Source organism: Pieris napi, chromosome 12 (assembly GCF_905475465.1).
Source record: "Pieris napi chromosome 12, ilPieNapi1.2, whole genome shotgun sequence".
In the NCBI taxonomy this organism is placed as follows: Eukaryota; Metazoa; Arthropoda; class Insecta; order Lepidoptera; family Pieridae; genus Pieris; species Pieris napi.
The window spans coordinates 2,862,131-3,919,885 of NC_062245.1; the positions used below are offsets into that span (position 1 = coordinate 2,862,131).

The window sequence follows — 1,057,755 nt, forward strand, 5'->3', positions numbered from 1 at the left end:
CTATAGAATATTCTAAGAATGCTCGTTCGCTTGATGTAAACGGCGCAAGAGCGCGCGAACAGTTGCTTAGAGCGTTCTAGCGTGTTCGGACGTGCTCGCGCCACTGAGCGGTCTTTTCAAAGCGTTCTTGTGTTCTAGCGATTGTTTACGTATCTTATCGATTAAATTATGGATTGGTCTCAAGAAAAATGTTTATTAATGATAAAAGCCTACCGCAATTTCAGATGCCTGTGGGATCCGACGTATAAAAACTATAAAAATACAATTTACAAACAAGATGCTTGGCGGGAAATCGCAAAACAACTGGAATGTAATGTTGAAGAGTTAAAAAAAAAGATGGACTCGCTTCTTGCATATTAATTTGCGACAAAATAATAAATGCAGCACTTGCAATAATGATATCGCTTTCAGAGTCAGACATAACGAAGCACTACCAATACTAACCACAGAATTGACACGAATGAGCAAAGAACATTCGATCTAGCTTTTATTTACACTAAAAGATTACGAAAGAATGCTCTTGTTCTAGCTCTAGCTCTATGTTCGTTTGATGTAAATCGATACCTCTAGCTTTCGTTTACACTAAAAGATTACGAAAGAATGCTCTTGTTCTAGCTCTAGCTCTATGTTCGTTTGATGTAAATCGACCTTTACGCAATTCATTTAGGATCTGAGTTGTGGAATAGGCTGCCCGACTCCATACGATTGGCTACCTACCTGAAATCTTTTAATACTCTTCTGCATAAACATTTCTTAACCATATACTATCCCGATCAATCGTGACTTGTGTAATTCTTGTATTTCCTTTTCCATTCATGAATCCGTGAGATTAGCTTTTTAGTTTTTAGTAGTTGTTTTATTAATATTTTTTTGTATTACTTTAGATTAAGGCGCTATAATTTTTTTTTATAATATTTGGTTATGTACTTTTTGTAAACTATACCATTTTTTGTTTTCGTTTTTTCCCTGAATAGGCTTGCCTGAAAGAGCACGCCTGTTAGAGATAAGGCTGCCTGTTATATTCCTTATCATTTTTATGTATTATACTATTTGTTTATGTGTTTTTTTTTAATGTAACGAAGTGTAAATGAATGAATTAATATAATATATTCTAGTTAAAATCACTAAACAAATTACGGAAACCTATAATTTTCAAGAATTAAGCGGTAAACGCACGGAGCTTTTTAAATTTAACAAATAATTGAAAGTTCGCACAATGGAACTTGCCATTGCTATATTTAATCGCATAAAGTGCTTTATTTGAAACTACAATAGAAAATAGTTTAATCGAACTTTCGGTGAGACTTATGAATTCGTTTAAAAAAAATGTATTTCTTCTATTACCTAGGCTAATATAGTTGAGTGTGTATATAATGTCGCATTGCTTATATAAAACTGTAATGGACTTTAATGATCGTAGGGTGAGATTCAGAAACGAGACTTACTATGTACGTACGTACGTACAACGTACAATCGTACGTACCTACTATGAGCTATAGCATAGCAATATTAGTTTTTGGCGTACGGGGTCATACTTAGCGCCAAATCTTCCTTAGTGTCAGACTGTTTTTTTTTTAAAGTCACAGCTTATACTGAACCACGTATACAAATTTATGTATACCTTTTTTAACACACACATACTAATACAGTGTACTTATAATTCGTTCCACCTTCTTCATCATTCATTCTTACATAATAATAATTAATTATAATTATCACGCTTTGCAATTTCTGAGGCTCACCTTTGTAGTTTTCGTACTACCAAAGATCGTACTACCATAAACTTGTTATGATCAGGTGTCGGCGACCCCAAATGTTGATACAGTTTGTAATATCGTGCGTCATAATAAATAATATTAAGTAAACAATTTGTATGACTCAAAACTTAGCGATTAAAAAGTGTGGCGGAAAGTTTCTTGCCAGTTCTTCTTGCCCGCTCTACGCCCTTGACTTGCGAATAGTTCATAAGTGATAAAAGCTTCTTGACCTAAGTCCGTGAGTAATAGTATACCAGGGTCAGTTAAGCCTGAACGAAGAAAAAATAATAAACAGTAGCTAAGAATACTATGACTTTATTATTGAAATGTCTCACAGAGTCAATGTTACTCGTTAAATGATAATTAGGGACGGTTAAAAGTCTCTCATTTGACGACAGTTGGAGGTAACAAAACATGTAAAAATAACTTCCTATTTTCAGAACAATGACCTACAAACGATAAATAATCTCAGTCTCCAAGCAACATATTAAGCAGTAATATGTTGTGATAGTGATCAAGCTTGGTCCTAATTGTATATGAAACAGTGTCCGCTAATATTCTTATTACTTAAAACATCATAAAATGTAGACTTCTGCAATGCGTTGGCAAGGCTCTAAGGTTACGACGACCTTCACATGTTTACGCAGACTTTATTAACACAAATTACATTTGGACTATAGACTCCTTAAAGATAGATGTCATTAATTTCATACGAATATGTACATATATCAAATGGTTGTCTGTAAAGGTGAGCTGCTATTGCAGATCATATTATAAGATATATGTTAATTCAACAACACTGCTGCAATAGTTTTCTCAAGTGTGTTTTTATTTTCAAGTCCGTTTTTATTTGTTCAAGTTTAATTAGAAACTATTTCCCCCCCATTTGTCTATCATCAATATTATCTAATACGTAACAATGTTTTTTATATAATTACATCATTCAAAAAGTCAAAAGTCAATATCATTTATTCATATACGTAGAACGTCCTATATGAACGTCAAAAAATTTAAAATTACAAGCATTTCATATGTTTATGAAATACTTCTAATTTTACATTGACTGCCAATTCTCAAATCAAGGGCGTAGAACTGGTAATAAACTCTCCGCCACTCTTTTTAATTTTACACAACGTTTGTAAGGAGCTGCAACCATTACACCATGTTAGACATGACATCTTAAGTAATCAATAGTTAATTAATCATAATAGAATAAATTAAAAACTCTATCAACTGGAGGCATGGTGAAATAGGAGCACGCACTTACGTTCTCGTGGGAACAACACGAAAATACATAGTCGAAATAACTAACATCATTATTGGGGCTTTAGTAGACAGATATTTGATTGAAATAAAATTAAATGAAATGAGGTAAATTAAATTCAGCTCGTCATCCCACGCTCTATATAAGGAAGAACCTTAAAAAGTTCCGAATCTCATTTTCCGAATTGTCTAAAGTAAAAAGTTAATTATTCCAAATCCATTTGAAGAAACTTATAATTTAATAATGGTTTTTCGTTACCATAAATGGCGAATCTAATCATTTCCTAAAGCTCATCGATGTTTTCCGCAATTTTCTTTATTACTGGAGAGAAATTGGATTCTGCCTTATCGTGACGAGGAAAGCGTTAAATTAAATACTTATTATGGTTTATATACTATGTATGCTGTAGAATCTACTTCCATTTGAGGTTTACCTAATAAAAGGTTTTAAAATTATATAAAGAGAAAAAGTTTGCGAGGTTGGACCAATTAGGAACCAATTTTTCTTTTACAAATACAAATCCGCGTTCTTTACTAGTGTCAAAATCATAGGCTATTAACCTGAATAATTAAAAAAAAAGAAAACGGAGCGGCTCTATTGATAAAATTGGTGTTCATGGGCTTCAGGTACCTTTGGGCCGTTGTTCTTATATTAAAAACATACTATTGAGATTACTAGATATGCCAACGTAGAAGACTTCTTATAATCCCATTCCGTTATATTTCTATTTCGTATCAGAAAAAACATGTACTTGTTTTGGCATTTTTTTATTTTGTACGTAACTTCCTGGATTTCAGCATAATCCTTTTATATTTCTGACGCTTATGAAGGTTTGTAAGAATAATGTAACACATTTGAAGGGAAATGGAGCAGTGCGGTGTCCGCGATAATAGCATTAAGCTGTCGCAAAGAAAATTGCGTCCCTGCATTTATAGCGGCGGAGCCGGAAAATGATATATGGAAAACTTAATAACACTATAACATGTATACGATCTAATAGTATGAATACATTAGTAACTTTCTAAATCGTTATTTTACCTTATTTTTTATAAAAACCGGTGGAAATATTACTATTACTATTTCCCCTTCTTGTACCGATTTGCTTTATTACTGGAGACATTGAAGTATAAATCACTTGAGCTACGGTGAAAGCAATCGACAATATACTTTGCACCAATTGTAGGTAAAACAGACTGGACGGGCCCCTTCTTTCTGTATTTATTTGGCGGTGTGTGCCTGAACCTATAATACTTAGGTATCGAAAGCATGAAGCTGTTTCAGTGGAACTCGCGTAGCTCCGCTAGCAATCATCAAATCTGCGGATTTTGGTGCTTAATCGTTTCCGCATCAGCATACATATTCAAATACTAATACTGAGGAATCTATGTAGTTAAAGGTAATATAAAAGTTATTATTGTTTGTCTATTTCTGTATAGAAAATACAAATTATTGAACTGATGCCCGCGACTTCGCATCTTCGCATATTGGTTCAGATGATGTAGCGTGAAAGACATGTTTTATCTACTATTAATACCAAAAGGGATAAAAGTATATATTTTCAATTAGGAATAATTTTTTTATTACCAAATGTGCATTTGAAATAAATTATGAATTTGTATAGTAGTCATGATTCACTATTTTGGCTATAATGGCTTAAACATAAGACGTAGATATATACTGTGGCCTGCTTTTTTGTAGGACTATTTAAGATATACATCCATCATACACTACATATGTGTAACTAGCTGTTTTGGAAGCGCACGCCAGAATAGCCGCAGATGATAGATATTTTCTTACTTACTTGATATTTTGGACAATTTACACGATATCTTTATAATTGCCTTTGTGTTATTATGTTGTATAAGCTATACTATTGTAAAGTTTCATTAAAATCCATTCAGTAGTTTTTACATGAAAGAGTAACAAAACATCCATCCATAATTACCAACTTTCACGTTTATAATACATATATCCAATATTTACAAATCCAATATTTTGCAAATGTCACTTAAGAGTGTGGTATTACGGAAATCAAAGCTAAATTATTTATGTCATAAATACCCAATTTCCTTCTTAATCTTAAAGAAGCTACACAGACCTAGATAGTAGAAGAAAGTAGTGGCGACTGCAGTACGGATTATTCTGCAGTCTGTAGAAAAGACCATAGTCAAGCGTGCAATCTGCAGTCTGCACTGTACTTTATTTAGTACCGCGGCAATCGCCGTCGTTAAAGGTTGTGTGTAATGTTATTGTCTCTCGCGTCAATTTACGATGTTTTGTGTACTATTAAGTGATCAGTGATTTATGATAGAGCCTACATTTTAGAAGAAAATTATAAAATGTAAGTCCATATGGATAAAAACAGTTAATCGCAGGTTGAAAAACACTTTTTTTTTATTATTTCATAACAAAGGGTTGAGATTTTAGCATTTAAAAGTTATCTATTATAGATTGTTTGATACTAGGGAGAAAACTACGGGCAAAATATTTTGGAATAAACGTATCTATATTGTTTGCGGTTTACCGCAACTTACCTACAAATTATTATGCACGTTTCACGATCGCGATAAGCGATCTTCGGTACATTGCAATGAATACAAAAATATTTTTAATACTTTTTGAATATAGGTGTAATACTTTTTTTTTAAATGTAATAACTCGTTTCCTACTTGATTAACTATGTGATGTTTTGCCTCCTCTTTCCTCCTACCAAATTCCTCCTTACCAAAACATCATACAATGTATAAATCACCGTACAGTAAACTATGTAACTTACTACACTGATGTCTGATACCTAAAGTTATAGTTTAATATTACAAAACCCAAGAATTCAAATACAGGGGTCTAGCCGAATATGATTTTGTCCCATTCGGTGTCCTTGGTCCGTGGGGGTCTTAGCGCTATGAGGCTTTTTAAGGTAATAGCAAAAGTTAATCGTCATCACAGGAGACCGAATAGGTGGCAGCTACCTCGGACAAAGAATTAGTCTAGCTATTCAAAGGGGGAACGCTGCCAGTATCTTTGGAACCTTGCCTAAAGGGACTGCTTTTAATAATTTATTTTATTATATTATATTTTTTAAGTTTTTAGTTTTATATTCTTAGAAACTAGAGAAAACTAGAAAGAGGCTAGGTAGATATAGTATGATATGGTAAACATTTATAATGAATGACTTACGTATATGATTGATTTTTGCCTATATTTAAGTTTTCTCATAATCGCTTATAAATCTCAATCCATTCTAGAACATTGCCATCGCTTTTACTTCGATCAAAACTTCGTGATTATTATAATCATAAAGCAACTTATACCATGATTTATTATTACTTTAAATGCATTACTTTAAAGTATAATTTACAATACATAATGCATATGTTTTGACAGTTATGGCATTAAAATAGCAATTCTCCTAATTTAATGATCCGGTGATCGCTGGTCCATCGATATAATTTAAGGGTAAGGTTAGAGTCGAAACTTAACGCTAATTTAGGCCAAATGTAAAATCCAATACTTGGGCGTTTTTGGAATACGGGAGGCGCTAAGTCTCGACTATGACCTTTACTATGAGCCTGTTGGTATTCCCTTATGTTTTAATACGGTTATCGTACTAAGAATACTATTTACTTCTAAGATAAAAAAGCCTTGCTGAAAGTAATATTATTATATATGCAACAGCATACATATACAAACTTTGCAGCATTTTATCAAAGTGCAATATGACGCGAACTTTACTGAAACATTTAAGAATTTTATGAGAAATCTGAAGTTTTACACAAATCGTGTCATTTACCGCCTGTGTTCTCGACACATCCGAACTTAGATTTCATAATTTTGTAAAATTTTAAAAGCAAATACGTGTAAACAACAAACAACGGTCGTAATCTTTGTAACCATATAATTTCTACCTTCGAATCGATTTAATATCACCTGTGTAAATTCCAAGCCCATTTCAAATGCGTAATAAAACCTAAGGACTTATCTATAAGATTGTTAAGATAAATTATGGCAAAACGCCAATGTTTACAACGTAAAAGACTACAATTGATCGTTTACAATGTTGCATGAGGTAATTATTCACATATAACCCTCATTATGTTGGAATGCTACCTATAAACAACAAAAGAATGATCAATAAAATTGCAAATGCGTTATTACTACACATAATTAGATAAAAATAAACACAGCTAAAGTTATATCTGTTTATATACGATAAGAACATCTAGTGGTAAATCGTGCTAGTTTCAACACAGAGATCGTCTTCCAAACTCGACTCGGCCAATGGGCTTTTCTTTTGCTATGAAATTAAATACTAGAATGCGTAGTTGTGCAAAAGGCTGACACACAAAGGTGTCCGCCTCATGCCACATTGATGATATATTACACACACACACACTTACAGATATCATCTACATAGATTAACGAGTATTGATTGGATCTTGAATATTTTTATTGTTTGATTATTGAAACGTTTTAATTCAGTCAACTATCTCGCAATTGCCAACATGATTTATTCGCAGACCCGTGACAATCCACGCGAAAAATCCATACAAAAGTTATTTACATTAAAGACATTGAATTGCATAATTTAAAATGTAGATATCTTACAAATATTATCTATATGTTGACAAGTAATTAATAAAAATAAGCTTTGGTATTAATGTATCAAAAACTGCACAGTAAATAAGCAAGTAATCCCACGCGCCATCCTTCGCCTGTAAACAGGAAAAAAACATGTTATTCACGATCATTTGTGACACATGACCTAAACCTAACACTCATAAAATATAACGGAATTAACTCGAAAAAAAAAAAACAAATGTAATTTGGAAAACAGTATATCTTTCATTGATTAAAAGAACCTTCACTGTTAAGTGTATAGGTCAAGTTTAGGACAGAATAGTAATAAAATTCCAACAAGAAAAAAATAGTAGGTACAAAAGATGATGTATTAAAGAAAACTGCTTTATTATATATATATATATGTCTTTCATGAATTTAATCGAGCAATGTATTTCAATTATAATTTTTTGGGTGTTAGGGATTTAGTTTTAGTTAATACATATATATACGTTTTTCACATAAATCGAATTCGAAACTGGGGGTTGCTGGTCACCTCTCTCATGCCTACTGCTGATAGAGGACAAATGTTTGTTTTTTATTTTTTCGTTTATATATTTGTTTTATTATTTTAGTTGATCACTTAAAGATGTCATGTGGAACATGGTGTAATGGTTACGGCTCGTTACAAACATTTTATAAAAGAGACTACATATAGGTATATAAAAAAGTGTGGCGGAGAGCTTATTTCCAGTTCTTGTCCGCTCTACGCCCTTGATTTGAGAACTGGAAGAAAGTGTAAAATTAAAAGCATTTAATATGTATTTCTTTATTGACGTTCATAAGTGGACATTGGAAATATATTTGTACAATTCCATTAACACCAGTCTGACAAAGATAAGGCTTCTCCTATAGGTTTATAATCGAATGTTAGTATTGTGCATTTTCATCATGTCTTTCTACGAATATGGAGTTAATGTTTTTTTTTTCATTTAACGTTTTTACGAATGCAAATAATCATTCGATTACTCAACCTGTTCAAGGGCCACTTGTAAATAATGAATCAATCTTATCAGTGACTAGATTATCTTATGCGTTTCCGTTGGAATACATGTACATCAGCTAACTCATATTGCGTTTGGTGTCCGCAAGTATAACATTTAAATTATAATTAAAAACAAAAGAAACGATTATATCTAAATTGTTTAGGTTAAACATTTCATTTTTATTATTTATTCATCAATAGATGGCGTTGTGTTTGGCAAAATTATGCCATTATGGAAGAGATATGCTCGCCATAACAGGTGCTGTACTGTCAAGGCCCTTCAGGACAACAGCCGGACTCTATTCAAAAAAATAATCCATGTCGAAGATTTAATAGTATTTATTATCTTCATCTTTTGTGCGGTGTGTCATTCCATACGTCAGGGTAATCCGTACAGTATAATAAACTTTATTAGAAAAATATAATTCTAATATAATCTAGTAATGAAGTTATATTCTTAGAATAAAATATACAATTACTGATAAGATTAACCTTGAATGACATGCAATGCAGCGGGAACAACTTTAGCCCAACAAAAAACTACTGAATTATGTACAAAAAATGACGTAATAATACTTTATTCTCAACTCATTGTTAGAGGCAAAAACTTTTAAGAATTGTGCTTATCTATTCTATCAAATAAAAGCTACTCGGTAAATCGTTTTTCCTATCTGTATTATTAAAACTGTGCATCGTTTGACTTCACGCAAATGTTGACTAATTAAGATTAACATTCTTTACATTATCATTGAAGATGTAGTCGAGCATTCGATACCAGACTCAGCACCAGTTTCCCTACTGTGTGCGTAATTAATTACTAATTTACTTGGCCGCTCAATAAAGTCGTTAACATCGTAAGGAAACCGGCCTTGTACCCAAAAATCGATAATATATGTTAGGTACAGAAGGTTGATCACCTGATGAATTTTGTGCAATGTAAATATAATGCCTGTGTAGAATGCAAAGTAAGATAGCGCCGCAATGGCCCTTTAGCAAGTCAAATATAAAGTTTAATATTCAGAACAGACATTAAAGATTTAAGATTCGATACTAAGGCGTGTAATATGTCATCTTCTCAAGTCGTTGATCTTAAATTTAATTCTGTATCTACCAGAGCGTAGTTAGGGTCGATTACCTTTGCATTGGCCTTCTAACTGCCCACACAGTGGAATGAAATGTACACAGGCCTACCGCAAAGCTGGTGCACGTAAAACAACGATCTGGTAACTGTCCTGTTAAGATATTACAATTCAATATTTTTGTAAAAAATAACTACTATTTTATGTCTATAGGGTTGAAGATTTGAATTTTTTTTGAAGTTGAAATCGAAGTCGATTAGAAGTTGGGAAATACTGGATATGTTGCAGTTAACACTAGTTTTTAGTTAAAACTCGTTTTCCCTAGTTAAAAATAGTTTTTACTAAATGCCTTTGTCAAAACTAGAAATAGCAAGTGAAAACTAGAATTCACCACTGATATAATTCATTTTCTGATAAAACTAGTTGTCACTCCGAGCTTTAGTTACAACTAGCACTAGAGAAACTAATTTGAGTTTTGGGATTGAAAACAAGATAAAGTTTTAAAAATATTTATTAAAAATATCTAGGGTATAGAAACATAGTACCGTACCTAGTAAAAAAAACTTACACTAAAGGAACATTTTAGGGAACATCAGCATAAAGTAGTTGCCAAGGTGACAACATTAATTAAAAGTAAATAAAATAATCAAACAAATCAACAGAATACAACCATAAAATTTTAAAAAGGAACATTATAATAATATTTTTAAGGGATATTGGTAAACATACAATAAAAAAATAATCAAACAACCTTAAAATTAAAAAAGATGACGATCTACTTGTTATTGCAAGACAAACTATCGTGGCATTTTGAATTACAAAGGTAGCCATTTTTCTTGCAGAGACACCTTTTTGACATACATCCTTTCTTAGTAGCCTTGGTCGGAACAGTTTTAACTGACTAACTTCGAAAAAACGCGTTTTGTCTAGTAATAACTAGTTTTAACTGATATTCAATTGTGAGCATTAGTTAATTCTAGTTTTAACAAAGGCGTTTAGGAAAAACGCGTTCTAACTAGGAATAACGCGTTCTATCTAAAAACCGGTTTTAACTGTAACAGATATAAACCTAATGATTTTCATATGATATGTTTAAAAATCTAATGTGTTTAAAATTATTTAATAATTCAAAAATTTTAAAAGTAAAATTTAATTTATAAAATAATTTTTCAAAACTTTTTCTTAACTTTAGATTTAATTAAATAAGTCGTTATATCTCTTAATAATTTCCTGTTTCTAGACTAAAATTTAGGAATAACTTAACGTACTTACGTAAATATACTTTTTTGTTATTTAACATTGATAAAAATAATATTATTACATCCGGCAATTAAGTTGGCGTGCATCATCATGTGCAAAAGTTGTTTTTAGGATTTTTCATCTTAAAAGTCACCAACTTTCCTCGAACACGCCAACACACAATCGTTAAATGGTACCATAACATTAATTAAAATAAATAAAATGCTAAAATAAATTTAAAAAGGTAACAGTATAATAAGTAATATTATATAGACTCTTATTATTATATTATATTTTGAAATATTCGAATTCAGAACAATAATTACCACTTAATTTATGTGAGAAACCTCGAATAACAACTGCGAGAGTGTTGAAAATAAAAGACACTGACAGGTTGAAGCTCAATAAATAACCAGGTAATAAACCGCACCCTCAAGCACTTCGTTAATTCAATAAATTATTCGAAATATGAAATTAAACCATATCAATTAAATTAATGTTTGAGATGCGATCGTTCCATAAAGTGAGGAATAACAGTTGTCTATGACTCCACAGATTATACTACTATAATAACATTTGATGTTTCGCGCGTTTTACAGTTTGTATGGTGTTGGATTACCGCTCTTAACAGTCATAGATAAGTTATGTTACATCTGGGACATGATTTGTTGAAATTCGATCTTGTTCACTTTTTTTTAACTATTTTTTTAAGTTAATATTAAAAAACGAACTGTGTATAATATTATCTCTACGCATGGTACTACATGTTAAAATTAATCTTAAAGCACCAACCCTCACAGCAATTAATCCGCGTACGAAATGAAGTTAAAAATATATACACTGTTTTGATTTGTATTAAATTCATTAGAGATGGCGTTTTGATAGAATAGTGTACGCAAACAAATGAACTTGCTTATTAATTCAATTGTGCGTCAATCACTTGCGTCACAAGACGTGTACCTACATGAATATTTAAATACAAAAAATTCCTTTATTTATAAAAAAATAATAATCTATACTAACACTATAGATGCCAAGTTTGTATGTAATATCTGGATAAATTTAGGTCTTTTACTTAGTCGAATGGTACATTATTTGAAGAATAATAATTTGTCATGTTAGAATAAGTTGTAATATACTATTATTCTAAGTTAAAGACTGATCAATGTGTAAACACTAATGAATGGGCTCGATCTAAATATTACAAAACAATTCCCGAAGTGGGTGATTTCAATGTTATGGCCACATTACATGATTGCATCACTATATGGAACTATCACGAGATCCTTATTTGTTGGTTTGAAAGTACAAACCGACAAATAAGGATCTCTTCATAAAAATTATGCTAAATAATACGCCTTTTTTATTGAGAGTCTCGACTTCAAGCACAATTAGTTGTATATCCAGCGACTAACTTTAAGTATGTAATAAAAACTAACACCCGATGTCTATATACAAAAAACCCTTTAAGTAAAAACTATAATTATAAGAAGTTAAAATGAGTCACATAGTAACCAATCTAAAGCGAGTAGTTGCCACAAAATCTTGGTCATATCCGGCAAACTTATTTCTGCCGCGTTTTTTGTGGCATTGCAATGTTATTGAACCTATGATGATTTCATGGTTTAGATAACAAGCCGTAAATTGTTCTATTCACGAAGACGTAAAAATGGGGATATATTTTATATAGTCCACGTTGGAAGTGATGTCTAAAAGTTATTTTCAGACAATACTAATACATTGCATTAAGCTTATTAGTTAATATAGGCCAAAATCAAAAACATTAAAAGTACTCTTATTACAAAGTCTTTTAATTTTAAGAAGTACATTCTTTGCATAGTTGAATTTAAAAAAAACTTAATTATTTTTATTTGTATTTTGTTTATGCTCTCAAACATCACACTTTTTAATATAATACAAACGCTGTCCTGCACGATATTTCAAGCGATTAGGATATTAAAAAAAGTATGAAAGTACCGACTGCAGCGCCATCCGCTGGGCTGATTTGTAAATCTAAATCATCAAGGGCGCCACCCAAATATACAACAACACTTTAAGCTGAGTTAGTGTCATACACACGTACAGTAGAATTAAATATATATATATATATATATAATAAAGACTAATAGTAAAATTATCGAAATAGAACACTTTGTATCTTTATTGCGAAATTCTCTTTTACAAAGCAATCACTTAAACCCTTTTAACAAGAAGGATTGAGAACAAATCGCCTTAGGAATGTGTTAAATGGGAGAAATGATCTCCTAACCTTTCGGGGCGGAGTCTTGGCTTTTTCTCAAATCATCAAACATATGATTTATTAGCTATTGCATCTTTAGTCAAATAAGTTACAGAAGTTTTTGAAGTTATACTTAGGGCCAGTTTTTTGATCCGTAGTAAAAATGGTTTTACCATTTGTTACATTAACTATAGTTAAATGAATAACCATTGGTAAAATCGTAAATGCGTTTTTCAATGCCTTTTTTAACTATAGTTAATCTTAACAATTTGTCAATTTGTTGCCAGTGCAATGAGCAATGACATCCCAAAAAATGTGGTTCTTTTTTGTGGGGAACATTTATTTTGTATGACACACAATTTGTCAAATTAATCTAAATAACACGATATAAATAAAGTTGTTTTTCTGTGTTTTAATACGGTTTACACTTTTTACGATACTTAAATATATAAATAACGATGTCCGCAAACAGCCAACGGTCAAATAAGTAAGTACAAACATATTTTCGTGTTATTTATTCCGGTTTATCTTGTGTTTCGTAATAGAAAGTAATACATTTATGTTTTGTTAAAGGGACCATACTGCTAACTTCGCCAAAAAAGAAACTGCCAAACTGGTGATGCTTCTCAAGGATTACACAGTCGTAACCTGCAAACAACTGATCACTGCAGCAATCTACAAAAAGATGCAGCTTGGAAATCTCTGTGACGTTTTCAACTCAGATGGGTCTAGACACCGAAGTGTTAAATTTAATATACATTTAATGAAGGTGTAGGCACATTTTTATATTTATTCTTGTATAGCTGTGTCCTACAACAAAAGGAAAAAATCTTTTAACCCTTTGGAAACAAGGAAGCGGATTATGATCCACACGGATAAAAAAAATTGAGTTTTTGAAACAAAGACAAATAAGAGAGGATGATTTGTTCAATTATGCTAAGGAAGAGCATCAAAAACATTTGCTGCACCAATGAGAGGCCCACCAAAAATCCATACTGCATAAAGAGGAGGTGCACCAAAAAGTGATGCAGCAGATGGAAGAAATTCACAATAAATATATGTAGCAGCAAATTGAGGTGAAATGCAAGAAGAAACAATTAGAAAATATTTAATTGCTACTTTAGGGTTTCATGTAAATTTTGTAATGTTTTTTTAATAAAAATGGTTTGTATTTAAGTTATAATTAAACAGTTTATTAATCAAGTCAAATGTTTTATTTATAAATTCTTGTAATAAAGTAGGTAGATGCTAACTCACAAATGTAATAAAAGCCCTAAAGAATATCATAGGTCCCTAACTAATGTGTAGCTGTAGTTTTTAGTATAAGTACATACTCGTATGTACTTATAATAATTATAAGTTAATATTATTAGTAATATATAAATAATATTAACTCTAATTCATTATGTATTCTATTGCCTATAATATTAACTTATAATAATTATAAGTTAATATTATAGGCAATAAAACACATAATGAATTAGTAATATACTTAATTATATACTGCTGCGGTTCTGTAGCTAGTAATGAAGCAAAATAAGTTTGCATGAGCTGCTGTCTATATATACTCTTGTTCTTGTATTTTATTTAATTATAATAATTATAAGTTAATATTATAGGCAATAAAACACATAATGAATTAGTAATATACTTAATTATAATATACTGCTGCGGTTCTATAGTTAGTAATGAAGCAAAATAGGTTGGTATGAGCTGCTGCTGTCTATATATACTCTTGTTCATTGGCAGTTTAAGATCATTCCCAATTTCAGTAACAATCCAGAGCACTGTTCCCTTCGATAGGGGGTAACAGTGACAAAAATCTACATCTTCCCAGGTTTCTAATGGCGGATGACATTGCCTAAATATTTTTGGTCACTCATTAACACATTCTCATATAATATTATCGTCTTCTTCATCGTCTCATTAATTAAAGTATCTCAATATGTTTGAATTCATCATTAGATAGTAATAAACGTATTTATCATAGTTTGATTTCTGTGACAAACAGCTGTTACTATATAAATTACCAGCGGCCATCTTTTTAACCCTCCGATACTGAGTAGTTAACTTTTTTGACTAATTGTTAGATATTTTACCATTGGATGCTCTTACCACGGATCAAAAAACGCATTTTGCTGATATTTAACTAATAGTAACGATTTTTTACCAATAGTTGAGTTAACTACGGATCAAAAAACCGGCCCTTAGGCGCGTTATGAAAAATTGATGAGAGTGAAATTTTACGATGCGCGCGCACCGTTACACAAAATTATCAGAATGAAGCTGCCCACGGAAGATGCTACGGCATTGGACATAATTTAAAAACAACATTCGAATAATAATAGAATTTATGTTACATATAATGTAAGAGAATAATAATAAATATTTATTTATGTAATTTTTCAAATGTAAACTGAACTTTATTGACTATAATGACTCCTTTTCCAGTCTTTGTTTATTTAATTGTAATTAATTATTTGCATGCAATCAAAAACTATTTTTAATAATGCCAAAGAAGTATAACTTCTAACGCGCGTACATAAGTACACGCACCCTTTTTTTTATAGAATCCCTGCACACGAGCAGGTGGCTCGCCTGATGTTAAGTGATACCACCGCCACTTTCAATGCCAGAGTAGTCGCGAGTGCGTTGCCGGCGTAAAAATTGTTACGCTCTTACGTACCGTACCCTAAATCAAATTGCTTCGGAAATACTTCAACTGGTTTAAATAACGCTTAGCAGGAACGACAGACGTCGGGTTAATACGGTACGGGTGAAATTTCGTATTCTGCCTCGACGACTTCACATTTAGTGATTAAGAGATCTCAATTTTGTTTAAATAGGACACAATTTTATTCCAACGGAAACCAAAATGAAATGAATGAAATCAAAATTTCTTGAAACATTAACTGACAATTTTTTTTTAAATAATAATAATAATAATATTTATTCATTTCTCACAAAAACTTAGCAGATAAACAAGTGACAGTTATTTACTATTACTAGCTGACCGGGCAAACGTCGATTTGCCATGTATATCATTTATAATAAAAAAAATAGGGGTTGATCGCAGAGGGGTGAAAGTTAGGGGGTTGTATGTATTTTTTAATGCTGTATCATAAAAAAATAAAAACAGAAAAGAATATCTAAAAAGAAAAATAAAATATTTAGGGGTGGACGGACTACCCTTAACATTTAGGGGGATGAAAAATAAATGTTGTCCGATTCTCAGACATACCCAATAAGCACACAAAATTTCATGAGAATCGGTCGAGCCGTTTCAGAGGAGTTTAACCACAAACACCGCCGCGACACGAGAATTTTAGGTATATATTAGATAAATAAATAATTGTCTTCTGTTTAGGGAAAATGCTAGTTTGTGTGAGACTAATGCCTGCTAAAGGTAAGAGTACCTGTGTTACAGGTCATCAGGCCTCCACCACTTCGGATCGACAGAAGGTCTTATATACATATAGTAGAGAAAAATCTATTGAGAATAAACAATCTTTATTACATAGGCTGCAATATTTATAGGGATACACATTTAAGGAAACCACATAGGGTATGTGTGTATGCGTAATTTGTGTGTATCTGTGTGTTAAATAATTATGTTATACATGTCCAGAAATGCCTTTAAAACCTACGTCGTCGATTTTGAAACCTGAAATTACTTTGATTTAGATATGACTTTTATTTTGCATGAAATTCTGAATTAACATACATACACTTACGAAACTTAGCACATTTAGTGTGCTAATTCTAAATCGATCATAATTCTCTATTATTATCCAATCCTCCTTTTTTGACGTCAGTAACAAGGCACACAGTTTATGCAAACCATAAATTCGCATGAAAATAAGAACGTCGTGTAATCTGAAGTAATCATATCAATCAAATATACAGTAGTTATAATTTTCTTAACCTACATAGTAATAATAAAAATAATAAAAATTTATAAAAAGAAAATTAAAACAAGTTTTAAAAGATTCGTCAGTGCTGCCAGCGTTATAGGTATAACGCTGTATTGCGATACTTTCGTTGGGCGAGGAACATCGTGTAATTAATACATAACCGATTAATAATATCAGAGTTGGCCTATTCGCTCTAGCGTGCGACTCTCATACTTGAAGTCGTAAGTTCGATCCCCGGCTGTACACCAATGGACTTTCTTTCTATGTGCGCATTTAACATTTGCTCGAACGGTGAAGGAAAACATCGTGAGGTAACCGACATGTCTTAGACCCAAAAAGTCGACGGCGTGTACAGGCACTGGAGGCTGATCACCTACTTGCCTATGAGATTTAAAAAATGAACATGAAACAGATTCAAAAATCTGAAGCCAAGACCTAAAGATTAGAGCGCCACTGATTTTTTTTTATTAATTATCTAAGTAAGACCGTGTCCCTTTCGTAAACTTTGCTTAAACTCAAATATCGACAACCCTACTTTTAAACGTGATAAATCCAAATTCGCTCGTCACTACGCCTCATTTGTCACGCTAAAGTAATTTTATGAGCCGCGTTATTGACCTGTAACAAAATTAATAGTCAACATTTATCATAAAATTCCTAAAACGATTTACGTTATTATATAATTATTACGCTTGATTTATGAATGGTGCCAGCTGTCGATCGAGTTTGTATTGGAAAATAATTTTCTTTAGAATTATTTACCTTTAAATATTGCCGGAGGTTTTACCGCCTCAAACGTTTGATGTTATAAAAATACTTGCAATCAAAAATTCAAAAGAGATTCTGAGAAGCTCAAAAGTTCTATTTTAAAAAACACTTTAATAGTTATTTGTGGAGTAAGTATCGAATACAATCATGGTGACATGTTCTGCCAAAATTTAAGAGTGTTAAATTACTAATAAATTATTATTTTTGTTATTATTATAATTATTATTACTATTTATTTACTACCTGCCTGCGTAGAATTGCAGTAAAATAATATCTCGATATTTTATATATTGATTTGCATAAAAGAGCATTTACTTTATTTGATATTAAGTCTATTGAGAAGTTTAAATCTGTAATCGTAGGTGATTATAGTTTAAGTATTGTGTATAAGATTTTAATTGTAAAGTTCATGCGCAATATAAATCAACATTAGCCTAACACTTGAGTCATAAATAAACAATACTTCCCAGCCCACGTTGCTACTATGACATTTATTGTCATTCTCTAATGGCCTTGAAAAGCAAAGTTATTTATGTATAGGTTTCATTGCATATTTTTAGCAAGTAGGTGAGAATTTTGTAACGACAAAAATTTATTATATCTTGTAAAACGAGCTAAAAATAGTATTAAGCGACCCATATTTAAAGTTGGTCAGCTCAGTCAAGGTCTAGAAAGTGTGACATCAGTAAAAATACGCCGATCACTTGGCAATATTTATACAATATAAATAGGTTTATAGTGTACATCAACGATTTACATTGTGAATTGTAAGTTTGTTCGCACCCATACAAGATTTTAACTTTCTTTTGCGAACTAGCGGACTGTGGAATAGACTTCCGGTGGGGAAATACGCGCTCCAATTGTTTATAGAGAGAGTCTACTCCCTCAAAGGCCGGAAACGCATCCACAAAAATGGGTGTCTATGATCTGCGATGACTGCCTTTTTTGGTCGACCCGTAGGCTCGGTTCAATCTAATAAAAAAAAGTAATCAATATTTATTTTATAGTAAGGAAAGGAGATGGTCGTAGCTGAATGTACTTTGTAGGTAATCACTACCTGTGTTGTATCTTCGTAGAGTTACCGTTTAAATCCCGGCCAAATAACTTGGCTACGTTCATTACACGCGCAGAAATAATTGTTAGGTTTTTTTTCAACTACGCAAGCACGTAATCATAATTCGGCCAAGATACCTTCAGTGAAATTTGCAAAGATTACTAAGGTTTTGAAATTATGTACGAAGTCGGGCCACGTTGTTAGTTAAATATTGTAAGTAAATGCTGAATTCAATAATTTAAATCGCGGTCAGTGAAATCTAGAACACAATATCTGTTTTGTTTACGTTTACAATAATATAGAGCCTGAAATTTAGATTTATTATCTGTGAAGTCTTTCTTTTATATTTACCATTGTTAACGGTCACCTGTCGCAAAAATAATGCAAATTCGGAGACCATTTAGTCTGCAATATTATAAGATGTTTACGAAAATACAAAAAACATTATTGCCGCTAAAACTGGAAAAGTTTAACAATTATTTTATTACATAGTCTAACTCACTTGACTTTTAATAAAGATATCATATTTCGATAAAAAATTCGTTTTCATTATTGCGCCAGGAATCCATTTGTATCTACAAAAACTTATGTGCATGACGGCATGAATTAATGGTTCTTAGACGCGATGATTACCGCCCGATGTTTTCCTTATTATCAAGTATTAATTGAACGTATAGAAAAATCTATTGACATACAGCTAGGGTTGCAACACTGATCAATATAAAATGGCATTGCGTAAATAGGCTATTTAACTTGAGAGCGCAAATAGTTGAGACAGGAGGATAAGCAGAGCAATAAGCGTATGAGATATGGCCCATTATCCTTTAGCTAGGCAGTTATTTGGACTGGAGTATCCAGAAATAACGCTTTGGGGACTTTTATTTATTGCCCAATTTGTTTTAACGTTTTTTCTAAGGCTTTTGGCGGCTCCGTTTGTGTGACAGCTTCGCAATGCTTTTGATTTTTTGAATTAATATCGGTATTTTTTTAATGAAACAAGAGACAATTAATATCCTAAGCGAAAGAAACACTAATGCCAGAGGGCTAGCGAATACGAAGAAATCGGTTCTATGTAATTTTTATTATATTATACCGTATTTGGGTGTGAAATTTTTAATATATCTGAACTATTTCTTTCTAAGTCGGAATAATTTTATTTATTTACTTATTTCATTTTTTCACGACTATTTCTCGAAGGGAAGGCAGAGACTACAGATCTCCACTTGCTACTGTCTTGATATACCTATTACCTACCTCTTTCGCTTTACTAACTTTCTTGACATTCACAACGTGATAGGGCCGGGCCTATTACAAAAAATAAGACATATTAGTATGGTGTCTTAGTAGGCAACCTTAAAATTCATTTTAATATTTTTTTGTACTAAAACAGTTTTTATGAACCTTTTTTATAAAAAAAATGATTTTAGTGTTATTGTTAGACCCGCTGTGTAAGCCTATCCATCATATACAAACGCATTCAAAGGCTTTCGGGGTCTCTACCACATTCTTCCACACGTGACATTACACGTGTAGCGTTCTATTACAATAATTATACGTTCGCACGTTTCTCTGAACGATATTACTGATTCGTGACAATCTTGCAGCGAAGCGCAATCAGAAATATTTAATTTGACTTCTGACGTGTGGAGGTAGTAGGGTGTATTTATAGCACTAAATGCGTAGATTTATTGTCGTTCGTATTACGAATTACTCTAAACTAATAAACCAGGTTTACGCAGCACGGCTGGATATTTATTTTATTCAATATTATGTTAAACATATGGTACTATGGCTATGGCTTTTTTGTAGATATTGATGTATATCGCTTTGCTCTATTGTCGATAGTTTCCGCGGCATACGCGTCATATGCATTTTTATTTGTATTTTTGAAGTTATACTTCTTTAGGCGCGTTATGAAAAATTTATGAGAGTGAAATTTTTTCGATGCGTGCGCACCGTGACACAAAATTAACAGAATGAAGTTAGTGGCGCGTGTTGGCACGCACGCCGCCTCTGTTCACTGTGTATTTATATTTATAATATTTATCCACATGCTTTGAGTTTCTACATTTAAAACACGTGTTTTCATTTTGTTTTCATTATACAAGTGCGAATTTTGTATGTGCCTCTGAATTATAATCAGAAGTGATTTAAATTGAATATTTAAATCAATACTAATTAATATTAGAAAATAATAATAAATATAAATATAATATTAATAAATATTTATTTATTTAATTTTTCTAATGTAAACTGAACTTTATTGACTATAATAACTCCTTTTCCAGTCTTTGATTATTTAATTGTAATTAATTATTTGCATGCAATCAAAAACTATTTTTAATAATGCCAAAGAAGTATAACTTCTTACGCGCGTACATAAGTACACGCACCCTTTTTTTTCACACCCTGTAACCCACACTATCAAAGCTTTCATACGGATTCCTAACTTTTTGGAAGTATCCTATGTAGGTTAAAGATTATTTATACCTAAATAGGTTTAGACATTTTGGATCCTATTCCATGAAAACAAACAATCAAATTCTTACGTCTTTATAATATAGACTTCATATATTAAATAGCTGTGTAGTATTTTGCTCAAGCTCGCTCTTGGGTAACCTTGAAAAAAAATAAAGGTGAGAAAACATTCTAATTAAAATGTCCGTTCTATTCTAAGATACAAATTAATTAGTTCTAATTAATAATGTAACTAATTACGCATTTGACCATTTCCATGATATCGGCTTATACCCCATCTAATTGCTGACATGACTTCGATAAAAACTTGACAGCCGTTTTCTATAAAGCTAATTTACTAATCATAACGATTTTGATTTAAATCCAGGCCTATGGGTAAAGAACGTAACAAACTCAGTTGAACATTTAAATGTGTTAGCGGAGAAAAGCTAATTTTAAAATTCGAACAAAAAGTTTATGTCATTTTAAGATTGTAATAATAGCAATTTTAGACAGAGGTGACTTTAGTTATGCGAGCGATTCTTAACTCTAAAGTCGAACGTTTGACTATGATTCAATTCATGAATTCAAATGGAAAGTTCAGGAGTAGGGTTTCGTCCATCCCTCCCCAGAAACCTATATGATCTCGTCCGCTCATCGCTATTGTGGTCTTCCCACGATTTTTTTTGGAGGTACCCAGCGACTTCGGCGGTCTATCTTTTGTATGTACCTTGCAATATGTGGAATTAAAACTTCTACTACTAGCCGTATGATAAAGGAAATCATCGTGAGTATACTAGCTGGCAGAGTTATGACCTGACATCGACTACCTTCGTTAAGAACGGATAACACCGTTATGTATCACGGAAAACAAAGCATAAGTCTGTCGAATATTGAGGTCAATCCTTCTATGGTCTAGCTAAAACTATATTAACAGTACTTTTCTATATACACTAATCTTCTTCATATAATACAACTATAGTACCAATAGTATGATAATCACGTGGGGATTTCGTGGCAGGGCTGGCAAAATGCCACGGGCCCCCGACCCAAGAGAGCCCCTGCCCAAGAGATATTATGTTCTATGGATGACTGTGAAGTTTCCAATACGCATTGGGCTACCGTGGGGACTACAGACCATTCCCTCTCCCCATTAGTGGGACATATATATAAGGTGTAATTGAGTACACTGAAAATCTCAAAGTTTATTAAAATTATCTGAGTACAACGTGACGATTTTTACTGAGGGCCCTATCAAAAGAAATTGGCACGGGCCCCAGATGGTATAGTTACGCCACTGTACCACTGTAAACTCTATCGCATCTCAACTATCAAACGTATTGAATTACACGAACATTGGGATGACGTGAGATACTATTTAAGACTCTTGTCTATTCTTTAATTGTTCAATTACGAGCTTCGACGCTGATTTCCTCGCTTGATATAAATATTTAAATAACTCAAACTAGAAGCTCATATCTATAACATTTAAACGTTGTAGGAAAGAATACTTAAATTATTAAGTGTACAATAAATGTTGATATAAATATTATAAGATTACTTTGGTCATTATTAATAGTGTCAAATGTTGTAATTCCTATATTATATCATTAGATGAAAAGTGAATGTTGCTGTCTGTGGCTTTGCGGGAATCAAGTTATATTGATTTTGTTTTGTTTATAAAATGACGACCTAAGAAAATGTAGTTATTTTCTATATTCGTAAATCGAAACTGGAAGTCTTAAATAGTTCTGTCATTTTTGTTCTATATTATTTTTCATAAATTTACTTATATTGTTATAAAACAGCACCAGTGGCTAGTAGCTTCAGCGTGTGGTTCTCATCCTTGAGGTCGTAGATTCAAACCCAGGCAGTGCACCAATGCATGGTGCGCACGTAACCATCACTCGTACGGTTAACATGAACATTGTGAGGAAACCGGCTTGCCTTAGACCCAAAAGGAATGATCACAAAACTGATAACGAAATCTAAGTTTTTTTATCTGTCCGTTCTGTTACTGTTTTTCACAATAGTCGCAACATTCATAACCCGCTTTGAAAGTGACTTTGTAGGAGATCCTGAAATAGACTTGCATTGCATAATGCATGTGCATTTTTCCATACGGATGAGATTTATAAGGCACCTAGTACATTCTAGATTCTGAGTAGGTACTTTCCGGTCTTTTAACAAATGTTTGGATTGCTGAAACTAAAAGTCAAAATTTTACAAATATAAAGACAATTCAAATTGAGACTATTAACCACCCAAACTATTTGTGAATTTATATTTTTTCTTAGGTGATAAGTCGCAAAAAGTCATTTTCATTGAACAAATTGATTTCTTACAATTCAAAACCGTGGCACACATATACAAAACACTGGGTAACTATTTAACGTCATTTGAAAATATAAACTGCGTTTTATCTTAGTGTTGGTATAATAGTTCAACGTCACTACTACAATGCATACAGATAAGTGCTAATGTGCACATTCGTGAACGCCATTAACGACACATGCAGTGTCACAAACTATTGTTTGTTAATTGCAGATTATATTATAATACTACATAAATTAACAAATCTTATACGTTCGTACGTAACCTGGACCAGATTTTGCTTCTAAGGAGACTGGCCGACCTTTGTGTCGAGATTTATACCAAAAAGCTCGTCAAATCACATGTTAAAGATTTACAAACATTGTGGCTTCAATCTAGAGAATATTATACCTATGTAAATATCAGTAGAAATGTGTGTCCCATATTATTACGAGATTTATTAGTTATGGTTCTAAATATCTAAAAAGCCCTAATTCTGATGTAACATAAAATTTGTTATCCATAGGTAGATATTTGATTTGAATTAAAATTAAATTCTTTGACATGAATAATTCACTGGATTTTTCTGTAGGGGGGGGGGGGGGGGTTTACATCATAGGTATAATATTCTCTAGATCGAAGCCATAGTGTTTGTAATACTTTAACATGTGAGTTGACGAGCTTTTTGGTATAAATCTCGACACAAAGGTCGGCCAGTCTCCTTAGAAGCAAAATCTGGTCCAGGTTACGTACGAACGTATAAGATTTGTTAATTTATATAGCATTAGCATTATAATATGCTTTAATTTTATTTTATAATGTATGTTACTTTAGTTTAGTCATAGTATTTCATCTCTTTGTATACTTTCTATCCGCCATGGAAGAATGGTGGCAAAAAGATGATAAGCACCTAAACTAAACATTTAAACCTGTAAAATGCTTCATATGTGTCAGTTGTCAGAACAGTATGCCAAGTAGAAAACCTCGAGAATTTGCAAATAATATTTTCTGGCAAAAACTTTATATTCAAAAACCCTTGTTGTTATTCATATATACAAAAATGAATAATTTGTTTTTCAAATACACAAGTGTTATTCTGGTAACACATTATTATTATTTTGTAATTTGTTAACTGTCAGTCGTGAGTCAACACTTCCGCTGAAAACAAGTTCTAAATTAAAATTCATGGATCTGTTAGAGACACACGAGGTCTTGTGTGTTATCAGTAAATTTGCAGTTAATCAATTGGGCGCCATACTTTTTTTTAGTAAATGAAACATATATTTGTGTCAAAACTTAATACTTCTGCTATGAAACACAAATATCTGAAGGCATCTAAAAAATATATGACAACCAAGTGACAATTTTTTATTTTAAAAGAGACATCAAATATTTGGCAGCGAAAAGTTTTTATTGAAAAATTCAATAGTCGCTTTTAGTATTTTTCTTTACTTATTATTTATGTTTCCCACCGTTTTAACCTTCCTTGAACTTCCACAAATATTTCAAGATCATAATTAGCCAATTCGGTCGAGCCATTCTCGAGTTTTAGCGAGAGAACAGCAGCACGAATATCGATACATTTTTATATATGTAGATTCTTATAATTATTACATTTGATATAGAAAAACACAATATATGTAACAGCGCGTTTGTTTTATAAAATATAATATCAACGACATACTGACGTGCTCAATACGCTACTGCGTAAATACTACTAAAGGATCATGTGGTTGCCAAATTTACTTATACGTACCTCGTTAAACAATTTTCGCGCCAAATATACACTAATGTTATTTCTAAAGTAAACGCGTAAAATATTATTCTTACACATTTTACGCTAATGTTACACAAATGAACAAAAACATTCATCAAATTGTCGTCACTTTTTATATAAAATTGCCGATATGTTTGAACTATTAAATACTAAAACAATTTAAGCTGTCTGCTCACTATCCCGTAGCATACCATGACCGTGCTAGGAACGTATCCAGCACGGAAAGCAATCCGGTACGCTCTATTTCGCCCACTGAAGCGGGCCGACAGCGTTCTGAACCCGTTTACAACCCGTATTTATTTTTTATCCCAAACACTTTGCCTATTGTTTTAGTTTTGCCAAAACATTGTAATGCAAAACAGCGGCGCATTACGTTGCACGAGGTTTTGCTGCTAATAATATCTGTGTATTTATAACCTTCGCACATGCGCTGTCGTTGCCCTGAGGCATCCATTATCCTTATGAGAAAGATCTAATACGAGACTGAAGCTGGCAAATGGGAAATAACTCGTGATTTCAGAAAGACCAACACGTATAAAGCTTTTATAAGAGGCATTCGTAATCTTGTAAGTGCTTTTTTTTATTAACTTGGCTAATGTGTGCCTTAGTGGGACTTCATACTTTAAACTTCGTTATAAATCACTAGCTGTACGGTTTCAGAAGAAAACAAATCTCACGTTGTTCCTTCATCGATAAATGTACTTAAATATTATTTAATTCGAATCCATTGTTTTTTTGACATTTATGTATTTCAGAGAATACACGTACAATATTTTAAAAATTATTAGAATTTAACTTTTCTCGGTTTACCTTAAGCTATTTAAAAATTTCATTGATTAGCCACGGTTATAAGTTTCTAATCGAGTGCTTTCATGAAACAAACGTTACGCCTCTTCTGCTTTGTATTATACACTTATTATAGGATACATAAACGGATAGGTAATCTAAAAATATATAATGAGTTTCCTTCAAGTATGGTTTTGATTCTGCATTAATAAATCAGAACAAAACAGGCTGTCAAGAAACGGTTATAAATTACACTACATAGTAAAAGGCTCGAAACATTTATATATTTCCTATTTTTACAGTAACTCAATACTAACTCAATAGAAAACAAAACAAGAAAACTTAAAACCTTACCCAACCAATTATAAATAATGCAATTCTTAAGAATTCAACCATTGTGCAACTAAATATATTCGTCTCACATACAATAATATTCAGGGTGTGCAAGACAACGCGTAACATCAAAAACATTCGTGAATGCTAAAATGATGTGCCAAACTTTAGTAAATTTTTGATCATATATATGTTTTGTAAAGAAATAATATGAATAAGTTATTCTCTGTGGTTTATGAATTTTGTCGTAGCATTAATCTATATAGCCTTCGTCTATTTACTATTAAAGACCTGTCTGGTCGCCAAACTCCAAAAAAGTACATGATTTCTTTCCAGTTAAAAAATAAAATAAAATATGTTTATTATGGAACATAAGATACATGTATCACTTATTCCACGTCATTAAATTTGAATCAGTAGGCATCCCTCATCGTCAAAGAAGACAGAGGGTGTAGGCCGAGAGAAAAAGCCGGCGTAAAAAACTCTCGGTACTCTTTTAAAATAGCAAATCATCAAACAACACTTATTTTAAAACAAATATAGCAAATTAATTAGAAGTAGCCAGTCTAGCACTATATATGTATATAATATTATAGTAAGCCTTTTTACACAGCTTTTCTTTTATACATTTCTTAAATTTATTAAAAGGCAGAGATAAAAGAGCCTCTGGGATTTTATTAAAGAAGAGTATCCCTTTCCCTAAAAAATAATTACTAACTTTAGATTGTCTAGTACGGGGAAATTGTGTTTGCGGGGAAGTTTTCGTCATCGTTTCTTGAAGGAAGGCGAATGGAAAAAAATATATGGTGGAGTTGAATAGTTTATGTATCCATTTTGAAAGATCGATACACGATTTAAATAGCTTCGCTTGATAGAAAAAAATCCAAAAAACATTGTTACTTTTGACACTTTGAATTAATTTTATGACGAAAATGTATATAGAACATGATTTTGAATTTACACCATATATTTTATCTCAAGCCAAGTCATCCATTTTAGAAAAAAAATATTGCATTAGTTTAATGTTTTACATAACTACTTGTTATTACGGGCTGGCGCGCCTCAGTGCTCCAGCTCTCCACTGCACCCTGTAGTCCACCCCGAGACACTGACACAGCAATTCGTGCTGGGATAGGGCCTTAATAGACTATGCAATTCTAAAATAATGTTCCAAGTCTCAAACAGTACTAGTATACGACTCTGTTATAATCATATTTAAACCGAATTTAGCCTTCGAAAAAGGATATGCAAAAAATCCTAACAAAACAACTAAAATTCCTTATTGAAAAAGTTTAAATACATTTGTATTTCACAAATTGAAAGTTATCCCAAATTGAAACTCAGTAATGGTCCTAACTTGGATAAAATTCCATTGCTTTTTACTTTTACTTCGGTAAACGGACCTTTTTAGATTTAGAACTTAATATTACAAACATTATTGCGTACTTTGGAGTTAGATGTCCCGAAATTAAGCAATAACACATTGATATAAATACTTTTAAAGACATTAAGTCCTTATTTAAAATTACAGTAAACGGATAAAGAAAAAACACCAAAGAAATATCATAGAATTATAAATTGTCACCACGATTAAAAGCTAACAATACACTAATTTATAAACTTTGCTCTTGATACATCTTGATGGGAATACAATGTTCAGGAAATTTTCCTAAAACTATAAGCTATTAAAATTCTTTAAATATGTTGGGATTCCATTAAGTACGTGTTCCAGCAAGTAGGAGATCAAGATAAGGAATAGTTAATGCTCCAAAATGTACTAACAGAGACCATCGAAATTGTCGCTTTAATTAATACTCTAAGCATAAACAAATTCTGACCGATGTGTATAAAAAAGGTATAATCGGCATTTGTTTTATCTTAGCCTCAGATTGTATGTGTTTCTTAAATCAATTCGATATTTTGATGCTTCGGTCGGTTTCCTTCACCATATGAACTAGTATTAAAATAAAGAGTCATTGCTACAGCCGGGATTCACCCTCAATGCGCATGCTACTAGCAACACAGCTCCATAAAACAAATTGACATTCAACTTAATAATTATGCTCATCTAGAATGTTATCATAGCCACTGAACGGTCATTTCGGTCGTTTTAACTAAAATAATACTGTAATAACGAGCAATTAACACTCAATGTTTGCTTATTATATTCCAGAATTAATTGGCTATCTCAACTGCATACATTGAGCGCTGGGAAAATAAATTTTCGCTGTCCACTCAAAGCTCGATAATTTTAAATTGGTTTTCTTCATCACGACAGTATTCGGCCTCGGTCGGTATAATTTGCAATAAATTAAATTTCGGTTAATTTATACAATAACAATTAAAATTAAAATTGTAAACAAAAAATGTTTACGAAGAAACAATAATAGGTTTTTCTTCTTGATATATGATTTATCATGTATATGATATGGTCGTGTGTATTTTTTTAGTTTTAAGTCAAACGTAAATACCACAAGGGAGGTGATTTCTTAGGGTTATGTTTTTATCTACTAAAACTGCAGTTTTTACATCGAATTTATGCAAAAAATATTGTGGGAAATCAATCAATAATAAATTTTTGTCTAAAATAAATAAATATTAAATCAATAAAACATAGTTTTTTAATTATTTGGATAGTAAAAATTCTACAGGTGTGAAATTACGTGGCAGGTCAACAAGTAATATAGAACGCAAGAGTTTTAAACGCAAGGGAGTTTATTCATTGTATTCTGTAGTGTTCTATCTGTTATAGGTTTAACATATAACCGTTATAAAACATTGACCGCTATGATTCGCTACCGAATAGATGCTTTAAGGAACAAGTTGGCAGCCCTGTAACATCACCAGATTCATTTCTGCGTATGTTTAAATGGTGACGAACCTGAAACAAAAATTTATTAAAAATTAATTACAGTGTATTGAACATAAGACAATTATAAGAAAATAAAAAGATTTTTTGCACATCAGATATCTGATCAATTCCACTAAAAAAACTTACTTTTGTAGGCGTTTGCTATAAATATAAATAAGTAAAAAACTTTATTTCTTTGTATACACTGTTTTCCAATTCTTAATAGGCCGGCAACGCACTCGCGAGCCCTCTGGAGTTGCGTTGAGTGCGTCCATGGGCGGCGGTATCACTTAACATCAGGTTAGCCTCGTGGCCGTTTGCCCACTGTTCTATAAAAAAAATTACTTAACGTAAAGTATTACCTATTTAATTGTACTTATTATCATAATCATTACTTTTTAATTCTATTTCTTAGGTATTATGGTTATCAGAATTAAATATTACTTAAAATTAGGCTTTGCTTTTTGCGTGTAAACTTTTTTAATGGTTGATCAATATTTAAATTACACTATTGAATATTTGTTCATGTTTAAAGTTCTTTTGTCTGGTTATCTAAAGTATAAGTACACGAAATAATTGTAAGCAATCTCTTACTCGAAGTATTACTAAATTTTTATTTGAAATATTATCGAACATTAACTATAAATACCGCATTTTTTCTATTGAAATTTTCATTTAAATATTTTCTAAACAGCCGTTTCCATACACTTTCAGTTTGATGTATAACGCTGGGATGGGCCATTTCAATGCTTTGAAATGCGCTCTAAATGTTGGTCGGATATTTACGAGGCCACGCCACTCATTAGCTCGCTGCAATTAACAGAGCTTGCTTTACTCGCAAAATTCTAATAAAAATTACAGGCTTTGCAGGTCATTTCTAAGAGAGAAGCGCCTTCGTAAATGAGATTCCTAATTTGTTTAAGTTTAAATTTATAATACATATTTATAAAAATAGATTTATAATGGCTGTACAATTTGAGAGCTTTATAAGTAAATGATCATATGATAATGAAATAGTCATTAAAATACCAAGAGATGATTGTTAATTGCTTTAAAGTTGCACTATCATTCGATTTAATTCGTAAGAAACCTTGCAAAACTAAAGTAACTGTATATGACATTTACGGTTTAAATCATTTCATAGTACGAATAATTTATAAAATCAAAAAATGTTCTCTAGGCCGACTTGACCAGGGCGATTTACGTCTATAGAGACTTGCCATCGAAAGAGATTTTAAAATGCTCGAGCCAATTTGTAGGGTATGTACACACATATTTTTGTGTGTTTAAAAGTAGCTTCACAATACGTGGACCATTTTCAACAATTGAGGTGTCAAAATGATCGGATCAGCTGCGTGATGTAACCCATAGATTTTTTAAAGTTGACGAGTTATAAATTAATATTTCCCTTGAAAATACTATTACAACTAATAACTATTATACATTAAGGAAAAGGACACGCAATTTAAAATCTCGCGAACATCGAAACATCCGATAATTTTAATATTTCTATATGACACTTCACTTCTATTTAAAGTGAATAGGAATAACGTATTATTGGACGATGTAAACAATTCTATCTCTCGTATAGTTAACTGGTTTAATGTAAATAACTTATTGCTTAATGAGAATAAAACAAAATGTATTAGATTTACAACTACTAGCGTAAAGCGAGATATTGGTAACCTGAAAATTAAGGACAGTGAACTAAACTTTGTTGACAAAACTGTTTTTCTAGGCATAACAATAGATAGTAAACTCCAATGGGGCCCACACATAGAGACTCTTTCGAATAGGCTGAGCTCTGCAGCATATGCAGTAAAGAAAATCCGACAGTTTACTGATGAGGACACGGCTAAAATTGTGTATCATAGCTACTTTCATAGCGTTATGTCGTACGGCATTTTATTGTGGGGTGCTGCTGCAGAGGTTCAATCCATATTTGTGCTGCAGAAGCGGGCTGTTCGGGGTATTTGTTGTGTTTCTCCGAGGGAGTCGGTACGGAATAAGTTTAAGGAATTAAATATTATGACACTATCTGGTCAATATATTCTTGAAGCCTTGTTGTATGTCCAAAAAAATATAAACGATTTTAAAACAAATGGTGACTTTCACCAGTATAATACGCGAAATAGAACTAATTTGAGTGTACGACCAACCAGGCTCCAAAAGATAAATCACTCCTTATATGGAAATTGTATTCGTTTTTACAACAAACTCCCAAGCGCAATTAGAGAATTATCACTAAATAAATTCAAAGTCCTCGTTAAACGAAAATTAATCAACAAAGCTTTTTATAAATTTGAGGACTACTTAAATGATCCTAATCCTTGGGATTGAATTGCTCCAGTTCAAACAATTTGTATGACAATACTTGGCGATTAAAAAGAGTGGCGGAAAGTTTCTTGCCAGTTCTTCTTACCCGCTCTACGCCCTTGACTTGCGAACTGGTAGTAAATGTAAATTTACGATTAATTTAACTTGACTATTCAAAAGTGTACTTAGTTACCTACTTGAATAAAGATATTTTGAGTTTGAGTTTGAGTATACCTTGTTCGACAGTTTGAATAGCCTCAAGGCGTCAAGAAAATGCGAAATATTCTTTGATTTACACCTCACACATACGTCTCCCACGTAAAGAAAATCTATTCTAATCATATTCGTATACCAAGCTCTTGTGAATGACATGTATTCAATGCGATTTCTTTTTTCAATAAAGAATTGTCAAAGACCTGAGTCAATTTATTCGTGAGGAAGGCTTTTAGGACCAAGCTTTTGACAATATTAAAGCGCTTTTGATGTTAACCCTAAATAAAAACAGCTTTCTATTCAATCTGTATTTTTGCAATAAAATATATTTGTGATTTGAATTTAATGGATTGGGAGATACCATTAATACGAGAATGTGAAGACAATATTGCTTGTCCAGGTAAAATAATATAGACATAGACATAACATTTATTACAAACGAAAACACACACATAAACACACAAAATAACAATACTTAAAGAAAAAATTAAATAAAATAAGACATATCAAAAACAATAAAAATTAAAAATTCGGTTCTCTTCTAGTGTGTACAATGTGTGTGTACTGTGGTTGTAATGGGCCCTGGCTCAGCATTATGCTGAGGAGCAAAAAGTTCCACAGCGCTGGTCATTCTGCCAGAGACCACAGCAGCTAGTTTGCGCCTCAGAGGCAAAGAAAAATAATAATAATAATACTAAGTAGAAAATAATAATAATAATATTAAAGTTAGCAGTGTGAGTAATGAAAATGGTGTGTAAGGGTGTATAATAAATAAAATAAAATTAAAAGTTAAAAATAAGAATAATTGTAAATATTTTTTGTTTTTGTTTTTTATATGTCTTTACCACAATCAAATTTATGTACCTATCCCAAAACTCACAGACGGAAAATAGATAAAGAAAATCATTGGTTTTAACTACTTTTTTTTTGGAAATATTTCACAAAAGAAACAACTCCGATTTACATTTCAAATGCTTTCAAACTTTATCGAAAAAGAAAGGAAGAGATTATTGCGTAAATACTTAATGTAAGTAATACGCACGAAAGCTTGCTGGAAAAAGTTCCAAGTTCGAATGACGCAATATAAATTTTATGAAATTTATTCTCTCCGAGCATACGAGCCGCGTACGATACTTGCTATAATGATGAAAAATATCACTTGAAGTACAGATGTGTCCCGAAGGCTCGAGATTACGTTCCCTAGAGCCGCGAGCACTTTAAGTTGGTATTTTTAACATAACTTTATTTTGAAAGCGTTTGGAAAATGAAAATGAGTTAAAGTTACGGAACTGTTATTTTCGTGGTGCAATTGCACAGAAAATTCATGTTTTTCGTACCTTTTCTATATCATACTAGCTGATCCGGCAAACGTCGTTTTGCCATGTATATCATTTATAATAACAAATAGGGGTTGATCGTAGAGGGGTGAAAATTAGGGGTTGTATGTATTTTTTAATGCTGTATCATAAAAAAATAGAAATTAAAAATTTTGTCCAAAAAAATAAAAATAAAAATCTAGGGGTGGACTACCCCTAACATTTAGGGGGATGAAAAATAGATGTTGGCCGATTCTCATAGATACCGGATAAGCACAAAAAATTTCATCAAAATCGGTCAAGCCGTTTCGGAGGAGTATGGCAACGAAAACTGTGACACGAGAATTTTATATATTAGATGTGTTAAATTATCCCCAATTAGACAGTTAAAGTACTCTGTTTAGACTTATATTCGTTAAAATATTTGAGCTGAAAAAAGTATATTCGAAGTTATCAGTGTCTGAACTTTCAAATATCGAATTCGAATTTTGACGTATCAGCATGACGTTCGGTTTGCACGGTCGAATACCCTAAACGCGCATCACGGTCCCGTGAATTTGAGCCGTGACTCAATATTTAGCCACTGGCTATGTGGTCTAACTCTATAAAATTCAGCTGTTTCGTTCGCAACCTTTTAAACTTCCAAGAATAAAAATGTTATACATCGTATCCATTAAATGTGCATACTCGTATATGTTACATTAAAATAATTTTCAGTTCAAACCAGCAATTAAAATAATTTAATAACTTAATTTTCAGTCCCTGAGTCGAGCCAATAACTTGTCTCCATTTTAATTTAAGTATAGACTTACAGTTTAATATAATAATAAAAAGGGATCTAATACACGCCACAACGACGCAAAAACTTCTGCGAAAACATTGTATAGAGATCCAACCGGTTAACAATGTATGTGGGCACTTGGCGACATAGTGTGTTTTGACTTGATTAATGAAAAGCTTGTTTTTACAGCGTCCTCTCAGCTCTTGATTAACGACATAGGTCAGCTTTGTTTAGAGAATACACTGACCGAAAGACAAGTTTAATACTTTTTCGAATTAAAATGCTCGGTCGCGCTACAATACGAATACGACCTCATCGAACTTTGTATTTGTTTTCGCTGCGATTCTGTGATTTTATTTCAATTGAAAAATAACGAAATCGTAATTTTATCATTTATTAGTCTATACCTGTTGATTTATGTTTGTTAAAAAATTATTCGATTGACATTCGTGCCATTTCGAACCACGCTCGTATAAGCGTTGTGCCACAATGCAGATTTTTTTAATTCACACTATGAGATCATAGTGGAATAAAATAATATCTTTCCAATACACTTTCAACAAAATCCAACCTAACTATTGCTTTTAAGACTTGCCTAGTTATAGGTGTGCAATGTTGGCCTAGTGGCTTCAGCTTGCGACTCTCATACCTGAGGTCTTAGATTCGATCCCCGGCTGAGCACCAATGGACTTTCTTTCTATGTGCGCATTTAACATTTGCTCGAACGGCGAAGGAAAACATCCTGAGGAAACCGACATGTCTTAGACCAAAAAGTCGAAGCACTGGAGGAGGATTACCTACTTGCCTATTAAATTTAAAAATTATCATGAAACAGATTCAGAAATCTGAGGCCAACCAACCTAAAGGGGTTGTAGCGCCACTGATTTTTGTTTTGTTATACTAGGTGTACGGTGGTAGGTGTGTGTGTATGGTGATGTAAAAACCGTACAAAAAATTCTTAATAAGTCAGAGAAGAAGACAAAAGACAAACTAGGTATGGAACTGGTAATAAATCTGGGTGGTGTAAAACGAGATACATCTCGTTTGATTAGTGTTTCCATACTTCTGACCCTGTTCAATAAATGTTTTATTTGTTTGAGCGTGATTGGTCAAACGGCAAGACGTATCGTGTCGCGTCACAGAGTAGAATTCTGTTGACCAATCACAACCCAACGGACCACCGTTTCGCCGTACATTCCTCGGATACAGTACTGCTTCGCTAATTTAGAGAAAATAAGAATAGTATTTAAAACATAGGACTGGTTCAAAAAGTGCCTAATTGTCAAAATAGCATCTTTTTAATCAATCCTTCAAAACGATTCAACGGATATAAATTTACAATTCTTCGTATTAATTCACGGGCGATTTTTTATCTGTAAAATGATACAAATTAATACTCGACCGCTTCTGGCAATACGCCCCCTATCGATAACCTACTTTCGATGATTTTTCAATAAACCAGGAATATTGAATCGTGTTTCAATTGATAACGAATAGCATTATTGAAACCATTTTGTTAAATGAGTCTGTTTAAAAATAAAATATTTTTTCCATATCTTAGATCTGATGTTTATATTTTTCTTTTATTAATTCAAATTACAAGATACCTTTAACGTAAACGTTTAAAAAAAAACAAAAAAGCCTACTTAAGCTTAACTTGGTTGCGAATTGATAAGATATAAAGAGTTTTATTGGATTCGATAAAAGTAAACAGCCCTCTAATATCGCAATATCGCTTCATGAAAACTGAAATTGATAACATGTTAGCTATAAAATGGACGATAAAAGGAAGTAAACGAAAAACTTGGTGCAAAAGCTCCATTGATGAAGCGGACTCGAGTGCCCTTCAATATTAAAAGCATTCGATGAATATTGGAAACCATCTATAACGTATTGACGTAATCGAATAGAAATGGACACAGCAAATAAAATGCTTTTTTGAATTTCGAATCAAAATTTACGGACAGATTATGAATAGACAAACTAAATATGGCACAGATTAGTTGTAAAAATAAAATACAGATTTTATTTAGCTCAATACTTGAAACCTCCAAAAAATGTTCTTCTTTTTTATTATTTAAAAATATAATTTATTTACTCGTTCGCTATAATCGATATGGCTTGATGGAATATATGCGTTACTTATTATGATTTGCTGTAAAAGTTTGGCCTAGTCGTTAGTCTACTTTTTTTTCAATGCATGCTAACGTTACTTTTAAATTGACTAAATGTCAGATGTCATGTTGACTTACGCACGCACGCTTTCGACAGATGGCGCGTTTCCGCATCACACTGCCAAGTATAGGAATTTGTTAATTGTCTATTTCCTTGTGTGATATTTAGCACCATCCAATTAAAGGAAGTCACATCACAAGTTTAAGGTATATAATTTTCTTAGATATTTAACTTGTATGTTGTATTATTAAATCAGTTTATATAGTGTAACAGTTAAAGTTTCTAGTTTTAATACTGTAGCTGATACCTGCAATTTGAGGATACAATTACTGTCACGTTACTCTGAAATGGACTAATAAAGTTATTCCGGCGATATAAGGATATTTACAAATTACATTACTTGACCTTAGCCACGGGGGCCTTCGACCAGTCAGTGGTAAAGCTGGTCTAAGATCTTTTCTTTAGGTTGAAGGAAAAGCAGGATCTTCTTCCATATTAATTGCCCACAATTTTACAACGTGACTGACATAATTCATAATTTCTTAAATCTTGACTATTTTCGAATATATCGGATTGTTGCATTGGCATATTCTGTGCGAATGAATTGATGATTCTGTGATCAATCATGATTCGAAATTCGAATTAATATTCCTGGATAACCGATAACCCTAGAGTGTAAGTCTCTTAACATCGGGTGAGCCTTTTGCCCGTTTGCCCCCTGTTCTATAAAAAAATTAATAATAATAAAGCTTGCAAAGAATGTTAAAATGAAATGTCATATGCATATGACCATTTTCAAGGCATCGTTCTTATAACCAACAGTTATTAGCACAACGCTAAACAAATTTCAATTTAAAACATTGCATAGGCGCGATCGTTGGGTTCAAAATTATTTATGTAAAAATCTTGACTATTCTCTCAGCACGTTAAACAACCTATAATTTAACTTTGTAACTAAGCGATATATTTGATTCAATATGAATACCTTTAAATATGTATGAACATGCAGTGTTCAAGTTTAATGTATAATAATGCAATTTCCTTGAAGCGATCGGTTGAGACAATTTGCGGATAGGATGTGACGTCATGCCATCGTCCGCAATTAGTTCTTGTACTCGCTTTAATAACACTTTAGAACCATTAATATTCATTGAGATAAGGGTGCATATTGTTTATTCGCATTATTCAAATTTGCTACTATTTAAAAAGTGTTGCACCGATGGACTTTTTGTCTATTTGCGCATTAACACTTGCTCATATGGCGAGGGAAAACATCGTGAGAAAAACCGGCATGTCTTAGACCAAAAAAGTGTGTGTGTGTCGAGCACAGAAAGCTGACCAGAAAACAGTTACAAAATCTGAGGCACAGACCCAAATAAGTTTTAGCGCCGCTGGGTTTTTTGACTATAGAAGTAGTATAACGTAACTGTTACAATGCTTTGAGCTTAATCCGAATTAAATTAAATTAATTTTACCATCCTCTGAGCTTAGACTTAGTTAACTTTTAATGTAGACAAAGGGCCTTGCAGGGCCTGGTATGCTTATCACAGAATTTTAATTGGTAAGATCAATCATTGGATTTTTATTTATACAGTAGTATTTTATACAGTTTCGTAATAAAAGCTTGTTGTAGGACTTTTCTATTGTAATTAATAAAAATACATAGGTAACTCAGATGTATAGATAATAGAGAATGTAGAGGTAAATTGTCTTTCCCAGTGTATTCAAGTATTGACCACAAACTTGTGACTTACTCCGTGGTCGGTGATTACAGTCCATGATTAAACCTCAAGACGATTGAAGATAGTTGTAAATGGGTCGAGCGTTGTACTAATTGTAGTACTTACACTGCTAATCACAGTCATTCACGAGAGTAATGTACTAATTATGTACGGCTATTTGACATGATATTTTGTTTATTTATTGTTCTGAAATTGTATCCCATATCTAATACCTCGGATAAGTACCGAATACTTTTAATAGTACCGGATTTTGATTATAAAAATATATGTTTATTATGGAACATAAGATACAGGTATCACTTATTTCACGTCATTAAATTTGAATAGGTAGGCATCCCTACTCATCGGCAAAGAAGACAGAAGGTGTAGGCCGAAAGACAAAGCCGGCGTAAAAAATTCTTGGTACTCTTTTAAAATAGCAATCCTATTACTAGCGGACCCGATATACGTAATAACAAAAAAAAACTAACTGTAAACCTAAACCTTTCTAGAATCATACACAGAATTATATCATCGTACAGCCGTTTAGGAGTTTAATAACACGCACAGAAGATTTATATATCTCAAACAAATAACTTTATTTAGGTAAAGAAACACGCACAGAAGATTTATATATCTCAAACAAATAACTTTATTTAGGTAAACAAGTACACTTATGAACGTCAACAGAAAAGATGTTGTGATTCTAAATTTACATTTACTACCAGTACGCAAGTCAAGGGCGTAGAGCTGAAAAATAACTGGCAAGAAACTCTCCGCCACTCTTTTTAATCGCTAAGTTTTGAGTCATACAAACTGTTTGAACTGGAGCAAATCAATCCCAAATATTAGGATCATCTAAATATTTGTCAAATTTATAAAAAGCTTTATTGAATTATTTAGGTTTAACGAGAGCTTCTCTAATTGCGCTTGGGAGTTTGTTGTCAAAACGAATACAATTTCCATATAAAATCTAAAGATTTCAAAGCAAAATTTAAGGTATGGTACGGTTGTATGACTAGTGAATCGTACCGTATCGTAATCTCGCTTTTGACGCTTAAATTAAACGTTAACACGACGGCGTACTTGATTGACAGACCGTAAAGCCACGGTTTCCTAGAAAAAGTTAGTTAAGCCGTTAACTAACGGCCGTCATTTTACGGTTGTTAATAACGGCCGTCTTTATGGTGGCCAAGCTGTGGTTTCCTAGAAAGTAGTGCGACCGTATTTATGAAGTGTTATTCCAATTTTGTTCCACAAATTTTGCTTGATCTGAGCTTGTCTGTACTCTTTGGATTTGATATTGTACAAAGCTTTATGATTTTTAACAAAATCAATTAATTGTTCATCATTTGCGCTCGTCCAAGTCATTATATTAATTAAATATGCGCACCGCTACACGCGAAAAACGTAGAACGACTATTTATCACCGCTATGACGGCCGTCATGCAAATGACAGCGCCGCTATTTGACCTATTCCGATGTTATTAGACAACGTGTGGGTGACGTCGCCCAACATTACATTACGGCCGTTAGATAACGGCACCGCTTTTCTAGGAAACCGTAGCTTAACAGTCAATAGAATACCAAATCTCTCCCTTTTCGATGACATAAAATGTTAGTATACAAAGAAACTCTGTTGATTACTTAAATAGCAAATAGCCTTGCTATGTCAGTGATAAGGAAGGAAAATGTTATCATGTGTTACACTTTTTTATCTTGAATAAACCGACGCAATCTGTTCTATATCCAAACGCAAATATTTAATAGTTTTTCTTCGGGGATCTAACTCTGGACATCAAGTTTGATTTCGAACCTAGCCATTGTTTGGTTATTATTAGACTTCAGTGTAATTTTAATAAAAAAAAATTTTTATTAATATATTCTATTAATATACAAATATCAAAAACCTTAAAAATATAATATAATAACTAAAATATAATATTAAAAGGAGTCCCTTTAGGCAAGGTTCCGAAGATACTATACTATATATATCTATATTTATTAAATCATTTGTAGTATATGTAAAATAAATAATATATATATATATATATATTATTTATTTATTTATATATATAGTATGTGTAATTATATTAGAATGGTAACTCGTATTATGTAACCGAAATTATTTTGAAATTAATAAATTAAGAAATTAAGAAACATATAAATAACTAAAATGTGTTTATTTTTCAGGCTCACAGCATCCCGCCTGAGCATAACGATCATCGTAATACTACTGAAATCAGTGGATGGTGAGCCTCACCGGGAAAATCAGAGCTGTGGAGGCCGGCTCAAGGGCCCCGTGGGAACAATTCATACCCCAAACTTCCCCAACCCGTTCCCCGTCCCCATCAAGTGCAAATGGATCATCGAGCACGATATCGTGAACGGCACTATTTCGATATACTTCACGCAGCAGTACATCACTAGTGGGTTGACGTTTACGGAGTATATGTACTATGACGACACGTACAAGTTGGGGGAGAGGCGGGCTCTCACTGTCACGGAAGAGAACATAACTAGGATTAAATATTTACAGGTAATTTATCTTTATAGCTCTCTCGCTCTCTATTCATATTATAACATGATAGCTTACAATCAAAACGTCGCTGTAGAACCAAACATTACAGGAAACGAAAATAATGTTTCATTTCGTCAATGTTCCTTAAAATATTATTATGTGTTTCTTCCATAGTTTTGGATGGTAAAAAGGACTTATTTATTAGTAACATAAATAAGTCCTTACTTCATGATTGTACCAGTTAAATGAGTGTAAGAATAAAAAATAAATGGTTTTTTGACATACGAGGTTATCATTCTACAGCGACGAAAAGCTTCCACTACGAATAATTTATCGCAATTATTAACAGTTGACGGAATATTTCACCTTAATCAGGTTTGGTGTCTCCCTACTAAAGTAAAGTTGTCTTTTTCCGATACTTTATCTAATATTCCTTAATAAAATTAATAATATTTTAGAATAAATCTGACATTATTCAATTTAGTAAAACATTTTCAATCACAACCCCTTAGGGTAGAGATATTTCGTAACCGGAACAATATTAAAAGTAAATAGAACTGGAGTCGGAAGTAAGATAAAAGTTTACTTTTATCTTACTTCCGACTCCAGTTCTGAAACTTAAGAGAAATGAAAAAAAATCTGAAATCGCAGTAATGTATTTTACTAAAGTATAACATATTTGGTATTTAATCACCGGGAGGCACTTGAATATTTAAGAAAACTGTCTCTCAAAACTCTACAGTAGATAACGAGTTCGCTAAATATATAATACAGGACGCCCCCCTCTCTATAGACTTCTGTTTATTGCTATGAGTGCAGTTGTTTTAAAGAAATTTATAAATCTCATACTTAAAATACACTCGAAAATGTATAGAAGAAATGGTGGGATGAATCCAAGATATTATTACTATGGCTGCTAACAATTATACTCTGCAGTAATAGTACACAATCCGTTTGACCGAAATTCAGTCCTTTTTATAAAATAAAATAAAAAAATAATCAGTGGCGCTACAGCCTTTTTAGGTCTGGGCCTCAGATTTCTGTATATGTTTCATGATCATTTGTTAATCTAATAGACAAGTTGGTAAAGTGCCTGACGCACGCCGTCGACTTTTTGGGTGTAAGGCAAGCCGGTTTCCCCACGATGTTTTCCTTCACCGTTCGAGCGAATGTTAGTTAGTGTACAGCCGGGATCGAACCTACGACCTCAGGGATGAGAGTCGCACACTGAAGCCACTAGGGCAACACTGCTCCTTTCCTTTTTATTCATCAAAAATAATTTCGCGTCAGCCGTGATGGCATAAAAACATATCAAGAACATTTTGTATTGAAAAAGTTCGCTCGCCGTGTGTATTTAACCTTTTTTCACAGAAAAAGCTGAAAATATCTCGCTTCTGTTTTTAAAGGTTACAAAAACAATAAACTGCGCCACACAAGCACTGAATACCCTTCGCCAAGGGCTATAAATCCATCGACGTTTTCAAAAGTGCCATTTCACTCGTAAAGTTTCAAGCCAGAATTGACAATTTGTAGGCGCGTAAAGTTCCCCTCGTAATTTTAATGCAATCTCACAACGACAACTAATAAAATGTGAATAGGTAAAGCCTTAATCATAAATTCTAAAGCTTTACAACCCTTTACAAAAATGTAAAGAAATCTCAGATATTACAAGTCTCAAAACTGTATGAAAATATTTTATTACATTAGTTCCTTGTATTTTATACTGACTTTCTGATGTTGCAGTCTTTTTTTATTCTATGAGACGTGGCCAGTGTGGTTGTTTTGTGAAGATATAGTTGTCCCATTATAATGTTTACCAAATATACTAATTTATATAATGAAAATACATATATGCAAATATAGCTAAATAAATGAAGGAATGAATTTTAAAATGCAATTGTTTGTTATATATACCTACTAGCTGCGACCGCGAACTTCGTTTCGCATTATTATAATTTAGTTAGCGTACCTTTATAGTAGCTACGTACCAACATATTCATCATTTTGCTATGGTATCCCATAGAGACTGTTCGCTTTTCCGCAATAAACACCTCAGTACTAAATAAAACTTATTTCCAATTTGTCTCTCCATAAAAACCTTCCAGAGTTCAAGGAATAAATAAAAGAATTAATTTCTCCAGCCATTTTCGAGTTTTATGCTTAGCAACATATGTTCCGATTCATTTTTATTTATTTACATGAACATTAAACACACACACTAATGGTACGTAAAAAATACTGGATATCTTCTATCTATTATTTATCGTTATGGTTCGATGGTTTCATAGCATACAGTGAAAAGCAAGTATCCCAATTGTTATTCTAATTATGTTTCTATTAGAATGTCATATGTGTAAAACCTTATTTCAGAACAAGCAATAATGATTGTTTATTTTCTATTATACCTGCAATAATAAATCGTTAGTTAAATCTAATTGCACAATTACAGTATGGTGGATACCAGTTTTGTATGCAAATTGGCTGATTATCACAATTCCACTCGTACTAAAGCCCAATTATGCGTTTTAATTATAGGTTATGGCTGTAATTAATCTCTCATTATGATTCGTGACGTGAGCAACATAATCAATCATTGACTCTTGATTATGCTGACGCTACGAACCGTTCTTGACAGTCTCCAATAGTATTGCCGTTAAATTTGTCGAAAAGTTACGATTATCTACATGTCGATCTAAATTGGGTAAAAAAGTCGGCAACTATCTCTCGAACCTTCTCGCAGTGGTTTTTCGAATTTTTAAATTTGGTAAACATAATACTTTAGAAGGGAAATACGAAATACTTTGTAAAAAACGTGTGTATGTCAATTAATTTTAAAACGAAGGAAGATTAGGATATTGTTGATTTTGTAAATTACATGAAGTCCCATTATTTAAATTCGTTGTAGTCGCTCTGAAATTAGCAGAATTCCAACATCTCTGTTTAATTAAGTCGAAATGAAGTAGTAATTTCTATAACTAGTTTATATTTATAAGCTTATCTTTATATACCTAAGGATCTTATTAGTGAGACATACCAATTAAGGAAACATTAAGCCTCGTTTCTTTCATTATTATATTTATTAGTATTATCGTCTTATTCGGATTATAATATACATTATCTGTGCTTCCGGGATATATTGATTTTCCTTTGACTTACTTTTTTACTTTCTGTGGTGTTATTTGTTTGTTTCTAAAATAACATAATCTATGATCAGGACGGATGACTTTGACTTTTGTTTCTTGACAGTCCACGATGTCTGCTTACAGAGTAAGTACGAGGGACTGACCTAGCAATTACTGTTTCACCATTTCTATACAGTAATGAAATCGCTATTAAAAAATTGGATTAGATTCGAGAATTGTGAAAATTTGGGTCTTATTAGCTTTTTCTAATTACCTTTTAAGGCCGAGTTATAAAATGTAAAACGAAAAATAAAAGTGTAGTTTTATAAATAGGGGTACATAAACGTACAGTTATACACAAAAACTCTTGAAAATCTACCAAGCCGGAGTAGTTTGCTTATAAACACTATGACACGAAAGTCATATGTATGGAAAAGCTTTCCCCAAGCTTTTTAATTCACCAATGTATTCTACGAATATTACGCCCTCGATGGAAACAATAACTCATTTGTACTAATGTCATTCAAATTAGGTCGACAAATGTATTAAAATGGAAATAAATACCCGAATTCTTTATCAAATTAAGCAAATACAATGAAAATATATTGTCTGTATTATTTCAAAGGAAATTGAACTCAAATAGAACGAAACAACATTTTGGAATCACGTCTTTGTTTCGTAAACACCTCAGGGCTAGTAAACAAATAAAAGAATCGGAATGAACTGAACCAGGGTTGATAATCTAAAAATTTGAATATTCGGCAGACGTTATTATATATCACCAATATTTTTACTCAACAAAATTAAAAATTCCAAATTTATGAAATTCGGGAAGGTCTTTTTATGTTTTGCCTCACCCAAAATGATTCACAATGGAATGGTATTTATAAAAGAATCTCATATCATATCTTCACAGTTTATTTTCTGAATCTCAAACTCAAACTCAAATCTTTATTGCATTCCTTATGTACATAATTTATTACAATAGTAAATAACCTTGGCTAGGCACAGCAATGTTATGAGAGGGCATGCTTTATTATAGTTCATTATATTCTTATACATTCCTATTCTTCCTATCTCTGAACATACTTAGTAATGCTAACAATTTAAAGTATATAGACATAATTTCGATGACGTTTTAGACCTATTGGTCTAGACTATATAACTACCAGTTATTGTTTGTTATGAATACGTCCCGTATTCTAGAACGTTAACTTCAATCTAGTATCTATATCTAGAGCTGTCTCACTGTTACGAGATTATGACTTAACAACGAAACATGGTACGGCGGCGCAAATCCCAAAGACGGCTATCCCATTCTATATATTCCTTGAACTCCTATGAATGTTTTTATGCAGAGATTATTAAAAATTGCACGGAAAAACCAGTTTCGTAAAAAAATCCTATTAAGGTGAAACGACGTTCGTGGGGACAAGTTTATAATAAAGTTTCAAGTCATTTTACCGAAACCTGACAGCCCTACAAAAACCTAAGAAATACCGCCTACGGGGATCGTATGCTAAATAGGTATTTTTTACATTCAGGGATATCTCCTTGTTTGTATGCAACGCTTGGAAACAAAGGTTTTCTTTGCGATATGTACGAGTTCCTATATTGCCAAATATTCTTTATGATACCAATAACAAAAATTGTATGCGATACAGTTTCTTTAAAAGCTTTTTAAAATGTGTACGATAAAAAAGAACTATAATACTTGCTACCTAAAAACTGGAAAAGGTAAAAAGACAGACAGTACAAAAGATGGGAAGGAGATATAAAGCAGAATAGCCCTTCTATTCTGCTTTATGGAGAAGTGTATCGGGATCAGCAAACCGATTTTAGTTTGATTTCTTTTTTATTTATTGTGTGTAAGAAAAATACATTAACAGATATAAAAGTTATTTTTTTATTTACTTATTTATACATAGAAACATTTAATTAATTACTTACTTCGAGATTGAAATACTTGACATAACTATTTATTTCTTAAAATAAACATTCTCTAGTCCAATCATAGACACGCGACGCTATTCCGTTAGGCCAATCACAATCAAGCGAACCACGCCTTCGGTGGACGTTGACGAAAAAGTACTATTCCCAGGTGTAAGCAGACTAGTTGATACAAGAGTTTTATCATTTATTTAGTATTTCTTTAATATATAGAGCCGTGTTGGCCTAGTTGTTTGAACGTGCTACTCTCATCGCCGAGGTCATTGGTTCGATCCCCGGCTGTGTATCAATGAACTTTCTGTCTTTGTGCGCATTAAAAACTCGCTCGTACGGTAAAGGACCACATCGTGAAGAAACCGGTATGCCTTTGATCCAAAATGTCGACGGCCTGTGTCAGGCACAAACGGCTGATAACCTAATTGTCCATTGAGAAAAATAAATCGCGAAGCAGATACAAAAATCTGAGGCCCAGAACTGTGGCGCCACTGTTTTTTTTAGCATTATTAAATATTGTAAGTATCAATAAGTGTCAACTGTCAAAAGGGACAATTGGAAGTGGTCCGATAAGAATCAGCAATGAACACATTTGACTTTTTAAATGATATTCGTGTTTATTTAGGTCATTCTCGTTGGTTTTTTGCGGAAAGGTATTGTTGTTGACATTCCAATTTAAATACGCGGTGCAATTATAATATTCAACAATTATTGAATTTTACGGCGGTAGATATGGAAAAAAATGTTTCAATTGTTTCAAATATTAACATAAATAAATACCAAGATCTTGAATTAACTCTTTCCTATCGTTTCACTAAGTAATAGTTTTTTAAAAGTTTAGACGCGTTTTAAAGCGAAAATCATCAATTTAAAAATTAATCAAACGTAAAAGTTGAAACAAGTTTATTGCGCGTAAACTTAACGACATAAAACAATTGAATAGCATTCATAATTCATTTGTTTCATCACTCTACAAAATTGTTTCATACATTCCAACAATATTTACCTAAATATAAATCAATATTTACCAGTCAAATACGTAAAATTTTGGATCATGGGGCTTACTAATATTTTATTAATATATGCAACAAAGCTATTTAGACCAGTGCAGATAGCCTTTAAAATAAATAAAAAGTGAAAAAAATTACAGTAGGATGAAACCCATTAGAAAAGGAGGGGAATATGATCAAAATGAAAGGAAAAATAAATTACGGTCGATCTGAGGTCGGGAAGGGGTAGGGGGGGGAGTTTTAAGGGTAAAAAACGGTTTATCTCGATTTCCGGAAAAACTAAAAGTCCTATCGAAGAAAGTTAAACGGCAAAGTTGTAGGTAATAAAAAGATCTAAAACTTTTGTATTCACACATTTTTCACATAACCTCAAAATTTATGTGAAAAATTCAAAAAACCAAGTTTTTGGTTTTTAATTTTTATCTTTAACAAAAATATTTTTTTTTAACGAAATTTGGTGAAAACTTACCTTTCTATGTCCCAAATACGCTGTAATTTTTTTGATTAAAAATATTTATTTGTTCACCTTATTTTGAATTAATATCGAAAAACACCCTAATTTTCAATCGAAAATTCTGACGTCAAAATTTCAGCTTTTTTCAAAAAGTTGGTGTGCTTTCAGTTCATTGAAATCTCTACTTTCCTATGGTAAAAATATATATATATATATTACCATAGTAAATCTTCTCAGAAAACGCAAAAAATCGTATGCAGTAACGCCCAGACCTGTCATCCCCTTCCTTACTTCTCTATGAAATACGAAAATTTTAGCCCATCTAAAGGCTAATTTTTTTTTTAGGTCACTCAGGTATATATAAGTTATCTTAAAATAGTAATAAATAGGCATCTGATTATAATTTAAAGAAGATTCATAGAGAAGTAGGGAAGGGGATGACAGGTCTGGGCGTTACTGCATACGATGTTTTGCGTTTTCTGAGAAGATTTACTATGGTAACATATATATATTTTTTTACCATAGGAAAGAAGAGATTTCAATGAACTGAAAGCACACCAACTTTTTGAAAAAAGCTGAAATTTTGACGTCAGAATTTTCGATTGAAAATTAGGGTGTTTTTTCGATATTAATTCAAAATAAGGTGAACAAATAAATATTTTTAATCAAATAAATTACAGCGTATTTGGGACATAGAAAGGTAAGTTTTCACCAAATTTCGTTAAAAAAAAAATATTTTTGTTAAAGATAAAAATTAAAAACCAAAAACTTGGTTTTTTGAATTTTTCACATAAATTTTGAGGTTATGTGAAAAATGTGTGAATACAAAAGTTTTAGATCTTTTTATTACCTACAACTTTGCCGTTAAATTTCTTCGATAGGACTTTTAGTTTTGCCGGAAATCGAGATAAACCGTTTTTTACCCTTAAAACTCCCCCCCTACCCCTTCCCGACCTCAGATCGACCGTAATTTATTTTTCCTTTCATTTTTATCATATTCCCCTCCTTTTCTAATAGGTTTTATCCTACTGTAATTTTTTTTGGTTTCAAAAATTATCGGCACTGGTCTAATTGCCTTTGTAGTATCTACCAACTTTGACAGCGTATGAAAATCTAACTAAAATATCTACGTCAAATCGAATCTTTCAATTGTAAAAAAGCAGTACAAATATTTTTTTAATTCTCTTTGCCTGAGCGAAATATATATCACAGATTCGAAGCGACTAATATTTGCCAAGTTGTTATCAGTGAAAACTTATTAATATCGTCGACCGACATTTTTAGTTAATTTTTTAAATCAAAGTCAGTGCGCACGTCGTGCGCTGCGAGCAGAGAGCTACTGATCATCGATCCAACGGACGACTGACAAATTGACTTTGACGCATTGACAACAACAACAACCTCTATCTAATATATAAAATTCTCGTGTCACAATGTTCGTTCCCATACTCCTCCGAATCGGCTCGACCGATTCTTATTAAATTTGTATGCATATCCAGTAAGTCTGAGAATCGGCTACTATTTATCTTTCGAATCCCTAAGTGATAAGGGGTGTCCACTGCAAAAAATATTTTTTTATGATACAGCATACAAAAATACACACAACTCTTAATTTTCACCTCTCAACGATAAGCCCCTATTTTTTATTTGTACATTAAAAACTATTGACTTTAACTCTGAGGTTTATATATAGAGAAAAATTCACTGAACAACCTCAAAAATTTCATTCCGGAAAACCGAACAGTCTGTGGTAGCATAGCACAATGTTCCATGTTGGTATTTACTAAAAAGGTATGATATGTAAAGCTACGCATTATTTCTTAATTGTAATAAATAAATGTATTTTTTTTTAAATGAGCAGCGTTGGCCCAGTGGCTTCAGTGACCCACATCTAATCTGAGGCCGTGTGCACCAATGGACAATGGACTTAATGAATATCTTATACACGACATATATCTTATAACACTCGCTTCGACGCTGAAGGAAAACATCGTGAGGAAACCGGCATGCCCTAAAAGTCGATGGCGTGTGTCAGGCACACAAGGCTGATCACCTTGCTCCTTATTAGAACAGATACAGAAAATGCCTCGGGGACAGACCTTAATAGATTGTAGCTTTATATGTTTATTTAATTAATATGTCATAGTGCGTTATATATTTTATATGTCACATGATTAGATAAATTATGTTTAGTTTAGTTCCAAAGAACAGATTCGCAGGATTCCTACAAATTAAGTTATTTTTAAACTACTCAAGCCTTACTTAAGTAAATATTACTCTTCAAGTTCTTAGTCGAGCGATTTCAACTTTTATTAATTTATAAAGTTCGAGAACTTTCGCAAAGATTTTTCTACCATACAGATGAATACAAAACAAAAGGTTGAGTGAACTTAATTAAATTGAAGCTTGGAAGTTCAGTATAAGCTTTACATAACTTGGCACCTGGGTGTTTAATATAAACTGTAAAATCTGAGGTGATAAAATGAAAACCACATTACATAGAAGATTATGGTGTTTTGATTTTGATTTGATTGTGTTATTTATATATTTACTTACACATTAAAAAATTCTTGTGATGGTGGTGGATAAATTGATTAACATTTCGATGAACCGTAGCCTCACATCAAAATATTATAGAGCAAATATATTTTAAAATTAAGAAATCATATATATCGCATATTTTTTTATAGTTGTGGGTACACGTTGTTATGAAATAAATTTTAATACCATAAGTAACATAGGTACTATAATAATAATAATATAAGACTTTATGCAGACAGAATTTTTACATAATTTTAATCTTAAACTGGTGTCTCTAGTGAGTCCGTGACACCGACAACCCATCTGTTTGCCCAACTTTGGCAAAGGCCTCCTCCACTCTGCTCTGTTCTGAGCTTTCCTTGTCCATATTTTCCCAGTTACGGTTTTTATTTCGTCCTCCCACCTTCGAAACTGGTATAGCTACCTAGTTAACTTCTCTTATTTTTTGGGTACCAATATATGATCTTTTTGTTCCACCTTTCTATACCTCTTATTATATGAACAGCCCATTTCCATTTCAATCTTTGTATCCTCGTTGTGACCTCTTCAATTTTCGTGTGGTTTCTTATGATTTTATTATTGATTCTATCGGACTTCCTGATATTTAGCATGCTTCTTTCCATCGCCGTCTGGCATGTCATACAGGTACATATACTCTATAGGTAATAAATACAAACATTGTCTTTTATTTACGCGAGTACTACACGTTTAAATAAAATTTCTTGTATTGGTTGAATACTTTAACATGCTTAAAATTGCTTTTAATATGTCGCAGATTAAAAGATGTTGTTATTAACCACTTGGTTATCACTGTTACCCGTCATGTTGATTTTGAAATAAGTGCACACGTCCGGTGCAGGCCCCGATTAGAGAGCAATTGACACATTGACATTGACAGTTTATAATCTGTAAGATGGCTATGTATATATAAATGGCAATGTGTTTCCTTTTTTGCATTACGATTTAAAAGAATAAACTTACTTATAAAAATATAATAAGGGTACTATATGTGTAACTATATGTTATCAAATCTCGGTTAAATTTTCTTTCCGCATAAATTAATACCTTACTTTTAACATCGGATGTATTGTATCTTGTTTGGTAGAAGAGACAATTCCTACATCTAACCTCAATTGGTTTTTGTGATGTTCATAACGTTTTCGTCACAACAAAAACAAGCCACCAATTCACGTAGATAATTTATCTTTTAAAATTAAATCTCAACGAATACCAGTACGTGTACGAGTTACGTTCATATGCATTGTTCTGAACAAGTCGCGTCGTCTCTCAGGAGAATGCGAAATGCTTCTGTGCATTATACTAGTGCACGGAGAATAAACCTAACACAACCTTAATATTCCTAAAATGTTGTCCATATTTCTGCTTAAATTGCATTGCAGTTGCAATTCAAATATCTTCATTTAACAAGGCAGTAGAGCTATTTAATACTAACTGATATTTGAGGTAGTAGCCTTCAAAGGGCTAGCATGAACAATAAGTAAAATAAAATATTAACTATTATTATTTGTGTGAAAACCTTGAGCAGCAAGAAAAAAACGAAAAAAATCATACATTATTCGTATAGTAATATAAATAATAATAGTAAATCATCTTCGCATTTGAATACTCAAAAAATCTATGGATTTGTTCTACTGATCATTTGTGTAACGTTACGTTTAATGTTAAGTGCCGTTTTTGTAACTAATCTCTGTAAAAAATTTATATAAAACGACGCCTGTACTCTTTATCAAGTACTTTTTTCACCTGATTCTGTGTATACTTTATTGCAAATATCTCATGTATATTTTAACAGTCACTCTTGTGACAGGCAATCGTCAATTTTATCTATTTTTGTAGTGTAAACATTGGTACAAAAAAGACAATAACGATTGATTTCTCTTTTAAAAATAGAAAAACAATATCCGAACAGATAAGACATCGTTCCGAATGGGACGACCGATTTACGCGAAAGTATGGTGCGAATGAAAACAAATGGTCTGTCGAATCCAGCTAAGGACCCGGCTTTTCTTAAAGGCGCTTGCAGATTGGAATTCGCGTACAATAGAGAACATGCGGAGCCGGCACAGATCTGTAACACCGCAATAAATTGCTAAGCGATCCCGATAGACCCGTTACGCCTGTGTTTGAAACACCGACGGTTTAGTGGAGGTATCCTTATCAGTATATGGAGTGTGGAGTAGGTTGATGCAATACTGGGTCGGGTGGAAATAATACCGAGCTTGTCTATGGACACCACTAAAATGGGTGTTCATGGGTTCACTGCCCATTTTTGGGCGTCCCATAGGCTCGTTTGCCCCACTACGCTTAAAATAATGTCTCCAGTGTTTTTTAAGCTGGGCGGGGTAAAAGGTTAACATAAATGATAAAGAAAAAAAATTGATTGATCTACCTACTAGGTGACGAAGTCATAAGCCGTAAGTGTGTCCAAAAAAAGGTGACTGACTCAGTTTATAACGAAGCAATGTTGGTAGATTGCCAGTCACCTTTATAAACGCATCTGAAATGCATGATACACTACTCTTGAACCAATGACCCAATATATTATCAACAGGAATGCGAGTAAATCAAACATTAGTAATTAAGACAAGACACAGTATCTAATTATTTAAACAAGGTAATATAACAAATCTATATTCCTATTTTCTAAAAATGTTTTTGTCATATTAAATTACACACACTTGTCTGAAACTACCTTAACATTGTCTCATGTGTCGATTTCACTATAATATTTTACCTTATAAAAAATCGCTTGCTATATAAATCAATATAATAGGTACAGGTATAGTTTAGATACGTCCAATCTTGCTAGAAATGTATCAATATTTTCTTGATGAAGAATATTTTAAATGTATGACTTAATATTTGTGTAGAAAAGGAGTTTGAAACTTTGAAACTTAAAATTTAATTGAAAATAAATAACAATAATGTAAATATAAATAATAATAACAATAATGATAATTATAATTTATTATTCGCCTTACTAGACGAAAGTCTTTATCCTTATTAGTTAATTCCTTTTTTCGTCTATGTAAATCCCATACTTCTACATCATAATCTAAATAAAAATTAAATTGTGAAATTGAGAAAATGGCCACTGTCATTTCGTTTTATTTAATTTCATTGTTATCTGTGTAATTTAAATCTCGAATTCCGTTTCACAACTACAATAATTTTAAAATAAGAATTGCATTCTACCACAGAAACCGTCGCCATTTGAACTATTTCCGGCTGGCCAAAACCGTTTTATCTGGCTGTAAAGAGTCTCCGACAAAAGAGATCCGACGCAAATCCAGACTATCTTGTTACGGATGCCCATAAAATTTTCGTCGGAATTTTACGATACCTCCCTTCCTGACGCACACCGAATCTGACAATCAACTGAAATGATTAATTTAATGGATTTGTCAGGATTTACATCCTTTCAATAAAACGAGTACCAATTTATGTTATTTAATTAGACGCAAAAAGGTTCCATTGCTGAGATCCAATTCCGTTTTCTATGCTTGAACTCTAATCAAATAATGGGCTGATTCGCATTATACCGCGAAGTTTTGATTGATTATTATTCAAGCAAAAAATGTAAAAAATATATTTCAGACTATCTTCCAGTTTTGATTAGTTCCATTTTCGAAAGAATTTGAATTTGGAGAAATCCTAAATTCCAGTTTTCACCAGCAAAGAATTATGTGGTTTAAATACATTAGACCGAGCCAAAAACAGAAAAACAATAAATTATTCGTTGGTATTCAAAATAGTAGGAAAACATTGCGGCGTGAGGATTTGAGACAAAATACAAATAAACAGGAATTTTGCGGACTCGCATTAGGACTCGAAAGGGTCCGTTTTTATCGCTCGCATAAACTTATTGTTTCAAATGTACATGATATGATGAAAATTAAAAATCATTCTAATGCGATTAAAAAATTAAAAGAAATATATTTTGACGACTCATTGGACTAGTGGTTAGTACCCCTGACTGCGAATCCATGGGTTCCGGGTTCGATCCCCGGCTGAGACGAACATCGATGTGATGAGCATTTGGTGTTGTGCTTAGGTCTTGGGTGTTTAAATATGTATTTATATGTCTATCTATCTATAATATGTATGTATATCCGTTGCCTAGTACCCATAACACAAGCTTCACCAGCTTAGCATGGGATTAGGTCAATTGGTGTGAATTGTCTTTAAAAAAAAAATATATATATATATATCTATATTATACATGTCTCCAGAAATGGATCCTGACTACATTGTTAAAACTACTGAACTAAATGCGATGAAATTGTACCTGCAGTTTCCTGGGTTGGAATACACCTGATTTAAAAAATCATCTTGATATGATAAATTTGACAAATTATTATGAGTCTAGGAACAAGATAGAATTATGACTACTTTTGGTAAACGGGCCTACAAAAGTATTTTCTTTTAAAAACAGGGGCAGGAGTTTACATGTTTCTGTAAGTATAGGGTAAGATAGAGACTCAGCGCTAATTATCAAACCTCATAAAGATAATTGAAGAATAGGTACAGTATTTTCTCAAGGTTGGTACGACGGGCAGTTTTATTCTTCCTGCTTCCTATTCTTTCATTCTTAAAAATTAAAAAAAATCAACATCGAACGAACATCAACTAGTGTAGTACATTTATTTAGCTACATTAATGGAACCTTCAAATACGGTAACGTAAGAATTTTGTTGATTTATTCATTCGCGTTTTACGAGCTCGTAAAACGGGGCGTGTAAAAATAAAACCATAAACATCTGAATAGGAAGTTATGATGTGAACTGACAATGTTATACCGCCGGTATTAGGCTGGCTGTCGGAATCTGGCAACAATATCCGTCGTGATTGACGTGGAATTCTCTGTTTTCTTTAAACTGCATATCCTGATACCGAGCTCTCAAAGAAGATCGATCGAAGCTCTCAAAAGTAAACAATTTTTCTCGTTTTTGCAACATTTTTCGTTTCATTTCAGCTCATTTAAATTTTAGCTTTACTGTGTTATTCGATAATGAAGCTTTTGATTGGTGAAAGAACTTTCAAAATCGGTTTAGTGGTTTAAGTCTTTCCTCCATAATACTATGAATTATTAATATAGGGTTGAAATAATTTTAAAACTTGTTTAATGTGTACTTAATAATATACAAAGTGTGTATATGTAAGCATTTCTGTGTTATTTATTATAAACCGTATGTCGTAACTGTTTACGTTAAGCTTTTAGAAAATTTTGCTTGGATTTTTTATTTTTCTAATTATATGTTAGTAAGTAAATATTTTTGATAAATGTATTTAATTATTTTTTTAAAATATATCAAAGAGATATTATACCTTTGGAGTAGACTTATCTTAGTAGTACCAAGGGTTCAATTTGGCGCCTGGTAGATAGTACCGGTGACCCCAGAGCTGGTGCTTTCCTCGCTCAACGAATACGTATCGCAAAACAGCGAGAAAATGCTGCCGGCGTTAATGTACACTGCTAAGGGACAAAACTATTTCAATTTGTTTTACGTTTCGTTTTATTAGTTTTTAATTATTTTTGTTGGTACTATTTAGCTTAAGAAAATTGTAAATATACTTACAGATTTGATTGTAATGTTTAGATTTTATTTAAATAAATTATTTTAGAACTATCACACTTTTGAAAGTGTTTCCTAGTAAAACTTAATATATAGCGAGAATAAAAGGAAATCGTTGTAACATTTACACAATGTCAGATAAATTAAATGTGTAACCTTCTGAGATAAACTGTGGACAATGGATATTTTTTAGTATAGTTAAATACGGACATAGTTTTTATGTATACTTTAATAACAGCTACATGATATGGCAATAATTACTTTCTAGAACTAATACAACTACTAGGGCCATCTAGGTATTCATTCACTTCCCAGACTATCTGAAACGTGTTAACAAACATTGTTATCGACTATAAAATTTTATGATTATTTTCCAGAATTACAATCGCAAACTATAAGTAAGAAAAATCGGTAGTCTTTTGTTTTGTATTTGGTTAAAAGTTGCATAAGGATTTCACGTTTCAACAAATCTAAACCAGGGAGCTGTGGAATAAATCGAACTAGAAGGACAGGGAACTGTATTATCTTTAAGACAAAGTTTATTCATGCATGCATGCATTATTCACACTGTCCAGCTTAGTTGTACTTACAAAGTGCACGTCGTAACATTTTCTATTTGGCCTTATCTTAAGCTATTCGCGCGTCTATTGAAGTAGGGTTGGGCAACAACTAAAGTTTTGGAACATATATAATATTATTAGTTAACACAAAAGATTAGAACGTGTAGGTACTTTAGACTTTTAAAATCTACTGAGGTTAGGTTAGTAACCAGTCCGTTCCGCACGAAGTCTCGAAATAAAAGTAAGTCAACGCCGGTGTTGCCACGCTTTATATAGGTTTCTGCTACAAGATGGCGTTAGTCCGCTAACAATATATATAATGTGATGGAGAGCAATTTGGAGAAGCTGTGTTGGCCTAGATCCTTCAGCGCGCGACACTCATCCCGGAAGTAGGTAGGGTAGGTTCCAACTCCGGCTGTGTGCTAAAGGCCTTATCATACTAGCGAATTGAGAGCGGCTTCGGGGCCGAGCGGGCTCGCAGCGAATATGTCGCGAAGACGCCGCGCCTGTGGAACATTTTTTTGTTCTATCATCAATACTTTTCGCAGCGCATGCGATGAAAGACATTTTGTAAGCATTTTTTTTACTTCTTGGGTAACATTATTGTAGTTTAGTAGGAATCCTTATTTTTTGCAATTAAAATGTTAATCAGTATGTAGCATTCAAATGGTGAAAGAATTTTAAAATCCAGTACTTTTTGAGCCAATTCGTTACAAACATACTTACATACAAAGCTTTACTCTTTATGATATTATAGAATCAGATACAGAAATCTGAGACCCAGATCCATATTTTACATTTTTAATTATTTCGTTTTGACTTAATTCCCTCCGTAGCTTAGTGATTAAGACAGATAACATCATTGGGCGTACGTTAAAATTCCAGTGGTACAATAAATGCTACCGGTTGATGTGAAAAGAAGGTTCCTCTCCGCGAATATAATGATTGGAACGCCGATTACTGGCACTTATGTATCTCTAAATATATTTTATTTTTATTTCACAGAATACATAAGTCGTAAAATTTTGCATTTGCAAATCTTTGTAATGTATCAGCATTCTTGTCAGGAGCGCGACAAATGCATATCCTACTATAATATTATAAACGCGAAAGATGTAAGTATGGATGTTTGTTACTCTTTCACGTAAAAACTATTGAATGGATTTTAATGAAACTGTACAATAATATAGCTTATACAACAAAATACCACATAGGCTACAATTTATAAAGATATTGTGTGAATTGTCCAAAATATCGAGTAAGTAGGAAAAAAATCTACCATCTGCGAGCTATTCTGGCGTGCGCTGCCAAAACCGTTAGAGTTACACATATGTAATGTATGATGATGTGATGGAAATGTTTATCTTTAATAGCCCTACAAAAAGCCCGCCACAGTATATGTCTATGTCTTATGTGTAAGCCATTATAGCCAAAATAGTGAACCATAACTACAATAAAAATTGATAATTTATATCTAATGCACATTTGGTAGTACATAGTAAGTTGATTCCTAAATGAAAATAGATACTTTTATCGCTTCTGTAGTAGAATAAAACAGATACTTTTATCGCTAAGTAGATAAAATATGTCTTTCACGCTCCATCATTTGGACACATAATATTTTAATCCTGCGCAGACGAACTTGCTAGTATGAAAATATTTCTTTAACTTTATTTTTGGGTTGAGTAAAATATATTTAAAATTGCTAGAGGTCAATTACTTAAACAACAGAATTTTTTTCATCCACTACACAAACCATATAAAATACTTTATTACGTATGAAATCAAAAATCGCTTAACGTGAATCAATAGCACAAAAATGTGTATATTTCGGCATTTAAATGGCAACCCTACGTTCGATAATCCCTACGTCACTTGAGATTTGAAACTGGATTCGCGCGTTCCAAATGCAATCTTGATGCAGTTAAAGCGATTATAGGGAAACCTGTTTAAACTCAAACGTTAAAACCAGTTGCATAAAAGCTTTTTAAAACCACAAAATTGACAAAATTGTTGTTTTTTACTACTGAATTCGGTCGTTACTTTTTCTCTTAAAACCTTTATCTTCGGTTGTAATTGATAAAATATATGAATTAAAATTCCGTTCAACCTATTTAATGAAATTTTAATTTAATACAAGTAAATGTTAATGGTTTTTTTTCGTTGTTTTATTTTGTTATACCATTCGGAACTTAAGGTTTTGTATACCTTACATTGTATGTAAGCAACGGATAATACTTGTCTACTTCAATGGCGTTGCGGTGGCCGCGCGACCTTAAGTAAGCCTTGGCCTCAGATACTAAAGAACAGGTGTTAGGCTAGGTTTTATTAAATGCTTAATGCTGCCATAATAATTTATTAAACTAAACTTAAAAATGAACTTCATTAATTATCATATTTATAGTGAGATATCGAAACGATGCTAGTAGTTGCATTTCATTGAGAACTTGTTTAAAACTTTTAATGATAGCTAAATGAAAACTTCGAAGTCACCTGTGCACGCTTTTAATTTAATGAAGAAACTTCAAATTCGATATTTGATTCAGATATCTGTCAGAGAGAGGTTTATTGAAAAACAATTTATGCAAATTAAAATATTAGGTATAAAGTCTCAAAAAGGCGTTCATGCTTTGTGTTAAAGGCACAACCTCGTTCAGTTCTCGAAAAAAGAATAGTTCTTGCGGAATTATAAGCGAAAAAGGCTAAGAAGAATATAAGAAAAGAATTTAAGAAACAGATACAGAAATTTTATTAAAGGGGAATATGTCAAAAAAATCTTATTATAATTCTTAAGTAACAATAAAAACTATTGTATCAACCTATCAAAATTGGAATAACAAATAAAGTAATATCAAAGAATACTGGGCAAAATAATTTAAAAACAAAGTCAAAATTCGTTTCAACAATATGGCTAATATACACCAGAGTAACGGCGTTGGAAACAATAGTCTCCTTGTTGATGACCTAAGAGAGACTATACAGGAATTAGAGGCTTACTGTTAGCATTAATTCTCGTATACAACTGTACACAATAGATGATCTAAGACTCATGTTGGCACAAGGACCCTTTAGTATTATCAATACTGATCTCGGAGGCTTTGGAGGTGGCATCAACTGTTATTTTACATCCCAATTGTAAACTTCCAAAGGAAATTAAATAATTATAACGATGGAAATCAACAATATATAAATTTCTGTTAAGACACGTGTCGCACAATAATACAAATTTACGGGTAAAATTTACAAGGCCGGCTGTAAATTCCTGCTAATTCCTGGTTTATTCAAAGCTAATTCATACTAACCAATTTTGCATTAAGTAGTTTATTTTAAACAACAACATAGTATTAATGTTGTATATGATTGTTAGAAACTCTTTTGCAAAAAAACGGATAGGAAATTTACTTTTTAAGGTCGATTTTAGTAAAATTATTTGTCTGACGTGATCTATACCTGATACTTATAATCGTGTCAATTAATACGCGGGTTTTTCTTTTATGTTACAGGAGGCAGACGGGCAATAGGCTCATCTGATGTTAAGTGATACCGCCGCCCATGGACACTCGCACTGCCAGTGCAATTTTTTACTAATTTTTGATGAATTCTTTAAAACCGATGTACATGACCAAACAATAAGAAGTGGTTGGCAATAAAGACAAATTATTTTTTTCCTAAATACCGGCAAACATCGGCCATGAAGATCCATGTTGCCAAGTCGTAAAATATATATTTGTTGATTTCTGCGTAAGCTTTGTGCGAGTGGTCATAATTTTTATCGTTATTTGGAACAACGGTTTTGATTACAGGAGCCGCTTTGCGTAAATACAGAACATAAATACGTCATGATCGTAGAACAATGTCGGATTTGAAAAAAAATCCAAAATCCACTTTTTATCATATGTATACTTGTGTATTGACTAAATATTACGGTTACGTTAAAATAATCCATGTGTTTTAAATTTCAAATTAATCAGTCGGTAAAGTGACGGATTTGATAGTAACTTGTAATTTTTCTAGAAAACTGTGTTATTTAATGTGATTATTTTTATTTTGTTTCAAAACAAACCCTTTTGTTTGCTTGTATGCCAATTTTTATAAAATAGTTATGACAAAACTATTTGTCAGATCCGTCACTACATAGATATTTATCTGAGATGAGACTGCTGTTGAAGGTATTTTTGAAGCGATCAGAAATCCACATAACCCACTCCTAAATCATTTACCCTTTCAACTATTCCCTCCGTCCTTGTATTTATTTCAATGTCATAAATAAATGTCAAATGAACATCGACTATAATTAAAGTTTATGCTCGAATATCCAAGACGATAAAGTCTGAAACATTTTTGAAATATATTCTAAATTAAATCAAGAAAAGTGCCAGAAGCATTTTGTTCACAAAAGATTTCTCAGGACTCATCCTTTTCGACAAATTCGTGTTGAATTTAAATTTTATGTTGTTGTCGTCTGGATGTTTGATTCTGTAAGTAGTAAAAGTACTTTGTACTTTCCTTTTATTTAATGATAATACTATTATTACATTAAACTGTTAAATCTTATTGTCTAAACGCTAATGTTTATAAACAACTTTTAATTATAAGGAAAGAACATAAACCGTTTGGCCTTTAAAATGGTTCCATAGGGACTGAAATGGGTTTTATGCGGGAAATCATATTATGTATGAATCAACTATTGTTAATATTTGTCAGGAAATACCAAAAATATATATATCTTTAACTATAAAATCTAAATTATGTTTAAAATTTCGACGTTTACATAAAAAAGGCACTTTATACTATCAATGTTGACTTATAACTAAAATCTACCAATATTTAAGCAATACTTCTTACCTACCGTTTGAGAGCATAGTAAATATTTCGAAAGTAATTCGCAGTAAATATTCTTAAACGACCTTTCCGTTGATGTGAATGGCACATTAAAATAACCAAACATTTCGACGGAATCCGATAAGTATTCAAAGTCTGAAAAATATTTGTAGAATATTGAATTTTGCTCAAAGTTCCCATAACTTGAGTCAAGGTACAAAAGAAATGTTAATATTTTTTCCATTAACGGATGGCATTAACTTTTGTACAAAGAATTACGATGATGTGAAATCTTTTATTTGGGACGGCACAAAAATAAATAAAAACACAAAAAATAATAATTATTATAACTTCGAAAAATACACAATAAAGCATAGCATATGTCTGAACATTGGCTCTGACACTGATAAACAGCAAATGTTAGCTGTATCTTGCAGTATTTTGCGGAAAAGATAGTTATTGATATGTGATATTATTTTTGTGGTATCAGAGGTATAAGCAAGTAGCGAAGCTGAATCTCTTTACCATTAAAGCACAAACTCAACAATGTAATATGATATAAAAACCACATTTTATTTAAAAACGTTTAAATTAAAAAGTAATGATTCTTAATATTTGTTTTATTAACCAGGTCCAAAGTCCAGTTTTGGTGGTAGAACTGACACTAGACCGGTTAGAAGGCACTCAGCTACGAGCATTGGGCCTTCTGCAGGTGTTCGGACTCAATGTAACGTTCGCTGTGCGGCCACCCGCCCTTACGCCCGCCCAAGCACAGGCTTCCTGCAGCGCAATTGAGTGCCGTTTGCTTGGACATTGTTATGCCTCTTCTGATTTTACGTAAGTTTGACTATATAATTCAAACCATGGACATATAAGCTTAGGCTTTTGTATAATTTTGACGCCGCTTCTACTTTGATTATGCACGTGTGTGATATTTCAAAATTACGCGCGCGTACATTTTTACAACTTTACTCTTTCTCTAGTATGTAATTGTGTTAGTATAGCATTTAAATTGAAATGTCTATAATACCCGTAGTATTGCTGTATTCCTTCATACACTAGCTTTTTCACAAGAGACATGCAGTTCTCAAATGAAATTATTGTTTGGACATCAGATAATTTACAAGGTAGAATAAATAGCATATTATTACCGAGATACACAATCTTACTTGAAGTGTTAATCATTAAAACATGTTATTTTAGTTACCTTAGTGTTTTATATTGTTATTTACAGAGAATTCTCATGTTCATGCTTCGAGGGCTATTCAGGTCCCGACTGCGGTATCGGCCCATTGTGTCCTACCACATCTAACTTATGCAAAAATAACGGAATATGCAGGTAAGATATATTTAAAATTCTACTTAGAAATATATTTACTCCATAGATAAATCATGTAATATGTATACACAGCGACAATAGTTTAAACAACTTTTACATATTTAAGGTAATTATGTAAAAGTTGTTTCACAGGTTGCGATTTTTGATGCGCTTAAATCTCGTTGTTCCAGTTTGTTGGAATGTTAATTTAGGGCCTTTTTAATTGTTTTGTTTTGACCATTGTAATCATAAATTATGACAAAGACAGTTTTATACGGAGTATAAATAAAACCAGAAACACAAACATTTCCATAGCTTTGTTAGCTTGATACGTCAAAACGTTTATTTCTTGACAGCTCGAATATAACATCAATTTGGTTTATTATTCATTATACGGAAACAGTTAACCAAGTACTATCGAGGTTTTAATATCGTCACTATTCTATTACGTCATCACGCTATTCACCACGTGTGGCGCACATACATGCGCTCTCACACGCAAAAAAGTATAAAGAAGATAGAAGAAAAAGAAGGATTTGATTAAAGCAACATACATAAAAAAAGATATACGAAAAACACAGTCTCTTTAGCCAAAATTGGGCTTTAACTCGGCGATTTTGAGTAATGATAAACTGAAAATAAAAGTTTCTAAAGTCTTGCTAGAGTTTTTACTTTATTAAAGCAATAACAATTATTAAGACAAAGTTACGCATTTTCTTAAAGTACTCCGAAGCACTTTTTGTTAATTGCCTCGTGAAGAGAGGTAACACAATTTATATCTTCCTTCCACTGAAACTTTATTAAGTCTTAACTTTTAAATTAATTGCAGGATTTATTTGCCTCATTTTTTAAAGTAAATGAAAATATTAAAGTGCACTTTTTAACCAACAATTAGCGAACTTGCTGCGCAACAACTATGAATTAAGAATTATGAAAACAAGTGGCGTTTTCGCGAAGTTTTGTTTAAAGTTTAAATTTAATAGCCTTAAGAATGCAGCCATTCTGTATTTAACTTTTCCGAGTTACACGCCGCTCATTTCTCATTTAAACTCTTTATTAGACATGGGCTTGTTGTATTATGAATTTATTCATAATTACATTAGACCTTCTTTATGTGGGAACTTCTTTAGGTTTGTAGCAATGTCAAAAACGGTTGCGCATTCAAGACTGCATAACATTTATTACTTACAAAACACACACACAGAAATACACAAAATAATAATAATACATAATCAAAAAAGAAAAATAATAAAAAAATATGAAAAGAAAAAAAAGGAATAAGGTTTTCTTTACCTACTGTAAACAAAAAATTACTAGTAAAAAAGGTACGACAATGTTAATGTTCTGTAAGATGTTCCTGTTGATCATTTAACAATTTATATAAGAACGTAACACCGGCTAGAGATCTCCGATCGTACAGTGACATATCTTCATCTTATTTCATATTCATTTACACGTCCAATAGTATTCAGTAAACGGAATACTCTTGGTAAATAGCAACCATGAATATACGAAGCATCAAGCTTTGACCCCAAATTAAAGGACTAAGGCACCGATAGTAAAAGCCTTTGTAATTTTCAGGCAAATGGGGCCAGCGGCCGTAAGTTGCATCTGTGCGCCGGGCTACACTGGCGACCTTTGTGAATCAGAAATAGCCGCTCCAGGTATATTTTTGCTAACAAAGTTTATGGTTGAGGTTTTATGGTCCTTTTAGAAGATAAAAGGACCATCGTTTTAATGTATACATTGATCTTTGATTTGGAGTTTCGTAACTGATTAAGTGAGCTTCAACGTCCTTCAAGAAAAGGGTTAGATTTCTTTTAATGGCCGTCGGTTGTGTCGTGGATTGAATCAGTGAGCGTTCTGGTGTGTGGCTATAAAATTATTTTTTAGTACCAACATATTACTCTTTATATTAATCTTTAATGTCGTAGATTCGAACGCCGGCTGTACGCATTTAAAACTCGCTCGTACGCGAAAAACATCAACAACAACATAAAGTCTATTAGGAAAACAAATGATTACGAAATAAACACAGTAATATAAGGTCCTAACCTAACAAACTTTTCATTTTGTCTGGAATCCTTTCAAAACAAAGAATGTGTATTTCATAGGCTTTTTCGTCATAGACTTAGAGTCGCCTATTACTAGTAAGTATTTTAGCAAATACGACTGAATGTTAAATTTTAGCTCAAACTAAAAGTAATATAAGACCACACATAACTCAAAGAGCCACATGTCTAGTTGCGAAGTTGAGAAAGTTTGCGAACAGGTGCACCGCAGTAATAAACCTTGCACACGTATTGTGTCGTCTTAGTTTAACGAATCTTTTATTGATGTAAGACGAGCGATAGGAATCTTTAATAGTTATCTAGGAGATGAGATAAGTAGAATAGGACAGGAGGCTCATTTGACGTAAGTCATCCTCAGAATATGAATGGATTTTGAATCGAACTCACCTTGCTAGATGAAGTGAGATCACTAACGATTTTGACAATTGACATTTGTATTATGCGAGATAATTTATAAATATATATGTTGATGTTTATGTACATAGTTACATTGATTAAATAAATTTTGGGAGGAATTCTTATACTTTATTTGTCATATCAATGAGATTTTTTAATGTGTTTTGCTACTGAAGAAATCCTTCGGATGGGGATCAAGGGGATGGTCAACAGTGGTAGAGATATGTTAATTTCATTTGATTGATTTGATTAACGGTGTATCATAATACTTCATATTATATACATATTTTATAATATTATATTTTAGTTTTAGTTCCTATAAAGGTTTTAAACGAAGTTTTAACGATTTTAACCTTAAATTGGTTTAAACTTCGAATTTTAACTGATACTTATTTTCTAAAATCTTTATTTTATTTAAAGAGTGCGGAATTGAAGAATGCTCAGAAAACTGTAAAGAAGGAAAAAATTGTGACTGCAATCCGAAGGACAGTGATAGCAGTAAGTATATTTGCTTATGTAAAATCATTTATATTATATAACAAAGAGACACAACTGTATCTTCGCGATAAACTCAAACTCTACTGTACGGGATTTTCATGCGGCACATGAATAGATTCAGTACGAAGGCTTTACAGGGACAGTAAGACATGTAAAGCCGGGTGAGTCGCTAGTGTATTATACATTCATGCCTATTTGCCCATGACGGACGCCCCAGCTTTGATAGTCAGGAGAGGATACTTACTGGGGATCCACGGGACTTTTGATTAAACTCAGTTTCAATTTATACAAGGATCGGCAAAAGGGAAGTATAAATTTACGAGTATAGTGCCATACTCACCATTGAAAAATCCTGTCATATACACTTCACTGGAATAAAACACGTGATTATCAGTTATTTGGACAGAAAAGTTGAAACGTAATTTTTTCTGTAATTTTCAAGATAACTATAAGATAAAAAAATAAAGCTTATTCGATTGTTTACAATTTTAACCTTCATACTAAGAATAATAATAATTAAAAATTAAAAATAGAAAACTAAAATAAATGTAAAAAGTTTCGTCGTATGGCACGTGTAACCTTAATGCTGGAAACATTTCCCCATTGTAAAACAATACTTATTCTTTGAGCGAGGAAAGCACCAACTCTGGGGTCATTGGTATTATTCCAAGCGCCCACTTAAATCTTCAATTAGCGCCTGTGAACTTGAAACCCACATCGCAAGAGGCTCTACTCCAAACGGAACAACATTAAAGTTGGAAACGAAAGACTCCTATATCTCTGCCGTATATTATTTTCCGCCTGCAAAGTATCTAATTTTTTTAGATTCTTTTTGTTAATTGCGAGATTGTTGTCTTTTGTATGTATGTACACTAAACGCTTTAAGCACAGATATGCCTCTTCCTGACGTTTGATGCTCTTACTCAAAAAGGAAAAAAATGTATTCATTTATAACCTACTGTTTAATTTTATTTATTTGCTACAGTATGAGAACTATCTATATTTGTAATGTGAGGAACATTTACCACGTGCCAAAGCAATGTAGGACTGTACATCAAGTCTCTTATATTAATATGACTGCTGATTTTCCTTTCAGTTTCTGCTCGTTTTGAAACAAAACTGCAGATCGCAGATAGCGGAAATGCAAATATAACCAAAGAAGTCACTGAGCAGGTACTTCGTTTGATTGTATAAAACATAGTTTATATCCGGCTCGTAAAGTCTCAGCTCTGAGGAAAAATAGATTTGCCTTGTGCGCCATTTACACAACTATCTGCGCTGTACCATTATGCGAGTGATAGTTGCTTAATTTTTCTTTCAATTTATTTTATTTGTAGACTAGAACATTCTGGGTTACATTTAAGTTACTACAGTTATTAATGATAATAATTTACGAATATGGTACAACTGAAATACTAAGTCATAATTTGTAGATCGCAACTTTCAAGAGTGAAACGAAAATTAAGCAACCGTCAACCGCGCGACAGCGCACATACTAAAGCTAGTACGGTAAACATAGTGACAGGCATGTTTTAAAACCAAAATTTGACACGGTGGATGTTACAGTAGGCATATTACTTGCCTATAACAAACAGATGCAGAGAACCATATTGTCTTGTAGAAATTAGATTATTATTGCTTTACGCGTGGACAGGATTGAATGAATGATGAATGTTTGAAAATGGCTGAATGAATGAAATGATGAATTATTGGACGAATAATATACATTTTTCAGATAACTGATTATCTGCGATCATCAAACATAACTCTACACGATGAAATCGAAGTCTTAAATATAAGGTAAGAATCTATAAATTTATTTTGTTTTTAAAAATCTCGTATATATATATTCTTGTGTCCGATATTCTTGTGTGCTTTTTTTTAAATATTTGAATTTATTTATCACCAGTACGTATTTAATGACCCGTATACAATATTTTGATGGGTATTTTATTTCAGTTCAGCAAACCACAACAGTCGCACTGTATGGTTGCGTGTTTGGGGATTACGGCGTGAGGCCGGCGCAGTTCGAACCGCTTTAGCAAGACTTGCGTCACGCGGCACTGACTCGCTTCGACTCTTGCCCGTGACATTGCACTTTGAAATGCAGCCTGCACTTAGCTTACACGTGAGTTACGCATTTATTTATTCTTTTGTTTGTGTCTTTGCGTATTACTATATACGTACAATATGAAGCCCGTAACCATGAACAAAATATGTAGGATTATAGAATGTAGTAGGATTAAATTTGTTAGCTATTTTGAAACATCTTGTTAGAAAGGGGTTATCAGTTTTAAGTATGATATATGGTGTCGTTGGAGGACAATATTTGATTATCACAATCTGGAGCATCTAAGCACGTGATGTAAATTTCGGAAGTGTGCATGTGTACAATTTTTTGTATAATATCGAAATCAGGTATATTTTATGATGAAGTAGATTCGTTTATTAAACTAAACATTACAATCAAATATACAGTATTTACAATTTTCTTAACCTACATAAAAATAATTAAAAAATTAATAAAAAGAAAATTAAAACAAATTCAAATAGGTTGGTCCCTGTGGCATACACTGCCTTTAACGCTGGCAGCATTTCCTAGCTGGATTGCGATACTTATTCGTTGAGCGAGGAAACCAGCAGCGCATTTTATTATTAAATTAGTTCAGTAGTGTTTAAAGTCGGTTCCTTTTCCTTACCATTTTTTATTTTATCGAATACCTAATAAATTATATAATCCATTTCATTAAATGGCACTCCACATTATGTGATGATAAAATCCAAGATGACAGGGACGCGACACATACAAAGTTCCTAATAATAATTTTACTATACAACAAAATTGTGTTAAACCTAATAAAGAGAAAGAACAAAGCTTATCAGGTATTTATTTTAAGCGCGGATACAATAAAAGTCCCGATGTACAGCCATTTGAAACACCCAGAAAGTTTAATTATTTCCAACGTGCAATCCTGGAGAAGTGTCCTAATTACAATTGGCGTTAAGCCAGACATTTATCTCGTTAATTTGAGTTAGCGCCTTTATTATCAAGACTGGTTCTAGGAAATACATACCATTTTCAAACCACAATTTAAGTGTTTTACGGCAAATGATTGAAGGCAACTATTATTAGTATTACATCAATATAGTATTGGTAAAGACGCGTCATAGCTTACTGCTAATCTTGATGATGAGCTGATAGCTACGCGTTAAGTGATATGGGATGTCCACCCCTAACATTTTATTTGAATTTTTTGGACGAAATTTTAATTTTTTATAATGTGCCATTAAAAAATACATACAACCCTACATTTTCACCCCTCTACGATTAACCCCTATTTTTTATTATGGTAGATAGTTATTTTTATTAAACTAAAAAATGTTTCCTAGAAATAATATAGGTACATGGCAAAACGTTGGCCGGGTCAGCTAGTAGCCATAAACATCAGACAATGATAAGTGCATTCATTTATATATTCGACCAGTGCCGATAATTTTTGAAACCTAAAAAAATAATAGTAGAATGAAACCTATTGGAAAAGGAGGAGAATATTATAAAAATTAAAGGAAAAATAATTTACGGGCGATCTGAGGTCGGGAAGGGGTAGGGGGGGAGGTTTAAGGGTAAAAAACGGTTTATCTCGATTTCCGGCAAAACTTAAAGTCCTATCGAAGAAAGGTAAATGGCAAAGTTGTATAAAAAGATCTAAAACATTTGTATTCACACATTTTTCACATCACCTCAAAATTTATGTGAAAAATTCAAAAAACTAAGTTTTTGGTTTTTTATTTTTATCTTTTAGAAAAAATTATTTTTTCAAACGAAATTTGGTGAAAACTTACCTTTCTATGTCCCAAATACGCTGTAATTTATTTGACTAAAAATATTTATTTTTTCACCTTATTTTGAATTAATTTAAAAAAAACACCCTAATTTTCAATCGAAAATTCACCCGTCAAAATATCAGCTTTTTTCAAAAAGTTGGTGTGCTTTCAGTTCGTTGAAATCTCTACAAAAAAAAATACCATAATAAATCTTCTCAGAAAATGCAAAAAATTGTATGCAGTAACGCCCATACCCGTCATCCCCTTCCTTACTTCTCTATGAAATACGAAAATTTTAGCCCATCTAAAGGCTAAAAATTTTTTTAGGTCACTCAGGTATATATAAGTTATCTTAAAATAGTAATAAATAGGTTTCATGTTTTAATAGTGCCTTCAAGATTTACTAATAATTTAATTGCTTGTCCTGTAAACTAATGAAATTGCATTTATCATATTCCGATTTATGCCCACAGAATTATGTATGTACCATTTTAAGATTGTAAGATTTCAGTTACGAACTATGTCGGCAAATTTTAACTTATCGTTTATAGCGTTCGTCGTTGAATATTTAATATTATTTTTACTATTTTAACGGCGTATTTGTTGACGCTAAAACGTTATGTTTGATTAAGAAACACAAAACAGTACATAGCCGTAACGATTCTACTAATACGGTGTGTTTTAAAGGAAAATACTTTTAAAACTATAAATAAGATTACCCACGTTACATAAATTAGGGCCTTTCGTTGAATTTAGCTCTAAACCAACGTTGCCAAAATACGAAACGATAAATTACGGTACTCTTGAGATACATAAATTACGAAATAGGTATCTATTTCATAAGCTTATTTATTACATCATTACAGAAATTAATAATAAATCAGCATCCAGAAGTGTGGGAAGGTGCAGAGTTCATACTGAGTTGTATGTCTTACGGCTCACCTAGTATCACTTTCACGTGGTATAAGGATGGAGTCAGAATCAACTTTAAAGGTACTACGAGGTATGTAGACAATATTTTATATATTATTATCACCCTGAATATTTTATATATTAAATTTTTGTATTTGTATTATATGTACTACAAAAAGTTGAATTGTCATTCAAATTCGACTCTACAAATTGAAAAATGCACGCAGAAATTGTGCCTCTGTAAGTCGAAATTTCACTAGTTAAATTCTTAAAAAAACTCGAAGTTCTTGTGAAGTCGAAAACTCGTTAAGTCGAATTTTGAGACTCACACTATAATCGAATTGTAATTTAAAACGAAAACAGAAAAGCAACATCTCAATAAAAACAAGATTTATAATATTTCTTTAAAAAAATAACTTTTAAAAATTCAGTTGAAATAAATCGAATTATATCGACTTTTGACCTAGTGGCTTGACTCTCATACCTGAGGTCGTAGGTTCGATCCACGGCTGTGCACCAATGGACTTCCTTTCTATGTGCGCATTTAACATTTGCTCGAACGGTGAAGGAAATCATCGTGAGGAAACCGTCATGTCTTAGACCCAAAAAGGCGACGGCGTGTGTCAGACACTGGAGGCTGATCACCTACTTGCCTATTAGATTTAAAAATGATCATGAAACAGATTCAGAAATCTGAGGCCAAGACCTAAATAGGTTGTACTGACCTACTGACCACTGATTTTTTAAAACTAATTTCTTTAAATGTATCGAATAATTGCTTTATAGAGGTATATGGACTCGGACGGTCGCAGAAGACGCGTTAGGCCGCCGTATGTCAGTACTAGGAGTGTCGTCTGCCAAAAAGCTGGATAGTGGCAAGTGGTCCTGCGCAGCCGAAGACGCGGGTCGACGGAGGTGTAGTGCCTTGAGAATTACAGTTTTCCGTCCACCAAATATCATCCTTGTTCCATCCACACTTACACTGAATAAAGTAAGATGTTCGTACCATTTTCGTACTGTCAAATTAGATACTAACAAATTCTAAATAAAGTAACATTGGCGTATATAATTTCTTCTACCACGTTCTCATTCCCTTTTTTTTGACGACTCATTGGTCTAGTGGTTAGTACCCCTGACTGCGAATCCATGGGTCCCGGGTTCGATCCCCGGGTAGAAATAAGGCGATACATTAAACGGAGGTGTTATTGCACGTTTTTATTGGAATCCAAAAATTTCAGGGTGACAATGTCAGTATAACCTGTTTGGCCGGAGCAGGAAGGATACATGGGACATTAGGGTTCAGTTGGGCTCGAGAGAAAAGTCTCCTTGCCCTGGCACCAGGCCGTGAAGTTTGGGAGGATCTTTACCCCGCTGGGAGTGTACTTAAATTATATAACGTTCAGGTAAGGTAACTTTGCTAAATTTGCGGAATCATTTCTTCTATTAAAATTCTCACTTATTTAAGTATGATATTTAATTAAACACTCACTCTGTGATGCAACGTATTCTAAAATAACTTAGAGTTAAACATTTGTATATTAAGTGGGATGGCACTACTTATATTATGATTGTACTTAGGTATTTAAATGTCTTTGGTTATTTTGCATCCATTCTTAAAGTAATTGTAGATACAAATACAAAACAGCTTTAACAATAGTATCTTGTATAATGATCTAATAGATATACCTAGACTTTGTTATTTTTGCCGAATTATGATAATTCATTTATTGAATATTTCTTTAAACTGCGCACTTATTTTACTTTTGACAAGAGATTAGAGTAAGATTCAGAGATGATGATGTATTGGATTTTGACATTCGAGAGTCATAGTTTGTATTAAGTCTCGTTTCTTAATCTGTTTAATTAGTATTAATTCGTTGCAATAGGTGGCTATAATACTGTAAGCATTTCACTCTGGAGTCGAAGTGGGGTTAATGTTAATTTTACTTAACTCATTAAATGTTATAAAAAGATAACATATTAACAAAACGTTAATTGTTAAATTTGGTTAAGGATACAATTTTGTTATTTTAGTTAAAATAACATTGGTTAATTTAACATTGCAGTTATATTATCTGATAAGGATTTCGTTATGCTAAAGAATAACATGTTATGTAAAACGTTAATTGGTTAATTTTGTTATATCAGTTAAAAATAACGATCTTAATACTAACAGTGCTAAAATATATTTATTGTTAATCTGCATTTAGCATAATAAATAAATCGTTATAACTTTTATTACACTCCTCTACTACGGGGATGTCATGTTTTCTGTGCCAATTAAAAAATACTTTGTTTTCTTACAAATTTAAATTGTACAAATAAATGAACAGAATCTCATCCATAAAATTCTACGCATTTTAATTATTGTGCAATTTAGTATTACGCGAATAACAATATCAAAATTATTTTCTTTTTGCAGAAATCCGGTGAATACAGCTGTCAAGTGTCATCAGCAGCTGGTGCCAACTCTAAATCCGTCACAGTGTGGGCACTAAGCCCAACTGAAGATGTGTGTCCAAGTGAACCCTCCCATGGTATTCGATGGCCTCAAACCGCTCCAGGTGCTCATACTGTGGCTAACTGCCCAGTTGGATATACTGGTGAAACTACAAGGTAGTCATATATTTAACTTTCATAAAAAAACTTAAACTGAATTTGTACCGATTTAACAGTTTTTTTTAAAAGATTATTTCTTTGCGGATACGGAGAATATTGTGACAGAAGTCGCAATACAAATAAATTTAATAAAAAAATGTTAGCTAGTAACAAAACTATCATATTTAATTTTTTTTTTTTTTTTTCAGATTTTGTGAACCAAAAACGATTCAATCTGGCGTAAAGTGGGCTCATCCAAATTTCTCCGGCTGCATCGACGAATCATTACAAGATACTTATGAACAGGTAAATTCTCAATGTTATTAGGTTATTGCGAGGTGTATTTGCTTATATTTAAACAATCTTGGCATTAATTACCTACTTTATTTTTAAGTACCTGCTTTTAAATGAAATGATAGTCACGCACATATACTTGGGTAAATACATACTTGGGTTCAGATTAAACAAATGGGTTGATTTAATGAATTTTCTCTTGACTGATACATAATAATGTTAGACTTCATACTTAATAATAAGAATATTTAAAATTACTTTTTTATCAGACATAGTTGAAACAAATAAAACCATGTTTTGTGGTAGTGGTGTTAGAAAGAAAACATATATTGACTAAAATTATCGATATATTTTTGATTTTTTCTTATATTTTATAGAACAGGGGACAAACAGGCAGGAGGCTCATCTGATATTAAGTGATACGCCGCCCATGGACACTCTCAATGCCAGAGGGCTCGTGAGTGCGTTGCCGACCTTTTAAGAATTGATAAGCTTTTCTTATAGGACCCTTAGTTGACTTCATAACATCGGAGCAAATAATATTTTGTATTTTTTTTAACAATTTCAGTTCACTCGAATATCTTACGGCTACTCCTGGGTGCCCGTAAACGATGTTTTACGCCAATACGGATCAATACTCCGATCTCTGCCTAGTCATCCGGGTGCCGCTACAGTACCACTTCACCATAATCTTGATATCCTAAATTATCTCCGGTCTCCCGTAGCACAGAGGAAGGAAAGAGAATTAAGTGCTGAACCACTCTTGAGGATATACGACATGTTGCTGAAGTATCCCGAAGGATTCCTTGATGAGCAGGTATATATTACAAGTAATCATTGCTTTGGATTCAACGTGCGCTCTCATCCCAGAGCTCATATGTTCGATCCCCGTCTGTTCACCAATGGACTTTCTTTCTTTATGCGCATTTTAACATTCGCTAGAACAATGAAGGAAAACATCGTGAGGAAACCGGCTTGCCTTAAGCCCAAAAAGTCGACGGCGTGCGTCAGGCACAGGAGGCTGATCACCTACTAATCTATTAGATTAACAAATGATCATGAAACAGATACGGAAATCTGAGGCCCAGGCCTAAAAAGGTTGTAACACCACTGATTTATTTTATTTTTAATAATTTCTTTATCAATTGAAAGTATATAGATTTACCGTTTCAAAATGTAATCCAATTGCTCTGTTTCAGTAGATAGTTTTGCATTACTTAATTTTTTTTTAATTTTTCCTTTGTTCGGGTTGAAGCGAGAGTTATCTAAAATTTGTATTGTTTCTTATTATTATATAGATCAATATTCACCAAAATGTTTAATTTGAGGCAGAAGTTCAACAAATAATAATATCCAACAGCCAGAAATACAATATTGCATTCCATATCCATTCTTATAGGAGTTGGTAAACCTCACGATTTAGTCCGGTGAAAAGAATAAATATAGTTTGTTATACAATCGATAATCTTTTCAGAAAATTTACGATCTCCAAAACGCAATAGTGGACACAGCGACAATGAAGGAAGAACTTCATTTTGTGGGCCAAGACTATTCTGCAGAAGTCAGATTAGTATTAGACAAAGCACACTTCGTTTTCCCATTAAGCCCGAATTCTGAAGAATGGTTATTGACCTCTTTGGACGTGGAAGTAGAGGGTCAGGGGAACGTGTCTATGGCTGTAGTTAATTATAAGGATCTGTCGTCTCGCCTACCTTCTCTGCGAAGATCTATTGGACTCATGTAAGAATATACAGTTAATAGCGACTTTGAACAGTAGGTAATAGAAATAAAATCTAAGGGATCTTGAAACCCAAGTACGGTTATTGCGTATTTCAGATAACAATATTGTTTCTTTGATAAAAAAAGTGCTATCTATCTGTCGAAGTACCATTTTCTTAATAGTCACATTTAAGATAAATAACCTATTAAATTTTGCTATTAAATACGTCAATTAAGTCAAAATTTGCGATAGAAATGTATGTACAAATTTCAATTTTGTACAAAAAATGTACTTGCCTTGAATACAAATTTTTACGTTTATTTATTTACACTAATAAAAAAATAGGTAACTTTAAAAACGTTTACATGGTACGACTACGGCCTAATTGCTACTAAATATTAATAAAGCAAAAAAGATAGGAAAAAAGAACAGTTTGAAAGTGCAAGAGTGCGAAACTTATAATGTTAAATAGTATCGCGATCGATGTGTAATTTATTAATTATTACATATGATACATTACAGAGGCGGTCGTGAAGTTGAATACAATATGGCGTCTTCGCAATCTCAAGTTCGAGCGTATGGTGGACATGATGCCCAATACATAGTCACGCTGCTTTTCACACATGCAAAGAATTACACCGCTATTGGTACGTATGATATAGTCCAATAGGCGCTACAACCCTAAACAGGTCATGGTCTCAGATTGCATTTTTATTTTTTATAGACAAGTAGGTAATCACCCTTCAGCCTGACATGTTATAGATATTTGGGTTGAGAGTCCCACACTTAAGGTAAGCTAAAAGCAGCAGTATTAGCTTGAATATTAATAAATAAAGATTAAGTAGTGCTTGATACGTTATACAATATGGAGCGTTATTATGAGTATTGATAAGAAATATAGTATACGTTTTCAATAAGTGAGGTGCGAGCGAGAAAATTATATCTTGACTTGTAATACTAATTGCGTTCTTTATCTAACAGGGCTACTGTAAACATTTCCAATAGTTAACTTTGATTGTTACCTTCTGCAAATTGCACAATTTACATTTTTTTTTTTTTCTATATTTGTAGGATTGTTATCGTATGGAATCACGCAGATAATTGCGTAATTAACTACCAAAAACGTAAATTGTAGATAGAGATGGTAAGTGTAATATTTTTCAGAATCGAAGTTGGCCTGCGCCTTACGAACCGCAACAGATCCTTCGACTTGGGATATAACTGCGTGCGAAGTGAGGGTCCCTGAGCCAAGCCACATTTCTTGTCGATGTCGCGGTTTGGCTACGTACGCGCTCTTCACTGTTGCACGCTCTACACTCGTGAGTCAATTAATGAAACATCTTTTAGTAATTATCTTAAGTAATTACTGCTAATTGTTGATTTTCAAACATTTGAATGAGGCATCAAAATCACATTATTTCATATGTCCTTTATGAAATATGAGTAAATTTATAAATGTATTGTGGTCGCGATTTCGTATGCGCAATAAAAATAATATTATATTTGCCCAAATGATGTAGCGTGAAAGACATATTTAAACTTCTTTAAATACCAGAACCAATAAAACTATCTATTTTCTTTTAGGATTTTCTTTTTTGTAGGACTATTTAAGATAAACATTTCCATCATACATTACATATGTGTAACTCTAGCTGTTTTGGCAGCGCACGCCAGAATAGCTCGCAGGTGGTAGATTTTTTCCTATCAATTCACCCAATGTCTTTATAAATTGTAGCCTATGTGTTATTCTGATGTATAAGCTATATTATTGTAAAGTTTCATTAAAATCCATTCAGTAGTTTTTACGTGAAAGAATAAAAAACATCCATCCATACTTACAAACTTTCGCGTTTATAATATTACTAGGGTAAGTAAAGTTAAGTGCTGGACGTACATTAAATACAAAAATTTTCTAGACAGATGCAGAAAGGGACCTGGGTGAAATTGTTAAAGTGACGGTTGGCTTGGGAGGTGCACTGTGCCTTATGGCCGCCTTCATACAGTTCGTGACCACAATATCTGGCGGCCCAAGACTAGCGTCAATTTTAAGAATGGTTACTGCTGCGTCAAATGCGGCTGCTTTGCTGACGTTACTCGAATGCGATACTAGGCAGGTGAATATGTATAAATTGGTATTGGATTATTAAACAAAATATGTTTATTTTTATTAAGTCACGAAAGATTATTTCTGGGTCAACAAGGTAGGGACAGCATTCTAAACACTGAAATTTTACCCTTGCCTAATTCACAAAATGTTTTATCAGCTAGCCTCTTAAATGGTTAAAGTATATAAGGAAGGCCGAGAGCTTTTCTTGCACTGTGTACGGGTCATCGGGGTGCTTTAGATAAAAGAAGATTTTTATTTTACTCTACGTATATATTAACCACTCGCGTATAACAATAGAATATGAGCGAAATAATTAAATGTTAATTGCTATGTAACGTATGAATGCAATTTAACAGTCAAAGAGAGTGCCTACGTCATGCTATACTCTCGGGGCGTAATCCTAATGATTTAGTTAATTCAACAATAGAATATGAGCGAAATAATGAAATGTTAATTGCTATGTAACTAATTAATGCAATTTAACAGTCAATAAGAGTGTCTACGTCATGCTATACTCTCGTGGCGTAACTCCCATGATTTAGTTAATTCTATGAAACGAATGAAATCGTCATGCTTATAAAACTAAGAAAGCCTGAGTGAGCAAAATATACAGACTTGGCACGTACATTGGAAATCGTCACGCTTTTAAAACTAAGAAAGCCTGAGTGAGCAAAATGTACAGCCTTGGCACGTACATTGGAAATCGTCACGCTTTTAAAACTAAGAAAGCCTGAGTGAGCAAAATGTACAGCCTTGGCACGTACATTGGAAATCGTCACGCTTTTAAAACTAAGAAAGCCTGAGTGAGCAAAATGTACAGCCTTGGCACGTACATTGGAAATCGTCACGCTTTTAAAACTAAGAAAGCCTGAGTGAGCAAAATGTACAGCCTTGGCACGTACATTGGAAATCGTCACGCTTTTAAAACTAAGAAAGCCTGAGTGAGCAAAATGTACAGCCTTGGCACGTACATTGGAAATCGTCACGCTTTTAAAACTAAGAAAGCCTGAGTGAGCAAAATGTACAGCCTTGGCACGTACATTGGAAATCGTCACGCTTTTAAAACTAAGAAAGCCTAAGTGAGCAAAATGTACAGCCTTGGCACGTACATTGGAAATCGTCACGCTTTTAAAACTAAGAAAGCCTGAGTGAGCAAAATGTACAGCCTTGGCACGTACATTGGAAATCGTCACGCTTTTAAAACTAAGAAAGCCTGAGTGAGCAAAATGTACAGCCTTGGCACGTACATTGGAAATCGTCACGCTTTTAAAACTAAGAAAGCCTGAGTGAGCAAAATGTACAGCCTTGGCACGTACATTGGAAATCGTCATGCTTTTAAAACTAAGAAAGCCTGAGTGAGCAAAATGTACAGCCTTGGCTCGTACACACTGCGTATCTTATCGCTTTTTGGTACCCCAGAGCTATTATTATCCCATTTATAAATCCAAACTTGAATCCACTCATTAAAATATTGTTCTAGGAAGAATCGTGTCCGGGTGTATATGGGTGGATTTGCGCAGCGAGTTGGTGCATCGTGTGTGCCGCACTTTGCGCGCAGCCTTTATTGCTGCAAGCCGAGTTAGCTGGACGACCACAGAGAGCCAGCTCCGTTGGAATACTTGCTGGTAATGGAAAACTTCTTTGTATATTAAAATATGTTTTAATACAAAAAAGTATAACCGCCTTTAGCTTGTTGTTAAAGACAGCACTGATTTCATTGTATCCGAAAAAAAGGATTTTTTTAAATATATATGTACAAAAACCTTACACACATATAATAACTTACTAACTATATTCTTTAACGAGTATTTATTTTGAATTTAAAATATGCATAACTAGCTGAGCAGGCAAACTCTCTTTCGCCATTAAAATTACATTATGTTGAAGATTATTACAGTACTAATATCACTATTCACAAACGGGGACTGGTGGTAAAATAATAAAAAATAAGAATTATACGTACTTTAAATGCCACATCCAAAAATTACTGTAAAATTATTATGAAATCTAGTAAGTATAACCTTTTCTCATTCACAAAAATCTATCAAGCCTTTTCGAAGGAGTGTCGTTACAAAAACCATCTGTATACTGACGTCCGTCGTTCCACAACTGAGCGTTTCTTAAGGCAGTTTTTGCCGGGCACCAACACTATGTAGAACCAGGTGCCCACTGAATTATTTCCAATTCGACTTAGAGCCCTTCAACAAAAAAGCGTACCAATTCTTAAAAGGCCGGCAACGCACTTGCGAGCCTTCTGGCAATGTGAGTGTCCATTAGTGGCGGTATCACTTAACATCAGGTGAACCTCCCCGTTTGACTACAATTAGATAAAAAAAAGAACAAACACTGTTACACCAGAATTCATATATATCAATGTGTTCTAACGTACACGTTGAATTTCAGGTTTCGGTACCATAGTATGGCTTTGCGCTAGACTATGGGGTGGGGCCCCACTACAGCTAGGCTCTGGTGCTCAACTTATATGCGCAGGCGGCTGTACGCTGCTGACGCTACTATGTGCGGTTTTAGCGTTTTGCGCTGCGTATAACATGCGCATAGTTAAGCGCAAGGTTCCCGCTGAGAGGCGGACTTATTTGAGTAACAGGTTTGTAAACATTCTTGTGTAGGTACAAAATATTTTTTAAATATGAAGTATGTACTTCATGTAAACCAATGTATACTTTAGACCAGTGTTTCCAAACACCCCACAGGGTAATTTGATTATTACGGGGGGCCATCGAAATTGGCAGGATATGACTTAAGTATAATAATATAAAATCTCTGTACAGCAAGCATCAAGCGCAAGGATCTCACAAAATTATAATAATTTTGAATTTAAATTACAGTTTTTCATTATATGCTTTGAAAATTTGTGTTTCGTTAAGAATTTCTTAGTGATTAAAAACTATCATTTAAGTTTCTTAGGTGAATTATATTTTTAGTAAAGTAAAGTGTAGTTTTAATATTAGAAACTATGTATATTACATAGGGGGAGCATAAGAATTTTAGAATGGCTAAGGTTGGGAAACACTGTTTTAGTCAAAATTTAGATACAGTAGAAATTACGGTAAGTAAATTAAGAACGAACGAACGAAAGACAGGTCAGTTAGTAATGTATAACTTAAGAATTTTTTTTTTATGACTTACCTTTCCTTTAGACTAGGAATAGAGCTAACTTACAAACAATTACACATTTCAGAATTCGCATAGTCCGCCATACTCTCATCCTATTGGTCACGACGTCTGCCGCGCAGATGGCCAGCATTGCGTACGCGCAACCTGGTGACCGAAAATTAACCCTTGTTGCCGGACTTGCCGTTACCGCATTGGCTGATGTAAGGACTTTTTTCATACGTAATTATATTTAGAGACTGTTTTGTATGTAAACATAAGAACTACATCATTCAGTTGATGACGGGCTTGTCATAGGAAAAGATAAGAAAAAGATCGAAGTTATTTTGAAGAAACTTGAAACCAAATTTGAAATGAAAAGGAATGTAAATCCAAGTACTTATCTGGGTATGGAAATAAAAAACTCAAAAGAAGGAATAATTCTTACTCAGAGATCTTACATAAATGACGTACTGGAAAAATACAACATGAAAAATGCCAAACCTTGTGACACGCCCGCGAGTAGCGATTCAAAGTCTATACAGGAAACTGCCCAGGAGAAGGAATACCCCTATAGGGAAGCAGTGGGAAGTTTACTGTACCTGTCTACCAGAACCAGACCAGATATCGCACAAGCGGTCAATCAAGTTAGCAGGAAGGTTGAAAACCCCACTAGAGAAGACGTCACAAAAGTCAAGAAAATATTCAAATATTTAGTGGGAACCAAAGAGAAAGGCATTTTGTTCAAACGAAACAAACCAATAGAGAAAATCGATGTTTACAGCGACTCAGATTATGCTGGAGACCCATTGACGCGAAGAAGCACTTCTGGCTCCGTGCTAATGATAGCCGATGGACCAATATCATGGGCATCCAAGAGACAGCCTATAGTAGCGCTATCGTCGACTGAAGCTGAGTACATAGCCGCAGCAGACTGTTGCAAAGAGGCATTGTATCTCAAATCTCTATTACAAGAAATAACCGGTTTGGACATAAAAATAAATTTGCATGTTGATAATCAAAGTTCGATTCAACTTGTGAAGTCTGGATCCTTCAATAAAAGGTAGAAGCACATAGACGTGCGGTACCATTTCATACATGAACACTTCGTGCATGGATTAATAAATATTAGCTACTGTCCCACAGAAATTCAGTTAGCTGATATAATGACAAAACCATTATCAAAAATAAAATTTGAAAGACACTGTGCAAGATTAATGCATATATAGAAACGTGTCTCGGCAACATGAGTGAACATCAGGAGAAGGTGTTGGAAGGTCATGGTGCTGTCCACATATATTTGTCTATTATGCACTGTGTTTAAATTTGGAATATCTTTATTTTATTTTTACATGAACGGTGTCATTTATTTTAGTTCATATATTTTCTCTTACAAGTAAACACAATGTTTTACAATTTATTTGCATTTTAATTAATTATTGCTTTAGCCACTAGTCCACCCTATCAGATTGAACGCACAACCAGGGTTTAAAATGCCGTTTCGTTCCTTCCTTTACATTAAGGGGAATAATGATAATTTCAGGGGTTGTCAATGTTCCTCTGCTACGTGTTATGTGATGACGACAGCATTCAACTCGCGCGTCGATTAATGTCCCTTCCTTCAGGCAATAAGCAGCGAGGAGACACAACATTAAGCTGTTAGTATTTTAGGTATATATTACTTATTTTATTTGGAAAACGTATAACATGAAAACGTATACAAGTTAAAAAATTAAATAGAGAACTAAAAACCTACTATGTATATAAGATACATGAATGTTTTTGTTTATATTTACAACACATTTAATATACCTATTAAGCAAGAAGTTAACATGTCACGGTTTATTAAAACTGTATTTAATATTTTTTTTAAATTACTCGTGAATAAATCTTACAAACCGTAATACGGCATTATATTTATGAACATAATATATAAACATTCCATAATAAAATATTATTATTAGTATTAAATCAAGTATTTTACACTTAATCGTTTTCACAATAATTGTATTTTATATTATGATATAAATAGGTGCCTACTATCATAACCCCCTTCTGCAGTGTACATCGCACAAAGCGGAGAGGCCGAGAGTCTAGGCTTCGACGGCTCCTCTCCCATTACTCCGCTCTCTTCTTACTGGAGGTTCGACAGTCCCTCTAAGATTCACAGGTCAGCAAATAACACATACAGTAAATAAATACTATAGGATATAATCATTAATATGTATACATACATTTTTGTAGCGTAATTTGCGTCCATTGCAAAGATGTTTGAAACGTGTTATGAAAGTTTGAAATAAATTTGATCGAATTGAACGCTTTTAAATCCATACTTAACACCGTTTACAAGGTAGATTGATTATTTTCTAAGTACTAGGCAACAGCCGACACAAGTTAAAACGCAACTACTTTGGTTATATTTATTAAACAATCTATATTGTTTACGACGCGGTAACAACTATTTGTTTTACAGAAATTCGCAAGATAGTCGCGCTGATATAGTGCGAAGTACCGAATACACCGCCAGCCCGCATAATCCGAGAAAAATGACCACTCGGGCCCTTTGCGACCTCATCCCTCAGCCTGATTTAAGCTCCACATACATTGAGCTGAAAGTCCCCAAACAAGATATCCTTAACTTCGATCCTCCTAACAAAGTAAGACCCTTTAAAATTAATTTCACAGATCTCAACATACCTAGATGCACCTTATGCCAATCTAACCCAGACATATCCCTTCCTATAAAAAGCTGTTTGAAAAAACCAAAAATTTTCTCATCCAGTATTTCATTACCAGCCGAGGAAAACCTAAAAACAAATATAGAGTTAATTAATATTAAGTGGAATCAGGTGTACGATTCTCCAACGGACCAAATGATTAATAAAATTTCTCATGATTTAGATTTTTTGCTAAATAGAAAGAATAAAGATATACAAATACAGGAAGCGCCCACCTAGATTAGTTTTAAAATTGTTTTGTAATTTAATAAATCGTAAGAGATAAAATACTGTTGCAACCTTAAATGAAAATTAGAAACCCATGACCATAGACATTTTTACATAAAATTACTTAACAAAAACTTTAACATATTTTAACCTAACAGAAATATTTGACTAACTCAAAAATACAAGCAACGTATACGTAATGTATTAGACCAGAAATTTTATTGTTATGATGTTCTTTTGTTTTGACAGACTACAGGATATGTAATCTGTGCGTGGTTTAGTTTTTTTTGTCTTTCTGTATAAATTACATAAATCAACAACAACAAACACATAGCAACAATTTTCTCTATTCCATTATGGCAACAGTTTTACTCTTACAACAGTATTTTATTTGTTACTGCCTACGAGTTTTAGTGAAATTATATGATTGCCCATTTTAACCTCATTTGTTATAAGTATAAAAATGTATCTCACAAAAATAATGTTAATGCATAATAAGTATTATCTAGGTACCTGCTAATTTTATATACCTATTTATTAACCATTCTTATTAGTGTAGTTATCCTAAAAATTATTTCCCTCAAATTGTATTATATAAGAAATTTTAAATTTTTGTTTTAACCATTGCAATAAAATTAAGTTTATTTGTAATAAAATTATAATATAAATTTTTAAAATAAGGTACTGTTATCGTGTAAATAATTCTTTTTGTATTGAAAATAAAGGTATCTCAGTTTTCTTTGTAATTTTATTTTTTTTACCTATGTTTCGAATGAGACCAAAAAAATGGGTGCGTACTTATGTACGCGCGTAAGAAGTTATACTTCTTTGGCTTTTTTATTTTTCTTAAATATTAAAAAATTAATAATAAATATTTAACGTTAATAATATTTATTATATTATTCATTCAATTTAATAACAAGGTATGTTACATAACCTTTTAACTAAGTAACAATAGGTCTTTGTGAAAAAGCATTGCTCAATTTCTTTGAAAAAATAATTAAAACTTCTTTATTTGTTTAATAGGTACTACAAAGGTCATTATGGTCATTCAAAATTCTTGGCATAGCTGCTAACTTCACGCATATTCTATTTCTTTTTACTTGTAGATTGTCTTATTCCCATCTCGCTCGCGCACGCTCGGCGCCCGGCTGGTTTAAAAAGAATTCGTTAGTGGGCAACTTCATACTGATAATTTTTGTGTAACGTAACATTTCACTCTCATCAATTTTTCATAACGCGCCTAAACAAGTATAACTTCAAAAATTGAAGTATATTATTTTATTAAACATCTTGAATATCCTTGCTTCAAGGTATAACAAAAAATAAGGTTAGTAAGGACAAAGATTTATAGAACAGATATAGTAATATATTAATAATAATTTATTGTCATGTACATGTCACATAACAAAAATCTATCATATTATCACAGTGTATTCAGTTGCTGTGGAAACTGTATTTAATGGCCTGCGAGTTACGTTTACTGTGTAGAAATATAAAGAATTCATTATAATATTTAAATATAAAAATAAATAATGAAACAAATTAAAATGTAAGTTAATATAATATAATTTTTTATTTTACGTATGCCATATGAATTAGTAGTTTTCACATAGTCATAGTTAAAAGCAATAGTTTGAATATTGTTAGGCGCAGTTAAAATTGTTCTATACAAAAGTGCAATGCCGGATTTATAGGCCCCAAATTATTTTTCAAATAAAATGAAAAAATATAAGTATTTTCAATCAATAATGTATTTAATTGTGAACCAAGTATAGATTATTTTATAATTAACGTCTCTATTGTGGAGGTCCCGGGGCTAAAGTCCCGATTGCCCCCTAAGCTACTTTTGCGGTGCTAGAAAGGAGAATAAAAATATGCTCCGTTCCCGACATTTGCATTTGTTTAAAAGTATCTCTTTGAAAGCAAACAAAGCAGCCGTAGATACTCGTTTCTCCAGAAGTCACCTTTTGAATTTGATAGTGATTTAAATTTGGAATATTGTTAGAAAATGTTTTAATCGCCAATACGTGGATTAAACATTGTACGTATAAATATAAACATTTTCCGTTCCTAAAAATATATAAATAAAAATAAAAAAGCCTTTATTTATTATTATTTTTAAGAAAATAAATTACATTTACACAAAGCTTTAAAGTTTAAAGCTATATAAGCCTGAAATAAAACCACAATAAAAGTTCCAATATATTTATTTTCCTTATAAATTTTATAAAGCGATAATTTGGTAAACAAACAGCTTTCATACATTTATAGAAAATAAAACCAAAACATCCATACATTATATATGTATACCTATGTTAAAAATTTATAACGTTAACTCACCAATATGTACAGCATTACACTTATACATATAGCTTATTATATACTATAAAGCTCAACATTGATTATTAACACAGTATTATTTAGTGCCTTTTAATTTAGTCTAATATTTATATTTTCCACCGACACACGATGACTAAACAAATCTTTATAAACAATGTACGTTTTAACATTAATTTACAAGTCTAATTCTAATAACAACGTAACGAAACCTGTTTTTCCACTTAGTCCAGGTAGGTAAAAATAAATAAATCCAGAGAAACCTTTGTATCCTTAGGGTATCGTTCGGAATCGAGATTTAGCGCTAAGTGACTATCATATGACGAATCCAATAAATTTTTAACGTACGCTTAGTGCTAAATCTGGACTCTGAACGTGAATCTTACATTCTGCATATTATGTATCATTTATAATTTCTATAAAGGCATTTAGGTGATTAGTTTTGACGTGACAACGTCTAATAAAACGATGAACGCCGGCTGCACTCACGAAAAAGCATGACTCGTCCCGTTACGCTCATGGTCTGTTACGCTCATTGTACGCTTACGCCGCATATATCTCTCTTCCACTCGAAGACTTAAGTATGCAAACATTTCATCAATGTTTTGTTATGTCACGTTAGACTATCGTCCGTAAACTGACTTCACAGACAACCATTTTTGTTCTTTTTACCCAGAAACATAAGGTGATATCTATTGCTCGGCCCCAGGGTTGAGGTAGGCTAACTTTTATGTCCTATATTCTTAATAATCAATAACAGTTGTGTAAAGCGCCATCTATATTTCTCCGTAAGAAACTAAGCAGAATAACAATGTTTGTTGTTTTACAATTATATATAATTTTGGTTAGACTAAAACGAAAATTGACCACAAACTTATCTGACCCAATTGAACCGGCCAGATAAGTTTATGGCATTAGATTCAATAACATTTGAAGGGGTCGTACCACTTTAAAACGGACAATGTACACCTGAAATTGTTTTTAAACCTATAAATAACTCCGACCGTTTTTTGTAAAATCCGACTCGACGAAGAGTAATTATGTTTTGATTTGATTATATTTGACGTGTTAAGACGATATTTTAATAAGCCAGTGTCTATAATATCTTCAAGCGCGAAAATGACTAGCGCAATATCACGTAATTTGAGATATTATTTTAAACAGACCTAAAGTATAAATTGTGACATTATTTAAATTTTCTTAAGCTTAGGTTTCCTAGAAAAGCCTCGCCGTTATCCAACGGCCGTAATGTAACGTTGGGTGACGTCACCCATACGTTGTCTATAAATAACATCAGATTAGGATTTCTAGAGAACGTTGAGTGTCACCGTAACGTCAAATAGTGGTGCTCTCATGTGCATGACGGCCGTCATAGCGGTGATAAACATTAGTTCAACGTATTTCGCGTGTAGTGGAAACGTGACTTGGACGAGCGAAAATTATGTTTTTTTTTTGCATTATGTTAAAAAGTAAAGACGGCCGTTATTAACAACCGTAAAATGACGGCCGTTGGTTAGCGGCACCGCTTGTCTAGGAAACCTAAGCTTTAGTTTTTTACTGCAATGAGATACAATGATAGAAGTGTTGTCTTCCTTTGCGAGGCTTTGGACTTTAGACAAAATCACTTTTATACAGTCGTGATCCACTATATGCAAATGACATGAGCTTGTCACGTGACCATTTTCATACAAATTTGTTTGGCGTTAATGGGTGATTTTGTCTAAAGCCCCTGGTAACGTTGAAGGCCAGCTGCCAGAATAACGTCAAAATATCAGCAGAAAACAATATTATTTGTAGTAACAAATTCTAGCTTTATTAATAAAGGATTATCTAGCATAACTATATTAGTACAATTAAAGGATCACTTGGACTGTACAAACTTTAACGGCAAGTGGCTGGCTAGTGGCCTTGGACTTCAGCCATACTAAACAGTGAAATCTCTTAGACGTAACCTTTAATATAATCCAAACTCCGACAATTATTATAGAGCGAATGGCATAACTTTAATAGTATATATTGAAGATGCTCTTGTGAATGCATAAAAATCTATTAAATGTGCTAAGTTCCAACCAAATTAAAACGTCAATATATAATTATATAACGAGGTTTACTAACAACATTGTGATCAAAATTATTGCACAAATAACCTTAAGTATAGTTGGACAAGTTTAGACAACAAAATAAACACTTTTAATATATTATTTAGAATTATTATGTATTATGAGAACAACAAGAAATTATGGTATAGCATCCTATGGCTTCATAATATTGACATTTATTATTTTATCTTTTATCATAACGGGTTCTCGTGATTCATCTATTAATAGTGGTTCAGGACTGAAAACTATTATAGCAAACTAATGAGTCTGAAGTTAGTCACAGATAGAGACTCGTAAACCAATTTGTATGTAAATTGTCACGTGACCAAGCGTGATAATGTCGTTCTCCTACTATGATATATTATTTTAGTAGATCATGTCTATAGATGAGTATTTTGGATAAGGAAAATACTTATATTTCTGTGCATCATTACGAAGCTGCTATATGGTTTGTATCAGACTCTACATGGAGCGTCCTACTAATGGTTAGATTGGTAAGAAGCACTTCAAACTATCTAAACATTAAATTCGCATTTAAATCCGTTAAAGAAATTTTAATTTAAGATAAAAGGTGTACAAGAGATGAAGCAGGTAACTTAATTTGTATGCCAACTAACATCTATTACAAATAAAAATCTGCAATGATATGAACTAATAAAATCGGATGTACTAAATTGACAATAGCATAGAAAACTTATGGTCACTGTAGAAGGCTAATATGCGTTGTACGGTTTTTGATACCATGGAATAAAGTGGTTAGACCATGGAGACCGCAATTTGAGAAGTTAAGAAACAGAAAAATTACAAAAATATTTTTTCTATACATTTTTACACAGTGTAGCTTATGCCTAACGAATTATGCAAGAGACTATTCATTTGCGTCAAAAAAATTGGTGACAATATTAATGACGTTAAATGCAAATGAACAATGAGTTATAACAAATAAATAAGAAACTCCTGGAAGGTAAATCTATCCATAAAAAAATAAGGAATTCCTCTCTCAGTGGCAGCGATCTTTCGAACTATAAGATACAAAACGTATAACTTTAAAACGTGCAACAAAAATTATTGAGAAAAGTTAAAATTTACCTCCCAGATGCAAACACTAGTTAAACAGATCATAACATATCTAATATCACTCTCAGACCCCTCCAATGTGTCAGTTTAGCAGCCATTACGTTCGCTTTACGTATACGTATGCATACGCAACAAACGTGACGATCGCGCCCACATCGCAGACGTGCTCATTAGAAACGCGCATATCTGAAAATACAACGTAACTATATAGAACTTCGACTTCGACGACTCATTGGTCTACTGGTTAGTACCCCTGACTGCTAATCCATGGGTCCCGGGTTCGATCCCCGGCTGAGACGAACATCGATGTGATGAGCATTTGGTGTTGTGCTTAGGTCTTGGGTGTTTAAATATGTATTTATATGTATATCTATCTATAATATGTATGTATATCCGTTGCCTAGTGCGTATAACACAAGCTTCACCAGCTTAGCATGCGACTAGGTCAATTGGTGTGAATTGTCTTTAAAAAAAACTTATATAGATAAATTTTAAGATAGATATCAATAAATAAATTACTCAACCTATCAATTACGTCGACACTGATCAATCTCAGTGTAAGCGACTAGTAAGAGGTGATATTATTGTTTTCCAAGATTTTTTCGCTTACAACATTTCTGCTTACATAATTCCTTTTTTTACGACGGCTGGACAAATCACGCATGGCATATTTTTATAAAACATAATTCTCTCATCGTATCTTAAATGCAATGTTGTCTTTGGGGTTATCTCTGAGGGCCACGAGTGTTGTAAGTTGTATAAGTGACAATGACACAAACAGTCTATAGAATTTAGACTAATAATGCAATGAAATATAATTTGTTCGTGTTATTAAAGAATTTATATCGTTTAAGTAACATATCTATTTTTAAATTGAAAATAAAATCTAACTATATCAATCTAATATATAAAATTCTCGTGTCGCGGTGTTTGTGGTTAAACTCCTCTGAAACGGCTTGACCGATTCTCATGAAATTTTGTGTGCATATTGGGTATGTCTGAGAATCGGACAACTATTTTCATCCCCCTAAATGTTAAGGGTAGTCCACCCCTAATTTTTTTTTTTAATTTTAGTTAAAAATTTTATTCTTTATTTTTTTATGATACAGCATTAAAAAATACATACAACCCCTAATTTTCACCCCTCTACGATCAACCCCTATGTTATATTATAAATGACATATACATGGCAAAACGACGTTTGCCGGATCAGCTAGTAATGTATAATATTTATTTAATTTTTACTATGTCTGCAATAATAGGAATTATGCTGCATGAACAACATAATGTAAATTTAAAAAAGCCATTACCACAATTTTAAACGAACTATACTTTATACAGACGGGTTGTTTGAAAGAAACTGCTTTTAGCAGTAAGATGCACTTTTTTATTAAATTATATATTAATATTATTATAACTTATATATTATTAATAAAAGGGAACATTTGTAAATACCTGCGCTGTATCGGGCGCTACAACTGAAAGAGGTCATCGTGTGCCCTTTCGAGCCGTTTCAGTGAGGTGTCCACACGTCGGCCGTGCGTAAGCCCAGGGGGAGGCGGCAATGGCGGCGGTATTACCTCATTATACGACGTAGATGCACCCATAGATGCCGATTGCCGCAGCCGAGCGGTTGGGCGATGTCGCACAAAGTCGTCTTCGAAATCTACGAATCTGGAATTGGAGAAGAGGAGATAAAAAATCCATACATTTGATTAGGATATTCGTGTGAATGTCATAATTTAATGGAGTTTTAATGTAAAGTGTTGCTGTAGGTTAGGTATAGGGTTTTGACAATGGCAAGTCGAAACTGCAAGTGCACATCCAATCTTAGCTTTCAGATTGGAAAACGAAATAAATTATAGCTGAACATAACATAATACTTTCTGCTACAGATACATCTCCTAATTATTACACTAATTGCTGTGCAATTTGACGTTGAGCCTGCGTTCTTTTAAAAAGCCATCTGGTTGTGAACATTTTATATATAATGTGTTTCTCTATTCGTCTCCTTCACTCTCATTACGTAAATTAGTTTTATTTAGATGTAGAAGTATATAATTATAAATTTATCTTGTAACATTGGGGGCCATCCATAAAGTACGTCACACGTTAATGGGGAGGGAGGGTATCACCGAAGTGTGACATCGTGTGACAAGGGGCATGGTCAATACTTTTGTGACGTCACATGTTAAAATTTAAAATACTAAAACGCAAAGTTTGGATGTGAATTAAAAATTTACGAACTTGATCTATATTTATCTATTAAGTATTTTAGCATTCTCGCTATGCGATAAACTCTCATGCAACGTCATTTAAGTTCTAGAGCGGCGTTGTAACTCAAATTCACGAGAATTTTGAATGGTAAGGATTTAAAGATAAATTTAAAAAATTAGTGATAGTCACATCAGGAGGGGGGGGGGGGGGGGGTTTATAAAAATGTGACAACCTGTAACAAGGACGGGAGTAGGTGTTCAAAAGTCCTAAAATTCGAGTGACGTACTTTTTGGATGGCCCCTTGGGGGTAATTGAAAGGAAATAATATCGTTGCATTGCTGAACTAAAATCGCATTATACAGAGGGATATACATAATCGCCCCGTGTAGGCGTACAAGGACCAATCTGATAAGATAGGATCATATAAGATCGCTATTCACAACCCACACAATTTATTTATAGCCTCATAACCTAGTGCACGACAATTGGTTCTTAGATTGAATGAATGTGAACCTTATCCGGTGGAGATAACGGTCATATTCAGACAAATCGTTCTGAATATTTTCAACCAGTCGTTAAACAGCCAAAAGTTGTTAATAAAATCTTTCACAACACGTAAAATGACTAATGTTCTAAACATTATTCGAGCAACCTTGAGAAATTAAAACATTAAATAATCCAAGACACTTGAACATTTCAACAATTTATTCTCGTCAAAAATCTTGTTTTTAATTCCACTAAAATTCCCATCCCAAAAGACAGTCCACGGAGTCACATCTTTACTATGCAGGCTAATGGTTTAATTAATAACCGATTAAGCATATCACATATTTATATCTACTTTATTATGAGCAGAAAAAGTTTCCAAAATTGTTATACATAATTTTTTTCCATAACTGAATATTTAATAGTCATAAAATAAATAAATCAGTGGCGTTACAACCTCTTTAAGTCTTGGCCTCAGATTTCTGAATCTGTTCCATGATCATTTTTTACCTCCAGTGCCTGACACACGCCGTCGACTTTTTGGGTCTAAGACATGTTGGTTTCCTCACGATGGTTTCCTTCACCGTTCGAGCAAATGTTAAATGCGCACATAGAAAGAAAGTCCATTGGTGCACAGCCGGGGATCGAACCTACGACCTCAGGTATGAGAGTCGCACGCAGCCACTAGGCCAACACTGCTCCATTAATAGTCATACACATTTAAATACAACTACCGAAATTACGACATTATTTCCTCGATTCGATTATTTTTTGCTGAACGAATGTTATCTAATAAAGGTATCGTTTTATTAAAACTATGTCACATTTGGAGTCTCGTAACGTTTTAAAGCAATGAATACATATCTGATCTTAAACAAGAACTTTCAAGATAATTAACTGTCATCCTACACAACAACGTTGGAACCATGTACCACCAAGTTATAGTTTACATTACAGTGTTTTTGTCATATCTCTTTATTATGGATTATATTACACTCGTAGCTTAACAAAGTAGACATAACAACGATAACATTCTATTTCAAGCACTTTAGTGTTATTTTCCTATAAAATATTTTTGAATGCTAGCAATCTTCGAGAAAATGTAAACAAAGTTGTTTATGAAGTATACGGTGTGTAAATATATATTAATGCGTGAATCATTCCTAAACTTTAGTTATAATGTAAGATTTAGAATCGAGACTTAGCGTTATACTTAACTCCCGTATGACATTAATAAAATACGGCGCTGTGGGGTCTAAATCTGACAGATCTGATTTAAAGGCTTTTTTTTTCATAAACAACTCGGCCAATTTCATATCTGAAGTCTAAACAAAATTTCAACTGGTCTGAAAATATGGGTCCAAGATAAACATTTTATTTAGACACATTAAACAATAATAAATAAATCGCTAGATGAGATGTAAATGTGTGGACCACCAATTTCGTAACGAAATGAGTGGTAAAATAAAATTATAGGAAATTTAGTGGGAAAGGTAATATCGTGAAAGAAGTTCGAAGCTAGTATTATTTTACTTATAACATTGTTGTGATACTAAATACCTTTTAAACTGATAATATATTTTATGCGAAACATTCTTGTAGACCGAATATCAAATCCGAATATCGAATATCCTGTCTTATTTTTAGTATATTATAAAAAGGACCCTAGCTCGCACTTATTTCACCCAGTGTAATGAAACAGTAATTCAAATCGTGTGCTAAACGGTCAGCAGACAAGCTAATTAATACAATTTTAGCTTCGTAAAAATGTTCCGCCTCGAAATATATTCGTTCACATCATACAAACTGTGACTGATAATCCCAACTTTTTCAATAAAAATATTCGTACAATAATTTATTTATGTAAAATAGCAGCTGTTATACACCGAATGATAAGAATTGCATTGTTAGGAGCCCCGTTTTCCTGCTCTGTGGTTAAGAATGACATACAAGCTGCCAGTTTCGTCTTTATTTAATAATCTATTTTTAACATAACTTCAAACTCTACTAAAATATTATTAAATGTTGTATTCTGCTGTTTTACAGTGAGAAACTTGTGTAATCGTTGTAACGGCACATTATTTATTTTCAATAGACGTTAAAATATAAAAAAATATTCATACATTTGAAATCCCTAAGTCAGTAACATTAGAAGGCAAATGCGCAATATCCCGTTCCATAGTTAATCCTACGATTAGCTCGCAAACTAACACTAGACAATGTGAAATATAATACTTCAAATAAAGAAAATATTTAAAAAGATAGATTCTTAACATATAGTTTTTTAGACATGTGACTCCACGGTACTAGAGTTAAACAATATAACAGGCTTATAAAGAGGTTAAACGTATGATTTTATTATTTATTTTTCATTGTTATAATTAATTGCAAGATGAGGTCGCAGCTCCTTACAACTTGTAAAAACCCTTGGAGATTACGAGTGACGGAGAACTGCTAGTTGCATTAGCAGTAAATGTAAATTTAGAAGCATTATAGTGCTATCTATATAAAAAAAATATATTTTGATTTTACTAAATGATGTATTGCTATGTTCGATCTTTACACAAGGTATTTCAGTGAGACATTATTCATAAACATAAACATTTTTTATTTGATTTTATACATATATTTATATTGAAGAGAGTGAGATTAGAGGTATTGAGCCAAAACTCATTACACTAAAAAGCTAAAAGGGCCACACTGATGCAAAACATAATCGGGTTTCAACGGTTAGAATTGTATGTCATGTAAAATTGCTTATGCGATCATCAGTTTAAATATAAAACAATTTGCGTGTGTTTTAATTATCAAGGGGTATTAAGTTAATTAGATAATTACTTTTTCGTCATTTTTTATCGCATGTGTCTGTACTTTTAATTAGCAATTAATTGCGCAGTCGAAACGACCTAAACATATGAGACTACACTATACTAAAACACTATCCTCACTTTTAACTATAGCATATATTGACGAAATAAATTGCCAAAATTAAGAATTGTAATACATATCTTACGTACGGGTCTTTGCTACTCTGTTACGGTAAAACAAAATTTTTAAAAGTTCATATGTCTATCACAGATTTATACTACATAAATCTGGTTTACACAAACTAAATATAAATAATACATAAAGACATCATATTAATATGCAAAATGATTTTTAATCTTAATATTATGTGAGATCATTTGTGAGAATTCAATATTTGCATAATAATATGCAACTTTATAATCTTTTTAGAAATTATATCACATTTATAACAAAAATCTAGAGAAAAATATATTTCCATACAAATGCTGATATGATATAATTCGATTCTAAGTAGTAAAAAATTGTGTCCTTCAAGACATACACAGTTACCGCAACGACAAATATCATGTGATCTTAAGCCGTAATAAAACAAAAAATGCGCAGTGAATCGTAAAAATGGGTAATGTTACAGTAAAGTAAAATTGCATATATTTAATATTACATAATTCTATCGTAATATTAATATGGTGATTAGGGGATAGTTCTAGTAATATCAAAATTAGTCATAGCTGCTTTAGTTCTACCAATATTCAGGACTACCAATAAAAAACTAAAATCTAAAATTAAATAATTATTCTTCTAATAAAGACATATTTTACGGTAACAAAACTTGTGTCGCTTGTGTAAACTCGGACTAAGATCACCTTTTACGGGACGGCGATCTTCGAGTCATGTGACTGAGTCAATGCAATAGAAAGTACCTTACGTTCAGACGGTAACAATTATGCATTGATTTGTATCATAATACATAACTTTTGTTTAAAGTTACCCCAATATAACAATGGACTAAGAAATTATTAATTAAATACATGTTTGAACAAATTTCAAATATGTACACTGTTTAACAGCTGTTTTTATAAGCAGCCATGTTTCAATCATTATAATGTCATAAAAGCCAGAAAAGATTCAGTATATCTTTACATAAAAAAACATTTTTATGTAATTTTCAAAGAACTTGAAATTGTTCAATGCATGATATTATTAGTGACAACAGGGCAATATGTATTATTATTCTATGACAAACTTAATAAATATTATCATTCTATGGTAAGTTGTTTTGCACATGAAACAGTTTTTAATAATAAATTGTAATAAACAATTATAAAAAAGAGTAAATACATGGAATTTAATTCTATAAGTTTAAAATTTCTTTTAAAAGTCTGACCTTAATATTTAATGTATTATTAAATTTAGCAAGTAACCTTGACGTGCCTGCAAAAAAGTTATAGCTTAAATATTGTTAGCAGGAGATATTTAAAAGTTAAGATGACTTTTTAATAGTCTTTCAAACCTGTTTGTATCTATACCAATAACATGAGAGTATCTCGTAAGTAGTAAATTTTTCAACAATAGTATTTAAAAAAACTGTTTAGTAAGACTAAAATATTGTGCCTTTAAATAACTAAGATGGTAAACTGTAAACTGTCTTATATTTGTTTTCTCTTTATTAAATTTGTTATATCAATTTTTTTTATAATTTGTGACTGCTCTATATCAATTGTACAAAAACTCACTATGCAATATAAATATGCTAACAAGTTTCTAGGACATAAGCAAAGTATTCATACCAATAATTATACAAGTATAGAAATGAGTAATGTTTATGTTATATAAATTTGAAAGACTAATTGAGTTCATTGGTATCTATTATGAGTACATAAATTTTAAATTATACAAATATTGAATTATCTATCTTTATTGTAAACATAACTTATCAGCATGCCTGGCTCCCAGTGTAAGTATTTACCCAATGATGACATTTATCACAACGGTACATTTGAAAAATTTGGTTATTAAATAATATTATCAGGAAAGAATATTACAAGATTATTATTAACCATAGGTGCCATATTGATGGCACAAAACATACTCACATGCTGTAATACTATGTTTAAACTTGCCGAGATACTTAAACTTCACGAGAACATACAATTAAGGTTTAACAAACTTTCCACTACTATTCATATAGCAGATATGCAACAAACAATATTTATGTTACACATGCAGAGGAAGAATGAATCTAATCGGCTTTGGGGTCATTGTCCTATGATTAGAATACATATATCTCAATAAATCACTTGCAAGAGATAAAAATATGCCATGAACTACTTTTCATTTTAAACCTATTATTTAAATGATATAAAGGCATAAAAACAGCCATTTTTACATACATATTTAGTTTAAAAAATAAATAAGACCAGTATTGTCCAATACTAATTAGACAAAGATTTCTCATGTTAAACAAAAAGTATATATTATGGACTAGATTAAAATTCATATATAAGTTAAAATAACAAAAACACTTACTCGCTGTTCTCCTTCGTTTTTTCAACATGTTTTTTTATAGTTGCAATTGAAGAGTCAAGCCTATTCAGGAAGTTGTCAAAGGATTCTTTTTCATCTGGACTGCCAGGAGAGAAATCTCGTGTAGGCATTCCCGCGATTGATGCACGGTGGTTCGAAGGTGCTACCTCTGTCACTCTTTCTCCATTCTCGTAAAATGGAGAATCCTTGGTTACAGGAATCAAAAGATACTCTCGTAAAAACAAGCTATCCGATGCGAACAAACGATTTGCTCTTCTTATCTTCTCCATCTAAAATCCAGAAACAGATTTATTTAATTAAATTTACAAAAGATATCTACATTTATCAACAATAATACTGTGGAAATTTAACTTACTGTTACACCGTATTTCAAAGCAATTCCTTGCAGCGTGTCTCCTTTAGCCATTACATGTTTTATATATTCTTCATGCCTTTTTATATGATTACACGTACTGCCGTATTTTTTTAATGGTCGTGCAGATTCTCTAATAGAAATTCTTTCATCGAAAAGACGATCTTCCTCCATGTTTGACGTACTGAGAAATGAAAATGTTCCTTAATTTTGATTAACAGTGATACGTCATGGACAAACAAAATATTCAATTTTGTCAATTAATTTTGTGAAATGTCATGATGTCAATGTCAGCCAGGCCAAAAGTTTCAATGACCAAAGGAAATAGTAGAAAAACGTTTCATAATTATAGAATTAAAAATAAACTATGGCTGCCTAGAGTTGTCACAATCATGCAATATAATTTTTTTGAACATGCAGGATGTTTTTCTAAACAGATACGTTGATATGAGATTTATAAATTGACGCAGAATGTCAAATTTCAGTGCCATCTTAATAATAATATAACATAGATCAATGCTTAAGAGGTTTGGTTTCAAATTAACTTTGTGGGACCAACAAGTCTAAAGGCTGATTTACACGTATTAAGTTGCCAAGTCTTAACTAAATTTTAACTAAATTTCAAGTGACTTAATTTTAAGTAACCGTTTACACGCAAAAATACTAAATAATTAGTTAAACTCATTTATTCGCTCAAGATGGACGACCACAGAACAAAATATTATAGGATTTTCTCTTCCTGATTGGGGATTTACTGTATTGTATGCTCCAATACATGATTGTGAAGGTTCTGGGGACTCAACGTAATACGTATTTGAAGAAGGCGAAGGAGTAAAACGGCTACTATTATTCATTGGGGAAGGGGTTCTACTACTGTTCATTAATTGTTGTATACGCATATCGGATAAATAGTTTTGGATATGTTTTTGAGCTTCCAGCGCCGAAAGCAAAAGCATAGCTTTGCAATGACTCCGCCAGCTTATGCTTTTCACTTAAATTTAACTAAATTTTGCCTGTCCAAACGTGTCAAGTGATTAGCCACGCCCACCAACTTAACCGAAAAATAGACAAAATTCTATTCTACCTTGTTTAGTTGCAACTAAATTTTAACTTGGAACTTCTTACTAAATTCACTGTTTACACGGGTTAAGTTACTTAAAATTAAGTTAATATTTAGTAAATTTTTAGTCAACTTAATACGTGTAAATCGGCCATAAGAGCAAACGAATTACTCACATCGAAATCGTCACAAGTCTTATCCTAACCTAAACATTGCTTTAACATAGAAGATAATTTTCCATAATCTGTCTTTAACGACTGTCTGTATACGTAGTTAGACATTGTCAATTGTTAACTGTCACTGTTGTAACAGGGAATGGTGAATGGTAATCATTGATCATTGAGTTAGATATTGAGTCAGTGAGAGGTGAGTGAGAATAGCGAGTGACGAAACTATATTTTCAGTTCTTTCGCGTGTTTTCATATTACTGGTCGTGTGTTAGGTCGGACTTTGATTATTTTTTAACAAGAATATTTGTGATGTTTTGGAATTTTAAAAATCAATTAACCGTTCGTGGATGATACATTTGAGTTTGAAATAAGTTCGCTGTGTGTGTTAAAGGGATTTCGACTAGATTTTATGTAATGTTTTGTATTTAAAATATAAAGTTGTTGTGATCGATAAAATTATATTTGGCGATCTTTTTGCTGGTAAGTTTGAATGAAAATATCCTTAAAATAATTGTATACGTTGTATGGTTGATAAGTTTTGATATACAAATCGTTGTGTTGCATGTGCGAGGGTATTATAGCGTAGGATATTCGATCTGAAAGCAACCGCCCTTACTCAATGTGTCGCACTTCGCAGAACGGGGAATTTACAACGGGTACCGCACAGGCCCGGCCAAGTATGCGGGGTAAGGCGATTTTTATTACTCATTTTAGGGGATTGGCTGTACGGGTGCAAGGAGTATTCATAATATTGTTTAAATGCTAGCTTCAAACATAATCTGATAACATGTAATTTTCAAATGGGTAAATAGATAAAATAGGTTCCCTAACACAAATTCTATTTACTCAATTAAGTATAAGTTCTTCTCTATTTAAATTTATATGCTATACCTATATGATAGTTAAAAATATCTTTCGTTTATGTATCTTTTGAGAATTTCAAGTAATGTTGACTATGTATCTACGCATTTTCAATATAAGCCAAAATTTCGGAGATCATTATTTAACCGACAGCTACTGTTTCTTCATTCATTATTTGTCACACGATTACTGCATTTTTTCAGAATACGCAGTAGCTTTGTTTTCTAAGATCTCATAGAGACTGCCTTTATAATTAACAAAATTTAACTTTGTAATAGACAGCGTAAGTTTCATACTTAAACATAAATAATTAATAGTGTTGTGGAAGATAATTAGATAGATAGTTAGTCAGGATACCTAAGGTTTAGATGGATTCGAAAGGATTTTATTACGAATATAAACGTAAAATTAGCAAGGCCTGTATTTGAATACGTAAATGAAACTTATTTATTTTCTCACTGATGTAAGGAAACTTAAGGCGAGACCTTGTAACTTTTCATTTTCTTTAGTTTCAGTTATCTGGATACGGCACACTCCTTTATGATAGTTAAATTGTATACTCTATAGTATATAAATTGTGTAGGAACACGTAAAATAGTACATAAAAGCGGCTAAGCAAAACCTCAAGTACCAAGGCAGGTGACTACAATTGAAATGCAACATCAGGGTATTGATTCACAACACGTACGATAAAGTGGTGCATTGATGCCGAACGGCAATTTACCGCTACAAAGAAAAAAAGAAAAGTATAACCTACCTGCAAAATGTAGGTTTATATGGTCTACATAGGCTGACTTTTAAATCTTGCATCGTCTTTTCGATCCAACAAATATATTTTACTATACCAGTTATTATGGCAAAAACTTTATCTTGTAAATTGTCAGCCATTTGTTTAGCAACAGCTGTCTCCATAATACGTGATTTAAAAACAAAACAAATAAACCAACGTTTTTTTTAAAAAACTAGGTATTATTTTAAATGTGAACTTAGACCTTAATATTTTTAACAAAATCTTAATAGATATAATTATCTTTATAACTTTATTCACATTTTTAACTTCTTTTAAATTCCCAAAAGTTCGGCGCACCTCACCGCAAATGGAGTTAGTCATGATACAAATTATTAAGCAGATAACTTAATCTTAATTCTAAAATAACTTCCAAATAAGAAACGATTTCACTAAGCGTAAGTGAAGACTTTTTTTTTTAAATATTAATCATACAATCAGTCTTTGCGACTATAAGTAGATACGTTGAGTGCTTTTTGAAGTGAAAACTAATACTATAAAAAGACATACTATGTTTATAATTGGAAATAATCAAAATAAATCTAGAACTAGAATAAAAAAGTAATTTGAATAGAGTGCCCGTTAGTAAATTTTCGAGACGCATCAGCTGTTTTAGTTTTCAACTGTTGATAGATGCAAATTAAATATAAAATCTTAAGTTATTCCACTGATAAATCTAAGTAAATAACACCAAAAGTCCCAATGTAAGTTATGGTAATTCACCGTTTCAAACTCATTTTGTATTGTTCCGCTAGTTTTACATTCACGCAAGGTGTTCGGTAATTATTTTAATAGAATTTAATTGAGATTGAAACCAGTGTACTATAGTGTTAAACTGCTATTAATTAAAGTAATTATAATAAAATTACGAACTTACTATATATTTTTTAAAAATACTCAGACTGCCCCAGCTTCGCATGGGATATATTAAAACATATGTGTTTGTATATGTGTAAGTTTCGGGGCATTTCTATGTTTTGTGTAACGTGTAAATTATACAAGCATTCTAAGGAAAAAAATGTAATAGTATCTATATAAATGATTTTTTAAAATTATATACCTATCTAAGACCATTGACTAAATTGCTGATAAAACATTGTGATCCTGTAATTTTAGCCCCTATATAAATAAAATATTATATATTATATGTACTTGATTCATATAGATAACTTAAAACGTCAGTAAAAAAAATATCGATTCTCAAATAATATTTACTATCAAATAGCGTAGTACGGTTATTTAATAGCCCTTATCAAGTAATCTAATAAATCATCCACGCCGATGTTTAATGTAAACAAATATCATCACCGAGCTAATCTGTTACAGAAAAGTTAATTACAAGTCATAAACAGGTGATCTTATCATATGAATATTTCACTCGTGAGTCAGTAGGGTAAGGAATTCCTTCGTATGAATCATCATCTTTTTTGTAACATCTCACCTTATATCAGAACATGAATGGTCAGTGACGTCAGAGAATAAGAAAAAGAAATTTCTAGTAGCCTTGATATATTTTTACAAATTTAAATATTTTTTAATATGATATGGATAAAAGGCAGCTGTCGCAGCCCATGAACACCCACGTTTGTGGGGGATTTGCCGATCTTTAGAGGAGTAGGCCCTTTATTTTAAATACATATATTAATGTCATAATTTATTGGCGCCTAAACCATAGAGAATATAAATTATTGGTTGCATTCTATAATGTAGACCTCCATTGGAGTATTATATGTTAAAAATAAGATTTTTAACGTTCTATTATACGATTAATATAAAATTTTCAACGGGCCAAAAGTATATATATTTTTTTATTAAAAATACATATATACATCTGAATCAACATAAGGATATACAAAAGTAAATACGTTCAAAGTATAGTATACACTTCCGAAAAACAAACAATACAATAATAGTGGTCCAAATTCCGAACACGGCCACTTGCCAAATGACGCCATGACCGTAGATCCGTTACATGGTTTCCGAGAAGGAACCGACGCATGCGTCATTAACGTAAGATCAATGTCAACATTATAGTATTGCTCTATCATTCATGACTAATGGCCCATTTCGAATACTATGGGTGTTACCAAATTTATTGATACTAAGCTAAGCTGTAAAGTTAGTTTAAATTTAAACGAGCTAATCCTTTATATGGACGTTAAATGGAGCAAAAATAACAACAACGACAAACATTTAAACTTCATTTGTTTAAGGTATCGCAGAATATTCTTAATACTCTTTCTATTAAGAATATCCATAGCGCTAAATCATATTATTATTATTATTATTATTATTATTATTATTATTATTATTATTATTATTATTATTATTATTACACACCCTTGCGTGTCACTTTCACACCATCACATAACACAGCCGAATTAGGTATTACTTAGTTAAATGTATTTTTTTCCTTTTGTAAATGTTTAAACCTTTTTGTAATACATATTAAGGATTCCAATCAATACTTTGGCTAGATGTTTAGTATAATGATTGTGTTCTGTTATATATAATTTATGTTAGCTGCGAAATATATAAAAATATTTGAATTAATTCCATCCAGTTCCTGAGATGCGTGTGGTGATGGTGATTATCAAGTATGGCCATGAATATCAAAATTTTTAAAAAATCTGAATAGTTAATGAAATATGAACGCAATTTGTAGTTATGTTCATGTCATTAATTGTCAATCTAAGTTACGTTTACAATATCCTCATTCTTCCGATCGTCACATATATTCCTCATAAATACAGTTAGATTGACAAAATATGACAATTGACATGAACAAGAACCATGCTTGAAAATCATCCATTCCTTATAAATAATATATTCATTATTCATATAAGCAAATACACCAAATTTAATGTATTGCGTATGTATGTGAAAGCTTTTAAAATCATTTAGATATACGAGTTCTACTTAATACAAATAAAATTAATCATTATGTTTTAAGTGGGCTTTTATCTCGACTAGCTTCACCGTAATTGCCGGCTGGTCTCCAAATCAAAATTTAAATTATACCATGTATAATATCTCTAGTAATGTAAGGTCTAAAAACGCTGTCATTAGCATAATGTAAAACTCTTATCATGGCAGAGGCAGATGTCTGTCCGTGAATGGAACAGGTGCGCACGCGTCGCTTTTTGTATCTTTTTTTATACAGTTTTGCAATGGTAACCATAGAGAATTTATTATGGGTTACCCAAATGTATTTATAGAGATTAGATAGACATTTGTAACGGTGTGTGACGTAAAGGTGTTAATGTGATAATGGACATCTTTTACTGAGAAGTTTTATGTGTCATAATAGCGCTTGCTTTGCCCCAATAAGTTATGTAATATATTAAGTTAAGTAATATATTATTACTTCTTCATTAACTAAATATAGGATGTAGCTAATTATTATTAGTTGTAATTAATTTGTTTGTATTACTAAAATTAAATTGCCTAGACTCTAATGCAGCGCGTCTTCTATACGGAGACAGCTGTTTATGGAAGTTTTTCCGAACCAATACGAATTAGAGACCTTCAAGAAGAAAACAATTCTCAACCAGCCGGCAGCGCACTCACGTACCTTCTGGCAAGAACATAGGTGGTGGTATCGCCTAAAATCGGATGTGCCCGTTTATTCTATTAAAACAATAATAATGCAATTGCTTTTTTTATAAAACAGTGGGCAAAGGGAGAAGAGGCTCATATGATGTTAAGTGATACCGCCCATGGACACTCTCAATGCCAGTGGGCTCGCCAGTGCGTTGCCGGCTTTTTAGGAATTATGGACGTCGTGGTGATACAGGTGAAGTTTCGTATTCTGACTTGACGTCCGATGATGAAACTGAAACTTGCTTCATAATAAGTTAAATATATAATTAGAGCGATAAATAAGCTTGTTTGATTACTGTGCCCATTTTTTTACGACTTCCCAAACGGTAGTCAAATCGATTATCGTTCATAACGTCGAATTAAATATTTGGTTAACATATGCCACCCAATGGGAATGTTTAATATGGTAAGCAATAATAATAAACGTAACGGATAACTCACCTAATCCCTTAAACTTTTTGCCTGTTATTTAATTTATGAACATTATTGGTACTGTTTTTACTTGATGTTGTAGAAGTGCTGTTTTATTTGAATATTTTCATTGAGAGATAGGTAGTTAATATTTATTGTATAAGACAATATGGATTAATATTCGGTATAATCATCTTCTTCTTGTGGTGCTACTTCATCGCTAAAGGTCGGCTGTTAACGAATTGCCAGGTATATTGCTCTAATCTAAAAAGATCCCTGGCGGATGTGATGCCAGTCCATCCACGCACGTTCAGCAACCACGACTTCTTTTTTCTATCAGCCCGTTTCTTCTCTTGAACATTGACCATCATTATAAGCTGCAACATGCTACGGTAACACCACACCCCATAAGCTTTGAAGCGTCTTTTTGTGTCTTTAACAGTCCATGTTTAATAAACGTTTCTTACTATTGCAGTTTCTCACAACTCATTAAATCAAATTCCATATTTTCCTACTAGGCTGTTCTTCATTTCAGTTCAGTTCTTCAAAATTTCAACAGAAAAGCGGGATCACCAAACGAAATGTTACATAAAACGAAGCCATCTGGTGGCGAAACGGAGTTCGCCGAGTTTGCTAGTCTAATATAATTATGAAACAGTCGAGTCCAAATGCGAATATTTGATGCCAGCTGCGTTATTCTGTATTTTTTGCGAGACCCCGAATCGGTGCAGTAATTTAAATGCACCTGTGTTTACCTGAGTGGTAAGTTTTATTATTACCCAGATATAAGGGTCCATGCTTTGAGTAGAACAGCCTTTTTTGAATTTTAGTTACTTTATTAGTTTCTAACCGATTTAAGTTTGATTTGTTTTGAGACCACAAGATTGCGCTGACTTTTCCGTTGTCAAGTGATCTATAATCTTACCATCTATGTCATTAAGAGTTAATTATTTTACTACTTGAACTACTGATTTCAAAGTACTATCGCTTATAAAATGGAAACCAGAACGAAACAGTAAGAAAGTCAGTGCCCCGAGACAACTACCTTGCTGGAGGCCCGTTTAATATCATATGGGAATGGCTTGTCACGTGGCCATGATATTCGATTGTCAATTGTTTTGTCACACATTTTACACCGGACCTCTACGGGCTCCTAACAACAATGATACGTATACCGGACGAGGATGTGTTATCGGCCAAACTGCCAGCGGTCTGCAATCACGCGCTCATTTTGTGCACAATTCGTAATTGTCATATTGACTGACCTTAAATGTTCCTGATTATTTTATTGTTATTTTTAAGTTTAATTAAATAAAAATACCGAATTTATGTGAGAATTAAATCAAATTGATTTCTATAACATGACCAAAATTAATCAAGGGTTCGGAATGAAAAGTTCAAAGGGACAACTTGGGATTTTACTACTTTTTAGTTGTAAATCCAAGACATTATTTTTCAGATTTCTTTCGAGAAGTTAGTCCAGATTACATATTATGATGATGTATGTACATTGTATAGCAGGAAGAACTCGAAGTGCTACTCTGGTTGGCTGTTACCCTATGATGGTAAAACTTTGAGGGCCTTTTGCTCATGGTCTCATAGAATGTTATGCCAATTTTTTCCCCCAAGACTTTAGAGAGCCCTTGTCAAAACTCTTGCGAGCTAAACCTGTTCCGCATGGGTGCAATGTAGATTAGTAATGTGGTATCACTGTGGAAGAATACTATGATTTGACCATAGTACATAGTTCTAAATATGTCATGTAGATAGTAGTAGCAGTAGTAGATAGCAGTGTTGGACTAGTGGCTTGAGATTGCAACTCATCATTGTGGTCATAGGTTCGAATCCTGGACGTGCACCAATAGATTTCTCTGTAAACGAACTTAACAATCGCTCTTATGGTAAAGGAAAGCAGTATGAGGAAACGGCATGCCTCGGACTTAAGAAATTGGCGGCGTGTGCAAAAAGCTCACGAAACATATAATACAGAATCTGTGGCTATGACCAAGGGTTGTAACACCCAGTGGTGTGCCAGCCAGTGGTTAGCTGTAAAGGTATCATTCATGGTCGTGGCATAGCGCCAAGTATGACTTCTGTATGTCACCTAATACGTTTTTGATATACCGGAATCATACGTAGTCCTTAATCTCTAAATCACCCTAAGGGCACAGACGTGAGCGACTTTATGTTAGACTATCTAGAAGGGAAATTTTAGTCTACGGTCATACAATAGTCACATTCATACAAAAATTACAAATGAACAGTTATAATGTACCCTCCAATTGACTGTGAACTAATAACACAGGAAGTCACACCATATTGAGATGTAATTACGAAACGAACTCATTATTATACATGATGCTCTCTGTTCGGGACGAACCAAATTTCATTATAATTTTTAAAGTCATTATGTCTATATTGTATGATATTTATTAATGGGCAGCCTAGTCATTAGTGAGATTTTATTAATTCTCAAAATGTTAAAGTCAAAGTCAAAATAACTCATAGGTAAACAAGTACACTTATGAACGTCAGAAAGAATTTAAATCAATTCTAAATTTACATTTACAACTCTTTTTAATCGCTAAGTTTTGAGGAGGAATAGTTTTGCATATCATTCCCAAGGATTATTATCATTTAAATATTCATCAAATTTATAAAAAGCTTTATTGATTAATTTACGTTTCACGAGAGATTTGATCTCTATTAAATGTATCAACATGGCGTAATTACTTTCCCATTATATAAAATATAAACATAAGCAAAGCCTAAAAGCTACTATTTTTAAATTAAACTCGCTATTTGTTTCTTAAAAACATTTGTTAAGATAATGTTCAAAGAATGTTAATCTAAACAAGATACTCCATTTCTGAGAAGTTCTAAGAAGATGTTAGGGAAGCTGTTTGTTTAGTTGAATCCTTCTGTTTTAAAGTGACTATAGATAATTCGGCACTCCATACCGCATCGTTGATACATTTTAAAGCAATGTACACCTCAAAAAAACTTTTTTACAAAAATTGTGCTTTTGAGTATCTAAGTAGGTACCTATAAAAATAATTCACAAAAAGCTTATATTAATTCAATACTCTAGAGTCTAGACTTTATGTACAACTTATAACAGATACACAGGTTTGTATGTAAATTTAGACCTCCCATATATTTATCATTATTGTACAATATTAACGGGTACATAGTTACCAATATAATATAAATAATTATTTTATAGAAATCTTTGTTTCGTTTTATATATGTTAGTAAAAATCTAATCATAAACCCCATCCAGCACGCTTAGTAAAATAATTGGTTTGATCCAGATTGTGTAATAAATGAGGTTAACACGTGGTTAGGATATTGACCTGAACCCCCGCACGTGATTAAACATTGTTTAGGCTATTAATTTATTAGTTTTTAACGGCTTGTAATCTTTACTATACATTATATAAATCAGAGTCGCTGTGGGCGAACTCAACGAATTTTAATGCGGTTTTGATCATAAAAGGTTATTCGAGAGGAAGGTTTACATACTCATCCATATATCACTCCATATTTTACCACATTGGAGTTCTACGGTGAAGGAAAATATCCTCACTATATTTTCCTTCACCGGATTGCCTTAGCACAATACGACGGCGTGTGTACGGAAGGCTGATCACCTACTTGCCTATTAGATTTACAAATGATCATGAAACATATACTGAAATCTGAGGCTCCGTCCTAAAAATGTTGTAGCGCCACTGATTTATTTTGATTTATCTCTTGACATAATAAATTTCCGTGCTCTAAGAAACTACACAGCAATACGTGCTGTATCTATAAATTGGCAGAATAATATCTAAAAGATATTTAAGGAATTTTAATGCGATCCCGTAGATGCGCGTAATCTATGGTATTAGATAGATATGTACAACATATTTTAAAAAGTTAACGGAAACCAGATAATTTTTTCTTCGCCAGGATAGAGAAATCTTAATATTATAATCAAGATTCAAGTAACGAACTTTCATAATTTAAATGAGTATTTAATTTAATAAAATGTGATAAATTAAAGTAAATTGTCTATAAATCTTTGCTAATCCAAAATAGATTTTTTTCCAATATTGTTCTTAAATTCACTTCTAATACTTGTATCGTGGTCTCTCTTTATGCACAATTTCTATACATTTTTTCGTCTAGAGGAAGGCTAGAGTTCGCATTTTTATGCTGACTGCCTGCGATGCACCTGCAATTCAAAGGCATTTCCCCTTTGAAGGGCGTTTCAAGGGATTGTAAAGGAATCAGCCACGCGCGCTAATACCTATCAGAGAACTGGTGAAATAGAGACAAGGGCAAATTTCACGCATCTCTGACTTTCAAGAGCAAGGCACTATGGGGCTTTTGAAGCTTTAATTTGGATGAAATTTATCTTGAAATTGCCAAAAACACGACGCAAAAGCGTATTTCATATAACCCTTCAATGGGGCATAGAGCAGACATTTTTGCATGCAAACTTATAGTTTTTTTTTTAATAGAACAGGAGGCAAACCGGCAGGAGGCTCATCTGATGTTAAGTGATGCCGCCGCCCATGGACACTCTCAATGCCAGAGCGCTCGCGAGTGCGTTGCCGGCCTTTTAAGAATTGGTACGCTCTTTTCTTGAAGGACCCTAAGTCGAATTGGTTGGGTTCTTTATAGGAACCCGTCCCAACGAATAACTTTTGCTTAGTTATTCGCCATGTACGTTACCAAGTAGTATCATTGATACGAAAGCCATAAAAGTATTTTGCCCACTCATTATTCGTAGTAGAATGTTTTGAGTTGACTGTACGTTATAATTTTAAACGGAAGTCCCATGTTAAATTGTATAACATGAACAGTACTGTACAAAAATTACAGCTTAAATAATATGCAATAACACTCACCGTTAAACATTGGAATCATTGTTCATTGTTATTAAAGGGAACAATGAATGCGTGAAAATGTTTGGGCCATCGTCCCTAAGAGTCATTCGAGTGCCCGTTTTAGTTAACCAGGGTCTGCTTGCTCACTTGATATACTATATAAATTCTATTCGGATGAAAATATATACACAATAATGAGTGATACTGTGACTAGTCTTTCAGATATATTAATTATATGTGCTGTTAAAATCTAGATACATACACTCTAATCTAGATACAACTACGCTAAAAAGCCAAATTTTATCTCCGGTGATATGTAGCCGGAATTAAGTTTAAAATAGAAAATTAATTACTTTAAATAATACTGGTTTAGGTTAGAAACCTCCTCTGAAATATATTGAGCGTTTTTTATGTGTTTTTTGTGCACGTCTGAGAATAGGTCGTAAACTATTAAAAATAATAATTACAGCCCTTAATTTTCACTAACCCCCACTTTTTAATAGCGATATAAGTACTCTAATAATCTATATATATGACAAAACTAAATAGCCATCTAGTATTATAAATGTGGCGAATACCTCAGTAAAATATATTCCTATGTATATCAATAAATTACGTGAGTTAGTTTTTCAAATTATACCATTTATTTGCTCTAAATGTTTTATTGTAACATCATACCGCTCTCAATAAAAACTGAAACCGCTACATCAACAAAGCTATAAAATGCATAATGGAATGTAGTTATTTTCAATAACCTGAAAAACAAATCTTACCATACATTGGCTCAGTGAACACCCCATTATTCTTATAAAATAATTATCTTTTTAGTATCACATAACGATTATATGAGATATCGTTTATTATGAAACGAGTTGTAAAAACACATACTGAACAATTAAGTTACAAATTATAACATATAAAGTCAAGAATGCTCATTAATAACCCTTTTTACTACCTTTGAAAAGTTTCTTGTAAAACTCAAATTAGTTGCCTTACAAGGCCCAACGAGCGGTAAGAATCTATACTAAAATAAAACGTTTAGTTGAACCAAAATCTCAGGAAATATTTTAATTAAAAACAACATTTATGTTGGATAGTTTACAACCACGTAATCAACCGCACCAGTGTGAAGCGAAAATCGAAACGAGCGATGGCGCGATTCGTTTTATAGTGATTGGTCAGAAGTCACCACCCTGTGTTAGGGGTTAGACGAACCGATTATGATTCCGCCAACTGTTGAGTGTTGGTACGCGATACCAATGCTGCATCAGCGCAACTGTTATTGAAACAATACTTGTTAATCGAAATTGCACACAAAAACGTCTGGATTGCTACCCCTATAACAAAAGTACAGCTTATGATGACTCAAATAATTATATTTATATATTAAGCTATTGCATAGATTTTATCGCGGGCTTTGAGCGCGGCGACCGAATCAAGAAATTCCGTAACGAAAATGACCTAACGCGTAATAACCGCGGCAGTCCCCGAGTGCCACGCGTTTTTTTTATTTTATTTTTTAATTATCTTTTGTTTTCCAAGAATCATTATATAATTGTACATGCTTATCATGGCATGTTTCAAATGTAATAAGTTAAAAGCAAATGTTATGAGGTCGCATGCTTGTTGAAGACTTCATTATCATGAAAGGGTTGTAAATTAATTAACATTTCGTTGTCGGTTAGGTATTTAATTTAGAAATTCGCACTAACTGCTATATTTATAAAAGTAAACCAGTTTTGTATCACTGGTGGATTCCTAAATATGGCTCGTATAAATTTTATTCAGCTTTTTATTACGTTTTTATGACATATAACGTATATTGTAGAAGTACCTTTTTAAAAATAAAACAGAGTAAATGAGTTGGAGCGTTCCGGCCTTTAGGAGTCTTTAAAAGTAATATATATATAATTAGCTTATTAAATATATCACATAATATAAATTAAATTGCTGCACTTAATCTTTTTTATTATTTCATACTTTATTTACTATTATTACATACAACTTATCATTTTGCCTCTTGTATCCTCGAAATGTCGCTATGTTGATCTCTCCTTCGCTATTTTATACCATTCTACCCCGGCTAACCTATTTATATCGTTCTCCCATCGGCTCACCTGCATTCTCTAATCTCTTTTTATCACGAACTCCGTCACCTTCTTTGTGTATTTTTCCCTTCACTTACCATGTCCCACCATTTCATTCTATAATTATTTTATTTTGTTATTTCATGCAAAGATTGTCGCTTTTCCATCCTTGCATTTCAATAGTAGGCGCCGTATCCACTTGCATCTGTAATACGATACGATTTAATAGCTTGTACCATTTGATTTATTGCGCAGTTATCATTTCCTATTACTTATGTATTGACTATAACTGATAACGGGTTATTTACCTTCTCAAATTGTGCTCGATGTTTTAATGGTCATATCTTCAATACATTCATATAACAACATTGGATTGGTATGGTGTTATATATATATATTTATTTATTTAAGCCTTAAATTATTTCCTGATACACATATTATCTCATTATCCTATGTGTTACTTAATATCTTTTTCAGTTAGTATGTATCAGGAACCCTCTCCGGTAAAGGCCTCCTCCTAGGCTTGCCATCTTTCTCTTTCCCGAGCTATTTAGATCCATTGGTGACCCGTTTTTTGGTGTCATTATCCCATCGAGCGTAGGGTCTACCTCTGTAGCGTTTGCCTGGTGGGCCTCTCCATGTAGTAACTGGTTTCGTCCACCTGTGGTATGTGTTTATCGGATTATAAAGAATTCGTTCAATTACTTTGTAGGTATAATGCTCTAATACTAAACTAAGTCGCCGTAGGATCACCAGTCTCCGAGCGGCTTCATCCCTTGTCGTTGCGTAGAGATGTGGGGTCTCTCTGCATCAACCGTATTTACCATGGAGATTGGGGAGTGTTCGAATTAATACCTGCAGCTGAGTTTTATCATCGGATGTCGATGCAGAATACGAAATTTTACTCTTGTCACCTCGACGTCAATCGTTCCACAACTGAGCGTTTTTAGGCAGTTTTTCCCGCGCTCCACCATTATGTGGAACCAGCTGCCCACTGATCCCCCCTGCTCGTTTTCCCCTGTAATATAAAAAAGGGTTTAATATAGAAGGTACGTTATTTAGCAGAAAGTCTTGCTTTTTCTAGGATGTACTGTATTGTGTGAAACTGTTAATTTTAATACCTCTTCGTGTTTGTTTAAGTCAGTTAAAAAGATAAGAGCCGCCTTTCATAACTTTATTTATAGCACATAAGTAGTAACGATCGCAATTGTATACGTAAAAACACTACCTGAGTGTGCTTTAGACTTATTTTCAGCAAAATGACTAGTTTTTATCAATTTGTTACTTTATTATTAGAGATGTATTATTGCGGGCATTAAGGTGTGACGAATGGTGTAGGGTAATAGGAAGTCTCGCGTGATACCGCGCTAAGTATGCAAATACACGGTCAGTGGTAACACGAACTGAGACGATTTATCCTATTTACACAATCTAAGACTGCCTTGAATACGCCTACAGTGATTATGGTTTAAAAACGTTTATTGCAGTGTTAAATGTACATTGGTAAATGTGGAAGTGTTAGCGAGCGACTTTTAACCCCGAGTTGTTGAAATCCCGAAGTGCATAATTTTTTTATATACGTTCATACAGTGATGGTAAATATGAGAAAGCCGGGTGCCAAAATGTTTTGTATGTAAACCTAAAATAACATGCGTGGTGAGAATTTTGCATTGAGTTTGCAGGAAGTAATTTTTTGAACTAATGGGCCGGTTATGAAAAATTCATTCATCATTACATGCTTCATTTTATAGGTGATGGATATAAACAATTGTGGTCGTGCTTAGAGTATACATATACACATAGCGTGCGTATCTTATGTCAAAATACATTTTTGACGTACGGAAGTCAGATTTAGCGCTCTCGTTTATCAATCTCAACCTTAGTATACGTCGCGAGTGACAACTGACAGCTGGCATTTTATATTTAACCCGTGATTGGTGTATTAATTTTAGCAGCATTATGTTAATTATTAGTGCGAATCAAATTTACTAAAACATTTACGTTTGTGTAATCTAAGAAAGATTAATATATTAGCGCACAAAGAATTGTGACACGGTAAAACAGATGATCTGACTCAAGTGTGTGGTCTCGTCTCGCAGACATGACAGTTGACAGTCACCGACGTCATTGCTCATGACTGTTGTTGACTCATGAAAGCGCGGGCGGATATAGGCCTGAAGAGAGAAAAGAATAAACTTTCGATTATCTTTTAAGTTCTATGTCAGTATTTTCCTGGGTCCCGTGTAACGACAATGAAACTTATTTAAGTTCAGGAATATGAATTCACTATTATGATTTTAGAAAAAAAATTAAGACTAAAAATATTACAACGGAGAACAAAATTAATCTCTTTAGATCTCAAAGGAAAAAATTAAAAGTTACCACTTCGCAGGTTCTCACAAAGAAATGTCAGTCGGGTATAATGGATAATTTAAAACTATGCCAGGAATTCTATTTCAGCTGAAATTACGAACAACGTAATGAAAATTACGCAGCTCTGAATATTTTGCTATACTCCCCTTACCTGGAATATATTATGAATTTGCTTGTTACCTTTTATCATAAAATTTAACGCTAATTTTTATAATAATGTTTTAAATTATGTTTAGTTAGTCGTTTGGCTGAAATGAAGTGAAGTAGTTGCTGTATTTACTATAAACTGACTATTTTTAAACTTACCACTACGTAGAAAAGATCCCACTCCTACAGCTGTTACAATAATAATACTTCATTTTAGCCAAATCGAGTACGGTACCTCCAAAACTGAACCGGCTAATATTTCATTGGTAATCGAATCTAGGAACTTCAGGTTAAACGCCAGTAATTAATCTAGCGTTGACTAAACCACAGAGGCGGTATGTGTAATTCTAGTAAATTATTTACTTGCATGAATCAAATTGTCACGAGAACTAGAGAAACAGCAATTTAAGTTCCACTTATGTACGGGCTTATATTAAAAACCGTTATTAGTTTACTATAATTACTTCTTACTGATTAAAAAGTGAAATCGCCCGTGGGACAGAAACATCTATGCGTCTTAAGAATCCGTCCCAAACGGAATACATTGGTGTTTACTCGTCCAATTTGGAAGCATTTTAACCTAGTAACTTTATACATAACAATATATATATAAAAAGAAAATGGTGTTCGTTTGAGGCTCTTTCACGCTTAAACCACTGATCGTATCGACATGAAATTTTTCCTAGATGGTTTATGGCTATTTATTTTTTTAATTCCAACGTTCCTTCATTTTTTTATTTCTGTTTTACTTTTATGAAAAATTTTCCCGCTAATAAAAACAAAAGAGGCTTCCTAGAACCGCAAAACGTCAACATCTGTTAAAAACTCGATTTTCGAAATATTTCAATTTTCTTAGCGGGAAGTTAAAAAGAAGAATAATAAAAATATGAAAAAAAATAAAATAATGAAACATAAAATTTATTTTAATTCGTCCAGCAAAGCGGGCGCGAAACGGCTAGTAACAATATATATAATAACATTCTAAGGCTCTGTTTCACAATGTACGGATAAGTTGTACATAAGTTCCAAATTAGCTATTTATTACTTATTGGTAGGATAAACACTATTGTTGCGTTTCACGACTGTCAGATAGCGCTATTCGTCACATAAAGTCCATCAAAAGTTATGAGTCCGATGAAGTGTCAAATAGCACAATTTATCTTCCAAATAATGTATGTGTTGCATAGCTATTTGGTACTTTATCCATACATTGTGAAACAGACCCTAAATTTCATTATTATTAAAGACAGTTAAAACGTCATTGGTAACGCAATCATTATAAGATATCTTAAGTTTTTAATATACCAATTTGGTTGATAAATATTTTGTAAATATATGCAAAACGGATAAATATGGAGTACCGGAATTATCTTGGAGATCTTGAAGACCCTGAGCCTGCATAATTTATTCATGTACAGATACGATATCTCGTTACAATGTACACCTTTCATCTACTTGTTGAGAGTTTGAATTTCGAACACCTGCTGCATAAATTTTAATATGAACCGATCTGGATAAAATACTTGATTTAATAATAATAACAACCCTATATATTGGCTTCAGATTGCATCCGTTTCTTTGATGTTCTTTTTATTAACAAGTAGGTGATCAGCATTCTGTGCCTGATACATGTGTGCCGGTGTATTAAAGATGTTTTTCTGCATCGTAAGAGCAATTGTTTTAATTATCACAATTCAACAATTAATGTAATTGAAAATTATATAAACAACCCCATGTTTTATAATAATCTTGGTTGAATCAATAAATTTAGATAGGTACTAGTGGACCCGACAGACGTTATAAAGCAAAGTATGAAAGTACCGACTGCAGCGCCATCTGGCGGGCTGATTTGTGAATCTAAACAATTCTTAGATCCCCTTGAACACACACAAAAAATTTCATCAAAATCGGTCCAGTCGTTTGAGAGAAGTTCAGTGACAGACACACTCACAGAAGAATTATATATATATAAAGATTTAAAAAAAAATATTTTGAGTTAAATTACCATATAATCCACACTAATGATTTCTACAACCCGCTATTTTTAGCGCTTTTGATAGCAACACTATGCGCAAATATTCTGTAATCTATGTCTATATAATAAACGCTTACGATATAAAAATACTAATACAATTTAATTTCTTTTGTTACAGTGGCACTCACATGATTGTGATTGCATAGCCGTGGTCTGCATCAGCTCACATCAGGTTTGATATCTCCTTACTCTCGTACATTTTATCTATCTATTGAAATAATTAGAAAAACATATCGGTATAGTACACATAGCCTGGTTCAGTAATTATATAAATGCGTTTTACACTAAGGTCCGAGGATCAAATCTAATAATCTTGTTTTTGTTTAGCCAACACAGGTTTTATCAGTTAATAAAGAAAAAAATTCAACAGATGCAAAATGCGTAAGCCCTGAAGTTAATTTCATGTAATATTTTTAATCCCATGAAAAGGAGTTACTCATCTTTTTTTTATAACTGTCATAAAATATCAAAATTATTTGTATGACTGAATCCATTGCAGTTCTTTATAGCAAGATTCCTCCAAATTAGTTAAGTAATAAAATTTGCATATATTCAATATAAATAAACCAACGTACACCTAGCTTGTGCAGAGAAGTTTTTGAAATGAAAAATATTGTTGCGGTTTAGAAGGGTTGAGATTGCACCTGGCAGGTTATTGTTAACTTAAGAAGTAGGAAACGTGAGATTTAGTCCTTTTATTTTAGTACTAATGTACTTATATTACTTACTGCTATTTAATTAAAAACTTTACGTACATATACATAATATAGCGTATTTAAATTGGTCATATGTTCGATAATGTCTTTTAGGAGTTGTAGGGGCTTCATATTTATATGTAAACGTGAATGTGGACATGAAAATCAGCATAACAATAGACAAGAACTGAAAATTATTACAACAACGATGCGATGTTACTGCATCCTTTTATACAAAATAATGTTTTGACAACATACCGAAAAATCATATTAATATTTAATTATCAATTGAAACTACTCTTGAAATTTATATCTAAAGTGCGATGTTGTCCAGCATGGGCAATCTAGGATACATAAACACCTCGGTTAATACAGAATTTGTATTTAGTGGTTGCCTGGAAGAGATCGCTCGAAAGCGATAAGGCCGCCAGTTGTCCTCTTTTTCATTTAATTTGGTCAATTTTATTATGTTATTGCAACGAAATATTAATTAATAAATTATCCATGGCAACGACGCATGGCCACTATAATGTTTTTGTATAAGCTTTCTATACAAAAATGACTCTTATCATCAATAATAATACAATAGAAAACCATCTAAGCACAATTTATGGTCACGTAAATAAAGATGGCATAGATAAAATCCGTATATTACTTTAAAAAACAGACTTACGCCTACGCTAAGTGCGACTCCCGACATATTACCAGCTGCCCACTGAAGTATTTCCGAACCAATTCGACTTAGGGTCCTTCAAGAAAAGAGCGTTCCAATTCTTAAAAGGCCGGCAACGCACTCGCGAGCCCTCTGGCATTGAGTGAATTTTGACCGACAGGACACAGGTCATACTTCGTCATGTTATGTTACAACCTAACATATCGAAATGAAAAAAATACATATTTATTTATTTCGTAGTCCTACAGCTAATTTAAATTATATTCAACAAAAAACATTTAGCCATAGATGGCATACATAATGTATACAAAAAGGTTCAAATAAACTGTTAGAACGCTCCATTCGTGTAAAAAGCGTCTGAGAGAGTGTTAATCTTAATTAGTTTATGATCTTCTAATGGTTTTATAGTGCGTGAGATGCCGCGTATAAATTACAACCAGTTAGTCATAATCGAATAATGATTTGATTACTCGGTCGTGATATTAAATTTCAATTCCTATTTATTTACATTTCTGATTGAGGAAGATACGGTCATTTAAATTATTAAAATTTATGGATTCTTAAGGTCATGGATTTAGCTGCTGTTGAATTTTGATAATTTATTCTAACACTCATATTTTCGTTCGCTATTTATTATTTTTATTTATAATGTAGAATAGGCATAACCTTAAAAACGGTCCAACTTAGTTGGGGTTTAATGCCCTAATTTAAGGAAGCTGGTAGTGAAAGTGATTAGCTTGCATTTTAATCTGTGGTACACTAACTACAATATCTCTTACCATAAATAATGTGATGTCAAAGTTCAAATAGAAACAAATATAAGACAGTTCTGGAAAGCAGTTAAGTAAAATAATTAATTATCAGTGTTTATAATCTGTTGAATTTTTGTGCTGCACAGACTGAAAATATGTATTTGTTAATTAATTTTGATTTTTTATTCTTTTATCACCTATCACTATTCTGTGTTGTAGGATTTTGATAACTTACAAATCTTTTGATTACACTTGTAAGAATCGATTTATTGGTCTATGGTATATTATATATTCGTGCATGTGTGAGTGTCGCTCCTTTGTTTTTGTCCACTTTTTATAGCAGTATAGTTATACACACTATATTAGTGACCTTGATTCGATTTCCGCCAACATTCAAGCTCAAGGGTATCGTGATCCATTTGATGTAAAGCTCTGGCTAGAAGGGTTTTAAAAGCTTTAACTTGATTCGAGATAAGAGCGATTCGACGGCCCCAATAAAGAACTACGTTCGTATAAAAGAGATCAATGACAGATACTTATGAAGTGTTTTTAAGGGTAGTGTCAATTGTCGTCTAGCTTAAAATGGTAGTAATGACGTTGGACTTATGACGTTCATTGGGACGATGTTTGCACTAAGGAAGTTATAAAGTTCTTCATTGAAACGAATACGGCGAAGACCGTTGTCACGCAAACTAAGATCGCAATCTATATATGTAAATAAAATGATTTGCTGTTCGTTTTGAGAAACTTGAGAATGGCTAGACCGATTTGGCTAATTTTGATCTTGAAATATTTGTGGAAGTTCAGAGAAGGTTTAGACTGTTACGATAAAATTAGTACCTACTTATTAATAACTTAAATATTTTAATGACGTTTATATTGGTGTCTGAATATATGAAATTAGTTCGTTTTCTATTAGGCTTGATTTTACGGGTCGAAATAGGTAAGTTTATACAAGTAGTTTATAAATACAACAAGATTTTCTTACAATTTGCCAGCAGACAAGGTCATCGTATCATGTTTCAGGAGTATACTTAAGATAGTATTTCCGGTACAAAGGAATCCTTATGGCCTTGATTTAAGGCTTATGCATAGAGGCAAATTGCTAACATTTACCTAGGGAAGGGTTGTAAGTGGGCAAGTAGCTCTTAAAAAAATAATTTAGCTATACAAACGTTGCTAAACGAAATATGTTTCTGGGGTCTTTAAATATTTGAGTAGGTACTTGTCTAGTAAAGTTATAAATGACTTTCATTATTTATTGATGACAAGCCTGCGATTTCGTCTGCGCAGGACCAAGATAATACTTGTTCAAATGATGTAGCCAGCGATAAAAGTATCTATTTTCATTAAGTAGAATTAATTTATCATTACCAAATGTGCATTTGAAATAAATTATGAATTTTTTATAGTACATAGTTATGGTTCACTGTTTTGGCTATAATGGCTTACACATAAGACATAGATATATACTGTTGCGGGTTTTTTTGTAGGACTATTTAAAATAAACATATTTTCATATGTAACTCTAGCGGTTTTGGCAGCGCACGCCAGAATAGCTCACAGATGGTAGGTAGATTTTTTCCTACTTGATATTTTAGACAATTCACACAATATCTTTATAAATTGTAGTGTTATTGTGATATATTAGCTATAGTATTGTAAACTTTCATTAAAATCCATTCAGTAGTTTTTACATGAAAGAGTAACAAACATCCGTCCATACTTACAAACTTTCGCGTTTATAATATTAGTAGGATTTATTCACGTCATTCATTATTACGCCAACAAACATCACATCCGAATTGAACCGAACTACCTCAGGGCTGAGAATCGGACTATATATTATTAAAATATGTTTACAACATGTAACATCCCATATTTACATAAATTTGGATGTTTAATCATTTTATTGACGGGTAATTACACACCAAATCGAGGGTTCGTGGACACGCATGCATTTTATTGTATTCTAAAGATTTGATTCAATGATATGAAGGCTTACTTGCCGTCTAAAATCCAGCTCCAACATACTAAATACAGATACCGGCAAACATCTTGAACATTAAACAAGGGAGTGGGGGAAAGTTTGCGCAGCGCGGGACACAAATGTCAACTGATTTACCAATCAAGCGATCGACACGTCACTCTCCCGCCGCCGCGCACCAATGCCCGCCGCCCTTCCTTCCAGTGATACCTAAAAATCGCCTCTGCGCAGGCCTGGATATTTGTTCAAGATGTTTGCCGGTATCTGTACTATCAAACATATATTTTCAAGAGCAAAGGGTTATTTTCCCAGGATATCATTATGGCTGAGACAAAAATAAAGTAGCCGGGATTTACCGGGAATGCGCAAAGTCTATACGCTTCATTGATCTTACTCTAAAACTATAGCTTATAGCTTTTCATTTACGACAATCCCACTGCACTAGCTCACTTTAAAACACGTTAAAACCGTAAAGCGTGGGTAGGTACATTTAAACGGTCATTAGGTGTCACAAAGTTTAGCCCTACAACATTTGAATACAATGCTTTCTATAGTAAAAGAACGCAATTATTTATGACTTTCTCTGAGACCTCAATCATTGCGCTCATAATTGGAGAGAATAGGAAAATATTGTGAAACGTATGTACAGTTGTCACCGTTCTCTATGCGATATAGCCTGCGGGCGAAAAGTAAAAAAAAATTGTCACCGTTCTTGTTTTCCTTACTTCTTGCTGATAGGATTTCTGGTATTCTCTGTGTACTTTTAAGTATGCAAATTTCCACGACTATAGTGGTCTATGGTATTTTAAAAGCTCGCCTAAAAGGTGCATAAAACTTGTACAAATAGGTCCATCATTAAAAATAAATAAATAAATTTGTAAAGTCGCTATAGTCTGTGCAATTTAAATAATACATTAGAAGCTTTTTATACTCTTCCTTTCACGTCTAATTAATTGACAATTCCAAAGTCTATTGGTGTTGGACCGGGGACCGAACCTACGACCTCAGGAATGACAATTGCACACTGAAGCCACTTGGCCAACAATTACTCAGTCAATATTAAAATAAATATTTTTTAATATTATAAATATTCTCCCGTAACTATGTACCTACCGTTAATAATTAAACTAAACCGTTTCGAAGACTCAAATAATATATATATTAAGCATTTTATTCGATTTTTAAAAGAGAGAGAGATATATTTTGTTGTTTTTTGTAAGAGGTGTTAATGGTCTAATTGTACCTTCAAAGACATGTTCCAAAATTGATATTCAAAAATAAATTGAAAATACAAACGAGAAGTGAAGTCTGAAAATGTGTTAAAACCTAATTAGACGAATCGAAATGCAATACACGCAATGAAACTGTATATGGGAAACCCTTTCCCTACCTCGTTCCCTATTCCAATCTACATGTACATTATAAACTAGATTTCTCGGTAGCCTAGTGCAAAGAAATACTTGAACTGAAGGTTATCTTTCGAAGTAAATTAAAAGTCCTGACGTGATTTGTTTTTGGACAAAATCCAATACATTTGTCAGGCTTAGGGGCAGTTCAAGTATTACGTAAGCAGATTTACTGCAATCCCCAGATTCCCCCCCCCCCCTCTCTTGTCAGCAAAAGTAAATAAAGCTCTCAAGTAGTACATAAACGTATTAATTTTTTGTCTCCTTTGTTGAATCCTCAAAAATGCATTTCGTTTTCAAGCATAGACAATGTGTGGTTAAAAAAGTAAATAATTGTCATACTAGCTTGGTCTCTCTGAATTTTTATCCCTAAGTCGTATTTTGGGTAGGAGTGGTGTGTGTGTCAAATGAGTGTTATAATAGTCAGAGCATAGGACAATGACTGAATAACACTTTTTTCATCTATTGCAACATCCAACCAGCCAGGATATATTATGTGTTAACATTTCGTCGTAGCATCGTACAAACGCCAGATTTTTATGTGCATTGCTTCATTTCGAATCTTTTCTTTTCATATCGTTCGGTTACAACATATGGTGCTCTTAAATTGGATTTTATAATTACTACATCAAGATTACACTATTTTTTCTTACCTAGGAAACATAGATACGTGTTATGTGAGAAGTTTCCAATTTATTTAAATAATCTATGGAGAATTCGGGCTCCTTTTATAAGAAACTTACGATCTAAAGATAAATCTTAAATAGTACATGTACATATATATGTATATATTTCATATGACATTCAGGACACGTCACAGAGTTCAAAAACCCCAACAAGAATAAAACATGGTTCCGGCGTTTCTAAATGAGTGTCTTTGAACGTAATAGCGGAATAACGAATTTTTAATAGATATTTATATGCTCGGGTGCATATGCAGATTATTATATCATTATTAACACTATTTTTGCCGCGTAATTGTTGTAAAACATAATTCTTAAAATTATTTCTCACACAGAGCTCTGAACCGATTTGGTTATAAATGTAAATAAAATCTAAATTTCTTTGTTTCAGACAATGCGCGAGATGAAATCATAGTCACAAAGGCAGCCAAACCGAGTAAGTTTTGATATGCGAACCAAGATAAACACGTCTTTAAATAATTAAACTGTTTTTTTTTCGTGAATCAATGTCTCATTTATTGTACGCTTACGCTAAGCGGCGATTAAATAGGCACCTTTTGGACAGTGCCCTCCAATAAGCCAAACATTTCTCCAGTTCTGAATAAAAAAAAAACACTATTTGATGCGAGAGGTATCAAACAAAAACGCTGTTCAAAATTCAAAAATCATTTAATCATAAAGGTAATACACTTATGATCGTCCATAAAAAATAAATGTATATGAAATGCTTCTTTACATTTACATTTAGTGCCAGTTCTCAAATCAAGGGCGTAGTACGGAAGAGAAGAACTGGCAATAAACTCTCCGCCACTCTTTTTAATCGCCATGTTTTTTTTTGTTGTGTTGTGTGGTGTGGTGTGTGTGTCATTTGTTCATCATAAAAATTAAGTCTCTTGCCGTTACAAATATGTGCTTACTTTTATATGTTTACTCTCAAAATGAAAACCAATTTTATGACTTGCAATTATTAATCTGAAGCAAATTGCGCTATCTTCTTTGACTTCAAGCTTGATACATATCGGCGTTATCTGATCTTATTAATGTAAAAACCTGAGAAAAATTCTAACGCCAAGGCAATTCTTATTACTGATATTCAATTTATTGCCCAATCTCAACGCTCCTCAAAAAGAACCAGGCGTAATAATATTATAACAGTTTATATATTTCCATATCATACATATTAAAAAACGGAAATAAAGTTCCTAATCGCATTTAAAACGGACCGTGTCCCAGTATAAGATACCAAAGAGCCGAACAATAGACAATAGGCGATTGTCATTCTGATAGGCTTCTGCTACGGAAGTGTATGTGTGTTCGCTACATGTATAGAAACGTATACGCAACTTGGACTTAAAAGAAAGTCGTTCTACGTCTGTTAACCAGACTTTTTAAATGCAAAGGACTTTGAAGTACTTATTTTTTGTTTATTTACTTACACTTTGTTGCATTATAATATAAAAATTTAACATAATTACATCTAAAGGAAAGGCAACTCGCGGCCTTATCGCTGTCGAGCGATCTCTTCCTGGTAACCGCTGTGAGAAAAAAAATGTATTAAATTAGATAAGGTATGCAAGTAGTGCAAAATACATATTATATTACATAAACAATTAAGAAAAAAAAAGAAACTAAACAGAAACTAAACAGAAACAAAAAAACAAACTAAACTAATAAAGGATACATGAAAAAAAAAGGAAAAAGTGCACATCAGTCTCACGTCAGTTAGTAGTTATTATGAAAGTTAGGGATACGATGTGGACAGGTAATGTTTGTACAGAAGAAATTTAAAGGACTCGCCAAGAAAGGAGGAGTTATGACATACCTCAGTTCAATAGAACTAAATATGTAATACACACATATTACATAGCAATAAAAGAAAAAGTTCAAATTAAGGAATATGTATCTTAAGCTAATAAGAGATGTCTGTCAATAACCTAAATCAAGGATTTTTTTTTAATAATTTCGTTTATTATAGACGAATAACTAGCAAATAATGTTTATAAAATATTTCTATATTGTTATGTATGTTACATGTATGCAAAATTGGGCCTAGTCACTAGTAGAGTAGGTATTGTTTGGCTCCATACGTCGATTAACTTCCGTTCCATGATTGGTTTTGAAGTTTGCGTCACAATGTCTCTGTCCTCTTTATAGCAGAAAAACTCATGAATTATTAATTATCATATTGTGTTCTTTATACGCGTCATTTTAAAGAATCTAAGAGCCCTCAGCGTTTGCCCTAGGGATTCATTGGTTCCGGAACGACCAGGGAATTGCTGAGAGGATATATGAGTACGTTTAGAACATATTCTTTTTAATTGCCATAGATATTCCGCTGTATTCGCCATGTAAAAGGATTGACTATTCGTTCAAGTCTTTTCAACAAGAAGTGAAGAAAAATCACATAATAATATAATTTACGCTTGGGGAATCGAATATGGAAATTAACTGCGAAATTGGTATATAGGTAAATAAGAATATTAACCTATTCACGATTAAATTAAATAAATTTAAATTTTCGTTACTCGCAATAAAAAAGACGCCGATGTTATAAAAAGTAGATTAAAGGTCTCTAACCTCTGTATTTTTCCTGAAACGAAAACTCGACGATGCTTGAATCGCGGAACTGGCGGTTGAAAATTTACATGAAAATGAGGGAATTTAAAATATTTTCCCAGCTACTCACATTTTTTAACTCGCCTAGGTGCGAGCCGCGTCGCGTAACAACGAACTCAAATTGAAAAATGCGCCTCGATTCAAATAAAACAAGAATTTTTCGAAAATGGAACGGATTTTGGCGGAAGTCGCCCGAAAGTTTTTAAATAACGAACTTTAAATGTGCTAACGTGATAATATTACAATAATTTATCGTTACTAAAGTTACCACATATAATTATCTGTTCTCTGAAAATTTTTTAATATGGAATTACGAATTAATAATTTGCGAAGAGATTTGCAATTAATTCAGTCGATCCGATTTCCTAATTATGACGACAAAGACAGTGTAACTATTTACAGCGGTAATTAAAACTGAATGCGGAGTGATTAATCTGTGCGTGCTGCATCCATTAAAAGTGTACTGAAAGCTCCATCCTTCCACTGTGTCGCTCGAGTTCAATAACCCTGAAATCAACAACCTGGATACAATAGACCTACTGAAACTGTAATTTGAATTTCGAATTGTTTTCCGAATCAACTCTTGACTTTTTTTAATCAAGTGAAAACTCTTTTCAGTGCCAGTTACTGCATTCCCTTCGCTTTATTTATGTCGGCCAATTATAATAGTCATTCAAATAAAAACTGATCAAATTGTACACATCTTATTTTAGTTCCCCTCTTCAGGACAGGTTAAAACTATCTGTCTTTACAGGTAATCATTAACATCTTCAAATGTGATAGGTTTATGATTTCACTGATATTTTTAAAGACAAGTATTCTTCCTAGTAACTCTTTCCATAGTAAAGGTAATATTTAAAATAAGACTATTATTATTATAAATTATTAGAATGAGACTTTTTGTTTAAACTAAATTTATAAAATTGTTAATAGTCCTACAGCTAGTTATAATAAACAATGATACAATAACACACACATACAACAGTTATAATGAAAAAATAGATAATTAATAATTTGACAAATTACAGACTCACTAACTTTTTTTTTACCATAAATAAAAAACAAATAATTCCCTTCTTTGGGCATATTCCTGCAGTAAAACACGAACAGAGTTCACTAACCCTGAGTACCAAAGTATATCCCTAGAACGCGTCCCAGTTTGTCGCTCAGCTTTTTGCTTTTATCCTCAATGTGGATGTGAACTGATCCTAATAACACCTTGTCTTTGTTCACATGTTTAAATTTACGATCAGTTCACTGCTGTCCTGTTAGTGGTTTGTCAGGCTTAAATTTGTAACAGATGTAAGATGCATTATTGGACATAAGAATATCATTTTCCTATGGGTGATGTTCATATACCAGACTTAGCGTCTTAGCGTTACGAAAACGTATTGGATTTGGAAAAAAATCATAGTTATTACACTAAGACTCCTTAGTATGTAAATTATAGATAGTGCCATATACTGTCCACGATATCTTTTGATCTTTTATTTGACATAATATATTAAATTAATACTTGCTACTTCTGCGTGTTTTAGCATACGTCTATTAAATAGAATAGAGAAATAGACTCTATTTCTTTATGGAATTAATTTAAATATCTTCTAAATTATGTCAAATTTAAAAATAGAATTTCGCATGTATAGTTAGCCTCTCTGGAGACTTTCGCTTGGATTAGAATTGTATTAGTTAGCTGGACTACTACACATAATTGTATATTAACTAGCCAATAAGCAATATTCTACAATTTTGGCGTAAAAACTAAAATATATAACTGTATACTATGCCTGACTACACTGCACTTGTAAAGATAGATAGATAGTATAAGTAAAAATAATCATAGAAGTGAATCGTCACAAGTACTTTAATAATTTAATCAGTGTTGGCCTTGTTGTTTAAATGACAATATATGTTCACAATAATACAAATAATACATGCAATCGGGCAGGAGGCTCATCTGATGTTAAGTGACACCGCCCATGAACACTCTCAATGCCAGAGGGCTCGCGAGTGCGTTGCCGGCCTTATAAGAATTGGTACGCTCTTTTCTTGAAGGACCCTAAGTCGAATTAGTTCGGAAATACTTCAGTGGGCATCTGGTTCCACATAGTGGTGGTGCGCGGCAAAAACTGCCTTAAAAACGCTCAGTTGTGGAACGGCGGACGTCGAGGTGATACGGGTGGAATTTCGTATTCTGCCTCGACGTCCGATGATCAAACTCAGCTGCGGGTATTAATCCGAATAACTCCTCTGAACACTCTCCATGGTAAATGCGGTAGAAGATGTAGAGTGACCCCACATCACTACGCAACGCCAAAAGATCAAGCCGCTTGGAAAGGGATTTTGAACGAATTGGACATTAATTTTTTTATAGTAAAATCGCACACAAACGCCAAATTAAGAATGTATTTTGCATATACTTAACCTATAATTTATACCATACGCTAAGGCTCTTCAACATCCTGACCTAAATCCTTTACTCTAACGAGGATTTTTGAAGGGGTACTTAAGATACTTTCATTCAAAGAGGCTAATTCATACAGGCCACATATTGCAAATGTAATTTTTATATCATAGATATCAAAATCCAATGTTTCCGGGAATGATTTACAGGATTGGTGAATCAGATACACTGAACTATGGAGCTGTTTATTTCCTGTATTGTAAAGAAATAATTATGTACTACAGGTTTTATTAGTCGCAACTAATCTAATATATAAAATTCTCGTTCGTTCCCATACTCCTCCGAAACGGCTCGACCGATTCTTATGAAATTTTTATATACTGCATATGCAGTAAGTCTGAGAATCGGCTACTATCTTTCAACCCCTAAGTGATAAGGAGTGTCCACCCCAAAAAATTGTTTTTTTTAATTGTTGTTTTTTTTATGATACAGCATACACAAATACATACAAATCCTAATTTTCACCCCTCTGTGATCATAATTTTATATTATTGTAGATAGTTATTGTTATTGAACTAAAAAAATATTTTCTAGAAATAATATACATGGCAAAACAAACGTTTTCCGGGTCAGCTAGTTTTAATATATAATACCCGTTATGCTATTCAATTCATATATAATTACCTATTTATTTAATTTATGTGTAAAAGCTGCGTAATCTAACAGATAAATCTTATAAGGTTTATGTAAAACAAAGTAAGGGTAAAAAACTACGAATTGAAGGTGATAGTGCAAATCATATTTTGGTAGGTAAAAACTTATATATTAAAACCAACGTCAAATAAATTTACAATCTCACTTCACCTGTGACTCAAATGGCAGAGCATTAATTTAATTTTAATACTAAATTCGATTTTTGGCTTCAATTTTTAAGTACCAGAGCCGTATTAAAATAATATAAAACCAATGTATGTCAATGTGCGCTTATATATTTATTTGCTTATACAGAATTACAAACAATTATATCGCGTTTAATAATTAGTACAATGCATACTAATAATAAACTAATTGGAACTATTCACACTAATTGAAATATTCCATAACAATAATTTTCCTTCCTTGAATCACTGGAGTTCATTAGCTTTGATATTAGGAAATATCTTTATCATTTAAATGTGTATTATTAAGTATTTTGTTTATTATATTATCACCTCCATAGATCAACTGAGTGGTGAACGCACGGTACGAACCCAGAGTCATGTTTTCCACTCACCGCAAAAACAATAATTTTATTCTGTGTATACACACTATCTTAACCAAAATTAATCAAACAGGCGCATAAATGTTTCTTATTCATTTCGGAGGTTTTAGACGCACTAAATAATATCGCTATTATAAAATCGGTCGATTCGGAAGTAAATACCGACATGAGGATTTGTATTTCAACACTGGTCGGCGGCAACAATTGAAATAAAAGTTATACATGTTCAGGATTTTGTTGAATCGACATAAATGCTGAGAAAATCACATATTACACATATAATGTAAGCCGTATATCAGATTTATCGAATAAAAAAAAGTTAAATAGTGATGTTTATCTTATATATATAATATAAAATTCTCGTGTCTCAATGTTAGTTACCATACTCCTCCGAAGCGGCTTGACCGATTTTTATCAAATTTTATATGCATATTCAGTAGGTCTGAGAATCTACTATCTATCTTTTAACCCCCTAAGTGATAAGGGGTGTCCACCCCAAAAAAATTTTTTTTTTGCTTTAATTTTTTTATGATACCCCTATTTTTTATTATTGTAGATAGCTATTTTTATTTAACTAAAAAAAAATGTCCTAGAAATAATATACATGGCAAAACAACGTTTGCCGGCGTAGCTAGTAAATATATATTATTTAATGAGGCTATACTAATGTGTAGTAGTTTCGCTACAACTTTGCCCTTGCCCTTAGATTTCTGTATGTTTCGTGATAATGTTTTTATTAAATATTTCCGTGGATTTTTAGTATCAAACATCCCAATTTCCTTGCGATGTATGAAAATCCCAATGTGGTTTGCCGTGATTCGAACGCTTTATCGTTTCCTGTTTTGTTTTACAGTCTCAGTACATGTAGACTTCATGATACTTTCATCAAGTATTCGTGTAGGGGAGCGTGGGGCTAGTTGTAACAATTTTAACAAATCATTGAATATCATGAAGTGTATTGGCTAAATTACTACTAAATAAACTTTGATCGATACTCTAACTATTAATCTATGAAGTCTAATCGAAATATTATCAAATCTACAGGCAACTATCTCACAATTATTATTTTTTTGAAAAAAGGGAAGTGTTACAACTTACCCCGTGGTTGGGGCTAGTTGTAACATCTGCTGGGGCAAGTAGTAACAACAAAAATGACACCTTCAATTGTTTAATTTTTTCACATCTTGGATAATTGTGTTTTGTAAAACTAACTAGGTATTTCTATAATGTGTTTTTTATGAAATAGTTAACTGGAAAATATAATCAACAAATTAAAGATTTAAGATTTTAACTACCTTTCTTATTCTGTACAGAAGTATAATATATATAAGGTACTTATATCATGTCATGAAGTATATAAGGTACTTATATCATGTCAACATGGCACTTATTATACATCCTTGCAGTCTGTGCTCTGTTCACGTAGTTTTTAAAAGGGCCGTAGACTCCTACATCTCCTACAGGTAGCAAATTGTGGGAGCAATGGGAGGGAAACTATAACATGATGACATTGTTTTATTTGGCTCTTTCGACAACTGCAATATTCACATGTGAGCCATGGTTATCAAGCAGTAACAGAACTGGCTCTTTCTTGGTAGGTTTCGCGTCTTTGATAAAATGATCTACAAAAATCAAAAATTCTTTATCAATCATCCACCCTGAAGAATTACCAGCTCCAATGCAATCTTGAGTTTCACCGCGAATGAACATTTCTGAGTATTTAAGCCGGGGAAAAATGAACATCGGCCGTCAGTAACTTACAGCAATCTGGGGGCAAATTGTAACATGTTACAACAAACCCCGAGGTTTTGTTACAACTAGCCCCTTGATATAGTTCTTAATATTTATCACGATAACTATTAAATCAACTTAGTAATCTTGAAAATTGTTATACAACATCATAAATAGTTATATTTTAGCATAAAATAAATTACATAAAACTTCAAAGCTACGAAAATAGTGAAACTAACCAAAAATTTACGTTAGTCAAATTATAGGTTACCTGTCAACAATAAAGCGCTTGCACACACCCACTCACTGAGTCGCCTGGTGGGACCCTGGCTGTGGTAAAGTGGCGTGGCACGTTATAGGTTTAAGATTAGGTAAAAAAAAAACCTGAATAAAATTCAAATTCCTATTGAAAAAGGTCTGTTACTATTTACCCCTGTTACAACAAGCCCCACGCTCCCCTACTTCAATATGATAATAATTTCGTTTTTGATACCTCAAAAGAACAGTCTTTCTGTACCATTTATATATTTTGACTTACTTTTGAATTATATTCCATAAAGCAGAGGGTGTCCACTGTCCACTATGCTTGGCCATCCGTTCTTTCTTCAGCTTAATAGGAGCTCGTCAACCCGATGCTCGTGCCGCTGCCACAGCTGAACTTCCAATTGGGGGTCCAATCTAGTGCCTGTTTGGGGATGTGATTGGGCTTCGAAGAGTGTTTCCGAACTAACTCCAATTGTGACGTAAGCGCCGGTGGCAGATTGGCGTTTCCCAGCAACATTCTTGTAGATGTTCATTAGAAATCTTCTCAGACCAGATGATTCTGTCTCAGGCACCGATAAACAAAGACCTGGATTTGTTTACCACAATTGTGTGAAGGATGGTGATGAATGTATGTAGATTACTACAGGTATTCTAGCCGAACTATTCATTTTCTTGCTTCTATATATTTCTAAATACGCCTTTTTAGTTCTTCATACAAAATTGTTTCATTACTTTTCAGTAATAATAGCAATACAATTATAGTCTTTGTTCGTGCTTTGGCCTTTTTACTCTATGATGTCTCCAAATATCCTCATATTCATTTGGCCCTACCTATAAAAAACTTTATGACATCAGACCCTTTTCTGCGTAATTAAATTGCATTGTGAGATAGTTATGAAATGTCTTTTGTCCTCATCAGTTGAATACGTCACGGCACAGGTCACCAGGTCATGGGGATGTCAGGGGCTAGGGTTGTCAATGACGCGGAAAATTTAAGAAGATTAGGCTAATATTTTGTATGACAGGTACGACAAAGATTGGCTTCGCATTTTGTTTAAAGCCGCTTAACACTGGTAAGCGCATACCGAGTGACAGTTTACATATACTCTTTTTATCATTTGACAACCCTAAAAGTTTCGACCTAGTTCAGTTTAAACGGATGCGCATCGGAAATAACTTTAGAAGCTTGATGAAAAATTCAAACCGATTTATTTAGTCAAGAAAGGATTTTTTCTTCAACTTCGAGCTTTTACTCCGTAGAAGCATGTCAAGGTACTCTGTTCTTTTCTGGATCTTATCCATTTTTTAAATTCTAAGACAAAGGATTTCAATACTAATTTTTACTATGTCCGACTTTTCAAATATCTAATATATAAAATTCTCGTGTCACAATGTTCATTCCCATACTCCTCCGAAACATATTCAGTAAGTCTGAGAATTATCTACTATCTATCTTTGAAACCCCTAAGTGATAAGGGGTGTCCACCCAAAAAAAAAATTGTTTTTATTTTTTTATTAAAATACAACCCCTAATTTTCACCCGTCTACGATCAACCCCTATTTTTTATTATAGTAGATAGTTATTTTTATTGAACTAAAAAAATGTTTCCTAGAAATAATATGCAAAACAAGCGTTTGCCGGGTCAGGTAGTATTCTATAGGAATTTATTGATTGTGAAATCGGAACGGATGGTTGATCACCTACTTGGCTATAAAGATATATGATCAATGAAACATATAGAAGATTAGCCTTATGCCCCGTTAACATGTACCAAAGAAGCATAGGAGACATAGCATACCTATCTAGAAAGGACCACTGAATGAAAAATCTTTTTTTCATCTTTTCCCCAAGTAGGGTAATACACATGCAAAGACACTCATAATAGTAAATGCATGTTTCATTCTGACTATAATTTTCAAGTCTCACGTGAATTACTCACTTGAAAATTGAAGAGAAAATAATTGTATGGTGTCTTTCACATGTCCTAGTATTTTGTTGTCTTTGTCTAACTTGCGATTTGTAATTATCATGTTATTTCTGTTACATTATTTAAATTGTATATTTAGAGTTAATGGCATAACTGTCAGCTGCCATTGTTATTATGTCTCAAAGCTTATTAATTAGTAAAGTCAAAGTCAATTCAGTTTAAACCCATTACTTTTTAGATCTAGTAATATGGGCAAATCAGAAAACCTATATTTATTATTACGACTGTTGACTTTGACAATTTTTTTTTGGCTTAATAGAAGTACCGTGGATTTCAAAGATATTCGAATTTTTGATGGACGATATCAAGTTGCTTGTATAAATTTATTATTCGAACAAAGTTCGTTGATTGAAGGTTAATGCAAGGCAAGCGTGCTGCGGGTGTAGAGCATTTCTCGTAAAACGTGATATTACTATAGATTTAATATATATAATTAATAGTGAAGTGGTGACAGTTCTAGTACAATTTCTACCAAAGGTCCCAAGGAGGTTTTAGTTATTAGAATTCACTCTTGAACGAAAAGAATTCTAAACAAAAGTTTTATTGAAACCTTTGATACGAAGTTCAATAGTCGCATTAATGTATTAAATCTATAGTATTATCTATATTCTTGCATTATCGTGACCACCCAGTATGAACGCGTTTTTGATATTACTCTCTCATAAATAAAGCCTACCGTACACACACCTAAGTGATAAATTATCTACGACGTTTACATTATCGTTGTTACAAAAAAGTATCGTTATGATATTAATGTAATACGTTAAGGTATTGAAATATAGAACTTAACTAAAGTATCACAAAATTAGAATTAGAAAAGTTTAAGGTTTTTAGAAATTGATTATTATGTATTCTTTGACATTTTTTGTTTTATCTATAAACATAAAATTTCTCCACTTTGCTTATGCGAAATAAATAAATAATAGTTAAAAAAAACTAAAAAACACATCAAACTAACAAGTGAAAAATAATTCCTAATTTAGGCTGAAAATGGTAATGAACAAAAAATAATGGTATTATTGTGAAAAAGCGTGGGGATAGACGAAAAATATGGCACAGAGTTTTTTTAAACTATTATTTATTTTTTAGTTAATTTTTTTTTTTCGGATTATTGCATTGTCAATCTTTAACAGGTGCGCAAAGTTTGAATTAAATCTGTCCGTTAAAAGTGGGTCAAAATCGAGTCCGAAGGAGTCGGTTACATACATACTATACATACATACATACAGGTGAAGCTAATATAAAGCGTGTAAAAATAACGAACGACTATCATTTCGTTATTATAAATATAATTGACTATGAAGGCAGGCAATTTTGTTTTAAATATAATTGCCAAATTAGAGTTTTTCCTCCATTGAATTTGTTACCTTTAGAGTTGAAACTCTTGAGCTTCTGGGTTCAAGTGAACAAGCCCTTATAAAGATTTAGTTAAAGATGTTGGCGCTTGGTAAATAGTATCTACCGGTGACCCCAAAGCTGGTGATCAACAAATTAGTATCGCAATACAGCTAGGAAACATTTAGATTTATTTGAGTTTTCTATGTATCCATTTTTAATAATTACTAGCTGGCCTGGCGAACATCGTACCGCCTAACAGTCGATTCTTTATTTTTAAATACTTATTCTGCTATTCGGGACACCGGTCTAGCTAGTAAGATAAAAAAAAGAGAATTGATAATACAACAAATACATTATGTCAAAAAATAAAAATTTACCTTCTCGGAACCCCTCCACTAACACTTAATCTTTATGATATGGTGTTAAAGTTCAAATTGCCTTTATTTATTACGAATATTTTGTATGGGAATATAGAAAAGTGTTGTTTTTAGACTTTTTCACTCAATTTTTTTAATTTTTCTCTCCGTAAGAACCATCCTCGTACTTCAAAGAAATAAAAATTGGAAATAAAAAAAAGAATTGGCCAAATCGGTCAAGCCGTTTTCATGTTATGTCGTGACAACGACAACAACATTTTTATATATATAGATTATTATGATTAGGTTAAGTAAATACTCTAAATAAAAAACTGTATTACAATATGGAACAAATAGATCTTATTTTGGGTATATATTTAAAATAATAATAGTTATGTATTATATTTATTCAGTTGTTTCTTCTATTTTCAATACATAAATACTTACACCAAAACTAATGGAATTTGTGTGCGACTGCCCTTGAAAACTATCGTTGTAATTTATTAGTTAAAAACATAATTAAAGCTGTATGTTATAATTATATCTATTATTGTGTTTAATCATCCCATTCAATTGTTAGTTTACTTCCGAATATGGTGCGTTTTTTGTTTGCCATTTCCCGCCTTAGTACGTAGTTTTGCCAGCTATTAATATTTTGTTTTATTTATTTCGTAATCCTACAGCTAACTTAAATTGTATAAAACAAAAATCAAATATATTCAAAAAGGTCAAGACTTTGCTTTAATTGTTTTTTCCAAAGAAAATTATAGAAGTGTCGGTCTCAATCGTACGCCTGTTTTGTCTCTTTAAATTGTAAATTTTTAAATTGTATTAACAAGCAGACACATACTTTTGTTAAACTAGTGCAATTTGATTTAGATAATGTTTTTAACTTTCTCTCTAAGCCTCTAAACTTTTAAATTTAGAAGTTATCATTCGTTTAAGTAGATTTTTTCGTTTCTAACTTGACAGAACATTTTTGTTTTTGGTCGACCATAGGATAGACAGAAGTATTAAATTTATGTTCCACCTTCACATTGATTTTCGTTTTAATATAAATAAAACTTTATTCATTACAGAAATATAGTTGTGACAAAATTGATCTAACGTTAGTCCCCTGTGTTGTCGGTAACTAGATTACCTTTTTTTTTAATAATGATAATATTATCTACTGATTCTAGAACTAAGCAAATAATATAGTTTTCTGATTTTTAAACCCAGATATCCGCAATGCAAGTATCTACTCTAAAGATCTTAGACTAAAGCAAAGAAAAACAGTCTGCCATGATTCGTCAGTTACCCTTGGGCTGGAATAATTTTACCTCAGACCACTGTCTACTGGCGCCTTTGTGTAGTTCACTATTGTTCAAGACATACTCCTTGTTACATTTACTATGTACTAGCCAAATATTCTTCATTTAACTTGAAGTATTAAATGAAAATATCGTTATTCATACAGCGTCTGTTTCGATGATATTTTTTTGAGTAACCTTCGCCTATTAACCGGAAAATATTTTTTGTTTTACACAATTTCGACTCCAGGTTCACGGCTTATACATCAAGTGTACCACTAAGATACGGGCGACTCTAAACAAATTTTTCTTTTACAAATTTCTCATATAAAACTTTTGCATGTTCTGTTTTGCCCTATTCATTTATTTTTTATTATCAGTCTAGAATTAAAGTTTAGATTTGGTATAGAAAAATAATATTGACTTAATGACTGGAGCTCTCGTTGGAAAATAATATCGGATATTATTAATCATTACTTCCCACAAGGGATGTGCTAAAAAGAAAACACAAAGGGTCACACTTCATTCAATTTACGGAGTTCAATTGTTTTTATCCAGCTCGATTTAAAAACCAACTTTAGTTTGTTGCAATAAAGATTATTTTAGAGAGACACTATTCCGGTAGGATGATTAATTTATTTTTTTAGGCTGAGATCTATGAGCCTACGCGATTTTCCTAACGAGGTGGATTAAGATAAATTGTTGGACCGTAATTACTAAATTAAAGGATGTTTTTGTTATAGAGCGAAATTAAACAAAATAAATGGAACGATCTAGAAGCTTATTCTATACATCGCTTTGTTGTGCGACACGTTATTTACGGCTGGACACGCTTTTTATATGACTAAAAAAAACATAACCTATGTAACTCAAGGCAACAGCGTAGGATTCTAAATATGCAAGAAGAGCCACTTGCTTTTTTTTCTGTTTTTTGGGCACAAAAATATTTCACCCACTGCCTAACCAAGTGATATGGACGACTGTGACTGTGTTCATTGAGCATTCATATGTTCAATTCTTGCTTATTAATTAATTAATCAAATATATATATTTTAATCATAAACGCGTATAAAAACCGTCGAGTTGTAAATCGTCTTGTAGGTTTTTTTAATGAAGGTTAAAAAGAGTTACGTATTATAAATAAATGCTTAAAATCTTGTCAAAAATAATTTTAAAAGTCAACCCAATTAGGAAATTCTTAATCTGCTTCCTGTCGGTCTGGGAACTGTTTCCTGCGCACGCGTCGGGTTTTACAGCCATTAAATAGCCGACACGAGATTTACGACCAAATTAACCGCTCGTGTACTACCGAAAAACATTGATCATAAATGCTAATAGCATTTATTCACTAGTTTAAATATAGCTTAATTGTAATTTCATCTTAAATGTATGTATTTTATTTATTTCGTACTAAAATATAATATTTTTTTTAAGTGTCTAAATGGCTAATAAACCTTTTGTAAAGGAAACAAGCACTCGCACTTTTATGACAAATCCTTCTAATATTATAAACGCGAAAGTTTGTAAGTATGGATGGATGTTTTTTACTCTGTCACGTAAAAACTACTGAATGGATGTTAATGAAACTTTACAATAATATAGCTTATACATCAGAATAACACATAAGCTACAATTTGTAAAGATATTGTGTGAATAGTCCTAAATATGAAGTAGGAAAAAATCTACCATAATAGCTCGTATTCTGGCGTGCGCTGCCAAAACCGGTACAAATATGTAATGTATGATGAGAATGTTTATCTTAAATATTCCTACAAAAAAGCTCGCCACATCTTTGTCTTATGTGTAAGCCATTATAGCCAAAATAGTGACCCTAACTACAATAAAAATGTATTTTAATTTATTTAAAATGCACAATTGATAGGAAATTGATTCCTAAATGAAAATCAAATGAAATTTCTGTCGCTTCTGGTATTTAAAGTAGATAAAATATTTCTTTCACGCTACATCATTTAGACGAATATTATTTTTTCCTGCGCAGACGAAGTCGCGGACACCAGCTAGTATATTATAACTCTTATATGATATTTGTGGAAACGTTTTCGTTAATATTCAATCAACAAGGCATAAGGAATGTCTGATAACGAAGGGTAACCACCCCTATACGAATTTACGTCGCAAATTAAAAGCACTGGAGCGGGACGCAATATCACGTTTGATGCTCGGGGCTTTTTGCACTCGGTTACCTTAATTTCACCTAAATTTACGATACTAGGTTAGGTTTAAAAACCGAAGAGAATATAAATACTTTACTTGGTGGAAAGCTAGCTACATAACATTACATACTATAAAATTACTGCCGACTGCATGTCTGTGTGTACACGTTTAACTTAAAAGCTACCGAACTTTTTATATATAGTGTGACTCCTGAGGGATATTTAGGTGTATAATTCATTATGGAAATATCTAGTCTGAAATGTAATGATTTATTTGTTTACACTTCGTTACCTTATACAAAAACATACGTATATAAAAAGCAGGTTGCATAAGTAATTAGGCAACGGCCGGCCTTATCAAGCGATTTCTTCCAGGCATCCCTAAAATGGAACAATAAAAAAGAACACCTACAGAGGGTAAAATACAAGAAGTGCTTAAATAAATAACAAAAAAAAACCTCAAAATAACATGTAACACTACCTTTAACTAAAATAAAGTAAAATCTAAAGAAACCATTTTTTTTGAGGTTATATACGAGTTCGTAAAAAATTTCTCAAAATACACTAAATTTATGCGTGGAAACTATTTAGGATGATATGAGTGACAAAATACATAGAATCTTTTAATATCTTAAGTACGAAATAAAAATAATCATATGTATCTTTGAATGAATTTTTAGTTAAGAACTAAGGGATAAGTTACGTTTACATATATTTCATATCAATTTCTTTATATGAAACATTTGAACTAGCGTCAACATATGTTTAAAAAGCCTATGCCTGTATAATCGGCCTACAGTGCAACGGTGTCAGGGCATCGACCGCGACCCATCACCTATCTAGACTGGATCTAGGCACACTAGGCGTGACATAATCAAAGTAGGTGGCACGGAAATAATGCCCATCGGTACGCAAGTGCTACGGTTAGGTATTTAACCAATTTGACCCATATTTGTTTACAGGCTTACGGCATAATATTGTACACAGGCTTACAAATGAAGTCAAATTATTTGAACTATTTTTTTTAACATATCGAATTGTATGAAGCAAGTGAAGCTCTGATGTCTTTGGGAAACTTCTAAATGTTTATGAGTTGAACATACCTACCCAAAATAAAAATTATTTTAGTTGTACGACGTCCTATACAGATGTATACATTCAATATAAACTTAGATACCGTTAATATTACTTAATTTTGATGATTTGTATCAGGGTATAGCAATGCCGGAAAGTCGAATAGTTAAAAGCATTTACTTATACTTTACTTATTTTTAGTATACTGTGCACTAAGAAGTAATCGTGAACAATAAATGAATGTTTTAAAGAATGTAAGTTATATAATACATTTTTGGCCCGTGCCATGAGTTTTACTACTATGAGTAGTAAATAAAAGCCATAATTCCTTGCTTTACATTGTTTTCTCACTTAAATATACATTATCTGAACATAAAAAAAAATTAATACAATTTATATTAGCCTATCAAATATCATAACTTATTAAATTCTCTTTCTTAGTTCTAGTCTTGTTCTGCAAGGTCCCTTGGGTAAAGTCCTCCATAACTAAAAATTTATCACGGTCGTTTTCTCCAATTTGGCACCTTTAGATCTCGTCCTCCCATCAAGAATTACATCTTTCTTTTTAAAGAATGATAACTATATTGTTATTGGTATTGTTGTGTACGAACGAGCGTCTTAGAAATTATTACTATTCATTGTCACATAATACCTGTTGTAACATCGATGCGACCTACCTGCACTTTTGTAACAAATATGGTACATATTGATAGAAACTAATATTTTTATTTTATATAGTGTATTTTAAAATAATTTTATAACACGATGTACATAACTAACTTACTCTAAATTTTCTCGCTAAGTGAATGTAATTCTTTGAGAAATAAAGTATCTTTGAACCTATAAAAGATAAGTGCTTACTATTACCGAATGAACGCTAAGATAAACATGAAATTAACACTAACGAAGCGTAACTAGCAAAGTCAATTAAGCGAAATGATAATCCCTGACTTCATTTCACGTGTTTGTATTGGCGTGTTAACAATCGACTTATTAACCGCAGCTTAACTTCCTACGTTTTAAAAAGTACCGTATCATTTGTATTTAAAATTTTCTTAAACTATAAAGTAATACTAAAAATAATTAAAAAGAAAATTAAACCAAAATTTAAAAAGTTTGGTCCCTGTGACGGTGTACCTTAACGCCTGCAACATTTCCTCGCTGTATTGCGATACTTATTCATTGAACCAGGAAATCACCAGCTCGGGTCACCGGTACTATCTACCAGGCGCCAACTTAAATCTTTAATAAGCGCCTGTGCACTTGAACCCCAGGGCCCAAGAGTCTCTACTCCAAAGGGAACAAAATCGTCTGCGGACCTAATTATTTTAATATTATTTTTATTAAAAAATTTGATTATTCAAAATACACTAGTAAACTATAAACCATACTCTAAATACCTATTAAGAGTTAAGTTAGCTTCAATGGGAAGCTACTGTGCGTATAAGTCGTTCATTACATTTCGTAACCAATTTGTCCTTCAGAAATAATTAAATATTTATTTCGTGATCCTACGGTTAACATAAATTATATATAACAAAATACAATCGTACGTAAGATATAGCCAAGGATAGAATACATAATATTTACAAAATCGTTCAAACATTTACAAAAGGAAAAACTATAAATTGTTAAATACATTTAACTAAGTAACACCTAATTCGGCTGTGTTGTGTGATGGTGTGAAAGTGAGGGCATGTACGTGAGGGGTGTGTATGTGGGGTGTGCTCATGCTGCAGGTGATTTAGCGCTATGGATATTCTAAATTCTCTTTTTAAGTATATTCCGCGATAGCTTAAATCAAGGGTTAAATATTGGCCGTTGTATGGCCGGGCTGCGCGATACAAAACTGAGTTTTTTGCATATTGCATGTTGATGTGAAGTACGTGAAACAAAACACGATTACGAGCCTACTATTATAATTAATCTGGTAGATTAATTATGTCTATGGTATATTTTCCTTATATTTCCCAAAATATGAATGACAAAATTATTTTGAATGGATAATACAGAACGTCAAATCCCATATTTTTCCTGTATTGTTAGGTAAAGCCTGTTATAGGAAAATAAAGTAAAACTAACAAATCACTCAAATACCTATAACCAATATATATATATATATATACATAGCAATAATAATAATTAAAAAATGATAAATAGAAAATTCAAACAAATTTAAAACTTTTGGTCCTTTAATGCTGCATTTTTCTTATCGAAATGTTGTATCACTTTAAAATGTATGTTTTTCTTATCCAATTATAAAACGAACCACGTCGAGGCGCAAGAAACTTAAATTCGGTGTGTATCAAAGTCCGTGGCGGTATCTCGAAATAGCTCTTTGAATTTCACATTGTTCCACATTAGGTATAAGGAATGTCACCGGCCTCATCTTGCGAGATCACGCGCGATCCTGTTTTGTTTTTCAAAACTGTATTATTCATTAGGGGAACAAAGGCGAATCCTTCAGCTAACTACCGGTATTCGCGACTGTTTACGCCGGCTCTTGAGTTACAGTTTATATTAGCTCCATACTGTTGCTTTATGAATTTTTAGATGAGTTTTAAGTCGGATTTTGCATAATGTAAAGCTAGTAGTTAGTACCTTTCTTTAGTATTCGAAAATACATGAAGAATGGATTGACAAGTTGAAAAATGTCAATATTATTTCACCTATTGATAATTTTCACATCGCAGCGCTGGCCTAGTGGCTTCAGCGTGCGATTCTCATCTCTAAGATCGTAGGTTCGATCCAGCTGTGCACCAATGGACTTTCTTTCTATGTGCGCATTCAACATTCGCTCAAACGGTGAAGAAAAATATCGTGAAGAAATCGGCTTGCCTTAAACCTAAAAAGTGGACGACGTGTGTTAGGCACAGGAGGCTGATTACCTACATGCCTATTAGATTGAAAAATGATCATAAAACATACACATAAATATGAGGCCCGGACCTAAAACGGTTGTATCGCCATTGATTTATTTTATTTATTGACAACAATTTAGGCATTTAGACAAATCTAATATATACGTACGGAGTCACACTAGTTAATTATAGAGGTTATTTTAAAATAATTAGTAAAAATAAATTCAGAAAACTACTTAATTGTCTATTCTTAGTAGTGAACATATAAGATTTATTATAATATCAATTAAAGATCTTGTACACTTTGTTTTCATATCTTTCCTAATTGTCTGTGAGAATGATACGTCCAAACATTTCATTGTTTTATGATGTACTAACATTACGTACCGGCTTCGCACTGCTGCGCTCTCTCGAATGTTAATAACTTATATTTTTATAAACCTTTTATGCCCCTCAATTGAATCAGCTAAACAGAAATACAGTACAATTAAAATAATTAATAAAAAATCGGGCAACTGGCGGCCCTATCGCTTTCGAGCGATCTCTTCCAGGCAATCATTGTGAGGAAAAAACATTAAATTAGATAATAGAAAAAGGTTAATTATTTCTTAGGACTTTATTCTACAGTCTAGGAACTGACATAAAGCACACCTTTTGTCAGTTAAGGCCGATTTACATTATCTTAGTGTTTAGGAGAGTGCTTTAGTACAACTTGAAAGGCAAGTTCTTTAGCGTAGCGTTTACTAAAGCAAGTAGCGTTTACATGTTTCAACTAAAGTACTATCCTAAAGCACTCTCCTAAACACTAAGATAATGTAAATCGGCCTTTAAGTCAACGGACAACTAAAAACTTCTGTCATACTTGATTGTAGTGATTGTCAAATTGATTATAATTGAACAGCCTTCATCAAAATATAGTTATAATTACAGTCTACGTTAGACACACAAATATGAAAATATTATTATTGTCATGAACGACATAACCAATCAACTCTAAATTCTTTTATTCTAGGAATAGCTCTACCAAATTTTTTATGTCTGACTCGACCATATACTTTTTTCTTAATATTATCAATGTACAGACAATAATTTTAATGTGATATCATTTGAGCGTAAAACAATTATGTGAAAGTATTTCACCCATGACGCACTTAAAACATTTCAAGAGTTGTCGCTGCAATCCGAGGGCATGATCGTGTGAACATTTTAATAGATTTAGTAAAACTAGAATACTGTAAATATAACATAAGTGAGTAAACTAAAGACGAAAATCGAGTTTTATATGGAGACGTATTTTTTGTCTAAATTACGTAATAATAATTTTTTTTCTGTTTAATCACACCGCTGTATTAAGCCTTGAACTCCAAAACTAGGGAGAACATCGGTTGTCATCGTCAGAATCCATCAGCAGCATACAGCAGCGAACTATCTCTTTGTGGAACCAAGTGCCAATTGCGTAATGATACGACTTTGGATCCGTTAAGAAAAGAACGTATTACCTTAAACCCCTAACCAAACTAGCCTAATGAACAACACGCAATGAAAGGGGCACAAAATGTCTGCCATGACTCATAGGGGATTTTCGGGACCATACGTTACTTAAAATCATATTGCTTTGGAATGAAAATTACCTAAATATGCAATTTCGTTTATAAATTTTGCTTTTAATGACCGATGCTTCATAGACTTTAAAACTGTTAATAAGCAAGTCGTGAGAATAAAATTAGGGCAAGGGCAATTATAAGAGCAAATTGTGTAACTATTAAGTACAAATTATTCCATTTAAAACACGCACTTATATTTTAAAGAGTTAAAAAAACTGGCTAGAGTCTGAGCACCAGGATTCTACGGGATAATTATATTCTTAACAAAGCCATCTCATCTTTTCATCTCGTTTTCTCACAATTTCTTCTTAAGGTTCAAAGTCGAGAGTTGTACTCTAGACTTTGTATAGAGTCTCCAGTAAATAAATAAAAAGTCAGAAGCGAAATATATTCAACATATTACTCGCTACAGTAACTCAGTTAGTTGTCTTTATTGAGTTTACTACTATTTTATCACCAATGTCATCGTACTCCCTCGAGACAGTCTAGACTCACAGTTCTATAATTTTTACTCTATACTCTTTGGTCGCTATATTTTATAACTAGCGGACCCGACAGACGTTGTTCTGTACACACGTTTTAAATTCAAAATTTAAAATAAAAAAAAAAACAAACCAATAACATCTAATTGTAAATGATCTGAACTATTAACGAATCCACTTGAATGATAAAAAGCCCTAAGTCCGTCTAAGATCCTATGACGGTCTCCTGGTTCTAAGCTCAATTTTCAGCCAAATCGGTTCAGCCGTTCTTGAGTTATAAATCGAAGACTTTATTTTAAATATTTGTATACTTTTTTGTATAAATGAAAGCGATAAAAGTATATCTATTTTCATTTAGGAATCAATGTATTAATTAAATATTAATCAACTACCAAATGTGTATTTGAAATAAATTATCAATTTTCACTATTTTGGCTATAATGGCTTACACATTATATATAGATATATACTATTAGCTTTTTTGTAAGACTATTTAAGATAAATATTTCCGTCATACATTACTTATGTGTAACTATAGCGGTTGTGGCATCGCACACCAGAATAGCTCGCAGATTTTTTTCCTACTTACTTGATATTTTAGACAATTCACACAATATCTTTATAAATTATAGCCTATCTGTTATTCTGATGTATAAGTTTCATTAAAATCCATTTAGTAGTTTTTACGTAAAAGAGTAACAAACATCCTACTTACTTAACTTTCGCGTTTATAATTTTAACAGGACAGTAAACATTATAACATAGTAGAGCCTGAATTAAGTATGGAATGTTTTATAACTCTCTGGTGTCATTACGTTAGTACGTAACAAACAGTAATAGTTTTTATCAAGGTAATCATTTTTATTTTATTTTAAAAGGCACCATACAGACACTTACAGAAAGCACACAGTAAAAAATACAATACAGGCATGTGCATCAATGACATGTGTGCAACCTTTAAAGTTTAAAGGGATACATAACAATTTGAATTTAAACGGTAGAAAAGAAATATACAATTAAATAAACGACAATAAACTAGATTAAGAAATACATTTGTATTGAAAAATATCCATTAGCATGTTTTGAAATGCATAAGAATAATAAAATCACTGTAGGGTTTTAACACGGATCTGGCGCAGTAAAGCGTGTTTTCATCCGTTCTTATTGATAGCTGGTGAAAGGTAATCATATTTTAATTAAGATCAGAGATGAGATTATTGGAAATAGCAAAACCAACACCTCATTAACGCCATTTGCTATCGGATCTTTCGATGCGGACTCGTAATAACAGTTGAGAATACCAGCTCACCTGTGTTAGTCGTTCTCTATCTTGTTGAATTCCTCAGCTGCTTTGCCTCCCACTGAAATTTAGTAGTTAATTTTTGAAGTTATACTTCTTTTGACGCGTTAGGAAAAGCGCGTTAGCGATTTTCGTGAAACTTGTGTGCATATCGGTTGTCTGCGAATCAGACATCTATTTTTCATCCATATGTTAAGGGTGGGTGAATTTTTTGTTACCCCTACAACCCAATTTTTTTTATTAGTAGATAGTTATATTTTATTGATCTAAAAACAAAAAAAAATGTTTCCTAGAAATAACAAACATGGAAAAACAACGTTTGCCGGGTCAGCTAGTTGCAATGTATGGAATATGGATCTTGAAATTTTATGTAAATCAGTAAGGGAACTCATCACCGTTATTGTAGTCGATTAATGAATTTGTCTACGCTGCTATAGATGTATGTAAAGGACCTTTACCTACAGAATATACATACAGAAGCTATATGTAATAAGTTATTCCATGGGAAAATGTTGCAGTAATTAGAATTTACATAACATAAAGTTAAACTACTTAGTCGCTTTGAAGTTCTCGAGTTCCCTCACACAAATCAGTTTTACGAAGTTAAATTACAAATAGCTCCCGTCTTCGTAGAAATTACTGAAACCCACGCATTATAGAGCATCAAATTACACGTACTAGGTATATTAGCTTACACTGCAAAAGTTGTTTTGTCATAATACTATTTTTTAAATGAGGATTGGTGGTAAAGGGATAAATATTAAGAGTTATATCTATAGGGATTTATTTATTTATTTCGTAATCCTATACCTAAAAAAAAACAAAAATTAAAAAGAAAATAAGCTGGGGCATCCTTATCACTTACAAGTTACAACCTATTTTCAGAGCTACATAAAAAAAAAATTGATGAGCGGCCTTTTAGGCCTGTACCTCAGATTTCTGAATATGTTTCATGATTATTTGTCAATCTAATAGGCAAGTAGGTGATCAGCCTCCTGTGCCTGACACACACCGTCCACTTTTTGAGTCTAAGAAATGTCGGTTTCCTTACGTTTTCCTTCACCGTCCGAGCGAATGTTAAATGCGAACATAAAAAGATAGCCCATTGGTGCATAGGCGGGGATCTAACCTACGATCTCAGGGATGAAATTCGCACGCTAAAGGCACTAGGCCAACACTGCTCTATCATTCAGACCTACATACCATACACAAAAAATCATAATAAGACAAATTTGCATACAAACTGTGACGCGAGAATTTAATATACATAGAAAAGATTAAACTTGATTATAACCGGCTATTATGGCGTTGATTCGTGAGTTTTAAAATAAAAGGTCGTGTCTTTAATATAAAAACATCTTGAATGCCTTTTTTCCTGTATATCTAAGTTACTTGTCGAGATGATGGCTCTGCGTCACAGGGTTCACTTATCTTATGATCTTGGTACAATCGAAGCTCGTCTACCCACGCCCAACCCTTATTTATAGACTAATAAACCGATACATTCTGTTTATTGAAGCGAAATGTGTGTATATTTCATTCGCTCATTCATGGTTCGGTTGAAGAGATTCGGTCGGTCCCGGGTATTCAGAAAGACTTAATGTGTCTTATTAGGCTCAAACTGTGTCAGTTTTTTTTTAAACAGAAGGCAAACGGACTGGAGGCTTACTTAATGTTAAGTGATACCGCCGCCCATGGACACTCTTAGGGTGAGATCTATAGTGCGCACTTGGACTTTGCTCAGACTTTACTTACGAAAAACACTAAGGTTAAACTATGATTTAGTATATTTATAGACATTTTAACGGTGAGATTAAGCTAAGCTCAAGCTAAGACAGAAATTGATGTTTCATTTCATGCAATACCTTCTTTATTATCCTTTAAAAAAGTAAAGAATGGTTGTAGTTAAGTCTGAGCAAAGTCTAAGTGCGCACTATAGATCTCACCCTTAAAACGCACTCGCGATCCCTAGGGTTAATGCCTAATAATGCGTTGCCGGCATTTTTATAATTGCTACGCTCTTTTCTTGAAATACCCTAGGTCGTATTGATTCAGAAATACCTAATTGGGTAGCTGGTTCCACATAGTGGCGGTGCGTGACAAAAACTGCCTTAAGAAACGCTCAGTTGTGGAACGAGGTGATACAGATGGTATTTCGTATTCTGCCTTAACGTCCGATGATGAAACTCAGCCTGTGATTGGGTCTGCCTCTATCTATACCTTATAGTGCAAAGTAGGTACTAGATTCGATATCTATTGGCTGATCTGTTTTAAATTAGGACCACTTATTCTACGGAAGTGTAAAATATAATTTTATTACACAACTACTTTTAGTTTTCTTTTAATAGAGGAATATGTGCTAAATATGCATAACAATATTCATAGTCCTTACGCAAGATTTCAAGTGGGTTAAATAATAAAAGAAGGAATAATTGTATATATATTATGTGATTAAAATGGCGCCACGATTATTTTAATCCTGTTACACGTAATAACGGTTAACGTACGCCTTAATGAACACATTGTATGTGTCCGTTTCCACTTAAGTTACTTACGTTAAGGCCGAACACACTTTAAGATACATTTCTGAGTCTGATAATATTGTAGTTTTATTTATAACTAGCTGACCTGGCTAACTTCGTTCCGCCCTACAACCTTATAATATCGTTGTTACTTTAATTTAACTTATTTTAGGATTTCATTAATGTTAAGTATTACATTAATACAACTCTTTTGCAAATACAGAAATGTTTTGCTTGCCATTGCGAAAGAAGAATGGCAGTTTTACATATTAGGCATCTTCTCTCTAGCGTCAATATGGCGATACTGCATGTTAAGCACTTTCTGATATCCAACATCTTTTGATCAGGATCAAAGCATGGTTATGCATCTCCTCATTCACCTCAAGATCGGAATTTCTTGAACTGACACGAATTCGACGTAAAATGATGCGTAGTTTTGTCAACAGATGGCCATATGGTTTTTGCATTCGTAAAATTAATTAATTTATTTATTGTTATTCGATAACTTATCCGATATTTTCGGAAACAAATCCAACAAATCAAAAACCATGGCAATCGGTCCAGCCGTTCTCGAGTTATAAGTGTTGTAACAAACACGACTTCCTTTTATATATATAGTTTATAATGGTGATGAAATATTATATTTTCTCAAACTTTATACTTAAATTTGTTACGTAAATAGCAAGACCAAAAGCTAATTATAAATATTAAATTTCGTGGAAATCTTTTGAAAGCACTCCACCTTAATAACCTTTGAAAAATAATGTGGGCGTCGCGTCTAGCCTACTGTTTTTACAATAATACTAAATTGTATTAAAATATTTTTAATATGCAAGGCATTTTAAATATATAATAGTATTTTTTGTTGCTAAGGACAAAAAATATTTAGTTAATGAGGCTATATCAGCTTAAGTCTGTGTAAAATTTCACAAATTCCTTTCTTCAAAAAAAGCTGTTATAAGTTTGACCGTTATATGAGATTTTGCTTGATAATATTTCAGTACTAAGGCTAACAAAATTGTGTGCTAGGTAGTGTTAGTATATTACTACGCATTTTTCGGAAAGCCGTAAAATATCTGATCTTTGATTTCACACAAGTCAGGGTTTTTTATCCACGCATTTCTAGACTTGTATTATAAATATAATAAGTTTGTAAATAATGTCAATTATTTGGAGTCAGTTCAATTTTTAATTACTTTAAATAGTATTTAATTATAATATATGAGCAGTGTTGGCCAAGTGGCTTCGTGCGACTCTCATCCCTGAGGTCGTAGGTTCGATCCCCGGCTGCACCAATGGACTTTCTATGTGCGCATTTAACATTCGCTCGAACGGTGAAGGAAAACATAATGAGGAAACCGGCTTGCTTAAGACCCAAAAAGCCGACGGAACAAAAGGCTGATCACCTACTTGCCTATTACTTTGACAAATGATCATTAAACAGATACAGAAATCTGAGGGCCGGACCTAAAAAGGTTGTAGCGCCACTGATTTTTTATAAAATTATAAATACTTTAATAAAAAAACTATTCGAATACCTTTATGGAACTGCAGCAGTGCATAAAACTTACTTGCAGGTGCTATTACATAAAGAGAACCTTTTGGCGCTTTTTTTCTTGAAATTGCCATGTCTGATTAATTTATTAATGTTTATCTACCTTTAAACCTAGGTTTAGATTTGTTTACATTATTTATAGCCTTATACGGAAATTCTCATTGACAATTCTAACAATAGTTATTGCTTTCCTCGGAAATGCGTCGGGTTACTTTTTGTCTCATTGCGTATTTTATTTATTTCTATTTACAATCTAGACATTTTATAGACAGTAAAAAGCTTAGTACATCAGCATCATGCCACTAGTAATTTACTATAAAAGTGGATTTAGCTCGAACTTTGAAAATATATTGATTGCCGGACCAGATATTTTCAAAGTTGGATTACTTTACTGATAAATTACTATCCAACACACTTTCTGTTTAAAACAAAAGTTCCATATCGGTGCAAGCGTAAAACAATCCAGAAACATTACGACAAATTGTTCTTTCCCCAGCCATTTCCTATTATTTTGTTTAACATTATATACTTGTCTTCCAAAATTGGACTCACCGAATATGAATTTAAACGACAAACATAATGCGATTAGGGAAGTCGCCTTTTCCCACCCCTGTACATGAAAATGATTTATTGGTAAGCGCGCCTGTATATATGTTAACGTAAAATTGTAAACACCGTTAGATTGTAATCTATCTCGCGAGATTATAAACTGTCGAAAGATTGTGAACCTCAGCGTACTGCTTACAATTTAACGTATTATTATTCGGTAGATTGTACTACACTAACTTAGTTATCATTCAAACTTCTTTGGTCAATTACAGATTAATTTTACTTCCCAACAATTTCATATAACTACCGAATAATAATACGTTAATTTGTAAGCAGTTCGTTGAGGTTCACAATCTTTCGACAGTTTACAATCTCGCGAGATAGATTACAATCTAACGGTTTTTACAATTTTACGGTGACATATATATTTCTTAATAGTTAATTACCATAATTTCTTTTCAAATACTTTTTTATTTGTGGCTGGTACATAATATAAGTCCAAACAGTACCTATCTGCCACGCTACCTTTACAAAAAAAGATGTGGCTACTATACACACACTCGAATAAAAGGAAACGTTTTCTTAAAAGTGTAATTTTTCCATAGATATTAATATAGAGGTAAGTAGTAACTGTATATGCAATTTGTGTCTCGTACGTTATCCTAAAAGGGAATCTCAAGTGCGTGCCAAGAATCATTATGTCAAAACAGGTTGTTTATTAACTATTGGCTAGACGAGGAAAAAATACTGCCGTATGATATGCGGATGTAGGAAATATGCTTAGTTTCATTATGTCTTTCTTTTATGGCTGTCGAGTTTTTACCGTAATGTAGATTGATTGTGTCTTTGTCTGAGGTTTCACAATATCGTATTAAAAATAAACTTCCTTTGATTTGCTATGTTATAAAGATGGCCGTTTGTAATAGAGAAATCTTTATAACACAAACCGAGAAGAGTGATCGATATTATTGATGAGAAGAGGAGACTTAGCGCGAACTAATTCTCTGTGGAGGAAGGATGGTGGTGGAACAATTCCTTCACCTTAAAGGGAGAATCTTCGACCAGTCTTAGACCAGTGTTTATATCCTTAGCGGCCTGAACTACTTCGTTAGCGCATTTCAAGGTATAACATCTCGCAGTTTTTATAGCTGTAGAATGCAGGTCTTGCTACAACCCCCGTAAGGTAAAATCCATTACATTTTTGAAGTAACGTCAAGTCGTCTTTTCAAGCCGGTACCTATGGTATGGTATGGTTGGTGGACTCAGTTCCCGCACTTAGACTCATAATCAGTCCGATGTGCGTAAATAAGCCAGCCTAGCTCCTTCCAGAAGCACAGAAGTCTCCTGTGCACTTCACAGGCTTCACAGAGCGACCTCACTGCTCCGAGGATTTCTGCACGTTGTTTAGCCACAGCCTCGCATTCCAGGACTACGTGGGTGACTGATTCTGACCTCTTTGCCTCTTTTCGAGCCGGTAATAAGACAATTAAAAACAATATTTTTAGAAACTTTAACGATCCAAGGATTAGTTATTGTTACAGTAATAAAGTTGAAACATATATATTTGATGTATCAATATTATGATGCCGAGTGCAGTGACGTATTTATCCGCAAGTTGGCGAGTGACATTTCCGTTCGATAACTTACTGAGAGTGGAGCGTCCTGCCTCAAGGACTATTATATTGTCAACGCCGAGGAATTGTGACTTGTGACGTACTTATGTTATTGAGAAGGTTTGTTTTTTGTGTGATCTAGTATTGCCATAGATACTCATGCAAGAGCCAACGGTACATAAATATTTATGTTGGTACTTATAAATTATACATAAGAACATATATGTAGTTTGCAAAATATTTAAGATTTAGCTTAGAACCGTAGGAAATAAAAGATTGTTTGTGTATGTTTAGTGGATTAATGAATCGTTTAGATTTAGAAATAGAAGATATTTTTTGTATTTAAGATGTGTGTATAGGATAACGTCTGGTGGGTCCGCTAGTTTGATATAATACAGGTCTAGCCTGTACTTGGGGAAGATCTATAGATCCATATGGTATATGGTATACCATATCATGAAGAGGAAAGATTTGTATTGTTCGAGTAAAATATATTTGTAACGAAAAAACTTAATTACTACTGGAGATATTTAAAAAATTCTTTCGCCATTAGAATACTGCATTATCCTTAGGGGCCGTCTCCACAAGCGAGAGAATCGCGACGATACAATCGTCCTGCCACGCATTTCTATACAATCTCATAGAACGTGTCTCCACACGGCGACCTTAACGCGGCGATGCGACGGGTGGTTGAGTGCGCGCGAAACGTCATTACATCGCTGCGAGCCTGTCGCTACTGGTGGCGCGGCGACAGCGTCGCGTACTCGCCACGATACGTGGCGCTCTCGCAGAGAGCGCGCGACGTGCGTGACCATACATCAATAAAAACAATACATCCATAGTAAATAATTATTTTATTGACTGATTTAGACACTACTTATTTCGGTCTCGTCTGGCACCACTGAACTCTAAATAAACACTGAACAAAATAAGAGCACAACGTGTCGTCAAAGAAACGCGGCGATTCCGTTACGAGTCGTTGCGGATACGGTGTGATTCCGTTACGAATCGCGACGATACGCTGCACTGGCGGAATAATCGCTCGTTCGTGGAGATTACCCGACGATAAAAACGCGGACTCGTCGCGATTCTCTCGCTTGTGGAGACGGCCCCTTAATAAACTTAGTCTATATTTAGTGACAGGGGTGGTGGAACACAAAATTCTCCGTCCACCGAAGAGTCGAAATTTCGGAAAGAAGAAGAATGTATTAATAACTAAAAAAAGGTTTAGTGTTAAAAATAAGTAACTTAAGGAGAAAATAACACGATTTCGTTTAATTTCAATAAATATTCGAAGATTCCTTTATCTAATTGAAAAGCCGGGGTAAACGTTTTCGAGTCTAAATAACGTCAATCGATACCGTCCTTTCGGGTCAAGTATTTGCTCGGAGCAAACACTGCCTTTGACGTTTAAGAAACTGGGAATTTCGGTAGTAAATAGAGAAATTATTATTGGTCTAGGCCCTAGACTCTAGGGCGTATAACTTAAATTACCATAATAATTCATAGAAAACTATATCGCATCAATTGTACCTGAATGTTTGCGACTCGGTCGGTTCGAGGACAAAACAACGTTCTCTCTCCAGCAATATCCAATTCCAAGTCCTTATGAGATTCACATAATAAATTCATTTTAATATCCACGCTCATTACTATGTTATAAGTATGAGACTTAAAACATTTGTTCGGAGAAATAAACTTTTCAAATACTCTGACTTTCAAATAAATAATTCGAGAAATAATCTGAATTCGGCTTCAAGTTTCGGTTCTGTCAGTTTAATTAGTTTCTTTATTTTCTTTGATACCAATGGTGCTACAAACTTTTAGGTCTGGGCCGCAAATATCTGTATCTCTGTTCCGTGATCATTTCTAATAGGTTATCATCTTTCTGTACCTGACACACTAAGGCAGTCTATGGCATGCCGGTTTCATTCCTGTTTTGCTTCAACGTACGAGCGAGTGTTAAATGCGCACATAGACTATAAGTTCATTGGCGCACAGCCGGAGATCAAACCTACGACCCCAGGGATGAGAGTCGCACGTTTAAACTACTAAGCCAACACTTCTTATTATTTTATAGTTTCTTTCCAAGACTTTAAAGTTCTGTAATACTTCCATATAAAAACCCCATATGACCATGTTTATGTTTTTGTTTCAGCCATCATGGAAGATCAAGACAAGGATGAGGGGCCCGGCGTGCCCGATATGACGATGATGCCGCTCATCACAGAAGACGCTATAAATGAAAACCTCAAGCGGCGATATAAACACGACCTTATATATGTATCCTTTCAAAATTTTATTAATCCAAACCATTTTAGTACTAGTAAAACTATATGTATAATAGTTTTAATAAGTAATGTTTCATTGATTAATTATTATTTTTTTTGTTAAAAATACCCTAGAAAGGATAATAATTTGTTTGAAATATTTAATATTATCATGATAAAGTATGTGAAATGAATATGATATGTATAAATTACTTTATTAAAAAGAATTCTGACCCTCTAGCGTTCTTAAAAGTCGCAAAATCTTCATCTCCATATTACCTAATATTTATTTTATTTTAATGCTTGTAATTTTTATATTCCTGTTTTACCAGTGAACGTGTAGGTTGAATCTTTTCATACCACAAAACAAAACATCTCCGTGTGTCAACGGCAGCCTTTGCCCTAGTTTACTCGAGATTCTTATCCTGAAATATTCCTGTGATTTTCTTCTTATTTTCCTTAATACTTGTACAGACTTATACAGGTTCAATACTTGTGGCCGTCAATCCGTACAAGGAGCTGGGATGTTATAATTTCGTAAGTATGAATCTTCACTTTTACTACGATAACTTGCTAAGAAACATTGTCAAAAATTTACCGACTCTTTGGCGATTGGTGACGTAATAAAACTTTAATTAGCGTATGTGTAATTTAAAACAAAAACCTACATAATGTATGTAAGATTCGTAATATGCATATTAAATTACGAAACAAAACACCAACTTTAAATTAATTTCCTAAGTATTGACGTTTCAAAAATGAACAGCCTCACAAAAGCTTGAAACGAAAACTACAATGAGATAGAGGTGCATAAAATCCATGAATGGTTCGCGCCAAGGTCATTGTTGCTAAGTGGACAATGCTCTATGGAAGCGTCAAACTGTGCTTTTTATATCTATTGTCAGGACGCTGGTGACTAAAACAACTTGTTTAAATGTTTCGCATCCGTTGATGTTTCGAGTCACATCTGTGTTTATTCTGTTGACCTCATTGTTGCTTTAAACAATTTTCAGCGCCATAACGCTGCTAACGTTGCTCTTGTCTGTAAATATTTAAAGAATATTGTCGCCAAAGTGGCTCTTCGGCTTTCCGGGTAGCCCGCAGCACCATCAAATATTGCAGGCTTTCAACTCAGGCCAGGGGAATTCTCGTTAATATAAAAATAGTAACAGAACGTTTATTGGTACTCTGAAAGAAATCTGAGCTTTTGATTCGGTTGTATTTAGTAAGAGAACATTATACCTATTTCTTTTGATGTATAACTTTAGTAAGAAAAAAATTGTATTGTCTTTTATTGACATAACTTTTAGATACAGAAAAACACTTTTTTAACGGATTTGAAGTTATGTTTTATTATAAATTTACAATTATTGAACATAATTTTAAATTTAACCGACGTTTCGCGTGCTTTACAGCGTGCGTGGTCACGACAAAAGGTGTTGAATGTCAAAAAGTATCACAGCTGTAGAAAAAGTTGTGTTATCTGTATTTATTTCCTCGGAGTTGGTATCGACTAAAAAAGTGTTTTTCTAAGAAAAAAATTATTTAGTACTTATAATGAATCTCGGTCTTACAGGAGGATATGCAAACGTATCGTGGCAAAGCGTTTGGTGATCTTTCTCCACATGTCTTCGCATTGGCAGAATCAGCGTACAGCTCCTTACAGGTAACAAATAGCAGCTCTCGTTTTTAAGTCGGTTAAATTGTGACCCACCTAAATCGTGTACAAACGCCAGTGGGCGTTCCTAATTTCATTCAGAGAACGAATGTAATATGTTGTTTTCTCCACACATACTTCACGAAGCTTTTCTTAAAGTATTATTTTAAGTTTATCGGGTACTATTAAATAATACTTAATAAGATCTTTTACATAAACCACTTTAACTTTTAATCACCACTCAATCATTTTAATTAATTAGTAAGAATATGTAATGAATAAAAAAAACGTACTATAGGTTTAAAGTAAAAAAAATCGGTTGTCTATAAAGTCGGTTTACTGACGATTGTTGAACGTGACAACGTCATAAGAAACGCTGCCGATCGCGGTGGCCGATTGTGCCTCTTTGTCGCTCTTTCCGCGCTCTCGCTTGCACTTCAACCATTAAATCGAACGCCTCAGAGCGAGGTAACGCCGCATGGGTCATGTTTTTTCGTGCGTGCAGCTGGGTCCATCGAATTATAAGACGTTGTCACGTCAAAAACATTCGCTACATTTATTATCGGTGACACGAGTGGTAAAAACACGCTTTAGCTATTTGAGTATTTGTCGAGAATTTTGTTACTAAAGTCTCAAATCAATTATGAATTTTAGAATGGCGAGAAAAATCAATCAGTTGTGATATCGGGAGAGAGTGGTGCCGGGAAAACGGAAACAACAAAACTAATTCTTCAGTACCTCTGCGCGGCTGGTGGACAGGCTTCGTGGGCTGAACAGCAGATCCTCGAAGCCAACACTGTATTAGAAGCGTTCGGTATGTATAGAAAACTTATGTTACAGAATTTGCTGTATTCAAATAGTATTTTAGAATTACATAAGTTGATAGACAGTCAATAAATTATGTCGGGCTTCTGGACTATTACTTAGTATTTACTCTGAGACTTGCTAACTACACTATTATAATTCCCTCTCGTTATTAGCCATTTAATTAGCTTCAACGTTTATTTAAGACTTATTTTTAAAAAAAACTACATTTAGAATATGATACAACATTTCTTTTAAATAAATTCTTCTACGATTAACACTACGTTCTACTCAAATAATGTTTCCGGAAGCAAATTGACAATTTATAGTATATCTAAGTCGCTTAAGTGTCTATAAAATTTTATAAATCCCTACGATACGAGACCCAATTAAATTTCGTTTTAAAAATAATTTACCAAATCTGTCCAGGCGCTATCGATCGCTCGATAGCGCCTATGGTCATGAATATAAAAAGATTCCCATACGATTTTCATAGAGTTATTTTTTAAGCCTATTAAAATTATATTTAATGTTTAATATTTATCCTTTCAGGAAACGCAAAGACAGTGCGAAATGATAATTCATCGCGTTTCGGCAAGTTTGTTGAAGTTCGACTCGACCATCGTGGAGGTATAAGAGGTGCAGTGTTGAGAGATTTTCTTCTCGAACGAGCGAGGATCACTGGCCCAGCGCCGAGAGAAACCAACTATCATGTCTTCTATCAATTGGTAGAGGGCGCAAGAGTACGTTATTTGCATTTGTTATTCGTCATAAAGTATTTTACTAATATTTTAAGTTGAGAGATGTGCAATTGTTAATATCTAATTTAAGATGGCAAGAAACACATATATATAGTAAAATGGAAAGAGTCATAATACTATTCTCATAAATATAACGATAATAATGAATTGTATTCCTCGGAGAATAACCATTTAACTTTCTTTTTTTTTCTATATATTTTCCTTCTTCCTATCCGCTGCACTCTTGACAGAGCGGTCGTGATCGCTAGGAAGTAGTTGTAGTAGTAGGGGCAGATGTGATGCGCTTCACGACGCTTTGCCATCGTTGCCTATTAGTGGTCATCCTGCTGCATTGATTGAGAGAGTCTCCTACGGCAGACTTAATTTGGTCAGTCCAACGCGTAGGTGACCTTCCGCGCGGTCTAGTGCCTTCCACCTTCCCCTGGATATATATATTTTATATATCTATTATATATATATTCTATATATTATATATATATTCTATATATTTTATATATAGATTTTTCTAACTTAAAACCTATCCAACAACAAGTTCTTTCACGTATATCAATTTACTAATACGTTCAAATTATATTTTCAGCATAATGCAGAACTCAAGAACATCCTTCGCCTTCGAGATGGTGTCACCTTCAAGTACCTTCGACCTGAAGATGAAGAGGCAAGAAGTCGTGGTGGGGAACAGGGCAAGCTTGAGGCGTTACAACTGGCCCTAACAGTGCTCCAAGTGCCACCACACATGTGCGAAGGCTTATTCAAAGTTTTGGCTGCGGTGTTGTGGCTGGGAAATATACAGTTTCAGGTACAAACATTCAAAAAATTGTATCGTATTTTTTTATATATAATATTATAAAAAGTATTTGGTTTAAACAAATAAATCGGCTCACAATGAAGTGTGTATTCCCAAAAGCGTCTTCTACCATTTTTGTTGTATGATCTTCAGAGTGCCGCACAATCAAATTTATGTATGTATCATGAAGTCTCTAGGAAAAGCTTTTAAATGATCACAGAGATATGACCCATCTTCATGGATAGCACTCATAACTGACACAGTTTTCATTATGATTCTAAGAAACATGTCATAATTCAAAAGTCAAAAATCATTTATTCATATAGATGACACAATGTACACTTATGAACGTCAAAAAAGAAATATACTGGGCGTGTTTGGCCGAAGTAAGTACTTACTAAATTTAGTAAGTCACTTACTATGCTTACAAAATTTTCGGCCGGGACACAAAATAAGTGCTAACGCAGTAAGTATGGCTTAATATACGACGCCATTTTGCTTATTGTTGATGTAAACAAAACGGACAGGAACAGACCTGTCATTATCGATATTATCCACTGGGTCATTTAATATTTCTTCCAATAAAATATTTCTCATAAAATTATCCATTTGAAACTATTCACAGGTATTAAATTATATTCCTAAATTTAGTACTGTCAATTATATTCAGTCTATGAGGTTATGTACGGGATATGACATAAACCGGTGTTTTGTGTTATGTTAATAAGCCAGTAAGTCTGTCCTGGCCGAAAAGCGCTACAGTCAGCTTGTAAGACTTTAATTTTTTTATGCTTACTGGCTTACTAAGTTTAGTAAGTACTTACTTCGGCCAAACACGCCCATTAAATGCTTCCAATTTTACATTTACTGCCAGTTCTCAAATCAAGGGCGTAGAACGGAAGAGAAGAACTGGCAATAAACTCTCCGCCACTCTTTTTAATAGCCTTAAAAACTTAAGAAAGATTTACTGTGGTACTAAACAATTCTAACATATACCTAATTTCAACCTAAATATCAAAAATTACTTGCAGTACCTTTGCCTGACAGGAAGGTACTTTGATGACTAAGGAAGTAAAATGGAAATATTAATTTTCCAGGATATAGACGGTGAACGTACCACACTGGCTTCAGAAGACGCAGAGGCTGTAGATGCAGTAGCTAATTTATTAGGATTGGCTCCGCCCACCGCACGACGAGTACTATTGGAGAGACAGATCAACGTGCGAGGCAATGTCACAGATATTCCGTTTAGATTGCCCGAGGTGAATTATCGTAAATTAAACATAAACTACGCTTTAATAAATAATGTTACATATCTAAAAAAAAAAATCAGTTAAGTTTAGCTGCGTTGCAAAACATTATTAAGCTTAAATTTTTCTTTGTTATTTATTATTAAAAAATATTAAAAGCTGATCCGCTATTTAGCTTTAAAGACGCTCAACAATAAAACCTCATAATAAATGTATGATTTTATAGATTCATATGTATTAATTAACCGCGTTTTATATTAATATATTTTTAAATCAAATTTATTTAAACTTTTTGATGGCTCCTGATACGTCAGTAAAGAGTAGTAACTAAGATTAGAAGTTTAAAAAGAAAACTTTTTAAATTTGTAATATTTTTATATTTATAAATTTTTTATTAAAAAATTTTTTAAATACTGTTAATTTGTGTTGGAATCAAATATTTCCATTTTTTTATATTAGAAGTGGTAATTTTTCTTTCTTAAAGCTTTACAATTTAAAAAAAATATTATTGCATACCCATAGTGTCAGTCACTATAATCTTGATTTTTTAAGTAAACGGCCGCTCTGCCTATACTTCATTGAAATGTCTTTACTTAAAACATGTATATGATAAACTTCTATGATTAGAATAACAATTTTGTTTTTACCATTACAGGCAAGAGAAAACCGTCACGCTATGGCCCGTGCTTTGTACTCTCGAACATTTGCCTGGCTCGTCCGTCATGTCAACAGCTGTTCTGCACCTGGAAGAGAGGCGAGACGGGCTTTAGGAGTTCTAGATATTTTCGGCTTTGAGAATTTCGCATCTAATTCTCTTGAACAGCTATGCATCAACTATGCGAATGAGAAACTCCATATGTTCTTCAACAATTATGTGTTCGCGTTGGAGCAAGAAATTGTAAGTACATGTTATTAGTTAAGAAAAATTTGGAGGGATGTGAATTCGATGTATATAGTATAAGATCCCGCTATACAACGACCTTCACCGAGATGCTTATTTAATGAAACTTATTTTATATTTAATTTAATATGTCAATAAATATAATTCATATGGGTTGCCTAGCAAATTTCAGTCCAGAGTATGTTTAATTAATATTTTAAAAAAAAAATTTGTTTTGTAATTTGCATGTAGTAAATTTTTTGAACTTTTTTCAATCAATATTTTTAATCAGGGTAGTATTATATATGTATCACTTTAACCTTCTTTTATACTAAAGATGTATATATACTTTAGTGTCACATAAAAAATAAACACATAAATAATTAATTGATTAAAAACAACCTAACGTTTGCATATTCTATGGGCTTCATACATTCGATTGGTATAGAATTTATCTAATAATCATACCGGTGAAATGTTTAAAAAAATATTTTTTTTTTAAATTAATTAAACATAGTCTGGACTGAAATTTACTAGGCAACCCATATGGATTATATTTATTGACATATTAAATTATATATAAAATAAGTTTCATTAAATAAGCATCTCGGTGAAGGTCGTTGTATAGCGGGATCTTAGACCAATAGGTCTTTTGAAACTATTGCGATTATTTTGACGTAAAAATATCAATTCAAATAACAAGTCACAATACTATACACGAAGACAAATATGTAACTTGTATTATAATGTGTATTAAAATATTGCACACCATTACAGTACCGTCAAGAAGGTATAATATACAACCAAATACCATTCACGGACAATGCTGCCTGCTTAGAATTGCTCGAGAAACCACCAAGAAGTCTGCTCAAACTGCTCAGCGAACAATGCCATATGCCTAAGGTAATTTTTACAACGCAAATTCCTCAATTTGGATATGGATAGATAGATAGATTTTTTTTTAACTTACTATTAGATAAGTGATAGGGATCTTCTTAATGCAGTATTCCTTATAAAATTATAATAACTTAACCTATTATATAATTATGATTCAAAAATGTGTGTTATATTGCCAGGGCTCTGATAGCGCATACCTAACCAACATTCAAGGTGAATTCGGCGACCATCAGACGTTCGTGAAAGGATCCCGTAGAAAATGGGAAGAGGAATTCGGCGTACAACATTATGCGGGCACGGTTACGTACAGCGTACACGGGTTCGTCGATAAGAATCGAGATACCCAACAGGACGCGTTCATAGACCATCTTAGTCGATCCGCTAATCCATTTGTACGGGAATTGGCGGATTATGTACAGGATTTGGCACCGCCTGGACAGGTAAACTACGCATTCTAAAATTTTCACCATATCCACCATAAAACCAAACGATTAAATTAAATAGTTAAAGAGTAACAATCGGTTTTTGTATGGAAAATTTGAGCAGCGCTCCGTGGCCGCATTTGGAACTAAACGAATGAACATGCACCGATTTAATAGAACTATAGAAGTTTTATATTGTATTATCTACGCATTCCATGTATCAACAATATTATTATCTTGACTTTATGAAAGAAAATTGGGGGATGTACATGGGGTGAAAACATTTGAAAATTGTATTTTCTACCAATAAAAAACTAAAGTTTATTTATTTTTCAGGACGTTTCTCTATCGAGTCCCGGTTCAACAAGTACAACACAACGAGGCACTTCTAAAGGACGGCCAACTGTTGTCGACACCTTTAGAGCGCAATTGCAGTCGTTAGTCGACATGTTACAAGTTACTGATGTTTGGTAAGTATCTATTCTTTATATAATAGTTGCTAAGTTTGTAAATTAACTCGATTAAACACATTAAGGTTATTTTAACTTATTCCAATGGGGCACAAAAGAGACATATATACATTGACCAATTCCCTTTAGAAGGAAAGAACAAATAAGTGCGCACATAGAAATAAAAATCAATTGCTAAAGCCGGAGTTTGAACGCACGAACTCTGGATTGAAAAACTTCGCAAAATGTTTTCTCAATTTTCATACATTTTTTTTATTTTTAAGAATACATTTAAATTATTAATATGTTAATACTATATACACCTACAGAAATAAATTTGTAGCAATATTATTAAAATATTGAACCCATGTTCAAAGGTCTATATTATGAATAACTATTTCCAGGTACGTCCGTTGTATAAAGCCAAACGAAAACAAAGTGGCTGGTAAATTCAATGAAAAACTTGTATTGGAACAACTCAGATATTTGGGCATGAACGAGATAGTACGGATCCGAAGAGACGGGTACCCGGTTCACTTACCAGCACCGCTGTTCCGAGCTCGGTACAGATGCCTCTTACCCCATCCGAGGCCCTTAGAACCGGATATAACGTGAGTATATGTCAAGGTTGTCGTTGCGGGTAGGCGCAAGTTGAATATCGAGTCCTCACAAAATAACCAATTAAAAATAGAAATAAGTGAGAATACACAATAAAAAGTAAATTTCAAACTGAACCAGGAGAAGATATACCACAGGCAAACGTATCTGCCTCATTATTAGTGTAAAAAATAGAACATTTTCACGTTTTAATTTGTGTTATTGCAACGGTGACTTTTCGTTTCGACTAAAACAATTGAAAGTGCGTGTACAAATCTAGTGCAAGTGACTTGGAACAAAGATCAGTCAATTTTTGTTGATATTACTACAAAAAGAAGAAAAAACTACGACTTTGTAACAGTGATGTTAAACGGGTATACGTGACTTGAGGCGACCTAATATTACATTAGTCACTCCTTGCAAACGTCACTCAAGAAAGAAACTGTTCAAGTAATTCGTCCTCTTCGTCATACAGTCTCTCGGCGTCGCAGATAAGCTGTGTTCCTGAATCGAACATTTGTATCGGCCCGAGTTCAAACCTAAACACGGAATATTGAAACTTCAATTAATTTCAAATTTTTGTTTTTATAATTTTATTTGAAGATATCGAATCTATTTTTAACGGATAGAATATAAAAGGAAAAAAAATTCTGTAAAAAAAAAAAAAAATTAGAAACAACATTTCAAAGTATGGACAAAAAAGAAATGGAATACCTTATAGAATCGATACACCAAAAGCTGTGCGAAAAGTTGGAAGATCAGACGAGAATTATAACAGAAAGTGTAACAAAGTCCGTCGTAAGCAGTATAAATGTGAAGTTAGCAGAATTAACTGAAGAAAACAAGAAACTTAAATCGGAGATCGTTGTTCTAAAAGATAAAGTAAAATTCCTTGAAGATGGGAAAAGGAAAAATAATTTAGTATTTTTTGGCATACATGAAAACCAACAAGAAGAACCTAACCTGCTTACACACATGCTGAAGTTGATAAATAATTCAACTGGTTTATCCTTGGACCCTAAAGAGCTAAGCTCAGCTTATAGACTAGGCAAAAAGAGTGAAAATCCTCGCCCAGTCCTCGTTAACTTCACTAGCCTTTGGAGAAAATACGAGGTACTGAAAAATGGAAACAAACTCCCATCTAACATGTATGTAAAAGAAGATTTTTCCAAAGAAGTATTAGAAAAAAGAAAACTATTACAAACCGAACTAAAAGCTGAACGTGCTAAAGGGAAAACTTGCCACATTATAAAAGATAAGCTCGTTATATACGAGAATACGCGTGAGAAATCTGAAAAAAGAAAAAGAAACTTCTCCGAATCGCCGAAACAATATCAACCCCAATCAACAAGCAAAAAAATAAACTTACTTGATTACTACGAAGCGCATGGCTCGAATTCAACGCCGAAACAGCAAAAAAACTAGCATGCGCCCCTGACCGCTCGAACCAACATAATTCTTTCAAACACAACAACAAAAGACAAAACGCACTATCCACCCCAAGCCGGCTGGTCACCGTGGGGGCTGTCGACCACTCCCTTCCAGCTCAGAAACGAGATGAGAAGATTCACAAAAACATTACAAGTTCCATCACTCCAAGCCGAATCGAAAATAAGATACTTTATATCGCCACTCTGAACTGTCTATCATTGAGAACACACGAAAAACTTACCGAGCTAGAGTTAGCTCTTTTAAAGATAAACTGGGACATATTAGGATTAAGCGAAATAAGAAGAATAGGCGAAAGCATTGAAGATCATAAAGAGTATATCTTCTATTATAAAGGCGAAACAAAAGGATCCTATGGAGTAGGCTTTATGGTTAAAAAATACTTACAGCCAAATATAGAAGAATTCAAGGGCATATCAGATAGAATAGCCATTCTTAATATAAATTTTCCAGGTTTCAAGGACAAATGGTCAATTATACAAATTTATGCACCTACTGAAAATCATGAAGAACATACCAAAGATAAGTTTTACAACCAATTGACTACAGTTTTACAAAATACTTCCAAAAACATCATAGTTATGGGCGATTTCAATGGTAGAATAGGACGCAGACGTCCTGGTGAAGAGAACATCATAGGCGACTTCGGCTTCGGCCCAAGGAGCAAAAATGGAGAACGAATGCTCAATCTCGCTCTCGAAAATAATTTAGCATTCATGAACAGTTTCTTCAAAAAAGTTACGGCGAAGAAGTGGACATGGATATCACCGGACGGACGCCACAAAAATGAAATCGACTACATCGGAACCAACAATAGGAAACCCTTCCAGGACGTTAGTGTATTAAATCAACTCAACTTCAACACCAATCATCGATTAGTAAGAGCCACCATAAAATGTATCGAACCAAAGAAAAGTAGAAATAAATACAACACAAAAACAAAGCTAATGATAGTAAAACAAATCCCTGACAACGAAGTCAAAAACCAGATAGAAGGAAAATATATCAATGAAGTAAATGAAATACTTGGAACTCTAAGTCGCAATCCCCCAAAAACTAACAAGAAACAAATTGGAAAAGAAACTCAAAAGCTAATGGAAGAAAGAAAACAGCTCTTAAAACTTGGAAAAAACAAGCAAAATCTAAAATTGATATCAGAAGTAAGTAAGAAAATTAGTAACAATATTAAGAAAGAAAGGAACAAAAGAAGAATAGAAGCACTTAATTACCACATAACCAAGACAGGAGGAGTTAAAAAAGCTCTAAAAGAACTCGTAGAAACAAAACAATGGATACCGAACATTAAGAACTACGTAGGCAAACAACAGACGAAAAGAAAAGATATATTGAAAACTGCAACAGACTTCTATAGAAACCTCTACTCACTAGAGACTGATAATACTTTACAGAATTCAGTAAATCTTGAACAAGACGAAGAAGAGGTACCTAAATTTCTCCTTTCAGAAACGGAGCATGCTATCAAAAGCCTAAAAAATGGAAAAGCGCCTGGACCGGATCACATAACTAATGAGATGATCAAAGTATCATCAGCAGCACCAGGGAACCTAAGAAAACTTACTGAACTATTCAACACCATACTAAAAACGGAATACATACCTTCCCAATGGACGAAGAACATAATTACACTGCTCCACAAAAAGGGTGACAGGAACATCATAGAAAACTATAGACCTATAAGCCTTATGTCCAACATGTATAAAGTTTTCTCCAAAATGATCCTGCGAAGAGTAACGAAGGCAATGGATGAACAACAACCCATGGAACAAGCTGGATTCAGATCCGGATTCTCAACTGTAGATCATATACATGTTATAAAACAGCTAATACAAAAGTGCAAAGAATACGGAAAAGCACTATACATCGCTTTTGTAGACTACAGTAAAGCATTCGACTCTATAAAGCACGATTCCCTCTGGAGAGCCTTAATACAACAAGGTATACCAAAAAAATACATACGTATAATTAGAAATATATATACAAGTAGCACGGCTTATATCAAACTAGAGACAACGGGTGAAGAATTTCCTATAGCCAGGGGTGTGAGACAGGGCGATCCTTTGTCCCCAAAACTCTTCTCAGCCATTTTGGAGAGTTTATTTAGAAATTTGGAATGGGAAAATGTCGGCATAAACATAAACGGCAGACAACTGAACCACCTAAGATTCGCAGACGATTTAATGATCATTTCAGATAACGCAAAGACGCTTCAAACTATGCTGCAACAGCTGACAGAAGCAAGCAAGATAGTTGGGCTTTCTATGAACAAATCTAAAACGAAAATAATGACAAATAGAGAAACTATTATGATACAAATAGGAGGAGATGCTATCGAATATGTTGATCACTACGTATATTTAGGGCAAATAATATCATTTCATGACCAAATGGATCTTGAGATAGAAAGAAGAGTGTCTAGCGCCTGGAAGAGATTTTGGTCACTCAAGGAAGTACTTAAAAGTAAAGACTTCCCAATAGTAGCTAAGAAAAAGGTGTTCAATCTATGTATCCTACCATGTGTTACATACGGCTGCGAGACTTGGGCTTTATCTCAGAAACATCTTCTAAAGTTGAGAACATGCCAAAGAGGAATGGAAAGAAGCATGGTGGGTGTAACACTGAGACATCGAAAAAGAGCAGAAGAGATCAGATCAACGACCAAAGTAGAAGACATTATAAAGAAAATAAGGCAGTTGAAATGGCGCTGGACTGGGCACATGACGAGAGATAGCAGGTTGAAATGGACAAAAATAATTACAGAATGGCAACCACGAGATGGAAAAAGGAAAAGAGGAAGACCGACCAAGAGATGGGCAGACGATATTAAGATAATAGGAGGCACAACTTGGACAAGAAGAGCTAATAACAGAAAAGAATGGAAACAGCTGGAAGAGGCCTACGTGTCACAGGACACGCTGATTACCAAAAACGGGTCATATGATGCATTAGACTAAGTTTTATTTATGTGTTAGAATTAAGTGTTTTTTTATGTAACTTAAATAATTGTTATTACATTGTATGGGTGTCAGCAATAAAGGCTATTTATTTATTATTATTATTATTATATGTCAAGGAGTGGACTATAAATAAATCAGTTGTTGACCATGGGCGTCAATAACAGGTTCCTATGGTCGCACTTTCTACCTAACATTAAGATTGTAAACCAAATATCATGCTTTGTTTGAATTAAAAGAAATATTAATTCAAGTAGGCAATTTTGTTTTTAGTATGTATAATATTATTGTAATGAATGCCGATGCTTTGGTGGACGGAGAAATTATGACCAATTTCTTTTCTTTAATAAAAATAAATAATACATAAATATAAACAATTTTACTTGACTCGAGATGGTTATTGTTCGAACTTATCAATTTGAATAACTGAAAATCCAAAATCATTCAAAATAATTTCTATGTGTTTTAAAAGTAACTTATACTTTAATGCTTAATAAAAAAATATTGGTTTCTGTTTATCAAAGTAGAAAAAAAAATAAAATACGTTTATTTTGTAACATAAGATACAGGTCATCACTTATTCCACGTCATTAAATTTGAATCTGTAGGCATCCCTACTCATCGGCAAAAAAGACAGAGGGTGTAGGCCGAGAGAAAAAACTCTCGGTACTCTTTTAAAATAGCAAATTAATTAGAAGTAGCCTGTATAGCACTAGTCCCAGGCCCTTTTATCAACTAGATAATTCAATTTATGGAGTATAAAATAGAAAGTGATATTTCAGAGACATTATGTTACTCGTAAATGCACCGAAAGACGACTGGCAAATTGGTCATACTAAAATATTCATGAGGAGTTCAGTACACGCGCCTCTTGAAGCTAAGAGGACAGCGTTGCTTCAGTCTTCGGCGTTACTCATTCAAAAGGTATAATTTTCTTATTCAATATACTATGTTTTATACCACCTTGAAAACTCAAATTACGTTTTGATGTGGGGTAGAAAAAAATCAGTATTCTAAGAGGAGGACGTACCCGGTTCATTAAACATTAATTATTGTAGGTACAAAGACCCGACCTTGATATCAACAAACAGTCCTAGTTTCTATCTCTATATATATAAAATTCTCGTGTCACAATGTTCGTTCCCGTACTCCTCCGAAACGGCTCGACCGATTCTTATGAATTTTTTATGCATATTCAGTTAGTCTGAGAATCGGCTACTATTTATGTTCAAACCCCTTAGTGATAAGGGGGGTCCACCCCAACTTTTTATGATACAGCATACAAAAATACATACAACCCCTATTTTTTATTAGTTAACTAATCTTATGACTTGAACTCAATGGTTTATTCCGTAAAATCGAACAGTCTCCGGGATAGCATAGCAAAATGATCCATGTTGGTATGTACTAAAAAGGTAGGCTAAGTAAAATCACATTAAGTAGAAACGAAGTTCGCGGGGGCAGCTAGTTATAGTTATAAAATCTTCCATAATTATAAAATATACCTTAATACAGAGACATCACGATGCTATTACAAATCCAGAAAAATTAAAATAAACTTGCTACTTGTGTCTATGGTATAGGCTCTGGACAACTTTGTTGAGTAAGAAACTGTCTTTATCTTCTAAAGACTTTAATATAATTTGTAAGTCGTCGAGCCAAAAACATTTCCGCGTTGATTAAGGTACCGCTTATCATTTGTTAATCAAATTTCAACTCTCTGCAGTGGTACAAAGGTTCGATATCGCGTCGTCAATATCTTCAATGGCGGAAGGCGGCAATCGTACTTCAAGCTGCGTGGCGAGGCTGGTACGAAAGAACTGTCTTTTTGCGACTTCGAAGAGCAGCTCTTACACTGCAGAGGCATCTGAGAGGAGCCTTTGCGAGAGAAGTTGCTGCTGCTTTGAGGGAAATGAAGAGAGTCAATCAGGAGATGAAATTGAGGGAAGAGAGGAATAGGTATGTTCCATGCTGTATGTAATTTACATATCTTTGTGCAGTGGAAAATTAGTACATAAAAATGAAAAAAAATTAAAATGTTTTTCTTTAATACCATAAACCTTTTAAAATTAAACAGCACATTTGTTATTTGTTCCGTTATATTCTTTAAAGTAACAAAGTTATTAAAAATAATTTAATTTATATGGACAATACATTTCATCTTATATATAAAATTCTCGTGTCACAATGTTAGTTACCATACTCCTCCGAAACGGCTTTGACCGATTTTTATAAAATTTTATATGCATATTCAGTAGGTCGTGAGAATCGGCTGCTATCTATTTTTAGTGATAAGGATTGTCAACCCCTAACATTTTAACATTTTATTTTTATTTTTTGGACGAATTTTTATACTAATACATACAACCCTTAATTTTCACCCCTCTACGATCAACCCCTATTTTTTATTATGGATAGTCTATATTTTATTGAACTCAAAATCAAATGTTTCCTATAAATAATATACATGGCAAAACGACGTTTGCCGGGTCAGCTAGTATAACTGTAAAATCATTTTAAACGAATTAAGACTATTTATTAAATAAATTTTTTTCACTTCCAGCCTTGCCGAAAAAGCAGAACAAGAGCGCGCAGAGTTGGAAAGTATGGCGGAGAACCTACGCGGTATAAACTGTTCCGCTCGCGCAGAATCCGTTAATTTAGACAATCTCTTCGATTTCTTGGCGGATGTACCAGCCCAAAGGGGCGCGCCAGATGGACAACCAGCTCATCAACCCACCATCAATGAGATTGGAGACTCTATTGAACGGCTGGCTGATGATTTGAATCAGGAGGTAAGGAATTCATAACTCTGTTGACGCCAGCATATGGTGTTATGAAGAAAAGTTAAGAAATAAAATAGGGTAGTAATTATAAATTACCTAATTTTTTAATTAAATTTCTACTACTTCTTCTTCTAAGGATAATGGTATAATTTTAAAAAAATATTATTAAAAAATAATTGTATTTCCAAAAACTTTATCTGAAATAGTAATACGTACGTTAGCTAGTCACGTACGTACGAAACGTTGTTGTGCATCGTATACTATTGCTGATGAATATATAATATTTTCACTGTAATTACCTATGTACATGTACATAACGTAATTTACAATACATAGGTATCAATAGTAGTGGTAGGGGAGCCCACGATGCTAAATGGGGATTTACTCGAGCGTCGTAGAGACCTATTGGGATGCAAAGCTTAGATAATAAGAAGAAAAAAATGTTATATGATATATACCTTTTCATCGGTGGGGGAAGCGGCTATAGATTGTTAAATATGTAAAAAAAAACTGTTGCATGGACATCCTCGAGCGCGTCAGATATTGATAGCATCAATGCCCTACGTATTTTTAATAATGTACGTATGTTAATCTGATCGTTTGCATGATGCGGGTGGTTGTATTTAAGGGTTGAAAATGAAAAAAAAAAAAAATTATCGAGCGCGTCAGATTTTCTAAGGGAGTGTTAAGTGCACCAAAAAAAAAGCTCTCATTCACTAATCTGACGATTTCGATGGGACGCAAACCCACGGCCATTTTATTTGCAAAAAAAAATCGCAATTTTGAAATACTCAAGCGCGTCAGATTAAGATATATGTGGTTCATCTTTATGTTCTAAACGTACTGTGTCATAATCTGACGATCATCTAGAGGGATTCGCCTAATCTGATAAATTTTTTTTAGAAAAACGGTTCACCTAAAGGGCCATCCCTGCAACTTCCCGCTAATTCCATTCCTGGGCGCTTAAAATTGATATTTTGAGCTCGCTGAGTTCAAAGAAATAACATTTCTATGCATTTGAGCTCTCCCAGCTCGAAAGTCTGATAGAAGTTTCATAGAACACTATTTTTGGAATTTTCAAACCGCAATAACTTTTGAATGGATCAAGCAATTTTCACGCAGTTGGCGGCATTCGACGCAGTTTTATCATCATCATAAGTAATTTAGCAATTTTAATTGATCGAACCACAAATTTCGGAGTAATCCCGAAAAAACACTTTTTCGGGTTTCTTTCGTATCTCTCGAACTAATCAACCGCTTTTGACCAGCTTGGTGGCGATCGACGTGGTTTTTTCAAGCTCAAAGGCGGATTAGTTTTTGAAGTTGATCGATAAAGAAACCACTTTAAAAAAAAAATTCTTATTTTTTTAAGATTTTTCAAAATTTCTCAAAATCTATCGGTCCGAATCGGTTCAAATTCACAGGAAATGTAATTTTGAGGGAAATATTTAGAACGCCATTTAGTAGATTCCGATCGGTTTAAGGAAATGTAGGCATCACGCAGCTGCACGCATTTAACTTTATCGACGAATTTTTGTGATTTCGGCTTGCGGAAATCGTCAGATTATATATTTTTCATTATTCTTGAATTATTTCCTTCAAAATAAAAAAAAAATTAGCTACGCTCGAGAATGTCGAGATGACGTTTTTTTTTTACAACTTTGTTGCCCTCCCCTTTTTTTCCGTCACTCTCAAATTGTCAGATTAGTGGAATATACACTTTTTAGGATGTAATTAACTCACCCTACCTTAATCTGACGCGCTCGGGAATTTCTGATGGTCAATTTTTTTTTACTAATCTGATCCTGTCTCCTTCACGCGCGGCCTTATATATGGGCCTCATATTTTGTGGAGGTACTTAAGCGGGTACAAGGTATCCCCCTATATATTAATCTGCCGCGCTTTAGTAAATCCCGAAATCCCCTCTTGGGCTCCCCTACCATAGATAGAAGAGCTATTTTGAATAGAAATCATTACATTCATATATATACTAAAGAACGAGACCATGAAAATTTTGGTCATTTTTGGAATCGAAAAAGAAGCTTATTTGTTACTTGTTTTAAACAATAATTTCACACTATATTTTCAGTTGGAACACGTCCTAGCAGAAGAGATGAGTGAACTAACTAAGCACCCAGACCAACGGAAGCCTGATGGTGCACCATCTGATGCCTTTCCACCACCACCACCACCCCCAAACTCACTACCCTTACACTCTATACTACACCCGGCGACACCTGTCTCCATGAATGGTATTGTCAATGGGTCACCTGAGAATATGACGAATTCAATGAACGGTAAGAAGTTTTTCAGTGTGATTCTGTTGAACAAATTGGCAAAGCGCGTTGGGTAGGATTTTTTAAGTTTCCTATTGTTTTATATGAAAAAGTAATTAGACATCCCATAGGATTTTGGAGACGTTACCAAAAACTTAAACTACGCTGTCCAAATTTTAGCTTATCTTGATAATGATTTTTAATAAACTGTGTTAGGTCGCATACCGAACGGCGATGCGATGTCATCGTCTCTTATTCTCCCACCACCTCCGGTGTCAGAGCCATTGGTGGAAGGCTCTCCAGCCTTCCCGTCACCACCACAATGCTCTTTACCAGAACCAGCGGGACCTCCGCCGCCGCCCCCTATCAAAGGTGTGGCATATGCATGCACGGTTTTTCGTTTGGCATGAAACCCGCATATGTAGACACGTGTTAGCCTACAAAGACTCAATAGGCACCACTCGAATAATCGATGTAGACCTTTGCACCATTTTAGTACCAAGCAAGATTTAATTTAATTTTTTTTTCAAGAATTTAATCATTTCGTGATGATTTACTCCGAAAATAATGATTATTTATCTGGTACTCGCGACTTTATCTTTATTAGCACTAAAGTAGCCTATGTTTATTATTACATATTTATTGCTGTAGGCCAGGCCAAACCATTCATTAGAGTAAAACTCAAACTCAAAATATCTTTATTCATGTTGGTAAACAAGTACACTTATGAATTGTCAGAAAGAAGTTACATTAATTGTAAATTTACATTTACTACCAGTTCGCAAGTCAAGGGCGTAGAGAAAGCAAAACGAAATCATTTCCACAACTATAAACTGATTGTCTTGTTGTATCTAGCAAGCCTGGTCTTCCTTCACATTTGTCCCAGCACGTTTTTGTATTACAGCTCGTATATACAGTCCAAAAATATATCCTCGTTCTATTACGTACTAAAAAGTTTCAAAGAGTTATTGAATGTTTATTTACAGTTGTTCAAGTTAACATAGAAAGTTGTTGCGTTTGTAATATCCTAGCATCTTGCAAACAATTTATTTTTTTTGAAAAAATTTACTATTTTAAAGATTGTATAGCAGTTTAAATGTGGTTTATTTTGTTTTTTAGCATGCTTTGAATCATACGTTTTTATATATTTAAATGGAAATATTGACGAACATTTTAATTTGAAAGTAACTATTTTTAGATACCACACCACCAGAACTGACAAATGGCATCGTGCCGAACGGAAAGCTTGCTGTTATCAAAGACAAAGAACCAATATACGAATCTGTTATACCGAGACCAAATGACACGGAACCCGTCATGTTGCCCCCACCACCACCGATTTATCCACCAGAAAATAATGGGTAAGTTCTTTAGATAAAGAATAGGTAGGTATACTTGTTAGATTACCTAATGCGTTCTTTCTGGTCTTACGGGACCAAAATATTCAATTTCGAAAATAAATATTTTCATCAGTATCTTACACACAATATGATCACGTGACTTCAAGGGCTTGGTAGTATTGTGCCTGTCATTCGTTTAAAAAATTCATATTGTTTAATTTATATTTATACCATAATATAGTAACTAAAACGATGTACAATGTTTTTGTTAATACAAGTACTGTGGGACAAAGCTCTTCCGTAACTTATATAGTAATAAATATGTATATTGTGTCTGAACTGTAGACTATATGTGCGTATGTGTGTGTATGTGAATGTTATATGAGTCGTTAAGTAGTATATAATTTAATCGTCATCTTAATAATAATAATTAAAATTAATCATAGAGCAGCACCAGCAGTTGTCATTTCACTAACACTAAAACGTCGTAGTAAGGTCTTAGTATATCTTTTTTACCTGTATATAAATTTGCTTGTACTAATTTTTTATTCAGCTTACCAAACAAAACGCCCGAAATGGAACCGGAAGCGCCATTACCGCCATTGCCGAGTAATCTTACGTCACCGGAAGCAGTGGAAACACCTTCTGTTGCAATGGAATGTATAAGTCCACCTCCCATGACTAATGGAGATGTTAGTGTGAGTAAAATAAATTGATTTCTTACATTGTTTCTTAATTGCACGTGTCTGAATGATAAAATATAATGAATACAATTGATTATATAATTTAACTTTGATGAAAATTTAATCGCAATTGGCTATTTCAGTCGATTAATAGACAGAGAAAAATATCTGGTCTTTGTTTTATATAACGGGCGGGCCCGTTTGCCCCATGTGTGTGTGAGCCTCCTGGCTCATCTGATGTTAATACCACCGCCCATGGACACTATTGACTCTAGAGGGCTCACGAGTGCGTCGCTGTCCTTTTAATATTTTTTCCTATTTAAGCCTTCTTTTTTTTCCATTTTGTCTTAAAACTTTAAATTTACTTCTTCTGTTTTTTTACATTTTTGTTCAGCTAAACGCAGCAACGAAGTAAACTAAGGGTGGTTAAGTTATCGGCACTAAGTCACAATTAAGATAATATGTTAATGCAACATGCTGCATTATATAAAAAGTACCGATCATTTCTCTTGAGACATTAGTAGTAATTAGCCGAACACAAAAAAAAATTGTCGAAAATCTCAAAGAAACTGCGGTTTGTGGCGCTATTTGCTCTAACAAACTTATCACAAAGGTTTATATATAGACGATATTAATTTCATTAATTCTATTTTAGAATACCGAAAGAAGCGCTCGTAGAAAAGAACGAGTGGAACGTCGGTTACATCAACTAGAAGCACCAGTTAGTACTGATGCACCCGCAGATACTGACTTGTCTGAATTTGCCAAACTATACTTCAACGACCATCCGCGATCACCTGAAGGTAAAATTATTCGTAGGAATTGTCATTTTCATAAAACTGCCGAATTTTTTGAAAAATGTTGAGTTAAAACTTAAAAGCACGAACTTTGAGTCCCATATGTCAAACCATATATTTTGATTATCACTATCCTATGTAGCTTAAGAATTTTGTAAATACTTTATATTTGCGTGTTGGAAATAAATCTGGGTATTATCATATATCTGGGTGTTATAATCAATCGAAATACATTTTTTTAAAGTCTTAAGCTTTAGGATAAGGCAGCGTTCAAATATTATGTAACGAATTTCGGGGGGTCATCTTGTACAACGTTACGATGCGGGGCGGGGATTGTATTACGCGTTATTGTTAATATTATTTTGGACTTTCCAGTACTTTACACCACATAATAGTAACTTTTAGGTATAGAGTCACTGAGTAATGACGAAACGTTTTACTATTGGCTGCAGAAAAACGTTACGGCCCGTTACGTAGGGGGAAGGGGCGTCAAGAATCTCCAAAATTTCCGTGACGTAATACTTGGAACACTTCCTTACTACTTGAACATTTTTTTTTTAATTTATCTCTTAATCGAATCTTATAAATGTTACCAAACACCAATAGAAATCAATTAGTTTTTTTTCACACATCGGTAACACTTGGTAATAAATATCTCGTACTGATACGTAATACACACTGTGTTACATAATTTATGTATTAAAACGATTTCAGGAACAATAATGGCAACATTAACACGTAAAAGCAAGTCTATGGAGCTGCTGACCAAAGAGGAAATGATAACATACCACAAAGGCAATAATATACCCACATCGCATATACAACTTCATGACCCAGATAGCGTGACAGCTGCGGTTAACATTTTTAGAGTACGTATCTTAATCAGTTATCAATTTTAGTTATGACAATTGACAGGTCTTTACAAGGTCAACCAGACATCGGTACGCAAAAAAATTTTTAGATCTTTTTGAACGGCATATTTTACTTACAGTGCATGAAACTTATCTTTATTTATTAATTAGAAAATAATAAAATTTTAATAAACGAAACCGAAGCTACTGAATAAATAGTTAAACCAAAGTGTGGCAACAATTTCAAATATATATATCAAAATTTAAAGGTTTTTATAATTTTAGGATCTCTGCCGTTACATGAGAGGTGAGCTTACATCAGAGAAGGAAACACAAGTGATTCAATCTATCATCTCCAAAGGCTTAGAACGCGAGGAACTCCGCGATGAAATACTTGTGCAGTGTGTCCGGCAGGTGAGTTGTAATAATACATAGAAACATTTTTTTTTTTATTGATAATAAGCTTGCCAACGCTCGGCACACTGACATACATATAGATATCATACAAATATCAATCAAAACAATTATCAAACAAAACAAACATTACAACAAAACATTTACTAATAAAAAAAAAATTACAAAAAACTAAACAAAAATCGATTTTATAGTGTGAGGAGAGCATCTATGGATGTACAGACTTAGCTCGTTTACTAACATTGCTCCGTTTTAACTTCAGCACTCATTTCATTTCAGCGTAAACACCAATGTATGTAAACATCAATTAATTCCTATTTTATTTTCCAGATTACTGAATGTCCTGTAGAGGAATGGGCTGAACGCGTATGGCTCATACTCTGCTTGTGTGCGGTTGCCTGGCAACCAAGTCGTGGGCTAGCGCGATACTACTGCGCATGGCTTCGTATGCGCGCGAAACCCGTGTTAGGTTCGCCCGGCGCTGGATCTATGACGTCAGTGGGATCTGTGACGTCAAGCGCACGCGCATCTCATTGTGCGCAGTGGTGTTTGGATAATTGCAGGGGAGCAGCTCCAAGGCAGCTTCCGCCTAGCACAGTTGAAATTGCTGTAAGTATATTTAAAATTTGGATGCTTTAATTTTTTCCAATACAACGTATCGATACCGGTACGTACAGAGGTGATGAGCTAAGATATAAACACAAAATAATTTTATGAATGATTACTTGGATGCGATTCCTTAAATAAACTTTGTAATAAGACTTATTGTATTTACAATATTATCAAACTAACAATTTTGTAATAGACAATAGAGGATTTCATGGTTTCCTTATATTAAAAAAACGTGTGTCCACGCGTTAGAAGTTATACTTCTTTGACGTAACAAGATAAAAATCTTTTCAAAATTTTTTTCTTTCACCTTATTCTTAGTTTGTAGAAAGACGACACTAATAATAGAAAAAACTAAAATGTTGACTATAGCTAACTTCAGGGTGTCGGTTTTTTGTGGCGGTGTGCGCGAGCATCGTAAACAAAAATTTACTCATCATTTTTCCCTAATGCGCAAAAAGAAGTATAACTTCCAAAATGTTAGAAGTTTAACGTATTATTTTTGTTGAAACTATATTAAGTGAATATATGAATGCCAATATGCGATTTCCCAGGCAATGCGTCGCCTCGGCACAATAGTCTGCCGATTCTTCTTCCTCGACGGCAGAACTAAGGCCATCGACGTACATCCTGCTGATACGGCAGCAGCAGCCGCGGCAAGACTGGCCGATAAGCTGGGATTGCCGCCACAGGCCCGCGCCGGTTGGGCCGTATATCAGCAACGAGCTAGTACTGAAGAGCATGTTAGAGCCACGCAGTATCTGTATGACGTAATTGCTGCTTGGGAGATGTAAGTGAAATCATTAGCGATCTTTCTAGAAAACTAAATAGGCAAAACAATTAAATTAAGACTGTTAGAATATGCCCGATTGAAAAAAAGATCTTCTCGGTATGACTGATGGTATATGGTAGTGATGGTTTTAGTTTTATAATCACAATATCACACACGAGCATGTCAAACTGATAGTTACTTTGAAGTTGGTTAAAAAATAGTTGTTAAGTTTGGTGACCTTCTTTTAAGTTAGGATTAATTTAGATTATTTTTCCGACCCAAATATCGGCCAATAGAATTGCACCATTCGACGTCACGTGGTACAACCTACATGGTATTATACTGATAATTTTTTGTGAAAATTTTCTCTGGTCGTTGCTTCAAGAAAAGTATTAAGTAGTTGTTTTATTCATTATGAAATTCTTATTTGTTAACTGTACATTTCGTCTCATGGTGCAATTCTATTGGCCGACATTTGGTTCGGAAAAATAATCCCCCGAATACCACACGAGCTTCAAAATTATCGGGCATTTCCCTCAAGGTTCCCTGCAAACAAATATGACGACTATATTAATTGTTTGCAACGAACCTATCGGGAAATACCCGATAATTTTGAAGCTCTTGTGGTATTATAAGTGAATATTTTTATGTAGTTTCTAGAATTAACAACTGTTATTTCTTTACAAAGTTTAATATTGCCGATATCGCTTAAAACAAGATTAGAGAATAACGTTTCACGACAGAAAACTGCGTATTTTAAAATATTTTTTAATCAATTTAGTACGAAATATAAAACCTATGTTATTTGTTCTTTTCAGGCAACAGGGACCTGGCGGTGGATCAGCTGATAATCGTTTCGTGTTTAAAAGACGTCTATTCCGAGGTGGGCGTGAACTTCCACATGACCCGGTAGAAGTGGCTTTGCTGTATGCCCAAGCTGTACATAGTGTTGTCAAGGTATACAATATTATTTTTAAGGAAAAAAAAAGTTTCGCAAAAAGGTGGTTTCCAAAACTTTATTTTGTGGAGCCTACTCTAAATGTCTATTACTCATAGATAGAACATGTAACTGCTATGTATAAGATATGTTAGAGTTAGTATACAAAAAATGTGAGCCGTCACGGGACGCCTGGCAGAAGTGAAACATCGACATTATTTTGTAAAAGTAATATGCAGAAAAGAACAGATTGTGATAGGAACTAAATATGTCATAATGATAAAATAAAATATTACGTTTTTTTTTTCGAGATAACGATGACTATTTATTGAATAAAAATTTATTTTCATTAAATACAAAAATTCACGAATTTATTTCAAATCGTGACTACTTAATTCGTTTAATCAGTGACTTCTATGGTATGTGTAATACCCAAAAAAATTAAGACAATATAAAGATTCGATAATAAAAATATTTAAATATGTTTTACTTCTTTATCAATGAATATGTTTGTTAGAATGGAAAATTTACAAGTGCAGTAATGGCGTTTTTTTTCTTAAATATATGTCCTTAAGACGGAGTGCGCGAGTGCGTTACCGGCCTTTGTTTTAGGGTAAAGACCGGCTGTTACTTTAACCATTAAATAAACGTATTACAATATTTCAGATGGACGAATTCCCCGTATCAGAAAAAGTGGCTTTACAATTAGCGGGCTTACAAGCACAAGTGTCGTTAGGCGAACCTGCCGCTAGTCCACCTCCACCTCACACCCGGGCCTATTACTCGCATCCCGAACAATTCCTTCCACCGCGAATAGCTAAGACCAGGCCGGCACATCAGTGGGTAAGTGTAAACACTTTTATACGGCACTATTCATACCTCTACCTGTACTTTCAATCTAGCTTCTTTGTGTGTAAACATGGGGTTTTTTACATTATCACAACACATTATTTTATGGCCTAATAATACACTACACAAATTAATCGCATTAACTAGATCTCCAACTTAACAAATTCTACGATTAATTTAATAATATCTACTCAGCATGAATGACAGCGGTGTGAGCCTAGTGGCTCTCAACCCTGAGGTAGTAGGTTCGATCCTCGTCGATTAATAGATTCTCTATATATGCCGTACGGTAAAGGAAGAGAGAGATGAAACCGGCATCTAAATTTAAAAATTGACGACATATGCCTGACCGGAAGCTGATCACTTACTTCGTGCAAATAAACGGTTTCAATTATTATTTTCAACGGCAAAATATAGTATCATTCATAAAAGTATAATCTTTATCTACACTAAAATATTTTTGAAACACAAATAATCTCGTCTGCGTATTAATAATGTCTCTGCAATTTCCCAAAATTTATGGATTTTTGTTTAACAGGCAACAATATTAGCCCAAGCTCACAGACAGTATGGGGCGGGTAGAGCGGAGCTTACGGCAAAAGCTCTTTATCTCTCTTGTGTCATGCAGTACCCATTGTACGGTGTCACTTTGTTCCCCGTCACATATAAAGGATATTGGGCACACGGTAAGTTAAACTTTTTCGCTAAATAGAATGTATGTTGATATGAAATAGTTTTAGTAAAGTAATATAGAAATTATGTTTAAAAAAAATTAAATTTTAAAATACCAGCGTAATACTTTTTTGTTTCGGTACATAACACGTTCATGTGCAATGACATGTATTTTGTACCTACACATTACAGCGACGTACACATCACAGAGTTTTTGTAAGATTATGAAGATTTTATATATTTAAGCTTATCAAAACGGTTCAGCCTTGCGATTCTGTAACTCAATTTTCGAACTCTCACAGCGGTTTTAGCAGCGGCGGTCGCGCTCAAATCAGTCGTGAAGCAGCTACGAGCTTGTAGTTTATTGTTTATCAGAATGCCAAATCACAACATGTAACATGGTAATCTGGATTTTCATACAAATTTCTCATAACAGGTCCAAATGTGTTACTTGGAGTTGGGTCAGAAGGGGTCGTTTTAGTTCGACCGGCTGATAAAGTGGTTTTAGCGGAATACCCATATTCAAACATAGCAGCGATACTCATGGACCCTGTGGATAACGGACTAACCCTCAGTCTGACGCATCATGGACAGCATGACGGTCTTCGGTAAGTGATGTCGATTATAATAGAAATGTTAATATAGTTTCTATTGATTTTTTTTTATTTAATTTCCAAAATATTTAATTGAAACCCTGTTTTAAATTGTGTATTTATACAATATCTGAAAAATTTTATGACAAGAAAATGTGCGCATGGCTTGGTTGGTGGATAGTTCCAACCTTGTGAATTGAAGTTTAATTAGTTACCATGATTACGATGTTATTTTAAAATAGAAAACAGTGACCATGGTAACATATACCGTACAAGCTTTCCACTTTTATCTATATCAACTAAAGCTTATTTTAAAACATTTGTATTCACTCCAAAGGTGTATAGTCCTCGAATGTGCCCAAAAACAAGAAGCGGCGTGGCTCATGGCAGCATACAGTCCCACCCTCAGTAATAGCCTGTCAGAAGAACCACCGAGGCGTGCGGCCCCAGTAAGCGAGCGTACACGTCTAGCGGGCGCATTACGATCAGCGCGTCGTGCTCTTATCGATGGCGGGCTTTTAAGGCGACCACCGGATTTGTCTGCTGGTGGTTTCTTGAGAAATACGCTAAGAAGGTACGCAAATAAATTATATATTGTAATATCAATTTAATTTTTCTATATTGTAAAATATTCAAATCCAATGTATTCAAATCCAAAATATTAAACCAAGGTGTTCTTAATTTGCCAAATTATTTTACATTCGACTAGAGGATAATTCTTGAAATAAACCTGTAAAACAAACAATTGCAATTAAAAAATCAACCGTATTTTATTTTTAATATAAATCAGGATGGATGTATTGTATATAGAATAAAAAAAATGCTATTTAAAAAGTCCTCGCATAGCTTACAAAATTTACGTATAAATAAAAAAGACAAATTGAACTTTGAATCATCGCAAAATAACTACAAAGTTAACTTTTGATTGACATTTCCAGGCTAAGCAAGCACCGATTAGAACGAGTTAGACTCGATATATCAGCGGAATCTCAAGGCGAAAGCTACAAAAGCTTCTCAGCGGCATATTGGTGTTGGGCCCGTACATTGCCTCATTCGCTCACTAAACTCAATGAGGCTGAGGAAGTTGCTGCTATGCAGATCTTCAAGGTATTTTGATAAATAAGAAAATAATTTCTTTGAGATGTGTCACCTTTATACAAATGTCATGTATCATGCTAAACTATCTGTGTTTCATAGGGATTTTTGTAATGGATGTCCCAAATAAATTCGCGAAACTGTAAACATATCTAAAAACAATATTATATTTTAATTAAAAAATTTCAAAGCGTTTTGATTATATATCTAGGTTATTCGACTCCTTAACCCTAAGATTAGCTTTTACATTTTTAAAAAAATTTAAGAGTTTAGTTTTACTTAGTATTTGTAGTTATTATTCAATAATTTATTAATAATTATTATTTAAATGCCAGGATATAATGAGCCACGCGGGTCTAACCAGCAACGAAGGCAGCAGCAGTAACCTCGCTAGTAACAGTAGCGTCAGCAGCCACGAGAGCGACAGTGACGATAGAGTGGCACTCGCGCAGTCACTGCTCCAACGATGTCTGCAGAAAGACACACTGCTTTGTGAACTGTACATGCAACTTATAAAACAGGTAAACTATGCTAGAACGATGAACGATGATTTATGAACTTGTGTTACGCATGTATGTGTGTTGATTATTTTATAGGTAAGTAGATCACTGTCCTGTTCTTCAAAATCATTCATTTAGTTAACACAACGTACTACTTATGAAGGTCAATAAAGGAATACATATTAAATTCTTCTAATTTTACATTTACTGCCAGTTCTCAAATCAAGGGGGTAGAACGGACGAGAAGAACTGGCAATAAACTCTGCGCCACTCTTCTTAATTGCCAAGTTTTATTTTACAAAATGTTTGTAAGGACTGCAACCATTACACCATGTTCCACGTGACATCCTTAAGTAATTAACTATAACAATAAAAAATATTACAAAAAACAAAAATCCTCTATCAGCAGTAGGAATGATGAAATAGCACGCACTTACATTACGAGAACAACACACAATATTCCTTCACTCGCCTAGTGATAACTTTATATTGTTAGAGCAAGTACATAAGAGACAAAAGTCATGTAGTAGGGTTCGAAGTCACGAACTCGGTGCTGAGCTAAGCTAGGTCTGGCATTAATCTTAATCTTAGAGTTACAGTTAAGCCAAATAGAAACTACAGACTACTACTAACAGAGCTTTTGAATTTCACCTTAGGACTAGATCCATAGATTATAGATATTCTTTTTCCATAGACAACAGACCATCCAGAACCCAGTTCCCGTGTATCAGCGCGTCATTGGGCATTGCTTTGCGCTGCGGTTGGAGCCGCTTTGCCCCCTGCGAAGCCTCTGCGGAGACTGTTATTAGCGCATTTAAGATACCGAGCTGCCGCCTTGCACACTGGGGAAGAGGGAAAGTTTGCTAGACGGGCAGAACAGGTTAGAACTAAACTTTCATAATATATATTGTGTGTTTTGTGTTTCGCCTGCAACCTTTAGATATATCGTTCTGAAAACATATATCCAGATGGAACTTTAATATTTCAAATTGTTTACTTTTTTGTTTAAAAACACAATTATATTATATTCTGCTTAGGGAGAACGTCTGCAATTTTTGGAGATTCTTTAACCCCCATACGTACGCGCCATAACGTTTTTCTGTACCCAATAGTAAAACGCTTTGAGACCACCTACTCTTTATACCTAAAAGTTACCATTATGTGGTGTAAAGTACTGGAAAGTCGAAAATAATATTAGTAAGATGACAAGAAGAAACAAAATCCGTCACATAATACATATGCAAACTCACAATTTTTCTTAGTTTTAGTGATAATAGATTATGGTAACATTAAAGGCCTCGAAATTCAAATTTTCGACTTAACATTCTTTTAAATTTATCACTTAATGTTATTCTTAGGTGGCACTAAGCATAGCCCAAGTGCCGAGACGCGTAGCAGCACCTTCCAAAGAGGAGTTGCTCTGTGCGGCAGCGCGACGGCCAATGCATGTCCGAGTGTTGTTACTGGACGGAAAACAACACGGACTTGTATTCGGACCGGCAGCTACTGCTGACCATCTTGTGGCCATGCTGAGAGAGAAAATTGGACTTACTGATACCGCTACTGGTAAGATTGAGTCCCAATTATGACAATTGTTTAGAAGAACTATATTCTTTGGTGTTTAATTTTTATATTAATTGTTAAATATAGGTTTATCATATTTTTTTAACCAACAACATGTATGTGTGTGTAATTGCTTGTAAATTTAAGAATAGTTACTGTTCAACATTCATAAGAAGCCTTTCACAAACTATAAATTTAGGTTAAAAAATACAAACACTTTCTCGTACTCTAGTCTCGTTGGAGTCCATATATATATAATTATATCCCTTCCCTTCTCTTTCTTGATATATCATAACATATTTTTTTCTACCAGGCTACGCCTTATACGAGGTATGCGCCAACTCGTCCCCAGCGGGTACGGGCGAGCGTGCATTGGGCGGGGCCGAACGTGTTGGAGACGTACTCGCTCGATGGGAGAAGGCCGGCGCAACTGCGGCTGCTTGCAGGTAATTTCACTTCAATAATAACATGTACATGTACGTCAATTTATATAACTATTTGGTATGAAATAGAGTAGAATAGAAATACTTTCGAGTAATATTTAGGATAACAACCCCAGAAATTCTATATCACTTGGTCATAATTTTAATAAATTAATGATATTAGTAGATAAATAGTATTATTGTTTAGCTATAAATTGGCAACATCTACCTTTTTCGTGGTTGTTTTTTTACTAATAATTCCTTTTGCACTATAGTTGTCAAAGGGCTAGTAAAGTAGTGTGGACTCAGTCCTGGATAATTAAGCCAGCCTAGCTCCTTCCAGAAGCTCAGAAGTTCAGAAGAGAAGACTTCCCAGAGCGATCTCACTGCTCCGAGGATATTATCAAAGAGAGATTTTTAGATTTGCTTATTATTGATAAAAGTAGGAAAATACTGTAACCACATTCGATTTCTGCCTATGGATGTTAGAACTTCAATAGAATTCCAAATAAATTTGTAACGACTAGTTCTCCGATAAACCTAAACCTTTTGATATCTTTAAATAATTTTAAAACTATTTTAGGCTAGTATTCAAGAAGCGCCTATTCCTTGGTGAACGGCCACTTCACAGTGCTTGTGGGGCGGAATTAGAATTATTGTATTACCAACTGCTGCATGCTGTGAGACACGACCGCCTGCCCATTGAAACTGACGAAGCGGTATGTTAAACATAACAAATTACGTGTGAAGTGTAATAATTCTAAAAAAATACCTTTCCGAAATCCTGTCTCAAAATAAGAGTTTTTGTGCCTTTAAAAACGGTACAACTATTTTACTAAACATAAACCCAGCCTTGTATTTCAAAATTTTTTTATATTAATCTAGTAACTACTCTAACAGTCAATTTTTCGTGATGTATTGATTTAAGATGTCGCGAATGTTTTTAACGACTTTGATGACTCGTTGGTCTAGTGGTTAGTACCCCTGACTGCGAAGCCATGGGTCCCGGATTCGATCCCCGGCTGAGACGAACATCGATGTGATGAGCATTTAGTGTTGTGCTAAGGTCTTGGGTGTTTAAATATGTATTTATATGTCTAGCTATCTATAATATGTATGTATATCCGTTGCCTAGTACCCATAACACAAGCTTCACCAGCTTAGCATGGGACTAGGTCAATTGGTGTGAATTGTCTTTTAAAAAAAAATGTGTTATTTTGGTGTATCTGTATTCTTTATAATAAAAACAAATTATTATCCGCTTACACTTGTTAACCTAATAAACAGGTAATGGTAGCGGCACTTCACGCCCAAGTAGTGAAAGGCGAATGTTCTGGAGGCGAGGAATGTGCCGCGGCGGCAGTAGCGGTACTTCCAGCAAGATTGGCTCCAGGGTTACCAGCTCCAGCTGTGCGATTGCACCACCTGGCTTTGCGGGGCACTCCGCCTCATGCGGCTATGCAAAGAGCTTTGACGTTGGCTGCTTCGTGGCCACTTGCTAGGGCCACGATATTTGATGTTATGGTGAGTGGTGCAAATTTGTTAATGGTGATAATAAGAAAAAAGGAAATTGAGAAATTACTAATAATCATCCAGTAGCGTTAATCCAAGCGCGGTTGTTGGCCTCAGATTGCATTCGTTTCTTTAATCATTTTATTTCATAAACAAGTAGGTGATCAACCTTCTTTCTTTCGTCGTCGATTTTTAGGTGGTCCTCATAATATTTGCCTATATCGTAGGAGCAACGGAGAACGCGTGCCAACTATTTATTATATATCGCCGTATAGAATACAGCGAAAATATTGTCTTACTGAATTATGATTTCAAATTTGAGAATTTTTAGACGGCGTTTCGTTAATAGTCCTCAGATATACGAATTTATAAGAAGTCTCTACGTAATATTTTTTTATCATACACCTTTTTTTTAAATGTAGACATCGACTATTAAGCAAATCTTATTTTAATGTGTTATTTACTATTACTGTCTGAAACAGTTAGGCATAGATAACTATAGTATATGCTGGCATTTGATATTTACCTATTTATAACTATTTACCTTATATATGATAGGCATCTTTAACAAATTAATGAATTAAACTTCTTATTGAGTGTAATAAATTTAATTTATCAAATTCCAGCAATCATTTACATCGAACTGGCCTCGAGCCCTCTGGCTAGCCGTAGATGCACGTGGGTTGACATTATTACGACGCGGGTCTCGAGCTGCGTTGGTCTCTCACGACCACGACCAGTTACTGGCTGTATCTCCAGCTCCAAGGGCTCTGTTACTCGTCACAAGGGCTGACAAGAAACACGCCAAGCTGGTGCTTTCTACTGACCAGGTATATAGAATATTTATTTACTCCAGTATTCATTCAAAAATCTATGAAGTCAGGTTTTTGAAGTTTTTGCTGGTGTAAAATCGTTTGGTAATAAAATTACTCTTTCTAGGCATACCAGATCGCGACACTGATAAAGGACTACATAGAGGCAGTGCGGGGCCCCGTGTGCCCCGCGGTGCCACAGCCAGGTGGCGCTCCAGCCGCATCCTGACATCCGCACGCCTAGTGCCATTGCTTCCACGTCAGCCACTGAGCTACGGCCGGTGACGGCTACACGGTGTGACTGGGATTGACGACCGTACCTTACTTTGGCATTGCTGGAAAATACTTTCTTTGCTGGAAAATACTTTTTTTGCTGGAAAATACTCTTTTTGCTGGAAAATACTCTTTTTGCTGGAAAATACTTTTTTTGCTAGAAAATACTTTCTTTGCTGGAAATATACTTTGCCGGAAAATTTTATACTTTGTTAAATCACACCAACGACTTGAAAACACGAGTTTAAACTGATCGTTTAAACTCTTTTCTTATTCATTAACTTACTTAAAGCCTCAATTTCTATTGAATTCTATTATATTCTAAGGACATCCTTATCACATTTGTGTCAAATAAATATCTGACAAATGTATTTGGGGCTGTACGTTTATGAATAAGACACCAATATCTGTGTCTTTATGAGTTTATAAGTAACAAATTTCATTTGTTTTCGGAATTTCGCTTCGGATTTTTGAGAACAAATGAGATATCATATGCTTAGTAGTACACTAAACTTCGTAGCTATTGTAGGAATAAAACTTCTGAGATCTTTGTCTTTATCGCTACTTCATTTTCTCTCGTAACGAAATATACCTTTTCAATATTTTCTTCCCAATTTTTTCTTATTATCTTCCCTTAATTTTAACTTTAAAATCTCATTTTTACAGCAACTATGAAGTTTAGCCTTTAGATAATTGTTATGTTAATCGACATCATGGTAGAATTACCTTTAAATTATTTTAGTATGTCTAGATAATTTTGTATTAGCGCACTTTATTGTAGAATTAAATTACGGTCGTGAAGTAAATGTTTGTATAGTCTTTTAAACTAATTTTACGCTAGATATATTTAAACATGCTAGTCTTTGTATTGATTAGTTAGTAAAATCTCACCTTTGTTCCATTTACTTCAAAGATTTGACAGGTCAAGATTGAGATTCGTAGCCAGATGACGGGGAAGCAAAAGCGCGGGTAAACTTCATCCACAGATTATTCCTCTCTCCTCACGTCGTTACACGTGAATTACAGTGTAATGAACTACATAAATTATATCAGTATTATTAATTAAATGTTTTATGTGAACAGTTTAATCATATTGTTAAGAATTGGGTGTTAGATAGTATACAAATCTTATTCCCCTTTTAGTCTGTGCTTAACTGTCTAGATGTCACTATCGATTTTTGGATCTAATACGATTAGCGCATAACATTCTTACGCCCGAACCCAATAATTAATCCACAATCCATGACAGTCGTCGATCTCCTATCTGCATCCCAATAACCAAACCCTAAGAAGACAATCCATTTTTGGCGACGAATAAAATGCTCTTTGTCGTTTCATTTTACTGAGTTTACACTTACATTTGATAATCAATGTAAACCAAATAAAGTAAATAAAACCGTACAAATAACATTTAAATATACATGTCTATGTTTAAAACATAACAAACAGCTTTTTTAATTATTTAAAAAACTGGTGTAAGTTAAAATCTGTTTAAATAATTAACTGTTGGAATCGACATACAAAGGTCTATCCAGACACCGATCCGACCTCCCATGGATAGCTTGTATCGACAGATGGCTGTTACAATCCATCGATTGGTTATTGGCACACTTGTTACAACATTTGCATTAAGATTACTATTAGTTATTGGGTTCGGGCGTTAGGCGAGGTTTCTTTATCTTGAATCGCTGTAATACATTTAATATCAAAACTACAAGGCTGTAAATTGCACTCAAATATTTCCTCCAACGTCTTTAGGTCTCTCTAGAGCTAGAACACACTCTAAACCTCATAATATAACTTAATATGATGTTATAATAATCTCTGTAGATGAATATATAGTTACTACATCCTAATCGTAAGAAATCATATCAGCTAATTCCTACTGTTAACCCTCCTTTGCTTCGGTGAACTTTCCTGTACTGTTGAGTACGTAGTATAGTATATTATCTGTTTTCGATTGCGAATAATTTTATTCTGATGTCTTATTTTGTGCCTTTTAACGCAATGTCGCTGACCGGCCAAAATTTAATCAAAATTAAAATTTAGCTAGTGTAAAATGTTAAAGAATCAAAGCTTTTTTGGCGTCAATTACTCTAAATCAAAGTGATTTGTTATTTACTCGCCGTCAGCGCATTTGCATATAATCAGTGAGCCAGCTGCAAATAAATTAAAATTGTTCCAAATATATCTTCTATCTTGCATATTATGACACTATATTGCACAATGTTATGTCTCAATATTTTATGATAAAATATATAAATAGTAGATAATAAAAGTGAGCAATTCATGCTTTTGTAATGTTAATCGTCTGTTTATTTTGATTTAGGCCTATTTGGTGCTTAGATATCGCTAAGATTGAGTTTTTGATCTCATATTGAGTATTATTTATTGTCATATCATGAATATGGTCAATAATATTTTTTATTTATTTTGATAATTTGTATATAATTGATAAACCAAAGACTTTGATCCCTTTGGATACAATTTTGTTTGACGATATACATTTTTAGTTATTTTTTAAGAATATGTATATAGAGATAGACTAACTGTTAGAATTACTGACATAATTGAATAAAATATATTAAAATTTGACGAAATATGAACATTATTATACTCATGTTAAAGCAATGAGAATATAATTAAATGTTATTGTACCGAAATGACATAATATTGCTATAATTTAACATTATTCTGCAATGTTTATTGCATAGGTCTAAATAAGTATGTAAAAATCTTGGGAAGACTTAATCGCAAATAAAATGTTTCGAGAAATATCTGGCCATCAACATCATGTATTCAAAATATTTCATTAATTTAAGTTGGATTTGTTAAAAAAGGCAGTTTTATAAATAAATGTAAACATAATGTGACAATGCTTATAGCAGATATTCTTCCATTAATAGGACTGACATACTTCCTTAACCATTTATCAATATTTTTAAATTGTTTGGTTGACAAGTGTATGTTATGTGTAGATTTAAGATATTTATGAACAATAAAACTGAAGCACCATAATACTGCCCAAATAGACTGATTATGTCCAAATATTTTCTCTTTTGATGATTTTGTGTTAACTAAATGTCCCAACTAATTAAATGCCAAATAAATGAAACAATAAAGTTTGAAGTCTTTTATTTTTAATCCATTCTTATAAAATATAATTATTGTGTCACTAAACCTAGATAGTCGTCCATCAAGGTGCCAATTGCGAACTGTAAAAAAAAACAATATGTATGTTATTTTGCTTTTAAGCATAAAGAAGAGCATGAATCAACATATCATATTTCATGAGATGTAGATAAATTGGTTAAATAAATAAAATTTAAACATCTTTTCCTGTTAGAATTATGCGAATGAGTCAGACCATTTTACATTGAATTTTGTACTGTTAACATTCAATTAATAAAAAAGGCTATTAAATTAAAATATATGACGTAGTCCAATTCTACAAGAGCAAAGTCGAAGCGCATCGAAGCGTAAAATTCTTCACAACTAAAGCGAAGCCGCACTCTTACGTGTAGTAATAGGCATGAACAGTAGTGCTATTGAATCTTGCTAGTTAATTTTTGGATTAAATAGGCGTTCATTTTTTAGCACCATGTAAATTAATTTTTTGTCCGAATCTATTGTGATCAACGCTGATGCACGCCAACTTCAGAGTTCAAACTGATGACGAGTAGGTTCGCTAATGGGCGCGTGGATTCGCGAGAATGCGCGTGTACCAATCAGCGTTAGTCACGCGCGATTTTTTATGTGTGTGTTACACTGTGGAGTTAAGTTTAAATTTGCTATTGTATTTAGTTTTGTAATGAGTAATGACGCTTCGATGCGCTTTGACTCTTCGCTAGTATAAATTGACCCTTATGCTTTATTTAAACGTGCCAAAATGTAAAATAGCTCACTAGATATTATATGTAATAGTGTGTGCACTAATTTGGCCATTGGCTATTACTAAGATTTTTTTTTTCATAAAGCTTTAAATAATAATTATATTGATTTCAGACCCAAATCTTAATTTTTAGGGTGATAAGTAATTTGTAATTCTGTAAAAATATCCATATATATGTATATATATCATACATTTTATGTAACTCATAATAAAAAGATGGCTAATTTATTTTAGAAGTTAAGTATTTTGTACAATTGAATAATTCTTTTCTCCTTATATAATATTGGTATTAACTAAGCTTGTGGCGTTTCTTAAAATAATTTTTCATCGTAACTTGTTTTTAACATGCGCAAAGTTTTAACCAAGATCCTTGTTAAAACTTTAACCAAGATTACTTACAATGCCTGTTGCATCAACTCTAGTTCCAACAATTTTTAATCTGATAACATCTTCCTCTTGAATTACATTATCTTCCTGTTTACTTTTGTAGCATGGTGGATTGACATTTGGACAAAATTCCATGTCAGCAGGGATTGACTGAAACATATTTTGATAATTAAAGAATTTGAAAAACTAGTTCTTGGTTTGTGGACTCAGTTTCTTTCATTCTTTAATTTCCACTTCCAAGACAAGATGGGTAATTGTATGTCATGGAAGTGGAATAGAAGTATTACTAATATAATGAAGTTTTCAGGTAACTTACATGGTGGGAAATAAAGCAGCTTAGTGGTCCAATCTGAGCAAACATACCTACCTGAAAAGATTAAATATGACATGATATATGATTACAGATTTGAAAGCACACTGGATCACCTTCAGTTAAGTAAAATTTGTCAGTTAATACTCCTAGTTGAATATTAACCTTTGCAGAATTTTAACTGTTTTGAAATATAAAGCTTTTTCTTATTACCTTATTCACTTGTGTTACAATAGCATCAAGTACTTCTCCTTTAAAAGGTCTGAAGACAATTGCCTTATACTTCACAGGGTACACAACAAATCCTTGGCCAGGCTGAATAAGACCAGCCCCAATGCTATCTATTGTTGTCACTGCTATTACAAACCCATACCTACAAGTATGATGAATGTAAAATTATAATGTACACAAATAATTTAAAAAGACTCAAACACTTAGTAGAACCCAATTATTAGTGGACTAAATAAACTAACTTCCTGAATTAAATCAAAAGGATTTATTACTAGACTATTTTACACATTGAATATCTTAATATATATAAATTACGTGTCACATTGTTTGTCCGCTATGGACTCCTAAACTACCAAACCGATATCAATCAAATTTGCACACTGTGTGTGGTTTGATCCAACTTAAAAGATAGGATAGCTTACATCTCAATTTATACCCGCAATATAATATTTGATTGCAAAATATTTGTTTATTATTTGATAGTCACAATTCTAACAAATGGCGCTTTGTTGAAAGTACCAGCATTTCACATAAGCTACAATTTAATGGCATAACCACCAATAAAGCATGGTGGTCCCCATGACTGGTGTTCTCTTACCGTTTCCCTTGAATAATTTGCTAATATAACAAAAACCTTAGCCACAGCAACGCTTGGCCGGTCTGCTAGTTTATATATATATATATATCATTAATAGAATATTTTATTCGTTGGCTATTCAGTTATTAAACTGTGAACGTGTATCTCGTTCGTATATACTTAATATTAAATTTCTCATGTAAAAAAAAATTGTAATGAGAAATAAAGTTCTTTAAACATTAAACTGTCTGATAAAATATCGAACTTATAGTTTAAGGAATTGCACGTTAAAATAAGCACTAATATATGTTCATTACAAACATTTTACTTTTTATAACCTCTAAGCAACTAATATTCGATAGTACCTACTTTCCTGTACATGTCCCCTCAACTTCAGTATAAAGCTTCTGCTTAACAGTATCTAATAATTGTGGCCCGAAGTATCGAGGGTGCAATAATATTTCGTGTTCTAATGATATCTGAAAACAACAAATATGTATAAAATCAAATTAAAAAAAGGATGCCGTTTTTAAAATGTTCGGAGAATGGTCCAAAAGACTTACGTGATAAAACATCTTGTTCTATTTTATAAATCAGACATTATTATATACTTTTAACAATAAAAATAATATAAAGAATAAAGTTTTTGTGGCATAATAATAATAAACACAACTCAAACTAGCGGTTTTGGCCAGCAGTCAGCACAGTCCACAGATTGAGATCAGTTTTTCATTTTAACAACAACGTTTGTTCGTTTCGACTGTAAATTCATGAATTTATTTTGCATAGTGGTTAGATTAAAAAACAATGGTCTTGGCTCGTCCGAGTCTATTTATTCATCGAGAAAGCTATAAAGTATGTATAAATAAGCAATAACTATAGCTTGAATGAAAAATTATCCAATGCAACAAAGGAGAGAAATTATTCCTTTTCTGACAACTTCCGCTGCGTGTAGTAAACGGTGAAAATTACGCAAAAATCGTTTAAAAATTGTTCGTATACCTTATTGCTGTAAGCTTACATCCTTTTCTGTGCACTTTTCAAGCGAGTAAATAATTCTGTGACAAGTGACCTACGTTTCAACTTTCAGCGTTAAGCGATTAGCGATTAATCAAAAATGCCAAATGAATGGCCGTGTATTCAGTAATTTAGATTGTTGTAAAAAATGGCAAAAACTTACGACTATTTATTCAAATTGCTGTTAATAGGCGATTCTGGAGTGGGGAAAACATCTATTTTGTTTAGATTTTCAGAGGATGCCTTTAATATATCATTTATATCCACTATTGGTGAGTAATATTGTCTTTGTACTTAAGGTTATTGTCAAAAATCTTGTATTTTTTATACGTAATTACCTTCGATTTATGTTTTTTGTTATCTTTGGTTGTAAAATTCCACATTTATTCATAAGACAAAAAGGGCGCGGTTCGTTGATGAAAAGAAGCCCTTATCGAATTAATTGAATGGACTGTTTATGACATCATACACTGTAATTTTAATTAGTTGACTCTAGTCTTTAACACTGATCGTGATCTCTTTCAGGCATTGACTTCAAGATACGAACAATAGACCTCGACGGCAAAAAAGTTAAATTACAAATATGGTGAGTATATTTAGATTTAGCTGTGCTTGGTATCGTATCAGATAATGTTTGTGTTATATTCGTTTTCACTTTAGGGACACAGCCGGTCAAGAAAGATTTCGTACTATAACAACAGCCTACTATCGAGGTTCTATGGGAATAATGCTTGTTTATGACGTAACCAATGAAAAGAGCTTTGAAAACATTAAGAATTGGATAAGGAATATTGAAGAGAATGCAAGTGCTGATGTTGAGAAAATGATTCTTGGTAACAAATGTGACTTGGACTCTAAGAGACAGGTATTCTTAATATTCAATGCTTATATGTACATGCTACAACTGTTTTTTGGTGTCAATATTTTCTATCTTTACCTTGAATGATTACAGGTATCAAAAGAACGAGGTGAACAATTAGCAGTAGAGTATCAAATCAAATTTGTAGAAACATCTGCCAAGGATTCTTTAAATGTTGAATATGCCTTCTATACACTAGCAAGAGATATCAAAGCTAAGATGGAGAAGAAACAGGTAATATTATATTATTAAATAATATTATTTTATTATTATAATACATTAGACATGCAATATATAATCAATTATTGTTTTTTCTTGTTACATGACTGATATATGGGCACAGAAGGTAATAAGTGTTGTGATATTGTGTATTTTTAAATAGTTTGCTTTCATTGTTGGCCTAACAACATACATTAATTATTATAAAAGTTCTTCCTTGACTATTTAGTCATAAGGAAGAACTTTATTTATTATTTAATTATTTCCTATTCAATAACTAATTAATATATTATTAGTTATTTGACGCTGTAGCTTTACTTACATGATATTACTGATTTGATGTTGTTTGTTTGTTTGATGTGTTCTTGTTATACATTTTTATTTTATAATATTGCCTATCTTGAACTTTACTCTTATTAGTAGTAGTTATTTTGTGTTTTATAAGTAGATATAAAAATGTATCATTAATTATAGATATGGAAACCATCCATATTTTAAATATTTTTTAATAACTTTAAGATCTAGGGTATATAGATTAGGAAAATTTACTATATGTACTTTAAACAATATATAGCATGAATAAGTGGGACTAATGTAATACTATATATGTATATTGTCTAGGAGGCGAGTAACCCACCAGGCGCCCGTGGAGGCACACACCAGTTGAAGGCCAATGATCAACAGCGCAAACCGCCCTCGTGGTTGTCTCGCTGTTCCATCCTCTGACAATGCAGTCTCTTCCTACAACTGCGCCAATTTCTCCTGTATTAAGTGAATTTGGGCCAGAACCCCAACACTATTTTTCGACCTACGTTTTTAACTGGTGCAACTCCACATGGAGTCAAGACTTGCTTTTGTATTTTTATATCCATATAATATCATTTTCTTCAAGTGTTAAATTGTGGATATTAATTTGCAATGTCAACTAGAAAGTAGTTAGAAGGGGATACATTTCTCACCACATTTCTCTCCTATTTTAAACAGTATTTTTTATAATAAAATTGTTTTTATGACATTTTAAGTCTTAAAATTACTGGGGTTATGTTCACATGGACATGGTTTAATAGAAATTATTTCAATAGATTATTAGCCGTATATTTCTTTTGCTATATTAATTAAGATATATATTTTAATGTAATATATACTACATATTTAATTTGAATAAACAGTGCTTTTATAAATGGATTTATTTATTTTAAATTTCAGTGTCAAAAACTTAGTTTTTAATAATAATGAAACAGTGTAGTTTATAGAAGTAGTAAATTTATTTTCAACAATTATATACAGAATAGAATTTGTTAGTTCACTAAACATGAGAGTAATATAAGACCAAGTGACCAAGTGAAAAAATTATAAATTTCATAACACAATTGGTACTTTTATAAGTTTGAAAACATTAAAGTAAAATGCCTTTTATGTTGCCTGCACTGGCTTAGATTTAAATGGTTTGAGGGAAATTGTTTTGATTCCTACAAAGGTACCTTTTAATATGAAAATTAACATATCCAGGATTTTCCTTGAAGAGAGCACAATCAGTTCCTTACTCAATGTTGACCCTTTCCTCCAATATGCAACATAACTGGGAATTGGTGGTAACTTATCTGACCAAATACCATTTCTAAAACTTTTTGCTTTATTTTCAGCATTAAGTAACACTGGTGCTAATTTAGATTGCATACTATTTTTCTTAATGCCTTGTGGAAGTGAAGCTTTAGCAAACCCAAGTTCAATTAGTTTCTGTCCTATATCTAAGGTTTCTTCTGATTTAGTCTGAAAAAAAAATTGTTTTTTCTTAGTAACCCCAATAATAGTTGCAGTTGTAATATAATTCAGCAATTGTTTTGTTATTTACCTTTGGTTGTGGTAGATGCAAAAGTACTGTTGAAACCAATTCATCTTTATCCCGGGTTATGGGCTTTAAAGTAACCATCCGGCCTTTTGCAACACAATCTAGCCAATTAACAGCATTTGTACTGACTATATCAACACCCCATAACTGCAAATTAAAATATTCTATTAATGATAACTGGAAATTATTGTTTATTTGCAAATTGTTTACTTTCCATTCAGTAGCGTAACAATAGGGTGGCAGGGCTGGCAAAATGCCACGGGCCCCCAACCCAAGGGCCTCAGATGTTATAGTTACGCCACTGTCTCCATGTGTATTACCTTAACTGGTAGAGGAGGTTTGCTGGAATGCCATAATGGTATGTAAATTGGTGCCTTGTGATTGACTAACACCCTCACTGGTGAGTGTTGTACTCCAACATACACACCTCTAAGAGGCTCATGTTGTTTTATAAAATGCTCTGGAATTTTAGATGCTTTCGAAAACTTGCTAACCTGGATATAAATACACAATTTTAATATTATGTAATATTTTAATATTTCACAGCATTTGGTTTATTTTATTTACCGGACGGACTTTGTGTATCGCAAGCGCTAAGCCTGCAGTTGCCAAGCTGTACACGGCAATCTGAAAAAAAAACGAAATTTTAGAACCATATCTTTATTATAATCGCTTAACTGTTACAAAACTTACATTTACTCCACGATAATCTTTATTTAATAAGCCCTCCATATTGAAGAACAATCCACCATCCATTTCAGACATTTTGTGAAAATAAATATGACTTTGACATAGTATTTGAATTATTATCTCATCAATGTTTTCGGCTTCATATCGCACACCCAGAACAATACTGAATTAAGTCTAAAAATCCCAAAATCGACTTATTTATTTAGAACAATAGGCAATTTTTTTCCGCGCATACCACTAAGACAGGCATATCTATATTTGCAAAAACAGCCAACAGATGTCGCGCTAAGTCTCTATTAGTGAATTAATAACTACCGAGTCGTACCGCGAATATGAATCTAATTCCAGTTGGGACATGTTCGTCTATGGAAGCAGCATGTAGTGACGTTACGAAACAGTGAATTATTTCGTAATAATTAAGTATTGTTAAATGCAAATAGAAAATTACTCCGAATTATTTAGTTTTAATACAGTGTTGGTGAATTTCCTGTTTCTGCTGATTTGATAGTATTTCTAAATAATACTGTATTGGTGACGAAGGTATGTTATATTTTTTTAATTATTCCAAAATAGTACAGTGTTGTTTGATAAAGGTGAAAATTTGTTCAATGATGCACTATTGTTGGTAAATCTGAATAATGTTATAATTTCTGTAAAAAGAGCAATATTTTATTTTTTAATACTAAGAATTACTACTTATTATCTAAACTAAAAGAATACTTTTGAAAATTGGTTTTTTAATTTTTTTTAAAAGAAGATCTAACATGTTTTTTGAGATAATGCAGTATTAATGAATGAAATTTAATATTTTATGTTATTTGGCAGATGATGAAGGGTCGGGGTCTATTGTTGCTTGAAAAAGCAATGGAAGCAACCTCAAAAGAAGCTGGGTCAACTGCTCAACAAAGAAAAATAAAAATTTGTGCTGAAAATGAAGCAAATGCATCACCATCATCACTCGTGGTATCACCAGTCACATCATCAGCTATCACGGTATCACCTATTGCAGCATCAGCTCTCGAGGTATCACCTATTGTAGCTTCAAAAAAGTCTTTAACACCTGATAAGAGTAATGAAAGTGATTTTATAGATGATTCGGATACGGATCCTACTTTTTCTATCCAAAAAAGACAAAAATCCCGGCCACCTGTAATACCTAGACGAGTATCTTCGTCTTCCTGCTCAAGTACCTCTTCAGACTTCAGCTCATCGTCATCAAGCTCTAGCAGCTCGAACAGTTCATCTGATAATGAATCCAATAGACCAGGCCCATCTGCAGCAGATACCCAAGTTGTTTCCATTGAACCTGCTCCAACAGACCCCAAGCCAAGAAGAAAACGAGTACGAAACCCTGCTGCCTGGAAATCAAAGATTGCTAAAACATTGCGCAATACAGGTAAATCTTATGTTTCTCTATCAAACCCCACAAAAAAGATCGCAGAACGTCGAATCCGTCCATCTTGTGGCGATAAATGTAAGTTAAAATGCAAAACTAAAATAAACGAAGAGGCAAGGCAGGATATTTTCGAAAAATATTGGATTCTGGGAGATCTAGAGAGGTAAAGAGAATACATTGTCAGGCACACGCAAGAAATAAAACCAAAATATAGGTACATTACTTCTCAAAAATTAAGAGCTTTGAATTCGGCGTATTATTTTGAAATAGATGGTGTGAAGATTAGGGTCTGCAAAGATTTTTTTAAGGCTACACTGAGCGTATGTGACAGATACATTAAGACAGCCGTTTCAAAGAAACGAGATGACGGTTTTATAGACGCTGATGCTCGTGGGAAGCATGGAAATCAGCGCAAAATAGACTCTGAAGTAAAAGATAGTGTGAAGTAAAAGATTTTATAAACTCTATCCCAAGAATAGAGTCTCATTACCTAAGAGCTACCACACGAGCAAACCACACGAGAATATATCTCATGCGAGAAATGCCTAGCAGACTTGTATCGAGATTATAAAAACCTCAGAGAGCAAAATAACTTACCCCCTGCATCAGCTTCAACTTTTAGTAGGATATTCAATGAGGAGTTCAACATTTCATTTTATGTTCCAAAGAAGGATCAATATGACCTTTGCGAAAGTTATAAAAATGCCGATGGTGAAGACAAGGCTAGGTTAAGTGAAAATTATGAAAACCACCTGAAAGAAACAGGACTGGCCAGATTGGAAAAGGAGGCTGATAAAAACAATAAAAATGTCGTTGTAGCAGTGTACGACCTCCAAGCAGTTATGCAGGTTCCTAAAGGACAAGTTTCCCAGTTTTTCTATAAATCACGTATTAACTGTCTTAAATTGACTGTAAGCGACTTAAATGCAAAGGATGTTGTTTGTTTTTTCTGGGATGAAACCGAAGCGAAGCGTGGTGCAAATGAGATCGGTAGTTGTGTCCTTGCATACATTGAGTTGATTCTTGCAAAAAGTGATCCTAATAATGACGTGGATATCATATTCTATAGCGACAATTGCTGTGGGCAACAAAAAACAAATACTTACTATCTGTCTATGCTTACGCAGTTAACAATATGCTAAGAGTTAATTCCATAACACATACATTTTTGATCCGCGGACATTCTCAAAATGAAGGGGACAACGTCCACAGTGTAATAGAAAAACAGATTAAAAGACGCTTAAAATCTGGTCCTATTTATTGCCCACAGCAATATGCTACTTTAATTCGTACTGCGAAAAAAACAGGACAGCCGTATCATGTAAAAGAACTTTTACACAATGACTTTTATGACCTTAAAGTCATTCAGGAATCTTGGGGCAATAATTTTAATGTGGATGAGGACAATAACCAAGTCAAGTGGATTGACATTAAGCAACTTCGCGTTGAAAAGCAACATCCTTTGAATTTCTTCTATAAAACATCGTACAGTGAGACTGATTTTAAGAAAGTTTGTGTTCGAAATCGATCAAGGCGCTACAAAGATCAAAACTTTTCTCCACAATTGCTTAAAGCATATACAGAAAAACAACCTCTGGCTGAAAACAAAAAGAGAGATATAATGGAATTAATTGAAAAAAATATTATTCCCACTAATTATGTCAACTCTTATTACAAGACAGCATTAAATTTAGAGTAGCACAGCACTTACAGGAAACCTAATTTCGATATCTAAGTACCCTGTTATTATTTTATTTTTTATAGTAATTTTAAGGCAGTCCATAGATAATTATTATGTAAGTAAACCTGTGATGTTACACTGTTGTGATTTAAATAAGACTTGTTAAAGTAAGTAGTAGGTATGCTCTTAGAGTTCTTTGTACATAGGTACAAATAAATATATATTCTATGTTCCTATTAGGCTAACTTTTTATTTAAATAACATATAGTCCAGTTTTTGGATTATTTTATGTGGGTAGCTAAGCCATTATCGCAGCCATGTTCACGAGTGTTAGCAAAGTACCTACCACTTAAAATAAGTAATAAGTATTGTAGTAATATTACTACCTTTTGGATCTTTATCTTTGTTTTTTTTTCTTATTTGAATCTTTGTATATTTTTTGGTTTAAGATTGTGTTTTTTTTTTGCGCTTTGATCTATGGGTCTCATACGACCACAAACATGTAAGAGACTGTTTTTTTTCATAACATAGCTGATGACACTGTAACAGTGTATAATAAAAGTGCATGCTGATTATCATACACATCGTTATTTTATTTACCGTTTTATACATTCTATATATAGGATACATTCTTGAAATTGAAACAGATAATTCTTTGCTGAATATTTACAACCAATATATGATAGGATTACACTGCATTATTTCAGAATCAATCAGTAAGAACGGAGTAAATAGAAATATTTTTTATTTTATTGGTTCAATAGTTTTACAACAGTGAATTAACTTGAAAAGTAAGGATTTAACACTTTATGTGAACTTTTTACAGTAATTAACTAATGCCATACTGATAAGCAATTGATTCATCACACAATATCTAAAACACCTAGGAATAACTTTTCATCTAACATGAGAGAACAGTTTTTAGTCGATACTCAAATAAGTCCTGTTTTGACTTAGTGCAGTGTTGATCTGGGGGTGCGATATGACTCTAATTTCTATTTTCTCATCGGTCGGGAAGTTTCACTTTTCGTATTATCATTAGTATAGTCAAAGTCAATGTCAAAAGATATTCGTATTTATAGAATAAAATATTCTGAGAAGTTGCCACTTTTTATAATATTTATCACTCAGTGATTTTAATTCCCACTTCTTCCACGTCAACTGTTTTGACAATTTGACAGTTTATTTGGCGTAATGTATCTTGCAAAGATATCATCATACGACAACATTTTAACGTTGTAAATTTTAATTTTTAGTTTATAAAGTAAACCTCGAAAACATGTTGAGTGTACTAAATACAATTGATACAGGCCATGAGGATATGATTCACGATGCAGAGCTAGATTATTACGGTCTCCGACTGGCGACATGTTCTTCAGATAATTCCGTAAAAGTTTACGACATCAAAAGCGGAACTCAAACTCTTGCAGCTGATTTAAAGGGACACTTTGGTCCAGTATGGCAAGTGGCGTGGGCGCATCCGAAGTATGGAAATCTATTGGCGTCGTGTTCGTATGATAGAAAAGTTATTATTTGGAAGGAAGCTGGGGAATGGGCCAAATTATATGAATACACCGGTCACGAGAGTTCTGTCAACTCAGTAGCTTGGGCTCCAGCAGATTACGGTTTAATATTAGCATGTTGTAGTTCGGACGGGTCAATGTCCATTATTACTTATAATCAAGATACAGGAAATTGGGATGTAAAGAAAATATCTGGTGCTCATGCAATTGGAGTTAACTCAATAAGCTGGTGCCCAGCCATATCTGCTGATTTGAGTCTTGATCCCCTTACTAACAAAGATGCTCCAAAGAGATTAGTATCTGGTGGATGTGATAATTTAATAAAGGTTTGTATATTATTTATTAAAATTAGTTATGTTAAACATGTAAAATAAGGAAAGTCAAAATTTCGTTAATTTGCCTTATGTATTAATGTAGTTAGTACCCTTAGAACTGATTCTTAAAGATATTTTTAATAGGTTAAAAAGTAGGAAATTATGATCAATTTCAATTAATTTGTGGTGGCCTATGTTATAGATATGGAGAGAACAAGGAGATCAATGGGTAGAAGAGAATCGTCTGGAAATGCACATGGACTGGGTACGGGATGTTGCTTGGGCACCTTCTTTAGGATTACAAAAATCAATGATTGCTAGCTGTTCCCAAGATAAAAGAGTTGTTATTTGGACAAGTGATGATAATGTTTCCTGGACACCTACTATTTTAAATACATTTGATGATGTTGTTTGGAGTGTCAGTTGGTCCCTAACTGGCAATATCTTGGCAGTATCAGGTGGTGATAATAAAGTTAGCTTATGGAGGGAAAGTGCAGATGGTCAGTGGCAATGCATTAGTGAAGTAGCTAAAGGGTTAGGGCCAACATCCAATGATGAAAGAAGCACTCTGTGATTCATTTAAGGATTCCATGTATAAATTTGTTTTCATACTGTAATCATTGTTTCATTAATTTGAGTACTTGTAATCAATAACATTTTCAATAAATTGTTTGTAATTGTATATTTTTATTGTTTTTATAAATCTTAAATTAGTTATGCGTTATTGAACTTCCTTTTAAACAAGGCTCTATAAATTGAACTCTCTGAGATGCTATGCTGTCCTTCAATTATAATTACTGAATTGTTTTTAAAAATAAATGATTGCTTCCTATCCTAGACACACATCAGCATAGTTTACTAAATAGTAGTAATAGTACTATATTTATTAATAATTAAACCAAAACATGTAAAAAGTAACTTTATTATTGTAATATCACATGTTGCTTAAATTAAATTGAATGATTTCTAACAATAAAGGCATTTGATAATATTGAGCTATTGTCTCGAAGGTGACAAGTTGGGATCTTATTTCACTTGCTGGTATCATTAAGGTGAACTCTCCAGCACAGTCACATACTACCGTTAGGTTTTCCCGTTTGACCTGTTAAGAAAAATACAATTATTAACTATAACATTTATGTTATATAATAGAAAGGTAAAATAAAGAATAACTATGTGAATACATCTATTTCATAGATAATTTATCAGGAAAGTATGATTATAAAGTACTTTATTTAAATTAATAAATATAAATTAAATGTATAACGTCCAAATATTTGTAACATAAAATATTGTCTTCCAACGCATTTTTAGTGCATTGTCTAAAATTTTAGTCTTAATATTATATTAAAATTTACCTGATGACATCTCGTACAGATTAAATCCTGCAGTGTGTAAGACATAGCTCGTCTGTTCAATATCTCAATTAACCGCCATTCTAATTCTTGATTCTCATATGGTGTTTCACAAGTAGGACAAAGGCATACAGGCCTACAACAAATGGAAGGGATATATCACAATTAATACAACATATGAGACTATACAAAATACTTTTAAAACTATTTTATTTGACTAAAAATGTTTTATTACATTTATTTTTAATTTACTAAATTTTTCCTGAAGCTATGCTTTCTGGGTAAGCTCTAGTCAATCTAGTAGGCATAGTATTTAATTAAGTCATTTATTCTCGTAAATTAATAAGTTTATTGCGTATTGGTTTTGTACATAGTCTAGGTTATTGTTATTTTGTATCTTTAGGCTTAAGGTATATAAACCTTATTTTGGGCAAACCGTAAAGGATATCTAAACAAAGCAATTTAAAAAAATCAAAAATAAGTACTTGTTTGTATTGACAATGCACAGATACAACCTGATTGAAACAGAGAGTAGATACAGATCAAAAGTGTGATTTAGTTAGAATGCAATTACACAGATTTAGTTTTTATAAATATAGACTTTAGATTACCAAAATTGATTAATCTAAAAAAAGGATTTTTTTTAATAAAGCAGCAATGCAATCCAATGACCTTATAATGACCTCAGATTACATGTTTTTAGATTTTTTGATACTTACACATCGCCTAGCGTAGATCTATGTGTATCCAGACACAGATCGAGGTCCCTACAATGGTTGCACACTTTGCAAATAACCTCGCAGAGGACGCAAGATGAAGATGCTTCCCGCCACTCAGCCAACGAACTGAATTCGCCAACATTGATCAAACGGAGCAGGTTACGCCGGAGGAGGGTCACCTGTCGAAAAATTATATATTTTTCCTACTAAGCTTGGGGCTGAATATTTTTTTTTTAGATTAGTTTCTGAATAATTCTACCCACACAAGAATTATTGTTTTGCCGGGAATCATGATCTTCTCTACGTTAGAATTTATATAATTAACAGAATATTGGTGATTATTCAATCTTTTTAGGAGTTCTTGATAATTACTCAATAAATCAATTTATTATAATATCTAGGAGCACGGCAGTGCGCCTAAAGCCACGTTAATGTATATATTAAAAACATAATAGATTTGTAATATTAATATGGTAACAGAGGATTAATATGTTGTCAGGTTAGCTAATTACATAATCACCACAGTCAAAATAACTTTATTCATGAAAAGAAGTTAAATTAATTCTAAATTTACATTTATTACCAGTTCGCAAGTCAAGGGCGTAAACGGGCAAGAAACTCTCCGCCACTCTTTTTAATCGCTAAGTTTTGAGTCATACAAATTGTTTGAACTGGAGCAAATCAATCCCAAGGATTAGGTCATTTAAATACTCGTCAAATTTATAAAAAGCTTTATTGATTAAATTATCTTAAACGAGGGCTTTGAATTTATTTAGTGATAATTCTCTAATTTCACTTGGGAGTTTGCTGTAAAAACGAATACAATTTCCATATAAGGAGTGGTTTATCTTCTGAAGCCTGGTTGCTTGCGAGACTTTTTTTTTACAAGTTATGTTTTTGAGGTTTACTTCTGGAAGGATGACTTTATTTAGACGTATAATACATTCAACGGTCGCTATCTATATATACGTATTATCAATTTTAATTCTCGTCTTTTTTAAAAACTATGTATGGAAAAAAAATCACCTGATCTTCAAGTGCCTGATCCAAGGAGAGCACCTTACATAGAGCATTGACAAACAGTAAGGCGGGCGAAGTACCCTCTAGCGCCTCCGTTCTCAACCCGGGCGAGTTCTCCAGCTCAGAGATACGAAGGATAGGCATACGGGACTTTATCTTCTCCGTTATTCTGTAAAATATATATAGAAGTATAGTCTAAGGTTGCCTGGAAAGATAGCTCAGATAAGGCCGTCCGTTGCAATACGTTTTTCTTTCTTTATTGTTTCTATTAATATTTAATATTGTGTCTAAAACCTTGTAATAAACCTTCCTAAGAGTTCAAGGTATTTAAAAAAAATACTCAAATTGGCGACGCCGTCTTCGAGATTTGAGCTTAGTAACATTTTGCGATTCATTTTTATTTATATAGTTTTTAAAAGCTGTTTCCTAAATTAAGGAACACTGAAAATCGTCGATACGCTTTTGGCGCAGCAAATGTCGAGTGTTAACCACCTCATCGCTTACCAAAGTTACATTTCTTTTAATGTTATTTTTATATTATTTCTCCAAAAATTGTTTGTATATAAAAGAGCTAAAAATGTGAAATGGAATGTTGCTGAATCAAAGTTTTTCTTTCTTTCTAATACATCACAAATAGTTCACCTACATGTACAAAATATATATGTATAATGTATATACATATATAAAGCCTGTAGGTTTTATGTTTATATGTCAAAGAACTAGCCTATTTGTTTAAGTTAAGTAATAAAAAGAGAAACAATTGTTTATCTTAATTTTTTTCAACAATACACCCAAAATTGGAAATTCACCAAAAACAGAAAAAAACTTGTAACTACGTATATATATAATAATACAATACGATGGAGCATTCGTCATATTGGTACGAATACTTATAATTTCATACTTACTGAAATAGCTTTTGCGACATCTCAGTAGCGAGCAGCGTGGCCAGATTACCAGGTTCTTCGTGAGCTGCACTGAGAAAGCCAGCTATCGCAGTACAAAAGTGTTCACGAACGCCGTTCGGAAGGAATTTTGCCAGATTCCATTGCATTGTTATGGATTTCTATAACATTAAAAAATTAATGTATTATTACAGCATACTAAGAAGATTTTCAGAATGTTTAGTTACAGGGGCTATTTTGGTAATAATAATATCTATACGCACTAAGTTACTTAATATCTAAGATGATAATATAGTCGGGAAATTAGCCAAAGAAAAATATATATTTGGTAATGGAAAAACATGGGATTTTAAGAAAGCTTTTTGAATATTGTCTCGTTTAATAATTTGCAATGTCACATAAGAGTCGAAAGAACAACATGATAGGAAAGATGAATAAACAAAAAATACCCGAATTAAAATGCGTTAGGTAACTTTTATCGCTTTACAGAAATTTAAAAAAAGGTTTTCAAAATTGACGACATGAAACGAGCATTAAATGGCTGAGAGATAATATAAAGATAAATCTGATAATAGTAGTGTATTTTTAACTTTACATATATGAACATACATATGTATGTGTTTTTATAAAACTGTTGCGTTTAGCTTACCTCATGATCCGGCTCCTCATCATCAGGCTTTGGAACTTGAGATGAACCCACTTCTACTAGTCCTTCTGGTAATTTTCCCTGTCATAAAACATGTTTACAGTTCAATATCCAGAGATGTTGACATTCGCAAAAAAAAAAACAAAACTTACTAAAAATGGGCAAGTGATATATTGCTAGAGCGCGGGATAAAAGATGGACACTAGAAGAAACAAAATTGACTGGACCTACTGGAAAGAGATGTATAGGACGACAAAAGGAAAGATGGACAGATGACAATATAGAACTAGCAGGGAAAAACTGGATGAATGTTGCTTTTACCCTAAAAGGGGCCATACGAAAACTAGACTACTAAAAATGTAACTTAACATTTTTAAAACATACTAACACAACTAATACTAAATGAATAAATAACTAATTAATATTAAGGTGAACTAATCAATTGTTGACTGGATTCATTAAGAAAGCTTTAATATTAATAATATTAATAATAATGTTGTTTTCCTTCAAATGCGCACATAAAATGAAAGTCTCGTGGTGCACAGCCAGATGACAACAAGATTGAACCTACTACCTACTACATGGATGCGAGTCGCTCGCTGAAGCCACTAGGCCAAAGTTATTACTCATAAAAAGCATTGATAAAAAAAATACATATCTCATATTAAATAGTAGACACTAACTCGATATAAACAACGAGTTTTCAAACTAATTAATTAAATGACAAATACCTGTATACCAGCAAAGTTAGCTTCATCCAGCCATAGAAGATAGGACCAGCACTGTTTGTACCGAATATCAATGCCGTGGAATAATTCCTTATTCCTGATGCTTTGTACCACAAATTCCACATAACCTGGTTAAATAATATCAATTATCACTAGTGTTACTAGATAGAGGGTACTTAAAAAGTCAACTACCCTCCATTAGGTATAATTTCCAGAACTTTGTTATTTTGACGCTATCCTACATTTTGTGTTATCTATGTAAAATATACGTAAAACAAAATAATTATATATCTTTTAGATTGTTAATATTGAATGTTTCATTTAATAGTAACATTGAGAGTTAGTAAGTATGTGAAAAAAGAAGCATTTTTTGTTCTTAATGGGAATTTCGTGTTATGTTACTAACCAATTCCGTCGATTACAGTATTTTTGCTGGTACAAAGTACGATTTTGTTGAAGTCCGCGTACACAATCTGCGAGCCGAGACGTTTGAACTCGGCTATTAACATAAGAAATAGTTTCTTCATGAGGTTGTATAGAGTGCGTCGCAGGGCCGGGTCATATAGTAGAGATGTTGGGGTTTTTAGCCATCTGAAATCGTAAAAATAAGGGAAACTGTATTTTTATCGGTTAACGAAGAGCGGTTGTTTTGATTATCCCTGTCCTTTTTGAGTATGGGACTGAAGAATAAAAGTTATTTTTTTGTAATACCGCCGCCCATGGACACTCTTAATGCCAGAGGGCTCGCGAGTGCATTGCCGGCCTTTTAAGAATTTGTACGCTCTTGTCTTGAAGGACCCTAAGTCGAATTGGTTCGGAAACACTTAAGTGGGCAGCTGGTTCCATAAAGTGGTGGCGGCGAAAACGCTCAGTTGTGAAAGAACTGAACTACTTGGAGTATCTTATAACTTTGGTTGAAATTTTTTTAGGGGTACAATTATTGTTTTTTAGTACTTAAAAATCAGACATTTCAATTATCAAAGAGTAGCAAAATCGACATTATTTTCTGTAGCTATTAATTTCTTTGAGTTTAAAATAATGTTTTATTACATTTGTAAAATAAGTAATAATATTTATTTTATGATGTATTATTCGCCATTATATAAACAGTATTTACAATTTTCTTAACCTATATAGTAAAAAAATTAATTAAAAAAATTTAAACAATTTTAAAAAGTTTGGTCCCTGTGGCAGTGTAACTTTAACGCTGGCAGCATTTCCTCACTCTGAGATACTTATTCGTTGAGCGAGGAAAGCACCAGTCTGGCGCCAACTTAATCTTTTTTTTTTTTTTTTTTTTTTAATGAAGCGCATCGTGCCATCAGTCTTCTGACTATGAGCAGATGAGTTGTAGGATGGTTTGCGGGTGGAGATATTCCTCATTAGGAATATCTACCATAATAATATTAGCTCAGTCAATGCGGCTGAGCTCCAAGGTTCTTCGTCTTTTGAGTCGTTTTATATACTCCGGTAGGGTGAGTTGAACAGCTAGGTGGTTAGGATGATATTCCAGCCTAGTCTTGTACTTCTGAGCGTATACTTTTATTTCCTCCTTGACTGTAGGTATGCCTAGGTGTTCATGTACTTCAGCGTTTCTTATGAACCAAGGCGAGTTGCTTATTTGTTTAAGGATGTAGTTTTGTGTTCTTTGAATTTTAGTTTTGTTAGAGTCACATGTAGCTCCCCACAATTGTATCCCGTAGGTCCACACCGGTTTTATAACAGAATTGTAAATAAGGAGTTTGTTGTCGATGGACAATTTCGAGTTTCTACCCAGTAACCAGTACAGCCTCTTATATTTAATGTTGATCTCACGCCGTTTTGTTTCGATGTGTTTTTGCCATGTCAATCTACGGTCCAAGTGCAGTCCAAGATATTTAACTGTGTCACTCTGAGGCAGTTCCTTTCCTCCTAGGTTTACAGGGGGGCATGTCTTTCTTCGCAGTGTGAATGTCACCTGTACTGATTTGCTAGTGTTCACCCTAATTCTCCACCTATCGAACCAGTTGCTTATTTCATTAAGGCTTCGCTGCAGCTTTAACGTGGCTTCTTCGGGTTGTTTACTTGAAGCTAGGATTGCCGTATCGTCTGCATAGGTTGCAATGTTGACTTCAGAGGTACGCGGTAGATCTGAGGTATATATGGTGTACAGCACTGGGCCAAGTACAGAGCCTTGAGGTACCCCTGCAAGTATATCATGAAAACCTGATGTACAATCCATCTCTTTCACTTGGAATATTCTATCGGTGATATAAGACTCTAGGATTCCATAGAAAGTATGAGGCAGAAGTGACTTGATCTTGCATAAGAGCCCCTTGTGCCATACGCGATCGAATGCTTGTTGAACGTCCAGAAAAGCTGAGGAGCAGTACTCTTTTAGCTCAAGGCTATTGCTTATGAATTTACACACCCTGTGAGTTTGTTCGATAGTGCCATGTTGAGCTCTAAACCCGAATTGGTGATCTGGAATTATAGAATTTTCATGAATAGCTTGCGAGAGCCGTCGTAGTAGTACCTTCTCCAGTACTTTAGAGACGATCGGGAGAAGACTTATAGGTCGGTAAGATGAGACGTCATGTGGCGATTTTCCGGGCTTATGGACCATAATCACCTGAGAGACCTTCCATAGCGCTGGAAAGTATCCAACACTTATAATCCGGTTGAATAGGGTCGTCAAGTAAGTTATAGCCTTACGAGGTAATTCGGAGAGAACCTTTTTGTCAATGAGGTCAAAACCTGGTGCCTTCCTATTCTCCATTTGTAGTATGGTTCTTTGTACCTCCCTTGGTGTTACTATCTTCAAGGGCAAATGCAATTGGAAATCCTGCTGGAGAATGTCATCTATTTCTGCCTCATCCGACCCAGGAGTGGCTTCATTTGGAACAAATACTTTAGCCAGATGGTCAGCAAAAGCATTTGCTTTTTCTAGTTTAGATCTAGCCCACTTGTTTCTATCTAGTCTTATAGGTGGTTTAGGGTTTGTGGGTTGATTCAGATTTTTGCATGCCTTCCAGAGAGAGTAGTCGGTGTCTGTTGTAGCTGTTAACGACATCAGGTTTTCCTCAATAGTAGCATCTAGATTTTCTTTTATAGTCTGTTTAAGGTGTTTAGCGTAGCGGTTTAGTGCTGTTTTATCATCGGGATGACGACTATTATGCCACACTCTACGTAATCTTCTCTTCTCCAGGATCATGTCATGAATTTCGTGGGGTACAGAAAGCTGTCTGGTCTTTTTCTGAGCCATTCCCTCAGAACTCCTCCAGCATGCGTCCTGCACCACTCTAGTAAATGCCAAGACTGCACTATCTATTTCCTCCTTACTCTTTAGTGAAATCCGTAATTGTAGGGCGTCCTCTACGAGGTCACGAAACATTTGCCAATTTGTTCTCCTGTTATACAGTTTTGGTTTCCGTTGGCACTCCAGAATATTGGTACTAATAGTTAATATCACCGGGATGTGAGCTGAAGAACCATCGAGAAAGCCATCAATGTGATAAAACAGTCGTGAGAGACCCTTCATTAAAAAGAAGTCCAGGACATCAGGCAATCTTTCAGGGTCGCTTGGCCAGTGAGTTGGCTCGGGGGTGGAGATTGTTGTTAAGTGGTTTTTATCAACGCATTTTTTAAGTTCTCTACCACGCGTGGTAATCAATCTCGACCCCCACTGCAGATGCTTTGAATTCCAATCTCCACCTGCTATGAAGCGTGGACCCAGACTGTTAATATATGTGGTGAAGTGTTCCTCAGTTATAACGTGCTTTGGAGGACAATAAACCGAGGAGATACAGAAATTCCCATTTTCATCCTGGATATTTATTGAGGTGGCTTGAATGGATTCCGATCGAAATTGTGGAAGTTCATAGTGTTCAATGGAGGATCTAATTATAATAGCTGTGCCTCCATGTGCAGTGCCATCGGGATGATTTGTTGTGTACACATTGTAGTTTTGTACATGTATTTGGCTGTTGGATGTAAGGTGCGCCTCAGAAATAAGCAAGGCATCCAGATTATGCATTTTTAGCAGGATTTCAGCTTCATTTTTCTTAGGTGATAGACCATCTATGTTCCATGTAGCAATTTTGAGTTTATTCATTTTTATGGTAATTTGTTAACTAGTGTAGTCAAGAGCCCCAGAATGGTGCTCATTTGTTGTAGGATTGTATCAATTTTTTGTGATTGTTTTATAAATATTTCCTCAATTCTATTATTCAGTGATTGTTGACTGGCTTCTGGTACAGATTGTTGGTTTGTACCTTGGACTAAATGATTACTTTTAGCCACTTCATTATATCCCTTAGGCGTATTTATTGTGGGTGGGTTCGGGGGTTGCTTTGTAGGTTGGGGGTTTGGGCTTATACCACTATTGGGAGAGCTTGACGTAGGAGCTTTTCTTGCGCTTAGAGACGAGCGCTGTGTTTTTCTGGCTAGAATTTCTTTATATACCTCGCAACCTTTATAATTCGCAGGGTGAGGGCCGAGACATAAGGCACATTTTGCTGGGGTACTGCGGTCCACTTTAGGACAATCTTTGGTTAAGTGTGATTCTGCGCATTTGAGGCATCGACCTGGTCTCATGCAGTAGTTTTTGGTGTGACCATACTGCTGGCATCTTTGACACTGTACTATAGTGGTCCTCTTTTTTGGGTCTTCTATAGTAACAATTTGGTGGAAAATATGTCTGATTTCCTTGGCTGCTTTATTATGCTGACTAGGTTGCAGGTTTACAAAAAAAGTTGAGGTAGGTTTTTTATCAGGCCCAAATCTGGCATTGATAATCTCTCCAACTACTATGTTTCCCGTTTTCTCAAATTCAGCTTTTATAACATGAAGTGGAGTAGTGTGGTGCAAGTTTCTTACTACCAGTCTGTAGTTTCTGTCTTCTTTTCGATTGAATGTATGGCCAATGAGACCCTTCTCTCTTACAGCTGTAATAAGTTTTTTGTAAACATCTATGTCTTCACTCATAATTCTTATTTGTGTTTTGTTTACTATCTTAAACTTGAATGTGGTTCTTTCAGTTGCAGATTCGAGAAATTCCGTCAGTTTATTGACATCTTGGATTCCATATAGTATGATTGGAGGTGGATTGCTGGGCTTCTTTCCTTTGGTTTGGGTAGGTTCTTCAACGAGAGTTAGTCCATCGAACATGTTCGAAGTAGCTACACTTTCGGGGGACTGATTTGAGAGTTTCCTTTTTTTATTCGGCTTTCTATTTACTGGAGCCGTTTGCCATTCAGGCAAGTTGGTGTCGCAGGCTACTTCTTGAGAGCTTTGTGGTTCCTTCTCCTCATTTCTGGTAGGCAGTAAACTCCCAACCGATACACTTCTCTGTCTTATAAACAGGCTTGGATGGAAGGCTTGTTGTACATATTTCTTACTTTGACCAGTAGCATTCACTGTCACGGGGGCCTGGGTACCCACCCTCGTGGAGTCTTCGGTAGCCAATTTCACACTTTCAGCTACCTCCATTCTGCATCTTGATGAATTAAACTAGTTAATATTCATTTTAATTAATAATGCAAAATTTGCGGGTAGATTCAAAAGTGTTCACTTTAATGTTCGACTAATATCTTGCGTTTAGACGTATAACAATAGATTATTTTAATAACTTAATAACGAACTCGTAGTGCACAATCACTGATTACAAGATTATGAGCAATTACACACGCAATTCTATAATAAAAGTTTATTGTTGACGGACGCGACGCGACGTTGTTCGCGCGAGTTGTAAGACAACTTAATCTTTAATTATCATATATGTACGAGCCAAAGATATCCATTTTGCCAACTCATGCTTTCGTACTTTTATAAGCGTGGCGATTACCCAGGTCATTACCTAGGCATCGTCGGAGATAAGTATCTCTCTTAAGCATTGTAAGCATAGCATTTTATAGGATTATTTTTTTGTACGGGAGTGGAACCATACCGTTAATATAGTTTTTTAAATACCTAAATAAGATATTATTATATATGTTTCATATTCCATAGTCTTATTAACCCTTAAAAAATTTGTATGTAATACAAAGCTATACCTGTAGAAATGCGATATTTGGAAGTCGGCGAACACGTTCTTGTACAGTGTGACGTCACGCAGCCAAGACGCGATCATTGTTCGTAATATCTTAAAGGCCGCGCTGCACTGCGCTGTCTCGTCGTAGTTTACCGTTGCATTGGATCCTGAAATTGAATTATTTTTAATAATTGTTTTGAGCAGTGTTGGCCTAGTGGCTTCAGCGTGCGACTCTCATCCCAGAGGCCGTAGGTCCGATCCCAGGCTGTGCACCTACTTACCTATTAGATTGACAAATGGTCATGAAACAGATACAGTAATATGAGGCCCAGACCTAAGAAGGTTGTAGCACCACCATTTGTTTTTTAAATATTTAGGCTAAAACAATGCCTTTAGGTTAAAAATATTATTGTGGTAACAAAAATTAATTGATTTATTAATATTACCTGTATTTGCCATTACATCTTGAATGTTAGCGTGCTGTGCTCCAAACGATGTGGCAACACTGGTACCTTCCACCTACGAGTATGAAACTATAATTAAAAATCGTAACACATTTATTAAAAATAATATGTGCCTTTTACGTACCAACCATATACTGTTTGGTACGCAAAATTCTGATCTGGTCAGGTTAGGATAAATTTGGATCGTATCCAAAACTTCTGGGTTATATAATATTGAACAATACGTTCTTGGAGTAGCACGGGCACTTCTATATATAATATATATATTTTTTCTTTAAATATACATTTTATATCGGAGAAACCGTTAACAATTTATTTATGCCCGTCCTTCTAGCACTACTATACAAATTATATATTAATTATTTATTTAGCTAAAAAATAATTAACTATATAGCTGAAATATAATAACATTGTATTAACCTGTAATATGTGGTGCGCCTGTAACAATGCGCATACGCACAACGCGTCCGTGTCTAGTTCTACACACACACTGCCGTACGCACCGCTCGAGCCCACGGCGCAGGATTTACTGTCTTCTACTTCGCTAACTAACCTGATATAAAAAAAAACTTCAAAAATGAATTTAACTAAATCCTAGCTTAATCAAAATAGCCTTATTTAAAATTACTTGGTCCGAGATAGGTCGATGACCATTCATGCAAGCCATTATATACAGTAATTGCAACGAGTAGTAATTGCAACGAATCGTAGATTTTTCTTATTAATAATATTTCTATGAAAAAAAGTACATTTATCTTTAAACGTAATAAGAGATAGCCATAAGAGTATAAAAAGATTGGCATTATGACGCTTGACCCTATTTTCTAAGCAAGGTGATTAGCCTCGTGAAAAATGTAGATTTTTCTTCGCCGAACATAGAAAGAAAAGTTCATTGCACAGCCGTGACTCGAACACACGACCTCGGGGTTGAGAGCACGTTCAAGCCTGCCAGCACTGCTCTAGTAGATCCATAAGAAATCCTTTTTTTAAACTCACCTATTATCATCAATCTCCCTGCCTCCAAGATCCGGCCTTTCGAGGTTAGAGCACCAAAGAACGAAATTATGTTTTATGAGATGCCGTGCGTAGAACAGATCCGCACCGAATAACGTCGGATCAGCTGGCATGTTTCCGATCGGAACGTGGAAGTATCTATAGATTAGAGAGACTTATATTTATTTCTGCGCAAACGTAGATTATACGCACTTGATTTATTTATTACGCAATTTTACTCAAGTAAATTTGGTCATAGAGGCATTTTCTGATATTTTTATATATATTTTAAGCCTGAAACTGGGGCGTTCGTAGAAACTCTTCAAATTCTATTAATATAGTTTTTTGAAACATACATGTATGTATCTTATAAAATACCCAGAGCACTTTCTTCGCCCAACGCCTTTTCTCCTTCCGAGGCCCTTTCATAAAGATGAAAATGGTTAAAGAACCATTTTCTTAAAAACAAAATTTTTACGATCAATTCAAAACTTTATACAATTAATAACAATCTTAAACCTGTCCAATGCTGAAACGAAGTATTCTTATTGTGCAACAATAGTTTAATTATAAAATTGATAATGTTATATAGAAATTATTACGTCAAGTACCGTTAATATGTCAGTTGGAAGAGACTAGCTACCCATGACACGGGGAATCTTAGTTTGGGGGCAAGTTCCTTTAATTTTAACTAAATTTCCTTTTTATAACCTTCTTTCTTTCTTTTTTAATAGAACCTTGATTTATCATATAGTTGGGTGTTTACAAAAAGGTCAGTAAAATTTACATATTAATACAAAACTATAAGAAAGAAATTTAATTAATTAAATACCTGCATTGTTCGATTGTAAGATTTATAACAGAGTCCAAGTTGAGGTAATGTCTGACGATTGCGCGTGCGCCGATTCGCTGCCACTCCAACGTGTTGTATAGAGATTCAACGTCGCGTATGTGAAGCGGCACGAGGGGGAAATCTGATAGACCTGTTCAAAATATTTTATTAAAAAAACTTATTTACTAAAAGAACAACTAGTTAACTTGGTATTTTTAAGATTAAATAGGAATAGTTCATTTAAATATGAATTAACAATTCATATTAAAATGTACTATTCCTGACTGAACGGCCATATTCTCAAACATGCGCTAAATATAGTACGATATTTTTTTTGAATATGACCGAAACATAGTTACCATTGTAATCAATACGGTGCTACCCACGTAAAAGTAATTTCTAATAAACTCAACAGAATTGTGTTTTAAGCGCTCTCTATTAAACTTATCTACCATACGTGAAGTCAACTTACCTGGGATAAATAAAGTCAACTTACCTATGACAAGTAAAGTCAACTTACCTGGCGTAAGTAAAGTCAACGTATCTGGGATAAGTGAAGTCAACTTACCTGTGATAAGTAAAGTCAACTTACCTGAGATAAGTAAAGTCAACTTACCTGGCATAAGTGACGTCAACGCTGCAGGTGATAGTGCTGCCTGTAGCGCGAGTACTGTAGGACCAAACTTCTCGTCTCGATATCTCTGCAGCGACCTTTGTATACCGCGGTAAATAGCTCGTGCTTCCGTCTCCACTGTTACTTCCCAATTTAATTCCGACCCGGGTATCGTGCTCTCTACTGTGCCTAGGTTTATTCTGTGGATAATAATTTAAATATATCTACACTAATATCATAAAAAGGAATGATTTGATTGTTTGCGTTGGATAGGCTCTAAAACTATAGAACTGATTTGAAAAATCCTTTCACCATTTGAACCTCACGTTATCCCTGATGACCAAAGCCTATATAAAATGTTCAAAATACATAGTTAGGAATCTGCATGTAAAATACTAATAGAGATTCCAAAATCGTGTATGATGCGAACCTATTGACCATAGAGCAAAGTCATGTACTACATGGGCTAAATATAGTAATATTAATAAATCTACTGTTTTATAGAAGACTTTTACACATACCTAACGATTTTTTTTTAATTTAAGTTGTTTTACCGAGAAAATCTTTTGGCTATAGAATCATGCTACGGTCGATTTATGCGGATGGAACCGCAGAGCACAGCTAGATAATATAAAAATATTTAGACTTATTTTTTATATTTTATTGTATTCTATATTGAACCCACATAATGTAACACTGCTAACTTCAAACTGCAATATACTATGTTTATTAAGTATTTAAATACTTTATATCTAAATATGTTATTTATAATGGTCACGTGTCATATACCATTCCCATACAAAATTTGTTAAGCGTTAGTGGGTCACGCCTGTCGAAAAGCTATTTTGTCTCGATCTCCTGTTGTGGAGACTATTATTTAAGCAAAATGTATGGTAATATAACTTAGTACGATTTAAGCTTAAATTTATTCTCGTGTTATTGCTATTATTGGTAGCTTTAATAACCTAAATACGGCATGCTTGACTTTGTTACATACTTCAACGTAAACACGCGAAATTATTTATTTAGAATAACTTACTTGGCAGTCCTTTCGGCGAGATACAGCGTGTTCATATTTGGCACTTGATTGGTTTTAACAGTATCCAATACAAAGATATAAGCTCGCTTGCTGGGACCAAGTATTAGGGACCACATACTTCGACTTGAGTTCGGTGCTGAGTGCTGATAGATGAATATGTGCTTTATTGGTGATATGTCGTCCTAAAACAAATAAATCAGATGTGTAACGGAAAAGCATAATATATGGATTTAGGGCACTATTTAAAAGTTGTAATCGTGAAATATTCTATTTTTGAATTTGACAGTTCGAACTGACCTATCGAAGAGTTACATTAAATTGTGAGGATTTTTAAAAGCAGTAATAATTAAATATTCTATTTTGAATTTGAAAGTTTGACACGACCGTATCTAATAATAATACGTTAAATAGTGAGCAGTATGTTATTGTCTAAGATCCGGCTGCAGGATTAGTGCGCTCATCTGTTATTTGGTAAAAAAACAATGTTTTATGTATATTTATAATTAGGAGAATGTATATCTATCAAGGTGCCTAAAATTTTACCGCTAGTATTTTTACTGAAATTATTGCTATATTATGATATAGCCAAGGATGGAATACATAATATTTACAAAACGGTTCCAACAATGTAGAAAATTTATTCAATACTTTTAATTGTGTTATTTATTCGTCTGTGTTGTGTGACGGTATATACGTGAGGGTGTGTATGTGGGGTGTGCTCTAAAAAAGTATATAAAAGTATATTTGGTTATACATAACAACACTTACCTGTTTTTGTAAATACGGTTGATGAGCTACACTTTTAAACTGCAGTTGACTTAACGTAAATGTATCCATGTTTGAACCGACCTGCAGTAACCTGCAAGATTAAGTTTAAAAAAGTCTATAATCGTATTATTTCTGTGCGCATGCGCATTTAACACTCGCTCATACGGTATAGGTAATGGCATGCCTTAGACCTAAAAACCTACGCCGTGTGTCAGCCACAATAGGTGTATATTAGAAAAAAATATCACGGAACAGATACAGAAATCTGAGGCCCAGACCCAAAAGGTTGTAAGCGCCACTGGTATTTAAACCGGTAATCACCGCCGACGCACCACCACTCTGTGGAACCAGCTGCGCACTGTAGTATTTCCGAACAAATACGACTTCAAAAAACGAGGGTACCGATTTTTAAAAGGCCAGCAACGCACTCGCGAGTTCTCCGGCATTGAGAGTATCCATGGGCGGCGGTAAAACTCTTGCCCGTTTGCCTCCTGTTCTGTAACAAATAGTCAGTCAACACTATAATTTATTTTTGTTGTAATACCTTCTTGCTTCTTGTTGGTCCACACTGCAAATACATCCAAGTTGTACGAGAACTCTAAACTCCAGACTCATCTGGGTCTCATATATTCCTTCTATCTCTGGCGCAGACAATTCGCTCATGAGTTCTCTGAAAAATTGTGTAATTCATGGACATATTGACAGGACAAGACTTGGTTAGTACGCTGAAGTTCCGATCTAGTTTACCAGTTTAAGGGGCAATGTTTGATATTATTTTATTTATTTATTTATATTCATTAAGGTCACTGGGGAGTCTAAAGCTTTGGTCTGGTGATCAAGACGCACAACGCTGCGGTATGCGCCGCAACGCAGCGTCACGACGCAGCATTTAGCGGAGAAGTGGTCAGTTGATTTTGCCGCAGCTACCAAGGTAGACGTGAACATGAACAAAAATTCCATATTGACTCAGTGACGCACACCGCACACCGCAGCGTTGAACCTAGAATGACGCCGCGCTGTGCGGCAGTACACCTCCCCACTTCACCGCGCTTGCCCCTCGCCGCTGACGCAAACTGCGACGGAACAAGAGAACATTTTCGACGTTTTTCATATGATTGAGTGTCCGGCAACGCATACCGCATACCGCAGCGTTGTGCGTCATGATCACCAGACCAAAGCTTTAATTTGCGTACGTTTATGTTTTTGTCTTTGGATTTATCAATTGCATGGTAAGTGAAAAAATTGAAAACAAGAACAGTGTGTCTTCACTTTGTTCTTGTGTTCTTAATAGAGACTATAAGTAGTTTTATTGGATACTTTCTTATATTAAATATCCTTACAAAATAAGGATAGACTTAAATTACTTATCAGTCTTAAGTTAGGCTAGATCGTAAGGTTTCATTCTTAGATAAGACTTTGTTCTTGCATGTTTTAAACGAATTGCTTTAAGAGTAAAATTAATTAACCAAAATCATTTTTGAAGTGAAAACTTCTTTAGCGGAGTTGTACACTTTTTTGGAATGGGTAAAAAATGTTAAACTCGCGTCAGGACACGTGACCTGATCGAAAATTCGTAAGGCGGATGGAGAGTAGACAGCTGGCGCGGAGTATTCAATGTAATATAAATTGTCATGTTTGTGTACGAAGCGCAATAAATAAATATTGTATTCTACCACATAAATGATAGTACTTTTATACTTATAATTAAAGCAATTCGTGCAAAATTATTCCCTAACCATTTCAAAATATAAAAAATGCACAACGTTAATATTCAAGTTTTCACTTCTGCCGACACTCTCGGAGTGCAACCCGTCGTTTTTTTTTAAATAATATTAGAGTGCTCAAGACAAAAGCGACTTTAAATACGAACAAAAGTCCAAAAAAAATTCTCATATTGGATTAAAAGAAGTAAATGCAGTAAAAAATATACAGATTATAAACTTACTGCCTCTTCTCCCTATACAAATGCTCAGGAACAGTATACTGATAAAGATGTACGGCGGGATGTGCTCGCGGTAGAACACGATTGCATTTACGGTAGTACTGCCCGCTCTCTTCGATAGCAACTCGGCGATTTACGTAGAATATTCTCGGTACTGTCAGCTTTATTTGATGTAACTCGTTATTCACTAAAGCCCAGAGACGGAATAGACCCGGCTCCGCTGTTTCTGCAATCTGTAATTTTAAAAATAGCATAAGGGGGAGAGAGGGTAAGTGTTAAGGGGAGAAAGTTGTTTGTAACCGAGGTTGGAATGGAACTTACCGATACATAGTGCACTTACGAGGAGATCTCGATTAAAATACAATTAATAAATTAATTGACGAAATTTTAATTATTCTATTATTATTATATTCAAAGGCAAGTTGGCTCTTCTAAAATCTTTTAAAACTCTTCTTAAATAAATATTTCTTAACCATATCCTATCCTGCACAATCGTGACTTTTGTAATTCTTGTATATCTTATTCTTTTGTATTGCATCGCAATTCATGAATCCGTGAGTTTAGCTTTTTAGTTTATTTCTTTTAAAAAAATGTTGTATTATTTTAGATAAAGGTTGGTGATTTTATGTGTTTTAATTTTTTATAAGGTTTGTTTATGCACTTTACCAATCATATTTATTTTTTTCCTTACTAGGGTTGCCTGGAAGAGTTCGCTTTTTACCGATAAGGCCACCCGTTGCATACCTTATGTGTTATGTAACAAGGGTAAATAAATAAACTGCTAAAGGCAGAAAAATGTAACAACCTATTAACAATGAATCATAAGTTTTACTACTTACTTCATACAGCACGTCAGAAATCATAAAAATATATTTTCTTAGCAGTAGTATAAAAAATACGAATTTCTATATTTCTTTTCTATATTTCTACATTTTGAGTGCTTTCAGCAATTATGGTAAGTGACTATCACTTCTTAATAGACGTTATCATAATCATAATTGATTAGAAAATTTATTGAAATGTTGCCGTTATAATATATTAGCGTATATATTCGGGGATTTTAGATTGATCATCTGTAACTGTTATAAATATTCATGATAAAATATCTCGATGTCTTTAACTACGTCACGAAATCATAGTCTTTATTTAATTTCCTTAAGAATAAATTTTACCTGAATAATCTGCCAAGGAGTATTGAGCAACGTGCGTTGTGCCCTTTTAATAAAACCTCCTAAGGTATTCGATGCACCAACTGTCTTTGGAAGTGTTGCCATATTATCCATTTTACCTGCAAATAAAATTATATATCTTTCATTATATTAAAAGATTATCATGTAAATAATGAATTGAAGTTTTACAATAATAGTCTGTTAAATTTCAAAGTCCCCCCCATGTCCCGGCGAACAATTAATAATTTACCCCCCGACCGGATATTGCACCAATTCTTAAAAGGCCGGCAACGGACTTGCGACCCTTCTGGCAATGTGAGTGCCCATGGACGGCGGTATCATGTAACATTAGATGGGCCTCCAGTCCGTTTTCCCCGTTATATAAAAAACTCGATCACTCGTCATGGTAATAGAAAATCCTATGAATTATATTTGTAATAAATTTCACACAAAAACACGTCACCTTTTTTATTTCGATTATGTCGACCCCTTTGTTCTATTTGCCATTTCCATTTTTTCTTTTGGAAGACAATCCACGCTATACGTTCTTCCTGTGTACAATTAGTTATTTTGTTTTGTTACTTACATAAGTTAAAAAGCTTACAAAGTAAAACCCAGAAATGAGTAGGGAAGCGATACAAGGCTAGGTAAACTTTATAAAGAAATAGCGACCTCAAAATTTCGGTACACACCTTCCTTCTTTCAAACCACTTTTTTAAGAGGTGTTATTACTCCTATCATTATGATTAACTTCATGCTTAACGCCCGAACCCAATAACCTATCTCAATAACCATCAGTCCCTAACCCACCATCTGAGATAGTAATCTTAAACCAACTATTGTAATAAGTGTGCCAAATAACCAATCGACGGATTGTAATAGCCATCTGTCGATACAAGCTATCCATGGGAGGTCGTATCGGTGTCTGTGGATAGACCTTTGTATGAAAATGACAGTTGAAGTAAGCTCGATTTCAACATTATTATTTAAACAGATTTTAACTTACACCAGTTTTTTAAATAATTAAAAAAATGTTTGTAATTTATGTATTGTTTGTTATGTTTTAAACAAACACATGTATATTATTTTAATGTTATTTGTACGGTTTTAGTTGCTTTATTTGGTTTACGTTGGGTTACGTTTGGGTTACGTATCAAATATGAGTGAAAACTCGGTAAAATGGAACGACAAAGAGCATTTTAACCGTCGCCAAAAATGGATTGTCTTTGTAGGGTTTTGTTATTGGGATGCAGATAGGAGATCGATCGACTGTCACGGTCGGATCTCAGATAGTTTTCAATCTGAGATTGTGGATTAATTATTGGGTTCGGGCGTAAGACGCATTCAGAATTTAGTTTCTTCAGAAATTTAAAAATTTATTCCTCTCGCCTTACTTAATGATATTAATAATGGTAACCCCATAACATTTAACCAACGTCTCAACTAAGGAACTTTGTCTTGAGCTAAATTATTAAATTCAAAAATTTTTTTTACTTTAATTTAGTAATTTGTATGCGCTTTAATTACTCCAAATAACTCTCGTTACCTTTGTATTTCCAAACGGTGGCGGTGGTCCTAACGCCTCTCGCCAAGAGGCAGCTTCCTTTACTGGAGATTCTTCTCTCTTACGTTTCACTGTATGTACTATGGGACGTATTTCCTTATCACTGGTTTCTTTGCCGATATCTTCCATGTCTATTATTGTATTCTGTAATATAGTTGACAATTTCTTTATTAATTTATGCACTTGTAGAAAACCAGGGTGGCTTTAGTGGATATTGCTAATTTAGTATTTTATTACAATTGATTCATACCAAATATAGGAAAATAGAACAAAAAATGTCGTTACTCGGGGACTGCCGCGGTAAAGCTATTGCATAGCATTTTTGATCAACTTATGCAATTATAATTATTTATATTTTTTTTATTTATGCAGTATTTTTATTCTTTGATATTAATTCCATAATCTACCACTCTACCAGACTCAGACTAACAGGCCTATATAGCCTGTCTCACTATATAGACTGCACCCGATGTGAGAACGTCACGTTACGTCATCGTGTGTTAGGTTATTTTCGTTACGGAATTTCTGGATTCGGTCTCCACGCTCAAGGCCCGCGATAGAAGATATGCAATAGCTTAAAAATCAGCGCAACCCCTCACTCTTGGCCTCAGGTTTCTGTCTTCGTGAACTTATTGCATAACACGTTTCGATAGGCAAGTAGGGACTTGAAAACATTATGTTTTTACGTATAATAAAAACGCAGCAACGCAACGCTAATAAACGCATATGTTTATTTTATAATCACAGCAGTGTTGGCCTAGTAATTTCAGCGTGCGACTCTCATACCTGAGGTCGTAAATTCGATCCCCGGCTGTGCACCAATGAATTTTCTTTCTATGAGCGCATTTAACATTCGCTCGAACGGTGAAGGAAAACATCGTGAGGAAACCGACATGTCTTAGACCCAAAAAGTCGACGGCGTGTTTCAGGCACTGGAGGCTAATCACCTACTTGCCTATTAGATTTAAAAAATAATCATGAAATCGATTCAGAAATCTGAGGGTAAGACCTAAAAAGGTTGTAGCGCCACTAATTTATTTTTTATTTATTTTATAATGGGGATTATAGTAATCTTAACAGTTTTTTTAAGCGTGTTTAAAAACCCGGACTTTATTTGAAGATATTTTCTTGCTATAATAAATGCAGTATCACTCATATTTACCTCTGAATCAGCATGGCTCGTAGATGGCTCATCACTTCCAGCTATTTCTTTAGGCTTCACACTGAACATGTCTGTGATTTTCCTGGTTTTGAATTTATCGCTTTTCGCTAACATTTTCTTGTGCAGCCAATCGGGGTATTGCACTCGTGGTACAGGGTTGTCTAACTGTCAACAAAAATTAAATATTTGTGAGTCGTTCTCCGTTTAGGACCATAGAGATTATTTTTATCCCGAAAATATTAGTACAAAAAATATTGTTTTAAGCAATGTTAGCAAAGAGAAAAAACTTTTATCAAAGTTCTTTATGTCAGCTTACGTCCGGTTCCTAAATAATACCATTCGTAATTGCTGCGTAATGAATATTTAAAAAAAAACTAAAGAAATCTATAGAAATAGACCTTGTAGCGATCACAACTCAGATCGTCCAAATATGGTGGAAGTTAATGGCAGGTAAATCTATTTAGTTATTTTATATATTTAATCTGTTTACTATTCAGATCCTTTAGTCCAGGTCAAAATTAATTTATATTGAATAGTCATCTGTTATGATGTCTCTTTTTATCACAGCGTATAAAACATCAGACAGAAAGGGAGGAATGAACGTTCGAGATTGAAAAGTGCATCAATTACGAATACTGATATTTTTGTTATCCAAACGCAATAGTTTGCATTTAATTTTACCTATACTATGTGCGCTGTTGCGGGTGACAGTTGCTAAATTTTTCTTTCAATTTGATTTTATTTGTAGACCAGAATATTCCGGCTGGTTTAAATAATAATACTTCGCTGGGTTAATAAATAAAAAAACTTGGCGATTAAAAAGAGTGGCGGAGATTTTATTGCAAGTTCTTCTCTTACACTATACGCCCTTGATTTGAGAACTGGCAGTAAATGTAAAAAAAATATGTATGAAAATACATATTTTTTTTGACGTTCATAAGTGTACATTGTGTATAAATGAATAAATGATTTTGACTTTTGATTAATTATTTAATATATGACGAATGTGGTACAGCTGTGGTACTAGTCAAAATTTGTAAATCAGGGTGGCACCATGCTACAGCGCAAATACTATAAGTCTAAATATACTTACACCTTGCATAGCAGCCGGTATAGTAATAATCTTTTGTATGGCCCCACTCAATCTCTCTATATAATATGCCCAGTCCAGAACATCTCTTATGTCTATATCTTCAGAAATCGTATTGTCTTTAAGCCAACGTCGTAAATGGTGTCGTTTGACGGCGGCAGGTGATTGGAATATCGCTAGAGGTATCGCTCGTTCGGTTACGGGTGCACCGTCTGGTTTACGTGATATTATGAATCTGTGTGAAAAATTGTATTGAAAACACAATGTTTTTGAGTCATGAAAGTAAATAGTTTGTTTGGATATTTATTTAGCAATAAGGTAACATGAGACATCACAAATACTAATATGTAAAAAATATATACAAGTTATAATTATAGTCCGTGCTTTATAACTGTCAATAAAATATAGATATGTGTTATTTGTTAAATTACTTCTATTTATTATTTAATGTAAAAATATGTGTTGTCTGTTAAAAAAATATAATTTCTGTATTTTATACTAAGTGTTTTTTACTATTATAATATACAATTAATAAAGCGTTATGTATTATTGTAATAGTATATTTTCAGACGTAAGTGATAGTTCTTAATAAGAATTAAATATCCTTAAACCGTTAGAGTCCTTAAATTGTAATAGACAAACAATAATAATAGTAATATATAATAATTGTATACTATTATTTACATTATTTATTTTATTAATATTACTATTTAATAGTAATATAAATAATATTTTTTAGCGATTTCTCGAAAATAATTCCAAGTTTGGAAAGCGCCGCAGTCGACAAATGGATATCGTCGTTACATGAATAGGGTTCTTTAATTTTCGACTTCATTAACTCACCTACAAGCCAAGCCAGCATCTTTAACCATCTGATCTCCAAGAAACTCAGCTAGTCTCTTCGCAGTTGAAATAGACGTTGATTTCTGTCCTCCATAGTCCTCCAATTTCTTTGACATAGATCGATTTTCCGAAATAAGTTCAAACAATTCCGAATCCGGCATATTACACCCTTTGCTGTATAACACGTCAAGCCAGTAATCAGCCACTTTAGCGACTGCGCTGTAACATGACTTTAAGTCGTTGCCTTTTAAAAATGCCTCAAACACTGAGGATTGGAATATTTTTATTAATTGCAGCTCACCTCGACGTTTCACTTCAAACCCTGAAAAAATATTAAGTTTATTTTTTATTAACTGCGGTTACTGATATTAAGTGATACCACGGCCCATTCCAGAATGCTCGCGTGTGCGTTGCCGTTGTTCTAAGTTCTTTTTCGACGTATGGGAGAAATTTTGTAGCAAATCACGTTTTTCGGTTACACGCCATGTTGCTGTTTGAAGTCAAACTACTTTATCGGCGTTGGACAAAAATTTACCGTCACATTTTTTATTATTTATTATTCGACACTTAATATTTTAATGACAATTAAATTCATTACATTCCTAACATATCTTCCTTTTTCCGTCACTCTAAGTATCGGAAATCTAAACTTTTAGATTTGTATAAATATAAACAACAATTAAAGATTAGTTTGCCAAAGAATTTTCACTTCTGTGTAGTGTATGTGTCAGTAGCTGCGACATAATTTTTCGTCTTTAAACGCTCATAAGCGCATTTAATGACTGATCACGATTGCCGTAAAGCATTTAAAACGTCAAATTAAATTGATAAATTAACATTAAAGTCCGTCAAAAACTTATCCAAAATACCACAACCGAAATTAACTCATCTAACATCTAAGGTCCATATTCTAATGTATATCTCAAGTCACAGTCTTGAGCGCTGACAATAATGTCAAACTTCAAACAGAAAAAATGGTTTGACAGCTCTTGAAACTAGATTTAAGTTTGACAGAAAATCTAGCATACTTAGATCCTATAAGTAACAGAATCCTGATTTAAAGTTTCAGCCTGTGTCTCGTACGCCTTTTTTCATTTTATATCTGTGAAAGAACTTGTTATAAACGAAATTACCTTTCAATTCTGCCAAAGAACCATCAAAATTGAAAACAGCATATCGTTTCTTAAGCCTTTTCCCCTCTTCTTTCGAAGCTGGCAACACCATGGCCAAATACGGTCCATCTACCTCGAAGAAAATTGAATTTTCCGCGCGCTTTTCATACTTTTTTTCAGCTGGATCCATTAATTCGTAATATTGGTCGTTTGTGAAGTGGTCCTAAAAAATTCTATTTCCTTATATAGAGTTTATAGAGATTTAAAATTGTTTATTTTAAACCATATAGTAACTAAAATTATATACAATGTGTAAGTCAATACAAATTACTGTGGGACCCAGCTATTCCGCAGCTTGTATGGTATTATCATCAGTTCATATAACGAGTATATGAACAAAATTCTTAATACCCGCTTATATTAAGAATTTTGTTCACTTTATTATGCAAAATAACCGATTGCGTTATAAAGTTTTTTTTAGCAAAGTATCTACTGTATCTCCTTTTGCTAGAAATATTACTATTGAATAGAACGGAATATAGTGTTTATACACGTATCTATATAGAAGAGTGGCGGAGAGTTTCTTGCCAGTTCTTCTTGCCCGCTCTACGCCTTTGACTTGCGAACAGGTAGTAAATGTAAATTTAGAATTAATTTAACTTTTTTTTCTGACGTTAATAAGTGTACTAGTTTACCTATATGAACAAAGATAGTTTGAGTTTATTGTTGTTATTTAATATTTTTTTTTTGGTCTTGTGAAGACATAGTAATCCCTAAATTTGTCAAATCTTACAAATTTCTTTAGAATATGCTTTAAATAACTTCGATTTTAATAAATCAATTATAATTCATTGTCAAGATTTTGTAATTGTTTTATTGTAAATACTGGAAATTGTTTGGTATATTTGATAAACAAAAAAACCAATGTAACTTTTTCGTGATCGTTTGTTTAAGGCACGCTGGTTTTCTCTGTTTTCCTTTAATGTACGAGCTAGTATAAAAGGCGCACATACAGAGAAAGTCGATTTGTGCACAGCCGGAGATTGAACCTACGACTTCAGAGATACGGGTCGCACATTACTAGGCCAACACTTCGCCCTCTCTGATGACTATATTTAGGTAATTGGCCCAGAAGTACTGCATTCGATTCCCAACAACAATTGCTTATTCTTGTTTACAAAAGTTATCAATGAAACACACTCAAAAATGTGTCCCTTTTATAAATACATCGAAAATAGTATGGAATAATAGTGAAACATTTGAAAAACTAGTGAAAATATTCGGCTTGGCTTAAAGGCGAGGCCCCTATCAGCCATATGTGTCCCCTTGTCCCGTTGCTTGGGGGTTAAGGAACTAATTAAAAAACGTGGTTTTCTTACCTTAACCATAGCATTTAAAACTGCATTAGGGTATGATACGTTGATTTTCTTCTTCTTTTGATGACTGGTACGTACAGTTACATTTTCCGGAAATGATGATGGTAGGATACACCAAATACCTAAAAGGATATAATTAAATGGTAATTTAGTACTGGCAAAGAATTATTAAAAAATATGTTTTAAATTGATTTTAAATAACAATGTAATTAAACGTTTAATAAACAATGTAGGTGCGGTACGATAATGAATTGAACATTAACAATGTTTTTTTTCTAGAAGAAGTCTGAAGATGATTGTGACAAAATGAGATGAAACAGAGAAAATTATGAAATAGACAAATTTAAGGTTATAATAATGATCTTTATTCATATTATTATTAAGGTAAAAAACAGTTATAACTTAACATAAAATACTAAAACAGAAGAGAAGAATTACAGTATCAGAGCTAAGATAGCGAAATAAGACATTTATATTTTTTTAATTTAATACCAACGCCTCAAACAACAGCTGAAATCTGAGAAATATCCCATGAATCCTGGAGGACCTCCACAAGCATTTCACTCTTTACCAAAAGAAAAAAAGGTATATAAACCATATTCAAAGTCAAAAAGTCAAAGTCAAATCATTTATTTCAATTAGACCATCTAAAATGGCACTTTTGAACGTCAAAAAAAAAATATAAAGAAGATTCTAGTTGCCCCTTCCAAAAGGTAGTTTCGTGTGAAGAAGAATGGGCAAGAAACTCCACACTTACTCTTTTAAAATAGGTTTACAATATTTTGTTACATTTGTTAAATAATTCGGATTATATTTTTAATAATTACCATCTGTATCCAGTTCCAAAGGTCGACCGATTTGCTCAATGATTTCCCTCGCTTTCATGATAATGTTAGCGCCCGTATAACAAACAATTCCCGCCATTTCCATACTGTGCCAGCGGGCGCTTGAAAATTATAAAATATACATTATAATAGGCTATTTGACAAGACTGAACAAAACTAATTATTTATTAGACTACAGATTCTATACACAATGTTGTTAAGTATTAAAAATTCATAATTTTCAAACCCAGAATTAGACTGGCTGATTTTTTAAATATATTTTACACATTATTTTGATGTTATCCTACTCCATAACGCTTTTAAACCCATGTTTCCTTACAAATCACTTACAATAACAATTTAGTTTCATACTGTCAAATAATAAATTACATAGATTTTACATTTTAGACTTTAGGTAGTAATTTTGTTTGACCTACCCTGACTTATAGAATTATAAATAACTTAACTATTATTAACTTGACGTTATGATAATTTATATGACATTTGTGCGTATCTTTTTTTATATGGCTGATTGTGCGGTTCTTTTCATAAGTAATCAAAAAACGTAAAATAAATAAATAAAATATGTTTATTATGGAACATAAGATACATGTATCACTTATTCCACGTCATTAAATTTGAATTTGTAGGCATCCCTACTCATCGGCAAAGAAAACAGAGGGTGTAGGCCGAGAGAAACAGACGGCGTAAAAAACTCTCGGTACTCTTTTAAAATATCAATCAATCTGAATGTACCATTTTCCTTATATATAAACAATTTATATGTAATAAAATTTTAGCCTGGGGTAAAAAAGGGGTATTTTACACACAAAAAAAAATTTTTTTGCGTGTTAAAATAAAAAAAAAATTTGTCGCTTGTTCGTTTGTCTCTTGACGGTCAGTAAGCCGTTATTTAGTGCATTAATTGTAGGAATACTCACCCTCGCCTCATAACATATCCATAGAAAGAGTTCAATATACACTTGTGGGCTAATTGGAGCGAGTCGTATAAAACTTCGCGACTCTTAGCCGACTTTACTTCCGCCGCATCGCCGCTCGCAACTGCCGCTGCGACTAGCGCTTTGGCCTGTTTGTTTAAAGCTTTGTATTCGTAACGACGGTCTCTGAAAAAAAAAAACAAATTCATGTAAATAACTCCCGAACCCGGACTTATAAATAGTAGACTTAATTTGTTAGTGAACATGGTTACCATGGTAACATCTTTCGTTAGTCCAAATTTTATGTTGTTTGTAGTAGTAGCTTATCATTTAAACAAATCAAACAAACCACTACGCGCATTACTCGTCGAGCTAGTTTGTTATCTTGCCGAAGCCGCGTATAAATTATTATGTAAAATTCAAAATATTTGCGTGGACATTAAAGATACACATCAGAATCAGCCTAGAAGACTAAAATTAGGACGGCTGTCTTATGGCAATCTCGCTCGTATTATATTAGGTCTCTTATGTAAAAAAATCTCTGGTTGAAATGAAAAAATGAAAAATAAAGTTGAAGTTGAAGTTTATCTTAAAATTTAGATTAAAACCAACAAATTAATTATTGTTTCTTTAACTAACATTACATACAGTTACACGTAATTCTACTTAAAGTTGCATTCATATTCTCAGATACTAAGTAATGTCATAAGTCCACCTTGGGAGTCATTTAAACTTGAAAAAATTACAAGTTGAATTGATAACCTCGTCTTCGGATTTTTAGTAAGTCGGTTAAAAATAACTCTCGGCAAATAATCATTATATTAGGTAATTAAAAAATGTTTTAAAATTAATATTTACCTAAAGGCTCTCACGGTATCAACGTAGAATGAATTTTCCTTCTGACATATGGTTGTTGTACGGACTTCCATGCGCGTGACCTTGGTTTTCTTGTACGCCACTTTACAGTAATCCGCTAGACGTCTCTTCTCATAGGCAGCCTAATTAAAAAAAAAACGAAAATTTAAAGAAGCGCTCTCCAACCCAATGCAATTAGATCGAGACGGTAGTCGCGTGCGTCTGTCATTTCTATTGAACATTTAATTTAAAAAAACCGACTACGACCAGGTCATGGCTTTAGATTTCTGTATCTATTTCGAGATATATTTTTTTGAATAGGTAAGTAAGTGCCGGCCTTCTCGTGTCGGGTTTTTTTGTCTAAGGCAGGGTTCACACACGTCTTAACGAATAAATAGTAGCACATGTACATAGACACGGCGTTTGTACTGCAAAATATCGTACACCGTTTATACGTTGAAACGAATACTCAACGGACTTGTCAAGCAAATCGAATGAACTATAACGTATTCGGTTTGCAGTGAGATAATATAGATCTGTCTCGTTCTCGCTCACTGTGACAACTGTGTGAAGACTGCGGCTATTCCTATTTTACACGAATGAAAATCTACCGTGAACAAAGAAAACGTGCAGAGCAATGCCGTGTGAACCCTGCCTAAGGCGGACTGCCTTACGATGTTTTCCTTCACCGTACGAACGAGTGTTATAGACACAAATAGAATGTCTATTGGTCCAATTTAGGGTTCAGAGGCGCGAAACAGTACGATTTTACCATAGTTTAAACAGATATATTTAAACAATTTAAAAAACTATTTTTTTTTATCTTTTGTCTATAATAATAATAATAATAATATTGGAGGAGGCCTTTGCCAAAAAAGGGCACACAGATACACTAGAAGAGGATTAAAATGGAAATTTGTTTAAATGTAAATTAAATTTAAATGTGAATAAAAATAAAAATGTAAATGTAATTGTAATTATATCTGAATAAAAGCTATTATTAGCTTTTGTCTACACAGATAGTTATATAGATAGTTCATACGAACTACATTAGACCACATAAGTTACTATATACCTGTTCCTCTTTTGGCAATGAGTGGAACGCTCGTGGAGGTCCTCCAGGATTCAAGGGTGGAAATTTCTCAGTTTCCAGCTGTTGTTGGATGCGCTGGTACTCACTTCTCGTAGCCGGCACTGTAAATAAAAAAAAATTTCATATACTATATTTAATAGTTCAGAGTGATTATAGAAAGCTGTCATAGCTCTGATACAATTATACTTCTCTTCTTCTGCTTGTTTTAGTATTTTATGTTAGAATGTAATTTATTCATTCTTTTATTTGCTTAAATTCGTGAATCTAATAAGAGACTAACCAACAATGAACAATATTCACTTCCAAAAAGTTGGAAATCGCAGTTTTCCGCAATATTTCCAGCAATTTGCTTTTGGGAATGCTTCTAATAGATGATTTATTTATACAATTCAAACGAGTATGTTTTTAAGGTTATATATTTATCTAATACTTTTGTAAACAGCGGTTTAACAGCTACTTACAATACTCTCCCCTCCACATCCAGTCCATATGCCTTTGGCAATCAGCTCCAGGTCGATTGTAGTCACACACTGCACAGACGCTTGGGCAGACCATGGCGGACGGCTGCAATCTTTACAAAAAAAATTACAGTGTAAACTGTTTATAATGCCATTCGTTATAACGAAAAACTCTCTATAACGTAAAAATAAGATAAATTTATATAACCTAATACCCATACATTAAAACTTCCTTCCCTATAACGTAAGCTCTCTATAACGGATTAAAATGCTCGGTCCCTTGAAATTCGTTATAAAGAGTTTACACTGTACGTATATTTTCAATATGAAATTCGTTAAAATTATGTAACAAAAATTTATTATATTTTTACAAATTCAGTCTTTGAAAGCATATAATCTACCTGATCTCCAATTAAAATAAATAATTGTGAAAAAAACACAAAGGATATGGAATATGTATAGGCCATACTTTTTAAACTATATCTGTAAGAAGAATTAATTAGAATATACTATATCTATTTCTTTGATGACAATGATTGTTTTTAGTTTTTTTAATAAAGCAAACGTGCAGGAGGCATAAGAATTGGTTCGACATAGTGGTGGGGCGCGGCCAAACCTGCCTTAAAGTAAATAGCATACTTAAAAAACATACCTATTCGTCAAAATAATATTCGGGTACATAGCACCAACATCCAAATGGTATATCAATGGATTTTCATCTCTTCTGGGATGGTCACGCATATGTTGCAATTTTGCCTTAATTTCCCCACAGACCTCATCGAAATTATCAACCAGTTCCAAAGGAATTCCTTCCTCAACTTCTATAGCGTGTTTCATTGTTTTCTCAATATTCTCTATTAATTTATCCACCGCTGATGGTACTATACGAAATTTGCATTTTATATCGGCTCTGAATACTCCTGAAATTATTAATTTATTCACGAGTTATGTAACATTAGTATATATAACATTAGTTACATATATATATTTTGGTTACAAATTTGAAGCGTAAACAATCATCGCACACTTGAAGCCGATATGAGCCCTTTACTTTATACCACACTTATAATAGATTCCTTAGATAAGCCAAGTTTGTTTTTGTTAGCGTCGCAACCCCTCTACCCCTAATTTTGTGTTAGTCATAAGCTCATATCTTAAACCATTAAAGTTAGTTGTTACCCAGCTTCAAACAGAGAGTTTTATTCAAACATCTCTATAGTAAAACCGCCACCATACTTAATTTACGTTAGGAAACATTTGTATTAGATGAACCTATTCAGATCTACATTCAGATGAACCTAGAACCAAGCAGGAGCAGCGCCAGTACTATGTAACTTGAAATAGTATCGCGATGCCTACTTTAATTTAAATGTCTGTACCACGTGATTCCAAGGAGCTGCGGTTATTTAAAATTCGAAATTGTGCCGAAAACTCAGTAATGATCAGCAGGCTATATAATCAGAATAATTTGCGATGGATTTGCGTTCTCTAATTGCGATCATTTCATAAAATCTGATAAAAGCCAAGAGGCTGATTGCAGATGGATTAAAAAAAATATAATCAGATCTCAGTAAACGACGCTTTGAAGACATGCGAGTCTGATCCATTGTATGACAGTCTCCATGTCTTCAAGCGTAAAATGCTGCAGGCATTGATTTGTCACCAGGGCCTGATTAACCCTTAGCCTAATTAGGCTGTAGCCTAGGGCGCGACGATCTAGGGGGGCGCGGGCGCGCTGAAAGCCTGTCTTTGGTAGCATCATCCCCTGCATATTTCAACTAGACCGAGACAGAACACTAAATGTTTTTTTTTATATAACATTTGGTTCTGCACTTCTCGCACGCATCATGTTTCTTTTTTTTTATTTTTAGTTTTAGTTTTTCTCTTTAACTAGGGTTGCCTGGAAAAGATCGCTTATTAGCGATAAGGCCGCCCGTTGCATCCCTTATAATTTTTTTGTATTGTGTTTCATTCTTTTTATTTTGCAACGAAGTGTAAATAAATAACATATTATATTTTAGGAAAAGTTTCTTATTAAAAATTTACGAAATGTGGTTTTTGTGGTAACATTTTGAACAAATATACCAAAATAATACAATTCACAATTCAGTCTTACCGGACTCCAAGGCCTCGACGTGCCCGCCTACGTATGTTTCAGTTTCCAACACATGGCCATCTGCTGTCAGCTTATTTAACTCCTCAACTTGCTTATTCGGAAACACTATATTTGCATGGAAAGCCTGCACCATGAGTAATGCCTCGCAAAGCGTACCTGACCCTTTGCGTAGTACCTTTAAAAACAAAGGTTCAAAATCTATATATATATAAAAATGAAACCCGTTTTCCGTGTTCTGTTTGTCTGATTCTTTTTTTATAATATTCCTTGGAGGAATATTATAAAAATGTATTTAAATACGAGGATGGTTCATACGGAGAGAAAAATTAAAAAAAATTGAGTGAAAAAGTTTAAAAACAACACTTTTCTATATTCCCATACAAAATATTCGTAATAATATTTAAAGGTAATTTGAACTTTAACACCATATCATAAAGTTCAAGTGTTAGTGGAGGGGTTCAGGGAAAGTAAATTTTTATTTTTTGACATAATGTACGAGTAGCAGAATAAGTATTTAAAAAAAATAAAGAATTGACTATTAGGCGGTACGATGTTCGCCAGGCCAGCTAGTTAATTCATAAATTATAAACTATAATACATAGACTAGAGAGGGATACATAGAGGTATCACTTAACATCAGATGAGCCTCCCCGTTTGCCTCCTATTACACAATAAAAAGAGCATTGTCAGCGTACGACTGTAGGTTCAAACTGAGGCTGTGAACCAATGGACTTTCGCTCTTTCACTGAGGGAAAACACCGTGAATGTCTCCCTTAGACCCATAAAGTTGACGGCGTGTGTCTGGCACAGAAGACTGATCACCTACTTGCCTATTAAAAGAAAAAAATATCACGAAACATACACACATACATAAATCTGTGGCCAAAACCAAGGGTTGTAGCGCCACTAGTTTTTTTTAAATACAGACTATATTTTACAAATGGACAGCTCGTCCATATAGTGGAGGTGCGCGGCAGAAACTGCCTTAAAAGAAGTTCAGTGAACGCTTTAAATATTTTTAACAATATACAAGTTTTAATAATATATGTTTTAGAATATTAAATATTCACTGGAATACAATTGTTTAATCGTAAATTATGATACGTAGCAAATTGTGTGTATGTCTTTCTTACCTCATCTGGCTCCAAAGGGATAATTGTACATAACGCAAATATGAATGGATGAACATACTTCATGTAGAGATAGTAGGTCGCTACCGCGTCAGACACAGAATAGTTTGATAGTACCTTAAAATATATAAAAACATGTGTGAAAGATGTGCGACCAACCTAAAGCCAACCAAAAGGGAGGATCCTGACTGGTCCAGGATCCCGAAGCCCCATTAAAAGCGATTAATTTAAATTCTTTAAATCCTTGTTCTGTGCTTTTAACTATGCACAAAGGCTAGGCAAGCGAAGGTTTCTGACCAGCAGTGAACAATAAAGAAACTTGTCAAATAGGTGCCCCAATGCATATCTATGGAGCAATGTAAGGTATTTTACGTATCCCTGTCAAATTTTTTATACATTTATAAAAAAAAGGGTGCGTGTACTTACATGTACGCGCGTAAGAAGTTATACTTCTTTGGCATTATAAAAAATAGTTTTTGATTGCATGCAAATAATTAATTACAATTAAATAATCAAAGACTGGAAACGGAGTCATTATAGTCAATAAAGTTCAGTTTACATTTGAAAAATTAAATAGATAAATATTTATTATTATTCTCTTACATTAAGTGTAACATAAATTCTATTATTATTCGAATGTTGTTTTTAAATTATGTCCAATGCCGTAGCATCTTCCGTGGGCAACTTCATTCTGTTAATTTTGTGTCACGGTGCGCGCGCATCGTAAAATTTCACTCTCATCAATTTTTCATAACGCGCCTAAAGAAGTATAACTTCAAAAATTATATACCTGTGGTTGTTCAGCCGCCATTCTGCACATATCTTCAGGGTCGAGCTCGACTGGATCATATCGGAGCTTAGCCTTAGCGACAGCCTTTAGACCCTGAGATCCCACTGGCAAGTATGAGTCTCTTTTTACCCAGCTGAACATTAAATAAGAAACTGGTTAATACAACCGGCCTATGCAGAGAATATCCCGCATCGCATATAATCTATAATCGATCCCACTCAAAAAGTGGGATTTTCATAAAAATTTAAGCGTAATAATCTATAATTTGTAAAAAAATTAATATAAATTATAGAACAAGAAATTAAAAGTATTTTTATTACTAATTATGACTAAGTATCACAATATAAAAAAAAATCAGTGGCGCTACAACCTCTAGGTCTTGGCCTCAGATTTCTGAATCTGTTTCATGATAATTTTTTTTAATCTAATAGGCAAGTAGGTGATCAGCCTCCAGTGCCTGACACACGCCGTCGCCTTTTTGGGTCTAAAATTTCCTTACGATGTTTTCCTTCACCGTTCGAGCAAATGTTAAATGCGCAGAAAGAAAGTCCATTGGTGCACAGCCGGGGATCGAACCTACGACCTCAGGGATGAGATTCGCTGAAGCCACTAGGCCAACACTACTCAGAATAATTTCAAGAATATTAAGTAATTTAGTTCAGTAAAGAAGATCGTAAACTTATATTTCAAAAACGAAAATTAATATAAATTATACAAAAAGAAATTTAAAAAGTATTATAAAATTAAAAGTTTGCTTGATAATTCAAATATAAAGACATACCACAAACAATCCATATGCATAGCAGGTCTGCAGGCATATGTGCCATCTCTGGCCGTAACTTTGCTAAAGCCAATCTCTTGCTTCATATCCAGACCAAGGATTGCAGCTCGGGCCTCCACAAATGGCCAATCGAAAAAGTCACCTAATCAATAAAGCATAAATTTATAAAACGAAAGTTTTTAAAAAAACATTCTAGAACTTTCATAAGAATCATATATTTTATTAAGTTGTAATAATACTCAAATAAATGCAATTTTATAAAAACGTACCGATAAATGCTAATAAATAAAGTCCACGTTTTGAATGCTTTTTAGCAATTGTTTCTTAATGCATATCAAAAATTGTAAGTACATATTATAGCAAAAAATGGTTTTTTTTTTTTTTTTAAGTTTAAATAAAAACATACCAGGGATTAAAACAATCTTACCATTGTATGTCACAAAAATATGAGGCTTAACATCCATGATGTGGTCAAAAAACTTTTGTATTAGCCCCAATTCATTTGCTTCATTAAAAATTATAAATTGCCTAAAAAAATAATTTTTGAATACAAAATTTATTGGTCTCCATGCTTTAATACATAGCAAAACAGAATATACTAGTTTATATATATATAAGTTAAATGCTGTTTCTTCAAATATAAATAAAATAATAAGTAATAAACCATATCATGCTTAAAAAATATCTACAAAAAAAGTTCTATATTTTAATTTTTTTTAATATACATATTTAAATAAAAAAGTATGTATTTTTACTCTTACCCTTCAAATTCAGGTTTAGGTGTGTATTCAAAATCCTCTACATCAGTTGATATAATTTCCCTATTAGTAATTAAATACCCCTGTCCATCAATCATATAGGAAATCATCATAATTTGATCAGTCTGTGAATCAGGGAATTTCAGTGGCAGTTTGGTGGTCTCTATATCAAATGCTAGTACTATCGGATCTGGTCTTTCGAGGATGTCGTCTCTTTTTGTAAATATGGGAGTCTCAATTCCTCTGGGCTTGACTGTATACCATGTACCACAAAATATTTGCATGTCAATTGACACTCGGACATGGTACGGCACATCATGTTCTCTGTGAAATTGAATAAAATAAGAATGTAGCCAATTCAATAAAATTCACACACAATTTTACATCTATTAGTTACATTACTAAGAATTAAAACAGAAACAAACCAAGAGACAATTACAATATTATTTTCAATTCAATACAAGTCTATTTTCTTTGGTCATTGGAATTAATAAGGCTAGGAGACTTTTTAAAATTCTTCAATATATTAAATTACAGATATTACTTAGCTATTAGTTGTTAATGAAGTTGGATAAGGAGAACTTTTTATTTAAATTGCAGATGACATACAACTTGAGAGATTAAATCACTTTTACCTGATATCAAGAATATTTTCCATATGATCTGTAGTTTTTTTAGCATGTTCAATAGCCGCAGCACTTGTTAGAGCATTTGTCAACATTTCAGCATATATTGCATCTTTTTTCTCACGTTCTTTGTTTTTATTTACTGCTGTTAAAATTTCTCGTCTCACTTTCATCATCTCATTTTGAGACATGAAGGAGAGCTTTATAAAACGCTGTTTTATACCTGACAGATGATTTAGCTGTAATTATTTTTTAATGTATATATTATATATAGCTATTGTTTCAAGTATTAGTATTGCTCTAAACAGTCAGTGTCATAAGCAACCAAATATACTGTAGTTTATATAGTTACTCAATTCTCTACAACCATATCAGATGGAGAAGAGACATCAATAATAATAATCTTTATAAAATTTTAAACTAAGGAACAGCACAAATTATAACAATAGTGGTAAATAATGCTAACCAAATCCAAATCTTCCTTTTCTATAACATCAATTTTGTGTATTGTGCCAGCAAACTTTTTGGATAAATACTGAATGACTTCTTGCTCACATTCCTTTCGTGCCATAATTAGAAAGTAGGGTTGAAACATAAGTGATATTTTGAATCTTGAACCATCCATTTCTATAAAGTAATAATCCACAGCAGCCACCAATCTCTTGTCTTCATCAAGTATTTCAGCCTAGAGTAATAATGGTATAACAAAATTTTATTGGTTTAGCTGCATAGACAACCTTGGTAAGGTAAGTAAAATTTAATTTGTTATCAATATTTCATAGTTTCAAACATTATTTTCCAAATAACAGGCCAATCTAGAGGAATGTCTTCAATATTACTAACAAATAATTTAACATCTATTATCAGGACACTGTAATTTTTTTAAATAAATAACAACTCAAACCGTGTGCATGTTAATAAGGTAACCGGTGCGTTCTTTAGTATCTCGTACTCTGTCGAATCCATATTTAGAATCAATTCTATCATTGTCTAATGCGTTGCGAATACGTGACTCAGATGATTCTTCCCTAGAAATATTATTTCATCTTAGTATTCGATATATAAACAATTTTAGAAAAAATGTTCTTTTCTTACCTGGGACCTGAAGAAGATCCAACTTCTTTCTTTTGTGTCTCATTTTTATCGCTTCTAAACCTACCTGTATTTTGTAAAACCATTTCTATTTAACCAATTTTTTATTCTTTATCTTTAACGTTTATAAATTATTTTTCATCCTAAAGAAGTTTAAGAAGGAAACTTCTAAAGAAGTAAACAAACAGGAATATGTCCAAAGACTAAATCTGTCAATACGTAAAAACAGAAATTACAGTAAATTCATTTGGCGCCAAATTTTCCATAAGTAAACCATTCTTGACACAATTAGCGATTAACATTTGACAGTCCATAAAGAGAAAAAAAAACATTTGACAGTAACAGCAGACTGCAGCAGGCAGCTATAACTTTCAATTCGTTCGAGTTTCAAGTTTCTACCCAATTAGGCTTTGGTGACTTTTTGGACTTACGAATGTTTTTATAATCTAATTCTAACTTTTTGGACCGCAATGGATTGATCAAATTATGAGAATTTTACGAACAAATGTTAATATTAATATTTTGACGTGATAACGTCTTTAAAATCGTTTTAGTCGGGTGACATGTTCAGAAACTTGTGTCACACCAAAACCTCACGAGCGCGATCGCAGGTATAACGAGAGAGAGACGGACCGATCTCCCGTCTCATCTCGAGCGCTGCCAGTCATTCCGTGAATGTATGAAGAAAAATGTATATCATAGTCGAATAAGTAAACTTGTCATTTTACACCCGAAATTTATCATCAAAAGTGTGAATAAAACGATAGATGTAATTTAAAATTTGAAAAAATTGTTATCTTCATTAATTCCTTACTTCCCAAAAACTTATATCACCAATAAGACGTTATCACGTAAACATCTCGATCGTAAACCTACTTTACAAACAACCAATATTTTTTATTTAAATAAATTTAGTTTTTTGTGGTTAACTTATCCTAATTAATTTAAAGATTAAGGCCCGTATTCTAAAACGTAAATCAAACTTAAATCTAGTTAGCGCTCAAGACAATTGAAATACGAATAAGAATGTGGGTCTAAGTTTAATTTGGACAAATTTACACCAAGAATTATTTTAAACATGCTACTGCTAACGTTCAATATTTAGACGCTTCATTTAGTGTATATAAGTTTAGTGCAAATAGCAAAAATTATTAAAATATTATTATTTTTATTGAATTTGCAGACTCATGGCTATACATTTATGGAGTTATTATTCGATATTTAAACAGCTTAACGGTACGGAATAGTAGATTGCGACTGCTCGAATCGTATTAGTTCGATCCTATCCAAATATCGTTTGTATCTTGGAAGTTGGAACTACTTACTACACATCACTCGATTTTAGATGGACATGACTCTCAACATTTGACTTGACTTCACAGGTTAGTTTCCATTACTTCTATGTCTGTAAATTTATTTGTCAGTTGTCACTCACTAGTCACTGCTCCTAATCTTAATCACTAGTGTTTAGTAATTAATGGTTCAAACTTCAAACTTCAATCTACTAACTACTTGCATTTGAATTTTGAGTGAATTGGAGAATTAAGACCAATTGGCAAATTGCAACTAATGTATAGTAATATAAAATTGTATTAATTTGATAGATTGTTAGCTATAAGAGAAGTCACAACAGTAATGTAAATTGTACATTTTGTGGGGAAACTTAATTAGAACGTTGCCCGGTAAATCTTTTACCATGGATAGTTCGTATAGTAGTATTGAAAACTCTTATTCAAGTATTGATAACCTTTCAAACAGTACAAAAGATCGAAGAAGGCTAGATATCAGTATATCAGAGCAGCTTGCTAGTTTCGGAAGATTGAGAATTTCAGCACTGACAAAAGCTGCGGAAATCAGTCCTTTAATTAAAGATGTAACGATTGGCCCTAGAAGTCCTTTAAAGAAGAAAAGAATTATTCAAGATACACAGCCACATTCTAAACCAGAAAAAGTTATAAACCTTCTAGAGGATAAGCTTGGTGATGGTGATTTAAGGCATTCTTTACTAGTAAAAAAGTATGAAGCAAAACTTCAAGAGACATCTCAAGACCTATTTAGAAATTTAGTAGAAAGAATGATGACAAATCATGCAGAAGCAATGGATACATATTGGAAGAGGCAACATGATGAATCACAACGTAAAACTTTGGAATTACAAGTTAGGAAGCTGCAAATGATTAAACAATTACGAGAAAGTGACAATATGTCTGTATTAGAAGAAGCAAAACTTGATGAACAAAGATGTCAACTTATAAATAGACAAACACTTGAAAACATGAATAGAATTTTGGCAGAACAAAATAAAGCTACTGCTAGATTTGCTCAGATTACCGATAGCCATACTAAAATTTGCATTTCTTACAATGAAATAATAAGTATAATTCAATCTGATGAGCTTGCTAAAGATATTGGATTAAAACATATGACAAGCATTAATGATATTCTTAGTAATATGTCAGATATAATGAATTTATGTAAAAGTGGTGAAATTACCGACAAGAAAGTTCAACAGTCTGAAGTTTTAGCATTAAATATGACAAATATAAAGGAAAAAATAATTCTTGATTTAGATACTGCTAAGAAAGAGCAGACAAAAAGGATACAAGAAGAAGAGTTAAGAAAAAAACAGCTAGAAGAAAAAAAAGCTGAAGAAACTGAGATGCTTAAAAAACAGGAAGAAGTTAAACAAACTAAGAAGTCTGGGCCCCTTTTTTACTCCGAATCAAATTATGCGTACTACTTAGAACTCCAAAATTACCTTACAGAATATGAAAATAGATATAAACAACTTTTAGAAGACAGTAATTTAAAAAAGTTTAAATTTGATTGTCAAAAAGCAGTAAATACTCCAATTAATGCATTATCCTCTGTAAGTGGCACTCATATGAGAAACACATTAGAGAAGTTAGCTAAACTGCTTCGAGGTGAAAAAGTTGAAATCTCAGATTCATATGTTTCTGCATCTCTACACCCCCAAGGGCTCTATTACTGCAATGCTCTTTTAGCTAAAAAAATTGTAAGACAAGGTGATCTTCTAGTTTCTAGTAAACCAGAGGCTGCATTTCCTCTAGCTGCTTTAGCAGTTGCACTGTGGGTTGAGTTCCCAGAATTTGGTAGACTTCTTGAAGCATACTTCCATAAACAATGTCCATATCTGGTCCCTATGTTTTTGCCACAAAAACAAGGACAAACAGATAAGGAGTTTTATTTGTCACGAGGATATATTTATAATGAAGATAACATAGTTGAAAAGCAAGATAAATTTCTTAAAAGAATATCTGGAATCTTTAGATTAAGATGTGCTATTTGGATTGCAAAGACTCCATCATTTATATCTGCTTCTAACCCACATAGTCTGAGGCATGGTTGGAAATGGCTTGCCTCCTTCATAAATTTAAAACCTGAACCTGACATCTGTGCCACATTATTACATGATTTCTTTAATGTTTGTGGAGCTGAATTTTATAAGCACTATGGTAAACAGTTCACAAAGATTATAAAAATAGTAAGCACCGAGTATTTGGCAATTTTACAGAATATTGATGAAGGGGGGCCCAAAACAAGGCTGGAGGTATTTTTACAGACTGTTCTTCAAAGTGGAACTATACCACCACCTAGTGGATTGCTACCTTCTAACCTTTGGTAGCAAATTAATATCACATGAACAATTTGATATTTAATTAAAATTGATATGAATTTGAGATTCAAAATAATTAATTTGTAAATGTATGTAAAACAATTAATAAAATGATTCAGTTATTATATTTTGTCATAATTTATCCTACCTCTCTAATGTGTATGAAATCGACTAAATAGGCTGTAATATTTTATAATCTTAAGAAAACCTTAAGCTGTTTATCCTACGATGGTAGGAATTATTCGATAATAACTTAAGGTACTCTGTGAACTTAACTCATGTTTTATTTTTGCTTAGCCTCAGCCAATCTGACGACTGGCTGTCAATGTCAATCAACTCACGATTGGTCTTTCATAAGTTGAGGTTTTCAAATTTCGATACAATAACTTATTATATACCTTCTAACCTTTGGTAGCAAATTAATATCACATGAACAATTTGATATTTAATTAAAATTGATATGAATTTGAGATTCAAAATAATTAATTTGTAAATGTATGTAAAACAATTAATAAAATGATTCAGTTATTATATTTTGTCATAATTTATCCTACCTCTCTAATGTGTATGAAATCGACTAAATAGGCTGTAATATTTTATAATCTTAAGAAAACCTTAAGCTGTTTATCCTACGATGGTAGGAATTATTCGATAATAACTTAAGGTACTCTGTGAACTTAACTCATGTTTTATTTTTGCTTAGCCTCAGCCAATCTGACGACTGGCTGTCAATGTCAATCAACTCACGATTGGTCTTTCATAAGTTGAGGTTTTCAAATTTCGATACAATAACTTATTATTTTACTAATTATATACAGTTATAATTTATAGTTTGGCATTATATAAAATCTCAAGTAATATGTGAGAATTAGAAACACCATATTATCAAACAGCTTTAACATTGTTGAGATGTCGGGTACTTAAAACAAACTACTGCATACCGTTTAATAGCTTGTTACAAAATGGGTACTAAGTGTTGGAATGATAGTTTTATGGCAAGATACTCCGCGTTTAACCCCTATCGGTTGATACAGAGAGAATGTGGTTTTCCAAGACCAGTTGGTAGCGATGATGCTGTAGCCCGCAGTTTATACTGTGGGATGAAACCAATTGCTTCATGGGACTGCGATCAATATAACGCTCTTCCTACTGGTGGTGTTTTTAACCTTGAATTTTCCCCGGAAGGGTAAGGACATTCACAAGCCTTGAAAGCACATTTACATTCGTAGAGTTAGCATTGGCTTTGTTATTAAATCAAATTTGTTCATGCATAGAAAATTGTAGGTCTTCTGCACATTGAAAAACATTTGTGTGATGAATAGCACATCCTTTTCAGATCACTTTTAGTTGCAGCATGTGAGAAGAAATCCATACAAATATTTGATCCTCTTACTCACCAGAGAATATATTCTGTTAATGGAGCTCATTTAGATTGTGTTAACTGTGTCAAGTGAGTACCTACTCATGATATTAAGTACTTTCAAGAACCTAGTAATTACATTCTTTTATAATTGGATTTTTCAATGTTTAATATTTTCAGATTTCTTGATGGCCGAATGTTTGCTACATGTTCAGATGACACAACAATCGCATTATGGGATGTTCGTCACTTAAAGAAGAAAATACGTTCACTTTTAGGACATTCAAATTGGGTTAAAAATATAGAATTTTCTGTTAAAGACAAACTTCTAGTCACCTCTGGGTTAGATGGCAGTATCTATACTTGGGATATTAATTCATATACAGAGTTTAATCTAGTCTACCAAAGAGTATTTCATGCATCAGGTTTGATGCGGTGTAGATTATCTCCTGATGCCAAGCAAATGGTGATGTGTACCACAGGTGGACTTCTTGTGATTATTCATGATTTGAACTTATCCATGTTGGCTCAAGACTTACATGGTTTTAAGGTAAATAATACATTTTATAGCTATTATACATTATTTAGTATAATAGCTATTTTTATTTAGCTTGTATATGTTAATGTAAAATTGTAAAAACTGTTAGATTGTAATCTATCGGTTATCGGTTATCGGTATTCGGTAGATTGTACTACACTAACTTAGTTATCATTCAAACTTCTTTGGTCAATTACAGATTAATTTTACTTCCCAACAATTTCATATAACTACCGAATAATAATACGTTAAATTGCAAACAGTATGTTGAGTTGACAATCTTTCGACAGTTTACAATCTCGCGAGATAGATTACAATCTAACGGTTTTTAAAATTTTACGGTGACATATACATTAGATGAACAGAAATATTTTTTTTACTACATTTTTGTTTCTTATAGGATACATAAATAGACATTCATTTGTTTAATCTTTACAGCCAAACTTGTATAGGTTAATGCAAATGAGCCGTCAACTTATACCCATAGCAGCAATGTATGATCATTTGTTTGATGTCAAAAGAACAGAGAATAGAGTGGAGTTTGTATCAGATTTTCCAGATGGAAATGATGCAGAAGTTGTGAGTGCATTACAGGTAAGCTTTTATTAATTATTAGCTATTTAAAGCAACTAATAAATTCAAAATATTTAAGTTGAAGATGAAAGAATGTTAGACTTGTATTTGAGCAAGCTAAATTTTGTTTTATTCTGGTTAACTATGCAACATATTTATTTTATTTGTAATGATATTAAAGCTGGGTTAGAATTATAATATGAATAAGTGTACAATTAAAAGGAGGCAATTCTCTATACTATAAGCAAAATATGATTAATATTTTTATTTAAAGAAATGTAGTAATGTAAAGGTTTGTTCCACTAGATTATGATTATAAATATTTAGTAATGTCTTTTGGCCATCATTTATTGAAGCACAAATCTGCTTTAATTGTCACCTCATACGTTTTTAATTACATAATATAATTACAGATACACCCTCAAGGTTGGAGCGCACTTAGTAGAAACATCAGTCACGATGATAGGTCTGAGGTGCGTTATTTTTAAAGAAATCGTTTGTTAAATATATATATTCATAAAGAAGTTACGTAAATATTACCTATATATACACTCATACATATATGAATTATAATAATTTGATACATTTTAACAAATTCAACAGATTATATATATTTTTGAATTTACAAAGTCAGATAGATGAAATCAGTAACAAAAAATATACCTATTCAAATATAATGCAGTAAACTACTTCCCCTTACTCATTTTTCTAATTTTATTTCAGACATACAATATTAAAGTAATACTATTTAATTTAAAATAAATATTAATTCTATATATTATGAGTATAGTAGTATATATACTATGAGTATATATACTACTATACTCATAATTATTTAGAATTATTAAGATAACTTTTATATCTTTAGATTTTTCAAGTACTTTTATTACGCCACCTATTTACTAATTAATGTTTCTTTTAAATGAATTATACAGTGGTCATGTATCCATGACATTCAACCACACGCCCCTACTTCCGATAAGAGCGTTCGTGATTCTTCCCCCCCTCCGCCGCCACCCCCTCCCGCGACTCGCAGGCCGGTCCCGCGAAGAACCCCGCGGCGACGGACCAGGCCCTATAGATCACCAAGACCTATGGCATCGGTTACGCCAGTACCGTAAGTAATCAAATAAAATTATTGTCAGCGGTTGGAGAGACCGCTTAATTTTACATCTAGAATAGTTCCCTGTTTTTCTGTTAGCATTGCTGAAACCAAATGTTAAATAGTGTGCGCAGTAAGAAGTAAGGTCTTAACTTACTCATTAGATAAATGTAAGTGTGTAATTTACGTTTAAAGTGGTAATGTGTCAGACTTCAAAGTATTGCGTAGACAGTTAATTCTCCACGCGGCCGTTTTTAATATTTAAAAAGTATATTAAATTAATGAAATGACCAGAAAAAACGATACAAAAGCGTTATTAATTTTTACGGTTGAATCGAAACAAATATAAAGCTATCGGTGAATAGAACAGGGGATCGGTCTCGCGAGAGGCGCGAGCGGGAAGAGGAGAGAGTAACGGAGCGGGAAGCGGAACCAGAAGCAGGGCCTAGTTCGGGCGAAGCTGCGCAACCGCCTCGACTGGGCTTGGTGAGTTGATTAATAACTATGAGCATACAATTCTTCAGTAGATCATTTTAATGTATTTATGAAATAGTATGTTTATTCCAATTCTATCTTATAATAATCTCATCTGCATTTTCCATATCTGTTACGCAATGTTTATTTACTTTAGATATCTATATCTTTTCCGAAAAAACCCACGTCATATGTTAGACTCTTAGTAAATACACATATTCTTAAGTAATTTTTTTGTATATTAAATTTACTGTTTCTATACAGGGGTTATCGAGTATCCAAAATGACGTATGGGAAGCGTCTATTACGATCAAACAGCATAGAGTGCTGCAAGAGATGTATAGCAGGTAAAGTTTTTTTATTGTATGCTCAATGTTATTAATCAACTATGTAGGTTTTAAGGTCCGTACGTATACGTGAAAGTGTAAAACTCTTTTTGAAAACTTAAACAATATTTCGGCTCGGTCCTCTTTGTGGCCCAATTTGAAATTAAGAAAACTGTTGCTAGTATTATTCTGAATGTTAGTTAGTATATTTCTCAAAGAAGAGATGGTTAATACGGTCACAACAGGGGTCAGGTGGGTCGTAACTTCAATATGCAGCGAATCCTGGGCATCAATACGGGTATAACTCCGCCTGCCGCGCTTCGCCCGCGTCCGCTGTCTCTGTATCCGCGCCCTGCTCGCGCAGAGGCTGCTCGCCTATTGCCGCGCATACAACCCGCTATGTCTAATGGCGCCATATACTATAGGTTAGTTAATGGGAGAAATTTTAATTTTATTTGTAGTTAATAGTATTTTTTCCACATTTAATTTAGGGCCGTTCTTTCTGGTCATTTATTATTTTACTATAAGTTAGCTTTTTTTTATTTTGTTTATAAGGGCTGATTTTAATTTCACATACATATTATTAAAGCAGAACACTGCCTTCAACTTCCGGCCAAACTCCATCGAGTGGGAGAGAGAGGGATAGTGTGAGTGAGGGGGAGGATGAAACGAGACATTACCGAATTCACCAAAACAAAGATAGACTGCTCTATCATGTAGAAGAGACGAATGAAGGAAAAGGATTTATTAAGGTTAGCTATTTTTATTTTTTATGATCTGTAAGAGCTGGAACATTTCTCTCTATTTCATTGACTGAACTTGTTTAAAAAAAAAAGTTTTGGTAAGATATACAAATACAACAAAATCACAAGTAATAGTTGTGTAGCAGTTTAATGATGAATGAAATTTTGGAATCAGTCGGCAGTCCTTCAGTTTTTTTTATTGGCAATAGTTTTAACTTTATGCCAGTTTCAAAGGGAGGGAAACTACACGCGAGAAAAAATAAACAAAGACATCAAAAGAAAACAAAGGGATAAGCTTCTCATATAAAATCTAAATCTTAATAGTATTATTGATTATGAAAGATGATAAAACATTATATTTCATTAAAGGATAACATGTAGTAATTGTAAGGAATTCAGAAAGGAGGTGCGGTCATATTGGGTCCTTCAGTTTATTTATTACAAACATACAAATAGTTTCCTATAACATTGGTATAGAAAATTATCTCCTTGCAGGAATTATGCTATTCAGCGGACGGTCGACTCGTATGTTCACCTTTTGGCCGGGGCATGCGTCTTCTTGCCTTGAATGACTCCTGCAGTGAACTCTCACATTGTGTTCAAGACCAAAACTGTCCAGCTCAAATGGTTGAGGTCGGTCAGAGTCTGGGCATACACCAGGATTTAGTTGTCAGCTCCAAGTTTAGCCCTCGTCATCATCTCCTAGTTACTGGATGTCTTGATGGGAAAATCGTCTGGTATGAGCCCCATAGTGGTGAGGCACTGTATTAAGTATTTAGGATATAATAGTTTTGAGATCCCACAGCAATATTTTGGGCTTCCTACGATATCGGGGTGCTATACTCAAAATACTAGTATAGGTCGGTTATCGAAAGCTGGCGCGTTCACAGTACTCACACTAATGCAATTTCACTATACAGTATGTTTAAAAATATTACTTTTTTGTCAAGCTATATATTCTAGTCTACTCTGGTTTTAATAAGGTTGGGTGGGTTGTAATTAAATCAAAATGTGTCAAATACATATAAATATTATGTGCATACGAGGGTGGATCCAAAAGTTCTAAGCCCGACCAAGAACGTATAAGAGTAGTTTGTGTAAATAATTTTTCATTTTTCGACATAAGCTCCATCTAGATCAACACACTTCACTTTTACTTCACTAACTATTCTTTCAATACTCCTCTTAGAAACCCCAGTCGCATCTGATGTCAAATTAAATATAAAAAAAATTCATTAAAACTGTTTTTATTAAGGTGCTTAAAATAATTAAAAACATTGTGCACCATTTCACGAGATTGCCCTGGTTATGTTTAAAAAAAGATCAACATGTATAAAATAATAATAATATAAAAGAGTAAAGATCAACATAAACAGTAGCAAAAGAAAAACAATAACTGTCTCTTTTATACTCATAAGCTTGACCAAGCGCGAGAGAGACGGACAGTCTTTTCGTGATGTATTTGTGATTGTATTTCAGTTTGACATCACGTCTCGCGCTTATTCACAGACACTACACAAGCACAAAGTGTAAATGTGTTGAAGCCGCCAGCTTTAGATAACATACCTATAGTAACTGCAACTATTAGTTTCATAGATAGCTGCTGTAACAAAGTTTCCAATGAAACTTTTCACTGGTAACACTAGTATTGTGAGTATGCGGACATTATGAGGGTCATACAACCGTCATTTAATTCATGTTTCAAAATATATATCAAGTCGTAATCTAGTCTTGAGCACTGCCAGAACTCCTGTTTATTTAATAATTTTAGTTAGTTGTGACTGGCCATTTTACTTACATTACATTACATACATTTTACTATATTAATAGAAAAAAAAAATACAAAACCAAGGTGTAAAGTAAGGTAAAGTGAACCATAATCAAAAAAGTAAGTCCATGAATAATATCACCTAAAATCATAATTATCTGATTGATTTTTTTTTACAATATAAATATTTTAGTTGAATTGTCGCCCATTTAGTTTTAGGCCCTTTATCTAGGGCATTATTTTAAGATCTGTCAAACCGTTTTCTCTTTTATAAGTGTGACACATTTACTTAAGCTCAAGACAAGATGGTGACTTAAAATACTAATTCGTCTAAGACTGGATATTTTTGCCCTTTCCTAATGGTGAGAGCAATGGAGAAATTTATTGGTCTGTGTTATCTCTCAATATAGAGACAATTATATTTTTTTAGCACATTGACAATTATTAAGTAGATTGGCTTAAATAACAAGATAAAGCTAAGCAATTATCAGAAAGTATCTTTAATTACTTGTAAATGCATTGTACTTAGGGTTACATTGTAGGAGCGCAAGCTTATGTCACTTTACAGTCTGTATAAATTAAAAAATCGGATACTATGTTCAATCACCAATCTTGTTTGCTTGCAAACTCATTAAACTGCAAAATAAAATAGTTGTAGAATGTAGTCTCAACTGCCGTTTTTTAAGTATTTTATTGGCATTTAATTTGTACATAGTTAATTGGATGTGAATAATAACAGCATTTTGTGCAACAATATATTATATATCTACATAAACAGGTATAAAATATTTAAGCTAAGTTTTTACATGAAATAAACTGGACTCTGAATATGGTGTATTATTCAAATATGCCCTCCTTCTTTAAGTTTCGAGACAAGTGTGTCGACATCTGGCACAACAGCTCCAGCTTGCCTTACAGGTGGATCTTCAACAGAAATAATTTTGATTCTGGGTGCCAAATCTATTCCAAGGTCTTTTGCTGCCACTTTTTTCATAGGTTTCTTTTTAGCTTTCTGAAATATTGCAACAAAACTGTTTATAAAATGCAAATTGCACCACTACTATCACACAGTACTACAAAAATTAAAAAAAAAGGGTGTACTTATGTACGGGCGTAAGAAGTTATACTTCTTTGGCATTATTAAAAATAGTTTTTGATTGCATGCAATTAATTAATTACAATTAAATAATCAAAGACTGGAGAGTCATTATAGTCAATAAAGTTCAGTTTACATTTGAAAAATTAAATAAATAAATATTTATTATTATTCTCTTACATTAAGAGTAACATAAATTCTATTATTATTTGAATGTTGTTTTTAAATTATGTCTAATGCCGTAGCATCTTCCGTGGGCAACTTCATTCTGTTAATTTTGTGTCACGGCGCGCCTAAAGAAGTATAACTTCAAAAATACTTTATATTTAAAGAAACATTAGATCACAGCATTATAAGTATAAAAAGTATATAATTTACCATAATATTGGGCAGTGTTGCATATCTTGGCTCATTTAATCTGAGATCAGCACTAATTACAGCTGGTATTTTGGTCTTGATTACCTCCAGACCACCATCAATTTCACGAGTTACTGTCAATCCAGCATCTGTTTTCTCTACCTAAAATAAAATGACTTAATATGAAAATGAAACATATATAGTTTTAAAATATACTTTTTTTTTGTTTAATATTTTTTTGCTAATTAGAAAACCATTTTTTTTAATTAAATTAAATATGCTTGCATCATAACATTATACTTAATCTAGTTTTTGATCTGTGGTGGAAAGATAATCCATTTTATATTAATGAAAATATTCCTGTAATCATGAGTTTGAGAATTATATTTTAGCATATTCTTAATTGGATTTTTTAAAATAAAAAGTTATGTAATTATATTAGGATTTAATAAACTTGTTACTATAATATTCAAATAAGATAAGGAAATTTGTAGAGGCGGCCTTGTGTTCTATCTATTATTGTTTATTTAAAGATATAAAATTTATATAATGGATTACATCATACCTTAGATGCAAATGTAGCCTGGGGCCAATCTAATAAAGCAGCAGTTATTTGTGCTGTTTGATTTGAATCATCATCAATTGCCTGTAAAATAAGAGAAACTTTATTTAACTTAAGTGTTATTAAATATTAACCTGTATAATTAAAACCATATTAAAATAAATAAAATTGATTTAAAATACTTGCTGATTTAAGCAGATAGCTATTGAATTAATCATAATATAAATGTAACTTTACAATACATATATTAATTAAATAATTGTACAGTACCTGTTTTCCCACTATAACTAAATCAACTTTTTCATCTTGTGAGAGTTTAGCTAGTATTTTAGCAACATGTAGTGGCTGCATTGTTTCATATTCAGGGCCAGAAACTTCAACATGAATTGCACGGTCAGCACCCATAGCTAAGGCTGTTCTCAATGTTTCCTAGAGTTATAATAAAATCAAAACAATATTATTATAGTAATAATATGAATATTACTTATTATAATATTATAAACTATAATAAGTAATATGGATTGTAAAAACATAGTAATAAACTTTAAATAAATTAAGAACTTTTTCTCCTAATTATATTTTATGACTTACTGACTCATAAATTTATAAGTTTTATGTTATATAGAAGTCTGAATATAATTTTAGTGGATGCACTTAAAAGGCCAGCAACACACTTAAATGCCTTCTGGGAGTTTTAGTGTCCTTGGGCGATGGTATCACTCAACATCAGATGAGCCCCAATTGTTTGCCCCTCATCAATAAAAAAAAAACTAACCTGAGCCTGAGCAGGGCCGCAAGACACGGCGATAACCTCCTTAGCTATCTTTTTTTCTTTTAGCCTCACGGCTTCTTCTACAGCAATTTCGTCAAATGGGTTCATTGAATGTTTCACTCCATCAGTTACAACTCCACTTTTGTCTGGTTTAACCCTTATCTAAAATAAATTATAACATTTCAGAGCAACCATTAGTAGTTGCGGTAATATAGGAATAATAATTTCAGCTTTAAATAAAAAACCAAATATGATGAGACTATCTCAAAAAAGTTATAAATAAATTTGATATTGAAATGAACAAGTAACCTTTGAACTCTTACTTTTACTGCATAGTCGATTACTCTCTTAACTCCGACAAGTACTCGAGCCATTTTGGGTTAATAACTTTTTATTTAAATATGGAATTACTCGAAACAAGAACGACCAAAAATGAGAGTAAATAATTTTATTAGTTGAAAATCCAACAAGTAGTTTCGAAGTTCGAACTTCGAAAGTTTTTTTGAATATGAAACTTGTCATGCATCATGCTTGACACATAACATACAACGTAGTCAACTGACATTTAAGCCTTATGAACGGTTAATCAGCCCATAATTCTTCACAAAAGGGTGCACAATAGAAGCCTACATTTTTATGGACTGAGATGAGATTGACAATTTTTTTTAAATGATAAAATTAATATTTAAAATGTATACCTATTAATTATTATATATATAATTAATTATTTACCTATACTTTACATTGCCAGAAATGCGGGAATTTTAGAATCTTTTAAACCGATGTTGATGAAAGTTTTGAAGTCTATTAAAACTTAAAATAAATAAACCTATATAATTTATGTAGCCTTTTCAAGTCTACAAGATTGCACAAAATCTAATTCGATAATCATACATATAAAGCATTTTAAAATGAGGTATTCCTTATCTATCCTGGTTTTTTTATAATATTTAACAGCGTCATGAAATTTTCGCGTCGTTAGATCAATATAAGCTGAGCTGGGTATCTTAATCACAGAAAATAATCCCCATTCAATATGTATGATATACGAGATGACGTTCTGATCTTTGTATCACCTACATATATTTCTGTACAATGTTAGTTCAACTAAATTTTTAGCTACATTATCAAATGCAATACCTACTGTTTTACACTCAATCAATTTTAAACTTTCTGATACACTTAATTTTTTGTGGTGTATAAAGATGATAAATTAAAACACAAGATATTAAATGTCATGAAGCTAGAAACTAATTGTATTATTTATGATAAGTAATGTATATATACATATTTCTCATCTCTCATTTCTTGAACTTCCCACAAATATTTCATGATTGAAATTAGCCAAATTGGTGCAGGCATTCTCAAGTTTTAGCGAGACAAACAAACGGCAATTAATTTTTATAGAAAAACGATTTACCTTTATTTCTGGTGATACCAATAAGCATAAGTTATTTGAAATATTTAAAGCTTATAGGTATGAGAGTATATCAATCATTAAAAAAATAAAACAATACACTTTTAATCGTTATTTCTTTTATTATTGAAGTACAATGTATTATAGGTTAAAAAGACACCTCTTAAAGATATAATCCTTCAGGTGTTCCTTCTTTTTTACGATATAGGACACTTTCTTTTGACTTCTTAAAATCTTCATTAGTGACTTTCATACGCCGTTCCCGCAAAGCCATTAGACCAGCTTCCGTACATATAGCCTAGAAAAGAACATATATGTAAACAAAATTTCTAGTGATTCTATTAATATTAAGAATTTATTAGTTTATCATGAGATTTTTTGACACATAAGTAACTCACTGACTGTGATATTAAACTTTTCATGCTGAAAAAAGTTTAATCTTACATGAAAAAAATACAATCTCCTCTCTCCATTTGAGAAACATTGAATTTCAGTTTTATAGGCTTACAACTATTGATACCTTTATATCAGCTCCTGAGAGATCATCCTTAGACATAATAAGTTCTGACAAGTTTACATCAGTAGCTAAAGTCATTCTAGATGTGTGAATGGTGAAAATGCGACGCTTCGTCTTTTCATCTGGCAGTGGGAACTCAATCTTCCTGTCAATTCGACCGGGACGAATCAAAGCTGGATCCAAAGTTTCTATACGGTTTGTTGCCATTATAACCTATTTACAAAATATTTAATCATTGTATAGTTAGCAAAGTACAGTAGTAAAAGTATAATAGTAAAAGATCTTCTAAATTTCCGAATACAGCAAAGTAAAACTAATTTTAAAACCAGACAATTAACAATTTCTTGGTCTTGACTAATTAACTGTAAAATTCTGCCATTTAAACAGTAAATGATGGCTTTCGGCTTTAAAGATGTAAAGTGCAATGGGAGATTCTATATGATGGACATATTTCTGTTTGTATGATTCATGAAGAAGTTGTTGAGAGGAATCTTAGTTATTATTTACCTTAACATCTCCTCTGGAGTCGAATCCATCTAGTTGATTCAACAACTCTAACATAGTTCTTTGAATTTCTCTTTCTCCTCCTGAGTTAGAATCATAGCTGGAACAAAACATATCTTTTTATGTAAAAATTAATATTAACAATGTGATATAAAACAACAATTGTAAGTTTATTGATACAGACCGCTTTGTGCCTACTGCATCAATTTCATCAATAAAAACAATAGATGGTGCATGTTCTTCAGCAACTCGGAACAATTCCCGTACCAATTTTGGACCATCACCCTGAAATACAAATTAGAAAATTTAATACATTTATCATAATAATGGATTGTAAACTGTGCTATATTTCAATGTAGCAAAATATTTTAATTAGAATTGTTAACTAAGTTGTTAAAGATTAATAAATAATAAATATATACAAATTCAGATTACCAAGTATTTCTGGATAAGTTCAGATCCAACAACACGAAGGAATGTAGCTGAAGTTTGATTAGCAACAGCCTTTGCTAGCAAAGTCTTTCCTGTTCCTGGTGGACCATACAAAATAACACCTTTTGGTGGTTTGATACCCATTTCCTCATAATACTCTGGATGAGTCAGGGGCAGCTCCACAGACTCCTAACAAAACACAAAAAAAAAACATTAAAATCTCTTTTATGTATTAGATTAAATAGGAATTGATACATTTGTTTTAAATGTATATATTATACTAGCAGATACATTTTACAAAATAAATCTGTTTAGATTTAATATATAAACTGTTACATATTAAATAGTTTGCTATATATTATATATAAACAATTGAATTTAATAACAGATATAATAATGCATTAAACCCAAGAGCCAAATAATTCAATACCACATAGAAAGAGAAAAAATGCCACATAAGCACATTTTACATCTCAATTTTCTTTAATTTAATAACTTAGGTTGGCTCACTACTATAATAACTATTAACATTCTTTTATACACAAAATCAGAAAATGCAGAGTGCATTCAGGGATGCTCTAAAAAAATTACTATTGTCTGTCTAATGTACTGTACCTTTATTTCTTGAATTTGTATATCAAGACCTCCAATGTCAGCATAAGTTTCCTGAGGTGCTTTCTCCAGCTTCATCACAGACACCATGGGGTCTGTGTCATCACCCAACACACCCACTACAGCATGAACCTAAAATTAAATAAACAAATTTACCTTACTTGAAAGGTATATGGTGAATATGATCACATTTCAGATATAACTATACAATACATATATATATATATATGTCAATATAATATTATTTATTGAGCAGTTAATGTAATGTATGTTTAAAAGCATATAAGTAAAATCATAAAAACAAGTTATATACTCTTTATATATTGTGTGTGGGTTTAAAGATTAAACGAGAGCTAATTATTTAACAACTAATTACCATACCTTGTGATTCAATAATACAGAGCAGCCAGGTTCCAACTGATCTTTGTCAACAAATGACAAAATGCTAACATAGTGTTCACTGCCAACAGATGTAGACACAATAGCATGATTGTCATCGATGATCTCCTCTAAGTTACCAACTGACATAGGTGTTCCTCTTAGGTCATCAACCTTATAGTGAAAACAAATGTATGTAATTAGGCATATCATGAACATTTTAGTTAAAACAAAATCTGTGATTATAAATACTTTAAAGTAACAATTTATACAGAATATAAGTTACTTATGAAAAATACTTTTCAATTACCTTTGATCTTTCTTCCTCAATTTTTTCTTCTTGAGGCTTAAGTCGTTCTTGGTTACGAATGAACTCTTCCTCCATCAATAGATAATCTTTAATTCTTTCTAGTTTTAAAAGTTTTAGCCTACACCGCGTATGCGGAGTAACTTGTGGTAGCTTTAGTGCGGCATCAGGACCCTTAGCTTTACGCTTCTTTTTTCCAACTCTTGTAGGAATTGGAGGCTCATACTTCTTCTTTTTGTCTTTATCATCCTTTTTATCACCACCGCTTCCACCTCCAGATTGGTTTTGACCCTGATACAAAGAAAGAACTAAATAAGTATAATAATATGTACTGTAGATCTAAATGCGGAATGCATATTCATTAATAATTTATTGATTTTCATATTTAAAACGTACCATATTCCTTTATAACAATACTGTTAACTTTGTTTTTCTTGTTCCTCTTATTTATTTTCTCTTAATGTTCACAATCCATGAGAAATTAAAATGCTGACATTTCCATTTTGACAGTGGTACCATTACCAAGCGAAAAGTACTTTTTTAAAAGTGTACGTAGATACGAGGTTTTTCGAATTTTCGTACTACTTTTCTGCTCATAGTTGTCTTTTTAATCTGTGATTTATTTACATTTAATTATTTTTAAATAGTGACATGATGGCAGTATTTCATGAAATTATATTTTATATAAAAATAAATAAAATTGACACCATTCAATTTTATTGTCTGCAGATTGCACGTGTACGTAACGATCGATGGTTATAAGTTGTCATTACCATTAAATTAATGAATACCAGCGAACTGTCGTTTGTCAGAGTTTAAGGGTTAACTGTCAAAAAGAATTATACGTGGTGGACGTGGTGACTGTTTTTAATTTTACTTTCATTAAATAATTTCGATAACCTGCTTAGAAGTTAGTAAAATTTAATATAGAGAAATGAAATGTAATCAAAAACTTATAAATTTCTATATGCTTTATAAGTGCAAAACTATCGTATAAAATTAAGAAAATTTGAAAAATTTGTATTCACAATGGTTCTCGCAGACTTAGGTCGTAAAATAACTACTGCTTTGCAGTCCCTTAGTAGAGCAACCATCATCAATGAAGAGGTACACTTTAGAGTTTATAAATGTTTTTATTTTTATTATCTCTACTTTTACTTAAATAAATACAATTTTCCTTGCAGGTTTTGAATTCTATGCTAAAGCAGATTTGCGCTGCACTCTTAGAAGCTGATGTTAATATTCGTCTAGTAAAAAACTTACGTGAAAATGTCCGTGCTGTTATTGACTTTGATGAAATGGCAGGGGGTCTTAACAAGAGACGGATGATACAGTCAGCAGTATTTAAAGAGCTAGTTAAGGTATTAATAAGTACCATATTGCAACAATAAAATTATACTATAATGTAACTTTTGAGTTTAGAGTTAGAGTGACTAAGTTATATTAAATAGCAGTTATTTACAGTTAGTGGATCCTGGAGTAAAACCGTATCAACCTGTCAAAGGCAAGCCAAATATAATAATGTTTGTTGGTTTGCAAGGGTCTGGTAAAACAACAACATGTACAAAATTAGCATATCATTACTTGAGAAAAAATTGGAAATCATGTCTTGTTTGTGCTGATACATTCAGAGCTGGTGCTTATGATCAAGTTAAGCAGAATTGTACTAAAGCAAGAATACCATTTTATGGAAGGTCTGTAGTTTGTTTTATTAACATGGTTAAAGTTCAGTATGTACTTTTTATTGTTTACTCCAATGCTTTAGCATGTTCCTTAGTAAATTTTAGTATTATAAATAGAAACTGTTTTAAATGTATCTGAAAAAATTAGGAGTAGTTAGCTCAACAAAAGACCAAAGTATTGTAAGATAATTAAAGGCTTTAAAAACTCAAAAATTATAGTTTGCTTGTACAGTGCATCAAGGTCAGAAGCTGTGATTATAATATACACATAAATAGATTGGATGACTGTCAAAGCTGTAAGTGTCCTAAGGCCTAACAGCCTCTTTTAGATTTAAGTTTTTCTAGACACATCTAATTTTTTTTTTCAGTTACACAGAAGTTGATCCAGTAGTGATTGCATCAACTGGAGTTGACATGTTCAAGAAGGAAGGATTCGAAATGATTATTGTGGACACTAGTGGAAGGCATAAACAGGAAGAGTCATTGTTTGAGGAAATGTTGGCTGTTGCAAATGCTATTGTAAGTTATTGGTTGGTTTGGCATCTCTTAACTCTGAGGTTGGGTTTTGAAACCCCAGCTGTGCAAAAACAAATTTTTCTCTTTATGTGCACTATAATAAACAATGTGTGTGAGGATCATAAAAAAAATCTGGAAGCATTATTTTGACTAACAATATTCATATATTATGTCATCCATAGTTGTAATTTTGTTGTAATATTATCTTTATTGTCTTGTAGAAACCAGATAATATTATATTTGTGATGGATGCAACAATCGGTCAGGCTTGTGAAGCCCAAGCTAAAGCTTTCAAAGAAAAAGTTGACATTGGTTCTGTTATTATTACAAAGTTAGATGGTCACGCAAAAGGTGGTGGTGCCCTCTCAGCGTAAGTAAATTTTCAGATTACAGAGAATCAGATTAACAAATAAGTTATTAATTGTATGAGTTAAGTGGCTGCACCAAACCAAAAACAGAAATCATTGGAAGTAAATGGAGGAAACTTACCCATGATGGAATTTAAACTAATTACAATTATCAACACTATTAGCAGTATTAACCTTATCAAAGTCAGTTTCTAATACTACTAGCTCATAAATAGTAAAACATAAATTACCTTTGTTGATTTAAGAGTAAGGGCACAATTCTATAAAAAGGTTATATTATTGTATGAGTTAATCAAATTACTTTTTATTTCAGAGTGGCTGCAACAGAGAGTCCTATAATTTTCATAGGTACAGGAGAACATATTGATGACCTAGAACCTTTTAAAACTAAACCCTTCATTAACAAACTATTGGGTATGGGGGATATTGAAGGGCTACTGGACAAAGTAAATGAATTAAAACTTGATGACAATGATGATCTTCTAGAAAAACTTAAACATGGGCAGTTCACATTAAGAGCTATGTATGAACAGTTCCAAAATATAATGAAAATGGGACCCTTTTCACAAATAATGGTTAGAATTTTTTATATTCCTTATATTATGCACTCGGAGTACAGAGAAATGACTATCTATATATTACTCTTTTCATTTATTTCAGGGCATGATACCAGGATTCTCACAAGATCTAATGTCCAAAGGTAGTGAACAAGAGTCAATGGCGAAACTCAAACGTTTAATGACCATAATGGACTCAATGAATGAAGGTGAACTAGATCATCGTGATGGAGCAAAACTTTTCTCAAAACAACCCACCCGTATAACTCGTGTAGCTCAAGGGTCAGGTGTCACCGAACGAGATGTTAAGGATTTAATAGCACAATACACTAAATTTGCAGCTGTAGTAAAGAAGATGGGTGGTATTAAGGGACTATTTAAAGGTGGTGATATGGCGAAGAATGTAAACCAAACTCAAATGGCGAAACTGAATCAGCAGATGGCAAAAATGATGGATCCACGTATTTTACAACAGATGGGGGGAATGTCTGGGCTGCATAACATGATGAGACAATTGCAACAGGGCTCAAGTGGCATGAACAACTTAATGGGTGGAAAGTGACAGTTATTTTAAGGTATCTGTAACATTTCCCAACATTGTTTTCATGGTAATAATTATTTAATGTTAAAATAATTGTGTTTTTTTAATAACATTACCAAGCAAATTACGTAAATTTGAAAATAATAATTTCTAGAAAAATAATATTTACAACAAAGCTACTTTCATTTTGATTAATACAACATGTTTGTCAAATAAGGTATCAATTGATTTCAAAATAAGGTATCAATTTGGGCTGCATGAAATGAAGATATTTCAATAAATATAACATTTAAATGTGTCTATTAAGCCCTAAAGCCTGAGGGCTCAATTCATGTGTATGTATGTATGTATGTTTGACCATTAAATTCTCAGAAACTATTTTAGTTGATTTCGGGGTTCGTTCGAAAATTTGTTTAAAATAAACGAGAGATTATAAAAGTTAAGTAAAAATGTTGTTTTGACCGGCTTGTCATGAGCATTGACGAACCCGAAAAACTTTGCAGCGTTTCAAAGTAACGAAATTAAAATAAAAAATAGAGGAAAATCTTCAGAAAGAGATCCTCTACAAAATTGTTCAAACATAAATTTTTGATAAAATCAAAAGCAAAAAAGTTATTAAGCAAAAAAAGAAATTTTCAGTAATTTTTTTCACTTATAAATTTTTGGAATTTTGGATTTATGATAAGAAGTCACACAGACATAATTGTATGCAAAGCAATTTGCTACAAAATATGTCTTTACAATTTTTTTGTACGATGGATAGTTTAGGAGATATAGCCAAAAACATGTTTTCACCCCGTTTTCCAAGATGGCGGCCGGCGCAAAAGGGCGCCAACCCCACAAACTTGGGTTTAAGCTTGTATTGACTCCCCGTACATGTCCCATAAATAAAATTGCGTCGTTACAAATGTTCAGCCCATGTAACATTTCAATGGACTATACCGAGTATGTAAATTATTTCATTTTGGATTTGAATAGTGTTTTCATTTTTAATAGCGTGGCACAAATCTGTCCATTTTTATAAGTATTGAAATGAGTAGAACTTTTCTCATGTCTGCTGCAATACAAAGCTAGTTTGTTAATATTATATCACTAATTCCCTCGCAGAATTTATTTTTTACTTTTGATTTGAATAGCTTGCAATAAAGGGCATTATTGGAAACTGAATACAGCAGCCATTCTAATACATTTCATCGTTTTCTAAATGCCCCTAATAATTACCAGCAAAATTTCTTCCCGAAGAGTCACGGAATACTATACTGTTTAATGGGATTTTCTATTCAATGCTGGATCAAAGAAGTACCTTAAACTTTTGGCCAGTGTTCAGGATCATCTTTGGAAAAAGTTGGTATTAGTGACGATAGTTGTCTTGGCGTTGACAATGGCGTATCAGGGACAGGAACGGACGAAACTTGGGTGGCATCATCTTAACTTAAAGATAGATAAGCAATGACATAATATTTCTCGCATGAGTACCAGTATGAATAGTATCTATTTGTCTGAAGTCAGTTTAGATTTATCTTTCTATGAATAGTGATGTTATATAAATGAAATAAATAAATATTTTTTGATAATCAAACTCCGCCAACTAGTCTAAAACTAAGCAGGGCTAGTATTATGAGTACTAGACAAGTGACTTGCTTAAATGACGCATAAAAACTACTTATATCCTTTTTTGTTAAATAAATATATGTTATACATAAACACTAATTTCTTTTTCATTGCTCCTTGTGAGAATCGAACCCATGACCTCCGGCAACATTTACTTGTATTAAATAAAACGGTCAAGTCACTATCCGCCACATCAAAACCGGTGCAGGGATTCGAAGAGTAAGAAAAAGACACATTTTGTTTTCTTTTCTTGTTATGTTGATTCCTATCTCTCATCGTTAAAACAATCAGTAACACACAAAGTGCGCACCTTGCACACACTGACGATTTAAATTTAAATGATTGCTTAATTGTTTTGGCTCTCTCGTTCGATAAAATCGGGGAGTCCCCGTGGGCCGTGACCTCCCTTGTGTCGTACGCATCGCATCGGATTGCAAGGCTATCGTCCACGTATAGAATATAGACTACGACTATATTTTTTCTCATCTATCTCTTGCTTAAACAAACATGGATTGGCTGCACTTTGAAACCACGTTCTTTCAAGAAATCAACACAACATCCGAGATGTTGGAATAAAAGAATTTTGTTGTGTTTCAATCCATAAAGACTCTTTTTCAACAAATATAGTCTTCCAAGTTCCAGGTTCAAATCATTCTAGCCTTCAGGTTGTTTCATATAAATCTCTTAATCACCATTCGCAGCAACAGTCAAAAGAGCAAATGGGCAAATTTGTTTGGTCGTAAAATTGCCTTATATTTATCAACAGGGTTTAACTCAACGCTAAATACTCAGATCAGACAGGGCGTAGCTGCCTTGTTGTCCAAGCTTGTCCATTGCCGTTTCCTAGACTTTCATGGGCGTTTATTAGCACTCTCGTGGCCACTTGGGTAACTGACTAGTCAAATTCTCAACGGTCCCTTGATTTTTAGATACTTACTAACATTCAACATCTGAATGAAAAACACATGAGGAATACCTCAAGCAGAGTATCAAATATTTTACAAATTTAAAGAAGTTCCTTTCCCCATTCTTCTTTAAATATCTCCGAAACTATCTATCTTAAGAATTCTCTTCTGTACTTCCCTCCACAATATCCATCAGGCCATTCATACCAGATGGCGAACAAGTCATCTGGTATTACCATGGTATCCAATTTATTCCATCCAACTTGTAAATACGAAGTTTGCCGAACTCCATTGTCTTTAACTCTCGGGCCACCACAAGGCTCGTAACCACTTTAATCTAATAAGTAAAGGAAAAAATAAGTAGAGAACTACTGCCAAACAACATAATATTTTTTTATTTGTATAATCTTACATAATCTGTGATCATAGATAACTAGTGACATATTTCTAAATCATCAGTCATCTGTGCATTGATGATCGAAAATTGAAATTTGAAACTGAAAATTGAAATGTGATTTAATAACAAAACAGGTACAGTATAACTATTAAATTTTTTATTATATACAGAAATATGGTTGCGTTTTAATATTTGTATTTTTAAATTAATAATTATATTTAAGGTTTGGACTGGTATATGTGAAACTTTAATGATTTATTTATACCTTAAAAGTAACCATAAACATGAAAATCATATTTACTGTTATAAGTAGATTATTTCATCAAAATGTAAGTTTTCTTTCATTATTTAGCGGCCTATTTCCTATCGACTATGTGCAATTTTATATCATATTGCTTAACTTTTATATTGTGATTGTAGAGTTCATATAATAATTTAAAAAGACCAATCCTCAAACGAAGAAAGTCCAGAATGGATGAGAATCTTAAGTGTCGGCAAAATCCAGTAGTTATTAAATTGGACTCTCCAGAATTTAAGAGCATTTTTAATAAAGAGGTTCTGGATTTGAAATCTGTATTTGATAAATATGATTATGAGATTCGGATAGCTGGAGGTGCTGTAAGGTAATCATTGCTAATTTTATATTAATTTACTGGATAGGTAAACCTCATATTAGTGAAAAAAATCTCATATAATAATTTTTAATTATAGGGATCTCCTGATGGGACAAAAAGCAAAAGATTTAGATTTTGCTACAACAGCAACACCTGATCAAATGAAAGAAATGTTTACAAAAGAAAATATTAGAATGATAAATTTGAGTGGAGAAAAACATGGTACAATTACCCCAAGGATAAATGACAAAGAACATTTTGAAGTGACAACTCTAAGAATAGATATGGTAACAGATGGACGTCATGCAGAGGTTGAATTCACTAAAGATTGGAAATTGGATGCTAATCGTCGAGATCTTACTATTAACTCTATGTTTTTAGGTAATTTTATTTACAATATTAGGATATTATACAAGTATAATAAACTAAGGAGTTTATAATCAATAAATATCTGTATTCATCTTATAAATAGCTTGTATACTGAGTTAATCTATATATATTCAATTTGTCTAGACCCAAATTTAAATTTACCATTCATTATATTGTAAAGTGATTATTGATTAATGTTATAGGCTTTGATGGCTCTGTGTATGACTACTTTTATGGATTTGATGATCTAAAGAAAAGAAGAATAGCATTTGTTGGAGATCCAGATATACGAATAAAGGAAGATTTTTTGAGAATTATGCGCTATTTTCGGTTCTATGGTAGAATAGCAGAAGAACCCAATAATCATGAAAAAAATACTCTGGAAGTTATAGAAAAAAATGTTGAGGGTCTTCAAAATGTCTCTGGGGAGCGGATTTGGATGGAGCTTAAAAAGACACTTGAGGGAAATTTTGCTGGAAGTCTATTACAGACAATGTTAAATGTCGGTGTTGGTAAATACATTGGTGAGCATTGAACATACTTATTTCACATTCACATTGACAGAAAGTCAAACAATATATTTTAATAATTTTATCTTTCAGGTATTCCACATCCAAACATGGATTCATTAGATAGGTTACTTAAACGTAGTGGGCATTTAGCCTTACATCCAATGAGTTATTTAGCTTCTTTGATGAATGATATTGATGATGTCACACTATTGAATAGTAGACTAAAATTTTCAAGTTTCGAGAGGGATATGGCATATTTTATTGTAGAACATAGAGATGATAAAGAATCTACACGACCTTTAATGTAAGTATTTGTACTTTTTTGGAACAAATCTGTTATAAATATTAAATACATTCCATTATGTTTGAATGATCTGCTGTCAATATGACAATGCAGCATGCATGCATGAGCCTCCTAAGCTTACCCGACCTGTTTGCTACCTGAGAATATTGATTGTCTATAGATTTACAGTAAATGCATAATGTCACAGTTGTTACAAACTGCTATCCTACATTAAACTACTAATATTAAATGTATTCCACAGGCCTTATGAAAAATTAGTTATAAATACAAAAATTAAGCAAAGAAATGCCATTGAATATGTTAAGGAAGTACTCAAATATAGAGGAGATAAAGATCTTTTAAAACATTTTGAGCAATGGCAAGTACCAATATTTCCAGTTAATGGAAAAACATTAAAAGATAACGGAGTTCCACCAGGCAAAATGTATGGAAAAATAATTGAAAAATTGAAGAATATTTGGATAGATAATGAGTACAAACACAATTGTGATGATTTGGTTAAACTTATTCCAAGTCTTATAGAAGACTGTAAAAAATGAAACATTTAATACAACATTAAATTATTTATTTAAAACATAGTGCATTTATTTAATTAACGGAACATTTAATACAATATACAATAGAACAAATAATAAAAAATCCTTTTAAAAATAATTCTTAAAACTTTTATGGGGCTGTATATTTCTCATACTTATCACAACCATCATCATCATCCTTGTGTTCCATGAAACATAGTTTACAAAATAAATACTTGCAACCCAAACATCTCATTACTGCATCTTCATTACAAATTTCACAAAATGGCAATTCATTGTTTATAGGGCTTGCAACTTCATCATCGGACTCAACCTTGGCCTAAAACATTTAAATATACATTAAGATATGTAACAGGTCTTACCTAATCTTATCAACTGATGGTATAGTAATTTGAAACTTATTATTAAATACACTCTACTAGTAATCTCTAGTCCCTACTCCCTAGGTCACAGGCATAAAATGTTAAATAAATACTATATTCACCTTGTCTATGATTTTTCTAATCAATTCATCTTCTGATTCCATCAAAACCATATCAGTCCTTGAAATACTGTAAGAAGCAGTCTGTTGACCTTTCAGCTTGTAAAGTCTCCCTTCAATATCATTAATTTTGCTTTTAAATTCATCTTCATATTTTTTATCCATACTTGCATGAGCCATATATTGTATAAGTAAGTCATTAGCTTGTTCTTCTTCTGTTCTTAAATCTGGTGTTGGTAAAACTGGCTACAACATTATATTTTAAAATAATTATATAAAAATCTCTTTATAAAACCTTACTACTAATCTACTTTATAGTGTAAAAAAAAAATCACTTAATCTTAAGAGTCAGAAGCCATTTAAACATAAAAGAAATACCTTAATGATGTTAATATGAATTACCTTACTCTGAATTGATTCTATTGGGACTTCTTTAATATTAGCTAATCTTTGTTCAATCTGTGCCTGGGAAGTGGAAGGAATATCTTTTAATTTTTTTAGGCGTTCTGCAATATCTTTATCAGAACACTCTGATGAGTTAAGTTTTTCTTCCTTGAGCTTTAGTAGTCTCTTTCTAATTTCTTCCTCAACTGGATCATTTTTATTAACATCCATTTCTTGGCCTATTACAACATTTGGATTTTCAATTCGTCTGTGAAATGAAGATAATATTACTAATTGTTTTGTAAAGAACTGCTAAACATGCAATTATACTTACTTAAAATAGGCAGCCGGTGGCTCTATTACTTTATGATTAGAATTTAAAGTGTTTTTGCATTTGCCACAGACCTTAAACATATTTTTAAATTTATTGTTAACACATAATTTAGAATGAAAGCATTAGTATAACTTACCTTAGCTTCAGAATTAAGTTTTGGTAAAAATATTTTGTAGTTTAGACATTTTGAGCAATAGCTAAAACCACAGCCCGGACATCCTTTCTGGAAATAATGTTAAGATTCTTAACATGTTATCAATTCTTAAGTTAAGAAAAAAATCACAAAAATATAATCACTATAACACAAAAATATATAGGTATAGATTGTGTCTTTAACAAGTAAGGCATTTGTTACCTCTTTTCGTATCATTGAAAAAGTCTTACAACAAGTATTACATGACATTTTTTATATATCAGGAATTAAACTTTAGTCAACTTCAACCCTTTCTTAACGCAATAGTTCTAAATATTAATAAATATTTATTATATACTCAATTTTACAGAATACAAATAATCAATCATCAGTGTTGCCAATTGACCATTCGAAATTACCTTTAGCATTAATCTTAATGTAGGGTATGTAAGAAAACCTGCCCTTAAAAAGTAATAATAATTTAACTTAATTTTAATGTTGGACTATACAACCCAATTACGACTGTATAATTGGTTATACAATAGAAGATATAGCAAGATTTAAAATGTTTGCTACAAAACATATTTTTAGTATTGCGTTTTGAACGTAAAATATTAAATAAATGGGAAGATATGTACACACTGACACCAGTAATATTGTTATTTGTTAGAAATTTGACTTGGAATCGGGATAAAAGTGTCTCGAATCTCTTTTTTATAGCCACACGAATAAGGCACAGATGTGAACCACATAATTGTGCACAATCATAATGCGTATAAATATAATTAATAAGTTTAAATATATAAAAACTACAAAAAAGACCTAAACTTACAATATCTTATTTGTGATGTACCGAAACTTTGGAGGAAGTGTTATAATAAAAATTAAAAATATGCATATCAGTTAAAGAATTATTGTTATTGAAAATAAAATAAACACAGTATTTAATATATTATATAGTTTTAATGCCGCTAGAATCAATAATAAATTTACAATTTTTATTCTGTAAATCAGGACCAAATACAACAATCAATTCACGAACATTTACATTATTAAAATTATTTGTGTTTACCTCTAACCCCTTTCGTTTTAACATGCACCTGTACGTTACTATGTTTGACCATGCAAGCCCTAAAGAGGGTAAGACATTATCGAATTCGTCAAAAGAAGATGTAACTTGATTGATGACAATGACTGCTAGACCATATTTTTGTGCGATATTTATCAATAATATACCTAGTTCTCTTAACTCCTCTGCTCGGTGAACATAATTGGTAACATCAACTCGAAAAGGTGCTGCTATAGAATCAACGATTATGACTGAAACTTTTTTTTGTTCTAGTAATTTTGGTAATCGTACGCGGACACATGATAAAAGATCCTGACTCTCTGTTATGTGTTCAATAAATATTTTCTCTCGATGTTCGCTATAAGATGTCTGATGAATGTGATGTTCTAGTAGTTGATTAAAACGTTTTACTGGAAATGCGTCTTCAGTGCAAATGTATATAGATCCATCTTTTCCACATTGTGCTGCTATTTGCAATACTAGTTGTGTTTTGCCTGCACCACTTTCACCATATATTTCACTCAGTGTGCCAACTCGAAATCCACCATTTAATATATCATCGAAGCCTGCGCATCCTGTTTTAATGTGCCTTTCTTTCTCTAATTTTTCAGCTGTTACAATTTCAGGACAAAAATACTTAGCGACTAAATTTTTGAGAATGCCTATGTCTTCTTCTTTCATATTTGTTAATTTTTGTATGTCCCACGTGGAAAGATTTATTATTTCTTTTACAGTACAGATTCCTGCTGCTTCTATAACATCGTACATCTTGGGGGTCATAATATTCTTTAAGTTTACCATCGTAATTTGGTGTTATTATACGCTTATAAATTGATATTTCAAGTACAAATTCTAAAGCAAAAGAAAACCTACAACTAAATAGATATTCAAAATTTTCCAATTTATTTTTTACTCTGGTTGGAAACTTTTAAAAGAATCTCTTGCAACTTGCAAGTATTCAGCAGTATTCAGATGTCAATTGTCAAAACTGCTATCATATAATATAAACAGTTTATTCAATATTCATTGATAATTTTTACATTACCATTTACCGCTAAAATCAACAAGCTTTCTCAATGACTAAAATTACAAACAAAAGCAAAACAATAATCATCAAAGCTAATCATAACCATTAAAAAGTTTAAGAATTACCCGCCTCACTTGCACCATTACATTGGTTACAATATTAAAAGTTGATGAAAATAAAAAGAAGTAGGTAATACTTCACCAGTCTTTAAATAATGTTTTTATTTCGAGGTCGAAGATTTAATGTAAGTCGTTACGTAGCGATACACTTTCACCCCCAAGCTGTACAAAGCGCGTACGTTCCGAAACCGATCAATGCCATTGCCAGTCGAGTTACTTGTTGCGCCGGTATATCAAGTGTTGCTCCGCCCACTTCTAATATAAGGAAAATGGTTAGTAATAAGAATTTTAACTAAAATTTTTCATATTATTATGAGTGCGTCTATCCTAACAATTTATTAAACGTTTTTCTATGATTTATACACATAAAATGATTTATTTACTAATTACAGTTAAGCTAGAATATTAAATATAATAAATTAAATTTCAAGTGTTGTTCTCAGACATGTGAAGTTATGTGTTTTAGGCAGATAAATTAAGTCAGGAGGACCGTGATACCCAACTTGCCCCTCTGTTGTCAGCAGGATGGAAAGTTCAAAGTAATAGAGATGCAATTGAGAAGGAATTTCAATTTAAAAACTTTAATGAGGCTTTTAGTTTCATGACTAGAGTTGCATTGTTAGCTGAGAAAATTGATCACCATCCTGAATGGTTTAATGTTTACAACAAAGTTCAGGTATGTACACTTAATTTTTTTGAATGTTATGTTTTCATTTACATTTTTTATTTGGTAAGGTTCTATTCTAGTCTAACTTATCACAATAACCTAAATAACATCAGTACACATAATAGAACATGTTTTTTTTTAATAATTTACAGAGATTTTGATTTGATTGTTGGTGTCAAGAGCTAAGAAGTATATCTTTTTTCTCAGGTAACACTGTCTTCTCATGATGTAAATGGATTGAGCAAAAGGGATGTTAAAATGGCAACATTCATGGACAACATTATTCAGTAGACCTAATTCTTTCAAATAATGTTGCACTGCTTTAATTTCAAATACAACCATTGTTGTTTCTGTATAGAAAAGTTATGAAAATTGGTTTTTAAATGTTACAATTTTATCATAGGTACATATAATTGATGTTGTAATTTTACCCAAATTTTTTCAAAGTGGTAATATATTGTATGTTCAAAATTATTCTTTTTTCTTAGTCCTCTGGCACAAGTATTTACTTAATTACATTATGTATAATTTTAGTTTCTATATGGTATGAAGTAAAGAATTTTGTTTTCTTTTTTAAATTTTGATTCTTCATTTTAAATAAACACAGTACATTGATTTCTTAAGAAATATATTTCAAAAGTGTTTGAAGTTTTATAATAAGTAAATTTGTCGTTCTTTATAATCAATTGCAACACTTTCTGACATAGCATGGGCAAATATATTTTTCATTGAATGGTTCCGTTTCGAAAACTGCCGACGTGGGACCATATTCGCGTTCCATTATTCTTTTCAATTCAAGAGCGTGTTCTAAGTGTCTCGCTTCACACACTAGTTTCACCTGCAACAGTGAAATTATATTATTAGTTCTTGTTGATATTATAACGTGTTGAGTGAAAACGTCAAACGCCTGTTAAAAATGATTGTTCAATTCCTTATTTCGATAAAATAATGATCTTAAGTCCTATTTTTAATGGGAAACTTTGATGCTTTTTACCTGTACCCTATAAATTTCATTTTCTACCCATACACGGTCTTGGAATTGCCTCTTGACATTGTATCCTCCGCTTGCCAAAAGCCGCAGGAGTCTCTCAAATTCCTTTGAGGAATCCTTGATATAAACCTATAATTACATTACCTGTTCTATAAATATGTACTATAAAAATGCAGTCGTTTAAGATCTTATTATCGATATTAAAATGTCCTGTATGCACGACAGATGTGTGAAGTACAGGGAATCCATATCTTATATATCCGTATTATGCTATAATTGGACTGTGGACAAGCAAATTATTATTTTTAAATGTATTGCCAGTTTGAGAGGGACATACTAAGGGATAATTTTATCACAAACTTCAAAGCTACAATTTAGCGATTTGTTTAATAGTTATACTGAATAAACCTACTTTAAACTTAATCAGTCTACCCTCAGCCGCAAGTCCCCTGTCCAAACATCGGCTCATCAATACAGCGTCCATGTTACCTCCGCTTAAAATGCATACGACGCTGCAATGCATTACAATGAACAATTATGTCGTTACACTATAATGGTAATGTTCATTAAATAAGTCTTCTCTTAAAAATATTCAATTAACATTAGCATTTTTCAGGCAGGCATGATTTACCCTACCACCAAGTAAGGTGCAAACAAAGGTTAACGCCCAAAAGTAGTAAACATATTATATGTATATATATAAAACAAAAAAATAAAACTTGCTGTTTATCCTAACTAGCATGGGAAACCGCCAATGGTGTGTTTACGTCAATTCTGAAGTAGGTATTATCATAATCATAGAACATTATTCCGAATTAGAACACAGGAAAAAGAAATGTGAACATATTATAAACTGTGGATTAATGTTACGGTGTTTGATATAAAAAATGGTAACCATGGTAACGAAACTGTACTGTAAATTTAGTTCACGTTTCATAATGTGTTTTAATTAAAAATGTGTTAAATTCGTACTTCTTTGTCTTCAATTCAGGCACGAGATTACCCAAAATTGCAGCCAGAGTGCAAGCAGCGGCACCTTCGACTACCAATCTTTCAACTTCCACTAGATGCAGCACTGACCTCGTAATCCAATCCTCATTCACCAACAACTTAAAAATAATATGTATAAGTAAAAATGTTTTTATTAAACAATATAGCTAGTTGGTGTAGTGATAATTTGACGTGTTGATACACGAGGTCATGACATCTTGAAAATTCCAAACATTCAACAATCTATAGGTAATCTCAAAAAATCTGGGAACTAATGTAAACATCAACAAAAATCAACATTTTATGAAAAATATTCTTTAATATTATTTAAGCAATCCCTTTGCTTACTGGTAAATACAATATAAAAATAGTAGGAATATGAAGATTGAACAAACAACGTTAAGACTTAAGTCACACACGTGACAATCTTTCAACCAACTTAGTGTTTCTGTTTGACCAATCACGATTAAACTACACACTACATAATTAGAATTTAATTAGATGTTTTTATCTACTGTAGACACCAAATCATTGCTAATAAATTAATACTATCCTTAGATATATACCTACCATGAGTGCGAACCAATTCTTAAAAGGCCAGCATCGCACTTGTGAGCCTTCTGGCTATGTCCACAGGCGGCCTATCACTTAACATCTGGAACCTCCTACCCGTTTGCCCCCTGTTCTATAAAAAGATATGCATTCGCGAACCTACTGCTATTGCGTATCGAAAACATAAATTTATTTTATACAAATGTAATTTTGTTTGATAAAATCATTACCATTTTATCGAGTAATGGCTTAGCTGTATGAAACGCATTTATTCCCACACTGGGCATGGCAATCGAGTCGGCTGCAGAACTTTGCCACGGAAGGTTCGTTCGTTCCCCCATTTCCAGCGACTTGAAGAATGTGGGAACCTTTTCTGATTGTACACCCTGCAATTCCATTGATATAAAATTCTTATCATTCATCATTACTAGACATGCACAGTATTGCTGCTTCATTTAAGAATAAGTCAAAACTCTTAAAATACTCTGGACTGAAATTTGCTAGGCAACCCATATGGATTATATTTATTGACATATTAAATTAAATATAAAATACGTTTCATTAAATAAGCATCTCGGTGAAGGTCGTTGTATATCGGGATCTTAGACCAGTACTTAGACTCAAAGCCAACGTAAAACAATTTGCGTCACGGTACAATAATATACTCAAAAACAAAAATATTGAGAAATATTAATATTATAAATATCCTTACGTAAACTAGGCAATCGGGCTTCACGTATTTAACAACAGCTGCGACAGCAGCCACGAGACCGCCACTTCCAACTGGTGCCAGAATGGCATCCACGTTCGGAATTTGATCCAGAATCTCTAAAGCCACTGTACCATATCCAGACAGAATATGAGGATGGTCGCGACTAAAATAAAGAGGTAACACATGGAAAAAATCCAGACCAGAAAATGTGTACTAATTGCCAATTAAAATTACGAATGTGATAATAAGTATCGTGAATTGACTTCAGAGAGGTTCAACTAAAATTATTATTTGCTTCGCGTCATTTCATTTACCCATAAAATTTTATACTTTAATTATTTCATGTAAAGTAACATTATTAGTCGAACTATAATGAAGTAACAGTTGTGAAAAAAAGTAATTTAGCTCTGCTGCTCAAATTCCACAATGGTTGTATTTCCGTACAGAGAACTAAAACATAAATTATACCATAACTTGTATAACAAAATCAACTTTAAATATCTATCTTATCTCTTCCGTTCTACGCCCTTGATTTGAGAACTGGCAGTAAATGTAAAATTAGAAGCATTAATATTTATTTCTTTAATGACGAATCACAAGTGTACATTGTGTTACCTACGTGAATAAATGATTTTTGAATTTGAATTTGTGTTTTCGGATTAATACCGGATCGTTGATAACTATGGTTTTTTTTTCATTCCCAAAGTGCATTCGACCGAATACATATATACAGATTTATTTTTTTGAACTAATTGGACTAATTAGGGCACTTCGAAAAAGAAGCCATATCAATATTTAAAAACCGGCAAAGATTTCACAGATCAGCATGGACAGCGGTATGACAACAGAGCGTGCCCGATTGCATTTTTCTATAATAAACTAGCTGACCCTATAATAAAATAGCCATATTTGTAGGAATTTTTTTTTAGTTCAACAAAAATGACTAAGTACAATATAAAAAATAGGCTTTGATCGTAGAGGGGTAGGTAGTAGATTTTCAAATTAGGGGTTGTATGATGTATCATAAAAAAATAAAAATTCTAAAAAATAAAAAAATAAAAAATCAATTTTTGGGGTGGACACGCTTATCACTTAGGGGTTTGAAAGATAGATAGTAGCATATTCTCAGACTTAATGAATATACATAAAAAAAAAATCATAAGAATCGATCGAGCCGATTCGGAGGAGTATGGGAACGAACATTGTGTGAACAACACGAGAATTTTATATATAAGATATATTGAAAAACAGCATACCCATTTATATAAGTCAAGCCCTTTTCCCTTGCAATGGCTCGTGCCAAACGTTGACTCTCAGTAAGATTTCCACCCTGTACTACAATTTTTGCGCCAAGGTTATGACACTGTTGTAATTTATTAATTGCCACGCCGATAGGCATTACGACGGTAACAGGTATACCAAGTTTTTTTGCATAATAACAGAGCCCGATTGCTTGATTTCCCAACGACGCAACAACGATTCCAATTTTTCTCTTATCCAGGGCAAGCATTTCTAGTGAATTCAATGCCCCTCTTTCTTTAAAACTGTCAAAGAAAATATGAAAAAAAAAATTATAATTAAGAATTAAGTACATAAGTAGTTTACACGTTTTTGTCACATCGATTTACAAAGTTTGTGCCTTAAAACCCGGATTAAATTTCTGTCATATTTCTGTAGCTGTAAAACATTTCCTTACCTTCCCGTTCTATGTAGAGTTTCCAACTTGTAAAATAAATTCATAGAGAAATCATTCTGTTTGTGTGATATCTACGAAAAAAAATTTTATTATACTTTTTTATTTTATTTGTAAACTTAAAAAAACACTACACACATACCGCGTACGGCGTTTCTGGCATATATTTTCTAATTCTTTGCATTGCATCCAGTGCATCATTATATGTAATAGTTATTGGATTGTCTGGATCGCAGAACTCATCAAAGTCTTCCTGCAATTTAAATGACTACGTTTAATAACATTTAACTTGAGTTTAATTTATTAAAAACCGGAGAATAGAAATGGCTTTCGTGAGATATTAATTGCGTAACAATAATATTAGATTTCGCTTCACATATAAGATATATAGCCGTAGAAATACATATTTTTATTTAGTTACTTACATATCGTCGGGTCATGTTTGTGTAAGACTATTTTTAGTTGTTAATCCATTGAGAATTTTGTAAAAATTTCGAATTATTTTGTAAAGTAATAATGAAAATCTGTCAGTTGTGACATTTTATATTTCTAATTTAAACTTTTTCCGGTTTCTATTTTATTCATAGAGTTCTTTATGATGTCTTTAAAAGACTTGCAGCTACTAAATAGCTGTTGGATTCCATTTTTGAATTTCCCAATAAGGATGTACCTATCTAACATCGAGGAAAACATGCGCAAATAGGGACCGGACAGTACGGCTCTTCATAAAATTGACATTTATTTGGAAAAAGACGCTCCATTACTCTCTTGAGTGTACATGCATGTCCAATATCACGGGTTTCACAGAGTACTTTTAGCTGAAATAATTGAATTGGTTGATGCATTAGGGTGCTCTATCCTAATTTCCTTCAAATTATAGTCGAATAGTAACCAGCTCGCGTTGACTTTAAAAATAATGACATTTTTTATCTATTTAAGGCAGATTAGGAGCAGTCTCCATGGAGATTTTGCTCTAAACGCCTAACAGCTCTCAACACATCTGCTCATAGTCTAGCTGACTGATTGCAAGATAAAGTCTCATAAAAAAAAATTGCAAGTTTGTAAATAACTTTTTAAGGCAGATTATCAAAAGACATTAATTACTTAAAAATATAAGAGAGCCAGCGTTATTACTACTGTTTATAGACAGAGAGATAGAAGATATTATGTACAGATTGTGTTTTCATGGAGAGAAATAGAAAACCGTTTCTATTATAACTGGTGAATTATCAAAACTCTGAATTATAGAAATACTGACATAACTTTTATCGAAATCGTCGTCGAGTAATGGTTTCTCAGATAGGTATTGAATAACATTTGCACCAACATTAGCTATCATACTGAGCACCTTAAGGTGTTCCCATGGCTCATCGAGACTTAAACGTACCTAAAAAAATATTTAAGTACGTTAAATTGATTAATTCTGTACTAAATATTTTAAAATTCACCAAATACTATTCAAAATCAGTGGCGCTACAACCTTTTAAGGTCTGTTTCATGATCATTTGTTAATCTAATAGGCAAGTAGGTGATCAGCCTCCTGTGTCTGACTCACGCCGTCGACTTTTTGGGTCCAAGGTATGCCGGTTTCCTCACGATGTATTCCTTCACCGTTCGAACGAATGTTAAATGCGCACATAGAAAGAAAGTCCATTGGTGCACAGCCGGGAATCGAACCTACGACCTCAGGGATGAGAGACGCACTCCGAAGCCACTAGGCCAACACTGTTCAAAATACTATTTAGCGCTACAAAAACTATATGTTTTACGGATGCATTATATGTATACTTTATAATTTTTCGTGCTTTAACAACTACCAACGTAGTCACATGAAAATAATATGTCTCAAACTTAAAATTCACTGGAGCACTTTTATGACATATATATATATGATATATTTAACTCACACTCAATTTAACAATTCGACCTTCGATTATTTTCGCTCTTTCCAAACACCGAGGAAGGATCAAAGTGTCTATGTTTCCACCAGTCAATACGCAAACAACACTGAAATTTCAAAAATCTAAACTGACAAGCTGGTTATATATATTATATATAAACTAACCTTTTTATAAAAAAAAACAAACCTTACGGCCAAAAATACTGGCTGATATGTATTATTTTTTTTACAAAGAAGCTATTTTTTGTTTTTAATAATAATAGGAAAAACCTAACAACATACGTTTTCTTCTTTAACTCTGGAAGTATATTTGGCATTGACATAAATGCAGCCAAGCTTGCTGCGCCTGCTCCTTCGACTATAAGCTTTTCTTCTTCTACCAAATGTAGCATCGCGCGTGATATGCAATCGTCATTAACTAAAACCTAGTAAACATATTATGAGTCAATCTTTTGATCTTTATCAAGTTTTTGACATTCGTTATAGACATAATTTTAAAAATAGAACACTGTTCATAGACATACATTATCTATTACTTAAGTTACTTAAAATGACACCGCAAACCATTTTATCAATGAGGCCCCTTGCCGTATGGAAAGCGTTGTATCCAGCCGTGGGCACTATTAAAGATGTGGCTAAATTATGCGTCACAACTGTTTGGTACGGGCGTCCCTTTTCCATGGCATTGAAGAACGATCTTGAAGTTTTTGTTTGCACACCCTAGACAAATTAATTAATTCTAGCATTTAAGTTTAATAGCAATTCCATAGTTTAGAGAGTTCAAAGCAGTAATATTGGAATAAAACTCAGATAGAAGAAGAAATTATTCTTACGTATACTAATATTCCTGGTTTGATATGCTTAACTGCGGCTGATATGCCAGCAAGAAGACCGCCTCCACCCACAGGTACTATGATTGCATCGGTCTCTGGTAGTTGTTCCAAGATCTCGATCCCTATTGAACCAGATGCAGCTATGACGTTGGGATTATCGTATCTGTTAAATTAATACTAAAATAAATACTACTTAATAAATTAATTGGTATTAATTTGATTAAGTTAATAAAGATTTATATGCGCAGCACAGATGCTTTTTAGCAGTCGAAGCTGGCATAGAAACTTAGCATGGTTGCCTATTTACGTCCATAAATAGATAGAAATAATTAAATATCGTAGATAGGGTATTTTACTAAAAGAAGGCTTTATGTTATTTTTAAAAGTTAGTAAATCTGCACTCAAAGATTTTCTAAAAATTACTTGCCTCGTCTGGGAATCGAACCGACTTAAATGTAAAAAAAATCCTCACTTGTACCTGAGAAATTCCATTCACTCACGTACTCACATGTACCGCTCAGAAATGACGGCATAGTGCTCAAAGTTATTTTCAGATATAGTAAGAGCCTTCTAAACGTAATTCACGTTGGGTCATTTCACAGGTATTTTTTTGTTCATGGGCTTGTGGTCTATACCATTGAAACTCAAATATTAAGAAGAATTTGACCAAACAACCATACCCGTTTATATACACTTGTCCCCTCTTTTTAAGCATAACAAATGCCTGTCGCCTAGCATCATCCAGAGTCTCTCCGTAAGACACAACAAAGGCACCTAGTTCATGACACTTTCCCACAACATAAACTGGTGTCGTTGACGGTAGAACCACAGTCACGGGTATGCCTAAACGTTGACCATAAAATGCCAAAGCCTGGAAATAAATAGCGTTTGAGAAATATGATTTAACATTTTAACAGATATGATTTTTGTATTTTGATGCTACTACTACTACTGGAAACTTGTCAGTTCTCGGTATGGTAAAGTTGACGATGAATGCACAGATCGTTGCAAGAATTTAAATTATATATTTGATACATTACAAACTAGGCATTCTTCAAAGAGTAGAAAAAAAAATTAAATCTTAGTCAGTAGAGCTTCCGTTTAGCCGGCATTGTCGCCAACTTTATGGCATGGTATATAACTTTGAGGTGCAAATTCGATTTCCGGCAAAACAATATCGTTTTGATTAGGCAAAGAAAGCTAACTTATACAATTAAATTTTCAATATTAGATGAAGACATATTTGCGATCATTATGTATTAGTGGTAAAATAATAACCTACTAATAATTTGATTGCTGTAGTTATAAGTAAAACTTATAACAATTCTATTATTTGTATAAAAATTAAAAAGAATTATGTGTAGTTTTGTCTGTTTTTTGCTAAATGACTTGTTATTAATTGTGGTTGCTTCTTTGTATTATTTTAACATGTTTTCTTTTTTATGTTGTGTTACTGTTAATAGTCGGTGCAAGGAGATTAATTATAGGTTCAATGTTTGTGTAATAAAAAATATATTATATACTATATAATGGTATTTTAAATAATATATGTTCTAATACTTTACCAACGCCCAATTGCCCAAAGAAGCTGTGATAACACCATGACATTTCTCGTCCTCATTTAATACGGACAACGCGTAAAACGCTTTTCTTTCATTACAGCTGTGATTAAGAAATTTTAATTGCATGACATAAAAAGTAAGTTATCAGTTTGTATGTGGTATTGTTGGATTTAAGAGTGATGGTCTATTAGCCATTCCAAGCAGGTGTGATAATTGTTGTGGTGCGGTTTGTCCACAAATTACATGGCAACAAAATTATTTCGAGTTATTTTACGCTTATTTAAAATAACTCGAAATGATTTTGTTGCCATGTAATACGTCGTCGTCAAACGGCAAACACTTTAAGCACCTATTTCTATCTTTTCGCTTTCGAGTCGATAAATAATAATTTTAAACAAGTTGAAGATTTATTTTCATTTCAGAGCTCCTGACAAGACACAAGACCATACCAATGTTTCATACTACAAACCACGGAGGTTTACAAATGTAATATATTATTATTTATATTATTCTGTAAAATAATATTAAAAAATATAACAAAAACTTACCTGCCAGTTTGATAAAATATCTCAACTTTATAGAATATTTCCATATCAAATTTAGCACAACATTTTGATCGCTGAAATATATTTTATTTTACAAATAACGTGTATTTAGCAAGAAGTTATTTTTGCTGCAATTGTGTTCAGGTAACAGCTTAAAACTTTCTAAAGTAAAAAACTTTCATTTATCTCTTCAAAGAAAAGATAACGTTCTAAAATGAACAAAATACATTTTATTAAAAAAAATTAATACTAAGCTTAGGAACGATAGACTGGTAAGTTCATTGACATTAGTAATTTAAAACGAAACATTTATGTAATTGTTCTAAAACAGTTAAGTTTGTTCATAGTTTCTTTATTCAACCTATTTTGATAAAATTGTTTGAGATAAACTAACTTTATTTTCGTGTTATATTAAATTTACCACTAGAGGAGTCCTTGGTATTTCTTCACTTATCGCACGGTAAGCAGTTAAGATATCTTTATATGTTATTGTTTTTGGAAAATCAGGATCGCAAGACGGATCTATTTGTTCTTCCTGAAAAAAAAATCTTTTAAAACTTCGAGTACTTTGTATTACTTCTTTGTATATCATCATAAAAATTGTTATTTCGTTCGTCAAAAAAATATTGTTTTATAAACATTTACGGATAATTGACTTCGCTGATAATACGAGATTTACCCCGATGCTTTTAGGAGGTAGAATATAAAAATAAAAATCTCTTTGTTTCTTTTGAGATATTTAAAATAAGTTCTTTTTAATTCGATCTTGTACTTTATGATGCATTTCTATAATTCGATTAACCACAGGTGGCATTATTTTATACCCCAGCAAATAAATATCACATAAAAAGTATGATACAATGCCTATGCCTGTGCCTACAAAAGTAGAAAAGTTACACGTAATTTTTATTTTCACTGTTTTTTTAGCTTCTTATTTCTGTATGGCTTGTCTGGAAGTTAATTTTCGGGAGAGTTTCAGTAAAGGCCGATTTTCATTATCTTAGTGTTTAGCAGAGTGCTTTAGGATAGTACTTTAGTTGAAACATGTAAACGCTACTTGCTTTATTACGGTTCTACTTCAAGTTGAATCAAAATAGAATCGCTTTTTATTCCCACGCCCGCGCACCCCCCGAGATCTTCCCTCGTTGTGTGTAAACACGTAATTTAGTAAAATCTTTAGGAGAGTGCATAAGTGCCGGGAAACGCGTGCGTGTTTTTTGATTTTTAAAGATGGCTAAATGGTCGGAAGATACAACTATCAAATTTGTGTCTGAATATGTTGTTCACGAATGTTTGTAGAACGTTAAAAACAATTTATACAAAAACAAACAGGCTAGGCATTCGGCATACACTGCCTTAAAAGAAGCTATTTTGTTTATTATTTATATTAAGTTTATTTATTTCGAATAAAATCTCGTCTTCTATTTGTTCCATAACTACAGTTAGTATTTTGCGTAGAATAGAGCGTATTTGCCGACGTCGTTGCGCGTTCATTGTGGCGCTGTAATGATACTCTACTGGAAGAAATGTAAACGTTCACTCGCAACGCACTAAAGCACTAAAGAACAATGCCTTTCAAGTTGTACTAAAATACTCTCCTAAACACTAAGATAATGTAAATCGGCCTTAAGATGTGCATCTCCTAGCAGATTTTTACTTTTGTTGTTGTTTGTAATCTAAATACGGTGTTAGAAATTATTATACAACATGGTCTACTCAACAAAGTGGCGGTAGGCTAAGTCGCATGCCTGCAAGAAGAATGATCAGTTACACACGCAGATATACTGCCGTACATGATATACCTATTCCGTTACCACTATGTTAAGTGACAATTATATAGTTAAAGCTAGTATATAAGTACTTACTGAAGTAGGACACCAAGGGGTAGGACAGACAGGTTTTCTTTTAGCCAATACTGCGGGAGCTTCACCTAAAGATTCTTTCAGCGGTTCTTGTTCAAATTTAAGTTTAGGGAGTTTTTCCATAGTAGAATTATGTAATTAACTTAATATATGTAGATTGATTTGTTATAGAGCCATAATATTATTATATGTGTGTATGGATTTTCATAATAAATTATTGTTTAATTAAGACATTTTTATTGCAATTTATTTATTTATACGAACCACTTGCGACAGCTTAACTGTCACACTACATTGTTGACTACATCGGGTTGCACAGAGGGGTTAATTTTGTTTATTCTAAGATTAACATAAATAATACAGATTATATAAACATTCAAATTTAATGCTTGATTTTAACTTTGACGTAAGGGGCTTAAGACAATCACTTCAGGACACGACCCACTACTGGCAAAGGAATTGGTATGAGAATGATATTAGCTCATTCTTTGTCACGTCACCATTTCCATACATATTCGTGTGGTGTTAATAGGTCACGCATGTCGCAAAGTGATTTTGTCCTAAGCACTACTTTAAGTTCATGGTCAAGGTCAAGTAAAATATGGTTCCTATCATACCTTTTAATTATAGCGGAGATTAATCTGCTCAATAAAACCAATGTCTACACGTTTATATCTTATTTATAAACAAGATGTAACAAGTTTTTTTTATATAAAATTGTTTATTCATTAAAATATATATCAGTTACTTTATGGAAACACGGAAAACACTATTTCTGCATACAAACTGGGTTGGGCGCCAAACATGGTCCGCGTCGGGCACCTGGAGATTTTGCCTGACTATCACCCATTTCTGGGAAGTAATAATGCTTGAATTGTTTCTTTACTTGTTCAACAAGTTCTTTAGTGTGGTCCCAACCCCTGGTTTCAGCTATTACTTTAAGCTGAAACATAATAAATTTCTATAATAAAATGTAGAAGATGTAAGACAACTATACATTCAAACAGTAGCATCTTTTATGCTCAAATTTGGCCTCCGATTTCTGGGCACTTTATAGGCACGCCTATAAAGAGATCGCCATCCTGTTGATGTTGCATCGTCGACTTTTGGGACTTAGCGTGGTATTTTTCACGTTGTGTTGTTCCTTTACCGAATGCGCAGGCACGTTGCAAACCTATCCTCCACTATATTGACGCACAAATGCTCACCTCACAGCTAAAGATGTCTCCTTTGACCCAAGCTCTCTCAGGAATACAATCCCGAAGTGTTACTCCCAGGTTTGCCATCATTCCACATAACTCTGCCATACCTCCAGGACGATCGGTGACGGTTACTTTGAATTTAACTAGTCGTCCTTCAGCAGCCATCCCACGCTCTAAGGCCCGGGCAAGAATTGTTGTATCGATGTTACCACCACTTAGAACACAGACAACTCTGTAAAATAATCTCATCTTGAACTATATCAAAATACAATAGATTTTTGCAATGATGATTATTGCAAAAGTTTAAAATCACCTGTAAAATATATGATTCAAGAAAATCTAGAAAAGGGTTTTAAAAGAATTAATGGGTAACTTTTGATATTGCTACATAGAACAACGAATGATTGACTAACTAATGATAGCAGTAATATAAGATCAAGGTTTATAATATGTAGTTCTAACTCTGGATCGCCAAAGTTCTACAGTCAACTTTATTCAAAACTAGCAAACCCGGCGAACTCCGTTTCGCCTCCAGATGGCTTCGTTTTATGTAACATTTCGTTTGGTGATCCCGCTTTTCTGTTGAAAATTTCCCTGAATTTTCTTTGCTATAAACCTCACGGAGCCCGAGACCTTTCCAACGAATGCAAAACCGTGGAAATCGGTTCGCGCGTTCTGGAGTTATAGCGTCAGGAAGGAAAACCCGACTTATTTTTATACAGTAAGATATGCTAACTTTTTCCCTTTGAGGTTCGGAAACAATCCCGCCATGATTGATGCAATGGTGACTGCAGCACCGCCTTCAACCACAAATCTTTCCTCCTCAACGACGTGCATTATAGCACGAGCTACCCAATCTTCTTTAACGACCACCTTTGTGAACATAATATTGATTTTAATATAAAGTTGTAATAAAAAACCCTCATTAATTTATATATCTTCATACTTCTCTATATATTAATTCTCTACTATATTAAACACATTTAGCGGTTGATTTGAAGGACCAATGCACTGCTGACATTTGTAAAGCTTTTTATTTTATTGTTAAAATTTAGTGTTATTTATAACATTACCAATAAAATTTAAATATAAATATTTTATGCAGAAGAAACTAACTTTCACAAGTGGTTTTACCGGATTATTTTGATAATTGAGTAAATCTTAGTAAAAGTTAGTTAACGCATAAGTTTTATTAATATTGCTAAATTTCTTAGTCTTATTCAAATGATTTTTACCCGACCGCTGCTGGAATTTTATGATAAGTATTTTACAATTGTTATCGTTTATGAGTTAATACATAGATATATACAGAATAATGTTATTTGTAAGAAAATTAATTTAATCCACACGAGAAAGAGCACTAACCATTTTATCCATAAGACCTTTTAAATTGTAAAACGTATTTACGCCGACCATGTTAACAGCTAACCCATCAGCTATTGTTGAATCGATTGTTATAGCTACTCTCTCATTTTTTTTCAAAGCTTCGACCATACTACAGGCTTTTTCTGTACAAATTCCCTGTAAATTGAATCGTGACTGAATTTTAATTATGTAATTTCATGTTTTTCAGTAGATGAGGTAGGCCACGGATTTCATATAATAAATCATCGACTGAAGATGGAAAGTCTTAAGCATGCGGTATGCTAAAGAATCTAAGAAAAGGCGTAAATATGTGAGACGTTACATAGACTTCAGCATCCGGTTTCAAATGTTTCACAGCAACTGCAATGCCGCAAGCCAAACTGCCACCTCCAACAGGGACTAAAACCGCATCTACTCCTTGAACTTGTTCCATTATTTCAATACCTATAGTTCCTTGACCGTCTATAACATGAGGATGATCATAGCTGAAAAAATATTGGTTGTTTGTAAAGTATGTTTACGATCGAGATGTTTACGTGATAACGTCTTATTGGTGATATAAGTTTTTGGGAAGTAAGGAATTAATGAAGATAAAATTTTTTTCAAATTTTAAATTACATCTATCGTTTTATTCACACTTTTGATGATAAATTTCGGGTGTAAAATGACAAGTTTACTTATTCGACTATGATATACATTTTTCTTCATACATTCACGGAATGACTGGCAGCGCTCGAGATGAGACGGGAGATCGGTCCGTCTCTCTCTCGTTATACCTGCGATCGTGCTCGTGAGGTTTTGGTGTGACACAAGTTTCTGAACATGTCACCCGACTAAAACGATTTTAAAGACGTTATCACGTCAAAAAATCAAGACAAGTATTTTCTTCATGTATCATTAACTAGGTTAATCCATTATGCTTATGTAAAAATTTCGCAGCTACCGACCATTGCTTTAGCAAAGGTCGTTTAGTAAAAAATTATCGGTGCGTCATACCCATTAACATATCGCATTTTCTTTTCCTTAGCTATACCCATTCCAAAGCGTTTCGCTTCGGCAATATTATTGCCATGTAGTAATAGCTTTGCACCAAATTTTTCACATTTAGAAATCTTCGTGATAGGTGCCTGTATTGGCATTACAATTATACAAGGGATTCCCATAAGTGTTGAATGGTAGGCGAGAGACAATCCGTGGTTACCAGTCGAGGCTGCTATCACGCCAGCTCTTTTTTGTTCGTCGTTAAGTAACATTAGGGTGTTTCTTACACCTCGCTCTTTAAAACTGAAAATATAAACACGGAACTTGGCATTACATTGACTACAACATCATATCATCGAAACTATATTTAATCACGACTAGTACAACAGATAAGGTTATAATTTTAATACTTCGCAAGATAAAATTTAAAAATGATTCTAAGTTACCAATCAGGCGTACTATCTCCCTAACCTAGCCGATATGATGGGTCTAAAATCAGTGAATTTGGTAAAGTATACAAAAGTTTACCATCCAGTGTATTGCATGAATTCTTGTTTAAGATAAATTTCCATCCCAAGTCTGTCAGACATAAGTGCCCTCTGAAATATATTTTGTTCATTGAAAATATCTTAATTTTTGTTTTTTTATTGAAATAATAAGAAGATGTATATTTACAGACGTTAGTTAGATTTGGAAAGCGATAAACTAGAATACTAACCGTGCAGGACGTCTTTACAACAAATCCAGCAATTCTTTTCGATGCAGCCAGTATGTCGTCATATTTAATTTTTCGTGGATTGTTAGGGTCGCAGAACTCGTCAAATTCTACGTCCTACGACACATGTAATAGTAACTATAAACTATTAACTAAAGCTCTGACTATTTTTAAATTAAAATCTCGCTGTTGCGTCTCGTGGGCCTTGACAGCTATCAATTAAACTAACTAAAATCGATTATTTTTATTCATAGATTTTTCACGCTAAAAAACAATCGATTAATTTACCGAGAATGTCACATCTCTTATAACCAATAGAAAAGTAGAAAATGGCGGATTGTTTACAAATTTCAATACATTAATCACAAAACTTTATAAAAATACTTAAGACGCATTTCCGGCAGTAAAAATCACTTGGAGGTGTTCCAATCAGATTCGGGTGACCGATTTTAAGGCCCAACCCAATATTTGACCCACGCATATTTACCTACTACTTTGACGAGCTCAGGTAGAACACCCGGCCACTACTGCTTTAATCATTACAATCATCACTAACAAATATATCGCGTCAGTATACACAAAACCTATTTAATGTAGATTTTGTATTTGTCACAATATATTGATAGCCCCAATTATCGTGAATATTGCTGTTTTCAACCCTCAAGTCGTGAGAATTCCGTTTAAAGCTTAAAGTTTTATCTTCTAGATGCCTTAAGTTACTCGTACGGCGAAAGGAAATATAGTGAGGAGGAATATAGTAAGGGTACTCTTTCGTACTACCTTGCCACTTTATAAAGAAAAAAAAAAGATTAATGAACCGTGCAGAAATGTGAGATCTGATGTTTGAACAAGATGATAACAATATATTATACTTACGTCTTGCATTGTGGAAATTGTGTTTTGTATTATATAAACAAGGAATTTTGTATCATGTTTAAACTGAATTAAATTATTTAGATATTCCAAAAGCCTACATACATTTTAGAGTTTGATGTGTGTCATAATTCGTCGTTGATTTATTTTGACGCATGTGCTATCAGCCAGTATTAACAATGATGTTATTGGGAAGTTTAAAAGTGACTATATTTCTTACTATGCTACTTCTGCGTAGAGATGTTTATTTTAAAACCACTTGATGAAGCATTTATAGAGGAATGAAGTTCTTTTTATTAGTAAATGGAAAGGAAATCACATTGGCTGTTCAATATTATACATCATTATTTAAAAAAAGACAAATATTTGTATTTATTTAATTTATTTGAAATCACAGATAAAATTGTTTGCATACATTACTAAATAATATTTTGTGGTACAATTAATTACTATTAGGTCGTTTTTAAACGATAAATTTCCAAACGTACTTTTTGGATCGACGCCTGCGTCGGATCATTTAATAAGTCTTGAATAATTTTTTTTTTTAAGATCAAGACTTAAGAGATAGAAATATACTTACCCTTAGTAGTTTATAATAGAGCTGAAAATTGGTTGTGAGCTTGGTGAGAATCATGTATACATTATTAACACTGAGAGGCTTTATTGAATGACTCTCACCCCTGAGGTCGTAGGTTCCAACCTCGGCAGTGCTCGGTCTTGCTGTCTATGTGCGCATTTAACACTCGTTGGTAATGTGAATGACCATGTTAGGAAGCCGGCATGCCTAAGACCCAAAAAGTCAACGGGGTGTGTTAGGCACAGAAGACTGTGGCCTATTACAAAATCAAATGATAACGAAATAGATTCAGAAATCTTAGGCCCCGACCTACATGTTGTTGGTTTTTTAATTGACAGTCCAGTAGATAGTAAAAATTTTAAATTGATTACTCAAAGGCCAAGATTTTTTTTTTTACTTTAATGAACTGCCGTGCGATTTTGTTAATCCGTGAGTTCACCTCGCACTAACAACGCTCCTTTCGTCACTCACTTCATTTTTGGAATCTCATGGTATTCTGTTAAGCAATTTCACATTACGTCTTGACAAGCGGAGGGAGCTTGTAGTTTATCAGAATGCCAAATCGTAAAATGACTGCTTCACGACTGATTTGAGCGCGACCGCCGCTGCGAAAACCGCTGTTAGAGTTCGAAAAGCGAGTTACAGAATCACAAGGCTGGTCGAATAATTGCGGGCTTTTTCCGAAACAAAATATTTATGTTTTTCTTATTTTATATAACGTGTATGACCGCTATGATAATATCAAATGTTCTCAAAACTACTACGGTACTAGGAGACGTTCCTAATGGGAAACGTCATCTAGCGAATCTGTACTTGCGCATCGATCACGACCTTCAAATTCTTGCGCAAAACACCACTCTTTGTATGTGTTCATTATCACAGTTCGCAGTTGTCCCATGTGATCTGGTCCTCTTGTTTCACATACTACTTTTACCTGTAAAAAAAAATTACAAACTTGACTATGTTTGAGATTTTGACGTTGCAATGAAATTACTTTAAATTACTAATTAATACATTTTTAAGATTATTATCCAGTTTGCGTGCAATCTTATTAAATAGACAAATAATATATGTATTACAAATAAAGACCAATTATTTTGAATTTTAATTCAAATTAAAGATGATAAATGAATCGATGAATATATATATCGAATAATAGCACTGTCTAAATCATTATCTATATGATAAAAAGAACATCGAAAGTCTAATACTTAATACTTTCTAATTAACAAAAATAAAATAAACATTTAAAGTTGTATAATAAATATTAATATATTAATAGTTCTGTGTTAGGTTCAAAACATTTTCTTTTGTGTTGTAAGTAAATTTTTATAAAGTAAAGTCGTTTTTCCATACTATATTGTAGTTCTAGTGGATATTTCGAATTAATAAGATGTACCATATATTTATATATAGCCAAACTCACCCTAACACTAAATATATCTCCATACACCCAAGCGCGTTCCTGCATGATGTCCTTTATTGACACTCCCAAAGAAGCTAAAAGCTTGCAAAGCTCTGCGATTCCACCCGGTCGATCACTGACAGTCACTTTGAATTTTACCAACCGCTGCTCAGCTGCCAAACCTCGTTCCAAACAACGACCTAATATTGTTGTATCGATGTTACCACCTGATAGTATGCAGACCACCCTGAAAGAAAATATTTGATACATTTCTTTTTACGTATTTATTACATGGCGGTTCAAAATTAGTCACCATTTTAATTTTATATTATTAGAATTAAGAGATCATTACAGGTCAACGCTTATTATCAATAAAATATTAATTACTGGATGTCGGACACGTGTTTCGCAAAACTTTATATTATTTTATCGTGTAAGGGGTGGGGTTTGTTTGCGTGATAGATAATAATATAGGATGAGAAGCACATAAAAATAGACTGACATTAAATGTAATATAATTAGTGTAAATCACTTGAAACTATATAAACATCGAATAACTGATAGTGACTGATAAAACCTCCGGGTCACACTTATGTCGCAGTCGCAGTGTGATGTCGTAAACTTGTAAAGCGGGCCATAGACGGACCGCATGTTGCAGTCAAGACCGACTGCAATATGCGGTCGCCGCACGGCGATCTGCAGTTTGCTAAATTCATATTCGCAATACATGGACCGCTCGAGCAGTTCCTGAGCAAACCGCATATTGCAGTCGGTCTTGACTGCACCATGCGGTCCGTCTATGGCCCGTTTTACTGAATATTAAAATTGGAATCGTTATGGGTATTGCATTGCAAGCTTGATGATTCTGATTGTTGAAATTATTTGTTTTTAAGGCTGAATTATAAATCGACTTCTGTACACAACTCCAAACTGTCCGACAAATACAATAAGTTTTTGATAGACGGGAGTACTTGGCGTTTAATCACGACTCTGAATAAAAGAAGAAGGAATAAAACTATAAATTAAAACGCCAAAATATTATTTCAGTTAGACATTACGTGGTGTAACTTATAATAACCACATTTTTCATAAAAACTAAATCGATCTAGTTTCATTCTTTTAACTATTTTGTCTCTGTCTGGCAAATTGTGTTAACACCGTGATGAAAAGAACCAGTGTGGTTTAGTGAAAACGGTGTAAATAAATTGTTTTTTTTTTGTATAAATAAAAAAAATCGTTATTGTTAATTATTTTTGCATTGCTTGGACTCTCCCCTCTGTACATGATTCTTTTTCATTGTTCCACATTAGGGTTGCCTGGAAGAAATCGCTTGTTAGCGATAAGGCCGCCCGCTGCCTTATAACTTTTGTAACCTGATTTTTTGTTGTATAAGGTTGTTTTTGAATAAGGTAATAAAGTATAAATAAATAAATAAAATCTATCAAATTACGAGCCCTATTAAAATTCAGTGTGAGGGAAAGTGTTATGTGCAAAAACGGAGACTTACTTCTTGCCGGCAAGGTCTGGTACAAGACCAGCCATGATGGCTGCTACTCCGACCGCACCACCACCTTCAACAACATACTTCTCTTGTTCCACTAGCCGCAGTATGGCTCTGGCTAGCCAGTCTTCGTTCACGGTAATCTTGAAACACATTTTTTAGCTTCTATGAATTTGTAGAACATGGTTTTATGTGAGTGAGTTTAATGATCTGTGTGGCTTCAGCGTGCGACTCTCATCCGTGAGGTCGTTTGTTCGATCCTCGGCTATGCACCAATGCACTTTCTGCCTCTATGCGTTAGGAAATCGACGATGTCTCAAATTTGGATTTGGAAACGAAAAAATGTGTGAAACGGAAGGCCTTAACTTATTTTTATTGTGAGTTCGTTTAATGCTGTAACAAATTATTGTTTCATGGGTCTATTTATAAAAAAATGGCCCTATAAAAATACTAAAGAATGTCGAATAGAAGTAACCGCCTCATTAAATTAAAAAAAAAAAATCTTTCTGTAGTAGAGAAAGAAATAAAGCAGCCCTGGTCAGATCTGTTTCTTCCTAGAAAACATGTTGTTACACGCAACTTAATTATGTACGTATATGTATAACGTAAATTTGTTCGCATCGTGATTTTTATATAACACCGGGTCTATATAGTAATTTTTCACTCTTTACGACTCACAGTCAAAGTCAAAATTCATGTTATTTTTGGTATCCATTATAATAATTATTTTATGCGAACTTCATAGTAGCTGAATAGTTCATGATAGTCGAATTTAATTTGTGTAATGTTTTGCATAAGCTGTTTATCAGATTTTTAAGTTCAAAGTTAGTGTAAACCATCTTAAAATATCAACAATAATAATAATTAAATAATAAAATTGATTATAATTATCTACTATTATAATAATAATATTATGAGTTATTATGCGACGCTTTGAAATGCGCATAAGATTATATGATTAAATTTCTATTTAATATAAACATTAAATATTATTTATCGTATCATCGAATGAACGAATTTTAATTACGACACCTTACATTTAAAAAGGTACATGCAAAAATGTGGGCCTCTGATGTCCATAGAAAGTTATCGGACAAAATCGGACGGTAAAAAAAATTATTTAATGTTTAGTGATCACTATAGCTTTTGTATAAATGACACACTCCGGCGACATTGGGTCTGTGGCATGTCGATTCCCTCACAATTTCCTTCACGAGCGAGTGTTAAATGCGAACATAGAACAGAGTATGTGTATAAATATGTGTACTGCATTGGTTGTTTTCCTAGATGTACAAAATTATTGATGTATCGGTACATACCATCTTATCAATAAGTGATTTGACAGTGAAAAAGGCGTTAAACCCAACGGTCGGTACGGCAAGACCGTCTGCCAGCGTTGATCGGATCTCCACACACTTTGGGGATTCTTGACGAATCGCCTCCTCCATACTAGGGCACTTTTCTGTTTCCACACCCTAAAATAAATATAAAAATAATTTATCTTATTCACGCTTAATAAAATTGTAAAACTGCTCTGCGATTCGCGACGGTCGCTCTCAAATCAGTCGTGAAGCAGTCATTTTATGATTTGGCATTTTGAAAAGGTGGGAGCTTGTAGTTTATTGTTTATCAGAGCTTTGAGAGCGACCGCCGATGCAAAAACCGCTGTGTGAGTTCGAAAAGTGAGTTACAGAATCGCATGGCTGACACGAAAAGGGTTAAATAAGCGAGACGCAAGAGATTAATTTTATCTATCTTGTACATTTATAACGTGTTTGATGCAGTTGCAATTATGTTTTTGCTATATACTGTAATTAACTTATGTCATGCTAATTATTTTACTCAAGAAATATTATCTTCATTACCACACACAGTAAGTAAGCTAATAAAGGATAGTATTACTCGAGCACAGGTATAATATAAATAAATCAGACTTAAAAACATTAAACCAACACGAGGACATACATATATAAGAACATGAGGTTTAAGATGTTTGACAGCAGTAGCAACTCCCGCCAGTAAGCCTCCTCCCCCAACGGGAACCAAAATGGCGTCGACATCGGGGACTTGTTCAAGGATTTCTAACCCCACTGTCCCCTGTCCAGCCATAATGTGGGGATGGTCATATCTGTGTATTTAATGACATACGATCATTACCTAGACATGCAAGACCTAGCTTCGAATTTGAAAAAGGCTTTGTGCACGGTACGGCACAGTTAAAAGAATTAACAATCGATTATTATGTACATTACTAGCCTCTAAAATTTCTCACTAAGTGAATGTAAATCTTGGGAAATAAAGTTTCTTTAAACCGGTTGTTCATTAATAATCTATAGTCAGTTTTAAAGACTAATATTAAAGTAAGCAAGGTTTTATTACTTAATAAATATGGGCTTGCCAAATTCCTTACTTTAAATACCTACTACTATCTACTACTCACTCTATAGTAATAATAACAAGAAGCAAGGGCTTCACTGTTTTTTTAAAGTTCTAAAATTCATTATAATTATTATAAGAACTATTAAAAGATTAAACGGTTTAGAAAAAACCTCTTCAGATGCAAGGAAATAATTTTATGGTTGTACCCACAGAATTATAATTTTAAGCTCTGATTAACATGTTCTTATAAGTCATTGCAAAGTAATTATGCCTTATCCCAGGGCTATTCAAGAACCGCTCACTTACCCATTAATGTATGTAAGCCCTTTCTCTTTTGCCAGCGTCATTGCGTGGTATTTTGCTTCCTTCATGTCATGGCCGTGTACGATTACTTTCGCGCCGTACGACCGACAATTCTCAATCTTCATAATGGGCGCAACGTTTGGCATCACCACGGTGGTGGGTATGTTCAACTGGTGGGCATGGTAGCTTAAGCCTTGGGAGTGATTTCCAAGGGAAGCGGATATCACACCACGACTTTTGGCTTCCGGCGGAAGTAAGAGCAACGCGTTACGAGCACCGCGTTCTTTAAAGCTAAAATTGGAAAGATTTTACCTATAATTTAAATACATTCAATTTACTATTTGAATAATATTTATATATTAATTACCTCCCAGTGTACTGCAGAAAGTCATTTTTGAGGAATATGTCCATACCATATATGTTTGACATGTGAGATTTCTGTAACAAAACAATTTATGTAGGTAGGTATAAAATCGACTGTCTACCAATGGGCATTTTTGCATCTGTTACATTGATCGTCATAGTCGTAGAATAGTCGGATCTGACAAATAGTTAACTTTACAGGGCAGCCAATTTAAAATAATATAATCATGTTATTTTTTGTCATAAATATTTTAATTCCTATTCTGTTATAATGAAAATTGGCATACAAGCAAACAAAAGGGTTAGTTTTGAAACAAAATAAAAATAATAACATTAAATTACACAGTACTTAGAAAAATCACATGCTTCTATCAAATCCGTCAGTCACTTTTCGATTAATTTGAAATTTAAAACACATAGATTTTTTTGACGTAGCCGTAATAATTAGTCAATGTAGTAACCAAATATGATAAAAAGTGGATTTAGGATATTTTCAAATCCGACATTGTTCTACGCTCATGACGTGATGTTAGGGCCGGGCATAATTTGCCGAATGAAGTGTAAAATTCGCAAATACCTAGTAGCGTAGAATTTATATAGTAATGCGAACAATTAGTAATGTTTATGGTATTATTATTCTTGGAAATCTATAAAAAAAACACTCACCACGCACGGCGTCTTAACGATCCCACTTTGAATTCTGAATGCAGCCGCTGATACATCCTCAAAGGATATTTTTTGAGGATTATCCTGATCGCACATTGGATCATACTCTATCGTCTGGAAAACCATTTCGTATTAACCCCACGACCACAGCTGCGACTATGAGTATTAGCACTTATATTTAATGATGTCTAAGATCAAAGGTGTCGGAAATATATTAATGATAGCAGATGTCTCAGTTTACAAATAATTATTATTAATATAAGTATATTGACTTGTTGGCCTAACGATTACCTAAGGTCAACCCATCTATATAACATGAACTTAGTTCATATAATACTTTCATTTGAACAATGATGTACGTTTAAAGTTGACCGCTTCTATGTCTCCGCATCTTGTCTCCTACCTTCTAAAAGATATTTTGAAAACTCATGGTGTACTTAAGTGTTACTTGGAAACATTTTTTTAGTTCAATAAAAACAACTATCTACTATAATAAAAAATAGGGGTTGATCGTAGCGGGGTGACATTTATAAAAAACAAAAAGTTTTTTCTAAAAATAAAATTTAGGGGTCCACCCTTAACATTTAGGAGGGGGGGTTGAAAAATAAATGTTGTCCTATTTTCAGTCGATCGAGCCATTTCGGAGCCGTATGAGAACGAACATTGTGACACGAGAATTTTATATATATAGAGATTTCACCGAAAAATAAAGATAATTTTTCGTGTTATTCGGATTTGCAAGAAAAAACGAACGAAACGTTTCCTACGTTCCTGAACTACGAGAGAGCTTGATAATACCTACGAAAAAGTAGTAAAAATAATACGCTACATATTTGCCTTGAATAGTTCTAACACAGATTAACTTAATAAATTAAAAACTTTCACAACAGTATAACATTTTAGTATCGCATTTGGTGATATGTGGTATTATTATAACGATCACATTTATCAGTATTATCATATATTGTAATAAAGTCTTCTTACAGGTTGGAAACAGTCGTAGCGTTCCATATTTAATTGTTGCCTAAAGCTACTGCTTTACTAAATTAAAACACAATTTCGAATAAATTTTATCAAATGACCGGTCAGTACGGTTTTCTTATAACAACTGAATGTCCTTCGCGCTTACTCAATTTTTATTATATTCTTGAACTATACGAGATAATATAAAAACGCGATAAATTTAAAGATGCCTGCCTCTAAGATAACCATATATAATGAGTATAAATAATGTCATTATATTGGAAGTAAGATCTATTATTTTGTAAGAGCTTTATTTATTGTGACACGACCAAATTATATAATAGAAAAAAAAAGTTTTTGGCAAAGCAAATAGTAATTAAATTCTATCTCCAGATCCGGGGGCCTACCATGAGCTCTTATTCGGAGCCTCTTATTGACAACCTAGAACTGAAATACATATTCATTATTCATACAATGACGTCGAATAAACTAGCCAGTTTATGTGTCCAGGTAACCTCACTGGTAATTAAAGTTCGTTTATTCAATTTGTATGAAAATTCGTACCATGACCTCGGGAATGCACCAGAATTTGACTGTTTCGACTACAAACTATGACATAATAAGCGATTTAATTTTTTTTTTCAGTTTTTGTATCGAAGTTTCCAAATAATAGTATAGAACATATGAAATTTAATATTTTAATAAAAACTAGTTCATAAAGTAAGATTTATAACATAATGTCTAATACAGTAAATCCTTTATAATTTTTGTATTTCGGATATTGAATAGGTTTATTGAGAATTTAGACGCTGTGATTATAAAAAAAATATTAAAAAATAGTCGGAGAAAAGAAACACGCAATCCCCTTCAACCAACTTCGAAGATGTCGAGTTATAAATTAACGACTTTGATTCGTTGAAAATTTCCGTTATACGCAATTGGATAGACTATGTTTAATAATATTCAATTAATTAATTAGGTATGTAGATAGTTTAACAAAAACAATAAAACATAATTCCCTAAAATATAGAATATTATTTTAAACCAGCTTCCGTCCGCGTTGATTTCGTGTATTTTACCGAAGCCTCTTACGATAATTCCGTGTATAAAATAATATATAGCATCATGAATGACACACCTAAACCTTCTTTAGGAACCTGTACCTATCAGTATACAATCATAGGTATAAAAATAGATGCCGCTTGGTTCATTTTACAATAAATAAGAATGCTATATTATAGTATAATATAATAAAAATGATTATTATTAAAATGTTCCTCATGTTCATGAATCTTCTCTACTGTTTTGTGCCACTACAGAGGTACAGCGATTTTTTATTTATTATTAATTTTTTGAAGTGAAAACTTCTTTAGCGGCGTTGTCCACTTTTTTTGGAATGGGTAAAAATTGTTAAACTCGCGTCAGGACAGGTGACCTGATCGAAAATTCGTAAGACGGAGAGATGGAGAGTAGACAGCTGGCGCGGCGTATTTAATGTAATAAAAATTGTCATGTTTGTGTACGATAGCGCAATAAGTCATAGATAGTACTTTTATGCTGATAATTAAAGCAATTCGTGCAAATTATTCCCTAACCATTCCAAAATATCGAAAATGCACAACGTTAAAATATAAGTTTTTACTTCTGCCGGCACTATTCCATACGAATAAGTATTGATAATACATATTTCTACTCTATAACTAGAATTTCAAAAAGGAGACTCCGTGTAAGGCGAGTTAGTAAAATATAATGACGTCTTACTTGGAATTTCCCGAAATAATAGCAATAAAATCCAAAATGAATGTTCGGGTTCGAGGCTTCTAATCTATTGTTTTTGTCTTGCACACGTGCATTGAATGAATACATTCAACATTTTTTTAGTGTTCAGTTTACTGAATTAATATGTAATTCGTTTTAATGTGTAAAAATATATAAGTACTACAAAACTTAAGTTGAATTGTTATTCCAATTCGACCCTACAAATCGAAAAATACACATAGAAATCGTGCCTCTGTAAGTCGAAATTTCCACAGTTGAATCTTATTATATAAATATCCTGTTATTGCGTATAATAAAGTTTTTTCTTTCTTTCTTTCTATATGTATCTCGAAGTTCTTTTTAAGTCACTTTTTGTATTTCCCTTGACATTCGAGGGGTTGGATTTATTAATACGTCGATACTGAATTTGTTGAAACTGATTATATAGGTATCTCGGAGGACCTTGATTGGAACCCCTGCAAGTAATTTTGACTGCCAGAGTTGCGTCTAAGTATATAAAAAAAAAATATTTTTGTGTATTCTATAGAAATTCGTTGAATTGTATTTCAAACATGCGAAACGAAACGCGAACCGCTATTATGAATGTAGATTTTGACAGAAATTACACTGACAGATTCAATCCGTTACTTTCGTTTACGTGAATGTGCTTTTACGTTTATTTTACTAGGATTTTTTGGAAACTTGGCTATATTTTACATTCGAGTTAATTGTTTTATAGCACTATTAATTAATATTTACTACATGTTAACTGGATCATTCGAAACATGTTTACCGTTATTGTGATTCCACTGTTCACTGAAAAGCCACTCTGTTCGCCAGTTGTTTCACACTTCTATTAGGTATTTGCGTTGTTTCTAAATAATGTACAACAATACCTATATATTAGGCTGTATAAGGTTCTGTGAGTCTACGGGCTGTGACTATATAATCTGTGCCAGAAGTCTGTACCTTTACTGTACACTGTAGTAAATAGTCAATAGTCATCTGTGGACCGTGAAATTTTGAAATGTGTTTATAATTTATTACCAAAATGCGATTTGCTTGAATAAGTATTGTCTTTTAGATTTTTTTATATAAGAACAACATTCAAATATTCAGATTATATGTTATAAATGCCGATAAAGAAATGCCGTACGCTAATCAACCTTCTGTCCATATTACTGAGCTTACTGATGATAACGTAAAGTTTGTTGTTGAAGATACAGAATTAAGTGTAGCAAATAGTATGCGACGTGTATTTATCGCGGAAACTCCAACGATGGCTATAGATTGGGTGCAATTGGAGGCTAACTCCACCGTTTTGAGTGACGAATTTCTTGCTCATCGCATCGGTCTCATCCCTCTTATATCCGATGAAGTCGTTGACAAAATAAGATATTCCAGAGATTGCATGTGTGCAGATTTTTGTTCAGATTGTAGTGTAGAGTTTACTTTAGACGTAAAGTGCTCGGATGAGCAGACAAGGCATGTCACTACAGCAGATCTTAAGTCAAGTGATCCTAGGGTTGTGCCCGTAACATCTCGCCATAGGGATGAAGATCAAGCAGATTATGGTGAGATGGATGAAATTCTTATCATAAAATTAAGAAAAGGTCAGGAACTAAAATTGCGAGCATATGCAAAGAAAGGTTTTGGGAAAGAACATGCTAAATGGAACCCAACAGCAGGTGTATCATTTGAATATGATCCTGATAATTCAATGAGGCATACATTATTCCCAAAACCAGATGAATGGCCTAAAAGTGAGCATACAGAATTAGATGAAGACCAATATGAAGCGGAGTTCAATTGGGAAGCTAAACCAAATAAATTCTTTTATAATGTTGAATCAGCAGGCGCTCTTAAACCTGAAAATATTGTTTTAATGGGTATAGTTGTGTTGAAAAATAAACTATTGAATTTACAAGTACAGTTGTCTCAAGAAGCTCAAAATGATGCTTTAGCGATTAATTGAATGAATGATAATGAAACTTGTGAGAAATATACTATTAAATTAATTATATTTGTTTCATTTCGCTAAATAGTAATTATATTATTACTCATATTTTATTAACAATTATTATAATGTGCATCAAAATAGTCTGTGGAATATTTTATTCTTATTCCAGTAACAAAGACATTGACAGTTTCAAACAATGAATTAAAAATTTAGCTTATACAAAAGATAAATTAAAAACGTATTACTAAAACTAAAAATGCTTTGTCAAGGAAGATCAAGTCCCACAAGAGAGAAATATGCCACGGTAAGTATATTTTGGTAAAAGGTTATGATCACTGTAATTCAGATAATAAAAATTATACATTTTAGGAACAAAATCTTATTCATGGGTCAATTAGCAATATAAAACTAAAACTTGAAGATATACAAGATGCTCATAACAAGATTAAAAATCAAATTATTGCTACCCCTCTACTTGTAAGTTATCTGTACATATAGAATTGATATACATACTTAATATATCTCATGATATATATAAACTTAAGCAAAAAAATGTTTTAGGAAGCTAAATATATTGGGAAGTATTTTTGTAAAGTTATGTTCAAATGTGAAAACTTACAAACAACTGGAAGGTATGTATTATGTTGTTATGAAATATTATGGCTCTATTATAAGAATATTTTTGTATATTGTCATCTGTATAATTCCTAATTAAGTATATTTGTAACAGTTTTAAAGCCCGAGGAGTTTGTAACTTAATTGCAAATATGGAAACTTCTGAGAGGAGCAAAGGTATTACTGTATCTGGAGGCCGTAATTTTCTAGCCGCTATCAGCTACTACGGATTGCAAAACTCGATTCCTATTAATATAGTTATACCGAGGGATGCTCCTTTAGCCGACAAACAGCGATATAGGGAGAGTTCAGCTATTGTAAAGTGCATTGGTTGTAACGCGACTGAGGCAGGTTTGCATGCTCTGACTTTTAGCAGAGATGTTGGATCCACGTTTGTGAGGAGGTAAGTAACATACCTCAATAAAAAATTTAAAATAATAAAAATACACCTCGATTTCTTGACCAGATATATAATATAATATAGAATAAGCGCGGTATATTTTATTTGTTGGTATTATTTTAGTACCGATAAATTGGAATTATTAGCTGGATACGGCACTGTTGGACTAGAGATCCTCACGCAAGTTGATCAACTAGATGCAGTATTATGCCCAGTGGGTAGTGGAGGCCTTGTTGCAAGTGTTCTACTTGCAATTAAAACCCTCAAACCCAATTGTTTAATTTATGTTAGTATGTGAATTTTTTTAAGCCCTTCGTTAGGATTTATTATTTTTTACTGAGTTTTGTGACCAACAAAAAAATATTACTGTGAAAACATTATTTTATTTTAAGGGTGTTGAATGTTCACTGTCGCCAACCGTGACTAAAGCATTGCAGGAAAAGAAGCCTGTTCCGATACAGACAAAACCAAACATAGCAGATAGCTTGTCTGAAATGATTACGGGCACCAACTCGTACAACATCATACGTGGTTACCTCGACAAAATGGTAGGTAATAACTAAAAATACCTTATTATTTCTTGGAGAACCTTCATGGACATTAATGCATAAAAATTAAACATCTATTGTAATATGACGATACTTTCAGTCAACAAGATAAATTAGAATTTATTGGAATCGTTTTTATTATTTCTATTAAATTTACTGCCATTTTCTAGATTACTGTTGATGACACTTGGATTTCGCGGGCCATGGTGAAATTGTTTGAGCGCGAGAAAATGTTCGTAGAGGGCGCTGCTGCATGTCCGGTTGCAGCCATGTTGGCGGGAAAAGTGCCGGAGCTTCGTGGGAAAAAGTTTGTGTTTACAGATGAAGTAGTAACCATTTTGTTATTGTTTTTTACCAATACATTTTATAATTTAGAAAGATGTTGCAGTACCGAAAACGACGACGACGTCGTAGTTTATGATTCGTTCGACCTGTTATACTATAATTCCCCCGTAATGATTTATAATAATAATTATCATCTATTTATTTGTTTCACGTCAAGTCGTGTCAAGATTTGGAACACCTAATTTTGATGAATTATGGGTATGTTCCGATATACACTGCGACCACTGTACAGAGTACCGTCAATTTAGTATACTGTGAAACCGTTTCTCTATAGCCAGCTATACTGGTTACAATTTAAAACGGAACGCAGTCCAGTATACTAGTCAGCTTCGTTTTTCGACACAGTTTTCAAATGAGTGCATCAAAGTTTTTCAATTCAACAAGAAAAACTATTATTGGAGTATTATCGCATTAAAAAAATCTATATTAATATTAACTGTCAATTGAATTAATACTACAAAGAAAGTAAGTTAGAATTTTAAATGTTTGTTATTAAACTGTAAGTTATATCAGCCGTTAGGCATTCAAGTGGTTTTGATTGATCACGTGATCAAAGCACTGCGAGTACCTTACCTCGAAAACGCCAGTGCTCGCAGTAGAAGTATAGCGGGGATTTGTGACGTCATATATTTCCTAGGACGCTGCGGCTGTATACTGCAGTCCATAGCGGAACAAATTTTTGAACAGTGGGAGCACTATACAGTACTCGCAGTGTATATCGGAACATACCCAATGTTTTTAATATTCCAGTGTTGTGGTTATATTATCGGGTGGCAACATTAACAGTAATCGCATCGCGCGGGTAATTGAGCGTGGTTTACTGGCAGAAGGCAGATTATTAAATTTAACAGTTACAATAAATGATTCACCCGGTTCAATCGCAAAGCTGATTGGCAGAGTAACAGATGCAGGCGCTGATATAAGAAGTATTTCAGAAATAAAATCGCCACAAAGAGACCTGTCAATAAAGGTAAAAGTCTAAAATATTTAAAAAATGAGCTTACTTTGACCAAATGTCAAAAATTATCCAGATTAAATTAAAATATAACCCACAGTCTGAGCATAATTTATTGAAAATAAGGTCGACATTTTATTACGTATTAATTATATTTATATACGTATTTATGATGTATAAACATATAACACGTATCTATTTGCAGGTTACCTTATTGCTTGAGGTCAACGATTCGAGTCATGGCGAAGAAATTCAACAAAAAATAGCAAAAGATTACACAGTTTCCGAAATAAATTCCATCTAAAGTAAATGTTATTTTAAGTATACTTTTAAATTACACATGTACCTAAGATTATTAAAGTTTTTGAAGTCTTAAGTATTTCTTTGTGCTTCGTTGATTTTTATAGATACTAGTCCGAAGATACAATAATAAATAATATACGGGGTGTCCGGTAGTTAAAACATCTTTAAATAATAATTCTATATTGACAGGTATCATTAATGCGATAAAACTTTACAATAACTCCTATATACAATCTTTCTTATAAAAGCGTAGGTTTTATTTAGTTCTATATAAGAAACACATTGGTTGCTTATGCATAAATAAAATTATTTATACTCGAGTAGTTTAAGTTTTTTTAATTTATGTTTATTGTTAAAAAAAATATTATATTTAGATACTTACTACTCATAATATACTATTATTATTTTGTATTCTGAACGAATATAAGGGCACTTTAATATTATCCATAAATTACCGGACACCCTGTTTTAGTAATATAAATATGCCGAAGGCCAAGTTTGTTTCTGATATAGGTAGGTATGTTATCTAAAGCTGGCGGCTTCAACACATTTACACTTTGTGCTTGTGTAGTGTCTGTGAATAAGCGCGAGACGTGATGTCAAACTGAAATACAATCACAAATACATCATGAAAAGACTGTCCATCTCTCTCGCGCTCGGTCAAGCTTATGAGTATATAAGAGACAGTTATTGTTTTTCTTTTGCTACTGTTTATGTTGATCTTTACTGTTTTATATTATTATTATTTTATACATGTTGATCTTTTTTCAAACATTACCAGGGCAATCTCGTGAAATGGTGCACAATGTTTTTAATTATTTTAAGCATCTTAATAAAAACAGTTTAATGAAAAAATTTTATATTTAATTTGACATCAGATGCGACTGGGGTTTCTAAGAGTGAAAGAATAGTTAGTGAAGTGTGTTGAGCTAGATGGAGCTTATGTCGAAAAATGAAAAATTATTTACACGAACTACTCTTTCACGTTCTTGGTCTGGCTTAGAACTTTTGGATCCACCCTCGTATGCACCTAATATTTATATGTATTTGACACATTTTTATTTATTTACAACCCACCCAACCTTACTAAAACCAGAGTTGACTAAAATGTATACTGCATGGCAAAAAAATCATATTTTGAAACATACTGTATGTGAAATTGCATTAGTGTGAGTACTGTGAACCCGCCAGCTTTCGATAACCGACCTATACAAAGGACGCGCCTACTAAATGCTATCTCCGAGACATCTTTACATGTTCGCAGAGCGAGTTTACAGTATGTATACTGTATAATGTATATCCTATGCATTGGCTTAGTAAGGATAAAGATGATGAGATGGTATATATATTTTTATAAATATAATAAGAGAATTAAAAAAATATTCTTAGATATTATACTCTCTAGTGTTACTCTTATATTATTGTTTATCTAAGATATTATTATTAAATGTAAGTCAGAGCCATGTCAAAACTTAAGTCACCAAATTTTTGTTATAATTTCTACGACATTTTATAATTCTTCGTATTCGTAAATTATAGTTTATTTTACCAAAATTAATTAATAGTAAATTGTTTAATCTAAAATGGTAAGTTAATTCAAATTTATATACAACAGTTTCTATGTCCAGTTACTCATCTGTCAGAATATTCTCACTTCGCAAAAGTGGCGGAGACTCAAAATATAAACATGGTGATCACGCCAAACAGCTTTAATATATAGCTATTATATACTATTATATTAGCTTTAATACCTGTTTCCTCCTTACCTTATTCTAAGCGCTCTAAAATTTACCTGTCTATGACAATTTACCTATATATAAATATCATCGTGATATCTTTATTACGTACATTTCAATACAAGCAACTTCTTAAGTGGCTTGTAGATATGTTTAATGTGCCAAATATTTCAATAATAATATAATAAACGGAGATAAGAATATAACCACTTGATCACGTCAATGAGAGTAGTTAATTAGACATATTGACTATAGGATGGCCGTGATGAGGATTTGGAACAACCTCATATTCTGTCATTTCACGAAATAAAAGAAGCCGCTGAGAGGATTGACGATGGAATTATTCATACACCCCTCTGCGTAAGTTATGTGTATTTATTTGGTATAGTTAACTGTACTTTATTTGAATTTTTAAGTAATAAAAAAAAAATTGAAAAAAGTAGTAGTTTCATAGTTTCGGTGTCTATAGGCTTTGTCTCGCAGTCGGTAACGCCGAGGACTTAATATATCGTCGAGATCCTTCGAACTACAGCCGGCAAAACAGTTATTTTGGATTAGTGGGTACAGAAGGCTGACTGTATTATCTTATTGCCGTAAGATAACACGAAAGACAAAATAACGTTATTTTATTTACTAAAGCAATATTTTTCAGGAGGCAAAAATAAGTAAACAAATGGACTATAATATTTATTTCAAATGCGAAAATTTGCAATACACCGGCAGGTAACTAAGGATTACTTAAATTTAAAAAATATATTTTGCATAATCGAAAAATTATTTTAATAATTATTACTAAGCTAATTTATAAGTATTTTTAGGTTAACCTACTCAGAACTATTTTGTTATTATAAAAACTACGATGGTTTGAATTGACCTTTGTATGAGCAAAATCTCATCCATATTTTTTTTAAATCGTTATGTTTTTTTTTTAAATATGGTTATGTTACACTTACTAGTGCATTCCAATAATATGTGTAGCTGTGCGGAACGTGGAATTCGCAATGCATTTGTGGCGAAGGCAGAAGAAATGCGTGGAAGGGGCGTGATAGTGCCATCTAGCGGTAACATGGGCTTAGCCGCCGCTTACCACGGTACTCCTTTAGGGATTCCGGTAAACCTGGGTTTTCTTAAATAATTACTTATAATCTTGCAAAGTCTTATTCAAAATGCTCTGAGTATTCAGAGCATTGTATACCTGCGCCATCTCACATTACACACATCTCACATCTCATCTCAGCCATCCCAAGTCACAGTTATTAAAATGGTTTGAATATTAAATATTTTCGAAGTACGGGTCTTTACTCTTTGTGTCAGTCAAGCCTGGCTGTGAGTGGGAATTTCCCTTGACGTAAATTTACTTGATTTACATCATCATTTCCTCAATACACGATTTTCTGGAGATGCCAACCGTAAAAGAAGTAATCCTCAAAAACAGTATTGATACAGGGAAAGGTTAAACAAACATACAAATGAGCTGGCCAAAAATCTGTTAACTCCAGGAGATGATGTAACTCGCCTAAAAGATAGAAAACACTAGACCAGAGAAACTAACCTAAAATTAAAAACCAGTTTCTGCAACACATACGCTGCCTTTCAATGGAATCGCACCCAACCCAAATTAACCTAAGAAAATATCTGATTATGGCTGATAGCCGATTGCAGATGAACGAGAACACGAAAAAAAAACATCATCATTTCCTCGATATAATTGATAGTGTAAAATTGTTTTTTTTTTTTTATAGTGGTCTCCTTAAATCACAGGTAACCGTAGTATTACCAGAAAGAGTTGCTCCCGCGCATTCCCTTCGCTGTTCAGAATTCGGTGCGGACGTGGTACACCAAGGAGAAAATATTGAAGGCGCTAATTACTATGCCCAAAAAGCTGCCAGAGATAGCCAACAAATGTTATTATGGTAATGTGAAATGTAATGCTGCTGATTTTAAAATTTGCTGTGTGAAATTATTGACTGTGCGTCCCAAATAGATATATTTACGCAAGAGTGACGAGATATCCAACTTAAAAACGCATTGATTTGCTGGGAATCGAACCCAGCAGATCGATTAGGTTAGAGGGTTAGCAACCAATCGGTAGTAGTTATTAGCCGATCAAATTGTAATAATTATTACTTACAAAGTAAATCTCACTCGCACCTACATTTTTCAAATCATTTATTATAGGTATAGGTAAGTTATTAATCAAATCACGACATTATTACTAGGTATACATCGATGCTTTTGTGCCCTCTAGCCTCTAAGTGTAATTTTTGAATTGAAATTATTTCACAGCTCAGACGATCCTATGGTGATGGCGGGTCTTGGTACCATTGGGGTGGAAATCATAACTCAGCTTCCAGAAACAGATGCTGTGATAGTACCGGTAGCTACTGGAGCCTTGTTGGCCGCTGTTCTTGTCGCTTGCAAAAAGCTTAAGTGTTCATGTCTAGTTTATGTAAGAACATTTTGGTTATTGAAAAAAAATATACATTAGTTTTTTTTGCATTTCGGAAAACCGCCTATTGTTAAACTACGAAGTGACGGGTTATATTGCAATTTAATTAATTTTTAGGGTGTGGAATGCGTTAAGGTTCCAAAAATGATGAAAGCATTACAAGCTGGAAGGCCAGAGAGAACTGCAATTGTAGCCAACTTGGCACAAAATCTTAATGCAGCCATTGTAGGAACTAATGCGTTTGCTACCATTAACGGGCGATTGGACAGAATGGTACGTGTACGTTGGTTAATTCAGTGATCCTACTCAATATATAAAGAATCTTTCATCTTATTCATGGGGTTTTTGTTTAAATTGACGTTGGTATAGTCAAAATTGGACAAAATAAAATGTTCTTTGTTTAAAAAATTCCTAATGACATAAGAATGGTTTCCTGGTCTATAATTCCATCAAACGTTGTTCAGTTAACGAAACAAATTTTTAATATAATATAAATTAGTTACTACTCGAAGATCTTATAGACCACAAGCCCATGAACAAAAAATTCCTGTGAAATGACCCAACCTGAATTACGCTTAGAAGGCTGTTACTATATCTGAAAATAGCTCTGAGCACTATGCCGTCATTTCTGAGCGGTACATGTGAGTACGTGAGTGAATGGACTTTCTCAAGTACAATGGGGGAATTTCGACTAATTATTAATGTACGGCTTTGTTATAAGTGTATAGATGATTAAAAATAAATGTCGAAAAACCTAGTGCCGTACAAAAGTGATGGTGCCGGAAGTCGGTGCAAATTTTTAATTCGACGACAGTTGCAGAAGCAATATAGGTCATTTATTACTGTACGGCATTTGTGTGATTCCTTTTGGACACATATACAGATACTTTACCCGTAAACGCCGTACATATTCCCAGCGGAGCGGTCGAAAGCCAAGGGTCGGAACCCTACCCCTACACCCATATACCCTAAGGTCATTGTAAAATGTACGGCAACATGTTCAAAATATTATTTAACACGGACAATAATGTTTTATAATTATGCCGTCCAAATATTATAGTTAATATTTGTGTAATTAAATATTTATCGAAATTTCAGGATTTACCAAGTTCTTACTGCTGTAAGATCAGAGAATAATGTACGGCAACTTGTTTTTTTACATAATGTTACTAAATATTACCGTTGTACATTATAGCCGTTCATTATAAATGGTAACAAATAAAAATATTATGATAAAAAATATATGAAATTTCCGAAATTTAGATGACTTTTCAAATGCTCCTAGAGTAATATGGGGAGTAATATTTTCAAAGATTATTGTTATTTTATATGTAACAAATATAAATAAACAAAAAAAACCAGATGCCGTACATTTTACTCCAGATTATTCTTTACAGCTGATAAAAACTTCGACGACGTTTGAGGTGTCCCTTAAGGTCATTAATAACTGTACATATCTGAGTATACTACCATAAGGCTGTAAAGTATATTTACAGCCTTATCGTACCAGCAGAGAGAGGTTAAGGAAAAATATTTATAACAAAAATAAAAATATAATACAGGGCGTCCCAAAGTTATGAGACATGAAGGGAAAGTACCTTAAATATCGCAGATAGGGTATTTTACTAAAAGAAGACTTTATGTTATTTTTAAAAGTTAGTAATTCTGCATTCAAAGATTTTTTTAAAAACTACTTGCCTCATCTGGAAATCGAACCGGCTTAAATTAAAAAAAACCCCTCCTTTTATGATGCCAATCGAAAGAATGGCCAAAACCTAATAATTTTTCTAAAGTAACAGACTCGTAGGGGATTTTTTTAGGCCGAATACGATAGATAATGTTTTTAATTTGATTAAAAAGATATATTCACGCTGTTACTTTCTTTTAAAATACTATGTTACTTAAGAAGAGTTATTAGTTTTTGGCCATTCTTTTGATTGGCATCATAAAAGTAGGGGTGTTTTTTTTTACATTTAAGTCGGTTCGATTCCCAGACGAGGCAAGTAATTTTAAAAAATCTTTGAATGCAGAATTAATAACTTTAAAAATAACATAAAGTCTTCTTTTAGTAAAATACCCTATCTACGATATTTAAGGTACTTTCCCTTCATTTCCCATAACTTTGGGACGCCCTGTATTGGTAGGCGGTGGTAGCGGACTATCGAAAGTGTACGGCATTTATCTTTTATTGAAGATTGTCTAAAGTATTAATAACCTGTGTTATTGCCGTACAGATAAAAGTCACCGGAAAATGACTCTTTTCTGAGGAAAGTATTTTACCCCATACACCTATGTGTTCCACAAAAAATGTACGGCATGCTGAAAAATGTTATCTATTTGTGAAGTACTCTCAAGATCATTTAATTTTATGTTGTTTCATATCATCATCACCTATATGCTAATCAGACATATGTTGCGACCCTTGGCTTTCGACCGCTCCGCTGGGAATATGTACGGCGTTTACGGGTAAAGAATCTGTATATGTGTCCAAAAGGAATCACACAAATGCCGTACAGTATTAAATGACCTATATTGCTTCTGCAACTGTCGTCGAATTAAAAATTTGCACCGACTTCCGGCACCATCACTTTCGTACGGCACTAGGTTTTTCGACATTTATTTTTAATCATCTATACACTTATAACAAAGCCGTACATTAATAATTAGTCGAAATTCCCCCATTGTACTTGAGAAAGTCCATTCACTCACGTACTCACATGTACCGCTCAGAAATGACGGCATAGTGCTCAGAGCTATTTTCAGATATAGTAACAGCCTTCTAAGCGTAATTCAGGTTGGGTCATTTCACAGGTATTTTTTGTTCATGGGCTTGTGGTCTATTATCCTCATTTTATTAAATTGTATTTTAAAAATTACAGTTATTAGTCGACGAATGTTATATAGCTAAAGCTATAGTAAGTATGGTGGAACGCGAACGCTTAGTAGCAGATGGCGCTGGAGTTTGTTCACTAGCTGCTATTATGCAGGGGTTGGTCCCGGAGTTGAGAGGAAAGAGGTTCAAAAAACTCCATACTAATACCAGAGGATTTAGATTTAACAACACATTTAGCTAAAACAAAATAGAGTAGGGCTAAATTCATAGCTGGATACACACTTTAAAAATCGATTCAGTAGATGCATAAATATGCAACCAACAAACACACCATGCCATATAATGGCAATATACTTTACACTGCCATTTTATGTCCACAAATATAGATTCGTTAAATTACTTCGTATCTTGTGTACAATTTTCTAAAAGCAAACTGAAGCTTATTTTTTATTTAATTGAAATTAAAACCAACCGCACTAAATTCATTGTATAATCTTCGTTATTTTTATAGAGTTGTATGCGTAATAAGTAGCGGGAATATTGATTCGGGGCGCTTAGCGCGTTCTATTCAGCGCGGTTTGGGTGCGACCGGCCGCCTACTTCGGTTTGGGGTTGCTGTACCGGACCATCCGTCTGGTTTGGAACAACTGGCAAAGACAATCGCTGACGAACAGGCAGTTATGAAAAGCCTCGTTACTGAGCAGATGTGGGTTCATAGCGATGTTCTTGTTACTTGGGTGAGTGTCTTCTTTTAATCCTATCAAGTACTGGCAACCAAATTTTTTACTTTTTGATCTTATTGTTTGAAGGATTTTTTGAAAACATCAAATGTGATTTAAATGTTTAATGTATTCTAAACATTTACATCAATCCCAAAAATCTAGTTTCAACAGCTGTTAAACCATTTAACTGTATGAAGATTGACAAATTTAAAAACACTTTTGAATAGATTGACTCGTAATTATAAGAATCTTAGAGAAATCAATGAAGTCTTAAATTAACAATTCTTTCAGGCAAACATTGTTGTTGAAACAGCCGATGAAGTACATTCTGCAAATCTGAAGGATAAACTGCGTGAACTATACCCATCTACGAGATTTGCTATGGAACTTGATAATAAACACAAAGTGAATATGCGATAGATTGCCAGATGCATTAATTTATTGAACTTGGAGTGAAATTTGGAGATAATAATATTAAAATAAAAAGAGTTGATTGCAGATTTTTTTGTTTATTTTTTAAACCTATACATAACTTAAGCCACAGGGTCGTCACCCTTAGTTGCTCTGGTGTAAATCACCTGCCCATGGTGTTGAACTACCTGCTTGATTAAACCTGAAACAAAGGACCCTAATTGTACTGGAAGCTTTCAACATTTTAAATATTTCACTTGAATGAGCAAAAAATCAGACTCAATATATCAGTATTTAACTGTCATGGTATTTCCAGATTAAGAGGATCATCATAATAGAAAGGAAAAGTTGTGGGTCTCACCCTTAGATTAAGTGTTAGCTCTAAGTGTGACGGCTATGTCTTGCTTTTTTTTACAAGTATATTTTGTTTCTTCATTCAAGTGTAGATAAATTCATAAGCAATACTTTATTCATGATTAGTGATAGTTTTAAGAAATTTCAAATTAAAATATAAAACAATAAGGTATTTGTTTACTCAAGGCAAAAAAGTTGTAAGAAAACAAATTAAATACCTTTTTCTCTAAGTTCAATGAGTGCTCTCCTGGCAAGGGATCCTCGGACCTTTAACCTTTCAGAGACAACTGCGGGGGTGATGAGCTTGTACTGTGGTACTTCCTTGTAAAGCTTTTCATATGTGGGCTTGTCAAATAACACCTGGTTGTTCAACTTGTCACGGACTTTTCCTTTGGACCACTTCTGCAATGTAATTAAATATATTTGAGAGGATATTCCATTAATATATCTAAATATATTTATGACCACATGAAAATGTCACAGGAAAATAATGCGTAAAACAACGAGTTACCGTGGTAAGTAATAATTTGGATGCCGTGATACTGTCATATATGTTCATCAGTTTTATTCAAAGTTTGGCTACTCCATTTTTTAATAATTAAAAGACTAATATCTTGAAATTTTACATGCCACATAACCTAACTTCTTAGTTTGTTTAGTTCCATACCTTCTTCTTGGCCTTGCCACCTCCTGATCCTTCCTTCTTTTTCTGAGTTTTTTGCGGCTGTTTTGCCGAAGACTTCGTGTCCTTTTTGGGCGGCTGTAATTTTCAACAATAAAAGAGACATGTTGTAGCCACGAGGTTAAGATATACGTTAATATTACAATTTAAAGCCGATCACTTAATTAACTATTAAAATATATTATATATTCGCTTCTGTGCAAAATTCACTAAGAAAAACAAAAAAATAGCATTGTACAAGACAGAAACTAATAAAAATTTGTACAACTTCGCGTTAACACTCACCATCTTGAAATCGGAAAGAGTCACAAATCAGTGTTGCCAAGCCTTCACTATTTTTACCCACAAACTCACAAAAGGAATCTGACATTTAATATACAACGAATTTTTATTTATTGTTAGGGGGTTAAATAGTGTCTTTATTTAATATTAATCAAATAATTGATTGTACCATATTATTGAGGATGCTTGTAATTCTAAGCATACAAACAGAATAAAAACCACTAGAATGTATCAAAATGTAATAAGACAAAAAAAATGTTAGAGCTTTACAACTAAAAGATATTATTCAAAATTTTTAATAATTATAAAGCTAAATCTTTTCGGTATGATGCGATTCTTGAATAGAACCCATTTACAATAAACACCCTCAGTTGTGCGACTAGTTCCTATTACTGGCAATACTTCTACAGATGTTTAATACCATCACAGCTAATTCTTAATGTAGTACTTTACAACATCCACAGATAATAATTATCAAACTATAGACTATATATAGTTCCAGTATTAAACAGCAGCGCGGGTAATAAAATATATTACTATAAGAATTTAACTAAATTAAAAAGATTGTCTTTGAATTATTAGTAATTGTTATTCTCTAATTATATTTAAATAAAAATAATAAATTCAATAAATTTCTCAAATCAACGCAATACAGTATCAATGAGACTAAAACCAATTCATATTTTTAAATTGTTCCTTTGTCAGTGTACCGTTATGTTATGATAGAAGCATTTTCTACTTATTTATACTAATAGACCACAAGCCCATGAACAAAAAATACCTGTGAAATGACCCAACCTGAATTACGCTTAGAAGGCTGTTACTATATCTGAAAATACCTCTGAGCACTATGCCGTCATTTCTGAGCGGTACATGTGAGTACGTGAGTGAATGGACTTTCTCATGTACAATGGGGGAATTTCGACTAATTATTAATGTACGGCTTTGTTATAAGTGTATAGATGATTAAAAATAAATGTCGAAAAACGTAGTGCCGTACAAAAGTGATGGTGCCGGAAGTCGGTGCAAATTTTTATTTCGACGACAGTTGCAGAAGCAATATAGGTCATTTATTACTGTACGGCATTTGTGTGATTCCTTTTGGACACATATACAGATACTTTACCCGTAAACGCCGTACATATTTCCAACGGAGCGGTCGAGAGCCAAGGGTCGGAACCCTACCCCTACACCCATATACCCTAAGGTCATTGTAAAATGTACGGCAACATGTTCAAAATATTATTTAACACGGACAATAATGTTTTATAATTATGCCGTCCAAATATTATAGTTAATGTTTGTGTAATTAAATATTTATCGAAATTTCAGGATTTACCAAGTTCTTACTGCTGTAAGATCAGAGAATAATGTACGGCAACTTGTTTTTTTACTTAATGTTACTAAATATTACCGTTGTACATTATAGCCGTTCATTATAAATGGTAACAAATAAAAATATTATGATAAAAAATATATGAAATTTCCGAAATTTAGACGACTTTTCAAATGCTCCTAGAGTAATATGGGGAGTAATATTTTCAAAGATTATTGTTATTTTATATGTAACAAATATAAATAAACAAAAAAAAACAGATGCCGTACATTTTACTCCAGATTATTCTTTACAGCTGATAAAAACTTCGGCGACGTTTGAGGTGTCCCTTAAGGTCATTAATAACTGTACATATCTGAGTATACTACCATAAGGCTGTAAAGTATATTTACAGCCTTATCGTACCAGCAGAGAGAGGTAAAGGAAAAATATTTTTAACAAAAATATATATAATACAGGGCGTCCCAAAGTTATGAGACATGAAGGGAAAGTACCTTAAATATCGCAGATAGGGTATTTTACTAAAAGAAGACTTTATGTTATTTATAAAAGTTAGTAATTCTGCATTCAAAGATTTTTTAAAAACTACTTGCCTCGTCTGGAAATCGAACCGGCTTAAATTAAAAAAAAAAACACCCCTACTTTTATGATGCCAATCGAAAGAATGGCCAAAACCTAATAACTTTTCTAAAGTAACAGACTCGTAGGGGATTTTTTTAGGCCGAATACGATAGATAAAGTTTTTAATTTGATTAAAAAGATATATTCACGCTGTTCCTTTCTTTTAAAATACTATGTTACTTAAGAAGAGTTATTAGTTTTTGGCCATTCTTTCGATTGGCATCATAAAAGTAGGGGTGTTTTTTTTTACATTTAAGGCAGTTCGATTCCCAGACGAGGCAAGTAATTTAAAAAAAATATTTGAATGCAGAATTAATAACTTTTAAAAATAACATAAAGTCTTCTTTTAGTAAAATACCCTATCTACGATATTTAAGGTACTTTCCCTTCATTTCCCATAACTTTGGGACGCCCTGTATTGGTAGGCGGTGGTAGCGGACTATCGAAAGTGTACGGCATTTATCTTTTATTGAAGATTGTCTAAAGTATTGATAACCTGTGTTATTGCCGTACAGATAAAAGTCACCGGAAAATGACTCTTTTCTGAGAAAAGAAATTTACCCCATACACCTATGTGTTCCACAAAAAATGTACGGCATGCTGGAAAATGTTATCTATTTGTGAAGTACTCTCAAGATCATTTAATTTTATGTTGATTCATATCATCATCACCTATATGCTAATCAGACATATGTTGCGACCCTTGGCTTTCGACCGCTCCGCTGGGAATATGTACGGCGTTTACGGGTAAAGTATCTGTATATGTGTCCAAAAGGAATCACACAAATGCCGTACAGTAATAAATGACCTATATTGCTTCTGCAACTGTCGTCGAATTAAAAATTTGCACCGACTTCCGGCACCATCACTTTTGTACGGCACTAGGTTTTTCGACATTTATTTTTAATCATCTACACACTTATAACAAAGCCGTACATTAATAATTAGTCGAAATTCCCCCATTGTACCTGAGAAAGTCCATTCACTCACGTACTCACATGTACCGCACAGAAATGACGGCATAGTGCTCAGAGCTATTTTCAGATATAGTAACAGCCTTCTAAGCGTAATTCACGTTGGGTCATTTCACAGGTATTTTTTGTTCATGGGCTTGTGGTCTATAATACATTACCATAATCTTGTCTCATTTATTAAACAAACTACTATAATTATATATGATAGAACCTTACCTAGAAGTAAAATGTATATTTTACGAGTAATAATATAAATACTTTACAATAAATAAAAGTTTAATTTTATTTTAAAATTATTTATTGCACATAACCCAATTACATAACTGTTTGTAGAGACTCATAATAATAAAGCTCCTCTTCAGTGACAGATGGTCGAAAGGATTCAACCCCTCTCCATAAGTCTGAAACCCCTAATATTACAGAATCTTCACTTAATTCACTTTCTTTGACGACCCCTGAAATTATCAAGAAAAATGTATATAAACAAACAGAGTAAATACCAAAACACAAAAATGCATCAATAAGAAATTTAAAAAAAAAGTTTAACTATTAATATAATATTATTGATGCAACCTTTTAGTTGAAAACGACAATTTACGCGACATGCTGCTAATTAATTTGGATAAGTTAGTTGATTCACTAGCGCTAGGTTTTCAAAAGATAGTTCTTTAAAGACACTAGTAAGTGGACTTAAAGAACTTAAATTAAATTACTTTATTGTTATGTTGACTGCATTTTAACTGTTAATAAGCATAAATAGAGTACAGTATATTGAAGTTAGAATACTAATATGCGAGTGTATCCCTTCTAAGCAACATTCAATAGTTATACAAATTTTATTACAAGGTTAATGTTTTAGTGGAGCTAATCAGGGTCATACCAGTATTAATTTTTTCGACTAGTGAGCGTACAGCAACTGTTCGTGCAGTGGAAACAACTTGCAGTAAGTCAGCCCCCGTACAGCGTTGGGGTAACGCCGCTGCTACCTTCTCAAGGTCCACTTCTGGACGGAGATTGTAACTACAATATATGTTTACTTAAGTTACTAAAGTTAAATCTATATAGACAATTTTTTTTTAGATTTCAAAATAATTTTTCTACATTTTCTACCTTCGGCATAGAGCTTTTAAAACGGAGGTTTTCTCTTGAAGACCACAATATGGTCCCACATATATCAACTTGTCAAGTCGACCTGGACGAAGCAAGGATTGTTCCAACAAATCTGGCCGGTTGGTCGCACCCATAACAAATACAAAACTTGTGTCACCATCTGAAAACAAAAACTTTTTGATTTTTTTTTAAATGTATATTAACGTCGATTTCTTAGAGTACTTCTCTTTCTTCTTTCTTAGAGTTCTACTTACTTACTTTACTTACTTAAATGTTTTTTTATTGTACAATTACATTTCAGATAAATTTATTAATATATTTATTAAAAATTTCGTTGACCCAGAATCCATATGTACTAACAGTTCTAGCATTTTGTATTATCTCTATATCTTAAGAGGTTTTATGATTTATATGTATGTAATAAAATATATGTATTATATCCTGAATGTTTGTCATTTGGGTTAAAAAGGTAATTGATTACCATCACTAGTAACTGGATCAAGTTCGGCTAACAGCTGGCTAACGACTCTATCACTGGCGCCACCTGAGTCACCAGCTGAGCCGCGACCCGGCGCAAGCGCATCCAGCTCATCCAGGAAGACAATACAGGGAGAGGACGCACGAGCCGATTCAAATACTGAAAAAATTAAATTAATTAACTACACAGCTACTGTAAGACAGAAATATTTCCTCATTCATAAAAATAAGTCCGATTCATGAGCGTTACTAACCACAGCACTTTGATAACTTTCATAATAAAAATCTACAGAGGACAAACAAAGATGTACATTATTTTATTATTTAAAGGGAATATTTTATACGTCGCTTACTTATTAACCTTTCTTGTGCTTTAACAGTTGTAGTCCGCGAAAGAATACCGTCCTTATTCATAAAAGAAATCAATTTCATTACCATCTTTTAAATTCAAAAAAGAACAGTTGTCAAATTCTGTTTATGCTGCTATGAAAAGAGACACAATGCAATAATTTTTTTATGAATAACAAACACTTCTCTTAAAACGTCAAGTTTCGGTCTACTGTTTAGTTTACTGAAATACAAATATATTACTACTAGCTGGCCTGGCGAACATCGTACCGCCTAACAGTCGATTCTTTATTTTTTTAAATACTTATTCTGCTATCCGGGACACCGACGACAGATAAAAAAAAGAAAGTTGATAAGGCAACAAATACAGTATCATAAAATAAAAATTAACCTTCCCTGAACCCCTCCACTAACACTTGAACTTTATGATATGGTATTAAAGTTCAATTTGACTTTTAAGTATTATTACGAATATTTTGTATGGGAATATATATGTGTTGTTTTAAGACTTTGTCACTCAATTTTTTTTAATTTTTCTCGCCGTAAGAACCATCCTCGTACTTCAAGGAATATTATAAAAAAAGAATTGGCCAAATTGGTCCAGGCGTTGTTGAGTTATGCGCTTACCAACACATTTTGCGATTCATTTTTATATTATAGATAGTTAGACATTCTAATACAAAGGGGGTCTTACACTCTAAAATGCCAAGTTCTACTAAATATATGACAGTTTATGTACCTTTCCTTACATTTTCTTCTGATTGTCCTATATACATATTTAATAGCTCCGGCCCTTTCACACTCATAAAACTAACGTTGAGTTCAGTACTAACTGCTTTCGCCACCAGGGTCTTTCCACAACCTGGAGGTCCATACAATAATATTCCTGAAAAATAATTATTAAGTATATAAAACATCATATCATAGTTCAATCTATTAGTCAAGTAGTGATTAAAAAACGTGTGTGAAAACATAAATTTTATTATTTAGACAGAAAATGTCAAAATGTCTTATAAATTTTGCTATAAATGGAGCCTCGAAACTGTCCATTTATCGTTGTTTTAATTAGATTTAAATGTACTAATTTATTTAACTTTATTTTTTTTCCCTTTTTTTTCCTTTTTTTTCTAGCATTTAGAGTGCTTTTTGACAATGTTGTGACAGAACATGTTGCCATATTATAACCATCTATTACAAAAAATTTGGTGTTAGCAACATTTGCGTTTATATCCAATAAAAAAATTATGTATTTTACAACAAAAATAATTAACATTGGTACAGTATTTTACATAACACACCTAACGACATTTAGTATAATTTCTGATTTTTTATAATAAGTATAAAATACCTGATCTTTTAAGACTTGAATTCTTGAACAAGTGTGGGAATTTAATAGGAAATTCTATAGTTTTCAATAATTCCTTCTTTAGTTTTTCCAAGCCACCAATATCTTCCCAATACACTTTAGGTATTTTTGGTGCATCCAAATGCTGACTTTGCAAACTCCTTATTGACTCTGAAATATTTACTTTTATAAGCTTTCAATTTAGTTAGACATTAATATATGTTATAAAATGTAATCCACATGGTAACACTATAGGTTAGGGGTTGCCATGACTTAAATTATTTTAAAATTCAGTGCATTGTCAAAACACTACGATAAAGCAATAAAGGCTTCATTGCAATTAAAACCAATTCAAAAGCATAAACTTCCTAATGGAAGTCATGCTTTAGGCTAAGAATTTGCTCCACGGATTCTATATACATTATATAAGACACAACTACTTTATACTACGTTATTATACATACAAACCTAAATCATTATGGTTTCTTATGAAATTAAAATTAACAAAATGCAAAACACCAGTAGCCACATAGTTATAAAAAGTTTTAAATACCTAATCCTCGATTGAAATCTTCTTCATGAATTACATATAAGTTAGGATCCTGAGGTAATTGCGGATAATTGTCAACTTGCTTTAAATAGGACTCCTTTAATGCAAAATGCATTAATGTATCCAAATGGCCATAGACAAATGTCTCCGTCTTTGATGCTAATCTTCGTAAAACCTCTTTGGAATGCAAACTTATATTTTCCTTAAAGATTTCTCTTTTTTCATTTTCTTGATCAATTTGATTGTCTATATTAAGTTCCATGATTGATGAGAACCACTGAAGCATTTCAAATCTTTGCTGAACATTTAATTTGGATATTTGAAATTTTTCTAAGAAGAGTCTCATAATATTTGGTTTCAAGTCACGGTTTTCAGTCACAGCTATGAATATTATTGCATGTTTTGTATAGTTTTGGTAGAGATCCGTTAGGGTATTTATGAAGTATTCTTCAATTCTGTGATCTTCATTGTTTTGTGGGTCAACAGCTAGAACCTGAAATACAATATATTTTATCAATTTCAGCTTGGTGCTTCAAATCTATACCAGACGTTTCATGCTGAATATGACTGTTAAAAGTAAAAAAATCATTTAATCATATAGTAACATAATGTATACTTATGCGTCGTCAGTAAAGAAATACATATTAATATTTCTAATTGTACATTTAAGCCATTTACTGCCAGTTCTCAAATAAAGGGCGTAGAAAGCATTCAAGTAGATAAAATAAATTCGCGTTTAATACGTTAGAGTTTTATTTATATCAGCAGTTAGAAAGATCACCCGAAATGTTGGCCCCAATTGCCCAATTTCAAGGTTGAGTGTGTCTTCTGCTTTTTAGATTTTATTTTACTCTATTACTACTAAACAGATTTTTATTTAGTGTAGGTACTGTTGATATTAGTTTGAAAAGCCCCTTAGGGTGTAGCATATTAAAAATTAAATATATAAGTAGAAAGCTACAATTATTAATGTTAATTAAAATAGAATGCCTATGCCTGAACAGAGTTATAAGTTATAATCAACCATCAGTCCATATATACAATCCTTGTATTCTGTTTATTTAAGTAGTATAGTAGTTAATAATAATATGTAATTTAAAAAATACATTTGCAAAGCAAGGACACTTATTTAATTATAAATCTCTTATTTCTTATTATATATTTGTGATGTGTCTGTATGTTTTCTTCTTGTAAAATAATAAATAAATATATTACCTCAAAATTATCCAATAAAACAATAGCGGGCGCTGCTGCCTTAGCTTTTTGTATTGATGCATATATTTTACTCTCTGTTTGCTTTGCTGTTGAACTTTGTAAAAGGTTACAGTCAATCTGCACATAACTAAGCCCTGTAATATTTGTAAACCTATGTAAAATAAATTTGCTTTACATTAGAATTTAGTCCAGATAAAATTTAGTTATCTATATATATGGTAATATTCTTATTATTAAAAGGTAATAGCAGTAAGGTATAAATTTATAGTTTTCAAAATAACAAATTAAATTTATTTTCTACTTACCATTACATTTAGCTAATGTTTTAACTAATAAATGTCGTCCAGAGCCAGATGGACCAGTGATGAGTAATATTGGTATAATTGGACTAGACATTGAATCTGATAATGTATCTGAAAAAAAAAACTTGTTTCTAGCAATGCAAGAGACTTGTGGCATGAAGGTGTGTTAATATACATCACATCATTTGCTTTCATTAATAATTAGATGAAATGAATGACTTTTATAAGCAAAAAAGTATTTAAATTGAAAGAGAAAGCATTAAAACATACTTACTTATATCTCCATTCAGGAATGGTTGAATTGATTCTTGTATTTCCTCAAATTTTTCTTTTAAGCCCAATGGGCAGGAATGAATAACATTTGCTGCTGGTAACATACAGAATTCATTCTTCGGTCGAACTGAATGCATATTTTCACCTAAAGCCAGTTGTGTTACTCCTTTCACAACAAAAAGTGATGTTATCACATTTTGTACCTTGTGTGAATTGTTAGTGAGTTTTGTACATTTGAAAGAAACTCTTCCACTGGATTCCACAAGATCCAAATGATTATAATGATATTTAGTAGTTATCTCTTTTGTAAGTTCAATACATATAACATCCATTTCAGAAATCAATTTTGGCTTTTCAAAGTAATTACTCAATATCTCTTTAAGAAAATCATTGGACAAGTCATAGTCACTAAGAATCAAACAGACTTCTGCAGTTGCTGCAATTTGTGGGTTATTTTCAAATGACTTTATAGGATGAAATGATACAGAGATATTATCATTTTTATTAAGACCAAAGGAATTTAATATGTTATGTTGTTCAGATTCACTTGTATAAGCATCCTTAACTAACTTTGATCCAACAAGTGGTACTATTCTTAAATTATCTAGAGATACTGCTGAAGTTGAGTATAACTTTTTATGTAAATCTGCTGGTAAATTAAAGTTAAATCGAGGAAAACTGCTTTGTTTCTTAAATTGATTTTCCTCCTCATGTTGCTTTTTAAATTCATTTGCCAGTGAAAGAGTAGTCCATAGAACACCATTATCTACATAGAAAAAGTTCTCCACACACAAGTCTATAAAACTGTCCTTAGGAATAATTATACATTTATGTCCAAGTATTTCTAAATAGTCCTCTGTTATATGTTCCTTTAAAATATTTTTTATAACTTTTTCAGGTAGAGTATTGAGTGAGAACATATTGATAACGCTGGACTTTGAAAGCTTCTGTTGTAAATATCTAAACTTTATAGCAAGAAACACTAAAAATATGTAGAAATTGAACTTTGGATATAATATTTTTATACTGAATTTTAACACTCTCAACATGGAAGCCTGCTTTTTCTCCATATTACTATTATTTATTATATAAAACAAAATTAATTTAAATTATTATGTAATTCCATTCCAATATTAGATAATAATCGAACATAAAAACTAAAAACAAAACATTGTTTTTATTTCTCGCAGACGGACTATGGTTCTATACTCTATCTACGTTATTTCTTTTTTTTTTTTTTTTTTTTTTGGATCTACGTTATTTCTATTTTCTATAAGCACAGACTACAAATACTCTTCACTATCTATCATTTTAAAATTTAAGGCGGAAACATACTACCAAAACGCGACGCTACACCACGCCATCCGACGCATGTCAGTACTTATCAATCCCATATATTTAATATGGTCAGATGCACATAGACAACACGCCATGTGATCACACGCGGTAACATCCAATCGATTTGGATCGGCGTGTTGTGGATGTTGTGATGATGACGTCATGTGTCAGTCTTTCGAGTTTTTGACACGAATGTCAATTTATATACTTAAATATTTTGGATTTATTTGGCGAAATGAACGACGAACAATTAATTGAGTTGGTGAAACAATATTCTGTTTTATATGACATGAGATTACCTCAATACAAGGACAAAAACAAGGACAATGACTTCTGAATTTGCAAGCGTGTCGTGGTGTCGCGTGTTGGTAATGTGCACGATGGACATCGGGTGTCGACACGACACGTCGCGTCGCGTTTTAGTAGTATGTTTCCGCCTTTAATGTCATAAGTATGATATGTCTCATTTTAACATTAAATTAGCTATATTATGTAGTTAATACTCTTTATAGTAGGCGATGAACTGCTAATATGTCGAAAATATTTGATTAATGATTGATTTGAAGGAAAACTAAAACTTTATATATATTTTAGTCTTATCTCCTTTAATTAAAGATTTCAGTTTGCCTAATATGTATTTATCTTGGTCTTCATTTAACAATATAAGAATGCTATTGATGGCGTGCATGCCAGTAATCATATTTTATTTAATTTGGTTAATAAACACTTCTGAAGGTATACGAAGTGAGGAAGGAACACTTTTGGACCTAGTTTGCTGGCCTGATGGCAATGCAATACCTGTTATTATTACTTGCGGGTCAATCATTGCAGTTGTTATAGAGGTCACTATTTTTTTAACTTCTTCTAATGACCATATTTTCAATACACAAATAATTTTTACGAGATCATCAGATGATGATCAGATGAATCTGTAGACCATAGTAGAGACGTGTATCTATAGGAATGGCATAGTAGCCTCTAAATTACTTCATTAATTTAAATGTAGTTTGTTTGAAAAAATACTATTTTGTTATGGTAAGGTGAAATTATAATTTTAGGCGCACAAGTAGTTTTTTGTTTCTATAACATAGTTATAATTTACCTATATCGTGAATTATTTACAGTTATATGGCCTGTACCAGTTATTTAAAGCTGGACTACCCAAGAGAGAGTACAATGTGACGAATGGTTTATTTTATTATGTATGGTCGTTAATAATAATAATTATTATTTTTCTCGCAATCATGTTTTATTCAGGTCTTCAATCGACTATAATAAGAGGTAGTTATTGCTCATTATCGATAATGTAATTTTTTTGCATCACGCTATTCTATGTAATAAATAATTCATTAAGGAGCACTTTAATAAATATTTCTTTAGTATTATAAAATTAATAATAATTTCGTATGAAAAATTTATTTATGAAATCGTTTTAGCGCTGCTCCTTTGGTAAACATATAGAGAGAGTATTTTAAGTTTTATTTCTACATTTCAGCAAAAATAAAGGGAGGTATAACAAAAGCGATGCTTCGATATGCAAATCATCTTCCATCTAAAATAGCTATAGATAGGTTGCAAACCAGATTCCATTGTTGTGGAAGAGTCGGTTATCAGGAATGGTTCTTTATACCTTGGTATAGTGCTGGACAAAGCACCGACGTATTGTTAGTATTAATTTGACGTGAAATATATTTATTTTGTCAATGCAATTCAATAATAGACATTATACGTATAAAATATCCAAATAAACGAAGCACTTGGCAACGGAGGCAGTCATCATCTTAATATATATAAATGGGTCCCCGTAACAAGTCGGAAAATGCATATATTATCTATATAATGGTGTTCCTTTTACTCGATTAGGTACAATACTTTTTAAATCATTGAAATCGGTAAATTGGTTGCGAAGATATTACACATTTTGTACAAGCCAACCGCGGCGCGGCCGAAATGCTCATGTGACGTCACGATTTCCCTACGGACCGCGCGCTCGCTCTTCGCCATTCATTTATTAAAGTTCACTCGATCTGCGCGGGTCGTGTTGTGGTTTTGTGGTTTTTATGTGAAAATATGCCGCATTATAAGTACTGTATAGTACCGAAATGTACTAATACTTCAACTAGTACACCTGAAAAACTGTTTTTTAATGTGCCAAGGGACCTGAAAGTGCGCAAAAATTGGTGTACTGTCATGAAGAGGGGTGACAGTACACCTTACATTACTCATGTGGTAAACAGTATCTTAGTAAAACTTGTTTACGAATGTTAAAGAAAAATACAGGGTCGTACTAAGTGTATTTCAATGAATAAATAAATGATAAAAAGTGTAAGTAGTGAAATTTCTAATAACCCTTCCTCAGTAGTCTGGTAAAACCCAGGGTCGTACTGAGGCTCAACTAAATGAAATGTGCCGTTCCCGGGAATATTTCCCAATGCCGGAACATTCCCGCTTTGGGGAATATGTATCTGTAGGTAATAAAACTGTAGCCAAAGTGAATTCTATACATTGAATATTTTTTTGAATAATCGAGTTATGAGAGCTCCATACACGCAATAGAAACCAAAAATATTGTTTTTGAATTTCTTGTCTGTCTGTTGAACGCTTTTCACGCGAAAACTGCTTGACGTATTTTACGCCTTTTTTTTAAAACTCTTTGCGAATATTTTTACAAGACGTTTTCCTCTTTCCATAGCGACTGTCTCCTGTATGGATGCCCCGAAAATCCGTTCAACTAAAACACCATCAGTCTTGCAGTTTGCAGTTTCGTGAATTTTTGACGCCGTTACTCTGCAGTATCTTAGTTGCCTCCATAATGGTGAATCAGCTTGCGATAATGTTGCTTCTTCTGCTTTGCTACAGTCATCTATAGTCATCCGACTTGAGCAGAAGATTATTTCATTCTCATTAGGATTGCTTGTTCAAACAATCCAAGGTAAACGAATAAAGTATACCTACCGATTACTTTGTTTCTTACAGACGACAACAATACGCAAGTCGATGAGATTGAAATAAAATTAATCATTTCGTCGGGCACTTTTCTTACTTACTTACCAGCAATGTGCCGTCCGTTGCCTACTAACAATACTAGGAACTAACTCCCAATAAGATTTCCGACTGGCAATGCACCCAGAAACATTGAGAAGAATATTCCCGGTAACATGTTCATATCCATAAACCTTACTGGGAATTTTCCCGGGCCTGAATACGACCCTGTATTCCTGACCTACTTATTATCCTGCTGTTTTGATTAGGTTGACAATGAGATTTGCTTACCTCTGAAGTTTCCAACCACGAATTTCAGCGCTTGCATAGTTTAAATGATTACTAAGATAATCAAATACCATTTAGGTAGATTATCGGATTGCGCTTGCTCAAAACCGATATCTACCTTATTTCTACCACTGATTTGTTATATTATAATATTAAACAAATCAAATCACTTATTAATCGATTGGGTATAAACTGGTGACGTTACGCTCCGTGTTGGACGAGTATCGCGAACAGAATAAACAGCGCGGGGCGCGCTGTGGTTCAGCGGCAAGCGTTGAGATATTGTGACGTCATTGCTTTCGTTCGCGCGGTCAGTAAACCTTGTTTGGTATTTTGCCCATAACTTTGTCAGTTTTGGTCGTAGAACAAATTTTTTTACACCTTATGTTTTAGTTTCTCAAGGACTATAAAACTGCATTTATAACATAAAACCGTTACGGGTCCCCATTACGCGTCACGTTGTTTGTCCGCTATGGACTCCTAAACTACTAAACCGATTTCAATAAAATTTGCACACCGTGTGCAGTTTGATCTAATTTAAAAGATAGAAGATAGTTTACATAAAAATATAATTCTACTGTACGTATGTAATGTGTATGTCACTGAACTCCTCTTAAACGGCTGGACCGATTTAAATTATTATTTTTGTATGCGTTTGGGTGGAGCCCTGGATGGTTTGGATTCACAAATCAGCCCGTCTATGGCGCTGCAGTCGGTACTTTCTGCTTTGTTTAATATCCTAATTACTTGAAATACCATGCAGGACAATGTCTGACGGGTCCGCTAGTAATATTATATATCTTTTGTATATCCATCTGTACTATTCACGTAGATAGATCTTAAAGCTGTAGAACTTAGGGCAGTCCAAAGGGGATACTATCATAACATGATATTAACTTATTTATCCATAATAATGCAGATCTGTACGAAAGTTTGTTGCTGACAATGTTCCGTATAGCTGCTGTTCAATGGATATCATGCAGCCGTGTATCCATCATGGCGTTACCAAGAAAGGCACGATTTATAAGTACGATCCCTCAGTAAGTGTGGCATGTCTTTTTTAACAAGAGATCTCTATTATTAGCGTATTATGAGCGAGTTTTGTTTTATATATTTTATAATACCTAGGTACGGACTACCATACAAATTTAGTTGTTGCTTTGTAAGCCTCCATTTTCTATGTCTCTTTGATTCTCAATATTTACTAAAGAAGATTATGCAAGAGCAAGGCCAGAAGCTTACATCGATATTATGTATGTACGTAAGGCATGTTCCAGGGTTCATGGGGTTATGTCTATTTCAGACACAATTGACAATATGGGAAGCCGGTTGCGAAGAAAAACTGATAAGCGAAATGATGTCAATCTCGTGGCGTTTCAATGCTGTGATGTCACTCATCATAATAGCGATGGTAGATATTGTCTGATCTTTTTAACCTAGTATAGAATTTTACTCGTGTCAAACTTATCAAGATTTTTGAAGTGAGACTTCTTTAGGCGTATGTGGGTAAAATTTTTACGGATGAAACGCAATAATAATAATATTAGCGTCACGAAGATGTCCAGCGTTTTTGTCGAAGGAAATGGAGGAGTTTGGATGGAGCCCTGGATGGTTTGGATACACAATTCAGCCTGGCAGATGGCGCTGCAGTCGGTACTTTATTACTTGTTTATTATCCTACTCGCATGAAATATCACGCGAGACATCTGTCGAATTCGCTAGTATCAATATAAAAAGTTATGATTTGTCGGATCAATGTATTGATCGAATAAAATCAGTCATATTCAAAATTACAGTTAGGCCGCTCTAGCTCTCATGGCCCATTATATTATCGGGTACCTATTGTAATACTTTCTTGATAACAGAGAGCGATAACAGTGAAAACCTGAGAAAAACTTCCTTGTGGGAATAATTCGTTCATTGTTGTGGCAAAAACTTTATCAGTCAATATCGTACTAATAGACTACACTGTTCCAAAGGATCAGCATAATATTATGCTGATTGTAGGTGATAAATCTATATCTTTGAGGCCTATAGGAATATAAATTACCTACGACGGTTTCTGTGCCTACTGTTTTTCATAAAGTACATAAAGACTACTTCCGTGATCTGCGCATAGTCTTTGGTTCGTTTCTCTATGAAACAATAATTGTTCCGTATTTGGTACAGTACAATGTTTGCCTTTTTCCACCATGCATTAAGCTTATATTAATAAAAATTATCTGCTAGATTCTGCAAGTAATAGCCGTACGTTATTTACACACGGCGTACCGAAATGGCCTAAGCGCGGACAATCAGGATTCATGTTACGCATATTTACTCCGATCTGATACCAAAGTAGCAGGGAGAAGAAAAGTAGTCCGAAAACGGAAATTACGTCAAGCGCGAACTCTACACTGGGTAACTGCTTCGTACAGAAGACAGTATACAACATCGTCTCAATCAGATTTTAACAGCTCTGATGAATTATTGAAACCTATTTATGAATAAATGCGTGTGAGTGTCTATCAAATTCAATTTCAAAAAGTTAGGCTGATTTATGTATCTGTTTCGTGATCATTTATTTTTTTAATAGGCAAGGCTCTTTCGCCGGACAAGCGACTTTTAAATGCGGACATAGACAAAAGTCTATTGGTGCACAGTCGTGGTCCGAACGTACGACCTCAGGGATGAGAGTCGCACGCTGAAGCCAGTAGACCAACACGGCTCTTCACAAATCTTAGAGTACCGAATATGATTATATTAAAAGGAGATACAGAGCTAGGTTCTTATGTATTCACATATAAAATATCGTAATGTCAATTTTTTATCATTGTTGAGTTCATGAGGTGATATCAGCCATAAATAGATAGAATATTACTAACACCATTAGACACTTAATTTACAGAATAAAAAAGTAGATTTTCCTAAAACTCTAATTTTGTTTCTTTCAAGTATACCTAGTGGTATCGTATAAACTCCAGCTGTTTATGCAATAATCTAATCAATTGATTGATTGCAAAATATACAATGATAACTATGTATTTTATTTTTACAATTAAATGAGGATGTAATTAACTTGCGTAATGGATTATAAAGAAAGAAATAAATGCATTATTATATTTATTTTATTTCAAAGCACCGTTTTACAATAATCATAGACAATGTCAAATCAAATTAAAGGTAAATAATCTATAAGGGATTGACTTCAGACTAGTGATATGTGGTATTTTTTATCATCGAAAGCTTACGACAAAATTTTGATGTATTAGTCCTGATCTGAAGTCATGACTTCCCCTTATAGCAATGTAAAATATTGAATACACACAAAATATAATATATTTCAACTCATAAGAAAGTAGTGAATATTAAGGTTAAAAGACTGACCAATTTATTGTACAGCAGTACACATAAAAGCTCAAAGAAACAATAAGTGTAATAATAATTAAGAAAAATGTCAGATCTCGTTTTTGTTTGCTAAGCCTTGACCTCTAGTTGGTGACATTCATGTGCAACGACATAAGTATAGGTGAAATTGAATTTATTTAAAAAATAAATCAGGAAAATTGCACTACATAAAAATGTTAACATCAATAAATGGTCAGGAATTTGAGGAGTCTGACATATTTGTTTAAACAAAAAATTGACTTAATGGAAGAAACAATAAAACCTTACATATTATTACTTTTCTTGTATGAATTTTTGGATTTTTTCCGGTTCAGCAAGTTCCTTGATTCTATGAAGGTTATCCCACCAGAGTTTAAGACGATGGCGTCGAATCATATTAAACCAGGGCGTCAAGGGGCCTTCCAGGGTGGGGATGAAACTGTCAAAGGTTTTTTTAAGTATTTAGGAACTTTATGCAATAGTGGTGTAACAACTTATACAGATAGGTGTGATTACTTTAATTGAGAATTATTATTCTTTATATAAATCATATCTGCTCTTGTTTAATTATAGATTAGCAGGCTTCTGAAAGAACTTAGTAGAAAAAATATACTCACGCATTAAACTCATTCTTGGGGATGAAGCAATACTCAGAAATCTCATCAGAATTAGGTTTAACTTTGACATCGCTTTGAAAGAATAGTATATGGTCGATCTCATGTTCACCCCATACACCATCACCGGGGTCATGGTAATGGACACGCGTTAGGTAGGTAAACATTTCTGGGTCCATCTATAAAATTTGCATTTATAAGTTTCTTATAAGAATTGCATAAATTAGAATTTTGAAGATTGATACACTATTACTCCTGTTTAAAAAAATATTACATTGTGGACTGGCCTTTACTTTTCCAGGCACCCTAAATCACGTACAACAAAGAAGTGCAAAACATATATGCATTTACCTTATCTAATGGTACTCCAAGTTCATGGTTCATTCTTCGTCTTGCAGCTGTTATAATATCTTCAGCTTTACCATCTATATACAAGGGGTGGCTGCAGCATGCATTTGTATAATAATCTGGATATGTTACCTGTGATGAAATTGATTACAAGATATTATTATTAAGGACTACATCAAGCCCATAGACACCAACACTTATAAAAGTCTTTTTAGTGAAGAAAAAGTGAACTCAGAATCAGTCTGCTATTAAAAAATATTTATTCAAATATGGCATGACAATACACTACAGAATACTTTTTCAGCTACTTATAAAAACTTTATACTACCAAAACAATTGACCTCACTAAAAAGTAATTAATATTTAACAACTGCATGCAGTAGTAAAATAATCTTACCTTCTGACTTGATCGCCTTTGTAACAGCATATCACCTCTTTGGTTAAAAAAGAATACACTAAAGGCTCTATGCAAAGGCACTTGACCTTCGGGTCCTACTTTATGGCACTCTCGTTTAGTTGCTGTCCCAACAAAATTATCCTTTTCATCCACTAGCAAACAGATGTCTCGATCCAATGCAAGTTCCTAAAATTTATTTGATTAAGATAACTTTTTATTATAAATTTATTGTTGTTTTTAAATGTTCACTCTTGTTAGGATTCTTCTTAAAACACATATAATATTCTTCAGTGAATTATTTTTGTATTTAATATGAAGATAAACGTGAAGAACAAACCTGTGCTGTGTCTATTCTTTCTGATTCATCCGGTAATGGTTTACTTGGATCAGAGGCCAGATATCTTTTGCCAATTTGTAAACTGTTGTTCCATAATGTTCGAGTAAATCGCTTCATAAGCATCTTGAATGTAAACACGATCGTTATAAATGTGAATTGAGTACAATATTTTAATTCAACCGACAACAATTTGTATAACAATGTTATCAGTAAACAAAGATGACAGATCAGGCATTAAAATTACAAATGGAGTAAGAATAATTTTTGGTATTCAGGCATAAATATATTTAAAAATGAGTAGAAAATATAGATTTTAACGCTTTGGGCATTGCAATAATAAATATTAGGTACATAACAAATTTAAATAGTATGTAAATTAAATCTATATAGAGTATTTTTAGATCTTACCTTTTATATTGTTCGTTATTTAAGCGTACGAAACAATTATACTTTTTATTCTGAACATCGATCACGACTTGTTTACGTAGAAAGTAATAGTTTGATGTCGTATTCAAACTTAATACTTTTTAATTAGTATCGTAATGAGAAAACCTAAATAATTCAGCCGTCACTTATATAGAGCATTTAGTGAAATTAAAATATTAAAAACAATACTACTTTTCACTGGTAAATTAAATTAAATTAAATACAGTTAAACTAAATATGCAATTATATGATTGATGCGACAATGCGATACATTTGACAGACTACAGAGTATAGACAAAATTTTATGTATATGTCAATCGTGTATGTTAATTTACATTCTCTAGCCTCCCTGTGGCTTGAGTCAAATTCACTTTGCGTCAGGTGTGACCCACTACCGCCACAGAAATTAAGGAATAACATAAGCTCACGCTTTGTCACATGACAATTTCCATACAAATTTGATTGTGGTTCACCCCTGTCGTAAAGTGATTTTGTCACAACTCACAAGTCCCAAAGGCCAAACGGCATATTCATTATCGCAGGCACATGCATTATACGTAATAAGCACTATACGGTCGTATTTTGTTAACTGCTAAACGGCTTTTCACAAATTTTTAAAAATAATATCAATTCGAAAAATATATATTTTCCAATTATAATGGTTTATAAAATTATATTCGAATTTGTCATTACTTTGTTACCGTTTAATGGAAAAACTAAACCGTATCACAATATAGTCGTTATTAATAAGGCTGTCAGTTTCCCGAGTAAATTATAATAAGAATTAATTTTAAATTACCTTTTTCCAAGTGAAGACTGCACGTTCACTGCGACTAGACTGCGACTGTTTCTCTAGGGCACTAGTGCTTCGACTAACTGTAGCTATAGGTACTATTTTAAATTTCTAATCATGTTTATTAAATGTTAATTAAGTACTTAACTAAATAAGAAATTAAGTAATATATATGAATCTCTGAATAATTAATAAATGTCTAAGCTAAAATAGCTAATACGTGCTTAGTCTAATAATTAACTAAGTTATCGTTAGTATCTATGTTGTTTGTTATATGGTTACTGCAGTAATTTATTAACTACCGTTGTATATTAACCCTTTAATTTGTCACGATTTACTAATATCGAAAATAAAGTACAGAACGTAATGATTGTACTCTTGATACTAATAAACACTTAAAAAAAAACAATATATTTAAACTTTGACTGTCCCTCGCCTCTAAATAACACTTGGATCTTTGAAAATGACAAGAAATTTCCTAAATTATAAACCAAGAAATAGCCAAGAAAACATAAAACATTAAAGCATTCAGGTAATTTTCTTTTATATTTCCATCAATTAATATCAATTTACCCGGGTATTAAAAATATTGCTGCTTTTATCGAGTCAGAATTATTTTATCCTTATAAATCCTACGCTACTACAATCCTAGTTGTTCAGTAAATTATGAATTTTGAAAATCCTTCAAACAGCTCCAAATCTGATTGAAATACGACATTTCTATTTCTGTCGATCTAAATTTAACTTATTTCCTTTGGCGTCCGTAAACATGGAGACGAATAGTCGCCTTTGGGAAAGGAGAATAAGTGCAAGTATTTTTAATTCTCGTTTCTTTATTTTAAAATTATTTTGTGAAAATGTCCAATGTGAAATTGGCTATAAGAGTGCGACCATTTACAGAGAAGTATGTTGTCACAATTTTAAGACTAATGGTTCAAAATTCCGTCAGGGCAGGGAATAAAATAACACAATTTTAAGATAGCTTTTACGATTACTGGACATGGCTAAGAAATAATTAAAAAACGAATATAAGCAAATTTTAAGCTGCGCAGGATATTGTCCCCTGGCACTGTTTTATAATAATAATATGATTGACGAGATGTTTGGTATTGAATATTTTGTTTGAATTGTGTAAGTTTATATTATTAATATTCGGCTTCAAAGTGAAGGAACAGAAAACCACGGTTTTAACTTTTAACTATGAAACTAAATTTTTTGTCTTACTCGATCTTATTGTTTCAGAGAAGTAAAATCAGAGAAAAATCACTCACCTGTTGTAAGTATACTAGATGAAAAAACTGTTACAATAACAAATATAAAGGTAAGTTTCATATATCGCCTATTACATATTGATAGAATAATTATTTATATATTATTTTTTTACGCCTGCCAAAATATTGACGCAAATATTCACTGCAAGCATATCGCGGTGACAATTCTAAAATGAGTAGTGAGTGGCTGTTCTGCTCAACTGTCTTTTGTTTTTTATGTACGACTTCTTTTATTAAATATTAAGTTACCTACCATTAACAGTATAATAGAAAACACATCAACATCTTGTCACGATTAAGTTTTGAGTGTGTTGTAAAATCATATCATGGTATTGTTTTTACGATTCCAAAGATAACACTTTCTTAAAATCGTAACGTAGACATTATTTTTTTAGGTTAGTTTGTCAGGTGCCGGTGATAGTAGAGAGCGCTTACGTCGTTATCAAGCGGACTATGTTTTCGATAGTATGTCTTCTTCAAGTCCGAGTTATGCTTCACAGGAAAAAGTAAGAACGATAAATTAAAATATTGTACATGGGAGTGGGCGTTGGAACATTCATCGTTAATCTTTACGTAATAAAACACTAACATAATTGTACAGATTGCTAGCCAGTGGACTGTTAAATGTGTGTTAAAAATGTATATATATTGAATGTCAGAAGTATCTGTATAGTATATGTAATGTATGTATGAGCAAGCTGCCCTAACTAAATATATGAGAGAGTGAGATGTAAGAACCTAAGAACCCTACGTACGACGTACCCTAACACATAAATATTGAATATAAAAATAAGTACGTAATGTCCCAAGAGAACTAAGGTAACAGACGGAGACATACGGGTAGGATCAAAGGTTCGAGGTGGTGGGATTATCTCAAAGCTATCGGGAAGGCTCACCACGCCAAGGGCTTGAAGTAGTCTTTGCCACTTTGAGAGGAAGCGAAAAAGGAATAAGACAGACCAATATTCAAATCTGATTTATTGTTCAAAGACAATATCTTAAATACTAGGTACTTACACCTATTCACACATACTTGATATTATTCTAGTGAGCTGTTGGTGTAATGCGCACCTTCAGCTATTAATATTTAGAACTACCACGTGAGCCGTCTCATAGACCAGTGCAGATAGCCTTCAAAATAAATAAAAAGTGAAAAAAATTACAGTAGGATGAAACCCATTAGAAAAGCAGGGGAATATGATCAAAATGAAAGGAAAAATAAATTACGGTCGATCTGAGGTCGGGAAAGGGTAGGGGGGGGAGGTTTAAGGGTAAAAAACGGTTTATCTCGATTTCCGGCAAAACTAAAAGTCCTATCGAAGAAAGTTAAATGGCAAAGTTGTAGGTAATAAAAAGATCTAAAACTTTTGTATTCACACATTTTTCACATAACCTCAAAATTTATGTGAAAAATTCAAAAAACCAAGTTTTTGGTTTTTAATTTTTATCTTTTACAAATTTCTTTTTTTTTTAACGAAATTTGGTGAAAACTTACCTTATTATGTCCCAAATATACTGTAATTTATTTGATTAAAAATATTTATTTTTTCACCTTATTTTGAATTAATATCGAAAAAACACCCTAATTTTCAATCGAAAATTCTGACGTCAAAATTTCAGCTTTTTTCAAAAATTTTATGTGCTTTCAGTGCGTTGAAATCTCTACTTTCCTTTGGTAAAAAAATATATATATATTACCATAGTAAATCTTCTCAGAAAATGCAAAAAATCGTACGCAGTAACGCCCAGACCCGTCATCACCTTCCCTACTTCTCTATGAATCTTCTTTAAATTATAATTAGATGCCTATTTATTACTATTTTAAGATAACTTATATATACCTGAGTGACCTAAAAAAAATTTTTAGCCTTTAGATGGGCTAAAATTTTCGTATTTCATAGAGAAGTAGGGAAGGGTATGACGGGTCTGGGCGTTACTGCATACGATGTTTTGCATTTTCTGAGAAGATTTACTATGGTAATATATATATATTTTTTTACCATAGGAAAGTAGAGATTTCAACGAACTGAAAGCACACCAACTTTTTGAAAAAAGCTGAAATTTTGACGTCAGAATTTTCGATTGAAAATTAGGGTGTTTTTTCGATATTAATTCAAAATAAAGTGAAAAAATAAATATTTTTAATCAAATAAATTACAGTATATTTGCGATATAATAAGGTAAGTTTTCACCAAATTTCGTTTAAAAAAATAAATTTTTGTAAAAGATAAAAATAAAAAACCAAAAACTTGGTTTTTGAATTTTTCACACCAATTTTGAGGTTATGTGAAAAATGTGTGAATACAAAAGTTTTAGATCTTTTTATTACCTACAACTTTGCCATTTAACTTTCTTCGATAGGACTTTTAGTTTTGCCGGAAATCGAGATAAACCGTTTTTTACCCTTAAACCTCCCCCCCCCCCTACCCTTCCCGACCTCAGATCGACCGTAATTTATTTTTCCTTTCATTTTGATCATATTCTCCTGCTTTTCTAATGGGTTTCATCCTACTGTAATTTTTTTTGGTTTCAAAAATTATCGGCACTGGTCTATCAGCAGTTGATCAATGTTCAAATGAAATCTAAACAATATTTTTTTAATGTTATCTACATTCAACAAATACTGTACAAAGTCGGCAAGAATCGTTGTTGTCGATTTTTGAGTCTTGTCATATAGAAGTGCATTTAATACTATTTATCTTTATTTATATAATGTGGTTAGGTGGAAAATTAAACTAAAATGCAAGTTAACTTTGATTACACTTAGGGGACTATTAGATTTTAAGACAATAGGAACCTGCACCTTATCCTAGCCCTCTTACCCTTGAAATCTGGGACATTTTCGTTTGTAACCCTGTGGTGCTTTTTTTTTATACTTACGCTAACTGGACTGGAAATTTAAAACTAATTTCCCATACAAAGCCAATACTTCTAAATAAAAACGGTTTCGTTTTTTATAACGATGTGTTTACATTATAAAATTTATATTAAAAGTTGTTGATGCGATAGATGTGATTTTTTTAGGTATTTCAAACAATTGGTCAACCAGTTTTGGACACTATATCAAGCGGCATATCAGCATGTGTCTTGGCATATGGCCAGAGTGCCACCGGAAAAACCTATACCATGATGGGAACTGAGGCTAGTCCAGGATTGATTCCGAGACTTTGTTTGGCTTTCGCTGAAACGGAACCATTGGATTTAACCGTCAGGTAAATTACAAATTTGGAATAATTGTTACTTTACTATGATAATAAAATCATATTTACTAAATAGAGAAAAGATTTGTGCAAATTTTGAAATCCATCTGTATTCATTATTCATATAAGCCACATTATACGTGAGAAACATATATTATATTACTATTTCGAATAATATAGTACGATTAAATATCAACTGTGTTAGGGATGCTATTTTAATAAAAAGAGCGCGAGAGAAATCTTGTAGTTTTTTAAATAATTCGGTTGTCAATAGTTTTATAAGTTGCTAAAAACATTTTAATTTCTAAGCGAACAATTTTAAATTAAAACAATATTGTTCGTTTTTATAGGAAGATTAAATGCATTAACAATACGTCATGAATTATTATGCGCTGTGGAAAAAACAAAGGATTTTGAACCCAACTTCTTGTGGTAGCCTTATCAGTCTAATTGCGTTCTACTTGGTTTCTTTTTGCCATGTATTTACGCTGATGAAAAGAGAAAAATGAATACTTGTGTGTATGAACTAATCAGTGCAATTAAACTGATTTATCTGTTATAAGGAATATACACGGCTCTTTAAAAATAACACCTAACGTTCCAATGAAATAGCACGCAATTGTTATCAGTACATAAATCATGTAAACACATATAGGGTTTACAGACGATAGATATAGCTGATAACATTCGTTCGGTAGAAAACTTCGCGTGTTTATAATGTCCTTGGAAATGTGTTTCTTTATAAAGCTATCCCAGACATATTGAATACGGCGATAAAATGTGATGGAGGTTTATTATGAAAGTTTTTTACAATGCGTTATCGCTACGTAATTACTGGAACCGATTTTGAGTTTGTTGGGAAAAGAATATTGAAATATCCGGTTTTTATCGCCTTCAAAATGTTACATTTAGTCAGTTTAATGGGTTAGTTTTGTTTTAACGATTGGTCATAGTATAAATAATTGTTTCCCGTACGTAAGACATGTATTGTATTACAGTACGAGAGTCTTTTGTTTTAAGTGATTCAGGGGAAGATTCAGAAACGAAAGTTAGCGCTAAGTCTGACGTCAAAAATGTATTGGATTTTGATAAAGGGGAGTCATAGTTCGCTCAAAGTCTCGTTTCTTAACACCCTGAGAGTGAAGGGTTTCCTTTAAATTTTACCCTGTATCTTAAGTCTTCACATTTAAGTTGATTTTTTTTATCGTCTCTCCTACCTTACGATAATATTTAAACTAACTTATAAATAGGAAAAAAGGTTCTCTGTAACGCCCACAATCGCTGTAAAATTACTATGAATATGTATTGATCTATCCGAAAACGCAGGTAAATGCTTTTTATCCGTGTCCGTATATCAAATAATTTTAGCAGGAATTAACGAATTTGAAATAATACAACCGTATTTTAACATTACTGAAACTTTTTAAGAAGACGATAAATTATAAGTTTTATAAAAAGTGTCGCATTCCAGCATTCAATGATCTGCGACGGAAAAAGCGACTTCGGAAACAATGTACGTCTATCATCATAATAAATGTTAATAGAATAACTGTTAAAAAAACTCACATAACTGTGACAGACAAAGTCGTGATTCGATTCTTACATTGAAAATAAACGAAGAATAATAATAGCGAAGGTGTCGCTAGAGCAATCTAGGACAATCTACATATCGCGTGCAACGCCATCGTTTTTGGTGTTCTTTACATAGACAATTTGGTTCCAGTCAAAATTGCTAGATTCATGAAAATTGAGCGGCATTCAATTCCAACGTAAACTCAGTGTAGACAGAGGTAATAAAGGAAATTACTGACTATTGTTTATAATCATGAAACCGGGTATATTCTTATGTCAATAAACAAAGAGTTATATGTAAATGTATCTATATTGAAAAACTGTCAAAAATATGTCCAAATTTTAAACTCTAAAATAAATAGCATATAAATTTGTTTTTAGTAGTATTTATTAAATTAATAAATTTATATTTTTCTTCATTAATCGTAAATCGACAACAACAACGTTCCAAGCCAAGAAATGTAATACAATTTTGGCTGTTATATTTGTCTTATATTATATATGAGATCAAAGTCCAAGAGCAAAAATATTAATTTAAAATATTTACTTGTGTTTAATTGTCTTTATTAATTAAAAGTAGATTTTCAGTTACCCACAATTACTGAACATATTTCCATAATATACACATTAGCGAGTCATTAAGCTATCAGAATCTCTTATAAGACAAAAACTTATTTCTAGAAGAAAATCCTGATACATTAAAACAAATACTTGAATGTATATTTGAAACTAAAACAAGGTTCATACTCTATATATTAAGCTTGGCAGTTAGGGTCTTATTTACACCGCCCGCCCATGCTTTCCACTTCGTCAAACCTATCCGCCCGCCCGACGGTCTAGACGCCTCCAGGAGAATCCTCACTCGAGTTGTACGTTAACAAAATAAAAGTAATTGCGTAGTTAGAAATATTTGCTAATTGAATAAACTTTTATTTAAAAAAAAATGGAAAGTTTATTGTAATTTTAAAGTCTAATTTTTTGCTCTATAGTTCTATACGATAGCGGTAGTTGCATACTTCTACATCCGGGCTCTTGTGAATATGCGTAAAACCATATTTTATTAAAATTATTATTGGGTTTCGATTGAAGGGTTTCATGTTTCAAAAAAAGTGATGTGATTTATTATTGTATTTTATGCATAAAATATTTTCTACATTGTTCAGTTTCTTTGAAATATACAACGAACGCGTTCATGATCTGTTGGCTTCTGAGGTCCTACCTTGTAATTCACTCCCGAGGAGAACTGGAAATACACGGAAAGACCTACGCGTACGGGAACATCCCACTAAAGGACCATACGTGCAGAGTAAGTAGTTAATGTAAGGTTTACAAGTATAATTTTATTGTTAATAGTTTTGGTTTTCTAATTAAAATTTTGCTATTAGTTTGTACACCTTACACTGACGTCATAACATTACACCGTCTCATGTACAAAGTACGCAATTGGGAAAAACCTAATTAATTAAATTATGTCCACATGGGGCATGAAAGACATACATAGCATCTTTATCATTGCTTCCCATTATTGTATAGTGGTGGCGATCTAAGCTTGATACCCGTCATCCATTTTATAAAAAGATATCGGTACAAATAGTTCGATCGATACTTAAATTCTCTTTAGTGGTGCTATAAGATTTCTGTAGAGCAAAAACCAAGTAATGCTATCGTTCTTAATATTATATGATGCAGACCTTCGTCGAGTATCAGTGCATGACGTGGAGTCCTTGTTAAGCATAGTGAGTGAAGGGAAGCGGCAAAGACGATCCGCTGCTACTAAAAGAAACTGCAATTCTTCGAGGTCTCATGCTCTACTGGAAATAAGTACACCTCATGCTACGCTACGATTGGTGGATCTTGCTGGAAGGTATTTCCGTGTCATCAGACTCAAACATCCAAATATTTTTGTGTTTTGTTTGTACAACAAACTCCTGAACAAAGCGGAAGAATTACCTGTAAACAAAAGACAAAATCTAATTAAACGAAAGTAACTTGCTAAAGTGTAAATAACTGAGATTTATCTGGCACTAAATCTTTAGTTTAAAATAAAATTATTCATTATTTTGTAAATGTGGACTAGGCTGTTAGATTCTAAACTGTTCTTCATTCTGGAACATTCTGAAAACTCAACCTAAGGCTTAAAGGTTTGTGGAATTATGTTAATTTTACCTCTATTGGAAGGAATATTTTTATTTTTTCAGCGAAAAAGCTGGCCAAGAAGGCAACGGCGGATGTCGACAGAAGGAAGGATCAAATATAAACAAATCGTTGGTTGCATTGAGCAATGTTATTTCAGCCTTAGGTCAGTAAAGAATATTATTTATTTACAACATCTTGCATAAATCGATCTCTTCCAGGCAACCCTTTAACAAAAAAAAAAAAATATGCTGAGCACAAATAAAAAACTGAATAAAATGTACAATAACTTAAACATAAAGAAAACAAAACAATTAAACATTCACATTTATCTATATAAATATCTTAGTGCATAGTGTAGTGATTGAAGTGTGTGAGTTGTGTCGGTTCAAAGACACACACACACACTAGATATCCTACTCCACAACTCCCAATTGCCCATCTGGACTTTTGTTGAGATTTTGTACTACGCGATCCCGATGTTGCAACATCAGCGCTACGGATATTGAGAAACCTATTTCGAAATTGTATACGAATACAAATTTTTAGGATCGGTATTGCTATCGCTATTGAAAGATTTCCATGGAGAAATATGCATCTGTTGTATTGACCAATTCTAGAGATAGGCATATCGAGAGGGAAAGAAAAGTCTTCGTACTGTTTATTTAGGCACCTTCACCAAGAGCAAGTGTTAATACGATAAGGAAAAGACCATTCGTGCAAAGATGTGGTCTACAGTAGCTTAGTAAAGAGAGTATGGACTTAAAGCTGTATTCTTATTGCACCTTTCATCCGCTTGTTATGAAAATATGTCGTCGTTTACAAAACATTGATTTCTTTTTAAATAGAAATTCTGCCCGCAATTTACATTTATAACTTTTCACACGCAGGCCAAAGGGAAAATGATAATAATTTTACATAACAATTAATGTTTTAAATGACATTTTTAGGCATATAACCTACTGCGTCAATTTTATGCAATAGGTATATAATAATAATAATAATAATAATAATAATAATAATATGGTACAAGACTAATCCTACAAGTGTGAAAGTTATACTTGCGAGTAATAATATATAGCCGTATGTAAATCTGGGTCACCGTTTCAGCTAATTTAATAACTTAATTCCATATTCCAAGGTCCAAAATTGATATTGCTAAAATAAATTAACATAATAATTTGTTTAATTAATATTAATTAGGTTGTGCAACTTATTGTTGGCAAGGTTAAGTTCAAGGTTCTATTTCATAATAATCTCGCACCAAATTGCTAATCACGTATGGATTTCTATGGATTAATGTCAATGACTTACCAACACACTGCACAACCTTTGGTAAACAAATGAGAATCCAGTTATCGTCGACTCGTCTACCTAAACAAGTTAGACAATCGGTCGTAAATTCCAATAATTATTGGTAACGTAAATATAGCTATGGGATGTTTTGTCCTTATCACTCTAGCCTCGTAATAAGAGTGTGAGAGTGATCAGATTTGGACCCTACGTTAATGAGTAAGTAAAAATTAGAGAAAAACTTGCCTGTTTAATTCTTTCTCTATTATCTGATTCTAAAGTTACGAAGTTTGTTCGCAATTGTGTTATACATATTAAAGGTTGTATATAGTACAATAGTAGATATTGTAGTACGTACTGTGTCACCAGTCGTATACAGTGCCTCTTTCAGTTCATTTATTGTACAAATACACATCAGCAGTAGTGTTATAAGTCCGATTCTCAATCCTAAAGTGCTTGAGAGGCTTGAGAGTCGCCCATGAACTAAATTAAGACTTGTAGGTACGGTGAATTGACATTGTAAGGAAACCGGCATGTCTTATAAATTACAGTTAGGTACAGAAGACTGCCCCAAAGATGAATTATCTGAAATTCACGCGGAAATGTGTTTGCTGCAAACAGTGCAAGAGTTAAATACATTTTTTTTTTAATAGTACGCGACGGGGGCCGAGGTAGATTCGTACCGTACAGGAATTCTGCATTGACGCTGTTGCTAAGAGACTGTTTAAGTGGTGACTCTAGCACTTTTATTATTGCAAGTATGTATCTGTTTCGAACTAGTTAATGAAACCAACAAAACTATCTATATGTTAAAACTATCATATAGAGGATGAACGATAATGTTTATTTTATATACTTAATCGATTGAAATGTAAATAATTGATGATAGTTATAGACTACAAGCCCATGAAAAAAAAACACCTGTGAAATGAACCAACGTGAAAAACGCTTAGACGGCTGTTACTATATCAGAAAATAACTCTGAGCACTAGGTATGCCGTCATTTTTGAGCGGTACAGGTGAGTACGTGAGTGAATGGAATTTCTCAGGTAGAAATGAGGAATTACGACTAATTATTAATGTACGGCTTTGGTATAGTGTATAGATGATTAAAAATAAATGTCGAAAAACACAGTGCCGTACTAATGTGGTGGTGCCGAAAGTCAGTGCAAATTTTTAATTCGACGATAATTGCAGAAGCAATATAGGTCATTTACAAATTGTACGGCATTTGTGTTATTCCTTTTGGACACATATACAGATACTTTACCCGTAAACGCCGTACATATTTCCAGCGCAGGGGTCGAATTTAATATAGGTTTTTGTTTTATTAATTTATATTTAGATAATATGGGAATTGTAGCTAAGAATTTTGACCGCATTGCTAAACTGTAATATTTTTTTCAGCAATATCTCCAAGTATCAGCTGTTTAAGTGAAACTGCTTCAACACTACGTTGGGTAGCGAGAGCACGATATTTGCCAGTTAAAAATCCTCATAATAAAGATAATTTAACAACAAAATCAGCGCTGCAAGCGCAATATAATCAATTATTGCTTGAACTAACCAAACACTATATTCGTTACGTAAGTCATAATTTCTCATAATTTTTATATGTTCCTACGTTATTTTCGAAAAACTTATATTTCTTTTGTAGGTACCTGCAACCGGAAAAATATTATTTGAAGACAAGCACTGGGATTTAAACGTTGAAAAGATTTGTAAAAAAGAAAATATAGGGAATATTATGAATTTTTCGCTAGCAAAAGTAACAAATAACCTTGACTCTGTACCAACTATGGGCGACGAAGGTTCTAATTTAGTCACAAAAGTTGACAAACAAGATATTGCCAAAGAAATAAATAATGAAATCGATAATTTACTGGGAGTGCCTTTAGCGCGCAGTGGCACTGATATTGACATAGTTATGCCTACAAGAAACCAAAGACAGTATAGATCTCAAGAAGTTCTTTCTCCAGAAAAAATTGAACAGTTACAGCTTAATAAAGATATTCTTTCTGACCCAAGCCTCAGTGAACATCGATTAGATAAAACAAAATCTGACAATATAAATCTCAAATCACCAGTTTCCATTTTGTATGATAAAAATCAAAGAGCTGAAATAGTTGCATCTGTTACAGAAAGGCTTTATTCAAAATTGAAAAATAACGAAATAAGCGATCAAAAGCCAGAAGGCACTTTAGATAAAAAAAATTCACACCCCATGAATGAACTAAAAATTTGCACCAATGCCCGCCAACGGTTAATGGAAATAAGCCAAAAAGCAATACGAAATAAGAGGAGAATCGGTATACCAGCTTATACACAGACAAGAAAAAATATTATACGTATGAGAGATCAGTGTATAGATGCACAACGAGATTTGTTATCCTATCAACACTTTGAATTAAATAATATCAAACACTTATGTTATCGAGACGTTAGCACAGAAACTAAATCTCTAACTCCTCGTTATAAAGAAGTCGCCACCGGCTCTGATTACGGAAACTTATCCACGAATGACAACTTTACTACGACAGAATTTAACAGGAAAGTTTATAAGGAGACCGGTACTATGGCTACTATATGTAGCAAAGAAAGGTGTACGCAAACTTTGAACGTTTTGAAACCCCCGAAAAAGAAAAGGCGCTCAATTATATCAAAATATTTAAAACATTTTGAAAGAAAATCTATAAATAATACACCGTCAATTATCAATATTAATATTACACCACTGTATAATCAGGAAATCGAGCCTGAATATTCTGGAGACGGTAATAATCAAAATATTCAATGCAATATTATGGCTCCTGACCTACTTAAGAACCATGGAATTGAATCATTACAAACGAAAACGAACCCAATAAATCAAGACCAAAGTAGTGATGAAGACAGTTCTTCGTGTGATGTCCAGGTGGAGGCTTTAGAAGCTGTTGTAACTGACGATGGTACTGATAGTTCAGAAATGTTTATGTTACCAAAACCTTTAATCTATAACACAGGCACAGAAACACATGAGAAGCAAGAAACAAAGATTTTGTCTTCGTCAACTGAAGAGGAACATGACAATCATTCGATGAACTGTTCCGATATCGAAGATGACTTGAGATCTAAATTATACTTAAATCAATCGTTCAGAAGTTTAGATACAGATGAGTCAAATAATTCTACGAAAACTGAGGATTGGTGTTGTAAACGAAGCAATTCGTTAAGACGAAGTAATACAAATCAGAGGACCAAATTTAAAACTGCTAAATCTAAGTTATATAAAGAGTTTTTAGGCATGAAAAAGGAGAACGATAGCGCTGAAGAGTCTTCTTCATATAGCTCGTTTTATTGTCCTTCGTCGAATAATATTAACAATAACATGATACCGAGAAAGCCTATTAAATTTGAAAAAATAGAAAAAACATACGACCGACGTGACTCTTTTAAAAATGTTGAAAGGAAAATTGAAAATTCTTGTAAAAAACTCGAATCAGCAACCAATAATTATGAGAATTACCTAGACAACTATACGAGAAATGTTAAACCTGTTTTAAGAACGCCTACAGAATATCTGCAACATTTGATAGAGATAAGAAAAGAGTTGGTCAAAGATGATTGAATAGGATAGTTCAGTCTTTACAGCTGCATACAGTATAAGCTAGCGATAATTCGTTTATAGATATTATTTCGATTATGTTAGGTTATTAATCATAACAATGGTTAATACATTAGATCGTATGATGTATTCTCGACATTTGCATTTTAATGTGTATGTAGACAATGTGTCTTGTAAAAGTTATTAATTACTCATTCAAATCTAAAACTACATCAATAAATAAATTACGACTGGTGTTAAAATGAATAAAAATGACACGTCAAATTACAATTAAAATTTTTGAAATTGATACATTTCATTTACAGATTGTATAGTTTTGTGATCCAATTAGCGGATATTTTATTATTTTTGTATAAATAATGTTTATATTTTCTCAAGAAAGTTTCATTTTATTTTAATGCAATATGCTGGTTCATTCGAAACCCGAGTATTCTGAACTAAAAATTTGCTATATTTTTATTAATCTCGATTTTATAATGTATTATTTTAGTTATATAAGCTTGTAATGTTTTATAACTGTTGAGTGGCAACACTTACATTATGTATGAAGTGCAAGATTTTGTTAAATGATAAAAGTTATAACTAATAAATATAATATTACTGTGAGTTTCTTGCGTCTACTCTACATGAATAATAATAAAGAAATAAATACTTATTCACCAATAGTTATTTACAAATTAATTATTAAATAACAATTAAAAAATAAATTAAATCAGTGACGCTACAACCTCTTTAACTCTTTCCCTCAAATTTCTGAAACTGTTTCATGATCATTTTTAATCTAATAGGCAAGTAGGTGATCAGGCTCCAGTGCCTGACACTCGCCGTCGACTTTTTGGGTTTAAGACATGTCGGTTTCCTCACGATGTTGTCTTCAGCGTGCGACTTTCATACCTGAGGTCGTAGGTTCGATCCCCGGCTGTGCACCAATGGACTTTCTTTCTATGTGTGCATTTAACATTTGCTCGAACGGTGAAGGAAACCGACATGTCTTAGACCCAAAAAGTCGACGGCGTGTGTCAGGCTGATCACCTACTTTAAAAATGATCATGAAACAGATTCAGAAATCTGAGGCCAAGACCTAAAGAGGTTGTAGCGCCACTGATTTTTTTTATATGATTCTTATGACTTGACTATTATAGACTCGGAACCGACTTACTTCCAAAATTAGCCTGATATGTTTAATATATTTAATTCTTTTAAAAACAATACCAATCAGTAGGAATAAGAAATAATATGATTTAATACAATTGTGTGCATTTTGAACGCGGTTAATGTTTATGTAATTAACGTTATACGAAAACTGCACAAAGCAATTTTGAATACTGAAGTCCATTCTTTGATAGAAGGTTGATTTAACTTTTTCTTATAATTTAACCAGTAATAAAAATATTTGTGTAATATTATATTAATTAAATTAAATACCAAGATTCATGATTCTTAAGATTAATTTTATTTTAGATGCTAGTTTTGTAATTGTCTTCATTTTACTCGTAATTTTATTTTTGTTAACTAGCTCGTTGCCTCCTTAATAATTTATGTTATCTGATTGTATATTTTTAATGCTAAAAAAAATATTTTTTTTTTAAATATTTGCGTAACAACCCTTACGCAACTGTTACTGTTCACTGTGGAAAAAATAATTGTTTGAAACCATCCTGTCAATGTCCAAGTGTTGCTTTTGTTATGTGTAATACTTTTATACGAGAGTCATGTTAGGTACATTTAAATTCTAGGAGTCTATAATCAGAAAGAATGTTCTGTCTTATAAACGTCAGAGATAAAATATTTTATTTACTATTAGCTGGCCTGGCGAACATCATACCGCCTAACAGTCGATTCTTTATTTGTTTAAAATACTTATTCTGCTATTCGGGACACCGGTCTAGCTAGTAAGATAAAAAAAAGAAAATTGATAAGACAACAAAATTTACCTTCCCGGAACCCCTCCACTAACACTTGAACTTTATGATATGGTATTAAAGTTCAAATTGACTTTCAAGTATTATTACGAATATTTTGTATGGGAATATAGAAAAGTGTTGTCTTTAGACTTTTTACTCAATTATTTTTAATTTTTCTCCGTAAGAACCATCCTCGTACTTCAAGGTATATTATAAAAAAAAATCAGACAAATCGGTCAAGCCGTTTTCATGTTATGTCGTGACAACGGAAAACGGGTTTCATTTTTATATATATAGATATGTTAGAATAAGGAGATTAAGATTTTATATATATTATTTTATTTGTTTTTTGGCATATCGAATGAATTACTCTAAAATAAACAATTATTATTAACAAAATTTTATTACACTTTTTACCCTGTATATATATTTGAATATTTTACCTTTTAAAATTTTCTGTTAATAATATTATATTAAAATTTGCGAAGGGAACGGAAATAATAACAATTAAAAATCATAATCAAAAAAAGCTTTTACGATAACCATAGTCTGTTTTTACGAGTTATTAAAGGGTTTTTAAAAATTTATCAGCCAGAACTTCAATCATCACCGTAGCATAAAATAAACTATATATAAATGTTGCAAATTATGCGAATGTATAATAACTTTTGGCCTGCAGTGGGCGCAGTAGATGCGAAACCTTGGCGTTTGGATTTAAAACAACATTTCTGTTGTAATTCCACTATAAAACGCGAGTGCTCATACCAAAATGGCTGTTTTACAGATCGCGTTTTCATTTATTCACGAATTATTTGTAGTGGGATTCGTTGGTTTCCTTTTAATTTATGTGTGGTTCAAATATAAGTATACGTACTGGACGAGAAAAGGGGTGACGGGGCCAAAGCCCTCTTTTCCTTTCGGAAATTTCAATGGAGTTATCAGAAGAAAGAAACAGTTCTTTCAACCGTTTTGTGACGCCTATTTTGAATATAAAAAGTTGCCGTATGTGGGCCTTTATTCGTTTAATGTGCCAGTTCTCAGTATCAACGATCCTGATTTGGTGAAGCAAATTCTTGTGAAAGACTTTGATAGTTTTCTGTCACATGGAATGTCTCCTAAGCCAAACGATGGAGATCCCCTAGGAGGACATTTGTTTAATCTCTATGGATCACAGTGGAAAGCGCTGCGAGCAAAGCTGTCACCGATGTTTACGACAGGCAAATTGAAGACGTTCTTCCCATTAATCAACAAAGTAGCAGGAGAGGCATTGGAGTACAGTGATGTGATATATGAAAAAGGATTATCATTAAATTTTTCCGAATTTTATGCAAAGTACTCTATGGAAATCATCGGCAGTATCGGTTTTGGAATTGAAAACGATGGATTCAAAAAGGAAACTGAGTTTTTTAAATTTGGACATGAATACTTTCAGCCAAGCTCAGTTTATTGGTATGTAATAAAAGTATTATCACTATAACTTAAATCATAAATCGTCTGGATTGAAGATTGTAAAACTTCGAAAATTTTGCTTTTAAGAATTATTTATTCTATTTTTGTTGGTCAACATTTTACACCGTTAATATTATATATTATTTAACTTATATATTTTAGGACTCTTACACGAGCTATTTCCTATTTTACGCCTGGCATTTTGGAAAAACTACAGCTTAACAGAACCAATCCAGAAATCAATCAGTTCTTTTACGATCTTGTAAGAGATACAGTTAATTATCGGGAGAATAATAAGTACAGCCGCAATGATTTCATACAGGCGCTTATTGATTTACAAAAGAGCGAAAAAGGTTTGTAGTTAATTTTTTATTTAAAGGATATGAACAATTAAAAAAAAAATAAGATGTAAAAATTAAAAATACACAATGCAATTTTACAAATACTTTTGAATTCCGAATACAATCGATATTTCGAGAAATAAGGTGGATATGTTAACGTACAATTGTAAAAACCGTTAGATTGTAATCTATCTCGCGAGATTATAAACCGTCGAAAGATTGTGAACCTCAACGAACTGCTTACAATTTAACGTATTATTATTCGGTAGTTATATGAAATTGTTGGAAAGTAAAATTAATCTGTAATTGACCAAAGAAGTTTGAATGATAACTTAGTTAGTGTAGTACAATCTACCGAATAATAATACCTTAAATTGTAAGCAGTAAGCTGAGGTTCACAATCTTTCGACAGTTTATAATCTCGCGAGATAGATTACAATCTAACGGTGTTTACAATTTTACGTTAACAGATATATAAAATATTCTTGTCGCCATCTGTATGATTTGAGCTCTTAAAAAGTACGCAACGTTTCTTCATTGGATTGTGTGTTTTAAGATTAATAAGTATCATTTAAATGTTGTATAAAACAAGCATATTCACGCCTAATATAGTTATAACTTTTTTTACTAGACAATCGTTATTTGAGACTATATCCCGGTTGACTTGGAGCGAGATAGTAATGAATAAATTGATATTACAGCAAGTGAAAATAAGGGATTTAAGTTTACGTTTACTGATGTCGCGGCAAACGCGATGTTGTACATGTTCGCTGGCTACGATACATCAGCGACAACGGGAATGTTTATGGCCTACGAATTGGCGCGTAATCCCGAAATTCAGACCAAAGTTAGGGAAGAAATAAAGTGTGTCCTCGCGAAATACAACGGAGAAATCACATTCGAAGCGCAAAATGACCTTACTTATATGAATATGGTTATTGATGGTAAGTAAATTGTAATATTTGTTATTGGTATATTACAACTGATCTATTTACAATTTATTTTATAACTATACTTCTGAGACGTATAAAATTGGGGAAAATCGTAATTAAATATATATTTAAGACTATTCTTACCTACATAACTGATTCATAGAGAGAGAGAAAGTTACTAATAAATAAATAAAAATAATAAATAATAACCAGGACTTTGTTTTGAATCTCATTAGAAATGATTACCCCTCAAAGACATCGGTTATTTAAAATATCAGGATTAGAGAAATCAGAAGAACGTACTCTCCATACAATTAACATTTACCTGTTCTTATTTTCAGAAACATTGCGAAAGTATCCGCCACTACGTGCATTGTTCCGAAGGTGCAACAAAGACTTCAAAATGCCCGACAGCGATTTAGTTATAGAAAATGGGACTCTAGTATTCATACCAATACAGGCGATACATATGGACCCAGATATTTTTGAGGATCCGGAGAGATTTAACCCAGAACGATTTACTCCTGAAAGAAAAGCTAAAATGCATCCGTGTCATTGGATGCCGTTTGGAGAAGGCCCTCGCAAATGCCTAGGTAACTAGACTTTAATATATAATATATATATATATATATAGGGTTAGTATTTAAATAAGTATAGTAATATAGGTTAGGAAACCTACCTGGTTCTATATCTACTACTTTTTATAGCAAGTAGGTCCTCTGTCGAGGTAGTAGTACCTCTGTCATTATTAGCCTTCACTGCTGTCGTCACGTAGTCCACTTAAAGGTCTAAAATATTACTAATACGATTTCGTACGACGTTTACCTTCAGCGTACACAGCGTGCACAGCCCGAGCTTGAATACTTTATGTTTAAGAGTCGCACGGTTAGCCATTAGTCTAGCACTGCTCATTAGATCACTATTCTATATATGCTATGATCAGCTTAATACCGTACACTAACTTCTCTCAAAATGTGCGCAGTTAACGCTTCATCGTTCCTTAATTTAATAGATTAAAGGACGCCGGCATGTCTAAATATGCGTCTAACAGTAAGATTAAAAAAATTTACTTTTCGGGAATACAGGAGTCTCGAGAACTTTTGTATGGCCAATACGTTTTTTGAGATACGGGAATCGCACTTAGCGCTTAAGACTTAGCTTTTTCTAAATATCATCTGTAGAGTTTATGACTTTAGTAATATTTAAAGTTGACTCTTGTGCGTAATCTAATACATAACAACGTATATAAGGCACATAAGGATTGCTTGCATTAAAAAAAATCTATGTTATAGATGTTGAATCAAAGACAGATATTTAATAGTGCAGTGCAATATAAACTATATGAAAAAACCGGCTGACCCTATCATAATAACTCAACTTGTGACCTTGTGACCTCTCAAATATATAGTAGTTATATCGCTGGCTTTACGTAAATACCTCGTGACCTAGAAAGACGTCAAGTAATTATGATAAAAATTAACGCTTTTATACTAACTTTCGTATAGTAAAATAAAAATATTTGTGTACAAAAATAAAATTGTGTGTGTTGCGAAAAAGCGAGCAGTCTCACGTTTTTCATACCAAGTAAAGGCCGATTTACATTATCTTAGTGTTTAGGAGAGTGCTTTAGGATAGTACTTTAGTTGAAACATGTAAACGATACTTGCTTTAGTAAACGCTACGCTAAAGAACTTGCCTTTCAAGTTGTACTAAAGCACTCTCCTAAACACTAAGATAATGTTAATCGGCCCTAATATCAAGTTACATCCACTATAATTATAATCTGTTCAGTTGTGTTTGAACCTAATAAAAAATGTCTATGAACAGAACGCACGAAGCGGACGCGGTCACAGATAACTTGAATTTGCCAAAGAATATTGACAATTGCGCGCCAAAACAACGAGTGACAATTTATTGAAAAAGAAAACTAGTACATATTTTTTTACCCTCTCTTTTTTTTCTTAGTAAATACGTAGATGCAAAATTAAATTAACGAAAAACGTATAACATAAATTTTCTTACAGGATTACGCCAAGGGTACATTCAAACTAAGGTTGGTCTAATAAAGCTATTGACTAACTATGAATTATGTTTGGACAAAAGAACTATAACTCCTATAGAAGTTAAAGTAGCTTCCATGTCTACAGCAGCCAAAGGAGATATTTGGATTAAGTTAAGAAAATTAGAAAACTGTTAAATAGCCAAAGCATAGTATTTATATAAAACTAATTTAATTACATTGGACTGTTATATTTGTTTTGCATTTAATAAACTTTAGAATAATAAAGCACCAGTGGTCTCGCGATATTAACCCATGCGCTGACTGACGGATTGTATGTTAACATATCAGTTGTGATTTCTCTAAGTCGAATATATATTACCTTACCTCGTAAAAAGTACAAATGGTATTTTTGTTATAGAAATTGCTTTAACGATGACTAGAATACAGATATTCAAACATCAGAATTTATAGATATCGTTTTTCAATGTTATATCATATTATAATATTTGAAACAACAATATATCTTTTTAATGTTTATAATAAAATTATCTGTGGCCTATCCATAGAGAACTCTGTTTGCGGTTTTTTTAATTTCTAAACGAGTGAGAAGTAAATAAAGTTTAGGTTTAAGATGATGTTTTATTTCAATATTAGATAAGTTTAAAAAACGTGTTTGAGGCCTTTAGGCATTGCAATCAGCGCTTACAGCTACTTACAAATCGATACTTACACTTAATTGCTTTATTATCTAGCACATAGTGATAGCATTACCTTCCATTACTCATGCCCCTCGCAGCATAGGTGTCCTATAATCCTGGAGGACTTCAATATAGGCATTGGTTTCTTGTCAACCAAATAGGAACTCGAGTGAATAACCAGCAAAGTCGTGGATCCTGATTGTGCGCGTCGGGTTTTTTTATGGGACAGGAGGCAAGGGGGGAGATGGGTAGCAAGTTTTTAGGGTTTGGGACAATGCCTTGAGAAAGCCGCAAAGGACGCGTTACAGCCGCAGCTAGCTCTGGAGCACACGTGCGCAGCATAATTAGAGGAACACCTTCAGGCCTGTTTGACTTTTGACCATCCAGGCTTTTCTCCCCACATATTCAAAAGATTTGCGGACAGCACGGAGCCGGAATACGAATTCCGGCATTCCAGTATAGCGATGACGGTATATTCCCCTGGTCATCGAGAGTCGAAATGGAACCAAAAAGAGAGCCAACTGGTTGGCTGGCAACTAAAGGGCTTTCTCCTTTAAAGTGTTGGCCATGAAGTTAAAATGCTAGAAGTGGTGGAAGTGAAGACTTGCAGAAATTTTCTTGGAGTGGCAATTGACGTGAGCTAGTCTGTCAACAATTCTTTCAATATGCCGTAGCAATGGCTCTTTTGAAGGACCTAGAGGGGTTTTCATCACGTTTCACCGCCGCAGACTAGAAAACACCTCTGCTTACGGCATGCCACCGTTTTGCAAGAGTGTTTGAACCAGGGTTGGGACTTAATAGATGTTACCTTGCCACCTTGAAGGCGGTTTAGCTGTTTCAAGATTGTGATAAACATCATTAAGATTAGGAATGTGCTTGTGTGATGTCAGTGTAGTCTGTGGAAGTGTTGCTTACCTAACCTTGGTTCTGCACCCATTCATATTTACCTACTGAAATATTATCCATTTCTGTTGGCTGACTTGTATTAAATAATAATAATAACCATTTCATTCAGATACTTTTACATTTAAACATGTTTCTATTGCAATATTCTTTTAGGTATCTGTGAGCCCTTTTTGTCAAAGGCTTCCTTCAAATCCAGCAATATGAGATCCATATGTTAGTACAGGTAGTATACAAGTATTGAAGAGCTTTCTTTTAATTACTCGTGCTCATGCTCGTTTTTTATTTTTCGTGACTTCTTTAAGCGCCCAAAAGCTCTTCCATGCTTTTGCTATTCGTGTGAATATTTTTTTTGTTATTATCATATTGTATATATATCATCGGTCATAGATATTGTTATTTCGGATATCTCGGAATTCATTCTAAGACCGACATTCCGGCTTACCGAGTCAAGGCCTGTGACCATCTTCTCCAATTTCCATTTCAATAATTATTTAGATTAAGATTTATTAAATACAACTTACGTAAATAGCCGCGCAGCGTGCAAGCACAAAGAATGACTAGGATAGAATAGAAGATATAAAATCGCGTCAATTTGAAGAGCCTAAAAACTACTGCAATATTCACTTAATTTTTTAAAATCAAAAAAGCATTAAAGCACATTTTTTTTTATAGAACGGGGGGCAAACGGGCAGGAGGCTCACCTGATGTTAAGTGATACCGCCGCCCATGGACACTCTCAATGCCAGAGGGCTCGCGAGTGCGTTGCCGGCACATAAGTTAATATAATTTTAATATTTTTGAGGTTATTTAAATTCTTTGTGTTCTGACTGAAAACTGAAACTGTTCAACTGGTGGGAATTTAACTATAACTACGTATAATCAATCCACGTTGAATATCATTTTAGCTTATAAGAAATGAATACAAAAACAATTTTCACAAATTCTTCTAGGAAGTATATTTAAGCATTGCATTTATTATTCATGACAAGATTCAAGCCATTAATTTTAATACTTATTATAAAATCAAATGGCCATCTCTTAAAATTATATCGCTTAACAACGTTATCCTTACTTTAACTGTAGAGGTTTCATAATTGGAACTAAAAAACTTATTTTTTTTCGGTTATGAACAGATTATCTAAAAAATATTTATTTTACTTGTATACTTAATAAGATTAAAAAAAAACTCTTTTTTTAATTAATTTAAGAAGTCGCGTACTTCTTTGACTTACTTCTTTACTACTTTTTGATACACGACAAAAACATTAAATCCGATTTTTGATTTTGATGATGACTGGAATAGAGATAGACTACAACCAGTAGAATTCATAGACATTATCTTTTTTAAATGTTATGTCCCATTATAATATTTGGAAAAACATTATATATTTTTTAATATTAATAAAAAAAAACGAGATATATTCTTCCAATTATTTGTAATATTGTTCTAAAAATATCGTACAATCTAGGTACGATAGCAGTGTACCATGGTGCGTCATTAAGCTCTAAAACACAACTATCATGTTATGCTTCACCGTACAAAGTGTTTATTGCACTTATATAGAATAAGTGTTCAGAAGGGATTCGAAGTTACGACTTGACAATTTGAAATCACTTAAATTATTATAACACAAACCCAATAATTATTCATACGTTGTACCTACTACAAACAAATACGGGGTTTATATATTTACTAAATACTAGTGACAAGTGTGAAATATGCCTTACACATAATAAATATAAATCGTTTTGACCTCGGTAGTACGAAATTTGAACTTTGTTTTATTTGTAAATAATTAATAAAATAATTGCAAAGATGAAAATCATAAATTTTAACTTCCTCGTGATAAGATCGTGATCTGGTGAAAAAATTGTACTTATGATTTCTTTCTACTGTACGCTACAGATAGATTTATAATTCTACATATATTAATATATCTTGGAAATTTCTTGACGGAAGCCAACTATTTATCAATCAATATTGAATTTAAAATAAATGTAACCATAAAAAAAAACGTGTTTATCATTTTATTGATCATATATTACATAATTGACTCCAGCCCTGCGATTCTGTAACTCACTTTTCGAACTCACAGCGGTTTTCGCATCGGCGGTCGCTCTCAAATCAGTCGTGAAGCAGTCATTTTATGATTTGGCATTCTGATAAACAATAAACTACAAGCTACCACCTTTTCAGAATGCCAAATCATACAATCATACTCGTTTTTAATACACAGCGCTATTATTAGACTAGTTTCTGAATAAGCTCTCTAAGATACAATTTCCTGTTTCTCCTTGAATAAATAGAAAAGCTTATTTATGGGTTAGCTCCACAACTTATGCAAGTAACCTAATGCTTTGCAAGAGAATTTAACTACTACTAAAACTGAGAGACATCGACGCTTAATAGAAGAGATAAGGTAAATTAAATATTAAGACTACATTGGAAATGTTTTAGTATCAACACTGATATTTTTTTTAGTTAGTAGGAATTGGCTCCCTGCGAAGGAAGACCTGAAGATGCGACACCTGCTGAAGTCTAACACTGATTTTTAGATGCAGAAAGTGTTAATTGGTTGAGATTGTGTCCTTATTTTGATGGCTGGTAGGATCATTGCTTATAATTTTTTTATATGAATTTCAATTATAATTATAATTGATTAAGTTAAACAGTTACAAAAAATAGTTTTAAGATATACAACGATTCACATAAAGTATTAGGAAGAAATAAAAATAATTATAATTTTGTCATTGCCGGTAACATAGGTTCATATAAATTTGAAATAAAAGATAGTAAGGTACATACTTAACTCATACTTCCAGTACTAGTGAACATAATACATCCAAAACAGCCGGGTGTGAAGTGAATTTTTTTTTGTTATGAATTCGATATAACTTCAACCGCGTGTTTATTTAATCAATAATGGCTGTATTGCAATTAACTTCTTCGATACTCCATGAGATATTTCTCTTGGGGTTTGTCAGCTTACTCTTAGTATACGTTTGGTTCAAATATAGGTTTACGTACTGGGCCAGAAAAGGGGTACAAGGTCCTAGGCCGGAGTTCCCGTTCGGAAATGTAAGACAAGTTATCCAGCGAAAGCAGCAATTCTTCCAGCCATTCTGTGACACTTATTTTCAATTTAAAAAGTTGCCGTATGTCGGAGTATATTCCTTCCACACACCAGTACTATGTATTAACGATCCGGATCTAGCAAAGCACATTATAATAAAAGATTTTGACCATTTCCAATCGCATGGGATATTCTCAAGTGCAAGTGTTGGCGAGCCTCTAGGGGGACATCTTTTCAATATAGCTGGACCAAAATGGAGAAACATTCGTACGAAAATTTCACCAGCATTCACGCCGGTAAAACTTAAGTCGTTTTTCCCCTTAGTAGAGAAAATAGCATCCCAAGCGGTCGAATATGGTGACGCACACTATGCTGAAGGAAAACCTGTTGACTTCTCAGAGTTTTATGCAAAATACGCTATGGAAATCGTTGGTAGTGTAGGGTTTGGTGTTGAAAATGATGGGTTGAAAAAGGAAACCGAGTTCTATCAGCGAGGAAACGAATATTTTGTACCAAAATCTATATATTGGTAAGTGCTCGTGTTGAATTGTTTACTTCTATTTGGAAGTATTACCTTATTTGGAATGATTAAGAAACTAAATCATGAACTCGTGTATATTTTGTTTGGAAATTTTTAAAAGTTATGAAATTTCCAAATAGTTCTTGTTTTGCAAAAATATTTAAATACTATCATAAGTATGAATTTTACATCATAATTTAATTGTAGAATCGTTTTTATAGGGTCGTGACTAACTTTTTATTGGGTAATATACAATTTTGATTTTAAATCCCATATCTATATATAAAATGTGGAATGAAAAAGCCAAGAAATACAAATTCTGTGTTTTTACAAATCACCTTATAAGTAAATCTAATAGTAATAATATGTAATTAGCACCGATGATTGTTTATACATATTAATAACTTTATAAGATGATCAAAAAGTATAGTAATCTATACGTATAAATAAAAAAGTAAATAAGTATTTATACGTATAAGTGGTTTTCTAGATTGATTTTACTCATCATGATTTAAATTTTCAGGACAGTAATAAGGGCCATATCGTTTTTCGCTCCCGATATTTTCAAAAAAATGGGAGTGAACCGAACAAATCCCGCCATTAATAACTTCTTTTACGGTCTCGTCAAAGACACGGTTAGTTTTCGAGAGAAAAACAACTATTATAGAAACGACTTCCTGCAAACGCTTATAGAACTACAGAAAAGTGAAAGCGAAAAACAAGGTTAGTATTGAAAATACGACAAATTCTCATTAAACTCCATGTGTCTAAGCCGCTAATGCAACGGGTATTAAATATGATTTTTGCTTTCAAATATTGAGCGCATATTCTTGAGTTTTTTGATCGGTATAAACAGGTTTCCCCTATTAAGAAAAGTGTAAATTCTCTTCCAGTTGGCAATGGATCAAACCAATTTACGTTTACTGACGTAGCAGCAAACACCATGCTCTACATGTTCGCTGGCTACGAGACATCTGCTACTACGGGAATGTTCGCTGCCTACGAAATGGCGCGTAACCCTCAAGTACAGGACAAGGTCAGGCAGGAAGTACAAACGGTCCTCGCAAAATACAACGGACAATTCACTTACGAAGCCCAAAACGAAATGACCTATATGAATATGGTGCTAGATGGTAATTTTTTACTATTTTCTGTACTTAATAAAGGCGAGAAATAGAAAATGTTGATGTTATCCTCAGAAATTTTTTAATGGTAGTTTTAGTGGCTTGAGCGTGCGATCTCACTTCTGAGGTCGTAGGTTCGAACCCCGGCTGTACACTTATGGGCTTTCTGTATATATAGATATACCATTTAAAACGCGTTTGTACGGTAAACCATTATGAGGAAACCAGTATGGCTTAGAGCCAAAAATTTATTTATTTAAAAAATAAATGATCACGAAACAAAGAAATCTACCAATGCAGCGCCACTCATTACTAAATTATTGTTTTTTCCTGAGACTATGTACTTCTATATACTTCATATTTTAACTAAAACATTATATGCAGAAACAATGCGTAAACATCCACCACTACGTGCACTATTCCGGAGATGCAACAAAGACTACAAACTCCCGGACTCTGACTTAGTAATTGAAAATGGTACCTTGGTATTTGTACCAATTCAGTCAATACAAATGGACCCAGATATTTTTGAAGATCCAGAAAGATTCGACCCAGAGCGATTCGCGCCTGAGAAGAAAGCTAAAATGCATCCTTGTATTTGGATGCCATTTGGCGAAGGTCCACGGAAATGTCTAGGTAAATTTTATTTTAACACACATACAATAATATAGACCAGTGCGACCTCAGGAATGAGAGTCGTAGGGACGATCCCTGGCCGTGCACCAATGAACTTTCTTTCTATGTGCGCATTTAACATTCGCTCGAACGGTGAAGGAAAACATCGTGAGGAAACCGGCTTGTCCAAAAAGTCGACGGCGTGCCTCAGACACAGGTGGTTGATCACCTATTTCCTATTAGATTAACAAATAATCATGAAACAGATACAGAAATCTGAGGCACAGACGGTTGTAGCGTCACTGATTTATTTTAAACATGCAATAAATACAAAATTAATCGTTTTATGACCCTCTCTATTATAAATAAAAAACTGACGTGCTTCATAATTTCAAAGACCATCTTGCATCGTAATAATTGAATGACGTCAAGAAAGAAACAATTAAACGCTATCAATCGGTCGGATATAAAAAATTGTATTTTTACGAATTGCGCATATATAAAAACGTTTAATGTTCTGTTTAACAATGCTGAACAAATTGTTGTGTTTATGACGTAGAGAATTATCCACTTTTCTTCTTAATCACCCGATTATCTTAATTGGTTATTAAATTAATTACCATAACTGTTAATCGTAAGTTATGATACAGTTAATGTACGCATGCAATGATAAAAACATTTATATTATTTAATAGTGTTTAGGATAAAAAAAATTGGAGATGGCACGCCGTTTGCGGCTTTCCTAACTAATATTAACACATCATCGTTGCCTGTATTACTCCTACGCATTTAATTATGAACTTGTCTAAAATAAATTATTTTTACAGGTTTACGTCAAGGGTATATTCAGTCGAAGATGGCTCTTGTGAAATTATTAACAAAATATGAATTCACTTTACATGAGAAAACCATTGAGCCACTTCAAATTAAGCCAACATCATTGGCTTGTGCTGCAGAGGGAGGTGTATGGATAAACTTAAAACCTCTAGAAACCGCGTGCAAGTGAATGCGTACAATATAATAACGATTTTGGTAACTTATTCACAAAAACTACATCGATTTTATTGCGTTCTTTCTGGCAATTTGTTTGCGCTGTGATAAAAAGAGATTTTCTTAGTGCAATAGGATTGGTTTAGTTTATATGAATAAGATAGTTGTGTATTTTAGTTGGCACAATGTTTGGTTTTAATTTGTTACGAAAATTGTTAATTACCAAAAATCTATTTTACAATTACAATTGAATAGTAGGATTAACTTTTAGAATAAGGATTAGAATGGAAACTTTTCTACATTCCTATTTTTCGGCAACATACCAAATATATCAAATGTTTTGCTGGTCTTGTAGTTACTATATAGGTCTGGACTATTTCATTGTCATTAAATATAATTTATTAAATTGTGTTTTATTTGATCACAAAATTTAGTATAGCAGTACGAAATATTACTATTCTCCATTGGAACTCTTTGCAATATAAGAACAGTATTTTAATTTAAATAATTTAGTTTTTAATTATAACTAAATTTGTCAAATCGGTGCCGAGAAATGCTTAAATTTAACATTTAAATCCGTTAAACTCTTAGTTTAACAACTGTATTAAGCAAGAGATTGTTGGTCTTGTATAAATAACTTTAATAAATCAAGGCTATTATTTGGCAATTTACTCGTTAACCATGAAACAAACCGCACGCGTACTTCACTTAATTGTGTAAACAATCATAATAGTGACTTAATATAACCTTTTATAAATTGGAAAGACTAAAGACACTAGACTAATATTGATGTATTAAGACTTTGGATGAAGGAATGTTATTAATATTTATAAAACATACTAAAAATTCAATAAAGAACTACCCATTAATTTAGTTTGCGATTGTAAAGTGCGAGTCAGCTAAGAGAGTGTTGGGGTTTAGCCGTAGATGAAAAACATTCAACCTATTTATATTTTATAAGTCTGGTTTATAAACATAACAATACCGTCTGCTACATTGTGGAGGTGGACCAATGCATTAAATGATATAATTAATGAAATAATTCTAATCTTGTTTCTCTTTCTTAGTTTGTGTCTCTTTTTCCAAATTAAGTTTAGTATCGGAATTCATAATACTCGTTTTTGATTCTATTTGAACTTTAACAGATGGATCGCGTTGTTTCTTATGCGTTTGAGTTGCAGTATTTTTCAAACTTGACTTCTTTGTTTTAGCTGAATCTTTACTTGTGCTAGGAACACCTAACTCAGGTTGGTCACTTGTAGATTCCTGTTTTCCTTCGTCACTTTGATTTTCCAGTTTTGAGGTTGGGTTTTCGTAAAGAATATTAAGTCTGCTTTTTAATGCCCGTTTAAGATCCACCGCCGCCTCTTCAGCTTCTTTTATGTCAAGCAAAGCTCGTGTCTTGTCCCGGTCCGCGAGTACTAGACGAGAAGTTATTTTTTCCTGGCCATATTGTCGTACAATTCTCAGTAAGCTGCTGTCAGAATCGAGTGAACTGACACTGCTGGATAAACTAAGAAATGGAGATGTTTCGGTTACATCAGCAACAATGTTATACAACAATTGCGTTATGAATGTATGTTCTCTGCAAACTTTGCTGTAAATTTCATTCATTTCAAGTTTCCTTTTTTCAACAGGAACTAAAGCCATTTCGGAATTCTTTGAAGAGCCATCGGAAAGATATAGCTGGTCACCAAAATCTGATAGACTTGATTCGGATCCTAGAAGTCTCTTCGAAATTAAGTATTCCTTCTGGAAATGAACTTTCGTGCTGTTTTTGGATGCTGAAGTGGATACTGGCATCCCCCAAAGATCAGGAGATATTGTTCGAATGTGCGTTTCATTTTTTTCCTGAGAAAAAGGCAGATATAAGAGTCTTAGTATAACATGTCCAAAAGCTCAGTTTACAAGTTGTTTATGGAAACATTTAGATAAATGTAATAGAAAATAAGACATAATGGGTGAGATTACCGCTTTCATACTTGAATTACATTTACATTTGAATAACAAGTTTAAAAAAGAAGTTAATAACCAGAAATTTATCAATGTTCCCGGTAAGTTCAGCTTTGACACGAACAAGTTGGAAATCGATCGCCAGCAACACTCGAAATAGAGCTAGAAGTGCTGACAGCACCCAACAAGCTGTATGTAGCCATGCAGAGAGGATGGTTAGATGGGTTGCTTGATAGACCCCACGAATACGCCGCTCATATACCAGCGTTGCAACATTCACCGTATACGTGCAGCTACAATACAAAACACCTTTACTGAAAACTGTAATATCATATTTTTTTAAATACTTAGTTAAAAAATACTATGTGAAATGATATGCATGACTATTGGGTATATAGGGTAGGTTGGTACAGGAGGGAAAATTTTATTTAAATTTGTTATTTTTTTCTCCATCGCTTGTTGACGTTCCAATCGGATGAGAAATTCTCTAAAATAAAATAAAAATATGTTGTTTTTTTTTCACTGTTAAAATTTTCGTTTAGAGATCGATATTAGTAGTTGCCTTGTCGGTCGTATGCTTAAGTCATTTTAAATGAAAACTATTTTGAGATATAATACTGCATCTCTTAACCAAATTACTTCTATGCCTTCCCAAACTAAAAGATTCCCAAGTCATTTCACGTGTTGCTGAATGCTTACTTACGTTGTGCTGCCAGTAATTTCGCTCAGCTTCATACAGAGATCGTGTAAGCCATAGTGAGTGACGACAGAAGTATATATACAAAGAGAACTCATCGCTAAAGAAAACACAAATACTGGAGGAAGGATCCTCCATGGTCTCTGCAAACTGAATAAAAAGAATAATAATAAAATCACCCCAATTATCTAAAATACCAACTGATGCTAAAAAGTCTGAATTAAAATGTAATCAACATCAATATATCCTACAACGCGGTTAAAGAACACCTGATTGGGCGGCTTTATAGTAGACCGTTAATTAGTAATACGTTAAATTGTAAGCAGTACGTTGAGTTCACAATCTTTCGATAGTTTACAATCTCGCGAGATAGATTACAATCTAACGGTGTTTACAATTTTACGGTGACATATATAGGACATTATTAAGGTTTTGTTTTATGCGGATCTCAGGCTCTGGTATAATAAAAAGCTATATTAATAACCCAGTAAGAACTCGGCTTCCCGCCGAACACATAAGGAACATAGTTGTCCAAACAAGACCAAAAATTCCCGAAACCAAAGGCACATACGTCGGTAGGTAGCAAGCACTTTTTTCTACCCATTGTGTACTGACAAAGTCCACTGGCAACACTGAAATAAAAATTTATTTTTGTTTTTATATAAAATACGCACATTTTCTGTACAATAAATGTTAAATTTTAGATGCCTTTAAGATACTTTGATTACACGACACAAAAAAATTTACAATTCAAATAATTAATTCACAAAGTGAATATACTTTGTGAATAGCTTTTTTAATAGAATTTTGCCGGTTTTTAAGAGAATATCGCTATGAAACATTACAATAATTTTAAGGGATTTATTTTTAATTTCCAAAAGTATACCTATTGATTGATACATTGAAGTTTGCCCAACATTTGTACTTCTAAATACACAAAAAGTTAGAAATTTTTGAATATACGTTGTTAAGTTCGACTGCAGATCGTGACGGTTTAATTTCCGGGTAGTGACAATATATTATGTAAAATCGCAATAGTTTTTGAGGTTTAACCAATAATTTGTTTCATATCAAAGTACATACAACTTACTTTCTGCCTTCACTTTATCCTCTGGAATGAATTCATAAATAATGTTCTGGCGTAGTGACGTCAAAGACAATAGTTTTGGAAACAATACACACTTCTCGTCAAATAAATACATCAGCATATGGAAACAAAAAGTGCAGAACGATCCAAACACAAACGCCAGGAAAAACAATAATAGATGGGCGCCTGTTAATAATAATAAAGTTTATTTGCCTCTTATATATATTGCAACGTTTTTTTTTATGTAAAACATCTATGCTCGCTGGTAATTCCGATTGTTGGCGTGGCGACGCATTATGGAAAATGGTAGAAAAACGGCATACTTATAAAAAAATCGTTATTGACGCAATTTTAAAAGTTAATTGAATAGTTTAAGAGTGGAACTTCAATATAATGAAGTCATTTTGCATGATTTTCATTTGGAATATGTTTTTTTTAATTGCGCAAAGTAAGTACCTATGTAAAAGAAAGTTTATTTCAGATCCGTACGCTTCAATCTATTAAAATTAATTTCTTTCAAAAATTTGTAGGAATAGAGTTATAAAATGAAATACATTTTTAGAAAGCCCATGGTATGGCCATATTAAATTTAAATAAATAAATATCACTTAGTGATAGGAAAAGTACAGTTTTTTAACTTCGTCGAGACACTTGCCGATGTTTCCCGGTCGACGCGTGCCGTCGCAAGACATCGTCTAGTTACAATGCCGAGATAATAATATTAGAATCACAATAATCTCAACTACAAGGGTCAACTTAATAAATAAATAAAATATGAACTTGAATACGGTGTACTTAGAAAAGAGTAGCTTGGAATATAATTAACCGTAGACACCCTTAACATGTGTGCATTATTAGCTTTTAGTCGTGGTTTTAATTGAATTTGTCTAGCAAAATGTTCCTAAGATTATTATTACTAAGACAAAAATATTATAAACAAAAGCATACCTTTCCAAATACTATATACCTCCGTTTCGCTTTTCTCTATAAACTTATATTCTTCATACAATGTTATTCGTTCCATTTTAACGCATAATTTATATCTAAGTTAACTTATATACCTTAATAATAGTAATATATCTTTACCTAATAAATTATGATAACGTGACAGCTCATCAGTCACAATACATTTTAAAAAGGTTTTATACAAATATATTTGTAACTAGCTGACCCGGCAAACGTCGTGTTGCAATGAATATTATTTCTAGGAATTTTTTTTTTAGTTCAATAAAAATAACTATCTACTGTAATACAAAATAGGGGTTGATCGTAGAGGGGTGACAATTAAGGGTTGTATGTTTATTTTTGTATGCTGTAACATAAAAAAATAAAAACAAGAAGTTTTGTCCAAAAAATTAAAATTAAATGTTAGGGGTAGGCAACCCTTATCGCTTAGGGGTATGAAAAATAGATAGTAGCCGATTCTCAGACCTACTGAATATGCATATAAAATTTGATAAAAATCGGTCTAGCCGTTTCGGAGGAGTATGGTACCTAACTAACATTGTGACACGAGAATTTTATATATAATACTAGCAGACCGGCCAAGCGTTGCTGTGGCTAAGGTTTTTGTTATATTACATAGGAGGGAAACGGCAGGAGAATACCAGTCATAGGGACCACCATGCTTGTGGTCAGCGCCACCTGTTAGAAGTGTGACTATCAAATAATTTGCAATTCAATAATATTGCGGGTATAAATTGAGATGTAAGCTATCCTATCTTTTAAGTTATATCAAACTGCACACGGTGTGCAAATTTGATTGAAATCCGTTCGGTAGTTTAGGAGTCCATAGCGGACAAACAACGTGACAAGTAATTTATATATATGTATTAAGATAATAGATAATCACATTTCTCCCATGACCCGTCCCTTATACGACCGCCTAATTTAAACCTAGTTAAATAAAAAAACACGTATTATTATTTTTATTATTTGTAGCATAATTCTTATAATTGGTCCAGGAATTAGGTGGTAAGTTAAATTCATACTCAAAACTATATGCAGTAAATCGATTTCTATCAACTTCGGTACCGTAATGAATAACATTTTTACATATTGTATTTATTGTTTATTTTTATTTGTTTAGGGGAAGCAGTCATTTTATGATTTGGCATTCTGAAATGGTGGGAGCTTGTAGTTTATTGTTTGTCAGAATTCCAAATCATAAAATGACTCCTTCACGACTGATTTGAGAGCGACCGCCGATGCGAAAACCGCTGTGCGAGTTCGAAAAGTGAGTTACAGAATCGCAAGGCTGCGCTAGGCCATGTTCGTGACAAGTTTGGTTGGAAATATCAAAACAAATTATTTGTGTAATAATGTACGTTGAAAAGTGAGATACAGAATCGCAGGGCTGTTCTCAATTTTTCCCACAAAAAATGTTTAATAAGTACGTAAATAAATACATTTAAGAATAGGTAATGTTTCAGTAACCGAGCTCAAGGATTATGTTTTCAATCATCGTACACGAAATTAGTAAAATTTCGTAAAATAACAATGTTTATTCATAATCGCAAAGAATAATGCCGATTACTTTTAAATAACGCCACCAAGTCCAGTAAAAAGTGTTAAAAATTGATGGTTTTCAAACAAACAACCTTTTTTAATAAGTTGACTTTTTGTCTAATTTCTATATTATTATAAGATATGGTCTGAAACAAGAGCTTAATAATAAAATATTATTCCACACAAGATTAAAGGGATGTATAGATAAGTGGAGTTGGTTTTCAAGTAATGATGGCGATAAATCCCACCCGCATATTGCCTATCTTAACTCAGGCTCTTATTCTGAATATATTTTTTTACGATAAATACAATAGATGGATCGGATATCTAAAAGCGGAGAATACAAAAGACAGGATTGTCACAATTGTTCTCTTTATATAAATTAATATATAAGAACACTGCGACTTAAGGTTCACTAACCCTTAATTATTTATGAATGAACTTATTACACAACTTAGACATTTTTTGACAAGACTGTTGCGATTAATGTATTAATAATTACTTCTTTTTGTGTTGTGTAATTGTTAAAAAAAGTAATTCCTGTATTTTAATCTAATATGTTTTCTGTTTCTTGTAATTCTTTTTTACTATTGTAATATACAGTTAATTATATACACAGTTAATACAGTTAATAATAAGCGTAATGTATAATAGTATATTGTAATGAAAAATAAATATCTTAAACCGTAATAGAATCAATTACTAATATAGGTTTATACTTAATAAATGTATAATCTATCTGGACCACATATGGATGATTACTCAATGGAACGATCTTTTAATTTAGGTATCGCCTATCGATATACGTAATAAGTCTTCGCCATCTCATATACAATCTCGTATGACATTTGACAGGCTAGAATTACATCTGACAGGTTATCGCAGTATCCATAACAATTGAACAAGTATGAGGCTACGATGTCAACTGTTAATTTAGCTAGTGTTTTTTTTTGTTTCTGTGTCGTGAATTTTGTTTTTGCTCAAGTCAAATTTGATTTAAGTTCCGCTAATAGTGATGTTATTTGGACAGTTGAAAATGAGAACAAATGTAAGTATGTTACTGGAGAAATGATGCATTCAATAAGCTCGGGTTCGATTATAAATTTCTGATGTAATTGAGAATTTTTTCCGCTGATTTTATTGCAAAATCTACGACTCGTATAGATAAGGACTAGTATTTTAGATAAAATATCAAGGCCTATGTAAATAAGAGCGGGGTCTAATTAACATAACAAGATAATTGAGTAGTTAGATTAGGTAATAGTATCTTTCGAATTTGTTCCATTGTAGAATATCATTATAAATCTGAAGCCAGTAAAGTTACCTAATCATACAAGTTTGCGACCTTAAAACATATGATTAACCGATGTCAAGGTCGAAATGCCAATGACCCCGAAGTCTAGTTTCTATAAGTTTATTGTGTAACTAAAAAAGTTTTCCTGCTATAATAATTAAACTTATGAAATTGTAAAAACCGACTAAGCTTGTATTAGTGATTAATTTAAATGGTTTTTATAATATTCCAAAAAATATTTCACAAAGGGTCGGGAACTATAAAAGTCACGAACTTTCTACAGATAATATGTGCCCCGTATTCCGCAATAGGTTACTCCACTAACTAATAAAGATGGCGTATCTCCAGCTTTGACCCATAAATATTTTTTGCGCTTGATCATATTAGCCTTTAGAATCTGTAAGCAAATGTAATGTGCAGCGTTGTTTTATACTTCAGAAATGTTTATTACAGCTATATCAATCCCCGCTACAGTGCCGGGAGGGATATACTCCGACCTGCAAAAAGAGGGTATTATCAGCGATATTCTACATGGATTCAACGATGTCCTCACACGTTGGGTTGCTTACGATTCTTGGACCTACAAAAGCAGATTTCAAAGTAATTTTTGTTTACCTAAAGTTGATGACGTTAAGTTTACTCAGTAAGAGCAAAAGTGTTCCATGCACTGGACACGTTTTTCCATGTGTGTCATTTTCGTAACAGAGAATAAGGGAGCGTTCAAGTATTACGTCACGCAATTTTTGGAGATTCTTGACATAACATGATTGATTCCCCCACATAACGCGCCGTAACGTTTTTCTATACCCAATAGTAAAACGTTTTGACCACCTACACCACCTCTTTATACCTAAAAGTTACCATTATGTGGTGTAAAGTACTGGAAAGTCGAAAATAATATTAACAATAACGCGTAATTCAATCCCCGCCCCGCACCGTAACGTTTTACAAAATAACCCCCTCCCCCCCAAAATTCGTTACGTAATACTTGAACGCTCCCTAAGACCAACTTCTGTAACTTCATGACATTCCAATCTGAATAAAATTTAATATATAAATGAGATCTTATAAAAAAAACAGCAAGAACTTAGGAAACTTCTATTTCAGACAGATAAACAGATATATTTTTTTCCAGTCAATTCGGAACATTTGAATTATATTTCGTCCGATTTAATTCTTGAAGGCGTGGATACAATCAGTTTCTTAGAAGTGAACGGCATCCCCATTGGCCTTACAAACAACATGTTTGTAGAATATATTTTCGACATCAGACAATATATCAAGGTTTGTATTTTCGCAATGCTCATTAATAGTTGTAGTTAAATAATTGACGTATGGATTACCTTGATCTTAACATCTATCGCATGCCTTTGACATAATTAAGGTTAGATCGAAAGTGAATAATGTATGATAATGCACACGTTTTTTTATTATTACAAATATATAACATGTACCCTGCTTTGGAACTCCTTACCTCTTGTTATCAGACGTGCTCATTTCTTATATTTATTTAATGATATTTTGAGAATTTCTCGCCTCGTAATTAGCTACTTATATTATTAACCGATTAGCTTTTACATTTAGATTTTAGTTTACCTTAGTTTTAGTTAGCATACCTAGTGTTACATGTAATTTTGTTTGTTCTTAAATTTATATGTACTTCTTGTACGTTACCCCCAGTTGGTGTTTCTTGTTTATTTTTCTATACTAGGGTTGCCTGGAAGAAATCTTGTTTGCGATAAGGCCGCCCGTTGCCTAATGACTTATCTAAACTGATTTTGTATGTATGTTTAAGGTAACGAAGTGTAAATACTAAATAAATAAACATGCATGTATTTATTTGTCAATTATAGCTAAATAAGATTGATTTCTTAGAGTAGAAAGATGTGTCTGTTGTCAGTACGAAACTTTGGAAACGTAGGAAACAAAAGCTTGCGAATCAGTATTCACAACCTAAAGCCATATCGCAAATAGTCTGTAAATTATGGATTTATGGATCAAAACTGTTATTTAAATTATCGTAACCAGTGTTCTGTACTAGCCAGTTTTATGTACCCATAAATTAAAAAATTACGATAATAATTAACATCCTACATCTCTATTAATTTATCCCACATGTTGCGAATGTAGTTATAATACTTCTGCGCATCAGGGGCCCTTGTATGTATACGTACGTATAGGTCGGTTATCGAAAGCTGGCGGGTTCACAGTACTCGCACTAATGCAATTTCACATACAGTATGTTTCAAAATATGATTTTTTTGCCAAGCTATACATTTTAGTCCACTCATACACGACGGACAGTCTATTCATGATGTATTTATGATTGTATTTCAGTTTGACATCACGTCTCGCGCTTATTCACAGACACTACACAAGCACAAAGTGTAAATGTGTTGAAGCCGCCAGCTTTAGTTAACATACCTATATTACATACGTTATTTTCAGGAAGGTGAAAACGAATTGGTTGTAAACTTTATGTCACCAATAGACGCAGCTAAAGAACGGTCAAAGAAGCATTTTACAGCCCCTGAATGCGTGCCAGAAGAATATCATGGAGAATGTCACGCTAATCAACTAAGGAAGATGCAAGCTTCGTTTAGTTGGGATTGGGGACCAGCTTTTCCGTCTGTCGGCTTATGGTAAGAGTGTCTTTCATATGATATATAAACGGCAAAACTAGCAAGTCATTATAGTCTCAAAATATTGTGAAGAATTCCTATATCTTTTCTACAGTAAGTAGAAAACACAACCTTACGTATAGTGTTGGCCTGTAACTCAATAAAGCCCATAGCGGGTCCCTAACTATTATATTTTATTATTACTAACGTTAATAACACAACCTACTTATCACTCTAGTAGTACTATAGCTTTGCAAATGAAATTCTTCAACTAGAAATATACATAGATATATAACATTTATTACTAACACACACACAAAATAATCATAATCAACAAAAAAGAAAGATTTTTTTTTTTTAATAATAAGGTACACTTTAAGTGTGTAATGTGTGTGTTGTGGTTGTAACTGGCCCTGGCTCAGCATTATACTGAGGAGCAGACGTGTTCCTCAGCGCTGGTCATTCTGCGCCTCAGACGCAAAAACAGAAAAAGTATGAATATGTATAATAATATTAAAAATTAACAGTGTAAGTAAATAATTGTTAGGAAATAGATAAATAAATATTTTTGGGCGGATTAGAAACTAGATTTTGTGGGATTTTTGTTGAGCAACTAGATGTACTTTATAACTCACACTAAAATTTGATTTTGATTGAACTAATTGAATTATTAAAGAAATTCGTTTGTAGAATTGTAAAAGTAAATTAAGGAAACGAAAGTAGATAAAGAAAACATCTTGCATACTAAATTTATAGTAGGTACTATAGAGTTATGTTAGTGTCATGTCAGCTATAACGAATATCGCTTTGCTTATACAGCGGCATGTAAAATTATATAGAATAAATTATAGTGTTTTGTTTATGAATAGTTAAAAACAAAAGACTACCAATATCGATGACATCATATTAAATTTTTCCATTAAAAATACTTGTTTGGCGAACCAGACGGTCATCAAAACCATACAGATTAAGAGCCTACAGGCGAAAGTTACGATGGCTGCATGGTGATGAGCAGTACCTTTAAGGCTCGGAAATTATGAATCGGAAGCAAAAACCACATACTAGGATTTAGGACCGGCTGGAGGTTATTGCTCGATCAGGGCAAGGCCCGATTGCAATAAAAACTACGTTATGAAAACCAGAACTATTATATAATCTGTGATTTTATGTACTTACCTACATACATACATCTATCGTAACGTCAACAGAATAGATGTTAAATTTATAATCAATTTAACATTTTATTTTCTGTTGACGTTCACAAGTGTTACCTACCTTTGAATAAAGTTATTTTGAGTTTGAGTTTTGAGTATCATTTTCAGGAGAAACGTTTCTATTATGTTTCACAACGGCGCGTTAATACGAAGCGTTACAACTCACACGCATAGAGATAAATCACATTGGTATCTCAGAATAATAGCTTCGTTGAATGGAACAAAAAATATCAGAGGTTTCTTGAGTGCGCAGTTGTCTGTAGACGCCGACCAGTCTCTTACAATAGGAAAGCATTTGAATATCTCAAGCGTGGAAGATGGAACAGAAGTGGAGCTTAATATGACTATAAGTGTGGTAAGCAATAAGTAATAGTATAATAATAATAATACAGTGGCGCTAATGGATCCCGTAAATGGATCTTGGCCTCACAGATCCTCCGTTCTATCTGACACATTTAATAGACTTTTGGATTTGAGACATTCCGGTTTCCTCACGAGCTTTTCATTCACCTTACGTGCGAGTGTTAGATGCGCACAGAGAAACTCCATTGGTGCACTGGAATCGAATCTTGGACCTCAGGGATTAGGGTCGCACGCTGAAGCCACTAGACCAACACTCCTACATAAGTAATCTTTTAATAAATTGAAACATATGCATTAGATGCAAAAGTTATGATCCAAAAATAATCTTACTATCTAGAACAATATAGTTATCGCGAATATTCATGTTTTAAGCAAATATGTTAATAGTACGTTATTTTGTATTTAGAATCTTGACACATTGGTATGTCTATTAGCATAACTGAACTTGACGTTGGCTTTTGAATATGTAAAAACTTTTGAATAAATAAGAAACATTAACCTAGTTTATACAAGGTACTCGTTTCCATGAACTTTAATAATATTGACATTTTATTTATAAATTATAACGGTGAGACCAAGTGGGTTTGTTAAGGTTAACGCGAGTTATAAATGAGTTTAGGCAGTTAAGAACAACATAAAGACAGTTGTGACAATATGAATGTAGATCTACACTATTTATTGTAAATGGTATAAGTGTCTGAGTATAATATGAAAAAAAAAAATTTTTTTTTCTTCTAAATACAAAATTAGGTATTTGCTTGAAGCATGAATGTTCGCGATAACTATAGTGTTCTAGATAATAAGATTTAGTCCATTGAAATGTAACATTTGCTGAACATTTGTTAGAGGACGCAATTTTATTTATGGAACATGTAAGGGGGGTCAATACAAGCTTCAATCCTTGGAAGAGGCCTTCACCTGCGGAATGTTTCTAGCAAAATAATTAGGAAATAGATATAAAAATAGGAAAAAAAAATGTTATTTAATTTCATAAAATAAAAAAAATGATTAAGTTTACTTTGTTCTTTTTAAATAAATAAAAAGGCTTTTTTTATTTTATTTATGTATTATTTTATATGTATGTAAAATGTATAACGTGTATTTGAATAGTTTGCGTGCGCAATCAAGCACGTGAAATACGTAGTCTATCTCAGGTATATTTAAGCTAAAAAAACAATTTATTTCGTAATTATAATTATTATATTTATTAAAAGGTTTTCTACGTATTGTAAGATATTTTTAATTATAAGCATCTTATCTTAAATACTTTTTTTGGAACGAAGTTCCTTATCGCGCGTTGTGAAAGGGGGCTAGACGGAAGAAATTCTTACGAAAAGTTGTAACGACACTTTTTGCTATAGTTGTTATATTTTACATTTTCGATTTAGCTATCGCCAACGTCCATACCACGTTGAATACACCGGTTCTCGTCCGATCACCGAAGTTAAGCAACGTCGGGCGAGGTCAGTACTTGGATGGGTGACCGCCTGGGAACACCTCGTGATGTTGGCTTTTTTTTTCGTCGAGGTTTGGTGTCGAGAAAATCTATCATACTGTTATGATACCAATTAACATATAAATTAATCGAAAGGAATTTCGTTCCATCCGGGTGTCCCTTGACACCTCTAAAGTTTTTTATTAGATATCTATTATTACAGATAATTAAATGGGGTACTCGGAGTACGGTTGATTTTTTGACAAAACTTAGGTGTAAATGTGTAATCCAGTAAAGTCAATATTATTATTTTTTAACAGAATGTGGTCTCCCTATGGTGGCCCAATGGGTATGGGGAGCATCCTTTATATGACCTTAAAATAAGTCTGACAAACGAAGGAAATGAACTGTCCCAGAAGAAGTTAAAGATTGGTTTTCGCACAGTGGAAGTTGTTGAAGCGGATGCGTCTACTGTCCTTGGTATATTCATTTTTGTAATAAGCAAGATGTTTTTGTATGAAATTTCGATGTAGTAAAATCGCGCCATACTAAATCTCAACTAACGTCGTTTTGGCAATTACATTAAATAGTTGCATCATCGGCGTTGTTCTCAAAACTTATCATTGTTTGTGATCTAATATAGAAGTTTAAATATACCAAATCCTGGACCTACCGAAAGTTCTCTTAACAACAATGTACAATCAATTGCACAAACTGTTAAAGTAACATATCAGTCTTTATGTAACATTTTAATCTCATAATTATAATTTATTACAACTGTATTGACCGATAAATAAATTTCCTTAACTGACAGAAAATGTTGTCTGAAGTCCAGGTTTTTCACGTAGGTATGTGGGATTACGGTGAGTTATTCGGCGCGCTAGTGACTGAAATGTGACTGGCGAATTTAAAACGATAACTCCTTTAACAGGAAACACGACTGGCGGTCAAGGACTGACGTTCTTCTTCAAAGTGAATGGATATCCCATATTTATGAAAGGCTCCAACTGGATTCCAGCCCATATACTTCCCGAACTGGGAACCGATGAAAAGACAGGTATTAATTAATTTAATTCACAATAATATTGCGTTATAACCGTGATTCACCATGTCAACCAACCTAAGGTTTCGCAATAATTTGAAATAACATGCCTAGATCTTTATAATTAAGGTTCATGATAAAAGTTATCGTCATTTAAATACAGTTTTTAAGTAGCCGCTCAAAAATTTCATAGCCAAATGTGATATACAAGTAGATAGATAGAGATATAGTGAAACATTAAGCTAATAATATGTTAAGCTAACGAAACAATCATGATCCTGAGTTTGTTATGATATTCACACCCTGCATCATAATATCGCACGTCGCCGTCACCAGCCTGTAACTTTGACATATAAACGAATCTTTAAACTGTGCAAGTATTCACTGCAAATGTTAATGTTACCAAAATAATAATTGAATCTTTGTTAATAGTTGACAATCTCCTTGAATCTGCACGTGATGCGCACATGGCAATGTTGAGAGTGTGGGGCGGTGGGGTCTACGAGTCAGATTACTTCTACCAGCGATGTGACGAGCTCGGGATACTGATATGGCAAGACTTTCTCTTCGCCTGTGCCATGTATCCAACAGATAAAGAATTTTTGGAGTGAGTTTTATAACTTTAGTTCGATTTCTTATTGCGTTTCCCAGTTTCTTCCTAGTCGTTACGCCATATTAAAGAGGTGAACAAAATACTGGTTCATCAAATAAATGAAAGTTACACTGCTTACAAAAAAGCATTGATCTGTCTGTCTCTATTAGATAAAGCGCAATCACAACTTTCCAGAAAGAGACAATTTAAAGTAAAAAATTTAAGTCTTTAAAGGCCCATTTAGATGGAGAGAGTTTCTCGTCTTGAAGGTACGATTATCGAAAGAATATAAAAAAGTTTCTTCGTCTAAAATTTCGATGTGTAAACAGACGCAGGAAATTATCGCCTAGCGATAAATCACTGGTGAATCTCGTATGACATAATCGTAAGTGAGAATTTAGTTCTTACCTTTATGTAAACATTTTGATACGCTATGGCGATTATTGCTGGTGATAGTCGCGTACGATTTCTTGCACTCTCTTAATTGGAATTTTCCACAAACTATGCTATGGGTAAATAATTTTGTTTCAGGACTGTCAAATTAGAAATCGAACAAACTGTGCAGCGTCTTCAACACCACGCTTCAATAGCTGTGTGGGCTGGCAATAACGAGAATGAAGTAGCTCTCAGAGGCAATTGGTATAAAACTCAGCCAGACTTCGACAGGTATAAGGAGGAGTACATCAAACTCTACGTAGATACTATAAAGCCCATAGTTGAGATGTTGGATCCTGGTCGACGGTACCTAGTTTCAAGCCCGTCAAATGGCAGAAAATCTGAAGAAGATGGATATGTTGCTCTGAATCCGTATGACCCACATTACGGTGATACGCATTATTATAATTATATAGCAGATAATTGGGACTCCAATATCTATCCTCAAACAAGATTCGCTTCAGAATACGGCTTTCAGTCTTTCCCATCGCTAAAAACAATGAAAGACGCGACGAATAGAAGTGACGATTTTGGGTTAGACAGCGAATATTCCAAACATAGACAGCACAGTCCAAATGGAAATAATAACATTGAATTGCAAATCTCCAAACATTTGAAACTAGATGCAAATGATAGCAAATATTTTGAGAAGTTTGTTTTCTACAGTCAGGTATGTTTGATTATTCTTATTTATGTACATGATCTTAAATAGTAAGAAGTTGGTGTGGTGGCAACACAAACTGGACACAGTTTTTCTGTCCACCAGGACGTCGAACATATTTAAATAACTAACTTATATACCTACTAAGACCAGTGACATATACACTATAACATTAAAATTGTAAGTAAAACGTCACAAACCAATTAGAAACATTGACGCTCCACAGTTAGCTAATCTTAATATATATATTTCTTGTGTGCGTGTGTATGTGACTGAACTCCTCCTAAACGACTGGACCGATTTTGATGAAATTTTTTGTGTGTGTTCAAGGGGATCTGGGAATGGTTTAGATTCACAAATCAGCCCGGCAGATGGCACTGCAGTCGGTACTTTCATACTTTGCTTAATATCCTAATCGCTTTAAATATCATGCAGGACAACGTCTGTGGGGTCCACTAGTATGTACTATATAACGGTATGTGTGAAATATCTCTACGAATACACAAGCCGAGTATCATTTTAATTTCTATGATTTAATCGATATTTTGATGAAATTGGCTAAAGATCTGGAACGCCTTTTTCAGACCAAAATCGAAACCGCGACTGACTTCAGTATGTCAGAATCAATTAGGTTTTGGATGTTAGATTATCATGCTAATTGTCTGGCATCAGCTTTATTAATTATTCCACCAATTACACCTCGAAATAACCTAGAGCCTATCTCCTGCTTTTATGAAAATTATAGTGCTAAGAGCGTTTAGGAGATTCAATTACGAGAAAATAGTGGCTATGAATAAGATCCTAAGGAGTTAAACGATTAAAAAAATACTGACACTTTTAGATAAGCCAAGCAATGTCAATGAAGGCGGAAACTGAGTTCTACCGTCAAAGTCAAGCTGACTGGTACACAATGGGAGCGTTATATTGGCAACTTAATGATGTATGGCAAGCACCTTCTTGGTCAGGAATTGGTAAGAAAGTTTTTACTCTCTGATTAATAAAAAACGTACGAAACTGTTTTAAGGCATAAAGTTGAAGCTGTTGCCATAATATAAAAAAAAAAAACTGTTTTAAGGCGTACTCATGAGTTACCTAGTCTACAGATAAGTATTACTACTGACATAGGTATTTTTTTACTTCCCAAATCCTACACATTATAATGAATTGTTATCAAATGAATACACATTTTTATTTTTTTAATATTACTTTTGTGAAACAAAATATGTTTAATAAGATTTATATACTTATACTAGCTTATAATAAAAATAGGGGTTGATCGTAGAGGGGTGAAAATTGAGGATTGTATGTATTTTTGTATGTTGTATCATAAAAAAATAGAAATTAAAAATTTTGTCTAAAGAATAAAAATAAAATTTAGGGATGGACTACCCCTAACATTTAGGGGGATGAAAAATAGATGTTGGCCGATTCTCATAGATACCGTATAAGCACAAAAAATTTCATCAAAATCGGTCAAGCCGTTTCGGAGGAGTATGGCAACGAAAACTGTGACACGAGAATTTTATATATTAGATGTATAATGGAATTAAATGCTTAGGTTTTAATGACTACATGTACAACATAATCATCAATGTGTAATTCTTAGTTACCTCGCACCTTAAAAATGTTGATTTCAGAATATGGCGGTAAATGGAAAATGATGCACTTCTTCGCAAAGCGGTTTTTCGCACCAGTTTTGGTTTCACCTCGACTGACATTAGCTGGCGATGTCGACGTGTACCTAATCAATGATAGATTTGTCCCACTAACTGGTGCAGAGATTATCGTAGATGTATTTAACTGGACTAGTTTAACGCCTATATTTAATAAAACTTACCCTGCAAATGCAAAGATTTTGTCTAGCTCAAAACAAACAACATTGAACATATGGAATAACGACAGCAAGGACGAGGTTTTCATAAGATTCTCGCTTAAATATAATGGAGCTTTGTGGTCTCCACAAAATTTCGTTTTTCCGATACCATTGAAAAATGTTAAAGGTTTACAAACACCTTGTATAAAGGTAAGTTCAGGAAATCTGAAACTTCATCAATTTTATATACAGTTTAAACTCATTCGTGATAACGAAAGACTCTCTATAATGTAAAAATTAGTTATATTTGTTTGGTTTCACACAAAACCCATACATTAATACACTCTTTATAAGGCAACAGCCATTGTCTATTACGAAGAAATATTTTCAAATTTAGAGATCAACAACATACTTAAGTGTATTTTTGAAGTTATACTTCTTTAGGCGCATAATGAAAAATTTATGAGAGTGAAATTTTACGATGCGCGCGCACCGTGACACAAAATTAACAGAATGAAGTTGCCCACTTAAGATGCTACGGCATTGGACATAATTTAAAAACAAAATTCGAATAATAATAAATATTTACTTATTTAATTTTTCAAATGTAAACTGAACTTTATTGACTATAATGACTCCTTTTCCAGTCTTTGATTATTTAATTGTAATTAATTAATTTCATGCAATCAAAAACTATTTTTAATAATGCTAAAGAAGTATAACCTCTTATGCGCGTACATAAGTACACGCACCCTTTTTTTTTAATCAGCTTACAAAAGTAACCTTTTAAGGTGCATATTGAAAAAATGCTCGGTTCCTTGAAGTTATAAAGACTTTACACTGTATATCTCCATTTCGCTTTGAAAAGTATTGTTCTATGGTCCCGAAAACATTTTTACAGATAAAACTCCAGAGACCCACTATCCAAGCAGCAGATGAAACCAAATTCATAATCAGTATAGAAACAGATAGTGTCGTCTTGTTTCTATGGTTGGAGTCAGAAGTGGAAGGAAGATTTAGTGACAATGGTTTAATTTTGACGGATCCCGTAACTAATATATACTTTACTACCAAAATCAATATTAACAAAAATGTGATACAGCGGGGAATATCGTATCAATACTATAATCATTAAAAATCATGTACATTTTGTTATGAAACGATATGTTTATTTTTACATAGCTAAATTTGTCGCTATAGAATGCTTTTTATCAAACGATTTACAAAACGATAACTTATATGTTTGAAATAACCATCTATCGGAAAGTTATTTAGTGAGAGTTCCTAAACGTTCCTTAAGTTTTACAATTTTTTTAATGATCGCAGTACGGTGGTATCTTCAAGTGGTTTTATTTTACCGGTTTGTACCGAAAAGATTCTGTAACATTTTCCTAGAGGAAGGGGCGCTGTGAACTGCCGCCTCATCATCGCCATTTCGTCAATATGGAGTTCAATCCATCTCGTTATCCGAGGGACAGCTAAGCTTCAGTCATACTTTTATTAATGTTTTAATAAACCTATCGCTGTGGAATAAACGTTTTATTTGTTTTCCTAATGAATATGCGTGTATACAAAAGAACTGATAATGGACCAATGGATTTGATAAAAGTAAGGAAAATGTTGTAATAAAACACAGTTCTAAAGCAAAACAATATATTGCTGATTACGCGTGCTTAATACAAACTTATTCGCAATATAATCTTAACGTAAACGTTGGACGACTTTTTCTTGAACTGGTAAGGGCTTAATGATTTTGTATACATCTATATCATATTAAATCAACGTATTAAGATATCAATTACACAAATAATAAAGTAAATAGACTATACTTCGGCATTAAACTTATATTGCATAATACTCGTAATATATACATTTACTTTATAGGTATAAATAAACCATAGAGAATGATACCAGAGAATGAACCATAGATAAAGATTTTTTTAATTGACACCGCGCGAAGTCACTTTTATTATCTGTGGTATAGGTTGGAGTTGGATAGTCACATTCTCAATACGTTGATGTAATACATTTATTTTACAATTATTTTAATATATTAATTTGTTTAATAATAAGAATACAAAGTTTATTTTGTCTTCGCATTCGTAATAATATTGACATAGTGGAAGTAAGAGGAAATTGTTGAGTATATTATATGAATATACATACATATTACAGTAATAATCATAACCTACATAAAAAATCTCAAGGGCCCTTACCTACAGGCAAATAATATAGTGTAGAATTGGCGCTAACATATCTGAAATAAAGAATTAGAACAAAGCTAACAGCTATTTAATAACACATAAATAGCGATAACTATAAAAACCGAGACATTAAATTTTAGCTGCTATTTTTATAAAAAACAAGTTGTAACGCCATCTTGTGTCGCGAAAAGATAGTCAGCCGTACTCCTAGTTGTTCAACATAATCATTTCAATACAGAACCAATCACAAATATATTGGATAGTAAAGATATCGAGATTATTTAATATGTCGAGTACGATTGAATAGTTTTATAAAAAACAAAGCGCAATAATAAGACAGTGAAGGTGTTAAATAGTGTAAAACATTGGACTAAAACTTTTAATACATGGCTAAGCCTTATCTAGATCTTAATATCACTTGTTACAATAATGTTATAAACACGACAATTATTTAAATATACTAACGATTAAGCATTTTCATTATATATTATAATTACCATCAATTATTACTAAAAATGTTAATATTTGGTTTTTCTTACAAGAGTAAGCTTTTCGTATGTTAATACTGTTACACAGCACTAGTAAAACAAATTAGCTATAAGACGAATCTAGATTGTCTAAAATATTCCCATTATTATTTTGTTTTTGTCTGTCTGATTATGTTGGCCTGTATGATACTTCCCCTCAAATAACTTGCAATACAATGTGTCACAGAGACTGTTCAACTCGCGCCATGAACACAGATAATCATTGACTTCGCTTAGTCGATTTTCACCATCGACATAAGCGACTTAATAATAAAAAGCATTATTTAAATTTGGTAAACAACTTTTTCGAAATCGAATCCAGTTGCATTGAGGTTTACACTGATTCACTGCCTAAGCCTGTTTATGAAGGGAAAAGTATTTAATATGTATCAGGAAATAACTACATATATACATAAAATAAAAATGAGAAATCAATTTAGTAGGATTGTGCTTGACTAGTAATTAATATCAGTTATAGAATAAATAGCTTTAATTCTCTTAGAAGTCGATATGGTAGTTCGGTTCCTTCCTAAAAGATCATTTTAGCTTCTTAACGCTCTAAAAAGTTCCTCATAAAACTTTTTAGGTAGTTATCCCATAGGTATATCAAACCACAATTTCCGTTGTCGAATATGTCAAAGTTCAAATAGAAAATATGATTTGACAGTTGTTGAAGGCTCAATAAGGTTTCACGTATAGAAGCGTTATAATTTCATTACAAAATAAATATTATATTTTTTTTAGCAAAAACCCTGTTTGTTCATTTTAAGAAACATTAACAAATACGAAGAAACGCGACCCTGTAATATATAGTCAATGTAGCAAACAAAGCCCCAAGGCTGATCCTAATTGAGATTTTGCCACGTATAGGGGAGATTTGAGGAAGTATTGCAACACTATTACCTTTAATTTAATTGCCTAATTTTAAATGTAGAGACCACACGTTCTCGGACTATATATAGAATAAAAAATTAAACAGGGTATTTGCGGCAAATATCAATAAATTAATCCCACAATTTGACGCCTATTTGTTAGTCCATGCAATCTTATAGATAAGCGCCATATCTGAAAATATAAATCTTCATTAAGACTGCATAAATTTCATGCGGAATTAAAATTATCCAATACTAATAATAATTACGTAATATAATAACCATGCAAAAGCGCAGAAAAATACACACCTCAATCAAAACATCCCAATAATGAGCTAGATGAAGGAAAAAATGTTTAAAAATTTGAAATTATTCTATACATCAAACCAAAAATAAAAATTGTGAACTCCTCACAGGGGTCATTAACCCCTCGCACGTGACCTTTAACGTGAAATATCAGCTGTCGAGTTATACAATTTTAACTTATACTTCGTTAATTTAAACGCATTTAAGGACCATGACGCATGCATATTTAGTAAGTCTGATCAATTATTGGTACATATCAGGACAAATTTTGAAATTATATAATTCAAATTCAATTATAAAATTCACAGTTTTTATAATTGAATGTAAAATTAAACCTTAGTTTTATATATATAGATAAAAATCAAATATTTTTTATTCCTGCTGTTACATTTTGTACCTATAACCTTAACCAATTATTATTATGCTTCGTTTATTATTAATTATTATATATAATTATATTAAATATATACACATTGTTATTATACCTTTGACTCATTTATTCGTTTATTTCTGTTTAATAAAGTATATTATTGTAACGAATGTCGACGGTAGAAGGAGAAATTGTGTGTTGACCAGTTTGTGTCACAACCACAATTTTTTTGATAACAATTGCATTGTTTAGGTTTGCCTCAACGTGAAATGTTTTTGTTGAATAATAGCTCGGGTCTATATTCTAAAACAAATCTCAATCTGTCTCAAGCGCTATCGAAAAGTAAATAAATATGTCGAACCTCATCCGGAAAAAAATGGTTTTACAGCTCTTGAAACTATGTTTAACTTTTATTTACGTTTTAAGTACGTGTCATAGTGTCCCAAGTCATGTTAATGTTTCAATAGTAAAATAAATTTTAGATTTTTATAATGTAGCACTCTGTTTATCCTATGATTAAATTAAATAGTTATAAAGGTCTGTCTATTCCTATATATGTTTTAACAATCAAAACAAATTTTAAATCAGTTTTTAAAATTGCGAATACCTGAACGCTCCCAAATGTGGTTTTGTTTTTTTTTACATTACGCCTTTCTAAATAGATATTAAATAGAATGAATAAAAACATGGAAATACCATTTTAAAACACGCATATACTTCATGCATCTCGTATAGTTCGACAAATTTTGCAACGTGATTTATTAAAACGTAACTTTCGTATATAAAAAACATCGCATTTAAAAAACAAATAAAAAACATTTTTTTTGCAACTGCGACCATAAAACTAAATCTCTCTCATTCATAAACACACTACGAGCCTAAATTAGTTTTAATTTTAGTCCTTATCACTCTTTATACTTAGGGTTATGGATAAAAATTACTCATGACCGGCTTTATTACCGCCCTACAGGCTTGAAGATAGTCTATATTGAGAACGATCATAACAAAATACGAAAACAGGTAAATATTTACAATTGAAATCACACGGGAAAATAACCAATAGTGCCAAACATATCTGAACCACCATTTAATTTTTTTCACCAAATCAATTTGAACACTGACCTTCGTTCTTACGTACTAACGATAATTTCTACTTTACTATTTTTCTATATACGGTTTTACGTAGTATTTAGGTCTCTGAATAACATACTGGATCAAATAAGTTTATGGCGCTAGCACAATACAAATTTTGGGCGACTCAGACCAAAGTTTACCTGACGCGGGAGTGCAAGGCCGCTCTCTCTTCTGCTGGGGTATCTCTAAGGAAGGAGGAGGAAAGATTGAGAACAACCATGAGACAGCAGAGAAGGAGTGGACCTAGGATGGCACCTTCGGGGCCTAAGTAGAAGATACCGCCGGCGATGGCTAAACCAGTTACGTAGGGGTGACCACCACTGAAAATAAAAATGATATTCAATTATATATAATTAGATAGATTACAATCTGACGGTGTTTACAATTTTACGGTGACATATATAAACGTTTATACTACACACCTACGAGGAATATAAAAACAAAATCTCAATTAATAATACAATTGGTTAATTAAATAAGAACGCAAATATTTTTATCAGAAATTTTTATTTAAAGTTGCCAGATTATTTCGCACTTGGAGATAAAAACGTTCCGTCATAAGACCAAAAAATAAACACCACGTTATAAACTTTCATTTCACTTATTACCCGCTGTCGACGGACCACGATGTCGCCAGTTCTGCCTCATTATAAAAAATACATGTATGAAATGATTCAAAAGTAATATTCAAGAAAAGTAACGAAGTATTCGGCCAATTTTACCAAAGTCCGATGAAAATTAGAAACAATATTCTTCGTACAGAAACATAGAGACTGTGTTCGTTATACGATATCGTCATCAAAAGTCACCTGCCATAAGATTTTTAGAGCTGTCAACGAAAGATTTTCCCGGTGTTGATACGGTCTGTAAAAGTTATGTTAGGTTGTAACACCCGATATACTGGTGATGCCCAAACTAAACGTGTTGTTTTCTATTTGTCGATAACATTATTTATTTATCTTAATATATATAAATTACGTGTCACGTTGTTTGTCCGCTATGGACTCCTAAACTACCAAACCGATTTCAATCAAATTTACACACCGTGTGTAGTTTGATCCAACTTAAAAGATAGGATAGCTTACATCTCAATTTATACCCGTATATTATTTTATTGCAGAATATTTGTTTATTATTTGATAGTCACAATTCTAACAGATGGCGCTGTGTTGAAAGTAGCAACGTTGTACATAAGCTACAATTTATGTATCTATATATCTTACCCAGATTTTTCTGACGCTATATTATTTTTATTTTACATTAAGTTTGGTAATTATATTTTTCAGTGTACTTGTATTACTATATTTTAAGTAAACAATAGTGTTGTTTTAACTTACTCTTTAATCTCTGCATACACAGCGGCGTCCAAAAACGCGATAGGCGCCGCCTGCGCAATTGGAAGCATAATGGCCGCCATGGGCCTGCCTTGAAGCCATACATCTAAAGCCGCAGGGATGCCAGCCAAATATGGGCCGAGGAATGGCGCTGCGCCTAACACAGCCGCTAACACTGGAAACATTTGTTTAAATTAATTGTCTCATGGTTTATCTAAATCTAAAAAAAATATGACATTTAAATAGCAACATTGTTTCACAGTAATTGATAAGTAAAATATGTTTACAAACCTGTGCGTATATTAAGGGGTAAAAGATAGTTTAAATTAAAAACAGTTTATCAAAACAACGATAGTATTAATTAAATTTTGTTTTTCTTGTTATCATTTTCTCGTGGTGTGCGTAACTGCGCGTATACATATTTGTAAAAATCCAACGCTTTTTGCTTATCGTAAGCATTACTCCTGCAATGGCTGCCAACACATCTATTTATATATTCTTCTCTCGGCGGTGATTTCGTAGCTTCTTGCCTACTTCTAGATCTGCCTGTACTTCTCAGCGTCTCAACGAAGTCTTTGGAAGAATCAAAGACAACTTTAACAGTAGTTCTATTCGTCATATTCATATGGCTATCCCGTAGAAGATCATCCTTATCAATAGCTGTCATAGCTGCGCTTGCGTCACCGGCTAGGGAGTTAGCCTGTCTTATCAAGTAAAATGTAGGCGCGGGCTCCGTCACATCTTCGTCTGTATTCACGTCGATATTAGTATTATTAGAATGCTTATCGTAATACAATAAACACATAACTTTTGGGTCAAGGTTCAGATGACACATATCGCTTTCTTGTAGCAGCTTAACGATATCAATAGGCAATATACACGGCGCTGAGAAACATGTATTATTGTTAGCTGTGTTTAAAATTAATCCGTTCAACTCGCTGGTACTTGGCGTATTCAAGAATGCGATATTTCGGCATTCGCAGTCTATTTTGTTTTCGCGAAATATTACTTGCGCACCAGAAATTTTGCAACTTCCGTAATTGAAGTAGAGTGAGTATGGCTCGATGCGTTCTATATTGTTTTTGGAGAAATTAATTTGCTTTTTGGTTACGCGTTTCTTCATACATCGTATTCCTTGCAGGGCGTTACTTTTAAGGACTGCTATATTATTGTTAACAATATCAATATTGGGAGCATTAACAACTATGCCATTGGAATGAATTTCCTTAAATGTATTTCCTGTGAGAAAGAAGTTATCTGCCGTTACATTGATTCCATTAGCACTTATTTCATTAAAGGTATTATATGATATTTTCACCGTTGTCGCCTGTATATTGATGCCTTTGAATTCCAAATTATCAATTTTACTATTGGTCATTGTGAACATAGAATCCTCACTTGCCATAACAGCCTCAAAGCCCTGCGTTTGAATATCTGTAATTGTAACATTTTCGAATACGATAGTCTTCATTCCGTTTGTGTTGGAAATTGCTTTCGTGGTGATTGAATTTATTTTACTGTTCACAACTCGTAAATTCGTCATAGGTAGAGTTCCTGAACACTTCAGTTCTGTACTGGTCGTTGGTGATTTAAATATGTTTCTCGGAAAAGACACGATCTCTCTAACATTTTCTATGACAACTTCTGATGGCGTTTGTAATGAAGAGGTAGCTGATAAAGTAATGAATTCAAGACGGTCACAGTCTTTGATTTTGAATTGGTTCAAGCGAGATGCTCTTTGCAGCAAAGGACAATCGAGAACTACCCTTAAATCCCGGCAATTTTGTATCGTTACACTAACGATGTGGTCTGTATAGAAATCCTTAAGATGTATGATAAAATCCTAAAAAAACAATCGAATTAATAATTAAATTAAGACAAACCATAGAAAATATACTCAATTCTATTAATTACTAAACTTAATTTAAATATTTTTGAATACAACTTACATTGCTTCTAACGGACGAACACGTGAAGACAATTTCGTTTGGTACATTATTAACGCAGGACCACTCGGCATGGTGACAGCTAGTGAAATTTATCCTTACACCAAACGCAGAATTCACTAACGCGACAAGAACTAAAATGCGCATCGTCAAATAGCGAGTTGTCACATCGGCCGGCAGATAAATATGAAAAAATATCGGTAGTTACGAATTTAATCGGCACATTGACCTGTATGAGTTTTTGGAGCAGGAAATATATATGTACTTTTAAGAAGCGATAACGGCTCCATATATAGAATTTACAGAGATATATATTGGGAGAATCAGATATGTATTTAAATAAAATGTCGAATAAGACTTTGCCGCTATTTATTTCGTACGACTTTTTGAGTGAAACACACAAATCGCCAATTCCAGCAGTATTAATATAATAAGTTTATCGAAACATAAACAATACATCGTGTTTCTAATTGAATAATTTATTGATTGTTTAAATAGTTCCTTATTCCTTTACTAGATGGATCTGTTATAAAATATATAATTACATCACGGACTTCTTGAATTGCCCGTCGAGAGAAGTGACAAAAGGTTTGCTTTATATACGTTTTTTTTTTTAAAGACAATTCACACCAATTTTTTTTTTTTTTTTTTTTTTTTTATAAAACAGGGGGCAAACGGGCAGGAGGCTCACCTGATGTTAAGTGATACCGCCGCCCATGGACACTCTCAATGCCAGAGGGCTCGCGAGTGCGTTGCCGGCCTTTCAGGAATCGGTACGCTCTTTTCTTGAAGGACCCTAAGTCGAATTGACCTAGTCCCATGCTAAGCTGGTGAAGCTTGTGTTATGGTTACTAGGCAACGGATATACATACATATTATAGATAGATAGACATATAAATACATATTTAAACACCCAAGACCTAAGCTCAACACCAAATGCTCATCACATCGATGTTCGTCTCAGTCGGGGATCGAACCCGGGACCTATGGATTCGCAGTCAGGGTTACTAACCACTTGACCAATGAGTCGTCGTTCTTATAGTGCTTCTTGTTAAATTACGCAGTTTTTGTTTTCTCTATATGTAGGCGAGTGCGAATTGTATACTTTCCGAATTGGGGTGACCCGTAATGGCAAGATATTTGGTAAAATAAATAAGTCTTTGTCATTATTCAAGAAAATGATTTATTGACTCTACCCACGTTCCAGCCATGTTTATTAGTAATAAAATAGCTTCATAATTAAAGTTAAGCTGTCCTGAATTGTAATGACGTCTTGCCCAAATACAAATGAAAAATTAAATCATAATCTTGATAAAAATAGTTTACACGTTGTTTCTATTGTTGACAATAAATTTATTTCTTAAAAATGTATGTATGGCGAGGGGGCCGATGGCTGGCCATGCGTCATACTCGTGAACGGGTGCTACTTGAGGTGACTGGTCGTACTTGAATTCGTGTATGCGGTGATGTTAGTTATTTCGACTATGTGTTTGCGTGTTGTTCACGAAAATGTAAGTGCGTGCTCCTATTTCACCATGCCTCCTGCTGATAGAGGACAAGCCTTTGTTTTTAATTTATATTATTATTATCAATTACTTAAGATGTCATGTGCAACACGATGTAATGGTTGCAGCTCCTTACAAACTTTGTGTAAAAAAAAAACACGGCGATTAAAAAGAGTGGCGGAGAGTTTATTGCCAGTTCTTCTCTTCCGTTCTACGCCCTTGATTTGAGAACTGGCACTAAATGTAAAGTTAGAAGCATTTCATATTTTATTTTCTTTTTTTTGACGATCATAAGTGTACAATGTGTTACCTATACGATTAAATCATTTTTGAATTTATCGTAATTTTTGACATTTTCACATACGCTATCAGATTTTTAACCTAGTAAATTTAGTATTATCATTAATAAAAGATCGTATTGCGATGAACGCGTAAGCTATCACTCGTTATTTAAATAGTCGCCTGAAGGATATTGCTTGTTACCTTATTTTATTATGCCGTTCGTTGACCTTTGATTACTTTTATATTTATGCGATAAAGTGCTCAATAAATCAAATCATGGCACTTACCAGAAGGTAGATAGACTACTTTGGCACCAAAGAGATTATGAACAAGCCAGGTCCATAAACCATAGAACAACGCCATTTTGAAAGAAGCGCGGAACACCTGAAAAATTATTTATTGTTACATATCATGGTAAGCAAGAAAACACGGCGTGTATCAGACAGAAGGTTGATCTCTAACTTGTCTATAAGAAAAAAAATGCATGCGTGTACTATGTACACACGTAAGAAGTGTAACTTCTTTATGACCTTATTTTACGAAAAATGCTTTTAATATCATAGACATAGATAGAATCAGAACAAATCTTGCAACTAATCAATAAACTGGATCCGAAATCGGAGGTTAAGAAAAAGATGGCGCGTAACGGAAAAATGTGACGACGTCACGTGACGTAATTTTTTTTCCAACGCCGATAAAGAAGTTTCACTTCAAAAATCACGAAACGGATACATAAATCTGAGGCCCAGAGCTAGAAGGTTGTAGCGCCACTGGTGTTTTATACAAATTGACCGAGAAATAATTGTTGAAGTCGCAAAAAAATTGCCAAAATACACGATATATATATTAGTTTATACTATTTAAGTTATACCTGATTTATAGCAACGGAAAGAGCGATGCCGAGACGTGGCCCGAAGTTAGGTTGTATTTGAGTAATTACTTCCACTGGTTTGTATAATGCATTACTCGAAGCCAGAAGATAGAATAACGTTGTGAAGAATACCACCTAAAAAAACGTTTTATTTAGTTACCGATTTATTTTTGCCATAATTTTATGGCTGTCAGAGCAGTGCATTCAATTCTTCTTTGATAGAAAGTCATAATTAATTTGAAAAGCATTTTAGTTTAAGCGCCATATAAGATAGAATCATTTGCAATTAGAAATAATTTGTACAATTAAGGTTTATACAACACTTTTTAAAAAGGAAATCATCGCATCGCTCGTGATTGGTCAATAGGGTAGACCAATCAGGATCAACCAATTATTTCGTCAAGTACTCGTATCGAGTTTTCATACAATTTGTATTTAATTTTAGAACGTTGCTATTTGGAACTGCGTAGGCGGTACTTTTGTATTATAATAGCTATTATATTTTACGTCTAGTGCTTTTAATTATATATTATAAATAATATAATGTTATAAAGGTATTTTTAAGAAACACTTTATATAATATTTTTTGTTAAACGTATATGCCAAATAAATAATGAATTCCTTACCAAGTTGATAATCATACTAATAATAGCGCCTCCCCCACTAAACAGTATAGACGTGAAGGCTCCAATGGAACCGGCAAGTAGGGACACGTTACTCGCAAGTGGCGACCATATACCAGTCGCAATAGCGCTTAAAGTACCCACATTCGCTTGGACCCAGCTCGCAATACCCTCGAATAAACCTGAAAATATTGTAAGAAGATTAATATGACACGGTTTATTCATTTTAAATTAAAATAATTGTGATACCACTATGTGGAACCAGCTGCCCACAGAAGTATTTCCGAACCAATTCAACTTAGGGTCCTTCAAGAAAAGAGCGTACCAATTTTTGAAAGGCCGGCAACGCACTTGCGAGCCTTCTGGCATTGTGAGTGTCCATGGGCGGCGGTATCACTTAACATCAGGTGAGCCTCCTGCCCGTTTGCCTCCTATTTCATAAAAAAAAAAGAAAAGATATTCAACTGTACAAATAAGATAGGTGTTAATTTTGGATCTTGCATTAAATTATATCTAGTAAATAAAACTATTTATCAAAGTCCAACTTAACTACGAAATTTAATTAAGTGATAATTATATATCTTAATAGCACCGCCTACGAAGTTTAATTGCCCGAATAGTTAACGACTTTTTGCTTCCAGCACCGGCCAACTAAATATCCTATGTAATTTCTAATCGAGTTATTAACAAACATTACCGCAAAAATATGTGTAAGCAAAAAACAAATGCAATGGAAAAAAAATATTGATGTAGGGACGAATTTTTAAATTTATTCTTATTTTGTTTTTCTAGTAATTAATATTTAACGATGTTTTTATCATAATGTAAATGCGATAAATGTTTGTCGTAATACAATGAATACTGTATATGTATTAAGAGCAGTGTTAGCCTAGTGGCTTCAGCGTGCGACTCTCATACCTGAGGTCGTAGGATCGATCCCTGGCAGTCCACCAATGGACTTTCTTTCTATGTGCGCATTTAACATTTACTCGAACGGTGAAGGAAAACATCGTGAGGAAACCGACATGTCTTAGACCCAAAAAGTCGACGGCGTGTGTCAGGCACTGGAGGCTGATCACCTTCTTGCCTATTAGATTTAAAAATGATCATGAAACAGATTCAGAAATCTGAGGCCAAGAGCTAAAGAGATTGTAGCGCCACTGATTTTTTTTATATATGTATTTACAAATCATAATTTATTTAATTACATTTTAAAAACGCATATTCACACTTAAAGAAGTCATCTCCATAAACCTGTCTGTAAATACACACCTGGAGCCTCTGTAAAATTACTGACAAGATTGTCCCAGGAGTCTTGAACAGCAGACGAATCCACCTGTGGTCCTACAGTTGCCGCAAAGTGTCCAGACACCCAACTTTGGTACACACGATCCCAGATCTCTAACACTTGCTGTTCTACTCTTGCTATCTTCTCAGGATCCCCTTCTTTTAAGATGCTTTTTACCTGATTTGAAGGTATTTGACATCAGTACCATATATTTGATAATTCGTTTTAGTTCCCCCACAAATGGCAACGGGGCAGATATTTACGTGTTTCATTGAGACTTACTTTTGGCAAGTAGGTGATCAGCCTTCTGTGATATACGTCGTCGATTTTAGAGTCAAGGCATGCTGGTTTCCTTAACCTTATGAGCTAACTACAGGTTAATTAACCTAAGTAAACTACTAACAAGTGTATTGATATTTTGCTTGCAGTTCTTCCTCATGCGTGCGTTGTATTAAATGTTCTATTGAGTTAAAGTTACGATCATGATTTGTGTAGTAGTAAAAAAAATCCTTTAGAATTTTTAATGGCCTTTGTTAATAAAACATCATCAATAGCTGTAATATTTATGTCAATTAAGAGTAAACGTCTTAGGTTTTTAATTCATTTGTTTTTTCACAAATTACTGATATTCTCGGGTTTTTATCTCTATATATATATATATATATATATATAAAATTCTCGTGTCACAATGTTCGTTCCCGCACTCCTCCGAAACGGCTCGATCGATTCTTATGAAACTTTTTATGCATATTCAGTAAGTCTGAGAATCCCTAAATGTTCAGGGTGGTCCACCCCTAAATTTTTATTTTTTAGATATTTTTTTTAAAAATACATACAACCCTTAATTTTCACCCCTCTACGTTCGACCCCTTTTTTTATTTGTTAATTAAAATCCTTTGACTTGAACTGTGAGGTTTTTATAGAGAAAAAATCACAGAAAAACCTAAGTTTTCATTCCAGAAAATCGAACAGTCTCTGGGGTAGCATAGCAAAATGTTCAATGTTGGTATGTACTAAAAAGCGGGGGCAGCTAGTAATATATTAATATAATATTTTAAAATACAATGTCATAATTGTTTGCTCCAATGAGGTGCACAGGAAAACTATGTATAAAGTAACTTACATATCGCATAGTCTAATATAAATCCGACAGGCAGCAAAAAACAACAGAAATTAGTTACTAAACGAAGATATAGATTTATTAATGTTCCAAAACGTGCATTTTAATTCACAATATTAAAAATTTTATGTCATTCTTTCTTAATTCTACTAGAATAAAAACGCTAACACAATATTGTCTTTGAAAGAATTCTAAAAAAACCAACATTCGATTTATAACTATTCGATTTTACGTATAGTTCATGCAATATTGTACATGAAAAATTTGGGGGGTAAACCTCCAAGTTGGCATCAATGGGTTGTAGTAAGTTTTATGTAATATATATTCCAAATACTTACCCCTGTAGATATTCCCTCCCGTCCATACGTATAGGCGTTGTCAATAAGTGAATCAAGTTTATCCTCCCAACCTTCAGGTAGGTATGCGTGAATGACACTATTTTGTACAAATGTACTATTAAGGAGACTCCCACTTAATTGTATAACCACTATTGCTTCTGAATATATCTAAAACAACATAAACCGAATTATATAATTGTAACTAAAAAGGTTAGCAATATCACAATGGTTTATCTTTAAAAAATATATTGTAGACTACGCATATTACAGTAGTATGGGTATAATAACTACTTATTTACTACTTCATTGGTTAAGTGGTTAGCATTCAATTGTTATTCTTCCGGAACCTGAAGAAATGGAGAAATATTGGTGGCCCGAGTGGGCCTTAGTTAAAAAATCAATATTAGCCAGGTTGCAGCAACAAATTTGCAGTGTAGGATGTCAACGTGACCCTATTCAGATTCCTTATACTGAAGAAAATATTTTTTTCACTATAAGTGTGGTCCATAACACTAAAACAAATTAAGTTGTATGGAAATGGTCACGTGATCAAATATCATTCCCATAGATTTAGTTATGTTATAGAATAGACACCTGAGTTGGACATCGCTCCCTATAGGGCTATCATTTATAGAATTAATGCTGATAGGTACAGTCTCTTTATTTAATAAATAAGCGAGTGAAGCTAAAACCTTATATATTGGCCGCGTTACAAGTAGGCGATGTACCTGACATGTCGTAAATATGGCGGTCTCTTTACGATATTTGCCTTAGAGCGTTCTAGGAGCAAATGATAATTGCACAAATGGAGAAAAAAACCCATTCGTGCACATAAGTGCACCCTAGTCAGGGTTATCGCACGGTTAAGCCACTAGACCAACGTTAAAGCGTATGGCCCGATCTGTGAAGGATACTTGCTGTGTCAAGTATCTTCACAAATCAACAATGGGCGAGGCGGACGCAACCGCCGCATCGCATGTCGGGAAGCGGATAAGGCTCTGCTGTTACCGCATCCCGCCTAAGGCGATCGTGCGAGTCCCACATAACCCGCCCGCACTAAGCAGTCGCACCGCGGTAGGGTATGCGCAATGCATTTCCCCAAGTAAAAAAAAAAAACTTACTTGTATACATATGAAGATGGTAGCAACTATCATAAAAAGAATAAGTCCTATAATGACAATACAACTAGATACTGTATCGACTGATTCGTATGCCATTCCAATAAAGGTCCGGTTGCACATTGACATCATCTTACGTATACCGCGTATTTCACCGGGAATCAATGCGGATTGCCTAAAAAATATATTTTATCAATAAAATTATATTTTTTACTTCATAATAAATAACGCAGTAACGGATTTACCAGAAGGCTAAGTAAGTTGGAGCCCAGCGTAAATTTTAGGTAAAAAAATATTTATAAAGAGTATGATTAGCTTTTATTGTCTCAGAAATATATTCAAAGACAATTTCTTGAGAAAATTCCTTGGTTGGATATCATACTAATAACGAAAAAGCTGATGTTATATTGACAATAATGTATAAATCATAAAATTTCAATTTAATTGACATAAAAATTAATTAATTTGATTGTATGCTAGGTTCCTGCCCATTTGCAATAGCAGCATTTAGTTGGGGCGGCAAAATTGAATACCCTACTGGCAACAAATGTGTAAATCCGCCGTTGCAACAATGAGAGAAACTAAGACAAATATGAAAAATATATATAAATTTGTCGGTTTTGTAAATTCTTAAAGATATAATGTTATTAAACTGATTTTGATAAAATCATGACTTTATTTAGCCCTCTGAACAAAAAGCTTTTTGTTCAGAGGGCTAAATAATATCATATCTAGGGCTAAAAAAATAGAAAGACATCTTCAGAAGGTGTGAAAATTACAACCATTCTCTTCAACAGAGTTTAAAAATGGAGACCAAAATATGTGTTATGTATGCATAATATTTTATGCTGTATATAAACAATTAAATTCTTACCTATTATTCCACCAGCAGTTAATTTTTAACATTACATTATTGTAGTGATGTTCAAAGAATAGCCAGACCCCAAAGAAATTAAGTAAATACTTTATGACATGTATGGCTAAAAAGATCAGTGTTATTGGTAAAAGCCATATATGTTTCCATACCAACATACAAAAACATCCAAAAAACAAAAGCTTGAAGTACAAAGCTGTTTCGTCATCTGTAAAATTATTTCGTATGTAGTTTTCATCAAGTGATTTTTGTTTAAATGAAGAAATTCGTTTTTCGAAGGCAGTTGGTTTTGTTAAAGGAAGAGCTGATAGTGTTCGTGTCTTGAAGAGCGTTCTGGCATGTTGGGGTGAACTATGTAAATTGCTGAAGCTGCCCCTTTTTACATCTGGAGTTATTGGGGATAGGTCTTCAGATGTTGAATCTTTTTCATCTACTTCTGGAATTGTGTCTTCTAGTTTCTTGTCTTCTATAGATGCATTTATTATTACTCCTTGAATAGCTAAGAAAATGGATGCTTCTGGATCTGAAATATAGTAATGCAATATAAATAACTCTTATGTATATATAATATCAAAGAAAAAAAAATTCTGCAAAAAATAAATATGTAAATAATTATATTGCATAAGTTTATAAAAAATGCTATGCAATAGCTTTACCGCGGCAGTCCCTGAGTGCCACACATATTTTTTTATAAAATGCTATGGTATAAAGTGAAAGGGAGTCTTTGAGAACACAAAAAAAAGTTATTTTATTATTAAGAATAAATAATGAGAAAATCTTAAAGAAATATTTGATGCGTAAAGTATTTTGTACCTGTTAAAAGCATCTGCTTATGAAAATGTAAAACTTCCAGAATAAACCCAGTCACAATAAAAGCCTGAAGTACTATAAACATATAAACTTTGTAGTCTCCTGCTAAACTTGCAAGGTAGCATGTTATTGTCATCCATAGAACATGTGATGTACATCGAAAAATACTTGCTCTTTCTGGAGTCCATATTGTGTAGACACTTATAGTGTAAGCTATTGCTATTGTAAGTATCTGAAAAACAATTACATAAGACATGGTAACAAATAGATCCTGCCTTCTCTGATAAATATATTTTAAAATGAAATATGCAAAAACAATTTTTTTATCCACACAATTAAATTTGTGTTCAAGCTAACAAATAAGTATATATTGTATTGTCTTTGATCGACATAACTTTTATACATTTAAATAAAAAACTTTTTTTATTTAAATGTATAAAATTTATTATTTGTAAATTTTAAATGTAAAAAAATTTATTAATTTTTAAATTATGTATTAGATTAAAATACATAACTTCAATCCGTTCAAAAAAAGTTTTTTATTTAAAAGTATATATTGAATTCTTTTATTATGTTAATAAAAAGTCAAACTTACAAAATTAGATGTACACAGGCTAATTAGAACTGTTGTCGAAACGCTTACAAAGTTTATAAATTGCCAAAATATATATCCTAAACTCCTAGGAATTGAATTGTACAACCATGGCAGAACAAATATTGTTGATAGAAGACATATTATAGACTGAAAAGGAAGTATATTCAGTATAAGTATTATGTTTTTAGTTTTTTTAATAAAATAAAATAAATAGATACTTGGTGAAAGAATTTACATTATTTTACTAAGTATTAAACTTACCTTATAGTGCTCTTTAAACTGATTGCCTACAAAATCAGAGGCAAAATTCACAGCATTGACAGGAATAACTAATAATCCTACCACTACAGAAGAGTTTGTCTTCTCAAGATTTTCAAACCAGGTCTTTATTTTCTTAGACAATTTATATTTAAATGGATGCAGCAAGGAGCCGACAAGAAGAGCCCAAAATAAAGGTTTAAAAAAGGGCTCTAATATAAGAAAGAGAACATATATAGCTGCACAGCATATAGCCAAAACAAATAAAGCAAAGGCATTGTAAAAACCGTGTTTCATAGGTTTTTCGTTGCTTTCAGATAAACCAATAATATTAAAAATATTTTCAAAAGGTGATTGCTGCATCTTTGAGAAGTTAAGATATTAAGCTGGTGATCAACGTAACTTCCACTTTTCACAATCAATTCCCGCTGAATATAGGTGTGTATGTGAAAATTAATGAGATCATCGCATTAATTTTGGAACATTTGATTTAAAAATAATTAAAACCTTTGAGAAGTTAAGATTTTATGCTGATGATCAACGTAACTACCACTTTTCTCAATCAATACCCGCTGTATATAGGTGTGTATGTGTAAATTTATGAGATCATCGCATTAATTTTGGAACATTTGATTTAAAAATAATTAAAATAGATATTCGTTAAACACTTCATACTGAAACTAACACAAATGACAAAACATCAAACTTCAAAGTGCATTAGGGACATGATTAGAACTTGACGTTGACAGCTGACACATAATATTTGACATTGGGAGTTGGCATTGAATTTGAGACAATTTTTTACTGTATATTTAATTTTTTAAACTATACCACATTTTACCATATAATTGGTAGGATTTTATTATTAATACTGAAATTTAGGTCATCGTCCATCATCACTATTTAGCGGTAAATAAAACGGACGGATATCTTAAACGGCAATATTTATATTAAATTATAATATTATATAGGTCTACCGGAATCTCATGGCATAAAACAAAAATATAAAAATGAGATTTTCATATGTCAATCAAATAGATCTGTCAACCGCTGCTGAGATTTTCTGATTATCTTCTTGAAATTTGTTGCTTTTGTGAAAATGTCCAAAAAGCTACTTCGATCTCATGTGAGAAATATTGTTTTCAATGTTTATCGTAAAATAAAGGAAGAAGAAGGTTTAAATCAAACTCAATCTTTGATTTTAAAGCACGTGGTGGTATCAACTCGATCGTTAAGTTGGACTGAGTGGTTTTGATACGTATAGTTTATTTAATATTTTTCTTCGGTACATAATCGTGACTTGAGATTTCCAGTAGTACTATACGGGGAATCGTAGCTAGTAAAGAGGACAGGGGGACAGAAGATAATCAACATTTTGAGACAATTTGAGATTTACAGTTGATTGGGAATAAAGCAAAGGCATTCTATACAGTTCTGAAGGAAATTCCAATAGTAATGAAACTGTTACAAATTCTTCGACAAGATATTGAATTCAACAGAGAAAGAGATTCTCTGATCTGAACAAAAATTTTAAGCAATAATCCCTCTCACTCTCCTCGTTAAAGGAGGCTTGTGCCCTGGAGTGGGATGTATGTAGTGGGACAAATGAATAAGCTATCGTTTGAGCAACATGTTAAATATTATTATTTTTTACACATTTATACTTAAGGAGATTGGTTTTGAATATGTTAAATACCAATCAAAAAGAATCGTTTTGATGGAAAGAGATGACATAAAACTACAAAGGTACAAGTTTTTGAAGAGTATAGAGGAAAACCACGAAGCTGAAGAGCATAATAAATTGGATGTGATTTATTTTAGACGAAACTTCAATTCACGGTTCATGTTCTGTGAATAAGTGCTGACAAAGCAAAGATATTGCAGGTCTTTCAGATTTCAGGTATTTCACTTGCAGCGAGGTGGATCATTGTAAACGCTGGTGGAGAAAATGGCTTTGTACCAAATAGTTATCTGGTGTGCAGGTCAACAAGTGTATCTGCTGACTACCACCACAATATGAATAAAGACAATTTTACAAAATGCGTGACAGTGAAGCTAATACCAAATCTAACAACACCTTCATTAATTGTTATGGATAATGCTAGTTATCATTCCGTACATATCAACAAACCGCATATACAAGCCAATGGTATTACTGATATAAAAGAATGGCTCCGTGCAAATGATTATGATTATTGCTGTAAATGTCAACTACTTGAAGTAGTAAAAAAATACATGTCTGCGGCCTTAGGGAGCGTTAAAGTATTACGTAACGAATTTGGGGGTCTTTTGTAAAACGTTACGATGCGGGGCGGGGATTGAATTACGCGTTATTGTTAATATTATTTTTGACTTAGGTTTAACTTACATGAGAACTTATATACTAAAGATACAATTTATCACGTCGTGCTTAAGGTTCAAGGATCAATTATCGAAGTATAACTTGGGTGGACTTTCATTTACGCGGGTAACTGGGATCGCTCAGGAGATGGTCTTTTAGTCTAAATTTAAATATTGCCAGGCTGTCTGCACTTTTTATATTTTGTGGAAGTCTATTATACCGCAGCACTCCCCCAACGCTCAATGTTTTTTACCGTTATTGGTTCTAGACTTCGGTACAATAAGATTGTGAGGGCGTCGTGAAGTGCGCTTCTTTCGCGACTTTCCAGTACTTGACACCACATAATGGTAACTTTATGTATATAGAGTCACTAGGTGGTCACGAAACGTTTTACTATACTTGGGTACAGCAAAACGTTACGGCGCGCTACATGGGGGGGGGGAGGGTCAATAATCTCCAAAAATTGCGTGACGTAATGCTTGAACGCGTATGAGATAGATGAAGAAATAAAATTGCACGGCCATGAACTTTTAAAAGTCCCACCTTATCATTGGCGATTGAATCCTATAGAAACGATTTAAGGAATAATGAAGCAAACAGTTGCTGATAAAAATAGAAGCTTTCTCACAAATTGGTGCAGAAGATTAGCGAAAATGTTGTGAACATGTAAAGAAAATTGAAAACCATTTCATCAAGCAAGATATAATAATAGGCTTTAAGTTATTTGTATCTTTGAAATTATATCTAATAAATTAGTCCATAAAGTAATTTACGATTCATTTATTTTTCATGACATATTATCCTGTCTTAGGAACCCCATAGATGGCCTTCTTCATACCAATAAATAATATACTTAATATACCTAATAGTTAATACTAAAGACATAAATAAAAATTAAATAGTATCTACATCATTTAATCCAATTTCCACAGTATTGCCCACAACAATTTTTTATTTCCTTATTTGCTATATAGTATTCTTTATGTATCAATGTACTTTAGCCTTATATTAATCTTACGTTTTTTTTATTTATATACTATACTTGTAAGCGAATCAACTTTATTATCTCTCTCTCTCTCGATTGAGAGAGAGAGATAATAAAGTTGATGACACATACAGGATAATTGATTAATTATCCTGCATGTGTCAGACATAACGGGTCCTTTACCTTAATATAGACGCATTAAACGACGACCACACTTGTTTACAAACCGCTCTCAAGAACACTTCGTTCTATTAATATATACGATAACAATGTCGCTAGTCAAGTTTAGTGTTTTTTTAATAATTTATGTGTCCATAAGTGAATGTACAGTTTTAACAGACGCACAAAACAAATATTTTTCAAGAAAATTAAGCAGTAACGAAGATCGTATTATTTTTCCTGATGACAATGGGTATCCATGGGTTCCTGCGACAAGTAGTACTAAATTAAAAGAAAGCACGCAGGAAGAGGATGACCTTGGCAATCGATTTGGTATACTTTCCGGAAAATGTCCCATTGGAAAAGTTAGAAGAGGCGTCGCTTGTGTATAGGTTTAGTTTAGTTTAGTTTTGTCATTGATTAAACTTCATAGAGCTATCAGTGTTGATGTTGTGTTCCATTTTCAAAATGTTATTTCAGTATTGAATTAGTTCTATTAAAATTATGTCAATATCATGTGGCTGGAATTTAAATTTTTACAACAAATTCGCTTTGGTTTTTTATTTAAAACTAGCTGACCCGGCGAACTTCGTACCGCCTAACAGTCAATGAATGTCGTGTTACTTTTTAGCTGAACTAATTAAGGCTTTGATGAACGTAAAACAATGATACAAAATAATATATTTATATAGATAGAAACAAAAAAGTATTTTATTATGATGAATGATGATGAAAACATACATACAGAATGAGAATAAAAATAAAAAAAATCATAGACAATCATAGAATAATCATAGTCTCAGCAACCAGGCCATAAGCTCCAAAAAAAATATAGTTGTTACACTATTTGACAGGATTGGACAACAAATGTTTGACATGTAATAAACAAATCAGTATCTATTGAAATGATTAAGTATTCATCACACATATCGAGTTTTCATTGTTTTTATGATGTATTCTGCTATTCGGGACGGAAACAAATCCAACAAATCAAAAACCATGGCAATCGGTCCAGCCGTTCTCGAGTTATAAGTGTTGTAACAAACACGACTTTCTTTTATATATATAGATTATTTCACCGGTGTACAATGTTTAAACGTAAAAAAATACTCTCGGTAGGAAGTAATATTAAGTACTTACATTATTAACCATATTATATATCTATAATTATTATTTATTATAAACATGTTGCTTTTATGTTGTCGTCAAGATATAATTATAGCTTCGGTGTGTGTCGGTTACTCGGTTAGTCACATCAACTACATTTACTTACTTACCGTTTTGCCTAATAAAATTACGGGACTTCACTCCTACTTATTTTAGTATAATAATTAATGAGTTATGTTGTACCAATGAGCAAATATAAAACAGGACAATTTTTTTTATTTCTAATCCCCTATAACAGTATACGTAAATAAAATTATTAGGTCTGTATTTTTTAATAAGCTGATTACTCAGTCAAATGATTGATATTAAATTTTTTTCTTTGATATTTACAGTGAATATTTAATACTATTTAAAGTAACGAGAATACAAAATAATCACATAAATCATAATGAGTTAACTAGGGACAAAAATAAGTATAGGAAATTATTGTTTAAAAAAAGAGAAAAAAATATTGAAACTGTTTCCTTAATATTTTTCTTTACAGTACACACGTCGTCAATGTTGTCAATTTTATTGAGAACTTAAATAAATATTGACTATGTGGTCTAAGCTAGGGTACGAACGTAGGACCTCAGGGTTGACGCCTAACCATTAAGCTAACATTGCTGTCTTTTCGTGATTAAATTAAATTTTCAAAATTTGTTGAGTAGTTTAGTTTGACAAAGCAGCTAACATGTTCATACAATTAGTTTAATGATCGTACAGCTTGAATACTCGTATTAGAATTGGTTTAGAAATTTTAAATTTATTATATGTTTAACAACGCAACAGCGCGGCGGTCTTCGCGGTGACATTGACCTATTTTCATTTTAAAATCACAGACGGAAGAAACAGAAAAATAAATGATAGTTCGACAAAAAAATATTTAGAACAATGTATTGAAATTAATAAGACATTTGTTTAATCATAAAACAATTTTTTACCGGATTGAAGTTATGTACATTTACAATTATTTTTCATAATTTTAAATTTAATCGACGTTTTGCGTGCATTACAGCGTGTAAAGCCGGTAAGACTTCAATCCGGTAAAAAATTGTTTTATTATTAAATGTGTGAAAGTTATGTCAATAAAAGACCATTGTTAGTTTATCAGAAATGTGAGTAATATAATGTTTACAGTAGCGCCCCAGTTAAATGATATAAGTCAAAGATTTCTAAAAGGTAAAATACAAATAATCTGATTAAAATAAGTTTTAGCAATTCTAGTTTATTTAATTTATATTTTTATTATCTTTGTCCGACTACTAAAAAACAAAAGATAACATGTTCGATGTCATTTTTTTTATTTATCTACACAATGATTTACAATGATTGCGCCCAATTTCTTTTTCGGCACGATAAGTAAGTCGATAAACTTTGACTCGTACTAGGTTTGAATATTGAAACCGGATATGTCAGTCAACTCATAACTACGCTTGGTGTCGATATTTTTATTTAAATACGAAATCATTAAATGAATCTTTAAAAAAAACTAAATCTCGCTATCATTAACTTTATTAGTATGTGTGTTTACCTTAACAGAAAGTTTAATAATTTTGAATATAAATCTAAGTTTCCTCTGTATTTAGGCATACAGCAAAAAATACGAGACTTTACAGTTATACTTTGACAAGTCCAACAAAAAATGCCACAGAGTATCTTGACATGTCACCTAGCTTACCAAGCTTTTTTGTTACACGTAACAAAATTTGATTTCGTTTTTGTTTTAAGTCACATACACACACGCTAACACAAACACCTACACACTTTTTAATGCTTTTTATACAATGTTTTTGTATGGTAAACCATCCAAAGCATAAATGTTTTTTACTTGTGTAATTTTATTTTATACTGTATGCTGATGGCTACGTAGATAAATTAATCTATAATGTAAGTCTGCGACTTCGTCCGAATTTAAATATTCCTGCTCCGTTTTCCTATTTGTATTGAGTTTAAATCAATGATAGATAGTGTTACACTACACTAATAAATTAATTTATTTAGGAATAAACTTTTCTATTAAAATAAATATGTGAACTGTATTTAATTTATTGAATGACCAACGTAACCAATAACTACACTTTTGTAAGTTTTTATAACATAGTCATAAATTACAGACTAAAGCAAATATAGAGAGATTCAAACATAAACATAGGTACACAGATGAACTACACTAGGTACCATTAAATATTATAATTCAAAACGTACGGACGGTTTGCTTGTCACATTTTTAAGTGTACCGAATGTGAGTATTTTCGTATTGGGTATTGTCCAAATCGCTCTCGTTAAATAAAAATAGCCTATGAGTGGCGATCATTAGGAGTATAAGAGGTTACAATAATTAATAGGTGAAACATCACGACTACTGTCAATTAAGATTATTAGTCGTGGAATGTTATACCATAATACAACTGTGATTTTAGGTAAACACACACAAAATTATAAGCATTTAAAGTGTCATGTTACATCTTAATATTGTTTAGTAGATTTTGATGAATAGTAAACATGTTATAATTTTTTGATTTAATCATTTAATCATTAGGTATAGAAATCGGGCACATTCCAATTTAACTGATCTTCACGGAAAAGTAACGTGGGTTAGAAAAAAATATCACATCTTTATTTCTTTACGGTGATTGGAAAATATAATTAAATTTACCATTTTTAGATACAAAAGATTTTAAAATATATATAAAATTCTCGTGTTACGGTGTTTGTAATTAAACTCCTCCGAAATGGCTCTACCGATTTTCGTGAAATTTAGTGTGTTAGGTTAGGTCAGCGAATCAGACAACATCTATTTTCTCATCCCCCTAAATGTTAAAAGGTTGGTCCTAAATTTTTATTTTGTTTTTTAGACAATTTTTTTGTATGTAGTATAGTTATTTATGTAGTTATTTTTATTGAAGTATAAAAATGTTTCATAGAAATAATATACATGGCAAAACAACGTTTGCCGGATCAGCTAGTAAAATATAAATGAAACAAATGAGACGTAACAAATTTATAAATTATGAAGAAAGGAAGATGTTGATCTTTCTCTGACTGGCCAGCCCAAAAGCACGTGTACTACATCATGAATGTGACAAATTAGATTGTTGATACAAATATTTCACGTTTAGTACTTTGTCAAATTCATGATAAAAGTACACGTGATTCATAGATGTTCTGAGAAATAATGCTGGGTAAGTACCATATTAGTAATCAAGCAAGACGATAATTTCTTTGACCTAAGTCCAAAACACTTATCAGAGCCCTGACTCAGTGACTTCTATAATAACATAGCGATAGCGGTCCCGTTCTCAATAAGCTTTTCAAGCTTGCAGCTATGGATATTAAAACTACAACGAACTTACAAAAACTTCGGGATCTCTATCTCTATTGACGCAGTTCAGTAAAGGCACAGTTCTTTTATACATAAGGACTATTTTTATAGTAAAATAAATTAGTACAATAATTTTAGTACGTATTATTGATTATAACTTGTATAATTATTAATTTATTAAAATAAACCACAGCATATATAATGCATTTCCTACAGTATATGTTACAATATTCTAAAATACATGACAATTACAGTGAAAATACATTTTACAAAAAATAAACTTCCAACTACAAGCTGTAGTTTTTACTAGTAATTTCCTATTGAAAAATACTTTTTAGCTTAACAAATGGATTAAGTACCCGATAGGTGCTCAACATTTTTTTTAATGGTTCAGCACACGACGGAATAAATCAAGCTCTGGATAGTAGCATTTATGCTGGTGCAGCTCGAAGAATCCAATGAGAGGTGCTGGAACTCTTTGGTGGGTTTCATTTTTTTCTAGCACAAAAAGCTAATAAGATATTTCATTTCTCACATAAGGTACAAACAAATGTACGGTTAATTGTACTAAGAGATAACAAACATAATATGCTTCTTCACCTTTACAAACGGTTTCTTTAACGGAGAATTCACTACTAGTTAGTATCTTAAGTACATTTTAATAATTTTTCAAGTTTGTCTATGTCAGTTACGTTACCTGGCAGCATTTTTTTTACACATTTATATTACGTACTTGAATCATTCGTTCATTTCGTTTCGTTTTTTCGTCTTTTAGTTCGAAAATAAATTCTTTTAAATCACGTTAAAAATTCGGTATTACCTAATTAATTTTCTTAAAACTTCTATAAACAGTGAGTTCACTTACCAGCCAAAAAAAAAAAATAAGTGGCGCTACAACCTCTGTAGGTCTTGGCCTCAGATTTCTGAATCTGTTTCATGATCATTTTTAAATCTAATAGGCAAGTAGGTGATCAGCTTTCAGTGCCTGACACACGCCGTCGACTTTTTGGGTTTAAGACATGTAGGTTTCCTCACAATGTTTTCCTTCACTGTTCGAGCAAATGTTAAATGCGCACATAGAAAGAAATTCCATTGGTGCACAGCCGGGGATCGAACCTAACACGTCAGCCTTTCGATTCTGTAACTCACTTTTCAAACTCTCACAGCGGTTTTCGCAGCGAACGCGCGCTCAAATCAGTCGTGAAGCAGTCTGATAAACAATAAACTACAAGCTCCCTCCGCTTGTCAAGACGTAATGTGAAATTGCTTAACAGAAAACCATGAGATTCCAAAAATGACGTGAGTGACGAAGGGAGTCTTGTTAGTGCGAAGTGAACTCACGGATTAACAGAATCGCACGGCATGCGAGTCTCATACCTTACCAGCCTGCTTGTAACTTACCAGCTTAATACATTAATTATGTAATATTAAACTTCTAAAAACATAGACTGAACTTACCTTGACCAAAATGAAATAAAATAGTTCAAAAATAATATGCACATAATAATTATTGATTTTCATTCGTAACTTAGACAAGTCATATATTTAATATTTTATGTTAATGCCCGGTTTGAAGGTCGAAAAACAACTTTTAGTGACTTATAGTTAGCCTTTTCGATTGGCATCCTTTCACAAAACAAACAAATCCAAAAACAACCTTAGTTATTCGCAGATCAGGCGTTTCTTAATGCTTCTGTCTCACAACTTTTTATATAAAGAGGCATCTAGTAGGACATAGTGTATCGACATTTTGCTATGACTTACAAGTTAAACTCTTGTGCAAAAAAGGGCACCTACAAAAATTTACGTTGTAAGGTCGATTTCTTTTTATTAAATTAAAAAAGATTTATTAAATTTAAGTTAATTATTATTTAAAGTAGTGTGTATACTTATAATTGTGTAAATTTATACGCGTAATAAGAAGTGGTCGACAATAAAGACAATAAGATTATTTTACTTTTTTAAATTAAATAAAGTTACAAATGTAAAAACCTAAAAACGAGTGTGACCTACTATTGATAATTTTCTAGATTTTATGCGAAGGGCTAAGACCGAGAAAAGTATGTAAAATGCTTGTGTGATGTTATACGTTTTTCTGCCCGACAGTACCAATATTTATGAACCATTTTATATGTGTAGATAAATATCGACAACTGTATGCCCTTACTTTAACAGTTATAAACAAAAGGAATTAAACATTGATTTAAATAAACAATAAAAAAAAAAATTGCCCTTGAAAAATAGGGCAATGAGCGTCCGAGCCCATTTGGCGATTGATTCCTAATATAATGAAGGGTACATCGTTACATTGGAGCTAGCTGTCAGAGGCGGTCTTCCACTGTATAGATTTGTAAGGGGGTGGGTTGGGGGGCACAGGGAGGAGGTTTCAGGGGCTTAGGGGGTGTTGGGGTGTATCGAACGCTGCGTGCGCACCACGTTGCGTATTGTCACCTCTCTCGCGTCGTATCTCGTCTTACAGCTTTGTACCAAGGTGCGTGCTATTTGATTACTCCGTGCGAACTCTGACCTAATGTTTACATTGGACCAGATGACACTTAATTGATTTATGCACTTGCCCTATTGTCCATTTGTTTACATTTATCCTTGTTTTATCATTTGATATAAGAAGCTATAATAAACACAGCGCTTAGAGCTTTTACATTTCAAGAAGAAGAAGAACAAATAAAGCTTTGAAAATTTTCGATTCAATTCACCGAACAATTTTTAGGCAAAACATATCAAAGAAATAAGTAGCGACGAAAAGCTTATTGGAGCATCATTCACGTCTGACTGACTTTACAACTTATTATTTTTCATAAACAAAAATCTTTCAAACAATTTCAAGTTAATAAAAAATTGTTTGAAGGACAAAGCTTCAAAACACACTCTATGAAAGCGCCCTAACAGAGTTTTCCACAACTCACTAACACCAATTCACGATCGTCGCTACGCAGCTTTTCACGCACACACGTGCTCGGAACAAAATAAGCGCCTGAAACTGAACGGCAACGTAAAACGTACATTCGTCCCGCTTTCTCCCAGGCCGCTGTCCTATTTCAACAGGTTTCGCTTTTCAGCGGTTGCAGTAGAACGCGTGCCTGTAGTAACCCAGCACAAACAGTACGAGGAACACACGTCGTATCCGAAAACTGAAAGCACAGTTTCACTGACAGTTCCGATTTTACCTGACATTCGGCGCCATCGTTCACCTCTCCGCGCGCGAATCGTGTATTAATACGAAATTCACAAATCGTCGGATACGATGTAGTGCGGTTTTAAACAAACTGTTGTGCCAATAAAATAAACCTAATATTTTGGACTTTTGTGTTGTTAATGCGGCATGATGTAAGCATTGGATTTTTACTGTTTACCTCTTCAGTGTTGTGAGTACTAGTAGTGAGAATGTAGAATGTTTATTTAGACTCAGTCAAGGTTGTGATAAAGAAATCGGACAGTTTTACAGACTTATCAATAAAAGTTGGGTTGTACTTTCTCGTTGTATTTAACATGCTGTTAATGTCTTTTGACCAGGCGCTAATTTTAGTATTATTTAAATTTTAATGGTTGTGTCTGAAGAACAATTCTGTTAGAATTCTTCCGGTTGTGAATAAGTGACTCAAGATTTAATAAACTTGGTTTTGCTAAACATGTGACAGTTTGTCGCGTACCCGAGCTTTATGTATTAAATTATAAGGTAAGTTTATCTAATAAGCTTTTCATGGCGTGTTGGTCTGTAAAATGAGCTTTTGTTTTCTTTCCGCTTTAAATGTGACGATATTATTATTAGTATTAGTATTACATGTTGATAAACACGTTATGTCGGCATGTTACTGAAAAAAGGCTTTTCTCACACATTACTACGAGGCCTATTTATGTATATCTTAAGGTGCATCTGTAGATACATATAAAAAAGCTCATGACGATTTAATTTACAAAATAATATAATATATATGTAAATATAATATATGATAAATCATTTTATAATCACGATGCTCTAGTCAATAATAAAAGGATTTCAAATTACTTTATTTTTATACAGACAAACTACATTATTCCTATTATCACATTATATGTACACATTTAAAACCTATATACATTTAACAAACAACAATAAAATTCAAATACATATTATAATGAATTTTATTTTAAAAAGCAGGCAACACGACCGTAAGTTTTCCATACACGTCTTCTGTTGCCGCAAGTGTTCTGCTGAAGTCATTTATGAAGGATTCCTAAAACGAATACAAATAAAAACATTTATATGCCCATATGTAGGGCTGGCGCCACATATTTTATATCGCCCTTCCTATCCTGTCTCAGACAATACATCCTTTGCTTCGCCTAAATTCGAGAGTCAAGAACTGTGAAACCACAAGGAAAAACTTTTAAATGTCTAGATGAATTTTCATATAATGTGCTCCCAATTTTCTCAAAATTATTATTATAATTTTTTTTGGACTTGTGAGTTAAAAGTTCTATGGATTTTGAACGAAAGCACAATCGAAATTAAGTAGTTAAAGTTCAAAGAAAAAAACAAAAGCTCAGTTATTTAGGCCAATAGTTTGTAGAGAGAATGAGGTCCGTAATTCCGGACCTTTATATTCAATAAATTATTATTCTTTTCCGTATTGACGACGCCTATGTTCCAAATATAACACTAAAAAAAAGTTTATGAACATTGTCTTCATAGATAAAACGTGACTCACCCCATTGTCTTAGATTTAGTTAATTTTTAATAACTTAGCAACACAATATATATTGGCAAATAATTATTGTATCATATTTAATAAAGCATAACTATTTTTTAAACAGTCTTATTTGTTATAGATACACTTTTTTGTATAGGTCTGAGTAGACATATACAAGACGTACTTATAACAGAGGAGTTACGACAGACTACAGAAAAATGTACTTCCTTATTCAGAGTATCGATTCATTTCTTTTTAACAAAGGAGTATTTACATAAAAGACAACATTAGACAATTTTTTTCGAGAGAGGACAAAATTATTATTAATCACGTTAAAAACTCCATCGCTTTATTTTGCTTTATGTATTTAAAGCTTTGCCACCTAATAAATTATATAAAAACGTAAAACACATTACGTACTAATAATGAATAAAGCCTCAATTAAGGCTTCTCTCGCATTACAGATATGTTAATTAGTCGGTGAACATGTTGCAATTATCTATGTATGTATATGCATCGCGGTAAACCGCACCGATCCGAAATAATAACCACTTAATGATAGTTAAAACTTTTGAATGATTATTAATTTCATATCTATCGACGAATAAAAATACTAAATCATTCCTATTACACTGTTAGTGCTTAGTACTTTTTCAGCGTAAAAACAATTTAATAGAAAAAAAAACAAATGAATGGTAACAACAACCGAATTCCATTATGGCGGAGTCATTCTAAATTATATTTGATTGTAATTATTAAGAACAGTGAAATTCTACAAACTTTTAACCAACAAAAAACGCGAAGAAAGAGGTTGGTAAATTGATGTATAAATTAGTTTAGGTTAAAGTATGAATAATATGTATTGTATCAAGCTTTTCTAAATTGTTTCGTAAACGTAACAACTCAATGTGTGCGTCTGAATGCGGCTGTGCTAATTTTTTTGAAGAAATTGTACATATAATAGCTTGGAAATCATTTGAAAGCATTTAAAAAACCATTTCAGAATATTTATTACTGACGCAAAACGTTATTTGGGCAAGATGGCGTCGCACCAGTAACTATGACGTACCATGGCTGTAATGACGAAAACAAATATCATGCGTAATTATGTGTAATAATAATTCATAAATGACACAATACATCAAAATCAGTCTCCGACGAAATAAAGTCCAGGTCAGTATTAGGATTAGACAGACGAATATATATTATTTACAAGTATGCTAAGATACGACTAATCTGTGACTGTTTTTAAAGTGACTGACGTATAAAAATCATTATATTTGGGTTTATGGTAAATTAATGATTATTTATTTATACAGATTAGTCTTAATAACAATATCTAACGTAATGTCAAATAGCCCACTACGAACATACTAAAGTGAAAATCAACAACATAATTTATCCTCGATATACTAATGTATAGCATAATTGCTTAAATTATTACATTAAACTTGTTTATTCTCTTGTTCACATTTACTATTCACAAAGGTTCAAAAGGGACAAAAGTCTCCGGGCATTTCTGCCAGCAACTTAAAAAGCGTCGCAAAAATATTTACCTAAAGGGACACGATTTTTACAAAAACAGCAGCCCGACACAACTATGGCCAGATTTTTAAGGAAAATTCTATAAAGGTAATCAATGGAACAGTTTCTCAAAAAAATATTTGTTACTCAACACCTTTATCGAATAAAATTTTCCGTAATTGTTTGTTTGACATTATAAAACTGTACTGACATTTTAACGGATTGGCCAATGGTTGCAAATTCACCTATGTATCAAAAGCGTTTTGTGGTAACGAAATAATACAAATATTCCTGAATATAACGCTGTAAGACGTAGGTACTGACGTTGTTTCATTTACCTGCAGATAACAAAATGTTGTTTTATACGTTATGGAGGAGAGAAACTATTTGTATATGTAGTATACATACAAAAAAAGAAAAAAAATCTCGAAATCATAACTAAATTGGAAAAAAAAGCGTTTTATTTTTTTATTAATTTTTGTTTCTTCAAGTGTCGTCATTGCGTACTCGGAGATAAAAACTTTTTTGCCGAGTGACAAAAAAAACACCACCTTAACAATGCATTTTCATTTTTCTTCCTGCTCAGGGGGCTTAGTCAAGATGTCTTAACAGTAGTGTATGCAGAAAGTCGAGAACTAAATTTGTATGAAAATTTGTCGACACGAACTGTCATTTTAGAATTATACAACTTTGTAACTAGCTCTCGATGACGACGACATTGACGTTAGTTCTACCTCATTGTCAAAAAAGCTATGACTTATTTCCGAGCAGGTGTACGAGTGTTATACAAATAGTTTTTACATTTTCCGGAGACAATATATGTGTTACCTCTATTGGCTATGATTCACAGAATTCTAAAAAGAAATGATTACAAATACCCTATTTATAAATGTATATATATGTTATTTAAGATATTCTAATAAAATTTACAACGTGAGTCAAATGTCATTCTCGAATAGCACAAATAGACACGCATTTCCTGCCAAATGGGCGGATTCAAACTTTGATAAAAAATTAGTCTACCACATGCTGAACAGAGAAGAGGGCTAAGTAATAAAGTATTTCAACATAGTTAAGCCACTTTACTACTAAGAAAAACAATCAAGTGGACGTGCGAACATAATGTGTCTTCTTACTTTACTTGGGATTACGTGACTTCGTATCTATAGATACATTCTGGTAGAAGTTTTCCCGAGGAATAATGCAAACGAGCGTTAGTGACGGACAATAAAATTGCTCGCTCTTCAAAAGCCAACTGAGCGTTAATAATTTCAACGCAAATTACCTGCCATTTCGTACTAAGATGTTATTAATTAATCGTAATATTTAATAGATTGTTTTTTTATTCAGGAGTCAGTGCGTCATTAGTTTAACACGTTTAATATACTTCCACAATACAATACCATCGAAATATTAAACGGCCTAAGCGTACCAATAAATATGGGCCTTAAATAACATACATTGTAACATGCGTAACCCGCAATAATTTGAAATCGTATAGACATTATCTCACGATAGATAACGTGACCATTATAAAAATTCGATTGTGGCTCACGCTATTCGCAAAGCGTTGTTGTCTAGGGCTCAAGTTCAAATAACTAATATTTATTATAGCCCGTTCGTAGCCGGTTATAAACTAATAAATTAAGATTGAGTCCTAAAAACAATACATTTTAAATTTGTCATTCGAATATTTTAGTCTCGGTGGTAGCCGCACAACTTGTCGAAGAGCCAAATCTGCAGATGGCTACTGCCAAGCCGGATTCTATCGCCATGATACATAAGACGACCTTCTATTGTCTACGTAGGAAATGTACGGATTGACTAATAATGTATTTACAGGATTATAATGGCTAAATCCAATTAAGATTAAAACAATATCATTGCCGTATACGATCGAAATTGCACAGGTCACTTGCAATAGAATAATATTATTAATTTAATAAAAACATTTTTATGGGGCAGTAGGAAAACGAGCTGGTGGGTCACTGTAAATAAAGTGATAACCGCCGCACATGGACACCTCCAACGCTGGGGATAGCGGGAGTGTTGCCGATCTTTTAGGGTACGCTCTTTTCTTGAAGGCCTGGCAGCTGGTTTCACAAAGAGATGATGCGCGGCAGAAAGTGCTTTAAAAAACGCCAGGTGTTAGTTTTATTTAGCTCATGTAATGCATTGTATGTATAATAATTATGTTATAAGCATATTTAATGGCGTATTTGTCGTGAATAAACGCTATGTACGACTCTCGTTTGACCAAAAACGTATTAGATTTGACATATGAAAGTCATACTTAGTGCTTGAACTCAAATCTTTTTCGTGCGTTTCAACTTTTAATGTACGTAATTAACACTTGTTCATACGGTATAGGGTTTCGTGAAGTGACCGATATGTCTGGAACCAAAAATAGATACGAGAAACTTGATCAATGATCGCCTGTAAAATAAACAGGAAATATATCAAAAATTATAATGTGTTATGGAAATGTTATGTAAGGCATGGAGGAAGGCTGATCGCTACTTGTCTATAAAGAAATAAAAGATCAAGAGTCTAGTACACAAATCAGAGGCCTTGGTTGTGCAACTGGTTTTGTAAATGCCAAAAAGCGGTAGATAGCTGGATGTATTTTTTATAAACGTTGTCTAAATGATTAATTAAATAATTGTAACTCTCAGTTTAATTTAAAATATGTCTGTTTTTCTTACTTATTTCTACGTCAAACTACCTAGAACTCGGAAAGCTTGCGAAAGAGTCTTTTGCAGAAGTTAAAGATTGTTACCTTAGCGAAACTTTGTCCTACAGTGTTTATAATTAGTATAAATCTATAGAAACTAGTCTTTACGCAATAGATTCAATTTATGTTTGTGTTTTACGTAAATAATGACGATTTCAAAAACACAAGAGGTATGATATAAACATTGTTCGTGAGTTAGAGTGTAAACGGAAGACGTGACGTGCTATCGTTTCCTTTTAATTTAGGTCAATAGATAATCTAGCCCAAATCGTAACGATACGCGTCATGAAACGTCATTCCGTTTGTCTAATCACAAAACGCAACGATTTGTCTTTGGTTTGACGTACAAGGCATGACGGTGCTTCGTTCCGACCCCAAATACAAATTCGACCCCACATAGGTACTGTTCTCACCGCTGGGGAGCTCCCGCCCCAGAACCAGCTCCTTTCACTTGACTGTATTCAACGAAGTGCGGTTCAAATCGTCGACGACCACGTCGTTACGAAGAGATGTGGGGTCACTCAGCATTTCCTACCGCATTTACCATGGGGAGTGTTCAGAGGAGTTGTTCGGATTAGCTGAGTTTCATGGTAAGAGGCAGAATACACAGTTACACCCGTATCACCTCGACGTCCGTCGTACCACAACTGAGTGTTTTTCACTTAACATCAGGTGAGCCTTCTGCCCGTTAGCTCCGTAAAGAGCAAATCCTAGGTTCTAGGTTTAGTTCGTTAGTGTTAGTAGGCACAAAACACTGATTACTATAAAAATATTATTAAAGCAGATTCCCGAACAATGCACCTGCGTCATTTCCATTACTAGCATAGTATTGAATCAAAATTTAAATCTATGTATTGCAAAACCAAAATCGTGTTTTGGTTGAACAAAAGTAAATTTTCATTTATCCGTTGATTAGCACAAATATCAATAAAGAAGTGCAATTACTTAATCAATCAGGATAAATGCCTCCATAATAGTAACGTTATTTGGGGCATCCCGTACATAAGGAAAACCGAAAATGGTATTTGCTGATTGATAGTACATAGAATATTGATGAAACATTTTGTAGATAATTCATGTTAAAAACGATCCATATTTAATTATATATTAATTTTTTTATTTTTTATTATATAATTATTACTTATATATATTATATAAAATATTTAATTATACATATTACATAGTGAGAGAACATTTTTGCGAAGAAAGTTTATTTCAAAATACTAATAAATATATGGTACTTAATTACGAACGTTTTTCTAGGTAACTGCAAACGTTTTTGCAAAACGTTTTTGTGAACGAACTTCGGGAACTTCTTACCAAGAACAATTACTTTTTCTGGAAATCAATCTAAGGATCTCAGAGCTTAAAGCCTTACTATGCCTCAAAGTAGTCATTTATAAACAACATCAAAAAGTTCTGTTTATTTTTACCGACTTTAAGAGTCAAGTATGTTCCTATTATGTCAGAAGTCATATTATTAAATCATACAACTAAACGAACACGTTAGAGGTTTCTGAAAGTTTTTAGGTTCTCGGGTTCACATGCGGCAAAACTATGTTTTTTTTAAAGCTATACAGTTAATATAAATAGTTACCAAAGGTTAAATAACTTAAATAACCACCTAATCATAAGGTAAATATACTTTTCCTGATTCCTCGAATCAGCCGTTAACTAATTGGGATTAAATATGTGTAATTATAAATAATAATCTACGATTAGGCGCAATTTGGTTATGGAACCCCTAAGAAAGTAATGGCCGTACCATTCATTCATTAAAATATAAAAATGTGTTGTGGTATTTCGACTTTTTATTTTGTTTCATACGGAAACAAACTCATTCAGGACAGGTTGAACTTTATGAAGCATTGTGTACATGAAATGTATAGTTTTGAAATTTTTATTGTGACTGCACATTATTCGTGAAAATTAAAAGTCAAATAGTCTCTGTATACGGACTAAAAAGCTATGAATAGCTTTTTAGTCCGTTTTTGATGTGTACAAATAACGTTTTTGATGTTAGCGGCGCCCGAGGCGCGATGCGAAAACTTTTCGGATTTTATACTTTTCTCATCAATTCGTGGTGCACAGAATTTTCATGCATTTTATGCGTGCCAATAAATGTAGTAGTTGACATTTTTCTGCCAAGAGCAACGGGGACATACCATTGCAGCAGTTGCGTGTAAACCAAATACAGCCAATAACCTTGATAGTGGCTGTATTTGTTTCCTTGATAATTTTTCTTCAAATATAAGTAGTTGATCGAATCTGACACACGCCATGAGTTAATCGTATAATGGGCTGTTTGACAAGATTAAAAACCATTTCAGATTATTAATAGAACCTAAAAAAATTGTATTTTTAATTCTGTTGTATTAATGTTTTAAGATTATTCAAATGAAACATTCATACTTTCAAGAACCTAAGCCCGAACTCTCTAAGGAAGGCGTCGCAGTTAAGTCAAAATCAGTCTCCGACAAAATCTAATTCCAAGACAGTATTGGGATTCGACAGGCGAATATATAATTTATAAGCATGCATCGTCGATTAGACTACTATGAGACCGTTTTGTGTAATGCGAGTGTTTTGTTCAGAAATTTTTTGATTATTTACAATTTATTTTACTTTAAAACTTTTTATAAGGATTACTCTCAAAAACACTTTAGTTTTCATACTGTTAAATAGCATACTGCTGGTTTCCTGAACAGACGGTGTAAGAACGCACTACCTCAAGTTAGAGAACGATGCGCCGGTTGGGGCTAATTTATAAATTTCTCAAATAAATAATTTATGAAAGTAATTTGAAAAAGTTCAAGATACGCCATTTAATATCCACAACATTGTTGCATGAAAGTGTTTAATTAAACAAAGTTAAAGCTCAGGAAATAATATACAAAAGAACTTGGTTGACGCAGTGCGGCGTGTCTACTAATCTACATTTTCATTATTGTGGTACGATTTCATGTTATATCTCACTATAACTGTCTCTATTACGAGTTAAATACACTTAAACGCGATGAAGTGCATAGTTAGGTAATACGGTCAGCAGTGTTAATCTGTAAAACCGATACCAATTGTTGTAATGTATCAAAGTGCAAGAGTGAGAATGTAACACGATATACGCAATTGTGATTAGTCTAACGGACGTAAAATCATGTCGCGTATCAACGCGTTATGGACTAGAAATGATGTGGACCAATCACTATTGATCGAAACGCATAATCGTTTTTTAGGAAGCTAACAGGTTTTATAAAAATTACAAAACCAAATGTTGTTAACAAAGAATCCCCTGGAAGTTGAAGATTTGATATTGGAAGTTTGATTTGGTAGTGCCGGCGCAGGCCAAGGCCAACACTGAGTTTTATACAAATAAATAGATACAAAGGTCGTTGATATTTCTCAATTGACGTAGTACCTTAATAAAACCACATCATTTAAATTTAAATGAAAGGAAATTTCAGTTAATGCGAGCACACTGTAAATTCTTCTTAGTAATCTTGAAATTACATATACACATTACAATTGCATGATGAATTTGACAGATGTGTTTGACATACGAGTTTGACAACAGAGTTATCGGTACGCGAGAGCGCCATATACATACACTCTCTTTTAATCAATATTATATCGGTATTTTTAAATTATAAGTTATTGCAAATTAGGCGGCGAATGGGTAACATAGTTTTACTGAGGTTAAAACTTTTATTTAATTGTAGGTATTATAATTTATTACATACTCATGTTTATGAATATTGCTGTGAAGTCCCGTTCTCTTTTTAGGATATATTTAAGTAAGTATTTCCATAGTAAAGTTTGTTTTGGTTAATTATCGGGCCAGTACATTGACCAGATATTGTGTTTCCTTATATATATTTCCTTAACTCAGAGACTCGCTAACAAACTCAACAAATCAGGAGTTTTAAAGATAAATTTGTACCGAATACGGAATTAAAGTACTGATTTTTATAGTAATGCTTTTTTCATTCGTGGTGTTACCATGCACAAAAATTTCTGTAAAATAAAGCAGACTCACTGGTAATTTATTTCTGGCGAGTTCGACTCGGTTTGACACGAGCTGATTTATTGTCGAGGTCCCGGTGCGTACCGCTATGCTAATTTTTCACCAACCCTATTTTTCTATCCGCACTGTACAACTTTAAAAGGAACGTTAGTTGAATTTCTTACTAGTGATTTATATCTGTAGTTAAATATATATATTTTAGTACTGTAATATTTTAATTACGAAAATGATTATGTAACGACATATATATCTATTATACACATATTATGTACAGTGTACACAGAATATAGAAAAAACATCAATATCTCAAAACAGTGCTATAATATTTATTAACGTCAACCATAGAGTATCCTTGGTAGGGTACGCAGAAATCTGTAGTCTATACTCAATAGCATGTCTCCAGTTTGGCGCCATTCATAAATTGATTTATTATTGACGTTGACATATTACAGCCTGAATCCTCAATTAAGAGATTATAAATAAATGAAACTAAATGTTATTCATATTTTAATAAAAGTAGTTTTTTAAAAAGTCTTTCAGTTCAGTTCAGTCAGTATACATAAACTATATTAATCTAATCTGTATTTTAATAAAACTGGTATTTTAAAGCGGACTCGCTCGATTTCTAGATGGCATAGCTCGATTTTTAGTAGGTTGTCCTCGCTACGTTTTACCCAAATTCCTAACGATTTCAAAAATGTAGAAGATTATCAATTCGACTGAATGGTATGAGTGGTAGTCTATATAGACACGTATTTGATGTTATAAGTTTTATCTATTTTATACTTAAAATATATATCAATACACTACTATTATTTAGATAAATATATTATATTTTCAAATAGTCCGTATTACAAAATGCTAATTGGCCATGATGAGATTTGACAAAATTTTAAACCTATTAAATTGTGTTATTAATTTGAGAATAAAAAGTACTCACAGAATTAAGGTTTCTCCCAATCAACGTCAAATAAATCAGTGATCTTTTCATAAAAATTACGTCCGAGCAAATTCTGTAAATACACATTACGAAGCAAAGAGCTCGGGGCGGGCACAAAAATATAACAATAGACTGGAGAGGCTTTAAGGGGAGATCCTTCATCCTGTCCCACTTTCCTCGTGCTTTCTCGGTCCCCTAATGACTCTATGGTTGGGGAAAGTTGGAAATATTAAAATGAGCGCTTGTTTCGCCCGTAAAACAGCGATTGCTCAAGCCCTCGCGCCTCTGATCTGTCTTTCACAATTTCGTTGTATTTCTCAAAGAAAATATTACGACGGATGTCAGTTTTCATTAAATGAATTCACTGAATGGTAATAAGAATATTAAATCAAATCTATTTTTGATGGTAGAGATAAAATAATCTTTTCATCGCAAAGGATCAAGGCCGATGACCTATATATATTCTGAAGATGATTCCATGCGTAAATAGATAGAAGTAAGAATTCCTTTAATTCGTTCTTTATTTGGAAAACTGTATTTTACCCGAAATAGCTTATTATGTAGGCCACAGGCTTTATGTATCTTTTGTTATACTCAGGCGTTCAAATAGTCCTTAAAAGTGCTGTCCTTCAAACAAAAACTATCGTAAATAGATTCCAATGCGCACGTATCGATAGAAGATATATGAGCGTTAGCAGGAAGCGAATGGAGAAAGAAAGTCATGGATATTTGGAAAAAGCTGGCCTTTACCCGTGAAGAGGTCCCGATCAATGATACAGAAGGAAGATAGGATACTGAGTAACAAACAAAAACAATTCATATAACCAATATACACTTTTGTAAAGATTGGAAATAAACGAGTTTTATTATTATTATAGATTTATTGACGACGTTCACACGACGATTTGTCGTAGACATTTCCTCCATAATTAAAACATAAAACAAGCCAATTGCACAGTCTCAACTAAAGTATTCTTCTGTCTCTTTCTAAACACAATTTGACGAAAAGAGACGAACGAGTACTTTAGTTGAGTGTATGAAATTGGACTGAACTAGTTCTGAAATGAACTAAATATATGCTGGCTACATTACTCGATACGATTATATATGTATTTACGAAATAAGTGCGGTTACTAAATATAATATCAATGAATATATAATTGTGTTATTGAGTATTTTAGCTTCAGTGTACGACTCTCATACGTCTGAGGTCAAAGGTTTCGAACCTGCTGTGCACCTATTTACTTAGTGTCTATGTGCGCATTTAACACTTGCTACGGTGAAGGTAAACCTCGTGAGGAAACCTGCTTGCCTTAGACCCAATAAGCCGACGGCACAGAAGAAGAACACCTACTTGCCTATTAGAAATGATCACGAGACTGAAATAGAAATCTGAGGCCCAAACCTAAAAGGTTGTACTGCCACTGGTTATCTATTACCTTATACGTTTTATATAGGTAATTTATATCTGGCGTAACATAATTCTAAATTTAAAAGAAAAGAAAATTAACACTTTTTAAGTTGAAGCCATTATTTTGTTAAAATAATTAAGAAGCATTTGAACTCTAGTTAACAGCGGTTGAATATTTAATGAGTTCTAATCTTCGTTACTTTATAGGAGATAGCTTTTTAATATGTTATAATACTAACACAAAAACATTTTATACCATTCTTTCAAAAATAGAGGCCGTGAATGTACAACAAAACCAAAACAACGTCGCGTTTCGTTTGATTGTGATTGGTCAACAATACTCTCGTCCAATCAGAGACCCGCGACACGATCCGACCTTTTAGACCAATCAGAAACAATAGAAGCGTCAATTATCTCAATTAACATTGCCTTTCTCATTACTTATTTAAAACTTCATTGAGCTTACTGCGACTAATACTTAAGAGCATTCATAAACAATTAGTACCTTTACGTACATACTCTCATTTAAACACGATCGCACAACACAGCCGAATTACGAGTAGGTATTAGGTACTTAGTTAAAAGTATTTTAATTTATTTTTTCCTTTAGTAAATGTTTGGAACCTTTTTGCAAATAATATTCCACATTTCTAAACTCTGGCTTCTTTTCATCCGCTCTACGCCCTAGATCTGGAAATTAGAAGTAAATGTACATTTAGATTTTTTTTTGATTTGATAAAAGTGCTGATTGTTTTAATTATATTTCGAATACTGCTTTCAAGCGCATTTTGAAATCGTTGTTGTAATTGTTTTGCCTTTTGCTTATGTAATGGCTGTGTTCACGTTTTAGATTCTTTATTTAAAAAAAAAATCTTATCTGTGAAAGAATTTAAGGACATTTCTATAATTATTACTTAATGTTTCTTTTTACATATATTGTATTTGTGATGTGTCTGTCGTGTTTCCTTATTGATTAATAAATATAATTCCAAAACAATCGAACGCATTATATCGGAAATATCAAGAATTTAATGAATTATTGCTGTTACCTTGTTTTCAGCGAACAGTGGGTTCTGGTTGTGCACTAGGCAAATGATTTATGTCACTTCTAAGATACTGCGCTGTATCATCCGAAGTGATAAATTATAGCCAAACTTGAATTTATTTGCCATAAACAATTCAGTTTGTTGTCTTTACAATTACTTATCGAGTGCATTATTGCAAAAAATACAGAACGAACAAAAGAAAGAATTATTTCTTTTTGTTCTGTTTATTTATGTTTATGTAATATATTAATTAGTATTTCTTAATATTTACTTCAAATGACTGCAATTGGGCAATAGGAAAACAAACAGGCAAGTAAGTCTTTGTGCCCACAAACAAAAACTTATATTCTAGCCTTTTTACTTGCAGAAATTATTCTGTGGAACTACAGAGCTGATATATATCTTCTAAGAAAGGAAATATTTGTCTTTGATATTCGGGATTACCCGGTTCTCCACAAACAATATCACACGGGGAACTATTTCTTCCATTTCGCTAGTAATCCGTATTTCACCTATCAATTTCCTCTTTATGGCAACCATAAAGAATTGTACTGTTAGGTAATTAGAACCATAAATATATCAAAATTAATTTAACGTACGTACTTTCCTATATTTAGTTCTTCGTTGTGTGTGCATGTTAAAATGAAATGAAATTCTTTTTTCATTCTTTTAATAAGATACATACAAAGAAGGTTTTTATAAAGAAGAACGAGTAGATGCAGATATATCGACATGACCTAAAGAATTTGTAGCGCCGCTTTATACCCAAATAGCATTTCCTTTGAAACCTACTACCTATATATCCATTAGCAGTAAAATCGGTGAACTGGAACCGTGGTATCGATGCGAATGATTTATTTAAAACGTGGATAATACAACGCATTAGCCAAACCGCAGTACACGTGCGCTCTGAATTCAGAAAAAAATATTATTTTGTGTGAGATTTATTGTGCTAAATTGCTTTGTTACCCCGATTTTTGTATAATTTACGGACACATACATGTTTACGACTCTTGGACTTTTGGTAGATAACAAGTTATTTACAGGAACCAAAACATTCTATTCATTCTAGATTTATCGAAAGAATACGGCTTAATATGTTCGATGTTTTTTTGGTACAAAAGATGCGTACATAATTTTCAACATTGAGCTGTCAGTACAATCAGATAAGACTGATTAATGATGACCATACAATGCTAATGATAACAACAACCCATCTGCCCCATACTCCAGGTATGGGTTATGACTGTGACTGGGGATGTGACTTCTTTACATATTAAGTCCCCGGCAGCGTTTGTCTGTCTCTATGAATGATATAAGTTCAGAAACTACCGAATGATTTTACCAATAGATAGTGTGGAAGTAAGAAGAAGAGGTGTATAATTCAGTAATACAACGATAATTTTTGAAGAGGTCGTAAAAATCTAGTTGTCAAATACATTTAAATGATTTAATGATTCTAATTACTCAACGGTGGTATAGTTGAATATAAGGTATAAAGTGGTAGTGTTAGGTATTACAACTCCAGTGGCACAATTGCTGCAACATAATACCGGACTTTTTGCGGACAGGGCGGGCGGGCTTCTCCTTGAATTTCTGGTCACGTGCCATGGTTTAAATAAGCCACGCGGACCCGGAATATGGAATTTAATTCAACAAATTTTTACATAGATTTGATGCAAACCGCAAACTTGAGTAACGGGAGTTATTGTTTTTCGGAACTCAAATTGTTTATCGTAAATCATTTGATAAATTCAAATAATCTGTGCTTATTATTGTGATTATCACACAGATAATAACACACGACTGCTGACAAGCGTCGAATCTAATAAATTCACGATTCTGGAAAGAGAGTCTCACAACGTAAGAATTCATTCAATAACAATTATAAGGAAACTGAGGTGAATATTCGATCTTCAAATTCAATCGGAACCCACTCGTGCATAGATCAACGCTCTGCGAAACGCTAGAAAAATACCGTTCCCTATATTATATTTCTTCTGATGGGAATACTCTTCCTGTTTATTGAATTTACCTTTCATTATTCATAGGATGTAATATGTATGAACTCATTGTTAATCACGAAACGACAGTGGTCTATATTATAAAGAGGTAAATTTCATGAGGTTGTAAGCAGCATCCCTTATTAGATATAAACAAATTTTGAAAGTTCTTTTACCATTACGAGTATTATTGTTATTTGAGTGTCATAAGCTATTAACCCGATTTTTTTGGTTATTAAGGGAAAACGGTCGAACGAAAACGTTTTTTACCAACGCTACCTGAAGCTGAGATATTTGACTTCCATTAGCCTAAACAATTTTAAGTCAGCGACAACATATGTCTAACTTATATTATATTAAAAAATCCCCTGTCGCATCTACCTGTATGTCTATTGAGATTAAAATCTAGAATGATTCATAAGGAAGGTTTAGGTATACAATTTTTCTAATCGATTCTATAATATAGGTCAGAATTCCTAAAAAAGAATTGAATAAACAAATAAAATTATATAGAGCGTCAATGTAAACATCAATAAAATTTTAACCAGACTTATAACAATGAAGAAGCTATTACACATTGTGTATTTCTTAATTGCCCAAATTGTTTAGTCTGCACGCACTTTTCTATTAAGAAAATCATTAATAATTGTTAATTCTTTATTCCAAAAAAAAGAAAGTATTCTATTGTCTATTTTAATGCTCTGTGATCATTCGAAATTTAAATCAAAAATAAGTAACAGTCAAATCTTTGACTTCGAACTCACCTGTTCATTTCTATCAAGCGCAAATCCATAATATAGAATATTCTTAGCATGTTAAAATATTTGTAGACGTCATGCTTATCTATTCTAAAAATCTTGCTTTTAAATTCGGCCTACTGATGGAGACTGAAGATAAACAATTATTTCATAGTTTATTTTTATTTCAATGTGACTTTATTTATGCTTCACTGTGGATTCCACGAACACATTTTTATAGTCTGATATTGTTTTGTATTTAAACTCACACATGTTTAGTTACCGAATTAAAAAATATAGAATAAATACGATTTTAAACAGTTTATTAATTAAATAATGTTTGCATTAAAATCTTCTAAAGAATTAAATTATATTAATTAAATGTGTAGTAGGTATAACCAAAAACTTCATCAGTGGTAGAAATAAAAAATTATTTATTCGAACCTAATATTAGGAATAGTTATGCTTAGAATAAGCTACGAATAAGGTGATCTTAGTTTCTTACTTATAAAGTCGTAACTACGTTGGTATAACAATCCATAACCCTTAGGCACAAGATAGCAACGTCGCAATTCATAGATAAACTTAAGAAGAAAACTTGTCTATGATTGATGATTGCTCAATTGATTCAAGAGATTGGTGTTAGTCAGTTACATTGATTTCTTTCCTAGGAAAGTGCTTATCCTATGCGAGGAAGCTTAGGTTGGGTTGTAAATCTGCACAAATAAATTCAAATATATGGATTTTTATCTATATTTTCATATAAACTTCATTTTCCAATTTATAATTTAAATACATAATAATATTTTTTTCTTGTTTTGGGCCGTGGGGTTCAAGTGCACAGGCGCTTATTAAAGATTTAAGTTGGCGCCTAGTAGATAGTACCGGTGACCACAGAGATGGTACTTCCTGGCTCAACGAATAAGTATCGCAATACAACCAGGAAATGCTGCCAGCGTAAAAAGTACACTGCCACGGGGACAAAACTTTTAAAATTTGTTTTGATTTTCTTTTTAATAATTTTTATTATTACTTTGTAGATTAAGAAAATTGTTAATACTGTTTACTTGATTGTTATTATGAAATATACATATATAAATACTTAAATAAATTGGTAAGTAATATTATTTACATAAAATATATTACGAATATGACAATAAATTCAAAGTAAAAGAATTTTAAAGACACTGGCGGATGACCTATACACGACACGCATTATATAACATTCCTCTCATACGACTTTGTAATTAACTCCGTGAAGATAAAATAAACCTATTCCAAACATTGTAACTTCAGCAAGTAAGTCGTTTACTGTTGTGGCAAGATGTGCAACGTCGTACATCAGTTGAATCTAGTCCACCCTTCGTGAAATTATTGCACTGTACCCGAAAATAGGTCAATTGCCTCCCTACGTGCGAGCGGGATAGATTATATAATACGAAGTGATAAACAGGGGCGGAAGACTCATTTCAATGACACCACCGTTTTTAAGGTTTTGATACTTCGAAGTTCGAAATTCGAAAGTATGTTCGCGCTGTTTTGCAATGAGTAAAAAGGTTGTATAGATGGTTTAAATTATCATCTAAAATGCTCATTAAACACGTGAAATATAGAAGAGGACACAATTTCTAATTTAATAATATTTTATACTCAACACAACAACGTATACGAAAGATCGTACAATCTTTATCACTCTTACTAAGGCAAAACTGTTCTTTATTTAAATGTACCATTATGTGCGATGTTCGCGTATGTAGGAGTAATTAAACAGCATGTGCTTAGCGCTAACTTCACTGCGCATAATTTACTAACACGCGGAAGTCAGAAGTTGTTCAATTTTCAGGGCGCTTTTTGGTTCTTTTGGAGATCAACCAAGTGTGTGATTAGGGAGTGAAGGTTTCCCCATTAACCTACATGCCATTTGTCGGAATAATTTAGGAGTTTACTTTAAATTTAGTAGTTAGAACAGGTAATGGTTTGATATCATTTCCATTAGCTATTGGGATGAAATGTTTAAAGGTATTCTATGTATTATTTTAGGTATCAGTAATATAATTAGAACGCATTACATAATGTACATACCAAGGAGTTATTGAACGTAATTTAGATATTTATTATCTATCAATGACATTAGAGTGTTTGTTGGTCTAGCGGCCTAAACGTGCGACTCACAACATTGAGTACGTTCGAATCAGGACACCAATAGGGTTTTTGATGTTTTTACTATAACTGTAAAAAGATCTTACACACAGAAATTGTGCGCCAGGCACAGAAAACTGACTATCGACTTGCCTATAATATCGAAGAAACTGATGTAATCTGCGACCAAAACCCAAAAAGATTTGTAGCGCCACCGTATTATTATTATTTTTAAATAATATATTTTAATATATGTATGTCTAATTCGTTTTATGATTAAAGTCTTTTTCGCATTATTAGCGAGTGAAAACGCTGCGGGCGTCTTTGTATATTCGATGTTTAAGAAATCTGCTGTTACTTATACAGATATCTCAAAGGTTTCAATCTAGACTTTGACAACTCTTTGCTCCTTTGAGAGTTTGATATTTCTTTGCGTATTTACTAAATAAATCATACTTTAACATAAATGCATATTTACGAGTGTTGAACATATAAATATATAAAGTTTTGTTAATAATTTTTCTTTGTAGTTATTTAGTCATTGATTTTCAAGTACCATTTAATTGCGCACATATAATATAATATGTTGGCGCAAACTAGCTGCTGTGGTCTCTGGCAGAATGACCAGCGCTGTGGAACTTTCTGCTCCTCAGCATACTGCTGAGCCAGAGCGAATTACAACCACAGCACACACACATTGCACACTTGAAGCGAACCGAATGAAAAAGGGATTTTTTTTATTTTTATTGTTTTTGATGTCTTATTTTATTTTTTCTTTGAGTATTGTTATTTTGTGTGTTTTTCGTATGTAATAAATGTTATGTCTATATCTTATGTTTATGTTAATGCACAGCCGTTAATCGACTGTTAAAAAGTATGGAAATGACTTCTATATAGTATAAACACAGAGAATTTATCGACAGGTCTTCGAAAACAGAGGCTTTCACGCTGTCTGTTTTAAATTTTAAATCTGATTTCGGTAACTGTTTTCATACAAGGCTAAAAAATATGTTTTTAACGAATCTACAAAACGCAATAAAATTAAACAACGAATATTTTTCATCGTGTTTTTATTATGTAATGTTGCTTTTAAATATTTTCGTTTGTCCCGTGTGTCGTGACATTATTTGTAAAACGAAACATGACATCACTTAATCCCTAAAGCACGGAATTTTTGAAACAGAAAATATTTTGTAATTTTTAAATTTATTTAACATATGAGTTCTAACTAATAGTATAAGATCCCGATATACAACGACCTTCACCGAGATGCTTATTTAATGAAACGTGTTTTATATTTAATTTAATATGTCAATAAATATAATCCATATGGGTTGCCTAGCAAATTTCAGTTCAGAGTATGTTTAATTAATATTTAAAAAAAAATATTTTTTTATAATTTGCATGTAGTAAACTTTTTTAATTTTTTTCAATCAATACTTTTAATCAGGGTAGTATTATATATGTATCACTATAACTTTCTTTTTTACTAAAGATGTATATATACTTTAGTGTCACATAAAAAATATACACATAAATAATTAATTGATTAAAAACAACCTAACGTTTGCATATTCTATGGGCTTCATACTTTCGATTGGTATAGAATTTATCTAATAATCATACCGGTTAAATGTTTAAAATTTTTTTTTTTTTTAATATTAATTAAAATACTCTGGACTGAAATTTGCTAGGCAACCCATATGGATTATATTTATTGACGTATTAAATTATATATAAAATAAGTTTAATTAAATAAGCATCTCGGTGAAGGTCGTTGTATATCGGGATCTTAGACCATAAGCAAGCTACAATGAATGTGGATTTGTTTATACGTTGATTGGGTTTACGAAAAAATTATTTTAATGTTGTGTACTAAGAAAAACCATGGAGCTAAAATTCTTTTCCGCTGGCTTTTTTAAGTAACAGGGGGCAAACAGGCAGCCTCCTACCTGTTAAGTGATACCACCAGAGTCATTGCCAGATGCCTCGCAGGTACGTTGCCGGCCTTTTAAGAATTAGTATGCTCTTTACGACGTCAAGGTGATACGTTTGGTATTTCGAATTCTGCCTTGACGACCGATGATGAAACTGTTCCTCAAGATGTTTTTTTTTCGCTAGGGTTCTAACGCCCCTGAGCTGATGCATGCTTACTGTAAAAAATATTACAAATTAATGTTATATTACTTAAATATAAGTAGAACAAAAGATCTGTTCAAAATCATAAAATAGATTAAAATGTTGAGCGAATTTATACAAAACGTTTCAAGATGTTTATTTAGTAACAAGATGCCGAGATAAATGGAATTTTCCACAAGACAGTCTATTTATGACGACCCATCAGACGTCTGCTTTAATCTTTTCAAATAACCTTTTAGTAAAATACCTCGGTTCGACGTAAAAGTATATTTTACGTCTCTTGACTTCCGGAACCGTTTGAATCTCAAGCGTAGGGAAATGAATCCAGCAAATCGTAGATAAATTATTAAATTCATTGAAATTTGCTTTGAATGTAACAGTTTGGGATAATCGTGGATGAGGAAAAATTCTAAATTTAAATTACTAGCTATTCGGAATAATTCAGTAGCTAGTTACTGGTAGTTACTGACTGAAACAATCTTATACAATAAACTACCTACTTATCGTAATAAACACTGTTTAGTAATTCGTGTCTTGCTGTTCAATAGTATTAACGCTGTGATGAAAGAAGACTAATATCTATCTAATAATATGTTTTTGTTAATAAAGAAGTGAATTTAAGTTTTTTACTACAAATATTTTTTTAAACTATAAATTCCATAAACAATTGACAGTCACCTCAATCTCACAGTTGCCATGGTAACATGTTATTTTGATCAAAACAGTCTTATATTAATAAGAACAGATCAAGAGTTTGCCGATGAATAAAGTTTCACAAATTATTTAATAAATCAAAAGTCGTATGGAAGGCACAAACCGATCAATACTTTCTCATTTAGCATATTCTATAGAGAAAATACCTATCAGGGTATAACACTTTATATATTCGGTAGAGGGTATAGTTTTCACCGAAAAGTAAGGGTTACTTATAAAAGCCACGACGAGCTGTACATTCACGCGGGTCAAATCGTGACGAGCATAAACGAAGGGCTTAAACCCTTCCAATTTATATGCTGGATATGCACACTTTTAGGGTACCTAAGTACTAATAATGTTTGAAGTTTTAGAATAAATTTAATATGATCCGTTCCAAAGCGCAAAGTCCTCCCGTGTAGACAAAGCTATCTTCTAAATCTTAACGACACTGTATTAATGTTGTAGACGTGCGTTATTGATTAAATAATTGTCACTTCATTGTTTTTTTTGTTTTATATATTTTTTTTTTGTAATCCTTTGAATGTTTAAATAAAGTTTAGTGAGTAGCTTAAGTCGTAGCTCTTAGAAGAGTTAGAGAAAAATAGTTTCAATCTATAACACTGTTTATTGTCTGTGTGTGTTTTTTTTTATAGAACAGGGGGCAAACGGGCACGAGGCTCACCTGATGTTAAGTGATACCGCCGCCCATGGACACTCTCAATGCCAAAGGGCTCGCGAGTGCGTTGCCGGCCTTTTATGAATTGGTACGCTCTTTTCTTGAAGGACCCTAAGTCGAATTGGTTCGGAAATACGTCAGTGGGCTGCTGGTTCCACAAAGTGGTGGTTCGCGGCAAAAACTGCCTTGAAAAACGCTCAGTGGTGTTAAAGTAAAAACAATATTTTTATATTTAGTTTATATTTATTCGTTTACGGAGTGCTCGCGCCAAGTCGAGCAAAACAGCAGCTTTTTAATTTATATTTTTTTAAATTAGGTCTTCAATCAAATCCAAGTAAAAGGAATAACTCTTCATATTTATAAAAACTAATTATAAGCTTATTTATTTTGTTAAATACCTATCTTATACTGACTTTTGTGAATGCGTTTAGTCACGATACCTGACTAAAACATCTAATAAGATATATACTGGAAAATATTTGTGTCAAAACCCGATACCCATTAAAAGTTTCTCAGTGCTAAAGTTTCTAAGTTGAGGCTTCTAAAACTTGGGAGACATGTGTTAGATTTAGTATAAACAAGATCTGAATTGTGTTATCAATATTGTTCAAAGTTACAGTCTAATTATTATATATCATAAATTATAATTAAACTAGTTTCTAGAACCTTTGGTCTTCGGATTCTGTATCCGTTTTCTTTGCCATATTTGTCTTTAGCCGACAGCCGTGCCGTTTTCCAATGATATTTTCTTTCGCAGTAGTGAATTTTATGTTTTTTTAAACTAAGCTTATACCGATATGGTCGCCTAACTCTAAAAAAGTACATTGTTTCTTTCCATTTTTGTCATCGTTTCTTGAATTCGGGAGAATGGAAAAAATATATAGTGGAGTTGAGTAGTTTATGTATCCATTTTGAAAGATCGATAGGTATACGATTTAAATAACTTCGCAAAATCCAAACATAGCCAATTTTTTACAATTTGAATTCATTTTACGACGAAAATGTATATAGAAAATGATTTTGAAATTTACACGATATATTTTATCGCAAGCCAAGTAAGAAAAAGTTCATAAAAAAAAATTGACAAAATTATATTAATTTTATGTTTATCATAACTAATTGTTATTACTCCAGCTCTCTCTCCAGCAATTCGTGCTGGGATATGGCCTTAAGAGCCCTGAGTACAAACTTTTTTATCTGCCGATAGTTTCTGCAGGTGGGGCTTAAAGCGCGCATACTGGCCCAACTTAACTGTTGACTTTGCTTCTTCAAAATAACTGGAAACTGGGTGGTGCTGACATCTTGAAAAATAAGCGCAACGGCACATCTACACTGTACCAAGGCACGTACCTAACGACTTTAGTCGGCCGACTAAACGGCAGTGTGCGCGTTCAACTTCCGCACCGCTTAATAAGTATAAGCAGTTGGCCGATAGTTCAGTTTTAAGACAGTCGAGAAGCGCATCCAAATTATTTGTCAGCCGATATCAAATCGCTCTCATGTAAAATTCATACATGTTCATACTCATTAACTGCCCGTTGTTTTTTTATCGGCCGATAAAAGTTTGCAGCTTGCTTGCAGTCACTAACTAAAAGTGCTTCACTATAATCTGCACTATGTATGTGGTAAACCCATGTGTTAAATTAGTCCTAGTTTACTTAATTTACATCTCGACTAAAACTAAACACATAAAATCGTAAACGCTGCAAAATTGGTCCTTCGAGCCAGCTAATTTCGTCGTGGAAACACGAAGCAATTAATGAATATTTTCGTGCGGATTCGAAAGGAATGACAATCGTTAGCATATATTTTGTTAGAATCCAGTAGGCGTCCATTGTTCTGACACTCGGTGAATTTTGGCAGAGAGCCAAAGAGCAGAGCTCGAACAACTCTTAAACTCAGTATCGGTTAATCAACCCAATGAAGGTTTCGCAATAAGATTTTGTTGTGACCAACGCGTAATTAGCTTACAAATTAATTTGGATACAGGCCAAAACTAACAAAATACAGATGCAATGGTTCTGTTTGTGTAGAATTAAGGATAAAATTTGGAATTCAAATTGAGATTTCTGATAAACATTTACTAAAGTAATTTAACTAATTAATCAACTAAAACTAGATATTTGATGAAGTATGTCAATATAGTAAATACTAAACAGAACAAATTTTGTAAAAATGTACTAAAATATATTTTAAATAAATACTCAAAATATTGTGTCTGTTGTTTTTAACTTTTATTCATAGTTTAGTTAATACAAAAGTTTTTCCCGCTTTAAATAAAGACATTTTAAATTTAGAACTAATATAGCCCACAGATACTAATTTTAGTAATCGTATCCAACGCCCAACCAGACTGTCTAAATTTTCCTTTCACAGTCAGATTCTTAATTCTAAATACGAATTGATCCGTAATACGTATTGCCTCGAATAAATATTTCGCGGTAATATAAATCCTTGTCGCTCGGTGGGCTTAGGATCATAACTTTCTAATCCACCTGTAATTGCATAGCTGTTTGAACAAAATCCAATTTATACACGACCCCTTCCAAACTCGATTTATAAATAATCGCTAAATAGATGGATGACATTACTTTTGAAAAGGTTTATCTTTACTGAAATGTTGCTAGTGTAATCTTGGTATTTAAATGACTGTGATAAATATGTTAACAAGTGTTGCATAATACATTTCTAGTTACTATGGACGTTAATAAATTTTTGGCCGTAACAAAACGTAATGTAACACAGACATTTCGCAAAAATAAAAAGCGAAAAGGCAAGCGAAGCGAGGAAGGGTAAGCAAATGAAACGATTCACATACGACTAGAACGGGCATTGTTTTTATTATGAGGAAGCTTCGCTTTTTGTTCTTTTCCCTTGTTCGAATTATGATAATAGAATCCTTTGAAATTGTGCGAAGTGCCGTTTAAAACCGCTCTCAACTGGAAAAAATGTTTTTTTTTTAAATGGAATAATGTACATTAATTGCTAATCGCAGTTGTCATTTGAATTAAAAATCAATTGCAATATCGTTTGACATAGATTTGTGGGCGTTTTGAATTTATTGTTACGAACTGCAGCCTTTACATGGAAAATCTCAATTTAAAACAATTTTGGTTATTAATAAAATCGTATCGAACTCTCTCTTAGTTTAAGCCTAAATTAGTTAAGCAATGTTTCATAACTATATTATGCACTATACTATAGATAAACACAATATTTAATAACGCTTATAGTACCTTTATATATATTTCGTATAGGTACAATACAACAGCTTAGTTGTATGTATAGCATAGAGGGTTTTAATAAATCAAAGTAAATTATAATTACCAAGAAATCCAGGTGCGCGGGATTTTAGATTCTGAAATGTATGTCACACACATTAATCTTTTGGAGAGTCATTAATTACCGATGTTTATTTAAATATTATTAATATAAATTTAATATTTTCCAATAAATTATACATGAGTTTGGCAAAAATAGCTTACATTGTATTTTGTATTTTAAGCACAGGAGACATTATTTTAAAGGGAATATTTTTAAAAGTTTATGAAAGCTAAAATAATTAAAAATATATTCATAACTGACGTTGTCCTTCATATATACATACGATGACGATTTCAATTCCATAAGCAAGAATATAATCAGCATTCAGTGACGAAACGTTTCGTCGTACTTGACCGCCCATGGTCTGTAGTGGCGCCAACTTACTCTCGCATTTAACATCCAATGATTTGGACATGCAGAAGTCTCATTTCCTAACATCATTCTGTAAATATCATATAAGAAATCCAATGTTGAAGGATCAGCGGTGATGATATCAATATCTGAAGATATTGAGAAAACTGAGAATGTAAGTGCGTGCTCCTATTTCACCATGCCTATTTATTACTTAAGATTTCATGTGGAACATGGTGTAATGGTTGCAGCTCCTTACAAACGTTGTTTAAAACAAAAAACTTCTCGATTAAAAAGAGCGGCGGAGAGTTGCCAGTTCTTCTCTTCCGTTCTACGCTTGTGTTAAACATGTTAAGATAGTGTTTTGTTTCGTTAAATCTATATCGAAACTAGTTGAGAAAAAAATTGAAATATTCCAACGAAAATGATTGATTATGCAAATGGGAACTTATGCTTCGACGACTTTCTCGGTCATACTAAGTGAATTGGACGTAGAATACCCATACAAAATCCAACGCGGGTTTTTATTACCCGAGTTCTCGCAAACCTTCCCTCTTAATAAATTATGTTGTTTTCGCCAACTGGCTGTTTGGTCGATTGAAGTATCTATCTCGAACTAGCAGTTAGACGTGTTGCAAACAGATTTGGCGCCATCTTTCGTATTATTTCTAGAATCAAGGTCGTGGTAACAATGGTTAACAATACAATTTTATTATTTAGACGTGATCTCACTGAAGTCTGTGCGATTCACAGATTCATGATGTTTTATTAGCAATGCAAATTGTCAAATATGAAATGAAGTAATCTATATTAGTAACATCTTTTTGTTATATAATAAAAAATATATGCTGTATATTTTATATACGTATGCGTATATTTTCTTTCATCAAAATAAGTTTGTCATTTAAATCCAAACTCATTTACTCAGTACCTGTTTTCTTAGTATGTAGTATTTATAACTGTATTATTCCGGTGCTTAATTACAAGTTATCACGAAATCTGTAACATTTCTATTATTAACACTAGTTAATTAAAGACAGTCTGACATTTAAAAGAAAGAGGACATGTTTAATTATAATCGAACACAAATATCATTGGGACACTGGGATTGCAGGTCGTACGAGACGGAGATAGGGTTAAGCTACGGTTAGAAAGGGATAGAGAGTTTGACCTCGTTTGGAATCTAAAGCATTGTTTGTCGGTACAAATACGAGGGAAAAATGGGCATTGACAGAATCGAAAATGTCTTTCCCGCCAAAAGTATGACTTATTTAGTGTTGTTTATATATTATGGATCTATATTGCTTTAAAAGGTTAATATTTTAAGTGTTATAAATATCACTAACAAAATTTTTGTTACTATCTTAAATTAGTATTAGGTACTGTTTTAAAATGCTATACAACAGTCGGGTCAGCGAGTCTCCGGACACAGAGTAAAGGCCGATTTACATTATCTTAGTGTTTAGGAGAGTGCTTTAGGATAGTACTTTAGTTGAAACATGTAAACGCTACTTGCTTTAGTAAACGCTACGCTAAAGAACTTGCCTTTCAAGTTGTACTAAAGCACTCTCCTAAACACTAAGATAATGTAAATCGGCCTTATGATACAGAAAGGACAGTCGGACGTCAAAAATGTATTGGATTTTATCATACAGGACTTCGCATCGAGTTTTCATGATTCTTCCTATAGCAGGATTTTCGCATATAGAATGAAAAATTAGTGCAAGCCGTGCTCCAGGTTAATTACACACTTAATCCACCTTTTACACAGCATACTATAGCCTAATAAATTGTTTTTCTAAAATCACGTAAAAACGTTGTGTGTATCCGCCTAATGGAAACAAAGAAACCATGTACATCTATTATTAACGACCCCATTTCGAAAAGTCAAACAATATTTCTATTAACTCTTAAGAGTTCTTACTGTGTCCGGAATGTATGGTTTCGTAATATCACTGGATTTCGAATAAACGTTTTTCTTTAATAAAATATCAAGAATGGTTATGAGACTGGTTTAGAACAAGTTATATTGTTTGTTTTTTTTCATATAGGTAACCAAGTATACTTAAGAACGTCAACAGAAATGATGTTAAATTGATTGTAAATTTACATTTACTACCACTTCGCAAGTCAAGGGCGTAGAGATTGAAATCACAATATGTATATGCTAATGCTTTTAAATAGGTAATTTATTTATTCACAAAAAATACATTCACTATCCTTACAGTACGAAACCAAAACTATAATGTCGAGGAAAATATATATATGAATAGGATAAATAAAGTGCGTGCGTACAAAGTACACATGTCAGAAGTGAAACTTCTTTGGCAAACAAATTTTTAAGTCTTGTTCATGTTTGTACAAACAAAACTTTAGATTTCCGAGACTTAGAGGGAGGGAAAAAGGAAGATATGTTAGGAATTTAATTGTCATTAAAATATTAATTGTCGAAAATTAATACAAATTATAATTTATTTTTAATTTATTTCTTCGATAGTAAAAACACCTGGTATTTTAATTTACAATCCGTCATTTGAGATTTCAATTAATAATTTTCATAAACTATAAAATACTAATATTTCATAAATTCTCTCAATAAAATATACAATTTTAAAACACAATCGCTACTGTGAAGTCACTCTGAACATATAAAGATGTCGATAGTGTCGGAGACAGCATTTAGTAAGCGCTACGTCTTTGTTAACGGGGATCTGGGCAACAGACTGGTTCTGGCCCTCGGCAAATATCCTTGGCATTCGCCGTCAGTCCAACAACCCTAGTTCTTGGAGAACACTTCTCTGGTTGCTCATCAGCCCCCGCAAGACTTTCAATGGATAAATTATTCAGGCTTAAATGTTGCGTTGCATCGTGTCCGGCTTCGAACAGTGTTTGGTGTTGTATTTTGGAAACGATTTAATATAAATTAATTTATTTATTTAGGAAACAAAACAGATACATCTCTATAAAATAAAAAGTAAAAAATAAAGTATAAAATTAACACATTGGATATATTCACAAAAGTTTCACTGATAAAAATAAGATACAAACAAAAACTTGACAGCAGAACGTTAGCTAACTAGACAATACAACACAAAATATATAGATCAGGACAACGACAAACATACTAATAGACAAAATAAAGAAAGATACTAGGCTTAAGACAATAATAGTTGTTATAACTTATTCTTAAATGAAGCAGTAGAGGAGTGCGAAACCTACAATGGAACCCATCGTCTATAATAGAAATTGTTTCGAGAAATAGTAAGCTTTTTAAGTGAGGTCCCAGATTCTTAGAATACTATAGAATCTAATGAAAATAATTTAATATCCATTTAAAGGAAACCAGATTTCCAGTGCATTTGGCATAATCGTTAATTATTTCTTCCATGAAGCTTCCGATCCAACTTGCATAATGCTTTTATAGATTTATAGATTTCAAATCGTCTATGGAAATGGTAGTTATGAAATTTAGTGAATATAGAAATTGTGGTAAATAAAAATATTGGTACCTACTCGCTAATTTTGTACCGCGATTACAAGCTTGTGACAAAAACGCTACAGATTTTGAGGAAAACGCCCAAACGTCGAGGCCGGGATCCCTATCGTGGTATGGTACGTGTGCTGGTACCTACTCAGTAGTTATAAAGAACTCTAATACTAAGATTCATAGTCGTCATAGCCTATATATATTTATTTATTTAACGAGGCACCCTTACGAAACACATACAGATACGACATACGAAAACAATACATGCTTGTGCAAAGAATGGCGGAGAGTTTATTGCCAGTTCTTCTCTTCCGTTCTACGCCCTTGATTTGAGAACTGGCAGTAAATATAAAATTGGAAGCATTCAGCATTTATATGTATTTCTTTATTGAAGTTCATAAGTGTTCATTTTGTTACCTAAATGAATAAAGGATTTTGACTTAGAATTTGACTTTGTGCATCATTGATAAAATGAAAAATAATTATTTTTAATGCCATCCGTTTGTCAAAAACGTATGGATTTATTAACTTTGACATACATGAGACATAGTTACTGCTTAGTCCCGACTCATTTAGCATAAGCTTTTCTTAGCATTGAGTTATATAACGATATAAACTTTAGTACGCATTTGGTTGAAAAATATAAAAAGTATAAATACTCGCTAATTAAGTTTGCGCCTAGTATGTATAGTACCTACCGGTAAAGAAGTATATAGAAAAACCCACGCAATAAATAGAAAAAACCACAGGGACCAAATTTTTGAAATTTGTTGTAACTTTCTTAACGAATTTTTATTTAATATTGTGACTGTAAGAATATTGTAAAAACTGAATATTTGTATGTTAGAAATATGTATACATATTACGTAATATAAACCCAAATGTGTTAAATTAGACGATTCCTAATTTTTCACAGACCTATCTTAAAAGAAAACGAAGTGAAAGGTCACACACGAATCCGTCATAACCTCGGAGACAAGTTTGGAACTTTCCGAAGAATACATTAAAACTTTATCAAAGGGAAACTTCTTCCAATCCTTGTAACCTGAACTCATCCTCCGGGGTACAACTCGGAATATACGGCTAGTTTGTGCACGACAGATACAGGCGTCAACTTGTGAACTACTTACATGATTAATTATAGTTTGCGATGCATATAACTCGATGTTCTAAATTCAATTGCAGTTTGAATTCGAAATTTAAAATTACATGCAGTTCTCGGTGCAGTAATCTAAATAAAATGAAGCTTTTAAAGACGTTACAGTACAATATGTGTAGGCTCATTTGTTTTCTGTTTAATTGAACCTTTTGTAAGAAAGATTTGTTTAGTAGAGTGGAACGGACCCAGAGGCCGATCCCCTACCAAGTTACCATTACCGCTGGACCAACCAAGTTAAGGTCCTTACAGGTATTACACAAGCGCTGAGACTGAAAGATGCGGAATGGAGGAAGATATGCAACACCAACACGACCTTTAGTAATATAGAACAAGAAAGAAGAAGAAGAAATGAACTTGAAACTGGCATAAAGTTAAAACTATCGCCATAAAAAAGAGACATATTTGATTACCATATCCATTGATTTTGTATGATTTATTCTTAATTTAAATGAAATTTATTTAAAATTAAATAAAATTGAATTTTGGAATGCCTAACAAAAATAATTTCTTTTAATCCAGTTAGTGCGAAAATTAATTCCCATTGCTATATATATTTCAAAATCCATCATGACTTATCTCATTTATGCCGTTAAAAAGAGTGGATTAAGGACAATGTCCCAATGATCTTTAAATGATTGACGTAATAAAATTCGTTCAAATCACACTTTGACGTCACAAAGTGTAGAAATTTACTAATATTTCAACCGTTTATTTAAACGAAGTGTAATAAAGCGTAAAACGTAGCATAGTGTTTATGCAAATGAATAAAGTTATTGGGCTATTATTTAGTTTCTATAGTAGGGAATTCTGGTACTAGCACTATTTGGGCTTTAGACAAAAATACTTTGTGACCCGCGATCGTATTTGTATGGAAAAGGTAACACGATCTAGCCAATGCCCATATTATATTATATTTTGACAATGGGTCATGCCCGCCGCAAATTTTTCAACGGTCCATGGTTGATTTATCGTAATAACTGTAGCTGTATTAGTTTGTCAAAACATTTTTTTTAAAGACAATTCACACCAATTGACCTAGTCCCATGCTAAGCTGGTGAAGCTTGTGTTATGGGTACTAGGCAACGGATATACATACATATTATAGATAGATAGACATTTAAATACATATTTAAACACCCAAGACCTAAGCACAACACCAAATGTTCATCACATCGATCTCAGTCTCAGCCGGGGATCGAACCCGGGACCCATGGATTAAAAGTCAGGGGTACTAACCACTAGATCAATGAGTCATTAAACGCATACTGAGAATAAAACTAAACGCTAAGTGAAATGTATTTAGGTGTAAACATATCTTGCAGCTTCGCGGAAAACTTTACAATAAAATCACTTAGTTTATAAAACTTGTTAGTATAAAGTAGAGGATTCAACGTCCAACTTTCATCCCTGAGGTCGTAAGTTCGATTCCCCGGCTGTGCACCAATGGACTTTCTGTCTATGCGCATGCGAAAACATCGTAAGGAAACTGACCCTAGACCCAAAAAGTCGAGGGTGTGTGACAGTCCGATGACCAACTTGCCTATTACAATAAACAAAAAGAGGTCCAAAAATATAAAAAAAAAAAAAAGGGTGCGTGTACTTATGTACGCGCGTAAGAAGTTATACTTCTTTGGCATTATTAAAAATAGTTTTTGATTGCATGCAAATAATTAATTACAATCAAATAATCAAAGAATGGAAAAGGAGTCATTATAGTCAATAAAGTTCAGTTTACATTTGAAAAATTAAATAAATAAATATTTATTATTATTCTCTTACATTAAGTGTAACATAAATTCTATTATTATTCGAATGTTGTTTTTAAAATATGTCCAATGCCGTAGCATCTTCCGTGGGCCATTTCATTCTGTTAATTTTGTGTAACGGTTCGCGCGCATCGTAAAATTTCACTCTCATCAATTTTTCATAACGCGCCTAAAGAAGTATAACTTCAAAAATAATTTTAAATTATACTTATAATTAAAGTGTAAAATATTTTTAGTTACTAAACTGTGTATTTATTTTAAATTATACATTACACAGTTTTAACACTTCATTAGTCTTACTAAACCTATAAAATTTTATATGCTATCCCGTTCTAAAGCAAACATTGTGGCAGCCATTATGTGCGCGATAAAACAACATAGTCAACATTCTAAACATAATTTTCGAGGAACAGAGATAGAACAAATAGAATCGTGTCACAGATTGTTCTAAATATCCGTATTGGCCTACACATCTACAAATAAACATGAGTACACACTGAAATAAAATATTATGCGATCGAAACGCAGACAGAAATAACTGTATGTGTCACTTTCCACTGCACGAATGTGTTTAGGCTTACGTTGATTATATTACGCACACAGACGCACGCTTAATAGTTATTAATAAGCCTAATTTATAATACCACCACACACAGTATTTCCGAACCAATTCAACGTAGGGTACTTCAAAAAGAGCTAACCAATTCTTAAGAGGCCGGCTACGCACTTGCGAGTCTTCTGGCAATGTGGGTGTCCATGAGCGGCGGTATCACTTAACATTAGATGAGCCTCCTACCGATTATCAAGGAAATGCCAGATGAAGAAGGCTGAAATTAATGTATAAATGAAACAGATGATAGCTGAGGCCAACCCATGGAAAATTATATCGCCACAGAAGGATAGTATTGTCTACAAACTCTACAAGTAACCAGTGTTAGTAAAAACACCTCTTGGTATGTACGCTGTGTACGCAACAAATAAACATGTGACTGATCAACTGGCCGCTGGGAGTTGTTAGTAGTAATTTGCATAAATTTATTCAATTATTGAAAGCAAACAAGTTTGAACTATTTTTGGTATGACAAAAAGGGCATATTGTTGACACGGGTTTATTTAGTAGAGAAATTAAATTCCCATTTCTACTTATATAACACATACATTATATATTCAATAACTGTTTACTGTAGGTAGTAAGAAGACAAATGTTGAGTTCGCAGCTTCATTTTGAAGTCTAATTAAATCAATTTTATTTTTATATATGTACTGTTCCCTGCCATGCTTCGCTGTGGCATATTGTGATTGAATGGTTGAGAAATGAGAAACTTAACAAAGAAAACATTAATATAAGTTTAATTTTGCAATTGTTGTGAAAAAAAAAATGATAAAAACAATCCTTGATGCGGATTATATATCATGCGAAAATTTCAGAAATACAAACATAACATTTTTATATATATATGTAGATGATATTTTCATATATTATTTTATTTAATACATAGGTGTATATAACTTTATTTAAAGATGCGCCTTTGTTCATAAAATGAATTTAAAAAAGAACTGCCGTAATTAAACATTAAACTTTAAGCGGAATAAAGTTGCGCTCATTAAAAAGAGATCAGATTTTCTTCGCCGATAAACACGGCATTTTAGTTTAAAAATGTTTGGACGCGAAGCTTCAGGCGGAGGAACGCAAAACAAATAAAAGGGCAGGAATTGGAAAGTTCGCAACTCGTTGTAATTTTAAGTCAGTGAAACAGGCGTAAGCCTAGTGTGAGATGACATCGGATTAATCGACAATCGTAGCGTTTGTCGAGAACTCCGAATCAATATTAACCTTGTTTGTTAGGATTTATGGTTATTTTATAATAAAAAAAATCAGTGGCGCTACAACCTCTTTAGGTCTTGGCCCCAGATTTCTGAATCTGTTTCATGATCATTTTTAATTCTAATAGGCAAGTAGGTGATCAGCCTCCAGTGCCTGACACGCGCCGTCGACTTTTTGGGTTTAAGACATGTCGGTTTCCTCACGATGTTTTCCTTCACCGTTCGAGCAAATGTTAAATGCGCACATAGAAAGAAAGTCCATTGGTGCGGGGATCGAACCTACGACCTCAGATTAACACTGCTCAATGGTTATTTTATACAGCGATAATTTTTATAGATTTTTCTTATATCATCTACAAAGGAATTCAAAGCTGAAAACTAGCTATTTTTTAAAATGAAAAATGCTTTTAATTGAATTTTTATTTGACATATTTCCAGTATTTCACGATGTTATACGATTCCACTTATCGTATCGTATACGTGACTACGTCGACTATGTCCTAGGTGATGTTCAAAAACTACAAACCAGACATGACGGCATGCAGACGGTCGTTGAAAACCAATCATTTCAATAAATGAAATGGTTTCGTTTCATGCAACGTTAACTCTCACTAGGCCATCTAAATTGCAAATCGACTCGTGCTCAGCTTAGTGGAAAGACAAGGATGTATTTAAATTAATTTCTGAGAAGCGTCACTTCTACGTTTGTCGGTTGTTGATAAGAGATGAGCGAGAACAATTCTGTTGTAATTATAATTACGCGTTTGAACAGAATTTCAAAGATCGAGCAGTTTATTCATTTATTACATATTTATCTAATGACATAGACACGAGTTAAGCTCGATAGCGGTTGTTGGAGGGATGTTCAAATAAATGAAACACTTTGTTCGAAGCTAAGTGTTAACTGTCTTTAATCGTTTAAAACGAGAGCTTATAACTAACATAAAATTAGGGGTAGTGGGGTGCGACGCTGGTCTTAAGGCCGATTTACATTATCTTAGTGTTTAGGAGAGTGCTTTAGGATAGTACTTTAGTTGAAACATGTAAACGCTACTTGCTTTAGTAAACGCTACGCTGAAGAACTTGCCTTTCAAGTTGTACTAAAGCACTCTCCTAAACACTAAGATAATGTAAATCGGCCTTAACAGAAACTGAAACATTATTTATGGGTTTTTTAAACTTAGTGATGCATCTATTACCTATAACGATTACTAGTGATGTCGACTTATGGGACATTTTCGGTAACGAGAATGTTATATGAATGTGTGAAAACTAAAAGGGCTCATTTAAACTGATTGACAATTTATTAGCTACAAGTGTAAGATGACTGTTAACATTTGGTTTGCGGTTTTTATTATTAACTAATATAATTATTATATATATCTTTACTAACGTTACATAACTCACGCTACAAAAATACTTCATAGATAATACTTCTATATTGCGCCCGAAAATTGCCGCCAAGGCAAAGAATTTAGGGTCTGTGACGAAAATAATAACCCTTGCCCTAATGGTATGTGTAAAGCATACATACATATATAAAGGACTTCGCATTTACAATTTACACAATTAATTGAATACATATTATGTTAACTTTCAATAGCGATAATGCTAAGGTCCGAATTTGGGAAAACGCGACTAATTTGACTTTAGTGTAATTCGTCTATAGAGCTAATATCGGAACTCGGTGAACCAAAACGATTCTGCTCCGCTCTCGCCCTTAACTGGCCAATCATAAAAGTTCCATAAAATGCACCTCTATTTGGTTTCGATGTGGCTTTGGTTTCACGTTCGCGTTTTTGCACATACTAATTTTGAGTCTGTTAATCGTTTGACTAAGGGTGAGATCTATAGTCCGCACTTGGACTTTACTCTGACTTAACTATCGAGCTAAGACACAGTCGGTATTTATAGAGCAAACTGCGAATCCCTCCCTAGTGTTGGCTTAGCTTAATCTCAAGTCCACGAAATCGACGACTTACCAAAAACTTTGACTATAAGCCTAACAAAAATAATGGCCTAAAATTTGCTCTACCATCATATCTTTTACTGGACTTTTTATTTTTGTCGGTTTTTAATGAACGGTGTTGCCATTTGGTATCAGAGTTCCATAGACTTTGGGAAAAATAGAATTTGAATTCAAAGAAATTTTAAATGATCTTGATAAATACCTATGAAATGCATGAAATAAAATAATTATACATTATTATGGTATCTATTGTTGTTTATTTACATTATTTATATAAGTGTTCAACCCCATTTTTGAGAGATCTTATAAATAACTGGTGTGATATCGTATCTGTCACCTGGCAGCCCTGGCATATTATAGTGACAACGAAATTCAAACTATAACCTAACCGATGACTCTCGCTTCACATCTGTTATTTTCGTTTCCCTGAATCTTCTACCATTTATTACCTGACTACCCTAAAAAATTTGAGATAGGAGTGGAACATATAAAATTAAAAAATCTGTTAGAAATAGAATTTCTTCAACAAAAATATAAATTAGTATTAGAAATATGTATTACACTCAAAAAAAGAATCAGAAAATAAATGTTTAAAATGAAACAAGTTTTGTTTTGATATTCTTTATTACCGAACAAATTACCTAGTTAAATTGTGCAATCACAGATTGCCGGAATGCTAGACCTGTAGGAGATCTTTCATTGTTTCTGTGTTACACAACTTCTGCTGTCAGCAAGATCACCATCATCATAAGCATAGGGGATGCTTATGACTCTATATACCTATATTATGCAATACAGCACAAGCTATAATTATATATAACTATGTAGTATATTTTGTCAATTTTGACAGTAGTCCTAGCTGTAAACATGGAAATTTCCTTTTCTATACTCCGAAAACCCTTTCAACAATATGCCTAGTTCTTATTTGAGAATAATTATAATTATTGTCAGCTCTTGTCGTTGGATATAAAAGTGTTGTTAACATGAAGTTAAGTGCCGGATAACCGCTGTCACCTACTAAAACTCCTTCTAGTTCACCATTTAGCAGCCTTGCATACGCCTGGCAGTTTCTAAATATCCTGCTGTCGTGTGAACTGCCAGGCCACCTGGTCACTATATCAAATATTTCCATATCAGGCCCTATTATTGCTTGCACATTTACAGAAAATTACCCTTTTTTATTTCTGTATGCTTCAGAGTGAGCGATACCTTTGGGTCTATTAATTTTTATATGGGTGCAGTCAATAGCTCTGATTATACTGTTTAGGTCATGGTGAGTATTAGATCTTATTAATTCTTCAAACTTCCTTTTGGCTGTGTTCATATTTCTTGGAAAATTTACAAATCTAGGAGCAACTCTGCAGAGACTTTATTTATAATTAAACAGACTGTAGATTGGCTTATTCTGTTCAGATCACCACACACCATCTGTAATGTCAATGAATTATTATTAGTTACATATATGTTTCTGAAAGTCAGAAGACAAATGTCTTCAACATATAATGTATTTAAAATCATTTGAGAATACATAGGTACCTATAATATTCAAATCGAAAAACCATACATATTTATGAACACAATATTACCTGAAAACATCCAGTTGCATTTTTATGCCTTAATGCAAAAAGTATTTGCAATTGCGGTAGGTTTGGCAATCCTCTGTTGTTATAAGGTTGCAAGTTTGTAATGATCAGTGGCAGGATCACATTTAATACCGTGTGTTTCAAAATACGGTTCCTTCTTTTGAATTCATTCTCACCGTACAGGATGGAAGGATTTTGGTTGTATTCGTTCCGAACATATACAACACTTTAGGCAAAATTTTCAATTGTTGATATTTGATACAAGTGCTCTGTTGCTGTTGTCAAAACAATGCGATCCGTTCTACGTAACAAAATTATTGTCATCTTTAAATAATTAATACATTTTCTAAAGGTTACTCGTAAATTTCTATTTATTGCAATAATAAAATAAATGAATACATAAATAACAATAAATTGAAGATATATGTGTACCGTTTTAGATGTTTAAATATTTGTTATTGTTTACTTTTTTAAAGGATAATAAACAAAGTATTGCATGAACTGAAACATCAATTTGTATTTTGACATTTGCTGTCTTAGCTTGGGCTTAGCTTAATCTCACCGTTAAAATGTCTATAAATACGAAATCATAGTTTAACCTTAGTGTACACTAAGCAAAGTTTTTCGTAAGGTAAGTCTGAGCAAAGTCCAAGTGCGGACTATAGATCTCACCCTAAGACACTTGTGATAGAGCAGTGTTGGCCTAGTGGCTTCAGGGTACGACTCTCATACCTGAGGTCGGTAGGTTCGATCCCTGGCTTGGACTTTTGAATGCAAAATTTAACATTCGCTCGAACGACGAAGGAAAACATAGTGAGGAAACCGGCTTGCCTTAGACCCAAAAAGTCGACGGCGTGTGTCACAGGAGGCTGATGACCTACTTGGATTACTTACTTACTTAGATTGAAAAATGATCATGAAACATATTCAGATATCTGAGGCCCAGACCTAAAAAGGTTGTATTACTACTTTTTTAGGTCAGATTTATTACAGGTTAGATTTATTTACAGATATAATAAATATGTTGATATATCGAAGTTTTCAAACATATTGTACAATAATTATACGGATTAAGTAACTATTGAGTTATATTTAAAGTGAATTCTCATTAAAAAACATACAGGTCACTTACATGAGAGAGAAAGAATATTAAAAGCATAAAAAGTAAAATATATCACGCCACCGTCGCGTCGTACGCTGCTACTGCATCAAAGTCTACCAAAAACTTTGCAGGCGTATTTGGAATAGGTCCACTGCTCCTATTTCCCGTATCTCAGAAGGCAAACTGTTTTAATGATTTGCTTTAAAATAAGTTATATTTTATTTGTATCCTTTGTTCTGATTTTAGGTAGATATATATGGATTGTTTACTTTGTAAAATCTAAGATAAACAATCCGCGAAAATGTCACCGTGAGTCATTTCTGTGAAAACCATCCATCTTTTAGTCCATATCAACTCCGGGGAAATAAATACAGATTTACAATACAAAACAAGGTTTTCTACAGCTGTGATACTTTTGTCTTCAGTCACCGTGACCACTTTAATTATGTAAAATAATTTTAAGTGTATATATAATAAATTTATAATACATAACTTCAATCCGGTAAAAAAGTGTTTTCTTTAGATGTATATGCTTAGTATTATGCCGGCTACGTGAGGGATTGAAACGAATTTTAATGCTTGTGTGGATTTTTTTAAAACTAAAATGCTTGTCTATTTGTAGAACTGCTTAATGTTCATCAATTTGGTGTCATCGAAAAGTGTTTGTGGCAGTAACAGTAGGATGAAGAAAGAGGATTTTAATTAATTTATTTTGTAGAACCTGAAGTTGTTTATGTTTGCTAGTTGAAGCGCTACCCCATACTTCTATCAAATATAATAAAAGGAATTGTCTATTCACACTGTTTTTGTTAAAAATATGAAATATGATAAAATGAAAATTGTCAGTACTGACTCAGTTTCAGTTCAGTTCAGTATCGAAATGTACATAATAGTAAAAACCTAATGGTGCTACAAGCCTTGGTGTTGGCCTGAGTTATCTATTTATTTCGTCATCTTTTTTATGATAGACAAGTAATTGATCAGCATTCTGAGAATGACACACTTGAACTTTTTGGGTCTTCAACGCTGGTTTTCCTCACGACGTTTTCTTTCTCCTTATGAGGGAATGTTAAATATATTACAAATTAAATATAGGTACATAGTAGATAAGAGGGACACATTTGAACAATTAAGTGTATCATTTGTAAGATAGAAATGATCGCTTCTGTTGCTATATGTTTAAAACATATAGTATATAGCTTTGTCCGGTGAAGGAAGGCTCTTATAAAAATAGTTAAACATTTTCCTGTGTTCAAAGCGGGTTTCATTTCCGGCTAAAAATTCTGTGTGTATAGTAAAAACAGATGTTTACGTATATAAAAGAAAATGGATGTTTTGCACCCCATACTATTGGGGATACGAAACTTCAAACAGAATAGGTAAGACGCAATAATAATAAGAGTAATAAAAAATTAAAACCGTCACAAATACTCGCCAACTGAAAAAGAAAAAATATGTGTTTACTCATAATAACTGAATCACTAACACAACAAACTGAATAAAAGAGTGGACAAACATAAATACACCTACGGAATTTAGGACACGTATTTAGAAATCTTCATCGATCGATATATCGTCCAATTACAATAGCACAACTTATTTAATACACATAACATTATTTCTACGATAGGGATGAAAAAGTCTTAATCTAATTAAGTTTAAAATATATTAAAACCTCGTTTCCTCCTTTTATAAGGGTCTAGACTCAGCAGGAACCACTCTTTGTGAAATTGTTTGCGTGCGTATTTACTAATGGACATCAATCTTCCTAAGGGTCTTGTTTTAACAAGATTTTTAGTAAAAACAGCGAATAAATTAATAAAGGAGAATTTACGCCTGTAAATACACGTAAAATCAGTTTATACTATAAACTATTAGTTATTAGTGCTTTATTACTTATGTTCTAGCATAGCTTCATAGCTTTTATTATCTATCCAGTTTTGACATTTATGAAAAAAATATAAATATTGCCTAGCAACATTGTTCAAAATTTAATGTCAATAATCAATTGAAAATCACAACTGTCATTTGTCATGCGTCAAATAATTCACCGAAATTCTAAATTCAAATAATGGCCAACCAAAAAGTTGTGTTTAACTAATGTTGTTCTAAAATTTGGACCTTTTATGAATTGTTCCATTGTTACAAACCAAGTATGAAAGTATAATTATAATATGCATAGTTAAAAAAACTCGCTGGCGTGTAACGCCTCAGGCACGAATGTTGGCTCACATTTTTCATGAAAATACATTTTGTGTAGCGATTCTTTTTCAAGTTTGTTGTCTTTTCATTTATGTCCAACCTTTAGGATTGTTACAATCTTTACGGCCGACGAATTTTCTAAATTTATCTACTTACACGTGGAAAGAAACAGTCGTTTTAACCGACTTCGAGAAAAGTGTAGACGGGTTTTTTTTTCAGCATGAAGGTCTGCCGACTTGTACTTCGTTTATTTCGTAATTTTTATTTTGGGAATTACTTTTTAATAGAATGTGTGGCTAACGTATTTGTTAATTTGGTAACTAAGCTTTATCTATCTTATATATAGCGACCCAATTTTACTCTACTTAATTTTGTGATAAAATTACTTTATAGATTTTTGCTTCTTTTTGTAGGTTCGAACATTATCTTATCATTTATAACCTTATTTTTTGAGATAGAACCCAATATGTATGTAAACCCAGTATGTTAAATGATACTTCCCATGGACACTAACATCGCCCGAAGGCTCGCAAGTGCGTTGCCTGCCTATTAAGAATTGGTACGCTCTTTTCTTGAAGGACCTTAGTCGAATTGTTGTAACCTTGTTTTGTTTGAATGAGCTATATTTAGTTGGTTCTTTTGTTATCAATTTAGTAGAGGTTGTCCAATTATAGTTGACGAGTGTATTTTATATGAATCATAATTGCTGTTTTATTTTATATAATAGTTTGTATATAAAATTCTATAATATATTATTCTTCATTTCATTAAAAATAATATTTACATTACAGAGGAATTCTAAACAAAATTCAAATTTCGAAACCTTTAATAATAACCAAAAATTTCAAAGATATATAAAACCTTTTTACTTTAAATTACATGAACGTGCACAGCTTACTAAGTCAATTTACTATTCATAATTTTCATATGAGCATTTGAAATCAGAAATAGTTGCTTTGAAGCCAACATCTAATTACATTAAAATTTAGACGTTATGATGAATTAACGTATCTTTCATTTAATACACAATACAAAATATTAAATTTGAAGATATATTCATGTTAGACTAGTCTTGGTCTGTCAATGATCAATGTATGCCTCTGACACTAGAGAGCGATTGCCCATAGCTTGTTACCGTTGGCCAATTGTGCATATGGAGCTCCTTCTTCCTATAGACCAGATGTGGGATTATAATAACAGGCAGGTAACGCAGACTTAGTTTATGTATGGACCCTTAGTTTTTGTGCTCTATCAAACTTTTAAATTGTACAAATTGTAATTAGTAGACGAAATTGAAATAATATTAAATATATACAACAAAACAAAAGCTTAAAACGACCATACATTCAAAGAACGTATCATAGTGCTACGTCGTAGCAACAGTCATTTCAACAAAATGCCAGGCTGTAGCGGCGTAGCCATAATAACCCATTTGAAGTACGACAGTCATTTTGTATCTCCATTGCAAAATTATGGGCCAATTCAAAGGGTCAGGCTATCGTATCGGGCCATCAGAACTGCAATGCAGAGCACGTTCGGCTTGTGCACAGTTACTGCTCTTTATTTCTTTACTTGTTGTTAAGCTTATTGCTATAGTTTATTATGGATGAGAATTCTCTATGCTGTTACGGCTAAGCTGCTTGACCGCCTATAAATACATTACGTCCTCATGCAGTCATTACTCGAGGAACTAGTCATAGAATAATTATTTACGCGATAAAAATACACGTGAATTTGAAAATCTCGTTTGGATTCTAAAATTTGATACAAAGTAGGTATCGGTCAGGTATCACGCAATCAATACTTTAGACCCTTTAGATTTTTTTCAGTAATATTCAACATATTAACTAAGATAGCAGCAATTTAGTGACGTAGCATAACAAATACACATCATACGCCTACCATTTAAAAAAACAAGTATACTTAGTTTTTCTTTAATTTGACATCTGTTCAAATATCGATTAGTCATTACCATGAGCAAAATAATTGTAACAAATTGTACGCTGACGTCGCTCATGTATTACAATGTCACAATGAAGTACTTAATAAATAAATAATAACAATGTTAAGATTCATCCCGCTATTACGGCCAATTGATTGATAATTGCGTATTTGACACTGTCGTTTATAAAAGAGGACGGAAGACTTGGCAGGGTATCAGGGGCCAATTTTACCAAACAAGTCTAATCACTTTCTTGAGCCAAGTGAGTATGTTTCATCGTTTGTTTCTATGGTATCATAGTTATTTAAATGAACACGATTAGCTAGAATATATTTGTATGGTAAGGCTTTTCCATTTCCTATTAATAAAAAAACTGTACCCATCCCGGATCGCAAAAAAGGCTAAACAAGGCCAAATTATTTTGGCCTAGAAGCTAAGCAGCGCGGCAAACTTTGAAATTTGTACAGTCACACATTCATGGAAATAAAAATCGATTTATAGCAATAATAAATTAAGTAAATTATATTTTTAATTTATATATAATTTTTTAACGTACGCGACGTAACTTAATTTAAACATAACTAAATTTGTGAAACAGGAAAACGTACGCAACTTTGGTAATAGCTTGTTTAAATGTCTTTAATTATATTAATATTAATTCTGGCATATTATTATAAGATATTAAAGCAAAACAAAAAAAATCTCTAGCACTCTTTATATTCAGAAAGGGTGGTAAGTGAGATTAGTTAAAGATCTATAAGATGCTAGATTTTGCACTTTACAGAGAAGAGTCCTGCAAAGAGTTAGTTGCTGACATAATAATATGTTAGACAACTAAATGTGAAGTGGTAGCTGTCAGTTAAAAGGATTAGTTAGCATCCTTTTATTATACACAAAGTCGCGACACAGCTACTATAACAGAATTTGGCAGAGAATCAGTAACACAGCAATTAAAATAATGATACAATGTCAAAATAACGTAAACAAACATCTTGACAGAATGAACATCTCATTTGTATGCAAGGTCTCCTAAATAGCAGATAATTATGACTACATGTCTATGCAAATAAATCAATATGTAGCAAAGGAATCGATTATGTTTATTAGGATATATCGTTTTAGTTTCTTCCTTAGATATAGTGTAGATAATACAAAGTAACCTGAAACAACAGAAGACGAAACAAAATGTTCTATTGTCATTGTACAAACGTATAGTGCTTTTCATGAAAGAAGTCCCGCGGTGATTTTTGGAACTAAATTTGACAGATCGGCAATGTTGTCATTCGTCGATGTTATCAAGTTCGTTTGTTGTGGTAGATTTTTGTGAATTTTTAACTAGCTTAGTGCATTTTAAAGATTGATTACAATGCCAAAAGTTGTAAAAAGTTCGGCTCGAGAAATGAAATTAAAGGTGAAAGAGTTCTGTGAAGCGGAACATAAGAATCAAGGTGTTTTAATACCACTAAACAATGTTCGGAAGAGAGTTGCCGCCATAACAGGTACTTTTTAGAGTTGCCATTTAATAATTTTTTGCTGTATTGATGGGACTTTTATGATATAAATTAGTTTTTGCGACAAAATTGAATAAATACATAACGTGATGAAACTAGGTAACTGAAATTAAAATATGTATTACATATTACATAAGCATTATAAACTTAAAGTTACTATTATTTTTAATTGTTCATAATTTAATTGCAGGTGTGTCAGAGAAAACTGTAACAAGAATTACAAACGAAGGTATAATAGCGGCGTGTACTTCAAAAAAAATTGTAACCCAACAATTATGCAATAAAACTGAATAAAAAATTGTATTGCTTTTCTTTACCCTATTTTCTCATCTTTTCCCTGTAAGTATAAGTATTGGTACACCGCTAATATAAGTAAATAAAAATATACTTTTTACATAACAGAAATATTGTTTCATCGAAGTATGCAGAAATAATATTATATTTTGATAAATTACATCTGCTAAATGTAAATAAAATTGGTAAATTTTTTACTCATAAATGGTAACATTACGTTATGCGATTGCAGCGCCGCGTCTGGGGGACTTCTTTCATGAAAAGGACTATACGTTTAATCATGACGTATCTCGTCGCCTACAGACCCTTCGACCAATCACATGCAAACAGAGGGCGCTGTCGTTTCGTCTTTTGTTTTTAGGTTTTCACTCTTTTAAAATTGTGTAAATTCTGATACAGCAAAGTAGACTGAATGGGACAGCGAATACAGCGAGTGTAAAGGCAACGACGGATCGTGTCGCGAAGCTGTGATTGGATCTAGAGAATGACGCATGAATGATGAATTGACAATCAATTGAAACATTTCTATCTTTTGTTTTACATTCTTTTCTGATCCATGTATTGTCACATTGTATTGTTATCTATATAAAACATTTCACAAATGCACTTCTGAATTGTTAAGTTAGAAAAGTTAAGTTGTGTGGACAAACGTTTGCGTGTTTCTCATTTCAAATGCCAAATAACAAGTTTCTTATCAAGTTTCAACGAAACAGAATTTAAAAGTGGGTTAAGTTGTTTGACCTAAGGTTTTACATCTCGAAGTGGAAAGAATCTAGATTCAAAAGTGCTTTTGATATTACTTAAATTTTTTTTGCATCTGTGTTTACAGTGCTGATATAATTATAACCATTGATATTAAAATTGTAAAGCCTAAAACAGATTTTCATCTAAATTCAATATGAATTCAGTAATCTTTTTTTCATCTACAAGACAAATCAGATTCAGTCAGAAAATATGTGAAGATTTATTCATATAAAAGATATTAAATCTGATTAGTTTTGCCCACGTATTTCGCTGCAGCCTATAATTCAAATTTTCTTTTTAAATTAAATATACACTGTGTTATCTATTTCATAAATAAAATTACTATAAATAAAAATATACTGAACCGCCACAAAGTCCTCTAACGTTCTAAACAGGGTACGTACGTACGCATGTATTAAATATATAGGTATTTTAGTTTTATATTACTTCTCAAGGACGTATTTAACCGTCGTAACGTAGAAGGTTTCAAAGGGTATCTCCATATGGACAAATTATATTCATTCATTCTAATAATAATGTCTTTTGTTTGCCTGAGAACTACTATTGTGAGTACGGCTTACGTCGTGGTCGCATAGCTGGTGACCTTCTTGTAATTGCGACACCATTAGATCGGATGTGGCATAAAGCGCATCTCTCGAAGCTTCCAGCCAATGGGCCGAGAAACTTAGCAGCATTCATTGCCAGTACTGGTGATACTTTTTTCTCTGGCCGTGCAGGTATTACTCGGGCATTCGTCGAACAGTACCGTTAACCGTAACAAACTTTTTCTGAAGTCGAAACTCTGTTACGTCGACTAAATCTAGTCCAATTTAACACCAAGAAGACACAATTTTGCGCGTTTTCCGCTAAAAATCACCTTTTGCTACTCCTTTCGTCAAAGACATTCTCATTAAAGCCATATATTTTATATTTAAATCACTAACTTATAGACATAGATAGAATAGAATCATTTTATTACTGTATAATAAACAATTGGAACGGCTTAATGTTTCATACGGTCGAAATGATTTCTAGGAAAATCATTGAAATGGTCCATAATTAATAATTTATAAGTGAAGTGGTGACAATGGTTGGGTGTGCGCCAAATTTTATATTTTCAAATAATATGCATAATTTATTGGTCGTTATATAAATCAGATTAGCGTAGTTTATGTGGTATTTAGTTACATAATCGATTTGGACGTTGTAAAATGTTTAACAGCAGTTCCCTGAGATGTCAATCAAATTAAGTCATTATTAGTCGGTTTTGACGTAGTCAGACAATAATGATCTCGCATTATTTTACTTACACCGTAGACGGACTATGGTAAAGACCAGGCATCAGCGTACAGCGTGTGAAATAGCGAATGATTGACATATGTCGTATTTCGAGTTTTAATTCATTGAAGATTGCTTATTGTTGACCAAAATACACATTCGAATGAATAATTCTTGAACAAAGTAACTGAGTCGTGACAAAATAAGCTACTTACCGATGAAAGGTAATGTTTGGTTATTTACGTTCACTATAGCTTTGACAGCCAATTATGCAACAATTCACCATGACTGACACTTTAAATACACCTCTTATAAGGATAAAGTCTTAAAATATGGGTTTGACTTGGGTTTCACAGATTTATCAGTAAGCGGTGAAAACTTGTTTACCACCAAGGGCTCGGTGGTAAACAAATAAAACCCGATACGCAAATACAGATAGAAAAACTGATACTTTGTTTCACTCGCACTTAAGTATTTCACGTTAATGCCTTCTCTCTTTAGTTATTATTGTTATTTTAGAAGCTCACCTAGTTCTATACTCTTTCTACGATTTACACCTATTTTTGTAAATCCGTATCATTTGACACCTCATACACGACGAACTAAGAACCACCTTCTTTGGTACTTTTATGTCGATTAACAAAAGGCGAAACCTAGGCGTTTCGATTGTCATTACTCAATCATCTGATTGTGTCGCGTGTCTGTGATGGGCTTAGAGATACTGTTGACACCAAAAAAACTAAAATTATCAACAAAATTTAAATCGAACAAAACAGTATTTCACGAAGTTATTTATATTCCTAATGAGTTATCTTGTCACTGTAAATGACGCAACTGTTGCAATTTTAGCAATGCAAGGTGGACGTCACTCTATTTCCTGTCTTATATTCTCAGACGATGACTTCACTTTACTTATTTGTTAACCTTGCTAAAATAATGAGTCTAAAGACACACGTGTGGCTATCTGTGGTAGCAATTGTTTTTGTAAATATCTATTACTTGTTTATGGGCTATTCTAATTTCAAAAATTGGCTTGAAGGTCTCGTTACCAGGCGATAGAATCATTTAAAAATTCAAACTTCAGGAGTTCTTTTTTTAAATTGATTTTACTTGCGTCATTTTTGAATGAGTATGAGTTCTTTTCTTTTTCTTAAGAATTTACTATAAAGCTTAGTTTTCAAGCTTACTTTACAGTTAAATGGATATCCTGACACATATCCGTACATTTTAACTCAACATATATAGCTAACCGGAGCCTTTTAAAATTACCGAAATTAATAATTAACTAACCCAACTTTAAAGTGCCGTAAAATATTAACGGCGAGGTTAGCGGATTGAAAAGTTAGTTTTAAAACCTCAAACACGAAAAGTTGTAATGAAAACGTACCGATGGATTAGTTCGGCTCATTCAGGTGATGCGGGTCATTCCGGGTAACTTTCGACCCTGGGGATATAACATACAACTTGTTAATTAATAAGGTTTTCCTCTACATGCTTTGTGGGCAATAAATTCCAATTTTCTATGATTCCATGTATTTTAAGACAAACGTGTTCGATGAATGATTTTGGGCTGAATTTATTTTACATAAGAGCTAGAGGAAAACGAAATTGATAATCAATGTATACAAGACAACAAAATCAATTTAATTTTTTTTGTTTTATAATAAGTAGAAACTCTCCCCTATTCATTTCTTGCCCTGAGGCGTTCGCCGGGAAGCTGAGTAGGGAATTAAATAAAACACAATTAAAGTTTATTCCTTATCTTCTTTTAATTTACTATAGGTAAGTAACATCTAATGGCGCCAGGCACTTTATATGCGCCTATGATGATCAAATGCCTTTTGTCTAGTGATGATGAACAAGCTGACAGATTTTCTTAATTGTTATTCTTGCTAACCCAACCCGTAAAGTTAGCTATGTTAATCTTAATATATATATATTATAAGGTGCAGTACTTAATAACCTTTGCTTCGTACTTCGCTCACTCCAGTGAGCTTCCGTCCTGCCCTTCAGGCGATTCACCACACCGCGACGGCCCAAGCCAAGGTTCGAGTCTCGCAGGAGACGCCTTTGCCCTCGCCAAAACAGCTCGAGCTGCCTTGCGATTCTGTAACTCTCTTTTCGAACTCTCACAGCGGTTTTCGGAGCGGCGGTCGCGCTCAAATCAGTCGTGAAGCAGTCATTTTATGAATTGGTATTCTTATAAGGAGGCTTGTAGTTTATTGTTTATCAGAATGCCAAATCGTAAAATGACTGCTTTACGACTGATTTGAGCGCGACCGCCGTGAAAACCGCTGTGTGAGTTCGAAAAGTGAGTTACAGGCCTTTAAGGCCAACAGCGAGATTCCATTAAAAATAGTACTTTATATACACATATAATTACTACTATACAGAATATTATTTACTAATATATATATTATTTCCTACTCAATGCTAGTTTATGTGATACAATTGTATCACATAAACTAGCATTGAGTATTTTCCTACAATCAAGGTTCAATTATATAAAATGGGTTTATATAGGTCGTGGCAATTGAAAGTGTTACAGCAAAGTTGTAGTCAGCGAACTAAAACTCGGTGACTCTAGTGGAAGGCTACGTTTTACGAGTTCCGGCAAACTGCTGACTACGTTCCATAATCCCTTTCAACTTGAATGTACAGTTTGAAACAGTTTTCATTGTGAGTTTTGTCTATACGCTAATGCAGGAAATTAAATAAATAAATCAGTGGCGCTACCAACCTCTTTAGGTCTGGGCCTCAGATTTCTGAATCTGTTTCATGATCATTTTTTATTCTAATAGGCAAGTAGGTGATCAGCCTCCAGTGCCTGAAACACGCCGTCGACTTTTTGGGTCTAAGACATGTCGGTTTCCGCACGATGTTTTCCTGCACCGTTCGAGCGAGCTTAAATGTTATATGCGCACATACGAGTACAAAGAAACTCCATTGGTGCACAGCCGAGGATCGAATCTACGATCTCAGGGATGAGAGTAGAACGCTGAAGCCACTAGGCCAACACAGCTCAAAGCAGGAAATACAATGACTTAAATTTGTCGTAATAGCTTAAGGGTCTACTGTTATACTGACTAAAATGCATACTCAACGCAAGTATGAATAACTTAACTATTTTTTATAAATAACAATAATTTTAATGAATGATCCAATCAAATATCTTATTAATAAAGGTAAAGATGATAGATTATTGTTTATTTATTTATATATTCACTCTACACTTCCTATATCATTATAATATCCGACGCACCATGGCTGAACATCCTCTGACATATAAATAGTATGTATTTGGTTGTTTCTGGTAAGATATTGCTATCATTGGCGTAAGCTATGACAAGGGTAAACAAACTCGTTACGTTTGATAGGTATTAGTTTACCCTTTGAATCTGATCACCCACAAAGCCTACATGTATTAATTACGCTTCGTGGTATTGATTGTTGTAATTTGACAGGTTTGTTGTAGCACCAGAGTACATAAATAGCAAATGTATGCAGTTTTGAAATCTTTAACTCAAACTCAAAATATCTTTATTCATATAGGTAAACAAGTACACTTATGAATCGTCAAACAGAAGTTAAATTAAGTGTAAATTTACATTTACTACCAGTTTGCAAGTCAAGGGCGTAGAGCGGGTAACAAGAACTGGCAAGAAACTTTCCGCCACTCTTTTTAATCGCCAAGTATTGTCAAACAAATTGTTTGAACTGGAGCAAATCAATACCAAGGATTAGGATCATTTAAGTATTCGTAAAATTTATAAAAAGCTTTATTGATTAATTTACGTTTAACGAGGGCTTTGAATTAATTTAGCGATAATTCTGTAATTTCGCTTGAGACTTTGTTGTAAAAACTAATACAATTTCCATATAAGGAGTGGTTTATCTTTTGGAGCCTGGTTGGTCGTACAATCAAATTAGTTCTATTTCGCGTATTATACTGGTGAAAGTCACCATTTGTTTTAAAATCGTTTATATATTTTTGTACATACAACAAGGCTTCAGGAATGTATTGACCAGATGGTGTCATAATATTTAATTCCTTAAACTTATTTACTTAACTTATTTTCACCATACTTGTCAATTGTTTTGTTTCCAGAAGAGCTGACAATAAACCCGCTTACAAATTAGTCATTACATTTACATTAAGTCCGTTATTTAAAAAAAAACAAGTCTACGAAATTTCAATAGAAACACTCAATTATCTCTTTTCTTATAGCGTAAAAACATTGTAACAGAAAGAGACAAACAAGTTCTATGATTATAACAGTGTAATAAGACTGTTTTACTTTTTACTTCAGAAATATGATTATGAAGGTCTAAAGAAATACTAAGAATCCCGGCTTTCCTTATTACGACCTAATTCGTTTGTCTAGTACATAGTATTGGATATTTTCTTTTTAAAGACGGCTCTATTGAAAGGTATAGAAATACCCCAACATAATGAGGAGATAGTTTCATAACTACAAATTAATGAATACATTTCTATATAAGGCATTCTACTAGATACGAGTTATTATGTCTGCCTAAGGTATATATTATTAGGTGCGTATTTTTAGGTTCTCATATTTTGTTTATCACAATAAGTGTTTTTAATACAAAAACAACTGGTTAAGATTCAGTATCAAAGCATTGTCTCCAGGTATGTCATAGGTTCGATCCCCGGCTGTGCACCAATGGACTTTCTTTATATGTGCGCATTTAACATTCGCTCGAACGGTGAAGGAAAACATCGTGAGTCGACGGCGTGTGTCAGGCACTGGAGGCTGATCACCTACTTGCCTATTAGATTTAAATATGATCATGAAATAGATTCAGAAATCTGAGGCCTAAAGAGGTTGTAGCGCCACTGATTTATTTATATTTTAGATAAAATAAAAGTGTTGTAGTTTCGTTTATTACAATTTCAACAAAGATATGACACGTCCAATGGACTAAAATTTATTTTAGGTAAAAACATGGGATGTCCTTAATAAGACGATTGGGGTCGCGTGAAGATAAGAGGATTACCGACACCTTGGTACGAATTGTACAAATACACCGTTTCACCAAAACATGTTTTCCACGGACCGAATAAATATTTAAGCCGCTTATTGCTGTATGAGTTGGGCCATTGAAATGTTTGAGGGTTTAAATATGAGAAAATAGTATGAAAAAGATTGAAGATATACATTTTCTATTTACGACACTATTCAGTTGTTAAATAGTAATCGTTTTGAGTGGGACGGTACTGTCTTGTCTGAAATCTGTTTATATAAATAAAATATAATCGTAAAACTCGGATACGGCTCGACCAATAATTATTCTTTTAATTCCTTGACCTCTAAGAAGGTTTATACTGGGTGTTTGGTGCATCGTTTGCCACAATAAAAATGGTGGATTGGGGGGGTCTTTATCTATTATCCCAGGCCTCACAAAGAGTTCTTGGGCCAACGGAATAATTTATGTCCATTTTTTTAATGTTTTCTTTAAATTATCCAAAATTTGACTTTCAAAGGTAAATAAAAAATAAATTATACAGTAAGTACACATAATGTTAATTTTTTCTTAATCTACAATAGTGTACCAATCCAAAAAATAAAAAATTACTTGCCAGCAGTATGTAGTTTTTTTTATTAACTCGCAAAGTGTTAAAAAAATTAAAATTAAAATTAAAGTAAAATTTTGAATGTTAATAAGAAAAAAACTAAAAGCGCTGATGTTCTTCGAATCATTTTAAAAACTACTCTGGAATATCGCATAGAGGAAAAATTGCACGGCGAAACTTAAAAACAAATTCTTTATCCGTAATTATTAGCGCGAACAGTCTCTATGGGTAGCATATAATATTGCTCCATGTATTGGTATGTAGCTACTAAAAAGGTAGGTTAAGTAAAAAATCATATTATAGCGAAACATTTTTCGCGGGGCAGCTAGTGACAGAACAAAAATTGTAGGACACTATTTATATTATAAAGAGGTTTACACACAGTTAGACACGCCGTGACAATAGAAAACCTATCAATAATACCAACAGTACCAAGTACCAAGTTGATTGAAGAATTTCTTATATAAATTTATTATAATAAAGGTCCGTGAGATACCTTATATTATAATAATAATTCAATCCTAGATGTAGCAATCCGTGTTAGACAACAATGCTTTTTGTTCTCCGACTATCTACTATCACAGAATACATAGTTGCCGTGCATTTCCTAAAAACGAAACGCACATTAATAGAAATTGCCAATAGTTGACGTAGCTCTATTTTTTAACCGGCTAAATGTGACGCAAAATGACGTCATAACATTTCAACGAGATAAAAATTTACGAATGATACATCGTTCCGTTTTTAAAGCCATTAAATGAATAACATTCTTGGCTCAGTACAAACAACGTAACGTATCGCGTAATATATCGTCATTGATTCTGGTGCCAAGGGCTGATATGGCCATTCATGGTAATGTTCCATACAAATAACCTATATATACATAAATATGTTTATATTTTTATTAGACACAGTCAACACTGAAGCGCGGTGTTTTTAAAGGCATGGTTGATTGTTAAGAAGAATAGCGAGATTCGATTTTTGAATTTATGAATCACATTATTTTTAAAATTCAAATTAAGAATCCGTTACTCAGCCACAAGTGTGTACTAGAATAACAAATTGTTAAGTCTCTTTTATCATAATTGTTTTAAATATTTTTGGAATCTCTATTTAGACCTGCGATATTTGTTGACCTTATTTTCCTAAACAAAGCCAAATATTGTTGCCATGGTGTTTAATACGCTTTGTTGTATAAAGCAGTGAGAAAATGGGATGTAAATTCATAAAATATTCCTTTTAATGTTTGGGAAAATTCTACTTACCTTCTCCGTACTTCTTGTTTCTTCGAAGCCCACTTTATATTTATTAATACAATAAACACCATTTAACTGGCAGTTTAGGCTTATCTACACGTGTATATTGTAAGAAACGATTTGAACTAATAGACTTACAATATGTGAATGTTCTGTTCAGAAATAGTCTTAAATTTTAAACAAACTTTACCGATGGTTTTTGTTAAATCACGCGAATGAAATTAAATAAAATGACTTCTAAATAATAACCTAAAAATCCTATGGGCAGACCTAAGTTAATTATTGCTGAAGTTTCATCTCGATAGCACTCTTGAAGCTGGATACATATCAAGATAAGGCAGCGATCACTAACTTTTATCTGATTTAACAAAGCATTCCTAGTGTACATAACATTTCAAGCAAGCTAACACGAGATTACTTTAACACACGGAAAACTTGTATAACCGAACCTAGACACAACTTTAAGAAAAGGCCATACTTAAAGGCCGGCATCCCACTTGCAATCGGACTAGCACTAAGTCCTAATGACATCTTCTAGTGACAACCAGGTACGAATACTCAATATTAAAATCTGTAGTGTTACTGTGTAACTCCCAATTGCGACAGCGATCGCGATTTCCGCTTTATTATTAAGTCTTAGTACGCCCGTTTCCAAAGCGACATTATTGTTACGGATGTTGTACTAAATCTAAATTGCATACAAAATCGTAGGGGTCTTAATTGGAAGTTACAGAGTACGGCCGCAGGATCTAAATCATTATATTATTAATGTGGAAAGCTTGCTACTAGCTAGCTAGTTCCAGCAGTTTTTATTATATTTAAAATTACTATTTAGCTTAACGAAAACATAGATTGTAACTACTTTAATATAAATAGTTCCTAAAAAGCTCAATTACATAGCTTTCCTTGTAAAAGGGATGTCTAATTTGTTAACATGCTATGCCCGAAGGATGTAGTCTCCCTATGAAAGGTAAATTAAACATTTACCCTCACAGATACACGTTACTGGCTATTTAAACTCTGAAATATTTTTTTTGGTAAATATGTACACTTATGAACGTCAATATTAATTAAAAAAGAGCGGGCGCAGAGAACGAGCGAGTAAAGAAATATATATAATATATAGTATTCTATTGTATAGTATATATTATATAATATAGTACTTCCCTATCTAAGTAAAGTATATCTACGTAAGTATGTGATGTATATTGTATATCGTACCAGCTGCGGTCCGCGTTATCCAGGTTAATTCGATGAACCGATTTAGAGAATCAACGAAACAAACAAACAAAATTATGTAGAGAGTGTGATCATTTATAGGTCTCAGAGCGACAGCACTAAGTCTTGACTTTGAATCTGAGGGATACACACGTCCTAATAATAAATATTTTTTTATTACTAAAGTACTTTTTGGTCTTTTTCCGTCAAATTGTTCTCACAGTGTGATGAAAAGAGACAAATGAGTATTGTAGTGAAAATAGTACAATTAGTCTGATATTTTTATTGTGAATTAGCTGCCCATGAGAATTTCGTTTCCCCTTAATATGATTTTTGTACTTAGTCTACCGTTAGTGGCTACACAACACATGAAACATTTTGCTATGCTTCCCCATAGAGACTTCGATTTTTCGGAATAAGAACTGGTTGTTAGGTGTTCCCGCGCAATTTTTATCTTCATAAAAACCTCATAGTTCAAGAAATAAATATAAAAAACAATACTTCTATTGTTCATTGTTGCCATCTTCGAGATTTGTACTTAGCATGTGTTCTGCTTGAGCATATTTTGAGTACATGGAACATTCATGCAACGTTAACATCCATTAATACAACCATAGACATAAAGTCGCAGAGTCGGTTGCGTAAAGGAAATACGACAGCAAAAACTCCCCCAACCTGCTGAAATCACGCTTCAAGTCACCATGAATCCGACGTTGTTAATTACCGTGATACGCCCAAAACTATGCTTGGAGTAATCTTTTACCGAGAATGAAACTTGTAAATAAATATGTAATTATTGTATATTTTGTTATTTATACAACTCAAAAGAGAATTAAGAAAAAGCACACAGCAAAGGTAGTTTAGATGTGTGTTAAGCGTTTGTTATCGCTTTTTTATTTATGATATTGTTGAGCTCAAAAGTCATGGAAATGAAGACGATTAAAAAAAAAATTGAAATCAAGTTCTGATGTTGTATTTTATTCGGTCTATACAACTGTTAATCAACCTTTTGATGTTAGACAAAATTATATATTTTATGTTCTCCTTACAAAATACGTTAGCATAAAGCGTTCGCAATATGTGTCGCGCGCTCCATCAAGACGTTAGAGTAAAAAGACTTGAAAACACGTCTACATGCAAAATATTGCGACCAAATATTAAGATTCTTCTGGTATCTGAGACATTTGTCGCAATACCACTATGGCACTCGAGCCGGTACACGATTGTGTTCGTATACAAGGCACGTGTTTGCTAAATTACGCCATTTAAATTTTAAAATAATAAAAATGATTCCAGACTAACGAGTTACTAATATCAATATTACTTCCTTCAAATAGTTCTGGTTGTTAGCGACAGTTGAAGATAGTCCAATGACAATCAAACAAAACGTTTCGTCTTGTGTCTCACGTTTTATATCCTCACTTACCAGGACAGGAAAACTGTATTTTTGCTCCAATGTGCGGCAGTAAAATTAGACAATATACAGTTTTTATAACTTCATTAAACGGTTAACAGTATTTGAATAAAACTAATTAATTTAAAAGAGCAACGATTATAATACAGATAGAAAAGACAAAGGGTAGCTATCGCGGCTACACTCAGGCAGATAGCCAAGCCATTAATAAAATTGAATTAGTCTTTTATTTATTGGATAACACGCCTCTCTGAACTCGATTTATTATTTTATTCAACACGGTACTTTCAAAGAATTAAATTTAACTTGTAACCGCGACATCGCACAGCACTTTGAAAAAATATATTTACGTAAGTGAATTTTCAGTTCTGTCACATCCAAATGGATTACGGTATAACTTCTGCGTTCATCTCATACACCTGTCTTATCGAGCATATGTAAGGAAGTGAAACTCGAAGCAACAGTAGGTAGTAATCGAAAGTTTTATTCGGTCATGTGAACCACTAAGAAAACAGGTATTTTTTTTTGTTTAAATTAGACTAATACAAATGCGATAATTAAGATATATCCAAAACGGTTGTATTGCTGACAAATAATATAGTGGTGCCTTTGTAAGAGATGAGATCTATGTCTTGACTTAATTTACTTTATGTTCTATAACCCCTAGATGGGGCAGAGGGCGTCCACAGTGAGTCTTGAGCCTCGATATGTATGTCTGGTTATGGCCAAAAGCAACGTTCTATAACACAAGTCGTCGATTTTTAAGGCTTAACATTATTACTATGTTTCAGTCATCGTACGAACAAATGTTAATCGCACATAAAAGAAATTACGCCCGTTTAAAATTGATATATTAGATCACTAACACTTCTTTTTCTGACATCATAGTAATTATACAACACATCCTTTTTACATACGCAAATAGAGCTTTATTAAACTCTGTGCTTTATTTCAATGTAAAATAAAATACATTATACAGTGTCAGGTATGAAGCACTAATTACAGCAACTTGTCAAAGTGATGGCGGGCGACGTCTTATTTCTCTCTAAAATATTAAAAATAACCTCTACATAAAAATGCAATATCTTACCTGCCCGTCCTTCTCTCCATTTTATTAAAGTTTTTCGTGAAAAGTGATAAAAATGAGCGCCTCATAACAATGTCTTTGTTTTTGACGTATCCGAGTTTTTAACTAGACAGGAATAATGTAGTTAAATAAAGTAATTAGAACGAGAGTTAAGTTCGTAATATTAAAACATACCCTAAGCATGAAACAGTAGATATAATTTGAGACATTTTTAATATGTTCTCTTTAAGTGTTAGCCTTGTTGCTCTCAATTAAACTTATTATTGTTTTGTGCTCTGTCTGCTTCTGCTGTGTGTTACTTATAAACTCAAAAACAACGGAGCAGATTTGATTAGAAACGTTTAAGTGTATAATTTAATACTAGATATACTCACGTATATTAACTTACAGAAATTAAATCATTATTAGTCATACATCTCCTTCTGTCACATTGTCTTTACGCTGTGATGAAAAGAGACGCATAAATGTTTTGTCCTTATGACTTTAGTATCATTTTATGTAACATATAAGCTAAACAGGACAAAGCAATCTTTAACATTTCTGAATAATATCGTAAGTCTTCCCAAGGTTAATATCAAGGTTTAGATCTGTCTGGCTTTGATCATAATAAAAAACGTCTTAACGTTTAAACGTCTGTTTTATTGGATTTAACAATTAAATATCATCTCCGGAAGCCAACTCTGGATTTAATAAAAACTATTGATTTAAGACTTAAATTATTAGCTAAGTGGTGGTGAAATGTTTTATATAACAATTTGTGTAATTATAAAATACACATCTTACATACATAACGTATCGAATATTTACATATTTTGAATAAATCAATGCTCAAAATTCAGTCTATTGTAATTACGAATATTATGCAAAAAACCATTAATACCTTCTTTATTTTATTAAAACTTCGGGGCAAAAATTTATTTGTTAGCCTTCCAAATAGAAGATTTTGATTATCCCAAATTATTATCATAATCTTAATGACAGTATTACATAAAGCGATAAGGCCGCCAGTTTAGTCCTTTTAATTTAATTATGTCAATTGTATAATATTTCTGACATGCATCAGTGTTAAAAAATAAAAATAAATAATAAATAAATAAAATTACTCATACTACACGCGCCATTTTGATTAGTTTAGACTGCATCATGCAAATTTATCTCAGTATCTTTAGCGGAATGTTGATACAGTATACCTCTAGAGTCTAGGGGGTTACCATGACTGCCAAAGCTACATAAAGTTAACAGAATTTCGAATTAAACCTAAAGTCCTAACACAAGGTAATAAAGACGATATTATTCGCAATTTTGATAATAGTGGCGAGCCTTGTAGCGGTTTGTGGCTCTAAACGCGCTATTGTTACAAACCAGAACAATACTCGCCTTCTACATGGTGTTCCTACATTCCATAGCTTTATTTATTCTCGCACGTGCACATTTTGTGCCACGGAATGTCCGTCTGATTCAATTTTATTAATGGATTTGGAAGATTGCCCTACTGACTGTGAATTTGTCGTGCTAACACATTCTCAAACGTAAGATCGTGCGTTAAAGTTTTATTTACATAATGGAATTTTGTGCATGGCTAGGAGACTGCATTGAGTCAGAGATGTCAACAGCTCTGAGAAAGAATTTTCAATATTGCATAAGCTTTACCGCGTTTGATTAAATGTACTCCAGTCTGCATACAATTTTTGAGAAGCTTACAGCGCCACCTAGCGGCGACGGTCCATATTGAAATTGTTATCAAACAATCCATTAAGAGCCAATTGAACTTGTTTATACAACAGTGAATCTTTTGTGAAGGCTGTGAAGTTTTATTTATACTATCTACTTTAAAATATTAATTTCTTTCTTGTTCTGATGTATGGATATTTTATTATGTCCGTAAAATATATTCTTGTTTATAATTTTACTTTTTGTGTCTGTATTTTATATACTTGTCATCGTGAATGGACAATATTTGGGAACGTATTTGTGAATTATGTAGAACTTGAAACCTAAAAAGCTTTCATAATTTTGACATTATCATTGAACTTTTCACTCCATTTGATCTTGTCCTGTAAAATATGTCATATGGAGTTAAAACAGATATTAAGTCTTATAAGCAACTAAAACATTGATCATTTGTTACAGAATGAGGGACGATGGAGGGGCCACACCTGCGCCATGATGACTGCTGTTAATTCGGTAAGTTTTACTGTATTTCCTTAAAACTATAGATCATCTAGACTCTAGAATATTACTGATCGAGAGAAATTAAAAAGGAGTATCTTAAGGCGTCAAACCCATTCAGTATCACCGAGGCCAAACACAACAACGCAGAATCGAAATATTTAGATAATCTTTGACTACTGTAAAGAGCAGTGTTGCCTAGTGGCTTCAGAGTGCGACTCACATACCTGAGGTCGTAGGTTCGATCCCCGGCTGTGCACCAATGGACTTTTTTTCTATGTGCGCAAAAAGTCGACGGCGTGTATAATGGCACTGGAGTCTGATCACCTACTGCCTATTAGATTTAAAAAATGATCATGAAACAGATTCAGAAATCTGAGGCCTAAAGAGGTTGTAACGTCACTGAATTTTTTTATACTACGATATATTAATCAAAAATAATAATAACTTAACAAGTATAGAATGTAATTTTGAAATAATTAAATGCCATGAATTGTTTCTTTAGCAATAAAACATAGTAAATCTAAATTAATAGCAACACCGATTTTAAAGCTGGTACCAGCGACATCATTTGCGAATTATTGGCCAAAATTACATTGAAACCTTAAATTGAATAGATGTCTTAATGAAACCGTACGTCATTATATATTTCACTAATTGGCTCGGTGTCTGTTAAGCTCCCAGTAACGTGGTACCTAACGAGCTTAAACCTAGAATGCCACCCGTATGCATATTTGGCTCGTTCGTGTTTGTTTTTATGAAATTTTAAAGCTTTCGTTATGTTGTTTGGTTAAACTGCGTTTCATTGTTAAATTGGTGTAACTAATACACACTTGTATAACATGAATTAAATTTGTCTTCGACATTCTTATTTCCATTTATAAAGAATGGTAACTCTTCTAATACGTTACTAATTTAGACCTGCGTTTTATAAGACCGAGCGTTGATTTTATAGTAGAATATTGAATGGTTGTACAACGCACACTATGAATATTTATGATTTGTGCCACAATACCAGTTAGATTTGTGATCCAGGCAAAAGGGTTTAAAATAAACATTTTACAAATACAAGTTTACTATTAAACTCAAACTCAAACTCAAAATATCTTTATTCAAGTAGGTAACCAAGTACACTTTTGAATAGTCAAGTTAAATTAATCGTAAATTTACATTTACTACCAGTTCGCAAGTCAAGGGCGTAGAGCGGGTAAGAAGAACTGGCAAGAAACTTTCCGCCACTCTTTTTAATCGCCAAGTATTGTCATACAAATTGTTTGAACTGGAGCAATTCAATCCCAAGGATTAGGATCATTTAAGTAGTCCTCAAATTTATAAAAAGCTTTGTTGATTAATTTTCGTTTAACGAGGACTTTGAATTTATTTAGTGATAATTCTCTAATTGCGCTTGGGAGTTTGTTGTAAAAACGAATACAATTTCCATATAAGGAGTGGTTTATCTTTTGGAGCCTGGTTGGTCGTACACTCAAATTAGTTCTATTTCGCGTATTATACTGGTGAAAGTCACCATTTGTTTTAAAATCGTTTATATTTTTTTGGACATACAACAAGGCTTCAAGAATATATTGACCAGATAGTGTCATAATATTTAATTCCTTAAACTTATTCCGTACCGACTCCCTCGGAGAAACACAACAAATACCCCGAACAGCCCGCTTCTGCAGCACAAATATGGATTGAACCTCTGCAGCAGCACCCCACAATAAAATGCCGTACGACATAACGCTATGAAAGTAGCTATGATACACAATTTTAGCCGTGTCCTCATCAGTAAACTGTCGGATTTTCTTTACTGCATATGCTGCAGAGCTCAGCCTACTCGAAAGAGTCTCTATGTGTGGGCCCCATTGGAGTTTACTATCTATTGTTATGCCTAGAAAAACAGTTTTGTCAACAAAGTTTAGTTCACTGTCCTTAATTTTCAGGTTACCAATATCTCGCTTTACGCTAGTAGTTGTAAATCTAATACATTTTGTTTTATTCTCATTAAGCAATAAGTTATTTACATTAAACCAGTTAACTATACGAGAGATAGAATTGTTTACATCGTCCAATAATACGTTATTCCTATTCACTTTAAATAGAAGTGAAGTGTCATCAGCAAACAATACCATCTCATGAACTTCGTTGACAAAGAATGGGAGGTCATTTATGTAAATCAGAAATAAGAAAGGCCCGAGAATCGATCCTTGGGGGACGCCCATTGATACCTGCGAACCCGGAGAGGTGACTCCATTGACATGAACTCTTTGGATCCTTCCCTTTAAATATGAATTCATCAGGCTGGAAGCTTTGCCATCAACGCCATAGTGTTGAAGCTTTCCAACGAGTATATCAGGATGAACACAGTCAAAGGCCTTTGACAGGTCACAAAAGACGCCGACTCCATCATATGATTCTTCCCAGGCGTTAAATATGTCCGAAATCAACTTCACACCGGCATCGATTGTGGAGCGACCCTTAGTGAAACCATACTGTTTATTATGTAAGAGTTTATTTTTATTAAAATGTAAAGAAAGCTGGTCTAGCATTATCTTTTCAAAAACTTTGCTCAACGCAGGGAGCACGGAAACAGGTCTGAAGTTTGACGGATCAGACTCACTACCTGCCTTGAACAACGGTGTAATCTTACTTAATTTCATTTCGTCCGGAAAGACTCCACAATCGATACAGCTGTTAAAAATTATAGACAATTCAGAGCTTATTACATTAATAACGGAATTTAAAATGACTGTTGACATACCCCATATATCTTTACTTTTTTTTAAATTAATAAGCTTAAAAGTTTTAACGATATCATTACAAGTTATATGTTTAAACTGAAATTTAATATTACATTCAGGTACACATTTTTCTAGCAATGAGATCGCAGCAGCAGGTGAAGAATCTAGGGACTTGGTCGTATTTAGTGGTACATTTGTAAAGAACTCTTCAAAAGAAGAAGCTACCTCTGGGTCAGATTTTATTAACTTCCCTTTAACTTTTAACATATAATCAGTTCGTTTGTCAGACGTTTTACCTGATTCTTCATTTATTATTTTCCAGGTAGCTTTTACTTTATCCATGCTATTTTTTATTTTTGAACTTAAATATTGAGACTTTGCAGTTTTGCAATCTTTTTTGAAATTATTTGAATACAACCTAACATATTCCCTAAATTCCACACTAGTGTTATATTGCATTTCGTCATAGATTTCATATAATTTTAACCTTTTCCTGTGTAACTCCTCATTTGCCCAGTCACAGAAACTTGTTTTCTCAGAGACCAATAAAGTCTTTTGAGTAAATACTTTCTTGAATTCATCAATAAATGATCCAAAAAAAGTATTGTATAAATTATTAGGGGATAAGTTGCCACACAGAAATGGCATTCTATAGACCAATGCTTCTCTAAATCTGTCCAAACGGTCATTTGTAATAGGAGTTATCACAATTTTCTTCTTTTTACATGTTTTTTGTTTCCTTAATTGGAATTCAAACCATTGACCAGTGTGATCAGATTTAAATCTATTGAAAATACAAACATTCAAAGGGGCTATGTCACTATATATGTTATCTATACAAGTTGCGGTGCTAGCTGTTATTCTTGTGGGTGAATGAAATTGATTTATTAAATTGTATGAACGAAAAAGACTAAGTATGCGTACACTTGAATTAGAATGACAAAGTAAATTGACATTAAAGTCCCCACACACAATTAGCCCTTTATTACACTTTACTAATTTACACAATATCTCCTCTAATACATTTTCAACATTATTATAGACAGCTGATGGAGGACAATATAGACATACAACAATGAATTGCTCCAGTTCCACACAGGAGATTTCAATAGTTAGTTCTACAGAGAGGCTGATAATATCCTTTCTTTCTTTGCATTTAAGTTTTTTACTTATTAGGATTAATGAGCCACCATGAATTGCATTTTCTCTGCAAAACACACTACCAACCCTGTGGTTACAAAAATTAAACAAAACTTCATATTTTTTTAGCCAGTGCTCTGTTATGCACAAAAAGTCTATTTTTTGACTATTCAAGAATAGTTCAATTTCTAATTCTTTATTTTTCATCCCCTGTATATTTTGATGAACCACAATAATTTTTTGGGAATGAATTTTATCACATAATATACTTACCTTATTATTGCAAGAGTGGTGCTCTGTTGTCCTATTATCTAATTTAAATAAATATTATTTGGAATTTCTTCCAAGGTCTTATAATCTAATGCTTGCTCAATAGAAGCAAGGGGTCTAGCCAAATTCTTGGCTGTCATCTCTATAAAATATGATAGCGAAACAGCTATCTGTCTTTTTAAGAAAGCAGGTAGGTAATAATATCTACCCTTTGTAATAAAAAACTTTTTTGTATACCTATTGGTATCTATGACACAAAATTTATCATTATACATTGCCAATGTATGCAATGTTTGATTAAGAATATATCTTGTGTCATTTTCTTCCTTAGGAAAGCTTTGGCTATAGGGAAATGTAAACATAACAATCCTCTTAGAGTCTAAACAACAAAGTTTTTCATATAATATGCTGGTATGGTAGGATTTGACGCTGCCTTCACTTCGGGAGCCTTCCTAGACCTCTCGTAGTTGATCCCACGTTTATCAGACATAATACCATTATCATAATGTCCCCATACTTCGGATATGGCGATGTAAGTAGCGTAATGTTATTATTACTATAATTGAATCGTTAGAAAGAGCATACATACAATAAAGCAAAAACTCAATGTTAGTTATTAAACAATAAAAGTTCTCATTTCGCGTATTTTTAATTTCTTTTACCGTACATACCGTTATTTATAGACGCTATTTCTAAACTTTAGCTAGCAAAACGAGCTATTGAAGTAGATAATCTGCGTGTTGTTGATCACATTTCACTTTAGCCACTCGACCAGTATAGTGAGACCCTTAGCTTTTGACATCTGCAAAGTTTATGCAACCAAGTTATAAGCATATTGAATGGTTCGAAATATCAAATTGGAATGGTTACATCGTTTGTGTGCTATTGATATTGGACGTCGAATCAGATCACCGGTCGTTACCGGAGCGTACCGACAACATAAAGACGGCTTTCGAAATGGTAGGTACAGCATGTATCATTTTGTAATGTTCTGTAATTAGTGTACAAGTAAATTCAATCTTGTACGTTCATTAGAAGTTTCTCGAACTATTTTCAAGTGTAACGTAGTTTTGGCCGATACTTTCTTATACTAAAAATTAACGTATTAACACGTTCACTGCGGCAAGTAAAATAATAATTTTTCATCAGGTGCGGCGGCGGGCCAAAATGCGCCCCCAATGATATTTCCGCCGGTGCGTGGCAGGTCTTTCTAGACCCAACAGCACTAGGATAGATTAAATTGCTATAACTTTGTGGAAACATAATGTATACATTTTTTTTTTATATTGTTAGAATGACCTTGAACCCAACTTCCTTAGGTTTGATTCGCCCCGGGATCTGGCAAACAGGAAATGAGAAATAAAGCAGGAAAAGCGGCAGGCCGATATCGACCTGAACCGCACTAGAATATATTTTTAGTAGTGATGGGACAGAAAAATATCGAAAATAAAACAGAATTATCGTAAACTCAACTCAAACTCAAACTCAAAATATCTTTATTCAAGTGGGTAACCAAGTACACTTTTGAATCGTCAAGTTAAATTAATCGTAAATTTACATTTACTACTAAAGGAACTGAAAAATGTATTTATTTACTTATGTATGCCTGTCTTGGAAACAGAAATACTTTTTATTTTTCTTAGTGGAAAATATTTCTTCACTGCATAGTGACATCACTGTCAATAACTGCAAGGCGAATTACACTATTTTCCAAAATTTGTATTTTTCTTGTATTGCTTGCCATCGTTGATAATATCGAACGCTATGTTAGATCAGTTAGCACAACACTAACTGGTCGGGCGCGCGCTCTGTGCGGTATCGGGTCGCCAGCTGCCTGTTGGGTGGGCGGGCTGAAATAGGCCCACTGCCGCACTCAGCGGATGCAAGGCAGCGTCAGTGCGTGGTAGGTCGATAAAAGCCTGCCGTTATGTTTTGATGGGGAAAACCTACAATTTTGACCGCAAGATGAAATATATGTTTGTCCCTGTCGAATTTTTACAAACACCTGAGATAATCGTTACGCACCAGCGAGAGGGACATAGATTTCTTCGTCCGCACCAGCGGAAATACCGCGGCAGGCTGATATCGGCCTGTTACGCAGTGAACGTGTTAATAATAACAGTTGTTAGTTATTGTATCTAAGTGATTTTGTAAATGTATTTGAACGCATTTATTCTAAAAGATTGAGACATGTAGTGAGATATATGAGTGCTCTTGAACAAATTAGACTGATTTATAACACATTTATAGAGCAATAAGGCCGCCCACTGTCCTTCTAATTAATTATTTTAGTTGTACTGTATTCCGTGCAACTTTTAATACAAATATCGTAAACGTATCGTTTCACAATTTTGAGTCAAATATTTTAATAGCCAATTCACGTAACTTTTCTAGTTACAACAACAAACTACAAGCTCCCTCCTTATCAGAATGCCAAATCATAAAATAACTGCTTCACGACTGATTTGAGCGCGACCGCCGCTGCGAAAACCGCTGTGTGAGTTCGAAAAGTGAGTTACAGAATTGCAAGGCTGTATTCATTATAAAACAATTACTACAGAGCAAACCACTACTTATATGTACCAAGGCACGTTTCAAACGATATTTCTTGTATTCAAAACAAAAAATACTCGGCAGTAACAGGTAAATCGTATTGCCATCAACATGGTAAAAACAAAGACGTGTATTCGACTTTTCTTTCAAAACTATCTTCAAAGTGCCCTGATTCAGCAATTATGAAGGTTTGACGAAGGGCTCTCTCTATTTCGTATTCAGGCGTTGAAACCGAGGCTTTGAGAGTGACCAATAACGGCCTGTCAACCTCACTCAACCGCCTTAAAACTTTGCTGTTTACTTATAATTTTATTTATACTTTAGCCACATCAGACCATTTTTCACCTCTCCTGTGTATATGTATCTTGGAGTCTTGGAAAATAATTATAATTTTATTATAAGTGTATAAGTTATACTACTTTTTATTTATTTATTATACCATAGGTTTTCCTCAACGAATTTTTAGTTAGTTTGTGGTTTTCTTAGATGTATATATAATTGGATTGAATCATTTTATTGTTTCCAATCCACTGGTTGAAGCCCTCCTATTCTCTAACTAACTTTTCGAACTCACACAGCGGTTTTCGCATCGGCGGTCGCTCTGAAATCAGTCGTGAAGCAGTCATTTTATGATTTATCATTCTGAAAAGGTGGGAGCTTGTACTTTATTGATTATCAGAATGCCAAATCATAAAATGACTGCTTCACGACTGATTTCAGAGCGACCGCCGATGCGAAAACCGCTGTGTGAGTTCGAAAAGTGAGTTAGAGAATCGCAGGGTTGGTTCCACAGAGTGGTGGTGCGCGGCAAAAACTGCCTTGAAAAACGTTCATTTGACTATTATTTGGATTTTTCTTTAACAAAGACTCTGACTATGATTAAAAAACTAACCACTTCTGTATAGCCGCAGGTGGTCTTGCCATTACCAATTGTTTTAAATTACTATGACATAAAGTAAAATCCTTAGAAATTCAGTTCTAAAGGTTCAATTTTATTCATTCTACAAAGGACTTCATACAATTAATTACGAACATTCATGAAATGTTTTTTTCTATTTATCTTTATTAAATTTATTTACTAAACATGTCGTAGCTTCCTGTTTGTATTCGGCTCATTAGTTAATTAATTATTTTAATAAGTTCCCTCAGCAAAGTTCTTAATTAGGTAAATTGATAGCGACTTTGAAAACGGTGATCACGACATAGAATACTTCAGACGAGGCCTTATAAGCGTCTTTGATTAAATGCTCCTAAAATTTTAATTATAATTCAAAATTTTAAATAATTAATTGCTGGTTATTTTTGTGGCATGTTAATATTAAAGCAGTGTATAGACGACTCATTGATCTAGTGGTTAGTACCCCTGACTGCGAATCCATGGGTCCCGGGTCCGATCCCCGGCTGAGACGATGTGATGAGCATTTGTTGTTGTTAGGTCTTGGGTGTTTAAATATGTATTTATATGTCTATCTATCTATAATATGTATGTATAGCCGTTGCCTAGTACCCATAACACAAGCTTCACCAGCTTAGCATGGAATAGGTCAATTGGTGTGAATTGTCCAAAAAAAAAAAAGTGTTGGCCTAGTGGTTTCAGCATGCGACTCTCATACCTTAGTTGGTAGGTACAATCTCCGGATTTGCACCAATGGACTTTCTGTCTTCCATCTAACACTCGCTTGTACGGTCTACCAGGAAACCAGGATCTATCAAATACATAAATCGATGACGTGTAACAGGCAGAAGGCGGATTACCTACTTGTCAATGTTATAAAAATTATCAAACAAATGAATGCGATCTGAAACTAACACCCGTTGTTGTAGCGCCACTGGAACATTATTATTTGCAACAAATAATTATGAAACTGTTATTAAATTCACAATATTTTTTTTTAGTTTATCTTGAATATCATAATGCGAGTAAATATTACAATTATATAAATAAATTCTTGTCTTTCAGATTACTAACAAAAGTGAAATAGATATTTGTCGGGGAAGCTTTAAAGTATAAATAAAAATGTCTCTTTAAAAACAATATAAATCTATATTTTCTTGTCTTAGTTTAGCAACTTTTGTGAAATATTACAGTAACATACGAAACAGTGTTATTGTGACCCATTGACTTTCTTGTTCCACCTTTAACCCAATGGGTCAGTAACTAATTATACGAAACATTTAGTATGAAACCCCAATAATATAATATTATATACAATAATATAAAAATATAATATTATTATTTCCCTGAAAACTCAATAAGTAATAACCTCAAAAACTCAATATATACACAATATCATAAAAAAATACATTTAAATCCACTGTGGTTTGTAGGAATGCAAAAGCAGTCTTGTTAGATAGAATTGCATATGAAAATATTTCTTTACTTGAATTTTAGCAACCTAAAAGTGTAGTTAATTTTCATACACTTTTTAAGTTTATACGTAGAAAATAAGTATGTACTACATATTTTTTTTCTTTCGCTAGGTATCCTTGTCATATATAGGAAGCAAGGTGTAAGGAGTGTCTCGATACACTAGTTATTCTGAAGATTGATGGTTAGAGGAATCAAGGTCGTTCGCTTGCCCGTTGGTGCGACCGGAAGATTTTGGGTCTTAACTCTTAAGTCCCCATGTCCTGAAGACATGCTGAGGATAGTGCAGTATGGAAGCCTATTGTTGACTTCAGCGATGGTATTTTAAGCCAATCACGACCTTCTGTAATGATGAAAAGGAATTAAGAAACTTATGAAGTTAAAACACGCTGATTTTTTGATACCGATTTCGCAATAAAGTGAGTCGTGTTGTAATTACTGTGTTCGAATAGAAATAAAGAATCACACGTTAAACCACCAAGGCACTACTCAAATAAATGATTTCGTTCCCTAGTATTAAATCCTTTCAAGCAAGATTATTCCTTTATTAAAAGTAGGAGCTAAAATTTAGGGCTTGAAGAAATAGTAGAAACCTCCAAATCCGCAAGCGTCAAGTACGCTTTATTTTGGTTCTATAAATAATTCATTCTTTTAATTAACTTGATGCTCAAGTTGACGACATGGTACTGTCAAATTGCTTTAGATTAATTTTAATTCATTTTGCGTACACCTGTTTTCAATTTAATTACGACGGAGTTCGCCTAAGTAGCGTTCTCATTTTACATGATTCTCTGAGCAGAAGCTAATTAAATTTTTTATGAGTCGAATAGTTGTTTATTGATATTGTATGAAACCTCCGCTCAATGACTCAGGTCAGTATCGCTAGTATTTGTAGTATTTGAGTCCTAGGTTTAAATTAATTATATTAGTTATGACGTATTTTAAATTATTATAGCTTTCTTATTAAATAAATCATATATTCATCTTTAAATAATTTACATTAACAATAAACAAAGTTTTAGATATTAAGTACATCGCATACGTGCAGTTAAAAACGAGTTAGCATTAGTAACATGATATAGTCTGTGAGACAAACAAAAAAAACAGTTAACCTAAATCTTATATATAAAAATGAAACCCGTTTTCCGTTGTCACGACATAATATGAGAACGGCTTGACCGATTTGTCTGATTTTTTTTTATAATATTCCTTGAAGTACGAGGATGGTTCTTACGGAGAGAAAAATAAAAAAAATTGAGAGAAAAAGTCTTAAAACAACACTTCTATATTCCCGTACAAAATATTCGTAATAATACTTAAAAGTCAATTGAAGCATTGGGTGCAACAAGGGCGTATGTTGTAAAATAGAGTTTCGAGAAAATTGATATTGAAAGTTTTAATGTCTTATATTATTTTAATACTTATAATTTGACTTACATTAACTTTATTATTTGTTAGTCGTATGATTTAGCAAAAATATTAAGGTATTATAACTATTTTAAAGCAATCAGAAACATCGTAATATCATCGTTTTTTTTATTGCGTTATCCGCCCTTGTTGCACCCAACTGGTAAAACACATAGGACGTTAATTTCACCATTGATTTTTAGGGAAAATAAATAACAATTTGAATACTTATGTAATTATTTTAAATTAAAATGTAAGTTATTCATTTGTATTTATTACAATCACCGTTTAAATATTCAACTTTCTTAATTTTTTTTCTGGCTTTCGTGTGTTTAATCACATTTATCAAAATATTCACTAGACTGAAGGGAATCAGCTGCAACTGGCCTTTTCCAGGAGGAAAACGTATTTCCATTGATTATCTCGTTTCAACTTGTCAGGCCCAACAACTCTCTCAACTTTAACACTTCTTCTAAACACGACATTAAGAGGGTATCTTGCTGCGCTTTTTCACCTATTTTCCAAAAATCACAAAAAAATCTCTATGTATTTTAATCGAGGTTAATACAACATTTTTTGGAACAACACGTGGTAAAATGCTTAACCACCTTTTTAGGTACCTTTTTTCCTCGTGCTGATGTGTATTCCTCACCGAAACTTATCTTTAACTTTCGAACATTTCTTTTCCACAAGTTTACATTCATAACCTTCTTTTTTCCCTTATTTTGGGGGGCAAATGTTCACTCTGGCCAGCATCTGATCTTAAGTCACATGAATGACTCGTTTCAGTCCTTTTTTATATTAATAAGTTATTATGTGTTCAAATTTAAACGCACTTTTGTTATCTACGCAACAAGGGCGTAGCGCCACCTTCGAAATTAATGATTCCTACTCCATCTGGAAGCGGCTGATCGTAACGAGTTTTTGGGATACGAAACTTGATGGCTCTGTGCATGTTTTAATGTAATAACATCAAAACGGGCTTTAGGTACCGAACGCCCTTGTTGCACCCAATGCTTCAATTTGAACTTTAATACCATATCATAAAGTTCAAATGTTAGTGGAGGGGTTCCGGGAAGGTAAATTTTTATTTTTTGACATAATGTATTTGTTGTCTTATCAACTTTATTTTTTTTATCTTACAAGCTAGACCGGTGTCCCGAATAGCAGAATAAGTATTTAAAAAATATAAAGAATCGACTGTTAGGCGGTACGATGTTCGCCAGGCCAGCTAGAAGGTTATAAATATAATAGATTAAATGAAACCAAAGAGTAAAACCTTTTTCTAGTACTGACACAGTTTACTGTAATGTTCAGAGATTTAACCTAAATTATTAATGGGGCCCGGTTTAACGCTCACATGGCCGATTTAGACCCATGTCACGTACCCTGACACAATTTGTGTGCTCCTCTATGATGTAGTGCTATAATCTGTGCTCGAATTATATTAAAACTATTTATACTAACTCAAAGACATGACCGAATTCGAAATTTAAACTTTGCTTGTTGATGCCATAAAACCTTTTCAAAACTATTTCTTATTGGTGTGACATACAAACTAATAAAGAAACAACACATTAATATACAATATATATGTTATAAGTATACATTTATGTATACTAAATTACTATATAACTGAAAATAATAACTTTTAAAGGCCGGCAACGCACTCACGAACCCTCTGGCATTGAGAAAAAAATAATTGTTTGTGGATATTGCGTGCGGTTTTGATGAAACGAATACCATTTCATAGTATCAGGTCTTCTTCTATTCATTAATACATTTATTGAGGAAACATACGAAATTAGAAATATGTTTCGCTCTTTAGAAGTCTCTACGAAGTAAATTTGACGTGTCAAAATGAGGAGGTTACATATAATTAATGGCAACACTTTCTTATGAACTCCATCGCGCTTATTAAAAGTTACGTTTTCAACTTCTGTGTAAGCATTTGTTTTCTTTTTCTTTGGACTTTATTGAAAAGCGCTACGGCAAAGTTATTTTGCACTGGGAAATGTCACTGTTACATTTCTCAAATAGTTTTTAGCTTTAACTTTGTTATTACCGTAAATACAATAAAGAAACAGTCCAATATGAAAGTTCTAAATATAATAATTACTATAGCAAAGAGAATGTATGATGAATACAGAAATAGTTGTAGTAAAATTCAAAACGAAATCGATTTAGGTAAAACTTAATTTAAAAGAGAAGAAATTCAGCCTTTCTGCAGTTCTAAGGTTCCTACTCTTATGTCAAACTTAAATCTACATTCAGAAGCTGTCAAGTCATTTTTTTGGTAGGAAGTTTGACATACTTGACAGAGCTTAAGGCGAGTGACTTGATATACGATTTAGAATATAGACCTTCATTTGAAGGGTAACCAGCGAGTGAATATAAGATTAAAAAGCGATTGTTTAATTATAAAATATCTTTTCAATGTGTGACAATTTTCGTTTAACATTCTTTAAAGTCAATTTTACTTTTAATTAATTAAATATTTATTTATTTATTTTGTAAACCTACAGCTAACATAAATTATATACAATAACAAACAGTTACATTAAAAATATAGCCAAATATGGAATACATAATAATACATTTAACTACAAAATGGTTCAAGAATTTATAAAAGGAAACAAACGAATAAAAACTATTCAATACGTTTATCTAAGTGGTACCTAATTTGGTTGTGTTGTATGATGGTGTAAAAGTGAGGGTAAGTACGTGAAGGTGTGTATGTGGGGTATGCTCATGATGCAGGTGATTTTGCGCTATGGATATTCTTAATACTTCTTTTAATCATATACCGCGACAGCTTAAACAGGTCAAGGCTTAAATATTGGTCGTTGTATGTCCGGGCTGCGCGATACAAAACTGAGTTCCTTGCATAGTTAGTGTTAATGTGAGGAACATGGAATAAAGCACGATTACGAGTCTGGTAGGCAGGAACAAGGAAGGGCAATTTTTCTAGAAGGGAGCTACAATTAATTTTATTTGAGATGATGTCATGTAGTAGCAATAAATCATATTGTTTTCGTCGAGAGTCCAAAGTATTAATTTTAAAATGTTCACACGCGTCATTATATGTATTAAACTTATTTTAGGTCTTATAGGAGTTAAATTTTATGAAGTCTTTTTGGATCTTTTCAATTTTTTCTTTGTGTACAGTGTAACTAGGTGACCAAACCGAGCAACCATATTCGAGAATACTTCTTACGTATGTATAGTATAGCACTTTCATACAGTCGACATCATGAAAATGTTCACTAACACGTCTTACAAAACCAAGCTGCTTATAGGCCTTGTCAACTATTGTGTCAATATGGTTATTATACGTCATTTTATAGTCTAACCATATACCTAAGTCACGAACACAATCTACTTCTTTTACAGATTTGTTATTAATATGATAGCTAAAGTTAATTTTGTTTTTTTTCAAATGTTATTTTGACACATTTAGAAGCATTAACCGATATTAGATTTTGTCTATAATAATTGGAAAGGTTATTTAGGTCGGCCTGAATTTTGTGACAGTCTCCTTCTTTGTTTATTTTTAAATATATCTTTTTATCATCAGCAAACATAAGGTAATTTGAATCTTTAATGGTACTATTTATGTCATAAAGATATGCATTGTATAACAGGGGACCCAATATAGATCCTTGAGGAACTCCAGAACTTATACGAACAAAGTCACTTCTAGCACTGCCAACCGCAACCGCCTGTCTACGATTTGTTATATATGAACAAAACCAGCGATGAAGGTCACCACGTATCCCTAGAAGTTGGAGCTTATGTAATAGGATGGTGTGATCCACTCTGTCGAAAGCCTTCTCAAAATCTGTGTAAATTACATCAACCTGTGCACCACCATCCATACTTTGCAGTACATAGTTCGTAAACACGGTTAAGTTGGTTATCGTAGAACGTTTATTGATAAAACCATGCTGTTCATCGGGAAGTGAATTACTTATTATATTGCTTTATAAATTATCTTTTCAAAGACTTTGCTGAAAGTATTAAGTATCGATATTGGTCGATAATTTTCAATACTCAACCGCGAGCCACTCTTATGAATAGGTATTATTTTAGCTATCTTCCATACATCAGGATAAATGCCAAATGTGTTCACGGATAAGTTCTGTATTATGTACAGTGGTTCTGTAATAGCTTGAGCACATTTTTTGATAAAAATAGGTGGTATACCGTCATACCCAGCTCCTTTTTCCGCATTTAATGAATTTAGTATCTTCAATATATCAAATTTGGTAATATTTAGATTACATATAATATTGTCGGTTACTTCCGTATTAGTCTGCAGAATTTCATGGTATGAAGGTGCTGCTTGTTGAAATACGCTCTCAAAGAAAGTACTGAATCCCGTGCATGCTTCCGATTCGTTATTATATATATTGCTTCCTAATTGTAATCTATTTGGATAGCCAGTGTTATTAATTCGTAAGGTTTTTAGATATGACCATATATAGCAATCCTTAGCTTTAGGTACCAAAAAATGGCTGAGAGGTTTATTTTAATGTCTGGAGTACTCACCATACTTAAGACTTCGGACTTAAATATAATCAAATTTTGTAAAGAGAAAAATACTATTTAGCCTTTAACTTAAACTAAACAAAAATTACTTTGATAATGTTTCTCTCTAAACTCATTAAGTTTGACAGCAAATATCACAACGATATTTCTACAAAATAAACATTTGAAAAATCAAGTACAACACCGCACAGTAATAAAAACTTGGCACGACGAAGTTATGGTATTGTCTTGTAAACTTTCTAAGATACCTACCGCTATAGAATCAGACTTCCTTCCTGTGATGCGACTAAGTTTGTATTTTTGTATATTTTATATATTCGAAGGAGTTTTGATGTAGAGTTTTTGTACCGAGTGATATTTAAATAACTGGAGGTTTCCAGTGCATTCAGGATTCGTAAAGTTGACAATCAAATAATAATAATAAATATAAATAAAGCCTGTATATTTCCAATTAATTGGTTACAGTATACAATTATATTTTTTTCCTCTTATTATTTGGACGTTTCCGTAACTTTCTTCAGTAGCATCCTCTAGGTGAGGACACACACAATGCTTTGCTATCGCTTACTTTCTTGAGCCGCGCACTTAACTTTAACCATAAAATACCTAATTGATAGTCTTTTGAAATGTCGGCAGTACGGCGTCACTATTTTAAATTAATTGTATAAACATTTACACTCTTGTTACTCACACTCACTCCGCTGCCTTTGCGACAAAATATGCTTTGGCCTCCGAAACAAGAAACAATTCTAATAATACAAAAGGTTCGAAAACGCAGAAGAAGCTTGCCTTAGAAATGATATATCATAATATTATAACAATAATAATAAATTATATTTGTCTCTTCACAATATTGCATTTAGCGGGTTTACATGCTGCAAGTATTGACCATCTTTATGACAGGCTGGTGCCTGTAATGCCGCACTTACATTCACCCGTAATGAGCAGGGAAGTGGGCAGGACGAGTGTGTAAAGGCGATACTGTAAAACTGGTATAAGGAATATAGAAGTCCTGTGGTAACCAGCCTTCCATCACGGACAGAAAATGTACAAAAACTTGACTACATACTATGACTAAACTAAAGTAAACAAAATAAAATAAAGCACGAGTGGTCGTGGGTGTGTGAAAGAATTTAATTAAATTTGAATTTAGTCGTTCTTTATATCTTCATGCTCTGTTGCTACTTCAAATTTTACTTACCCAAATACTAACCATTCACATTATATACACATAAATGGTACTTAAATTAATTATAGTCACTCTGAATCTGAACTCATGAATATTGCAATAACGCCCGAGCAATTAACTTAAAATTTTAAGTAAGTTGTTTCTACAGCGGTAATGAATTTCACTCAAAGGACCGTTTCCTATTACATCTCAGTTAATTGAAATTTTAAGAAACAATATTTTACACTTTAACCAGAGCACTGTTTTATCTAATATAAAAAAACTTACGCAGACTTGTAGGCAGATATAGCTTTTAATGATAAATTATATATAATTAGGTTATTTTTAAAGGTTAAGTAAGTTTGCATAAGTGGTTTGGCCATATAGAACGGATGAATGAGAAGCAGTTAACAAATAGGGTAGACTTTGTCGTACATACTTGGTCCACATCCAGGAGGAGATGGGACAAGTTAAAAGTACCCATAACCGACGAGCATGAATGGTGAATGTCATACAAGTGGATGAAGTCAAAGTCAAAATCATTTATTCATATTAGTAATACAATGTACTTATGAACGTCAAGAAAGAAATACATATTAAATGCTTCTAATTTTACATTTACTGCCAGTTCTCAAACCAACGGCGTAGAACGGAAGAGAAGAACTGGCAATAAACTCTCCGCCACTCTTTTTAATCGCCAAGTTTTTTGTTTTACACAATGTTTGTAAGGAGCTGCAACCATGAGAGGGGATGTCGTGCCCGTAGCAAGTGGAGATCCGTGGTGTCTGTAAGGCCTTCGGGAAAAAGGCCTGATATAAATAAAATAGATGAATATACAATTTAATTTGTATTTATTTATTATTTGATCGCCCCTTGATAATGGAGGGGAACATCTGAGCGTATCTTATTTATTTATTTAATTAAAAGTAGTAAGTATCTTGCAAATGACACAATATGGGAGAACGGCTGGTTGTTACAGGGGAAAGTAGTTACAGCATTAGTGGCGAAATAGAGAATGCTACAGTGACGGTATAAAATAAAAAATAACGCCGCCATTATCTTTGGTGCGAGAGCCAGTAGCGCCAGAGTTTTTTTGTGAAAGAAGCACGTAGGTGTCGCTGACAGCATCGTTTGTAATTTTTTTGTTATATTGGTCTGAACCTGTCCTGAAAGAAATCTGATATCATTTTTAAACCTTAAAGCTTCCTTTTCATGATGAAACGTTTCTTCAGTTACATTAATTTGCCTTTTTACTGCTGCCTTGCGATTCTGTAACTCACTTTTCGAACTCGCACAGCGGTTTTCGCAGCGGCGGTCGCGCTCAAATCAGTCGTGAAGCAGTCATTTTACGATTTGGAATTCTGATAAGGAGGGAGCTTGTAGTTTATTGTTTAGTTACAGAATCGCAAGGCTGAACTTCCTTAGATTTTGGCGTTGGGGCTACAAGTGACATTTACTTGGGGCAGGTTCTGACACTACTTACCCCATACTATCCTGCTTACTGTCTCTGAAATATGATTTTAAACACTGATCTAAGCAATTTATAACAAATATAATTAAACTAACTATATATTAATATTCTTCAGGCCACGGTAGTTTATATCGTGTATCTGATTTGTCTGTGTGCACTGCAAGTGTTCAAACGCCGCTATTCGCCCAATTCATAACGTATTTGAGTCACGGTATCATCAGCATTTCTGTCATATACACAATTTATGTATCTAAATAAAGAGCAATAAAAATTGTTTTCATTTAATGCATAAATTATTTCAGCGACATGACATAAAAGAATATAATATTACGACATGAAACAGATTTAAAAATTCACTTTGTAAATCAAAACATGGCCCAGTTTCATACATGTGGTATCAGTAATATTAGGGTTGTCTCTGTTTTATTTATATCATTACATGCTATTGTTAGATCTGACATAATGTATGTCACATCTAGATAGATAGGGCTTCGTGTTAAACTGTATGTTAAATACAATTTTTTGTATATTTACATATTTGTCTAACAAAAACGTCACCTTCGCAATATACCTTAAATATCGATTCCCGGCAAAACAAATGTGAGTCAAATGTTCCGCATTGCTTGATATGTCATATTAAATTTACGGGACCAAAGATTTTAAATTGCATGAATGTTTTTTTTTTATGGCTCTGGCACGATTTGTGCATTAGCCAGCGTCAAGTATAGGATTTTTATAATTCGTGCTTATCTTTAGAAATTCGACCGTGTCCTCCATGTTCGGTTTAGGCACTCGCCCGGTACCGCACAACCCTCCCAATGGCCGAGAACAAATTTAAATTAAATTAAAACTTGCCCTCGAACCGGGAATCGAACCCGGTACCCCTCACCTAGCTGCAACTTAATAAGACCGCTAGGCTATGAGGCCCCTGCATTAATGTTAGTGGCTTCAATAGACATGACAATATTATCTCTGGTCTAATCGTAAATTAGCATACCAATTAAAAACACGTAAAAGACGAGTAGATAAAACCATAGATAATACTGTCATTGTGTTAAATTGTTTTATACGTTGTTCTGTATACACAAACATCTAATTCTAAATCTAAACCATTCTCGAATCCAATTGACGCAAACAATTTCATCAAAAGCGCTTTAGGAAGAGTTTAATTGCAATCGTTAAGTAACAGACAACTGAAATGTAACACAATGTTTGTAAAAATAATTGATTCTACGCTTCTACCGTATGTAGATCTGTTTATATATATAAAGACATTAAAATAATAATACGATTTATAATAATACATTTAAAGATACAATTTTAAAAAACAATCAGTGGCGCTACAACCTCTTTAGGTCTGGGCCTCAGATTTCTGAATCTGTTTCATGATCATTTTTCAATCTAGTAGTAGGTAGGTAGGTAATCAGCCTTCAGTGCCTGCCTGACACACGCTGTCGACTTTTTGGGTCTAAGACATGTCGGTTTCCTCACGATGTATTCCTTCACCGTTCGAGCGAATGTTAAAATGCGCATATAGAAAGAATGTCCATTGGTGCACAGACGGGGATCGAACCTACGACCTCAGGGATGAGAGTCGCACGCTGAAGCCAGTAGGCCAACACTGCTCATGTAGTACGAGTAAGAAGAGTTCATGTAAGAAATTGTCTTTTACCTGGGCTCACCCAGCTTCGCCTTTAAATAAATATAATATCATAAAGCGTACAATTATTCATATTTATTTACAGATATTGTGCTTATTTTAAGATGTGAAAATTCAGTTAATTCAATTAAAAGTCAATGTCTTAAGGATTTTATAAAGATAAAACATTACAATAATAATAATATAAATTTGTTCACTTGTGGCAACCCTAGCTAAATCAAACGCTACACATCGTTGGCGTATGTCCAGTGTGTCAACTAGTTCAGATGTCTCATGGGAAACCAATACCATCAACGTGAGATAACCACGACTCCAATTACTTAGCTCTTTCAAAGACGCTATTCCTTTGACAACATACATTATTAATGGATCATAATATTTGATATACATATACCCAATAACCACTATGTAAGCGAGTGAAATTGATTGATAAACTTATCGCAAGTTACTGTTACCTTTTTAAATGCCGTATGGCTTAGATTCGATAAAGAAATAGTTAACACATAGAGCACGTCAAGAAAAGACTTACTTAACCTAATGTACTGAGCAGAGCAGTGTTGGAGAGCAGTGTTGGCCTAGTGGCTTCTGCGTGCCACTCTCATACCTGAGGTCGTAGATTCGATTCCCGGCTGTGCACTAATGGACTTTCTTTCCATGTGCGCATTTAATATTTGCTCGAACGGTGAAGGAAAACATCGTGAGGAAACCGACATGTCTTAGACCCAAAAGTCGACGGCTTGTTTCAGGCACTGGAGGCTAATCACCTACTTGCCTATTAGATTTAAAATTTATCATGAATCAGATTCAGAAATCTGAGGCCAAGACCTAAAGAGGTTGTAGCGCCACTGATTTATTTTATTTTTATTTAACCTAATGTACTATGATCCCTAGATGGGGCAGAGAGCATCATCGGTAAGTCTCCATCGTGTTTGGTCTTGAGCCTCGTATTTCACCTCGCTCCAAGTCTATCCACCTCTCTTTGCCGACCACACCACGTCATACACAACTACCTACTACATAAGCTACCCAAAAAACGCACTTTCTTCGACCAACGTTTCTTCTTTAGAGACTCTTAAATCTTTAACATTTCCTTAAAACAAAATTTTCGCTAACGATTCAAAACTTTATACATTCATATCAACCTTAAACAAGTCCCCATCCTGTCCTAAACTTAAACAGAAAATATTCGTATAGTGCAACAATAGTTAATTATAAGTGTCAAATAAATATATATTCAGTATAAATTATGAAGAAATTGTTGTATCGTTGATATTCTTATTCTTATTCTTATTCAATAGGAAGAGACTAGCTGCCCACGACACAGGTTTTTCTTTGTTCCTTGTTTTGCCTCATCTGCAACTGTACGACGCCAGGTTTGCATGGGACGGCGTCACTTCCACTTTCCTTGCGAATCAAGCACCTATTTGGGGATATTATTGGAATCTCTCCGGAGTGTGTGTATGTTGTGTATGTTAACATAAAAATATGTATGATAAATCTTTAAAAACTCCTTATTTTACTTATGTAGCTTAAATATCTTCTATTACAAGATACATATCTATAATATATATAAGATAGTTAGATGTCTTGTAATGGTAATTACAGAAGATTCACGATCCCTAGGAGGTTACCACCCACGCGTCTATAAACACGCTATAATATAATACGCTATCTATTCAACTCAATGGATAGTGTCAGATAACGCAAGTCTACTAAAGCACTCATTAACCAAAAATACTCAAATTTAATTAACATCACTATGACGTAAAACACTCCTTTGTTATTCTATAATTGTCTAGATTTCAAAAGGAATTAATCTCAAAAGCAATAAATATTCTTCAGGCGAACAATAAACTAGTTTTATGAAAGCAATAAGAGTACAATTAAACTGGGCAATTGAATGAGCAAACATTTCACTTTTTAATTAAATCATTCATTCGCCTACACTCACGGGCATTTATTTAAGGACAAAATTTACAAAGGCTTCTCGGATTAAATTTCCGGCGGGGTCCACTTCAGACCTAGAATGCCCTTTATTACCCCGTTACAAAGGGCGATGTTTCCCTACAATATTAGAATGCCTCTTATTCATTTGCTCTCCGGTTTACTTTTGTCCACTTGACAGGACTCGAAGCATCGAATAAATCTTGATTTAATTGTTATTTGAGTTTCCCTCGATCCTTGTGTTTGTAACAATGACTCGGGCGCTTATTATGAACGTTGTACGTGGTATTCGCACTAGAAGTTAAGCTTTTCGTCTGGCGTAATACTTCTAGAAATAGACTTAAAAGTATATGGCATTTGCACTCATATAACTAAAAGGGATAGATACGCGATATAGCCATTGTACATATTTGTAGATTGTAACCCTTAATAGACGGGGCGCCATCACAAGCAATATTTGAAAAACTTATAATTGTAGCTTATACCAAAAAATAAATGTTTTATCGGGATTGGGCAAACTTAAATTAAATAATGTCAGTAACAGTGTCAAAATATATGCTTTCTATACAAAGAAACCGTTTTTGTCACAAAAACGGGCACCGAAGGAAATTTAGGTTCTTTATTAATTTAAAAACCGAGTGTGACCTCCTCTTGCCGAAATAAAAGCTTGAACCGGTCTGGGCAAGCCCTCCACGATGTTTTAATAACGTTTTGCTGCAATCACTCTTTCTGGCTCCCTGATGTTTAGTGGAGCAGGTTGTACTAATTTTACTCGTCACTTTATAACAGACATGATGAATTGGTTTGGTCAGGACTTCGAATTGGCCAATCTAAACGACGGATTCCAACTTGCATGACGCTTTCAAGTCGCTAGAACTGTGCGGGCAAGCATTGTTGTCCATAAAAATGGAATCTCAAAGAAAATGTACTAAGCTAGGACTAGCACTAAGATTTTATTTTATACTAGCTGTTCCCTGCAACGCTTCGCTGTGGTACCTTGTGATTGAATGGTTGAGAAATGAGAAACAAAACAAATAAAAGAAAACATTTCGTTTAAGTTAAATTTTGCAATACTGGTGAAAAAATACAAAAAAATATATATATAAACAATCCTTGATGCGGATTATATATCATGCTAAAACTTCAGATCGATCGGTGCAGAACTTTTTGAGTTTTTCAAGCGTACACAAACCAACATAACATTGTTATATTATACTAGCTGACCGGGCAAACGTCGTTTTGCCATGTATATCATTTATAATAAAAAAATAGAGGTTGATCGTAGAGGGGTGAAAGTTAGGGGTTGTATGTATTTTTTAATGCTGTATCATAAAAATATAAAGAATATTTTTTTTTTCTAAAATTAAAAAAAAAATTAGGGATGGAATACCCTTAACATTTAGGGGGATGAAAAATAGATGTTGTCCGATTCTCAGACATACCCAATATGCACACAAAATTTCATGAGAATCGGTCGAGCCGTTTCGGAGGAGTGTAACCACAGACACCGCGACACGAGAATTTTATATATTAGATATATAGATGAGTAACATTTTAATTTCAGTTAGAAAATTGTGTATATTTTTTATTTATTTTATTTTTAGCATAAAATAGTTTTTCTTTTAAAGAAAAAACTTTTTAACCGGATAAAATTATGTTAAATAGTTGTAAATTTATAATAATACTACATAACTTCAATCCGGTTAAAAAGTTTTTTCTTTAAATGAGTAAAGGTTATGTAAATCAAAGACAATACTATAGTTTTTCTTGTTTATTTTATGCTTTAAAACAGTTGGCCGATGTTGTTTGTACCACATGTGCGTTAGCACTAGGCCTTAAATCGATTTTCAAAGTCTTATTTATTAAAAAAATATTATGATCGGTTGAATATTCGTAGACCTCTTATAAATGCTACAATCTATGTAGTTTCTCTATACATCGCAATTTTGATAACCAAAGAATCTCGTTGAGGATAACGATGTGAGGGGTGACTTCAAATCTGTCACAGTGACAAATGCATGACAGTCGCCACTAATGAAGATCGCAGGGCTGACAGATAGCAATTAACGAACGTGGAACTTACTATAGCTGCGCAATTATTGGATAGCTCTTATACTTTCCTGATTCAATGTATCTGTTGTAACACATGTTTTGATTGTGCACATGAAATAGGATTACGCATTTACATTCTCGTGGGAACAACACGCAAACACATAGTCGAAATAACTAACATCACCGCATACACGAATTCAAGTACGACCAGTCACCACAAGTAGCACCCGTTCACGAGTATGACGCATGGCCAGCCATCGGCCCCCCTCTTCACTTGCCACACTCACACTTTCAGAATCCACTTAAGGCCTCGTTTTCAGAATAAAATGTAATAGAAATCTGGGATAATGTATAATTTTAAAGTTTAGATTCCTTTGCAGACTTCTGGTATTACATTGTTGGAATATTCAACTATGGTCTATTATTCCAAGCACGTGTGCTAAATTTCTAATTGTATGTATATACAGATATAAATATTATATATAAATCATATTCCACCTTCAGTTCAAGTTTCATTAAATTTGGTTCAGTCATTTGGCATACACCTAAAATTTCAATTTGTTAAATTAACTTTTCTGTAAATAATATCTGTTACTGTTTCATATCTATTAATAAAAGCATTGAAGCATTGTTATTGAAAACTCTAGTAGTTAACTCGATAAAATTGTCTAATACACAGAATAAACAGATATTTTAATCTAAAACTTACTGCTTTATAACGGAATAAATCTTCATAAAGTGTTTTTTTCCGAGACAATTGAGAACGTCCCAGTGGGCAGCTAAAAATGTCAGCGCTACGTTCGTGCATGCCAGATAATCCCATGTTGTTCCATTTTACATGAATATGTAAAGCACAATGACATGTTGTTTAATTAGAATTGTTTAAGAATAAATAATAATGGATTTAAAATAAGATTTACAATAATTTACCAAAAGAATTATAAGATCTTCCGAGTCTTTTAAAAGTAAGTAAAACTTTGTGTATTACTTTAGGAAAAAATTACTATTCAATAAATGATTATTTGCGTGAGACTGTAGTTGATATAAATTTAATAAAGTATGAAATATATGTACGATACAAATAATATTAGAATTGACACATTCATATGACTAATAATGTAAAATTCCTTTAAAGACAAATTTGCGCGCCATTTTGTGTGGCAGAGTATGCGAACTTACGAATGTACCACCTTACAAATTTTTGTACCATATTTGTGTAATAAATAAATTATTATTATTATTAAATAGGTCTTTGTTATTTGACGGTTTTTTTAATGTTGCGTTTTGGCTTTCAGATAAATGAGTCAAAAACTATTTGACAACAAACAATTGACAATCGAGACAATATTGAGTGCATTCTCAGACTTGGCTTGACCAAATTTTGTCCGTTGTAGCATTCTGGCTAATACTGTATATCTCTTTGACTTCGAACACATTCTTTTGAATACAGATTAATAACTTCCCGTTGGCATGTCTTTTAACGATAAGACTTGGGTTAATTTACAAGGTAATGCTAAATTGCCACCTATAAAGCTGTGCTCAGAAAGCGAGACAATATTTCACGCTAAGCTATCTACAACTTCACAAGGTGGAAATCTCGACTTAAAGTATTATTTTTAGATGCAGTTCCTTTCAAGATGAAATAAAGAATTTGAATATTCTTACTGCTATACACATTTCTTTATCAAGATAAATTTATTTTAAATAAAATAAATGATTTGAGTTTTAAATAAAATAAATGAAACACGTGCAGCATCATGTCTTGTGTTTTGGGTTTCATAGATATATTTTTATTTCATAAGTAACACTATTGTACCTATTATTAAAAAATCTAAGCATAAATTTTGCTGTATATATGTATGTATAGTTTTTTTTCGCGTTAAGATTGTGCAGTGAATTTAGACATATCTCCATCCCCGCTAGGGGACCCAGAACTTCACACAACATTAAATTATAGTATCAGTATGTCCAATCTAGCTCGCTAGGGAAATCTACATACAAGTGTCCAGTGACTACAGCAAATTGAGAATTCTGCACTTATTTATTTTATACAAGATCAATACTTTGAGTAAATTTGTAGAATCATGAACTTATTATTAAGATCTTTTCCAGCAAGTTTTTCAATTTATACCCGTATCTGTACAAGCAACTATGCGGTATCGTTATCGCTAAACTAAAATTCATAACCACCTTAGTGAATTTGGAAAATTTGAACTGTGGTGAAGGGATTTTAAGAAGTATAACGTCACGCAATTTTTAGAGATTATTTACCAACCCCCCCACCCTCCATGTAACGCGCCGTAACGTTTTTCTGTACCCAAACGTTTTGTGATCATCCAGTGACTCTTTATACCATTTTGTGGTGTTGGAAAGTTGAAAGTACTGGAAAGTTGAAAATAATATTAAAAATAACGCGTAATTCAATCCCTGTCCCGCATCGTAACGTTTTACAAAAGGAAGGGGGGGCCCCTAAATTCGTTACGTAATACTTGAACGCTCCCAAACTTAATATTTAAGTTTTGTCATGAAGTCGGATACATAACTTTAGGTTCTTATAGGATAATAAGAGATTATTCTTCTTCACTTTGATTTCTATTAAGGCAATTTTTTCTTTTATAAATCCGCATACACAAGCAAAATAATAAATCTTGTTACAATTCTAAATAAAAAACACAAGTTGTTTTATCAATTATTATTTCAAGAACCGTTTCGCTTCAATACAATTTCAGACAATGCTCCTCGTTACAATTGTCTATATCGAATAATAGAGGACTTACGTATATTTCTCTGACAAGAAAGAATGGCGGTAAATGCAGGTACGGTAAAGGTGATATCAGACGGTTCATTTTTTGTTCATTTTCACCTTTCATTCGGTACATTTCACTCGAAATGAAATGTCTGAACAAAAAATGAAACACGAGTGCCGAATGAATTCATTAGTGAACCGATCCAACAGTGTTGGATATTGGCATCCGGTATCTTTCATTCCCACTCCGAATGAACGAGAAATGGAACGGTCTGAACACTGAGAGAACGTTCATTCGGATTCGGCCATTTTGTTTCGAGTCCTGTAGCCGACGGACATCACATTGTCGACGAAGTTATAACTTTTTTTAACTTTTCTTCAAATTTACTTTCATCCATTCGAAGATGATTACAATATGAATCAGGATTTCAACGGCTAGTTCTTTCAACAATGTATTGGAAGCTCCTAATCAATTTCTTCTTTCAATCCATGGTCGCACCCACCACCGTCGACGTTTTCTTTGCTTCTTTTTTGTCAACTCTTTGATTAAATGATCACAAATTAAACTAACTCCAAGACGTACGACTTCATTCGATGACATATTTAAAAGAAATAACAATTAATGTTCATTTCTGTATCATTTCGTCTAAGCCGTGTGAACATAGAATGAAAAAAAATGAAGCATTCACTCGAGTGAACAATCATTCGAGTGAACCGTCTGATATCACCTTAAGACACAAAAAGCCGCTGGCAAGTCTCGTAGCATTCTTGCTACAAGCTACGAGTCTACGACAATGATAGATTAAAGAGACGGCCACGCTACATTCTATAAGCAATAACAGATATTCAAAACTCAATATTTCACTTGGGATAATAGTAAAACACTTAAATATGACTAATTAAATATATGTTTTAAACAAGAAACTCGCTTGAGATGTTTCTAATCAACTAAATGTATTATTAGACGAAATTTGATTGATTGAGATTGTTTTTTTTTTGCTTATTCATTTATTTATCTGCACAGTTATACGAGAGTTATTAAAACAATGAAGTCATTAGCTATTTGTGGCAATATTAATGACTACCATAGTCATATTGTGTATACCTTCTAAGCATAATATAGGTATATCAAATTATCTTTTCTTGAATATAGTAGATCGTAATACAATGAGTAGGGTTTAATCGCCTTAACAATAGCTGAACAAAAAAGCCTTCCTACACCTTTATATAAATGGCTTGTTTCCGTTGGACATCTCGAGAATGTATAGCCATTAGAAAGCGAAAGAAATACTGAACGCTGTCCAACAATTGTTTTTAAACACTTATTCTTTGAACAGTTAACATAAATAACGTTTTGTGTTTTTTATTCCATTTTGTACTGTATAATTCATTTGTTTCAGGTAAGAACCTAATTTAGCAGTCCTTTATTTGTAAGTATATTGTAATGAGTAAGTTACATAATGTAATATTATTGAGTTGTCAAAACATTTCACAGAAAATAAACATTCCTATTGTCAGCTATTACTAATGGTTGCAGCTCCTTACAAACGTTGTGTAAAAAAAAAAACATGACGATTAAAAAGAGTGGCGGAGAGTTTATTGCCAGTTCTTCTCTTCCGTTCTACGCCCTTGATTTGAGAACTGGCAGTAAATGTAAAATTAGAAGCATTAATATTTATTTCTTTAATGACGAATCACAAGTGTACATTGTGTTACCTACGTGAATAAATGATTTTTGAATTCGAAGTATTCATAAATCATCTATTAATGAATGAAAAAATAATTTAGTTATTAATAATTAACAAACGGTATATTTCAATTGTTTAGACCGGCTACCAAATGCTTTATAAAATCTTAACAAAGCAAAAAAAGCAGTCCACTTTTACCGTTTTAACCAAATTGTTATTGTGTCTCTTTTTAACACAGCGTTAACAAAATTTTATAGAAAGAGACAAAAGATTACTTTAGTTAAAAGATTGATTTTGTTCTCATGAATGAATGGCTTAAACTAAAAGTTAATCAATAAATCATACCAATAAGAGATATGAACATTAGAACATACCTCGAGTAATGAAATACACAAATGAATACATCTTTATAAATAAAATATCGTAAATAAAATTGGACATAAATTAATATGAATTTTCCTGCCATTCGAATAAATTATAAACATTAAAGAAATAAAAAGCAGGACCGTTCGTTTAATGAACGTACCAGGATATCTACAAAATATTGTGACCTACTTACGTCCGAAGCAGAAATTCGCTTTTGTGAAATAATTTTCAAAGAACCGGCTTCGATATGGTCGCGCGGCGTGAATAGCGGAAATTCGTGTGACTGGTAGACTTGATGTCGAACTGAAAAGCAAATACAAACGAATCTGTATACTCTATAAGGTATTTAGATTTCATACTTGTACAGATTTTGTGTAAAACATATAAATAGAAATAAATTTCAGATACCTTTCATAAACCATATATAGGTATTTTTAGAAGGGCCTGGATACCAATATCCGGTTTAAATAAAACTTAAACTGTACTCCCTAAGAAATATATGTAATCTAAATTATAGTCATATATTATATAGAGTTATATATATATATTTTTTTAGTTATATATATATATATAGTTGTGGAGAAATTAGAGGACAAACATAGAAACATACATTTATGAAATTTAGCACAAATTAACCTTTATCGTTTTTAACTATACTATACTAACTAACTATAACGCTAACTGTAACTATACTATACGTATATACCGCTTTTGCTACCACAGCTATAATGAACCCCACCCCACAAATCAATAATACATAAATTTAATTTTGAATAAGTTTTAAATTGTCCCTTATTATGCTAGAAGTATTAGTTTGTATAAATATAAATCTTCTGTACGGTTGTTTACAATTAAACTCCTGATCAGCTGGACTGATTTTGAAAAAAATTGTGTGTGTTCAAGTGGATTCGAGACTGGGTTAGATTTACAGTTAATGATGTTTTGTGTTCAACGACAATCATCTGATGGGTGCGCATAATATAGAGTTAGTATTTACGTGTAGCCTTCCTCGTGGCTTGTCTCTAGTTCCCAAAAGGTTAAGAACACCGATATTCCATCATCGTCATGAATACCTCGGCTCTGACAGGGCTGAGGGGTTCCTTTCAGTCCCAAGGGCGGCCATTCATTTATATTTGAAGGATTTCATAATTCAATAGGATTTTGAGACGGCGCAGTCGAGTGGAAGTGATATTGTGACACGATCGCTTAAATAATTGATGTAGTTTAAGTTATTATTCAAAAATTATTAACAACTAGCTGGCCTGGCGAACATCGTACCGCCTAACAGTCGATTCTTTATTTTTTTTTAAATATTTATTCTGCTATTCGGGACACCGGTCTAGCTAGTAAGATAAAAAAAAGAAAGTTGATAATACAACAAATACATTACGTCAAAAAATAAAAATTTACCTTCCCGGAACCCCTCCACTAACACTTGAACTTTATGATATGGTATTAAAGCTCAAATTGCCTTTAAATATTATTACGTATATTTTGTATGGGAATATAGAAAAGTGTTGTTTTTAGACTTTTTCACTCATTTTTTTTTATTTTTCTCTCCGTAAGAACCATCCTCGTACTTCAAGAAATATTATTTAAAAAAATCAGACAAATCGGTCAAGCCGTTTTCATGTTATGTCGTGACAACGGAAAACGGGTTTCCTTTTTATATATATAGATTATTTAACAGTTCAATGAATTAATTACAATCAGTGAGGAAATAATTCCCTAACAAAAGTCCATATTCATACCACTTGTCGCTAAAAAAATGTATACACTCTCAAATCAAATACAAATTGCTTCCGCTTCAATAAAAACGTAAACCAAATATAATACGTCCATAAGATTTTGTGTGGTTATAAAATTTCTTGTAATATTTTTGAAACCAATATTACATCGTTCGCAAAGCGTTATTGTCGTTCTGTGAGGCTCTCTAATGTTTAATGTACCGGAATTTGGTCTGCACGCAACTCAATCCATTACTCCAAACCACTTAGAAAACGTTCTTTCCCTTACCTTTATATACTTAGAAGTTTAGTTTCTATATATAATATAAGTTATCTATTGGTCAATCGTTATAAAAGCTTTGTAATAATTATCCTTATTCCTTGGCCTCGGATTGCATCTTTGATCATTTTATATTTTAATGTTGATATACAGCCTTCTATGTCAGATTTATGTCATCGATTTTTGTCACCTTCACCGTAGGGGCAAGTGTGCTGCATATACTAGCTTATTGGCTTATATATATGTTTGAATCCTGCCCAGCGATTCTGTAACTCACTTTTCGAACTCACACAGCGGATTTCGCATCGGCGGTCGCTCTCAAATCAGTCGTGAAGCAGTCATTTTATGATTTGGCATTCTGATAAACAATAAACTACAAGCTCCCACCTTTTCAGAGTGGAGTTTGTCACTAGTGAAGTTAAACATTTCATTTTATACAAAATTATCGAACTATACAATAAACTAATTATCTAATCACTGAATCGCAGTTGCAGCACCTACATTCCATTTTTATTATTCAACGGTAACAGAAACCCATGGTTAGAGTTTATTTCTTTATAAGCATAGACCTTTCCAAAATCTTACATTATACTAATATAGATAATATTAGCGATTAAAAAGAGTGGCGGAAAGTTTCTTGGCAGTTCTTCTTGCCTGCTCTACGCCCTTGACTTGCGAACTGGTAATAATTTAACTTCTTTTCTGACGTTCGTAAGTGTACTTTTTACCTATATGAATAAAGTTATTTTGACTTTAAAGAGAAAGGTTTTTTTGTAACAAATAAATTTGGTGGACTGGAAAGATTTTAAGAATTCTTCCACCATTACATTACAGAATACTTAGTACATGGTATTAATTTTTTTTTCATGAGTACTTTATTAGTTTTTTTTTTGTTCCTCTTTAGTTTCTTTTTCTCAACAACTAAATGTAATGCACTCCTTGCCTACCTTATGTAATTTAATACTTTTTTTTTTCTTTTCTCACAGTGGTTGCCTGGAAGAGATCGCTCGAAAGCGTTAAGGCCGCCAGTTGCTCTTCTTTTTATTTAAGTCAATTGTACTATATTTATGTATATGCAACGAAGTGTTAATAAATAAATAAATAAATACTCAAGTTAATGTCTAATTATGATAAGCAGGGACAGCAAATCATTTTATAAATTGCATAGTGAAAATAAATGTAATACCGATAGAAGTCCTCAGCGTATCAGCATGTAAACTCTCTAAGTCTGGGAGTGTTTGTCTAACGAGTTTAGTCAACACAAACTTTGCCCACTCGCAAAGACGTTACGAAACTGCGGTGCAAAGTTAATTATTCAATTAATTCCTGTCACTAATTAGTTATTTTAATGGAATGGACGTGATGTGGTTGATTTTACTTCAGATTATTGACTCTAAATGTGTGTATATGAGATATTATGATTAAAATTCTGTTTTAATTTAATAAATCAAGTTTATTATTCCCTTTATTTTAAGTATTTGTTTATAAACAATTGATAGTGTCTCTAAGGATAAACTTTACGATAGTTAGGTACAAGTTTTCCTACACGCCAATACGATAATTTTGACAGCTCAAACATATTTAATTCCATACTAGTTGTTTATATTCAAACGATGCGTGTTCGTGTTTCAATTAAGTTCCAATTTCACAGAACACTTCTTAAATGTTGTATACAAAACGATACTTTTCTGATACGACAACTATTCAAATGAACGTTATTGTACTAGGGCTCATATAACTTTGTCTATAATTAAATTTATACGATCTTTTTTTTTTTTTTAAATGTGTCTATCATAAATTGTACTAGACGTAATAAATATTACAAAATAAATTATTCAATCAAAGTCATATCGTATAAAGCAATTTTTTATTAACTTTGATGGTAATAAAATATTTTTTCTATGAACAATTTAGCCGCTAAACGAACGAAATATGTATTCGTTATTTAGTTTGATTCATGGATGGAAAGCTGATTTTTAAATATAAATACTTTTTTGAATGCTGCAAACAAAAAAAAGTGAGTTCCAGAGTTTGTATTTATTCAAATGTATTTTTAAATATATAATACACACGAAAGCTTAATGGTTAATATAACCGCACACTTTTTAAACAAGCATATTACAAATTAGAGGATTATATTCAAGATAACAATGCTTGGAAACATGCTGGTCCTGCTCCATAGGACAATCATAGAGCCTGGACAAAATCAAATTGGTTGCTGATTTTTGCTTTAACATATTTTTGTTATCTTTTTTTTAAATTTATAATACTACAAAATGTAATTATTTTATTTTATCTCACACACTGTTTTATTGTGTTTTTTTATATTATTTTTATTACTATTTAATGTATAATATTCTACGGTTTCGATATTTGTAAATATGAGAGGAACATGTATACTAACTTTTTTAGTATAGTAGTTTTATTCTAAGAGTACATTGTCTTCACATAATTATTTAACTAATGTAAACAAAATATGGTAAACCTATTTTAAAAGAGTAAGTGTGGAGTTTCTGGCCCATTCTTCTCCACACGAAACTACCTTTTGGAAAGGGCAACTAGAATCTTCTTTGTATTTTGTTTGACGTTCAAAAGAGCCATTTTAGGTGGTCTAAATGAAATAAATGATTTGACTTTGACTTTGAATATTTGGATTAAAGTTACTTTTAATCCTTACATATTATAAATCAAGAAATATTTATTTCCCGGCGTCGTGCGTCTGTTTAAATGCGATAAACTAACATAAATGGATTATAACAATAGATAGTGTGATTCCTGACGGGAGAATTTACGTGTATTATTTATTTTGGTAATATGTAAATTGACTGAAATATAACTGTTTTTGAAGAGGTCTCAAACATTCTTTTGAAATATACTAATAAAATAATAATAAACACTTTATTTATGACAAAAGTTGTGACAAAAGTTATGACAGAATTCATATATCGCTAGTCCCCACACTAGGGAGGCCCTGTGTTGTGGGTATCTAGAAAACAATGATTACGTGGTACATGGTTAAAACAGTTAAAAAAAAGATAATAATAATAAATTTAGTGTTACAAATTAAGTGAATGAGTGAGTGTGTGAATGTGTGTATGCGCATGTATTTGATAGTGTAATTAATTGTGATCGTGCACTGTGTGTTAGTTTTTGAAACCTCAAAGTCATACCAAGATATGTAGTATTGCCTCTGTAGATTCGAAATCCAATTTGGCTAGTGTAATTTCTAAGTGACTTGCTTGACTAAACCATGACGCAGTTTTTAAAAGCTAGCAGTAAAATATTCGCTATATTTGTTATATCATAAAGTTACACACGCTTTCAAATGCACACGAACAAATAAGAGCACGTCAAAGCAATATCTTGTTTGCACTGTGAATGTAGAAAAACTTTTCCTGCTTTTGGTGTTTAACTTGAAGTTTTTGTTTTAGTTTGGCATGTTCATTTGCGATATTTGTTCGCTATTTCAAAAACTGTAAATCTATTTATTTTCATGTGCACGTTTTTCGTAAATGACAATTTTAAAACATAATGTCTAAGTTGGACTTATAAATATATAATTTTGTTTAAGTCTTTTAAATTGCAATTTCTGTTGAATGTTTATAACTAAATACCTTGTATTTGACCTGTGTAATGTTATAAAAAAATAATAATAATATGAATTTAATTAAAAATCTAGTTTAATAATTTTAAAGTCTTGGAGTTTAATTATTTTTATGTAAAATTAGAAATGACAAATATTTCAAATTTAGTTCAACATTGATCGCTGAACATTCTAAATAATACTTTTCTATTTAATATGCAACTAGTTATTAGATACATTATTTAATAAATGTCTATGCATATGTATGCAAAAATCCAATGCACCAATGATACGTAACAAATCACTTATTGTAAAGAGTTGTATGTAAAGAAAACAGTAGTATGTTAAAACTTATACAACAATTTCTTGTTACAATTTTTTATCATTTTTGTTATATCGGAAATTGTCTTTTAAACAGTATACACAGTCAGCGGAAGCATAGCTTTTGTATCACAAAACTCCATTATACAAGAAAATATTTTATTAAATAAACCCTCGTGAACAATACAGCAGAGTCGAAATCAATGATATAGAGTATTTCCAGCTAAATGTTATTTTAATCCATTTCCAATCAACTAAAATGGTAACAAAGCCCGGAGCGCTTTTGTCCGCGGCTAAATTCAACAAATTTTTGGTATGTGGTTTTTTCCGAGCGTACATAAGCCTAAACAACTGAGTTCCGCCCGGATTTCATCCACGCTGCTCATATGAGAGTAACAGTTTTCAAGATATAATTCTAAAGCTTTACACCACTTCGCGTTCTCTAGAACAAGCCTTTACCTTAATAATTATATAATTATATTAAAATTGCCTTAGACATGTTGTAATTTAAGAGAAAGTTTGACATTCGCTTATATAAAGGACAAGTTAAAAGTTACCCTGTATTAACAAAAACTAAAAATAATTTTGATGTACTTTAGTACACACTGCAGGTATAATTGGGTATAAATGTTCTCCCATATCTGAATCATAAGAAAAAAGAGTCGTATATATAGTAAATATAACCCCTTTTCCACTTTATATTATCATGACAGAATCAGTTTTTTACTATGTGTTCGGTACCTAATGTATTCGGTATGTGTAATACCGAATACATTTGATTGAATGATTGTATCGGGACGAACCCTCTCATGTTGAATGGTGTCTAATCAAGCATGGATCAATGTTTTGTCAGTCACACGACCGAATGAATCGTGGCCCCAGATACGAAAGCCAATCTATTGTTGCTCTATTATATACGTGGCTCTACCGTAAACAATATGTAATGGAATATTGACGGCTTTGATGGCAAGAATCGAAAATTACATGAAAGCTTTCAAATGTTGAATAGCTTTTTAGCCTGCGGCTTAATCATTGTGTTTGATACATAACAATAATACTAGTAAGTTACAAGCTGGTTTTGTACTGACGAACTTCAATGTTTCTTAAACAATTTAAATTAGCTGCTATTATGAGGTATAGAACCCCGTTTAAAAATTTACTACAGCTGGCCTCAAACAGCTAGTCATGTCGTTAACCACACATTACTATTTCAGATATTTTTTATCATAAAAAGTTGGTTAAAGAGTAATTAGTGGTATAATATTAACATAGTATGACTTTCGTCGCCACCTTTTTTACATATTCATACATAAGAGCTTCGTAGGGATTTTTCTGTGGTCGGGTTTGGTTTAAGCGTAATTAAAAACGAACCGGAAAGCGCATACTTGCTAGGAGAAATCATGAGACTACGTTCCGGACAACTATTACCGCTGCCGGAAACATAAGCTTTTTGCTGTGCGTTTGGCTCGCACTGTCCAGTGACAACAAGCGCCCATTCCTCGGTTACTCTTGCTGCTTAATGGGTTTCTCGACTCTTCACCGGAGAGCGACCTATTTGGGAAGCGTATGGGGGTAGTATACTGTGATTTGAGAGTATACTTGAGGGGATAAGAGGATAGCATTTACTCAAACTCAAACTCAAACTCAAAATATCTTTATTCAAGTAGGTAACCAAGTACACTTTTGAATAGTCAAGTTAAATTAATCGTAAATTTACATTTACTACCAGTTCGCAAGTCAAGGGCGTAGAGCGGGTAAGAAGAACTGGCAAGAAACTTTCCGCCACTTACTATCAATTTACTTACTGTCAATTTTGTAAATAACTTAATTGTATTTTATTGTAGTTTTATGTTATTTTTAGTCTAAGTTTGGCCATGCATGGGCTGTAAATAAATAAATAATGCTTAATTCTCCAAGTAGGTACAAAAATAAATAAAGCAAGATCTAATAATTGGAAAACAAACAAATACACAGTCTTCCTCTCCCCCCTTGGATGTCTGGCTGACTAGACGTGTTTTACGGCTACACCTTATAAAATTATTTTAAAAATATTTTTAAATTTAATATATTCAAAAATAAGTGATTCGAGTACTAGGCGCACATAACTCCCGAGGATACTCAAGACAAGCTTCGTGCACTGCGAGGTTACTGACGGCTCTCCCACCAAGCTCGGAGGCCACACCACTTGGGGTGGTGCAGCCAAAACCCATCTGCTGTCCCTGGAACGTGCCCAGAGGGCTCTTCTAAAAGTTTGCTTATTCAAACCCATTCTTTTCCCTACTTTCACCCTCTATCAGGAAGCTCAGATACTTACTGTACGTCAACTGTTCATCCTAAACACAGCCCTCAAACAGCATCACGAACATAAACCTAGTCCTTCTTCCTCTCGATCTGCTCGCCGCCCACCCCCTGTTCACCTTCCTTCTCTCTACACTGCCTTTTCCCACCGCTTCTACTGTTACCTCGGCCCTTTTATTTACAACAAACTAAATCGCAAGCTGAATATTCACTTACTCTTATCCTTCAGTTGTAAAAAGAAGGTCACTGCCTACATACAAGGTCTCAACTATGATGAGACTGAAAACTTAATCCAACCAATGGTCTAACTTACAATTCATAGCTTATTTTTGATTTACTATTTATTTTTATACTTATTTATGTACTGTTATCTATTTATCTAAGTACTAATATATATATATTTATCTAAGTACTAATATATATATATATATAATAATTAGCACGGATGTTATATCGGCGCGATTGCACACCTACATATTTTAATTAGGTACCTCTTTTCTCCATGTTACATCTGTAAAATGTCCTTATTAATAATTTACTCTTGTTACTGGTTACTTTTTACACCATATGGGGAGAGGCTGGTGGTCTGAGATACAAGCCCTGCTTAGTTCAGTCACCAGTCTCTCACAATCTTATAATGTTTCCTTGCGACAATATATCTGTTTCTTAATATTTAGTTAATATCAATGTAAGATTGTGGAGAAAAATAAAGATTATTTTTTTTTTTTTTTTTTTTTTACAATTTTCTCAACATTTTCTTCTCATAGTAATAATAAAAACTAAAGACCAATCTTTTATAATTTGTTTTCATTTTCATAAACTTAATTTTAGTTATAATGGTTTACACAATATCTACTCATATATATATATAGGTTACCCGGAATTTAGGACTTAAGTCTCATGTTAAGTTGACCTTTAACTTTTAACTACTAATATTTGATATGTTTGGATTTAAATAAATTCCAATATGTAATTTATTTTGATACTATACAATGATATTTTCATTTTAATATGAGAAAATTGTAGGTTCTTGTTTAATTTTTTTTTACGTAAAATTAGTATAACACGGTTTGTCACTTGAATTAAAAGAGCTCTCGGTTCGACAAAGTTGGTTCCTCGTTAGCGACACGCTTGAGTGTTAATTGGCGCCGCAACCTATCAGCTGAAAATGCTACCTAACTTAAAAATGTTATAAAATATTTTATTAAAAACAATCCTTAAAGTTATTTGAAATAGTAGTGTAGGTATGCCCTATACGAGTTCAAAAACGTTGTTAAATTAAAGCTCTATTCTTTCTCATAGGTGAACAGCAGCGTTTGATGAGCAGTGTTGGCCTAGTGGCTCCAGCGTGCGACTCTCATACCTGAGGTCGTGGGTTCGATCCCCGGCTGTGCACCAATTGACTTTCTTTCTATGTGCGCATTTAACATTCGCTCGAACTGTGAAGGAAAACATCGTGAGGAAGCTGCCTTAGACCCAAAAAGTCGACGGTATGTCAGGCACTGGAGGCTGATATTGAAAAATGATCATGAAACAGATCCAGAACTCTCAACATTAAGAGGTTGTAGCGCTACAGATTTATTTTTTAGTGACCAGCAGGCATTTACTGGCTACACCAAATGGCTTGTTACGAAATAATATTTGTATCTTATTGTATTTATGCTCTCAAATATTACATACATGTTATAATGAGGACAATCAGATACTTGAAATTTTCTTATAGAAAGGATAAACACGTGTGAAAATGACATAAGAACTTAAGAAGGCGCAGCGGTAACCTGATCCCTACTTCACAATCGATTAGCCCGTAATATCGGAGCATACAACTCATTCACTTTGTATTGAAGAAGTCGCATGTGTCTGCCAAGCATCCGCGAATATATAATTTAAATACATAATTATGTAGGAATAAAGAAAATAATTAACACAGCCAGCTTATAAATTGATGAAAGTCTACTGATGAAACGAAAATAAGCAATGTTTTATTAAAATGTTTCCTCAATGAGCCACGTGTAATGTAAGTACTTACATAACCTTGCTCCAATTCCGGAATTCCTCCATAGACAAAATGTTCAACTGTCACTCGTGGTATAATTACAATCTTATATTCTTTGAATTACAATATGGTATAATTACAATCTTATATAGGGTTGCAAAGGGAGCACATATTAATTAACAATTAAAAAAACATTACAGCCGCTGTCTACCGACGTATTTTTCTAAGTGTTCTCTTGTTTGCTTAGTGGCGGGAATTGTCGTGACACCGGCGTGTGTACTTGTACTACTTACCTACTTGCCTGTATAAGGAATTACTAAAAAAATAGATGCAATAATCACAGTAAAGACAGGATCATAACGAAACAATAAAAATATAACAAAACAATATCTACACAAAATCGGTAAATTATTAAAGTTATGCTTATTCAATAAATATTCGTTGTCACCTCAATTTAACCTGCAAGTCTTTTAACATGAAATCAAAGTCATATAAGTTACAATCGTAAATGTCGCGTTTGATAGGTAAAGGTTGAAAAGAGAATTTGGTGGTCGTAAAACTGGAACCATTTGGATTGCTAAAACTTTGTAAGACGACATAAAACTAGATATTATTTACGATCTTCACTGCTTCGTAGAAACACTTGCGAATTAACACGTGCAATTTCTCAGGACTTTAAATTTTAGTGTTACCAAAACATGTCTAGATTAAAAACGTACTTAATAATTCAAATTTTTATTATTTTTTTTTTTAAATATCTTACATTAGTTAAATGTTTGCATTTTGTAAAAAGAATATTATAAAAGTTTTAAATTTTTTTTGAAGTTATACTTCTTTAGGCGCGTTATGAAAAATTCATGAGAGTGAAATTTTACGATGCGCTCGCACCGTGACACAAAATTAACAGAATGAAGTTGCCCACGGATGCTACGACATTGGACATAATTTAAAAACAACATTCGAATAATAATAGAATTTATGTTACACTTAATGTAAGAGAATAAAAATTAATATTTATTTATTTAATTTTTCAAACGTAAACTGAACTTTATTGACTATATTGACTCCTTTTCCAGTTATGTAAGAGAATAATAATAATTTTATTGTTAATTTATCAAATAGCTTTGAAGTAAAAAACATATGGTAAAAAGAGAAATATTGAAAACTACAAATCATGAGTTTTTGAGGAAATCATGATCTCCAATGTATTGCCCCGTATTCGTTTCACCTTAGCCTTAAGCTAACAAGCAATATTACCAATACTCTTTTAATTGTTAACTTAGAACTAAAGTACCATTTCTTTTCTTAGAATTGGTAATTATTAATTATCATCTAATTTGGTTACTTTTAATTCCATATTCAAATACCAGGAACAGTTGGTACCCAAAATTGTTCGTAAAAGTAGTTTGAATACAGAATGTAGAGTAGAACAAGTTATTATACAAAGTTTTGCCAAAAGCCAGACAGTGTAGGCACGTGGTAACCATAATACTGGTCTACTAGAACATTACAGCCATCGCACACATGGTACTGTAGTTAGTTTAACTTGTAACTTGTAAGTAACAAAGCCTGTATAATTTTTTATGATTAGGTAAATAAGAAAAAAATAATATGTAAATAATTGTTTTGTTATGCGAAAAAACTCCCGTTTTAAAAGAAATAAATCAAACACTTAATCTCACGTGTTTGCGGGGAAACGAAGTGAACTTTCATGATTAAATTTTCTAAGTTATAGACAGAGGGGTCCTACTTTTTGTGGCTTAGTCGTTCTGTATTATTTATTACGTTGATTATACTCTACACATTTAATGCTTTACCCGTTTTGAAGTATAATAAATTATCTATGATTTTGAGTTTGCGACAAAGCACACCAACGAAAAAATAAAAATACATGGCGATTAAAAAGAGTGGCGGAGAGTTTATTGCCAGCCTTGCGATTCTGTAACTCACATTTCGAACTCTCACAGCGGTTTTCTCAGCGGCGGTCCGCTCAAATCATTCGTGAAGCAGTCATATTACGATTTGGCATTCTGATAAACAATAAACTACAAGCTCCATCCGCTTGTCAAGACGTAATGTGAAATTGCTTAACAGAATACCATGAGATTCCAAAAATTACGTGAGTGACGAAGGGAGCGTTGTTAGTGCGAAGTGAACTCACGGATTAACAGAATCGCACGGCAGTTCTTCTCTTCCGTTCTACGCCCTTGACTTGAGAACTGGCACTAAATGTAAAGTTAGAAGCATTTCATATACATTTCTTTTTTTTGACGTTCATAAGTGCACATTGTGTTACCTATATGATTAAATGATTTTTTACTTTTACTTTACTTTTAATGGATTTTTCATTCTGTATGAGCATTTAACACATACAGTAAACTGGCATGCCCTATCATCGAAATCGACGGCACAGAATTATAAACAACGAATTTCAAAAAATGTTTAAGAAACATACAGAAATCTAAGTCCAATTTTTTTTTATATAGACACACCAGCCTTGCGATTCTGTAACTCACTTTTCCAACTCATACAGCGGTTTTCACAGCGGCGGTCGCGCTTTGACTGCTTTACGATTGATTTGAGCGCGACCGCCGATGTGAAAACCGCTGTGTGAGTTCGAAATGTGAGTTACAGAATCGCAAGGCAGTTATAGCGAATAAATGTATATTAAAGTTACCACAGCTAATATGCACATATTCCACGCTTTCTCAAGTATATTTGTTACGAATTACTCCGTGGGGACGATTGATTGACACATCGCCTGTCTCTGTAATTTAGACGGATGGGAGTCTGTTTGTTTATGTATAAATCTTATGTTTTTATCGCTTACATACTTAAGGATGTGGCGAAGTCATTTCAATATCTCTATATATATAAAATTCTCGTGTCACAATTTTCGTTTCCATACTACTCAGAAACGGCTCAACCGATTCTTATGAAAATCTTTATGCATATTCAGTAAGTCTGAGAATCGGCTACTATCTATCTTTTAAACACCTAAGTGATAAAAATATTATTTAATTTTTGGATTATTTTTTTATTTTTTTTTATGATACAGCATAAAAAAATACATACAACGCATAATTTTCACCCCTCTACGATCAACCCCTATATTTATTTGTTAATTAACATCTTATGAATTGAACTCTGAGGTTTAAATACAAAATTCACAGAAAAACCTAAAAAGTTTTCATTCCAGAAAACCGAACAGTCTCTGAGGTAGCATAGCAAAATGTTCCAAGTTGGTAGGTACTAAAAAGGTAGGCTAAGTAAAATTAAATTAAGGAGAAACGAAGTTCGCTAGTATGTATTATAATATTGGTGACAGGTATAGGCTAAATCACTTTTGAGACTGGCCATATACGCAACAGATATTATAGTTCATAAGTCTGTGCGAAGTAGATAAGTAAGAAGGTTGTGTAGGTCATTTTAGCGTACGTGTTAAAATATTAAATATTTTACAAAATGTTATAAAAAATATAACACAACACAATTTTCCTCGATTCAGACGAAGCGATTCTTGATTAACATATAGAAAGCTAAATATTTTATAATAAGCGTTAATTTAAGCGTATATTCATTAGTGTATACGGTGACTTCAAAGCATAAGCTTCTGTCTAAGGCAGACGCATCCCTTTCAAATGGACGGTTCGTAGAGTACGTGTGGGGCTATACGTCGATTCGTATTACGAAACTTGTGAAACCAAACAGTTCGACCAGAATTTCGATAATTTCAATCGAACTTTGTACATTTGTTTGACTTTAACTATATCTTCATTTAATTATTATGTTTAGAAACATTTCTGTTTGATTACTCTATTGTGTCGCAGACGTATGGTCCTCACGTACTTTCCTTTACCGTACATCTGAAATTTTGTACTGAATTATAAAAGCACAGATTAGGATTTGTCCTTAGATTAGGAGATTAGGGTATGTTGTTTCATATACTAACTAGCCTTGACTTGTTTAAGCTATCGCAGAATGTGCTTTAAAGGTAAAGTATTAAGTAAAGTAATTATTAAATAAAGTATTAAGAGTACCCATTGCGCTAAATCATCTGCATCATGAGGACACCCCAGATACACGTACAATGCACATACCCTCACTTTCACACCATCACACAACATAGCCGAAGTAAAAGAAGTATTACTTCGTTTAAAGTATTTAATAATTTTTATTGATGTTTTCCATTCGTAAATGTTTGAACGTATATTTTATGTCTTTCATCTTTAGCTATATCTATAGTATAATAGCTTTTTGTTTATATAATTTATGTTTGCTATAAGATTATGAAATAAATAAACTAACGGCTAACTTATGTTTAGATTATCTTTATATATACCCCTTATTTGCTCTCGTTCGCGTAAGCTCATAAATTTTATTTTTTTTCATATTATATTCTTAGTTGAATACAGATAACGACCGCTTTTAGTCTACGAAGATTAGAAAAATAAGAAGCAAAATACCCTATAAAACTGCCTTTGAGGGCGATAAGATCGAACAGTCTCGAACACCAAGTTAGTTGGGAATCGCATTTAACTTTGAGGCAATGTGGATAATGGCTACGATATAAGACACTTGGGATATTTCATCTTAACACTTTGGAATGTTCTTGAACATTATTTTATTTAAGTACCCTTATCAACTGTTATAGAAATTGTTTTTTGTTTTAATAAAAATAAAAGTAAGTCTTTAAAAATAATGTTCTTTAATTTTTCCACATACAATACGTATTTATCTATTCAAACTCGTTTGAACAATTTTCTATTTAAATAAAGGGTTTTTCAACAAGAACTTTGTTTTCTAAAACAAAATAAAACAAAGAATTTAGAGGAAAATGAATAAAATTTTTATTGTATTACAAAGAGAAAAGTTTGGCAATTATGAATGAAAAATAATATCTGGCAAATGTCCACCACGACCACGCTGACAGATGTTGATTCTTTCATCAAAATTTTTAATCACTTTTTGGCAAAATGGAGGGTCTATTTCGTTAATGACATCACGGATTTTGAGTTTTAAGGCTGCAATCGATTCGATTGGCTCCGTATAGACTCTGTCTTTAACATAGCCCCACAAAAAATAATCCAGTGGTGTTAAATCACACGATCTGGCTGGCCACTTAACAGCTGAATTTCGCGAAATTATGCGCTCGGGAAATTTGGTTTGCAATAAATTGATCGTTTCATTGGCTGTGTGACATGTGGCACCGTCCTGTTGAAACCACATTTCAGTGATATCCATGTCATCAATAATAGGCCAAAATTTAGTGGTTAACATCTCGCGATACCGTGATCCATTGACTGTTACCGCATTTCCAGCCTCATCTTCGAAAAAAAACGGCCCAATCACGCCTCCAGACCACATAGTGCACCACACAGTAACACGTTGAGTATGCAAAGCCTTCTCAATAATTGCTTTAGGATTTTCAGAAGCCCAAATGCGACAATTTTGCTTGTTGACGTACCCTGACAAATGAAAATGGGCTTCGTCTGAAAAAATGATTTTTTTCAGAAAAACCAGCAGGTTGTTCCTGAATGAACTGAGCGAATCTGCGGCGATTTGAATGGTCGATCAGCTTTAATTCCTGCACCAGTTGAATCTTGTAAGGCTTCAAAGCCAAATCCTTTCGCAAAATTCGCCATGTTGTGCTTTTGGATAACCCCAATTGTTGAGAACGTCGTGAAATTGACAAATTTTGATCTTCTTCAACACTGTGGCTCACGGCGGCGATGTTTTCTGTTGAACGACCCGGTCGAACACGTGTTGGTGTTGGCACATTTTGTACCGAGCCTGTCGACTCAAATTTCGCGACCAAATTCTTAACAGCGGTCTCAGAAGGACGATTATGCTGGCCGAAAATATCACGAATTTTACGAAATGTAACTTTAACAGAACCACCATTTTTATAGTGGATTTGAATTATTTTAATGCGATTTTCGAGCGAAATTGAATTCATTGTAATAATTGCCAAAGCACCTGCTACGAATACCGCCAAAAACTAAATGTCAAAACTATCACGTTCTCGGTGTGGCCACAATTGAAAAACAAAGTTCTTGTTGAAATACCCTTTACAAGAGCCTGACGGCAATTATTACGATAAAACACACTTACTGATTTTGTTTTCTACTAAATTTCTACGGAAAAAACACCGTCTCTTAGAAACAGAATGCCATGTGACCTTTAGATAATTTATCCAATTTAAATAATTATAATTGCAATGACATTTCATCTAATAAAGGATAACATTAATCTATATAGTAATGAATTGAATGTATTTTTGATAAAACCTTTTTGTAGGGCTATAGAACTATTACGTTAACTCCAATCTAAATTCAACATCACGTATTATAATTGCGTCTGTCTTTGAATTCAGTTGTAATTATATTTTGAAACACCCGCGTGTATATTTGAGAGGAGGAAACTCAACACTATGTTAATGTACATAGTTGTAAACTAGAATTCTAATGCCAAGCGGTAAGAACAGATACTTGAAAGACTAACTAGTTGAGACAATATTGAATTTCACTTATAAGCTACGTACAACAGCCTTAAGGCATTCAAATAAGTTTGCACATACATTATATTGAAATGAAATATTTCTGTTTTTAAGTGCAAACAAATAGAAGCGATATAGGTCGATCAGAAAATCAATGAAAAAGTGTTATTTCACATAAATAAATACTAACGGCAAATAGATAAATCTATATTGGTCGTGGAGAGCTTGTTTTGTCCCTTCTGAGATCTTCACAATTACCCAGTGATGGACCGCTGTTAAGCTACGGTTTCCTAGAAAAGCGGTGCCGTTATCTAACGACCGTAATGTAACGTTGGGTGACGTCACCCATACGTTGTCTATAAATAACATCGGAGTAGGTTGTCTAGAGAACGTTGAGTGTCACCGTAACGTCAAATAGTGGTGCTGTCATTTGCATGACGGCCGTCATAGCGGTGATAATCAGTAGTCAACGTTTTTCGCGTGTAGCGGTGCACATATTTAATTAATACAATGAGTAGAAACGTGACTTGGACGAGCGAAAATGATGAACAATTAATTGATTTTGTAAAAAAATCATGAAGCTTTGTAGAATATCAAATTCAAAGAGTATAGACAAGCTCAGATCAGAAGCAAAATTTGTGGAACGAAATTGGAATAACACTTCAAAAATAGCGCAACTACTTTCTAGGAAACCACAGCTTGGCGACCGTAAAGACGGCCGTTACTAACAACCTTAAAATGACGGCCGTTAGTTAACGACACCGTTTTTGTAGGAAACCGTAGCTTTAAGCCACGCAACGTACGAAAAAGGAAATTAGTGAATATAACGTTAAATACAATTTCCAGCTTTCTATAAATTGATTAGTAAACACGTCTGTGTAGTTATAGAGAATGCCGCAGCAATAACTTGTGTTAAAGGGCTGGAGCAAATGTATTTGGCAAGAGCTTCACTATACGACGTTTTACGGCTCCGAGCTTTCACAAAAGCTAGCATTGTTGGCACATTTAACTTAGAAAATAATACACAGCTTCTACAAATCAACCGCGTAGAAGTGCCACCTACGACTTTACGGGTTAAAAAGGAAAAGAGAGTTCTATACTCTTTGCACTTCACACAATTTTAGAAGCAGGTATGAATGTTTTAATGGAAGTTATCATCAGAGATTTTCGGGCATATTTGGAACTAAATAGAATCGAATGTTGTATTGGACTTGTGGTGTAATTTGTCATCTATCTTAAACTATATATTATAAAACATACATTCAATCTGTCATCTATTTACATATTGACGTATGTTTGAGAATATTATTGTAAGCCACGCGCAGATTACTTTAACCTTTACCAATCGAAAATTATTTCTTCTATATCTTAATTAGATTTCAAACCTCGCTTAATTATATGTCGATGTTTTCTGTCGGGAAAATAACGTAAAAAGTTTAATTGAAAACTCGCTAGCAGAGCAATAAGAAAATAATGGTTTCATATCGTGACGCGTGTATAAAACTTTAATGCAACCACGTAACTGGCGATTCCACTGTATTTGAAACGTTTAGAAATATTGAAAGGAAACAGTTTTGCTATTCTGACATTTTCCCAGTTGCCTGAGCTTAAACTTTTACGGTTTTATTGGGTAAAAGAAATTTTCAACTTGAGTTAGAGTGGTTGTGTTGCTAGAATTCAGAGAGTGTGGTGTAGTATTGCAAGGATTTGTATAACTTTTGTTCACATAATTTTTGAAATAATCGTTCCTATGTACATAGGAATTATAACGTATTTTTTTAATGACACTCAGATTAAACGCCGAAGGTGTTGCTGGCCATTTTAAGGTCTTTGGGATTGAGAGTTTCTAAGGGTGGTACCACTTAACAACAGATGAGCCTCCAGCCCGTTTGTTCTAAAAAAAATTATTGGCTTTAGTTTGACTGCAACAAACCGAGACCTATCATCAACCACAATCTATAACACGTACATTAGTATTTGTAATACATTTTATGTATTTCATTTATTTTCGACAAATCATAAGTTATATTACTATCTTCACAAGGTATATCAGTTGGATATAACAATGTTCATATGATCACCAGGCATATAATATACTAGCGACCCGCCCCGGCTTCGCACTGGTGCAATGCTGATACTAAATATACTACAGAAAAACTGTGCGGCCGGCCGGTACCGCCGCAAACGCTACGCCCCGCAATTTTTAAATTTGTAATATCTTCGAAATATTCATTTAAATCATATGCTGTAAAGGGCCATATAGATCTATATTAAATGAACAATGTATTCAAGGTATTTAATTGGTTATGGATTAATGCTGTATTGGTTAAAATCGCTTCAAAAATTAGCCATTATTTGTCGTAAATAGTAAATGACAAAAAAAGTTATTGTGGGTTATCCATAACAGATAGACATATACCATCACGGACTTTTCTGTAGACCTTTTTAATGTCTACAATACTTAGTACATTATTTTGATAAAACTTGTAGGGTTCAGCCTGCGTTTGCAATGTAAGCGGAAAAAATGTAATTATTTACGACATCACATTAGAAACCTCAAAAATAACAGTCTTTCTCCAATATTTAATGGATGTTATTATACATATAAACCTTCCTCTTGAATCACTCTATCTATAAAAAAAACTGCATCGAAATCCGTTGTGTAGTTTCAAAGATTTAAGCATACAAAGGGACATAGGGACAGAGAAAGCGACTTTGTTTTATACTATGTAGGAGATTAAGGAGAAAAATCTTGTTCCGCTAATTGTTTTGAGCAGAATATAAGTTTAAGTATTTTATCTACACCTAAGCATACTCTAAGTTACTAATAAATCATGAAAATAATACTTTATTTTTATACTTAAGTTGTTATTTCACCTGAAATTACGCTCGCTTAGTACAGCCCAAAATCACTAAAGACGGTAAACACTTTAATAAATTTCAAAGTTTCGATGCTTTTGCAATTTAGGCCGAAGTAATTTCTAACCCAGTTAAGAGGTCCAAAAAAGTAAAGCAGCTAACGTTGCCAAGTTACTTTATAGCGGGATCAGGCGGCTTCTCTCGGTCGGTTAGCTGCGAAATAATGAATTTTATAGTTGAACTTTTAGCTAATTTCTCACCAACTTTTAACTTGTGCGACATAAATCGTGCCAACTCTTTTTAAATTTTAAAAAGTTCTCTTTATTACTTTATTTGCATAATTACTGCATTTTGTGAAGCTCGGCCTGAATAATTGTTATTGTTGTTTTCATAATTATAAGTCAGTGGTAAAACGTATTTAATGCGTTTACATTTTCTCATATGTTTCACTGATAATTAAGGCTAATAAGGCTGTCTGGAAAACTTTACTGATTTGGGCTTAAGACATGCTGGTATTTCACTGTGCGAGCAAGTGTTTGAAAGCTGCCTTGCGATTCTGATAAGTAGAGAGCTTGTAGTTTATTGTTTACTAGCTGGCCTGGCGAACATCGTACCGCCTAACAGTCGATTCTTTATTTTTTTTTTATTACTTATTCTGCTATTCGGGACACCGGTCTAGCTAGTAAGATAAAAAAAGAAAGTTGATAAGACAACAAATACATGATATGGTATTAAAGTTCAAAATGACTTTTAAGTATTATTACGAATATTTTGTATGGGAATATACAAAAGTGTTGTTTTTAGACTTTTTTACTCAATTTTTTTAATTTTTCTCTCCGTAAGAACCATCCTCGTACTTCAAAGAATATTATAAAAAAAGAATTGGCCAAATTGGTCAAGCCGTTTTCATGTTATGTCGTGACAACGGAAAACGGGTTTCATTTTTATATATATAGATCAGAATGCCAAATGACTGCTTTACGACTGATTTGAGCGCGACCGCCGCTTTGAGAGTTCGAAAAGTGAGTTACAGAATTGCAAGGCTGGACTTAAACTGTATAAAAAAAGAGATACACAACGCGTATAATATAAATATACAACCTCTTAGACTCTAATATATACTTTAAGTAGAAGGTTCTTATAAGCTTCATATGAAACCATAACATCAACCAGACAGCTCTCTGAAAAGGGCTACCAAAGCTATAAATAAAAATCTCATACTTACCTAACATACTATGTTAATACTACCAAAACGTGACACAATACAGTACGTATCTACTTATTATATGTATAAGCAGATTATATTCCGGATAAACAGAATTGTGTTTAATATGAGTTAAGTAAGGAGTAAGAATTTTTCTCACGTACGCTATGAATAGAAACTTAAAGCTTTAATGCAGTTACTGTGAGGCTGTATGCAGTGCTGTTGACATTAATTTACAGCAAAATAGCCCTTTTCATAGCACCAATGGAGATACAATTTTAAGAGATTTAAATACTAGTATATAGTTCATTTTTTTCGCAAATAAATGAAACAGAGATAGACAATTTAAAAGGTGGATCGACGAAACCATGGAAATGGCTGGTAAAACTAAGACCTGGACGAGGTTGGTATCCGCCCTTTGGCGAGACGAAGGCATCCGTCAGGTTTTAGTGGGTAGGTGTGTAAATATTATGTCTGAGTCCCACATAATCCCTGCTGAATTTTACTCCAGCAGGGATATGCGTAAAAGCATTTCCTGACTTAAAAAAAAAAAAGAGGTTAGTATACAATAAAGAAAAATGGAGGACAAAGGGTGAGGCCTTTGCCCATAGGCACACAGTTATCGTAAATTAAGAAAAACAATAGTTATATATTTTGTATTTCTGATATAAGGCTATAAATAAATAAATAAAAATATAGTTTATTTTTATGTTAGATTTTGGCTTATGCTGTAGATAAAAGAATTTCTAAAATATACTAAAAAAACTTACCCCGTTTTTTTTTGTTATGTTTTCAATGACTGAATGAGTTCAAAAGTATGTGTATATTACTATACATAAATTTCTACTCAGTAGAAAGTAAATTGGCATTTTGGAATATAATTTTTTTTAGAAAATCTTTAGAACAAAAATGTTATAGTAAAATTTAGTCATTTTGGGTATCTTTGATTTGCAATCACACAATGCGAAATGTAACACAAAGTGGAACGTTGAAAAAACTCCTACCTTCAATATTTTGATAAATTAATCTCAATACGCCGAAAAGTATTCATATTCCTGGTCGCTAATAAAAATCTCCGAGCCTTTATTAAATTCAAATTAATTTACTCCTGTTTTGAAAACTCAATTTTCGGTTTATTTTATCCGTCAATATTTACTGTATATCAATTATTCCTTCGGCGTCGAAGGTCCATCTACCCCATATAAACAAGAACATGAATCTTACGATCAATATTATTATGATATTTTTCAGAGCTCTTTGGTTGAAGTTATGGTTTTATATGAAGCTTATAAGTACGTTTTATTGTTAACTTAATGTATATATTAGTGTTTATAAGTCTGCATATTTATATTATATGCAACGCCTTTATAACTTTTTTATCCAGGGAAAATGTTACGAATGCCACGGTGAAAGCTATGTGTATTAAGGCCGGCAACGCACCCACTAAAAATGGGTGTCTATGGGCTGCGCAGACTGCCCTTTTTGGTCGTATCGCAAGCTCGTTTGCCCCCCTATTTTATAAAAAAAAATAAAAAAATAAGTGTAAGCTATATCGGACGGAGCCGGGTAAGAGCCATATGTGCCTGATACATAATGCTATATTGACTTTAAAACAATAGCGTAGACATATATATACAGATCCCCGTTATCAAAGACGTTGCGCCTACTGAATGCTGTTTCCGACACTATCGACATATTTATATGTTTCCAGAGTGAATTCCCAGTAGCGATATTTGTATGTGTTTAATATTATATACTTTATTATATATCATTTTAATTATCGTATTAGCATAATCTGTAAGGAGTATTTCTGTAAATAAATAAATAAAACATGCGACACATGCTAAGACCTACAGGTCCCTATAATGTTAAATATATATACAGTTAAGATAAAAATCGGGAAGATCTTGTGACCACAGAGGGAATAGAAAGGTAGCCTACCTGTAATCGAGACAATTATAGGAAATATGTCGCCTCTTTATTATTATTTCCGATGGTATGCTCTCAGGTTTCTTGTTGTATCCTGGTAAAGAGCCTAGCATCGAGCTAGCCTAAACTTGGACATATTGTTTTCCTTTCCTTTTTTCTGTTCTAAAACGGCTCGACTGTTTTTTATAAAATATTTAGTTAGGTCTGAGAATTTATTTGCATTATATTTCACGTAATACGGGGTAAAATTTACCCTAGCAGTTTGAATATAACATTTAAAAATTCTTTATTAATACAAAAATATAGTCGATCGCAATGAGCCGTTTCATGGACATCGTTATATTTTGCGGTTAAGCGTAATTGACACGCCTTTGTTTAAATTAACTACCAATTATCAGTTCATTTAAGTGATCATACGTGAAGTGTACGTATAATGAAACTATTATAATTAACCTCATATAAAACTTATTGTTTTTATCAAGGATGTATGAAACATAAATTACATATTATAATTATTTCCTGTTGCCATGGCAACAATAGTTTTTGCAAGTTAGAGATTCACGATTTTCAGTGTAATTGTATGCACTTAAGAAAACAAGCATATACGTACGTATCTTTGGAACAACGCGACAACATTTGATAATAATAAGACTTTGGACATTCCACTTAGCCATACCTAGAGTCATTCATTAAGAGTCAACAGTTCCGTACAATTTTAGTAGATAATAAAATAGCTTCAGCGACTCGTAACAAATGCGAAAGTTAAAAGATCTGGGTTCAAGCGGTCTCTAATGTAGTAATACAAATAGGTGCTATTATAAAAAGTATATTTTGCACTTCTTGGGCTCACCTTATTTAATCCATTTTTTCCTCACAGTGGTTGAATGGATAGCTCGTAAGCGATAAAGGCCGTCAGTTGTCCTATTTTTATTTTACTGTATTTTCTGCAACTAAAAGTAAATAAATATCGCTACATCTATCTAAAGCTTCCCTAATACTTGCCACTTTGGTTTAAGAAAATGACACGGGGCAAATCTAATATATAAAATTCTCGTGTCACAGTTTTCGTTGCCATACTCCTCCGAAACGGCTCGACCGATTCTCATGAAATTTTGTGTGCTTATTGGGTATGTCTGAGAATCGGACAACATCTATTTTTCATCCTCCTAAATGTTAAGGGTAATATTTTTTTTATTTTTAGATTTTTTTTTCTGTTTTTATTTTTTTATGATACAGCATTAAAAAATACATACAACCCCTAACTTTCACCCCTCTACGATCAACCCCTATTTTTTATTAAAATGATATAAATGGCAAAGCGACGTTTGCCCGGTCAGCTAGTAATATATGTTTATAGCTTGCACAGGTGAATAATAAATTCTAGTGTTGACTCGCTAACGTCTCAAACGTAATTATTTTTCGTTGGTTGATAAAAAAAACGAATTTCGAAGAAAACATTTCTTCATTTTTGGATTTTTTACGAACGTACCCTTTGATTTCTCTAGGATGCCATTAACCATTCTAATCGTGGTACCACACTTGGGACATCTCCTTTCCAACAAAAAAAAATCAAAATTGGTTCATATACAACAAACGTTACTGTTAAATTGAGAAACCTCCTTTTTTGAAGTTGGTGAAACTAAAAATATCTCTACTCTATAGCCGAGAGTATCGGTACCTCGGAATAGAGGGTTAAAACTCAAATACGCCTATCAAGCTATGTGTAATGTAAATAAAGTAGAACCACTCCGAAAACAACCTTCCATTAGTCCGCTTACCCACACACCACAACATTTTCTCACGTGTATTTTCACAAGTAAATACCACGGAAATCGTGTCACCTGAATATCGATTTGTGTAGTCAGTAAACATGGCCTTTGAGAGTGATGCAAGCGGTGATGTGGAACTAAAACGAGGGATCAGAAACCGCGAACGAGTATAGAATTTCCAAACGAAATGTTTCGTAAGGCCGTAATATTATTAACCTATAGGTATTTCATTTGAACGCCTTCGGGCATTAAGCGTTAACTCTTAGTTGTAATTGGTACAAAATTAATTAAACATTAAACTGGTTTTGACAACCGTTGTACTTATGTAAAGTGGGTGAGTACGAACTTAAAGTACGCGGTTTTTAAGATCGTGAACTTACTAGGCTCGACGTCGGTGACACACGTGAAGCTTGCTCATACTATATCGCGATGTCGTCGAGAGAAGAAGCTTTGTGTTATTTGGGAATTATATCATACTACATTTTAAAAACTTATAAAAAAAGACGAAATCGGCAAGTGTGGGTAAAGCACTGGATTACGAAAAGAGAGCGTTTATCGCATGTGAATATAGTAAGAGAAAAACATAATAAAACAAAAAAATGGCGGCTCCCGGCTCGCAGCACTGCCACACGTACGAGCCGAGACGAGCTACGAGTAAGATTTCAAACAGGTTGGATCGCCGGCGAACTTGCGCGGCAATTTTAAAGTACGCGTTTTTAAGGTGACACACAGGCGAAAAAGGTCGTCGAGCCACAAGTCCGCGTACTTACTCGCACTTCTATCACCCACCTTACAGCCTCGATCAACAATCTTACAAATTGACAATCCCAACTGACCACTTATTTCTTTTAAATATTACATTCCATAATTGTCGGCGCTATACACAATTGGAGAGATTACCAAATAATATTTAAACAATTATACTTGCTACTTGCGGCCTATCCCGGCTTTGTATGGCTGCAGATTTTTTAATATATACGTATATATAATATAAATGAATATAGCCTATGTTGAAAGGGTGTAGCAATGGTGAAAGATTTTTTGAAATCGGCCCAGAGAATTCGTTAGAAATCTTTTCTCTTTATAGTATTACCTTCCTATACTGTCTGTTAATCTGAATCAATCCATTGCTTAAAGCTAGAATTAGATATTAAACAATTTCTGTTAAACCCATGAATTCAAGATTAGTGTTTGATTGACCCAAATCACTTACGAATTTCAATAACTGAAGAGCAAACCCTCCTCTTTGTTCTCATCGTTAATTGATGTACTTCAACAAACACTTCCAAAATTTAATATCAAATTCGTTAATACACCATAACTTCGAGTATCCGATGATTGGATACAAAATAAATTCATTACCTAAGTTAAACACAGCGCTTAGAAGTCCATTGAAATCTACATTTGCTGAACATTTACATTTGTTAGAGGACGCAATTTTATTTATGGAACATGTAGAGGGGGTCAATACAAGCTTAAACCCAATTTTGCGGGGTTGGCACCCTTGTCCCCCGGCTGCCATCTTGGAAAAAGGGGTGAAAACACGACCTAGGCAAAGCGATTTGCTACAAAATATGTCTTCACAAATTTTTTGTACAATGGATAGTTTAGGAGATATAGCCAAAAAAGTGTTTTCAACCCTTTTTCCAAGATGGCGGGGGGACAAGGGCGCAAACCCCACAAATTTGGGTTTAAGTTTGTATTGACCCCCCTACATATTCCATAAATAAAATGGCGTCCTCTAACAAATGTTCAGTTTGGCCCTCAAATTGTAATATTTCAATGGACTATAAAACAAACGTCATTTGAATAGTCTAGGTTGTACTTGCTAAGTAAATTTTTAAATTTCGAATGTTCTTTTTCACTTGAAATGTAAAAGCATCCGGACAACTGGTCTCTTAATTATTCATAAGATTTCCATGTAATCCTTGTTTGAAAGTTCTTTCTGTCATGGTGCTCAGTGACAAATTACACGAGATATCGAGCCATTTTTCATGAAAGATATAACGGTTTTATTCGTTTCTATCTCCTAAGTTTTGTTTCGTAAGCGTGGGATTGATGGTTGCGTGTTCCTCCGTCGACGGTTTGATAAATTCCTTTCGACAATACATTTGTTTTAATGTTAACGTGGATACTAGTTTGGAAAGTTTTAGATCAATTTCCCTTGAAATTTCTCTACAGTACCTGTGTGTGTTACTGTACTTGTTTTTTAATGTACAGCTTTAGAAACAGCTTTAGTGTATTGAAATCTTATCTTAATTCAATATTTACGCTAGTATTTATACATTAGATAATAAGTTGTCTCTGAGTAACAGCTGCAAATAATATAAAATAGAAATATGTAGTCAAACTATGTATAAATATGTTCAAAGTACAAAATATGCTAGTGATTTACTATTAATTTACATATAGTATCTTTTTAAATTAGTAAAAGTTACTTCACAACAAAAACAGGCTGGAAGTTGGAACGTAAGCTGATGATTAATTTGCAAATTAAACAAGGTAAGATAATATCATAAGCCAACTTGCCATAATTAATTAAGCTATAGTAAATATTATTACCGAAGAAACAGATGGCGTAGTTATTCAATTGATTATTAATTACTTGTGACCTATTCCTGAACCCTGTAACATTCAACAGAGAAAACGAAAGTGATCCCAACGGTTTCACTGACTTCGAAAACACAACAATTCAACGAGTTTTTTCGCCATATCGATGTAACTCAATATCCGTAGCGAAGTTGTCGATTTTTGTTTCGGTATACAAATTGATACACAGTACGAGTGCAAATCTTGCTAATGAACAAATTATAGGATTGATCTAGAAACGCGTTCAAGAAGTTTATTGAATTATATTTTACTATTATACCAATTCGACTTAGGGTCCTTTAGGAAAAGAGGTACAATTTCAATGTCAAGTGTATGTTGCTTAGCTAGTAAACACCACGAATGTACTTAAACTCTCCGAATAGACAAAAAATCTCTTCAAATTGGGCGTGCTACTAAAGACTCTGACAACGTGTTTTGGTCAGTACTGATTACATATAAAAACACTTTACATAAAATAGATCTGTGTATCGGCCTCTTAAGGTAATATATAACTGGGTTGACAAAATAAAATAATCGTTTATACCGTCAAATATCCTCGTTATCGTTTTCGACTCTGCTAAACGCTTTTTGATCTTTCCTAAATTATGGTAGAAATCTCAAGCTGAAGATTGCTTAATTTGCTTAATAAAATGAAAGTCTTATCGAACTCTAGATAAAGTCATGAATGAATAATCCCTTTAGCAAGATGATTAAATCATATGCACAAGCTATCGATCCGTCAAACAATGCATATTGCTTCTTCGACTAATACCCGGGCCTCAGCGCCTTTATGCTCGAGCCGGGCTAATATCCGTTTTGAAAGTTTCCCGCACAATAACATAGACTGCCAATCTCCGGCGGATATTTCTTTACCGCCATCAATACACTGAGATAAAGGTGGCTTTTACACTGCAGTGGCATAAATACGGGCTAACCGATACTGGTAAACATTTTTTCCACCGATTGAAATGATAAGAGTCTATGGCGCTGGTTCGAAGTTTGAAATTGAAGGGATAATGTTGTTCCGTCGTGTTTTGTTTTGGTTCAATTGTTTTTTATAACAATAATAATTTATTTGCTAGAATATGGTACAAAAATGTTATGGTAGTAATCGAAAGTTCGCATATTCTGCCACACATAATGGCGTGCAAATTTGTCTTAAAAGGAATTTTACATAGAAGTTATATATATTATGATTCTTATAAATTAAACAATTCTTATATTATTTGTAGTGATACAATATAACATTATTATAATATAGTATAACGTTATAAAATTATTATTAATTATAATGTTTCACGCAAATAATCAATAATAGATTTTTTTTTTCAAAAGTAGTAGGTACATTAAGTTAAGTTTACATCTATATGTTTGTTAATATACTAACCTATCTTCTCACTCTATGGAATAACAGACGATTTTGCTCATTATGTGACTTTAATTAGCTTTTCTTGTTATATTACCTAATTAGGGAAGTTTGAATTGAGAAACTGATTTGAGACTCGTTCGGAACATATTTTTAACTCCGCTGTACGAAAGTTTTTGTCACAAATCCATAATTAAATGCACACAGGTGCTAAAGAAATATTATGGCCCGTCTTAGTTCTCATATTATCCTGAATGATCGTCTATGGGTTGTGTGATTGGCGAGACACACCATCTATGAAATATAAAGCCAATGACCTTGAAAGGGTAAGTAATCCGACTCTTCATAGAAACCTCACCCTCATTGATTTTCCATTCGCAAAAATTTTCGCGAAGGTCAAATTTTTGAAACAAAGGACTTTATGAAACCGGATCATTTTCGAGGGTTCACTAAAAAAGTGGTAAAGGGTTGTAAATTATACAATATTTTTGTCTCACAGATTATTCTTGACGATTTTTTTATTCTTGGGACTTATTTAGTATCTGTTATTCACATTTACTTTCGTCATCAAATACTTCGAAAACCTGATTATTAAAGCTTAGGTTAACCGAAATTGTGAAATAATAATTTTCATAAATATAAAAGTAAAAACTTTAGTACCAAGTTTGTGTTTTATTAACAATGCGTGTTACAAAGTGTTTCTTGAAAAGTAAATCGTATGTCAAGACTGTCAAACAATTTTTACTTCCGAATGTGACCCACTGTACATGTTAACTTTGTCTATGTATTTATTACAAAAAGTTACGATAGCAATATCATACGGCTCATTACGCAAGCAAAAACAAGTTTTGGTTATACTCTATGGTATTGTGTAAAATTATATGAAACGTTACATATTCCGTAGTAACGTTGCTTGGGTATTGTACAAAATCAAAAGTGCCGTGTCACCGGCATCCTTTGTAATATTTCAGACCCAAAAAACCTTTATTATGTCATTAAATGACGATGCAAGAAATCACCTGGTTCAAGTTATTCGTTATAAAAAAAACATTACTGGCAAGTATAATAACTAATTTAAAAGATTAAAGATTCTGTGATCATTTAAAAAACTAAAACTGTATTCATATATGTATACTAGTGGACCCGACAGACGTTGTCCTGCATGATATTTCAAGCAATTAGTAAAGCAAAGTATGAAAGTACCGACTGCAGCGCCATCTGGCAGGCTGATTTGTGAATCTAAACCATTCCCAGATCCCCTTGAACACACACAAAAAATTTCATCAAAATCGGTCCAGTCGTTTGAGAGAAGTTCAGTGACATACACACTCACAGAAGAATTATATATATAAAGATAATTTACACTTACGAACGGTTGGGCATAGTGCAGACATGTTTCTGCATCTGTTTCGATGATTATATTATACTAAAAATTATAATACTTTTATGGTATCTATGAAAGAAAACTATATCCTTGAAACCTCATCTCATAACTCTTCCTTTCTTGCCGAATCTTTAAGGTCTCTGCAGTGAGGCTTTGGAATTCACTCTCCGTCTCTATTCCTACTCCATCTTCCTTTAAATCTCTACTGTACAATCGTTACCTGGCCACATCGTATCCCTAACTTTCGTACTAACTGATGTGAGACTGATCTAAAATTATCGAGATTCATTTTTGGTTTAGTTTTTTGTTCCTGTTTTAGTTTTGTCTTAGTAACTATATGTATTATGTATTTTTGCACTTCTTTCTAACCTTATCGAATTTCTTATTCTCACAGTGGTGGCCTGTAAGAGATCGTTTGAAACCGACAAGGCCGCCAGTTGCCCTCCTTTTCATTTAATTATGTCAATTGTATTATATTTCTGTAAGCAACGAAGTTTTAATAAGTCAAATAAAAGTATATTTCTTTTATAGTCTGTACAGTTTTTTTTCTGTGTACTTCACATTACAGGTTTTGTAATTTAAATTGTGTTATATGACAACTTGCATAATCATCGTGCAATATCAATTCAAAGGGATCAAAAGCTATGTCTGTTACATTTTACATTTTTCCCGTAAAATGTAAAGTACGTTGTCATGTTTATTCCGCAAGTTACTTGGACCATATCCAGGTATCATTCAGGATAAAAATCCACTGGAATCCAGCCATGAAAATAAAATGAAAGTATATTCATGGTTCGGTAGCTTGTCAGTATGAGTTGAATGGAAAATGGCGAGTAAGGGCCAAGTAATATAAAATGGTTGCTGATATTTAATTTTTTTATGATAACTAGATAAAAAATAACTTTTTTCGAAAATAAATCAAATTTTATAATACATATAGTATTTTCAGTACAAAAATATCAATTTTATGATACATTAAGTTAACTTGCTAAATGTAAAATTAACGAAGTATTTAGATCGTGTTAACATTCAAAATTTAAAATATTTATTTTACGGCACGAAACTCTTGACTAAGGTAATAAAAAGATCAATGTTACTACAGTAGTAGAAACAGTTATCGTACAATCCCTGGTCTCAGATTTATCTGTTTGTGATATTTTTTATATATCTATAGTATAGTATCGGCAATCTATGCTGATTTTCTCATGGTGTTTCCCTTCACCAAACTAGCGACTGTTCAATGCGCACATACAATTAAAAGTCCATTGGTGTAAGCTGGGGTTCGAACGATCGCTGGGATGAAAGTTGCACCTTCCAGCCTCGTTGCTTACTTCTGTAGCCATGATTTTTTTATTTTTAGCCTTAAATTATTTCCTGATACTCTAATGTCTAATTATCCTATGTGTTTAAATATTTTTTACTGTTAGTATGTATCAGGAATCCTCTCCGGCGGAGGCTCCGCCGAGACTTGCCATCTTTCTCTATGCCGAGCTATTTGCATCCTGTGGACCTGCGATTTTTTTGATGTCACCATCCCATCGAGCGTAGGGTCTGCCTCTGTATCATTTCCCATGGATACTAACTATTAAATCCGGATTGGAAGGTTAATTTTGTTTTTTTTTAAATTTATTGCTTAAAGATTAAACCGGCTCGGTACCTAAAGAATTTAATATGATAACTTATATATATGTTTATGTACTTTGGACATGTTATTGGTATTTTCTGTTGCCAAACGAAGGATATTGATGATAGGATATTTAAAAATAAACATCCGATATTGAGATTTTTGTTCGCAGCGTACGCTTGCGAGTTAATATTGTGTTATGAAAAATCGTATACATTTTTTTTGATCTATTAATGATATTAACTTTCCTTAGCTTCAAAGACATGCCGTATATTTTCTTATAATTAGATAAAATATTATTTATATACTTTATATGATATTTATTTTTGAAACCACACATACATAGGAATCATAAGTAGATAGATCTTGCTGGTTCTTTATAAAACGAGTATATATCCTGCAAACTCGAACTTCTTGTTGTATAAAGATATTTTTACTTTTTTATACCACCAAGAACCAAAAAATTATCTCTCAACAAAAAAAAAAAAAAAAATAGTAATATGCTGAAAATGTTACATCAAACGTGCTATATTCTTTTGCACCGAATGAAGGGCGCGAATTTTAACACTAAGTTCGCGCCTCTGAAAACGTGCCCGACGTATACCTACTACAGTAGGTACCTCAGCAAGCAACCTTTTTCACTGCAGTGAAAAAACATAGAATATTATTGTCAAAATAAAGGACGTTACCTCCCACAGAGATCTTTATGTTTTAACATACTAACTAGACTACGAAGTGGGAACCCTTTCAACAAGCTCTTACATTTGCATGACTTATACTTGCACATACTCAGCGCTATTTTGCATGTATGTGCTTTAAATAGTGGTCGGTTTCGAAACAGTCGAAACAAACAACGATCGCGATAATTTATAATCTCTACCCGTTCTCGTACCTCGTACGTTAATATAAAACATTTTTCTAATAGCTAATTCCATGACCCCATTGCGAGTATCTTGGCATAGTTTAAGCCCAGCTTTGCCGCTTAATCGAGCAATTTAGCATAATGAATACCGTCCACTACTGAGCAGACATCTTAAGCCGCCATTTTATAAAAGCCTCCATTTGCTTTTAACGCTCAACGCTTAGTTTTGCTGACATTTTTAAGAATTATCTTTGTTGTACTTAAAACGTCTGGTAATGTGTTGATTAAAGAGGCGAATTGTTTTATTTTCTTCATCATTCAAGTCACTTTCTGATCCTATCACTTCAATAGCGAACGCTAGTCGGCAATTTATTAATGCTTGTTAAAACAGTAAAGTAACTATAGCTGTCACTGTCGACATAATTTCCAGCTATTTATATGGATATAATGCAATTTTTTTAAGAAATCTTCATAGCAACAATCAAACTTCTTTTGTGGGCAAAATATTTTTTTAATAATTCGTATTGTTCTCGTAGTAAGAGCGTTTGATTGATTTACGCGTTTTACTTTAATTTTGGTATAAGATTTTACAAAGTTTTCATTTAGTTTAAATTTGCCGCGTCGCCGCTGACGTCAGACAGCTGTTAATGAGTGACATCTAATGACAGGTTATGTGTTTACCATAGAGTACAATATATATAGGATATAGAGTCAAATCTCGATATTGTAGCGCACTAGCACTGCCTGGAGATAGTTGTGCTAACTAATATACAATCAAAGCGCGCGTATGCATTGAATTTTAGAAATTATAATTAAAATAACTGCTGCTTTAATTTCATCATTTAGTAGAAGTTGGATACTAAATAATATACGAATTATAAATCATAAATCAATTGTACCTCATTATTTTTAATCGCAGAAATAAAGTATTAGCGCGATATGGCTTGAATTTAATTAATATGTAAAACAAAGCTATGTAATAAACAGATAACTTTATGAGTATACTGACGAAACTTCCATATCTAAATACAAATGGTGCAAGGTAAAAATTCAAAGGTATAACGTAAAAGAGGATCTCACGTGATACCCCAGAGTACATACATTAATAAAACTTGGACATTATTTTTTTAACGTTATATCACTGCCATCTACTGCAATCAGATGTAAGGAACGAAGAAAGTATCATTCAAGGTACCCTTCCGTGTAACATAATTGTTTAGATTTTAAGCTTATCCAAAACACAAACGCTAGTTAGAATAAAATAAAGAACAGTGCTTAGTAACGCTAATAAAATTATGAAGTGTTAATTACCGATGAGACGGTTTAATTGTTGTGAATATTGTGAGTGTTGAATAGGTTAACATTTCAGAAATAATAAACCTGAAAGTAGGTACATTAAATGTCGTTTCTTGGTTTTTCAGAGAAACGCAATTCTCTTTTCTTGCTTAAACCTTATAACTTTATAAGTAACATTATATGTGTACGCTAAACGTATTAAACTCGTATGCATTTTTACATTACTTTGTACGAGGCACTCTCTCGTATTAAGTTAAATAACTCTCATAAAGGTTTCCTCCAACATCAAGTACCTTCCGTGACATTTTGATAGAGTAGCTTGTACAAGGAAATAATGGGCGTGTACAAACATATAAGCTCAAATATGAGTGATCGAAATGGGTTCTTTGTTGTGTTAAACTTATTATATATATTATAATATTGTATAATTAATTACTATATAATTGAAGCATTTCAATAATAGTTTAATTATAATTTAGTACACATTTGTTGCTTTTTGTCAATTCATGTTTATGGTATCATGAAAAGAGATCAGTGCTTATTTAACTAAGTTTTTATGAATAGGTTAACATTTATTTTATAAGCAATTTTGACAATAGTTTTGCTATTTTTATTTGGCCAGTGTCAGAAAGGAAATTGCGCGGAAATAACACATTTTTCTTTAGATAAACGGTTCATAGCTGTCAATTCTAAATAACAAATCCGGTTATAGAAAGTTTTGCAATGAATACTGTTTGGGTTCAAGAACGTAACCAAGTCTCTCGTTCAAAAATCCTTTATGTATAAAAACAGCTACGTCATATTATAATAGCAAAATTAAGGAATTTTTGTTTTGAATATCCATCCGCACCGGTCCGGTACTTTTGCTGGGCAAAACAAAACAAAAATTAAAGTAGTTGACGTTTAGTATTTTTATTGGCTTACCAAGGTTTGTATTGAGTGGGAGTGCGTTTCTCTTGTTTTGTGTTTTACGCAGAAGATGGCGCACATAGCGACATAGCACAAATAATAACAAAAGCATTGCAACCGCGTTAAAATATTAAACAAAGAGATATGTTTTATTAGTGCTTATTCTAAGGTGACAGGAGCTGAAGGGAAAATAATGGATATTTAAGAACTAAATCCAATTTTATAACGATTCCATAAGAATGACGTTTCATCCTGACGTTTGACTATTCACAAACAAAGTAACAATAACCAATTTGACAGTAACATATTTGCCATAGTTAAGGCTTGAGTCAAAATTCCTTTCCGATCAGCTAACGCCACATGAATTTGTATGTAAATGGTCACGTGATAAAGCGTGATCTAGTGTCAATCTCATACGAATTCCTTTGGCGGTAGTGGGTCACGTCTGTTGTTAAGTGTTTTTGTCTCAAGCCCTTGGGTTCGTCAAGACTCTCTCTTACAAAAACTTGATTAGAGAAAAAGTTTTTTTTTTTAAATTAACTGTCATGTCTGCCATTAGAACAAGTATTTATTATCATGACTAATTGCCTTTATGTACTTTATATACTACTTGTGACCCAATGAGAATCTTTTAATAACCATAATTGTTCAATTCATTAATGCGTCCCATAATTTATTCGAAAAAACCATTCGTTTCCGAGGACTGAACACTTACCTTGCATTTAGCTAGATGGAACTCATCACAGTGATAAATGGCTTGTTTAAAACAAACTCAAAATGTTCCGCGTCTAACAGGCTTTTTGGAATTATTATTTGTATTGCAATAAAATTAAAAACATAGGCCATGATATGCAATATTGGTACTCTGGTTTCATGTTGTTATTTGTAATGCACGAATATTTATAAAATGATTTTGTCTGCTTTTACTATACTAAATACTTAAATCGTAATCTGTGCCAACTAAAATACAAATGTCATTAATAATATAAAATGTCATAGTACAATTTTTTGTATAGATTTTACATTATATTATATTTGAGCCAAATTTTTGTTTATTTATTTAACAAATATTGATTTATTTTTATGTTTTAGGTCAAGATGGCGACCGTCTCAGCCAATTTAAATGAAGTTAATCTTCTTATATGATCACGATCAACTTATTAGATACGTTTCCGGTAGAACCATTTAAGTGGGTCCCCCCGAATTTATCCTGTTTTAGGGTCTTCCGGGAGCGTCCCGTGGGAGATTAACAAACTGTCCACATATTGAATACTATATTACCCGATGATAGCCAATAAAGAAATCGTATGAAACTTCATAAAAACGCTTTTGAGAGTTAAAACGAGTAGACAAGTTATTTATTTTTGTTTACATTTAAACATCACGTTTTCCAATATGTTCTGTGTTATGACGAAATTCGTACTGTATTATTGAACTAGCCCTAACGCTTTATTATACTTAAAATGATGAAATTATTATTTGTTTCTATCTATATATTTTATAATCTATGGTACAATATCAAGTTAGAATCTGTGAGAAATTTCTTAACGTAGTGTTCGTTCCATAAAAACAAAATACTAATATCAGTTCTACTGTAACATAATTATAGTTAAGACAACAAATTATAATCATTTTTTTAACAAAAACAACATATCCAGGTATAACTGTTGCTTAGATATTCGCACATATGAATTCCATCTTTAACTATATCTTTAGTTAAATTGTTTTTTATTCTATATAATTTATGTTAGATCTCTAGCTTATAAAATAAATATAACTGCTGACGAAACAATGTTTAGAATTAACAGTCTAAACCAGTCAACAATATTGCAGCTTCCGTGCACATGGCTATCACCAACATGCCGTAACATCAATGAAACAGTCACAGAATTGTGTCTGTCCCAGCCAAATTCGGACTTTTATCTCTACTTAGAGCTTTGACAATCGGCTATATAAATTTGGAACACTATCAGGGAAAGAATAGTACGCCTAAATTTACGACCCGGGAGAGAGCCGTTAAGTCTCGTTATATTGAGCTATGGTCCAATCGGGGGGATATTACTATCGTATATTATGTTTTCATGCAAAACCCGATGCGAGAAAAAATTGTCAATAAAATTCTATCGATTGGCCTAGTTAACAAGAAATGCAAAAATCCTTTGTTAAATTACACTATCGTATTAAATTGTTCACTGCGTTACGACTCTCTTGGATCAGTTTAGGTTTGAGAGAAGAAAGCGATGTATGATTTTGTCTGCATACGGTATATAAACAGTGTATTGTTTTAGTTAAGTTGCATTTGATTTAGTTTATTTATTTATTTGCTCAACACTATTCCTACAGCTACTCACTAAAGAATATCCAAAAATTTACACTGAATTAAATTTTTCATTACACAAAAGCCAAAAACGGAATACACATTCAAACATAAAGCACAGTTTCATCTATATATACAAAAAATATAACAAAGTATATATGTATTTGTAATAAATTCTAAATTCTAAGTTCTAAGATTCATTGATCATTATAATATATACTTATGGTCTAAGATCCCGCTGCAGTATTGGTGCGCTCATCGACTATTTGTTTAAAACCAAATTTTTATGTTTATTTATAATTAAGAGAATATATATTTACTAGGGTGCCTATCAAAATTTGGCCGCCATTATTTTTAATTAAATTATTTTTAAGTGAGTTTTGGTAAAAAATTTCGTTCATTTATTATTTAAATAAAATAACGTCTACATCACGGTAATTAATATGAAGATTCTAAAAAATCATGGGTGCCGTTGCGCACATGGCCGCACCTCTTTGCAGCCAGGTGTAAACAGGTATGATTTCGATAAATTTATACGTTTATAACCTATTTTTATTAATTATATGTCAAATTGAAGCTAATTTTTTTCTATTAATTATCATATAAAGTTGCTTAATTAAATCTGGCCGCAAATAAGGGCTACTGGCTGTTAAAGATAATAAATATTTAAGGTAGAGTGAAAGAGAGTTAGCGCGTAACATCATTTGTCAGACGAGGACAGCGATTGATTCTGCAGCGGGATCTCGTACTATTAATATAAAGGAAGAATAACAAAGCCATTATTAATAAAATATACCGGAGTTTTTTTACATTATTTTTTAAACATTTTTTTAGTTTCATTAAATATATCTATTTGCTGGTAATTTGTGTTATAATCTGAAGGTATACGATACATTAATAAGTTACGTAAATAGTTTGTATTAGACCGAGGAATTTTAAATAGTTGGGTTTGCCTTGTATTGTATGAAGAAGGGGTGTGAAAATTTGCTTTTTTATGATAATGTCGTACTATGTGCAAAACCGGACATTTACTAAATCAATAACGGCGAACCCCTAATCCTATTGATTAATCGTATTTTAATCCGATAAAAACTGTATTTCATAGAATTAAACATACGTCCAGACGTCCGCATAAATCGACCTTATCACCCAGACCTGTCTCGGCAGCCGTTTGATTCAATTCCTGGTACAATTTATTGCTGTGTCCGTTTACTAAGTAGCCCCTAAAAGTAACATTTCAACGAAGAGCAACATCTCCTGTGGGATTCGGGAATTTCCGTGTGATTTAACGGAAGCAGAACTATTTGAATTTGGAATTCAGTTGCGCATAGAATAACTATATATACCTAATATATGGATTAGATGCTGTACCTGTACTTCTAGGAATCCAACGCTAAAGCTGTACAGTACAGTAATTAACATGACTAATTTTGATAACAACATATCTGAGGGTAACTAACCAACAGACGTTGCCATTTCGTGTATTGCATAATCAGATCAGATTCATAGCGTCTGTGTATATTATGTCAATTAACTTATGACTATGACTTTAAATAGCACAAAACGATTTAGATTTTTCTTTAAAATATTAAGTCTTAATTGTCTTATGTTTTCTGTTTCATATATTTTGTTTGTCAATGTAATCAGTTTTGGCTTTGTACATTGTCTAAGTGCTTTCTTTTATAATTTGCATATGTGTTAGCTGTAAGATTACTAATAAATAAATACAGGATGGATATTATCTTCAAATCCGCAGACATGCACGCATCAGCTTATTAAACTTATTACTTTTATAATAAAAAATAATATATTAGTCTAGTTTTTAATTTTATTTTATTTCATATAAAACTTTGGATCTGATTACAAAACCATCATCCACGGTACATATACTCGGTCTTACTAATAAAGATTTATGCACATTGTATAAGCCTGTTATAAGAAAAATGTTACTAATAATTCCTGAATTGACAAGGTTGATGTATACTGCTGTTATAACAAGTGTCTGGTTTGTATGAAGACTTGTACAATGCTTATACAACGCAGAGGCCTAGTTTAACGGGTGTATAAGACAAAAATTGCGTAATTTTATCTGATTTCGCGTTTGACAGCATTTTTTGACTGTTTAGTTCAAGGAAAGATTTAAGTTAGTAGGTATTTGTGTTTGTTGAAAATAGATTTTATAGATCAAATGGAAGATTTAGATAATATTGATATGCAGCTAATACATACGATTGAAGATTTGCCGCCTCCAAGGAAAGTCTAAACATACCAAACTCGGTGCGAAACGGTGCAAACTTTCGCATGGCGATTTCAAAACAAAATACTGCTTTTCAAAGAAGTATGTTATGAAGATCTGTGACATAGTGCGAGCTGATGTCGAAAAGAGTAATAGAGTTGGAGGGTTTTCGATTTAGGTGTCTTCTTCATGGCTTCTCAGTGTCATTAGAAAATGCCAAATTATATATAGTACCACTGGCAATCCTCCACAATATTGCTATTGATATCAAAGAAGACCTGGATGTTACGTATGATGACACTGAGAATGCTCCAGAAGAACCAAGGCCAACCTAGACGCCCCCAAGCAATCTGGCTGGACAAGCTGCTAGAGCTGCTTTTATTGAAACATATTTTTAAGGCTGTTTTATTTACATAGGTGTGGATAGTTAAGGACTACAAATAAATAAAAAGTTATATTTCATTTAAAACAGGGGTTTTATTTTTTTATAAGTATATAATTATTCATTTAATTGCTGCTGTAACAATTTGAGCCTTAGAAGATGCTCCTGTCTAGCCCTTTCGTGAGCTTCGGCAAGTTGCTTCTGTTTGAGCTCTTGTGTTTCAGCCATCTGCCTTTGTTTTGTTTCGTGCTCTTCCTGCAAACACTGGAACACTACCGTGTTGCGGAGTTTGGCACTTTCCACTATTTGAGATGCCTAAAAAATTTAAGTATTATCGTTGAGGGGTTTTGAATGAAATAGTCCTTTCTCTATCACATTGATACTAACCTCTTCTAACTTTTGTACTGCAGAACGCGTACTTTTGTTTTTTGCGTAACTTTTTATGTAAAATTCTAGTCCTCTTTGTCTGAGGTTTTGGAGTTTCTATTAGCTGCAAATAATAAAATGTTATTAGTATATTAAGTAAATGTGTATATAATTGCTTTGGTTGATAAAATAAATACAACTTACATTAGAATTATGAGTTGTATCAGAATTATTAAATCAAACGTCAATCAAACACGGCGGGTTGCCAGGGTAACAATAAATAAGGGTCGTTTTGTTATTCAACCAATACACATCGATTATTGGTCAAAGAGGTGTTTATGCCCTGTACAAGGTCTATTCACTGAATTACTATCACCTTGTTATAACGCATGTAAAGTGATTTTTTATTAGTAAGACCGACTATGTGTATCTCACGTCGATTTGAAAACCTCCTCCCTCTTTTGAAGTCATTTAAACGTGTATTGTATACTGGAGTAGTAAGTAGCAACTCAGAATGTTACCCTTGTGATATATAGACTTAGACATTAAGAAAATAATTTAAAGGCAAGCGCTTGTTCGGTTAGTTACTATATTTTCTAATGTCCTTTTCCCAGGCTTTCAGTGTTCCACATTTCAGATATTGGTTCATAAATAAAATTTAAGTTTAATGTAAAATTCGGCTTCGAATATATAATTTATAGGTAAAGGGAGTAGAAGCCAATAGTTATAAAGCAAACGGCTTCGAAACTTGAATTAAGTTAATTAAGAAACCTAACATTGAACACGAATATTGATTTAGTACGACAAAGACTTATAATTGGATTTCTTGTGATACAAGCTTTTGATAAAAATATAATAGTGTCAATTAAATACATTTTTAAATTTAAAAAAGAATTTGATGAATTTGTTTTGTAGACAAATTATTGTAGTCTGTTAAATTATGTAAATTGAGGTGCAAATCTGTTGGCTAGCCTTAATTAAAAAAAAAAAAGGGTGCGTGTACTTATGTACGCGCGTAAGAAGTTATACTTCTTTGGCATTATTAAAAATAGTTTTTGATTGCATGCAAATAATTAATTACAATTAAATAATCAAAGACTGGAAAAGGAGTCATTAAAGTCAATAAAGTTCAGTTTACATTTGAAAAATTAATTAAATAAATATTTATTATTATTCTCTTACATTAAACAAATAAAACACTATTTATCTTTAAAACATTTTTATTTCATTATACTATTTATTTTTAAGTGACTCTAATGTCTTCATCAGAATTTCGGTTTGTAATTTTAAATTAATCATTACTTGGTTGTGCATCTACGAGGCTTCTCCAAAACTACTTGCTTTCTGCAACAAATAAGAGAATATTAATTTAAGCTCTGTCCATGCAAAACTTAAAATTTTTTATAATTCATATTATAAATTTTTTAACACATTTATATTAATATAATTATATAAATGTGTTAATAATATAATTTGTAGCACATGCTACAGACCTGGATAGCAACTTTCTTTTATTCTATTTAGAGATAGAGATAATTTAAATATAATACCGGTGTCTTCCTTGTAGGTTTCTTTGGAGTTGTTTGGGGATTCTTGTTGTTCAGTTCGACATGATTTTCTTTAATCCTACAAAATAATGAAATTGTTAAGTTATGTTGTCACTGTTGTGCACACCTTTGTTTGGCTTTTTTAGTATTCAAGTTATGTCAAAACTGATTTATTACCTTGTCATTGTTGGCTTTATTTGCTTTTGGGATATCAATTGTTTCCAAAATGATTTTATTTGTAATAACCTGAAATATATAAATAACATCTATTAATTTAAGTATCATGGTGAGTGGTTCGCACTCAGGTATTAAGGTGTATTATACCCACTGTCCATTATAAGTGGGAATGGGCTCACTTCTGGCAGGACAGAGTTTCGGTACTACAAGTGCAACATGGATGTTTTGAGGTATTACAATATCTCTAACTACCCTGTAGGGGAATAAAGTAATGTTGTAAGCATATGCCTATGCTTGAAAGGTTGAACCTTGAACATCACCATACATCATATTTATAATTAACATTCCTACCTCGACACCATCACAATCAAATTCATTGAAATCTACTTCAAACCATTGTGTCTCGAGAAGGTGATGGTGGCTTTGTTCCACCTCCAGTTTTTGATGTTTCACGGCGATAAGATGACAACTCTTTTTTTGTATTCAATTTAGTGCACTTCCACTGATTCATCAATTGTTTTTTGTCTCTTGTCCTTATATTTGCTAGATTAAATCTGATGTTTTGATTAAATAATGTGGTCATTTTTTTGAGATGCAGGTACTTATTAAAATGTTTACTTCTCTGTTATATCGCTCCAAGCCTTCATTTTCTCCTTATTAGTATTCGTGCTTAAATCTTTGTTCTCAATTATTGATATATAGGGTCGTAGAATATTTCTAAAAAGTTGCTGTAACAAACGCAATAAACAAAAGCAATGAATAATGGTTCATGTTTCAGTTTTAATCAACAATAATACTCGATAATACATACGGATAGTTAACCTCAATTGTATTGAAGCACTCAGGAAGGTTAGCACAGTTTTTTCACAAATATTTTATATTATTTCACAAATATTTTGTATAATGAAAATAACTAGGTATATAATTATTAATTTTAAACAATAATTAAAACTCCTATATTTGTTTAAAAGGTAAATGTCATTGTCAGATGTCAATTGTCATGGTCATTCAAAATTCTTGTTAAGCTGCTAAGCTAGAATATGCGTGAAGTTAGCTTCACGCATATTCTATTTCTTTTTACTTGTAGTTTGTCTTATTCCCATCTCGCTCGCGCACGCTATATCACACTGCCAATTTTGTGTCATAGGTGCGCGCGCAATCGTAAAATTTCACTCTCATCAATTTTTCATAACGCGCCTAAAGAAGTACAACTTCAAAAATAATATGTGATGTGTTTGCGTATTCATTGTTTTGTACGAATCGAATTCAGAACGTTAGGTGAGGATGGCAACAGCGTTGTGCCTTCATTGGGGCTAAAATCAACAACGGAAATTAAGTAAACTGATGATTGTTAATAACCTTTTAGATTTTATAAGAATACAAGCGACCTGTCCTTGGCACAAGTGAACATTGAATTTTTAAACATTTGTGTATGAACTTGAACATACAGGTTTAGACAGTTGTTTTATTTAAGACATGTATGTATACAGGACAACATCTGTTGGATTCACTAGTAAATAATACTAGGCCGAAGAGAAATGTAATAGATATTGATGTAAAATATTTATTTTATCATTATGACATATTTAGTTCCTATCACAATGTGTTCTTTTCTGCATATTACTTTTACAAAATCATGTCGATGTTTCACATCTGCCAGGCGTCCCGTGACGGTTCACATTTTTTTTCTATAATAATATTATTTAATATTTCGATCAACAATAATATAATAATATTTATGTCATATCTACTTATGTAATTGACTTTTAGTTTTTAAATTTATTATTTTTATGGTTATGGTTAAGAAACATAAAAATTTCCTCTTTATACTAGTATATATAAGTATGGAAAAATCAACATATATGTTATGATTTCCACACAGAAAAATAGGACTTCCGTATATGAGTTACAGCGTGAATCACACAATGTTTGCGACAGTTACGGAGGTATTTTTCTGAATTATTATCTTCCAGACTGGAATTTACTTTGATTTAACAACGTACGGTACGTTGGGAGAAATAATGAGCACAAAGATTGTGACTTTATGTGTTTATATTACATTATTTTTAAATGAATGCGAACAGAACAATATTTGCTTTAAAATATTTCGTATTTATTTGTGATCGGGTACGAAACAATCGGTAACGTTCGTCATTACTAAAGAAGTTGTTGGTTCGATTCTGAAAAAATGCTGATAATAATAATTCTTTATTTTTCTCCCATATTGAGACAAACAATTAAGAAGGCATTGAGAGACTGCCTTGCGATTCTGTAAGTCACTTTTCGAACTCACACTGCGGTTTTCGCAGCGGCGGTCGCGCTCAAATCAGTCGTGAAGCAGTCATTTTACGATTTGGCATTCTGATAAGGAGGGAGCTTGTAGTTTATTGTTTTATGGCATGGCTGGTTTCCAAGCTAGGTAAGAACCTGTGATATGGATAACCAGGCTTCCATTCCACAGCAAAGTCATACTGAGTCATAACAAAAAAAAGTACATATATGAGAAAAGGCATTTAACATATATTCATGTTCAAATATAATTTTAAAATCACACAGTGCTTCCCTATGATCGTAGGCTGTATGTAAAGGGAATGGTATTGTTAAGTTAGGGCAGAAGTAATAGGGATGTTGTCATCGGTAAGACAGTAAGGACTGAGGTAAGAAATTAAATTTAAAAAAACAAAATTATGTATAAATTAAAAAAAAAGGGTTATGGAATTAACTATTAAGTTTGTTATGGAAGATATGGGAACCACACAGGTATTCTTTACTTAAAAGGGTTCTTAAATCTTACACATAATGCATTTTATAATGAATAAACACATTTTTATTTTATTATTACTTTGTGAGGGAAATACCATTTAGGTACAACTCAGAGACGACACTTAGCGATAAGTAAGACTCCGGTATGACAAAAATGTTTTGAAATTGAAATACGGTAGTAAGACAGCACTGTCTCGACTCTCTTATCCTATGCGTCACGTGTGATTGTAAGAGACAGAAAATTTAACCTTTAAATCTCATCTTGATAAAATGACTTCAAATGCAACCCACACATTGAGAATCTTTGAGGATTCCTATCATATTCTACAAAGGGCGGCATGTTTACTTTTGAAGTGTGACGAATTATATTGTCTATGGTTTATAATATACATTTAAATAAAACTTATTTGTAAACGTAATTCTATTCTATTCTATTTATTTTCAGATAGTAATAGATTAGATAACAGAAGAATTGGTTTTCTTAAATAATGATTTTATGGCAACACTTTAACGCTCTGACATAACGCGATAAAAACATTGACAGCTGAGGATTCGGAAACGTCAAACCCGCAAAAATTAGACATGAGAACAATTTCGGGCGAATTTCCGTAGCGCGGGCCGTTTAACCCAATAAATTTGAACCATTACGCGTGTCAACCAACACCGCTATAAACCGTTTACAGCTTTGAAACACATTTTTATTGAAAACAGAAGTCGAATTCATTTCAGTAATTGCCCATTACATAAAATATCATTTGCATAGGAACAGGGGTGTATAATTTTATGGTAACAAAAATCTGTCGATTCTTTGACTTTCGTTTACTTTTAATGATTTTTTTTTATAGAACAGGGGGCAAACGGGCAGGAATCTCACCTGATGTTAAGTGATACCGCCGCCCATGGACACTCTCAATGCCAGAGGGCTCGCGACTACGTTGCCGGCCTTTTAAGAATTGGTACGCTCTTATCTTGAAGGACCCTAAGTCAAATTGGTTCGGAAATACTTCAGTGGGCAGCTGGTTCCACAAAGTGGTGGTGCGCGGCAAAAACTACCTTGAAAAACGTTCAGTTGTGGAACGGCGGACGTCGAGGTGATACGGGTGGAATTTCGTACTTCGTACTGCCTCCACGAAATTTATAAATATTACAGGAAGTTAGAAGCTTTAAGAAGCTTTTTTTACAGAATGAGATACCGAGAACTCTATATTTTGTATTTTAGTGCCTATTTATTTGTTGCCAGGAAAAAATGTATTGAATAGCAAGTGAGTCAAAGCCTAAATATAAAAACTTAATTTTTTTAATAAATAGAAAACTCACTTCAAAACTACGTTTAGTGTATATTTCATTATACATGCAACTTTGTAAAAGTGAGATGAAAGTTAGTATATATTCTTTTTGTATATCCAAACACCTATGCACCTATTGATAAAAAGCAATAGGCATTATGAACCATTGACTTTTCTAAACAAGAGTACCAAAAACATTCACTTCAAACTCCGGAAACGGTACAAAATTGAAAAGTCTATTTACTGTATACCGAAAATGAAAATACTGAAAGAAAACATAAGGTACGACCTTAATAAATCAATATAACAGGTTTGCGTGTAAATATCGGATAGTATTGGATGAAAAATAAAGCCGAGCAAATCAAAGCTTTTGATGATGGACGAAAACAAATAACGGACGGATGCCAATAAACTAAACGTACCGAAATCAAATATTGCGTTTTTTAAATTTACTACCCGCGGTTCACTTTTAAAAGATATTGCTTACGGTGAGATATATTTCATTCTCCATCTAATATAACAAAAACTGGCAAAAAGGATAATTATGTTAGTTAAAATTGCATGTTACCTAAATATATTTTAAGTATCAGTATTGAAATTTCCCTTTGACTGTAAAGCCCTAAACCTTTTACCCCGTAAACTACACACTACACACTAACTACATAAAAAATACTTTAAAAAATTTAAAATTTTGTAAGTATTTAAGGAATTAATATTATACAAAAAAATAATAATGGTGAAACTGAAACATTATAAATTTAAAATAATCGCGAATTTATACCTTTATCTTGACCTATTCATTTTCGGAGAATTTTAATTACAGTATTAATCTCCGTTTTTTTTTTTTTAATTGCCCAATTATATTAAAAATGATATAATACTATAATGAAATAAAAGAAATATTTCCACCTCCATTAAACCTTCCGTTTGTAATTTTTAAACACTATTCCTTTACAAAATTGAATAAAATAACTTTACATTTAGAATTATTGTAAAAATATCTAGCTCAGATTCGCAAAATACAATTTTTTCCATAGTCTCTGTGTTTAGTAAGTCAGGACCAGCCCTGCGATTCTGTAACTCTAAAAATATAAACAATAAAGTACAAGCTCCCACCTTTTCGGAATGCCAAATCATAAAATGACTGCTTCACGACTGATTTGAGAGCGACCGCCGATGCGAAAACCGCTGTGTGAGTTCGTGAAGTGAGTTACAGAATCGCAGGGCTGGAGATTTTATATACTTATAGAAACGTTTGCTCGCCAATTCTGCCAGTGCCAAATTGTCGATAAACTTAATTGAACGTGTTTATATAACGGCCGTAACAAATTTTAATTATGTTAAAAACAATCCGGAAAGCTTAAAATCATAAAAGCGTAGTATATTGAGCAGAATCACATTATCTATGCACAAGCTCAGCTTATATAAAGCAATTTGAATAAATAAATAGGAACTAGTTGTCGATAAATCCTTTGATAATCTAATATATAAAATTCTTGTGTCACAATGTTCGTTCCCATACTCCTCCGAAACGGCTCGACCAATTCTTATGAAATTTTTTATGCATATTCAGTAAGTCTGAGAATCGGCTACTATCTTTCAAACCCCTAAGTGATAAGGGGTGTCCACCCCAAAACCTTTATTTTTATTTTTTGGATAAATTTTTATTATGTGGCATTAAAAAATACATACAACCCTAAATTTTCACCCCAATACGATCAACCACTATTTTTTAGTATACCTAGTTATTTTTAATGAACTTAAAAAAAATTTTCCTAGAAATTATATACATGGCAAAACAACGTTTGCTGGGTCAGCTAGTTATAATATAAAAATTGAAGAAAATATAAAATTACATTTTGAATAGAAGTTGAGTAGAGGTGAAGTACAATATCATTTGACGGCCCCTGCACGGTAGCAATAGCTAGCCCAATTTTTATTTATTTAGATATTTCTGTATCACGTAGTAGTGTATGCGAGGCTAAAGTTAAACTAATTCTTCACGCAGTAGCCAAGCAACGAAAAAAATCCTGATTTAACGTATACTGGTCTCAATTGTTAAGATTATTTTGAATCGTACTTGTCTGACAGAGTATACAAGAGGTATATAAATTGATAGTGGAGGAAGGATCGTGAACTGTTCCTCCTGCCTAAATAGAGGACCAGTGGAACAACTGACGGACCAACCCGAAGGCTTTAGGAAGGCTAAGATCGAGAAGTTGTATATATCCTTAGCGACCGATAGCGGGTTTCGGTAAAACGTCATCGCAGTGATTTGTATGCGCAGATTGTAGATGTCACCACAAGATCATTTTCGGCCTAACTGCGTTTTATTTTAATGTAAAAAGTAAGGATGTTTCTGTCTTCAGTCATTTTTCGTTGTTGCTCAGATATTGAATACCTGCAGCTGAGTTTCATCATCGGACGTCGAGGCAGAATACGAAATTCCACCCAATTCACCTCGACGCCCGCCGTTCCACAAATGAGCGTTTTTCAAGGCAGGTTTTGCACCACCACTATGTGGTACCAGCTGCCTACTGAAGTATTTCCGAAACAATTCGACTTAGGGTCCTTAACATCAGGTGAGCCTCCTGCCCGTCTGCCCCCTGTTCTATAAAATTATAATAAGGTCTCTTCTTCTCTTTTCTCTTTTGTACTGTATTATGGTTTTGTTTACATATATTCCAAAGTTTATCGCTTAGCAAAAGAAAAAGGATTCAACTTTTACCGTCTAAGGTTTTACTGTTAAAGATATAACTTGCAAGCGAAAAGTAGGTACGACACAAAAGAAACAATTCTCAAACTTTGAACTTAAAAACAATAGAGGCGCCGCTAAACATTTACACTTAATTGATTTACATTTGAATTTTGATTGTCCTTGAGAACAATTTCTGTCTTAAATATCTTCTTTGTACAGATATTTTTAATAAATAAAATTGAAGTGCTGACTATAATACAAAATCAATAACCTAAGCTCCAATTAATCGGTTCCCGACGAAGTTTGAACGCTTACTTTAGCTTATTTACAAATCCTTACTCCGATGTACAGGTAGAGTTTGTTAACGCCATTAATTTATTGAGTTCTTGAAAGGCTCCTGGCTCATCCGGTCAATAACAATTTTAGTTTAGTTTAATACAAAAAACTTTTTAACAACCTTAATTTTAAATTAGTGTAAAATGTGAATAATTGTTTATTTATAATTCCTTAATGAATTGCATCTAAAGCACGTTGTAAGCTCAGTAATAAAACTTTATATCCGATTTGTAAACTGGTAAATCAGTTGAACTTTAAAAATATAATTTCGATGGCGTAAGAACTTTACTGATAATGGACCAGATTTTAAGCTCATGTGGCGTACATCTATATGTAGGCTATCATAATAACTATGATTATTAATTTTTTACATACAAATATCATTTATTCTTGTAGGATATCTATTGTAAAATTATAAGCGACAAGTTATTAACACGAAACCAACTGGCAAGAAACTCGCTACTTCTTTTAATCGAGTATCAAGTATTTAATTTTACAATTACTGTAAGGAGCTTTTTTTATGTAATAGGAGGCAAACGGGCAGGAGGCTCATCTGATGTTAAGTAATACCGCCGCCCATGAACACTCACATTGCCAGAAGGCTCGCAAGTGCGTTGCCGGAAGAAGCTGCAACCATTTTTATTGCACCACACACGGCAATGAAACAATACAATTTACATTTTAATAAGAATTTCACGTTACCTACACAACAAGTTGATTTGAATACTCAATAATGAAGTGAACTAATTTATTATTACAATTACTATAACTATTTGATCTTAATTGATCACTTTCCGAGTATATTATAACAGTATTCCAAATTTCATATCATAATTAATTTTGAGCGTCATAAAAGCATCCTTCAGTAAAATGGATCTCGCTGGGATATTACGTTTCTAAATTAATAAAAGGTAAAAATTCACGGAAGCCTGGAAAATAATATTGCTAACGAAAAATATATTTTACATACAATTCTCACATCTTTTTAATATTGCCGTTTAGATTATTAGCCTTTACGCTTGGAGATCCGAGGTTCGTTACGCGCAATTAGGCATTTACGCCCGCTTTCTATACTCGATCTATAATCTAAAATTATTTCCAATCCAGATATTTTGCGATTTTTTGTTTATGATAAATGGATTGAAATGTCAATATCTTGTAGTAAAAAAATGTGTGTGTGTCAGCTACGACGCACGATTGGAGTTTACTCCTTACGAACGATAAAATGGCGATAATGTTCTGTGGCTGTCGACCATATTTTCATACTAAAGGTGGTAAGAATATATGTTTTTATAATATAAATGTTTGTAGTAGTAATAAAACGTACCTACATCATCTATGCCCAAATAGGATTTTCTTTCTGTGACCAAAGTTACCTTTATAGTAAGAGAAGAATAATAATACATTTTTAGTTTTAATTTCACTGACCATTACTATTGACAAAACTCTATGGCACGCTAGACAATCTACTTTTATTTTTTACACCTGTCAACACTGACAATGTTGTAACGTGGCTGTCAAAACGTGAATTCAAAATAGAAAAGTCTGTGTAATGTATTCCATCTCATTCTTTTACACGTTCAATCCATTTGTCTCTTTCTACATAACGCCTCAACTGTTCGTGTTACACATAACGCCTCATCTTTTCGTGTTACACTTGATTTTACTCATAAAATTTCCGTACCGGGCCTTATAACTCAAATCGTTTCTTAAGGAGTAAACTCCAAAAATAGATTAGGATTGAGTATAGAAAGCGGCCGATAGACAATCCATGCTGTAAGTAAAACTTCTTCAAGAAGATCATTCCGGTCACAATGTTAACACTTCATTACACAGCACATAAGGGATTTTGACTTTAACTAAAATGGAGGAAATTAGTTTCTTTGACGTCTCAAAAAGGGAATAGATCAAATATTCTCTTGTTAAGAAAGCACCATAACTTAGTTGGCAAAGTGAATTTTTGTCGCAGGGTTCTCGAATTAAAACCGGTCTCCAGCGAGTCGTGTAACCCCTTACTGACTTTATTACAAAACTTTTCTTAAAACCTTCTTTCTTTCAATCCGAATATAAAATAAGCGTCTTGGCGGAAAATTAAAGTTTTATTTAATTCGACTTCAGTAGAATTCGGAAATAATAAGAATTACATAAGGTTAAAACAGTCTTCGCTCGAAAATTGTGGTTCTACTTATGTCAACGTGAAAATCAGAGTAGCAACGTTTCATATCACTAAAAATATCTATTAGTATGATACATTATATGCTTTAAGCTCGCAGCACTCTTGCAATACGTGTCCTCTCATACATACTTTATATATAATTTTTAATTGCCTTATTATAGATGCTGTCATCATGCAGTTATCAATTCAATTATTATTTTCACAAACAAAGATGAAAGAAATGAGCTTCTTGACACCACGGTGACGAGATAATATTAGTTCTAAGAAAAAATTTCTTCACTGCGTTATCAAAGGATCCCCACTTGAGACACACGCCGTCGACCTTTTGGGTCTAAGACATGTCGGTTTCCTCACGATGTTTTCCTTCACCGTTCGAGCAAATGTTAAATGTGCACATAGCAAGAAAGTCCATTGGTGCACAGCAAGGGATCGAACCTACGACCTCAGGTATGAGAGTCGCACGCTGAAGCCACTAGGCCAACACTGCTCACGATATTATTTAATATTACCCTATATTTTATATATTTGCAACAAAATTTCCTAACCTAAAGTAATACTGTCGAACCATTTCTATTTTACTTTCAAATTAGCATTTATTAAATAATTATGTTCACAGCACATATATGGTTTTAATGAACTGAAATTTTCACATGAAAATACCACACTCATATTTCGTTACAAAATAACTGAAACACAAAGCGTGGAATTCACAATACCGAGAATTATGTTTTCCACTGGTTCGGCGATGAAACATCAATAGTGTTGTTACACTTAAAAGCGAGGGTATTTTTCTAAATTTTATTTTCTTTTATTAAGTATGAAACATATCTAAGTGCATCATCTAAATAAATAAGTATTTATCTTTGACTGATATTGTTTTTCAAATAAATAATAACATGTTCTAAGAAAGTAATTTTTTATTTTAATTAAACAAAAATTAAAAAATTAAAACGAATTTAAAAAACTTGGTCGCTTCGGCAGTGTTCTTTTAACGCTGGCAGCATTGCCTCGCTATATTGCGATACTATTTCATTGAGCGAGGAAAGCTCTAGGGTCACCGGTACTATCTTGGCACCAACATAAATCTTTAATTAGCGCCTGTGCACCTGAACGCCACGGCCAAACAAGAGTCTCTACTCCAAAGGAAACAAAATCGAATTTGTGAGAAAGACTTATATTGGAGCCGTTTATTATTATTATTTGCCGCTTGCTCAATAAAATATATTCGTGTTTTGATTATAAAAAGGGTGCATGTTAGAAATAAAGCCTCTATAGCGTTAACATAAAAGGCATCGATCCTCAACTAAATAATAATTGCCCGAGTTCGTATAAAAAATATTTCTTACGTACTTTAATGACAACTCGACTCAAATGTGCAAGCAAGCGAGATCTTTTCTTGGGAAAGAATCCTCGAACTTCTTATTAACTATTTCAACTGAACATACAGTAATATGGTCACTACTTCTTTATGGTACTTGCAAATTAATTTTACAGCCATATCTATTACTAATAATATCACCATTCTATAACATAAATTTCAAGTAATATGTATGGCACAGTACTAAACTGGAATAACTTCGATTCTCCTTGTTGTTTTTTGTAGGAGACGAACGGGCAAGAAGTTCTTGATGATAAATATTTCCAGCGTTCATGGATGTTCATATTGACAAAGGACGAATGCGTAACTTTTTTGAGATATATATGAGAATAAATTGGTGTATTGTATATGGCACCGGATATAAGAAAATCCGCAAGTTGGTAAAGTTACGAAACTCGCGTGTAAAATAATAAGTAAGCGATAACCAAACGGCATGTGCGCTCTGATTGGTTGAATAAGTCACTAACTTAACCGTTTAGAATAAGTAAAATAATAACCTTTTGCGGATTTTGTTTTCTTCCGGTGTCATATACATACCATACCATTTGATTCACAAATTATTAAGATTATCTTGTATGCGGGATGAAGAGACGGAAAGCTCGTGGTAGCTGGACTGAGTATTAATATTGTATGTTGCATTCACCTATAACAATTATAGATTATCATTAGTGTTAATTTCTAGAAACCCGCTTAGAAATGTTTAGTTTATATTTTCATAACCCAACAATGGCCTAAAATTAAACGTATTTAAATTTGATATGTTTCGCTTTTTATGTTTATTTCCGAACCAATTTGACTTAGGGTCCTTCAAGAAAAGTGCGTACCAATTCTTAAAAGGCCGGCAACGCACTCGCGAGCCCTCTGGCATTGAGAGTATCCATATCAGCGGCGGTATCTCTTAACATCAGGTGAGCCTCCTGCTCGTTTCCCCCCTGTTCTATAAAAAAAGAAGAGTTAAAACTGTTAACGATTATAAGCTTAGGTAAAAAATCCAATTTGCTGAAAAAGCGAGTAAAATGATTCTAAAAATAATAGAACAACACTAACCACGGTTTCGTGTGTAAAAAGCAATACCTGCATTTCTGATTAATTGGGGATTACAATATCGATTTTGTATTACGTTCGTAAGTACAAAAGTTGCTCGCGGGTGTTGTTCGGTACGCTTTGTTTGAGGTTTTGCCTGTGAACAATGCGCGAATTTTTACGCATTCACTATTTTTGGTGAATTTCTGTTTTATAAAATATTTTAGTATTTAATTAGTAACTCAAAGAATGCTATGCAAATCAAAGTCATTATTTGTTCTCACTGTATCGTGTTATTTTTTAAATGTCTAATGTAATATGTCCTAATCTAATAAACAGTTATAAACTAAGTACTAAGAAACTATTAACTATTGTCCTAGCAGTTATGTTCATTAAAACGATTGGATTGTATTCTAAACATCTATATTTGTCTAATTAAATTCTTGACTGTTTGTATGAAACTTCTTACTGAAGTGATTAAAACATTAATATTTTTTTGGTACTGAATTTCTTTGTTAAATCTGTTGAAGTCAGGTAACACAATCTGATCATGAATAGTTGAAAATAGGACTTTTCTTAAAAACCACCACGGATTGCCAACTTTTTGCCGCGCAACTTAATGGCTGCCAGTCAGAGAAGAGCATACCACTACCTTAAAGGCTAGCAACGCGCTTGCAAACTTTAAATTACTAGCCCGCTGGTTTGCCTCCTGTTTTACAAAAAAAGGATATTTTCCATTTTGATTTCCCCATTAAAAACCCGTGAGTTCATGTATCAAACCACACGTTTTACGTAACCGAATTTTTACACAACGAAATAAGATTTCATCAAACAAGAAACTAGACGTATACGAGTATTTCGTCTCCCATATTAGATTAAGCACGCAACAAGGGATTCATTTACGAACAATACTCTCTGCTTGATCAGTCACGCGATATAATGTCTATTCTGAACCTATGAGAAATATATTTATAAAAATATTTGGCTCCAACTCCAATATTTAAGTAAAGCATTTTCGCAAAATTTTCACGTTTCAACTATGAAAACACTTGTTCAATTTGGGTCAGATACTTATTGACTTTATCCTAATATTAAGAACATATTGAAAGTTTCTATATTTTTTTTAACTTGCTAACTAATTACGCGTAATTACATATTTTTACCAATTAGAATTGGAATACTCTTGCGTCCCATTATGGCGGATAAGCAGCCAAAAAGGCAGATGACACCACTCACTTGTGAAGAGTCACTTATACAATATTACTATGAACAATTTGAAATCTTCATCATATTTTTAAAACAATTTTTTTTGGAATGGTTTTTTGTTGTTTGTCTGAAGGGCCTTGATATTTCAGCTCGGGCTATTTTAGCGACCATAGCTCGGCCGGAATGGGCTTTTCCCACGACTAGCGTCTAGCGACTAACTTCTAAGAGACTCAGACCTCGGCTTGGGCCGCCCCAGGTAGGTCAATCGCGTGAACGTGACAGAAGCTCACTGGAGTGAGTAAAGTACGAAGTAAGGGGCCTCACCTTTCCCGGTGAAGGCGGTTTTTTACCCTAATCTGAATTGGCTTTGCAAACAGCGCGGCTTTGAACACAAATAACAACGCGCATACAAAATAATTGTTTATATGGGCTAAAAAGTATTATTTAAACGTTTAAGACCGACTAATAACTGTCAAATGAAATTTGATTATTAGTTTTGGATACACGTCTCCATTGCTTCATATTATAATTCTTTAACTTATAAATTAACCATTATCTAAGGCCCAATTACCCTATAAACAAGTTTAAATTAATAATAGAAACAAATAAAGCCAAACAAAACAAGCATTTACAAATGATATACGTATACGTATAAGAAATAAATGGTATATCTGTTTACACGTATTCCTAAAGGGGATAATTTGTTCGAGTTTCCGGGGAGCAATTTAGATACTGCCCACCGTAATTGCAGTACACCAAACTGATATTTAATATTAAGTATCTATTTAGGAGATAGAGGATGTTCTTAATATCGTTCCATTTATCTATTACAAGTTACCTAACACTGTTGACTGTGGGTTAGTAGAACGTTTTAAAAGATGGGTTGTGAATGTAAGTCTTTTGATAGTTGTACAAGAAACATAAACTTGATTTTTTTTTATAATTTTTTTTTAATGGAATCTCGCTGTTGACCTTAAGGGCCTTTACAGCTCAGCTTGGGCTGTTTTGGCGAGCGTAGCTCGGCCTGATTGGGCGTTTTTCCCGCGTGGCGCAAGGGCGTCTTCTGTGAGACTCGGACCTTGGCTTGGGCCGTCGCGGGGTGGTCTTGTTTTGTTTTATTATAAGCAAGTAAGGGACATAGCTATATTAATTCCTTCTTTTTTGGTTGACTTTAGACACTGGGACCTTTGCCGACCAGTCATTGGTTAGACCGGTCGAGGATCCTTCGTTTAGGTTGGAGAATTAGTACATCATCCTTCCTCTACAAAGCGGAAGATGAGAATGTTCGAACCTTTTGTTTGACAATGATTAGCAGTATTTTAACGGACCAATCACAAGCGAAACCCGCTATCGTTATACTTTATACTTTCTCACTCTCCGTATGTAAGGAATAAGGAAGATGTAGATGAAAATATTGTTGTAATTAACACCTAGAACTAACACACAATTCGATTAATTGTACTGTTTAACTTGCTCCTACAAAGCATTGTAATGGCGACATTTTTCCATTAGTACTGCGCGCATGATACAATTTCATATGGTATGATGGAAAAGGTTTTGCTTTGTTGTGAGGTAATCGTATTATAATGTTATTATGACATACCTCGGCTCTGAGATAGTGCATTCGGAACACGGCTGTGAAGCAATGGAGGTTTCCTTTTATGTGCATATTTAATTAACATATTTAACAAACTTCGCCATAACTTTAAACCCAAGAAACACCGTCATGAGTCAGGCACAAAAAGCTGAACAAAAAATACTGGTTTTATTGTGAAAAAGCGTGGGTTGCTCGATAGACGAAAAATATGGCACAGAGCGCCGATGTGCTATAAAAGCGTGTTTTTTAGTTTTTTTAACTATTATTTATTTTTTAGTATTTTTTTTCATTTTTTTTTCGGATTATTGCATTGTCATCGATCTGTGACAGGTGCGCAAAGTTTGAATTAAATCTGTCCGTTAAAAGTGGGTCAAAATCGAGTCCGAAGGAGTCGGTTACATACATACATACATACAGGTGAAGCTAATATAAAGCGTGTAAAAAAACAAATGAGTGTAGCGCCACAGGATTAATATTATTACTTATATACTGATATATAGTTGTAATATTACTTTACCAGTTACATTAGTTTTTAACTCTAAAAAAGCACCGAAATTTATATTCACTTAAAGGTCTAAAAATAATAATTTCAGGCCCTATTAATATTATTCCATGCGACGGTCGATGTTAATAACATTATAATTTGCAGCACTATAACGGTCCGCGGCCGCCCGCTGTTTCAGATTTATTGTAATCACGAAACTGCTCCAAGAATATGGGACACAATTTATTATTTAACAAGGCAATGTCTGTGCTTTTGTCAAGTAATTCTTATACAAGGCTCGCTTCATACGGACGGGGATTTTGGTTTTGACGATCTGAATAAAAAAACGTGTTTGTATTTATGTACACGCGTTAAAGGTTATACTTCTTTGGCGTAACAAGATAAAAATCTTTTCAAAAATTGTATTCTACGTTTGTAGTAACACTTACAATAGAAAAAACTAGAATGTTGACTATAGCTGACTTCAGGGTGTCGGTTTTTTGTGACGGTGTGTTTTCTATCATCATTTTTTCCCAAAAAAAATTCACTTATTATACCTATAGGAAAAATTCTAATAAAATACTGTTTTGACCGGATTGAAGTTATGTATTATTATAAATTTATAACTATTTAACATAATTTTAAATTTATCCGACGTTTCGCGTGCTTTACAGCGTGCGTGGTCACGGTGACTGAAGACAAAAGATGTTGAATGTCAAAAAGTATCACAGCTGCAGAGAAAGTTGAATTATCTGTATTTATTTCCCCGGAGTTGGTATCGACTAAAAGATGGAGGGTTTTGGCAAAAATGGCTCACGGTGTCCTCTATTTTCGCGGATTGTGTTTCTTTTTGAGATTTTAATTTGGATATTATTGGATCCCAGGTGTTTGACAATTTTAGGCCGTCTTCTCTATTGAAATTGGGGTGTTTTTTGATTTCAATGGCTTCGCGTACCAATCTTGGGAAGAATCTTTTCTCTTTCGCAAGTACTTTCGGTTGGTCAAAGCGTATGTAGTGATTAGGCCTATCTAGTATGTGTTCACAGACTGCTGATTTTGTGTGTCGTCTATGTCTTATGTCTGCAATGTGTTCTTTGAGTCTGCTGGACATATTGCGTTTAGTTTGCCCTATGTAAGACAGGCCACAGTCGCAATCCAGTTTGTATATACCTGCATCTTGCAATGGGGTGTTACTTTTGATTGGTCTTAGGAATTGCTGAATCTTCTTGTGCGGCTTGAAAATTGTATGAATAGAAGCTCGTTTTAGGATCCGGCTAATTCTATCTGTAACTCCCTTTACATATGGCAAGTAGGCTGGCTGGCGGGGAACTGTTTGTGTCTTGTTTTTGTTTTTGTGATGTAGCCGGGGGATGCGCAGCTTGTTTCGGTGTAGCACCTGTTTGACATGCTGTAGTTCCTCCTCGAGGTGGGTATCATCACAAAGACGTTGGGCTCTCTGAAACAAACATTTACCGACAGAAAGCAGTTGTGAAGGGTGGTGGTGGGATTCACCATTGAGGTACCTATCTGTGTGGGTTGCCTTCCTGTGTATTGTGTGACCTAGTGTGCCATCTGCTTTGCATATAATTAAAATGTCTAAAAAGGGCAGACGGTTGTTGTTTTCTTGTTCAACAGTAAATTTAATGTTCTTGTGTATTGAATTTAAATGTGCTAGAAATGCAGATATTTTGTCATTGGGGAGTACTACAAATGTGTCATCGACATATCTCTTGTACAGTCGAGGTTTAACCGGGGCATTGGCCAGAGCTCTCTCCTCAAAGTCCTCCATGAAGATGTCAGCGACTATAGGTGACACTGGAGAACCCATGGCTACTCCATCAACCTGCACATAGAACTCATCTTTCCACATTAAGTATCCTGATGTGAGACAGTGTTTTACAATATCTACATAATCTGGTGACATGTTCTGTTCTCTAAGTCTTTTTGCAATGATATCTAGGCAGTCATTTAGTGGTAAGTTTGTAAATAGTGACTCAATGTCAAAGCTCACCATGGTTTCATTGTGGAGTAATTTGAGATCTCTCAATGTTTCCACAAAATGGTAAGAGTCCTTAACATGAGCACTAGTGTGCCCCCTGAGAGGGGATAATATTGACGCTAAGTGTTTGGCTAATTTGTATGTGGGTGAGTCGATATGACTGACTATGGGTCTTAAAGGATTGTTGTGTTTGTGTATTTTTGGCAATCCATACATTTTTGGAGGTTTTACACAGGCTGTTGTTAAAGATTTGACGTCTAATGACAGTGTTTCAGAATATTTAGTAAGGAGGCTAGATGTTTGTTTTATTACCTTGTTTGTGGGATCTTTATCGACTTTTTTATAGGTATTGACATCGTTTAAGAGGAGAGCCATCTTGCTTTCGTATTCCGACGTATCCATAACAACGGTTGCGTTCCCTTTGTCAGCTCGGAGTACTACCAAATCTTCGTTCGCCTTTAGCTCCGCGAGAGCCTTTGTTTCAGCGAAGGTGAGGTTTCGTTTTGGCGGTTTGCTTGCTCGCAGTATGCACGAGATATCTTGCCGTATGGTTTCAGCCTCATCCTTTGGTATCGTATTTTTGAATATACATTCCTCTACGTAACTAACAATTTCTTCGTGAGGGATTTTTCGCGGTGCCGTTGCAAAATTTAAACCTTTGTTTAATACCTCAATGGTTTGTTTATCCAAATTTTGTTTCGACAGATTGATGACAGTGACGTTTTGACTACTATCGGATGTGTCATTTAAAGTCGCGACGTTTGACAATTGTCTATTGATGTTCTGTGCTAGTTTTTCAAACTTTTTTATTTGTATGACTTTGCAGTTATTGAATTTGTTGTGAGCCCGAGTGTTTAAGATGTTTATGCACTGCCTCCAATCTGTTTCCGACAATATCTCACGTAGAAAAATTCTAACCGTTAGAAGTTTTGTTTTATCGTAAAGTTTTGAAGGTAGCGAAAAGCTTTCATATGTCTTAAGAATTGCGCGTTGGGCTCTCAATTTTATATCGATTTAGTAGGTACAATAACAAGCCAATAACGTACTATATAACTGATATCCGGACAAATATACATGTTGACAAATTATAGGTGTGTTAATACAAGTGACATCGCTAACGATCTACGTCACGTGATTTAATCACGCCATAATCTGAACCATAACGCGAACAATACCAGCCCGTAATTACACGTCAGGATCGTACGAACACTGTTTTTGGAAAATTATTTTCCACTAGATGGAATTTTAGTGTTAATAACTTTATTTTCTACAACATTGATGTATGTGATTTTTTAGGCATGCACATTGTTTTGGAATGTATAAATAAATAAATATCCTGATTTTTATTTATTGATACATTTATAAATCTATCTATAGGCTATCTTCTAAAGGCTGAATTTTGATGAAATTTTATGAGTGTGTTCAAGTGGTATGTTTTTCAACGTCTGCAGGGTCCGCTAATAAATATGTTCATACATAACGCGTTATATGCAACGTGGATATTATAACGATAAGTTTAAGTGATTTTTTCTCTTAATGAAGAATGAAGCTCATCAGTCCGGATAAAGAATTTACTTATTTATAATTTTCATAGTTCATAGTAATATATTCAAAACAACACAGAAATAAACAACGTTTTAAAAAACAAGTCCAATAGACAACAAATATTTTGTTTCACATCTCATCAGAAGAATTTTTTTACATTTTTAATGCACTTTACATTTAAAACATAAGGAATTCTAATAAAATTGCAATGCAAAAAATCAGTATTTCAAGTAATGTACAAATTTTTCGAGATCTATAACAAAAATACAATAGTATAAACACAATACTATACCCAGTCACATATTTAGCTCTATAGTAAAGGTTTTGCCAGTATGCCATATTAAATAAAACCTCTTTCCAGGTCGCAACATCGCGGTTACCGCTGCCTCGGTTCTCCCCGCGTGCGGTGCTGATGTACAGCGCTGCTGTCGGCGGCGAGGGTGTCGCACTGCAACTTAGGGAGGCAACTCCAGCTGAAATAGATGCGAGGCTAGACGAGCGGCTCGCGATCGCCTGCCACGAGCCAGAGCTACTTGCGGACTTGTTACACGCTGCAGTTGATATTGGTAAAATTCTATTTTTAATTTACTGTGGTTTAGCTATCTCAAAAGCTTGAACTTCTGTACTTGAAAATGACAAAATTACTTTCTTTTTTGTACCTTGTCTTTAACAGTCCATTGCATTATGTTGTTTTTGTTTCTTTTAAATTGTATTACATGTAATAAGTAAATCTTCAATTTAACAAACATAAACTGTTCAAAGTCAAGTTTCTACACCCAATAGATCTGGGCTGGCGTCAGATAGGCAACTAGATTTAATGATAAATCAAATAGGTGTCTTAAAATAGCTTTTTCTGACTTTAAATTTAATACGTACCTAAGTTCTCTTTTGGTTTGTATTAGAACTTACGTTTAAGTGTTATTTTACCTTCATTCCTCCAAAAATCTTATTGAATCATGAAATTAACCCAAAAATGGCTTCTGAAAACTAAGGAAGTCTTGTGTTTTAGTTAAAACTAAAAAGAAGGAAAGGTAGGAACCACCAAATACTCGTGACTTAATTTCCTATTTCCTGTTCCCCCTAATGGGGCTGAGGGCATCCAGCGTAAAAAACCAGCCTCATCGGTCCTAGGCGGCTTTCTTAATTTCACTCCATAGCAGCTTTCTTCTTCTTCTTCCAACAGGTTTGTTTTGGGCGGCCATGTTTTCTTTTGCCATAAGGATTCCAGCCGAGGGCTTGCTTGCATAGCTCCTCATTGCATATCTCCCATAGCTGATGGTTCACAAAGTGGAGTTGTTGTGTGGTGATCTTTGTAACTTTCCATGCTTCGCAACCATACAGCAACACGGTCTATATCTTGGATCGGAAGATTTTGAGCTTGACTCGTTGTGTTAACCTTCGTGATTGCCAAACCGGGCTAAGACGTGCAAACGTTGTTCTGGTTTTACGGATTCTCGAAGTTATGTTATTATTGGTTCGTCTAGTTTCGGTGAGTACGCTTCCCTGGTAGGTAAATATGGGGACTCTTTCTATGCTTTCCGCCTCGATAAGAAGTGAGGATGTCCTTGTAGCTCCGCACCACATCTCCCTTGTCTTTCACGAGTTAAGTTTAAGGCCAAATTTTACTGCCTCCTGAAGTAGATCATCCAGTTTCGTCTGCATATCAGTACGTCTATGACTCAACAAGCAGAGGTCATCCGCATAGTCCAGGTCTTCCAAAAAATTGGTTAATCCCCACTCATTGTCATGACGTGATTTTAGTGCATTGAGCATGACTATATCCAGAACGACAAGGAACAAAAGCGGTGAGAAAAGGCACCCTTGCACAAACACTTTTCTATCAACCCCAAAATCAAAAACGAGAGCTATGATTTCACTTGGGACGCTTTTCTTATGTCTATGTTTCATTAAACATAAATCTTATTAGGTAGAACTGATTTTTATTTCACACTTATAACTAACGAGCTGTTTAGTGTTTAATTCAATGCTTCGATTATTAAATTGAATTGTAGTTATTAACAAAATTATGTCAAGTTCAAAGCATATATTCAAAGCTTTATTATATAAATTGTAAAGTAAACCGCTGAAACAAGATTGGCATTCTGATATCGAGAATTTCGATTTGTTTTATTTGAGCACTGGGGAAAGAATCATGATATTCTACGAGTCCGCCATGTTGGTGTTTTGAAATTCAAATTTCGAACTTTACATTCGGAACTGGCACAGGCCATCGTTCACGTTGCCTGGACGCAGCGACATTTACATCGATTGCCTATAAAGACTGATTGCGTTGCCGCTTTGTATCAAACCTCCTTTTTTTAATTTACATAGACTTCCAACGTTTCTATATTTAAAAAAAAAACTACTATTATTTTATAAAGACTGCTGCCAAAAGTGTTTTCTATCACGTAGCACAGTAAAAGCTCGGGAGCTGTAATAGACATTTTATAGAACAGATGCTGGCGTCTACTCGCGTTTAATATTGATTTATTAAAAATACTACATCATAATCTTGTCTAACGTATTATCAGATCCGCAACTACTTTAATGATATAATTAAATCTTCACCCATCCAAAGACGTCAGTTAGTAATGAAGTAAAAACGCAGAAAAGAGCGTACCAATTCCTAAAATGCCGGCAACGAGCGAGCCCTCTGGTATTGAGTTTCCATGGGCGTTGGTATCACTCAACATCAGGTGAGGCACCTTGCCCGTTTGCCCTGTTTAATAAAAAACCTAATCAAAAATTTATGGGAGGTACCTAAACGGATGGGAGATCCCAATCCAGTTTGACAGTAATAGCTTACTGTAAATATTTTACTTATACTTAATTAGACATTCTTACAAGGGATATAATTATTGTCTCTACTTAACTAGAACGCGAACATATAAAATCCTCGGCAATGGAGACCCAGCGTGTCTTTGTTAATAGAACTCAACAACTGAGTGTTTCTTCCTGCAAAAGTCTTGACCTTCGCAGCAAGTATCCGTTCGGCACAAAGCAACCAAGTTCTTGAAAAGCACTCGGGTTGATAATTGGGAAAGACTGAGTATGTACTCATAGCAGATTAACTCTACGTAATATACCTTATAGCCTGAACCAATTTTGTAGATGAAAGAGATACATTTTATAAATTTGTATACAATATTTAGAAGTCTTTTACAGTTTTTAATAAAACCTTAATCGCAAAACGAACGCCCTTTTAACGTATTTCATTTATACGTACTTTTATAAATAGGACCTAATTTAGTCAAGTTCACCGGTTCAGGTGACGCTTAACACTCAAGATTCTCTTTGAGATACTTTAGAGTTACGAGTACGTACTGGTAAAGAATTTTTTGTAAAAAGTTAAGGAATCCGAGTACTTTGCGTACTTACTCCTTTTTGTATGGTTTTCAATAGTTTTAAATAAGACGTATTTTTTCAAATTTTTATTTAAGTATAAAAAAATCATTTGATTTATAATAACAAAAACAATTGTTGTATTAACAAATACAACATGAAAAGAATACTTTATCGAGTCTTGAGAATCACAGTAATAATAACAGACAAAATATTGCGATTTTTAATGTTAGTGTAGAATTTTACCTTTAAATGGTACTTAAATTCTGCGAACAATAGAAACATAATCTCTTAACACAGTAAAGTTAATCAGCTTTCGTTCCACTACACAATTTTATAAAATTTTCCGTTCCCCAGGAAACCCTTGGGGAGTTTTATGTATTATTAAAAAATGAGTTATTATAAGTTGGAAAATAAATCCATATTACTTTCATGTACATATAGTATATATTTTAAAAGGTTAGGTGTCTCGCAGGTCCAGAATTATGGTGTTTATTCTGGTGATATCCGACACAATACACAGGCACATAAATCGAAGCTTACAAAAATACCTATCGTAATTGTCCGTGAATCCTGCTGGTTATCGGGAATTCACACATGAAAAACTCGTTATCTTTCCTACATTAAGAATTGATACATGTTTTTGGCGCATAAACAAAAATATGCGTAAAATATTAAGGATAATTATATGAGAAAACACAACAGTTTCATCGCTCAGCGCTGTCTCATCAAGCTTTCTAAAAAACCTTCGAAATGCCTCCGTCCCACTTAAAAATGCTAACTCATGCAAACAAGCTACGAACGCTTAATTGAATTATATCTTCCCTAAACGAACGAATATTTTATCTAATGTCGAAAATTGGAGCGATCGTTATAATTTTCAAGTTATTAATAAATATGGTAATTATTTGATTCGTTCGCGTTATCTGACAGTTTAATCCAATTAGGTATCGATTATGGTTTTATAAAGCGAAAATATCAAAACAATTTTGATATTAAATATATATCGAATTAAAAAAATAACTGTACCGGATACAATGCGTTTTATTATTACGATTTATTTTGGGATAAAACTATGATCATGCTTGCTATAAAGCACATGAAAAGTTAGTTATTTTTGAAATTCATAATTCAAAATAAGAAATTTTATTTATATTAATATTTAATTGAAATTTTACAATTTGTGGGCCAAACTGAACATTTGCATTTGCTACAAAATGTGTCTTCACAAATGTTATCTACCATGGATAGTTTAGGAGATATAGCCAAAAACGTGTTTTTTGCACCACTTTTTCCAAAATGGCGGCCGGGGGACAAGCACGCCAACCTCACAAACTTGAGGTTAAGCTTGTATTGCCCCCCCTACATGTCCCATAAATAAAATTGCGTCCTCTAACAAATGTTCAGCACATGTAACATTTCAATGGACTGTCATGTCATAATTAGAGCCTGTATACATTTATTTTATTTAAATTATTTTATTTTTTTTATATTTTTTATTTTTTTGTTTCTTCCAGTATGAGCCCCAAAAATTTGACGGGATGTGACAGAACGTTGATCACCTACCTACTTGCCTATTAAAAATCACGTTACAGATACTGAAATCAACTAAAAAAAATCAACGCAGCAGACGTGTAGCGTCGATTTCCGACCATTTGTCGAACGTTTTAGGTTGTAGCGTCATTATTAATAACTATATAATTCCATAATTTATTTCCACGTGACATACATTCCGTGTTATAAATCCAAGAGATACACAACAAGATTAGCTAAAGCGAACGTCGTGATTGAACCCGCATAAATTCGCAATAGGCTGTTTCTATTAAATTTTACGACAAACATACCCTCATATAACTTTGTTAATAAAGCTAATATATTGTAGACAGATGTGATCGGAGACGTTACATGATCACTATTAATGTTCGAAACTAATGAACGAACAAATTCTCAGTTAGTAATTTCTGGAATTTTGTTGGTATTTACAAACATTTCAGGACACTTGAATGAGAATTTTAAGAAAAGTATTCAATTAATAATTTTAAAAATCAGTGGCGCTAGAACCACTGGTCTTGGCCATATTTAAATGTTTGTTGTGTTTTTTTTTCTTTAAAAAGACGAGATGAGGTGATTCGCCTTCTGTTGTTCTTACGATGTTTCCCTGTGAGAGCGAGTATTTTATGCATAGACATAAAAGACCATTGGTACACAGCCGTGACTCGAACTCACGATCTCAGGGTTTAGAGTCGCACTCATGCCACTAAGCTCACTGCATATATGAATCATTATTTAATGCAATTTATTTAATTATACAACTAAGTAGAAGCCAGTTATACAGGGTCAATCCTTGTATCGAAATAGAACATTTTCCTATCAACTCCATTTAAATGCAACTTAAAAAGGAAGTAAATATTTTCTAAATACCTTATGTAACAAACTTTTATCAGATTAATTAAGTTACGAAGATACCCCAGATACATTTCAACAGGAGTAAAGTTCCCTTTTGTAACTTCAAGAATATTTTACCTGAGACGTGGATAACTTTTGAATACTACTGAAGATCTCAAAACTGCAATGACGATGAATGGTTAACTAAGTTTAGTTTTAAGTGCTTCATTAAGTTGTCAATGAATAGAATCACTTAAATGATTTTGCTGAATATACATTATATGCTTCAAATTTTACATTTACTGCCAGCTCTCAAATCAAGGGCGTAGAACGGAAGAGAAGAACTTTCGCCACCACTCTTTTTTTTTTTCTGAGGTTCTTGTAAAATATATTTATTAATTTTTATGTAAATAATATAGCCGCAAAAGGATAGTTATTTGTTAAAATAATATAAAGATGTAAATGATAGGAAATCGTTGTTCAAACAATAATTACGTCATAAACCTTATTTAATTATATAAAGCAAAAGTATTATCTAAAACGTTTCAACGTTTTAGTACAATCGAACATCATACATATACAAGTGAACCAAAAAAGTATCTTTATATGTAGGACAAAAGCCTTACGAAATATGAGAGTTTTTCATAAAATAATAACTCAGCGAGTGAAAAATCCCACGCCATAAAATTGCAAATGAAGACGTAATATTGCCTCAATGCCCGAAACTTAGACATTGCGAGTACATTGCCACGAATTTGCAACCGCTATTTACCCAGTGTCATTTAATTAAGCTGAATAAACCGAGAGCGATAAAAGCGTTCGTTGGGACAAGCTAGTTGTAATTAATGTTGACTGTCCCTCGATCTCAAATATCACTAACTTGTGTATAATATGTCAATTTCTCAAGTGATATTTAAAAAAGATTTGTCCGATTGAGAAGTCAGTTTTTTATTTGAACTTTGTTTATATAATGTAATAAAGTTTTAGCTGTCTTTAATGACTTAATTGACTAAAATTGCCTTCGATTAATATATATCTGTCGCAGCTAACTAGCTTAATTAGCCGTTCAATTAACAGCCTAGCCGTTTAACTAAACGACGCCGTTTAACTAGCGGCCTGAAAGATATTCAGTAGTAGCGTTTGTTACAACATTTAAGAAACTGGCTGGCTAATGGTTATGTCATTCGTACGATAGAGACATTATTTGGCAGAAATAAAAAAGATGAAACATATCACATAAAAAATATTTCTTTTAAAATTAAATTGCTTGAGTCAAATTCACATTATTATTGTCACTACAATCTTCCATTGTACTTATTGTTTTTCATGAAACTTTGGAACCACACCATCAAAGTTGTGGTTTGCCGACGCCATATTGAAAGTTTGAAGAGTTTCATTTCGAGTTTGAGAGTGGCAGAAAGTGGAATTTAATTTAAATTAACAGTCAACAGGCTAGACAAGTAATGAACGCCATCGATCCAAGTCATTTGCCTAGCTGTTTGATCAACTGGCTAAAAATCTTTCAGGCTGCTAGTTAAACGGCGCCGTTAAGTTAAACGGCTAGGCTGTTAATTGAAAGGCTTATCAATCTAGTTGGCTGCGACATGTCCATCATTACAGTAATATCGCTATTAAAAATGGGGTTGGTGGTAGAGGGGTGAAAATGAAAGGTTATTTGTATGTTTAATACCAAATGATAAAGTATTTTATCCAAAAATTAAATAAAAACTTTTAGTCTTGGCAACACACTGTGACACGATCGCCTTATACATATTGATAAATTAAACGTTAATTGTACTTGAATTTATAAAAATATTTGATTACAACAAATAAAAATATCGAATAACAAAACGAGAGAATATTTTTTTTACATATTAATATATGAAAATATGTCAATACTATCTGAAATAATAAAGCGTAGGGCCTCAATAAAACTATGTTATCTTAGGGTACGCATACATTTTCTTAGTATTGATCTCTGAAGATTCATGACAACATTCCGAAACAAGCCTAGAATTGTATAAAAATCATTGACTATGTTTTTTTAACGTTTATTAATTTAATACCAATTACCCAACATTTTATATACATTACTTTTTAACGCGCTGTGCAAGCAAATTCGTTGATTTAACAGAGAAAGGGTTAATTTAGTGTTATAAATTGTAAAACACAAGAAAACGAACTCATAAGACAGTCAAAGATCTCCGGACAGCCACTCAGTCTTACATAATTACCAAAGTAGCCTTGAGGCGGGACTAAGAAAATTGCTCAAATACCATAAATAATTTATAGGGATTTGAAGTAGCTCAAGTTTCGAGAGCTTTCGGTACCACGGTCCTCGTTCAATGCCTTTGTCGAAGTAATTATAGTACAATTTAATTTGAAAGCATTCTCAAAACGACTCGTGTTTTGGGGTAGAATTTAAGAATAATTGTTTGATTTTTCGTATAATAATCGAGCGTTTGTTGTTTAATTATTAATTTATTTATGATGTATTTAGTGAAATTAAGTTAAAGCGTACTTTATAATTCAATTACAGTTGCGTAGTATGGTAACTCTACGAAGAAGATTTTCATAATGTATTGATTAATGGAAACAAGGGACTTTGCTCGCAAATTACACAAAAACAGTCGTTTACTTCTAGTCTCCTAGCTTATTATATTATACCTGTGTTTAAGGGAACTATGTTTAAATAATATACCATGTGTACACTATACTTTTTATTGTAAACATGAAGACCTATTTTATTTCTTTATCAATCCATGTAAATTATTAAGAACTAATATGTTTAAATTAACACTTTAATACAGATTAGAGAGATCTAGTGAGACATTCAGGGTCAAATTCAGAGACGAGACAGCGCTGACTATGAATCCCTTGTGTCGAAAACGTATTAGGCTTTGACATTTGCGCTAACTCTCGACTCCTGACGCCTGAAATGGCACAACAATCTTATACAATAGGAGATATTAAATAAGGACATATACGTATTCAGCTCTAATACCAGCTGGGTTAATAAAAGGTTTTTATTGAAGGTGAGCACGATGGTCTGACTGCTTTGCTGGGCGCTACTTCGCCTGAATTTGCTTTGGCTTCTGACGCATCGGACAGCCTGCCGCTACCTGATATCGATAGAGGTAAGAATATAATTTAGATAGAAAAAAATAAAACATTACGATAAATTTTACGAACCCTTCGACTTAGGGTCCTTTAACAAAAGAATTCCGAATTATTTATAGGCCGGCAACGCACTCGCGAACCCTCGGGCGTGAATGCGGGTGTCTATAAGGGATGGTATCACTTAACATCTGGTAAGCCTCCTGCCTGTTTGCCCTGTTCTATAATAAAACTATGCCGAATCACCGTAGAATGTTTATAGAAAGTTTAGTCCTTTATCAAACAATTATTATGTACTAGTTTACCCTAAGGAATGTAGCCGTCAAATAGGGTACATAGTACATAAGTAGTGACCTTATAATGTTCGTTTGTATACATATATTGATACGTAACGAGGACTATAAGATGGTGGATGATTGAGTTCTTTATTTAAAACTCAAGCTCTTGACTATGGTTTTTTAGACTTGTAGATAATATAAGCTGTTGTTAACGAAACCACATAGTATTGTCTTTGATTAACATTACTCTTATTACACATTTAAAGAAAAACGCTTTTTACCGGATTTTTAAATTTATCCGACGTTTCGCGTGCTTTACAGCGTGCGTGGTCACGGTGACTGAAGACAAAAGATGTTGAATGTCAAAAAGTATCACAGCTGCAGAGAAAGTTGCATTATCTGTATTTATTTCCCCGGAGTTGGTATCGACTAAAAGATGGAGGGCTTTGGCAAAAATGGCTCACGGTGTCCTCTATTTTCGCGGATTGTTTTTCTTTTTGAGATTTTAATTTGGATATTATTGGATCCCAGGTGTTTGACAATTTTAGGCCGTCTTCTCTATTGAAATTGGGGTGTTTTTTGATTTCAATGGCTTCGCGTACCAATCTTGGGAAGAATTATGTCAAATAGTTGTAAATTTATAATAATACATAACTTTAATCCGGTAAAAAGCGTTTTTCTTTAAACGAAACCACATTTTATAGGAAGTAGGAAGCGAGCACAAAGTTACTTTGAAATGTTGGATACTCCTAACGATTGGCTAATGGCTTTCTACTTGCGTAAATGAGTTTGTGTAACCCAGTTTAGTATTTGGATTAACGTTCTAAATTTAGTCAAAATATTAGGCAGAATAATTGTCTATGGTATGTCCGACAGATAAAATAATAAATGATACAAGGGTAATTAGTTTAAACAAAATTATTTAAAACATTTTGTTTCTGTGTAAATGGATTAAGATTGTTAACAGCGACAGCGTACACAGGTAGTGTAGAATTCGCCGCAGGCACTTACCAACTATTATTATCAATTACGCAGTATTCTCTGTTAATAGTGTAGAAATGTGTACGTCCGAAGCAAAGTTGATTGTGGAATTAAAATTATTATAACCGTTATGATTTCTTTTAATCTCAGCATGCACAACCATATAGGTTGTATATATCCAAATTGATTTCATGATTTCCAAATTGAATTCTACAAAGAATACATAGACATCTTGAATAGTCTGCGTATGTTAATCTATGCTATTTCATATAATCCATGAAGCTTTACGCTAAGCTTCTTGTGATAATCCACGTTATACATATAAATTACTTAGTATATAATCAGTGAGAACAGTGTTTCGCTACCTTTCTTGTTATATCACTGGAGGATAAATGATGAAATTAGAGAAGATCACCGGAAAGACGTTACATTATTCCAAATTTACCATTGGGTCAAAATAATTTACGGACCTATATGACAAAATCATATATATTTTCATCTCTGGTTATGATATACACGATTTGTGGAGTGATTATTATTGGGATATCGATGGGGGTGATAGGGGCATGGTCAGTCGATTATCATATATCTACAATAGATTAATTTAGCAAATACCTCAAAAATCATATGACAAATTTGACTCATAGGTAAACATTGTATTGAAATTAACGCCTTATTTATTTGAAATTAATAAATCCTATTGTTTACATTGAAAGGAAACTCTCGTTAATTTTTCTAATTAATCTAAACTAGAATAATTATTCAAATGATGCATCAATTAAATTGCCTATAGGGGTGAAGTTTTATTGACGCAAAATAGCTGTTATTCGTAATGGCAACATTAATTCCGTAGACGAATGCGGTATCTGAACATTAGCGATATCTGCCGGAACTAATGAAGTGCGATGGCTTTGCTGAATGATTTATCATACTGTGTTTTGTATAGAAATTATATTTGAAGTAGTAAGATTTTGAATGATAATTCGCATTATCTACAAATCCGTGAATAATTCTATGCTATATTCTAATCTAGTTGGTAAATATTCTACAATTAAAAAAGTTATCGTAAACCTGATATGGTCCTATCAAAGGACGATGTTAGATAATTAACTATAAAGGAATAATTGTCCTACTGTTTACGTAGTAATCATTGAAGTAGAAATTGAAACGAATATATTGAAACGTAAAAGCATGCTTGCGATGCAACTCTGATCTCGCAACATAATCAATCATCATTTTGGCGAAAAGACATCTTTGATTTTTCTATAAACGCTTTACTTTTTTGTATATAGACCCCTAATAGCTGCTAGGCTCAGGCGACACGCGATCAGGCGGGATAGAAAGCTAGACCCTTTCATTGGACTCCTTTCCTTAACATCTCAGTATCATTACAGTAGATAGCTACTTCTAGCAAAAGAAACATCAGCGTCATATATTTGAAAGAAAGAAACATTTACTAACATACACATAAAAGCAATAAAAAGCGAAATATAAAAAAAAAACAGTTCTAGTGCACAGTGTTAACACGTTCACTGCGTAACAGGCCGATATCAGCCTGCCGCGGTATTTCCGCTGGTGCGGACGAAGAAATCTATGTCCCTCTCGCTGGTGCGTAACGATTATCTCAGGTGTTTGTAAAAATTCGACAGGGACAAATATATATTTCATCTTGCGGTCAAAATTGTAGGTTTTCCCCATCAAAACATAACGGCAGGCTTTTATCGACCTACCACGCACTGACCGATACCGCACAGAGCGCGCGCCCGACCAGTTAGTGTTGTGCTATCTAACTGATCTAACATAGCGTTCGATATTATCAACGATGGCAAGCAATACAAGAAAAATACAAATTTAGGAAAATAGAGTAATTCGTCTTGCAGTTATTGACAGTGATAGTGACAGCAGTGAAGAAATATTTTCAACTAAGAAAAATAAAAAGTATTTCTGTTTCCAACACAGGCATACATAAGTAAATAAATAAAATTTTCAGTTCCTTTAGTAGTAAATGTAAATTTACGATTAATTTAACTTGACGATTCAAAAGTGTACTTGGTTACCCACTTGAATAAAGATATTTTGAGTTTGAGTTTGTGTTGAGTTTACGATAATTCTGTTTTATTTTCGATATTTCTCTGTCCCATCACTACGAAAAATATATTCTAGTGCGGTTCAGGTCGATATCGGCCTGCCGCTTTTCCTGCTTTATTTCTCATTTCCTGTTGGCCGGATCCCGGGGCGAATCAAACCTAAGGAAGTTGGGTTCAAGGTCATTCTAACAATATAAAAAAAAATGTATACATTATGTTTCCACAAAGTTATAGCAATTTAATCTATCCTAGTGCTGTTGGGTCTAGAAAGACCTGCCACGCACCGGCGGAAATATCATTGGGGGCGCATTTTGGCCCGCCGCCGCACCTGATGAAAAATTATTATTTTACTTGCCGCAGTGAACGTGTTAATTTGACGTCGCTTTGTACGCTTTCACTCACACTCGAGCAAGCCATGTGACCACAGCACTGATTTTCAGTGAGGTCATTAAGGATACATGGATAGGCAAGGACAATCATTAAACACATAGAAAAAGATTGTATAACAAATATTACGGTTGTTAGTTATGCAATATGACGAATGTTCATACAAACTGTTTCACGCAGAGGTTTTCTAAGTCAGCATTTTAAACTTCATCAAACTCGTTGCCTGTAGCTAACAGACTCGTAATTAATCTTTACAGACAAGAAGGCGCACCCTTTGAAACGATAATTGAATACTTACACAACATCTTTTATAAAAAAAACTAGCAGCGCCTCAACCTGTGTCGTGATAATTTTTTTTCCTAATAATCGAATAGGTAAGGATTAGTCTTTAGCGAGTGCCTAGTGCCTAAAGACTAATCACATAGACAGAGTTGTCTAATATTATCTCTTCACCATACGAGCGAGTGTAAAATACGCACACAGACTACTCCATTTGTTCACGGGGTTTCAACCTACGACCTCAGGAATGAGAATCGCGGGTTGATATCATTAGGCCAACACTTTCTGCCAATGTATTTTATACTCCCCTCTACCTCTTCCTTTAAAATAATACAATGAACGGCTTTATTACCTAAATAACAATTAAGATAGGGCCCGTCGACTCCTGAGGGATATTCTAAAATGATATGTATAGTGTGATTGTAGATCTCTGAGTAGGTAGGATTTTTTAAGTTGCTCAAATTTTATAAAAAATAACTACCTAGTGAATAATTATTTTTGTAAAATATTATTTCCTAGCACTTAAGTAGTAAAAAGTATAGGCTTTCTTGATACGATAGATGTTTAATTATTACATAATATTTTAATTGATTTTTAGTAGAACGTCACTAATTTTTTCATACTATATTTTTTTGTCCTTATAAATCTTGTCTTTGAAATTGTGTAAGCGTGACACAACATCCTTTCATAATTTCTGGCTTTTACTTGAGTGTGTTTACACTCATCTGTCTTTTTTCATCATAGCGTAAATACAATTTGTCAGAAAGGGACGAAAGAGTACTTAAAAACAGTGCACTTATCCAGTTTGTTTTTTTCAAATTAAGGAGGTAGTCCACGAATAAGTACTCGTATATATAGTATTAAACTTAGTCTCCTGCATTTTTTCCTAAAATGGCAGTAGAATCGTGATGGATAGCACCGTTCTCTTAGCAAAACAACGAGGTCGTACAACTTTTAACATTATTCATTCCAACTAATGCTCTTGATAAAACTTAAAACTATTACTCAAGTCCGTTCTTATGCCTTTGAAATGTTTGAATTAGTGATTCTTGGAGGTTAAACAGGTTTTACTCGCGTCTTTGCTTACAATGACAATTTTTCCATCATAAAAGTTCTTTTTTTTTGTGCATACAATGAAGACTTTTAATTTACGAATTTAAAGACTCAAGTTGAGGATCAACAGGTAAGCAACTTCAGTGTGAAGACATGTTAAACAAATTTACAGAATTTAAGAGCGGAAACCGGTCGTATTGGAAATTTAGGGGGGATATTGATATATTATATAGGTGATACGATATTTTTATATTAAGTTCATACATGTTACTTTATCGTGACTTAGACTTCAAAGCATGTAAAGGATTATTTTATACGATGGCAATCATATCTTAAAGAAATCACTATATTCCTAATTTCACCGCGAAATTGTACCTAAAACAATTGTTCTGTTAAGGAATAGCGTCTAAGCTCACAAAATTCATCAAACGCTGAAATCGTGAACGCTGGGGGCTTCGTACAAATTAGCCATCAAGACTGAGCAATCTGTGGGAGGCACCTTTGTCACGACATTCGAGATCTGTCTGCAGCAATGCATACATTTAATGACAGCAATAACAATATAGTATTGAACTGTGAATTCATTTAAATATCGACGCGTTGGTCGTGTATAAAGGTATTCTGCTAGTTTTGAGTTTTATATGAATTAAATTATCACTGAAACAGATGCAGATGCTCCTGCCTCCATGCATAGACAAGTGATCTCATCCTAATACTTTTCTTACTCTGATACTTAGAAAGTTAATGTTATTAAATACTCTAGTATAGAATAACATTAACTTTTAATAATTGTAATTAAATTATTTGTGATATGTATGGTCAGTCACAGCTACTTATTTATTTAAGGCTTAGAGGCATGCTTCTGGACATACTTACATTTTGGAATACACCACTTTCCTGACGATGCCTTCAGAAAAATCCATTGACTCACAATTGTGGTTAAAAAAACCCACAATCTCAGGTTTGGTACTCGCGTAGGTAATAATGGTCACTACCTAATACTATTTTCTAAAAAGTTGTTTTTATTTTATCATACATACAATATTCTTAAAAACTATAAACGAGGAAATTTAATAAAAACCTACAAAATTCTTTCTGGCACTTATATTATTCGTGTATGAGAATATATTTACTTTAAATGAATAGAAGCATCTTTGAGGTCATGCACTTAAGTTAGATGGTTTCATCTTATCCGAAATACACACATCACTGTTTTGCTGCTCTTACTTTAGTAATAATAATAATATCCAGTTGTAATAACTGAAAAGCGTTCCTGCCTGAACTCGAAGCTGACCGTCCTCGTAGCTTGTTTAGAAAAACAAACAATATATATAAAACTTTAAAGTCAATTTTAAAACGATCGCTCACTACGTAGACCGAGGAAAATTAGTTTGTCGATTAAACTGTAGTAAAGAAAATCGCTTTCAAATGGATTTCCTGAATGACCTACTTACAATTTCTATATAATAAAATGTCGCTTTTGGCATGCTTATTACTAGGTATATTGGTAAAACTGAAATGAGTACTTTTGTTTACTGGTATTTTGTTACCTATAGCAAAGTTGCCAAAACTTTAGAAGACACAAACTCAAATGGAATTAATAATTGCATGACACTATCATTATATTATCACAATAATTAATATTGATCACGGAAACATGCTAATCATAAAGACAAGTACTCATTATTAATTCAAATTCCGCTGTTCGTACTCAAGTAATTAGTGTGTGTCTGTTACGTGGGCGCATTTACACGACACGCAAATACCAATTCGTCATATTAAAATATCGTATATTAATGTTGGAGGGTGACGCAAGCGCGAAATTCATTTGTTTCTCAATGTTGTAATGAAACATGGCTTGTTTGTGTAATTGAATAAATTCTTGAAAATTATTCAGTCTCACACAACTATATATTGAAATAAGTAGAGCATTGTAGTGCATTTTGGTTTGTGTTGTGTAAAAAATAAAACATCTATACAATATTGACAGCTCGGAACACACTCTACTCGCAAACGAACTCAACATGACAGTTGACACTTACGATCCATACTCAATATCGCACAGAACATATGTTTTTATAAACATAAAAGTTTGACTAACGCCATCTAGTGACAGCATAATACAATTCAAATTTGTTTACTTAAGAAAAAATGTAAATGATGGAGGATTTGAAACAAAGTTCAGTGTAACAAGATTCATTTTGGCCTGTTATTTGAAACATAGTTTTAATATCAATCTACAAAACATGTATCAGAAGACGAAATAGCTAACATTGTATTCTGTAAGGTTTCATTGTTGTCAATTAATGTCTTTTAATTACAATGGCTACAGCCAAGCCCAAGCCAAGAGGCATTTTAAGGCGTATAAATATTTAATAAATTTTGCTACATTTAGCTTCTGTTTGAAGTCAACTTAAGTTTTTAACGCTCAACAAAGTCGCAAAGTAAGTGTATCTTTGGGGAGTTTTTGATGTGTAATAAGAGAAGATATTTAGTACGGCTCAAAGTTTTTAGGTTTCGTGGAACGGAATAAAAGTTTTTATTAGCAAACACTAAAAATTTGTATTGTTATAAACTTCTTTTTATTATCACAACTTTAGGCGTGATGTTTTAATGATACTTTTACATTATACTTAATAAACTAAATTTGATATTTTGAAAAACTCAATAAAATGATGTCCTCTAAATATTAAACTTAACAACTGTTTGTATCGCTTTATTAGCTACTACTAAAATTTTTAAAATTCATGAGCAATTTCGTATTGCTGTATTTTATTACATATTTAGATAAACGCAAATCTATTATATTATGTACATTACTCGACGTTTCGAGTTCTTTGTCGTAATAATGACCGGCGTGAGACTAAAGCTGACCATAGACGGACAACATGTTGCAGTCAAGATCGACTGCTATAGAGAGGTCGCGTTGAAGTCGTACACGACTGCAACACGACCGCATAATGCAGACGACTACGACTGCTTGGAGCAGTTGTGCTAGACCGCAAAATAATACTGATGCGAGTTCATTTACAAGATGGATTTCGATGAAGAAACACTGCTTCTTGTACTACTATTACGCAAGCGTAGGCGAAGACACCGTAGTATGTGGATGCGTCTAATACTACAATCGAGAGAACAGCATGGAATATTTCATACTTTGTATCCCCAGCTGAGAGCACACACTAAAAATTTTTTGAACTGCTATAGAATGTGATGTCATTTGATGAAGTAGTTAGTATTTTAAGCCATAAAATACAATGAACAGAGTCCAAAATGAGGAAGGGATCAGCGATCAGCGCTCAGCGAGTGGCGCACGGTCGGCAGAAACCGCTTGTAGCGGTCCGTGTATGGTGGGTCCGGTAGCTCTAGGCAGTCGACCGCACGTCGAAACTCGACTTCAGAGCGACTGCTCCGACCGCTCAGGAACTGCTCGAGCGGTCCGTGTATTGTGGATATGAATTTAGTATGGAAACTGAAGATCGCCGTGCGGCGACCGCTCAAGAGCAGCCGGTCTCGGCTGCAACATGCGGTCCGTGTATGGCCAGCGTAACACTTTAACTGTCAATTTGCTTTGGAAGCTCTTGCTGAGAACGATTACGTAGTGAGGTCAACGTCGAGTTACGTAAGTCTAAATGGTTACATTAAATGATAAAGTCCTCTAGCTGCGTCTATCGTCTGTAGACACGCGATAAACTTAAAACATACCGAACTGAGTTTTGTAGTTTCACTAAGAGATTAACTGATTAACTAATACACCTAGTATTGCAAAACTTTTTAGAAAAAGGTCGCAATCATATCCAAAATAAACGTAATACACACGGGCAATGCTGGCGGCAATTAGTAATGTAATAAATGATCGCGTTTATATCCGTTTTATTTATTTTTACTTAAAAAGTTAATCTATAGCTTCAAAAGTGTAATTATAATAAACTTTTGGCGAGAAGACTAATCCGGCACATGCTCTCAAGATTAAACCAAGCTTTAACCTGACCTTGCATTGTAATCCTAACATTGCGGCTACTCTATTATGGTTATATGTTCCCATTAAATAAAGCAACTAAGTTTATTTAGGCAACTTAAATAAGATGTAGTAAATTTAATAAAGATTTCTCATTATTTTATGATTCATTCAGATAAATTATATTATCAGTATCACACATAATTCAAAAAAATCAAAATCATTTATTCATAGATATAGGTAATACAATGTTCACCTATGAACGTCAAAAAATAAATTTATAATGTAATGGTTCTAATTTTAAATTTCTGCCAGTTCTCAAATCAAGGGGGCAGAAGAGAAGAACTGGCAGTAAACTCTCCGGTACTCTTTCAAATCACCTAGTTGTTAGGGTGGAGCGTGCTTGTATGGAGGTTTTTTTTTTTTCGAATTTCAAAAAGGCGGTGTACGGAATCGGTGCTCCGGTACAAACATATTAAGCACAGAAAATTTGGATTCAATATCTTAACTGCAAATTGTGCCCCAAAGTCCTTGAAATATACACAAATTTTCGAAAAAGAGGGTAGTGCAACAACTTGTCTCGTATCAATTCTAAAAGTAAAATATGCATTTTCTCACTTAGTATTGATTAACGATGAACACAACCACAGAATAATTGCGAAAGAAATATAAAAGAACATTTATTTACCCACGAAATATCGTTGACAATTTAATAAAATATCGCGAAATTTTGTAATTTTTTGTTTCTGCTACGCGCCGAGGTAGACTTTGCGATGACCTGCTGTGACCAATGAAAATGCATTAGTGACCTATTTCAGTTGAAGGCGAGAGCACGGAGGAGCTGCTATTGTGTCTGCTGCATTACAAGATATCGGCTTAGTGATTGCAAGAATGTTGTCGATCGTAGTAAGATCCGCCGAGCCCGTACCCAAACTAGGAACTCACAGATTTCCACTCAGCTCGACCTAGGACAGTCCATTTGTATCTCGTTTGACGGATGAAAGGATAAAACGTTAGTCATGGAGGGCAATCGCAGAAGATTTGTAGTAGAGGAACACATCACTCTGTTAAAAGAAACTGGGTCGCAATACATTAGCCACATTATTTGCAAGGTTAGCGGTGCTAAAACTATTGCCAACAAACTGTTAGCTTATTTTGTAGCGAAATCGATCGATTTAACTACAATCACAGCCATCGGATGCGACGGTACTGCCGTTGATACTGGGATTAATTCAGGTATCATACGGCTTTTAGAAAAAATATTTAAACGACCGCTGCAGTGGCTAGTGTGCCAGTTACAAGCAAATCAATTAAGCTTGTGTCACCTGCAAAAATGCCTCCCAGTAGTTGATTTTGTACCAATAAACTGTTACCTGCCTGATATCACAAGAACTCGTGGGTATATAAACGCAGATCACCTATATTTGTTGGAAATATGTCAGGCTATTAATGCAAGAAATTGTGATGAAAACTTGGCTATGAGGTCTCCAGGAAAAATCTGTCATTCGCGTTGGATGACGACAGCCAACTCAATTCTCAGGCTGTACATTTCCACCAAGAATCCGACTGAAAAACAGATGACTGTGACTGAATTCGTCTTGAAGGTTTACGCCCCAATGTGGTTCCATATAAAAACGAAACCTTTGTGTGTTTACGGGGCAAAACACCTACACGAGACAATTAAATTGACTCGGTATCTTCCAACGCACATAAAAAAAATTGTCGACCCGTGATACAAAGGAATGGCTATTTTGGTCACTGCGAAAGAGTAGCCACATCCGAGAACTAGCTCTTAGGCGGATCGTGATTATCAGGGAAAAAACGTCGATCTTCGCTCCTGTCAGAGTCTTCAAGGTGCCAAGCTTGAACTTCGACGCAGAGCATATGACCTGATTGAATAGGACAAAGTTTCTGAACCGACAGTCCTGAAACAAATTAGCACCGACTTATTGAAGGATGCTATCGCCAACCCAGATATAGTAGAAACTCAAATTTTGACACTCTATCGTCAAATGCCGTGTCACACTCAAGCAAGTAAAAGGTGCATCAAAATTGTGACTGAAGCGTGCTCTGCTGTATGTGGGCCCGAAAGACGGAAAGGATGGATAAAAAATACGTTGAAATCCTGTAAAATCATGCTGATTTTCAATACCAAGGCAGAGTACAGAACTAAGTAATTTTTAGGAAATTTACCCCATTTGCAGCATTTTTCCTAACTTTTCCTTGTCTTAATTGTATAAACTATTTGATTTTATGCCTTTATTGGTATTCATATATTAATATTAATAAATAAAATATAATATAAGAATACTTCCAGTTATTTTTTATTGATTTTAATTTGAACCCCTGTTTTTGGACTTTCATGTTTTTTTCAGTGGCTTTGGGGCACAATTTCTACTGAAAATATCAAAATCCTGTCATAGTATCTTTAGTTCGTATCCCTATGGAGCACCGATTCCCAACCCAGCCCAAATCAAAAGCCCAAAAAAAAATTCACGCTCCACCCTACTAGTTGTTTGTTTTACACAATGTTTGTAAGGAGCTGCAACCATTGTACCATGTTCATGTGTCAACGTCTTAAGTATTCTAAATATATAAAACAAAGTCGTGTTTGTTACACCACTTATAACACAAGATCTTTTTTTTGTTTGAGTCTTCTCCGCTCCGAATAGCAGAATAAGTAATAAAATATCGGATTATTGAATAACAATAAATAAAATAATTAATTTACGAATGCAAACAGCATGTGTTGCCATCTGTTAACGAAATAAAAAATTCAAAGTCATAATCCTACCCTAATGAAATCTCGTACTCGTATTAGACTGTTAGGCGGAATGAAGTTCGCCGGGTCAGCTAGTTAATAATAATAATAAGGTATTGATACAGTAGTTTATTTTAATTATAATTTCCAGTTAGTTAAAAAGCTTTTCTATTACATTTGACTGTACAATGTTTAACAGGCTATTAAATTGTCTTTGAATGTCAATACGTTTTCCTCTGAATTCAGATTTCTGTAGAGCTTAAATGTTCATCCAAAAATAACCTTAATCAATTTTTAAAACTGTTAGAAACCATTCAGTATTCATGTCATACGCAACCTTAGTTTTCGAGAAAAAAATAAAAACTGTGTTCTAATATTATTTCTAATCACATATTTTTGTTAAATTTAAACATACACGTTTTTATTGATTTTATATATAAATAGATAATCCAAGTGACTACACACACACGTGGAGTTACACATAACCATTTTTATAATATAACGTAGACTTAAGATAAAACTATATTTGTTACCTTGGATACCATTCTCTTACATCAAAAAGACAGCGTCAAAGATTTTTGAAGACAAATGTCTTTTTAAGTAACGTAAAACCATATTTATTACTTTTGGATTTAATGACAACAAGTGGAAGTTCCATTCCAAATACAAAATGATCCTTAAGACGCTGAATGGTAATAGCATCATTTGTTCCTCGTAAACTGATTTATCTAATCGAATTTTATCGCTTTGTAAAGAAACTAAGATTAACTTTTCAAAAGCTGAGAGGAATGTCTGTCTTGGTTTATTGCTTATTATATGTTTCAAGTTTCAACCTGTTTCGCGATAAAAATACACTAATATTTTGTTGTAAGACTCGTACTTCGAATTTCGAATTTGTGCAATAAGGAGCGCAACTTCAGATGTGATGAAATTTAGCATAGATCATGAAATGTACCTCGCGTTACGCGGGAATATAATTTAAATGAAAAATGGCATTATGGTCTTCAGATCCTAAGTTTTATGATACTTGGTCGGTCCGTCAATTTGCACCGTCCCCTTGGCGTTCCGTCTATTATCCCAGAAAGGTCGGATAGCGTAAATCTAAGTACGTCTAAATATGGGAGACATTATTAATAAATCTTGACTATATACAAAAAAAATCATTTATTCATATAGGTAACACAATGTACACTTATGAACGTCAAAAAAGAAATATATATTAAATGCTTCTAATTTTACAATTACTGCCAGTTCTCAAAAAAGGGCGTAGACCGAAAGAGAAGAACTGGCAATAAACTCTTCGCCACTCTTTTTAATCGCCAAGTTTTTTGTTTTACACAATGTTTGTAAGGAGCTGCAACCATTACACCTTGTTCCACGTGACATCTTAAGTAATGAATAGTTAATTAATAATAAAATAATAAATTAAATATAAAGATTTGTCCTCTATCAGCAGGAGGCATGATGAAATAGGAGCTACGTGCTTACGTTCTCGTTGGAACAACACGCAAATAGATAGTCGAAATAACTAACATCGCCGCATACACGAATTCATGTCCGACCAGTCACCACAAGTAGCACCCGTTCACGAGTATGGCGCATGGCCAGCCATCGGCCCCCTCGCCATATTTTAGGGAGAGAGACAGCCCGACGCATGGTCGCCACCACAAGCAATGACATTTAAGAGAGCATGACGATTGAAATGTGAACTTGGCTACAAGACAAAAACTTCGTAACTATGAAAATGAATGCGATACTATCTTTAGACTACGTATAATACTAAGGCTGCAAATGTTTGCACCAGAGGTATAATCTTCTTATGATTACAGGCTCGAATGCATACTCGTGTTCAAATCTAATAGGGTCATACGATACGCATTTAGCTGGTAACCAAATAGCTTAAACGCGCATTTCAGTTAGCTCTAAGTAAACCCAGCCAACTCGGTATTCGCCTTACACAATATATGGTATTGTACGAAAGTAAAGGCAATTAATACAGATAATAATTCGAAAAGGACATACATGATACAATGTATGGAGATTAATGAACTGCATAGATTAACAGCCGTTTTTAGTCCGTTGAGTGAACTAACAAAAGTCTGCTTCAGTCTGCATCAGTTCCAATACTATAAGAAATATTTTAATCGATTACTGTATATTGTTGTGTTGTTTTTTCTGTGTATGAATGGTACTGTATGTGCATTGGAGTAATATGTAATTGTAGCTTATTTTGTTAAAATAAAACAAGGAAATTATTAAAATATATTGTCCAATATCTGATTTAAAGAAGCAAAATAATTCTTGGAGGTGTTCAACGGTCAAGTAGTAAGAAAGGGTTTCATAAAATAAATATAGACGCGACATTTTGAAATCTTCAGATTTGAATATGATTTTAGAGATATGAACTCAGTTAAAGTCTCGAAACCTGATCTAGCTATAAAAACCTGTTTTTATTACATTAAGCCTGAGTTCTGACAAAGTCAGAATGAGATTAATGTAACGCCATATTTTCGTGCATAAACATCAACGAGTGAACAGAAACGACGGGTACCCATCCCGCGTTGCACAACAGCAAGTGTAACATAACCTGTCCTAATAATTTATCTAAATTGCATTCACCCCTATATGATTTACCCCCTAAGTGGCTTATAACATAAAGTTACTCAATATGCAAATTAAGATCGGAGCGTTAAGTCAAAATCTATTATTAAGTTGCAACTTGATTAATCGACTAGAACAATATTTTCACTGTAAAATTAATATTATTAGCATTTCATAAATGAAGATGATAAGGGTATACTATTAAACTAATAAAGGGGCCAGTCAAAAGTACCCATAATCGACGAACATGCTTGATGAATGAAACTGGACAAAGTAGTGATCCATAGTATCTGCCAAAATGTGGATATGCGGGAATAGGCGGTATAAATGACGAGTAATTAAAAAAACTTAGTACTTGGATTAATGCACCTGCATTACCTCGCTATAAAAATATGCAGCGGTCGAAAACAAAATGATGAAGATGTTGAACTCTTGAAAGTTGCAACATCCTTCTGAAGTATTTTCATAGAAAACTCCAAGTTACGGGACACATTTACGTATTATTCAACAAAAGTAGTGTTAAAGTGTGAAAAGCGATGTTCGCGTGTTACGAAATGTTTCCGGGCGAGAAAATTTCTTGACTGTGCACATCCGGGTTTTCCATTCACACGGATAGGCCAACGCTGACACCTCAGCTTTTATCCAATTTCAACCAGTCTCTCGTTTCCATTTAAATGCATGTCTTTAGATATTTTGGCGATATTCCAAATTCCGATAGTTCAACTGTTCGGTTGAAGTTAAAGTTTTTAAATTAAATTTGGATAACGTACAGTTCATTATCTCTTATTACTTACTCCCCCCGCTGGTTCTGCAACACAAAAAGAATATTCCAGCACTCCCTCTACCGCCTTTCGCGAATTCTGGCTTTAAACTGCAGTAGGTCGTCCTCCACTAAGACGATCCAGCAATGCCTAGGCAGATCTACTGGTCTCTGACCACTGGACCGGCCCCTGTAAGTTTCTTTCACTGCCCGATCATTGTGCCCATGCGCTAAAGGTGCCCCAGCTAACGTAATCGATGTCCTTGTATTTTTCTTATTAACAATTGTTATTATTATTATTTCTTGCTTTAATGTCACGTGGAGCATGATGGAATAGCAGCTCCTTACACGTATTATAGAATAAAAAACTTTGGCGATTTAAAAGAGTTACGGTGAGTTTATTACCAGGTTTGAGAACTAGTAGTAAATAGTAATTTAGAATTGTTTTATTTACGGTCATTACCTATAAACCTTTAAAACAATTGTCTTACTATATATTTGTACAAAATGTCTGATATAAACATACACTTACACAACGTAGCATGCAAAGAATATAAATTGTGTCCAAAAAAAGTTCCATACAAAACAAAAGAAACATGAATTATGACAGTTAAGTAAAATAAAAGGGTCACAATATGATGAACTTATTTTATATATATTAATTGTAAAAATAAAGGTATATTATATATATTAATTGTATCCCATTTCTCAAGGTTAAAATAAAATTTGTAAACGCGTACAGCGTCGTAATAATAAAATATTTTTTTCATTTAAAAGACGTCCTAGCTTCAAAGAGAAACATAATTAGATAGTATATGTATTTTCAAATTTAGAACACAAATAGAGGTACATAGCAAACGCCCCAGGCGTAATGCCGCCCCGCCGGGTCACAAATATGAATAATTTTCTCATCTCTACCTTTATCCACTCCTTTGTCTACAATTTTGGCCCAGAGACAATTTTATGACGAATCGTAAACGAATGTTTTCAGGCGTTTTTTGTTCTGATAGTTTATTTGAGTCTGTGATGTGTGAAATTGAAATCAGTGTGGCAGTTTTCTTGTCAACTTTAGGAGCGTTATTGTAAAACTCCTTGGTACATGATGTTGGTAAAGTTTAAAAAAAATGCAGAATATGAATGTAACATGCGCTTTGGTAAAAACAAAAATTCAAAAATCATTTCATTCATATAGGTAACAAAATGTACACGTCATTATGAACGTCTAAAAATAAATATATATGAAATGATTCTAATCTTACATTTACTGCCAGTTCTCAAATCAAGGGCGTAGAACGGAAGAGAAGAACTGGCAATAAACTCTCCGCCACTCTTTTTAATCGCAAAGTTTTCTGTTTTACACAATGTTTGTAAGGCAACTGCAACCATCACACCATGTTCCACATGAAATCTTAAGTAATTAATAGATAATAATAAAATAAAAGCGTCTCTTACTGATATTTGTCGTATAAGCCATGCAAAAAATAAATTATTATTATTATTATTAGGGTCTAGTTGTACGTATATATACGTGTACGGAGATCACGTTATCTATCGGCACTAAGTACAAAAAGTGAGGCTCTGATATCCTCGCTAGTGTGTTGCATTGTTGCCAATACCTTTTACAAACAAAATTGACAGTAAACTTCGTAATATAAGACTATGCAGAGCGAGTGTTTGCATGTGAGCAGTATAACCACATCACAGCTGTGAACTTAAAAATGTTTCTTTCTAAGTGCGCAATTAATACTTGCTCCTACGGTGAAGGCCAATCATGAGAAAATGGCATTTTTATGACATGCTTCTGGCACAGAATGTTGATCACCTACTTGCCTAAAAATAAAAAATGGTCAAAGAAACGGATGTACGGCGGTTACACCAATATAGGGTTGTAGCGTCGTAGATTATTGGAAAAAAACTATACAATTTAACTTGGGAAGCTCGAAAATAAAGAGAAATATACTATTAAGTTCCAAAATTTTAAAAACATTTGACATGGAGTTTTCAAAAGAATAAAGTTTTAAATGTTTCACTTGGGACGTTTTATGAATTATGCAACGCGCGTATACAGTTGTCATGTTATGAAACAGTTTGGCCGGAGTTTGCATTTTATAGCAAGTAAGTGCCTTTTGCTTATTTTATGGGTTATAAAAGTTGTGTGAGTTAATGAGAACGCTCCTATGAGGCTGTGTCGAAGTTGTTACAGTAAAATATTCAACAAATACTTAGTCTATATGAAGTACCGTTTTGTTTAACAGCGGATTTCCATATTAAAAAGTTTTTTTTTTCCAAAAAAAAGTCTCCTTTCAAACGAAATAGTTTTTAGCGAACTTCGAACACTTTCGAAATTCGAATTCGTGCGTCCGCATAAATGGCTCAAATGACACACTGAAGGTCGCTTCTTGTGAAGATTAAACAGATAAAAAAACCATTATTTTATTACCTTTCTCTTTGCCTTTTTCCACAGACTGTCATACAGAGGTTGCACATTTTTGAAGTGAAACTTCTTTATCGGGGTTGGAAAAAAATTTTGTGTAACATTTTTTCGTTACGCGTCACATTTTTCGGTTACGCGTCACATGTTTCGGTTACGCGTCACATTTGACCGTTACGCGCGTCTTTTTCTTGTCCCTACCAGGGTTGATTCAAAGAGATTCTAAACCATTAATAATAACAAAAATGTATAATAACGATAACAATGATACTAAAAATTCTATTACAATTTATGAAATTCTGTAATAATCTTAGTGGTAATAAGGTAAAATGAAATAATTGTATTATTTGTATTCAAGTCTGTGATATTAAAAGCCTTTTGTTAAACTTTATCTAATTTAACTTTATTTAACCAATTTCTGTAAAGTTGCATATTATAGATAATTTTTCGAAAAATAAGGTCATAAAGAAGTTTCAATTCTAACGTGTGAACACTAGTACACGCACATTTTTTTGTTACTAGGTAAATATAACTACTCTTTCAGCTAAAATAATTGCATTGCAGTTATTAAATACACATTCGGTCACGTCAAATACAATTTATGAAAAATATTGAAATAATTTAATATTTAAAACATACAAATGATTTTAATCAAGCCAGAATAAATGTAAACATATTAATCCACGTTCGTTAATCGAAGTTTGCCGAAAATGAATGAAATATGGCTACCAAAATAAATAATTTTTCATTGAAATATTTGCTGTAATAAAAGCGAATAGTTTGGACATGATTGGAAATGCTCTTCAAACGAAATGAAGTGGTTTTAATTAATACACATATTTATGAGTGTAACGTGATGGTTTAATGATCTGTTAATTCCTGGTTGAAAAAATATATCTTTGGGACGTAAAAGGGATGTTTACATCACTTTTAGTTCCACTAAAGTCCCACTTCCTTCATTCCGTATTCGCATGCACTGCATATGTCACCGTAAAATTGTAAACACCGTTAGATTGTAATCTATCTCGCGAGATTATAAACTGTCGAAAGATTGTGAACCTCAACGAACTGCTTACAATTTAACGTATTATTATTCGGTAGTTATATGAAATTGTTGGAAAGTAAAATTAATCTGTAATTGGACAAAGAAGTTTGAATGATAACTAAGTTAGTGTAGTACAATCTACCGAATAATAATACGTTAAATTGTAAGCAGTAAGCTAAGGTTCACAATCTTTAGACAGTTTATAATCTCGCGAGATAGATTACAATCTAACGGTGTTTACAATTTTACGTTAACACATACAACACTGTAAGCTTCTTGGCGATGTTGGTACCCATGGGCACCTGTAAGCTTCTTTATAAGCTCTTTCTTGTGCAGGTCTAGCCCATAAATAAACATCCTAAAACATAATTAAAACATTGCCTCAGGCAATATAGAGATCAGCAACATTTCACATACATAAAGACTTCCTACATAAACTCTATTTAGGACTCTGAAATTAAACTAGAACAAATAAATTGTGCGTTTAATTAAAAAAAAAATTTGTTAAAAATCCTAAGCTCTTATTAACACGGATCAGTTGTTGACATAATGACCTGAGCATCCTACAACCCTAGGGAAGTGTGTTCGAATTACGGCACGTAAATGTGGATATTATTTCAATTGCTTGTTCAGTGGCAAACATCGTTAAGAAACCGGCATATCTGGTAAAGGTGTGGCAGATAAAGAAGGCTGATTCTATAAAAAATATAATGATCAAAGAATAGAACGACTGTTACTGTAAACTTAATTTTAAGTACTGAAGACGGTGAACATAAGCAAGGTTGGATCTAGATCTTGTTAAAAGATAACAGATTCTGTATAAAAAGGGTCTACTTCGGTCACTTTACTCCTACCTAACTTGTATACCTACTAACACTAGGAACGAAGATGGTATCAAGTAGCCACATCATCCTTGTGTCTTTATCCTTCTGTGTATCATTTTTGTTTATCTTCTAATCTCACCCAAAACACAAACGCCACTTAACAAAAAAACGCGAGTTAATTTATAAGGTAGTAAGTAAAAAAAAAAAATTTTTGACTGTGTGCCACAGTTTGTGTGTTATTACAGTAAAACAACAAAACAAGCATATTTTTGTACGCAGCATCAGTGTAGTATTGTAATTAAACGTGCCTTTAGTAAAATTAATATAATATCTATTTGTTATTGACCAATATTGGCTGTACTATCTTAGATATTGAATATCTCGATAGTTTCTTGTTTGAGACGATACAACTAACAACTAGAATATTGCAATTAGAACGCCCAAGTGGTCAGCAATGCTGAATTGTTTCGATAGAATCTATGTAACTTACCTAAAAGCTTCTCAAGTAGAATAGTGATGGAGCAAGCTTTTAATAAACGTTTGCAGTTACGGCATTGCTTCAAAAAGTAAATATTTGAGGGAAAATACCATATACGAATGAAATATGTGAAAACAGTACAGTGTACTGTTACATAATATTAATAAAAAATAGTAACGTAAAAGTAAGTAGTAGTAAACTTCTTTTTTAATCTATAATTCAATTGCTTTCAAGGCAGTTTTTGCCGCGCGTTTTTTTATGTGGAACTAGCTGCCCACTGAAGTATTTCAGAACCAATTCTACTTAGGGTCCTTCAAGAAAAGAGCGTACCAGTTCTTAAAAGGCCGGCAAAAAGACTTGCAAGCTAATGTGTGTCACACACATTGCCAGAAGCCTCGCGCACTCTTGCAAACGGTATCATATTACATAAAAAAAATTGCATAGCATTAACCCATACCCGAAACAATTATTGTTTCCCCAAAAATCGAATCTTAGAACTCCTGGTTTTCACCAATAGAATGCTACAGATACGGGAACCACCTTCAAGAAGGACGCCATTTTCTTTTAAGAACCTAAGCAGACGTTAAATAATGAGACATCATTTTTCCTCAAGTCCATTAGGGGGAATCGGTCAGCCAAGACTGATGGCACTCACACAAACAAACATACTAATGTTAGCTATTTGGGGACAAAGGTGTTTTAACAACCAAGAATACGTCTCTTAAAAAAGAAATCCAATCCTACTTAGTATTATTAAATTGAATAAATGGGAATTGATTATATAATTATTTGAATTATTTTTGCATTTTAAACAGTGCTACCTTAAACATGCTATATATTATGCATGCTATCCGTCTCTTTTCATCAAATCATAAACACTATTTGTTGGAAAGGGAGGAAAGAATACTTCAGTTTCCTCGTTATACTCATTTAGTTACTATGAAAGGAGCTACTTTCTTGTATCACTTGTTTGTAAAACTCGCTTAATCTACTCCTAAATGTTCAAATGCACACCCTCTCCCTAATATGTTTTATGTGATAGTCTGTGAAATTAATAGTATTACACTAAAAGGTAAAGTAATCAGTTCCCTTTCCATTTGTAGTGTTGGGCACATTCCGTCGGTTCGGCACATCGCCCAATCTGAGTGACTAGTTAGTAGCAGTTGCTTGAAATATAGCGACGGATCAGCCCTGCGATTCTGTAACTCACTTCACGAACTCACACAGCGGTTTTCGCATCGGCGGTCGCTCTCAAATCAGTCGTGAAGCAGTCATTTTGTGATTTGGCATTCTGAAAAGGTGGGAGCTTGTAGTTTATTGTTTATCAGAATGCCAAATCATAAAATGACTGCTTCACGACTGATTTGAGAGCGACCGCCGATGCGAAAACCGCTGTGTGAGTTCGTGAAGTGAGTTACAGAATCGCAGGGCTGTACTAAGGAATTATAATTATTGTTATTGTTTATGCTGTACCCTACGGTTTCAAATTTAATTTTAATTGGCCTTCAATAGTCTTAATCTCTTAAAGGCTTCTCATCCATTTGCCCACCTCAAAACTATGGTCGTTTAGTTAAAAATTTCTTGAATTAACCTGATATTAAAAAACACAAAAGTGGCCCGTTCATTGATAAATATTAGAAGTACAACTACGTAGCTACTTTAACATTAAATATATCTTTAATGATTGATTGATAATGACAATGTAACACAAGTCTTTCGCCACGTATGTTTGCGATGAACTCAAAAAGCACTAAGCTGATTTTCATACGATTATCAGTAAAGGTTTACGGTTCACGGGTAGTTGCCCTCGTTGCCGGAACGGGTCGTTAGTTATAATTATAAAGAACTCTATCGTTTAGGACTGATATGTGAAAGCATAACTTCCCAATGGAAATCTAATCGTATTTTTGAACATAGTATTGTCTTTGATTAACATAACTCTTATTACACATTTAAAGAAAAACGCTTTTTACCGGATTAAAGTTATGTATTATTATAAATTTACAACTATTTGACATAATTTTAAATTTATCCGACGTTTCGCGTGCTTTACAGCGTGCGTGGTCACGGTGACTGAAGACAAAAGATGTTGTTGTAAATTTATAATAATACATAACTTTAATCCGGTAAAAAGCGTTTTTCTTTAAACGTATTTTTGAAGTTATACTTTTTCAGGCGTGTTATGAAGAATTGATGAGAGTGAAATTTAACGATGCGCGCGCACCGTGACACAAAATTAACAGAATGAAGTTGCCTACGGAAGATGCTACGGCATTGGACATAATTTAAAAACAACATTCGAATAATAATAGAATTTATGTTACACTTAATGAAAGAAAATAATAATAAATATTTATTTATTTAATTTTTCAAATGTAAACTGAACTTTATTGACTATAATGACTCCTTTTCCAGTCTTTGATTATTTAATTGTAATTAATTATTTGCATGCAATCAAAAACTATTTTTAATAATGCCAAAGAAGTATAACTTCTTACGCGCGTACATAAGTACACGCACCCTTTTTTTTATTTTGTGATGTCTCTACAATAAATACCTATATCTCTACTAAACAGCGTTACATAACCTTTCAGAAACTCACCGAAAATAATTTCAGAGCTATTAATGAAAAATGTAGGTAGTTTATCAAAAATTTGTTATGATTCGAGTCAATTATTGGAATTTCTCAAACGCTAATTGAGTTTCCAGCCCTGAAATTCATATCGTATTTCGGGCGAATATTTTAAATATTCTGTTTATACGAAAAATTAATTCAAATATTTTTCTAAAAACGTCCATCGTAGTAATTAAATATTTTACAGAATTATTAATACGCTTTAAATATTTCACATATACGCTTGTAAATGATGTAATCAGTGAGGAATGGAACAAATGCTTGGCAGTTTAACTTCATTTTCACAAGCGCGTTATCCATTGTTATAACAATAATACTCGTAATATGTGTTAATAAACTTGATGATAGTGATTCATGTGCTTTTTCTTTTTCATGTGTCCTTTTTTTACTGTCCCTTTCACCTCTTACATATATAATAACTAGCCGTTTCGCGCCCGCTTTGCTGGACGAATTAAAATAAATTTTATGTTTCATTATTTTATTTTTTTTCATATTTTTATTATTCTTCTTTTTAACTTCCCGCTAAGAAAATTGAAATATTTCGAAAATCGAGTTTTTAACAGATGTTGACGTTTTGCGGTTCTAGGAAGCCTCTTTTGTTTTTATTAGCGGGAAAAATTTTCATAAAAGTAAAACAGAAATAAAAAAATGAAGGAACGTTGGAATTAAAAAAATAAATAGCCATAAACCATCTAGGAAAAATTTCGCATCGAATGGTGGTAGTTTCATGTCGATACGATCAGTGGTTTAAGCGTGAAATAGCCTCAAACGAACACCATTTTCTTTTTATATATATAGATTGCTTTGCTTTGTTCAATTGGGTTTGTCGAAATAACTATATGTCTTATGTAGTTTTGCACTTCTTGCGCTCGCCTTATCAATTTTTTTTCTCACAGTGGTTGCCTAGAAGAAATCGATCGAAAGCAATAAGGCGTTTTGCCCTCCTAATTATTTTAATTGTACTATACGTCTGTATAGTTGTATCAATCTTTCTCAATCAATCAGACAAACAATGAAACTGGTTTATTCTAAGAAGAGGCATTTTTTTAAGTAGTTAAACTAATTATTTATACATTATTAATGCGTTTTTAATCGGCGAGTGTCTTGGTTATGTCTAATATTATTCTTTAAAATCGTTTAATTTTTATATTCCGTTGTTTTGGACTTCAAGAATCAAAGATTTTTTATTTAAATCGGACCACTTATCTATTAGACTTACAGCTGTTGTTATGAAGTTCATAACCAAAACATGTTATTCTTACCTACATGTATATTGTATACAATTTCTATCTACAAAGTGCAGGCTTGGTAAATGCTCTACAAAAGTGGGCTCTTAAATAAATCGCCTCAAATTTATCAGGTGGAAATACCTAGTGCGCTGCAAATGGATATTTATTTCATTTGAAAATGTACCTCAGCAATTTTTCGTTCTCAAACTAGTTATTTATTTCCTTACATTCGGAGCTATTTAAGACTTTAAAATGTTCTTTTGTTCGTACCATAGACTAGAGAAGGAACTGAAAGATTCAGATGGGCAATTATAACTGTCATTACGCGAACAAAGCTGTTACAGAAAAAAAAGTTATATAATTAAAAGGTATAATATGGTTAAAAGTACACGAATATTATTATAAATAAATTAAATTGTAGGTTTTGGATCTAGAGAATGTCAATACAATAACTTTGGAAATATGAAATTCAAAAAGAAAGGAAAGTTTGACAAAATACATTTTTGATCCCGTTTGAAGAACGAAAAAGTAAAATTGATAATTCTCAAAAAAGAAATAAAAATATGTTTTTAATAAACAACTGAAAGAAAAAAAATAAAGAATTGAAAGGTTTGGGAACCCTTTTAAGTAAAAAACTACCTTCCCAGCTCTTCCATAACAAACTTAATAGTAAATTCCATAAAAAATACAATTATAATAACATCTTTTTTTAAATTAAATTATTTTTTTTCAACTGTTTTCAACACGCCTGAGTACATGATTGAGTGTGTGGGTGCATGTAAGTGAGTGAAGTGCGTAACTACATATTAGGTCTCAGAAGCTCAATATATCGACTATATTAAATTTTTTTAATCTTATTTATTTTATAAGCCATACATCTAAAAACTATATTAAATGTTCTATCTATTAAATATTCCGGTTGGATTACTGCGCGCAATAGCGCACACTAAACGATAACGTAAGGTAATATAATAAAAATATGATTTCTTCTTTCAGACTGTAAAACACCATCTCTAAGCGTCGACGGCATCACGACAGTATCAGTTGCTGTGACGGGTATCGACTCTCGACCACTTGCGAGACCGAAGATTAGGCCAAAACCAGCGTCACCGAATCGGCAAGGCCCACAACAATGCCAAGTAAGTTTTGCCTCCATCACACAAGTTACCAATAATAATAACGAGAGGTACATTCAGACTGATTAATTATAAAAAACCCACAATCAGCCACATAATAATAGGCATACAAATGTCATATTAATTATCATAATAATGACAGTTAAGTTGTTTATCACGTTATTGCCTTGCCGTAAAAAATACAAATCCATCTTTTTCATGTTTTTCAACAAAAGTACATTAGCGGACTTTCTTTATCCTTGTATCTCCATCATGATTTTGATAAGGTTTTAGACAAGCAAAACAAAACATGACAGCACAGAATTTATAAATCTGGAGAACGATAAACATACTGGTAGCTATAATAAAGAAGAAAGATACAAGGATTATTTATTTATTTATTTATTTAATAACAGCACAATGGCCAAACTTAGACTAAAAAACAATAAACAATACAATAAAATACAATTAAGATTTACAACACAGGGTAGCATTACCCCCTTATCCCCTCCAGGTACACTCTGAAAGCACAGTATACCACCCCCATAAGCTTCCCAAACAGGTCGCTCTCTGGTGAAGAGTCGGTTAGGGCATTAATAGTTGTTTTAAATTATTTATAACTATGAAACACTTTTCTAATCCATTTCGTGTTTTTGTCTAGTCTTTTTACGGTAAATCGTTTCTGTTGTTGTTTTTATTTTTCAATTACCTTTGACCTTTTTATTATAATATTAATACAAAAATTACTAAGTACTTAAGTAAAAAATAATTACGATCAAGTTTTTTGTAAAACAAAAACGTAATATCCCAACAGCTTCAAGTTCATATTTCAATATGCTAAGTACTTATCCCAAAGGACCTCACCGCAATAATAATTTCGTAAAACTCGATTATAAATTATAAAGTGAACCTATTTGGAAATTCTCTTTCGCTAAATCAATTTCCGGTTTCATTATTTTTTAATGAACAACGTATTTCTTGAACGCGGCACAATCAATAAGGGAAAATGAAAGCTGCGGGGGGTATGACGTCACGTGACTTACTTCCTGGTTAGTTTCCGTTTGGTAACGACCGATACACTGCGATGATTGCTTCTATTTGTCTTGTCCGCACAAAGACTGTCGGTATATTATTTATTACATACTGGCTACGTATATATAACCTAGTTGCCAAGATCGTTATTCCAAATCAAAGTTAAGAATCCTAACTAGGCCTAGGCATCTGAACTATTTCCTATCCTATTTATTTAAACGTTCTAAAACAAATACACATTGTTTTGCGTAAAAAATACAAGAATATATGACATCACAAATTTAACACACATGCACATCAATTACATTAGAACATAAGCAATCTATTAAAGGAAAAAATTAACCTAACAACCACAAACTAAAAATAAAATAAAAACTAAAAAGATAAAAATGAAATAACAATAATAACCAAAATTAAATGAAAACTTAAACCTCATTAAGAGCATGATAAAGTTTCGATAAGTTGGCAGACTGTTGTAATAGTACGGGAGGTAGCAACGTTTGAAAAGAAACACAAAACTCGTCAATATTTTCATCGATGTTAGTAATCAAGTTGTAAGAGCGAGATAGTCTATTCACTGGACCATTCAAAGTAGCACTGATAGTATTATAGGTTACCGGTTCATGGTACGAAATAGCAGGACAGTTGAATTATCAGCATTCAATGACCGCTGCAAAGATCTTAGTGTAGATTAAAAAATTGTCAAACTTCGCGGCACTTATTTTTTTTATCTAACCAGCCAGCACTGGATAGACTTAATATGTCCATCAAGTAGGTAATACACCCAAAGAGGTTAATTACGGTAACCATTACGTAAATGTGAAATTGGAAAATGTTTAAGACTGCTCGTAAACGTCGTTAAAGATCGTTATCCAATTCGGAAGCTGTTCTATTACACCCTTAGTGCCTTGCCTTATCGATAAACACCTCGAAGTTCATAGTATGAAAGCAATCAAGGGAAATAGTTATTTGGAATTAGCACCAAGTTTTCAAAATTATGCCGCCAACTTTGTCGGATGGCATCGAACGGAAATTGATAATACTTATAGTGTATACTGCCACTGTTTCAGAGATCATTTTGCTTCGTCTAGACAACTTAAGTACTTTAAAAAGATCATGAGATTTAAGCAAAGATCATTTTTTACCTAAGAACTAAAAGCACGAAACCCAACCCTATATATGCCTCATGGTTATATTATAGAATTATAATGAAAAGATCTTCCCACGTAGTCATTGCGTAATATCTAAGACCGTTGAAATAGCCAACAAGAAGAACCAAATCGATATTTCATCCCCAAACCTTTACAGAGACGGAGATATTTATATTACCCCAAACAAATCTCAACCAACGTCCACAGAACCTTTTCAGGGACTATTACTATAATCCTTTGTCAAAATAAATTATTAATGACACAATCATATTTTTTAAATATTTCTACGACTGATATTAGTAACCCTAAGCCATAAAATAGACACAGAGGTAGGTCTGTACCTCTCAAAACGATTTTTTTACGGGTAATTCAAGGACAACAATATAAACAAATTATAGTTTTTTATAACGCTTTAATAATAATGATGGTAAGTTGACTAAGAGAGCAGGGGAGTGTAAAATAAAATTAATGACGAAAGGTTTATGCGCTTCGTTCGATTGTGATTGGTCAACGGTAACTCTTATCCAAGACATGTTGACGTGATACATCATATTATTACATATATTATTACATTCTACATATAAAATAAATACTATGAGATGAGTAATTGGTAAACATTAATTATTTTCTAAAAATACGGGTTCTCAAAAGTTTTATTAACACGTTCAATAGCAACTCGAAGGTTGACTTGTGAAAAGATGAGCGAATCGTATGTAGGTCAGTCCGATGTAAACAAAAGGGTGGCACACCCCTTTCTACCCGGCGATACATAACCTTCGCCGGAAAATATTTCAACTCTGAAAGTAGCTCGTTAGAGAAATCAATAGTAGTTTATTGCTGTGAACATATGTAGAATTTAAATACAACTTATAACAACTTTCAGCCACACTCTCAGATACAGAGTGTAAATTATATGTATCATTATGTTTGTATATTAATGATTATTATATATTTTATTTATATTATGTATGTATATTGTGAGTGAGAGTCACATACTTCACATTCACGCATACTTAAGTTCTTACACAATTGTTCGTAACACTTAGAATACTTTTCCTTTTTTTAAATTGTTTAAAACTTTCACCATGTAGCGCGGAATAATTTTAATCGAACTAGATTAGATAGGCCCCAACACAGGGGCTCTCTAGAGTGGACTAGCGTTTGATCAATTTTGTGACATTTATTTTTCTATCACGAATAAAGTTTATTATAATTATATACAGCGGTGTTTTAACTAACAAACGCTTTAATCGGCGTCTTGACTATATTTTATTCAAAGCACAATAATTTATAGTGTAGACCTTTGTGGAATTTCCTTTGTAAAACCTTCTGTGTAACTGCATTAGTAAGATTATAATGAGACATTTAATATTTCTGAAATAACTAGTTGTTACCAATACGCTACGTGTCAAACTAAGTTTCAATAACGCGCGGCCTTATGTCACGAATCATTTGAAACCATATTTGTCTCATAACCCAAGTAAACGTGTAAAATGTATTTAATGTTAAGCCAATTTATATTTAGTTATCATTATTAACGCCTAAATCTTAACTAATCGCAAGACGTTAACTGCGTATATTGATCTGTCATTTCACGTTTATGTTTTCGATATATTTCTACAATTCCTCACTATACCAATTTATTTCACATCGTAAGGCGATATTTTCGTACCCACGCCCAAAGTCATGAAACTCAATTGCATGGTTATATTAACCGTGTTAAAATTACCCGGACTGGAAAATTGCATCCTCTTTTATGAGAGGAGTAATGAGTTTTTAATTTTTATTTTAAATTAAAACATTGTGGTGTTAACTCAATCTCTACTACATTATATGTTTATATATGTTGTATTATTTCTCAAAACTTTTTAGTTTGTACTATTGTGTAGCCCTTCATGCACCAAGATTAGCCCTTAAAAAAATCAGTGGCGCTACAACCTCTTTAAGTCTTGGCCTCAGATTTCTGAATCTGTTTCATGATCATTTTTTAAATCTAATAGGCAAGTAGGTGACACACGCCGTCAACTTTTTGGGTCTAAGACATGTCGGTTTCCTCACGATGTTTTCCATCACCGTTTGAGCAAATGTTAAATGCGCACATAGAAAGAAATTCCATTGGTGCACAGCCGGGGATCGAACCTACCACCTCAGGTATGAGAGTCGCACGCTGAAGCCACTAGGCCAACACTGCTCTAAGATTAAACCCTTAGTGGTTTTTTTTTATGTTTTTGTCTTCTTAGTTTATTTGAACAATAAAATAACATGTGGTTACAGTGCAGATCTGAATTCACTGAGATCTTGCATCCACTTTGTTTCACTAAATAAATAAACTAGACGCACACGTCTATCCGTCTTAATCTGTATGTCCCTACCTTCCACAAGCAGCTTTTTTAGTCCAGCCGTGCGATTCTGTTAATCCGTGAGTTCACCTCGCACTAACAAGGCTCCCTTCGTCACTCACGTCATTTTTGGAATCTCATGGTTTTCTGTTGAGCAATTTCACATTACGTCTTGATAAGCGGAGGGAGCTTGTAGTTTATTGTTTATCAGAATGCCAAATCGTAAATGACTGCTTCACGATTGATTTGAGCGCGACCGCCGCTGTGAAAACCGCTGTGAGAGTTCGAAAAGTGAGTTACAGAATCGCAACGCTGCTTTTGCTGCAAATCTCGTGAATTTGGCAGTATATATTCACAAGTACGATATGATAAACGCACTTGAATCAAACAAAAGTATATTAAAAGGTGTAAATAAAGGACAATTTCTCATTTGATCGAAACACAATATCATTTTAAAACTATCTTATTAAGTTAAGCGGTCGTTTACAAGCATGATAACGAGTTAATTATACTCAGATTAACGCAAAAATTAAACCAATAAATCGCCATTCAAATAGTATTTATGCGAGTTATAATCACGGATATGAGCGAATCAAATGAGATTCGTATCGCTAATTGGCTCGTCTAGCTAATAGCCTTGATGGTCCTTGCCAATTAACGGGTATTGATGTCTCTGGTTCTTGGCCGACCCTCGTCTCGACCCCTTTCATACTTATAATTAATTAAGCAATTAAATATAATGATTTTTGTTTAAATTATATTATGGATTTGGTAATTATTTTTTCTTTTTCCAACGTCGTTACGCTTTAAGCAGAATACAGGCTTTAAGGTTTAACAGACGCTGGCCAGTTGAGGAAAACATAGAGCGGATAGCGTAATGGAATGGCTGCCAATATACTAATACACTACTGTAAAGTAACCATTTTGACGTGACAACGTCTTATAATTCGATGGAGCCGGCTGCACGCACGAAAAAACATGACTCATGCGGCGTTACTTCTGAGGCGTTCCATTTAAGGCTTGAAGTGCAAGCGAGAGCATTCGTTCTGCGCTCTCGCTTGCACACAAAAATTGACATAATTGTATTTATGCGTACAAATAAATGTAACTTGATCAATTCAATTGTGATTTCCATTTACTTCCTTCTCTATATCCATACAAAATATCTATCTAACAAATAAAATTAAAATTTTCTTTTGAAGAATCCAACCATTCCATCAGTATTTTCTTATGACGTTGTCACGTTCAACTATCAGTCAGTAAACCGACTTTACAGACAACCGATATTTTTTTAATAGTAATTTTGTTTACTAAATGTAAATTCAAAATAGTCATGTCATAATCGCGTTTTAATACTATTAACTGGTTAAACAAGAACAAACTATAAAAATTTATGAAGAATTTGTTTAACTAATTACTATTTTTATCTGCCTTTCGAATTCAATAATATCCGTAACAGAGTGCTTCATGAAAGTTAACTGTAGTTGAGACTGCAAGGCTGGCTTTGTCCACTTTTGGGTGTATGCCAACCGGTGATAAGCCTCCACAAAGTATATAAAATGGTATATATATATTCTTATTTACTTCTATGTACAAAACGTGTGTATGTGGAGGAAAGTAGGTGAACAGTTCTACAATCTAAAGGATCCTTGGCCAGTCTAAATGCCCGCCTTCCACTGCGAGCGGAACGGACCCATTACGGACTCCGCTATACTCGTAACGATGATTTTCATACATTTCCACCAAAGCGGAGACGAGCGCAGCGGAGAGAGCGAGTTGAAAGAGTCACATATGAGGTTAGCGAGTTGACCAAGTTTCCCACGGAAATGAAAATGAAAATGCTGTATCATAAGTTTTTATAAGTGTATATGTTATACTACCCTAAGTGAACCTCAACAAAATTGTCACTAAGTTTATTGCTTTCTTTTATATATATATATATAGTTGAATTAAAATGATTTTATTGATACCAATCCAGTTACTGATTTGTTTAGTGGCGTAAAAAGAACTTTATATTTTGCAAGTAAGTTAGTTATAAGCTGTAAATATTTCTCAATAAGTAAAAAAAGTAAGAGGTCTTCTTAGGCACGAAGGTAAAACCCCTTAATGGTTTTTTGATGTTTCTGTAACCATAGTTTATTTTGTAAGCAATAAAAAAAAAGGAGTAGTTAAAATATATAATTTTCGTCTAATTCATTCTAAATCCCAGTTCATCAATCAATAAGGACCTCGTTTCAAAGTTCAATCAAGAACGTGGAACGGAAGAGAAGAACTGTTTATACATGACGATTTTTATCCGCCAAGCTTTGTGTTACAAGAAGCTTGTTGGGAGAAGAGAAGCATAAAGCAAATTATCATAATAAAAATGCTCACGTTGGATGGTTGAGTTACATAAATTCTCGCTCGCAAATAGAAATAAGAAACAATAAAAGCAGTCTGTATTAAGCACGCAATTGCTCCCAAGACAGAAACCACTTCAGGTAATCCTACCACGGGCTACTATTAGCATTAAAGTTTACTACAGCCATTCTCTATATGGCTACAGTTTGTGGTTTAACAGAATTATAATGTTTAACTTTTAGTTACAGTTTACGATTTAGGTATTTTGGGCTGAGGTTCCAAAATTTATTTATAAATAAATTTTTAGTATAATTATTTAGTTGCTTATTTACTGAACTCACAAATATACAGTATTTACAATATTCTTAACCTACATAGTAAAAATAATAATTAAAAATTTAAATAAATATAAAAAGATTGGGCCTTATGGCATGGCCTATTGGCAGCATTTCCTCGCTGTATTGCGATACTTATTCGTTGAGCGAGGAAAGCACCTGCTCTGGAGTCACCAGTACTATCTACCGGGCGCCAACATAAATCTTTAATTAGCGCCTAGGCACTTGAACCCCACGGCCCAAGAGTCTCTACTAAGGGAATAAAATCGAAGTTGGAGGAAAGATATAATTATTTATCAAGTTTAACTAGCGTCCTATAGAATTTTTAGTTAGTTATTATTATTAGCCGAGAGGCTGAAGTATAGATCTTTTAGTCAACATAAGTATGTCATACATGTAGTTCTTTCCCAAGTTTTATATCTTATAGTTAGATACGCTTTGATCGTTTTTTCTATAAGAAATACGTGAAATTCCAGAGAATATTGGACTAAATTCCGTAAATTATTACTGAATGTTTTGTATATTTATACGATTAAATACATCACTATATCCTTGTGAGCTCGATCCGTGCTCATATAAACATTTCTATTTAAATAACACATATAAATCTACCAAACTAGTAAAGTATGAAAGCTGCAAGCTTCCTTCACTTAACTACAAAAAGCTTGAAAGATCCGAAGTAAGCACAATACATACGTAAGCTAAACAAATACATTTGTAAGCACCTATTAACGCTCAACTTTGATTGATAAAGGTGAGATAAGATGAATTCGTAGACAATCAAAGGAATTTCTATAGAAAGGACTATAACAAAGCCTTAGGCGCTTATCCCCACAACTCTGACGCACGCACGGCTCTTGGCCTCTTCAGTCCTATATAATCCCCATTATCCCGCCGTTGTTTTTATAAAAAGGTAAACTTGATCCAATCTAGTAGGTGTCGGATTTATTTGACACATTCCAATGACTATTAGACGAGCTATGTCAATGTAAGTAGGCACTTATCTTGTTCTTAAAATGCTTGAAAATATATGGAAGTTAAAATTACTGTTTTGTTGAAATCGCTATTTAAATATAAATTTTGTTGAATAAAATCTGAAGCTGCCGATAATTTCTGTCCGCAATTATAATCTTGAATGAAATTGCTTTTAAATTACGATTTTCACTATCAGTTCGACTTAACCATATTGTTTTTCATCCCCATCAGTTCCTCATCTGACGATCATGAGATTTTTTTTTGTCGGTCACAAAAGACTACTAAGAAAATAATAAATGTAAAAACACACCTTAATCTGAAATTTTCATATATTTATTTTAACACATCTATATAAAAACATTGAAGAATTTCTATTATTTTCTCAATTATCCAAGTGACCGTAAAAGAAAAAGGTCAGTTTTATGACGGGCTACGGTTAGTTAAACAATGAGAATGGAACGTTATATAAATAATGACACTTGTAACGATTGAAGTGAGGGTGACGCCTTATTCAGCAAAAATGACCGTGACTGTGCTCAATAGAATTGAAAGAGGCTCTATTCGTAATTTACGGGTACTTTGAATCGGGTAATGACTAGCAGGGTTTTGGTAACAATTTTATAAGCCTAGGCTTTATATACTTAAGAAATAGTTTTCAAAGAAACTTTATTTAAGATTAAGACGACGCCGACAAAATAGCAATGATTTTAAAATCATTAAGATTAAACCTATTATTAAATAATCGGAAAATCAATCAGTGTTTCGGTTTGAAAGGCACCAAAAAGTTAAATAAACACCGTCTATTAAATGGACACAGAAAACTTACCTTACCGGGAATTCCCACTAAGTAATCCATTTCTCTGAAGTACTCTGTATTTAAAATAAATAGTCACTCAGTATATTAAAGTATATTTTTTAAAACACAAGGTGTTCTGTGATATGCAAAATGCAGTGCTATTTTATGTCACAACGAGCTTACGTTGAAATATTACGTTATGGTTTACCTTTATGAGGTTCACTTATGTAAGATCTGTTGCTTGTTACGTCCAAATAAATTCTAGATGTTTTAAAAATTTAATAAGAATAGTGCACAACCGAGATTGGAACCCAAAACGTCTGGATAGACAGCCTAGGTTCATTAAGATGATTGAGAGACGAGCTTAATTAACATATCGGTTTTTAATTGCGTTATTCATAAAGCTAATTTACAAAATATATATTGCATTGATGACTTAACCTAAAATGCTATTCCATATATATTTTGTATTAACGGAAACAAAGTTAGCTGTTTTCACAGCCAACTCAGTTAAGCCAAGATAGTGAAACGCGTATTTCGACAGAGTTTATAGTACAGCTTATGTATCAGTTTCTAACTGTGTTTGCTTAACAAGCAATGCTATGGTCTGCTATATTGACTATGAAATTCGGAATAACAAAGGCGATAGAGATACAAATCTAAATATTTGCTGATAGCATTTCCTACATAACATTTCTTAGTGTATTTTTTGGAAATACAAATATTAAATCAACAATCAAAGCTAAAACAATGAACAACATTTCAGGCTGATGCTAATTTACATAAATTTAATTGTTGTCTTATTATAAAGTACGTCCGACGCAATTCCAATCCGGTTTTGTATGAATATGAAAGCGCAATGCAGGTTGAAAATCTATGTACAAACACTTCAAGCTAACATACATTGGGTGTGTTTTTAATTTTATAAGGCAACTATGTATTTTAAAGTAATACATTTAATTTTTTATTTATATAAATCACACGGTCAAGGGCAATCCCTTGACTTGAGACTTGAGTATTGACTCATTGTGCGTGATCACTAGCACATCAGAGCTAGCGATATAAAAAGAACTCTAATAAAAGCACCAGGATCGCAATCGCTATTGCTAATATATGCCACAGCGGACGGTCCCAAACCCCCTCTCTTTGACAGCCAAGTTTATTTCTTTAAGATTCTAGTAAGGAACTATAGATAATAGTCAAACTCTATATAGAGTATATACGGAAATAATAGATAATTTATTGTAACCCTTATCTATAACAAAACATAAGAGACAATTGATAGCATCACAGGCTAATGTTATCTACATTACACATAACCAAGTTTCATATCGCGAACGCCTAAATAAATGAACGAAAATAAAGTCCAACGAAAACACAAATAACGCCACGTCATGAGTTAGTAAATGGAAAAATAAGAGAAGATTTTGTCGGAATGTCGACGATTATTACCTACTGTACCATTGCTCGCTCTAAATAAGATATGGGGTATGTTACTAAGATAATCTGCGTAAACATGTGTAAGAAAATATTTGTTGGGAGCGAGAGAATTAAATAATTAAGTATAAAACGGCTGGTACGGACAAGTTTCCAATTATCTTTGAATCGATCAGACGATATTTCAATCAAAAAATTTCGAGAAGTCTAGTATTGAATTATACAACAGTAATTAAATGTGTTAACAAAACTGTGAAAGCCATATCCAATTTATACATTAGTATTAGTCGAAGAGACTTGGAAGAATAATAGTGAATTCTCTTTTAAATAACTTTTATATGATCTTCATAAATGGCCATTATCAACACAACAATCCTATTGTAAGACAAAGATTATACTCCGAAAACAATTGTTTGTTATCTTCATTCGCTCCAAAGTCGCTCCTTTTCGGGGTGCCGATATGTCACAAGGTCACCTTAAATGTAAAAAAAATATGAACATAAAACAAATAATTTAATTTATTTTTTTAATTTAATGTTATACAACTTTCACAATGAACACATCCTTAAGAAGAATTCTCCATCGCAATAAAAAAACTGTTAACCGAAAACGTATTTAGTCTTTGCCTAAACACACACTATCTGCTATAAACTTTAGCACAAAATCACCTCGACGTCCGTCGTTCCACTGACCGTTTCTTAAGGCAGTTTTTGCCGGGCACCACCACTATGTGGAACCAGCTACCCATTGAAGTAGTTCCGAACCAATTCGACTTTCCTTCAAGAAAAGAGCATACCAATTTCTAAAAGGCCGTCAAAGCACTCGCGAATGGGAATTGGCTTTGAGCGTGTCCGTGGGCGGGCGGTATCACTTAACATCATGCTCCTGCCCGTTTGCCTCTATTCTATATAAAAAAAGATGAATAAGATTTTATTCTCATTTTATAATCTTCATCGGTTGCCATGGAAACAACCTTCCTTTAAACAATGTAATTCCTTTTAATCTATAATACGTGATTTCCTTTATTAATTAATATTACGTCATATATTAGTAATATAAAGTTTATTGCCTGATGCGTCTCAAGCAGGCTTACGTCAGTTGATCACATATTAGTACCATGATAAACGGCAATCCTAATCTTATTAGGATGTCAAATATCTATTAATGCTTTGAATAAGCCTTTGTTAAGTTCGCAGAAGTGAAATCGTACCTGTATACAAATAAGTATGATGATATTTACCTAAACTCTTTGTTTGTTATGAAAGTCTGTTTATTTATACGGGAATCAGAAAACAGATGCGGTTTCATAAAACAACCTTTAATCTTATATTTTTAAAATACATTTTTCAATTTCATATAATGTTATCCATTTTATGATTCATGATAAAAAGTTATTTGGAAATCCTATTTGTATTTAAAATTAAAGTTTCGTCCGCTAGTAATGATTCACCCGTTTTAATATGTCGTTATTGACGGAAATCATAGAATAAAGCTGGAAGCGGTATACGCAAAGGTAAGGTTGAAAGACAGCAATTGTAACTCATTGCAGACTCATTGATATTTCTAAATTAATCTGTAGTGTCTTATAGCAATGTTCAAGCTCGTGTATTAGGGGTAAGAAATTGTAATTGCCTGCTTGTGCCCATAAAATCCATTTTTTTTTTCGTTACGATCTGTGCATTGTTAGATTAAATTAAAAATAATATAAGTGATGGCTCTGAGCGCGGGTTATTAATATTTACAGAATAAAATGCATGGAAAACATATATTTACATCTTTATTACCTTCATTCTTAATAGTCCATCCACGAAGGGAAATAAAAAGCAAAACATTGGAAGATATTGAGAATAATTTATTCGATTTTCAAAGGATACCCATCGGATTTATTTATTTCATTTCCCTTTGAGTTGGATAACCGTAAATTTAGAACATTTAATATAAAAAAAATCCTCACGAAAGTTATAATGGTCTAGAGGTTACGTGACCACTAAACGCAAACGTAACCGAGGGTAGCAGGTTCAAACCCTGAGATTGACAATGATTTTGTAAGATTAAAGAAAATAACGTTGGCAGAAAGAAAGCTAGCACGTCTTAAATCGGTTGTGACGTGTGTCACCTGCCTATAAATGAAATATTATTATCAATGAAATGCAGAAGTAATATTTCTTCTGTCCCATGAATATTAAAGCAAATACATTTCCATGCGCGAAAGATATTGGTAAAAGAAAACATACGGCTTTGGACCCCCGGGAATCGAATTCGGGACCTTTAAGTTAAATAAAACCTATATAACTACAAAAATGTAAAGTATTTTTTTTAAATCGAATTTTATTAAAGTTAATAGACAACAATTAATACGTATAACTTGATGACAATTATCTTTATAAACAGTAATAATGTTTAAATTATTGTTGTTTAAATATTAAATGTTATTATATATATACTAGCTGACCGGGCAAACGTCGTTTTGCCATGTATATCATTGAAAGGGGTGAAAGTTAGGGGTTGTATGTATTTTTAATGCTGTATCATAAAAAAATAAAAACAGAAAAAATGTCTAAAAATAATAAAAAAATATTTAGGGGTACTAACTACCCTTAACATTTAGGGGGATGAAAAATAGATGTTGTCCGATTCTCAGACATACCCAATATGCACACAAAATCATGAGAATCGGTCAAGCCGTTTCGGAGGAGTTTAACCACAAATAATTCATGAATATACAAATAATTCATCTTTTTGAAATTACTATCGATCTAAGTCCCAAAGGAAAATCACGATGCAAATCCGAGCATTTCCTTTTATGCCTTATTTAGCCTCTTAACAAAACTGACGTGGCATTAGCTAGACAGAATTTTATATGGTAATCCTGAGGCTGAGTGCACAGGTTTTTTGTCTTTTATGTTCCAAATGGGATTTTAAGATTACATCTAACAGATTTATAACTCGAATATAGAGTATTTTATGTGGAATAAGATTGTTTATTTACCGTACAAACGTATTTTTAAAAAAACATGGTTCTTTAATATATGTTATGCTACCTATAAGCATCTCACAAAACCTAACATATGTTGCTAATTAAAGCGGCAGTACTGTGAAAGTGCTTAAGAAAAAGTTTGCTGCATTGATAATATTCTTTTTACAAATCGTTTGATCACAAAATCCAAACGGTAAGTATAATAAAAGGGGCCTCATAGCCTAGCGGTCTTATTAAGTGGCAGCAGCTAGGTGAGGGGTACCGGGTTCGATTCCCGGTTCGAGGTCAAGTTTTAACTTAATTTAAATTTGTTCTCGGCCTTTGGGAGGGTTGTGCGGTACCGGGCGAGTGCCTAAACCGTACATGGAGGACACGGTCGAATTTCTAAAGACAAGCACGAATTATAAAAAATCCTATACTTGACGCTGGCTAATGCACAAATCGTGCCAAAGCCATAAAAAAAAAGTATAATAGAAGTTGTAATTGACACAATAAATCTGAATATATATATAATTTACCATAAACTGTTACAACATTATCATTTAATATATAAATATTATGCGCAATAACAGCTAGCATAGAATTATAATTACAAAATAAGTTTAGTTTCACAATCAGCGGAAATAAATCGGGAATTTACAATTCAATTGTGGTTTGATTTATTTAATCTACTACTAAACGGTTTCGAAATGAGAATATTTTATGTAATATATAATAAATATATAAGCTATTTTTAGCTACCAACGAACCCTTTAATCAAAAATTAAATGCCAAAATTGGTACGAAAAGCCTAAGGATTAATATATCAATAAAATTTGATGCGTGCGCGGTACTCAGTCTCCAAGCTTAAACGTAAGTGCGGCTATGACAATGATCCTTTTATGCCATCTCATATTTTCCAGTGGAAATGTGACAGAGGAAAAATGGATCGCGTGATCCAGAAATCCTGACGTTTTATTTGTAACGTGCTATGACAGGGACGGCAGGTAATACAACGAATGAAATCCCCTTTGAATATTTTTCTAGGTTTTTTATTGTTAATATTACATTTCTTTGTCTGTTAGCTTTTACGTATTCAGTAATTAAGATAAAAGATAGAAATGTTATTTTAAAATTGCGTTCGTTTCAACGAAGCCTTTGTTTTTAAATATAGCACTATCTGATACCCGTGTATGAGGATTAACAAATTGTACTCCAGCACTGTCTAATTTATTTTCATACCTGATGTCCATATGCTTTATAAACATACATTTAGGATTATGTAAGAAATGTTTATATTAATTATTCGAGAAGAAGTATCTGCATATTGTTTTGTAATTGTACTAAACGATTCTTTCGTTATTTAAAAACATAGAGTTTTTTTTTGGTGTCATTTCAAATACGTAAAAATGCATTTCCAAATTCTGAAAATAATTGTAGAAACAAAACACAGCGTAAAATGTCAACGAAATTTAAAAGTGACAAGTGACTGCGTTCTGTACATTGCCGCGATGTAGGCCACTAAAGAATTAGGTCATACAACCATTTTATAAAATGCAAACGTGAACCGGCAGATATTTATTTGATCACACGCTTGCGGAAATTCGTATAAAGTGATGAAGACATAAAGTCTCCATTTGCATACGTTTACTCAGCGGTGTTCCGTAAAATTTCACTGTGGTAAAGCTTTACTGGGCTATAACTTTTGGCATGCAGCAAGCGAAGTTCAACCTTATAAAATTTTACTGCATGCAAATTGTGCATCAAAAAACACGGATCATATTAAAGCAATTACGTACTTTGACTTACTCTTTTTGTTGTATTCTTAATTCACATAATAATAAAACAAATAGCTTTCATTTGTTGCTTTGCAATAGAAACAATACCTAAATATTATGAAAGCGCTGACATAGTTTCAACTATATGCCAAAGAAGATATTATCTGCAATGAAATGGTCGTCACGTTTTACGAAGTCTTTTAGTATTACAGACCTTGTAATTAGGATTGTCCAATGTCCAATTCAAATTCCAATGTCCAATTTCAGAATAGATAAATATGAATTTTAAGTTCATACGATTAATGAGATAAAATCACGGATTTCCTTTATTTTAAATTTAATTATTTCAACTTTATGTAGTTTTTCAATGACCACTATTTCGATTTCGATTTTAAAAGAGTACCGAGAGTTTTTTACACCGGCTTTTTCTCTCGGCCTACACCCTCTGTCTTCTTTGCCGATGAGTAGGGATGCCTACAAATTCAAATTTCATGACGTGGAATAAGTGATACATGTATCTTATGTTCCAAAATAAACATATTTTATTTTATTTTTTTATTTTTATTGCCCTATCACTTTAAATATTTAAAATTGATATAACAAAAACAGAATATATTGTACCATAAACATAGATGCGGTTTGCGATAGGCCTACATATCCTGTATCGGGAAACTATAACACATTTTATACGTCTATTATGTTAGATGGATGTTGTTTGGGACTCGGAGGTTTGAGTCTAACAGACGTCCCTTAGGAAATATCCATTGTGTATGTATTTATCGTAGATCCGAAATGGTAACTCTATATTCCAATTACATTGTATTTTAGTACATTTCTTGCGACATTGAATTTGTTACGGCGGGTTACAGAGGCTTAGACAATACGTATGGAGGAATAATACATTGGTTAAATCATTCAAAATTCATTGAGGTGCAATACTATTGCCAATATGGTATCAGACATGGAAAATATAAGAAGTTAAACCTCAGTTTCATAATTTTCTTACATTATTAACACAATACAAATCTCCCAGACAGCAATTCAAATTGTTAATGTTAAATAAAAACAAAATATAAGAAGGTTTTTAAACTTTCGTGTCTTCTAACATGAATCTCTGCTTATTACTAAGGCCACCCATACGACGTTTTCGTCCCTACCAGACATCATTATTATCATAAGTGTATACGTTATTCAATGACAAATAAACACGCTTAATGTTACAAACAACTTTTATTCATATTGCATATGGAAGAAAAGTGGTATACACAGACTTAGTATATACAGTAGTATATTTGTTATAGTTGCTAAGTCAAGTTCACCCTTTAAGCCTAAGAAATTGGAAAGTACTAATAAGACATCGGATGAAGTATCCTTAATTAATACAACCTAATCCTGACCCAAAACAATACACAAGAGACTCGAGAAATCTAAGACAATGCTTAAAGGCCATCGTATTAGCTAGATAGAAGATTAAATTAAGCATGCCTCGGCGATGGAACGTCTGCATAATTGTCATATTAATACAATTATATTAAATATGCTGCGCTTGGCTCAATTTATTTATAATACAAATAGATATTTTTAAACGTTGTATCTGGTCATACTAAGAGTTCTCATATACATAGTTACTAAGCAGACATAATAAATCATTTGTATAGATTAATAATATAATGTGTCCATCTTTTAATTATATTCGATAAGAATATTATATTTTTGACGTTCATACGTGTAATAAATGGTATTTGACATTTATCAATCTCTCGAGAGTTCAGCACACGGCTAACAGCTTTTCAAAAGCTCGTGTCAATCGACTTTAAACTCCAACAACATTTATCAATGTTCTCTTCATCAGTTTTGCTCTTCATTCTGAACGTTATGTTAGTGTAACCACACAATTTCCTCCACTTCCCCGTCTTCGGCAAGCTAAAGCGCGAGGGAGATTTATTAATTTATTTATCAATAAGGAAACCCGACACATCACAAATACAAGTTATATAAAACGAAATATTTACAAGGCATAATTATAGAAATGTCCTTAAATTATTTTACAGATAAGATTTTTTAAATAAAAGTGAGTAACACAATTAAAAATAAAAAAACAATAATAGCACGAATACGTAAACAGCAATTAATAGTACATACATACATTTTGTAAGACCTGTAAGTCTAGTAGGGGACCGAGCAATAATCTCACAACGAAATAATAGAAACTAATTGTTAAGTTAATTCTCTTTATGAAAAACATTTCTTATTTTATTTTGTTTCTTTTCAGGTGTGCAATAAAGTGTTTGGCAACGCATCTGCGTTAGCTAAACATAAGTTAACGCATAGCGACGAGCGCAAATATGTTTGCATCACTTGCGCAAAGGCCTTCAAAAGGCAGGATCATCTGTGAGTACTTTTTTGATAAAATATCACATACCACGTGCAGAGTTATAAATTACGCGTTGCGTAACCTGTAGGTAAAATCTAAGGACCTATCCTATATACCTGTTTCTAAGGTTTTTGAACCACAACAATCTGATACAAATGTTGTGCGTTATTCAGTATACGTAGTTTATTGTATGTATCGTATGTATTATATAAGTCAGCTTAGTTAGGTAGGTAAATATTTGAATTAGGTAGGTAATGATATGGTGTTGCCGTCGCATCAGCTGGCGAATGAAAGAGTTCTTCTACGAATCGGGACGATACGAAAGTGTATGCAGGCTGTTAAAATACGGATAGTCGCATATCTCGGACACGTCTTACGTCATCGTACGACTTGTTGCAGCTTATAATAATGGGCAAAATTCAAGCCAAGAGACGGGCTGCTAGAAGGAAGAAGTCGTGGTTGCGGAACGTACGACACGACATCCGCCGAGGACCTTTTTAGACTAGTGCAACAAACCCCTCAATTTAAATTTGTTAACAGCCAAACTTTAGTAATAAGTGGCACCTGAAGAACCAGAAGAGATATTCGAATTAATGTGTAAATTTAGCGAATATTGTTGGAATGGTTTAAAAATATATTTTTACTACACCCCAACATATCTTTAACTTGTGACATACTATTAATCTAATATATAAAATTCTCGTGTCGCGGTGTTTGTAGTTAAACTCCTCCGAAACGGCTTGACCGATTCTCATGAAATTTTGTGTGCATATTGGGTATGTCTGAGAATCGGACAACATCTATTTTTCATCCCCCTAAATGTTAAGGGTAGTCCACCCCTAAATTATTTTTGTATAATTTTAAGATATTTTTTTAATGATACAGCATTAAAAAATACATACAACCCTCAATTTGCACCCCTCTACGATCAACCCCTATTTTTTATTATAAATGATATACCTACATGGCAAAACGACGTTTGCCAGGTCAGCTAGTATAATATAAACTACCTAGACGCAAATCAATCAACCTTGATTCTGTATTGTGTAGAAATGTATTCGACATAAATACAAAAGATCTTAGCTCGTTATCTAGTTGCATAATTAAGATCTAGACATTATGGTAATTTGTGAGCAATATGATACGTGATGGCGCATACAAACACACAGCTAACACAATTATGTATGCCTTTATTGGCTAAACAAATGCTAAATTATATCCTCAGAATTACTTGTGATGTTTATTTAAATAGATTCTTTATCTATAGATTTATCAACGATTTGTGAAATTAATCGAGCGTAGTTCGGGTGACACAAATAAATAAATTTGTTTTTTTTTTGTTTAAAATTTAAGTCGATTTATAGTACGTTTTTTTAGTCTGGTCTTGACCATGAAATAACCATGAACCGTCTTTCGTCATGTATTTCCTCTAAGCAAAAATAATATGTGACATGAGTGTAAAAGCAGCTTTTAATCCTTTCAATTGAAAGAAAACCAGCATGTCTTAGATTCGACGCCGTGTATCAGCACAGATAGTAACATACACTTATTAAAAATTACGTTACAACAAACGCTGATATAATTTATGTCCCTTTTTTTAAAGAGGTTATACAGGGCTTCGTTTATAAAACTTTGAAAGAGAATATCCTCCGCTAATCTTTAAACACATGTTAAGTGCACTGGGTGCCTAATCGCCAAAGCTCGGACCCCACATGAATATTAATGGGGCTCATATGGTTGTATTGGCTACGTTGACCTACTTGTCATTCGTCGACATGTTTAAATCAAGCTATGATTCCTGGGATTGCAGTAAAAATATATTTATTCATAAACCTCAATTGGCAATTGAATGTTTTTTTTGTGCCACTTCATTAAATAAACGAGGCAAACATACGTCTTTAGGCTTTGTGAATAAGTGTTAAAAATACACACGAATACACGCTACTCAGATATGATTCTAGATGCGTGCGATCATATCTGACAATTGTCACCCTTTTATCTGACAACGATTTAGCGTGGACATTAATTATTTTAGAATATTTTAAATTATTTAATTTGATTAAACAGACGTTGTGTCTTTTTCCAAATACCTCTTATTTACGTACTTATCTATTTTCACACCTTACATAGATTACTGAAACCAGATATTATATTTATCTTATTAAATATTTTTCTATATGATTACAATTTAATATATTATATTGTAATCATATAGACACATAAAACTAATAATAAAATAATATACATATAAATATAAATATGTAATAAAATAAATTCTTAAAAGTTAAAAAAAAATATTGGTTGTTTGTAAAGTAGGTTTACGATCGAGATGTTTACGTGATAACGTCTTATTGGTGATATAAGTTTTTGGGAAGTAAGGAATTAATGAAGATAACAATTTTTTCAAATTTTAAATTACATCTATCGTTTTATTCACACTTTTGATGATAAATTTCGGGTGTAAAATGACAAGTTTACTTATTCGACTATGATATACATTTTTCTTCATACATTCACGGAATGACTGGCAGCGCTCGAGATAAGACGGGAGATCGGTCCGTCTCTCTCTCGTTATACCTGCGATCGCGCTCGTGAGGTTTTGGTGTGACACAAGTTTCTGAACATGTCACCTGACTAAAACGTTTTTTAAGACGTTATCACGTCAATAGACACTTTAACTTTTAGTAGTAGAGTTTTATTAATTTACTAGCTGACCCGGCAAACGTCGTTTTGCCATGTGTATTATTTCTAGGAAACATTTTTTTAGTTCAATAAAAATAACTATCTACTATAATAAAAAATAGGGGTTGATCGTAGAGGGGTGAAAATTTAGGGTTGTATGTATTTTTTAATGGCACATTATAAAAAATAAATAAATTTAAATTTCGTCCAAAAAATAAAATGTTAGGAGTGGACAACCCTTATCACTTAGGGGTATGAAAAATAGTAGCCGATTCTCAGACCTACTGAATAAGCATATAAAATTTTCGGAGGAGTATGGTAACTAACATTGTGACACGAGAATTTTGTATATAAAATGTAATCGAACTTTAAACAGACAAATGTTTCTAAAAATGTTTTGTAAGCTATTTGAGAATTGTCAAATTATATTAATTATTTATTGATACTACACTTTGCAGAAGAATTAAATAAAAATATTAACAATAAACTCAAACAAAACATGGTGCAACGGGCGATCGGTCTTTCGCTTTATTATCAAACACCTGTCAAATATTGACGCTTGGTACATGTGACCTGTTATCGAAGCCGTCTGACCTTATCCCTTACCCCATTCCTATTGTCCCCGTTCTTGTTTACGAATTCAAAGCTCCGAGACCATTTCAATTGACTACATTAGCATATCCTATAGACGAATATTGTTGTACTGTGTAGACAAGTTTCGTTAGTGCTTTGCGAAATTTTTTTTAACAATAATTTTGCAAAGTATACTCAAAAGAATATAATAAATATCATGGTGACGTTGCGTTCTGCCATCAAAAATATTCGTATTGTGTACATATGAATTTTTTTATTCACGTGACCAATCACTTAATTCAATGTGATGATTTTCTGGAAAAAAAAATCATTTTTTTTTCGGTTTATTGCATTGTCATCGATCTTTGACAGATGCGCAAAGTTTGAATTAAATCTGTCCGTTAAAAGTGGGTCAAAATCGAGTCCGAAGGAGTCGGTTACATACATATTTACATACATACATACAGGTGAAGCTAATATAAAGCGTGTAAAAAGACTATAAATCACAAAGCTTTAAAATAAGCTTTTAAATATTATTTATTGTTACAGTAACGGCCATATGTTAACACACCGAAACAAAAAGCCTTACGAATGTAAAGCTGATGGATGCGGAAAGTCATACTGCGATGCCAGGTCCCTACGACGTCACACGGAAAACCACCATCATCCTGATAAAAGTTAGTAACAATCTTTTAATGTTTTCACGATGAACAGTGTTGGCCTAGTGGCTTCAGCGTGCGACTGAGGTCGTAGGTTTGATCCCGGGCTGGGCACATTTAACATTCGCTCTAGCGGTGAAGGAAAACATCGTGAAGAAATCTGACACCCAGACCTAAAGAGGTTGTAGCGCCACTGATTTTATTTTCTTATGATTTTACAATGAGTTTACATGTAAGGTTTTTTTTGGTGGCGTAGGATTCGCTCGTCACAAATATGTTTTATTAAAAACCCAGGTGGACTGAATTGTGTGTCTGGCCACTGAAAACACTGATTCATGGTTGAATAGAAGACAGGTCACTAAAAAATTATCAATAAAATAGACGCAGAAATGTGCCATGTCAACGATACTACGTTGATAATAGTAATACACCCCAATGCAATTTATTTACATGAAAGACGACGTAACATTTATTTTAAATACAATTCAATCTTTAAAGTTTATAGTTTCACGTCCACGGTGGAACTGTGGGCTAATTTCCATATTTAAATTGGCCATGTCACATCGTTTTTCAGACGGCAGCAAAGAGAGCGCAAACGCTGAACGTGAGGCGACTGCTCGCGTCGCGTCACCCACGTCTCCAGCACGCGCTCTGCACTCTGACGTAAGTATTTCATTTGTTTTTACCTTTAATATTTTATACCGACTAAATTTATTAATTTATTTATTTTTATTTTTTAAAGACAATTCACACCAATTGACCTAGTCCCATGCTAAGCTGGTGAAGCTTGTGTTATGGGTACTAGGCCATAAATACATATTTAAACACCCAAGACCTAAGCACAACACCAAATGCTCATCACATCGATGTTCGTCTCAGCCGGGGATTGAACCCGGGACCCATGGATTCGTAGTCAGGGGTACTAACCACTAGACCAATGAGTCGTCTGAATTGTATGAAATAAACTAAAATAAATAGAATATAATCAGTAATATAGTCAATAGTTTCATTTACATTATTCAAGCAATAAATTACACTTCTTTAACTCAACTGATTTAAAAACATGTCATTTGCCAGGTAATTAGAATGAGTATTTAAGACAATTATTTGAATTGATACTGTTACATTATATAGATTACTGATGTTGTCATTTTAAGATGTTGTTTTTGGAGAATCGCAGAAAATTAATTGATGTATGGTTTGCAGTTCAGATATTTAATAATCAGATTGATTGCCCGAACCTTCTATCTAAATTTAAGTTTCGTGTACCCTCTCGATACTTTGGGCATCCCATTATTCCATTTGTCCCTCCTTTCCGTAGAACGCGTTTTGGTCAAAGCTCACCGATGTCCAGATTAAGCATTCTGATAAACGAGCTAGGTCTGGATATCCATAGTTGCTCCCCTCACACTATAAAATCGTTTTTTTTTTAGTTTTTTGTAATTTTATTTTTTTTTATTAGTAATTGTTTTTTTTGTAATGTTTAAAAATTGTTCTGATTGATATTTGTATGATCTCTTCATGTATGCCACGTTTGCCTTTAAGTGACACTTTAAAAATTGTATTTTGTGTTTAATTTACCAATTGATCAGTGTGCCGATATCAATAAAAAAAAATTATAATAATCCAAATGTGACTTTAAAATAACTCTTCGTTGCAACTGCACTTCTAAAGAGCTATAGGCGCCTTATTACGCCACACATATTTCTAGTCTAGACTAAATTATCCATATCATTAAAGTGAAAATTATAAATGACTGGTATAGTTTACAGTAAAAGATATGGCGTCAATCAGATTATTTCAATACAAGCAAAACTGGCGGGCTTCCAATTGAGCGTGTGTAAAATTCAAAGCTGGTCGTCCCTATTAATTAACCAATTACCCTGAATCCGGCTGCTCTTTTAATTTCACGCTACCATTAAAGGTTTTCGGGGAAAAGGAAATAATAGCGGTCGTGTACCCCTTAATTCGTTTTGAACACAACATACAACTGTTGCTCCTAATTTTTATAAAAAGTATTATTAATACAAAAGATTCTTTGCTCACTTATCATCTGTAAAATTTTTAATGGTTTGGATGGATGAAACAGGAAGGGATTTTTAAATTATTTGTCTTGAGGGTGGCTTAGAGGTTCCTTGTGAGTTTGTGACTGACATAACATACGACAAACAGATTAGTAAGATCAGATTAAAAAGATGGATGAATTAAAAGCAACTGAGCAATTAGCTATGCTAGCTAAATAGCTAAATATAATTACAAACAAGTGAATTATTATAATTGTCATAATATAGTTTGTCAAAAACTTTTACGAAAACAATTTTGTTATTATTACTATGTAGGTTAAGACAATTGTAGACTAAAAGAAGAATACTGTATATTTTTGTATTGTAATAAATATAATTCTAATTTATTTATTTCCAAATGATATCCACTGCTAAAATATACTTATGAAAATCAGTGAAAAGTACTAAAACCAAATTATATTACAGACCAGTAATGGCTCCGAAAAGTCGAGTATTACAAACTCGAGCGGAGACAGTTCGCCGCCCCGCACACCACCCACGCAGCCTGTTCCCGTCGCTCAAACGATGCCGCCCATCGCCGTGCGCCCAAAACCTAAACCAGTCAAACCTAAATCGCTGACTCTGGTAAGTTAAAGTCCTGATGGGCACTTATTGTGTTAAAATCTATGTAACTTAATATAAACATATGAACGTCAATAAAAAAAGGGTGCGTGTACTTATGTACGCGCGTAAGAAGTTATACTTCTTTGGCATTATTGAAAATAGTTTTTGATTGCATGCAAATAATTAATTACAATTAAATAATCAAAAACTGGAAAAGGAGTCATTATAGTCAATAAAGTTCAGTTTACATTTGAAAAATTAAATAAATAAATATTTATTAATATTATATTTATTATTATTTTCTAATATTAATTAGTATCCATTAAAATATTCAATTTAAATCACTTCTGATTATAATTCAGACGCACATATAAAATTCGCACTTGTATAATGAAAACAAAATGAAAACACGTGTTTTAAATGTAGAAACTCAAATCATGTGGATAAATATTATAAATATAAATACAGTGAACAGAGGCGGCGTGCGTGCCAAAATGCGCCACTAACTTCATTCTGTTAATTTTGTGTCACGGTGCGCGCGCATCGTAAAATTTGACTCACATCAATTTTTCATAACGCACCTAAAGACTACTTCAAAACTTCAAAAATTACGGTTCTCAAATCAAGGGCGAAGGATGGACGACATGAACTGGCAATAAACTCTCCGCCAATCATTTAAATTGAAAAGGTTTTTTACAAAATGTTTGTAATCTTTACACTATGATCATCATCCATGTTAACATAACACTGTGCCATCGAAAAGTTAAATAATATACATTTAAACATATGTTACGATAAAATATTTGATTTGATACAAATGTGTTTACTTACATTTTTTTTATAAATTAATACTTATAAATAAGACGTTTCGCAATCTTAATGCTGTAGTAGGAAAGCTTAGTACGCCGGAAAGCGATGTTCATTCGCTTAAATACATTCGCATACATACTCCACTCCGGATCGCCGAGGTGTTCGGTCGCATTGACCGGTGAACCGTATCAATATTGCCCTCAAACTTTACTTGAAACAACGGCGCCAAGCAGTCTACGGAGCAAAAGTGTGAGTAAGACGCTACGCAAAGAACGAAACGCATATACATCACATTGCCCGTCGTCGCGTGGGCTCCGCCTTTACACGCACACTACGATCCCTACACACGTTGCCTCGACGCCGCGCACCTCTACACCTGCGCAAGCGCAACCTGTCCCAACGATCAACGTTTCGACCCGACGGCAAATTTAGGCCTACGCGTTAATTTAATTAATTAGTCCTGCAAAATGTCAACTGTGCGCACGCCTCCCGATACTAAATTGATTGCAACCACAACGACGCCGCTTAACCGTTACGCCTCTGACCCACAATTGGAAACTTCAAGATGTAAAATAGACGAGACTGACCAATTTTCCTTTATCTCGAGGAGATCAAAGAGGAAACATAATGAAATTACAGACGGAATGTCTCAACTTCTTAGCATGTTTAATGAATTTTCATCAAAACAGGATACAAAGATGGCATACCTAAATGCTTCTATTACCACTGTAATAGAACAAAATATAGACATCCAAAAAACAGTTGAGTTTATCTCTAGTAAATATGATGAAATGTTAATAACAATGCAAAAGCTCCAGGAGGAGAACCTGTCATACAAGAAGCAGATAAATTCACTTGAGACTAAAATAGACATGCTGGAAAAAAACTCCCACGCCACAAAACTTGAAATTCGTAATGTTCCTAAGTCTGGACAAGAGAACAAAGAGACCCTCACACGTATAGTGAAAAACATTGGTACTGCCGTTGGCTTAAACCCCACCGTGGCATCGAGTGAAGTAAGAGATATTTACCGTACGAAATCCTCTTCAATAATCATCGACTTCACCACGACTTCAATTAGAGACTCACTCCTAGTTAAATCCAAATCCTTCAACAAGGAAATGAAGGGGTCGAAAATGCCTCTGCTAAATACGTCCCATTTAAATATACCTGGGCCCGCCCATACTATATATATATCGGAACACCTGACGTTAAAATCAAAACACATCTTTTTTCTGGCCAGAGGGCTTGTTAAAGGTAAGAAGATTGCTGCATGCTGGACATCATACAGCAAAGTCTACATCAGGGTGGCTGAGGGTCAACCGTCGATGCGCGTCGACTCAGTGGAAGACTTACAGAAATACGGATTTCAGCCTTAGTATATACTTTAAGTTTACTCACGTGTTACTGTACCTTATACCTTTTAATTTATTGTTTTTAGTCTTATATAATTTTTGTTATCATTTTGTGCATGCCGGTGAGCGGAGATTAAGGAAACCGCATATATCACAAACCTATATTTTTAAAAACTACTACACATATATTGTTCAAACATACACATTACTCATACACTACTCACTCAACTATATTCAGTCTAGTATACCTATTATGCAAGCTAGAACTATCGCAAAATACTATATCCTAAGTACCAATAAACTTAACTTACATTCTCGTCCTATTTGTGTGCACAGTCCGACCCAATTAAATTACAGTGTATAGACAAATCAACGATAGTAACCTTTTATATAACGACCTAGATTCATACAAAAATATTCAATTTTCAATCTGTGATCCTGAGGAATGTCAAAATGTGATCAAAAGTACTAGCAAATCCTTATCAATCCTGTCGCAAAATATAAGGAGTTTACCCTGTAATATTAATAGTTTTATCACTCTAATAATGCGAATTAATATGTCCTGGGATTTACTTGTTTTGACCGAATGCTGGCTTCCGTCTACTAAATCTATACCAAATATACAAGGATACAACTACGCCGCCACTATAAATAACTTAACACAAAATGAAGGAGTCATAGTCTATTATAGGAAAGGTTCTAGTCCACTCATCGAGGAACCCCAAGAATTTTATGACGCTAACTGTTTAGTAATTAAATTTGATCCCTCTACTGTCATCATTTCTATCTATCGTCCACCGGGATATAGAGAGCCATTAATTTTTATTAATTCATTAAACCTACTTTTAAACAAATTAAAATCTTATAAAAACATAATTATTATAGGTGACATAAATATTGACATTGCACAAGGGACAAGTGACCAGCGCTCATGGGACTATCTGAATCTACTTGCAGAGTTTAACATCCACCCCGGGTATAACGTTCCTACCCACAACCGAACATGTTTGGACCATATTATGGTTAAATCAGATAATGAAGCACACTGCCTTATAATTCAATCTTCCATAACCGATCATAACAGTGTTGCACTCCTCTTAAAGATCGAAAAGGACTATCCTCTAACTCCCCTTCAATATAAAAACAGTATCAACCTTGCTGGCTTAGATTTAGCGATTCAGGGACTGGATTTTTCGCACTTGTATTGTCTGAAAAATGTGAATGAGGTAGCTAGGTTATTTAGTGACTTATTGACAAAAGCTATTACCGATAACACCAAAGAGATAGTTGTACCCAGACGTAAAAGAATTATTAAACCCTGGGTTACACCTGGGCTCCTCAGATGTATGCGTAACAGGGATAACCTTCACAAAAAAACTAAAAAGAACCCAGCTGACGAAATTTTAGCAGTGACATATAAAAGATACAGAAAATTTTGTAATTCGTTATTAAAAAAGGCTAGGCGTGCATATGAAAGGGATGAAATTAACAAACATAATAAAAATAGTAGGAAACTCTGGGAGACCATCAATAATATTACTCAATACAAAAAACCTAGATCATCATCTACAGAACTTATGAAAAATTGTAATCCACAAGAAAAAGTAAACAGTGTAAATTCATTCCTTGCAAATGTGGGGAAAAACATTGCTGCTGGGCTTGGTAATTATAATTGTAATCGCTCCTATGCGACCACTACACCACCCCCCTTAAGTAATTCTCTTGTCCTCTTGCCCACTGACAAATCAGAAGTAGAGAGCTTGGTGATGAATCTGCGCGATAAATGTGCTGTTGGTAACGACATGATATCTGGCCGGCTTCTTAAACAACATGCCAAAGTTTTGGTACCACCCATCACTTACATATGCAACCTCTCCATGGAAACAGGTGTGTTTCCGGAAATCTACAAGAAAGCTCTAATAACGCCTATCTACAAGGGAGGTGACAGAAGCCTTGTAGACAACTATAGGCCTATCTCTTTACTTCCCATCCTGTCCAAAATCTTGGAACGATTATTGAACAGGCGATTGGTTGATTTCCTCGACAAACACAATATTATTTCAGACTCCCAATATGGTTTTCGTTTCGGTAGGTCTACTGATGACGCAGTTCATAGCGTGACAGATTTTATTGTTAGGAATATGGACAGGAGGGAAAAAGTGATTGGTGTTTTCATTGACTTGTGCAAGGCGTTTGACACTGTTTCGGTAGAAATCCTCTTGCACAGAATGGAGAGGTTGGGCATCAGGGGTATGCCTCACCAACTCTTTACGAGTTACATGTCTGAACGCACGCAAGTTGTCAGGGTGGGTGAGTGGACTAGCACCGAGTTACCAGTCACCTTTGGTGTGCCGCAGGGCAGCGTTCTTGGGCCCACATTGTTCCTCATTTACATTAATGAATTATGTGGGATGAACCTAAGAAATGGAAAAATTGTGGCCTTTGCTGATGACGCAGTCTTAGTGTTCCATGGTCAAGATTGGTTTCAGGCCTTTCGACATGCTCAGCGGGGTCTGAATTTGGTATCGGATTGGCTACATCGCAGTTCTCTGGCCCTTAATACCGAAAAGACCAAATTCATGACCTTCGCAATGTCGAGGCGCGACATTCCTTCTGGTCTGGTACTTGTGTCACATGCTGGTTCATGTCTGGCCGGGGAGCACTGCGGGTGTCCAAAGCTCAACTCCGCAGGCACAGTGAAGTACTTGGGAGTCATACTAGATACCTATCTAAATTTCCAGGCTCATATTGACCTACTGGCAGGTAGAATTAGAAAACTGATATATGTATTCAAAATTTTGAGGCACATTGCTAATAACACAATTATAAAAACTGTCTACCTGTCGCTAGGTCAATCCATTCTGAGCTATTGCATCTCCACTTGGGGTGGCTCAGCAAAAACCCACCTTCTGAAAGTGGAGAGAGCTCAGAGGGCAATACTCAAGGTTAGTGCCTCCCTTCCCTTCATTTGTCCCACCACAGAGGTATACAGACATTGGAAGGTACTCTCTGTGCGTCAAATGTTCATTCTTGCCACAATTTTACGCAAGCACTCACTTATCAATTATGACCAACACCTTAAAGATAACAAGCGTAGAAAAGGCATAGTGATCACTTCGAAGCCCTTTCGCACAAGTTTTGCCCAGAAATTCTTCTGTTTTTTGGGGGATTACTTGTATAATAAGGTCAACTCATGCGTTTCCACATATCCCCTAACTAAACACGAGTGCAAGAAGACGGTTGCACTGTGGCTACTGGACCTCAACTATGAGGAAACAGAAAAAATGCTGACAATAATTAAATAGTTGAGTTTAAAGTTGATTCTAATCTTTGTTAATAATAGGGAATAAATTTTTAGTATAATAGTTTTAGCTTTAATAGACTAACACTTAAGCAATAAAATATAAAACATACACAGACTCACACCCACACACATACACATAATTTACACCTACACACATACCCTATGTGGTTTCCTCTATATATTGTAATGTAATGTATTGTAATGTAATGTATTGTATTGTATTGTATTGTATTGTATCTTCTGTCGATCCGAAGTGGTGGAGGCCTGATGACCTGTAACACAGGTACTATTACCTTTAGCAGGCATCAGTCTCACACAGACTTGCTTTTTTCATAAACAGAAGTATAATATAACTGTCACTTCCTTATGTCCTAAGTTTAAGTTTTTGTGAGAAAATAAATAAATAAATAAATAAAATAAATAAAAAATACATAAATAAATACTAGACAAAACATCTGAAAATATTTTCATTCAGTACACGTACCCGAGAAAGAATCTTGTTGCTATGAAACATGTGCCCTAAATTCTAAAGGAATTTTAACGTACAAAATCAACATTTACCTTATAAATTATGAGTAACGCAGGACAAAGATATGACGCCCACCTTTACGCCTACACATTGCTACGCCGTAGCAGTGTAAGTACAGTGTAGCGATGTGTTCATGATGGACTTTAAAAGTGTAATTAAAATTGTTAAAAACTGTAAGCAAATTAAACACTTTCAATCATTGTAATAACTTTTTATTAAATTAAATTTAAATATTTATTAATATTATATAAACAGGTTGCGATTTTGCCAGTAGATGTGCTCAACGTTTTTACCCACTTAATACGGTGGCAATAAAGTCTATGTAATAATAAATAATAATAATAATAATAAAGCCCGTTTTATTTCCAATCATGACAAAACAAATTATAATACACAGCTTAGATTATTTTTCATTTTTATACATTTTTTTTTTCTTTTGCTTGTTATTCTATATTCTAGCTTCATAGAAAAGAAAGCCTATGTACTATACAATATTTCTTTCAATATAGTGACTTAGATTTTTTTCAAACCGTTGTTTTTTATACAAACTGAAAATATCTGGGATGTTAAAGAAATGTTGTACCCTCCTAGTCAAATCACGCTATCGAAATAAAATGAATGTATTTAAAAATTCAGAATTATTAATTCCTTCGACACTTTAGGGTGAAAACAATAGAAATCTGTGAGAATATTGTGAGATAGAAGCAGATTCTTATGCAAATCGACTAATTGTTACATCGCTGATCGGACTATAGACTTTATCCGAACGAGACATTGAATTAAGCGACCCATTCATCTTTCAGATGATTAAAAATTCAATTGGGAAAGGGGCACCACTTTCTACGGTAAATCCTAAGGGATTAATGTTTAAAGTCAAGAAAAATAATTTATTTTAACTTATTCCTTTACAATATAAAAGTATTCGTAATAATAGCTTATGAGTTCGTAAAAATAATACAAATTAAATAAAAAAAAACATAAGTTTTAATCGGTGAACAGATACCGGCAAACATCTTGAACATTAAACAAGGGAGTGGGGACAAGTTTTCGCAGCGCGGGACACAAACGTCAACTGATTTACCAATCACGCGATCGACACGTAACTCTCCCGTCGCCGCGCACCACCACCCAAAGTGAACCACCGCCTAGAAATTGCTTCTGCGCAGACAAGGACATTTGTTCAAGATGTTTGCCGGTATCTGTATATGAATTCCTTAAAATATGTTAATATGTTTGCTTCAAATCAATTTGGATAACATCTATTACCATGCATATTGTATGATAAGAATTCAGACAAAAAAGCGAAAATTCAGCAACCCGGCTTACTCGTTATATAAAAATAGTACAACAGTATATATGCTTAAGTATATAAAACAAAACGATAGTCGCACGTATACGAACACGACGTGACTTCGGTATCGTAACAGATTTGAAACGTAATTTTATTTGGCTCTGAGCTTGGTTAAATAACAATGCGGTATTGGAAAAAATGAACGATTTTTTTACATAGTAAAGTATTTCGGTCTTAGCAATTGAACGTGTGTAATCCAATTTAATATTTACATAATTATCTGACAGTATACATATACTGATTAACTTCAGAAGTTAATTATTTTCTTGAAGCATACATAATTAATTTTATTTACACATAGTTCAAATGTGCACAGCTATGAGAAACCTGTGTTTCCTCTTGTTAATACACAATTAAAATTACTTAAGTCTTCACATACCTTGAAACACACCTCAGTAGTGTTTTTCATGTTCATTCAGTGTTTTTTTTTAAATAAATAATGAGCTTAAAAAACCAGAAAACCTCGGGCAGCGACTACAATTTATATTAATTCTGTCTATCCCAAAAAGGGCCCTCTTTGCGAAGATCAATTAAGCAACCCTATAGGTAGGGTGATTCGCGATCAATGTGAACCTGCGTCACCTGTTATCCACCCCTGATTATGAGTTCGCTAAATAAACTAGAATAATTTGGATGTTGCAATTCTAGTTTGATGAGAAATGTAAGCTATTTAGATCGTGGGAATATTTCTATTAATTATTTGGGGGTTGCATTCTTTAGCGTGTACCTAACACGCCTTTGTAGTTTTGTATCATGTACTGCGTGGAGACAAAATATAATCCCAATACAACAACGATGTTTTATGCCGATTTTCTAATACCAAAAACATCAAAGTCATTTCTTAAAATATATTTATAACATATCCATAATTTATTAAATTATAAAAACTAATTTTGATTACAATTTATATAAGAACCATTGACATTCAAATCAAAGTTTCTAAATAATGTTTACAATCTTCCAATGTAATTAATTAATCACGTGATCAAATATGGGTTATGTTTAACGTTTAAGTTCTTATATACCATTGTTACTCACTCATATAACAGTGTACCAACATAATATACTGTAAATACTACTTGCTTGATTTTTTTTGGTTTAATATTGATTCACCTTGACACTACATGTTCCCGCACTAAAGTAGGTCCTCAGCGCGTCTTACTGAAGTGAAAGGTTCAGTTTTCTTATTTAATTATTAATTATGGTTTATTTAATTACAATAATTAACTGATTGAACATGTGATAAGGAGCATGAAGGTAGTTACACACATTTTGTAACACAAAATACCTGGGCGTTTTAATAGAGTGACCGGAGGTTATTGCCAGTTATTCTCGTCCGTTCTACGCCCTTGATTTGAAAACTGGATAAATGTACATTTAGAAGCATTAATTTTATTTACTGACGTACGTAAAATTGACCTTGATTTTTATACATTAATTATTAAGCGAAAACATATCGAAATTATGTTAAGTTGAGTACTAGTATCAATGTTGACTTTACATAACGCGGAAGTACCGCGTACTGAACATAATTATAGACAACCCTATTTCAAAAACAATTATTTGCGGATACACCATAGTTTCATATATAATTAACACACACATAATCCCTTTAAAACCATGATTGAATATTACACATTCATTAACTAAGACTCAATCGATAGCCGTAGTAACGAGCAATCATGCGTGAATAGTATTTCATTATTAATAACATTACCAGAGAATTGACGCAGACGCCAGTTTCAATAGACCCCAACGGGACTTCATTGAAAGACAATTTGCGTCAGATTCACCGTGATGTATGTCTGATGGGGGGTCAAAATAAATCGGTCATGTTACAACAGTGGTGGGCTTTATTAAAAGCACTCACTTTGATCGCGGGCTCGATTTGACGTCACCTGCAGGAAGCAATAAACCCGGTACAAACACGGGTTCATAATTACAAACAGCCCGTTTTGTTCATATTATATTGACAGCGGTATGCCTTTGAACGAAATAAATCCACTTTGTGCGACTACATTACTGGACGATGGCAAATCACAACTTTAATTACGAACTGCTCACTGTTCAGCGACGATACATTTTGATGGTTTACTCGAAGCCCTTAACAACGATTATATTTACTTTACTTTAGAAAATCACTACGGTTTAGTGTTTGTATATCTTCATATAAGATAGATGTAATATTATATATAAGGTATAATGTTTTTTGTTTGTTTGTTGTAATGTTTTCATTACGTTTTTTGTATGAGTTGTGTTTTTTTGGTGCTTATATATAATAGATAAATTATCCACTTCCTGTATTGCATTGTTATAACCACCATTTTATATAATGTTGCTAAACTACCAAAGTACAGCAAGTACTAAGTAATTAAGTAAAAAATATTTCTATACAAAAAACTAGCTTTCATACGATATAAATAGCATATTTTTTTCTTCTGAAAAACACATACAAAGTCTCATTTAACTCAACAGGAAGAGTTTTCTAAAATTTCATTTTGAAAAAGACTAAGCTTTAAAATGATTTATTCGTTTAATGACATTTCAAATATTGCGAGTCTTACTGAGAGACAGTTAAATAATTGAATGTCTCGCAGAACGTATTTCTGAACAATTTCATTTATAACACAAAGATATTAACATAAACATTAATTTTATTCATAAAGTGGTCTATGGAATAACTCGATAAAGGACCTTAATCTTATTTAAAAAAAACACTTAAAATGTTTAACTATTTATTATTTTGCCTGCTCAAAAACTTTGAGCTTATAAAATGTACTTATTTTTTTTTCTATAGCATGCCCACTTTATGTTAACTGATACCGCCGTACTTAGGAACTCACAGTGCCAGGCGGCTCGCAAGTGCGTTGCCGACCTTTAAAGCTGTCAGCCATAACTGTCATATGTCTCTTCCAATAAAATATACCAAAGATTTCTCGTGATATTTTCGTCGCGTGAATACAAAAACACAAACAAATAACACAATCATAACACTATTGACAATGTAATTCAGGTGTCTTTCAAACAAGATTCAATGGTTCCAGAAATAAATTCCAGCGACTGAACTGACAAAAGTTATCGTGATAATGTAGAAAAATAATCTGGTAAAAGACAAATCCTTTTAAAGTAATATCGAAATAGTAAAGAGGGTGTTAACTGTGAAAGCTTAGCAACTTATTCTCAATAACCGCAGGTTAGACGTCGGACCTGCAATTTCAACTCGCCGCAAAGCATTTTGCCGGTTTCTTTAAACTACATCGAAAATATTAGAAGTTATTCGAGACCATAAAATTTGCTGTCATGCGCTCACGATAAATTCTCAAGTAGTATTAAAAACTATAAACTTTAGTTGCACTAGGAATTTCGCTATAAAAATGTACAGTCATAAAGTACACTGGAAAATATGTGATTTTTACTGAGACAATAGTTAATAATAATCATTGATATTGTTTTTAACATATATTTTTGCGAATCTATTGGATGTCAGTCTAAACGAATGGAAAATCTAGCGTAACGACAGTAAAAAAATCATTATACTTCTTTGGTAGAAAGATACGACAAGATAAAAATCTTTTCAAAATTTTATTCTATGTTTGTAGAAAAAACGACACTAACAATAGATAAAAGAAATTAAATACATTGAAAGTTTTATTATAACGCATTATCTAGTGAAATATAGTTTTTATTTAAATATCACAAAAAAATATTTCTAAATAATTAAAGAAATGGACATTTTTTTATTTTATCATGCAACTTATAGATATTGATATTTACTATTTAATTCACGTCCATTGGTTGGAGTTCAGTAGACATGTGAGTTACAAGAGGCTTATGATAGCTAAAGTATGATACAAATATTCTTGTAGAAACATTGTCTAAATATCGTACAAATACAGCATCAATACATAGTTGTATAAAAAAATAAAAAAATAAAATGTTGACTATTGCTAACTTCAGTGTGTCGGTTTTTTGTGACGGTGTGCGCGCGCATCGTAAAAATTTACTCTCATAATTTTTCCCTAACGCGCCAAAGAAGTATAACTTCAAAAACAGAAAAATACTGGTCTGGTAATATGAAAAGTGACTGCCAATGTCTTGTTGATTATTTAATAAGATGATTAAAATTTGTTTTTAAATCACGTGGCAAGGACCGACCTTCTTTTGGCAGACTTAATCGTCACAGTTTTTTTTCTATTCTGTATTTATTTGTGGAAGTCAAACCATTCCCTATGAATTTAATTTTCTCCATACTAGATTGTAACTAAAAACGCTTCAGAATACAGTTCCGAAAAATTTTGTCACTTTGAATATACTTTGAAACTTGTTAAAATTTGTTTTCGTATATATTTATAAAAGAAACGTAGGGTGAAACTTTTTTCGCACCTTTTGAGTTCTTTGAAAGAAGATCCCAATTTGATTCGTTCCGAGTTGGAAAGATGTGAATTTTTCATCGATGTTTCCCACTTTCGCTCAACATTAAAGTTCTTGAGAGTATAGAACGTTTATAGGTAAATATAATAAGGATAAAAAACATTGCTGTGCTGAGATAAAATCCCAACCTCTAAGATGTGTTGAGTTATCAAAATAAATGATATGATAACAAACGTCATATACACTTTATTGGCAAACATATTTGTCTTTACGACTCATATATTCTTCATAGACTTAAAAAGTTACAAAAAAATTAGTAAATAATTAATTATTTCTGGTTAGTCGACATCACAGGAGACCGAAGATCTGGCAGCTACCTCGGACAAAGAATTAGTCTAGCTATTCAAAGGGGGAACGCTGCCAGTATCTTCGGAACCTTGCCTAAAGGGACTCCTTTTAATAATATATTTAGTTTATGTTAAGGTTAGTTATTTATTTCAATTTTTGTATAAAATGTTTTTTAATTGTTTACGTAAGCCAATGTCAATATTACAAAACGTTACACATATATTACATCGTATTTAGATTTAGTGTCAACCAACTAGATTTTCGGCATTTCACAACATTATTTTAACAATCTTTTAAGAAATACATAAATAAACAATGAAAATATTTTAATAAAATGCCAATGCCATGTCAATTTTGGGCCGCTTACAATGACACAGTCTAAACAAAAAAAGACTCCATAATAATATTTTCTCCACAAAGAATCTATAACAATTATGTCGATACGAATCTGTCCTTCACTGTAGCGATACCATTAATAATGTAGGGTGACAACGACGCAGGTGGCGCAAGGAGCCGTTCCACGCCGATAAACGGGCCGATGCATAATTGAAGACGTGTGCCTTCCACCGCTTACGTGACTACCCTTGAATCTCTAGTAATATTCACCCTATTGCTTAAATATGGATGATTAGCTTAACTAAAATATACCGCGTCTCATCATATGTTTTTCTGCAAATAAATCTCAATTTCTTGGCCCACAAATCTTCGTTCTATAAATGTTTTATGAACCACGCACGTGTATTTTGAATAGCCTGTTCGTTTGTATTGTTGAGGGACTAAATAAATATTATAAGAATGGTATTAATCGTAATAACAATATTTAATTTAGACTTGAGACAACAAAAAATAATATTAGAGCCATCTGACTCCGTTTAAAATAATAACCTACATTTCAAAGCATTTTTCTGTAAAATATTTGAATATTAAACGTTTAAAATGCAATTTAATATAAATATATTACGGTACAAATGCATATGTAATAGTTGTGATACTAAAAGTTTTGACTTTCACGTAATACATAACCAATACACATATATAAGTAAATAAGAATTATGAACCACTAAATCCTCAAGTACCGTCCTTTCGATTCCAATAATATCTCTATTAATAGAAACTGGTGGTCACTCGTACGGGATAAGAGTCTCGACCTAAGGTGACCTCTCACCTATGACACGTGGCTTAGCTATTGTTAATGGCATTCGTTTCCTTACTTTAACAAGCATTATAATATATTCCCAACCGGTGTGCATTAACGCCACACTCCCATTTTAATAGGAAGTTATGCAAACGTATTCTAACTGCACTACACGTTGTGTTACCCTAGGTTCTGTTTTAGGGCCACCTTTATTCTAAAACATACTGTATTTAGATTTAAAATAATATTTTATTGCACTTCATAAAATACAGGAAACACAGTACAATGAAATTAAAATAGCGAATGTAACAGGCTAATTTTCCATTTCTTGAAAGCAACTGGAGGGGAAAATATGCAAACATTCTGAGTAGAAAGTGCAAATCTTATTATTAATTAAACATTAGATTACAATAAAATAAAGAAATTAAACAATTTTAGCAATTAATGTCTAAAACCAAGGAATGAATTTTACACAAACGAATCACGTCAATCACACCAAATAATATATTTTTTTTTACAAAGTTTAGCATGGAGAAATAATCTAGACAATACCTTTTCTGTCTAATTAATCTCAAATTACTATTTTAACGATTTCTTTTCTAATAATAGCATGTTATTTAATGTAAGCAACCATACAACTAGAATTGTACAATCACTATTAATATTACTCCTATAAGAAAAAAAGTTCACACGATAATTTTGGCACAGCTGCCGCTAATTTCTATTTAGCAAATAGATCTCATTCGTTCTGATTTCTCATCTAGTATAATGCATATGCAAATCTTCACATTCCCGTGGTCTTTTGTTGTCCGACTGGTCATTTTATCTCATTTCGCGACTTAAAGGGGTCATCAGATATTCCCATCATTCCATGTTTGTGAATCGGGAGATCAACACCGTTTTGCTTTCATGTTTTTCTCAAGATACGTGTAATTTGTTACTAATGGATTGGATCACGCAACTCTTTCATACACCTACGTTCGCGAAGCCGAGGGTAAGTTTTCTCAACGTAATAACAGCTGAAGTACAGCTAATTTATAAATCTAGAATAAAAGGGAACGTTTTATTTGCAGTAAAGAAATATAATGTCGTTTATGAAAGCTTTTAATTTAAAGATAATTTTAAGTTATAAAAAAATCAGTGGCGCTAAAACCTTTTTGGGTCTGGGCCTCAGATTTCTGTATCTGATTCATGATCATTTGTATATTTGGTGATCAGCCTCCTGTGACATGCCGTCGACTCTTTGGGCAAGCCGGTTTCCTCACGATGTTTTCCTTCACCGTTCGAGCGAATGTTAAATGCGCACATAGAAAGAAAGTTCATTGGTGCATAACCGAGGATCGAAGCTACGTTCAGAGAGATGAGAGTCGCACGCTGAAGCCACTAAGCCAACACTGTTACGTTTTATAACATGCACTAATTTAAATTTTTATGACACTTTATACGACTGATCCGATGTAAATGTGATGATGTATTATGATAACATACTATACAGAGAGCGTCGTCATTAACTACGATATAACGCTGCTTGCCAGTATTAGGTTTATGGCAACGAGGGTCAACCAAACTTAGGAATTTAGGTATTTCTATTAATAATAATTAAAATAAACTTCAATATAAAGACGCTGGGACAACTATCACGGTATCATTATATAATTCTAGGATCATAATAGTGAAGCTTAGAAAATCTTTTCCTTTGATAACAGATCACAGTCTTTTCGCACATTTCCTTACTTTATATTACCTTATGAATTATTAAAGAAGGAAAATCACCGAAATTCACAAGATACGGTTCCTTCATAAGTTTTTAATTCTTACATCAAAATTTCGTGAACGTGTGTATGTTTATTTTACGCATAAAATTTATAGAGTAGATTAAGAGATAACTAGTGTAGTACTAATACTAAACAATAGGTATATAGTTTTTTTTGGTGTGTAAACTTTGTATTTATTTTACTCTTCGTTTACAATCAAACAGGCTAAAGTTAATTTAAACAACGCAATTACGTGAATTACAGTACAAGGAGTGAGTTAACTGCTATACAAGCGTGATATATGGCAAAAACGCGGCCGCCCCGCCGCCCGCCCAACCGCTCTGAACAGCTGCCTCGCACCTACCGCGCATTAGCCTAACGAGCTGCTGTAATGGCCACTGTTAGGGTTACGCTAAAAAACTTCAAATCAAATAAATTACTCGGGATGACCCATATATTTATATCTGTATACTCATACATTACAGGCATTAAGCTGTATTTGTCATTGTGACAACCCTTACTTTATGTCTTAATTTTGTTGTTTGCGTCACACGCGAACGCGAACGCACTATAATTAATCAATCATTTTAACAAGGGCACGTTTCTGAACAGATTGTAAAGCGACGCAATGATTTTTATGCATTTCTATACAAATACCTAAGTATTTTTTTGGCAAGAGCTTGCTTACTTACTCGTAGTTACAAGGATACCATATAAATATGTAGTACTTGATGAAGTTATACTTCTTTAGGCGCGTTATGAAAAATTGATGAGAGTGAAATTTTACGATGCGCGCGCACCGTTACACAAAATTATCAGTATAAAGTTGCCCACGGAAGATGCTACGGCATTGGACATAATTTAAAAACAACATTCGAATAGTAATAGAATTAATGTTACACTTAGTAAGAGAATAATAATAAATATTTATATATTTAATTTTTCAAATATAAACTGAACTTTATTGACTATAATGACTCCTTTTCCAGTCTTTGATTATTTAATTGTAATTTATTATTTGCATGCAATCAAAAACTATTTTTAATAATGCCAAAGAAGTATTACTTCTTACGCTCGTACATAAGTACACGCACCCTTTTTTTTATAACTATTTTAATCTTATTTTTCTCGACAACTATATTCAGATATAGTGGGTTATGTGATAACCCTAATAAACATGATCATTACTAAATACAGCCAATCTGCTCTACTTTAATATTTGTAAAGCCCTCATAAAACTATTCATAAATTCATATTTAGTAAATAGGTTAAATGTAAATAAATTTACAGATAGCGCACACACGCTATGTTTTAGTAAAAAGATTGCTCCCACAAATATAGTTGTGTAAAAGCTCCTTGGTAATAATATTATCACTATAATAGAACGACAATAATAATTGCCATTCAAATATACAAAAGCGAGCTTTTTTTATTCAAGTTGGAATGATAAATGGGTACATTCCATTTGAAATTATCGTCAAAATGGTACGAATATTTAGAAGTACCAGGAGTTAGAGAATTAATTTTAATTAGCCCTACATATAATAAGCTAATTCACATAGCTTTCATACGCATTACACTAGTTTCAAAATTTCATTCATAATATGAAATTCTATTCTGACGTTACCGCTCTACGGATGTCCGCAACTAATTAAAATTCTACGTGAATGAATAACTGCACTGCACAACTTGCACTTTGTGGTTAATTATGTCACTAAATACCGCAACTTTCCGTTCAAATAAACTAATATTAATATTTTTACTTATTTTAGGAAAGTACACATCTATTTGTTTAACAATTGTAGTCCTTAAAGTTACATTTTAATCCCCTAAGGCAATATTTTTGTAAATAAGTACTAATAATATACATCAATATTATGTTCTACGGTTACTGAAAAAATAGAAAATAAGGAAATAAATCCATTTAGCATTGAAAGTTTAGTAATCGGCTTTCGGATTAAGAATGTTTATATTTTTATAACGAAAAGAGTAACTTTTAATCCTAAAATAGAAGCCATTAATTGAGTAAAACATTAACGATTTGGTCCCTTTTTAATTACAAAGTGTTTTTAAGTTCAAGGAGGTTTGAAGATTAAAGACTCCTTTATGTTTTTCATTTCAGACACAACAAGCTAGTCCGAAATGTGGCAGTGGGAATTCAACCAACGGAATTCCAATTAGTACCAGCGTTTGTGGCACCATCTCTCGAGCTGGTGATGCTAAACCAGTTGAGTGCAACCTGTGCCATCGAAAGTTTAAAAACATACCAGCTTTAAATGGACACATGCGTCTACATGGAGGTTATTTCAAAAAGGTTGGTCAGTTTCTTGTTTTTATTATCAAATTGCACTTTTGAGGAATAAATCTCCTAACTGTTCAGCAGGATTCCGACAATAAGAAGCTAGACAAGAAAGAATCAACTGGACCTCCACTGCAAACTGCGTCTGTCTCTGTTAGAGCGCTAATAGAAGAAAAAATTATTAGCCGTCGTGGTGCTATAACGTCGCAAGCGACAGGTAAATTATATAGTTATTATAAAATAGTAGCTGACCCGGCAAACGTTGTTTTGCTATTATTTCTAGGATTTTTTTTTTCAGTTCAATAAAAATAACTATCTACTATACAAAAATAGGGGTTGATCGTAGAGGGGTGAAAATAAAGGGTTGTATGTATCTAAAAAAAAAATAAAAAAAATTGTCTAAAAAATAAAAATAAATATTTTGGGATGGACCTCCCTAGGGGCTGAAAAATAGATGTTGACTGATTCGCGGACCTAACCGATATGCTCACAAAATTTTACGAAAATCGGTCGAGCCATTTTGGAGGAGTTGAATTGCAAGCACCGTGACACGAGAATGTTATATATTAGATTTTAATTTTACCTATGAATAGAAGAAGATTTTAATAAAGAAGTGCTTATTTCAGGAGTAACAGATTCAACAGCTCGTTCTGGTTTTGCGACGCCTGCACCACCTCCATTATCCAGCATTCGTACGTCAGCATCACCGGCTTCACCAGCTACAACTTCAGTACACTTTGCGTCGCCAAAAGTGCCACCAGTAGTTACGCTTGGTTCAAACGTATCCAACATCAATACGGCGCAAAGGGATTCAACCCTTATTGAGCTTCTTAAGAAAGGAAACTCAAAGGTATGTTATTTAAATTATTTTTATTTTATTTTTGAATATATGGTAGATTAATAAAAATTAATTTAATTTAGGTTGTGAAACGATCGGCATCCGACCCAGGCCAATGCTCACCCCAACAAGAATTTTCTTTTCGACCGGAACTATTTGGAGTGTCATTTAACTCGGACGATGGGTACTTCTCACCGGCATTAAATGAAGACACATTTCATTTTACTACTACACCTGATCACTTAGAAGAATTAGCATCACTGGAAGACTATGCCACCGTAGCAGCATCGATACATGAACGATCGCCAGTTACTTTCCCGTCCAATCGTCGTTTAGCTGCAGTACTGAATTCTCCTTTACCAGAATCATTAGCGGATTTTGGTGCTTGCCACGATGGCACTGCTGTTCCATCTCCAGGACTTCCTGGATATACAGAACATTCTCCGAGCCTTTCGTACTCCACTGGTGATTCACCGGGTGTAGCATATGCGGCGACTTCACCAAGTGGTAGTTATTCAACGCATCCGACGCCATCTCCTGGTCTAACATACCCTACACCTCCTGCTTCGTTGGATGCTCAATCGCCGGCTCATACAGTTCCAAGAGCGTCATCGCCACTCACGGCAGCTTTTTTTACGGCCACTATGTCCAGTCAAGAAGAGGTAAGTGTTTACCGATCACGATGTATATTAAAAAACATGTATCGTTTATATATAGAACCACTAACATAGTTCGTTTCATGAGGGGTAATATAATGGTCTGCATCTTTTAGGTAGAGGAGGCTCTCGAAGAAGTATTACCGGACGAGTGTAGAGCACTGGACGTGTTTACTTTAAATCCGTCGCCGACTGCACGGAGGATGATGCTCAACTCCGAAGATCCGTTGCTATCTAGCAGCCCTCGCGATTTCCCCCATTCGAGGTCTATGCGACGTCAACGTTCGGCTACACCCATTCCGACATCTCTACATCAATGGCAATCAGAGCATAATTCACTTCAAGTAATGCTTGTTAAGACTAATATAATAAAGGTTTTACCAGAATTATATTTTTTTTTAATCAATAACTTTTTTGCAGGTTTGTGTTGAAGGCCGTGAGGGAGTGCCTGCGGTGTTCCTCAGTCCAAACAGTATACCACCTTCCCCGCAGCGAAGAAAACGAAAAGCATCTCCTGCTGGACCGTACAGATCACGAATGCGTCGTGCGCCTACCCACTACACCCCACAGCCGATACTTTCCCCTGATAGAGATGGGCCTGGGCTGTATGTCGACTTTATAAGCGGTAAGGTGTTTTAATAATACCACGATTTCTACTGCGACTTAAATCTTAATATGGAAATACATGGTTTGATTTTAATAATTTGTTAACATTTAGTGTTTGTTAATATCAAACGTATGATTTCTAGGTATATCAGGTACGGAAGCAGAGGTGTTATCTCAGTTTGAAGATAACCAAACGCCACGTATCAACATCGGGGCAGAACATCAGGCTGACATACCGGAATTGTGTTCCGATCGCGTAGATTTGCATCGAGTGCCAGAACAACTTCTTTGGGACCCTGGCATTAATGATGCGCTTGAAGATAATGAGGGTAATTTTTTTTATGATTCATTTAATTTGTAAAATTTCGGCCCTTTGAAAAAAATGGATAAAAATAATTCCTAGTCGGTTTTGACTGGGAAAGTAGTTTCTGTAGTAAAGCGTATACTAGCGATAAAAATTAAATAACATAAACGCAAGATTGCCAATATTCTTTCATCTTCCTTGCAGTTCGTATGTTTATGGAGCTAGCAATGTGCGCAGCAATGCCCGTAGGAGGCCATACTAGAGAGTTCGCATTACAAACTCTTGGTGAATGCGGGGGTGACATTCGCGCTGCTACACTTCGGCTTATGTCTCGACCACCTGCGCCTGCGCAGCATGAGGCCAGATGGACTCCAGATGAGGTGGAGGCTTTCTTGAATGGGCTCGCGCACTATGATAAGGATTTCTATAGAATTTCACAGTTGGTGAGTGTGACACAAACGGTAGACGCATGGTGATGATGATAATGATTTTTATATACTTATCAATTTATTGATTTACAATCAAATATTCACGTCAAATTGGTATGTCTGTTATTAAATAATACATATATATGTAGTATAATGTAATTGTATGTTATACTTAATTATAATTATAAAGTAGTAAAGACAAACACTATACTTACAGATAAGAACAAAAGACTCAAAACAATGCGTCCAATTCTACTACTTCTGGAAGAAAGTGACCAAAGATTACAAAACTCTGTATTTACGGAGCTGGAGTGATGCGCGACAACCACAAGTAAGCAGCGCCCACGCACCCCTGCATTTTGTCTTCAGACTTACAGAAAACTAATATGTAGCTAAATGTATTAATACAGTTCCATAAATGGAACGTATAATATTATATGAAAATTTGTTGAATCTAGTACTTCGAAAGTTGTACAAACTCGTGTTGGAACTATACAGTTGTAACAAAATCCACGTAAATCATTCAAAAATCTCATCACTTTAAATTAGAAGCAAAAACTGACGTTGACTATACTGATTAACGATCACCGTTTTAAGTAACCAACATTTTATAAAAGTTGTTGTTGCTGACGTATACGAAACAAAGTTAACGGGATTTTTGTTACACTGTATATAGTTATTGTAACGACTTATTCAGGGTACGTTCGTGCACGCTCCGAGTACTTCATCTCCCACTTCCTTCGAGGGTGAAGAGTACCCGTGCAAAATATGTGGGAAGTAAGTTATACGTTCAAAACGTGCCAAAAGCTTGTCACTCCTAATTCAAGCTAACGGGTGGGCTATAAAAACGCTTATTGTAATTATTCGTTAATTCGAGTACATCATTTCGAATTTCAGATGATGAAATATCAGAAAACAGTTAACTGTTATGATTTAAATCTGTCATGATTATTTAAATGGTACTTTTTTCGTTTATGGTAAGGTTCTGAAACGAGACTTACCGCATTGACTCCTAAGTGTCAAAATCTATACCAAAGTTCTGGATTTAAACTAGAAGTTGACTTGCTAATTCAATGAGCGTTTTTGCGACTCATAGGTGATAGCGAGAGATAATAAGCGGCAGTCATAGAACACGCATAACGCATGTATTTAATATAATTTATATGTAAACTAAACAATAATTGATTGAACCTAGGTAGGAGAAAGTGGTCACGCCCTCTTTTGTTTTTATAACCTTTTCTCGTATATCATTACTAAAGTATAAACTGCCACTTAAGCCAGAGTGGATAGTTCAAACAGATCTGTATTTGTGAGTTAAATGCGTATTTCTTAGTAGAAAGGTAACTTATAACATTTTGTTTTATTCAGGCTTTATGAACGATTTTACTTCTATTATTAATTCTTGATTAATATTTACTTGTTAAACGTTTTCGAAAGCGCACAGTTGACATAAAAGAACCGAATGAATCCATTTTCAATTTAATAAATGTTGCCATTTTTATATTTCTCTAAACTTGATTCGGTTTCATTTAAGTAACAATTTTTATGTGGAGCCTGTGTCTTTAACCATATTTCCTTTAATATAAACCTACCTAGGTTCATCTATATGGGTTTGTCGTTTTGTTTAGTATAATATAATGAGTATCATATGTTCGGATTTAAATGTTTTCTTAGTACTAGTTTTAGGACATATGGATATGGGTTTTAAGATTTGGTGTTAATTGCATGTTAGGGTTTTCTGCTTTATTAAACATACAGCGAAATGTAATCTATTTGACATAGCAATTCCTTCGGGAAACCGGCCCAGAGCCGCGAATTTTAAATTAATTAAACCTATGGAATATATATAACTCATAAGATCCCGGGGACCACACTATGTCGAATAGTTTGTAAAGGAAATATATTAAGCATAAAGTCCATATATTTAAATATATAGTAATAGGTATACAAAATATTCTGATCGCACTCTGCGTCATGTAAATATTTTACATGATTTTCTTGCTACTAACGCCTCTGCTCGCCCTGCTTTTGCTTCTTTTAAGTTATTTTCTGTTGCCTTTAAACGTTTTTGTTGTTTCAGAGTATTTAACAAAGTAAAAAGTCGTAGCGCGCACATGAAGTCGCACCGGCCACTCGACGCCGAGCCCAAACGGCCTAAACTCGAAAAACCTTATGAAAAGGTCGAGGCTGACGAAAGGTCCCAAGCGACTGCCGAATACAAAAATAGGCCTCACTATAATTGATTCGTTGCTCACTCATTCCGCCCACGCGTCTTTTCGCCAACTAATCAGAATAAATGTATTTATGTTCTGGTACAGCTTTGGCACAGCTAATTATATATCTACAGTTGGAATATTGTATGTGTCATTCTATTAAAAACGTCTCTATTGACTTAAAATTACAATTAATGCGCTAAATCGAAATCTTCAGTAACTTGTTTTAAGAATAAAAATATGTCACGGAATGAATTATAATTTTAAAGATATGATAGATTCAGTCACTTTCTAATTACTATATAACAGTATATAATCAGTTGTGCCGAATCTGCATCTAGCGCTGCCTCAGGACGCAAAACGCTGTGCACTGATAACAAAATAGACGCGAAATGCTACAATACTTAAGCATTTATTTGTTGTAAATCTAGATTTACTAAAGATCTAGTACTAGAAGCTAGATTTAGACGTGGAATCGACTTTCAAAATTGTAACGTTAAAGCATTACTTTAATGATATTTTGTATACACATGTTATTATAGGAATCAGTCCTTAGACAGAAGACTTATTATATTCACGTGTCGTTGTGACTTTCAGACTTAAATGACATTCGACATGTCAGTGGCTGCCATGTGACACGCGGGAATAAGAATTTTGCTAAAGGCTTTGGTGAAGTTTTTATATAACTTTCAATGTGACTGCAAGTGTGATGTTGTAAATATGTAGTATTAGATCTGTGGGCGAGCTATTACCTATGTGTATATGTAACAAGTACATACGTGTGATAATGTTTGTGTAGTAACTACACTACCTCGTTTCTACAGTGCCAGCTCAGCTCACTGTACCGGCTTGTTTGCTCATTTTTGTTATGTTTAAGTAGATGAATTTGTTACGATATGTTGTGTTTCTTTTTAGCTAGACAATTAACGGAATTCAATTTAGCGTCCGTGCCGAGAACTAGTCACATATCGATCAGTTTTAGAGAAATATTGACAGAATTTACAGAGGCATCTGTGGGTAACTTAAAATCTACAAGATATAATTTTAACTATAGTTTTTAAGCAGTGGAGAGTGTGAATGTTAAAAGACAAAAATATATTCATTTTACTATAAAAAGTCTGCCAAATTATTTCGGAATATAACAATAATATCGGCCTAAAATTAATATACAAAGAAAAACTTTATTCCTAAATCAAGTTATCCACAGAACCAATTTTATATAAAAAAAAATTAATGGAACGATATTTTTTTACACAAATATTCATAAAATGCTCAAATGTTCTATATTTTACGTTGATAATTTTATTATCTTGTTCCTGTTATTAATTATTTATTGTATACTCGAATACTAATTTATGAATGTACATTATTTTCTATTAATATAAGATATGTACCTAAGTATGCATGTACCTACGTGTTGTGATAATTGGATGTTATAATTTCCATGTACCTATACTTGAACTATTTTATGTACAAATCTGGCAATAATAGAATGCTCAATTTCGCGTTGTTCAACTGCCTATTTTAAACTCATTTCATCGCTGCCAAAAAGCCCAGTACTTGCGGTTGTGAACTTTTTAAATTTCGTCTTCCGGTTAGAATTGATTTCCGGGCAGTATTCCTTTAAAAAGACATGTAAATAGTTATTGCGTGTACCTACGATTGAAATTGTTTCGGAATAAGATTTAATGAGCGTTTAACGCTCCCAGTATTATTCAACAATTTGTTGAAGGTAATATTTTGTATAAGACGACCTGAGAAATTACGGATTAGCTGCGCTGGAGATATACCTACGTATTGTCTGCACTCCGATTCTTAGCAATTATTATCAAAGCTGACGTAGGCGATAGACTAATCATTGCGCGAAAAATCGTAGTAGGACAGTAGACACTATACTATATAGTCTTTCGTCTATATCGGCACTAAATACCAAAGTGTGAAATTTAGTTAAAATGTATTTAATTTAGAATAAGAAATATCCAAAAGCTATGTAACACTAACTTGTGTGATGATTTGGTTGTGTTCTATTTTAACATAGACAAATACTTAAAACAAATATATCGCATCATTTGAATAAGTAGATGCCGTCGCCGTGCCAAACGATTGCCAAAACTGTACTCTAAGTCTAGCTTTATTTATTAATTACAATTTCATCTCTTTTAAAATAACTAATCCTTTTTATTCTTAAAGTCAAAGACAACAATAATATTATTATAGATACAAACTCGGATATAATTTTATTATCATTAAAGATTTATATTTCTTCAAATTCTATACACTAAGAGTAGCAAATTTGCATTACTTAATCGCCAAAAAAAATATTGGTTGTGTTTACATTAATAATTTAAATATTTAAACTTTTAGCTCTTAATAAGTAGGATTTATTATATTTTGGAAATAAATCAGAGATTCTTAACTGTACTTCTACAAAATTATAACGATTTAAGGAAAAGTCCCTCCAAAGAAACTTCTTAGCTATTAAGACTGAATGCTAATTCAAATTCATTTTCTAGAAAATTTTCTCTTCTATGCTTGTAGACAAAAATATTAGAATGAAAATTATATATTTGTGTATAACGGCACAAACACGATCGTTGTAAAAATGCAAGAAAACGAGCGTGAAAAGTAGTCACAATTGCAGTAGCGTCACACATCTGCGCAAGAAGCACTTGACTAGGTTTTTCTGGGAAGTGAGTCAAGTGTTTGAATAGTTTTATGTAGTATAATAATAAATAATATCTACTTTATTTTATCATTGTAGGTATATCGCAGAGCTAATCCCATTCCATGTGCCAAAACTAGTCAGGGTGTAGCTTTATAATACCCTAATGAGTCATTTTCATCATATTATTTTAAACAATGAAATCGCATTCATTAGAAAATTTAAAACAAATACCTATTACAAAAATATTAAAATAAGTATTAAATTATTTATAAGATCAATTGAGAAATAGAGTGAACTATCTTATTTCAATTTAAACATAGAAGTGCCTTACGATTTTACTTTTGTACTATTATTATTTTGATTGTTTTCGTTAAAGATGTCATAAAATAACTACGAAACACTGTTTTGCATTTATTTAATTGCGCATGTATTCTGTGCAAAGTGCCAATATAAGATGGCGGACTTAGTTATTAAAATTACAATATAAATATACATCGACAGGTAGGAAAAATAAAATCATGTCAATTTATCGTAAACTAATGTTAAAAAGTTTAAGACTCGTAGGGAGCGCAAGTCCTTTTGTTATTAATCCTAGATGCATTCCTCACTTTTCTATTCCCTGCTTAGTGTTTCATTTCAAATATGTGTATATGTATATATTTATACGTATCTAATATATTTAATGTCATTAACACTCATAAATGTTAATAAGTATAAAATTATAAACCTAGTAATTATATTTTATAAACCTAAGTGGATTATATTCTTCTAATTTTGTATTGAAAATTTTTACGAAGGGCAACTTTCACTATGCAGTGCTACCATTGAGGAAATAAGCGAACAAAGATAATCACCACCATAGAGTAAAAAGTAATTCTATCCGAATTTCAATAGACTACTTAAATAATACTTAATTGGTAGGACTGCATCAAATAATACGTACTTAATACGTTTAGTGTAATAGTAGAATGTAAATGAAACGTGCCAAATGCACGATAATTTGATATTACACTCTGTGTTGTGATTTTGAACGTTCTGTAAATTACAAATCTTTGAAATACTATGAGAAAATTGTAGTCACCTTCTAGATTAGCGCAATTCTTCGCGTAGAAATGTTAGGACATTAAAGTATGGACATTTAGATTATAGATATTCATTGGGAAGATGTAAATGTATTAATTATTAATTCTAGATTCATTGTTATATTGAATGTGATGATTTGTAATCAACAACGACACGCTAAGTCCTCGCCTGGCCTGAGCCACGGCGACTTCACAACTTCGCATATCCTTGAAACAATAAGTAATTAAAAAAACTATTACATATATATTGATAAATTTATTAGGGTAACTAATTTTTTAAGACAATCACAATTACGTGATCTTTTAGATTGTCTTTATTAATAAATATATGGTGAAGGTTTTGTCTACTTGTTTTTCTTTTTACCCCACATCGCCTCTTCCTTGTTTATTATTAATCGTGGCAATGAATGCCTATACACCTACATCTATGGATCACACAAACAGTAAAATTATACCAAAAGTCTTCAGTTATCCTTGCATACGTGAATCTGGTCACAATTTACTCCATACATGCCATATTTCATATACCTCAACAGTTCGAACATTTAAAGTATCTAAATAATTTTTGAGTAGTGTTGGCCTAGTGGCTTCAGCTTGCGACTCACATCCCTGGGGTCGTAAGTTCGATCCCCGGCTGTGGACTAATGGACTTTCTTTCTATGTGTGCATTAAACATTCTCTCGAAGGAAAACATCGTGAGGAAACCGACATGTCTTAGACCCAAAAAGTCAACGGTGTGTGTCAGGCACAGGAGGCTGATCACCTACTTGCCTATTAGATTGAAAAATGATCATGAAACAGATCTGAGGCCCAGACCTAAAGAGGTTGTAGCGCCATTGATTTATTTTTATTTATTAAAAGAATTCTATGGAACAACGTAAGTCCGTGCTCCAGTTTTAAATAAAAAACAATTGTTATCATCAGCTTTTATTAGGACACATTGTATACATACAACGACAAGTCTGATGTAGAAAAAGTTGGACTAAACACACGAGTGTGGCCGCTCAAAGAGACGTTTTCAGTTGTGAACAACGGAAAATGACATTTCACCTAGTCTAGAATATAAATCTCTGTCACAAGAAAACAATAAGTGCTGTGAAACAATAAAATTAAACAACATTTATAAAAGATGTTACAAATACGCAAAGCACTCCAGAGACGCGAAAAATATCTAATTACAAATTAAGATGGTGTCGTGTCACGGTCACCGTTTATAAGATTATAATCATTGACATTTTTAAGGCATGAATTGTAACTAAGAATTTCAATCAGTAACTATATGTAATATGTATGGTATGCTAGAATATTAATGATTTTCATAGTATTTACGCAGGGACACTATGAAAAAGACAGTACTTAATTAAATGATCTTATGTGTTAAGACAGTATAACGAAAGAACACGTTTACAAACAAACAAAATATTGGTCAAAAATGTTTAAGTGTGATATATGATGACAATGACACTATATAAGTTATAAGTACTGACGTTCTTACGCATTTTACAGAAAAATTAAGCACTGGAAAGTCGCTTTAAACAAACGCGAATAAGCCAGTTGTGCGTACTAACCTACGTACAATGTGCCTTCGGGATTAAGTTTGTACCCGATAATTAACCTTAAGATCTCAAAATAAGGTTCTGTTAGATGTCAACAATTGTACGACTGTACTTTTTGAATTGCGAATAAATTGCTAACACCTAAATATACAAATATTAATGTGAAACTTTCTGCTCCTCAGTAGAAGCAGCTGAACCGATTTCAATGAATTAACCACATAACGAGTTTGAATTGAAATTAGCTAGTTGGCCACATTTATTGAACGAATCTAAACTATCAATTAATATACAATGGACGCAATTGCGTAATTTTATTTAATCAGTAATGGAGAACATTTTTAATACAAAGATAATTGTGGGTTTGTTAAAAATTGTGTTTTTCACTTGATAATGATTCAAAAACGCATCATAATCATAATTTTTCCTTTTGATTTCAGAAGACATTGCGTGTTAAAATTGTCTGACAATATTATTGACGATATCATTAAACGTAGTTCTACATTTATTCTGATATTTTAAAAATGTCTTTTAATATAAATGCAAAAGGTCTTAAGTAGCGTGTTCTCCATTCCTGCACTAACACACTTTTACTACAAATATATCGAGGACATGATCATTGGCATGACTGTAATATAAAAAGGTACACCAAGGAGACATATTAGGTCCAATTTTTTTTCTTTTGTTCATAAAAGTTCTAGATGCAAAAAATAAGATTTTGAGAGCATGCGAGACGGTATCGTTTTATTTTCAATATCGCAGTAATGATAATCGTTAAGCTAAATTTTCATTGATATTGCACTTCGAATTAAATCTTAAATTACATTACATTGTGCACAATGATCAAGTGATCGATTTTCAAACCGTTAAAATTAAACAAACTCCTAACAATTCTAATGGACTAAAGACAAAATTGGTGTCAGTCACATATGTTTAAATAAATAATCAGGGGAGATGCGTATCTTTACATTAGTCTACCATATCACAAACACAGATATAGTTTATATTAAAACACCAAATTTCATGAACATTGATGCTAATTTTGATATATAGAAGAAAACAATTTAACAGGAGTAATATTGATTAACTTAAGTGTCAGTTGTTACTCAATAAAACGCCAACTGTTAAATTTTAATTTTATTTCTAGTTTAGATAGCTATACGTCAGAATTAGCACCATAGATATTTTTACATTTCTAAGAGTTTAAAAACAATATTTTAATAAGTTATGTTGAATGCTCTATACTTCAATTAACTTATTAAAAATACAATTTAATTACAACACAGTTGCAATAAGATTTATATGCTGATACGTAATTGTATATTAAAACTTTATGAATTGCACATGTTTGCACCACCATAGACAAAAAAATCGTTTTTTGCAAAAAAATATTTTAAAACACATTTCTACTATTTATCATAATCCTTAATGTCTCACATTCATTGCTGCCTTAGTGTTGCCACAAAAATACATTTAAAACATTATTTATTGCTATAAACACGGGTTAGATGTTTACTAAGTCATAGAGATTGGACTGATATATAGTGGGATTGTATAACATACGGATTTTTCGCCTGAATTTTATTAAATGCCTAACCAAATGCATGTCAAAATCTTATTTTAATAAAAATAGAGCGAAAATTATTGATTTCACTTTACAGCGGAAAACTTCACTCCAGACTCTATGACTAGATTGTACATATAGATCTGCCTGGTTATTGCCAAAATTTACGTTCTGTGTTATTTGTAAGCGTATTCGACTCTATACAAAGCCTAACGCATCTCCACTGACAACTAAACTAGGCTGTACGTCACTCTAGTCTCATCTTCTTACCTTTGACAACTGTTGGTTTATTTTTAAGTAGACCTTTTCTTCTCTTCGACGTCTGCAACAGAGAATTATAAAAATCAGATGTAGAAAGGTTGTACTTACGATAGACAAAAACAGACATCTAAACAAAACAATCAATGAAGAATCAATTTTACCGCATAACGCATTCAATACAAGATTAGTTGATGCAGTAAAGAACATCAAACATCAGTCGGAGATCATAATTTTAAAATAATTATAAAAATTGTAAAAATATGTGTCTTATTACTCAGTTCTAGTAACCTGCTTTTTTAATACCCGACATTATTAAAATTATTACCATGGTTAAAGATACCGTCGACTACTATGGGGCCGTTCAAGTATTACGTAAGCACTAGAGGCGGGATGGAGGTGTTTGATTTTCTTATTTGGTGATTACGTCAAGAGTATTTATTTACTTTTTTTTTACCCACACAATCTCTATGCTTGAAAACGAAATGCATTTTCGAGGATTCCTACAAAAAATTAATACGTTTATGTACTATTATTTTTGAGAGCTTTGCTTACTTTTGCTGACAAGAGGGGGGAGGGATAAATAGCAGAAAATCTGCTTACCTAATACTTGAACGGCCCCAATCGTAAATACAAAACCCCATGCAATTACAATTGACATACAAAAACACATCAAAAGTTTGCGACAGTTTCGACAATAATAACGGTCTTATTCATAAACGTACTATAAACCTTACATAGTTAAGTATCAAGTTTTTTGAAGTACGTTTATGAATAAGGTGATAAATGTATATCTCGGTCCTGATTATGAATAAAAATAATTTACCATAGATCCTACATCATATGCAAGCTGCAATCGGAAAGAATAATTCAAATAATCGTGATTATAACGGCTTTTAGTATCAACAGCGGCATTCTGTTAATTGGATCAATTCATTGCGGATTTTCTCCAATTCAATTAATAAGAAAAATTGTACGAATTTCAAAACAACTTATAAGAATGAAAAAGAAAATCCTAATCCTAGATTTACTTTAAAAACTTTCTAGACAATGAGATAAATTCGCAAGTAAATTCAATACAATTAACAGAAAACCCGAGCCAATGAAATTACATTATTAAAATAAAATACAAGAACTCAGCCAGAACAATGAACAAACAAAAACGTACATAATCATTTTTTTCAAACAATAACTCAAATATAATAAACATCCGAATTTCAATTAAAAATTGGTTTATTGTTTGCGATGAATTTATGAAGCTTCTAGAAAGTAGAAATTCTACCAATAAGTAGATGAGTTATTACTTGTATTTATTACAAACAATCAATATTATAATTCATACCGTGTTAATCTGCATCGGGTTATAGCGATGACCTCGCCTAAGATAATATTAATACACTTTATAAACCATATTGTTTAGGAACCTATTGCACTACAATAATTAAAGAAATCTATTTCATGTGAGATGTAAAATGCTATATCTTTCAATTACATATTTAAATGGGGTCTCTATTATAATAGTACTTAGGTATTTCTAGACATTCTACCTTAGCATATTCCTATATATTATAAAACCTACACCGAACTATATATGTAATGGATATTATATATGAAAACCATTAACACTTACACTTTTAACTGAATCTTACCTTAGGTTGATTATTCTAACATAGCCTAACATCAATAGAATATATGTACTATATATTTTATGGAATATACTATACATTTGCGGGATTAAAATTTAATCTAACGCATTTTAATCCGATAAACTTGTAAGATCAACGATTTAATGTCTGATATACGCGTGAATTAATAAATATAATAAAAAACTAACCTTTTTAGATATAGAGTTGCTTGTTGATATAGTTCTCTTTGAGATCGGGACACGCGGTCGGTTGAATTCGTCTCGCTTCTTCACTCTGAAAATAATAATTATAACATTATCACTGTTTATTAATATATTTAAAATAAAAATTCGTGTGGTGTAACATTAATATTTTTTTAATTTCTCAACATGTCTAATAAAATCTAAAAAAAAAATGATTTGCTGAAATTAAACATTCAAATAAGGTTTGATTGATGTGTGAGTATACCCACACATAAGAATAAATGATTTCTTATATAGAGCGATTGTAGGACCCTGTTGTTAACGAGTCTAGCGTCAATAGGTTCATAAAACTTTAGTGGAAGGGGCGGGGCGACACCGCGATGGCGGGACGTAGAGTCGTAACATATTCGCTAATATAGTCACATAGGGCCGTTGCGCTACCGTCCGCTGTTTGATCACAGCTTAAAAGATTCAATACAATTATGTTTATATATTCATGTCTAATAATAGAAAAAGAAACAAAATAGTTAACTGAGGTATAGGTATTTAAAAAGGTGCCAAAAATTTTCATAAATTTTTATTTATATGACGATTATTCGTATTTATATTTATATGGTAGCAGATTCAATTAGAAATATTTTAAAAACATTAACGAATAAAAAATCAAGAGAAATCTAAAATACACTGATGATCTAATACGAACAAGGAAGTCAGCTTTTAAGATGACTTTCTATATAGACATTTTTGGTCTTGGATGTTAAAAAAAGTCAAAATAATCTAATTATATAATTGAAGAACTGATTACATCCAAAAAAATCTCATTATAAATTGATATTATATTATCTATCATTGATTTCTATTACAAACACCATTATTCGAACTGTGGAATTATTTAGATCACTTCATAGTCCAATAAGAAAAAAATGCACCAATTACTAAAAGGTCGACAACGTACATGTGACCCATCTGACATTGGGCGGCGGTGTCACTTAACACCCGGCGAGCCTGTGTGCACCGTCTTATAAATGTGTGAGAAGAATTTTTATTTTTTATAAAAAAATCCTATACGAATAAATATTATGTAAAAACGTACGTACCTGTATATTCTGACGAGCCAATGCTCCGTAGTGTACGACTCTTCGAGGTAAGTAAGTTTGAAACCGCGATTTCCGGGCATCGCGTTTCGCGTTCTATCGTAGCCCGGCGGACTTCCACCACTATCATATCTGAAAAAAAAATATAATTACAGTCAAAACCGGTTATAACGACATTGAAGGGACCGTATAGTTGCCGACGTTATATCCGATAGTCGTTATAAGCAATGTCATATACACAAGTACAGTACATATGTATGTACATTGTACATAGTTATATTATCATAGTTATCGATCTAGAATAGGTAGGTATGGGTTATAATATGGTATGTTAATATTATAATATGTAAACGAGTTAAAAAAGAAACAAAAATATTTATTACGAAATAATTAGGTACAAAAGTAATCAGTCATTTTGGTCTGTTTTTTTTTTTTAGCCCAGTCTCAAATATTTTTTGCATTTTACGTTTCATACTCTTCAAGGTATGAGTACCTATCACCAGTTTCAAACTGTTCGTTAAAGGCAACAAATTTTTTTAAGAGCCTCGTAAATCGTTGTTGGCTGAAACTGTTCGTTGGGAGAAAGTGCGTAGGTAATAATATGCCTAAATATTCATTCAATGCTTATAAATAAGATTTAAAATCGTTTGTATTGTTTTGTTTTGCTGAGATAAGAAGCGGTTGGTCGTTATAGCCGATGAATATCGATAAAATTTCGTCGTTGTAAGCGATATGTCGCTGTATCCGATGTTGTTATAAGCGGTTTGTTTACTGAATAGTTTAATAGGGATTCGGACGGGACCATACAATCTGGTTGTAATAACCAATAGGTCGTTGTAAACGATGTCGTTATAAACGGTTTTGACTGTATTGCTTTATTGGATATTATGTATCAGGCCACAGGTTTAATAGTTATAATTATATTTTCCTTGGTTTTTTCATAAATCTATAAATCAATTAATCTAAATTTTATCAATTAACGAAAATCTAAGTAACTGCCAAAATTTTCTTATTTAACATATGCTATATCTGAATGAATTTTTTTATACCAGAAATGTACTGGTTTTTATTAGTGTTTAAGAAATTGTTCGTATCTATTCTAGTCATCTTATTGTGAATTAATATAACCATAACTAAAAGAATATTAGTAAAATATTGTTATACAATGAAAAAAATCTTAATACAATTAGTAAACAACACAGCCAGCTATATAGCTATATATTAATTTTCTCTAAGTACGTTTTAAAATCACACAAATATATCCCCTTAAAACACGAGGCCCGACGAGGTGAGATTTTTAAGATAATAAATAAGTTTAACCAATATAAAAAAAATATATCTATGAAGTTTTAATTAGAATATGCCTGACAATTATTGTAAATTATGCCGAAAGTACAAAAAATATATAGTTGAAGCATATTATAGTTAATTAGAACTCACCTGTAATAGGACAACTTATACATTAAACAATTCAACATAGTTTTAGAGCCTTCCGCGTCTATTCTGTATTCTCCACGCTCAGTGAAATAGTCGGCTTCCTGAAAAATATATTTTTATTTTTTTAGAAAATTAATATGTATGTGAAGTGTGTATTGAACTAATACTATGTATCAAAGATGTGATAAGATAAGTGTGGCCTGGAGGTCTTTAAAAATTGCCAACAGCTCAAGCATTGTATTACATTTACATTGATAGGATGTGATGTAAATGTAATACACGTATTAAACATCAGTAAAAAAGAGTCAGAACATTTAATTTATGGGCTTTCCAAACTGTTACTTTTATTTATATATAAATAATATGCAACTAGAAATATAACTCTGAAAATACAACACTATTAGACGTTTATCAGTAACACTAGCTGATACGGCAAACGTCGTTTTGCCATGTATATCATTTATAATAAAATATAGAGGGGTGAAAATTAGGGGTTGTATGTATTTTTTAATGCCGTATCATAAAAAAAAAATTAGGGGTGGACTACCCTTAACATTAAGAGGGATGAAAAAGATGATGATAGTTGTTGTCCGATTCTCAGACATACCCAATACGCACACAAAATTTCATGAGAATCGGTCGAGCCGTTTCGGAGGAGTTTAACCACAAACACCGCGACACGAGAATTTTATATATTAGATTTCTTAAACAAATAGAAAATCACTTAGATAAAATAGTAATAACGCTAGTTATACCAATACCAATATTGAGCCCTTTAGTTTTTACCACACTCATAAATTGAATTATAACATTCTCGTTTCCGAGAATGTCCAATAACATAAGTTTTTTTTAGATTTGTGAAACCTTAGATAAGCCAAGTTAGTTTTGTTAGCGTCGCAACCCCACAACCCGTAATTTTATGTTAGTTATTAGCTCATATTTGAAACTATTAAAGTCAGTTGTTACCCAGCTTCAAACAAAGTGATTTATTTGAACATATCCATATAAAAACCGCCAACAAATTTAAATCGCTAGTTTATATTTTTTTGCTTTACCTTATAATTTCAGTATACATTTAATTCATAAATTACTCACATGTATATCCTTGGGATGTTCACCTTCAGCAATCCTCACCATCCATATGAACTTATTAATATCATCTCCCGAGTACCCAATAGCGCCACCAAAGATCACCAACACATAATCGACGTCAAGCATGCTCATAATTTCATAGGCCGCACTCTCATTACTCGCCATCGCTTTACCAACAAGGGCAATATGGGAATTGTTCCATGTATTATTGTCCACTAGTGTTGTTCGATTTCCCATTCCAGCAATCTGAAATTTTTTTGAATTTGTTTACCACGGTCTTCTAACTCTCTCTAGTCTTCACATTTTTGAAGTGAAAACTTCTTTAGCGGCGTTGTACACTTTTTTGAAATGGGTAAAAAATGTTAAACTCGTGTCAGGACACGTGACCTGATCGAAAATTCGTAAGACGGATGGAGATTAGACAACTGGCGCGGCGTATTTAATGTAATATAAATTGTCATGTTTGTGTACGATAGCGCAATAAATAAATATTGTATTCTACCACATAAATGATAGTACTTTTATACTGATAATTAAAGCAATTCGTGCAAAATTATTCCCTAACCATTCCAAAATATCAAAAATGCACAACGTTAATATTCATGTTTTCACTTCTGCCGGCACTCCCGGAGTGCAACTCCTCGTTTTTTTCATACAATTATTTAATACAGACGATTTGGCGTTTCATGCTTACAAATTAGATATAACTTTTTGATTCTGTGTTACCGAAACATTTCTGTCTCGTCGGTAATCGAACGCAGGGCAATATGACACACGCGTACCATCCTTTCATGCTTTGGTAGTAATAGTTTAATAATATTTTTTCTACCACTAAGCTACCGGTAAGGTTATTACAATAATTATAAACAGAAAAATATAATCCCCAATGTTACAACCCCTAAATTATATTAGAGTGTCGTTCTAAAACAAAAGACTTTCGGACTGAATTTTTTTATACTATTTTGATTTTATATTATGTATTCAAATGAACACATACATTTTACTGGATTCGATTCAGGGCCTAGATCCGAAATGAAATTAATTAATGTTTTACAGATACAAAATATATAATCTAAGTTAATATTTAATCTATGATAAACAATCTTACCTGATATCCGTAATCCCACCAGGACATAATTCTTGCATCTTCAGCCGTGTTCTGTGATAACCATCCATAAGCTTCCCTGAAGTCATCTAAAATTCTTCGCGATCTGAATTTTAAGAGAGTAGAAGATTTACTTAGAAAATAGTTTTAATTGGTTATTAAACATACATTACTTTTTCCAACACGTAAATGAACCAAATTTTATTTTAAGACGGAATAAATACAATTATTCGACAAAAAAAATCGAAGAAACAGGTTATGCATATGTATGTAACGCATATAAATAATGATGTGAAAATAAATGAACTAAAATAGTATAAGTTGAATGTGATATTATAGAATATTTAAAAACCAGTGGTGCTACAATCTTTAAGGTTGCCCAAATCAGAAATTTCTGTATTTTTCGTGATATTTTGTGTTTTCTAATAGGCAAGTAGGTGATCAGACTTCTGTGTCTGACACACGCCGTCGACTTTTTCGGCTTAAGATATGCCGGTTTCTTCACGATGTTTTCCTTCATCGTGCTAGCGAACACATTTATTTTTATTTTTTATTTAATAGATATCTAAAGATACCAAGAATAATAGTCTAGTCGACAAGTTGAAAATGGTACAAAATAGAGATACTGCTCTTAAAATTATGTGCGATAGCTCATTGGATCCGGAATGATGTCTAGAAAAATGTGCCAAAAGCGTGTTCAAAAGTAGAGTTCCGGGAGCTAAGAGTTTTTTATTGGAAATTTCCTCCTCTTTCAGAATCTTTTTTTGAAATTTCTTAAATATTAATAGTTTATTAAATATTGGCAAAAAACGAAATGCCATTTTTTTTTCATCTTTAATTGTTTATAACTTTTGCAATTTTTTATGTGCTAATACACGCTTTTGTTTTAGACGTCATTCCGGATCCAATGAGCTATCGCACATAATTTTAAGAGCAGTATCTCTATTTTGTACCATTTTCAACTTGTCGACTAGACTATAAAGGCACTTCTACCGTACCGTTGATGTGAAGGGTGCCGCGTGACTTTATTCTTATTTAACAAGCAGTTGCAATTTATTCTACCATACTAGGAATTGGCACTTATCTAGTACAAGTATTCAAATTTTTTTATATCATCTAAAACTCACCCATCGTTGCCATAGCTGGCTAGCACTATACTAGGGCTGGAGTAAGCATTCGAAGTGGCCCAAGTACAATGCACAGAGAACAACATGAGTAATATCATGAATGCTATGACTGTACCGGGACGTGCATACAATCCCAGTCCCTGATCTTGCGTCTGGACTGGCTCTGGGGCGCGTTTCTTTACTTTGCCCGCCTATTTGTAAACAATATAATAAATTTACACCAATGCCAATTGCCAATTCTGGGTCAATTTGGTCCAAAAATCGAACACAGGACTTTGTATGTGTTTCAAGAATTCTTACGTATACATTTATATACGTTATTTTTTTATTTATATTCCTATAAATATATTAATTAAATCCATATATTTGTTAAATTTATCTCCATTTTAAAATGTAGGATTACATAGATAAACTAATGTGTTTATTTTTTTTTTAATTTAACTCTTTGATAAAAATCTTGAATACTTAATACATTCCATATTAGGGTTGCCTGGAAGAAATCGCTTGTTAAAAAAAAACCGCCCGTTCCCTCATAACTTATGTAACCTGCTTTTTTGTTTAATATGTATGTTTTTGTATACGGTAACGAAGTGTAAATAAATACCTTGTCATACAAATTCTTGGGCTCCTCCGGCTCGACAATGGCTTGTGTTGGTTCATCCTCACGAAGGACGAGCTCCAGAATTATGGAGAATGCGATTCCAGACAAAACACATACAACTGGCGTGAGTGTCAGCATCAGACGAACCATCACACCCGCGAAGTATACCGCGCTTATTGCGTAGAGGGCAACTGTAGAGGATTTTATCCAGAAATTATAGAAGACTCATTTCTATATCTATATCAAGAAACGCATCATAAAGAGTGTTATTTTGCTTAATTCATTTTCTTTCTATTCTTCCTCTCTTTTTACTTTTTCTTCTCCTTCCTAGCTCATATTTCTTTAGTGTTGCGTAACACGTGTCTGAAATAAGCATTCTATTCTACTGTCCAGCACGGTTGTAATCCGTATGCAGTCTGTACAAGATACTTTAAGCATGTCTGTAAAACACACAGCTCGAACGCTTTTTTGGACATAGGTGATTATATTAATTTATCCCTAATGGGAAAGGCAAAGGACTTTAAACCATACATCCAGGTCTTGATCTTGGTAATAATTGGAGAATTTTGGGTAGTTTTAAAGGCCGAAGCCACGTCTTACGTAGTAAGGAGTCCATGTTGGAAACCTTTTTGGACATAGTCTCTGACTGCGTCTAAGATTTTACGCCACAGATCAGATATGTTTAAGTAAACCATAGCATATGAAAAAAAATCAAAAGGTTATGTGTAAAAATTCTCAATTTCTGTTATAAAAATAACAACAAATTCGCTGTTACATACATTGTAAACTTACCAAACACACGTTCATCATTGATATTCTTTATGCAGTACCACAGACCAACCGGGAAAGTGCAGACTAACACGTGCAGGTCAAAGAAAAACGACGACCACGTGGTAGGCTGATGTTCAGACACCGATGCTATTATAGGGATATGAATCTTTGCATAACCTGTATCCCATAGTGAGTAAAACCTGAAATTATTGCGAAATTAATCAAATAATATGCATCGGATTATATAAAAAGTTTTATATTTAAAAAGTCATAATTAAGTTTAATTTTTTGTTATAACATTTCTATTTCAATTGGCAGAATGTCTCAACAATCGTGACAGTCGGTTTTAAATTAAACATAATTAATAGTGATCAATAAACGAACAATTTTAGATTCTTTAGTTAATTAATTAGGCCATGTGCATTAATTAGTATGCAGACTAAGCCATAAAGAAAATTAAATTCTACTTTTACATATACATGTATGACAGTAAGCCACAAAAAATACTGATTTCCATTGATAAATTGTGTTATTTACATAACAATATTCATATAATCCTCAAGGCATATGCAAATTAGCCTGTAAATGTATGTCAAACACATAGAACACGAAATAATTATAACAGTGTAATTATCTAGTCAGACTTTAGCTGCACGGAATATACAATATATCACTACTCGTTCGTCTCTTTCTATTAAATTGTAATTACGCTAAGATGAAGAGAGACAGATAAGCATCACTAGGAAGTATAACTTATCAAGACTGTAAAGTCAAGATGCGAAATTATATGGTTTGATCTAATATATAAAATTCTCGTGTCACAATTTTCGTTGCCATACTCCTCAGAAACGGCTTGACCGATTTTGATGAAATTTTTTGTGCTTATCCGGTATCTATGAGAATCGGCCAACTTCTATATTTCATCCCCCTAAATGTTAAGGGTAGTCCACCCCTAAATATATTTTTTTTATTTTTAGAATTTTTTTTCTGTTTTTATTTTTTTATGATACAGCATTAAAAAATACATACACCCCTAACTTTCACCCCTCTACGAACAACCCCTATTTTTTTATTATAAATGATATACATGGCAAAACGACGTTTGCCCGGTCAGCTAGTAATATTATAAGTATGTAATGATTATTGGTTTTGACATATTTATAAATTGAAATAAGATTCCCTCAGCTCTTAAAAAGATTTTTTAATACTGATTGAAATATATTATACCTTCCGCTCCAGGGAGCAATAACTCCCATATAAGTCAAGGCCACAACCGCCAAAAATACGGCACCAGCTGCGACAAGCGTGCCTAGTACCAGGAGTTGCTTCCATTCACCTTTTGGATTCAAACTGTGTAAATATTTCAATGCTCCAACTACCATTAACAATGCAAACACACCTGGAAATAAAATTATGTTATGAGTGTAATTAGTTTCTTACTAAATTTAATCTATAAACTTCTAGTGCTTGATCATGGAAGATTTAGTATTTACATTCTGCCCAAGCAGACTTAAATTAGGGAGTTAATATCCTGCCCTATCTACAATACAGGGATGTCATAATATTCCTTATGTAAAGTTTAAAAAATAATAAATTAAATTCACTTATAAAGTTAAAATAAGTTTAACTCTTTTGTATAGTCTTATAAATATTTAATCATATGGTTCCAGGACACAGCAGTACAATAAAGCCAATTAAACGGTTTTTATTGTATTAATAACAAACAAATTATCCAAATATATGACACACATATTATCTCATATTTGTCTTCACTTTGTAATGAATATTAAACTTTAAATAGAACATTGATTTCCATCTACATTTTTGCATTTTTGCAACTATCATTAAAATTTAATTAAATTTTTGAATGAATAAAAATAGAGTGAATTCCATTTTTTATGACCTGGTTGTAGTGACCTTTTAGCTATAGCAACGTTTAATCTAAGTCCCTTGTTTTCATAATATACTTTAGTACAAATTTTATATGTTGGCATGTAACACCGGGTACGGGTATAACAACCCCGATTGTATTTGTACTTAAATGTATGTTTCATACCTGAAGCAGCCATATGCTCACTAGTCCGAATAGGTTGGAATCCAACAAAAGGAATTTGCATTGAAAATACGAGTCCTATTATGTAGAAGACTGTGTAGCTCACAAACAGTCTTTGCGAGAATCTTCCCATTATGAGCAGGACAAATACATGGAGGGGGATTAAATTTATAATAAAAACATAACCACCCCATGCTGACACCTAAAACGACAGAAAAAAAATTCTTTACCCGCACCATACAGCATTGTACTAGTTGTTTGAAAATATAGTTATTGAACATAAAAAATAATAATACAAACTTTTATAACTTATTCAAATATCTCTTTTAGATTCTTTTGGTGTTTTTTAGAATGTAATGGTTTATATCCTAATTATAGTTTTAATTAATTTTTGTATTTTTTTTACCTTGTTAGTTGTCACACAAATTACAGTGTGATGAATAACTGAAAATCAGTGTTGTTGATAACAGTAACTAGAAGCTGCGCATGTTAGTGTGTCTATCTCTATATAATATTACTTAGTTTTATTTACATACTGTACTGTGTTAGTGAATAAAAGTTTTTGTTGTGTAAATGTTATTAGTTTGCTGTTTTGTTTGCCCATAGTAATTAATATATGGATGAAATTGAACTAATGTAGTGAGGCCTGGTACAGATATATTATTGACTTCTGGCATTATAAGCATGGTATATGTGGTTTAATAATCCATTACTACAAATAATAAAAAAAGATATATATATATCAGTCTTCTTATCTCTATGACCCAGTTTTATTTTAATCTGATGTAATAAGCACCTGGTTGACAATACTCGTATTGACCTCCTGTTGCACCACCTGCTACTATCATAATCAAAGTAGGAACTATATCCGACAACATTATTTTTCTATTCAGATTTCTTTATATTATGAAAAATAATGTATTTACATATTATACTTTAATATCATTAAAATGTTACACACTTACCATGTAAAAGTAAGATAGTGCTGTGCATATTGACCAAAAAACTGAGCCACTTTTAACACTCTTTAGCCATAGATAATATGTAAATTGGAGAGCAAAGATAGCAATTCCTTCATTATCATAGCTTCCTGCCACAGACCTGCTACTATATCCAGGCACAATTGCTATAAAGCAAGCAGCAAATAAACCAGCTCCTCTTGACCAAAGCTCTGATGTCAATAAATATGTAGCTATTGCTGTGAGCCCACTAAAAAATTAATGGACAATATAATAATGAAAATTCTGGTAATTTCATTTAGTAGGGAAGTTCATTTCAAGTTTTAAACATTTTGTTTACTCAATAGTTAGGAACTGTTTATCTTAAACATGCGGTTAAATGTATCGGAAATCTATTTTTAGAACATACCTAAACACTGGAGCAAGAAATACACATATATCTCTTATATGTATTGGAATGTTAAGCGCATGTAAAAGCCAATGGATGGTACCAGATGTAAGCATCAGACCAGGATACACAGTTCCCCCAACAATTCTTCCTAAAGGATACCAAGCTCGCTCATCAAACCAATTCAAGAAATTGTAAAATCCATGTTCCACCATGTAGGCCGTAGATCTGTAGTTAAACCTAAAACAAACATAGTTAACTAAGTACAAGTCTCATTTATATGTTTTTTTTAATTAGCCTAAAAACAAATGAGATACTTACCATGGATCAAACTCATGAATAATACTTTCGAATCGTATAACAGCAAAAAGCCGGGATGCAAAGCCGGCCAACCAAGCAAGAGTCAAAACTGTAACCGTGATGAGGGTGCTAAAGCCGGTTGTGTTGTGGAATAGGCCTTGATTATGGCCATTTACCGGTTTCGCCGCAGCAGTTGTCGGCATTTTGGTAAAAAAAATATTACCAACTAAATAAAATATCCAATAAATATTTTCCCATACATGAATTCCAACATACACCACCAAATTCTAATGAAATTGATTGACTTCTCGCTGACTGACACGTCTCTCTTAGAATTATATTACCAGCTGAAAATATTATTATAGAGGCTCACAGATTAGTTACAAATAATACATACAATCACGAAATTTTTGAAGATAGGTATAGAAGGGCATAAATTTATCCGATTTTATGGATTGTACGTCTTGATCAAAATTAAAAGTCAAAGTAGTTTAGAAATGTTTGTATACTTAGGGTGAGATCTATAGTCCGCACTTGGACTTTGCTCAGACTTACCTTACGAAAAACTTTGCTTAGTGTACACTAAGGTTAAACTATGATTTCGTATTTATAGACATTTTAACGGTGAGATTAAGCTAAGCCCAAGCTAAGACAGCAAATGTCAAAATACAAATTGATGTTTCAGTTCATGCAATACTTTGTTTATTATCCTTTAAAAAAGTAAACAATAACAAATATTTAAACATCTAAAACGGTACACATATATCTTCAATTTATTGTTATTTATGTATTCATTTATTTTATTATTGCAATAACTAGAAATTTACGAGTAACCTTTAGAAAATGTATTAATTATTTAAAGATGACAATAATTTTGTTACGTAGAACGGATCGCATTGTTTTGACAACAGCAACAGAGCACTTGTATCAAATATCAACAATTGAAAATTTTGCCTAAAGTGTTGTATATGTTCGGAACGAATACAACCAAAATCCTTCCATCCTGTACGGTGAGAATGAATTCAAAAGAAGGAACCGTATTTTGAAACACACGGTATTAAATGTGATCCTGCCACTGATCATTACAAACTTGCAACCTTATAACAACAGAGGATCGCCAAACCTACCGCAATTGCAAATACTTTTTGCATTAAGGCATAAAAATGCAACTGGATGTTTTCAGGTAATATTGTGTTCATAAATATGTATGGTTTTTCGATTTGAATATTATAGGTACCTATGTATTCTCAAATGATTTTAAATACATTATATGTTGAAGACATTTGTCTTCTGACTTTCAGAAACATAACATATATGTAACTAATAATAATTCATTGACATTACAGATGGTGTGTGGTGATCTGAACAGAATAAGCCAATCTACAGTCTGTTTAATTATAAATAAAGTCTCTGCAGAGTTGAGTAAATTACTTCCTAGATTTGTAAATTTTCCAAGAAATATGAACACAGCCAAAAGGAAGTTTGAAGAATTAATAAGATCTAATACTCACCATGACCTAAACAGTATAATCAGAGCTATTGACTGCACCCATATAAAAATTAATAGACCCAAAGGTATCGCTCACTCTGAAGCATACAGAAATAAAAAAGGGTAATTTTCTGTAAATGTGCAAGCAATAATAGGGCCTGATATGGAAATATTTGATATAGTGACCAGGTGGCCTGGCAGTTCACACGACAGCAGGATATTTAGAAACTGCCAGGCGTATGCAAGGCTGCTAAATGGTGAACTAGAAGGAGTTTTAGTAGGTGACAGCGGTTATCCGGCACTTAACTTCATGTTAACAACACTTTTATATCCAACGACAAGAGCTGACAATAATTATAATTATTCTCAAATAAGAACTAGGCATATTGTTGAAAGGGTTTTCGGAGTGTAGAAAAGGAAATTTCCATGTTTACAGCTAGGACTACAGTCAAAATTGACAAAATATACTAGTTATATATAATTATAGCTTGTGCTGTATTGCATAATATAGGTATATAGAGTCATAAGCATCCCCTATGCTTATGATGATGGTGATCTTGCTGACAGCAGAAGTTGAGTAACACAGAAACAATGAAAGATCTCCTACAGGTCTAGCATTCCGGCAATCTGTGATTGCACAATTTAACTAGGTAATTTGTTCGGTAATAAAGAATATCAAAACAAAACTTGTTTCATTTTAAACATTTATTTTCTGATTCTTTTTTTGAGTGTAATACATATTTCTAATACTAATTTATATTTTTGTTGAAGAAATTCTATTTCTAACAGATTTTTTAATTTTATATGTTCCACTCCTATCTCAAATTTTTTAGGGTAGTCAGGTAATAAATGGTAGAAGATTCAGGGAAACGAAAATAACAGATGTGAAGCGAGAGTCATCGGTTAGGTTATAGTTTGAATTTCGTTGTCACTATAATATGCCAGGGCTGCCAGGTGACAGATACGATATCACACCAGTTATTTATAAGATCTCTCAAAAATGGGGTTGAACACTTATATAAATAATGTAAATAAACAACAATAGATACCATAATAATGTATAATTATTTTATTTCATGCATTTCATAGGTATTTATCAAGATCATTTAAAATTTCTTTGAATTCAAATTCTATTTTTCCCAAAGTCTATGGAACTCTGATACCAAATGGCAACACCGTTCATTAAAAACCGACAAAAATAAAAAGTGCAGTAAAAGATATGATGGTAGAGCAAATTTTAGGCCATTATTTTTGTTAGGCTTATAGTCAAAGTTTTTGGTAAGTCGTCGATTTCGTGGACTTGAGATTAAGCTAAGCCAACACTAGGGAGGGATTCGCAGTTTGCTCTATAAATACCGACTGTGTCTTAGCTCGATAGTTAAGTCAGAGTAAAGTCCAAGTGCGGACTATAGATCTCACCCTTAGTGCTAAGTCTCAACTCTGAATCATTCCTCAATATTATCTATATATTGAATCGATCACCAATAATTGAGCTCGGCCCAGTCAAGTATCATTTATGAATACTGCTAAGTGTCAACTGCCAGCTGTCAAGAGAAGTGAAGTTACAGGTAGCCGTAGTCTACCTAGTACCTACTTTTTGTTTATAATAAATTCATAAAAAACTATTCTAACAATTAACAAAACAACATAATATCGGAAAAAGTTTTCCTGAGTTGTTTAAGGACTACTGAATGTCGAATTATCAAGAAATTGTAAATTTAAATATTGGAGGTACAAGGTAATTTCTATAGTATTTTATTATAATATACAGCAATAATTTTTAACAATAGTTTCTCTTTTATTTTTAAGTTGCTTAATCATAAATTCACAGAAATACACAACTTTCACTTATGCTGTTTCAAATTTAAAGACTCGTTGATGTCCGTGGCAGTGAATATATAGAAATTAGATAAAAATTACCTCACTTTCACACTTATACATGCAATTATAATATAGGTACCGATTTGATAATATTTGTTTCAGATTTGCTACATCATGGCATACTTTGACATGGGTTCCAGATACTTTCTTTACAGCCCTCCTAAGTGGTCGAATCCCTACAGTACGGGATGAGACTGGGGCCATATTTATAGACAGAGATCCAAACCTTTTTGGCCTTATTCTCAATTTTCTGAGGACTAGAGATATTGACCTTAACAATGTTAATATAAGAGCATTGAGACATGAATGTGATTACTTTGGAATTACTCCACTGAGTAGACGGCTTGCACTTTGTGATGAAATGAATCATTCCTCATGCGGTGATGTATTATTCTATGGATACCTCCCTCCACCATGTAAGTTTAACTAATCACTACTACTAACATAAATAAATTAAATTTATTTCAAATTCATTCATAATCCCATATATTGAGTTAAACTCATAAAATATATTCTTTTTTTCAGTAACTCCCTCACCAAGTAGCAGTGGAAAGAATAGCAATAGTGGTTCTAGAAAGAATCTTACAGCATCCAATTCTGAATTAGCAGCAAGCAGGACACATTCTAGAAATTCATCACTTGATTTAAGAACTGTAGGGCGTGTTCCTTCACAAGATCAATTAAGGTATTTTAATGTTTCGTGTCATCTTCTGTACTATGTATCTAATTTGTATGTACGATTGATTATTTTTATTATTTATTACATTTAGTGTATAGCTGTCACTGTCTATTAAACACCAACTACACCGTCTATATAGATCTAATAATACTTATTTTTTAGTCGATGTGGTCGTGGACATTCAAGAGCAGCGTCTCTAGGTAATGCAGATAGTCAGAAAGGCCTACGAGTTGAAAGTATGTGTACAATTTACTTTTTGTTTATAGTATAAATTCAATGATGTAGTCTCGTATAAAATCTCTGTAAAAGGTGTGTTATATTGTAGGTCCTTACTATGTACTCATAGTAATTATTTCATAATTTCAGATACATGGTCAGAAAATGCGAAAGTCCAAATAATAAAAGCGCATCACAACTGGATTGCTGTTGCCTACTCACATTTTGTTACAGGATACAGGTAATTTAAAAATTAATGAAATGCATATTATAAAACTTTAAAATAAATGCACAAATATACTGTAATCTTGAATAAGTCTTAGTGAGATTTATGAATGTGGAATGCTGCGCAAAGTCCAAAGGTCAAAGAAGAAAGACCAATTTGCGTCTAAAAAGTCGTGTCACCAAGGAGGTGAATTAAATCTTTAAATCTAAAATTATCATACATAAATTTTTATATCATCGCGCCGTATCTATGGCATTTTTTTATCTCAGGCAGCACCCGCTATAACTCCACATAATAAAAAAAAAATGTGTGCGTGTACTAGGTGTACACACGTAAGAAGTGAAACTTCTTTATGACCTTATTTTTCGAAAAATGATCTACTATATGCAACTTTACAGAAAGTGGTTAAATAAAGTTAAATTAGATAAAGTTTAACAAAAGGCTTTTATTATCATAGACATGAATACAAATACAATTATTTCATTTTACCTTATTACTAATAAGATTATTACAGAATTTCATTAATTGTAATAGAATTATTAGTATTACTATTATTGTTATCGTTATTATATATTTTTGTTACTAATGGCTTCGAATCTCTTCGGATCAACCGTGGTAGGGACAAGAAAAAGATGGCGCGTAACCGAAAAATGTGACAAATGTGTGTAAATTTTTTTCCAACGCCGATAAAGAAGTTTCACTTCAAAAGATGGCGCGTAACGGAATAAATGTGACGCGTAACGCAAAAATGTTACACTAAATTTTTTTCCAACCCCGATAAAGAAGTTTCACTTCAAAAAGTAAACTAAATATGGGGTTTATATAAGAAATATGTATATTTAAAATGCCTGTACAATTTTATATACAAAAACATTTGACCCATTAATGACATACAACTGAGATTATACAAAAGGTTACAAATGTTTTAGATTAACAGATTCATGCGGCTGGTATGTAGTGTTTCAATCTCCAGTACAAGAAACAACTATAGAACGCATAGCATTAAATGCTAAAACTGGAGGAGCTACCTCTAGTGGAAGCAATTCATCGGGAACTGATGTGATGCTTGGTATCGCTAGTGGACTTTTTGTTCGACTCTGGGCTTTCTCAACTCATACTGAACCTGTAAGAAGAACACTTATAGGTAAGAAAAATTCTTGGCATGCCTTTCACATATATTGTGACTTATATGGAGTATATACTTTAGTGTTTGTTTTCAAAGACCAGCTCTGCGATTCTGTAACTCACTTTTCGAACTCACACAGCGGTTTTCGCATCGGCGGTCGCTCTCAAATCAGTCGTGTGAGTTCGAAAAGTGAGTTACAGAATCGCAGGGAAGTTCTATGTTTTTATAATAATTCACATTATTATTTATTTATTGCAAGAATATGGTACAAAAATGGGTAAGGTGGTAAAATCGTAAGTTCGCATATTTTGCCCCACACAATGGGTGCGCAAATTTGTCTTTAAAGGAATTTTACATGATTTGATTTATTTATAACTAAGAATACTGTTGACACGTTCAATGAAATATCAAAAATAATTTCCCAAAAAATCATAGACAATACCTAAAAGAAAATGAATTAATAATTTGTAAAATATGATTTCTGAAGACATTTTACCTTTTAGGCACGTTCAATCTTGGCGTACGCGTAGAACATTTATTATTCGTGGGTCCCCAACTAGTAGCTCTTAGTGGGGCTGGTAGCCGAAGCAAAGCTGGTGTGTGGCACACGAGCACACAACACTGGCAGACTCAAGACGTTGCTCATCTTACTACATACGACACTGCGGGATCCTTCTTGCTATTGGGAACTGCTACGGGAGCTATTAACTATATAGGTAGTATTTGCTTGCCTAAACGTTTTGAAAAAGATTTAGTTTTCTTTACAAATTCAAAGATTCATAAAAAAATGTTCTTTGTTTAAATAAAATTTTTGTTAAAAATTAAAGCTTAAGCTTAAACTGAAGGTTCATTTAAGTGAGTTTTTTAAACGAATTTTGGCTAAATTTTATCCATTAAGTACATTCTAAAATATTTATATTTAAAGGATTTGGAATACAAATATGAAATATTGCTTATTTATTTTTTCAATCCTTGATTACAGTTTGATTCAAAACTCTGTAATATTAAAGGAAAATTGAAATTCCGTATTATATCCTAGGTTTTTCGCTACGAAATTTGTCATAGACATTGATATACAAAAAACCCAAGATGCACACTCAACGTCTAAAAAACGTCCTCAAAAAATGAGCGCAACATTCTAAATTGTGCGCTCATTTCAAATAGTCTCGCGTCTAATAAGTGGAGTCGATGTTATTTATTTGTGTTTATTTTTATAAATAAATTTATGTACTTTTGAACTTTTTTGTGTGTAGTTTTTGACAAATATATTTACGCTATATAAAGTGTAGGTCAGGAGGTAGCCAATTTAACATTTTTTTTTAATTTAAAGAAAAAACTTTTTAACCGGATTAAAGTGATGTATTATTATAAATTTACAACTATTTAACATCCAACACCTTTTGTCTTCAGTCACCGTGACCACGCAAGCTGTAAAGCAACCGAAAAGTCGGATAAATTAAAAATTATGTTAAATAGTTGTAAATAAAAAAGTCATGTTCGACTCCACTCAATACCTTGTCCTACCGACCACGGTCGGTCGTAAAATTTTATTGCTTTAAGTACGCATACACTGCGTTGTAATAACAACTTTAAGCAATTCGCGTAAGGTTGATTTTGCAATAATATATGCTTGTAACATATACTGTTATAGACATACTGTTATAGAAAGGGACAGAAATAGTGTTTCGGGACACTTTCGAGCGTTACTTTTATTCGAGACTGTGCATCTTGGGTTTATCAATGGTCATAGATAAATAATTTTTCAGATATGCAGAAGTTCCCTCTGCGTATGAAGGACAATGATTTATTAGTAACACAGCTGTATAAGGACCCCAACCAGGAACCAATCACAGCTATATCCGTTTATCTGACGCCAAAGACGAGTAAGTATTTATTTAAAACAAAATTTTCACAATGTACGTAAAACTGATAAACTGATGAATATTGCTTTCACTGTGATACGACTTCATTCACAATAATTCATCCATTATCTTTTTTTATACACAAAACCCTTAACCACTTACCCCATTTTGGAATAGAGTTACTGTTACAATATTTCTATGACTAAACGTTTGCCGGGTCAGCTAGTTAAGAAAAAAACGGTACGGTTTTTGAGCTGTCAGTTGCTACAACGAAATTCAATAATTATTTTATTTATATAATCACGCCTTTTTTCCGATGGGCTTAGAAGAAACTACGGATCTCCACATATCTACGCTACGGTCCTGACATATCTCTCTCATTTCATACATTTTCATGACATTAAGTCGGAAAATACCTGATGAAAATCAAAAAGGACCATCTCGATATTACTAGTAGTTTCCAAGAAATTTGTAAATACATTTATGACATGCTTTGAATGCTAATTGGATCTCATACTAAAAACTACCCTCCTTTTCTGAAATTGCAGGTCTCTGTGGCAATTGGTTAGAAATAGCGTATGGAACGAGATACGGCTCGGTACGAGTTATAGTACAACATCCGGAGACTGTTGGACACGGACCACAGCTGTTCCAGACGTTTACGGTGCATCAGAGTCCTGTTACTAAGGTAATGAAGCTTTGAAACCTCAATCTTCTGGGTTAATTCAAATTCTTATGGAAATATTTACATAAATTGTATTTCATTGTATACAGTGTATTTGTATTACAATCCGCGAAAATAGAGGACACCGTAAGCCATTTTTGCCAAAATCCTCCATCTTTTAGTTGATACCAACTCCGGGGTAATAAATACAGATAAGGCAACTTTCTCTACAGCTGTGATACTTTTTGACATCCAACATCTTTTGTCTTCAGTCACCGTGACCACGCACGCTGTAAAGCACGCGAAACGTCGGATAAAAATTTTAAATTATGTTAAATAGTTGTAAATTTAACAGGTTAAACAGTTTTTTCTTTAAATTGTATTTATTAGGTATCCCTATCAGAGAACTACCTAATATCAGTCTGCAGTGAATACAACCATGTGAGGTCATGGCGAGTAACTCGGTTCAGGGGAATGATATCCACCCAGCCCGGTACCACGCCCAAGGCAGCTTTCAAAGTATTGGCTTTAGAGGCACCTACGGCACAGGCCCATAATGACTCTGGTAAGTTTTACTTTACTAGAATAGAGAGAGTGGTCAATTCTCTCTTCTTTTTTTTGCAGTGGCGTAACTATACCATCTGAGGCCCGTGGCAAATCTTCTTTCGTGTCAATTCTCTTGATAGGGCCCTATCAGTAAACTTCGAGATTTTCAGCGTACTCAAATTACACGTTGTATATGTCCCACTAATGGTCATAGACCTCCTTTATTAGGCAAGAGGGAATGGTCTGTAGTCCCCACGCTAGCCCAATGCGTATTGGAGTCTTCACATTCAGCCATAGAACATAATATCTCTTGGGCAGGGGCCCTCTTGGGTCGGGGGACCGTGGCATTTTGCGAGTCCTGTCACCCTATTGCAACGCCACTGTTTTGTTGACACATTACTTCTTTATAGGTCCTTTTGATGATGATGTTTAATATGAAAATAATAGTATATAATTTTTTTGAGTTCGCGCGTCAAGTATGAATTATATTAGTTCGCAGAACTATCACGTTGGTTCTCTTCCCGACTACTATATAAAACATAGTGGGCTTCGGGCCAGTTAGTGGTTAGACTGGTCGAAGATCCTCCTTTAAGATTGGAGGAAGAGTATACCATCGTCTTCAACAACTTAAGTTTATGTTCCTTTATATTTATGAAACCTTGTGAAAAGTCCAATTTTCACTTTTCGATTGGGCGAGACGTAGTTCGAAAGTTTGAAAAACTCCACTATTGATTTTTAAATGAATTTAAAACTTCCAGCGGTGATCTATAACTTGTTGAGGTAACTGATTTTTTGGAAATTGTACTAAATAAAACTAAAAAGCCTGAAAAATATACAGGTTTGCCTATTTTGACTGAAGTATTGCGCTTAAATATTTCAGGACCATATGGCGAGCAAGATGAAGAGCAAATATTTATACAGAAGGTGGTCCCTGATACAGACACATTGTACGTGCGGCTCGCTTCCAATGGGAAAAGGTATTTCTTTTAATATATGTGTAGTCCTTTGAAGATAACCATGATAAGATTTAAAAAAAAGTGCGTCCGTACAAAGTGCACTTGTCGTAATGGTAGGGGAGCCCAAGAGGGGATTTCGGGATTTACTAAAGCGCGGCAGATTAATATATAGGGGGATACCTTGTACCCGGTTAAGTACCTCCACAAAATATGAGGCCCATATATAAGGCCGCCCGTGAACGAGACAGGATCAGATTAGTAAAAAAAAATTGACCATCAGAAATTCCCGAGCGCGTCAGATTAAGGTAGGGTGAGTTAATTACATCCTAAAAAGTGTATATTCCACTAATCTGACAATTTGAGAGTGACGGAAAAGAAGGGGAGGGCAACAAAGTTGTAAAAAAAAACCGTCATCTCGACATTCTCGAGCGTAGCTAATTTTTTTTTTATTTTGAAGGAAATAATTCAAGAATAATGAAAAATATATAATCTGACGATTTCCGCAAGCCGAAATAACAAAAAATCGTCGATAAAGTTAAATGCGTGCAGCTGCGTGATGCCTACATTTCCTTTAACCGATCGGAATCTACTAAACGGCGTTCTAAATATTTCCCTCAAAATTACATTTCCTGTGAATTTGAACCGATTCGGACCTATCGGTCCGAATCGGTTCAAATTCATTCATTCAGATTTTGAGAAATTTTGAAAAATCTTAAAAAAATAAGAAATATTTTTTTTAAAGTGGTTTCTTTATTGATCAACTTCAAAAACTAATCCGCCTTTGAGCTTGAAAAACCACGTCGATCGCCACCAAGCTCGTCAAAAGCGGTTGATTAGTTCGAGAGATATCGTGAACGAAAGAAACCCGAAAAAGTGTTTTTTCGGGATTACTCCGAAATTTGTGGTTCTATCAATTAAAATTATGATGATGATAAAACTGCGTCGAATGCCGCCAACCGCGTGAAAATTGTTTGATCCATTCAAAAGTTATTACGGTTTGAAAATTCCAAAAATAGTGTTCTATGAAAATTCTATCAGACTTTCGAGCTGGGAGAGCTCAAATGCATAGACATGTTATTTCTTTGAACTCAGCGAGCTCAAAATATCAATTTTAAGCGCCCAGGAATGGAAGTAGCGGGAAGTTGCAGGAATGGCCCTTTCGGTGAATCGTTTTTCTAAATTTTTTTTGTCAGATCAGGCGAATCCCTCTAGATAATCGTCAGATTATGAGACAGTACGTTTAGAACATAAAGATGAACCACATATATCTTAATCTGACGCGCTTGAGTATTTCAAAATTGCGATTTTTTTTTTGCATATTATGAAAATGGCCGTGGGTTTGCGTCCCATCGAAATCGTCAGATTAGTGAATGAGAGCTTTTTTTTTGATGCACTTAACACTCCCTTAGAAAATCTGACGCGCTCGAGGATGTCCATGCAACAGTTTTTTTTTACATATTTAACTATCTATAGCCGCTTCCCCCACCGATGAAAAGGAATTTATCATATAACATTTTTTTCTTCTTTTTATCTAAGCTTTGCATCCCAATAGGTCTCTACGACGCTCGAGTAAATCCCCATTTAGCATCGTGGGCTCCCCTACCATAAGTAAAACTTCTTTGGCAAACTAATTTTTAAGTCTTGTTCTTATATATACAAATCTAAAACTTTAGATTTCTGAGACTTTGAGGAAGGGATAAGATATATGATATTATATTATATAATGAATTTATAAATTTCATTTTTTTTTAAATTTATTTCTTCGATAGTAAAAACACGTGGCATTTCATTTAATAATTTTATTTTATTAAGTCATTTGAGCTTTCAATTATATTTTGCATAAAATATGAAATACAAATATTTCATAAATTCTCTTTACGAAATTTTAATTTTAAAAATATAATTTCTATAAGGTAATTCGCTCTCTCTCCCTATTCTTCATCTTCGTGACGCTAATATTATTATTATTGCGTTTCATCCGTAAAAATTTGACCCTCATGCGCCTAAAGAAGTTTCAATTCAAAAAAATTCAAAAAGAAACAACAAAATATATATTGACTTTTTTATGGAATTACTGGTAGAGCTGGGAACCCTGAAACAGGTATTTTTTACTTAAAAGGTTTCCCAAATCTGACTGAATGCATACTTGTAATGAATAAACATTTTTATTATAAGGTTCACAGTTCACGCGGTCTACCTTATAGTGTGGATCCAGCCTAATGATTGTTAGCGACGCTTCGTACCTAACTTATATTTTCTATATAATAAAACAATAATTTTTATTTAACAGAGTATGCACAATTCGTTCCGTGGATGGTTCGCCAGTATCGTGCTTCGTAGTGGCAGAATGTGAAGGCGCGTTACGTCCCCGTAGATTACTACTCTGCGGTCATAGATCAGGTGCAACACAGATGTGGGACCTCACAGCACCAATAGATAAAGCCGCCAAACCCTCACAGACTGTCGGAGGAAGTGGTAAGTTATTTAAATTGAGTTATAGTACAGTTTAATAGACCGCAATTGACACGTCATCAAAATTCAATAATCAAAAATCCTTGTATCGGCGGGCTTGTGTTTTATATCATGTATTTAAAGTTTTTCAATTCCGATTACGTATTTTAATAATGACAATAGAACGTAATTTAAGATTTATTTTCACTAATAAACCATTGTAAACAGTCAAATATTTCTGTCCTAAATAGAAGTGACGTCGTTACAACGTCAAACTTTTTCCTTTTTAAACACTAGGATTGTTACCAAAAAAAAAAGTCTATAAGTTAAATCGAATGAATAAACAACTGGAAAAAAAAATTTTTTTTCCTAAATTATGTATTCGTCCTTTTTAGTTCCTTAAACTTACGATAGAAAAAAAAATTACAGTACTTATAAGTATTTTTTCATAACTGAATTCTATTAATAAATGTTTGAAGTCCATATCGATTCATTCCCTTGACATCATTCATTTGACATCTGTCAGTTTGACATGTAATCTATAATATTTAATTGGCCCACTCAACATTTTACGTTTATTCTACAGCTTGGTAAGGTGTTATTGAATATTTATTATAGGGAAGAATTTTGCAAGTAAGATTATGATAAAAATATTCTACCTTTAGATTGTTCATAAAAAATCATTTGCACCGTTTTAACTATAAGTAAGAGAGGCAGATGAGTCTTTATCGCAGAATACACACAAACTATGACAGAAAAAGGCGAAAGATAGATAGAATTCAATTAAACTGGTATTTTTTTATGAGGTCAGCCTCTAAATTTAGTACATCTTGTGGTGGAAGGATGATGAACAGTTCCTCCAACCTAAACCTCGTCAAGTCAAGAAGTTTTATATATTCTTAGCGGCCGGGCGCGTCAGGGTATGACGTTATCATAGTGATTTGTAAGCTCAGATTATAGATCGCTTGTCTTACGACTTATATTATATTTGAGATAACAAATTGTTGAGTTTTCTATAGTAAGCAATTTTGACAATCATTTTCTATAAGTAGTTGTCACAATAATAACAACTGATTTTACTTGGAATTTTAGGTTTAAATTTTCAGTTTTATGTGTAATAAATAATACTATTTTTAAATAATGCTAGTTTAATAAATACTCCCTTTTAATTGTTGAAGAATTTTAAATTTAGTACTCCAGTAAACCAAAAACTTTTATTGTAATTTCAGGTGAAGGCGAAGAGTCTCCAATAGCCGATGGGGGTCCAACCCCTGATGAATTAGTTCGTCTTTTGTCAGCATGTGATTTAGATGCTTCCCCCGCACCACCCACACCCGCTATTCTCCCCACTTCCCCTAATAGACCAATACAAGCACCGTGAGCATCATTATGCTCGATACTAATGTCCCTTGTTATACCGATATAGTGTCTTTTCAATGTATCATGGCCAAATCTCATCTCGCTTTGCAGTACCGCACTCGCAGTATAAAATTGGGAATATAAGTCTAGACTGACGTTTGGTCACGTGACCATACAAAACTTGGCATTTAGGTGTATTTTAAACAAAACGCAATACAGCGTACATACATTGGATATGTTAATACGTTATAAAGTACGTATTCGTATAGTCTTCATGAACTCAATCTTTCGCTCGGTACGTGGCATGAGTAACAATAATATTGGCCTAAATTTATCTAGTGTTTTTTGCTATCACCGAGTTATAACTTTCCTTCGGTCTATGCAAGGAAGATCATAGTATACTATGCGTTGTTATACGAGTATATTTATATATTTAAAGTACTAGCTAGCGATTTGCAATCAAGTGTATCTTAAAACGGAAAACCAGATTTAGTTTGATTTAATCCTAACAATTCAATAAAAAGGGGATTAACAAAGTATGAAATGCCTTTAATATTTGTATGAAAATTCTACATGAAGTTTTTCATACAATTTGACACTTTGACATTTCGACAGATTTCATTTTATACAATTATTCGAAGAGCAGCACTACTATCTATTAGAGATTGATTACCCTTTAAGTATCAGATGTTGTCATTTACAGATGGCAAGACAAGTTCTACTCACGTTAACTAGACACATCAGCCTAAAAAAAAATTAAATGCCTTTATTGCTTTTTTCAAAGATTATAAGATTGTTAAAATACTTTAGTTAGTTGTGTTTCTAAAGACTGATCGTGTTCATCTCTATTATGTTGAATAGAAAATTAATAATGGAAAACAAATTTTCTGTATTCTTGACTGATAATGAAATATAATCAATTTTATTTTAATACTGTGTACTAAGAAAATTTTAATAAAATCTTGATTTATTAGTATCTTAAACTATTTGTAGCATATTTTTGGGTATATTTAAAAATAGATAGAAAATAGGTTAAATTTTAAATGTTTATAGATAGTGATTATACATATATACTGTCAACGTTAGATATTTTTCTTCGTCGTTTTCAAAGCAGTTTATTTTTTAACTAAGTTAAGCTTGATATTGTTAAAATGTGAAATAAAGAATATTAAAGAAAAAAATCCTTTTGCTTTCTCATATTTTCAAACTTATATAGAAACTTTATTCAATCAATAATACATTACGTTTTCGTAGTATTTTAGAAGTGATGGATATCTCTCTTAGATTCTGGTTTCTAATATATTTTTAACAAATTAATTGATTTAAGTTGTCTCTGAACTAATTTAATTTTAAAAGAACTAAAAATAATTTAAGTCAGTAAACAACTTATAGTCGCAATTTTTAGTATACCATCATATTAAATGGTGTTGGTTGAAAAGGTCTAATAAAAAACATCAGTTCCATGTTACTTTTAATACATTCTAAATTAGTTACACTTTTCCTTAATATTATTAAATAAATATTAGAATAGTATTATTATTTTATATAAACAAAAGTATAAAGTCCATGGGCTTGAGACAAAATCACTTTGCGACAGGCGTGACCCATTAGCGCCAAACGAATTTGTATAGAAATGGTCACGTGACGAACCACGAGTCATTCTCATACAAATTTCCTTGACGGTAGAGGGTCACGCTTATTGCAAAGTTGTTTGTCTCTCACTCCATGTTACGCAAGCTTTCCAACGGAACCATCTAATCAAAAGAGGTAATTTGTATATTCAATATACATTAACAATTGACTAGTGTAGTTACCCTAGTATGAACATTAACACACGCGTAATATTAAATAAACATTTCATTGCATAAATTAAAACACAAATATTTATTATAGACATAACCAAACTTTCTGCTATGAAGTGGCCGCTTTTATCCTCGTAAAGCTCCGGTTTCCTAGAAAAGCGGTGCCGTTATCTAACGGCGGTAATGTAACGTTGGGTGACGTCACCCAAACGTTGTCTATGTTAACGTAAAATTGTAAAAACCGTTAGATTGTAATCTATCGGTTATCGGTTATCGGTATTCGGTAGATTGTACTACACTAACTTAGTTATCATTCAAACTTCTTTGGTCAATTACAGATTAATTTTACTTCCCAACAATTTCATATAACTACCGAATAATAATACGTTAAATTGCAAGCAGTATGTTGAGTTGACAATCTTTCGACAGTTTACAATCTCGCGAGATAGATTACAATCTAACGGTTTTTACAATTTTACGGTGACATCTATAAATAACATCAGTAGGTTTTCTAGAGAACGTTGAGTGTCACCGTAACGTCTAATAGCGGTGCTGTGGTCAATGACAACTGAGACAATTTCTTTTCTACTTTCTTCTATGTAAATAGTAAAGATCCGTGATTTCCACTTTATACCTCTGATTGAATCCTTACATTGAATAACCGAGTAAGGCGATCATATAAATTACGCGTACTACCAGCAGAATGTTTGATAATCTCTGTAATTTTATGGCACTTAATACAGATTAACAATAAAAACACAACATTTAAAACAAAAATTACGCGAGACTAGTGAATACAGTAAGCCCACATTACGAACGTTAAGTGTATGAAATCATACTCAATATTATGAGTTTTGACATAGGAGTTTATTATGAATGTTACGTTAATATTTAATGTTAATTTTGCTATGCTACACTCCACGCAACTTCTTACTCAGCAAGCCGGTATAGAAATTCAATGACCATCATCTAGCGACCTCTACTCTCGCAGGCGCGCGCCGTAATTGTTAAACATGTTTCAAATAATTGTTAATTTAATCGAATACCACTAAAACAACGCTTAAGCTCCTTTGGGCTTACCATATATTAAAAACAAAAGTAAAAAGGACTCTAAGCACAAAAACGTTCAAACATCATTGAACAAAAATTTAACTCCACATTTCTTCGCACGATTTTCAATCTCGGCTTAATTAATAAACGTGGACGTAAAAACCCTGCTTATTACAATGGTACAATTTTTTTCATCGCTTTATATATACAGACAAATTGAGTAGTTTTGTGCTCGAGGTAACATCGAGTAACAATTGACTAGTACTTTCTACACATCTCTATATCAAATAATTAGTTAAGATTATTTGTGCAAAATACTACGTTTATATTATACCTACGTATGAAGTATCTTAATATTACAGTTAAATCTTTTGAGCGTAATATAATGCTCTTACTGTTACTTGCGGCACCAAGTTTAGGGATGAATAAAAAGCTCAGGAGTCTGGGTAAGCTTCAGAAACGAGGCTTTGCGGGAGTCGGGACTAAACGCAGGTGGAAGGTATAGGATATTGACATAAGGGAGTCATAGTTCGCACTGTCTCGTTTCCGAATTTCGTACCCTTATACACGCGTGTAAAGCACCGTGCGACAATCACCACAAGATTTATCGCAATGCGAGCTAAATAATACATAGGCAACGGTCGGTGACTTGGTCATCTATTTTGGTAATTTTCATTGTAATTTAATAAGATATATTAATGCAATACCGCAATAGGAAAATAATATGGCAATAACTCACTTGTTCGTTGATTCACTATTTAAAAAATCCCATGTTCGCCAACACAATGATTGCTCTAAAACGATTGCAGTTATAGTCTAATAAAGGCCAAATAATATTAAAATGACGGTGACCTTGGTATGTACATCTTATAAATTACTAATTATGTCAAAAGCAGTGGCTATTAATCACGGTTTAAACATTAACTACATAAAATGGACAGACATAATATGTCGCTGAAACCTTACACTTATAAGAATAAGTAAAAATTATTTAATTATCGATAATGTATAAAACAACAAATCATTTTAAAAATTATCTATTGTGTGTAAATCTTAGCATATTGATATACCTATAGGCGCGAATTGACAAGTGACTACCCACCATTTAAAGAATGACTGTGCAAAGGTGTACACACAACCTATTAAAATATTGTTTTAAGTATTGTAAGATTAAAATAAAAAAATACAATGAGGATTTTATAGCACAATTAGCGAGAGGTATATATTCGAAACAAGGTAGATTTGCAAGAACCAGTATCAACATTGGCACGGCGTAGATCGGTGTTTTTTTTTCAAGGATCTTTAAGGAAAACCAGAGACAACAATAATATTTATCTTATAACCGCCTTCACATCGCAATTTATGAAAAGATGTTTTCTACACCAACCGTAGTTGAAACACATAATAAATTGTTGTGTTACTCCATGATTTATTTCAAATAAATAAAAAGGCGTCCACCTCTGTCAAGAACTATAGAAATACGTAATACACGAACGCCTACAATAGTAAAAATACTACCATCGCGACAATTTAACTTTGGTAAAGCTGTAGATTAGAAAGGGCGAATTTATTTAATGCGAATATTTATTACACCCATGGTGGGTGTGTTGCCGGCCTTTGAGGGAGTAGTAACCTCTCTTTTAAAATAATTGGAGGTCGTTTCTTTCAGGGAAGACCTCCAACAGAGGCCGTTTACACAGTTCGCAAAATATTTGAGTACCAGTAAATAGTGAATATTTACAAATATGTAAGTTCTGTAAAATCAAATCGTTTAATACTATGTCATATAACATTGTGCGATTGTACATTTATATATAACCTGCAAGTAGGCTTCTTCAATTTATTTTTACTTTAAGAGTTTCACTACTTTAAACTACCATAAAGCTAAAGGTATAGTTTTATTAACCTGAAAGAATCCAAACAATTGTCTCTATTTTTAATTGTTGGACTGAGCAAGAAATCAGGTATAAAAAATAATCTATGCACATTTTGTGTATTGCATACTCAAACTTAACAACGCCCAATTTACCCCGTCACAATATGCCCTGTATCAGTTGGCTTAAAATCAATGTTTATATCATTGTAATATCAAAGTCAATTAATAACATGTTATACAATGCACACATCACCATCTAGTGAATATGAGAGCTTATTAAGTAGCATCAAACATATGTAAAACTTGAAATTTCATGTTTTGGACCAAAGTAAAAACACATCATCTAAATCATAAATAACGGCTAGCAAATCAAGTTTTTTTTTATCATGAGTAGCATCTGAATGCCCAATTTACTAATTATTGCAAAAAGCAGACTTGGGAACTTCCACCATAACGCAAACATTAAATTAGTTCATATCAATAAGATTGTTCTTAGTACCTAGATTGTCTCAGGTAACAAAATTTAGTTTATTATAATACAGATCAGGACTAGTCATTGGATTTAAGAGGTAGCACCACAGTCCAAATCCTAATAGATAATTACAGACAATAACAAAACGCTCTATGGGAGGAAACAGAGCAACGTCACTGAAGTTTGGGAAACCCATGTGATTGCAGAAAATATGGGCCATTAATGGTGCAATAAAATGACCTGAAACAAAATAGAAAAGTAACTACAAACCCACATACAATAAGCAATACCAAGGTTTAATAACATTACCTTGCACTTGAATAAATATATTTTTACGATTTGGTTTGTTAATTTTACCTAGTGTATAAACAGTTAATGTTGACAGGCATAAGCAGTCAGGAGCAAGTCTTGCTAGCGAATAATGAATATAAATTACTATGTACTTACCGCTTCTCAAGAACAAAAATGATGAATAAGCACCAAACATTGTAGTGTATGTAAATTGAAAAGCTGTAACAGAATATTTTTCAAGAGTCAAATTTACAATATTGTATTCTAAAAATTTATGTAATTATTTTATGTCAATCCTAGGAATCGAAAAAAATATTTACTAACTGTAATTTAAAAATTATTGCCATTTTTATACTAATTATCATGTTAAGACAAATATAAAATGTGTCGACACTACAGAAATAGTTAATGTATTTAAAAACAAAATTTGTTTTGTGATATATACTTACTAGAAACAATTAATGCCGTCTTAATTTCATATCCAGCCTTAATTTGTTCAAATACATGATGAAAATGAGCTGGAAACAAAAATAAAAAAAGAATATAGGGACAATAGTCAGACAGAGCCACATTTTATAAATATAGGTAAATATAGGGCTTACCAATCCCAAATAGTAAAGGTCCAATAAAAACCGCTGACATTGGATTCAAACATTGTAGTAACAAAGGCATCATGCATGCTCTAAAGACCCATTCTTCACTTAATGGTGCCATAATATGGTTTCTAACCCAAACTAAATCTTGCCAACATGATATCCAATACATCGGTTCTACATAACAGAAAAAAACATTTTGTTTTATTGGTCAATACAATTTTATAGTGTTTTTAAAACAACACTATAACCATAAGAACATTCATCAATTATTACATAATTATTAATTTACATACAAAAGTGTAATTCTTCTGTTGCACCTGTAGTCATTAGACTATTGTGGATATCCAAATATTAGTACTAACACAAATTTATGCTTAATGAAGTTACCAAAACCAAATTTTTATGAAAAAACATACCAATGTAAATTCTCCATGCTCCAGAAAATAATTGCATAGACAGTGGTCCTAAGAATAAAATAACTGTCAGTAATAATGGTAATATTAGGGCTTGAACAAATCCCTCTTCTCTCAAACCCATTTTTTCATACATTTCTCTTATGTCCAATGGTTTATTAAGGAAATAGTATGTAAATAAGGGGGCAAGCATCATCATAATAAATACACTGAAGAATCTTCTTTTAATAGTACTTGGATGGTCTCTGAAAAGAATAAAGTATTAGATATTAATTACCTATTATATACCTGAAATAAAAATATAAAAGTTAATAAACCTGTTTTCTTTTGTTCTCCACACATACAGACTTGCAACATATGAAATAGTTAAAAACACACAGGCGACGACAGAGAACAAGCAGTTTCCAATACTTATCCACTCCCATGGAATCATTTTTTTTTTAGTTTTTTGTTAAGAGGTTTAGAGGTAAATTAGATTTTTTTTTCAATTTTGCTAATTAAACAATTATAATGAAAATGACAATTGTAAAGACTAGAGGAGTCAGTAGAAACCACAGAGCAGTCACAATTCATACAAGACAGGGGACACCTATGACTTATGAGTCTGTGATACTTTTATGAGCTAGGCAAACGGCAAACCTCTTAATAATATTAATTTGGAACGTAAAAGTACTTAATATATATATATATATATATATATATACTAAAAAGCAAACGTTGTTTATACTGTGAAGTTTACAATGAACGTATTTAAAATATAAACGAATGAAATGTTTGTTACAATATCCACACGTAAAATTACACGGGCAACATCGAAGGTAAAAAATGTTTCATTCATCGACGGCCATGTTTTTCTTCAGAGAGTCGCCCTTTGCTATTTAGGGAAGTGTTAATTTTGGTCGTAAAATAGTGAATAATGTTTTTTATGAGTTAACAGTTATATATTTTTCATCAGTGTTAAGTGTAATATTCATTAATTAATAAAAGTCTTGCCAATCTTTGACTGATGTGGAGGTATCTTAGTTTCCTGTTTCGGTACCCCAATCTATTCTAAACAGAAAATGGCCGACGGTGTTGGTGCGGTTGTCTCCTTTGTTTAGGCTGAATTTCTAGTGAATATTAAGTGTTAAAGAAATAATGCCTAGTGCCTCGTTTTCATCTTCGCGTTCTTACGTACGTAGATCGCGAAGAAAAGGTGGACATAGAATACCATTGCCATCCAGGACACAATCGAGTAAGTTTTTCGGGTCGGCTGATGTTGTACCAAATAGTCTAAATATCTATAGAACAAGCTTATGATGTAAAGTCTAATAAATTTATTCCATATACTTTAAGTAGTACTAAACTTTTTTAATCATACACTATAATTCCAGTCAGTAGTATATGAAATGATTTCCTTTAATTTATTATATGATATTTTAAGTATGAATGGGTGCTTATTAGCTCATAATTTAAAAACACGTTTATCTTATTCTATTGGATAGCGCGTATTGTGAAATATTTGCGCAATATGAGTATTGATTTGTAGGATAGACAGTTATTTTATTCACATTGTTGAAACAGCTGTTTGGAAACTTAGATTTACTATTGTGTTTAAGTTGTCTCAACTATTAGCCACTAACATTAAGAATAATAAATATCTAATATCTTATCTTTTCTTAGTTTATAATCATATTCTTCTTATTAATGCATCTGTGTGTGTGTCATTAATAAAAATATTATTCATGCATAAGAAAATTTTACCCCATATTATTTATATTTTAAAAATAAATGTTAACACACATGGAGCATTATTGATAGTCTTATTAATGTAACTTTTATCCACTTCTATACTACTTCAGGTAATTTATAATTAATTTATATTTTATTTTTAACTAAAAGGACATTTTAGGCCAATTTTAAAAATTTTAGTAATTAAAATTTTTTGTTCATTTTGGATTAGGGCATTATTTTAAATTAATTCAACATACAATGTTTCATTTCTCAATTCACTTGATCTTTTCCAATTTTCCATAGGCAATTAAATATTTAGATAAAACTGTGAAAGGATAAACATTTATTCTATGTTGCGTATCTTTAATGAATACTAAATAGTATGTTCTGACTTATATTTATGTCCATAATGTGACTATACTCGTGAGAAATTACCTAATAACCATGAATTCTATACTATAAATCAGGCAAACCCCAATATTTATTTTAAATGGGACTAGTCCATTCAATCATTTTCTATAAATAGCAAAATTAGTCATTATCTTGATAGGATTTCACTGGTGGGGCATCACTTATGAATTCGATAAATATGAGTGCTTTTCTTATTAATATTTCATTTCATTATTTCAAGCTGTTTAGTCTGCAATCTTTTTTATATCTTCATTTTTTTCCATTCATTTCAAAAGTATGTTTTATTGTTTTTCAAGCAATCCTTAAAATATTGATATACAAGTGCCCTAATATACAAGTGTTTTGACTTTGAGATATGAGCAGGTGATATTTTGTTTTGAGATGAGAGCAAGATTAGAGATACAAGGAATCACACAATAAATACACCATCTAATAGTTTCTCCCACCTCAGGCTTGATCTCACATCACATTTATTTTTATAACCATGAGTCCTAAGAAGATGTCTATTGAATTAAAGTATGAAATCATTTTATTTTTCAAAAACAGTTAACATAAACAACTGAAGTGGTGTTTTGGGTAAGACCAATTTGACATACCAGCAAGGTTACAGAACAAATTAAACTCATATGTCAAGGTACCACCGTATAATTGTTTCTCTTTCTAATAGACATACAGGTTACTTTAGTTCATACTACAACTCTATTAAATAGTCATAACAGCAAATAGGTCATGCATTTTGGCAACTAATCAAAATTACATTTATGTTATATGTATAGTTTTGTGTACATTTATATATAATAAAAAAAAGTCTTTGTATATAACAATAATGTCATTCTTTAAGCATGATGTCACTTCCCTCATGTTGTTTTTTCCTAAAAGGCAAGCTGTAAGGAAATTTTTTCAAGAATTCCATAGTAAAAAGTTTATGTGTGTGTAAGTTTAGTTAAGTCTTAAAAAAAAGAATTTATACTATATTTTACATAAATTCAATACATATTCAAATAATACTCAATACAAACCATTTGTGAATATCACACTGTTCAGCTTAAAGTATTACCTTTAATTATGTACATATATTAACTTGTAGATTTTAAAATGAATAGTGCAGCAGATATATATTTTTAATGCCTTATGAACCAAAAAGACACTACTAAAAATACTTATTTTGCTACTCAAAAATTGGTTTCAGTGTTAGGTATTAGACAACAAAGCGTGTTTGTGGACAATACTGAATTAAATTAAACTGCAATTAGCATCTTATTTCCCAAGCCATGACTTTTCAAGAACATTCTGATGATATTTTGTCTATTGTAGTATGAATTTACTTCTAATATTTAAACTTTTGTAGGTGAGCCATGTGAATCGGTACCTTGCCCAAATAACGTGACGGGTAGCGCTATGGCGGCGACAGCTTGCGCAGGGCCAAGCGGCAGTGGCGGTGGCGGGTCTCCGCCGGTGCCTGCCGCAGCCCCAGCCACCACGGCCGGCCATCACAGCCCATATGACCTACGACGGAAGTCACCGCCGGCGTACCACGAGCCGGGCCCTTCTGGAACCTGCTCTTTACCCGCTAGAAAAAGACCGAGAACGTGAGTATTTATTTATTAAAGCTTGCCAACGCTTGGCACATTAATACATTGACAGAAGAAAAATAAAATACAGTTTTCAATGTGTCTTCACTTACTGGCAAACATAGCATACAAGAAGTAATAAAATTAATTAATCAAAACAATAATAAAATTTAAACAAACACTAAACGAAAATCGCTCTCAAAGTCTGAGGTGAGCAACTATGGATGTCCAGATCCAGCTCGTTTAATAGTATGCTCAATCTGGACATCGGTGAGTTTCGGCCAAAACGCGTTCTCCGGAAAGGAGGGATAAATGGAAGGATGGGATGTCTGGGATATCTATTGGGTACACGGAATTGAAATTTTGTTAACAAGTTGGGGCTATCTAGCTGATTGTTTAGTATCTTAAAGGCAAACGATACATCATTTAATTTTCTGCCAGTATTGTCTTTAGAAAAAAAATACTCCAAACAGGTTGCAACTACCTGCTTTCAATCAATGGTGGTAATATGAAACAATTATTTTGTTTTTGTTTTATTCAAAGAAATATTCAATCATGCTTAATGAATAAATTGCTCAAATATTCTGTAAAAAAAATAATTATGCGTGCGTGAAAATACAATCAATGGTAATTGATATTTATAGTTTGTATAGTTTAATTTAGTCGTTGTTAAATAAATCAGGTTCCAACGATTTATTGCGGCTCGTGTTATATAATCTCAATCGCTTATTTATTCATTTAGAGGTGGGATTTCCAGTATGATATGCTCTCAACATCCTGTGATAACGTGAACTAAAAACGTGAAAAATATCATTAATAAAATAAAATGTTATAAATTTTTTATATAAGTTAATTTTTATCATGTGTGTTTAACCACAAAATCAGTGTATAGTTTTACAAGGGGGAAAAATATAAATAAAAAATATAATTACTCTATCTATATTAAAAATATTAATTACAATATTATATTAACATCAGACCTGAAACTAAAGGGTTTTAGTCGGCTGTCACCAGTTGGGATTTATATTAGTTTCGGGTCGCAACTATCGACTTTTAAGATGTTTTTAGGGTTAAAAGAATTTTATATATTGACTGGGTAGTCAATATATAATATTCTTAATATATATATATATATAAGAAAAATGGTCTTCGTTTGAGGCTCCTTCACGGCTAAACCACTGATCGTATCGACATGAAACTACTGTCTATTTTCCTAGATGGTTATGGCTATTTTTATTTTTTAAATTCCAACGTTCGGGGAGGCTTCCTAGAACCTCAAAACGTCAACATCTGTTAAAAACTCGATTTTCGAAAATTATCAATTTTCTTAGCGGGAAGTTAAAAAGAAGAATAAAAAAAATATGAAAAAAAAAATCATAATGAAACATAAAATTTTATTTATTTCCTATTTTAATTCGCCCAGCGAAGCGGGCGGGAAACGGCTAGTTATATATATAATAAATACCAAAAGTGGCGGTAATTAAGACAAGTATTTTATACACACATTCTGTCCGGTAAAGAATGATTGGTTTTCTGTTGCAAATTCAACATTTCCTTGTTAGATTGGCACAAGTGTTTTTCCATTTTGCCGCGTTTGACTTGCATCAATTATTTAGATTGTATGCAGTGCTATTTCAATTAGGTCATATCTAGTGCGTATTCCAAATATCTTAAAGTGTCTCATAAAACAAGTATCTTAACACGTCGAACAATGCGTGTATCTAAATTTTTTTTCGCATCGCCCATGAAACTTCGTTGCAGGGTTTATGGTTGATTGAATATGAAAAACACGTGTTTAGGAATGGTACAAAGCGGTCGAGATGTGATGGCAGATTTACCTCGCTCTGGTTGATCATCAACGACCTCATCTGAAGTTGTAGTCGCAAAAGTGAAGGAAATATGGACTGAAAATCTGAAAAAATCTGAAATTGAATCTGATTTTCTTAGAACTCAAAGTATAGTTTCATTTTTCAACGATATCTTCCCGTACGAAAAAACATATTCTAGTTGTGTTCGTAGACCAAAAGGGAATATCGAGTCGTTAAGGTATTAATGTTATTTACAGATCGCTGTCACAAGGCGTGGATGTTTGCAACGTGTCGCAGTACCTGCAGTATGAACTTCCGGACGAAGTATTACTTTGTATACTATCACATCTCACCGAGCGCGACTTGTGCCGCGTCGCGCAGGTCTGCAAGCGGTTCAATACGATCGCTAACGACACCGAACTATGGTAAATGTTTACGTATTTAATTTGATTTATATAAATTCGATTTAACTGCTTAACATATCAAATTATATACTTTTCATAAACTAGATAAGAGCAAACTCCAAGTATAATAGGTAAACACCGAAACAACTACATTGATTTTGATGAACTTTGTTTAAGTCACATTTAAATACCTCTTGGTTTTCGTCTTACAAAATATATTCTAAAGATTGCTAAACATGCAATAAAATAATATACTGTGGCAGGTCTTAGTAGAATATTCAACACGCTAATAAAAACTGTATAAATTGTACATCACTATCGAAACCACCTTTAACACAAGTAAAATTATTGAAATTTCCTTACGGGATTCAACTGCGATACTAGCGTACATAGCTACGACTGTATAAAAGGTACTAAACCTTTAAAGTTATCCTTAAATGCATCTTCCTAATCCAGAAAACTAGCTTTTGTCCCATTTATGCTATTTAACTAACTCCCACATTTGTCTGCCTAAAACTATGGCGAATTTTAGTCAGCTTGTTATGTGGACTAAGGGTGAGATCTATAGTGCGCACTTGGACTTTGCTCAGACTTTACTTACGAAAAACACTAAGGTTAAACTATGATTTAGTATATTTATAGACATTTTAACGGTGAGATTAAGCTAAGCTCAAGCTAAGACAGAAGTTGATGTTTCATTTCATGCAATACCTTCTTTATTATCCTTTAAAAAAGTAAAGAATGGTTGTAGTTAAGTCTGAGCAAAGTCTAAGTGCGCACTATAGATCTCACCCTAAGACTTGGAGATAGATTTATGTTTTTCTCAATAGGAAAAGCCTGTACCAGTCGGTGTTCGAATTTGACACTCCATTACTGCACCCTGCGCCTTGCCAATTTGAATTTGTGGCGCCCGACGATTGTGAGGCTGACAATCCGTGGAAAGAAAGCTTTCGTCAACTGTACTATGGAATACACGTGCGACCGAATTACCGCCCCAAGAAAGACTCTCGCATGAAACACTTTAACACTATAAGGGTGAGTTCTATTTCTAACGAAGTGCTTGTAAAACTATATTCATTTATACATTTCCTGCTTTGATAAAAAATATGTTGTGTTGTAATTGTTTTCTTCGTGAAAAACATTAATTAATGAAGTATTATGTCGTAATGAAGGATATTTAGTATTATTATTTATAAAAAAACTTAGCCTAGTTAGTTTAATTGTTAAAAAGAGAATAAAACAGATTAAAAGAAGTATTTCTCTGCCTCCTTCATTCGCACTTAGAGATTATGTAAATTCACTACAATAATTTTTATTTGGTAAAACACCCAATTTACGGTCAGTTGTATTTATTCAATTTTTAGGTCAATAATTATTACTGCTACTGTTTAAAGCATATTAGATTTAACTTTTTCTTTTGTTTGCCGTCTGTACGCCTTTTAGGCAATGTGTTAAATTTGAATTGTATGGCTTTATAATAAATAAAAACACGTTTTTTTATTTATTTTACTTTCGCCTCCACACTACACGAGCATATTTAAATTCCTTCAATTTAAAAGTTAACTGATTAACCCGTTTCCAGGCGGCTCTCGAATATGTTGAGGAACGCAGCGGTGGTTCGACGGCTGCGAGCAATACAAGCACGTGCGCGTGCAGCCCCGCGGCGTGCACGTGCCGTCGTGCGTCCACATCTGCGCCCGCTCGGCCCGCGCTCGTCTTCGTGCACGCAGGCCTCTACCAGGAGGAGTGTCTTGCTATTGATTCGGATATACAGCTTGTCGGTGTGTATATATTAAATTTATATTTCATTTGAATTCCTCCAACTAATTTAAATTGTATATTACATATTTTTTAAATAATACAAAATATAGACAATAATGGAATACACAATTCAAAGTATACAGAAAGCTGTTGGAACATAAAAACATATCAAAGAAAGAATAAAAACAAATAAAATACTTTTAATTTAACTTACACCTAGACAAAACGTGCATCTCACCTTGGGATGTGTGGTGGTGTGTATTTGAGGGTTAATATTTATTAATAAAATATTATCTATAATCAGTGCTAAGGAAAAGCCGTAACTGTCGTGGTAATTACAAATTTTGACGATGGATGTATGACATAAATAAATATTACTTGTCTATTACTTTCATTGTCTTTGATACTAGGCAATGTGAGCAGAATTGACATAGTAGCTTCGACTTGCAATAGACTTTCTATGTGCGCATTTAACACTTGCTCGCATGCTATAGACCTAAAAAGTCGACGGCGTTTGACAGGCACAGATAGCTGATGACCTATTTACCTATTAGAAAAAAAAATATTATAAAAACAGATACAGAAACGAAAAGGAACCGGAAACCGAAAAGGTTTTTTTTTAAATGGGGAATGTAATAAATTAGTTTATAAGAGAGAATTAACAACTTCGTAATCGATCTCGGTGATTGAAACATTACATTTAAGTAATAATATCCACATTCAAATGCAAATCACTTTTTATGCCTAATTAACTCCCTTTATAAAAGCACCCAACTAGCACGCACGTAGCTAAATAGTTGCAATAAATTGATATAACTTTTTCAGGTTGTGCCCCCGGCAACGTAGCAGAATCAGTGGTATTGGAGCGCGAGGCCGAATCGACTCTCACGTTCGCCGAGGGAGCCAACCGCGCGTACGCAGGCCATATGACACTGAAATTCTCACCAGATGCGACAAGCACTATGCAGCACCACAAGCACTACTGTCTGGAGGTCTCCGACAACTGCTCACCCACCGTTGATCATTGTATTATTCGCAGTGCTAGTGTTGGTCAGTATGATTTAATTAATACATTGTATTTTATTATACGGTCAAACCTGGATGAGCGAGAGTTCAAGGGAGCACAATCTCATTCTCGCTTATAGAGGTTTCTCACTAACCCGAGTTTCCCGCTAATGCCGGTACATGGGTAGCGTTTCTCTCTTATAGTAGTACGAATGTAGTAAATATGTAATATGATAAAATTATGTGCATAATGTGCACAATATATATTATGTACATATATATTTTATTTAGAACTTATTAACACTTCAACCGTCAATTTCGTTTGGGTTTCTGTTTTTGTATTTTGAATGTTATTCTCTAACTCATAAATTTTGTCGAATATTGCTTGATCAACAACCGCCGCGTATTCAAAGTACAAGCTCGACTGTTGCTTATAGAGGTATAGATAAGTGGCAGTCTCACTTACGGATGTCCATGAGGGAAAAACGACTCTCTCTTACACAGGTTTCTGTTTCTTGCTAATAGAGGTTTTGGGAGCTTAAAATGACGGGTCCCGGCTATTACTCTCACTTATAGAGATTTCTCACTTATCCAGTTCTCACTTACCCAGGTTTGACTGTATTAGTAATTTCATCCTTAGTTTGACTCCTGATTTTTTTAATAACCATATTAAATTGCGTTTTTCTTTATTGATATGCAATATAAAATATAAATGTGTATACAGTTGGTGCAGCAGTGTGCGTGTCAGGCGCTGGCGCTAACCCGGTGATCAAACACTGCGACATCAGCGACTGCGAAAACGTCGGCCTCTACGTCACTGATTACGCGCAGGTACACAATATTTAAACTTAACAAGTCCTAACAAATTATTAAAATTCTTCATATCAAAAAAATATTGTCTATGAGTGTAATGAACTAATTGCCAATTCTTTAATAGGGCGCGTATCAAGACAATGAGATATCACGTAACGCTCTTGCCGGTATTTGGGTGAAGAACTTTGCGAATCCAATTATGCGCAGAAACCACATTCATCACGGCCGAGATGTTGGAATATTTACATTTGAAAATGGACTGGTAAGATGGTTATGGTACTTATTTCATAAAAGCATTGTATGTACTTCAAACACTACGTACACGTATATAGAATTCCAAGTATAATTATTAATTATTGAACAAATTAAAGAAAATAATAAATCCAATTAGGTATAATCTTTGTGTCTATGACAACTCTTTAGGATCCTAAATAACAGAGTAAATGCAATAGTTAAGATATGATATTGTTATGAGCAATATTTGTTCTGGATAAAATTGACTTTTCTATTCGGTATTGTTTTAATTGAAATTCTCTTTACAGGGCTACTTCGAAGCAAACGATATTCACAATAACCGGATCGCGGGTTTCGAAGTAAAGGCAGGTGCCAACCCTACCGTAGTCCATTGTGAAATACACCACGGACAAACCGGCGGTATCTATGTACATGAATCCGGTCTAGGCCAATTCATAGACAATAAGATACACTCGAATAACTTCGCCGGTGTATGGATTACGTCTAACAGTAACCCCACTATACGACGCAATGAAATATATAACGGGCATCAGGGGGGCGTGTATATATTCGGTGAAGGGCGTGGTCTGATTGAGCATAATAATATCTATGGAAACGCATTGGCTGGTATACAGGTTAGTTGACGCATTGTTTTATACATCTACTATATAAAAATAAGTCGGGGATTCCTTCCTGACGCTATAACTCCAGAACGCACGAACCGATTTCCACGGTTTTGCATTCGTTGGAAAGGTCTTGGGCTCCGTGAGGTTTATAGCAAAGAAAATTCAGGAAAAATTCAACAGAAAAGCGGGATCACCAAACGAAATGTTACATAAAACGAAGCCATCTGGTGGTGAAACGGAGTTCGCCGAGTTTGCTAGTTTTATATAAAGATTCTTAAACGGACAACTAAGTTCACAATTTGAAAGGAGTACTGAAAAATAGTTACCAAACCTACCTGCGCCCAAGCCCGGCTTCGCACAGGTGGACATTTATTATTTATTTTACTTATTTTTATTTTATATCTGTGGCTCCCTTTGGGTACGGGACTTGATGATTGAAAACAAAATGGTAACAATAAATGACATTAGGTTTAGAGTATACCTAATACTAATAAAAATTAAATGTATTATATACCTACTATTACTGTAGAGTCTAAAGTCAATACTCATATGTAGTGATTAAGAAAGCAATTGTGTCTGATAGATAATATTATAAGAGAAAAAATATATCTGCAAAAATTTTGGAATTTGTTTGCATCTAAATTTTTAAAGGATAACCAGCATGACTTAAGCAAGATCTTTTTAATATGTGAGCATTTTAAAATACAGCTTAATAGAAACCTAGACAAGAACTGAAACTATATGTAAACAATTTGCAAATGTTGGTTAGTAACATCTATGAAAATGATTTTACATTACTCAATGTCTAGAGTACTTTCAGCAATCATGCTCAAACAGATTCTGCCAGATACAGTTGATAACATAACTATTTGATATTTTATTGAAAGTTTTGAAATGGCCATTCCATTTCAAAACTTCCAATAAAATATTAGCGGCAAATCTCGCGAGAAAACCTTGAACTTTGTCGGATTACTTCAAGTAAATGCAATTAATCAAATTTTGTAATAATCTTAGTACATAGTAATAAGGTAAAATGTAATAATTGCATTATTTTAACTTTAGCTAATTTAACTTTATTTAACCAATTTCTGTAAAGTTGCATATAGTAGATCATTTTTCGAAGAATAAGGTCATAAAGAAGTTTCACTTCTTACGTGTGTACACCTAGTACACGCACTTTTTTTTTTGCTGTCATAATAATTTGTTTTGGTCAAATTCCTTCCATTTATGATTAATAATTCTTCAGATTCGCACAAACAGTGACCCAATAGTGAGGCACAATAAAATCCACCATGGCCAGCACGGAGGCATCTACGTGCACGAGAAGGGCCAGGGGCTCATAGAGGAGAACGAAGTGTACGCGAACACGCTCGCCGGCGTATGGATCACTACTGGCTCTACGCCCGTATTACGACGTAATCGTATACATTCGGGGAAACAGGTTTGTTGCATTTTTTAATTAATAAATTATTATATTATATATATAAATTAAGCTGTCACTCCAATGTACAAAAATCAGAGTTGCTTGTGACGATAACATAGAGGTGATTTGGGTTGTTAATGTTAATTAAATGTTTTTTATTTCAAACAATTGTTGTTTTGCCAAGAACCCAGATCATCTGGGTGTATAATAACCATATCCACGGAGGTGAGATATATGTTAATGATAAAGTGTAATTTATAAATGACCCTAATGACACATCTTAAAATACTATTACGAGCTAGGGGATCGGATTGAGAGTGCCGTAGTTCTCTTCAAGGGTTTATTTTCATCAAAGTCAACCAGGAATTAGTTTACATATCATTATATTACATAAAATAATATCACTAATTACTTTAATTACGTGCACTTCACACAGTACTTTATCACTTCTTCACTATATTCGCACTTCATGTCTTCGGTGTTTATCTCTTGAAATCGCATTCGAAACTGAATTCATTTGTCGTGTTTCGACTCGCTTATTTATCCCTGGGAATAATCTTGAACGATGTTCGAGAACTCTCTAGGCAGGATTGCTACTGAGTAGCGATTGCACAATTCTAGAACGTCCGTACTCTTTATCTCTTTCGCACATTGCTCTGTCCTTGTCGTACGGCGTTCTAGAGTGCGGCGGCGTTTAGTCTGTTGACCTGCTGTTGTCCCACACCTAGAAAATTCTGTCTAGAATATTCCTTCATCAAAGGGGTACAACTAGTCCTGAAAACGCCTAAAAACGGGTTTACTGTAAACTGTACCACTCGACTACACATGGTCTGAAACTACCTGAAAACTAGGGTATCATTATGCAAATTATAATTTTCTAATATGTGATAGGACCTCTCCAGAAACGGCCATAAATAACATTTCACCTTACTGAAAACGTCTCTAACTTGTGGAAAAATCGAGAACATTTCAGTCAACCCGTCTTCGTAACAATATGTTTTTAATCAACCCGTCGCTTGTTTCAGGTCGGCGTATACTTTTATGATAATGGCCATGGAAAATTAGAAGATAACGATATATTTAATCACTTATATTCGGGGGTTCAAATAAGGACAGGAAGTAATCCCGTGATACGAGGTAACAAGATATGGGGTGGACAAAACGGAGGCGTTTTAGTGTATAATGGCGGACTTGGTTTATTGGAACAAAATGAAATATTCGATAATGCCATGGCCGGTGTCTGGATTAAGACAGATTCTAATCCCACCTTGAAGAGGAATAAGATTTTCGATGGACGCGATGGCGGGATATGCATTTTTAATGGTGGAAAGGTAAGAAATCTTAAATATATGTCACCGTAAAATTGTAAATACCGTTAGATTGTAATCTTTCTCACGAGATAGTGAACTGTCGAAAAATTGTGAACCTCAACGTACTGCTTACAATTTAACGTATTATTATTCGGTAGATTGTAATCTATCTATAACAATCTAACGGTATTTTCAATTTTACGGTGACATAAATACAGTGTAAACTCTTTAGAACGGCATCCGTTATAACGAAAATTCTCTAACACCAAAAAATTATCTGTCCCTTGATTCGTTATAAAGAGTTTACACTGTCGTTGGTAAATCCTAGATCTACAATGTTCAAAAGCTAAATATGCCCCTTTGGATTGACATTTTGCTAGATTATAAGTTGTTAATTGTCAAACTATAGAATTTTTTCCTGATGAATGAATGTAAACCTCTTTCATTTCTATTTGCTGTTTATTTTAGTCTCGTGCGCATTAACCTACTAACTAGTCATAAGGCTTTAAAGATTTGTTTTTTTATAATAAGGATTTATTTAATTGAATAATAGATATACCCTTCAGTTTTAGTCGCGTTAATATTTTCGTAGAGTTATGTGTGCAATTACATTTTCCTATTGCCTTCAATAAATAGACACTCTATCTAGCACAAAATCATTTTTCAATTTGCACCTATAGTTCGGGAGACCTTGACCAAATCTAATTATTCCTATTTATTTATTGGAAATACTCTTAAATAAATATTCTAATTAGAATTGAGGTGTATTTTGAACCAATACTAAGAAACAATTATCTTTCCAGGGTATACTAGAAGAGAATGACATATTCCGTAACGCGCAAGCTGGCGTATTAATATCCACCCAGAGCCACCCTGTACTTCGGCGTAACCGCATCTTTGATGGCTTAGCCGCGGGAGTCGAGATCACTAACAACGCAACTGCCACGCTGGAGCACAACCAGATATTCAACAATCGGTTTGGAGGTATACAAAAATTTTACTGGCATTTATTTATTTACGAAAAATAATTAAAATGTCTTTATTGGAGACTCTAATACACGATGTAATAGAAAACGTTTAAAGAAGAAAATACACACTTATAAATAAACAAAGAAATATATTTGTTGATTAGTTGATTATATTAACAACAAGCATGATCAAGATCAAGCACAGATGACATTGTAGAACTAGCAGGGGAAAACTGGATGGATGTTGCGCAAAACAAAGAAAAATGGAAAAATATGGAGGATGCTTTTACCCTAAAAGGGGCCATACAAAAACCAGATAAAAAAATAAAAAATAAAATCTAACTTAAATTTTTTAAAAACTTACTAACTTAACTAATACTAATAAAATATTAAGGAATATAAACTAACAATTGTTGTATGTATGGATTAAATAAAGCTTTAATTATAATAATAATTAACAACAAGCTAATTAAGTGCGGGCCAGCGGTGAATATATTAAACCAAAATATATTTAAATTGCTTTAATTAAATGACTACAATAATTGAAACTTAATTAAATATGACAATTGAATTGATATGAGGTGCACTATCAATAATCTATATGACTACAACTAATTTGAGGATTTGACTGATCTGATGTGTGGTATCCGATCAAAGCTATCAATGTACATATGTTATCGCTTCCTTTTATAATGGTCTTGCGTCAGAGGGGGCAAAGGGAGTGCAATGGATATGTAAGAAGCTTAACATTTACAAAAATTCTTAACTATTCAAGAAATAATAATAAAATAATTCACCTTCACTGTGTTCTATGAAACAGTTCTACTAAATACAAAGTTAATAGTAGGCAATAGACGTACGCCATACACAACTTTTTTTCCAAAGGTGTTTGAATTAAGTGCATTTTTTTAACCGTCATTATCTACTTAATTCTTACATGTTCTTGATATGTTACAGGTCTGTGTTTAGCATCGGGTGTATCACCGCTAGTACGCGGCAACAAGATATTCAGCAATCAAGACGCTGTAGAGAAAGCAGTGGGAGGCGGACAGTGCTTGTACAAGATATCCTCATATACTTCCTTCCCAATGCACGATTTTTATAGGTAAATTTTCACTACTCTATGCTAATATTATAAAGGTAGAATTTGAGGTTGTAGGTAGTAATCTCTGGATCTACTGAATTCAAACTATTTGTGTGTCAAATAGTTTGAATCAAATAGAATGTTATTTGTGTGTCATATGTTAGGCTATATATATTGGCTAAGCTTTTTGTTATATTACATAGTAGTAAACTATTCAAAGGAAACGGTGGGAGAACACCAGCTTAATTGGTGGTTATGCCATTAAATTGGAGCTTATGCGAAACGTTGCTACTTTCAACACAGCGCCATCTGTTAGAATTGTGACTATCAAATAATAAACAAATATTTTGCAATAAAATAATATTGCGGGTATAAATTGAGATGTAAGCTATCCTATCTTTTAAGTTCGATCAAACTACACACGGTGTGCAAATTTGATTGAAATCAGTAAAGTAGTTTAGGAGTCCATAGCGGACAAACAACGTGACACGTAATTTATATATATCGGTTTCCGAAAGCCGAGTCGCAGGTGAAAAATTATTTCAAATATAGTTTTTGCCTGACTGAACCTTGATGTCATGTGTTATTGATATAGAAAACTCCAACACTGTGCGATAGATTTTTCTATAGAAGCATTTAATATAAGAAGAAGATCATGAAGAATAATATCGTAAGAATACAGTCATCAGTCAGGTACAGAAGTCTGGCACAATACTTGTTTTGATTGACGCGTGACTATAACTAAAAACACCGATTCATTGAAAAATAGATGTAATCCCGAATATTAATGATTAAGGAAAAAAGTTACAGAAATATGAAGCCAAACAACTGATTTATTTATTTTTTTATACTTAATTTGCTTCATATCTAACTTATACTCCTCTCAAATACCCTCTAAATCGTAATTTTAATATTTCCAGATGCCAGACTTGCAACACAACGGATCGCAACGCCATATGTGTCAATTGCATCAAAACGTGTCATTCCGGACACGATGTAGAATTTATACGCCACGACAGGTAACTTAGAATTTTTAACTGTTTGGTTACGCTTAAAGCTATGATTATATCTTTGTTCTGGTGTGGTAATTATGTTATGTATTATTTCGTAATTAATGCTCTGGACTGAGAAAAATAGTCGCACATATCAAATTTTTACAAAATAATCTTAAATGTTTAAGAATACACATTAGCAGTAGTTTGAACAGTGTTGGCCTAGTGGTTGCGTGCGACTCTCATACCTGAGGTCGTAGGTTTGATCCCCGGCTGAGCACCAATGGACTTTCTTTCTATGTGCGCATTTAACATTTGCCCGAACGGTGAAGGAAACCGACTTGTCTTAGACCCAAAAAGTCGATGGGGTGTGTCAGGCACTGGAGGCTGATCACCTACTTGCCTATTAGAGTTAAAATGATCATGAAACAGATTCAGAAATCTGAGGCCAAGACTTAAAGAGGTTGTAGCGCCACTGATTTATTTTTATTTATTTATTATTTTAAGAATACGATATAAAAGTACGTAAGAATTCGGCTGACATTGTTGACGTCAATTATTGTAAAAATAACATTTCCTTCTAGATTTTTCTGCGACTGCGGCGCGGGCACATTATCCAACCAATGCCAGCTGCAAGGCGAGCCAACTCAAGACACAGACACGTTATACGATTCCGCTGCTCCCATGGAGTCACACACACTTATGGTCAACTGAGCAACTCGCTGTTATATTGGTCACAATTTTGCTTCAATACTCCTATAGAGGCCAACTATGGGACGCCGTTAAATTTAAATAAACCCTTTTCACTTTTGAAGACTACTCTGTTCACTATTTTAGTTACTTCGTGTTTGTCGATCTAAAGAAAAAAATGTCAAAAGTAAAATTGTATCGATTCGTGTAATTAGTTGTCTTCTAAAAGCAAAACAATATGTGATTCAATTTACACAAATCCCAATACAAACGGAAAATTGATCTTGAGCATTGCCTTAATGAAACTTAGTTTAAAGTCATCGGAAGACAGTTTCAAAATTGGTCATGAAAAAATCAAATAATGTATGATAATGAGATAGAATTGTAAACGTTTATTATTATTGATTTAAGTACTAGGACTTTTACCATCACTTTATTAAATTTGATCACAATGGAAGAGATATTGGAGAAGGGAAATTTCACAAATTAAAATTGGCTAAATATATGAAATTTTGATCGCGCCCTTAAGCCCAGCGAAGGAATTGAAATGATTCTGTGATGTGCTCAGTTGCGAAGTTCTCAGTTGTACATACAATTCATCGATATTCGGCCCTTCTGTTAATATAATCTAAAGTAAATTATAAAAGCAATTTACTAAAATATCACCAGGTTAATAATATGAATTTGTGAAGGAATTTCTCTCACCAGCCTCCATTTTTATTTTAAACGACTTTGAAATTTTATACTCGACTTAGCAGAAGGGCCGAATAATGGAAACCTAAATTTAAGTCAATGAATGTCGCTATAGCTATTATTTTTATTAGCTAAAACTATAACACATTTGCCGAGTCGCTGTTACACAAACGGTTGTGCCCTAGCGTTTCATACTCTAATTGTTAAACTAGACACGATATACAGGGGAAACAGAACAATTTTCCCCTGAAAAATATTCAGGGGAATATTGTTCTCTTCTGTACGTAATATAATGGTCATTGATTGTCGCTACGCTATGTAATATGTAGGTGTTATCATCGGTACTTAATTATGTATTTCCTCATAGTATCGTGCATTTCCAAATTGTAATCATACATAATCTCAATCACGTTGATATTTAGAATATTTGTTTGTTTTATAAGATGTACTGATAGCGATTTATATATAGGTGTACGGTAGAATCATGGGAGATTTTTATTTTATTTTTAATCGGAGAGTTACGTTTGTGAAAGTATTAGCGAATCGACCCGGTCAGGATAGCCGGTTTTACGAAGGATTTTCTTTTTACATTTGACGATAACGGGAGCATTTATTTTTGGCTTTCCTGACGCCGAGGTTTCTGCCGGTTTTAGTTAATAAAAATATCGTATTAGCGAGAATGGCGCGTCGGAGCTCGAAGGCCGACGCGCCGTGCTTTGTAAATATTTGTCACACAATAATCGAAATGTAGTTATTAATGTATTTGTATCATTATATTTTTATTATTGATCACAATATGTATGTCTAATTATAACGTATTACGTACGATACGCTCAGACTGGCGCACGCAGCTAGTGTACATTAGACACGAAGGATTGTGCGCAGTTGTGAAAAGATCTTAGGTACAATTGTTAATTTAAAGTATTGATATGCCGCGTGCGACGGAGTGCCGGTAGCGATAAGTTAATCGAATAAGCTATGAAAAATCTAAATTACTCTGTAATCACTATTCGCAAGTTTCCAATCGTTAAATCGTCTCCATAGCACGGTATGTTCTGAATCTGCTTTTTTATAATTCTCAATCTGTGATCATCGCTAAATGTTTAAGAGGAAATAATTTAGTTCATCACGTACAGAATTTATATGACATTGTAATCAAAATTATTGTGGCGGCTTATTGTAATTGAATGTGAAATTATTTATTGTCAGTATGTTCTTAATTTATTTAATAATCCGGATATTATGTTTATTGAGAAACCACTGTAAAAGCCGTGATATACATCATATACTATTATATATCGGAATTTTATTTCTAACCCTATTCTATTATATTTTATTATATAGTTATTACTTATACGTTGGATGTCACAAACCTGTATCAAAATAAATGATTACGTTACGTAAAATTCGAACCGCCTCTAGATATTGATTTAAAAATCGGATTACTAAACTTACTTACTAACTGTAAGTAGTTGAACTTAAATAAATAAGATTAATTTAACGAATAAAAAAAATATTATATGCCTAAAAGAAATTGCTACTTAATAGGCATTCAGAAAAAACTTCTTGAGGATCAGTTTCTTAAAGTTATATTCGGAGTTCGCACGAACAGTTTATATACAGGGCGTCCCAAGACTATGGGATATCAAGGGATATTACCCTAAATATCGTAGATGGGATATTAATAATCAATTTTTATTGTAGTAATGGCATTGATATACAAAAAACCCAAGATGCACACTCAACGTCAAAAAAACGTCCTCAAAAAATGAGCGCAACATTCTAAATTGTGCGCTCATTTCAAATAGTCTCGCGTCTACAAGTGGAGTCGATGTTATTTATTTGTGTTTTTTTTTATTAATAAATTTATGTACTCTTGAACTTTTTTGTGTGTAGTTTTTGACAAATATATTTACGCTATATAAAGTGTGGGTCAGGAGGTAGCCAATTTAACATTTTTTTTTAATTTAAAGAAAAAACTTTTTAACCGGATTAAAGTTATGTATTATTATAAATTTACAACTATTTAACATCCAACACCTTTTGTCTTCAGTCACCGTGACCACTCACGCTGTAAAGCACCCGAAAAGTCGGATAAATTTAAAATTATGTTAAATAGTTGTAAATAAAAAAGTCATGTTCGACTCCACTCAATACCTTGTCCTACCGACCACGGTCGGTCGTAAAATTTTATTGCTTTAAGTACGTATTCACTGCGTTGTAATAACAACTTTAAGCAATTCGCGTAAGGTTGATTTTGCAATAATATATGCTTGTAACATATACTGTTATGGACAGAAATAGTGTTTTGGGACACTTTCGAGCGTTATAGAGCAAGATCCCAGGGCCGCCAGACATCACGTATTTTCTGACGGATGAAATGTGGACGATTGGGTAGTGTTAGTATGTACTATGATCGTATGCCTACCTGCTAGCTTGGTCAAACGGCCAATTTCCAGGTATCAGGTAATCAAGGTACACAAAAACATTACTTACTTCACGTAAATTCTCATGGCTGATTTTTATATATGTTTTCGAGTGTATAGTTAAAAATAAATTGTCAATACTCCCAGACACTTTCCGTCGGCCATATTGCTTAACAGACGCTTTAAGGGTCTCAAAATAATTAGTCAACTTCACGTAAATTCTGACGCTCCATTTTTATATATGTTCATCCGACAACTATTTTAAAAGCTTTGACAAGAAGACAGACCGATCCAAGGGGCCAATCATCCCCTAAACTAAATTTTAATATCTCTATGAGTGAGAGAGCATTATCTACGCGCATGAGACTGAGTGAGACCGACTGCGCTGTTAAAGCCATGAAAATTACTTGAACAGATATTTTATAATTTTTAGAACTTTTGTTGACCAGTAAATTGTAGCAACAAAAATAAGAAAAAAATTGACACATAATAAATAATACTAAAGTTAGCCGACATTTTTTTTTTTCAATTTATTAATTAGAACTAAAAAATATTTTTTAAAAATACCACTTATATTTAAATAGCAGCAATTTTTTAAATTAATTATTTATTGGAAATTTGGAAACAAAGTGGAAAAATATTAATTCTTCAATATTTCTTAACAGTGGCTTTTAATCTTCATTATCATCATCATCAAATATCAATCTTGAAATTGAATATCTAAATCGTGATCGTCATCATCAGCATTATCCTTATTTTCTTCCTCTGTAAAAAACAAGTTAAACAATGAAGGTCTGAAAAAACTAAAAAGATACAAATAATATGAGAAACGAAAATAATTTACCTGATTGTTCTTCCAGCGACTCACTGACAAAACCCGGTAATTGATCTCCATCGAACCAATGAAAATCATATTTACCATCTTGTAGTGTCCAGCCATTGTTTTCGGGGTTGAAAATATTTATTATCTTCATACTTGCATTGTTCCAAAGCTAGCCCGTCGAAACTGTTGCCAAAGCTCACTTTTACAAGGTGGTAAGTTACAGGCATCGAAGTTTCTTAAATTCTTTCGATTGAATTCTTCATTTATATCAGATATCATGTATGTAAATGATAAACAACTGTAGTCTGGCAGCATCTACATCAATTATTCCAGGAAAATTGTAAACATCACAGATAAATTTTTGTATTATGTTGAATACACGTTCTTCTTCATCTACATCACCAACAAAATCCAACGTACCAAAACGGTGAAATGCTTTGTTGGTACTCTTCATTTTTCTTCAAAATATTAAACGGCTTTTGCTTGCTCTTTTTGAATAATAATAATTTTTCAAGTAATTTTCATGGCTTTAACAGCGCAGTCGGTCTCACTCAGTCTCATGCGCGTAGATAATGCTCTCTCACTCATAGAGATATTAAAATTTAGTTTAGGGGATGATTGGCCCCTTGGATCGGTCTGTCTTCTTGTCAAAGCTTTTAAAATAGTTGTCGGATGAACATATATAAAAATGGAGCGTCAGAATTTACGTGAAGTTGACTAATTATTTTGAGACCCTTAAAGCGTCTGTTAAGCAATATGGCCGACGGAAAGTGTCTGGGAGTATTGACAATTTATTTTTAACTATACACTCGAAAACATATATAAAAATCAGCCATGAGAATTTACGTGAAGTAAGTAATGTTTTTGTGTACCTTAATTACCTGATACCTGGAAATTGGCCGTTTGACCAAGCTAGCAGGTAGGCATACGATCATAGTACATACTTACACTACCCAATCGTCCACATTTCATCCGTCAGAAAATACGTGATGTCTGGCGGCCCTGGGATCTTGGACCATTACTTTTATATGAGACTGTGCATCTTGGGTTTTTTGTATATCAATGAGTAATGGTTCACTATAATGCATTTCACATAAGACAGATATATACTGTGGCGGGCTTTTTTGTAGGGCTATTTAAGATAGACATTTACATTACATATGTGTAACTCTAGTGGTTTTAGCAGTGCATGCCAGAATAGCTCGCAGATGGTAGATTTTTCCTACTTACTGGATATTTTGGATAATTCACACAATACCTTTATAAATTGTAGCCTATGTGTTATTCTGATGTATAAGACATATTATTGTAAAGTTTCATTAAAATCCGTTCAGTAGTTTTTACGTGAATGAGTAACAAACATACTTACAAACTTCCGCGTTTTTAATATTAATAGGATGGTATAGTAACAATATACTTTTATATAAATATCATGGGCGTATTGTCAAAAGCGCTTATGGGCGTATTTAGAAGTAAACTAAAAAAAACGTTACTTTTCAACAACCAATCTATTAAAACAAAACTCATTGATTATTCATTTATTTTCATAACAATTGCATTATTTACATTAACTATTGACAAATAGCCTTATACTTTAAATTAAAGGCACTATAATCATAAAGAACAATATAAGTACTCTTAAATTAGCCTATTTAGTCTTTGACGGGGAGATCGTCTTTTTGGTGAAATATGTACTCCTTTGAGAGGTGTATTAAACTTTTTCTGTTCACTATAATTTGCAGGAGTTCTCAAGCTCCTAGGGGTACATAATGTTTTTTTTAAAATGGGCGTATGGGATGTCTTCTGTGGCGATACTACTTTTTTAACTGGTGTTGCCCTAATAAGCCGCGAATTTAATTCCTCTTTAGATTTAACTAAATTGGGGTTGTATTGTCTGTACGTTTGGAGAGATTCTTTATTGGTGTTGCTTTTAAATATCATTCTAGTCTCCATATCTGAGTTCGTAGTCATATTTTTTTGAGGTTTGACTTGACTTTGAATTCTAGGCTTCCGAGCGAAAACGGACTTTTGCGTATTCTCACTTCTTTCAGATGATTTATCCGATTGACTTGATTCAAAAAGTTTCGCTTTAGCTAAAACAGCACCAGCGTTTTGCTTACGTAGTTTGTTTACTGAAGGCCTCCCTGAAGTACCATTGCCTTCCAATTCACCAGTTTTATCCATAAAAAACGCCGCAGCGCTCTTCCACTTATGCTGGATAGGTTCTTTACTGACATATTTGTTTTGACTATGGCTTGATCTATAGTTATTTTTGCCATTTGGACTAAGGGTGTTTCTATTATCTGGACTAGTAAAAATGACATTGAGCGATCTTCGTGGTAAAAGACAGCGAGATTTGGTTGTTATTCTCTCGGATCCATAATCTGTGGTTAAACTAATACGTTTACGCATATGATACTTTTGACTAGAACTGGAAACATTGTGTGAAGATGTTTCCGATAGATTTTCTTCCCAATCAGATTCTTTACTTTCAATACTGCGTTTGGCGGTGGATTCTCTTTGATTTAACCCAACGTAGGGATAAAACCGATCCATACCTTGATGGGTTGATACATTCCACGATTTGTGACGGACAATTTTAGTTAAATTTTCTTTGGAACGACGTCTAATGGAACCTATTTTTCTTGCACTCGGTGAACGAATTATTTTGGCTTCTTCTTTGGGTCTAATTTTCAGTTCTTTGCTTAGTCGTCGAGCGAGATGCTCGGAACCAGGACAATTTAACATGGCCACATCTTCTAGGGTTTGTTCGTAGACATTTTGAACTTGTTGTAGCGGTTGTACTTTTGGGATGACATCTGTGAATTCCCTGGACAATCGGGTTTCTATGGCTGAAACTCTGCTCTTGATTTCCTCATACTCCAGTTTAGAAATCCGTACATAATCCTTATCTGTTTGCTTCATGTCTGATGAAAGATCTATTGTATCATGAGGATTGAAAAGCTGTTCTGATGATGTAAGTATATCTTCACTACTGCTGCTTTCAGAATTTTTATTTGAACTGAAATCTGGTGTAATTGCTGTATTTTTTACATCTACCATGCTGAGTCGAAGTCTTTTTCTTTCTGTGATGCCCCTGTAATAATATTTATTTATGCTTTATTACCTTATTTACAAACATACACATAACAAAAATCCAAAAAAACAATAATATAGGTACCTTATTAAAGCACTTTTAGGTATAAATACCTACAAGTCAAATTTTGACAATAAGCATTCTTTACAACCATTTTTAAATGGTAAATATATTACTCATAGCAATTTTAATTTAAACATTTTATTACAATATAAGACCTGATTAAATTTAATAACCAAATGTTTTAATACATATGTACTTACATTTTCATAGGAGTAAATGACAACTCCTTTTGAGGTAAGCCAGATTTTATTTCTTTCCTGAAATGCATATACACATATTATACATTAAATTACATATATGTATATGTCGCCGTAAAATTGTAAAAACCGTTAGATTGTAATCTATCTCGCGAGATTGTAAACTGTCGAAAGATTGTGAACCTCAACGAACTGCTTACAAATTAACGTATTATTATTCGGTAGTTATATGAAATTGTTGGGAAGTAAAATTAATCTGTAATTGACCAAAGAAGTTTGAATGATAACTAAGTTAGTGTAGTACAATCTACCGAATACCGATAACCGATAGATTACAATCTAACGGTTTTTACAATTTTACGTTAACATATACATATACATAATATATGTTAACATTTCATTGCTTTCAATGATGACCATAGTTCTGGCTTGTTATTTTGTAATGTTCTAAAATTAACTTTATAAAAAATATCTTTTTAAAAACTACCTTTACTACTCTAGCAAGGTAACTTACTTAATTTTTGCAGAAAGGCCTTCAGACGTATCATATTTTCGTTTAGATGTAGATTTATTAAGCACCGGAGTTTTATCATACTCCTTGACTGTGGCCGGTGTGTTGACATTGCCAGATACCATCTTACGCAATCCATGTAGCATACCTGGAACCAAAATAAAAAAAACAAATTAATCTTTTATGTCACTTAAATCATTGTGCTCATTACTTAAAATCTAAGCTGACATGTTCAAGTACTATCCATGAAATATAAATTCAAAACGCTTTACATATACAAGTAATTCTTAATCCTGAGGCCAAACTCTGAATTCTTGAGATTAGAGTTCATTAAAATTATCCTTATCATTGTATAGCAACCAATCTGTCTCAGCATCATATATTGTACGGCAAATTAGCCCAATATATTATAATAGTCTTAATGTAACTAGTAAAATGAATCATGATAATGTTATGGAATAGAGGCTTAGTAGTTTGATATAATGGATCTTGAGACATACAATTTAATTTTAATCATCTTGATTATATACTTGGCACTGACCCATAAAAAACTTAAACATCAAAAATACTCTGATATTAAAGCAAAATTATTACATAAGATACAATTTTAAATACTCCAAATGATGCAGTTTTGTAAATAAATTGTACCTAAATGCATAAAATGTCCATAAACTACGGTTTATACTTTCAAGATTTAAGAAAGTTTATACATAATATAAATTCATCTTCACATTTTTAATTCTAGATTGAATAATTTCTTACGGTTAAGTGATCCACTTCTTCTCTTTTTCCGTCTGACTTGATGAATATCAGAATCATCATCCAATTGCGACATAAGCTCATCTGTCAGTAACCCAATATGTTTTGAATTCTCTATGAATATCTGAAAATGATAGTATTCTCCAAATCAGTTGATTTCATTTACATCAAGACTATTTAGAAGCGTAGATTAAGTATAAATAATTAATAAATCAAGAGCGTACATATAAGTGACTTGAGTAATGCAAAATAAAATAAAACTACCTTTACAAGAGCTACATGATGTTCAAGTCTCTGAGCAGTAGCTGCTGCAGGAAGCGGCATAATGCTGGGAGCCAACACAATTGCTAAGTTGGAGGAGTCCATTAAGTTATCTTTGTGTCTCGATGAAATGAAGTTCAGTAACTGAAAAATTTATTAAAACTATGATACAGATGTGAATTTACTAAAAGGTTGTAGATTTGAATAAGTTTTTAAATAAACAAAATCACATCCCATATTAAGACAAAATTATCATGCTGGGATGATAAGATGGATTTTAGAGAGATGAGTGATTTCACTTCATAAATAAAGTAAATACAAGTAGAAACAGTACCTCCATGATATAATGCAACAAGTGTACATGAAGCACAGGCAACAATAGTAAGGTGTGTAAAATTGATTTCATTCCGTCACCTCCTGCAGTAACCCTGCATCGTAACAACAAATCTTGAACTTCAGCACTGATAAGAGGTTCTGGCAAACAGCGTAGATACAGCTTCAATACACTTGCTACATCAATAGGATGATGACCTTCAGAGACACAGCCCCCAGCATCTAGGAGACCCTGAAACATTGAACAGATTTGAAATATAACAAATTTGTATGCAGGCTTCAAAAATTTTTGTAAATGGTTCAAACAGACTACTATAATAGTTTCATTCATTATTTGTATTGATATAGTAGGTATAAAACCATAAAGTGAAAATGCACACAAAACACAATAACAGGTCAATAGAAGTGTATTCAAGCCACAATGTAAGATATATAATAATTTTAAAAAAATATAGTAAACATTACAGATAGATTTGAAGTAAACAGGTAAAGTGCTCAATTACTTATTTTCAAAATAATTACCTTAATATCTTTTTGGCGAGTTTGAGATCCGGCTTTACGAAATAATCCTTCAACATGAGCATTAGCCCGAAGCACAGAAGACATCTCACTGACAACAATCGGAATACTCAACGTACTACCACAGCAAATTACACTGCATGAGGGCACTTTTATCAATGGAGCTCCAAATAAAGTTTTATGATTCTGTATAAAACATAAAGGATCAAGGAGCTTTATATAATTTAAAAAAGAACGACAAGTAGGTATAAACAAATGATAAACTCACTTTTACATTTTTCAATATAATCTTCTTCAAACGATGCTTTAAACCAGCTTTTTTTAACTCGCCAACTATTATTGATTGTAGTTTTCCATGATTTATTCCGTCTGATATCAACATTTCTTTCAAGTTTCAATTTAAAATCATTTGATAAATCCACTAAGCTGAAATCACCTTTTCAAATCCAACAACTTCGTTATATTTTGTTGCCACTTTCGAAGACAGAAGCGATTAAATTACTAAAAGTGGCAACTTTGTATAATAAATCTATTCAAACTTTTATTATAATAAAATAATATAACTATACCTTTGTAATAAAACAGTGTAATTTTATTCCGAAAGTTACAATAAAATTAGGCAACAGATATTTATAGTTTAATATAGTAATAAAGGTCTCGGAATTAAAACATAGCTTCCACAGTTACTAGGGTGCTAGTTAGAACTTACACAGTCAAGTAATTTCCACAGACAAGTGTCAACTTTTCTTCGACAAAAACGCTGTGCATCTTCGTGACGTTTCATCCGTAAAAAATTTACCCTTATGCGCCTAAAGAACTTTCACTTCGACTGTGCTATAGTTCAAGAGCACAGTTAATGCTAGAATTTAACAAGAGTTCTGCGGTTTAGTCAAGATGCTTTAACTGTAGAATGTAGTGTATGTAGAAAGGCGAAAACTAAATTTGTATGAAAATGATAGTTCGGGTCGACATATTTGACTCACCCCCTGTGACCTGCCATTATACCGCAACCTCTAGTTACCACTAGGCACTAATATAAGCCTTAGTCTTTCTAAGTCTTATTAATAACATACCCTGTTCTGTTCAAACCACAAAGTTTGACTCGAGAAGTCGAGATTAGTATTTGAATCGATTCCATTAATGTGATTGGATTATAGTGTTTACACGATCCGATCTACAAAGGTGTCAACTGTCAGATCGGATCGTCACGTCAAAGAGTCAAAGACTAACATAATAATTCTAAGATCATTAACATTTAACATCATTTGTTGTATGTACATTGTAGTTAGTACAGTCGTTGTTTATGTTAAGTATATTTTACATTAGTTGTGACTATTAGTCGGTACCATTTTCGTTTCACATTAATTATGATAGAATTAGCTGCAAGGCTTACTACAGGAACTGTGTATCTAGCAGGCGAGGCGCTTGAATGTTGTATTACGTTTTGCCACACAACTCAACCAGAACATAGAGATTCTCAAAGCCATAGGTACTATTTATCAATTATGACTTTATGCTTTAAGATTCTTATCTTCTTTAATTATTTCAGTGATATTTTGGAGAACCTAGCATGGGCATCTGCACAAATACATTGTTTCTTTTCGACGTCTAAAAATACAGGTGAAAAATCATCACCTGTTGAAAAAACAACCGCATTGGAAGTAACATCATGTGATATTGGTGATGTTGTCTTTCACACAAAACCCAAAATATTATTTTGTGACTTAACAATACCTCTTGGAGAAACTAAAACATGTGAGTATTTTATTCTGCTTGCTGGCTACAATATTAACTTTTGTATTATATATGTATATCATTTTCAGTTTGGTATAGGGAGTCTTTACCAATAGAAGCACCGCCATCATATAGGGGAAACTTAGTAAAGTACTCGTACAAAGTAACAATAGCAACACAGAAGGTTGGCTCACATATAAGAATGGTAAGGATACCATTCAGAGTGCTGCCTATAAGTCCAATAATGAATGTTCAAGACCTAGCCGCACTATGTGGAAATGAAACAACCGATGAGCTACAGCCTACAAATCCATTTTCTGAAGAAAGGAAAGTAGAAACACCACTGACAATGGCTTTACAAGTTCTACAGGTATTCAAAGGCTTTTGTCTTAGGCTATTTGATTTCATTTAAATGCTATATTTAATGCAACTTCATATTTTATTTACTTAAATATTTAATATATAATTTTCATGTACAGAAGCTTATGAAAAAGAGTTTTACTTATAGAATCTCACAGCACGCAGAAGTCCCAATTCATACATGATAACTAACACAAGAGGAAAGGTGGGAAGGTTCTGTTTATTTAAATCTGCCTACAGACTGGGAGAAGATATTGTTGGTACATTTGATTTCTCTGTTGGGACCGTCACTTGCATGCAGGTATTTTTATTTCACATAGAAATAAAATAAGTTTCTATTAGCAATAATGTAAACTCTTTTAGTTTCTATATATAATAATTATACAATATAATTATTGGAAATATTAACAACAAAATCTAAGTAACATTTGTAACTTATTTATTTTTATTACTGTTCAGTACAAATATTTCTTTCATCTCTGCTAGCATTGAATTTACTAACTTAACTTTAAAATGTTAAGGTTCAAAGTGTTTGGTGATTGATGATGATAGTTTTATGATGGTTGTGTAGATAGTTCAATTCTGAATGCAAAATTTTGCTTAAAAAAAGTAATAAACCTTATAAAAAATACTGAATCTCTTTAGGTGTCAGTCTCCCTACAGCCTGAAGAAATTGTGAAAAAAAGCACTCCATCCAAAAATATGAATAAAGAAACAAGTAGTAGATCTATGACAGTTGCCAGATATCATGAAGTAACTCTTGGATTGACTCATTCACAGCTTATTCTCCCAATACCACTACACATTACACCAGCATTTGACACTGAAGAAGGTAAACATTGTTATCATTTTCTTACTTTACCACATAAATGTATGATAACAAATGTGTAAGAGACATATATATTCATGGACAACTCCTTTGTATATAACTATAATTATATATTGATAAACAAGATATATAATTTCAAAATCCTTAAACAAAACTTTTGATTTCAGTATCCTTAAATTGGAGATTGCATTTTGAATTTGTTACCACTAATGAAAAACTTCTTCCATCAAATGAAGAAAATGATTGGAATGCACCTTTGAATGTGGCTATTGAAACAATGGTCTGGAATTTGCCTGTTAAAATATACTCCACTTTACCTAAACAGATCACTCAAACAGTGGGTAATGAAGCATATAAAATGGTTATCAAGTGATTAAAGTAAAAAATAGTAATATTAAAAGATAAGTCGCCTATTTATTTAAAAATAAATTTAATTAAAATTATTATGGACTACTTAATATAAATTTTATTCCTCCACTGATTCCTTATCCCAATCTTTCATTTTGGCTCCCATCATAAAATCATCCCTGAAGGAAACGAAAAAATATTAAAAGTGAGAAAAATGTTGAGGACTAATTTTAATTTCTTTATGTACCTAACTACCAATTTGATGAGTTATAATTTACATAAGTTTTCTTACCTTAGCGCATTCCATTTGGGTTTTTCTTCAGTTTTAACTTCTTCCTTAGTTGATTTAGTACTTTCATCAACAACAATTGATTTTGTTTGCCCCATTAGAGAATCTAAGAATGACCTTTTATCAAATTTCTTCAATACTTTCTCTCTTTTAGTTTCAGTAACATCACTACTTAATTCTGTTTCAAATGTTTTTTGTTGATTTCTAACTGCATTAAATAGTTGCACTACACCCTTAGTGGCTATTTTTGCTAATAACCTTTCTCTGTCCTTTTCTAAAATATTTGGTTTTACTCTTATTGAAGGCTTTTCATGTTTCTGTAAATTAAAAAGGCTAAATCAGTAACTGTAGTAAATTTACATCCTAGATTCGTCACCAGCTTGAGTAGGGACAAGCACAGTTCATTTTTATTTTACCCTTTTCTTAGCAACTGGTTCCTCCTTAGTATCCTCTTCCTGTTTAACCTCTGGTTTTATATCTTCAATATTCTCACCTACTACTTCAAAACTTGGTTTTTCTTCCTTCACTTGCTTAATAACTTCTGAATGTTTTTTTGCTCTTGATAACACCAAAGTCTTTTTATTTTTTGGCTTGGTGGAACCAAGAATTTTGGCTAAGGAGTCCGCCCATCCTTCATTTTTTAATAAAACCTCATCATCGCTAAGCTCTTGCTCATCTACACTTCCACTATTAGCATCAGAAACTACTTCTCGTTCAGCCTCGTTTTCAGGATCTGAAGCATCATCTGCGCTCGAAGAATCTGTATCAGACACTAAAAAAATTGCATTTTATAATAAACTATTTATCCATATAAAATACTAACAATGTAATTTATTACCTGAGACTTTAACTGATGATTTCGACATCACTTCAGCAATTACCATATCGCAGTTACAAATTAACTTCTAATTTTACAGGCGTATTTTTTAGTCACAAAGTAGATTACTACAGTTGTTTATTTCTTTTTTTCAAAACACGTGCACGTTTCAAACTTCAAAGTTTTTAGTTTTAATTCTATTGAGTTTTGGGAGCACGCACTGATAAAGCATTTAAAAATTGACAATGACAGTAACGCTGACATACTTTAAAATCAGTATGTATGTAAAGTTTCGCATTGCGACGATTTATAATTTAAACTTAAATATATAGTAGTAAATAAAAATATATCATTTTCAAATTTATGATGAAACTGTTATTTGGTATTTTTTTTGTATTTTAAGATAAACGTGAATAAATATTATAAATACTATCATAAAATGCGTCAAGCGGAACGTAAACTATTTCTAATAACAAAAAATAAAAATACAGCTGATTGTCAAATAGACCGTACGTCGTTAAGCGAAAACACTGAAAAATGTCTCGATCTCTCAGTTGTGATGAAAATGGTGGTATTGGTCTAAATATGGCGAATATTGCATGTCCTCTACCTTATATTTCTAAAAGGGAATACGGCCTGATATCAGATATTAAGTCTCATTTGTTCAATAAAAGACTTCTCGCAGCTAAAAACTTGTATCGCCGTGATCTAGTGTGCCATTTTGGCTGTGTTAATGCGATTGAATTTTCCAGCAATGGCGAGTTGCTTGTATCAGGTATATTTTAAATTTTAGATGAAATGAAAACTATTATAGTTTTGAGCAAGATTTAAAAAAAATCCTTCACTGGGACTGATAACTCTTGTTTCACGGGTTTCTATTTTTTATGTTTATATCTATTAATATTATCGTAACTTAATATAATATGAAAATATTTATGTATATTTTATTTAGAAGCATTTATTTAAACACCCCTGGGAGTTTTATTAAATTAAGACATGTCTTTCATATCAACAAGTATATTATGTATAATTACTGATATTGCTTATCACTTGAAAGTTTCATTTAACTAGCCTGCAACTACTCAAAAAATATGTTTGTTGATTAATTTAAAACACAATTTCAGATATACTCTGGTATGTTTTCTACATACTAAATATTACTGTAATCTTTAGTATAAATAATATTTTCCTGTGAATATTAGGCAAATTTGTCTATTAATATTAAACTATGTACATAGGTGGAGATGATAGACGTGTTATGCTTTGGCAATTTGGGCAGACTCTCCTACATTATGGAAAACCAGTAGCAATGAAAAGTCTACATCAATCAAATATATTTTGCCTAGGCATCACATCTGACAATAAAAAAATATATTCTGGAGGAAATGATGATATAGTAAGATGTTTTATTATTATTAACTAATATTAAAATGGAATCAAAAGACATTCTTGGCCTTGGCAACATGGAGACTGGCACAATAGTAACTAATATAATTCTAATAAGAATCTGTATTCATTGTGCAATATAAAATTTATGTTAAGATTCTAGTTAGATACATAGATATGTTTTTAATATTTGTTATAAATAATTGTTTATACTACTAATGAAATTCTATGTTAAGGATTGTTGTTGAATCCTCTTTCTATACATTCTGTTGTTCTATTGCAAGCAATCCTCCCAAAGCAAAACAATTTGGGAGTTATTTAACCTGAAAAAATATTTTTTTTTAGGTGATTGTACATGATTTAGAATGCAAATGCCCTATGGAAATACTACAGCATCAAAGAGCTGTATGCAGTTTAAGTATTGACCCCTTCAATGAGAAAGTTATTTCAACAGCTGGAAATGATGGCCGCTTGCTTCTGTTTGACACTAGACAATCTGTCCATGGTGAGTAATTTGGTGCAATTTAAAACATTTTTCGTAACAGTATTTTCCTTATTTAGTGGAAACTGGTTATTGTAGAAGAATATTTTTCCATTACAAAACTTGTTTTACGTATGTTCCTATATAAACAGGGTCGTAAGAACAGTTTATCTACTCGCGAGCCCAATATGGCGAACATCAGTTAATAATATGATACATTTTCAGAGTCGTTAGTTATCGCGCGCAGTGTAAAAGCTTTCCACGGTGTGATGTTTCACCCCCAACAGGTCGGCATTCTTGTATCCGCCAATGCACGGGACGGGGTTGCACTGTGGGATTTAAGGTCGCCTAAACAGTGAGTTATTTTACTGACTAGTGTTGCCATAGCCGTTATTTAGCATCACCTATTATTTTAATAAATAAAAAATTACTTCAAATTAAGCAATCACCAAAAATGGACCTAAACTAGCTTTAAGTTGCTGTTACCAGCGAGACTGATTTTAGTGGATAGTTAGTATATACATTACCCAGTATTTCTTTATCATCACCTTCATCATCTTTCGGATAAATGTATACCTACGGTTCTGGGTACGTTCATTTAAAACTTAAAAGAAGTTCCTCTAAATCTGAGGTAGAGGCAATACGTAAAATTGAGTTGGTAATAAGTTATAACGATATATTTTTCTAAGACGTACGAATCTTAAATTGACCAAATATTATGCCTATATTTAAAACTGAACGGACACGAACAAGAGCGGTTTTTCATAAAGTCCTATGTATGATATAACAATTTTATGTTGATAATGTATTAGTAAAATTGCCGATTTTTATTGTTTGTAAATATCCATTGACAGTGTAAAAATTTGTGATAGACTGAAACCCAGTGCAGGACGCGAAATCCCCTTTGAAAACATGCATCGGTACTTACTACTTATTTACTACTAAACTAACCTAACCAAACGGCTCATTCGTCTAGTGGTTAGTACCCCTGACTGCGAATCCATGGGTCCCGGGTTCGATCCCCGGCTGAGACAAACATCGATGTGATGAACATTTGATCTTGTGTGTTTAAATATGTATTTATATGTGTTACGTCTATCTATGTATAATATGTATGTATATCCGTTGCCTAGTACCCATAACACAAGCTTCACCAGCTTAGCATGGGACTAGGTCAATTGGTGTGAATTGTCCAATAAAAATAAAAAAAAACCTTACCAGAATTTTTGCCGCGGTGGCGTTAATACGTACGTACCCAAGCATCGTTCGAATACATATACGTAACTATACAAATTATGGAAAGTCCACACATATAAAAAGTTATACTTCTTTGGCATTATTAAAAAAATAGATTTTGATTGCATGCAAATAATTAATTACAATTAAATAATCTAAGACTGGAAAAGGAGTCACTATAGTCAATAAAGTTCAGTTTACATTTGAAAAATTAAATAAATAAATATTTATTATTATTCTCTTACATTAAGTGTAACATAAATTCTATTATTATTCGAATGTTGTTTTTAAATTATGTCCAATGCCGTAGTATCTTCCGTGGGCAACTTCATTCTGTTAATTTTGTGTCACAGTGCGCGCGCATCGAAAAATTTCACTCTCATCAATTTTTCATAACGCGCCTAAAGAAGTATAACTTCAAAAATTGAAAAATCATCGTAACTCCGGTATTGGCACACTTTCATACATCTATTCTTTCACAGTCCGGTTCTCCGCTACGGGGGTAAACACTCAAGTCAGAATAGTATGAGTGTGCGTTTCAACCAAGCAGGCACACACATTCTCGCTTTACGCCGACGTATGGCGCCAGTACTGTACGCGGTACAGGCTCCGGAGCCGGTGGCAGAGTTCTATCATCAGGATTATTATAATTCGTGTACGATGAAGAGCTGTTGCTTCGCGGGGAAAGGCGATGAGTATGTGCTCTCCGGATCTGATGATTTTAATTTGTATATGTGGAAGATACCGGATACAGGGGGCGGTACTGGTTAGTATTCTCATCTGGTGGTTGTTTTAAATAATATAAAGGATTTGTATTTTAATAAATAAAGTTAAACGTTCAACGAGCCTGATTTCAAAAGTTCTTTCACAATTGGAATGCTACTTAAAGCCCGTAATATAGAAATTATTTATTTCCAACATACTAAAAACGAGTTAAATCGTGCGAATATTGGCTTATAAAATATCTTTTAAATATTCCCGTATTTGCCAATAGAAACATTAACACATCTTAAATTGTTTTTTTTTTTAATTTCAAATCGAACCGGTCAAAATTTTTGCCATATCTGGCTAATTATATTTGAATACGAGAGCTTGTAAAATATTAATATGTAATTACAATGTTTCGGCTTCGTTTTTAGACGTAAGCAATTGAGAGACTAATATAATATACTTAGATAAACAAAACTTAAAAAAAAAACTAAAAATTTCAGATACAGCGGTCGAGTTGCCGCATATAGTGTTATATGGTCATAGATCAATCGTCAACCAGGTCCGATATAACAACCATTATTGTCTCATTGCTTCATCGGGAGTTGAGAAAATTATTAAAGTAAGTATCTAAGGGAGTACAAAACGCAAAATATATTTTGTCCTTGCCGGTTAAATGAAATTTTAATAATTTACATCAAGGTTAATAATAACCCCGATCTTAAAGTAACTGGACTAAAGACACCGTGACCGTTACCATGGCAACGATATTTTGAATTAATTGTAGTCCATTGAAATGTTACATTTGCTAAACATTTGTTGGAGGACGCAATTTTATTTATGGAACATGTAAGGGGGGTCAATACAAGCTTAAACCCAAGTTTGTGGGGTTGGCGCCCTTGTCCCCGGCCGCCATCTTGGAAAAAGGGGCGAAAACATGTTTTTGGCTATATCTCCTAAACTATACATTGTACAAAAAATTTGTTAAGACATATTTGTAGAAAATTGCTTTGCCTACAATTATGTCTGTGTGCCTTTTTATCAGAAAGCCAAAATTTAAAAGTTATAAGTAAAAAAGTGAAAAAAAATCCTTTTTTGCTTAGTAACTTTTTTTCTTTTGATTTCATCAAAAAAAACTGTCAAAACAATTTTGTAGAGGATCTTTTTCTGAAGGTTTTCCTCTATATTTTTTTTAATTTTGTTAATTTGAAACGCTGTTACAGCGCTCCAAAGTTGACCAGGGTCGTCAATGCTCATGACAAGCCGGTCAAAACAACATTTTTACTTTACTTTTATGATCTCTCGTTTATTTTAAACAGATTTTCGAAAATTTATGTTCAATTCCAACAAATTTACTTATTTATTACTGATTCTTTTCCTTACTACAGAACTTAAAATAATTAAAAAGTTATAATTACTTAAATAATTATAACTTTTGTATTTTGGCTTTATGATAAAAAGTCACACAGACAGAATTGTAGGCAAAAATTGTAAGCGATTTGCTACAAAATATGTCTTAACAAGTTTTTTGTACAATGGATAGTTTAGGTCCTAAACTTTAGGAGATATAGCCAAAAAAGTGTTTTCACCCCTTTATCCAAGATGGCGGCTGGGGGACAAGCCCGCCAACCCCACAAACTTGGATTTAAGCTTGTATTGACCCCTTACATATTCCATAAATAAAATTGCGTCCTCTAACAAATGTTCAACAAATGTAACATTTCAATGGACTATTGACTTAAAAACGGAATTGAGCGTTTTTAAGCAATGTAATATGCAAATTAATAAACATACTTATATTTTTTTCTAAAATACAAATTTGTATTATTTGTGACGCGCGTAAACCTATTGTTTCTGTTAAATCATTTATTGGAATTATAAAATATATCTACAACCAAAATTACGTGCCTTGATTTGAAAGACAGTTATTAATGAAATAATGGTTTAGGTTTGGTCTGGGTTAGAGTATCCACAAATGCGGGGAGCATTGTTGGAGGAGGCCCAGGGGTCTGACAATCCGAGGGAGATATACAGCCACGAGGATTATGTGTCCCTGGTACATCACAGCGGACAGGTTTGTATGTAATGCAATGTTGAATTTAAATAGTATATTTCTGTTATTGAAATACTTTGAAAATACACTTCGACGTATGTCGTTCCACAACTGAGCGTTTTTAAGGTAGTTTTTTGCCGCGCACCATCACGATATTATATATTAAGGACCGATATGTTCGCCAAACTCCAAAAAAGTACATTGTTTCTTTCCGTTTTTCGTTATCATTTCTAAGTAGGATGGAAAAAATATATGGTGGAGTTGAGTAATTTATGTATCCATTTTGAAAGATCGATACACGATTTAAATAACTTCGCTTTATAGTAAAAAAAACAAACATAGCCAATTTTTGACACATTATTATTATTATGTATTATTTATATAAACACACAAGCAGCAATAAGCTGATGCGCGTGTATTTTGAGATTTGGAGAAACTATCAAATCTATTTTTAAAGGAGTTCAAAGATGGTGCACTGATTACACTTTCCGGAAGCCTATTATATTCTACTACATTGTATTCATTTTATGACGAAAATGTATATGGAACATGATTTTGAAATTTACACGATATATTTTATAGCAAGCCAAGTAATCCATTACAGAAAAAAATTGAATTACATTAATTTAATGTTTTACATAACTAATTGTTATTACGGGCCGGCGCGCCTCAGTGCTCCAGCTCTCCACTGCGCCCCGCAGTCCACCCCGAGACACTGACACAGCAATTCGTGCTGGGATAGGGCCTTTAGTATTCCCGATCCAATTCTGTCCTTTAAGAAAAGAGCGTACCAAATTTAAAGGCCAAAAATCATATGACGCAACATGTTGTCGTCGGCTACAGATTTTTTTTTAAAGACAATTCACACCAATTGACCTAGTCCCATGCTAAGCTGGTGAAGCTTGTGTTATCGGTACTAGGCAACGGATATACATACATATTATAGATAGATTGACATATAAATACATATTTAAACACCCAAGACCCAAACACAACACCAAATGCTCATCACATCGATGTTTGTCTCAGCCGGGGATCGAACCCGGGACCAATGAGTCGTCACAGATGCCGTTGACCAATCAGAATTTTGGTTTCATCTCCCATTTTACATCACTCAAAACTGTGTATCTATTCAGTCAATATCGCACAACTATGCGGAACAATCGACAAGCGAAGATCCCCGAATGATGGCATTCTTCGATTCCCTTGTTCAACGTGAACTGGAATGTCTGGCTGAGGAGACAGACTCGTTGGACGGATCCAGTTCAGCATCACGAGCCGCTCATGACTCTGATTCAAGCACGGATCATATTGTTGTCGATCTCTTACCTTTGCCGCCTAAGAGAGGTAAGTGATCGAAATAATCATTGCCTTTTCAGATAATTTACATTGTATATATGTACTAAAGTATTATATGTTAATTTTATAGAATTACTAGCGGGCCTAGACGTTGTCTTGTACACAGGTCTTAAATAAAAATAATTACTTAATTGTAAATCTAAACAATTCTCGAATCCACTTAAACATTTAAAATTCATGAAAATCGGTTCAGATGTTTAGTTTAAATACTGATCTCTATATATATAAAATTCTCGAGTCACAATGTTTGTTCCCATAAACCTCCGAAATGGCTCGACTGATTCTTATGAATTTATGCATATTCAGTAAGTCTGAAAATCGGCTACTATCTATATTTCAAACGTCTAAGTGATAGGGTCCACCCCAAAAAGCATTTTTTTAATTTTTTTTGACAAAATTTTTTGTTTTTGTTTTTTTATGATACAGCACGTATATATAACCCTTAATTGTCACCCCTCTACGATCAACCCCTATTTTGTATTATTGTAGATAGTTATTATTATTGAACTAAAAAAATGTTTCCAAGAAATAATATACATGGCAAAACAAACGTTTGCCGGTTCAGCTAGTATATATAAAGGTTTAAATTCTTTACAGGCATACTTGGTTCTTTTTAAAATTTGATTTTGTTTGTATATTAACCCCATAACAGCTTCACAAAACGGCAGTAGGAGTTTGCGTTGTCCTAACCGGCTGGCGCGTCTGGTTGCAACGCGATATCCTAAAAATTCCAGAGCCCAAAAGAGAGGATCGCTAAGGTATCAGAAATCCTAATACATTCATAGGGTATCTATGGTTATTGGCCATAGATTTCTGCACCCGTTTAATTTATATGTGTTCTGTGTCTGACGCTACTTTAAGGGTCGAAGAAAATATACATATCTTAAAACCATGAATTGTATTGTCTCCTAAAGAATATGAAGGAACAGTTTTTAGTGTTATTATATCGGGCATACCTCATAATTATTGTTAAAAATAATTTATGTACTTAAAAATATAATGGTTCAAAAGTAATTTAGAAACATTTATTCGACTTCAAAAACATTCAACATTTAAAAACTAAATCGAGTTTGATGAAACTTCCATTTTTCTCTTAGTTGGAATATACCTGAATTAATTAATTATTTATTTTTCTTTCTAAGTACTTTTAGCTTCAAGAAAATTTGTGGACAAACCTACGTTTAATAAATTTAGCACTCGTGCTTGGAAGCTCAAATATATCATTATATATTATCATTTCCAACAATATCTGTATAGGTCAAACTTATAAATCCGTTTTTTTGAAGTTGGTTAAAGACTAGCATTTGCTTATAATGTTTATAATTACAAGGCGAGATAAGCAGTCCCGCCCATGCGTGACCAAGACAGGCAAGAGTATATCGGGGGCAAGTTGTAAGGGCAAACGGGCAGCTCGGCGAGTGCGCGGTATACGTCGGCCCGTGACGCGTACGCTGGCGCCGCGTACACGTATATCAGCGCCATCTAGCGAAAGAACTGATTCAGATGAACCCACCCATTCTATGTTTAGGAATTCTGGGCGGGTAAGAATTTTTATAATATAATAGTTATAAATATTTATATACAGTGTAAACTTGATGTAACGTCCCTAACGACAAACACCCTAAAGAAATGCTCACTCGGCTTTGGTTGGTTTAGCTTGTCTTCCAATGATACACTCTACATAGCAATACACCTACTCTCAATGACGACAGCAATTAAATAATAAACAGTACTTTTTAAGTTGCCGAAATGAGTTAAAACTGCGGAGCTGTGTACGTTGTGTTGTCGCTTTATTGTCATAGCGAGAAATAAACTCGTTGTTATATAGAGTTTACACTGTATAATTATTTTGTCGTTTTATTATAGCTTTGAGTACTTATACTTTAAATTAGTAGATTTATTATCTTGAGGTATTTAATTTGTTTGTACACCCACAATGAAGCAATTAAATGCAAACATAATTGTTTTCCTTTACTTATACAAGCTGGTGGGACAAAAGGGACCGCATAATATCAGAGGTCTATTGGGGTCTTTTCTTGGAGATCCCAACAATAACTTGATTCAACTGATCCAAATAGTCCTTTTATGCCAACTGAATAATAAAGAAATGTAAATTTAAAAAACCATTTTTTTTAAAATTAAAAACGTTTGTAATACTCGGTGTTCTCTTTTTCACCATCTTGGATCGCCTTTTAACAATTCACTTTAAAAGAAATCAAACTTAAAATCTGCGTTTAAGTCATTAAGTCATCCTGAGATGTAGAGTCGAGACAGCGCTAAGTATGGCTCATGTATGTCAAACTCGTATTGGCATGCGGAATTCATACGTAGCGCTTAGTTTTGACTGTGAACTAAAAACTTGATTTATTAAAATATATATTGTTTTTCAGATTATTCGGCCACTTCGCAGGCGCCTTAGTCTTCATAGATCTTCAAAACGAAAAAGTAAAGTCAATAGTTTTAGGAAATCAGTATTAAGAAATAATGGTAAGTAACTTATCGGAAAGCCTATTAAATAGATCTTATTTTAGTATGTTTATATACCTATATTAAAATTTATTATAAAGAAATCATTTTTAAGGGCGAAAACGCCATTAGTATCAATAATTAATAGGCTAATGTTTTTTTTTAAATTGGTATAAAGGTTCCTCTAGACATCATAATAGGTACTTTAAAGATTAATGCTTTTAAGGTTTGTTAACGTCGAAACAGTCGAAGTCCGGGCTAAGCCGAGCCGCTAAGCTAAGCCACAGTCGTATTTTTAATTTTTTTTTAATTTCATGAAGTACGGTTTTTATTGTCTTTGGCATCTCATCATAATGAGAGAAAACTTTTTTAGTAATCTGTTTAGCCATATATTATGTGTATTCCTTGCATAAATTTGTCTATGAATAAATTTCAGATTTTTAAATATAAAGAGAAAATAATTTTATAGTTAAGTTTTTTACGCATAAAATTGAAGTGCCATTTTTTTTTTAATTTTAACCTTTCTCTGAATACAAATGTGAATTTAAGTAATGGATTTTGACATAGTCACATGTCATAGTTTCGTTTCTGAATATCAGCCTAAGTTGTTTTATTGTAAAGGGTATTTCAACAAGAAGTTTGTTTTTCAATTGTGGCAACACCGAGAACGTGATAGTTTTGACATTTAGTTTTTGGCGGTATTCGTAGCAGGTGCTTTGGCAATTATTACAATGAATTCAATTTCGCTCGAAAATCGCATTAAAATAATTCAAATCCACTATAAAAATGGTGGTTCTGTTAAAGTTACATTTCGTAAAATTCGTGATATTTTCGGCCAGCATAATCGTCCTTCTGAGACCGCTGTTAAGAATTTGGTCGCGAAATTTGAGTCGATAGGCTCGGTACAAAATGTGCCAACACCAACACGTGTTCGACCGGGTCGTTCAACAGAAAACATCGCCGCCGTGAGCCACAGTGTTGAAGAAGATCAAAATTTGTCAATTTCACGACGTTCTCAACAATTGGGGTTATCCAAAAGCACAACATGGCGAATTTTGCGAAAGGATTTGGCTTTGAAGCCTTACAAGATTCAACTGGTGCAGGAATTAAAGCTGATCGACCATTCAAATCGCCGCAGATTCGCTCAGTTCATTCAGGAACAACCTGCTGGTTTTTCTGAAAAAATCATTTTTTCAGACGAAGCCCATTTTCAGGGTACGTCAACAAGCAAAATTGTCGCATTTGGGCTTCTGAAAATCCTAAAGCAATTATTGAGAAGGCTTTGCATACTCAACGTGTTACTGTGTGGTGCACTATGTGGTCTGGAGGCGTGATTGGGCCGTTTTTTTTCGAAGATGAGGCTGGAAATGCGGTAACAGTCAATGGATCACGGTATCGCGAGATGTTAACCACTAAATTTTGGCCTATTATTGATGACATGGATATCACTGAAATGTGGTTTCAACAGGACGGTGCCACATGTCACACAGCCAATGAAACGATCAATTTATTGCAAACCAAATTTCCCGAGCGCATAATTTCGCGAAATTCAGCTGTTAAGTGGCCAGCCAGATCGTGTGATTTAACACCACTGGATTATTTTTTGTGGGGCTATGTTAAAGACAGAGTCTATACGGAGCCAATCGAATCGATTGCAGCCTTAAAACTCAAAATCCGTGATGTCATTAACGAAATAGACCCTCCATTTTGCCAAAAAGTGATTAAAAATTTTGATGAAAGAATCAACATCTGTCAGCGTGGTCGTGGTGGACATTTGCCAGATATCATTTTTCATTCATAATTGCCAAACTTTTCTCTTTGTAATACAATAAAAATTTTATTCATTTTCCTCTAAATTCTTTGTTTTATTTTGTTTTAGAAAACAAAGTTCTTGTTGAAAAACCCTTTATTATTCTTCAATCGTGTCTTAGCAAAATCCCTGTATGCATTGCCCAATTTTTTAAATATTTAAAAAAATAAATTTCTCGTGCAGGTACAACGACACAAGACAGCAGTGACAATAATATTTTTTCTAATTTCGATGACAATCTAGCAGTACCAAGCACAAGTACTGGTAAGTACGAAAAAACAAGTCTTAAAAAATCATTAGTAATGCGTGTTTCTAATATCCCTTTAAAAAATTCTACAGTATCTATCTATCCCTTAGGTTACAGAGGCCAAAACTCGGCTCTATTTCGAATAGCTGAAGTGGACTCTGACGACGACCAGTCAGCGAGCAGTAGACCAATATCCCCAAGAAACCAGGATAACATTCCCACCAACTTAGTAAGCATTATCCCCACACCGATTAATGGCTCTAGGGATTCTTTAGGAGACTCTTTAAATGTTGAACCCCCATCTCCCCACGAAATGCGCAGAATCAATCCAAGGCGGTCTAGGCGGAATGGCAGACAGCTTCAAAGGTCAGACTCCAGTGAATCACCTCCCCCTAAAGACATATCTATACCCACGTCTCCCCCAGGTTACAATAGAACACTTGCGAGATTGATGAATGAAACGAATGAGAGTGAGTTAGAGAGCAGTTGTTCCACGGAAAGTAGTCTATGGCCGGCTCCAAGTGTGAATGAATCGGATAATCAAATAGTCAAATTTAGACAGCGGGTGAAAAAGCCGCGGAGGAACTTTAGGAGTCATATGGACTCTGACTCGAATTAAATGTAATCTCTTGTTGATTATAGTAATTTTGAAAGAGTTTTAAAGTTTAAGGTTACAGTGATAATGGGAGGTAGTTGTCTAAAATTGCTTTGATTTCAAGTTTTGGTCAAAGTAGGCGCTGGGGCTGCATGTTAATTAGCTTTTTAGATGCTTAATATTAAAGTAAAAAATCGCTACCAGTGTATAAAGGAGCGTTCAAATATTATGTAACGAATTTGGGGGGGGGGGGTCTGTATAACGTTACGATGTGGGTCGGGGATTGAATTGCGCGTTATTGTTAATATTTTTTTCAACTTTATAGCACATAATGGTAACTATTAGGTATAAAGAGGTGGTCTGGGTGGTCACGAAACGTTTAACTATTGGGTACAGAAAAACGTTACGGCGCGTTACATGGTAGAGGGGGTCAAGAATCTCCAAAAAATGCGTGACGTAATACTTGAACGCTCCCTAATTGATGAATCAGCACGGGAGAATTTTTTACCGTATAAACCTTGTCGCGTCATAATTCATAGATTTTTTATGTCTATGAAATTGGCGTTGTAAATAGTAAATTAGATCTCCGCTCCAGCCTTTATCTATGACGGACAGTGTCTATAATTGTATGCAACCATCCCCCATATTAAGAATGTAAAATTATAATATTACAATATTCTTATGTAGGTTCAGAAAATTGTAAATACTGTATATTTGATTGTTATAATGAATAAAGAACCACCTTAATATAATGGAGCTATTATAAAAAAGGGTGCGTGTACTTATGTACGCGCGTAAGAAGTTATACTTCTTTGGCATTATTAAAAATAGGATTGCATGCAAATAATTAATTACAATTAAATAATCAAAGACTGGAAAAGGAGTCATTATAGTCAATAAAGTTCAGTTTACATTTGAAAAATTACATAAATAAATATTTATTATTATTCTCTTACATTAAGTGTAACATAAATTCTATTATTATTCGAATGTTGTTTTTAAATTATGTCCAATGCCGTAGCATCTTCCGTGGGCAACTTCATTCTGATAATTTTGTGTAACGGTGCGCGCGCATCGTAAAATTTCACTCTCATCAATTTTTCATAACGCGCCTAAAGAAGTATAACTTCTTCTTTGATAAATATTATTTAACTAAATATCTGAATTGGACCAGAATTAGGCAATATTGATGAAATAATTCATGCCCAGGTTTCATTTTTGACGCTACCTCTCAACGATTCGCTTTACTACGACCAAGTTGTGCGTTTGTATTATACCATTTCCTATGTGGGAATTTTAAGTATAAACCATATCACATAAAAATGTCTTAAATACCGAAAGCGGATAGGCATATAGCTATTATATTATGGCGTAAAAGATTTTTCTTATACATTTAGCTATAAATGGATTATCAGGTATTAATATTTTATGGCCATTGTAACGTATCGTCTATATGTACGCAAAATAATGCCGTACGCACATTGTTTTATATTGTACAGCGAGCTAGGCATGCCTTTATCGAAAGTATTAGATAAAGGCAGCCAATAGAGTCAATAGCGTGTATAGGCGCTCTCGCCTCCTTCGCGCGTTGGTTTGAGGGTCAGTCCCCTGTATGGTTTTACGTAGCGAAATATTGCAAACTATTCTAAAAAGTAAGGCCGAAAGGATTTGGCTTCGTCTGCAGTTTAACTTATACGAGTGTGTAAATAGTAGGTATGCTCTCTGTTTCGCCATAGACAATTAATTATCCAATGAGATTGAGGTATTTTAAATATCTTGCCCGAAGTAAATGTTTTCCTTATTCAAGTTTATCTGGTTTACTTATTAAAATTTATATATATTATTTGTACATGCATTTATTCACCAAAAAATCATTTTTCATATGTACATTTAGGAATTAAACATACATACTTAGCTTAAAAAATAAAATTGTGATGTATTAAATAAAAATACTTAACGATTAAGATAAGTAAAAGGTTGTAATATATTCTACTGTATTAAGATGGTACTGAGAATAAAATATTTGAAATTTGTTTTATTTTTTTAAACCTTTCGTCATGTGATCTATGTGGTAAGGAACCTTAACTTCTAACAGGGCTACCGCATGTGACAACTAAGTAATTAGGTATTAATTTCACTATTTTTATTATTATCTATAAAAATAGCCTATATTCAAGTACTATAATAAGGATTACATTAAATTTTGTCATATTTAATATTACACGACCGCTAACTAGGGTTAAAGGTAGTAGGTAGTAACAGAACGCTTCATGTTTGTCATCAGATTTATTAAGACATACTTATAATAAGTGTAATTATGTACTTCTAACATACTTAGGCCTCATGTGTGTGCATGTCATGTTTTTTGTCGCAGTAAGCCTTAATTCTCCGTCATGAATAGAGCTTCGAGATAGTCTTGTCGAGTTTGCTTTCGAAACAGCATCGTTTTTAACTTGGCCTTGCCTTAGGGTTTCACTTTTTTTAAATTTTGTTTACGAGTAGAATATCTCCAGAAGGTACCTTAGTATACCCAAGTATTTAGGCACTTCTGTGGTGTGATGTATATAGTTTAATGTAACCCCTGTTACACGTATACATTCTTAATACCTACATTATGCTCTAGATACTTTAAGAAAGGCGAATAATAGTTTTGAATGTAATGTGTAACGACTACGACTAAAACACAAAAAAACGGTACATAAACATTTATTTTAAGTATCAAGTAAAGTTGTTTTTGAGGCACCATCTTTCTGCAGTTCTAGTCTACGTCGGAATTTTTCTCTTAGCTCATCTTCTTCATATTTGTTGTTAGTTTTCAGTCTTCATCTTGTTTTTATTCTTTAGTTTTCATTTTCGTTCTTCAGTATTCGTCTTCGTTCTTCAGTTTTCATCTTCGTTTTCAATCTTCATCCTTCAGTCTTCGTCTTCATCATTCAGTCTTCGGTCTTCAACATTCAGTCTTCGGTCTTCAACTTCAGTCTTCGTCTTCATCATTCAGTCTTCGGTCTTCAACTTCAGTCTTCGTCTTGGTCTGGGTTCTTCTGTCTTCATATTTGTTCTTCAGTCTTCATCTCCATATTCGTTCTTTATCTTCATACTTCAGTCTTCGTCTTCATCCTTCAGTCTTCGTCTTGGTTCTTCAGTCTTCGTATAAGTTATTCAGTTTCATACTAGTTATGATTTAAAGTTTACTACAGAACTTGTTCTGGCCCAATTAGTTTTTTATAATTTCCATTTTAGGTGAAATTTCAATCGAGGTTTTTCGCTCTTCATGTTGGTTATTCGCTCTTCATGTTGATTCTTCGCTCTTCATGTTGATTCTTCGCTCTTCATGTTGATTCTTCGCTCTTCATGTTGATTCTTCGCTCTTCATGTTGATTCTTCGCTCTTCATGTTGATTCTTCGCTCTTCATGTTGATTCTTCGCTCTTCATGTTGATTCTTCGCTCTTCATGTTAAATCTTCGTTCTTCAATCTTCATCTTCGTTCTTCAGGCTTCATCTTCGTTCTTCAGGCTTCATCTTCGTTGTTCAGTCTTCATCTTCGTTCTTCATCCTTCAGTTTTCATCTTCATTCTTCAGGCTTCATCTTCATTCTTCAGGCTTCATCTTCATTCTTAAGGCTTCATCTTCGTTCTTCAGGCTTCATCTTCATTCTTCGTCTTCATCCTTCAGTCTTCGGTCTTCGCCTTCATGTTGATTCTTCGCTCTTCATGTTGATTCTTCGCTCTTCATGTTGATTCTTCGCTCTTCATGTTAAATCTTCGTTCTTCATCCTTCATCTTCGTTCTTCATCCTTCAGTCTTCATCTTCATTCTTAAGGCTTCATCTTCGTTCTTCAGTCTTCATCTTCGTTCATCAGTCTTCATCTTCGTTCTTTAGGCTTCATCTTCGTTCTTCAGTCTTCGGTCTTCGTCTTCATGTTGATTCTTCGCTCTTCATGTTGATTCTTCGCTCTTCATGTTAAATCTTCGTTCTTCATTCTTCATTCTTCAGTCTTCATCTTCATTCTTAAGGCTTCATCTTCATTCTTAAGGCTTCATCTTCGTTCTTCAGTCTTCATCTTCGTTCTTCAGTCTTCATCTTCGTTCTTCAGTCTTCATCTTCGTTCATCAGTCTTCATCTCCGTTCTTTAGGCTTCATCTTCGTTCTTCAGGCTTCATCTTCGTTCTTCAGGCTTCATCTTCATTCTTCGTCTTCATCCTTCAGTCTTCGGTCTTCGTCTTCATGTTGATTCTTCGCTCTTCATGTTGATTCTTCGCTCTTCATGTTAAATCTTCGTTCTTCAGTCTTCATCTTCGTTCTTCAGGCTTCATCTTCATTCTTCAGGCTTCATCTTCATTCTTAAGGCTTCATCTTCATTCTTAAGGCTTCATCTTCGTTCTTCAGTCTTCATCTTCGTTCTTCAGGCTTCATCTTCGTTCTTCAGTCTTCATCCTTCAGTCTTCATCTTCGTTCTTCAGTCTTCATCTTCGTTCTTCAGGCTTCATCTTCATCTTCAGTCTTTGTCTTCATCCTTCAGTCTTCGGTCTTCGTCTTCATGTTGATTCTTCGCTCTTCATGTTGATTCTTCGCTCTTCATGTTAAATCTTCGTTCTTCAGTCTTCATCTTCGTTCTTCAGGCTTCATCTTCATTCTTCAGGCTTCATCTTCATTCTTAAGGCTTCATCTTCATTCTTAAGGCTTCATCTTCGTTCTTCAGTCTTCATCTTCGTTCTTCAGGCTTCATCTTCGTTCTTCAGTCTTCATCCTTCAGTCTTCATCTTCGTTCTTCAGTCTTCATCTTCGTTCTTCAGGCTTCATCTTCATCTTCAGTCTTTGTCTTCATCCTTCAGTCTTTGTCTTCATATTCATCTTCATCCTTCAGTCTTCGTCTTGGTTCTTCAGTCTTCATATTCGTTCTTCAGTCTTCATATCCATATTCGTTCTTCATCCTTCAGTCTTCGTCTTCATACTTCAGTCTTCGTCTTCAGTCTTCGTCTTCATCCTTCAGTCTTCGTCTTGGTTCTTCAGTGTTCGTATAAGTTATTCAGTCTCATACTAGTTATGATTTAAAGTTTACTTACTACAGAACTTGTTCTGGCCCAATTAGTTTTTTATAATTTCCATTTTAGGTGAAATTTCAATCGAGGTTTTTCACTCTTCATGTTGGTTCTTCGCTCTTCATGTTGGTTCTTCGCTCTTTATGTTGGTTCTTCGCTCTTCATGTTGGTTCTTCGCTCTTCATGTTGGTTATTCGCTCTTCATGTTGGTTCTTCGCTCTTCATGTTGGTTCTTCGCTCTTCATGTTGGTTCTTCGCTCTTCATGTTGGTTCTTCGCTCTTCATGTTAGTTCTTCGCTCTTCATATTCATTCTTCGCTGTTGACGTTGGTTATTCACTGTTCACGTTGGTTCTTCGCTCTTCATGTTCATTCTTCGCTGTTGACGTTGGTTATTCACTGTTCACGTTGGTTCTTCGCTCTACATGTTGGTTCTTCGCTCTTCATGTTGGTTCTTCGCTCTTCATGTTCATTCTTCGCTGTTGACGTCTGTTCTTCACTCTTCATGTTGGTTTTTCGCTCTTCATGTTCATTCTTTGTTTTCATTTCTTGACGTTGGTTCTTCACTGTTGATTTTTCGCTCTTGATCTTGGTTCAAAGCTCTTTATCTTGGTGCTTTAGTGTTAGGTTCTTAAATTTTTTTATATTTGTTAATCAGTCTTTATCTTTGTCACAAAAAAATTACATTACCTACTGTGTTTTCAGTATCGATGTTACATTTTACGTGGCCTCAGCGTCTTTATTAATCCGAATTCTTGGTCTCGAGTAATTTATATTCAGTCTTTGCTCATAATTTTTGTAAACAATTTTGTGACCTTTGAGATAAAACCTTTTTATCATTATTTGGAATATTAAATCTTGAATAGGCTAGGAATAAATTTCACATCCATTATTCTGAGATATAATCTCTGACCCACCCAGGTGCATCATATATTGTTCTTCAACATAAAAATGTTTCCCCAACTTCCTTTATTTGTTTTGTCAATAGTAAATTAGTGTAGGTTAACTGTAAGATTTTGTATTAACATCAGACGGTATTTTCAGTGTAGGATATAGTATAACACAATCGAGTTATCGCAAAATAATTGCAGGCGTCAAGGATTTTTCATATGCTCATCATGTACTATATTTACTGCTTGACATGGTTAAATTTGTGCTCGTATATAGTTTAAATTACATTTTGCCCTTTTTTATCTAATAAGCTGAAAGAGATTTTAAGCTGAAAAAGAATACGTTAGCCTGAAATACCTACACATTTTAGTAGCTATGATTTTATTTTATATTTTTGTTTGTTCTCCATCTGTATGGTTATAGTTTCTGGCCATGCTTTTATTTTTTGCAACTGATGAAACTGTTAAATTGATCCATGTTATCATATTACTCAGAAATATGCCTTATTGTATTAAACATAGTTTGGATACCTGAAAACAAACAAGTTTTGTGCCTTACGTAACATCCACGTAGGCGAAACAGATATGGGTATAGCTAGTCGCAAAATATAAAAAATAATTATGCATAAACGTTCAGTTTTTAAACTCCCATAATATTTAGTCATTATAAAACTGGTTTTGCTATACTTCGCAGCCATATGCAACGCAATGAACTCTTGGGTTTTACAACTGTTAACCTAAATAGCCTGTGGACAAACGGCATAAAACAATTTTTTCTTGTAATGTATATGTTATACATTACATTCAAAAATTTTACTTTGACTGGCAACAAGCACACAAACAACAATACAAGAAAGCAGACATTTGCAAACATTATAAAATAAGTGCTTTTAGTCTTAAGATGCTTAAAACCAGTTTATTGCACCTTGAATGCTCAGTATCTTTAAACAGGACATTAACATTCTACTGTTACGGAAACAAAATAATATAAAAGATAGTGCTAGAAGCTAACCCCTTACTTTCAGCAGAGCTCCAAACGCGCTGAAGTCTCGTGAAGTCCTACAGTTGCAGACGCCCGAGGATGCACCCGTTGTCGCCAGTCCTCGAAGATGACAGTCGCAGTAGCTCAATAGAAGCATCCACTGTCACAGGATTTAGTAGAGTCTCGAGATACACGCCCCACTTCCAGGTGCTTAGGAGCACTCATAGTCGCTGGTGTTCGTAGATCGGCAGATCCTGAGGATGCACCCCGCAGTCAGCGAAGCCTGAAGATGCACCCCGAAGTCAGCGGAGAATAAAGATGCACCCCGCATTCGTCGGTGAAGATGCACCCCGCAGTCAGCGAAGCCTGAAGATGCACCCCGCATTCGTCGGTGATGATGCACCCCGAAGTCAGCGGAGAATGAAGATGCACCCCGCAATCAGGGAAGCCCGAAGATGCACTTCGCAGTAAGCGCAGACTGGAGATGCACCCCGCAGTCAGCGAAGCCTGAAGATGCACCCCGAAGTCAGCGGAGAATGAAGATGCACCCCGCATTCGTCGGTGAAGATGCACCCCGCAGTCAGCGAAGCCTGAAGATGCACCCCGCATTCGTCGGTGATGATGCACCCCGAAGTCAGCGGAGAATGAAGATGCACCCCGCAATCAGGGAAGCCCGAAGATGCACTTCGCAGTGACCGCAGACTGGAGATGCACCCCACAGTCGGCGGAGTATGAAGATGCACCCCGCAGTGAGCGGAGCCTGGAAATTCACCCCACAGTCGGCGGCGGAGAATGAAGATGCACCCTCCAGTGAGCGGAGACTGGAGATTCACCCCACAGTCGGCGACGGAGAATGAAGATGCACCCCGCAGTGAGCGCAGACTGCAGATGCACCCCACAGTCGGCGGAGTATGAAGATGCACCCCGCAGTGAGCGGAGCCTGGAGATTCACCCCACAGTCGGCGGCGGAGAATGAAGATGCACCCCGCAGTGAGCGGAGACTGGAGATGCACCCCACAGTCGGCGGAGTATGAAGATGCACCCCGCAGTCGGCTGCGGAGAATGAAGATGCACCCTGCAGTCAGCGAAGCCTGAAGATGCACTTCGCAGTCGGCACAGACTGTAGATGCACCCCGCAGTTGGCAGAGCCAGAAGATGCACCCGCATTCGGCGAAGCCTGAAGATGCACCCCGCAGTGAGCGGAGACTGGAGATTCACCCCACAGTCGGCGGAGTATGAAGATGCACCCCGCAGTCGGCTGCGGAGAATGATGATGCACCCTGCAGTCAGCGAAGCCTGAAGATGCACTTCGCAGTCGGCAGACTGTAGATGCACCCCGCAGTTGGCAGAGCCAGAAGATGCACCCGCATTCGGCGAAGCCTGAAGATGCACCCCGCAGTGAGCGGAGACTGGAGATTCACCCCACAGTCGGCGGAGTATGAAGATGCACCCCGCAGTGAGCGGAGACTGGAGATGCACCCCACAGTCGGCGGAGTATGAAGATGCACCCCGCAGTCGGCGACGGAGAATGAAGATGCACCCCACAGTCAGAAAAGCCAGAAGATGCACTCGCATTCGGCGGAGACTGGAGATGCACCCCACAGTCGGCGGAGTATGAAGATGCACCCCGCATTCCGCGGAGTATGAAGATGCACCCCGCAGTCCGCGGAGTATGAAGATGCACCCCGCAGTCGGCGGCGGAGAATGAAGATGCACCCCGCAGTCCGCGGCGGAGAATGAAGATGCACCCCGCAGTCCGCGGCGGAGAATGAAGATGCACCCCGCAGTCGGCGGCGGAGAATGAAGATGCACCCCGCAGTCGGCGGCGGAGAATGAAGATGCATCCCGCAGTCGGCGGCGGAGAATGAAGATGCACCCCGCAGTCAGCAAAGCCAGAAGATGCACTCGCATTCGGCGAAGTCTGAAGATGCACCCCGCAGTGAGCGGAGACTGGAGATGCACCCCACAGTCGGCGGAGTATGAAGATGCACCCCGCAGTCGGCGGCGGAGTATGAAGATGCACTTGGCAGTCGGCAGAGCCTGTAGATGCACCCCGCAGTCAGCGGAGACTGGAGATGCATGCCCCGCAGTCACTGAAGCATGCACAACCACAATCACCGGAGTTAAGAGAAACACCCATCGCATGAGCTCATAGATGAACCTCGCAGTAGCCGGAGCCTGAAGCCACAGTAGTCGCAGGAGCCGAGACGCACCCCGCAATTGCAAGAGCTCAAAGCTGATGATCGTGAAGCAGTCCTTGTAGTACATCCCGTAGTTGCTTGCAGAAGGTTAAAAAGCACTGCACAGGGTGCAAGCAACCAACAATAAAGCGTCGGCCTTGCGATTCTGCAACTCACTTTTCGCGCTCAAATCAAAAAACAATACACTACAAGCTCCCTCCTTATCAGAATGCCAAATCGTAAAATGACTGCTTTACGACTGATTTGAGCGCGACCGCCACTGCGAAAACCGCTGTGTGAGTTCGAAAAGTGAGTTACATAATCGCAAGGCTGTGTTGCTTGGATCTACTATGGTGGTTCAATGTTCAACCAAAAATTATTACATTTACAAAAATTCAAACTAAACGAATAGTAGTCCATTAGTATTTTTAAAATTAAAACATTGTATTTGCAGAATAATTAATTAGGTACGAGCAAGAAGTGTTAGGATACGTGAGATTTTATGGTACATTTCAAACAATTTCAAAACCTGGCACAGAGCTGGTGCCCACAGCCTGGATGATTGAGGCTGGTTCTGCTTGCCAACGACGTTGACCGCTTGTGACAGGATCGTTGGCTAACGGCGTAGAAGAGCGCGTGCCGCCTGGTGCTGTTAGAATCGCGTAGAGAGCGTGCGTGTGGTAGGTTCAGGTCCAATGACGAGGACCGCGTGTGACAGGATCTAGCGCCCACGGCGTTGAACGCTATGGCTGGTGCTGCGCTAACGGCGTTTACGCTGCGCTGTGGCAAGATGAGTGACCAACAGCGTAGCGTGCTGTTGTGTGTCTGATGTTGCCTGAAGCTGTAACAATAGTTTAAAGCGCGTGTGGCAAGATCTAGCGCCCACGGCCTGTTCTGCTGCCAACGGCGCGAGGCAGTTCTGGTACCAACGGAGTAGAGCACGTGTGGTGTGATCTGGGACCAACAGCGTAGAGAGCGTCCGGCAGGATTTAGAGCTCACGGTTTGGAGCGCTTAATCTCTGGTTCTGCTGCCAACGGCGTAGAGCGCGTGTAGTCTGGGGCTGTAACAATCGCTTAGAGAACGTGCATGTGGCTGGTACAGTGCCAATGGCGAGGAGCGCATGTGGCAGGATCTGGACTACACGCACTGGAGCATTTATGGCGGGTGCTGCTGCTAACGGCGTTCAGCTCATGTTGCAGGATAAGTGACCAATGGCGTAGCACGCATGGCATATTCCGGAACTAACGGCTTAGAGTGCGTGTTGCCTGGAGCTGTAACAATGGTTATGGCGCATATGTGGAAGATGTAGCACTCACGGCCGGTTCAGCTACCAACGTTGTAAGGCAGGATCAGTGGCTTGAAGTGAAGCTAGCGCCCTCAGAGTAGATCGCGTATGGCAGGTTTAGCGCTCACAGCCTGGAGCGCGTTTGGCAGGACTTTGCACCCACGTCGTAGATTGCGTGCGGCAGGTTTTAACGCCCACGGCGTAGGCTACACATAGCCGGAACTGGACCAAGTTTAGCAGGATCTAGCGCCCAAGGCGTAGAGTGCATGTGGCAGGATCAGTGACCATGGCGTAGAGCTTGGCGCGAAACAGGACCAACTGCGTAGAGCGCTCGAAGCGAAGCTAGCACCCTCAAAGTAGAGCGCGTATGGCAGGATCTAGCGCTCACGGCCTGGAGCGCGTGTGGTAAGACTGCGACCACGGCGTAGATTGCGTGCGGCAGGACCTAGCGATCACAGCGCGAAGCACCCCAGGCGTAGAGCCCATGTGGCAGGATCAGTGACCATGGCGTGGAGCTTGGTGCCGGAACAGGACCAACTGCGTAGAGCGCGTATGGCAGTATCTAGCACTCACGGACTAGAGCCCGTGGCAGGACTGCGCCTACGGCGTAGATTGCGTGCGGCAGGAGCTACGGATCACAGCGTTGATCGCGTGTGGTAGGTTCTTGCTGCACCCACGGCGAAGATTGCGTGCGGCAGGTTCTAGCGCCCACGGCGTAAAGCGCGTGTAGCCGGAACTGGACCAAGTCTAGCAGGATCTAGCGCCCCTGGCGTAGATTGCGTGCGGCAGGACCTAGCGCCCACGGCGTTGATCGCGTGTGGCAAGCTCTACCACCCACAGCGCGAAGCGCCCAAGTCGTAGAGCGCATGTGGGCGGAACAGATTACAGAACCAACGGTGTAGAGCACGTCTGACATGATCTAGCGCGCCCAAGGCGTAGAGCGCGTATGGCAGGATCAGGCGCCCACGAACTGGAGCGCGTGTGGCAGGACTTAGGGCCCACGGCGAAGATCGCGTGCGGCAGTAACTTCCACCCATGGCGAGCGCAGTGTTTAGGGAGGTGGGCGTGGCACAATTTATGACCAACATAGTGCATGGTGGCATCATAAAGTAATTTCAAATATTCCGATCATTTCTCAACACGACAGTTGTTGCACTTAATTCAATATGGAATATAAATTTCTTCTTAAATATAAATTATTATAGTTATTGTTGTCCATTCGCCTCGCATCCATCCATCAACAATATATGACGTGTGGTACGTAAATAAATTGTGAATTTTTTATTCGTGCATCTAAAATGAACACGTGTCATAGATAGTTATCGCTTTTTCAGTTCTCTAGTGACTTATTTGATTTAAAATAGGTAGATCTGAAATGTGAATTACAACTTTAACCTGGTTCTAAGATCTTTATACAATAATTACAGAGTTTAACTTACTTGAGATTTATAAAAACTAAATAAATCCGACTGTCAGCGGTTCTATTTTATCGACTTTTCATATAGATAATAATATCGGAGCCAGTTTAAAGCTTTGAATAGGTTCATTATCTTTGCATTTACAATCCAATGCTAAGATCTGGGTCCTTTGGTTACTACTTAATACGATCGAATACACCTGTTACTTGTTTTAAAATGTTTTTATAAAAAAACTAGATAAAATTTTCGAGAAGAAAATATTATGGAAGTATATATAACAAAGCGATTTCAATTCATTTTCGCAGTGTGATTTACCTTAATTCCAGAATACGCTTCTATTTCGATGAGGATTTTTGAAGAAAAGTTATAGGCCCTAAATACAATTCTTCTGTTCAACATGTTTTTCAAGTTATATTTATGTATATTTTTGTTATATTGAGGTCGTATTTCATCATTGCGTTTCATACTTGGTTTCTTTTAAATATTATTGATCATTATAATACTTGTCCTAGTTAAATATGTATCGTAAATAAATTAATATTTCATTATATGCCTGTAAGAAACACGTTATCCTAGCAAAAGACAAAGCTTGGTATGTCCAAAAGATATCTGTGACTGCAATATAAATTTCATAAGCATATTAACCGCCATGCATTTGAATATAAATCAGTCACAAACCAGCCTGAAGTCAATGCAGAATCGTTCGGCAGCTCATTAATGTCGTTTGCATCCCCACAATGGATATTAATTAAGTATGTTATGCCAACTTCCAAAAAACCAGGACAATCCAGCTCTTTCTATTTCAGCTTCCTAAACAATACTAGACAAAACAATTGCGATATATCGCATTAATTAACTAGCAGATTAAGCTGCTATTAATTATTTTATTGTTAGGGATTAATAAAATAAGGATAAATGCACTTTATTCATAAAAATTACCTTAGTGGCGTCTCTGAAAAGTTCTCGTAGATAAGTTATATCTTTCCAATATTGTCATAGCTTTCCTCGTTTGTTCATAATTAATTTGGTTTAAGTATCAGTGTGTAAAAAATATGCTGTTTGGTTGTAGTGGTGTGAATTAAGGATTGCCAGATCCAGTGTAAATCTTACTTGCATTGAAAGTTTCAAAGTTATCGCAGAGTTCATTTATACATTTAGCATGTTTATTCGCAGCAGGTAGAATATGGTTGGTTGGTTAATGATAGGTTTTATATTTATATAATGGGTGCCAGGTACACAGTTATGCCCAAAATATTCCACATCTTTGCCAAGTGTGCATATTTATAAGTCCGCAATATCAGATCCATAGTATAGCTACTTATGATAAGGTAAATAAATTTATTTAAGAGTTCCTGAAAGAATTACCTAAAAACCTCATATTATATCCTACCGCCGTATGTAACGGCATTAATACGAAAACTTATAATTTTGAAAATGTGTTAATTAAATCCGGAAATCGGTCAATAGTTTTTGCCTTGGTAACAAGGATAAATGATTCCACTCACGGAATATCCACTTACCTATTTATTACCACGTGTTTTTCTTTGTATACGACCTTAATTCAGGGTTATTGCCTACGTTAGAGAATAAGTCGTCTTGCTTTTAGGGACGTGGTGACGTGAGCGGTAGTGATTCCTTCTTCTTGAAGGTCCACAATGCATCATAATCTTAAAAGTGATAAAACGGTCTTGGTATCACCACGGCACCCAGGATAAAAGCTGTGAATTGTACACGAACAAATCAAGATGGCGTCAATTGTTTTGTACATCTTATCGAAATTGGATATCATACTGTGTTTAATGTTATACAACATTTATATTAAAGCTACGAGAAAAAATACTAAATACTGTTTGGTTATCTTAACAACTTACCATTATGACTTTTCTCGATTTCGCCTCGAAGAGTTATTTTCAGATATTTGTTTCAATAATTTTATGGTTTTGATGCGTCTCTATTCCATTTTACAGCTATTATATATATGTTTAAGATGTTACCTAGTTATTTTGTTTTCATTTTATATATTATTATCGCTCAATGCCAGGGCAAATATGTAGAGTACATTTGTTAACTTGCGAGCTCCAATTTACTTGCATTTGTGCCGTCATACTGCTCAGCCTGTGTAGATTTAAAAGTCAACACATACTAGCCCAAGTCTAAATCGGGCATTATATAAACAGGTTATTGGCACTCACCCTACTCTTACATATTAGTCAAATACCGCACGATAAAATATCATCAGCTATTAGATGTATGACAGCATGCAGCGAGCCGTCTTACTTGCGCCTCATTTCGTCAGCTGTATCTGTGCTCGAAATAACAACACATAACGGCCCTCTAGGGCCTATACATAAAAGGTTTAATTGCGCAAGTGGGTAGGTAATAGGTACCTATCGTTACCTATGTGAACTGTGTACCGGCCCCGTAAAAGCTCGTGTAGAGGGTTTGTTTGAGGCAGCCGTAAGGCAGCAAAGCCGAGACACGTACGCCATCTCTCCTTTCACAATAAACTACGCAGCAACTCGCACCTCGACCGCCATTGTCTCCGAAGTCCACGATGACTCATGGAATAATACACGTTGGGTGAAAATTTCAAATATTACAAAATAGACAAATTAAATTCTACGCCATTTTTAAAACATTTATTTCCATACTTAAACATATGTTACAATTTTCTTATTCAATATGAATAAACTTTTAATTCCAATCGACTATCGTATATAGCTAACTGAAACATTTATTAACAATTAAACATTAAATTAACTAGTAAAATGCATGATACCGTTACAAACCCATACCGTAGTTACCTCCGAGCACGCCCCCGCGGCAACCAAGATGGCGGCCGTCGGATGCAGGCCCACGCGAAACGCAATGGGACTGTAAATTTAGAAAACATCTTGCATATATCACAGATACAAAAATACTTTACATTACCTATTGTTCATCCTACTTAACTAGGGGTTTTACATTGTCCAATTCTTTAAAAAAGCTATCTAGGCCACTGAGATCATTCTTCCACAAATTATCTATTTTCTCTCGCTCCTGCTTCGCCAACTCCTCTTCTTTGTCAGTTATTCCGAGATCTGCTTGCATTTGAGCCCATTTTCTAGCACGTTCTCTTTGTTTCGATAGTAGTTCATTTTCAGCGCGTGACAGGGAGTTACTCAATACAGCGATCATACGCAAGTCACGCTTTCTCTTTGTCTTAGCATTTAATGACTTAGATTTAAATTTACGGACCCAGTTAGATAGGGATTCAGTTTTACTTTCACAAAAGTCAACAATATGTTTTTCTTGTGCACTGTAGCCCATATTAAAAATTATAGGAATTATATAGCGTGTGAGAAGATTACACACCTGTATCCGATCAGGCACAATGCCCAATAGATTTCTGAAGAACTTGGTTACACTTCACAACACTACATCCGCACTGCACCGCGTCGGGGAAATTAATGAGAGCGCATTACGTCACGTTCAGCTTTTATAGGGGACGCTATTGAAGCACGGAACTGCGCAGTTGTATGACAAAATGGCGTCGTGCCAATAGCGGGCCAATCAAGAGCTCAGAAGCGTATCTAAACTGGGATGCCATTTATTCCCTTGATAAATTACACAACCGAAATGCGATAAAACATATTTAAGCCTTGTAATGTAAATAATATAATGTCCTAGTACAACCGAAATAATAAAGTATATTTAAGAATATAAAGTATCATTAAAATGATTAAGTTTACTAACGATCAATATTAATGCCTCAAACTGAAAGGCCTATAATATGCATTAATAATAGTAACAGGTTTTATTCCTTATGTCAAATTCTAAATAAATTTGTAAATTTCTAAAAATTACACTTTACTATTATTTGTTACCACAAAAGCGCAGTTAAAATACTAAAAGTTTAATCATTTAATTTGAGTTTCAAAAATTGTGCCTAGTTTTAGGTAAATAGAATAAAGTGGCAACTCATAAATGGAACTAAAAACGTAGTGAATTGCGACCTCGGCCAGCGGGGTATGTAGAAGAGGGAGGGGTAATACTGCAGATGACTCGTTTCGACAAGAAATAAGAACCAAGTACCAACTGCCAACCGCCAAGAAAAAATAAATGGACATGCGTATTGCGTACTGCGTATTTCTCAATTGATTATTGATCTACTTTGTACTTCAGACTTCTATCATCTCCAGATACCCCATCAATTAACATAATGCATTAAATTTAAAATCTAACAACTAGGTACCCGTGAAAAGAACTAAATTAGGTACATATAAGTACTTAATACTTTTTCTCCATTATTCATCATAGTACAAATAACTCATTAATAAAATAGGCATTAGCTAATGATCTGCCACAGTTGATCTACAATTTATTTATTTGTAAGTAGGTAACTAAGTATACTATTGTTTAAGGCTGATTTACATTATCTTAGTGTTTAGGAGAGTGCTTTAGGATAGTACTTTAGTTGAAACATGTAAACGCTACTTGCTTTAGTAAACGCTACGCTAAAGAACTTGCCTTTCAAGTTGTACTAAAGCACTCTCCTAAACACTAAGATAATGTAAATCGGCCATTAGTCTAGTTTTAAGTTTTAACTTTGCATACCATAAAATTGATAAATATTTTGTAAAAACTTGTTAAATCCGACTATTATTGCCATAAGACATGAGTTACAATAGGAGTTTTGGGAGCAGGAAAGCTGCAGGTACCTAAACTGCAAATTCTTTTCTATTGTTTTAGGGCTTAGGCAAAAAGGTTTGGCTGGAATTTCGGTTTCGGCATCTAAATCACAGGTTCATAAATGTCATAAGAGTTAAACATTGTTTCGTCGTAATGAATGTATATGTATAAAATATAAATAGGTACATATGAAAGGTAAAAAATATATTAAGTGCAGTAAATATATTATTTTCAAGGATCTGTTAGAGTAAAGGCATTTATAAATAAAACATGTTTTGTATAAAAGTATGTGTACGTACTACGTATATCTTTTGTAAATAGTATTGTTTCAAGAAATAAATGAGGTTTATTATTATTACAGTAATCCTTCGAATGATTCACAATATACCTACCTACATAGGCATATCTTTATTAATTTGGTATTTAGGTAGGATATATTGCAAAGTTTGATACATGATTAATAAGTATGTAACATAGGTGTATCCTTCCAAAATTTTCTATAAACAAGATTCGATTGTAGATGATAGGAATGATATCGATGTTAGTCTTTTATGTACCTAACGAGAATTTATTACGTATCTCATATAATTACAAGTAGGTACCATGCTATCTCCAACTTCCCGATTATATTCCATTAGTATCGTAGGTGAAACACCAACCTAATATTATAATATTATGAGTGAATAATAAAACAATTCTGTATACTTCAATGACGCATCTCTGAATCATTTCGTTGTCTATCTTCGCGCAATCTTATGCTATAATAGCATCCACAATAAAGTTGTAAATTGCGTGTACCGTATCAATGCGTCAACAAGTAACATGGCGACTGCCGCCATTGTGTGACGTCACACCCTCCCATAGATCGATAGCAGCTGCGACTTGCGTGCGTCGTCGGTCGGCGGGTTTCGAAAACACGTTACCAAGACGACCTCGTTTTTATCCCCTCACCTAAGGAAATATGCAACGTACTTTCCCACAAGTATAACAAAACCATTAATAGATATTGTTGCATTGCAAAAAAAATAATTTCCTAGTGTGAGAACTACTAAATTAAGTATTAGCAAAGACAATAAAAGTTACTTTGTTTTTGTTATTATGAATGTAGCAAGAGAAGTTAATTTTTTTTAAATTATGTGTAAATTGAACCTAACATACCACTTATCTATATCTCAATCTGGATTAACTTATAATTACAGTGAAAATGGAAAAGGTATTGTTACTTCAGCCACAGGATGGATTATTTTTGTAATATTATCCCCAACATGGTTTCAAATAGCAAAACACTATTTATAACTTCTAAGAATTGTACGCTGAATAGCGTTTGAATATTACTCGTCGTTTTGTTCGTTATTCCAGGAAGACTAACAATCGAAGATAACACGGTCGTAAACTTGTAAATAGGTAATCGTCTATTTATATTTCGACGTTAATGACATGGTTGTTAGGTTAAAACATTATAATTTATTGCGATAATTAATGAAATATCCGTTTTGTATGTCCGTGGAATGTCTATTTTTCGCCTAAATGGTCATAATATATTATAACTAAATAAGGCCCTCAGCTTCCAGTTATAATTTTAATAAAAAACAGTGATCTACCTACATGAAAATCATTCCCTTTTTACTAAATGATATCAGAACTAATACTAGTTTTGACTTTGTTACCAATAGTTTTTATTAAGCGTCACTTAATAGATTTTGTTATGAGGCATAAAACTTGTATGGCTTAAATACTTAATTAGGTTAACCAGTAGGACACTGGACAAAGGCAGATTTCTGCGTAGCTCATTTGTTATATTATTAGGAATTCCTAATTAATCATGATCACTCATATTTAATTAGGAATTATGAGTGATCATGATTAATTAATTATTTATAGAAATGGTTAGACTGCCAAAACATAAATTGTCTTCAGGTTTATAAAGTCAGTCAAGTCAAATAAAATTGCTTCTTAACTAAGCTTACTTAGTTTACACGTCCATCTGTCTCGGAATTTGATAGATAGGGGAGTTGTACACATAGACAGTAAAAGGGTAAGGGAGACATTACCCTTTTACGTGTATAGAGAACAAAAACGAACATATAAGAATTAACATTTTTTGCTAATTGTAAAAGTTATTCAGCTGAATGTAGTTTGTTTATTTTTGAATATATGAACTTTTTTAGGTGGTCAGTGGGTCAACACGTTTGATTTTTCTATTAAATGTACATATTATATTGTTTTAACATTGGATTTGTAGCGAAATCTACAATCTATGGCTACAATCACTGCGATGACATCATTTCCTGAAACGACTACTGATATATACAACTTTTTGCAAGCCACGGGACCTTCGGGTCAGTCAGTGGTTAATTTTTCAAGGATCTTTAGGTCGGAGGAAGAGCTCCTCGATACTACCACAGCTTTGAAACTACAGACGCTTTCCCTTATTTTAAGTTACTAAATACAAAATTGGCTTTTGATAATGGGATAGCGTGATTCTTAATCCCGAGGTGCGTATAAACCCGGCTGTGAACCATTTTCAACGAAACAGATGTAACTTGCCAAGGACCCTAAAGGCCGATTTACATTATCTTAGTGTTTAGGAGAGTGCTTTAGTACAACTTGAAAGGCAAGTTCTTTAGCGTAGCGTTTACTAAAGCAAGTAGCGTTTACATGTTTCAACTAAAGTACTATCCTAAAGCACTCTCCTAAACACTAAGATAACGTAAATCGGCCTTAAGAGAGATTACCATGTACTAGACTAAAATAAAGTCAAATTTATTATAATATTTATTTTGAAATTTAATGTATCTCTTCATCAACAATACTATAATTATGAATAAAACACATTAATAATTAATACTTTAATGACTATAATTAACAATTAAGTAATTCTTCTTGTTCATGTTGTAGCATGGGACATTAGGAGTTTCTGAAACGAAAAACATACATATTAAACACTGGCCGTACTTTACGCGGTTTTACACTGTATCTTTCAATGGCCATAATGATACAAATCCCGACGAAACTTAGATTAAAAAGAGTGGCAGAGAGTTTCTTGCCAGTTCTTCTTGCCCGCTCTACGCCTCTAATGTAAATTTAGAATTAATTTAACTTCTATTCTGCCTTTATAAGTGTACTTGTTTACCTAAATGTATAAAGTTATTTTGCGAAAGAACTTTATCCCAATAAACAATTTCGACTTAATAATGTTTCATTTTGATTCAGTAGGTAGTTTCTGAGATATTTAATTTCTACATTTCTATAGAAACAGCCCCCCATAAAACTCGACCCGTATGAGCTATCGCAGAATATGCTTAAAAAGTAGTATTAAGAATATCCATAGCGCTAAATCACCTGCATCATCAGCACACCCCACATACACTCCATCACACAACACAGCTGAATTCGATATTACTTAGATAAGTATATTTAATACTTTTTGTTGATTCCCTTACTTTTGCAAATGTTTGAACTTTTCCATCTTTGGCTATATCTTTAGTATAATAGTTTTTTGTTATATATAATTAATGCTAGCTGTAGGATTACGTAATAAATAATACACGTAAACCGAATTACCGGTGTCGGTATCTATTGTCTTCGTTTTCTTTTGTTTAGATTTACTATTAAAGATAAATTTATGTTAAATAGAGTCTGGCTAATGAAAGAAGATAAAGAAAAAGCGCGGCAAAATAAAAATGTAGTATGATATCCCTAAAAGTTTGATATATTTTGTGGATTAAACTTACTTGATACTTGATTTTATTTTATTATTTTTTACATTGATAGTAACATAACATTTACTGCAATCGTATAGAAAAATTTAATAGAAAAACATTTACAAAATTTTATATCTAAAAATAATATTTATTATTATTATAAGTCAATAATCGTATAGAAAAACTATTTCTAAAAATATTAAAATTAAAATTACATAGAAAGGAAATTAAAATGCATTTTATTAAAATCTTAAAATTTACCTTAACTGGATGAAGAGCATTAGTGATTTGTAGACCTATACTCCTGGCTAGAACAAACGGAGGTATGTTGTATGCATACAGCCTATATAGGGCGTCTACGCATAATTGAGTGGGCACATTGTGACGTTGGCGGGTCGTCTCGTATTTTTGCATCCAGTCTGAGTGGGCTAGAAAAATAAAATAATTAAAGATGTTCTCGGAGTGACTTTCAAAATACTATTTATATTTTATTATTCAAGAGATCACTAAAAATACTCGTGTATGTGGCGCTGATATGAATACAATCGATGAATTAATATTATACTAATAAAGAGTAAAGATGTGTATTTGTTTATGATTAACAAAAAAAACTGAACTGATTTGAAAATTTCTTTTTCTATTAGTATGCTACATTACCTCTGTGAAACATATACTATACTAGCAGACCGGCCAAGCGTTGCTGTGGCTAAGGTTTTTGTTACATTACATAGTAGTAAACTACTCAAGAGAAACAGTAGGAGAACACCAGTCATGGTTTTTTGGTGGTTATGCCATTAAATTGTAGCTTATGTGAAACGTTGCTACTTTCAACACAACGCCATCTGATAGAATTGTGACTATCAAATAATAAACAAATATTTTGCAATAAAATAATATTGCGGGTATAAATTGAGATGTAAGCTATCCTATCTTTTAAGTTGGATCAAAGTACACACGGTGTACAAATTTGATTGAAATCGGTTCGGTAGTTTAGGAGTCCGTAGCGGACAAACAACGTGACACGTAATTTATATATATTAAGATTTATTTCCAAAATATACGCCCTGTCAAAGCCGAGACAGGCCGAATTTATACTGTTTTACTAACACCTAATTACTATTGGAGCAGTTACTTTTGTGTCATGGATACTTATAGAGAAGTTTGGTCATGTGACTTTTTTTTTAATAATAAAACAAACGAGCTTGCGGGACGACCAAAAAGGGCAGTCTTCGCAGCCCATAGACACCCATTTTTAGTGGGTGCGTTGCCGGCCTTTGAGGTAGGAGTACACTCGCTTTTTAAACATTTGGAGGTCGTATCTCTGAGGGAAGACCCCCACCGGGAGTCGTTTCCACAGTTCGCTAGTTCGCAAAAGAAAATGCCTTGTGAAACGGTCTATGGAAGACCTCCAACCATCAAACTTTTTGTTTCCTAGAAATCGAACCCAGTGTAAAGTTATAGTAGTTTTAAGAGTATTACTTATATCTAATCCAGAGTATAAAGCATCAGTGAGCAGTTCCGTCAAGTCCTTAATATCTCCAAATCCAAGGTTAACCCCTTGACCTGCAAGTGGGTGGACGCGATGCGCCGCGTCACTGGAAATAATGGCCAAAATAAAATTAAAATGAGTTATCAGTGCATTTTTAATACAATATTTTAAGTAACGTAATATAATAATTAGGAGGCTGATCGCTACTTGCCTATTAGATTTTAAAATGATCATTAAAAAGATCCAGAAATCTGAGGCCAAGAAAGAAGTTGTAGCGCCACTGATTTAGTTTTTTTTATTTAATGTAATAATTGATCAGCCAATTAAAAATGTATGAACTATGCAAATATTTCAGCGGATAGCTCCGCTCAGAATATGAAAAATATTCCCTTAAATAAAAAGAGAAAATGTGTATTTTTGTATGTTTAAGGAATAAATTCAAGAACTACTGCAGCTATAAATAAAAAACTTCTCTTCTCGTTCTTCTACCATATCCTGCCCAATCTAGGTTCTTTGCTATTTGGCCCATTTTAATTTTTGTTATAGTACTGAGGTATATCTTGAATTGATATTTACTTGTAAATGACCATAGATAGCCATTTGACAAGTGGTCAGTTTCTTGTCTATTAAAATTCACGTTTGTGCACCGTACCGTATTGACAGTATTGAATAGTTGAAGACAGCTCTCTTAAACTCCATGAACATTTTTCATTATATATTTAGGAACTATTTATTTAATAAACTTACCCAATGAGTACTACACCGGGTGCAATATACTTAGTGCTATGTCCAAAAGCCAAGGGGAAGGCAGCTCTGGAATTGGGAGTAATTTCGCATATGCTGGGCGGGAGCTGCCTTTGAGCGCCATCGGGTAGACCCAAACGGTGGAGTATAGACCCAACCCAGGCAGTACAGGCATCTATGCCCTTGCTTCGGGGGTATTGTTTCCACTGGAAAACGTATACGTTGATAGTTATTTTTACAAAATAAAAAAGACATAAAAATTTCTAAATTTCTACACTAATCTGTGCATACAACAGTCTGTGCGAAAATAGAGCAGTTTAAGGTTTTATGATCGCGGCAGTGTTAAATTACCATTTTTGTCATGTTGACAACACCGTTACATCATTAAAGTACGAAAGTTATCGTTTTAAGACTTAATATGAAACGTATATTTTATTTTTTATTTTTGTGAATAAATGATGCGTCAAATAAGAATTGTTTAAGTTAGCGTAGTAAACTGGTAGTTTTCCAATTAGAGCACTAGATCGCAGTATGCGGCATAACGCTCAACGTTGAATGTTCCAAGTACAGCAACGCTTCGCACAATTGAGCACTCTCAAAAGTAATGCTCTCGCGTGCTTCTCGCAATCAATACCAACTCAGTGACAGAAAATTGACACGTGTTTTTTCTTTAAGTTGGCATTGATCGAAATTTTGAATATATATTATCGTTAGTAATATTATTTATTGTTGAAAAATTTGTAAGGCTTTTGTTTCGTCGTTTCTCATCTATGTTTTCGTGGCAAATAACATATTTATCAAGATGAAGAAGACGACACAATCTCATTTGTTTATAATTACGAGAATAAAAATAAATAAAATTACTCAAAACGTAAATTTTTTTAATGAAATAATCAAAATCCAAATTACTTAAAATAAGCGTAAATAGTTTTCAACCAATTATTATTGTTTACCACATTATTTATACATTAATGAGGTTGCTAACTATGATTTTTTTTTCAAAACTGAACTTAGCGCACTCTACTGATGCATTTGAAAACTAATTCACGTTCCAATTAAGCATAATTCGGCATTATGCTCTGTAATTGGAAAACTACCACTGTCACGTCAGTTCTCGTTCCGCACAGACTCTGTATTTCTATAAAGACGTGTTCTGATACAATTTCTTGTATATGTTGATTATAATTAAACCACCAATGCACCATATTAATAATACATATCTTACCAGAGCATCATTGAGGGCATCAACAAATCTCTCTTCAGGCAAGTTGAGCAGTTCTTTAGCGTGTTCAGGAGATGTGGACCAGACTAGAGAACTTTGCTTCGAGTTAAGTGGTAGAAGGGCTATCGGACCGGTTGGTAGGAAACGCTGCCAGGCCGTAGTGTTCTCCGACTCCTGAAATAATACGTTTATGTTTAAGATAGGGGCGTCAGTTATGGTTATGGTTACCAAGTTGGTGGGTGCGTTGCCAGCCTATGAGGGAGAAGTAATATCTTATAAGTAATTGGAGGTTGTATCTCAAATACTACTTGGAGGTTGTAGTAGTATAGAGTTTTCTACTTATGTAGCATTTGATTCGTCTAAGAATTATTCTCATATTTTTTTCTAAGAAACATTGGTGGGTTACATTTTCGCCAAATTCTGAACGACGATTCTAATTTCTTTTTCTTCGATCTAAAGACGTAATAAGTATCAATTTTTTCCTATTGCAGTGTAAAATATTGCTATGTTCGACATACAAAGGTGCAATTGAACTTTCCGAGTCATAGAAGGAAAATATGTACAAAAACGGCTTGCAGGGACTCATTATTTCTAATAAAGGGTACTTCGAGTTATGAAAATTTTGAAAATTGAAGGGAAGGACACAAATTTTTTTTTCGAGTTTTGGAGATTTTCGACTTAAAGAGGTTCCACTGTATTCAAGTGAAAAAATGTAAATTTAGTTTCAACTGTTAACATTAACCAATTTCTCTACATGATTCACGCCCCAGAGGATTCGAGATTATATTCCTAGTTTTTTTTTTATGGCTCTGGCACGGTTTGTGCATTAGCCAGCGTCAAGTATAAGATTTTTTTATAATTCGTGCTTGCCTTAGAACTTCAACCGTGTCCTCCATGTACGGTTTTAGGCACTCGCCCGATACCGCACAACCCTCCCAAAGGCCGAGAACAATTTTAAATTAAATTAAAACTTGCCCTCGAACCGGGAATCGAACCCGATACCCCTCACCTAGCTGCCACTTAATGAGGCCCCTTATTCCTAGTTTACCTCAGCTAATTGCAGTGTAGCCACAACTCCCGTGTGGTCATACTTCCAAGATACATATTGCACGCCCATAGCATTCCTCACAGCCGAGTTAGCGCCGTCGGCTCCAATCTGAAAATTTTTACATCTTGTCTAAGTCAAGGGCATAAAGATATTTTGAGAGCTATTCAAAAGTTTGCTTTGAAGTACTTAACTACTAACTTATTTAATTAATTACAGTACATATATTTGAGTGCTTTAAAATTTTAAATAAATAAAAAATAAAATAAAAAAAATGTTCCATGTTGGTATATACTAAAAAAGGTAGGCTAAGTAAAATCACATTAAGGAGAAACGAACTACGCGGGGGCAGCTATAATCTATATAGGAAAATACATTAGTTCACAGGCGAAGCACTCACTACAGATATGCTAAAATAGCATTAATTTTGCCTCGTGTATCAAAAGACCCTTACAGACAATATCTGATAAATAATAAATAAAGTGCCACTACAACACTATTGGGCCTAAGATTTCTGAATCTGTTTCTGTTGTCAATCTAATAGACAAGTAGGTGATCAGCCTCCTCTGTGACTGACATACGCCGTCGACTTTTTGGGTCTAAAGCAAGGCGGTTTCCTCACGATGTTTTCCTTCACCGTTCGAGCGAATGTTAAATGCGCACATAGAAAGAAAGTCCATTGGTGCACAGGGATTGAAACTACGACCTCAGGAATGAGAGTCGCATGATGAAGCCACTAGGCCAACAATACTCTAGACAATATCTGATAAGTACGCTTATAATGAAAAACAATGTTTGATTTTATGTCATATTGAATCTATTACTCATAATACAAAATGTTGCATATTTATCTGTATAACATCAACCACGAGAAGTGTTTGTTGTATGTGATATAAATAGAAAATGGCCGCCAGGTGTAAAACTTAGGAGAACGATTGGAAACAAATCGTTTTAATACTATGTGTAATCTAAAGTTCTTGAGATAACTACAGCCCGTGGTTTCGTTTTCGTATTAAGGAATAAAACACTCCATATCTTCAGATACTTCCTATTTACATAAATTGCTTCCTTAATCTTATGTAAGAATTTACAAGAACTACTAGGATATTTAAATCAAAATTTTCTTGAAAAAAACTGCGTGTGTACAAAGTACACATGTCAGAAGTGAAACTTCTTTGGCAAACGAATTTTTAAGTCTTGTTCATATTGAAAAAAATCTAAAACTTGAGATTTCCGAGACTTAGAGGGAGGGAGAAAGGAAGATATGTTAGGAATTTAATTATCTTAATTGTCATTAAAATATTAAGTGTCGAAAATTAATACTACAAATCATAAATTTAATTTTTTAAATTTGTTTCTTCGATTATAAAAACACGTGGCAAACATTTACACATCGTCATTTGAGATTTCAATACATTATTTTGCATAAAATATAAAATACTAATATTTCATAAATTCTCTTTACGAAATTTTATTTTAAAAAATAGAATTTCTATAAAAAATCTCACTTTCTCTCCATCGGTCTCAACTCTCAATCGCTCTCGCCCTTTTAAAAACGCTGCACATCTTCGTGACGTTTTCGTAAAAATTTACACTCATGCGCGCCTAAAGAAGTTTCACGTCAAAAAATTTCTGGGTTAAAATATTTTTTTACTAAAAAATATTGTGATTACATATTAACAGTATGCGTCGCCTACTAAGTTTGCAATATTTAGTCAACTGTTCTAGTAACTGTAGAGTAACTGTTCTAGTAACTGTAGTAAGATTGAAATAAATTAACGCGAAATGCTGCTTTAACTTAATTAAATACATAACTATAAACGTAATTAATACATGTTAAAATACATAATACAATTCAATATATAGACAGGACATATTTAACATCATAGACATATTTTCAGTGTACGAAACTATGCAGAGTTGTATACTAATCATTCGAGGTTAGACGCTTGTAACATTTTTAATATCTAAAGAGTTGAGAAATTTATTTTTTTCTACCGTGTCTTGCGTTTATAGATTTTAATATTGCTTTTGTTGGGATATTCAATAATAACCGAACCAATGCAAATCAACTTGATCTACAATGAAATGAGTGATGCTGTACAACAACTGTAGTGATAGTGAAGTATGGACTTTTTAATTGTTTTTATATAAAACCTTAATTGTAATGACTGAATAGATACTGCAGAATGTTGCATGCTTGCAAGTTATTGAAATGTTTTTTAACTTTCAAATAGCCGTTTTATCACATTTTTAATTATATTGAGGATCCTGTGTCAACGGAATGCTTTAAATAATGTAAAAACATAGTGTACACTATTTATTATCACTCGCGTACAACAGAAATAAGTTATGCTAAATAATTAAATGCTATTTTTACGAAATACTGAAGGAATGCCCACGTCTGGCTATACTCTAGGGGCGTAACTCCGATGATTTAGGTAATCACCTCGCATTTAAAACCTGCCTTGCGATTCTGTAACTCACTTTTCGAACGCTGAGTGAGCAAAATATACAGCCTTGGATCATACAGAGGGGGATGTACATATGATTAGACAAAATCTTTTACAAAAAGATATTTAAAAGTGAACAATATTTATTTGTGTAACTTTTTATGCATTTATTTATTAAAGGTAATATGACAGATTGAATGACAATTTACATTCACTGTCAGTTCTCGGGGGCGTGAAACGGACGAGAAGAACTGGCAAGAAACTTCTTTCAATTTTGTTGACGACTGATAATAAATAAAAACTTTTAGCCTCAGCAGTGGCGATTTGATTCCACAACGATTGCATTATAAATTATAGCTTCCACGTGAATTAAGCACTTCACTCGACACAATCTATTAATGCCCAAAGGGTTTCTGGAATTAATTTATTGAGCCATAATTTTGCTGAATTACGTCAACATTTCATAAGCATCTATTTCTAAAGTTGACTGCATTGTTAGCTAATATTTTGTACCAATAACTGAATCGAAGTTTAGCGAAAAGCTTTATTATTATGAAAGCTTTAATAATTCATTCAATAATTGTTTAGGTTCTTAGTATAAGTATTAGTTCTAAAAATTAAGGTTAGTTTTGTTACTGTTCTATACGTAGTATTAGTATTTGTATGGCCCCTTTTAGGGTATGATATACGCCATCATATTTTTCCATTTCTGTTTTTTTCAAGCGAAAAGCTTAGTGGCTTTATAATAAAATAATACCGAGATCTGGGATAATGCAACAATGTTTTTTAGTGCCTGTTTCTACTAAATTAAGCACGGTATAAAGCTATGGATATAGGATGGCTTAGTTCCATGTACTCGTACATATTCATAATTAAAAAATAAAAATAGCAGTGGCGCTACAACCTCAAATATTTCTTTCTTAATAGACAGGCGTTCAACATTCTGACACACACACCGTCGAGTTATTTGTCTAATGCCATGCACAACCGTACGAGCGTGATATGCGCACGTATACAGAACATCTATTGGTGCACAGCCGGGGATCGAACTTACGACCGCACTGATAGTCGCACGCTAAAACCACAAGGCCAACTCTGCTCGTATCGAGTACATATACATAATTGTATGCAGATAATAATAAATAGTAAAATAGACAGGACACAGCCTAGATCCACTACTCGATAATTAATTTTTAACTACCCGCAGAATTAGTACTAATTTATTAAAACAAATGACTGTAAAACATTACGTGAACTCTTTAACTGATATACCTATTTGAAGGCATTATATAAAGGTTTAAGAATATCCCGGTATCTCTATTTCTACTATAATTGGAAAGCTTGAGCGGGCTTTGGGGAAAAGATTCAGAGTCGATCCTCCTCCTGTATGTTAAAATCTAATACATAAACCATAGACATGACAAGAAAAATATTTTCCCAATTAAAATTTAGTATAAAATAGTAACATTACGTACGCTTTATAAATAATTGCGTGGGCGATTCAGACGGCTGACACTCACATTCTTCAAAGAAAACTTTCGATTAGCAAGATCGAGTTTTGTTGGGCAAAACGTGTAATCTGTTTATATTCGGTGGAGGCGTATTTCAGAATTCAGTTTTCAGTGAAACGCGCGCGTGCTTTGTTTTGATATGCGTACCATTTGAAATCGGAATGTCTTCAGTGAAAAACTCGAAGAAAAAGGTTGTCTTATGAAAGCCAAATGTTTTAGTATATTACGTGCAGGCAGCCAATAATAAAGTCCAGTTTTAGTGAATTTTTCGTAACTTTTTGTATAGATAATTATACTTATAGAAATTGTACCCAGAAAATGCCTATAATAAGTGCCTAAAAATCGTGCAATACTAAAGTGTTATGTATTTTAAAAAGCTATAATGTTTTATTGGTCGTAACATTTTTATGTGAAGTGAAACATCAATGTGGCTTTTAGTGCTTTCATATCATCAATTGGCAATTATATCTTAGATACTTTGTCCATAGTTTACACGAGTACCATATTTAATTAAAACTTATTAACTAACTCACTTCACATTAATCATTTTAGATATTGGTGAAAATTATAGATAGATATATTTTTTGAGTTCCTTCGTTCATAAGAAACGTTTTCTTTCGACTTTCCTCAGACTTACTTTGCCCATCCAACTATCAAAAAACCTACAACGTTCACAAATACCATGGCTTTCTATTGGTATTTTATGGAGTTTTTAAGGAATTTTCCAAATCGGTTTAGTAGATCCAGAGATTACCCCCTACAACCTATTTTTATAATAGTACTTACGTATAGATAAAAGCCCGTGTCGGATGCTTTTCAGCGAATGCACAAGTGAAAATATTGTAGGATTCGCGTATATTTCCCCTAAATAAGTTTAAGTTAAATCTATCAAATTGAAAATTACTAAAAAATACATTAAATACGCTATAGATTCACGAGAAAATTGGGAGCTTGCTGTATAATTTTTCTTTGCCTTGTAACAATGCCAACCATCTATATTCTCTCAAAAATATAAGTTTAACGTTCTTAAAATGCCGGCAACACACTTGCGAACCTTCCGTCAGCGTAGATACATCAAGCTCTAAGGATATATACTGATAATTGTACACAGAGTTATCGAGAGGGAAGCACAAGATGGCTAGATGACATGAGTGAAGTCGCCGAGGATTCTGATGAGGAGGTGGTTTACATCTCTAGTGACGAGTCCGCACATGGGGGAGACCTTGGCGACAGGATACGGGTGAAACCGTCCAGGGATATATGGGAACTAGGTAAGTAAATTGTATTATCGGCGTCGCTTTACTAAGATTCTAGATCTCACTAGGAACATATGCCAAAATGAGTCTGGTAAAATGTGTAGGTTGCAGTTGAAGGTTGAAGAAGTTCATCTCACATTTATTACAGATGTAATTTAAAGGACCAGCCTTGCGATTCTGTAACTCACTTTTCGAACTCACACAGCGGCAAACAATAAACTGCAAGCTCCCTCCTTATCAGAATGCCAAATCATAAAATGACTGCTTTACGACTGATTTGAGCCCGACCGCCGCTGCGAAAACCGCTGTGAGAGTTCGAAAAGTGAGTTACAGAATCGCAAGGCTGTTACCAGTCAAGTTAAGTGATGAAGACAAACATATTTACAATTTAAAGTTTAAACACTAAGATATTTAGGTAAAACTAGAAGAAAATCAAGAATAACGACGATTACTAAAACGATTAATTTAATTGTCAATATTTTATCTTTTTTTTAAACAGAAGAAATACAAAGTACACTAAAAAAGCTGCCGTACGCTGAAGAAATGGGTACATTATTGGAAAACGGTCAATATGAGGAGACGATAACTTCAGCGGCACAAGCAGACCATGAAGGAATAAGGACTGCTGCCCTTTGGGCGTCTTGGATGGGAAAGAGTTCCGTGCTACACAAACTGCTGAAGTTAGGAGCAGATGCGAACAGCACAGATGATTCTGGAAGGTAAGTTTTCGTAACGGGCGAGAAACTATCAGACACGTTTCCTTTTGCGACGTACTTTTGTACGGTCCCTGTATGTTTTAATATTCTATTCTTCAGTTGCAACTATGAAGTTCATCGTAAATCCCTTCAACCGCATATTATTAATATGTCTTCTAAACAAGGATTACGTACAATTCAAAGCCAAAGCTTAAGTGACAATAATTACATTAATTTCACTGTATTACAAGGATTTTATCAGGTAGTATTTATATTCAAATATGGAAAAAACATTTGTGTTAGTACACAAAAATATTTCTTAAGTTACATAACACAAGTGTTGTTATTTAGTTTAATTGTTTTCTAATTGGGTTATATTAGATTAAGAGCCCAGGACTGCCAGACCTTCTTCATTTTATAAAAGCTGAAAGTTCTTCTGTGCGTGTCCCCTATACAGGTAAGAACGACCAGAGACTATAGAGTTTGGGTAGTGGTTACTTTGGCAGATAACAGGTAGTAAAGACTAAGCGCTCGCGCTCGGCCCTACAGCGGACTTTCAATGTGTCTGGCAGGGTGTAAAAACCATTGAAACTAACTAATAAGTTAGAAGCCCGTTATCCTTAATGTGAATAAAACACAACTAATTTCAAGTCCTCGTGATGTGCAGGGATTCTTCAGTCATTCAGATTCATCTTCATCAAAACATTATAAAACATACGTGTTGTGTTATTCAAAATATATAAAGTTTTATTATAAGACGAATTCTGAATCTCTCTACGTTCGAATATTATTTGTGTTACGCAATATGCAATTCTTGATAAATCTTCATATTGACAAAATTATCGAAAGCACTAATATCTTTCAATAAAGTCTACCGCGAAATAATATGGAAAATAATTTTATATTAAATCTTAGACAATTATTTGGATCAACCATATCCTCCGGAAACATCTAATTGATATCTGGAAACCATAAAAACGAGAAAGTAGAGCAAGTTAGGAAAGGGAGCAGGTAAAAATAAACCCATTACAATACACAAACATTGCGTCTTTCATTCGGCAAGCAACCATGTGTTGGATGAAATATTTTCTTAATCAAATAAAATATTAATATTGTGCGGAGTCTTACACCATTAGTCTTCAGTTTAGTCATACGTTTAAATTTCTGAACTAAGATTTCCGAAGTTCTCACGATAAAGCGAAGGTAAAAAAGGCGGTAGTGTAAAAAGCAAATGGCAGGTGATTAAAAGGCTGTAGTTTTTTGTCTTTTTACAATTGATTAAAACAATTGAACTTGAGTTATAATTGTAATTGATATATATCTCTATTTAATTAAGTCTATAGACACCGCTTATAACATAGATATTTTTATACAAAAACTAAAAATATCTTTATACATGTAGGTAAAGAAGTACACTTATGAATTGTCAGAAAGAAGTTAAATTAATTGTAAATTTACATTTACTACCAGTTCGCAAGTCAAGGGCGTAGAGCGGGTAAGAAACTTTCCGCCACTCTTTTTAATCGCCAAGTATTGTCATACAAATTGTTTGAACTGGAGCAAATCAATCCCAAGGATTAGGATCATTTAAGTATTCCTGAAATTTATAAAAAGCTTTATTGATTAATTTTCGTTTAACGAGGGCTTTGAATTTATTTAGTGATAATTCTCTAATTTCGCTTGGGAGTTTGTTGTTAAAACGAATACAATTTCCAGTGACATTGTTTCGTCCAATCAAATAAGCTCGTTTTCTCCAGGTCATGTCTCCACCTTAGCTGTTTAGTAGCAAACGAAGAATGCGTGAAGGAGCTTTTGGAACATGGAGCAGACCCCAACATGTGGGACTCAAATACAGACAGAAAGGCAACACCATTGCACTGTGCCGCTAGTGCGAAATCGGTGAACTGTGTAAAGGTACTACTAAAATCATAGTAATCTTCTAATATATAAAATTCTCGTGTCACAATATTCGTTCCCATACTCCTCCGAAACAGCTCGACCGATTCTTATGAAATTTTTTATACATATTCAGTAAGTCTGACAATCGGACAACACCAATTTTTCATCCCCTTTAGGGATGTTGTGTGTGGTGTTGTGTGCTAAGGGTGGTCCCACCCTAAATTTTTATATTCTAGACAAAACTTTGTTTTTATTTTTTTATGATACAGCATACAAAAATACATACAATCCATAATTGTCACCCCTCTACGATCAACCCCTATTTTTTATTATAGTAGATAGTTATTTTTATTCAACTAAAAAAATGTTTCCTAGAAATAATATACGTGGCAAAACGACGTTTGCCGGGTCAGTTAGTAATTATATAAACAATGGGATAATAATTATTATGTTTAGGCCCTCTTAAATCACGGAGCTGACGTGAATGCAGGTTTGAGCGAGCATTCTCCACTGCATTATGCTGTATTAAGCGATGCACCGGATGTCGTGAGCACACTTTTGGACGCAGGCGCATGCGCGGACACTCCACAGGTGCGTATCATAACAAACAACGCTTGGTATAAGACAGATATGTGTATAAGAACATATACATTTAGATTTTTTTAATTTGTCTGAGATTTTACAGTTTAAAATGAAAATGAAGTTTATTTCGAGTGTGACAATTTCTGTTCTCTTTGATTTTCTTCTATTATGTTTACTTTGATGTCATTTCAGTTTACATTTAATTCATAACATGTATTTAGAATTTAAGCTTTACCATAAAATAATACGTAGAAAAACATTTTGGATTCAAAATATTTCATTATACAGGTCTTCACTGAAACTCCTCTTCACGTAGCAGCCTCTCTTGGTTCTGCCACATGTGTGAAATTACTCCTGGAATCCGGGGCAGATGTGAGGGCAGCGTTGGGTCCAGGTCGAGCAACCGCATTGCATTTAGCAGCTGTTGATGGCCACGCTGAATGTGCACGGTTACTCCTGGATCATGGAGCTAACATTGACTGCCAGAACTCTAGAGGACAAACCGCTCTCCATCTTGGTAAGATAAATTACCTATTCTGTTACCTTCACTATATCTCTATATGATATCTGTGTCAATAAAAAGGAGCTGTTATTTTTTTTCCTTACAGCGGCATTAGCACAGTCTGTGGAAGTAGTAGAACTATTAGTGGACCGTAGAGCAAACGTGAAAGCTCAAGATGTCGACGGCAGGACGCCATTGCACGGAGCGATAGTACGCGGCGCACGCGCATGTGACGTAGCTAGACTTTTGCTGTCTGTCGGTGCCGATCCTAATGTTGCTGACCACTTTGGATATACACCATTGCATATCGCTGCACTTAATGAGTTTTCTGCTTGTGTGCTATTATTACTGGGTGAAGTATTTTAATATTTGTTTTTAACGTTCGTCCATAGATCTCACAAGACACCGTTTTTGATACTAAATCTATTTTTTTGCTATCATTTTAAATTATTAATATATACATATATATAACCTCTTTTTTATTTTGTAGACTACGGCGGTGACGTCACCCTCCGTACTAATGGAGGAGTTTCAGCTCTATCATTCATCGTACGCCGTGTCCCGGATGTGTTACCACGCTACCTTTGCAAGTTAGACGACGCAGTACACATCAGTGAACATGAGCTGGGAGATGTTGATTGTGAGCTGACCATAGACTTTCGGCCTTTAGTTCCATGTCTGTCACGAGGCGAAGCGGAATTGCTGTTAGCATTCATCGATGTAAAAATTCTTTGTCTTTGCATTGTAGATATTCTGACTATCGGAGCTTTGAATATAAATTACATTAATTTAATTTCAGGTGGGAAGGAAAGATGTTTTAAAGCATCCAGTCGCAGAGACCTTCCTCTTCTTAAAATGGAGGAGAATAAGAAAATTCTTTGTTCTAAGTTTCGTTTACCACGCTTTGTTTATTACTTTGTACAGTCTTTATATATTACGTGAGTATAACTTTTATTCATGTTGAAAATATGTTTTCTATGCCACAATTGTTCTCTCCAAGTACACATTTTATATAAAATATTGTGCTAAATGAACTTTGGATAATTGCTCTGATATCGAAAAATATTGACAAATAACTTTATTCAAGAAAATTATACAGTAGATAGAGGATAACAACGATTTAATACTCCTAATAGGTCTCACATTTTATTGATTTCCAGAAATGTTCCTCTGCGAAGATACGACATGCAATATACCGAATTATCTTCGGCCGATCCAATATGTGATCCTTTTACTTAATATATTCTTTATGCTGAAGGAAATCTTCCAATCTTGTCTCGATTGGTCCGCATACATCAGACAGTGGGAAAACTGGTTGCAAATTCTCATTATTATTGGTGTATTCTTATGCACAGTAAGTTTTTTTTTCGTGATTATCTTTTATTATTTATAGCTAGCAATGATTTTAGCTAGAAGAAGGGCTTTTAATTTTGGTTGGAATTGATAAAGTTAGATATGTATTAAAATATATATTTTAGGTCCCGACGTGGTACATAGATAATGGCGAAGCGAGAAGAAACACCTCAACATGGCAACACGATGTTGCAGCTATAACAATATTTTGTTGCTGGTTTGAACTAATGATGATTGTTGGACGTTTTCCAACATTTGGTCTATACGTTCAAATGTTTACAACGGGTAATTACTGTTTTTTATGATATATAGCGAATACATCACAGAGTTTGAAAATCTCAAGTGCACAAACCGTGAGTCATGGCCACAGCATATATTTTCTATGTGTTATATTAACATCTATGTAGACACATACAATATGATTGATGAGAGATTCTTCTTATTAATCCCTGAATGATTATTATTACATTCATTTATTTTTGTTCGGTTTAGGTTAATTGAAATTGTTGTGTAGTGGCGTAACAATAGGGTGGCAGGGCTGGCAAAATGCCACGGGCCCCCGACCCAAGAGAGCCCCTGCCCAAAATATATTATGTTCTATGGATGAATGTGAAGTCTCCAATACGCATGGGCTAGCGTGGGGACTACAGACCATTCCCTCTCGCCTAAGAGAGGAGGCCTATGGCCAAGAGTGGGACATATACAACGTGTAATTTGAGTACACTGAAAATCTCGAAGTTTATTAAATTAAACTGAGTAGGGACGATTTTTACTGATAGGGCCTCATCAAAAGAATTGCCACGGGCCCCAGATAGTACAGTTATGCCACTGTTGTTGCGTACACAGTTACGCACACGGTTTTAAAATATCCAAAAAGATTTCTGTCTCAGATCAATCAACTATATAAATTAATTATCAAATATTTGTAATCATTTTCAATTTGATTCTTTCAGTGACAGTCAACTTCGCAACATTTCTGATGGCGTACAGCTGTCTCTTGATTGCATTCGGCCTGGCATTCAGTGTTCTCTTCAGTAACTATCCGCCATTCCACCTTCCAGCAGCGTTGGTCAAAACTGTTATGATGATGAGTGGTGAATTGGAGTATGAGGATATATTTTACAGCGAATGCTCTGGGTCACAGTTGCAGTACCCGATCACTGCACATGCCATGTTCCTGATATTTGTCGTACTCGTTACGGTTATATTGACCAATTTGCTGGTAGGTTTGGCTGTTAGTGACATTCAGGTTAGTACAACTCGTACTTTTCAATCGTATGTTGAAATGAATGACGAAAAATATGTTTTATTCTTATCAAGCATTAGAAGAAAAAAAGTGCGTACACATGACAGAAGTAAAACTTCTTTGGCAAACTAATTTTAAAGTCTTGTTCATGTTTATACAAATTTAACCTAATTTATACAATCTAAAACTAAGTTAATGTTACAAGTTTTAAACTCTCTCTCTCAATCTTTCTCACTAGCTCTCTCCCACCTCTCGCTCCATGGCACTGTGCATGATGCGACGTTCGCTCTATCTGACTTTCTCTCTCTCGATCTTTCTAACTTGCTTGCTCCCTACTCTCGCTCCATGGCTATTTGCTTCATGCTACGTTCGCCCTTTCTCACTCTCTCTCAATCGCTCTGTCCCTTTTCTACGACAAAAACGCTGCCCATCTTCGTGACGCTAATATTATTATTATTGCGTTTCATCTGTAACGCATGCGCTTAAAGAAGTTTCCCTTCAAAAAGACCTTATGGATCATAATATAAATATAATCATAAAAAATCCTACAACTAATAAATACCCCCCGTGGTACACTTTACCTCTTATCAAAATGATCAGGGAGAAATCTAAATATCACCGTAAATTCAAAATTTATAAAAACCTATCGGACTATGAATCTTTTTCTATCTTAAAAACGCGAATAAAAAAGTTCGAAAAAGAATGTTTTGCAAATTTTATTGAAAGAACTGAGAACTCTATTAGTAATAACCCAAAAAGCTTTTGGTCATACGTTAAAAGTAAAAGGGGAGACCATGCTTTTCCTAGTACTATGTACTATAATGATCTCAAAGCAGACAATGGTGAAGATATAGCTAATTTGTTTGTTCAATATTTCAAGTCTACATATTGTGATTGCATTTCGGATACCACTTTATCTTTACCACAGCAAGACAGTATCTCTCACATCTCAACAATTGACATACAACCCAATAAAATAAAAAAATTGTTAAAAAATTTAGATCTCAGTAAATCGGGAGGACCTGATCTAATCTCACCAATTTTTTTGACACAATGTGCTGAAAACCTATCCCTACCTATTTCTCATCTATTTAAACGTTCTTTGCATAAAGCTTTAGTTCCTAATTTATGGAAAGCTGCTTTTATTACACCAGTTCATAAAAAAGGCGATAAAGCAAATATCGATAACTATCGCCCAATATCCAAACTGTGTCTTGTAGCCAAAATATTTGAAAAAATAGTATATGAACAAGTTTACGTAGCTGTAAAACCGCACCTAGGTTCGGAACAACATGGATTCTTAAAAAATCGTTCAACAACATCAAATTTAATCGCTGCTAATGAGTATATCACAGACGGTATGGACCACGGTAAACAGGTTGATGTCATCTATACTGATTACAGTAAATGCTTTGACCGCATGGACCACAGCATTCTCCTTGGGAAGTTGTGGGCGGTGGGTATACACGGCGACCTATTTCGTTGGTTCAAATCGTATATCGAAAACCGATCGCAGGCTGTTGTTTTACAAGGTTTCGCATCAAGGTGGATTAATATAACGTCAGGAGTACCGCAAGGATCCATGCTCGGACCTTTACTGTTTATTCTATATGTAAACGATATTCAAACTTGCTTCCTACATTCTAAAATATTATTATACGCGGACGATATGAAAATATTAAAATATATCTCTAATGAAGAAGACTCATCTGACCTACAAGATGACTTAAATAGATTTGAAGCTTATTGTCAAATTAATAAACTTGATCTTAACGTATCCAAATGTTTTTCCATGACATACTCAAGAAGAAAAAAGAAAATTATACATGCTTATAAACTTAAAAAATCTGTAGTAAAAAATGTTAACGTAATCAAAGATCTTGGAGTGTTACATGATAGCAAACTTCTATTTGATACTCACATTGACAGCATTGTTCGCAAAGCTTATAAAATGTTAGGATTTATCTTAAGGACATCAACAAACTTCACCCAAGTGAAGACACTTAAAACTCTGTACTTTGCCTATGTTAGATCTAACGTAGAGTACGCCTCGCAAGTATGGAACCCACAATATGCAGTTTATAGCAATCGTATAGAACTCATTCAAAAGAAATTTATCAGACACCTCCAATATAAAGATAAGACTTTCCTGGCTGACTACTTAACTAGATGTAACCATTTCCACGTTCTTCCTCTCTCAGTTAGGCGTGAGGTTGCAGATATTACATATTTAATAAATTTAGCTACAGGTAAAGTTGACTGTCCTGAACTACTAAGTAAGTTGTGTCTCCGTGTGCATAATAGGACGCTAAAAAATATGCACCTATTGTACACACCGAAAGTTAACACCAATTACAGAGGGAACAGCTTTATGGTTAGGGCGGCGAGTAAGTTTAATAGTCTAACTTGTGATATTGACCTATTCGCCTCAAGTGTGGTGTCGGCAAGGAGAGCTATGACATCTGAGTACCTCAGTGGAATGAATTATGATCCATAAGTTTTTATAAGTGTACATATAAGTTATACTCAACTGTTTAGCGTAACTTAACCAATTTTTACTTAGTTTATTACGTTCTTTGATATGTATGTATTTAGTTGAATGAAATCTTTTTATTGTTACCAATACAGTTAATATTATTAGTACCTAACTATTTGTAAAGATTTATTTAATGGCGTAAAAGAATACTGTATTTAGTAAGTAAGTTAATAATAAGCTGTAAATCTTTCTCAATAAATAGATAAATAAAATAATTTCCGGCACAAAATTAGCAAGATGCAGGTTTCATTTATTAAGTTCTCCGCTATTAATACGCGACTTTTTCTTTACCACGATAGGCACAGCCTAAATTGTTTGCTTTCGTAGGTATAATTTGTATCAAGTGTGTACCATAACTGAAATTTGATTCACGACTTTCAGGCTCTTCAGGAAAGTGCCGGACTAGACAGACTTGTACGTCAAACGCAATTAGTAGCGCACCTAGAAAGCATGTTGTTTAGTTCTATGTTGATGTGTGCACCAAAACAATTGCTCAGTGTGTTACGCTGGGGAGCGTTGCTAACGGCTTCTCATATGCGTACACTGAATATAAGGCCCAACGATCCTAGGGAAAGTAGAGTAAGTATTATCCACCACGAAGGTTTTCTATTTGTTAATTTAGCTGGTGTAACTCTTTGAACTTTAAAATAAATAAATAACGATATCCACAACATCAGAGACAACCACATATGAACACTAATGTCAATAATTTTTTAGGTTTTTATAAATAGTATTAATTTATTGTAAAATACCTATTACATACACTTCTGTTACGTTACATATCCGATTATCGTCATAACCCGTTGTCTAGAATTGTATTAAATCCAAGCCTCTAACATCATTGCAACATTGCAGATACCAAAAGACTTGATAGCGTCCGTCTACAAAATGGTTGCCAGCCGTAAAGACACCAAGAAAAGTGTCCGTAAAAATAATAATTACGAATTCCGCATACGAAAGTGTGACGGCGAGGACATTGAAAGGCAACTAGTGAAGCGAAAAAGTTATTTATATGACAGATTTTCTCTTGACAGCCAAAATGTGGAAAGACGAAAACGGACCACTTCTGAATCAAATAGAAATAGGCCTATGTCGTTTACTTTGAATACAATACAAGAACTGTGTATTGTTGATGTGAAGAACCAGTTAGTTGATGTAACGAAAAAATTAAACAAACTGATAGATATAACAGATGGCCGGCTAACTTTAATTGAAAATAAGTTAAAAGAAAAGCAACCTCCATAAAATTCAGGCATACTTAATTTCTTAGTAATTTTATTGATACAAATAAATTCACTATTTATTAAATTGTTTAATTTAAATAAAGGAAGTCTTAGAACTAAGAGTAGAAATGTAAAAAATATATTATATAGGCACATACTGATCTTTAGTTTTACTAAATTTTATTATAAAAAAAAATCCATTCTTACTCTTATCTACGCCGATAACAGTTTGAATCCTATATGTTTTTAAAAAAAGTTTTAAGCTATGAATTTAAATGCACTTACCAATAAATCACAAGAGTATGTATCACCATTGCTCATCTTCACAATATTCTCATGTGATAACTGAGATTGTGATAATTGATAACTTGCTATTTTCGCCTGGTAGACTGTTTCTATATTTTTGGATTTGCTTAATTCTTTGCTCACGGCATGTAACAGTACATCATTTTCGACTATATACGCTACATCATCATCAAGTATATCTGTACTACTAAAGGTGATCATTGCATCAGAACATGCATCCCATACCTAAAAATTTAGTAACAACACAATGCAACTGATGTTTTCTATACAATACAACACAATTAAGAGTAAATTTTTTCTACAGCTAGCAAGGTATACCGTGTAAATTATGTATCATAATTTATTTAAAAAAAACAATACTTACCTGGTAATTAAGTAAATACAATAGAATACATTATTTTTTATATTTTATTTAACTGTAAAATAGAAATATATTCATTTTATTTAAATAACTTGTTTTAATACCTAATGAACTATATCCAGATATTTGAGATAAAATAAATTGTATATGAACTTACTTGCATATGTCTCACAGGTTGAAGTCGCAGAGCCTCAACATGTTCCCATACATTAATTGAATTCATTAAAGACTTTGTGTTCTGATTTAATGCCACAACTCTATTACTATAATGAGGAGTTAATTCATATTTCTTGTTAGGACTTCCTTCTAGTAATAGAATCTTTAAATTGGACAACAGAGCATTTTTACCTGTAAATCATACAATATATAGTTAAAAAAAATTGTGTCGGAAACCATTTTGTAGACATACATTTTAAATGCATAAAAATTTGTATTCAAAATTAAATAAAAACTATATTTGGATGAAAGATCTATTTATTTTAATAAAATAGAAAGTTAAGCACATGTAATACCTCCTTAAAGTATAATATCATACATAAATTTACCCATGGCACAAGCGAGTGTACAGCCCACCATTCCACCTCCGGCGATTATTACGTCGTACTTGCCCTTAAATTTTTCATCATTTTTGGTACTAAGCCTCCTTGCTGAGCTTAATATTTTAATATTATTTTTTAAATGTGCTATTAATAAGCAATTTTGCTTCATAATTATATTTACCAACATCTTTAGATCTTGGTTATATTATCATTCCAAAAATTATTTCAATAATCTGTAACAATGTTCAATATTTCTTTGGATATCGAATTTTGTTATATCTAGTAGAAAATAGAAGAATCATAGAATGTTTGCAATTTTCTATTTGCACAACATTTTTTTAAATTATCCTGCCAAAGTCCAAACTTAAGTCAGCTGTGTGTTGACGTCTGACACATTTAATTATTTATAGTACAGATTACTTATTAGTACTTAGTAAACCATAGAGACAACTACGCTTCATGTAATTGTCAAATTTCAATAATATAAAGCCCCATCCACACGCTTGACAAACAATGGCAAACAGCCAACAGCAAACAGCAAACACGGACGTGTGGATGGGTGTTTGTCGTTGTTTGCCTGTTTGTGTTTGTGTTGGGCAGTGTTCGGCATCGGTGTCGGTTTATCTTGCCAGATCAAAGGATGTTTGGCAAACAGTTTGCTACGTATCCACACGTTTGGCAGCGATCAGTATGCGCGCGAGCTTGCGGGAGGCGGACGTATTTACTTGCTACACTTTTTCAATTAAAGCCCAAATAATAGGTCTAAAGCAGTACCTTGTACGATTTCTATGTATTTTAATCATCCACCATCGTCTTTGCTTTCTTCTCTTTTTCCTTTTTTCTTTCTCTTGCTTTAATTTATAATAAAAATATGTCAACCCGAAAGTAATAGCTGCCACAAGCTCGTCGTCCGCCATGTTTGCCGATTCGGAATGTTATGAACGTTCGCCAAGCATGTGGATGGCTGTTTGTGTTGGGTGATTGTGGTTGGTGTTTGGGACTTCGTTTGCTGTTTGCGGTGTTTGTGACAAACAGCCAGCGTGTGGATGCCCCATAAGATAAACTACAACCATTGTTTTTAGTTGGTGATCCTTTTAAACTTAAAATTTTGTATATTGATTTGTCAACAGTAAATTTTGTAATTGATCAAATGATTATAAATGATCGTCAAAATCCTTGAATTGAATATTTCTTACATAAGAATCCTAAAAGTAAATTCATGCTTACAGAATGATGGGTTATCTTACTTTTTATATAGGGATACAAAAACCCTCTGTAGCTTTTTTTATGTCTCTGTCGAAAGCAGATTATTACAATCAAAAGTAAGTAAGCGCCTCTAAGCTTATGCCATTAAAACGATGCAGCTTTTTTGTGTAGCCAAGACATGGAAAATATAATAATAATTTTTGGTTTGAGCAAATTCCTCATATATATTTTTTTAAATCTCTGCGTATACTTTCCTTTTTATTGCGCAGTTCATCAACTATCGATACTCCGTTTCTATAGAAACAGTTTGCAGAAAACAAACGTTGACCTTTTTATAATTAAAAAATGTTTAGTGATGCACCGATGTAGTGTTTTTAAAAACTCGTGTGTTCGAGTTCCTGTCGACCCTTGGAGTAAAATGCCAAAAACTGCTTACGAACGAAACGACAAAGCTCTGAATGAGCAATCTATTGATTCATCGACTACCATTTCTATGTCTGGCGATAATATTGATACTAAGAAATTAAAAGAATTTTACCATAGTATACCGGATTACAATGATATTAATCATTTACCGGCCCATGAGTTTTATTCGACACTTAAATCGTTGCGAGAAAAGAAAAAAATTATGTTGGGTATTGCTATAGAGAACATTGACTACGATAAAGTTTATGGAACTATGGTTGCTGACTGTAACACAATAAAATCAACAAAATGTGATATTCCATTAAAGAAAAATCCAGTTGCGAATCGCCGTGTCAGTGTTGAAAATACAGGTGGAGGTTCCGTAAAACACCAAGCGAGAAAAACTAATGTCAATTCTTATACTATTGAAGTTAAAAGGGATGATGGCCCAGCAAAAAATGATTTGATATTAAAACGGAGTAACAAAAAATATCGTCCTAAAAGAAATCAATCAGCTTGTTCAATTTCATGGCACGACGATAAAATCGAGAACAAGAGTGAAGTTGATGAAAAATTTGATAAATTTTTTGATACGGAAGATACGAATGCATTAATTGACGACGAATTTAAAACGCAGAGCATGCCATCCAGTCCATTGAGATCAAAACGTGCCGGATCTGGAAGCAAACACCGAAACGTAACCATACCTAAGCCATTTAAAATGACTGAAAGGTATGTATTTTGCACTACAAAAAAAAGCTATTCACCAATATGCAGTAAGCATTTTCTAAAAATTTAAACAAAACAAACACTCAATATTTTTATTATCTGCTAACTCTACCTTTAATATATTGTTTATCAGGGATGAAGAGGAACGCGTTGTGAATGAACTTCGAAGCTTACAAAAATCATTTTCGGAAGACATGTTGAACCGGAAGTTAGAGAAAAAACAGTTTAAGGCACGTCCGGTACCCATAGAGTCCCGGATACCATTATATCATAAGATTTTAGAAGACCAAGCTATGAGGTTATTTTTTCGTCCTACGACACACGTTTTATTTGGATTTTAGGTATATTTTGCGCTTATAATTTATTTCCAATATGTTTTATTCGCCACATATTATCACATTATTTTGCTTTAAAATATAAGTTAATCGCACGAACACCTTTAGCTTGTTGATTGTTTTGTATTAACCCACATTTATAATATGTACTAACATCTTACACGTGTTTAGCACATAGTGATGAATTTTATTTAAATAAAACTAACCCATGTAAATAGACCCCAAAGTCATTCTTGGCCCGTGGGTGATCCAGCTGAAAGCTGAATGCATAAATATAAACGTTGGAATAGGTCCTAAACGTTTTTAAAAGAAAGAATTACTAGCTAAACTTTATTTTAATTATATGTGCACTACATCGTTACAAACGATGACCAAAAAGGTACTATTAACAATTGCACAGATCATAAGGACATACAATGTTACCTTTAGTATTACTAGATGGTGACACTTACACCATTTTTTCTAAAGAATTGGAAATATTAAGTTTATAAAAAAAGCTTAAATACATAATAATGTAATAAATTTGCTTTTATATCCGTTAAAGCATACGTCCAAGCAGTTAAAACCATTCTGGCTAAAAACTTTCAGACGAGCGATAACTAAAATTAACAGCGAAGCGGAGCTGAGGGCCCAAATGAAACCTTTCAGTTTTACAAAAAGGGAAGAAAATGGAAGCGGTGTCTGTGACAGGGCGGTTCAGGCTATGCCAAAATGCAAAAAGAAAAAGAAATTCAGGGCTCGACCAGTACCAAAGAACTTATTCTCCAATTATTTTTATGATAAAATTAAAGAGGATAATTTTTTTCGGTAAGACATTGTATTTGACATGTATGGTTTGTTGTTGTCTTGATCGTTACCTTTTGTAGAAAAATCAACTTACACAGAAAGATGTTTTAATTTCGAAGTTGTTTTTGTTCGCATGTATCTTACTTTAACGTAAGATGATCGTTAAAATATTGTTTTGACTTTTATCATTACTTACAAAGTACAAGCTAGGGTATTCTTAAATAAACGTTATCTATCTTATATTATCTTAATATATATAAATTACGTGTCACGTTGTTTGTCCGCTATGGACTCCTAAACTACCGAGCCAATATCAATCAAATTTGCACACCGTGTGTAGTTTGATCCAACTAAAAAGATAGGATAGCTTACATCTCAATTTATACCCGCAATATTATTTTATTGCAAAATATTTGTTTATTATTTGATAGTCACAATTCTAACAGATGACGCTGTGTTGAAAGTACCAACGTTTCACATAAGCTACAATTTAATGGCATAACCACCAAAAAAGCATGGTGGTCCCCATGACTGGTGTTCTCCTACCGGTTCCCTTGAATAGTTTGCTACTATGTAATATAACAAAAACCTTAGCCACAGCAACGCTTGGCCGGTCTGCTAGTTATATATAAATTACGCGTCTCGTTGTTTGTCCGCTATGGACTCCTAATCTACTTAACCAATTTCAATCAAATTTGCACAACGTGTGCAGTTTGATCTAACTTAAAAGATAGGATCCCTTACATCTTAATTTATACCTGCAATATTAATTTATTGCAAATTATTTGTTTATTATTTGACAGTCACAATTCTAACAGATGGCGCTGTGTTGAAAGTACCAACGTTTCACATAAGCTACAATTTAATGGCATAACCACCAAAAAGCATGGTGGTCCCCATGACTGGTGTTCTCCTACCGGTTCCCTTGAATAGTTTGCTACTATGTAATATGACAAAAACCTTAGCCACAGCAACGCTTGGCCGGTCTGCTAGTTATATATAAATTACGCGTCTCGTTGTTTGTTCGCTATGGACTCCTAATCTACTTAACCAATTTCAATCAAATTTGCACAACGTGTGCAGTTTGATCTAACTTAAAAGATAGGATCCCTTACATCTTAATTTATACCTGCAATATTAATTTATTGCAAATTATTTGTTTATTATTTGACAGTCACAATTCTAACAGATGGCGCTGTGTTGAAAGTACCAACGTTTCACATAAGCTACAATTTAATGGCATAACCACCAAAAAGCATGGTGGTCCCCATGACTGGTGTTCTCCTATCGTTTCCCTAGAATAGTATACTACTTTGTAATATAACAGAAACCTTAGTCTGCTAGTATATAAATAAAACAAAATATTAACAATTATGTTGCTATATAAAATAAAACAAAAACATATAGAATAGAATATATAAGAAATTTTTAATACTATTCTTTACTCATAAACAATAATTTAAAGATCAATGAATCGTCGAATAAGAGCTGAAGAAATGTTGCGCAATGCCAGTTTTCCTGGCACTATGGCCCTGCGCGAACGGAGTAGATTGTCTACTCCAGCTGCCCATAGTGATCTACCCATAGATCCATCTCCAGGACCGGGTGTTGCTTCAGTATCATCAGGTGATCTAAGATCAGCAAGTCCGACAAAAGGACGCCGAAAATTGACAAAGAACTTCATCACAACTAGTCCACAACCATTTCGATTCAATACAGCTAGTAGGGCAGATAAAAAGGTAAGAAAATTACATCAAATTATTCCTTTTAAAAGCTGGTGATTAGCTTTTCCCGCCTGACAATCCAATTAAACACGTAGGACTTTATTTGTTGCGAGAAGACTACATCTGCCTACTGTGGTAAGCAAAATATTTCCTATTAATATTTTAGATGAAGGAAATACAAAGAATATATCGAGACAAATCGGACAGCACAAGTCAGCAGTGTGTATCTGAGCCGGCAAAGGCCTATTCAGCGTTGGATTTGAATACTGCAGCAGTTGGTAGATCTAATTTAGCAGCGTTATTGCGAGCTGAGGCTGTACGGAGAAAATTTGATATAGAAGCTGCGCAACGAATGTCTGAACAACGAAGACAACATGAATCGAAATACAGGGATCGGTTGTTGAGGACTAAGCCAGCCTGGCATCTTGTGAAAAATAAGTAAGTTTTAATAAACTTAGTACGAACCACTTAGCTTATCTGATCGTTTGACTCATTTTTTAATAGTACCCAATAGCAAAATTATGCGTTATTTGTCACATATCAAATGTTATGATCACATCAATTGACTGCTGCTTAAAAAAAATACAATAACTATTCCTGTCGTTTGTACACCCACTTTACGCACACTAAACCCGCAAAACACGGTGCCATGAAGACATTATTTCATGGACGTTTATATATATTTTTTAAAAATATTAATTTGACACGAATTATCTTACTTTTCCTATTTTGTAATATCAACCCCACCTTTTACAGCCACGAAGAGGACATAGCAATAAGATTGCAAACTCGAAGAGATGAAGAGCGTCTTCGAAGGGAGGAGTTTCTGCATGAAATGGAATTAATGTATGGTCGAGTCCGGCAACAGCCCTTGCTTTTTGAGAGGTATTATGCCCCCCGACCTCCGAATACACCAATTGATTTCACCCAGCTATCTCCAAGGAAGAGTCCAAAAAAGAAAAATCTACGAAAGAAGAGCTCTTGTAGATCGTCCGATATTGAAGATAATCTTCTGAAGTATTTAGAGAAAATTGATAATAAAGTTTTTGAGGGCTCTGATGGACATAGCAGCTCTGATCGAGTATAAAATGTACTCAAGGCAATCATATCAGAAAATGTGTGTCATAGACTTTGTCAAATATTATGTATGTATTTCACATGTGATTTCTAAATAAATATTGTACATACACCACATCAATGGCCTCACTTCTATTATATATATTTTCCTATAGCACTAACAGGAGTAGTGTTGCCCAAAATCGGTCTTGGTCTTGCAGTCTTGGTCTTGTTCTTGCGTCCTCGCAAGACCAATACCAATACCAAGACTGAACCCTGCAAGACTTGAGCAAGACAATACTTAAGCCTGCAAGACTCTTGCGTCTTGGAGTTAAGGCAAACTGAGATTTGGGCGTTATTAAGTAGGTATTTGGTTTCAATCCCGATTTTGAGAAACGTTCCCCAGTATCAAAACCGTAGGTATCACATATCATAACACTAAACTAAGGGCTGCAGTTGTATTTGCAGTTGGCAACGTGCCGCTCGTCTGAAAGCACCCTGAAACGTATTGTATTGATTAGGTAGGTAAGTACTTATTATATTTCAACAATTTATTAAGTAGGTAGCGTGTTAATACTCACAAATCTGTTCCCACCATCCCATGTGATAAAATTTACCTAGAATAACTTTCTAGCAAAGTTCATACCTTGTAGGTATCTACCTATAATAATATGTTATGCTTGTTTATGTCTAATGTGCAGATCTAACGTTAGTACTCGTAGGTTGGTATGTGCTTAAAATTATAGCTAACAAAATTATATAAACATCATGTAGGTGTGAAACTTAAAAGTTGTTTCAAAGTTTATATTATTCTTCTATTTAGCAAAATTTAAAACTAACAGCGAGTCGAGTAGGTCTAGTAAGTAGTAACAGTTTCTACGGCAGCCAATATTATGGTACAGACGCCAGCACATCAAGCTACTACAATCTATCAAATTTCTTCACAGATTTTCAAGTTTATCGCTAAAGAATTAAGGTTCAAAGTTGATTGGGGAAATGTGACTTTCTGCGAATAGACTGTTGGTAGGTCGGTGTATTATATACCTACTTATTTGATAATTTACCGACAAAGACGCCGCGGTTTGCAACAAGTGTATCACAGCATTTGACACTGTTTGAGCGCCGCATTCGCCGACAAAGAGTACGGACAGAGGCACACCTATTTTGGTAGGGTTGGTAGAGGAGTATAAAATTAAATGACCTTGAAGATGTCCCAGCAGTAGGTAGGTATAAATTGAATGCTCTGAGTTTCTTTTATTTAAATACATTCTCACACTGGCTTGAATTCGAACACTACAGCGTTAAAATCTGTCGGGCGAGATGATAATTAATAACTAAGTAGGTATCGCATCTATTGAATTGCGAATATTTTGATTTCGAAATAATCATTGTTAATATCGGTAAATGATAGATAGTGAGTGATACCTAGGTACTAAAATGTGAGCAGCAAGATTGAAAAGTGTATATGCCATGTCAGTGCTTTCAATAAGTTTATTTTAAAAAAGCTCTCTAGTAAGATTTAGAGTTTACCATTCAATTACACACAACAAATTATTGAAAAACAAAAATTATGAAAAAGATATTTAGACTGAGTACTTAGGAAATTAGTAGTGTAGTGGATAAACGTTGTGTTAACTTAATTTTATTTTTCTGTGCTAATGCCAACATTGACAACCCCACCAAAATAGGTAAAAATTTAGTCCGCTTCTAGACTTTGTATTGCCGCCGTCGCTTTCATGTCAAAGGTCGCCGCCACTGCCCATGTTCTAAAGAATAAAATTAAATATTATGACACTATCTGGTCAATATATTCTTGAAGCCTTGTTGTATGTCCAAAAAAATATAAACGATTTTAAAACAAATGGTGACTTTTACCAGTATAATACGCGAAATAGAACTAATTTGAGTGTACGACCAACCAGGCTCCAAAAGATAAACCACTCCTTATATGGAAATTGTATTCGTTTTTACAACAAACTCCCAAGCGAAATTAGAGAATTATCACTAAATAAATTCAAAGCCCTCGTTAAACGAAAATTAATCAACAAAGCTTTTTATAAATTTGAGAACTACTTAAATGATCCTAATCCTTGGGATTGAATTGCTCCAGTTCAAACAATTTGTATGACAATACTTGGCGATTAAAAAGAGTGGCGGAAAGTTTCTTGCCAGTTCTTCTTACCCGCTCTACGCCCTTGACTTGCGAACTGGTAGTAAATGTAAATTTATGATTAATTTAACTTGACGATTCAAAAGTGTACTTGGTTACCCACTTGAATAAAGATATTTTGAGTTTGAGTTTAACAAACTTGAAACGTGGAAAAGCTCCAAATATGAGCGATGTCATATACTCATATTGCTTTACACATTTTGTTTTAAAATCACAGACTTCCAAAAATCGAGATTTGCAGTGTCGGTTTATCAACTTCTATCGTACCTACTCTAGTAGCGACTATTGTCTTCAGCGTTGATTTACTAAATAAATAAAAGTGTAGGTACGACGATTATTTTTCTAAGGAATACAATTTTGTTGTAGTAGGTACCTACATCGTTTCTTACTTACACATACTTTAACGACAGTACCTATGTAGCAAAGCGCGCCAGTCACGAGTACGACAAATTGCCTAAAAAATGTACCTACGCACACTGTAATGAAATCTGCTAATCTCAACACAATGCCTGTAGCCTGCCTGCTATTATTGGTTGATGAACATTGTACATTGGTGAATGCTCCAGGATAGCCCGCAAGCCCCCACAAATAGCAATAGGCTAATAGGTATTTGCAAGTCTCGCGAGACTTGCGAGACTCTTGCTGCAAGATCAAGACCAAGACTGAGAGCGCAATACCAATACCAAGACCAGGTGTATTGACGCAAGACAATACCAAGACTGGCCTAAGTCTCGTCTTGGTCTTGCATTTGGGCAACACTAAACAGGAGTATCAGTTGATAGTTATTGATATCAAATATCTAAGACTTCTTGGTACGTTTTCAGCATCTACCAAAGAGAATAACATAACAGAAACAACATAAAATAAATCTATTAATATAATATAATATAATATATATTATCACAATAAATATTTCAATTATCTCGATAAATTGTTTTCGATCCAAGGCATATATTTCGATATCCTTGTATAGACACCAGGAATACCTGGACGGCCGCAGAACTTCGAACCCGTACTTGTTATTCCAAATAAGTACCAGTTTACTTCATGATCTTCAACTACTTGTCCAATAAGAGGCCCACCAGAGTCCCCTTGACAGCTGTCCTTGTTTTTAACTCCTCCAGCACAGATTACAAAAGGATCTCTCGAATCACGATCCAAATTTAATGCCGCACGACATATGTCGTAAGATACAGCGTTTATGGACAGCTTGCGTTTTTTCGTCGAGATCCTACCTGAAAGAGTTAATTTGGGAGTAAGTGTAAATTTACTTTCACATTTAAGTAGTAAAAATCTGATATCGCACAAAATGTGTAAAAAATTTATGTGTTAAAAATCTGGTGCATACTTTGCATATTTTCTCACTTAAATGAAAGTACCTCTACTTTTACATAAATGGTAATTGCGTCTTTTATAATATTTTTATTACTATCTATATATATATATAGATAATAATAAAAATATTATAAAATGCTTATATTAGTGTTTATCTCATAATATTTTTTTCGGTTTTCTCTTGTTAACTTGTCAACATTTTGGATGAAAGTTTGCGCATGGAAATTTCGTAGCAAATGTAGAAAGTAGATATTTGAGTGAGACGCTTACCATACTCTGTAATTCCCCATCCAGCTGTCATGTAAGAATTATCATTAGTATAATCTTGGCTTGCTACATATTCAGTGGTTGGTAGGCACGCGGGTTTAATAAAGTCTGTGAAAATAATATTAATTATAAGAGAAAATGGATCCAAAGTCGAAACAATTAATTACAGTAGCATTCAACATGGTCTGGGATGTCCAAAGCTATGTAGGTAATATTATAGGGTTTAATATAGTTGTACTGAGGTGGAAATTTTAAAGGTATTTCATACAATTTAAGACAACTCATTGGTCTAGTGGTTAGTACCCCTGACTGCAAATCCATGGGTCCCGGGTTCGATCCCCGGCTGAGACGAACATCGATGTGATGAGCATTTGGTGTTGTGCTTAGGTCTTGGGTGTTTAAATATGTATTTATATGTCTATCTATCTATAATATGTATGTATATCCGTTGCCTAGTACCCATAACACAAGCTTCACCAGCTTAGCATGATGGGACTAGGTCAATTGGTGTAAATTGTCTTTAAAAAATAAAAATAAAAAAAATAATACAATGAAAAGTGTTTTTAAATATTTCCTTTTCTTAAATTTGTTTACATTGGTAAAAGATAAATTTCGCCGGATTCTGGTTATATTAAATAAAATAATTCTGAAATTCTTATAGCCTAAAGGAACAAAGGCATGAAAGTTTTAATTTTTCATTGGTTGTTATTAAGCTCTATAAGGGTTGTTTAATCGTTATTCTAAAGCTTATTCGGAGCTTAGTCAAGATCTTCTCTATCGCAGTCGGAAGCAATTTACTCACCAGTAAAGTTAACAGGTTCATCCAAAACCACAATAGCTATATCATGTATAGGATCGCTGCGTGGATTAAAGTAAGGATGTATTATTGTTTGTAATACTTTTCTATCTTCAGGCGGATCGCTGCATCTATTGTCACTGCAATCGGCTGATATCGTTGAATCCCATTCCCCAAGACGAACTGATAAACTATAAGAAAAAGTTCATATCAGTTCAGTACATTTAGGTGTATGTTCTTTAGACGAGAGAGAAAATAGGTCAAATATGTTTTTTTTTTAATTTAGGTCTTTGACGGAAATAAACCGGGTTTTAAATTACATCTAATTGATGTTTTTATTTCTTTTTGGCTTAAAAGCACTCGGAAGTTTGGTAAATAATATAATAATTTCGAAATTTAAAGTTCTAGGTTATGATAATATTATACTTACAGTTTACTTGGAGTAGTAAAGCAATGTGCTGCAGTTATAACATGCCGATTTGTTATTAATGTCCCAGAACAAGCATAACCATCTACAATAAAAAGGTCATTAACTCAAAAGGTTAAAACGTGAAAATCTTATATTTGCCGTATAAACATATCATGACCACAACATATAATTGCCGAACGGATCAAATATTCTGTGATATATCAAGGAGAATATTATCTTTTTTTCAATTGTAGGATTTGATCAGTCCGCTGTATTAATTAAGTCATGCAATACATGTATACTAAGAGTTTATAATTATAGTAATACTCAAAAAGAAACGTACTCTTCTAAGAAACTAAAATCGATGTCATATCGTTATAAAAAGTCTATAATCCAGCACAGCTGATTTTAATATAACGATGTATTATGTGTATAGTGTAATTAATAATATTATTTTTTAGATTAGGGGTAAGATTCAGAAACGTGACTAAGCTAAGTTTGACTCCCATATGTCAAAAATTTATTGGATTTTGAATTCCACCCTAGGACTCGTATACGTAGTGGTGAATTTGTAAATACTTACTATCGCTAAAATAAAGCCGAACAATCCAAGGAAAATCATACAGTGACGCAATTTCGCCACCCACTATTCTGTCTTCAATCGCTTGTTTGCCACAAACATGTCTAGATGGTAAAATTGTAGAGGTTTGGGTAACCGGAGGTCTTGCCGGTGGTCTGGTTGTGCCTCTAGGAGGTGTAAATGTTGTGATGTCTTCTTGTTGAAAATGAATTACTGATTCGTCTGTGTCTGGCGTTTCCTCAATCGGACAGCATACCTGAAGTAATTAAAAATAAAATAGGCTACAACACAACAGCCATACGGCACATAATATTTCATCAGCTTTATGTTTAAATTAAACGAGCGTTATAAAGGCAATAAGCAAAGTAAGTTGACGATGATTAGAATAGTCCTCCATTTATATTGAATTAAAAAGTCTATAAGAGTATATCTCCTATATTTATGATAACTTGACACTCCTAAATACCCTAAACTCAGATTTGTGTATCTGTTTTGTGATCATTTGTTTTTTTTTTCATATTTTTATTATTACGTGAGCATATTCCGTGCCTGACACGCCGTCAACTCTTTGGACCTAAGGTTTACTCACAATTATTTTCTTAGCGAGTGTTAAATGCGCATTAATATTGTGCACAGCCGGGTTGAGAGTCGCACGCTGAACTCGCTAACTGGGCCACACTGCTTCTGTCTTTTAACATTTTAGTTAAATACTGTTAACAAATATAGCTTTTGTATTTTACATACCAGAGGCACAATATTCAAATGTCCACACGATAATAAAGTCTCAGCTAGTGTGTCGTTATGTTCCTTCATTAAATTTAATGCAAATTTACAAGAACTCAAAAGCATGCAACGCCCCTTTAAATTCTTTCGCTGACATGGCGTATCCAGGAGATTGTAATCTTCTGAAATGATAACACGATAAATTAGAAACTGCACATAGAACAGATGCATAGCATTGAAAATGAGAACTATCGCAGTGGAACACTAGGAATTTAGCAGTGGTACTTTCGTATTATATATTTTATTGATATACTTTCGATTGTTCGTACGTGTTATTCTTAATATAATAAAATTTAACTAAAATTGTTCGGTTTAATATTTTATTTTAATTTGGCCAGTTTAAAGATTTTGTGCACAAAAAGAACCAGCGGTGTTTTAGGTCTGGGCCTCAGATTTTTGTATCTTTTTCTTGATCATTTGTTTTTTCCATAGTCTAGTAGATGATCAACCTTCTGTGTCTGACACATAGATTTTGGTTTTGGTCTAAGGCGTACCGGTTTTCTTACGATATTTTTCCTTTACCGTACAAGCGAGTGTACGATTAAATGCGCACGTATAAAGACCATCGGTGTACAGTTGGGGTTCGAACCTACGACCCAGAGGTCGTAGGTTCGAATCCCATCCCATCCCAGAGGATGATAGTCGCACTCTGGAGCTATTGCTCTTCTTAAAAAGAATCGTTTTAACTGTTGTCACTATTTAAAAAAATTATAAACATACATGTTTTAATATTATAAACTTGCAGTGTTTTTTGTTGGGTTGAATATTAGGAAGTTCCATTCATCCAAACATTATTTTGGATTCATTATTTGAGTATACCTAGTCTAGGTATCGCCAAAAATAAACTTGACGGTAAAAAATATGAATTGACCAAGTCTGCTGTTTCATCTACAAATATATCCAGTTTGCCTTGAAGACAAGTCGCAACTATCGCCCTATTTTGATAATACAAGAGAAGTGGATGACCTCTTACAACCTTACCTATATCTTTTCTAAATATAATTAAGTCTACTGCAAATATGTAAGGTGACCAACTATTTTTTGTTCAAAAACTGTACTCCAATTTGCAAGTATTTCAAATGTGAAAAAAAAGAAAAAAAAACTATAAAAACGTGATTTTCTTTTAAAAACGATAACGATAAAAAATATTTTTCTTCGGAGTGGATTTTTTTCGCTAAATGAAATGTTCGTCTAATAATGTAGCCACATCCGAACAACTTTCATTTTGCATATTAAATTTGACTGTTAAGACGGCAGATAATGTTTTTACAGAAAGTTGCGACTTCTTACTGCTCCAACAATCATTCCCTAGTAAAAATACCCTTTCAACTGCAGCATTAGTGCCTGGACAACTAAAATAATCTAAAAAATGTTTCAGAAATACAAATGAGTACTTTCAGAGTACGGATTTAAAAAGAGTACGGTTAGCGATAAACGAGTACAAAACTCGGTAAATGAGTATAGTTGGTCACCTTAAAATATGTAACCTAAAAAGTATCAATGAATAATAAACAAAAACATATAATACTACAGTATGTAACATTATCAATTATGTAATGTTTTGTTATCAAAAAGTTTGAGTTAGTGACTTTAAAAAGTTATATTTCGTGTGTTTGTTTCTGCTATATACACGAATATAAGGCTGTATTATAAATCATTGCAGATTCTCATGAATCAGTTTGTTTTGCAAGAGATGGAAAAACCAATGTACGCGCAAAATAATAATACTAATTAAGCACTTACCACTTAAACAAGTTGACAAGGTGAGTAATAAAATCCAAAGCGAACACACTTTGTACATATTTATCAACGGTTTTGGTATTATTTTTAATATAATGATGTTTATATTTAAATTTAACAAAATTACACACCGTTTCCTCCTTGTACCAGAGACATACTAACGCATGATGCTCTGTGCTTTAGTATAAGACCTAAATATACGTACGTCATTTGTTTAAAAGTGATGTGCAACTTAGTCAAAACCTACGGGACTTTAACTGTGACGTATTGGAAACTTTGAGGAAAATGTTTGTTATAAAATATAAGCTATTTATATTTATGAATATTCCTATGACATAAACATTCAGAATAGAACGTTATAATATCCGTGTTTAGCTATTTATAAACATTTAGTAGATTTTAGGTCGTTAAATAAAATGGCATTTAAAATCGTATAATTTTATTATAAATTTTCAAGGCATTATCACCTACTTTATCACAGAAACTTTTTTATTAACTTTAATTCTTACCAAGAAAAGTCATATTTATATTTGTGATTTTGGCTACATCCTTTATAAGTGTTCGTGATGTAAAAAAAGATAACATATATTCCATTCGTTCTATATTAATTTCAATATTTTTTTATTGATGCTGACTCCCGCCTGGCTTATTATTGTGAGATAGTATAAGATGCAACTGTGATAAATTAAAAAGATTAAAGTAAAGCTATAACATTTCAATATTATCTAAAATCCATTTTATAAATTGGGGTACAGAAGCATACACTCCAGGTTTTCTTATACCGCATATAGTAGGCCCAAATGACACGACACCCATAAGAAAACTTTTGGGTCCTTCCAGTGTGTCAAATACCTGGAAAAATTATTCGTTTTAGATTAACGACGAACTTTTTGGAGAAATGTTGGGGTTTTGACTAATAGCAATTAATAAATGCTGGTTGTGTTTTTATGAAATATAAAAATATATCTATTCTATTTTTCTAGGTACTGAACGTCAATAACGAAAAAAAATATGATTCTATATTTTTGAAAGATTAAATTTGTTAGAAGTTCTAAAATCAAGGGCGTAGGACGGACGAAGAGAACTCTTCGCCATTCTTTTCAATAGTAAAGTTTTTGTTTTATAAAATTGGAAGAAGCTGTAACCATTCTCTATCAGTCCTATGCGACCTACTTTAAAATAAAGTCGGAATTGTAACCTCTTTGGACACGTTTGATTGTCTGGTTTTTCATAAGTCGCCTTAAATTTAATTATTGTCTTTAAGCATGGCTGTTACGTTAATTGAAATAAGACCTACCTTCATTAGTGGACCTCCTGAGTCGCCACCACAGGCATCCTTATTTAATTGTGCGCCTGCGCATATTTCTGACCTTGACAGTTTGAAGCCTTTACCAAAAGTCTCACAAGTTTCTGGTTTTACTATTGGGATCTAGAGATAAATTTCATCCATAAGATATATAAAACTAACTTTTTTGACAGGCTTTAACTGACAAATTTGATTATTATGATATTTTTTTCTTAATAGGTAAGGCGAACAGCCTTCTGTGCCTGACACACGTCATTATAAAGTCTAAAAAATTTCCAGCACCGTATGAGCAAGTGCAATTTTTTTTTTTTTTTTTATAGAACGGGGGGCAAACAGGCAGGAGGCTCACCTGATGTTAAGTGATACCGCCGCCCATGGACACTCTCAATGCCAGAGGGCTCGCGAGTGCGTTGCCGGCCTTTTCGGCAATAGCCGTGTTGCCTATCTAGGTAAAACTGCTCTTACCGAAACAAATTGTAATATTTTAGCGCGTTCCTCTGTCGTCATGTTCATTTTACCCCATCCTGCCACTGTTAATATCTCGCCAATTTTCAAGTCAGCTAACTCCTCGTCTTTCGGCAGACATATTGGACTCACATAATCTGAAAAAAAGTGTATTTTTATTACTCATATTCTAAGCACTATATTAAAATATTTCTGTAATACACGTTTTTGACAATGAAATATATAATTATGAAAACTAAATTAAATTATAATAAGTGTTATATTTAATTTAAAGTTAAATATATAAAAGTAAAAAGGAGTTAAAGAAAAATTAAACAAACTTATCAGCGACATTAGCCAAAACAAGAGATTTTTATTAAAACTGCACACATCTAGTTTGTGTTTTTAATACAATTTTATTGAACTACTAGTAGACTCGGCCAAGCGTTGCTGTGGCTAAGATTTTTGGTATATTACATAGTAGTAAACTATTCAAGAGAAACGGCAGGAGAATACCAATCCACCAAGCTTTTTTGGTGGTTATGCCATTAAATTGTCGCTTATGTGAAACGTTGGTATTTATTTTGATAAGGATCGATACCATATCAAAATAAATATAGATAGGTACGAATAAAGAGCCTTTTCTAGCGGTGGTATTTTAATAATAAAAGGACGCTTATTGTGACGCAACTATAAAAGATAGAGACATGCTGTCGCGACATTTTTTATAGATAGTGATGTGTCCTGAAAAATTGAAAGACATCATTTTGTTCTATCATTAATAGTTTTCGCAGCGCACGCGATTGAAGGAAGTTTTTTGTTTATTTTTTTACACCTTGGGTTAGATTATTTAACATTTAGTAAGCATCCCAAATTTTTTTGAAAATGAAACATAGCCTTTGTGAGTCGGGAATAGTGTAGCTTGCCAACGGTGAAAGAATGTTTGAAATCGGTCCAGTAGTTTCGGAGCCTATTCATTTCAAACAAACAAAAAATAAAATTTTCCTCTTTATAATATTAGTAAAGACTAGATTAAGATATTTGTTCCATTGGTAAATAACATTTTATCTTTAGGCTTACGGGTTTCAATATTTAAATAGTCTAGTTGTAGCTTTTACTATAGAAAATGAGCTGTTTGTTTATCGGCTTACTTACTTATTACTTATCGGCTCGTATCATTTACGACTATTGGAAAACCAAGTAACTAATGACTTTCCTTGAATTGTTTGTTAGATATTGTGGAAACTTTCGCGATACAAGGACACAAGGGATTTCATTAACGGAGAAAACTGTTTACGTAAATTAAATTTATCTTTAAAACAATAACTTAAGGAGGTCAACATATCAATAAACTTTCCAGAGAAAGTGATAAAATAATTACGTCAATTTTACCTTCTGGAGCTGTTAGTGTAGCTTTTAATGGGATTTTGTTATAATTAATTAAAAATTAATAAGTATCGTTGAAATAACTCTTCTAATTAAGAAAAAGAGTTTAAAATTATATTTTAATGGTCTTACAGCCCCATTGAAGTAACAATGTGTTTTATCTTATTTTTCTTTGTCCAGCCTAAATAGAAAAGAAAGCTTTAATAACTCAAGTGGAAGCGCGGTGAATTTTCAATCTTTTGGCTGCTGATTCGAACCCCGAATACATTTTTGCTATTCAATCAACGTTTGCTTTGCTTACAAATTTTAAATAAATAAAAACGAATCATAAAATATGTTGGTAAGCGCAAAACTCGAACATGGCTGGACCAATTAGAGTATCTTTTTTTAATTTATTCCTCGAAATCTGACGAAGGCTTTTTTGGAAAGAAAAAATAATAATGCAAGGAGAAACCTAAAAACCAGTTTTAATTCGGTAAAAACGACCAGTCTATGGTCAGCAAAATGAACCATATGTTGGTATGTAGATACTAAAATAGTCATATTAAGGCAGTTCGCAGGGGCACCTAGTAGTTAATAAAATACCACGTACCATTTAACTCCACTGGTCTGTCAAGAAGGATTATAGCGATATCGTTGTGAAAGGGTGGCGTATTAAAGCTCTGATGAATACGTTTTATCATCATTTTTCTATCTTGGTACGGGGGTGCACACACTTGTAACTGACAATCCGGGTTGGTCTCCGTGTTATATTCACCCAAACGTATGGTCGATCTGTTAATAATATATAGATAACAATAAATTTATATTTTGTCATGTGTGCAGTGCCTGCGTCTGTGTGCCATCACCAAATACCTACTCGTATAGACAACCCATATTACTCGTATAGACAACTAGCGGCCTGTAAATATGTTTTTAATACTGTGGAACGTTTTTTTTGTTCTATCATCAATAGTTTTCGCAGCACATGCGATGAAAGATATTTAATAGGCATTTTTTTACACCTTAGGTAACATTATTGTAGTTTTAGTAGGGATCCTTATTTTTTTCTTGCAATTAATTAATTTAATAAGTGATAATGTAGCATTCAAATGGTGAAAGAATTTTTTAAATCGGTCCAGTACTTGAGCTAATTCGTTACAAACATACTTACATATATTTCTTCTTTATAGTATTAGTATAGATATGTATTGCTTAAAGAGTTTTTAAAGGTATTCGGTAGTGCACACTCTTTTTATTGGGCACGAAAAACCTGTAAATAATAATTATTTTCCATAGTTCGGGCAGTGCCCAAAACTTAGATAACATAATTTGTATGTTTTGTAACTAATGCCTTGTAGATTGTATTATATAATGTTTGGTATGTAATACATCGGATTATATTGCGTAGAAATGATAATACATAGTTTGTTTTTTATATTTGATTTGGAAAATACTAATCATAATTTCTATTGTATTTTCCTTGTACAGATTCACCATTGACTGTTAGTGTTTGAAGTGATGGATTATGTAGCTTGATTCTAAAATATTGTGAGAAGATTATAAAAAAATGACGAAAAATTTATAAAATTAGATAAATGAAATTATTCAATATATAGCTACAAATTAACTTAGTTATATAATTAAAATTCAGAAGATAATCTTAAAAATTATCAGTAACATTAAATTCTACAAATAAGGAACGAGTCCATTCTTTCCACAGAGTAGTTAACCCTGGCATTAACTTTCTCAGTATATTCCGGTGAGACGTTGTGCACCAGCTCTGGGTTTACCGTTGTTGTTTGTCAGGCGAAAATAATCAGAAGTAAAGCATTATGTTGCTTCGTAGAAAATATATATGTATAAAAATGGGAATAAATAGCGACTTCGCCAGCGCAGGATTAAAATAATATTTGTCCAAATGATGTAGCAAGAAAGACATATTTTATCTACTTTAAATACCAGCCCTACAATTCTGTAACTCACTTTTCGAACTCACACAGCGGTTTTCGCATCGGCGGTCGCTCTCAAATCAGTCGTGAAGCAGTCGTTTTATGATTTGGCATTCTGAAAAGGTGGGAGCTTGTAGTTTATTGTTTATCAGAATACCAAGACTGATTTGAGAGCGACCGCCGATGCGAAAACCGCTGTGTGGGTTCGAAAAGTGAGTTACAGAATCGCAGGGCAGAAGCGATAAACGTTTATATTTTCATTTAGGAACCAAATGTGCATTTGAAATAAATTATCAATTTTTATTGTAGTAATGGTTCACTATTTTGGCTATATTGGCTTAACATAACATATAGATATATACTGTGGCAGGATTTTTTGTAGGACTATTTAAGATAAACATTTCCATCATATATTACATATTTGTAACTCTAGCGGTTTTGGCAGCGCACGCTAGAATAGCTCGAAGATGGTAGATTTTTTCCTACTTGATATTTTGGACAATTCACATAATATATTATTGTAAAGTTTCATTATAATCCATTCAGTAGTATACGTGTAAGAGTAACAAACATGGATGGATGTTTGTTACTTACTTACAAACTTTCGCGTAAGTAATATTTGAATATTTATGTATAAAAGCGGGAATAAATACTTAATAACATTAACAAAACCTTATTGTCACCTGAGTCTGTGCAGTGGGAACAATTGGGATAATGATATCTCATTAGTTATAAGTTGCTTAGAAGTTTCCTAGAACCTGTAAACCTAGGAAAAAGATTTTCATTGTATAACTTACACTTCATACCCTTCGCCAGCGGTTTGCAGACAGTGGGCTGCCGTAAGAATATGTCGATCAGATATTAGGGCTCCACCACACATCCAATCTAGCTCATCTTCGCCATCAACTATAAATAAAAGGATTTTAAATATAAAAAAAGGAATCCTACAACCTTTAAGGTTTCTGTTGCCGGTTACATCACGATGTCTTCCTTCACCGTACGAGCGAGTTTTAAATGCACATATAAGCAGAAAGTCCATTGGTGTGCTGGCGTTCAAAACTACCTCAGTGATGAGAGTCGCACACTGATGCCACTAGGCAATCTTGTCAATTTTCTTAAAATATGCTTTATTCAAATCGTAATACCAATCTCAAAACTAGCGAGAGGATTGCATAGTAAACTATGTTCTCGCTGAATAGATTCCCCAGAATGTGTGAGTCTTTAGTAATTAAAGTCTATAAATAAATCAATGGCGCTACAACCTTTTTAAGTCTGGGCCTCAGATTTCTGTATCTGTTTCATGATCATTTGTTAATCTAATAGACGTGCGTCAGGCACAGAAGGCTGATAACCTACTTGTGCCTGACGCACGCCTTTGTTTTGTTGTTCCTCAGATGTTTTCCTTCACCGTTCGAGTGAATGTTAATTGCGCACATAGATAGAAAGTCCATTGGTGCACAGCCGGGGCCTAACCTACGACCTCAGGGATGAGAGTCGCACGCTGAAGCCACTAGGCAAACACTGCAAATTAAAGTCTATACTTACTTATATAACCAATCCGTATAATCCATGGAAATTGACCTAAAGAGGCATTTAAACCTCCGATGATTCGATCAGCTGCGCTAAAACCACAATCGAATTGGTCTAGTTCTCTCCAAGCTGGATGGTTTAAGATTTCCGTCCTCTCGTTATCTGGAATATATTGGTGTAATAGACAAGAAAATGTAGGTGCTTGTCAGTTATATAAAAAATAATTGAAACTTCATATCGTAATGAAATATCGTAAATTGTTATATGAAATCTTTGTGTATTCGAGAGCAAAAGACACCTAATGCTATATAATGTTTCTTAAAAAAATAGGACCGATAAATTCAAAAAATTGGAGAAAAAAAAGTCAAGATGTTTTTATTATACGAGTACAACAATGACTAAGTAGTAGGTATATGTAACATTTGAAAACGATGAATAACCCATCGCTTACTAGACAATGATATTATCGAGACTATTATTATTATTCTAAGTCATAATGTTGCGCATACTACCAAACCGCAAACCACAAATACAATCTACATAATACTATCAATAACACTGGGTATTTCCGAAATTATACTTTAATGGCTTTTAGGGATAACTCAAAAGCTTTTAAATAAAGTTAATTTATTCGATACTGTTGCGTTAAAGAATTTTACGATAACACAATACAAGTGAAATCCCGTAACCGCATTGAAGCATGAGAAATTATTCATTTTTTAGATACGAATTTTTGTTAGACTCTTTACGGTAAGTCGCTATCCCAGACACGTTTTGCGCCATCATCGGCACGACTTGTTGCAGTTTAAGGGCAAGACGGGCCGGTAGAAGGAAGAAGTCGCGGCATCACATCCACCGAGGAACTGTTTAGCACAAGAAACCTGGCGGTTTAAATTGTTGACAGCCAACCTTTAGTAATAAAATGGCTCTTGGAGAAGAAGTTTGATGTTCACGCATACTCTCAAAATGCGGTAAGCCTGCTCATACCTCATACTGGGCAAAATTCAAAGCAAGAGACGGGCTGGTAGAAGGAAGATATCGTGGTAGGGGAACGTACTGGAGGACCGGCATCACATCCACCGAGGAACTGTTGATTATGACCAGTTCAAGTCAAACAACATTTACCAATAAAGTGGCAGCGAAGAAGTTTGACGTTTTGATACATTTCATTTTCTTCTTCAAGTTTGAACTAAAATGTTGTCAAACTGCAATACCTTTTTGACATCCCGGTAAAGCATGACTTACTTACTTCTAGACTTACTAAGACGTTAAATTACCCACAAACGATTGTATCGCGACTTCTAACATTTCATACACGGAAAATACACTTCGGTTGTTAAACCATGCAACACGTTTTTGATCTAAGTTTCGTGCTTAATAGCTCTAATAATATCCTTCTGTACTTTAACCGACTTAAAAAAACCGAAGGTGAGGTTATCATTTACACGTGTAATTTTTCTTTGTACGTTCAAGCAAAGTTCCTCATTCCGTGGACCTGGATGATCAAGGGGTGGTATGGTGGACTCATAATTGGTCCGTTGTGCGTTGCAAATATGTATCGTAGAAAGAAATTTGTATGGGTAGATATCAGGATATTAACTGGAGGAAAAATGTGAACCTCGTGCCGTCGTGATTCGTTAAATGAAATGGGTTTCAGGATGTACTTGTTGTCAGGACTCAGCACCGACATCCAAAAATTATAATAGTAGGATCTTCATACATTGTACATATTACTAAATTATCCTTAAACATTCATTTCTCTTGGTCTAGTCCAATGAATACAAATAATATATAATGTTATTTAATACGTTTTAGTGAATTTTGCAGTCGCTTTTTAGATGAATTTTATATGTTCTGTGATTAATAAAATTATAATCGATGACGTTTTCAGTAACGTAAAACGTGTTTAAGTGAATCTTAGATGATAGTATAAAAGTGTCAATAACAATTGATATACTTATGTAACTTGTTATTGACACTTTTTGAAGTGAAACTTGAAGAAGTTTCAAAAAGGGTAAAATTTTTACGAATACGTCACGAAGATGTGCAGCGTTTTTGTCGAAGAAAAGGGAGAGAGCGATTGAGAGAGGGCAGTGGCGTAACTATACCATCTGGGGCCCGTGGCAAATTCTTTTGATGGGGCTCTATCAGTAAAAATCGTCACATTTAATTCTAATAAACTTTGTGATTTTCAGAGTACTTAATTACACGATGTATGTCCCAATATACATCGATAGAGACAGATAGTCTGTTATATATACATAGTAGATTTTTATAGATAGTATATTTATCATAAATAGATGGGCATTCACATTCATCCATAGAACATAATATCTCTTGGGCAGTGGCCCTCTTGGGTTGGAGGCCCGTGGCATTTCCAGCCAGCCATGCCACCATATTGTTACGCCACTGAGAGAGAGTGAGAAGGGCGAATCACCTTATACAAATTCGATTTTTAAAATTAAAGTTTCGAAAAGAGAATTTATGAAATATGTATTATAGACCACAAGCCCATGAACAGAAAATACCTGTGACATGACCCAACCTGAATTACGCTTATAAGGCTGTTACTATATCTGAAAATAGCTCTGAGCACTATGCCGTCATTTCTGAGCGGTACATGTGATTACGTGAGTGAATGGACTTTCTCAGGTACAATGGGGGAATTTCGACTAATTATTAATGTACGGCTTTGTTATAAGTGTATAGATGATTAAAAATAAATGTCGAAAAACCTAGTGCCGTACAAAAGTGATGGTGCCGGAAGTCGGTGCAAATTTTTAATTCGACGACAGTTGCAGTAGCAATATAGGTCATTTATTACTGTACGGCATTTGTGTGATTCCTTTTGGACACATATACAGATACTTTACCCGTAAACGCCGTACATATTTCCAGCGGAGCGGTCGAAAGCCAAGGGTCGGAACCCTACCCCTACACCCATATACCCTAAGGTCATTGTAAAATGTACGGCAACATGTTCAAAACATTATTTAACACGGACAATAATGTTTTATAATTATGCCGTCCAAATATTATAGTTAATATTTGTGTAATTAAATATTTATCTAAATTTCAGGATTTACCAAGTTCTTACTGCTGTAAGATCAGAGAATAATGTACGGCAACTTATTTTTTTACATAATGTTACTAAATATTACCGTTGTACATTATAGCCGTTCATTATAAATGGTAACAAATAAAAATATTTTGATAAAAAATATATGAAATTTCCGAAATTTAGATGACTTTTCAAATGCTCCTAGAGTAATATGGGGAGTAATATTTTCAAAGATTATTGTTATTTTATATGTAACAAATATAAATAAACAAAAAAAACCAGATGCCGTACATTTTACTCCAGATTATTCTTTACAGCTGATAAAAACTTCGACGACGTTTGAGGTGTCCCTTAAGGTCATTAATAACTGTACATATCTGAGTATACTACCATAAGGCTGTAAAGTATATTTACAGCCTTATCGTACCAGCAGAGAGAGGTAAAGGAAAAATATTTTTAACAAAAATAAAAATATAATACAGGGCATATCCCAAAGTTATGAGACATGAAGGGAAAGTACCTTAAATATCGCAGATAGGGTATTTTACTAAAAGAAGACTTTATGTTATTTTTAAAAGTTAGTAATTCTGCATTCAAAGATTTTTTAAAAACTACTTGCCTCGTCTGGAAATCGAACCGGCTTAAATTTAAAAAAAAAACACCCCTACTTTTATGATGCCAATCGAAAGAATGGCCAAAACCTAATAACTTTTCTAAAGTAACAGACTGGTAGGGGATTTTTTTAGGCCGAATACGATAGATAATGTTTTTAATTTGATTAAAAAGATATATTCACGCTGTTCCTTTCTTTTAAAATACTATGTTACTTAAGAAAAGTTATTAGATTTTGGCCATTCTTTCGATTGGCATCATAAAAGTAGGTGTGTTTTTTTTACATATAAGTCGGTTCGATTCCCAGACGAGGCAAGGAATTTTTTAAAAATCTTTGAATGCAGATTTATAACTTTTAAAAATAACATAAAGTCTTCTTTTAGTAAAATACCCTATCTACGATATTTAAGGTACTTTCCCTTCATTTCCCATAACTTTGGGACGCCCTGTATTGGTAGGCGGTGGTAGCGGACTATCGAAAGTGTACGGCATTTATCTTTTATTGAAGATTGTCTAAAGTATTAATAACCTGTATTATTGCCGTACAGATAAAAGTCACCGGAAAATGACTCTTTTCTGAGGAAAGTAATTTACCCCATACACCTATGTGTTCCACAAAAAATGTACGGCATGCTAGAAGATGTTATCTATTTGTGAAGTACTCTCAAGATAATTTAATTTTATGTTGTTTCATATCATCATCACCTATATGCTAATCAGACATATGTTGCGACCCTTGGCTTTCGACCGCTCCGCTGGGAATATGTACGGCGTTTACGGGTAAAGTATCTGTATATGTGTCCAAAAGGAATCACACAAATGCCGTACAGTAATAAATGACCCATATTGCTTCTGCAACTGTCGTCGAATTAAAAATTTGCACCGTCTTCCGGCACCAACACTTTTGTACGGCACTAGGTTTTTCGACATTTATTTTTAATCATCTATACACTTATAACAAAGCCGTACATTAATAATTAGTCGAAATTCCCCCATTGTACCTGAGAAAGTCCATTCACTCACGTACTCACATGTACCGCTCAGAAATGACGGCATAGTGCTCAGAGCTAATTTCAGATATAGTAACAGCCTTCTAAGCGTAATTCAGGTTGGGTCATTTCACAGGTATTTTTTGTTCATGGGCTTGTGGTCTATTAGTATTTTATATTTTATGCAAAATAATTTGTTGTGCCACGTGTTTTTATTATCGAAAAAATAAATTAAAATAATTAAATTTATTATTTGTATTAATTTTCGACACTTAATATTTTAATGACAGTTAAATTCATGAAATTCCTAACATATCTTCCTTTTTTCCTCCCTCTAAGTCTCGTAAAGTTTTAGATTTGTATAAATATGAACAAGACTTAAAAATTACTTTGCTAAAGAAGTTTCACTTCTGAAATGTGTATGTACTTTGTACGGACGCACTTTTTTAACTTTTTTTTTATACTTGTTAACGCGATGAATTACTATAATTAACCCCGGCTGAACTTAAAAGAGCGTTTATCAGTATTCCGTCATATCTGGGTTTATCAAAGACCAAAATAACTATTTTCCTTATGAATCTCTTACCTATAACACTGCCGTATGTTATAACCAAACATAATAAATATTTAATTTTGTTATACATATTTTCACAACTATGCTTTCCTCGAGCACAAACACATGATTACCGTTCTAATACTCATAATTTAAATGCACCAATTTGATATGGTTACGATTAGTTATGGGTACGTTTTTATGATTTATAAAGTGAGCAAACACACTGCATAAAATAAAGTCTACGTGGTTCAATGTAATAATAAACTATGACTTCGATTTTCAGTGAAACTGTTTCGCTTTTCTTACAATGTTTGACTTTATAAAAAGGTCCTAATAAAAATCCAAATTTCAAATTCAAATTTCGAAAGCTTTATGACCAAAAATTTCAAAGATAAATGAAACCTCTTTACTTCAAATTGCATGAACGTGCACAGCTTACTAGTCCATTTACTATTCACAATTTTCATATGGTCAGTACTATCAGTAACATTTCACTACAGGCTAAACCCATTGCAGTCAGGATCCATATTCATGAACCGAATAAAGCCGGACTGTTTAACGAGAACGTGAATAGAATAATAGAAAATTAGCAGAGGCAATTACTAGTACTGTAGGGATAGACTGAGCCAGCTACCTATTAATGTTCAGCTGTTTCTATATTCGCGTAAAGGCGTGTAATTTGTTTTGTCAGAAAATAAACTTTATTCTCATTTTTTTGTATGAGACTTTAACGAGACATAAGTTTAAGTTTGAAACCATCCAGCTAAATTATTTTAGATTGGAAGGAGAATTAAAAATCACAGACGGCAGACCACATATAGGAAAAAAATATGTGCGTATACTAGTGTACACACGTAAGAAGTGAGACTTCTTTATGATCTTATTTTTCGAAAAATGATCTACTATGTGCAAATTATTTCATTTTACCTTATTACTACTAAGATTATTACGGAATTTCATTAATTGTAATAGAATTATTACTGTCATTGTTATCGTTATTATATATTTTTGACATAAACAATACAAGCATACATATTACAAGCATAATTTTTATTTGTAACTAAATATATTACTGCAATATTAATTAAATATAACGTGAAAAAAATTATCCAATATAAATAACAGTACGTTGCGGTAAGCCTGAAGTTAGTTTTCATAGGTAGACAAACTTCACAAACAACAAATCTTGCAACTAATCTATAAACTGGATCCGAAAAAGCAGGACAACAAAAAGATGGCGCATAACCGAAAAATGTGACGGTAAATTTTTTTCCAACGCCGATAAAAAAGTTTCACTTAAAAACTGACAAATAACGAATGCCTTTTGCATAAATTATTTTGTCAACTAATCATACCTACTTGACGCTGGCTAATGCAGAAACCGTGCCAGAGCTATAAAGGAAAAAAAAATCATAGGATAAAAAACTGTAATATTATCTTTGATTTTCAACCATTACTGCTGTAAAACACGCAAAACATTGAGTAGTTTAAATCATAGCGTTAAGATCAATTAAGTCTTAATGCCAGCGACGTCATTGACGCGAACTCTTTGGAATTTTTATGCAGTTAGCATTGAAAAGTTGAAAAATACAGTCGTATTTTGTTAACTAATTCAGAATTTTTGTTCGCTGTTTCTGTCATTTAAAAGACAGTTACTTTTCTTAACAGGCGAAACATTCAATATATCACAGCTTTAAATTTATATGCAAGAACACTAAATACATATTATTCAAGACATTCAAATTCGTATTACAAGTCTCCTCTTGAGCGCTGTCAAATCTGCCTTACTTCATACAGGAAATATGATTTCACTTAAAACTAGATTTAAATTTCCGAAAAACTACAAAATCTGCAGTTTTGATACTGATACTGAATAAATAATAGTTAAAAAAAAAACTAAAAAACACGCTTTTAAAGCACATCAAACTAAAAAGTGAAAAATAATTCCTAATTTAGGCTGAAAATGGTAATGAACAAAAAATACTGGTATTATTGTGAAAAAGCGTGGGTCGCTTTATGGCACAGAGATTTTCGGATTATTGCATTGACATCGATCTTTGACAGGTGCGCAAAATTTGAATAAAATCTGTCCGTTTAAAGTGGGTCAAAATCGAGTCCGAAGGAGTCGGTTACATACATACGTACATACATACATACATACATACATACATACACACATACAGGTGAAGCTAATATAAAGCGTGTAAAAACGGAAGACAATATTATTGGTGCTCTATTATTTTCTAATCGCTTACAAATTTGGTTGATTTAGCAACTTATTCATTTCTATGAGGGGTTCTTGTGTACATAAATATTTACTTTTAATTGAATATATTATTCAATGTATAAACATGCTATACACATTGTGGGTCAGTTCACTTGGGTTTTTATGTAATTAAATTTATCAAACAAAGCACGTACTCATTTGAATACACAGTTATAATTAGAAGTACATATTTGTTATCTGTATTATTACGCCTCTCAATGTCACGCATATACCGTTAACTTCATTAAATTAAAAGCAATTAAAATTCGTTAAACACGTTAATGATCTTGATAATTATTTATTGCGACTGTTTTAAGTGAGACCAAGTCTAATTATACGATACGATATGATTGGCGAACGGAACTGTTGTTTCAAATAAACTGTTATTTTCTCAGCCAAATGAAGAATAATTTATCTTACTTTGTTATTCGTAAATATACTTATGTAGAAAGATAGTTATGCCTATGTATGTATGTTATTCACGCGGCTCTCTTGCCTCTGTCAATATTCCAGCCATTTTGGATACAAAGGCATCGCTAGAGACGATGGCAAGCTGCTGGATGGGATGTCGTTGATCCCTTGGAGGATAGGACGGGCTACTTGTGTGGATACGTTAGCCCCGTCTCTCCTCCCTCGGACAAGAAGAAAAGCTGGGGTGGCCGCAGCGCAGGCGTAAATTAATAAAAGGCTCAAATATAAGAGTTTCCGCCAACTTCGATTTTGTTCCCTTTGGAGTAGAGATTTAAGCTGGTGCCTGGTAGATTGTACCGGTGACTTTTTCCGCTCAACGAATAAGTATCGCAATACAGCAGGAAATGCTGCTAGCGTTAAAGGCCATACGGACCAAACATTTTATCTTTTGTCTTAATTTTCTATATATTAATTTTAAATTATTAATATTATTACTTTGTAGGTTAAGAAAATTGTATTGTTTAATTAACATAAAAATTCTTGTTATGCCCGCTCTGACAAATGAATTCATTTTTCAATTAAGTCAAAGTATTCGTATGTGTTTCTCGACTAATTTAGTTTGTATATTGTTTTCTTTGTACCAGGTAGCCTGGATTACCACCGTACTATTAAGTACTTTTTTTAATTGTGAAGATTTTTTATTGGAGTACAAAGTTGTTTAGGTATTTATACGTAGTAGTTGATCCGGCTCGAAGGACCAAAAATGTTCGGGCTGCTGCCAAAACACTTTAATGATATTTAAATAAAAGATTGCTTTGCTCTTAAAAACTAATTTAATGAGTGATCGCGGAGATGGTTGATGATACACTGATGTTATAGAAAAGCGTCGCGCGCAGGCGGCGATCTAACTATATGTACTTATGCTATTTTACAAGGTGTTCGGTTACTTTCCGAACAAATACAATACTGTAAGATACAGTGACAGTAGGGGGAGTCTTCGCGCTATGTCTTGACTCCCTAAGTCTCAATAATGAGGCAGATGGCGTAATATAATGATATCTTGAGACAATTGTCGTTTCAGGAAAATTTTCTCATTAAGGCTGGACACCTATTTTCTTAATCTAATATATAAAATTCTCGTGTCGCGGTGTTTGTGGTTAAACTCCTCCGAAACGGCTTGACCGATTCTTTGTGTGCATATTGGGTATAACTGAGAATCGGACAACATCTATTTTTCATCCCCCTAAATGTTAATGTTACCGGTATTTTTATTTTTTATTTTTAGATAAATTTTTATTTTTTATTTTTTTTATAATACAGTATTAAAAAATACATACAACCCCTAATTTTCACCCCTCTAAGATCAACCCCTATTTTTATTATAAATGATATACATGGCAACACGACGTTTGCCGGATCAGCTAGTTAATTATAAATGCAAGAAATGCCATGACCTTGCCCCATTTAGGGTTTAAGGGTTGGAAAGTTTCTACCCATAAGCCTACCCTCATTTTTCTGTAACGGACGGACGTATTTTTTTGTAGCGAACAAAGGCAACGGTAGAATTTATGTAGCGTTCCATGACGACTACTAATTACATACTGAGTGAGTGCCCAGTATTGAATATCTATTAAACGAAATTTAATTAAACGCATTATTAAGACTGCAATAAATGAAATTTGGTTTCGCTATTCGAGCCATATTTGGCTTCCTTTATGTCTAGATTATAAATACCCTAATTTTAATGTTTAAAAAATAATCCTAGGCTTATTATACCGATGCACATCGAATTAAAAAACAGCTTGATACAAAGTTGAACAAATGCAATAGATGTGGTAAAACACTTGAACTATTTAAAATGTTAATGGGCCACGTTCACCGATTTATAGCAGATGGGACAGTTCAAATCCTTACTTGGAACAGCCCGGTGGATAGAAAAAGGACAGAACGGCAATCAGAAACTGGGATCGTGAACCAACGTATTCAACTTCTCAATATAATAAATTAAAATTAAAATGAAAGTGCCGGAATAAGATAAATGAATATCATTTTATTACACTGTAAATTGTTATTTGGGGAGCGTCATGCAGGCTTTCTTCGGCGAACTATATATGGAGATACTCATGCGTCATTCTTAAACAAATGACGGCACCATACAACTGACCTTTAGTTGCGACCTTTTACCCTCATTTTAAAGCGTCAAGGAAGTCTCACACATTTCCTGATGTTGTGGTTATGTTTACAATTTAATGGATACACGGAATTTGAGCGGGCTGTTCGGGGTGTTTCTCCGAGGAAGTCGGTACGTTAAGGAAGGAATAAGTTTAAGGAATTAAATATTTTGACACTATCTGGTCAATATATTCCTGTAGCCTTGGTGTATGTATAAAAAATATAAACGATTTTAAAACAAATGGTGACTTTCACCAGTATAATACGCGAAAGAGAGTGTACGACCAACCAGGCTCCAAAAGATAAACAACTCCTTATATGGAAATTGTATTCGTTTTTACAACGAGCTCCCAAGCGAAATTAGAGAATTATCACTAAATAAAAAGCCCTCGTTAAACGAAAATGAATCAATAAATCTTTTTATAAATTTGAAGAATACTTAAATGATCCTAACCCTTGGGATTGATTTGCTCCAGTTCAAATTATTTGTATGACAATACTTGGCGATTAAAAAGAGTGGCGGAAAGTTTCTTGCCAGTTCTTCTTACCCGCTCTACGCCCTTTGCGAACTGGTAGTGAATGTAAATTTACAATTAATTTAACTTCTTTCTGACAATTCATAAGTGTACTTGTTTACCTACATGAATAAAGATATTTTGAGTTTTTGATGTTTTCCGACGAGTGTGTATAATTTTTGGGTGATGTCATCCAATTAGGACTTCGGTATAATAACCTACCTCATTTGTTTCATGTTGACCTCAGGAAACAATCTTCAATTTTTTCCGACGCTGACCCAATGAACTTCGTATCAGGGGAAAGTGCGCCTATACAGTCATTTTTGGGTGTAGTTATTCAATAAGAACTTTGTGTCGGTATAATGACCTATATAGAGTCCTCATTTACGTGACGATGATGACCATAGGTTTTCTTTCAAATCCTTTGGGCTAAGCGTTTTGTTTCAATCAATTTCAAAGGATTCGGGATCCGACATTTAAAAGTTGTCATAGGAAGTACCAGAAAACTAAAAATGTTATTAGTACAGCCCTGCGATTCTGTAACTCACTTCACGAACTCACACAGCGGTTTTCGCATCGGCGGTCACTCTCAAATCAGTCGTGAAGCAGTCATTTTATGATTTGGCATTCTGAAAAGGTGGGAGCTTGTACTTAATTGTTTATCAGAATGCCAAATCATAAAATTACTGCTTCACGACTGATTTGAGAGCGACCGCCGATGCGAAAACCGCTCTGTGAGTTCGTGAAGTGAGTTACAGAATCGCAGGGCTGTACTTTGTGAACGGCACTTCGACAATATTTATTTACAGAAATACATACATTATCCTATCAGACTTTGCCAATACGATAATTACTTTTGTGTATCTATATTTGTATCACTGTTTGTCTTGTTTATCACTGTTTGTATGTTTTGTCTTTTTTTACTTTGCATTGTATTTTTTATCAGTGAAACTTTTTGTGGATATGTCCAATGTGTTTATTTTATGTTTTACTTTTTATTTTATTTTTACTGTATAGAGATGTATCTGTTAAGTTTCCTTAATAAATAAATAAATCACAAGTGATATTTTGTTAGATTTTTTCGTTTTTAAAATATTTTTGTGAAATATTTTGTACAAACAAGTATGTACCTAATACAGTTTCATGCGCATACGTTTATCTTAAAATGATACCTAAATTATTGATAGAGGTTAATTAGTCTTAAGTTGAATAAAGAGTTTAGTTTTTAACTTACAAATTGACAGGATGCGTGAGCCACATAAAAATACCCAAATCGGATTTCTAACAAATACATTATAAACACACAAACTTATGTACATATACGGTCTTATTTATAAAAATAAATTAACTGTGTGAGCAGTGTTGGCCAAGTGGCTTCAGCGTGCGACTCTCATCCCAGAGGTCGTAGGTTCGATCCCCGGCTGTGCACCAATGGACTTTCTTTCTATGTGCGCAATAATTCGCTCGAACGGTGAAGGAAAACATCGTGAAGAAACCGACACGTCTTAGACCCAAAAAGTCGACGGCGTGTGTCAGGCACTAGAGGCTGATCACCTACTTGCCTATTAGATTGAAAAATGATCATGAAACAGATTCAGAAATCTGAGCCCCAGACCTAAAGAGGTTGTAGCTCCACAGATTTATTTTTTATAAAATTAATCTTAGATCAGCCTTTGTCGGGTCTAGGCTTTGCGTTGAAAGCAGTAGTTTATTTTGTACAGTGCTAGAACGCCTATACGTATTCATCGTATATAAACATTATCGCATCTTTTGTTGTTGTTCATGACTCATATTTAAACAAAGACTAATAGGTTTCTCCTTAGAAATATACCGATACGTTTGCGGTCGTTCTGTTTTTATCAGAGGTCTAAACGTGACAGAAGAGACGAATTTACCGTCTGATTCATTGGCTCTATAAGCTTGTGGGTTTAATTTTGTATTACAACGAATCATCGGAAGTCGAGGAAGAATACGAAATTCCACCTGTATCACCTTGACGTTCGTCGTTCCACAAGTAAGCGTTTTTTTAAGGCATTTTTCCAGCGCATCACCAATATGTGACGAGGTGTAAATAAATAAATATGTGGAACCAGCTGCCCACTGAAGTATTTCCGAAGCAATTCGACTTAGGGTCCTTCAAAAAAAGAGAGTACCAATTATTAAAAGGCAAGCAACGCACTAGCCTTCTGGTAATGAGAGTGTCCATGGGTGGAGCGAGGTATCACTTAACAGGTGGAACGGGTAGGCCGTTCTCCCCCTTTTATATAAAAAATGTAAACGAAATTGTTTCCGGCACTTTCCTTGCAAAACTGTCGTGGAGGAATCTACGCCCATGTCCTTTGAGCAACCAAAAGCTTAAATGATATCTATTGTCACTTTTGAACTTACTTGATTAATAATAATTTAGTAAAGTTTCATCCCATATAGGTTTTGGTCTCTGATTTTCGCTACTCAACGTCAAAATTGTACAATGAAACTTTAAGCTGTTACACAATTATACTTAATAGCAATATGCAGACTTTTTTGAAAACAAACACCCGCCACACCACATCAAACACAACGCGAACCTATATATAAGTATATAGCAACCCAAAAACGCACTTTCTTCCCCCAACGCTTTTTCTCCTTCCGAGACCCTTTCATCTCTTCCATTTCTTTAAAAACAAAATTATCACTAACATTTCAAACTACGCATTACATACATTTACTAAAAATCTCAAACAATATCTTGTCAATCTGTCCTATGCTGATACAGAAAATACTCTTATTTTGCAAAAATAGTTTAATTATAAATTTGTGATATGCAAAAATTATAAAGTATAATACAGTTTACTTGTCAAAAGGAAGAGACTGGCTGCCCACAACAAAGGGATAGTGTGGGGGCTAGTGCACTATATTTTACCTAAATATCCTGTTATTTTGTATAAATTTTCTCTTTCTTTATTTCTTTCTTCTAGATTGCATCTGTGTGTCATAGTTTTGACACGACAAGAAGGTTATACTGTGCCTCGTGTGGATTTCTTGGTCTAAGGCATGCTAGTTTCCTCACGATCTCTGCCTTCGCCAAAGAACCCATTAGCAGAGCCGGGATTTGAACACACGAGGGTTGAGAGTTCCAAGCTTAAGCCGGCCAGCTGCTGATAACATGATCAGATATTTCTCTTTTTACCTATTTCCCGTTTAAATTTCTTTTTTGTAAGATTCACCTTCATTTCTCTTTAAATTATAATTAACGCAGCTAAACAATATATTAATTATGACTCATTAACTATAAATTCAGGTTTTACTTTATTATAGTTATTACTAAACTAAAGTATAGAATTTTAGTTTAGTGTTAGTTAGTGTACTAGTGTTACATGTAATTTTATGTTTATTTGTTAAATATTTATGCACCTGTACTTTACCCTCGGTGGGTATTTCCTATTTTATTTTTCTATACTATGGTTGAATAAATCGCTTGTTAGCGATTAAGCCGCCCGTTGTCTAATAACCTGTTTTTTTATATTAAAGGTAACGAAGTGTAAATAAATAAATAAATTAATTGAATATACCGGTCATTCACCATCATGTAATCAATACGTCATATGTGTTTTCCCATATAACTGGTATCTTTGTCATCGGCGCATCGCGTACACATTTCGATAAAAGCAATCGAAATGGGTGCTCGTTCGTACGCATGTTATTATTAAACTTTTAGTGCTAGTGATGAATGTGCAAGATGATAGCGTTATTTGTATTGTGTTTGTTAATATCACCCTCATATCGTAAGTACTAAAATTGTTGTGCAATTTAATTATTGTGAAAAATATAATGTCTATTCCCACGTTCGGGGCGTAGTTTTTTTTTATTACTTGTCTCTGGTACAAAGACATCATGTAACGTAACATAAGACTAGGATGTAATAATTTTAAACTAATCTAATTTATTAAAAAGGATCTCTATTAAGGGGAAGTCACTCTTATGTACTATTTCTGGGAGTAGTCAAATGTAAACAAATTCTTATCTTTAAAACTGGAATTATACGCCATATGCGTTTTTCTTGTTACTCAATATCCTTACTTATGAAATATATTATATAGAAATGAAAAAATCTACCGCTCGTAGCCATTACGAATAGTAGGATAGATATATGATTCAATGGTATGGATGCGGTGATGTGATCATTGAATATTATCTGCTGACAATTTAGACATTATTTTGTTTATCTTTGTTGTACAGTCGCCCGTATAAAGCAACTAATTAAACTTTAAAAACGTTGTCTATCTGGTTTAATGATGTGGGCGTATTCGATAACAATGAACCGGTATAAGTAAATATGTAACTAAATATTACTAGGTAGGTAATACCAAAGTTATTATTACGTGGCAATGCCACAGTGATATGAAAAACATATAGGTACAACTTATACGAATATAGTTTCCTTCCTAGTTTCGATTTCTGACGGAACTTTTTAAAATGATCAGTCACACAGAGAAATTGAGAAATTATGGAGTTCAAACTTCAGATTATTTAAATAATATACTTTTGTAAGGTTAAAAACATAATTTTATTTCATTCTTTGATATTATTTAGTCTGACTATAGTGACAATTTACAATATTTCACAAAATTCTACGTATTCCATGAAATATGTTAAGCATTTCAGACTTAACAAACTTTATAAATACATATATATAATTAAACTAGTTTTAGATTCACATTTCAATTTTAATTTCAAAGCTTTTCAACTAATACAAGAGAACATACATATGTACCTACCTATATAAAAAAGTTCCTTAAGAAGGTTTTGCAGCAGCTGTCTTCTTGTAAAGCTTGCTTTTGTAGCATAAGGCCTCCTCCAGCTGCTTCCAGTGACTCCTATCTCTGGCAAGTCTCTACCACAGAGCACCAATGGCTTTTTAAAACTAATCGTTTAATCGGATAAAAATAATTTTAGTGTACCACGGAGATATTTGTTACGCCAATAACTGTGCTGGTAGGTGTAAATTATTATCACTATGTCCAAGTCTGGTGAACGAAGTCAGACGGGCTGGTACTCCCATGCCACCATACATGAGGAGGAAACTGCAAGACCTCGGATGTGGATTTGAACTGGACGAGCCACTTGTAATGTACCTATATTTTATTTTTGTAGTTTATTAAGTAATTGGTTTGTCAGTATGTTCTGTCAATCTGGAGAAAACGGTTGAAGGGACCTGCCGTGGAATGCTGTTGCGACTTTCCTAACTAGAAAATGTCTAACCTAAGTTAGAAGTGTTTAGTTAACAACTTGATCTTGCGATCGGGTAATTAGTTTAGGTGATAAATTATTAAGAGCCAACCATTTATTTTATTTATTTAATTATAAGTAATCTTACAGCTAACATACATAATATTATAAAACACTTAGACAGTACAGAAAGCCAAAACAGATTACATAGATAAACAATATTATATACGAAAAATAAAACAAATAAGCACATCAACAAACAAAACCATATAAAGAAAACTGAAATTTAACATTATAACAACAAATAATACTAAATATTTCATATCACTACCTAAACAAAATTAGAGTCTTCCCGCCTCTTCAAATATTTTCTCACATCTTCTTTGGTGAGGTGGAAAATATCAATATCCTCATAATTAGTGTCATAGTTACATAAAACCCGAAACAGCAGCAAAAATTATGCAGGTAATTCGAGTTCGTACGAGGCACATGGAACAATTTTGTTCCATGTTATTTTTATTTTTACAATTATTGGATCTTGAAGGACGGTACTTACTTTTGGCACACATTATTCTAGGGAAAAATAATTCAATACCCATAAATAAGTAATTCCAGGTATGCTGCGTAAAGGAGTCCAACACATTTGACTACACGGATGATACTCGGAAACAACCAGATTATTGGGCTCCCACAGAACCACCTAAACCCTACACTCAACCAAATATTCAAGTGAATAACCGAGGAGAAACGAATGGAATTGACCAGCCTCTTGATGTGAGAAATCACCCCAACTTGCAACTATTACCAAAAGACTGTGGAACTATTGAAGGCGATCGGATTTTCGGAGGAAATAGAACTTCGTTGTTTGAAATGCCCTGGATGGTTCTACTTTCATACCAAACAGGTGACGGTGAATTTGTACCAACACATTCTTAATATATAATTCAAATCAAAATATTCAATAGAGCATGGTGCTTATATGAACTGCAATGGTATCAATTTCTTATATAGGATTAGCAATATAAATATATTTTTAACCAGTGTTAAGTTGTTATAAATCATTACAATTTGTTTAAAGTATTTAAAAATCCACCTAAATATTCTACAATTAATGGTAGGAAGCTGTTTTACATTCATAAGGAAATACTGTGTGAAATAACAAGGAAAATCCAACTACTTATGAGACATCAAACACATTGAAAACTGCCTACAAAATTGTATAACGCTGTCAAAAATATTACGATTATTAAAATTATATAAATGCGAAATCTCACAACAAACTTAGGGAGCGTTCAAGTATTACGTAAAGCAATTTTTGGAGATTATTGACCCCCCCCCCATGTAACTCGCCGTAACGTTTTTCAGTACCCAAGTACAGTACTGTACCCAAGTATAATAAAACGTTTCGTGACCACCTAGTGACTCTTTAGTTACTATTATGTGGTGTAAGTCGTAAAAAATATTAACAACAACGCGTAATTTAATCCCCGGCCCGCATATAACGTTTTACCAAAAAAATACGTTACGTAAAACTTGAACGCTCCCTTATCACAAAATGGTTTAACTAATTAAAATAGCCTCCGTTAGTTGTATGTTGTTATTCTAGTCTCGTCCGGAGGTCCTGAGGAACAAAGGATTCGCCTGGGTCCTGATGCATACAAAATTTGTACATATTAATCCGACGAAGTACTTAATGACCTTTAAAACAAATAATTATTAATATAAAAATAAACTATAATCTTTTTAAATCTTTATTGTTCAAAAGTTAATTGACCATACGCTTAATTACAGGCCGAGGTATTAAATTAAGCTGTGGAGGTACCTTGATAACAGAATGGTATATCCTTACTGCTGCGCATTGCGTGTCCTTTCTTGGTAACAAATTGCAGCTGGAAGGTGTCATTCTTGGAGAACATGACGTCAGGCAGAATCCGGACTGTGAGAGGGTTGATGGAGAGTTAATGTGCGCACCACCTGCTCGAGTATGTAATAGAATATAACAATTTTTTCATAAAACTGTACTGTACTTTCTGCTGTGTTGCAGTGTATATAATGTCTTTAATGAAGTTCCTGTTGTTGTGGCATAAACTTCCGCTCATTTTATCGACTTTATGCTTTAAGCCTTCATAAATACTTACCTTCTAAATCTTCAGAAATATTAATTTTTAGTTTCATGAATACGACTGAACTAATTAATAAGTAAGTTCACCAGTATTATTGTTACACTCCTTATAACATCTGCGCGTCCTATTGAGATATAGTGAAGGCATTTTTCATAATATGTATATTAATTTACAGAATGTAACAATCGATCGTGTGATAACTCATCCAGGATACAATCCACAAACTCTTTTCGATGATATTGCGTTAGTGAGGCTGTCGGAACCTGCCGATTTTTCTTTGGGTAAATTAAAATATTTTTTTAATCTGTTATTTTGTGTCAGTCCCAGAAACAACCATGTAACCGTGAAATAAAACAAAAGACGAAATGACGTCTCGTTCCGGTAGATTATGATCGTTCAACAGCATTCCAAATCCATCATGGAACCACGACATGATACTTCATAATATTCGGTCTCTTAGGTTACTAAAGCACAAATAAACTAACTGATAAAATATGGTATACACATTATGTATATTACCTATATATGCAGTATTATGTATATATCAAAAAGTTATTAAGTTTAATGGTATGGACTTAGGGCATCGAAACTCGGTTCAATTTTGAAAACCCGGGTTTTCGGGTCTAAGAGTAATCAAAACCCGGGTAGACCGGTTTTTTCGAGCATTTCGATCTTTTTATTGAATTTTTTTTAAATGCACTAATCTGCGTTTATATATCGATTTCCTACAATGAATACAAAATATAAAGGACGAGGAAGAATTTAAATAAATAAAACAGTACTTTACAAATTACAAAAACAGTTTTAATGTTTAAAAAAGTGATAAAGATTTATTTTTTCTTCAGAATATTAAGTAAAAAGTAGTTATGCATTTTACTCATTATATAAACAACATAGTTAAGATATACCCTCTGACCATCTGACCACTTAAAAAAGAGAGGAACGCTCTCGCTGTCGCGTACCGCCATTCTCGAAGAGTGCTATTTCTACCCTCACAGTAGTAAGCAAATCGTCTGATGGACAAGCTGATCCAGTTTCAGGAGCATTATTATCAGTAGCAACAGCTTGACTTAACTGTCTGTTCAGTTCCTCTTCATTTCTGTCTTCATGTCAATTTCTCGCAGGCCTTGGTCTGGCGCTGGCAAATTTTTTAGAGGTATATTTTGTTTTTTGGTTGTGCGTTTAATCAGATTATCAATTTCGTTTAGCATTTCATCACCTGTAGGCCGATAAAAAACAGTTTTATCTTCATTTTTCATATCACATATTGTTCTCAAAATATTTACCCGGATTTGCCAAGTACTGTAGTGTTGCTGCTTGAGTTAGTATTTTTTTTGCGCATCGTTTGCTCAATACAGTTGCCATTTTGTTACTTAGTGGTGTCTTCATTTCATCCATTTTCTTCAATGCAAATGTTAGGGAAACATCAGCTATAATTAATGTTGCATCGCGTCGACAAAGCGCCTCGCCATCCAATATTTATTGAATCTCATCTATATTTCTCCAGTCATCATCAGTAAATGCAATATCTGTTTTTAAATCATTTAAAGCGACGAGCTTCTCTACATCCTCCCCTCTCCACTGCTCCACACTTCACTTCATTCATGTCTTGAGATGGACGCGCGGAACGCGAATTTAACTTGCAAGGCTTGTTTTATTGGTAGGAACGTAGCAACGAAGCTACTTTTTACGTACAATAATAATTTATCAAAGCGTCTTTTTATTCCATTTACTTATTATTGCATTCAAAGTGGCTTAAACTTAATAAATAACAAAAACAAAAGTATTAAAAAAAAACCCGAAAAACCCGAGTTTTAAAAATTAAACCCGGGTTTTTTTGTAATCCTCAGAACCGGGAAAACCCGGGTTTTTTCGGTCCGGGTAAACCCGGGCTCGATGCCCTATATGGACTATCTCTGTTTCTGTTTGTTGAAAAGAAACGAGAGACCGGGTAGTACATCAGTGGCTTTCAAACCAAAACAACTTTCTTTAAGAAAATCCAGGACGAATAAACGTAACTCACCCAGCTATAAATGACTACGTTATCAAAAAATACAGCGAAACTTATTTTATTTTTTTCAGATAGTATGAAAGCTGTATGCTTACCAACAACACCAGAGCTTATAAATCAGACTTTAGAAGGATTACAAGGTATTGTTGCTGGATGGGGGGCAACTGAAGACGGCCTACAGAGTCCTGTTCTGCTCAGTGTCGCCCTACCAATGATTAGTAATAGAGAATGCCAGAATATTTATAACGGGTAAGTGTTAAAGCTATTCAAGATTCAAGATTCAAAGCCTTTATTTTTAACTAATACAAGAGAACAAAATATAAATGTATATAAAAAAAGAAAAAAAAGTTTAACAAGCACAGCTGTCCTCTTGTATAGCTTGCCTTTGTGGCACAAAGGCCTCCTCCAACTGTTTCCATTCCTTCCTATCCCTGGCAAGTCTTTGCCACAGAGGACCAGTGGCTTTTTTAAAGTCGTCAGCCCACCGGGCACATGGTCTTCCTCTCTTTCGCTTGGTGTTGTAGCGAGGTGTCCATTGGGTGACTTTTTTCGACCATTTTGCTCTCTGGCCTCTGAGCAGGTGTCCTGTCCATCTCCATTTAAGCCTTTTGGCTCTGGTCATTGCATCTTCCCAGTTGGTGATCCTTCGGAGATCTACAGCTCTTTTCCTATCATTCCGTGTGTACCCTAGTATGCTCCTTTCCATACTTCTCTGGCAAGTCACAAGCTTTTGACTTGTGACTTGCTTAGTGGTCCAAGTTTCGCAGCCGTACGTTAGGATAGGTAAGATACAGGTGTTGAAGATGCTCCTTTTGATCCTAAGTGGGTAATCTTTATTCTTTAGGATGTGTTTTAATGACCAGAATCTTTTCCAGGCATTTGAGGTTCTTCTCTCTATTTCCTGATGGGCTTGTTCTATCATGGAGATGAGTTGTCCCAAGTATATGTAGGTTGTCACATATTCTAGGTTTTCGTTCTCTAGGATAATAGTATCTGGTGTTCTGTTTGTCATGGCTTTTGTTTTTGATTTGTTCATTGTTAAACCCACTTCTTTGCTTTTGGTTGCCAGTTCTTCGATCATAGTTTGTAGTGTTCCCGGGTTGTCAGTTATGAGCACAATGTCATCTGCAAATCTCAAATGGTTGATCCTTTCTCCATCTATGTTTATACCGCAATCTTCCCAGTGTAGGTTTCTGAAGACTTCTTCCAACACACTAGTAAAGAGCTTAGGCGAAAGAGGGTCTCCCTGTCTGACTCCTTTTTTGAGTGGGAATGATTCTCCCAGCATCTCCAGCTTCACCCTGGCCGAGCACTGGCTGTAGACATTTCCGATGAGTCTAATGTATTTCCCTTCAATGCCTCCAAAGAGTCGAAAGCTTTGCTGTAGTCGACAAAAGCCAGATACAGGGGATATCCATATTCCTGGCACTTTTCGACAATTTGCTTCAAGGTGTGCATGTGGTCTATTGTGGAGAATCCAGACCGAAATCCGGCTTGCTCGATAGGTTGTTGTTCGTCAAGTTGTTTGGTGATGCGGTTGAGAATGATTTTTGCAAAGACTTTATACACGTTGGACATAAGACTGATAGGACGATAGTTGCTAAGGTCTTCTTTGTCTCCTTTCTTGTGGATTAGGATTATTGTGCTTTGTGTCCATTGTGTAGGTATGTATTCAGTATCTAATATTTCATTGAATAGGTTTGTTAATGTTGTTAGTGTGTCCGGAAGTGCAATTTTGATTGTCTCATTTGTTATGTTGTCGGGGCCAGGGGATTTTTCGTTTTTCTGTGTCAGGATTGCATATTCGACTTCCCTTTCTAAAACAGGTGGGATAAGTTCTTCGTGTTCTGGGTCAGGGTTGGCATATGTTTCGGAATTGTTGTCACATGAGTACAGTTCTTTAAAGAAGGATGTTGCAGTATCTAGTATTGTTTTTCTATTTGTAACTAAGTTTTTGTCCTGTTTTTTGAGTCTTGGTATCCATTGTTTAGGTGGTTGTAGTTCTTTTAGGGCTTTCCTTATTCCTCCTGTTTTAGTAATATGATTTATTATGCAGTCCATTGTTTTTTTTGCTTTATCCTTTTTTATACTCTTGTTAATTTCTTTGCTGATCCTTGTTATTTCTTTTAATATGTCTTTATCCTTTTTGTTCTTGAATAATTCTTTTCTTTCCGAAATTAGTTGTTTGGTCTGTGTGCTTAATATTTCCTTCGTCTGTTGTTTTGGTTTTTTAGCTTGATACATTCTGTTTATTTCTTTATTGTATCTTTCCTGCATTGCGTTCGGCGATTCTAGCAGATGGTTTGCGTCTAATTTGGTAGTAAGGGTGTATTCCTCAGAAGGTAGCACTCGTTTGTAGCGTTGCCTAGATTTAACCTGGTTTTTGGAGTGTAAGGTTGCTCTGACCATTCGGTGGTTGGTGTAGAAGTTGAACTGGTTGATTACCTTTACGTCTTTGAAAGCTTTGGGTTGATTGCTTGTTATGAAATCGATTTCGTTATGGTAGCTACCGTCTGGTGACTTCCAGGTCCATTTTTTGCTAGGTTTTTTCTTAAAGAATGTGTTGAGGATAGCCAGGTTGTTTTCGTGACTCAGATTTACTAGTCGTTCTCCGTTATTATTTCTCTTTCCTATGGTGTATTCGCCGATGATATTTTCTTCTCCTGATCTTTGCTTGCCAATTTTCCCATTGAAGTCTCCCATAATTATTAAGTTTTTTTCTGTTACATCTATTGTTTTGGATAGTTGATGATAGAATGAGTCTTTTGTGGCTTCTTCTGCTTGTTCTGTTGGTGCATACACTTGTATCAAGGTCCAGTGTTCTCTGCAGCTTGTTATCTTTATTTTTAGGATTGCTATTCTTTCTGAGATGCCTGTGAATTCTAGTATGCTGTTCTTGAGTTCCTTTCTGACCATGAAGCCTACTCCGTAGTGTCCTTTTGTCTCTCCAATAGAATATAGAATGTAGTCGTCATGTTCAGTGATTTCTGTTCCTAGTCTTCTGACTTCGCTAAGGCCTAGAATGTTCCATTTAATGTTCTTGAGCGCCTCTTCCAGTTCCATAAGTCGATCGCATGTTCTTACTGTTAGTACGTTGAGCGTGCCGATATAAATATTGGTGTTTATTTGACTTCGTTGCTTAGACTTTAGTAGGTTGGGCTTTGGTGGGTTTGGATTTGGAAGGTTGTGTTTTGGCCGGTTCGTTTGCTCCAATGTGATTTTCAGAGATCCCTCTCGAGGGTCAGCTGGAGGGCTGCGGTCGCGCTTCCCCACGGAGACCGCTGTCCGGCTTGGGGAAAGGTATATTTTGTTGGTTGTTTGTATTTGTTCTTTGGTTTTATTTTTGTTTTGATTCCGGGGACCGCTGTGTACTAATTGTTATTGGTTAGATGTTTCTGAAATAGAATTTGTTCTGTGGCGTATCATTTTTTCAAATGCATTGGTTACAATCATTTTCTTTGGCTCCGTCTGCCTTGTACCTTCATAGCAGTCAGATTGCGTTGGTGTTTTAGATGGTGAGCGCTTCCTTTTCTCAGTTGCCTTGGTTGAGTTTGTTTCCTTTATTATGAGCCGATCATATCGGATGAGAGCCAGATTTCCTTTCTTTCTTTCTTCTTGTTGTAGGGACTTTAATTCTTTTCTCTTCTGCAGTACTTCTTTGGGGTAGTCTTCAGACACGTATATGTTTGCAGGGAATCTTTTGTTGTTTTTTAAGATTTCTATTTTTCTCCATGCTAGAGTAAACTTTATGAGAATAGGCCTGCGTTTCTGGTCGACTTTAGAGCCAAGTCTACGAGCTTCACTTATTTCCCATTTATCAAAGTTGTCCAACTCGCAATCTTTACCCACCTCGTTAAGGACCTTCAGGACCAGTTGTAGGAGTTCTGCATTATTGCTTTCGTTTTCCTCTACTCCGTGGAGTATTAAATTATTTTTTCTGACTTCTCTCTCCAGATTTTGCATCTTATTCTTCATAATTGCCACGTCGTTTTTAAGTATTTTATTCTCTTCTACCAACGGTTTCAGTTTTTCTTCTATTGTCGACGCCATACTTTGGGTAAGGCTTTTGGTAAGGGCAGTTGTTTGCTCACGAAATTCGTCCCTAGTATCCTTTTTGTTTTTATTCAGCTTCTCGTCAATTTCCATTATTTTTTCTAGTAGACGTGCCAGCTGTTTCTCCATGGCTGTGAGTTAGCGTTAGTACGTGTGTGTAAAATCGATTTTTAGTTGGCAACACTAAGTTAGCAGCACTGGTTGGTAGTTGGTATCACCGGTTGAAATTTTTTTTTTTATTTTTTTTTTCTATGTAATATTTATTACATTAATCTTGCGGACACTGCCCTCTATTGACAATTAGTTAGATTAGTTACTTTATATTATTATTAAATATGTTTCCGTAATTGCACAACAATAAATGCTCTCTTTAAAAGTGTCTCAGTAAAAATTGCACTGCAATAAATGCTCTTCACAGTAATGTACGTTTCAGTACTTATACTTTATATTTAAGCAACTCACAATAACGGTCGTTGATCCAAAATAAACACGTATTAGACAGAAAAAACTGTCAATCTGGGATCTCAGTTCACTTACACAAAGTTTTTTTTTTTAGTTCACAATTTATAGTCACCAACACAAAATCAGTTTTGAAAAGTCGAACTATTTGTATAAATTCCGTACTCCACAAAGCACCTATCACTTCCAGAGATGGACAATTCACTAATATTGCCTTATTATTGCTATTTATGATATATTTCTACTTTTAACTATATTTAATTAATTATGTTATGAGGACACGATGTGTCTGTTATGACTACCCGCCCCGGAGTCCTATAGGTCGTTGCTATTCCTTGGCTAAGTAACTGATTCCCGTCTGTTTCATCATCGGATATCGCTGAATACAAAATTCCACCCGTATCATTTTGACGTCCGTCGTTCCGCAACTGAGAATTTTTGCCGGGCATTACCACTAAATTAAAAAAAAAATTCAAAAATCATTTAATCATATTGGTAACACTTTGTACACTTATGACTCGTCTGTAAAGAAATACATATAAATGCTTCTAATTTTACATTTAGTGCCAGTTCTCAAATCAAGGGCGTAGAACGGAAGAGAAGAACTGGCAATAAACTCTCCGCCACTCTTTTTAATCGCCATGTTTTTTTTTTACACAACGTTAGTAAGGAGCTGCAACTATTAAACCATGTTCCACATGACATCTTAAGCAATTAATAATAATAACATAAATTAAAAACAAGGAGTTGTCCTCTATCAGCAGGAAGCATGGTGAAATAGGAGCACGCACTTACATTCCCGTGGGAACAACACGCAAACACGCAAACACACAACACTACCGCTACCCACTGAAGTATTTTTATAAGACTTAGGGTCTTTCAAGAAAAGAGTGGACCAATTCTCAAATGGCCGGCAACCCACATTCGAGCACGCTCTAAACGTACTTCTCAGCACACATAACATAACATCTTTATTTTCCAGTTCTCCTCGCATATACGACAGTCAATTATGCGCTGGTGGGGTTCGAGATAAGGACTCGTGTGGGGGCGACTCTGGAGGACCCCTAATGTACCCTGGCCGGACAGATTCGACGGGTGGCGTCCGATACGTACAGCACGGTATTGTCTCCTATGGATCCAAAAGATGCGGTATTGGCGGCTACCCTGGCGTTTACACAAGAATATCATATTACATGGAGTGGATTTTGGATAATTTAAGCTAGTCGTGGCTATGCTTATAGCATGTATTATATTAATTATCGTATTAAGGTTAGGTTTAAAACGTATGAAATCTCTATGAATCTAAAGAATCTGAAATGACATAGTTTAACAATTATCAAGTTCAAGGAATAAAGGAAAAACACTCGAATGCGTACAATAACTATATAGTAATACATTAAGGTATATAAGGTGTATAGTAAACTGTCATTTACTATGATGAAAAGAGGCTGTATATGTAATAATTTATTAAAAGTTGCTCTATGGTTATTGTGATACTTAATAAATATAACCTTAGAACCTTGTCTTTAAACGTCATATAAAAAAAACAAATAGGGTCGATTCAAAATATTGTACTAAACTAAAAGGCTATTTCAAAGCGTAACTATAAACTTTAATATATGTTTGTTGACATGGTAACGAACTTTTGTAAGTATTAGTAAAAACTGTCAAATAAATGAAAAACATCCAACCAAAACCATATCTTTTTTTTTAGACTATAACAATATAAGCTTCTTTGAGTTAGTTTTTGACAAATAATGATTTATAAATGAATTCAATTCTGTGGCAGCTATAAAAACTATAATTGTTTACTATTTTACGTTTAGAACAAGAATAGATACACGTATGGCATGTTAGTAATATTTTATAAGGCCCACCTATTAAGATATAAATGAGAAACAATATACATATTCTATATTTAACTAAACGCTTAATTAAAAAAACTACTTGGTTTAAAACATTCTGTCATAGTTTAACAACGACTGAAAGTTATAACTGCAAACATACTGATGCGCAAACAAAACTTGAAGTGTTCTTTGTCAAGTTTTGTTTTTAAAAACAGTGAACATAGACCTAATTAATATTTAGAGCTAAATGAATTTTTATTCATTTAGCTGTGTGGCTGTGGTTTCCCAACGAACAACGGCTGGCTTAATTAGCCAGGACTTTACACACAACGGACCAAATGAGCGGAAACTGAGTCCACACTACATACTACAAACATATTTAGAGCTAAGTCTAGCCTCTGTATATCACACTCTATAGTCTATAGTGTTTCGCTGACTGGCGGACTGACTATCCGTTATCCCCCGAGCATCGACGTGATAAATCATAGTTAAATCTCATTATTCATGTATTCAATGTACACTTATATCCGTAAAACCTTTGCCTAAAGAGAACTAAACCTTTTGAGTGAATAAACCTAGTGTAGTGAATATAAGTGCAAGTGCGGTATCACACATGAACATAGAGTCAAAATATTATAGAACACTAAGACTGTTAATGAACATTACCTTTGTTTAAGCTATTCATTAGTGTTGTAGAAAATTAGGTCAACATAATATTACTTATTAGCCATAATTATTGTAATGGCTAGATTGTAATTCATGTAAAGTCGCACTCTTTTTTTTACTTTATTGTAAGAAAAAAAATATCCGTAAAACAAAGTAGGTTCGAAATTTACATTTATTGCCAGTTCTCAAAACAAGGGCGTAGAATGGACGAGCAATAAACTTTACGTTACTGTTTCGCCAATATTTTTTTATAAATCATGTTATGTTATTGATATATTTTAGGTACTGGACCATCTGGATTTATTAAAATAAGTATCTTCTTGGCTAAGCTTGACGTTGACCACCAGCTTTCTGTATGATCAGACTGCAAACGTGAATGCACATAGTTATAATGAAGATTTTATAATTTAATTTAACCCGCTATATCCTCGCGTATAAATCTCGTAGGCCATGTTTTGTGTCGAATTTTGTATTTTATATTGTTTTATTAAATTGTGTTTATTTAAATAGTTATATATTTAAGCGGCAAAAGGTATGATAGTGAACCTAACGTGTAGTAGATATAGTATGTGTTTTATCGTAGTATTATTTATTAATCTTAGTCGAAAGTCTTAAATTGTAATCCAGTCATATTGAATATAAATATTGTTCAGTATGTACACACATTTCTCCAAGTATTAATTTAGTTTAAATCCAGAATAGTCTCTAGTTTAAAAAGCTGTCAACCCATTTATTCTGTATGAATTGTTTTGTGCTTAGATACGGTTAGAAATTTTAACATAGAAATAGCACTAATAAGGACTTAACTTATGCGATTCTATAAAATTTGTATAGAAATGACATCTCAGAAATCTCCCATCATCTTCCATCTATACAAATATTCGTTAAGTGTAGGATACTAATTAGTAACTAAAATTATGAGATTAAATTCAGTGAAAACAATTTCTTATAGGTTAAATTATGAGCGATTACAAAATAAACTTAACAAGGGAGACGAACAAACTAGAAGAAACGCAACCAGAAGCTTCAACATCACGTGCCATTGACAAGACAAGCATGGAAAGTCCTCTACGAGTTAGTTAATTTTCTCTTAAAAAGAGAGATGTTTGGTTGACTTCGGCGCAGGCGCACATATTTGAATTAATTGGTAAAGTCGTAACGTCTTTACTTGAATCAAACCCAGGACTTATCTCTTCACACTGTTAATAATATAATTAGCATTTTGGTATTCTATTAAAGGTCAGATTAGAAATTTAAAACTTTAATATGTACATAAATGTTAATATATTGCTGTACATTTCAGAAATATTTGTTTATAATTGTAATTGTTTTATTTGTTTAAACGACTTTATTGTAACTCAACTGCTCTGATGTATTTAATTCCGCCTCTTAATAAGTAATTAGTATTTTTAAGAACACTTCGAGGTCTAATCTTAGTTAGTTCATATAAGAAGTAACAAGAATCAGTATGTTTATAGAAAAGAAAAACAATGACACGAAAATCTCCTGCTCCGTGGCGAATATTTATTGAAAATATTTTTAATAAATGGAAGATTCTATCAAAAAAACCGTTTTATTGGCAGTTGGTAAGAAGTATCATCTTTTTCGCTTTGGGCCTGAAATTGTTTCGAGACATAAATTTACATAATTGTATCGACAGTGATTAGTGAGTACATATGTGTAAAAACAATACAACATCCAAAAGCAAAAGAAAAAGAAACAATTATTTGAATTCAAAATAGAATTCTCCGTCTATTTGATATTCAGTTATAATACCACAAGAGAAGCTCGTGTGGTATTCGGGGGATTATTTTTCCGACCCAAATGTCGGCCAATAGAATTGCACCATGAGACGAAATGTACAGTTAACAAATAAGAATTTCATAATGAATAAAACAACTACTTAATACTTTTCTTGAAGCAACGACCAGAGAAAATTTTCACAAAAAATTATCAGTATAATACCATGTAGGTTGTGCCACGTGACGTCGAATGGTGCAATTCTATTGGCCGATATTTGGGTCGGAAAAATAATCTCTTATATTAAAGTTGAAATGAAATGTTCTTGCTTTTTCTTTTCTTAAACCTTTTTCTTTAAACCCAAAAAATCTGTTCTGCAACTATCTTTTTTCTTTAGTTGCATTAAATTATTACTTCTAAGCGGTGTAATAGCGGTACAAACAGTTTACATTTGATAGGCGCTAACAAAGTTGACATCTAAATCAAATCAAATAAAACAGTTTAATTTAGTGACTTCAGAACTAAAATAAAGGTGTGAACTCTTTTATATATGAAAATTTACCAATAAAGCTTTTCTTTCCAAAAAGGAGACGTCAAATCTACAGTACAGGTATTCCCCAACACCAGAACCAGTTTAAAGCGTCATCACAAACAGCTTAATGTCAATGTGTACTACGGACGAGTCGGTCGTGTCCGGCAGACATAAGCCATGTTTAAAAACTTATAGATAACCCTCGGATGACCGGTCAAAGTTATCAGTTATACTCTGTGTTAGTTCATCACAAGAATGGATAAGTTGTGGGTTGCATTATGTGGAACATGTTTGTTTGTGTCCATTTCAGCACTCAAGGGTAAGAACACGTAAACTAGTAAATAAAGATTCTGTGTTAAATGTGTGATGTGTTAGCTTGTATACAGTTGTTACACGTTGACAAAAATTCCCGAACCAAAAAAAATTATAGCCTGAGAATTATGAGATTAGTTGTAGAAGATATTAATATGTAATTTTGCGTTGTATTTCTAATGATACGAAACGTCGAAAAGAAGCTCGCAACAGATCTGTCAATAAGGAAAAATTATTAATAACGTCTTTTGATAAGTCATTTTATTGTGATTACATGATGTCATCTCCACACAACATTGAAGCTTACAATTATAGTTTACTTATACACCACCTTCTTGCGTTTACAAAGTGTTGTAGTGAAAACTGAAGTTATACGCATTGTCTCTAACTTCTCTATTTAGGGTACTTAGGTAATTTGAAAAGTTCAATTAATAGTCACATATTTGACAAAGCTTATAGAAATCGTAATAAGGGCCTAAAAGTTTATACTTATTTATAGATGATAAAAATGATGATGATATAATAGTTAGCAAAATTTTGCATACGAAAACTGTAGAAAAACTACATATTGAGGCCAGCCCAGCAAGATTGTTGTTTTTATAACGACTCCATTGTTTTGTAAAGTGTATTATTTCGTTACGTTTATAATGCAAAAATATGAACAGTTATGTCACGCCTTGATGGGTACATAAACCCCTTTAGATAATATTAATTATTGTTTCTTATTCGTCTGAACTTAAAAAACTAATTCAAAGAATATTTCTGTTAATAATAACGACACTATGAGCGATGACGCTTGGAATCGGATCTACTCAGTAAGCCGTACGTACGTACCAGAGTCCAGCTAATTAAAGATGAAAAATTAATAGGGTTTAAAGAAAACACTTTTTTACCACCGTGCGTGGTCACGGTGACCACGCACGCTGTAAAGCAAGCGGAACGTCGGTTAAATATAAAATTATGTAAAATAATTGTAAATTTATAATAACACATAAGATTAAGCCGGTTAAAAAGTGTTTTCTTTAAATGTGTAAAGGTTATGTCAATAAAGCGGGCCGTAGACGGACCGCATGTTGCAGTCAAGACCGACTGCAATATGCGGTTTGCTAAGGAACTGCTCGAGCGGTCCGTGTATTGCGGATATGAATTTAGTAGAAAGTACAGATCGCCGTCGGCGACCGCATATAGCAGTCGGTCTTGACTGCAACATGCGGTCCGTCTATGGCCCGCTTAAGAGACAATACTAATTAATAGGGTGTTAAAAAGTTTGATGTATGAAGTTTGACCTCACACGAGTTTAAGAGTTAAAACACTGTTACCATAATATAATTAAATTACTGTAAGTTGATGAAAAATAAATTATCTTTTGCAGCTTGCAACGGTGACGCAGTCTGTTTGCCCATAAATGAATGCAAATTGGCTTATGAAAATATAAAAGTCCCAAATATTCAGGACGTTTTAAGAAAAACATCTTGCGGCTTTGAGAACAATGTACCGCACGTAAGGTTATTTTGTGTTTGTTTTAATTATAATATGATATATCTTGGATTTAAATTGAATTAAATCTAAAAACAACGATCCGCAGCGGACCATATTCGGTCGAAGCATATGTTATGGAAATTCTTCCTCCCCAATAGGTTACATACTATGACGTAGAGCAGGTAACACTGAAAATGTATACAAAATTAAAAACGGCTTAGGGCGAGGCCCCACTACTGCGTTGCGTCGCGTCGTCGCATCGGATCGACGCATTGTATGCCACATCTGCGTTGCGTCGACGCATGACGTCGCGACGCAAGAGGGTATACACGCCGTCGCATCTGCGTCTCAGCCTTCGCAATGGACATACACAAACTTGTTCTTTTGTTGCTTTTATTACGCCACCGCCGAATTAAACTTAGAAACCATAGAAGATTCTGGATATCTCCTCTGATAGCATTAAGAAATAGTGATCACCCTCCCCCCTGCTTCGTCTCTCGTCCGTCGATCCGTTGAAACGTCGCGCGCGACGACGCAACGGTGTAATGGGGCATGTATACTAAATAATATGGGAAACGTCGTAGCGGCGACGCTGCGACGACGCAACGCAGCGCAACGCACTAGTGGGGCCTCGCCCTTAATGTAGAAAGTTGCCAATACTTTTATTGTTTACACATCGTCGCATTCGATGGCACCACTAAGAAAAGAGGTGTTAGGCACACCTCTCTTCCTCATCTTCTATGGCATTTTCGTACGCTTTCACCGCATCTTCACGGCTCGTAAAGCGAATACCTCGAATTTTATTATTAGTTTTGGGTTCGTAGCAATATATCCAGCCTTAATCACCTGTGACGATGTCAAATACTGCATTTGAATCACCGTCGTTGAACTAATCTAACATTTGGCGACACCCGTCCATGAGAAGGTGTTTCTGGTCGTCGGTTAAAGTATGGGGAATCCATCTGGTACAAAGATTCCTGATTTCTAAATGTTCGTGTAATAATTTTTGAACTTGACTCATACCAATTCCTAGGCTTGCCCGTATCTGCTGATAGGTCACTCTCTTATCTTCCTCTATTATGCGTCGCACAGCACTGATGTTATCTTCAGTAGTGGCTGTTAAAGGTCGTCCTTCACGGGGATCATCATGGAGATTTCTACGTCTAACGCTTAAAGTCGTTAAACCAATTGTAAATAGTGGGACGAGATGGGGCTTCATGAAGAAATACTAATCGCAGCCTTTGTTGTTGAGTAAGCCCACAACGAAAGTCATAATAAATCATCAACAGTCATAATGATCGAAAATTCTCTCGCGTTAGGTTAATTTTCACGTGTAACAAGCGTTTTAGATTTGCCGCCAATTCACAAAAACAAATGACAAATGATTAATGAATGCAATATACTATATAAGTTTACCAAAGAGTTCTAAAATTGAAATTCAAAAAAGTTTTCATTAGCAATGTTTCTAACTGGCCAATTCTAAACATTTTCAGTGTTACCCACGTACATACAACTATCAGTCATATATACTAATAATTAAATGTCCCACCTTTCCGTAGTCGTATCCTAGAATAGAGGTGCCTCTCACCCTCCAAGATAATCTTATATATTATTTTATTAGGGGTTCAAATTTCGGCATTGTTCTCCAAATGTATCTATAATTAAGAGGAACCCTAGCTCGAGTAATACTTACAACGTCAGTGTTCGCAGTTCTACTTCTTACTCAAGAAGATGTAAAGATTTTTTATATACGCAACAGTTTTTGTGTACATCCTACTTCGCCATGCTTACATTATTAACAACAGTGTCGAATGCTATTTCGAAATCTAAGAAGGCGACATAAAGTTCAGTAGCCGTACTTTGTGTTTGTTGAGAGCCATTCCGAACACACTCTTGTTGCGTGAGAGGTATCTTTTGCAACACAAATGAACATCTGTACATCTGCGCGCTCTTATATATATCCAAAATGATTTCGGCTCCGAATGCCGCTGAATCCTATCATATTCCTTTTTAATATTTTGCCTAACCAATAATGAGAATTTGTTGATGGATCTGAAACTATTTAATTTTTTTGTATATTTTATAAAGCCAATCCTTTCTTTTTATACCATCTATTAAGCCTCTTGCTTACAACACTCATCAAAATCCACAATTCTCACTATAAAAAACGTTTAAGATGGTATTATTAAAATAACTACCTTATAACATTATTGTCTTCGACTTGATATACAAAGATAACGAAACGAGTGACTTGTGTTTACAAAAATCGTATTATTTATTAGTGATATAATTTGTTTGAACTAAGAGTATTAGTTGTAAAATATTGTCTTTACAGGAATACAAATATTTAATAAAACTGCATATACGATTTTTTTAATAATTTACGCTTTGTGGGCTTATTAAACAACCGTGGTCAGCGCGACTAACCCTCAGATTCAGAGTTTAGACTCAGGGCTAAGTGTAACTTCCATATGTCAAAAACTTATCAGATTTGAACGGGAGTTCATTATTCGCACTACGTTTCGATTTAATCTGAAACTTAAGTATTCGTTCCAAAGGTTATGATTGTTGTTGTAAAAACAAAACACGCTTGTTTTAGGTTTGCTGTCCCCCAGCATTTATAAACTTCGGTAGAGATAACTTACTGCCAAACATTTCGGTATGCGGTATTCAAACTGACGAAAGGATCTATGGAGGTGATAAGACCGATATTGATGAACATCCGTGGATGGCATTACTGCGATATGACAAACGTAAGTACCTTTGGTATTCTTTGGGATTCTATCCACTGTGTATATTCGAAACTACCAAGCCTAATCATGTTAACTGTGACATTGAACTCAAAGAAGTCTCTTAATATATTCCTATAAATAATAAAACGACTAGCGAACACGTTTCTTATTTGTAGAATACTTGGGCACCATTTGTATTTTATAGAATTACCTTTAAACATATTTTTATTGTTGAGGAGTGACCTTTTAGGAGGACGTGAAGACTGTGGATCACATTCATAGCTCTTTGCAAGTTAGAGGGGTATCGAGCCCACTAAAACATCCCAGTCCACACGCCCCAAGATACAGCCCTCGCGGTTCGCAAAAAGGAATCCAATAAACCTGGGCGTATGTCTGTCATGGAAACTGTGGAATTAAATCAATTATTTTGCACAGAATCAACTCCATGTTACAATAAACTAATATATCTTAACTATTGCGTGACCAACTGAGCCCTGAAGGCCATATTTTGATCTTACGACACTTAGGAAATACTGTGGGTAATAAAAATATAAACACGCGGTTTTCCTTTGTTGATCTAATCGTACAGATTAATTACGTATGCGAAAAGTCCGCATCTAAAGGATAATTTGCCTATTATATTCGGATGAGATTATTATTTACGTCTTGTCCTTTAAAATTTATTATACCATAATGTATCTATATATGACAGTCAGAACCTCAGTCGCGGGGTTTATTTGTGGTTCGACCATTTTATTGGTAGCTCAGAGTTTGTAAGTTGGCGGTGTTTCACCTCTTCACCAGTAAAACTGTTGGTCCTGTTAGCTGCGTCTGACGTCCGCCACAACTCGAGATGAACTGCTATTACCAAATAAGCAGGATGATTACTAAAGAGTTTTGGAAACACTGTTTTGTATAGGAAAAACAGTCCATATTAAAAATATTCAGAAAAAAATTGTAAGATCAAAATATCAAAGAAAAAGTCCAGAAAATTTAGACCCTGGAAAGATGTGTTATAAATTTTGTTAAGAAATGGTTTTATATTTTATAAATATTTTTTTTAAATCAATATCATCAAATGGGGAGACCCGTGAGAATCGTGATTGGTCACACCACTAGCGGGTTGGCAATCTGCCTTTTGCCTTTCTTGCTGACGACAATCAGCTTGTTCTAACTTCTAATGGTAGCTGTACACACTCGGCGAGACACCCCGAGACAGGCCGAGGGCGAGAGTGTACAGTAGAGCTCTCGTCTCGCCTCGCTTCCTCGCAGTCGGTCTCGCCTCTCTCGGTCGCCTGTCGGTTTTTTGCGCACGAGTCAAAGGGTCTCGCGAGTAAAACGAGAGCGACCTGTACACACTCGTTCAATCACTTGCTCGATGACTGTGGTTGTGACAGGACGTATCGCACAATGTGGTCTAACGAACGCGAATTTTGGCTGGTATTGCTTCTCTCATAAGAGTATTCTTCTTAGTTATCAACGGAGCAACTTTTTGCAGTAAAAATTGAAAGTCGACTAAAGACATTCTTGTAAAATTATCAAATTGGCCAGAGGGTTCTGCCACTAGCTCTGCCAATTGATTTTCCATGGTGCTGCTGAAATAATGTACAAAATAAATGAATGACATACAAAAGGTAAAACATACATACAAGTAGCAATTTACAATTTTGGATAATATTAAAACTTTATGAACCTAATTACCTATTTCTGTTGCGGTGCATAGTAACCATCCACCATCTTCTTCTTCGCCATGGCTTCGTAATTTTTTTTTAATGGTAAACGTGAAGAAAATTATAATAACTTATTGCACAAAGACAAACAGCAGCAGCGGTTTCCACGTCCATTATTAACGGTGTTTTAAATACAAATAACGTAACGAGTGTGTACAGGCTGCGCTCTTCTCTCGGTCCTCTCGGTCGAGACTCTCGGCGAGAGGCTCTCGCCGAGTGTGTACAGCCACCATAAGGTTTTTCTCATTTTATATTCGCCGTAGGTATATATTGAAGAGATTTGGGGATTACAATGCATCCCTGCATAACTCACCATTGTTACATCCAGATTGAAACATCCCGAGACCTCGTCATTGACTTTAACCTTTTTAATTTCAATAAAAATACACAAATTAAGCAGAAAAACTCGCATTTACGAGCGTCAAAGTACAAAACACTGTCACTTATTACTATAAATACGCGTACTTACTCTTCTTTTCTTGTCAATGTGTCTTGAAATATCTTCACATTTCAGCTTACAGCCTTGCGATTCTGTAACTCACTTTTCGAACTCACACAGCGGTTTTCGCATCGGTGGTCGCTCAGAAAAGGTGGGAGCTTGTAGTTTATTGTTTATCAGAATGCCAAATCATAAAATGACTGCTTCATGACTGATTTGAGAGCGACCGCCGATGCGAAAACCGCTGTGTGAGTTCGAAAAGTGAGCTATAGAATCGCAGGGCAGGAAACGTCCCAGTTGTATTGTAAGAATATAAGAATTAAAAATATAATGACCAATTTTTTATTTATAGCAAAGGGGAGCCACGGTTTTTATTGTGGAGGAGTTTTAATATCATCGCGCTACATTCTGACCGCTGCACATTGTATCAAAGGAGCTGATATACCACCAAATTGGAAACTGTAAGTGAAATAATAACAATTTTAGCATCCAGATTCTGATCTGGCTATTGATTCTCGGCCATTTTATCGTAAATATTTTAAATGTAACTCTTTTAAAAGATTTTTTAAATATTTTTCTTACTGTAATACATTTAGAAGAATCACCGATGAATCAGCCATCAATGATTATTTTACAGGCAGCTGGACATCATTTGTGTGAAGTAAAAAGTTGTGAGACACTGCTGAATTTAACTGGCTATTATTGTACATGTACTTACATTTGTTAAGGCTAAGCTATTATATCTGTAGATAATTTGATTTTAGACACACTGGGTTTCAATGACTCCCCAGTTCGTATTAAAAATTAAAATTGTATTTAATTTCAAGTTAAGAGGCAAAAGCGGTTTGTGTCTTATACTGGTTACAGGCAACTAAAAACAAGTCCCGACCACAAGAGTTCATCATATCTTCAGTCATTAGTAATCTTCACATACTTATATTTCTTCTCACACACAATACGACATTCGTAGGTATATCTAAAGTTAATATGTCTCCAATACGTATCAAAGAAATAATATTATCTTAATATATAAAACAAAATCGGGATTGTTCGAACACTTATAACTATAACAAAGCAGAATAACTCTCTAACAAGACGAAGGTATCGAATCGACAACATATATCCACAATAATAATGGCTCTTAAATGTATTTATTGTAATGTAACTTATTTTGTACTTAAGGAAAATATATCGAGCTGTTTAAATATACAACAAATGTAAAGTAAAGGATTGCAATTTGGTGATATTAGTCAACTTAATCGCAAGGCAGCTACTAAATTCATAAAATTATTTTTATTTAGGTTCGAGTACCTACCTTTGAATAATAATTGATAGACCAATTTCCCCGTACTAGACTATCTAAAGTTAGTAATTCTTTTTTGGGAAAAGGGATACTCTTCTTTAATAAAATCCCAGAGGCTCTTTTATAAATTAAAGAAATGTATTAAAGAAAAGCTGTGTAAAAAGGCTTACTATAAAGTCAACGATTATTTAGTTGATAAAAAGGCCTGGGACTAGTGCTAGACAGGCTACTTCTAATTAATTTGCGATATTTGTTTTAAAATAAGTGTTGTTTGATGATTTGATATTTTAAAAGAGTACCGAGAGTTTTTTACGCCGGCTTTTTCTCTCGGCCTACACCCTCTGTCTTCTTTGCCGATGAGTAGGGATGCCTACCAATTCAAATTTAATGACGTGGAATAAGTGATACATGTATCTTATGTTCCTTAATAAACATATTTTTTTTTAGACGTATCTTCCTCGTTTCTGGATTGTCTGATTTTAATACGTGTAAAACTATGCTAAGATGCGTTATGTTTCTTATGCATTAATTTAATATATATAAAACTATTCAAAACCAATTCATATAAAGTAATTAAAATTACTTTCAGGTTTGAAATATAGGTTTTGTTGAGAAAAAGCCTATAGAAAATTATTGTTTTAAAACATGAATTCTGTTATCCAAACGAAACTATTTAAGATTTTTGTTTGCAGAAGCTATCTATTTCGTCTCTTTCTATCGAATTGTGTTTACGATGTAATGAAAAGTGACAGATACTTCGTTGCGTGCTTAAAATTGTTGCAACTAGACTGATTTATATTTTAGTAATAACAATTCTATTAACCAATAATTATAATTGTAGGAGTCAAGTGCGTCTTGGTGAATGGAATTTAACGAGCGATGTGGATTGTCGAAGTAATGACTGCAGCCTCCCGGTCATGGATGTACCGATAGAGAAACTCATCCCTCACGAAGATTATAAGCCAAGAGATGGGAATCAACAAAATGATATAGCTCTTATCCGGTTGCAAAGAGAGGTGAAATTTAATGGTAAGTTTTAAGAAAAGTTTTTGATTAAAAACAGCTTTTTGCAACATATTGTTTGACTCCATAACATTGATAAGTCCATCAATAAAGCTGTACTACATAAAAATATGACTACTTACAATCTGAGCTTAACATAGTAAGTATAAAACCTAGAATAGATGTGGATTGGGAGAGAGGATGGATCTCTGAAAATCAGTTTTGCTGGTGACAGCAACTTAAAGCTGCATCTCAGGTTTCTGATAATATAATATTTGTGTAAATATTATAAAATACCATCCTTGTTACCTCGAAATCTGTCGTTCCACAACTAAGCGTTTCTTAAGGCAATTTTGGCCGCTCACCACCACTATGTGCCAGCTGCCCACTGGAGTATATCCAAACCAATTCGACTTAGGGTCCTTCAAGAAAAGAGCGTACCATTTCTTAAAAGGCTGGCAACACACTTGCGAGCCTCCTGGCAACGTGACTGTCCATTTTCCCGTTTGCCGCTAAACATAAAAAAGTGTAGGTATTGGCCCATTTTTGTGTATGTTGCTTTAATAAAACATTTCCTTGGCTTCTTTCTATCTTTTAATAATTTAATATTAAGGTTTTAGACATTTTAAATATTGCTGCAACAAATATAGTAGATAGGTACATAGTATAGTTCCTACTATTCGCCAAAATTCAAATGCAAAGCTACAAACAGAAAAATATTTGTTGTACGTTCGAAGACCTCTCATTTCTAATGTGTCAATTTTTTACTGGTCAAAACCTATTTTAGTCTATATTTTTTCAGATTTTGTAAAGCCTATTTGTTTACCCATCACACAAGAACTCCGAGGTAATTCCTATGAAGGTTGGGATATGGAAGTAGCAGGTTGGGGGAAAACGGAAAATAGTAAGTATTCAAATAAAAGCCGCCATGGCAGCGGTTATCGGGTGGCGTATAACGGTGGTCCGGAGTCCGTCAAAACAATAATTGTTTCTCTTACTGGCCTTAAAAAGTTTTTACAAATAAGTCAGAAATGTCTCCAATAACGAGACTATAACGATATTAGTTTTTAGCAGGAATCTTATTCCTATATTATGTACAGAATGCCCTTACTTCTCAAAATAATGAGAAATATAGTACGTATTTACTATAAAATTATTCATAACCATGTAAATTATATTGCTTTGTGGGCAGTTGTTGACATTTGAACGGCGAATGACCCCGAGTTTGTATAGCGATATTTATTTCGCTAAAATGTTGCGTGTGCGTGTGCGTCTACATTTTTACATGTGTATGTATTTTAGAATACAATTTTGTTCTACTTTTAAATTAATATCGTCCTTAGAGAGATATCACTAGGAACTTATCAATAAAACGATATTTCCCAAAAACAAAAGACAAACGCAAATAACAAAAAACTTACCCAGCATTCTCATAACACTTGTAATATCTTCTTGATCTTTGATATCTTTGATAGGACCTACCACTGAACCGGTCCTTTTTAACTTTACAACAAGTTTAAGACAATTGAATAGGTTTTCCTTTACTAATATCAACATCAACATTTGCATATTTTTAGGATCTATGTCCGACGTAAAATTGAAAGTGAAACTACCAATTGTGAGTCACCAAGAGTGTACAGAGGTGTATGCTTCGGCGTCACGCCTCATTACGGATAAACAACTGTGCGCTGGAGGTTTGGATGGTCAGGATTCCTGCCGTGGAGACTCTGGTGGGTCCCTTATGGGACAGGCGACGAAGAAGAAAATCTGGTTCGCCTTTGGGGTCGTCTCTTATGGCCCTTCACCGTGCGGGACACCAGGTTGGCCTGGAGTCTACACTAGAGTAACAGCATTTAGCGATTGGATCCTATCAAAGCTTGAAGCGTAATTTTATAGCGTTTTTATGCCACTACAAGATGGCGCTTACCTACCACGCCAGCGATTTTATTACTACATAAATATATGTATAAAATGTGATTGTTATAAAAATACTCACAATAAAGTGCCATTATATAATTGTTATATAAGGTTTTACTTCATATGTATTATTATTGATGATTTTTTTAGGAAAATTCAAGGGTTTTTAAAATTTTTGTTTAGTTAATATAACATAAAATATAGTATAACAGTCTTATTAAACTGTAACAATTTCTCATTTTATTACAAAAAATAAATAGATCTAATGTATGCCTGCTTTTTATTGTGTGTGAAGTTCATTCCAATATAGTTTCTACTGGACTCGCGTTTCTCGGTCTGCTCATGCCGACTAATGCATATTTAACACGGTGTTATTTGAAGGACACTATACAATACACAAGCTGGAATGTGGACTGGGGACATATCCACACATAAAGATCGATGTAACCCTAGACTAGGCGATGTTACATCAACTCCATTGCTTTTAGTCAGCTGCAATTTATGTGTTTAATAATTCAAATTTCGAACTTCTATTTTATTGGTTAAAAACACTACTTAATATTTAGAACTTGAAATTATTTACTTCTTACAGTTTTGATTAAAAATTTGTTGCAACTGTAAGTTAAATAAAATAAAACTCAGACTCTATGCATAAAAATAATTTTGTAGTATTAAAACGTGTTCTCCAAATTTCAAATATTTTATAACAATATCATGCTAATGCTAGCAAGTCAAGGTGAGCGCCTTAAAAATTACTATTTGATTATAATTGCCCATCAAACATAAATTTGACATATTTATGTTTTGTTCAATGAATACTAAAGGCAGAGTTTGATAGCTAGAAGAATTATATTGGTTTCGCTTTCATAAGAAAAAAAATAATAACTATAATGATATATAAAAGCATGGATGTATTTATAAACTATGGGCTGTATTAATCTTCAAATTGCCATCAGTATTAATAATATATAGATAATTAAAAAAATGTCTAGGCAAAAAAATATATTTAAACTAATCACATGACTGTTCGGGTAGGAGCTACTCAGACGTCGTCGACACACGTTACTAATGGTTACGCCTATCTCCCCTTTCCCCTTTCCTCTCAGTCAAAAATTGATTGCTATAAATTTAAGTATCAAAAGATTTCATGATCTGGATCCGAAATTACTTATGTTCTAAATATCAAATAAATTTCAGCAAACTACGCAATGATTTGATTTGATTTATTCCTTAGATTTAGGATATCTATGACCTCTGCTTCTCAGTGGCAAAGTCAAAAGTGTCTAACTCATGAACGTCAAAAAATAATGTATATGAAATGCTTCTAACTTTACATTTAGTGCCAGTTCTCAAATCAAGGGCGTAGAACGGAAGAGAAGATCTGACAATAAACTCTCCGCCAGTCTTTTTAATCGCCATGTTGTTTTTTTACACAACGTTTGTAAGGAGCTGCAACCATTACACCATGATCCACATGACATCTTAAGTAATTAATAATAATAACATAAATTAAAAACAAAGACTTGTCCATTATCAGCAGGAGGCATGGTGAAATAGGAGTACGCACTTACATTCTCGTGGGAACAACACGCTAACACATAGTCGAAATAACTAACATGACCGCATACACGAAATCAAGTACGACCAGTCACCACAAGTAGCCCGTAGCAAGTTTACGAGTATGACGCATGGCCAGCCATTGGCGCCATCCACTATAGCTAGAATTTTCGATATATTCATTTTTGTAAAAAAAAATTTAATTCTACTGAAGTAGAGTAGAGGCGTTTAGCTTTTTTGGCCCTAATTTAACTTTTTGTTAAGTGTATTAGGTGTGTGTACCCGTTATCGCAAAATAAATAACGAAGGTAATTTGCGACGGGCGTAGGGAAATGCGATATCGCTGTTGCCAAGCGTGAGCTTATGTCAATTCACAGTATCTTCGGTAAGCCTGTGGAATGCTCACAACTGCATACAGCCCTTACGATAGTTATTCAAAGTATATTAATACAATCCGATAGATACACAAACAAATAGTTAACTTTTTGTGTGATAAGCTTGAACTTAATAAGTCCATACGTGTATTTGTTCCTAGTTCAACTAGGCATGTTGTGACGAAAAGAAAAGCAGTAAACTTTCCAAATTTTATAGAAAATCCATCGCTTGCAGCAAAGGATGTGTTTTTGCCAGCTGGAAGGAATATTTTCTACACGAATCCTAAATGGTTCTTACTATACTATTGCGTTCGTTAACTGCTATGTGTTAGCTATGCTACATCCGCATTTGATTTCATAAAGCACCCAATACCTATATGATCGGAAATTTTATGAAGTGCATTGGACTTTTATAATCTTCAAATTGTCAACACACTATACCATTGAGGATTGGATCCAGGTATGAGAGTCACTACCTGAAGCCTACACTGCTCGTCCAAACATAAGCTTTTACTTATTAAGGGCAATACCGGAACAAAATCTCAGCAAGCGATTAGAGTCAGTCTTCTGATTCCGTCGTTTCATAATGCTGCGTTTTTAAAAAACTTTTTTCCGCGCACTACCACTATATGAAACCAGTTGCCCAGAAATACGGGCAACCCGTATTTCCAAATCATTTTGACGTAGGGTGTTTCAAGAGCGTCCCGATGCTTAAAAGGCCGGCAACATACTTCTGAGCCTCCTGGCATATTGAGGATTTATAGGCGGCGGTATCACTAAACATCAGGTGAGCCTCCAGCCCGTTTACCTTCTGTTCTACAAAAAATGTGTATTTTTCATCGTAAAACAGTCCCGAGCGAATGGTGATGCCAAAATCTAATTTTCGTCTTCGCTAAAAATGTTAAATTCAAATTCAAATTCAAAAATCATTTATTCACGTAGGTAACACAATGTACACTTGTGATTCGTCATTAAAGAAATAAATATTAATGCTTCTAATTTTACATTTACTGCCAGTTCTCAAATCAAGGGCGTAGAACGGAAGAGAAGAACTGGCAATAAACTCTCCGCCACTCTTTTTAATCGCCATGTTTTTTTTTTTACACAACGTTTGTAAGGAGTTACTCCAATACTGTATTATCTATTCAAGAACTTCTAAAACTTGGTAATTCAGAACGCCATGAATATTCGTGAGGCGCATTTTTCCTTAATATTTGTTATCAAAATAACTGAGGTCATAATAAACCCAGTTGTTGTATATTATCAGTCGTTTATAGACCTGACAAGTGATCTTCCTCCATAATGTGTAAATTGTTTTTAGTCTATGTTTTTACACTGCAAATTATTGTTGGACGCAGCGATAGAGGTAAATATTATTTTTTACTCAAGACTTATTCAACTATGATCATTCCACCTTTATAAGACCGATTGGCTTAAGAAATAGTTAACTTGCAGAGGGTAAACAAATCCAAAAGATTTTACTTATAAAGAGAAAATACATACAAATTCTAGTAATCAATTTTTGTTACCGAAGTTATCCCAAATGTTACAACTTTAGGGACCCATGGTCTGTCTTTTATTATTATTATTAATTATTATTGAGGAGAAACGAAGATTCTTGAGAGTACCACAAAGTTTTTTTTTTTAAATATATCCAAGAAACATATGAAGACTGAGACTAAGAGACTGTAACCCCCAATTGGGCTCATGTGGTCACAGGAGAACACGCTCGGATTAAGACGCATTAAAAATAAATAAAATGTTTAAACCTTTTAGAATGCAAAAATTCATCGTGCGTTAAGTTGGAAGAATGTAAAGCAGCTGTCGCATTACTGCAAAATAGATTGAGTGATATAGCGGTCAATTTTCTAAGAAGCCTCCACTGTGGTTATGATAACAGTAAACCAAAGGTAAAATTACGTTACTATGACATTGTCAGTCATAGGCCGAGACTATGCTTATATATGTCACCGTAAAATTGTAAACACCGTTAGATTGTAATCTATCTCGCGAGATTGTAAACTGTCGAAAGATTGTGAACCTCAACGAACTGGTTACAATTTAACGTATTATTATTCGGTAGTTTGTAATCTATCGAAGTGAAACCGTCAAATTACAATCTTAAAATTGTCAAATTGTTAACTGTCCGAAGGCTGTCCCTGATTGGAGAAATAAAAAATCAGAAGCGTAACAATATTTTCTCCTCAAACATAAATTAAAATTGAAAAAGTAATGAAATTTTCTTTCATTTCATTTCCAACACTAACTTAGTTATCATTCAAACTTCTTTGGTCAATCACAGATTAATTTTACTTCCCAACAATTTCATATACTTAACTAATTCTAAACCTTTGAGTTACTTTTAACACGACATCAATTTACATTCATCAAAACAATCAATTTACATTCGACAACAAACAAACATGGTGGGGCGGGGCATATTCCGTTCAACCAATCAGCGCGCGAGGTGTGATCCGTTTCACAATTTGACGGTTTCACTTCGATAGATTACAATCTACCGAATAATAATACGTTAAATTGTAAGCAGTACGTTGAATTCACAATCTTTAGACTGTTTACAATCTTGCGAGATAGATTACAATCTAACGGTGTTTACAATTTTACGGTGACATATAGATAAAACTAGATTTACCCAAACATGCTTCAAATTGGCATTTCTGAATTACTTAGTAGCGTATAATATATTTTGTTAATTTAGATTTGCTGTCCTATATTGAATGAAAATAATGAAACTAAATCTCAAACGGAATTGAATTCTTATCCAGAACTTGTAAATAAGATGTCTTTGCTTCCAAATGAGACTGTTTGTGGTATTCAATACGAAGATAGAATATTTAATGGGATACATTGCGATATAGATGAGCATTCGTGGATGGCAATGTTGCAATATACAAAACGTAAGTTGTCAATTTCCAGTAAATAATGACTCGGACTATGACCCTTAGCGCAAAGTTTCGGACTCTAAGGGTTTGATTTAGAAACCAACTTTAGCGCGAACTCTAATCTCACCCATTACATTTTTGCCATACAGGAGAGTAGTATACGGTATGTGCGTTTTTTAACATTAAAACATTTGAATATTGAAAATGTATCAACGTTAAACGATTTTATGTGGTCGTACTGGGGACTGTGAATGTAAAACCAAGAACGTGGCTAATTTAATTTAATTGATTGGTCGGACTAAACGACACATCGTGTCACCTATCTGTGATTGGAACTAATAAGAGCAATCACGATCTAATGCTTTATTATTACGTCTATGATTATTCTAAAGTATTTTTTTATCTTTAACTTTTAAAATTATTTTTTTATACAAATTAAAAACCCATGAAATTTTAGTATTAAATAGTGAACAATACGTCTTATTTTGTTAAACAACTTCCAAAAATAATAATCCGAGATAGCTTCCAAAGAATTACATATTTTTTTACAACACCTCTTTTCACTAAGTCTTTGTTATAGGTGAAGACAATAAAATTTTGAAGAAATACTATTGCGGAGGAGTACTTATATCTGCAAATTATGTCCTCACAGCGGCACATTGTGTTAAGGGAGAGATTACGGCCTTGTCTTACAAATTGTAAGTAAACAAGTCTGTTATAAAACGTTCCTACCTGATTCGACCTCGGCTGATTTACTTCGTACTTCGCTCACTCCAGTGAGCTTCCGTCTTGCCCTTCAGGCGATTGAACACCCGCAACGGCCCAAGTCGAGGTCCGAGTCTCGCAGGAGACGCCTTTGCGCTAGTGGCGGAAAAACGCCCATTCTGGCCGAGCTATGCTTGCCAAAACAGCCCGAGCTGAGCTGTAAACGCCCTTAGGTGGCCATAAGGCAAGCAAGCTTATATTCACAAAATGCGACATCGGTCTTTTGTCGCCGACTGTAATACAATGTTTGTACTTTTGAATTTGGCTGTTTCACATTCGTTTTTAATAAATTGCAATCCAGTCCCGTGGGGCACGAGTTTTATAATTGTATTTATAACCGATTAAAAAAACAACTGACTGAAGAGATTATTAATACGAAGTATTTTTTCAAATAACCTATACGCTGTATCTTTGCAGCAAGATATAATATTTGAAATACTACACGGTACGTGTTTAATGGTTTGTTCAGTAATACTTCGTGGTTAATTTCGTTCATCATCCCATTCTCAGCCCTTTGCTTTACTTAACTAACTTAGCCACTAAGTTAGCTCTGGTTTACTATCTAAACTATATGTGTATATTTACGCATATATTTTTTAAACCATGTCTAATAATTATGGTCTATTGTAGGACAAACGTTCGTCTAGGAGAGTGGAACACGTCAAGTGAGATCGATTGTAATTATGGCGACTGCGCACCATCAGTTGTAGATGTAGCCGTAGAAGAAATAATACCACATGAAGACTACAATGCATCCGATTCTAATAATTATAATGATATCGCCCTATTAAGACTGAAGCAGAGCGTTGCATTTAGTGGTATGCCATATTTTCATGCATATTTTTTAGAATTAATTTTTCAAGCTTTTAGCATGGAAACGTACTCATTCGTTTGTTATTTTGTTGACAAGAAGTTAGTAATTTTTGGATAAAGAGTATCTAAACGCGTACGCGTGTCCTCCCAAATTAAAAAAGTAAAAAGTATGTCGTTGTTAAAATAATATATTGTCGCTACTTCTCTTTTCGAAAACACTCTCCTTAAAGCCACTGCCAGCAAAAGAAAACTTGGCGTTAACATACCGAACGACGTTCAGTTTCGTGGTAATTTTGAGGGAAAGGCTCAATTAGCCTCCTAGAAGCTTGGTGTGCCCAGCAAGGCTTCACTCCAGGCCACCGCTTGCAAAGCTTGATGATAAATACAGGTTTTTCCAAAGACCTAAATCACCTAGTCATAAATTGTATAAGCCAAGTTTTCCGCATAGCACCAAAATTAATACCATTTATCATAATATGGAGTTATTTATAATGATTACGTACGTTATCATTTTAAATAACTAAAACTCCATAGAGTTGCAGAAGTCTTTGTTTGACCGCGCAGAAAGTTCAAATATTATTTTTGTATTATTAAAATGAATCTATAAAGGATATGTACCATGAAACTACAATATTCACGCTGGTGACACCTGAGTACTGCTAGACGCTAGTATTAGATAAACCTAAAAACCTCAGGTATAGCATTTCTATAGCCTACTTAATTTCCTAGTATTTTTATTCATACCTAGTCGTTGTCTTTGCCTATACCTTACTACACAATTATAAACGTGAGCATTGAAAACAATTATATTGCGGATCTAGCTACTTCAGGTTACGAAGGTCATGGGGCCCAGCACCCACTTGGTGAAGGCCGTCTTAAACCGCCCGGAAGAAGTAAATCATGAAATGATAAAGGTGTTAAGTTATACTTTGACTGACCTACTGATGCGAGCGCCGCTCTTGGTTGATCGATTTCTGTAGATTTATTGGCTGTTCCATTCGCAGAAACAATGCTTAGGAGGTTGTTGGTTATTCATTTGTTTAAAATTGTCTTTCAGATTTTATCAAACCAATATGCCTGCCGTTCACAGACGATTTAATGAATAGTTCATATGAGGATCGCATTCTTGAGGTGGCCGGTTGGGGTTCGATAAATAATATAAGTAAGTGATAGTGTCAAAATTTATGTAATTATGTATCACCATTCAAAAAAAAAGGGTGCGTGTACTTATGTACGCGCGTAAGAAGTTATACTTCTTTGGCTTTCTTTATTTTTTTTAAATATAATTAATATTTAACGTAAACAATTTAATAATATTTAGTATATTATTCAATTATTAATTAATATTAATAACAATTATTATTTATTATTTTATTATATTATTAATTCAATTTAATAACTTGGTATGTTTCATAACCTTTTAACTTAGTAACACAAAGACCTATCTTTGTGAAAAAACATTGCTAACTTTCTTTGAAAATATAATTAAAACTCCTTTATTTGTTTAAAAGGTAAGTGTCATTATGGTCATTCAAAATTCTTGGCTAACTTCACGCATATTCTATTTCTTTTTACTTGTAGATTGTCTTATTCCCATCTCGCTCGCGTACGCTATAATCACACTGACAACTTTGTGTCACGGTGCGCGCGCAATAGTAAAATTTCACTCTCATCAATTTTTCATAACGCGCCTAAAGAAGTATAACTTCAAAAATTTCTTATTAAATTGTACCTAAGTTAAAATCGAGTAATGGAATATAAATAGTATTGATACATTTTTCTATGAAAAAGATAACAAGCGCTCCATGGCTATTTGATACAAATAGTTCAAATAGAATATTAACAAGCAAACTAAATTAATTATTATCAATATACTGAGCTGCTAAAACCGAAATTATCGTTTTGACGTATACAATTATTTAACTATCTTAAAATTCGTACCATATACGGAGTCTATCTACATAAAAAAATCGTTGATTTTATAGACAACTTAATATAGTATAAACTTAAATATAGTATTGTTGCATAACGTGCGTAACATTTCGCTATAACTATTATACCCAGGTATACTAAATTACTTATTCTTATTTAATTAACTTTTACAGCTCCGAACTCCAGCGTAAAGCTTAAAGCTAAAATACCAGTGTCCACAAATGAGAATTGCAAACGCCTATACCACCTCCATAACATATCCATAAGAGACACCCAGATCTGCGCAGGGGCTGGGAAAACAAATGAAAATTGTTGCAAGGGTGACTCTGGAGGAGGTCTTTTTGGACAAACTTATGGGATACGGAGACCAGGTCGAGGATATGGGAGTAATTGGTTCCTCTTTGGTATCGTGTCGTTCGGGCTATCACCGTGCGGTACTCTGGGATATCCAACAGTATTCACGCGCGTAACTGCCTATAGAGACTGGATACTTTCTAATATCAAACCTTAGTACTATGTCTGACAAATGTACGATAATTTTCTATGAAGTTTATTCTAATGTTTTATTATTGCATAAATAAACTTAAAGTACAAAAAACAAAAAAAACACTAACCTAAATAATTCTTTATATTCCTTATAAACTAAAGAGTTCGCAGTTTTGCAGTTTTTTGGCGGTATGGCGGCCATTTGTAACCGTCCGAAAAGTATGGCATGGTGATTTTCGTAAATGGCTGCACGACGGTGATTAACTGTACAAAAATTAGCCTGGTACAAATGGTAGATTTTCTTTTAATTAACGCATTCGCGTATGGCGGGCTGTAAGTCACACCGGCGAAGGATGGCATGACACTGCCGCCTGTTATTGTTTTATGGACTATCGGAAAATACTAGAATTTTTGTGGAACAAATCGTTTGAAAGTCGTAATTAATCCGACGAGTTCGTTTCATCATTTTTTTTTTTTCATTTCGTAATGAAACCCCTCGAGAACCGCCATACTGGTACAAATGACCCACTATTTTGTGTCACTATCTCCCGGCCTATTTAATTATGGAGCCAAGGAATCACATCCCAGGTTGGCCAAAAAATACCTATAATAAAAATAACACCCGAAAATCGTAAGGGTGCCGATTTTCGGGTGTTATTTTTAGATTTGGAGGTAAACAATTAACAAGGCGCGAAACAATATATGAGGCTGTCCATTCTCCATATTAATTATTTGCGCGGACTGTTAGAAGTTTTATGCTGCTTATCGCTCTTCGTGTTAGTGTTCGACGAAAAATTCTCCTATATATATTGTTATGTCATAAATGGCTAGAGAAACTGTTTTCTCACCACATTATCATAACCGGATTGACATGAGAATAATAACGGAAGGAACTTTAGAATTAATAAGTAAAATTACTTCGAGCACAATTTTACGTTAAATTAATTGTATTTTATTACGTAACTTTTATCCAGCAACGTCGACAGATTTCTAATTAATAATTTAAAGTGAAAAATTGTGATAATAAATAAATAAATAATCTTCTCGAATTAATTTTCGTTCCTTTCGCGGCAATTTTACATCAATTTATTTTTCGAATAATTATTATCAGTATTTTTACGAAACGTTCATAAAAGCTAGAATGACAATATTCCGTGTATACTCAGTGTGGGGTTTCTAATAATAACAACGAATAGCGTTAATACTTTATTTAAATATGAAAAAATTGCCGATACTTTCATTCACACACACATAGCCAGCACCTTTTATCACTACAAAATAATTTTTAATGACAATAAAGAAATATATTAACTTTAAATAAAAAAGGAATGTTCACGCTTGGCACAATTTGTGTTTTGTACTTGTTTGATATTCTTTGGATGCAAGATAAAACACTGATGTATTTGACAATGTTTAAAAGAATTGTAACTTTGCGAGATTCAATTTTAATTAGCTGCATGTTTTCTATTAAATAAACATATATACTTAATTTTCCAAAACTTATCTTAGCAATTCTTGAGTGTCGGAAGGAGTAACTTCTCCTATTCCTAATAAAAATATAATAGACATTGTAAAATAAAACTAAATGGAATGTAGTACATATATGCAATTTTGAAATTTGTACCGACTACCTTTAAATAGGAATGACATTTTAATATTTAATTTCTAAGTCTACATTATACATAATATACTAAAAACTATATACATAAAGATAGGAATGTTATATAAGTGTATATCAATAGACTGCAAATGGCAAGATATATGTTTATAGTATAACTATGTGAATAATTGTGCTTCTTTGCAATAAATATTTGACTATAATACATCTAAAACAAAAAAGGTAGGACTATGCATATCCTTTTCGTTTTGTTTATCTATGAAATAACATTTAAAAAGCCAACATTCAGGCTAAAGTATATAGTTATCCTTATATCATAAGTTCATATCAATTTGGAACTCAAAGATATATTTATCTAAGAAGAAAGTTTAAATATTTATAAAATTAAAAATAGATATTAATTTACCACCAAAAACAGGCCAAATTCACCCACCCACATAAGCTTTTTCTTGTTCATACAGACTCAAAGATCAATCCTTTTTATCTATTTTAACTCACGAAGACTCAACTAAATAGTTATAAAGTCTTCTCTCTATACCTCTAAATATTGTGCTTTTGCAGCATTACAGCTTATCTTGAAAGGAAATGAAAGGTGATCCAATATCACAAATATAGACCCCATGAATTATGTTTAAGCAAAAGTTTGCGGTGTACAAAACGTAATGAAATGAAAGCCAAATATTATTTTTGGATTCATTTGGATTCCATATTGCGTCATAGTATAGCAGATTTCTTTTAAAATTATTAAGAAAATGTGTGTATTTTCTCAATTTCAAGATACCTTGATAATATTTTAGGAAGCTGCTGCAATTTCTACAGCAACCTCTTGTGTTACTAGATTTTCTCCATCTGATGTCTGTTCAGTCGCAGACAACTCTTTATTTTCACTATATTCAATTGTAGAAAAAAACTCATCAATCCCATTTACTTTGATGCCATTTGTAAGAATGTCTTGGAGTTTTTCTCCAAAATCTGGGTCAGTCTCGGTTACTGCCTTAATCAGGCGTTCTTTTTGATCCTCGTTCCACGTTGGATACCATTCATTAAACAGCTTAATCTGTAAAATAAAAAAAGTAAATGAAACCTTATTCTTCAATACAGGGATGTTATGGAGCTCCATAACGGTAACCGAAACTATCGGATATCCGAAATAAAAATATCGCGTCTAAAATCTAAATAAAATGACATGTTTCGACAGGTTTTTGTTGATGGTTTCATTACTCACAAAAAGAATTAAAAAGAAAACATGTAATATGTTATAAGTTAGCATGTGCAATGTATAAAGCTAAATGTTTTTTTACAGCTTTTAAATTTATTGCATTTTTATTTTAATAGATACAACTGAAGAGGTATATAATAGTTACTGACCTATATGACCAATTATAATATGAACTGATAACCTAGAATAATTTAAAGGTAAAACCTTTTTTTACCTTTAAATATAAGTAAATTATTACATACTATTTTTTTTATATTTAACAGTATCCAAAACTAATTAATAATCCGAAATAATTACATATCCATAACCGTATCCGAAACCATTATAATTTTATTCCTATATCCATATCCATATCCAGATCCGAAATATCATATCCATAACATCTCTACTTCAATAGATATAGTTTAAGGCACAATTTTGTTTAGAAACAGCAAAAGTTAACAGATATACCAAAGATCTTCGTACTTATGTCATTTCCATGGTCAAAGTATTGGTTACTTTAATGATTTTAACACTGAAGCCAAAGCATAAATGCATCTCGCCAATCACACCATTTCATATAATAAGATATTCTTAAATATACATTCTTATTTCTTATTCTTAAGTAGGGTTGCAAAAAAAACTTACACGACACTGAAACAAGCTCAGGGGCTTGTCATCACAGGTAAGTGTAGAGAGACCTGCAGTTAGCTGATCAGGTTTATCTCCATGAGCAGCAGCAAGTATTGGCAAGAAATCCTCTCTCTGCAGTTCACTAAACTCTTCAAACCATTGAATCATGTATCGAAGCTGAGCTTCAGAAGTTAAACCTGAACTGGACATTCTCCGATATGTATATCTATGCTCAGTAATAACTGCTGTAAATAACAAAAGTAATAATATTTAAAAAATTCACAGGCAAATATTATTCAATGTTTTTTATCTATAAGAGTTACTACACCTTATTGGTACTAAACTTATTGGTATTGTCAGGATACTTACACTCAGAAACAACAGGCAAACAAACTGCAGATGCAAGAATAAAACTCATTTTTTTTACGATTTACGTTCGTGTTCAACGAAATCTAAAGTGAAACTAAGATCTCAAATGGCTATTAGATCATAGATGTAAATTTATTGACTTTCGATTACATTCAAATCTCAGCAAGGTTAAATAATATGCATAATTTCACCTCTATGTTATATCATACACTGCTGAACTTTCTATTAATCGACTTTCGGAATCCAAGTTATATCCTATACTCCATCAGTAGCTTCTTGAAAACATCATAAGATATGGCTATGTGAAGTTTAATGATACAATAATAATTTTAATACACACCTTTGACTGCTGAGGGTTTTTCAAAATTTAATATTTCTTAGTGTTGCGTAGTCTTTCAGACTTATTAAGATTTCGAGGTTTTACTTTTATCAACTTTGAACTAATGCTCTTTTGCGTTTTTAATTAGAGATTTGAAAACTGCAAGTCAAAACATCAAAACAAAAGCATTAGTAATTCTAAATTCATTAAAATATCTTCATTTTTATCTTCAGGACATTATTTATACTTTGTCGATTTATAAATTTACTTTTTCCACAGATTACTCATATTTTGTTTCTCTGCACAAGTCACAGACATACGTGAAGCTATTTATTTTAAAAAAAATAGCTTCACGTATGTAATTTGAGAGCCAAACTGAACATTTGTTAGAGGACGCAATTTTATTTATGAAACATGTAGGGGGTCAATACAAGCTTAAACCCAAGTTTGTGGGGTTGGCGCCCTTGTGCCCCCGGCCCCCGCAGCCATCTTGGAAAAAAAGATAAAAACACGTTTTTGTTTTTAGGCGATGTAGACTCAATTTTGGCATGGTTGCGGTGCTGCCACGCGAACTGCGAAGCGCACTTTTTACCTCGATATACAGTATTGCTGAATCCGGGATACTTTTTATTTGGTATTTTAAAACAGGTACAATTGGTGGTGAAGCTGTTAATGTCTTTAGCACGAACAAAGCACTATCTTAAAATAATACACAAGTATATATTTATATAATTTATTATATACATAAAACTTGGTGTAAAAACTATTCTAAGTATTTAGGCATAAAACTTTTGACATTTAAGTAAAGACATTTTTAGTCCTCTCGTCTATGCAACAAAAACTGTGATTACTTAATACGTTTATTATTATATTATATATTATTATTATAATAAAGATTTTCTGCAAAGGTTTTCTCTTTACTCTTAGTACTACCTAATTATCACAGACGATGCTTCTATAAGTTTGTGACAAAATTATATGTTCTATAAACTTTAAACTCATAGACAACATATTATAAAGAACACATCATCATCATCTCACACAGATTTAAAACTGTTATGTGACTTATAACGACTAACGTTTTAACAATTTATTTGTTTTCAGGTGCAATATATAACTTTTCTATTGCAATTCATATCAAAAACCTTTTTGTACTTAGTTGTTTTATAGTAATAACCACTTTTATATTATAATCATTATAGTTCGCCTCTTCGTTTGTCTTTCAATTTTAACTAATATTCATAGAAAAATTTGAGCACAAAGCACACTTGTCAAATTGTCATTTGATATAAAAATAATTTGTTCGGCTCCAGCCTAGAATTTCGAATTAGTAATCCGACATCCAGGGGGTAAGCACAAAACCATTCTTGGGTGGGCGAGCAACTCGGCCTCCCTCTATACACGTCTAAGAACTAATTGGTCCTGAATTATATAAAATTATAAATGTTAAATATTTGTTTTTAAATAATAATATTATGAAGTCTGTATTGCTTTTAAAATTCAAAGACAATATTTGTACAAGTTGAACATTATTTGCAGAATTAAATATAATATTACAAAGGAGTTTTTTAATTCTTTCACAAAATCTCCTGTAATTGCTCTAAAAATACTACTAAGATTTTCGTTTCGTTCCCATAAAACGTATTTAAAGATTAGTTTGACTTTACGTTAACGTCCATAAAAATAATATTAAATCTTAAATATAAGTATTATGCAACGATTCCATCATATTATACCATAACAGCTGCAAGAAAAATATTTCCATACAATATTGGAACCCATACTTTGACTGTTTGAAATAAATTTGACAAGATATTAATATGGCAATAATAGAATCTCGCTGTAGGAGCTAAAAACTTTTGTAATAATATTATTTTTTTGTTCACATTTGGTTTCTAAAAGTTATAATATATTTTACTTCATTAATTATTGTAAACAGTTGCCTTATAGAGTAGCCAATAGGTCTTATGTTATAATGTAGTCTTGTGTCCTATCCTATTCTTAATTATTATGTGAGCATTCACCGGTTTTCCTTTAGATATGGTCTTTAGATAGACCAATTACGAATTAGTTAGCCGGATAATTTAAGCTAATTAAGAGTAGGATATACGGAAATATCAATTTAATCATGTAAATGTAACTGGTCTGTTCCGTTTTCATTGTAGTAGAGGTCAGGTTCGTCTTCGCCATGAGAATGAGAGTGAGGCACTGAAAAAATACTTACATGATTACTATGCATACTACGCGTAATTAACGTAACGTGTAACGTTAGAAAACAAAAGGCGGAATAAATGAAAAGGTATCTACTTATTGAACTTGCTTACAGAAAGAGTCGCGCTAGTATCTACTGAATAAAGTTTATAAGAAAATAATATTTGCGTTGAGTCTAAATTATCCATGCTAATTACCATCACCGTTTTTGATCTGTGATACTATCTACTCTATTTGGTCATAGGTGGTGTTTTATTTCTTAAATTTATATTTTGAATATAATAATGTTAAACTTACTTATTAACTGCAATCCGAACATCAAACCGAAGCCGAACAATGCAGCAATGTATTGCAAAATTCCAGATCTGTCACCCTTCCAGATTTCGAAGAAAATAACATATAACAAGGTTCCAGACGCCAGGCCTTGTAGTATGACGGAATAGGAACCTGCTGCAGTGGCTCCCTGTCCCCCAACCATTAGTATACCAATTCCAATACCAAGTGGAGATACTATGCCATATATGGTAATGTAAATGATGGCCAAATATGTCTTGGTACGAGTTGCAATTAACTCTACACCAATGCAAAAGGCTATGACAAGTTTGTGTGCAGAAATCGCTCCAAGCATATACCTGAGAAATAACATTATATTTATTTATCAGCGTAGTCATAATAATGACTGATGACTGTTCTGTATATTTTTATCTCTGCCTTAGTACATTAATCCTTACTATTAAGAAAAATGACACCTAGCGGTGAAAAGACAAACTAAAATTATTTGGATTATAAAATAAAGAAACTAAATTAGCATTATACATTCGAGTGTATTTTATACGCATTGGATTTAGCATCAAAGTTATGGGACTTAAAATCTAATTTAAGTCTGTATATTTTTATTTCTGCCTTAGAACGTTAATCCTTACTATTAAGAAAAGTGACACCTAGCGGCGAGAACAAAGACTATTTATTTTTATTAGACTATAACGAAACTATTAAAAAAAAACAAATACGTGCGAGTGTATTTTATACGCATGGGTTTAACATCAAAGTTATGGGTCTCAAAATCTAATTGAAGTTACGAAAATATGAAACGTATGAAAATTGTCGTACGTACCATACATTTGTTGTGCTGGATTCCAAGCCTACGGCAAGGCCTTCAAACAGTTCATGTATAGATAGGGCAAGTACAATCAGAAGTCCACGGAGGGCAGCCGTTACGCTATCCACATCATTGATGGGCAAATGACTATGGCCATTAGCGTGGCTATGCTCATGACTGTGGTCAGCGTTGTTAACTTCGATGTCCTGAGGAAATTATGCATTTGTTAGCTTATAAGCTATTGTTATTTGTAAACATAAGAAAACCAATTTTATTCAATTTAGTTTAAATATTGTTTATTTGTTTGAACTAACTTAACCCCAAATAGGGTAGACATCTCCGCGTCCGTTTAAAGGATGGGAATGTGAACCACCTTCAGTCTACCTACCAAGTTGTTTTACCGGGATGCGAAGCCAAGATCTCTAGGTTACAGGCAATCATTACCTATGCCACAGAAACATTGGCCGTGTTTTATTGTATGAAGATAATATTTTGACCACTCACCTTTCCCTTAGTAATAGATGAGGGGTCAATAAGGTCTGATGTAGAATTGCTGACACTCTGTACGCCATTTTCTTCAGTCCTGTTGCTCCTCCTAATACTGAGGTTTCGAACCAAAGGTGCCCCTGAACCGTTCCTCTTCTCTCTACACAATAATTACCAATGTCATACAAAAAAAAACTTCGTGTTTAACCTCGACACTTTTTGGCCACGTATGGTGAAAATAATAATACATTAATTCGCTGAAAAATCATTTAAATTGAAAATTAAAGACAAAATTGTACTGTTTTTACTATGGTAGGTAATCATATTTTTTCCTACTGGAAAGAGATGTACAAGACGACAAAAGAAAAGATGGACCGATTACGTTATAGAACTAGTGGGGAAAAACTGCATGAATGTTGCTCAAGACAAAGAGAAATTGAAAAATATAGAGGAGGTTTTTAGCCTGAAAGAGGTCATACAAATAGACCACATAAAAAAGAAAAAAAATCTAACTTATTTTTTTATAACTTATACTAACACAACTAAATATTAAGAAATGTATACTAACAAATTGTTGTATGGATTCGTTAATAAAGCTTTAATAATATTTATTATCATTTTTTTTACATCATTAGGTTCTATAGTAATAAATAAAGTAGGTACTTCGTATTATCGTCAGTACGCATTTTGTAATAATGGCCCATTTAGATGGAGAGAGTTCATCGCCTCGAAGGTAATTAATTTAATCAAAGTTGAGATCGTTGTAAGAAATTCTGAGGATTTTCTTAACAATGAGTCCAAAGAATTGTACCAAGTCTCTTAAGTGCCGTCTCTTTGTGTAAACGAAAGCACACAGAAAGGAAAGTTTAGTTAAATCAGCGTAAAGACGGGCTACAATGTGTATTATTTACCTGTGATCTAGGTACATGTGCACTAACTCTTCTACGAGATACATGATGAAAAATCCACTGCACATAAGTAGAGAGCCTAGAGGAAAGTCTAAATCTTTCATGTAGCCTTCAGCTGGAAATAATAATACAATTTATATATACGAGGTACGTAAATAAAAAAGGGGCATAAACGCAAAATTACACAACTCCCCGATCCTAGTGCTTTTTTGTAATCGTGGTTAGAAAGTATAGGATAAGTTTCTTTAAAAACTCGCGTTTTTTGAAAGTTTTATTAAAACTTGTACTCGCGTTAACCAAAATCATTTTTGTAGTTTTTGCGTGTCTTTGAACTTTTTCATAACACATTTGTTAGGTTAGGTTAGTATATTAATATTAAAGCAATTAAATATGTCTATAAATTAAACACTTAGAAAATTACCATTCCGATTTTTTATGCTAAAAAACAATCGATTAATTTACCGAGAATGTCACATCTCTTATAACCAATAGAAAAGTAGAAAATGGCGGATTGTCTACAAATTTCAATACATTTCACAAAACTTTAAAAAAAAATTTAAAATACTTAGACGCATTACCGGCAGCAAAAATTACTTGGAGGTGTTCCAATCAAGGTGCCCCGAGACTCCTGCATAATCAGTATCATCAGATGCGGGCAACCGATTTTAAGGTCCAACCCCGACTAATTACATATTTCCAACGAAGTAAGACGGTTGATCAAAAAATTTTCACAACTGAATAATTACAGTACACGTATATCTTTGCTTGCTTGTACACGATATATGCTGTAGGCGATAGCTTAGTTTACTTACAACCTTTGTAAGGTGCTAAATATAATTCCTTTATTGAACCTTTTTAAGCACTTATTCTATTTTTAATCACAAAAATCGAAAAACGATTTTTTACCTGTAACCGTCTTACTGTGGACTCGTTTGTTTCCATAGCTTTCCAGGGAATCCTAATAATATATAAAACATTTACCTATTCATATTCGCTTTGAGTATAATTATCGTGTTAAAACATTGAAATCACTGTAGGAACAATGTATATCATTACGGCAATTGCTTGAAAGGTTGTCTTTGCACAATAGTCACCAAACCAACTGGATTTAGTATGTATAGTATGGATGTAGTATGTGGTGCTGTGATTCTACGGAAGTTCCTCAGTTGAGGAAATGAGATATAAAGCGTTGTTGTCAAAACGAGTTACACACAACATTAGGCCCAGGTGCTTGTATACAGGATGTTAGAGTTTGGAAAGGTAGAAAAGCGCCTAATAGTATAATAATTGGTGTTAATCACTTACTTTTTTCTAAGGTTTAAAAATAACTTTATTTCTCCAAAGATTTGCATACATAAATCACTTACGTAGAAACAATATGTAAAACTAAGATTAATAATTAGAGCGCACAGATGTACGTATGTAAAATAACAAAACAAAACAGCAACAAAAATGTGGGTAAACAGATTATAAACTCCATCAGTCAACCAAGAAAAACATAGATGTTCGAATTTGATTTTTTACTAGATTTGGCATTGATGGCATAGTCTGATATATCAAGTTTATATTTATTTTATTATTTATTATAAGACTATTTTATTTTTAGTTTATTGTTATATTTATATATGACAATAACAAAAAGGGCATCCCCTTCAAACTTTGAGATTGCTGGCTTGGAGAGAGGAGCTGGGACGACATAAATTGACTATAAGACCGGCAACGCACTCGCGAGCCCTCTGGCATTGAGAGTGTCCATGGGCGGCGGTATCACTTTACATCAGGTGAGCCTCCTGCCCGTTTGCCCCCCGTTCTATAAAAAAAAGAAAGAAAACGATCTTTTGATTTGTAGTACAGGTTCGGCGCGTACAAGGCTTTTGGCCGTAGGTACGCATGAGGCCGGCTACTGGCTTCACGCTTACCCTTCGTCAAATACAGGAACTTTTCTTGAGCCTGACACGCTTCGAATCACAACCTGTCTACGGCTTGGGGTTCCGGTCTGCGCTCCTCATATATGTCCCTGTGGCAGTGATGTCGATAAGTTAGGACATCACGGCCTGTCATGCCAAAAAAGTGCAGGCCGCTTCTCGAGACATGCCGCACTTAACGATATCATACGCCGGTCACTTGCCACCGTCAACGTACCAAGTCTACTTGAGCCGAGTGGTATTGCAAGAGACGATGGCAAAAGACCGGACAGTATGAATTTGATTCCATGGAAGATGGGCCTTTAAGGATTTTTAAAGAAATATCAAAAAGGTTAGTCGACATCACAGGAGACCGAAGATCTGGCAGCTACCTCGGACAAAGAATTAGTCTAGCTATTCAAAGGGGAAACGCTGCCAGTATCTTCGGAACCTTGCCTAAAGGGACTCCTTTTAATAATATATTTTAGTTATTATATGTTAAGGTTAGTTATTTATTAATTAATTAGAACCCTCTAATTTAATTTATTTATACTGTTAATTTAATTAGAAGTTAACAATAACATATATATACATTATACATACATCTATACATGGTTTATAAAACATTTTAAGTTTCGGGTTTTATTTGTTTTTGTTTAATTTAAGTAATTATTAATGTATATTTTAAATTTAGTGTATGGTATCTTTCTGAAAATTATTGTTGACTCAGGTTATACAAGTACTGAAAAAGTACTGAAATTCCCTGATTTCTCCGTTTATAGCTACTTTCATATTTTGCGGTCATGTGGTCACTTTGTGTTTATATTTTTATACCAGATTAAGTTGTTACGCAAACATCTTATTTGCGTACACTGTTTTACAATTGTATTATACTTAACTAAATTTAATAAAAGAAAATAAAACAGACTCACTAATGTGTACAAGAGATAATATAACTTTACGGAGACCAAAAAAGACATCTCATTTGTCGTATTCCTGATCACTAAAGGTCGTGTTTAGTTGTTTTCCTTTCTGTTTCCGATCATTAGCTACTCTACTGCTCTTCTGGAGCTGTAGCCGCACTTTGGTCACAAACCTGGCGATGTGCGTGGCTTTTTTCCCTTCCACCATAACTTATTCTCAATTGGGCTTTAGGTCGTAAACCTAAAGTTGTTAGGTACTGGAAAAATAAGACTACAAGCCAGTGCTCTTCGCGCAGGAAAGCCTAAGACCCGAGTGTCAGAAATATATTGGATTTGATATACGTGAGTCATAAGTGTCTCTTAATTTAACAAAATGTTTTCCTTAAAAGTTTCACAAGTGCGTAATAACTAGATCGACAGCAGATTGCATCTTATCAATCTCTTATCTTTGCATATTAAATTATTTTTATGAACAAGTAGGTGACGACATGTGTCAGAAGGATGATCAGCCTTCTGATACATGTCGACTTTATGATTTGAGACACGCTTCCTGACGATGTTTTACTGCACCGCACCGTTGGCACATCGAGTAAGTCACACAGACAGTAGGTCGAGGAATGATAATGAAACAAAGTCTCAGGTATGGAAACCACTAGGCCAACACTGCTATTAAAAATGGAAAGCTTTCTGTCGAAGATTGGTAGGCGAAGGGGTCCGTTAATTTATTGATATAATTAAGTAACTACTAAATTAATATTCATTGATTGATGAACAAATTAAGCATATCATTTCTTTAATCGTACTTAATCCCCAATTATGAAATGTATTTATAGTAAATTGGGTTTTAATATTTATAATATGATATATAAATTTAAAATATCTCTTTTCATCACAGTGTAAACATGAATTCACAGAAAGAGACGAAAGTATCCTTTACATAGCATATGATTGGTTTAGTTTTTACTAATATTGAGTAAATCGTTAAAACCGCAATCATAAAATTACCTGTTTAAGCTTCATAACCTGTTACTTTAACCAAACCTAAACTAATTGTTTCGGTAATTATATAGTAATTTTAAAATGCTTATAGCTTACAGAATAAGAGAGGTCAATCACCTCTAATTAAAAGTTCAATTGCAAATATTAAATTTGTAAAATAAGTTATCCGCGACCGCGTTTAAAAGGAAATAAATTTAAACGAGCTACTTGAATGTAATATTAATTATAAGCGATCCTCAGATTTGATGTAGTTAAGATTTCTTTAACCTTTTGGTTAAAGCATACGAAAGAATGTGGATTACAGCAAAAGCTCGAGATTTCTGGGAAACCTGCTGATAACAAAAGTTTGTTTACTAAATAAATTTAATAGGCTTAGCCTATATCTTATTTATTGACTTTTGATCCAAAAACTACCTAATTTAAAGACGAAAAAATCGAAAAAAAATTATAAGGTATCATTACGTTTATTACTCAATGACACTATTTTTTGCCAACTTATTTAAATAATTCATATCCGCTAACTGCTAAACTGTATAGTATTTAAACATAATATAATATTTTAAACTTTATAAGATTTTTAGACAAAACCAAATGCAATGAGATTATTTAATTTTTGGATTTATCGCAAAGCATATTCTACTCCAGATAGATAGAATATTTGGTTTACTAGATTTATTATTATTTATTTAACGCAATTTGAATGTATTTTTGTTAATGAATAAAAGTTGTTTAAAGATTTTATATAAGATAATAAAATAAACTGATAATTTGACCATAAAATGTGGGTCGTTCCAATTGAATGAGTACCTATGTGATAATGACACAAGAACATTCTACGGATAGAGATAACATGATTGATTGTTTGGATAGCCCCAACATGAAAAATCAGACTAATTATGTTATCAATTGGACCTTATCAATAAGGAAAAATAACTTTTCGTACAATTTCGATTTATATCTCGCTGTTCTGTAGTATTATTATGCGTTCATGATATAGCGTGGTCAATGTCATGTAATCTTATTTTTTTTAGTTATTTTATTTTTTAATTGCTAACTATCTATTATATTATTTTTTGTTTTTTTTATTAAACAATAACACACTAAGACATAATTGAAAACTCTTAACTAAAACAATATATGAATATAATCTAAAATAAATAAGTTATTCTATAATAACTAAAATATATTATTGAAAGGAATCCCTTTAGGCAGCATTCCCCCTTTGAATAGCTAGACTTATTCTTTGTCCGAGGTAGCTGCCAGCTCTCATGTGATGTCGACTAAGCTCTTTGCTTTTTTTTTAAATATATATATATCCTATATTTTATATGCAATAAAGCTCCCAAATAGTAGAATTTATAAAAATTACAAAAGTTTGAGCCTATGAAAAGTATACAAAAAGCTACAACTTTACTACGAGCATAAGATTAATACTGAATTATAAATATATAATCAGTAATATGGGAATTCCTGTAACCGAAGCCTACCGTGCAATGCCTTCAAGGAGGAGGTGATTAGATTTTATTAAAAGGGATCTTATTATAAGCTTTGAGATACTGACATATAATATGACATAACAAATAGTTTTATTGCTTTTGATTATAAATTGACACTTGCATGCTAGTTTTGTTTAATTTATCCATCTTACATGTACCGCTTTCAAGTCAAAAAATTTATAAAATAAAAGATTTATTTATTATTATTATTTACTCGGCAAATATGGTTCCAGTGACTTCCAAACTAAAATTTTTTAATATTTGATTCCAATGAATAAATGTATAAATTATAAGGCTTTGCTCCATTTTTAGGAAGCTTTTAAACGTAAGATATGATGAATTTGTTTAATTTTTAATAAATCAATGTTTAACAATGCTTGAGTGCACTGAGATACTTGTAATATAAAAGTTTATACTTAAATCCTTATCTAAACCTTTCGAAGTCACAATTATAAATAGACTGCATTAGGCAAGATTCGTATCAGTATGATATGAAAATAACAATTATCTACTCTGTGATATACATCAACAAATAATTGTTTATTTATTAATTTATTAAGTTTACGACATCATACATAGTATGAGCTAATTAGGTTCGAGTAAGGCACCCCACAATGCTTTCTCTGTAACCGATCAGCCCACTACCGAGTATATCCAGCTCCGGATAAGCTGTGTTCAATCCGTTAAAATCACGAAGAATTCGAACGAGAGGTGCCTGAACTCCTAGGTTGGTTTTGGCAGAAGGAATTTAGAAAATATTAATTTTAGACCTAGGGAAAGAATACGAGAATAATTGTAAACAATTATGAAATAAAAAACCAGTGGCAAAAAGTTTGTACCTTTTTAAGTCTAGTCGTCAGATTTCTGTATCTCTTTCATTATCAATGACATCTTATAGGCAAGTAGGTGATCAGCCTCCTGTGCCTGACACACGCCGTCGACTTTTTGGGTCTGAGGCGGTTTCCTCACGATGTTTTCCTTCACCGTTCGAGCGAATGTTAAATGCACACATAGAAAGAAAGTCCATTGGTGCACAGCTGGGTATTGGACCTACAACCTTAGGGATGCCAGTCGCAAGCTGAAGCCACTAGGCCAACACGCTAGCACACACACATTACGACATTACCTACGCCATATTAGTAAGAAAAATACCGCGCGATTTAGATCAAACATATTTCGCAAGTAACATTATTTTATTAAAATAAAAAAAAATCATAGTTTTGTAAGGTTTTTTTAACGGTTAATTTAAATTTAAGCATTATTGTCACCTTATTCTTTGATTTACGTCATATTTAATTATCTACACTGCGATGCCGATGAGTGAAGCAATATAATCTGGTATTTAGGGAATTAGATCGATAAAGAAAATAGAAGTACTCGACGTAGATCTCTTATAAACTTACTCGACAAGCTTGCTTTTGCGGAAAAAGATTTTCTAAAGTCCTGTTTTTCACAATTTTTAAAATACGCTAACTAATGATACTTCTAGGTGTGCATATTTCTAATACTTCCGTATCATAGTTTGACAAGCCAGCCATGATATTATATCGTTTGTAATTATTTAAATTCATTGCCATATTTTTTTTAATTTAAATTGTCAGTGAAAAACATAAACGCTATCAAAAAAGAAATTAACTGCCAAAATTGTTGAATGAAACATATAAAAACATAAGTTAATTATTTTTAATCGTAAATTAATTGAGTAACTTTTATCGCCTTTGTTAATTCAAACTTACACTTCTACTGAAATATCCTAATTTTTACTTGCGGTTAAAGGTAACTGACATACATATACCCAATGACGTTTACGCAACCATTAGATAATAGTGACACTAATCACTATATATTAAAAACGTATGTCAATGAGCAATGGAAATATTGAATAGATTTTCTCACACTTTTCTCCAAGAAAATTGATAGGTAGAAAACTCCAGTCGGGAACGGAACTGATAAATGTTCTTATAAATGTTTTGTTTCCCCGTTTATTTGCTGTGCCCCATAATGTAGCGTATTTAGTATTTAAATACGACAAATGGTGACCTATTTTCACTAATAAATAAGACAAGGATATTTGTTAATCGTTTGGAAAATCCAAAAGTGCACGCCTCATTACGGTCATTCTCATTAAAAAAAAATCATTCGTTTACATTTTTTTTTTAATTTTTACTTCTTACTACTTACTTAATATAATAAAAAAAATATAGTGGAGCCATAACTCTAAGGTGAGGAAAAAATATACTAAAATTCGTATTTTAGTTTTTTACAAATTATAATTAAACGACAGTACTTAGAACGCTAATATTAACTAGGAATCAGCCCAGGGTATAACTTTATATAATAAGAAAAAAAGTATTCTGGTACGATAAATTTTTCGACCAATTTCTCTGCCACATACATGGATCCATAAACACAGACTGACGGACGTCCAAGAATGATTGATTTTAATGTTATTATTTACTATGTTAAACAAAATAATTGTTCATAAAAAATACCATATGTGCTTGATAGATTATTTAACTCGATTTTAGTGCACTCATATTATCCTGTAAGTGTTATATTAGTGAGAAAAAAGTCATTCAAGTTTCGAAAGACTGGGTTTTTTGACATGTCGAGAGTAGAGCACTGCGAGGCGTGCAATAAATGTTATTAATAATTTATTTGTTGTACCTCTGTTATTATTTTGTTAGTTAAGTAACTATTGTGAGGAAAAAAAACCTTTTTGAATACATCGTATTATTATGCTTAACTATGTGAATATCCGTTAGTCACGACATTTTACTTGTTTTATTCGCAATTTTAATTATTATAAAACATGTCTACATAATATGTGTTACATCACGTAAATGACCAGGCTATTCAACCTCTTGACACCACGGGCTTAGTGAGAAGACTAAAGGACTAAACCATTTGAACTACTGAATTCGTGTTAGTGCACGTTATCTTAAGTGCTAAACAGTGGTAAGTGAAAAAAATATAACAAGAATAGAGTGTTTTCCATTTAGTAAAAAAATTAAGTCAGTAATCGTAAATTAGATTAGACTTCAATTACTTATTAGTCTTAAGTTAGGCGAGATGGTAATTTTCCAAGACACATGTACTTAAAAAAAAATATGTGTTACAAAACTTACAGAAAATGGAAATAAAATCTTTAACGACAGGTCAGATATAGCTAAGACACCTGTCAAATAAGCCAGTATTTATTTAAATCAACCTTGAGATACCGCGCTAATAATATCCGGTTAAAATAAGTGTCTAAAATCGACTATATACTTAGACCTATTCAGTTTTAAATTATATATTTAGTAGTGACAAAGAACAATCAACTTCAAAAAAGCAGACAATGCAGCCGAAACTAATGTGCAATTATGAAGAACACTTTCCGCAAATGTTATGACATTTACCGGCGACTTCCAAATAATGAAAAATTCTCTTTGTTTTTAAAATATTTTGAGTGGACATTCTTACGTTTTTACGTCGTCCATTCCATTTAATTTTATTAATTAAACGTTATTTCTGCGTGTTTGCCGAAATATTATTTTGTAGACATTTCATAGATCACAAGGACACGATATTAATTAAATAAAGATTAGACTTCAATGTCTGCAAACCCAAGACGCGCAAAAATTTTGCAGGTAAAAAAATGCATTTGCTATTCGGGAAAAATTTTATATCCATTAATCGAAATATACATTCGTAATTAATAAGCTTTACGACGTTAGCATGAGATTATTGGAGAAGATTTTTAAAGTTGAATCGTGCATTTTAAATAACAGAAATAAAAACTTACCAACTAGTTGGTCGATGTTGTAGTTCACTCCTGGTAAAAGGTGCATGAGGGTGGTACACAATAGAACTCCTCCTCCAAACGAGAGAAGCGTAGCCACAATTCTATTAGAGGTCTTAAGGTTTTCGGCTTCATTTGGAGTTATCCATTGGAACCGTTTCGCGAGCAACATAGGAACAATACCACAGAGCATGGATGCACAGAAAAGAACTGCCATAGACACTCCCTTGGCCACGATAACACCCTGGCTTTCATCGTTGTCGCTGAGGCTCATCGTAATGTTCTCCATTTCTGCCGGTGCAAGAGTGGTGTTTGTGTAACATGGGATGAGTTTTTATAGCGGTTTATCAGTGCGCGTGCGCCGGCTTTGAGCGACGCGTTTGTACTATAGAACGTCATTGAGGCACGTTGGCCAGTTCGTTCAGTGTTCATTAAATAAAGGGTAGTATTAAAACGCAAATCAAAAAAAATACTTTTGTATGCTATAATAATCCGAATTCCCATCAAAATTACTCATTGCACAACAAAATACTCAACTCAAAATATTACTAAATAAACTACAATTTATGTTCGCGGCGTACGGCTATTTATCTTAAAGCAAAGCTTTTTTACCTATGCACAGCTAATAATACTAATGCACATTATACCTATTAACTCTTTTTTTTAAATATAGCTGATATTTGTATATTACTTACAGCAGTTTTTCTAAATAAAACAGCATTTTATTCGTCATAATCATCTTATTATTTATTAAATACGACATAATGAGATCAGCAAAAAAATATAAAATTAGATACAAATAGTATCTTTTTTTAATAATAATATACTAACCGAACAATAATAATAATACATTTTTTGAATAGCTCCGGCGCTACGGGAAATGTAGCCCCTCCACCCTTGCGTACCAAAGCACAGGCATTTTATTCAAGCCTCCGTAGCCTCGGCTTTTTAGACCAGCCTTAGCCGCTGCGGGTGGGAGCTGCTCTTCCTCCGCGCCTACTGTTTTAAAATAACACTCTAGGGGTAAAACTGACTATAAATATAAAAAAAAACTATTATTTTTATTCATCGATTTTTCATGCTAAAAACAATCGATTAATTAAAAAAACGATTTTTAAAGTGAATGTCATATCTCTAATAACCAATAGAAAATGTACGGTTTGTTTACGAATTTCAATACATTACACAAAAATGTAAATATTTTTTTTTAATACTAAGACGCAACTCCGGCAGTAAAAATTACATGTAAGTGTTCCAATCAAGGTCCCACGAGTCACCTACATAGTCAGTATCATCAAATTCTGGCGACGTAATTCTAAATCAAACCCATATTTATATGAATATAATATGATAAAGAATTTGTTGCAACAATCTTATTCAATTTGCCGAGCATGTCTTCTTGAAAATTATGACAAATATTATGAGCAAGTTTTGTGGTGCTTAATAATATATATGCTACTTGGATAGTTATTTTGCTATGACAACCTGTATTATCTACATGCGCTTTGGTTAATTTGCTGTGCCGTCAGTATTTATGATAATCATGTAGTATTTTTGTACCTAAATAAATTTATTTGAATCGCATTGTGAGGAAAAAAGTAATGTCATTCTGATGATGTCATATTTTAGAATTACCTGCAGTACTTGTTTTGTTAAACATTTAGTTTATTTGTTGAAGTAATTTATATGATGTTAAAAGCATATAAATAATGAAAATGTATTGATAATATGCAATTATTTATTTGATGTGCAATTAATAATTTCCCTTAAATAAATGCTACACGTATATAATAACATTGAAATGGAACCATGAACCCCGACATTGCGAACTCTACCAGGTCGCCTTTAAATATTGTCTGTTATGGTTCGTGTACATATAAGATATACTTTATAAAATATGTTGCTTTGGAAGATCTATATTCTATACATTACCCATATTTTACACACAGAAAGTAAGGCGTTTCTTGGCTAAACAAATACAGTTATAGACCTTTAAAGTGCAAAACATGAGACGTGTGACTCAATCTTCAAATACAGTACAGTGATTGATCTTACACAAGAAATACCTGTACTTGTAAATGTTGAAATAAACAGAACAAACATACTAATGCATCGTTGCATTTATCACTATGAAAAATAACTATATGTTATATCTCTAAGCCTATATTCCAGAGAAAGACAGACAGACAATTTCCTCGTTTTAAATGAAGTATTTGCGTTTTTTAATTAGAAAATTGTTAGTAGACAAACACTGTATGTCGCAAAATGTATTTCGACATTTGTTCATGTGCTCAGACAGGTATCGTTCCGCCTTAGAAGACAATAATTTTTACACAATCTCAGTCAAGATATCATTTTATTATCTCCTAATATCATATACCAGGCTGAGCAAATAGTATCAATGTGACGAATATTCTAACTAGATTAATTTTAGATAAATATCAAATGTTTTAATTAACATATAATCAACAACCAAATTACAGAATATAAAAGTAATACTTAATAACCTTAAAATATAATAACTAAAATATATTATTAAATGGAGTCCCTATAGGCAAGGCTCCGGAGATACAGCTAGATAATTAGTCTAGCTATTCAAAGTGGGAACCTTTGAATAGCTAGTAGACTACTTCTTTGTCCGAAGGAGCTGCCAGCTCTTCGGTCTCCTGTGATGTGACTAACCTATTTGCTATTTCCTTAAGAAAGCGTTTCGAGCTTCTTCCAAGCCAGCAATCTCAAAGTTTGAAGGGGAGATTGCTGAACTTTGGACAGAAGATAGGAAAGCTGGTAAAGCAACATTGGAAATTTTGCGAATCCCTAAACCACCATAACGGATGGGTAGAGATGCTTGGGTCCAAGATTGCTCGTTCAGCTGCATATAAAAAATCGATTCTAAGGTAATTTTGATTAAGTAGTCTACTTGTGACAAAATATAGAATTTTAAGATGCATTGTACATAATATGATCTAATTTCAAGGAGACGGTCAGCAGAATTTTTAAATTTAGTAATTAAATTATCAGAAATAGATTCAACAAATATGAAATAATGTAATATTATTAAAATTTATACCTACATCTTTATTAAAGTCTCAGCAAAAATAAGAAAATATTTTATTCGAAATGGCCACCTTTGGCCTTTATACGGGCCTTTAATCTGTTTGGTCACGAATCTATGGATTTACGCACCGTTTCCAGGGGAAATTTCTCCACTGCAACTTTCTGCACTCAAAGATTATTTAAGTGACTCAATGTCGCCGTATCGTTTAGAGCAGGCCATGTCCTATAAAACTGACCATAATTTGAAGTCTAAAGGGTTGAGGTCTGTGCTAGATAAGGGCCAAGGTCTTCAGTTCTTATAAAGTCCAGAACGTTGGCTTCAAGCCGGCTTGGTTAGGTTAGGTCCTAACCAAGCCGGTACCTTGTAACCAGGTGCAGAATCCTGCTGGAAAGTCCACGGAATATTTAAAAAAAGTGTTATGCTGAGAGGTTTCACAAAATGTTCCAAGACTATATTTTGATACACTTTGGATGAAGTTTTCACTACTTTTTCACAAAAATTTAGTTTTGTGACTCCTTGATAAGACACGCCCCACCAAACCATCACTAACGTAGAATGATGACCACTTTGTACCTTTTCTATCACTTGAGCAGCTTCTTTAGAACTGTGAGCGTACACTTTATCATTTTGCTTATTGTAGTGTTCTTCTTAGCGGGAATCTTCATTTCTCGCGATAATATTCTTTGCTTCCTAATGGGGTTTCGATGAATACATTTTAGCTTTAGCAGCATTAACAGCCCTTGTAGTTCCAACAGCACTAAGCCGCCCCGATCTTTTCTGGTCTTCGACAGACGAAGTGTTGTTGTATCTGTTGATAGTACTAGTACGTATAGATAGCTATACGAGCCTACGGCTGATCCATGCCTATGAAGGTTCTGAAATATGATCGACGGCTCCATATCCACTTTGTGCAAGGCGATCACTGCAATCATATTTTCTTTAACACCCCATTCCATATCATAATGTGAAAACTAACACGAAAACTATATGAAATGGCGCATTATCGAAATTACATAGAAAAGAAAGAGAAGATAGAATAAAATCAGTTTGAAGGTCTGTTTTCCCAAAATAATATGTCAACGCCTGCGAGATAGTGTGAGGTTTAGGTGCCAGGGTTTTAATGGAAAATTTATAGGTGGCATGGCTACAAAACCAAAATGGCCGTTTATGTATGGATCGAGCGCAAAATTTGCCGTATTAATTTGAATAACTACTAAGAAAAATCTGCATACTCAAAATGGACTACAATTTTCATACAACTCGAATGCCAACGGCCTGTTAAAACGGTAGCAGTTGGAATTTCAACGCCATAGAGAAAATTGATCAGAAACTAGAGATATCAACGTTTGTGAATTTTTTTCAATTCAAATTTTGTATGAAAACATTTTGAACTATTTTTTACGAATATTATCATATTTTTTTCGCATTTCACTGTATGGATGCTTTAATTGGTATGTTAGGGCTTTTAAAGTTGCTGCAGTATTGCTGTTGGGGATTTTTAATAATGATAGGCGATATAGACTCAATTTTGGCATGGTTGCGGTGCTGCGACGCGAACTGCGAAGCGCACTTTTTACCTCGATATATACAGTATTACTGAATGCGGGATACTTTTTATTTGTTATTTTAAAACAGGTGCAATTGGTGGTGAAGCTGCCAATGTCTTTTAGCGCGAACAAAGCACTATATTAAAATAATACGCAAGTATATATTTATATAATTTATTATATACATAAAAAAACTTGGCGTAAAAACTATTCTAAGTATTTAGGCATAAAAGTTAGGCATAAAACTTTTGACATTTAAGTAAAGACATTTTTAGTCTTCTCGTCTATGCAACAATAACTGTGATTACTTAATACGTTTTTATTTATTATTATGATTAAGATTTTCTGCAAAGGTTTTGTCTTAGTATCTACTAATTATCACAGACGATGCTTCTATAAGTTTGTGACAAAATTATATGTTCTATAAACTTTAAACTCATAGACAACATATTATGAAGAACACATCATCATTATCTTACACAGATTTAAAACTATTAATGACTTTTATTATAACGATTAACGTTTTAACAATTTATTTGTAGTCATATGCAATATCTAACTTTTCTATCTTAACATTATTGTACTTAGTTATTTCATAGTATAATCACTTTTATATTATAATCTTGATAGTTCGCCTGTTCGTTTGTCTTTGAATTTCAAATAATATTCATAGAAAAGTTTGAGCACAAAGCAAACGTGTCAAATTGTCATTTGATATAAAAATAATTTGTTCGGATAAGATAATCATTGGCATAGGTTTTATAAGGGGAGTCCTCCAGCCTAGAATTTCGAATTAGTAATCCGACATCCAGGAGGTAAGTACAAAACCATTCTTGGGTGGGCGAGCATCTCGGCCTCCCTCTATACACGTCTAAGAACTAATTAGTCCAGAATTATATAAAATTATAAATGTTAAATATTGTTTTTTAAATAATAATATTATGTAGTCTGTATTGCTTTTAAAATTCAAAGACAATATTTGTACAAATCGAACGTTATTTGCAGAATTAATGTAAAACTTAATTATAATTGTTACTGACTAGACAGACTTTCACAAAATCTCCTGTAGTTGCTCTAAAAATACTAGTAAGATTATCGTTTCGTTCCCATAATACGTATTTAAAGATTAGTTTGCCTTTACGTAAATAAAATCCATAAAAATAATATTAAATCTTTAATAAGTATTATGCAACGATACCATCATATTATAACATATTATACCATAACGGCTGCAAGAAAAATATTTCCATACAATATTGGAACCCATACTTTGACTGTTTGAAATAAATTTGACAAGATATTAATATGGCAACAATAGAATCTCGCTGTAGGAGCTAAAAACTTTTTAGTGGGATATAATAATATTATTTTTTTGTTCACATTTGGTTTCTAAAAGTAATAATATATTTTACTTTATTAATTATTGTAAACAGTTGCCTTATAGAGTAGCCAATAGGTCTTATGTTATAATGTAGTCTTGTGCCCTATCCTATTCTTAATTATTATGTGAGCATTCACCGGTTTTCCTTTAGATAGACCAATTACGAATGAGTTAATTAGGTGTAGCCGAATAATTTAAGCTAATTAAGAATAGGACTTACGGAAATATCAATTTAATCATGTGAATGTCCATGGTCTGTTCCGTTTTCATTGGAGGAGTGGTCATGTCCATCTCCGCCATGAGAATGAGTGTGAGGAGCTGAAAAAAATACTTACATGATTACTATGCAAACGGAAATATTCGACTAATTATTACGCGTATATAAGTGATACCTGTATCTTATGTTCCATAATAAACATGTAACAACGTTAGAAAACAAAAGGCGGAATAAAAGAAAGGTACTTTTTGAACTAATTTACAGAATGAGTCGCGCTAGTATCTACTGAGTAAAGTTTATAAGAAAAGAATATTGTCTTGAGTCTAAAATTTAGCATGGATAATTTAGACTCTAAATTATCCATGCTAATTACCATCACCTTTGTTGATCTGTGATACCGTTTCCTCTATTTGGCCATAGGTGGTGCTTAATCTCTTAAATTTATATGTTGAATATATTAATGTTATGCTTACTTAGTAACTGTAATCCGAACATCAAACCGAAGCCGATCAATGCAGCAATGTATTGCAAAATTCCAGATCTGTCGCTCTTCCAGATTTCGAAGAAAATAACATACAGCAAGGTTCCAGACGCCAGGCCTTGTAGTATGACGGAATAGGAACCTGCTGCAGTGGCTCCCTCTCCCCCAACCAGTAGTATACCAATTCCAATACCAAGTGGAGATACTATGGCAAATGTGGTAATGTAAATGATGGCCAAATAAGTCTTGGTACGAGTTGCAATTAACTCTACACCAATGCAAAAGGCTATGACAAGTTTGTGTGCAGAAATCGCTCCAAGCATATACCTGAGGAATAAAATATAATGTTATTAAAACTTTAGATAATAATGACTACGCTGATTGTTCTGTATATTTTTATCTCTGCCTTAGTAAGTTAATCCTTACTATTAAGAAAAGTGACACCTAGTGGTGAAAAGACGAACTAAAATATTTGGATTAGAAGATAAAGAAACTAAATTAGCAAATACGTGCGAGTGTATTTTATACGCATAGGCTTAGCATCAAAGCTATGGGTCACAAAATCTAATTTAAGTCTGTATATTTTTATTTCTGCCTTATTGCGTTAATCCTTACTATTAAGAATAGTGACACCTAGTGGCGAGAAGACAAACAATTTTTTTTTATTAGACGATAACGAAACTATTAGCCAATACGTGCGAGTATGTTTTATACGCATGGGTTTAACATAAAAGTTATGGGTCTCAATATCTAATTGAAGTTACGAAAATACGTATGAAAATTGTCGTACGTACCATACATTTGATGTGCTGGATTCCAAGCCTACGGCAAGGCCTTCAAACAGTTCATGTATAGACAGGGCAAGTACAATCAGAAGTCCACGGAGGGCAGCCGTTACGCTATCCACATCATTGATGGGCATATGACTATGTCCATTAGCGTGGCTATGCCCATGACTGTGGTCAGCGGTGTTGACTTCGATGTCCTGAGGAAATTATGCATTTGTTAGCTTATAAGCTATTGTAATTCGTAAACATGAGAAAGCCAATTTTATTCAATTTAGTTTAAATATTGTTTTTTTGTTTGAACTAACTTAACCCGAAATTCTACCTACCAAGTTGTTTTACCGGGATCCGAAGCCAAGATCTCTAGGTTACAGGCATGCATTAGCTATGTCACAAAAACTGAGGCCTTGTTATATTGTATGAAGATAATATTTTGACCACTCACCTTTCCCTTAGTAATAGATGAGGGGTCAATGAGATCTGATGTAGAATTGGTGACACTATGTACGCCTTTTTCTTCAGTCCTGTTGCTCCTCCTAATACTGAGGTTTCGAACCAAAGGTGCCACAGAACCGTTGCTCTTCTCTCTGCACAATAATTACCAATGTCATAAATAAAACTTCGTGTTTAATAAAACCTCGACACTTTTTGGGCACAAATGGTGAAAATAATAATACATGAATTCGCTGAAAAATCATTTAAATTGAAAATTAAAGACAAAATTATACTGTATTTATGGTAAATGTATATTTTTCGTACTGAAAAGAGATGTACAGGACGATAAAAGAAAAGATGGACAGATTACGTTATAGAACTAGCGGGGAAAAACTGCATGAATGTTGCTTAAGGCCAAGAGAAATTGAAAAATATAGAGGAGGTTTTTATCTCATTTTTTTAGAACTTATACTAACCCAACTAAATATTAAGAAATGTAAACTAACAAATTGTTGTATGGATTCATTAAAAAAGCTTTAATAATTATAATTATATTTTTTTACATCATTAGGTACTATAGCAATAAATAAAGTAGGTACTTCGTATTATCGTCAGTACGTATTTTATAATAAAGGCCCATTTATATGGAGAGAGTTCATCGCCTCGAAAGGTAATTAATTTAATCAAATTTGAGATCGTTGTAAGAAATTCTGAGGATTTTCTTAACAATGAGTCCAAAGAAAATATTATTTACCTGTGATCTAGGTACATGTGCACCAACTCTTCTACGAGATACATGATGAAAAATCCACTGCACATAAGTAGAGAAGCTAGAGGAAAGTCGAACTTTTGCATGTAGCCATCAGCTGGAAATAAAAAAAAATCTTTGTAGGCAATTCATATATACGTGCGTAAATAAATACGGGGCATAAACGCAAAATCAAACAACTCCCCGATCCTAGTGCTTTTTAGTAATCGTGGTTAGAAAGTATAGATAAGTTTCTTTGAAAACTCGCGTTTATTTGAGATTTTTTTTAATTGTACTCGCATTAACCAAAATCATTTTTGTAGTTTTGCGCGTCTTTGAACTTTTTGATAACATTAATAAAAATTAATGAGTGGTGATGAGTCGTCCCTTTATAATTTGAGAACTATTTTTTTTACACAGCTCACAAAATCATTAGTGGAAATTTCGGCATCTAACAGATTAGTGCGCATGTTTCGGTTCGTGGATCTACTTATCTTTAGTAGGTAAAAACAAAACCTCTCCAAATAAATGCCAGCCTAATACAGAGAATTATACATAACCTATGCGGTATGCCTAATACACATCAAAGACACTCTTGTAAGATTGATGACATAAAAACACACAAACATATTCCGCACAATACTAATTAACATAATTTTTAAAATACGATCATTCTTCCAATCTTACTTAATATAATACGGAGGTACTATGGAAATGTCATCAGTATTTCATTATACGTACGGAGAAATTTCATCAACAAACTGCCCAAAAGACAGAAATAAATTGGTTGAGAGCAAGTTCGACATAATTGAAGACATTGACCTACGATATTTCTTTGTTACGCAAGACGTAACACGTCATACTTTGGCATTGCTTTATTGAGTAATAAAGTTATAACTTGACTACTCTATATGAATAAATTATTGAATAAAAAAATATATTTATGATTTATGCTTATGATAAAAAAATACAACAGTATACAGTGACTGGTCGTACGTGAATTCGTATATGCGGTGATGTTAATTATTTCGACTATGTGTTTGCGTGTTGTTCCCACGAGAATGTAAGTGCGTACTCCTATTTCACCATGCCTCCTGCTGATAGAGGACAACTCTTTGTTTTTAATTTATGTTATTATTATTATTACTTAAGATGTCATGTGGAACATGGTTTAATGGTTGCAGCTCCTTACAAACGTTGTGTAAAAAAACAACAATGCGATTAAAAAGAGTGGCGGAGAGTTTATTGCCAGTTCTTCTCTTCCGTTCTACGCCCTTGATTTGAGAACTGGCACTAAATATAAAATTAGAAGCATTAATATGTATTTTTTTACTGACAAGTCATAAGTGTGCAATGTGTTACCTACATGATTAAATGATTTTTGAATTTTAATCGCGTCGCTCGTCATTACTTTGACAATACCAATATAAAATGTAATTAAGTTTTTAAGACGCATTCAAACAAAGAGCATCGAATAATTGGAGGAAAAATCGTAACGTCATTATCAAATATTCAAATCGTCTTTGTTATACAAATTGGCTATTATATTTGCGTTCGCTAAACAATGCATGCGAGACGCACTATGAATATTTTAACGTACCTACCTACAATTGATCCTCAATCAGACTAGAATTTGACAGCTTTGCCTACATATTACTAATCCCTAAGACGTCTCACCGTCGTTCTCTTAGTGGTCGCCTAATATTAAAAAAATTAAACAAAAATTCATTATAAATAAAGCGAACTAGAGTTGCCTACCGTTATGGTAATGTGATGCTTAAAGAGTTAATAATTAATTCTTAGTTAAAATACCAAGAATATTTATAATGTTACAATGAAAAAAAAACAGATAAAGTCGAGACGAGAATTTGTATTAACAGTATGAACGTGTACATTTACGGTAAATTTACGAGATAATTTCTCATATTTTTTATTACATTTTACGGTAAGGTATCATTCACTTTTTAATTATTGCATTAAGCTATACTTTATAGTATATTGTTTTCTGTAAATAATTGATAATTAAAAAAAGAAATCAGTGGCGTTACAACCTCTTTAGGTCTGGGCCTCAGATTTCTGAATCTGTTTCATGATCATTTTTCAATCTAATAGGCAAGTAGGAGATCAGCCTCCTGTGCCTGACACACGCCGTCGACTTTTTGGGTCTAAGACATGTCGGTTTCCTCACGATGTTTTCCGTTGAGCGAATGTTAAATGCGCACATAGAAAGTCCATTGGTGCACAGCCGGGGACCAAAGCTACGACCTCAGGGATGAGAGTCACACGCTGAAGCCACTAGGCCAACACTGATCGAAATAACTGATAATATTAATATACATATAATAAGAACAGTATCCTGGTTTAGAAACTTTTTAAGCCTAAGGTTGAAATTCGGAGTGCACTTCATCTTCTTACGTTTAACTTTATTATATATTCTTAGACCAATAGGTCGACCTTGCTACCGCTGGATCTACAGAGTTGAGGAGGACCTGCTGCAGCTGGAAGCCAGCTATTGGCAGGAGGAGACACAGGACAGAGCGTATATTCTTAAGATAAGTGTACTGTTTTAACTTTAAGTACGCTTTATAATATGTGTAGGACAAAAAATAAGAAAACGTCGAAAAGTCGACGCATAATTTGCCAGTTTTTGCGTGGTTCTCGTGTATTTTAGTATTCTTTTAGTATAAAATAATCTCTACTGCGCATCTAGTAACAATTGTCAGTATATTTACAGTGTTCGGTATATATATGTGTCGTATAATTTGAAGACTTTACTTCGTATTGTCATTGAAATATGCTCAATATGATAAGCAGGATAATATTTATTTAGGATACTGCTCGTACAGTTTTTCAGTGCTTTAGACTTCAAATAAAAAATAAAACAAAACAGCTCATACTTTTTTATCTTTTTATTACATTTGACAGAAAGAGACGAATGTTAATAGTTTAATAGGCAGATATAGCTTTATCCATATTCACCGTTTAACTAAAGTATGTCTGTGTTCTTCATAGCGTCAATTAAAGGAAACCGAAGGTATAATTATATAATTACTGCTTCTTCTACTGCTACTACCCATTAAAAATGGGCATTGCCGGCCTTTGAGGAAGGAGTATACTCTTTCTTTAAACAAGTGGAGGTCGTATCTCTCAGGGAAAACCCCACCAGAAGTTGATTCCACAGTTCGCTAGTTCGCAAAAGAAAAGAGTTATTTTAAATATTAGTTTTTTTTTATAAAACGGGGGGCAAACGGGGAGGAGGCTCACGTGATGTTAAGTGATACCGCCACTTATGAACCGCCTCTCAATACCAGAGGGCTTGCGAGTGCGTTGCCGGCCTCTTAATTATTGTATTGGATATAAGAATAAAATGTATTATTGAAATATTTATTACTTTAATCGTCAATTGTTATGAATGAAAACTTCCCTTGACATGTCGAATTACTCCGCGCCAAAGGTATAGTTGTAATCGGTGACCTAACATTGACTTGGCCTCAAATAAAAGTTATTTGGAACCTCTTCAAGTATTTCGTCCAAGGAAACACGAAATGTCGTCAAGTTTCAAGTGAAATAAACTTTAGCCTCTTGAATTTTTCGACATTGGTTTCACTTTTATTCACGGAATTGATTTGTTTTTGTTAATTTTAAATCTATTTTATCGTTACGAAATCGAAAATATATTTGAATCTCAAATCATATTAAAACCATTGCCATAAATATAACTTGTATAAGTACTTTATAATATCAAGATATTTAACTCTTCGTCTGAAATAAATATTTTCCAAATAGAGACAGAGGAAATACTATATGTGTGGGATAGAGGCTATTACATGATGTCGGAGTTTAATCTTAGGATTTCCCCAAGCGCAAAACGTCAAATTAGAGTTCTTGGAAGTGATTTGTTTTTCCACTGTCAAGCTCGGAAAGCTTAAAAATCAAACCGGTTGTAACATAGTTAATATGCAATATTTTTGATACGCACTATCGTAAGGCTTTATTCTTTTAGCAGTCGAATAAACAACACGCAGATAATGATAATGATTTGAACTGGGGACAAACAGGCAAGAGGCTCATCTGATGTAAACTCTCAGCCCTATAGGGCACGCGAAGGTTTTGCCGGCCTTTTGAAATTTGGTACGCTTCTTTCCTGAAGGACCCTAAGTCGAATTGGTTCGTAAAAACTTTAGTGAGCAGCTGATTCCACTACGCAACGCCAAGGGATCAAGCCGTTTGGAAAATTTACATACAACATATAATGTTTAAAGAACTTTATTTCTCATTACAGAAATTATTTTTTATTTACATGAGAAATTTTATATTATATACGATCGAGCTACACGTCGCCATCAGCTAGCCCAATTTTAGTCTAATGGGCTCATTCTGATGTGTATCTTTAATGCCCTTTTCAACTGATTAATAACGCTATTGTTACGAACCTTAGATGGCAACTGATTAAACAATTGCACACCCTCATACCTAATAGACCTCTTTAAATAATTTGTGCGCCATACCCATATACTATTACGAAACCTTTTATATTCTATTCAATCGTATAATATATCCTGTTAAAGATTTTGATAAAGTGGATGTTGTTATGAGGCAGTGACTAAAACTTGTTTTTAAAACTAACAAACTTTATTTAAAATTATGTTTACAAAAACTAACGTTGGAGTTCGAATATGGAATAGAAGTGCCTTTGAAAGGATCGGGATTTGGTACTTAAAGGTTTGGGTAGGAGTAGGGATACATTAGGGGAACAAACAATGTCATTAGGTACTTAACTATAACTTATCACTACATGAACATATGGTTAAACTTATACAAGGCAAAAAATAACAGTTGAAAGTTTAATAATATAGTGGGGACCACATAACACCTCCCCCCTTAAAATAAAGGTTGCGCCTGTTGGCGTGAACTTTTTGAAGAAGTTTGTTGGGCGTCCTCTTCCTCGTCGTCCGAGCTGATGCAAGCCGTCGTCGTCGTCGTCGTATTGTATGTAGACATCGGGATTTCTATTTGTTGTCGTCTTCGGGATTGGTCGAAGCAATTATTAAATATTTGAATGCATCCTTGTTCGTGAGGGTTTCTTCTTGGGTAAAAGTATTTGAAGAGGTTGCAACAATTGCAAAACTTGTAAAGAGTATAAATAAGAAGGACTGATCCAAGTGATAAACTCATTAGAGTGAAATTGTATGGATGTTCTTGAATGATATATTTGTCTTGATTTAGTATTTTAGAGTGATGTTTGATCTCGTCTTTAATAGTATTGAGAGAGTCTAAGGAAACATCGTTAATTTGGATAGGTACGAGTCTTGGATTATAAAGATCTGGAGTTCCTTCGATGCAGCGATTTTCCACGTCGACAGTAACAATGGGATGACTTATGTTTTTCGATTTCGAGTCTTCAGCGATGAGTGTAACCATTGGTGTATAAAATTTGCATGCAGGTTGTAGCAGAATTATTCCGTGTCCAAATATTTCGCCATGTGTAGTTTTTCCGTTGCATTCCATAGCATATGTAATTTTCTTCGAAAGTATGAAAATCCATTTGTTATTTTTTAATGGATGAAATGTGTTGAAATGCGCAGAGAATGTGGATACCTCGCAGTTTTGAGGTATGTCTTTAGAATTCGTCAGCAAGATGGAGACTTCGCAGATTGGTTGTGCGTTTGAGTTGAAGATTGTGACCTTACTGCATACATGAAGGTTTGGAGAGAATTCATGACACTTATCCACGGAGTTCGTCGTCAGGTAGCGTTGACTGTTTTTGCTGATAGCAAGATACATGTGCTCAGGTAGGATTGTGGAATATAAGGAGGACTCAGGATGTTTTATAGGAATTGAAATTAAATGGTATAAGGTAAATATGTCATTTTTGACTAAAGGAAAATTTAATATATATATAACTTTGTTCATATAAATATATGATGTAATTGTGGCAGAGTTTAGAATTTTATGAATGTTTTGAAGACTCACGGTTGCCACTAGGTTACCTGATGTTCTAGCATGACTTGATGCTAATAATTCTTTGTAAAGACTTACTGACGATATGACCGAAGGATGAACTGCTCCCGATTTAATAAATAAAATGCTCGCAACGATATCATCAATTTGTTTTTCTAGAGACGTGACGAGTTCTAGAATTTGTATAGAAACAGTTGAGATCTGTTCAGATACACTGAGATTAAAAAGTAAAGTATTCGTTGAGTTAATATAGGAGTTAATTTTCATTAAATTTTCATTGATCATGTGTTCATCGTATGAAATTTTTAAAATGGTATTGTTAAAGTTAGTAATGGTTGAAGAAAGAATTTGGAGTTGTTGTTTTAAAATATCATTCGTAGAAATTTGTTGCTTTTCTAAGAGATCTATACATTCATTATAGTATTCGGCATCTTTTGCGTCTGGTGTACCAATGAGCCATTTTAGAACTGAGCTTAGACCGTCTATAAGTTCGCGCTTGAAACGCTTGTCGCTTGTGTAATATTGAAATTCATCCAACCTTGAGTCTATATTCATAATACTTAATTTAATAAAAGAACTGGTAGTATCGACGTTAGGTAAATTAGAATTTTGTTTGATTATAAAATTATAACTATTTACTAATCGTTTTAGAGAATCCCTCGATAAGAATAATGGTTCGATATCTCTATATATAATGAGTTTCCAAGAACTTTCCGACACTAGAACTTCACCAACTTCTTCATAATATAGTCCTGAGTTTGAAGGTATATTTTGTATGTGGGTATCCCCGACAACAAAGGTTGTGGAGTACCTGAAATATGGAAATAACTATTTTGTAAAATATAATATTGAAAGAAATATAATAATATTCAAGAATTAGACTACGACCTATTCAGAATTCTAATTAGAATTAAACCTATTTGTAACTATTTTCTTTATAATTATATAAATTTTGTATAGTATAATGTAAAATAATTTTTTTATTATAGAACATATGATAAAACTAAAATAAGGATTATTCATGTGTGTATAAAACGAATGTATATAATTAGGATTCTCCTCTCCGTCGGATATAGTATTGGGAAATGCCATAGCAATTGGTAAACTGAAATAGAATTAAAATTGGTTTGTAAAAAAAAATCTAGTAACGATAATTATTCTAAATAATTTATGATTCGTGCGATGGTCTTAAACGATTTGCATGCACTATTTGGTTTCTTCCATTCTTTCTGATAATGTAATTTTCATTGAATCCTATTCTGACAATAAGATAAGGACCTTCCCATTTCGAATCTAAGTTATTAGGGTTAGGCACCTTGAGCATTACGTAATCGCCTACGTTATACTTAGCGATGTTTCTAATATTTTTATCATAACGTTCTTTAGCTTTTTCCTTCATCGCTTGTAAGTTACGTAAAGCAACGTCACGAGAAACTTTGAGTCGTTCATTAAGATCATGTAAATAATCACAGGTTGTATATTCGTTTAATTCTTTTAGAGAGTAGAGTGATCGAGGTTTATACCCAAAAAGTAATTCATGAGGCGTGAAACCCAATGATTGATTAACTGCTGTGTTATGACATATAACTGCGAAAGGAATTATTTGATCCCAATTGCAATTATTTTTCTTATGATACGATCGTATATGATCTCTAAGAGTAGCATGGAAACGTTCTATAGAACCATTACTTTGAGGGTGGTAAGCTGTGCTCAATGTATGATTTGAACCTAACAATTTCATTAATTGTTTTATGATGCTATTTACAAATTCTGTTCCTTGATCTGAGTGAAATCGTTTGGGAACGCCGTAATGTTGACAGAAGATTAATAGAGTCTTTGCTACGGTAATTGCTTGTTTATCTACAATAGGATAAGCTTGTACAAACCTTGTTAAATCATCTTGTAAGGTTAAGATGTACTTATTAGAGTCATGGGTTACTTCCGAATAAGAAACTAAGTCGATAGAGACACGTTCAAAAGGTTCAGTGGATGATGAAGTTATTACCATTGGAGCTTTATAAGTTTTTCTTTGTATCTTACTCCGTTGGCAAATTTGACATTTGTCAATGTAATTTTTAATAGTGTCGGTCATACCTTTCCAAAAATACTCTGATCTTATTTTTCGTGTGGTTTCAACTATACCACGGTGACCAGACAAAGGGTCATCATGAAAAGATTTTAAAATAGAAGGAATATCTTCAGGATTAGGAGTCTTCACTTTGTTTTCACAGATAGTAATCTTACAATTATAAATGTCTGCTAAATAAGATGTAATATGTAGTTGTTCATTGCCTTTTAATTTACAAGTTGCGTCATCTTTTAAGTCAGGTACGTAAAGTGATTTCAAATCGTTATTCTGTAAACAGCTAAGAAGTCACTTAAAATAGCTTTCAGAATCCCAAGGATCGAAATATAAGGGTCGAGAATAGTTAAAGTAAATGTTTTGTTTTTTGTTGGAAACCAATAAGTCAGTTTCGTAGAGTGCTTTAGACTTTTTTAGAAATGGTTCCACTTGAGAACACATTGAAATAGCTTCGTTGTAAAGATTGTTCTTATCGGAAATGTCACAAGAAATAGCAATAAATATGTCTTTATGTCGTTCGTCTAACAGCTTATCTGGTGAAATATGTAGATTTGGAGTGTCGAAACTATAATCTGAAATTTCTGTAAAGTGTTGATAGTTTAATTGTAAATAGTCGTCGTGAGAATCGATTTCGTTCTTATCAGTATTTTTGTCACAAGTTAAGTCAATAGTATTTGTGTTAAGAATTGAAGGCCTAGAGAGTGCGTCGGCATTAGTATTATTTTTACCAGCTTTATAAATTACTTCGTATTCATATTCTTCGAGTTTGAGACGCCAGCGAACGAGACGACTTCCAGGGTCTTTTATAGAGAAAAGCCATGTTAATGGTTTATGATCGGTAACGATCTTGAACTTTCTACCAAATAAATAGGGACGAAAATGCTTAACAGCCCAAACTATGGCTAATAATTCACGTTCAATGGTGGAATAATTTGATTCTGCTTTGTTGAGAGTACGTGATGCATACGCAATAGGTAGATCTTTACCTATTTGCCCTTGCGATAAAACAGCGCCAATCGCATGAAGAGAAGCGTCTGTTGTTAAAATAAATTCTTTAGTAAAATCAGGATATTGTAAAATAGGAGGATTGGTAAGGAGATGTTTGCATTCTTCAAAGGCTGATTGTTGAGTTTCACCCCAAACAAAAGGAACATCTTTCTTAAGGAGACTAGTTAAAGGTTTTGTTAGACTACTAAAATTAGAAATGAAACGGCGATAATAGCCGGTTAGGCCAAGGAAAGACTTGATGTCTTTGCATGATTTGGGAACTGGAAAATTATCGACTGCGTGAACTTTATCAGGATTAGGTTTTACACCTTCGCTAGAAATTATATGCCCTAGATAGGCTACTTCTTTCCTAAGGAATTCACACTTATCTGGTTGAACTTTTAAGCCATTTTTCCTAAGTCGATTGAAGACTTCGTATAGCTTTTGTTCGTGTTCTTGTAAACTAGAGGCGAAGACTACTATGTCATCTAAGAAGACAAAGCAACGTTCACCTTGTAATCCATAGAGTACGCTATCCATAGCACGTTGAAAAGTTGCTGGAGCATTCTTTAATCCAAATGGCATTCTTAAAAATTCATAATGTCCATACGGAGTATTAAAGGCAGTTTTAGGAATATCGTTTGATTCGAGTTCGATTTGGTGGAATCCAGAGGCGAGATCTAAAGTAGTGAAGTAAACAGAATGTCCTAACTTGTCGAGTATATCTGTAATGTTAGGTAAAGGATAACTATCACCTATGGTTATATCATTAAGTTCACGATAATCGATAACGACGCGCCATTTTTGTTTGCCGGAGGCGTCTACTTTTTTAGGGACTACCCAGATAGGACTACTCCATGGTGAAGTACTCGGACGTATTATATTTTCATTTAGCATTTTATCGACCTGGGTTTTTACTTCTTGTTGATGTATATGTGGAAACCTATATGTTTTCGTATTAATTGGAATATTTGATGTGGTAGGAATAGTATGCTTAGTATGGTTTGTAAATGTCAGTTTGTCACCTTCTGTATAAAATATGTCAGAATATTCAATTACGATTTTATTTAGGGAGTTTGATTCTTCTTTGTTTAAATGGTCGCCTCTAATGAGGGACCAAACTTTGCTCTGACGATCTGTTTGGGAAATACAATTAAAATTATTTATCTCATGTTGAGTTTGTTCCTTAGTATGTTTGTCAAAGTCAAAAATAGTAACAGGGATGGAAGGAGTGCTAATAATCTTATCTTGTTTGTCTAAATTAATGCAAGTTGTAAGAAAAGAGTTGTTTGCGACGGTCACTAATGAGCGTGGAATAATAATGCCATGATCTAATGTATGTTTTTCAACGATTGCTTCGCCAAAATTCATAGAATTTGTTGTACATCTAATTACTGTTTCCGATCGTTTGTTAATTACTTGTTTTTCGAGGGATACAGTATAGTTCTGTGAATTTAAATCTTGTAGTTTTTCATGTAAATAAAATAAGTCATAACTTTTGACGCCAATTGTTAAGATTTTCGATTGTACTTCAATTTTACAGTCATATTCAGTCATAAAGTCATTACCTAAAATACCGTCAGCTTTTATGTTAAGGTTTGCAACATGAAATTTATGTTTAGGTAAATTGTCAAGGGAAATATTTGCCGTTCCTAAGGTCAGCATCTGAGATTGAGAACTGGAAATACCTTGAATAGAAACTATATTTAATTCGTTAATGCAAGCTAAACCTATTTTATCTTTACGTATGACAGATATACCAGCACCGGTATCAATTAAAAGAGTCACAGGTTTATTATCTATGTAAAATGTAGCATGTAAGAGATTTTCTGGAGGAATATCATTTAAAGCAGAGATTGAAAAAGATTTAATATTCTTGTTGTTTGATTTCGACTTACGTTTATTTTTTTTATAATGGTATTTTGAATTCGATTTAGTAGTAGTATGAGATACAGCGGGTTTACAAGATTCAGCGATATTTTGAGATACAGTGGGGTTAGAAGATACAGTGCGATTTTTAGATTCAGAGGATTTTGGAGATTCATCGTGCTTATAAGAAATAGTAGAATCCGTATTATGACCAAAGGTTTGGGACTGGCTACCCTGTTTGTAGGTCTGTATAAAGCTAGCTTCGAAATCTGTCTGTGTGCAAGCTTCTTTGCATTGCCTCCGATAGGCTGGTTTATTATGCAAGGATGCAGGCACAGTGCTTTGTAACACTCGATTTGATTTTGGAATTTGAGGAAGCATTGAATAGTCTAAAGAGCTGGGTTCATCGAGTAGGAGCTGGTAGCGATTTCCAACGGGTCGCTCATTTCGTTGGTCGCTTCTAAGTTTAAATGGCGGATTGGTGCAGGGAGAGCGCGTTGTTTATTTTGCTCGTTGTATGCTCTCTTGCGACATTCGTTTATTGAATGCCCAATATTTTTACAATAAGCACATGTCTTTGGAGAAAATCTAGGATTAGGAGGCCTGAATGGAATATTTGGGTTTCTAATAGATTGGTAATTATTTTGATATGCATTACTCCTAATTGCTGGCCTAGGAGTTGGAACTGGTCTAAATAAAGATTGCCTAGCTTTGTTCATAGCCCTAATTTGATCTTCTTGCATTGCAAAACGACCTGCTTCTCTCAAGGTATCGAAACCTTTTGTTCTGAGCATTATACCCATGTCTGTAGAGAGACCGTTGAGGAATATGCTTAAGGCGGTTTCCTCGGTGGTTGCTACACGTCCGTCTAATGTTGAATCGCAAATTTCTGAGTGTAGTTTTTCTAAGATTTTGCAACGACAAAGATCTACTCTATGATAAAATTGGGTTAAGGACTCATCATGTCTCTGGAAAATCGATTGAAGTTCTAAATTCAAATGTTGAATCGTCTTGGTATTCGCGAATCTCTCAATAAGAAATCTCTTTAGTTCATCCCACGTCTCGTAAGTTTTACACCGAACTTCTGAGGCCGCGATGCCTTTAATATTATTTAGAGCACAAGTTAACAAAGTCTCCCGTTCAAACGGAGATGACAGTTTAAACACAGTATCACAGGACCTAATGTAACCGTAAATTTCATCGTGATTGTTTGTGTCGAATATAGGAATAAGATTTATAAGAGTTTGAATATTAACTGGTGATGCCTTCATTATGCTTTCGGTCTTTAATGACATGATGATTATTAAAATGTAGAATGCGTGTGTAGTTAAATATGAATAATGTAATTAAATGAAATATAAGATATAGTAATACAGGATAATATATATAAAACACACAAAATATGGAAATATAGGAAAAGAATGAGCCACAAGTAAAATGCCACTTACCACAGTAACACGAACCACAAGAGCATAGTATCGGCGAAAACTATTAAAAGCCTAAGGCTACCGTACTAGGCGATGCTAGTCCTTTGTACGTTTGCTTCGTCTTACTACACAAGTAGATCCTACCGACTGCGCCAAATTTGTTATGAGGCAGTGACTAAAACTTGTTTTTAAAACTAACAAACTTTATTTAAAATTATGTTTACAAAAACTAACGTTGGAGTTCGAATATGGAATAGAAGTGCCTTTGAAAGGATCGGGATTTGGTACTTAAAGGTTTGGGTAGGAGTAGGGATACATTAGGGGAACAAACAATGTCATTAGGTACTTAACTATAACTTATCACTACATGAACATATGGTTAAACTTATACAAGGCAAAAAATAACAGTTGAAAGTTTAATAATATAGTGGGGACCACATAACAATGTGTTATTGCCACGTGAAATTTCATACATTGTAATTGATTATCTTTATTTTTAAATAGCGCTGAAACCGTGACAAATGCACTTTACAGACATTCACTCGATAAGATTAACCTTGACAATATCGAAGGCGTAAGGTTAAAAAGATTATAGAACAATGAAACATATCAAAAAATATTATCGCTTTTACATTTTGTATGAAACAAAAGCTTCTATGGGCTTTAGATTTGTTACGTGATCATTCGCTATTTCTAATAGGCAAATAGATCGGCCTTCTATGACTGACACACGCCATAGACTCTTCGGATCTAAGGCATTTATTTAACAGTTTATTGAAAATCCACAGCTTTTTTTAGCCAAATTGGATTACAGCATATATATGAAAAAAAAATTGTATTAACAAGACAATTCACTAATTATATGTGTAATGTTCACACAACCGTGAGGTGTGTGCGTTTTACGAGTAATGTGAATTAAAAATCCATTCGATTTGATTATTCGTCGCAAGCGTTTAGAGATTTTTATTTTTTTGACAAAATAAGCTCCCATTAGGATTACTCCAATGCGGCAACTATTTACCTTTAAATCACATACAAACCAATACATACATATAGAAAGAATCAACACAACATTTAACAGTAATAGATTAAAATATTTACAAAAAGACTATTTCTTACAGTAAAGGAGCTGACATGAAGCCGACCTTTTGACAGTTCACTAAGGGAACAATTAAAAAAAAAGAGCATAGCACCAAGATAGGGAATGTGAAATAGCTCATTATAGCTATTCTATAATCAGTTCTATAAAAGTTATCTGGACTCATTTATTTGACTTGATACTTCGGTGCGATAATCGATTAAAGCTCAATTACAAAAACGTCATTGTAATTCGAATCGAGGCCACGCGCACCTTGATGATATCCAATTACAATAATTATCTAACATATTTTATTTCATTGATCACCATCCGTATTATAAGAAACTTTATTTCATTTATTCACTTTTAGTTTTAAGTTTTTTATGAACGACCAAAACAACTCTTGGGACTTTTGAGGAAGAAAGGTTTATATTTTGATCTTCATTTGTTTATATATATATTTTTGCATTATATCGAAAACCTTACAGTACAATGTCGGGAATTTATAGGTATAACATTGGATTTGGGTTGATTTACAAATAAACAGTAAGTGTTTTTTTTATAGAACAAACCAAAGGGGCAAACGGGCTCACCTGATATTAATTGATACTCTCAATATCAAAGGGGTCGTGAGAGCGTTGCTGCCCTGCGATTCTGTAACTCACTATTCGAACTCACACAGCGATAAACAATAAAATACAAGCTCCCACCTTTTCAGCATGCCAAATCATAAAATGACTGCTTCACGACTGATTTGAGAGCGACCGCCGATGCGAAAACCGCTGTGTGAGTTCGAAAAGTGAGTTACAGAATCGCAGGGCTGGACTTTTTAATATTTATGTATGCTTATTCATATGCTATTTATGACGACGGGCTTTTTGCATGTTCTTTTTAATACTTAGTTGATTCAACAATCAATGATTGACATTAATGTCACGCAAGGCACGGCGTCTTGATCGACGTGCGTACTGAATATTTTTTTATGTACACTAACCGTATACGCAGGACAGTGTATCTGACATTTTAATACAGCTCCAAAGCCTAGGGAGTAGTGTTGTTAGTGAAAAAAAGTAGTAATGTTAGTAAAGATCTTTTCAAAAGTACGAAAAGCCTTATTGCTTTTATTATTAATAGCTGCGAACACGCTTTTGCAACAATTCCTTTGTTGTTCGAGTCTACATTGACGTAATAGTTTTATCAGCATTCACTTCCGCAATATATTGTCATAACTGATTGAAAATGTTTTTATGTTAACTGAAAACTTTTTTTTTTTTAATAAAAAATAAAAATATGTTCATACTTTTAGTACGCGTTCGTCTTTAAATATATTCATTGTAAAGTCTAATAGTATTTCGTTTTTTTTGTCATTTGTTTGTAATAGTTACCAGAGACAAACAGACACAGACTACAAAACAAAATAGGTTCTATTAGTATAGATGTTAATTACGATTCTATTTATAAAACAGGAGGCAAACGGGCTGGCTCATCTGATGTTTAGTTATTACATCTGGTATTCCACCGACCATGGACGCTCTCACTACTAATGAACTCGCGAGTGCGTTGCCGGCCTTTTATGAATTGGTACGCGCTTTTCTATCACTGGATAGATTACGTCACTAAGGAATGGGAACAAAGATTTTGTATGACAATTATTCCCGCTCTATAAACTTAAATTCTCTTTGGGTAAATGACGTAACATTTGTAGTTGGGAAAACCGAATTTGCATGATCCGGCAGTGCATGCTAATGCATCTTGGTTTAGTAGGCTCAAATCACCCGTATTTAGGCACGTTGAATATTTTAGTATTGTTTGTGAGTTTAAGTTAAAAATATCACGTACGCGTTGTGCAATGTCCGAGCATGTGCTTTGTAAGTGCGAAATGAACTCAATTACGTCATTACCGGGGTTTTTCACTTTTATAACTTAACACTGATTCCTTTTTAAAACCGCGAGGAACCGAGTAAGATTCATCGTAAAGAATGAGATCCGACGAAACTTAGACTGAACTATGAATCCCGTTTGACAAAACTTTAGGCGTATTTAAGCAAAAAGTACAATTATGTTATATAAATATGTATATATTTAAGTTTTCACTTAGAATTTATCTAATAATCATACCGGTGAAATGTTTAAAAATTTTTTTTTTTTAATTTATTAAACATACTCTGGACTGAAATTTGCTAGGCAACCCATATGGATTACATTTATTGACATACTAGCTAAAAAACCCGGCTTCGCCCGGGAGTTGATATGAGATGACGTGGTAGAGTCGAAATAAAAAAATAAACTATGACGTAAAAAGTAAAAAAAAAGTTTATTGAAAACGTTTTCTCATTATTTACAATACTTGTTTATAAACAACATTTTTCATTTTATTGTCCGGAGTATATATACATAAATTTTTCGGATTTCCTACTCTTGAGCAAGCTACATATAGCTGACCGTGAGAGAAGCAGGATTCTTTGAGGTTAATGCCACAATATTTTAAAGTTTGTCCTTGCGCTTTGTTAATTGTAAAACTAAAGGCTAATTTTATTGGAAACTGCAGTCTTTTAAATTGAAATGGCAATTCCGAAGAGATCAGAGGTATTCTAGGTATAAATACTGTCTATCCTTTGGTCTTTCCAGAAATAAGTTCAGCTTCAATGATATTATTCGATAGCTGTTTTACGATCATTCTAGTTCCATTACATAATTTTGGGGAGTTGAGATTTCTGAGTAGTATGATTGGAGTTCCAATTTTCAGACGAAGGCAGTGTAATGGCATTCCTGGTACTTGTAAAGAGTTTAGAAATTCAGTGGGGAAGTTGACACTTTCTTCAATGGATACCATCGTGTCGATCGATTTATATATTTTCTCTTCACCAGGTATTTTCTTTAGAATATTAAAATTGATATCGTCAACAATATTATTTTTAGTGGCCAAAATAGAGGATATAATATAAGTTAGCTAATGACGTATAAATACACAAAATTTAATAACTTTTTATAGCAACAAATTAAATTTAAGACTTTTTTGAAATTGGAATTTTAAATTTCGTGTCACTACTACACATTTTTTTTTTTTCGTGGGGAAATGCGTTACGCATACCCTCCCGCGGCACGTTTGACCTTGGTGGGGAAGGGTTATGTGGGACTCGCACAACAGTGCATACCCACTAAAACCCCACGGCGCCACCAGCAATCGCCCGGGGCAGGACACGGTAACAGCGTAGCCTTGTCCGCATCCAGCCACGCGATCAGCCGTTAAAATCACGGTCCTCTACGGCCACAAATGATGTGGAATGGACCTTGGCACAGCAAGGGCCTTTCACATCGGCCAATTCACCCTGTTTATAAAGCTGGGGGGGGTCGGGCACGATGTTGCAGGGATGCGTCAGCATCCCTTCTTTTCGACGCATGAACCCCTGTTCCCCCGCTGGAGCAACTGCGTGCCCAGGATTACACACGGGGTTGCACGGTGCAACGGCGGCGCTGTGGTCTCCTACGGCGACGCGGGTGGGCTGCAGGATCATCCTCCCTGGCCCTTTCCGCCTCTTCCTTTTGGTGCATGACGGCTTCACAGAATCTCTGGAAGATTTCCCACATGCCGTCACTGTCCGAGTTTGTAACTGCTACTCTCACAATGTCACTACTACACATGCTACAATTGCTCGCAACGCTTTTGGAAATGCAACCCAAACAATCGTTGTCCTGAATGAAGTTCAAATATTCGATAACAGATGGCACCACTATATTTAATTTCCAAGTTGTAGGGTTGGAAAGTTCCTTATATCTTTAGAAACACGCCCTTTAGATTAAAACGGGAACTTTCTAGCTTCTGTAGCGGTAGCGTATGTAGTAAAGGCGCGAAATTTAAAAACCTAAATTTTTAAATATTTTGAGAACTAATTTGGATAACTAAAATTATGTCGATTTAACTCCAAAATATACGTTAAATAATGACGTATAAATACACAACATTTAACAACTTTATTATAGTAACAAATGAAATTTAAGATTTTATTGAAATTGGAATTTTAAATTTCGCGCCACTACTACACATGCTGCAATGGCTCACAACTATGGAGACTATACACTATGACTATTGGAGTGCATAGTCTCCATAAATGTCTTGAACGAAGTTCAAATATTCGATAAGAGATGGCGCCACTGCACTTAATTTCCAAGTTGAAGGGTCGGAAAGTCCCTTATATCTTTAAAAACATGCCCTTTAGATTAAAACGGGAACTTTCTTGTTCGAGGGGGGATAAAGGGCTATCACACCACATAAGTCCCTTTATCGTGTCGGGACTCCTTTTTAAGTTTTATCGGCACGCACATTTTATCGACTTAGTTTTATTATATATATAGATGTATTAAATTAAATATAAAATAAGTTTCATTAAATAAGCATCTCGGTGAAGGTCGTTGTATAGCGGGATCTTATACTAATCAAAAACTTATTGGATATGACATACGGAAGTTCGTAAGCGTCATGTGCGTCTATAAGAAACTAAAGGTTGATCTGGGTTGTACAAAATGATTAAAAAAACATACGCAGTCATTGTTGATACCTAATTCTACTAGTAATTTAGAGGATCGATACAACCTGCATATTTCAATCATTTTATTTTTCATTTTTGAATTAGAAGCTTCACTGTGCGACTCTCATTCCTGCAACCCTAAATGGAATGGAATGCGCTAAGCATTAGATTGCATCCCATTCTTTGATTTCAGATGATGCCGATTTCTTTGCGATGTTTTTCATTACCGTATGAGATGCGCACATAGAAAGTCCATTATTGAGGATTGCATTAGTATTGTTAATGCAACAGTTATGGTGAGACTGTTTTAAAGCATTAAAAACGCTAGGTTATTTAAAGTTAAGTTAAATGTCTAATAGGTACTCGCTAAAACCAAAGATTTACTAAAACAAAACATACTGTCAATAACCTTAGTCATTTATTTCATATAAAATGCCATCATCGAATCGAGGTATATACATATGATGCGTTAGTTAGGTACGTTTTGAAATAACGTTGACTACAAACAGTTGTTGTAAATCTTATACAAGAATAATTTTTACATTGAATAATTGTAAAAGACTATGCTAATTAAATAGATCCAAGGTTACGCTATTGTTGTGTAATTAATGGCTGGAACTAAAACGACTTAAATAAAGTTCAAAGTTGTTGGAAAAGGCCGATGCATTAATTCCGTGCGGCCTCAAAAAACCTCTAAGCATAACATATCGGATTCATTAAATCAAATATTAATTTGGTTTAATGAATCCAATGTCATTGCCCTAAAACAAAGCCTATTAAAAGATATCGAGATTCATGAACGTTTAGAATTGAAAAAAATATCTATAATTTAGCTTGCAATGTGTAAAATTATGACGTTTTCGTCACGTTCTTTAGTCATTTATATTCTTTATAATTTGTATAAGCTGTGAAAACCAGTCCTAAATTGGTCTATGGTGTGAATTTTTTTTTTAATTTTGTTGTCTTTTGAATTTAGAACCCGGCTATGTGTAGCCATTAACTACCAACAACAATTTTCTAGACAATTGACTTCAGGAAACAACTAAAATACCTTTGTTTTATGGATGTCTAGATGATACATCAAACAGATTCTTTAAAACAAATAAATTATTCTACGTGCATTCACCAGGCGCAAAAAACATATCACTGGTCTGAAATTTATAATGTCAAGCGAATCTCATACATAATTTATTTTATAGGACTTTTATGTTTTTCCTTTCTTGATTATTGAAGATGTCTGTGTAATAAAATAGCACCCTAAATTTCTAAAGGCAATTCACTTACTTAAATTTACTATTTACTTCGTAACTTTATATTTTATTTTACTTGGTACATACAATTTAGATAGGAGTGTCAGCCTAGTAATAAAGAGGCCTTCTACTCAGGGTTAAGAAACCCCTGAGTTATTACTAGTTAGAGCGTTCTAGCTTCGGCTAAAAACTATTTATAACGAATTTCAAGGGACCGATCATTTTTATTCGTTATAGAGAGGTTTCATTATGAAAAATTAATGTATGGGTATTAGGTTAAAGCAAATAAATGTAACTCATCTTTACGTTATAGACAGTTTGTCGTTATAACGAAAGACGTTATAGAGAATGTCGCTATTTAAGTAAAAATCTAGGGTAAAACTCATAAGCGGTTGTGTCCCTGTACGTATAGGGAATAACAGGCACAGTCAATAAACACAAGTAAAAATACGTGGGAAATATAGACAATGCAGGTATTGTATTAAATTACTGCGGAATATTTATGGCAACATTAAAACTGCCAATTGGGGAAAGCCGAGCCGTATTTGGGTCAAGTTTAAAAAAAATATTTTGCAATTAAATTATAAGCTTCAATAGGTAGAATTTGTTTCAGTTTCTACTCTGTCGACATGACAGCCTTGGTGTTGCTTTCGCTGCTATAGCTATGGTTTAAAACATACATTATGTACCTTAAAATAATAATTACAGTCACCGTGAGAAAATTTTTAATACCTTTTCATAATTTACAAGTGTAATAGAAAGTAGGGATTTTGTTATTATGGTATGGGATATTAATACAGATTGCCATAAATTTATAGAAGGCGCATGTAAAATCGGTCACGTATTACATGGAATGTTTACTGGTGAAGTAATTTATTTCTATCATAATTTAAATAGTTTAAATGATAAAGAGAAATGACACTTTCAGTTTTATAATCGATTTATAAATTTATGACACTTTTGGATTATCTTAACTTAATACAATATTAATATTTAATACCACCAAGATAGAGTTTTACCTAAATTTATATTCGGTTAACAGCATTTTAATGATTAGAATATTAACAAATTAATGTGTTTGCAAGGATTAATAAAATGGTAATTTTTATTACACAATAGCAGGAAAGTTTATGGCAACACCTTTGTTCTAAGAATCAGTGACGCGTGGTGACATAAATAACTTGTCATTTCACACACCTATGGTCTATGGATTTACCGGTGATTGTTTATCACCCGCTTTCATAATCAAAATATGTACAACTATGAGTAATTAATGTTTTAAATACCCTGTACATTAGTACAGGGTATTTAAAACATTAATTAATTAGTATGAGTTTGAAAAAGGATTAAATACATAATATATCCTGCGTCCATAGATTGTCCAAACTAAACTATAAACCTAAAGAATTTTGGTGTATGTATGTATTTAAATGTTATTATACATATTATATTAGTTAAATGGATAAACGATGTACGATTGTTTAAATTATATAGCTTTAGTATACAAATAATTCGCCGTCTATTTTCCTTTTCTTACAATAGACTACTGCAAGCTCATTGACTTTTCTATACCTTGGTCAAACATTTCGTGAGTGTAAAGTGACAGTCACCAACAGCGACATTTTTGTATGCAATTTCGATGTAGTTCTCTCAATATGAACGCTCATGTCACCTTGAAATAAAGAACCTTGGGATCACGCAGTACAAAAAGTAGTTTTTTGTACGTTTTAAGAATTGAAGTTGGGATGGTATTCGCTTTCGCTATTAGATGTTTCAAAGTATCGGCGCATTTCTGACAGGCGCACGGTTGAATGTGCAACGAATGTGAAAGGGACAGCTTTTTGTTTGGTAAACGGGAATAATATTCATTTGATGTACAAATCAATTGAATGGTGACCATAAAATTCAAATGACATATATTAAGGAATAGTATAAAATGGGTGTCTGGTATATTATATCCAAATATTTGTCACACATGGTGATAATTATTAAGGTATATTCCATAAAAATTATCACCACCAATTTCCTGTATCTTATGGCTGTACCGCCACAGCAATATTATTTATGTAATCTAGTAAAGTATATACTATGGCAAGTGTTCTTATACTTAACGTTACAAAGGAACTCTTTGTATTTACTCAAACCTGTCTGGCAACTTGCGCCTACTTCGGACCAAATGATTCGCTTTATTAAGCTGTTCCGACATTCAAATAAGGCTTTCAACAAGGAAATACAAGTCGTATGTTTTGTCCATATGTATTTAGATGTTACTCGTCTGTACGTTTCAAGAATACTGCTAAGATACCTAATAGTTTTTATCAGCGTATTTGTTTATTAGTTAAACATAAGTAAGTTAAAGTATATAACAAAATAAACCAATATTTAACCTAGCAAACGCTTTATTAATTTATGGTAATTATTATTTGACCTTAACGTAATTTATTTCCTCAGTTTGTTTACATTTTGCAGACATTTTCGTTCCTTTAAAGTTTTTACTAAATATTTATAATAAAGCATGATTAAATTCAGTTTTTGCTCAGGCAACACTTAATTTTTAATAGCTACACATAATTTATAAGAGCAATAATATTTTCCCCCGAAAAATTTCGGACGAGTTGTTTATAATTTTGTCGAAGACGAAGGGAACTTTTACTTTGCAGTATAATATTAAATACTAAAAGAAAATTGAATGCTTTTCTGAATATAAGAAAGTTGTGTTCCGTTAGTATATGAAACGTGTGTCAGGTGTGACATGTTTTATGGCGGTTGTACGTGACATAATTGCAAATCTGGTATAAAATGCGTATCGGAATTCACATTCATAAATAAGTACGTTCTCTACTAAAATAGTGCCCATTCATTGTATCTCACACAGACGCCCCTGATGTAGTCAAACCTGTTTCATAAACCTGGCCAGAAACAATAAAAAATTGTAAATATTTTTTTAATCTGATTACTAAAATGATTTGTAGTTTCTTTTTATTTACAACTTTATGATAAATTAATCTACATATCCACGCAGAGCGTGTAAACATCCCAGTACAGCGACGAAATGTTGCCAACACTAAGGGTACCATAGAGACCAAACTTTTTAAACTTCTATTGTTTTTGTCTCATTTTATTTTGTGTGGTTTTTGTAAATTGTTTGAATTCGACAGATAAACACTGATCATTCTAACATATCGTTATAAGATAGATAAGATTTTCTGGCTAAGAAAATAAGAATAACATTTTTAATATCGATTTTATCGCATACAAAAAAAGACAAGAATGTTTCTCCGATTCCTAATAATAAATATTTTTTTGAATAAAATGACAACATTATCGGTTGTAACGAAACGACTGTATAATGCTATCTAGCGGGCGTCGTTACTCGTTATCAAGTCGTTATGATAAACATAATAGAAATAGATTTATATCGCTGTAAAGATAATTCATTTCTCAAGGTGGCTAAAATTTTTGTCAACATTTATCATAGCATTTAAACTGAATTCTACGTAACGCACGAACAATTTTGTTACTGGCACATCTATAATGAAGAAAAGTCTATAAATCTTGATCAAATATTAGATATGTATCATATATTTGTACTTTTACTTAAATTCACATATATTTAGTTGACAATGTAAAAAGACGGAATGGCGCGTTTCGTTTTATTGTAACCAATCACTTTTAAATGAGAACCTGGCTTGATCTTTATGTGCTTTGCTATCCCGTCTGTGCAACCATAACGGTGGCGTATTTATTTATTATGTCAAATAATTCCAAATAAATATTATTTAAATATGTTAAACTTCCAAGGAAATCTTCTTCTTCAGTCTCACTCTTCATATCTGAAAGTCGTGTTAGTGGCGACGCACCACTTCCTCCACACTCCCCTGTAGTCGGCAAGCATCTGCACCTGGGAGATGGTAAGACCTTCAAGGGCCTTTACTTGATCGGTCCAGCAAGTAGGGGATCGTCCTCGGCGTCTAGTGCCCACCAGTCTGCCAGTCACGATATTTTTTCTAAATTTTCTGGTTCTCTGCGCTTTGCATGTCCAAAGAAACTCAGGATTCATTCGTAACAAAGTGTCGAAAAACTATTTGAAGTTATACTTCTTTAGGCGCGTTATGAAAAATTTATGAGAGTGAAATTTTACGATGCGCGCGAACCGTTACACAAAATTATCAGTATGAACCAGCCGGGCGCCGAGCGTGCGCAAGCGAGATGGCAATAAGACAATCTACAAGTAAAAAGAAATAGAATATGCGTGAAGTTAGCAGCTATGCCAAGAATTTTGAATGACCATAATGACCTTTCACAAGGACTTATTGTTACTTAGTTAAAAGGTTATGAAACATACCTAGTTATTAAATTGAATTAATAATATAATAAATAATAATAATAATTATTATTATTAAAATTAATGAATAATTGAATAATATACTAAATATTATTAAATTATTAACGTTAAATATTTATTATTAATTACTTAATATTTAAAAAAAATAAAGAAAGCCAAAGAAGTATAACTTCTTACGCGTGTACATATAAGTACACGCACCCTTTTTTATTTTAAAAAATACATACAACCCCTAATTTTCACCCCTCTACAATCAACCACTATTTTTTATTATAAATGATATACATGGCAAAACGACGTTTGCCGGATCAGCTAGTAAGAAATATAAATGTATTTTTAAAATGAATAAGTTTTTTTCTAACTTTCAAAACTTCTGGTAAGAAAATAGAAACTTCTTTTCAAAAAAAAAAATTTTCAAACAGCGGCCGAATCCACTTTTTCAACGTCAAATCTTATACTGTCAATTTGTTTTACTACGCAATTTATTATATTTCTATTATATTATTTTTATAACATCGAAATCATCACAAATGAGCTGCCACGATCTTAATCCTAATGAAAATCAAAACGCAACCGAGAACAAACAAGAACAAGAGAATACAGGCGACGGTGATAAACAGACCGAACAATGGCCCACTACACCCAAGCTCAAAAGAAAACGTATCACCTATATAAAAACACGAACGATCATTCCACGAAAATCAAAAACCATAGCGTTAATATTAATAAAATCATTTATAAAGGCTAAATCTAAGCTGCATACCAAAAATAATTTGGTCCCCTTGCGAATACATTCCCCTCTACCAACGCAAGCTGCAACGAATTGAAGATTGTTTATTATGTCATCTTCAAAAAGCCCGTAGAAAACAGATATTCGCGTCTTATGGTCACTAGAGATGTCGCCACAAAAAGCGACTACAGCTCTCGGATAAGTCAATGAATGCGTTGCCTATTTTAAAGTCATTATTGGGAAGATCTCCATTGGAAGTTGGGTTTTGGTGGACCAGTTTTGTGATATTTTTGTTTTGTTACTTACTTACCGTTAATATCGAGATTTCATGTTTTATTTTAGATGCTAATTAGAGTAATATATAAATCGAATTTTCTATTTCTTTCAATATTTTGTACACAGAAACCCTTAAACCGTCATATTAAACATTTTTGTATTAGACAAAAATCAGTAAGAGGAGTTGTTCGGATTCATTCAGCTGAGTTTCGTCATCGGACGTCGAGGCGGAATATACAAAATACCATCTGTGGCACCTCGACGTCCGTCGTTTCACAACTGAGTGTTTCTTAAGTGAAGTATTTCCGAACCAATTTGACTAAGGGTCCTTCAAGAAAAGAGCGTAGCAAATTCTTAAAAGGCCAGAAAAACGCGCTTGCGAGCCTCCTGGCAATGAGTGTCCATGGGCGGCGGTATCACTTAATATACGATGAGCCTCATGTTACATAAAAATATAATAAAAATAAATCGCTGCGCTAGGTGAAGTGAATTAGATAATTTATAATGCGAGGGCATATGGGGTTTAAAAGTTTCTGCGTTAAACGAAAGGGCATCTATCGACCGAAAGTTGGAATTATAAGTATAACTACGTTATAACCTGTTTCATATTATATACGACCTATATATATACTATACAGGGTGGCCAAAAAGTCGTGGATCAAACGCAAATAGGGGATAGATGAGGTCATCAGCTGCAAAAAATTGTTCTACGGGATGTCTCTAAGCTCAACCCCTGCAGAGTTATAATTTATTTTGCGTTTTATAAGAATATTGACTTTTTTTCACTAATTCTTATTGAAATTCGAAAAAATCTACATCCTGTATCTTTTTCATAATATCCACTAAATTGGTACTGATGAGTTCTTGCGTTCGACATACTATTTATAGTTGTTTATTGAGAATACACTCATCAATATTATCTTCAATACTGAAGATAATATTAAGTTATACGATATAATATTTTTTTCCTGTAACCGTCTTCGGACCGGCGTCAACCGGACTCGGTTGTTTCCATAGCTTTACAGGGAATCCTAATAATATATAAAACATATAACTATGCATATTAGCTTTGGGTATAATTATCGTGTTAAAAACATTGAAATCACTGTAGGTACAATGTATAACATTACGGCAATTGCTTGAAACGTTGTCTTTGCACAATAGTTACCAAACCAACTGGATTTAGTATGTGTAAGACTGGTGCAGTGATTGTACGGAAGTTCCTCAGTTCAGGAAATGAGATATAAAGCGCTGTTCTCAAAACGAGTTACACACAACATTAGGCCCAGGTGCTTGTATACAGGATGTTTGAGTTTGGAGAGGTAGAAAAGCGCCTAATAGGATATTTGGTGTTAATCACGTACTTTTTTCTAAGGTTTAAGAATAACTTTAGTTCTCCTAAGATTTGTATACATAACTCACTTACTGAGAATTAATTAATAATCAGAGCGCACAGATGTACGTATATAAAATAATAAACTCGATCAGTCAACCAAGAAAAACATAGATATTCGAATTTGATTTTTTAGTAGGTTTGGCATTGATGGCACAGTCTGATATTGCAAGTTTATATTTATTTTATTATAAGACTATTTTATTTTTAGTTTATTGTTCTATTTATATATTTTGGGTCTATACATGGTTCACAAACCATTTTAATTATCGGGTTTTATTTGTTTTTGTTTAAATTAAGTAAAATTTTAATTGTATATTTTAAATTTAGTGTATACTTCCTTTAATACTAAAATGATATTCAAAAAATGTATGGTATATTTCAGAAAATTATTGTTAACTCAGGTTATACAAGTACATGTAAGTGTAAAAGTTACATGTAAAATTAAAAAAAAACCTCCTACATTAAGAAAGCTAAAACGATAAAATTCCCTGATTTCTCCGTTTATAGCTACTTTCATATTTTGCGGTCATGTGGTCACTGTGTTTACATTTTTAAACCAGATTAAGTTGTTATGCAAACATCTTATTTGCGTACAACTGTTTTTCAATTGTATTATACTTAACTAAATTTGGTTTGGTCAAAGCACCAAGTCATTGTTTAGAAGCGCGGCATCCAAAATTAAAATAGCCATGATGATCGCCAACCTTCGCAAGGAGATGGCACTATAAGAAGAAGATTTGTCGTATTCCTGATCACTAAAGGTCGTGTTTAGTTGTTCTCCTTTCTGTTTTCGATCATTAACTACTCTACTGCTGCTCTGGAGCTGTAGCCGCGCTTTGGTCGCACCCCTGACGATGTGCGTGGCTTTTTAATAACCATAACTTATTATCAAGAGGGCTTTAGGTCGTTAAGCATAAATAATAATAAATATACCTTAGCCTAAAGTTGTTAGGTAGGAATAATTATGACTACAAGCCAGTGCGCCCTCCCTTCGCGCAGAAAAGCCCCTATGTCAAAAGTATATTGGATTTGATATACGTGAGTCATAAGTGTCTCTAAATTTAGTAAGATGTTTTCCTTAAAAGTTTCACAAGTGGACAACACTAAATGGACAGCAGATTGCATCTTATCTATCTCTAATTTTTACTAATTTGATCATTTTTATTTTTATGAACAAGTAGGTGATGGTCAGCCTTCTGACACATGTCTTCGACTTGGATTTGAGACACGCTTTCCTGATGATGTTTTACTGTACCGTACGAGCGTTGGCACATAGACAGTAAGTCAAGGAATGAGAATGAAACAAAGTCTCAGTGCAGCCTTGCGATTCTGTAACTCACTTTTCGAACTCACACAGCGGTTTTCGCATCGGCGGTCTCTCTCAAATCAGTCGTGAAGTAGTCATTTTAAGATTTGGCATTCTGAAAAGGTAGAAGCTCCTACTACATAAAAGTGAGTTACAGAATCGCAAGGCTGAGTGGAACGCTGAAGCCACTAGGCCAACAGTGCTATTAAAAGTGGAAAGCTAAATACAGCTTTCTGTCGAAGATTAGTAGGCGAAGGGGTCCGTTACTTTATTGATATAATTAAGCAACTACTAAATTAATATTTATTGATTGATGAACAAATTAAGCATATCATTTATTTAATCGTACTTAATCCCCAATTATAAAAGGTATCTATAGTTAGTTGGGTTAATATTTGTATGATATATAAATTTAAAATATTCCTTATTATAAAACAGTTTTTGTTTTGTCTCTTTTCATCACAGCGTAAACATGAATTCACAGAAAGAGACGAAAGTGTCCTTTACATGAGTGCATATGACTGGTTCAGTTTTTACTAATAACCGCAATCGTAAAATTACCTTTTTAAGCTTCATAACCTGTTACTTAAACCATAACTAAACTAATTGTTTCGGTCATTATATAGTAATTTTAAAATGCTTATATCTTACAGAAAAAGAGAGGTCAATCACCTCTAATTTAAAGTTTAAAAAGGAATTTCAATTGCAAATATTAAATTTGTTAAATAGCTTATCCGCCAAAAAAAAATTAAACGAGCTACTTTAATGGAATATTAATTATAAGCGATCCTCAGATTTGATGTATTTAAGATTTCTAATTACCTTTTGGTTATAGCATTAAATGTGGATTACAGCAAAAGCTCGAGATATTTAGGAAACCTGTTGATAACAAAAGTTTTTCACTAAATAAATTTAATAGGCTTAGCCTATATCTTGTTTATTGACTTATGATCCAAAAAAGACCAAATTTAGAAGACAAAAAAATAATTTTGTAAGGTTAACGTTAATTACTCAATGACACTATTTAAACATAATATAATATAATATTGTAAACTTTATAAGATTTTTATAAAATACCAAATTCAATGAGCTTATTTTTGGATTTATCGCAAAGCATATTCTACTCCAGATAGATAGAATATTTGGTTTATTAGATTTATTATAAATAACGTTTTTCAGAATAAATGGGGCACAATAAATATAAATTCAATTAGAAGAAATACCTATAAAATTATAATTATGCCCAAATAATGGATATATGATTTAACAGGAAAAACATTATCTAAACATTATTATCTTTAACTCATTGGCAGATGAACCGGCACGTATCAGGTGATGCCCCGTAAACATTTCCTTGTCACGAATCGAGTACCAAACGAACACGTATTCGCAAGTAGCTGGTTATCGTGGGAAAACCCTAGTATGCATCTTTGCATTCTATTCGCGAACAAATTTTCCCTGATTGAAATTTCTAACATTCATCTCTCTTTTAATTTTCGTCTGTTTGAAGAAGTTTGATAGACTTCAAAGCGTAGTCTTTCTACTCGGTAATTTAACACAATTTTTCAAAACAAAAGTTGTAACCGTATTTAAAAATATCTTCTAGATTTAAAGATAATAGCTGATAATGTGAGCATTAAATGTGGGTCGCTCCAATTGTACGAGTATGTGATGATGACACAAGTACATTCTACGGATTAGAGATTATTCACTGATTTGATCCTAGCACCAACTTGAAAAAATCAGCCGAATTATGTTATCAATTTGACGTAAGTCACCTTACGATGATTTATATATCTCGCTGTTCTGTAGTATTATTATGCGTTCATGTAATTCCATAACATTAATATCATAATATAAAAATCTGTTGTTTATAAATTAATGGATATAGTGTGGTCAATGTCATGTAATCTTATTTTTTTAGTTATTTTATTTTTTAATTGCTAACTAACTATCTATTATGTTATTTTTTTATTAACCAATAACACACAAAGACAAAATTGTTATTCATATTCATATTACTCTTAACTAAAACAATATATGATTATAATCTGAAACAAATAAGTTATTACCTATATACGTATAATAACTAAAATATATTATAGAAAAGAATCCCTCTATGCAGCATTCCCCCTTTGAATAGCTAGACTATTCTTTGTCCGAGGTTGCCAGGTCTTCGGTCTCATGTGATGTCTATGACTAAGCTTTCTGGTATTTTCTTAAAAATATAGATATATTTATCTATACTCTCAAGAAGGAGTATTTTATTAAAAGAGGTCTTATAACAAGCTTTGAGATACTGACATAGAATATGACATAACAAATAATTGAATTTCTTTTGATTATAAATTGACATTTGCATGCTAGTTTTTTTTTTAATTTATCCATATTACATGTACCGCTTTCAAGTCAAAGTATAAAATAAAATATTTATTTATTATTATTATTTACTCAGCAAATATGGTTTCAGTGATTTCCGAACTGAATAAATGTTGGCGGGAATTCCAATAGTGAACCCAGCCATGCTGTCAAATTCTTAAGCAAATGAGCAATTAATATAGTTCAAAGAATTAGTATGCTAGACTCGCGGTGGTGTTTCCTTTATTGAATTGTAATTAGCTGCGTCCGGAGCCAAAGTTGTAAGAGGAAAAATGTGATTCCGATGAATAAATTATAAGACTTTGTATGACTCCATTATTAGGAAGCTTTAAAACGTAAGATAACATAATTTCTTTATTAAAACAACGTTTAACAATGCTTGAGTGCCCTGAGATATCTGCAATATAAATCCATATCTAAACCTTTCGAAATCACAATTATAAATAGACTGCATTAGGCAAGATTCGTATCAGTATGATATGAAAATAACAATTATCTACCCTGTGATATATATGAACAAATAATAATTGTTTATTACGACGTAAAAAAAATCAGTGGCGCTACAACCTTTTTAAGTATAGTCCACAGATTTGTGTTTCATGATCAATCAAATCTCATAGGCAAGTAGGTGATGAGCCTCCTGTGCCTGACACACGCCGTCGACTTTTTGGGTCTAAGGCGGTTTCCTCACAAAGTTTTCCTTCACCGTTCGAGCGAATGTTAAATGCACACATAGAAAGAAAGTCCATTGGTGCACAGCTGGGTATCGAACCTACAACCTTAGGGATGCCAGTCGCAGGCTGAAGCCACTAGGGCAACACGCTCATTACGACATTACCTACGCCAAATTAGGAAGAAAAATACCGCGCGATTTAGATCAAACATCTTTCGCAAGTAACATTATTTTATTTAAATAAAAACATAGTTTTGTAAGGTTTTATTAACGGTTAATTTAAATTTAATCATTATTGTCACCTTATTCTTTGATTTACGTCATATTTAATTAGTTATCTACACTGCGATGCCGATGAGTGAAGCAATATAATCTGGTACTTAGGGAATTAGATCGATAAAGAAAATAGAAGTACTCGACGTAGATCTCTTATAAACTTACTCGACAGGAAAATTTGCTTTTGCGGAAAAAGATTTTCTAAAGTCCTGTTTTTTTACAATTTTTAAAATACGCTAACTAATGATACTTCTAGGTGTGCATATTTCTAATACTTCCGTATCATAGTTTGACAAGCCCGCCATGATATTATATGGTTTGTAAAACCTTATTTAAATTCATTGCCATATTTTTTTAATTTAAATTGTCGGTGAAAATACATAAACGCTATCAAAAAATAAATTAACTGCCAAAATTGCTGAATGAAACATATAAAAACATAAGTTAATTATTTTAAATCGTAAATTAATTGAGTAACTTTTATCGCCTTTGTTAATTCAAAACATACACTTCTACTGAAATATCCTAATTTGTACTTGCGGTGAACGGTCACTGACATACATACCCAATGACGTTTACGCAACCATTAGATAATAGTGACACTATATATTAAAAAACGTATGTCAATGAGCAATGGAAATATCGAATAGATTTTCTCACACTTTTCTCCAAGAAAATTCATAGGTAGCAAACTCCAGTCGGGAACGGAACTGACAAATGTTCTTAATATGTTGTTTTGTTTCTCTATTTATTTGCTGTGCCCCATAACGTAGCGTACAATGGTGACCTATTTCCACTAATAAATAAGACAAGGATATTTGTAAATAAATGTTGTTATTATTAATAATTTATTTGTTGTACCTCTGTTATTATTTTGTTAGTTAAGTAATCGTTGTAAGAAAAAAAAACTTATCTGAATACATCGTATTAATTTTGCTCAACTATGTAAATATCCTATATCCGTTGGTCACGTTTTACTTGTTTTATTCGTAATTTTAATTATTTAAAAAGTTCCTACATAATATGTTACATCACGTGAATGACCAGGCTATTCAACCTCTTGACACCACGGGCCTAGTTAGAAGACTTAAGGACTAAACCATTTCAACTACTGAATTAGTGTTAGTGCACGTAAGTCTTAAGTACTAAACAATGGTAAGTGGAAAAAAAAAATGTATAACACAAGAACAGAGTGCCTTCAAATTAGAAAATTTAAGTAGTGTAATAACACTACTTAAACTTTTTTTTAGTGTCCTATTGGACACTTCCTTATGATAAATATCCTTATTAGTAAATTAGGTTAGACTTAAGTTACTTATTAGTCTTAAGTTAGGCGAGATCGTAATTTTCCAAGACACATGTATTAAAAAAAAATTAAAAAATATCTGTTACAAAACTCACAGAAAATAGAAATAAAATCTTTAACGACAGGTCAAATATAGCTAAGACACCTGTCAAATAAGCCAGTATTTATTTAAATCAACCTTGAGATACCGCGCTAATAATATCCGGTTAAAATGTCTAACATCGACTATATACTAGACCTACTCAGTTTTTAATTATATATTTAGTAGTAGCAATTGACAAAGAACAATCAACTACAAAACAGCAGACAATGCAGCCGAAACTAATTTGCAATTATGAAGAACACTTTCCGCTAATGTTTTGACATTTACCGGCGACTTCCAAATAATGAAAAATTCTCTTTGTTTTTAAAATATTTTGAGTGGACATTGTTACGTTTTTACGTCGTCCATTCCATTTAATTTTATTAATTAAACGTTATTTCTGCGTGTTTGCCGAAATATTATTTTGTAGACATTTCATAGATCACAAGGACACGATATTAATTAAATAAAGATTAGACTTAAACAAACAAAGCAAACCCGAGACGCGCAAAAATTTTGCAGGTTAAAAAAATCATTTGCTATTCGGAAAAAAATTTATGTCCATTAAGCGGAATATACGTTCGTAATTAATAACCGTAAAGTTGAATCGTGCAGTTTTTAATAACAGAAATAAAAACTTACCAACTAGATGGTCGATGTTGTGGTTCACTTCTGGCAAAAGGTGCATGAAGGTGGTACACAATAGAACTCCTCCTCCAAACGAGAGAAGTGATGCCACAATTCTATTAGAGGACTTAAGGTTTTCGGCGTCATTTGGAGTTATCCATCGGAACCGTTTCGCGAGCAACATAGGAACGATACCACAGAGCATGGATGCGCAGAATAGAACTGCCATAGACACCCCCTTGGCCACGATAACACCCTGGCTTTCATCGTGGTCGTCGTGGTCGCCGTGCCTTATCGTAATGCTCTCCATTTCTACCGGTGCGAGAGTGGTGTTTGTGTAACGTGGGATGAGTTTTTATAGCGGTTTATCAGTGCGCGTGCGCCGGCTTTGAGCGACGCGTTTGTACTATAGAACGTCATTGAGGCACGTTAGCCAGTTCGTTCCTCTCCCTTAGCGGCGCAGCCTTCGATCGTGCTACAATTAACACTTCGGCAATAATATTTATGAATCAGAATGAAATCGAAAGTGCAATTTTATGTTTGTATAACTCACATTATAATTTGTATGAAAATTTTTTAGTGTGATTGAACGAGTGTTGGTACATCTTGAGTTAAAATAAACCTTGAATAAAGATTTTGTTTATCTTTATAGTCGAAGTTACCGGTTATAAATTATCTTAGCTTAGTTAAATTTTTATAAAAAAAAGTTTATTTTTCGATTTTAATTATTAATGTTACAAATGTATATTAAATAAATGCTACACGTATATAATGTCATTGAAATAGAACCATCCCAAGTAACACGTAATCTGTATATTCACTGAAGTAAAGACTGATTTACGTTTTAAAGTCAGACTATCACTTTAAATCAGTTTTGACTTAGTTTAAATGCTTTTCAGTGGAATGTGGTAAAATTTAAAATGCATGAAGCTATTGTATGGTCTAAAAAATAAGGTTAATTGGCTTATAATCATACTAAAACATTAATTACTTTTAATATACAGCACCTTAAACAGCATTTACACTAACACAAAGGTTAAGACCTTATATTAGTAAATAAGAAAACCTAATACATTAAATAAACGTTGTCGAAATACTTTATAGTGAACTTAGAATTATTAACACATTTTTAAGATTAAACGCATTTTTATAATCTTTTCTTATGCTTATTTACAGCTAAGCATTAGCCAAACATTTACTAAAGTTTTAGCTCTGTTATCTTCTTACTTTATTGTTACTTTAAAGCTTTCAGCACTATTTAGATAAATAAAAATTTAATTTTATTACTATAGGTCATAATTTGGCCATAAAACCATGAGTAGTATTATTATTTTCATTTGTGCGTTAGTATATATATATACTCATTAGTAATTTTATGTCGCACGTGTCACGTTGTTGTCATGAATAAACAGTGGAAAAAGCCTAAGAGAACAGGTGGAGTAAAGAGAAAGACAAAAATGGAATACTCAAATTTTATATCTGGTTTAAGTAATGAAAAACGTGTTCCAAACAATGATACACAAAATACAGAACAATCGGTAGTTGTGTATGAGCCAAGCACCGTTCAAGAAGTTCTAGCAAGTGGTTCCGTAGTACATTCAAGATTTGAAAATGAAAATTATTTTGCAGAAGTGTTACTAGTTGGTCGGCCAAGTTATTGAAATCTGGTAATCCTGACATTGCGAGCTGGGTTTCCCTTTGGGCTTCATAAATAGTGGGGCCGGTATCTGTGTCGCTATGCTGCATCATAATTGACAATTCCTCGTCAGCATCTTCATAGGTTAAAAAACCCGTCCGTTTGACTTTACAAGGCAACACTGACCAATCTGCGCGAGGCTTGGAATTTTCATTCCTTACTAATGCAGACTCATTAGGTCTTTTTGGATATCGCAGTTGACGCTGACTTTCCCACCCGCTTGGAACAATAAACAGTTTAGTTGATCCCCTTTCGGTCGTTTGCACAATTTTAAAAGGCATCTGAAAAAAACAATTGAGCTTATTTAGGACTTAATAGAGAAGGTACTTTACCTTAAAACTAAATAAGTACCAGTATAACGCGTGCCCTTAAAACGTATTTACAAAAAGTTCCTTTAATTACAATGTGCGAAAAATAAGATTATAATATCGTGTTTCAATTCACTAGGTACTTTTATGTAGTGGCACGCTTAGCGTAGGAGTATACCTACCTTAGTAGGTAATCTACCTTATTATTCCTTTCCTATACACACTACAACTAAATTGGTACCTGTAAGGGATCGTGATCACGCCGGTGTTTAAATTAATCAAAAATAAAATACACAATATTTAGCAAATGAGCGCGCGTCGTCACAGGGACAGGAATCAAGTACTACTAATGAATAGAGGTCGTTCTCTTGGTGCAAGTGACGTCACGTTTTGTAGGGATTGTTGTTTTATCGACTTTAAGTCGCACGTCCCGTTCGTTCTATTCGGGCACATGATTCAGGGAATTCCCCAACTCATTTATTGTGATAATGATTTTATACTTACACTTGGAAAATTATCTAACTGGAGACAGATAAAATATGAAAGACGTGGAGTAGGGTATCATGTAATTAAGGGATTCTAAATTATTATTTCGGTACCCTGATTAACACTATAGCAATCCATTTTTATGACGTATAAGGGTAATAAACATTATAACATGCCTAAAAAGTGTTACTATAATGCTAAAGATATCACTTAGATATTTTTTATGTAGGTTGAATGACTTAAGCTATTTTTTTATACTATAATAAGACTGACAACATTAAAAGACACTAGTTGAAAGTTTAGAACATTAATATTACATGACGCCATTTGCTTTCTGTTTTCTCGAACATAAAAAATAAAATTATAACACACATATGAATGAAATACTACTTATTATGTTTTTTTTATAAGCGAAGTATCGATAGAAACAATTTTATACGTTAAAATTAATGAAATCGTTAAAAAATTACAAAAGGTCAGCTGATGTCGATTCTAAATTTGTCCCTATTTTTTATTAAAAAGCATTTCTGTGACGGCGCGTGAATTATAAGCCACAAACATATATATATTTTCACATAAGACTAATACCCCCAACTCATTTGCATTCAAAACAAAATAAAATTGATGTTTGTCTTACCTTATGATAAATTATTTTCAATTCGCACAACACCAATGCACTGCAATACACTAAACGAAATATATATAATCAATTCGGACATATAAGTTTCGATAAGTTTTTTCAAATATTTTTATACAAAGAAAATAAAACGTTCAGCCTTAGAATAAAACGTAACTTTGGCATTGTAATTCAAAAAGCTGTATAAAAGCTGTACTAACATCTAAAAAAATGCTTTTTACATTAGAATATGCTGTCTCACAACTTTACTAATGTCTGTCTTTAATAACATTATAAGCGCTGGTTAGCAGCACTAATAATATTTAAAAATGCTCAAAGCCGTATTATTTGGGGCCCAAATTGAGCTTATATGACACTTATAAACTTATAAACGGCTGATATAGTGCTACATATGCTGCTCATATACTGTTTTGCACGTAAGTCCATGCTGTTGTACGCTTCTTATAATGTTGTTTTGTGTTACTTGGGATGGACCCCAACATTGCGAACTCTACCAGGTCGACTCTAAATATTGTCTGTAATGGTTCGTGTATATATAAGATATACTTTATAAAATATGCTGCTTTGGAAGATCCATATTCGATCCATTATCCATATTTTACACAAACAAAGTCAGGCGTTTCTTGGCTAAATAAATATACTTATAGACGTTTAAAGTGCAAAACATGAGACATGTGACTCAATCTTCAAATACTTGGCCTCGTGTACAGTGATTGATCTTGCACAAGAAATACCTGTACTTGTAAATGTTGAAATAAACAGAACAAACATACTAATGCATCGTTGCATTTATCACTATGAAAAATAACTATATGTTATATCTCTAAGCCTATATTCCAGAGAAAGACAGACAGACAATTTCCTCGTTTTAAATGAAGTATTTGCGTTTTTTAATTAGAAAATTGTTAATAGACAAAGACTATATGTCGCAAAATGTATTTCGACATTTGTTCATGTGCTCAGACAGGTATCGTTCCGCCTTTGAAGACAATATTTTTTACACAATCTCTGTCAAGATATCATTTTATTACCTCCTAATCATATACCAGACTGAACAAATAGCAGAAATGTGACGAATATTTCAACTTGAATAATCACTACATAGTATAAAACAAAGTCGCTTTCTCTGTCCCTATATCCCTATGTATGCTTAAATCTTTAAAACTACGCAACGGATTTTGATGCGGTTTTTTTAATAGATAGAGTGATTGAAGAGGAAGGTTTATATGTTTATATGTATAAATGTAAATAACATCCATTAAATAATGGAGAAATACTGTTTTTTTTGAGGATTCTAATGTGATGTCGTAAATAATTACATTTTTTTGCTTACATTGCAAACGCAAGACCCTACGAGATTTATCAAAATAATGTACTAAGTATTGTACACATTGAAAAGGTCTACAGAAAACTACGCAATGGTATGTCTATCTCTTATGGATCTCCCACAATAAATTTTTTTTTGTCATTTACTTTTTACGACAAATAATGGGTAATTTTCGAAGCGATTTTAACCAAAACAGCATTAATCCTTATCCAATTAAATACCGTGAGAAGCCGTGGCGGGTCGCGAGTATTAGAAAAATATCAAATGTTTTTATATTAATAATGTATACAACAACCAAATAACAGAATATAAAGTAATACTTAATAACCTTAAAAAATATAATATAATAACTAAAATATATAATTAAAAGGAGTCCCTTTTCGCAAGGTTCTGGCAGCGTTCTCCCTTGAATAGCTAGACTAATTCTTTGTCCCAGGTAGCTGCCAGCTCTTCGGTCTCCTGTGATGTCGACTAACCTTTTTGCTATTTCCATAAAAAGCCTTATAGCGCTAGGACCCCCCGGATCAACGGTCTCGAATGAGAAATCATATTTGGACCCCTAATTGTATTATATTTTATAATAATTGAATTTTTAATATATCTATTCAGAAATAGATTCAACAAATAGTATTCTTATATTTTATTTTTCAATTTATATATACCTAGTCCAGCCATAAGTTCTGTTACAAATGAAAATTCATGTACTTATGTACATACTAGTGGACCCGACAGACGTTGTCCTGCATGGTATTTCAAGCAATCAGTAAAGCAAAGTATGAAAGTACCGACTGCAGCGCCATCTGGCGGGCTGATTTGTGAATCTAAACCATTCCCAGATCCCCTTGAACACACACAAAAAATTTCATCAAAATCGGTCCAGTCGTTTGATAGAAGTTCAGTGACATACACACTCACAGAAGAATTATATATATAAAGATTAACAACTTGAAAATTGTGCAAATTCCGCGTAATTTTTCGAAGAATGTTCTCCCTCTTTGCAACGACGGTGTTTGGCGTATTCGATTCTTTGAAACACCCTTGACGATGCCAAGATCGTTCTATTCATCAAATAAGTGTTTAGAACATATGCACCGAATGGCGGACGACAGAACCAAGCGAGAGGCAAGGCAAGAGAAATCCCGGTAGCCCAAAGCTGCGTTGGTGGGATGGAATTGTCAAGGACCTCGAAACAACAGGGTTCGGAGGACATAAGAAGCACAAGATAGATTTCGATGGCGAAAAATACTTGCGGAAGCTAAAACCCACAAGGGGCTGTACATTGTACAATCATTGATGATAAATTCCGCGTAATTATTATTACTAAGTACCGAATTATTTTAGCACTTTTTTGCATTTATCTTTTAATGTAAATTAATCCCTTTCGTTATTTCAGTCATTAACTCGATTAGGAATTAATTAGCAAGAATATGTCTAGTTTATCATCATAATTATCATTGACCGCGTATATTTTTTATATATACGTAGTTATGATTTTTATCAATGTACAATTAAAATATATCTCTTCATTAGCCGTTATAGGTATTTCTGATACTTAAGAACGTTGAGGAAAAGTGGAAAATTCCTATAAGGCGGCCAACACCTTCCTTTCCTCCTTTAATCATCTAGATGCAATGAAAGCTTTAGATTATCTTCAATTACATATTAGTCGTTCCACAACTAAGCGTGTCTTAAGGCATTTTTTGCCGCGCACCACTATGTGGAACCAGCTGCCCACTGAAGTATTTCCGAACCATGAATTGGTTAGGGTCCATCAAGAAAAAAGCGTACCAATTCCTAAAAGGCCGGCAATGCACTTGAGAGCCTTCTGACAATTTGAGTGTCCATGGGCGGCGGTATCACTTAACATCAGATGAGGCTCCTGCCCAGTTGCCTTCTATTACATAAAAAAAGTAACAATTTAATGTCTTTATGCGAAAGTTACTTTCCTTATTTTTGCAGGATGTTAATATTAGTTTCTCACGTGTTTGAGCTAAACTATCTAAGTGCATCCCCAGGTAAGCTACGGGTTTTCCTATTAATTGTGAGATTCCCATTTCCCAATTGATATCCAAAGTGAGATTACTCAACTTCAAAGTGACCTTTGCGCATCCTTTAGTTAAGACTTTTTATTAATCGTCCAAGACCTGGGATACACAACATCCTATTTTAAAATTGATGATTCCACCTTTAATTAACAATTTATAAGGCAGGCAGTGTATACATATTATTATGTTGTGTGTAATGGGTAGTCAAAACACCAATAATATGATAAAGAAAATTAAAGTAATTTTCTTTTTACTTTACGTACGTAAAGTTTCCTATTACAGACCATCCACAACTCGGTCATTATAAGTCATCCCTCCAAAATCTACCTCCCCTAATATTATATATTTTCGAAAAGTTAATATAATTTTATACCACGATACGTAAAACCCGAATATATACAAAAGGAAAACATCATGTATATTTATAGAAAGTATTCAAATAATTATATTTCTACGACGAATAATAATAGGTATTTGATTCGAAATATTTAAAATGGGTTTTTGTTGTAATAAATTACGACTATATCTTAAACGATACCGTTTATCGTGATCGGGCTTTATCTAAATCCTTTGTTGTTAACGGATAGCTTCGTTTTACGATTGATTGGATAACGGCCGTTACATACAACTTATATAACGGCACGCATGATGCTTATCAGCCCTTGGAGCCGAAAAGATTATTCGCATTACTGATTATGACAAAACATATTTGCCATTTAATATACTATGTAGCAATTTTGCTTTGTTTTACGTCTTTAATTTAATAATAATCGTTGCAACATTGAAAGCCGGCTATAGGTATATAAGGACAATGTAGAATCGACATTGTAGATTAACACTTTTTCGTATGATAAAGGAAAACATTGTAAGGAAACAGGAAACTTCCTTCACAACTCAGTCATAGCGATTCCAAATATTTTGTTTGCAATTTTGATATAGTAGTTTATTGAGAGTACTAGGTATATCAAAATACTTGAGCATATAATTGGAATTTCGGTATGGAATGACTAAGTAACAACTAATGAGCACGGCTACTCTAGGAAACAAGTAAAACGTGTACGGTAGAAGATAGAACAATAATTTTTTTGGTTAGTCAAGAATATAAAAAGTTGTAAGACGTTATTATTTTACCGAAAATTTTTTTAAGGAAGCATAGCCAGTGAAGTGTGGGCAGAAATATTTCGATTTTTTAGGAGTCTACTATTTAACACTTTTCAATATGTAAGCACATATTTAGTTTTTATGACTAGATTTAAAAAAATCAACTAAATCATGTACTAAATATTTTAAACTTTGTACGCCACTAAAACAAATCTTCACATAAAAACAAGTAGGTAGGTAATTCATAGGTACTAAAAATATATTATAATACACTGAGAGTGGAAGAATGTGGAATGTGGATATGCTTGCATCGAGTTAAGTAGTCAGGTAGGAAGTTCTATACTGGAGATGTCTGGTAAATTTCTTTTGTATGAGTTCTATACGATCGCTATTTGCATTTTGCGGGTTCCATACTTGCGAGGTATGTAGAGTATACCTCGCAAGTAGTTAGGTAACATAGGCGCTGTACATAACTTTTAGTGTTTTGACTTGGGTGAAGTTTGTTGACGCCCTTAAAACAAATCCTAACATTTTATAACCTTAACGACCAATCCTATCAATACATTAAATATAGTTTGCTGTCATGTAAAACTCCAAGAATTTTAATTACGTTGATATTATTTAATACAGAATTTTCAAGATTATAGGTTTGTATAACATTTTTATTTGATCTTGAGTATGTCTAGGAAAAACACTTAAAGATAAGGTCAAGTTTATTATTTCGACAATAAGCTTCAAATATTTAAGTTTTCTTGTCTAATGTGTATTGTTCAATAGAGTTATATTTAATTGTTCATATTGTCAGCGTTTAGTACTATTTTAGAGTAAGTTTGAATATCTGTTACAAGAAAAAATAAAGGCGAGTATTGAGTACACCCGTGTCATTACAGTACACTCCACTTTATATTCATTCATCAGCTTGAGAATCGTTGCTCTCCGGAGTAACCATTTGTCAAATGAGATAGTAACACAGTTTACATTTCTTAGATTAAAGTTACCAAGGATCTATGTAATGCAATACCAATGATGTATCCTGTGATTTTTGTAACATACGTTCTTTTAATCTCTGTGCAAAGTTTAACTAGTTTCAGTTAGCGATATAACGTCGTAAGAATTAGTAATACATTTCTAAGAAAATTGCTGCACTTAGTGCGTAAACCACAGAGGAAAGACTTTATATTTAAGCCGCTAAATATTTTCCGCGATCCACGTCCTTTTGTGCTTGCCCGAGGAAGGTGAGACGGCGCTAACGTGTCCAGACAAGTAGCACCCCATACCAAAGCCAGTCCAATCCAGCAAGATCAAAGACATCCCGTGCAGCCGCTTGCCAACGTCTCTTTTGATGACTGTTGGCTCACAAAATGATTGGAACATTGAGGCAAGACAGGGTTTTTATTATTCATGCAATGTGCAATAATAACAAAATTTTAAAACATTATACACATATTTACTACCCCCAGTATGCGATATGAAATTTATGCGGATATATTACTTATTCAGAGCCAAATTCTCTAGGTCAATCCAGAAAAATTAAATATACGAGATCTTTGGAGGCAAAAGTATACTGTCTAACCATAACCAGGAAAAAGTAATTGAAAACATTATAAACATTATTTCTGAACGCAGTATGTTACGAGTATAACATGTATTTTATACACGCATTTTAAATTGGCTTTCTGTTTATTTTAAAATTGTTTTCAAAAAGAATTTGATTCATCATGTAGCGCTATCTATTGTCGAATAGCAGAATAAATATGACATACATCGTCAATGTCAATGTCAGTGTCAATGTGTCATCTTCTAAATTTACAAATGACATTTTATATGTCAAAGCCAAAACTGACAGCGATAAATATTTAATCTTGGGTGTAAACAATACAATTAGCATTACTCACACGAAACAAATCATAAAGAAATTAGTCATCATAACTTAAATTTAGATACATAAAAAATATATGAACTGTATAAAAGCTAATAATAAAAAGAGGATTACAACGCGCATGACAACCGAGGCTATGCTTAATGCGCATAGTCAAAACATTGCGCATTTCAGTGGCTAACCTCATCGACTCAATCGACCAACACTCCTTTATGAGAAGAGAAAGCCTCACATTATTTTGCTAGAGTGTTCTGTTTAGTGATTGCTAAGTGTACAGTTATTACCTGAGGATTTTGACCACGCCTTCCAACCTACATTAAATTATCAAGTAAGTACTCTTTTTCCGATTGATTCTTAATTTAACTACAATCAATATAATATTGTAAATAGTATATCTCCAGGAGAAATAACTGACGATTATTTGACTTAATTTATTATCTACTATTGTCACCATGTTAGTAGTTCATAAAATAATTCCTAATGGTATCATGAGTACTTGTATCAAATGACGTCATACCTTATAATACACAATATCGGGTTGCCGCTTATAACAACTAACAAGATATTTAAAAGCTGTTAATTAATTTATAGCATAAAACTTAGTAAAACAAAAATAGCAAGAAATCTTAATTATAATATATATTCACTGATGATATATTTTTTAAATGTAATTTAAATGAATATGTATTTATAGGAGTGGCAATACATTTATAAAGCCTGAAAAATCATGAAATTTTGTATGTGGTTGTTAAATGTCAAAGTAAAAGTTATCACTGATTCATATTTGTGACATTCATTAAACATATACATATATAACACAAACCTATGGAACCTTTAATTCCCAGGTAAGATTTAGAAAAATACAAGATGTGTCTTATCTTTTGGTTATAACTTGAACTCTGTCTTTAACTATGTAGGTTCACAATGTTTATTAAAGGAAAACCTTAGATAACCCGAAACAATAATACATTTTTATCTAATATCCATCATAATAAAGTATAATATTTGGATTAAATTTAGTAGTACATTAATGTAACTTATCAATGTAGGAGTTTGTGATTCATGAATAAATAGATATCATGCTATAAGTAACTAGTGACTTTATGTCTCTTGCATAAGTTAACATACACATAAGAACTATATGCTACATAGTAAAGTAAAAAATCATTTAATCACATGCGTAACATAATGTACACTTATGACTTGTCAGTAAAGAAATACATATTAATGCTTCTAATTTTACATTTACTGCCAGTTTTCAAATCAAGGGCGTAGAAGGGGAGAGAAGAACTGGCAATAAACTCTCGGCCACTCCTTTATAGAACATAAGGATAAATAAATTTCCTAGATCCCAACTACCGTAATATAAAACAATACTCTCTGAACACTAAGTACATATATGCATTATAAATAAGTAGCTTACTACTTTAACCACATAATATTTTAACAAAATATATCATTAAGTATAAGTACAAAAACCAACATTTTCCACTCGGTTACCTCACCTTATTAACATGAAAATACTAACTGCCGTGCAGAGATATGTAAATTTGAATGCTTTTAGTATTTGACCTCTGAATACTTGCTAGATACATTTCTTGTACTCAGGGCAAAAAAGGATTATTTGAAATGATAATAAAGTTACATAAATTCAAATTACAAGGATACCAACTTAACACCAATTACACTTAATAGTATAAAGTGGGGTCAGTATTCAACATACAACGTCCCACCTTCTCCACTTCAGTAATACCTATTTAATAATCATTCGTGTACCACTAATGGTACATATTTAAATTATTTGTTATTTTAAGATAGTAAATTGTTTTTATTGATTTTTGGTTTTATAACCAAGTCATGTTCATTAGTTGCTATGGCTTTTAGATATCAGAGCATTAAATAAACCATGATATAAAAGACTCAACCAGCCTTCAAGTATTCAATATATACTGAAATCATCTCTTAAACGGGCAATTTCCTCATCCCTTCTACCCTTTTTAATTGAATTAAAATAATCTCTTTCAAATGTACTTCATTTGAGCTTTTAGGAAATCTTTTTATATGATTGTAGTTATTTTTTAAATATTATATTCTAAATAAGGAGGGAAGGAAAAAGCGGATTTTGTAGTAGGTACTGCATGGTAAAAGCAGAAATAATAAAAATTGTTTCTCAGAAGAAGAAATGTATTATTGATGCAAAGTTTTTCTCAATTACGTCACAATTCTTAGTCTCGGATTTTCCTAGAAAGTTGCGCCTCGAGCTTTTCTATTTTCCTTTGTTTGCTTCTCAGTTTTTTTATACATGACCTTTTTATGCCAAGCACTAAACTTTGAATATAGGTTAAGTTGAGGTCAGATGACATCCTTTGGCTATAATAATAGCTTTATAAAATGAGAAAAAGTTATATAACAAGTGTACACTTGAATTTACCAGATATAAAGATTAAGAATTTTGATTTAGGATAGTTTATGTTGAATTAATAATCATTGAGCGCGGGCACTTACGTTATGTCAACTTCAATTAAAATTTTTAGTTTTATCTATAATTATATATTTTTCTGCTAGTTGCCAACCGTCTGATGCTCAGATTATCCGTAATAAATTAAATAAATTTTTGTTGTCAATTTATATTTAATGTTTATATTAATTTTTGCTGGCACAACCGTTTCCTTTTATGATGAATACTCCAATTTAAAACGTTGTTATAGTGGTCCAATTTAAAGTTTTTCGACGATATAGGGCGTTTGGCAATTTTTCAGTTACAAGCGGATATTCGGGTCGTTTCGATAACTGAAAGCCAAGAATATTTTGAGGCAAATTATTTAATTAAGCATATGTCGCCGCACCATAACACACAAATATGTTTGATAGCACAAAATATAATAATATATAGTGTAATCAGCCTAATATGGAAGCGATCGTATCAATCCGTAATGAAATTTTATTAGAATCTTTAAAATTGACATTGACATTAGAATCTTTAAAGGCGTTGTAACTACCGAGACCCATTTCCTTTATTTATGTTATAAATTATTTTATACATTTAATCAGATCACACATATAATTCTATGCCAATAGAACATACGAACCTGCATGCTATCTGCAACAAATATATTCTAATTAAAAAGATAATTAGTATATTGTGGCGATAGCAATGATAATGTAATCGATATGATGATGATTCATGATTGATCATAGGTTCACAGCCGAGGATCGAACATACTACCTCAGGGATGAGAGTCGCATGCTGAAGCCACTAGATCAACACTGCGCAAAGAAAATACATATGACAATAGCTTTTCTGCTTTATTAAACTTACACTGATTAAATTTATTGTGTAACGTAATATTCATGGTTCTCGCGTTTTCGCAAATAAACATTAAGTAACTCAGTGGCAGCGCGAAAATAGATAGCTTAGAACTGAATTCGTTTTAAATTTTATACTGAGATTCCACATACATAAAATATCATTTATAAGATATATGCCGGTTAAAAAATGATTTAATACATCAACTTTGGACTTAAAAATATTAGTCTAGCTAGACTCCAAGCCTCGAAGTTTGATCTCGAATTCTACCCAACCATATTACCGAACACGGAAATGCTTGCTCCTACTTTGACATACGTATTTGACCATACCCGTTTTTCAAAATGCCCCGAACCCGCTAAGTAACCATCTTACTTTATACGACCCATCCTCACAACCTCCAAAAATACAAATTTAATTAAAATTTGCGATCCGTAATTCGACAAATTCAAATGGAAAATAATCGGTATTTTTAATAAACAACAAATTACACGTAAATCTGTAGCTCGTAATAGCAAATAGAGATTTAAAAAACGAATAAGAGTTTAATTTTAAAGCAGGAAAGATAAATTTATAAATAAGTGCATGAAAGGTTGTGCTATTGAAGTGGTTGGAGGTTGAGGTCTGCCTGGGGGCGATGCGCGCGTCTATTGATTTTACACAAGTCGTGTGCCATCTCTAGCTGAGACTATTTCACAAGTATGTTTTCATGAATTCAGTTTCCGTATATTATAAAATACAGTAAATTTAGCCCGAAATGAAAGGATATTTCTCCCTTGTCAAGGTCAAGGTTTTATTATGATGAGGGTTCTATGACATTATTATTGGTACATATTTTATTGGTTTTGTAAAATATTCGTCATACCTATAGTCTTTACGCTCGCACCGAAAGTTTAACCTTCCGACTCCCAGAACCAACATTGGGTTCCGCGAGCCTCTTCACAGAATGTGTTCTACTTTGGATTCAACCACTAATATCGACTTTTTGTCACTCCTATACTGCCTCATTTAAGAATAAGTTAAAACAACTATTATTGTCCTAAGCCTTGTAACTTTCTTCTTTATTATATCTACTAGCATGTCGTTGTCATGATCTATAGAATTTGTGTTGTATTGTCTACTTTGCTGTCATGATTTGCTTTGTATCTTATTTTTATGATTGATTCTTAATTTAACTACAATCAATATAATATTGTAAATAGTATATCTCCAGGAGAAATAACTGACGATTATTTGACTTAATTTATTATCTACTATTGTCACCATGTTAGTAGTTCATAAAATAATTCCTAATGGTATCATGAGTACTTGTATCAAATGACGTCATACCTTATAATACACAATATCGGGTTGCCGCTTATAACAACTAACAAGATATTTAAAAGCTGTTAATTAATTTATAGCATAAAACTTAGTAAAACAAAAATAGCAAGAAATCTTAATTATAATATATATTCACTGATGATATATTTTTTAAATGTAATTTAAATGAATATGTATTTATAGGAGTGGCAATACATTTATAAAGCCTGAAAAATCATGAAATTTTGTATGTGGTTGTTAAATGTCAAAGTAAAAGTTATCACTGATTCATATTTGTGACATTCATTAAACATATACATATATAACACAAACCTATGGAACCTTTAATTCCCAGGTAAGATTTAGAAAAATACAAGATGTGTCTTATCTTTTGGTTATAACTTGAACTCTGTCTTTAACTATGTAGGTTCACAATGTTTATTAAAGGAAAACCTTAGATAACCCGAAACAATAATACATTTTTATCTAATATCCATCATAATAAAGTATAATATTTGGATTAAATTTAGTAGTACATTAATGTAACTTATCAATGTAGGAGTTTGTGATTCATGAATAAATAGATATCATGCTATAAGTAACTAGTGACTTTATGTCTCTTGCATAAGTTAACATACACATAAGAACTATATGCTACATAGTAAAGTAAAAAATCATTTAATCACATGCGTAACATAATGTACACTTATGACTTGTCAGTAAAGAAATACATATTAATGCTTCTAATTTTACATTTACTGCCAGTTTTCAAATCAAGGGCGTAGAAGGGGAGAGAAGAACTGGCAATAAACTCTCGGCCACTCCTTTATAGAACATAAGGATAAATAAATTTCCTAGATCCCAACTACCGTAATATAAAACAATACTCTCTGAACACTAAGTACATATATGCATTATAAATAAGTAGCTTACTACTTTAACCACATAATATTTTAACAAAATATATCATTAAGTATAAGTACAAAAACCAACATTTTCCACTCGGTTACCTCACCTTATTAACATGAAAATACTAACTGCCGTGCAGAGATATGTAAATTTGAATGCTTTTAGTATTTGACCTCTGAATACTTGCTAGATACATTTCTTGTACTCAGGGCAAAAAAGGATTATTTGAAATGATAATAAAGTTACATAAATTCAAATTACAAGGATACCAACTTAACACCAATTACACTTAATAGTATAAAGTGGGGTCAGTATTCAACATACAACGTCCCACCTTCTCCACTTCAGTAATACCTATTTAATAATCATTCGTGTACCACTAATGGTACATATTTAAATTATTTGTTATTTTAAGATAGTAAATTGTTTTTATTGATTTTTGGTTTTATAACCAAGTCATGTTCATTAGTTGCTATGGCTTTTAGATATCAGAGCATTAAATAAACCATGATATAAAAGACTCAACCAGCCTTCAAGTATTCAATATATACTGAAATCATCTCTTAAACGGGCAATTTCCTCATCCCTTCTACCCTTTTTAATTGAATTAAAATAATCTCTTTCAAATGTACTTCATTTGAGCTTTTAGGAAATCTTTTTATATGATTGTAGTTATTTTTTAAATATTATATTCTAAATAAGGAGGGAAGGAAAAAGCGGATTTTGTAGTAGGTACTGCATGGTAAAAGCAGAAATAATAAAAATTGTTTCTCAGAAGAAGAAATGTATTATTGATGCAAAGTTTTTCTCAATTACGTCACAATTCTTAGTCTCGGATTTTCCTAGAAAGTTGCGCCTCGAGCTTTTCTATTTTCCTTTGTTTGCTTCTCAGTTTTTTTATACATGACCTTTTTATGCCAAGCACTAAACTTTGAATATAGGTTAAGTTGAGGTCAGATGACATCCTTTGGCTATAATAATAGCTTTATAAAATGAGAAAAAGTTATATAACAAGTGTACACTTGAATTTACCAGATATAAAGATTAAGAATTTTGATTTAGGATAGTTTATGTTGAATTAATAATCATTGAGCGCGGGCACTTACGTTATGTCAACTTCAATTAAAATTTTTAGTTTTATCTATAATTATATATTTTTCTGCTAGTTGCCAACCGTCTGATGCTCAGATTATCCGTAATAAATTAAATAAATTTTTGTTGTCAATTTATATTTAATGTTTATATTAATTTTTGCTGGCACAACCGTTTCCTTTTATGATGAATACTCCAATTTAAAACGTTGTTATAGTGGTCCAATTTAAAGTTTTTCGACGATATAGGGCGTTTGGCAATTTTTCAGTTACAAGCGGATATTCGGGTCGTTTCGATAACTGAAAGCCAAGAATATTTTGAGGCAAATTATTTAATTAAGCATATGTCGCCGCACCATAACACACAAATATGTTTGATAGCACAAAATATAATAATATATAGTGTAATCAGCCTAATATGGAAGCGATCGTATCAATCCGTAATGAAATTTTATTAGAATCTTTAAAATTGACATTGACATTAGAATCTTTAAAGGCGTTGTAACTACCGAGACCCATTTCCTTTATTTATGTTATAAATTATTTTATACATTTAATCAGATCACACATATAATTCTATGCCAATAGAACATACGAACCTGCATGCTATCTGCAACAAATATATTCTAATTAAAAAGATAATTAGTATATTGTGGCGATAGCAATGATAATGTAATCGATATGATGATGATTCATGATTGATCATAGGTTCACAGCCGAGGATCGAACATACTACCTCAGGGATGAGAGTCGCATGCTGAAGCCACTAGATCAACACTGCGCAAAGAAAATACATATGACAATAGCTTTTCTGCTTTATTAAACTTACACTGATTAAATTTATTGTGTAACGTAATATTCATGGTTCTCGCGTTTTCGCAAATAAACATTAAGTAACTCAGTGGCAGCGCGAAAATAGATAGCTTAGAACTGAATTCGTTTTAAATTTTATACTGAGATTCCACATACATAAAATATCATTTATAAGATATATGCCGGTTAAAAAATGATTTAATACATCAACTTTGGACTTAAAAATATTAGTCTAGCTAGACTCCAAGCCTCGAAGTTTGATCTCGAATTCTACCCAACCATATTACCGAACACGGAAATGCTTGCTCCTACTTTGACATACGTATTTGACCATACCCGTTTTTCAAAATGCCCCGAACCCGCTAAGTAACCATCTTACTTTATACGACCCATCCTCACAACCTCCAAAAATACAAATTTAATTAAAATTTGCGATCCGTAATTCGACAAATTCAAATGGAAAATAATCGGTATTTTTAATAAACAACAAATTACACGTAAATCTGTAGCTCGTAATAGCAAATAGAGATTTAAAAAACGAATAAGAGTTTAATTTTAAAGCAGGAAAGATAAATTTATAAATAAGTGCATGAAAGGTTGTGCTATTGAAGTGGTTGGAGGTTGAGGTCTGCCTGGGGGCGATGCGCGCGTCTATTGATTTTACACAAGTCGTGTGCCATCTCTAGCTGAGACTATTTCACAAGTATGTTTTCATGAATTCAGTTTCCGTATATTATAAAATACAGTAAATTTAGCCCGAAATGAAAGGATATTTCTCCCTTGTCAAGGTCAAGGTTTTATTATGATGAGGGTTCTATGACATTATTATTGGTACATATTTTATTGGTTTTGTAAAATATTCGTCATACCTATAGTCTTTACGCTCGCACCGAAAGTTTAACCTTCCGACTCCCAGAACCAACATTGGGTTCCGCGAGCCTCTTCACAGAATGTGTTCTACTTTGGATTCAACCACTAATATCGACTTTTTGTCACTCCTATACTGCCTCATTTAAGAATAAGTTAAAACAACTATTATTGTCCTAAGCCTTGTAACTTTCTTCTTTATTATATCTACTAGCATGTCGTTGTCATGATCTATAGAATTTGTGTTGTATTGTCTACTTTGCTGTCATGATTTGCTTTGTATCTTATTTTTATCAGTGAAACTTTTTGTGGATATATCCAATATGTTAATTTTATGTTTTATTTTATAGATATGTATCTGTTTTGTTTCCTAAATAAATAATTAGAACTAAATACGATTTATGATACTATAGTTGCAATATCTATATTCATTTCATATCCGAATTTCTTTTCTGGTGTTGTGTGAAACAACTATGTTTAATGCTCTAAGTAAGCTTCTACGATTTAAAAATAAGATGTACCCTCATATTTAGTAAATTTAACCCTTGGTGTGACTCTCGTATGTCAAAAACGTATTTGATTTGACAGACGCAAGTATATAGTATGGAGATTTGTTAGAATAAAAGTACCGTCTTCTAACAGCTGAAGTAAAATTTTCCCGGACATGCAGGCTTATACTAGCTCACCCTAGACTAACACGTATTAAAAATATACATAACTAGAAAATCATGAACATACATAAAAAATATTACTTTAATATTCTCTTACAAATTTTATTTTACAGTTAAGTTTATAAGTCAAAGCCATCTAAATTAACTATAAGTTGTTCTTTCCGTCATTAAAATTCAAAGGTCGGGTCGAGAGCACGCCATTGCATGCTGAAAATTTTACGAGCAAACACTCGACGGCTTGTTTTCGTAAATCTTAACTTTCCCTTTTGATTTGCTATTCTATGGTTCTACTTTTCAAGTCACGAACTCAAGTCCAAGGGGATATTAGATTGTTTCCTTGTTTGTGTAAACACGACTTACATAGGCCCACTTTTAAAATATGACGATGTAGTGTACGTGAAAGTTTACATTTACCCAGTTCTAGAGTCAAAGGCGTAGAACGGACGAGAAGAACTGGCAATAAATTCTTAATGATTTTTACGCTGTTTTGTTAAATAGTGACTGAATTGGTTGGTTTTATGATTAAGGATACTTTAAAGAAAAACAAATGATTTAAATTGTATTATCACAGATATCACAGGTGTAATTCGTTCGTTAAATGGGGTTTTATTATGTAAACGGTCTTTGATTTTGATGTTATTAACTATTAAATAGGTTCCGCTCTTCCGTTCGTTTGGGTGTAGTCCGTAACCTCGTAAAAAAGTATCGTTTTTAAATATCAGCCTAAGACTCTGAATCTTAACCAGTGTGTCCCAAGCCGAAACAATTGATCGCGATGACCTTTGAGTTATTTGCCACGAGTGTTAACTAAGTCACGAAGGCTATATAATAATAATTTCGCAAATTTATGAAAGGGGTGGAAATATACTCGAGAATTGTCATTCAGGTTATGACGCAGTATCTCACTATCAAGTTCAATGTTGACTTGAATTATAATGAAACTGTCTGCTACAGAACAAGCAACGTTATTTCAGGCTTTTCATATTGTTTGCGGGCGTTTTGTTTTTTTTTTATTTCATAACCAACAACTTTGTTGGCGTAGAAATAAAACCACAATGCATTTATAGGTCAAAGTTCTATAGTAAAGTATGGTTTGGTCCTTATTATTATTATGTTTGGTAGCCGTTTACTTTAGCTAAGGATCGATTTATGAGCCTTGTACTGTAGTACACGGGACAAAGCCAAGTGAGAACAGCATCTAAGACTAAACCTTTGTTTTTGAAATTAAGAGGCCAAGATAAAACTTTCAGTGCGTTTATTCCATAATGGCCTATACCATACCCATACCTCCCTGTTTGGGAAGGAGTTCAATAAGGCATTGCCAGTACTCTGTACAGTGTTTAGTTTTATTGCATGACCTCGAGTGTGCTTATTTTTTTTTTTTTTTCCGGTCTTTAAGAAACCTAAGTTTAAGGTTTTTATTTATTTTCGTACTTCCTTTCGTGTTTCCCAGCTGACTCAAAGCGTGCCTCTGAAACAAGACACATATCTACACAAAAAAAAACTTAATATCTCGCGTGTAAATAAATCTCAAAAAACTATTTGTTAACATTTTATTGATAACCCACATATTTTTTTAAAATGAAAATAATATTTACAGTTTTTAAATAAAAAATAGTTTGCTTTGTAAGGTGTGGTGTATAAATGTGCGTTTTTAGGTGATTTTAAAAAATTAAGTCGATTTGCTTGTTTCTTTCGAAAATACGCGTTTGGTTGTTACTAATTCTTATGGTTCGGTAAAAAAGTTTCGTGTTTCTTTCACATGTTAATTTAAACTTTTTTCAAAATATATGTAATAGTATTTTTATTTTAAACTAGCTGACCGGGCAAAGGTCGTTTTGCCATGTACCTATATCATTTATAATAAAAAAACGGGGTTGATCGTAGAGGGGTAAAAATTAAGGGTTGTATGTATTTTTTAATGCTGTATCATAAAAAAATAGAAATTTAAGATTTTGTCTAACAAATAAATAAATTTTTTTTGGGGTGGAGTACCCCTAACATTTAGGGGGATGAAAAATAGATGTTGGCCGATTCTCATAGATACCGGATAAGCACAAAAAATTTCATCAAAATCGGTCAAGCCGTTTCGGAGGAGTATGGCAACGAAAACTGTGACACGAGAATTTTATATATTAGATTACTTTCAGTAATTCTATTTAAAATTAATAATGATTGTATTGGTTTTCCGAAAAGTCCTCTTGCATAGGCTTTAGTACTGCATATGATCTAAATAGTAAGTTAATCGATTGTGATAACCAGTCAAAATTAAAGTAGTTAAGGTTATAATTTATGAAATAAAAAGCCATTTTGACCAGACTGATAAATTATGTTACCTTGGCGTGTCGATTACAGCGTAGGCACGGCATCTCCCGTGAGTATTAGGTATTAGGGGTTCTATTCAAACATTGTATTTGAATACACAAAATAAAACTTTGGCGGTACAAACTTTTAGATAATAGGCAAGTCGAGACTTTTTGGGTCTAAGGTATGACGGTTTCACCACGATGTTTTCTTTCACAGTACAAGCGAGTTAAATGCGGACATAGACAGAAGATCCATTGGTATACAGCCGGGATCGAACCTTCGACTCAAGGGTCGCACGTAGAAACCACTAGGCCAACACTGCATTTTAAATGTTATTTTTCAAATATTTTGTGAAGTATAAAGTTCATTAGTTTCCTTAACACATTTTTTTTAAACCCAATGATTGGGTCAGTCCTAACAGAAAGACGTATATATCCTTTGTTCATCACCCTAATTACTGCGCACTTGGTGTTTATAATATTTAAAATATTACGATTGAGCGACAATGTCCGTGACGGATGATACTGAATAACTTTGTATTTTTCTTATAGACCACAAGCCCATGAACAAAAAATACCTGTGAAATGACCCAACCTGAATTACGCTTAGAAGGCTGTTACTATATCTGAAAATAGCTCTGAGCACTATGCCGTCATTTCTGAGCGGTACATGTGAGTACGTGAGTGAATGGACTTTCTCAAGTACAATGGGGGAATTTCGACTAATTATTAATGTACGGCTTTGTTATAAGTGTATAGATGATTAAAAATAAATGTCGAAAAACCTAGTGCCGTACAAAAGTGATGGTGCCGGAAGTCGGTGCAAATTTTTAATTCGACGACAGTTGCAGAAGCAATATAGTTCATTTATTACTGTACGGCATTTGTGTGATTCCTTTTGGACACATATACAGATACTTTACCCGTAAACGCCGTACATATTTCCAGCAGAGCGGTCGAAAGCCAAGGGTCGGAACCCTACCCCTACACCCATATACCCTAAGGTCATTGTAAAATGTACGGCAACATGTTCAAAATATTATTTAACACGGACAATAATGTTTCATAATTATGCCGTCCAAATATTATAGTTAATATTTGTGTAATTAAATATTTATCGAAATTTCAGGATTTACCAAGTTCTTACTGCTGTAAGATCAGAGAATAATGTACGGCAACTTGTTTTTTTACATAATGTTACTAAATATTACCGTTGTACATTATAGCCGTTCATTATAAATGGTAACAAATAAAAATATTATGATAAAAAATATATGAAATTTCCGAAATTTAGATGACTTTTCAAATGCTCCTAGAGTAATATGGGGAGTAATATTTTCAAAGATTATTGTTATTTTATATGTAACAAATATAAATAAACAAAAAAAACCAGATGCCGTACATTTTACTCCAGATTATTCTTTACAGCTGATAAAAACTTCGACGACGTTTGAGGTGTCCCTTAAGGTCATTAATAACTGTACATATCTGAGTATACTACCATAAGGCTGTAAAGTATATTTACAGCCTTATCGTACCAGCAGAGAGAGGTAAAGGAAAAATATTTATAACAAAAATAAAAATATAATACAGGGCGTCCCAAAGTTATGAGACATGAAGGGAAAGTACCTTAAATATCGCAGATAGGGTATTTTACTAAAAGAAGACTTTATGTTATTTTGAAAAGTTAGTAATTCTGCATTCAAAGATTTTTTTAAAACTACTTGCCTCATCTGGAAATCGAACCGGCTTAAATTAAAAAAAAAACACCCCTACTTTTATGATGCCAATCGAAAGAATGGCCAAAACCTAATAACTTTTCTAAAGTAACAGACTCGTAGGGGATTTTTTAGGCCGAATACGATAGATAATGTTTTTAATTTGATTAAAAAGATATATTCACGCTGTTACTTTCTTTTAAAATACTATGTTACTTAAGAAGAAAATACTTTAAAATACTATGTTGTTTCATATCATCATCACCTATATGCTAATCAGACATATGTTGCGACCCTTGGCTTTCGACCGCTCCGCTGGGAATATGTACGGCGTTTACGGGTAAAGTATCTGTATATGTGTCCAAAAGGAATCACACAAATGCCGTACAGTAATAAATGACCTATATTGCTTCTGCAACTGTCGTCGAATTAAAAATTTGCACCGACTTCCGGCACCATCACTTTTGTACGGCACTAGGTTTTTCGACATTTATTTTTAATCATCTATACACTAATAACAAAGCCGTACATTAATAATTAGTCGAAATTCCCCCATTGTACCTGAGAAAATCCATTCACTCACGTACTCACATGTACCGCTCAGAAATGACGGCATAGTGCTCAGAGCTATTTTCAGATATAGTAACAGCCTTCTAAGCGTAATTCAGGTTGGGTCATTTCACAGGTATTTTTTGTTCATGGGCTTGTGGTCTATTAGTCTCTCGATGGGAAATGCTGAGTTAATAGAATGTCAGCACTAGTCCAAGACTGTATTGTAACAGATTGAATATTATTGGTATATATAAATGATTGAAATGTATTAAAAAAGGGTTTGAAATGACATAAAGTAATATCGCATCGATATAGACAAACTTAGAGAAAGTTTCAGCTAAATTTTCTTTTCTTAGGAAAAACATATGTTAATTTATTCAAATAGGAATTTAGGAACATCAGGTAAAGTAATGGAAATATAAATTCATCGAAGTCGAGCTCAGAACCATAGCAAATCTAAGCTTACGCAATGTGTAATCTCATTACCTGAGTAATTGATGGCGTAAGTCATTTATTACGTATATCCAATCATTCAATTTTTCATTTCATTCAATGGCGCTCTGTGCCATATTTTTCGTCTATCGAGCAACCCACGCTTTTTCACAATAATACCAGAATTTTTTGTTCATTACCATTTTCAGCCTAAATTAAGAATTATTTTTCAGTTTTTAGTTTGATGTGCTTTAAAAGCGTGTTTTTTTAGTTTTTTTTTAAACTATTATTTATTTTAGAACTAATCTACTTATAACAAATATTTCTCTGTTTTTCTAATATCACATGCTGTTTGTTTCAGGATGCCTGCAGCCACACCACCAGCCGAAAATGGCGCGCCGCGCAGCGAGTTGGAACAACTCCAATTACGAGCCGGCGAAGTTACTGATGAGGTATGAATATTAACAGCCATATTACATATTACAATATATCCAGTTTAAGCCATACTTAAAAGTAAAGAAAGGTAAACTAAAAACTCTTTGTGTGTTGGTCTTATTAAATTCCATCAATAATACAAAGCATTTAGCTAGATGCGATTTCTGAGATGTCTCGAAATTTTGGTAAAATATTTTAACGATTTGTATGGACACGTACAATACAAGGGAGGAGAAAATTAGGGTGGTGAGTGTGGTCAGAAGGGAGAAAATCGTGTCTGAAAAAGTAGTCACAAAATTCCCAAGTGAAGCACGAAATATATTTCCGTTTCCAATACAAAAAATTGGTGAACTCAAAGTGCTGAACAAATCAAGCGACTGAAATCACTAAGGTGGTTAAAAATTTCGAGTATCGAAAGTTTTCATAACAATATCATACGTAAAAGTATATAGGCTTGTATATAATATATCATTTAATATTCCATAGTAATCGATTTTCTCTGAATTTCAGTCACTGGAATCAACTCGGCGTATGATGCAACTATGCGAGGAGGTACGTCTCTCTCCACATTATATGTGTTAACTTTAAGATTAACTTGATAATAATTATTGGATAAATAATCTGCCGATAGATTATAATTTTCAATTCTCGTAAAGGCAGTCGAGAATACCTTACGTAATGACCCTACAATTTCTTTAATATGCAGTTCGAAATTTCAGATAATGTCTATAATAAGAAGAATCGATTAAATTGCTAGATTTGGATTTGTTACTTCAGACGTGTTTCATTTTCCGTAAGTTTTGTTTCCCCGATAGTTCCCAAGTTTTGTTGATTTATTCCATTGGTTATGTGATTATTTGACCATCTGTGAGAGAGGTGTTCTCGATGCGAGGGAGTGAGGGGTATTGCGGAAGTGTCTTGGGTAGCCCGTATCCCCATTCGGTTTGCCCCAAAGCCCCCCGAACCCTAGGGCGCAGCCTCTGCTATCCTTGGCCTTTGTGTTTCGATGTCGCTAGTGTTATTTCGATGTGTATGTATATTCTCTAGCTGTTTATATGATTTATATACAGTTATTTTTCGTTCTTACGCATATTTTATTTTATTATAAATATTTATTTTATCGTTAATGGGTGTTGCATGATCCGTGCCTAAATGTGTCCAAATGTTAGAATCTTTTAGCCCTTTGTGTTGTTCGTAGTGTTTAACCAAAACTACGTGTGGATTGGCATATCCTCTTTCTATTTTGGAATTGACAGTTAATTTTTTGTAATTAGAATCCAAATTTACATATACACTAAGAATAATTTAACTGTCAAATCCTATTGACCGGTTTAGTTCTCTCCATAGCATGAAAGCCCATCATAGAAATATCCAAGTTCCCTTTAGCGTCTATCAACCCTCTAGCCAAGATTTGGTTCGAAATTGCGCTTTCGTTCAACATAGTCTTAAATGCTTGGGCTTGCTGTCCGAATAAAATCTTTCTGAAGCCATCTTCCACTGTCTGCCGTTCTGGCATTACACCTTCCGAATGCACTTTATTCCTGAGTTGGATTATCACTGGCAACTTCTGCCCATTATTTTCTCAAATCTCAAATTTAACAAATAATCCAACATGTCTATTGTTTCTTTCTTCTTTTAGTTTCTGTCCTAGGTCTCTGTGTAGTGGCTGCTGTCTGTTGTTGACTGTATCTTTTATGTATGATTTCATGCCTTCTCGACATTTACATAAATAACTATGTGGGCAGTACACGTGCCACGACTCCAACAGATATATCGAGTTACACCTTGCAAACTCTCACAACAAATACAGAACAGTCGAATACTTTATCGTTAATAGATATTTTTGTTTGATCCCTATTTTATCGTTCACGTATATTATATAATTTGTTTTGTTTTTGTAACATTAGATGTATTGTGTTAATATGTATCACTAACTTGTCTGTACTAATGTTCCGAAGACACAGTGCCAACTCGCATCACTCAACACTGTTCAGACTTAGGGCATCTTCAGACTGTTACGTTGAGGCAGTCGGAAATGCCCTTCCAACACTAAATACCAAGTACTGAACACTGATGCTCGAGTGCCGCAGCGTCGAGCCACCTCGTCCGTCCACTGTCCATTCACTCCACTATACCCCTCACAACTAACATGCTCTCTGACTTTTTGTTTCTGCGGCTGGTTTAGAGCAAGGAGGCCGGCATACGAACTCTGGTCGCTCTAGATGACCAGGGAGGTGAGTGAAATGCAAATTGCAACACTAAGTTACTTACAGTTTTGTCTATTTTACCTTTCGCTAACCATGTTGGATCGCTCAGCCGAAATGGGTTTGGTAATAATCAAGGGGAGATTCACCGCTATTTAAAGATTACATTTTGTATTTTTCGTGCAAAGATGCTGGCTTCCGAGAAACTGTTACATTAACTTTACATCTAAACCGCTCTAAACAGGAATGCCTCCATCTCTGCATATTTTTTTCGTTATGTAGTTACACAACTTTGCACAACTCGACAGCGAGTGCTATTTTCAACGTCGACGCCGGCCTATTCGAATAAAACATACAAGCTAATTGTTATCTGATCGTACGATACTTTTACATTCCGCATATCAAATAATAAACTCGACTTACTTAAATCACATAACCGAAAAAATCGTCTGAAGTAAATTCGAAACGCTTCTCCTCAACGCACGACTCTTAACATCACACAAAATTATTCATAAATCATGGAAAACTGAGCACAAATACGACTTTAATCTGGTTTTACCTGCAAGCTTCACTGCATGCATGTTGTTCGAGTAGTGTGTGTTAGCGCCGAGCGGTCGCGGTCGGCGGAGGGGCAAAAGAAGAACGACGGAGAGAGGAAGAAGTCCGCCGGCCGCGCGTCGCTCAGCGCTCGCTGCACGCCGCACGCCGCGTAGGGCGTCCGCGCCGCTGACCGCCGCTGAACCGCGCACGCAGCACCCGTGCGGCCTCTCTGGCACCGCGCACTCAGCACCCGACCCACCCAACACCCCCGATACTCTCTCCTGCGATATTATTTTGATTTGTATTTTATGTATAGAGCGAGGACGCCGGGGGGCAAGCGCTTCATATGTTGAGTCACCAGGGCGGTAAGAGTTAACTTGAACGTGGGTAGTCGAGTCGTGAGAACGTCTGTGTTGAATGTGCAGTATAATAAATTAATCTCTTTGTTTTTCTTTGACGTTTCTCTTAACGACTTATCTCAGATCGATGTTGCGTATGTTTCTATGTTTCGATGGGGATGATTATGACAACATAGTGTAAATAGAGAAGCCCGATGGCCGTTCGTTGCTAATTGTCGCCAAAACTATTACTATCTATCCTTTGCTGAAGATTTAATTTGAATGAGCTGCGCAATCTGTTTAGTTTCCGTTATTGTCGATCGGAACGCTTTTTATAGGTATATTTATTTATCTTTCCGAATCTCTCTTCTCTTTATGCGGTATATGTTTGCGCGTTGACCGATTGTGTGTTGACGTGTAGAGTATTTATGGTATCCGCCTTCATCTACATGGCTAGCAGCGTACTATTAATGTTAGTGCAGTAGGTCTGTTACTGTTAGCTCGATGCGATCAGTGTCTGCGGCGGGCGGCCCCGCCCACGAACCACTTGCTATCACTCATCCAATAATGGCTTTAACGCTGACTTGCTCAGATCATTTCACAGAGGAGCGGCCGCCCGCCGAACTGCGACTCACCGTGATCATATTCATGTATTTTGTTTTTTTTTTGTTATCATTTTAAGTTTACTATACCGAGATGCGGGGCGAGGTGTCGCAGCCTGCCCTCTCATTGGCGAGCTATAGTGACGTCATTGTTGTGTTGTAGAGTCACGAGGTGGGCATGAAAACCCTGGTCATGCTGGATGAACAGGGCGGTAAGCATCCAGTAGAACTACTTCCTCATTAGTAAGGCTTTGTCTAAAATACCAGTTTATGAAAGTTCATTGAATTTTACGATTGGAAATATGCTAACAATAAAATATATGGATAACTAGAGGTAAAATGTCATCACCATATATTAAAATAGATATAAATGAACCTCCGAAGGTTTGGAGATTTAATTGAAAAATCATTTTTTTTGTTTTTCTCTCACGCATCTAGCTATGCACGATTTTAAGCTGTTGACTGCATGAGTAGTATTTACTACTTGATCTAAATGTTAGTTTTCAGTATTTGATATCACTTAGATTCCGCACATACATCATTTTATCAAGGTAAAAGTTAAATTAGATTTTGTTAAACCAGAATGACTGTGACACTGTAAAAAATTAATCAAAAACAGATTGCACTATAAAAGGAATTTGAAGAATGTCTCACACTTTTTCTGGTATTTGTCGAGAGCGTTGAGAATTTACGAAAACACGAAGAGTCGCGAAAAATGTTACATGCTTTTATACCTGAAGCTTTTGAAGGGACGATACTTAGTAATCATTTGTGTAAACAGAGCAATTGGATAGAATTGAGGAGGGGATGGATCAGATAAATGCAGATATGCGTGAGGCCGAGAAGAATCTGTCTGGAATGGAGAAGTGCTGTGGTATCTGCGTGTTGCCTTGTAACAAGTACGTTTATTTTTTTTTATGGCTCTGGCACGATTTGTGCATTAGCCAGCGTCAAGTATAGGATTTTTTATAATTCATGCTTGTCTTTAGAAATTCGACCGTGTCCTCCATGTACGGTTTAAGCACTCGCCCGGTACCGCACAACCCTCCCAAAGGCCGAGAACAAATTTAAATTAATTTAATACTTGCCCTCGAACCGGGAATCGATCCCGGTACTCCTCACCTAGCTGCTACTTAATAAGACCGCTAGGCTATGAGGCCCCCTACGTTTATTTCAAAACGCGTTTTTATTTCTAACTAAATATTGTATACAGTCGAACCTGGATAAGCGAGAGTTCAAGGGAGAACAATCTCATTCTCGCTTATAAAGGTTTCTCACTAACCCGAGTTTCTCGCTAATGCAGGTACATGGGTAGCGTTTCTCTCTTATAGAGGTACGCAGCAATAACAAGTCACGGCAAGTACGAATGTAGTAAATATGTAATATGATAAAATTATGTGCATAATGTGCACAACATTTATATTTTATTTACACTTAAAAAAATCCGTCAATTTCGTTTGGGTTTCTGTTTTTGTAATTTGAATGATTTCTCTATCTCATAAATTTTATCGAATATTGCTTGATCAAGCTCGACTGTCACTTATAGAGGTATAGATAACTAGCAGTCTCACTTACGGAGGTCCAGGAGGGAAAAACGACTCTCTCTTACAGAGGTTTCTGTTTCTCGCTAATAGAGGTTTTGGGAGCTTAAAATGACGGGTCCCGGCTATTAGTTATTACTCTCACTTATAGAGTTCTCTCACTTATAGAGTTCTCTCACTTACCCAGGTTTGACTGTATATGTATATTCTGCTTAAGGACTAATTTCGGTAACTATGGTGTCATATAGAAGTTTTGTCTTTAAAAGTTAGTAACGGATTTTATGGCGGTTTTCATCGAAAGGTAGAGAAGTATTTAAGAAGGTTTATGTATATACATAAAACATGTTATAGTATTCATCTTAATGTATCTATCTGTATCTAATTATACTTTTATATATATTCCATGCGGGGGTTGCTAGATAAAACCTCAACTATCCAAAACGTCACAAAATTGTCCCATAACATGTTATGGTGTTTCGGTTTCAGGGGAGCATCTTTCAAGGAAGATGACGGTACATGGAAGGGCAACGATGACGGTAAGGTAGTCAACAACCAGCCGCAACGGGTGATGGACGAGCGCAATGGCATCGGACCGCAAGCTGGATACATTGGCAGGTATAATGTGTTTTATTATATTAGGTATACGAGATCCGTCTGTGAGGAGATGGAATGTCTTTCATTTAATTCGAATTGAAGTTAGCGCAGTTATAAATAATGCTTAGATTTAAATATATATATACTAGGGGAAAGTATGAAATGAAAGACAAAGAATTTTTTTTTTTTTTTTAATTTGGATGGTTTTTGTAAATCTGAACCATCCAGGGCGACAATACAAACCAACCAACCATACAAAAAATATATACATACGTACAGTAGAAGGGTATTTCAACAAGAAGTTTGTTTTTCAATTGTGGCAACACCGAGAACGTGATAGTTTTGACATTTAGTTTTTGGCGGTATTCGTAGCAGGTGCTTTGGCAATTATTACAATGAATTCAAATCCACTATAAAAATGGTGGTTCTGTTAAAGTTACATTTCGTAAAATTCGTGATATTTTCGGCCAGCATAATCGTCCTTCTGAGACCGCTGTTAAGAATTTGGTCGCGAAATTTGAGTCGACAGGCTCGGTACAAAATGTGCCAACACCAACACGTGTTCGACCGGGTCGTTCAACAGAAAACATCGCCGCCGTGAGCCACAGTGTTGAAGAAGATCAAAATTTGTCAATTTCACGACGTTCTCAACAATTGGGGTTATCCAAAAGCACAACATGGCGAATTTTGCGAAAGGATTTGGCTTTGAAGCCTTACAAGATTCAACTGGTGCAGGAATTAAAGCTGATCGACCATTCAAATCGCCGCAGATTCGCTCAGTTCATTCAGGAACAACCTGCTGGTTTTTCTGAAAAAATCATTTTTTCAGACGAAGCCCATTTTCATTTGTCAGGGTACGTCAACAAGCAAAATTGTCGCATTTGGGCTTCTGAAAATCCTAAAGCAATTATTGAGAAGGCTTTGCATACTCAACGTGTTACTGTGTGGTGCACTATGTGGTCTGGAGGCGTGATTGGGCCGTTTTTTTTCGAAGATGAGGCTGGAAATGCGGTAACAGTCAATGGATCACGGTATCGCGAGATGTTAACCACTAAATTTTGGCCTATTATTGATGACATGGATATCACTGAAATGTGGTTTCAACAGGACGGTGCCACATGTCACACAGCCAATGAAAAATTAAAAAATTTATTGAAAACCAAATTTCCCGAGCGCATAATTTCGCGAAATTCAGCTGTTAAGTGGCCAGCCAGATCGTGTGATTTAACACCACTGGATTATTTTTTGTGGGGCTATGTTAAAGACAGAGTCTATACGGAGCCAATCGAATCGATTGCAGCCTTAAAACTCAAAATCCGTGATGTCATTAACGAAATAGACCCTCCATTTTGCCAAAAAGTGATTAAAAATTTTGATGAAAGAATCAACATCTGTCAGCGTGGTCGTGGTGGACATTTGCCAGATATCATTTTTCATTCATAATTGCCAAACTTTTCTCTTTGTAATACAATAAAAATTTTATTCATTTTCCTCTAAATTCTTTGTTTTATTTTGTTTTAGAAAACAAAGTTCTTGTTGAAAAACCCTTTATATATATATATATAATGATACTAGGTTAATACATTTGTTGTTATATGTGTAAGTCACTTATAGAGGCAACGCCTTACTATTTATTATGCAAATCTAGCAATATACGGTATATTGCTTAATCCCCCTTATAACACGATACTTATATATATTCTATAATGCAATTTCAGTCCCCTAGTATAACACGAGTATTCCCGCATATAGCGAGGCATTTTTTATACCTGTACTGTGAAATTTATAATGATTTGTACGCACACATTTCGATCATAACATAGTTTTTTCTTGATATTCGTGTTAAATGTGAATCATGTGCACATAACGCGTTATATGAGTTCATAAAAGCGCGTTAAGCGGGGATACGCGTTGAAGGAGACGCGTTTATTATAACGCGAAAACATTTACCGTGTTATAGGGGATTACGAGCATGTAATTATATGATATTGATTTTCAAATCATAATAAACGAATTAATTTCCAGGATAACAAATGACGCTCGCGAAGATGAGATGGAAGAGAACATGGGGCAAGTGAACACTATGATCGGTAACTTGCGTAACATGGCCATTGATATGGGCTCTGAACTTGAGAACCAGAACAGGCAGATCGACCGTATCAACCGCAAGGTAACGCATATTTTCATAATTCGGTTGTCTATTGTTTCAAAAATAAAAAGATTTAAAGTTGTTCGAATTTCAAAAAATATATTGATATTGGTAACTTTAATTATAAATGCAACTATAGGTTCTAAATTTAAATTCAAATAATTAATTTGTAATTGAGTTGGAAAATTTTGAATCATTTGTTGTGTTCGATATTTAAAAATGTAAAAAGCTTTAACATGGCTGTTTAAGGTAGTTTTAAATTTATATTCGATTCGAAATTCAAATCAACAATGGTGATCAGCTTTTTACTAGCGATTTTGATGAAAATACCATAAATATTTTCTTGTCGCACATGACATAGATTGATCGATGTGAGCTTTTTTACTTTGCACAAGTGTCAGACATAATCGTGGGAGATGACCGCACCATCGCTTGATGAATAATGCCTGGTTCTATATTCATTTTAGTTACGAAACTTTGTTTATTCTATGTTGTAAATATTTGAATTTTAAAAAGTACTTAATTTAAATTAATGTCCCTTCGAAATCTTAATAATTTGTCAACAATATTTCATCCAACAAACAAACTACTGTTAATTTTTAGTAATTTCGCGCATTTCCTTCAAATAGTCCAAAGGTTCAAAAATAATAAATATAATCTCAACATCTCACGAGATTTCATTAATATACCCTAATAACTTGATTTTTCAAACCAAATTGTGCCGATTTAAGTAATATATTTGAGGTGACTTTAAACAAGTATTCGCCCAATTTTTCGCTTTTATAGTATTGGTTACAACGCCATCTAGTGGCAAAAGTGGTATACAAAGTTTAGTAATTTGTGAAATGAATATAACCAACCAGTGGGGATCTACATCAATATAATAAAGAAAAATTCATGCACATGTTCATATAACTTTGTAGCTATTAGATGCATTAACATATTCACTTTGCCATGTAGTTTAGGGGATTTAGTTCAAAATTCGCAATTTTTATGCTCAATTTTGTCAAATCTTGCGTTATTTTTAATATAAAGATTACGCATGCATTTTTAGTATAATATCATTTGGCATGATTTGATAATTGGATATCCATAAATCATAAAAGATACACATTTCATAGACAATACACCACCATACGTTTGTTTCACTAGACAGAGACAAACACACAGCTAACATAAGACTGTCAAACGTGTATAAGGGCCAATTTGACGTTCTGACACTTACAAATGCAAGTCTGAGATATTTGACACTTAACGCACTCGGGGTTCTGTCACTGTCAGACGTCAAACTGGCGTTAACGTTAGTATAGATATCACAAACTTCATTACATATATGTACCTGTTACAAAGACAAGAAACACTTCTCTATAGGGTGATTCGAATGAAACAAGAATAAAGGTCGCCAACCAGCGCGCACACGAGCTCCTCAAGTAAACGGCGGCGGCGACACACAAACACACACACGTCTCGTGGTACAGTCGATTGCAAATTCTTAACAAAACGAAAAAGGACTTTATTTTTTTTTATTGGAATTTTTTACAATAATTTTTTAATTATGTCAATTTGAAGGTTATATTTTTAAGTTTAAGTGTTTGCAACCGATTTAAAGAACCAGTATTCTGCTTAGTGACATTATCCAAGTAATCTTTATCTGTAATAATAAGTAGACATTTGAAGTTGTATAGAATAATGTTATTTATTAAAGGAGGGAAGGATCAAGACTTTTGCTTGAAGGAATTATTGTTAAATGCATAAAAATCTAATGCAATATAATTGCTAAACCCCCTTTCTATATTAAAATAATTTACCTGCGCTCCGATTATTTGTTGATACCCATTTTTTTTATAAATCTATATGAAAATGTTACTATGACCAGTGTTAAAAAAACTTTTCTCTAATAATATAGGATTTTGTAGTCAACTTTAAGAATATCGTAAGGATTGGCTATTGTGATAATATGAAGATAAGTTGGAGTTAGGTTAATATATTTCATAGGAGCATTTATGTTCTATGCAAAATATCCACCCGTAATACCCACAAACGTACAACATATCTCAACACACCTGCTTCTATGGAATATTTCTTAGAAAATGCTTTGTATGAAACAGCTTTTTATTACAAAAAACTTTTCTTAGTTTTGTATTCGAGATTACATTTAGATAGGATTTTGTTCATACGAAACCTGAAGTGTTTTTGGAAAAAAATCGGAAACAAATAGCAACAAGGCAGTTCGGAACCAGCCCATAACGGTGTTAGAAGATCAGATATCCAAAACCGTCGTCAATATCTATAAAGTGCAAAAGAGTTATTTGACAATAGATTCCTCTCCATACATGGAAAATCTTGGAATACAAGTACTTAATGCAGGCGTTATAAGAAGGATTCGTATACGTAGCAAAAGCGTATACATACGCGTATACGCGTACACGGATTTCATAAATACTCTTGTCTTGAAATTAGTTCCTTTAAAAAGTCTACATTTCGGGTTTTTAACAAATATACTTTAAGTAATCAACGCTAGTATAGTTGTTATATGCTTCATAATAAATTAATTAGCTAGTTGATAATTTTTTTATTCCTATACGATTTAGGCACATAAATACCTCGTAATATATTTCATCGCTATATATATAGTCGAGTAGTTTTCTCACCACGAGACAGACACACATACACTAACACATTTACGGACAACGATACTGTAAGTATTATTTTTTATAATAACGCACAACTTAGAAAATTGAAATAAACACTGCTTTTGGACTAACTACATAAAATCGTTTGAAGAAGGAACTAAGGTGGTTCTATTGTCTTGATATTTAACATTTTTGTACGGAATATAAATAATTATGTGTACTTACATCTTCTGTATATATACATATATATTAGGATATTTTTTCTACGTATAAGTAGCAGTACGAATGTCTAACGGTAAACGTAATGAAGAGCGGATACATGCGCATGGGTACTATCGCACGGAATTGTTGTCTCTACATATAAATCGTAATATTACCAAATATTTATGAATCAAGTCATTGTCAAGGCTGACATGTGAATTGCGAATAGATTATTCTTAAATTAAGCAAATTTAACAGAATTAAGATGGTGACTGTAGAACAGACGTATGCTGAACTTATTAGCAGGACACAATACAAGAGAGCCAATCAGCGCTGACGCATGGTTCGTGCGCCCGGCATACACGCCCAAGTATCGTATCGATATCGGCGTAGTTAGTCACCGCTAGATATTCGTGCCGCGAACCGTTACACGAGTTAAAAAAATGCCAAACAATGTTAAAATATACCACTTTAGTTCCAATTAACAATATTATTTATACATTATTAATAAAACATATTTCACTTTTCTACTATAAAGCACGCTTTAATTAAGCACCAAATAGCTTAAAGTTTTCGTTCAACGAACATTCGTTTACTGAATTTTCTTTGACAAGCTTTATGAAATCTATATTATACAATCTTTAATAGGTTTGATACTAAAACAATAATAGCTTTCACTCTTTATTTACTAAGGGAGCGTTCAAGTATTACGTCACGTAATTTTTGAAGATTATTAAAACAACCCCCCCCCCCCCATGTAACGCGCCGTAACGTTTTTCTCTAGCCAATAGTAAAACGTTTCAAGGTGACTCTATACCTAAAAGTTACCATTATGTGATGTAAAGTACTGGAAAGACAATAACGCGTAATTCAATCCCCGCCCCGCATCGTAACGTTTTACAAAATACCCCCCCAACCCCCCCCCCCCCAACCTAAATTCGTTACGTAATAATTGAACGCTCCCTAAGATTTAAGAATCTATGAATTTTAGACACTTAATGATAATTGTGAGGTAATATCTTTGACTCCTTTTGCTATAATCACCGTGCTGCAACGCTTTGTCTAAAATTGCTTAATTTCAACAAAGGGGGTCCAAGATTTTTATTATTATCTACAGTATACTCTTTCGTATTTTAATCGTTTAAGATAATGAATTAATCTATTTTTTAGGGTGAGAGTAACGAGACGCGTATAGCAGTCGCGAACCAGCGAGCGAATAAGCTACTCAAATCTTAAACTGATTACAACATCGGTTGGCAGAATGACGCTAATCAGTTCTCAAATGTTCTATTATTTCTGGTATGACCATTTTACAATCATAATATCGGATTGTAACAATGAAAAACCGAATTACGGTTTTATAACTTATCGATTAAACTTTGCTGTGACATTTAGCTTCTAGATTTTATTCTTCCATTTCTTAATATAGATGTTATTTTTTCTTGGACCAAGTTTTTCAGTACAAATAGCCTCACATATCAGCTTTAGCGTCATTTTGTGAACAGTACAGTAAAAGTAGTTGGAACGTGGATACAATAAATAGAAGAATTGATATAATGTATAGAGATGTTATAACTATAGATATAACCCAGTTTCTGGCCGACTCCGACACGACAAACGCATTAAAGGCAACCCCGAGACTTGATACGACATTACTTTTTGACAGGTGTGACCCACTAACGAAAATTTGTATAAATACGGTCACGTGACTTAGCGTGAGCTAATGTCATTCCCATATAAATTTGTTTAGCGTTAGTGGGCCACGACTGTCGGATAGCGATGTTGTCGCAAGCCCCTATTCCATAAAGAAAAATAAATCTAAAATTCACTATAACGTTGTTATATGCTTATTGTAACGTATCCTGTTAAATTTTGTAGCTTTGTCCTCTGATTTTGTACTTATAACAAGTCCAGATTGTAGTTCTATAATGCACAAAATTTCTTTAATGTGCCAAAAGTATTTGATTATTTCAAGCGATAAATTCCTTTAAATTTATTATAAGCTAGTCTTATTTGCACTGCTAGGATTTTATAAAATTTGGGCGTCAAATGTAATGGCCGATGTGAATCAAAAATTATATTCAATAGATCAGTTTGAAAGTCGAATAATAATTAAATTAAGAATGACAAATTGTTCGAAATTTAAAATAACATAAATTCTATATTGAAAGCAACAACTTCATAACGTTAGATACTTCACAACGGTCATAGGTTTTTGTGCTTGTCCATTCTGTTATATGTATATATAATGTTATTTATGATTTAAAAATCGAAACTTTATAATAATTGATTATAAGCATTTCTGTAATTAGTCATTCGTTTTAGGTTAAGTGATTTGTGCCTGAATAATATTAATTTTAGTTTACTATCGTTTCTAGTTTCGCTAACATATATTCCAAAATTTCAATTGTTATTGTGGTCTACAAAGGGTTTTATACAAAAGGACATATTTTTAATTCTGTATAATGTTAAAGTGTAAAGCATATCTAGTTGTTACCTCTTCTTTGCGTTGGAAATAATAATAAAAACACAAATATAGGTAATGTTACTTTTTCGTTACTAATATATATATATTTATAAGCCTACGGGACAGCCATTAAAGACGGCGACTACATTCCATGGACACCTTTAGTGGGTGTGTTGCCGGCCTTTAAGGGAGGAGTAAGCTCTCTTTTTGTTTAATAGCTCTATTTAACGTATTCATTTCATACGAACATCATAAAATATGTAGAGCGAGTTTCCAATAACTTATACTAATAAAAATATGCTGATCGGTTAATACAGGGCTTCTATAGTCCTATATAGGCACCAGACTCTCACATATCGTCAATACCTGTACACTATTACTTTTATTAAAAGTCAAATAAATTATTATACAACCTATAAATTTTTAAAATGTATAAACCTCTTTGGTAGATCACAAATAGATTAATTATCAATGGAATAGTCTATTTGATAGTTGAGCATTTAAAAACGTTATTACTTAAAGTATATATATACGTGTAAGTGACGAGTACCGGCCTTAGAGTATATAGAACGTTACGGCTTGGTGTTGTTTATGGATGAGGCGGTTTTTAAACGGTATCTTGCTTTATATGTATAGCTATGATTAAATGTTATATGTACAAATTTGACAGTTTCTGATAAATACTGTTGACGTGACAGATGGACGACAAGTCATTGTCACTGTCAAACGACTACAATCTGTCTTTGTTAAATTATCTGTCACTGTAAAATGTGACTGATTAAAATATAGTTAGTCCAATACATTGTTTTGAGAATTTCCTTATAAAAACTATATATCGCATAAGTATGACTATGAATGGTATACAAACATTTAAACACGAAAGAAAACTCTATTTAATTCGATTACTTAGCAAATTATTATAATGTATAGAATTGAATATGGACAGATGTAAAGCTCCGAAGTAAGATCCGAAAACCGCCTTTGTCTGTGGGGATTTAACTACAAAACTTATCAATCGCTCATGCATGTAGTTAAATCCCAATATTTAAGATAAATATTTCGAAATTTCTCTGTCTCTTTCGATTAGTTAAGGGTTGATCTTATTCAATATTAAAAATATCCTAGACATGTTTAAGTACAATAGATGTGTATATTTACCATGCGCAAATATATTCGTTTATAATCAGCCTAATTATATCTACTGTACACATAGATAAATTATTTTTCATTATGAAATAGAGTATATCGTTAGTGTAAACTGTTAATTTCTAATTAAATTATTGATTTGTTAAAACTAACTTTATTTGGTTGTTTTTTTTAATCCTTGTCACATTTCCTCGTTAATATCAATACTCGATCCGGGTTAGTCGGTCGAAGACTATACCATAGAATAGATATTGCGGAAAATTTATATGTTTTATACTGAAAATCCTCAAAAACTACTGAACCGATGTCGAAAATTCTCTTTCCGTTAGATTTAAGAATATTGTCCCTTTGTAAATATATAGGCTATAATTAGTTCCAAAATATTTAACAAAATGTGCAGCCGTCCGAAGCGGCTATATATAATAACTCTCTGATTTAGTTGTGTATTGCATTCTGTGGTTAATCTTACAACCCTCTGTTCTTTAATTTAATATTTTAGAACTTGCATTATAAAACTGGAGAACATTTGGAAAAGCGAAATGTGTGAAATATGCAATTTGCAGCAACTATGTCACCTATTTGATCGTTATTTTAATAATATCTCCTAAGATATCAAATGATTTCAAGGGAAACTTCAAAATTATTATTATTAAATGGCAACGTTCAATGATATTCAAATGAATGTTTGGCAATAAAGTAATGCAGAATAGTTTTTGAAAGCTCGAACGTTGCGTCTTTCAATACAACTTGTATACTTAACTACACGTCCAATCGAACGATCACGTCAGTACATTCGTTTACTAAATACGGAGCGCTTTGCCTTACCATTTCGATTATTATTATGATAGCTATTCGATTTTCCGTTACGTTCTTGATAATACTGGCCGTATCTATGTTTAATGCGATAAGATGCGATTTTCGGCTCATTCACTTAATGATATTCATTTATTTATTAAATTACACCACGACATATATAATGAATTTTTTACAGTATAAGTTACAATATATATTTAAAATACATGACAATTATGGTGAACATAAATTTCACAAATAATATCTAAAAATTTCAGCTACATCTACACAAATAAAATTTTTTAATAGTAAAACCTAACATAACCCATTGAAAAATACTTGTTCGCTAATAACATTGTTGTTATTTTTTAATTGATCAGGCACCTTCCAAATATGTCACGCTCTGAATAAGTAGCATTTATTTCGTTGTATTCGCGAGTTGTCTGAACTCCTAGGTTGAACTCCACCGGCTTGAGATCTCTGACCATCATTTTAAATTAAAGTCGCTGAACCATCATCGACTTGAGAGGGTGCCTATGAGAAAAATCATTTACAAATGAATGTAAGGTGTCGTGTGAATGATCTTTGAATACATTCAATGCTTTGGGATCGTATACAAGAGGTTCCATATAATGCTAACGTATTCAATATGACTGCGCACTAGAGCGTGAATCGTGATACAAAATTGTTTTAGTAAATACTAACAGCCAAAAAAGTTAGAGCAGTGTTGGCCTAGTGGATTCAGCGTGCGACCCTCATCCCTGAGGTCGTAGGTTCGATCCCCGGCTGTGCACCAATGGACTTTCTTTCTATGTGTGCGCATTTAACACTGAAGTCGAGAAGACTGCTCGAACAGTGAAGGAAAACATCGTGAGGAAACCGACATGTCTTAGACCCAAAAAGACGACGTAGTGTGTCAGGCACAGGAGGCTGATCACCTACTTGCCTATTAGATTGAAAAATGATCATTAAACAGATTCAGAAATCTGAGGCCAAAACCTAAAGAGGTTGTAGCATCACTGATTTATTTATATTTTAACAGCCAAAACAATCTGTATTCCGTTTAAGAATTACATTAATAACTTGAGATATAAACGTTAATTTTCTATCAATAATTACACCCAAGTCACGAATCCCCTGATCCTCATTCTGTTTTTTCTGGTGTATTTAATATGAAAGAACTTTGCACGTATCATATTTTTTCTGAAACAATCGTTATTTTTAAGATTCATTTTTGCCGCATCACAGAGAAAGTTAAGATAATTTAAGATATGGAATACGTGCGGTGATAAATATTACGTGCCGTTATTTGACAATGATATCCTTATTGGGATTATAGTTTATTGGCATGTTTATTTGATTATTTGTCTTTATTTCTAATCGTAATATATTTTTAGGTCGATGCTAATTATTTAACGCAAGGACACGCATCTTGATTGAGGACTATTTTTGTTATCTCTTTCAAATTATGCTTTTACGCGATTTGTGATACAGATACATTGAGATACTGCTACTGCGAGTTTAAAGGCTTCTATAATTGTTTTTAACACACTTATTTCTGCATCTGTTTCATTTAACATTTTATCATTATTGGTAAGTAGATGGTTCGACCGATCGACTCTTGTAGCGACAGCTAAAATCACTGCGATGATGTGATACACTAGAACGCGCTTCTGAAATTATTCCGGCAAAGGATATACAACTTCTTGACTTTAGCTACTGGGGCTTTCGAACTGGCCAGTCACTCGTGAAGCCTTGTCTAGGATTCAGCCTTTAGGTAGGAGAACACCACACACATATCTATCGTCGAGGTTTGGGTAAGAAATGCCGCTTAAACAGTGTTACCTATGCCGTATCTACAAGAGAAAATGTAGTTTAGTCGGTAGACTTACATTGCTCTAAATCATTTACTGTAGCATAGTTCTAAGCTAAGTTTTGAACCGGATGGAGGAGTCCAAACAACACCTCAACACCAGGACAAACCAAAACCTGACAAGCAAATGATGATTCCTAAATGTTAAAGTGTATTTTACCAAATGTTAAAAGTTATTTTTTTTTAATTCAAAATCAATGAAACTTCTACGCTCATAATTAAGTTTTGGAAAGGCTATTATTATACAGACAGATACGAGTATTGAGACATCGTACTGGTTCGATTACCGGAAAAGCATTAGGAGCTTAAAAATACAGAAAGCTGATCTATTGTCTATGACAAAAAAATATTACCTATACAGGGACACAATCGGTAGTTCAGTCCAGGCAGTGCTTTAATAAAGAAAAATGAAACATTTAAATTACAAATTGGACAAATCTAAACCTAATTTCTTCTTTAACTATATCATATTTTAGCACAGAAAACTTTAATATTAGTTATGACATCAATCATTGGATATAAATTTCCAACTGTCGACTGTAATCAGGAGTGGTCTTTTGAAATATTATCTACAGATCATGTTTAGTCTACTCTATTAAATATATCGAAAATGGGGGTCATATATTATATTTAATAGTTATACAATTTTTTTTTTTTTATTTATTATATACATTATCTTAAATAGAAAGAAGTTGGTGTGGTGGAAACACAAACTGGACACAATTGGAGCAGTAAAATATAGGTTCTTAGCAAACCTAAGGTTTTCCTTGGTAACAATTTTTTTTCTTTTTTTTATTATTGAGGGAAATGCATTTGCCCGTGTTTGTCATAATTCCAAACAATTAGCATTACTATCATCACCCTACAATCTTAGGTTTAAAGCACATTGGCGTTGAATATTACACCTACCGCACATAATGTATAGCTTCTAAGAACAGATTATTGACGAAGGTGGCGCTCTCGTTGGAATGCCAGGTCTGTATAAGTCAAAGTATTAAATCCTTCATGTTCCTATCCTAACAATCCTGCTCCATAGAGTTAAACGCATTATAACTGAGAAAACTCGAGTTTTGAAGTTTCTGGAAAACGCGTTGAAGAATGCCGTGCTGCAAAGCAATAAATAGAAACTTGTTGGTTCGACATTAAACCCATTAAATAAAAGCACAGCTTTCCAAAAATATATATTTTGTCCTCAAAATAACCGAGATTATAGATATCCTAAGAAGCCGATACACATCACGTATAAAGTTTATCGTACATATTAAAGATTTGAATACTGATAAGTCCATAATGGCACTTGAAATAAATCAGACAAAAAAGCGCAATAAACGCTGATGATACGATATTAGTAAACTTTAATTATTTCCGTTTCTCTGGAAGGCAAAGAGTAACTAACAACTAAGCAATTCCCTTCACAGACTTTTTTCTATTTTTTCTCAAAAGTATTATTCGATAATATATCGGACAACTTGAGACGGTTCGTTTTACACGATTTTATTAAAATTAATAAACCTTTATAGTTTTCAAACCTATAGCTAAGCTATATAAGGAAGGTAGCGCTAACCCCTTGTGGCTTTTTCCTTCACATTTTACTTATATGTCCAGTCTTCCATAACTTACAGTTTTTACGTCGACTTTTAGTCAAAGGGTTCAAAAGTATGCCTCGACTCTGAACCCGTCAAAAACCTATTGGATTGGAGTGTAACTCCCACACATAGAAATGAAATGAAATAGTTTATTCTTGCAAGTAGGACTATATAAATCACTTTTACAATGTCATCCTAAACTAGATGAAGTCGACATTTCCTAACTGACTGCCCTGAGAAGAAATGTCGAAACAAACTCGGGGGTGTTAGTCTCTTTTATAGTCCAGATAATACAATAATAAATTAATAAATTGGTGCAAACAAATGCAGAGTATTTACTGGACTGGTCTTTGGAAGAAAGAACCAGATCGATCTGAGCAAGCCTGTGCCAGCAGACGGCAAGCATGCCCCGAATAGCTCATGCAGCTCAACCATTTTTGAGGGAGCTGCACAACCCGGTACACAGCAATACCGCCAGTGGCACCATAAAAATATGTGGGGCAACAACTCACTCAGATCGCCAGCCCAAAATAACTATAGACTAAAATGTATCAAATTATAAATCAAGCAAAAGAGTTTATGATATACCCGCATAATGTTTACACTTACAATGGATACAAAATGTATTTTTAAGGTGTACCTTAAAGCAAGGAAAAAATAATGAAATTGAATAATATAATCGTAATATAAACATTATTCACTTGGCATAAAAAAAAGTGAAAGACAGCTTATAAAAAAAAAACACAAGCGATAGCTGTATAAGCGAGCAGCTCAATCCCAGGCGTTTCTATCATTTAAATAATCGGATATACAGGATTAGTACCTAAGTCGAATGGTAAAAATTAAATCAATTAGAGATCCAAAATTATTGAGAGATCTAACATTTGTTAAAAGCTGTCATATATCGCGTGCCTAAAGGTAAAAGGGCATATCCCTACATGTTAGTAGGGATTTATGGTAAAAGGGCGCACAAAAAAATTTTTTTTTGCCATTCGCTTTGGAATTGTCCAGAACGCAAAGATCTCTAAAAAAAAATCTGGAAAACGGTTGACCCTAAGCCATCCCTGCAACTTCCCGCTAATTTTCAGTACCAAGCGTTGATGCATGATGTTTTTGAGCTCTTCGAGCTCAAAAATGTAAGATCTTTCTTATTTTGAACTCTCCGAGCTCAAAAAGCAGCTGTTCTATGCTAATATAAATTTGATAAAACACGATTTTTTTAATTTTCAAACTGCTATAACTTTTGAATTAATTAACCGATTTTCACGTGGTTGGCGGCGATCGATGTAATTTTTCGAGCTCCATAAAAAATTCAAAACAAAAAAATTTATCAGACGGAAAATTCTGGAGTTATTACAAAAAAACACTTTTTACGATTTTTTTCGACAACGATATCTCAAGAACGCATCAACCGATTTTGATGCGCTTGAGCGCGGTCGACGTAGTTTTTCGAGGTTAAGAGCTGAATAGTTTTTGGAGCTGATCGGTGAAGTCAATTCGGTGATATTTTGGAAAAACAAAAAAAAAAATTTTTGAATTTTCAAACTGCTATAACTTTTGAATGGATCAACCGATTTTCACGCGGTTGACGGCAATCAATGTAGTTTTTTAAGCTTTATAAAAAATATGTGATAAAAAATTTTATCAGACAGAAAGTTTCGGAGTTATTACAAAAAAACACTTTTTTCGATTTTTTTCGACAAGGATATCTCACGAACGCATCAACCGCGCTTGAGCGCGATCGACGTAGTTTTTCGAGGTTAAGAGCTGATTAGTTTTTGGTATCGATCGGTTGAGCCGTTTAAAAGTTATCCCAAAAAAACCAGTTTTTCAAAAAAAAATTTCCTAGTTTTTTTGAAATTTCTCGACATCTACTGGTTCGAATCGGTTCAGTAAGTTGAGTCAAGCCCTTTCGATTGAGCTCAACCGCGATCAAATCGGTCAAGCCGTTCAAAAGTTATGAGAGGGTTACATACGGCCACACACACACACACACACACACACATACATACAGACGTAGTGACATCACCACGGGAGTAGTCAGGGATGCTTCCTAGGCCCTCAAAACGTCGAGATCTGTTGAAAACTCGATTTTTGTAAAACGGGGTAAAAACAATAACTTCCCGATTTTTCGAAAATCTTTGATTTTCTTAGCGGGAAGTTAAAAATTTTCGAAATCCTATAGGTAAAAGGGCGTATATCAAGACATACACCCTTTTAACTTTTAGGAAAGTAGTGCCTAAAGGTAAAAGGGCGCATAAAAAAAATTCAAGTTTTAATAAAAAATGTTGAAAAATACTTTACAAAACAAGTTCAGAATGACAGTCTAAAATTCAAAGTTAAATTATAAGAATAAAGAGTGAAAAGAAAGTAATTGATGAGTTTTGCAGTTATGTACTTAGTTTCTGAAAATAAAATCAACATGATCAAAATTTTTTTGACCTACCACACATTTATTTTTTTCAAAGTTCATCGAAGACAAAATAATTAAAGAACAAAAAATATTTAAATAACAATTTTTCTTTTGAAAAAATTTCACATCAAGATTAAAAATCGAAAAAGCGACATTACAAGATTTTTTCTTTAATTATTGATTATCATACGTAGAATCCCTTGAACTTCAAACAATCATTAAGCAATAATTATTTCAATAATTATTTTTGAGAAATATTTTTAGTTTTAATTTTAAAAGTGCACATATCGTTAAAGAGAGATATACGTTCTTTAGATCGCATCAAGTTTTATTTTATATTTTAGGCTTAAAACATGCTTTTTGGTGGATTAGTCAGAAAAAAAAATACGCCTTTTTACCTTTAGATCACCAAAATTTTGAATTCTAAAAGGTAAAAGGGCGTATAATTAAAGACATACACCCTTTTACCTTTAGGCACGCGATATTATTACAGGTGTTATTGTTCGAATTCATTTTATTGATAAATTAATATAAATCACGATTTCAGGATAATCTATTTATTGAATTTTCACGACAGTTCGTTAGTTTCTTAATTTCATCAGGTGCTATAAATCACACAATGAAAACAGTAAAACTTTGAGGCCAAAATTAAATTGACATAGTTATAAATTGAATTAGCATAGTCATAAAAATTGAATTATACACAGAGCTCAAATTCTGTGTATCTATCCTCTTGTTAATTGTACTGTTCAATTTTATAAAACACATCTAACTAATGTTCTTCTTCTTCAAGCGACTTTCCTTATCCACTATGACCACCTCATCGCACATAAAATGATGACCAATGTATAAATCAAGCCAAATAGTCTATCCTGATTCAGAAATGATTAAAAACAATTGAAAATGATTAAGAACAATTTGAAACAATTCAAAATGATTTGTTTCCATGACTTTGCTCAAATTATCTTCAACTAGTTTTAGACCATTCTTTATTGCTACATCGATTCCAAGCATTTATATGACCAGTAATGATTTTCAAAGCGTTGTTAATAGTCATTGTAAATGAAAAGATCGTTATCAAGCTTCCCGGAAACATAAATCATACTTGTCAACATTTATTTGTGCGAGTCATCTGACTCCTACGAGTATATTATCAGCTCATCCTGATTTCTGTGTACGTAACAAAAAACCACAAATTGATTCATCAATAAAGTATCTAATGATTGACTATGTTTCTTCCTGCTTTGCCGACAGTTGAAGAGGAAAGGGTACTCCCACGCGCTAAGAAGCGTTCAATAAAAGAATATTCCAGCATTAATTTTTAAATATTTAATTAATCATTACAAATAAATTACATGACACTACAAAATTCGTATACTCCAGTACTAATTGATAAGTGACTTAAAACACATATGTATAAATTAATTTTTTACATCTTAAACAGTCTTTGCTGTAGTCACCTTCACGATAATTTAAAGCTTAAAGTATTAATATAAATTACGATTATTAATTCGAATATTTGGTTAATCTCACTGTCCAAAAAAATTATATTATGATTAACATATTTCTAGACTAACACAGAATATTCGTTGGGAAAATTTTGAAATTACAAACTAACAAACTTTTCTAAATAATTGAATTGACAATTGATAACCTTAGCTCAAGTGCTAGATCGAAGTACCATTATTTTACAAGTAATCTGGAGAAGTTTTACTAGAACTATCATGAATACGCTTGCATAAGTATAGAAACTATTTTATTCACAAACAAATTTCTTATCTAGTATTTACAAATTATGAGGGTTTTTAAACCTCAAAAGAAGAAAAAAAAAGGATGTTAATTAGCCTAAAACTGGTTAAAAATTGCTTCTATAATCCTTTGGAACCATCGACTCCTGAATAGTGTAATACAAAACAATTGGACGCAATGAAAATGGAGTGCAATGATTTTTACAATAAATATGAAAACTTCAGAAATACTCGAAAAATATCTACTAATTTTACTTGTCAGTGATAAAACGTGATCATAATACCTAACACTTAGATATCACACCGAGCTTGTACCGCAGCTCTTTAACTTTATTGTCTAAGCCTTGGAAAATAGGCAGCAAGTCAGTATTCCAACCACGTTCTAGCCCGCACTCCAGAATAAAATTGAGCAGGACTAAACATCCGTGGTCATCTAAATCGGGCCTTGCGTCGGGGCGCATCTTGTAACCAATCTGCGCTTTTTCAGTCATCGATGAACAGACACTCAGAGCGGTTAAATTGAAGACTTTTACTAGCAGTCGTTGCGCTAATGATTGGCAATTATTCGATTCTTCTTTGCTGTGCCTGAGCTCTGCGTGGCTGACGTAAATACCGCTTCGAGGCAAGAGTTCTACTAGCCCGTGCCTATATTCCCGATACTTCAGGGTCCATTTTGTGTCCTCAGAATCATATTCCGGCGGTAGAACGAATCTCCATCTGTTATTGTGATTTATTTCTGGTGGTTCATTGACGGCGTTATTGCTCGGTTGATTGCCGTTGTCTCGGTTTCCTCTTTCAAATAGTGCGGCTGGTATCCCTTGAGCAACCAGTGGGACTTCCTGCCTGACGTTACGAGAGGAAGATGCGTGGCTTGCTGAATTCAACGCGATGGATCGCGTTGAATTTTTCGATATTACTCAACAACGTTTGGTATGTCTTAGCAGTTTCCATCATCGAATCCCGTAGGTGATTGAACATATTCGCCGTATGATTCAAAGTCGAGCCCATTTGAGTAAAGATGGTAGCGAATTGGTCCAACATTTGTTGCTCCAAAGCACGTCTTGACGAACCATTTTGCGCAGCCTCATTCACTGTCTCATCTGTTAACATCTCATGGCCAAAAGCTGCTTCTTGATCAGTATCACATCCTGAATCTGAATTCGTCCCGTTAGCTGGCGACACAGGTTTTTCTTTCATGTATCTGTCTGTATGACACTCCCTGTCTACTCCTCTCGACGAGGATTCACCAGCAGCAGTGGACCTCACAATGTCATCTTGAGAGTTCAGATTCATGGCATTGGGTTGATCAACCAGCTGCTTCTGCATGCGTGATTTCTGAGCCATATCTTCATAGACATATGGTTCCATTCTCGGTTGTTGATCAGGTGAACCGGTAGGCATCCTGGAGCTGAGCGTATCACGTGATTGTGCTGCTGAGATGTTTCGAATTACGTTTTCTAAACCTGCAATGCGCAGCTGCTTGTAACTGTCATTCATGAGGACTTTCAGTCGCTGCTCATTCGATAGATAGTCGTTACTAGTAGTTAAAAGTGTTTCGATGATTGATTTCGGAACTTCTGACAAAACAGGCGATGGCGCTTTTCTCAGGATCCCTTTTCTAGAAGCATTTGGTCGCTCTACGGTGGGTATGGGCAAAGCGCCAGCAGGTCTTGGATTACCTGGTGGACGTCGTGATTCTTGTTGAATTAATTTCAGCTGTGCTTGATCAGAAAGCTCGGGACCTCCAATTATCCGATTTTGTTTGCCCTCTGGATACCTATCCAAAGATGGTATCCTCATCCTGATCGTTGGAGAGTTAGGTCTGTTGGGCTGATGCTGTGTGGCGTTTATTCTCTGATCAACACTTGGTGATCCGCTGGATCTTTGAGGTAAATTTTGTCCTCGAGTGGCTTGCTGCATATGTTGTTGCAAAGCTGGTAAATTTTGCTCTCCATTCAATTGACTGGTAAAATTCGGACGCTGTTGAGGTGTGCTTGAAGAGTTTTGTGAAGCCGATGCGACATTGTTGATACTCTGATGAACAACTCTTGGATCCACAGCAGTCACGCTGTGAGGTCTCTCGATATTTATTCTGGGCACATGCTGAATTTCTTGATAGTCGACGAGCAACCGATTCTGAATTCTGGTTACTGGTGGTTCTCTAGCTGGAGGCTCCGATAATGATTTGGTTTCGTCCATTAAAGTCGAACGGTTTTGCACAGCTACATTTCTCGTAATATTCTCAAGGCGCATTTTCTTCTTGATTGGAGGTTGCGACGGTACACAAAACGGCGCTTTCCTTATTATATCTTGCAGTCTAGCAGAAATTGTGTCTGGTGTATGCTGAGCAGAAGATGATCCATTATTTGAACCGTCACCAGCACGTGGTTCTTGATTGTTGGAAGTTGTTGCCATAGATCGAACATCTGTTATTCGCGGTTGGAAGTTTGAAGATGAATTACCACTGTCTTGCGGATGTTTTTGGTTATTATGTTGATTCGGCTGAGGATTCTGCTCGACTATAGCGGGCGGTTTCGGCGCAGTCGTTGATGCAGGCGTCATATTACTAGTGAGATGATTTTGGATGTTGCTATTAGTTCTACTCGGATGCTTATCATGTTGAGACTGGTCTTGTCGTTCAATATTAATGGCTTTAGTTGGTTCATATTCGTTTAGTATCGGCATACTTGGCTCTTGTTTACTACGTTTGAAAAATTTTTGGTTTATAGATTTAGTACTTTGCTCATGACTCTCTTTACCTTTGGTTCCTGCAGAAGTTTCTTTTGGCTGAGCACTTTTCATTAATTGGTCGTTTCTGGGGGTCGATTGTTTTATTCTTGAGCTTCCAGGCTGTGGATTTGCGTTCGGAATAAGACCGCACTTGGCTTTTGCACCTGCGATTTTCATCGGTTTTTGCTGTTTCATATCAAGGTGTTGCTTCGGTTCCGCCGAAGCTGGTCTCTTATTCATCATGTTTAGTAACTGCTTCCGAAGACTTTCATCCAGCTTCACTGTCAACTGAGGTTTATCTTCCGTGGATTTTGACGAATCATTCCGGTTACCACTGCGTGGTTCTCTATTCACCGGAGGGGCTGGTTGCGCACCTATAAATAGGAATTTTAATCACTATTTTGTAAAAAAAATTTAAATATGATAGATAATAAAAAAATTCTACGAAAAATTTTAATGAGAACATGTTAATTTTTCTTATAAAAAATCGTACTGCTAGATTCGAATCAAAATGTAATCATTTTTACGATGTTACATCGTAAATTCTATTTAACAAAATATACTGTTCAAAATAACACAAAGTCTCATACATACTCTCAGAAATTACGATGTTGAAATATTAAAGTATATGATTGACCATAGCAACGTATTAATGTCGGTAAAGTAAATTTTCAGTTGAATTTTTCTTTTTCAAAAATGCAAACATAACCTCAACATTAATCTAAAAATTACTGATAAACAAGCGGAGTTATGTAATAAAAAATAAATTGTTTAATAATCACGATATTTCAATTTTTAATTACAAGGGTTATTAATATTTAATAAATATGTCTTGTAGTCCTTCAATCCATTAACTGTCCCTAAACCTTTGATACAATTGTTGCTAATACTTTCGCCAGTACTACAGATATTGAATGACAATTTAAGCTAAAACGAACATGAAATATTGTTAATTTAATAATTGAGAAGAGAAAACAAATAATAATATTTATAAAATTAAAATTTGTACACTAATTTTTCTCAAATCTTGTTAAGATATTTTAAAGATATTTTGGGGTTATATTGACCTTTTCAGATTATAAGATAAACCTGCTTACTTTAATAACTGATATTAATTTGGGAAATTTTAGAATATAATAAATATTCAGAACTACTGGCAGACACTAATGATAATCCAATGTAATATGGCTCTTCATAATAAATTAAAGTACATCTACAGACGTACGGACAACAAAACAAAAGTCTATACTCAGATGGCGCGATGGGTTATTATTCTGAGTCTCTTACCCACACATAACATACGTCTGTCTCGCTTGCACTTATAAAGCGTTATTTTTTACGATGTAGCATTACAATTTTTTACAGTTTTTAACGCCAGGGACTTTTATTAAAATTACAATATAAATATCGTAAAAATTGTGGTTTAAACAGTAATTTCTGAAATTTTACATTACAAAGGTGACAATCAGAAAAGTCTTGTCCGGGATTACGATATGATCATAGTAATTTTTCGCAAAATTTTCTTTCCGCGTATGGTCTGATTCTTACCATTTATCCTCGAATTCTCCGGTACCGAAGGCCCATCAGTCCTTCTTGTAGTTATCCAAAGCTCTCCATCTTCATAAGTATCTGAAAAAAAATTAAATACATCATTTCCTCTTAATTTCAAAGTTGTTCTAAAACGAAAAATGCTTTGACAATATAACGCATGACCAACGAATTCATAAAATAAAACTTACTTGTTCTATATTTAATTTCAGCCAGATATAACCTCCACTTATCATCGTATGTCTCCATTCTTTTCGCACGCTCTCTTGTTTTGATAAGAGTTTCATTGTTGGGATATGCAACAACGCATTTCGGATCCGTCGACCTCTGAAACATGACCCATGCTAACGGCACACATACGCAGTCATCAACATCTCTGGAAGGCAATTTTAAGAAATGCACAACGCAGAATCGATCACTATTTCTACTATTACTTTCCATCTGAATCAAATGAAAAACACTCGTTTAATCACCGAACCAACCGATTCCGTATGCTCGGCCGCGTTCAAGGTCAACCATTCATTGGTTTTCACCCCACTGGCCTCCTAGCCGCTTCGATACCAAACGATAAAAAAATATCTTCCTATTTTATCATCGGAAAATTTCCGTTATCACATAACTATATTTCCACTAAAAAAAAAAGATAAGCTCTACTCATTTTTAAATGATAGCATGTCTAGTTTGTTCCCGCTAAAATATAAGTGACGGTGGCAAAGTGCGCCTACCGGGCAAGTGCACCTACCACAAATATCTCGAAAACTACCGATTTGATACAGTGACAGTCTAGGGCATCGAAACTCGGTTCAATTTTGAAAACCCGGGTTTTCGGGTCTAAGAGTAATCAAAACCGGGTAGACCGGTTTTTTCGAGCATTTCGGTCTTTTTATTGATTTTTTAAAAAAATGCACTAATCTGCGTTTATATATCGATTTCCTACAATGAATACAAATTATAAAGGATGAGGAACAATTTAAATAAATGAATCAGTACTTTATAAATTACAAAAACAGTTTTAATGTTTAAAAAAGTGATAAAGATTTATTTTATCTTCAGAATATCTTAAAACTTAGGAAGTAATCTAGTCTTTTTTAAATCACAGACTTGCAGAGATTAGTTTAAACATTAAATGAATTATTTTGGTAACATTCACTTATTGTATTTAAAAGCTAATAAAAATAAATTCTTCATAAGACATTTTTGTAGTATCACAATTAATTTTAATATTAATAAAGCTCTTCTTCGCATTAACAATTAAGAAACGAATAGTTCTAGTATTCTATTCTACTATAATTTAAATTGCAGTCGTTTGCTTAGTAATTAGGTCTTTATATAATTAACTAAAATACTAAGTAAAAAGTAGTTATGCATTTGACACATTATTTAAAAAACAAAAACATAGCTAAGACATAACCTCTGACAATCTGACCACTTTAGAAAAAAAGAGAGGAACGCTCTCGCTGTACCACCATTCTCGAAGAGTGCTATTTCTACCCTCACAAGCAAATTTTCAAGAGGTATATTTTGTTTTTTGGTTGTGCGTCTAATCAGATTAACAATTTCATTTAGCATTTCATTACCTGTACCGATAAAAACAGTTTTATCTTCATTTTGAATGTTCTCAAAATATTTACCCGGATTTGTCAAGTACTGTAGTGTTGCTTGAGTTAGTATTTTTTTTGCGTATCGTTTGTTCGATGCAGTTGCCATTTTGTTACTTAGTGGTGTCTTCATTTCATCCATTTTCTTCAATGCAAATTTTAGGGAAACATCAGCTGTAAGTAATGTTGCATCGCGTCGACATAGCGCCTCGACGACAGTTTTAATAACATCCAATATTTTTTGGACCTCATCTTTATTTCTCCAGTCATCATCAGTAAATACAATATCTGTTTTTAAATCAATTAAAGCTTTTAATTAAAAAAAATTATCACCGGCAACACCCCGCACAACGCGCGACGAGCTTCGCTACACCCTCCCATCTCCACTGCTCCACACTTCATTCTATGAATCATGTTTTGAGATGGACGCGCGGAACGCGAATTTAACTTGCAAGGCTTGTTTTATTAGCAACCAAGCTACTTTTTACGTTTTATATAATAATTTATCAAAGCGTCTTTTTATTCAATTTACTTATTATTGCATTCGAAGTGGCTTAAACATAATAAATAACAATAACAAAAGTATTAAAAAAAACCCGAAAAACCCGAGTTTTCAAAATTAAACCCGGGTTTTTTTGAAATCCTCAGAACCGGGAAAACCCGGTTTTTTTCGGTCCGGGTAAACCCGGGCTCGATGCCCTAAGTGACACCTTATATCGATGCTACAAACTAAATCATAGTTCTTGGTGAAAATCATATATAGCTCTAGTCATGTGAGTTAGAGACACGAGCCATTTTATTTTCACTGATATTCAAAGTGGTGAGGAGAGATGACTATGGCGTGATCATCGTCGTAAATCTCAAGAAATAGAGTTTTTACCGATATACGAGTGAGGTAAGTGCACAATTTAAATATTTTGCTTTTAGATTCTGACTTTATTTCACTCCTATCTAGTAAAATTTATATATTTTTTGCAAGTTAAATATTCAAATCTCAAATTTATATAGTTGGGGAAGCGCGCCATACTGACTTATTATATGGCGCACTTCGCCGCAATCCAGAGGTTACAAACTTTTTAAAATGTGTCTAGTACTAGTAAAAGTCACAATTATTAAATCATTATTATTCAAAGTCAAAGTTTAAAATGGCGCTATGAAAGAAAAACTGAAGTTCCTTCATGGTCCAGAGAGGCTTTGAATGAAGCAGTCGAAGCTGTTCGATCGGAGAGAATGTCTGGGTATGCAGCCGCATCAACCTTTGCTATCCCAAGAAAAGCTATTATGGACCACGTCACAGGTCGAAGGGGCCAAAAATCATTTAGTCTAGGCAGACCACCAGTATTTCAATATGAGACAGAAAAAATGATGGCAAAATGTTTGCATATATTGGAAAAAAATGGCTTCGGCCTGACTCGTACAGAATTTCTAGATATTGTTAACGATGTTAACGATCCCTTTCAACGATGGTACTCCCGGCAAAGATTGGTTTTCAAGCTTCAAAAAGCGTTATAAGTTATCAATTAAAAAACCGCATGCTGTAGAGGTTGCTCGTGCCGCAGACCCATTTGTCATCCAAGAATTTTATGATATTTTAGACAGAGTGATTGCCTACTTAGGGCTTCAGGACAAACCTGAGCGAATTTACAATTTGGATGAAACCGGTTACTGCAGTGATCCACAAAAAACCAAAGTCATAGGTCTTAGGGGATTTCCATCGACTCGGACTACATCATCCTCTGGAAAGTCGATCTCCTTCACTTTAGTTATTAAGTTGTAAGGGTAACAAGCCTTGCTTGATTAATGTTTTTGAATAATTTCAACTAATATATTTTAGAAGATGTTTCTCATTGATTTTCTTTTCGTTACCTAGTTTTGTTAAGAATTTATAATAAATATTACACTTAATAACTAATTTCAATGACTAGCTTCTTATTTCAGTCCCTTTATAATACTGATACCAAATAAGTAGTTCCAAACCATGGTATTCCCATCGTAAATAAAAGAAAAAATATACTTGACACTCGATTATCAATATTTAGAAAAAAGGTTCATAGCCTCTGACTTAAGATTGTATGGCGCATTTAGCCGAAATTTGGTTTTAAATACATAGATTCTTCTAGAATGTGGCTATGAAAATTTAAAAAATGGCATGCGTTTTGTTGCTTGTTTTCTTAAAATAATATAGGGCTGTTTTTATTCTGATGCTTTATTATTGCGTTTTAGTAATACAAGGCGCACTTCCCCGATTTGTCGGCAAAGTGCGCCGGGTCAGACTGTTTTCAGATTTTATGCTAAAATTCATTAATTTGCCGTCAGATTCTAATGACACGACATTAGTTGTTGTTGCAAAACATCACAGATCCTTATGGTACCATGATTTAGTGTCACTCGTGAACTTAAGCACAAGTAATATTGCACCAAAGTCAACTATGAAAAAAGTATGGCGCACTTTGCCCCCATCACCCTACTCTCATTGCAATAATTAATGCACAAAGTCAATAGAAGCAACGTTCGCTGCGCTGATCAACTGCGCTAATTCAACTGAGGACTCATCTCAGATAACAGATTGAGTCGCCTTTATACTAGCGGCTACTAGCGGCGGAATTAATCGCAGATTTAACTGGTTCGGGTGCGAAAACTTATCTATAAAAACACAAACGTAATTAATATCTACCACTAATTTTCTGCGGTAGACGGTAGCGAAATTATAGTAAAACATTGTTCAACAATTGAAGAGCTGAATTTCAAAAGGGTATCTTTTCATTTTTTTAAATTGGATTTTTTTAAGTTTTGAATATTAATTACTTTAATAAATTATAGAGTTTTTTAAATGAAAATTAAATTGCCCGGCTTTATAACCTCAAGCACTATGCATTAAAGTTAAAAAAAATTAATACACTAAATAATGCGGGAATATTTCATCGGTTAAATTGGTTCTTTAGATTTCTTGGAACAAATAAAGTAAACATGTTTTTGCCATATTTTTCATTTCTTTTTCTTGACAAGTCACAATCTCGGAATTTATTTTTATGAAATTCCCAGGAAAAGCTATAATTTTGATAGAGTTGATTATGACAGAGAATATTAATATAATTGTAACAGAAACTACGCGACATGTATGCGATAACGATTGCATGCATTGTTCTTTGTCGATCCTCATCTATCGATGTCGTTGCATCGTCATTGATTGAATCAAGTACATCAATTCAAACTGAGTCCCTGATGAGTCAAAAATTGATGGATCTTTGATTCAATCAATGTGATTGACCTGCATCATTCGTACCTAACAGCAGCTATCATATTCAACGAGCTCTTCAACATTTCAATCAACTCAACAGTCTGACCTTGAAGATATAAAGAGTAGTCAACTACAACGTACTCCATGATGATGATCTCGCTGACGTTTTTTCATTCATTAAAGGCTTTTTTAAACTGTGCTGAGTAAGCGTATTTACCGCTTCATACCGAACGAGATCAACAGAAACATTCTTGTAAAGTATTCAAAGCGTTCCGTATCATCTACTACTGACTAAAGATTATTCCGAACATTTGCATGAACGTACGAATGACGTCAAAGCAGACAGTAGTCTTTGACGTTGACCATTGGCTAACGATAACTAATCGACTTTTGTTGTTTAATTCAGCGGTCGTGATGAATCATTGAACTACCTCGATAACGTGGCTCCATTAGTAAATTAATCAATTCTACAACTTACAATTCTGTGACATCTTGTTTAATTATGGTGACAAGTGTTAGTAAATTGGAATAGGAAAATAAGTTGGCACGTGTTGCAGATTTTTAGTCATGCGCAGTGGACCGATAGTCCCTCCTCACGTGGAAGAGGGGATGATGTGGCAAACTTTGATTGAGTTTTTGGAATTTTCATAGGAATATTGTTCGAAACAAATGATGCGCATGATGAAAATTCAAGAGTTTTCAACAGATCTCGATGTTTTGAGGCTCTATGAATCTTTCCTAACCCCTCCTGAGAGGTTGTCACTGTGTCTGTGTATGTGTGTGTGTATGTATGTAAACCTCTTATAACTTTTAAACGGCTTGACCAAATCAAACCAAACTAGTCGCGTTCCAGAGAGTTCCATCCAACTTAGATAAGAAAAATAAAAAAAAATAAATAAGACATGACAAATATTTATTTAAATTCTTTCGAGGGTGACATGCTCCGAAATTGAGTCAGCAAGTTTGGTTCTAGGGTGCTGTTGAGGGTGGAAGACATCTGAAGGCAGGTGAACCCATTTTTGTGGCCATCGACGGGTAGCCAGGGTTGGTTTATCACTTTCGAGGTTGTAGGGTTAGGATTTCCAGTTCTAGCGAAAGCAGTCCAAAATTCCACGAATCTCCGATGAACATCCCATTCGACTGTCCCCTTCTTGGGCGGGCAGATCCCAATCTTCTTGAATGCATTCATGTTGAACAGGTAGCCAACCTCCTCGCAATGGGCGGCTCCTTTCAAGTCCGTCCGCATAATCTTTTGCACCATCGCTGAGTCCTCCGAGAAGTAGCTGAACTTGAAGAAGTAGCTTGGAACACCAGTCTGCTGTTGGACCTCCAAGATATGGTGAATATTTCCTAAGAAATGCAGGAAGCTCATCAGGTCGACGACATTCTCAATGTTCTTCCTGGAGACGTCCTTGCCGTTCATGAAGAAGTTCCGGACGACATCCAATGAGATATTCTGCTGCTCCAGGAAGCGCCTGGTTGCTGGATGGTACAGCAGGTGCTGGTGTTGATTCATCAACGCCAAATTGTCCTCAGTCAGAACAGACAGCTGCATGATCGCTTCGTGACTGGTTGCTCCCAGGATGCAGGGAACTTTGATCCCCTGCTTGACAGCTTCATCAACAGGAATCGTCAGGAACGGAGTCTTGGCCCGGGAGTCCACGGAAGGGCCGAAGGTGTTGACGCTGACTTTCCAGGTGAAAAGAGACCCCGCCGCTTTCAAGAGATCTTTCACCTGAACCGTTTTCAGGAACTCCAGCACCTGGACCAAGTCCTTGGACTGGTGTCCCAGGAGATTAGCAACCTTCACCGCAGATTCCTTCATGCTTTCGGCGGGAACACTGGCCCAGGGGGTGCTTGCAACCCCACTTTGAAGGATCGCCTTGTGGAATAGCCCCTCTGCCAGGGGTGAAAGCGCCAGGTAGTGAACTGCAGCACTACCTGCGCTGTACCCGTAGATCGTGACATTGTCCGGATCTCCACCAAAGCTGGAGATGTTCCGTTTCACCCACTTGAGAGCCAGGACCTGGTCCTTGAGCCCTTGGTTCCCCGGCGCTGCTTCGTCTTCAAGATTCAGGAACCCTAGGATCCCCACGCGGTAGTTGATCGTCACCAGGACCAGATCCTCCACCAAGAAATCAGGACCCAGTAAGTTGTCATCTCCTGAGCCGAAGGCAAAGTTCCCACCGTGGATGACCACCATCACGGGCTTCTTTGCAGCCAAGCCCCGGGTGTAAACGTTCAGGTACAGGCAGTCGTCTCCACCCTCGATTTTTCCGGTGAACCAGTTTATTTGGCCACACTTTCCGGCGTGACCACTTGCTTCCAGAATTCCATTCCAAGGCCCGACTGGCACCGAGTCCTGGAATCTTCTGAACCCCACAGGAGGTTCCGCGTACGGAATCCCTTTGAAGGCCAAGAAATTAACGCCATAGCAGCTGACGTCGACGGCACCACGGACCAGTCCTTCTTGAATCCTGACTGTTGCCATTGTTGACTCGACACTGCATGTAGAAGGGCTTGATTGCAGATTTATTGAGTTCGATCGAGTGACTCTTGCTCTTCTTGGAATGACGTCAGCACACTGTAATGTGCGGAGTATTGGAATTGAACGTAGTAGTCTGCTTGCACTGATCATCGTTAAAGTTACTCGTTTAAAGAAAATGAGACACACGAATTACCTAGTGTGGTGGCTAGCACTAAAATGGCTTGATCGCAAATTTAAAGCGATTCTTATCACATACTACTGATTCCAAAGATTATTTTAAACATTTCCCTATGGAAACGAATTCGCCTATGCGTACGAATGACGTCAAAGCAGATAGTAGTATTTGACGTTTTCCATTGGCTAACGATTTTTTAGCGTCACGTGGCGGCATCTGGTATACACATGTTCGAGTTTTTGTAGGTATGACGAACATGGTTGGGTTCAAAACAAGATGGAGGTTTTGAGTTGGTTGTTATTTTTCATTGTGAGTTACCGACGATAAGCTGCCAAGTTTTCTTAGGTATGTTCGCTTATTTTAATTAATTGGATGATTAAATTTATGACTGCTATAACAACTAATCGACTTTTGATGTTTACAGACTGGCCGTGGAGATTTTTCGAGCTCAACGATCGTCATGAATTATTGTACTACTTCGATAACGTGGCTCCATTAGTAAATTAATCAATTTTAAAGCTTACAGTTGTGTGACATCTTGTTTAATTATGGTGACAAGTGTTAGTAAATAGGAGCAGGAAAATGAGTTGGCACGTCTTGCAGATTTTTAGCCATGCGCAGTGGACCGATCGGTACCTGATAGTCCCTCCTCACGCGGAAGAGGGGATGATGTGGCAAACTTTGATTGAGTTTTTGGAATTTTCATAGGAATATTGTTTCAAACAAATGATGCGCATCAGTAAATTTATTGTTTCTCATTGCGCAGAATTAAGTAAAAGTGTGTAAGTCCGCTAACTTTCGAGTTAGTAATTATTCCTGGTATCCTGTAATAACCTTTAGTTAATAATTTTGATTTAATAAAAAATTTAAATTTCTTAAGGGGAAGTTTACGAACATCCATAGGAAGTTTATTGTAAAAGCGTATACATTGACCCATGAACGAGTTGCTTATTCTATGAAGGAGAGTAGCATGAACTGTTAAATTATTTTTGTTCCTAGTATTTCGGGAGTGAAGATCAGACAATTTGACAAAATCAGGTTCGTTTTTGTGAACATAAAGTAAATTTTCAAAAATATATTGTGAAGTTACAGTCAGAATGTTTATCTCTTTGAATTTCTCTCGGAGAGAAACTCTAGGACCTAGGTTATATATAGCGCGGACAGCTCTTTTTTGTAATAAGAACAGACATCCGTTTTCCGTTTAATAATAACCTCCGTCCGTCCTACCTCAAAGGTAAGAATTTATTATATTATATGCATAATATGTATTTGTAAAACAAAAAACTTGGCGATTAAAAAGAGTGGCGGAGAGTTTTTTGCCAGTTCTTCTCTTCCGTTCTACGCCCTTGATTTGAGAACTGGCAGTTAATGTAAAATTAGAAGCATTTAATGTATATTTCTTTTTTGACGTTCATAAGTGTACATAGTGTTACTGTTAAATGAAACGAGTATTTTATTAATCACTGTTAATTATATTTTAATGTTAACCAGACAATGGCGAAAAAGGAAGTAAGCTTATACATTACACAGAGCAAATCATAAATAGCAGATATATCATAGACAATAAGTAATGTATTCTATAATAATTGCTGAAGGCACCAAATTTACATTCCATAGACTAACACTCCTACTAAATTTGAGCCTTCTATTAAAGCTTACAAATGAAAACCAAACATTAAATAGCTTAGTTATAAAACTTTATATAAACATACTTGAGCAACACAGTAATATGATAGCTTTACATTTTTGGTTTCTCAATCACACCAAGTTTCTCTCTGAAATATTGAAATTTTACTTTACATAGAGCTTTTGTAAATATATCAGCTAACTGACTATTAGTACTAACATATTTCAAATCTATCAATTTTTGTGCGTATTTTTCTTTTACAAAGTTATACTTAATATCAATATGTTTACATCGTTTATGAAAATCATTATTCTTGATCAAACAAATAGCACTTTGATTATCTATATGAAGATTAATACAACTCTGTTTATATTCGTTAATATCAAGCATTAACTGCCGAACCCAGAGAGCTTCTTTTGTAGCACAGCAGGATGCCATAAACTCTGCCTCAGTGGTAGACAGAGCGACGGTCGATTGTCGTTGAGTGCTCCACGTCACTGCTGCTCCATTTTTCATGAAGATGTAACCAGTGATAGACCTTCTGGTGTCAGGATCATTGGCATAGTCGGCATCAGAGTAACATTCAAGTATGTTACTTTGAGTTGATCTGAAACAGAGTCCAAAATGTTTTGTTTCTTTTAAATACTTAAAAATACGCTTTACCGCATTCCAATGCATCTGATCATAATTGTTGAGGAAGCGAGCAACTGTCGACACTGCATACATGATGTCAGGTCTGCTCACTATTGCAGCAAATATGAGAGAACCCACAGCTTCTCTGTAAGGAATGTGTTTGTTGTTGCTATCAGACTCAGTGCTTTTTACCAAAGTAACATGCGGATCAGCAGGAATGCTATTAGTATTGGTATCACACATGTTAAATCTTTTCAGCATCTCTTCAATGTATGTACTTTGATGCACAAATATATAATCATCACATCTTTCTATATGCATTCCTATAAAATGTAATGATTTACAAATCTTTACATCAAATTCTTTCTTTAAGTCATTTATTACTTGAGTAAGAGCAGAGGCATCTGTAGACAGTAATAATCCATCGTCCACATACAGTAATAAATATATTTTAATACCATTGATGCAGCCCACATAAACACATCTATCAGCATGACTGTTCTTAAAACCATATTTCTTTAAAACATTATCAAATTTAGCATTCCAACACCTAGGTGATTGTTTTAAGCCATACAAAGATTTCTTGAGCTTGCATACAATATCTTTTTGAACAGTAAGGCCCTCTGGCGGCGTCATGTAAATCTGTTCTTTCAACTCACCATATAAAAATGCAGTTTTAATATCAAATTGTATCATTGACATTTTCTGTTCTGCAACAACAGATAAAAGTAAGCGAATTGAGTCATACCTGACAGTTGGTGCAAATGTCTCAGTATAATCAATACCGCTTTTCTGTGTGAATCCTTTAACGCATAGCCTTGCTTTGTACCTTAGTCCTTCAGTTTCATCCTTTATACGAAACACCCATTTACATCCTATAACTCTAGCTTCAGGTGGCTGTTCTACTAACTGCCATGTACCATTATCACTATGTGATTTCAGCTCTTCTTCAATCGACTTCATCCACAAGTTAGTCTTTTGATGACAATGCTTCTGCATATGTTTGTGGTGTGACAGAGAGTGGTACATTACTTGAGTATAGGTAAGTCTTAGGTTCTGTGTTCTTATTAATTTTATTTCGAGGACGAAGTGTAATATTAGAACTCTGAGGATACTTCACTGACATCTCCGGTACATACTCAGGGTCATCAGAACCATCGCTGTGATCCACGGGTGTATGAGACGACAAATCTGTGGTGTTATCTTCACGGTTTGAAAAACTTTCAATTACATGATCTGATTCTTTATTTTCTGATTCTGACAATGAGAGAGGAACCACATTTCTTGTTATACTATTCTCTAGGAAAATTACATTTCTACTTTTTATGACATTTTTTGTTTTGGAATCTAATAATCTATATCCTTTACTATTTTCACAATAACCAACAAAAATAAGTTTCTGTGATTTAGAGTCCCATTTCTTAATTTTCTCTTTAGGTATTTGAGCCATTGCATAACAACCAAATATTTTCATGTGACTTACATCAGGTATCCTTCCACTCCACATCTCCTCAGGTGTTATATAATTTAGTGCTTGTGTAGGTGAACGGTTCACTATGTATGCTGCTGTCATTATTGCTTCAGCCCACAAGTTTTTCTGTAAGTTAGCATTGATTAACATACATCTGGCTTTTTCAAGCAGTGTCCTGTTCATACGTTCAGATAAGCCATTTTGTTGAGGCGTGTATGGAATTGATGTTTGATGTTGTATGCCGGATGACTTCAAAAATTCAGTAAAATCATTATTTATATACTCAGTTCCATTATCGGTTCTTAATACTTTAATTTTAGTGTCAAGTTGGTTCTCTACAAGACATTTGTATTCTTTAAATTTATTAAGACATTCAGACTTTGATTTTAAAATGAAAACAGTCACTTTTCTAGAATAATCATCAGTAAAGGTAAGAAAATACCTTGCATTTCCGAGTGACTTCACTTCCATGGGCCCGCATACGTCGGAGTGAACAAGTTCTAGCAATTTTGTTGCTCGGAAACCTTCACTTTTGAATGGCAAGCTTGTTTGTTTACCTTCTATACAGGAGATACAGGTCACATTACTGCTCAGGGACATTTGCACACCTTCAGCACAGGTCTCCAGCTTCTTCAGGTCAGTATAGTTCAAATGACCCATACGCTGATGCCATAAGTAGAAGTCATCATTTTCTGTTGAAGCAGATATGTATGCTGGAATACTATGTGTATTTAGCCTGTACATATTATTTATCATTTTAGCAGCTGCAACTTGCTTGTTTGTTTTATTCAAAATTTTACAACCTTGTTTGTCAAATTGTACTTGACAGCCACTATTTATTATCTGACTGACAGAGAGAAGATTCGTAGCCAACTCAGGAATATAGAGAACATTCTGTACCTTGATAGTTTCCAACTTACCTTGTGTATTGACAACATTAATATTTATCTTTCCACAGGCCTTCACAACTAGCTTCTTGTCATTAGCTACTCTTATTGTGGAAATTGGAGGTGTAATTTCATCGTAAATCAAGTTACGATTCATTGTCATATGCATTGATGCTCCAGAATCAATATACCAGTTATTGTCGTTGTTTATTGTTGCAGATAACACAGCAACATACCCAGAATCTGTGTTCTCCTTAGACTTCTGTTCCTTTTTCTTACTTCGGCAATATTTGCTTATATGCCCATATTGATTGCACACATAGCACCTTGGACCTTTACTTTTTTTATTTTTATCTTGAGCTTGTTTGACAAACTGATTTCCCTTACTTTTGACATACAATGCACTAGACTCAGAGCTTCTTACTTCTTGCAGAAGCTTAGTCTTCACAGAATCAGCTGTAATTGTCACACCAGAGCTTTCAAGTGCCATGATCATTGGTTGATACATTTCTGGTAAACCGGCAAGTAATAAAGTCCCAAGCCATTCATCATCGACTTCAAAACCAATGTTTCTTAACTTGTGAGCAGTGGTCATGATCTTGTTAACATAATCTTCAATGTTCAGACAATTTTCAAGTGTTGTATTGATCAGATCTCTCAACAGACCAACTCGGCGTGTCAAACCTTTGTCATCGAAAGCTTTGGCTAAATTATTCCAAACTTCTTTAGCTGTTTTGGCTTCTTGTATATGTACATAGTTGATGGGATGTACTAATAAGATAATTTTCGACTTCGCTTTTGTGTTAAGTTTGGGATCAATTGCTTCATTGTCTTTCGCGGTGACACAACTCCATAATTCCTCATGTTCGAGGTAGGTTTGCACTGCAAATCTCCACGTAGGATAGTTTTCTCTTCCCGTCAGCTTTTCAATCAGTGCCATCGTATTATTTGAAGACATTTTTGCTGATGAAGAATAATGAAAAAAAAAAACGCGTGGCGAGTTTTGAGGTTATACTGAACTCAATTTCGCACTTTTCACTTTAACTATTTTGTTTTTTAAATAAAATCAGGTGGTCTGGGCCCATAACCTGTTAAATGAAACGAGTATTTTATTAATCACTGTTAATTATATTTTAATGTTAAGTGTTAACCAGACAATGGCGAAAAAGGAAGTAAGCTTATACATTACACAGAGCAAATCATAGAAAGCAGATATATCATAGACAATAAGTAATGTATTCTATAATAATTGCTGAAGGCACCTAATTTACATTCCATAGACTAACAGTTACCTGTATGAATAAATGATTTTTGACTTTGACTTTATCAATCGAATAATAAGTACCTAAATCGAAAACAAGTAGGTATTAATACAAAATGTTTGTAAGGAGCTGCAACTACATCATGCTCCTTGTCACATCTAAGAAACAAAAGAATGAAATAAAACACTTTATTATGATAAAAAAGGAATTGGTTAAAAAGAAATTGCACTGTCTCTTCCATTTGACATGTTAACGGTACCTACTTGACATAATAATTTCTACATAACACTTATATACTTATATAACTGAAGGGCGATAGTCAATTCTTGACTATGGCCCTTCAGTTGCCTGCCTTTCAGTCATCTATAGATTGTACACATTGGAACTTTCAAACTATGCTCATCTAGTAGCATGCTGGAGTGTCACACCATTGTTGTGGACATCCCTAAGTCACGCACTACATGATTTGGATCGTCTTTTCTTGAGGATTGGAACTCCTTGCTACTAAGGAACTAAAATATGCGATCATTTAAGCGACGGCTAAATAGACATCTCCTGGACAATGGTGCCCTCCAATGGCCCGCATTAGGTCGGATTAAGGCAAAACGTCTGTCCACTTCTGTATAAAAAAAACGACGGGTTGCACTTCGGGAGTGCCGGCAGAAGTGAAAACTTGAATATTAACCTTGTGCATTTTTGATATTTTGGAATGGTTAGGGAATAATTTTGCACGAATTGCTTGATTTATCAGTATAAAAATACTATCATTTATGTGGTAGAATACAATATTTATTTATTGCGCTATCGTACACAAACATGACAATTTATATTACATTAAATACTCCGCGCCAGCTGTCTTATCTCCATCCACCTTACGAATTTTCGATCAGGTCACGTGTCCTGACGCGAGTTTAAAATGTTTTACCCATTCCAAAAAAAGTCTACAACGCCGCTAAAGAAGTTTTCACTTCAAAAGATAAGGTTTGTTTACCTAACAGTGTACTTGGCTACAGCCCAAAACAATGATTGTTTCACTGAAATTAAACGCTGTTTCGTTCGAGTCTACATAGGAATACCTACTTAAAGAGGAAGATGCTGCTCTTCCTCCGACCTAAATAGAGGATCCTCGGCCAGTCTTAGCACTGACTCGCCGGCACGAAGGCCCTAGTGGCTAATGTCGAAAAGTATATAGACTTAGCGTTCAGAATGACTTTGATAGCGCGATTCAGTGTTTGACTGCAGCTGAAGTAGCTGTAGTGAGTGATTGGAGCTGTAGATTGTAGGTGTCGCTACATTTCTACCACAGATTGAAATAAAACTTCTTTAAGAGTAAAAGTACTATAAGTAAGCCTTATAGTACTTTTATCATAAGATGGTAATTCCATGATTAAATTTAGCCTCAGATTGCATCTGTTTCTTTGATTCTTTTTGATGGACTTAAAGATACCTGTATTTATGTGATATATTTGAAATTTTATATTATTCAATTTGTTGCTCAATTTAGGCTTCCACGTGTGTAGTTCGCAAGTTCCCAAGTTTAATCAAGATATTAATTAAAATCGGTTCATTGGTTGCTGCAGCGGACAACAACAATGTTTCTTCTTAATTTGTTTTAATATTTTATACGTAAGTGAACAGATCTATAAAGAAGTGAGCCAATGGGAAGGTTGCAGACCTTAGAATGTTTTTTTATATCGCATTACACAGATAATTGGTGGAGGAAGGCTTGGGACATGAAAAGATACGATGCATTCATTCATATCCTTCTATCCAGAGTTACTACACAAGTAGTATCTAATTTTATTTGTAACAATGTATATAGTATAAATTTATGTAATAAAGTATTATTTAGGTAATCCCTTGCCTGATACATGTGTTGATTTTTCGCGACTTTCTGTTTATGTGAAGGGAATAAAGACTATAGATCCAGAGCGTGACATATTCGGTAGTGGGCTGATCAATTTTTAAAAATCATTGTTACGTACCTATCTGATACCTCATCCGCTGTTTTGCTAGTATTTTTATTTTTTTTAATATTTATGTTTATCATAATTGTCATATATTTTAGAAAAGATAGCTTGTTACGTACTGTAGATATAGCATTATGCATGATGTGGTGAACTCTAATAAATCAATTAATAGGGGAACCGAGGGTAATGGGAGCGGTGCGCCTAAAGACGAAACTACAGCTCGTATTTACTCAGTTGCCACTCAGGCAATTATAGGCTCTCATTTCACGCAAAGTCGGGTAATGAGAGCGATCCTGTTTTTTTCTTTAAAGTTTATTTGTGTCAAAATGCCAAATTATGTTACGTTAACGCTGTGATTAAATGATAGTCGAATAAGTTTAGTTCCTAATGTAAAGTTAATAAAGTATCAATAAATTTGCCTTTTATTGAACTTTTTCCTTAGTAGGCTCCAGTTCCCCCCATCTCCTCTATGTCATAATGTTTTATTTACACCATAGTAACAAGTGATGGAGAGAGAAAAATCCATCGGTAAACAGCCTGAGTTAGAACGCTCACCTCGACATAATTTGTGTTTAAACCTAGTAAAGCCAGTGCTGTTCTTAAGGAAATAAAAATAGTATTTATAAAACAACATATTTATTGGCACCACTTAATTACACAATAACAATAATACAAAATAATACTTATGAAGATATCTTAATTAGTCGTCGCTTGCGCAGGTCATAATCGTCACACAACTGTAAAAGAAAAATGTATAAGTTTGTATCTTTTTGTCAGACAAAAACAATTTGGCACTTCAAATATGGAAGATATACTGGCGTTTATATTAATTCCATTAAAAACCCCAATTTTCTTCGTGGTTTTAAACTAAAATATTTAAGCTACACTAAATACTGGTTATCTGATCTACGCCAATATGGCGAGGGGGCCGATGGCTGGCCATGCGTCATACTCGTGAACGGGTGCTACTTGTGGTGACTGGTCGTACTTGAATTCGTGTATGCGGTGATGTTAATTATTTCGACTATGTGTTTGCGTGTTGTTCCCACGAGAATGTAAGTGCGTGCTCCTATTTCACCATGCCTCCTGCTGATAGAGGACAAGTCTTTGTTTTTAATTTATGTTATTATTATTAATTACTTAAGATGTTATGTGGAACATGGTGTAATGGTTGCAGCTCCTTACAAACGTTGTGTAAAAAAAACATGGCGATTAAAAAGAGTGGCGGAGAGTTTATTGCCAGTTCTTCTCTTCCGTTCTACGCCCTTGATTTGAGAACTGGCAGTAAATGTAAAATTAGAAGCATTAATATGTATTTCTTTAATGATGAATCACAAGTGTACATTGTGTTACCTACGAGAATAAATGATTTTTGAATTTGAATTTGAATTTACGCCCTTGATTTGAGAACCGACTAAATTTAGACTAATAGTTTTTGACGTTAATAAGTTACATTAATAAATATATTTTGACTTTGACTTACATGATTCAGCGACGGCTTCTAAACCGACCATAAGCGCGAAACCTGCGACTGCGCATAGGAACTGCATGATTCCAGTACGGTCTTGTCTCCATACCTCAAAGAAAACCACATACACTAGCGTACCGCAGGCCAAACCCTGAGAAAATAATGTTTAAATTAATGAAATTATTAATAAATAAAGCAATTACCACAAATTTTTGTCAATCCAAGTAACCTTTATATCAGATATATTGCTTATTTAGTCACTTTTAATAGCCCTCTAAAACTATAAGTTATAAAGTTCCTCTTCCTCTATATCCCTCTCGCTTACACTGCTCTCTTCTTACCTGTAAAACAACTGAGTATAATCCAGCTGACGCAGCCCCGGCTCCTCCCACCAAAAGTATGCCCACTCCAATACCAAGAGCAGAGACAAAGGAGAATGTGAAGATGTAGACGATAGACAGCCACCGCTTGGTGCCGGCAGCGAGAAGTTCAACTCCAATGCAGAACGCTATTATGTATTTATGAGCTGATACTGCACCAAACATGTACCTGGAACAAATTACAAAATTATCATTTATATATATATATTTATATTTATATATATTTATATATATATATATATATATATATATATATATATATATATATAAATATAGGAAATTGGACGTCTTTTTAGAATTAAAAAAATGTCACTTGGTTGTCATTTATTTGTAGATTCTTTCAGAAATATGTTTTTCATGGTATTAGTATGTAGTCTGCTGTATGAGGTCCGATTTCTTTGGTTTGTTTTAAAAGTTTTGACACAAATAGATGTTGGTGAAACGAAGTTCACGGGGTCAACTAGTATATATAATATATTTAAATAAGGCGCTAAAAAAGAAGATTGGAGTATGCCAAAGGGCTATTGAGCGTTCTTTTCTTCGGTTGGAAATTAAAGACCCACCTGGGTCCAAAAGGCACTCTTACTTGGAATGGCCCAGTGAGAAGAAAAAAGAGGACGGCCACCAGAATCCTGGGTAGATGAAATTAAAGAAATATGGGGGAATGATTGGAAAATAGTAGCGAAGATGAGAGAGAAATTGAAGAATTTGGAGGAGGCCTTGACTCCATCGAAGGTCGTGTACCTACTTATATTAAATATGACATAAATTTAATGTAATCCTTATTTTAGTCCAATATAGGCTATTTTTATTATCATTCAATATAAAAAATCCGTCTATAACATCATTTATGTAGTCCAGGCCTTCTATGCCGGACAAAAGCCTTCCATTTTGGCATACGGGAGCTGCGGGAAATGTATTTACGAGTGTTGGGAAGGAACTGGGGTCTCAACACGTAAATTTTAATAATAATAATAAACCTATTATTTGCAAAGTAAATGGTACCAGATTGATTAATTATAAATAAAACGCCCAACAGCCATATAAAAATAGGTATGCAAATGTCATATTAGTTATTATAAGGTCATAACTGAATAGTTCAGTTTACATATTATAATATACTAGCAAACTCGGCGAACTCCGTTTCGCCACCAAATGGCTTCGTTTTATGTAACATTTCGTTTGGTGATCCCGCTTTTCTGACGAAATTTTTCCTGAATTTTCTTGCTATAAACCTCACGGAGCCCGAGACCTTTCCAACGAATGCAAAACCGTGGAAATCGGTTCGTGCGTTCTGGAGTTATAGCGTCAGGAAGGAAAACCCGACTTATTTTTATATAGTAGATGTAATACGTCTTAAGCTATGGAAAAAATTTGGATTCATATACCAAAAAGTGCTTTCGAGATAGCCATATAGAGTGTTAGCAGCAATGAGATAAAATAAAAATAACAGCTACTAATCTAAAGATTTGAACCACTTCTATAAGTAATTCGTCTAAACGTTGACTGATAGTGTGATAAAATCGTGATAAAATATATTCCTTAAACGAGACCAAGGATTCTTGAGTTCATTTACTTTGTTTAAATAAAGAAATAATGATTTACAAAGTTCATGCCAGCGTATGGTGACAATGTGCGTTGGTTAATTAAAACACAACATTATTTTGATGGTCAGACACAGAATTTATAAAAAAACCTGTGTGCAATTCACACGTGGTGGAAGTGAAACTTTCAAAAATTATGGTTAAAAGGATAATATGACGAGTGTAATAATTTTTAAGTTTAATATCAATCTTTAATTTTGATAAAAACTAAAATAATTAAAGTTTGAAAGTCGATGAAACTAAAAAGCGAAGGAAGCATTATACACTGTATAAACTTTAAATTAGTGTGTATTTCATTATCCTATCTCATTTTCTCCCACGTTAAGTCTTATGAATTTATGTCTCTTTTTACTGTCGCTTTTTCGTTTCATCGAACTTAGACAACATCGAACTTAAAAATTAAAATTACACTCATCACATTATCTTGAAATTATCTTGAAAATTGTTGAAGGTTTTCACTTCTAAAATATATTAATTGCATATATAAGTTACGAGAGAGCTCCAGATAACCATGGCAATAAAAATCTCACATGAAATCATTTTTAGATACATGCCTTTACAGATGAACATAAAAACCAGTGATACTACAACCTTTTAGGTCTGAGACAGATTTCTGTATCTATTTCGTGATCAGTTGTTTTTTTTCTCGTAGGTAATCAGCCTTCTGCTACTGTATGGTATTAAGGTATGCCGGTTTCCTCACTATATTTTCCTTCACCGTTAGAGCGATTGTTAAATGCGCATAGAGAAACTTGTGCACTGGGGTTCGAACTACGACCTCACGGATGAGAGCACGCTGAAGCCACTGCTCAGTATTATAGATGTTACAAGGCGGTTATCAAATGTATATTAGCGGACTTCAGAGATCCTGAATTCTCTGAATACATTATTTTTTAAAAGAAATAAATTTTTATTATCTAAATTCGAATGTCACCGATTTCATTTATAACAATTGCCCCCACCTACAGATGCATTACATCATGGCCGTTATTTATAACTTAAACACACACTGGAAACAAACCATTATCTTATATTATTAACTGGGAGACACGAGGATAAAAAAGAAAAAAAAACGTGTGTATGTACACGCGTTAGAAGTTATACTTCTTTGGCGTAATAATTATCTTCGAGCACTTTAGAGGGACGTTTCCCTCTTCGAATTGCATTTTTCTTGTCAATTTTGATGGTCACTTCCAGTCGATACGATATTATATATACTAATCATGATATTCACTACAATAAACACTATGTTTTTTATCACATTGGAACGGGCCTTCTCGTATAGAAATCATTATTTTGGTTTGAATAAACTCGTGTTTATTCTCTGAATAAGAATACGCCATGACAGACAATGCAACTTGTCGATAAAACAGTTCAAGTGCCAACTAGCAGCCCAGACTGTTTTACCGACGTTTGAACAGATATTCACGGTGTCGGTTTTTTGTGACGGAGTGCGCGCGCATCGTAACAATTTACTCTCATCATTTTTCCCTAACGCGCCAAAAGAAGTATAACTTTAAAAAAAAGAAAAAAATACGTAGCTGATGTTAAATACTCTTCGCGGGTTTTATTTAAAATTGTCCAGGAAGTTAATTCTTGCTTTTAAGTACATCCCTTTTATATATGACCTGATATGTAATCCAATTCCTATCTTAATCTGATATAGATGTCAACCTCAGCTTTATTGATAAAAAGTCCAGTCAAACTGGACTGAGTGGGAAAGGATCTGTCAATAAATCTACGATGTGTCAGATCCGCAGTAAAAATCGATAATCTTAAGATTCCGTGAAACAATGAAAACTTAATAGGATTTTAATTATAAGAATAATTTATTATTGATTAAGAAATTAAATAAGTAATTAAAGTCCAAACGCAAAACATTTAACTATGACCGTGTCTTCCATAGCAATAACAAACGAATTTATAAACAAAATAATGATATGTATAGAAAACATAGTCCGTATTAAAAATTATATAAATATTAATCTCAAAGCATAATGAAACAGTTATACTTCTACTACACTAAGACACTACCAAAAGTGCCACAAATGTTGCAAATATAATTCTCTTACCAGACACTTCTTGCTGACGCCTCCAAACCAACAGCAAGACCCTCGAACAGCTCATGAATAGACAGAGCCAACACGACTAGAAGTCCTCTAAGCGCTGACACAATTGTATCATCAGATTGAATGGCTAAATGGCTGTGACCATGTGCTTGGGAAGTTTCTATCGTTTTAATAACTTGTGTTTGCCCCTCTTCCTCATCGTTATTTCTTCTTATACTTAAAACTCTTGTAAAACTGGTATTCGCAGTCTTGTTCTCTCTGCTGGTAATGTAGACGTGGACTAGCTCTTCGACGAGGTACATCATGAAGAATCCGCTACACATGATCAGGGCTGCTAGGTATATTGGCAACTCTGGCAACCGGCCGTCCTCTATAACAAAATAGATTCATTATACCAGAGATTAACTATTTGTTGTTGAGAAAACGTAATTTAAATAATATTAATTGATGGAAATTCTCCTAAGATATATTACAAAAATCTGCGTAAATTACTTTTCTAATATATATAAATTAAAAACTTTGGCTATCAAATAAATCTCATGAAAATAAGAGCACGGTAAACAAAAAATTAATCATGTACAAATATTTAAAGAAAAATTAATACCGTTTCTTTGCCTTTTTCATAGTACATCATGATCACTAAATGTCATTAAACTCAAACTAAAAATATCTTTATTCATATAGGTAAACAAGTACACTTATGAACGTCAAAAAAGAAGTTAAATTAATTGTAAATTTACATTTACTACCAGTTCGCAAGTCAAGGGCGTAGAGCGGGCAAAAAAAACTGGCAAGAAACTTTCCGCCACTCTTTTTAATCGCTAAGTTTTGAGTCATACAAATTGTTTGAACTGGAGCAAATCAATCCCAAGGATTAGGATCATTTAAGTACTCGTAAAATTTATAAAAAGCTTTATTGATTAATTAACTTGAAATTGAAACTGAAATTATTTAGTGATAATTCTCTAATTTCGCTTGGGAGTTTGTTGTAAGAACGAATATAATTTCCATTGTCAATTATTTATTTAAAATAATTGTGCACTCTTGCGCATTCTCTTTTTATAAAGACAAAAGGGCGAGATGCTGCGAGATGCTGCGATGTTAAGTGATGGGTAGACACAATGGCTGGCGAGTTCATGACCTTTTACGGACAATATTTACTTTTACATAATCTTAGACTATGATATTCTTTTTATACTAAACCGGCGTTATCTTGTTAGATATAAAAACTTTTTAAATATATAAAGTTGGTCTTGGAAGTCTAGACACTATACCTACAATTATTGTTTGTATGACTTTAATTAGCGATAATGAGGCAAACATATACTCTCTAATGGATTATAGATATAATAAAAAACAATTCTTCTGTTTCGTTTCTTATAGATTTAGTTCACGTCTCACACGTTCAAATTTTTAACTTAAAAATTACTTAATAAAATTTTGATTGCGAATCCAAAAGTATATATATATTTTCTTTGCAATAAAAGAAAAAAAAACAAATTATAAAAATCTATTTTTATGACGGAGTTCGAAGACCTTTCGTTATCCCTTCGGATACGTTTTAGTCGGTTAAGCGATAAAGTACTCCATTGCAATTGTTTCTGCAGGAATCAATAGGTTAAGTTTTAATTAACTTAATTTAAGTACCTCCGGTCATCTAGGTATAAGTAATGGTGATGTTTCTATTATTAGAAAATTTAATTTGACACAATTCAACTAAAAATACAAACTATTCAGTTAAACAAAATTTTTAGAGGCCGGCAACGCACTTGCGAGAGTCCATGGGCGGCACTTAACATCAGGTGAGCATCCCGTGTGTCCCAGTTATATAAAAAAAAATACTGTAAATAACTAAGCTAAATTTAAGCGAATTTTCAGTTAGAATCATCAGAATCGACACGATTTTTAATTGGAAAATGTCCCTTTTACCTATTTTATTTTTGTTACAGAACGTTTCCCTATATCAGCCAGTTTGCCTTGCCCTGGTCATCAGACACCAGGTCTAGCTCAAGTGGCCTTATATAAGACTACTTTTTAGTTCCTGACCAACAGGAAGTACTTTTGTCGGGAAATATAAATAACATTCTGTATGAAATATTATTGACAAAACCTTGATTTTTATTTCAAGCAAATAGCCCTTTTAAAATATCAAATTTTAAAGATATACATGCAAAAACCTCATTAAAAAATGTCATACATGTAGTATGACTTGGATACGTCAAAAACATATTTAATTTTACTATGACTACCTTATAAAATCATTATTTATTTGACAAAATGAATATTTTTATTTCATTGACGTATGTCAAAAATGTACGTTACTCTTATGTATGAGGTATGAGGAGGAGGGTAGATCGCATATGCCGCTGTCAACATCAGCTCCGTATTTATCGAAACATTAAAAAATAATTGTGTACCCTAACCCAGTGTATAGACCAAAAAGTGGAAAATAATCAATCATCTATTAACATACAGTGTGGGCAAAGCTTTTTATTCAGTGTCTCAGTGCTAAATTGTGAAAAAGTGCAATATCAAAAAGTAGTCGAAGTGCTATCAAAAGAGACACCCAGTCGAAGCGAAATAACAGTGGTTTTATCAAAATTAGTTACTGAAAATTTAAAGTGTCGATCAATTATAGATTTGTGAACTTTTACAACAAAATCAATAAAAATATAACCTATTTTTGCTAAATGAGAATGCAAAAAGATAACAATAGCGCATAGTCGATAACGCCATCTAGTATAGAGTGCCTGTACCATAACAACAAAGTCCACTTTGATCGTCTCGATCGATCGACGGTCAAGTTTTATAAGTACTTCAGAGGTCCGACAATAGAGGGCGTTACCAATACCAATCACTAAAATCGTACAAGGTAAAGAAGTGGACATTATCATCGGAGGACAGTAAACTACCTGAGGATAACATTTATGCAATAAACTTTTAAAATTATCAGAATATAATTAACTGTTAGTGAAAACAAAATAACTGCTGTGCAATTTATTTTACAAAGTTTAACATCGCCGAAATAATAGGAGATTGGACATTAGATTTAGTTAATTTAGGACATTAGTTAATTATAGTATAATATAAAAACATTAACTAACTATGTACATCTTCGTATCTTTATACTTGTATCATAACAAATAAATATTGTTAGAATATAGCATAGGGTTAGTGTTGGATATTAAGGTTTTGTATGAATTAACGTCAATCAATGTGATGAAATAATTTTATTATTCGTGAACAAAGTGCACGCAGTAAACAACTGTGAGTCAGCTTTAACTTAGCGCGACTTACGAAGTCATATGAACATTAATTTCAATTGATATTTCTAACGACGCGTGGCTCGGAGAGACACGTAGTGGTTACATGCACTCCGAAGTCGGGGTTCCAATCCGTCTTAGTCCTAAATTTATATTTTTACTTTTTTTTATTTTTACTTTTTTATTTTTTTCATTGTTTTTATACAATATTCCTAAATAAAATTATAATAAAAATTGGAACTGAAGAATACAAAACAAAATGGAAATTGATATGAGGGAATTTTTGAGTAAGATTAAAGAGGAAATGGCAACACAAACCAAAGACATTACAATAGCAGTAACCAAAAATATCACTGAAATGCTAGAAGAAAAATTGCAGATATTGATAGATGAAAACAGTTTGCTGAAAACTCAAGTAGATAAGTTAGAAAACAAAGTTAAACATCTAGAAGAATACGAAAAACGGAATAACCTTATAGTATATGGACTAAAAGAAGACCAAACCCAAAACTCTACAGTAGAAACCATCGTATCCACCCTACGTAAAATAGTTACAATAGAAAGTAACGAAATTAACAACGCTTTTAGAATCGGAAAAGAACAACGGCAACGTGATAAACCCAGGCCTATTCTTGTCTCATTTGTTACATGCTGGAAAAGAAATGAGATAATTAAGAATAAGAAAAATCTACCTCCTTTTATATATATCGAAGAGGACTTTACAAAAGAAACTTTAGAAAAAAGAAAACAACTTTTGCCGAAATTAAAAGAAGAAAGAAGGAATGGGAGGATTGCATTTCTTAGGGGAGATAATCTCATAGTAAAGGACTTCGGCGGTGGAAAAAGGAAAAGAAATAATTCTGAGTCGCCTCCTAAACAACTAAGCATATCTCCAGCGCCAACTGCAAAGAAGAAAAATAACCAAAATTTACTCAACTTTATAAGGAGAGAAAACGTACAAACCAATACAGAACGACCAAAAAACTAACAACTGAAACCATTATCAATAACAACAAAAAAATAAAAAACTACCTCACTCCCCCAACTAATCTTCCAAGCCGGCCGGTCACCGAGGAAGATCACGACCAAAACCCTCCAGAGAAAATAAAAACAAACACTACAAAAAACAGTCATCATAATACCCTATACATAATAACATACAATGTTAAAACTTTGTCGACATACTCACGATTATTGGAATTAACAGAGTGTTTGAAAAATATAAAGTTTGATATTATTGGTCTATCAGAAACTAGAAAACTTGGAAACAAGATTGAAGAACACGACGAGTTTATTTTATACTACATTGGAGAAACGCCAGGATTGTATGGAGTAGGATTTATTGTCAAAAAACATCTAAAACGATACATCATAAGCTTCACAGGACTATCAGAAAGAGTAGCGTTGCTAAGGATGAATATCAATAACTTAAAATTAAGTATCATTCAAGTTTACGCTCCAACGGAGGCGTCGACCGACGAGGAGTCGGAATTTTTCTACAGTACTGTCGACAAAGCTATACAACTCTCAGATAACAATATCATAGTCATGGGAGATTTTAACGCCAAAATAGGACAAACCAATCCTAATGAAGCCGCTACTGGCAACCACGGCTACGGAGATAGAAACTGTAGAGGAGAGAGACTCATTGATTTTGCGCACGAGAATAATCTGTCTATCATGAACACCTTCTTCAAAAAAAATAGTAAACAAAGATGGACTTGGAGATCTCCTAATGGCAAAACAAAAAACGAAATAGACTATATCTTGACAACTTTACACAAAAACATATCCAACATACAGTCTTTAAACATCACTTACCCCTCGGATCACAGACCTATGAGAGCGACACTTAACATTCTTCCCATAACAAAAAGTCGGTGTATGTTCGGCCAATGCTCCAGATCCAAATTAAAAAACGAAGAAGAAATACAAGCCTACAAACAAACGCTGAATAGTTGCATAACAAACTTACTTAAGAACTGGAGAGACGAGGACACCGTTCAAAATCACTACGATAATATTATAAACGCAATAGACACCAGCCTAAAAAAAGCCTACGAGGTTTCACCCAATACAAATCAAGGGAAAAACCAGATACTATCAGCACGCACAAAGGCCTTAATTTATAGAAGACAAGAATTACAAAAGACAAAACCAAAATCAAGAGCCATGAAAAACGAACTAAAAGCACTCTACAAACTCATTAGTAAATGTATCTACTTAGACTACAAGGCGCACCGCACAAGAACCTTCGAAAAACACCTTAATATTTCAAACAGCGTCAAGAAGGCATACAAAGAACTGAGAACACATAAACTATGGATTGAAGAGTTGAAAGATAAAACAAAAAATACCCAAAATAGATCAGATATACTGAAAATAGCAACAACATTCTATAAGAAACTATACAGCACACCGAGCCAATATGGATATAAATTACCAGACACAAATAGAGGAGAGACGAGAGCAAGCATAGAAGATTCTGAAGTGATTAAAGGGATTAAAACACTAAAAACGGAGAAAAGCCCAGGCCCCGACGGTATCGCCAACGAAATCATAACAACTGGATGCGAGTTCCTAGCAAAACCACTAACTCTACTGTTTAACCAGATACTGAACAGCTCAAATACACCTCGGCAATGGTCAGAGTCTAACATTATATTGCTTTATAAAAAAGGAGACCCTAATAGCATAAATAACTACAGACCGATAAGCCTACTACCTTCACTATATAAACTGTTCTCCTCAATAATCGAGAAAAAGATAAAAGAAAGCACAGAAAAATACCAACCTATAGAACAGGCCGGCTTTAGAAGAAATTTTTCAACAGTGGATCACATACATTCGCTAGAGATGTTGATAGAAAAATACCAAGAGTTCAAAAGACCACTCTATATTGCCTTTATCGATTACCAAAAAGCGTTTGACTCTCTGTTCCATTCATCAATTTGGGATACGCTACTCTCTCAAGAAGTACCACTAGACTATATAAAAGTCATAAAAAATATCTATGATAACAGTACTAGCAGAGTCAAGCTAGAGACTACAGGACCACCCATACAAATAAGCAGAGGTGTACGGCAGGGAGACCCACTCTCGCCAACTATCTTCATAGCGGTGCTACAGGCCATCATTGGTAAACTAGTTTGGGAAAAAGTTGGCATAAATATAAAAGGACGTTACTTGAGCCATTTAAGATTTGCTGACGATATAGTCCTGCTCTCAGAAAATACAAACCAACTACAAGGAATGATTAACGCTCTACACGAAGAAAGTCGTAAAGTGGGCTTGGAAATCAACCTAACAAAAACTAACGTCATGACGAACCATACTGAAAGACCAATATACCTGGAAAACTCACCCCTAACATATGTAAACGCCTACATTTACCTGGGAAAGCAAATTTCATTTAGCCAAAAAAACAACGAACAAGAAGTAGAGAGAAGAATCAACATCACATGGAAAAAGTTCTGGAGCTTCAAAGAAATACTCAAAAGTAAAATGACTATACGAATGAAAACGAAAGTTATGAACACCTGCCTACTGCCCTCATTAACATACGCCTGCCAAACTTGGAAATTTACTAGAAAAGTAAAAAATAAAATTATATCCAGCCAAAGGAGTATGGAGAGGAGCATTCTGAAAATAAGGAAAATCCAAAAGATCCGCCACACTCATATAAGACAGAAAACTCAAGCCATTGACGCCCTCAATTACTCACAAAAGCTCAAATGGCGATGGGCGGGTCACGTAGCGAGGCTAAGCGATAATAGATGGACAAGAGAGACAACACAATGGACAGGCCCACTAGGACAAAGAAAGAGAGGAAGACCAAAAGCACGCTGGGTAGACGACATCACAAAAGTAGCAGGCACTCATTGGTTACGAGCGGCAGAGAACAGAGAATACTGGTCTTCTCTGGAGGAGGCCTTTACCTTTCATGGAGAGGGTTCTTGCTAAAAAAACATTAAATTAAGTATTGTTATGAAATTGTAATACTTATAGAAAGCAAGAAATAAAAGGCTTTTTATTTATTTATTATGTCGCTGCACCATAACCCACAAATATGTTTGATAGCACAAAATATAATATATAGTGTAATCAGCTAAATATGGAAGCGATCGTATCAATCCGTAATGAAATTTTATTAGAATCTTTAAAATTGACATGCCTTCGGAAAAAAGGCGTTGTAACTACCGAGACCCATTTCCTTTATTTATGTTATAAATTATTTTATACATTTAATCAATTCACACATAAAAAACTCTTTGCCAATAGAACATACGAACCTGCATGCTATCTGCAACAAATATATTCTAATTTAAAAGATAATTAGTAAATTGAGGCGATAGTAATAATAATGTAATCGATATGATCATGATTGATCATTGGTGCACAGCCGAGGATCGAACCTACGACCTCAGGGATGAGAGTCGCATGCTGAAGCCACTACACAACACTGCGCAAAGAAAATACATATGACAATATGTAGCTTATCTGCTTTAAAACTTACACTGATAAAATTTATTGTGTAACGAAATATTCATGGTTCTCGCGTTTTCGCAAATAAACATTCAGTAACTCAGTGGCAGCGCGAAAATAGTATGCGAGCATAGAACTGAATTCGTTTTAAATTTTATACTGAGATTCCACATACATAAAATATCATTTATAAGATATATGCCGGTTAAATAAAATAATTTAATACATCAACTTTGGACTTAAAAATATTAGTCTAGCTAGAATAAGGCCATCAAGATCGAAGTTTGACCTCGAATTCTACCCAAGCATATTACCGAACACGGAAATGCTTGCTACATACGTATTTGACCATACCCGTTTCTCAAAAGACCCCGAACCCGCTATGTCTTACTTTATACGCATCCTCACAACCTCCAAAAATACAAAATACAAATTTAATTAAAATTTGCGATCCGGAATTCGACAAATTCAAATGTATTTTCAATAAACAACAAATTTACACGTAAATCTGTAGCCTCAATTCGTAAAAGCAAATTAGAGGTTTAAAAAACGAATAAGAGTTTAATTTGAAAGCAGGAAAGATAAATTTATAAATAAGTGCATGAAAGGTTGTGCTATTGAAGTGGTTGGAGGTTGAGGTCTGCCTGGGGGCGATGCGCGCGTGTATTGATTTTACACAAGTCGTGTGCCATCTCTAGCTGAGACTATTTCACAAGTATGTTTTCATGAATTCAGTTTCCGTATATTATAAAATGCAGTAAATTTAGCCCGAAATGAAAGGATATTTCTCCCTTGTCAAGGTCAAGGTTTTATTATGATGAGGGTTCTATGACGTTATTATTGGTACATATTTTAAATGTAAAATATTCCTCATACCTATAGTCTTTACGCTTGCACCGAAAGATAACCTTCCGACTCCCAGAACCAACATTGGGTTCCGAGAGCCTCTTCACAGAATGTGTTCTACTTTGGATTCTGCCACTAATATCGAGTACCACTAATATTTTCGCACTCCTCTACTGCCTCATTTAAGAATAAGTTAAAACAACTATTATTGTCCTAAGCCTTTGTATCTTTCCTCTTTATTATATATCGTTGTCCTGATTTAATTAGTTTGTGTTGTATTGTCTACTTAGCTAACGTTCTGCTGTCATGATTTGCTTTGTATCTTATTTTTATCAGTGAAACTTTTTGTGGATATATCCAATATGTTAATTTTATGTTTTATTTTATAGATATGTATCTATTTTGTTTCCTAAATAAATAGTTAGAACTAAATACGATTTATGATACTATAGTTGCAATTATCTATATTCATTTCATATCCTAATTTCTTTTCTGGTGTTGTGTGAAACAACTATGTTTAATGTTCACCTCTCTAAGTAAGCTTTTACGATTTAAAAGTAAGATGTACCCTCATATATAGTAAATTTAACCCTTGGTGTGAGTCTCGTATGTCAAAAACGTATTTGATTTGATAGACGCAAGTATTTAGTATAGAAATTTGTTAAAATAAAAGTACCGTCTTCTAACAGCGGAAGTAAAATTTTCCTGGACATGCAGGCTTATACTAGCTAACCCTAGACTAACACTTATTAAAAATATACATACATATCTAGAAAAAATCATGAACATACTTAAAAAAATATTACTTTAATATTTTCTTACAAATTTTATTTTACAGTTAAGTTTATAAGTCAAAGCCAACTAAATTAACTGTAAGTTGTTCTTTCCGTCATTAAAATTCAAAGGTCGGGTCGAGAGCACGCCATTGCATGCTGAAAATTTTACGAGCAAACACTCGACGGCTTGTTTTCGTAAATCTTAACTTTCCCTTTTGATTTGCTATTCTATGGTTTTACTTTTCAAGTCACGAACTCAAGTCCAATGGGATATTAGATTGTTTCCTTGTTTGTGTTAACACGACTTATATAGGGCCCACTTTTAAGTTTAGATTTACCAAGTTCTCAAGTATTAAGGCGTAGAACGGACGAGAAGAACTGGCAATAAATTCTTAATGATTTTTACGCTGTTCTGTTAAATAGTGACAGTAAGAATTGGTTGGTTTTATGATTAAGGATACTTTAAAGAAAACAAATGATTTAAATTGACAGATATCACAGGTGTAATTCGTTCGTTAAATGGGGTTTTATTATTTAAACGGTTTTATTAACAATTAAATAGGTTCCGTTCTTCCGTGTGCGTGCGTTTGGGTGAAGTCCGTAACCTCCTAGAAAAACAAGTCTTGTTTTTAAATATCAGCCTAAGACTAAGAATCTTACGTTTAAATAGTAGCCTGTTAATATTTTCATTTTATACATGCTAAAGGGTAGCCCAACCTAGGAATTAAACGCACCGAATTAACTAAACCAAATGCTTGCTCGAGTCAGCCCAAAAGACATATACCCTATAAAATAAATAATTTTGTACTTATACAACAGTCATTCGTTCACAGACCATATGCGACATATAAGACATAAAAAGAGTGGCGGAGAGTTTATTGCCAGTTCTTCTCTTCCGTTCTACGCCCTTGATTTGAGAACTGGCAGTACCTAAATGTAAAATTAGAAGCATTTCATATATATTTATTTTTGACGTTCATAAGTGTACATTGTGTTGCCTATATGAATAAATGATATTGAATATTATACATTTCTGCGTCTGTTTCGTTGTAATTTTAAGTCTGGGAACCAGTGGAAAACGTGTCTCTAGCCGAAACAATTGATCGCGCTGACCTTTGAGTTATTTGCCACGAGTGTTAACTAAGTCACGAAGGCTATATAATAATAATTTCGCAAATTTATGAAAGGGGTGGAAATATACTCGAGAATTATTATTCAGGTTATGACGCAGTATCTCACTATCAAGTTCAATGTTGACGTTTTACTAAGTCTTGAGTTATAATGAAACTGTCTGCTATAGAACAAGCAACGTTATTTCAGGCTTTTCATATTGTTTGCGGCTTTTCATTTTGTTTTTTTTTTCATAACCAACAACTTTGTTGGCGTAGAAATAAAACCACAATGCATTTATAGGTCAAAGTTTTATAGTAAAGTATGTTTTCGTCCTTATTATTGTTTCTTTATTTATTTCGTTTGGTAATTTTAGCTAGGGTCGATTTTTGAGCCTTGTATTGTAGTACACGGGCGTTAGCCAAGTGAGAACAGAATTGTAAGACGAAACCTTTGTTTTTGAAATAGTGGCCAGGACAATTTTTTCAGTGAGTTCATTCCATACCGCCCTGTTTGATAAAGCTTAGATTTCCTAGAAAAGCGGTGCCGTTATCTAACGGCCGTAATTTAGCGTTGGTTGACGTCACCCATACGTTGTCTATAAATAACATCGGAGTAGGTTTCCTAGAGAACGTTGAGTGTCACCGTAACATCAAATAGCGGTGCTGTCATTTGCATGACGGCCGTCATAGCGGTGTTAACATTAGTTCAACGTTTTTCGCGTGTAGCGGTGCTCATATTTAATTAAGACAATGAGTGGAAACTTGACTTGGACGAACGAAAATGATTTGAGTTTTTTTTGCATTAGGTTAAAAAGTAAAGACGGCCGTTAGTTAACGGCGCCGCTTTTCTAGGTAACCTAAGCTTAAGAAGTTCAATAAGGCATTGCCATTACTTTGTACAGTGTTTAGTTTGAATGCATGACCTCAAAGGTGATTGTTTTTTCTTAAAGTAAATATATTCTCATGTGTGCACAAAACATAAAAACATTTCTACACAAAACAAAAACTTAACATCTCGCGTGTAAATAGATCTGAAAAAAGTTTATTTTTTAACAGTTTATTGAAAATCCTCATCCTTTTTTAAAAAGGATATAATAGTGACAGTTTTCAAATTAAAAATGTACTAATAATTTTCTTTTTGAAGCGTGTGTGGGAATGTGCAATGTCTGGGAATGTATAAGTGTGTGCGATCGATCGATTTGCTTATTTACTTCGAAAATGCGCGGTTGGAGATAATATGGAATATGTCGAGGGTCGTTAATAATTCTTACTGTTCGGTAAAAAAGTTTCGTGTTTCTTTCACATGTTAATTATATCTTTTTTTTTTCGAAATATGTAATCGTATCTTATTTAAATTACCTTCAGTGGTTCTATTTTAAATTATATAATAATAATGATATGATCTAAATAGTAAAGTTATCATAATATATAGATTGTGATAACAAGTCGCGTAAAGTAGTTAAGGTTATAATTTATGAAATAAAAAGCCATTTCGACCAGACTGATAAATTATGTTACCTTGGCGTGTCGATTACAGCGTAGGCACGGCATCTCCCGTGAGCATTAGGTATTAGGGGTTCTATTCAAACATTGTATTTGAATACACCGAATAAAACTTTTAGATATCCTCACATTTCTGTATCTGTTTTGTGAACTTTTCTAATAGGCAAGCCGAGAATTTTTATGTCTAAGCCCTAAGGTATGCCGGGATCGAACCTTCGGCTCAAGGGTCGCACGTAGGAACCACTAGGCCAACACTGCATTTTAAATGTTATTTTTCAAATATTTTGTGAAGCCTATAAAGTTCATTTGTATCCAATGATTGGGTCAGTCCTAACAGAAAGATGTATATCCTTTTTTCATCATCCTAATTACTGCGCCATTGGTGTTTATAACATTTAAAATGTTACGATTGAGCGACAATGTCCGTGACGGATGATACTGAACAACTTTGTATTTTTCTTAGTCTCTCGATGGGAAATGCTGACTTTAGAATGTCAGCAAGATAGTAGACAAGGCTGTATTGTAACAGATTGAATATTATTGGTATATATGTCACCGTAAAATTATAAATACCGTTAGATTGTAATCTATCTCGCGAGATTATAAACTGTCGAAAGATTGTGAACCTCAACGAACTGCTTACAATTTAACGTATTATTATTCGGTAGTTACATGAAATTGTTGGAAATTAAAATTAATCTGTAATTGACCAAAGAAGTTTGAATGATAACTAAGTTAGTGTAGTACAATCTACCGAATAATAATACGTTAAATTGTAAGCAGTAAGCTGAGGTTCACAATCTTTCGACAGTTTATAATCTCGCGAGATAGATTACAATCTAACGGTGTTTACAATTTTACGTTAACATATATAAATTATTGAAATGTATTAAAAAAGGGTTTGAAATGTCATAAAGTAATATCGCATCGATATAGACAAACTTAGAGAAAGTTTCAGCTTAATTTTCTTTTCTGCGGAAAAACTAATGGTAATATAAATTCATCGAAGTCGAGCTCAGAACCATAGCAAATCTAAGCTTACACAATGTGTAATCTCATTACCTGAGTAATTGATGGCGTAAGTCATTTATTACGTGTATTTAATCATTCCATTTAAAGTAATGAATAATACATATTAGGCCTATTATTAACTCAACAATCTTGTATGAAAATTATCACAAATATCGTTTGCTCCTGAAAAGTTAAAAATTCTATTTGATGGCAGAATGTTCCGCTGATACAGTGCATCGTCAAAAAGGACGCCGGAAGATAACAATCAGGAGAATGGTCAGGAATAGGTCAAAGACCAAAGTAGCTACAGTGACACTAAAAGCTAGATACGTCAATACTTTACTAATACGTACTACTAGTAAGTTGCAAAAGAAAAATTATGCCATGAAAATTTACAAGGAGGCAAAGTACCTAGTTATTAGACAAAATAGTGATCATTATATGTCAGATAGATGGATAACATATAGACCTATGGTGGGCTGTTATTGTCAAAGCATTTTTTTTTTTTTAAAGACAATTCACACCAATTGACTTAGTCCTATGCTAAGGATGGTGAAGCTTGTGTTATGGGTACTAGGCAACGGATATACATACATATTATAGATAGATAGACATATAAATACATATTTAAACACCCAATACCTAAGCACAACACCAAATGCTCATCACATCGATGTTCGTCTCAGCCGGGGATCGAACCCGGGACCCATGGATTCGCAGTCAGGGAATAACCCAACTAACCACTAGACCCATGAGTCGTCGAATATAATTGACAGTAGCGTTTAATACTTTGTCATTTCATACTTTTCATTTTAGAACTAATCTACTTATAACAAATATTTCTCTGTTTTACTAATAACACATGCTGCTTGTTTCAGGATGCCTGCAGCCACACCACCAGCCGAAAATGGCGCGCCGCGCAGCGAGTTGGAACAACTCCAATTACGAGCCGGCGAAGTTACTGATGAGGTATGAACAGCCATATTACATTACCAAATATATCCAGTTTAAGCCATACTTAAAAGTAAAGAAAGGTAAACTAAAAACTCTTTGTGTGTTGGTATTATCAAATTTCACTCTATATCCATCAATGATACAATGCATAGCTAGACGCGATTTCTGAGATGTCTTGAACTTTTGGTCAAATATTTTAACGATTTGTATGGAAACGTACAAGGAAGGAGAAAATTAGGGTGGTGAGTGTGGTCAGGATGGAGAAAATAAGGGTCTAAGAAAGTAGTCACAAAATTACCAAGTGAAGCACGAAATATATTTCCGTTTCCAATACAAAAAATTGGTGAACTCAAGGTGCTGAACAAATCAAGCAACTGAAATCACTAAGGTGGTTAAAAATTTCGAGTATCGAAAGTTTTCATAACAATATCATACGTAAAAGTATATAGGCTTCTATATAATATATCATTTAATATTCCATAGTAATCGATTTTCTCTGAATTTCAGTCACTGGAATCAACTCGGCGTATGATGCAACTATGCGAGGAGGTACGTCTCTCTCCACATTATACGTGTTAACTTTAAGATTAACTTGTTAATAAATATTGGATAAATAATCTGCCGATAGATTATAATTTTCAATTCTCGTAAAGGCAGTCGAGAATACCTTACGTAATGACCCTACAATTTCTTTAATATGCAGTTCGAAATTTCAGATAATGTCTATAATAAGAAGAATCGATTAAATTGCTAGATTTGGATTTGTTACTTCAGACGTGTTTCATTTTCCGTAAATTTTGTTTCCCCGATAGTTCCCAAGTTTTGTTGATTTATTCCATTGGTTATGTGATTATTTGACCATCTGTGAGAGAGGTGTTCTCGATGCGAGGGAGTGAGGGGTATTGCGGAAGTGTCTTGGGTAGCCCGTATCCCCATTCGGTTTGCCCCAAAGCCCCCCGAACCCTAGGGCGCAGCCTCTGCTATCCTTGGCCTTTGTGTTTCGATGTCGCTAGTGTTATTTCGATGTGTATGTATATTCTCTAGCTGTTTATATGATTTATATACAGTTATTTTTCGTTCTTATGCATATTTTATTTTATTATAAATATTTATTTTATCGTTAATGGGTGTTGCATGATCCGTGCCTAAATGTGTCCAAATGTTAGAATCTCTTAGCCCTTTGTGTTGTTCGTAGTGTTTAACCAAAACTACGTGTGGATTGGCATATCCTCTTTCTATTTTGGAATTGACAGTTAATATGTTGTAATTATAATCCAAATTTACATATACACTAAGAATATTTTAACTGTCAAATCCTATTGACCGGTTTAGTTCTCTCCATAGCATGAAAGCCCATCATAGAAATATCCAAGTTCCCTTTAGCGTCTATCAACCCTCTAGCCAAGATTTGGTTCGAAATTGCGCTTTCTTTCAACATAGTCTTAAATGCTTGGGCTTGCTTTCCGAATAAAATCTTTCTGAAGCCATCTTCCACTGTCTGCCGTTCTGGCATTACACCTTCCGAATGCACTTTATTCCTGAGTTGGATTATCACTGGCAACTTCTGCCCATTATTTTCTCAAATCTCCAATTTAACAAATAATCCAACATGTCTATTGTTTCTTTCTTCTTTTAGTTTCTGTCCTAGGTCTCTGTGTAGTGGCTGCTGTCTGTTGTTGACTGTATCTTTTATGTATGATTTCATGCCTTCTCGACATTTACATAACTATGTGGGCAGTACACGTGCCACGACTCCAACAGATATATCGAGTTACACCTTGCAAACTCTCACAACAAATACAGAACAGTCGAATACTTTATCGTTAATAGATATTTTTGTTTGATCCCTATTTTATCGTTCACGTATATTATATAATTTGTTTTGTTTTTGTAACATTAGATGTATTGTGTTAATATGTATCACTAACTTGTCTGTACTAATGTTCCGAAGACACAGTGCCAACTCGCATCACTCAACACTGTTCAGACTTAGGGCATCTTCAGACTGTTACGTTGAGGCAGTCGGAAATGCCCTTCCAACACTAAATACCAAGTACTGAACACTGATGCTCGAGTGCCGCAGCGTCGAGCCACCTCGTCCGTCCACTGTCCATTCACTCCACTATACCCCTCACAACTAACATGCTCTCTGACTTTTTGTTTCTGCGGCTGGTTTAGAGCAAGGAGGCCGGCATACGAACTCTGGTCGCTCTAGATGACCAGGGAGGTGAGTGAAATGCAAATTGCAACACTAAGTTACTTACAGTTTTGTCTATTTTACCTTTCGCTAACCATGTTGGATCGCTCAGCCGAAATGGGTTTGGTAATAATCAAGGGGAGATTCACCGCTATTTAAAGATTACATTTTGTATTTTTCGTGCAAAGATGCTGGCTTCCGAGAAACTGTTACATTAACTTTACATCTAAACCGCTCTAAACAGGAATGCCTCCATCTCTGCATATTTTTTTCGTTATGTAGTTACACAACTTTGCACAACTCGACAGCGAGTGCTATTTTCAACGTCGACGCCGGCCTATTCGAATAAAAACATACAAGCTAATTGTTATCCGATCGTACGATACTTTTACATTCCGCATATCAAATAATAAACTCGACTTACTTAAATCACATAACCGAAAAAAATCGTCTGAAGTAAATTCGAAACGCTTCTCCTCAACGCACGACTCTTAACATCACACAAAATTATTCATAAATCATGGAAAACTGAGCACAAATACGACTTTAATCTGGTTTTACCTGCAAGCTTCACTGCATGCATGTTGTTCGAGTAGTGTGTGTTAGCGCCGAGCGGTCGCGGTCGGCGGAGGGGCAAAAGAAGAACGACGGTGAGAGGAAGAAGTCCGCCGGCCGCGCGTCGCTCAGCGCTCGCTGCACGCCGCACGCCGCGTAGGGCGTCCGCGCCGCTGACCGCCGCTGAACCGCGCACGCAGCACCCGTGCGGCCTCTCTGGCACCGCGCACTCAGCACCCGACCCACCCAACACCCCCGATACTCTCTCCTGCGATATTATTTTGATTTGTATTTTATGTATAGAGCGAGGACGCCGGGGGGCAAGCGCTTCATATGTTGAGTCACCAGGGCGGTAAGAGTTAACTTGAACGTGGGTAGTCGAGTCGTGAGAACGTCTGTGTTGAATGTGCAGTATAATAAATTAATCTCTTTGTTTTTCTTTGACGTTTCTCTTAACGACTTATCTCAGATCGATGTTGCGTATGTTTCTATGTTTCGATGGGGATGATTATGACAACATAGTGTAAATAGAGAAGCCCGATGGCCGTTCGTTGCTAATTGTCGCCAAAACTATTACTATCTATCCTTTGCTGAAGATTTAATTTGAATGAGCTGCGCAATCTGTTTAGTTTCCGTTATTGTCGATCGGAACGCTTTTTATAGGTATATTTATTTATCTTTCCGAATCTCTCTTCTCTTTATGCGGTATATGTTTGCGCGTTGACCGATTGTGTGTTGACGTGTAGAGTATTTATGGTATCCGCCTTCATCTACATGGCTAGCAGCGTACTATTAATGTTAGTGCAGTAGGTCTGTTACTGTTAGCTCGATGCGATCAGTGTCTGCGGCGGGCGGCCCCGCCCACGAACCACTTGCTATCACTCATCCAATAATGGCTTTAACGCTGACTTGCTCAGATCATTTCACAGAGGAGCGGCCGCCCGCCGAACTGCGACTCACCGTGATCATATTCATGTATTTTGTTTTTTTTTTTGTTATCATTTTAAGTTTACTATACCGAGATGCGGGGCGAGGTGTCGCAGCCTGCCCTCTCATTGGCGAGCTATAGTGACGTCATTGTTGTGTTGTAGAGTCACGAGGTGGGCATGAAAACCCTGGTCATGCTGGATGAACAGGGCGGTAAGCATCCAGTAGAACTACTTCCTCATTAGTAAGGCTTTGTCTAAAATACCAGTTTATGAAAGTTCATTGAATTTTACGATTGGAAATATGCTAACAATAAAATATATGGATAACTAGAGGTAAAACGTCATCACCATATATTAAAATAGATATAAATGAACCACCGAAGGTGTGGAGATTTAATTGAAAAATCATTTTTTTTGTTTTTCTCTCACGCATCTAGCTATGCACGATTTTAAGCTGTTGACTGCATGAGTAGTATTTACTACTTGATCTAAATGTTAGTTATCAGTATTTGATATCACTTAGATTCCGCACATACATCATTTTATCAAGGTAAAAGTTAAATTAGATTTTGTTAAACCAGAATGACTGTGACACTGTAAATAATTAATCAAAAACAGATTGCACTATAAAAGGAATTTGAAGAATGTCTCACACTTTTTCTGGTATTTGTCGAGAGCGTTGAGAATTTACGAAAACACGAAGAGTCGCGAAAAATGTTACATGCTTTTATACCTGAAGCTTTTGAAGGGACGATACTTAGTAATCATTTGTGTAAACAGAGCAATTGGATAGAATTGAGGAGGGGATGGATCAGATAAATGCAGATATGCGTGAGGCCGAGAAGAATCTGTCTGGAATGGAGAAGTGCTGTGGTATCTGCGTGTTGCCTTGTAACAAGTACGTTTATTTTTTTTTTATTTTTTTTTATGGCTCTGGCACGATTTGTGCATTAGCCAGCGTCAAGTATAGGATTTTTTATAATTCATGCTTGTCTTTAGAAATTCGACCGTGTCCTCCATGTACGGTTTAGGCACTCGCCCGGTACCGCACAACCCTCCCAAAGGCCGAGAACAAATTTAAATTAATTTAATACTTGCCCTCGAACCGGGAATCGAACCCTAGTTACCGTCTTATTAACCCTACTTAATAAGACCGCTAGGCTATGAGGCCCCCTACGTTTATTTCAACACGCGTTTTTATTTCTAACTAAATAAAAGCAGATATATTTATAATTGTATAATTATATTTATTATAAATATATTCTGCTTAAGGACTAATTTCGCTAACTTTGGTGTCATATAGAGGTGTATATATCTTTAAAAGTTAGTAACGGATTTTATGGCGGTTTTCATCGAAAGGTAGAGAAGTATTTAAGAATGTTTATGTATATACATTATACATGTTATAGTATTCATCTTAATGTATCTATCTGTATCTAAATATACTTTTATATAATATATTCCATGCGGGGGTTGCTAGTGTATAAAATCTCAACTATCCAAAACATCACAAAATTGTCCCATAACATGTTATGGTGTTTCGGTTTCAGGGGAGCATCTTTCAAGGAAGATGACGGTACATGGAAGGGCAACGATGACGGTAAGGTAGTCAACAACCAGCCGCAACGGGTGATGGATGAGCGCAATGGCATTGGACCGCAAGCTGGATACATTGGCAGGTATAATATGTTTTATTATATAAGGTATACGAGATTCATCTGTGAGGAGAAGGAATGTCTGTTTCATTTAAATAGATTTAAATATATATATATATATATACTAATGGACCCGACAGACGTTGTCCTGCATGATATTTCAAGCGATTAGTAAAGCAAAGTATGAAAGTACCGACTGCAGCGCCATCTGGCGGGCTGATTTGTTATCGAATGAATCTAAACCATTCCCAGATCCCCTTGAACACACACAAAAAATTTCATCAAAATCGGTTCAGTCGTTTGAGAGAAGTTCAGTGACATACACACTCACAGAAGAATTATATATATATAAAGATACTAGGGGAGCGACGGACGAGAACGAAATATCATGCAGGACCACGTCCGTATTAGGATGTTAAAAAAAGTATGAAATGAAAGACAAATAATTGTTTTTTTTTTTAATTTGGATGGTTTTTGTAAATCTTAACCATCCAGGGCGCCATCCAAACGCATACAAAAAAATACCTACGTTTAGTAGATTTATAATATATATATATATATTTATAAAGATACTAATTCATTTGTTGTTATTATATGTACCTACGCCACTTATAGAGGCACCGCCGCACTATTTATTATCCAAATCTAGCAATATACCGTAATCCCCCTTATAACACGATACTTATATATATTCTATAATGCAATTTCAGTCCCTAGCATAACACGAGTATTCCCGCATATAACGAGAGATTTTTTATACATGTACTGTGAAAATAATGATTTGTACGCACATATTTCGATCATAACATAGTTTTTTCTTGATAATCGTGTTAAATAATCATGTGCACATAACGCGTTATACGAGGTCATAAAAGCGCGTTAAGTTGGGATACAAGTTTATTATAACGCGGAACCATTTACCGTTTTATAGGGGAGATTACGAGCATGTAATTATATGATATTGATTTTCAAATCATAATAAATGAATTAACTTCCAGGATAACAAATGACGCTCGCGAAGATGAGATGGAAGAGAACATGGGTCAAGTGAATACTATGATCGGTAACTTGCGTAACATGGCCATTGACATGGGCTCTGAACTTGAGAACCAGAACAGGCAGATCGACCGTATCAACCGCAAGGTAACGCATATATTCATAATTCGGTTGTCTATTGTTTTAAAAATAAAAAGATTTAAAGTTGTTCGAATTTCAAAAAATATATTGTTATTGGTAGCTTTAATGCAACTTTAGGTTCTAAATTTAAATTCAAATAATTAATTTGTAATTGAGTTGGAAAATTTTGAATCATTTGTTGTGTTCGATATTTAAAAATGTTAAAAGCTTTAACATGGCTGTTTAAGGTAGTTTTAAATTTATATTCGATTCGAAATTCAAATCAACAATGGTGATCAGCTTTTTACTAGCGATTTTGATGAAAATACCACAAATATTTTCATGACGCACAAGACATAGATTGATCGATGTGAGCTTTTTTACTTTGCACAAGTGTCAGACATAATCGTGGGAGATGACCGCACCATCGCTTGATGAATAATGCCTGGTTCTATATTCATTTTAGTTACGAAACTTTGTTTATTCTATGTTGTAAATATTTGAATTTTAAAAAGTACTTAATTTATATTAATAGTTAAACAATTTCAACTTACTATCAAAGCAATGTCCAATGACCTTCGAAATCTTAATCATTTGTCAACAATATTTGATCCAACAAACGAACTACTTTACATTTTTTGTAATACCTTTTCGCGCATTTCCTTCAAAAAGTCCAAAGGTTCAAAAGTAATAAACATAATCTCAACTTCTCACGAGATTTCATTAATATAGCCTAATAACTTGTTTTCTTAAACCAAATTGTGCCAATTTAAATTATATATTTGAGGTGACTTTAAACAAGTATTCGCCAAATTTTTCGCATTTATAGTATTGGTTAGAACGCCATCTAGTGGCAAAAGTGGTATACAAAGTTTAGTAATTTGTGAAATGAATATAACCAACCAGTGGGGATCTACATCAATATAATAAAGAAAAACTCATGCACATGTTCATATAACTTTGTAGCTATTAGATGCATTAACATATTCACTATGCCATGTAGTTTAGGGGATTTAGTTCAAAATTCGCAATTTTTATGCTCAATTTTGTCAAATCTTGCGTTATTTTTTAATATAAAGATTACGCATGCATTTTTAGTATAATATCATTTGGCATGATTTGATAATTGGATATCCATAAATCATAAAAGATACACATTTCATAGACAATACACCACCATACGTTTGTTTCACTAGACAGAGACAAACACACAGCTAACATAAGACTGTCAAACGTGTATAAGGGCCAATTTGACGTTCTGACACTTACAAATGAAAGTCTGGGATATTTGACACTTAACGCACTCGGGGTTCTGTCACTGTCAGACGTCAAACTGGCGTTAACGTTAGTATAGATATCACAAACTTCATTACATATATGTACCTGTTACAAAGACAAGAAACACTTCTCTATAGGGTGATTCGAATGAAACAAGAATAAAGGTCGCCAACCAGCGCGCACACGAGCTCCTCAAGTAAACGGCGGCGGCGACACACAAACACACACACGTCTCGTGGTACAGTCGATTGCAAACTCTTAACAACACGAAAAAGGACTTTATTTTTTTTTATTGGGTTTTTTTACAATATTTTTTAATTATGTCAATTTGAAGGTTTTATTTTTAAGTTTAAGTGTTTGCAACCGATTTAAAGAACCAGTATTCTGCTTAGTGACATTATCCAAGTAATCTTTATCTGTAATAATAAGTAGACATTTGAAGTTGTATAGAATAATGTTATTTATTAAAGGAGGGAAGGATCAAGACTTTTGCTTGAAGGAATTATTGTTAAATGCATAAAAATCTAATGCAATATAATTGCTAAACCCCCTTTCTATATTAAAATAATTTACCTGCGCTCCGATTATTTGTTGATACCCATTTTTTTTATAAATCTATATGAAAATGTTACTATGACCAGTGTTAAAAAAACTTTTCTCTAATAATTTAGGATTTTGTAGTCAACTTTAAGAATATCGTAAGGATTGGCTATTGTGATAATATGAAGATAAGTTGGAGTTAGGTTAATATATTTCATAGGAGCATTTATGTTCTATGCAAAATATCCACCCGTAACCCACAAACGTACGACATATCTCAACACACCTGCTTCTATGGAATATTTCTTAGAAAATGCTTTGTATGAAACGGCTTTTTATTACAAAAAACTTTTCTTAGTTTTGTATTCGAGATTACATTTAGATAGGATTTTGTTTATATACGAAACCTGAAGTGTTTTTGGAAAAAATCGGAAACAAATCGCAACAAGGCAGGTCGAAACCAGCCCATAACGGTGTTAGAAGATTAGATATCCAAAACCGTCGTCAATATATCTATAAAGTGCAAAAGAGTTATTTGAAAATAGATTCTCCATGCATAGAAAATCTTGGAATACAAGTACTTAATGCAGGCGTTATAAGAAGGATTCGTACACGTAGCAAAAGCGTATACATACGCGTATACGCGTACACGGATTTCATAAATACTCTTGTCTTGAAATTAGTTCCTTTAAAAAGTCTACATTTCGGGTTTCAACAAATATACTTTAAGTAATCAACGCTAGAATAGTTTTTGCTTCATAATAAACTAATTAGCTAGTTGATAATTTTTTTATTCCTATACGATTTAGGCACATAAATACCACGTAAAATATTTTATCGCTATATATATAGTCGAGTAGTTTTCTCACCACGAGACAGACACACATACACTAACACATTTACGGACAACGATACTGTAAGTATTATTTTTTATAATAACGCACAACTTAGAAAATTGAAATTAACACTGGTTTTGGACTAACTGCATAAAATCATTTAAAGAAGGAACTAAGGTGGTTCTATTGTCTTGATATTTAAATATTATTGTACGGAATATAAATAATTATTTATACTTACATCTTCTGTATATATTAAGATATTTTTTCTACGTATAAGAAGCAGTACGAATGTCTAACGGTAAACGAAATGAAGAGCGGATACATGCGCATGGGTACTATCCCATGGAATTGTTGTCTCTACATATAAATCGTAATATAACCAAATATTTATGAATCAAGTCATTGTCAAGGCTGACATGTGAATTGCGAATAGATTATTCTTAAATTTAACAGAATTAAGATGGTGACTGTAGAACAGACGTATGCTGAACTTATTAGCAGGACACATTACTGGACAGGTAATCAGCGCTGAAGAATGGTTCGTCCGCCCCGCAGACACGCTCAAGTATCGTATCGATATCGGCGTAGTTAGTCACCGCTAGATGTTCGTGCCGCGAATTGTAACACGAGTTAAAAAATGCCAAACAATGTTAAAATATTTAGTTATACCACTTTAGTTCCAATTAATTATTTATACATTATTAATAAAACATAACATATTTCACTTTTCTACTATAAAGCACGCTTTAATTAAGCACCAAATAGCTTAAAGTTTTCGTTCAACGAACATTCGTTTACTGAATTTTCTTTGATAAGCTTTATGAAATCTATATTATACAATCTTTAATGGTTTTGATACTAAAACAATAATAGCTTTCACTCTTTATTTACTAAGGGAGCGTTCAAGTATTACGTCACGTAATTTTTGGAGATTAATAAACCCTTCCCCCCCCCATGTAACGCGCCGTAACGTTTTTCTGTAGCCAATAGTAAAACGTTTCAAGGTGACTCTATACCTAAAAGTTACCATCATGTGATGTAAAGTACTTGAAAGTCTAACTATTGACAGTAACGCGTAATTCAATCCCCGCCCCGCATCGTAACGTTTTACAAAATGAACTCCCCACCCAAAACTCGTTACGTTATACTTGAACGCTCCCTAAGATTTAAGAATCTTTGAATTTTAGACACTTAATGATAATTGTGAGGTAATATCTTTGACTCCTTTTGCTATAATCACCGTGCTGCAACGCTTTGTCTAAAATTGCTTAATTTCAACAAAGGGGGTCCAAGATTTTTATTATTATCTACAATATATTCCTTCGTATTTTAATCGTGTAAGATAATGAATTAATCTATTTTTAGGGTGAGAGTAACGAGACGCGTATAGCAGTCGCGAACCAGCGAGCGAATAAACTACTCAAATCTTAAACTGATTGCGACAACGGTTGGCAGAATGACGCTAATCATTTCTCAAATGTTCTATTATTTCTGGTATGACCATTTTACAATCATAATATCGGATTGTAACAATGAAAAACCGAATTCTGGTTTTAGAATTTATCGATTAAACTTTGCTGTGACATTTAGCTTCTAGATTTTATTCTTCCATTTCTTAATATAGATGGTATTTTTTCTTGGACCAAGTTTTTCAGTACAAATAGTCTCACATATCAGCTTTAGCGTCATTTTGTGAACAGTACAGTAAAAGTAGTTGGAACGTGGATACAATAAATAGAAGAATTGATATAATGTATAGAGATGTTATAACTATAGATATAACCCAGTTTCTGGCCGACTCCGACACGACAAACGCATTAAAGGCAACCCCGAGACTTGATACGACATTACTTTTTGACAGGTGTGACCCACTAACGAAAATTTGTATAAATACGGTCACGTGACTTAGCGTGAGCTAATGTCATTCCCATATAAATTTGTTTAGCGTTAGTGGGCCACGACTGTCGGATAGCGATGTTGTCGCAAGCCCCTATTCCATAAAGAAAAATAAATCTAAATTCTAGAAAAGATTCACTATAACTTTGTTATATGCTTATTGTAACGTATCCTGTCAAGTTTTGTGGTTCTATAATGCACAAAATTTCTTTAATGTGCCAAAAGTATTTGATTATTTCAAGCGATAAATTCCTTTAAAATTATTATAAGCTAGTCTTATTTGCACTGCTAGGATTTTATATAATTTGGGCGTCAAATGTAATGGCCGATGTGAATCAAAAATTATATTCAATAGATCAGTTTGAAATTCGAATAATAATTAAATTAAGAATGACAAATTGTTCGAAATTCAAAATAACATAAATTCGTTATTAAAAGCAACAACTTCATAACGTTAGATACTTCTCAACGGTCATAGGTTTTTGTGCTTGTCCATTCTATTATATAATCTTATTTATGATTTAAAAATCGAAACTTTATAATAATTGATTATAAGCATTTCTGTAATTAGTCATTCGTTTTAGGTTAAGTGATTTGTGCCTGAATAATATTAATTTTAGTTTACTATCGTTTCTAGTTTCGCTAACATATATTCCAACATTTCAATTGTTATTGTGGTCCACAAAGGGTTTTATACAAAAGGACATATTTTTAATTATGTATAATGTTAAAGTGTAAATCATATCTAGTTGTTATCTCTTCTTTGCGTTGGAAATAATAAAATAAACACAAATATAATGTTACTTTTTCATTACGAATATAAATTATGTTTATAAGCCTACGGGACAGCCATTAAAGACGGCCACTACATCCAATGGACGCCTTTAGGGTGTGTTGCCGGCCTTTAAGGGAGGAGTAATAGAGGAGCTCTCTTTTTGTTTAATAGCTTTATTTAATATTTATTCATTTAATTCGAACTTCATAAGATATGTAGAGCGAGTTTCCAATAACTTATACAAATAAAAATATGCTGACCGGTTAATACAGGGCTTCTATAGCCCTATATAGGTACCAGACTCTCACATATCGTCAATACCTGTACACTATTACTTTTATTAAAAGCCAAATAAATTATTATACAAACTGTAAATTTTTAAAATGTATAAACCTCTTTGGTAGATCACAAATAGATTAATTATCAATGCAATAGTCTATTTGATAGTTGAGCATTTAAAAACGTTATTACTTAAAGTATATATATACACGTGTAAGTGACGAGTACCGGCCTTAGAGTATATAGAACGTTACGGCTTGGTGTTGTTTACGGATGAGGCGGTTTTTAAACGGTATCTTACTTAATATGTATAGCTATGATTAAATGTTATATGTACAAATTTGACAGTTTCTGATAAATACTGTTGACGTGACAGATGGACGACAAGTCATTGTCACCGTCAAACGACTACAATCTGTCTTTGTCAAATTATCTGTCATTGTCAAATGTGACTGATTAAAATATAGTTAGTCCAATACATTTTTTTGAGAATTTCCTTATAAAAATTATATATTGCATAAATATATGACTATGAATGGTATACAAACATTTAAACACGAAAGAAAACTCTTTATTTAATTCGATTACTAAGTAAATTATAGAATTGAATATGGACAGATGTAAAGCTCCGAAGTAAGATCCGAAAACCGCCTTAGTCTGTGGGGATTTAACTACAAAACTTATCAATCGCTCATGCATGTAGTTAAACCCCAATATTTAAGATAAATATTTCGAAATTTCTCTGTCTCTTTCGATTAGTTAAGGGTTGATCTTATTCAATATTAAAAATATCCTAGACATGTTTAAGTACAATAGATGTGTATATTTACCGTGCGCAAATATATTCGTTTATAATCAGCCTAATTATATCTAATGTACACATAGATAAATTATTTTTCATTATGAAATAGAGTATATCGTTAGTAAACTGTTAATTTCTAATTAAATTATTGATTTGTTAAAATTAACTTTATTTGGTTGTTTTTTTTAATCCTTGTCACATTTCCGTTTTAATGGCAATACTAGTTTCGGGTTAGTCTGTCAAAGACTCTACCATAGATAAGATATTGAGGAAAATTTATATGTTTTATTTATTATACTAAAAAACCTTAAAAACTACTGAACGGTTGCATTATAAAATTGGAGAACATTGCACATCATATATGCACGCGTATTATTTGATCGTTATTTTAATAATATCTCCTAAGATATTAAATGATGTCAAGGGAAAGTTCAAAATTATTATTATTATATTTGTCATGAATAACGTATTCATTTGGGTAAATGCATTAACAGATGCATATTTATGAAAATATTTCAAATTATCGTAGATGCAGCCATTTTGATTTGACAGGATTTATGTCAGTTTTGGTCAAAGCACCAAGTTTTGATGAGAAGCGCGGCATTCAAAATTAAAGCCATGATTATCTCCAACCTTCGATAGGAGATGGCACTAATCGAAGAAGAAGCATTAATTACATTTATTTACAATATTTTTTAAGCTTATACAATACATAATTATGAATTTAATGATGGAATGTTCGTTCCCACGCTCCTCCGAAACGACTCGACTTCTAATCAAATTTTTTATGCATATTTAGTAAGCCTGAGAATACTACTATCTATCTTTCAAACACAATTTTTTTTTTTGGTTAAATTTTTATTTTTTTTCTTATAAAAATACATACAACCCCTAATTTTGACCCCTCTACAATCAACCCCTATTTTTTATTTGTTAATTTAGGAAGGTTTAGACGGAATTTGGAAGATTCTGCCGATTTTGAACCTTGGGATTGAATAAGGGACGACAACGTTAATATTCCGTTACTGTTCTGTATTTCGCCATTTAACAATTTGTTTGAGAACGTAACAACGGCTAGAGATCTCTGATCGTACACTGACATCGTTTTAAATTCCCTAAGTCGCTGATGGTACGGGTGGGGTCGCATATAAGGGATTCGTATTCAATATTACTGCGCACTAGAGCTTAATTGTTTAAGTTTTACAGCCAAAACAATCTGTATTCCATTTAAGAAATTCGTGCGGATGTGGTGACTAAATTATTAACTAATTTTCTATCAATTACACCCAAGTCACGAATCACCTGAACCTCATTCTGGTGTCTTTAATATGAAATCACTTTGCACGTATCACCATTTTAAGAAACAATAGATATTTTTGAACTATCTTCTTAGATACATTTTTGCCGCATCACAAAAAGTTAAGATAATTTAAGATATGAAATACGTGCGGTGATAAATATTACGTGCCGTTATTTGACAATGATATCCTTATTGGGATTATAGTTTATTGGCATGTTTATTTGATGATTTGTCTTTATTTCTAATCGTAATTTATGTTTAGGTCGATGCCAATTATTAACGCAAGGATAAAGCAAACAGTATGTTTTTATCGATTTTAGGGATACAGATACATTGAGATACTGCTACTGTGAGTTTAAAGGCGGCTGTATTTTTTTGACAGATTCATTTCTGCATCTGTTTCATTCGACATATTATCTTTATTGGTAAGTAGATGGTTAGACCGTTCGTCTCTTGTAACGACACCTAAAATCTACGGCTACAATCACTGCGATGGTGTGATACACTAGAACGTACTTACGAAATTGTTCCGGCAAAGGATATACAACTTCTTGACTTTAGCTACTGGGGCTTTCGAACTAGCCAGTCAGTGGTTAAGACTGGTCGAGAATCCCGCCTTTAGGTAGGAGGAACAGTAGCAGCACCTTACCTCCTCCACATATCTATCTATCGTCGAGGTTTGGGTAAAAAATTCCGCTTAAACAGCGGTTGTTACCTATGCCGTATCTACAAGAGAAAATGTAGTTTAGTCGGTAGACTCACAATGCTCTAAATCATTTTCTATAGTTTAGTTCTAAGCTAAGTTTTGAACCGGATGGAGGAGTCCTATGTCCATCGGTTGACAAACCAAAACCTGACAGACAAATGATGATTCCTTAATGTTAAAGTGTATTATTTTTTCAATTCAAAATCAATGACACTTCTACGCTCATAATTAAGATTTGGAAACGCTATTATTATACCGACAGATATTGAGACATCGTACCGGTTCGATGACCGGAAAAGCTTTAGCAGCTTAAAAATATATTCAGTCCTGGCCGTTGTGTAATAAAGAATGAAACATTTAAATTACAAATTGGAAAAATCTAAAATTAATTTCTTCTTTAACTATATCATATTTTAGCTCTGAAAACTTTAATATTAGTTAAGTATAGTATCTATAATAGAACTTTTATATTAAGTTATAACATCAATCATTAGATATAAAATTGCAACTGTCGACTGTAATCAGGAGTGGTCATTGACAGTGGATTATCTCCATCTCATGTTGAGTTTACACTATTAAATATATCGAAAATGGGGGTCATATATATATTAGTTTATATACAATTGGAGCAGTAAAATATACCTTTTTTTTATTATTGAGGGAAATGCATTTCCGCACAGAGTTTCGGACTCACTCTAAAAGCCCTACCCACTAAACCATCAATCGCATCACTGTTGGGGTAACTTGGGGTCGCGTAAGCATTCTACCAAGAGACCCCGTGACAGGTTGCTACAGCAACCATCTTCCATCACATTGACATCGCCTTATAAGTCTACAGAAGGGTTGCAATTTCTTGCACCCAACACGTGATTTGCTCGCACATACAACGCAATGTAGTGCTTCGTCACATCGGACAGATTTGTGTCCCGCTTTTCCACACCTATAGCATACATTGCTACGGTCCACTCATCGTTGATGTCGGTAATGCTAAATTTAAACCCTACAATCTTATGTTTAAAGCACATTGGCATTTAATATTATATCGCACATAGAAGAGCTTCTAAGAGCAGCAAATGGATTATTAACGAAGATGGCGCTCTCTTTGGAAAGCCAAGTCTGTAAGTCAAGGTGTGGTAGTTCGAGGTAATCATCCTTCATGTTCCTACGCTATTGTTAGCGTAGGAACATGAAGGATGAAATTATATATAACAGGATTGTTCCTGCTCTATAGAGTTAAACGTGTAAAATAACGCATTATGACAGAGAAAACTCTATTTCTACTGAGTTTTGAAGTTTTTGGATAATGTGTTTAAGTATGCCGTACTGCAAAGCAATAAATATAAACTTGTTGGTACGACATTAAAGAATAGCACAGCTTTCAAAAAATATATATTTTGCCCTCAAAATAACCGAGATTATAGATATCCTAAGAAGCCGATACACATCACGTATAAAGTTTATCGTTCATATTAAAGATTTGAATACTGATAAGTCCATAATGGCACTTGAAATAAATCAGACAAAAAAGCGCAATAAACTCTGATGATACGATACGATATTAATATACTTTAATTATTTCAGTTTCTCTAACAACTAAGGAATTACCTTCACAGACTTTTTTCTCGAATTCGATATTATATCGAACAACTTGAGACGATTCGTTTTACACGAGTTTATTAAAATTAATAAACCTTTATAGTTTTAAAACCTGCTAAGCTATATAAGGAAGGTAGCGCTAACCCCTTGTGGCTTTTTCCTTCATATTTTACTTATATATAAATATACCTATATGTCCAGTCTTCCATAACTTACAGTTTTTACGTCGACTTTGAGTCAAAAGGGTTCAAAAGTATGTCTCGACTCTGAACCCATCAAAAACCTATTGGATTTGAGTGTAACTCCCACACAGAAATCCTTTTAATAGTAAAGAACATTTTGGTTCAGAGCAGATGTTTGAGCGACTGACCTCAAAGGTAAGTATTTATCAATCGAATAATAAGTAACATAAGAAAGTAGCAAAGTACGAATTTGTAAAGTTGTATTTTTAATAAGTTATCATCTGTATAAAGAATACCATTTTAAATTTATTTTATCAAAATGTGTGCTTCTTAATGTACATTTACTGCCAGTTTTCAAATGAGCGTAGAACGGACGAGAACGCTGTTTCGTTCTAGTCCACATAGGAATACTTAGAGAAGAAGATGCTGCTCTTCCTCCGACCTAAATGGAGGATCCTCGGCCAGTCTTAGCACTGACTCGCCGAGAAGGCCACAGTGGCTAATGTCGAAAAGTGAGTATATAGAATTAGCGGTCAGAATAACTTTTTTAGCGCGATTGCATCGCAGTGATTGTAGCTGTAGATTGCAGGTGTCACTACATTACTACTACAGATTGAAATAAAACTTCTTTAAGAGTCAAGTAAGAGCAAAAGTATTATAAGTAAGCCTTATAGTACTTTTATGGTATGGTAATTCCATGATTAAATGTAGCCTCAGATTGCATCTGTTTCTTTGATTCTTTTTGATAGACTTAAAGATACCAGCCCTGCGATTCTGTAACTCACTTCACGAACTCACACAGCGGTTTTCGCATCGGCGGTCGCTCTCAAATCAGTCGTGAAGCAGTCATTTTATGATTTGGCATTCTGAAAAGGTGGGAGCTTGTAGTTTATTGTTAACCGCTGTGCGAGTTCGTGAAGTGAGTTACAGAATCGCAGGGCTGTATTTATGTGATATATTTGAAATTTTATATCATTCAATTTGTGGCTCAATTTAGGCTTCCACGTGTAGTTCGCAAGTTCCCAAGTTTAATCAAGATATTAATTAAAATCGATTCATCGGTTGCTGCAGCGGACAACAACAATGTTTCTACTTAATTTGTTTTAATATTTTATACGTAAGAGAACAGATCTATGACCAAAGATAAAGAAGTGAGCCAAGGGGAAGTTTGTATACCTTAGAAAAAGTATTTTATATCGCATTACACACATAATTGGTGGAAAAGGCTTGGGACAGGAAAAGATACGATGCATTCATACATATACAGTCGACTCTCGATAATTTGAAACTCAAGGGACCAGAGATAAATTTCAAATTATCAAGAGTTCAATATAACAAGTGTTTGAATAACCACGAGGAGGAGGGGCGACTCAAGGAAATAAGAATTTGATCAAAATTTGTTACTTATTATTTCTATATTCTTATTATGTATTAACATTTATTCACAAATTTTTATTTCGAAAAGAAGTCTGTAATCTTTTTTTGAGTGAGTGACTCATTTATGTAAACAAACGACAGGTATGTGCATGATAAACGCTTCAAATTATAGAGAGTAGGGAAGACCGGATTTCAAATTATCGCATGTTGGCGAGCAAGATAATACTTTTTCAACTTCAAATTACCGAAGGGACTAATTATCATTGATTTTATTCAATTTATCGAGTATTTTTCAAGGGACTGGATTTTTTTTCTTCAAATTATCGAGAGATTCAAATTAACGAGTGTCATATTATCGAGAGTCGACTGTACTTCTATCCAGAGTTACTACACAAGTAGTATCTAATTTTTATTTGTAACAATGTATATAGTCAAAATTTATGTAATAAAGTATTATTTAGGTAATCCCTTGCCTGATACACGTGTTGATTTTTGCGACTTTCTGTTTATGTGAAGGGAATAAAGACTAGGTACATATCCAAAGTTATAGTTATAGACTACATGTTTGGTAGTGGGCTGATCAATTTTTAAAAAGCATTGTTACGTTCCTATCTGATACCTAATCCGCTGTTTTGCTAGTATTTTATTTTTTTGTAAATTTGATGTTTACCATAGTTGTCATATAGTTTAGATAGGATAGCTTGTATACTGTAGATATAGCATTTATGTATGATGTGGTGAACTTTAATAAATAAAAAATATGTCATAATGTTTTATTTACACCATAGTAACAAGTGATGGAGAGAGAAAAGTCCATCGGTATACAGCCTGAATTAGAACGCTCAACTTCGGGTTTCAGGGCATAATTCGTGTTTAAACCTAGTAAAGCCAGTGCTTTAAGGAAATAAAAATAGTATTTATAAAACAACATATTTATTGACACCACTTAATTACACAATAACAATAATACAAAATAATACTTATGAAGATATCTTAATTAGTCGTCGCTTGCGCAGGTCATAATCGTCACACAACTGTAAAAGAAAAATGTATTAGTTTGTATCTTTTTGTCAGCCAAAACCAATTTGGCACTTAATATAAGGAAGATATAATGGCTGTTTATATTAATTCCATTAAAAAATCCAATTTTCTTCGTGGCTTTAAAATAAAATATATAAGCTACATTAAACACCTGCTGGTTATCTGTTCTACGCCCTTGCTTTGAGAAATTTAGACAAATAGTTTTTGACGTTAATAAGTTATATTATTAAATATATTTTGATTTTGACTTACATGATTCAGCGACAGCTTCTAAACCGACCATAAGCGCGAAACCTGCGACTGCGCATAGGAACTGCATGATTCCAGTACGGTCTTGTCTCCATACCTCAAAGAAAACCACATACACTAGCGTACCGCAGGCCAAACCCTGAGAAAATAATGTTTAAATTAATGAAATTATTAATAAATAAAGCAATTACCACAAATTTTTGTCAATCCAAGTAACCTTTATATCAGATATATTGCTTATTTAGTCACTTTTAATAGCCCTCTAAAACTATAAGTTATAAAGTTCCTCTTCCTCTATATCCCTCTCGCTTACACTGCTCTCTTCTTACCTGTAAAACAACTGAGTATAATCCAGCTGACGCAGCCCCGGCTCCTCCCACCAAAAGTATGCCCACTCCAATACCAAGAGCAGAGACAAAGGAGAATGTGAAGATGTAGACGATAGACAGCCACCGCTTGGTGCCGGCAGCGAGAAGTTCAACTCCAATGCAGAACGCTATTATGTATTTATGAGCTGATACTGCACCAAACATGTACCTGGAACAAATTACAAAATTATCATTTATATATATAATATACTAGCAGACCGGCCAAGCGTTGCTGTGGCTAAGGTTTTTGTTATATAACTATCTATAGACTCGAGACTATCAAATAATAAACAAATATTTTGCAATAAAATAATATTGCGGGTATAAATTGAGATGTAAGCTATCCTATCTTTTGTTATCCTATGTTTAAGTTGGATCAAACTACACACGGTGTGCAAATTTGATATCGGTTCGGTAGTTTAGGGGTCCATAGCGGACAAACAAAGTGACACGTAATTTATATATATTAAGATTTAAATAAGGCGCTAAAAAAGAAGATTGGAGTATGCCAAAGGGCTGTTAAGCGTTCTATTCGTCGGTTGGAAATGAAAGACCCACCTGGGTCAAAAAGACCCTTACTTGGAATGGCGCAGTGGGAAGAAAAAAGAGGACGCCCACCAGAAACCTGGGTAGATGAAATTAAAGAAATTTCTGGGAATGATTGGAAGATAGTAGCGAAGATGAGAGAGAAATGGAAGAATTTGGAGGAGACCTTGACTCCATCAAAGGTCGTGTACTTATATTAAATATGACATAAATTTAATGTAATCCTTATTTTAGTCCAATATAGGCTATTTTTATTATCATTCAATATAAAAAATCCGTCTATAACATCATTTATGTAGTCCAGGCCTTCTATGCCGGACAAAAGCCTTCCATTTTGGCATATGAGAGCTGCGGGAAATGTATTTACGAGTGTTGGGAAGGAACTGGGCTCTCAACACGTAAATTCTAATAATAATAATAAACCGATTATTTGCAAAGTAAATGGTACCAGATTGATTAATTATAAATAAAGCGCCCAACAGCCATATAAAAATAGGCATGCAAATGTCATGTTAGTTATTATAAGGTCATGACTGAATAGTTCAGTTTACATATTATAATATACTAGCAAACTCGGCGAACTCCGTTTCGCCACCAAATGGCTTCGTTTTATGTAACATTTCGTTTGGTGATCCCGCTTTTCTGACGATTTTTAATGAATTTTCGTGCGTTCTGGAGTTATAGCGTCAGGAAGGAAAACCCGATTTATTTTTATATAGTAGATGTAATACGTCTTAAGCTATGGAAAAAATTTGGATTCATATACCAAAAAGTGCTTTCGAGATAGCCATATAGAGTGTTAGCAGCAATGAGATAAAATAAAAATAACAGCTACTAATCTAAAGATTTGAAGCACTTCTATAAGTAATTCGTCTAAACGTTGACTGATAGTGTGATAAAATCGTGATAAAATATATTCCTTAAACGAGACCAAGGATTCTTGAGTTCATTTACTTTGTTTCAATAAAGAAATAATGATTTACAAAGTTCATGCCTGCGTATGGTGACAATGTGCGTTGGTTAACACAACATTATTTTGATGGTCAGACACAGAATTTATAAAAAAAACCTGTGTGCAATTCACACGTGGTGGAAGTGAAACTTTAAAAAATGTTGGTTCCAAGGATAATATGACGAGTGTAATAATTTTTAAGTTTAATATCAATCTTTAATTTTGATAAAAACTAAAATAATTAAAGTTTGAAAGTCGACGAAACGAAAAAGCGACAGTAAAAAGAGACCCACATAAGATTTAACTAGGAAGAAAATGAGATAGGAAGCATATATAGGTCGGTTATCGAAAGCTGGCGCGTTCACAGTACTCACACTAATGCAATTTCACTATACAGTATGTTTAAAAATATGACTTTTTGCCAAGCTATATATTTTAGTCTACTCTGGTTTTAGTAAGGTTGGGTGGGTTGTAAATAAATAAAAATGTGTCAAATACATATAAATATGTATAACTTTAAATTAGTGTGTCATCATCCTATCTCATTTTCTCCCACGTTAAATCTTATGAATTTATGTGTCGTCTCTTTTTACTGTCGCTTTTTCGTTTTATCGACTTTCAAATCACAACGATGCTAAAGAAGTTTGCACTTCAACAATATATTTATTGCATATAAGTTACGAGAGAGCGCCGGATCAGCAAAGCAATAAAAATCTCACATGAAATCAATTTTAGATACATGCCTTTACAGATGAACAAAAAAACCAGTGATACTACAACCTTTTAGGTCTGAGACAGATTTCTGTATCTATTTCGTGATCAGTTGTTTTTTTTCTCGTAGGTAATCAGCCTTCTGCTACTGTATGGTATTAAGGTATGCCGGTTTCCTCACTATATTTTCCTTCACCGTTTGAACGATTGTTAAATGCGCATATAGAAAGTTGTGCACTGGGGTTCGAACTACGACCTCAGGGATGAGAGCACGCTGAAGCCACTGCTCAGTAATGTATATATATTGGACTTCAGAGATCCTGGATTCTCTAAAAACATTCTTTTTTAAAAGAAATATTTTATTATCTAAATTCGAATGTCTCCGATTTCATTTATAACAATTGCCCCCACCTACAGATGCATTACATCATGGCCGTTATTTATAACTTAAACACACACTGGAAACAAACCATTATCTTATATTATTAACTGGGAGACACGAGGATAAAAAAGAAAAAAAACGTGTGTATATTTTATGTACACGCGTTAGAACTAATACTTCTTTGGCGTAATAATTTTCTTCGAGCACATTACAGGGACGTTTCCCTCTTCGAAATGCATTTTTCTTGTCAATTTTAATGGTCACTTCCAATCGATACGATATAATATATACTACCATCATATTTTACTATTGTAAAAAAACATAGTGTTTTTTTTTTGGAACGGGTTTTCTCGTATAAAAATCATTATTTTGGTTTAAAATTTAAATAAACACGACTCTGAAAAACACTACGCCATGACAGACAATGCAACTTTTCGACGTTTTTGAACAGATATTCAGGGTGTCGGTTTCTTGTGACGGTGTGCGCGAGCATCGTAAAAATTTAAGGGCGTTGTAATGTCGGTGGGTATTGTTTCCCGGCTCCGGCACGGTCCGGCCCCGGCACGTCGTAACATGAACGTAGGCGCCCGGGCACCCGCAGAGCAGTCAACGTCAAATCTTAGTGAGGTTAAAAAAAATTTTTTTTTTTTTGACAAAAACAGATATAGTCGTCCAAACACGTACGTGCGTACACCCAAACAGCCCGGTGTAACATGAACCACTGTCCCGGCCGGCGCACGGTGGACGTGTCCCGGCCGAGGCCCGGCCCGGTCGCGACACGGTATACCGTGAATCATCCTTTACTCTCGTAATTTTTCCCTAATGCGCCATAGCCGTAGCTGATGTTAAATACTCTTCGCGGGTCTTATTTAAAAAGGTCCAGAAAGTTAATTCTTGCTTTTAAATACATCCCTTTTATACATGAACAGATATATAATCCAATTCCTATCATAATCTCATATAAAGAGATGTCAACCTCAACTTTATTTATAAAAACCAGTAGTAGTCCAGTCAAACTGGACTGAGTGGGAAAGGATCTGTCAATAAGTTCTACGATGTGTAAGATCCGCTGTAAAAATATATAATCTTACAATTCCGTGATACAATGAAAACTTAATAGGATTTTAATTATAAGAATAATTTATTATTGATTAATAAATTAAATAAGTAATTAAAGTCCAAACGCAAAACATTTAACTATGACCGTGTCTTCCAAAGCAATAACAAACCAATTTATAAACAAAATAATATGTATAGAAAACATAGTCCGTATTAAAAATTATATAAATATTAATCTCAAAGCATAATGAAACAGGTATACTTCTACTACATTACGACACGACCAAAAGTGTCACAAATGTTGCAAATATAATTCTCTTACCAGACACTTCTCGCTGATGCCTCCAAACCAACAGCAAGACCCTCGAACAGCTCATGAATAGACAGAGCCAAGACGACAAGAAGTCCTCTAAGCGCTGACACAATTGTATCATCAGATTGAATGGCCAAATGGCTGTGACCATGTCCTTGGGAAGTTTCTAACGTTTTGATAACTTGCGTTTCCCCCTCTTCCTCATCGTTATTTCTTCTTATACTTAAAACTCTTGTAAAACTGGTATTCGCAGTCTTGTTCTCTCTGCTGGTAATGTAGACGTGGACTAGCTCTTCGACGAGGTACATCATGAAGAATCCGCTACACATGATCAGGGCTGCTAGGTATATTGGCAACTCTGGCAACCGGCCGTCCTCTATAACAAAATAGATTCATTGTACCAGAGATTAACTATTAGTTGTTGAGAAAACGTAATTTAAATACATAATATTAATTGATGGATTCTCCTAAGATTCATTACAAAAATTTGCGTAAATTACTTTTCTAATATATCTAAATTAAAAACTTTAGCTATCAAATAAATCTCATGAAAATAAGAGCACGGTAAACAATAAATTAATCATGTACAAATATTTAAAGAAAAAATTAATACCGTTCCTTGACTTTTTTCATAGTACATCTATGGATCAGTAAATATCAATAAACTCAAACTATCTTTATTCATATAGGTAAACAAGTACACTTATGAACGTCAAAAAGAAGTTAAATTAATTGTAAATTTACATTTACTACCAGTTCGCAAGTCAAGGGCGTAGAGCGGGCAAGAAGAACTGGCAAGAAATTAGAAACTTTCCGCCACTCTTTTTAATCGCTAAGTTTTGAGTCATACAAATTGTTTGAACTCGAGAATCAATCCCAAGGATTAGGATCATTTAAGTATTCGTAAAATTTATAAAAAGCTTTATTGATTAATTAACGTTTAACGAGGGCTTTGAAATTATTTAGTGATAATTCTCTAATTTCGCTTGGGAGTTTGTTGTAAGAACGAATACAATTTCCATTGTCAATTATTTATTTAAAATAATTCTCCCTCTTGCACATTCTCTTTTTATATAGAGAAACGGGCGAGATGCTGCGATGTTAAGTGATGGGTAGACACAATGGCTGGCGAGTTCATGACCTTTACGGACAATATTTACTTTTACATAATCTTAGACTATGATATTATTTTTATACTAAACCGGTGTTATCTTGTTAGATATAAAAACTTTTTAAATATATAACGTTGGTCTTGGAAGTCTAGACACTAAGTATACCTACAATTATTGTTTGTATGACTTTAATTAGCGATAATGAGACATGGATGATAATGGATTATAGATATAATAAAAAACAATTCTTCTGTTTCGTTTCTTATAGATTTAGTTCACGTCTCACACGTTCAAATTTTTAACCTGAAAATCTAATATATAAAATTCTCGTGTCGCGGTGTTTGTGGTTAAACTCCTCCGAAACGGCTCGACCGATTCTCATGAAATTTTGTGTGCATATTGGGTATGTCTGAGAATCGGACAACATCTATTTTTCATCCCTCTAAATGTTAAGGGTAGTCCACCCCAAGATATTGTATTTTTATTTTTAGATATTTTTTTCTGTTTTTATTTTTTTATGATACAGCATTAAAAATACATACAACTCCTAACTTTAACCCTTTTACGATCAACCTCTATTTTTTTATTTTAATTGATATACATGGCAAAACGACGTTTGCCCGGTCAGCTAGTTACTTAATAAAATTTTGATATATATATTTACTTTGCAATAAAAAATCTATTTATATGACGGAGTTCGAAGACCTTTCGTTATCCCTTCGGATACGTTTTAGTCGGTTAAGCGATAAAGTACTCCATTGCAATTTTTTCTGCAGGAATCAACAGTTTAAGTTTTAATTAACTTAATTTAAGTACCTCCGGTCATCTAGGTATAAGTAATGGTGATGTTTCTTATGTGAATTAGCGTTTTTTGAAAATTTTGTTTGACACAATTCAACTAAAAATACAAACTATTCAGTTAAACAAAATTTTTAGAGGCCGGCAACGCACTTGCGAGACTCCATGGGCGGCACTTAACATCAGGTGAGCATCCCGTGTGTCCCAGTTATATAAAAAAATATACTGTAAATAACACAGCTAAATTTAAGCGAATTTTTAGTGAGAATCAGAATCGACACGATTTTTAATTGGAAAATTTTACCTATTTTATTTATTTTTGTTACAGAACGTTTCCCTATATCAACCAGTTTGCCTTGACCTGGTCATCACACCAGGTCTAGCTCAAGTGGCCTTATATAAGACTACTTTTTAGTTCCTGCCCAACAGGAAGTACTTTTATCGGGAAATATAAATAACATTCTGTATGAAATATTATTGACAAAACCTTGATGTTTATTTCAAGTAAATAGCCCTTTTAAAATATCAAATTTTAAAGATTTACATGCAAAAACCTCATTAAAAAACGTAATACCCAGAGTATATATTTATATATATGAATTAGGTACGTCAAAAACATATTTAATTTTACTATGACTACCTTATAAAATCATTACTCATTTGACAAAATGAATATTTTTATTTCATTGACGTATATCAAAAATGTACGTAACAGTGACCCCCGTGAGTTACTCTTAGCGCTGTCTCGTTTCTTAATCTCACCCTAAGTATTGACGCTCAATCTTCCTTTTTCCTTTTTTAGTATATTATAGTTCTTTCATATGTAAAAAATATATGACACAAAGTGTTCATTTCCAGACCGCGATTCGTTCTACCTGACCTAACCAGTCCCCTATTAAACCTAGTTTTAAATGTCAAATGAAACCAGCTCTATTTGTATGAATCAAGAATATTTAAATATTGTTATAACTTTGCTATATTCGAGCTAACCGCGCTGTGTTAAACCGAGTAAATATCATATTTTCAATAAACAACGCATACATTTTAACTTTACATTTCTAACTACAGTTTAAAAAATTACCGCGTGAACGAACAAAACTTATACCTACGTAAAATTATCGCTCAACCTAAGTAACATTGTATCTAGAAAATGTATAAAAATAACAAGAATTGTAAATCGAACAAAAACGTTAAAACAGAAATAGAATTGGTTTCACCAAATTAAAAAACATCTCGACTGTTAGACATAAAAAATATTTCAAGATAATTGAAAGAAAATGTCTGTTTGAGCGTTCAGAAGGCCGCAAAATATAATTATCATTCACCTGATAAAAACATATTAAGAAAGTGCTAATTTGTATGTATTTACTTTATACCTTGTACCAATGTAGAAGAATATTTCCGTCAAATAATAAGTACATATATACAGAAAATTATTGGCGCTTATTGATTAAGTTGCACTCACTGACGCTAATAAAAAGCAAAAGTTTTGACAAAACAGGATCAACAAAATTAAGTATGTACATATGCGCTCGCAATTAAGTTTTTCGTCTTAAAATATACTTAAACACACAATTTTTATTTATTTTCGCGCTTAAAATATTATTTTACTTTTAGTAGTAAAAAATATTAGTTTTATTATAACAGTAAACTGACTAGAACTGACTTATATAAAGATGATTTCCGACACAAGTGTCAGAATTGCAAACTATGTAAAACACATAACATCGTAATGAAAAAAATTATGGTGTCCAAAAAGTTTTTAATTGACCCTGTACCAACGGCATAATAACTTAAACTTAATAATATTACTGTAAATTCTGGTTTCCTTACCTTAATATTGCCAATAAAAAAAACATACCTTGCAACTGCTTAATATTTTCATCAACTTCGGGCAGTAGATGCATAAACGTCGTCGCAAACAGAACTCCACCACCGAACGATAGCAGTCCAATCACAAGCGAATTAGAAGACCGCATATTCGTATCCTTTTTCGGCGTAAACCAATTGAATTTCATGGAAATGAAAGTTGGTACACATCCCACAATCATGGAAACGCTAAAGAGGCAGACCATAGTGATAATTTTTGCGTTTAACGCATTCCCTTCGCTGATCGCGGCGTCGTCCATGCTTGCATTCATTATGGTGTCAATTTTAACAAGGTCGCTGTTTCCGTGCGCAAGCGTCGCGGTCGTGTCTCCTGGCTCGACTGATCCAGCTCCCCAGTATTTGTATAGGCAGACTCTTGATAAGACAAATGATAAACAGTGGCAGTAGCTGTTGGTTTAACGACGCATCAATTAGGTTCCGCACTTGTTCAGTCTGAGATTATGGAGATATTCGTACAGCTGTAGTCAGAGCGATTACTGACTGTAAGAAAAATGTGCACTGCGCGGAAGGTAGTTGATAATTTAATACTTTATATATAATCAAATTAACAATTGTATGGTGGCTTAGGTAAAAGTTTTATCTGAATTTATTTACCACCAATGATTTGTGACGAGAAACCAAGGTAAATTGTAAAAATTAGTGATAAAGTTAGCATTATAAATAGTATAAATACACATATTTACTAGAAGACATAATTAATTATTTTTACTAGAAGTAATGTAAGAATTTAAAGGGAATCAATGAATTCAGCAACTGCATATTGCATCATTTTATTCTTTAACGACTTCCGCAGGAAACAATAATATGCGGGAAAGGACAAAGGGAAAATTAAACTTCTAGGTGGCACAACGCATATATGTGTAACAAATAAAGAAATGGAGCAAGTATGTACGTATATTAAGGTTAGTTCCGTTATTAAATAATAGAATATTTTATTCCTAAAATACGCCTAAACTATCGTATTATTATTTTCATAACTTTTTAACTAAAACTGTCCAAATAAAGTCTAATATATTATAGCTGTGTATAAAAATAATTGCAGGCATTGTTTATGTAAAGTATTTTATTGAGTTAACTTGGTTATTATGTGACATTCCGGCCAGGATCTAAGACCATTAGCCGATTTTTCTTAAACTAGTAAGGTCCACATCTCGTGGAACAAAAATATTTAGATTTAATGTGAATTCACAATAACTTTATTGAATAAACTACATTTTAATAATATATATGTATGTCTCTGTGCACGAATAAAGCGGGCCATAGACGGACCGCATGTTGCACTTTGCAGTCAAGACCGACTGCAATATGCGGTTTACTCATGAACTGCTCGAGCGGTCCGGTCTCGGTCGGTCATACTAAATTCATATCCGCAATACACGGATATGAATTTAGTATGGAAACTGCAGATCGCCGTGCGGCGACCGCATATTGCAGTCGGTCTTGACTGCAACATGCGGTCCGTCTATGGCTCGCTTTAGGACATTTCTAAAATACATATAATTTATACAGGGAAGAGATAAAATTTTAAGCTTTTTAAATAAAGGTACGCAACTATCAAGACAGTCACTTGGTTTAAACTAAACGTCAGCTGTCAAGCAAAACGTCTAAAGTAGACAGTTGACACTGAAAGATTTTCCTCTCTCAAAACTTAAATTGAATTTTGAAATGTTTTAACTTTCAGCCAGTTTCAACTTTCAACTTTCAAAATTCAAATTTAATGCACAGCACAACATATAATAAATAAATTATGAAAAGCAAAAAGGACCAAAAAATGTTTTTTGAGTATTAAAAGTAACTACTAGGACTTGTGCCCACGTTGCATTTAAAATAAACTAAAATGCAGAAGAAAGCCCTATACGTAATTATTTTCTTGTTAGTGTCTCTTGCTTTCTGGATATATCGTACTTCAAATATAGAATACGAAAATACTATTATAATATTACAACAGAATCAACAATACATAAACACAATTATAATATCTCCTTCAAACTCAACATGTAGAAGTAAGGCTTTTCTATAAATTACTTGACACTTAAGGAAACTAAGTTATGATAAAAACAAATTCACTTTTTTCAGATCCTCTACACATATTAATCATAGTTACTTCCTATGTGGGCCATATTGAATTACGCAGTGCACATCGCCAAGCAATGCCTTCAGATTATTTGGCATCCAAAAATGCTTCCAGAATATTTTTGCTAGCTAAAATACCTTCTGTTGAGAGGTTACCAAATCAACTAATTTATTTATCTCAAAATTGATGTTATTTTCCATATTTATTTTTCTATAAGATATACCTTTTCATCCACAGGTACATAACACAAGCGGCCATTGAAGATGAGAGTAAAGCATTTGGAGACATACTGCAAGGCTCCTTTTATGAAAATTATAGAAATTTGACCTACAAGCACCTTATGGGACTACAATGGGCATCATCAAAATGTAGCAATACTGCATTCATTTTAAAAGTTGACGATGACACAGTTTTTAACTTTGATAAAACTGTTGATTATTTACTAAGCATTCCTACCCAAGATCAATTTATTATGGGATACATTTTGAACAACACATTACCGAGAAGGAATAGTAATAACAAATGGTTTGTTACAAGAGAAGAATACCCAAGACAAAAATACCCAGCTTATCTCTCTGGCTGGTTTTACATAGTGAATCCTAAAACTGCAGAAATAATTTGCAGTGAGGCCCCGTACCATCCATATTTTTGGATAGATGACATATTAGTGACAGGGATTTTGACTGAGTATCTTAATATCAAACTACAACAATTGCCAAGTGGTTTTTGGTTGGAATATTATGAATTGGTAGAGTGCTGTATTAGAGACATGGTAGAAAAAAATATACAATGCCAATATGTTGTAGGACCAAATGGTGGAAGACATAACTTATTAGTTGAATTTACTAATGCCTATAGGAATTGTAAAACTTCTTGTTCTAGGTCTGACCAACAAAATATAAAAGATACATGTATTATGAAAAGGGATAGGACCATATTTAGTGATGGAATGGCAGAAGTAAATAAGATAGGGTTATAATTTATAGGAATGTAAAAAATGAGTTAAATCCTAACATAATTGTACATGTTTAATTCTGTGATAATATTCATTTATACCAGTAAGATTAAAGTTAAGAAAATAAGTCAAAACAAATAGTTGTGTCATATGTCAACATTTATTTTTAGCTACATGGCAAAATGTAACATGTAACAGTTAAATAATTAAGTATTAAATATATAAGAATTTTAGTGTCACTTAAATCATCAACACATCTTATCCTACAGTTACACTTACAAAATATATGATTTAACTATAAAATTGAGCTAATAAAAGATGACTAACATTAATGTAGCCAGCTGTTAATAATAGAACTACCATTTACAACACAATCTTTGAAACCTTTCATTACATAAGTTGATTGAAACCATTGCACTTTATCAGTAGATTCAATTTCATGAAAATCATCATCACTAGTATCATCCAAGCTCAGTTTTGAGAGATCTTCACTTGGTGCATTACCAAAAATCTTAAAATCATTACAACAAGTAGTGTTTTTAGGATTGGCAGGAAAGTTTAAAACAACAACTTTACAGCTCCTAGGCATTCTGTACCCATTAACATGAAGAAAAGTATCACTGCAGACAACTTGCTGGTTACTTAATAATTCCTTTTTTAAGAAAACATACATGTTAGTAGGTGATAGCGGCTCAAAAAAGACTTTACACAATTTTTCTGAAGTCACCAGATTCCTAAAATAATTTTTATATTATATACTGAACAAAAAATTATGAAATTAAAATAAATTAAAGAGAAATAAAAGAATTACCTAAATACACTGCTTTGTATTTTTTTGTCTGATGCAATATGAGGTGATTGGCATTGTGGCTTATGACACACTGTTGGTAAGACAATGCGGTAAATCTCCTTACATGAGATTGGACTTGAACCAAATGCTATACATACTTCTTGTGGTTGAGTTGCCTCTCCAATTTCTTTTAACAAACTCTGAAATAATTTATAATTACAAAATGTCTACTGATTTAATCTAACCCATCATGGTAAGGAATTATTTAAGAACCACTTAATACCATATCCACATATAGTTGTGATTAAGGCTATCAAAGGCTTTATTGTAGTCTATGAAGGCGGTGTATAGTGGTAGATTGTATTCTCTGTATTTTTCCATTATTTGTTTTACGGTATGAATATGATCTAAAGTGGAGTAATTGGTTCTAAAGCCTGCTTGTTCTTCTGGCTGATTTTCATCAATCTTTTTACATATCCTGTTGAGAAGTACCTTTGAAAATATTTTATAGATATTAGACATAAGGCTGATGGGTCTGTAGTTATTGACATCCTCTTTAGAGCCTTTTTTATGGATCAATATTATATGCGATATGTTCCATTGTTGTGGGATGATGCCTGTGTTAACTATTTTGTTGAAGATATCTGTTAATAGTGGGCTTATCTCTTCTATGGTACCTTTTAGTAGTTCATTGTATATCATGTCTGGTCCAGGAGCTTTATCCAGTTTTTGACTTTTTATTGCTTTTTCCACTTCGCACTGTAGAATATCAGGTTCCTTGTCTTGTGTGCTATATTCTGAAGGGTTTATCACTTTGTTTTTGTTGTTTGCATTTGTCTCATAGTTTATTTGTTTACTTTGATCGGAATAAAGTGTCTTATAAAAGTCTGTTGTTGTCTCTAGAATGTCCTTCCTTTGAGTAAAACTCTTTTCTGCTTTCTTCAATTTTGGAATCCAGTCATTTTTCTCTCGTAGTACTTTCAGAGCCTTTCTTGTGCCACCAGATTTTTCTATGTAATTTTCCAACGTTCTTATTCTCTTAGATCTTTGGTCATTCCTTATATGCTCTCGTATTTGTTTGCTTAGTTTATTAATTTTTTTTAAATTTCCTTTCTTGTCTTCTTGTATCATTTCTTTTCTTTCTGCAAGTAGTTTTAGCGTTTTGTCACTGAGTTTTTTTGATTTATTTTTTCCATTTTGTTGTATGTTGCTAACACTGCTGGTCAGTTGTAATTCTAGGCTGTTATATTGTTCTGTAATGTGTAGGGTTTTGTAGGTTTCATTTTTTGCTAAGGAGTTAATTTTAGTTTTTATTTCTTGAATATTTTCGTGTTTAAAATCTTTTCCTGTAGTTTTGTGTATGTGTTTTCTTGATTTTTTAATGTCTTTTGGAAGTAGAGTTCCACGAACCATTCTGTGGTTAGTATTAAAGTTAAGATTTTGAATAATGTCTACGTCGACAAAGGTTTTGGGATTATTCGATAGGATGTAATCAATTTCATTTCTAGTTTTTCCATCAGGGGAGACCCATGTCCATTTGCATTTTGTTTTCTTCTTAAACTTAGAGTTCATTAGGTATAAGTTGTTCTCCATTAAAAATTCTGCCAGTCGTTGCCCATTCACGCTTCTTTTGCCATGGCCATATTTTCCAATTATAAAATCTTCGTAGGCTTGTCTAGTACCGATTTGGGCGTTGAAATCGCCCATGACTATAGTGTTTTTATTTTGATTGTTTCTTATGTGGTCCGCTAGAGTGTTATAGAAGAGCTCCGTCTCTGTTTCATCGGCTTGTTCTGTTGGTGCATAGATTTGTATTAGTGTCCATTGTTCTGGGTAGCCTGGGAGGAGTATGTTGAGTACAGCTATTCTGTCGTTTAAGCCTACAAATTCCTGGATATTATTCTTTAGAGATGCCTTTACAAGAAATCCTACACCTCTATGGCCAGCCTTTTCTCCTTTGTAATACATTACATATTTTGGATACTCTTCAATGCCTTCACCCAGTCTTCTCATTTCGCTAATACCAATGATATCCCAATTGAGGTTTTCAATCGCTAGTTCTAATTCTTTAAGACTTTCATCTGTTCTAAGGGTTCGAGTGTTAAGTGTTGCTATATGTACCTTGTTTGATGGAGGGTTGTGGTCGCATTCCCCACGGGGACCAGCCGGATTGGGGAGTAATATATGTGGAACTATATGTGGAAATGCCTACAACAAATGGGAATAAATAATATGTATTTGAATATATTAAAGGAAATATACAACCACAGCAAAGCAAGAATCAAACTAGAGAAACTAGGAAGCATCTTTCAAATCAGCAAAGGTGTTAGACAGGGTGATCCTATCTCCCCGAAAATATTCCTAGTTGCTTTGGAAGGCATTTTCCGAAATATCAGCTGGGATCAAGTCGGTATAAATATTAATGGAAGATTACTTAGCCACCTTCGCTTTGCGGATGATCTGATTCTTTTTGAAGAAAACCCTAAAAAACTGCAGGTTATGATTGAAATGCTTACAAATGAAAGTATCAAAGCTGGACTAACCATGAATACAGAAAAAACTAAGGTGATGACAAACTCTATCAAGACAGAAATCAAAGTGAATGGAAAGATATTAGAGTATGTAGAAGAATATGTTTACTTAGGGCAAATAATCTCTCACGAAGACCAAATGTCTAAAGAAATACACAAAAGAATTGCTAATGGCTGGAGAAAATACTGGGCAATGAAAGAAATAATGAAGAGCAAGGCTATGAATATAGGTCTAAAGAAAAAAGTATTTAATACCTGTATACTGCCCTGCGTTACATACGGATGTGAGACTTGGTCCCTTACACAGTTACACAGGAAAAAACTGTCAACATTCCAGCATGCAGTTGAAAGAAGTATGCTCGGCATCAAGAGGAAAGATAAAATTCGAAACACCGACATACGGCGTAGGACAAAACTAACCGACATACTGATCAGAATAGACCAACAAAAATGGAGGTGGACAGGACACTTGATGCGTTCTTCTTCTTCTTCAAAGAACAAATGGAGCAACATGTCACACACTGGTATCCACGTAACGGCAAGAGAAGTAGAGGACGTCAATACAGACGATGGGAGGACGAGCTAAAACTGACAGCAGGCCCAAACTGGAGGAGAGTCGCCTTGGACAGAACACAGTGGAAAGAATTGGAGGAGGCCTTTGCCGAAAGGCACACTGTAATTAGGGATATTTTATAATTTTAATTTATATATACTAACTTTAAAACTTACAGTAATAAAGGCTATTTTATTTTTATTTATTTTATAATACCATATAACTACTTATAACCTGATAACTATAAAACTTAAAAAAATAATAATTAGCGACTCAGGCATCAAGTAGAAATTACATTAATTACAGCGTGTACTGCACTGTACCTTAAGGACAAAATCCAGGTTATTTAACGCTGTAGAAGCAATGTGAAAATGTCTTTCAGATTGGTACGTATCCTTTTCATTTTCATTATCTTTCTTCTTATTAACCATTTGTTTTAGCCACTGATATGTGTATGGAATTTGAAGCCTTTGGTATGCTAAAAACTTTATTAGCTCTACAATAACATGGCCACAAGAAATTGATGTTAACTGATCGCCTATATTTATGTTAAATACAATGTTTTGAGTCATTTTAAACAGTTAAAATGGATACACTACTAATTTTATTGAATAATCTTTGTATAAACTATTTAAATTTTAAACAAAAAAATTCAAAATTCAAATGCAACGGCATTTTCAATTTTGTGTCAGCACTGTCAAGTGTCAGGGAGATTCGGTAATCGGTAGACTATCCTCAACTAGGCAGATATACATCAGGTTCAGGTATCAATCACAACCTTTAAATATGATCTCTTGAAAACTCACAACAGAGGTTTTTTTTGAGTTATCTTCTATTCTAAACTGTAAACTATTTACTGCTATATTCTAAATTTAAATAAATTTTGTAATTTGCCTTATTTGCTCTTTCATAATATTGTTGACGTCTTTTACAAATATTTTAAATTTTTATATTTTTATAATGTTGTCTCAGATTCTAAAAGTAACCAAAATCAAGAATAATATTTTCAAAGTAAAGTGCTGGGGAAGATTTTATGCAAAAGATGTTCGGTTTGGGCCAGACGTGAGATCCTTAATGTTGCAAGGAGTAGATATCCTGGCAGATGCTGTAGCGATTACAATGGGTCCTAAAGGACGTAATGTAATTTTAGAGCAAGCGTTTGGACCCCCTAAAATAACAAAAGATGGTGTAACTGTAGCCAAAGGAATAGAACTTAAAAATAAGTTTCAAAATATCGGGGCTAAACTAGTTCAGAATGTAGCAAAACAGACGAATGATGAAGCTGGAGATGGTACAACAACTGCGACTGTTCTTGCAAGAGCCATCGCAAAAGAGGGCTTCGAAAATATTTCAAGGGGTGCTAATCCAATAGAAATAAGAAAAGGCATAATCATCGCTGTTGAAGCCGTTACAGATCATTTAAAAAAAATATCGAAACCAATAATTAGCCGTAAGGAAATAGAACAGGTTGCGACTTTATCTGCGAATGGTGATAAAGCTATAGGTAAATTAATAGCTGATGCCATGGAGAAAGTGGGAAGAGATGGAATTATTACTGTTAAAGATGGAAGAACATTACATGATGAATTGGAAATAATTGAAGGATTTCAATTCGAACGGGGCTTTGTTTCACCATTTTTTATCAACTCTACTAAAGGACCAAAAGTAGAGTATAACAATGCCTTGATTCTGTTTTCTGAAAAAAAAATTTTTCACGCCAAACAAATTGTACCTGCTCTAGAAATATCAAACGCAGAAAAGAAACCACTTATTGTTATTGCTGAAGATTATGATGGGGAAGCATTATCTATATTAATAGTAAATAAGTTAAAAATTGGACTTCAAGTTGCTGCTGTAAAAGCACCAGGATATGCTGAATACAGAAAAAATGCATTAATTGATATGGCTATCGCTACTGGGGGAGTTATTTTCGAAGATGATATAAACCTCTTGAGACTTGAAGATTGTACTTTGAAAAGTCTCGGTAAAGTAGAGGAAGTAGTAATTACAAAAGATTCAACATTAATGCTTAAAGGCCAGGGAGATAAAGATGAAATAAAACAAAGAATCGCACAGGTCCAAGAAGAATACAATGAATGTGCAAATGAAAAAGAAAAAGAAAGGCTGTTGCAGCGACTATCGCGACTAAAATCGGTGGTAGCCGTATTGCGGATAGGTGGAAGTAGCGAAGTTGAAGTAAACGAAAAGAAAGATAGAGTTAATGACGCACTCAATGCAACGCGTGCTGCTGTAGAAGAAGGAATTGTTCCAGGAGGTGGCTCTGCTCTTTTAAGATGTATACCAATTTTAAACTATCTAAAATCCGTAAATGAAGACCAGCAAAAAGGTATTGACATAGTGAAAAAGGCTTTAAGAACTCCTTGTCTCACAATTGCATCGAATGCTGGATATGACGGTGCAGTCATTGTTTCTAAGGTTGAAAACTTGACCAATATAAACTTTGGCTATGATGCTTTGAACAATACTTATGTTGATATGATAGAAAAAGGAATAATTGATCCCACAAAGGTAGTAAAACGAGCATTGATAGACGCTAGCAGGGTAGCATCTCTTTTAACTACCGCTGAAGCAGTTGTGTGTGACTTACCATTCCAAAAAGAACCAATGTCAAATAAACTTGGGCCAGACACACCAGGAGTTACTATTTATTAGGATGTTAAATTTAATTGTGTAACCCATTACTAGTATTTAAAGTTTTTGTCAAAATTGTTAGTCTAATAATTGTCTTATCGTTCGAAGATCTATAATACATTTTTTTTTGGTAATAACTAAAAAAATTTTTTTTTCTGAGAAATGACACAGTAGCTTTTATGTAGGTTGGCCTTACTGTCCAGTCGTGTGAAGCTCCTTGCGTGTTTAGCCTATCCACCAGATTTTCTTTCATATGAATTAGACTTTAATGTTGATCACAGTTATTCCAAATGAATTATATATATTCAAATTGCAATTTTTTTTCTAATTTTAAACACAGCACACTTTGACTACCAAATTTTGATACAACTTTTTTGAAATTATTATTTTATTATAAAATAAAAATAAAACAGTGGAGGTACAACTATTTTTAGGTCTGCGCCTCTGATTTCTGACACACGCCATCGACAATTTGGGTCTAAGGCAAGCAGATTTCCTCACGATGTTTTCCTTCACCGTTCGAGCGAATGTTAAATGCGCACATAGAAAGTCCATTGGTGCACAGCCCTTCACCAATGGACTATCGAACCTACGACCTCAGGGATGAAATCGCACGCTGATGCTACTAGGCCAACACTGCTCTATATTATTATAAATTACTTTAAAATTTTATTATTTCAATTATAAGAATAGACATTTTATATACTTATAATAATTCAATAAATTTGTTTAATGAAGAAATATACGAAAATAAAAGGGTGCGTGTACTTATGTACGCGCGTAAGAAGTTATACTTCTTTGGCATTAGTAAAAATAGTTTTTGATGCATGCAAATTATTAATTACAATTAAATAATCAAAGACTGGAATAGGAGTCATTATAGTCAATAAAGTTCAGTTTACATTACTTTTACAATGAAATAAATAAATATTTATTATTATTCTCTTACATTAAGTGTAACATAAATTCTATTATTATTCGAATGTTGTTTTTAAATTATGTCCAATGCCGTAGCATCTTCCGTGGGCAACTTCATTCTGTTAATTTTGTGTTACGGTGCGCGCGCATCGTAAAATTTCACTCTCATCAATTTTTCAGAACGCGCCTAAAGAAGTATAACTTCAAATTTCAATAAATATGGCAACATTAGGCTCCTATTATATTGCCAACATAACAGCTAGTAGACCAGTGCCGATAATTTTTGAAACCTAAAAAAATTACAGTAGGATGAAACCCATTAGAAAAGCAGGGGAATATGATCAAAATGAAAGGAAAAATAAATTACGGTCGATCTGAGGTCGGGAAGGGGTAGGGGGGGAGTTTTAAGGGTAAAAAACGGTTTATCTTGATTTCCGGCAAAACTACAAGTCCTATCGAAGAAAGTTAAATGGTAAAGTTGGAGGTAATAAAAAGATCTAAAACTTTTGTATTCACACATTTTTCACATAACCTCAAAATTTATGTGAAAAATTCAAAAAACCAAGTTTTTGGTTTTTTATTTTAATCTTTAACAAAAATAATTTTTTTTTACGAAATTTGGTGAAAACTGTCCTTTCTATGTCCCAAATACACTGTAATTTATTTGATTAAAAATATTTATTTGTTCACCTTATTTTGAATTAATATCGAAAAAACACCCTAATTTTCAATCGAAAATTCTGACATCAAAATTTCAGCTTTTTTCAAAAAGTTGGTGTGCTTTCAGTTCGTTGAAATCTCTACTTTCCTATGGTACACATAAATTTTGAGGTTATGTAAAAAATGTGTGAATACAAAAGTTTTAGATCTTTTTATTACCTCCAACTTTGCCATTTAACTTTCTTCGATAGGACTTGTAGTTTTGCCGGAAATCGAGATAAACCGTTTTTTACCCTTAAAGCTCCCCCCCTACCCCTTCCCGACCTCAGATCGACCGTAATTTATTTTTCCTTTCATTTTGATCATATTCCCCTGCTTTTCTAATGGGTTTCATCCTACTGTAATTTTTTTCACTTTTTATTTATTTTAAAGACTATCTGCACTGGTCTATAGAAGTAAAATTAAGTTATATTAATAAAACAAAGTAATAAAAAGAAATATGATAAAAAGAAGGTACATATATTAATGAATTAATAGTGAGTTGCAAGTATGAGCGTGCAAGCAATACAAATTATAATAATTTTTGGATATGATTCTGTAAGATTTTGAAGTTTCTGTAACGATATAGCCCAAGTTTTGTTGAACAATGCTAACTCATAAGCAAAATATATAAATTACTTAAGAAAATAGATCGTCAGAGTATTTTAATCTATGGTCATATAATACCTTATATATTATAGTGAATCTATATTTCGCCTTCCTAATCTGACAGCAAATACCGCGCGAAAGACTTTTTGTTTTGTCTTGTGGAATGTGGATTGTAAAACTTAAACTTTTAGTTAATTGTAATGAATAATTAACATAGAAATATTTAAATTAAAAAAAACCGTGTACGACAAAGAAAGGTTTCATCGTCTTATCACTAAAACTGAGGGTAAATACTAGATGTTGTCATTTGTAAACGAAGGTGTTAAGGATAAGATGTAAGTCTTACGTAGCCAATTTGCTAAATTGCTTACTATTAATTTTACATGCTGTGATGGATATTCTTGAAATAGTCACGTTGAATGAAAAAATACCTGAGGTTACAAACGATCGTGTTGAAGATAACCTTGCCATCATGTCGAGTGATGAAGAAGATGCTTTCAATCTCGTAAAGAAGCGTAAAAGATTCTTCTCTGAAAATTCTAACAAAAGTATTAATTTATCGCCTGCACGCTCCAATGAACATAGTAGTGACGAATGCCAAGAACATATTACAATAATTCGTAAGTCGAGAATTAAAAACAATTATACTGACTCCGATAGTGATAAAGAAGACCAAAGGAAGAATGTCGTAAAACGTGACGGAAAAAAAAAATTTAGAGAGAAATTTCATAAATTTAAAAATAGGAAATCACATTTAAAAACTTTGAATGGAAATGACTCTGGGGATGAATTAACACAATGTAAAAAGGTATTTGTTTATTTAATTTCTTTTTCTTTAATTGATTCTTATATATACATATTTCATAATAAAACATCATTTTACAGAATGTTGAGGACACATCAGCACACATTAATTTGTCAGTGTGTGATCCTGATGAATCTGACGATGAAGGAAATAGTATAACAGCCATAAAGAAATTAATTGGTTCTAAATCAAACTTACCACCTGTGAAATCAAAACCAATACGAGTAAGTAAAAATTATACTATAGTAAAATTGGTTGAATTAAGTATTATACAGTTACACAAAATAAGCTTTTTTATCAGTCCCTGAAAATAAAAATACCATAAAATTATCTAGTTTTTGTAGGAAAAGCACTTGTTCGGGCTGCTGCCAAAACACTTTAATGATATTTAAATAAAAGATTGCTTTGCTCTTAAAAACTAATGTAATGAGTGAACGCGGTGATGGTTGATAATACACTGATGTTATAGAAAAGCGTCGCGCGCATGCGGCGATCTAACTATATGTACTTATGCTATTTTACAAGGTGTTCGGTTACTTTCCGAACAGCACTGGCAAGCAACCGAAGGGTTGATAAATTACCTAGAAACCTGAGAGGGATCACAGATTTCTAGATATTTTCTTTAAATATTACAATGACATTAACTAATAGTGATTCTATTACATTGAATCAGTTCATTGCTTCTCAGCAAGCTTCAGTTACATTGAATCTCCAAAAAAAGTGCTGGCATGCTTACATAATAACATTTATTAAAATACACTGTTTTGGGTCATAATAAAAATAATGCTTAAATAATTGTATCTCAATTTTAAATGAGTTTGAATCTAATTGTTTTAGATGTCAGCGAAAGAAGCAATGGTAAACATGCAAAAAATTAAGAGCGAGTCCAACAGAATGTTAAGAGAAAAAGAGGTTACTCTTCCATATCACCGACCTAAGGCATTATCTCTTAAAGATATTATGAATCGTAGAAAACTTGCTGTTTCCAGTGATGGAAAGACATTACCTATTAAAATGAATGAGCAGCAATTAAAACACTATGCGTAAGAAACATTTTATTTACTATCATGATACCTAATAAAGTTCCACTGCCACTCGGCAGCACAGTAAGATTGGCTGACAGTGATAGTATTCTATATTGAATATATTATTTACTAACTATTAAAGTTGCAAATGTTAATATAGCATAATTGATAAGGACAGCAGTTATAGAGTGCATTCTATAGTGTTTGATCAAAGAATTATTTACTAAAATAATAGGGAAGATCTACTTTATATAGGTTATATTCATACCTTTTCAGAATGATGTTAGAGGAGAGGCAAAAAGAAATGATGGAATTATGTAAAAGTGAGTCTGACGAAGATAACGAAGAGAAAGAAAATTCAAATGTAAACAAATCAAATCAAGCAAATAAAGAACATGATCAAGTTGTCACAGAAAATATAGCACAAGAGAATGATACGAGTTTTGACCAAATTGCTGTTGAAACTAGTAGTAATCATAAAAGTGAAATGCAAGAGGAGTCTTCCTCTGCCTCTTTATTAAATAAATTAGAAAAAAGTTGCAAACAAGATATGCATGTTGATATAGTTGAACATATCTCAGAAAGAGATACTCAAGAAAGAATAGCAGAAGATATTGCAACTGAAAAATCAAATTATTTAGTACATACTGATGTCAGTGACAAAATTGAAACACATAGTCCAGTAGATGATAAACCTAAAGACAAAGAAAATAATGACAGTCAGATGATATCATTGCATTATGAATCAATAAATTTTGATTCAGAAAAAGCATGTCCAAAAACCAATACTGCACAGGAGAAAACTGATGAAGCTATAGATACATTCTCAGACAGTGACTTAAATTGTGAAGATCTAGAGGCTCTTATTGAAAATGCAGAGATTGTCAAAGGTAATTATTTATGTATAATACAAAAAAGTATTATATATATTATTATTATTATTAGTATAGATGTGATTTAACATTTTATATAGAACACATTCAAATTACTATTAATTTTTATGGCTATATCCAATATCCAAAAAAAAAAATCTTATACTATATTCACTAGTAGTATTTCCACATTCCTTTCCTATATAATATATATGTTAGAAGCATTCCATATACATTTCTTTATTTTTTGACGTTCATAAGTGTACATTGTGTTATATATATGATTAAATGATTTTTGACTTTGACTTGACTATATACGACTATAAAACTGGACTATAAGTTTAATTCAGAACAATTTACAATAGTTATGTAATCATTTAGGGATATTTCTCTCTACCTTATAGTTAAGTAGTAGTACAATATAGTTTTAATATTTAACTGTAAAATATTTAATGTCATAATAATCTAATACTTTCAGATGAAGCCAAGGAAAATAAAAGTATTGTTATTAAACCCAAATTAACGGGTGCTCCAGGTATGGTTATAAGCTTAGATGACGATGATGACTCTACTGGAAAACCCACAGGTGTAGAACTTCTAAAAGAAAGGTTCACATATTTTGCTAAGCTGCAGAACCAGGAGGACATGGAGAAAGATAGAGAGAAAAAGTAAGTTCCTCAATTTTTTTACAAAAATATTTCTTTGGTGCTATGTTATTATTTAATTATTATGAAACACATTAAAATATCTATCGAGAAATTTAATATAAGGGAGCGTTCAAGTATTACGTAACGTATTTTGGGAGGGGGCGATCCTTTTGTAAAACGTTACGATGCGGGGCGGGGATTAAATTACGCGTTATTGTTAATATTTTTTTCGACTTACACCACATAATAGTAACTAAAGAGTCACTAGGTGGTCACGAAACGTTTTACTATACTTGGGCACAGTACTGTACTTGGGTACTGAAAAACGTTACGGCGAGTTACATGGGGGGGGGGTTCAATAATCTCCAAAAATTGCGTTACGTAATACTTGAACGCTCCCTAATGTTAATTTTTACATTTTACAGATATAAGCCAGGCACACAACATACTAAATTAAAACAACAACTAGAAGATGAAATTGCTGAGCAAAGGTCTTTGGAATGGGCTAAACGGCTTGAAGAGGAAAAAATATTAAAGTCAGAACAAAAAGAGATCTTGGGAGATGATTCCTTCGAGGATATTGACAAAATTGACGCAAAACTCGAAAGTCTTGAAGAAAAGGATACAGTCGAAGGTCAACTTGATGATAGTGCTGATGGTGATATTGATGAGGGTGGCGATGAAGATGAAGATTTAGTTGAAGACGATGTTGATATGACCGATAATCCGGCAAAGCGTAATCCAATGCTTGATGATGAAGCCGAAGAATCTGATGATGATAAACCCGATGGTGACGAAGCCAATGATGATGATCAAGATGATGAGGAAAGTGACAGTAGCAGTGAATCAGAAGATGAACTAGAACAACCGAAGGCTAAGAAAGGCCGGATCCTTAAAGCTTTTGAAGATTCTGATGATGAAGATGTTGAAAATAAAGATGAAAATAAATTACTTGTGGAGCATAATGACGATAAAATATCACAAGGTAATATCTTTCATATTTCACGTTTCATTTCCTGTCACATTACGATAAGACAAACATAATTTTTAGAGCGAGATATAAAATTTCAATAGTTGTATGCATTGCAATTACATCTTAACACATAAAGCCGATACACGTGAATTCGAGTTAAAAATTTATCTTTTTTTTTAAATATTTATGAGTCAGGAGGGACTTGCGTGTGTGTTCTTGACATTGAGTAACAATGCATGGTTTTAAGACTAATATCACTTTTATTTGTTAGGCGTCATTATGTTTATTATAAGAATTATGTAATATACATACTTGCGGACTCAATAGACGTCCTGTACACTGTTTTAAATACAAAAATATTAAAAAACACGTAATTTAGGCTTATTATAAATGTAAACCATTCAAGAATGCACTTGAACATACTATTATTTAAATTAAACATTAGTATGAAAATCTTTCATACTATTATAATGTTTAATGAACTTTATTTCTCATTACAAAAAATGTATTTTTTCATGAGAAACCTAATATATAAGAACGAGATACACGTCGCAATCAACCGTCCTAATTTTAGTTACTAGGGTCATTCTGATACATGTATTTTTAATGCCCTTTTGAATAGTAATTGTTTAATTATTTGCACACCCTCATACTTAATAAACTTCTTCAAATTTTGTATTATCAATATTATTGTCAAACTATATCCGTATACTGCAGCGTGGTCAACAAAAAAGGTAATCTAGCGACTTAAAATCTCACCATGGTGCAGACGCACAAACTCTAGCAGAAATTATGTCTTTAAAGCGTGTATCAAAGAGTTTTAACTAAATATTTTCAGATGATGAACTGCAACTAGCCCAAACAAATAAGTCTTCAGAAGATCTATTCCCCAGTCAGGACTGTGATGTGGTGATGTTAAGCAAAAATAATGAGGGAATGAATACTGAAGAGTTGGGCACATTTTCAATACTCTCACACACTGATAAAGAAAGTGGCCCAATATCTGTTATTTGTGAAACCCAGAATGATAATGTGAGTTAATTTTAAATTAAAGAATTATGTAGATTTTGTTTTTTTTTATGTAATAGGAGGCAAACGGGCAGGAGGCTCACCTGATGTTAAGTGATACCGCCGCACATGGACACTCACAATGCCAGAAGGCTCGCAAGTGCATTGCCGGCCTTTGTTATATTATTATGAGTTAACCTGCCCTATGTAAAAACTATAAACCATAGGTTTGATTTTCAAAAAATAATATTTCTACTCATTTGGCAAAAGCCGCATAAAAAATGGTCTAGACAAAACGTGATACAAAAATAACTCCATGCCTTTAAATACTACATTTATTGTGATTTTTTTAAATTATGACAAAATATTTTTCAGGCAAGTTTGGATGATATAGTTGGTATGTGCTCCGGTAGTTTCTCACAAAGCATCATCGTTCCAACTCAGAATACTCAACTTACACCATCTTTAGAATTTTCTGATGATGTTGTCGCACTTTGCACAGGAAAATTCTATGATAACCAATTTGTTTCGCAAATAAATGAAAATGACTTGACATCAACAGAAACATTGGACACTGAAAGCTCATCAATTCCAAAGGAGTTTATACCGACTGCAAGTTTGGACACCGAAGGCATGCCAACTCCTTTACAGTCAGATTTAGGACATCTGCCTAAAGAAAACTGTAAGAAAGATATTGAAAATTGTACCAAAGACAATATCAAAAATATAGAACAAAAAAGTAAGAGAGAAGAGACTCTCCTAAAATCTATTTTAGATGAATTAGATGAGCCAGAATTCGATAAACCTAAGCAGTATAAATTTTTCGCCCCACCAAGTGAAATTAAGAAGAAATTAGTGATTGATTCGGATGATGAAATGGAACAAGAGAAAGAAGTTAAAAAGAAAAAGAAGAGACGAAAAGAGATTCGGGCTTTGCAAATATCAGGTATGTGTATTTTCGTAAAACACAATAAGCAAGCTTCATAAAAGTGTATATTCGTGATAAGCCGACAACGCACTTGCGAGCCCAATTTTTTAAAAGTTACCAATGTTTGGCACAAATTTGTCATACATCAATAAATACTAGCTTCAATGTGACCGGCACTTACCTACAGGCAAACATAACATGCGTGAAGGGAAAAAAATATCGTCGCAAGAACTGGATCATTAATTGTAATAGAATTATTACTATCATTGTTATTGTTATTATATATTTTTTGTTATTATTAATGGCTTCGAATATCTTCGAATCAACCATGGTAGGGACAAGAAAAATATGGCGCGTAACGAAAAAATGTGACGGTAAATTTTTTTCCAACGCCGATAAAGAAGTTTCACTTCAAAATTTGGTTTTTAGCAAATAACCGATGAGCGCACTAATCCTGCAGCCGGATCTCGTACTAATACAATTTAACTGTTTTGGGATAGACACAGGAAGATGAACAAATACTTGCCTTGAAAAATATGTAAAGCCACGGTTTTTGGACTTTAAATACACTTTTTCCTTTGTACCATTTCAAAATGTTTTTTATTTAATTTTATAGATGATGAAGAAGAAGAAATACAAACCGATGAAGAATATGAATCAGATGGTGATGTCGGTGAAAAGGTTTATGAATATGATTCAGAGGAGAATGAAGTAAGTTAAATTCTAAAGAAAATGTCCAATTTAGAGAAAAAAATTATTTCACAAATGAACTCAAAAACTATTTTTTGTAACCAAAATATTTGAAATTCACACGAGGCCGGGCAGGTAGTTAGTAGTAAGATGGGGTACCAATTTAATCCCATCATAATATCTCCCAAAATCAGTGTTAGGCATTAGCGTGCCGTCATCTCTGAGGTCGTAGGTTCGATCCCCGGCGGTGTACCAATGTACTTTCTATGAGGAAACCGGCATGCCTTAAACTCATACAGTAGACGGCGTGGGTCAGGTACGAAAGGCTGATCACCAACTTGTCTGTGAAAAACAAATAATCACGACACAGATAATCTGAGGCCCAGACCTTAAAGATGCCACTGCTTTTTTTACACGCTTTATATTAGCTTCACCTGTATGTATGTATGTAACCGACTCCTTCGGACTCGATTTTGACCCACTTTAAACGGACAGATTTAATTCAACCTTTGCGCACCTGTCAAAGATCGATGACAATGCAATAATCCAAAAAAAAAATAAAAAAAATAAACTAAAAAAAAAATAATAGTTTATTTTTTAGTTTATTATAGTTTATTAAACTAGATTAGTTTATTAAACTAAAAAACACGCTTTTAAAGCACATCAAACTAAAAAGTGAAAAATAATTCCTAATTTAGGCTGAAAATGGTAATGAATAAAAAATACTGGTATTATTGTGAAAAAGCGTGGGGCGCTCTGTGCCATATTTTTCGTCTATAGAGCAACCCAACCCAAGCGTGTTTTTTAGTTTTTTTTAACTATTATTTATTAACAAAACCTTTTGCTATGCCAGGTGTATGATGACAGTTTCCAAAATCTTCAAGACATTTACCAAAGAAAGCTTATTATTTATTTATAGGTAGAAGTAGTCCAGCCTAAAAAAAGGAAGATGGAGTTCTTTGAAAATGAAGCAGAATTGACATCTGAGGATGAATGGGCGGGGTCTGGTGATGAAGATGAGGCCGGTCTGGACCGGATGGAGAGGGAAGAGGGAGACGATGATGTCTTCCACCAGGGGAAGCTGCAGAGCGAGTTGGGACAGATACATATGTAAGATCTCAATTATTTTAAAACATTGGATTTTCTACGTATTAGATTCATATTTCGCGCCAAGAATCTACTTTAAGGCCCGTATTCTATAGTATCAATCAAACTTAAATCTAGTTTTAATAGCTGTCATATTATTTTATTTAGTTATTCAATAAAAAAGTTATACATATGTATAAAATACGTTCCCTTTTGTTACTTCAACAAAAGGATTTCATTTATTTACAAAACACACAATGTTCTCAAATCTAATATAAAAAAAATACAGCAAAAAATATTGGTTGTTTGTAAAGTAGGTTTACGATCGAGATGTTTACGTGATAACGTCTTATTGGTGATATAAGTTTTTGGGAAGTAAGGAATTAATGAAGATAACAATTTTTTCAAATTTTAAATTACATCTATCGTTTTATTCACACTTTTGATGATAAATTTCGGGTGTAAAATGACAAGTTTACTTATTCGACTATGATATACATTTTTCTTCATACATTCACGGAATGACTGGCAGCGCTCGAGATGAGACGGGAGATCGGTCCGTCTCTCTCTCGTTATACCTGCGATCGCGCTCGTGAGGTTTTGGTGTGACACAAGTTTCTGAACATGTCACCCGACTAAAACGATTTTAAAGACGTTATCACGTCAATAAATTAAAAAATTAGCAATAATTATACGCATTAACAAAGTAGAACTGTCAATTCCCTCACAATATAAAAAAGGTCCGTGAACTAATGTAATTCTTAGACTAATGTCGAGTACGTCAATTCTGAATATCTAAGCAAATATCAATCCCTTTAGTACGGAGGAGAAACACAATCTTCCTCCACTCAAGCTTCCGGGAAGAAAACTTCCCAGATTTAGCTTCTGTTATCAATAATACTAATTACAGGCGAGAAGTATTAGATCAAGACAAAAGGGAAGTTCGTCTCATACAAGAGTTGTTACTAGAAGACGCAGATCTCGGTGATGGGCATAGACAAAGGAAATTTAAATGGAGGAATGTTGGTATGTATATTTTTAATAAAATTACTTATAAATGTTTAAATGGGACCTGAGTCACAGATTATATATACCTCAGATTTTAAAAGTAATTTCTTCACTTTTAATAATTTTATACTTTAATATATTCCATTTAGATTATATTTACTAAAGAACCTCTAATTTTATTTTTTTAAATTCAAAAATACGGTTTAATTTTAATTTATTGAAGTGGGATAACATATAATACTATAAAGCCATAGATATAAAGATTTTTTTTTAAACTACATTATTAAAACTAAAACTACAAAATTTAGTTTTTTTTTTTAATTTTTGCTAAAAATATTTTCTTTTTAGATGGTGAAGAAGAATCGGGTACGGTAGCAGATGAGTGTGATACGCAAGAAGAAGAGTTTGAGTCAGAGGAGATGTGGCGAAAACAGAGACACGAAAGGGAGATGTTTTTGAAGAAAATGGTATTCATACAAATTTTGTTTAAAATTTATATCCTGATCAAAACAAAGTTTGAATTTCGGCTCAAAGGAGCAAATTAATCACGGACGGTAAAAACCCCTATACAAAAAACCGGTACTCGTGATTATAGTTTATTTTATTACAGTTTTAAAACTTTTTATGATAAACAAATTACCAGATTTTGTTAAAGTACAAAAAAAATTATTACCTACGTTGTAAAATACACTACACGTCGAATCATTGGTAGAAAGTCGGTTAATATTAAGCGTGCGACTCTCAACCCGGAGATCGTACGTTTGAATCACGGTGCACAAATTTATTTTTCTTTTTATGCGCAATTAGCACGTGCTCCTATGGTAAATATTTTGAGTAATCCGGCTTTAAAAGCGCACACAGATGGCTGATCACCTACTAGTCTATTAAAATAACATGATGAAAGAATTGTATAAGGGAGCGTTCAAGTATTACGTAACGAATTTGGAGGGGGTCCTTTTGTAAAACGTTACGATACGGGGATCTGATCGAATTACGCGTTATTGTTAATATTATTTTCGACTTTCCAGTACTTTACACGTCACTAGTGAGTCACTAGGTGGTCACGAAACGTTTTACTATACTTGGGTACAGAAAAACGTTACGGCGCGTTACATGGGGGGGGGGACAATAATCTCCAAGAATTGCGTGACGTAATACTTGAACGCTTGAATATAATAAATAGTTTGTACAAACAAGAATATGTTAAACAAAACCCATCCAAATTTGCAGCAAGAAAATGGCGAAGATCTCGATACGAGTATAAATAGATCAACAATTATCAAAGCGAATCTGTCTTCGAGGACTATGTCTAACCTCATAGCTGAAAGCAAGCAAAGCCCGGTCGTCGAAAAGGAATGTATTGAGAAGAAAACTAAAGATATACCCAGTCCTAAGAAACCATTTTCCATTTTAAAGGTACTATTTATGTATAGAAACTATATTTTTTTAATTTTATACCGGATTAAACAGGATTATTACAATTTAAAGTCTGCTTTACCAAACCTTGGGGCTGATTAATATAATTGAAATTTATTTAAAAACTGGCATTAATGTATAGTTTTCCATAGTATTTTACCGTTTTGAGGAATTTTCTTATCAATCTAGCGATAATGTATTTTTGAAGTTATACTTCTTTAGGCGCGTTATGAAAAATTGATGAGAGTGAAATTTTACGATTCGCGCGCCCCGTGACACAAAATTAACATAATGAAGTTGCCCACGGAAGATGCTACGGCATTGGACATAATTTAAAACAACATTCGAATAATAATAGAATTTATGTTACACTTAATGTAAGAGAATAATAATAAATATTTATTTCTTTAATTTTCCAAATGTTAACTGAACTTTATTGACTATAATGACTCCTTTTCCAGTCTTTGATTATTTAATTGTAATTATTTGCATGCAATCAAAAACTATTTTTAATAATGCCAAAGAAGTATAACTTCTTACGCGCGTACACAAGTACACGCACCCTTTTTTATTGTATAAATAATCATATATATGTATATATAATTATCATATATTTAATTTAATTACAGCAAAGCTACCACGGTTCGTTCTTAACTCGAGGTCGTGGAGCGCTCGCAAGACTGGCTGCTCTCGCGACACCTTTAGTCGTGGACGAGGAAACGCCTAAAGTCCTCGCTTCGGCGCGAGGCAACTTTGTCTTCACGGTGAAGACTGAAGAACCAAAGGTATAGAATACTTTATTTATAATAAAAAACAAAGCAACAAAATTATTTTGACTTGGTTAGTACTTGTATAGTGCCCGTACTCTGTGAGTCTTTATAAAGTTAATTTATTATTTGGGTTTTTAAAATTGAATTCATTACCAAGTTCATTATGGGTTTCATTAGGATCTCTATTGAGACTTAGAATCGCATATAAAATCACATTTAATTTTAATAAGTATCAAGATTACTAACGACAGTGTTGAAAGCATCACAAAAGGGTAATTTAACATTGATGAGACCTCAAATACCACAACTGTTCTGTTTCCGCTCAGATTCTAATAACATTTTTTAATGCATGTAGGCCTTATGAGAATATCCTAGAACAATTATTGTTTCGGAGGGAATTTAAATCGGGTTATGATATAAAAAAAACCTACGGGTTTTGCTGGTCGCAATTATAAGTTTAGTAAAAAAGAATGCAATATACAAAACATCTTAATATATATAAATTACGTGTCACGTTCTTTGTCCGCGATGGACTCCTAAGCTACTTAACCGATTTTAAATTAAATTTGCACACCGTGTGCAGTTTGATCTAACTTAAAACATAGGATAGCTTACATCTCAATTTAAACCCGCAATATTATTTTATTGCAAAATATTTGTTTATTATTTAATAGTCACAATTCTAACAGATGGCGCTGTGTTAAAGGAACCAACGTTTCACATAAGCTACAATTGAATGGCATAACCACCATAAATCATGGTGGTCCCCATGACTGGTGTTCTCCTACCGTGTCCCTTAAATAGTTTACTACTATGTAATATAACAAAAACCTTAGCCACAGCAACGCTTGGCCGAGTCTGCTAGTATGTTTATAAAAAATACTATAAATAGCTGTACCTACATTTTGATCTCTATCTCTAAACAATCATCTGAAAGTGATTTTTTTTCCAGGTAAAAAAACGCAAAGCCGAAACAACTGTAGGCACACCACAACTTATTAAAAAGATGAAAACTGAAGAATATAAGAAAACGCTGTTTGAACAACTTCGCGATTAGACCTATTTGTATACTTGTAAATACTTATACTTAATGACATGTAACAGATATTTTAATTAAACTGACTGTAAATATGCTTTGCTTTTTACTATACTCAATTTCGCCGACACACTCCCGCATTTAGTATCACATGATTAATCTACAATCAAGAAAAAAAATTTGACTAATTATTTTTCTGTATACCCAATGTATCTCCAATGGTATCAATGGTATGACTATTCAAAAATAAAAGTATATTTATGAACAAAATTGCTATAACATTAGAAGTTTATAAAACTTATAACTTAACCTATTACAAATAACAATTATATTCTTAGTAAGGTAAATGCTTAGAGATTTAAGTGTCTGGTTCTTTTCCAAAATAATCGTCTACAATTTTATGCAACATCTGATCATTGATGTATTTGTCGAATTTTAAACGTTGTAATCTTATTTGCTCGTAAAATCTTTGGTTTTCATCGAACCGCTTTAGTTGAAATCTGGTGTAGACTTCTGTGTTTCGAGATTTTCTAGTTAATTCGACACCCGACTCTTGTTCGACAGACTCTCTGTCGTATGCGCTCCTCTATGTCTTTGATGAAACGCAATCTTTTCCGAACTCTATAGTCTATGACACTCTTTTGATTATACGTTTTACTACACGTTCCTTTTTCAAGACCATGTACGAGAAATCATCTCAATTACGAGTACATGTAACTATCGGTGTTTTGGCTCCAGGATCCACTGCTATGACTTTTGAATAGTTTCGTTTACTACCAACGGCAGTGTTCTCTAGTGATTCTTCGCACTTTTTAGCCTTCTTTGATTTAAATTTTTGACCCTTTTGTACAATGCGATTCATAGACACACACTCACTCCATCTGTGGATAAACTATACCCAAACTTACGGGGTAATGTGAAATGTCGGTTCCAGCACATGGTAGTGTTTTCAGAAAACACAGGCCAGGAAGAAGATGTGTTATTTGAATCAACTCTTCTTAACAATTCATGAATACATCTTGAATCCTATGTTATAAATTTTAATCCATGTGAATATATCGGGTAAACGTTGAACGATAACTTGCCTTGATCGTACAACTCGTGTTGATTCCTCAAGAATAGTGGAATAAATCTCCAAAAGTTTTTCTTTAGTTCTTTAGAATTGATTTTATTCTAAGTTAACCACTCTCCGATTCTATTAGATTTACGCATCCCGTTATAGTACGCATCATAAGTTAAAGAGGGTACTTCAGATTTGTCCATATCTGTACCAAATTTATGATACATGTTTCTTTTAAGTGTTTTGAAAGCATGAGTTTGTATATTTGTCTCTAAAATTGTGCTGTATTGTTTTGCAATCTGTATAAGATTGCGACCATCGTAAAATGTATAATTTCCTCTCAATTATATATATGTAGAGATTACATCGTCTGGATCGGTTAATTTATGTTTTGCGCCTTTCAATGCATATGTAAATTGCAATGCATCAAATTTAGGAAACATTACATGAAAATCATCACGAGTGCTGTAGTGTTTGTAGAAAAAGTTTACCAGATACGATAGCTCTATTGATAATCTGGACATTTCTCGTACATCATCACGTATGGCACAAACAATTGCTTCTTTACAATCGTTCAACGGGCACAACACAGAGGTGAGACCCTTCTTAATGCTATAAACGGAAATTTCTTGATTAAAGTCTATACCAGTTTCGCGTATACGACTTTTTCTATTTAAACATTTGGCACTGGAAGAACGTTGATGATCATCTTTACCGCAAGACGGACAAGGCTTCTTTTAGATTCTCATTGATATTTATACTTAAAGTGAGAGGATTAAACTTTTATTTTGCACATGTATTTATCTTTATAAATAAAAAATATGACACAATACTTCTTTCTTAAATTCTGAAAAGGTCACAAAACATATGCAACCTTATTATTTATAAGAAATTTGTTAATAAATAAGTTATACACTGAACTGAACTGAACTGTTACTATACTGAACACATTATGTAGTTTTATATAATGAATTAAAGGATTGAAGTTTAAAAAAAACAAGATTTGAAATGAAAAAAAACAACTTATATTTATTCAACAAGGTTCATTATCGTGTGTATAAATATGTATATTATAATATTATACCAACTAAAGGGTTAAAAACTAATTAATTTAATTTGAATGTCTTAAAAGTATAAATATTTAATTCAAACTGGCAATTTTTGCAATTAAATCTTCAAGTTGGCTAAACTGTAATAAGGCGTATCCTTCCGTTTTTTATCTTACTCTAACCTTTGATAAACAGATGCATCCTGCTCACTCGTGTAACCTGCACCCGCAGCCCGCGCGTCCTCTTGTCCTCAGTTTTCTCGTGTCCCGTTCAATCGATGCCCTTTTCAGTGGGGTTGTAGTGCGGTGTGGTAGAATTTCTAGTCTTTTACAAAATCTCAAGAATTACTAAAGTATACTTATAACAGCTTGAAAGATGGCTAATGAACTAAAAGAAATAAATGATATCGTGAAAAAATGCAAAATTCTGCTTTTGGACATCGAAGGGACTACAACGTCGATCAGCTTTGTTAAGGTAGGTCTATTTAATTGGCCGGCCGGTGTTTTGTTTTAACATGTGTTTTTCGTCGGTAAGAAACGCCTTTTACATTATGTTCGCTAAAACAATGATTTAGAGTTACTCGAGTAACTCATCTTCATACCTATTAAGGTAGAATAGTGTGCAAAATGGGCGCGTTTATGGATTCGCAACATGGAGGCCAACTTCAAAATGGTACCTCTAATATTTAATGTGGATTTTATATAAATTTTATAATTACGATACTATTGAGCTTGTTAAGGTGCTTGAAGTACCCAATGGTATTTTTGTGTAATAATACAGCTTTAAGTTAACGTAATGAATTGCTGGATCGATGTATTTCATGAACGTCATGTTTTATTTCATAACAATGATATATATTGGTATATTATTATTTAAATCCAAACAAGTTTCAAAAATTTCGTTGTCTTGATTTGCCGGCAGGAACAGCTGTTCTACACAGCTGGCAGGTAAAAAAATGTGGAACAGTTAACATGAATAGGTGCCGTGGTTGTATAGGCTGTCCTTTTTTATCTCGCGTCATATATGAAATCAAGACAGAGAAAAAAACTGAAATCATGTTTCACGATCGCGCGTTGTTAACGAAGTGTTGTCGAGGCGGTCATTCCATGCGGTTTTTTGCAGATAACTTTTACTTTTCAATGCAATGTTGATTTTTGATAAACCAACAAATAAACAACATCTCTATTTATACCTGCATCAATACTATGTCGTTTTTAATTCTAATTATTTTACTTTTTATAAATGATATACACAATTCACTAGAAAAATATGTAAAAAGGTTTATTTCATAATATAAATATATTTATTTATAAGAATAAAAAATATATTAGGTAGTAGTCAGTAGTCTTAACTAGATTTTTTCTATAATAATAAATAATAATAATAATAAAGCATATTTATTCAAGACTTACAATTTGTTTTGTTTACAACCTATTTTGAGTTAGTATATTTCTTAAACTATGTTAGTATAATTTATTGAAGCCTTGACCCCATCCGGGTATATGCCTCCTCCATCCCATTCCAAACCTGTCTATCCCTTGCTTTCTCTAGCCAGTTTGTGCCTGCTACTTTGGCAATGTCGTCCATCCACCTCATTTTTGGTCTGCCCCGATGTCTGTTCCCTGGGGGGCCTCTCCATTTTGTAATTTTGAGACTCCATCTTTGGTCTGAGACCCTGGCTACATGTCCTGCCCAGCGCCATTTCATTTTTAGAGCATGTTTGAGAACATCTGTAACATTCGTCCTTTCTCTAATGGTTTTGTTACTAACTTTATGTAACCTCCTTAGCCTTAGCATACTCCTTTCCATGGCGTGTTGTGTAGAAAGCAATCTGTTTCTGGCCTTATTAGTGTACACCCATGTTTGGCTACCATAGGTGAGGCAAGGCAAAATGCAGACATCCATTACCGTCTTTTTTAGTTCTAAATTATAAGATCCTTTTAAAATTTCTTTGTGTGACCAAAACTTGTTCCATGAGCTTCTAATTCTTCTTTCAATTTCTTGTTCATTGCTGTTGCTGTTGAAGGAAATTTGTTTCCCTAGATAGACATATTCCTTTACATATTGGATCTGGTGCCCATCTATTTGTATAGGTCTCTGCAGACTGTTTGTTAGAGCCTTAGTTTTACTGGCGTTCATGTGTAAGCCAACCTTTTTGCTTTCGTTGTTCAAAGATTGCATCATTTGCTGAAGTTCTGAAGCAGAGTTGGCGAAAAGTGCAATATCGTCTGCAAATCTTATGTGGCTAAGTTGTCTATTGCCAATCCATATACCATTCGATTTCCAGTCCAATTTTTGAAATATCATTTCCAGAACTGCTATAAAAAGTTTAGGAGAGAGTGGATCCCCTTGCCTCACACCTCTTTCAATATTAATTTCTTCCCCTTTGTTTTCCAATCGTATTGAACTTGTACTGTTTGAGTAGATGTTTTGGATCACTTTTGTATAGCAGTAGTTTATATTGCAAGATGTTAATGCTTCCCAAATGGAGCAGTGAGTGATGCTATCAAATGCCTTAAGATAGTCCACAAACCCTATATATAGAGGATAATTAAATTCTTTACATTTTTCTAAAAGTTGTTCGATTGTATGGATGTGGTCTATTGTTGAAAACTTGGAGCGAAAGCCGGCTTGTTCTACTGGCTGCATGAGGTCGATTTTGTCTGCTATTCTGCTTAACAACAGTGATGAGAAAAGTTTGTAGATGCTGGATAACAAACTGATCGGCCTATAGTTACTGATATCTCTTGGATCTCCTTTTTTATACAGCAGGACAATTTCAGACTTGCACCATTGATACGGGACAGTTCCAGAAATAAATACCATATTAAACAGTCTAGTCAAGAATGTGAAAAGCAGTGGAGCTCCCACATTTAAGGCTTCGTTACTGATATTGTCTGGGCCAGGACTTTTTTCTGATTTTAATGTTATGATGTGCTTTAATACTTCTTTTTCTGAGATTTCGTCAATTTTAGTTTCCTTTTCAAGCTCATTATTCATAGTCTCTGTTAAGTTGTTACTGTCCGGGATGTTTTTGTAAAGCTCTCTATAGTAGGCTGTTGCGCATTTAATTATTTCTTGTCGTGATTTGGTTTCTTTTTGTTTTTGGCTGAGGTTTTGAATCCAGCTTTTATGTGTGCTCAGTTCTTTGTAGGCCCGTTTAGCACTTCTAAATTTTGTCAAGTTTTTCTCTATAATTGTCTTTCTGTAATTCTGGTAGTCTTCTCTAATCGCCTTGTTAGTTTTCTTATAAAGAGATTTTAGTTCTTCTTTTAATTCTTTAGTTTTATTTTTAGTAGACTTTAATTCCGTTCGTTGGGATATCAAATCTAGTGTTTCTTTTTTAAGTATTTTATGTTCTCTTTTGCTGTTTTCCATTTTTGTATTTAAACTAGAGATGATGATTTTTTCAAGATTGTCATAGTAAGTCTGGATATCTTGTGTTTTTTCTAGTGTTTCACTTTGTTTAGACAAGTTAGTTTCTAGTGCTTTTAAATAATTAGTTTTTTCGCTTTTAGTTTTTAATGATTTTGAAGTTAGTTTAAAGTTTTTTCGACTCAGTTTTGGTGTACCTAGATCGAAGGACGCTCGCAAAAGTCTGTGGTCGGAAGGAAAGTTAATCTTATTTAATACTTCGAGATTTGAAATGTTTTTTGAATTGTTGTACATTAAAGATTTTTTCTAGGTCTGTTAAAATAACTACCTGCAGCCAGATATACTCTTCTCTCAATATAATAATATATGTATTAAAAAACTTACATTCATTTTCACATATTCACTCTTTAAAACCAAAATTTTAAAGAAACCTGCTTCAAAAGCTATATATATTATATATTCTGTCTTTTAAATTTTTAACTGACTTCCATTAATATCTAAAAGAGGAGGCTATTAACCGAACACAAATTACTATAAATGAGAGTAGGAGGATGAGCTATTCTAATACCTTATTTCTATAGGTAGGTTCACTTTTCAGTAACATCATATTTTTATTTAATTAAATACATAAAGAAAATATACATACCAGATTAAAGACAATATTACACAAAAATATTTTCTACATTGCTGGTGCAATGAGCTGAATGAAGTTTATCCTGGCCTTCCGAGACTTGTGAAAAATATAATTTATTCAATAATAATTGATGAGGACAATTATTTATCATTCTTAATAAACATTTTTTGTGACTTATTTTTTTAAATTTACAAGTCTGATAAAAAGTATCATTTTACTGCTGGATGATAATTGACTAATAATCTCTTTGTTTTCGTGACATATAATATATCTTGCTAGCAATGTCCTAGTACCAGATTTTTTGTAGGCGTAAATTACAACAACTCTCTACAGCTGTATGTAGTAGTAGGACAAAAGTAATTCTAGTAATTTGACTTATCTGATAGTGTTGATTCCGTGACCTAATTAATGTATATGCTTAGTAAATTAACACTGAAGTTTTTTTTCTTTTAAACTTTAAAATTATTGACTTAGTTATTTTGTCACATGGTCAGTCTTTTTTCTAAAGGAATATGTATCATCCAATCAAATTTCAAATGGGTTAGTCTGTTAATAACGTAATGATATCACGAAAAGTGTGCGGTTCTCGTAGAGTATGGTGAGGACAAATTTAGAGAATATGTATTCGTAAACTCGTAGTAACACGGTTAAGTTCTTGATCATGCCTATATATAATATATATCCTCCTTTGTATTAACGTCTATATAATTTTCTACATTGATTTATAAATAGCAGGCAGTCTATATATAAAACATTAATGAGAAGTTTAGTAGAAGTAGTGAAGTGAATAACTTCAAGTGGTAAATTAACATGCATTAAGTATTCAGTGCATTGTGATCTACACAGGCTGGTCTAGCAGCCTAGCCGGTTTGGGTAGCGACTTCGTAAGTTCGTTAACCCACCCCACTATCGTGTATGCAGTTTCACTATGCTCTGTTATATATCTTAACACGGCGATTTTACATATAGGAAAGAATCGCTGAGAAACAATGCATTAACCATAGTTTTATATTAATAGTAAAATCCTGCCCCGGGTTTTACTAATAACTGTAATAAAAAAATTTAATAAATTTTTTGTGACTTTGTTCTGACCATCAACAAAAAAGTACAACTCTCCTCAGAATTTAACGTCTTTATAATTTGTACACGGTTTTTGTGACCTTTCTATAAAACTAGTTTATTATTACTTTAGGGTATTTTAAAAAAAAAATGTGACAAGAGTGCTTTTGCGCGTACCATATCGACTAATATACAAATTTGAGTAATGAGTAATATTTAAATACAGTTTATGTACAGTTTGTAAAATGGTTAAATGATCCGTTAAAAATAAGCAAATACAAAATCAAATATTATTTATGAAAACTTCATGCTAAAAAACCATGTATCTCTTCATACTTCGTATAATATTCATGTATCTTTTTTATTAACTGTTTTATTGTGAAGTCCGAAATCGGGGACTGGGTACACATATTTATGAGTCATTTTATTCTTGAATACATTAAGAAGTAATAATAAGCATTTTATATCCTGTAACCCTAAACATTTTGGTCACATCAGACCTGAACGTGAAGTACAGCGGTTGACTTGTGAAATACTGACTTTCGCGTTGGATACATCTTATGGTAACCCATCGGGAGAGAGGCCTTTTTTCAACTAATCAAGTGGACTTAGTGGTTATCGCTCCCCAGGCGCTTTGAGTAGCAGAGAGCGTGGAGTGGTTTCAGCTCCACATATCCATGATATTTTCAGTACAGTAAATTCATTTTTTGACATCTAAAAATATACACCTTATCTATAATAATACATTAAGTTCAGAGATAGTCACGTACTATAAAAAACGGTTATGACTTAATCACTAGTAGCTTGTAAAGTGTTATTAAGTAAAAAAAGGTTGCTATTTAAAAAAAATCGTTGTGGATAGAAATAAAGAACACATTCATATTACATGGATGAAATTAGGCCTCATAAAGCCAGCATTTGCGACTCTGAAGGTAGCAACCTACTTATATTAAGTGGTTAAAAGGTTTGGTGGTTTAGTTAAGGATGTTTTCGTGGGCTACTGTTCACCTAGTTTTCCGAAAGTATTCGTTCTATTTTACTCATATGACGTTTACTCCTTAAGTAATAAATAGGTTTAATTATTCATTCGAATTAATAATGTAGAATTCGAGTTATTTTAATACTTTTATGATAAGATAGTACCAACTGGGGACATATTCTTACGACACTATAAAAATGAGCTACAATTTTTAGGGTCATCATTATCATTTATGCTTTGATTATTATTTGGTTACCCAAATAGGAATCACATTTATGAAAATAATATTTGTAGTTTGGAAAAGTATTTTAAATTGTCAGTTTATTATTTTTTTTTTGTGTAGAAACTTATAAATAATATCTAAGACAATTAATTTTATTCCCTTTAATAAAACTACCCAACTAATCTACTTCGATCCTTACGTGAATCTTTTGCGCGAGTTTTCTGCTCTTTTCCCTCATCTTTTAAGGCCATCCTGTTTTTACCGACGTAACAAAGCTGCATTACTATGTAGAGTGTAGACCCTCAAATAAATGGCTCATTGTTTTATTGGTATTAAGCCGTGACGGGGTGTTGCCTTGTGATCATGGGTTTCTCTCCCATATGTAAAAATGCACAATAACTAGTGCAATGTGTAAAAAACTAAAAACGGATAAAAATATTTCTAATTTTAAACTCAAATAAATTGACGTGTTGTATTGCAAATTATACCGTTGATATGAGCAATGATGTTATAGTTATTATTTTTCGATATACTGACTATAAAGTACGCATTTAAAGAATCAAAATCAAAATACGTTTATTCAATTTAGATGCTATCTATTAGATGCTAATCGTTTTGTCAATCTTGATTTAAATACTTCTATATGCTTATACATACTATGCTAATAGTATAAAGATTGTGAGGTTGTAGGGGATAATCTCTGGATCTATTGTACCTATTTTGAAAATTATTTAACCAATAGAAAGCCAAAGCCATTGTGTAATGTCTATATATATATGAATCCGAAAAATGAAAAGACTTTTGTGGTAGTCGGATTTGCAAACTTTTTAGCCAATCTGATATTCTAGCATGATTCACGAAGGGAAGGTTTTGGAATATAACTTTTCAATGTTAAACTACCACGTGGCAAGCCGAGGTGGATTGCTAGTATTAGATATCTTTTTTGTGTTGTTGGAAGATATTTTTTTATAATTAACTTTTTCTCTAGGACAAATTGTTTCCCTATGCTGAAGAAAACGTGAAGACATTCCTGGACAGTCAGTGGGAGAATGAAGATGTAAAGATGGCTGTGACTGCACTGAGGAAGCTGGCGCTAGAAGATAAAGAGAAAAGTGTTGAAGGAGTTGTTTCTATACCTGGAGAGGTAATTTTTTCCCATATAATATTCATTCAGTATAATCATTCAGATTCATGCATTTAAATTTTATTTTTTGTTTTAAATGCTGTCTTAATATTTCATCAGACTTTAACGCAAGTCTGTATGTAAGAATGCGATTTTTTTTTTTCATTCACAATCTTCCCGCTAACCTTGCCGTGAACCTGCCAAGCATTACTAAAATGTCTTTGAAATATGCAGATTTTGAGGATACTTCTATTTTTTATTCAGCTGAAATTGTATGAAGCATAATTATAGACAGATTAATGTTTATATTGGTAACTTTTGTTCTCGCGCGTTTTTCTTAATTTCAATTAAGGCATAAGTTGCATGTTGTCTCCAGTGGAGGTGAGTTCTTCAGAATCTAATATGAAATCATATTAGTCAACCTGTTCTATATTTTTTTCAGGATGCATCAAAAGAAGACCAGATTGAAGGTATTGTCAACAATGTGAAGTGGCAGATGTCTTCTGACCGCAAAGTTGGTGCTCTGAAACAACTTCAAGGATTGATTTGGAAGCAAGGCTATGATAAAGGAGATATCAAGGGCCAGTAAGTAATTATTATATTAGCCAAGAACAGCTGTGTAGGTTAGTTGATGACTGCAGAAGGTCATAATGTAAATGTATGTATTATAAACACAGAACCCAATCAGAATAATTTTAGCCAACATTGAAAAACACAATTATGATGTAAAACACTAGTTTTAAAATGTCATCCTTAGGGTTACACAATGTATGGATAAAGTAGCAAATAGCTATGCAACACATTAATTATTTGGAAGATAAATTGTGCCATTTGACTCATAACTTATGATGGACTTTATGTGACGAATAGCGCTATCTGACAGTCGTGAAACGCAACAATAGTGTGTATCCTTCCAATAAGTAAAATATAAAATAGCTAATTTGGAACTTATGTAGAACTTATCTGTACATTGTGAAACAGACCCTTAAAGTGCTAAATAACATTCTGTATGGTTAGACTAATTTTAAAAATGTTCATGTTTTTAAAAAACAAACAGTGGACTCTAGGTCTTGGTCTTTGATTTCCGTTACTTTGTCCTGATTTGATTTGTAAGCAAGTAGATGATCAGCCTTCTGTGCCGGACACGCCATTAATTATTAGGTCTAAAGCATGCCGGTTACTTCACAATGTTTTCATGGTACGAGCCAGTTAATTTAGAAAGTCCATTGGTTTAACAGTCGTGATATGATAAAATTATTTGTAAATATATCTTAATACAATAAATAAGGTATAAAATTTAATTTTACAGCGTTTACGACGATGTTCTCCCGGGATTGGAACAGTGGAGAGCTGTTGACGGTCAGAAGGTCTACATCTACTCTTCTGGATCTGTTCAAGCTCAAAAATTATTGTTTGGACAATCGCTGGCTGGAGACCTGCTTAAGTTTATTGATGGCCATTTCGATACAGCAGTTGGTGCTAAGCAGGAGGCAGCAAGTTATAAGGCCATAGTGGAGAAAATAGGTTGCAGTGCTGAAGATGTGCTGTTTTTAACTGATGTTGTTAAAGGTAATTAGACAATATTTTCATATATTTGAATAATAATAATCGGATTTTTAAAGATTTGTAAATAAATTTTCCAAATACACAATTAGATGATCAACCTGAGACATTGTGAATCACAAAGGCTTTTAACTTTTTCAAGAGTTTGTATAATGTATATACGTTTTTCCATTAAAAATATTAATTAAAAGTGATAAATGAAAGAATAAAAATATTTATTATCTATATTGAAACTGTTGTTGTTGATAAAACATGTGTAATTTCTTTAATTCAAAAATAATAATTGAGGTCTAAAAACCTTGACATTTGTTTACGTGTTTACAAGCATGGTACGTTGTCGGTATTGGTGCGACGCCATCTTGCTTTCGTTTTGGCAGCTTCTTGAAATTTGCTGTTGAATGGGAATTGTTAAAGTCAATGCTTTTAGTCCATATTGTAGATTTTTATGTAAATATATAGAAAGCAATAAAATTAAAGTATAAATAAAAGTAAATATATGTATAAATTATTCGTAAATAGGAAATAGTAGGTATTTAATAATGTTATTACTCATATTTGTGTTGTCTATGGTGTCTTAAACTAACAATCGAATTTCAACTTTTTTAAATTATTATTTTCACCGATCAATCTCCTTCGTGCCTTCTCCATCTACACGACACTGGCGAAGTACCTTGTGCCCAGTTGGCACAAATAAAAGCCATTTAAAAAATAAAAAAGTCAATGCTTAACAGAAGTAAATTTTACATTTGTATAGGTTCTATAATCACAATTAAATAATCTGAAATGGTTTTCTAAACCTTGCATATAGCCCATTGACAGATTTTTTCTTCATTAATGCAAGTGATAAGTCTAACCAAGAATTAAGTCTAGTAATCTAACTCATTCCTTCCAAAACACATTTCTGCATCTGTTTTCAAAATATTTTAAATAATTTATCTGTCTTATAAGATCAATAATCAATAACAAACAAATAAACTAAAGATATACTTTTTAATTACAGAAGCGGAAGCCGCCAAATCTGCTGGTCTATACACAGCTCTAGTCACAAGAGAAGGCAATGCACCACTCACAGATGAAGACAAAAGTTCATACCCTGTGATTGAGTCGTTTGGGCAACTTACAGTCTCAAACAAACGCAAGACCGACCCTCAGGTGCCATATTAGATTTGCATGCTTTGTAGTAGGTGAGGTTAGTATAGTAGCTCTTGGTTGGAATGTGGTTTTACAGAAGAGATATTTAAGAATGAAAGGGGTGTCAAACTAGCGACACTGGTTCAATACTGACAACAAAAGTTCCTTTCAATCTTATTTATCATTTTTATATGATGTTAATGCTATTTTTAATAATTCAGATTTAAATCGTAGCGTTTTGTCAGCGTATATTTATATTCTGCTTTGCCATCCTATAACTTCTAAATGTTCAATGAATGAGTTTGAGCCACATTTATTAGAATTTGTATGCTACCAGTAACATAAGCACAGCCCTGCTTTTGTTTTTTATAACTATTAACTAATTGAAAGATCTTTTAAGTTTTACTTGACGGTAAATTATCATACAGGCTAAGGCTTAGGCTGTAAACAAACCTTATTCACTCTAGAGTGTATACATTAACAAATTCGCGTTTCAAAGTTAACAAGTTAAATAATTATGTATGTTTCTGCTTGTATCTGGAAAGTTGGTATTATATGTAGATTGTTGTATGGTGATGGTTAATGGCAAATGACAACTTTTAATTAATATACCATTAGTAATGTGACTATTTCATTGTTTTTTTTAATAATAAATTATGTTTAAAAAAGCTATCTATTATTTACTTACCTCAAAGTTTGTACCATATTGCTGATACATGGTAATTGTATTATACATTGATATCTTATTTAATTATAAATAAAAATTTGATACATGATTCCCTTTATCAATTCCTTGTAAAAATAAATGTCAGCTTCTACTATTGCCTAATACTACCGATTATTTTTAAGTATTTTCATTCTCTTGTTTAATATTGCAGGACGAACAACCCGCCAAAGTTCTTAAGACTGATATAAATGATGACGTAAAGACTGCGACCGAGTCCGCCGAAGAAAAAGTGGCGTCACCTACTGAAAAGGTAGCAGAAGAAAAAATGGAAGTGGACGATTCCGCTGTTGAAGCGAAGAGCGAGACAATTATTGAAGAAATAACCGACGCTAAGGATACTGATGCTCCAGTTTGTGATATTAAACCAATTGTAACTGAAGTCGATGATAGCCAAGAAAAAGAAGAAAAGATGGAAACTGAAATAAATGGAAGTGTTGCTGCTGAAAAGTCGCAAGCTAAAGAAACGTCAGACGAAAAAACTCCTAAAAAGGCTAATGAACTGTCGAAAGACCAAGTCGTTAAAGAAGACAGTCCTGTCGCGGAGGAGACCCCTCCTGCTGTAATCACAGAAATAGAAGAAATTACAAACGAGAAGGAATCACTTGCAGATGCTGCTGAAATAATTGAGGGGCTGGATCCGGTTGTTGAAGAACCAGAAACGGAAGCTGAAATAGATAACTTGCAAAATGTAAGTGATGAATTGGAAAAAGAATGTGATGAGATATTATCTAAAATGAAGAATGTCGCAAATTTAGAAAATATGAAGCCTCTATTAAAACCTATTATTGAAGAATCTATGGAAGTCGAAAATCATGTACCCAATGAAGGCGATAAAGTTTCAGATACCAAAGTGGAATCAAAAAATGATAGTCAGCCAGCCGTATCTGAAAGCAAAGAAAAGAAGGATGTAGAGGAAAAAGCCGATGAAAGTAAAGAACCTAAAGTCCTAGAAGCAAGTGAAGACAAAAGTATTTCAAATGAACCTATTGCTGAAAAGGCTAAAGAAACAAATGGAATTGATAAAATTGCAGTGCCCACTGACGAAACTGAAGTTAAACAGGAAAACGACTCAAAACCTACGGATGTCGTAACAGAAACGAAAGCCGAAAAAGAAATTGTGCCGAAAAATACAAAAGAGACTCAAGCCGAACCAGAAAAATCTGAATCAAATGACACAAAGGAAACGAAGGGTGAGAATGAAGTTCAATTAAATGGTGATGCGACAAATGGGACTGAAATTAGCCAAAATGGTGTCGAAAAAGTAGAAGAAAGGCTTTCGGCAGAAAATGGTAAAGAAATGAACGGTTCAAATGGCACTAACGAAACAGAAGAAGAAATTAAGTCTGTTTCGGAGATCAAAGTTAAATCCCTCTCAAAGGAAGATCCACTTCCAGACCCCATAGAGCAAGCGACAGAGGCATAAAATACTTGTGAGTATTTATTTCATTTTTCTATTCCTACAGTTTTATTAATAATTACACAAATCATGGTGAACACATTTATTTAAACACACATATTTTTTTTAATATTGACGTTACTATGGAATAATTTAACATGGATGAAAGTAGATAATTCGTTAAATGTGCTTTTAATCATGAGATTAAAGCATTGGATGGAATAGATAAATAATTATCTATTCCATAGTAGAAACTTCAATTATAACAAACATTTCAAACAATATAGAATTCTTTCTCACTTCCGCTTAGCCTGGCTTTTCCGGTTTTAATGTGTTATCAGTAAAAATAAATAAGAAACACGCGCTTACAAAGATGGAGGCCACATGTATAGACTACTTACGACTACTCTAAAATCTTATCTTAAACCCTTGACCTATACGCCTACATCATGGCAACCATGAACAACATTATTACTTCAATTCTTACGAGTTTTACACAAAATTATGTCTTACAACAAAAATCTATATATAATAAACTAGCTTTCCCGCCCGCTTTGCTGGGCGAATTGAAATAGGAAATTAATAAAATTTTATGTTTCATTATTATTTTTATTATTCTTCTTTTTAACTTCCCACTAAGAAAATTAAGGTTCTAGGAAGCCTCCCCGAATGTTTTCGCGGTGAAGTCCGTATGTATAAATTTTCATAAAAGTAAAACAGTAATAAAACAATGAAGGAACGTTGAAATTTTAATAATAAATAGCCATTTTAATAATTAACGTTTTTATTACTTATATATTTACCGTAGAAAATCTTTAGCCCGGAGAAGTCAGTTTTTCATTGAAGGTTAAATTGAGTCGGATGGGAGAATTCACATTTGTAACAGAATATAATTCGTGACACTGCAAATAAAAAAAATGTGACAAAACAATGAAAACCTAGCTATCTAAGTCCTAATAGCTATCACATGTCTTTCAAAAGCTGAAACTATAAATATTATTTCAGATTGTAAAAGGTGGCGCTGCGTATCATGGGGCTCAAGACTGAGGCTATTGACATCACTCACTAGTTCATACATTATTTCTAATATTTCTCTTTAAAGATACACTTTACGGGATTAAAATGCGTTACAATATTATCGTCATAAAACTAAAGTTTAATTGCCTTCACTAGTAACAGTACTTTTTTGTCTCTTTCTGTCAAATTGAATTCAAACTGCGATGAAAAGAGATGAGTAAGTTACTTTTAAATTGGTGCAATTAGGCCAAGTATTAATAAGGGGTATAATTTTACAATTTGAAAAGTTTGAAAACTTTGTAGCAAATAACATATGCTACAAGGCATTAGATCAGTACAAAGGTTTTAAAAGGTAACGCATTTTAATCCGGTAAAATAATTTTTATAACACATTTTACGTGTATGAAGTGATACTTGCAATAATACAAATTTGTTAAAATTACCTAAACTGCTGGACTTGTTAAGTTCTATTTCTATCACTTCCCATTTTTAAACAGGTCCTAAATTGTTAGGTTTTATACTAGTTAAAGTGACGAGCCTCTTTGTAAATACAATTGAAAACAAATTGTCTATGCTTTTGTGTCTTTTATATCTGTCGGGAGTTTTATAAGTACATTTTAGTGAGTAAGCATAGATGTGTTGTTTTCGATTGGTTTTCTCATTTTTACGTCATATTCATAATTTTAAGATAGGCTAAGGACAGGTTAAATTAGGCGTTTTGTTTAGAAAAATAGCGTTTACGCACAGTATTCGAGGCGTTAAGCCGTTAGAATCTCGAAAATCCTATAGTATTATCTACATATTAGTATTTAGCATTACCAGCGGCACGCTAAGGTGGCCTTTTTGACATACAAACAAAATCGGCGAAGTTAATTTGATCGAATCAAAATGGCCGTTTTAGCGTACCGCTGGTAGAAAATGTTGCCAATACAAAAAATCCTAATGCCGCGTAATGTATGAATAATGAGACTAATTTTATTAAGACTGCTGTCCTTCAGTTACCAGTGTACACACTGATCGATAAGGTTTAATTCTAAGTATTGTGGATCTTTTGTGTCGTAAGCCATAGACCAAAAACATCAATATACGGCTGGACTAATTCTTAATAGTTAAAAATGTCATTAGTTATGGCAGAAAGATGAACTAATTACTGCCATTTTAGTATTTTTTCTACTGAATTTAGATACCGCAATGCGAGCAAAGGCACTCCAATTAAATTTTTAAGTCCAGCTTGTAAATTGAGATTTGTGGTCCATTGTCGATATTCATCACACTGCCAAATCACTTGCCCTTACATTTGACGTCAGTTTACAATTTTTGTTGTGATATTGAAAATAAGACTGTATATTAGTCATGACTGGGCTGTGTTGTTTTGAATGGATGACTGATATAGTGCCATAAACTTATCTTAACAATTGTAATTGCATTGGGACGGTTAAGTTTACAGCACTATACTATGTAGGTAAGATAATTTTGATACTCAAGTATCTATAGGGTTTCTTAATATTCAAGACATGAAATTGCTAATTAATTTAAGCTATAAAAGTTTTTTACTCCTTGTTGGGAAACCCTTAACTCATATCGCATCACGAAGCTAATTAAGGTATTTGTATATATGGTTTATATGGCTTTTGGGATTGTTGAATTGATTGAGCCCTACAATTATCACTTAATGGAATTATGAAGTTGTAATTGACAGTTTTTGAAGAGGGTGGGGCCTCAGAGGGCGGGCTCATTATTCTTGCACAGGATCCTTTAGTAGACTATGTGTCTGACTGGACAAATACTAGTCAAATATCGATGTGTGAGCCATTCTTTGTATTATTTTTATACCATATATATTAAGTTCTAAATTGTTCCTCTTTAGTTGTAAGGTAACGGATCGTTATTGTTAAACTGACATCAAGTGTTAGACAGTTCCTTTCTTAGACTGATTTATTCCTATCACAATACGTTTAATTTTCGTTTTACTATTAAAATGAGGACTTAATTACAATTATTTCTTGACTGCTTAAGTTTTTGTAGTAAGACAATATGTGCTTTTGTTTTTGATATTTTTTTGACATTAGATGCTTACATAACTTTAGTTATTTGATAATACTTCCCTTTGTATAAATAAACGTGATTTTTAATTACTGAGATAATATAATGGATGTAGAATATCTCATTCGTTTTTTATTTAATCCTTATAGAATAGTGAGAGCAAAAATTGCTCTTTGTATATTTTCATATTTTACAGGATTAGTTGTGGGGGGAACTATTGAAAACAAGATAATACCCAATAATTACATATTTAATAAAAATATTTAGTGACGCCATCTAGCTTTAAACAATAAAATAAAATTCGTAACTTGGGTACAGATTCAAAAATCACCCACAGACATGTATCATCTCACTATTTTTATTAATACCTACTAGAGCTATCACGTTAATGACAGTAACAAAAGAATACAGATAAGCATAAACTTGTGAAATCCGCGTTCATTTTCCTCCAATAATGAATATAGTCCGGACGTGGGCTGACGTCATGAATTCCTGCGCTCTGTTGCTTGTGAATCACCACGATGTGTCACCGCTCGCTTCGACCGTGGTCTTTACGATCAACTTATATTGAAGATAATAAGTTCTCAGAATACTGCTTATACGCAGTTTGAAACTGAGGTACCTAATTTAAGATTAATATTTTCTAATGAATTAAAGGGGGTTTATACTATTAAGGTATCAGATATATCATGGAAAGTAACTAACGAGTCCCGTAAGTATTTTAAATCTTAGTATCACATTAAGCGTGTAAGTTAGTGTTTGTTCTAACGCAAGTCGATCAAGATTCAACAGTAAAATTGAATCCAAATAAGTCGAAGGTGCAAAATGCAGAATATTGGCTATTAGCTGAAGTGCTTTTCTTTGTAGCATGAATTTCGTTGTAAATATACCGACTGGTAAATTAAATATTGCAATGTGAACTTACATTATAGGCGCCGACTTTTATGACTAAGGACTGACCGTCATAGGTTTTTACTGCCTATATACTTGATATGAGTATTAAAGTAAGTTTTCCCACCAACTTCGTGGTAAATCATAGTTCTAAAATTAAATATTAATTATTAATGGCTAGAGCCCTAAGTTTAAGAAGGAACTCTTTTTTTAAAATCTGTAGTAGTTAATATAATTATAACAGTCTTTCATCTACGCGTAATGCGTAACGTTTAAGTAAAATTCGTGCTTTAAAGAAGATTTTTTGGGTTCCCTTTAGGTAAATTAGTATTACTTTTATCATGACCATCATGAAGTCTACGGTGTAATAGCTAAGCTCTTGGGCCGAGCTTCTATAATGATCGATACTCATATTAATTTGAAGCGTAAACACTATTTTATATTTACAGTGATTTCGAAATCTACGTAGTTGTACGATTGAAAAACGAAACCGAGTATGCAAAGGGATATTGGATATAAAACTAAGTTTTGTTAACTGAATGTGTATGAAGTGTAAATGGTCCGGGCTGGCTTTGTTCCCAGTTCCCACGTTGTTTTCATCGCAGTGTTTTTGGCAATGTCCTGCCTGCGTTATGAAATATCAACTCGAATGTTGAACACAAAAAGAAACATTCTGTTGATTCGTTTTCATTTAAGAGCTTGTTTGTGTTCCAATATGCGTTTGCCGAGAAATTTCGTGGTTTAGACATCGATTCTTAACACGAGAAAATAAAACAATTTATTTGTTTATTTGATAATTGTGCTATATAGGCAAGTTCAGAGCTTTTTGCCGATGAGAGCCGATAGTTAGTGATTACGTACGTACATAGGACGAAAATCCCTTGATTCACAGCCAGGGTATGAACGCACGTCCCTAGTGTGGAGAATCCCATGCATAATTGCTAGTTTGACAGGTATAGAATGTAAAAGTAAACTATACATCTATATATCCTTCTATATAACCTGAAATCCTATGTTTTTATAGAACATCATACTTTATACCAAGGCCTTGCGTTTGAATCACGGCTGCGCACAAATGGACTTTTCTGTCTATGTGAGCATTTAACACTCGCTGATATGGTAAAAGAAAATATCGTAAAGAATCTGGCATGCCTTAGGCCTAAGAATCGACGGCGAGTGCCAAGCACTGATCACCTACTGCCGTATTAAGATAAAAAAGATCACGAAACAGATACAAAAAGAGGCCAAGAACCAGAGGTTGTGGCGCAACTGATTTTTTTTATAATTAGACAGTGGCTCGACCCTCTATACCTCCTTCTTGAATTCAGGTCTACCGAATTGCGAGCAAAGAATAATCCTATTTGTCGACAACGTTGAATCTCCAAGTCGATGTATGTAGGAGATATGCAAAGTGTGGGCACACAGGTGCACTCTCTAGTGCATCTCATAGCCGAATGAGACATCTGACACGACTCTCGAGAGATATGGCGCGTGGACCGATTGTTTTAGGATGTCATCTCAAGGACGGAGGTCAACATCATCTTCCCAATTTAAGATCATTTTATTTGTAAAAAAAATCGCGTTTTGGTTATATCTTTATAGACTAAAATAAATATTTTAGCTAATCCGTTTTATTTGAAGGTTCGATATAGTTCTCTCAGATAAAGTCAATTGCTGTCGCTATTGAAAATAATAGAGTACAAGCGCTGCTTGTCTAGCTTAGTGGATTCTGGCCTATTGGAAGACTGGATCATTCATATTATATCTTTCCCAGATGTGGATAAAAGACGTATTACAAATGCAGATAAATATATGTCCAAATTATAAACATGCTACCTGGTGGCTGACTCGTATTTTTATGTAACTCGTTCCACGACGTGTTGCGCCATGCGTCTGCGCAGCGAAACTTTATAATGTAATATACATGAGAATTAATGGCACTGTTGGCTTATCATCGGTGTTGCGATGATGTCCTGGGTTCAGGACTTTAAATATGCCTTAAATAACTTGTATATTTTCAAGAAACCATTCTCAAATCTATGAAAAATCTTCAACGCCGTGGTAGCACCAAAATATACCTCAAAAAACTAAAAAAAAATGTAACCAAAAATAACGTATTATAAATAGGTATGAAAGGTACATATGAATAGTAAGAGGATATAACGTTCGTAAGTAATTATTATTTATAAAAATATATTACTTAATTGATATTTTGCAAATCGTTTTAATCATAATGTAAGACTTTTTCATGTATATTGTGGTATAAAGAACTAGCGGCCCATCGCGGCTTCACACTTCATATTTTTACTAATATTTCGAAATTTAAGATATTTGGTTAAAAACTTTCTTTTGATATTATTTTTATTATTATTATTGTTTAAAAATACAAAACAATTCCTCTTTAAAATATTAGTATAGATATATTGTGATCACACGATGATGACTTCCCGTACCCTTGACGAAGCACCCTTGGATTGGGCAGCGCCCCCACGCCCTTTTGCCCTTGCGTTCACCCTCCGACCCTTGTTAGGGACTCCAAAGCGACTTACCTACTGAAATACGTACTTACTTGAAACATTAAACCTAAGATTCCACCATGTAGAATAGATCATAATATAGTTACGCCTAGATAATAAATAATATATTTAGATTTGCTCAAGCCGGAGTCTATAATTAATTTAAAAAAAAACATTATTCATGAAAAAAGTATATGTTTTATCATTACACTTTTCATATATTTTTGATAAAAGACTAAAAAATCCAAATATTTTTCGAATTCGAACTAGTAGTATAAGAAATAAGTGCGTTCGACCATCCACTTTTGGTTGGTTGGCCGGCTTTATTATATGACAGGAGAATATTAGTTTTCAGAACCAGAAGGCTGATAACATATATATACAGAAAGTTGAGACCTAGAAGTACCTCTTTTTTGTGTAAGTATTCAGCCAAAATCGTCTCGATTAGATTACAATTGGTAACTTTATAAAAGCGGCGAGAAAGGAAAAAATTACGTATTCAAATAATTATAAATGGTAAATTGTAGTATATAATAAATAGTTTATGTTCCCTTGTATTTTGAATCTTTATCACAGAAATATAAATCTTATTATTAAAGTATAAAGATGAATTTTATTTTACATCTTTATAAGTAGTTTCTTAACATACGAAAATCAGTTTGACAACTACAACAAAAAAACTATAACATCCATCGTGAGTTAGTCTGTGGTGTATGCGAATACTATTTAAGTATGGATTTGAACGTATTTTTTAAAAATTACTTTTGAGCGCTATAGCAGTTGTGGTCCGCTAGAGGCCGCCACATAAAGTATGGATATAAAGATATTGTTTCAGTCTCTCTGTAGATTTTATATTTGTATAACACAAACCGTTTTTACAAAAAATAAATAGTAAATTAAAACATATTTTAAAAGTTTGGTATCTATAACGCAGGGGTTCCTCGATGTATTGCGATACTCATTCGTTGAGCGAGGAAAGCACCAGCTTTGGTGTCACCGGTCTACCAGGCGCCAACTTAAATCTTTAATTACCGCTTCTGCACTTGAACCCCTCTATGTAAATACTAAATATGTTTAATTTCAACTAAGGACTTGAAAAAATTTTCAGAGTGCGTTCGCGCCGCCTTTCTCCGACTCAAATATTCGAGGCAACGGGTTCTATTTATTCCCACGGCTTTCTATGTTCTGTGTGTTGACCTGATTTTATAGATGACCGCTTCATTTGTGTTGAATTAGATTTTATTCGAAGCTTACATGTAATCTGTTTAAAAAATCTCAATGGACTTCGTTAGTTTTTTTCTTTTTTCCGAGGACTGAAGGAATGAATGGAGTAATGAAGTTTTACAATTAACTCTTTGAAAGGCGGTGATATATATATTTCGAAGGCTTCGAGGAATCCAGGAATCGAAGCTACCGCTCTCCGGGTTTGCAGATATTGAGTCGTCGACGTCACTTATCATTTACATTGCAGTAAATTCGAAATATCAATATTTAAAACTGAAAAATTTCAGAGAAAGCAAAAAATCTAAACTAAATATATGACGACGCATATATAATATAAATGACATGCGTATTATATGTTATACGATATATTTATGTACCAGTAGTCAAACAGGCTGGAGGCTCATCTGATGTTAAAGATAGCCCACGGAAACTCTCATTTCCAGAAGGCTCGTAAGTGCGTTCCCGGCCTTTTAAGTATACGCTCTTCTTGAAGGACCCTAACTCAATTTGGTTCGGAAATACTTCAGTGGGCAGTTGGTTCCTCATGGTGATGCGCGGAAAAATCTGCTTTAAAATCGCTTAGTTGGGGAACGACGGATGTCGAGGTGATACGGTTGGAATTTCGTATTCTGCCTTGACCTCTGCTGATGAAACTTATCTGCTGGTTCTTAATCATAAAAAAGGGTGCGTGTACTTATGTACGCGCGTAAGAAGTTATACTTCTTTGGCATTATTAAAAATAGTTTTTGATTGCATGCAAATAATTAATTACAATTAAATAATTAAAGACTGGAAAAGGAGTCATTATAGTCAATAAAGTTCAGTTTACATTTGAAAAATTAAATAAATATTTATTATTATTCTCTTACATTACGTGTAACATAAATTCTATTATTATTCGAATGTTGTTTTTAAATTATGTCCAATGCCGTAGCATCTTCCGTGGGCTTCTTCTTCTGCTAACTTCATTCTGTTAATTTTGTGTCACGGTGCGCGCGCATCGTAAAATTTCACTCTCATCAATTTTTCATAACGCGCCTAAAGAAGTATAACTTCAAAAATGTTACCTTTTTCGCTTCTACAGAAAGCGCTGAATACGTGAGGCTGTTAGATTCAAGTTAAGACTAAGCGGGAACTATGACAGCTGTATGTCAAAAAGTATTGGTTTTGACATAGTCGTACGTAGCAGTAGCAGTAAGTTCGAATCTGAATAATTCCCTTACTTCAATGGTTACAGCTATTTCTATCAAGCACCTAAACAAATATAATGCATCTCGAATATCTGAAAGTTGGTAGCACCAACAGGCAGAACTTTGTGCCCACTTTAGTTCCTTATAGCTTTAGCCTACGGAGGTTTAATTATTAGGTATTTACAAAGTGTCAATATCTGCATTATAATGAAAGTAAACATATATTAAACCGTACAGAACCTGTATATCATGAGTTATATATCTATATTGTAGTAATGGATACGTCTCAAAAACTGTAAACTGAAATTGATGAAGTGATCTTCCTTCTTTTTTTTAAAGAAATTATATTAGACGCAAATCATCTCAATTCCACGTACACTTCATACTAATAAGCTCTCTTTTTATCCAGATCTGGACAGACGATTATCCGCAATCCTATTTAATATAATAATATATTCAAGCAGCAATCATAACTTATTATTGAGTTAGTTACAATATTGTCCTTAATATTATATTAGTGGGTAGAATTATCAAATTAAAAAGGGCATATGCAGTCAGGTACATTTGGTGGGTCCAGGAAGATGCCTAATTAACCGCCGCTTAAATAAACCCATATTAATCTGTCTTGGAAAGATTGAGGCAAGAAGTTCCACTCCTTTGCTGTTTACAAGAAACTACGCTCCAAATCGTGCTGTGCGGCACCTGGGGACAACAACGAAGGAGTGAAACTCCAACGTGCTTTTAGAAAATAGTTTTCTGAAGTTGGTTAATAATCTCGGTTCATTACGTGCAAAAAAAATCCGCAACAAAAAGCTAGTTTTAAACAGAAAGTTGAAATCAGCCCGGAAACAAACCGATGGCCACGCGTGTTCGTAAACTACCACAAATTCAGTGTTAAAATTTTACGCAGCAAAATTTTACTGTATTCATCAAATTACTCGTATTTGTACAAATGATGCTGTCATGTATTTAATGTTTATTGTAATATAGCTTTTCATGCTGTCATGGAAATGTTTTTTGAAAAAAAATCACTCGATATGTTTTCCCATATTATCTTTCATGGAAATTTTGTTATTAAAAACATTAGGTTTTTTTTATAGAATAGGGGGCTCATCTAATGATAAGTGATACCGCCGCCCATGGACACTCTCAATGCCAGAGGGCTCGCGAGTACGTTGCCAGCCTTTTAAGAATTGGTACGTTCTTTTCTTGAAGGACCCTAGGTCGAATTGGTTCGGAAATGGAAATTGGACTTCTGTATTCGTAATTTTTTAGGGTACAGCTTTATATAAAAAATCATCTGACCCGACGAACTTCGTACCGCCTAACAGTCATTGAATGTCGTGTTACAGATTAGTTGTATTTCATTTATGATTTTTTTTAAAGTAATTAATACAAAATACGAATTGACACAAAAAGAAATAAGCGTCTGAACGCACGCATCAATATTTGTCAGCCATACCATAATTCTACATTTTTTTAATAAAAGATACGCCATTATACGAATTTTGGAGGTTTTTTCTTCAAATTTCCAATATTTGTAATAGTTACAGAAAATCAACTTCAAAAAACCAAAGGAGAAGGTTATCAATACGACGTGTATTTATTTATTTATAAAAGGTATTTATTTAGGTATTGTTGGCGAGTCTTTATATCCGGCAAATACGTCGATGATGTCTTAGTGGCGGTCAAGAATGGCCAATAATTGAACTGGCCTGAGTCGAACGGCACGAATTAAAAAAAATATCACTCCACCATGTGATTTTTTTTCTATTCCTTTTTTTATATACAAAGGAGCATACGGTCCCATGGACACCCATTTCAGTGGGTGCGATGCCGGCCTTTGAGGAGGAGATACTCCTTCTTTAAACAATTGGAAGTTGTATCTCCCTACCGAGAATCGATTCCACAGTTCGCTAGTTTGCATAATAAAGTGTCTTTTATCGGACCATGGAAGACTTCCAGCCATCAAGGTGATGCCGATAAAACTTTGAATTAATACGGCTCGTACGGTGTTGAAATGAGACAGGAGGGATCAAAAACCATCCCAAACAACTTTTCAGAACACTCTCCATAGTACACTTTGTGGAATACGCATTGAGACGCAGTGTCTCTGCATGGACAGAAACAATCAATCCTATCAGCCCTGCGATTCTGTAACTCACTTCACGAACTCACACAGCGGTTTTCGCATCGGCGGTCGCTCTCAAATCAGTCGTGAAGCAGTCATTTTATGATTTGGCATTCTGATAAACAATAAAGTACAAGCTCCCACCTTTTCAGAATGCCAACATAAAATGACTGCTTCACGACTGATTTGAGAGCGACCGCCGATGCGAAAACCGCTGTTTGAGTTCGTGAAGTGAGTTACAGAATCGCAGGGCAGTAATACGTAATTGAGTTTTTATCGTATAACGTCCGTCTTGTAGGCCAAAGGAAACTGGGGAGAATGGCCAATTGCAGTGCAGGGAATTTTACTCTTACAACTTAAGTGACGAATTCGACTTAATTGAATTTTCCTAAAACTCTTAGGACACTTTTGGCTAAAGCGCTAGGTTAGGGGTTTTGTAAAGGGACATTGAAACCTCGAGTATCAGGCTAAAATGAATGAATTTCTTCAGCTCTTTTAGGTTGTGAAGTGAGTGGGAAGACCGACTATTCAATCTCACAAGTACCATGAAATTTCAATCTTCGGTCTTGGACGTATCTCAGACCATAATATGATAATTCCGTCTCAGTAATTCCTTTGTTAACTTTGTTAGATTGGAGTCATTTGTTTAGTGACCACTGTCTTCTGTAGAGACTGAATATAAAACATATTTTTATTTTTAACAACAGAATAGTTTTACGAATTCTATTTTATTTGTACATTATTATACGCGCAAGGAGCGTCTTCAAAGTGTATATTTTTTTTTGAATTGATTTCCATTTAACGTATTTTTAGTTTACTTCTTTGACAGTAAAAATCATCTTATACCACTTTACACTCAGCCTTTTCTACTCCTCCAGCCGCTGACCGCTGCTGAAATATTGCCCTATATTCTTCCTGCTGGAATATTGTCACCAGTGTTCACACTCCGCTCTCAGTAGCAGTGGCAACGCAAGTGAGCTATGTACCTACGCTGCTCAATTTCCTGAGTGAAAATATGGCAGTAGAATCTGGATTTGTTTTAAGATCGGTATGATTTTGATGTATTTAAAAGCACGAACCAAATAGTCGAAATAAAAGTAAAAAAATATTTAAAACTGTACGCTCGTCTCTCGGTAGCTGTTTTTCTGATGCGATCACAAACCGGTCCATGAGTATATCTGGGCTGGTGAATGTAAACCTACTTTGCGTTGGTGAAATAATATAGCAGGGAAAATTTAAAAAATACACTGTAGTTACCATCAGTTATTTCCTAATAGATACATAATTCTTATATCTGATGTTTGCGCTCTAATATATAAGGGTATTTAATTTCTTCTTGATATTTATACTTAAGTGCCTATAACTAAATATAGTTACTCCGTATCTGATGCGAAAAGCTTCCAAGCTCAAACCCCGGGGAAAACAAATAAATTTGCACAAAGCATAGTTTTTTAAATGCACAAAATAATGTCTTCACTCTCATACTTCAACCATTTTTATGTTTGAATATAGAGACTTCTAAAATAAAAGCTGTGATATATGGTATCGGGTAGATACTAATAAACGGGCCTATTAAAGGTTTTTAATAATTCAAGGGGAAAATGTAGTGCGCAGGTCCGTAGCTCGGAAACGAGAGCAGATGCCTGCTTCCCGAAATATCGGGACTCGAAATAACTGTCAATATAAATTGGACGCGCTAAGGTGTTACAGATTTATGAAGCCTATTTGTGCCTATGACAGTCTGATATAGCTGGGGCTTATGTCATCCCAAATTCGAACTTTAAACTTCAAAATTCTATGTCGTTGACAGTTATAGTCTGTACTAAGCTTGGAACTAGTATTTAGATCCATGGTACGTAGTAACTTATAGAATAGTGTGACGTTTATTTATCAATTAAGGTGAATGAAAACTATTTATTCGTATGTAAGCTTAATTCTTGTACAGTCTGTCACAATCATTCAATAATATATGTTTAATTGTGTAAAAACAAAAAGTCAAAAATGTTTTATATTAAGTAATAATAAGTAATAAGGTCCATATGGTCTTTATTGACGCAGGTTAATATTTATTTAATTTTTTCACATACTATGTATACATATTAGTCTGCTTCACTAATTTTAAGACTACTTATACGGAGGGAATAAAAGACCTCCTTGTTAAACACATTTAGTAGCACAACGCGATTAAAAATTTATCGGACAAAGTAAACGTAAATTCCCTCTAAGATTATTTAGGAAAAGACATAGCGCCATCTATCGATACATATAGTTATTATTGATAACGCGATTAATATTTACAAAAAATTATCATGACAATTGACAAGCACACAAAAAGAGCGGGAAAGTTCCCTCCTCTCCGCCATCTTTGTTCTGTATTGTGCGCAGAGCGCGCTCGGCTGGGCGACACGTGCAACGCACATCTGTCCTACGGATGACAGGCACCCCACATTCAACCACATTCCCAAGTCCCAACTACTTCTGCAATCTGTTTTATTTTTAAGCCCTGAAAGTTAACAGGAACATCGAAAATATTCATACGATGAAAAAAGAGAATTGCAATTATTATATTTAAAGAAACAATACCTACTAAGTAATTAATGCAACAATAATATTTAATTCTCTAACAATGGATAGAAGTCGTATATATATTAAATCAGATTAAAAGTGTTATTATTTATTAACTGTAATATATTAAAGAAGTATCTAAAGTAGGATTGCTAGTTTAAAGCACTAATGCAGATTAAAAAGGAAAACAAACGTCAGTAATGTGAAAAAAGCAACAAAAGCGTCCTTATAAAACCGATATTTAGCGCTACACGGGCGCATGCGCGGTGAGAGCTGCCCTCCGGCCTCCCCTCTATTACGCACTCTATTTAGGGGATTTTACAATGAACTTCTATTTTCGTATCCAGAATCTGAGTTCAAAACATTACCAACAATTTGTCTTGACTCTATGCGCAACAGAAAAAGAAAAAATAATCACGGACAAAGGACGTACAATTATTGATTTTTGGAGACCGCCAACGCTTTTGTTATAATTATCTGTGGTCTATCATGAATAGAATAAAATGTATTTTATAATGAAAAATTAATTTTAGACTTACTTTCAATAATGGGTCATTATTGCGTTGAAGAAAATCATATTTTAAAATTATATCCGTAACTAATTTTTATTGTTTTAAACCCTACTACGCTTGTATAATGTATTTACATATTTAAAAATACTTTATCATAATAAGTTACAAAAGAAATATTCCTATTACATTATGAATATTAGATTATCTTTTACAAGGTTTATTATTGTATATTGTTGACTTCATGACTTGACACTCGCATGGAACGAGTCCATGTATAACATAAAAAGGGTTTTGTAATATTTAATTTAAGTTAACTAAAATTTGATCTAAAATATTAAGCAAATTAGTTAGCAAATAATTTTCTTTTTCATAATTCCTTTCATCCGATAAAATCGTTAATCGACGGACAGCCATTATTTACTAATTCTAAAAAATAGATTCGTGTGTATTAATAATTAAACATACATTTATAATAATGAAAGATAAAAGATTTAAGTATCGCAATACAGCGAGGAAATGCTGCCAGCGATTAAGGTACACTGCCAGAGGGACCAAACTTTAAATTTGTTTTAATTTTCTTTTTGTTAATTTTTAATTGTTTGTATGATCACTATGTAGGTTAAGAAAATTGTTAATACTGTATATTTGATTGTTATGATAACAAATAATGAAAGAACAACTACTTACTTACTAAACAAAGCACATACAAAAACAAGTGCCTAAAATTAAACCCGCCAAAACACTTCCTTATGACCCATTTCTAAAGTTTAGACGATGAAGAACAGAAGTTATGTCATTTAACTTTATTTAATTTTCAAAGCCAGTAACTCGAAACACCCATAAAAATATTTCTAAAGATTTAAAATACTTAATAAATAATTGATTAAAAGATTTCATCTATTGTTCATAGACAAAGAAAACGCTAGCATCGGAAAATTGAGCGCGAAATCATTCTTTGTTTGTTGGCAACAGTTATACTCTTTAGTCTGTACTTTATGTAAATTTTTATTCTCTCTGATATTTTTTAGTTAAAAATTTAAGAATCAAATTTATTAAGACATTAAAACAAAATTATTTATATACCAACGGTTAAAACGCCGGCAACCCGCTCTCGAACTAACTCGCAACTCGTTGGTTTCACTTAATATCAGATAGTATTGCCTCGTCTTATAAAAAGTCGTATTCTGATATGATTTTTTGCAAAACTGAAAATCTCTCACTTGTTTGCAATGGTTGCATTACTTATTTTTAATATAAGACGCAATATACTTTGGATAGATAAATATTAAGTTTGAAAATTGTTAACTAAAATGCTCTTTAGAAGCTCGACAAGTGACCACCAGGATCTTCTGTTCTAAATAACAGGCTTCGACTCTTTAGAGTGGATTTCCATGAGATTATAAAAATAATGATTCTTGCGATACCACCAATAAATTTGTATATTTCACGGTATTATGTACTGTATGGTGGAAGGAATTATCTTAGTATTGAGTAGATACAAGCAAAAATATGCCTAGTATGGTGTAGGTAGCATCACCTTGGACACGGATTAAGAGAAACTGTTACTATGCCTCCCGTTCATAGCGGGGGCTGTTAGTTGGTAGGGGTCCATTACACCTCTCGGATCGACCCCCATACTCCACGCGTCACTTTAAGATGCCTGGGGGTCTTTAAATACATTTTCCCAACAATAAAAAAAGTACCATCAACTAATGTTCGAAATTTATATTTTTTATATAAATTAATTTAAGGTTATCGCTAGAAAAAAACATTATTTTACATTTTTCATTCAACTGTGTCCTCCTTATAAAAATAAATGTCACAACTGGTATAAATATATTCACTGCGATTAAAGGGACTATGCTGAGTAATTATTGGAAATTCTCAGTTTCCCGGAAACGCCCGGATACGGAAGTCTGTGGACCATGGACCAATAACCTAACTCTAACAGATATAATATTGATATTTAGTTTAACTATTCGTAATTCAACGTCTGCAAGTTTGTAATAAAACCAATAATAATTGAACCCAATCTTCAAAAATCGTAAAACCATTACGTTTTGTCACAATTTGTTAAATATAAAACCTAAAACTATTATTTTTAAATTAAAACCAGTGGCACTACAACCTTTTTAGGTCTGGGCATTAGATTTCTGTATCTTCTGTATCTGTTTAACGATAATTTGTCAATCTAATAGGCAAGTAGATGTATAGTAGAAGGATCAGCCTCCTGTGCTTGATACACGCCATGGACTTTTGGGTCTAAACCAAGCTGGTTTCCCCACAATGTTTTCCTTCACCGTTCGAGCGAATGTTGAATGCGCACATAGACAGAAATTCCATTCGTGAACAGCCGGGGATCGGATCTACGACCTCAAGGATGTGAGTCGCTCGCTGAAGCCACTAGGCCAACACTGCTCATTTTATATTAATTATTATTGAAATAAACAAATAAATGAAAAGGTTCTTTTGTTTTATCTAATTTTTAACATGTGTGTGAAATATATAATTATAGGACTCACCCTAAAATTCAACTATGTTACGAATCTTGTACTTTGTCTAAGTCCCATTTTTCATTTCAACAGCAAAGTCAGTTCGCAACAGACAATAGTCGCTTCGCGGGAAATCATTGAACAGAATAGAAAATAAAGTCAAAGAAACGTCATGTGTTCGTGGCTATGGAACGCGATGCAACTATCACTTTTGCTTTGGAACTCTTTTTTTAACCAGTATTTCGAAATATAGTCCAAAACGAACATTATTCATTTTATAATATTTTTGAAATATTCTTAAAACGTTGATTAGACCTAAGATTCCTTTTATATTCAGGTTTTAGAAACACGCTTATTAACACCTAGTCATTCTAGTTTTTTATTTAAGAGTTTAGCATTATTTGATTTATATTAATAAAATTTAAATAAATAACCTTATAAAAGTTCTCACACCCGACGGGCATGCAATGTCATGAAAGTGGAGAAAGAGAGAGAGGTATATCAGGATCGTAGCAAATGGAGATCCGTGGTTTCTGCCTTTGGGAAAAAGGCGTGAATATATAAATGACTGATTAAATAAGAATTAAAATAGTTCTAATTCTTATCTAATTTATTAAATTTTAGTTCTTTTTGTACATACAATATACCAGAGAGATTCAGACCACCGTCCTAAGTCATTTAACCTAACACGTAGTTAATACATATCAGGTTTTAATTCTGCTTATGTCCGTTGACCAACTAACTTCTCACCAATTATCTTTGGCCGTAGACTGACTTCATACTAATCTATTCTGCTGTCTTTTGAATACATAAAATACAGCCTAAAGTAGCAAAATCTCAACACTGGCGACTTCTCGACGACAGGCCAAGTGGTTGGCCTGTACGTGGTACGTTGGCGTTATTTATTTATTTAGACCCGAGTGTTAAAAAAGCGTATATATGTTTACCGACCGCCTGACGCCTCGGCAGGCCGCGTAGAAGGACTATCGCGAGCTCCAAGTGCCCGATTGGCAAGCGGTAGCGCGCGTTCGCAAAGGCGTTCTCTAGTTTTGGAGGGCAGGGTTCACCTTGGGTCGCTGTGCCAGCAGAGTGGGTATTTTATTTACGGACAACTGTAAATGAAGAAGAAATAAATAAGTTTAGTAACCCTAGTAGTTCGGCAACCCGAGACAATGTAGAAGTAATATAACATATACAAAAAACGGAACAAATTAGATAGACTTGTTTGTGATAGGAAAGTTTTAATTATTTTATATTATAACAAAATAAATCTGTAACATAAATAATTAGGGATGCAACAGACGGCCTTATCGCTCACAAGCGATCTCTTCCAGGCAACCCTTGTTAGGAAAAAAATCTTGTGATTCGCATCCGTAGGTTCGATCCCCGGCTGTACACCAATAGACTTTCTTTCATTGTGCTCATTTAACTTTCGCTAACGGTGAAGGAAAACATCGTGAGGAAACCGGCTTGCCTTAGACACAAAAAGTCGACGGCGTGTGTCAGGCACAGGAGGCTGATTATCTTGCCTATTAGATTGAAGAATTATTATTATTATTATATTTTTTTTTAAAGACAATTCACACCAATTAACCGAGTCCCATGCTAAGCTGGTGAAACGTGTGTTATGGGTACTAGGCAACGGATATACATACATATTATAAATAGATAGACATATAAATACATATTTAAACACCCAAGACCTAAGCGCAACACCAAATGCTCATCACATCGATGTTCGTCTCAGCCGGGGATCGAACCCCTGACTAACCACTGTGGTACTAACCACTAGACCAATGAGTCGTCTGAATTATGAAACCAATACAAAAATTGGAACATATTATAAAATTGCAAGAAGTGCATAACTAAATTAACAATCATAAAGTTACTAAAATTTAAAACACTAAACTGATCTAAATTTTTTTGAAAGTTTATTTCATTTGATCCTCTCTTTATATTTAATATTTATAGTCAACTAATCTAACAACCATATGTTCCAATGTCAAAAAATATTGCAGAATGGTTTGACGGTACGTAACTTTGGTAGAGTTTTTCTGCGTGCCTGTGTGAAGGTCAAAAGGCAAACACTTCAGGGTCACAGCGGACTCAGCGAGGCCGAGACATTTAAATTCAAGCTCGGCTCTCCTGACTTTTGTTAGAAGCACTTTCTTAAAATTTGCTCTATTAAAACATCTCTTTATACAACAATGTTTATTATAATATATAGCCTACCTTTTTAGAACATACCAACATGGAACATTTTGCTATGCTACCCCAGAGACTGTTCGATTTTCCGGAATAAAACTTTTTAGGTTTTTCTGTGAATTTCTCTATAAGTATATCTATTCTTATATATAAACCTCAGAGTTCAAGTCATAAGATTTCAATTAACAAATATAAAATAGGGGTTGATCGTAGAGGTGTGAAACTTAAGGGTTGTATGTATTTTTATGTGCTGTATCATAAAAAAATAAAAACCAAAAAAAATATCGAAAAAATTAAAATTTAGGGATGGACCAGCTTAACATCTAAATGTTTGAAAGATTGATAGTAGCCGATTCTCATTCTGAATATGCATAAAAAATTTCATAAGAATCGGTCGAGCCGTTTCGGAGGAGTATGGGAACGAATGTTTGAGAAGATATTTTATCCCACGGGACTAGTTCAAATAGTTCAATTGCAGCTCGCAAATAATGCTGTGTAACATAAAAAAATATAATAGCAATTAAAAACCTTAGGAGTAGTGTTGGGCGTTGGCCACTATTTGAGCGAGCGTCTTGTTGTGCGTTCGAATCACGGCTGTGCACAAATAAATGGACGACTCATTGGTCTAGTGGTTCCCTGACTGCGAATCCATGGGTCCCGGGTTCGATCCCCGGCTGAGACGAACATCGATGTGATGAGCATTTGGTGTTGTGCTTAGGTCTTGGGTGTTTAAATATGTATTTATATGTCTATCTATTTATAATATGTATGTATATCCGTTGCCTAGTACCCATAACACAAGCTTCACCAGCTTAGCATGGGACTCGGTCAATTGGTGTGAATTGTCTTAAAAAAAAAAATGTTTCTATTAACGCTCGTAAGGTGAAGGAATGATGTTTTAGACCAAAAAGCGTTTGTCAGGCAGAGAAGGCTTAAGAAAAATAAATAATCACGAAATAAATAAACTAAGTAAAGGTAGCGCCACTTTTATTCAAAGTACCTCTTACGTACCTTGAAACTACTGCGTGATTGAACCACAGAGCAAAGGGGAGAAGAACGTAAGAACCCAGCCGTGATGAAGCTGGAAGTGATTATCAGGACTATGATTTCATCTATAATGAACTTTATTTCTTCCATTATTTTTCACTTTTCTCTCAATATTAAAAATAATAATGTTACACCTGGATTAAACCCACGTCATGCCATTTGTGTTAACCACAGTGACGGAGGTGGCCAAAAAAGTAGTTATATTATAGCCATGATGATGTTTTTATTCAGTAACTTCCAGATATATCCGGGTAGGCGTAACAATACAGTGTTCATCGGACTGTGAATTATGGTTTTAATTTTCTTTAATATTTTCCTATTACTTTTCTAAGACGTCAGTAAAATTTATAATTGTATTTTTTATTTAATTTGTTTTTATCTCTTCGTGTTTGTTATGTTTGTCTATAAATCTTGTCTTTTGTTTTTCTTGAGAGCCAATGTTTCAGTGTGCCGAGCGTTAGCAAGCTATTGTAAATAAATAAGTAAAATCTTTTATTTGTATCAACTAACTTACATGGACTAATGGCTAAGATTTCTCAATCGCCAAGATGACGAACTCCCATATGTCAAAAATTATATTGAATTTGACAGAAGGGAGTGAGCACTAAGTTCGACTAAATATCACCATGTGTAGGGCCCAGCTAGATGTTTTCAAATCATGAAATCCCGTCCGATTTGAAGCAGTCATGTGTCACGACTCTGAGGGACCTACGGGACACGACAAAACATCCTGACTTCATCACCAAACCCCGTATAGACGTGACATTGACCAACTCCTATCGCATTTACCGTGAGAGTGTTCAGAGGAGGTGTTCGGATTAATACCTGGATTGTAAGAGGGCTCGCAAGTGCGTTGCCGGCCTTTTAAGAATTGATTTTTCTTGTGGGATTGGTTCGCAAATACTCCAGTGTGCAGCTGGATCCATACAGTGGTCGTGCGCGGCAAAAACTGCTTTAAAAACGCTCAGTTGTGGAACGACGGACGTCGAGGTGATACGGGTGGAATTTTGTATTTTGCCTCGACGTCCGATGATAAAACTCAGCTGCAGGTATAGCAAAGGTCCTAGGAGGTCCTCGCATTAGTATTTATTTTATTTTTTAACAAAATCGTATCGAGTGTTAACAGCAGTTGTGGTCAGCAAGATAATAAAAATATATCTTCTAAGTTTCCATATCACTCAAACTGAGCACAGGCACACAATTCTTAGTAGTAATCACACAAACTGATTAATTTCTACTAAGAATTCAATTGAATAAATATTAACTTAAATGTAAATTATTTCATACCATAGTTGCGAAAAAAGTATCGTAACCATGGCAACAAACAGGGCACAATCTTTAGTCCACTTTCATAAGACCGTCAATGTTTTAACAGTAAGATATTTCTTGCTAGGCTTTAGTTCAGAATTTGGCGGGAACTGACTTGAGTCGAATTTCCTAGTTGTTGTTTCCGCTCCATGGCGCCATCTTGAATTACAATGCCGAACTAAAATCCGTTGAATGATTTTTTTTAATTGTCAGAAATGTGCTGGAAATTTTCTATTTATTTTTGTAATAGTATGAAGAAACTTTAAATTCTAAAACAAATGACTGTAGGTTTTTCGTTTGTTTAGTAAATCATAGGGACTTTTTTTCTGCGTTGACTTGGCGAGTTCGATTCCCGGCAGCAATATCCCGCTTGGAACCTTTATATGGCTGCTCCTGCCGATTATAATGCCTTTACTAAATCAGTTCTTTTTTACCTGCTTTTATTATCTGTGGTAAGTGTTATGAACCAAATTTAACACTTTTACACTGCTTCGCAATCCTTTTTTTTTTATGGCTCTGGCACGATTTGTGCATTAGCCAGCGTCAAGTATAGGATTTTTATAATTCGTGCTTGTCTTTAGAAATTCGACCGTGTCCTCCATGTACGGTTAAGGCACTCGCCCGGTACCGCACAACCCTTCAAAGGCCGAGAACAAATTTAAATTAAATTAAAACTTGCCCTCGAACCGGGAATCGAACCCGGTACCCCATCACCTAGCTGCCACTTAATAAGACCGCTAGGCTATGAGGCCCCTAATCCTTTTGTTATTACTGTCTTTTCTTATTAGTGTTGCCTGAAAGAGATCGCTTATCGCAATAAGGCCGTTCTATGTTTATTTTTGTTAATTATGTGTAATAAAGTGTAAATAAATATATACATTTTTAAAGCATATACATATATAAGAAATGAGTATGTTAATCAACCTTTTCCTCCCTTCAAACCTAAAACTTACTT

At 33.4% G+C, this 1,057,755-nt stretch overlaps 63 protein-coding genes, 8 long non-coding RNA genes and 1 other non-coding gene across 143 annotated transcripts; 36 read left to right on the forward strand and 36 right to left on the reverse strand.

Moving 5' to 3' along the window:
- The first annotated feature begins 5,224 nt into the window (after positions 1 to 5,224).
- Positions 5,225 to 83,059, forward strand: LOC125054463. Of its 4 annotated transcripts, none has more exons than XR_007117709.1 (25): positions 5,225 to 5,362; positions 40,149 to 40,494; positions 61,157 to 61,362; positions 61,760 to 61,864; positions 63,425 to 63,507; positions 64,732 to 64,809; positions 65,906 to 65,982; positions 66,545 to 66,609; positions 66,769 to 66,937; positions 69,501 to 69,637; positions 70,333 to 70,537; positions 70,785 to 70,949; positions 71,969 to 72,162; positions 72,354 to 72,450; positions 73,007 to 73,255; positions 73,913 to 74,178; positions 74,681 to 74,805; positions 75,323 to 75,477; positions 76,075 to 76,272; positions 77,746 to 77,890; positions 78,669 to 78,870; positions 79,465 to 79,600; positions 80,920 to 81,034; positions 81,409 to 81,546; positions 81,850 to 81,984. XR_007117709.1 is itself a non-coding variant. In XM_047656379.1 (25 exons), coding segments are annotated over exons 1-25 (4,113 nt in total). In that variant the 5' UTR covers positions 5,225 to 5,360; the 3' UTR covers positions 82,334 to 83,059. The 4 variants fall into 4 exon arrangements, 2 of the variants coding, with proteins under 2 accessions (XP_047512335.1, XP_047512337.1); XR_007117710.1 differs by having other exon boundaries at positions 80,920 to 81,047; positions 81,438 to 81,546; positions 81,850 to 81,865; XM_047656379.1 differs by having other exon boundaries at positions 81,438 to 81,546; positions 81,850 to 83,059.
- On the forward strand, positions 13,542 to 14,041 carry LOC125054464. Its single transcript, XR_007117711.1, has 2 exons — positions 13,542 to 13,667; positions 13,754 to 14,041. It is a non-coding gene; the product is annotated as an uncharacterized LOC125054464 (long non-coding RNA).
- Positions 83,060 to 86,133: 3,074 nt separating the features above from the next.
- LOC125054577 (lysM and putative peptidoglycan-binding domain-containing protein 2) lies at positions 86,134 to 96,452 on the reverse strand. The gene is made up of 4 exons (XM_047656558.1): positions 96,248 to 96,452; positions 95,875 to 96,161; positions 89,293 to 89,511; positions 86,134 to 88,023 (listed from the first exon to the last, which is right to left on the reverse strand). The coding sequence occupies exons 1-3, from the start codon at positions 96,416 to 96,418 to the stop codon at positions 89,310 to 89,312; spliced, it is 660 nt and encodes a 219-aa protein (XP_047512514.1). The 5' UTR covers positions 96,419 to 96,452; the 3' UTR covers positions 86,134 to 88,023; positions 89,293 to 89,309.
- A 1,245-nt stretch (positions 96,453 to 97,697) lies between these two features.
- LOC125054415 (myosin-I heavy chain) lies at positions 97,698 to 186,247 on the forward strand. 2 transcript variants are annotated; one of them, XM_047656296.1, is made up of 41 exons: positions 97,698 to 97,954; positions 114,774 to 114,827; positions 121,243 to 121,287; positions 151,994 to 152,118; positions 152,580 to 152,642; positions 153,682 to 153,771; positions 154,417 to 154,576; positions 155,119 to 155,309; positions 155,908 to 156,126; positions 157,212 to 157,376; positions 158,020 to 158,262; positions 159,022 to 159,147; positions 159,321 to 159,581; positions 159,900 to 160,033; positions 160,417 to 160,623; positions 165,813 to 165,954; positions 166,757 to 166,989; positions 167,594 to 167,825; positions 169,906 to 170,113; positions 170,309 to 170,464; positions 171,291 to 171,453; positions 171,986 to 172,130; positions 172,771 to 172,918; positions 173,627 to 173,781; positions 174,049 to 174,177; positions 174,508 to 174,786; positions 175,341 to 175,576; positions 176,377 to 176,515; positions 177,162 to 177,338; positions 177,883 to 178,030; positions 178,453 to 178,624; positions 178,947 to 179,183; positions 179,548 to 179,716; positions 180,040 to 180,225; positions 180,899 to 181,084; positions 181,563 to 181,770; positions 182,081 to 182,213; positions 182,773 to 182,908; positions 183,477 to 183,713; positions 184,328 to 184,531; positions 184,641 to 186,247. In XM_047656296.1, exons 4-41 carry the CDS (start codon positions 151,999 to 152,001, stop codon positions 184,740 to 184,742), a joined length of 6,639 nt encoding a protein of 2,212 aa, XP_047512252.1. In that variant the 5' UTR covers positions 97,698 to 97,954; positions 114,774 to 114,827; positions 121,243 to 121,287; positions 151,994 to 151,998; the 3' UTR covers positions 184,743 to 186,247. The 2 variants fall into 2 exon arrangements, with proteins under 2 accessions (XP_047512252.1, XP_047512253.1); XM_047656297.1 differs by lacking the exon at positions 170,309 to 170,464.
- A 1,657-nt stretch (positions 186,248 to 187,904) lies between these two features.
- LOC125054563 (DNA-directed RNA polymerase II subunit RPB7) lies at positions 187,905 to 190,904 on the reverse strand. The gene is made up of 6 exons (XM_047656539.1): positions 190,747 to 190,904; positions 190,553 to 190,662; positions 189,589 to 189,748; positions 189,382 to 189,432; positions 189,078 to 189,215; positions 187,905 to 188,001 (listed from the first exon to the last, which is right to left on the reverse strand). The coding sequence occupies exons 1-6, from the start codon at positions 190,756 to 190,758 to the stop codon at positions 187,951 to 187,953; spliced, it is 522 nt and encodes a 173-aa protein (XP_047512495.1). The 5' UTR covers positions 190,759 to 190,904; the 3' UTR covers positions 187,905 to 187,950.
- A 369-nt stretch (positions 190,905 to 191,273) lies between these two features.
- LOC125054562 (ras-related protein Rab-8A-like) lies at positions 191,274 to 193,460 on the forward strand. Of its 2 annotated transcripts, XM_047656537.1 has the most exons (6): positions 191,274 to 191,472; positions 191,726 to 191,786; positions 191,861 to 192,065; positions 192,153 to 192,293; positions 192,403 to 192,405; positions 192,900 to 193,460. In XM_047656537.1, exons 1-6 carry the CDS (start codon positions 191,349 to 191,351, stop codon positions 193,002 to 193,004), a joined length of 639 nt encoding a protein of 212 aa, XP_047512493.1. In that variant the 5' UTR covers positions 191,274 to 191,348; the 3' UTR covers positions 193,005 to 193,460. The 2 variants fall into 2 exon arrangements, with proteins under 2 accessions (XP_047512493.1, XP_047512494.1); XM_047656538.1 differs by lacking the exon at positions 192,403 to 192,405 and having other exon boundaries at positions 191,275 to 191,472.
- Positions 193,461 to 193,524: 64 nt separating this feature from the next.
- Positions 193,525 to 198,921, reverse strand: LOC125054561. Its single transcript, XM_047656536.1, has 6 exons — positions 198,879 to 198,921; positions 194,821 to 194,962; positions 194,695 to 194,754; positions 194,448 to 194,621; positions 194,131 to 194,274; positions 193,525 to 194,048 (listed from the first exon to the last, which is right to left on the reverse strand). Exons 2-6 carry the CDS (start codon positions 194,890 to 194,892, stop codon positions 193,692 to 193,694), a joined length of 807 nt encoding a protein of 268 aa, XP_047512492.1. The 5' UTR covers positions 194,893 to 194,962; positions 198,879 to 198,921; the 3' UTR covers positions 193,525 to 193,691.
- A 145-nt stretch (positions 198,922 to 199,066) lies between these two features.
- On the forward strand, positions 199,067 to 200,413 carry LOC125054560 (protein SEC13 homolog). The gene is made up of 2 exons (XM_047656535.1): positions 199,067 to 199,743; positions 199,934 to 200,413. The coding sequence occupies exons 1-2, from the start codon at positions 199,174 to 199,176 to the stop codon at positions 200,303 to 200,305; spliced, it is 942 nt and encodes a 313-aa protein (XP_047512491.1). The 5' UTR covers positions 199,067 to 199,173; the 3' UTR covers positions 200,306 to 200,413.
- A 224-nt stretch (positions 200,414 to 200,637) lies between these two features.
- LOC125054559 (DNA polymerase epsilon catalytic subunit 1) lies at positions 200,638 to 237,810 on the reverse strand. Its single transcript, XM_047656534.1, has 42 exons — positions 237,546 to 237,810; positions 237,355 to 237,478; positions 236,917 to 237,135; positions 236,460 to 236,689; positions 235,828 to 236,148; positions 235,494 to 235,594; positions 235,067 to 235,208; positions 234,286 to 234,418; positions 233,499 to 233,612; positions 232,366 to 232,540; positions 230,902 to 231,169; positions 230,253 to 230,362; positions 229,774 to 229,892; positions 228,702 to 228,841; positions 227,847 to 228,029; positions 226,909 to 227,027; positions 226,085 to 226,203; positions 224,727 to 224,928; positions 223,594 to 223,915; positions 222,754 to 222,985; positions 221,661 to 221,825; positions 220,481 to 220,642; positions 219,398 to 219,485; positions 218,938 to 219,053; positions 217,769 to 217,998; positions 216,368 to 216,493; positions 215,824 to 215,914; positions 215,056 to 215,237; positions 214,020 to 214,216; positions 213,404 to 213,554; positions 212,575 to 212,730; positions 211,999 to 212,131; positions 211,561 to 211,633; positions 211,137 to 211,281; positions 205,511 to 205,695; positions 205,108 to 205,232; positions 204,380 to 204,457; positions 203,734 to 203,891; positions 202,832 to 202,994; positions 201,806 to 201,984; positions 201,090 to 201,222; positions 200,638 to 200,833 (listed from the first exon to the last, which is right to left on the reverse strand). The coding sequence occupies exons 1-42, from the start codon at positions 237,626 to 237,628 to the stop codon at positions 200,666 to 200,668; spliced, it is 6,660 nt and encodes a 2,219-aa protein (XP_047512490.1). The 5' UTR covers positions 237,629 to 237,810; the 3' UTR covers positions 200,638 to 200,665.
- A 1,217-nt stretch (positions 237,811 to 239,027) lies between these two features.
- LOC125054434 (mRNA export factor Gle1) lies at positions 239,028 to 241,710 on the forward strand. The gene is made up of 2 exons (XM_047656323.1): positions 239,028 to 241,184; positions 241,591 to 241,710. Exons 1-2 carry the CDS (start codon positions 239,239 to 239,241, stop codon positions 241,592 to 241,594), a joined length of 1,950 nt encoding a protein of 649 aa, XP_047512279.1. The 5' UTR covers positions 239,028 to 239,238; the 3' UTR covers positions 241,595 to 241,710.
- A 195-nt stretch (positions 241,711 to 241,905) lies between these two features.
- On the forward strand, positions 241,906 to 247,264 carry LOC125054435 (DDB1- and CUL4-associated factor 10 homolog). 5 transcript variants are annotated; one of them, XM_047656324.1, is made up of 11 exons: positions 241,906 to 242,365; positions 242,516 to 242,629; positions 242,720 to 243,089; positions 243,516 to 243,671; positions 244,064 to 244,123; positions 244,586 to 244,767; positions 245,118 to 245,238; positions 245,491 to 245,573; positions 245,798 to 245,977; positions 246,142 to 246,304; positions 246,791 to 247,264. In XM_047656324.1, exons 1-11 carry the CDS (start codon positions 242,142 to 242,144, stop codon positions 247,064 to 247,066), a joined length of 1,929 nt encoding a protein of 642 aa, XP_047512280.1. In that variant the 5' UTR covers positions 241,906 to 242,141; the 3' UTR covers positions 247,067 to 247,264. The 5 variants fall into 5 exon arrangements, with proteins under 5 accessions (XP_047512280.1, XP_047512281.1, XP_047512282.1 ...); XM_047656325.1 differs by having other exon boundaries at positions 246,145 to 246,304; XM_047656326.1 differs by lacking the exon at positions 245,798 to 245,977.
- Positions 247,265 to 248,720: 1,456 nt separating this feature from the next.
- Positions 248,721 to 251,353, reverse strand: LOC125054504 (electron transfer flavoprotein subunit beta). The gene is made up of 6 exons (XM_047656454.1): positions 251,174 to 251,353; positions 250,854 to 251,012; positions 250,349 to 250,507; positions 250,082 to 250,162; positions 249,538 to 249,678; positions 248,721 to 249,075 (listed from the first exon to the last, which is right to left on the reverse strand). The coding sequence occupies exons 1-6, from the start codon at positions 251,222 to 251,224 to the stop codon at positions 248,905 to 248,907; spliced, it is 762 nt and encodes a 253-aa protein (XP_047512410.1). The 5' UTR covers positions 251,225 to 251,353; the 3' UTR covers positions 248,721 to 248,904.
- Positions 251,354 to 252,364: 1,011 nt separating this feature from the next.
- Positions 252,365 to 255,571, reverse strand: LOC125054423 (26S proteasome regulatory subunit 4). The gene is made up of 9 exons (XM_047656309.1): positions 255,414 to 255,571; positions 255,021 to 255,308; positions 254,714 to 254,884; positions 254,336 to 254,464; positions 253,724 to 253,909; positions 253,473 to 253,573; positions 253,292 to 253,388; positions 252,788 to 252,997; positions 252,365 to 252,565 (listed from the first exon to the last, which is right to left on the reverse strand). The coding sequence occupies exons 1-9, from the start codon at positions 255,414 to 255,416 to the stop codon at positions 252,431 to 252,433; spliced, it is 1,320 nt and encodes a 439-aa protein (XP_047512265.1). The 5' UTR covers positions 255,417 to 255,571; the 3' UTR covers positions 252,365 to 252,430.
- A 269-nt stretch (positions 255,572 to 255,840) lies between these two features.
- Positions 255,841 to 258,774, forward strand: LOC125054422 (signal recognition particle 54 kDa protein). Its single transcript, XM_047656308.1, has 7 exons — positions 255,841 to 256,124; positions 256,202 to 256,378; positions 256,482 to 256,711; positions 257,068 to 257,218; positions 257,437 to 257,585; positions 257,897 to 258,158; positions 258,244 to 258,774. Exons 1-7 carry the CDS (start codon positions 256,047 to 256,049, stop codon positions 258,700 to 258,702), a joined length of 1,506 nt encoding a protein of 501 aa, XP_047512264.1. The 5' UTR covers positions 255,841 to 256,046; the 3' UTR covers positions 258,703 to 258,774.
- Positions 258,775 to 261,593: 2,819 nt separating this feature from the next.
- On the forward strand, positions 261,594 to 263,971 carry LOC125054425 (CCA tRNA nucleotidyltransferase 1, mitochondrial). Of its 2 annotated transcripts, XM_047656312.1 has the most exons (7): positions 261,600 to 261,728; positions 261,818 to 261,923; positions 262,015 to 262,217; positions 262,306 to 262,589; positions 262,781 to 263,101; positions 263,180 to 263,393; positions 263,635 to 263,971. In XM_047656312.1, the coding sequence occupies exons 2-7, from the start codon at positions 261,879 to 261,881 to the stop codon at positions 263,930 to 263,932; spliced, it is 1,365 nt and encodes a 454-aa protein (XP_047512268.1). In that variant the 5' UTR covers positions 261,600 to 261,728; positions 261,818 to 261,878; the 3' UTR covers positions 263,933 to 263,971. The 2 variants fall into 2 exon arrangements, with proteins under 2 accessions (XP_047512269.1, XP_047512268.1); XM_047656313.1 differs by lacking the exon at positions 261,818 to 261,923 and having other exon boundaries at positions 261,594 to 261,728.
- Positions 263,972 to 265,953, reverse strand: LOC125054431 (abscission/NoCut checkpoint regulator). Of its 2 annotated transcripts, none has more exons than XM_047656320.1 (6): positions 265,681 to 265,953; positions 265,265 to 265,351; positions 265,129 to 265,199; positions 264,813 to 265,062; positions 264,414 to 264,656; positions 263,972 to 264,248 (listed from the first exon to the last, which is right to left on the reverse strand). In XM_047656320.1, the coding sequence occupies exons 1-6, from the start codon at positions 265,687 to 265,689 to the stop codon at positions 264,060 to 264,062; spliced, it is 849 nt and encodes a 282-aa protein (XP_047512276.1). In that variant the 5' UTR covers positions 265,690 to 265,953; the 3' UTR covers positions 263,972 to 264,059. The 2 variants fall into 2 exon arrangements, with proteins under 2 accessions (XP_047512276.1, XP_047512275.1); XM_047656319.1 differs by lacking the exon at positions 265,681 to 265,953 and adding an exon at positions 265,484 to 265,667.
- A 251-nt stretch (positions 265,954 to 266,204) lies between these two features.
- LOC125054430 (DNA repair protein XRCC3) lies at positions 266,205 to 267,763 on the reverse strand. The gene has a single exon (XM_047656317.1). The coding sequence runs from the start codon at positions 267,129 to 267,131 to the stop codon at positions 266,214 to 266,216; it is 918 nt and encodes a 305-aa protein (XP_047512273.1). The 5' UTR covers positions 267,132 to 267,763; the 3' UTR covers positions 266,205 to 266,213.
- Positions 267,764 to 268,754: 991 nt separating this feature from the next.
- LOC125054429 (L-threonine ammonia-lyase-like) lies at positions 268,755 to 273,647 on the reverse strand. Its single transcript, XM_047656316.1, has 10 exons — positions 273,507 to 273,647; positions 273,224 to 273,334; positions 273,085 to 273,155; positions 272,645 to 272,932; positions 271,389 to 271,551; positions 270,907 to 271,062; positions 270,107 to 270,243; positions 269,547 to 269,646; positions 269,138 to 269,263; positions 268,755 to 268,981 (listed from the first exon to the last, which is right to left on the reverse strand). Exons 1-10 carry the CDS (start codon positions 273,519 to 273,521, stop codon positions 268,826 to 268,828), a joined length of 1,323 nt encoding a protein of 440 aa, XP_047512272.1. The 5' UTR covers positions 273,522 to 273,647; the 3' UTR covers positions 268,755 to 268,825.
- Positions 273,648 to 273,747: 100 nt separating this feature from the next.
- On the reverse strand, positions 273,748 to 280,319 carry LOC125054424 (L-threonine ammonia-lyase-like). Of its 2 annotated transcripts, XM_047656310.1 has the most exons (11): positions 279,787 to 280,319; positions 278,343 to 278,456; positions 277,925 to 277,995; positions 277,380 to 277,476; positions 276,495 to 276,685; positions 275,815 to 275,977; positions 275,546 to 275,701; positions 275,264 to 275,406; positions 274,989 to 275,088; positions 274,340 to 274,468; positions 273,748 to 273,899 (listed from the first exon to the last, which is right to left on the reverse strand). In XM_047656310.1, the coding sequence occupies exons 1-11, from the start codon at positions 279,904 to 279,906 to the stop codon at positions 273,756 to 273,758; spliced, it is 1,428 nt and encodes a 475-aa protein (XP_047512266.1). In that variant the 5' UTR covers positions 279,907 to 280,319; the 3' UTR covers positions 273,748 to 273,755. The 2 variants fall into 2 exon arrangements, with proteins under 2 accessions (XP_047512266.1, XP_047512267.1); XM_047656311.1 differs by lacking the exon at positions 275,546 to 275,701.
- A 126-nt stretch (positions 280,320 to 280,445) lies between these two features.
- LOC125054426 (L-threonine dehydratase catabolic TdcB-like) lies at positions 280,446 to 285,152 on the reverse strand. Its single transcript, XM_047656314.1, has 9 exons — positions 284,923 to 285,152; positions 284,050 to 284,163; positions 283,860 to 283,930; positions 283,347 to 283,634; positions 282,673 to 282,835; positions 282,351 to 282,506; positions 281,722 to 281,858; positions 280,992 to 281,217; positions 280,446 to 280,726 (listed from the first exon to the last, which is right to left on the reverse strand). The coding sequence occupies exons 1-9, from the start codon at positions 284,929 to 284,931 to the stop codon at positions 280,553 to 280,555; spliced, it is 1,338 nt and encodes a 445-aa protein (XP_047512270.1). The 5' UTR covers positions 284,932 to 285,152; the 3' UTR covers positions 280,446 to 280,552.
- Positions 285,153 to 285,284: 132 nt separating this feature from the next.
- Positions 285,285 to 293,227, reverse strand: LOC125054428 (L-threonine ammonia-lyase). Its single transcript, XM_047656315.1, has 9 exons — positions 293,098 to 293,227; positions 292,114 to 292,227; positions 291,452 to 291,522; positions 291,088 to 291,375; positions 290,368 to 290,530; positions 289,722 to 289,877; positions 288,409 to 288,545; positions 286,923 to 287,148; positions 285,285 to 286,430 (listed from the first exon to the last, which is right to left on the reverse strand). Exons 1-9 carry the CDS (start codon positions 293,122 to 293,124, stop codon positions 286,278 to 286,280), a joined length of 1,335 nt encoding a protein of 444 aa, XP_047512271.1. The 5' UTR covers positions 293,125 to 293,227; the 3' UTR covers positions 285,285 to 286,277.
- On the forward strand, positions 290,551 to 293,708 carry LOC125054432. Its single transcript, XR_007117707.1, has 2 exons — positions 290,551 to 290,607; positions 293,470 to 293,708. It is a non-coding gene; the product is annotated as an uncharacterized LOC125054432 (long non-coding RNA).
- A 2,128-nt stretch (positions 293,709 to 295,836) lies between these two features.
- Positions 295,837 to 296,852, forward strand: LOC125054416 (DNA-directed RNA polymerase II subunit RPB3). The gene has a single exon (XM_047656299.1). It carries the CDS (start codon positions 295,982 to 295,984, stop codon positions 296,807 to 296,809), a length of 828 nt encoding a protein of 275 aa, XP_047512255.1. The 5' UTR covers positions 295,837 to 295,981; the 3' UTR covers positions 296,810 to 296,852.
- Positions 296,853 to 296,934: 82 nt separating this feature from the next.
- LOC125054418 lies at positions 296,935 to 308,197 on the forward strand. The gene is made up of 17 exons (XM_047656301.1): positions 296,935 to 297,098; positions 297,164 to 297,271; positions 297,356 to 297,426; positions 297,525 to 297,812; positions 297,933 to 298,095; positions 298,202 to 298,357; positions 298,528 to 298,664; positions 299,453 to 299,678; positions 301,952 to 302,056; positions 302,349 to 302,419; positions 302,675 to 302,807; positions 303,458 to 303,609; positions 303,983 to 304,145; positions 304,263 to 304,418; positions 307,025 to 307,161; positions 307,490 to 307,715; positions 307,992 to 308,197. Exons 1-17 carry the CDS (start codon positions 297,051 to 297,053, stop codon positions 308,118 to 308,120), a joined length of 2,469 nt encoding a protein of 822 aa, XP_047512257.1. The 5' UTR covers positions 296,935 to 297,050; the 3' UTR covers positions 308,121 to 308,197.
- On the reverse strand, positions 308,194 to 309,495 carry LOC125054417 (40S ribosomal protein S25). Its single transcript, XM_047656300.1, has 4 exons — positions 309,433 to 309,495; positions 309,133 to 309,225; positions 308,684 to 308,867; positions 308,194 to 308,313 (listed from the first exon to the last, which is right to left on the reverse strand). The coding sequence occupies exons 1-4, from the start codon at positions 309,433 to 309,435 to the stop codon at positions 308,234 to 308,236; spliced, it is 360 nt and encodes a 119-aa protein (XP_047512256.1). The 5' UTR covers positions 309,436 to 309,495; the 3' UTR covers positions 308,194 to 308,233.
- Positions 309,496 to 312,640: 3,145 nt separating this feature from the next.
- Positions 312,641 to 319,175, reverse strand: LOC125054624 (peroxisomal biogenesis factor 6). Its single transcript, XM_047656631.1, has 10 exons — positions 317,982 to 319,175; positions 317,711 to 317,818; positions 317,406 to 317,539; positions 316,194 to 316,683; positions 315,644 to 315,811; positions 315,035 to 315,181; positions 313,952 to 314,107; positions 313,471 to 313,630; positions 313,241 to 313,380; positions 312,641 to 312,815 (listed from the first exon to the last, which is right to left on the reverse strand). Exons 1-10 carry the CDS (start codon positions 319,048 to 319,050, stop codon positions 312,676 to 312,678), a joined length of 2,712 nt encoding a protein of 903 aa, XP_047512587.1. The 5' UTR covers positions 319,051 to 319,175; the 3' UTR covers positions 312,641 to 312,675.
- Positions 319,176 to 319,902: 727 nt separating this feature from the next.
- Positions 319,903 to 325,089, forward strand: LOC125054864 (photoreceptor outer segment membrane glycoprotein 2-like). The gene is made up of 6 exons (XM_047656997.1): positions 319,903 to 320,160; positions 320,443 to 320,599; positions 320,814 to 320,982; positions 323,508 to 323,628; positions 323,892 to 323,999; positions 324,818 to 325,089. The coding sequence occupies exons 1-6, from the start codon at positions 319,951 to 319,953 to the stop codon at positions 325,076 to 325,078; spliced, it is 1,026 nt and encodes a 341-aa protein (XP_047512953.1). The 5' UTR covers positions 319,903 to 319,950; the 3' UTR covers positions 325,079 to 325,089.
- A 588-nt stretch (positions 325,090 to 325,677) lies between these two features.
- LOC125054686 (isopentenyl-diphosphate Delta-isomerase 1) lies at positions 325,678 to 328,355 on the reverse strand. Its single transcript, XM_047656701.1, has 6 exons — positions 328,059 to 328,355; positions 327,651 to 327,773; positions 327,314 to 327,499; positions 326,920 to 327,048; positions 326,572 to 326,747; positions 325,678 to 326,393 (listed from the first exon to the last, which is right to left on the reverse strand). Exons 2-6 carry the CDS (start codon positions 327,771 to 327,773, stop codon positions 326,249 to 326,251), a joined length of 759 nt encoding a protein of 252 aa, XP_047512657.1. The 5' UTR covers positions 328,059 to 328,355; the 3' UTR covers positions 325,678 to 326,248.
- A 1,371-nt stretch (positions 328,356 to 329,726) lies between these two features.
- LOC125054635 (kinesin-like protein KIF16B) lies at positions 329,727 to 342,765 on the forward strand. Its single transcript, XM_047656643.1, has 10 exons — positions 329,727 to 329,773; positions 330,112 to 330,190; positions 330,536 to 330,646; positions 333,165 to 333,352; positions 336,076 to 336,218; positions 336,602 to 336,776; positions 337,111 to 337,211; positions 338,992 to 339,096; positions 339,746 to 339,924; positions 339,996 to 342,765. The coding sequence occupies exons 1-10, from the start codon at positions 329,727 to 329,729 to the stop codon at positions 341,943 to 341,945; spliced, it is 3,078 nt and encodes a 1,025-aa protein (XP_047512599.1). The 3' UTR covers positions 341,946 to 342,765.
- Positions 342,766 to 344,321: 1,556 nt separating this feature from the next.
- Positions 344,322 to 349,333, forward strand: LOC125054914 (probable cytochrome P450 6a13). The gene is made up of 5 exons (XM_047657067.1): positions 344,322 to 345,295; positions 345,458 to 345,648; positions 346,338 to 346,580; positions 346,910 to 347,161; positions 348,593 to 349,333. Exons 1-5 carry the CDS (start codon positions 344,616 to 344,618, stop codon positions 348,763 to 348,765), a joined length of 1,539 nt encoding a protein of 512 aa, XP_047513023.1. The 5' UTR covers positions 344,322 to 344,615; the 3' UTR covers positions 348,766 to 349,333.
- A 3,635-nt stretch (positions 349,334 to 352,968) lies between these two features.
- On the forward strand, positions 352,969 to 356,903 carry LOC125054705 (probable cytochrome P450 6a13). The gene is made up of 5 exons (XM_047656733.1): positions 352,969 to 353,777; positions 354,292 to 354,491; positions 354,662 to 354,901; positions 355,277 to 355,528; positions 356,335 to 356,903. Exons 1-5 carry the CDS (start codon positions 353,098 to 353,100, stop codon positions 356,511 to 356,513), a joined length of 1,551 nt encoding a protein of 516 aa, XP_047512689.1. The 5' UTR covers positions 352,969 to 353,097; the 3' UTR covers positions 356,514 to 356,903.
- A 535-nt stretch (positions 356,904 to 357,438) lies between these two features.
- On the reverse strand, positions 357,439 to 361,338 carry LOC125054703. 2 transcript variants are annotated; one of them, XM_047656731.1, is made up of 6 exons: positions 361,183 to 361,338; positions 360,238 to 360,420; positions 359,632 to 359,779; positions 359,154 to 359,297; positions 358,530 to 358,743; positions 357,439 to 358,348 (listed from the first exon to the last, which is right to left on the reverse strand). In XM_047656731.1, exons 1-6 carry the CDS (start codon positions 361,256 to 361,258, stop codon positions 357,542 to 357,544), a joined length of 1,572 nt encoding a protein of 523 aa, XP_047512687.1. In that variant the 5' UTR covers positions 361,259 to 361,338; the 3' UTR covers positions 357,439 to 357,541. The 2 variants fall into 2 exon arrangements, with proteins under 2 accessions (XP_047512687.1, XP_047512688.1); XM_047656732.1 differs by lacking the exons at positions 359,632 to 359,779; positions 360,238 to 360,420; positions 361,183 to 361,338 and having other exon boundaries at positions 359,154 to 359,384.
- A 2,286-nt stretch (positions 361,339 to 363,624) lies between these two features.
- LOC125054791 (beta-mannosidase) lies at positions 363,625 to 375,754 on the forward strand. Its single transcript, XM_047656893.1, has 12 exons — positions 363,625 to 363,790; positions 364,490 to 364,636; positions 365,172 to 365,320; positions 366,485 to 366,678; positions 367,980 to 368,226; positions 369,990 to 370,149; positions 370,601 to 370,726; positions 371,144 to 371,318; positions 371,835 to 372,408; positions 373,241 to 373,370; positions 374,037 to 374,422; positions 375,114 to 375,754. The coding sequence occupies exons 1-12, from the start codon at positions 363,661 to 363,663 to the stop codon at positions 375,345 to 375,347; spliced, it is 2,652 nt and encodes an 883-aa protein (XP_047512849.1). The 5' UTR covers positions 363,625 to 363,660; the 3' UTR covers positions 375,348 to 375,754.
- Positions 369,628 to 369,746, forward strand: LOC125054948. Its single transcript, XR_007117799.1, has one exon. It is a non-coding gene; the product is annotated as a 5S ribosomal RNA (ribosomal RNA).
- Positions 375,755 to 375,851: 97 nt separating the features above from the next.
- Positions 375,852 to 393,500, reverse strand: LOC125054792 (transmembrane protein 245). 4 transcript variants are annotated; one of them, XM_047656894.1, is made up of 15 exons: positions 392,591 to 393,500; positions 392,330 to 392,476; positions 391,738 to 391,966; positions 390,925 to 391,447; positions 390,054 to 390,225; positions 388,933 to 389,100; positions 388,598 to 388,609; positions 387,459 to 387,651; positions 386,190 to 386,368; positions 385,564 to 385,698; positions 384,980 to 385,076; positions 380,963 to 381,134; positions 379,766 to 379,945; positions 378,125 to 378,150; positions 375,852 to 378,008 (listed from the first exon to the last, which is right to left on the reverse strand). In XM_047656894.1, exons 1-14 carry the CDS (start codon positions 392,948 to 392,950, stop codon positions 378,126 to 378,128), a joined length of 2,592 nt encoding a protein of 863 aa, XP_047512850.1. In that variant the 5' UTR covers positions 392,951 to 393,500; the 3' UTR covers positions 375,852 to 378,008; position 378,125. The 4 variants fall into 4 exon arrangements, with proteins under 4 accessions (XP_047512850.1, XP_047512851.1, XP_047512852.1 ...); XM_047656895.1 differs by lacking the exon at positions 378,125 to 378,150; XM_047656896.1 differs by lacking the exon at positions 388,598 to 388,609 and having other exon boundaries at positions 375,852 to 378,150; positions 392,591 to 393,490.
- On the reverse strand, positions 381,296 to 383,449 carry LOC125054794. Its single transcript, XM_047656898.1, has 2 exons — positions 382,909 to 383,449; positions 381,296 to 382,802 (listed from the first exon to the last, which is right to left on the reverse strand). The coding sequence occupies exons 1-2, from the start codon at positions 383,050 to 383,052 to the stop codon at positions 381,321 to 381,323; spliced, it is 1,626 nt and encodes a 541-aa protein (XP_047512854.1). The 5' UTR covers positions 383,053 to 383,449; the 3' UTR covers positions 381,296 to 381,320.
- A 9,986-nt stretch (positions 393,501 to 403,486) lies between the features above and the next one.
- LOC125054812 lies at positions 403,487 to 634,898 on the forward strand. Of its 5 annotated transcripts, none has more exons than XM_047656924.1 (20): positions 403,487 to 404,237; positions 462,535 to 462,588; positions 551,071 to 551,275; positions 559,472 to 559,573; positions 584,337 to 584,479; positions 601,867 to 601,985; positions 605,773 to 605,900; positions 606,457 to 606,545; positions 608,372 to 608,530; positions 625,589 to 625,780; positions 625,865 to 625,982; positions 626,392 to 626,615; positions 626,687 to 627,265; positions 627,376 to 627,603; positions 627,680 to 627,884; positions 628,009 to 628,194; positions 628,374 to 628,612; positions 628,815 to 628,928; positions 629,295 to 629,374; positions 630,678 to 634,898. In XM_047656924.1, exons 2-20 carry the CDS (start codon positions 462,568 to 462,570, stop codon positions 630,838 to 630,840), a joined length of 3,294 nt encoding a protein of 1,097 aa, XP_047512880.1. In that variant the 5' UTR covers positions 403,487 to 404,237; positions 462,535 to 462,567; the 3' UTR covers positions 630,841 to 634,898. The 5 variants fall into 5 exon arrangements, with proteins under 5 accessions (XP_047512880.1, XP_047512881.1, XP_047512878.1 ...); XM_047656922.1 differs by having other exon boundaries at positions 403,492 to 404,237; positions 625,850 to 625,982; XM_047656926.1 differs by having other exon boundaries at positions 403,492 to 404,237; positions 625,850 to 625,982; positions 631,408 to 634,898.
- Positions 440,535 to 441,147, reverse strand: LOC125054813. Its single transcript, XR_007117774.1, has 2 exons — positions 440,764 to 441,147; positions 440,535 to 440,605 (listed from the first exon to the last, which is right to left on the reverse strand). It is a non-coding gene; the product is annotated as an uncharacterized LOC125054813 (long non-coding RNA).
- LOC125054814 lies at positions 529,804 to 530,557 on the reverse strand. Its single transcript, XR_007117775.1, has 2 exons — positions 530,516 to 530,557; positions 529,804 to 530,443 (listed from the first exon to the last, which is right to left on the reverse strand). It is a non-coding gene; the product is annotated as an uncharacterized LOC125054814 (long non-coding RNA).
- A 570-nt stretch (positions 634,899 to 635,468) lies between the features above and the next one.
- Positions 635,469 to 651,011, reverse strand: LOC125054361 (dolichyl-diphosphooligosaccharide--protein glycosyltransferase subunit STT3B). Of its 4 annotated transcripts, XM_047656205.1 has the most exons (16): positions 650,709 to 651,011; positions 650,409 to 650,627; positions 650,006 to 650,249; positions 649,044 to 649,242; positions 648,215 to 648,386; positions 647,009 to 647,187; positions 646,220 to 646,407; positions 645,616 to 645,806; positions 644,492 to 644,594; positions 643,387 to 643,629; positions 642,295 to 642,392; positions 640,858 to 640,986; positions 639,767 to 639,851; positions 639,275 to 639,311; positions 638,759 to 638,782; positions 635,469 to 637,996 (listed from the first exon to the last, which is right to left on the reverse strand). In XM_047656205.1, the coding sequence occupies exons 1-14, from the start codon at positions 650,888 to 650,890 to the stop codon at positions 639,294 to 639,296; spliced, it is 2,250 nt and encodes a 749-aa protein (XP_047512161.1). In that variant the 5' UTR covers positions 650,891 to 651,011; the 3' UTR covers positions 635,469 to 637,996; positions 638,759 to 638,782; positions 639,275 to 639,293. The 4 variants fall into 4 exon arrangements, with proteins under 4 accessions (XP_047512161.1, XP_047512158.1, XP_047512160.1 ...); XM_047656202.1 differs by lacking the exon at positions 639,275 to 639,311; XM_047656204.1 differs by lacking the exon at positions 638,759 to 638,782.
- Positions 651,012 to 651,445: 434 nt separating this feature from the next.
- Positions 651,446 to 652,862, forward strand: LOC125054457. Its single transcript, XR_007117708.1, has 2 exons — positions 651,446 to 651,870; positions 652,034 to 652,862. It is a non-coding gene; the product is annotated as an uncharacterized LOC125054457 (long non-coding RNA).
- Positions 652,863 to 653,777: 915 nt separating this feature from the next.
- Positions 653,778 to 665,275, forward strand: LOC125054456 (BTB/POZ domain-containing protein KCTD3). Its single transcript, XM_047656374.1, has 13 exons — positions 653,778 to 653,914; positions 654,160 to 654,473; positions 654,583 to 654,742; positions 654,899 to 654,972; positions 655,103 to 655,193; positions 656,108 to 656,322; positions 656,808 to 657,020; positions 658,071 to 658,187; positions 658,715 to 658,854; positions 659,221 to 659,395; positions 660,257 to 660,353; positions 662,623 to 662,807; positions 664,013 to 665,275. Exons 1-13 carry the CDS (start codon positions 653,868 to 653,870, stop codon positions 664,162 to 664,164), a joined length of 1,980 nt encoding a protein of 659 aa, XP_047512330.1. The 5' UTR covers positions 653,778 to 653,867; the 3' UTR covers positions 664,165 to 665,275.
- A 3,583-nt stretch (positions 665,276 to 668,858) lies between these two features.
- On the reverse strand, positions 668,859 to 671,191 carry LOC125054585 (CAAX prenyl protease 2). Its single transcript, XM_047656564.1, has 6 exons — positions 670,960 to 671,191; positions 670,646 to 670,887; positions 670,236 to 670,403; positions 670,083 to 670,151; positions 669,790 to 669,852; positions 668,859 to 669,582 (listed from the first exon to the last, which is right to left on the reverse strand). The coding sequence occupies exons 1-6, from the start codon at positions 671,073 to 671,075 to the stop codon at positions 669,380 to 669,382; spliced, it is 861 nt and encodes a 286-aa protein (XP_047512520.1). The 5' UTR covers positions 671,076 to 671,191; the 3' UTR covers positions 668,859 to 669,379.
- Positions 671,192 to 671,471: 280 nt separating this feature from the next.
- LOC125054831 (F-box only protein 11) lies at positions 671,472 to 689,444 on the forward strand. The gene is made up of 15 exons (XM_047656958.1): positions 671,472 to 671,876; positions 674,115 to 674,355; positions 676,403 to 676,570; positions 677,380 to 677,584; positions 678,132 to 678,330; positions 679,136 to 679,360; positions 680,040 to 680,146; positions 680,253 to 680,390; positions 680,671 to 680,997; positions 682,235 to 682,429; positions 683,437 to 683,742; positions 684,525 to 684,705; positions 685,647 to 685,794; positions 686,694 to 686,792; positions 687,350 to 689,444. Exons 1-15 carry the CDS (start codon positions 671,780 to 671,782, stop codon positions 687,477 to 687,479), a joined length of 2,766 nt encoding a protein of 921 aa, XP_047512914.1. The 5' UTR covers positions 671,472 to 671,779; the 3' UTR covers positions 687,480 to 689,444.
- A 3,476-nt stretch (positions 689,445 to 692,920) lies between these two features.
- LOC125054832 lies at positions 692,921 to 697,727 on the reverse strand. 2 transcript variants are annotated; one of them, XM_047656961.1, is made up of 9 exons: positions 697,707 to 697,727; positions 697,406 to 697,573; positions 697,141 to 697,323; positions 696,620 to 696,850; positions 696,289 to 696,429; positions 696,028 to 696,148; positions 695,269 to 695,413; positions 694,758 to 694,814; positions 692,921 to 694,494 (listed from the first exon to the last, which is right to left on the reverse strand). In XM_047656961.1, the coding sequence occupies exons 2-9, from the start codon at positions 697,517 to 697,519 to the stop codon at positions 693,036 to 693,038; spliced, it is 2,451 nt and encodes an 816-aa protein (XP_047512917.1). In that variant the 5' UTR covers positions 697,520 to 697,573; positions 697,707 to 697,727; the 3' UTR covers positions 692,921 to 693,035. The 2 variants fall into 2 exon arrangements, with proteins under 2 accessions (XP_047512917.1, XP_047512915.1); XM_047656959.1 differs by lacking the exon at positions 697,707 to 697,727 and having other exon boundaries at positions 697,406 to 697,620.
- A 652-nt stretch (positions 697,728 to 698,379) lies between these two features.
- Positions 698,380 to 700,503, forward strand: LOC125054833 (RAB6A-GEF complex partner protein 2). The gene is made up of 6 exons (XM_047656962.1): positions 698,380 to 698,626; positions 698,687 to 698,892; positions 698,961 to 699,241; positions 699,380 to 699,532; positions 699,877 to 700,063; positions 700,228 to 700,503. Exons 1-6 carry the CDS (start codon positions 698,505 to 698,507, stop codon positions 700,431 to 700,433), a joined length of 1,155 nt encoding a protein of 384 aa, XP_047512918.1. The 5' UTR covers positions 698,380 to 698,504; the 3' UTR covers positions 700,434 to 700,503.
- On the reverse strand, positions 700,455 to 701,738 carry LOC125054834 (RRP15-like protein). The gene is made up of 4 exons (XM_047656963.1): positions 701,536 to 701,738; positions 701,114 to 701,469; positions 700,701 to 701,014; positions 700,455 to 700,587 (listed from the first exon to the last, which is right to left on the reverse strand). Exons 1-4 carry the CDS (start codon positions 701,579 to 701,581, stop codon positions 700,527 to 700,529), a joined length of 777 nt encoding a protein of 258 aa, XP_047512919.1. The 5' UTR covers positions 701,582 to 701,738; the 3' UTR covers positions 700,455 to 700,526.
- A 244-nt stretch (positions 701,739 to 701,982) lies between these two features.
- LOC125054625 (DDB1- and CUL4-associated factor 5) lies at positions 701,983 to 714,474 on the forward strand. Its single transcript, XM_047656632.1, has 13 exons — positions 701,983 to 702,289; positions 702,753 to 702,910; positions 703,246 to 703,405; positions 703,607 to 703,736; positions 705,100 to 705,383; positions 705,829 to 705,947; positions 707,274 to 707,399; positions 708,515 to 708,725; positions 709,390 to 709,495; positions 710,068 to 710,278; positions 711,128 to 711,224; positions 713,197 to 713,277; positions 713,371 to 714,474. The coding sequence occupies exons 1-13, from the start codon at positions 702,052 to 702,054 to the stop codon at positions 713,877 to 713,879; spliced, it is 2,430 nt and encodes an 809-aa protein (XP_047512588.1). The 5' UTR covers positions 701,983 to 702,051; the 3' UTR covers positions 713,880 to 714,474.
- A 4,357-nt stretch (positions 714,475 to 718,831) lies between these two features.
- Positions 718,832 to 725,574, reverse strand: LOC125054781. Of its 26 annotated transcripts, none has more exons than XM_047656878.1 (7): positions 723,026 to 725,574; positions 722,901 to 722,982; positions 722,642 to 722,746; positions 722,421 to 722,481; positions 721,750 to 722,273; positions 721,314 to 721,367; positions 718,832 to 721,197 (listed from the first exon to the last, which is right to left on the reverse strand). In XM_047656878.1, exons 1-7 carry the CDS (start codon positions 723,031 to 723,033, stop codon positions 721,039 to 721,041), a joined length of 993 nt encoding a protein of 330 aa, XP_047512834.1. In that variant the 5' UTR covers positions 723,034 to 725,574; the 3' UTR covers positions 718,832 to 721,038. The 26 variants fall into 26 exon arrangements, 24 of the variants coding, with proteins under 24 accessions (XP_047512834.1, XP_047512838.1, XP_047512822.1 ...); XM_047656882.1 differs by lacking the exon at positions 722,421 to 722,481 and adding exons at positions 722,363 to 722,391; positions 722,546 to 722,641 and having other exon boundaries at positions 722,699 to 722,746; positions 722,901 to 725,574; XR_007117762.1 differs by lacking the exon at positions 722,421 to 722,481 and adding an exon at positions 722,363 to 722,391 and having other exon boundaries at positions 718,832 to 720,314; positions 720,803 to 721,197; positions 722,546 to 725,573.
- On the reverse strand, positions 725,570 to 729,160 carry LOC125054783. 4 transcript variants are annotated; one of them, XR_007117766.1, is made up of 3 exons: positions 729,004 to 729,160; positions 725,965 to 728,523; positions 725,570 to 725,601 (listed from the first exon to the last, which is right to left on the reverse strand). It is a non-coding gene; the product is annotated as an uncharacterized LOC125054783 (long non-coding RNA). The 4 variants fall into 4 exon arrangements; XR_007117763.1 differs by having other exon boundaries at positions 725,585 to 725,601; positions 725,671 to 728,523; XR_007117765.1 differs by lacking the exon at positions 725,570 to 725,601 and adding an exon at positions 725,752 to 725,802.
- A 2,122-nt stretch (positions 729,161 to 731,282) lies between these two features.
- On the forward strand, positions 731,283 to 753,860 carry LOC125054471 (transient receptor potential channel pyrexia-like). 3 transcript variants are annotated; one of them, XM_047656395.1, is made up of 14 exons: positions 731,283 to 731,533; positions 743,600 to 743,759; positions 744,244 to 744,463; positions 746,197 to 746,353; positions 746,795 to 746,929; positions 747,209 to 747,437; positions 747,529 to 747,774; positions 747,913 to 748,142; positions 748,222 to 748,360; positions 748,583 to 748,776; positions 748,901 to 749,060; positions 749,729 to 750,024; positions 752,939 to 753,136; positions 753,413 to 753,860. In XM_047656395.1, the coding sequence occupies exons 1-14, from the start codon at positions 731,525 to 731,527 to the stop codon at positions 753,800 to 753,802; spliced, it is 2,763 nt and encodes a 920-aa protein (XP_047512351.1). In that variant the 5' UTR covers positions 731,283 to 731,524; the 3' UTR covers positions 753,803 to 753,860. The 3 variants fall into 3 exon arrangements, with proteins under 3 accessions (XP_047512351.1, XP_047512350.1, XP_047512349.1); XM_047656394.1 differs by lacking the exon at positions 731,283 to 731,533 and adding an exon at positions 740,517 to 740,649; XM_047656393.1 differs by lacking the exon at positions 731,283 to 731,533 and adding an exon at positions 742,514 to 742,679.
- LOC125054472 (ubiquinone biosynthesis monooxygenase COQ6, mitochondrial) lies at positions 733,155 to 755,362 on the reverse strand. Its single transcript, XM_047656396.1, has 9 exons — positions 754,993 to 755,362; positions 754,605 to 754,795; positions 754,066 to 754,311; positions 738,528 to 738,635; positions 737,483 to 737,653; positions 736,261 to 736,463; positions 735,504 to 735,619; positions 734,286 to 734,452; positions 733,155 to 733,237 (listed from the first exon to the last, which is right to left on the reverse strand). Exons 1-9 carry the CDS (start codon positions 755,171 to 755,173, stop codon positions 733,208 to 733,210), a joined length of 1,413 nt encoding a protein of 470 aa, XP_047512352.1. The 5' UTR covers positions 755,174 to 755,362; the 3' UTR covers positions 733,155 to 733,207.
- An 867-nt stretch (positions 755,363 to 756,229) lies between these two features.
- On the forward strand, positions 756,230 to 761,369 carry LOC125054800 (protein FAM161A). 5 transcript variants are annotated; one of them, XM_047656905.1, is made up of 6 exons: positions 756,234 to 757,329; positions 757,460 to 757,624; positions 758,250 to 758,468; positions 759,913 to 760,186; positions 760,338 to 760,609; positions 760,928 to 761,369. In XM_047656905.1, exons 1-6 carry the CDS (start codon positions 756,371 to 756,373, stop codon positions 761,256 to 761,258), a joined length of 2,220 nt encoding a protein of 739 aa, XP_047512861.1. In that variant the 5' UTR covers positions 756,234 to 756,370; the 3' UTR covers positions 761,259 to 761,369. The 5 variants fall into 5 exon arrangements, with proteins under 5 accessions (XP_047512862.1, XP_047512863.1, XP_047512861.1 ...); XM_047656908.1 differs by lacking the exons at positions 756,234 to 757,329; positions 757,460 to 757,624 and having other exon boundaries at positions 758,215 to 758,468; XM_047656906.1 differs by lacking the exons at positions 759,913 to 760,186; positions 760,338 to 760,609; positions 760,928 to 761,369 and having other exon boundaries at positions 756,230 to 757,329; positions 758,250 to 758,690.
- Positions 761,370 to 764,291: 2,922 nt separating this feature from the next.
- LOC125054637 lies at positions 764,292 to 781,284 on the reverse strand. The gene is made up of 15 exons (XM_047656644.1): positions 781,153 to 781,284; positions 775,920 to 776,066; positions 775,172 to 775,280; positions 773,036 to 773,217; positions 771,079 to 771,215; positions 770,605 to 770,736; positions 770,014 to 770,159; positions 769,566 to 769,581; positions 769,311 to 769,464; positions 767,529 to 767,689; positions 766,788 to 767,040; positions 766,226 to 766,307; positions 765,802 to 765,986; positions 765,003 to 765,107; positions 764,292 to 764,632 (listed from the first exon to the last, which is right to left on the reverse strand). Exons 1-15 carry the CDS (start codon positions 781,208 to 781,210, stop codon positions 764,316 to 764,318), a joined length of 2,184 nt encoding a protein of 727 aa, XP_047512600.1. The 5' UTR covers positions 781,211 to 781,284; the 3' UTR covers positions 764,292 to 764,315.
- An 8,803-nt stretch (positions 781,285 to 790,087) lies between these two features.
- LOC125054908 (CLIP domain-containing serine protease HP8-like) lies at positions 790,088 to 802,039 on the forward strand. The gene is made up of 7 exons (XM_047657059.1): positions 790,088 to 790,250; positions 791,422 to 791,591; positions 792,310 to 792,598; positions 793,486 to 793,676; positions 793,993 to 794,098; positions 795,900 to 796,077; positions 801,323 to 802,039. Exons 1-7 carry the CDS (start codon positions 790,196 to 790,198, stop codon positions 801,561 to 801,563), a joined length of 1,230 nt encoding a protein of 409 aa, XP_047513015.1. The 5' UTR covers positions 790,088 to 790,195; the 3' UTR covers positions 801,564 to 802,039.
- A 550-nt stretch (positions 802,040 to 802,589) lies between these two features.
- On the forward strand, positions 802,590 to 804,552 carry LOC125054911. Its single transcript, XR_007117791.1, has 2 exons — positions 802,590 to 803,385; positions 803,806 to 804,552. It is a non-coding gene; the product is annotated as an uncharacterized LOC125054911 (long non-coding RNA).
- Positions 804,553 to 805,241: 689 nt separating this feature from the next.
- LOC125054910 (CLIP domain-containing serine protease HP8-like) lies at positions 805,242 to 816,309 on the forward strand. Its single transcript, XM_047657062.1, has 7 exons — positions 805,242 to 805,444; positions 806,810 to 806,937; positions 809,516 to 809,669; positions 812,170 to 812,278; positions 813,962 to 814,149; positions 814,925 to 815,026; positions 815,700 to 816,309. The coding sequence occupies exons 1-7, from the start codon at positions 805,381 to 805,383 to the stop codon at positions 816,008 to 816,010; spliced, it is 1,056 nt and encodes a 351-aa protein (XP_047513018.1). The 5' UTR covers positions 805,242 to 805,380; the 3' UTR covers positions 816,011 to 816,309.
- A 2,808-nt stretch (positions 816,310 to 819,117) lies between these two features.
- On the forward strand, positions 819,118 to 824,936 carry LOC125054909 (CLIP domain-containing serine protease HP8-like). Its single transcript, XM_047657060.1, has 7 exons — positions 819,118 to 819,336; positions 819,747 to 819,880; positions 820,690 to 820,888; positions 821,454 to 821,571; positions 822,269 to 822,456; positions 823,509 to 823,613; positions 824,557 to 824,936. Exons 1-7 carry the CDS (start codon positions 819,273 to 819,275, stop codon positions 824,892 to 824,894), a joined length of 1,146 nt encoding a protein of 381 aa, XP_047513016.1. The 5' UTR covers positions 819,118 to 819,272; the 3' UTR covers positions 824,895 to 824,936.
- Positions 824,937 to 826,062: 1,126 nt separating this feature from the next.
- On the reverse strand, positions 826,063 to 828,809 carry LOC125054263 (uncharacterized protein C14orf119). Its single transcript, XM_047656013.1, has 3 exons — positions 828,688 to 828,809; positions 828,334 to 828,563; positions 826,063 to 827,544 (listed from the first exon to the last, which is right to left on the reverse strand). Exons 1-3 carry the CDS (start codon positions 828,734 to 828,736, stop codon positions 827,281 to 827,283), a joined length of 543 nt encoding a protein of 180 aa, XP_047511969.1. The 5' UTR covers positions 828,737 to 828,809; the 3' UTR covers positions 826,063 to 827,280.
- A 2,235-nt stretch (positions 828,810 to 831,044) lies between these two features.
- LOC125054262 (zinc transporter ZIP1-like) lies at positions 831,045 to 843,205 on the reverse strand. Its single transcript, XM_047656012.1, has 6 exons — positions 842,820 to 843,205; positions 833,714 to 833,825; positions 832,821 to 832,962; positions 832,332 to 832,522; positions 831,515 to 831,849; positions 831,045 to 831,214 (listed from the first exon to the last, which is right to left on the reverse strand). Exons 1-6 carry the CDS (start codon positions 843,103 to 843,105, stop codon positions 831,129 to 831,131), a joined length of 1,152 nt encoding a protein of 383 aa, XP_047511968.1. The 5' UTR covers positions 843,106 to 843,205; the 3' UTR covers positions 831,045 to 831,128.
- Positions 843,206 to 847,581: 4,376 nt separating this feature from the next.
- LOC125054261 (zinc transporter ZIP1-like) lies at positions 847,582 to 884,457 on the reverse strand. Its single transcript, XM_047656011.1, has 6 exons — positions 884,061 to 884,457; positions 851,475 to 851,586; positions 850,731 to 850,872; positions 850,295 to 850,485; positions 849,493 to 849,827; positions 847,582 to 849,120 (listed from the first exon to the last, which is right to left on the reverse strand). Exons 1-6 carry the CDS (start codon positions 884,353 to 884,355, stop codon positions 849,035 to 849,037), a joined length of 1,161 nt encoding a protein of 386 aa, XP_047511967.1. The 5' UTR covers positions 884,356 to 884,457; the 3' UTR covers positions 847,582 to 849,034.
- Positions 884,458 to 885,503: 1,046 nt separating this feature from the next.
- LOC125054779 lies at positions 885,504 to 887,428 on the reverse strand. The gene is made up of 2 exons (XR_007117760.1): positions 886,291 to 887,428; positions 885,504 to 886,022 (listed from the first exon to the last, which is right to left on the reverse strand). It is a non-coding gene; the product is annotated as an uncharacterized LOC125054779 (long non-coding RNA).
- A 6,070-nt stretch (positions 887,429 to 893,498) lies between these two features.
- On the forward strand, positions 893,499 to 921,761 carry LOC125054275 (synaptosomal-associated protein 25). 5 transcript variants are annotated; one of them, XM_047656036.1, is made up of 9 exons: positions 898,385 to 898,488; positions 907,854 to 907,944; positions 908,438 to 908,479; positions 910,113 to 910,161; positions 912,393 to 912,510; positions 913,639 to 913,767; positions 915,772 to 915,916; positions 917,267 to 918,593; positions 919,900 to 921,761. In XM_047656036.1, the coding sequence occupies exons 1-8, from the start codon at positions 898,469 to 898,471 to the stop codon at positions 917,327 to 917,329; spliced, it is 657 nt and encodes a 218-aa protein (XP_047511992.1). In that variant the 5' UTR covers positions 898,385 to 898,468; the 3' UTR covers positions 917,330 to 918,593; positions 919,900 to 921,761. The 5 variants fall into 5 exon arrangements, with proteins under 5 accessions (XP_047511994.1, XP_047511990.1, XP_047511991.1 ...); XM_047656037.1 differs by lacking the exon at positions 910,113 to 910,161 and adding an exon at positions 911,775 to 911,823; XM_047656038.1 differs by lacking the exons at positions 898,385 to 898,488; positions 917,267 to 918,593 and adding an exon at positions 893,499 to 893,852.
- A 19,020-nt stretch (positions 921,762 to 940,781) lies between these two features.
- On the reverse strand, positions 940,782 to 942,359 carry LOC125054638 (esterase FE4-like). The gene has a single exon (XM_047656645.1). It carries the CDS (start codon positions 942,357 to 942,359, stop codon positions 940,782 to 940,784), a length of 1,578 nt encoding a protein of 525 aa, XP_047512601.1.
- Positions 942,360 to 951,000: 8,641 nt separating this feature from the next.
- Positions 951,001 to 956,305, reverse strand: LOC125054899 (zinc transporter ZIP2-like). The gene is made up of 4 exons (XM_047657045.1): positions 955,906 to 956,305; positions 952,191 to 952,398; positions 951,865 to 952,000; positions 951,001 to 951,118 (listed from the first exon to the last, which is right to left on the reverse strand). The coding sequence occupies exons 1-4, from the start codon at positions 956,223 to 956,225 to the stop codon at positions 951,111 to 951,113; spliced, it is 672 nt and encodes a 223-aa protein (XP_047513001.1). The 5' UTR covers positions 956,226 to 956,305; the 3' UTR covers positions 951,001 to 951,110.
- A 13,470-nt stretch (positions 956,306 to 969,775) lies between these two features.
- LOC125054294 (synaptosomal-associated protein 25) lies at positions 969,776 to 981,638 on the forward strand. Of its 4 annotated transcripts, none has more exons than XM_047656079.1 (7): positions 969,776 to 969,867; positions 970,360 to 970,401; positions 972,031 to 972,079; positions 974,314 to 974,431; positions 975,084 to 975,212; positions 976,187 to 976,331; positions 980,327 to 981,638. In XM_047656079.1, exons 1-7 carry the CDS (start codon positions 969,778 to 969,780, stop codon positions 980,390 to 980,392), a joined length of 639 nt encoding a protein of 212 aa, XP_047512035.1. In that variant the 5' UTR covers positions 969,776 to 969,777; the 3' UTR covers positions 980,393 to 981,638. The 4 variants fall into 4 exon arrangements, with proteins under 4 accessions (XP_047512035.1, XP_047512036.1, XP_047512037.1 ...); XM_047656080.1 differs by lacking the exon at positions 972,031 to 972,079 and adding an exon at positions 973,696 to 973,744; XM_047656081.1 differs by lacking the exon at positions 980,327 to 981,638 and adding an exon at positions 977,720 to 978,902.
- Positions 981,639 to 988,790: 7,152 nt separating this feature from the next.
- Positions 988,791 to 997,555, reverse strand: LOC125054394 (zinc transporter ZIP1-like). The gene is made up of 5 exons (XM_047656259.1): positions 997,267 to 997,555; positions 993,505 to 993,871; positions 989,494 to 989,701; positions 989,168 to 989,303; positions 988,791 to 988,908 (listed from the first exon to the last, which is right to left on the reverse strand). Exons 1-5 carry the CDS (start codon positions 997,544 to 997,546, stop codon positions 988,901 to 988,903), a joined length of 999 nt encoding a protein of 332 aa, XP_047512215.1. The 5' UTR covers positions 997,547 to 997,555; the 3' UTR covers positions 988,791 to 988,900.
- Positions 997,556 to 997,673: 118 nt separating this feature from the next.
- On the forward strand, positions 997,674 to 1,000,555 carry LOC125054393 (beta-1,3-galactosyltransferase 5-like). Of its 5 annotated transcripts, none has more exons than XM_047656257.1 (4): positions 997,674 to 997,804; positions 998,089 to 998,197; positions 999,372 to 999,519; positions 999,607 to 1,000,555. In XM_047656257.1, exons 3-4 carry the CDS (start codon positions 999,446 to 999,448, stop codon positions 1,000,346 to 1,000,348), a joined length of 816 nt encoding a protein of 271 aa, XP_047512213.1. In that variant the 5' UTR covers positions 997,674 to 997,804; positions 998,089 to 998,197; positions 999,372 to 999,445; the 3' UTR covers positions 1,000,349 to 1,000,555. The 5 variants fall into 5 exon arrangements, with proteins under 5 accessions (XP_047512213.1, XP_047512214.1, XP_047512210.1 ...); XM_047656258.1 differs by lacking the exon at positions 997,674 to 997,804 and adding an exon at positions 997,805 to 997,917; XM_047656254.1 differs by lacking the exons at positions 997,674 to 997,804; positions 998,089 to 998,197 and adding an exon at positions 998,972 to 999,298.
- On the reverse strand, positions 1,000,466 to 1,004,880 carry LOC125054395. Of its 2 annotated transcripts, XM_047656261.1 has the most exons (4): positions 1,004,522 to 1,004,880; positions 1,003,236 to 1,003,322; positions 1,001,136 to 1,001,314; positions 1,000,466 to 1,001,058 (listed from the first exon to the last, which is right to left on the reverse strand). In XM_047656261.1, exons 1-4 carry the CDS (start codon positions 1,004,768 to 1,004,770, stop codon positions 1,000,653 to 1,000,655), a joined length of 921 nt encoding a protein of 306 aa, XP_047512217.1. In that variant the 5' UTR covers positions 1,004,771 to 1,004,880; the 3' UTR covers positions 1,000,466 to 1,000,652. The 2 variants fall into 2 exon arrangements, with proteins under 2 accessions (XP_047512217.1, XP_047512218.1); XM_047656262.1 differs by lacking the exon at positions 1,003,236 to 1,003,322 and having other exon boundaries at positions 1,004,522 to 1,004,874.
- Positions 1,004,881 to 1,004,983: 103 nt separating this feature from the next.
- On the forward strand, positions 1,004,984 to 1,007,092 carry LOC125054392 (63 kDa chaperonin, mitochondrial-like). The gene has a single exon (XM_047656253.1). It carries the CDS (start codon positions 1,005,159 to 1,005,161, stop codon positions 1,006,869 to 1,006,871), a length of 1,713 nt encoding a protein of 570 aa, XP_047512209.1. The 5' UTR covers positions 1,004,984 to 1,005,158; the 3' UTR covers positions 1,006,872 to 1,007,092.
- Positions 1,007,093 to 1,009,186: 2,094 nt separating this feature from the next.
- LOC125054744 (claspin-like) lies at positions 1,009,187 to 1,021,437 on the forward strand. 2 transcript variants are annotated; one of them, XM_047656791.1, is made up of 15 exons: positions 1,009,187 to 1,009,884; positions 1,009,962 to 1,010,105; positions 1,010,719 to 1,010,924; positions 1,011,183 to 1,011,796; positions 1,012,257 to 1,012,446; positions 1,012,851 to 1,013,410; positions 1,014,237 to 1,014,430; positions 1,014,782 to 1,015,352; positions 1,015,951 to 1,016,045; positions 1,016,944 to 1,017,134; positions 1,018,021 to 1,018,136; positions 1,018,467 to 1,018,585; positions 1,019,349 to 1,019,534; positions 1,020,164 to 1,020,322; positions 1,021,259 to 1,021,437. In XM_047656791.1, the coding sequence occupies exons 1-15, from the start codon at positions 1,009,468 to 1,009,470 to the stop codon at positions 1,021,304 to 1,021,306; spliced, it is 3,810 nt and encodes a 1,269-aa protein (XP_047512747.1). In that variant the 5' UTR covers positions 1,009,187 to 1,009,467; the 3' UTR covers positions 1,021,307 to 1,021,437. The 2 variants fall into 2 exon arrangements, with proteins under 2 accessions (XP_047512747.1, XP_047512746.1); XM_047656790.1 differs by having other exon boundaries at positions 1,020,164 to 1,020,319; positions 1,021,257 to 1,021,437.
- A 2,247-nt stretch (positions 1,021,438 to 1,023,684) lies between these two features.
- On the forward strand, positions 1,023,685 to 1,038,843 carry LOC125054745 (enolase-phosphatase E1). Its single transcript, XM_047656792.1, has 7 exons — positions 1,023,685 to 1,023,923; positions 1,030,708 to 1,030,863; positions 1,031,285 to 1,031,427; positions 1,032,152 to 1,032,411; positions 1,033,406 to 1,033,557; positions 1,034,415 to 1,035,693; positions 1,036,665 to 1,038,843. Exons 1-6 carry the CDS (start codon positions 1,023,825 to 1,023,827, stop codon positions 1,035,684 to 1,035,686), a joined length of 2,082 nt encoding a protein of 693 aa, XP_047512748.1. The 5' UTR covers positions 1,023,685 to 1,023,824; the 3' UTR covers positions 1,035,687 to 1,035,693; positions 1,036,665 to 1,038,843.
- Positions 1,038,844 to 1,057,755: the final 18,912 nt, after the last annotated feature.

Bases quoted from the DNA above. Each gene is read 5' to 3' on its own strand.
- LOC125054393 (XM_047656254.1), top strand. From the start codon at position 999,133: ATGCAGAAGAAAGCCCTATACGTAATTATTTTCTTGTTAGTGTCTCTT. The intron at 999,299-999,371 runs GTAAGGCTTTTC...CACTTTTTTCAG, and splicing joins TTCAAACTCAACATGTAGAA to ATCCTCTACACATATTAATC. The intron at 999,520-999,606 runs GTTACCAAATCA...TTTCATCCACAG, and splicing joins AAAATACCTTCTGTTGAGAG to GTACATAACACAAGCGGCCA.
- LOC125054504 (XM_047656454.1), bottom strand. From the start codon at position 251,224: ATGGCTCGAGTACTTGTCGGAGTTAAGAGAGTAATCGACTATGCAGTA. The intron at 250,508-250,853 runs GTTAGTTTTTTT...TTATAACTCTAG, and splicing joins GCGGCCCTGCTCAGGCTCAG to GAAACATTGAGAACAGCCTT. The intron at 250,163-250,348 runs GTACTGTACAAT...CTTATTTTACAG, and splicing joins TAGTTATAGTGGGAAAACAG to GCAATTGATGATGATTCAAA.
- LOC125054792 (XM_047656894.1), bottom strand. From the start codon at position 392,950: ATGCAGCAATCACCTTTTGAAAATATTTTTAATATTATTGGTTTATCT. The intron at 392,477-392,590 runs GTAAGTTTAATA...CTTCCTTTTCAG, and splicing joins AGTTTAAAGAGCACTATAAG to TCTATAATATGTCTTCTATC. The intron at 391,448-391,737 runs GTACAAAATACT...ACTATATTTCAG, and splicing joins TAAGCAGATGCTTTTAACAG to ATCCAGAAGCATCCATTTTC.
- LOC125054577 (XM_047656558.1), bottom strand. From the start codon at position 96,418: ATGGAGGAAGATCGTCTTTTCGATGAAAGAATTTCTATTAGAGAATCT. The intron at 96,162-96,247 runs GTAAGTTAAATT...TCTGGATTTTAG, and splicing joins CTTTGAAATACGGTGTAACA to ATGGAGAAGATAAGAAGAGC. The intron at 89,512-95,874 runs GTAAGTGTTTTT...CTCCAATTCCAG, and splicing joins AAAACGAAGGAGAACAGCGA to ATTCGTAGATTTCGAAGACG.
- LOC125054425 (XM_047656312.1), top strand. From the start codon at position 261,879: ATGAAAATCATATTTACTGTTATAAGTAGATTATTTCATCAAAAT. The intron at 261,924-262,014 runs GTAAGTTTTCTT...TTGTGATTGTAG, and splicing joins GTAGATTATTTCATCAAAAT to AGTTCATATAATAATTTAAA. The intron at 263,102-263,179 runs GTGAGCATTGAA...TTTATCTTTCAG, and splicing joins CGGTGTTGGTAAATACATTG to GTATTCCACATCCAAACATG.
- LOC125054435 (XM_047656324.1), top strand. From the start codon at position 242,142: ATGGGTACTAAGTGTTGGAATGATAGTTTTATGGCAAGATACTCCGCG. The intron at 243,090-243,515 runs GTAAATAATACA...TAATCTTTACAG, and splicing joins AAGACTTACATGGTTTTAAG to CCAAACTTGTATAGGTTAAT. The intron at 245,978-246,141 runs GTTAGTTAATGG...ATATTATTAAAG, and splicing joins AATGGCGCCATATACTATAG to CAGAACACTGCCTTCAACTT.
- LOC125054686 (XM_047656701.1), bottom strand. From the start codon at position 327,773: ATGCTTATGAAGCGATTTACTCGAACATTATGGAACAACAGTTTACAA. The intron at 327,049-327,313 runs GTAAGATTATTT...ATTTCATCACAG, and splicing joins AAAGGCGATCAAGTCAGAAG to GTAACATATCCAGATTATTA. The intron at 326,748-326,919 runs GTAAATGCATAT...CAAATTTTATAG, and splicing joins TTGGAGTACCATTAGATAAG to ATGGACCCAGAAATGTTTAC.
- LOC125054416 (XM_047656299.1), top strand. From the start codon at position 295,982: ATGCCGTACGCTAATCAACCTTCTGTCCATATTACTGAGCTTACTGAT.
- LOC125054428 (XM_047656315.1), bottom strand. From the start codon at position 293,124: ATGGAACGCTACGACTGTTTCCAACCT. The intron at 290,531-291,087 runs GTAAGTGAGCGG...TTAAATACACAG, and splicing joins GGGCTTACATACATTAATGG to ATATGACCATCCCCACATTA. The intron at 289,878-290,367 runs GTATGTCCTCGT...TATTTATTTTAG, and splicing joins AACCTCATGTTCTTATATAT to GGTGTGGAAACAGAAAAGTG.
- LOC125054744 (XM_047656790.1), top strand. From the start codon at position 1,009,468: ATGGATATTCTTGAAATAGTCACGTTGAATGAAAAAATACCTGAGGTT. The intron at 1,011,797-1,012,256 runs GTAATTATTTAT...TAATACTTTCAG, and splicing joins AAATGCAGAGATTGTCAAAG to ATGAAGCCAAGGAAAATAAA. The intron at 1,018,586-1,019,348 runs GTATTCATACAA...CCAAATTTGCAG, and splicing joins AGATGTTTTTGAAGAAAATG to CAAGAAAATGGCGAAGATCT.
- LOC125054424 (XM_047656310.1), bottom strand. From the start codon at position 279,906: ATGGAAAAACTCCCTAAACTTAAATTTGAACAAGAACCGCTGAAAGAA. The intron at 275,702-275,814 runs GTAAGAATAATT...TAATTTGTCTAG, and splicing joins AACCAGGAATATTAGTATAC to GGTGTGCAAACAAAAACTTC. The intron at 275,407-275,545 runs GTTTGCGGTGTC...TATGTTTACTAG, and splicing joins GGGGCCTCATTGATAAAATG to GTTTTAGTTAATGACGATTG.
- LOC125054422 (XM_047656308.1), top strand. From the start codon at position 256,047: ATGGTTCTCGCAGACTTAGGTCGTAAAATAACTACTGCTTTGCAGTCC. The intron at 257,219-257,436 runs GTAAGTTATTGG...ATTGTCTTGTAG, and splicing joins TGGCTGTTGCAAATGCTATT to AAACCAGATAATATTATATT. The intron at 258,159-258,243 runs GTTAGAATTTTT...CATTTATTTCAG, and splicing joins GACCCTTTTCACAAATAATG to GGCATGATACCAGGATTCTC.
- LOC125054423 (XM_047656309.1), bottom strand. The intron at 253,910-254,335 runs GTACAGTACATT...GTGTTTTGTTAG, and splicing joins TACAAATTCAAGAAATAAAG to GAGTCTGTGGAGCTGCCCCT. The intron at 253,574-253,723 runs GTAATCTGAATT...TTTGTATTTCAG, and splicing joins AACTTATCCAGAAATACTTG to GGTGATGGTCCAAAATTGGT.
- LOC125054463 (XM_047656379.1), top strand. The intron at 63,508-64,731 runs GTATATTTTTGC...TTTTATTTAAAG, and splicing joins ATCAGAAATAGCCGCTCCAG to AGTGCGGAATTGAAGAATGC. The intron at 74,806-75,322 runs GTACGTATGATA...AATATTTTTCAG, and splicing joins AAAGAATTACACCGCTATTG to AATCGAAGTTGGCCTGCGCC.
- LOC125054831 (XM_047656958.1), top strand. From the start codon at position 671,780: ATGCCTAGTGCCTCGTTTTCATCTTCGCGTTCTTACGTACGTAGATCG. The intron at 678,331-679,135 runs GTGTGTATATAT...TAACTTTTTCAG, and splicing joins TTCGGATATACAGCTTGTCG to GTTGTGCCCCCGGCAACGTA. The intron at 683,743-684,524 runs GTAAGAAATCTT...TTATCTTTCCAG, and splicing joins GCATTTTTAATGGTGGAAAG to GGTATACTAGAAGAGAATGA.
- LOC125054429 (XM_047656316.1), bottom strand. The intron at 271,063-271,388 runs GTAAGGATATTT...ATGGAATTGCAG, and splicing joins AGCCCGATTGCCTAGTTTAC to GGTGTACAATCAGAAAAGGT. The intron at 269,264-269,546 runs GTAGGTTTATTC...ATGTAATTATAG, and splicing joins GTAGACTGATTAAGTTTAAA to GTTTATATCAAGGATTCCTC.
- LOC125054275 (XM_047656034.1), top strand. From the start codon at position 898,469: ATGGAACCTTTAATTCCCAG. The intron at 907,945-908,437 runs GTATGAATATTA...TCTGAATTTCAG, and splicing joins CCGGCGAAGTTACTGATGAG to TCACTGGAATCAACTCGGCG. The intron at 913,768-915,771 runs GTATAATGTGTT...ATTAATTTCCAG, and splicing joins CAAGCTGGATACATTGGCAG to GATAACAAATGACGCTCGCG.
- LOC125054456 (XM_047656374.1), top strand. From the start codon at position 653,868: ATGTCGAATTATCAAGAAATTGTAAATTTAAATATTGGAGGTACAAG. The intron at 654,973-655,102 runs GTATGTGTACAA...TCATAATTTCAG, and splicing joins GAAAGGCCTACGAGTTGAAA to ATACATGGTCAGAAAATGCG. The intron at 656,323-656,807 runs GTAAGAAAAATT...TTTACCTTTTAG, and splicing joins TGTAAGAAGAACACTTATAG to GCACGTTCAATCTTGGCGTA.
- LOC125054908 (XM_047657059.1), top strand. From the start codon at position 790,196: ATGTGCAAGATGATAGCGTTATTTGTATTGTGTTTGTTAATATCACCC. The intron at 790,251-791,421 runs GTAAGTACTAAA...AAATAATTTTAG, and splicing joins GTTAATATCACCCTCATATC to TGTACCACGGAGATATTTGT. The intron at 792,599-793,485 runs GTGACGGTGAAT...GCTTAATTACAG, and splicing joins TCTACTTTCATACCAAACAG to GCCGAGGTATTAAATTAAGC.
- LOC125054471 (XM_047656394.1), top strand. From the start codon at position 740,620: ATGCTGTACAACAACTGTAGTGATAGTGAA. The intron at 746,354-746,794 runs GTACTACTAAAA...TATTATGTTTAG, and splicing joins AATCGGTGAACTGTGTAAAG to GCCCTCTTAAATCACGGAGC. The intron at 748,143-748,221 runs GTAAAAATTCTT...ATTTAATTTCAG, and splicing joins TGCTGTTAGCATTCATCGAT to GTGGGAAGGAAAGATGTTTT.
- LOC125054585 (XM_047656564.1), bottom strand. From the start codon at position 671,075: ATGATTCCATGGGAGTGGATAAGTATTGGAAACTGCTTGTTCTCTGTC. The intron at 670,888-670,959 runs GTTTATTAACTT...TATTCTTTTCAG, and splicing joins TGGAGAACAAAAGAAAACAG to AGACCATCCAAGTACTATTA. The intron at 669,583-669,789 runs GTAAGTACATAG...ATTTTGTTTCAG, and splicing joins ATTTTTGTTCTTGAGAAGCG to GTCATTTTATTGCACCATTA.
- LOC125054791 (XM_047656893.1), top strand. From the start codon at position 363,661: ATGTCAACTGTTAATTTAGCTAGTGTTTTTTTTTGTTTCTGTGTCGTG. The intron at 366,679-367,979 runs GTAAGAGTGTCT...TATCATTTTCAG, and splicing joins TTTCCGTCTGTCGGCTTATG to GAGAAACGTTTCTATTATGT. The intron at 368,227-369,989 runs GTAAGCAATAAG...ATTTTTTAACAG, and splicing joins TTAATATGACTATAAGTGTG to AATGTGGTCTCCCTATGGTG.
- LOC125054834 (XM_047656963.1), bottom strand. From the start codon at position 701,581: ATGGTAATTGCTGAAGTGATGTCGAAATCATCAGTTAAAGTCTCAG. The intron at 701,470-701,535 runs GTAATAAATTAC...CAATTTTTTTAG, and splicing joins ATCATCAGTTAAAGTCTCAG to TGTCTGATACAGATTCTTCG. The intron at 700,588-700,700 runs GTAAGAAAACTT...CGTTTCCTTCAG, and splicing joins CCCAAATGGAATGCGCTAAG to GGATGATTTTATGATGGGAG.
- LOC125054624 (XM_047656631.1), bottom strand. From the start codon at position 319,050: ATGGAGAAAAAGCAGGCTTCCATGTTGAGAGTGTTAAAATTCAGTATA. The intron at 317,819-317,981 runs GTAAGTATGTTT...TTTTTTTTTCAG, and splicing joins ATTCCTGAATGGAGATATAA to ATACATTATCAGATTCAATG. The intron at 317,540-317,710 runs GTAAGTAGAAAA...CAAATATTACAG, and splicing joins AACATTAGCTAAATGTAATG to GGCTTAGTTATGTGCAGATT.
- LOC125054745 (XM_047656792.1), top strand. From the start codon at position 1,023,825: ATGGCTAATGAACTAAAAGAAATAAATGATATCGTGAAAAAATGCAAA. The intron at 1,031,428-1,032,151 runs GTAAGTAATTAT...TTAATTTTACAG, and splicing joins AAAGGAGATATCAAGGGCCA to CGTTTACGACGATGTTCTCC. The intron at 1,032,412-1,033,405 runs GTAATTAGACAA...TTTTAATTACAG, and splicing joins TTTAACTGATGTTGTTAAAG to AAGCGGAAGCCGCCAAATCT.
- LOC125054899 (XM_047657045.1), bottom strand. From the start codon at position 956,225: ATGTGTAGCGGATTCTTCATGATGTACCTCGTCGAAGAGCTAGTCCAC. The intron at 952,399-955,905 runs GTAAGAGAATTA...AATTTGTTCCAG, and splicing joins GCGTCAGCAAGAAGTGTCTG to GTACATGTTTGGTGCAGTAT. The intron at 952,001-952,190 runs GTAAGAAGAGAG...TTATTTTCTCAG, and splicing joins TATACTCAGTTGTTTTACAG to GGTTTGGCCTGCGGTACGCT.
- LOC125054431 (XM_047656319.1), bottom strand. From the start codon at position 265,531: ATGTCATGTAATACTTGTTGTAAGACTTTTTCAATGATACGAAAAGAG. The intron at 265,200-265,264 runs GTAAGTTATACT...AATATGTTTAAG, and splicing joins AACTTAATTCTGAAGCTAAG to GTCTGTGGCAAATGCAAAAA. The intron at 264,657-264,812 runs GTAATTCATATT...ATAATGTTGTAG, and splicing joins TAGAATCAATTCAGAGTAAG to CCAGTTTTACCAACACCAGA.
- LOC125054635 (XM_047656643.1), top strand. From the start codon at position 329,727: ATGTCCAATGTGAAATTGGCTATAAGAGTGCGACCATTTACAGAGAA. The intron at 337,212-338,991 runs GTCAGTAAAGAA...TTTTTTTAATAG, and splicing joins CAATGTTATTTCAGCCTTAG to TACGCGACGGGGGCCGAGGT. The intron at 339,925-339,995 runs GTAAGTCATAAT...TTTCTTTTGTAG, and splicing joins CCAAACACTATATTCGTTAC to GTACCTGCAACCGGAAAAAT.
- LOC125054559 (XM_047656534.1), bottom strand. From the start codon at position 237,628: ATGGTTTTACAAAATACAGGTAGGTTTAGAAGCGATAAAAATGAGACA. The intron at 237,479-237,545 runs GTAAGAAAAGAA...TAATATTTCTAG, and splicing joins GGATCTTCTTCAGGTCCCAG to GGAAGAATCATCTGAGTCAC. The intron at 203,892-204,379 runs GTAAGCTAAACG...TTAATGTTATAG, and splicing joins ATGAGGAGCCGGATCATGAG to AAATCCATAACAATGCAATG.
- LOC125054909 (XM_047657060.1), top strand. From the start codon at position 819,273: ATGTGTAAATTGTTTTTAGTCTATGTTTTTACACTGCAAATTATTGTT. The intron at 819,337-819,746 runs GTAAATATTATT...TAAACCTTTTAG, and splicing joins TGTTGGACGCAGCGATAGAG to AATGCAAAAATTCATCGTGC. The intron at 820,889-821,453 runs GTAAGTTGTCAA...TCTTTGTTATAG, and splicing joins AATGTTGCAATATACAAAAC to GTGAAGACAATAAAATTTTG.
- LOC125054562 (XM_047656537.1), top strand. From the start codon at position 191,349: ATGGCAAAAACTTACGACTATTTATTCAAATTGCTGTTAATAGGCGAT. The intron at 191,473-191,725 runs GTGAGTAATATT...GATCTCTTTCAG, and splicing joins ATCATTTATATCCACTATTG to GCATTGACTTCAAGATACGA. The intron at 192,066-192,152 runs GTATTCTTAATA...GAATGATTACAG, and splicing joins ACTTGGACTCTAAGAGACAG to GTATCAAAAGAACGAGGTGA.
- LOC125054560 (XM_047656535.1), top strand. From the start codon at position 199,174: ATGTTGAGTGTACTAAATACAATTGATACAGGCCATGAGGATATGATT. The intron at 199,744-199,933 runs GTTTGTATATTA...CCTATGTTATAG, and splicing joins GATGTGATAATTTAATAAAG to ATATGGAGAGAACAAGGAGA.
- LOC125054415 (XM_047656296.1), top strand. From the start codon at position 151,999: ATGGAAGATCAAGACAAGGATGAGGGGCCCGGCGTGCCCGATATGACG. The intron at 173,782-174,048 runs GTACGTATCTTA...TTATAATTTTAG, and splicing joins CTGCGGTTAACATTTTTAGA to GATCTCTGCCGTTACATGAG. The intron at 182,909-183,476 runs GTATGTTAAACA...CCTAATAAACAG, and splicing joins CCATTGAAACTGACGAAGCG to GTAATGGTAGCGGCACTTCA.
- LOC125054434 (XM_047656323.1), top strand. From the start codon at position 239,239: ATGGATAGTTCGTATAGTAGTATTGAAAACTCTTATTCAAGTATTGAT.
- LOC125054637 (XM_047656644.1), bottom strand. From the start codon at position 781,210: ATGTATAACAAAATTAAATATTTATTATGTTTGGTTATAACATACGGC. The intron at 776,067-781,152 runs GTAAGAGATTCA...AATATATTCCAG, and splicing joins AACATACGGCAGTGTTATAG to ATAACGAGAGGACGGAAATC. The intron at 771,216-773,035 runs GTACGTGGTATT...ACTTTTTTTCAG, and splicing joins CAGACCAGTGGAGTTAAATG to ATTATGTGAGTCCAATATGT.
- LOC125054833 (XM_047656962.1), top strand. From the start codon at position 698,505: ATGATAGAATTAGCTGCAAGGCTTACTACAGGAACTGTGTATCTAGCA. The intron at 698,627-698,686 runs GTACTATTTATC...TAATTATTTCAG, and splicing joins AGAGATTCTCAAAGCCATAG to TGATATTTTGGAGAACCTAG. The intron at 698,893-698,960 runs GTGAGTATTTTA...TATCATTTTCAG, and splicing joins TCTTGGAGAAACTAAAACAT to TTTGGTATAGGGAGTCTTTA.
- LOC125054864 (XM_047656997.1), top strand. From the start codon at position 319,951: ATGTATTTATCTTGGTCTTCATTTAACAATATAAGAATGCTATTGATG. The intron at 323,629-323,891 runs GTAAGTGTGGCA...TGTCTATTTCAG, and splicing joins TTTATAAGTACGATCCCTCA to ACACAATTGACAATATGGGA. The intron at 324,000-324,817 runs GTAGATATTGTC...ATTATCTGCTAG, and splicing joins CACTCATCATAATAGCGATG to ATTCTGCAAGTAATAGCCGT.
- LOC125054262 (XM_047656012.1), bottom strand. From the start codon at position 843,105: ATGGAGAACATTACGATGAGCCTCAGCGACAACGATGAAAGCCAGGGT. The intron at 832,963-833,713 runs GTAAATAATACA...ATTATTGTGTAG, and splicing joins CACATGTACCTAGATCACAG to AGAGAAGAGGAACGGTTCAG. The intron at 831,850-832,331 runs GTACGTACGACA...GTTATTTCTCAG, and splicing joins TCCAGCACAACAAATGTATG to GTATATGCTTGGAGCGATTT.
- LOC125054910 (XM_047657062.1), top strand. From the start codon at position 805,381: ATGGATAAGTTGTGGGTTGCATTATGTGGAACATGTTTGTTTGTGTCC. The intron at 809,670-812,169 runs GTAAGTACCTTT...TTTTATTTATAG, and splicing joins ATTACTGCGATATGACAAAC to CAAAGGGGAGCCACGGTTTT. The intron at 815,027-815,699 runs GTAAGTATTCAA...GCATATTTTTAG, and splicing joins TTGGGGGAAAACGGAAAATA to GATCTATGTCCGACGTAAAA.
- LOC125054361 (XM_047656202.1), bottom strand. From the start codon at position 650,890: ATGCCGACAACTGCTGCGGCGAAACCGGTAAATGGCCATAATCAAGGC. The intron at 650,628-650,708 runs GTAAGTATCTCA...TGTTTGTTTTAG, and splicing joins ATTCATGAGTTTGATCCATG to GTTTAACTACAGATCTACGG. The intron at 646,408-647,008 runs GTAAGTTTACAA...AATCCTCTACAG, and splicing joins CAATGATGAACGTGTGTTTG to TTGCCCTCTACGCAATAAGC.
- LOC125054703 (XM_047656731.1), bottom strand. From the start codon at position 361,258: ATGGAACGAATAACATTGTATGAAGAATATAAGTTTATAGAGAAAAGC. The intron at 360,421-361,182 runs GTATGCTTTTGT...TATTATTAACAG, and splicing joins GGTATATAGTATTTGGAAAG to GCGCCCATCTATTATTGTTT. The intron at 359,780-360,237 runs GTAAGTTGTATG...TTTTTATTTCAG, and splicing joins GGATAAAGTGAAGGCAGAAA to TGTTGCCAGTGGACTTTGTC.
- LOC125054392 (XM_047656253.1), top strand. From the start codon at position 1,005,159: ATGTTGTCTCAGATTCTAAAAGTAACCAAAATCAAGAATAATATTTTC.
- LOC125054395 (XM_047656261.1), bottom strand. From the start codon at position 1,004,770: ATGACTCAAAACATTGTATTTAACATAAATATAGGCGATCAGTTAACA. The intron at 1,003,323-1,004,521 runs GTACAGTGCAGT...CATTTGTTGTAG, and splicing joins ACCTGGATTTTGTCCTTAAG to GCATTTCCACATATAGTTCC. The intron at 1,001,059-1,001,135 runs GTAATTCTTTTA...AAATTATTTTAG, and splicing joins ATACAAAGCAGTGTATTTAG to GAATCTGGTGACTTCAGAAA.
- LOC125054625 (XM_047656632.1), top strand. From the start codon at position 702,052: ATGTCTCGATCTCTCAGTTGTGATGAAAATGGTGGTATTGGTCTAAAT. The intron at 703,406-703,606 runs GTGAGTAATTTG...ATACATTTTCAG, and splicing joins CACTAGACAATCTGTCCATG to AGTCGTTAGTTATCGCGCGC. The intron at 707,400-708,514 runs GTTTGTATGTAA...GTATCTATTCAG, and splicing joins TGGTACATCACAGCGGACAG to TCAATATCGCACAACTATGC.
- LOC125054263 (XM_047656013.1), bottom strand. From the start codon at position 828,736: ATGAGTTTTATTCTTGCATCTGCAGTTTGTTTGCCTGTTGTTTCTGAG. The intron at 828,564-828,687 runs GTAAGTATCCTG...TGTTATTTACAG, and splicing joins TTTGCCTGTTGTTTCTGAGT to CAGTTATTACTGAGCATAGA. The intron at 827,545-828,333 runs GTAAGTTTTTTT...TTTATTTTACAG, and splicing joins TGAGCTTGTTTCAGTGTCGT to ATTAAGCTGTTTAATGAATG.
- LOC125054417 (XM_047656300.1), bottom strand. The intron at 308,868-309,132 runs GTATGGAACTAA...ATTACATTGCAG, and splicing joins GTGGCAAGGCCAAGAAGAAG to AAGTGGTCCAAAGGAAAAGT. The intron at 308,314-308,683 runs GTATTTAATTTG...CCTTTGTTTCAG, and splicing joins CATTGAACTTAGAGAAAAAG to GTTTAATCAAGCAGGTAGTT.
- LOC125054638 (XM_047656645.1), bottom strand. From the start codon at position 942,359: ATGGCAACAGTCAGGATTCAAGAAGGACTGGTCCGTGGTGCCGTCGAC.
- LOC125054812 (XM_047656922.1), top strand. From the start codon at position 462,568: ATGATGACTGCTGTTAATTCG. The intron at 584,480-601,866 runs GTAAGTTTTGCC...GTTTCTTTTCAG, and splicing joins AAGGCCCACAACAATGCCAA to GTGTGCAATAAAGTGTTTGG. The intron at 628,195-628,373 runs GTAATTTTTTTT...TCTTCCTTGCAG, and splicing joins TGCGCTTGAAGATAATGAGG to TTCGTATGTTTATGGAGCTA.
- LOC125054914 (XM_047657067.1), top strand. From the start codon at position 344,616: ATGGCTGTTTTACAGATCGCGTTTTCATTTATTCACGAATTATTTGTA. The intron at 345,296-345,457 runs GTATGTAATAAA...TATATATTTTAG, and splicing joins CAGCCAAGCTCAGTTTATTG to GACTCTTACACGAGCTATTT. The intron at 346,581-346,909 runs GTAAGTAAATTG...TCTTATTTTCAG, and splicing joins TATGAATATGGTTATTGATG to AAACATTGCGAAAGTATCCG.
- LOC125054261 (XM_047656011.1), bottom strand. From the start codon at position 884,355: ATGGAGAGCATTACGATAAGGCACGGCGACCACGACGACCACGATGAA. The intron at 850,486-850,730 runs GTGAGTGGTCAA...TAATTTCCTCAG, and splicing joins CATCTATTACTAAGGGAAAG to GACATCGAAGTCAACACCGC. The intron at 849,121-849,492 runs GTAAGCATAACA...TATTTTTTTCAG, and splicing joins GTTCGGATTACAGTTACTAA to CTCCTCACACTCATTCTCAT.
- LOC125054426 (XM_047656314.1), bottom strand. The intron at 282,507-282,672 runs GTAACGTCTCAC...TTCAATTTACAG, and splicing joins AACCGGATGCTGAAGTCTAT to GGAATTTGTACAGAAAAAGC. The intron at 280,727-280,991 runs GTGAGCATTTGT...ATTATGTTTCAG, and splicing joins GAGACATCTTTAGCTGTGAG to CTTAAAGTAATAGCTGAAAC.
- LOC125054781 (XM_047656858.1), bottom strand. From the start codon at position 723,033: ATGTACTACAAGGACTGCTTCACGATCATCAGCTTTGAGCTCTTGCAA. The intron at 721,368-721,749 runs GTGCATCTTCAT...GACGAATGCGGG, and splicing joins CAGTCTCCGCTCACTGCGGG to GTGCATCTTCAGGCTTCGCT. The intron at 721,198-721,313 runs GTGCATCTTCAT...CCTGATTGCGGG, and splicing joins TCTTCACCGACGAATGCGGG to GTGCATCTTCATTCTCCGCT.
- LOC125054561 (XM_047656536.1), bottom strand. From the start codon at position 194,892: ATGTCTGAAATGGATGGTGGATTGTTCTTCAATATGGAGGGCTTATTA. The intron at 194,755-194,820 runs GTAAGTTTTGTA...TTTTTTTTTCAG, and splicing joins AAGATTATCGTGGAGTAAAT to ATTGCCGTGTACAGCTTGGC. The intron at 194,275-194,447 runs GTAATACACATG...TTTAATTTGCAG, and splicing joins AACCTCCTCTACCAGTTAAG to TTATGGGGTGTTGATATAGT.
- LOC125054430 (XM_047656317.1), bottom strand. From the start codon at position 267,131: ATGGTAAACTTAAAGAATATTATGACCCCCAAGATGTACGATGTTATA.
- LOC125054394 (XM_047656259.1), bottom strand. From the start codon at position 997,546: ATGAATGCAAGCATGGACGACGCCGCGATCAGCGAAGGGAATGCGTTA. The intron at 993,872-997,266 runs GTATGTTTTTTT...ATTTTGTTATAG, and splicing joins AAATATTAAGCAGTTGCAAG to AGGACGGCCGGTTGCCAGAG. The intron at 989,702-993,504 runs GTAAGAGAATTA...AATTTGTTCCAG, and splicing joins GCATCAGCGAGAAGTGTCTG to GTACATGTTTGGTGCAGTAT.
- LOC125054563 (XM_047656539.1), bottom strand. The intron at 189,216-189,381 runs GTAAGTTACCTG...AATATGTTTCAG, and splicing joins GCTGCTTTATTTCCCACCAT to TCAATCCCTGCTGACATGGA. The intron at 188,002-189,077 runs GTAAGTAATCTT...TTTTTTTTACAG, and splicing joins GAGTTGATGCAACAGGCATT to TTCGCAATTGGCACCTTGAT.
- LOC125054472 (XM_047656396.1), bottom strand. From the start codon at position 755,173: ATGTTGGTAAATATAATTATGAAGCAAAATTGCTTATTAATAGCACAT. The intron at 754,312-754,604 runs GTAAGTTCATAT...CTAAATTTTTAG, and splicing joins AACCTGTGAGACATATGCAA to GTATGGGATGCATGTTCTGA. The intron at 735,620-736,260 runs GTAAGTTTATTA...CATTATTTCCAG, and splicing joins CCCGGTGTAGTACTCATTGG to TGACGCGGCGCATCGCGTCC.
- LOC125054294 (XM_047656079.1), top strand. From the start codon at position 969,778: ATGCCTGCAGCCACACCACCAGCCGAAAATGGCGCGCCGCGCAGCGAG. The intron at 974,432-975,083 runs GTACGTTTATTT...TTTCGGTTTCAG, and splicing joins TGCGTGTTGCCTTGTAACAA to GGGAGCATCTTTCAAGGAAG. The intron at 976,332-980,326 runs GTAACGCATATA...ATCTATTTTTAG, and splicing joins TCGACCGTATCAACCGCAAG to GGTGAGAGTAACGAGACGCG.
- LOC125054800 (XM_047656905.1), top strand. From the start codon at position 756,371: ATGGAAAATATAATAATAATTTTTGGTTTGAGCAAATTCCTCATATAT. The intron at 758,469-759,912 runs GTAAGACATTGT...AATAATTTAAAG, and splicing joins AAAGAGGATAATTTTTTTCG to ATCAATGAATCGTCGAATAA. The intron at 760,187-760,337 runs GTAAGAAAATTA...TTAATATTTTAG, and splicing joins CTAGTAGGGCAGATAAAAAG to ATGAAGGAAATACAAAGAAT.
- LOC125054705 (XM_047656733.1), top strand. From the start codon at position 353,098: ATGGCTGTATTGCAATTAACTTCTTCGATACTCCATGAGATATTTCTC. The intron at 354,902-355,276 runs GTAATTTTTTAC...CATTATATGCAG, and splicing joins TATGAATATGGTGCTAGATG to AAACAATGCGTAAACATCCA. The intron at 355,529-356,334 runs GTAAATTTTATT...TTATTTTTACAG, and splicing joins AGGTCCACGGAAATGTCTAG to GTTTACGTCAAGGGTATATT.
- LOC125054832 (XM_047656961.1), bottom strand. From the start codon at position 697,519: ATGTTGATATCAGACGGAATAAATCATGGAAAACTACAATCAATAATA. The intron at 697,324-697,405 runs GTGAGTTTATCA...TGTTTTATACAG, and splicing joins TTATATTGAAAAATGTAAAA to AATCATAAAACTTTATTTGG. The intron at 696,149-696,288 runs GTAGTTTTATTT...TATCATTTTCAG, and splicing joins ATCATGTAGCTCTTGTAAAG to ATATTCATAGAGAATTCAAA.
- LOC125054418 (XM_047656301.1), top strand. From the start codon at position 297,051: ATGCTTTGTCAAGGAAGATCAAGTCCCACAAGAGAGAAATATGCCACG. The intron at 299,679-301,951 runs GTCTAAAATATT...TATTGACTATAG, and splicing joins ACCTGTCAATAAAGGTAAAA to GATGGCCGTGATGAGGATTT. The intron at 307,162-307,489 runs GTTCAAAAAACT...TTATTTTTATAG, and splicing joins CCGGAGTTGAGAGGAAAGAG to AGTTGTATGCGTAATAAGTA.
- LOC125054794 (XM_047656898.1), bottom strand. From the start codon at position 383,052: ATGCGCATTTTAGTTCTTGTCGCGTTAGTGAATTCTGCGTTTGGTGTA. The intron at 382,803-382,908 runs GTAAGTTGTATT...TTGTTTTTTTAG, and splicing joins GTTCGTCCGTTAGAAGCAAT to GATTTTATCATACATCTTAA.